This window comes from Musca domestica, unplaced genomic scaffold, assembly GCF_030504385.1.
Source record: "Musca domestica strain aabys unplaced genomic scaffold, Musca_domestica.polishedcontigs.V.1.1 11, whole genome shotgun sequence".
Taxonomy (NCBI): Eukaryota; Metazoa; Arthropoda; class Insecta; order Diptera; family Muscidae; genus Musca; species Musca domestica.
In genome coordinates, this window is record NW_026712133.1 from 1 (window position 1) to 1,149,231 (window position 1,149,231).

Here is a 1,149,231-nt window from a genome sequence, read left to right on the forward strand (position 1 = left end):
TTCAAGAAGTTGAAAATTTTCCTAGAAATTGACTAGTGCCCTTCAACTTCAAACGATCGCAAATATCTCTTAAACTAATAGACTTAGGACTCTGGGAATGGTTCCATTGTGTCGAGGAACATTTTTTACACTAAAAACAGCTCTAATATTAGTTATATTTTATTTAAAAAAAAGAGATAACAGGATTCATTTCAAGAAGTTGCAAATTTTCCTGATAATTGACTAGTGCCCTTCAACTTCAAACGATCGCAAATATCTCGGAAAGTTATAAGCTTAGGACTCTGAAAATTTTTACACAAATAACTGATATAATATTAGGTGTATTTTATTTAACAAAGATATAACAACCTTAATTTCAAGAAGTTGGAAATTTTCCTGAAAATTGACTAGTGCCCTTCAACTTCAAACGATCGCAAATATCTCGGAAACTGATAGACTTAGGACTCTGGGAATGGTTCCTTTGTGTCGAGGAAAATTTTTACACTAAAAACAGCTCTAATATTAAATGTATTTTATTTAAAAAAAGAGATAACAGCCATCATTTCAAGAAGTTGGAAATTTTTCCTGAAAATTGACTAGTGCCCTTCAACTTCAAACGATCGCAAATATCTCGGAAACTGATAGACTTAGGACTCTGGGAATGGTTCCATTGTGTCGAGGAACACTTTTTACACTAAAAACAGCTCCAATATTAGATGTATTTATTTAAACAAAGAAAAAACCGCCTTAATTTCAAGAAGTTGGAAATTTTCCTGAAATTGACTAGTGCGCTTCAACTTCAAACGATGGCAAATATCTCGGGAACTAATAGACTTAGGACTCCGGGAATGGTTCCATTGTGTCGAGGAACATTTTTACACTAAAAACAGCTCTAATATTAGATGTATTTTATTTAAACAAAGAGATAACAGCCTTCATTTCAAGAAGTTGGAAATTTTCCTGAAAATTGACTAGTGTCCTTCAACTTCAAACGATCGCAAATATCTCTCTTCTATTATGTCGAGGAACATTTATTACATTAAAAACAGCTCTAATATTAGACGTATTTTATTTAAACAAAGAGATAACAGCCTTCATTTCAAGAAGTTGGATATTTTCCTGAAAATTGACTAGTGCCCTTCAACTTTAAACGTTCGCAAATATCTCGGAAACTGATAGACTAAGGACTCTGGGAATGGTTCCATTGTGCGAAGGAACATTTTTTACATTAAAAACAGCTCTAATATTAGATGTATTTTATTTCAACAAGGGTATAACAGCCTTCATTTCAAGAAGTTGGGAATATTCCTGAAAATTGAATAGTGCGCTTCAACTTCAAACGATCGCAAATATCTCGGAAACTAATAGACTTAGGACTCTGGGAATGGTCCCATTGTGTCGAGGAACATTTTTTACACAAAAAACTGATCTAATATAAATTGTATTTTATTTAAACAAAGAGATAACAGCCATCATTTCAAGAAGTTGAAAATTTTCCTGAAAATTGACTAGTGCCCTTCAACTTCATACGATCGCAAAGAGATAACAGCCTTAATTTCAAGAAGTTGGAAATTTTCCTGAAAATTGACTAGTGGCCTTCTACTTCAAACGATCGCAAATAACTCGGAAACTTATAGGCTTAGGACTCTGGGAATGGTTCCATTGTGTCGAGGAACATTTTTTACACTAAAAACAGCTCTAATATTAAATGTATTTTATTTAAACAAAGAAATAACAGCCTTCATTTAAAGAAGTTGGAAATTTCCTGAAAATTGACTACTGTCCTTCAACTTCAAACGATCGCAAATATATCTTAAACTAATAGACTTAGGACTATGGATTGGTTCCATTGTGTCGAGAAACACTTTTTACACTAAAAACAGCTCTAATATTAGATGTATTTTATTTAAACAAAGAGATAACAGCCTTAATTTCAAGAAGTTGGAAATTTTCCTGAAAATTGACTAGTGCCCTTCAACTTCAAACGATCGCAAATATCTCGGAAACTAATAGACTTAGGACTCTGGGAATGGTTCCATTGTGTCGAGGAACATTTTTTACACTAAAAACAGTTCTAATATTAGATGTATTTTATTTAAACAAAGAGATAACAGCCTTAATTTCAAGAAGTTGGCAATTTTCCTGAAAATTGACTAGTGCCCTTCAACTTCAAACGATCGCAAATATCTCGGAAACTAATAGACTTAGGACTCTGGGAATGGTTCCATTGTGTCGAGGAACATTTTTTACACTAAAAACAGTTCTAATATTAGATGTATTTTATTTAAACAAAGAGATAACAGCCTTAATTTCAAGAAGATGGAAATTTTCCTGAAAATTGACTAGTGCCCTTCAACTTCATACGATCGCAAAGAGATAACAGCCTTAATTTCAAGAAGTTGGAAATTTTCCTGAAAATTGACTAGTGGCCTTCAACTTCAAACGATCGCAAATATCTCGGAAACTTATAGGCTTAGGACTCTGAGAATGTTTCCATTGTGTCGAGGAACATTTTTTACACAAAAAACTGATCTAATATAAATTGTATTTTATTTAAACAAAGAGATAACAGCCATCATTTCAAGAAGTTGGAAATTTTCCTGAAAATTGACTAGTGCCCTTCAACTTCATACGATCACAAAGAGATAACAGCCTTAATTTCAAGAAGTTGAAAATTTTCCTGAAAATTGACTAGTAGCCTTCAACTTCAAACGATCGCAAATATCTCGGAAACTTATAGGCTTAGGACTCTGGGAATGGTTCCATTGTGTCGAGGAACATTTTTTACACTAAAAACAGCTCTAATATTAAATGTATTTTATTTAAACAAAGAGATAACAGCCTTCATTTAAAGAAGTTGGCAATTTTCCTGAAAATTGACTAGTGCCCTTCAACTTCAAACGATCGCAAATATCTCGGAAACTAATAGGCTTAGGACTCTGGGAATGGTTCCATTGTGTCGAGGAACATTTTTTACACTAAAAACAGCTCTAATATTAAATGTATTTTATTTAAACAAAGAGATAACAGCCTTCATTTAAAGAAGTTGGAAATTTTCCTGAAAATTGACTAGTGCCCTTCAACTTCAAACGATCGCAAATATCTCGGAAACTAATAGACTTAGGACTCTGGGAATGGTTCCATTGTGTCGAGGAACATTTTTTACACTAAAAACAGTTCTAATATTAGATGTATTTTATTTAAACAAAGAGATAACAGCCTTAATTTCAAGAAGTTGGCAATTTTCCTGAAAATTGACTAGTGCCCTTCAACTTCAAACGATCGCAAATATCTCGGAAACTAATAGACTTAGGACTCTGGGAATGGTTCCATTGTGTCGAGGAACATTTTTTACACTAAAAACAGCTTTAATATTAGTTGTATTTTATTTAAACAAAGAGATAACAGCCTTCATTTCAAGAAGTTGGCAATTTTCCTGAAAATTGACTAGTGCCCTTCAACTTCAAACGATCGCAAATATCTCGGAAACTAATAGACTTAGGACTCTGTGAATGGTTCCATTGTGTCGAGGAACATTTTTTACACTAAAAACAGCTCTAATATTAAATGTATTTTATTAAAAAAAAAAAGATAACAGCCATCATTTCAAGAAGTTGGAAATTTTCCTGAAAATTGACTAGTGCCCTTCAACTTCAAACGATCGCAAATATCTCGGAAACTGATAGACTTAGGACTCTGGGAATGGTTCCATTGTGTCGAGGAACACTTTTTACACTAAAAACAGCTCCAATATTAGATGTATTTTATTTAAACAAAGATATAACCGCCTTAATTTCAAGAAGTTGGAAATTTTCCTGAAAATTGACTAGTGCCCTTCAACTTCAAACGATCGCAAATATCTCGGAAACTAATAGACTTAGGACTCCGGGAATGGTTCCATTGTGTCGAGGAACATTTTTTACACTAAAAACAGCTCTAATATTAGATGTATTTTATTTAAACAAAGAGATAACCGCCTTAATTTCAAGAAGTTGGAAATTTTCCTGAAAATTTAATAGTGCCCTTCAACTTCAAACGATCGCAAATATCTCGGAAACCAATAGACTTAGGACTCTGAGAATGGTTCCATTGTGTCGAGGAACATTTTTTTACACTAAAAACAGCTCTAATATTAGATGTATTTTATTTAAACAATGAGATAACAGCCTTAATTTCAAGAAGTTGAAAATTTTCCTGAAAATTGACTAGTGCCCTTCAACTTCAAACGATCGCAAATATCTCTTAAACTAATAGACTTAGGACTCTGGGAATGGTTCCATTGTGTCGAGGAAAATTTTTTACATTAAAAACAGTTCTAATATTAGTTGTATTTTATTTAAACAAAGAGATAACAGCCTTAATTTCAAGAAGTTGAAAATTTTCCTGAAAATTGACTAGTGCCCTTCAACTTCAAACGATCGCAAATATCTCTTAAACTAATAGACTTAGGACTCTGGGAATGGTTCCATTGTGTCGAGGAACATTTTTTACACTAAAAACAGCTCTAATATTAGTTGTATTTTATTTAAAAAAAAAGAGATAACAGCCTTCATTTCAAGAAGTTGGGAATATTCCTGAAAATTGAATAGTGCGCTTCAACTTCAAACGATCGCAAATATCTCGGAAACTAATAGACTTAGGACTCTGGGAATGGTCCCATTGTGTCGAGGAACATTTTTTACACAAAAAACTGATCTAATATAAATTGTATTTTATTTAAACAAAGAGATAACAGCCATCATTTCAAGAAGTTGAAAATTTTCCTGAAAATTGACTAGTGCCCTTCAACTTCATACGATCGCAAAGAGATAACAGCCTTAATTTCAAGAAGTTGGAAATTTTCCTGAAAATTGACTAGTGGCCTTCTACTTCAAACGATCGCAAATAACTCGGAAACTTATAGGCTTAGGACTCTGGGAATGGTTCCATTGTGTCGAGGAACATTTTTTACACTAAAAACAGCTCTAATATTAAATGTATTTTATTTAAACAAAGAAATAACAGCCTTCATTTAAAGAAGTTGGAAATTTTCCTGAAAATTGACTACTGTCCTTCAACTTCAAACGATCGCAAATATATCTTAAACTAATAGACTTAGGACTATGGGATTGGTTCCATTGTGTCGAGAAACACTTTTTACACTAAAAACAGCTCTAATATTAGATGTATTTTATTTAAACAAAGAGATAACAGCCTTAATTTCAAGAAGTTGGAAATTTTCCTGAAAATTGACTAGTGCCCTTCAACTTCAAACGATCGCAAATATCTCGGAAACTAATAGACTTAGGACTCTGGGAATGGTTCCATTGTGTCGAGGAACATTTTTTACACTAAAAACAGTTCTAATATTAGATGTATTTTATTTAAACAAAGAGATAACAGCCTTAATTTCAAGAAGTTGGCAATTTTCCTGAAAATTGACTAGTGCCCTTCAACTTCAAACGATCGCAAATATCTCGGAAACTAATAGACTTAGGACTCTGGGAATGGTTCCATTGTGTCGAGGAACATTTTTTACACTAAAAACAGTTCTAATATTAGATGTATTTTATTTAAACAAAGAGATAACAGCCTTAATTTCAAGAAGATGGAAATTTTCCTGAAAATTGACTAGTGCCCTTCAACTTCATACGATCGCAAAGAGATAACAGCCTTAATTTCAAGAAGTTGGAAATTTTCCTGAAAATTGACTAGTGGCCTTCAACTTCAAACGATCGCAAATATCTCGGAAACTTATAGGCTTAGGACTCTGAGAATGTTTCCATTGTGTCGAGGAACATTTTTTACACAAAAAACTGATCTAATATAAATTGTATTTTATTTAAACAAAGAGATAACAGCCATCATTTCAAGAAGTTGGAAATTTTCCTGAAAATTGACTAGTGCCCTTCAACTTCATACGATCACAAAGAGATAACAGCCTTAATTTCAAGAAGTTGAAAATTTTCCTGAAAATTGACTAGTAGCCTTCAACTTCAAACGATCGCAAATATCTCGGAAACTTATAGGCTTAGGACTCTGGGAATGGTTCCATTGTGTCGAGGAACATTTTTTACACTAAAAACAGCTCTAATATTAAATGTATTTTATTTAAACAAAGAGATAACAGCCTTCATTTAAAGAAGTTGGCAATTTTCCTGAAAATTGACTAGTGCCCTTCAACTTCAAACGATCGCAAATATCTCGGAAACTTATAGGCTTAGGACTCTGGGAATGGTTCCATTGTGTCGAGGAACATTTTTTACACTAAAAACAGCTCTAATATTAAATGTATTTTATTTAAACAAAGAGATAACAGCCTTCATTTAAAGAAGTTGGAAATTTTCCTGAAAATTGACTAGTGCCCTTCAACTTCAAACGATCGCAAATATCTCGGAAACTAATAGACTTAGGACTCTGGGAATGGTTCCATTGTGTCGAGGAACATTTTTTACACTAAAAACAGTTCTAATATTAGATGTATTTTATTTAAACAAAGAGATAACAGCCTTAATTTCAAGAAGTTGGAAATTTTCCTGAAAATTGACTAGTGCCCTTCAACTTCAAACGATCGCAAATATCTCGGAAACTAATAGACTTAGGACTCTGGGAATGGTTCCATTGTGTCGAGGAACATTTTTTACACTAAAAACAGCTTTAATATTAGTTGTATTTTATTTAAACAAAGAGATAACAGCCTTCATTTCAAGAAGTTGGCAATTTTCCTTAAAATTGACTAGTGCCCTTCAACTTCAAACGATCGCAAATATCTCGGAAACTAATAGACTTAGGACTCTGTGAATGGTTCCATTGTGTCGAGGAACATTTTTTACACTAAAAACAGCTCTAATATTAAATGTATTTTATTAAAAAAAAAAAGATAACAGCCATCATTTCAAGAAGTTGGAAATTTTCCTGAAAATTGACTAGTGCCCTTCAACTTCAAACGATCGCAAATATCTCGGAAACTGATAGACTTAGGACTCTGGGAATGGTTCCATTGTGTCGAGGAACACTTTTTACACTAAAAACAGCTCCAATATTAGATGTATTTTATTTAAACAAAGAGATAACCGCCTTAATTTCAAGAAGTTGGAAATTTTCCTGAAAATTGACTAGTGCGCTTCAACTTCAAACGATCGCAAATATCTCGGGAACTAATAGACTTAGGACTCCGGGAATGGTTCCATTGTGTCGAGGAACATTTTTTACACTAAAAACAGCTCTAATATTAGATGTATTTTATTTAAACAAAGAGATAACCGCCTTAATTTCAAGAAGTTGGAAATTTTCCTGAAAATTTAATAGTGCCCTTCAACTTCAAACGATCGCAAATATCTCGGAAACCAATAGACTTAGGACTCTGAGAATGGTTCCATTGTGTCGAGGAACATTTTTTTACACTAAAAACAGCTCTAATATTAGATGTATTTTATTTAAACAATGAGATAACAGCCTTAATTTCAAGAAGTTGAAAATTTTCCTGAAAATTGACTAGTGCCCTTCAACTTCAAACGATCGCAAATATCTCTTAAACTAATAGACTTAGGACTCTGGGAATGGTTCCATTGTGTCGAGGAAAATTTTTTACATTAAAAACAGTTCTAATATTAGTTGTATTTTATTTAAACAAAGAGATAACAGCCTTAATTTCAAGAAGTTGAAAATTTTCCTGAAAATTGACTAGTGCCCTTCAACTTCAAACGATCGCAAATATCTCTTAAACTAATAGACTTAGGACTCTGGGAATGGTTCCATTGTGTCGAGGAACATTTTTTACACTAAAAACAGCTCTAATATTAGTTGTATTTTATTTAAAAAAAAGAGATAACAGGATTCATTTCAAGAAGTTGCAAATTTTCCTGATAATTGACTAGTGCCCTTCAACTTCAAACGATCGCAAATATCTCGGAAACTTATAGGCTTAGGACTCTGAAAATTTTTTACACAAATAACTGATCTAATATTAGGTGTATTTTATTTAAACAAAGAGATAACAACCTTAATTTCAAGAAGTTGGAAATTTTCCTGAAAATTGACTAGTGCCCTTCAACTTCAAACGATCGCAAATATCTCGGAAACTGATAGACTTAGGACTCTGGGAATGGTTCCATTGTGTCGAGGAAAATTTTTACACTAAAAACAGCTCTAATATTAAATGTATTTTATTTAAAAAAAGAGATAACAGCCATCATTTCAAGAAGTTGGAAATTTTTCCTGAAAATTGACTAGTGCCCTTCAACTTCAAACGATCGCAAATATCTCGGAAACTGATAGACTTAGGACTCTGGGAATGGTTCCATTGTGTCGAGGAACACTTTTTACACTAAAAACAGCTCCAATATTAGATGTATTTTATTTAAACAAAGAAAAAACCGCCTTAATTTCAAGAAGTTGGAAATTTTCCTGAAAATTGACTAGTGCGCTTCAACTTCAAACGATGGCAAATATCTCGGGAACTAATAGACTTAGGACTCCGGGAATGGTTCCATTGTGTCGAGGAACATTTTTTACACTAAAAACAGCTCTAATATTAGACGTATTTTATTTAAACAAAGAGATAACAGCCTTCATTTCAAGAAGTTGGATATTTTCCTGAAAATTGACTAGTGCCCTTCAACTTTAAACGTTCGCAAATATCTCGGAAACTAATAGACTAAGGACTCTGGGAATGGTTCCATTGTGCGAAGGAACATTTTTTACATTAAAAACAGCTCTAATATTAGATGTATTTTATTTCAACAAGGGTATAACAGCCTTCATTTCAAGAAGTTGGGAATATTCCTGAAAATTGAATAGTGCGCTTCAACTTCAAACGATCGCAAATATATCTTAAACTAATAGACTTAGGACTATGGGATTGGTTCCATTGTGTCGAGAAACACTTTTTACACTAAAAACAGCTCTAATATTAGATGTATTTTATTTAAAAAAAGAGATAACAGCCATCATTTCAAGAAGTTGGAAATTTTTCCTGAAAATTGACTAGTGCCCTTCAACTTCAAACGATCGCAAATATATCTTAAACTAATAGACTTAGGACTATGGGATTGGTTCCATTGTGTCGAGAAACACTTTTTACACTAAAAACAGCTCTAATATTAGATGTATTTTATTTAAACAAAGAGATAACAGCCTTAATTTCAAGAAGTTGGAAATTTTCCTGAAAATTGACTAGTGCCCTTCAACTTCAAACGATCGCAAATATCTCGGAAACTAATAGACTTAGGACTCTGGGAATGGTTCCATTGTGTCGAGGAACATTTTTTACACTAAAAACAGTTCTAATATTAGATGTATTTTATTTAAACAAAGAGATAACAGCCTTAATTTCAAGAAGTTGGCAATTTTCCTGAAAATTGACTAGTGCCCTTCAACTTCAAACGATCGCAAATATCTCGGAAACTAATAGACTTAGGACTCTGGGAATGGTTCCATTGTGTCGAGGAACATTTTTTACACTAAAAACAGTTCTAATATTAGATGTATTTTATTTAAACAAAGAGATAACAGCCTTAATTTCAAGAAGATGGAAATTTTCCTGAAAATTGACTAGTGCCCTTCAACTTCATACGATCGCAAAGAGATAACAGCCTTAATTTCAAGAAGTTGGAAATTTTCCTGAAAATTGACTAGTGGCCTTCAACTTCAAACGATCGCAAATATCTCGGAAACTTATAGGCTTAGGACTCTGAGAATGTTTCCATTGTGTCGAGGAACATTTTTTACACAAAAAACTGATCTAATATAAATTGTATTTTATTTAAACAAAGAGATAACAGCCATCATTTCAAGAAGTTGGAAATTTTCCTGAAAATTGACTAGTGCCCTTCAACTTCATACGATCGCAAAGAGATAACAGCCTTAATTTCAAGAAGTTGAAAATTTTCCTGAAAATTGACTAGTAGCCTTCAACTTCAAACGATCGCAAATATCTCGGAAACTTATAGGCTTAGGACTCTGGGAATGGTTCCATTGTGTCGAGGAACATTTTTTACACTAAAAACAGCTCTAATATTAAATGTATTTTATTTAAACAAAGAGATAACAGCCTTCATTTAAAGAAGTTGGCAATTTTCCTGAAAATTGACTAGTGCCCTTCAACTTCAAACGATCGCAAATATCTCGGAAACTTATAGGCTTAGGACTCTGGGAATGGTTCCATTGTGTCGAGGAACATTTTTTACACTAAAAACAGCTCTAATATTAAATGTATTTTATTTAAACAAAGAGATAACAGCCTTCATTTAAAGAAGTTGGAAATTTTCCTGAAAATTGACTAGTGCCCTTCAACTTCAAACGATCGCAAATATCTCGGAAACTAATAGACTTAGGACTCTGGGAATGGTTCCATTGTGTCGAGGAACATTTTTTACACTAAAAACAGTTCTAATATTAGATGTATTTTATTTAAACAAAGAGATAACAGCCTTAATTTCAAGAAGTTGGCAATTTTCCTGAAAATTGACTAGTGCCCTTCAACTTCAAACGATCGCAAATATCTCGGAAACTAATAGACTTAGGACTCTGGGAATGGTTCCATTGTGTCGAGGAACATTTTTTACACTAAAAACAGCTTTAATATTAGTTGTATTTTATTTAAACAAAGAGATAACAGCCTTCATTTCAAGAAATTGGAAATTTTCCTGAAAATTGACTAGTGCCCTTCAACTTCAAACGATCGCAAATATCTCGGAAACTTATAGGCTTAGGACTCTGGGAATGGTTCCTTTGTGTCGAGGAAAATTAATAGACTTAGGACTCTGGGAATGGTTCCATTGTGTCGAGGAACATTTTTTACACTAAAAACAGCTCTAATAATAAATGTATTTTATTTAAAAAAGAGATAACAGCCATCATTTCAAGAAGTTGGAAATTTTCCTGAAAATTGACTAGTGCCCTTCAACTTCAAACGATCTCAAATATCTCGGAAACTGATAGACTTAGGACTCTGGGAATGGTTCCATTGTGTCGAGGAACATTTTTTACACAAAAAACTGATCTAATATAGATTGTATTTTATTTAAACAAAGAGATAACAGCCATCATTTCAAGAAGTTGGAAATTTTCCTGAAAATTGACTAGTGCCCTTCAACTTCATACGATCGCAAAGAGATAACAGCCTTAATTTCAAGAAGTTGAAAATTTTCCTGAAAATTGACTAGTAGCCTTCAACTTCAAACGATCGCAAATATCTCGGAAACTTATAGGCTTAGGACTCTGGGAATGGTTCCATTGTGTCGAGGAACATTTTTTACACTAAAAACAGCTCTAATATTAAATGTATTTTATTTAAACAAAGAGATAACAGCCTTCATTTAAAGAAGTTGGAAATTTTCCTGAAAATTGACTAGTGCCCTTCAACTTCAAACGATCGCAAATATCTCGGAAACTAATAGACTTAGGACTCTGGGAATGGTTCCATTGTGTCGAGGAACATTTTTTACACTAAAAACAGTTCTAATATTAGATGTATTTTATTTAAACAAAGAGATAACAGCCTTAATTTCAAGAAGTTGGAAATTTTCCTGAAAATTGACTAGTGCCCTTCAACTTCAAACGATCGCAAATATCTCGGAAACTAATAGACTTAGGACTCTGGGAATGGTTCCATTGTGTTGGGGAACATTTTTTACACTAAAAACAGCTCTAATATTAGTTGTATTTTATTTAAACAAAGAGATAACAGCCTTCATTTCAAGAAATTGGAAATTTTCCTGAAAATTGACTAGTGCCCTTCAACTTCAAACGATCGCAAATATCTCGGAAACTTATAGGCTTAGGACTCTGGGAATGGTTCCTTTGTGTCGAGGAAAATTAATAGACTTAGGACTCTGGGAATGGTTCCATTGTGTCGAGGAACATTTTTTACACTAAAAACAGCTCTAATAATAAATGTATTTTATTTAAAAAAGAGATAACAGCCATCATTTCAAGAAGTTGGAAATTTTCCTGAAAATTGACTAGTGCCCTTCAACTTCAAACGATCGCAAATATCTCGGAAACTGATAGACTTAGGACTCTGGGAATGGTTCCATTGTGTCGAGGAACACTTTTTACACTAAAAACAGCTCTAATATTAGTTGTATTTTATTTAAACAAAGAGAACATAGCCTTCATTTCAAGAAGTTGGAAATTTTCCTGAAAATTGACTAGTGCCCTTCAACTTCAAACGATCGCAAATATCTCTTAAACTAATAGACTTAAAAATGTTCAGAAGTGTGCAATTAACAAAAAAATGCATTTAATGTCGTTCTGACTATGGCGTATGTGATTCTGTATCATCCATTCTGCTGTGAACTCATTGGTTCTATTTTTTTATGGGCAGTCAAAATATAGGGAATGTCGACATTTTTACGAATTTCTGTAAAAATGTTCAGAATTCTGTAGCTGACAATTAAATGCATTAATTATCGTTCTGACAATGGAGCATGCGATTCTGCATCATCCATTCTGCTATAAACTCATTGGTTCTATTTTTTGTATGGACAGTCAAAATTTAGGGATATCGACATATTTACGAATTTCTGTAAAAATGTTCAGAAGTGTGCAATCAGCAAATAAATGCAATTATTATCGTTCTGACAATGGAGCATGCGATTCTGCATCATCCATTCTGCTGTGAACCCATTGGTTCTATTTTTTTTTATGGACAGTCAAAATTTAGGGATATCGACATTTTTACGAATTTCTGTAAAAATGCTCAAAAATCTGCAATTAACAAATAAATGCACTAATTATCGTTCTGCCAATGGAGCATGCGATTCTGCATCATCCAAAATCGAAATTTTCATGAATTTCTGTAAAAATGTTCAGAAGTATGCAATTAGCAAATAAATGTTTTAAATATCGTTCTGACAATGGCGCATGCGATTGCGCATCATCCATTCTTCTTTAAACTCATTGGTTCTATTTTTTTCTATGGACAGTCAAAATTTAAGAAATCGAAATTTTCATGAATTTCTGTAAAAATGTTCAGAAGTATGCAATTAGCAAATAAATGCTTTAAATATCATTCTGACAATGGCGCATGCGATTGCACATCATCCATTCTGCTGTAAACTCATTGATTCTATTTTTTCTATGACAGTCAAAATTTTGGGAAATCGACATATTTAAGAATTTCTGTAAAAATGTTCATAAGTGTGCAATTAACAAATAAATGCATTTAATGTCATTCTGACATGGCGTATGCGATTCTGCATCATCAATTCTGCTATAAACTCATTGGTTCTATATTTTCTACGGACTGTCAAAAATTTGGGAAATCGACATTTTCACGAATTTCTGTAAACATGCTCAGAAGTGTGCAATTAACAAATAAATGCATTAATTAGCGTTCTGACAATGGCGCATGCGATTGCGCATCATCCATTCTTCTTTAAACTTATTGGTTCTATTTTTTCTATAGACAGTCAAAATATTAAAAAATCGACAATTTCACGAATTTCTGAAAAAATGTTCTGAAGTGTGCAATTAACAAATAAATGCATTTAATGTCGTTCTGACAATGGTGCATGCGAGTGGGTATCATCCATTCTGCTGTAAACTCATTGATTCTATTTTTTCTATGACAGTCAAAATTTAGGGATATTGACATTTTTAAGAATTTCTGTAAAAATATTCAGAAGTGTGCAATTAAAAAATAAATGCATTTAATATCGTTCTGACATGGCGTATGCGATTCTGCATCATCCATTCTGCTATAAACTCATTGGTTCTATATTTTCTATGGACAGTCAAAAATTTTGGAAATCGACATTTTTACGAATTTCTGTAGAAATGTTCAGAAGAGTGCAATTAACAAATAAATGCATTTAATGTCGTTCTGACAATGGCGTATGTGATTCTGCATCATTCATTCTGCTGTGAACTCATTGGTTCTATATTTTCTATGGACAGTCAAAATTTAGGGATATCGACATTTTTACGAATTTCTGTAAAAATGTTCAGAATTCTACAATTAACAAATAAATGCATTAATTATCGTTGTGACAATGAAGCATGCGATTCTTCATCATCCATTCTCCTATGAACTCATTGGTTCTATTTTTTGTATGGACAGTCAAAATTTTGGGAAATCGACATATTTACGAAATTCTGTAAAAATGTTCAGAAGTGTGCAATTAGCAAATAAGTGCATTAAATGTCGTTCTGACAATGGCGTATGTGATTCTGCATCATCCATTCTGCTATAACTTCATTAGTTCTACTTTTTCTATGGACATTCAAAATTTAAGAAATCGACATTTTCACGAATTTCTGTGAAAATTTTCAGAAGTATGCAATTAGCAAATAAATGCTTTAAATATCGTTCTGACAATGGCGCATGCGATTGCCCATCATCCATTCTGCTATAAACTCATTGATTCTATTTTTTTCTATGACAGTCAAAATTTAGGGATATCGACATTTTTAGGAATTTCTTTAAAAATGTTCAGAAGTGTGCAATTAAAAAATAAATGCATTTAATGTCGTTCTGACATGGCGTATGCTATTCTGCATCATCCATTCTGCTATAAACTCATTGGTTCTATATTTTCTATGGACAGTCAAAAATTTGGGAAATCGACATTTTTACGAATTTCTGTAGAAATGTTCAGAAGTGTGCAATTAACAAATAAATGCATTTAATGTCGTTCTGACAATAGCGTATGCGATTTTTCATCATCCATTCTGCTAAAAACTTATTGGTTCTATTTTTTTATGGACAGCCAAAATTTTGGGATATCGACATTTTTAAGAATTTCTGTAAAAATGTTCAGATGTGTGCAATTAGGAAATAAATGCATTAAATATCATTCTGACAATGGCACATGCGATTCTGCATCATCCATTCTGCTATAAAGTCATTGGTTCTATTTTTTCTATGGACAGTCAATATTTTGGGTTACAGATATTTTCACGAATTTCTGTAAAAATGTTCGGAAGTGTGCAATTAACAAATAAATGCATTTAATGTCGTTCTGACAATGGCGTATGTGATTCTGCATCATCCATTCTGCTATAACTTCATTGGTTCTATATTTTCTATGGACAGTCAAAATTTAGTGATATCGACATTTTCACGAATTTCTTACAAAAATGTTCAGAAGTGTGCAATTAGCAAATAAATGCATTAAATATCGTTCTGACAACGGCACATGCCATTCTGCATCATCCATTCTGCTATAAAGTCATTGGTTCTATTTTTTCTATAGAGAGTCAAAATTTTAAGAAATCGACAATTTCACGAATTTCTGTAAAAATGTTCTGAAGTATGCAATTAACAAATAAATGCATTTAATGTCGTTCTGACAATGGCGTACGCGATTCTGCATCATCCATTGTGCTATAAACTCATTGGTTCTATTTTTTCTATGGACAGTCAAAATTTAAGATATCGAAATTTTCATGAATTTCAGTAAAAATGTTCAGAAGTATGCAACTAGCAAATAAATGCTTTAAATATCGTTCTGCTATAACTTCATTGGTTCTATAGTTTCTATGGACAGTCAAAATTTAGTGATATCGACATTTTCACGAATTTCTTACAAAAATGTTCAGAAGTGTGCAATTAGCAAATAAATGCATTAAATGTCGTTCTGACAACGGCACATGCCATTCTGCATCATCCATTCTGCCATAAAGTCATTGGTTCTATTTTTTCTATAGAGAGTCAAAATTTTAAGAAATCGACAATTTCACGAATTTCTGTAAAAATGTTCTGAAGTATGCAATTAACAAATAAATGCATTTAATGTCGTTCTGACAATGGCGTACGCGATTCTGCATCATCCATTGTGCTATAAACTCATTGGTTCTATTTTTTCTATGGACAGTCAAAATTTAAGATATCGAAATTTTCATGAATTTCAGTAAAAATGTTCAGAAGTATGCAATTAGCAAATAAATGCTTTAAATATCGTTCTGACAAAGGCGCATGCGATTGCGCATCATCCATTCTGTGGTAAACTCATTGATTCTATTTTTTCTATGACAGTCAACATTTTGGGAAATCGACATATTTAAGAATTTCTGTAAAAATGCTCAGAAGTGTGCAATTAAAAAATAAATGCTTTAAATATCGTACTGACAATGGCGCATGCAATTGCGCATCATCCATTCAGCTGTAAACTCATTGATTCCATTTTTTCTATGACAGTCAAAAATTTAGAGATATCGAAATTTTTAAGAATTTCTGTAAAAATGTTCGGAAGTGTGCAATTAAAAAATAAATGCTTTTAATGTCGTTCTGACATGGCGTATGCGATTCTGCATCATCCATTCTGCTGTGAACTCATTGGTTCTATTTTTTTATGGGCAGTCAAAATTTAGGGATATCGGCATTTTTACGAATTTCTGTAAAAATGTTCAGAATTCTGCAATTAACAATTAAATGCATTAATTACCGTTCTGACAATGGAGCATGCGATTCTGCATCATCCATTCTGCTATGAACTCATTGGTTCTATTTTTTGTATGGACAGTCAAAATTTTGGGAAATCGACATATTTACGAATTTCTGTAAAAATGTTCAGAAGTGTGCAATTAGCAAATAAATGCAATTATTATCGTTCTGACAATGGAGCATGCGATTCTGCATCATCCATTCTGCTATAAAGTCATTGGTTCTATTTTTTCTATAGACAGTCAAAATTTTAAGAAATCGACAATTTCACGAATTTCTGTAAAAATGTTCTGAAGTGTGCAATTAACAAATGAATGCATTTAATGTCCTTCTGACAATGGCGTACGCTATTCTGCATCATCCATTCTGCTATAAACTCATTGGTTCTATTTTTTTCTATGGACAGTCAAAATTTAAGAAATCGAAATTTTCATGAATTTCTGTAAAAATGTTCAGAAGTATGCAATTAGCAAATAAATGCTTTAAATATCGTTCTGACAATGGCGCATGCGATTGCGCATTATCCATTCTGTGGTAAACTCATTGGTCCTATTTTTTCTATGGACAGTCAAAATTTAGGGAAATCGACATTTTCACGAATTTTTGAAAAAATGTTCAGAAGTGTGCAATTAAAAAATAAATGCATTTAATGTCGTTCTGACAATGGCGTATGTGATTCTGCATCATCCATTCTGCTATAACTTCAGTGGTTCTACTTTTTCTATGGACAGTCAAAATTTAAGAAATCGAAATTTTCATGAATTTCTGTGAGAATGTTCAGAAGTATGCAATTAGCAAATAAATGCTTTAAATATCGTTCTGACAATGGCGCATGCGATTGCGCATTATCCATTCTGTGGTAAACTCATTGGTTCTATTTTTTCTATGGACAGTCAAAATTTAGGGAAATCGACATTTTCACGAATTTTTGAAAAAATGTTCAGAAGTGTGCAATTAAAAAATAAATGCATTTAATGTCGTTCTGACAATGGCATACGCGATTCTGCATCATCCATTCTGCTACAAACTCATTGGTTCTATATTTTCTATGGACAGTCAAAAATTTGGGAAATCGACATTTTCACGAATTTCTGTAAAAATGTTCAGAAGTGTGCAATTAACAAAAAAAAATGCGTTTAATGTCGTTCTGACTATGGCGTATGTGATTCTGTATCATCCATTCTGCTGCGAACTCATTGGTTCTATTTTTTTATGGGCAGTCAAAATATAGGGAATATCGACATTTTTACGAATTTCTGTAAAAATGTTCAGAATTCTGCAGTTAACAATTAAATGCATTAATTATCGTTCTGACAATGGAGCATGCGATTCTGCATCATCCATTCTGCTATAAACTCATTGGTTCTATTTTTTGTATGGACAGTCAAACTTTTGGGAAATCGACATATTTACGAATTTCTGTAAAAATGTTCAGAAGTGTGCAATCAGCAAATAAATGCAATTATTATCGTTCTGACAATGGAGCATGCGATTCTGCATCATCCATTCTGCTGTGAACTCATTGGTTCTATTTTTTTATGGGCAGTCAAAATTTAGGGATATCGACATTTTTACGAATTTCTATAAAAATGTTCAGAATTCTGCAATTAACAAATAAATGCATTAATTATCGTTATGACAATGGAGCATGCGATTCTGCATCATCCATTCTGCTATAAACTCATTGGTTCTATATTTTCTATGGACAGTCAAAAATTTGGGAAATCGACATTTTTACGAATTTCTGTAGGAATGTTTAGAAGTGTGAAATTAGCAAATAAATGCATTAAATATCGCTCTGACAACGGCACATGCCATTCTGCATAATCCATTCTGCTATAAAGTCATTGGTTCCATTTTTTCTATGGACAGTCAACATTTTGGGAAACAGATATTTTCACAAATTTCTGTAAAAATGATCAGAAGTGTGCAATTAAGAAATAAATGCATTTAATGTCGTTCTGACAATGGCGTATGTGATTCTGCATCATCCATTCTGCTATAACTTCATTGGTTCTACTTTTTCTATGGACAGTCAAAATTTAAGAAATCGAAATTTTCATGAATTTTTGAAAAAATGTTCACAGGTGTGCATTTAGCAACTAAATGCATTAAATATCGTTCTGACAATGGCACATGCCATTCGTCATCATCCATTCTGCTATAAAGTCATTGGTTCTATTTTTTCTATAGACAGTCAAAATTTTAAGAAATCGACAATTTCACGAATTTCTGTAAAAATGTTCTGAAGTGTGCAATTAACAAATGAATGCATTTAATGTCGTTCTGGCAATGTCGTACGCTATTCTGCATCATCCATTCTGCTATAAACTCATTGGTTCTATTTTTTCTATAGACAGTCAAAATTTTAAGAAATCGACAATTTCACGAATTTCTGTAAAAATGTTCTGAAGTGTGCAATTAAAAAATAAATGCTTTTAATGTCGTTCTGACATGGCGTATTGAATTCTGCATCATCCATTCTGCTGTGAACCCGTTGGATCTATTTTTTCTATGGACGGTCAAAATTTAGTGATATCGACATTTTCACGAATTTCTTACAAAAATGTTCAGAAGTGTGCAATTAGCAAATAAATGCATTAAATATCGTTCTGACAACGGCACATGCCATTCTGCATCATCCATTCTTCTTTAAACTCATTGGTTCTATTTTTTCTATAGAGAGTCAAAATTTTAAGAAATCGACAATTTCACGAATTTCTGTAAAAATGTTCTGAAGTGTGCAATTAACAAATAAATGCATTTAATGTCGTTCTGACAATGGCGTACGCGATTCTGCATCATCCATTGTGCTATAAACTCATTGCTTCTGTTTTTTCTATGGACAGTCAAAATTTAAGATATCGAAATTTTCATGAATTTCTGTAAAAATGTTCAGAAGTATGCAATTAGCAAATAAATGCTTTAAATATCGTTCTGACAAAGGCGCGTGCGATTGCGCATCATCCATTCTGTGGTAAACTCATTGATTCTATTTTTTCTATGACAGTCAAAATTTTGGGATATCGACATATTTAAGAATTTCTGTAAAAATGTTCAAAAGTATGCAATTAGCAAATAAATGCTTTAAATATCGTACTGACAATGGCGCATGCGATTCTGCATCATCCATTCTGCTATAAACTCATTGGTTCTATATTTTCTATGGACAGTCAAAAATTTGGGAAATCGACATTTTCACGAATTTCTGTAAAAATGTTCAGAAGTATGCAATTAACAAATAAATGCATTTAATGTCGTTCTGACAATGGCGTATATGATTTGGTATCATCCATTCTGCTGTGAACTCATTGGTTCTATTTTTTTATGGGCAGTCAAAATTTAGGGATATCGACATTTTTACGAATTTCTGTAAAAATTTTCAGAATTCTGCAATTAACAAATAAATGCATTAATTATCGTTATGACAATGGAGCATGCGATTCTGCATCATCCATTCTGCTATAAACTCAATGGTTCTATATTTTCTATGGACAGTCAAAAATTTGGGAAATCGAAATTTTTACAAATTTCTGTAGGAATGTTTAAAAGTGTGCAATTAGCAAATAAATGCATTAAATATCGCTCTGACAACGGCACATGCCATTCTGCATAATCCATTCTGCTATAAAGTCATTGGTTCCATTTTTTCTATGGACAGTCAACATTTTGGGAAACAGATATTTTCACAAATTTCTGTAAAAATGATCAGAAGTGTGCAATTAAGAAATAAATGCATTTAATGTCGTTCTGACAATGGCGTATGTGATTCTGCATCATCCATTCTGCTATAACTTCATTGGTTCTACTTTTTCTATGGACAGTCAAAATTTAAGATCGAAATTTTCATGAATTTTTGTAAAAATGTTCAGAAGTGTGCATTTAGCAACTAAATGCATTAAATATCGTTCTGACAATGGCACATGCCATTCGTCATCATCCATTCTGCTATAAAGTCATTGGTTCTATTTTTTCTATAGACAGTCAAAATTTTAAGAAATCGACAATTTCACGAATTTCTGTAAAAATGTTCTGAAGTGTGCAATTAAAAAATAAATGCTTTTAATGTCGTTCTGACATGGCGTATGCGATTCTGCATCATCCATTCTGCTGTGAACCCATTGGATCTATTTTTTTTTTATGGACAGTCAAAATTTAGGGATATCGACATTTTTACGAATTTCTGTAAAAATGTTCAGAAGTGTGCAATTAACAAATAAATGTCGTTCTGACAATGGCGTATATGATTCTGTATCATCCATTCTGCTGTGAACTCATTGGTTCTATTTTTTTATGGGCAGTCAAAATTTAGGGATATCGACATTTTTACGAATTTCTGTAAAAATGTTCAGAATTCTGCAATTAACAAATAAATGCATTAATTATCGTTATGACAATGGAGCATGCGATTCTGCATCATCCATTCTGCTATAAACTCATTGGTTCTATATTTTCTATGGACAGTCAAAAATTTGGGAAATCGACATTTTTACGAATTTCTGTAGGAATGTTTAGAAGTGTGCAATTAGCAAATAAATGCATTAAATATCGCTCTGACAACGGCGCATGCCATTCTGCATAATCCATTCTGCTATAAAGTCATTGGTTCCATTTTTTCTATGGACAGTCAACATTTTGGGAAACAGATATTTTCACAAATTTCTGTAAAAATGATCAGAAGTGTGCAATTAAGAAATAAATGCATTTAATGTCGTTCTGACAATGGCGTATGTGATTCTGCATCATCCATTCTGCTATAACTTCATTGGTTCTACTTTTTCTATGGACAGTCAAAATTTAAGAAATCGAAATTTTCATGAATTTTTGAAAAAATGTTCAGAAGTGTGCATTTAGCAACTAAATGCATTAAATATCGTTCTGACAATGGCACATGCCATTCGTCATCATCCATTCTGCTATAAAGTCATTGGTTCTATTTTTTCTATAGACAGTCAAAATTTTAAGAAATCGACAATTTCACGAATTTCTGTAAAAATGTTCTGAAGTGTGCAATTAACAAATGAATGCATTTAATGTCGTTCTGACAATGGCGTACGCTATTCTGCATCATCCATTCTGCTATAAACTCATTGGTTCTATTTTTTCTATAGACAGTCAAAATTTTAAGAAATCGACAATTTCACGAATTTCTGTAAAAATGTTCTGAAGTGTGCAATTAAAAAAATAAATGCTTTTAATGTCGTTCTGACATGGCGTATGCGATTCTGCATCATCCATTCTGCTGTGAACCCATTGGATCTATTTTTTTTTATGGACAGTCAAAATTTAGGGATATCGACATTTTTACGAATTTCTGTAAAAATGTTCAGAAGTGTGCAATTAACAAATAAATGTCGTTTTAAATGTCGTTCTGACAATGGCGTATATGATTCTGTATCATCCATTCTGCTGTGAACTCATTGGTTCTATTTTTTTATGGGCAGTCAAAATTTAGGGATATCGACATTTTTACGAATTTCTGTAAAAATGTTCAGAATTCTGCAATTAACAATTAAATGCATTAATTACCGTTCTGACAATGGAGCATGCGATTCTGCATCATCCATTCTGCTATGAACTCATTGGTTCTATTTTTTGTATGGACAGTCAAAATTTTGGGAAATCGACATATTTACGAATTTCTGTAAAAATGTTCAGAAGTGTGCAATTAGCAAATAAGTGCAATTATTATCGTTCTGACAATGGAGCATGCGATTCTGCATCATCCATTCTGCTGTGAACCCATTGGTTCTATTTTTTTATGGACAGTCAAAATTTAGGGATATCGACATTTTTAAGAATTTCTGTAAAACTGCTCAAAAATCTGCAATTAACAAATAAATGTATTAATTATCGTTCTGACAATGGAGCATGCGATTCTGCATCATCCATTCTGCTATAAACTCATTGGTTCTATATTTTCTATGGACAGTCAAAAATTTGGGAAATCGACATTTTCACGAATTTCTGTAAAAATGTTCAGAAGTGTGCAATTAACAAATAAATGCATTTAATGTCGTTCTGACAATGGCGTATATGATTCGGTATCATCCATTCTGCTGTGAACTCATTGGTTCTATTTTTTTATGGGCAGTCAAAATTTAGGGATATCGACATTTTTACGAATTTCTGTAAAAATGTTCAGAATTCTGCAATTAACAAATAAATGCATTAATTATCGTTATGACAATGGAGCATGCGATTCTGTATCATCCATTCTGCTATAAACTCATTGGTTCTATATTTTATATGGACAGTCAAAAATTTGGGAAATCGACATTTTTACGAATTTCTGTAGGAATGTTTAGAAGTGTGCAATTAGCAAATAAGTGCAATTATTATCGTTCTGACAATGGAGCATGCGATTGCGCATCATCCATTCTGTGGTAAACTCATTGATTCTATTTTTTCTATGACAGTCAAAATTTTGGGAAATCGACATATTTAAGAATTTCTGTAAAAATGCTCAGAAGTGTGCAATTAAAAAATAAATGCTTTTAATGTCGTTCTGACATGGCGTATGCGATTCTGCATCATCCATTCTGCTATAAACTCATTGGTTCTATTTTTTCTATAGACAGTCAAAATTTTAAGAAATCGACAATTTCACGAATTTCTGTAAAAATGTTCTGAAGTGTGCAATTAAAAAATAAATGCTTTTAATGTCGTTCTGACATGGCGTATGCGATTCTGCATCATCCATTCTGCTGTGAACCCATTGGATCTATTTTTTTTTATGGACAGTCAAAATTTAGGGATATCGACATTTTTACGAATTTCTGTAAAAATGTTCAGAAGTGTGCAATTAACAAATAAATGTCGTTTTAAATGTCGTTCTGACAATGGCGTATATGATTCTGTATCATCCATTCTGCTGTGAACTCATTGGTTCTATTTTTTTATGGGCAGTCAAAATTTAGGGATATCGACATTTTTACGAATTTCTGTAAAAATGTTCAGAATTCTGCAATTAACAATTAAATGCATTAATTACCGTTCTGACAATGGAGCATGCGATTCTGCATCATCCATTCTGCTATGAACTCATTGGTTCTATTTTTTGTATGGACAGTCAAAATTTTGGGAAATCGACATATTTACGAATTTCTGTAAAAATGTTCAGAAGTGTGCAATTAGCAAATAAGTGCAATTATTATCGTTCTGACAATGGAGCATGCGATTCTGCATCATCCATTCTGCTGTGAACCCATTGGTTCTATTTTTTTATGGACAGTCAAAATTTAGGGATATCGACATTTTTAAGAATTTCTGTAAAATTGCTCAAAAATCTGCAATTAACAAATAAATGTATTAATTATCGTTCTGACAATGGAGCATGCGATTCTGCATCATCCATTCTGCTATAAACTCATTGGTTCTATATTTTCTATGGACAGTCAAAATTTGGGAAATCGACATTTTCACGAATTTCTGTAAAAATGTTCAGAAGTGTGCAATTAACAAATAAATGCATTTAATGTCGTTCTGACAATGGCGTATATGATTCGGTATCATCCATTCTGCTGTGAACTCATTGGTTCTATTTTTTTATGGGCAGTCAAAATTTAGGGATATCGACATTTTTACGAATTTCTGTAAAAATGTTCAGAATTCTGCAATTAACAAATAAATGCATTAATTATCGTTATGACAATGGAGCATGCGATTCTGTATCATCCATTCTGCTATAAACTCATTGGTTCTATATTTTATATGGACAGTCAAAAATTTGGGAAATCGACATTTTTACGAATTTCTGTAGGAATGTTTAGAAGTGTGCAATTAGCAAATAAGTGCAATTATTATCGTTCTGACAATGGAGCATGCGATTGCGCATCATCCATTCTGTGGTAAACTCATTGATTCTATTTTTTCTATGACAGTCAAAATTTTGGGAAATCGACATATTTAAGAATTTCTGTAAAAATGCTCAGAAGTGTGCAATTAAAAAATAAATGCTTTTAATGTCGTTCTGACATGGCGTATGCGATTCTGCATCATCCATTCTGCTGTGAACCCATTGGATCTATTTTTTCTATGGACAGTCAAAAATTTGGGAAATCGACATTTTCACGAATTTCTGTAAAAATGTTCAGAAGTGTGCAATTAACAAATAAATGCATTTAATGTCGTTCTGACAATGGCGTATATGATTCGGTATCATCCATTCTGCTGTGAACTCATTGGTTCTATTTTTTATGGGCAGTCAAAATTTAGGGATATCGACATTTTTACGAATTTCTGTAAAAATGTTCAGAATTCTGCAATTAACAAATAAATGCATTAATTATCGTTATGACAATGGAGCATGCGATTTTGCATCATCCATTCTGCTATAAACTCATTGGTTCTATATTTTCTATGGACAGTCAAAAATTTGGGAAATCGACATTTTTACGAATTTCTGTAGGAATGTTTAGAAGTGTGCAATTAGCAAATAAATGCATTAAATATCGCTCTGACAGCGGCACATGCCATTCTGCATCATCCATTCTGCTATAAAGTCATTGGTTCCATTTTTTCTATGGACAGTCAACATTTTGGGAAACAGATATTTTCACAAATTTCTGTAAAAATGATCAGAAGTGAGCAATTAAGAAATAAATGCATTTAATGTCGTTCTGACAATGGCGTATGTGATTCTGCATCATCCATTCTGCTATAACTTCATTGGTTCTACTTTTTCTATGGACAGTCAAAATTTAAGAAATCGAAATTTTCACAAATTTCTGTAAAAATGATCAGAAGTGTGCAATTAAGAAATAAATGCATTTAATGTCGTTCTGACAATGGCGTATGTGATTCTGCATCATCCATTCTGCTATAACTTCATTGGTTCTACTTTTTCTATGGACAGTCAAAATTTAAGAAATCGAAATTTTCATGAATTTCTGTAAAAATGTTCAGAAGTATGCAATTAGCAAATAAATGCTTTAAATATCGTTCTGACAATGGCGCATGCGATTGCGCATTATCCATTCTGTGGTAAACTCATTGGTTCTATTTTTTCTATGGACAGTCAAAATTTAGGGAAATCGACATTTTCACGAATTTTTGAAAAAATGTTCAGAAGTGTGCAATTAAAAAATAAATGCATTTAATGTCGTTCTGACTATGGCGTATGTGATTCTGTATCATCCATTCTGCTGTGAACTCATTGGTTCTATTTTTTTATGGGCAGTCAAAATATAGGGAATATCGACATTTTTACGAATTTCTGTAAAAATGTTCAGAATTCTGCAGTTAACAATTAAATGCATTAATTATCGCTCTGACAATGGAGCATGCGATTCTGCATCATCCATTCTGCTATAAACTCATTGGTTCTATTTTTTGTATGGACAGTCAAACTTTTGGGAAATCGACATATTTACGAATTTCTGTAAAAATGTTCAGAAGTGTGCAATCAGCAAATAAATGCAATTATTATCGTTCTGACAATGGAGCATGCGATTCTGCATCATCCATTCTGCTGTGAACCCGTTGGTTCTATTTTTTTTATGGACAGTCAAAATTTTGGGATATCGACATTTTTACGAATTTCTGAAAAAAATGCTCAAAAATCTGCAATTAACAAATAAATGCATTACTTATCGTTCTGACAATGGAGCATGCGATTCTGCATCATCCAAAATCGAAATTTTCATGAATTTCTGTAAAAATGTTCAGAAGTATGCAATTAGCAAATAAATGCTTTAAATATCGTTCTGACAATGGCGCATGCGATTGCGCATCATCCATTCTTCTTTCAACTCATTGCTTCTGATTTTTCTATGGACAGTCAAAATTTAAGATATCGAAATTTTCATGAATTTCTGTAAAAATGTTCAGAAGTATGCAATTAGCAAATAAATGCTTTAAATATCGGTCTGACAAAGGCGCATGCGATTGCGCATCATCCATTCTGTGGTAAACTCATTGATCCTATTTTTTCTATGACAGTCAAAATTTTGGGAAATCTATTATATTTTATCTATAATATTTAAGAATTTCTGTAAAAATGTTCAGAAGTGTGCAATTAAAAAATAAATGCTTTTAATGTCGTTCTGACATGGCGTATGCGATTCTGCATCATCCATTCTGCTATAAACTCATTGGTTCTATATTTTCTATGGACAGTCAAAAATTTGGGAAATCGACATTTTCACGAATTTCTGTAAAAATGTTCAGAAGTGTGCAATTAACAAATAAATGCATTTAATGTCGTTCTGACAATGGCGTATATGATTCGGTATCATCCATTCTGCTGTGAACTCATTGGTTCTATTTTTTTATGGGCAGTCAAAATTAAGGGATATCGACATTTTCACGAATTTCTGTAAAAATGTTCAGAATTCTGCAATTAACAATTAAATGCATTAATTACCGTTCTGACAATGGAGCATGCGATTCTGCATCATCCATTCTGCTATGAACTCATTGGTTCTATTTTTTTGTATGGACAGTCAAAATTTAGGGATATCGACATTTTTACGAATTTCTGTAAAATTGCTCAAAAATCTGCAATTAACAAATAAATGTATTAATTATCGTTCTGACAATGGAGCATGCGATTCTGCATCATCCGTTCTGCTATAAACTCATTGGTTCTATCTTTTCTATGGACAGTCAAAAATTTGGGAAATCGACCTTTTCACGCATTTCCGTAAAAGTGTTCAGAAGTGTGCAATTAACAAGTATATGCATCAAATGTCGTTCTGACAATGGCTTATGCGATTCTGTATCATCCATACTGCTGTAAACTCATTGCTTCTGTTTTTCCTATGGACAGTCAACATTTAGGGATATCGACATTTTTACGAATTTCTGTAAAAATGTTCAGAAGTGTGTAATTAACAAATAAATTCATTTAATTTCGTTCTGACAATGGCGTATGCGATTCTGCATCATCCATTCTGCTATAAACTCATTAGTTCTATTTTTTCTATGGACAGCCAAAATTTTGGGATGTCGACATTTTTAAGAATTTCTTTAAAAATGTTCAGAAGAGTGCAATTAGCAAATAAATGCATTAAATATCATTCTGACAATGGCACATGCGATTCTCCATCATCCATTCTGCTATAAACTCATTGGTTCAATTTTTTTCTATGGACGGTCAAAATTTTGTGATATGGACATTTTTACGAATTTCTGTAAAAATGTTCAGAAGTGTGCAATTAAGAAATAAATGCATTTAATGTCGTTCTGACAATGGCGTATGTGATTCTGCATCATCCATTCTGCTATAAGCTCATTGGTTCTACTTTTTCTATGGACAGTCAAAATTTAGGGACATCGACATTTTCACGAATTTTTGAAAAAATGTTCAGAAGTGTGCAATTAGCAAATAAATGCATAAAATATCGTTCTGACAGTGGTACATGCCATTCTGCATCATCCATTCTGCTATAAAGTCATTGGTTCTATTTTTTCTATAGACAGTCAAAATTTTAAAAAATCGACAATTTCACGAATTTCTGAAAAAATGTTCTGAAGTGTGCAATTAACAAATAAATGCATTTAATGTCGTTCTGACAATGGCGCATGCCAGTGCGTATCATCCATTCTGCTGTAAACTCATTGATTCTATTTTTTCTATGACAGTCAAAATTTAGGGATATCGACATTTTTAAGAATTTCTGTAAAAATATTCAGAAGTGTGCAATTAAAAAAAAAATGCATTTAATGTCGTTCTGACATGGCGTATGCGATTCTGCATCATCCATTCTGCTATAAACTCATTGGTTCTATATTTTCTATGGACAGTCAAAAATTTTGGAAATCGACATTTTTACGAATTTCTGTAGAAATGTTCAGAAGAGTGCAATTAACAAATAAATGCATTTAATGTCGTTCTGACAATGGCGTATGTGATTCTGCATAATTCATTCTGCTGTGAAATCATTGGTTCTATTTTTCCTATAGACAGTCACAATTTTAAGAAATCGACAATTTCACGAATTTCTGAAAAAATGTTCTGAAGTGTGCAATTAACAAATAAATGCATTTAATGTCGTTCTGACAATGGCGCATGCGAGTGCGTATCATCCATTCTGCTGTAAACTCATTGATTCTATTTTTTCTATGACAGTCAAAATTTAGGGATATCGACATTTTTAAGAATTTCTGTAAAAATATTCAGAAGTGTGCAATTAAAAAATAAATGCATTTAATGTCGTTCTGACATGGCGTATGCGATTCTGCATCATCCATTCTGCTATAAACTCATTGGTTCTATATTTTCTATGGACAGTCAAAAATTTTGGAAATCGACATTTTTACGAATTTCTGTAAAAATGTTCTGAAGTGTGCAATTAACAAATAAATGCATTTAATGTCGTTCTGACAATGGCGTACGCGATTCTGCATCATCCATTCTGCTATAAACTCATTGGTTCTATATTTTCTATGGACTGTCAAACATTTGGGAAATCGACATTTTCACGAATTTCTGTAAAAATGTTCAGAAGTGTGCAATTAACAAATAGATGCATTAAATGTCGTTCTGACAATGGCTTATGCGATTCTGTATCATCCATTCTGCTGTAAACTCATTGCTTCTGTTTTTCCTATGGACAGACAAAATTTTAAGAAATCGACAATTTCACGAATTTCTGTAAAAATGTTCAGAAGTGTGCATTTAACAAATAATTGCATTAATGTCGTTCTGACAATGGCGTATGCGATTCTGCATCATCCATTCTGCTATAAACTCATTGGTTCTATTTTTTCTATGGTCAGTCAAAATTTTGGGATATCTACATTTTTACGAATTTCTGTAAAAATGTTCAGAAATGTGCAATTAACAAATAGATTTATTAAATGTCTTTCTGACAACGGCTTATCCGATTCTGTATCATCAATTCTGCTATAAACTCATTGGTTCTATTTTTTCTATGGTCAGTCAAAATTTTGGGATATCTACATTTTTACGAATTTCTGTAAAAATGTTCAGGAGAGCGCAATTAACAAATAAATGCATTTAATGTCGTTCTGACAATGGCGTATGTGATTCTGCATCATTCATTCTGCTGAGAACTCATTGGTTCTATTTTTCCTATAGACAGTCAAAATTTTAAAAAATCGACAATTTCACGAATTTCTGAAAAAATGTTCAGATGTGTGCAATTAACAAACAAATGCAATTAACAAATAATCCATTCTGCTGTAAACTCATTGATTCTATTTTTTCTATGACAGTCAAAATTTAGGGATATTGGTTCTATATTTTCTATGGACAGTCAAAAATTTTGGAAATCGACATTTTTACGAATTTCTGTAGAAATGTTCAGAAGAGTGCAAATAACAAATAAATGCATTTAATGTCGTTCTGACATGGCGTATTCGATTCTGCATCATCCATTCTGCTATAAACTCATTGTTTCTATAAATTCTATGGACAGTCAAAAATTTGGGAAATCGACATTTTCACTAATTTCTGTAAAAATGTTCAGAAGTATGCAATTAACAAATAAATGCATTTAATTTCGTTCTGACAATGGCGTATGCGATTCTGTATCATCAATTCTGCTATAAACTCATTGGTTCTATTTTTTCTATGGACAGTCAAAATTTTGGGATGTCGACTTTTTTACGAATTTCTTTAAAAATGTTCATAAGTGTGCAATTAACAAATAAATGCATTTAATGTCATTCTGACATGGCGAATGCGATTCTGCATCATCAATTCTGCTATAAACTCATTGGTTCTATATTTTCTATGGACCCTCAAAAATTTGGGAAATCGGCATTTTCACGAATTTATGTAAAAATGTTCAGAAGTGTGTAATTAACAAATAAATGCATTTAATTTCGTTCTGACAATGGCGTATGCGATTCTGTATCATCAATTCTGCAATAAACTCATTGGTTCTATTTTTTCTATGGACAGTCAAAATTTTGGGATGTCGACATTTTTACGAATTTCTTTAAAAATGTTCAGAAGAGTGCAATTAGCAAATAAATGCATTAAATATCATTCTGACAATGGCACATGCGATTCTCCATCATCCATTCTGCTATAAAGTCATTGGTTCTATTTTTCCTATAGACAGACAAAATTTTAAGAAATCGACAATTTCACGAATTTCTGTAAAAATGTTCAGAAGTGTGCATTTAACAAATAATTGCATTTAATGTCGTTCTGACAATGGCGTATGTGATTCTGCATCATCCATTTTGTTATAACTTCATTGGTTCTACTTTTTCTATGGACAGTCAAAATTTAGGGATATTGACAATTTCACGAATTTCTGTAAAAATGTTCTGAAGTGTGCAATTAACAAATAAATGCATTTAATGTCGTTCTGACAATGGCGTACGCGATTCTGCATCATCCATTCTGGTATACACTCATTGGTTCTATTTTTTCTATGGACAGTCAAAATTTAAGAAATCGAAATTTTCATGAATTTCTGCAAAAATGTTCAGAAGTATGCAATTAGCAAATAAATGCTTTAAATATCGTTCTGCCAATGGCGCATGCGATTGCGCATCATAAATTCTGCTGTAAACTCATTGATTCTATTTTTTCTATGACAGTCAAAATTTTGGGAAATCGACATATTTAAGAATTTCTGTAAAAATGTTCATAAGTGTGCAATTAACAAATAAATGCATTTAATGTCATTCTGACATGGCGTATGCGCTTCTGCATTATCAATTCTGCTATAAACTCATTGGTTCTATATTTTCTATGGACTGTCAAAAATTTGTTAAATCGACATTTTCACGAATTTCTGTAAAAATGTTCAGAAGTGTGCAATTAAGAAATAAATGCATTAATTATCGTTCTGACAATGGAGCATGCGATTCTGCATCATCCATTCTGCTATGAACTCATTGGTTCTATTTTTGTATGACAGGCAAAATTTAGGGATATCGACATTTTTAAGAATTTCTATAAAAATGTTCAGAAGTGTGCAATTAAAAAATAAATGCATTTAATGTCGTTCTGACATGGCGTATGCGATTCTGCATCATCCATTCTGCTATAAACTCATTGGTTCTATATTTTCTATGGACAGTCAAAAATTTGGGAAATCGACATTTTTACGAATTTCTGTAAAAATGTTCAGAAGTGTGCAATTAAGAAATAAATGCATTTAATGTCGTTCTAACAATGGTGTATGTGATTCTGTATCATCCATTCTGCTATGAACTCATTGGTTCTATTTTTTGTATGGACAGTCAAAATTTTGGGAAATCGACATAATTACGAATTTCTGTAAAAATGTTCAGAAGTGTGCAATTAACAAAAATATGCATTAATTATCGTTCTGACAATGGAGCATGCGATTCTGCATCATCCATTCTGCTGTGAACCCATCGGTTCTATTTTTTTATGGACAGTCAAAATTTAGGGATATCGACATAATTACGAATTTCTGTAAAAATGTTAAGAAGTGTGCAATTAGCAAAAAAAATGCATTAATTATCGTTCTGACAATGGAGCATGCGATTCTGCATCATCCATTCTGCTGTCAACCCATTGGTTCTATTTTTTTATGAACAGTCAAAATTTAGGGATATCGACATTTTTACGAATTTCTGTAAAAATGCTCAGAAATCTGCAATTAACAAATAAATGCATTAATTATCGTTCTGACAATGGAGCATGCGATTCTGCTATAAACTCATTGGTTCTATAATTTCTATGGACAGTCAAAAATTTGGGAAATCGACCTTTTCACGAATTTCTGTAAAAGTGTTCAGAAGTGTGCAGTTAACAAATAGATGCATTAACTGTCGTTCTGACAATGGCTTATGCGATTCTGTATCATCCATTCTGCTGTAAACCCATTGCTTCTGTTTTTCCTATGGACAGTCAAAATTTAGGGATATCGATATTTTTACGAATTTCTGTAAAAATGTTCAAAAGTGTGTAATTAACAAATAAATGCATTTAATTTCGTTCTGACAATGGTGTATGCGATACTGCATCATCCATTCTGCTATAAACTCATTTGTTCTATTTTTTCTATGGACAGCCAAAATTTTGGGATGTCGACATTTTTACGAATTTCTTTAAAAATGTTCAGAAGAGTGCAATTAGCAAATAAATGCATTAAATATCATTCTGACAATGGCACATGCGATTCTCCATCATCCATTCTGCTATAAAATCATTGGTTCTATTTTTTCTATGGACAGTCAAAATTTTGGGATATCTACATTTTCACGAATTTCTGTAAAAATGTTCAGAAGTGTGCAATTAAGAAATAAATGCATTTAATGTCGTTCTGACAATGGCGTATGTGATTCTGCATCATCCATTCTGCTATAAAGTCATTAGTTCTATTTTTCCTATAGAAAGTCAAAATTTTAAGAAATCGACAATTTCACGAATTTCTGTAAAAATGTTCTGAAGTGTGCAATTAACAAATAAATGCATTTAATGTCGTTCTGACAATGGCGTATACGATTCTGGATCATCCATTCTGCAATAAACTCATTGGTTCTATTTTTTTCTATGGACAGTCAAAATTTAAGAAATAGAAATGTTCATGAATTTCGTTAAAAATGTTCAGAAGTATGCAATTAGCAAATAAATGCTTTAAATATCGTTCTGACAATGGCGAATGTGATTGCGCATCATCCATTCTGCTGTAAACTCATTGATTCTATTTTTTCTATGACAGTCAAAATTGTGGGAAATCGACATATTTAAGAATTTCTGTAAAAATGTTCATAAGTGTGCAATTAACAAATAAATGCATTAATTATCGTTCTAACAATGGAGCATGCCATTCTGCATCATCCATTCTGCTATGAACTCATTGGTTCTATTTTTTGTATGACAGTCAAAATTTAGGCATATTAACATTTTTAAGAATTTCTGTAAAAATGTTCAGAAGTGTGCAATTAAAAAATAAATGCATTTAATGTCGTTCTGACATGGCGTATCCGATTCTGCATCATCCATTCTGCTATAAACTCATTGGTTCTATATTTTCTATGGACAGTCAAAGATTTGGGAAATCGACATTTTTACGAATTTCTGTAAAAATGTTCAGAAATGTGCAATTAGCAAATAGATGTGTTAAATGTCTTTCTGACAACGGCACATGCGATTCTCCATCATCCATTCTGCTATAAACTCATTGGTTCTATTTTTTCTATGGACGGTCAAAATTTTGGGATATGGACATTTTTACGAATTTCTGTAAAAATGTTCAGAAATGTGCAATTAGCAAATAGATGTATTGAATGTCTTTCTGACAACGGTTTATGCGATTCTCCATCATCCATTCTGCTATAAACTCATTGGTTCCATTTTTTCTATGGACAGCCAAAATTTTGGGATATCCACATTTTTACGAATTTCTGTAAAAATGTGCAGAAGTGTGCATTTAACAAATAATAGCATTAATGTCGTTCTGACAATGGCGTATGCGATTCTGTGTCATCAATTCTGCTATAAACTCATTGGTTCTATTTTTTCTATGGACAGTCAAAATTTTGGGATATCTACATTTTTATTATCTACATTTGATTCTATATTTTCTATGGACAGTCAAAAATTTGGGAAATCGACATTTTTACGAATTTCTGTAAAAATGTTCAGAAATGTGCAATTAACAAATAGATGTATTAAATGTCTATCTGACAACGGCACATGCGATTCTCCATCATCCATTCTGCTATAAACTCATTAGTTTTATTTTTTCTATGGACGGTCAAAATTTTGGGATATGGACATTTTTACGAATTTCTGTAAAAATGTTCAGAAGTGTGCAATTAACAAATAGATGTATTAAATGTCTTTCTGACAACGGCTTATGCGATTCTGTATCATCTATTCTGCTACAAACTCATTGGTTCCATTTTTTCTATGGACAGCCAAAATTTTGGGATATCCACATTTTTACGAATTTCTGTAAAAATGTTCAGAAGTGTGCATTTAACAAATAATAGCATTAATGTCGTTCTGACAATGGCTTATGTATTCTGTATCATCCATTCTGCTGTAAACCCATTGCTTCTGTTTTTCCTATGGACAGTCAAAATTTAGGGATATCGATATTTTTACGAATTTCTGTAAAAATGTTCAAAAGTGTGTAATTAACAAATAAATGCATTTAATGTCGTTCTGACAATGGCGTATGTGATTCTGCGTCATCCATTCTGCTATAACTTCATTGGTTCTACTTTTTCTGTGGACAGTCAAAATTTAGGGATATCGACATTTTCACGAATTTTTGAAAAAATGTTCAGAAGTGTGCAATTAGCAAATAAATGCATTAAATATCGTTTTGACTATGGCACATGCTATTCTGCATCATCCATTCTGCTATAAAGTCATTGGTTCTATTTTTCCTATAGAAAGTCAAAATTTTAAGAAATCGACAATTTCACGAATTTCTGTAAAAATGTTCTGAAGTGTGCAATTAACAAATAAATGCATTTAATGTCGTTCTGACAATGGCGTATGCGATTCTGGATCATCCATTCTGCTATAAACTCATTGGTTCTATTTTTTTCTATGGACAGTCAAAATTTAAGAAATTGAAATGTTCATGAATTTCGTTAAAAATGTTCAGAAGTATGCAATTAGCAAATAAATGCTTTAAATATCGTTCTGACAATGGCGAATGTGATTGCGCATCATCCATTCTGCTGTAAACTCATTGATTCTATTTTTTCTATGACAGTCAAAATTGTGGGAAATCGACATATTTAAGAATTTCTGTAAAAATGTTCATAAGTGTGCAATTAACAAATAAATGCATTAATTATCGTTCTAACAATGGAGCATGCCATTCTGCATCATCCATTCTGCTATGAACTCATTGGTTCTATTTTTTGTATGACAGTCAAAATTTAGGCATATTAACATTTTTAAGAATTTCTGTAAAAATGTTCAGAAGTGTGCAATTAAAAAATAAATGCATTTAATGTCGTTCTGACATGGCGTATGCGATTCTGTATCATCCATTCTGCTATAAACTCATTGATTCTATATTTTCTATGGACAGTCAAAAATTTGGGAAATCGACATTTTTACGAATTTCTGTAAAAATGTTCAGAAATGTGCAATTAGCAAATAGATGTGTTAAATGTCTTTCTGACAACGGCACATGCGATTCTCCATCATCCATTCTGCTATAAACTCATTGGTTCTATTTTTTCTATGGACGGTCAAAATTTTGGGATATGGACATTTTTACGAATTTCTGTAAAAATGTTCAGAAATGTGCAATTAGCAAATAGATGTATTAAATGTCTTTCTGACAACGGTTTATGCGATTCTCCTTCATCCATTCTGCTATAAACTTATTGGTTCCATTTTTTCTATGGACAGCCAAAATTTTGGGATATCCACATTTTTACGAATTTCTGTAAAAATGTTCAGAAGTGTGCATTTAACAAATAATAGCATTAATGTCGTTCTGACAATGGCGTATGCGATTCTGTATCATCAATTCTGCTATAAACTCATTGGTTCTATTTTTTCTATGGACAGTCAAAATTTTGGGATATCTACATTTTTACGAATTTCTGTAAAAATGTTCAGAAGTGTGCAATTAAGAAATAATAGCATTAATGTCGTTCTGACAATGGCGTATGTGATTCTGCGTCATCCATTCTGCTATAACTTGATTGGTTCTACTTTTTCTGTGGACAGTCAAAATTTAGGGATATCGACATTTTCACGAATTTTTGAAAAAATGTTCAGAAGTGTGCAATTAGCAAATAAATGCATTAAATATCGTTCTGACTATGCCACATGCTATTCTGCATCATCCATTCTGCTATAAAGTCATTGGTTCTATTTTTCCTATAGAAAGTCAAAATTTTAAGAAATCGACAATTTCACGAATTTCTGTAAAAATGTTCTGAAGTGTGCAATTAACAAATAAATGCATTTAATGTCGTTCTGACAATGGCGTATGCGATTCTGCATCATCAATTCTGCTATAAACTCATTGGTTCTATTTTTTTCTATGGACAGTCAAAATTTAAGAAATCGAAATTTTCATGAATTTCGGTAAAAATGTTCAGAAGTATGCAATTAGCAAATAAATGCTTTAAATATCGTTCTGACAATGGCGATTGCGCATCATCCATTCTGCTGTAAACTCATTGATTCTATTTTTTCTATGACAGTCAAAATTTTGGGAAATCGACATATTTAAGAATTTCTGTAAAAATATTCATAAGTGTGCAATTAACAAATAAATGCATTAATTATCGTTCTAACAATGGAGCATGCCATTCTGCATCATCCATTCTGCTATGAACTCATTGGTTCTATTTTTTGTATGACAGTCAAAATTTAGGCATATTAACATTTTTAAGAATTTCTGTAAAAATGTTCAGAAGTGTGCAATTAAAAAATAAATGCATTTAATGTCGTTCTGACATGGCGTATGCGATTCCGCATCATCCATTCTGCTATAAACTCATTGATTCTATATTTTCTATGGACAGTCAAAAATTTGGGAAATCGACATTTTTACGAATTTCTGTAAAAATGTTCAGAAATGTGCAATTAACAAATAGATGTATTAAATGTCTTTCTGACAACGGCACATGCGATTCTCCATCATCCATTCTGCTATAAACTCATTAGTTTTATTTTTTCTATGGACGGTCAAAATTTTGGGATATGGACATTTTTACGAATTTCTGTAAAAATGTTCAGAAGTGTGCAATTAACAAATAGATGTATTAAATGTCTTTCTGACAACGGCTTATGCGATTCTGTATCATCTATTCTGCTACAAACTCATTGGTTCCATTTTTTCTATGGACAGCCAAAATTTTGGGATATCCACATTTTTACGAATTTCTGTAAAAATGTTCAGAAGTGTGCATTTAACAAATAATAGCATTAATGTCGTTCTGACAATGGCGTATGCGATTCTGTATCATCAATTCTGCTATAAACTCATTGGTTCTATTTTTTCTATGGACAGTCAAAATTTTGGGATATCTACATTTTTACGAATTTCTGTAAAAATGTTCAGAAGTGTGCAATTAAGAAATAAATGCATTTAATGTCGTTCTGACAATGGCGTATGTGATTCTGCGTCATCCATTCTGCTATAACTTCATTGGTTCTACTTTTTCTGTGGACAGTCAAAATTTAGGGATATCGACATTTTCACGAATTTTTGAAAAAATGTTCAGAAGTGTGCAATTAGCAAATAAATGCATTAAATATCGTTCTGACTATGGCACATGCTATTCTGCATCATCCATTCTGCTATAAAGTCATTGGTTCTATTTTTCCTATAGAAAGTCAAAATTTTAAGAAATCGACAATTTCACGAATTTCTGTAAAAATGTTCTGAAGTGTGCAATTAACAAATAAATGCATTTAATGTCGTTCTGACAATGGCGTATGCGATTCTGCATCATCCATTCTGCTATAAACTCATTGGTTCTATCTTTTTCTATGGACAGTCAAAATTTAAGAAATCGAAATTTTCATGAATTTCGGTAAAAATGTTCAGAAGTATGCAATTAGCAAATAAATGCTTTAAATATCGTTCTCACAATGGCGAATGTGATTGCGCATCATCCATTCTGCTGTAAACTCATTGATTCTATTTTTTCTATGACAGTCAAAATTTTGGGAAATCGACATATTTAAGAATTTCTGTAAAAATGTTCATAAGTGTGCAATTAACAAATAAATGCATTAATTATCGTTCTAACAATGGAGCATGCCATTCTGCATCATCCATTCTGCTATGAACTCATTGGTTCTATTTTTTGTATGACAGTCAAAATTTAGGCATATTAACATTTTTAAGAATTTCTGTAAAAATGTTCAGAAGTGTGCAATTAAAAAATAAATGCATTTAATGTCGTTCTGACATGGCGTATGCGATTCCGCATCATCCATTCTGCTATAAACTCATTGATTCTATATTTTCTATGGACAGTCAAAAATTTGGGAAATCGACATTTTTACGAATTTCTGTAAAAATGTTCAGAAATGTGCAATTAACAAATAGATGTATTAAATGTCTTTCTGACAACGGCACATGCGATTCTCCATCATCCATTCTGCTATAAACTCATTAGTTTTATTTTTTCTATGGACGGTCAAAATTTTGGGATATCTACATTTTTACGAATTTCTGTAAAAATGTTCAGAATTGTGCAATTAAGAAATAAATGCATTTAATGTCGTTCTGACAATGGCGTATGTGATTCTGCGTCATCCATTCTGCTATAACTTCATTGGTTCTACTTTTTCTATGGACAGTCAAAATTTAGGGATATCGACATTTTCACGAATTTTTGAAAAATTGTTCAGAAGTGTGCAATTAGCAAATAAATGCATTAAATATCGTTCTGACAATGGCACATGCCATTCTGCATCATCCATTCTGCTATAAAGTCATTGGTTCTATTTTTTCTATAGACATTCAAAATTTTAAGAAATCGACAATTTAATGAATTTCTGTAAAAATGTTCTGAAGTGTGCAATTAACAAATAAATGCATTTAATGTCATTCTGAAATGGCGTATGCGATTCTGCATCATCAGTTCTGCTATAAACTCATTGGTTCTATATTTTATATGGACCGTCAAAAATTTGGGAAATCGACATTTTCACGAATTTCTGTAAAAAATTTTGAGAAGTGTGCAATTAAGAAATAAATGCCTTAATTATCGTTTAAACAATGGAGCATGCAATTCTGCATCATCCATTCTGCTATGAACTCATTGGTTCTATTTTTTGTATGACAGTCAAAATTTAGGGATATCGACATTTTTAAGAATTTCTGTAAAAATGTTCAGGAGTGTGCAATTAAAAAATAAATGCATTTAATGTCATTCTGACATGGCGTATGCTATTCTGCATCATCAATTCTGCTATAAACTCATTGGTTCTATATTGTATATAGACTGTCAAAAATTTGGGAAATCGACATTTTCACGAATTTCTGTAAAAATGTTCAGAAGTGTGCAATTAGCAAATAAATGCGTTAATTATCGTTCTGACAATGGAGCATGCGATTCTGCATCATCCATTCTGCTGTGAACCCATTGGTTCTATTTTTTTATGGACAGTCAAAATTTAGGGATATCGACATGATTACGAATTTCTGTAAAAATGTTCAGAAGGGTGCAATTAGCAAAAAAATGCATTAATTATCGTTCTGACAATGGAGCATGCAATTCTGCATCATCCATTCTGCTATAAACTCATTGGTTCTATTTTTTTCTATGGACAGTCAAAATTTAAGAAATAGAAATGTTCATGAATTTCGTTAAAAATGTTCAGAAGTATGCAATTAGCAAATAAATGCTTTAAATATCGTTCTGACAATGGCGAATGTGATTGCGCATCATCCATTCTGCTGTAAACTCATTGATTCTATTTTTTCTATGACAGTCAAAATTGTGGGAAATCGACATATTTAAGAATTTCTGTAAAAATGTTCATAAGTGTGCAATTAACAAATAAATGCATTAATTATCGTTCTAACAATGGAGCATGCCATTCTGCATCATCCATTCTGCTATGAACTCATTGGTTCTATTTTTTGTATGACAGTCAAAATTTAGGCATATTAACATTTTTAAGAATTTCTGTAAAAATGTTCAGAAGTGTGCAATTAAAAAATAAATGCATTTAATGTCGTTCTGACATGGCGTATGCGATTCTGCATCATCCATTCTGCTATAAACTCATTGATTCTATATTTTCTATGGACAGTCAAAAATTTGGGAAATCGACATTTTTACGAATTTCTGTAAAAATGTTCAGAAATGTGCAATTAGCAAATAGATGTGTTAAATGTCTTTCTGACAACGGCACATGCGATTCTCCATCATCCATTCTGCTATAAACTCATTGGTTCTATTTTTTCTATGGACGTTCAAAATTTTGGGATATGGACATTTTTACGAATTTCTGTAAAAATGTTCAGAAATGTGCAATTAGCAAATAGATGTATTGAATGTCTTTCTGACAACGGTTTATGCGATTCTCCATCATCCATTCTGCTATAAACTCATTGGTTCCATTTTTTCTATGGACAGCCAAAATTTTGGGATATCCACATTTTTACGAATTTCTGTAAAAATGTTCAGAAGTGTGCATTTAACAAATAATAGCATTAATGTCGTTCTGACAATGGCGTATGCGATTCTGTGTCATCAATTCTGCTATAAACTCATTGGTTCTATTTTTTCTATGGACAGTCAAAATTTTGGGATATCTACATTTTTACGAATTTCTGTAAAAATGTTCAGAAGTGTGCAATTAAGAAATAAATGCATTTAATGTCGTTCTGACAATGGCGTATGTGATTCTGCGTCATCCATTCTGCTATAACTTCATTGGTTCTACTTTTTCTGTGGACAGTCAAAATTTAGGGATATCGACATTTTCACGAATTTTTGAAAAAATGTTCAGAAGTGTGCAATTAGCAAATAAATGCATTAAATATCGTTCTGACTATGGCACATGCTATTCTGCATCATCCATTCTGCTATGAACTCATTGGTTCTATTTTTGTATGACAGTCAAAATTTAGGCATATTAACATTTTTAAGAAATTCTGTAAAAATGTTCAGAAGTGTGCAATTAACAAACAGATGTATTAAATGTCTTTCTGACAACGGCTTATGCGATTCTGTATCATCTATTCTGCTACAAACTCATTGGTTCCATTTTTTCTATGGACAGCCAAAATTTTGGGATATCCACATTTTTACGAATTTCGGTAAAAATGTTCAGAAGTGTGCATTTAACAAATAATAGCATTAATGTCGTTCTGACAATGGCTTATGCGATTCTGTATCATCCATTCTGCTGTAAACCCATTGCTTCTGTTTTTCCTATGGACAGTCAAAATTTAGGGATATCGATATTTTTACGAATTTCTATAAAAATGTTCAAAAGTGTGTAATTAACAAATAAATGCATTTAATTTCGTTCTGACAATGGTGTATGCGATACTGCATCATCCATTCTGCTATAAACTCATTGGTTCTATTTTTTCTATGGACAGCCAAAATTTTGGGATGTCGACATTTTTACGAATTTCGTTAAAACTGTTCAGAAGAGTGCAATTAGCAAATAAATGCATTAAATATCATTCTGACAATGGCACATGCGATTCTCCATCATCCATTCTGCTATAAAATCATTGGTTCTATTTTTTCTATGGACAGTCAAAATTTTGGGATATCTACATTTTCACGAATTTTTGTAAAAATGTTCAGAAGGGTGCAATTAGCAAAAAAATGCATTAATTATCGTTCTGACAATGGAGCATGCAATTCTGCATCATCCATTCTGCTATAAACTCATTGGTTCTATTTTTTTCTATGGACAGTCAAAATTTAAGAAATAGAAATGTTCATGAATTTCGTTAAAAATGTTCAGAAGTATGCAATTAGCAAATAAATGCTTTAAATATCGTTCTGACAATGGCGAATGTGATTGCGCATCATCCATTCTGCTGTAAACTCATTGATTCTATTTTTTCTATGACAGTCAAAATTGTGGGAAATCGACATATTTAAGAATTTCTGTAAAAATGTTCATAAGTGTGCAATTAACAAATAAATGCATTAATTATCGTTCTAACAATGGAGCATGCCATTCTGCATCATCCATTCTGCTATGAACTCATTGGTTCTATTTTTTGTATGACAGTCAAAATTTAGGCATATTAACATTTTTAAGAATTTCTGTAAAAATGTTCAGAAGTGTGCAATTAAAAAATAAATGCATTTAATGTCGTTCTGACATGGCGTATGCGATTCTGCATCATCCATTCTGCTATAAACTCATTGATTCTATATTTTCTATGGACAGTCAAAAATTTGGGAAATCGACATTTTTACGAATTTCTGTAAAAATGTTCAGAAATGTGCAATTAGCAAATAGATGTGTTAAATGTCTTTCTGACAACGGCACATGCGATTCTCCATCATCCATTCTGCTATAAACTCATTGGTTCTATTTTTTCTATGGACGTTCAAAATTTTGGGATATGGACATTTTTACGAATTTCTGTAAAAATGTTCAGAAATGTGCAATTAGCAAATAGATGTACTGAATGTCTTTCTGACAACGGTTTATGCGATTCTCCATCATCCATTCTGCTATAAACTCATTGGTTCCATTTTTTCTATGGACAGCCAAAATTTTGGGATATCCACATTTTTACGAATTTCTGTAAAAATGTTCAGAAGTGTGCATTTAACAAATAATAGCATTAATGTCGTTCTGACAATGGCGTATGCGATTCTGTGTCATCAATTCTGCTATAAACTCATTGGTTCTATTTTTTCTATGGACAGTCAAAATTTTGGGATATCCACATTTTTACGAATTTCGGTAAAAATGTTCAGAAGTGTGCATTTAACAAATAATAGCATTAATGTCGTTCTGACAATGGCTTATGCGATTCTGTATCATCCATTCTGCTGTAAACCCATTGCTTCTGTTTTTCCTATGGACAGTCAAAATTTAGGGATATCGATATTTTTACGAATTTCTGTAAAAATGTTCAAAAGTGTGTAATTAACAAATAAATGCATTTAATTTCGTTCTGACAATGGTGTATGCGATACTGCATCATCCATTCTGCTATAAACTCATTGGTTCTATTTTTTCTATGGACAGCCAAAATTTTGGGATGTCGACATTTTTACGAATTTCTGTAAAAATGTTCAGAAGTGTGCATTTAACAAATAATAGCATTAATGTCGTTCTGACAATGGCGTATGCGATTCTGTGTCATCAATTCTGCTATAAACTCATTGGTTCTATTTTTTCTATGGACAGTCAAAATTTTGGGATATCCACATTTTTACGAATTTCGGTAAAAATGTTCAGAAGTGTGCATTTAACAAATAATAGCATTAATGTCGTTCTGACAATGGCTTATGCGATTCTGTATCATCCATTCTGCTGTAAACCCATTGCTTCTGTTTTTCCTATGGACAGTCAAAATTTAGGGATATCGATATTTTTACGAATTTCTGTAAAAATGTTCAAAAGTGTGTAATTAACAAATAAATGCATTTAATTTCGTTCTGACAATGGTGTATGCGATACTGCATCATCCATTCTGCTATAAACTCATTGGTTCTATTTTTTCTATGGACAGCCAAAATTTTGGGATGTCGACATTTTCACGAATTTCGTTAAAACTGTTCAGAAGAGTGCAATTAGCAAATAAATGCATTAAATATCATTCTGACAATGGCACATGCGATTCTCCATCATCCATTCTGCTATAAAATCATTGGTTCTATTTTTTCTATGGACAGTCAAAATTTTGGGATATCTACATTTTCACGAATTTCTGTAAAAATGTTCAGAAGGGTGCAATTAGCAAAAAAATGCATTAATTATCGTTCTGACAATGGAGCATGCAATTCTGCATCATCCATTCTGCTATAAACTCATTGGTTCTATTTTTTTCTATGGACAGTCAAAATTTAAGAAATAGAAATGTTCATGAATTTCGTTAAAAATGTTCAGAAGTATGCAATTAGCAAATAAATGCTTTAAATATCGTTCTGACAATGGCGAATGTGATTGCGCATCATCCATTCTGCTGTAAACTCATTGATTCTATTTTTTCTATGACAGTCAAAATTGTGGGAAATCGACATATTTAAGAATTTCTGTAAAAATGTTCATAAGTGTGCAATTAACAAATAAATGCATTAATTATCGTTCTAACAATGGAGCATGCCATTCTGCATCATCCATTCTGCTATGAACTCATTGGTTCTATTTTTTGTATGACAGTCAAAATTTAGGCATATTAACATTTTTAAGAATTTCTGTAAAAATGTTCAGAAGTGTGCAATTAAAAAATAAATGCATTTAATGTCGTTCTGACATGGCGTATGCGATTCTGCATCATCCATTCTGCTATAAACTCATTGATTCTATATTTTCTATGGACAGTCAAAAATTTGGGAAATCGACATTTTTACGAATTTCTGTAAAAATGTTCAGAAATGTGCAATTAGCAAATAGATGTGTTAAATGTCTTTCTGACAACGGCACATGCGATTCTCCATCATCCATTCTGCTATAAACTCATTGGTTCTATTTTTTCTATGGACGTTCAAAATTTTGGGATATGGACATTTTTACGAATTTCTGTAAAAATGTTCAGAAATGTGCAATTAGCAAATAGATGTATTGAATGTCTTTCTGACAACGGTTTATGCGATTCTCCATCATCCATTCTGCTATAAACTCATTGGTTCCATTTTTTCTATGGACAGCCAAAATTTTGGGATATCCACATTTTTACGAATTTCTGTAAAAATGTTCAGAAGTGTGCATTTAACAAATAATAGCATTAATGTCGTTCTGACAATGGCGTATGCGATTCTGTGTCATCAATTCTGCTATAAACTCATTGGTTCTATTTTTTCTATGGACAGTCAAAATTTTGGGATATCTACATTTTTACGAATTTCTGTAAAAATGTTCAGAAGTGTGCAATTAAGAAATAAATGCATTTAATGTCGTTCTGACAATGGCGTATGTGATTCTGCGTCATCCATTCTGCTATAACTTCATTGGTTCTACTTTTTCTGTGGACAGTCAAAATTTAGGGATATCGACATTTTCACGAATTTTTGAAAAAATGTTCAGAAGTGTGCAATTAGCAAATAAATGCATTAAATATCGTTCTGACTATGGCACATGCTATTCTGCATCATCCATTCTGCTATGAACTCATTGGTTCTATTTTTGTATGACAGTCAAAATTTAGGCATATTAACATTTTTAAGAATTTCTGTAAAAATGTTCAGAAGTGTGCAATTAACAAACAGATGTATTAAATGTCTTTCTGACAACGGCTTATGCGATTCTGTATCATCTATTCTGCTACAAACTCATTGGTTCCATTTTTTCTATGGACAGCCAAAATTTTGGGATATCCACATTTTTACGAATTTCGGTAAAAATGTTCAGAAGTGTGCATTTAACAAATAATAGCATTAATGTCGTTCTGACAATGGCTTATGCGATTCTGTATCATCCATTCTGCTGTAAACCCATTGCTTCTGTTTTTCCTATGGACAGTCAAAATTTAGGGATATCGATATTTTTACGAATTTCTGTAAAAATGTTCAAAAGTGTGTAATTAACAAATAAATGCATTTAATTTCGTTCTGACAATGGTGTATGCGATACTGCATCATCCATTCTGCTATAAACTCATTGGTTCTATTTTTTCTATGGACAGCCAAAATTTTGGGATGTCGACAGCCAAAATTTTGGGATATCCACATTTTTACGAATTTCTGTAAAAATGTTCAGAAGTGTGCATTTAACAAATAATAGCATTAATGTCGTTCTGACAATGGCGTATGCGATTCTGTATCATCAATTCTGCTATAAACTCATTGGTTCTATTTTTTCTATGGACAGTCAAAATTTTGGGATATCTACATTTTTACGAATTTCTGTAAAAATGTTCAGAAGTGTGCAATTAAGAAATAAATGCATTTAATGTCGTTCTGACAATGGCGTATGTGATTCTGCGTCATCCATTCTGCTATAACTTCATTGGTTCTACTTTTTCTGTGGACAGTCAAAATTTAGGGATATCGACATTTTCACGAATTTTTGAAAAAATGTTCAGAAGTGTGCAATTAGCAAATAAATGCATTAAATATCGTTCTGACTATGCCACATGCTATTCTGCATCATCCATTCTGCTATAAAGTCATTGGTTCTATTTTTCCTATAGAAAGTCAAAATTTTAAGAAATCGACAATTTCACGAATTTCTGTAAAAATGTTCTGAAGTGTGCAATTAACAAATAAATGCATTTAATGTCGTTCTGACAATGGCGTATGCGATTCTGCATCATCAATTCTGCTATAAACTCATTGGTTCTATTTTTTTCTATGGACAGTCAAAATTTAAGAAATCGAAATTTTCATGAATTTCGGTAAAAATGTTCAGAAGTATGCAATTAGCAAATAAATGCTTTAAATATCGTTCTGACAATGGCGATTGCGCATCATCCATTCTGCTGTAAACTCATTGATTCTATTTTTTCTATGACAGTCAAAATTTTGGGAAATCGACATATTTAAGAATTTCTGTAAAAATATTCATAACTGTGCAATTAACAAATAAATGCATTAATTATCGTTCTAACAATGGAGCATGCCATTCTGCATCATCCATTCTGCTATGAACTCATTGGTTCTATTTTTTGTATGACAGTCAAAATTTAGGCATATTAACATTTTTAAGAATTTCTGTAAAAATGTTCAGAAGTGTGCAATTAAAAAATAAATGAATTTAATGTCGTTCTGACATGGCGTATGCGATTCCGCATCATCCATTCTGCTATAAACTCATTGATTCTATATTTCCTATGGACAGTCAAAAATTTGGGAAATCGACATTTTTACGAATTTCTGTAAAAATGTTCAGAAATGTGCAATTAACAAATAGATGTATTAAATGTCTTTCTGACAACGGCACATGCGATTCTCCATCATCCATTCTGCTATAAACTCATTAGTTTTATTTTTTCTATGGACGGTCAAAATTTTGGGATATGGACATTTTTACGAATTTCTGTAAAAATGTTCAGAAGTGTGCAATTAACAAATAGATGTATTAAATGTCTTTCTGACAACGGCTTATGCGATTCTGTATCATTTATTCTGCTACAAACTCATTGGTTCCATTTTTTCTATGGACAGCCAAAATTTTGGGATATCCACATTTTTACGAATTTCGGTAAAAATGTTCAGAAGTGTGCATTTAACAAATAATAGCATTAATGTCGTTCTGACAATGGCTTATGCGATTCTGTAACATCCATTCTGCTGTAAACCCATTGCTTCTGTTTTTCCTATGGACAGTCAAAATTTAGGGATATCGATATTTTTACGAATTTCTGTAAAAATGTTCAAAAGTGTGTAATTAACAAATAAATGCATTTAATGTCGTTCTGACAATGGCGTATGCGATTCTGGATCATCCATTCTGCTATAAACTCATTGGTTCTATTTTTTCTATGGACAGCCAAAATTTTGGGATGTCGACATTTTTACGAATTTCGTTAAAACTGTTCAGAAGAGTGCAATTAGCAAATAAATGCATTAAATATCATTCTGACAATGGCACATGCGATTCTCCATCATCCATTCTGCTATAAAATCATTGGTTCTATTTTTTCTATGGACAGTCAAAATTTTGGGATATCTACATTTTCACGAATTTCTGTAAAAATGTTCAGAAGTGTGCAATTAAGAAATAAATGCATTTAATGTCGTTCTGACAATGGCGTATGTGATTCTGCATCATCCATTCTGCTATAACTTCATTGGTTCTACTTTTTCTGTGGACAGTCAAAATTTAGGGATATCGACATTTTCACGAATATTTGAAAAAATGTTCAGAAGTGTGCAATTAGCAAATAAATGCATTAAATATCGTTCTGACAATGGCACATGCTATATTGCATCATCCATTCTGCTATAAAGTCATTGGTTCTATTTTTCCTATAGAAAGTCAAAATTTTGGGAAATCGACATATTTAAGAATTTCTGTAAAAATATTCATAACTGTGCAATTAACAAATAAATGCATTAATTATCGTTCTAACAATGAAGTGTGCAATTAAACAACAGAAGTGTGCAATTAAAAAATAAATGCATTTAATGTCGTTCTGACATGGCGTATGCGATTCCGCATCATCCATTCTGCTATAAACTTATTGATTCTATATTTTCTATGGACAGTCAAAAATTTGGGAAATCGACATTTTTACGAATTTCTGTAAAAATGTTCAGAAATGTGCAATTAACAAATAGATGTATTAAATGTCTTTCTGACAACGGCACATGCCATTCTGCATCATCCATTCTGCTATAAAGTCATTGGTTCTATTTTTTCTATAGACATTCAAAATTTTAAGAAATCGACAATTTAATGAATTTCTGTAAAAATGTTCTGAAGTGTGCAATTAACAAATAAATGCATTTAATGTCGTTCTGACAATGGCGTACGCGATTCTGCATCATCCATTCTGCTATGAACTCATTGGTTCTATTTTTTGTATGACAGTCAAAATTTAGGCATATTAACATTTTTAAGAATTTCTGTAAAAATGTTCAGAAGTGTGCAATTAAAAAATAAATGCATTTAATGTCGTTCTGACATGGCGTATGCGATTCCGCATCATCCATTCTGCTATAAACTCATTGGTTCTATATATTCTATGGACAGTCAAAAATTTGGGAAATCGACCTTTTCACGAATTTCTGTAAAAGTGTTCAGAAGAGTGCAATTAGCAAATAAATGCATTAAATATCATTCTGACAATGGCACATGCGATTCTCCATCATCCATTCTGCTATAAAGTCATTGGTTCTATTTTTTCTATGGACAGTCAAAATTTTGGGATATCTACATTTTCACGAATTTCTGTAAAAATGTTCAGAAGTGTGCAATTAAGAAATAAATGCATTTAATGTCGTTCTGACAATGGCGTATGTGATTCTGCATCATCCATTCTGCTACAACTTCATTGTTTTTACTTTTTCTGTGAACAGTCAAAATTTAGGGATATCGACATTTTCACGAATTTTTGAAGAAATTTTCAGAAGTGTGCAATTAGCAAATAAATGCATTTAATATCGTTCTGACAATGGCACATGCTATTCTGCATCATCCATTCTGCTATAAAGTCATTGGTTCTATTTTTCCTATAGAAAGTCAAAATTTTAAGAAATAGACAATTTCACGAATTTCTGTAAAAATGTTCTGAAGTGTGCAATTAACAAATAAATACATTTAATGTCGTTCTGACAATGGCGTATGCGATTATGCATCATCCATTCTGCTATAAACTCATTGGTTCTATTTTTTTCTATGGACAGTCAAAATTTAAGAAATCGAAATTTTCATGAATTTCGATAAAAATGTTCAGAAGTATGCAATTAGCAAATAAATGCTTTAAATATCGTTCTGACAATGGCGCATGCGATTGCGCATCATCCATTCTGCTGTAAACTCATTGATTCTATTTTTTCTATGACAGTCAAAATTTTGGGAAATCGACATATTTAAGAATTTCTGTAAAAATATTCTTAAGTGTGCAATTAACAAATAAATGCAGTTAATGTCAATCTGACATGGCGTATGCGATTCTGCATCATCCATTCTGCTATGAACTCATTGGTTCTATTTTTGTATGACAGTCAAAATCTAGGCATATTGACATTTTTAAGAATTTCTCTAAAAATGTTCAGAAGTGTGCAATTAAAAAATAAATGCATTTAAAGTCGTTCTGACATGGCGTATGCGATTCTGCATCATCCATTCTGCTATAAACTCATTGATTCTATATTTTCTATGGACAGTCAAAAAATTGAGAAATCTACATTTTTACGAATTTCTGTAAAAATGTTCAGAAATGTACAATTAACAAATAGATGTATTAAATGTCTTTCTGACAACGGCTTATGCGATTCTGTATCATCTATTCTGCTATAAACTCATTGGTTCCATTTTTTCTATGGACAGCCAAAATTTTGGGATATTCCCATTTTTACGAATTTCTGTAAAAATGTTCAGAAGTGTGCATTTAACAAATAATAGCACTAATGTCGTTCTGACAATGGCGTATGCCATTCTGCATCATCCATTCTGCTATAAAGTCATTGGTTCTATTTTTTCTATAGACAGTCAAAATTTTAAGAAATCGACAATTTAACGAATTTCTGTAAAAATGTTCAGAAGTGTGCAATTAACAAATAGATGTATTAAATGTCTTTCTGACAACGGCTTATGCGATTCTGTATCATCTATTCTGCTATAAACTCATTGGTTCCATTTTTTCTATGGACAGCCAAAATTTTGGGATATTCCCATTTTTACGAATTTCTGTAAAAATGTTCAGAAGTGTGCATTTAACAAATAATAGCACTAATGTCTTTCTGACAATGGCGTATGTGATTCTCCATCATCCATTCTGCTATAAACTCATTGGTTCTATTTTTTCTATGGACGGTCAAAATTTTGGGATATGGACATTTTTACGAATTTCTGTAAAAATGTTCAGAAGTGTGCAATTAACAAATAGATGTATTAAATGTCTTTCTGACAACGGCTTATGCGATTCTGTATCATTTATTCTGCTATAAACTCATTGGTTCCATTTTTTCTATGGACAGCCAAAATTTTGGGATATTCCCATTTTTACGAATTTCTGTAAAAATGTTCAGAAGGGTGCAATTAACAAATAGATGTATTAATTATCGTTCTGACAATGGAGTATGCGATTCTGCATCATACATTCTGCTATAAACTCATTGTTTCTATATTTTCTATGGACAGTAAAAAATTTGGGAAATCGACATTTTTACGAATTTCTGTATGAATGTTTAGAAGTGTGCAATGAACAAATAAATGCATTTAATGTCGTTCTGACAATGGCGTATGGGATTCAGCAACATCCATTCTGCTATAAACTCATTGTTTCTATTTTTTGTATGGACAGTCAAAATTTTTGGGAAATCGACATTTTCGCGAATTTCTGTAAAAATGTTCAGAAGTGTGCAATTAGCAAATAAATGCATTAACTATCGTTCTGACAATGGCTTATGCGATTCTGTATCATCCATTCTGCTATAAACTCATTGGTTCTAATTTTTCTATGGGCAGCCAACATTTTGGGATATCGACATTTTCACGAATTTCTGTAAACATTTTCAGAAGTGTGCATTTAACAAATAAATGCATTTAATGTCGTTCTGACATGGCGTATGCGATTCTGCATCATACATTCTGCTATAAACTCATTGGTTCTATTTTTTCTATGGACAGTCAAAATTTAAGAAATCGACATTTTCATGAATTTCTGTAAAAGTGTTCAGAAGTATGCAATTAGCAAATAAATGCATTAATTATCGTTCTGACAATGGCTGTAAACTCATTGATTCTATTTTTTTTATGACAATAAAAATTTAGGGATATCGACATTTTTAAGAGTTTCTGTAAAAATGTTCAGAAGTGTGCCATGTCGTTCTGACATGGCGTATGCGATTCTGCATCATCCATTCTGCTATAAACTCATTGGTTCTATTTTTGGTATGGACAGTCAAAATTTTGGGAAATCGACATATTTACGAATTTCTGTAAAAATGTTCAGAATTCAGCAATTAACAAATAAATGCATTAATTATCGTTCTGACAATGGAGCATGCGATTCTGCATCATCCATTCTGCTGTGAACTCATTGGTTCTATTTTTTTATGGACAGTCAAAATTTAGGGATATCGACATTTTTACGAATTTCTGTAAAAATGTTCTGAATTCTGCAATTAACAAATAAATGCATTAATTATCGTTATGACAATGGAGCATGCGATTCTGCATCATCCATTCTGCTATAAACTCATTGGTTCTATATTTTCTATGGACAGTCAAAAATTTGGGAAATCGACATTTTTACGAATTTCTGTAGGAATGTTTAGAAGTGTGCAACTAGCAAATAAATGCATTAATTATCGTTCTGACAATGGAGCATGCGATTCTGCATCATCCATTCTGCTGTGAACTCAATGGTTCTATTTTTTATTGACAGTCAAAATTTAGGGATATCGACATTTATACGAATTTCTGTAAAAATGTTCAGAATTCAGCAATTAACAAACAAATGCATTAATTATCGTTCTGACAATGGAGCATGCGATTCTGCATCATACATTCTGCTATAATCTCATTGGTTCTATATTTTCTATGGACAGTCAAAAATTTGGGAAATCGACACTTTTACGAATTTCTGTATGAATGTTTAGAAGTGTGCAATGAACAAATAAATGCATTTAATGTCGTTCTGACAATGGCGTATGGGATTCAGCAACATCCATTCTGCTATAAACTCATTGTTTCTATTTTTTGTATGGACAGTCAAAATTTTGGGAAATCGACATTTAAGCGAATTTCTGTAAAAATGTTCAGAAGTGTGCAATTAGCAAATAAATGCATTAACTATCGTTCTGACCATGGCTTATGCGATTCTGTATCATCCATTCTGCTATAAACTCATTGATTCTATTTTTTCTATGGGCAGCCAAAATTTTGGGATATCGACATTTTCACGAATTTCTGTAAACATTTTCAGAAGTGTGCATTTAACAAATAAATGCATTTAATGTCGTTCTGACATGGCGTATGCGATTCTGCATCATCCATTCTGCTGTAAACTCATTGGTTCTATTTTTTCTATGGACAGTCAAAATTTAAGAAATCGACATTTTCATGAATTTCTGTAAAAGTGTTCAGAAGTATGCAATTAGCAAATAAATGCTTTAAATATCGTTCTGACAATGGCTGTAAACTCATTGATTCTATTTTTTCTATGACAATCAAAATTTAGGGATATCGACATTTTTAAGAGTTTCTGTAAAAATGACAATGGCGTATGGGATTCAGCAACATCCATTCTGCTATAAACTCATTGTTTCTATTTTTTGTATGGACAGTCAAAATTTTTGGGAAATCGACATTTTCGCGAATTTCTGTAAAAATGTTCAGAAGTGTGCAATTAGCAAATAAATGCATTAACTATCGTTCTGACAATGGCTTATGCGATTTTGTATCATCCATTCTGCTATAAACTCATTGGTTCTATTTTTTCTATGGGCAGCCAAAATTTTGGGATATCGACATTTTCACGAATTTCTGTAAACATTTTCAGAAGTGTGCATTTAACAAATAAATGCATTTAATGTCGTTCTGACATGGCGTATGCGATTCTGCATCATACATTCTGCTATAAACTCATGGGTTCTATTTTTTCTATGGACAGTCAAAATTTAAGAAATCGACATTTTCATGAATTTCTGTAAAAGTGTTCAGAAGTATGCAATTAGCAAATAAATGCTTTAAATATCGTTCTGACAATGGCTGTAAACTCATTGATTCTATTTTTTCTATGACAATAAAAATTTAGGGATATCGACATTTTTAAGAGTTTCTGTAAAAATGTTCAGAAGTGTGCCATGTCGTTCTGACATGGCGTATGCGATTCTGCATCATCCATTCTGCTATAAACTCATTGGTTCTATTTTTGGTATGGACAGTCAAAATTTTGGGAAATCGACATATTTACGAATTTCTGTAAAAATGTTCAGAATTCAGCAATTAACAAATAAATGCATTAATTATCGTTCTGACAATGGAGCATGCGATTCTGAATCATCCATTCTGCTGTCAACTCAATGGTTCTATTTTTTTATGGACAGTCAAAATTTGGGATATCGACATTTATACGAACTTCTGTAAAAATGTTCAGAATTCTGCAAATAACAAATAAATTTATTAATTATCGTTCTGACAATGGAGCATGCGATTCTGCACCATCCATTCTGCTATAAACTCATTGGTTCTATTTTTTGTATGGACATTCAAAATTTTGGGAAATCGACTTATATACGAATTTTTGTAAAAATGTTTAGAAGTGTGCAATTAGCAAATAAATGCATTAATTATCGTTATGACAATGGAGCATGCGATTCTGCATCATCCATTCTGCTGTGATCTCATTGGTTCTATTTTTTTATGGACAGTCAACATTTAGGGATATCGATAGTTTTACGAATTTCTGTAAAAATGTTCAGAATTCTGCAATTAACAAACCAATGCATTAATTATCGTTCTGACAATGGAGCATGCGATTCTGCATCATACATTCTGCTATAATCTCGTTGTTTCTATATTTTCTATGGACAGTCAAAAATTTGGAAAATCGACATTTTTACGAATTTCTGTATAAATGTTTAGAAGTGTGCAATGAACAAATAAATGCATTTAATGTCGTTCTGACAATGGCGTATGGGATTCAGCAACATCCATTCTGCTATAAACTCATTGTTTCTATTTCTTGTATGGACAGTCAAAATTTTGGGAAATCGACATTTTCGCGAATTTCTGTAAAAATGTTCAGAAGTGTGCAATTAGCAAATAAATGCATTAACTATCGTTCTGACAATGGCTTATGCGATTCTGTATCATCCATTCTGCTATAAACTCATTGATTCTATTTTTTCTATGGGCAGCCAAAATTTTGGGATATCGACATTTTCACGAATTTCTGTAAACATTTTCAGAAGTGTGCATTTAACAAATAAATGCATTTAATGTCGTTCTGACATGGCGTATGCGATTCTGCATCATCCATTCTGCTATAAACTCATTGGTTCTATTTTTTCTATGGACAGTCAAAATTTAAGAAATCGACATTTTCATGAATTTCTGTAAAAGTGTTCAGAAGTATGCAATTAGCAAATAAATGCTTTAAATATCGTTCTGATAATGGCTGTAAACTCATTGATTCTATTTTTTCTATGACAATCAAAATTTAGGGATATCGACATTTTTAAGAGTTTCTGTAAAAATGTTCAGAAGTGTGCAATTAACAAATAAATGGATTAATTATCGTTCTGACAATGGAGCATGCGATTCTGCATCATCCATTCTGCTCTGAACTCATTGGTTCTATTTTTCTTATGGACAGTCAAAATTTAGGGATATCGACATTTTTACGAATTTCTGTAAAAATGTTCAGAAGTGTGCAATTAGCAAATAAATGCATTAACTATCCTTCTGACCATGGCTTATGCGATTCTGTATCATCCATTCTGCTATAAACTCATTGGTTCTATATTTTCTATGGACAGTCAAAAATTTGGGAAATCGATATTTTTACGAATTTTTGTATAAATGTTTAGAAGTGTGCAATGAACAAATAGATGCATTTAATGTCGTTCTGACAATGGCGTATGGGATTCTGCTATAAACTCATTGGTTCTATTATTTCTATGGATAGTCAAAATGTTGGGAAATCGACATTTTCACGAATTTCTGTAAAAATGTTCAGAAGTGTGGATTTAACAAATAAATGCATTTAATGTCGTTCTGACAATGAGGTATGCCATTATGCATCATCCATTCTGCTATAAACTCTGTAATGTTCAAAATATATATATGGATAGTCAAAATTTTAAGAAATCGACAATATCACGAATTTCTGTAAATATGTTCAGAAGTGTGCAGTTAGCAATTAAATGCATTAAATATCGTTCTGACAATGGCACATGCGATTCTGCATCATCCATTCTGCTATAAACTCATTGGTTCTATTTTTTGTATGGACAGTCAAATATTTGGGAAATCGACATTTTCACGAATTTCTGTAAAAATGTTCAGAAGTGTGCAATTAATATATAAATACAATAATTATCGTTCTGACAATGGAGCATGCGATTCTGCATCATCCATTCTGCTATGAACTCATTGGCTCTATTGTTTGTATGGACAGTCAAAATTTTGGGAAATCGACATATTTACGAATTTCTGTAAACATATTCAGAAGTGTGCAATTAGCAAATAAATGCATTAATTATCGTTCTGACAATAGAGCATGCGATTCTGCATCATCCATTCTGCTGTCAACTTATTGGTTCTATTTTTTTATGGACAGTCAAAATTTAGAGATATCGACATTTTTATGAATTTCTGTAAAAATGTTCACAATTCAGGAATTAACAAATAAATGCATTAATTATCATTCTGACAATGGAGCATGCGATTCTGCATCATCCATTCTGCTATAAACTCATTGGTTCTATATTTTCTATGGACAGTCAAAAATTTGGGAAATCGACATTTTCACGAATTTCTGCATAAATGTTTAGAAGTGTGCAATTAACAAATAAATGCAATTAATGTCGTTCTAACAATGGCGTATGGGATTCTGCATCATCCATTCTGCTATAAACTCATTGTTTCTATTTTTTGTATGGACAGTCAAGATTTTGAGAAATCGACATTTTCACGAATTTCTGTAAAAATGTTCGCAAGTGTGCAATTAGCAAATAAATGCATTAATTATCGTTCTGACAATGGCGTATGGGATTCAGCAACATCCACTCCGCTATAAACTCATTGTTTCTACTTTTTGTATGGGAAGTCAAAATTTTGGGAAATCGACATTTTCACGAATTTCTATAAAAATGTTCAGAAGTGTGCAATTAGCAAATAAATGCATTAAATACCGTTCTGACAATGGAGCATGCGATTCTGCATCATCCATTCTGCTGTGAACTCATTGGTTCTATTATTTCTATGGATAGTCAAAATTTTGGGAAATCGACATTTTCACGAATTTCTGTAAAAATGTTCAGAAGTGTGCAATTAATATATAAATACAATAATTATCGTTCTGACAATGGAGCATGCGATTCTGCATCATCCATTCTGCTATGAACTCATTGGCTCTATTGTTTGTATGGACAGTCAAAATTTTGGGAAATCGACATATTTACGAATTTCTGTAAACATATTCAGAAGTGTGCAATTAGCAAATAAATGCATTAATTATCGTTCTGACAATAGAGCATGCGATTCTGCATCATCCATTCTGCTGTCAACTTATTGGTTCTATTTTTTTATGGACAGTCAAAATTTAGAGATATCGACATTTTTATGAATTTCTGTAAAAATGTTCACAATTCAGGAATTAACAAATAAATGCATTAATTATCATTCTGACAATGGAGCATGCGATTCTGCATCATCCATTCTGCTATAAACTCATTGGTTCTATATTTTCTATGGACAGTCAAAAATTTGGGAAATCGACATTTTCACGAATTTCTGCATAAATGTTTAGAAGTGTGCAATTAACAAATAAATGCAATTAATGTCGTTCTAACAATGGCGTATGGGATTCTGCATCATCCATTCTGCTATAAACTCATTGTTTCTATTTTTTGTATGGACAGTCAAGATTTTGAGAAATCGACATTTTCACGAATTTCTGTAAAAATGTTCGCAAGTGTGCAATTAGCAAATAAATGCATTAATTATCGTTCTGACAATGGCGTATGGGATTCAGCAACATCCACTCCGCTATAAACTCATTGTTTCTACTTTTTGTATGGGAAGTCAAAATTTTGGGAAATCGACATTTTCACGAATTTCTATAAAAATGTTCAGAAGTGTGCAATTAGCAAATAAATGCATTAAATACCGTTCTGACAATGGAGCATGCGATTCTGCATCATCCATTCTGCTGTGAACTCATTGGTTCTATTATTTCTATGGATAGTCAAAATTTTGGGAAATCGACATTTTCACGAATTTCTGTAAAAATGTTCGCAAGTGTGCAATTAGCAAATAAATGCATTAATTATCGTTCTGACAATGGAGCATGCGATTCTGCATCATCCATTCTGCTGTGAACTCATTGGTTCTATTTTTTTATGGACAGTCAAAATATAGGGATGTCGACATTTATACGAACTTCTGAAAAAATGTTCAGAATTCTGCAATTAACAAATAAATTTATTAATTATCCTTCTGACAATGGAGCATGCGATTCTGCATTATCCATTCTGCTATAAACTCATTGGTTCTATTTTTTCTATGGAGTGTCAAAATTTTGGGAAATCGACATATATACGAATTTTTGTAAAAATGTTTAGAAGTGTGCAATTAGCAAATGAATGCATTAATTATCATTCTGACAATGGAGCATGCGATTCTGCATCATCCATTCTGCTGTGAACTCATTGGTTCTATTTTATATGGACAGTCAAAATTTAGGGATATCGACATTTTTACGAATTTCTGTAAAAATGTTCAGAAGTGCGCAATTAGCAAATAAATGCATTAATTATCGTTCTGACAATGGCTTATGCTATTCTGTATCATCCATTCTGCTATAAACTCATTGGTTCTATTTTTTATGGACAGTCAAAATTTAGGGATGTCGACATTTATACGAACTTCTGAAAAAATGTTCAGAATTCTGCAATTAACAAATAAATTTATTAATTATCCTTCTGACAATGGCGTATGGGATTCAGCAACATCCATTCCGCTATAAACTCATTGTTTCTACTTTTTGTATGGAAAGTCAAAATTTTGGGAAATCGACATTTTCACGAATTTTTGTAAAAATGTTTAGAAGTGTGCAATTAGCAAATAAATGCATTAATTATCATTCTGACAATGGAGCATGCGATTCTGTATCATCCATTCTGCTATAAACTCATTGGTTCTATTTTTTCTATGGACAGCCAAAATTTTGGGATATCGACAATTTTACGAATTTCTGTAAAAATTTTCAGAAGTGTGCATTTAACAAATAAATGCATTTAATGTCGTTCTGACAATGACGTATGCCATTCTGCATCACCCATTCTGCTATAAACTCTGTAATGTTCAAAATCATATTTGTTAAATAGTTTCCAAAAAAAACTTAAGATACTATTACAAGGTGGTATGCTATATGCTCCGATAATTGAACAAGAAAGATATCCTGATGACAATGAAAGTAAAGAAGTTTGAGAACAAGACAGACAGTGGGAGCAATTGATTCTCGGGTGGAGGGGTTCGTCTCTTTCTTGGGTCTCGTTGAATATCTTTCGGAACATAAACAAAAAAATTATTATAGACTCCCTAGTACGCCGGCAATGAAAGTGGATTGTGGACTAAGTGTCTGGCTGATGCGGTGCCCTTGTCAATGCAGAGAAAAAAAAACAGATAAAAAATTCAATCTTCGATATAGCAACAGGAACCTACTCCGGGTCTTAATTAGAGTTGACGCTTCGTCACCCATCCCTGCCATGGTTTCAATGGCTTATGTTTTTTTTTTTTTTTTTTGAAAAACCAAACGCAATTCTTTACCCCTGCTCTAGTTTACCTTCCTTTGTAAGAATAACCAGCGTTATTAGTTTTCCATCTTGAAGACCAGAATCTATATTCCAATTTGAAGCATTTTAATTCACTATGCAAATATATCATTAGTACTTAATAATACTTAATAAGAATCTAGAATATAAACATATATATCTTTTATAACTCATTGTTGGAGTTGAATTATAAAGCTTAGCAAATATAAAAAAATTAATCTATTTTCGGTACTTTTCAAATGTATTAATTAATATGTAATAAAAGTTTACAGTCTAGCCTGAAGCAGATCAGCAAAAAGAAAAAAACCAAACGAAACGCCAAAAAAATATTTTTTTGTTTTTTGGTGGGATTTTTTTTTAATTTTTGCTGATCTACTTTACTGAGTCATATGCAAAGATTTCAAAGAATTTGAATGATAAATACGACTCACACTTTTATTTTATCCAAATGTTGTTGAAGGCTTCATACATAATCTTCCTTTTTGCCACTTTCCGAATGATCCTCGAGGCCTCGATGAGCATGTGTGTTTTGGTGTAGAAAATTATTGGCAAAGGCTGAGAGTATTAATATGCTGTGGGATTTTTTTAAGAAATGAATATAAGCTTTAAAATTTCTGCATATATTTAGAATACCATAATTTCAATTAAAAAACTTATCAATTTATTTTTGGAATTTGCTGGTGGTGGGAATTAAACCCACGTCACTATGATTCTTAGCAGTGCCCTCTTGCTACTTGGGCTACCGATGATTCTGCAGGCTTTGTTGTAAAATAGATTTAGGTATGCAAGCACTCTTAGGTGTTCCTCCACTCTGCCTAACAATATTGGTTGTGAACGTGTTTGAGTTGGAAGACTATTCTTCCAACTCACAACTTGATGAAGATATCGACTGGTTGTTGTTTGATGATAAGTAACAGGTGTCTGCCAATTCTTGCACATGTTGGCTGGCACAGTGGCCGATTTTGTTCGCAATTGCCGAATTTATTGCTTATGCCAAGGATCCGAATTGGTATTTTTTTGCCAGCCGATGATATATATATTTGTTTTTGGGTTCTCAGCGAATACCTTTAATAACATTTTATTATTGATTTTCAAATCACTTGTGTTCGCCGTTGGTAAGGAGGTACTTTCTTCAAGAGAATTGGTTAAATTGATTTTGGCATCATGTGAAAGTTTTGAAGAAAAAAATACTACCTCATTTACGGTTAACGAAAAAGTCTACCGAAAATGAGGTAATTGCCTATTGGTTGAAAAAAATGACCTCTATGCAATCACCAGAAAATAAGAAATTTTAAGAATTCTTACCGCAATTTGCTAAGCAGTTCATCTTCACACAATTAGGAGCAGAATACTCGTATGAGTTTCAGTATTTTTCTGCACAACAGAAAATGTTATTAATTAAATCGAATTATTTCGGTCATTACGGAAATTAGCTTTGCCCAAATTTTCAGAAAAATGATTTTCGTCGATATTAGTAATTATTTTGGTCACAATCAATTGTGATATCAAATGCAAATGGTGTTTCAACGATTTGTGATGGAGAGCTATTGTTTTAACTTTGTCTAGTTTTCACCACTACGAAACACCTTAAACCGCTACATATATAAGCACCTAACATAACCCATAAAACATTTTGAAATGATAGTTAATGTATTTTTTTCTTTTTTGGGTTTTTAGTTGGTCCATAATTTCTTACAAAACCGAGTAATATATATCATTGGATAGATATATTAATCGGAATTAGAAGATGAAATTATCGTTTCAGGTCCTTGGAGTGATATGTTCCAATGGGCTTTCTTCTAATTCATAATATACATTTCCTCGTTTCTTTCGGACTCTAGCCTGCAGAAACAATTTTGCAAGTCAATTTGGGCAAGTTTTGCATTGAATTTCTTTTCTGCGTTGCTTTGTGCGAAATTTCTTCAAAGAATAATTTGACCTTCCGAAAATGAAATGGGCCTTGAAAGTAAATTATACTGCTTACTGTTTATGTGAAATGCCTCTCTTATATTCGTTCTCAATTCTTTCCGAATAAGTTGAGGCTAATCTTCACGGCAGATTTCACTTTTGGGTTCATCCAATAGATTATATTTTTCAACAGGGCATATGTGTCAGCATGTGTGATCATATTGAATCCAAAAGTTGCAAAATATGGTGAACAATTTATGGACTGGTGATAAGAATTCCTTAAAGCACAACTTATGTGAGATAAATTCTCATCCCAACAGCGTTGATCGCTTTTTAAATACGCTCTAATACTTGCCATAATGGATCTATTTACCCGCTCAGAGGCATTTGCCTGTGGCGAATACAGTGCGGTATATATGTGCTTAATACCAAATTTACGTAAAAATGCGTTAAATTCGTGGGACTTGAATTGGGTACCATTATCGCTAACGAAAAATTCAGGTACTCCGACGGCGTGAAAAATGTTCTAAAGTAAAAACTCATGTATGGCACCAGAGGTAAATTTCTTCAAAGGGCACAGCCAATTGTACTCTGTTAAATGGTCCAGGATAATAAGAATACCAAAGTGTCCATTTTTGTATATGGTCCTCAAATATCAATGTAGAGTCTTTGAAACGATCTAGAGGTCTGTATAAGGTTGGTCATTGGTGGTCTTAAAATACAATTCGGAGGTTTTGATGTCTTGCAAGTGGAGCAATTACGGACATAGTCACGTACATCAGTGACCATTCCGGGCCAAAAGAAATGTCTACGAATGAGTTCCAAAGTTTTCCCCATACTACCATGAGCAGCTAAAGGTGAATTGTGAAATCTAACTATAAGATTTTCACGTAATTTTTTTGAAATCCACAATTTCCAGGTTAAGTTTTGCTGTTCCGAATTGCCTGTATAATTTTCTGTGCCAAGTATTTTGATGTCTGGATATTGTGGCGAATTTAACAGAATTTTGTTTCTCAATTCCTTATAATCTACATCTTCAAAGCAAGTGAATTTAGATCGATCTCAGGATCAATTTGTTCGAGAGCCGAAATATCTTCCATGTGGATTCGGGAAAGGGCATCTGGTACCACTTGGTCTCTACCCTTGCGATGTCTGATTGTAAATTTATAAGACTGAAGCTTAAACACCCATCTGGCTAATCTTCCAGACAAGTCAGGCTGTTTCATAAGCCATACCAAGGATGAGTGTTCGGTTACTACCTCAAAGTCTTGCAACTCGAGGTAGCACCTAAATTTTTTTATACCTTCGATCGCCGCCAGACACTCCCGCTCGGTTACACTGTAGTTCTTCTGAGCAGTGTTAAGCTTTTTGGACATAAAAGCGATAGGTTTCTCGTGACCCTCCTCATCAAACTGCACTAACACTGCTCCTATTCCATAGTCAGAGGTATCACAATGTAAATAAATTTTTTTTGTGAAATCCAGGTTGGAAAGTATGAGTGCCGTTGTCAGTAGAGTGTTTATATCTTCGAAGGATTTTTGTGCCTCACTAGTCCATTGGAATCTTTTCTTAGTTGATAGTGTTTCAGAGATGGGATAGGTTACGGATGAAAAATTGTCAATGAATCGCCGATACCACCCAGCGAGACCTAAAAACCCACGTACTTGTCTGATATTTTTGGGGGTGGGGTTAACTATGGACTCAATCTTTTCGGGGTCAGTTTGAATGCCTCCATTACCGATAACATATCCCAAATATTTAGTTTGCGTTACGCAAAACTGGTTTTTTTCAATGTTAAGTGTCAAATTGGCTTTACGCAACTCTTGGGATATACGTGGCAGTATGCTATTAAAATCATCAGAGACTAACACTATATCGTCCAGATAACCAAAGACGCAAAATCGTAAGTCGGGTGGAATAATCATATCTATTAGGCGGTACATTGTTTGAGGCGCTGTACAGAGCCCGAAAGGCATTACGGCAAACTGATACAGTGGTCTTCCCGGCACTGTAAAAGCGGTCAGTGCTTTCGCCACCTCGGTTAAACCGTCTTGTCAGTACGCATCTTTCAAATCGAGTTTCGTTATCACATTGGCCTTTGGTAATCTGGCAGAAATGCTTTCAATACTTGGGAGAGGATAGGCGTCTTTTTTAGTTACTAAATTCAATTTCCTTGCATCCAAACAAATATGCACTTTGTTAGGCTTTACAACTAATCGCATAGGTGACGACCAAGCGGAAACCGAAGGTTCTATGACACCAAGTGCAAGCATGCAATCTATCTCCTTGTACATCAAGTCCTCCACAGCGGGGGATACTGGATAAAATCTTTGCTTCACTGGTTTGGTGTCATCTATATCTATATTGTGCTGTACATATGGAATTCTAACTAATCCTTCTTTAGCGAAGCTGGGAAACAATTCCACTATCGTTTTTAATTGTAGTTGTTGACTGGATGACAAGGGGTATTTGAAGTCTTCTTGATCAGCAACACAAGGAGACACATCAAAGGCTGATACCTTTGGTTGGTTTTCAGGCGAATTGGTGGGAGTATTTGTTATGGAACTATCGAAAATTATTGGTGCTAAGGAAAATAAATTCCAAAAATCTAGTCCTAAAATTAGACGATGGGTTACTGAAGGTACTACAAGTAATTTTAATTTATGAATTTCTCCTCGGAATAAAACATCCACGTCCAATGATCCTACAGTCCTTTGAACGGAACCGTCAGCTGTTCGAACACTAATTTTCTCTGGCGTAAATTCGGCAAAATTGGAGAAGTCTTGTAAAGATAGATCAGAACCAACACATGAAATGTTCGCTCCCGTATCTAATAAACCATACTCCATGTACTTAAGAAACTCAACTTTGGCGTAAAAACGTTTATCAGACGAATTACTGATGATTGTAGATATTATATGCCAGTACGCATCTTTCAAATCGAGTTTCGTTATCAAATTGGCCTTTGGTAATCTGGCAGAAATGCCTTCAATACTTATGAGAGGATAGGCGTCTTTTTTAGTTACTAAATTCAATTTCCTTGCATCCAAACAAAGACGCACTTTGTTAGGCTTTACAACTAATCGCATAGGTGACTGACCAAACGGAAACCGAAGGTTCTATGACACCAAGTGCAAGTATGCGATCTATCTCCTTGTACATCAAGTCCTCCACAGCGGGGGATACTGGATAAAATCTTTGCTTCACTTGTTTGGTGTCATCTATATCTATATTGTGCTGTACATATGGAGTTCTAACTAATCCTTCTTTAGCGAAGCTGGGAAACAATTCCACTATCGTTTTTAATTGTAGTTGTTGACTGGGTGACAAGGGGTATTTGAAGTCTTCTTGATCAGCAACACAAGGAGACACATCAAAGGCTGATACCTTTGGTTGGTTTTCAGGCGAATTGGTGGGAGTATTTGTTATGGAACTATCGAAAATTATTGGTGCTAAGGAAAATAATTTCCAAAAATCTAGTCCTAAAATTAGACGATGGGTTATTGAAGGTACTACAAGTAATTTTAATTTATGAATTTCTCCTCGGAATAAAACATCCACGTCCAATGATCCTACAGTCCTTTGAACTGAACCGTCAGTTGTTCGAACACTAATTTTCTCTGGCGTAAATTCGGCAAAATTGGAGTAGTCTTGTAAAGCTAGATCAGAACCAACACATGAAATGTTCGCTCCCGTATCTAATAAACCATACCCCATGTACTTAAGAAACTTAACTTTGGCGTAAAAACGTTTATCAGACGGATTACTGATGATTGTAAATATTATATATTTAGAGGCGGTTTTGCACCTTTTGTAGTAGTCTCTAAGACGGCGAGTATAGCGTTTTGGGAATTTGGAATTTTTAGCGCTTATTTCCTTAATGTGGAATATCTGATGTCTTTTCTCAAGATACTCTTTATATCGTTCATGGTATGGACGGATTGGGTATAGTACTTGTTTGGGCTTAGTATTAGAGGATAAATCTGGTTGAAGTATAGTGATGTTACTTGAATTTGTTTCTTTAAGGATGCTGTAGGAATCACTAAGGATGATTCCTCATGTGATTTGGGTCTACTCAATTTTTTATTGGCTAGAAATTCTGCGATAGGATCAATTTCCGCATTGAGGTTTGTATACGTTCTTACAACCGCACCCATAGCAAATAACTTTTCGATTTTTGACACAGTCGTCCCAATAGTGACCGACTTCGTCACAATTCCAATATTTAATGGTTGAAGGGTCTTTTCGTAAGAATATCATTTTGCTTCGGATTTTCACCTTTAAAATCGGCGACAGTTCTACGACCAGTCATATTGGTGGCAGCTGAAGACTTTTGTATATATCATTTTCTTATACTATCATCATTCATCAGATGTTCCCGCTTTTGAACAAGTTTTCCGAGATGTCCGATAGTAAAAATGGGTACATGAAGTAGTTTATGGCGAAATTCGGTCCTCAGATTCCTTACTAAAATTTCTACCATATCTTCTTCCTGAATTGATTGTTTAAACCTATCAGCTAAATAAAAAATAGCGTCATAAAATGCATCGAATGATTCTTCCGGTTTCATTTTTCTACTACGAATTACTTCCATCAAGTCGAAGTCAGATCTCATATTCTTAAATTGGGAGCGCAAAGCTCCACAAAGTTCCCCCCATTCAATTACCTCAACACTCTTATGATACCTCCAGTACCACTCTTTCGCTTTTCCTGATAGAAGGATCGGAAGATTTTTGAAAATATAAGAGAAATTGTTGTTAAGATGTTCCTTTGTTAAAGTGGCTACTCGATATATAGGAATACATCTATGCACAGTCCGATCTTGGATCCATCGAATTGAATATCGAGTCGAGTCGGATAGGCTGAAAATTTTCATCTGGATTTAGGAATATAGTTGCATTATCGCTATTTCCCTGATTAGCCTCAATTCGGGGAATCTGATTAAGATTATTATTGTGATCTCTTGGAGCTGTCGTTAAAGGATTATTTTGACTTTGAAATAGAGTCTGAGTCCCAATGTTCAGATCTTGAAAAATTCTTATAATATTGGTCTCAATCATCTGATTGATCCTGGAATAATCTATTTCATTTGAACTTTTTGCATGGAAAGTAGATTGTTGAGTATTTGGAGCAAGGGGATTTTGCAAAGGTGAATTTGGCACAGAATTGGAGAAGTTCAAAAGATTACTATTGCAATTTCTTACTGCTTGCGTCACAAAATCTCTTATCATGTCACTACTATTATTCGTAGGGTATTCAAAACCGTGGCTTTCATTAAGGTTTTCAGACAAGAAAGTTTTGCTCAAGTGTCGTGTTATTGGCCGATTTGTCGTAGAACCACGGCCTTTCCATCGGTAAGATGGACGGACCTTTTTTCTGTTGAGTCAACACTCATATCGGGATATTTTTTTTAAATTTGCCAATTCGCATGAAATTTGACACGAAGGGCATTTTGAAGAATTTGATAATTTGTCCTCAATACAAATTCGATGGAAAACGTGTTGACATGTTTCCAACATTCTTGCACGTCAACATTCATTACTTCTTTACAGGAAGTACAATTAACAGTTTCATACACTATATTATCCGCTTCCATATTAGGATTCGGTTGGGGATTCCGTGCAACGGCCATGATTGTTTATTATAGAAATATGTGTTAGACTAAGTGATTTAATTTTTAAAAATAATATAGATGTTTACTTCTATATCAGCGATAATTTAGGTAAATATGTTTGGTTTGTGTAATCACAATAACAAACAGTTTTTATACCCTCCACCATGGGTAGGAGGGTATATTAACTTTGTCATTCCGTTTGTAACACCTCGAAATATTCGTCGTAGACCCCATAAAGTATATATATTCATAATCAGCATAAAATTCTAAGACGATTTAGCGATGTCCGTCTGTCTGTCTGTCTGTCCGTCTGTCTGTCTGTCCGTCTGTCTGTCTGTCTGTTGAAATCACGATAGAGCCCACATTATTTGACGTAGACCTTTGAAATTTGGCACAAGTGTGTGTATTGTCCCTAGGATGGTTGGTATTGAAAATGAGATATATCGGTCCACGTTCTGGTATAGTCCCCATATAACGGTACCTCCCGATATTCGGTATTTTGATGATTTATGCCACATTTTTTCACGGATTTATCTGAAAATTGGTATTTGTAGGTCATGACGGGTCCCTGAGCGTGTGGCAAAACATTGCATGTATAGGTCCACGTTTTGGTATAGCCCCCATATAACGGTACCTACCGATAATCGGTATTTTGATGATTTATGCCACATTTTTTCACGGATTTGTCTGAAAATTGGTATTTGTAGGTCACAACGGGTCCCTGAGCGTGTGGCAAAACATTGCATGTATAGGTCCACGTTCTGGTATAGTCCCCATATAACGGTACCTCCCGATATTCGGTATTTTGATGATTTATGCCACATTTTTTCACTGATTTGTGTAAAAGTTGGTATTTGTGGTTCATAATGGGTCCTAGTTCGTGTGGCGAAACATTGTAATTATAGGTGCACGTGTTGGTGTAGCCCCTATATAACGGTACCTCCCGATATTCGGCATTTTAATGTTTTTTGCCACATTTCTTCTAATGTTCTTTTACCCTAGGGTGGAGGGTATTAAAAGTTTGGCCCGGCCGAACTTAATGTTTTTTTACTTGTTTTTTAATAAATATGACGGTTGATTTATTCTTACTTTTAATCGGGAAGGAAAGAAATCAGGATAATGCTACCTCAGTCCTTACAAGTTCAAAGGGAAATTTAACTACTTTCCTCCAATTTTTTTTGTATCAACCCTTACACAAAAAAAAAACGCTGTAGCGAGATAACCATTTTGGTGTTATTTCACAGAAATCATTATTACCTATTTGGGAAAAACAATCGAACGCTTATTTCTTCAATTTAAATTTTTGATCCTTAATGACTTGATTATGGGACCAAGTTGGCCGCCATTTTATTTATGTAATGTTCAAAATCATATTTGTTAAATAGTTTTCCAAAAAAATACTTAAGATACTATTACAAGGTAGTATGCTATATGCTCTGATAATTGAACAAGAAAGATATCCTGATGATAATGAAAGTTTTCTTCTAGCAACAGTCGGGCGGAGGGGTCCGTGTCTTTCTTGAGTCTCGTTGAATATCTTTCGGAACATAAACAAAAAAATTATTATAGACTCCCTAGTACGTGGATTGTGGACTAAGTATCTGGCTGACGCGGTGCCCTTGTCAATCCAGAGAAAAAAAAAAAAAAACAGAAAAAAATTAAATCTTCGATATAGCAACAGGAACCTACTCCGGGTCTTAATTAGAGTTGACGCCTCGTCACCTATCCCTACCATGGTTCCAATGGCTTATATTTTTTTGTTTTGAAACCCCAAACGCAATCCTCCACCCTTGTTCTAGTTTACCTTCCCTCGTAAGAATAACCAGCGTTTTAATTCACTATGCAAATATATCATTAGTACTTAATAATACTTAATAAGAATCTAGAATATAAACATATATATATTTTATAACTCATTGTAGGAGTTGAATTATAAAGCTTAGCAAATATAAAAAATGAATCTATTTTCGGATCTTTTTAAATGTATTAATTAATATGTAATAAATGTTTAAAGTCTAGCCTGAAGCAGATCAGCAAAAAGAAAAAAACCAAACGAAACGCCAAAAAATCTTTTTTTTTTTGGTGGGATTTTTTTTTTAATTTTTGCTGATCTACTTTACTAAGTCATATGCAATGATTTCAAAGAATTTGAATGATAAATACGACTCACACTTTTATTCTATCCAAATGTTGTTGAAGGCTTCATACATAATCTTCCTTTTTTCCACTTTCCGAATGATCCTCGAGGCCTCGATGAGCATGTGTGTTTTGGTGTAGGAAATTATTGGCAAAGGCTGAGAATATTAATTATTAATTTTTTTTAAGAAATGAATATAAACTTTAAAATTTCTGCATATGTTTAGAATACCATAATTTTAATTAAAAGTTATCAATTTATGTTTGGAATTTGCTGGTTGTGGGAAATTAACCCACGTCACTATGATTCTTAGCAGTGCCCTCTTGCTACTTGGGCTACCGATGATTCTGCAGGCTTTGTTGTAAAATAGATTTAGGTATGCAATCACTCTTAGGTGTTCCTCCACTCTGCCTAACAATATCGGTTGTCAACGTGTTTGAGTTGGAAGACTATTCTTCAAACTCACAACTTGATGAAGATATCGACTGGTTGTCGTTTGATGATAAGTAACAAGTGTCTGCCAATTCTTGCACGTGTTGGCTGGCACAGTGGCCGATTTTTTCGCAATTACCGAATTTATTGATTATGCCAAGGATCCGAATTGTTTTTTTTTTTTTTTTTTTTTTTTTTGCCAGCCGATGATATATATTTCTTTTGGGTTCTCAGCGAATTGAATATATTATATTTTTATATTTTATTATCGATTTTCAAATCACTTGTGTTCGCCGTTGGTAAGGAGGTACTTTCTTCAAGAGAATTGGTTAAATTGATTTTGGCATCATCTGAAAGTTTTGAAGAAAAACAAATACTACATCATTTACGGTTAACGAAAAAGTCTACCGAAAATGAGGTAATTGCCTATTGGATGAAAAAAAAACAACCTCATTCAATCACCAGAAAATAAGAAATTTTAAGAATTCTTACCGCAATTTGCTACGCAGTTCACCTTCACAATATTAGGAGCAGAATACTCGTATTAGTTTCAGTATTTTTCTGCACAACAGAAAATGTTATTAATTACATCGAATTATTTCGCTCATTACGGAAATTACCTTTGCCCAAATTTTCAGAAAAATTATTTTCGTCGATATTAGTAATTATTTTGGTCACAATCAATTGTGATATCAAATGCAAATGGTGTTTCAACGGTTTGTGAAAAAAAAAACAAACGTTCAACTTTTACTGATGAAACGTGTATGATCTTCAAAGCGACCAGAAAGTAAAAGAACAATAATGACTTGGGTATTTACCAGGAGAGCTATTGTTTTAACTTTGTCTAGTTTTCACCACTACGAAACACCTTAGATGAAAGAACTCAACGAACCTAATGCAATTACTAGGAACCAATAATTATCCACGCTTCTCACAGATATCTTCAAACATATTTTATCTAAAAATCTCCAATAGCGGTACCGTCGCAAAATTTAATTTAAACAAAAAAAGTTAATTGTCATCGTTGGGGGATTGAACCATGGTCCTCACGACTGCAAGGCGGCGGCACCACCTCTAACCCACTATTAACAGGTGGGGGTGGCTTGGATAATTAGTTTCTTCCGTTGCTAACTAGTTCTTCCGTAAACATAGGAACTTGGGGAAAAAGATATATAGGAAGAATTAACAAAAGAAAGGAATAAAAAACCGCTACATATATAAGCACCTAACATAACCCAGAAAACATTTTGAAATGAAAGTTAATGTTTTTTTTCCTTTTTTGGGTTTTTAGTTGGTCTATAAGTTCTTATAACTCATTGGTTCTATTTTTTCCTATGGACATTCAAAAGTTTTGAGATATCGATATTTTCACGAATTTATGAAAAAATGTTCAGACGTGTGGAATCAGCAAATAAATGCATTAAATGTCGTTCTGACAATGTCGTATACGATTCTACATCATACATTCTGCTATACACTCATTGGTTCTATTTTTTCTATGGACATTCAAAAGTTTTAGAGTGTCGACACTTCCGCGAATTTCTGTTAAAATGTTCAGACGCGTTAACTGCCGTTGTGACAATGGCGAATGCGATTCTGCATCATTCATTCTGCTTTAAACTAATTTGTTCTATTTTTTAAGGGCAGTCAAAATCTTTGGAATATCGACATTTTCGCAAATTTCTGTACAAATGTTCAGACGTTTAGAGTCAAAATTTTTGGGATATCAATATTTCCACGAATTTCTGTAAAAATGTTCAGATTTGGGGAATTATGAAATAACTACTTTAAATATCGTTCTGAGAATGGCGTATTCTGTTTGCGATTCTCTATCATTCATTCTGCTATAAACATACGGGTTCTAATTTTAAAGGTCATTCAAAAATTTTGGAATAGCGACATTTTCACGAATTTTTGTTAAAAATGTTCAGACATGCGCCATTTCCAAATAAATGCATTAAATGTCGTTCGGAATATGGCGCAGGAGATTCTGCATCATTCATTCTCCTAGAACCTTATTGTTTCTCTTTTTTATGGGTAGGCAAATTTTTTGGAATGTCGACATTTTTAGGAATTTTTGTAAAAATTTTCAGACGTGTGGAATTAGCAAATAAATGCATTAAATATCGTTCTGGCAATGGTGTATGCGATTCTGCATCACTCCTTCTGCCTTATTTATTTATTTTATTTTATTTAATCTATTAGTCTATGGATAATTCCTTACAGACTATATACTATGTACATAACTAATAATTGTATAATTAAAATTAAGAATTTAAAAACATTATTATTTTACTTTTTATGGTATTAATATCCATTGTAAAATCGATAAAATTATAAAACGCGTTAAAATCTTTTGAAATTCTTGTTAAAGGATCAGCATTTGCATAGTTCATCCTGGAGAATTGAATTGCTAGTGGTGCATAGTGGTGGGTAGTACGTTGAGGAACATTTAAATTTATGTTGTTAACAAGAAAACCAGCAAAAATATCACCCATATTCACATTATAAAGAAATGAGACATTTAGCATTTTTCTACGGCTTTCCAGAGTTGGCAGCTTGATCAGTGAGAGTCTATCAGTGTATGGTGGAAGATTATCGAAGAGTATTCCAAAATTGGGCGAACAATTGACATGTATAAATTTTTTGAAACATAAGGATCCTTAAACTCTTTACTCCAACGTTTCACAAAACCAAAAACTAATTTTGCTTTGTTTATAGAAACAGAAATATGAAATTTAAAGTTAAGTTTACAATCCAATACAACTCCAAGATCAACGAATGTATCAACTTTTTCCAGAGAATAGTCACCGAGGGTGTAACAAGTATCCAATAATTTTTTTCTTGTGGATCTCAAAGTTTGCATTTCGAATAATTAATTTCCATAAGATTAATGTTGCACCAGTTAACAAACGAATTCAAATCATTTTGAAGCAACTGATTCTTACATATCTCCGAAATGCTAAGAAATATTTTCACATCGTCGGCATACATCAAAATATTTGAAAACTTTATAGATGAAGGTAGATCATTTATAAATAAAGAAAATAGGATTGGTCCTAGATGACTTCCTTGTGGGACTCCAGAAGAAACCATAATACTCTTCGAAATGGCGTTTTTAAAACATACATTTTGTGTTCTATTTTGTAGATATGAAAAAATCCATTCGGAACTTCTATTTGTAAATCCAATGTTTTTAAGTTTTAATCGTAATAATTTATGATTAACTTTATCGAAGGCCTTGCTGAAATCTGTGTAAATTACATCAGTTTGCTTTCCTTGAAAAAATCCTCGATTTATAACTGTAGTGCACTGAATGAGGTTTGTTGTTGTAGAACACTTCCTCTGAAATCCATGCTGATAGGGTGAAAACTAATGCAATGGATAAGGTTTTCAGTAATCAATTCTTCGAAAAGCTTTGGAATCACGCTTAATTTTGCTATTCCTCGGTAATTGGCCACATCAGATTTATTTCCGTTTTTTAAGAGTGGAATGATATACGATGTTTTCCAAACCTCAGGAAAAACAGCTCGAGTTACGGAAGCATTGAACAAAATGGTAAGAGGATAAACAAAAGCATCGGCGCACTTCCTTAGGATGCAACTCGGGATATTATCTGGTCCAAAATCATAGCTATACTTTAAAGTTTTCAATCCATTTAAAACCATAGAGTTGTTGTAGTGAAATAGATATTGATTGATTAGTGTTAATTTCGAAGGGGTAGTTGTTGCCGAGTCACGGGTATGATTTGGTTTCCAGTAGGAAACGAAACATTAATTTTGATAGTTGGAGGGTGCTGGTCTTCGGGAAATGCTAACGGATCAATTCGTTGAATGTAACATTCATCCACTTAATTTACAAATATCAGGTCCAATAACTTATTATAGGTGTTACGGATACAATTAATTTGAAAAATACAAAGATCAAAAAGTGTATCGAAGAATAATTCATAAAATTTGTATATATTTTCAGGCAGCAGGTATTTATCCCCAGGTAAAAAATTCCACAACATGTTTGGTATATTAAAATCGCCAAGTATACAAATTAGATCCTCTGGCCTAGTTTTTTGTAAAACTGCTTTTAATGCATGGCTATGCTTTTCATAAATTATTTGTGGTGATGATGGAGGAATATAAGAGCATGTTATACACATTTTTTTCAAATTGTTTTTTACTTCGACGGCAATGAACTCAATATCTAGGGAAGATTCAAGATCCAGTAATTGGCAAAAAAAGGTATTGGAGACAGCTATGAGCACTCCACCGCCGTTGCTTACACGGTCACGTCTAAAGATATTGTATTTATTTGACAGAATTTCCGATTTTAGATCGAATACCACGGACGTTTTGATAGGCAATAGATAATGTATCATTACTAAAAGTGCTTAGTTTTTTGAAAAGTTAACAGAGTTTTGATGAATGTAACCATTATTTTGTTGTTGCAAAATCGTCAGGCAAACTCCCATTATTGTTGTTTTTATAAAAACAACGTAACCATTATCAGGCATTTGTCTTTCTCTATATATGTATTCACGAACAATAGTATGTTTCGGCCAGAACTCAGGATCAATAAGACGAGTATACATTTCATCAGAGGTTGTAATTTTGAATGATGCAATTGAACGTTGTTGCGAAAATTGAATTTATGTATGTTAATATCATTAAATTTTCCAATTTTAGATATGATGTAACGGTCAATTGTCTCAGTAGTGGTATCCGCAGGAAGTCTTGAAATGAAAATGCTTCTTTTTGGCGGGACGGCTGTAAGGATAACCTCAACAGGGGTTACGTTATAAGGAGAAGAAGGATTGACGACTGATTCAGGATCATGGTTTGTTAGGCGTTCAAGCCTGGTAGGAGGTATATCATTAACGGAAGTACTGTATGAGCCAATTGGATTATTTGACGTAGAGGGATTGGATGAAGGAAGATTAGGTATAGGTTATGAATTGTTGGAAGTAGAATCAAGCATTGGCATGGAAGGGGTGTTTGATAATGATGTACTATAGTTATTTTCAGAGCATTTTTCTTTGTTTGCATTCCTAACTGATTTTCGACGCTTCGGAGATGATTGTGGTGAATTCATATTCTCTAACAGCTTATAATTTTCAAATAATTTAACGTAATCATTTATTCGATTAGAGAGTTTAGCTGAATCTTCTAGAATCTGCAGAAAAGTTTGTTTTTGAGATTGGAAATATCGGTAAAAGCTCACTCCAATTTTTCTGCAATCCACACAGCACCAGTGAAGTCACTTGTTGTTCGAAATTGCATCCGCAACAAGTCCAGAAATGTCACTACATTTAAGATGGCAATTTTCGTGACGTAACCAGAATGTTATCATTCTTTCGTTTGATTTTATTTTGCAATTTTTTTTTTTTAAACACGCCATTACAGTAATATATTTTTACAAAATGACGTACAGAAAAAGTTATAAAATTTGAAACAACGAAAAATTTATTTGCGATGGAAACGGTGTAACAGGGTTTTAATCAGGTTGATACAGCAAACACAGGGTGATGTAGTTGATGTAGTGAAACAGGGTGATGTAAACAGGTTAGTCAATCCAGGACACACACCGCATCGATAGCAGGAAAAATAACAAGTTCACAAGTTCAAGCCAGTGAACAGGTACGATCAACGAAAAACAAAATGCGAGATGACGTACGTACTTGTGTATGAACAGGTAGGTTCAACAGCAACTAAAGATAACGAGAGTACTTCTATTTATGTTATTTACGAATGAAAGCATAAAAGGAAATGGTAAAATTTGTCAATGTTGGTTTTTGTATTGTATTTCTAACTGCTTAACATCACAAAGAAATGCGAATACTCGATAGCACACAATGTTGGCGAACCTGTGAGAGATCAATGGCTCAGATTATATGATGATTTTGCTGCGACGAGGCGAAAAAATTGTAAATTTATAGGAGCGAAACACAAACACGACCGTACAGTACAGTGTCGAATTCGATATTTTGTGTGGACAGTCAAAAATTTTCAGATATCGACATTTTCACGAATTTATGTAAAAATGTTCAGACGCGTGGAATTAGCAAATAAATGCATTAAATGTCGTTCTGACAATGTCGTATGCGATTATGCATCATCCATTCTGCTATTAACTTATTGCTTCTATTTTTTATGGGAAAGCAAAATTTTTGGAATATCAACATTTTCGCGAATTTCTGTAAATATATTCACACGTGTGGAATTATCAAATAAATGCGTTAAGTGTTGTTCTGACAATGGCGTCTGCGATTCTGCATCATCCATTCTGCTGTAAACTCACTCGTTCTATTTTTTCTATGGAAAGTCAAAATTTTTGGATATCGACATTTTCACGAATTTCTGTAAAAATGTTCAGTTGCGTACAATTAGCAAATAAATTCGTTAAATGTCGCTCTGACAATGGCGTATGCGATTCTGCATCATTCGTTTTGCTATAAACTCATTGGTTTTTTTTTTCGATGGACAGTCAAAATTTTTTCTATGGACAGTTATGAATTTCTGTAAAAATGTTGAGACGTGTCGAATTAGCAAATAAATGCATTAAATGTTTTTCTGACAATGGTGTGTGCGATTCTGCATCATTCATTCTTATTTAAACTCATTTGTTCTATTTATTATATGGACAGTCAAAATTTGTGGATATCGACATTTTCACTAATTTCTGTAAAAATGTTCAGACGTGTGGTATTATTTTTATTTTTGGGATATCGACATTTTCACGAATTTCTGTAAAAATGTTCAGGAGTGTGCAATTAATAAATAAATGCATTTAATGTCGTTTTGACAATGGCGTATGTGATTCTGTATCATCCATTCTGCTGTGAACTCATTGGTTCTATTTTTTATGGGCAGTCAAAATTTATGGATATCGACATTTTTACGAATTTCTGTAAAAATGTTCAGAATTCTGCAATTAACAGATAAATTCATTAATTATCGTTCTGACAATGGAGCATGAGATGCTGCTTCATTCATTCTGTTCTAAACTTATTGATTCTATTGTGTATGAGCAGTCAAAATTTTTGGAATATCAAAAATTTTGCGAATTTCTGTAAAAATGTTCAGACGTGTGCAATCAGCAACTAAATGCATTAAATGTCGTTCTGACAATGGCGTATGCGATTCTGCATCATTCATTTTGCTCTAAACTCATTGGTTCTATTTTTTTCTATGGACAGTCACATTTTGTTATAGTGACATTTTTTACGAATTTCTGTAAAAATGTTCAGACCTGTGGAATTATCAAACAAAAATGTATTAATTAATATAATAATTTTTGGAATATCGACATTTTTGTCAATTTCTGTAAAAATGTTCAAACGTGTGCCATTATCAAACAACCACGTTAAATATTGTTCTGGCAATGGTGCATGCGATTCTGCATCATTCATTCTGCTATACACTCATTGGTTCTATTTTTTCTATGGACATTCAAAGTTTTGAGATATCGATATTTTCACGAATTTATGAAAAAATGTTCAGATGTGTGGAATCAGCAAATAAATGCATTAAATGTCATTCTGACAATGTCGTATACGATTCTACATCATACATTCTGCTATATAGTCATTCGTTCTATTTTTGCTATGGACATTTAAAAGTTTTAGAGTGTCGACACTTCCGCGAATTTCTGTTAAAATGTTCAAACTCGTTAAATGCCGTTGTGACAATGGCGCATGCGATTCTGCATCATTCATTCTGCTTTAAACTTATTTGTTCTACTTTTTAAAGGCAGTCAAAATCTTTGGAATATCGACATTTTCGCAAATTTCTGTACAAATGTTCAGATGTTTAGAACTAGCAAATAAATGCATTAAATGTCGTTTCGACAATGGCGCATGCGATTCTGCATCATCCATTCTGCAATAAAGAACTTGGTTCTATTTTTTATGAGCAGTCAACATTTTTAGAATATCGACATTTCTACGAATTTCTGTACAAATGTTCACACGTTTGGAATTAACAAATAAATTCATTAAGTGTCGTTCTAATAGTGGGGTATGCGGATCTGCATAATTCTTTCTGCTTTAAAGTCATTGGTTCTGTTTTTTCTATGGACAGTCAACATTTTTGGGATATCGATTTTTTCACGAATTTCTGTAAAAATGTTCAGATTTGTGGAATTATCAAATAACTACTTTAAATATCGTTCTGAGAATGGCGTATTCTGTACTTACGGGTTCTAATTTTAAAGGTCATTCAACATTTTTGGGATAGCGACATTTTCACGAATTTTTGTTAAAAATGTTTAGACGTGCGCCATTAGCAAATAAAAGCATTAAATGTCGTTCGTAATATGGAGCATGAGATTCTGAATCATTCATTCTGCTATAAAGTTATTCGTTCTCTTTTTTTATGGGAATGTCGACATTTTCACGAATTTCTGCAAAAATGTTTAGAAGTGTGCAATTAGCAAATAAATGCATTTAATGTCGTTCTGACGACGGCGTATGCGATTCTGCATCATTCATTCTGCTATACACTCATTGAGATATCGATATTTTCACGAATTTATGTAAAAATGCTCAGACGCGTGGAATTAGCAAATAAATGCATTAAATGTCGTTCTGACAATGTCGTATGCGATTCTGCATTATCCATTCTGCTATTAACTTATTGGTTCTATTTTTTATGGGAAAGCAAAATTTTTGGAATATCAACATTTTCGCGAATTTCTAAGAAATGAATATAAACTTTAAAATTTCTGCATATGTTTAGAATACCATAATATCAATTAAAAAACGTATGAATTTATGTTTGAAATTTGCTGGTGGTGGGAATTGAACCCACGTCACTATGATTCTTAGCAGTGCCCTCTTGCTACTTGGGCTACCGATGATTCTGCAGGATTTGTTGTAAAATAGATTTAGGTATGCAATCACTCTTAGGTGTTCCTCCACTCTGCCTAACAATATCGGTTGTCAACGTGTTTGAGTTGGAAGACTATTCCTCAAACTCACAACGTGATGAAGATATCGACTCACAACGTGATGAAGATGTCGTTTGATGATAAGTAACAGGTGTCTGCCAATTCTTGCACGTGTTGGCTGGCACAGTGGCCAATTTTTTCGCAATTGCCGAATTTATTGCTTATGCCAAGGATCCGAATTGGTTTTTTTTTTTGCCAGCCGATGATATATTTTTTTGGGTTCCCAGCGAAAACTTATAATAATATTTTATTATCGATTTTCAAATCACTTGTGTTCGCCGTTGGTAAGGAGGTACTTTCTTAAAGAGAATTGGTTAAATTGATTTTGGCATCATCGGAAAGTTTTGAAGAAAAAAAAATACTACCTCATTTACGGTTAACGAAAAAGTCTACCGAAAATGAGGTAATTGCCTATTGGATGAAAAAAAATAACCTCATTCAATCACCAAAAAATAAGAAATTTTAACCGCAATTGCTAAGCAGTTCACCTTCACACAATTAGGAGCAGAATACTTGTATGAGTTTGAGTATTTTTCTGCACAACAGAAAATGTTATTAATTAAATCGAATTATTTCGCTCATTACGGAAATTACCTTTGCCCAAATTTTCAGAAAAATTATTTTCGTCGATATTAGTAATTATTTTGGTCACAATCAATTGTGATATCAAATGCAAATGGTGTTTCAACGATTTGTGAAAAAAAAAACAAACGTTCAACTTTTACTGATGAAACGTGTATGATCTTCAAAGCGACCAGAAAATAAAAGAACAATAATGACTTGGGTATTTACCAGGAGAGCTATTATTTTAACTTTGTCTAGTTTTCACCACTACGAAACACCTTAGATGAGAGAACTCAACGAACCTAATGCAATTACTAGGAACCAATAATTATCCACGCTTCTCACAGATATCTTCAAACATATTTTAGCGGTACCGTCGCAAAAATTAATTGAAACAAAAAAACTAATTGTCATCGTTGGGGGACTGAACCATGGTCCTCACGACTGCAAGGCGGCGGCACCACCTTTAACCCACTATTAACAGGTGGGGGTGGCTGGGATAATTAGTTTCTTACGTTGTTAACTAGTTCTTCCGTAAACATAGGAACTTGGGGAAGAAGATGTATAGGAAGAATTAACAAAAGAAAGTAATAAAAAACCGCTACATATATAAGCACCTAATATAACCCAGAAAACATTTTGAGATGAAAGTTTATGTGTTTTTTTGGGTTTTTAGTTGGTTAATAATTTCTTACAACTCATTGGTTCTATTTTTTCCTATGGACAGTCAAAATTTTAAGAAATGGACATTTTCACGAATTTCTGTAAAAATGTACACAAGTGTGCAATTAGCAATTAAATGCATTAAATATCGTTCTGACAATGGCACATGCGATTCTACATCATCTATTCTGTTATAAACTCATTGGTTCCCTTTTTTCTATGGACAGTCAAAATTATGGGACATCAACATTTTTACGAATATTTGTAAAAATTTTCAGAAGTGTGCAATTAACAGCTAAATACATTTAATGTCGTTCTGACAATGGCGTATGCGATTCTGTATCATCCATTCAGTTATAAACTCATTGGTTCTATTTTTTCTATGGACACTCAAAATTTTAAGAAATCGACATTTTTACGAATTTCTGAAAAATTTTAAGAAGTATGCAATTAACAAATAACTGCATTTAATGTCGTGTTGACAATGGCGTATGCCATTCTGCATCATCCTATCTTCTGTAAACTCATTGGTTCTATTTTTTCTATGGACAGTCAAAATTTAGGTATATCGACATTTTTACGAATTTCTGTAAAAATGTTCAAAAGTGTTCAATTAACAAATAAATGCACTAAATGTTTTTCTGACAATGGTGGGTGCGATTCTGCATCATCCATTCTGATGTAAACTCATCGGTTCTATTTTTTCTATGCACAGTCAAAATTTAGGGATATTGACATTTTTAAGAATTTTTGTAAAAATGTTCTGAAGTGTGCATTTAACAAATAACTACAATTAATGTCGTTCTGACAATGGCGTATGCAATTCTGCATCATTCATTCTGCTGTAAACTCATTCGTTCTATTTTTTCTATGGACAGTCAAAATTTTGGGATATCGACATTTTCACGAATTTCTGTAAAAATGTTCAGACGTGTGGTATTATTTTTATTTTTGGGATATCGACATTTTCACGAATTTCTGGAAACCTGTTCAGACGTGTGGTATTATTAAATAACTGCATTCAATGTCATTCTGACAATGGCGCATGGGATTCTGCATCATTCATTTTGTTTTAAACTTATTGATTCTATTTTTTATGAGCAGTCAAAAATTTTGGAATATCAAAAATTTTGCGAATTTCTGTAAAAATGTTCAGACGTTTGCAATTAGCAAATAAATGCATTAAGTGTCGCTCTGACAATGGCGCATGCGATTCTGCATCATTTTGCTCTAAACTCATTGGTTCTATTTTTTCTATGGACAGTCAAATTTTGGGATATTGACATTTTCAGGATTTTCTGTAAAAATGTTCAGACTTGTGGAATTATTAAATAAATGTATTAATTAATATAATAATTTTTGGAATATCGACATTTTTGCGAATTTCTGTAAAAATGTTCAAACGTGTGCCATTATCAAACAACGACGTTAAATTTTGTTCTGACAATGGTGTATGCGATTCTGCATCATTCATTCTGCTTTAAACTCATTGGTTCTATTTTTTCTATGGACAGTCAAAAGTTTTGAGATATCGATATTTTCACGAATTTATGAAAAAATGTTCAGACGTGTGGAATCAGCAAATAAATGCATTAAATGTCGTTCTGACAATGTCGTATACGATTGGTTCTACTTTTTCTATGGGCATTCAAAAGTTTTAGAGTGTAGACACTTCCGCGAATTTCTGTTAAAATGTTCAGACGCGTTAAATGCCGTTGTGACAATGGCGCATGCGATTCTGCATCATTCAGCTTTAAACTTATTTGTTCTATTTTTTAAGGGCAGTCAAAATCTTTGGAATATCGACATTTTCGCAAATTTCTGTACAAATGTTCAGACGTTTAGAGTCAAAATTTTTGGGATATCGATATTTTCAGGAATTTCTGTAAAAATGTTCAGACGTGCGCCATTAGCAAATAAATGCATTAAATGTCGTTCGGAATATGGCGCATGAGATTCTGCATCATTCATTCTGCTATAAACTTATTGGTTCTCTTTTTTATGGGTAGGCAAATTTTTTGGAATGTTGACATTTTTAAGAATTTTTGTAAAAAATTTCAGACGTGTGGGATTAGCAAATAAATGCATTAAATATCGTTCTGGCAATGGCCTTATAATCATTAATTCGATATTTTGTGTGGACAGTCAAATGTTTTGAGATATCGACATATCCACGAATTTATGTAAAAATATTCAGACGCGTGGAATTAGCAAATAAATGCATTAAATGTCGTTCTGACAATGTCGTATACGATTCTACATCATACATTCTGCTATACACTCATTGGTTCTATTTTTTCTATGGACATTCAAAAGTTTTAGAGTGTCGATACTTCCGCGAATTTCTGTTAAAATGTTCAGATGCGTTAAATGCCGTTGTGTCAATGGCGCATGCGATTCTGCATCATTCATTCTGCTTTAAACTTATTTGTTCTTTTTTTTAAGGGCAGTCTTTGGAATATCGACATTTTCGCAAATTTCTGTACAAATGTTCAGACGTTTTGAATCAAATTTTTTGGGATATTGGCATTTTCACGAATTTCTGTAAAAATGTTCAGACTTGTGGAATTATCAAATAAATATATTAATTAATATCAACATTTTCGCGAATTTCTGTAAATATATTCACACGTGTGGAATTATCAATTAAATGCATCATCCATTCTGATGTAAACTCATCGGTTCTATTTTGTCTATGGACAGTCAAAATTTAGGGATATCGACATTTTTACGAATTTTTGTAAAAATGTTCAGAAGTGTGCATTTAACAAATGAATGCATTTAATGGTGTTTCGATAATGGATTATGCGATTCTGTATCATCCATTCTGCTATAAACTCATTGGTTCTATACATTCTATGGACAGCCAAAATTTTGGGATGTCGACATTTTTACGAATTTCTGTAAAAATGTTCAGAAGTGTACAATTAACAAATAACTGCATTTAATGTCGTTCTGACAATGGCGTATGCCATTCTGCATCATTCATTCTGCTGCAAACTCATTCGTTCTATTTTTTCTATGGACAGTCAAAATTTTGGGACATCGACATTTTCACGAATTTCTGTAAAAATGTTCAGACGTGTGCAATTAGCAAATAATTGCATCAAATGTTGTTCTGACAATGGTGCATGCGATTCTGGATCATTCTTTCTGCTATAAACTCATTGGTTCTATTTTTTATATGGACAGTCAAAATTTTAAGATATCGACATTTTTATGAATTTCTGTAAAAATGTTCAGAAGTGTGCAATTAAAAAATAAATGCATTTAGTGTCGTTCTGACAAAGGCGTATGCGATTCTGCATCATTCATTTTGCTATAAATTCATCGGTTCTATTTTTTCTATGGACAGTCAAAATTTTTGGATATCAACATTTTCACGAATTTCTGTAAAAATGTTCAGTCGCGTGCAATTAGCAAATAAAAGCACTAAATGTTGTTATGGATCATTCTTTCTGCTATAAACTCATTGGTTCTTTTTTTTATGGACAGTCAAAATGTTAAGATATCGACATTTTCATGAATTTCTGTAAAAATGTTCAGAAGCGTGCAATAAGCAAATAAATGCGTTAAATGTCGCTCTGACGATGGCGTATGCAATTCTGGATCACTCTTTCTGCTATAAACTCATTCGTTTTATTTTTGCTATGGACAGTCACAATTTTGAAATATCGACATTTTCACGAATGTCTGTAAAAATGTTCAGATGTGTGCAATTAGCAAATAAAGGCATTAAATGTCGCTCTGGCAATGGCGCATGCGATTCTGGATGATTCTTTCTGCATTTAACTCATTGGTTCTATTTTTTCTATGGACAGTCAACATTTTTGGATATCGACATTTTCACTAATTTCTGTAAAAATGTTCAGACGTGTGGTATTATTTTTATTTTTGGGATAACGACATTTTCACGAATTTCTGTAAAACTGTTCAGACGTGTGGTATTATTAAATAACTGCATTCAATGTCATTCTGACAATGGCGCATGGGATTCTGCATCATTCATTTTGTTCTGAACTTATGACTCTATTTTTTATGAGCAGTCAAGAATTTTGGAATATCAAAAATTTTGCGAATTTCAGTAAAAATGTTTAGACGTGTGCAATTAGCAAATAAATGCATTAAATGTCGCTCTGGCAATGGCGTATGCGATTCTGCATCATTCAGTTTGCTCTAAACTCATTGGTTCTATTTTTTCTATGGACAGTCAAATTTTGGGATATTGACATTTTTACGAATTTCTGTAAAAATGTTCAGACTTGTGGAATTATCAAATAAATTTATTAATTAATATAATAATTTTTGGAATATCGACATTTTTGCGAATTTCTGTAAAAATGTTCAAACGTGTGCCATTATCAACAACGACGTTAAATATTGTTCTGACAATGGTGTATGCGATTCTGCATCATTCATTCTGCTTTAAACTTATTGGTTCTATTTTTTCTTTGGACAGTCAAAAGTTTTGAGATATCGATATTTTCACGAATTTATGAAAAAATGTTCAGACGTGTGGAATCAGCAAATAAATGCATTAAATGTCGTTCTGACAATGTCGTATACGATTGGTTCTACTTTTTCTATGGACATTCAAAAGTTTTAGAGTGTAGACACTTCCGCGAATTTCTGTTAAAATTTTCAGACGCGTTAAATGCCGTTGTGACAATGGCGCATGCGATTCTGCATCATTCAGCTTTAAACTTATTTTTTCTATTTTTGAAGGGCAGTCAAAATCTTTGGAATATCGACATTTTCGGAAATTTCTGTACAAATGTTCAGACGTTTAGAGTCAAAATTTTTGGGATATCGATATTTTCAGGAACTTCTGTAAACATGTTCAGATTTGTGGAATTATCAAATAACTACTTTAAATGTCGTTCTGAGAATGGCGTATTCTGTTTACGATTCTCTATCATACATTCTGCTATAAACTTACGGGTTCTAATTTTAAAGGTCATTCAAAATTTTTGGGATAGCGACATTTTCACGAATTTTTGTTAAAATGTTCAGACGCGTTAAATGCCGTTGTGACAATGTCGCATGCGATTCTGCATCATCCATTCTGCTATTAACGTATTGGTTCTATTTTCTATGGGAAAGCAAAATTTTTGGAATATCAACATTTTCGCGAATTTCTGTAAATATATTCACACGTGTGGAATTATCAAATAAATGCTTTAAGTGTTGTTCTGACAATGGCGTCTGCGATTCTGCATCATCCATTCTGCTGTAAACTCATTGGTTCTATTTTTTTTTTTATGGAAAGTCAACATTTTTGGATATCGACATTTTCACGAATTTCTGTAAAAATGTTCAGTCGCGTACAATTAGCTAATAAATTCGTTAAATGTCGCTCTGACAATGGCGTATGCGATTCTGCATCATTCGTTTTGCTATAAACTCATTGGTTCTTTTTTTCGATGGACAGTCAAAATTTTTTCTATGGACAGTTATGAATTTCTGTAAAAATGTTCAGACGTGTGGAATTAGCAAATAAATGCATTAAATATTTTTCTGATAATGGTGTGTGCGATTCTGCATCATTCATTCTGATTTAAACTCATTTGTTCTATTTATTATATGGACAGTCAAAATTTTTGGATATCGACATTTTCACTAATTTCTGTAAAAATGTTCAGACGTGTGGTATTATTAAATAACTGCATTCAATGTCATTCTGACAATGGCGCATTGGATTCTGCATCATTCATTCTGTTCTAAACTTATTGATTCTATTTTTATGAGCAGTCAAAAATTTTGGAATATCAAATAGATGCATTAAATGTCGTTCTGACCATGTCGTATACGATTCTACATCATACGTTCTGCTATACACTCATTCGTTCTATTTTTTCTATGGACATTCAAAAGTTTTAGAGTTTCGACACTTCCGCGAATTTCTGTTAAAATGTTCAGACACGTTAAATGCCGTTGTGACAATGGCGCATGCGATTCTTCATCATTCATTCTGTTTTAAACTTTTTTGTTCTATTTTTTAAGGGCAGTCAAAATCTTTGGAATATCGACATTTTCGCAAATGTCTGTACAAATGTTCAGACGTTTAGAATTAGCAAACAAATCCATTCTGCTATAAAGAACTTGGTTCTATTTTTTATGAGCAGTCCACATTTTTGGAATATCGACATTTCTACGAATTTCTGTACAAATGTTCACACGTTTGGAATTAGCAAATAAATTCATTAAGTGTCATTCTAATAATGGGGTATGCGGTTCTGCATAATTCTTTCTGCTTTAAAGTCATTGTTTCTGTTTTTTCTATGGACAGTCAAAATTTTTGGGATATCGATATTTTCACGAATTTCTGTAAAAATGTTCAGATTTGTGGAATTATCAAATAACTACTTTAAATATCGTTCTGAGAATGGCGTATTCTGTTTGCGATTCTCTATCATTCATTCTGCTATAATCTTACTGGTTCTAATTTTAAAGGATATTCAAAATTTTTGGGATATCGACATTTTTACGAATTTTTTTTAAAAATGTTCAGACGTGCGCCATTGGCAAATAAAAGCATTAAATGTCGTTCGTAATATGGCGCATGAGATTCTGCATCATTCATTCTGCTCTAAACTTATTCGTTCTCTTTTTTATAGGTAGGCAAATTTTTTGAAATGTCGACATATTTAGGTATTTTTGTAAAAATTTTCAGACGTGTAGTATTAGCAAATAAATGCGTTAAATATCGTTCTGGCAATGGTGTATGCGATTCTGCATCAATCCTTCTGTCTTATAATCATTGATTCTATATATTGTGTGGACAGTCAAAAGTTTTGAGATATCGACATTTTCACGAATTTATGTAAAAATGTTCAGACGTGTGGAATTAGCAAATAAATGCATTAAATGTCGTTCTGACAATGTCGTATGCGATTCTGCATCTTCCATTCTGCTATTAACTTATTGGTTCTATTTTTTATGGGAAAGCAAAATTTTTGGAATATCAACATTTTCGCGAATTTCTGTAAATATATTCACACGTGTGGAATTATCAAATAAATGCGTTAAGTGTTGTTCTGACAATGGCATATGGGATTCTGCATCATACATTCGCGAAATTGCGGAAATGCACGTACCAAAGGCAATGTGTATAAAACGGATAAATTTTGTGTAATGATATTACATCGTTGTTTTATCTTAAGGAATTACGAAAAATTTAATAAAAAAACTATGGAAAGTGTATTAATAATAAAGTTATGCAAGTTACAATATCGGCTGCAATATTACTTTACTATTTATGATACTGAAATAGACGAAATGCATAAAATCGATTAAATTTTAGTGTGGTTATATTCATCCGGAAAAACTCATTGTCGGCGAATAATCTAAATATATGACTATGGGTTTGTTAAATGTTTGTTGTAATTGCAATTAGTATGAGGTATTAAACGGTTCATAATCTCGTTATAATTTGCAAATATAAGTTATTGCAGAGTGGCTAGTACAAGTTTATAAAGTCGTTTGACACAATTTTAATTCATTTCCAGGAATATCGCAGATTGGTGATGTCAGGAAAATTGATGCGCAGATGTGTATGTGGAACGCAGTTCCATGTTCCAATTTACTGAAATCGGGATCGGAAAGTACAGGAGGGAACACATTTAAGCCGCACGTTTATTTGTATCCCCCATTGTGGCCCAGTTCTAAAAAGGAGGTAATTTGTAGATATATATATTATATATTATATTTATATAATATATTTATACATAAGCTAATTCTATGAAGATTTCATTATTTTTATTTCTCTGCAATGAGCTAGCGGGCTGTTGTAGTTTGAGTTGTTTATAGAGGATACAACAGCAACGGCTTGTTCCTTGTTTTTTTGCGAATTAAACTAAATTTGCAAAATGGTTTCATCTTATTAGCACCACAATCACGTGATCAATGCACGTTCTTGTTAACGGGTGATTATGTTAACTTCTCCTTCTCTTGAATGAAGGAAGACATTCTATGCCTAAAACTTCTATGACATTCATGCCTAAAACTTGTTGTCGTCGGACTCTCTGACGCTTCTAGTAACACTTGAAAAGAGAATAACAAGTGATCAAAAATGCTTATATTACTGTTATTTTTTAAGATATTTTTTTGTACTTCTCTAATGTATCGTAAATTATCTATGTTCAATTTTTGTAAGCATGCCAAACTCCGGTATATGGTTCACTACGTTCACTCGTTGTTCATTGAAGGTAACCATTTCATCATTGATTGTTATCAATAATTCTTAACGGTTCGATGTGGCTGGGTCAAATGTGTGTGATAACTCCAGAATGAAATTGTCAAATTGTATTGTGCAGTTTTTTACAGAAGGCGGTTGTAACGGTAGCCCTGCAGTGTACTATTGGCATTACTTGGTCAACGCAAAGGGATATGCTGTTGTTTTCAGTAGAATTAAAAATAGTATCTTTGTGTTCAACCGGATGCAGCATTATTCTCTGAAATGGAAAATTTTTTTTAACAAAACTATAATATTAGTAGTAGCTAAGTAACAGTGATATTTGCAGAGCTTTCAGTGATTATATTCTCCAAATAATCGGAGTATAAAACTGCAAAGTTGATTATTTCCAATTTTTTTAATAAAGCTATTTTTTGATAAAAGTATTTCATATAAATATATTTTGTATTTATCTGTTCTGTTTTATTCATTATTTACTTAATTATTTATTGCTTCTGTTCTTGGGATTTAGTATTAATTCTTATCGGAATATATGAGTTCTTTATGTGTACATTTTACTCTTTCAAACTCATCAATATCTGAGGTACCGGATATAACTTATAATGCGGTCCTTTTTCAACTGAATATCCTGTATATTTAAAATTCCTTTTATCAAGTTCTGTATTAAGTTCGGTGATCAGCGGGTGAATTATGTCAGTGGGTCGTTTTATATTTATCCCATATTATGGCCAGTAGACCTCTTTCGTTTGTTGCATAATGTAATTTCTGATCTTTTAGATTTCTATCATTGTCATTGGTTTCCCGCTATGGGACAAGATTGCACCTAAACTAGCACCTGTCGTCAAGTCAAACGGTTTCTTGTAATCTGGGTAGATGCAAATACCTCATTAAGTTTCTCAAACGCCCGAAGATGGGTTTCGTCAAACTTAACCGGAATTTTCTTTAATTGTCCTATGTTTATTTTGCCATTTTCATATTTTAGAAGATCATTTATATGTATTGCTATTAAAGCAAACCTGAAACTAAGAATCTTATATATTCACATTGGCTATCATCCCCATTCGGATTAGCAATATTTATTTAAATAACAGAAAAGCGGGTCCAATTATTCTCGCATACGTTGTCGAGTTCGGCAATAAAAATAATATCACATTTGTAAAGGGTGATTTTTTTGAGGTTAGGATTTTCATGCATTAGTATTTGACAGATCACGTGGGATTTCAGACATGGTGTCAAAGAGAAAGATGCTCAGTATGCTTTGACATTTCATCATGAATAGACTTACTAACGAGCAACGCTTGCAAATCATTGAATTTTATTACCAAAATCAGTGTTCGGTTCGAAATGTGTTTTTATCGACAAATTTTGTTCAGCGATGAGGCTCATTTCTGGTTGAATGGCTACGTAAATAAGCAAAATTGCCGCATTTGGAGTGAAGAGCAACCAGAAGCCGTTCAAGAACTGCCCATGCATCCCGAAAAATGCACTGTTTGGTGTGGTTTGTACGCTGGTGGAAAGATGCTGTTGGACGCAACGTTACGGTGAATGGCGATCGCTATCGTTCGATGCTAACAAACTTTTTGTTGCCAAAAATGGAAGAACTGAACTTGGTTGACATGTGGTTTCAACAAGATGGCGCTACATGCCACACAGCTCGCGATTCTATGGCCATTTTGAGGGAAAACTTCGGAGAACAATTCATCTCAAGAAATGGACCGGTAAGTTGGCCACCAAGATCATGCGATTTGACGCCTTTAGACTATTTTTTGTGGGGCTACGTCAAGTCTAAAGTCTACAGAAATAAGCCAGCAACTATTCCAGCTTTGGAAGACAACATTTCCGAAGAAATTCGGGCTATTCCTGCCGAAATGCTCGAAAAAGTTGCCCAAAATTGGACTTTCCGAATGGACCACCTAAGACGCAGCCGCGGTCAACATTTAAATGAAATTATCTTCAAAAAGTAAATGTCATGGGCCAATCTAACGTTTCAAATAAAGAACCGATGAGATTTTGCAAATTTTATGCGTTTTTTAAAAAAAAAAGTTATCAAGCTCTTAACAAATCACTCTTTATTAAAAATGTGCATCGTACTCCTTTTATCTACTTTATAAATAACACGATTTGATTTCACGTGAAATTATACACTTTTTATATATTTTATAAATAATATATATTGATTTCACATGAAATTTTTTATTTAAGGCGACAACACCGGTCCTGTTTCGGTCCTATGAACCCTCCACTACAGCTGTTTTGTCATTTATTTTGTTTCTAAATCGTATTGCCAGCTCTGTGTGGGTTGTCTGGAACGTGACGATCTGATATTATTCATTGAATCGGGTTTCTCTTGTTGTAGGGGTTATCCCTGTAAATTAGAACTTTTTTCGTTTTAAAGTTCGTGTCCGGTGTTGAGTTTTGCTCCTTGCACGATGCTTCGTGCAAAGTCACTTGCAAAGCTTCTACTAGCTCTAGCTTCTACTTCCTGTGTTAATGCCAAAGTCGAAAAGAGATCAAAGGGTCTAGCGGAAAACTGCTCTAAAGGATGCAGGAAGTTTACTGGCGAAAGCCATTACAGTCTTATTTATAAGCAGAGTCAATTTTTCCTCTTCCTCATCATAGTATTGAAGCAGTGCCATATTGTCATTTATTAAAATCTGAATCTCCGTACGTAACAAAACATATTCTTTTCGGGGTTGAAAGCAATATAGCTTATCTTTCTTTTCGAAAATGCGAAATGTCTTTTTTCTGTTAAGACATAGACATAGCCAAAACTCAAAAGAATCCGCCCATTTTTCAGGGTAGCTATTTCCGCGGTACTAATGGATTTTGACGAAGTTTTCTGTGATCCAGAATCGGGCTTCCGGCCCAAACCCCATAATTTTGCATCACCAGTTTTTTATTTATATATTGAATTTGACAGTAAACGTATTGAAAGTAAGGGAACCATAAAATTAGCTCAAAATTTTCGAAGGCAACAATTTCTATATTAAATGTTATAAAGGTTCTATATTAAATAAAATGTTCATGTTCATTCATGGTGTCATTTATAAGAAAGTTTGATGATACAAATCCTTAGACCAGCGACCAAAATTAAATTTAACTATTTGATAAATTGATTGATTATATTTTTTGAATTGATTGATTGAATTTTAAAATCCTTTTACATTCAAAATTTGAAATTGGTTGACATTTTGAGGTTTTTCTTGGAAATTTTTTAATTGGAAATCTCTTAATTTTTTAAATAAAATAAATCTATGTTACAATCGCTTGTCGCTACATGTCGCATAAGCCTATAAGTTTTCAGTAATTTGGAATTTCAGACGATATGTGCCCTAATTCCCAACAAATCTTACACAAATTGTAGTTACACGCAAAATGCATAATTCAGTGAGTTAATCAGTTAATTATGTAGTGTTTATTATTTGAAATGATCAATATGGGTAGCGATCTCACAGAATAGGAATAGGAAGTATTTTTCAAGAAAACACAATGATCTTTCGCACGCTACATATGCACATTGACGTTTGCGCAACAGAATTAATAAATTGTAACATAATGTAACATGGTTAGGAAAACTCTGCGTTATACATTTTCCCTAACCATGTTACAGTAAGTGTGAAGTAAATGCGGAGTGTGATATTACCATAACCGCCACCCTTGCAGTAACTAATGTATATATCTTAAGATCTAAAGTAAGTTTGTGGGATAGAACACTCGAGATAGTAATATATTGCATTTCAGAATAACGACGTAATCGAATTCACGTTTCAGCATAGAAACGCTGCATTGCGAATGAATCAGGAGTGGAAATCGAATATGGATATACAGTAGAATAGTTTCAGGGCTGCTACGATTTTCAAGATAGTCATAAAGAATGAGAATCCTAGAGAATATATAAATGAAGAGAATGAAGAAATGAATAAAAAAAATCAGTCATCTTCTTAAGAAAATACGCACAAGCAATAAAATGCAAAGCAATTTAACAATATATATATATATATATATATATATATATATATATATATATATATATATATATATAAAAATAAAATAACTATTTGCATATATATATATATATATATATATATATATATATATATATATATATATATATATATATATATATATGCAAATAGTTATTTTATTTTTTTATATATATATATATATATTGTTAAATTGCTTTGCATTTTATTTTATTATTCATGTCATCATGAAATGTCATTGACGTTGACTATAACTTTTACCATTCTGATACAATTAAGAATAAATACTGCATCTGAAATTTTAAGAAACCACTAACAAAAACATAAAAAATAAAATAACTATTTGCATATATATATATATATATATATATATATATATATATATATATATATATATATATATATATATATATATATATATATATATATATATGCAAATAGTTATTTTATTTTTTTATGTTTTTGTTAGTGGTTTCTTAAAATTTCAGATGCAGTATTTATTCTTAATTGTATCAGAATGGTAAAAGTTATAGTCAACGTCAATGACATTTCATGATGACATGACAAAGTCCTTATATCTTTTTACTATAATGTAGCTTTTATTTCATTTAAGTTCATTGGCCATTTGATCATTGCTCAATTTTTTTTCTTCTATCATAATTTATTAGAAAATTGTCTTCAAATTAACCCAAAATCATCAAAATTTATCAGAAGATAATCTTTTACATCTAAATTAGCCAGATATATCTGAAAATGATTCCACTAACACTCTGGGGCTTAGATGGAAAATCTCAGGAGATTGTTTATCCTTTAAATCATTCATTCTAAAAGACATTTGCGAGTTCTTTAATTTTCATGTACAGAAATAAAGCTTGGTAAGCGGCTAATTATATTCACCCAACGACATTATTATGCAAACGATGGAGATTGGGACGCATTGTCCGAACGTACAAAGGGGTTAACCTAAATACCAGGTTTGTAGACATTAAAACTAGTATCGGCGTAACTATTCGACCCATAACTAAAGTTGTCAAACTTTTAACCGACTGACTAATCGTACCCTTTTTGATTGGTACTCACCTCTAACTAAGTACTTGCTTCTCCTCACTTACATATGGCAACCTACCTAGCCAACCGTTACGACGTCTGCAATGGCAACATCCACAATAGCAAAAGCAACGTCTGCAACAACAAGAGCGACGCTCACAACAACAACACTCACCGCAGAGAAGAAGTCAGCAGTCTAGAAGCATGTCGGGTCGGCGGGAGAGCCAAAGAGAGCGACAGAGTTTTTGACAGTATTCCTGTGGGTTATATTAAGATGACCGCGCTATTATCATATGCTCCAGGTTTCCGCGAGTAAACTCCAAAATAAGTTTATGAAACAGTATAATGAAAAGGGTACATCCGTAACCATCTGGCAAGAATTCATTTGGTAACAGTTTGACGGACTGTCGAAGGGGCGATTACCGACACCACACACTAATACATGAGGCACCGCAATTAGACAACACCCTACTTTCAGCACCCATTGATTTACTCGGCTTGGGACTTTGTGTTTGTCCCCACTGCCCTGGTGCATGTCACAACTAACAGTGTCGAAACATGGAAAACTATGCGAGCCCTAATTTGTCAATTGCCATCAATGTCAAGAATTGCGTATTCAGCCACCTTTTAAATAATTCCACCTTGCCAAGCAAGCCAAGTGTAGCTTGGCTTGCTTGACTTACTACTCAGATCCCACTCCGACCCACTTCTCGAAGACCCAACATAATATTTCAATCAAAATCACCTTTACTCGTGCTGTGGCGAGTAATACATAGGTGTTGCTGCGCAAATGCGTGTTTGTTGCACTTTATATTGGGACATTTTTGTCTGAAGCAGTTGTTGGATTTGACGAATTTTCGTAGTTTCCATCCGATGTTTTTGATGGGTCTTGACTTAGTTTTTCTAAATGCAGCAATGTGTTGTGGTTATTTTCGCATTTTGGAGCGTGACCGTGATTTGCATGACTTGGTGGTATGTTTTGATTTAAAATAGTTGACACAGAGACTAATTTTTTGTGTCCATTGTAGTCTCTCCGCTGCGGACATTTTCAGGAACTTTTCACAGCATATGGAATGTCCAGTAAATATGATATAGCTGACGTTATTACCTTGACTCGACCCTTCCACCCCCAGATTCGCGTGATTTTCTTCGCGATTGCAATGCTTGGAATCTATGCTTTATAAATGTAAGCAGTTCATCGAGACTTACAAGGCTCTTGTTGTCTTCGAGCGTTTTTCAAACAAGGTATGAGTTGTGGGATCAATCTTATTCATCCACCGGAAGTCCTTGTGATTTTAAGCCATTGATGCATTCTTTTGTGAGGTCATGTATATTTTTAGGGCTTATGCCGTTTTATTTTTTATGTATGGATGAGAGAGGAAATTGCTTAGTAATGTTGTCACAATCAGGTTTTTGTTATCGATATCCCATGCATCTGCATAACATGAAGCACCCGGAATAACATAAAGCACCAGATCTATTTCAATGTTCGCATTTGAAATTCTTAATAGGTACTTCAATCTGAGGGCTTTTTTCACTTTATTTAATTTTTATGTGGGTTTTATGAAAAATTTTGCTGTCACAGGATTAGTAAGTAAAGGAATTCACAAGTTAGGTTACAATTTCAAGGGTAATAGTACTTCACAGGTAAGTATTTTTCCTCAGTATGCTTTTTACAAAGGTTAGTATATTTTTTCTAAGGTAAGTATGTTTATAACAGGTAAGTGTATTATTTTACAGTTTGTAAATAATTGTACTATTGACAACATTTTCTTTTATTTTTTGTGTTTTAATATTTATTTTCCATTTCACTTTATCACGGTAGGGCTCAAGGTTTCGTGGTGATCGATTTTAGTACAAAACTTTGAATGAAATGTTTGTTCTCGTCAGAGCCACCACCAACTGATTTTGTGCTATGACTTTTTCCATGCTGAATGGGAAAGAGGACGAAGACTTGTAAATGCACGATAGTTTGTTACCGCTTGCGTATGCATGTGTGTGTGCATATTAAATTAATACCACTAATGCCACTGTACATAGCAAACACACCATTGGGCAAAAAAATAGCAATAGTAAACAGTTGGCAAACAATACTACCTTAATTTACACGATAGTGGGGGTGCGTATCGGTGCGATAGAAGAAGAGAGAGAGAGAGAGTATTTACAACAAAAAACAACAATAAGCCGACCAGGGGGAAGCATTTTCAGTCGGACGACAGTAAGGACTCTAACGCGAACGGTGCCTATAATCCGTATGCGGATGACGCCGACTATTACTTGTGGATTTAATCACGGTCTTCGAGTCAACGTGAAGAAGAGTATGGTGATCTTCCTTGCATACGGCACACATTCTTTTGCTATGGCAGTTCCCGGTTTGGTTCGATTTCGCTAAACATAGTATGCAATCATAAAATTTAACAATAATTCTTCGGCGCATGTCAACATTCATGACGCGGAAGTCGCTATATCTATCCAACGGATGCATACGAGCACAAGGGCGAAATTTGTGGGAGGTCGCAGATGAATCACGAGAGGATTTGGACATACTAGATTTAGCCGATTACTCCAACGACTGCGGTGTGGCAACCGGAGCCACAGATGGACCCGAAGATCCGGACTCGGTTCGCGAATTGTCAATTTTTGGGTTACCAGCAGCGACCGGAGCAACCCACAGATATGGATTCGGAATCGGTTTGCATCGGTTCAGCAGTAGAGGCGAGGGCTGCAGATGAATCGGATTTGGATTCGGACCCAATATCGGATATTGTCACAGCAGCAGTTGATTCCACTAGGGCTGCTTCTAAGGCAGCAGATTGCAAATTAGTTTCAGTGGGGGGACAGTATAAGTTCGTTTTCCGTACACAATTTAATCGACATACTTATCGAAGGGTCGTCGGCCAGAACGACCGAATTACAACACCGTTCTCGGTTCGGACGTCCGCGACTCGAACGTGACCGTCACTTCCCGGATAAAAATTTCCGACACGGCCTAAGTTCTACGACGTTGGCGGAAGCTGGTCATGACGAACAACAACTAGATCTTGCCATTATGTCTCATGTGTAAATGTTTCATATTCCTCTTTCTACCTCAAACTACGCAACATCAATTGAATATCACCGTGTACTCATTTTAGGAGAGTATATTCGACCAATTTGAGACCCTAAGTACTCCGATATGGGAGGATTATTGGGAATCGCTCCGAAGAGGAAAGCGTGGGTGAATGTGCCAATCTACCATTCATCCGCATGACACCGGTTTCATCCACGAAAGGATTAAGGGGAAGTAGGCAACTCCTACTATCTAACGGCTTGTTGTCCAATAAGTTCTTGTATTCGTTAGAGAAGTCCATCTTTTGAGAGATAGTTACCAGCCGAGTGCGAACGTCATATATTTCTGATGAAGAAATTAGCTTGCAGGGATAACAAAAATATATATATTCTATACCGAGAATGTGTTTGACGAAGAAATCTAACAACGTAGGCAATGACCCGAAAAGTGTTACCCAAACACGAAAAGTTAGCAAAAATGTCTTCAAAGTTCGACGAAAATAATGAAAAATGAGATCGAACTATTTTTATTTCGAGGTCAGTATCAAGGGCAGACATTCTATGATTCGATCACACAGAATTATTTGTACCTAGCCAATTAGGACCGTGCCGCCATACCTCGACTTCCTATGTCGGTGGGCTTATTTTCTGATTTGACATGATACCAGTTGTGATTGCCAACATTTTCTTGTATACAACATACACGATTTGCAACGAATGCGGTCCATGTGGAGGAGGTTTTCTTCAGCAATGCTAGCACTGTAGTGGAATCTGTCCAGCAATTAATTTGGCGGATACCTATATCCCGAACTATAGTTTTCGAAAGATCTGAAGCTAAAACTTGTCCAAAAAGCTCTAAGCGGGGCAATGAAATTGATTTTAAGGGAGCGACATTTGTTTTGCGCGATAGCAAATGAACGAACATTTTCCCATCTGAGGACTCGACGCGCATAGAGACTACCCCCGCGTATGCCTTTTCCGATGCGTCGGAAAAGACATGCAGTTCTGCAGAAACTCCTGAAACATACTGAATCCACTAAGGAATCCGCATTGAGTTTACATGGGGATATGATTCAACAAAACTTTTCCAATCAGCGTCAGTAACTGCCAAAAGTGAATCATCCCAACCAACATTGTCCAGCCAAACCTTCTGCATTATCATTTTCGCTGTTATTGTTGGTCCTTTGCTGCTGAAATAGGGCCAGTGACAAGCCAACCAAACACCGAGTTTTGAGCCAGTAAAGCTCCAGACAAAATCGGTCGACAACCATCTAAAATAATATTGGGGTAAAGATCGGCTCTTAACAACAGATCTACCGGACGAGGCTCAAAAACATTGACATCTGTCAAGCGAAGGTCGGGGATTTGCTTCTTCAAATCTGAGTTTGCCACAAATAATGGAAGATTTCCTGAAATAGTAGGCAAGACTAACTCACTTGTTTCTAATGCCGGAGAATTATCCAGTGGACTGCTAATTTATATACGACAAGCTTTATAAGCAGTAGCCGAGAGCGAACAACTAACTCCTGATGCAACAGCATTAGCAGGGGATGCGGGAAGCTTTAAAGCTTTTTGGAGTCGCAGGATCTGTCAGCTCCCTATCAGGATACAAACCACCGCCGTACCTAAAAGTACAGATTTGTTCTGTGCTGTGTGGAACACTTGGCGGGGTACGCATCCAGTTGATGCTGCACAATTTCCCGAATTGGATGGCCTAGAGCTCAAATTTTGGGATAGGTTAGTAACCACGGCGGAAATTGGACTCGAATTACACAATGTAATATCTTTCCGATGCAACAATGCATGCAGTGTCTTGTTACACTTCGAACACATACGTTTACTGTCACAATTCTTTACTTCATGACCATAACGAAGACAATTTACACAAAGATGGTGGCGTTTCATAATATTATACCTATCAGTGGGTTTTAATCTCTTAAACAGGGACAGTCATACAATTTATGACGTTGATTTGGACAAATTACACAATTTGAACTTTTCAAGGCGCGGGCAGAACTAGGGGATTTAGGCACATTTAGATTTCAATGATGTGCTTGAATTTGTCTATTAATTAACCGTTGAGACTGATCGATGCACCACATGTCATGAAGACACATAAGCATACTTTGATACCGCGTTGAATCGTCTTTACTTCTGAACTAGTCTCACCATAGAGCACTGGTATGTCGAATAAAAGCTTCAATTGATTGTGAACGGGAAGCCTAGGAATAACATATGTTTCGATCAAATCCTTCCATGCCGGCCCGAAACTGCGATTTGTGAGTGGAAACTTTGAGACGATCCCGCGAGCTTCCCCTTTCGACTTCCGGACCAAATGACAAAGTCTTTCAATGTCGCTTAGATGACCATTATTAATGTACACGGCGGTAAACCAATCTCTTAATGTTGGCCATCTGTGAACATCGCCTTCAAAAACATCTGTGTCGCACGGCGACAGAGTTAGATTGTGTAGCAGATCTGAATTTGAAACATAATCTAATGTACAAAACTCGCACTACTATTCCCTACAATATGGGTAAGCGGGGTCTGAAACTGAGAAGGATTTTCGAGCGAAGCCCGATTCGAAACATTCAATTGGTTTCGCATTTCAATAGACATTTTTGGCAGTATTGGACCACGTGTTTTTTCTAGTGTGTCACACGGGGCTTCTAATAACGAGGCTACTCAACCCTTTAATTAATGGAAGAAGAACGAGTTCTTTTAAATTGGTCTTAGTTCCTACGAACTTCAGCCTGGCATCTCAGATAGAGTTGCATCGCATCACGCATAGATTAAAAGCTAGCGTTAAACTTTACGAGATCATCCGAAGCTCTGATAAAAGTTTCGATTACCCCAAAGGCATTTTGAAATCTATTTTAATAAGTGTCTACTACAAAAAATAAGAGAAAAAACAACTGAAGCACAATTTGCTAAAAAAAATTAGCCAAAAACCAAATTCCACTTTGCACAATATACGAAGGAGACACCAATCAACGCAAAAACTATCAAAATTTTCCAAAAGGAGGCCAAATTTTTTAAAATCCAAGAGAAGTAGCGTAAAGCTTCCATATATTATTTTACAGGCCTTTTTATCACGGTTCACTTGCGACGAACAAGAGAAAAATGTCAAACGCCTGGACAAAACGTATCTAGGTATACGCGTATGTGTGGCTGACCGACTAAGCAGTGATTATCAGCCGTTTGCCTATTACTGCGCTTGCATGGTAGTATATCGATCGTTAGCGAACAACCAAACAAACCAATGCAATTGATTTTGAGGGTGATTATTAATGAGTATAGTTGCAATATCGACAACAATATTTTATTTTTACTAATAAAGCCAAAAAATACACTTTTTTCACAATTATTTTGGTTTATTTGTTTTCTTTGATTTTGTTTCGAATGCCGAAACAGCAAACAACATTTGCAAACATAGATGGCGGGGGAACGGGATACGTTGTAAAACGGCCACTGAAATCAAGTGATTGATTCAAGGAATTGAATTCAATTTCCCAAATTTAAATCTCCGATGAGATATTAAGTGATAAAAAGTTTCACGAAAAATGTGAGGTAATCAATAAATATTCAAAAAATATATCCATATATATACAATATTGGTTGGTTCCACTAGGGCTGCTTCTACGACAGCAGATGGCAATGCAGTTTCAGTCTGGGACAATACGGGGTAGCGTTGACGTCATCAACATTCCGAAGTTCGCCTTCCGTGTATAATTTCATCCACATACTTATCGAAGGGTCGTCGGCCAGAATGACCCGCCGTTCTCGTTTCGGACGTCCGCGACTCGAACGTGATCATAATTTCCCGGATAATCAAACGACACGGCATAGTTTCTACGACGTTGGCAGAAGCAGATCATGTCGACCAACAACTAGATCGTCTATGGCTATCTGGCCATTATATCTCATGTGTAAATGTTTCAAATATTCCTCTTTCCACCTCAAACTAAACTGGTGGTCAAGGGCCTGAACTCTCCTAGTCAAAGTTTTACCAAAACACGAAAAATGTTTTCAAAGTTCGCTGAAAAGATTGAAAAATAAGAACGAACTATTTTCATTTCGAGGTCAGTATGAACGGTAGCCAGTCTAAGATTCGACCATACAAATTTATTCTTACCTAACCAATTAGGACCGTGCCGCCATACCTCGACTTTATATGTCTTCTACACGATGTGCAACGAATGCGGTTCATGTGGAGGGGGTTTTCTTCAGCAAAGCTAGCACTGTAGCGGAATCTGTCCAACAATAAATTTGACGGATACCTATATCCCGAACTTTAGTTTTCAAAATATCTGAAGCTAAAACTGCTCCACAAAGCTCTAAGCGGGGCAATGATATTGATTTTAAGGGAACGACATTTGTTTTGCGCGATAGCAAATGAACGAACATTTTCCCATCTGGGAACTCGACGCGCAACTACCCCCGCGTATGTATTTTCCGATGCGTCGGAAAAGACATGCAGTTCTGCAGAAACTCCTGAAACATACTGAATCCACCTAGGAATCCGGATTGAGTTTACATGGGGATATGATTCGACAAAACTTTTACAATCAGCGTCAGTAGCTATCAAAAGTGAATCATCTCAGTCTACATTGTCCAGTTAAACCTTCTGCAGTATCATTATCGCTGTTACAATGACTGGGACCAACCAACCAACGGGGTCAAACAATTTCCCAATAGCCGAAAGAACTTCCCTCTTAGTGTAGTTGGATTTATTACAATAACAATAGGGTTAGCTGCAAAGCAGAAACAATCTAACCGCGCATTCCGTCTAATACCCAAAGGTTTCGAACTGCTAGCTTCTAAAAACGACACAATTGAGCGTCAACCAAATACTCAGGGGGAAACGATCCAAAAAACTCTATTATTGTGGGTCCTGTGCTGCTGAAATAGGACCAGTGGACCAATAAGCCAGCCAAACACCGAGTTTTGAGCCAGTAAAGCTCCAGACAAAATCGGTCGACAATCATCTAAAATAATATTGGGATAAAGATCGACTCCTAACAACAGATCTACCGGACGAGGCTCAAAAAGATTGACATCTGCCAACCGAAGGTCGGGGATTTGCTTCTTCAAATCTGAATTTGCCACAAATAATGGAAGATTTCCTGAAATAGTAGGCAACACTAACTCACTTGTTTCTAATGCCGGAGAATTATCCAGTGGACTGCTAATTTATATACCACAAGCTTTATAAGCAGTAGCCAATAGCGAACAACTAACTCCTGATGCAACAGCATTAGCAGGGGATGCGGGAAGCTTCAAACGATTTTGGACTCTGACGCAGGATCTATCAGCTCCCTCTCAGGAAACAATACACCTTGGTAAACAATATTCACCACCGCCGCACCTAAAAGTACAGATTTGTTCTATGGTGTGTGGAACACTTGGCGGTGTACGCATCCAGTTCATGCCTAGAGCTCGAATTTCGGGATAGGTTAGAAACCACGGCGGAAATTGGACTCGAATTACCCAATGTAATATCTTCCCAATGCAACAATGTATGATGTGTCTTGTTACACTTCGAACACCAACGTTTACTGTCACAATTCTTTATTCATGACCATATCGAAGACAATTTACAAAAAGACGGTGGCGTTTCATAACTTTATACCTATCAGTGGGTTTTAATCTCTTAAAACAGGGACAGTCATAGAAAACTTTCAAACGTCTGGACAGAACGTATGTAGGTATACGCGTATGTGTGGCTGACCGACTAAGCATTGATTATCAGCCGTGTGCCTATTACTGCGCTTGCACGATAGTATATCGATCGTTAGCAAACAACCAAACAAACCAATGCAATTGCTGCGTGTATTTTTTGAGGGGTGATTTTTAATGAGTATTTTAGTTGCAACTATAACGACAACAATATTTTATTTTCAACAATATTTTATTTTTCACAATTATTTTGGTTTATTTTTTTCTTTGATTTTGTTTCGAATGCCGACGGCAAAACAACATTTGGAAAAATAGATGGCGGGGGAACGGGGTACGCGACGCGTTGTAAAACGGCCACTGAAATCAATTGAAAAATCAAGGAGTGGTCTTCAATTTCCGAAATTCTAATCTTAACACAGTCTCCGTCGTCTCAACCAAATATCCCAGACGGAATGGTTGTTTATGAATATCCAACGACTAGCAACATCAGCATTCTGACTTCCAACTTAATGAAACTCAACACCACACACGAGGCGCAGTGTCAGCTGTGACTATCATAAATTTAGAGTTTATTAAACGTTTTCTTAGATTAAGTATTTTAGTTTAAAATAAATAGACTCGAATCAATGGAACTTACATTCGTTAATTGGCGCCCAACAAAGGAAAACAAATGAATTAAAAATATTGTTGACTTACGGGAAAAATAAAAAAAACAAAGTGCTAAGAGTGTTAACAAAAAGTACTTTTGTCATCTTACGGGGCAAAGTAAAAATTGCAAACACACTAATAACATTATATTTTTGTAACCTTACCTGACAAAAATAAATACAATCTAGAAAGTACTTTCGTCATCTTACGGGACAAAGTAACAATTGCAAACAAAAACAAATAAATAAAAGTGCAAAGCGCAAAAAGTACAAATTATAATAAAGTAAATAAAAATTACAATTACAAACATTTAAAAAAAAATATTCCAAGTCACCAGAGCTTCGAAATAACCTGGGCAGCGAAATAAGAGTATAAACAAAAGGAAAAGAAAAGTCACCAGAGCTTCGGAATAGCCTGGGCAGCGAGAAGAAGAAACTAAGGGAACCAGTAAGTCTATCAACCGAACTGCCAGCCTGTCAACGAATCCAGTCAAATACTTAGCTGTAAAATGTATGTAAAATATTACGTTGAAGTAGAGTGATGAGTTAAATGTAAATTTCAGTTTATTTTAACTAAAAACTAAGTGTGTTGTGCTTGCGAAGGTGACTGAAGATTTCTTTTTTTTTTTTCGAAAATTAATGAGTATTGTGGACAAAGAAGTGGACTTATTGATCGAAGGTATAAAAACATTTAGACACATTTCGTGGGTCTTGACTACATTGCTTGAAGCCAACATGAGAGTTTCTCATGAAAAAGAAAAGTGTTGAATATCTTGGCTTCACCGTATCTAGAGATGGCATCAAAACGTGCCCAGAAAAGGTGGATGCGATTCGCAATTACGAACATCCCACTTCACCTTATAATATCAGGTAATTTCTAGGCCTGACAAGTTATTACAGATGTTTTATTAAAGACTTTGCTTCAATAGCAAATCCTCTGTATGATATTTTAAAAGGGGAGAATGGGAAGGTTAGCGCCTCTCAATCAAGGAAAATTAAGATTAATTTTGATGAAAATCAACTCCAAGCTTTCCAAAAATTGAAAGAAATCCTTGCCTCCGAAGATGTCTTACTGTTATACCCTGCCTTTAAAACACCATTTGATTTGACAACAGACGCTTCGGCATTAGGACTAGGGGCAGCGTTGTCTCAAGGTGGTAGGCCTATAACAATGATTTCCAGATCATTGACCAAAAGGGAGCTAAATTATGCCACTAAAGAGCGTGAATTATTAGCTATTGTTTGGACTCTAGGAAAATTGAGAAAAAATTGAGTCTGCGGTCTCAGACAAAAACCCAAACGCCAAAATCAAACGTTGGATGGCCTTTGTTGATGAACGTAACGCAAACCTGGAAAAGAAAATTATGTGACAAGACATGCCATACATTGTTTGGAATTAAATTCACACGACACAGTGAATCCAGACTCTCAGATCTTATATGCATTGGAAGATGATTTCTCATCAGAGGTAGCGACAGTACACAGTGAGATATCTTTGACTCAACTGTTTCAAGAACCATATTATACTCCACGAGGCGAACTTTCCTAAAACCAGAAAGTTCACCATTTATTCGGAGAAAGTCCGTCATATGATTGACTTCACTGACAAGAACACTCAAGTCAATGATGTGAAGTTAGTAGTCAGCCCAAATTTTGTAAATGTCATTCATTGCAATCTACCTACTCTTGCGTGCATCCAACACGAATTGGTAAGTTTTTTTTCAGGTTCATGATATTTTTGATAAAAATGAACAAAGAGAGATAGTTGTTACTGAACATAATCGTGCTCATAGAGCAACACAGGAAAACGTTAAACAAATTCTCTCAGACTATTACTTCCCAAACATGGTTGGAATAGCAAACGAAGTTGTGGCAAACTGTAGAGTATGTACCAAAGCGAAATACATTAGGCACACCAGGAAACAGGAGACAACACCGTTACCCTTCTATGTTGGTGAGATGCTGCATATCGATGTATTTTCCACAGATAAGAAATACTTTCTAGCCTGTGTGGATAAATTTTCAAAGTTCGCTATAGTACAGGCTATACCTTCACGAACCATAGCTGACCTAAAAGGTCCAATATTACAATTAATGAATTTATTTCCTCATACAAAGAATGTCTACTGCGACAATGAACCTTCAGTAAAGTCCGAGACAATAGGATCCCTATTACGAGACCAATTTGGTGTCAATATTTCCTACGCACCCCCACTTCATAGTACTTCAAACGGGCAAGTTGAACGCTCTCACAGTACTCTTTTAGAGATCTCAAGATGCCTCAAATTAGAAAAAAAGATTCAGAGTACGGTTGATGTAATCCTACTTGCAACAGTGAAATATAACCAAACCATACACTCAGTGATAGACCAAAGACCAATAGACATAATTCACTTTTCATCGGAAGATGGTAAAGAGAAGGTGAAAGAAAGATTAACTAACGCTCAACTGACATCGTTAGAAAGAAGCAACACCTCTCGACAGAACAGATCATTTTATGTTGGAGACAGAGTTATGGTAAGGAACAATAAACGGTTAGGTAATTAACTAACCCCCATATATTCTGAGGAAATTGTTGAAGCAGATCTAGGAACAACTGTTCTTATAAAAGGGAGCCCACATGGACAATTTAAGATAAGACGAACACGCCCTTACCACCTTTTTTCGAATAAATTACCTCTTTCAGCTGATTTTGACAATGATACTATCCAGCCGTCCAACGACAGCAACACTAATGGACTACTCCAACAGTAAATACATCCCGATTACAGACGGCAACGTGATTATTTGGAGAGATTTTGACTACTTGAGACATACAACAAACTTAACATTGCATTCTGAAATTGCAGATGAAACTGAAAGCCTTACCAAACATTTTTCTTTATCACACATGGTTAAATTACTAAATTCAGATACAATGCCTTTTATCAACTTTAGAAGTTCACCACAGACATGCAAGGAGCATCAATGTGATAGGAACAACTCTTAAAATAATTGCTGAGACACCTGACTGTGATGACTTCGAGGGACTTAAATTTAAACAACAAGAAATCACAAACGCTATGAACAGACAAATATCAATTAACACAAAAACTCAGGAACAAATTGACAGAAACAGTCAACAAAATTATTTTAATGACAAATCCTAAACAAACCAGCACGGATCACTTGTATGAGAACCTACTTTCCAGAAATCGAATAATAATTAGCGAAATAAAATCATTAATATTGTCAGTCACCTTGGCAAAGATAGGAATAATTAACCCCATGCTTTTAGACACTGAAGAGTTGAACATTTTAAAGGAAATAGATAATATAAATGTAACTACTACAGATTTGTTGGAAGTATCTATTCTTAGAGTCCTTTTAGACAGTAAGCTATTACTTTTTATTATAAAGTACCCTAAACCTAGTTTAGAATGTAATAAAATGATTATTTTCCCTGTTCAACACTATGGAACAACACTGCACCTCGCTGACAACAATGCTGCAGATTGCGGAACACAAACGTTGGCAATTGGAAATTGTAGCGCTACTCTTACATCATCATTTTGTTAAGAACTATGGGAAACAACATGCGCTCGACAGCTTTATTCAGGCGCCCAAGCCAATTGCAGCACACGACCCAGTCACCTTGAACCTTTGGTAATTATTGATGACGGTGTCATTATTCTTAACGAGAACACAGCGGTAATCAACAACACACAGGGTTCTACAACCACAGTTTGCGGTAAATTGCTAATTACCTTTGAGGACGAAGTTACCATTAATGGATAGAAATCAGAAAGGTATTATAGTGAAAAAACCTGCGACAACCTCAATAGCGATTCTCAATATCACGGGTCGACAAGACATACTAAGTCTTCCTTATCTACAAAGATTAAGCATAGAAAATCTACAAGAACGTAAAGGCAAAGACAGTGATAGGTCCTGCAATTTCGGGGCTAGCAACTTATATCTTAATTTTTGGTCTTTTCATTGTTCTAATATTGCGCCAGAAACGAGTGGTGAAGCTATAATCGAGAGCTACAAGAGGTCCGAGGACGGCCCTCACTTAAGTGTGGGAGGAGTCAACACAGTCTCCGTCGTCTCATCCTAATATCCCAGACGGAATGGTTGTTTATGAATATCCAACAGCAATAATCCACACTAGTAGCAACATCAGCATTCTGACTTCCAACTTAATGAAACTCAACACCACACACGGCGCAGTGTCAGCGGTTACTATAATAAATTTAATGTTTATATATATATATATATATATAGCAACTAAAATCGCAAAGACAATAAATGTCTTTTACAAAATACAAAATTTTTCCAGTTTTAAATGAGGTCTTTAATTCACTTTTAAGAAACTAAAAAAAAAATACAAAAATAATTTTGAACGAAAAATAATATATGGAAAACTTAAATGACCCAATTTTTGCTTGGTCAAAACTAAAGCAACTTTTTGATTTTTTATTTTAAAACAATGAAATTTTTTTTAATTAAATAGTGGATAGCATCCATTATTTTTGATAGCAGCTGCACACCTACGAGGCATTGAATCTATAACACGCTCAATTTGATCCTTGGGTATGCTTTTCCAGGCACCCCGAATTATTTGGGAAATGTTGTGCTTATTTGTTTCCGAATCTCGCTTGATCTTCCTATCTACGATAACCCATAAGGTTTCTATGGAGTATAGGTCAGGTGATTGTGCCGGCCATGACAAAACATCGATTTTTGACTCCCGCAACAAATATTTGACATGTTTTGATACACGTTTGGGATCATTGTCATGCTGAAACACCCAAATGCGCCGAATATTTTACTCAGCGTAAGGGAACAACGTGATGTCCAACACATCTTTGTAAACAAACCGATCCATAACTTCCTTTATCTCATGGATAGACCCAAGTCCATAGAAAAAAAACGGAGCCACGCCATTTTTGACCCTCCCTCATGCTTCACTGTACCTTTGCAACACTGCGGCTTAAGTCCTTTACTTTTTGGTCTTCTCACCGTAAAATTTTTCACGTCTGAGCCTTTAATATTAAACGTATACTCATCCCAGAAATAATGTTTTTCCATTGAGCTTGATTCCACTTAATATTGTCGTTTCCGAAAGCCTTTTTGATTTTTTCCAGATATAAATGGCTTTTTTGATGTCTTACGGGCATGCAGACCAGCTGCCACTACTCGTCTACTCACTGATCTCGAGCTTATATCCAATGATTGCTCTCTCACCAATCCAGATGAACTCTTAAATGGTTGTTTTTTTATTTCTCTCACAATTTGTAGATCAATAAGGGTTGAAGTTTATCACGGCCTTCATCCGTTATAGACTGTTACTACTGATCCAGTTTCAAAGAACCGACTTAGTACACAGAAATAATTATGAAATCACAGAAATATTTATGAAATATTTCTCGGAAATCATTTTCTGTGATATGATTTTTTCATAGTTACTGATAATATGCTGTTTTATTCGTGTACTGTATTTGCTTCTAGCCATTTTTAAACTTTTTTTTGGCGAGTACTTGAGAAAAGGAAAAGAAAAGTACATGCTGTTGTAAAAAACTTCTCAAAAAGGATTTATGACAAGCGATATTGTCGAAGGAAGCAAAAAGCGATAAATATCACAATAAAAACAACTGCAATTGCAGCAGTTATATGAAGGTACAACAGAGTTGCTTTAGTTTTGTCCAAGCCAAAATCGGGGTAATTGACTTTACCATACATTGTTTTCTATATAAAAATGAATTTTAGTTTTTTGTTTTACGTTTTTAAAAAGTGAATAAGGTACATATGCCATCATTAAATTGAACAATAATCCTTCGACGCATGGCAACATTCATGACGCGGAAGTCGCTACATCTATCCAACGGGTGCATACGATAACAAAGACGACATTTGTGGGAAGCCGCAGATGAATCACGAGAGGATTTGGACCTACTAAATTTGACCGACTCCTCCAACGACTGAGGAGTGACAACCGGAGCCCCAGATGGGCCCGAAGATCCGGACTCGGTTCCCCAAATGTCAATTTTGGGGTTATCAGCAGGGACCGGAGCCGCTGATGAACCCGCAGATATGGATTCGGACTCGGTTTGCATCGGTTCAGCAGTAGAGGCGAGGGCCGCAGACGAACCAGATTTGGATTCGGACCCATCATCGGATATTGTCACAGCAGCAGTTGGTTCCACTAGGTTTGCTAGAACGTCTATGGCTATCTGGCCACCTCAAACTAAACTGGTGGGCAAAGGCCTGAACTTTTCTAGTCAAAGTTTTACCAAAACCCGAAAAGTTAACCAAAATGTTTTAAAAGTTCGACGAAAAGAATGAATATTGAGATCGAATTATTTTAATTTCGAGGTCAGTATCAACGGTAGCCAGTCTATGATTCGACCATACCTAACCAATTAGGACCGTGCCGCCATACCTCGATTTCCTATGTCTGCGGGGTTATTGCCAACATTTTCTTGTGATTTGCCAACATTTTCTTGTATACAACATACACGATTTGCAACGAATGCGGTCCATGTGGAGGAGGTTTTCTTCAGCAATGCTAGCACTGTAGTGGAACTGTCCAGCAATTAATTTGACGGATACCTATATCCCGAACTATAGTTTTTAAAAGATCTGAAGCTAAAACTGCTCCACAAAGCTGTAAGCGGGGCAATGAAATTGATTTTAAGGGAGCGACCTTTGTTTTGCGCGATAGAAAATGAACGGACATGCAGTTCTGCAGAAACTCCTGAAACATACTGAATCCACCTAGGAATCCGGATTGAGTTTACATGGGGATATGATTCGACAAATCTTTTCCAATCAGCGTCAGTAGCTGCCAAAAGTGAATCATCCCAACCAACATTGTCCAGCCAAACTTTCTGCATTATCATTTTTGCTGTTATTGATGGTCCTGCTGCTGAAATAGGACCAGTGACAAGCCAGCCAAACACCGATTTTTGAGCCAGTAAAGCTCTAGACAAAATCGGTGGACAACCATCTAAAATAATATTGGGGTAAAGATCGGCTCCTAACAACAGATCTACCGGACGAGGCTCAAAAAGATTGACATCTGCCAAACGAAGGTCGGGGATTTGCTTCTTCAAATCTGAATTTGCCACAAATATTGGAAGATTTCCTGAAATTGTAGGCAGCACTAACACACTTGTTTCTAATGCCGGAGAATTATTCAGGGGACTGCTAAAGCTCTAGCTCTAGACAAAATCGGTCGACAACCATCTAAAATAATATTGGGGTAAAGATCGGCTCCTAACAACAGATCTACCGGATGAGGCTCAAAAAGATTGACATCTGCCAAGCGAAGGTCGGGGATTTGCTTCTTCATATCTGAATTTGCCACAAATAATGGAAGATTTCCTGAAATTGAGAGCATCTAGAAATTGAAATATTCAATGAAGACGAAAAAATTAAGTCTAACAGCCTGTCTTTAACATTTAATACATGGTTTACTTGGTACAGACAAAGCTCAAATATCTTATCCCAAAAGATATCAAAACCTGTTGGGTAAGTCAGAGGTATGTAATCTAGAATATTTTCACCTGAGGTCCAAGATACCCAAGGAAGGTTAAAATCCCCTAAACAAATTAATGCAGAATTATCTGTAAGCAACGAAGACACCTTTGCAAATAAATCTGCATGGTTAAGATAAATTTCAAGTTCAGAATTAGGTGAAATATATGAACAAGTTAAGAAAATGGTATTACCAATGATATTTAATTTTGTGCAGATAAATTCAATATTAGGATCCCCTGAGACATCAATCGTTTCTGAAGGAATCGAGTTATGAACTGCTATTAGAACTCCACCACCTTTTTTCGATAATCTATCTTTTCTGTAGACTTGATAATTATCAGAGAATAACTCAGTGTCCAGGACATCAGGTTTTAACCACGTTTCAGTGAAAGCAATTATTTTATATTCAGAAAAGAAACTTTTAAGGAAAACATCTCTAACTAAACTACTAACAACAGTGTTAAAAAGTTTATTAGGAACTGTTATTTTAAACGACGAGATGTCGCGCTCCTGAGACGAGTTAAATTTAAAGATGTTTAAATCATTATCGCTTACGTCACGTAACTTAGATTTCATATAATTACGGATATTAACGATAGATGTTTCAGGATGAAGTCTGGATATAAAAACTCTTTTGCGACGTGCAACAACAACAAGCTGATTAGAAGTTGAAGGATCATCAACATTTACAGCAGCCGAAGGGTTTGGAGGAACTTGCACCACAATTGCAGGTGGGTTAGAAAATGCTCTTTTGGAAGTCGTACAATTCGAGAATGAGGTTGTAGCGTTGGTAGTAACATCCGAGTCTTTACGATTATCATGAGAAACTGGTTTATTACTATTAGGAGGAGGATTTGGCGAAGTCGGAGAATTTAAGGTGATTAAATTATCGAGACCCAAATTGTTTGTTTCGATATTGCTAACAACACCTGAAGCTTTTTTCCTCTTTGGTGAACCATCAGATAATTCAAACCTGTTAACCAATTTTTCAATTTTTTCAAATTTTTTAAAAGTTAAATTAAACCTTTTTTTAACTTATCGATTTCAGCCTTAGTTTCTTTAAAAAGGCAATGATAATCAACTTGAAGATCTCTACAATCAAAACAAGACCAACGAAGACCTTTAGTCTTGTCAGTAATAAAATCATACTGTCTACCATTAAAACCAGCACATTTAAGATGCATAAAATTATCGCAAATAAAACAAGAAATAAGACGCTCATTGATGTCTCTAACTGAACAGTCTTTGAAAGAGCAAGCCATCATATAAAATAACAAATTAGATGAAAATACCAGTTAAAAAATTTTTTATATGAAATAAGAAGGTAAACTGTGTAATGTGAACACGCTGTAATAATCAATATACTATTCATAACTTTATACCTATCAGTGCGTTTTAATCTCTTAAAACAGGGACAGTCATACAATTTATGACGTTGATTTCGACAATGACACAATTTGAACTTTTCAAAGGGCGATTTAGGCACATTAAGATTTGAATGATGTGCTTCAATTTGTCTATTAATTAACCGTTGAGACTGATCGATGCAACACATATCATGAAGACACATAAGCATACTTAGATACCGCGTTGAATCATCCTTACTTGTGAACTAGTATCACCATAGAGCACTGGTATGGCGAATAAAAGTGAACGGGAAGCCTAGGATTAACATATGTTTTATATATATATATATATATATATATATATATATATATATATATATATATATATATATATATATATATATGTATATATATATATATATATTATATATATATAAGTTAAGTATTTTGGGTATTTGTATGTTTTTGTTACACCTTCTTTATTCCAGTTCTCTTATCAAACTAACTAACTAACTTATTAAGATACTTAAAGTTATTAATTAATAAACTTATAATTATTGTTTTCTACTGCTGACTCTGCGCCTTTTTGTGGAGTATTATATTGCAATACGTTGAATAAATGCTCGTATGTTTGGTATTGCCTAAGCAATGATGATCAATATAATTGCTGACACTGTGCCTCGTGTGGAGTGTTGCATTGCAATATGTTGGACGAACAATTTTTATAGTTCGCCATCGTTTGACCAAAGTATTAGGGTGGGACAATGGAGATTGTGTTAACTCCTCCCCTACTTAAGTAAGGGCCGCCCTCGGGTCTTTTGTAGCTATCAATGACAGCTTCAATAACATCGCGTTTTACTGTTCGTCTTCGACACAATTTGAATGAAATATAAAGACTGATGATTTAAATAATGCTTATAAGTCCAGAGACCGCTGGACCGGTTATTGTACTGTTCTTCACGACATCGATGTGTTGTAACTTTTCAAAATTTAATCTTTGAAGATACGGCAGGCTCAATATCTCTTGATGACTTTTGATATTAACTATAGTAGATATAGCCGACGTCGGTACCATCTTCAGTACCATCTTCTGGTTTTTGTATATGGAGTCATTAATACTGATTTCATCTTCAAACGTAATCAAATATGTACCGGTAATTATTGTTACGGTTTCTTCTGGGTTTTTTATAGTGGCTCTGTTGTCGTTTATTATAATGACGCCATCATCGACAATCTCCAATGGTTTAAGATGGTCTTGTGCTGCAGTATGCTATAGTACCCGAATGAAGCTGTTGAGCACAAGTTTGTTGAGAATATTCTTGACTAAATGATGAAGTTAGCGTTGAGGTACAGTTTCCTATTGCAATTATACGATTTCCACAATTAGCGACGCTGTTGGTTTCAGCAAGATTTAGTACTGTGCCATTATGTTGGACGGGGTGCATAATTATTTTCTTACATACTAATTTGGGCTTGGGATATTTAATAAGAAAAAGCAACATTTCATTGTACAGTACGACCTTAATTAGTGATACTTCTAGCAAGTCTGTTACAGTTGAATTTGTTGAACTTATTTGTAATAATTCATTTACATCATCGGAATCTAATAGAGTAGGATTAATTACATCTGCTTTTACAAGAGTGTTTAATAGCATTAATGTTTCGATTTCCGCAATTGTAATTCTGTTTCGAGCAAGTAGTATTTCGTATAAATACCCTGTATGAATTTGTTCAGGTTTAGCATTTCCAATAATTTTGTTGACAATATCTGTTAACTTATTTATCTGATCCTGTGTTTTAGAGTTGATTGAAACCTGTTTGTTAATTCTGTCGAAATTTCTGTTCCTCAAAGTCGTCAAAATCGGGAGTCCCCGCTATTATTTTTAGTGTTGTTCCCAAGTTAATACTTCTCTCGTGTCTGTGGTGAACATACAGTGATTGTAGGACGGAACGTATTCGTAATCAAATCAAATAATTTTGTGGTAAGGGGTCTGATAAGCAACATCATCAAAGTCCTAAAATTTGTTTAAAAGAGTTGTTAATTATAATCGGATTATACAAATTTTGAATTATCTTATGTTTTCCTTGTTTACCACCCTCCCTCTAATAAGAACCGTAGTTCCTAGATCGGCTTCTATTGTTTCTTCAGAGTATAACGGGGTCAATTTGTTTCCTAGCCTTTTGTTGTTTTTCACTAGTACGGACTCACCAACTTCAAATGTTTTTTTTTGCCTGGAGGCATTGTTTCTATTTAGTACGGTCTGTTGAGCTTTTGAAATTTTTTCTTTAATTTCCTCCCTTAATTCGGATGAGGAGAATTGGAAAATATCTATCGGTCGTTTGTTGGTTATTGAGTGAATAGTCCGATTATATTTTATGGTCGCTAGTAAAATAAGGTCAACTATGCTTTCCATTTTCTTTTCTAGCTATTTCAGAAAGTGTGCTATGAAAGCGCTCGACTTGTCCATTTGATGTGCTATGAAGGGGAGCAGCGTTTTCCACTTTAACATTAAATTGATCCTGTAACAGGGACATAATAGTCTCAGATTTTGGTGAAGGTTCGTGGTCATAGTAAATATTTTCCGTGTGTGGAAAAAGATTCATTAGTTGTATAATCGGGCCTTTTAAATCTATTATTGTACGAGATGGAATATGTTGAACAACCGCAAACTTTGAAAATTTATCGATGCATGTTAGAAAAAATTGTTTTTCTGTTGAAAATACATCGATATGAAGCATTTCGCATACGTAAGATGGTGTTGGGGTTACCGCAAGCTCATGTTTCATAGGGTGTCTGTCGTATTTAGCCCTCGAACAGATTTTACAATTTGCAGCAATTTTATTTGCCAACTTTGCCATTTTTGGAAAATAATAATCAGAAAGTATCTGCTTAACATTTTCCTGAGCTGCCCTATGGGTACGGTTATGTTCGATGGCAATAATTTCCCTCTGTTCATTTTTATCAAAAATGTCCTGGAAAAAATTTTTGCAGTGCCAAAATTTAGTAGCGGGAAAGTATCTAACCAATTCATGCTGAATACAGGCTAAAGTTGGCTGATCGCAATGTATTGCATTTACGACATTTGGATTGATCACTGATTTTACTTCGTTTAGCAATGTTTCCCTGCTTGTGAAGTCAATCATATGTCGAGTCCTCTCAGTAAGGACAATAAAATTTCTTTTAAGTAGGAAATTTGCCTCCCGGAGGACAATTTGGTTCCTAAAGCAATTGACCGGTTTTTCTGTAGACTCAATGGTATAGGTCAAAGATATTTCGCTGTGTACCGTTGCGAGATCTGAGTGATTATCCTCTTCCAAAGTATTCAAAGATTGAGGCTCGAAATGTTTCTCGGTGTCCATAGATTCTACATTCAGAGTATGGATGTTCTGTCGTGAAAGGGCGTCCGCCACATAATTCTCCTTTCCAGGTTTATAAATAATTTTGGCATTATGTTCGTCAACAAATGCTGCCCACCGTTTTATCTTAGCATTCGGGTTTCTATCAGAGACTGAAAATTTATGTGGTTGGTGGTCTGTGTAAATATTTAAATATCTTACTCCAGATAAAAAGGTCCTCAATTTTTGAAGAGCCCAAACAATAGCTAAGAGCTCTCGCTCATTAGTGGCAAAGTTTTGCTCTTTATCTTTAAGGGTTCTGGAAATCATGGTGATTGGCCTCCCCCCTTGTGAGAGAACTGCTCCCAGACCCAATGAAGAGGCGTCTGTTGTAAGATCAAAAGGTTTTTTGAAGTCAGGATAAAGAAGCATAACTTCTTCAGAAGCAAGGATTTCCTTTAATTTTCTAAAGGTCTGCATTTGCTCTTCATTAAAATTTATTTTCACCCTTTTTGATTGAGAAGCACTAATCTTGCCGTTTTCGCCCTTTAGAATATCTGTTAGCGGCTTGGCGATAGATGCGAAATCTTTAATAAAGCATCTGTAATAACTTGCCAATCCTAGAAACGACCTTACGTTGAAGATTAATTAATTCATAATTAAGGATGGCCTTTACTTTTTCGGGCTCGTTCTGATGCCATTTCTGGACACAAAAAACCGAGGTAATCGAAACTTTCCCGAAAGAAATGTGATTTTTCCCGAGAAATTCTCATATTGGCCCCTTATAATCTCTCCAGTACCCACTCAATATGTTTCACATGGTCTTCTTCGGTTTCAGAGAAAATAATGACGTCGTCGACGTAAACATAGCACGACTTTCCAATTTTCTCTCTCAGGACATCGTCGATGGCCCTTTGGAAAATGCTCGGGGCATTCTTCAGACCAAAAGGAAGACGGCAAAATTCATATTTTCCATTTCCAACTGAGAATGCAGTTTTTTCACCATCTTGTTCAGATAGTGTTATTTGATGGAAACCTGCCAAGATTTGAGAGAATGACGGGTATTTGGGGTATTGGGTATTTGTCATCGATCGTAATGCTGTTCAGTTTCCTGAAGTCTATAACTAATCGTTTTTTGGAATTACCGTATTCATCCTTGCCCTTTTTATCAACAACCCAAACGGGATTATTGTAGGGTGATCTGGAAGGCCGTATTATACCGTTATGCAGAAGTTCTTTTACTTCATTGTTAACAAAATCTGCTACACCCATGGGATATGGGTATAGTTTTGTATAAACGGTATCACTAGAATTAGTTCTACTGGTAGCTACAATATTCGTATTATATGGAAGTGATTCTTTGGGGTTTGCAAAAACACCCGAAATTTTTTTTATCACTTCCTTAAATTTTTCCGCAACGATTTGAGGTATTTTCATGTCCTCAACTTGAGTAAAATTTACATTTACGCTTTTTAAAAATTGGATCTTTTCGATCCCAACTGTAGTTTTAAGTTCCCTACTTTCAAAATTCAACGTTGCACCTGTCTGTGTTAATAGATCCAGGCCAATTATACCACCAAACGTTGATAGTGATGGTAAGATAAAAAAATTACTATTGGTTTGAAAAATATTTATGGTACATTTTTGCTTAATTGCTGTGAAACCATGAATAGATTTCACTATGAACGGGTTGGCTACGGGAATAATACCTTTTAAACCTTTTATAGGTTTGATATAATTCTTCGAAGCCCCCGTATCAATAAGCAATTTTATGATTTTCCCTACCACTTTCCTTTCTATAAATGGTAGCAGGGAGTTGTGCCTAAAAAATTAATCTGGTCAAATTCATCCCCAGCATCGATAACAATATCGTCTTCTTCGGTTTCTGCCATTTGATGGTAGTCTTGACCACATCCGGACTCATCTTGAGAAATGTGATTAATTCTCTGATGTTTTAGCCCAGTGTATTTTGCCGTACCACTGTTGAGTCTTTTCACGGCCTGCCAACTTGGTCGATTTTGGAACGGCTGTGGTAGGTTCTGATTTTGATAGTATTGATTCTGAGGTAATCCCTGTGTAGATGGCTTGAATTTAGTTCTTTGTCTGAATCGATTCATCGACCTCCATGGGTTCTATTTGATTATTTTCGTTCTTGTTTGAACGATTTGAATTTCTTTTAGAAAAGTACGGATTTTTACTTGGAACATTTCCGTGTGCGAAATGTGTTTCATACTTATACTTATCTCTGTCCTCGCGTGATTTAGCGAATTTTGACGCGAATTGGTATCTTTCCCGATTGGACTCAACCTCTTGGGCCAATGCCAATGCTGATGGTAAGTCGGATGGACGAGAGGAAAATAATAAATTACTCAAATCTTTTTTTGCGCCAGAAATGAAAACGCATAACGCATCCATTCTGTATTTTTCGTTCATACAATTTGCGACAACACTTTCATATGACATAGTGGTTTTGTTGGTAAGTAATGTCAGTTTCTTTTCTACTTCATCTGAGAATTCTAGTAACGTCATATTACCCTGACGAAGAGTGAACAACTCTTGCTCAATTAAGTAAATTGGACGCTTATCCGAATAAGTAAAGTCCAGTCGGGCAATAAAAGCCTTAAAATTTAACACTGTATTGAATGAGGATAACACCATATCGGCTTGACCCTTTATTTTATTTCGAATTATTGCTACTGCCTGATAGTGTTTAGAACTTCCATCGTAAGGCTCGAACTACTTCTTTGTTAATTTCAACATCCTTATAAGGCACAACTTCAGGAGTCAATAAAGAGAATTTTTCAAGTTTATTATCAATATCGGAAATTTGTTTTTCAAATTGCTGTCTTTGAACTTTCAAAGCCGCCGAAATGGCAGGGTCAACAAGCACACATATGCTTTCTGCGGTAGTTGCCATTATATTATTATTGTCAGATCTTTTGTCTACAGGAATTTGATTGAAGGAATCTATTATAAATTCTACTTCTTGGTCAAGATCGCGATTATTCATTAATATGAGAAAAAAACGAACAGGCTTTTTTTAAAATTTTCACGAATAGAACAGTGTGGCTTGTTTGTTCGGGATACCGTAGTATTTTGTTGTTGCAAAATGGTCAGGCTTATCCCCTCATTGTTGTTTTTATAAAATCAACGTTTGTTTATTAGTGGAGAACGATGGTAATGTTTACCAGAGGGTAAGGCAGGGAATACCTAGGTTTCGGAAAGAGCCACCAATCCTCATCAGTTCCCTTGTTTTTTGTCTGGGATATTCTCCCCAGAAGTTATTTTAAAAAATAACTTCTATGACAAAAAACATTTTTTACCCAAGTGACGAGATTGTAAGGTCAACAGAAGAGGAACCAAAGAATAAAATAAAACTAAAATTCTTTTGGAAAGTCTTCTAAATCTACCGCACTTATAAACATTTACATCTTTCTCCACATGTTATGCTTTCGTTCAACCTGAACGAAGTAGCATAACCATGTAAGTTGGTTTTGTCTGTTACAACAAAAGCCCCTTCGTCGACCGTGCCTTGTCTACAAATAGAACAGTGTGGCTTGTTTGTTCGGGATACCGTAGTATTTTGTTGTTGCAAAATGGTCAGGCTTATCCCTTTATTGTTGTTTTTATAAAAACAACGTTTGTTTATTAGTGGAGAACGATGGTAATGTTTACCAGGGGGTAAGGCAGGGAATACCTAGGTTTCGGAAAGAGCCACCAATCCTCATCAGTTCCCTTGTTTTTTGTCTGGGATATTCTCCCCAGAAGTTATTTTAAAAAATAACTTCTATCACAAAAAACATTTTTTACCCAAGTGACGAGATTGTAAGCTGAATAGAAGAGGAACCAAAGAATTAAATAAAACTAAAATTCTTTTGGAAAGTCTTCTAAATCTTACAACCGCACTTATAAACATTTACATCTTTCTCCACTTGTTATGCTTTCGTTCAACCTGAACGAAGTAGCATAACCATGTAAGTTGGTTTTGTCTGTTACAACAAAAACCCCTGCGTCGACCGTGCCTTGTCTACAAATAGAACAGTGTGGCTTGTTTGTTCGGGATACCGTAGTATTTTGTTGTTGCAAAATGGTCAGGCTTATCCCTTCATTGTTGTTTTTATAAAAACAACGTTTGTTTATTAGTGGAGAACGATGGTAATGTTTACCAGGGGGTAAGGCAGGGAATACCTAGGTTTCGGAAAGAGCCACCAATCCTCATCAGTTCCCTTGATTTTTGGCTGGGATATTCTCCCCAGAAGTTATTTTAAAAAATAACTTCTATGACAAAAAATATTTTTTACCCAAGTGACGAGATTGTAAGCTCAATAGAAGAGGAACCAAAGAATAACATAAAACTAAAATTCTTTTGGAAAGTCTTCTAAATCTTACAACCGCACTTATAAACATTTACATCTTTCTCCACTTGTTATGCTTTCGTTCAACATGAACGAAGTAGCATAACCATGTATGTTGGTTTTGTCTGTTACAACAAAAACCCCTTCGTCGACCGTGCCTTGTCTACAAATAGAACAGTGTGGCTTGTTTGTTCGGGATACCGTAGTATTTTGTTGTTGCAAAATTGTCAGGCTTTTCCCTTCATTGTTGTTTTTATAAAAACAACGTTTGTTTATTAGTGGAGAACGATGGTAATGTTTACCAGGGGGTAAGGCAGGGAATACCTAGGTTTCGGAGAGAGCCACCAATCCTCATCAGTTCCCTTGTTTTTTGTCTGGGATATTCTCCCCAGAAGTTATTTTAAAAAATAACTTCTTTGACAAAAAACATTTTTTACCCAAGTGACGAGATTGTAAGCTCAATAGAAGAGGAACCAAAGAATTAAATAAAACTAAAATGCTTTTGGAAAGTCTTCTAAATCTTACAACCGCACTTATAAACATTTACATCTTTCTCCACTTGTTATGCTTTCGTTCAACCTGAACGAAGTAGCATAACCATGTAAGTTGGTTTTGTCTGTTACAACAAAAACCCCTTCGTCGACCGTGCCTTGTCTACAAATAGAACAGTGTGGCTTGTTTGTTCGGGATACCGTAGTATTTTGTTGTTGCAAAATGGTCAGGCTTATCCCTTCATTGTTGTTTTTATAAAAACAACGTTTGTTTATTAGTGGAGAACGATGGTAATGTTTACCAGGGGGTAAGGCAGGGAATACCTAGGTTTCGGAAAGAGCCATTTCAAAAAAAACAAGCGGAATTATTTTTAAATATTATCGAAACCAATTTTTGCTAGCAGCCACTCACTTCTTATTAAGATCTTTTTGATTCACTATATAATATTTATCATACACATTTTTCCAAACACTCGATTTGTGTTATTTAATATTAATTTTAATAATAAATGTATTATTCAATATTTACTATTGTTGCGGAGCAGCGAAAATGAATAAAAAAGGAAATAAAACACAAAATATTAGAATTTTTAAATAATAAAAATTGGCGGTTTTTTGAATATTAATCGAAGAACTAATATTATTTACCTTTTTTAACAATGGGTGTTGCTCGATGTTGTTGGACGAAAATCCGAAAAAAAAGTAAGTTAAAAAGTAGCGAGCAAGCCTAGATGTCACAAGAGAGGCGCGAATTTGATCATCTTTGCTCGTTACAATTTGTTATCACTAACTTTGAACGAAAGTTCAAAGTTGAATAAAATGGTATTTGACAAATTGAAGAAAAAGAGCAAAGGGTTGCATTTTTAAAGAAATTAAATTAAATTGAAGTTAAACATTCAATTTTGAGCATAAAAAAATCATTTTATTATGTATATATATATTTTTTTAATTTTTTCAAAAAACAATTGATGGTCGTATAACCATCGAGACAATACAAGATCGCCTCCAAAAATCAGCTTGGCGATAGGGACAGATGTTGGCTGATCATCTCTGGCGATCCTACAGTGGACAAGGACCCGATATCACCCAACCAAAAATGGTTAATTGAGCCCAGGGGAACCCGGGACTCGAATAAGTCTGTGACCTTATTACCTTCGGGTACACATCAGGCCCAAGAATGATCCCCACGTGAGCGGACTTATGGAATTCGGGATCTGCCAATTGCATCCCGGCATAATGGTCCTTGAAATAGTCGGGGGCTGATTGCGACGGCGTGACCACATGCCTCAAGGACATACTTCTGGCGGAAACGCGCAGAAGTTGGGACGAATCATGAAATGATTGCAAAGTAAGTTGGCAATAAAGCTCTTGGCCAACGGTTAGAGAATTGAGCTGAAGCTTACTAGCCAGCGTTGAGCATATACGGCTATGTCCAGCACAGGGGTCCGCCAGCGCTCTGACTGGTACTTTTCTAGCCGGAAGGATAATATTAACCACCATTGTCGGCCCCAGCGTAACAATGGGCTGGATGGACTGTATAGTCGGAACAACAAAGCTCGACGGCATGGACGAGACTGGACAAGGGGGCTCGGACAAACTCGGTTTAGAGGTCTTCTTTGGAGCGGACTTTTTCGAAGTGGGTATAAGCGACGAGGTGGATGGACGATACGTCTTTTTTACCCGAAGGTCGGATATTTCCCTAGGATAGGGGCTTTTTGCTGAGGTGAAGAAGTGTATGGTGATCACCTTTACACTTCTGACAACGATGTGGACTCAAACATTTTCGGAGAGTATGTGACCTGCCTAAACAATTGGAGCAGAAATGCTCCTGAACCACAAATCGAATCCTTTTTTCGCAGGTCAATTTAAGAAATTCGGGACATTCCCGAAGGACGTGCCTCTGTGTGCATAAAACACATTTAGGTCCCTGTTGTCGAATGGATCTGGCCACTGGGCTATTGCCTTGAGGAGTTTCGGCGGAAGTGGAAAATTTAGTCTCCCGTAAAGGAGCAACCATTCCGCCTGTAGTAGCCACATCTGTCGATTGAAGTTCGTGTACGACGGGTGCAAGCTCCCGTAGAGGAGACACCGGCAGAGCCTTGGGGAGATACAGACCGCGCTGGTGCAATCTCCCGTAGAGGAGCAGCGGTATCTGCACCTGCGGTCGAGAGACCACTAGTTGAGGCCAGGAGCACCTGAGGGGTATCTCCTGCCGTTTGGGACGAAGATCCCGGATTTGGTGCAGGCTCTGCCGTGCAATTCTCCCGTTGAAGAGAAGCGGAGCCTGTTTGATCGGCCGTAGAGGCGTTCGATTTGGCTGGCAGTGCCGATGCCAGTTCCCGTAGAGGAGCGGCAGCATTGCTGACCCCGCGTATGTCGGAGTCTTGGGAGCCCAGAGGAATAATGGCATCCTCGACACCTCTCTCTTCATCCGACATTGGGATGCCCTCATCATAATAAGGAAGTGAAGCGGCCATCTGACTCAAATTTTCCATCTGTGAAAAAAGTGGAGATGGCATGGTAGAGAGGTGAACATTTTAATCGTCGTCGGTCAAAATGACCAGCTTAACTACAGGTCGTCTTACGATACCGTTTTCCGTTTTTATATCAGCGACGCGAACGTGACCGTCAATTCCCGGATAAACTTGGACAACGCGACCTAATTTCCACGCTGTGGGAGGTAAATGTTCCTGTCGAAGGTCAACTAAATCATCCGGTTGAATATCGCGTTTCGGAAATTTCCACTTGTAACGATGGTGGAGGTTCTTTAAGTATTCTTCTTTCCACCGAAGGCAGAATTGTTGTGAGAGCGCTTTTAATTTTCTATATCGATCGACGATATCCAATGGAGATTCATTTATTATGGGCTCCGGAGGAGCGAGGATCGGAGATCCTATAAGGAAATGCCCAGGTGAAAGGGCTACCGTAGAGTCAAGACTATCTGTCATGGGACAGAGAGGACGAGAATTTAAGCACGCCTCAATTCTTGTGAGCAATGTAGAAAATTCTTCAAACGTATATTTGAAATTTTTAGCCATTTTCCTTAAATGAGTTTTAAAGCTTTTAACCGCAGCTTCCCAAAGTCCACCCATATGTGGAGCTCCAGCTGGGTTAAATCTCCATGAAAGCTCTTGATAGGAAAACTTTGATCGGAGTTTATCACGAATTTCATTTAATGCTTGCTTAAATTCCCGTTCTGTCTCTCGAGATGCACTAACGAAGTTAGTGCCGTTGTCCGAGAAAATAGTCTTTGGACATCCACGACGAGATATAAATCTATTAAATGCAGCCAAGAAGGTAGTGGTAGATAAATCCGAGGCTAGCTCTAAATGTATTGCTTTCGTAGAAAAGCACACGAAGACACAGACATACCCCTTTGTAATTTTACAACATCTACCTGTAAAGGATTTAATGTCGAATGGGCCAGCGAAATCGATACCTGTAGAGGAGAAAGGCCTAACCAAAACCGTTCTTTCTGGAGGCAGAGATGCCATAATTTGGGTACAAGTACGTTTCTTTGCTAAAACGCACAATTTGCAATGCCTTATGGTTGACCTAATCAGTGAAGTAGCGCGAGGAATCCAGTACTCCATGCGAAGCATACGGAGCATTAATTGGTTTCCTCCATGAAGCGAATCTATATGAATTTGTTCCAACAACAGTCTTGCGAATTTACTATGATAAGGTAAGAGAATGCCGTTCAGAATAGGAGAGAGTCGGAGACTACGATAGGCGTCCATTCAATCTCATTACCTCTTCTTTATCCAGAAATGGATTTAGAGATAAAATAGCACTTTTAGGATTAAGTGGTCGTTTATGAAGTAAAGCATGATATTCCTCTGAATGGTATGCCTTTTGAGCAAGCGCAGCAAGACGTAATTTTACTGCTAGGATGTCTGAATTGTTAGGAGCGGAACTCTCATAATGATGTTTACCTCTATGAAAAGAATGCGTATTGTGGAAAAATCGAATGATATATGCAATGGCGCGAAATGCTCTATCTATGGAAGAAAATCTATTGAAAACATCATCATAGTCTTTGATAAAAGTGACATGACTTTTAACAGGACGAAGTTCGACCTCAGTGTCAACAGAAACATTTTGAATTTACCAGTTAGAACTATTAAGGCTTAGCCAATGGGGACCGTGCCACCAAATTTGGGGAGAGGCCAACACCGAAGGAGAACGCCCCCTACTACCTAAATCAGCAGGATTGTCCTCAGATCGAACATAAAACCATTTATTTTGCCCAACATTCTCTTGAATGCGACATACCCTATTGGCAACGAAAGTAGACCATGTAGATGGAGTTGTTAGAAGCCAAGACAGGACGATGGTAGAATCGGTCCAACAAAAGATATTATTAAAAGATATGTCAATTTCACTCAAAATACCCTTGACAAGTTCTGATGCTAATACAGCACCGCATAATTCTAAACGAGGTAGGGAAATGGACTTAAGCGGAGCTACTTTTGTTTTGCAAGTCAGCAAATTTGTGAAAATTTTCCCATTTGAAGCAACGACACGAATGTACGCTACCCCCGCGTATGCCTTTTCCGAGGCATCGGAAAAGACATGAAGTTCGACATGACAAAGAGGTGAGGAATGGATATGGAATTAACACCCTGATAAGAAATCACAAATTTTTCCCATTCGCGTTGTCTAGCCAAATACGCTGCATGATGATTTTTGCTACAACAATTACTGGTCCTAACCATCCTACTGGATCGAAGAGCTTGGCGATGGTTGACAAAACTTCCCGTTTAGTATATTTGGACCGGTGTTCCAGCGGGTTTACACTGAAATAGAAATGGTCCAACTGTGCATTCCAGCGAATGCCCAGCGGTTTTGAACTACTAGTTTCCACGAAAGTAAGAAGCTTAGCATCATATAGGTGATCTAAGGGAAGACAATCTAAAATTTCTCGATTATTGGCTGTCCATTTACGAAGTTCAAACTTCGCGGAAGAAAGAGCACCAATGAGTTGGTCTCTTGATTTTTGCGCTGTCTCCAAATCGTAATAACCGGCCAAGACGTCATCTACGTACCTGCACTTCCGAAGGATATGTGAAGCTAGCGGAAATTCATTCTCTGTATCATCGGCCAATTGAAGTAAAGTCCGAATCGCAAGATAAGGAGCACAGTTTACTCCGAAGGTTACCGTTTGAAGTTCAAAGTCTTGAACCGGTTTGTTGGGAGAATCCCGAAATAAAATTCGTTGGAGAGGAGTATGAGCAGAATCGACCCGAATCTGCCTGTACATTTGCGTTATGTCGCAATTGAATACAAATTGGAAAAGTCTCCATCTTAGAAGAAGAAGGACTAGGTCCAACTGAAGAGTTGGACCGACATAGAGAATATCGTTAAGACTATTCCCGTTGGAAGTCTTGTTCAAGGCATTGAAAACCACTCGCAATTTTGTTGTTTGTTTATCCGGTTTGGTTTTGATATTTTTTTCTTAGGAGTTTAATTTTTTTTCTTAGGAGTGACGCCTCATTTCGAAAGAATTGTCCTAGAATGACCAAGTTGGCCTGCGAATTCAGGAATGATAGAAAGTGTGACAATATATCTGCCTTCTGAGTTCCGTCGAGTCGTCTTTTTGAAATTTTCCTCACAGAATTTATCCGAAGGAGACAAGATAGCGGGTTTTGGAGGTTCTTCCAATTCCCAGAATCGAAGAAGAGTCTTGTTAAGATCTTCTTCCGGAAAGTTGATAGTTGTTGTTAAAACCGTAATTGTAGAATTGGGAATGGGACCCGTAATGATCCAGCCGAAAACAGTTCTCTGTGCCATTAAAGAACCTAAGATGTTCGATTGAATTCCCTGTAAAAGGATTCTAGGATATAAATCAGCGCCTAGTAGAAGGTCAACTGGTCTAGAATCGCAGAAGTTTCTATCTGCCAAACGAATATTTGGCAAACGGGAAATTATGTCACCACCTATTGAAATGGAGGGTAAATTACCAGAAATAGCGGGAACCACTAGAGCTGGTATTTCAACGAAAATTGATGAGTCGATAGGAGAACCTATGCATAATGAGCACAATTTTCTGGATGTAGTGGAAACACTTTGATTAACGCCAGAAATCGTAGCTTGGGTCGACGTAGTAGAAATACCAAGACGACGTTGCAAATTTTCAGTGATGAAAGACGCTTCAGACGCTGGGTCGATTAGGGCACGAGCAGGGTATGTGATGCCTTGATGAATTAGATTCACCATTGCGGTACCCAAAACAACATTTCTGTTTTGCGAAATATGATACACTTGCCTATTGACAGAGTGGGATATACCTGACGAAGTCGAGGGAATATTTGGATTCGCATTGATGGATTGGTTAGAAGTTGTTGGCGACGGAGTCGCTGCTGGTGTAGAATTTGCGTGATTTGACATCTCACGATGTAAAAGTGTGTGATGTCGCTTATTGCATTTCCCACGATTGTGTTTACTTACACATTTTTTAACTTCATGACCAACCATCAGACAGTTCAGACAACAATTGAAACGTTTGAGCACTGAAAAACGACCTTCTATGGATAATTTTTTGAACTCTGGACAAAAACGCAATGGATGAAACAATTTAGAACAGAGAACGCAAGATTTAAAGGAAGAAGCGCTAGAAGACACAGAAGGAAACTTTGAAATGATGTCTTGGCTTCCCCACTGGTTTTCTTAAGTAAATAACATAATTTTTCAATATTACTAAGTCGACTGTTGTTGATGTATACTGCAGAAAACAGATCCCTAAAGGTAGGCCAGGAAAGGAAATCGCCATTGAAAACATCTATATCGCATGGCGGTAGATTCAGACTATGCATTACATTGTCATTTGAAGCGAAAACTTCAACTGAAGGTTCCGAAACGCCAGACAGAGGCAAAATTTCTGAATGAGGAGGAGAAACAACTCTTGGAGTGCTAGTTACATGTGAAACTTGTGAATTCGAGCGATGAGACTGCTGGGTAGTATTCAAACTTTGAATTAAGGAAGGGTTTGTATGGTACGTAATTGGTCCAATTTACGATTTATTGAAGCAATGACGTTTACATATGCCCTATACGCAACGTCATATTTACTTTCTGCAGATGTGATGTCTTCGCTTTCAGCATCTTCAGAAGTTTGGAGATACGTAAGACATTGGTCAAATATTTCCTTCACTTTACTCCACAATTCCCTTGCCTCAGCGGCCTGAACATGAAGGGAATATATGTCCAACTCTTCCTCTCGAAGAGAAGTAAAGTTGGCTTCAAATTTTACCAGAGCATCAGTTGCTCTGATAAAGAAATCAAGTGGAGATAGTGGCATTGTGAATTAGAAAGCTCTATGAATTTGGCCAAAGTGAACAAGAACTGAATTTAAAAATCGCAAATCTGAAAATATCAGTGTAAACAAACTTAAAATTGTTAAAACTCAACGAAAATTGAGTGCAATTGTTCAAATTTATATTGAAACAGCACGAAAATGCTTTTATCTGTTAGTGAATGCTAACAAATACAACACCCAACTAGATAAAGAAACTCTTTTTTTTTAAATTTAAAAAAAAGTGATGAGAAAATGTAAATAAATTTTCTCGGTAATGAAAATCGAAAAGATTTTCACTGTGTATCGAATAATACACTCTTGTTTTTATGAGCATTAAAAAAATACCAAAAACTTGAAGAAGTATTTGCAAATTTGACAAACTTTGTTTCGTTAGGCGTTTCAGTGTATCGAAAGATACAGAGAATTTGATTTGTGTATCGAAATATACACAACAAAACTATTTCCGAAAAGAAATAATTTAAATCCAAAACAAATCGCCAAAAAATTGCAAAAATCAATAAAAAAGTAATTTTGTTTAATATTTATTACTGACTGTAGGGTGCACGGACTGTAAGATGCACGCTACAGTTCAAAACAATAATTATTTTTTCCAAAAAGGACAAAAAATTCAAATAAATATTTAAAAAATTAAAAATATTTAATTTATATTTTTATACTATATAATAATAACGAAAATTATTATTAAATATCGAAACGACCGAATGCAGGGTGCACTCTACACGGACCTGAACTATTTCCAACAGAACCGTATGTTTCCAAAAAAATTAATTTAATTTTTGGTCCGAACAGACCTAATAAACAAATTTTCCAATTTTTGCCCGAACTGACCTATTACACCCTGTAGTTGGCACTGGTTGTTGACGAAGTAAATCCTTTTTCAAAAAGGGAAAGAAAAAGCAGATTAGTTTTTTTTGTTGCTGGAAGCACGTATCTCGGCTCGAAGAGACCAAAAATGTTGCGGAGCAGCGAAAATGAATAAAAAAGGAAATAAAACAAAAAATATTAGAATTTTTAAATAATAAAAATTGGCGGTTTTATTGAATATTAGTCGAAGAACTAATTTTATTTACCTTTTTTAACAATGGGTGTTGCTCGATGTTGTTGGACGAAAATCCGAAAAAAGTAAGTTAAAAAGTAGCGAGCAAGCCTAGATGTCACAAAAGAGGCGCGAATTTGATCATCTTTGCTCGTTACAATTTGTCATCACTACACAGAGAAAAAAATTAACCTTATACAAGGTTAGCTTAACCATAAATAAACATGATTTGGAGTCAACGTTATGTAAGGTTAATTTAAACATTTTCTTGTTGACTGGTATTTAAAAATAATCATCGTTAATTTAGCTATTCCATGATTGACTTTTTTAACCACGAAAATTGTTGATATTGAAAAAAAATTGTTGTTTTAACAATGCACTGTTAAATTTTTGTAACCATGAGAATTGTTAATAATAACATTTCATAGTCAGTTTGTCTAAACAGTTCATATGATAATTTTTAATAATAAATTAACCTTTGTTTGAATAAAACAAGAAAAATGTAATTTTTAAAAGTTTATTTATTATTTATTTATTAATACCGCATATTTCTAAAATATGTATTTCCATTACAAATTGTATGTATATTTAAGGGAGGGCTGGTAAAGAAAGATATATGTTTAATATAAATTTTATTTTTTAACGCCTTACCGAGTGATTTTAAATTATATTCCTCAGCCATTGTGAAAAAAACTACAAAACGCCAAACACCGACTGCAAAAACAGAAGAAGAAGCTAGTAGTTAATAAAAGCAAATAGTATTGTCACAACTTACTAAAAATGTACGCACGAGCACCCAAAAAAAAGACACCAGAGAAAAAAACAACTGAGAAGAAAAAACAAAAAGATATACGTAAATATGAACACTGTCGCTTCAACAACAACAACAACGTACATTTGGTGACAAATGCATACGCTAATGTACGTCGTAGCAGCCACAAGAAAAGACAAAAAGAACACATATGTATGAATAAACACTCACACATTATTTCTCTCCTCATTTTTGCTTGTCGCTGCATATACGTTGTTGTTGCTTGTTTTTTTTCATGTATTACCGTTATTTTTGTTTCTTTATTGTAATTTATAGTTTATTTGATAGACAAATCTGATACAATTTGAATATAGCAATAACACATTACTATGTTGAAATAGTATCAGGGTTTTCTATTAAAACAAATACAAATTACAATCAAATATATTTGTTAATTTCACCAGCTTTTACTTACCTTTATACCAAGCACTATTCCCACGAGCACGTGCACTACTCCCTTGCACTATTCAACACCAACTAAAGAAGTGATTGTCTATTTGATCTTTCGTACACATATTCAGACCACAGAAAGAGATTCGATAAAGAGGAGGAGGGGGAATATGACAGTCACATTCGTTGCAACTTCGTATATTGTAATATTGAACTTCGTCAAACACAAAGCAGTTCAAAATTGTTGACCACAACAGAGCCGAAGGCTCTTTAAATTTTTATGTATCTCTCACATTTTTCCGTCTCTCTCAAAAAAACAACAACATTTGACCTTATATAACGTTATTTTGTGTTTGTAATCTCAAACATTTACCATGAAAAAATTAACCATGCACATGGTTAAAAAAGTCATTGTATTTTCGGCTCTGTGTAACATTGAACGAAAGTTCAAAGCTGAATAAAATGGTATTTGACAAATTGAAGAAAAAGAGCAAAGGGTTGCATTTTTAAAGAAATTAAATGAAATTGAAGTTAAGCAACTATCTTACAATTGTATAAATAGAGACTCCATTTTATGTTGTGGGTGTCGTCTCCGCTGATGGTGTTGTCGCCGTTGTTGTCCTCTTGTGTTTCTTATTTCTACGCAGCCCAGACTGATTTCGAAGCCTGGTGACATACCTTCTTTCCAAGTTTTCACTTAATGTTTTAAGTTTTTTATAAACTTATTTTATATTTATTTGTTACATTGTTGGGCGCCAGTTAAGTATTTTGGGTATTTGTATGGTGTTGTTACGCCTTCTTTATTCCAGGTCTCTTATCAAACTAACTTATTAATATACTTATAAGTATTGTTATCTACTGCTGACTCTGCGCCTTTTTGTGGAGTATTATATTGCAACACTTTGAATAAATGCTCGTATGTTTGGTGGTGGCTAAGCAATGATGATGAATATAATAGCTGACACTGTGCCTCGTGCGGAGTGTGGCATTGCAATATGTTTGAGGAACAATATATATATATATATATATATATATATATATATATATATATATATATATATATATATATATATATATATATATATATATATATATATATATATATATATATATATATATATATATATATATATATATATATATATATATATCTATATATAATAGTGTTGAATAGTGCAAGGGAGTAGTGCACGTGCTCGTGGGAATAGTGCTTTGTATAAAGGTAAGTAAAAGCTGGTGAAATTAACAAATATATTTGATTGTAATTTGTATTTGTTTTAATAGAAAACCCTGATACTATTTCAACATAGTAATGTGTTATTGCTATATTCAAATTGTATCAGATTTGTCTATCAAATAAACTATAAATTACAATAAAGAAACAAAATAACGGTAATACATGAAAAAAAAACAAGCAACAACAACGTATATGCAGCGACAAGCAAAAATGAGGAGAGAAATAATGTGTGAGTGTTTATTCATACATATGTGTTCTTTTTGTCTTTGCTTGTGGCTGCTACGACGTACATTAGCGTATGCATTTGTCACCAAATGTACGTTGTTGTTGTTGTTGAAGCGACAGTGTTCATATTTACGTATATCTTTTTGTTTTTTCTTCTCAGTTGTTTTTTTCTCTGGTGTCTTTTTTTTGGGTGCTCGTGCGTACATTTTTGGTAAGTTGTGACAATACTATTTGCTTTTATTAACTACTAGTTTCTTCTTCTGTTTTTGCAGTCGGTGTTTGGCGTTTTGTAGTTTTTTTCACAATGGCTGAGGAATATAATTTAAAATCACTCGGTAAGGCGTTAAAAAATAAAATTTATATTAAACATATATCTTTCTTTACCAGCCCTCCCTTAAATATACATACAATTTGTAATGGAAATACATATTTTAGAAATATGCGGTATTAATAAATAAATAATAAATAAACTTTTAAAAATTACATTTTTCTTGTTTTATTCAAACAAAGGTTAATTTATTATTAAAAATTATCATATGAACTGTTTAGACAAACTGACTATGAAATGTTATTATTAACAATTCTCATGGTTACAAAAATTTAACAGTGCATTGTTAAAACAACAATTTTTTTTCAGTATCAACAATTTTCGTGGTTAAAAAAGTCAATCATGGAATAGCTAAATTAACGATGATTATTTTTAAATACCAGTCAACAAGAAAATGTTTAAATTAACCTTACATAACGTTGACTCCAAATCATGTTTATTTATGGTTAAGCTAACCTTGTATAAGGTTAATTTTTTTCTCTGTGTAGTGATGACAAATTGTAACGAGCAAAGATGATCAAATTCGCGCCTCTCTTGTGACATCTAGGCTTGCTCGCTACTTTTTAACTTACTTTTTTCGGATTTTCGTCCAACAACATCGAGCAACACCCATTGTTAAAAAAGGTAAATAAAATTAGTTCTTCGACTAATATTCAATAAAACCGCCAATTTTTATTATTTAAAAATTCTAATATTTTTTGTTTTATTTCCTTTTTTATTCATTTTCGCTGCTCCGCAACATTTTTGGTCTCTTCGAGCCGAGATACGTGCTTCCGTGCTACGGAAGCGTGCTATACGTGCTATATATATATGTATATATATATATATATATATATATATATATATATATATATATATATATATATTCCTTGATTTTTCACTCAATTTCAGTGGCCGTTTTACAACGCGTCGCGACGCGTTTACTGGTTTATTTGTTTTCTTTGATTTTGCCGACGACAAAACAAAATTTGCGAAAATAGATGGTGGAGGAACGGGGTTCGACGAAAAGATTGAAAAATGAGATCGAACTATTTTCATTTCGATGTCAATATCAATGGTAGCCAGACTATGATTCGACCATACCTACCTATTCTTACCTAACCAATTAGGACCGTGCGACCATATCTCGACTTCCTATGTCCGCGGGGTTATCTTCTTATTTGATATGATACCACTCGTGATTGCCAACAATTTCTTGTATACAACATACACGATTTGGAACGAATGCGGTCCATGTGGAGGGGGTTTTCTTCAGCAAGGCTAGCATTGTATTGGAATCCGTCAAGCAATAAATTTGACGGATACCTATATCCCGAACTATAGTTCTCAAAATATCTGAAGCTTAAACTGCTCCACAAAGCCCTAAGCGGGGCAATGAAATTGATTTTAAGTTAGCGACATTTGTTTTGTGCGATGGCAAATGAACGAACATTTTCCCATCTGGGGACTCGACGCGCATATAGACTACCCCCGTGTATGCCCTTACCGAGGCTTCGGATGGGGGGGGGGGAACGGTGTACGGTGTACGTGACGCGTTGTAAAACGGCCACTGAAGTCAAGTGAAAAATCAAAAATGGTCTTCAATTTCCAAAATTCTAATCTCCGATGTGATATTAAGCAACCGATAAAAAATTTCACGAAAAATGTGAGGAAATCAATAAATAAACATAAAATATTCTATAAATATATGTAATAATTTATTAAAAATCCTAAAAATTGTGTACTTTAACGGTTATTTCCCACAAAACCGTATTTTCCCAAACAAATAACTCAAAAATTCTACAGAAAATATAGAGTATATATATATATATATATATATATATATATATATATATATATATATATATATATATATATATATATATATTTTTTTTTTTCCACAAAACCGTATTTTCCCAAACAAATAACTCAAAAATTCTACCGAAAATATAGAGTATATATATATATATATATATATATATATATATATATATATATATATATATATATATATATATATATATACTCTATATTTTCGGTAGAATTTTTGAGTTATTTGTTTGGGAAAATACGGTTTTGTGGAAAAAAAAAAAAAAAAAAATTATATATATATATATATATATATATATATATATATATATATATATATATATATATATATATATATATATATTTTTGAGTTATTTGTTTGGGAAAATACGGTTTTGTGGGAAATAACCGTTAAGGATTTTTAATAAATTATTACATATATTTATAGAATATTTTATGTTTATTTATTGATTTCCTCACATTTTTCGTGAAATTTTTTATCGGTTGCTTAATATCACATCGGAGATTAGAATTTTGGAAATTGAAGACCATTTTTGATTTTTCACTTGACTTCAGTGGCCGTTTTACAACGCGTCACGTACACCGTACACCGTTCCCCCCCCCCATCCGAAGCCTCGGTAAGGGCATACACGGGGGTAGTCTATATGCGCGTCGAGTCCCCAGATGGGAAAATGTTCGTTCATTTGCCATCGCACAAAACAAATGTCGCTAACTTAAAATCAATTTCATTGCCCCGCTTAGGGCTTTGTGGAGCAGTTTAAGCTTCAGATATTTTGAGAACTATAGTTCGGGATATAGGTATCCGTCAAATTTATTGCTTGACGGATTCCAATACAATGCTAGCCTTGCTGAAGAAAACCCCCTCCACATGGACCGCATTCGTTCCAAATCGTGTATGTTGTATACAAGAAATTGTTGGCAATCACGAGTGGTATCATATCAAATAAGAAGATAACCCCGCGGACATAGGAAGTCGAGATATGGTCGCACGGTCCTAATTGGTTAGGTAAGAATAGGTAGGTATGGTCGAATCATAGTCTGGCTACCATTGATATTGACATCGAAATGAAAATAGTTCGATCTCATTTTTCAATCTTTTCGTCGAACCCCGTTCCTCCGCCATCTATTTTCGCAAATTTTGTTTTGTCGTCGGCAAAATCAAAGAAAACAAATAAACCAGTAAACGCGTCGCGACGCGTTGTAAAACGGCCACTGAAATTGAGTGAAAAATCAAGGAATATATAATAGGAATAAATAAATATATATATATATATATATATATATAGCACGTATAGCACGCTTCCGTAGCACGGAAGCACGTATCTCGGCTCGAAGAGACCAAAAATGTTGCGGAGCAGCGAAAATGAATAAAAAAGGAAATAAAACAAAAAATATTAGAATTTTTAAATAATAAAATTGGCGGTTTTATTGAATATTAGTCGAAGAACTAATTTTATTTACCTTTTTTAACAATGGGTGTTGCTCGATGTTGTTGGACGAAAATCCGAAAAAAGTAAGTTAAAAAGTAGCGAGCAAGCCTAGATGTCACAAGAGAGGCGCGAATTTGATCATCTTTGCTCGTTACAATTTGTCATCACTACACAGAGAAAAAAATTAACCTTATACAAGGTTAGCTTAACCATAAATAAACATGATTTGGAGTCAACGTTATGTAAGGTTAATTTAAACATTTTCTTGTTGACTGGTATTTAAAAATAATCATCGTTAATTTAGCTATTCCATGATTGACTTTTTTAACCACGAAAATTGTTGATACTGAAAAAAAATTGTTGTTTTAACAATGCACTGTTAAATTTTTGTAACCATGAGAATTGTTAATAATAACATTTCATAGTCAGTTTGTCTAAACAGTTCATATGATAATTTTTAATAATAAATTAACCTTTGTTTGAATAAAACAAGAAAAATGTAATTTTTAAAAGTTTATTTATTATTTATTTATTAATACCGCATATTTCTAAAATATGTATTTCCATTACAAATTGTATGTATATTTAAGGGAGGGCTGCTAAAGAAAGATATATGTTTAATATAAATTTTATTTTTTAACGCCTTACCGAGTGATTTTAAATTATATTCCTCAGCCATTGTGAAAAAAAACTACAAAACGCCAAACACCGACTGCAAAAACAGAAGAAGAAACTAGTAGTTAATAAAAGCAAATAGTATTGTCACAACTTACCAAAAATGTACGCACGAGCACCCAAAAAAAAGACACCAGAGAAAAAAACAACTGAGAAGAAAAAACAAAAAGATATACGTAAATATGAACACTGTCGCTTCAACAACAACAACAACGTACATTTGGTGACAAATGCATATGCTAATGTACGTCGTAGCAGCCACAAGCAAAGACAAAAAGAACACATATGTATGAATAAACACTCACACATTATTTCTCTCCTCATTTTTGCTTGTCGCTGCATATACGTTGTTATTGCTTGTTTTTTTTCATGTATTACCGTTATTTTTGTTTCTTTATTGTAATTTATAGTTTATTTGATAGACAAATCTGATACAATTTGAATATAGCAATAACACATTACTATGTTGAAATAGTATCAGGGTTTTCTATTAAAACAAATACAAATTACAATCAAATATATTTGTTAATTTCACCAGCTTTTACTTACCTTTATACCAAGCACTATTCCCACGAGCACGTGCACTACTCCCTTGCACTATTCAACACCAACTAAAGAAGTGATTGTCTATTTGATCTTTCTTACACATATTCAGACCACAGAAAGAGATTCGATAAAGAGGAGGAGGGGGAATATGACAGTCACATTCGTTGCAACTTCGTATATTGTAATATTGAACTTCGTCAAACACAAAGCAGTTCAAAATTGTTGACCACAACAGAGCCGAAGGCTCTTTAAATTTTTATGTATCTCTCACATTTTTCCGTCTCTCTCAAAAAAACAACAACATTTGACCTTATATAACGTTATTTTGTGTTTGTAATCTCAAACATTTACCATGAAAAAATTAACCATGCACATGGTTAAAAAAGTCATTGTATTTTCGGCTCTGTGTAACATTGAACGAAAGTTCAAAGCTGAATAAAATGGTATTTGACAAATTGAAGAAAAAGAGCAAAGGGTTGCATTTTTAAAGAAATTAAATTAAATTGAATTTAAGCAACTATCTTACAATTGTATAAATAGAGACTCCATTTTATGTTGTGGGTGTCGTCTCCGCTGATGGTGTTGTCGCCGTTGTTGTCCTCTTGTGTTTCTTATTTCTACGCAGCCCAGACTGATTTCGAAGCCTGGTGACATACCTTCTTTCCAAGTTTCACTTAATGTTTTAAGTTTTTTATAAACTTATTTTATATTTATTTGTTAACATTGTTGGGCGCCAGTTAAGTATTTTGGGTATTTGTATGGTGTTGTTACGCCTTCTTTATTCCAGGTCTCTTATCAAACTAACTTATTAATATACTTAGAAGTATTGTTTTCTACTGCTGACTGTGCGCCTTTTTGTGGAGTATTATATTGCAACACGTTGAATAAATGCTCGTATGTTTGGTGTTGGCTAAGCAATGATGATGAATATAATAGCTGACACTGTGCCTCGTGCGGAGTGTGGCATTGCAATATGTTTGAGGAACAATATATATATATATATATATATATATATATATATATATATATATATATATATATATATATATATATATATATATATATATATATATATATATACTCTATATTTTCGGTAGAATTTTTGAGTTATTTGTTTGGGAAAATACGGTTTTGTGGGGAAAAAAAAAAAAAAAAATATATATATATATATATATATATATATATATCTATATATATATATATATATATATATATATATATATATATATATATATATATATATATATATATATATATATATATATATATATATATAAATATATATATATATATATATATATATTTTTTTTTTTTTTCCCACAAAACCGTATATACTCTATATTTTCGGTAGAATTTTTGAGTTATTTGTTTGGGAAAATACGGTTTTGTGGGAAATAACCGTTAAAGTACACAATTTTTAGGATTTTTAAAAAATTATTACATATATTTATAGAATATTTTATGTTTATTTATTGATTTCCTCACATTTTTCGTGAAATTTTTTATCGGTTGCTTAATATCACATCGGAGATTAGAATTTTGGAAATTGAAGACCATTTTTGATTTTTCACTTGACTTCAGTGGCCGTTTTACAACGCGTCACGTACACCGTACATACTTTCTTTTACTATGGCATTTCCTGGCTTAGTTGGATGAACTCACAGATATAGATTCGGACTCGGTTCAGCAGTAGAGGCGAGGGCCGCAAACGAATCACATTTGGATTCGGACCCATCATCAGATTTTGTCACAGCAGCAGTTGGTTCCACTAGGGCTGCTTCTACGGCAGCAGTGGGGGACAATACGGGGTAGCGTTGACGTCATCAACATTCAGAAGTTCGCCTTCCGTGTATAATTTCATCGACATACTTATCGAAGGGTCGTCGTCCAGAACGACCGACTTGTTCATGGTCCGCCGTTCTCGGTTCGGACGTCCGCGACTCGAACGTAACCATCATTTCCCGGATAAACATTTACGACACGGCATAATTTCTACGACGTTGGCGGAAGTTGGTCATGACGAACAACAACTAGATCGTCTATGGCTATCTGGCCATTATACCTCATGTGTAAATATTTCAAATATTCCACTTTCCACCTCAAACAAAGCCGATTAACTAAGCTTAATGTTTTCTCTGTTATGAGAGATTCCGGCGGTGCTAACAATGGGACCCAATAAAAAAGTGTCTTGGCGTCAACGCAACTATTTCGTCAGAACTGCCCGACATCGGACAATGCGGACGAGAGTTCTATTCTAGCGAAAACTGTTCCTAATTCTTCGAACGTGAACTTAAGATTTCGAGCTCGGTTTCGAAAATATAGTTTAAAGCTCTCTTAAGCTCCAGCCTCCCATAACCCTCCAATGTGAGGGGCATCAGCAGGTATAAAATGCCACGAAGAGTTTTTTCATATGTTGAATCCAATGTTCTAATCTCAAAGTACGCAACATCAATTGAATATCAGCGTGTACACATTTTAGGAGTGTATATTCGACCAATCTGAGAGCCAAAGTACTCTGATAGGGGAGGATTATTGGGAATCGATCCTATTTGGAAAGCGTGGGTAAATGTGCCAAACTAAAATTCAACTGCATGACGTCGTTCTCATCCACGAAAGGATTAAGGGGAAGTATGTAACTCCTAAAATCTACCGGTTTTGTGTCCAATAAATTCTGGTATTCGTTAGGGAAGTGTATCTTTTGAGCGATAATTACCAGCCGAGTACAAACGTCACTTATTTCTGATAATGAAATTAGCTTGCAGGGATAATAAAAATGGTTTCTTTACCGGGGAAGTTTTTGAACAAGAAATCTAACAACATAGGCAATGACCCCGAAAAGTTTTTCCCAAATACGAAAAGTTAGCCAAAATGTCTTCAAAATTCAACGAAAATAATGAAAAATGAGATCGATGCGTCGGAAAAGACATGCAGTTCGGCAAAAACTCCTGAAAGATATTGAATCCACTTAGGAATCCGGATTGAGTTTACATGGGGATATGATTCGACAAAACTTTTCCAATCAGCGTCAGTAACTACCAAAAGTGAATCATCTCAACCAACATTGTCCAGCCAAACCTTCGTTTTCGCTGTTACAATCAACAGGGTCAAACAATTTCCCAATAGCCGAAAGAACTTCCCTCTTAGTGTAGTTGGATTTATTAACAATAGGGTTAACTGCAAAATAGAAACAATCTAATCGCGCATTTCACTTCCACATACGACAGCAATTGAGCGTGAACCAAATGTACAGTGGGGTAACGATCCAAAAAAAAACTCTGTTATTCATGGTCCTGTGCTGCTGAAATAGGACCAGTGACAAGACAGCCAAACACTGAGTTTTGAGCCAGTAAAACTCAAAATCGGACGTCAACCATCTAAAATAATATTGGGGTAAAGATCGGCTCCTAACAACAGATCTACCGGACGAGGCTCAAAAAGATTAACATCTGCCAAGCGAAGGTCGGGGAATTGCTTCTTCAAATCTGAATTTGCCACAAATAATGGAAGATTTCCTGAAATTGTAGGCAACACTAACACACTTGTTTCTAATGCCGGAAAATTATCCAGTGGACTGCTAATTTGTACACGACAAGCTTTATAAGCAGTAGCCGAGAGCGAACAACTAACTCCTGATGCAATAACATTAGCAGGGGATGCGGGAAGCTTCAAACGATTTTGGACTCTAACGCAGGATCTATCAGCTCCCTATCAGGATGCAAAACACCTTGGTGAGCCACCGCCTTACCTAAAAGTACAGGTTTGTTCTGTGGTGTGTGGAACACTTGGCGGGGTACGCATCCAGTTGATGCCGCACAATTTCCCGAATTGGGTTGCCTAGTGCTCGAATTTTGGGATAGGTTAGAAACCACGACGGAAATTGGAATCGAATTACCCAATGTAATATCTTACCGATGGAAAAATATATGATGTGTCTTGTAATTCTTCGAACACCGACGTTTGCTGTCTCAATTCTTTACTTCATGACTACAACGAAGACAATTTACACAAATATGGTGGCGTTTAATTTCGATAAATGACACAATTTGAACTTTTCGAAGATCGAGAATAACTAGGCGATTTAGGGACATTAACATTTGAATTATGTGCTTTAATTTGTCTATTAATTAACCGTTGAGACAGATTGATGCCACGCATGTCATGAATACACATAAACCTACATTGATAACGAGTTGGATCGTCTTTATTCCTGAACTAGTCTCACAATAGAGCACTGGAATGTCGAACAAAACCTTCAATTGATTGTGAACGAGATGCCTAGAATTATCATATCAAAGCCTTCCATACCGGCGCGAAACTGCGATTTTTGAGAGGAAAGTTATGTCGATCTCACCAGCTTCCCCTGTCGTCTTCCGGACCAAATGACAAAGTCGTTCAATGTCGCGTAGATGAGCATTATTTATGTACACCGCGGTAACAAATCCTTAAATGATCCCAATAAGTGAAAATCGCCTTCGACACAGATTTTGTCGCACGGCGAAGTTAGATTATATACCAGATCTGAATTTGTAACATATTTTAAAGTAAAGTGGGAAAAGCGGAGTCTGAATCTGATTCGAAACATTCAATTGGTTTCGCGTTTTAGCCGTCATTTATCGCAGAATTGGACTAGGTGATTTTCCCTTGAATTAATGAAAAAAGAACGAGTTCTTTTAAATTGGTCTAAGTTCCTATTAATTAGCCTGGCATCTCAAATACTATTTCCCACAAGTTTTCTAATCCACGGATTTGGGATTTTAAAGACTGAAAATCTAATTCATCATCACGCAAAGATTCAAAACTAGCGTTAAACTTAACGAGATCATCCGAAGTTCTGATAAAAATTTCGATTGGGGTCCAAGGCATTTTGAAAGTTTTTTACTCTCTACTACAATGAGTAAGAGAAAAAAACAACTAAAGCACAATTTGCTTTAAAAAATTAACCAAAAACCAAATTCCACTTTTCACAATATACGTAGGAGCCACAACCCAACGCAAAAAATTATTAAAAATTTCCAAAAGTAGACTAAACTTTTTAAAAGTCCAAGAAACGTACCGAAAATCTTCAAAAAAAGAACAGATTAATTCACATTTAAATGCTGGAGTGCTCTAGCGATAGCCGCTTGTGGTTTTTCAGCCAAATATAAAGAAATCAGACTATTACGCTAGAATTTAATCACGAATAACTTTTTTTACTAGAATATTCTCATCAATATGCTTATGTACGCGTGTAAAAATTATAATGAGCTGTCACTGGAATAATTTTAACAGCTGTCGGAGGAGTGGCTTAGAAATGACTGCAGTCTGAAGTTGGTTGCAGAGCGGCAGCAATAGTACCAGGATGTGCTTTCACTCGAGCTGTGTATGTATTAGTTGTTTCGGTTTCCGTTCCCTTGTGTAACGAAGTATTGTGTCTCATAGAACAAAAACGCCAAGTAAAACACTTGTAAAATAAGTGAGATGTTTTCACGATTCGAATTCTTTCATTCACGCCCTTTTTCAAAAATTGGCTGCAATCTCTGATGAAGTGATTTGGTTTTCAGACTTTACATATCTTAGTATTTCTCGGTTTATTTTGTTAAGGTAATGTTATATCTGTAACTGTTTGCATTTCTTAAACATTTGTTTGAAGTGTTTTCAAAAATCTAAGTGTGTGATTGTTTGTTAGTTTTTGTTGAGCAAATTCTGATATAGAGGACTTTAAATTACAAACTCAGTTTGTTAAGAAAGAATCAAATTGTTCCCATTTTCGAATTTGTTTTCAATCGCTTAATGAGTTCTTGATTTCTTCCAAAAAGGCTATAGGTAATTTCGTTAAACAAATGTACATTAAAATCGGATCCCATCCTTTAACATCGACGTCAAGCATCCTCATTGTCTGAATGCAGCTATTTGCAATGCGTTGTAGTTTTAGAATGGTGTGACTTGATTCTATAGAAACACCAGTTAGCTTAAAAAAGATTTAAGTTCTTTATCAATTTGAATTATTTTATTTTCGTAAAGATCTATGCGATTTTTCCATGCTAATGTAAGTCCATCCTTAATAAGTCCATCTCCTGCCGTCTTTTGTGTAAAATGAAATAATTTTTTGACATTGCTTAGTTTTGAGTTATTTATATATTCTCTATAACCATTCTCTATCTGTCTGTATCACCTGGAAGTAGCCGCGATACATTTGTGAAATCCACTATCCTTCTTTGTTGTGACATCTCCGACTCTCTTTTCATTTTCCCCTGTGTCTTTTCATTCAAAAGACTTTGAATTTGTCCATTTATCGAACATAGCTCCTTTATTGAAAAAATTAAATGTAATACAGATGATCGTTGACGAAGTTTTCGAATTTACCTCTTATAGTTTTATCCGTATAAATTGTTCATAATTATATTGATGTTGCCACTTGCCCGTATGTCTACAAACCTAGTACTATTTCTCGATACGATTCAAATTCCATTCATGAGGAGCCAACTTATTATATTTTACGACTACTAAATCTGCTTTTTTGATATTCTCCTTTTCATATTCCCACTTAGTTCGTCTGTGACGTTCGTGGAGATATTATAATTTTTCTGTTGCAAAAATATTGCTGAATAACGTTGAGTCTTTTCCAACGATTGACTAAGCGTAGATCTGTATCTGAAGTGTCTGCTTTCAGTAATAGATAGTTCCTATTAAGAAATGACCAGAAGTCAAAGGAGAAATACCATTTGCGTCGTCGCTAAGAGCAGTTAAGGGCGGTGAATTATGTGAATTAATGTGGTAGTTTAAAATGTAAAATTAGGCAGAAGCCAGGCTTTATTAATAAATAGTAATAGAGTTGACAAACAATATTACCTTACTTTGCACGATAGTGCGGGAGAGCCGTCGTTTGGCACACTTTCTTTTACTATGGCAGTTCCTGGCTTGGTTGGATTTCGCTAAATACAGAATGCAATCATTAAATTTAACAATAATTCTTCGACGTATGTCAACATTCATGACGCGGAAATCGCTACACCTATCCAACAGGTGCATACGAGAGCCGTCGTTTGGCACACTTTCTTTTACTATGGCAGTTCCTTCTTGGTTGGATTTCGCTAAATACAGAATGCAATCATTAAATTTAACAATAATTCTTCGACGTATGTCAACATTCATGACGCGGAAATCGCTACACCTATCCAACGGGTGCATACGATCACAAAGGCGACATTTGTGGGAGGCCGCAGATGAATCACGAGAGGATTTGGACCTACTAAATTTGACCGACTCCTCCAACGACTGAGAAGTGGCAACCGGAGCCGAAGATGGGCCTGAAGATCCGGACTCGGTTCCCCAATTGTCAATTTTGGGGTTATAAGCAGGGACCGGAGCAGAAGATGAACCCACTGATATGGATTCGGAATCGTTTTGCATCGGTTCAGCAGTAGAGGCGAGGGCCGCAGATGAATCGGATTTGGATGCGGACCCATTATCGGGTATTGTCACAGCAGCAGTTGGTTCCACTAGGGCTGCTCCTACGCCAGCAGATGGCAAAGTAGTTTCAGTGGGGGGACAATACGGTGTAGCGTTGACGTCATCAACATCCAGAAGTTCGTCTTCCGTATATAATTTCATCGACATACTTATGGCAGGGTCGTCGGCCAGAACGGCCGACTTGTTGATGGTCCGTCTTACAACGCCGTTCTCGGTTTGGACATCCTCGACTCAAACATGACCGTCACTTCTCAGATAAACATTTACGACACGGCCTAATTTCTACGACGTTGGCGGAAGCTGGTCATGACGAACAACAACTAGATCGTCTATGGCTATCTGGCCATTATACATCATCTGTAAATATTTCAAATATTCCACTTTCCACCTCAAGCTAAACTCGTGGGCGAGGGCCAGAATTTTCCTAAGCCGATTAACTAAGCTTAATGTTTTCTCTGTTATGAGAGATTCCGGCGGTGCTAACAAAGGGACCCAATAAGAAAGTCTCCTGGCGTCAACGCAACTATTCCGTCAGAACTGTCCGATATCGGACAAGGAGGACGAACGTGAACTTAAGACTTCGAGCTTGGTTTCGAAAATATAGTGTAAAGCTCTCTTAAGATCCAGCCTCCCATAACCCTCCTATGTGAGGGGCATCAGCAGGTATAAAATGCCACGAAGTCAGAAACGAATGAGACTTTTCATACGTGGAATCCAATATTCCAATCTCATAGTACGCAACATCAATTGAAGGAGAGTATATTCGACCAATCTGAGAGCCAAAGAACTCCGATAAGGGAGGATTATCGGGAATCGCTCCGAATAGGAAAGCGTGGGTAAATGTGCCAATCTACAATTCATCCGCATGATGCCGCTTTCATCCACGAAAGGATTAAGGGGAAGTAGGCAACTCCTACTATCTAACGGCTTTTTGTCCAATAAATGTTGGCATTCGTTAGAGAAATGCATCATCCGAGCGCGAACTTCACTTATTTCTGATGAAGAAATTAGCTTGCAGGGATAACAAAAATGGTTTCTATACCGGGGATGTGTTTGACGAAGAAATCTAACAACGTAGGCAATGACCCCTAAAAGTTTTACCCCAATACGAAAAGTTAGCCAAAATTCCTTCAAAGTTCGACGAAAAGAATGAAAAATGAGATGGAACTATTCTCATTTCGAAGTCAGTATCAAGGATAGCGAGACTATGATTCGACCATACAGATTTATTCTTACCTTACCAATTAGGGCCGTGCCACCATACCTTAACTTCCTCTGTCTGCGGGGTAACCTTTTGATTTGACATGATACCAGTTGTGATTGCCAACATTTTCTCCTTTCCAACACACACGATTTGCAACGAATGCGATCCATGTGGAGGGGTTTTTTTCAGCAAAGCTAGCACTCCAGTGGCATCTGTCCAACAATAAATTTGAAGGGTACCTATATCCGTCAAACTATAGTTTTCAAAATATCTGAAGCTAAAACTGCTCCACAAAGCTCTAAGCGGGGCAATGAAATTGATTTTAAGGGAGCGACATTTGTTTTGCGCGATAGCAAATGAACGAAGAATTTCCCACCTGGGGATTCGACACGCATACACCAGTGACACCAGTGACAAGCCAGCCAACCACCGAATGTTGAGGTATAGATTGGGGTATATATTTATAGATCGGCTCCTAACAACAGATCTACACGACGAGGCTCAAAAAGATTGACATCTGCCACGCGAAATGATGGAAGATTTCCTGAAATTGTAGGCAACAGTAACACACTTGTTTCTAATGCCGGAGGATACCACGCATGTCATGAAGACACATAAGCATACTTTGATACCGCGTTGGATCGTCTTTACTTCTGAACTAGTCCCACCATAGAGCACTGGTATGTCGAATAAAATCTTCAATTGATTGTGACCGGGAAGCCTAGGATTAACATATTTTTCGATCAAAGCATTCCATGCGAGCGCGAAACTGCCATTTATGAGTGGAAACCTTGAGAGGATCTCGCGATCTTCCCCTCTCGTCTTCCGGACCAAATGACAAAGCCTTTCAATGTCGCTTAGATGAGCATTATTTATGTACACCGCGGTAACAAGCCTCTAAATGTTGCCAATAAGCGAAAGTCGCATTCAAAAACAACTGTGTCGTACGGCGACAGAGTTAGATTATGTACCAGATCTGAATTTGAAACATAATCTAAAGTGAGAAAACTCGCATTACTTTTCCCTACAATATGGGTAAGCGGATTCTGAATCTGAGAAGGATTTTCGAGCGAAGTCTGATTCGAAACATTCAATTGGTTTCGCGTCTTAACTGCAATTTTTGGCAGAATTGGACTAGGTGAGTTTTCTACGGTTTCTAATAACGAGGCTACTTAACCACTAACCCTTGATTTAATGGAAGAAGAACGAGTTCTTTAAAATTAGTCTAAGTTGTAATTATTAATTGCAGCCTGGCATCTCAGATAGAGTTGGAAAGATGCATTATATATTTGATCGACCACATCTATTTCTTCTTTAGATGTCTCTACAGACGTCATTATGAAATCACAGCCTTTTTCAAACTTTTGCTGTAGTTTTTCCCACAAGTTTTCTAATCCATTGATTTGGGGTTTTAAAGACTGAAAATCTAATTCCTCATCATGCATAGATTCAAAACTAGCGTTAAACTTAACGAGATCATCCGAAGTTCTGATAAACCAGTCGATTGAGGTCCAAGGCATTTTGAAAGTTTTTTACTCTCTACTACAATAAGTAAGAGAAAAAAACAACTAAAGCACAATTTGCTTTAAAAAATTAACCAAAAACCAAATTCCACTTTTCACAATACACGTAGGAGCCACAACCCAACGCAAAAAATTATTAAAAATTTCCAAAAGTAGACTAAACTTTTTAAAAGTCCAAGAAACGTACCGAAAATCTTCAAAAAAAGAACTGATTAATTCACATTTAAATGCTGGAGTGCTCTAGCGATAGCCGCTTGTGGTTTTCCAGCCAAATATAAAGAAATCAGACTATTACGCTAGAATTTAATCACGAATAACTTTTTTTATAAAAATATAAAGTAAAGTATAAAAATTATAATGAGCTGTCACTGGAATAATTTTAACAGCTGTCGGAGGAGTGGCTTAGAAATGACTGCAGTCTGAAGTTGGTTGCAGAGCGGCAGCAATAGTACCAGGATGTGCTTTCACTCGAGCTGTGTATGTATTAGTTGTTTCGGTTTCCGTTCCCTTGTGTAACGAAGTATTGTGTCTCATAGAACAAAAACGCCAAGTAAAACACTTGTAAAATAAGTGAGATGTTTTCACGATTCGAATTCTTTCATTCACGCCCTTTTTCAAAAATTGGCTGCAATCTATGGTGAAGTGATTTGGTTTTCAGACTTTACATATCTTAGTATTTCTCGGTTTATTTGTTAAGGTAATGTTATATCTGTAACTGTTTGCATTTCTTAAACATTTGTTTGAAATGTTTTCAAAAATCTAAGTGTGTGATTGTTTGTTAGTTTTTGTTGAGCAAATTCTGATATAGAGGACTTTATATTACAAACTCAGTTTGTTAAGAAAGAGTCAAATTGTTCCCATTTTCGAATTTGTTTTCAATCGCTTAATGAGTTCTTGATTTCTTCCAAAAAGGCTATAGGTAATTTCGTTAAACAAATGTACATTAAAATCGGATCCCATCCTTTAACATCGACGTCAAGCATCCTCATTGTCTGAATGCAGCTATTTGCAATGCGTTGTAGTTTTAGAATGGTGTGACTTGATTCTATAGAAACACCAGTTAGCTTAAAAAAGATTTAAGTTCTTTATCAATTTGAATTATTTTATTTTCGTAAAGATCTATGCAATTTTTCCATGCTAATGTAAGTCCATCCATCTCCTGCCGTCTTTTGTGTAAAATGAAATAATTTTTTGACATTGCTTAGTTTTGAGTTATTTATATATTATCTATAACCATTCTCTATCTGTCTGTATCACCTGGAAGTAGCCGCGATACATTTGTGAAATCCACTACCCTTCTTTGTTGTGACATCTCCGACTCTCTTTTCATTTTCCCCTGTGTCTTTTCATTCAAAAGACTTTGAATTTGTCCATTTATTGAACATAGCTCCTTTATTGAAAAAATTTAAATGTAATACAGATGATCGTTGACGAAGTTTTCGAATTTACCTCTTATAGTTTTATCCGTATAAATTGTTCATAATTATATTGATGTTGCCACTTGCCCGTATGTCTACAAACCTAGTACTATTTCTCGATACGATTCAAATTCCATTCATGAGGAGCCAACTTATTATATTTTACGACTACTAAATCTGCTTTTTTGATATTCTCCTTTTCATATTCCCACTTAGTTCGTCTGTGACGTTCGTGGAGATATTATAATTTTTCTGTTGCAAAAATATTGCTGAATAACGTTGAGTCTTTTCCAACGATTGACTAAGCGTAGATCTGTATCTGAAGTGTCTGCTTTCAGTAATAGATAGTTCCTATTAAGAAATGGCCAGAAGTTAAAGGAGAAATACCATTTGGGTCGTCGCTAAGAGCAGTTAAGGGCGGTGAATTATGTGAATTAAATAACTTTGAGTCTTTTCCAACGATTGACTAAGCGTAGATCTGTATCTGGAATGTCTTTCAGTAATAGATAGTTCCTATTAAGAAATGACCAGGAGTCAAAGGGGAAATACCATTTGGGTCGTCGCTAGCGCTAGCTAGTGAATTAAGGCAACTTTCACTTCTTGCTAAAATAGCAGTATATACTTCAAAGGTATACTGTTTGGGCCAATGCGGGGGAAAGGGGAAATTGCAAAGCAAGGGAAATGCAACAAAATAAAATAAATAAAGCACAATAGGGCATTAGTTTAAAATGTAAAATTAGGCAGAAGCCAGGCTTTATTAATAAATAGTAAAAGAGTTGACAAACAATATTACCTTACTTTGCACGATAGTGCGGGAGAGCCGTCGTTTGGCACACTTTCTTTTACTATGGCAGTTCCTTCTTGGTTGGATTTCGCTAAATACAGAATGCAATCATTAAATTTAACAATAATTCTTCGACGTATGTCAACATTCATGACGCGGAAATCGCTACACCTATCCAACGGGTGCATACGATCACAAAGGCGACATTTGTGGGAGGCCGCAGATGAATCACGAGAGGATTTGGACCTACTAAATTTGACCGACTCCTCCAACGACTGAGAAGTGGCAACCGGAGCCGAAGATGGGCCTCAAGATCCGGACTCGGTTCCCCAATTGTCAATTTTGGGGTTATAAGCAGGGACCGGAGCAGAAGATAAACCCACTGATATGGATTCGGAATCGTTTTGCATCGGTTCAGCAGTAGAGGCGAGGGCCGCAGATGAATCGGATTTGGATGCGGACCCATTATCGGGTATTGTCACAGCAGCAGTTGGTTCCACAAGGGCTGCTCCTACGCCAGCAGATGGCAAAGTAGTTTCAGTGGGGGGACAATACGGTGTAGCGTTGACGTCATCAACATCCAGAAGTTCGTCTTCCGCATATAATTTCATCGACATACTTATGGCAGGGTCGTCGGCCAGAACGGCCGACTTGTTGATGGTCCGTCTTACAACGCCGTTCTCGGTTTGGACATCCTCGACTCAAACATGACCGTCACTTCTCAGATAAACATTTACGACACGGCCTAATTTCTACGACGTTGGCGGAAGCTGGTCATGACGAACAACAACTAGATCGTCTATGGCTATCTGGCCATTATACCTCATGTGTAAATATTTCAAATATTCCACTTTCCACCTCAAGCTAAACTCGTGGGCGAGGGCCAGAATTTTCCTAAGCCGATTAACTAAGCTTAATGTTTTCTCTGTTATAAGAGATTCCGGCGGTGCTAACAAAGGGACCCAATAAGATAGTGTCCTGGCGTCAACGCAACTATTCCGTCAGAACTGTCCGATATCGGACAAGGAGGACGAACGTGAACTTAAGACTTCGAGCTTGGTTTCGAAAATATAGTGTAAAGCTCTCTTAAGCTCCAGCCTCCCATAACCCTCCTATGTGAGGGGCATCAGCAGGTATAAAATGCCACGAAGTCACAAACGAATGAGACTTTTCATACGTGGAATCCAATATTCCAATCTCATAGTACGCAACATCAATTGAAGGAGAGTATATTCGACCAATCTGAGAGCCAAAGAACTCCGATAAGGGAGGATTATCGGGAATCGCTCCGAATAGGAAAGCGTGGGTGAATGTGCCAATCTACAATTCATCCGCATGATGCTGCTTTCATCCACGAAAGGATTAAGGGGAAGTAGGCAACTCCTACTATCTAACGGCTTTTTGTCCAATAAATGTTGGCATTCGTTAGAGAAATGCATCATCCGAGCGCGAACTTCACTTATTTCTGATGAAGAAATTAGCTTGCAGGGATAACAAAAATGGTTTCTATACCGGGGATGTGTTTGACGAAGAAATCTAACAACGTAGGCAATGACCCCTAAAAGTTTTACCCCAATACGAAAAGTTAGCCAAAATTCCTTCAAAGTTCGACGAAAAGAATGAAAAATGAGATGGAACTATTCTCATTTCGAAGTCAGTATCAAGGGTAGCGAGACTATGATTCGACCATACAGATTTATTCTTACCTTACCAATTAGGGCCGTGCCACCATACCTTAACTTCCTCTGTCTGCGGGGTAACCTTTTGATTTGACATGATACCAGTTGTGATTGCCAACATTTTCTCCTTTCCAACACACACGATTTGCAACGAATGCGATCCATGTGGAGGGGTTTTTTTCAGCAAAGCTAGCACTCCAGTGGCATCTGTCCAACAATAAATTTGAAGGGTACCTATATCCGTCAAAGTATAGTTTTCAAAATATCTGAAGCTAAAACTGCTCCACAAAGCTCTAAGCGGGGCAATGAAATAGATTTTAAGGGAGCGACATTTGTTTTGCGCGATAGCAAATGAACGAACAATTTCCCATCTGGGGATTCGACACGCATACACCAGTGACACCAGTGACAAACCAGCCAAAACCGAATATATATATATATATATATATATATATATATATATATATATATATATATATATATATATATATGTTGTTAGGAGCCGATCTATATATATATATATTTATATATATATATAGATCGGCTCCTAACAACAGATCTACACGACGAGGCTCAAAAAGATTGACATCTGCCACGCGAAATGATGGAAGATTTCCTGAAATTGTAGGCAACAGTAACACACTTGTTTCTAATGCCGGAGGATACCACGCATGTCATGAAGACACATAAGCATACTTTGATACCGCGTTGGATCGTCTTTACTTCTGAACTAGTCCCACCATAGAGCACTGGTATGTCGAATAAAATCTTCAATTGATTGTGACCGGGAAGCCTAGGATTAACATATTTTTCGATCAAAGCATTCCATGCGAGCGCGAAACTGCCATTTATGAGTGGAAACCTTGAGAGGATCTCGCAATCTTCCCCTCTCGTCTTCCGGACCAAATGACAAAGCCTTTCAATGTCGCTTAGATGAGCATTATTTATGTACACCGCGGTAACAAGCCTCTAAATGTTGCCAATAAGCGAAAGTCGCATTCAAAAACAACTGTGTCGTACGGCGACAGAGTTAGATTATGTACCAGATCTGAATTTGAAACATAATCTAAAGTGAGAAAACTCGCACTACTTTTCCCTACAATATGGGTAAGCGGATTCTGAATCTGAGAAGGATTTTCGAGCGAAGTCTGATTCGAAACATTCAATTGGTTTCGCGTCTTAACTGCAATTTTTGGCAGAATTGGACTAGGTGAGTTTTCTACGGTTTCTAATAACGAGGCTACTTAACCACTAACCCTTGATTTAATGGAAGAAGAACGAGTTCTTTAAAATTAGTCTAAGTTGTAATTATTAATTGCAGCCTGGCATCTCAGATAGAGTTGGAAAGATGCATTATATATTTGATCGACCACATCTATTTCTTCTTTAGATGTCTCTACAGACGTCATTATGAAATCACAGCCTTTTTCAAACTTTTGCTGTAGTTTTTCCCACAAGTTTTCTAATCCATTGATTTGGGGTTTTAAAGACTGAAAATCTAATTCCTCATCATGCATAGATTCAAAACTAGCGTTAAACTTAACGAGATCATCCGAAGTTCTGATAAACCAGTCGATTGAGGTCCAAGGCATTTTGAAAGTTTTTTACTCTCTACTACAATAAGTAAGAGAAAAAAACAACTAAAGCACAATTTGCTTTAAAAAATTAACCAAAAACCAAATTCCACTTTTCACAATACACGTAGGAGCCACAACCCAACGCAAAAAATTATTAAAAATTTCCAAAAGTAGACTAAACTTTTTAAAAGTCCAAGAAACGTACCGAAAATCTTCAAAAAAAGAACTGATTAATTCACATTTAAATGCTGGAGTGCTCTAGCGATAGCCGCTTGTGGTTTTCCAGCCAAATATAAAGAAATCAGACTATTACGCTAGAATTTAATCACGAATAACTTTTTTTATAAAAATATAAAGTAAAGTATAAAAATTATAATGAGCTGTCACTGGAATAATTTTAACAGCTGTCGGAGGAGTGGCTTAGAAATGACTGCAGTCTGAAGTTGGTTGCAGAGCGGCAGCAATAGTACCAGGATGTGCTTTCACTCGAGCTGTGTATGTATTAGTTGTTTCGGTTTCCGTTCCCTTGTGTAACGAAGTATTGTGTCTCATAGAACAAAAACGCCAAGTAAAACACTTGTAAAATAAGTGAGATGTTTTCACGATTCGAATTCTTTCATTCACGCCCTTTTTCAAAAATTGGCTGCAATCTATGGTGAAGTGATTTGGTTTTCAGACTTTACATATCTTAGTATTTCTCGGTTTATTTTGTTAAGGTAATGTTATATCTGTAACTGTTTGCATTTCTTAAACATTTGTTTGAAATGTTTTCAAAAATCTAAGTGTGTGATTGTTTGTTAGTTTTTGTTGAGCAAATTCTGATATAGAGGACTTTATATTACAAACTCAGTTTGTTAAGAAAGAGTCAAATTGTTCCCATTTTCGAATTTGTTTTCAATCGCTTAATGAGTTCTTGATTTCTTCCAAAAAGGCTATAGGTAATTTCGTTAAACAAATGTACATTAAAATCGGATCCCATCCTTTAACATCGACGTCAAGCATCCTCATTGTCTGAATGCAGCTATTTGCAATGCGTTGTAGTTTTAGAATGGTGTGACTTGATTCTATAGAAACACCAGTTAGCTTAAAAAAGATTTAAGTTCTTTATCAATTTGAATTATTTTATTTTCGTAAAGATCTATGCAATTTTTCCATGCTAATGTAAGTCCATCCATCTCCTGCCGTCTTTTGTGTAAAATGAAATAATTTTTTGACATTGCTTAGTTTTGAGTTATTTATATATTCTCTATAACCATTCTCTATCTGTCTGTATCACCTGGAAGTAGCCGCGATACATTTGTGAAATCCACTACCCTTCTTTGTTGTGACATCTCCGACTCTCTTTTCATTTTCCCCTGTGTCTTTTCATTCAAAAGACTTTGAATTTGTCCATTTATTGAACATAGCTCCTTTATTGAAAAAATTTAAATGTAATACAGATGATCGTTGACGAAGTTTTCGAATTTACCTCTTATAGTTTTATCCGTATAAATTGTTCATAATTATATTGATGTTGCCACTTGCCCGTATGTCTACAAACCTAGTACTATTTCTCGATACGATTCAAATTCCATTCATGAGGAGCCAACTTATTATATTTTACGACTACTAAATCTGCTTTTTTGATATTCTCCTTTTCATATTCCCACTTAGTTCGTCTGTGACGTTCGTGGAGATATTATAATTTTTCTGTTGCAAAAATATTGCTGAATAACGTTGAGTCTTTTCCAACGATTGACTAAGCGTAGATCTGTATCTGAAGTGTCTGCTTTCAGTAATAGATAGTTCCTATTAAGAAATGACCAGAAGTTAAAGGAGAAATACCATTTGGGTCGTCGCTAAGAGCAGTTAAGGGCGGTGAATTATGTGAATTAAATAACTTTGAGTCTTTTCCAACGATTGACTAAGCGTAGATCTGTATCTGGAATGTCTTTCAGTAATAGATAGTTCCTATTAAGAAATGACCAGGAGTCAAAGGGGAAATACCATTTGGGTCGTCGCTAGCGCTAGCTAGTGAATTAAGGCAACTTTCACTTCTTGCTAAAATAGCAGTATATACTTCAAAGGTATACTGTTTGGGCCAATGCGGGGGAAAGGGGAAATTGCAAAGCAAGGGAAATGCAACAAAATAAAATAAATAAAGCACAATAGGGCATTAGTTTAAAATGTAAAATTAGGCAGAAGCCAGGTTTTATTAATAAATAGTAAAAGAGTTGACAAACAATATTACCTTACTTTGCACGATAGTGCGGGAGAGCCGTCGTTTGGCACACTTTCTTTTACTATGGCAGTTCCTGGCTTGGTTGGATTTCGCTAAATACAGAATGCAATCATTAAATTTAACAATAATTCTTCGACGTATGTCAACATTCATGACGCGGAAATCGCTACACCTATCCAACAGGTGCATACGAGAGCCGTCGTTTGGCACACTTTCTTTTACTATGGCAGTTCCTTCTTGGTTGGATTTCGCTAAATACAGAATGCAATCATTAAATTTAACAATAATTCTTCGACGTATGTCAACATTCATGACGCGGAAATCGCTACACCTATCCAACGGGTGCATACGATCACAAAGGCGACATTTGTGGGAGGCCGCAGATGAATCACGAGAGGATTTGGACCTACTAAATTTGACCGACTCCTCCAACGACTGAGAAGTGGCAACCGGAGCCGAAGATGGGCCTGAAGATCCGGACTCGGTTCCCCAATTGTCAATTTTGGGGTTATAAGCAGGGACCGGAGCAGAAGATGAACCCACTGATATGGATTCGGAATCGTTTTGCATCGGTTCAGCAGTAGAGGCGAGGGCCGCAGATGAATCGGATTTGGATGCGGACCCATTATCGGGTATTGTCACAGCAGCAGTTGGTTCCACAAGGGCTGCTCCTACGCCAGCAGATGGCAAAGTAGTTTCAGTGGGGGGACAATACGGTGTAGCGTTGACGTCATCAACATCCAGAAGTTCGTCTTCCGCATATAATTTCATCGACATACTTATGGCAGGGTCGTCGGCCAGAACGGCCGACTTGTTGATGGTCCGTCTTACAACGCCGTTCTCGGTTTGGACATCCTCGACTCAAACATGACCGTCACTTCTCAGATAAACATTTACGACACGGCCTAATTTCTACGACGTTGGCGGAAGCTGGTCATGACGAACAACAACTAGATCGTCTATGGCTATCTGGCCATTATACCTCATGTGTAAATATTTCAAATATTCCACTTTCCACCTCAAACTAAACTTGTGGGCGAGGGCCAGAATTTTCCTAAGCCGATTAACTAAGCTTAATGTTTTCTCTGTTATAAGAGATTCCGGCGGTGCTAACAAAGGGACCCAATAAGAAAGTGTCCTGGCGTCAACGCAACTATTCCGTCAGAACTGTCCGATATCGGACAAGGAGGACGAACGTGAACTTAAGACTTCGAGCTTGGTTTCGAAAATATAGTGTAAAGCTCTCTTAAGCTCCAGCCTCCCATAACCCTCCTATGTGAGGGGCATCAGCAGGTATAAAATGCCACGAAGTCAGAAACGAATGAGACTTTTCATACGTGGAATCCAATATTCCAATCTCATAGTACGCAACATCAATTGAAGGAGAGTATATTCGACCAATCTGAGAGCCAAATAACTCCGATAAGGGAGGATTATCGGGAATCGCCCCGAATAGGAAAGCGTGGGTGAATGTGCCAATCTACAATTCATCCGCATGATGCCGCTTTCATCCACGAAAGGATTAAGGGGAAGTAGGCAACTCCTACTATCTAACGGCTTTTTGTCCAATAAATGTTGGCATTCGTTAGAGAAATGCATCATCCGAGCGCGAACTTCACTTATTTCTGATGAAGAAATTAGCTTGCAGGGATAACAAAAATGGTTTCTATACCGGGGATGTGTTTGACGAAGAAATCTAACAACGTAGGCAATGACCCCTAAAAGTTTTACCCCAATACGAAAAGTTAGCCAAAATTCCTTCAAAGTTCGACGAAAAGAATGAAAAATGAGATGGAACTATTCTCATTTCGAAGTCAGTATCAAGGGTAGCGAGACTATGATTCGACCATACAGATTTATTCTTACCTTACCAATTAGGGCCGTGCCACCATACCTTAACTTCCTCTGTCTGCGGGGTAACCTTTTGATTTGACATGATACCAGTTGTGATTGCCAACATTTTCTCCTTTCCAACACACACGATATGCAACGAATGCGATCCATGTGGAGGGGTTTTTTTCAGCAAAGCTAGCACTCCAGTGGCATCTGTCCAACAATAAATTTGAAGGGTACCTATATCCGTCAAAGTATAGTTTTCAAAATATCTGAAGCTAAAACTGCTCCACAAAGCTCTAAGCGGGGCAATGAAATTGATTTTAAGGGAGCGACATTTGTTTTGCGCGATAGCAAATGAACGAACAATTTCCCATCTGGGGATTCGACACGCATACACCAGTGACACCAGTGACAAGCCAGCCAAAACCGAATGTTGAGGTATAGATTGGGGTATATATATATATAGATCGGCTCCTAACAACAGATCTACACGACGAGGCTCAAAAAGATTGACATCTGCCACGCGAAATGATGGAAGATTTCCTGAAATTGTAGGCAACACTAACACACTTGTTTCTAATGCCGGAGGATACCACGCATGTCATGAAGACACATAAGCATACTTTGATACCGCGTTGGATCGTCTTTACTTCTGAACTAGTCCCACCATAGAGCACTGGTATGTCGAATAAAATCTTCAATTGATTGTGACCGGGAAGCCTAGGATTAACATATTTTTCGATCAAAGCATTCCATGTGGGCGCGAAACTGCCATTTATGAGTGGAAACCTTGAGAGGATCTCGCGATCTTCCCCTCTCGTCTTCCGGACCAAATGACAAAGCCTTTCAATGTCGCTTAGATGAGCATTATTTATGTACACCGCGGTAACAAGCCTCTAAATGTTGCCAATAAGCGAAAGTCGCATTCAAAAACAACTGTGTCGTACGGCGACAGAGTTAGATTATGTACCAGATCTGAATTTGAAACATAATCTAAAGTGAGAAAACTCGCACTACTTTTCCCTACAATATGGGTAAGCGGATTCTGAATCTGAGAAGGATTTTCGAGCGAAGTCTGATTCGAAACATTCAATTGGTTTCGCGTCTTAACCGCAATTTTTGGCAGAATTGGACTAGGTGAGTTTTCTACGGTTTCTAATAACGAGGCTACTTAACCACTAACCCTTGATTTAATGGAAGAAGAACGAGTTCTTTAAAATTAGTCAAAGTTGTAATTATTAAGTGCAGCCTGGCATCTCAGATAGAGTTGGAAAGATGCATTATATATTTGATCGACCACATCTATTTCTTCTTTAGATGTCTCTACAGACGTCATTATGAAATCACACAATTTGTTATAAAAAAGCACAATTTGTTATAAAAAATTAGCCAAAAACCAAATTCCACTTCGCACAATAACGAAAGAGCCACAAATCAACGCAAAAATTATCAAAAGATTCACGAAAACTGTGGGGAAAACAATAAACAAATGTACTAACGGGTTCTATAGGAATGCTGTAATTACATTGAGATTCCACTTATTTAGGTAGCAACAAATAAACGCAGCAAAAGTAGATATTAATATAACGCAGTCAAAAAATAAGTAAGAAAAAAAATTAAATACAGAGATTTTCAAAAAGGCAAGTAAATACGTAAAGTTAGAGGAAACAGCCATTCATAAATTCGTTCGTGCACAGAATAGAAGTGAGAAGTCTTGAGAGTTTCAAGAGCTAGAAGTTTTTGAAGTCAGAAGTTAAGATCCACTAAATTCATGTAAAACCGTAAGCTGTAAACATTTTAAACCTCCTTTTATTGATATAATGAACATTAATAATATCTAATAAATGTACATAATCTGAAATAAACAATAAAGTGTTTTAATTGCTAAAGGTAATCAAACCTTAAGGTAACCAAACCCATGCAAACCTAAATATTTGGGGGCTCAACCGGTTTAAACAATACAAAGTGAAGTGAACCAATTGTAGAACATTGAAAATCAAAACCATACAGAAAGTGAAACAAACAGTTTAAATACAAGTGATCTATAAAAATTTGAATGTGAAATGAATAACTAAGAAAGTTGAATAAAAATTTCTGATGTAATCTATCAATGATAATTACAAAGAGATTGAAGATTAACAAACCTTCATGTGCGACTTTACAACAAAAATCTTGTTTGTGCGTCGAAATTATAAAATAGACCTTTGGCTTTGGCTGACGTAATTAGTTTATGAAGTAAAGAAATAGAATATTTACAACAACTTTTTCTGCATAGACCTTACAACAGTTGTGTGCATCAAAATCTTAAAATTTGGCTGACGAAATCTGCTAATGATTATATCATAGATATTGAAGAATTATAAGAACTGTCTGTGCATAGATTTACAACAGCAATCTTGTGTGTGCGTCGTAAAATAGAACATTGATTGTCACCATTCTATTGAAATTGAAGTCCATAAAACAACAACAAAATACATATGAACGCTAGTGCGCATGCATAATATTACCCAGAACACAATAAGAAGACAACAACAACATATGAATGATAAGTGCGCATACATAACATCACCAAGGGTACAATAAGTAGACAACAACAATCATACGAATGATGATTGTGCGCAAAAACCAACAACAAGGAACATAGCAATTTCGACCCCAAAAGTTGCGTTAACAAGGGAATGAGCAGAGCTGATCTACGGTGTGGATGTGTAAGAAAAACAGTACATTTTATGAGTTGATATCTTACATTTTATATTTAGATGATATAAGAAGAAGTATTACGTATTAAATTGAGGTAGGGGGAAATTGTACGCATTGTGTTGCGAACGAACAGGAGTTTTTATATTTTGTTTATTTAGGGTGATCGATTTGATATAGAAGACCTTATACTACCAACTCACTCGAAAGCTTTGAACTTCTTTGTTAAGAAAGAGTCAAATTGTTCCCATTTTCGAATTTGTTTACAATCGCTTAATTAGTTCTTGAATTTTTCCAAAAAGGCTATAGGTAATTTAGTTGAACTAATGCACATCAAAATCGGATCCCATCCTTTAACATCGACATCAAGCATCCTCATTGTCTGAATGCAGCTATTTACAGTGCGTTTCTATAGAAACACCAGTTAGCTTAAAAATGACTTAAGTTCTTTATCAATTTGAATTATTTTAATTTCGTAACGATCTGTGAGATTTTTCCATGCTAATGTAAGTCCATCTCCTGCCGTTTTTTGTGTTAAATGAAATAATTTTTTGACATTGAATAGTGTTGGCTTGTTTGTTCGGGATACCGTAATATTTTGTTGTTGCAAAATGGTCAGGCTTTATCCCTTCATTGTTGTTTATATAAAAACAACATTTGTTTATTAGTGGAGAACGATTGTAATGTTTACCAGGGGGTAAAGCAGGGAATACCTAGGTTTCGGAAAGAGCCACCAATTCTCATCATTTTCCTTGTTTTTTGTGTGGGATATTCTTCTTGATAAAAAACATTTTTTACCCAAGTGACGAGATCGTAAGCTCAATAGAAGACGAACCAAAGAATTAAATAAAATTCAAATTCTTTTGGAAAGTCTTCTAAATCTTACAACCGCACTTATAAACATTTACATCTTCCTCCACTTGTTATGCTTTCGTTCAACCTGAACGAAGTGGCATAACCATGTAAGTTGGTTTTGTCTGTTACAACAAAAACCCCTTCGTCGACGGTGCCTTGTTTATTCATAGAACAGTGTTGGCTTGTTTGTTCGGGATCCCTTTATTGTTGTTTTTATAAAAACAACGTTTGTTTATTAGTGGAGAAGGAAAGAGCCACCAATCCTCATCAGTTCCCTTGTTTTTTGTCTGGGATATTCTCCCCAGAAGTTATTTTAAAAATAACTTCTATGACAAAAAACATTTTTCTTTCCGAAACCTAGGTGTTTCTTGCCTTACCCCCTGGTGAACATTACCATCGATCTCCACTAATATGAATATCATCAATAAATCAATAGGCTTTCCTTCTTCTTCTGGAACATAATCTATATATGCTCTTTTGACCTGGTCCTATACAAAGCCAACTCCATGCGTGCTGATTCCAATGTATGTACAGTGTCATTAGGTTTGGTTATTGAAAAAATTTATATATAATACAGATGATCGTTGACGAAGTTTACGAATTTACCTCTTATAGTTTTATCCGTATAAATTGTTCACAATTATATTGATGTTGCCACTTGCTGCCCGTATGTCTACAAACCTAGTACTATATCTCGATGCGATCCAAATTCCATTCATGAGGAGCCAACCTATTATATTTTATGACTACTAAATCTGCTTTTTTGATATTCTCCTTTTCATATTCCCACTTAGTTCGTCTGTGACGTTCGTGGAGATATTATAATTTTTCTGTTGCAAAAATATTGCTAAATAACTTTGAGTCTTTTCCAACGATTGACTAAGAGCGTATCTGTATCTGAAATGTCTGCTTTCAGTAATAGATAGTTCCTATTAAGAAATGACAAGGAGTCGAAGGGGAAATACCATTTGTGTCGTCGCTAGCAGCAGTAAACTGTCGTGAATTAAGGAAACTTTCACTTCTTGCTAAAATAACAGTATATTATTCAAAGGTATACTGTTTGGGCCAATGGAGGAAAAGGGGGAATTGCAAAGCAAGGCAAATGCAACAAAATAAAATAAATAAAGCACAATAGGGCATAAGTGGAAAATGTAAAATTAGGCAAAAACCAGGCTTTAATAATAAATAGTAAAAAAGAGTTGGTAAACAATATTACCTTAATTTGCACGATAGTGGGGGAGACCCTTCGTTTGGCACACTTTCTTTTACTATGGCAGTTCCTGGTATTGTGGGATTTCGCTAAACACAGTATGCAATCATTAAATTTAACAATAATTCTTCGACGTATGTCAACATTCATGACGCGGAAGTCGCTACATCTATCCAACGGGTACATACGGTCACAAAGGCGACATTTGTGGGAGGCCGCAAATGAATCACGAGAGGATTTGGACCTACTAAATTTGACCGACTCCTCCAACGACTGAGGAGTGGCAACCGGAGCCGCAGATGGGCCTGAAGATCCGGACTCGGTTCCCCAATTGTCAATTTTGGGGTTATAGGCAGGGACCGGAGCAGCAGATGAACCCACAGATATGGATTCGGAATCGTTTTATATCGGTTCAGCAGTAGAGGCGAGGGCCGCAGATGAATCGGATTTGGATTCGGACCCATTATGGGATATTGTCACAGCAGCAGTTGGTTCCAATAGGGCTGCTCCTTCGTCATCAACATTCAGAAGTTCGCCTTCCGTGTATAATTTCATCGACATACTTATCGAAGGGTCGTCGTACAGAACGACCGACTTGTTGATGGTCCGCCGTTCTCGGTTCGGACGTCCGCGACTCGACACGGCCTAATTTCTACGACGTTGGCGGTAGCTGGTCATGACGAACAACAACTAGATCGTCTATGGCTATCTGGCCATAATACCTCATGTGTAAATGTTTCAAATATTCCTCTTTCAACATCAAACTAAACTAGCGGGCGAGTGACTGAACTTTCCTAAGCCCATTAACTAAGCTTAATTTTTTCGCTGTTAACAAAGGGGGCCAATAAAAAAGTGTCCTGGTGTCAACACAACTATTTCGTCAGAACTGTCCGACATCGGACTAAGAGGACGAGAGTTCAAACACACTTGTATCCTAGCCAAAACAGTTGTTAATTCTTCGAACGTGAACTTAAGATTTCGAGCTTGGTTTCGAAAATATAGTTTAAAGCTCTCTTAAGCTCCAGCCTCCCATAACCCTCCTATGTGAGGGCCATCAGCAGGTATAAAATGCCACGAAGAAATTTTTCATACGTGGAATCCAATATTCCAATCTCATAGTACGCAACATCAATTGAATATCACCGTGTACACATTCTAGAAGAGTATATTCGACCAATCTGAGAGCCAAATAACTCCGATAGGGGAGGATTATCGGGAATAGCTCCGAATAGGAAAGCGTGGGTGAATGTGCCAATCTACCATTCATCCTCATGACGCCGCTTTCATCCACGAAAGGATTAATTGGAAGTAGGCAACTCCTACTATCTAACGGCTTTTTGTCCAATAAATTTTGGTATTCGTTAGGAAAATGCACCTTTTGAGCGATAATTACTAGCCGGGTGCGAACGCCACTTATTTCTGATGAAGAAATTAGCTTGCAGGGATAACAAAAATGTTTTCTATACCGGGGATGTGTTTGACGAAGAAATCCACAACGTAGGCAATGACCCCGAAAAGTTTTACCCCAATAGGAAAAGTTAGCCAAAATTTCTTCAAAGTTCGTCGAAAAGATTGAAAAATGTGTTCCATCTAATTAGTTCTCTCATTTCGAAGTCAGTATCAAGGGTAGCTAGACTATGATTCAACCATACTGATTCATTCTTACCTAACCAATTAGGACCGTGCCACCATACCTTAACTTCCTCTGTCTGCGGGGTAACCTTTTGATTTGACATGATACCAGTTGTGATTGCCAACATTTTCTCCTTTCCAACACACACGATTTGCAACGAATGCGATCCATGTGGAGGGGGTTTTCTTCAGCAAAGCTAGCACTCCAGTGGCATCTGTCCAACAATGAATTTGAAGGGTACCTATATCCGTCAAACTATAGTTTTCAAAATATCTGAAGCTAAAACTGCTCCACAAAGCTCTAAGCAGGGCAATGAAATGATTTTAAGGGAGCGACATTTGTTTGTACATATGTGGCGTTTCATAACTTTATTCCTATCAGTGGGGTTTAAGCTCTTAAAACGGGGACAGTCGTACAATTTATGACGTTGATTTCGACAAATGACACAATTTGAACTATTCAATGCGCGGGCAGAACTAGGTGATTTAGGCATAATAACATTTAACTGATGTACTTCAATTTGTCTATTTATTAACCGTTGAGACATAAGCATACTTTGATACCGCGTTGGATCGTCTTTACTTCTGAACTAGTCCCACCATAGATCACTGGTATGTCGAATAAAATCTTCAATTGATTGTGAACGGGAAGCCTAGGATTAACATATTTTTCGATCAAAGCATTCCATGCGGGCGCGAAACTGTCATTTATGAGTGGAAACTTTGAGAGGATCTCGCGAGCTTCCCCTGTCGTCTTTCGGACCAAATGACAAAGTCTTTCAATGTCTCTTAGATGAGCATTATTTATATACACCGCGGTAACAAGCCTCTAAATGTTGCCAATAAGCGAAAGTCCCATTCAAAAACAACTGTGTCGCACGGCGACAGAGTTAGATTATGTACCAGATCTGAATTTGAAACATAATCTAAAGTGAGAAAACTCAAACTACTATTCATTACAATATGAGTAAGCGGATTCTGAATCTGAGAAGGATTTTCGAGCGAAGCCTGATTCGAAACATTCAATTGGTTTCGCGTCTTAACTGCAATTGGCGGAATTGGACTAGATGAGTTTTCTACTCTAATAACGAGGCTACTGAACCACTAACCCTTGATTTAATGGAAGAAGAACGAGTTCTTTAAAATTAGTCTAAGTTGTAATTATTAAGTGCAGCCTGGCATCTCAGATAGAGTTGGAAAGATGCATTATATATTTGATCGACCACATCTATTTCTTCTTTAGATGTCTCTACAGACGTCATTATGAAATCACAGCCTTTTTCAAACTTTTGCTGTAGTTTTTCCCACAAGTTTTCTAATCCATTGATTTGGGATTTTAAAGAGTGAAAATCTAATTCCTCATCATGCATAGATTCAAAACAAGCGTTAAACTTTACGAGATCATCTGAAGCTCTGATAAACCAGTCGATTGGGGTCAAAGGCATTTTGAAAGCTTTTTTAATTAGTCTCTACTACAGTAAGTAAGAGAAAAAACAACTAAAGCACAATTTGTTATAAAAAATTAGCCAAAAACCAAATTCCACTTCGCACAATATACGAAAGAGCCACAAATCAACGCAAAAATTATCAAAAGATTCACGAAAACTGTGAGGAAAACAATAAACAAATGTACTAACGGGTTCTATAGGAATGCTGTAATTACATTGAGATTCCACTTATTTAGGTAGCAACAAATAAACGCAGCAAAAGTAGATATTAATATAACGCAGTCAAAAAATAAGTAAGAAAAAAAAATTAAATACAGAGATTTTCAAAAAGGCAAGAAAATACGTAAAGTTAAAGGAAACAGCCATTCATAAATTCGTTCGTGCACAGAATAGAAGTGAGAAGTCTTGAGAGTTTCAAGAGCTAGAAGTTTTTGAAGTCAGAAGTTAAGATCCACTAAATTCATGTAAAACCGTAAGCTGTAAACATTTTAAACCTCCTTTTATTGATATAATGAACATTAATAATATCTAATAAATGTACATAATCTGAAATAAACAATAAAGTGTTTTAATTGCTAAAGGTAATCAAACCTTAAGGAAACCAAACCCATGCAAACCTAAATATTTGGGGGCTCAACCGGTTTAAACAATACAAAGTGAAGTGAACCAATTGTAGAACATTGAAAATCAAAACCATACAGAAAGTGAAACAAGCAGTTTAAATACAAGTGATCTATAAAAATTTGAATGTGAAATGAATAACTAAGAAAGTTGAATAAAAATTTCTGATGTAATCTATCAATGATAATTACAAAGAGATTGAAGATTAACAAACCTTCATGTGCGACTTTACAACAAAAATCTTGTTTGTGCGTCGAAATTATAAAATAGACCTTTGGCTTTGGCTGACGTAATTAGTTTATGAAGTAAAGAAATAGAATATTTACAACAACTTTTTCTGCATAGACCTTACAACAGTTGTGTGCATCAAAATCTTAAAATTTGGCTGACGAAATCTGCTAATGATTATATCATAGATATTGAGGAATTATAAGAACTGTCTGTGCATAGATTTACAACAGCAATCTTGTGTGTGCGTCGTAAAATAGAACATTGATTGTCACCATTCTATTGAAATTGAAGTCCATAAAACAACAACAAAATACATATGAACGCTAGTGCGCATGCATAATATTACCCAGAACACAATAAGAAGACAACAACAACATATGAATGATAAGTGCGCATACATAACATCACCAAGGGTACAATAAGTAGACAACAACAATCATACGAATGATGATTGTGCGCAAAAACCAACAACAAGGAACATAGCAATTTCGACCCCAAAAGTTGCGTTAACAAGGGAATGAGCAGAGCTGATCTACGGTGTGGATGTGTAAGAAAAACAGTACATTTTATGAGTTGATATCTTACATTTTATATTTAGATGATATAAGAAGAAGTATTACGTATTAAATTGAGGTAGGGGGAAATTGTACGCATTGTGTTGCGAACGAACAGGAGTTTTTATATTTTGTTTATTTAGGGTGATCGATTTGATATAGAAGACCTTATACTACCAACTCACTCCAAAGCTTTGAACTTCTTTGTTAAGAAAGAGTCAAATTGTTCCCATTTTCGAATTTGTTTACAATCGCTTAATTAGTTCTTGAATTTTTCCAAAAAGGCTATAGGTAATTTAGTTGAACTAATGCACATCAAAATCGGATCCCATCCTTTAACATCGACATCAAGCATCCTCATTGTCTGAATGCAGCTATTTACAGTGCGTTTCTATAGAAACACCAGTTAGCTTAAAAATGACTTAAGTTCTTTATCAATTTGAATTATTTTAATTTCGTAACGATCTGTGAGATTTTTCCATGCTAATGTAAGTCCATCTCCTGCCGTTTTTTGTGTTAAATGAAATAATTTTTTGACATTGAATAGTGTTGGCTTGTTTGTTCGGGATACCGTAATATTTTGTTGTTGCAAAATGGTCAGGCTTTATCCCTTCATTGTTGTTTATATAAAAACAACATTTGTTTATTAGTGGAGAACGATTGTAATGTTTACCAGGGGGTAAAGCAGGGAATACCTAGGTTTCGGAAAGAGCCACCAATTCTCATCATTTTCCTTGTTTTTTGTGTGGGATATTCTTCTTGATAAAAAACATTTTTTACCCAAGTGACGAGATCGTAAGCTCAATAGAAGACGAACCAAAGAATTAAATAAAATTCAAATTCTTTTGGAAAGTCTTCTAAATCTTACAACCGCACTTATAAACATTTACATCTTCCTCCACTTGTTATGCTTTCGTTCAACCTGAACGAAGTGGCATAACCATGTAAGTTGGTTTTGTCTGTTACAACAAAAACCCCTTCGTCGACGGTGCCTTGTTTATTCATAGAACAGTGTTGGCTTGTTTGTTCGGGATCCCTTTATTGTTGTTTTTATAAAAACAACGTTTGTTTATTAGTGGAGAAGGAAAGAGCCACCAATCCTCATCAGTTCCCTTGTTTTTTGTCTGGGATATTCTCCCCAGAAGTTATTTTAAAAATAACTTCTATGACAAAAAACATTTTTCTTTCCGAAACCTAGGTGTTTCTTGCCTGGTGAACATTACCATCGATCTCCACTAATATGAATATCATCAATAAATCAATAGGCTTTCCTTCTTCTTCTGGAACATAATCTATATATGCTCTTTTGACCTGGTCCTATACAAAGCCAACTCCATGCGTGCTGATTCCAATGTATGTACAGTGTCATTAGGTTTGGTTATTGAAAAAATTTATATATAATACAGATGATCGTTGACGAAGTTTACGAATTTACCTCTTATAGTTTTATCCGTATAAATTGTTCACAATTATATTGATGTTGCCACTTGCTGCCCGTATGTCTACAAACCTAGTACTATATCTCGATGCGATCCAAATTCCATTCATGAGGAGCCAACCTATTATATTTTATGACTACTAAATCTGCTTTTTTGATATTCTCCTTTTCATATTCCCACTTAGTTCGTCTGTGACGTTCGTGGAGATATTATAATTTTTCTGTTGCAAAAATATTGCTAAATAACTTTGAGTCTTTTCCAACGATTGACTAAGAGCGTATCTGTATCTGAAATGTCTGCTTTCAGTAATAGATAGTTCCTATTAAGAAATGACAAGGAGTCGAAGGGGAAATACCATTTGTGTCGTCGCTAGCAGCAGTAAACTGTCGTGAATTAAGGAAACTTTCACTTCTTGCTAAAATAACAGTATATTATTCAAAGGTATACTGTTTGGGCCAATGGAGGAAAAGGGGGAATTGCAAAGCAAGGCAAATGCAACAAAATAAAATAAATAAAGCACAATAGGGCATAAGTGGAAAATGTAAAATTAGGCAAAAACCAGGCTTTAATAATAAATAGTAAAAAAGAGTTGGTAAACAATATTACCTTAATTTGCACGATAGTGGGGGAGACCCTTCGTTTGGCACACTTTCTTTTACTATGGCAGTTCCTGGCATTGTGGGATTTCGCTAAACACAGTATGCAATCATTAAATTTAACAATAATTCTTCGACGTATGTCAACATTCATGACGCGGAAGTCGCTACATCTATCCAACGGGTACATACGGTCACAAAGGCGACATTTGTGGGAGGCCGCAAATGAATCACGAGAGGATTTGGACCTACTAAATTTGACCGACTCCTCCAACGACTGAGGAGTGGCAACCGGAGCCGCAGATGGGCCTGAACATCCGGACTCGGTTCCCCAATTGTCAATTTTGGGGTTATAGGCAGGGACCGGAGCAGCAGATGAACCCACAGATATGGATTCGGAATCGTTTTATATCGGTTCAGCAGTAGAGGCGAGGGCCGCAGATGAATCGGATTTGGATTCGGACCCATTATGGGATATTGTCACAGCAGCAGTTGGTTCCAATAGGGCTGCTCCTTCGTCATCAACATTCAGAAGTTCGCCTTCCGTGTATAATTTCATCGACATACTTTTCGAAGGGTCGTCGTACAGAACGACCGACTTGTTGATGGTCCGCCGTTCTCGGTTCGGACGTCCGCGACTCGACACGTCCTAATTTCTACGACGTTGGCGGTAGCTGGTCATGACGAACAACAACTAGATCGTCTATGGCTATCTGGCCATAATACCTCATGTGTAAATGTTTCAAATATTCCTCTTTCAACATCAAACTAAACTAGCGGGCGAGTGACTGAACTTTCCTAAGCCCATTAACTAAGCTTAATTTTTTCGCTGTTAACAAAGGGGGCCAATAAAAAAGTGTCCTGGTGTCAACACAACTATTTCGTCAGAACTGTCCGACATCGGACTAAGAGGACGAGAGTTCAAACACACTTGTATCCTAGCCAAAACAGTTGTTAATTCTTCGAACGTGAACTTAAGATTTCGAGCTTGGTTTCGAAAATATAGTTTAAAGCTCTCTTAAGCTCCAGCCTCCCATAACCCTCCTATGTGAGGGCCATCAGCAGGTATAAAATGCCACGAAGAAATTTTTCATACGTGGAATCCAATATTCCAATCTCATAGTACGCAACATCAATTGAATATCACCGTGTACACATTCTAGAAGAGTATATTCGACCAATCTGAGAGCCAAATAACTCCGATAGGGGAGGATTATCGGGAATAGCTCCGAATAGGAAAGCGTGGGTGAATGTGCCAATCTACCATTCATCCTCATGACGCCGCTTTCATCCACGAAAGGATTAATTGGAAGTAGGCAACTCCTACTATCTAACGGCTTTTTGTCCAATAAATTTTGGTATTCGTTAGGAAAATGCACCTTTTGAGCGATAATTACTAGCCGGGTGCGAACGCCACTTATTTCTGATGAAGAAATTAGCTTGCAGGGATAACAAAAATGTTTTCTATACCGGGGATGTGTTTGACGAAGAAATCCACAACGTAGGCAATGACCCCGAAAAGTTTTACCCCAATAGGAAAAGTTAGCCAAAATTTCTTCAAAGTTCGTCGAAAAGATTGAAAAATGTGTTCCATCTAATTAGTTCTCTCATTTCGAAGTCAGTATCAAGGGTAGCTAGACTATGATTCAACCATACAGATTCATTCTTACCTAACCAATTAGGACCGTGCCACCATACCTTAACTTCCTCTGTCTGCGGGGTAACCTTTTGATTTGACATGATACCAGTTGTGATTGCCAACATTTTCTCCTTTCCAACACACACGATTTGCAACGAATGCGATCCATGTGGAGGGGGTTTTCTTCAGCAAAGCTAGCACTCCAGTGGCATCTGTCCAACAATGAATTTGAAGGGTACCTATATCCGTCAAACTATAGTTTTCAAAATATCTGAAGCTAAAACTGCTCCACAAAGCTCTAAGCAGGGCAATGAAATGATTTTAAGGGAGCGACATTTGTTTGTACATATGTGGCGTTTCATAACTTTATTCCTATCAGTGGGGTTTAAGCTCTTAAAACGGGGACAGTCGTACAATTTATGACGTTGATTTCGACAAATGACACAATTTGAACTATTCAATGCGCGGGCAGAACTAGGTGATTTAGGCATAATAACATTTAACTGATGTACTTCAATTTGTCTATTTATTAACCGTTGAGACATAAGCATACTTTGATACCGCGTTGGATCGTCTTTACTTCTGAACTAGTCCCACCATAGATCACTGGTATGTCGAATAAAATCTTCAATTGATTGTGAACGGGAAGCCTAGGATTAACATATTTTTCGATCAAAGCATTCCATGCGGGCGCGAAACTGTCATTTATGAGTGGAAACTTTGAGAGGATCTCGCGAGCTTCCCCTGTCGTCTTTCGGACCAAATGACAAAGTCTTTCAATGTCTCTTAGATGAGCATTATTTATATACACCGCGGTAACAAGCCTCTAAATGTTGCCAATAAGCGAAAGTCCCATTCAAAAACAACTGTGTCGCACGGCGACAGAGTTAGATTATGTACCAGATCTGAATTTGAAACATAATCTAAAGTGAGAAAACTCGCACTACTATTCATTACAATATGAGTAAGCGGATTCTGAATCTGAGAAGGATTTTCGAGCGAAGCCTGATTCGAAACATTCAATTGGTTTCGCGTCTTAACTGCAATTGGCGGAATTGGACTAGATGAGTTTTCTACTCTAATAACGAGGCTACTGAACCACTAACCCTTGATTTAATGGAAGAAGAACGAGTTCTTTAAAATTAGTCTAAGTTGTAATTATTAAGTGCAGCCTGGCATCTCAGATAGAGTTGGAAAGATGCATTATATATTTGATCGACCACATCTATTTCTTCTTTAGATGTCTCTACAGACGTCATTATGAAATCACAGCCTTTTTCAAACTTTTGCTGTAGTTTTTCCCACAAGTTTTCTAATCCATTGATTTGGGATTTTAAAGACTGAAAATCTAATTCCTCGTTAAACTTTACGAGATCATCCGAAGCTCTAATAAACCCGTCGATTGGGGTCGAAGGCATTTTGAAAGTTTTTTTTAAATAGTCTCTACCACAGTAAGTAAGAGAAAAAACAACTAAAGCACAATTTGCTATAAAAAATTAGCCAAAAACCAAATTCCACTTCGCATAATATACGAAAGAGCCACAAATCAACGCAAAAATTATCAAAAGTTTCACGAAAACTGTGAGGAAATCAATAAATAAATGTACTAAAATGTACGTTCTATAGGAATGCTGTAATTACATTGCGCCTTCCACTAATTTAGGTAGCAACAAATAAACGCAGCAAAAGTAGAGATTAATATAACGCAGTCAAACAATAAGTAAGAAGCTTTGATAAGCAAGTTATTAAACGCAGCAAAAATGAAAGACAGAGATTTCCAAAAAGGCAAGTAACAGACATTCATAAATTCGTTCGCGCACAGAATAGAAGTGAGAAGTCTTGAGAGTTTCAAGAGCTAGAAGTTTTTGAAGTCAAGAAGCACTAAATTCATGTAAAACCGTAAGCTGTAAATATTTAAAACTTCCTTTTATTGATATAATGAACATAAATTATATCTAATAAATGTACATAATCTGAAATAAACAATAAAGTGTTTTAATTGCTAACGGTAATCAAACCTTAAGGTAACCAAACCCATGCAAACCTACATATTTGAAGTGAAGTGAACCAATTGTAGAACATTGAAAATCAAAACCATACAGAAAGTGAAACAAACAGTTTAAATACAAGTGATCTATAAAAATTTGAATGTGAAATGAATAACTAAGACAATTCAATAAAAATTTCTGATGAATCTGTCAATGATAATTGCAAAGAGATTAACAAACCTTCATGTGCGACTTTACAACAAAAATCTTGTTTGTGCGTCGAAATTATAAAATAGACCTTTGGCTTTGGCTGACGTAATTGGTTTATGAAGTAAAGAAGTAGAATATTTACAACAACTGTTTATGCATAGACCTTACAACAGTTGTGTGCATCAAAATCTTAAAATTTGGCTGACGAAATCTGCTAATGATTATATCAAAGATACTGAAGAGTTATAAGAACTGTCTGTGCATAGATTTACAACAACAATCTTGTGTGTGCGTCGTAAAATAGACCATTGATTGTCACCAATCTATTGAAATTTAAGTCCATAAAACAACAACAAAATACATATGAACGCTGTTGCGCATGCATAATATTACCCAGAGCACAATAAGAAGACAACAACAACATATGAATGCTAAGTGCGCATACATAACATCACCAAGTGTTTTCTAGAGGGAAACATAAAATGGCCCACTGTGCAGCAATAAAAAATAGTGCACGCATATGAATGGCACTGCAGGAAAGGCCGTTCCAAGAGCTTTCTAACACGCTATTACTCGACCAAATCGATCGTGGAATATTAGAGAAAAATTGATTTTTGTTATTTTTCAAAAGTTATCAACGAGTCCCACAGTGCGAAAATTAAAAATAGTGCCAGCTAATAAAATAGCACGTTGGAAATCCCATGAGGTGTACTTTCAAGATATAAACAATCCAGAAAGATAAATCGGGCAATTTTTTTTTTAAAAATATTTTTCTTAAAATCAAGTGTTTTCTAGAGGGAAACATAAAATGACCCACTGTGCAGCAAGAGCTTTCCGTATTTATGAGAGAACATCCAGGCATTTCATTCATCTTTCGCGTTGACTCATTTGAGAAATGAACAAAAAATATCAATTAAATGAAAACAACTTGTTACCTGTAATTCTGAATAATTCTGACAGGAAGCGGGTATAGCCTTAAGGCTGTATTTCTGTAGTTTTATGAAGCTGTTCTACCTCCTTATTGTACCATGGTATAATCTATGTTCATTACCAAACTGTCGCTAACATCGATGTTTTTCCCGATAGTGTGGTAATGTGCCATTCATTTAGGTATGTGAAAAATATTCGAGGGAACAAAGTATAATCCACAGTACAATAATAAGGTAAGGTAGAGCTCCCAGGTAATAACAATTTGTTTTCTGAGTGTGGACGACTTCTGCCAATTTTGTGTATGTATTTGTTTGTAAAATTAATGATTGGAAGAAATTTATATTGCTGGACGCGTATTAATAATATTAACAAGATTTGCCGTGGAATTGAATTATTTAACACTTAGGGTCATATTTATTTTAGAAACGGACAAAAATATCAATAAATGAAAACAACTTGTTGCCTATAATTTTGAATAATTCTGACAGGTAGCGAGTATAGCCTTAAGGCTGTACTTCTGTAGTTTTACGAAGCTGTTCTACCTCCTTAGTGTACCATGGTATAATCTGTGCACATTACCAAACTATCGCTAACATCGATGTTTGTCTCGATAGTCTGGTAATGTGCAATACATTTAGACATATGAAAAATGTTGGAGGGAACTAGCTACAATCTATGCACAATACCACACTGTCGCTAACATCGATGTTTTTCCCGATAGTCTGGTAATGTGCCATTCATTTAGGTATGTGAAAAATATGCGAGGGAACAAAGTATAATCCATAGTACAATAATAAGGTAAGGTAGAGCTCCCAGGTAATAACAATTTGTTTTCTAAGTGTGGACGACTTCTGCCAATTTTGTGTATGTATTTGTTTGTAAAATTAATGATTGGAAGAAACTTTTATTGCTGGACGCGAATTAATAATATTAGTGCCATGGAATTGAAATATTGAACACTTATCATATCATATTTATGAGAGAACATCCAGGCATTTTATTCATCTTTCATTCATTCAGGTAGAGGGTATAGCCTTTCCTGCAGTGCTATTCAAATGCGTGCACTATTTTTTATTGCTGCACAGTGAGCCATTTATGTTTCCCCTAGAAAACACTTGATTCTAGGAAAAATATTTTTTTAAAAAAACTGCCCGATTAATCTTTCTTATATATTGAAAGTACACCTCATGGGCTTTCCAACGTGCTATTCCATGAGCTTGCACTATTTTTAGTTTTCGCACAGTGGGACTCGTTGATAACTTTTGAAAAATAACAAAAATCAATTTTTCTCTAATTTTCCACGATCGATTTGGCCAAGTAATAGCGTTTTAGAAAGCTATTGGAACGGCCATTCCTGCAGTGCCATTCATATGCGTGCACTATTTTTTATTGCTGCACGGTGGGCTATGTAATTTTCTTCCATTAAAAAATAATCGGTATGATGACAAAAATTTTTTATTGAAACACCTTTAAATTAGTTATTTTATTTTTTTATACATATAATTATGTTCATTATCAGGTACAAACAAGAATAACTACAAATTAACAAAAATTGTATTTTTGTTTCGCATCTTCAAAAATCGTTTTTATTTCACCTCTACAAAAATCGTTTTTATTTTCCGCATATCTGTTATACACTGTTGTACAACAGAAAGTGCATCCAGACTGGGTGTTGTCTTCGCTACTTAAAATCGTTTACTCTTCACGCACATGTATTATTTTAAATTAATTTAAATTACAAATTACCTTCAGTAATTGGGGTGGCGACAAAGGCCGTGTGTTGAGGCTTTTGTTTCTGAAAGACAAGTGAACGCAATGGTTCTAAGTGACCGCTGAGGGTCTTATGTCTGTCTACTATTACAACTACTTCCAAGTTATTATAAGTTAGGAGAGAACGTAATTCAGATTCCTAAGTGAGCTATAGTTGCAGATTTTCAAATTAACAAAGCGATATGACAAATTACCGATAGATTCGGTCTAAAATTTCAATCTTTATATATATATATATATATATATATATATATGTATATATATATACATTTTTGTTTGTTTGTATCTATATACATATATATATATATATATATATATATATATATATATATATATATATATATATATATGTATATATGTTTGTTGGTTTGTAATTTATGGACTCGAAAACCGCTGAATAGATGTTCCTGAAAACTTCCATATATACCGCAACATCGCCTGAAAGTAACATAGGCTGCATACATGTTTGAATTTCCACTTGGAACTGGAGATATAGCATCAGAATCGGAGGTACCTCCCAAAAATTTTGATTTTATATGCACATATCTATTGATTGTGTAAAAATACAGTCTACAAATTTGGAATACATAACGGAATTTGGAACAAAAATAAGTTTGCCAGATTATATTGTAATCGATTCAGATTTGGATATAGCTCCCATATATATTTTCGAGCGATTTCGTTCATTTGATGCCTCAAACACAATATGAATGTTCGATTTCAATGAAATTTGGAATGTGTGACGGGATTTGATCCGAAAATAAATTTGTCAAATTATATTGAAATCGGTTCAGATTTGGATATAGCTCCCATATATATTCTCGGCCGATTTCAAGCATTTGATGCACCAAACACGCTATGTATCCCCAATTTGAAATTAAATTGAAACGTGTCATAGATTTTATCTAAAAAATTGAGTTCCCAAATTATATTGAAATCGGTTCAGATTTGGATATAGCTCCCTTATACATTTTCGGCCGATTTTCACGAACTGAACCGGTAGGAATGTACCCGAAAATAGACTTTTGGGCCATCAAAGAATCCAAAACAATTTTTGGAGGTTCAGCTTCTAGAATTTTAGGATACAAGTCAGCGCCAAGTAGCAAATCTATAGGGCTATTATCGAAAGAATCCGCGAAATCAGGATTAGGAATTTGAGTCTTTAAATTACAAAAAGATGGTGACGGGAACAACTTCCCCTTGATTATAGGTAAGACTAACGCTTTAGTTTTGACAATTCTAGATGTATTTTTGGAGCAGCACCTTAAGAGCATGTGGTCTCAGAATGAGTTAAAATGCCAAGTTTATTTATAAGTTTTTACTAACAATTGATGCCTTAGAAGAAGGGTCTACAATTGCACGAGTGGTGTACGATTTACCATTATGAACAATACTTACTACTGCAGTTCCAAAGAGCACATGATCATCAATGGTGTTTTGAGAGTGGCTGTTAGAATTATTTTTAGCAGTGAGTGGGTGCGTTTTAGAGGAATTTGGACCTCGACTTTTGACCTTAATAAAAGCCGGTGGGGACTTTGAACCTCGACTTTTGACTTTGATAAAGTCCGGAAATACGTTCTTAGAATTTAAAACGAGATTTTGGGCAGACTTGCAGAACAGCGAAGATTTTCGACTTTTACAATTGGTGGAAACCAGATATGGTTTTAAGCTTGATGCTGCAATAACTTTACAATTTTGTGGTCGGTGCAGAAGACTGTGCTGCCTTTGCTTGCTAGATTTGCAACTATTTGTGCTATGACAATTTTTAACTACATGGCCACATGAGAGATAGACAATTGATACAACGTTCATTCTTTTTCACAATTAAGAATTTGTCCTCGAACGAAAGTTTTTTCAACTGTGGGAAAAGTCGGAGAATATGACTTTGGTTAGGACAAATTGGGCAATAAATGTTTTGACTTAAATTGATAGATCAAGGAGAACGAGAAACATATTTGGACTCATGTAGCAATGACAAGTCACAACGAGGCGGACACCTTCTATCCTCACAAAGGGTTCAACATTTGAAATGAGAGTTAGAAATAAAAATAATGAACGAAAAAGAGCAAGAGCATCAAATATTTTTGTATGATCAACGCGAAGTATGATCAGTACAAAGAAAGCTAATTATTGTCACAACAACAGAACTATTTGTTGTAGGGTAATGAACTTAATTAGCACAAGAAGTCGACCAACTGACTTGTTTTTAAACGAAAGGCAAATGTATGATCAACGCAACGTAGGTTGATCAGTACAACGAATACAATTTAATGCAACGAGAGTGGACTGTATTCAAATTACAATGACGAACGCGAAGGGTGATTGAAGCTCGACCAATATTATGTTGTTCTTTTTCGAATAAAAACAATTGACATACGCACTAAACCGGGTAGCTCACTTCAAATAGAGATCTGAATTTACGTACCTGGTTTTTAGTCTAATATGTTGATGATTATGATGAGAGAGAAGGACTTCTTCATCCAATAAAGGGAGCAACGACAAGGAGATGGCTTCAGTCCGACTCGATGCGACCAATGGGGGTAAGGCTTCGATAGCGGCAATGGCAACGATGACTCCCCAGAGTTATTTATGAAAGTTGAATGTGTAGGTGAGAGATGTGGTGAGGTGCGGGTGATACGCGTGTGTGGTATGCAAAGAGAAATAGTTGCCAGAAATAAAACAAAGATAAATTAGAATTATTCTAAATATAATATACGCTTTATTGGATCTTTGTTTTCAATGACAAATTACCTTCAGTAATTGGAGTGGCGACGGAGGCCGTGTGTTGAGGCTTTCGTTTCTAAAAGACAAGTGAACGCAATGGTTCTAAGTGACCGCTGAGTTTCTCATATCTGTCTACTATTACAACTACAACTACTTCCAATGAGAGCAAACCGACAACAACCAATGCCCAGCGGCGATCCGCTCACTACGGTCTCCGCCAAGGAAGTTGTGGAGGAGATGCCAGTGCTCCACTCAGCATCCGTGATTGATCGAGAAAGGGAACTTGTGGTGGAACGTATCGAATTTATACACATTGTGTAACACTATATGTTTGGGAGGGGAATGAAAATGCTCGTATGATGCCTGATTCGACACTGAATTTATTTTTTCATAATTCCATCTTAAGTGCTAGCTTACAAAATAATTCTTAACCTTACACACTATCTAGCAACCCTTATTTTCTATTCAAGAATTTATATAAATTAGTGACAGGCTGACGCGACTCATCTTGCGTACATTGTCCTACCTGCATATATCTTGTGGGGGTCATAAAATCTTTATTACATGCTCTTTATCTCATGCAGCAGTCAAACACAGTGTCGGGTCTACAACAGATGTTTACAATAGATAATAATTTACAAAAAATATTAAACATTAGTACTAGGCATAAAGTACACTAAAAACTATATAATATTTAGATAAGCGTGTGAAACACCAATTCTATTTCCACACACAGGTTTGAGTCTTTCAAACATTCTGCAGAGTGCCAAAGTGAATAGAGGCTACTCTTGTCGGTTTCATGCATCTTCTGATTGAACATATTGGAGCTATTATGCAGGCGGCTACCTTCACCATTAGAGATAAGTGCCCGGAGATGTGATGAAAATTCAACCCGTTTGCTTAAGCTGTGAAGCATCGATCGTTTTCAACTGAGACTCTATTTCCGCTAACGTTGCTTGATTTACCAGGCATGACCATGAAATTAGACAGCCGGTCTATGTCTGCTACGAAGGATGATTTGTCTTCCACGACATTCTTCGATTCAAGATTGAAAGGTGTGGAAATTGTTGCTACTTTTACCCTTAATGTACATCCTCGCTTCATCGTAATGATGCCTTGACTCGGTAGCTGGACTATTTGATGTGAATCTCGACTACAGGATACGTGAGCTGTTGTTGGTTAAAAGACTTTGAATAACCAGCGGTTGTTGGCTTGCAGCTTCGTCCATAGCGATTCCATCTTTGTCTCAGAGAACTGGCATCTCGGTGCATTTAGGGGCTTAAGAGAATACACCTCACACGAACGGTCATTTGCGTCGACCCATGTCCAATTACCTTCGCAAACATATTCATCGTCAATGTACAGCTGACACATGTTTAACTCAGCTTGCGTCATTATATGATGGGCATCCTTGTTAAATTATGTATCAGATAATGTACAGCTTGCGTCATTATATGATGGGCATCCTTGTTAAATTATGTATCAGATAATGTACCGATGGCTGTGCTACAACTTTCCCTCCGTTCAGCCTAATAGGGAGAAGGATGATCCGATACAGCTGAGACGTGTGCTGCGTGAACAATGGAATATTAGCTGAAACCATCAGTCGGTCGTCAATAATGCTGCCTTTGCCGTAAGCACCCAGCAAACATTTTTTCCGATTTTCTTCCGAATTCGGAAAAAAACTCTGCACAAGTTTCCGACTCTGATGTCGAATTCGGAAAGAAATCGGAAAAAAATTGTGTGAGATTGCCCAAGATTCTGAAAGATTTTGCGGAAAAAATTCTGAAAGAACGTAAGAGTTTCGGGGCGAATTCGTATAGAATTCGGAAAAGAAAAAAGGAAAATTCGGAGAGATATAGGATGTTTGATACGAAATTCGGAAAATTTTCGGATGTTTGATACGAAATTCGGAAAAAAATCTGAATTTGTTCTATAGTTTTTCGGAAAATTGAAGAAATATAGGATGTTTGATGCGATATTCGGAAACGTATCGGATGTTTGATCCGAGACTCAAAGTATTTTCGGATGTTTGATTCGAAATTCGGAAAAAATCTGAATTTAATCTATAGTTTTATCCGAAAATCGGGAAAAATTCGAATAATTCATTAGAAAATCGGAAAATAATAGAATGTTTGATACGAAATTCGCAAAAAAATCTAAATTTATTCTATAGTTGTAATCGAAAAACTGAAATAATTAAACTTTATCTAGTTTTTAGATAATTGTTTATGTTTATATTTTTCTATTTAATGACAAATTTAATAATGTATTCAGTTTTTTTGTAAAATATAAGGAATACGGAAATTAATATATAAAAAACATAAAAAGTTGCAATTCAAGGTAAATAAGGGTGGAAATATATAAAACGCATATTTGGCTGACTCAAGTCATCGGCTGGTTTATTCGCAGATGAACAAAGGAGTTTAAGGTTCGATTAGTTCGATTTTGGCCCAGCTTAAGGTTTGTTAAGCCTATCTTTAGCCGAGTTGAGGAAATGTTTTATATGGGTTTATATGGCACTTCCCATAGTTCCCGGAATATGTTCCAATGCCGCATCTAAATAATAAAAATGAAAAAAATATTATTTATATTATCAAAGAGTTTAAAACACAAGGATACAAACCTTTAACGAGCCTAATAAAATAGATGTTCTTTTGCAGCTGTATTTTGGTACATATCGTGCCACGAAAACGTTGACCTCGTCAATTTGAAAAATAAGTTTAAAATTTTCATATGTAAAAGTATTTACATTGTAATGGCGTTGATTTTTTAAACGGCGTAGCTAAATAATTCAAGATATTAATAAAAGTAGTAATTGTAGAAAGGTGCTTACTTACCATAAGGTACTGAAGGTACTGAAGGTCCAAATCTTCCTTTAATTTTCATTTTAACTTTTCACTGCAACACACTGCACTCGTGCTCCGTTCAAATTTTGACGACAAACTGATCATAATCAAAAAAACAAAAAAGTTGTATACACAAAATTCTTCAAATAATTTCAACCGAGCAAGTGCAGAGTACTCGGAAACTTTTCGAAAGGAACGGTAAAATAAATCTCAACAGAAAAAAGTTAACTCTCTGCTAATGTCAGAATTTTTGTGTTTTTTTTTCAAATGCAACAAAAGAAACGAGTATGTGCAGATTACTCGGAAACTTTTCTGAATTAACATTAGAAATTCTCGCCAAAAAAGAGTTAACTCTCTGTATACGCTGTTTTTTTCTCTTTAGCTTTGTTTTGTTCAAACAAAACAAAAGTAACAAGTATGTGCAGATTACTCGGAAACTTTTCTGAAGAAACGGCAGAAAATCTCGACAAAAAATCGGACATCAGAGCCCTCGGAAAAAATTGTTAGCTGGGCAGTTTGTATACCGCTCTAATTTGATCATATGTTTTTCCAGGAAATTTGAGGTGTTCAGGCATGTGCTCCTTATCTTGGCCATTTCTCCTGAAGTTGTAACGGCGTAATCAAGGCTGGATTGAGCTTCCCATGGTTAATGTCAATAGGCAGGTTTATCATACTCGACTGTACTCTTTTGTTCTCGTGAATTATTGCGTCCCAATCTACCACCATGAAAAACCGAATCGACTCTCTATAAACGAAGTATGATTACTCAATAGCCGCCGTTATGCTGTTCATCTGATCCTGTATCCTCTTGAAGTTGGTATTTTCATCTTTCATAGTAGTGCGCAGAATATTAACTGTTCTATTTTTTCTGATCTTCCGCATCCATAGTTCCGAATCGGACGTGCTGGAGTGACCCGATGATCTCTAATGGCACTCGTTTGGGCCTCCTACTAGTTCTCGAGAACAAGAACTCTTTTGACTCCGAACCTGCCTCTCCATAGTTCTTAGAGTATTGTCGCGCTGCGACTCGAATATCTGCAACTTTACGCATAGTGGCTGCTTTTTGATTACGTTTTTATTGTTTTTGCAATAGAAGTTTTATACACACACGGGCACACATACCGAAGAATTCAAATGTTCCAGCAGCAACAAACATTGTTGCTGTTGGTTTTTTGTTTTTGTTTTTATCAAGTTTATTGGATAAATTCAAGGGTATTAAAAGGTTAGTATATACACCATAAATTCTCTTTAAGTTACAGGTGAGTATTTGCTTTATGTACAAGAAATTCGCTTTAAATTTCAGGTAAGTATTGCTTCATGTACAAAAAATCCACTTTAAATTTCAGGTAAGTATTGCTTTATGTACAAAAAATCACTTTAAATTTGAGGTAAGTATTGTAAATTTTAACTTGTTTCAAAATTAATATAATTGATATTTTTCTCAACTATAAAATTTCTAACAATTTTGGCACTTTATCCATTAGCACCTTTTGCCCTTTCTTTCAATCACGGCGGGGATATATACTTGTTGATCGTCGTAACTTGCAAACTTCGAATGAACCACAGAAAAAGGCAACGTCACAGCAAACTGTTTTTACTGTGACGTTTCCAATGCTTATTGGAATGCAAAGCACTCAAACAGCATTCTCCCGCTTGTTTATTTATTTGTGTGTATGTGTGTGTGTATTTAAAAAACTGCATACCGCTACGTTACAGTGGTGATCAAAATAAATAGAACCCACAGTGGTGTGCGTAAATTACGATAAACCATAATAAAAATGATACATTCATGTACATGTCTCCCCCGCCGTGATATCTGTGAATGGTAAAAAGAAATTTAATTATTAGGCATATTTCGAATGGGGCCAGAAAATACATATCCCAACTTTCTTTTGAATGCCTTTACATCGCCAATTCCGGCATCTGTGTATCCTTCTTGGTATACCGCTGAATATACATCGGCCCCCAACTCCAAGTCAATGGGGATGTTGCTTCGGGGGTCTGGAACAGCGAGAGCTTGAGGTGTAAGGTACGATGTTGGGTCATCTAGTAGAGGGTCGGAGTAGGGTCTGCGTGGCAACTCGTCTGTGATAAGTGCGTTAACCTTTAAAGCCCAAGTGCCGTTTGGGTTTCTAGCCATAATTTTGATACCTCAATGACCTAAGTCCCAGGCGTTGGAAGGCCGAGTAGGCAATTCGGGACATGCTGGCTGACTGATATATGAGTGCTCTCACAGTTTTTCATTCGTCTATGGCCGCAGCTGTGACACGCCCCAGGGCTGTGGGAATGAACACTAAGTCCCAAGCAAACGGTGGCACAACAATGGATGCCGGCTGTAGGGTGTCATCCAATTGCGGTGCTCCATGTAGCAGGGTGTGGTGCCTATAGTCATACTGGCGACAGCCCATCAGACTTGTGCAGTCGGGCGCTAGATGGCTACGTGCTAGGCAGTTTCCACAGTATTCCTCCGCTCAACTGTCTCATAGCGCTGAAATGCCGACTGTTCTCTAAACTTGGGGCATGTCATGGTGGCGTGGTCTTCCTGACAGAGTCCACATGCATATTGCCAGACACTCGGCCGCTCTCTCGCTGCCCAGATCGGCTTCTTGATTGTCGTCGTTGTTGACATTGCCGTTCCTGCTGATTTTGTGGTTGTTGGTTGTTACGCCGGTTGGGTGTTACTAGCTGCTGTTCTTGCTGTTGCTGTGGGCGGTTTTGCTGCTGCCGCCTGTTTGAGGGTCGCACTTCCTCGTCTTCTTCCCAGTCTTGATGTGGGAGGTATGCAGCCATTCCTGTAATAAAGAGAGAGAGGAGTACACACATTTTTTTTTTTTTTTTGAGGGGGTCCGACTAGCCAATCGGTAAATAGTTTGACAACTTTTGTAATGGGTCGGCTAGTTATGCCAAGGGAAGTTTTGATGTCTACCATTCTGATGTTATTATCAACCCCCTGGTAAGTTTTGACAATTCGCCCCAATCTCCATTCTGTTGAGGACAACCGGTCATCTTTTATGACCACTAGGTCACCCTCCTTTAAAATGTATTTTTGATATTTCCATTTGTTTCTTTTATGAAGTTCACTCAGATATTCATTTTTCCATCTATGACAAAAATGTTGGGAAATAACTTTGAGTCGTTTCCAACGATTAACGTACGAAATGTCTGGTTCTGCTGGTTCAAGCAGTGGAGCCGCAATGAGAAAATGGGCTCGCGTTAAAGGAGCGATTTCATTAGGGTCGTCACTAGCAGGGCTCATGGGTCTTGAATTGAGACAAGCTTCTATACGAATCAATATTGTAGTGAATTCTTCAAATGTCCTCCCACAATCCACACATATGTGGAGCACGAGGAGGGATAAATTTCCAATCTAAGTTTTGATGGATATTTTGATTAACGGCTTGAGTTCTAAGATTTTTAAGGAATCTTTCATTATCCTTTTTTTAGAGATTTAGCGGCACCTACAAGGTTCGTGCCGTTGTCTGAATATACACAGGAGGGACATCCCCTTCAACCTATAAATCGAGCAAATGCGGCTAAAACAGATTCTGTGGAAAGATCACTTGTTGCTTCTAAGTGAATTGCCTTGGTAGCAAAACATATAAAAACGCACACGTATCCTTTCGTAATAAGACAAGCACGACCTGTAAAGCTTTTTTTATTAAAGGGTCCCGCAAAGTCATAATTTGATTTTGATTGTGTTTTCGATATAAAGTGCAAATTTTACAGTTGTGAATCGTTTTCTTGATTAAGATTTTTAATTTGAATATCCGGAATTCAGAACGTAAGATGCAAGTCATGAGTTGATTTCCCCCATGAAAAGTAATTTTATGTGTAAACTCGACAAATAACTGCGTCAATTTGGAATTGTAGGGTAGCAAAATGGGGTGTCTTTCATTATCTGTTAACGCAGGGGATTGTACAAGACGACCGTTTGATCTTATAAGATCATACGTGCCTAATTACGGATTTAAAGTAACAAGACTGCTGCAAGGTGGAAGTTTTGCTTTTCTTTTTAGTAATTGGTAATGATAACTAGACGCTTAGCGTGTCGAATCTCTTCTTGAGAAAAATCGGGACAAGCTCTTAAATGTCGTTTGGAATATCGCATAACAAAAGGATATGCTCTGTAGGCTCGGTGTAATTTTGAGAAATTTTTTAAAGGATCTTTGTTTATAAGTTCTTTTTTGGCCTTACAAGTAATAGATGTAAGCGTCAATACTTTAGCTGGTTTCTTTTCTAAATTGGTGTCCATCGGAATGTTATTCGAAGGCCAACTACTCTTTTGGTATTTTAACCACTGTGGTCCATGCCACCACAAATGATGTGGTTGTAAATCGACCGGTGTGCATCCTCGACTTGCGACATCAGCGGGATTAGCCTCAGAGTCAACATGACGCCATCGATCATTTCCAATCTTTTCTATGATTTCGGAAACTCGGTTTCCTACAAAAGTGCTCCAGTGGCACGGTGGTTTTTTAAACCAAGCTAAAACAATTGTGGAGTCTGTCCAATAATAAGATTCAATGTTCCAGATTTTATTATGGAATAGGCCAATTTAGACAAAAGTACCGCTCCGCAAAGCTCAAGTCGTGGCAACGAAATCTTTTTAGTTGGTGCGACCCTTGTTTTTGACGCTAAGAGAAATGTGTTAACACTTTTATTGGCTTTTTCGACCCGAATATACAAGACGGCGCCATATGCGCTCTCTGACGCGTCACAAAATCCATGAATTTCAATTTGATTATTTGGAGAGTACTTAATCCATCTTGGAATAGTTATAGTGTCTATTGATTTTGTATTTTTTTACGAAATTCTGCCAATTTGTTAGTGTCATGGGTTTAAGCGTGTCATCCCATTCGATTTTGTCTAACCATATCTGCTGCATAATTAACTTAGCAACTACTATAATCGGTGCTAGCCAACCACATGGGTCGAATAATTTGGCAATTATAGATAAAACTTCTCTCTTTGTATAATTGAGTTGATGTTCAATAGAAGGTGATATAACCGAAAAATAATCTCCTGAGATGTTCCATCTGATACCTAGGGTTTTAGTAGACGCATTTTCAGATAGATCTAACCAATTGAGAGGTAAAATTTGATCCTCTGGCAAGTCTTTGATTATTTTGGGCTCATTTTAAGTCCATTTTCTAAGTTGAAAACCTGTCGAGTCAAAGGCAGCAGGGTACATTTGCGTAATGTCAGCATTGTAAACGTATTTAAAGAATCTCCACTTTAATATTTGTTGAACAAGGTCTTGCTGCAATATTGGCCCAGCGAAAAGATTGTCGTTTAACCTTCTTTTATTTGAAGTGGGGCTTGAAGCATTAAAAACTACACAAAGTTTCGTAGTTAACCGATCAGGTTTGATGACTGCATGGTGCGGCAAATAATAATTTGGGATCTGATCTATCTCTTCAGGTGAAAGTTTTCTCATATGTCCCAAATCTAGGTACTCTAAAATCGCTTTGTCATATGAGTCTCTGATTTCAGGAGTCTTTGACAGACTTTTTTCCATTCTAAAGAATTGTGCGAGCGCAATATTTCGGGAATTCCCTAACTCCTCACAATTTTAAAGGGTAGGGTAACAATATATCGCCCATCTTTATTTCTCTTTGTTGTTTTTAGGTAGTTTTGTTCGCAGAAGGAGTCTTCTTCTGACCTCAAAACCCTTTTTGGGGGCTCTTCCACCTCCCAAAAACGTGCAATAATCTGTTCTATTGAAACAAGGAAAAGAAAAAGCACTAGTACTAGGGCGTACTTCATCTCTAGCTAAGTTGTTATTTTGGTTTATTTGATGGTTCTCTGGTCCTTTATGTAGCATGGAGTGGTGTCTCATGTTACAAAACCGACAACAAAACCGACTTTTACATTCTTTAACTCCATGATTTGAAGAAAGGCAATTATAGCAAAGTTGTGAAACTTTTATAAAATGAATCCTGTCATTCACTGACTTTTCTATGAATCGAGGACAATTTTTTATAAAATGATTGGCCTTACAAAGTTGGCAATTCTGTGGGACTTGAGTCCTTGGCGGTTGATTCGAAGTTTGTTTACTGGGTTTACCCCCTTGGGATTGAGAATTAGACCATATGTTGGTCTGAAAACTATTTGTAATTTTTTTTTTATTAAATTCTGGTTTTTGTTGAGCATATATTGTGTTTGTGGGTCTAATATTTCCGACAGATTCTAAAGTTTTAAGTGTGTCAAATAATTATTTAGTTGTTACCAGGTTGGCAGTGTCTTGATATTCTCTAAAGAGTTTTCAAATTCTTCTAAGAAAGATCGAGGTAATTTAGAGGAGCAAAGATAAATAAGGATTGGATCCCAGCCTTCTACATTAACGTTTAATGTTTCTAAAGTCTGAATGCAACTATTCATAGCACGTTGTAGTTTTTGCATTGTGCTACTTTAATCATATGTTACGTGGGGTAACTTAAAGAGGATTTTCATCTGCTCGTTAACCTGCATTCTTTTGTTTTCATAACGCTCGGTAAGATTTTTCCCCGCCAAATCGAACCCATCATTCGTAAGTGGGACATGGCCGATTACCTCTCGGGCTGCTCCTACCGTCTTTTCTGTCAAATGAAAAAGTTTTTCAACATCGCTTAGTTTCGTGTTCTTTATATACACAACTGAAAAGATATCTCGGAACGTCGGCCACTCGTTGTATCATCCCTTTAAAATGTCCGTGTCACACGGTGGCAGTCTAGAAATTGGAATGAATTCCGCATCAGTGCTCACTTTGGGCGTTAGTTGGCTCTCTCTTTTCATTTTCTCTTCCGATTCTCTTTGTTTAGCTGTCTGGATTTGGCCGTTAATTTCCCCTAGGACATTTTTATATGAGTTATTGGCCTCCATATATTGACTCCTTAATTTATTTTTATCCACTGGTTTCTCTCCTTCTTGAGGAGCATAATCCCTGCATTCCACATATGTTCTTTTGAATTGGTCATAAATCGAATCTAACTGATTAATTTGACAATAAATTGACAAAGTCGCCCAATCCTAAGGATCAATCGCTTTGTTATTTGGGTAAAAACTGTATCAACAAGTTTTACTTTAGCAAATTAGCATAGAATCGAAAAAAATCTTTTTTTTCACAAATATGTTGTTAGAGAGGAGTTGAAATTATAATAAGTAAATTTCCAAAAATAAATCGAGGAAAAAATGTGTGCTGGGTTTTCTAGACAAAAAATAAAAACAGCGACTTGTAAAGAAAGCAGAAGTACGGTAAATTTTTCTTGTGTTGCTCTTTATCACTGAAAAAATCTCAAAATTTATATGTCTTGGTTTTAAGTCAAAAAGTTTGTGTAAAGAAATCAACCAATAAATCGTTATATCCCAGCAAACCGTTTCAGTATTAAATTATATTGGGTCAAAAATTTCCAAATTTTTCAGCACAAATAATTTTTAAGTGTCGTAAATAGCAAAATAATACTTTGAAATATGATGTAAGTGAAAATGTTCATTAAAATTATGTAAAAATCCAACGAGAAAAGGCAAAAAAAAAATAAATAGCATTTAAATCATCACCGTTTTTAAATTTTTTGTAAAAATGGCAAAATAAAATATGATACGAATTTTGCAATATAAAAAATTTGAGGTTTTTTGAAATCATGGAATTTGTATGTTTTGTTATGTTTTTTCCAGTGTCAAATGCTATGTATTTGGAAACCAATATGGCGTTTATGTATAAGTAATGTGTCTTACAAATTTACAAAGATGATAAGAAAGTTTTAAGGTACAAATTTTAGGTTAGTTAACCAAAAAAAATTGTTTTGGCGTCTGTCCTCCAAACAAGCTTTGTAAATGTGACAACAGCAACAAACATTTATGATGGTATAAAATGTTGTTGTTAATTTTGAGCCAATAGTAGAGAACACTTAGTTCATTATTTCAAAATAGTAGATCTGCCAATTTAAAACACCGAAAATTATAATTCCCAAATCAAAATGTTAGACAATATTACAAAAATGTCGAATTAGAAATAATTTTTTTGAAATGGCTGATATCCTTTTTTATCACTCTAAAATATGAACCTCTTTGGGAGTGCTCGAGGTTATTTTCCAGTTTTTAAGTTTTATAAATTTCCAAAAGTAAAATGGAGATCAAGTTGTGTTTGTGTCTGGGTTAAAAAGTGTTTCGTAGAAGGGTCTATTTTTCCAGTTGGTTTTCAAAAAATTCCAAAAATTTTCCAAAAAAAAAAAAAAATATGACGGACAGAGTAGTATGTATTACTTGAGTCTTTCCAAATAATTTATTTCTTTTTCATTTTTATGAGAAAACGGGTCTCCCAATTGGATTTAAAAAAGGTGTCAAATTATTTGGGAACCAAAGAAAGCACCACGGTCTTTGAATTGGTTTTCGAATAATTTCCTCCAATGCTTTCTGGGTAGGGATAAAAACTGTATTTGTACTCACTTTGATCTTCTTCTAATAAGGGTCTAAGTTGAGTAGGGCCCTCCAGCTTACGCCTGTCCGCTCTGTTTTCAGCACTAAGGTTTTCCCAGGTAAGTAAATTTTTTTACACCGTACCGTGATCGAGTTTAATTTAATTTTGTAGTTTGTATAAATTGTTTTATTTTATTGTTTTTTTTTTTGTATTGAATTGTTAAGATATTCACTTTTTTGTTTAATTTTATTCTTTAAATTTTATTAAAATTAGTTTTTTTTTGTGATTAAACAAATTGTTAACTATTTCCTTTCGAGGTGTTCACAGTCACAAAAGTTATGCTCAAGTTTCTAGAAATTTTCACTTTCCCCAATCTTTAAGTTTTTTCTGTCGTTAAGATTTTTCTTATCTTCACTTTGTCCGGCTCGATATGGACCAAATATTTTTTTGATTACCTTTTTTATTGTTTTTCCAATAGAAAGCTTTATATTTTAATTTTAGTGAAAAATTAAGTTACAGGTAAGTATTTGCTTTATGTACAAAAAATTCACTTTAAATTTCAGGTAAGTATTGCTTTAGGTACAAAAAATTCACTTTAAATTTCAGGTAAGTATTGCTTTATGTACAAAAAATCCTCTTTAAATTTCAGGTAAGTATCGCTTTTTGTACAAAAAATCACTTTAAATTTGAGGTAAGTATTGTAAATTTTAACTGGTTTCAAAATTAATATAATTCATATTTTTCACCACTATAAAATTTCTAACAATTTTGGCACTTTATCAGTTAGCACTTTTTGCGCTTTCTTTCAATCACGGCGGGGGTAATGAACCACAGAAAAAAGGCAACGTCACAGCAAACTGTTTTTAACTGTGACGTTTCCAATGCTGATTGGAATGCAAAGCACTCAAACAGCATTCTCCCGCTTGTTTATTTATTTGTGTGTATGTGTGTGTGTATTCAAAAAACTGCATACCATTACGTTGCAGTGGTGATCAAAATAAATAGAACCCACAGTAATGTGCGCAAATTATGATAAACCATATAAAAATGATACATTCATGTAAAGTGGCACGGTATCGGATTTCTCCATGGATTCCAAAAATGGAAGCATATTAAAAACTAAGATCATGTTCCATTTCGAGGCTACAACATTCACTGATCCAACCTGCTCCAAGTATAGTGCGGTTGACTCCTGCAGCTCAGTGATATTGGTTAAGCGACCGTAGATTTTATATGAGTTAAAGCAAGAAGCAAAAGCACTAAGTAGCCTGCCAGATTGTTCTCTTTCCACAGGAGTTGTCACGTTTTTCATCAGTTTTTACGCCTTCTAATGGGCAGAACTTGTCCACGGATCTCTTTATCAACCCTGCTTGGGTTTTAAAGTGGCGACTCTTACTAACCCATCCGGTCCTGGATGGACATCTTCGACTTTGCCGTCCAGGATGTGTTTCCTCATTCTTAAATATCACTATTTGCCCCCTCTGTTATTCTTCTTTTGGGTTTTCGACTTGTATCGTTGTTGGAGTGTTTCTAGATAGTTTGATTTCCATTGCTTCCAAAAGCAATTTTTCATTTTCAGCACTTGCTTCCAACGATCTAGGGCTGTAATCTTGTATTCATCGCTCGTTTCTGAATAGCTTATCAAGGGCCTTCCGATTAAAAATGTCCATGTGTGAGGACTTCCACCTCGCCAGCATTATCATCCATGTTATAAAGCGGCCTCGAATTTAACACGGCCTCGATCTGATATATACTCTCACCAATAACTCTTTGTAAATGATATTTCATTTACATCGTCCAGGAATCACTCCACATAAGTAATGATATTTCATTTACAAAGAGTTATTGGTGAGAGTATATATCAGATGGAGGCCGTGTTAAATTCGAGGCCGCTTTATAACATGTCATGCAAATAAATACCGCAATGTATTCTTTATATGTTTTCTGACCTCTGCCATTTGAACACTTCATGTATATTGGTCCTGCATAGTCCACACCACAATGTGTAAACGGTGCTGATACATTAACTCTATATTCTGGTAACATTCCCATTAGATGGCATTGATTTTCTCGTTTATATCGTATACATTTATCCGTTTATCCGTTGTTCATTGTAAAGTTGCGTTGTAAATCCAAATGTGTCACTTGATGGATACCATTTCAGCCCCAACATTTTAAGGCAATAATCTTCTTCTATGTGAAGTACATCATTATTTCTTTTAGCGTCTAAGTTTTTTTGGACATTACTATCGTTCGAAATCCATTTCCGTAGTTTAAATTCATATCGTCCATGTAGAAATAATTTTGGATAATAGCGCCAATGTCTTTATCTTCACATTGAGATCCAAATTCGTCAAGCGTCTTTAACGTCAAAAACGGCGTACACGCCGTACCGTACGTCACTGTCGTTAATCTGTATTGTTCTACTGGGCTTCCGCTGCTGGATCTCCACAACACATATTGGTATTCTTAGTCATCTTTATGTATCCAAATTTGTCGGTACATTTTTCCACGTCTACACTTATGACGAACTGATGTTTCCGCCATTTTGTAAGGATATCAAAAATATCTCTCTGCAATCTTGGCCCAGCGTAGAGAATATCGTTCAAGCTTTTTCCATTTGATGTCTTGGAAGGCGCATCAAAAACCACTCTTTTGTAGTTATACAGCTTTCTCTGATGACAGCTTGATGGGGAAGGTAGTATTTTCCCAGTATTTCCGGTTCTACTGTTGGTATTCCATTTTTAGTTCAACTCTGATTTTTTTCCACGTTCAAAAATCTTGCCATAGCTCTTATACGTGAATCTCCCAATTCAACGTCTTCCGTGAAGGGAAGTCTGACCATAAACCGGCCATCACTCGCTAACGATGTTGTTGAGCTATAATTTGACATACAAAAGTCATCCTCCATCACTGCTTGATTGTCGCTCACCTACTCAATCTCCCAAAATCTTTCCAGAGTAGTAGTAGCTACAATTTTCTTGCTGCTTTCCTTTTTTCCGTAATTACCAATCAATCCTCTCCTTCATTGTTAATTTTTTATATTGCTGACATTGGTGAATCTTGGGCCCAATACTTTTGCAATTACCGCATTTTGTTTGAATTTTAGATCGTCGTTGAAATCTTGAATTTCCGTAGGCTTTTTTATTGTTTGTTCATTTTGTAAAAGAGTCTCTTTATCCAATTTGCCCACTATTATGTGTGCCAGAATTGGGTATGCATCTCCTAGTTTCAAATTTATGGATTTGATTCCCTCAATGCTATCTAAAGCTGTATACAATAACTTCTTAATACTGTGCACTGATGATCCATTAATTTATGGCACATCTAATAGGCTGTCCACATAATCTATTCACACATTATGTGGACAGCCTATTAGATGTGCCCTCCTTTTATTGTCGTACCTTTTACGTAATGGTTCCAAAGCCCCTTCATATGCTTTACTTCTTAACGGCATGTTTTGAATAATCTGCAGTGCGTCCCCCTTCAAAGCTGGCCGTAGAGGAAACAGCTTCTCTTGATATGAAGCATTTTTATCTACGTGCACTAATGAGCGGAATAATTTATAAAATGAGTTCCAGTCTTCACAACGTCCACTAAACTACAGATTCTGTTATTTGCATCTGAGCTTTGTTGAAGTCTTCTCCGGACTGCTGCCACTGATCTTCCGTAAAGTCATTTCCTGCACCTTCTCTTGCCATTTCTGATCGAATGTCGGCCGTCTGTTCATCTGGACTTCCAGTCTCTCAAGCAGTTTTGTTAAATATAACTTGTCTTTCTTGGTTTCGACCAGCTTTATCATTGAATTTAATTTTGCCACTTTAGAATTAGATTGATTTTCTAATGATCTTGCTAGTTTGTTGTGATTTTCATTTATCACTGCACCCATTTCCACTAATTTGAATGCTAACTGTGGCGTATTTAAGCTATGCTCTTTTGGACTTAAATCTCCCTGTTGTGAACTTACTTTAACGGTGTGGGATTCTTCTGCTTCTGCATCATTTAAAATCTTCCATATGTCCTCTTTCATGTTATGTGCAATTTCATACGCTATCTCCTTATAATACTGGTCATTTTCACCCTTATCGCCCCGTTTTTTGAGTGCCTTATCATTTCTGTAGAATGTTTCCCATTGTTCTACCACCTTCTTACGCATGTCTGGTATGGTATTACTGCGATATTTCCTACCTCGCGCCGTCTGCAAAATAGCATCTAACACTTTGCAGATTGTATGTCGTTGAGAGCAAATTTCTTGGCAACTTGGCATTTTGATAAGCCCTTTTAAAAGTGTTGTTGTAGTTGATCGATGTTTAATTTCTTGTAGATTTGTTTTTTTTATGTTTGCGATTGTTGATCAATGTAGTTGTTGAGTTTTGTAGATTGTTATATTGTGGTTGGTGAGTTGTTTCACTGCTGTTGCCACACTTGATGTTACTGTAGTTTGTTCCTAATGTTGAATAGTTTTTGATTCGATTTTTGATGTTTACTTGCTAGTTCCTTCACTTTCGCTAAAGTGCGCGCTCGAAGGACCAAATGTTTGGGAGGAGAATGAAAATGCTCCTATGATGCTTGATTCGACACTGAATTTATTTTTTCACAATTCCATCTTAAGTGCTAGCTTACAAAATAATTCTTAACCTTCACACTATCTAGCAACCCTTATTTTCTATTCAAGTATACATATATATTAGTGACAGACCGACGCGACTCATCTTGCGTACATTGTTCTACCTGCATATCTCTTGTGGGGGTCATTAAATCTCTATTACATGCTCATTATCTTATGCAGCAGGCAAACACAGCGTTGGGTCTACAACAAATGTTTACAACAGATTATAATTTACAAAAACTATTAAACACTGTCGTACGTAAATAGTTCAATACAAAGTTATCACTAAACTGAAATGTAAATTCTATATTGATAAGAATGTAAGTACTTAGCATAAAGTAAACTAAATAATATTTAGATAAGCGCGTGAAACACCAATTCTATTTCCACACACATGTTTGAGTCTTTCAAACACTATATGTTACATAAGCCCGACAATAACCTACTATCGGTAACCCTGGCGTCGCATGCACCCGATATGTTATAACCCTGACATAGACTTCCGGCCTGAGTACCAAGGCCACCAAAGGAAGACCATGTAAGGAGTCTTTTGTGCGCTCTGGCCGCTGTAGGCGTATGCGGTTGTTCCAAATGGGTCACCACTGCCACAATTGACAAGGACTGACTCCGGTCGTATATCGAGGTGAGATTAAGCATACATATTTGACTACCATCGATTCTAGAAGTAGGGATACGAAGACTATGCACCAGAGAGGAGCATATCTGACTTTGCCTACAGCATAGATCTATTTCCGCCTTAACGATAGAGGGACGGTCAAGAGTATCAGCTTTGACTAACAACGTCGGGGAAAGGCAGATGACAGACTCGGGGGACAACAAACCGAACAGTCCTACCTGCGAGGGAGAAGCATTTTCAGTCGGACGATAGTAAGGTCTATGACGCGAACGGTGCCTATAATCCGTATGCGGGCGTAGCCGACTATTACTTGTGGATTGATTCACGGTCTTCGAGTCAACGTGAAGAAAAGTATGGTGATCTTTGTTGCATACGGCACACTTTCTTTTACTATGACATTTTTTCGCTTGGTGGGATTTCGCTAAACACAGCATGCAGTCATTAAATTTAACAATAATTCTTCGACGCATGTCAACATTCATGACGCGGCAGTCGCTAAATCAATTCAACGGGTGCATACGATCACAAAGGCGACATTTGTGGGAGGCCACGGATGAATCCCGAGAGGATTTGGACCTACTAGTTGTGGTCGATTCCACCAACGACTGAGGAGTGGCAACCGGAGCCGCAGATGGACCCGAAGATCCGGACTCGGTTCGGGAATTGTAAATTTTGGGGTTATCAGCAGGGACCGGAGCCGCAGATGAATCCACAGATATGTATTCGGACTCGGTTTGTAGAGGCGATGGCTGCAGATGAATCCGATTTGGATTCAGAAATTCATCTTCCGTGTATAATTGCATCGACATACTTATCGAAGGGTCGTCGGCCAGGATGGGAGGTTCCGGCAGTGCTAACAAAGGGGCCCCAATAAGAAAGTGTTCTGGCGTCAACGCAACTATTTCGTCAGAACTGTCCGACATTTGACAAGGAGTACGAGAGTTCAAACACGCTTGTATCCTAGCCAAAACTGTTGCTAATTCTTGAAACGTGAACTAACGATTTCTAGCTTGATTTCGAAAATATAGTTTGAAGCCACCCATAACCCTCCCATATGTGGGAACCAGCAGGAACCAGAAAATGTCACGATAACGTGAATGAGACTGAGCCTGCACTTTCTTGGAGGAATTCTCTAATACTCCTCCGAATTTCCCGCGAAGCTCCAATATAATGTGTTCTATTATCCAAAAAAAAAAAAAAAAAAAAAATAGAACGGGGACAACCAAGACGAACAACGAATCTATGCAACGCGGCCAAGAAATTAGCAGTCGACATAGCGAATACTGCAACCAAATGAATAGTCTTTGTAGCGAAACAAACAAATACATATACATAACCCTTTGTGAGGCGACAAGATCGACGTAGGTAAGATTTTATATCAAATGGACCCGCATTTTTGGGGAGTATATTCGACCAATCTGAGAGCCAAAGTATTACGATAGGGGAGGATTATCGGAAATCGCTTCGAATAGGAAAGCGTGGGTGAATGTGCCAATCTACCATTCATCCGCATGAATGAAATTTTATGAAAATTTATGCATTCGTTAAAGAAATCTGATGAAGAAATTAGCTTGTAACGTAAGCAATGACGCGCAAGGCTTTACGCAAACACGAAAAGTCGGCCAAAATATCTTCAAAGGTCGACGAAAAGAATGAAAAATGCGATCGAACTATTCTCATTTCGATGTCAGTATCAAGGGTAGCCAGTCTATGATTCGATCATACAGATTTATTCTTACCTAACCAATTAAGACCTTGCCGCCATACCTCGACTTCCTTTGTCTGCGGGCTTATTTTCTAATTTGACATGATACCGGTTGTGATTGTCAACATTTTTTTGCATACAACCTACACGATTTGCAAAGAATGCGGTTCATGTGGAGGGGGTTTTCTTCAGCAAAGCTAGCACTGTAGTGGAATCTGTCCAACAATAAATTTGACGGATACCTACATCCCGAATTATAGTTTTCGAAAGATTTGAAGCTAAAAATGCTTCAAAAAGCTCTAAGCGGGGTAATGAAATTGATTTTAAGGGAGCGACATTTGTTTTGCGCGATAGCAAATGAACGACCTTTTTCCCATCTGGGGACTCGACGCGCACATAGACTACCCCCGCGTATGCCTTTTCCGATGCGTCGGAAAAGACATACAGTTCTGCAAAAACTCCTGAAACATGCTGAATCCACCTAGGAATCCGGATTGAGTTTACATGAGGATATGATTCGACAAAACTTTTCCAATCAGCGTCAGTAACTGCCAAAAGTGAATCATCCCAACCAACATTGTCCAGCCAAACCTTCTGCATTATCATTTTCGCTGTTACAATGACTGGGGCCAACCATCAAACGAGGTAAAACAGTTTCGCAATAGCCGAAAGAACTTCCTTCTTAGTGTAGTTGGATTTATTAACAATAGGGTTAACTGCAAAGTAGAAACAATCTAACCTCGCATTCCATCTAATACCCAAAGGTTTAGAACTGCTAGCTTCCAAAGTTGTGAGCCAGTAAAGCTCCAGACAAAATCGGACGACAAATATCTAAAATAATATTGGGGTAAAGATCGGCTCCAAACAACAGATTTACAGGACGAGGCTCAAAAAGATTGTCATCTGCCAAGCGAAGTCGGGGATTTGCTTCTTCAAATCTGAATTTGTCACAAATGATGGAAGATTTCCTGAAATTCTAGGCAACACTAACACACTTGTTTCTAATGCCAGAGAATTATCGAGTGGACTGCTAATTTGTACACGACAAGCTCTATGAGCAGTAGCCGAGAGCGAAAAACTAACTCCTGAAACAACTGCATAAGCGGGGGATACGGGAAGTTTCAAACGATTTTGGAGTCGCTCTGAAATAAAAGAGGGCACTGACGCAGGATCTATCAGCTTCCTATCAGGATACAAACCACCTTGGTGAACAATATTCACCACTGCCGTACCTAAAAGTACGATTTGTTCCGTGGTGTGTGGAACACTTGGCGGGGTACGCATCCATTTGATGCTGCACAATTTCCCTAATTGGATTGCCTAGAGCTCGAATTTTGGGATACGTTAGAAGCCACGGCGGAAATTGGACTCGAATTTCCCAATGTAATATCTTTCTGATGCAACAATGTATGATGTGTCTTGTTACACTTCGAACACTGACGTTTACTGTCACAATTCTTTACTTCATGACCATAACGAAGACGATTTACACAAAGATGGTGGCGTTTCATAACGTTATACCTATCAGTGGGTTCTAAGCTCTTAAAACGGGGACAGTCATACAACTTTGATGACGTTGATTTCGACAAATGACACAATTTGAACTTTTCAAAGCGCGGCAGAAGTAGGCTGATTAGGCACATTAAGATTTTAATGATGTGCTTGAATTTGTCTATTAATTAACCGTTGAGACTGATCGATGCCACGCATGTCTTGAAGTCACATAACCATAATTTGATATCGCGTTGGATCGTCGTTACTCCTGAACTAGTCTCACCATAGAGCACTGGGATGTCGAATAAAATCTTCATTTGTGAACGTTCATTCATTTTGAACGGGAAGCCTAGGATTATCGATCAAAGCCTTCAATGCCGGCGCGAAACTGCAATTTGTGAGTGGAAATTTTGAGACGATCTCGCGAGCTTCCCCTTTCGTCTTCCGGACCAAATGACAAAGCCTTTCAATGTCGTTTAGATGAGCATACACGGCGGTAAACAAATCTCTAAATGGTGGCCATGAGTGAACATCGTCTTAAAAAAATCTGTGTCGCACGGTGACAGAGTTAGATTATGTACCAGATCTGAATTTTAAACACAATCTAAAGTACAAAAACTCGCACTACTATTCCCTACAATAGGGGTAAGTGGAGTCTGCATCTGAGAAGGTTTTTCGAGCGAATCCTGATGTGAAACGATCAATTGGTTTCGCGTTTCAATCGACATTTTTGGCAAAATTGGACTACGTGATTTTTCTAGTGTTTCACACGGGGTTTCTAATAACGAGGCTACTGAACCACTAACCATTGAATTAATGGAAGAAGAACGAGTTTTTTTAGATTGGTCTAAGTTCCTGGCATCTCAGATAGAGTTGGAAAGATGCGGTATATTTTTGATCGACCGCATCTATTTCTTCGTTAGATGTCTCTACACGTCATCATGAAATCACAGCCTCTTTCAAATTTTTGCTGTAGTTTTTTCCACAAGTTTTTAAACTTGTGGGCCAAAAACTTCGAAAACGTTCGCGAAATAATTGCCTTGAACCTCTCACACTATAGTGAACAATCAAGGAGTGGTCTTCAATTTCCAAAATTCAAATCTCCGATGAGATATTAAGTAAACGATAAATAGTTTCACGAAAACTGTAGGGAAATCAATAAATAAATATAAAATATTCAAAAAAATATATCAATCAATATATATAATAATATATTAAATATCCTAAAAACTGTGAATTTTACCGGTATTTTCCAAACAACCTTTTTTTCGAAAAAATAATGTGATGTTTTAAGTTTTACTATTTTCTATCGAAAGTATTGAGATTATATCTTACTCCCTGGTAAACATTACCATCGTTCTCCACTAATAAACAAACGTTGTTTTTATAAAAACAACAATAAAGGGATAAAGCTTGACCATTTTGCAACTAAATAGGCAACTAAATACATGTAATGCAACGAATGATAAAAAAATATCAAACGTATGTAGGTATACGCGTATGTGTGGCTGACCTACTAAGCAGTGATTATCGATCGTTAGCGAACAACCAAACAAACCAATGTAATTGCTGCGTGTATTTTTGGGGGGGTGATTTTTAATGAGTAGTTTAATTGCAACTATACTGACAACAATATTTTATTTTCACTAGAAAAGCAAAAAATACACTTTTTACACACAATTCTTTTGGTTTATTTGTTTTCTATGCTTTTTTTTCGAATGCCGACTGCAAAACAACATTTGCAAAAATAGATGCCGGAGGAACGGGACACGCGACTAGTTGTAAAACGGCCACTGAACAAATAAACGACACGAATTGCTGTTGTTTTACACGTTTTATTCCGAAAATTCTTTCTCAATAGAATTTTATTATTTTTTTCTTCGCAAGGCACTTTTTCAATATATGTACCTGGTTGTTTTTAATGAAAACGAGATGATGATGATGATAATGATGTCGACGAATGTGTGTGGACTGTATATTTTTGTGGATGATGTTTGCTTTGTAAAAAGAAGAAACAATCAACTTCTTATTGCCGACAGCTCGTTATCCGGTCCGAAGTGCACAATGTTTGGGCCCATGCGGAAAACGGGGGAATTACAAAGCAAATGCCAAATGAGTGTTAGAGCCGTCAATATAAATTATTCATAATTATATTGACAGCTCTAGGATAGGAGTCTTTTACATCCTCTGCTAGTTTAAGAAGAGTTTTCAGTGCTAAATATGGCGTGCAGTTATATGCAAATGTAATTATTAGCAGCTCAGGATCATCTACTTGATTTTCAAGAGACTATCTAAAGAGTACTCTTTGATATTTTAATTGCTTTGAATCCAAAATATTCGGCGATACGTCTTTGTTATATCTGTATTAAATGCATATTTAAGCAATTTCCATTTTAAGATTTGCAATACTAAACCTGTTGTAGAATGGCTCCAGGAAATAATGCGTCATTGAGACTTCGTTTGTTATAGGGCGTTAATAAGCGTTAAATACGACTCTTAATTTCGTTGTAAATGTGTCGGGTTTATTATAGATGATAATTTGAATTTTATCTTATTTATTCGGATTAATTTTCCGCATATGACCAAATTCTAAGTATTAGGCATTTTTTTCGGGTATTTTTATAATTTTATTTTCCATTCTGTAGGATTTAGCTTTGACGATGTTTCGGGAACTCTTAATTCTCAAGATTTCGTTGATGTCTCCGAAACAATTCGACTTAAGCCAGTGACATGAACTAAGTTGTTACGGGTAGGTAACTTCAACAAATTTTTAATTTTTTTTAGAAATAAAGGTGGATTGGATAAGTTTATTAGAGCACGGGCATCTCAAAGTTGTTCTTCGATTTTAATTTGCACTACTGCTGTGAAAAGTAGCGTTCCTCGAAATTATCGCCCACTAATCTTGGATGGTCAAAGTAGTAATAGTAGTTACCAATAAAAACATAAGACGCTGCCCGAATGTTGATCTGCGGTATTTTGGTCCATTACCGGCGAAGAGCTTGCCAACCTTGCTTTCCAAAATACTCCAGACACAATAGTCCAACGGTTTGGTATCCGGAGATTTGGCCATTGTGCGCTGGAAATAAAGCGAGGAACCTCCTTTTTTAACCATTCTTGGGTAGCGCGTGCTGAGTGAAATGGTGCTGAGTCCTATTGGAATGTCCAAGGTCTGCGGCCAAAATGTTTGCGTGCCTAAGGCTTTAGTACACCCTCCAGAAAATTATCCCGATAATAGTAGGCGTTTATTCTGCTGCCACGATCGATTAATACCAGCGGAGAGCGACCATCGGCTGTTGTGGCGGCCCACACCATCACCATGACCGGCGCCTGAGTTCTGGTGGCCAACCGAAGGTTCACATTTTCAGTTGACCTCATTGGGAAGTAAACACGATAATTTTGTTTGTTTACAAACTGCTGGACAACGAATGTTTCCTCATCGGAGAAAACCAAATTCGGCAGTTCACCACTTTCGGCCAAGCAAAGCAACTCTTTAGCTTTTTGAGTCTATTTTCTTTCTGTTGCGGTGTAAGTTCTTGTACTTTTTGGAATTTCAATGGCTTTACCCCGAGCTCATTTTTCAATATTTGCCGAATGCAATATGGCGATATGTTAAGCTCACAAGCCATTTGTAGGCCACTACGACGCGGGTTTCGATCAAGTCGCTTCTTTACTTTTCGAACCGTTTCTGCTGATGTTACTGTTTTCTTCCGCCCACTTCCTTGACGCCGGGCTGCGCTATCAGTATCACGGTAACGAGCGATGGACGGAGACACAAAAGATTTATTCACATTTAAATGCTGGTGTGTTCTAACGATAGCCACTTGTGGTGGCTCATCTCGAATAATTTTTTTTTCTGGAAAATTCTCACCATTATGCTTATATACGCTTGTAAACAATATAATGAGCTGTCACTGGAATAATTTTAGCAGCTGTCGGATGAGTGGCTTGGAAATTACAGCAGTCTGAAGTTGGTTGCAGAGCGGCAGCACTAGTACTAGGTTGTGCTTTCACTTGAGCTGTGTATGTATTAGTTTTTTCGGTTTCCGTTCCCTTGTGTAACGAAGTATTGTGTCTCATAGTGCAAAAACGGCAATTAAACCTTTCAAATGGTTAGTGTAATGTTTTCACGAAGCTAACTACTTCATTCACGCTCTTTTTCCAAAATTGGTTGCAATCTCTGATGAAGTGATTTGATTTTCAGCCTTGACATATTTAAGTACTTCTCGGTTTATTTTGTTAAAGTAATGTTACATCAGTAATTGTTTGCATTTTTGAAACATTTGTTTGAAATGTTTTCAAAAATTTATGTGTGTGATTGTTTGTTAGTTTTTGTTGAGAAAATTCTGATATAGAGGACTTTTTATTACCAACTGACTTAATAGTTTTGTATTTGCTTGTTAAGAAAGCGTCAAGTTGTTCCCATTTTGGAATTTGTTTACAATCGCTTAATTTCGTTGAACAAATATACATTAAAATCGGATGCCATTCTTTAACATCGACATCAAGCATCCCCATTTTTGAGTGCAGCTATTTACAGTGCGTTTTGGTTTTAGAATAGTGTGACTTGATTCAATAGAAACACAAGTTAGATTAAAAGTGACTTAAGTTCTTTATCTATATGGATTATTTTATTCTCGTAACGATCTGTGAGATATTTCCATGCTAATGTAAATCCATCATTAATTAGTGGTACATGCAATGCAATTTCTCTAGCTTCTCCTGCCTCTCCTCTCCTCTTTTACGCTAAATCAAATAATTTTTCGACATTGCTTAGTTTTGAGTTGTTTATGTAAATTGCTGAAGGTCGGTCATTCTCCATAAACTTCCTCCATGTGTCTGTATCACATGGAAGTAGCCGCGATATATTTGTGAAGTGGATTTCATTTTTGTGACATCTCTGACCCTCTTCTCATTTTTTCCTGTGTCTTTTCATTTAAAAGATTTTGAATTTGTCCATTCATTAAACATGGATATTTCGTATGAATACGTGGTATCCTTGTATTGCTTCCTCAGTTTATTTTTATCAATAGGGTTTCTTTCTTCTTCTGGAACATAATCTATATATGCTGTTTTGACCTAGTCCTATGCAGTCAACTCCATGTGTGTTGTTTCCAAAGCATGTACCGTGTGATTAGGTTACGTTCGTTAATGCAGTTTATGAATTTACCGCTTAACGTTTTAATTATTTTGAAAGATGAACGTTAACCGTGGGGAAATTTTGTTGTGCTACAAAAAAGAAAGGTAGCCCAATGAGAAGGACAAACTTGGATAAACATTTTAACTATTAACCAAAATGTTAATTTTATAATAAGAATAAGATTTTCTCTTTACTTATTGTCGACGGGAACGATCTGACCTTGATGGGTTGCTTCAAATTATATTTCGTTTTCTTTCAAATGTTCAAAATTTTTGAAAAATATTAAAAAGTTACTTTGGATTCGACACAGAACTTATTTGATTTAAAATGTTTGTTGGGTAGCCAGAAGGGTTCACATTTTTTCCAAAATGAGAGAAAAAATTTAAATCTCTTAAGGTCCACTTACAGGAAGATTTTATTTTGGCAATTTTTATAGATGTATTACTGCAATAAACGACAAAATTTGTTTTCCATAAATAAATAAGAGTTGGTCGATAATGAAGGGAAATTGAAAATTCCAAAAAAAAAAAATCACACAGCCCAAAAATAAAATTAACGAAGTAAAAATTTGTATTGCTGTGTCGAATAAAAAATCCAAAATTTTAAGAAGCAAATATCTTTCTTTGATTTGTAGGATTCAACAAACTTGGGTGAAAATCCAAAAATGTGATTAAAAATTTTCAATTTGATATGGGTCAATCTCCAAATATTTCAGCAAAATATTTAAAAAATAATTTTGGCATAATCCAGATATTTTTAGCAAAGGATTTAAAAAAGTGCAAAAAAATGTCAAGGCAGAAGCATTTTTTCCAAAAACTTGTCTTGTAATGTGTCTAAAAACAGCAGTATAACAGCAAAATATTTCTCCCAAACATTCAAGATATTATTTTTGGGTGCCGGCAAATTTGTAAACCTCCTTAGAGTAATAGATATTGTGCTTAATGGAGAAACGATTAAAATTAAAATAAACAAGTAAAAAAGCTGTAAGTTCTGCCGGGCCGAACTTTTAATACCCTCCACCATTTGGCACAAATTTGACAATTTCCAAAAAAAAAAAAAAAAAATAAAATCCGTTAAAAATTATATTAAAATCTTTAAAATACCGAATGCCTATACGACGACGTGGACCTGCACAGACAATTTTCTGGCATGGGATGAAGTATCTATTATGAACTTCACATGCGAAATTGGAAACAATTCCGGTAAATAATGTCGCTAAAATCATCAAAATACCGAATATCGGGGGTGCGGTATATGGGGGCTATACGAAGACGTGGACCTACATGGCTTATTTTCTGTTTTATACTGCACTATCTATTACGAACTTCAAATATCAAATTTGGAACGATTCCGTTAAATAATGTCCCTAAAATCATCCAAATACCGAATATCGGGGGGTACCGTTATATGGGGGCTATATGAAGACGTGGACCTACATGGTTAATTTTTTGACTTAGGATGTAGTATCCATTAAGAACTTCAAATACCAAATTTGAAACTATTCCGGTAAGAAATGTCGCTAAAATCATCAAAATACCGAATATCATCAATTATCAATACTTCAATTCAATACTTCGCCACACCAACTAGGACCCATTATGACTTACAAATACCAATGTTTAGTGAAAAATATGGCAAAAACCATCAAAATATCGAATATCGGGAGATACCGTTATGTGGGGGCTATACCAAATCGTGGACCTATACATGCAATGTTTCGCCACCGGAGCTGTAACCCATTATGACCTACAAATACCAATTTTCAGACAAATCCGTGAAAAAATGTGGCATAAATGATGAAAATACCGAATATCGGGAGGTACCGTTATATGGGGACTATACCAAAACGTGGACCGATATATCTCCTTTTTAAATACCAACCATCCTAGACACAATACAAATTGCTCTTCTAAATTTTGGCGCTCGACTTCAAATAATGTGAGCTGTATAGTGATTTAAACAGACAGACGGACAGACAGACAGACGGACAGACAGACAGACGGACATTGTTAAATCGACTTAGAATTTTAAGCTGGTTTTTAATATATATACTTTATGGGGTCTAAGACGAATATTTAAGGATGTTGCAAACGTAATGACAAGGTGGAGGGTAGAAAAAAATGATATTGTAAATATATGAGATCGATTTTGTGTCAGTTCACTAGACTCCGATATTATATTTTTCCTAAATATTTCTTCCAAACATGCAAGATATTAATATTGGGTCCCGGAAAATTGTAAATATATGAGATCGATTTTGTGTCAGTTCACTAGACTCCGATATTATATTTTTCCAAAATATTTCTTCCAAACATGCAAGATATTAATATCGGGTCCCGGAAAATTGTAAACCTCCCTAGAGTAATAGATATTGCACTAAATGAAAAAGGGTTGAAATTAAAATATAATTGTAAGTATATGTGATCGATTTTATGTCAGTTCCCTAGACTACGATATTATTTTTTCCAGAATATTTCTTCCAAACATGCAAGATATTAATTTTGGGTCCCGGAAAATTGTTTAACCCCCTTATAGCACTAGATATTGTGCTAAATTGAAAAAGGGTTAACATGAAAATATGTTATTGTAAATATATGGTATCGATTTTATATCAGTTCACCAGATTCCGATATTAATTTTTTTCCAAAAACTCGAATAAATTTGTGTGGTAGTCCACCGATGCTCGCTTGCTTGTTTGCCAAAAATATGGCGATTATACATTTCCAAAAAATTTTGTATGTATTTTGTGCAAGATGGCGATTATATGTTTGTCGGTGACGCAAATTTTCCAAAAAAAAAAAAAAAAAAAAAAATAGATACGTAATTGTGTCAATATGGCGCTTATGTATTCGCTTTGTAAATATTTTTTTATTCCTTTTTCTGTCGTCCTCATTTAGGTTTTGTAGCTACACTACGCTGATTGGCCACTTTCGTTAGTCATATTGTTTGTTGTAGGACATTGAAAAATTTAAATAATTACTATGGTTTATTTTATTTATTTATTTTTTTTGTTTTCAAACTTTTAAGACCTAATTTCAAAGAATAATACTAAAATTGTTATATTATTTATTTTTGTATTTTTCGCTAAAGTTTTTGGATGTTTCTTCCTTTAATTATGGCCTTCGATCCTGTGACGACCTGATAGAATCGGTGCAATAAAAGATAATGGTTAAACAGTTTTTTAAAGGAAAGTAAGAGCAATATAAAAAAAAAAACTATCGCAATCGTTTTATAATTCACAATATGACATTGCCGCAATTGATATTATTGAGGGTGATTTTTCTTATTGGCTTTCACTCGCGATTTGTTAAGCGCCATATACATAAATAATACTAGATAGAATCGCTTTGCAATTTTTATATATTTTTATATTATATAATCGCCGTTTTTGCTGTCGCATGGAACGCACTATGTGATGAATACAACATCATTTGTATATTGGTTCATCATCAACTACAGTCGTTGTGTTATCTTCCAATTCATATAAAAGAAACTGTATTATGTTATCTTTCTGTAACACGGTCGTCTGTTTGGAAAGTTATAGAGACAAATCGATTACTTTGCACACTTACACTCGTAATTGTCTTCAATTTAATAAATTATCCCCCGGAAATATATTTGCATTCGTCGAGCTCCACGACCAATACATAAAATGTTTTAAAAGAAGCAGAAAGTAGTAAATTGTTCTGGTAACATTAGTTGTTTGAAATGTAGTCAGCATCATCACAGCTACAACGCGAGTCATTAAAATCGAACAGTTTGATTTCGTTGATGACTCTAAAGATTTCCTCAGGCTCGTCAAAGTCGCTGTTGTCACAATGGCTGGAGTCCAAAATAAACAACTAAAAAAGCTGTAAGTTCGGCTGGCCGAACTTTGAATACCCTCCACCATTTGGAACGAATTTGGCAATTCTCAAAAACAATAAAATCCTTTAAAATCTTAGAAATACCGAATATAGCAGCTATATTAGGGTAAATACGACGACATGGACCTGCACAGGTAATTTTTCATAAGCCATTACAATATTCAAATTCGAAAATTTGAAAAAAATCTGTCAATTATGTAGCTACAGTCATCAAAATACCGATTATGGGGAGGTACCATTATATGGGGGCTATACGAAGGCGTGGACCTGCACAAACAATTTTCTGTCTTAGAATTTAGTATTCATTGCGAACTTTAAATTCCAAATTTGACACAATTCCGGTGAATAATCTCGCTAGAATCATCAAAATACCGAATATCGTGAGGTACGTTTATATGGGGGGCCATACGAAGACGTGGACCTGCACAGACAGTTTTCTGTCTTATGCTGTAGTATTCATTACGAACTTCAAATAGCAAATTCGAAACAATTCCGGTGAATAATGTCGCTAAAATCTTCAAAATACCGAATATAGGGAGGCACCGTTATATGGGGCTATATGATAACGTGGACTTACAGGCCCATTTACGAACTTACATTTTGATCGAATAAAAGCCCACACACTATACATTCCGATGTTTGAAGAGGGTCAGAATGTTTAATTAAGAATCACATTAAGTATAACTCTTTCATCGGCCACTGTTTTTTATTTGAAAAGCAAATGTCATCATTACCATCAACTCAGATAAACAGTCTACACATTATCCTCATGCAGATAAGTTAAGAAATGATATTTCCCAAGAATTAATTATCGCAAAAAATTGTCGTTCTTTCTTTCAAATCAGAGAAAATCAATAAACCAAACTAATTGGGAACAAATAGTATTTTTCGGCATTTCTAGTGAAAACTAAACATTGTTGTTGTGTGTCATTTTAATGTTCGTAAAGATTCCTATGGATCGGTTCAATTGAATTTAAAACATTTTTAATTTTTTTGCAAAATTGTATCTTTTTTTCAATTGAAATGTTATTTAGGACAAAGTGATACAAATCTTCAATCTTCATCTAATGTTCCAATTCTAGTTTGTGGCTGCTCACAGATGACAAATATGCCATTGGTCACTTCGAAAATTGATTTTATAACGGTAAATGTAGAGAACATCCGAGTTTCTTGGGGTTTCAACTTTAAATGTGCATAACTTCTATTTTTAACAACGGATTTCAATTATTTTTTTTTCTTTCAGTTTTGCCTTTCGAACAAAAATATTTTGATAATCATTAGCGCATGGGTATTACTGAGCTTGTATGCATGTATTGATCATTACCAAACAAATTAATGTAATTGGTGCGTGTATTTTTTTGGGTTGTTTACACTGTGCACCAGCTAAAATACACACTGTTCCAAATCTGGTTTGTGGGAGCCCACATATGATGAATATGTCTTTGGCTTTTCTGAATCGCTTCGAAAAATGTTTTTATTACCGTAAATATTGGGAAAATGCGAGTTTCTTGAATTTTTCAACTTTAAAAGTCCATAACTTCTATTTTTAACAATGGATTTCTATTATTTGTATACCCTCCACAATAATATGGTGGATCAGCATAAAATTTATACTTTAGCTTCCGGACGAAATGAAGTAGGTTGATATAATTTTATTCAAATGTATGTTATGTCTGCAGGACTTTTAGTATAGAAAATGTGGGCCATATAGGTCCACGTTTTGGTACAGCCCCCATATAACGGTACCTCCCGATATTTTGTATAGCTGTATAGACCCTAATATAACGGCTACATTCGGTATTTTTAAGATTTGAACAAAATGTCACCACTGCCACAATTGACAAGGACTGACTCCGGTCGTATATCGAGGTGAGATTAAGCCTACATATTTGACTACCATCGATTCTAGAAGTAGGGATACGAAGACTATGCACCAGAGAGGAGCATATCTGACTTTGCCTACATCTATTACCGCCCTCACGATAGAGGGACGGTCAAGAGTATCAGCTTTGACTAACAACGTCGGGGAAAGGCAGATACCAGACTGGGGGGCAACAAGCCGAACAGTCCTACCCGCGAGGGAGAAGCATTTTCAGTCGGACGAGAGTAAGGCCTATGACGCGAACGGTGCCTATAATCCGTATGCGGACGTAGCCGACTATTACTTGTGGATTGATTCACGGTCTACGAGTCAACGTGAAGAAAAGTATGGTAATCTTCGTTGCATACGGCACACTTTCTTTTACTATGACATTTTTTCGCTTGGTGGGATTTCGCTAAACACAGTGTGCAATCATTAAATTTAACAATAATTCTTCGACGCATGTGAACATTCATGACGCGGAATTCGCTACATTTATACAACGGGTGCATACGATCACAAAGACAACATTTGCGTGTTGTTTGTTTGACTAGCGACCTGGATCCAAATATCCAAAATTCGTACCTTAGTACTCGGGTCATTAATTGATTACCACCGTGAAAGGTAATCTTATGAATGAAACTAACAATATGCTAAGTTTTGCGCCAATAATATTGCTACATTACTGGATGACGTTTGTTATATGAAAGGGCTGGCTTCTATAATAATGCACGTTGGGTCTGGAAACGGGCTGAATGTCAATAGAGGACTTGAGGGAGAAATTTGAGTACTATACATTAGTGAGTTATATTCGTTTAAATGTAGGAATTTCTGGGTGCGAATGATGCAAGATCGTTTTCCATTTTGGATTTCAGCTGCTGTAGGGTCTTTTGATGAAGTGCGAAGATGTGTCCTATTTTTATGGCATAGGCATATGATCGATAAACTTCGGCTAAATAGGACAACTTTTTCAAAGCGTCATCTCTTTCCCCGAAAAAATCATTACTTTGTGGTTTTGGTTTCCAAACTTGTGTCATTTGGGATATCATGTGATGGCCAACGGTCTTTCGACATTCTGAGTCATTGATGTCACTGCGACAGAGTTCATGAGTGCTTAGCAATGCGTGTGAGTACTTTCACTATTGAAGTTGAATTGACTCACGTAAAATGTTGGGTAAGCCAGTTCTAATGCTGTTACATCTCGAAGTTGTGATTCATCTATGTTTTGTAGTGGTCAATTTGAAAGTAAGTTCTTTAAAACTGGAAGTCAGACTTCCACTTTATAGCTAGGATCGAATTTGGATCTCATAGCAAGCAATATAGTTTTAGTTCAAGTCTCAGAAACAAATTGACTTAAGCTAGTGACATGAACTAATCTGTTACGTGTAGGTAACTTCAAAAAGTTTTTCATCTTTTCAGAAAAAAGTTGGATTGCGATCCTTAGTCTATTAGTGCTTGGGCATCGTAAAGTTGTCCTTTGGTTTCAATTTGTACTACTGCTGTGAAAATTAGCATTTCTTCAGATTTTCGCTCACTAATTTGCTAATCTTGGAGGGTCAAAATAGTAATATTGTTTGTTTTAGGTTTTTAGTGGGCTGTATTTGATTTATAAGAGCGGCAGCAGTAGTACTAGGTTGTGCTTCCCCTTGAGCTGGGTATGTATTAGTTGTTTCGCTTTATGTTCCCTTGTGTAACGAAGTATTTTGTCTCATAGTACAAAAACGCCAACTAAAACATTTGTAGGATAAGTGAGATGTTTTCACGATTCGAATTCTTTCATCAACGCCCTTTTTCAAAAATTGGCTGCAATCTCCGATGATGTGGTTTGATTTGCAGACTTGAGATATTTAAGTATTTCTCGGTTATTTTTGTTGAGGTAATGTTATATTAGTAGGCCTTCCTCCAAAATTGTTTGCATTTTTGAAAAATTTGTTTAAAATGTTTTAAAAAATCTACGTGCGTGATTGTTTGTTGGTTTTTGTTGAGCAATTTTTGATATAGAGGACTTTATATTACCAACTGACTCAATAGTTTTGAATTTGTTTGATAAGAAAGCGTAAAATTGTCCCCATTTTGGAATGTGTTTACAATCGCTTAATGAGTTCTTGAATTCTTCTAAAAAGCCTATAGGTAATTTCGTTGAACAACTGTACATTAAAATCGGATCCCATCTTTTAACATCGACATCAAGCTACCCCTTTGTCTGAATGCAGCTATTTACTGTGCGTTGTAGTTTTAGAATAATGCGACTTGATTCGATAGAAACACCAGTTAGATTAAAAATGTCTTAATTTCTTTTCTAATTGGGATTCTTTCATGCTTGTAACAATCCGTGATATCTTGCCATGTTAATGTAAATCCATCATTAGTTAGTGGTACATGCAATATTATTTCTCTAGATTCTCTTGCGTTTTTTTCTGTTAAATGAGATAGTTTTTCGACTTTGCTTAGTTTTGAGTTGTTTATGTAAATTGCTGAATGTCTGCGATTCTCTATAATCATTCTATATGTGTCTGCATCACATATAGGTAGCCGCGATACATTTGTGAAATCCACTTCCCTTCCTTGTTGTGACATCTCCGACTCTCTTTTCATTTTTCCTTTGTCTTTACATACAAAACACTAAGAATTTGTCCATTCATTTGCTTCCTCAGTCTATTTTTATCAATAGGCTTTCCTTGATCTTCTGGAACATAATCTATATATACTCCATGCATGCTGTTTCCAATGTATGTACCGTGTCATTAGGTTTGATTATTAAAAAGAAATAAATGAATATATAAAATATAATACAGAGTATCGCTGACGCAGTTTGCGAAATTACCCCTTATAGTTTTATTCGTATAAATTGTTCCTAATTATATTGATGTTGAAGTCCGTATGTCTACAAACTACTTTTCAAAAAATATTGCTAAATAACTTTGAGTCTTTTCCAACGATTGGCTAAGCGTAGATCTATATCTGAAATGTCTGAATCAGCTGGGGTAATAGATGCTCCTATTAAGAAATGATCAAGAGTAACAGAGGAAGTACCGTTTGGATCGTCGCTAGCAGAAGATAATGGTCGAATTAAGGCAGCTTTCAATTCTTGCTAAAATAGCAGTATACTCTTCAAAGGTGAAATTCGTTACAAGCATACTGTTTGCGCCGATGCGGGGAAAAGGGAGAATTGCAAAGCAAATCAAATGCAACAAAATAAAATAAATAAAACACAATAGGGCATTAGTGTAAAATGTAAAATTAGGCAAAAACCATGCGGTATTAATAAATAGTGAAAAAGGAGTTGGTAAACAATTTTACCTTAATTTTAATTAATATTATCTTGCAACATATTATAATGTTGTATCTTAAATACAGTACATAATAATTTTTTTTTAATTTAAATTTCTTTATTTTTTAATTTATATAAATTTTTTTCAAAAAAACATTGTGTTTAACTCAGGGGAGTGGGGGAAGGCTTCGATAGCGGCAATGACAACCATAACCATAACTCCCCAGAGTTATTTATGAGAGTTGAATATGCAGGTGAGAGATGTGGTGAGGTGCGGGTAATACGCGTGTGTGATGTGCAAATAAAGAAAGAAACCAGAAATAAAACAAAGATAAATTAGTATTATTCCAAATATAATTTACGCTTCATTGGATCTTTCTTATCAACGACAAATTACCTTCAGTAATTGGGGGGGGGGGGGGGGGGGGGCGACAGAGGCCGTGTGTTGAGGCTTTTGTTTCTAAAAGACAAGTGAACGCAATGGTTCTAAGTGACCGCTGAGGGTCTCATGTCTGTCTACTATTACAACTTCAACTACTTCCAATGAGAGCAAACCGACACTACGGTCTCCGCCAAGGGAGTTGTAGAGGAGATGCCAGTGCGCCAATCAGCATCCGTGATTGATCGAGCAAGGGAAGTTGTGGTGGAACGTATTGAACTTATACATTCCGGCCCCCTTGCTAGGACTACAAGTTCAACAATTAATATCAAGTTACTATAAGCTGGAAGAGAACGTAAACTCAGATTCCTAAGTGAGCTATACTTGCAGATTTTCAAATTATCAAATTACCGATAGATTCGGTCTACAATTTCAAACTTTAGCCCAATTAATTTTTTTTTTTAGCAAATTTCGACTATAAATGATACGATTCTTTTCCAAATTGGTCAATTTCAATTCTTGATGCAAGATTAGGTTACAGTCGCGGGAGGAACTGAACCGGTAAGAATGTACCCGAAAATAGACTTTTGGGCCATCAAAGAATCCAAAACAGTTCTTGGAGGTTCAGCTTCTAGAATTTTAGGATACAAGTCAGCGCCAAGTAGCAAATCTATAGGGCTATTATCGAAAGAATCCGCTAAATCAAGATTAGGAAGTCGAGTCTTTAAATTACAAAAAGATGGTGGCGGGAACAACTTCCGCTGGATTTTAGGTAAGACTAACGCTTTAGTTTTGACAATTCTAGATGCATTTTTGGAGCAGCAACTTTAGTGCATGTAGTCTCAGAGCGAGTTAAAATACCAAGTTTATTTTTGAGTTTTTTAATAACAATTGATGCCTTAGAAGAAAGGTCTACAATTGCACGAGTGGTGTACGATTTACTATTATGAACAATATTTAATACTGCAGTTCCCAAGAGCACATGATCATCAATGGTGTTGGGAGACTGGCTGTTAGAATTATTTTTAGCAGAGAGTGGGTGCGTTTTACAGGACATTTGACCTTCATAAAAGCCGGGGGAACCAGAGATGGTTTTAAGCTTGATGTTACAATAATTTTACAATTTTGTGGTCGGTGGAGATGGCTGTGATGCCTTTGCTTGCAAGATTTGCAACTATTTGTGCTATGACAATTTTTAACTACACATGAGAGACAGTTGATACAACGTTCATTCTTTTTCACAATTAAGAATTTGTCCTCGTACGAAAGTTTTTTCAACTATGGGCAAAGTCGGAAAATATGACTTTGGTTAGGACAAATTGGGCAATAAATGTTTTGACGTAAATTAGTAGACCAAGGAGAAGGAGAAATATATTTGGACTCATGTACCAATGACTTGTCATTGGTACAACGAGGGGTGCACATACGCTATCACTCGCTTGAGTCGTGTAAACGATGAATAATCTTTTACCATATGATTGAATTAGTTGGGACCGCTGTTCGTATTTTTAACGGCCACATTGATATACACAGGTTCCTTTGTAACCCAGCTCTCTTCATCTCGCATTAACCACGACCCACCATTCCACCAGAGATTATTCTCTGGTAACTTGTCTGCTGATATCCCTCATGTCTGCCGGATTTTCCTTTGATTTTACATATAGCCATTTGGCTGTTGGTACCCATTGTTGAATCTCCTTCACTCTTGTCCTCATAAATCGATCTTTACTGAAACTATCACGGATCCATGACAGCGCTTTCGACGAATCACTCCACATAAATACATTTGCCTCTATTGACAAAATTTTCATAACCTTTGTCATAAGTTTCGCAAATAAATTCGCGGCACACAACTCTAGTTTTGGTAACGTCTTTCTATTTTTAATGGGATTGACTTTGTTTTTAGCTGCTACTAGATGAACAACTTCACTCACTTTAACATAAACTACGGCTGCATAAGCCTTTTCCGAAGCATCCGCGCATGGATGGATGCATGGATTATGCAGTTGTGCTTCAGTTGAGCTGGATACGTGCCCCCTTTCCATTGTTTATTCAGCTCCGCTATTAGTAAATTATCCCATCCAATATCCATTACCCATAGTTGTTGAATAAAACGCTTCGCGTTTATTGTTATTGGTGTTAGTCATCCTAATGTATCGAAAATTTTGGCCAAATAGGACAGGGCTTTCCGCTTGGTTATCTGTTGTTCATTGTAAAGATGCGTTGTAAATCCAAATGCGTCACTTGCTGGATACCATTTCAGCCCGAACGTTTTAAGGCAATCATCTTCTTCTATGTGAAGTACATCATTATCTCTTTTAGCGTCTAGGTTTTTTTGGATATCACTATAGTTCGAAATCCATTTCCGTAGTTTAAATACATATTTTGCTAGATGTTTATTTTATTTTCTGCTGTAGTTCCTTACATCTTGAAATAGAATCTGCTCCGGTTAACAAATCGTCCATGTAGAAATAATTTTGGATAATAGCGCCAATGTCTTTATCTTCACATTGAGATCCAATTTCGTCAAGCGTCTTTAACGCCAAAAACGGCGTACACGCCCTACCGTACGTCACTGTCGTTAATCTCTATTGTTCTACTGGGCTTCCGCTGCTGGATCTCCACAACACATATTGGTATTCTTAATCATCTTTATGTATCCAAATTTGTCGGTACATTTTTTCCACGTCTGCACTTATGACGAACTGATGTTTCCGCCATTTTGTAAGGATATCAAAAATATCTCTCTGCAATCTTGGCCCAGCGTAGAGAATATCGTTCAAGCTTTTTCCATTTGATGTCTTGGAAGACGCATCAAACACCACTCTTTTGTAGTTATACAGCTTTCTCTGATGATAGCTTGATGGGGAAGGTAGTATTTTCCCAGTATTTCCGGCACTACTCGTTCTATATGCCCCATACTAATATATTTTTCCATAAACTGTTGGTATTCCATTTTTAGTTCAACTCTGATTTTTTTCCACGTTCAAAATTCTTGCCATAGCTCTTATACGTGAATCTCCTAATTCAACGTCTTCCCTGAAGGGAAGTCTGACCATAAACCGGCCATCACTCGCTAACGATGTTGTTGAGCTATAATTTGACATACAAAAGTCATCCTCCGTCACTGCTTGATTGTCGCTCACCTACTCAATTTCCCAAAATCTTTCCAGAGTAGTAGTAGCTACAATTTTCTTGCTGCTTTCCTTTTTTTCCGTAATCAGCCCCGACAATATCCATCCTAGCTTCGTCCTCTGCGCCAATATGTTTTTTTTTGTGAACACCATCTTGAAAGATTTCGTGGTAGACAACGTAAAGTCCGGATCTGCTAGCGTAAAATTTTTTCCATTTATCTATATCGTATTCACACGTTGGATCCTGCTGAACTGAAGCCAACTCAGGAAGTACGACTATATTCATAGCGAAATCGCTTAAAATTCTGAGTTTCACTTCGATAATAATTTTCGATTTTGCTTTACCGACGACTGCTCCTCCAAGTCCATGCAGTGTTACATCTGTTCTTTGCATTGGCAACTGCAATATCAGAACGGCTTCATCGCTAATTGAAGACGCTTGAGCACAAGGATCGATTAATGCTCTTAATGTGATGTATTCGTTTTGCTTCGATTTTACTCGTATCTGTGCTGTTGCAATTAATACATGATGCATTTCTTTAATTGTGGCAAATGTTGATTTTCCTTTGTTGCCTCCTGAAGCCGATTTTTCAATATGAAGGCTGGTATGATGTCTGCCATTACACTTAAACAATTCGTTTTGCTAATGCATTTTCTTGTTGCCTTATGATTCAAACAGATAGTGCACAGATCGTTCCGCGTTACCCAATCAATCCTCTCCTTCACTGTTAATTTTTTATACTGCTGACATTGGTGAATCTTGTACCCAATACTTTTGCAATAACCGCATTTTGTTTGATTTTCTGTATCTGCTTATCTTCATCATCTATAGACCAAACTGAATTTAATGTTTGATATCTTTGCTCCAAGAATTTTAGAACGTCGTTGAGATCTTGAATTTCCGTAGACTCTTTTATTGTTTGTTCATATTGTAAAAGAGTCTCTTTATACAATTTGCGCACTATTATGTATGCCAGAATTGGGTATGTATCTCCTAGTTTCAAATTCATGGATTTGATTCCCTCAATGCTCTCTAAAGCTGTATCCAATAACTTCTTAATACTGCGCACAGATGATCCATTAATTTTTGGCACATCTAATAGGCTGTCCACATAATCTATTCACACATTATGTGGACAGCCTATTAGATGTGCCCTCTTTTTATTGTCGTACCTTTCACGTAATGGTTCTAAAGCCCCTTCATATGCTGAACTGGTTAACGGCATGTTTTGAATAATCTGCAGTGCGTCCCCCTTCAAAGCTGACCGAAGACGAAACAGCTTCTCTTGATCTGAATCATTTTTATCATCGTGCACTAATGTGGGGAATAATTCATAAAATGAGTTCCAGTCTTCACAACGTCCACTAAACTACGGAATTTTTATTTTTTCAACCATTACAATGTTTTTCTGCTGCTTCTAAAGATGTCAACAATTCTGATATTTGCATCTGAGCTTTGTTGAAATCTTCTCCGGACTGCTCCCACTGATCTTCCGTAAAGTCATTTCCTGCACCTTCTCTCGCCATTTCTGATCGAATGTCGAGCAGTCTGTTCATCTGGACTTCCAGTTTCGACCAGCTTTATCATTGAATTTAATTTTGCCACGTTAGAATTAAATTGATTTTCTAATGATCTTGCTACTATGTTGTGATTTTCATTTATCACTTCACCCAAATTAATGGAAATTTGAATGATAACTGTGGCGTATTTAAGCTATGCTCTTGTGGACTTAAATCTCCCTTACTTTAATGGTGTGGGATTCTTCTGCTTCTGCCTCATTTAAAATCTTCCATATGTCCTCTTTCATGTTATGTGCAATTTCATACAGGTCATTTTCACCCTTATCGTCCCGTTTTTTGAGTGCCTTATCATTTCTGCAGAATGTTTCCCATTGTTCTACCACATTCTTACGCATGTCTGGTATGGTATTACTGCGATATTTCCTACCTCGCGCCGTCTGCAACATAGCATCTAACATTGTGCAGATTGTATGTCGTTGAGAGCAGATTTCTTGGCAACTAGGCATTTTGATTAGTCTTTTTAAAACTGTTGTTGTAGTTGTAGTTGTTTCACTGCTGTTGCCACACTTGATGTTACTGTTGTTAAAGTTGTTTGTTTCTAATGTTGAATAGTTTTTGATTCGATTTTTGATGTTTACTTGCTAGTTCCTTCACTTTCGCTAAAGTGCGCGCTCGAAGGACCAAATGTTTGGGAGGAGAATGAAAATGCTCCTATGATGCTTGATTCGACACTCAATTTATTTTTTCACAATTCCATCTTAAGTGCTAGCTTACAAAATAATTCTTAACCTTCACACTATCTAGCAACCCTTATTTTCTATTCAAGTATACATATATATTAGTGACAGACCGACGCGACTCATATTGCGTACATTGTTCTACCTGCATATCTCTTGTGGGGGTCATTAAATCGTTATTACATGCTCATTATCTTATGCAGCAGGCAAACACAGCGTTGGGTCTACAACAGATGTTTACAATAGATTATAATTTACAAAAACTAAACTATACTAAAAACTAAATAATACTTAGATAAGCGTGTGAAACACCAATTCTTTTTCCAAACACATGTTTTTCAAACACTATATATTACATAAACCCGACAATAACCAACTATCTGTAACCCTGGCGTCGCATGCACCCGATGTGTTATAACCCTGACATAGACTTCCGGCCTGAGTACCAAGGCCACAAAAGGAAGACCATGTAAGGAGTCTTTTGTGCGCTCTGGCCGCTGTAGGCGTATGCGATTGTTCCAAATGGGTCACCACTGCCACAATTGACAAGGACTGACTCCGGTCGTATATCGAGGTGAGATTAAGCCTACATATTTGACTACCATCGATTCTAGAAGTAGGGATACGAAGACTATGCACCAGAGAGGAGCATATCTGACTTTGCCTACAGCATAGATCTATTTCCGCCTTAACGATAGAGGGACGGTCAAGAGTATCAGCTTTGACTAACAACGTCGGGGAAAGGCAGATGACAGACTCGGGGGACAATAAGCCGAACAGTCCTACCTGCGAGGGAGAAGCATTTTCAGTCGGACGATAGTAAGGACTATGACGCGAACGGTGCCTATAATCCGTATGCGGGCGTAGCCGACTATTACTTGTGGATTGATTCACGGTCTTCGAGTCAACGTGAAGAAAAGTATGGTGATCTTTGTTGCATACGGCACACTTTCTTTTACTATGACATTTTTTCGCTTGGTGGGATTTCGCTAAACACAGCGTGCAATCATTAAATTTAACAATAATTCTTCGACGCATGTCAACATTCATGACGCGGAAGTCGCTAAATCAATTCAACGAGTGCATACGATCACAAAGGCGCTCTGAAAATTTCCATTTATCTTTCCACCTCAAACTAAACTCGTGGGCGAGCGCCTGAACTTTCCCAAACCGATTAACTAAGCTTAATGGTTTCTCTGTGATGGGTGGTTCCGGCGGTGCTAACAAAGGGGCCCCAATAAGAAAGTGTTCTGGCGTCAACGCAACTATTTCGTCAGAACTGTCCGACATTTGACAAGGAGTACGAGAGTTCAAACACGCTTCTATCCCAGCCAAAATTTCTTGAAACGTGAACTTAAGATTTCTAGCTTGGTTTCGAAAATATAGTTTGAAGCTGTTAACTCCAGCCTCCCATAACCCTCCCATATGTGGGAACCAGCAAATGCCACGATAGTCCCTGATCTGATAACGTGGATGCATGTACTTTCTTGGAGGAATTCTCTAATACTCCTCCGAATTTCCCGCGAAGCTCCAATATAATGTGTTCTATTATCCACAAAAAAAAAAAAAAAAAAAAAAAAAAATAGAACGGGGACAACCACGACGAACATGCAACGCGGCCAAGAAATTAGCAGTCGACATAGCGAATACTGCAACCAAATGAATAGTCTTTGTAGCGAAACAAACAAATACATATACAAAACCCTTTGTGAGGCGACAAGATCGACATAGGTAAGATTTTATATCAAATGGACCCGCATTTTTGGGGAGTATATTCGACTAATCTGAGAGCCAAAGTATTACGATAGGGGAGGATTATCGGAAATCGCTTCGAATAGGAAAGCGTGGGTGAATGTGCAAATCTATCATTCATCCGCATGACGCCGCTTTCATCCACGAAAGGATTAAAGGGAAGTAGGCAACTCATACTATCTAACGGCTTCTTGTCCAATAAATGTATGCATTCGTTAAAGAAATCTGATGAAGAAATTAGCTTGTAACGTAAGCAATGACGCGCAAGGTTTTACGCAAAAACGAAAAGTCAGTCAGTCACGATTTGCAAAGAATGCGGTTCATGTGGAGGGGGTTTTCTTCAGCAAAGCTAGCACTGTAGTGGAATCTGTCCAACAATAAATTTGACGGATACCTATATCCCGAATTATAGTTTTCGAAAGATCTGAAGCTAAAACTGCTTCAAAAAGCTCTAAGCGGGGTAATGAAATTGATTTTAAGGGAGCGACATTTGTTTAGCGCGATAGCAAATGAACGACCTTTTTCCCATCTGGGGACTCGACGCGCACATAGACTACCCCCGCGTATGCCTTTTCCGATGCGTCGGAAAAGACATACAGTTTTGCAAAAACTCCTGAAACATGCTGAATCCACCTAGGAATCCGGATTGAGTTTACATGGGGATATGATTCGACAAAACTTTTCCAATCAGCGTCAGTAACTGCCAAAAGTGAATCATCCCAACCAACATTGTCCAGCCAAACCTTCTGCATTATAATTTTCGCGGTTACAATGACTGGGGCCAACCAACCAACGAGGTCAAACAATTTCGCAATAGCCGAAAGAACTTCCTCCTTAGTGTAGTTGGATTTATTAACAATAGTGTTAACTGCAAAGTAGAAACAATCTAACCTCGCATTCCATCTAATACCCAAAGGTTTAGAACTGCTAGCTTCCAAAAACGACAGCAATTCAGCGTCAACCAAATGCTCAGGGAGGAAACGATCCAATCCGATGGTCCTGTGCTGCTGAAATAGAACCAGTGAGAAGCCAGCCACACACCGAGTTTTGAGCTAGTAAAGCTCCAGACAAAATCGGACGACAAATATCTAAAATAATATTGGGGTAAAGATCGGCTCCAAACAACAGATTTACAGGACGAGGCTCAAAAAGATTGTCATCTGCCAAGCGAAGTCGGGGATTTGTTTCTTCAAATCTGAATTTGCCACAAATGATGGAAGATTTCCTGAAATTGTAGGCAACACTAACACACTTGTTTCTAATGCCAGAGAATTATCGAGTGGACTGCTAATTTGTACACGACAAGCTCTATAAGCAGTAGCCGAGAGCGAAAAACTAACTCCTGAATCAACAGCATTAGCGGGAGATGCGGGAAGTTTCAAACGATTTTGGAGTCGCTCTGAAATAAAAGATGGCACTGTCGCAGGATCTATCAGCTTCCTATCAGGATACAAACCACCTTGGTGAACAATATTCACCACTGCCGTACCTAAAAGTACGATTTGTTCTGTGGTGTGTGGAACACTTGGCGGGGTACGCATCCAGTTGAAGCTGCACAATTTCCCTAATTAGATTGCCTAGAGCTCGAATTTTGGGATACGTTAGAAGCCACGGCGGAAATTGGACTCGAATTACCCAATGTAATATCTTTTACACTTCGAACACCGACGTTTACTGTCACAATTCTTTACTTCATGACAATTTACACAAAGATGGTGGTGTTTCATAACTTTATACCTAGCAGTGGGTTCTAAGCTCGTAAAACGGGGACAGTCATACAACTTTGATGACGTTGATTTCGACAAATGACACAATTTGAACTTTTCAAAGCGCGGCAGAAGTAGGCTGATTAGGCACATTAAGATTTGAATGATGTGCTTGAATTTGTCTATTAATTAGCCGTTGAGACTGATCGATGCCACGCATGTCTTGAAGACACATAACCATACTTTGATACCGCGTTGGATCGTCTTTACTTCTAAACTAGTCTCACCATAGAACACTGGTATGTCGAATAAAAACTTTTTACTATTTTCTACCAAATGTATTGAGATTATATCTTACCCTGGTAAACATTACCATCGTTCTCCACTAATAAACAAACGTTGTTTCTATAAAAACAACAATAAAGGGAAAAAGCCTGACCATTTTGCAACAACAAAATACTTCGGTATCTCGAACAAACAAGCCAACACTGTTCTGATTGTATCCAATTTTATTTCGAAGGTTATCAACAATTTATTCAACTAAATAAATGTAATGCAACGAATTATAACGTATGTAGGTATACGCGTATGTGTTGCTGATCTACTAAGCAGTGATTATCAGCCGTGTGCTTATTACTGCGTTTGCATGATAGTATATCGATCGTTAGCGAACAACCAAACAAACCAATGTAATTGCTGCGTGTATTTTTTGGGATTGATTTTTTATGAGTATTTTAATTGCAACTATACCGACAACAATATTTTATTTTCACTAGAATAGCAAAAAATACACTTTTTATATCCTACACCACAAGGTGGTCAGAGAATTATGTCTTTGTGCATTTGTTTGTAACAGGCAAAAGGAAACGAGATAGACCCATAGTTCCTTTTAATGATCTGCATAGAATCACATTCTGAGTCGATTTATGCATGTCCGTGCGTCCGTCTGTCCATGTATTTTTATAAACAAAGTACAGTTCGCATTTATTGTCCTATCCAGATGAAATTTTGCACAAATCATTTGTTCGGCCCAAGGACGAACCCTATTGAAATTTGAGATAATCGGTCAAAATTTAGATATAGCTCCCATATATATCTTCGTCCGATTTGCCTTTTATTGTGCACCAAACGTGTAATATCAGCCCGAATAATATGGAATTTTTCACATGCAACCAAATTAGGCCTAAAAATAAGTGTGCCAAATTTGATCGAAATCGGTTCAGATATAGCTATAACTCCCATATATATTGTTCATCCGATTTGTTAGGTTTGTCCTCCTCAGCCGTAATATGTGCTCTGTAATAACAATATTTGGGGAAATATATCAAATATAGCTTAGATATACATTTGCCAAATTTTATCGAGATCGTTTCAGATTTGGATATAGCTCCCATATATAACTTCGTCCGATTTACTTTTTATTGTGCACCAAACGTCTAATATTTGTCTGGAAGCTAGTATGTCAAATTTGGTGTAGATCGGTTCAGATATAGCTATAGCTCCCATATATACTGTTCATCCGATTTGTTATATTTGTTACCCACAGTCGTAATATGCACTCCGTAACAACCATATTCAGGGAAATATATCAAATACAGCTCAGAAATATCTTTGCCAAATTTTATCGAGATCGGTTCCGATTTGTATATAGCTCCCATATATATCTTTATCCGATTTCAAATTAATTGTGCACCAAATGGGCAATACAAGTACGAATTTAAAAGATACAAATGCTTCGGCATATTTAGTCCTTTGAACTTGAAATTATAATTATAATCAAACGTGTATGATTGAATTCTCCCATAAAAACTTTTAATTGTTATGTGGAGCTCTACTAAATTAGGAAAGTGGTGTAGGGTATCATAAAGTCGGCCCACCGACTTTAAGACTTTCTTTGCTGGTTTCACAATTATTTTGGTTTATTTGTTTTCTATGTTTTTTTTTCGAATGCCGACTGCAAAACAACATTTGCAAAAATATATGCCGGGGGAACGGGATACGCTACGAGTTGTAAAACGGCCACTGAACAAATAAACGACACGAATTGCTGTTGTTTTACACGTTTTATTCTGAAAATTCTTTGTCGAATGTCGACAAATTCGACATTTGACTAGCGACTTCCGTTCAAATATCCAAAATTCGTACCTTAGTACTCTGGTCATTAATTGATTACCATTTTAAAGGTAGTCTTATGAATGAAACTAACAATTTCCTAAGTTTTGCGACTATAATACTACCACATTATTGGATGACGTTTGCTATATGAAATTGTTGGCTTCTCTAATAATGCACGTTTAGTCTAGAAACGGGCTGAGTGTCAATAGAGGACTTGAGGGAGAAATTTGAGTATTTTGCATTAGTGAGTTATATTCGTCTTCATATAGGAAATTCTGGGTACGAATTATGCAAGATCGTTTTCCATCTTGGATTTCGGCGGCTGTAGTGCCTTTTGATGAAGTGCGAAGATGTGTCCTATTTTTCTAGTGTTTTTCCGTAGTTTTATGGCATATGCATATGATCAATAAACTTCATCTAACGAGGAGGCATTTTTCAAAGCGTCATCTCTTTCCCCGAAAAGCAGCGGTTTTGGCTGCCAAACCTGTGTCATTTGAGATATCACGTGACATCACGTGACGCCAACGGTCTTCTGGTATTCTGAGTCATTGATGTCACTGCAGTCAGAGTTCATGAGACCTTAGCAATGCGGGCGGATATTTGTAGACTATTTACTATGGATTTTGCTTTTTTCCATTGAAGGTGGTGAGAGTGAAAAATAATCGCCTGAGATATTCCAAGCGTCTTTGTAGAAGCATCTTCCGAAATGTGAAATGAGTGTTAGAGCCGTCAATATAAATTATTCATAATTATGTTGACGGCTCTAGGATAGGAATCTTTTACATCCTCTGCTAGTTTAATAAGAGTTTTCAGTGCTAAATATGGTGTGCAGTTATATGCAAATGTAACTATTAGCAGCTCAGCAGCTCCTTGATCTTCAAGAGACTATCTAAAGAGTACTCTTTGATATTTTAATTGCTTTGAATCCAAAATATTTGGAGATACGTCTTTTTTATATCTGTATTAAATGCATATTTAAGGAATCTCCATTTTGAGATTTGCAATACTAAACCCTGTTGTAGAATGGCTCCAGAAAATAATGCTTCATTGAGACTTGTTTCGTTTATTATAGGGCAATAAGCGTTAAATACGACTCTTAATTTCGTTGTAAATGTGTCGGGTTTATTACAGCGTGATAATTTAAATTTTATCTATTTCATTCGGATTAATTTTCCGCATATGACCAAATTCTTAGTATTAGGCATTTTTCGCGGGTATTTTTATAATTTAAATTCCATTCTGTAGGATTTAACTATGACGATGTTTCGGGAATTCTCAATTCTCAAGATTTCGTTGATGCCTCCGAAACAATTTGACTTAAGCCAGTGACATGAACTAAGTTGTTGTAGAAATGAAGGTAGATTGCGATCCTAAGTTTATTAGAGCTCGGGCATCGCAAAGTTGTTCTTCGATTTTAATTTGTACTACTTCTGTGAAAAGTAGCGTTCCTCCAAATTATCGCCCACTAATCTTGGATGGTCAAAGTAGTAATAGTAGTTAGTTCTAGGTTTGTAGTGGACTGTACAGGGTGAGATAAAAAAACTACAATAAAGTCAAACTCCATATTTTTTTGAATTTTATTAAATGAAAGCACCTTTGGCACTAGTTATGGCCTTGAAACGGCTGCCCGAATGTTGATCTGCGGTATTTTGGTCCATTCCCGGCGAAGAGCTTGCCAACTTTGCTTTCCAAAACACTCCAGACACAATAGTTCAAGGGATTGGTATCCGGAAATTTGGCCATTGTGCGCTGGAAATAAAGCGAGGAACCTCATTTTTTAACCATTCTTGGGTAGCGCGTGCTGAATGAAACAGTGCTGAGTGCTGAGGAATGTCCAAGATGCAAAATGTTTGCGTGCCTTAGGCTTTAATACACCCTCCAGAAAATTTTCACGATAATAGTCGGTGGTTATTCTGCTGTCACGGTCGATTAATACCAGCGGAGAGCGACCATCGGCTGTTGTGGCTGCCCACACCATCACCATGGCCGGCGCTTGAGTTCTGGTGGCCAACCGAAGGTTCACATTTTCAGCTGACCTCATTGGGAAGTAAACACGATAATTTTGTTTGTTTACAATCTGCTGGACAACGAATGTTTTCTCATCGGAGAAAACCCAAATCGGAAGTTCACCACTTTCGGCCAAGCGAAGCAACTCTTTAGCTGTTTGAGTCTATTTCCTTTCTGTTGCTGTGTAAGTTCTTGTATTTTTGGAATTTCAATGGCTTTACCCCGAGCTCATTTTTCAATATTTGCCGAATGCAATATGGCGATATGTTAAGCTCACAAGCCATTTGTAGGCCACTACGATGCGAGACACAAAAGATTTATTCACATTTAAATGCTGGTGTGCTCTAACGATAGCCACTTGTGGTGGCTCATCACGAATAACTTTTTTTCTGGAAAATTCACACCAATATGCTTTTATTCGCTTGTAAACAATATAATGAGCTTTCACTGGAATAATTTTAACAGCTGTCGGATGAGTGGATTGGAAATGACAGCAGTTTGAAGTTGGTTGCAGAGCGGCAGCACTAGCACTAGGTTATGCTTCCACTCGAGCTGTCTTTGTATTAGTTGTTTCGGTTTCCGTTCCCTTGCGTAACGAAGTATTGTGTCTCATAGTACAAAAACGGCAACTAAACCTTTTAAATGGTCTGATGTTTTCACGAAGCGAAAAACTTCATTTACGCTCTTTTTCAAAAATTGGTTGCAATCTCTGATGAAGTGATTTGATTTTCAGCCTTGACATATTTAAGTACTTCTCAGTTTATTTTGTTAAAATAATGTTATATAAGTAATTGTTTGTATTTTTAAAACATTTGTTTGAAATGTTTTCAAAAATCTAAGTGTGTGATTGTTTGTTAGTTTTTGTTGAGAAAATTCTGATATAGAGGACTTTATATTATCAACTGACTCAATACTTTTGAATTTGGTTGTTAAGAAAGCGTCAAGTTGTTCCGATTTTGGAATTTGTTTACAATCGCGTAATTTCGTTGAACAATTGTACATTAAAATGGAATCCCATCCTTTAACATCGACATCAAGCATCCCCATTTTTGAGTGCAGCTATTTACAGTGCGTTTTGGTTTTAGAATAGTGTGACTTGATTCAATAGAAACACAAGTTAGACTAAAAGTGACTTAAGTTCTTTATCAATATGGATTATTTTTTCTCGTAACGATCTGTGAGATTTTTCCATGCTATTGTAAATCCATCATTAATTAGTGGTACATGCAATACAATTTCTCTAGCTTCTCCTGCCTCTCCTCTTTTATGCTAAATGAAATAATTTTTCGACATTGCTTAGTTTTGAGTTGTTTATGTAAATTGCTGAAGGTCGGCCATTCTCCATAACCATCTTCTATGTGTCTGTATCACATGGAAGTAGCCGCGATATATTTGTGAAGTGGATTTCATTTTTGTGACATCTCTGACCCTCTTCTCATATTTTCCTGTGTCTTTCCATTTAAAAGATTTTGAATTTGTCCATTCATTGAACATGGATACTTCGTATGAATACGTAGTATCCATGTATTGCTTCCGCAGTTTATTTTTATCAATAGGGTTTCTTTCTTCTTCTGGAACATAATCTATATATGCTGTTTTGACCTAGTCCTATGCAGTCAACTCCATGAGTGTTGTTTTTCATTAGGTTTGATTATTAAAAAATCTGAAATATAATACAGAAGATCGTTAATGCAGTTTATGAATTTACCGCTTAGTGTTTAATTATTTTGAAAGATGAACGTTAACTGTGGGGAAATTTTGTTGTGCTATAAGAAAGAAAGGTAGCCCAATGAGAAGGACAAACTTGACATTTTTGACAACATTTTAACTTTTAACCAAAATGTTAATTTTATAATAAGAATAAGATTTTCTCTTTACTTATAGTCGACGGGAACGATCTGACCTTGATGGGTTGCTTCAAATTATATTTCGTTTTCTTTCAAAAGTTCAAAATTTTTGAAAAATATTAAAAAGTTACTTTGGATTCGACACAGAACTTATTTGATTTAAAATGTTTGTTGGGTAGCCAGAAGGGTTCACTTTTTTTCCAAAATGAGAGAAACAATTTAAATCTCTTAAGGTCCACTTACAGGAAGATTTTATTTTGGCAATTTTTATAGATGTATTACTGCAATAAACGACAAAATTTGTTTTCCATAAATAAATAAGAGTTGGTCGATAATGAAGGGAAATTGAAAATTCCAAAAAAAAAAATCACACAGCCCAAAAATAAAATTAACGAAGTAAAAATTTGTATTGCTGTGTCGAATAAAAAATCCAAAATTTTAAGAAGCAAATATCTTTCTTTGATTTGTAGGATTCAACAAACTTGGGTGAAAATCCAAAAATGTGATTAAAAATTTTCAATTTGATATGGGTCAATCTCCAAATATTTCAGCAAAATATTTAAAAAATAATTTTGGCATAATCCAGATATTTTTAGCAAAGGATTTAAAAAAGTGCAAAAAAATGTCAAGGCAGAAGCATTTTTTCCAAAAACTTGTCTTGTAATGTGTCTAAAAACAGCAGTATAACAGCAAAATATTTCTCCCAAACATTCAAGATATTATTTTTGGGTGCCGGCAAATTTGTAAACCTCCTTAGAGTAATAGATATTGTGCTTAATGGAGAAAGAATTAAAATTAAAATAAACAAGTAAAAAAGCTGTAAGTTCTGCCGGGCCGAACTTTTAATACCCTCCACCATTTGGCACAAATTTGACAATTTCCAAAAAAAAAAAAAAAAAAAAAAAAAAAAAAAAATCCGTTAAAAATTATATTAAAATCTTTAAAATACCGAATGCCTATACGACGACGTGGACCTGCACAGACAATTTTCTGGCATGGGATGAAGTATCTATTATGAACTTCACATGCGAAATTGGAAACAATTCCGGTAAATAATGTCGCTAAAATCATCAAAATACCGAATATCGGGGGTGCGGTATATGGGGGCTATACGAAGACGTGGACCTACATGGCTTATTTTCTGTTTTATACTGCACTATCTATTACGAACTTCAAATATCAAATTTGGAACGATTCCGTTAAATAATGTCCCTAAAATCATCCAAATACCGAATATCGGGGGGTACCGTTATATGGGGGCTATATGAAGACGTGGACCTACATGGTTAATTTTTTGACTTAGGATGTAGTATCCATTAAGAACTTCAAATACCAAATTTGAAACTATTCCGGTAAAAAATGTCGCTAAAATCATCAAAATACCGAATATCATCAATTATCAATACTTCAATTCAATACTTCGCCACACCAACTAGGACCCATTATGACTTACAAATACCAATGTTTAGTGAAAAATATGGCAAAAACCATCAAAATATCGAATATCGGGAGATACCGTTATGTGGGGGCTATACCAAATCGTGGACCTATACATGCAATGTTTCGCCACCGGAGCTGGAACCCATTATGACCTACAAATACCAATTTTCAGACAAATCCGTGAAAAAATGTGGCATAAATGATGAAAATACCGAATATCGGGAGGTACCGTTATATGGGGACTATACCAAAACGTGGACCGATATATCTCATTTTCAATACCAACCATCCTAGACACAATACAAATTGCTCTTCTAAATTTTGGCGCTCGACTTCAAATAATGTGAGCTGTATAGTGATTTAAACAGACAGACGGACAGACAGACAGACGGACATTGTTAAATCGACTTAGAATTTTAAGCTGGTTTTTAATATATATACTTTATGGGGTCTAAGACGAATATTTAAGGATGTTGCAAACGTAATGACAAGGTGGAGGGTAGAAAAAAATGATATTGTAAATATATGAGATCGATTTTGTGTCAGTTCACTAGACTCCGATATTATATTTTTCCTAAATATTTCTTCCAAACATGCAAGATATTAATATTGGGTCCCGGAAAATTGTAAATATATGAGATCGATTTTGTGTCAGTTCACTAGACTCCGATATTATATTTTTCCAAAATATTTCTTCCAAACATGCAAGATATTAATATCGGGTCCCGGAAAATTGTAAACCTCCCTAGAGTAATAGATATTGCACTAAATGAAAAAGGGTTGAAATTAAAATATAATTGTAAGTATATGTGATCGATTTTATGTCAGTTCCCTAGACTACGATATTATTTTTTCCAGAATATTTCTTCCAAACATGCAAGATATTAATTTTGGGTCCCGGAAAATTGTTTAACCCCCTTATAGCACTAGATATTGTGCTAAATTGAAAAAGGGTTAACATGAAAATATGTTATTGTAAATATATGGTATCGATTTTATATCAGTTCACCAGATTCTGATATTAATTTTTTTCCAAAAACTCGAATAAATTTGTGTGGTAGTCCACCGATGCTCGCTTGCTTGTTTGCCAAAAATATGGCGATTATACATTTCCAAAAAATTTTGTATGTATTTTGTGCAAGATGGCGATTATGTGTTTGCTGGTGACGCAAATTTTCCAAAAAAAAAAAAATAAATAAATAGATACGTAATTGTGTCAATATGGCGCTTATGCATTCGCTTGGTAAATATTTTTGTTTATCCCTTTTTCTGTCGTCCTCATTTAGGTTTTGTAGCTACACTATGTTGATTGGCCACTTTCGTTAGTCATATTGTTTGTTGTAGGACATTGAAAAATTAAAATAATTACTATGGTATATTTTATTTATTTATATTTTTGTTTTCAAACTTTTAAGACCTAATTTCAAAGAATAATACTAAAATTGTTATATTATTTATTTGTGTATTTTCCCTAAAGTTTTTGGATGTTTCTTTCTTTAATTATGGCCTTCGATCCTCTGACGACCTGATAGAATTTGGTGCATAAATCGGTGCAATAAAAATAGTGGTTTAACAGTTTCTTAAGGAAAAGTAAGAGCAATATAAAAAAAAAAAACTATCGCAATCGTTTTATAATTCACAATATGACATTACCCGCAATTGATATTATTGAGGGTGATTTTTCTTATTGGTTTCCACGCGCGATTTGTTAAGCGCCATATACATAAATAATACTAGATTGAATCGTTTTGCAATTTTTTCTAAATAATCGCTGTTTTTGCTGTCGCATGGAACGCATTATGTGATGAATACAACATCATTTGAATATTGGTTCATCATCAACTACAGTCGATGTGTAATCTTCCAATTCATATAAAAGAAACTGTATTATGTTATCTTTCTGTTTGGAAAGTTATAGAGACAAATCGATTACTTTGCACAATTACACTCGTAATTGTCTTCACTTTTGTTGGAAAATTAATAAATTATCCCCCGGAAATATATTTGCATTCTTCGAGCTCCACTACCAATACATAAAATGTTTTAAAAGAAGCTTAAAGTAGTAAATTTTACTAGTAACATTAGTTGTTTGAAATGTAGTCAGCGTCATCACAGTTTACTACAAGGTTTCCTCAGGCTCGACAAAGTCGATGTGATGTTTCACGAATGGTTGAACGTTAGGTTTTGTTATATACTTCTAGGGTTTTCATTATTTGTTCCTTTATTGGAAGTTTTTCTTCCATATTAAGAGTTCCGATATTTTCGTATTGGTATTGTTTAATCTTTCTACATCGAAATTTCAAGTATGACTATGAGGTTTCGAGAAGTGTATATTAATGCCTTCTACTCTACAAAATTCCTTTACATTTAAGTTATTGAATTCATTATCTCCTACAAGTTTTTCATTTTTCCATTAATTGAAATATACAGTCTCAACTTTTCTACTAAAGTTAGGCTATTTCGGTCTTCCAAATGAAAACCAACAGCATGCTTAGAAAATTTATCTAAGAACACCATAAAAGATTGCTTTAAATTAAATATGTTTCAACGTGAATAATTTCGTTAATGTTCAATGGCATTTCTGTAAATCTAAATTTATTTTTGATAGGATTTCTATCACATTTTCCTGATGTACCAAATTCACAATTGTTAATTCCTTTTTGTACCAAGAATTTCAAATTCGGAAAGAAAATTTTTCGTTTGATATCCTCATAATTTGAAGACTCCTTAATATGAAATAGGGATATCTGTCTTATTGCCTCCTCTTCAGATTGGAGGTTTTTCGCATAGTGACTGCATCTTACAAACGTGATATTGTTATATTGAAAATACAGTTGTTGTTTAATTTAGATTGAAAATTATTATTTTGCAACGTTAACAATGGGTTAACATCTAATTATTTGTAAATGATTAACATCGTTGAAATCTGTCAATGTCAACAGATTTCAATGAGTGGCGAATGGCGCCAACGCCGACTTACTTCATGTTGGGATCGTTGTTTTGTTGTTAAAACACTCTCTTCTTCTATCGCCCTGATACGAACGCAGGCTCTCCCCCGCTATCGTGCAAAATTCCTTTATATTTATTATTAATAAAGCCTGGCTTTTGCCTTATTTATATTTAAAACTAACCCCGCTATTGTGTTTTTTTTTATTCTATTTTGTATTGGTTTGCTTTGCAATTCCCCCTTTCCCCGCATTGGCACAAACATTGGTCACTTCGTACCGGATTACGAGCCCTTGGTAAAAAGAAGTAAATCGTTTCTTCTTTTTTCTTTTCACAAAGCAAACTTCATCATCACCATCAACAAAAATACAGTCCACATACTCATCGTCATCATCATTATCCCCATCATAATCGTGTTTCCATTAAAAATTGTATACGGTTTTTTTGGAAAATTACCGGTAAAATATACAATTTTTAGAAAACTTGATAATTTGTATATATATATATATATATATATATATATATATATATATATATATATATATATATATATATATATATATATATATTGATATATTTTTTGAATATTTTATATTTATTTATTGATTTCAACACATTTTTCGTGGTACATTTTTATTGGTTGTTAAATATCTCATTGGGGACTAGAATTTTGGACATAGGAGATCAAATTTTAGGTTTTTCACTATTGTGTGAAACAAGGAAACCCTTTCGCGAAAGTTTTCGAATTTTGGCACTATTGTGTGGTTTTTTGTAAATTTTTGGAAACTTTTCGGTACGTTTCTTGAACATTTGAGTAATTTGGTAAAATATTTCGAAAGTTTTGAACCTGTTGATAATTTTTTTGTTGGTTTGTGGTTCCTTCGTATATTGTTCGAAGTCAAATTTGGTTTTCGGTTCATTTTTTTATAGCAAATCGTGCTTTAGTTGTTTTTCTCTTACTTATTGTAGTAGAGACTTGGTAAAAAAACTTTCAAAATGCCTTTGACCCCAATTGATATGTTTATTAGAGCTTCTGATGCTCTCGTGCAATTTAACGCTAGCTTCGAATCTATGTGTAATGAGGAATTAGACTTCCAGACTTTAAAATCCCAAATTAATGGATTAGAAAACTTGTGGGAAAGAGTGCAGCAAAAGTTTGGAAAAGGCTGTGATTTCATGATTACGTCGGTAGAGACAGCTAAAGAAGAAATAGATGCGGTCGATCAGAAGTATAATGCATCTTTTCAACTCTATCTGGGATGCCAGGCCGCAATTAATAGGAAGTTAGATCAATTTAAAAGAACTCGTTCTTCTTCTATTAATTCAAGCGTTAGTGGTTCGATAGCGTCGTTGTTAGAAACCCCGGGTGAAACCCTAGAAAAATCACAGAATCCAATTATGCCGAAAACGTCGGTTGAAACGCGAAACCAATTGAATGTTTCCAATCAGGCTTCGCTCGAAAGTCCTTCCAAAATTCAGGCTCCGCTTACCTCTATTGTGGGGAATAGTAGTGCGAGCTTTCGAACTTTAGATTTTGTTTCAAATTCAGATGTTGTACATAGTCTAGCTCTGCCGCCTTGTGACACAGATGTTTTTGAAGGCGATTTCCACTCATGGCCCACCTTAAGGGATTTGTTTACCGCTGTGTACATTAATAATGTTCGTCTAAGCGACATTGAAAGTCTTTGTCATTTGGTCCGGAAGACGACAGGGGAAGCTCGCGAGATAGTGTCAAAGTTTCCACTAACTAATCGTAGTTTTGCGCCTGCTTGGAAGGCTTTGATCGAAACTTATGACAATTCCCGGCTTCTTGTTCACAATCAATTGAAGGTTTTATTTGATATTCCTGTTCAGGATTAAAGACGATCCAACGCGGTATAAATGGTTGTTTAACTTCGATGGCAATTTATGATGTTAAAACTGAAAATTGGGATCCAATTCTTGTGTTTTTGTGTCTCCCACGACTGCCAAAACTTACTTATAAATCCTCTCTTTCGTCTTGGATGCTTTTCTCACTGCGAGAAATCGTACGCAGTTTTATAATAGACAAGTTCAAGCACATCATTCGCATATTAATGCTTTAGGATCGCCTTCTTCTCCACGCGCTTCGAAAAATTCAAATTGCGTAATTTGTCGAAATCAACGTCATAAATTGTATGACTGTCCCCGTTTTAAGAGCTTAAAATCCGCTGATAGGTATAAAGTTATGAAACGCCATCACCTTTGTATAAATTGTCTTCGTTATTGTCACGAAGTAAAGAATTGTGATAGTAAACGTCGGTGTTCGAAGTACAATAAGGCACATCATACATTGTTACATCGGGAAGATTTTACATTGGGTAATTCGACTCCAACTTCCACTGTGACATCTAATGTACCTTAAAATTCGAGTTCCAGTCCATCTAGTACGGGAAATTGTGCAACATCAACTCGATGTGTACCCCGCCAGGTGTTCCACACCGCACAAAACAAATCTGTACTTTTAGGTACGGCGGAGGGAATATCGTTCACCAAGGTGTTTTGTATCCTGCTAGGGCGCCGATAGATCCTGCATCAGAGTCCTCTTTTATTTCAGAGCGACTCCAAAATCGTTTGAAGCTTCCCGCATCCTCTGCTAATGCTGTTGTATCTGGAGTTAGTGGTTCGCTTTCGGCTACTGCTAATAAAAGTTGTCGTATACAAATTAGCAGTCCACTCGATAATTCTCTAACATTAGAAACAAGTGTGTTAGTGATGCCTACTATTTCAGAAAATCTTCCGTCATTTGTGACCAATTCAGACTTGAGGCCCCAAATCCCCGACCTTCGCTTGGCAGATGTCAATCTTTTTGAACCTCGTCCTGTAGATCTGTTGTTAGGAGCCGATCTTTACCCCAATATTGTTTTAGATGGTTGTCGTTCGATTTTGTCTGGAGCTTTACTGGCTCAAAGCTCAGTGTTCGGCTGGCTTGTCACGGGTCCTATACCTGCAGCACAGGACCACCAATAATAGATCATTTGTGGATCGATCCCCCCTGAACTTTTGGTTGACGCTCAATTATTATCGTATGTTGGAGCTAGTATTCACAAACCTGTGGGCGTTAGGTGAAATTTGAATTAAAATTTTTTGTCTACTTTGCAGTTAACTCTACAGTTAATAACCCCAGTTAAACTAAGAGGGAAGTTCTTTCGGCTTTTGCGTAATTGTTTAATCCCCCACTGATTGTTACAGCGAGGATGATCAACTTTTAACAGCTACTAAGGCTGATTGGAAAGGTTTTTGTCCGATGTCGCACAGTTCTGACGAAATAGCCGCGTCGACGCCAAGACATTCTCTTATTTGGACCCCCTTTGTTAGCACCGCCTGAACCTCTCATCACAGAGCAACCATTAATTCGTTAATCGGTCTAGGAAAGTTCAGGCCCTCGCCCACCAGTTTAGTTTGAGGTGGAAAGAGAAATATTTGATACATTTACACATTAGGTGTAAATGGAAATTTCCAGAGCGCGATATAGCCATAGACGATTTAGTAGTTGTTCGTCATGACTGGCCGTGTCGTAAATGTCCATCCGAGAACGGCGTTGTAAGACGGTCCACCCCCAAGTTGGTCATTCTGACCGACCACCCCTCGATTAGTAATTAAAATGGTTCTCTTCTCGTTATATAGTATGTCGATGAAATTATATACCGAAGACGAACTCTTGAACGTTGATGACGGTAATACCACCCCGGATTGTCCCCCCACTGAGACAACATTGTCCTCTGCTGCCGTGGAAGCAGCCCTGGTAGTACCGATTGCGGCTTTAAAAATATCCGAGCCTGGGTCCGAATCCAAACGGGATTCATCTGCGGCCCTCGCATCTGATGTGCCGATGCAAACCGAGTCCGAATCCATATCGGTGGATTCATCTGCGGCTCCGGTCCCTGCTAACCATAGAATTGAAAATTCGCGAACCGAGTCCGGATCTTCGGGTCCATCTGCGGCTCCGGTTGCCACTCCTCATTCGTTAGAGGAGTCGGCCAAATTTAGTAGGTCCGAATCCTTTCGGGATTCCTCTGCGGCCTCTCATAAATGTCGCTTTTGTGACCGCATGCACCCATTGGATAGATGTAGCGACTTCCGTGTCATGAATGTTGACATGCGTCGTAGAGTTGTTGTTAAATTTAATGATTGCATACGGTGTTTAGCGAAATCCCACCAAGCCAGGGACTGTCAAAGTAAAAGAAAGTGTGCCGTATGCAACGAAGATCACCACACTCTTCTTCACGTTAATTCGAAGACCGTGGGAAAACCGACAAGTAATAGTCGGCGTCGTCCGCATACGGATTATAGGCACCGTTCGCGTCATAGTCCTTACTATCGTCCGACTGAAAATGCTTCCCCCTCGCAGGTAGGACTGGTCGGCTTGTTGTCCCTCCAGTCTGTTATCTGCATTTCCCCGACTTTGTTAGTCAAAGTTGATGCTTTTGGCTGTCCCTCTATCGTGAGGGCGGTATTGGACCAATGTAGTAGGCAGAGTCAGATATGCTCCTCTCTGGTGCATAGTCTTCGTATCCCTACTTCTAGAATCGATGGTAGCCATATATTAATCTCACCTCGATATACGACCGGAGTCAGTCCTTGTCAATTATGGCAGTGGTGACTCATCTGGTCCACGCGCGTACGCCTACAGCGGCAATCCCAGAGCGCATAAAAGACTCCTTTCTTGGTTTTCCTTTGGCGGATCCGGATTTTAATAGGCCTGGTCGGGTGGCCCTGGTACTCAGGCCGAAAGTCTGTGCCAGGGTCGTAACACATCGGGTGCATGCGACGCCAGGGTTACCGTTAGCCCACTACACCATATTTGATTGGGTATTGTCGGGCATATTAACATATAGTGTTACACAATGTTTTTTGAAAAATTGATGAATTGAAAAATAAAGAAGCAAAGAATTGAATTGGAAAAAAAAAGAAAAAAAAAAGAAATGGAATTATGTATTGTATTTTAGTTACAACATCCCAATATGTTGCAAGGTGGGCGGCATGTTTAATTTAGATTGAAAATTATTGTTTTGCAACGTTAACAATGGGTTAACATCTAATTATTTGTAAATGATTAACATCGTTGAAATCTGTCAATGTCAACCGATTTCAACGAGTGGCGAATGGCGCAAACGTCGACTTACTTCATGTTGGGATCGTTGTTTTGTTGTTAAAATACTCTCTTCTTCTATCGCCCTGATACGAACGCAGGCTCTCCCCCGCTATCGTGCAATAAAAGGTAATATTGTTTACCAAAATCCTTTATATTTATTATTAATAAAGCCTGGCTTTTGCCTTATTTTTATTTAAAACTAACCCCGCTATTGTGTTTTTATTTATTCTATTTTGTATTGGTTTGCTTTGCAATTCCCCCTTTTCCCGCATTGGCGCAAACAGTTGTAATAACCGACTTTGCAAACGATCGTAAACGGAATCAGGTAGAAACGAGTAGATCCCTATCTTGCCTTTTATTATGAATTTATTTAGAATATTGACCTGGGCAATAAGGTCAGCCTCTTCTATAAATATTCTAATGTTTCCACATACTATTTTTGATTCGGTTTCCTTTCTTTTTACTAAAATTAATTATGTCTTAAGTCTGTTAACTACAGTATCTAGGATTGTAAAATGGTCATTAATATCTTCATTTTGCGAATGTATTGTGGCCGCAGTAGACTCATTAATGTCTTCTTCTATATTTTTAATTTCATTGGTTTCCACGTCAATTCTACTTAAAAAGTCAGCTATATTATTTTCTTTTCCCTTTATGTAATCTATTTTGGCTTCATATTCGCCTAATTGGAAGTCTTTGATTTAAATCCCTTGCAGAATTTTTTATCTGTAGCCACTTAAGTGGCTGATGATGTAAATCAAATTCTCTCCCATACAAATATGGTCTAAAATACTTTACACCCCACACCCTGCAAGAAGTTTTTTTTTCAATGGTTGAATAATTTCGTTCATGTTCATTTAACGTTCTTGATGCAAAGCAAATTGGGTGTCCATCTTGAGAAAGGACTGCACCCAAGACAAAGTTACTTGCATCTGTAGTGAGCTTAAATCTCTTTTCAAAGTCCGGAAACCTTAAAATATGATGTTCTGTAATCAATCTCTTTAGGTTATCAAGGGTTACTATGTGTTTTGGATCACTTGTATTAACTTTTTTGTCTTTTTTTAAATAAGATATCATTGGAAAAGCAATGTCTGCATAATTTCTTATAAATATTCTGTAGTAACCCGTTATTCCCAAAAATGATTTAATTTTCTTTTGGGTTGTCGGTAATTTTAAATTTGTTATTGCGCTGATTATTTCCTTACTTGGCTTGATTCCTTCGGGAGTCAATACATGTCGCAAATAAGAAGTTTCTTTTGATAAGAGTTTGCACTTATCAACTTGTATCTTAAGACCTGATTCTTCAAGGACAGAAACAATCTTTTTCAAATTATCAATGTGCTCTTGTAGAGAAGTACTAAATACTAGTATGTCGTCTAAATAAACGACACATATTCTATTGATATAATCTTTTAATATTGAATTCATTAGCCTTTGGAATGTAGCTGGGGCATTATTGAGCCCGAAAGGCATTCTTATAAATTCATAATGGCCAAATGGGCTAGAAAATGCTGTCTTCTGTCTGTGTTCTGGCTTTACCATGATTTGATGAAAATCTTTAGCAAGATCTATAGTGGAAAAGTACTGAGCTTTACCCAATTTATCTAATATATTTTCTATATTAGGAATTGGATATTTGTCAGCGATGGCATTATCATTCAAGTTCCTATAATCTATAACTATACGCCACTTTTTGTTCCCATGACTGTCGTCCTTTTTAGGTACAATCCAAAGTGGGCTGTTATATGGGGATGAACTCTCCTTTATAATTCCCTGTTTCAACATATCACTGATTTGATGTTCGATTTCTTCTCCATGTACTTTTGGATATCTTTAAATTCTGGGGTAAATAGGTCTGTCAGTCTTAGTATTTATTTCGTGCTGTATTTCATGGGTAAACGTTAAGTTATCGCCGTCTAAATAAATAAGTTTGATGTATCTTTTCAATAACTGCGAAATTAATTTAAATTCTTCTTTGTTAAAATTATTGTAATTAATGAGATTCGAAATCGAGCTTCGAATTTTTTCCAATGTACATGCATCAAATATTTCGGGTGGGTAGTCATTAAAAAATATTTTAATTTTTTTTATTTTTATAAAATTGCCTTCAAAGTTTATTGTAACTTATTTTTTTCCTATTAAATCGTTGACCATCCAAGTAATCAAACCGTCTGTGTTAAATTCTTTAGCATATGGTGTAATCAGTTTCTTATTTATTTCTGTAACTCCATTTAATAGTAGTAGTGAAGTAAAATTTTTGGTCATTATTCTCGATCATAAAATGTTTAAGTGCATTTGGGGATATTATGCTTTTTGTGGAACCGGTATCAATGAGACAATTTATATTTTGGTCCAAATTGTGAGTCTTACTACTTGCTCAACATTGTCAGTGTCCATAAAATATTGACCTGAACTAGGGATAGTTTGTGTAGACATTTTACTTTGTTCGGAATTATTTCGATTTTGTTGTGAATATCTATATTGATTTGTATTATTAATTTGTCTTGAAAAAATTTTGTTGGATGGGGTATAGTTTTTGTTTATCAATCTGCTGATTATTTTTGTACATTTGTCACGAAAATCGATTAATTTTATTAGATTGTTGAATAACATTTTTTCGATGCCTATAATCAATGGCTCTTCTGTCATCGAGTAATTTGAGCCTGGTATACTTATTTATAATATCCTGAAGTGACTCTTCATCAGATATATGTTCCCTATCATGACCATCTATCTTCTTTAATAGAAGATCTACCAAATCTCTGTCAACTATTTGTGGTTCATAAATTTTTGGCTTTCTTAAATCTACTTCATATAATTCATTAATTTCATACTTAGCATTAACGAAATATTGGAATAATTCCTCTAAGTTTTCTACTTTTACCTTTCTGCAAAAATTGTAAATTTCGGCATACGTCTTCTTTGGTTGGCTGCTGATCAGGATTTCCTCCTTCAATTTGTTCCATGCTGCTCCGATCTCCAGCATCCGGATCCTCTTTCCATAGTCTCCTTGAATTTTTTCGTTGGCGACAATGTTTAGGCCATACTTCAGGATTTCCTGATTCCCATTACAAAGCTCGATCACAGATTCCACTGATCGTATAAATTCCCTTGGATTGTGGTTTTTATCCAGTGGTTTTAATTTGCGAAATTGGTCGAGTAGATCTTTCGGACACAAATTCAGTGTTAACCCATTATTTTGTTGCTGCTGTGGACATTCATTTTGTGGTTGTTGTTGTTGCATTTGGACTTGTAATTGTTGTTGCTGCAGTTGCATTTGTTGCTGCTGCTGCTCCATTTGTTGTTGCAACAGTTGGATAATTTCCTCTTGTCGTCTTATTACTTCTTCAAGGTTATCCAATTCTCTATTTTTATCAAATGCTATATTTCTTTTCGTAGACATAGACTTTCAAAATGTTTATATATTTTATGTCTTACTTTTTCACTTTTTCTTTCTTTTTATTTTATAAATATTAATAAATAGTATTTCTTTTTTTCTTAACTTATATGTTTTGTTCTTTAAAACAAATTTTTTTTCACTTATTAAAATGTTTTTGAATTTATTAATCATTAATGTTCTTGTGGTTTTTCCAAAGGTTTTTTTTATTTGTTCTTTAGAAAAAAAAAAAAAAAAACACCCTGACTGCGCCAGTTATCTGCTGTGGTTTTGAACACACTGCTTATCCCTTGTGGAATTAAAACACACTTGTTTTGTGTTTGGTTGTGGTCTTAAGACTGAATTTTTATTTGTTGCTTTTAAAATTTTGTGATTCGATGTAGCGACAGGGTTTTGCTGACGCAGCACAGTGAACTACTCGCTTTTCTTAAGGAATATATATCGAATCGTGTAATTGCTACAAAAAATACAGCCCACATATTATACTGATCATCCTACGTCGCGGTGATCATACATTTGCCTTTCGACTTATATTAACACTTCTTGTGTTAATACCCCTACAACAAGTAGTTCTGTTCTTGTGAAAATAATTAGCTTTCTTTGTATTGATCATCCATCGTCGCGTTGATCATACTCAAATATTTCCTGCTCCTCGTTCGTTACTTTTGTTTCTAACTCTCATTTCAACTGTTCAACCCTTTGTTAGAATAGAATGTGTCCCCCCTCTTTGTTGCCCTACTCTCTCGCCTAAACTGAAGAAGAATTTGCATCACCACATTTGTTATTACAGCACACATATATATTTCATCACATTCGGTCGATTGGTTTATTTGTTTCTGCATTCCTCACCAACCAAACTGTGTGTAATTCTAACTCCAACATTTTTTCCCCTCTAAAGGCTGAGCCCTGTAATGAGAATTGGTTGCTCTACTCTTGCAAAAACAAAACACTTGTGATAACAGTCGTTGGTTATTTTGTCGTCCTCACTTTGTTGTAAATCTCCTCCGTTTTTCCAAACGTCGGTCGATACTCAGTTTAGAATTTACATGGCAAAACACTACAACAAGAGTAGGCCATCAATACACGCGCCCATTTTTAGGCGTCGGTTTGATATTCAGTTAAAACACCAACAAATTGTTTTGATCTCCAACTCTCACTGTTATGTCCTTTGCGGCGTCGCTTTTGCTTTACGTCGCTTGTGTTTTATTCCTCTTTGTGCGATATCCGTTGCTGGCTCGGCACAGTCGCATACTAATATATTCTTCCATAAACTGTTGGTATTCTATTTTTAGTTCAACTCTGATTTTTTTCTTGCCATAGCTCTTATACGTGAATCTCCTAATTCAACGTCTTCCCTGAAGGGAAGTCTGACCATAAACCGGCCATCACCCGCTAACGATGTTGTTGAGCTATAATTTGACATACAAAAGTCATCCTCCGTCACTGCTTGACTGTCGCTCACCTCCTCTATCTCCCAAAATTTTCCAGAGTAGTAGTAGCTACAATTTTCTTGCTGCTTTCCTTTTTTCCGTAATCGGCCCCGACAATATCCATCCTAGCTTCATCCTCTGCGCCAATATCTTTTTTTTTTGTAAATACCATCTTGAAGGATTTCGCTTCTAATCAGCACGTCGATACTATCTGACAACGTAAAGTCCGGATCTGCTAGCGTAAAATTTTTTCCATTTATCTATATCATATTCACACGTTGGATCCTGCTGAACTGAAGCCAACTCAGTAAGTACGACTATATTCGTAGCGAAATCGCTTAAAAATCTGGGTTTCACTTCGATAATAACTTTCGATTTTGCTTTACCGACGACTGCTCCTCCAAGTCCATGCAGTGTTACATCTGTTGTTTGCATTGGCAACTGCAATATCTGTACGGCTTCCTCGCTGATTGAAGACGCCTGAGCACAAGGATCGATTAATGCTCTTAATGTGATGTATTCGTTTTGCTTCGATTTTACTCGTATCTGTGCTGTTGCAATTAATACATGATGCATTTCTTTAATTGTGGCAAATGTTGATTTTCCTTTGTTGCCTCCTGAAGCCGATTTTTCAATATGAAGGCTGGTATGATGTCTGCCATTACACATAAAACAATTCGTTTTGCTAATGCATTTTCTTGTTGCCTTATGTTTCAAACAGTTAGTACACAGATCGTTCCGCGTTACCCAATCAATCCTCTCCTTCACTGTTAATTTTTTATACTGCTGACATTGGTGAATCTTGTACCCAATACTTTTGCAATAACCGCATTTTGTTTGATTTTCTTCGCTGTTTGTTGCTGCCACTTCAAAACTGTATTGTCGCTTGAATCTCTGCTTATCTCCATCATGTATAGACCAACCTGAATTCAATGTTTGATATCTTTGCTCCAAGAATTTTAGAACGTCATTGAAATCTTGAATTTCCGTAGAATTTTTTTTTTACTGTTCGTTCATATTGTAAAAGAGTCTCTTTATCCAATTTGCGCACTATTATGTGTGTCAGAATTGGGTATGTATCTCCTACTTTCAAATTCATGGATTTGATTCCCTCAATGCTCTCTATAGCTGTATTCAATAACTTCTTGATACTGTGCACTGATGATCCATTAATTTTTGGCACATCTAATAGGCTGTCCACATAATGTGTGAATAGACTCCCTTTATTGTCGTGCCTTTTACGTAATGGTTCCAAAGCCCCTTCATATGCTGAACTGGTTAACGGCATGTCTTGAATAATCTGCAGTGCGTCCCCCTTCAAAGCTGAGCGTAGACGAAACAACTTCTCTTGATCTGAAGCATTTTTATCTTCATGCACTAATGTGCGGAATAATTCATAAAATGAGTTCCAGTCTTCACAACGTCCACTAAACTCCGGAATTTTTATTTTTCGACCATTACGAATTTTTTTTCTGCCGCTTCTAAATATGTCAACAATTCTGTTATTTGCATCTGAGCTTTGTTGAAATCTTCTCCGGACTGCTCCCACTGACCTTCCGTAAAGCCATTTCCTACACCTTCTCTCGCCATTTCTGATCGAGTGTCGGGCAGTCTGTTCATCTGGGCTTCCAGTCTCTCAAGTAGTATTGTTAAATATAACTTGTCTTACTTGGTTTCGACCAGCTTTATCCTAGAATTTAATTTTGCCACGTTAGAATTAAATTGATTTTCTAATGTCTTCCTAGTTTGTTGTGATTTTTATTTATCACTTCACCCATTTTCATTAATTTGAATCATAACTGTGGCGTATTTAAGCTATGCTCTTGTGGACTTAAATCTCCCTGTTGTAGACTTACTTTAACGGTGTGGGATTCTTCTGCTTCTGCATCATTTAAAATCTTCCATATGTCCTCTTTCATGTTATGTGCAATTTCATACGCTTTCTCCTTATAATACGGGTCATTTTCACTCTTATCGTCCCTTTTCTTGAGTGCCTTATCATTTCTGCAGAATGTTTCCCATTGGTCTACCACCTTCTTACGCATGTCTGGTATGGCATTACTACGATATTTCCTACCTCGTGCCGTCTGCAACATAGCATCTAACACTTTGTCCTTTAAAAATGTTGTTGTAGTTGATCAATGTTTAATTTCTTGTAGATTTGTTTTCTTATGTTTGCGATTGTTGATCTATATAGTTGTTGAGTTGAGTTTGGTAGATTCTTATATTGTGGTTGGTGAGTTATTTCACTGCTGTTGCCACACTTGATGTTACTGTTGTTAAAGTGGTTTGTTCCTAATGTTGAATAGCTCTTGATTCGATTTTTGATGTTTACTTGCTAGTTCCTTCACTTTCGCTAAAGTGCGCGCTCGAAGGACCAAATGTTTGGGAGGAGAATGGAAATGCTCCTATGATGCTTGATTCAACACTGAATTTATTTTTTCACAATTCCATCTTAAGTGCTAGCTTACAAAATAATTCTTAACCTTACACACTATCTAGCAACCCTTATTTTCTATTCAAGAATACATATAAATTAGTGACAGACCGACGCGACTCATATTGCGTATATTGTTCTATCTGCATATCTCTTGTGGGGGTCATTAAATCTTTATTGCATGCTCATTATCTTATGCAGCAGGCAAACACAGCGTTGGGTCTACAACAGATGTTTACAATAGATTATAATTTACAAAAAACTACTAAACATGGTCGTACACCACACACATATTTGAGTCTTTCAAACACTATATGTTACAACTATCGGTAACCCTGGCGTCGCATTCACCCGATGTGTTATAAACCTGACATAGACTTCCGGCCCGAGTACCAAGGCCACCAAAGGAAGACCATGTAAGGAGTCTTTTGTGCGCTCTGGCCGCTGTAGGCGTACGCGCTTGTTCCAAATGGGTCACCACTGCCACAATTGACAAGGACTGACTCCGGTCGTATATCGAGGTGAGATTAAGCCTACATATTTGACTACCATCGATTCTAGAAGTAGGGATACGAAGACTATGCACCAGTGAGGAGCTTTGACTAACAACGTCGGGGAAAGGCAGATATCAGACTGGGAGGACAACAAGCCGAACAGTCCTACCTGCGAGGGAGAAGCATTTTCAGTCGGACGATAGTAAGGAATATGACGCGAACGGTGCCTATAATCCGTATGCGGACGTAGCCGACTATTACTTGTGGATTGATTCACGGTCTTCGAGTCAACGTGAAGAAAAGTTTGGTGATCTCTGTTGCATACGGCACACTTTCTTTTACTATGACATTTTTTCGCTTGGTGGGATTTCGCTAAACACAGCGTGCAATCATAAAATTTAACAATAATTCTTCGACGCATGTCAACATTCATAACGCGGAAGTCGCTACATCAATTCAACGGGTGCATACGATCACAAAGGCGATATTTGTGGGAGGCCGCGGATGAATCCCGAGAGGATTTGGACCTACTAGTTGTGGTCGACTCCACCAGTTGTGGTCAACTCAGTTCGGGAATTGTAAGTTTTGGGGTTATCAGCAGGGACCGGAGCCGCAGATGAATCCGCAAATACGTATTCGGACTCGGTTTGAAGAGGCGAGGGCCGCATCTTTAATATAATATAATTTCATCGACGTACTTATCGAAGGGTCGTCGGCCAGAACGACCAACTTGATGATCTTCTTACAACGCCGTTCTCGGTTCGGACGTCCGCGACTCGAACGTGACCGTCACTTCCCGGATAAATATTTACGACACGGCCTAATTTCTACGACGTTCGTCTATGGCTATCTGGCGCTCTAAAAATTTCCATTTATCTTTCCACCTCAAACTAAACTCGTGGGCGAGCGCCTGAACTTTCCTAAACCGATTAACTAAGCTTAATGGTTTCTCTGTTATGTGAGCTTCCGGCGGTGTTAACAAAGGGGCCCCAATAAGAAAGTGCTCTGGCGTCAACGCAACTATTTCGTCAGAACTGTCCGGCATTTGACAAGGAGTACGAGAGTTCAAACACGCTTCTATTCTAGCCAAAACTGTTGCTAATTCTTGGAACGTGAACTTAAGATTTCTAGCTTGGTTTCAAAAAAATAGATTGAAGCTGTTAACTTCAGCCTCCCATAACCCTCCCATATGTGGGAACCAGCAAATGCCACGATAGGCCCTGATCTGATAACGTGGATGAGACTGAGCCTGCGCTTTCTTGGAGGAATTCTCTAATACTCCTTTGAATTTCCCGCGAAGTTCCAAAATAATGCGTTCTATTATCCACAAAAAAAAAAAGTAGAACGGGGACAACCACGACGAACAATGAATCTATGCAACGCGGCCAAGAAATTAGCAGTCGACGTAGCGAATACTGCAACCAAATGAATAGTCTTTGTAGCGAAACAAACAAATACATATACATAACCCTTTGTGAGGCGACAAGATCGACGTAGGTAAGATTTTATATCAAATGTGTAGTGTGTTTGATTCATCCATGTTGCCATACCATCCGTACGACAACGTATCATACTGGTTGACACATTTGTCCAAGTTGGCATACCTTCTTTATCCAACTAATAGTATGCTTTTACTCCAGTTACAATACCTTCAGTATGTAACTTTACACAGTCACTTTATTGAGGTGTGTTGTCCGCACTACTCCGAGATACTAAGCATGCATAGTGCTTACTAAGCGTTTCCCACGCTCACTTTATTTTTCATTTAGCTTAAGTTAATGTTTGTAAGATAATATTAATTCAGTTCTAATTTGAATAAAGTAAGGGGAAGACGCATTTTGCGTCTTCCCCAATAAAACCAAAAGAGTTTTCATTTCATGGCGATCCTGCCAAACAAAAAAAGCTTTTAAATCTACAAAAGTGGTGCACCATGTATAATGTGATTTCGGATAATCTATGTATATTAAACGCTTAAACTATGGACCAGCAATACGGACCGGGCCAGCTCGTAAATTATAAATGAAAAAGAGAAAGAAAAATGCCTCGGGTTTGTAAAAAAAAGACAAAGAAACAAGTGATTTGAGCAACGGCTCTAAAAAAAAAATAACAACTAATGAAATTATATATCAACAACAATTATAATAATACAATTTTCAAGCAACAAAACAGTAAAGAATGGAGTGTAAAGTGTGTAAATTAATAAAACATACATGTTCGTTAGCTTGTTTTGCTACACTACCACTGTTGGCGCAAGACGGGGTCCAGTGTCTAAACGGACCAACAACCAAAAACAACCCAAATGTTGCCTACTAATGGCAAAACATCAATACATTATCGCAAATCAATATATTTGGAATTCCGTCCTCGGTTCGGTAATCTCAAACGTACCCAACTTAATGCCAAAGATTCCTGAAATGAAAACTCTTTTGGTTTTATTGGGGAAGCCGCAAAATGCGACTTCCTCTTACTTTATTCAAATTAGAACTCTCATTAAATGAGGATTTATTCAATATGATTCGAATCAATGATTTCAAAAACTGTGCGAACCAGTTATTAAATAAACTAACAATAGCGTTAACGCCAAAATTAGAGAAAATATCTGCTGACGAGCAGAAAAGAAAACTCCTACAAACGTATCATAATGACCCAGGTCACCCTGGCATCAAAAGAATGTCAGAAAAACTCCGCAATAAATATCGTTGGAAAGGAATGTCTAAAGACATCAAAAACTATGTTAAAAATTGCCGTAAATGCCAAGAGAACAAGTCCATTAAAAGGACGAAAGAACCTATGTGTATAACGGAAACCCCGGCAAGTGCCTTTGATATTCTCGTTATTTATACAATAGGTCCGTTTATTTATTCAAACAGCGGTAACGAATACGCTGTGACAATAATATGTGATCTCACCAAGTACCTGGTAACTATACCAGTACCCGATAAAACGGCAAAAACAATAGCTACGGCAATATTTGAAAACTTTGTACTTACATATGAACCAATGAGAAGAGTTTTAACTGACAGAAGAACTGAGTATAAAAACCAGACCCTACAGTAACTTTTTAAGATGTTGGATGTGAAACATTCTCCCTCGACAGCATACCACCATCAAACAGTTGGATCCGTAGAAAGGTCACATAGGACATTTAATGAATATATTCGTTCTTATGTGTCATTAGAACGAACGGATTGGGACGAATGGCTTAAATATTTTACATACTGTTTTAGTACTACTCCATCAACAGTCCATGGTTATTGTCCGTATGAATTAGTTTTCGGCAAAATTCCGACTACCATTGATTCTCTTGGTCTAAACACTGTAGATCCACTTTATAATGTTGACTCTTATGAAAAAGAAGTGAAGTACAGACTCCAAATGGTAAGACAACGAGCAGCCAAAATGATTACTCAAAAATTACAATATGACAAAACGGCTAATCCTTTACACGTACAAATAGAAGATTTAGTACAGTAGAGAATATTGGCGGCCATAAATAGGAACAATTGTTCAAACGCCCCTATTCTGTCGAAAATATCGATTCTAATGGGAATTGCCCACTGTCACCGTTTAAAATTGTTCAATGCATTAAGCAATAACTTGAATAAAGAACCAATATATTGAAAATACTATTTTTTAGCTGCCTTTTAAATATACGTACGTAAAAACTTAGCATATACATACAATAAACTATAATACTTACATAAAACATAGATATCTGGCCAGTACCTATGAAAATATAATAATATAATATACAGTAATAATATATATAAACATACTATGATCTAAATCCACTTTAAAGCATTTAACTTTTCAATTCGACTTAGTAAACTAATGTATAGGAATACATCTATTAATTAATAAAAAACAGATATATTTGTAAAAAAGAAAATAATAATAATAAAAAAAAACATATTAAATAACCTAAAGTAAAATTTAAGCCACACAACATAATTTTATATATTTCATAAAACACTATTTGATTTCTACTAACCATAAATTATATTTTTAAAATATCGCTTAAGTCAAAAAAAAAAAAGTTCTATTTTTCGTTATTCTCATGCAATAATTTTTTTTACTACAAAATATATTATAGGACAAAAATTGTAATCGTATTTAACAATTAACGTTAAATATATTTGTAAGCATTAGTCTCCATACAAAAGAAAAAAAAAAATATGAGTAATTTGTAAACATTAAACAAAATTTTAACAATAACCAGAACTAACTAACTTTAAATGAAGCCAGCACTGACCGTTAATTGTAAATTTATATGAATAAAATTCATGAATTATAAAATTATAGGAATTAAATTCAACTGAACTGAAAGGGAGGTGTAGTGTGTTTGATTAATCCATGTTGCCATACCATCCGTACGACAACAAATTATACTGGTTGACACATTTGTCCAAGTTGGCATACCTTCTTTATCCAACTAATAGTATGATTTTACTCAAGTTACAATACCTTCAGTATGTAACTTTACACAGTCACTTTATTGAGGTGTGTTGTCCGCACTACTCCGAGATACTAAGCATGCATTGTGCTTACTAAGCGTTTCCCACGCTCACTTTAGTTTTCATTTAGCTTAAGTTAATGTTTGTAAGATAATATTAGTTCAGTTCTAATTTGAATAAAGTAAGGGGAAGACGCATTTTGCGTCTTCCCCAATAAAACCAAAAGAGTTTTCATTTCAAATGGACCCGCATTTTTGGGGAGTATATTCGACCAATCTGAGACCCAAAGTATTACGATAGGGGAGGATTATCGGAATTCGCTCCGAATAGGAAAGCGTGGGTGAATGTGCCAATCTACCATTCATCCGCATGACGCCGCTTTCGTCCACGAAAGGATTATAGGGAAGCAGGCAACTCACACTATCTAATGGCTTCTTGTCCAATAAATTTATATTCGTTAAAGAAATCTGATGAAGAAATTAGCTTGCAACGTAAGCAATGACGCGCAAAGCTTTACGCAAACACGAAAAGTCAGCCAAAATGTCTTCAAAGGTCGACGAAAAAATGAAAAATGCGATCGAACTATTCTCATTTCGAGGTCAGTATCAAGGGTAGCCAGTCTATGATTCGATCATACAGATTTATTCTTACCTAACCAATTAGTACAGTGCCGCCATACTTCCTATGTCTGCGGGCTTATTTTCTGATTTGACATGATACCAGATGTGATTGCCAACATTTTCTTGTATACAACCTACACGATTTGCAACGAATGCGGTTCATGTGGAGGGGGTTTTCTTCAGCAAAGCTAGCACTGTAGTGGAATCTGTCCAACAATAAATTTGAAGGATACCTATATCCCGAATTATAGTTTTCGAAAGATCTGAAGCTAAAACTGCTTCAAAAAACTCTAAGCGGGTCAATAAAATTGATTTTAAGGGAGCGACATTTGTTTTGCGCGATAGCAAATGAACGGACATTTTCCCATCTGGAGACTCGACGCGCATATAGACTACCCCCGCGTATGCCTTTTCCGATGAGTCGGAAAAGACATGCAGTTCTGCAGAAACTCCTGAAACATACTGAATCTACCTAGGAAACCGGATTGAGTTTACATGGGGATATGATTCGACAAAACTTTTCCAATCATCGTCAGTAACTGCCAAAAGTGAATCATCCCAACCAACATTGTCCAGCCAAACCTTCTGCATTATCATTTTCGCTGTTACAATGACTGGGGCCAACCAACGAACGAGGTAAAACAGTTTCGCAATAGCCGAAAGAACTTCCTTCTCTGTGTAGTTGGATTTATTAACAATAGGGTTAACTGCAAAGTAGAAACAACCTAACCTTGCATTCCATCTAATACCCAAAGGTTTAGAACTGCTAGCTTCCAAAAACGACAGCAATTCAGCGTCAACCAAATGCTCAGGGAGGAAACGATCCAATGCGATGGTCCTGTGCTGCTGAAATAGAACCAGTGAGAAGCCAGCCACACACCGAGTTGTGAGCCAGTAAAGCTCCAGATAAAATCGGACGACAAACATCTAAAATAATATTGGGGTAAAGATCGGCTCCAAATAACAGATTTACAGGACGAGGCTCGAAAAGATTGTCATCTGCCAAGCGAAGTCGGGGATTTGCTTCTTCAAATCTGAATTTGCCACAAATGATGGAAGATTTCCTGAAATTGTAGGCAACACTAACACACTTGTTTCTAATGCCAGAGAATTATCGAGTGGACTGCTAATTTGTACACGACAAGCTCTATAAGCAGTAGCCGAGAGCGAAAAACTAACTCCTGAAACAGCAGCATTAGAGGGCACTGAAATAAAAGAGGGCACTGACGCAGGATCTATCAGCTTCCTATCAGGATACAAACCACCTTGGTGAACAATATTCAACACTTGGCGGGGTACGCATCCAGTTGAAGCTGCACAACTTCCCTAGATTAGATTCCGATGCAACAATGTATGATGCGTCTTGTCACACTTCGAACACCGACGTTTACTGTCACAATTCTTTACTTCATGACCATAACGAAGACAATTTACATAAAGATGGTGGTGTTTCATAACTTTATACCTATCAGTGGGTTCTAAGCTCTTAAAACAGGGACAGTCATACAACTTTAATGACGTTGATTTCGACAAATGGCACAATTTGAACTTTTCAAAGCGCGGCAGAAGTAGGCTGATTAGGCACACTAAGATTTGAATGATGTGCTTGAATTTGTCTATTAATTAACCGTTGAGACTGATCGATGCCACGCATGTCTTGAAGACACATAACCATACTTTGATACCGTGTTGGATCGTCTTTACTCCTGAACTAGTCTCACCATAGAACACTGGTATGTCGAATAAAAACTTTTTACTATTTTCTACCGAAAGTATTGAGATTATATCTTACCCCCTGGTAAACATTACCATCGTTCTCCACTAATAAACAAACGTTGTTTCTATAAAAACAACAATAAAGGGATAAAGCCTGACCATTTTGCAACAACAAAATACTTCGGTATCTCGAACAAACTAGCCAACACTGTTCTGATTGTATCCAATTTTATTTCGAAGGTTATCCACAATTTATGCAACTAAATACATGTAATGCAACGAATGATAAAAAATATCAAACGTATGTAGGTATACGCGTATGTGTTGCTGACCTACTAAGCAGTGATTATCAGCCGTGTGCTTATTACTGCGTTTGCATGATAGTATATCGATCGTTAGCGAACAACCAAACAAACCAATGTAATTGCTGCGTGTATTTTTTGGGGGTGATTTTTTATGGGTATTTTAATTGCAACTATACCGACAACAATATTTTATTTTCACTAGAATAGCAAAAAAAAAAAACACTTTTTATACCCTACACCACAAGGTGGTCAGAGAATTATGTCTTTGTGCATTTGTTTGTAACAGGCAAAAGGAAACGAGATAGACCCATAGTTCCTTTTAATGATCTGCATAGAATCACATTCTGAGTCGATTTATGCATATCCGTCCGTCCGTCTGTCCATGTATTTTTATAAACAAAGTACAGTTCGCATTTAATGCCCTATCCAGATGAAATTTTGCACAAATCATTTGTTCGGCCCAAGGACGAACCCTATTGAAATTTGAGATAATCGGTCAAAATTTAGATATAGCTCCCATATATATCTTCGTCCGATTTGCCTTTTATTGTGCACCAAACGTGTAATATCAGCCCGAATAGAATTTTTCACGTGCAACCAAATTAGGCCTAAAATAAGTGTGCCAAATTTGATCGAAATCGGTTCAGATGTAGCTATAACTCCCATATATATTGTTCATCCGATTTGTTAGGTTTGTCCTCCTCAGCCGTAATATGCGCTCTGTAATAACAATATTTGGAGAAATATATCAAATATAGCTTAGATATACATTTGCCAAATTTTATCGAAATCGTTTCAGATTTGGATATAGCTCCCATATATAATTTCGTCCGATTTACTTTTTATTGTGCACCAAACGTCTAATATTTGTCCAAATGGGATGAAATTTGGCACTGAGTCTAGAAGCTAGTATGTCAAATTTGGTGTAGATCGGTTCAGATATAGCTATAGCTCCCATATATACTGTTCATCCGATTTGTTATATTTGTTACCCATAGTCGTAATATGCACTCCGTAACAACCATATTCAGGGAAATATATCAAATACAGCTCAGAAATATCTTTGCCAAATTTTATCGAGATCGGTTCCGATTTGTATATAGCTCCCATATATATCTTTATCCGATTTCAAATTAATTGTGCACCAAATGGGCAATACAAGTACGAATTTAAAAGATACAAATGCTTCGGCATATTTAGTCCTTTGAACTTGAAATTATAATTATAATCAAACGTGTATGATTGAATTCTCCCATAAAAACTTTTAATTGTTATGTGGAGCTCTACTAAATTAGGAAAGTGGTGTAGGGTATCATAAAGTCGGCCCACCGACTTTAAGACTTTCTTTGCTGGTTTCACAATTATTTTGGTTTATTTGTTTTCTATGTTTTTTTTTCGAATGCCGACTGCAAAACAACATTTGCAAAAATATATGCCGGGGGAACGGGATACGCTACGAGTTGTAAAACGGCCACTGAACAAATAAACGACACGAATTGCTGTTGTTTTACACGTTTTATTCTGAAAATTCTTTCTCAATAGGTTTTTTTTTATTTTTATTCTTCACAACTCACTTTTTCAATATATGTACCTGGTTGTTTTTAATGAAAACAAGATGATGATGATGGTAATGATTATGACGAATGTGTGTGGACTGTTTTTTTTTTTTTTTTTTTTTTTGGTGGATGATGTTTGCTTTGTATAAAAGAAGAAACAATAACCTTTTTATTGCCGACAGCTCGTTATCCGGTCCGAAGTGAACCATATTTGGGCCAATGCGGGAAACGGGGGAATTGCAAAGCAAACCAAATGTAACAAAATAAAATTAATAAAGCACAATAGGGCATTAGGGTAAGATGTGAAATTAGGCAAATGCCAGGCTTTACTTATTAATAGTAAAAAAGGAGTTGGTTAACGATGCAAAACAATAATTACCAATCTAAATTAAACACATTTTTTTTCGTAAATGAATGTTAAACGATTTAACGCCAGCTTTCGGAGCACCAGGCCGAATAAATTATTAAGCAAGATTTTGCATGAAGTTGTTTTGAATGGTGCTATTTTGAATGTTCTTCATGAACCCTAATCGATCTCGCTTTAATAAATCAACTGCTCCCACAACGTTATTTCTGTTATCAGAAAAGATACACGACGGACGACCTCGGCGATTAATAAACCTAGAAAAAGCGGTAAGTAAGCCATATGTCGACAAATTCGACATTTGACTAGCGACTTCCGTTCAAATATCCAAAATTCGTACCTTAGTACTCGGGTCATTAATTGATTACCATTTTAAAGGTAGTCTTATGAATGAAACTAACAATTTCCTAAGTTTTGCGACTATAATACTACCACATTATTGGATGACGTTTGCTATATGAAATTGTTGGCTTCTCTAATAATGCACGTTTAGTCTAGAAACGGGCTGAGTGTCAATAGAGGACTTGAGGGAGAAATTTGAGTATTTTGCATTAGTGAGTTATATTCGTCTTCATATAGGAAATTCTGGGTACGAATTATGCAAGATCGTTTTCCATCTTGGATTTCGGCGGCTGTAGTGCCTTTTGATGAAGTGCGAAGATGTGTCCTATTTTTCTAGTGTTTTTCCGTAGTTTTATGGCATATGCATATGATCAATAAACTTCATCTAACGAGGAGGCATTTTTCAAAGCGTCATCTCTTTCCCCGAAAAGCAGCGGTTTTGGCTGCCAAACCTGTGTCATTTGAGATATCACGTGATGGCCAACGGTCTTCGGGTATTCTGAGTCATTGATGTCACTGCAGTCAGAGTTCATGAGACCTTAGCAATGATGGCGGATATATGTAGACTATTTACTATGGATTTTGCTTTTTTCCATTGAAGGTGGTGAGAGTGAAAAATAATCGCCTGAGATATTCCAAGCGTCTTTGTAGAAGCATCTTCGGAAATGTCAAATGAGTGTTAGAGCCGTCAATATAAATTATTCATAATTATATTGACGGCTCTAGGATAGGAATGTTTTACATACTCTGCTAGTTTAAGAAGAGTTTTCAGTGCTAAATATGGTGTGCAGTTATATGCAAATGTAACTATTAGCAGCTCAGTATCCTCTCCTTGATCTTCAAGAGACTATCTAAAGAGTACTCTTTGATATTTTAATTGCTTTGAATCCAAAATATTTGGAGATACGTCTTTTTTATATCTGTATTAAATGTATATTTAAGGAATCTCCATTTTGAGATTTGCAATACTAAACCCTGTTGTAGAATGGCTCCAGAAAATAATGCTTCATTGAGACTTGTTTCGTTTATTGTAGGGCAATAAGCGTTAAATACGACTCTTAATTTCGTTGTAAATGTGTCAGGTTTATTGCAGCGTGATAATTTAAATTTTATCTATTATATATGACCAAATTCTTAGTATTAGGCATTTTTATAATTTTATTTTCCATTCTGTAGGATTTAACTATGACGATGTTTCGGGAATTCTCAAGATTTCGTTGATGCCTCCGAAATAATTTGACTTAAGCCAGTGACATGAACTAAGTTGTTGTAGAAATGAAGATAGATTGCGATCCTAAGTTTATTAGAGCTCGGGCATCGCAAAATTGTTCTTCGATTTTAATTTGTACTACTTCTGTGAAAAGTAGCGTTTCTCCAAATTATCGCCCACTAATCTTGGATGGTCAAAGTAGTAATAGTAGTTAGTTCTAGGTTTGTAGTGGACTGTACAGGGTGAGATAAAAAAACTACAATAAAGTCAAACTCCATATTTTTTTGAATTTTATTAAATGAAAGCACCTTTGGCACTAGTTATGGCCTTGAAACGGCTGCCCGAATGTTGATCTGCGGTATTTTGGTCCATTCCCGGCGAAGAGCTTGCCAACTTTGCTTTCCAAAACACTCCAGACACAATAGTTCAAGGGATTGGTATCCGGAAATTTGGCCATTGTGCGCTGGAAATAAAGCGAGGAACCTCATTTTTTAACCATTCTTGGGTAGCGCGTGCTGAATGAAACAGTGCTGAGTGCTGAGGAATGTCCAAGGTGCAAAATGTTTGCGTGCCTTAGGCTTTAATACACCCTCCAGAAAATTTTCACGATAATAGTCGGTGGTTATTCTGCTGTCACGGTCGATTAATACCAGCGGAGAGCGACCATCGGCTGTTGTGGCTGCCCACACCATCACCATGGCCGGCGCTTGAGTTCTGGTGGCCAACCGAAGGTTCACATTTTCAGCTGACCTCATTGGGAAGTAAACACGATAATTTTGTTTGATTACAAACTGCTGGACAACGAATGTTTTCTCATCGGAGAAAACCCAAATCGGAAGTACACCACTTTCGGCCAAGCGAAGCAACTCTTTAGCTTTTCTGTTGCCGTGTAAGTTCTTGTATTTTTGGAATTTCAATGGCTTTACCCCGAGCTCATTTTTCAATATTTGCCGAATGCAATATGGCGATATGTTAAGCTCACAAGCCATTTGTAGGCCACTACGATGCGAGACACAAAAGATTTATTCACATTTAAATGCTGGTGTGCTCTAACGATAGCCACTTGTGGTGGCTCATCACGAATAATTTTTTTTCTGGAAAATTCACACCAATATGCTTTTATTCGCTTGTAAACAATATAATGAGCTTTCACTGGAATAATTTTAACAGCTGTCGGATGAGTGGATTGGAAATGACAGCAGTTTGAAGTTGGTTGCAGAGCGGCAGCACTAGCACTAGGTTATGCTTCCACTCGAGCTGTGTTTGTATTAGTTGTTTCGGTTTCCGTTCCCTTGCGTAACGAAGTATTGTGTCTCATAGTACAAAAACGGCAACTAAACCTTTTAAATGGTCTGATGTTTTCACGAAGCGAAAAACTTCATTTACGCTCTTTTTCAAAAATTGGTTGCAATCTCTGATGAAGTGATTTGATTTTTAGCCTTGACATATTTAAGTACTTCTCGGTTTACTTTGTTAAAGTAATGTTATATCAGTAATTGTTTGCATTTTTGAAACATTTGTTTGAAATGTTTTCAAAAATCTAAGTGTGTGTTTGTTTGTTAGTTTTTGTTGAGAAAATTCTGATATAGAGGACTTTATATTATCAACTGACTCAATACTTTTGAATTTGGTTGTTAAGAAAGCGTCAAGTTGTTCCCATTTTGAAATTTGTTTACAATCGCGTAATTTCGTTGAACAAATGTACATTAAAATCGAATCCCATCCTTTAACATCGACATCAAGCATCCCCATTTTTGAGTGCAGCTATTTACAGTGCGTTTTGGTTTTAGAATAGTGTGACTTGATTCAATAGAAACACAAGTTAGATTAAAAGAGACTTAAGTTCTTTATCAATATGGATTATTTTATTCTCGTAACGATCTGTGAGATTTTTCCATGCTAATGTAAATCCATCATTAATTAGTGGTACTTGCAATACAATTTCTCTAGCTTCTCCTGCCTCTCCTCTCCCCTTTTATGCTAAATGAAATAATTTTTCATGTGTTTGTTTTCTCTTTCGAGACGAGCTTAATGATCTGAAATTTGCAGTGAAAAGGAAAGCCAGATAGACACTATCACACACTCACCACTATGCGACGCGTTTCGCCGTTGGTTAAGCGGCTCATCAGGCATATTTGGTGTGGATGATGGCTTACAAGGGCCGTTCTCTGGAAAGTAGTATATATTTCGAACTTATTGCAAATTAGCATATGCGAATTATACACTAGAAACTCTCCAGGTTCGACTCAAGTTCTATTGGCAGATCTTTTTCACAGCAAAGTTTTTTTGTTTTTGTAGTGATGGATTTTTTGTCCACAACAACTACATTGCTTCCAATGCATACACTTGTTTTAGTGCTGCTTTAGGAAGACGGGTTAATGGCTCTGAACGTAGAGACGGCAACTTCTAGTTGGCTGCACACCGAGGTCCGCGGTTCAAATCCCACAGCCAGGCTCGGCTGAATTTTTGAGTTTTGCCTTGTTAAGGCGAAGATCATATGTTTTATGATTTATGTGTTTGTTTTCTCTTTCGAGACGAGCTTAATGATCTGAAATTTGCAGTGAAAAGGAAAGCCAGATAGACACTATCACACACTCACCACTATGCGACGCGTTTCGCCGTTGGTTAAGCGGCTCATCAGGCATATTTGGTGTGGATGATGGCTTACAAGGGCCGTTCTCTGGAAAGTAGTATATATTTCGAACTTATTGCAAATTAGCATATGCGAATTATACACTAGAAACTCTCCAGGTTCGACTCAAGTTCTATTGGCAGATCTTTTTCACAGCAAAGTTTTTTTGTTTTTGTAGTGATGGATTTTTTTGTCCACAACAACTACATTGCTTCCAATGCATACACTTGTTTTAGTGCTGCTTTAGGAAGACGGGTTAATGGCTCTGAACGTAGAGACGGCAACTTCTAGTTGGCTGCACACCGAGGTCCGCGGTTCAAATCCCACAGCCAGGCTCGGCTGAATTTTTGAGTTTTGCCTTGTTAAGGCGAAGATCATATGTTTTATGATTTATGTGTTTGTTTTCTCTTTCGAGACGAGCTTAATGATCTGAAATTTGCAGTGAAAAGGAAGGCCAGATAGACACTATCACACACTCACCACTATGCGACGCGTTTCGCCGTTGGTTAAGCGGCTCATCAGGCATATTTGGTGTGGATGATGGCTTACAAGGGCCGTTCTCTGGAAAGTAGTATATATTTCGAACTTATTGCAAATTAGCATATGCGAATTATACACTAGAAACTCTCCAGGTTCGACTCAAGTTCTATTGGCAGATCTTTTTCACAGCAAAGTTTTTTTGTTTTTGTAGTGATGGATTTTTTGTCCACAACAACTACATTGCTTCCAATGCATACACTTGTTTTAGTGCTGCTTTAGGAAGACGGGTTAATGGCTCTGAACGTAGAGACGACAACTTCTAGTTGGCTGCACACCGAGGTCCGCGGTTCAAATCCCACAGCCAGGCTCGGCTGAATTTTTGAGTTTTGCCTTGTTAAGGCGAAGATCATATGTTTTATGATTTATGTGTTTGTTTTCTCTTTCGAGACGAGCTTAATGATCTGAAATTTGCAGTGAAAAGGAAGGCCAGATAGACACTATCACACACTCACCACTATGCGACGCGTTTCGCCGTTGGTTAAGCGGCTCATCAGGCATATTTGGTGTGGATGATGGCTTACAAGGGCCGTTCTCTGGAAAGTAGTATATATTTCGAACTTATTTTTCGACATTGCTTAGTTTTGAGTTGTTTATGTAAATTGCTGAAGGTCGATCATTCTCTATAACCATCCTCTATGTGTCTGTATCACATGGAAGTAGTCGCGATATATTTGTAAAGTGGATTTCATTTTTGTGACATGTCTGACTCTCTTCTCATTTTTTCCTGTGTCTTTTCATTTGAAAGATTTTGAATTTGTCCATTCATTGAACATGGATACTTCGTATGAATACGTGGTATCCTTGTATTGCTTCCTCAGTTTATTTTTATCAATAGGGTTTCTTTCTTCTTCTGGAACATAATCTATATATGCTGTTTTGACCTAGTCCTATGCAGTCAACTCCATGTGTGTTGTTTCCAAAGCATGTACCGTGTGATTAGGTTTGGTTATTAAAAAATCTGAAATATAATACAGAAGATCGTTAATGCAGTTTATGAATTTACCGCTTAACGTTTTAATTATTTTGAAAGATGAACGTTAACCGTGGGAAAATTTTGTTGTGCTACAAAAAAGAAAGGTAGCCCAATGAGAAGGACAAACTTGGATTAACATTTTAACTTTTAACTTGAGTTGGTCGATAATGAAGGGAAATTGAAAACTCAAAAAAAAAAAAAAAAAAAACCGCACAATCCAATAAAATTTAACGAAGTAAAAAATCCAAAATTTTAAGAAGCAAATCACTTTCTTTGATTTGTATGATTCAACAAATTTGGGTGAAAATCCAAAATTTTGATTAAAAAATTTCAATTTGATATGGGTCAATCTCCAAATATTTCAGCAAAATGTTTAAAAAAAATAATTTGGGCAGAATCCAGATATTTTTAGCAAAGGATTTAAAAAAGTGCAAAAAAATGTCAAGGCAGAAGCATTTTTTTCAAAACCTTGTCTTGTTATGTGTCTCAAAACAAACAGTATAACAGCACAATATTTCTCCCAAACATTCCAGATATTAATTTTTGGTCCCGGCAAATTTGTTAACCTCCATAGAGTAATACATGTTTCGCTTAATGGAGAAAGGATTAAAATTAAAATAAACAAGTAAAAAAGCTGTAAGTTCTGCCGGGCCGAGCTTTTACTACCCTCCACCATTTGGCACAAATTTGGCAATTTCCAAAAAAAAATAAATAAATAAATAAAATAAAATCCGTTAAAAATTCTGTAAAAATGTTAAAAATACCGAATGCCTATACGACGACGTGGACCTGCATAGGCAACTTTTGTCATAAGTTATTACAATATTTAAATGCGAAACTTGAAGAAAAATCTGTTTATGATGTAGCTAAAATTATCAAAAAATTATCGAATATAGGGGGTACTGTTATATGGGGGCTATACGAAGACGTGGACCTGCACAGACAATTTTCTGGCATGGGATGAAGTATATATTACGAACTTCACATGCGAAATTTGAAACAATTCCGGTAAATAATGTCGCTAAAATCATCAAAATACCGAATATCAGGGGGTGCGGTGTATGGGGGCTATACGAAGACGTGGACCTACATGGCTTATTTTCTGTTTTATGCTGCACAATCTATTTCGAACTTCAAATACCAAATTTGGAACAATTCCGTGGACCTACATTGTTAATATTTTGAATTAGGACGAACTTGAAACGATTACGGTAAATAATGTCGCTAAAATCATCAAAATACCGTTTATGGGGGGGGTACCGTTATATGGGGGCTATTCGAAGACGTGAACCTACACAGATAATTTTCTGTCTTAGGCTCAAAATACCGAATATCGGGAGGTAACGTTATATGGGTGCTATATGATAACTTGGACCTACATGGCTCAATCTCAATTTGTTCGAAAGATAGCGTGATTACAACAGATAGACAGACGGACATGGCTAAATCGTCTTAGAATTTTACGCTAATCAAGAATATATATACTTTTTGGGTCTGAAATGAGTATTTCGAGGAGTTACAAACGGAATGACAAAATTAATATACCTTCCATAGTATGTAAAGTAAGAAAACATTAAGTTCGGCCGGGCCAAACTTTTAATACCCTCCACCTTAGGGTAAAGGAAACATTAGAGCCCATTATGACCCACATATACCAACTTTTAGACATATTCATGGGAAAATGTGCCAAGAATCATCAAAATACCGAATATCGGGAAGTATCGTTATATGGGGGCTATACCAAATCGTGGACCTAAACATGCAATGTTTCGCCAAAGGAGCTAGAACCCATTATGACCTATAAATACAAATTTTCAGACAAATCCATAAAAAATGTGGCAAAAACCATCAAAATACCGAATATCGGGAGGTACCGTTATATGGGGGCTATACCAAATCTTGGACCTATACATGCAATGTTTAGCCACCGGAGCTAGAACTCATTATGACCTACAACTACCAATTTTCAGAGAAATTCGTGGAAAAATGTGTCAAAAATCATCAAAGTACCGAGTATCGGCAGGTACCTTTATATGGGGACTATACCAAAACGTGGATCTATACATACAATACTTCGCCACACCAACTAGGACCCATTATGACTTACAAATACCAATTTTTGGACAAATCAGCGAAAAAATGTGGCATAAATGATGAAAATACCGAATATCGGGAGGTACCGTTATATAGGGCCTATACCAAATCGTGGACCTATACACGCAATGTTTAGCCACCAGAACTGAAACCCATTATGACCAACAAATACCAATTTTTAGACAAATCCGTGAAAAAATTTGGCAAAAATAATCAAAATGCCGAATATCGGGAGGTACCTTCATATGGGGGCTATACCAAAGCATGGACCTATTCATGGAATATCTCACAACACGAACTCGGATCCGTTATGACCTACAAATACCAATTTTCAGACAAATCCGTGAAAAAATGTGGCATAAATGATGAAAATACCGAATATCGGGAGGTACCGTTATATGGGGACTATACCAAAACGTGGACCGATACATCTCATTTTCAATACCAACCAATCAATACCAATTTTGGCGCTCGACGTCAAATAATGTGAACTGTATCGTGATTTCAACAGACAGACAGATAGACGGACAGACAGACAGATAGACGGACAGACAGACAGACATTGTTAATTCGCCTTAGAATTTTATACTGATTATGAATATATATATATATATATATATATATATATATATATATATATATATATATATATATATATATATATATATATATATATATATATATATACTTTATGGGGTCTACGACGAATATTTAAGGATGTTGCAAACGGAATATATGACATCGATTTTATGTCAGTTCACCAGACTCCGATATTATTTTTTCCAAAATATTTCTTACAAACATGCAAGATATTAATATTGGGTCCCGGAAATTTGTTTAACCCCCTTTTAGCACTAGATATTGTGCTAAATTGAAAAAGGGTTAAAATGAAAACATGTTATTGTAAATATATGGGATCGATTTTATATCACTCCGACTCCGATATTATTTTTTTTTCCAAAAATTATTTTATTTATTTTTGTATTTTTCCCTAAAGTTGTTGGATGTTTCTTCCATTGATTATGGCCTTCGATCCTCTGACGACCTAATAGAATTTGGTGCATAAATCGGTGCAATAAAAGATAATGGTTAAACAGTTTCTTAAAGGAATGTAAGAGCAATATAAAGAAAAACTATCGCAATCGCTTTATAATTCACAATATGACATTGCCCGCAATTGATATTATTGAGGGTGATTTTTCTTATTGGCTTCCTCGCGATTTGTTAAGCGCCATATACATAAATAATGCTATATTGAATCGTTTTGCTATTTTTTCTGAATAATCGCCGTTTTTGCTGTCGCATGGAACGCATTATGTGATGAATACAACATCATTTGTATATTGGTTCATCATCAACTACAGTCGTTGTGTAACTTCCAATTCATATAAAAGAAACTGTATTATGTTATCTTTCTGTAACACGGTTGTATGTTTGGAAAGTTATAGAGACAAATCGATTACTTTGCACAATTACATTCGTTAAATACACCTCGAAAGCTGTCATTGTTGTGAGAAAATCTTTCGTCTTCATTTTTGTTCAAATTTAAGAAATTATCCCCAGTAAATACATACAATTTTTTAAAAGAAGCATAAAGTAGTAAATTGTTATAGAAACATTAGTTGTTTGAAATGTAGTCAACGTCATCACAGTTTACAACATCGCGAGTCCTTAAAATCGAACAGTTTGATTTCACTTATGACTCTAAAGGTTTCCTCAGGCTCGTCAAAATCGTTGTTTTCAGCTTAGCTTTTCGTCCCTCGAAATGTACACCCTTCGCAATGGTTGGAGTCCAAAATAAACAAGTAAAAAAGCTGTAAGTTCGGCTAGGCCAAACTTTGAATACACTCCACCATTTGGAACGAATTTGGCAATTCTCAAAAACAATAAAATCCTTTAAAATCATAGAAATACAGAACGTAGCCGTTATATTAAGGTCAAAACGACGACATGGACCTGCATAGGTCATTTTTAATAAGCCATATTCAAATGCGAAAATTAGAAAAAAAAAATCGGTCAATAATGTAGCTACAGTCATCAAAATACCGATTATCGGGAGTTACCATTATATGGGAGCTATACGAAGGCGTGGACCTGCACAAACAATTTTCTATCTTAGGATTTAGTATTCAATGCGAACTTTAAATACCAAATTTGACACATTTCCGGTGAATAATGTCGCTAAAATCATCAAAATACCGAATATCGGGAGGTACGTTTATATGGGGGCCATACGAAGACGTGGACCTGCACAAACAATTTTCCGTCATAGGCTGTAGTATCCATTACGAACTTTAAATAGCAAATTCGAAACAATTCCGGTGAATAATGTCGCTAAAATCATAAAAATACCGAATATAGGGAGGCACCGTTATATGGGGCTATATGATAACGTGGACCTACATGGTCCATTTACGAACTTACATTTTGCTCGAATAAAAGCCCACACACTATACATTCCGATGTTTGAAGAGGGTCAGCATGTTTAATTAAGAATCGCATTAAGTATAAATCTTTCATCGGCCACAGTTTTTTATTTGAAAAGCAAATGTCATCATTACCATCAACTCAGATAAACAGTCCACACATTATCCTCATTTACGTCTCGATTTCTGTAATAACAACCAGGTACGAACAGTGACAAAATGCAGGTAAGTTAAGAAATGATATTTCCCGAGAATTAATTATCGAAAAAAATTGTCGTTCTTTCTTTCGAATCAGAGAAAATCAATAAACCAAACTAATTGGGAACAAATAGTATTTTACGGCATTTCTAGTGAAAACTAAACATTGTTGTTGTGTGTCATTTTAATGTTCGTAAAGCTTCCTATCGATCAGTACAATTGAAATTAAAACATTTTTAATTTTTGTGCAAAATTTTATCTTGTTTTTCAATTGAAATGTTATTAAGGACAAAGTGATACATATCTTCAATCTTCATCTAATGTTCCAATTCTAGTTTGTGGTTGCTCACAGATGACAAATATGCCATTGGTCACTTCGAAAATTGATTTTATAACGGTTAATGTAGAGAACATCCGAGTTTCTTGGGTTTTCAACTTTAAATGTGCATAACTTCTATTTTTAACAACGGATTTCAATTATTTTTTTTCTTTGAGTTTTGCCTTTCGAAAAAAAAATTATTTTGATAATCATTAGCGCATGGGTATTACTGAGCTGGTATGCATGTATTGATCATTACCAAACAAATAAATGTAATTGCTGCGTGTATTTTTTGGGTTGTTTACACTGTGCGACAGCTAAATTTTTTTCAATTTTAATGCCCATATTTTGTATGGGCTGAGAAGGTAAACATGAACGGGGTATGTAGGTAACAGCTGTAGGCAACAAACAGTAGCATTATTTCATTTTTGCTATTGAAATATGGTCAGGCTTTATTGTTGTTTTTATAAAAACAACGTTTGTTTATTAGTGGAGAACGATGGTAATGCTTACCAGGGGGTAAGGCAGGGATTACATAGGTTTCGGAAAGTTCCCCAGAAGTTATCTTAAAAATAACTGCTATGACAAAAAAAACATTTCTTACCCAAGTGATGAGATCGTAAGCTCAATAAAAGAGGAATCAAAGAATTAAATAAAAATAAAATTCTTTTGTAAAATCTTCTAAATGCCTTGTCTATTATTAGAACGGTGTGGGCTTTGTTTGTTCGGGATACCATAGTATTTTGCTGTTGCAAAATGGTCAGGCGTAATCCGTATATTGTTGTTTTTATTTAAACAACGCTTGTTTATTAGTGGAGAACAATAGTCATGTTTACCAGGGGGTAAGGCAGGGAATACCTAGGAGTCGAAAATAGCCACTAATCCTCATCAGGTCCTTTGTTTTTTGTCTGAGATATTCTACCCAGAAGTTATTTTAAAAATAACTTCTAACAAAAAACATTTTTATCCAAGTGACGAGATCGTAAGCTCCATCTTTTCAGTGTTTTAAAGCTTTTACAGTCACAAACGTATTACAGGCATATATTTGGTGCAGACGGTGGATGTTATTCTATTGTTCGTTGATTTTTATAAGAAGAGGTAAAATTAATATTTTTCGGGTTGAAAAAATTTAGAGTCTTTGGTCGACCTTTTTTCTAGTTACTATTTGTTGAAAAACAACCTTTTTCCTTCTATGGCCCCGATACCAAAGAAAGATTTCCCCGCTATTGTGGAAACATGGTTATATACCCAAACTGATGTGCAACGGTTGATATATCTACACTTTTCCTGCTTATGTAATATTTGTAGTTCAGGAAATGGTATATAGCCATTTGTGAGGACATCGAGCAAATGTTTTACCAGGTGTATAAGTTAGATACGTTCCACCACAACATCCCAGTTCCCGTCAATCACGGATGCTGATTGGCACACTGGTATCTCCTCTATAACAATAGTATAGTGAGCGGATCGCCGCTGGGCATTAGTTTTTGTCGGTTTGCTCTCATTAGGAGTAAAAAGAGACAAGGGATCTTCTGTAATCACATAGAACCTGTGCGTTCACTTGTTTGTATTTGTATATGTAGTAGTAGATAGACATGGGATCCTCAGCGATCACTTAGAACCACTGCGTTCACTTGTCTAGTAGAAACGGAAGCATAAGCACATGGCCTCTGTCGCCACAACAATTACTGAAGGTAATCGTTAAGAAAAGGTGTTTCCTTACCAATAAAGCATGGAATCATATTTAGAATTATACTAATTATTCTTGTGTTTTATTTCTTTCTTTGCGAGTTATCTGCTGTGGTTTTGAACACACTGCTTATCCCTTGAGGAATTAAAACACACTTGTTTTGTGTTTGGTTGTGGTCTTAAGACTGAATTTTTATTTGTTGCTGTTAAAATTTTGTGACTCAATGTAGTGACAGGGGTTTGCAGACGCTGCATCGAATGATTGTCTGGGAATGTGGATACGAAAACAAAAATTTCAAATATCATTTGGAACTTTTGTGTTATGCTTTATTTGACAAAAAATAAGTGGCAATGGCCGGGACGTAACTCCTCCACTCCTTGCCAGAAATATTCCTGGATTTATTTTTTTTTATACATATGAATCTTCATACTTAACTTAATAAACATACAGGCAAAATACATATTCTTATTTTAATTTGCAATTATGAGACATATTTTTTGATATTTCTTCTATACTAATTTCATTTCTTTTTGTTGAGTGTTTTACAGGATTATCAATATTAATTTTAACAAAGTTCTTATTGTTTATTATGCGAAAAAAATAATTAAAGTTGTAATCAATAAAGTTACATTTATTCCAATTGATATGTTTTTATTTTTAAATTTTCAAAGTCTTCAATTGTAATCTTGTAAAATTTTGGTTTACATTTGGTAGTCCAAGTTTTTGATTATTCTGATAAAAATATTTGTCTTTATATACTACTATTTTGTTCAAGAAAGTTTCATTATGGAAAGTTAAGCTACAATTATTAAGAATAACCAAATAATTACCAGGTAAAGTTAGTTCCCTATCGTCACAGTTTTGGTTTAGTTTTCAGAGAAGGCATTTTTTATAATTATTATGTCATTAATTTATATCTACAACTGTTATAAACAATACAATGCGTGCTCTTCCTTAGTTTTTTATAGTTACATTTTCTTCATATTTTAATGGAATGTCGTTTATATTAAATATTGTCTCTTCATCAGAGTATATCTCTATTTTATTATTGTTTGGAATAGAAACGATAGTTTTAAGTTCCGCTTTTATAAAACTTTCCGGTACTGATATAGCTATAACTAAGGATTCGTCTCTACAAAGTATTATACCCACTTTCAAGAGTTTTAATTAGTAAAAATCAATTTTAAATTTTAAAATCTCTTGTGACGTAAAAATGCTTGGATGTATAATATTATTTTTAGCTGATACTATGTTGTCGTGTTTAAGTTTAGAAAGCTGATCTAAATAAAATAGTTTATTTAAAAAGTTATTATTAAGTTCTTTTAGCTCATTAAATTTCTATTTCCTTTCAATCATTATCTACTGCTGTTTTCAAATATTCCAATGACTTGTTTTAACGTAACGTTTTCTATAATATTGTGTGAATTTTGATCAATGATGGATAAGTGGTCAAATATTTCCTGCCTGTCCTCATCGTCCATTGTTCCAAACAACCATTTAGCTAACTGTTCACCTGCATTTATTAACCCTCTTTTAGTTCTTTGTTTCGGTGGTAGTAATGTTTTAATTTTTGATCTAATAAGATTAACTTCATTTTGGAGAACGCTGTTGCTATTAAGATCTAGACTTGCTATGTTTATACTGATGTTGTTTAATATTCCTTCTATTTCACTTATATTTATTATATGGATTATTGTACATGTTTCGTTTACCACTTCCACGTCACCGGTTTTTAATTTCAATAAATCCATGGCATTCATTGATTTGGCTGATGCCTGATGGAGAAGTACCATTATTAGGGCCTGAACATTACGAAGTGGTTGTTTTCTGTATTTTGGCTGTTCTTTGTGTCGAACGTTTCTATAGTTTTTTATGAATCCTTCATCTCTTATTTCATCGTAGTCTTCCCTATTTGCATTTAACTTTGTTATTTTGTTCTTTTGATCCTCCAGGCGGTCTCGAATTAAACTTTTTTCAATATATCCATAATGAACCCTATGCGGTGTTTCACGAATGGTTGAGTGATAGGTTTTGTTATATATTTCTATGGCTTTAATTATTTGTTCCTTTATCGGAAGTTTTTCTTCCATTTTAAGAGTTCTGATTTTTTCCGTAATGGTATGTTTAACCTTTCTACATCGGAATTTCCAGTATGACTACTAGGTTTCGAGAAGTGTATATTAATGCCTTCTACTCTACAAAATACCTTTACATTTAAGTTATTGAATTCATTATCTCCTACAAGTTTTCTCATTTTTCCATTAATTGATATATACAGTCTCAACTTTTCGACTAAAGTTAGGCTATTTCGGTCTTCCAAATGAAAACCAACAGCATGCTTAGAAAATTTATCTAAGAACACTATAAAAGATTGCTTTGAATTTACATATGTGTCAACGTGAACAATTTCGTTAATGTTCAATGGTATCTCTGTAAATCTAAATTTATTTTTGATAGGATTTCTATCATATTTTCCTGATGTACAAAATTCACAATTGTTAATTCCTTTTTGTACCAAGAATTTCAAATTCCGAAAGAAAATTTTTCGTTTGATATCCTCATAATTTGGAATAATTCCAGCATGGCAAGACGCCGTAATATGAAATATGGATATCTGTCTTATTGCCTCCTATTCAGATTGGAGGCCTTTCCTATAGTGACTGCATCTTACCAACGTGATATTGTTATATTGAGAATACAGTTGTAATAACCGAGTTTTCAAACGGAATCAGGTAGAAACGAGTAGATCTTGCCTTTTATTATGAATTTATTTAGAATATTGACCTGGACAATAAGGTCAGCCTTTTTCTATAGATATTCTAATGTTTCCACATACTATCTTTGATTCGGTTTCCTTTCTATTCACTAAAATTAATTGTGTCTTAAATCAGTATCTAAGATTGTAAAATGGTCATTAATATCTTCATTTTGCCAATGTATTGTGGCTGCAGTAGACTCATCATTGTCTTCTTCTATATTTTAAATGTCATTGGTTTCCACGTCAATTCTACTTAAAAAGTCATCAATTTTATTTTCTTTTCCCTTTATGTAATCTATCATCATATCATCATATTCGCCTAATTGGATAAGCCACCTTTGAAGTCTTGGATTTAAATCCCTTGCAGAATTTTTCTTTGTCTTTTTTTAAATAAGATATCATTGGAAAAGCAATGTCTGCATAATTTCTTATAAATTTTCTGTAGTAACCCGTCATTCCCAAAAATGATTTTATTTGCTTTTGGGCTGTCGGTAATTTTAAATTTGTTATTGCGTTGATTTTTTCCTTACTTGTCTTGATTCCTTCGGGAGTCAATACATGTCCCAAATAAGAAGTTTCTTTTGATAAGAATTTACACTTATCAACTTGTATCTTAAGACCTGTTTCTTCAAGGACAGAAAAAATCTTTTTCAAATTATCAATGTGCTTTTGTATAGAAGTACTAAATACTAGTATGTCGTCTAAATATACGACACATATTCTATTGATATAATCTCTTAATAGTGAATTCATTAGCCTTTGGAATGCAGCTGGGGCATTCTTGAGCCCGAAAGGCATTCGTATAAATTCATAATGGCCAAATGGGCTAGAAAATGCTGTCTATAGTGGAAAAGTACTGAGCTTTACCCAATTTATCTAATATATTTTCTATATTAGGAATTGGATATTTGTCAGCGATGGTATTATCATTCAAGTTCCTATAATCTATAACTATACGCCACTTTTTGTTCCCATGACTGTCGTCCTTTTTAGGTACAATCCAAAGTGGGCTATGGGGATGAACTCTCCTTTATAATTCCCTGTTTCGACATATCACTGATTTGACGTTCGATTTCTTCTTCATGTACTTTTGGATATCTATAAATTCTGGAGTAAATAGGTCTGTCAGTCTTAATAATTATTTCGTGATGTACAGGGTTGCCCATATTGGACGGACCCATCTGGCAACGCCATTTTTTGACAGAGATGTCACATCGCTTAATGACATACCGGGTTTGAAGCGTCAGTCCAAGCAGATTTTTACCATAAACCAATACACGCCATGGGAGCGCTTTGAAATAGTTGAAATTTACATTCAACAGAAGAAGTCAATTGTGAAATCTCAACGTGCTTTTAAAACATTAAAGAATGTGAGAAGTGCGCCTTCTAAGAACACCATTAAGCGTTTATACGAACAATTTTCGATTGGTAAGGCTCTTTCTAATCCGAAGAGGCCACATAAAAGTCGACCAAGGCGATCGGCCGAGAATATCGCTGCCGTACGAGCCAGTGTTGAGAGGTCCAAGAACATTCCAAAAACGCCGTTCTCAGCAGTTGGGCATGGCTCGGTCCACTTTACAACGGATTATTCGCATTGATTTGCATTTGTTTCCGTACAAAATTCAATTGACGCAAAGAATGTTGCCTGCGGACAAGCCTCGTCGATTGGAATCGACCCATGGGTCCGTCGAATATGGGCAACCATGTATTTCATGGGTAAACATTAAGTTATCGCCGTCTAAATAAACAAGTTTGCTGTATTTTTTCAATAAGTGCGAAATTGATTTAAGTTCTTCTTTGTTAAAATTTTTGTCATTAATGAGATTCGAAATCGGGCTTGGAATTTTTTCCAATGTACATGCATCAAATATTTCAGGTGGGTAATCATTAAAAAATATTTTATTTTTTTATATTTATAAAATTGTCTTCAAAGTATATTGTAACTTTAAGATCACGTAAAATATCTTGACCAATTATGGCACTATATTTTTTCCTATGAAATCGCTGACCATCCAAGTAATGAAACCGTCTGTTTTGAATTCTTTAGGATATGGTGTAATAAGTTTCTTATTTATTTCTGTAACTCCATTTATTGTCCTGAAGTACAATTTTTGGTCATTATTTTCGATCATAAAATTTTAAGTGCATTTGGGGATATTATGCTTTTTGTGGAACCGGTATCAATGAGACAATTTATATTTTGGTCCAAATTGTGAGTCTTACTACTTGCTCAACATTGTCAGTGTCCATAAAATATTGACCTGAACTAGGGATAGTTTGTGTAGACATTTTACTTTGTTCGGAATTATTTCGATTTTGTTGTGAATATCTATATTGATTTGTATTATTAATTTGTCTTGAAAAAATTTTGTTGGATGGGGTATAGTTTTTGTTTATCAATCTGCTGATTATTTTTGTACATTTGTCACGAAAATCGATTAATTTTATTAGATTGTTGAATAACATTTTTTCGATGCCTATAATCAATGGCTCTTCTGTCATCGAGTAATTTGAGCCTGGTATACTTATTTATAATATCCTGAAGTGACTCTTCATCAGATATATGGGCCCTAACATGACCATCTATCTTCTCTAATAGAAGATCTACCAAATCTCTGTCAACTATTTGTAGTTCATAAATTTTTGGCTTCCTTAAATCTACTTCATATAATTCATTGATTTCATACTTTGCATTAATGAAATATTGGAATAATTCCTAAAGTTTTCTACTTTTACCTTTCTGCAAAAAAATGTAATTTTCGGCATACGTCTTCTTTGCTTGGCTGCTGATCAGGATTACCTCCTTCAATTTGTTCCATGCTGCTCCGATCTCCAGCATCCGGATCCTCATTCCGTAGTCTCCTTGAATTTTTTCGTTGGCGACAATGTTTAGGCCATACTTCAAGATTTCCTGATTCCCATTACAAAGCTCGATCACAGATTCCACTGATCGTATAAATTCCCTTGGATTGTGGTTTTTATCCAGTGGTTTTAATTTGCGAAATTGGTGGAGTAGATCTTTCGGACACAAATTCAGTGTTAACCCATTATTTTGTTGCTGCTGTGGACGTTCATTTTGTGATTGTTGTTGGATAATCTCCTCTTGTCGTCATATTACTTCTTCAAGGTTATACATTTCTCTATTTTTATCAAATGCTATATTTCTTTTTGTAGACATAGACTTTCAAAATGTTTATAAATTTTACCTCTTACTTTTTCACTTTTTCTTTCTCTTTATTTTATAAATATTAGTAAACAATAGTTCTTTTTTTTCTTTACTTATATGTTTTGTTCTTTAGAACAAAATTTTTTCACTTATTAAAATGCTTTTGCACTTATTAATTATTAAAGTTATTGTATTTTTCCAACGGTTCTCTTATGTTTTGCTCTTTAGAACAAAATTTTCACTTATCACAATGTTTTTGAATTTATTAATTATTAATGTCTTGTAGTTTTTCCAATGGTTCTTTTTTATATTTTCTGTAGAAAAAACACCCCGACTGCGCCAGATATCTTCTGTGTTTTGTTCTTTAGAAAAAAAAACCTCCGACTGCGCGAGTTATCTGCTGTGGTTTTGAACACACTGCTTATCCCTTGTGGAATTAAAACACACTTGTTTTGTGTTTGGTTGCGGTCTTAGGACTGAATTTTTATTTGTTGCTTTTAAAATTTTGTGATTCGATATAGCGACAGGGTTTTGCAGACTCTGCATCGAATGATTGTCTGGGAATGTGGATACGAAAACAAAAGTTTCAAATATAATTTGGACTTTCGTGTTATGCTTTATTTGAAAAAAAGTAAGTGGCAATGGCCGGGACGTAACTCGCGTATCACCCTCACCACATCTCTCACCTACACATATCATATCACATAAATAACTCTGAAGCCAGATTCAAGCCTTGAAGAAATCACTGGATTACTCTCAACATCACCAACATATTTGACTAGGAAACAGGTTTGCAAATTCAGATTTCTATTTGAAGTGAACTACTCGCTTTTCTTAGTGAACATATATATGTTTAGTTTTGGTCGAATCACAATTGATTGTCGAATCGTGTAATTGTAAAAAATACAGCCCACATATTATTCGTTGTACTGATCATCCTACGTCGCGGTGATCATACATTTGCCTTCCGACTTATATTAACACTTCTTGTGTTAATTGAGTGCATTCCCCTGCAACAAGTAGTTCTGTTGTCGTGAAAATAATTAGCTTTCTTTGTACTGATCATCCATCGTCGCATTGATCATACAAAAATATTTGCTGCTCTTCGTTCATTATTTTTGTTTCTAACTCTCATTTCAACTGTTGAACCCTTTGTGAGAATTAAATGTGTCCCTCGCCTTAGCTGAAGAAGAATTTGCATCACCACATTTGTTATTACAGCACACATACATATTTCATCACATTCGGTCGATTGGTTTATTTGTTTTTGCATTCCTCACCAACCAAACTGTGCTGTAATTCTAACTCCAACATTTTTTTCCCCTCTAAAGGCTGAGCCCTGTAATGAGAATTGGTTGTTCTACTCTTGCAAAAACAAAACACTTGTGATAACAGTCATTGGTTATTTTGTCGTCCTCACTGTGTTGTAAATCTCCTCCGTTTTTCTAAACGTCGATCGATACTCAGTTTAGAACTTAGATTGAAAAACACTACAACAACAGTAGGCCATCATTACACGCGCCCTTTTTTAGGTGTCGGTTTGATATTCAGTTAAAACACCAACAAATTGTTTTGATCTCCAACTCTCACTGTTTGGTCCTTTGTGGCGTCGCTTGTTGTGTGGGTGCGTAGCTGCTTACGCATAGTCATTTCTCTGCCAACGTCGCTTGTGTTTTATTCCTCTTTGTGCGATATCCGTTGTTGGTTCGGCACAGTCGGGTATAGCAGTACCAATTGTAATATTTTTTAATTGATTTAAGAAATTATTTTTCGATAATTGTTTGAAATATTTGTTACTACTAGTAGGGCTTTTGGAATTTTTGGACAAATTAACCCTACATTCAGCATTCTTTACAGAAATAATTGGCAACACATATTGGTGAAAATTAATCGTTTTTTGGCAAGTTTTGAAAAAAAAATTAAAATATTGTTTATCATTTGCTTGATTAATAATAGGGAATTACGAATTCTTGAACAAATAAACGCTACATTCGGCATTGTTAGCACATATTTCATCAACTTATATTCGTTGAAACTTTTCGTTTTGTGGCTTTTCTGGAAATAGTTGTTGGCACCATTTGTCAATCTCCATAGGATTTGGTTGTTTTTTGGAAGAATACACCATATTTAAAATTAACAAAATTAGAATTAAATATTTCTTAGAGTTACTTTATTTCGAAGGACACGTGTTAAACCTTTTTACAAATCTTTTTCGTGCTTTTGGAATTTTTTTAGAAATCTGTCATAAGTACCCTACATTTGGCTTTATTAAATCAACTATTTTCCTAATTTTTATATTGAATCCATTTAAGTAGAAACTAAAAACCAATTTTTAATTACAAGTTGTTCATTCACCTAGGAAAAGTTTCCCTTCACGTTTCTGCTTTTTAACTCTACTTTAATTCAAAAATTTCTTCACCCAGCAGATTTTCTCCTGCAGTTTCGAAGCTTTTGTGAATTATTGCAAGATACGTTTTCGTGGGCATACTAATTTCCTTTGAGAGTTAGCCGTCCTTGTTCGAAATTCCAAGTTTATTTTTATTCCCACTTCTGTTGTTGTTAGCCAGCTTTCTTGTAAAATTCGCTTTAAAATGTCGATCACTCCCCTTACACGTTTCATGAGAGCCGCTGAAATTTTTCTTAAAAGCGTAGCAAATTTCTAACAAATAGAAGAATCAACACTTTCGGTATTCAATCTAATGATTCGCAATACAGAGATTAAAGAATTGTTGGATAAGGTCTTGTGCACATAACTTCGGTGTTTATCCACCATAAACTGGCATCTTGATCGACACAATTCTTCTACAAATGAAAATGGCTAGTTTCTTGCCTAACTCGTTATCATCACATAAAGTTTCATCTCATTGCTCCTCTGCTAAATCGTTGGCATTCAAGCCTGTTTCTACATCTAGTTCCACCATTAAAAAGTCGTTGGTACATGGATAAAAATCTGTTCCTTCATCTCAGTCTACTAATTTACTGTGAAGTACTTATTGCACCATTTGTCTTAACCAGAGTCATGTTCTCCGACTCTGTCCCCCGTTTATAAAACTCTCATTTGAGGACAAATGGGTTATTGTTAAAAAGATTAAGCATTGCATAAATTGTCTTTCTCGTGATCACGCTGTTAAAAATTTTCATAGTACAACTATTTGTACTATAGTACAACTATTTGTACAAATCTTGCAAACAAAGGCATCACAGCATTCTTCGGCCACAAATTACTATTTTTATACCCTCCACCTTGAAATGGACGGTATATTAACTTTGTCATTCCGTTTGTAAAATCCCTCCTAATATTCGGTATTTTGATGATTTTCGCCACATTTTTCCACGGATCTTTCTAAAACTTGGTATTTGTAAAACATAATGGGTTCTAGCTATGGTGCGTGAGTATTGTATGTATAGGTCAACGGTTTCGTATAGCCTCCATTTAAATGTTCCTCCCTATATTCGATATTTTGATGATTTTTGCCACATTTTCCCACGGATTAGTCTAAAAATTGGTTTTTGTTGATCATAATGGGTTCTAGCTCTAGTGGCAGAACATTGTATGTATAGGTCTACGTTTTGTTATGGGCCTTATATAACGGAACCTCCCGATCTTCAGTATTTTGATCATACTAGCCACATTATTTGACAGAATTGTCCTAATATGATTTCTAGAGTTTGTAACAGGTTCTAACTTCAGTGGCTAAGTAGTGTATATATTGTTCCACGTTTTCCCGATATTCGGTATATTTTTAACGGAATGGTTTTAAATTCGGTAATTATCGGTAAAATATTTTCTAGCTCTAATTGTCGAACATTTTCTAAATACGTCCACGTTTTCATATAGTCCCTATATAACGGTACCTTTGAATATTCAATATTTTCTATATTGGTCCACGTTTGCATGCAGCATAACAATAACGCTAGATGTTCGATATTGTTCGATATTGGTCTTTGTAGTCACATTTTGCTTACAAACCACATTACAGGTTTTGAGAACTTTAAATGCCCTCTCCAAACGATTTTCTGACATATGCCCTGATACCTCCTGATTGTCTGTATTATAAGAAGTATAGCCACAATCAGCATATTTATTTTCTCAGTGAATTATTTTTCTCACAATTCGGATTTTTTATAACAGTTGCAAATCCTTATGCTACTAATTTAGTTAATAGAATTTAGTTTAGCGCTAAAAGTAGTACGTTTGGGATTTTTATTGTCTCTGTTTCATCGCGTTCTGCACTATTTCTGCAGATAGAACAAATGTTCAGATATCTGGTATTCTATGCAGATTCTTACAAAACGTCTTGCCTGGGCAGCAAGTATTTGTATGTGCTTTATCCCGTTCTGTACTATTTCTACAGGTAGAAGAAAGTGTGTTCTGGTCACAATAACATAACAATTAAATATACTTGATGGTTATATAACCAATACTATCCATAAATTACCAGTCAGCAAGGGTTTTCTCGCAACAATAAAAAAATAATACGTCTAGTTGTAGTAAAACACTTCTTTTAAACTACCTGTCAGCTTATGTTCAGATACCTGGTATTCTATGCAGATTTCTACAAAAAATATTACCTGGCCAGAAAGTATTTTTGAATATAATAAATCTACTCTAATTAAGCAAATCAGTTCATAACGAATCGTTAAGCAAAAAAGAAGCCAATTGCAAAGGAAATAAAAGCCAATTGCAAAAGAAAAGAAATTTTCAAAAAAGGTTTAAAACTGCTGCAATAGTACATAGTTTATTCGAGAACCAACAATTATGCCTAAACTACGTAAACAATCGACACTACAACGTCAACGATATATGAGGCAATATCTCCACAGTTACCGTGCAATGAATTTAAATGACAATTGGCTGAGAAAGTCTCAACAGTTAGCAAGGGAGAAAGATCCTGAATATAGATAAAATGAGCGAGAAGTGGATAGAGCACAGCACAGATTCAACTCGGCGCCAAGCAGTAAACTATAGAACTACCGAACATGAAAGGGATATTTTGGCACACTCTGTTCTCCGAATGATTTCAGATTATCGAGCAACTGAACAGGCGGGCGATACATTGGCTCACACTAATCGAAGAATGGATTCAACTTACAGGGAAGAAGAACAACAGAGGGACAGTTTGGCCCATTCAATTCGGAGAATGGATCCAACGTACCGGGAGCAGGATGGATGCGATATTTTGGGGAGGAGATCAAGAAAGGAATACTGTGGCTCGATCTGTTCGGAGAATTGATCCGACGTACCGGGAGGAGGAACAGCAGAGGGACACTTTGGCTTATTTTATTCGAAGTATGGATCCAACGTACCGGGAGCAGGAAGAACAGGGGGACAAGGTGGACCACTCAATACGAAGAAGGAATCCGACTTATCGCGCAGAAGAGCAAGTGAGGAGTACCCTTGCATACTCTATCCATCGGATGGATGCGACATTTCGGAAAGGAGAATAAGAGAAGGATCCTGTGCATCGATTTGTTCGGAGAATGGATCAGACGTACAGGGAGGAGGAACAACAGAGCCCATTCTACTCGAAGAATGAATCCAACGTATCGCGAAGAGGAACGAGAAAGAGACACTTTGGTAAGAAATGAAGAATACCGCCAAGCCGAAAGAGAGAGAGAGAGAGAGAGAGACACGGCAATGCACAGAGTACGTCGAAGAAATCCATTTTTTCGTATCGTGGAACAAGAGCGGAACACCTTAGCTCGTTGTGTCAACAGACAATCTGCTATGCAAATACAAGAAGCAAAAAGCAGGATTAGAAATTCCCACGTTTTTATTCATCGTATGGACCCAACAAACAGAGAAAATATAAACATGAGACAAGCTCTGGGAAAATCCAGCAAGGAGAAGAATTTGTCGCCGGCGTCGAGGTCACAACAGCAAGTTCAAGATGCTTTGATGCACAGATCTAGGATAATTTCCGAATTTTGAAATATGAATGGACCCACAGAAGTTTGTTTTTGTTTAGAATGTCTTTGGTACATTTCTAAAATTAAGACACTCCTCAAAACATCTATTCTACAAAAAAAAAAAAAACAAATTTGAATGAAGTTTTTGAATGCTCTCAGTGACCGATTCATATTAAAGAAGGATATCACATTTTGAAAGGCGTGCGATCTTCTCCAGCACATTGGGAGGCAGAAAAGAAGAAAGTCTTGACTATGATCAGACAATTTGGAATTCCAACATTCTTTATGACACTGTCTGCCGCTGAATCGCAATCGCCAGAATTGCTCGTCATATTGGTGAAAATTGCAGAAGGAAGAAATATTTCCGAAGATGAGGTAATGTCTTTTAGCACCCAAAAACTGTACGAGCTAATTAGGTCAGATCTCATTACATGTTCCAGGTATTTTGACCACAGAATAAGACAGTTCTTCAAATGTTTCACTGTTAATGGTTGAATATTTGATGAAATTAATTTAAACAAATTCTACTGGAGAATAGAATTTTAACAGCGAGGGTCCCCTCAGGTGCACGGCAAATATAGGCTAAATAATGCCCCTATTTTTGAAATATCTAATCAAAGTAGCTGAGCTCCAATTAGCAGTACATAAGGACAACTATAAAAAAATTTTAATTTGCTTAACGCAAAGTTAACAGACGTAGAATCTGAACGATTAAACAATTTTGAGCAGTTTTTGGCAGACCCACGGATTAATATGGACAAAGATGAATATCTTGCGGCGCTCAGATCTTATATCGGAAAACCTAAATGTTTTCTTAAAAAGTCCTTCAAAAACATCAAAATATGCTTTTAATTCGCGGATTTTGCAAATGCACAAAGCAAACATGGACATTCAATTTGTTCTGGATGCTTATGCATGCATGTCATATATATTTAACTATATAAACAAGTCGAATCGGGGTGTTTCACGCTTGTTGCAAGAAACAATGAACGAAATACGTGAAGGGAACTATTCTGTAAAACAAAAGCTACAGCATATAGGAAACAAATTCATATCTGCATCCGAAGTGTCAACCCAAGAAGCAGCTTTCAATATCTTGGGAATGCATTTGTCTCAGTGTAGCAACAGTGATGTTTATGTCAATACTCTCTTTTCTCCGTGCTCTACACTGAAAAGCTGATATCAAACAGCAACATTATGTATTTATAATATAAATAATGAACATATACTTAAAAAAATTGTATAAACTTAAAAAAATAGAAAGATCATATAAATCAGTTGAAAACAGGCCGAGTTATAATTTTTGTGCTTTATCCTTTCTGTTCTTTTTTAAAAAAAATAACCTAGAATTAATTTTCACACTTTGCGAAATCCCACCTACAACAAATAGAATTTAGCGTATATCATTTTTAATTAACCAATTAATATTCATTGCACATACTGGTTTCAATGGTTTCAATTGCCTCATATATCGTTGACGTTGTAGTGTCGATTGTTTACGTAGTTTAGGCATAATTGTTGGTTCTCGAATAAACTATGTACTATTGCAGTAGTTTTAAACCTTTTTTGAAAATTTTCAGCTTTTATTTCCTTTGCAATTGGCTTCTTTTTTGCTTAACGATTCGTTATGAACTGATTTGCTTAATTAGAGTAGATTTATTATATTCAAAAATACTTTCTGGCCAGGTAATATTTTTTGTAGAAATCTGCATAGAATACCAGGTATCTGAACATAAGCTGACAGGTAGTTTAAAAGAAGTGTTTTACTACAACTAGACGTATTATTTTTTTATTGTTGCGAGAAAACCCTTGTTGACTGGTAATTTATGGATAGTATTGGTTATATAACCATCAGGTATATTTAATTGTTATGTTATTGTGACCAGAACACACTTTCTTTTACCTGTAGAAATAGTACAGAACGGGATAAAGCAAATACAAATATTTGCTGCCCAGGCAAGACGTTTTGTAAGAATCTGCATAGAATACCAGAGCTTACGATCTCGTCACTTGGATAAAAATGTTTTTTGTCATAGAAGTTATTTTTAAAATAACTTCTGGGTAGAATATCTCAGACAAAAAACAAATGACCTGATGAGGATTGGTGGCTATTTTCGACACCTAGGTATTCCCTGCCTTACCCCCTGGTAAACATTACCATCGTTCTCCACTAATAAACAAACGTTGTTTAAATAAAAACAACAATAAAGGGATTAAGCCTGACCATTTTGCAACAACAAAATACTATGGTATCCCGAACAAACAAAGCCAACACTGTTCTAATAATAGACAAGGCACGAAGGGGTTTTTGATCGGTTGTATGATTTAGAAGATTTTGCAAAAAAATTTTAGTTTTATTTAATTCTTTGGTTCTTTGTCTATTGAGCTTACGATCTCGTCACTTGGGAAAAAAATTTTTATTTGTCATAGCAGTTATTTTAAAAATAACTTAACTACTTTAAAACAACAATAAAGACTGACCATTTTTCAACAGCAAAAATAAATAATGCTACTGTTTGTTACCTACAGCTGTTAACTACATACCCCATTCATGTTTACCTTGTCAGCCCATACAAAATATGGCCATTGAAATTGATAATAATTTATTTTTGAAGAACCATTGAAACCAGTATGTGCAATGAATATTAATTGGTTAATTAAAAATGAAATACGCTAAATTCTATTTGTTGTAGGTGGGATTTCGCAAAGTGTGAAAATTAATTCTAGGTTATTTTTTTTTAAAAAGAACAGAAAGGATAAAGCACAAAAATTATAACTCGGCCTGTTTTCAACCGATTTCTATGATCTTTCTATTTTTTTAAGTTTATACATTTTTTTAAGTATATGTTCATTATTTATATTATAAATACATAATGTTGCTGTTTGATATCAGCTTTGCAGTGTAGAGCACGGAGAAAAGAGAGTATTGACATAAACATCACTGTTGCTACACTGAGACAAATGCATTCCCAAGATATTGAAAGCTGCTTCTTGGGTTGACACTTCGGATGCAGATATGAATTTGTTTCCTATATGCTGTAGCTTTTGTTTTACAGAATAGTTGACTTCATGTATTTCGTTCATTGTTTCTTGCAACAAGCGTGAAACACTCCGATTCGACTTGTTTATATAGTTAAATATATATGACATGCATGCATAAGTATCCAGAACAAATTGAATGTCCATGTTTGCTTTGTGCATTTGCAAAATCCGCGAATTAAAAGCATATATTGATGTTTTTGAAGGACTTTTTAAGAAAAGATTTAGGTTTTCCGATATAAGATCTGAGCGCCGCAAGATATTCATCTTTGTCCATATTAATCCGTGGGTCTGCCAAAAACTGCTCAAAATTGTTTAATCGTTCAGATTCTACGTCTGTTAACTTTGCTTTAAGCAAATTAAAATTTTTTTATAGTTGTCCTTATGTACTGCTAATTGGAGCTCAGCTACTTTTATTAGATATTTCAAAAATAGGGGCATTATTTAGCCTATATTTGCCGTGCACCTGAGGGGACCCTCGCTGTTAAAATTCTATTCTCCAGTAGAATTTGTTTAAATTAATTTCATCAAATATTCAACCATTAGCAGTGAAACATTTGAAGAGCTGTCTTATTCTGTGGTCAAAATACCTGGAACATGTAATGAGATCTGACCTAATTAGCTCGTACAGTTTTTGGGTGCTAAAAGACATTACCTCATCTTCGGAAATATTTCTTCCTTCTGCAATTTTCACCAATATGACGAGCAATTCTGGCGATTGCGATTCAGCGGCAGACAGTGTCATAAAGAATGTTGGAATTCCAAATTGTCTGATCATAGTCAAGACTTTCTTCTTTTCTGCCTCCCAATGTGCTGGAGAAGATCGCACGCCTTTCAAAATGTGATATCCTTCTTTTATATGAATCGGTCACTGAGAGCATCTGTTGCAGTATAATTGCAACCCACAAATTTCTTCCTCAAATAAGTAGAAATGCTGTTTTGATTTTAGAAAACTCCAATTTTTTATATGAGTATAAAACTTTGTCTACAAGCGCACAACGCCTAGCTTCAGATTTTATCACTTTTGCAATTGTCTCTGTAGATGTCCTTTTAATACTACAGTATATAGTGGCAAATTAAAGATCTTCTGAGTCCTCATCTAATAGTAAATCCATGGGTCTATGACCTTACCAGGAGCTATTTTAATATTTTGAATTTGGACCTTTTCAACAGGATTATAATCCAGGAGAGTTTCTTGTGGGTTTTGTTCTTCAACCTGATCTTCATATACGTTAGAATCAATGGCACGCGATAATAGACTTTGATCTTCGGAATTTGCAATAAACGACACTTGATCAGCAGGACCCATATTGGTCAAACATTCAGGGTAAATACAAATCTCATGTTTCAGGTACAATTCGGTCTCCATAGATATCTTATAGCTGGGCGAATCGTTTCAGACATGAAATAGTGTGTGTAAGACACTCTTCGCTTTAAATGAACCTGGATCACTTCAGTTTGGTCGGATGTTGACAGTGGAAGCGAGTGAAATGGGGACATTTACTACTGCACCCCTTACAGCACACTGACGATTATAACCCAACGAAACTTTTCTTCCAGCGATGTCAAGCCTTGCAGTTCTCTCGGAATAGCTGGAAAATGTTGACCTTCTGAGAGACACATAGACAGAACCTTCCCCGCATTGATTATTTTGTGATATGTGTTGCAGAACTTTTGTAGAATAGATGTTTTGAGGAGTGTCTTAATTTTAGAAATAAACCAAAGACATCCTAAACAAAAACAAACTTCTGTGGGTCCATTCATATTTCAAAATTCGGAAATTATCCTAGATCTGTGCATCAAAGCATCTTGAACTTGCTGTTGTGACATCGACGCCGGCGACAAATACTTCTCCTTGCTGGATTTTCCCAGAGCTTGTCTCATGTTTATATTTTCTCTGTTTGGTGGGTCCATACGATGAATAAAAACGTGGGAATTTCTAATCCTGCTTTTTGCTTCTTGTATTTGCATAGCAGATTGTCTGTTGACACAACGAGCTAAGGTGTTCCGCTCTTGTTCCACGATACGAAAAAATGGATTTCTTCGACGTACTCTGTGCATTGCCGTGTCTCTCTCTCTCTCTTCCGGCTTGGCGGTATTCTTCATTTCTTGCCAAAGTGTCTCTTTCTCGTTCCTCTCCGCGATACGTTGGATTCATTCTTCGAGTAGAATGGGCTCTGTTGTTCCTCCTCCCTGTACGTCGGATCCATTCTCCGAACAAATCGATGCACAGGATCCCTCTCTTATTCTCCTTTCCGAAATGTCGCATCCATCCGATGGATAGAGTATGCAAGGGTATTCCTCACTTGCTCTTCTGCGCGATAAGTCGGATTCCTTCTTCGTATTGAGTGGTCCACCTTGTCTCCCTGTTCTTCCTGCTCCCGGTACGTTGGATCCATACTTCGAATAAAATAAGCCAAAGTGTCCCTCTGCTGTTCCTCCTCCCGGTACGTCGGATCAATTCTCCGAACAGATCGAGCCACAGTATTCCTTTCTTGATCTCCTCCCCAAAATATCGCATCCATACGATGTTGTTCCTGCTCCCGGTACGTTGGATCCATTCTCCGAATTGAATGGGCCAAACTGTCCCTCTGTTGTTCTTCTTCCCTGTAAGTTGAATCCATTCTTCGATTAGTGTGAGCCAATGTATCGCCCGCCTGTTCAGTTGCTCGATAATATGAAATCATTCGGAGAACAGAGTGTGCTAAAATATCCCTTTCATGTTCGGTAGTTCTATAGTTTACTGCTTAGCGTTGAGTTGAATCTGTGCTGTGCTCTATCCACTTCTCGCTCATTTTATCTATATTCAGGATCTTTCTCCCTTGCTAACTGTTGAGACTTTCTCAGCCAATTGTCATTTAAATTCATTGCAAGGTAACTGTGGAGATATAGTCTCATATATCGTTGACGTTGTAGTGTCGATTGTTTACGTAGTTTAGGCATAATTGTTGGTTCTCGAATAAACTATGTACTATTGCAGCAGTTTTAAACCTTTTTTGAAAATTTTCAGCTTTTATTTCCTTTGCAATTGGATTCTTTTTTGCTTAACGATTCGTTATGAACTGATTTGCTTAATTAGAGTAGATTTATTATATTCAAAAATACTTTCTGGCCAGGTAATATTTTTTGTAGAAATCTGCATAGAATACCAGGTATCTGAACATAAGCTGACAGGTAGTTTAAAAGAAGTGTTTTACTACAACTAGACGTATTATTTTTTTATTGTTGCGAGAAAACCCAGCAAAAATAAATAATGCTACTGTTTGTTACCTACAGCTGTTACCTACATACCCCATTCATGTTTACCTTGTCAGCCCATACAAAATATGGCCATTTAAATTGATAATAATTTCTTTTTGAAGAACCATTGAAACCAGTATGTGCAATGAATATTAATTAACCAATTAATATTCATTGCACATACTGGTTTCAATGGTTCTTCAAAAAGAAATTATTAACAATTTCAATGGCCATATTTTGTATGGGCTGACAAGGTAAACATGAATGGGGTATGTAGGTAACAGCTGTAGGTAACAAACAGTAGCATTATTTATTTTTGCTGGGTTTTCTCGCAACAATAAAAAAATAATACGTCTAGTTGTAGTAAAACACTTCTTTTAAACTACCTGTCAGCTTATGTTCAGATACCTGGTATTCTATGCAGATTTCTACAAAAAATATTACCTGGCCAGAAAGTATTTTTGAATATAATAAATCTACTCTAATTAAGCAAATCAGTTCATAACGAATCGTTAAGCAAAAAAGAATCCAATTGCAAAGGAAATAAAAGCTGAAAATTTTCAAAAAAGGTTTAAAACTGCTGCAATAGTACATAGTTTATTCGAGAACCAACAATTATGCCTAAACTACGTAAACAATCGACACTACAACGTCAACGATATGTGAGGCTATATCTCCACAGTTACCGTGCAATGAATTTAAATGACAATTGGCTGAGAAAGTCTCAACAGTTAGCAAGGGAGAAAGATCCTGAATATAGATAAAATGAGCGAGAAGTGGATAGAGCACAGCACAGATTCAACTCGACGCTAAGCAGTAAACTATAGAACTACCGAACATGAAAGGGATATTTTAGCACACTCTGTTCTCCGAATGATTTCAGATTATCGAGCAACTGAACAGGCGGGCGATACATTGGCTCACACTAATCGAAGAATGGATTCAACTTACAGGGAAGAAGAACAACAGAGGGACAGTTTGGCCCATTCAATTCGGAGAATGGATCCAACGTACCGGGAGCAGGAACAACATCGTATGGATGCGATATTTTGGGGAGGAGATCAAGAAAGGAATACTGTGGCTCGATCTGTTCGGAGAATTGATCCGACGTACCGGGAGGAGGAACAGCAGAGGGACACTTTGGCTTATTTTATTCGAAGTATGGATCCAACGTACCGGGAGCAGGAAGAACAGGGGGACAAGGTGGACCACTCAATACGAAGAAGGAATCCGACTTATCGCGCAGAAGAGCAAGTGAGGAATACCCTTGCATACTCTATCCATCGGATGGATGCGACATTTCGGAAAGGAGAATAAGAGAGGGATCCTGTGCATCGATTTGTTCGGAGAATGGATCCGACGTACAGGGAGGAGGAACAACAGAGCCCATTCTACTCGAAGAATGAATCCAACGTATCGCGGAGAGGAACGAGAAAGAGACACTTTGGCAAGAAATGAAGAATACCGCCAAGCCGAAAGAGAGAGAGAGAGACACGGCAATGCACAGAGTACGTCGAAGAAATCCATTTTTTCGTATCGTGGAACAAGAGCGGAACACCTTAGCTCGTTGTGTCAACAGACAATCTGCTATGCAAATACAAGAAGCAAAAAGCAGGATTAGAAATTCCCACGTTTTTATTCATCGTATGGACCCAACAAACAGAGAAAATATAAACATGAGACAAGCTCTGGGAAAATCCAGCAAGGAGAAGTATTTGTCGCCGGCGTCGATGTCACAACAGCAAGTTCAAGATGCTTTGATGCACAGATCTAGGATAATTTCCGAATTTTGAAATATGAATGGACCCACAGAAGTTTGTTTTTGTTTAGGATGTCTTTGGTTTATTTCTAAAATTAAGACACTCCTCAAAACATCTATTCTACAAAAGTTCTGCAACACATATCACAAAATAATCAATGCGGGGAAGGTTCCGTCTATGTGTCTCTCAGAAGGTCAACATTTTCCAGCTATTCCGAGAGAACTGCAAGGCTCGACATCGCTGGAAGAAAAGTTTCGTTGGGTTAAAATCGTCAGTGTGCTGTAAGGGGTGCAGTAGTAAATGTCCCCATTTCACTCGCTTCCACTGTCAACATCCGACCAAACTGAAGTGATCCAGGTTCATTTAAAGCGAAGATTGTCTTACACACACTATTTCATGTCTGAAACGATTCGCCCAGCTATAAGATATCTATGGAGACCGAATTGTACCTGAAACATGAGATTTGTATTTACCCTGAATGTTTGACCAATATGGGTCCTGCTGATCAAGTGCCGTTTATTGCAAATTCCGAAGATCAAAGTCTATTATCGCGTGCCATTGATTCTAACGTATATGAAGATCAGGTTGAAGAACAAAACCCACAAGAAACTCTCCTGGATTATAATCCTGTTGAAAAGGTCCAAATTCAAAATATTAAAATAGCTCCTGGTAAGGTCATAGACCCATGGATTTACTATTAGATGAGGACTCAGAAGATCTTTAATTTGCCACTATATACTGTAGTATTAAAAGGACATCTACAGAGACAATTGCAAAAGTGATAAAATCTGAAGCTAGGCGTTGTGCGCTTGTAGACAAAGTTTTATACTCATATAAAAAATTGGAGTTTTCTAAAATCAAAACAGCATTTCTACTTATTTGAGGAAGAAATTTGTGGGTTGCAATTATACTGCAACAGATGCTCTCAGTGACCGATTCATATAAAAGAAGGATATCACATTTTGAAAGGCGTGCGATCTTCTCCAGCACATTGGGAGGCAGAAAAGAAGAATGTCTTGACTATGATCAGACAATTTGGAATTCCAACATTCTTTATGACACTGTCTGCCGCTGAATCGCAATCGCCAGAATTGCTCGTCATATTGGTGAAAATTGCAGAAGGAAGAAATATTTCCGAAGATGAGGTAATGTCTTTTAGCACCCAAAAACTGTACGAGCTAATTAGGTCAGATCTCATTACATGTTCCAGGTATTTTGACCACAGAATAAGACAGCTCTTCAAATGTTTCACTGCTAATGGTTGAATATTTGATGAAATTAATTTAAACAAATTCTACTGGAGAATAGAATTTTAACAGCGAGGGTCCCCTCAGGTGCACGGCAAATATAGGCTAAATAATGCCCCTATTTTTGAAATATCTAATAAAAGTAGCTGAGCTCCAATTAGCAGTACATAAGGACAACTATAAAAAAATTTTAATTTGCTTAAAGCAAAGTTAACAGACGTAGAATCTGAACGATTAAACAATTTTGAGCAGTTTTTGGCAGACCCACGGATTAATATGGACAAAGATGAATATCTTGCGGCGCTCAGATCTTATATCGGAAAACCTAAATGTTTTCTTAAAAAGTCCTTCAAAAACAGATCAATATATGCTTTTAATTCGCGGATTTTGCAAATGCACAAAGCAAACATGGACATTCAATTTGTTCTGGATACTTATGCATGCATGTCATATATATTTAACTATATAAACAAGTCGAATCGATGTGTTTCACGCTTGTTGCAAGAAACAATGAACGAAATACATGAAGTCAACTATTCTGTAAAACAAAAGCTACAGCATATAGGAAACAAATTCATATCTGCATCCGAAGTGTCAACCCAAGAAGCAGCTTTCAATATCTTGGGAATGCATTTGTCTCAGTGTAGCAACAGTGATGTTTATGTCAATACTCTCTTTTCTCCGTGCTCTACACTGCAAAGCTGATATCAAACAGCAACATTATGTATTTATAATATAAATAATGAACATATACTTAAAAAAAATGTATAAACTTAAAAAAATAGAAAAAAAGAAGAAAGAAATCGGTTGAAAACAGGCCGAGTTATAATTTTTGTGCTTTATCCTTTCTGTTCTTTTTAAAAAAAAATAACCTAGAATTAATTTTCACACTTTGCGAAATCCCACCTACAACAAATAGAATTTAGCGTATATCATTTTTAATTAACCAATTAATATTCATTGCACATACTGGTTTCAATGGTTCTTCAAAAAGAAATTATTATCAATTTCAATGGCCATATTTTGTATGGGCTGACAAGGTAAACATGAATGGGGTATGTAGTTAACAGCTGTAGGTAACAAACAGTAGCATTATTTATTTTTGCTGTTGAAAAATGGTCAGGCTTTATTGTTGTTTTAAAGTAGTTAAGTTATTTTTAAAATAACTGCTATGACAAATAAAAATTTTTTTCCCAAGTGACGAGATCGTAAGCTCAATAGACAAAGAACCAAAGAATTAAATAAAACTAAAATTCTTTTGCAAAATCTTCTAAATCATACAACCGATCAAAAACCCCTTCGTGCCTTGTCTATTATTAGAACAGTGTTGGCTTTGTTTGTTCGGGATACCATAGTATTTTGTTGTTGCAAAATGGTCAGGCTTAATCCCTTTATTGTTGTTTTTATTTAAACAACGTTTGTTTATTAGTGGAGAACGATGGTAATGTTTACCAGGGGGTAAGGCAGGGAATACCTAGGTGTCGAAAATAGCCACCAATCCTCATCAGGTCCTTTGTTTTTTGTCTGAGATATTCTACCCAGAAGTTATTTTAAAAATAACTTCTATGACAAAAAACATTTTTATCCAAGTGACGAGATCGTAAGCTCTGGTATTCTATGCAGATTCTTACAAAACGTCTTGCCTGGGCAGCAAGTATTTGTATTTGCTTTATCCCGTTCTGTACTATTTCTACAGGTAAAAGAAAGTGTGTTCTGGTCACAATAACATAACAATTAAATATACCTGATGGTTATATAACCAATACTATCCATAAATTACCAGTCAACAAGGGTTTTCTCGCAACAATAAAAAAATAATACGTCTAGTTGTAGTAAAACACTTCTTTTAAACTACCTGTCAGCTTATGTTCAGATACCTGGTATTCTATGCAGATTTCTACAAAAAATATTACCTGGCCAGAAAGTATTTTTGAATATAATAAATCTACTCTAATTAAGCAAATCAGTTCATAACGAATCGTTAAGCAAAAAAGAAGCCAATTGCAAAGGAAATAAAAGCTGAAAATTTTCAAAAAAGGTTTAAAACTGCTGCAATAGTACATAGTTTATTCGAGAACCAACAATTATGCCTAAACTACGTAAACAATCGACACTACAACGTCAACGATATATGAGGCAATATCTCCACAGTTACCGTGCAATGAATTTAAATCACATTGGCTGAGAAAGTCTCAACAGTTAGCAAGGGAGAAAGATCCTGAATATAGATAAAATGAGCGAGAAGTGGATAGAGCACAGCACAGATTCAACTCGGCGCCAAGCAGTAAACTATAGAACTACCGAACATGAAAGGGATATTTTGGCACACTCTGTTCTCCGAATGATTTCAGATTATCGAGCAACTGAACAGGCTGGCGATACATTGGCTCACACTAATCGAAGAATGGATTCAACTTACAGGGAAGAAGAACAACAGAGGGACAGTTTGGCCCATTCAATTCGGAGAATGGATCCAACGTACCGGGAGCAGAAACAACATCGTATGGATGCGATATTTTGGGGAGGAGATCAAGAAAGGGATACTGTGGCTCGATCTGTTCGGAGAATTGATCCGACGTACCGGGAGGAGGAACAGCAGAGGGACACTTTGGCTTATTTTATTCGAAGTATGGATCCAACGTACCGGGAGCGGGAAGAACAGGGGGACAAGGTGGACCACTCAATACGAAGAAGGAATCCGACTTATCGCGCAGAAGAGCAAGTGAGGATTACCCTTGCATACTCTATCCATCGGATGGATGCGACATTTCGGAAAGGAGAATAAGAGAGGGATCCTGTGCATCCAACGTATCGCGGAGAGGAACGAGAAAGATACACTTTGGCAAGAAATGAAGAATACCGCCAAGCCGAAAGAGAGAGAGAGAGAGAGACACGGCAATGCACAGAGTACGTCGAAGAAATCCATTTTTTCGTATCGTGGAACAAGAGCGGAACACCTTAGCTCGTTGTGTCAACAGACAATCTGCTATGCAAATACAAGAAGCAAAAAGCAGGATTAGAAATTCCCACGTTTTTATTCATCGTATGGACCCAACAAACAGAGAAAATATAAACATGAGACAAGCTCTGGGAAAATCCAGCAAGGAGAAGTATTTGTCGCCGGCGTCGATGTCACAACAGCAAGTTCAAGATGCTTTGATGCACAGATCTAGGATAATTTCCGAATTTTGAAATATGAATGGACCCACAGAAGTTTGTTTTTGTTTAGGATGTCTTTGGTTTATTTCTAAAATTAAGACACTCCTCAAAGCATCTATTCTACAAAAAAAAACCAAATTTGAATGAAGTTTTTTTCATTTCAGAACAGTTTCCATCTGAAAACGATATATATAAATTCTGCAACACATATCACAAAATAATCAATGCGGGGAAGGTTCCGTCTATGTGTCTCTCAGAAGGTCAACATTTTCCAGCTATTCCGAGAGAACTGCAAGGCTTGACATCGCTGGAAGAAAAGTTTCGTTGGGTTATAATCGTCAGTGTGCTATAAGGGGTGCAGTAGTAAATGTCCCCATTTCACTCGCTTCCACTGTCAACATCCGACCAAACTGAAGTGATCCAGGTTCATTTAAAGCGAAGATTGTCTTACACACACTATTTCATGTCTGAAACGATTCGCCCAGCTATAAGATATCTATGGAGACCGAATTGTACCTGAAACATGAGATTTGTATTTACCCTGAATGTTTGACCAATATGGGTCCTGCTGATCAAGTGCCGTTTATTGCAAATTCCGAAGATCAAAGTCTATTATCGCGTGCCATTGATTCTAACGTATATGAAGATCAGGTTGAAGAACAAAACCCACAAGAAACCCTCCTGGATTATAATCCTATTGAAAAGGTCCAAATTCAAAATATTAAAATAACGTTGAATATTTGATGAAATTAATTTAAACAAATTCTACTGGAGAATAGAATTTTAACAGCGAGGGTCCCCTCAGGTGCACGGCAAATATAGGCTAAATAATGCCCCTATTTTTGAAATATCTAATCAAAGTAGCTGAGCTCCAATTAGCAGTACATAAGGACAACTATAAAAAAATTTTAATTTGCTTAACGCAAAGTTAACAGACGTAGAATCTGAACGATTAAACAATTTTGAGCAGTTTTTGGCAGACCCACGGATTAATATGGACAAAGATGAATATCTTGCGGCGCTCAGATCTTATATCGGAAAACCTAAATCTTTTCTTAAAAAGTCCTTCAAAAACATCAATATATGCTTTTAATTCGCGGATTTTGCAAATGCACAAAGCAAACATGGACATTCAAATTGTTCTGGATGCTTATGCATGCATGTCATATATATTTAACTATATAAACAAGTCGAATCGGGGTGTTTCACGCTTGTTGCAAGAAACAATGAACGAAATACGTGAAGGGAACTATTCTGTAAAACAAAAGCTACAGCATATAGGAAACAAATTCATATCTGCATCCGAAGTGTCAACCCAAGAAGCAGCTTTCAATATCTTGGGAATGCATTTGTCTCAGTGTAGCAACAGTGATGTTTATGTCAATACTCTCTTTTCTCCGTGCTCTACACTGAAAAGCTGATATCAAACAGCAACATTATGTATATATAATATAAATAATGAACATATACTTAAAAAAAATGTATAAACTTAAAAAAATAGAAAGATCATAGAAATCGGTTGAAAACAGGCCGAGTTATAATTTTTGTGCTTTATCCTTTCTGTTCGTTTTTTAAAAAAATAACCTAGAATTAATTTTCACACTTTGCGAAATCCCACCTACAACAAATAGAATTTAGCGTATATCATTTTTAATTAACCAATTAATATTCATTGCACATACTGGTTTCAATGGTTCTTCAAAAAGAAATTATTATCAATTTCAATGGCCATATTTTGTATGGGCTGACAAGGTAAACATGAATGGGGTATGTAGGTAACAGCTGTAGGTAACAAACAGTAGCATTATTTATTTTTGCTGTTGAAAAATGGTCAGGCTTTATTGTTGTTTTAAAGTAGTTAAGTTATTTTTAAAATAACTGCTATGACAAATAAACATTTTTTCCCAAGTGACGAGATCGTAAGCTCAATAGACAAAGAACCAAAGAATTAAATAAAACTAAAATTCTTTTGCAAAATCTTCTAAATCATACAACCGATCAAAAACCCCTTCGTGCCTTGTCTATTATTAGAACAGTGTTGGCTTTGTTTGTTCGGGATACCATAGTATTTTGATGTTGCAAACTGGTCAGGCTTAATCCCTTTATTGTTGTTTTTATTTAAACAACGTTTGTTTATTAGTGGAGAACGATGGTAATGTTTACCAGGGGGTAAGGCAGGGAATACCTAGGTGTCGAAAATAGCCACCAATCCTCATCAGGTTCTTTGTTTTTTGTCTGAGATATTCTACCCAGAAGTTATTTTAAAAATAACTTCTATGACAAAAACATTTTTATCCAAGTGACGAGATCGTAAGCTCTGGTATTCTATGCAGATTCTTACAAAACGTCTTGCCTGGGCAGCAAGTATTTGTATTTGCTTTATCCCGTTCTGTACTATTTCTACAGGTAAAAGAAAGTGTGTTCTGGTCACAATAACATAACAATTAAATATACCTGATGGTTATATAACCAATACTATCCATAAATTACCAGTCAACAAGGGTTTTCTCGCAACAATAAAAAAATTATACGTCTAGTTGTAGTAAAACACTTCTTTTAAACTACCTGTCAGCTTATGTTCAGATACCTGGTATTCTATGCAGATTTCTACAAAAAATATTACCTGGCCAGAAAGTATTTTTGAATATAATAAATCTACTCTAATTAAGCAAATCAGTTCATAACAAATCGTTAAGCAAAAAAGAAGCCAATTGCAAAGGAAATAAAAGCTGAAAATTTTCAAAAAAGGTTTAAAACTGCTGCAATAGTACATAGTTTATTCGAGAACCAACAATTATGCCTAAACTACGTAAACAATCGACACTACAACGTCAACGATATATGAAGCAATATCTCCATAGTTACCGTGCAATGAATTTAAATGATAATTGGCTGAGAAAGTCTCAACAGTTAGCAAGGGAGAAAGATCCTGAATATAGATAAAATGAGCGAGAAGTGGATAGAGCACAGCACAGATTCAACTCGACGCTAAGCAGTAAACTATAGAACTACCGAACATGAAAGGGATATTTTGGCACACTCTGTTCTCCGAATGATTTCAGATTATCGAGCAACTGAACAGGCGGGCGATACATTGGCTCACACTAATCGAAGAATGGATTCAACTTAGCAACAACAGAGGGACAGTTTGGCCCATTCAATTCGGAGAATGGATCCAACGTACCGGGAGCAGGAACAACATCGTATGGATGCGATATTTTGGGGAGGAGATCAAGAAAGGAATACTGTGGCTCGATCTGTTCGGAGAATTGATCCGACGTACCGGGAGGAGGAACAGCAGAGGGACACTTTGGCTTATTTTATTCGAAGTATGGATCCAACGTACCGGGAGCAGGAAGAACAGGGGGACAAGGTGGACCACTCAATACGAAGAAGGAATCCGACTTATCGCGCAGAAGAGCAAGTGAGGAATACCCTTGCATACTCTATCCATCGGATGGATGCGACATTTCGGAAAGGAGAATAAGAGAGGGATCCTGTGCATCGATTTGTTCGGAGAATGGATCCGACGTACAGGGAGGAGGAACAACAGAGCCCATTCTACTCGAAGAATGAATCCAACGTATCGCGGAGAGGAACGAGAAAGAGACACTTTGGCAAGAAATGAAGAATACCGCCAAGCCGAAAGAGAGAGACACGGCAATGCACAGAGTACGTCGAAGAAATCCATTTTTTCGTATCGTGGAACAAGAGCGGAACACCTTAGCTCGTTGTGTCAACAGACAATCTGCTATGCAAATACAAGAAGCAAAAAGCAGGATTAGAAATTCCCACGTTTTTATTCATCGTATGGACCCAACAAACAGAGAAAATATAAACATGAGACAAGCTCTGGGAAAATCCAGCAAGGAGAAGTATTTGTCGCCGGCGTCGATGTCACAACAGCAAGTTCAAGATGCTTTGATGCACAGATCTAGGATAATTTCCGAATTTTGAAATATGAATGGACCCACAGAAGTTTGTTTTTGTTTAGGATGTCTTTGGTTTATTTCTAAAATTAAGACACTCCTCAAAACATCTATTCTACAAAAAAAAAAAAAAAACCAAATTTGAATGAAGTTTTTTTCATTTCAGAACAGTTTCCATCTGAAAACGATATATATAAATTCTGCAACACATATCACAAAATAATCAATGCGGGGAAGGTTCCGTCTATGTGTCTCTCAGAAGGTCAACATTTTCCAGCTATTCCGAGAGAACTGCAAGGCTTGACATCGCTGGAAGAAAAGTTTCGTTGGGTTATAATCGTCAGTGTGCTGTAAGGGGTGCAGTAGTAAATGTCCCCATTTCACTCGCTTCCACTGTCAACATCCGACCAAACTGAAGTGATCCAGGTTCATTTAAAGCGAAGATTGTCTTACACACACTATTTCATGTCTGAAACGATTCGCCCAGCTATAAGATATCTATGGAGACCAAATTGTACCTGAAACATGAGATTTGTATTTACCCTGAAAGTTTGACCAATATGGGTCCTGCTGATCAAGTGCCGTTTATTGCAAATACCGAAGATCAAAGTATATTATCGCGTGCCATTGATTCTAACGTATATGAAGATCAGGTTGAAGAACAAAACCCACAAGAAACCCTCCTGGATTATAATCCTGTTGAAAAGGTCCAAATTCAAAATATTAAAATAGCTCCTGGTAAGGTCATAGACCCATGGATTTACTATTAGATGAGGACTCAGAAGATCTTTAATTTGCCACTATATACTGTAGTATTAAAAGGACATCTACAGAGACAATTGCAAAAGTGATAAAATCTGAAGCTAGGCGTTGTGCGCTTGTAGACAAAGTTTTATGCTCATATAAAAAATTGGAGTTTTCTAAAATCAAAACAGCATTTCTGCTTATTTGAGGAAGAAATTTGTGGGTTGCAATTATACTGCAACAGATGCTCTCAGCGACCGATTCATATAAAAGAAGGATATCACATTTTGAAAGGCGTGCGATCTTCTCCAGCACATTGGGAGGCAGAAAAGAAGAAAGTCTTGACTATGATCAGACAATTTGGAATTCCAACATTCTTTATGACACTGTCTGCCGCTGAATCGCAATCGCCAGAATTGCTCGTCATATTGGTGAAAATTGCAGAAGGAAGAAATATTTCCGAAGATGAGGTAATGTCTTTTAGCACCCAAAAACTGTACGAGCTAATTAGGTCAGATCTCATTACATGTTCCAGGTATTTTGACCACAGAATAAGACAGCTCTTCAAATGTTTCACTGCTAATGGTTGAATATTTGATGAAATTAATTTAAACAAATTCTACTGGAGAATAGAATTTTAACAGCGAGGGTCCCCTCAGGTGCACGGCAAAAATAGGCTAAATAATGCCCCTATTTTTGAAATATCTAATCAAAGTAGCTGAGCTCCAATTAGCAGTACATAAGGACAACTATAAAAAAATTTTAATTTGCTTAACGCAAAGTTAACAGACGTAGAATCTGAACGATTAAACAATTTTGAGCAGTTTTTGGCAGACCCACGGATTAATATGGACAAAGATGAATATCTTGCGGCGCTCAGATCTTATATCGGAAAACCTAAATGTTTTCTTAAAAAGTCCTTCAAAAACATCAATATATGCTTTTAATTCGCGGATTTTGCAAATGCACAAAGCAAACATGGACATTCAATTTGTTCTGGATGCTTATGCATGCATGTCATATATATTTAACTATATAAACAAGTCGAATCGGGGTGTTTCACTCTTGTTGCAAGAAACAATGAACGAAATACGTGAAGGGAACTATTCTGTAAAACAAAAGCTACAGCATATAGGAAACAAATTCATATCTGCATCCGAAGTGTCAACCCAAGAAGCAGCTTTCAATATCTTGGGAATGCATTTGTCTCAGTGCAGCAGCAGTGATGTTTATTTCAATACTCTCTTTTCTCCGTGCTCTACACTAAAAAGCTGATATCAAACAGCAACATTATGTATTTATAATATAAATAATGAACATATACTTAAAAAAATGTATAAACTTAAAAAAATAGAAAGATCATAGAAATCGGTTGAAAACAGGCCGAGTTATAATTTTTGTGCTTTATCCTTTCTGTTCTTTTTAAAAAAAATAACCTAGAATTAATTTTCACACTTTGCGAAATCCCACCTACAACAAATAGAATTTAGCGTATATCATTTTTAATTAACCAATTAATATTCATTGCACATACTGGTTTCAATGGTTCTTCAAAAAGAAATTATTATCAATTTCAATGGCCATATTTTGTATGGGCTGACAAGGTAAACATGAATGGGGTATGTAGGTAACAGCTGTAGGTAACAAACAGTAGCATTATTTATTTTTGCTGTTGAAAAATGGTCAGGCTTTACTGTTGTTTTAAAGTAGTTAAGTTATTTTTAAAATAACTGCTATGACAAATAAACATTTTTTTCCCAAGTGACGAGATCGTAAGCTCAATAGACAAAGAACCAAAGAATTAAATAAAACTAAAACTCTTTTGCAAAATCTTCTAAATCATACAACCGATCAAAACCCCCTTCGTGCCTTGTCTATTATTAGAACAGTGTTGGCTTTGTTTGTTCGGGATACCATAGTATTTTGTTGTTGCAAAATGGTCAGGCTTAATCCCTTTATTGTTGTTTTTATTTAAACAACGTTTGTTTATTAGTGGAGAACGATGGTAATGTTTACCAGGGGGTAAGGCAGGGAATACCTAGGTGTCGAAAATAGCCACCAATCCTCATCAGGTCCTTTGTTTTTTGTCTGAGATATTCTACCCAGAAGTTATTTTAAAAATAACTTCTATGACAAAAAACATTTTTATCCAAGTGACGAGATCGTAAGCTCCATCTTTTCAGTGTTTTAAAGCTTTTACAGTCACAAACGTATTACAGGCATATATTTGGTGCAGACGGTGGATGTTATTCTATTGTTCGTTGATTTTTATAAGAAGAGTTAAAATTAATATTTTTCGTGTTGACAAAATTTAGAGTCTTTGTTTGACCTTTTTTCTAGTTACTATTTGTTGAAAAACAACCTTTTTTCTTCTATGGCCCCGATACCAAAGAAAGATCTCTCCGCTATTGTGGAAATAAAGGTTATATACCCGAACTGATGTACAACGGTTGATATCTCTACACTTTTCCTGCTTATATAATATTTGTAGTTCAGGAAATGGTATATAGCCATTTGTGAGGACATCGAGCAAATGTTTTACCAGGTGTATAAGTTAGATACGTTCCACCACAACATCCCAGTCCCGTCAATCATGAATGCTGATTGGCACACTGGCATCTCCTCTACAACTCCATTGGCGGAGACCGTAGTGTGCGGATCGCCGCTGGGCATTAGTTTTTGTCGGTTTGCTCTCATTAGGAGTAAAAAGAGACAAGGGATCTTCTCTGATCACATAGAACCTGTGCCTTCACTTGTTTGTATTTGTATATGTAGTAGTAGATAGACATGGGATCCTCAGCGATCACTCAGAACCACTGCGTTCACTTGTCTAGTAGAAACGGAAGCATAAGCACATGGTCTCTGTCGCCACCCCAATTACTGAAGGTTATCGTTTAGAAAAGGTGATTCCTTACCAATAAAGCATGGAATCATATTTAGAATTATACTAATTATTCTTGTGTTTTATTTCTTGTTATATTTCTTTCTTTGCACACCGCACACGCGTATGACCCTCACCACATCTCTCACCTACACATTACATCACATCATATCACATAAATAACTCTGAAGCCAGATTCGATCCAATATTTTCTATTGTGGATGAAGAAATCACTGGATTACTCTCAACATCACCAACATATTTGACTAGGAAACAGGTTTGCAAATTCAGATTTCTATTTGAAGTGAACTACTCGCTTTTCTTAGTGAATATATATATTTGTTTAGTTTTGTTCGAATCGCAATTGCTTGTCGAATCGTGTTATTGCTACAAAAAATACACCCCACATATTCTTCGTTGTACTGATCATCCTACGTCGCGGTGATCATACATTTGCCTTCCGACTTATATTAACACTTCTCGTGTTAATTGATTGCATTCCCCTACAACGAGTAGTTCTGTTCTGTTCTGTTGTTGTGAAAATAATTAGTTTTCTTTGTACAGATCATCCATCGTCGCGTTGATCATAGAAAAATATTTGGTGCTCTTCGTTCATTATTGTTGATTCTAACTCTCGTTTCATATGTCGAACCCTTTGTGAGAATAGAATGTGCCCCCCCTCGTTGTTGCCCTACTCTCTCGCCTTAGCTGAAGAAGAATTTGCATCACCATATTTGTTATTACAGCACACATACGTATTTCATCACATTCGGTCGATTGGTTTATTTGTTTTTGCATTCCTCACCAACCAAACTGTGCTGTAATTCAAATCCAACATGTTTTTTCCCTCTAAAGGCTGAATTGGTTGTTCTACTCTTGCAAAACAAAACACTTGTGATAAAAACACTACAGCAACAGTGGGCCATCATTACACGCGCCCTTTTTTAGGCGTCGGTTTGATATTCAGTTAAAACACCAACAAATTGTTTTGATCTCCAACTCTCACTGTTGGCTCCTTTGTGGCGTCGCTTGTTGTGTGGGTGCGTAGCTGCTTACGCATAGTCATTTCTCTGCCAACGTCGCATGTGTTTTATTTCTCTTTGCGCGATATCCGTTGCTGGTTCGGCACAGTCGGTTATAGCAGTACCAATTGTGGTCTTTTTTAATTGATATAAGAAATTATTTTTCGATAGTTGTTTGAAATATTTGTTACTACTAGTAGGGCTTTTGGAATTTTTGGACAAATTCACCCTACATTCAGCATTCTTTACAGAAATAATTGGAAACACATATTGGTGAAAATGAATCGTTTTTTGGCAAGTTTTGAAAAAAGAAATAAAATATTGTTTATCGTTTGCTTGATTAAGAATAGGGAATTATGAATTCTTGAACAAATAAACGCTACATTCGGCATTCTTTGCACATATTTCAGCAACTTATATTCGTTGAAACTTTTCGTTTTGTGGCTTTTCTGGTAATAGTTGTTGGCACTATTTGTTAATCTCCATAGCATTTGTTTGTTTTTGGAAGAACACACTATATTTAAAATTAACAAAATTAGCATTAAATATTTCGTAGAGTTACTCTATTTCGAGCGACACGTGTTAAAACCGTTTACAAATCTTTTTCGTGCTTTTTGAAATTTTTTTAGAAATCTGTCATAAGTACCCTACATTTGGCTTTATTAAATCAACTATTTTCCTAGTTTTATATTGAATTCAATTAAGTAGAAACTTAAGACTAATTTTTAATTACAAGTAGTTCATTCACCTAGGAAAAGTTTCCCTTCACGATTCTGCTTGTTAGCTCGACTTTAATTCAAAAATTTCTTCACCCAGCAGATTTTCTCCTGCAGTTTCGAAGCTTTTGTGAATTATTGCAAGTTACGTTTTCGTGGGCATACTAATTTCCTTTGAGAGTTAGTCGTCCTTGTTCGAAATTCCAAGTTTATTTTTATTCCCACTTCTGTTGTTGTTTGCCAGCTTTCTTGTAAAATTCGCTTTAAAATTTCGATCACTCCCCTTACACGTTTCATGAGAGCCGCTGAAATTTTTCTTAAAAGCGTAGCAAATTTCGAACAAATAGAAGAATCAACACTTACGGTATTCAATCTAATGATTCGCAATACAGAGATTAAAGAATTGTGGGATAAAGTCTTATGCACATAACTTCGGTGTTTATCCACCATAAACTCAATTCTTCTACAAATGAAAATGACTAGTTTCTTGCCTAACTCGTTATCATCACATAATGTTTCATCTCATTGCTCCTCTGCTAAATCGTTGGCATCCAAGCATGTTTCTACATCTAGTTCCACCTTTAAAAAGTCGTTGGTACATGGATAAAAATCTGTTCCTTCATCTCAGTCTACTAATTTACTGTGAAGTACTTATTGCACCATTTGTCTTAACCAGAGTCATGTTCTCCGACTCTGCCCCCAGTTTATAAAACTTTTATTTGAGGACAAATGTGTTATTGTTAAAAAGAATAAGCATTGCATAAATTGTCTTTCTTGTGACCACGCTGTTAAAAATGTTCATAGTACAAATAGTTGCAAATCGTGCAAACAAAGGCATCATAGCCTTCTTCATCGGCCACAAATTACTATTTTTATACCCTGCTCCTTGAAAAGGAGGGTATATTAACCTTGTCATTCCGTTTGTAACATCCCTAAATATTCGTCATGGACCCCATAAGGTATTTATATTCATGATCAGCATAAAATTCTAAGTCGATTTAACGATGACTGTCTGTCTGTCAGTCCACGTTTTTATATAGCCCCTATATAACGGTACCTTCCGACATTCGTTATTTTGATAATTTTTGATATATTTTTCTACGAATCTTACTTAAAATTGTTATATTTGTCAAACATAGTGGGTTCTAACTCGTGTGGCGAAGCAATGTATGTATAGGTATAGCCCCCATATAATGGTACCTCCCAATATTCGGTATTTTGATGATTTTCGCCACATTTTTCCACGGATCTTTCTAAAAATTGGTACTTGTAAAACATAATGGGTTCTAGCTATGGTGCGTAAGAATTGTATAGATAGGTCCACGTTTTCGTATAGCCTCCATATCACGGTTCCTCCCTATATTCGGTATTTTGATGATTTTTGCCACATTTTCCCACGGATTAGTCTAAAAATTGGTATTTGTTGGTCATAATGGGTTCTACCTCTAGTGGCAGAACATTGTATGTATAGGTCTACGTTTTGTTATAGGCCTTTTATAACTGTACCTCCCGATTTTCAGTATTTTGATCATACTAGCCATATTATTTGACAGAATTGTCTAAATATGGTTTTTAAAGTTTGTTACAGGTTATAACTTCAGTGGCTAAGTAGTGTATATATTGTTCCACGTTTTCCCGATATTCGGTACTTAGACAATTTTAACCATATTTCTAACGGATTTGTTTTAAATTCGGTAATTATGGGTAAAATATTTTGTAATGGGTTCTAGCTCTAATTTCGAACATTTTCTAAATATGTCCACGTTTTCATATAGTCCCTATATAACGGTGCCTTTGGACATTCGATATTTTCTATATTGATCCACGTTTGCATGCAGCTTCTATATAACAATAACGCGAGATGTTCGATATTTTGGTCGTTGTAGTCACATTTTGCTTACAAACCACATTATAGGTTTTGAGAACTTTAAATGCCCTCTCCAAACGATTTTCTGACATATGCACTGATACTCCCTGATTGTCTGTATTACAAGAAGTATAGCCACATTCAACATATTTATTTTCTCAGTGAATTATTTTTCTCACAATTCGGATTTTTTATAAAAGTTGCAAATCTTTATGCTACAAATTTAGTTAATAGAATTTAGTTTAGCGCTAAAAGTAGTACGTTTGGGATTTTTATTGTCTCTGTTTCATCTCGTTCTGCACTATTTCTACAGATAGAACAAATGTTCAGATACCTGGTATTCTATGCAGATTTTTACAAAACATTTTACCTGGGCAGCAAGTATTTGTATTTGCTTTATCCCGTTCTGTACTATTTCTACAGGTAGAAGAAAGTGTGTTCTGGTCACAATAACATAACAATTAAATGTAATTAAATGTTAATACTCTCCTTAAATTGCCAGTCAACAAAGGTTTTCTTGCAACAATAACAAAAATAATACGTCTAGTGCTAATAAAACAGTTATTTTAACTACCTGTCAGCTTATGTTCAGATACCTGGTATTCTATGCAGATTTCTACAAAACATATTACCTGGCCAGAAAGTATTTTTGAATATAATACATCTGCTCTAATTAAGCAAATTCATAACGAATCGTTAAGCAAAAAAAAGGACAATCACAAAGAAACTAAAAAGGTTCAAAAAAGGTTTTAAACTACATAGTTTATTCGAGAACCAACACTTATGCCTAACCTCCGTAAACAATCGATACTACAACGTCAACGATATATGAGGCAATATCTCCACAGTTACAATGAAACGAATTTAAATGACAATTGGCTGAGAAACTCTCAACGGTAGACAAGATCCTGAATGTAGAGAAAATGAGCGAGAAATAGATACAGCAGTTCATTCAACTCGGCGCCAAGCAGTAAACTATAGATCTGCCGAATAAGAAAGGGATATTTTGGCACACTCTGTTCTCCGAATGATTTCAGATTATCGAGCAACTGAACAGGCGCGCGATACATTGGCTCACACTAATCGAAGAATGGATTCAACTTACAGGGAAGAAGAACAACAGAGGGACAGTTTGGCCCATTCAATTCGGAGAATGGATCCAACGTACCGGGAGCAGGAAGAACAGGGGGACACGGTGGACCACTCAATGCGAAGAAGGAATCCGACTTATCGCGTAGAGGAGCAAGTGAGGAATAACCTTGCATACTATATCCATCGGATGGATGCGATACTTCGGGAAGGAGAACAAGAGAGGGATACTGTGGCTCGATCTGTTCGGAGAATTGATCCGACGTACCGGGAGGAGGAGCAGCAGAGGGACACTTTGGCTTATTCTATTCGAAGTATGGATCCAACGTACCGGTAGCAGGAAGAACATTACATGTTCCAGGTATTTTTACCACAGAATAAGACAGCTCTTCAAATGTTTCACTGCTAATGGTGGAATATTTGATGAATTTAATTTAAACAAATTCTACTGGAGAATAGAATTTCAACAGCGAGGGTCCCCTCAGGTGCACGGCAAATATAGGCTAAATAATGCTCCTATTTTTGAAATATTTAATCAAAGTAGCTGAGCTCCAATTAGCAGTACATAAGGACAACTATAAAAAATTTTTAATTTGCTTAACGCAAAGTTAACAGACGTAGAATCTGCACGATTAAACAATTTTGAGCAGTTTTTGGCAGACCCACGGATTAATATGGACAAAGATGAATATCTTGCGGCGCTTAGATCTTATATTGGAAAACCTAATGTTTTCTTAAAAAGTCCTTCAAAAGGAGATCAATATATGCTTTTAATTCGCGGATTTTGCAAATGCACAAAGCAAACATGGACATTCAATTTATTCTGGATGCTTATGCATGCATGTCATACATATTTAACTATATAAACAAGTCGAATCGGGGTGTTTCATGCTTGTTGCAAGAAAAAATGAACGAAATACGTGAAGGGAACTATTCTGTAAAACAAAAGTTGCAGCATAAAGGAAACAAATTCATATCTGCATCCGAAATGTCAACCCAAGAAGCAGCTTACAATATCTTGGGAATGCATTTGTCTCAGTGTAGCAACAGTGATGTTTATGTCAATACTCTCTTTCCTTCGTGCTCTACACTACAAAGCTGATATCAAACAGCAACATTATGAATTTTTTATAATATAAATAATGAACATATACTTAAAAAAATGTATAAACTCAAAAAAATAGAAAGATCATTAAAATCGGTTGAAAAAAGGCCGAGTTATAATTTTTGTGCTTTATCCTTTCTGTTCTTTTTAAAAAAAAAAACCTGGAATTAATTTTCACACTTTCCGAAATCCCACCTGCAACAAATAGAATTTAGCGTATATCATTTTTAATTAACCAATTAATATTCATTGCACATTCTGGTTTCTATGGTTCTTCAAAAAGAAATTATTTTCAATTTCAATGGCCATATTTTGTATGGGCTGACAAGGTAAACATGAATGGCGTATGTAGGTAGCAGCAGTAACAAACAGTAGCATTATTTATTTTTGCTGTTGAAAAATGGTCAGGCTTTACTGTTGTTTTAAAGTAGTTAAGTTATTTTTAAAATAACTGCTATGACAAATAAACATTTTTTACCCAAGTGACGAGATTGTAAGCTCAATAGACAAAGAAAGAAAGAATTAAATAAAACTAAAATTCTTTTGCAAGATCTTCTAAATCATACAACCGAACAAAAACCCCTCCGTGCCTTGTCTATTATTAGAACAGTGTTGGCTTTGTTTGTTCGGGATACCATAGTATTTCGTTGTTGCAAAATGGTCAGGCTTAATCCCTTTATTGTTGTTTTTATTTAAACAACGTTTGTTTATTAGTGGAGAACGATGGTAATGTTTACCAGGGGGTAAGGCAGGGAATACCTAGGTGTCGAAAATAGCCACCAATCCTCAACAGTTGCCTTGTGTTTGTCTGGGATATTCTCCCCAGAAGTTATTTTAAAAATAACTTCTATGACAGAAAACATTCTTATCCAAGTGACGAGATCGTTAGCTCCATCTTTTCAGTGTTTTAAAGCTTTTACAGTCAGGCATATATTTGGTGCAGACGGTGGATGTTATTCTATTGTTCATTGATTTTTATAAGAAGAGTTAAAATTAATATTTTTCGTGTTGACAAAATTTAGAGTCTTTGTTTGACCTTTTTTCTAGTTACTATTTGTTGAAAAACAACCTTTTTCCTTCTATGGCCCCGATACCAAAGAAAGATCTCCCCGCTATTGTGGAAATAAAGGTTATATACCTAAACCGATGTACAACGGCTTCAAGAATCTGATATCTCTACACTTTTTCTGCTTATAAAATATTTGTAGTTCAGGAAATGGTATATAGCCATTTGTGAGGACATCGAGCAAATGTTTTACCAGGTGTATAAGTTAAATACGTTCCACCACAACATCCCAGTTCCCGTCAATCACGGATGCTGATTGGCACACTGGCATCTCCTCTACAACTCCATTGGCGGAGACCGTAGTGAGCGGATCGCCGCTGGGCATTGGTTGTTGTCGGTTTGCTCTCATTGGAAGTAAAAAGAGACAAGGGATCTTCTGTGATCACATAGAACCTGTGCGTTGACTTGTTTGTATTTGTATATGTAGTAGTAGATAGACATGGGATCCTCAGCGATCACTCAGAACCACTGCGTTCACTTGTCTAGTAGAAACGGAAGCATAAGCACATGGTCTCTGTCGCCACCCCAATTACTGAAGCTTATCGTTTAGAAAAGGTGATTCCTTACCAATAAAGGAATCATATTTAGAATTATACTAATTATTCTTGTGTTTTATTTCTTGTTATATTTCTTTCTTTGCACACTGCACACGCGTACATCATATCACATAAATAACTCTGAAGCCAGATTCGAGCCAATATTTTCTATTGTGGATGAAGAAATCACTGGATTACTCTCAACATCACCAACATATTTGACTAGGAAACAGGTTTGCAAATTCAGATTTCTATTTGAAGTGAACTACTCGCTTTTCTTAGTGAATATATATATTTGTTTAGTTTTGTTCGAATCGCAATTGCTTGTCGAATCGTGTTATTGCTACAAAAAATACACCCCACATATTCTTCGTTGTACTGATCATCTTACGTCGCGGTGATCATACATTTGCCTTCCGACTTATATTAACACTTCTCGTGTTAATTGATTGCATTCCCCTACAACAAGTAGTTCTGTTCTGTTCTGTTGTTGTGAAAATAATTAGCTTTCTTTGTACAGATCATCCATCGTCGCGTTGATCATAGAAAAATATTTGGTGCTCTTCGTTCATTATTGTTGATTCTAACTCTCGTTTCAAATGTCGAACCCTTTGTGAGAATAGAATGTGTCCCCCCTCGTTGTTGCCCTACTCTCTTGCCTTAGCTGAAGAAGAATTTGCATCACCACATTTGTTATTACAGCACACATACATATTTCATCACATTCGGTCGATTGGTTTATTTGTTTTTGCATTCCTCACCAACCAAACTGTGCTGTAATTCAAATTCAACATGTTTTTTCCCTCTAAAGGCTGAGCCCTGTAATGAGAATTGGTTGTTCTACTCTTGCAAAACAAAACACTTGTGATAACAGTCGTTGGTTATTTTGTCGTCCTCACTATGTTGTTAATCTCCTCCGTTTTTCTAAACGTCGATCGATACTCAGTATAGAATTTACATTGAAAAACACTACAACAACAGTAGGCCATCATTACACGCGCCCTTTTTTAGGCGTCGGTTTGATATTCAGTTAAAACACCAACAAATTGTTTTGATCTCCAACTCTCACTGTTGGGTCCTTTGTGGCGTCACTTGTTGTGTGGGTGCATAGCTGCTTACGCATAGTCATTTCTCTGCCAACGTCGCTTGTGTTTTATTTCTCTTTGCGCTATATCCGTTGCTGGTTCGGCACAGTCGGTAAAGTACAATTGGTACTGTGATCTTTTTTAATTGATTTAAGAAATTATTTTTCGATAGTTGTTTGAAATATTTGTTACTACTTGTAGGGCTTTTGGAATTTTTGGACAAATTCACCCTACATTCAGCATTCTTTACAGAAATAATTGGCAACACATATTGGTGAAAATTAATCGTTTTTTTGGCAAGTTTTGAAAAAAAAAAATAAAATATTGTTTATCGTTTGCTTGATTAATAATAGGGAATTATGAATTTTTGAACAAATAAACGCTACATTCGGCATTCTTTGCACATATTTTAGCAACTTATATTCGTTGAAACTTTTCGTTTTGTGGCTTTTCTGGTAATAGTTGTTGGCACTATTTGTTAATCTCCATAGCATTTGTTTGTTTTTGGAAGAACACACTATATTTAAAATTAACAAAATTAGAATTAAATATTTCGTAGAGTTACTCTATTTCGAACGACACGTGTTAAACCCGTTTACAAATCTTTTTCGTGCTTTTTGAAAATTTTTTTAGAAATCTGTCATAACACATTTGGCTTTATTATATCAATTATTTTCCTAATTTTATATTAAATCCATTTAAGTAGAAACTTAAGCCTAATTTTTAATTACAAGTAGTTTATTCACCTAGGCAAAGTTTCCCTTCACGTTTCTTCTTTTAGCTCTACTTTAATTCAAAAATTTCTTCACCCAGCAGATTTTCCCCTGCAGTTTCGAAGCTTTTGTGAATTATTGCAAGATACGTTTTCGTGGGCATACTAATTTCCTTTGAGAGTTAGCCGTCCTTATTCGAAATTCCAAGTTTATTTTTATTCCCACTTCTGTTGTTGTTTGCCAGCTTTCTTGTAAAATTCGCTTTAAAATGTCGATCACTCCCCTTACACGTTTAATGAGAACCGCTGATATTTTTCTTAAAAGCGTAGCAAATTTCTAACAAATAGAAGAATCAACACTTACGGTATTCAATCTAAAGATTCGCAATACAGAGTTTAAAGAATTGTTGGATAAGGTCTTGTGCACATAACTTCGGTGTTTATCCATCATAAACTGGCATCTTGATCGACACAATTCTTCTACAAATGAAAATGGCTAGTTTCTTGCCTAACTCGTTATCATCACATAATGTTTCATCTCATTGCTCCTCTGCTAAATCGTTGGCATTCAAGCCTGTTTCTACATCTAGTTCCACCATTAAAAAGTCGTTGGTACATGGATAAAAATCTGTTCCTTCATCTCAGTCTACTAATTTACTGTGAAGTACTTATTGCACCATTTGTCTTAACCAGAGTCATGTTCTCCGACTCTGTCCCCCGTTTATAAAACTTTCATTTGAGGACAAATGTGTTATTGTTAAAAAGATTAAGCATTGCATAAATTGTATTTCTCGTGATCACGCTGTTAAAAATTTTCATAGTGCAAATAGTTGCAAATCGTGCAAACAAAGGCATCACTGCCTTCTTCATCGGCCACAAATTACTATTTTTATACCCTGCTCCTTGAAATGGAGGTTGTATAAGTTCGATACGTTCCACCACAACTTTCCAATGCTCGATCAATCACGGATGCTGATTGGCGCATAGGCATCTCCTCTACAACTCCCCTGGCGGAGACCGTAGTGAGCGGATCGTCGCTGGGCATTGGTTGTTGTCGGTAGGCTCACCTTGCTCTCATTGGAAATAGTTGTAGTTGTAATTGTAGACAGACATGGGACCCTCAGCGGTCACTCAGAACCATTGCGTTCACTTGTCTCGTAGAAACGGAAGCATAAACTCACGGCCTCTGTCGCCACCCCAATTACTTAAGGTAATGCTGTCGTTTGAAATGAAAGAAACCTAATAAAGCATAAATTATATTAAGTATTAATACTAATTTATCTTTGTTTCATTTCTTGTATATTTTCTTTTATATCTCATACCACACACGCGTTTCATCCGCACCCTCACTAAACCTCTCACCTACACACCACTCTCACATAATAACTCTGGGGAGTTATCGTTGTTGTTGCCGCTGTCGAAGCCATTCCCCCACTCCCCGGAGTTAAACATTGGTCGTTCGAGCCGGATTGAAGCCATCACTTTGTCGCTGCTTCCTCATCATATCATCAACATACAAAAGACTAAAAACCAGGTACGTTAATTCAGATCTCTATTTGAAGTGAGCTACCCGCGTTTGTTAGTGCGTATGTTAATTGTTTTTATTCGAGAAAATATAATATTGTTCGATTTTCAATCACCCTTCGCGTGTGTCATTGTAATTCAAATACAGTCCACTCTCGTTGCATTAAATTGCATTCGTTGTACTGACCATCCGTCGTTGCGTTGATCATACATTTGCCTTTCGTTTAAAACAAGTCAGTTGGTCGACTTATATTAGCACTTCTTGTGTTAATCAAGTGCATTTCCCCACAACATTTCCTTACTCTTTTCTTCGTGCTCTACACTACAAAGCTGATATCAAACAGCAACATTATGAATTTTTTATAATATAAATAATGAACATATACTTAAAAAAATGTATAAACTCAAAAGAATAGAAAGATCATTAAAATCGGTTGAAAAAAGGCCGAGTTATAATTTTTGTGCTTTATCCTTTCTGTTCTTTTTTAAAAAAATAACCTGGAATTAATTTTCACACTTTCCGAAATCCCACCTGCAACAAATAGAATTTAGCGTATATCATTTTTAATTAACCAATTAATATTCATTGCACATACTGGTTTCTATGGTTCTTCAAAAAGAAATTATTTTCAATTTCAATGGCCATATTTTGTATGGGCTGACAAGGTAAACATGAATGGCGTATGTAGGTAGCAGCAGTAACAAACAGTAGCATTATTTATTTTTGCTGTTGAAAAATGGTCAGGCTTTACTGTTGTTTTAAAGTAGTTAAGTTATTTTTAAAATAACTGCTATGACAAATAAACATTTTTTACCCAAGTGACGAGATTGTAAGCTCAATAGACAAAGAAAGAAAGAATTAAATAAAACTAAAATTCTTTTGCAAGATCTTCTAAATCATACAACCGAACAAAAACCCCTCCGTGCCTTGTCTACTATTAGAACAGTGTTGGCTTTGTTTGTTCGGGATACCATAGTATTTTGTTGTTGCAAAATGGTCAGGCTTAATCACTTTATTGTTGTTTTTGTTTAAACAACGTTTGTTTATTAGTGGAGAACGATGGTAATGTTTACGAGGGGGTAAGGCAGGGAACACCTAGGTGTCGAAAATAGCCACCAATCCTCAACAGTTGCCTTGTGTTTGTCTGGGATATTCTCCCCAGAAGTTATTTTAAAAATAACTTCTATGACAGAAAACATTCTTATCCAAGTGACGAGATCGTTAGCTCAATCTTTTCAGTGTTTTAAAGCTTTTACAGTCACAAACGTATTACAGGCATATATTTGGTACAGACGGTGGATGTTATTCTATTGTTCATTGATTTTTATAAGAAGAGTTAAAATTAATATTTTTCGTGTTGACAAAATTTAGAGTCTTTGTTTGACCTTTTTTCTAGTTACTATTTGTTGAAAAACAAAATTTTTCCTTCTATGGCCCCGATACCAAAGAAAGATCTCCCCGCTATTGTGGAAATAAAGGTTATATACCCAAACCGATGTACAACGGTTTCAAGAATCTGATATCTCTACACTTTTTCTGCTTATAAAATATTTGTAGTTCAGGAAATGGTATATAGCCATTTGTGAGGACATCGAGCAAATGTTTTACCAGGTGTATAAGTTAAATACGTTCCACCACAACATCCCAGTTCCCGTCAATCACGGATGCTGATTGGCACACTGGCATCTCCTCTACAACTCCATTAGCGGAGACCGTAGTGAGCGGATCGCCGCTGGGCATTGGTTGTTGTCGGTTTGCTCTCATTGGAAGTAAAAAGAGACAAGGGATCTTCTGTGATCACATAGAACCTGTGCGTTGACTTGTTTGTATTTGTATATGTAGTAGTAGATAGACATGGGATCCTCAGCGATCACTCAGAACCACTGCGTTCACTTGTCTAGTAGAAACGGAAGCATAAGCACATGGTCTCTGTCGCCACCCCAATTACTGAAGCTTATCGTTTAGAAAAGGTGATTCCTTACCAATAAAGGAATCATATTTAGAATTATACTAATTATTCTTGTGTTTTATTTCTTGTTATATTTCTTTCTTTGCACACTGCACACGCGTACATCATATCACATAAATAACTCTGAAGCCAGATTCGAGCCAATATTTTCTATTGTGGATGAAGAAATCACTGGATTACTCTCAACATCACCAACATATTTGACTAGGAAACAGGTTTGCAAATTCAGATTTCTATTTGAAGTGAACTACTCGCTTTTCTTAGTGAATATATATATTTGTTTAGTTTTGTTCGAATCGCAATTGCTTGTCGAATCGTGTTATTGCTACAAAAAATACACCCCACATATTCTTCGTTGTACTGATCATCCTACGTCGCGGTGATCATACATTTGCCTTCCGACTTATATTAACACTTCTCGTGTTAATTGATTGCATTCCCCTACAACAAGTAGTTCTGTTCTGTTCTGTTGTTGTGAAAATAATTAGCTTTCTTTGTACAGATCATCCATCGTCGCGTTGATCATAGAAAAATATTTGGTGCTCTTCGTTCATTATTGTTGATTCTAACTCTCGTTTCAAATGTCGAACCCTTTGTGAGAATAGAATGTGTCCCCCCTCGTTGTTGCCCTACTCTCTTGCCTTAGCTGAAGAAGAATTTGCATCACCACATTTGTTATTACAGCACACATACATATTTCATCACATTCGGTCGATTGGTTTATTTGTTTTTGCATTCTTCACCAACCAAACTGTGCTGTAATTCAAATCCAACATGTTTTTTCCCTCTAAAGGCTGAGCCCTGTAATGAGAATTGGTTGTTCTACTCTTGCAAAACAAAACACTTGTTGTGTGGGTGCATAGCTGCTTACGCATAGTCATTTCTCTGCCAACGTCGCTTGTGTTTTATTTCTCTTTGCGCTATATCCGTTGCTGGTTCGGCACAGTCGGGTAAAGCAGTACCAATTGTGATCTTTTTTAATTGATTTAAGAAATTATTTTTCGATAGTTCTTTGAAATATTTGTTACTACTAGTAGGGCTTTTGGAATTTTTGGACAAATTCACCCTACATTCAGCATTCTTTACAGAAATAATTGGCAACACATATTGGTGAAAATTAATCGTTTTTTGGCAAGTTTTGAAAAAAAAATAAAATATTGTTTATCGTTTGGTTGATTAATAATAGGGAATTATGAATTCTTGAACAAATAAACGCTACATTCGGCATTCTTTGCACATATTTTAGCAACTTATGTTCATTGAAACTTTTCGTTTTGTGGCTTTTCTGGTAATAGTTGTTGGCACTATTTGGTAATCTCCATAGCATTTGTTTGTTTTTGGAAGAACACACTATATTTAAAATTAACAAAATTAGAATTAAATATTTCGTAGAGTTACTCTATTTCGAACGACACGTGTTAAACCCGTTTACAAATCTTTTTCGTGCTTTTTGAAAATTTTTTTAGAAATCTGTCATAAGTACCCTACATTTGGCATTATTAAATCAATTATTTTCCTAATTTTATATTAAATCCATTTAAGTAGAAACTTAAGCCTAATTTTTAATTACAAGTAGTTTATTCACCTAGGCAAAGTTTCCCTTCACGTTTCTTCTTTTAGCTCTACTTTAATTCAAGAATTTCTTCACCCAGCAGATTTTCCCCTGCAGTTTCGAAGCTTTTGTGAATTATTGCAAGATACGTTTTCGTGGGCATACTAATTTCCTTTGAGAGTTAGCCGTCCTTGTTCGAAATTCCAAGTTTATTTTTATTCCCACTTCTGTTGTTGTTAGCCAGCTTTCTTGTAAAATTCGCTTTAAAATGTCGATCACTCCCCTTACACGTTTCATGAGAGTCGCTGAAATTTTTCTTAAAAGCGTAGCAAATTTCTAACAAATAGAAGAATCAACACTTACGGTATTCAATTTAAAGATTCGCAATACAGAGATTAAAGAATTGTTGGATAAGGTCTTGTGCACATAACTTCGGTGTTTATCCACTATAAACTGGCATCTTGATCGACACAATTCTTCTACAAATGAAAATGGCTAGTTTCTTGCCTAACTCGTTATCATCACATAATGTTTCATCTCATTGCTCCTCTGCTAAATCGTTGGCATCCAAGCCTGTTTCTACATCTAGTTCCACCATTAAAAAGTCGTTGGTACATGGATAAAAATCTGTTCCTTCATCTCAGTCTACTAATTTACTGTGAAGTACTTATTGCACCATTTGTCTTAACCAGAGTCATGTTCTCCGACTCTGTCCCCCGTTTATAAAACTTTCATTTGAGGACAAATGTGTTATTGTTAAAAAGATTAAGCATTGCATAAATTGTATTTCTCGTGATCACGCTGTTAAAAATTTTCATAGTGCAAATAGTTGCAAATCGTGCAAACAAAGGCATCACTGCCTTCTTCATCGGCCACAAATTACTATTTTTATACCCTGCTCCTTGAAATGGAGGTTGTATAAGTTCGATACGTTCCACCACAACTTTCCAATGCTCGATCAATCACGGATGCTGATTGGCGCACAGGCATCTCCTCTACAACTCCCCTGGCGGAGACCGTAGTGAGCGGATCGTCGCTGGGCATTGGTTGTTGTCGGTAGGCTCACCTTGCTCTCATTGGAAGTAGTTGTAGTTGTAATTGTAGACAGACATGGGACCCTCAGCGGTCACTCAGAACCATTGCGTTCACTTGTCTCGTAGAAACGGAATCATAAACACACGGCCTCTGTCGCCACCCCAATTACTTAAGGTAATGCTGTTGTTTGAAATGAAAGAAACCTAATAAAGCATAAATTATATTAAGTATTAATACTAATTTATCTTTGTTTCATTTCTTGTATATTTTCTTTTATATCTCATACCACACACGCGTTTCATCCGCACCCTCACTAAACCTCTCACCTACACATCACTCTCACATAATAACTCTGGGGAGTTATCGTTGTTGTTGCCGTTGTCGAAGCCATTCCCCCACTCCCCGGAGTTAAACATTGGTCGTTCGAGCCGGATTGAAGCCATCACTTTGTCGCTGCTTCCTCATCATATCATCAACATACAAAAGACTAAAAACCAGGTACGTAAATTCAGATCTCTATTTGAAGTGAGCTACCCGCGTTTGTTAGTGCGTATGTTAATTGTTTTTATTCGAGAAAATATAATATTGTTCAATTTTTAATCACCCTTCGCGTGTGTCATTGTAATTCAAATACAGTCCACTCTCGTTGCATTAAATTGCATTCGTTGTACTGACCATCCGTCGTTGCGTTGATCATACATTTGCCTTTCGTTTAAAACAAGTCAGTTGGTCGACTTATATTAGCACTTCTTGTGTTAATCAAGTGCATTTCCCTACAACAAGTAGTTCTGTTGTTATGAAAATAATTAGCTTTCGTTGTACTGACCATCCGTCGTCGCGTTGATCATACAAAAATATTTGGTGTTCTTGCTCCGCCTCTTTCATTATTTTCATTTCTAACCCTCATCTCAAATGTTGGACCCTTTGTGAGAATAGAAAGTGTCCCCCTCGTTGTTGCCCTACTCCCTCGCCTTAGCAGAAGAATTTGCATCACCACATTGGTACATCACCACAGCATACATTCACATTATTTTATATTTGGTCGTTTGGTTTATTTGTTGTTCAATTTCTCACCAACCAAACGTTCGCTGTGGTTATCCCCCTTCACATTTCAAAGGTTGAGCCCTTTAACTAGAATTGTTTGTTTCTAATTAACAATAACAACACTCTTGTAATAACAGTGCATCTATCTGTCGGTTGAGTACTTTGTCGTCGTCAATATCGCGGGTTTATTGTTGTTTCAATTCTTCTTCGTTTGTTTCTAACCATCAATCAATTCTCACTTGAGAATTTGCATTGCCAAAAATTGCAACAAAATACTTCATCATTCCACGCGCCCTTTTTAGCGTCTGTTTGATATACAGTAAAAATAACAACAAATTGTTTTGATCCCCAACACTCACTGTTGGATCGTTTGTGGCGTCGCTTGTTGTGTGGGTGCGTAGCTGCTTACGCATAGTCATTTCTCTGCCGACGTCGCTTGTGTTTTATTTCTCTTTGTGCGATATCCGTTGTTGGTTCGGCACAGTGGGATAAAACAGCACAAATTGTAATTTGTTTGTAATTAATTTTAGAAATTATTTTTCGATAATTTTCTGAAATATTTTGGACTAGGGTTTTTGGAATTTTTGGACAAATTCACCCTACATTCAGCATTCTTTGCAGAAACATTTAGCAACAAATATTAGTGAAAATTTATCGTTTTTTTTTGCTAGTTTTGCAAAACATTATTTAACGTTTGGAATTTTTGGACAAATTCACCCTACATTCGGCATTCATTGCACAGCAACATATATTAGTTGAAACTTTTCGCTTTGTGGCTTTTCTGGAAATTGTTTAGGCAATTTAGTAATAATTGTTGGTACTATTTGTTAATCTGTATAAAGTTTGGTTGCTTTTTGGAAGAATAAACTCTGTTTTCTGCATAAACTTAAAAACAAAAATGACAAATTTATCAATAAATATTACCTAGAGTTACTCGATTTTGCACGTCCTATTGTAAATCTTTGTAGAAATATCGCACTGCTCTCAAGGTTTGAAGATTTTACATACATTTTGCAAAATATCTTTCATTTGGCATCATCAAATTGCTTACTTTCTAAGTTTGTTGATATTGAAGCAATTTTAGTAATATTTATCACATAGGAAAAGATTTTCTTAATTTCTCTCCTATTGAACCCTGCTATATTCTCAATATTTATAACATTTTTTGAAGTATTTGGAGGTTTTTATTTGTGGAAATTTCTTATTTTCTTTGGACCACAGCATCATTTGTTCGAATTTTATTCCCTCTGCATACAGTTAGCATTGATATAAATCTATTAACCAAATGTCGCCACACGCTTTTCTAGAGCCGCTGACATTGTTCCGCGGAGTGTAGAATTTTTCGAACATATTGATGCCACGAAGTTCACGGTTTATAGTCTCGAAATTCGTCTTTCGGAAATTCGACAATTGTGGGAAAAGGTTCTGAACACTTACACTGAGTGTAAGAACTACCTCACGGCATCCGAGACTGCACAGGCTGACCTTTTTGATGTCGTTGAGGATAAATACAATAATGAATTTATTGCATACCATTGGTGTTTTACCACCATAAAAATGCATTTCGACCGCCTTAAATCCCCAATAAGTGATAATTGTTCCCCTGCTGCGGCTCCTCAGACACTACCTCCTGAAAACTCCACTATTGCACTTAATAATGATAATGTGACATCACCTTCAGGCTTGCTTTCGAGCGAACCTATCTTATCGGTTCCTGTGCAGTCTGTTTCTCCACCCGTTGATGTTTTCTCCAAATCTTCTCCCTATAATAGTTACTCCAATCCATTCTTCCATAATCAATGTTGCATGTTGCCACCTCTAGATATCGAAGTCTTTGCTGGTGATTTTGTCGCTTGGCCCACATTTCGTGATTTGTTCACCATACTCTTTGTAAAAAATGAACGTCTTTCAGACATAGAGCGTCTTTGCTATCTTTTGCAGAAGACCACTGGTGAGGCTCGAGAAATCGTTTCTAGATGTCCACTCACTAATAGTAGTTTCCATTTAGCTTGGAAAGCTTTGTCCGATGCGTATTATAATAAGCGCATCGCGGTGAATAGTCACATAAAAAGTTTGTTTAATATTCCACTTTTAAAGTTTGAAACTTGTTCGGGATTGAAAACTATTCAACGTGTCATAAATAGTTGTCTTGCTGCTATGGGTGTCTATGACGTCGCCAAATATCAGTGGGATCCAATCATTGTTTATATTTGTTTACAGCATTTGCCTTTAGCCACTATAGCTTCGTGGGAGCAAAGTATCAAAAATAAGTCGTTGTTGCCTTCCTGGCCAGACTTAGATGCTTTCCTCACAAACAGAATACAAACTTTGCAGTGTATGCAGAGCATACATAAAAATCAGTCCACCGAAAAGTACTTGCCCAAAATAGTTTCGTCTCCTAAGTCCTTATTGTCGCCAATGAATGATACTCCTCCCAGACCTGTGAAGAAATCGTCGCCAGCATCCAAGCATGCTGGTACATCTAGTTCCACCATTGACAAGTTAAATGAGCCTGTTTGTTCTCCTCGGCCAAACACTTATTGCCCCATTTGTCCTATCGAGAGTCATGTTCTTCGACTCTGCCCCAAGTTTATAAAACTTTCGTTTGAGGACAAATTCTTGATTGTGAAAAAGAATAAGTGTTGTAAAAAATTGTCTTTCGCGTGGCCATGTAGTTAAAAATTGTCATAGCACAAATAGTTGCAAATCTTGCAAGCAAAGGCATCACAGCCTTCTTCACCAGCCACAATTTACTATAGTTGTCGCAGCATCACGCTCAAAACCATCTCTGGTTTCTAATAATTCTAAAAGTCGAAAATCCTCGCTGTTCTGCAAGTCTGCTCAAAATCTGGTTTTGAATTCTAAGAAATTAGCTCCGGCCTTTACCAATGTCAAAAGTCGAGGTTCAAAGATCCCTCTGGCTTTTACGAAGGTCAAAAGTCGAGATCCAAAGCCCTCTGAAACGCACCCACCCTCTGCTAAAAATAATTCTAACAGTCAGTCTCCCAACACAATTGAGAATAATGTGCTCTTGGGAACTGCACTAGTAAACATTGTTCATAATGGCAAGTCGTACACTGCTCGAGCAACTGTAGATCCTTCTTCCAAGGCATCAATTGTTAGTAAAAAAATTAAAAAAAATCTTGGTATTTTAACTCGCTCTGAGACTACTTGCTCTAAAGGTGCTGTTCCAAGAGAAGTTTGTTCTCTTCAGTTGTCTTCCCCTAAAAATGCATCTAGAATTGTCAAAACTAACGCGTTAGTCTTACCTAAAATCAAGGGGAAGTTGTTCTCATCACCATCTTTGTAATTTAAAGACTCGAATTCCTAATCTTGAATTAGCGGATTCTTTCGATGACAGCCCAATAGATTTGCTACTTGGCGCTGACTTGTATCCCAAAATTCTAGAAGCTGAACCTCCAAAAATTGTTTTGGAGCCGTTGCTGGCCCAAAAGGTACATTCTCACCGGTTCATTACCTCCCTCGACTGTAACGTAATCTTGCAGACAAATTGAATACGACCAATTAAAAAGACCAATGAATCTTTAAAAATCTAAATGTTTTGAAATAATCACTTGCGCCAAACACTAAAATTGTAGACCGAATCTATCGGTAATTCGTCATATCGCTTTGATAATTTGAAAATCTGCAACTATAGCTCACAAAGGAATCTGAATTTACGTTCCTTCCTAATTTATGATAACTTTATATAGATTGCTAGACTCGTAGTTCTAGCAAGGGGGCCGGAATGTATAAGTTCGATACGTTCCACCACAACTTTCCAATGCTCGATCAATCACGGATGCTGATTGGCGCACAGGCATCTCCTCTACAACTCCCCTGGCGGAGACCGTAGTGAGCGGATCGTCGCTGGACATTGGTTGTTGTCGGTAGGCTCACCTTGCTCTCATTGGAAGTAGTTGTAGTTGTAATTGTAGACAGACATGGGACCCTCAGCGGTCACTCAGAACCATTGCGTTCACTTGTCTCGTAGAAACGGAAGCATAAACACACGGCCTCTGTCGCCACCCCAATTACTTAAGGTAATTCTGTCGTTTGAAATGAAAGAAACCTAATAAAGCATAAATTATGTTAAGTATTAATACTAATGTATCTTTGTTTCATTTCTTGTATATTTTCTTTTATATCTCATACCACACACGCGTTTCATCCGCACCCTCACCAAACCTCTCACCTACACATCACTCTCACATAATAACTCTGGGGAGTTATCGTTGTTGTTGCCGCTATCGAAGCCTCACCCCCACTCCCCTGAGTTAAACAGAGAGTATATTAACTTTGTCATTCCGTTTGTAACATCCCTAAATGTTCGTCATGGACGCCATAAGGTATTTATATTCATGATCAGCATAAAATTCTAAGTCGATTTAACGATGACTGTCTGTCTGTCCGTCTGTCGGTTTAAATCACGATACAGCCCTCATTATTTCACGTAGAGCTTCAAAATTTGGTATAACAATTTGTATTTTGTTTAGGATGGTTGGTATTGAAAATGATATATATCGATCCACGATTTCGTGTAGCCCCTATATAAACGTACCTTCCGACATTCGGTATTTTGATAATTTTTGATATATTTTTCTACGAATCTTACTTAAAATTGTAATTTTTGTAAAACATAATAGGTTCTAACTCATGTGGCGAAAAAATGTGTGTAAAGGTATAGCCCCCACACACTGTGTGTATTTTACGATACACTGTAAACAATATAAAATACACTGAAAGAAAAAAATTTACAATTTTTGAGTTTCTTTATAATATTATTTTACTTGTTGTGGTTTAATCACGTTAAACCTCAAATATAGCACACGACTATTATACAATCAGTGTATTTTCATTAAATAAATATTGATTTTCTTGTCATTCCGTGTCGTTTTAAAATATTTTACGCATTTTCGTGCAAATTAAATTACATTTTTTTGTATTTTCGCTTTTGTATTCTTCGGCTGCATTTGTTTTTCAAACAAGACATTACGTGTCTGAATAAACATTATTCATTTCTTTTGCTTCTGATGTGCATTCAAAATGCCACTCACTCCTTTGGGTTTATTCATCCGAGCTACTAATGCTTTGGTAAAATTTGATGCCAATTTCAGTTCCCATCGGGACGAAGAGCTCGATGTTTACATCCTAGAATTGCAAGGAGCTGAGGTCAGAACACTATGGGATAAAGTTAAATTCCAATTTGAAAAATGCCTCGATTAACTATATGCTGATAAAAATTCTAATGAGGACGACATTTCAGCCGCCGACATCAAATACGATGTTGCCTACAAATGTTTTTTAAATGTTCTAGCGTCCATTAATAGAAAGTTAGGTGCGCTACGGGCTCCGCCTAAGTCACCTACTGTAATTTCACCAAAATCTCATATAGGTAACACTTCAATACCTCGTTCCGAGTATACAGCGACCGTATCGAATGCTACGCATCGATCCGAAACTTGTCAAAATTCATCTTTCACATCCTGTGGAAATAAAAATTCCAGTCACAGGTTAAATTTTCCACCCTGTGACGTCGAAGTATTTAATGGCGATTTTCTTTCCTGGCCTACGTTCAGGGACTTGTTTTCTGCCATATACATTAACAATAGCGACATAAGCGACATTAAGCGTGTCATCTGAATAACAAAGCTAATGGTGATGCCCATGAAATTGTGTCTAAGTTTTCGCTTACACACAAAAACTTGAATCTAGCATGGAGTGCATTATTATCTACGTATGACAATCCTCGAATGTTGGTGAACCACCAACTTAAGCTCCTCTTTGACCTTCCAGTTTTAGACAAAGAAACTAGTGCAGGGTTAAAGAAATTACAAAGAGGCATAAACCGGTGTATTTCGTCCATGTCTAATTATGATGTGTCGACAAAAGACTGGGATCCTATTCTAGTTTTCCTGTGTCTTCAGAGGTTACCTAAGAACTGCGTGGTGCACTGTCTTCGTGAAAAGATTTGGATCACTTTCTTAAAGAAAGGATCCAAACTCTGACCTGCTTACGTGACATTAGGGGCATCGATTACGTCGAACCTCTAAACAATGATAAACGTTCCCTTTCTACGAATGGTGCAACATCAAATTCCATCACGGCTCAAAGTGCCGCTCATTTCTCAAGGTTGCCTCGTACATCCTCGCCTAAATCATGTGCGCTTTGTTTACGACAAAGGCATCATCTAAGAGTTTGTCATATTCCTTAGACTTTCAGTTCCTGAAAGAATCTGCACAGTTAAGAAACACTTCTGTTGTCTTAATTGTTTGTCTCGCGGACAAGAATCTTCAAAATGCAACACGCTGGTACACATCGAGGCCACGCCTCAATCGTCTCCGACGACTTCAAATGTTAGAAGTCCAGATCAGGTAATTCTATCTACTACTTCTACCAATATTATATAAGGGTCTTCAAACCGAAAGGTATTTCATACCACCCAGAGCAGAAAAATATTGTTAGGCACAGCTATGGTGCATATTGTGCACAACGGTACTACGTACCCATCTAGAGCCTTAATAGATCCTGCTTCAGAACCATCTTTTGTTTCTGAACGTATACACAAAAGATTGGGTATAGGCGCGAATAACGTTCAAGCTTCAATATCGGGGGTTAGTGGGTCCGTTTCACAAATTTCCCGTAAACAATGTCCCATTCGTATCATGGAAACTAATGCTCTGATTCTGCCGACAATTGCTGAAAATCTGCCATCATTTTCTATTAAACGTGACAACATTCCACAATTGCCAAATGTTCGTTTGGCCGACCCTGATCCCTTTTCTTCTCGTCCTGTTGACCTACTATTAGGTGCAGATCTTTATCCGAAGATTCTGCTACAGGGCACACGTACCAACGTACTAGGTTCATTGATAGCGCAGAGCACCGTCTTCAGCTGGATCATTACTGGTCCCATGCCAAACTTCCCTCTACAACCTTCTGTTTAGGGATTCTCCTTAGATAAGGGTAAAAGACTAGGGACTTTGAGTCACTTTGGCTCACATCATTCCCTACGGACGCTTTTCCCATACGTGTTGAATGTATAGGTCAGTTTTCCCACGGAAAACACAAAGATTACATCGCCTACACTTCTTCCTCTTACTTGCTACGCAAATACTGGTCAACGACCATCTGGCTCGACTACATTTTCTTTTTTCATTTGTCACGCAAATGAATTCAATCCGCATTAACAATGGCTATGCGGCCATCTGTACTTCATTTTCAAAGAGGCATTCCATATTGTTTATCTGGCATATTTTGAATGCCAAATCTTGAAGGAGATGCCACGCATCTATAATTATTTATATTGCTGGATCACCGATCCATAATTTTCATAAATATATATGTATTTATGAAAAAAAGGTAGCGATATATTTTCATAAATATATCGCTACCTTTCTACTTTTCATATGAGTTGGAAGATTTAGAATGATGGTTGCGATGATGGTGTGCGGATTACGTCCCATATACAATAAGGAACAATGATTTGATGGCTGCGCTGATCCCTGAAGCCCACGGCATACCCAACGGATGAAGCAGAGCCTGTCTCGGAGAAAATTGAATTAAAAATCCGTCTTCGGCGGTCCCTGGAGTTCCTCCAGAAGAGATCAGTGGTTTCGCCACATTGGACTCGACGAGTTCAACCTTTAAAAGATCAGGACCTTCTCGAGGCATTGCACGATCTTGCTCTACGAGCACATTCCTTCAGTTTTCATGTTACGATCGGCTCCTTTTCGGGCATTGCACGATCGTGCTCAATGAGCTCGCATGAAAAGTTGAAAACAACCTTTTTTTATTTTTTTGTCCATTGTTTTCATGATACGATCAGTTCCTCCTCGAGATTTGGCACGATCGTGCTCCACGAACTCACATGAAAATAACTAACATTAACGTAAAATTTGCGGAATGTTTAATTTCAAACTTAATTTTCATTAAATTGCGTTAATATTACATACTTGTAACACGGGTGATGTTTCTCCTCCTTAGGTAATGTCTACTACCTCTTAATATGACTCTGTACTTCGTACATAATGTCAAAGGTAATGACATTTCCTAAGGAGTGACTTTTGTAACTGTCGCCTTTACAGTATTCTACCGACTCTACGAGTACTAACAAACATAGGATTAGGTCCTACTGCTAAAAACACTTTGTACGAAGGTAATATTGTTCTACGAACAGCCACCCTATAAAAAATATACAATCCATTGCTCAGTGGGAAAGAATATTTATCATTTGTGTTTTTATTTTTCTCACCTTTCCTTTATTTTCATTTTGCTACGCAAACAGGCACTATTTCTTAATCTCCATAGGATTTGGTTGTTTTTTGGAAGAATACACCATATTTAAAATTAACAAAATTAGCATTAAATATTTCGTAGAGTTACTCTATTTCGAACGATACGTGTTAAACCTTTTTACAAATCTTTTTCGTGCTTTTGGAAATTTTTTTTAGAAATCTGTCATAAGTACCCTACATTGATTTAATAAACAATTATTTTCCTAATTTTATATTAAATCCATTTAAGTACGTTTCACGTTTCCGCTTTTTAGCTCTACTTTAATTCAAAAATTTCTTCACCCAGCAGATTTTCCTCTGCAGTTTCGAAGCTTTTGTAAATTATTGCAAGATACGTTTTCCCTTGCACGTTTTATGAGAGCCGCTGATCGACTCAATTCTTCTACAAATGAAAATGACTAGTTTCCTGCCTAACTCGTTATCATCACATAATGTTTCATCTCATTGCTCCTCTGCTAAATCGTTGGCATCCAAGCATGTTTCTACATCTACTTCCACCATTAAAAAGTCGTTGGTACATGGATAAAAATCTGTTCCTTCATCTCAGTCTACTAATTTAGTGTGAAGTACTTATTACACCATTTGTCTTAACCAGAGTCATGTTCTCCGACTCTGCCCCCAGTTTATAAAATTTTCAATTGAGGACAAATTTGTTATTGTTAAAAAAATAATCATTGCATAAATTGTCTTTCTCGTGAAATAGTTACAAATCGTGCAAACAAAGGCATCACAGCCTTCTTCATCGGCCACAAATTACTATTTTTATACCCTGCTCCTTGAAATGGAGGGTATATTAACTTTGTCATTCGCCATAATTTATTTATATTCATGCTCAGCATAAAATTCTATGTCGATTTAACGATGACTGTCTGTCTGTCGGTTTAGATCATCCCTCATTATTTGACGTAGAGCTTAAAAATTTGGTATAACAATTTGTATTTTGTCTAGGATGGTTGGTATTGAAAATGATATATATCTGTCCACGATTTCGTATAGCCCCTATATAACGGTACCTTCCGACATTCGGTATTTTGATTATATTTTGTTATATTTTTCTACGGATCTTACTTAAAATTGTTATATTTGTAAAACATAATAGGTTCTAACTCTTGTGGCGAAAAATGTATGTAATGGTATAGCCCCATACAATGGTAACTCCCAATATTCGGTATTTTGATGATTTTCGCCACATTTTTCCACTGATCTTTGTAAAAATTGGTATTTGTAAAACATAATGGGTTCTAGCTTTGGTGCGTGAACATTGTATGAATAGGTCCACGTTTTCGTATAGCCTCCATATAAAGGTACCTCCCTTTATTCGGTATTCTGATGCTTTTTGCCACATTTTCCCACGGATTAGTCTAAAAATTGGTATTTGTTGGTCATAATGGGTTCTAGCTCTAGTGGCAGAGCATTGTATGTATAGTTCTACGTTTTGTTATAGGCCTTTTATAACTGTACCTCCCGATTTTCAATATTTTGATCATACTTGCCACATGATTTGACAGAATTGTCTTAATATGGTTTTTAGAGTTTGTAACAGGTTCTAACTTCAGTGGCTAAGTAGTGTATATATTGTTCCACGTTTTCCATATATTAGGTATTTAGCTATTTTAACCATATTATTTAACTGATTTGTTTTAAATTCGGTAATTATGGGTATAATATTTTGTAATGGGTTCTAGCTCTAATTGTCGAACATTTTCTAAATACGTCCACGTTTTCATATAGTCCTTTATAACGGTACCTTTGGATATTCGATATTTTCTATATTGATCCACGTTTGCATGCAGCTTCCATATAACAATAACGCTAGATGTTCGATATTTTGGTCGTTGTAGTCATATTTTGCTTACAAACCACATTATAGGTTTTGAAAACTTTAAATGCTTTCTCTAAACGATTCCCTGACATATGCACTGGTACCTCCTGATTGTCTGTATTATAAGAAGTATAGCCACAATAATCATATTTCTTTTCTCAGTGAATTATTTTTTTTCTCACAATTCTGATTTTTTATAAAAGTTGCAAATCCTTATGCAACGAATTTAGTTAATAGAATTTAGTTTAGCGCTAAAAGTAGTACGTTTGGGATTTTATTGTCTCTGTTTGCTTCATCCCGTTCTGTACTATTTCCACAGATAGAACATATGATCAGATACCTGGTATTCTATGCAGATTTTTACAAAACATCTTACCTGGACAGCAAGTATTTGTATTTGCTTTATCTACAGGTAGAAGAATGTGTGTTCTGGCCACAATAAAATTGGTATTTGTAACGATTAAATATACCTGGTGGTTATATAATCAAAACTATCCTTAAATTACCAGTCAACAAAGGTTTTCTCGCAACAATAAAAAAATAATACGTCTAGTGGTAATAAAACACTTCTTTTAAACTACCTGTCAACTTAAGTTCAGATACCTGGTATTCTATGCAGATTTCTACAAAACATATTACCTGGCCAGAAAGTATTTTTGAATATAATAAATCTACTCTAATTGAGCAAAACAGTTCATAACGAATCGCTAAGCAAAAAAGAAGCCAATCGCAAAGAAAATAAAAGCTGAAAATTTTCAAAAAAGGTTTAAAACTGCTGCAATATTACATATCGCTACACTTCTTCCTCCTACTTGCTACGCAAATACTGGTCAACGATCATCTGGCTCGACTACGTTTTCTTTTTTCATTTGTCACGCAAATGAATTCAATCCGCATTAACAATGGCTATGCGGCCATCTGTCCTTCATTTTCAAAGAGGCATTCCATATTGTTTATCTGGCATATTTTGAATGCTTGAATGCCTTTAGTTTTCATGTTACGATCGGCTCCTTTTCGGGCATTGCACGATCGTGCTCAATGAGCTCGCATGAAAAGTTGAAAACAACCTTTTTTTATTTTTTTGTCCATTGTTTTCATGATACGATCAGTTCCTCCTCGAGATTTGGCACGATCGTGCTCCACGAACTCACATGAAAATAACTAACATTAACGTAAAATTTGCGGAATGTTTAATTTCAAACTTAATTTTCATTAAATTGCGTTAATATTACATACTTGTAACACGGGTGATGTTTCTCCTCCTTAGATAATGTCTACTACCTCTTAATATGACTCTGTACTTCGTACATAATGTCAAAGGTAATGACATTTCCTAAGGAGTGACGTTTGTAATTGTCGCCTTTACAGTATTCTACCGACTCTACGAGTACTAACAAACATAGGATTACGTCCTACTGCTAAAAACACTTTGTACGAAGGTAATATTGTTCTACGAACAGCCACCCTATAAAAAATATACAATCCACTGCTCAGTGGGAAAGAATATTAATCATTTGTGTTTTTATTTTTCTCCCCTTTCCTTTATTTTCATTTTGCTACGCAAACAGGCACTATTTCTTAATCTCCATAGGATTTGGTTGTTTTTTGGAAGAATACACCATATTTAAAATTAACAAAATTAGCATTAAATATTTCGTAGAGTTACTCTATTTCGAACGACACGTGTTAAACCTTTTTACAAATCTTTTTCGTGCTTTTGGAATTTTTTTTTTAGAAATCTGTCATAAGTACCCTACATTGATTTAATAAACAATTATTTTCCTAATTTTATATTAAATCCATTTAAGTACGTTTCACGTTTCCGCTTTTTAGCTCTACTTTAATTCAAAAATTTCTTCACCCAGCAGATTTTCCCCTGCAGATTCGAAGCTTTTGTAAATTATTGCAAGATACGTTTTCCCTTGCACGTTTTATGAGAGCCGCTGATCGACTCAATTCTTCTACAAATGAAAATGACTAGTTTCCTGCCTAACTCGTTATCATCACATAATGTTTCATCTCATTGCTCCTCTGCTAAATCGTTGGCATCCAAGCATGTTTCTACATCTACTTCCACCATTAAAAAGTCGTTGGTACATGGATAAAAATCTGTTCCTTCATCTCAGTCTACTAATTTAGTGTGAAGTACTTATTACACCATTTGTCTTAACCAGAGTCATGTTCTCCGACTCTGCCCCCCGTTTATAAAATTTTCAAGTGAGGACAAATTTGTTATTGTTAAAAAGAATAATCATTGCATAAATTGTCTTTCTCGTGAAATAGTTACAAATCGTGCAAACAAAGGCATCACAGCCTTCTTCATCGGCCACAAATTACTATTTTTATACCCTGCTCCTTGAAATGGAGGGTATATTAACTTTGTCATTCGCCATAATTTATTTATATTCATGCTCAGCATAAAATTCTATGTCGATTTAACGATGACTGTCTGTCTGTCGGTTTAAATCACGATACAGCCCTCATTATTTGACGTAGAGCTTAAAAATTTGGTATAACAATTTGTATTTTGTCTAGGATGGTTGGTATTGAAAATGATATATATCTGTCCACGATTTCGTATAGCCCCTATATAACGGTACCTTCCGACATTCGGTATTTTGATAATTTTTGTTATATTTTTGTACGGATCTTGCTTAAAATTGTTATATTTGTAAAACATAATAGGTTCTAACTCTTGTGGCGAAAAATGTATGTAATGGTATAGCCCCATACAATGGTAACTCCCAATATTCGGTATTTTGATGATTTTCGCCACATTTTTCCACTGGTCTTTGTAAAAATTGGTATTTGTAAAACATAATGGGTTCTAGCTTTGGTGCGTGAACATTGTATGAATAGGTCCACGTTTTCGTATAGCCTCCATATAAAGGTACCTCCCTTTATTCGGTATTCTGATGATTTTTGCCACATTTTCCCACGGATTAGTCTAAAAATTGGTATTTGTTGGTCATAATGGGTTCTAGCTCTAGTGGCAGAACATTGTATGTATAGTTCTACGTTTTGTTATAGGCCTTTTATAACTGCACCTCCCGATTTTCAATATTTTGATCATACTTGCCACATGAATTGACAGAATTGTCTTAATATGGTTTTTAGAGTTTGTAACAGGTTCTAACTTCAGTGGCTAAGTAGTGTATATATTGTTCCACGTTTTCCATATATTAGGTATTTAGCAATTTTAACCATATTATTTATCTGATTTGTTTTAAATTCGGTAATTATGGGTATAATATTTTGTAATGGGTTCTAGCTCTAATTGTCGAACATTTTCTAAATACGTCCACGTTTTCATATAGTCCCTTTATAACGGTACCTTTGGATATTCGATATTTTCTATATTGATCCACGTTTGCATGCAGCTTCCATATAACAATAACGCTAGATGTTCGATATTTTGGTCGTTGTAGTCATATTTTGCTTACAAACCACATTATAGGTTTTGAAAACTTTAAATGCTTTCTCTAAACGATTACCTGACATATGCACTGGTACCTCCTGATTTTATAAGAAGTATAGCCACAATAATCATATTTCTTTTCTCAGTGAATTATTTTTTTCTCACAATTTTGATTTTTTATAAAAGTTGCAAATCCTTATGCAACGAATTTAGTTAATAGAATTTAGTTTAGCGCTAAAAGTAGTACGTTTGGGATTTTATTGTCTCTGTTTGCTTCATCCCGTTCTGTACTATTTCTACAGATAGAACATATGATCAGATACCTGGTATTCTATGCAGATTTTTACAAAACATCTTACCTGGACAGCAAGTATTTGTATTTGCTTTATCTACAGGTAGAAGAAAGTGTGTTCTGGCCACAATAACATAACCATTAAATATACCTGGTGGTTATATAATCAAAACTATCCTTAAATTACCAGTCAACAAAGGTTTTCTCGCAACAATAAAAAATAATACGTCTAGTGGTAATAAAACACTTCTTTTAAACTACCTGTCAACTTAAGTTCAGATACCTGGTATTCTATGCAGATTTCTACAAAACATATTACCTGGCCAGAAAGTATTTTTGAATATAATAAATCTACTCTAATTGAGCAAAACAGTTCATAACGAATCGTTAAGCAAAAAAGAAGCCAATCGCAAAGAAAATATAAGCTGAAAATTTTCAAAAAAAGAGGTTTAAAATTGCTGCAATAGTACATAGTTTATTCGAGAACCAACAATTATGCCTCAACTACGTAAACAATCGACACTACATTCAATTCGGAAAATGGATCCAACGTACAGGGAGCAGGAACAACAGAGGGACACAGTGGACCACTCAATACGAAGATGGAATCCGACTCGCGCAGAGGAGCAAGTGAGGAATACCATTTCGAGAAGGAGAACAAGAGAGGGATACTGTGGCTCGATCTATTCGGAGTATTGATCCGACGTACCGGGAGGAGGAACAACAGAGGGGCATTTTGGCCCATTCTATTCGAAATATGGATCCAACGTACCGGGAGCAGGAAGAGCAGAGGGACAAGGTGGAAGAATGGATCCGACTTATTGCGCAGAAGAGCAAATGAGGAATACCCTTGCACCCTCTATCCATAGGATGGATGCGACATTTCGGAAAGGGGAATAAGAGAGGGATACTGTGCCTCGATTAGTTCGGAGAATTGATCCGACGTACAGGGAGGAGGAACAACAGAGGGACACTTTAGCCCATTCTACTCGAAGAATGGATCCATCGTATCGCGGAGAGGAATGAGAAAGAGACACTTTGGCAAAAAATAAAGAATACCGTCAAGCCGAAAGAGAGAGAGACACGGCAATGCACAGAGTACGTCGAAGAAATCCATTTTTTCGTATCGTGGAACAAGAGCGGAACACCTCAGCTCGTCGTGTCACCAGACTGCTATGCAAATACAAGAAGCAGAAAGCAGGATTAGAAATTGCCGCTTTCTTATTCATCGTATGGACCCAACAAACAGAGAAAATATAAACATAAGACAAGCTCTGGGAAAATCTAGCAAGAAGAAGAATTTGTCGCCGGAGTCGAGGTCACAACAGCAAGTTCAAGATACTTTGATGCACAGATCTAGAATAATTTCCGAATTTTTGAAATATTATCAAGAGTGGATCCACAGAAGTTTGATTTTGTTAAGTTTTTAAGTTTTTGTTAAGTTTGATTAAATTAAGACACTCCTCAAAACATCTATTCTACAAAAAAAAGCCAATTTTGAATGAAGTTTTTTTCCTTTCAGAACAGTTTCCATCTGAAAACGATATATATAAATTCTGCAACACATGTCACAAAATAATCAAACTTCTACAATTTCCAGCTATTCCGAGAGAACTGCAAGGCTTGACATCGCTGGAAGAAAGGTTTGTTGCACCACCAATTCCCTTTATGAGAATAGTTTCGTTGGGTTATAATCGTCAGTGTGCTGTAAGGGGTGCTGTAGTAAATGTCCCCATTTCACTCGCTTCCACTGTCAAAATCTGGCCAAACTCAAGTGATCCAGTTTCATTTAAAGTGAAGATTGTCTTACACACACTATTTTATGTCTGAAACGATTTCGAAGATCAAAGTCTATTATCGCGTGCCATTGATTTTCTAAAATCAAAAACAGTTGCAATTATACTGCAACAGATGCTCTCAGTGACCGATTCCTACAAAAGAAGGATATCACATTTTGAAAGGCGTGCGATCTTCTCCAGCACATTGGGAGGCAGAAAATAAGAAAGTCTTGGCTATGATCAGACAATTTGGCATTCCAACATTCTTTATAACACTGTCTGCCGCTGAATAGCAATGGCCATAATTGCTCGTTATTTTGGTGAAAATTGCATAAGGAAGGAATATTTCCAAAGAGGAGGCAATGTCTTTCAGCACCCAAAAACTATACGAGCTAATTAGGTCAGATCTCATTACATGTTCCAGGTATTTTGACCACAGAATAAGACAGCTCTTCAAATGCTTCACTGCTAATGGTGGAATATTTGATGAATTTAATGTAAACAAATTCTACTGGAGAATAGAATTTAAACAGCGAGGGTCCCCTCATGTGCACGGCAAATATAGGCTAAATAATTCCCCTATTTTTGAAATATCTGATTAAAGTAGCTGAGCTCCGATTTGCAGTACGTAAGGACAACTATAAAAAAAAATTTAATTTGGTTAACGCAAAGTTAACAGACGTAGAATCTGAACAATTTTGAGCAGTTTTTGGCAGACCCACGGATTAATATGGACAAAGATGAATATCTTGCGGCGCTCAGATCTTATATCGGAAAACCTAAATGTTTTCTTAAAAAGTCCTTCAAAGACAGATCAATATATGCTTTTAATTCGCGGATTTTACAAATACACAAGGCAAACATGGATATTCAATTTGTTCTGGATGCTTATGTATGCGTGTCATATACATTTAACTATATAAACATGTCGAATCGGGGTGTTTTACGTTTGTTGCAAGAAACAATGAACGAAATACGTGAAGGGAACTATTCTGTAAAACAAAAGTTGCAGCATATGGGAAACAAATTCATATCTGCATCCGAAGTGTCAACCCAAGAAGCAGCTTACAATATCTTGGGGATGTATATGTCTCAGTGTAGCAACAGAGATGTTTATGTCAATACTCTCTTGCCAGAAAAACGTGTTCGCATATTAAAACCAATCCAATAGCTGCAAAGCGTTTCTCCTGATTCAACTGATATTTATGTATCGAATATACTTGTGCACTATATTCAAAGACCGGACATTCTAGGCGATGTGTGTTTGGCTTATTTCGCTGCACATTATACATGCTCTAAGACATTGCGCAAACGGAACTAACAACATGATGATGAACATGAAGATATTATTGAAGATGACGAGGAAAATCCAGGCGATGTCGGGGCTATGTCCCGCCTAAAAAATAATTCGGGTTACGTATATAAAAGAAGAAGCCCGGCGATAATTTGTTTCCCTCATTTATGGCCTACGCAAACAGGGACGACTATTTTCGCACATTGGTTGGTAAGAAGACATTATAGGAAGAAAAAAACGAAGACATTTGCTCTATCTACATGGTTGTAATCGAAAGGAACTGTTAGTAGTTTAAATTGTTCAAGGATGGCGAATTATGTGATATACTTCAAAATCTTCGTGAAGACAGTGATGGTGCAGAAGACAATGCGAGCAATGATAACATTGAGACAAGTGACCAACTTTTAGATGAAGAGTTTAGAGCCTTGGTTGTACCAGAATTGGAGGATAATATAAATGTCTTCGACATAGGAAACAACATTGAAGATAACTTGGAGTCGGAGGGCAATGTACACTTGGTAAGACTCCTACCATTAGTAAATTTCGAAGAACTTCAGTATTTAATCAGAACACTGAACAATAAACAGAGGTCTTATTTTCAACGTCTTTTGCCAAATATGTTGTGGAAATTGATCAGAGCTGAAATTGATCATTATAGACGAGATCTTCATGGTTGGATGTAGAATGTTAGGATTCCTTAATGCATGAAGCAGATTTTTTAAACCACTGAAGCTTTTAGAGGAATCTCTATAGTTTTGTTCCATCTTATTTGCCGATGAAAGTGTTGGAAGAATGGCGAGAAGACAAAAACCACACCCCACAGAATTTTTATGGACTCCTATTGAAAAGTGCGCCGAACGTTCCAGTGCAAACGGAATGAAACAAATAAATATTGAACGCTTGCAGTTTTCATTGGTAGTTGCAGAAGGTATAACCATACACAAAAGCCAAGGCGCAATGCATGAAAAAGTTGTTGTTCGTGTTCAGAAAGGTATGAGTCGGGCTTCTCTTTATGTCGCCTGTAGCAGAGCCACTAAAGCAAGTGGGTTATACATTATAGTAACATTTACTCCGCCAAAACCTTTCTCCAACTCTGATGTTGTCAAAATAGAATTGGAACGGTTAAAAATTTTTAAAGCCATACGCTTGCAGCATAATGACATTACTACATTGAATGACAGTTTCACAATATTTTATCAAAATATTCAAAGTCTGAATGCTCATCATTCTGACATATTTATATTAACAACGAAAAGTTTTCGGAGGCTAGCATTATTTATCAGACAGATCTAAGCAGAGGAGGAAAATCATTTTAATATACCCTCATCCGATTCAGAAATTTATATCTAATAGTACTTTACAAGAATTCCTCATATGCAGAATGTAACTTCAAACGTATTTAGCTTGGAGCTATATGTGATATTAAGGAACGTTTCGGCGATAATTCAAATATTCTAATTGTCGGGGATTTCATTGTCCGTAGAAGTAGTCGAACTAGTGCAACTGAAGCTGCTCTTGGCTCCATGTTCTTAGTGTCAAAGTTGGAAAGAAATATACCAACAACAAATCAGGGCACGCATATCGGTTGGGTATTTGGTAATGAAAAATTAAATATTAACTGTAGCACTTACGTCACAGTTCACAGCCACCATGATGGAATACAAATGTATTATTAGTATTTTATACATATAAATATAATTTTTATTTTTAGCAGATTTATTTTTAATAGAGTGTAAAAAATATTTTATTGTTTAATCTGTATTAGTATATACATTTATGTTTGACCATAAAATTATATTAACGCAATGAATGACGAATTCGATTCATGTATGACTTCTACATATTTAATTTTATTGAAATCCATATTAAAATGAATTTATATTTAATTATATTGAAAGCCAAATTAAGAATAAAATTTAAAATAAGATAACATTAATTAAAACATTGTTAATGTGTATATAAAATATATAAAAATTAGTTTGTATTTAGACAAAAAAAATTGGTTATAAAATATATATGTATAATAAACAAAATAATAAAATCTTTCTTATCTTTTGTGTTAGAATAAAACAAAAGTAGATGGTAAGATGAGTGTGATTTCAGATTTGGCGTTTCAAACACGTTTCTACAAAGCGATTTTCTTATGTGAACAATTTTTTTGTGAAATTATAAAAATTCACGTTGTTCTGAAGAAAACTTTTTTACATCCGATAGCCTCAACTTTGAAATCGCAGAATACAATTCTAAGTCGATTTAAGGTTGCCCGTCTGTCTGTCTGTCTGTTGAAACCACCATACAGCCCACATCATTTAACGTAGAGCTCTAAAATTTGTCCCCGATGCTTGAGTTGATGATTCTGCTACTGAGCATGGCATCAATCCAGTCAATTAGGAGTAGTGGTATACTAAGTTTTGCTAGGGAACTGTTATTGAAGGCTCCCTCAATATCGAGAAAGGCTGTCAAAGTGAAACACGAGTTGTCTAGGTTTTTCTCTATACAACCCACGACCTCGTGTTACGCTGATTCAACAGATCTGCCTTTCATATACGCATGTTGATATGTGCTCAGCGAGGTCAGGGGTATCATAGATCTAATCTCAATGTCTAGTAGTCTTTCCAGCGTTTTCAATAGAAATTATGAGAGACTAATAGGCCTGTAATCTTTTGGAAGCACATGACTTGGTTTACCAGCCTTGAAAGGTTTGAATGAATTTATAGCCCACAAGATTTTGGGAGCGTTTATAATCCTGTCAGTCAGACTAACATCGTTCACACCAAGATGCTGACTAGACCGATCTAACAATTGGTCATTTACCGCATCGGAGCAGTTCGGAAAGTTAGTATTGGCTAACAGGTTGCGTGTCTCGTCATTCCGCTTTATGCAACCAATGAATTTGGGGTTCTTTGAAAGCACTCTACGGAATCTGGATGCTGCATTGACATCTTCTATGGACTCAGTAAAGCAAACCCAAGACCCTCGTTTGACCTTCTTGATTTCACTGTTGTACTTGTGGAAGGCTGATTTTGTAAGTAGATCTCAGCTTCCATGCAGTGTGCTTTCTAGGGTTCCTATGCGGTTTTTGATGCAATCCCTCTACCAATAACTGGAATGTTATCTTCCGTTGATCCGAAAAGGAACAATCTGCCGACACTTTCCAGCTCAGTATGAGTGATTCATACAAGTTAGTAAGGGTGAGATCAATGACCTTCTTATTTTGAAAAGTCGCCTCATTTCCCCTGTTACATATTTTGAGATTATGCGTTAAAATAAAATCAAAAATGGACTCAACTCTTGCGTTCGTATCTATTCTATCCATTGAAAATGGTGAACGTTAGCATCACATCCAACGACGAAATTGCCTTATCTTCCCAGTTCCGTGAAGCCTCTCTAGTGCTTCGCCTGGCGGGTCGGGGTACTCAAAGGGTAGGTAGATGGAAGCAAAAAAGAGTACCCTTCCGGCTCGTGCTTCCATCCTAACCGCCGTGGCTTCTCCTACGCTGGAATTATAGAGGAAGATTAAATTTAGGTTCTTTTTAGCGACGATACAAGTTCTAACCTTATCTCCATTTGAGGTAATGTGTGTAATGTGATCACTCCCTAGCCCAGTAACCCTATTTTTGACTATATAGTGTTCCTGGACCAGGGCTATGTCTACTTCAAACTTGGTGAGGGACATGAGAAGTTCAGCTACGGCTGCCATACAGTGGTGCAGATTAATCTTATTGCGACATTGGCGTTAGACCGAATCCATTAGAAACCGAATACATCCTGTGCCAAAATTAAGCTTTCCCCAACGAGCCTGAAGGTAGTCTTGGCCGGCTGTATCGGTAGATACTTTGACGACCAGGCCTCCCCCCTCCGTACTTGAGCCATCTAAACGCCAGCTCTCCGTATTGAGGTTGGGATTTTGCTTTCCCAATATTGTCAGCACGCGTGTCGGATCCACTGAGGGTGGTGGCACCCATGCTGTAATATTGTCCTACAGGGAATTTTCTTTAGGTATACAGCAGCAAGTGCACTTCCATCCCAAAGGCCTTGAAAGCCAGCTACTGCGGTCACGGAGAAGTTTTTGGACTCCTCGTTCTCGCAGCAGATGACCTTCACTCCTTCCTTGCCTTCCCCCAGGAAAGCCAACTCCCTCAGACGGTCCTCAATGAGAAGTCACCGACTTTCGCTGATCTTGCCTTCCGGCTCAGTTCGGTCGATGACCGCTACACGGAGGTTGCCCGGGTAGTGCTTTGGGAATGTTTCCTCTTCCTGGTAGGTTTGCTCGAATGCTGCGGGTTGGCGGTTTCAGTTTTAGCAGTTACAGACCTAGGGCCTGTAAGGGCTACCTGAGCCGGCCTAGCAAAGTCCTTCTCGCCAACAGTAAGTGTTGATGACACAGGAGGCAGAGGAGTAAGATTACCTTTCTTCCTTTTCTTTTTCCGCATTTCTGCGTCAGATACGGTGGGAGCGGCGCATACGTCCGTCGATGGTGCAACAGCCGAAGCTGTTATTCCAACCTCAGGAGTTTTACTGCTTCCCACCCAGCCTCGTTCGTAGGTTTGCCCCAACAGGACTCACCTTCTTCCCGGGGTCTGCAAGGAGAGAGGCAAGTTCCCCTTCAAGAGAACATTTTGGTAGTTTCGGATGATTCTTTTCGAATGTCCGCACTGCCTTGAGGTGTATATATACATATATATATATATATATATATATATATATATATATATATATATATATATATATATATATATATATATATATATATATCTAGATACAAATATATATAGATATATACCACGTCTCTGTACGTCAACAGAGTTAAAATTTGTTCTCCATATAAAAAGTTGGACGTTGATGAGGTCCGCCATGACATAGCCTCCATATCATGGTAAAGACTTGGCATCTAAGCCTAATACTCGTCGAGGCGCCCAGGTATCGACGAGGCAACCGTTCGAATACAGTCGGTACCCCGACTGCAATCCTTGGAACACTGATGGGCACGGTTTATGTAACACCCCAGTGTTAGGGAGTCCGCGACTGCTTGTTTAATTCGCAGCTACCCGATATATCTATCGGGCGTCCCGCTATCCGCAACCTGTGGACGCGGCCGTTATCGCTCAGCTATGCTTCCGCAAGAGGCCGGACTCAGCAATTGTTCATAATGGTAAAAGTCATACTGCTCGTGCTATAATAGACCCTTCTTCTAGAGCATCAATTGTTAGTAAAAAAAAAACAAAAGCTGTTGCTCCAACAGAAGTTTGTTCTCTTCAGTTGTCTTCTCCAAAAAAATCGTCTAGAATTGTCGAAACTAGAGTTTTAGTCAAGTCTAATGTCACCAGGGAATTGTTTTCTCTTCCACCCATGACAAATTTAAAGACTCGAATTCCTAATCTTGATTTAGCGGATTCTTTCGATATTAGCCCAAAGAAACTCGCTATTTGGTGCTGACTTGTATCCTAAAATTCTAGAAACTGAAACTCCAAAAATTGTTTTGGATCCTTTACTGGCCCAGAAGACTATTTTCGGGTATATCCTCACCGGTTCATTGCCTCACACGACTGTAACATAATCTCGCATCAAAAATTGAAGTCGACCATTTCTTAAAACAACGTAAATCGCTTAAAATTTAAAAATATCACATCTACTAAACATTGAAACTGTAAAACTGAATTAAATCGTTCGGCTTAGAATTTGAAAATCTGCAACTATCGCTCACTTAGTAATCTAAATTTACGTTTTTTCCTAACTTTAATAAATTTATATAAATTTCTAGACTCGTGGTCTTAGCAAGGGGCCAGAATGTATAAGTTAGATACGTTCCACCCCAACATCCCAATTCCCGTCAATCACGGATGCTGATTGGCACACTGGCATCTCTTCTACAGCTCCCTTGGCGGAACCGTAGTGAGCAGATCGCCGCTGGACATTGGTTGTTGTCGGTTTGCTCTCATTGGAAGTATTTGTAATAAAAAGAGACACGGAATTCTCTGCGATCACATAGAACCTCTGCGTTCACTTGCCTGTATTTGTATATGTAGTAGTAAATAGACATGGGATCCTAAGCGATCACTCAGAACCACTGCGTTCACTTGTGAAACGGAAACATAAGCACACGGCTTCTATCGCCACCCCAATTACTGAAGTTAATTTGTCGTAGAATTATACTATATTTAGAATTATACTAATTATTCTTGTGTTTTATTTCTTGTTACATTTCTTTCTTCGCATATCACCCTCACCACATCTCTCACCTGCAAATCATCTCATATAATAACTCTTGGGAGTTATCGTTGTTGTTGCTACCGCTGTCCAAGCCATTCTCCCCTGAGTTGAACACCAGGTTTTCAAACGCAAAGAAGAAAGACACTTTCAGTCATTTTTGAGGTATAATTATGATTCCAGCCAAGAACGTGATGTTTTCGTTATGAATGTAATGTTATTTGAAGGCTCGTGTGCTTCGTGTATTTCTCAATATGTTCAAATAAAAACCACACGAAAACCTTAAAAATTGGTTTTCGAATAGAATTAAAGTAGTAAACCAAACATAACAAGTAAAAAAGCTGTAAGTTCGGCCGGGCCGAACTTTGAAAACCCTCCACCATTTGGAACGAAATTGGCAATTCTCAAAAAAAAAAAAAAAATAAAATCCGTTAAACCTTCTGTTAAAATCTTAAAAATACCGAATGTAGCTATTATATTAGGGTCTATACGACGTTATGAATTTACGTAGGTAACATTTGTCATAAGCCATTACAATATTCAAATGCGACACTTAAAAAAATCGGTTATAATGTCGATAAATTCAAAATACCAAATATCAGGATGTACAGTTATATGGGGGCTATACGAAGACGTGGACCTGCACAGACAATTTCCTTTCGTAGGCTGTAGTATCCATTACAAACTTCAAATATCAAGTTTGAAACAATTCTAGTAAAAATGTTCCTAAAATTATAAAAATACCGAATATAGGGAGGTACCGTTATATGGGGGCTTTACGAAGAGGTGGACCTGCACAGACAAATTTCTGTCTTAGGCTGTAGTATCCATTATGTACTTCAAATACCAAATTTGAAACATAACAGGTGAAGAATTTCGCTAAAATCATCGAAATACCGAACATCGGGAGGTAGCGTTATATGGGGGCTATACGAAGACGTGGACCTGCACAGAAAATTTCGAGGTGTTACAAACGGAATGACAAACTTAATATACCCTCCATACTATGGTGGAGGGTATAAAAAGTTTAATACTCTCCACCATTTAGAAGGAACATGAAAATTATTAAAATATTTCATTGAGAAATACCGTTTAAATGAAACTCGTTATATGATGGCTGTACATGAATGTACCCAACATATCTTAGAAGTACTATTTTTTTGCCCAACAATGTGCGTGTTATTTATTTGGCGTACCACTGTACTGTAGCGGTATGCATTTAATATGCACACACGCATGCATACGCAAGCCGTACCAAACTATTGTGTATTTACAAGTCTTCGTTCTCTTTTTCATTCAGCATTGGAAAAGTCAAAGCACAAAACCAGTTGGTGGCGGCTTTGATGGGAACGAGATGTTCATTCGAAGTTTTTCGTAAAATCGATCAACACGATACTTGACCCCCCCCGCCGTGATAAAGTGACTTGAAAATTAAATTTTAAGGTACAACAAAAAAATACAATAGAAGTTATCGTGAATAGTGATACTATTTAAAACCTGTAAAATAATACACTTACCTTTAAAATGATTTTTACCTTTGAAAACTATTCTTTCCTTTTGAAATCCATACTTACCTTTGGAAAAAATATACATACCTTAGAAAAAATATTGAAAAAAAGGAAAAAATACTTACATGTGAAATACTATACCTGCCCTTGAAATTGTAACTTTACCTTTGACCTCCTTTACTTACCATCCTTCAAAAAACCCACAAATAAATGAAATAAAATAAAAAAAAAACTAAATGAATTGTTTTAAACAAAAAATGAGGTCCAAACAGTTGGTCCTTCGAGCCGGATAAGTGTGGTTTATTATTTGTGAGTTAAAGCAGATATACACAACACTTGAATTGTGTAACCTTGGTATGTTTACAATTTCTTGTAATCTACCAAGAATCTTTATTTTCGCTTGGTATTTATAAATTTTGGATATCAATAAAACTAGCATTAAATGCAAAGTAAGCAATAAAATACTTCAGCCAATAACCCATGCAATTGTGAAACCAATCGAGTTGTTTCTTTATTTGAGTTATTGACTTGCATTAAATAAACAATGAAACCAAAATTATATTAGGTCAGTTATATGCTGACATAGAACAAAACTATTAAATAACAAAGACTAAAATATTATGTGGAAAAATTATGTTCTTTTGAACATTCTCCCCCACGTTGAACGAGGAACGTTCAAGAAACTGTCTGGTCAATGACGTATGATGATGAGACTGACTGCCGGGGATAGGTGTTGGGTTGACGTTGTTGTTGGAAGTTGTGTGGTGACGAAGCTTGACAGTGACGTATATGCCTACTCCAATTCCAATGCAAAGAGCTAGATAGCTGATGGTATGATGGTGAATGGCCGTCGATTTCATTAGTTGTGGAAGGCGTCCGATTTGTGGCTTATGTCTCAGATATGATGTGTGCACTGTTGTTTTGTTTTCGTAATGACCGTATATTGTAAATGTGTTGTCCTTGAGAATGCAGTCTGGTCCAATTTCTAAAGTTAGAGCTCCTTGCACCTCGAGGTGTGTCATTTTGGTACCACAAACAAAGGACAATTCTGTTGAATTGACTAGAGTAAACATCCATTTATTCTTTTGTTCCATTTGTCTCCAAGTTTGGTGGTGCATGGTGGATTCCAAGTCACACGCTTCTGACGATTTATTCAATAAGAAATTCACCTCGCATAAATGTGACCGATCGCCTTTGCTAAACTTCGCTTGGTTGTCGCAAATGTAAACGTTATTTGTGGTATATATACAGCTCTTCATTTCTTCTGCTGTTAGCGATATGAACTCATCCCGATGGACGTTAGCTGCCAATATTGTTGATTTCAAAGCTATTGAAATAAATCGACCGGATTGAAGAAATCCGGCACATTATCTTCACGAATGGGTAGAGCACGGGATGGCGGAATATGAGCCTTGATGGTTTGGAGCTCTAATAGCAATTGATATGGAGTAAGTAGCAATGGGCTTATCCGACCATGATGAGCATCCGTTAAAACGTCGATTAGGTTATCTTCTATATGCTTCAACCTTGATGAGAGTAGCAAGAGCTGCGCAGTGAGGAACATAATTGATTGTGTTGCCTTTTCAACATCTTCCTCTTTCTTCACTTTATTTGCCAAAAGGTTCATTTCTACTTGTATGTTGCCGAAGTTCCTTTGACTCGTATCTTCGTCCTTTCTGATTATGTTGATTGTTTAATCAATAATAGATGTCTGATTTTTTAGAAGATCCGATAGATGTTGCTTGTCTTCATTTGCCTTCTCAATTGTCACAGTCATTTGCTCAGCATATTCCGAGTCCAATACACCAAATAACGGGTGTGCGAGGTTCCCGACTATGTGTAGAGCTCCTCGCCTGCTGCGCCTGGGGAATATGTTCAGTGAATTAGATTCCAACTGATTCTGTACTTGAAAGAGGTTTTCTGATAGTATTTCACAGCTTCTGTTTTCAACTGCTATCTTACACATCTTCTGAAGGTTTTTTATCCCCGTAGAACAGTCATCCATATCTGCCCAAAATGGGGAATGATCATAATAAGTGATCAGTTTCCATTCTGCTGTTACTACTTTTGTGATTTCAATTCCTTCAAAATAGATTTCGGGCTTATTCTCAAACTTGTTTATGTTGAACGAATGACACAAGCATAGAGGTAAAAATAGTAAAGCCACAAGCATCATCGATACTAGCATGCTGCTTGACGCCTTCCATCGCTTTGGAGATGGTCCTTCACTTCTACTCTTGGTCTCTATAGGCGGAAGCGATTCCTTTTCCTTTTTCCATAAAGGAGCTAATCTGGTTATGAGTCTTTTAATTTCTCCGTTTTGTGTCTTTACGTCAACTACACGAACGGCTCCATCGTTGCCGTTATATGTTCGGGTTATTCTGCCTAGCGGCCACTGCATTACGGGCATGTTATCTTTCTTAATAATGACCAATTGAAATTTCCAGAACTCATGCTTAATTTGAGATACTACTTTCCATCTGTTTGTCAATGATGTTGTGGATTGGTTCGCTAATATATATATATATATATATATATATATATATATATATATATATATATATATATATATATATATATATATATATATATATATATATATATATATATGCCGAGGTGAGGCCAATACTCCACGAAGGGACTTCATCGGAGCACACCGATGCTACCAACCTCCGGGTCAAGGAAGGCGTCATGGAAAGTGCCTCTACCAACCGCGACGACTCCGGATCGAAAGAGGGTGAAGCAAGGAGGGGCTACAGACCGTCGGTGAGGTTTTGGAAAAGCTCACTGTCCTCGACCCCCCTACAGATTATGGAGAGGGAAAGTACCCAGATCAAGACGAACCTGAAGGCAGTGCGGATATTCGAAAAGAATCATCCGAAACTACCAAAATGTTCTCTTGAAGGGTAACTTGCCTCTCTCCTTGCAGACCCCGGGAAGAAGGTGAGTCCTGTTGGGGCAAACCTACGAACGAGGCAATTGAACAGGTTCAACGTTTGGAGATGGTGTACTCCATTTCCTTCTTTCTTGCAGAGTATTTAAGTATTCCGTGGACCAACGTTTCCAGAACTCATGCTTAATTTGAGATACCACTTTCCATCTGTTTGTCAATGATGTTGACGATTGGTTCGTTAATGGATCAGCGATCAGCAGCAAGGGCACTTCCATCCCAAAGGCCTTGAAAGCCAGCTACTGCGGTCACGGAGAAGTTTTTGGACTCCTCGTTCTCGCAGCAGATGACCTTCACTTCTTCCTTGGCTTCCCCCAGGAAAGCCAACTCGTTGATCTTGCCTTCCGGCTCAGCTCGGTCGATGACCGCTACACGGAGGTTGCCCGGGTAGTGCTTTGGGAATGTTTCCTCTTCCTGGTAGGTTTGCTCGAATGCTGCGGGTTGGCGGTTTCAGTTTTAGCAGTTACAGACCTAGGGCCTGTAGGGGCTACCTGAGCCGGCCTAGCAACGTCCTTCTCGCCAACAGTAAGTGTTGATGACACAGGAGGCAGAGGAGTAAGATTACCTTTCTTCCTTTTCTTTTTCCGCATTTCTGCGTCAGATACGGTGGGAGCGGCGCATACTTCCGTCGATGGTGCAACAGCCGAAGCTGTTATTCCAACCTCAGGAGTTTTACTGCTTCCCACCCAGCCTCGTTCGTAGGTTTGCCCCAACAGGACTCACCTTCTTCCCGGGGTCTGCAAGGAGAGAGGCAAGTTACCCTTCAAGAGAGCATTTTGGTAGTTTCGGATGATTCTTTTGGAATGTCCGCACTGCCTTCAGGTTCGTCTTGATCTGGGTACTTTCCCTCTCCATAATCTGTAGGGGGGTCGAGGACATTGAGCTTTTCCAAAACCTCACCGACGGTCTGTAGCCCCTCCTTGCTTTACCCTCTTTCGATCCGGAGTCGTCGCGGTTGGTAGAGGCACTTTCCATGACGCCTTCCTTGACCCGGAGGTTGGTAGCATCGGTGTGCTCCGATGAAGTCCCTTCGTGGAGTATTGGCCTCACCTCGGCAGAAATATATATATATACATATATATATATATATATATATATATATATATATATATATATATATATATATATATATATATATATATATATATATATATATATATATATATATATATATATATATATATATATATATATATATATATATATATATATATATATATATATATATATATAGACACACATATATATAGATATATACCACGTCTCTGTACGTCAACAGAGTTAAAATTTGTTCTCCATATAAAAAGTTGGACGTTGATGAGGTCCGCCATGACATAGCCTCCATATCATGGTAAAGACTTGGCATCTAAGCCTAATACTCGTCGAGGCGCCCAGGTATCGACGAGGCAACCGTGCGAATACAGTCGGTACCCTGACTGCAATCCTTGGAACACTGATGGGCACGGTTTACGTAACACCCCAGTGTTAGGGAGTCCGCGACTGCTTGTTTAATTCGCAGCTACCCGATATATCTATCGGGCGTCCCACTATCCGCAACCTGTGGACGCGGCCGTTAGCGCTCAGCTATGCTTCCACAAGAGGCCGGACTCAGCAATTGTTCATAATGGTAAAAGTCATACTGCTCGTGCTATAATAGACCCTTCTTCGTCTAGAATTGTCGAAACTAGAGTTTTAGTCAAGTCTAATATCACCAGGGAATTGTTTTCTCTTCCACCCATGACAAATTTAAAGACTCGAATTCCTAATCTTGATTTAGTGGATTCTTTCGATATTAGCCCAAAGAAACTCGCTATTTGGTGCTGACTTGTATCCTAAAATTCTAGAAACTGAAACTCCAAAAATTGTTTTGGATCCTTTACTGGCCCAGAAGACTATTTTCGGGTATATCCTCACCGGTTCATTGCCTCACACGACTGTAACATAATCTCGCATCAAAAATTGAAGTCGACCATTTCTTAAAACAACATAAATCGCTTAAAATTTAAAAATATCACATCTACTAAACATTGAAACTGTAAAACTGAATTAAATCGTTCGGCTTAGAATTTGAAAATCTGCAACTATCGCTCACTTAGTAATCTAAATTTACGTTTTTTCCTAACTTTAATAAATTTATATAAATTTCTAGACTCGTGGTCTTAGCAAGGGGCCGGAATGTATAAGTTAGATACGTTCCACCCCAACATCCCAATTCCCGTCAATCACGGATGCTGATTGGCACACTGGCATCTCTTCTACAGCTCCCTTGGCGGAACCGTAGTGAGCAGATCGCCGCTGGACATTGGTTGTTGTCGGTTTGCTCTCATTGGAAGTATTTGTAATAAAAAGAGACACGGGATTCTCTGCGATCACATAGAACCTCTGCGTTCACTTGCCTGTATTTGTATATGTAGTAGTAAATAGACATGGGATCCTAAGCGATCACTCAGAACCACTGCGTTCACTTGTGAAACGGAAGCATAAGCACACGGCTTCTATCGCCACCCCAATTACTGAAGTTAATTTGTCGTAGAATTATACTATATTTAGAATTATACTAATTATTCTTGTGTTTTATTTCTTGTTACATTTCTTTCTTCGCATATCACCCTCACCACATCTCTCACCTGCAAATCATCTCATATAATAACTCTTGGGAGTTATCGTTGTTGTTGCTACCGCTGTCCAAGCCATTCTCCCCTGAGTTGAACACCAGGTTTTCAAACGCAAAGAAGAAACACACGTTCAGTCATTTTTGAGGTATAATTATGATTCCAGCCAAGAACGTGATGTTTTCGTTATGAATGTAATGTTATTTGAAGGCTCGTGTGCTTCGTGTATTTCTCAATATGTTCAAATAAAAACCACATGAAAACCTTAAAAATTGGTTTTCGAATAGAATTAAAGTAGTAAACCAAACATAACAAGTAAAAAAGCTGTAAGTTCGACCGGGCCGAACTTTGAAAACCCTCCACCATTTGGAACGAAATTGGCAATTCTCAAAAAAAAAAAAATAATAAAATCCGTTAAACCTTCTGTTAAAATCTTAAAAATACCGAATGTAGCTATTATATTAGGGTCTATACGACGTTATGAATTTACGTAGGTAACATTTGTCATAAGCCATTACAATATTCAAATGCGACACTTAAAAAAATCGGTTATAATGTCGATAAATTCAAAATACCAAATATCAGGATGTACAGTTATATGGGGGCTATACGAAGACGTGGACCTGCACAGACAATTTCCTTTCGTAGGCTGTAGTATCCATTACAAACTTCAAATATCAAGTTTGAAACAATTCTAGTAAAAATGTTCCTAAAATTATAAAAATACCGAATATAGGGAGGTACCGTTATATGGGGGCTTTACGAAGAGGTGGACCTGCACAGACAAATTTCTGTCTTAGGCTGTAGTATCCATTATGTACTTCAAATACCAAATTTGAAACATAACCGGTGAAGAATTTCGCTAAAATCATCGAAATACCGAACATCGGGAGGTAGCGTTATATGGGGGCTATACGAAGACGTGGACCTGCACAGAAAATTTCGAGGTGTTACAAACGGAATGACAAACTTAATATACCCTCCATACTATGGTGGAGGGTATAAAAAGTTTAATACTCTCCACCATTTAGAAGGAACATGAAAATTATTAAAATATTTCATTGAGAAATACCGTTTAAATGAAACTCGTTATATGATGGCTGTACATGAATGTACCCAACATATCTTAGAAGTACTATTTTTTTGCCCAACAATGTGCGTGTTATTTATTTGGCGTACCACTGTACTGTAGCGGTATGCATTTAATATGCACACACGCATGCATACGCAAGCCGTACCAAACTATTGTGTATTTACAAGTCTTCGTTCTCTTTTTCATTCAGCATTGGAAAAGTCAAAGCACAAAACCAGTTGGTGGCGGCTTTGATGGGAACGAGATGTTCATTCGAAGTTTTTCGTAAAATCGATCAACACGATACTTGACCCCCCCCGCCGTGATAAAGTGACTTGAAAATTAAATTTTAAGGTACAACAAAAAAATACAATAGAAGTTATCGTGAATGGTGATACTATTTAAAACCTGTAAAATAATACACTTACCTTTAAAATGATTTTTACCTTTGAAAACTATTCTTTCCTTTTGAAATCCATACTTACCTTTGGAAAAAATATACATACCTTAGAAAAAATATTGAAAAAAAGGAAAAAATACTTACATGTGAAATACTATACCTGCCCTTGAAATTGTAACTTTACCTTTGACCTCCTTTACTTACCATCCTTCAAAAAACCCACAAATAAATGAAATAAAATAAAAAAAAACTAAATGAATTGTTTTAAACAAAAAATGAGGTCCAAACAGTTGGTCCTTCGAGCCGGATAAGTGTGGTTTATTATTTGTGAGTTAAAGCAGATATACACAACACTTGAATTGTGTAACCTTGGTATGTTTACAATTTCTTGTAATCTACCAAGAATCTTTATTTTCGCTTGGTATTTATAAATTTTGGATATCAATAAAACTAGCATTAAATGCAAAGTAAGCAATAAAATACTTCAGCCAATAACCCATGCAATTGTGAAACCAATCGAGTTGTTTCTTTATTTGAGTTATTGACTTGCATTAAATAAACAATGAAACCAAAATTATATTAGGTCAGTTATATGCTGACATAGAACAAAACTATTAAATAACAAAGACTAAAATATTATGTGGAAAAATTATGTTCTTTTGAACATTCTCCCCCACGTTGAACGAGGAACGTTCAAGAAACTGTCTGGTCAATGACGTATGATGATGAGACTGACTGCCGGGGATAGGTGTTGGGTTGACGTTGTTGTTGGAAGTTGTGTGGTGACGAAGCTTGACAGTGACGTATATGCCTACTCCAATTCCAATGCAAAGAGCTAGATAGCTGATGGTATGATGGTGAATGGCCGTCGATTTCATTACTTGTGGAAGGCGTCCGATTTGTGGCTTATGTCTCAGATATGATGTGTGCACTGTTGTTTTGTTTTCGTAATGACCGTATATTGTAAATGTGTTGTCCTTGAGAATGCAGTCTGGTCCAATTTCTAAAGTTAGAGCTCCTTGCACCTCGAGGTGTGTCATTTTGGTACCACAAACAAAGGACAATTCTGTTGAATTGACTAGAGTAAACATCCATTTATTCTTTTGTTCCATTTGTCTCCAAGTTTGGTGGTGCATGGTGGATTCCAAGTCACACGCTTCTGACGATTTATTCAATAAGAAATTCACCTCGCATAAATGTGACCGATCGCCTTTGCTAAACTTCGCTTGGTTGTCGCAAATGTAAACGTTATTTGTGGTATATATACAGCTCTCCATTTCTTCTGCTGTTAGCGATATGAACTCATCCCGATGGACGTTAGCTGCCAATATTGTTGATTTCAAAGCTATTGAAATAAATCGACCGGATTGAAGAAATCCGGCACATTATCTTCACGAATGGGTAGAGCACGGGATGGCGGAATATGAGCCTTGATGGTTTGGAGCTCTAATAGCAATTGATATGGAGTAAGTAGCAATGGGCTTATCCGACCATGATGAGCATCCGTTAAAACGTCGATTAGGTTATCTTCTATATGCTTCAACCTTGATGAGAGTAGCAAGAGCTGCGCAGTGAGGAACATAATTGATTGTGTTGCCTTTTCAACATCTTCCTCTTTCTTCACTTTATTTGCCAAAAGGTTCATTTCTACTTGTATGTTGCCGAAGTTCCTTTGACTCGTATCTTCGTCCTTTCTGATTATGTTGATTGTTTAATCAATAATAGATGTCTGATTTTTTAGAAGATCCGATAGATGTTGCTTGTCTTCATTTGCCTTCTCAATTGTCACAGTCATTTGCTCAGCATATTCCGAGTCCAATACACCAAATAACGAGTGTGCGAGGTTCCCGACTATGTGTAGAGCTCCTCGCCTGCTGCGCCTGGGGAATATGTTCAGTGAATTAGATTCCAACTGATTCTGTACTTGAAAGAGGTTTTCTGATAGTATTTCACAGCTTCTGTTTTCAACTGCTATCTTACACATCTTCTGAAGGTTTTTTATCCCCGTAGAACAGTCATCCATATCTGCCCAAAATGGGGAATGATCATAATAAGTGATCAGTTTCCATTCTGCTGTTACTACTTTTGTGATTTCAATTCCTTCAAAATAGATTTCGGGCTTATTCTCAAACTTGTTTATTTTGAACGAATGACACAAGCATAGAGGTAAAAATAGTAAAGCCACAAGCATCATCGATACTAGCATGCTGCTTAACGCCTTCCATCGCTTTGGAGATGGTCCTTCACTTCTACTCTTGGTCTCTATAGACGGAAGCGATTCCTTTTCCTTTTTCCATAAAGGAGCTAATCTGGTTATGAGTCTTTTAATTTCTCCGTTTTGTGTCTTTACGTCAACTACACGAACGGCTCCATCGTTGCCGTTATATGTTCGGGTTATTCTGCCTAGCGGCCACTGCATTACGGGCATGTTATCTTCCTTAATAATGACCAATTGAAATTTCCAGAACTCATGCTTAATTTGAGATACTACTTTCCATCTGTTTGTCAATGATGTTGTGGATTGGTTCGCTAATATATATATATATATATATATATATATATATATATATATATAGCTTTTCCAAAACCTCACCGACGGTCTGTAGCCCCTCCTTGCTTTACCCTCTTTCGATCCGGAGTCGTAGCGGTTGATATATATATATATATATATATATATACATACATATATATATATATATACATATATATATATATATATATATATATATATATATATATATATATATATATATATATATATATATATATATATATATATATCAACCGCTACGACTCCGGATCGAAAGAGGGTAAAGCAAGGAGGGGCTACAGACCGTCGGTGAGGTTTTGGAAAAGCTCACTGTCCTCGACCCCCCTACAGATTATGGAGAGGGAAAGTACCCAGATCAAGACGAACCTGAAGGCAGTGCGGACATTCGAAAAGAATCATCCGAAACTACCAAAATGTTCTCTTGAAGGGTAACTTGCCTCTCTCCTTGCAGACCCCGGGAAGAAGGTGAGTCCTGTTGGGGCAAACCTACGAACGAGGCAATTGAACAGGTTCAACGTTTGGAGATGGTGTACTCCATTTCCTTCTTTCTTGCAGAGTATTTAAGTATTCCGTGGACCAACGTTTCCAGAACTCATGCTTAATTTGAGATACTACTTTCCATCTGTTTGTCAATGATGTTGACGATTGGTTCGCTAATGGATGAACATGTGCCGTTAACGGTTCTCCCACAAGAAAATGGCCAGGTGTTAATGCAGCTATATCATTTGGATCGTCAGAAATAGGAGTTTACGGTCTGGAATTCAGGATTGCCTCTATTTCAATAACAATTGTTTCCAACTCTTCGTGGGTTAGTGATGCACTACTAGTGGTGCGAAGCAAAAGTTGCTTAGCTGACTTCACTGCGGCTTCCCATAAGCCACCAAAATGTGGTGCTCTTGGGGGAATAAACTGGAAATCGATCCCTTCTCTTGAGCACGTCTCCGCTATTATCTTTTTTCCTTTCTATCCAAAGACAGCCTCATTGAATTCTTTGAGCTGATTTTTGGCTCCTACAAAGTTCGTCGCGTTGTCTGAATATAAGGTTTGAGATAAATCTCTTCAATGCTCCAATGAATGCTTCCGTTGTTAGGTCTGTAACTACTTCCAAATGTACAGCCTTTGTTGCGAAGCAGACAAAGACAGCGATGTAAACCTTGTGTGGTCTCTTGCCTCGTATTTTGAAGTGGAACCATAGTGGTCCGCAATAGTCAACGCCGGAGACAATAAACGGCCTTGCAGGTGTGACCCTGCTCGGTGGGAGATTTCCCATGATTTGATTGTATAACTTTGGCTTCGCTCGAGTGCACCTTACGCAATTTTGCACAATGTTGCGAGACATAGCCTTCCCCTTGATTATCCAATATTTTTGTCTCGACGTTGCCAGCAACAGTTGTGAGCCACAGTGGCTATTTTCTAAATGGATCATGCTTAGAATGAATTTCACAATTGGATCGTTGTATGGTAACAACATCGGGTGTTTTGTGTCGTATGCTAAGGTTGCCTCTTCCAACCTGCCTCCGACTCTAAGTATTCCTCTGTCATCAAGAAACGGAGTCAAACTATGTATGGAGCTCGATTTGTCCAATGCTCCATGTTTCTTTAACTGCTGAATTTCTTTCGCAAAATATGCCACCTGTATCGTCTTAACTATTAGTGGCATCGCCTGATTTAACTCCATAGGTGTCAGTGCATCTGCCGAACATCCATGCTTGCGTCCCTTTATCCTTTCGGCAAATCGCAGGACATAACCGACAATACGTTGCAATCGTCTAAATGAACCCTTGTGGTTGATTCTATAAATTATATCCCAATTCGGCCTTGACTTTAGCTGTAAGTTTTGCCCCCAATTCAGCGGCAAAGTAATCTCCTTTATTGGTGCTGTTTTTGATTTAGAACAAAGGAGTCTGACTATATGCCTGCCGTCGGGCAGCATAGCACGAAGATACACCACAGCACCATATGCCTTTTCAGACGCGTCCACAAAAGTATGTATCTCAATTTTTGTTTGTCCATCAAACATGTGTCTGGGTAACTTGAAATCATTTAACATCTTCAGGCTTTCTCTGAACGATAACCAACATGCTGCCCTTTCTGCTAGCAGTTCCTCGTCCCAGCCTAGTTTATCCTTCCACAGTTGCTGAATAAAGATCTTCGCTGCTGACACCACAGGACCTGCAATTGCTAAGGGTCGAACAATCTTGCCAAATCAGACGTGACCTTCCTCTTGGTGACGATTGTGCATTCATTCACATCACTCTTCAAACAAAATCGGTCTGCTTGAGGAATCCATTTTAATACAACACATTGGTTGATGACTTGTCAAAATTTAGATCTACTCTACCTTCTGGAGGAACTCCATGCAGTAGTTTCAAGTGGTTAGCACACCATTTTCGTAGTCTAAATCCAACATGCTGCCCTTTCTGCTGGCAGTTCCTCGTCCCAGCCTAGTTTATCCTTCCACAGTTGCTGAATAAAGATCTTCGCTGCTGACACCACAGGACCTGCAATTGCTAAGGGGTCGAACAATCTTGCCAAATCAGACGTGACCTTCCTCTTGGTGACGATTGTGCAATCATTCACATCACCCTTCAAACAAAATCGGTCTGCTTGAGGAATCCATTTTAATCCAAAACCTTGGTTGATGACTTGTCAAAATTTAGATCTACTTCTCTATCTTCTGGAGGAACTCCATGCATTAGTTTCAAGTGGTTAGCACACCATTTTCGTAGTCTAAATCCAGCATTCTGTAGTAACATATTAACCTGTTTCTGCATCTCAATTGCCGTTGTTAAACTGTCAGACCCGCACATGCAATCGTCAACGTAGAAATTCTTTTGAAGTACCAGCGCCCCAATGGATATTTTTGCATGTTTGTATCTGCTAGCCTTTTTAGACATCTTGTAGCAAGATATGGAGCACACGTCGTACCATATGTTAGCGTATTTAACATGCAGTGTACGAGTTCCTTGTCTGGAGTGTTTCTCCATAGGATTAGCTGATATTTGCGATCTCTTTTGTCGACTAGCACTTGTCTATACAGCTTTTCAATGTCTGTTGTAAAGACAAATCTCGGCAGTCTAAATCGCAACAGCATTCCAAACAGATCTCCTTGAACCCTGGGACCTGAATGCAAAATATCATTGAGTGACCAACCAGATGATGATGATGCAAGACGCATCGAACACAACCCTCAGCCTTGTTGTGCTGCTATTTGGGCGTAGGACACAATGATGCGGGATATAGTAATGATTACCACGCACATCCCTTGATTGTATTTTCGTCATATGTCCCAGATCCTCATACTCCTTCATAAATTTAGCATACTGCTCGTGAAGACTTGCATCCTTAGATAAGCGACGTTCCAGTGCAAAAAATCTTGATGCTTCAACATTCAAGGATTCGGAAATCTTCTCAGGGTCGTCTGCAAACGGTAATCGCACCACAATCCGACCATTCTCATTCACTGTTGTATTTTGGTTGAAGTGATTTTCAAACTGTTCTTCTGCTATTGTCAACTTCTCCTCCATCCTCTTGTTCCCAGAACTTCTTTAATAAATCTTCTAAAGCACGTTCATCTTCTCCGAAGACGGCGCATGTCACAGTTTCTGATTCAGCCTGAACTCTTCCACTAGCAATCCACCCTAGTTTTGAGTTCTTCAATATGGGAAGCTCCTTTGACATTCGAATTTCTTGTGAGAGAATCAGGTTGAAGTAGAACTCTGCTCCAAGTAGTACGTCAATCCTGGCCGTTTGATAAAAATAGGGATCTGCCAGCTTTATGTTTTCTGGAATAGCCCATGATGTGATATCGATGTCAGTACTTGGTTGCGGTGGCACTATATTCGGTAACACGAAAGCTTCTAGGCGCGTTCTGAATTTGCTGGTCAGTGACTGAAGCTCCACGTTGACCCTGTGGGTTGCGGTTCTCGATCTTCCGCCAACACCTTCGATACAGAGAGATGCTTGAATGGATTCGATACCCAACCTCTGCACTAGTCGCTCTGACACCAGATTAATCTGTGAACCGGAATCCAGAATCGCCTTAAACTCATAGCTTCTTCCATTATTTGCCTTGATCGCAACCCGTGCGGTTGCAAGGAGTACGTATGATTGAGATCTATTCACTGATGCTACCGTTGGTGGCTGCTGAACTGACAAATCTGCTGACTTGTTCTCTACTTGTGGCCTCGATGAAAAATGCAAAAGTGTATTGTGTTTTTGTTGACACTTCCTGCACTTCCCACTTGTACACATTTTTGCCTGATGGTCATCCTTGAAGCAATTTAGACACATCTTGTGTCTAGCAACCCATTTTTGTCTTTCGGGAACTGTCATCGCCAAAAACTGTTTGCAGTAATATAGGGGGTGGTCACCTTTGCACATATGACATCTACGGATCGTGGTGGAAGCAGTCGTTGCTGACGGTTTGCTTCTCTGAATACCATTAACAGCTTTTAATGATTCAAAGCGACTCCTCAAACATTTCATGAAATGCTACATCGTTTGGAGCTCTTTGGAATCCACAATCGACTGTTCATACAACACATGAGTAGTCTTGTCCATCCTCTTTGTTAGGATGTGGATTAAGAGTGGATCCCATTCTTTTGGCTTTACTCCAAGACCTCCTCCAATACCAATAACGATTCATGAAGACTGTCATGAAAGTCCTTCACTGATCTGCTATCGCCAGACATGTTGGGCAGGTTTAGCATTCTCTCAAGTATAGTTGACACTTGAGCTCTCTTGTTGTTGTACCTGTCTTGGAGTGTATTCCAGGCAATGTCGTAATTCGCTTCGGTCAACTCGAGGTGCCTTATGAGTTTCTCGGCTTCCCCAGTCACGTTGGCCTTGAGATACCACATTTTTTGGACTTGTGGCAAGGCTTGCTCGTTGATCTTTTCCCAAAAATGTCAGCAAACGTTTGCCACTTCGAGTAATCCCCATTAAATTGAGGGATTGTAATTTTTGGCAGATTAACTTGATTTGCCAAGTTCCCGCATGATCTCTGTTGAGACGACGAATGATGACCTGTGTTAGCGTCGATATTTTTTCTTTGAACCTTAACGTCTCTTCCTCTAAGAGAACGTATGCTGATGCATCGTACCCCACCAACGTTGGGTCATCAAAGTCCTCGAACATTTTGAAGTGGATATCTTCCACGTGTATCCACAGTTTTTCAACTGCAGCCACTGTCTGACAGGGAGCAGCTTGGCCTGAACTGCCCTTTATTAAAGTTTGAATGGACTGCATTAGAGCTCTCTGACTCTCACTAATGCTGCCACACTGCTGGTTGCAGTAAACTCGCTAGTTTGTTTTTGTACACCCTCCTTTGTTGTCGGAAGCGGTTTTTGAGGCGTTCGTTCCTTGCCCCTTTTGATGTTTGCCTCGATGTTGTCGACTGCAGTCCTATATTCTTCTCCAATGTTTTGGTACTCGTTACTAACGATATGGGGATGTGACTCTGCTGCAGGATCCGCTCGTATCTTGTTTTCATTGCGGTCGATATCCGCCCAGATTGCATCCATTTCCCTTAACTTCTTGGCGTAGAACTCCGCTGTCCTTCTTTCCAGTGGAGCCTTTTTCACGTTAGCAATCGCCTTCCTCAATTCGGCAATTGCTGCTTGTTGTTGTTCTATTACTGTAGGTAGATCCATACTGTGTCCGCCTTGGCCTGATTAACTAGCAGTTGATCCAGATGTAGGAACTGGCTTCGTCTCCAGATGTTTCTGGCTCTTGGATGGTGCTACTAGTTGTACGTAACTAGCTCCTTTCACAAATAAATATTTCAAATTCCTTACCACTGGTGGGGGGAAATTCAAAATGTATGAGTGAATTTAGTAATCCTTGTCAGGATCACGTCGGGGTCACCAAAAATGTTTATTATTTGTGAGTTAAAGCAGATATACACAACACTTGAATTGTGTAACCTTGGTATGTTTACAATTTCTTGTAATCTACCAAGAATCTTTATTTTCGCTTGGTATTTATACATTTTGGATATCAATAAAACTAGCATTAAATGCAAAGCAAGCAATAAAATACTTCAGCCAATATCCCATGCAATTGTGAAACCAATCGAGTTGTTTCTTTATTTGGGTTATTGACTTGCATAAAATACACAAAGAAACCAAAATTATATTAGGTCAGTTATATGCTGACATAGAACAAAACTATTAAATAACAAAGACTAAAATATTATGTGGAAAAATTATGTTCTTTTGAACATTAACAAATTGTGGGAGTGAAGTTTAACGAATTTAGAAAAATATTTGCAAAAAAAGGAGGTTCAAACATTTGGTCCTTCGAGCCGAAAACGATATTTGGAAAACGATCGTTCAAAATCATGGGAAGACACGCAAAACGAAATTACCAGCTTCGATACTGTGGAAGATTTCTGGAGACTCTACAACCACATCAAACCTCTATCTGATATTAAAAGTTGCAGCATATAGGAAACAAATCCATATCTGCATCTGAAGTGTCAACCCAAGAAGCAGCTTACAATATCTTGGGAATGCATTTGTCCCAGTGTAGCAACAGTGATGTTTATGTCAATACTCTCTTTTCTTCGTGCTCTACACTACAGAGCTGATATCAAACAGCAACATTATGTATTTATAATATAAATAATGAACATGTACTTAAAAATGTGTAAACTTGAAAAAAATAGAAAGATCATTAAAATCGGTTGAAAAAAGGATGAGTTATCATTTTTGTGCTTTATCCTTTCTGATCCCGCACCCGCAACAAATAGAATTTAGCGTATATAATTTTTAAGTAACAAATTAATATTAATTGCACCTACTGGTTTCAATGGTTCTTCAAAAAGAAATTATTTTCAATTTCAATGGCCATATTTTGTATGGGCTGACAAGGTAAACATGAATGGGGTATGTAGGTAACAGCTGTAGGCAACAAACAGTAGCATTATTTATTTTTGCTGTTGGAAAATGGTCAGGCTTAATCCATTTATTAGTGGAGAACGATGGTAGTGTTTACCAGGGGGTAGGCAGGGAATAAATAGGTTTCGGAAATAGCCACTAATCCTCATCAGTTCCCTTGCATTTTGTCTGGGATATTCTCCCCAGAAGTTATTTTAAAAATAACTTCTATGACAAAAAACATTCTTTTCCTGCTTATAAAATATTTTTAGTTCAGGATACGTACGTATAAGTTAGATACGTTCCACCACAACATCCCAATTCCCGTCAATCACGGATGCTGATTGGCATACTGACATCTCCTTTACAACTCCCTTGGCGGAGACCGTAGTGAGCGGATCGCTGCTGGGCATTGGTTGTTGTCGGTTTGCTCTCATTGGAAGTAAAAAGAGACAAGGGATCTTCTGTGATCACATAGAACCTCTGCGTTCACTTCTTTGTATTTGTATATGTAGTAGTAGATAGACATGGGATCCTCAGCGATCACTCAGAACCACTGCGTTCACTTGTCTAGTAGAAACGGAAGAATAAGCACATGGCCTCTGTCGCCACCCCAATTACTGAAGGTAATCATTTAGAAAAGGTGATTTCTTACCAATAGAGAATGGAATCATATTTAGAATTATACTAATTATTCTTGTGTTTTTTTTTTGTTATATTTCTTTCTTTGCACACCGCACACGCGTATCACCATCACCACATCTCTCACCTACGCATTACATCACATCATATCACATAAATAACTCTGAAGCCAGTTTCGAGCCAATATTTGCTACTGTGGATGAAGAAATCACTGGATTACTCTCAACATCACCAACATATTTGACTAGGAAACAGGTTTGCAAATTCAGATTTCTATTTGAAGTGAACTGCTCGCTTTTCTTAGTGAATATATACATTTGTTTAGTTTTGGTCGAATCGCAATTGCTTGTCGAATCGTGTTATTGCTACAAAAAATACAGCCCACATATTCTTCGTTGTACTGATCATCCTACGTCGCGGTGCCTTCCGACTTATATTAACACTTCTCGTGTTAATTGATTGCATTCCCCTACAACAAGTAGTTCTGTTGTTGTGAAAATAATTAGATTTCTTTGTACAGATCATCCATCGTCGCGTTGATCATACAAAAATGTTTGGTGCTCTTCGTTCATTATTTTTGTTTCTAACTCTCGTTTCAAATGTCGAACCCTTCGTGAGAATAGAATGTGTCCCCCCTCGTTGTTGCCCTACTCTCTCGCCTTAGCTGAAGAAGAATTTGCATCACCACATTTGTTATTACAGCACACATACATATTTCATCACATTCGGTCGATTTGTTTTTGCATTCCTCACCAACAAAACTGTTCTGTAATTCTAACTCCAAAAATTTTTCCCCTCTAAAGGCTGAGCCCTGTAATGAGAATTGGTTGTTCTACTCTTGCAAAAACAAAACACTTGTAATAACAGTCGTTGGTTATATGTCCTCATTTTGTTGTAAATCTCCTCCGTTTTTCTAAACGTCGATCGATACTCAGTTAAGAATTTACATTGAAAAACACTACAACAACAGTAGGCCGTCATTACACGCTCCCTTTTTTAGGCGTCGGTTTGATATTCAGTTAAAACACCAACAAATTGTTTTGATCTCCAACTCTCACTGTTGGATCCTTTGTGGCGTCGCTTGTTGTGTGGGTGTGTAGCTGCTTACGCATAGTCATTTCTCTGCCAACGTCGCTTGTGTTTTATTCCTCTTTGTGCGATATCCGTTTTTTGGTTTGGCACAGTCGGGTATAGCAGTACCAATTGTGATCTTTTTTAATTGATTTAAGAAATTATTTTTCGATAATTGTTTGAAATATTTGTTACTACTAGTAGGGCTTTTGGAATTTTTGGACATATTCGCCCTACATTCACCATTCTTTTCAGAAATCATTGGAAACACATATTGGTGAAAATTAATCGTTTTTTGGAAAGTTTTGAAAAAAAAAATAAAATATTGTTTATCGTTTGCTTGATTAATTGCAAGTCTACGTAGGGAGTTATGAATTCTTGAACAAATAAACGCTATATTCGGCATTCTTTGCACATAATTCAGCAAGTTATATTCGTTGAAACTTTTCGTTTTGTGGCTTTTCTGGTAATAGTTGTTGGCACTGTTTGTTAATCTCCATAGGATTTGGTTGTTTTTTTTGGAAGAATACACCATATATAAAATTAACAAGATTAGCATTAAATATTTCGTAGAGTAACTCTATTTCGAACGACACGTGTTAAACCTTTTTAGAAATCTTTTTCTTGCTTTTGGAATTTTTTTTAGAAATCTGTCATAAGTACCCTACATTTGGCTTTATTAAATCAACTATTTTCGTAATTTTATATTGAATCCATTTAAGTAGAAACTTAAGACTAATTTTTAATTACAAGTAGTTCAAAAGTTTCCCTTCACGTTTCTGCTTTTTAGCTCTACTTTAATTCAAAAATTTCTTCACCCAGCAGGTTTTCTAATGCAGTTTCGAAGCTTTTGTGAATTATTGCAAGATACGTTTTCGTGGGCATACTAATTTTCTTTGAGAGTTAGCCGTCCTTGTTCGAAATTCCAAGTTTACTCTTATTCCCACTTCTGTTGTAGTTAGCCAGCTTTCTTTTAAAATTCGCTTTAAAATGTCGATCACTCCCCTTGCACTTTTCATGAGAGCCGCTGAAAATTTCGAACAAATAGAAGAATCAACACTTACGGTATTCAATCTAAAGATTTGCAATACAGAGATTAAAGAATTGTGAGATAAGGTCTTGTGCACATAACTTCGGTGTTTATCCACCATAAACTGGCATCTTGATCGACTCAATTCTTCTACAAATGAAACTGACTAGTTTCTTGCTTAACTCGTTATCATCACATAATGTTTCATCTCATTGCTCTTCTGCTAAATCGTTGACATCCAAGCATGTTTCTACATCTACTTTCACCATTAAAAAGTCGTTGGTACATGGATAAAAATCTGTTCTTTCATCTCAGTCTACTAATTTAGTGTGAAGTACTTATTGCACCATTTGTCTTAACCATAGTCATGCTCTCCGACTCTGCCCCCAGTTTATAAAATTTTCATTTGAGGACAAATTTGTTATTGTTAAAAAGAATAATCATTGCATAAATTGTCTTTCTCGTGACCATGCTGATAAAAATTTTCATAGTACAAATAGATGCAAATCGTCCTAACAAAGGCTTCACAGCCTTCCTCGTCGGCCACAAATTACTATTTTTATACCCTGCTCCTTGAAATGGAGGGTATATTAACTTTGTCATTCCGTTTGTAACATCCCTAAATATTCGTCATGGACACCATAAGGTATATATATTCATGATCAGCATAAAATTCTAAGTCGATTTAACGACGTCTATCTGTCTGTCTGTCCGTCTGTCGGTTTAAATCACGATACAGCCCTCATTATTTGACGTAGAGCTTTGGTATAACAATTTGTATTTTGTCTAGGATGGTTGGTATTGAAAAAGATCTATATCGGTCCACGTTTTCGTATAGCCCCTATATAACGGTACATTCCGACATTCGGTATTTTGATAATTTTTGATATATTTTTCTACGAATCTTACTTAAAATTGTAATTTTTGTCAAACATAATAGGTTTAACTTGTGTGGCGAAAAAATGTATGTATAGGTATAGCCCCCATATAATGATACCTCCCGATATTCGGTATTTTGATGATTTTCGCCACATTTTTCCACTGATCTTTCTAAAAATTGGTATTTGTAAAACATAATGGATTCTAGCTTCGGTGCGTGAACATTGTATATATAGGTCCACGTTTTCGTATAGCCTTCATATAACGGTACCTCCCTATATTCGGTATTTTGATGATTTTTGCCACATTTTCCCACGGATTAGTCTAAAAATTGGTATTTGTTGGTCATAATGGGTTCTAGCTCTAGTGGCAGAACATTGTATGCATAGGTCTACGTTTTGTTATAGGCCTTTTATAACGGTACCTCCGGATTTTCAGTATTTTGATCATACTAGCCACACTATTTGACAGAATTGTCTTAATATGGTTTTTAGAGTTTATAACAGTGGCTAAGAAGTGTATATATTGTTCCACGTTTTCCCGATATTAGGTATATAGCAATTTTAACCATATTTTTAGGGGATTTGTTTTAAATTCGGTAATTATGGGTAAAATATTTTGTAATGGGTTTTAGCTCTAATTGTCGAGCATTTTCTAAATACGTCCACGCTTTCATATAGTCCCTATATAACTGTACCTTTGGATATTCGATATTTTCTATATTGATCCACGTTTGCATGCAGCTTCCATATAACAACAACGCTAGATGTTCGATATTTTGGTCGTTGTAGTCATATTTTGCTTACAAACCACGTTATAGGTTTTGAGAACTTTAAATGCCCTCTCCAAACGATTTTCTGACATATGCACCGGTACCTCCTGATTGTCTGTATTATAAGAAGTATAGCCACAATAATCACATTTCTTTTCTCAGTGAATTATTTTTTTTTCTCACAATTCGGATTTTTTATAAAAGTTGCAAATCCTTATGCTACAAATTTAGTTAATAGAATTTAGTTTAGCGCTAAAAGTAGTACGTTATTGTATCTGTTTGCTTCATCCCGCTCCGTACTATTTCTACAGATAGAAAAAATGTTCAGATACCTGGTATTCTATGCAGATTTTTACAAGTATTTGTAGCAAGTATTTGTATTTGCTTTATCCCGTTCTGTAGAAAGTGTTTTCTGGTCACAATAACATAACGATTAAATAAACCTGGTGGTTATATAATCAATACTATCCTTAAATTACCAGTCAACAAAGGTTTTCTCGCAACAATAAAAAAGTAATACGTCTAGTGGTAATAAAACACTTCTTTTAAACTACCTGTCAACTTAAGTTCAGATACCTGGTATTCTATGCAGATTTCTACAAAACATATTACCTGGCCAGAAAGTATTTTTGAATATAATAAATCTACTCTAATTGAGCAAAACAGTTCATAACGAATCGTTAAGCAAAAAAGAAGCCAATTGCAAAGGAAATAAAAGCTGAAAATTTTCAAAAAAGGTTTAAAACTGCTGCAATAGTACATAGTTTATTCGAGAACCAACAATTATGCCTAAACTACGTAAACAATCGACACTACAACGTCAAGGATATATGAGGCAATATCTTCACAGTTACAGCTAAACGAATTTAAATGACAATCGGCTGTGAAACTCTCAACAGTTAGCAACAAAGAGACAAGATCCTGAATATAGAAAAAATAAGCGAGAAATGGATAGAGCAGCACACTCAACTCGGCGCCAAACAGTAAACTATAGATCTGCCGAATAAGAAAGGGATATTTTGGCACACTCTATTCTCCGAAAGATTTCAGATTATCGAGCAACTGAACAGGCGAGCGAAACATTGGCTCACACTAATCGAAGAATGGATTCAACTTACAGGGAACAAGAACAACAGAGGGACAGTTTGGTCCATTCAATTCGGAGCATGGATCCGACGTACAGGGAGGAGGAACAACAGAGGGACACTTTGGCTCATTCTACTTGAAGAATGGATCCAACGTATCGCGGAGAGGAACGAGAAAGAGAAACTTTGGCAGGAAATGAAGAATACCGCCAAGCCGAAAGAGAGAGAGAGAGACACGACAATGCACAGAGTACGTCGAAGAAATCCATTTTTTCGTATCGTGGAACAAGAGCGGAACACCTCAGCTCGTCGTTTCACCAGACAATCTGCTATGCAAATACAAGAAGCAGAAAGCAGGATTAGAAATTGCCGCGTTCTTATTCATCGTATGGACCCAACAAACAGAGAAAATATAAGCATGAGACAAGCTCTGGGAAAATCCAGCAAGGAGAAGAATTTGTCGCCGGAGTCGAGGTCACAACAGCAAGTTCAAGATACTTTGATGCACAGATCTAGAATAATTTCCGAATTTTGAATAATTATCAAAAGTGGACCCACAGAAGTTTGTTTTTGTTGTGGAGGTCTTTGGTTTATTGCTAAAATTAAGACACTCCTCAAAACATCTATTCTACAAAAAAAAAAGCCAATTTTGAATGAAGTTTTGTTACCTTTCAGAACTGTCACATGTCACAAAATAATCAAACGTCTACAATTTCCAGCTATTCCGAGAGAACTGCAAGGCTTGACATCGCTGGAAGAAAGGTTTGTTGCACCACGAATTCCCTTTATGAGAATAGTTTCGTTGAGTTATAATCTGCCGCTGAATCGCAATGACCATAATTGCTCGTTATATTGGTGAAAATTGCATAAGGAAGAAATATTTCCAAAGAGGAGGCAATGTCTTTCAGCACCCAAAAACTATACGAGCTAATTAGGTCAGATCTCATTACATGTTCCATGTATTTTGACCACAGAATAAGACAGCTCTTCAAATGTTTCAGTGCTAATGGTGGAATATTTGATGAATTTAATGTAAACAAATTCTACTGGAGAATAGAATTTCAACAGCGAAGGTCCCCTCATGTGCACGGCAAATATAGGCTAAATAATGCCCCTTATTTTGAAATATCTGATCAAAGTAGCTGAGTTTCGATTAGCAGTACGTAAGAACAACTATAAAAAAAATTTTAATTTGCTTAACGCAAAGTTAACAGACGTAGAATCTGAACGATTAAACAATTTTGAGCAGTTTTTGGCAGACCCACGGATTAATATGGACAAATATGAATATCTTGCGGCGCTCAGATCTTATATCGGAAAACCTAAATGTTTTCTTGAAAGGTCCTTCAAAGACAGATCAATATATGCTTTTAATTCGCCGATTTTACAAATACACAAAGCAAACATGGATATTCAATTTGTTCAGGATGCTTATGCATGCGTGTCATATACATTTAACTATATAAACATGTCGAATCGGGGTGTTTTACGTTTGTTGCAAGAAACAATGAACGAAATACGTGAAGGGAACTATTCTGTAAAACAAAAGTTGCAGCATATGGGAAACAAATTCATATCTGCATCCGAAGTGTCAACCCAAGAAGCGGCTTTCAATATCTTGGGGATCCATTTGTCTCAGTGTAGCAACAGAGATGTTTATGTCAATACTCTCTTGCCAGAAAAACGTGTTCGCATATTAAAACCAATGCAATAGCTGCAAAGCCTTTCTCCTGATTCAACTGATATTTATGTATCGAATTTACTTGTGCACTATATTCAAGGACCGGACATTCTAGGCGATGTGTGTTTGGCTTATTTCGCTGCACATTATACATACTCTAAGACATTGCGCCAACGGAACTAACAACATGATGATGAACATGAAGATATTTTTGAAGATGACGAGGAAAATCCAGGCGATGTCGGGGCTATGTTCCGCATAAAAAATAATTCGGGTTACGTATATAAAAGAAGAAGCCCGCACATTGGTTGGTAAGAAGACATTATAGGAAGAAAAAAAAACGAAGACATTTGCTCTATCTACATGGTTGTAATCAAAAGGAACTGTCAGTAGTTTAAATTGTTCAAGGATGGCGAATTATATGATATACTTCAAAATCTTCGTGAAGACAGTGATGGTGCAGAAGACAATGCGAGCAATGATAACATTGAGACAAGTGACCAACTTTTAGATGAAGAGTTTAGAGCCTTGGTTGTACCAGAATTGTAGGATAATATAAATGTCTTCGACATAGGAAACAACATTGAAGATGGCTTGGAGTCGGAGGGCAATGTACACTTGGTAAGACTCCTACCATTAGTAAATTTCGAAGAACTTCAGTATTTAATCAGAACACTGAACAATAAACAGAGGTCTTATTTTCAACGTCTTTTGCCAAATATGGTTCTGAAAGTTCGATTTTATGAGTATGTTGTGGAAATTGATCAGAGCGGAAATTGATCATTATAGACGAGATCTTCATGGTTGGATGTAGAATGTTAGGATTCCTTAATGCATGAAGCAGATTTTTTAAAACACTGAAGCTTTTGGAGGAATCTAAAACGGCTGCCTCCAGTTGGGGATAAATGGATTTTTAGTATGAATACTGCTAATCCATACCACATCCTCACAGGAAGTGGCTTGTGGGATCTTTTTCCCTTTAGTGAGCTAAAAGAGATTATGCGGCATAGGGAGGACCAAGATTTCGAGTTTGCCCTGAACCGAATGTCAACTGCAGAAATGACTGAAGAAGATGTTTCGCTCATTAAGCCAAGGATGATACCAATATCGGAGGTACCAAATGAAGCAATTCATTTATTCTTGTCAAACGAAGAAACCGATAATTTTAATTCCCTTAGATTGGCTCATATCGCAGCAGAAGAATTTGTTTCCAAAGCATCTGATATTTTGAAGTCAGATTCGTTAGCTTTCGGTCAACGGAATAAAATTTTAAGTTCGGTTTTCAATTTAAAGACCTCAGAAACCCAAAGACTTTGTAGTGCACTAAAATTGAAATTAAGTGCAAAATCAATATTAATACCAACATTGGCCTAGTCAGTGGAGCTACTGGAAATTCAACAAAACCAATAACGCTTTCCATCTTATTTGCCGATGAAAGTGTTGGAAGAATGGCGAGAAGACAAAAACCACACCCCACAGGATTATTATGGACTCCTATTGAAAAGTGCGCCGAACGTTCCAGTACAAACGGAATGAACAAATAAATATAGAACGCTTGCAGTTTTCATTGGTAGTTGCAGAAGGTATAACCATACACAAAAGCCAAGGCGCAATGTATGAAAAGGTTGCTGTTCGTGTTCAGAAAGGTATGAGTCGGGCTTCTCTTTATGTCGCCTGTAGCAAGTGGGTTATACATTATAGCAAGTGGGTTATACATTATAGGAACATTTACTCCGCCAAAACCTTTCTCCAACTCTGATGTTGTCAAAATAGAATTGGAACGGCTAAAATTTTATAAAGCCATACGCTTGCAGCATAATGACATTACTACATTGAATGACAATATTTTATCAAAATATTCAAAGTCTGAATGCTCATAATTCTGACATATCTAGTGATGCCACTATAATGCGTTGTGACCTATAGAAGAATTTTCTTTGAAAATTTCTCAATATTGTCACGTATAGATTGCAATCACACTGAAGGAGGAGTGAGAGACAAAAGAGGTGTCGCAATTTATATTAACAACGAAAAGTTTTCGGAGGCTAGCATTATTTACCAGACAGATCTAAGCAGAGGAGGAAAATAATTTTAATATACCCTCATCCGATTCAGAAATTTATATCTAATAGTACTTTACAAGAATTCCTCATATGCAGAATGTAACTTCAAACGTATTTTGCTTGGAGCTATATGTGATATTAAGGAACTTTTCGGCGATAATTCAAATATTCTAATTGTCGGGGATTTCAATGTCTGTAGAAGTAGTCGAACTAGAGCAACTGAAGCTGATCTTGGCTCCATGGTCTTAGTGTCAAAGTTGGAAAGAAATATATCAAGAACAAATCACGGCACGCATATCGGTTGGGTATTTGGTAATGAAAAATTAAATATTAACTGTAGCACTTACGTCACAGTTCACAGCCACCATGATGGAAGACAAATGTATTATTAGTATTTTATACACATAAATATAATTTTTATTTTTAGCAGATTTATTTTTAATAGAGTGTAAAAAATATTTTATTTTTTAATCTGTATTAGTATATACATTTATGTTTGACCATAAAATTATATTAACGCAATGAATGACGAATTCGATTCATGTATGACTTCTATATATTTAATTTTATTGAAATCCATATTAAAATAAATTTATATTTAATTATATTGAAAGCCATATTAAGAATAAAATTTAAAATAAGATAACATTAATTAAAACATTGTTAATGTGTATATAAAAAATAAAAAATTAGATTGTATTTAGACAAAAAAATTGTAGTTAAAAGCCAAGTAATGCTAAGAAATATGATTTAAGGGTAAAATGTTCAGCAAAAATCTATTATTTGAGTCGCAAATATAAAACTGTGTGAAATATTAGACGCACAAACCCAAAATATTCTCAAAAAAAATAGAATTTAGCTGAAAGTTAAAATTTACAAATAGTTATCAGAAAAAAAAATGGTCTTATCTTCAGTCACTAGTAAGCCCAGTAAACAAACTTTAAATCAAGACAAAGGTCACACGGAATTGACCTCTCTGTAAAGCGAATCATTTTATGAAAGAATTTCCTCAATTTGGAGAAAAAAATGGAGAAAAAATGTGTGTTGTGTTGTTAAGACAAGAAAAAAAACGATTAGCAAATAAAGCAATAGTAACGCAGGTTTATTTTGTGCTGCTCTTAAACATCGGCAAAAATTTCAAAAATATATGTTTGTTGGATATGGACCAAAATGTTTAAATTAAGAAATGAGCCAACAAATTGTGAAATCATAGCAAACAGTTTCAGTGTTAAACCAATTTGGGTCAAAAAATTCCAAAATTTTTAGGAGAAATAATAAATAATACAAAAGTGTGGCAAAAGTTGCAATGAGAAATGTGTTAACTCTTCCCCCTCTAAGTTCCATACGTCTCGAATGGCAACTGAGAAAAATGGCAGGCTGTGAATGCTTCTATTCTGGTTATTTATCTGTATCCTGGGGGTGCTGCTTACAGTTTGGTTGGGTTGGATAGTCTCTTCTCTATTAGTTTCAGCTTCATTAGCTTTGATGATTTTGCAGTTTTTCACATGATTTCTAACTACGAACATCACAATAAGAAGTAAGGTTGATACTATGCCCAGATTAAAGGATAAGCTGACTTTATTCATTGCCTTCAAGTTGTGGACTGCCAGAGTGTTTTCCGAGTTAAAAGCGTTTACCATTTGCAAGGATAATGTTCTTTCCTCGGTGCCTGAGTTCATGGGTTGAATAAGGGCAGGAAGAACTTTTGTTGCGGTGATCCGTCTTGATGTGTAATTCCTCTTGCTAATCCTTGTTGCGCTGTTACAATGGTGAATAACATATGATCCGTTGAGCCACATGGTTGAGTTATATACAGCGATTTCGCCATCGTACTGATTAAGGAATAATATATCGTCCTCGATCTCCTCTATTGTAGTAATATGCTCGTTGTTGGTTGTGATACATTTAGAGGGTTGGCTTGAGAACAGCTTTGGAATGCACGTAGTTTCTGTGATATCTTCATACATTTCCGGACTACATATCGATAAACTATTATATGTCTTGCATTTACCTTTTAGGCCAAAAATCTTATTCTTACAATCTAATACGTAATCATTATCTAGCTTAGTTACTATAGTCCCTCTCTTTACAGCTTTATTCAGTAATTTATTACAATTTCCGGTGTCTGTAGTTGGAATGCTAAGAATATACAATATGCTGTGTCTTTTAATGGCTATCTTGACTTCAGCAATATTAAATATTTTATTAAGGGTCTCAATTTCAAAAGTAGAAATAATAAATGAGTTTACTATATTTGCTTTTGCTAGGTGGATAGCGAATTCAACATTGGCAATGTCCTCTTTTAGCAATTCAAGTTTGCATTTAAATTCAAGTATTTTTTCATTATGGAGATTTTGTTCTGTTTTTATTATCTTAATTATTTCATTTGTAGCATTGGTAAGCTTATTAATTCTTTCAAGTGACAGGCGATTAATTATGATTTGATTGCTATTGTTTTCCAATAAATTTTCTATTTTTTCTGAATTATGTTATAATCTTGATGGTCTGGACTTCCTGCGATCCATTTCCAAGCTCTGCCGAGAAAGTCTAGTGACCTTTAAAACTTGGTTTAAGGCGGGATATTTAGGATTTGATTTGGAATATGGTGTATTTTAGGTAAGGGATGAGGGGGTGATTTGAGTTGGTATTCTGAACAATATTACATTCTATTTCCACGATGAGTTTGTCATAGCTTTCTAGATTTATGGTATGGATTATCTTGAAAGAGCCAGATTGAACCTTTGCAAGTCCTGAGTGCATCGCTACCAATTTTGAATTTGAGTAATCCAGTATCTGAATTTCTCCGGCACACAGCGCCGTTAAGATCAATAAACTGTAAATGAAAATTTGTGCATAAAGGTGTGAGTTAATTTCTTATATCCCTCTTGTGGAAGATTCGCCTGCTTTCGATGACTATTGTTGAATTCCTATTTTCCCTTACTATTTCTTCCTTAAATCCCTCGGAGAGTTTTGTTCCTAGTCTTTTATTGACCGTAACAAAAACTAACTGAACTGTTGTATATTCCTTAATATCGTGTTTCCTTTTATTGTAATACCTTAGATTCCGTTTCTGTTTTTCTTTTATTTTTTCCATATTTGAATATCAGGTTCTATCATAGCTACCGGGAGAGAAGTCAACTGTGCGTCCAAAGAATAGAACCACAGGTTTCCTCTCGACAGTTGAATGAATTGAATGATTGTATTCATTCACCGCCTTTTCTTCAAAATTTCTACATACTCCCTCCGCCCTTAGACACCTGAGCAATTCTGCGAAGGTGGAATGGAATCTTTCAACTTGTCCGTTCGCTTCGCTAAAGTAAGGAGGAGTAGTGAATACTTCAATTCGTCCCTTATCATAAATAAAATAGTAGCCGAATTCAAAGATTTTTCATTATCTATCACGACCGTTTTCGGCACTCCGTAGAAAAATAATAGATCCCTGAGGGGTTTTCTAATATCCTCGATAGACTTTCCGTTAAGAATTTTGACTTGTGCGTATTTCGAAAATTTGTCCAAAGCAGTCAGTACCAATTTTTTGTCTGTTGAAAAATATCGATGTGAACTACCTGTCCGGGTATGAGGGTATAGGAGTTTCTTTGATTAGCGGATCGTTAGGGTGCCTGTCATATTTATTCTTTTTGCATATTGAATAAAGTTTAAGTACCCTCATTATTTTTGAAAACATGCCTGGAAAATACTACTTCTCCAAGATCTGCTTTTTATTTTCCGCCGCGTTTCTATGCGCTCTGTTATGCGTATCAATGATAATGTTTTCTTGGTCGCTCTCAGATATGACGTCTCCCACAAATATTCGTGTAAAGGAAACCTTGTAATTGAATTGAGATGCAGTGGATAGATTTGCTGTATTTTACCTAATACGAGCTCTGGAGCACTTGTAGCATTCTTTACAGACGGATTTAAATATATTTTCAACAGTGTCAACAAAGTTTGCTGATCATATTCCCTTTCCACAATGGTGTGTCTGTGATAACCGGGGAATATTATTTGAAACTGATAAGATGCGACATTACCCGTACTGAAAAAAAGTTGATTCTTATATGCGTTAATAGGGGCTTCTACCCAAGGTACTTAATTTTCTTCGTAACTCTCTTGACTGTGAATGGTACCGGTTATCGAACTAACATTGTTATTGGTGGTCTAGAGAAAGCGTCTGCCACGATATTCGCCTTTCCTGGTTTGTATCTGTTCTCGTAGTTGTATTCTTCGAGGATCGCCCTCCATCTTTTCATTTTAATATTGGTGTTTTTATTGCTTAGAGCGTGTGTCAGAGGCTGATAATCAGTAAAGTTGATAACTTTTGGGTTCCATACAAATAATTTCTGAAGATATGTAGAGCCCACACTATAGCTAGCATCTCACTCTCATTTGTAGCGTAGTTCTCTTCTGTTTGTGATAATACTCTTGAAATAAAAGCTATTGGTCTATCATCCTATCTAAGTACGGCTCCACGTGCTACATTTGAGGCATCAGTTGTTAGATTAAAAAAAACATGACTTCTCGAGATGCTAGAGCATTTTTAGGGAATCCATTGCTTCCATCTCCTTGCATCCAAGTGATATCCTAACTTTGTTTGACTCGGAACGAGGGATCGAACCATTCGGTCCTCTCAATATGGCTGTAAGTGGTTCGGCTAAATCAGCGTAGCCTTTCACAAACCTTCTGTAATAATTACAGAGACCCAAAAATCATCTAAGTTGCCCCAAGGTTGTAGGGTAAGGAATTCTTAGCATTGCTTCTATTTTGTCCTGCATGGCACTGATGCCTTCAGCGGAAACTGAAAACCCTAGAAATTAGACCTTTGTCTTAAAGGACGCACATTTATCCAATTGTACTCTCATATTTGCCGCTGCAAGTGTGCTAAAGATTTCATTCAGATGTTTGAAGTGCGATTCCGCGTCCTTACTAAAGATGATTATATTATCAATATAGGCGTAGCAAGTTCTTCCAATGAAATTTCTGAGGATATCATCCAATGCTCTCTGAAATATTGCTGGGGCATTTTTTAGGCCGAACGGCAGTCTCGTGAATTCATATTTCCCATTATTTATCGAGATTGCCGTTTTTTCGATATCCTTTGCCTTTAGAGGAATTTGATGAAATCCGCTCTTCAGGTCGATAACGGTAAAGAATTTGTTGCCACTAAGGTGTGACAGTACTTCACCGATTTCCGGTATGGGGTATTTGTCAGCTATCGTAACTGCATTCAGTTTTCTAAAATCTACTACGACTCTATATTTCCTTTTCCGCGTCCTCTTTTTTTGGAACCACCAATATAGGCGAATTATATGGGGAGCGAGATGGTCTTATAATTCCATCTTTAAGTAATTTATCCATTTCTTCCTCTACTACGTTTTTTAATGCCATTGGGTAAGGATAGTTTCTCGTGTAGATGGTGCCTCAGAGTTTGTGCGGATCTCGCCTATGACCTTTGCGGTATAGGTTAATTTTTCATCAGGGTCTGCGAAAAGATTTTTGTGGGATTTTATTATTTTCCTCATTGTTGTCGCTTGATGTTCGGAAAGATGATCGACTTTGATTTCGAGATTGTTAACGTCCTCGACACATATTGATACATTGGTATTTTTATGCCATTTTTAATAGCGAAGTAATTGTCTGCTGTATGAATTACAGCTGATAGTTCTCTTAACGTATAGTTGCCTAAAATTGCATCTAAAGTTCGCAATACTGGCAGAAGGTAGAATTTTATAGGTTGGGTTTTATCACCAAATAGATTTACAAGGGTATGATGTGTTATTTGCACTTCCCCTGATATAGGTTTTACGCAAAAAAATATTCAGATTTTTTGAGGCTTTTCCGCTAAAATAGACTTAATATAGTTTTTTTTGCTGCCTGTATTGTAAGAAGTTGCCTGTAAGAATTTTAAGTATCTCTACGTTCCTCGTCTTAATCTTATAGTATGGCAACGAGTAACTGTTTAACCAAAAAAAATAAGACCTGCATTAAGGTCTTCGACAGAAGACCTCCGATGCCCTATATTCTTCGCCAAAATAGTGTATCGATTCAACGACGTACTCGTGATTTATTATTTCAAAATATTCGCTGACTTCCTGCATACCTCCTACAGCTCCTTCGAGCGGTTCCGTCTCGATATCCTGTTGTTGGTTCTCTACTTGTTGGTAGGGGGTACCTTCCGTTCTTACGTAAAAGTTCCTCTGGGCTTTGTTAGCGGGGCTCTGACACTATTACTGATCGGCGGCCTGTTAGCATAGCTTATCTGTTTGGTCTGAAGAGAGCGATCAATATCCTTTGGTTCAGGATTCTGTTGCTGATTATGGGTCAATCATTGTGTCCTCTGAAACCCATTGTTGTTGAACGCATAATATTGTTGGCGGGGTTGGTGCTGGCCCACCTGCCAATTCGTTGATCTATGCATTACCCGTGGTGGTATGGGAGGTTTATTTTGATGGTCCCCCACATGTGCAAGTTCAGGAAAAAATCTACTGCCAGTGAATGCATGAGAGGTCTGATTATAACCAGGTGCATTCAGCTTGGGTATCTGTCCGTGAGCATGTTGCATGCGATAGGCCATATTATCTAGCTAGACAGATGTGTAATGGTGAGGCAAGGATGTAGGTTCTCTGATGCTTAATAATCTCGGCAAGTCGCCCTTTAGGCCTCTGATGAACGTATCAAGCGCCTTATCCCTATAGGCGTTTGTCATCGAAGCGAGACTACTCTCGTCCAGGTCAAGGCAGGCTATCTTATCGAATATCAAGGACAGATTTTGATATACTGCCTTATAAAACTCTGATATCCTTCTGTGGCCCTGACACATTGTAGTCATTTGGTATTCGAGCGTACCAATGTCCCGCCTATCTGAATAATGTATCATAAGGCATTTTCTTATTTTTGGCCAGTCTAGAGGTGTCCTGTACGAGTCAAGAGCAGTATCTGCTTTCCCGACGATCTTAGTCCGTATTGTGTGGAGTATAGCGTAATACCTGCCAGTATATTTGATGCTATCGAAAAGTCCAAGTACCCTTTCGACAGATTTACGCCACGAGCCAAACTCGCCAGCTTTCCCCGAGAATTCTCTTAAGTATCTTATTATGTCGGGTATTTTGTCTAACTCGTCGATTCGAATAGTCCCTATAGGTTGGTCTCCCCCATCATCTGGAGTATCCTGTCTGAGGAATTCTGTCATTACGGCGCTAATTAATTGTATTTTTTTTTAATTTGTTTCTTCAATTTCTTAATGTCGATTCTTTTGAAATTGTAATAATATATTTTTTAAATTATTTCCTTTTATTTTTAACAATTTTTTACAATTTCATATTCTTATTGGTTTTTTTAATATTCTAGTTTCCTATTTTCTTCACAATTTTCCGTATTTTTCTTAATTCAACAATTTTTTTTACAATTTGATATTCTTATTTATTTTCGATTTTCTACTTTTTCTATTTTCTTCGCTATTTTCCGTTTTTTCTTAATATAACAATTGTTTAACAATTTCATATTTTTATTTATTTTTTAATATTCTTTTTCAATTTTCTTCACTATTTTCCGTATTCAATTTCATATTCTTTTCAACATTCTATTTTTCTATTTTCTTTATTATTTTCCGTATTTTTCTTGACATAATATTTTTTTTACAATTTCATTTTCTTATTTATTTTTTAAAATTCTTTTCTCAATTTTCTTCACTATTTCCCATATTCAATTTCATATTCTTTTCAATAATCTATTTTTCTATTTTCTTCATTATTTTCCGTTTTTTTTCTTGATATAATTTTTTTTTACAATTTCATATTCTTATTTATTTTCTTAATATTCTTTTTTTTTTTCAATTTTCTTCGCTATTTTCATATTCAATCTCATATTCTTTTCAATATTCTATTTTTCTTAATATAATGGCAAGGCTGCTGGTAGCCCGTGTCACCTCTCTTTTGCATTTTGGGCTACTGGAGCGTATCCTTTCCTTGCACTGATGTAGAGCCGGTTTTTTTTATTGCACCTTCCTTTGGGGGGTAACCTCTTGGTCCTTAGTGATGAGTGCGGGAATGTTGATTGTTGTCCAGTCTCATCGACATGTGTAGTATGACGCTTGGAATGTCCGGCTCAACATCAGTGCAAGGAAACGAGACGCTCCAGTAGCCCAAAAGGCAAAAGAGAAATATATATATATATATATATATATATATATATATATATATATATATATATATATATATATATATATATATATATATATATATATATATATATATATATATATATATATATATATATATATATATATATATATGTATCAACTTTTCCAAACTTATTCCCATTTAATGGGGGTGCAGCAGCTCTGGCTTTGATTATAGTTGAAATTCTGTCTAAATTCCATACATTTACCATGTAGCCAGTCCCAACATCTGGGTTCAGTAAACGGTAAAATCTATTTTCACTGACATTTGCTCTTTCTCTTTTTCCATATAGCTTTTCATTCTGAGAGGAGCTATCAATGAGTTTTGAAGGTTACCCATATCTGCGATATTATACATACATTTGATGTTGAAATATGTTCACCTTCACATATGTTTTTATGGCCTTCAACAACAAATTATTTTTTTCCATATTTTTAATGACATGGTGTGTGGTAACCGATTGTCTTCATGGGTACAGTATTGCTAATGTAATCCAAATGAAGCTGTAAGGTATAGAAGTGGTTATCAGGTTTCTAAGGACAATATGTAATTTCGTATTGAATCGGAAAGCTCTGCGAGAAAACACCGCTGAAGCTTGTCTACTTCTTCAAACCAGCCAAAACCCCATTCTTGTGCTGCGTAAGACTGCGTTGTTCTGCAAACACCCTAAAAATAATTTCCATTTCCCCACCAATGAAATTTATGATTTATATATAAGTCCTTCAATATAAAATTTATTCAGTTCTTTGGCTATTTACGATGTGCGTAGAAAAACTCATTTTTGGTGTAATGTTATTAGATAACAATATACTTCGATATTTTGCGATATTGTCGTCTATAATTCTGTGATAAACGTTCATATTTTCTTAATACTATTAACCACCAAGTTAACCACCATATTTCATTGGGTACAGTAATTTCCCAGCCTTCTTCATCGCCAAATAGTAAGACCATGTCGTAGGCATATAACAAAACCCGGATATTTTTCTCTTCGACGTTTAGGCCGCCTTCTAAGCAGTCATGTAGATCATTTAAATATGGTGCAAACAACAAATGCGATAACAAACATCCGCCGCACTCCCGTATATATGCTAGAACTCTCTGACGATTCTTTTCCAGTCCATACTTTTGATCTTGTATTCCCATATACTTTTTCTATTAGTTTGACCATTTTTGTTGGCATTCCCAATTTCTAGACACTAAATCAAAAGCCGCCGAAAAATCTACGAAAATCATGTAGACTTTTTCTTTTAACCGTCGAATAGCCAGATCTGAATCCTGCTTGAAATTTTATTTAATTTAATTTTCGTCCAACCACTTTTTTATTCGTTTATTCAGAATTCCCATAAAAATCTTGATAGATAGATTTATAAGAGAAATCCCCCTGTAGTTACTAGCAAATTTGTAGTCACCCTTTTTGTGTATGGAGAATATCACTGACACTTGCATTATATTATCAATATCACGATTGTTAAATGTTTCATAGTATTGTGCAGCCAACTCCTCCAAAAAAATCTTGCGATGCATGAGATATGAATTCATACGGTTCCAGGCGCATTTTCTCCTTTGTGCAATTTAATATATATTTTATTTCCATGATATCTATCCTTCAAAAACATCAAAGTTTTGTAAACAGTAGTATGTTGAAAATATTTTGTTGGCCTATTTTTAAAACTTTTGTGGAAAAATGTGGAAATGCATTTTTGCAAATACAGTTGCCAATGTCTTTCAAAATTTTTCCAAAAATTAAGAATTTGTTTCCAAAAATTCCCCCAAAAATATGTGTGTGTTTTTTTTTTTTTTTTTGATAATTATGTCTTTGCAATTAATTTGTTTTCTTTTCCATTTGTATGGAGGAACGGGTTTCCCAACTGGATTTACAAAAGATGTCAAATTATTTGGAAGCCAAAGAAAGCACCAGGGACTTTGAATTTGTTCTCCAATAATTTCGTCCAATGCTTTCTGGTTATATATAAAATTGTATGTGTACTCACGTTCATCTTTTAAAAAGGGGTGTGTCTGGAGTAAGTATGGGGATTTCCGCTTAGGTCCGACTGCACGTTCTCCAGTAGTAAGAGCCTTTCAGGTAATAAGTTTTTTTTTTTTGTGTTTATTGTAGAGTACCGTGATCGAAGTTTAGAGTTAACTTTGTTGTTGGTGGTTTGCAGAAAGGTTTCCATTTTATTATTTTTTGTATTTATTTTTAAAATGTAAACGCGGTTTATTGTTTAAACTTTATTAAAATTCGTAAAAATTTTATCATTATATATGATAAAATGCCAATTTTTGACATAGCCGTGGAAAAATGTGACAAAAATTATCAAAATACCGAATATCGGGAGGTATGTTTCGCAACCGCAGCTAGAACCCATCGTGACCAAATGCCAATTTTTAGACAAATCCGTGAAAAAATGTGGCGAAAATCATCAAAATACCGAATATCAGGAGGTTGGCGGCTGTAAAAGTGGATCGATGCCTTTCATTTTCAATAAAAACACAATAAAAATTTTTCTGACAAATTTTGAAAAGCTACGTCATATAATGCGGGCTGTATCGTGATTTCAACAGACAGACATGCGGACATCGTTAATTTTAGAATTTTATGGTGATTATGAATGTATATATTTATGGGGTACTACCTGAACCCGGTGCGCTTTGCTACCCCCTTTGATTTTATATGAATTCAAAAATTTATATGCAAATATTTGTTGATTAAAAAAATAAAACAAATTCAAACATTTAAAAAACGTAATTATTGTAATACTTTAATGCGTAAGCAAACAAATAGCTCGGTCTACCAACGTGTGAAAATGACAAGAACAGCTGACCATGAGAAAATCATGCAATCTTTTGAAGTTTTTTGCCATTGCTGTTGCGATCAGTGAATTCGAGGTACCAACATACTTTCCTGTAATATATATTAAATTTTTGTGTAGTACCATTGCAAAGGCGTTGTGGGTCAATGCTTCTTAATAAAATCATATTCCAATCTGAACCGATTTCAATATAATTTGACAAAATTTACTTTGACAGCAAATTCCGTCACACCTTCCCCATTTCATTGAAATTGGAGGTACATACCGCATCAATACTTGGAATCGTGTTTGGTGCATAACATGCAAGAAATCGGCCAATATATATATATATATAAACCTCAACCGATTTCAATATAATTTGGCAATTTTTGTGGTACCAAATTTCGTCTCTCTGCTTGAATTTCAATGGTATCGGACATACATATCATGTTGGGTGCATCAAATATGTAAAATCGGCCGAAAATGTATATGGGAGCTTTATCCTAATCTGAGTCGATTTCAATATAATTTAGCAAAATTAGTTTTGTTTTAAAGTCCTTTACGCATTCCAAATTTGGAGAATGTATATGTAATCGATCGATAGATATGTGCACATAAAACCCAAATTTTGGGCATATACCTCCTATTCTGATGCTATATCTCCGGTTCCAAGTAGAATTCCAAAAATATATATAGCCTATGTTACTTTCAGGCGATGTTGTAGTATTTTTAATTAAATGTAATTTTAATTAAATTTAATTGTCCAATTAATTTCTGTGCCAACTCCAGATAATAACGATAGGTCTATTAATACAAGAAGAAAAGCGAATATTTTGTTTCAATTCTGGTGATGTATTCACTACAAGAATGTTGTTTCAAAGAATGTTATTATTATCCTCTTACTACCTATAAAATTTTAAGCAATTATCACTATTTTTCTCTTTTATGTTTTTTTCGTGTTGGCTTAATTTACATTTTCTTCTTCTTTCAGATCTTATTTACCAGCAGCGTCTATATAAATTCTATACTCGCATTGGACCAATATAAAAGCAGATATTTAAACGTGGATGATACCAAACTACATAGCATTGCTGATTTGAGAAGGAAAGCTAGATTACACGAAGCATCTCAAGGTCTGGATATTGGCGAACCAAAGCCAGATAGCATAAATCAGGACAACAGTAATCAAATATACATAGTTTAAACGACACTGTGCAGAATTTGCATAAATATACTTCTCACTTTCTCTATAACTTTAGCATATACGTTCAAATAAATTCGTAATATAAACAATGATATATTAAAAAATGGTGTAGATATCAGTTAAATCGTAAAAATACGGAGTATCTGGTAATACCGTCATATGGCAATACGAAAACTGTGGGCGCTTTAGGAAACTGTGGACCTACATATGCAATGTTCGGCCAACGGAGCTAGAATCCATGGAACTTCATATACAAAAGTTTGGACAATTCCGTTAGAAAATGTGGCTAAAATAGTCAAAATACCGAATATCCGTTGATGCAATAGTAAAGCGCAGAATTATACAGTCTATGTTCAGCCACCAGAGGTAAAACCCGTTGCAACATCTTAATACCAATTTTGGAACAATTCCGTTTGAGAAATGTGACTAACTTATAACAATACGCAATATGCGGACTCTATGAAAACGATGATCGACATATCTTGTTCTCAATCCCAACCGTCCTAGACACAATGCAAACTACTGTGCAAATTTTGAGTTTTTCACTCCAAAAATGGGAAATACCGATTTCAATATTTTTGTCTCAAAAATTACGATATTTTAACGATCAACACAAATTGTCTCAAATTTAAATTCAACACAGCATTAAACGCTGCCAACGTCAGTTTAGAACATCTTAATAAAAAAACTAAATATAACTGTCTTTTTTTGAGGTTGTCGAGGTCCAAGCCAAATCCCTCGATCCACGCCAATGGAGACCGATGTCATCGATGAGGATGACTTGATAGACCTTGACCTCTAAACAGAAGGTGATCGAAGTTGTGTCGTCACTAGAAAAGTTAGTTGCTAAATTAAGGATCGCCTTGATCAAAAACCAAAATTCCAAACCAATAAACTTGTCGACAGACAAAATTTCTTTTATTTAAAATCAAGTGTCTTTTGTGCTATTTGAGTGAACATCACGTAGGTATATTTCGTATACTTGTGGTCTCATTTTTGCTGTGTCTTATTTGTTGCAGTTACCGCCAAAAACCATTTTCAAGGCTCTCAATTACGGCGTAATTTAGAAACCTTCGTCATTGTGGGAATACATGGTCCTCCGATCCTTTTAAATGAATTGAGCGGCCTAAATTTGCCATAATTTCAAAAAAAAAAAAAACCTTCAAAAAATCAAACAAACACCTTTTATTTGTCAATATTGACATTTTCAGCCGCTTGCTTCTTGTTTTATCAAAAGTAAAATCAAAAGTAATCCATGGTAAAATTGCAAGGTAGCCCTATCAGGCCAGCTGTAGGCAACTTGATATGTCAAAGAAATTGTTGTAATATGAATTCGCCCTACAGATACATAAAATGAGAACGAAACCTGAACAATTATTAAAATTGAAAATACTGGAAAAAATTAAGAAACAAATCAAATATGAGGTATTGTATGGTTTGTAAGCGAGTACAAGCAAAGACCAATGCCTTTGTAAAACAAGGAAAGATCAATACCTTCCATAACTTACACATCTAGTTCATACATATTTCTATTTGCTACTATTCACCAAATCTTAGATTTCTTCTCTATCCCTCAAAGGGCGAATGAATCACCCAGACAATAGTCTTTGTTCTTTCATAATATCTTCATCAGATCATATTTGACAATAGATCTGCTACTTATCCTGCAAAATATTTAATAATCACTATTCTTATGAAATTTGATATTATTCACGGTTCTCCTCAAAGTATTAATACTAGATATAGTGAAAAGTTGAAATTGTTTAATCTTTATGATACGTCCTTTAAATAAAGTAAAGATAAATAAATGGCCAAATTCTGAGGATATATTTCTGTCGAAGCTCCGACTGAACTTTTTTTCTAAAACTTGGACATTTATTGATGGACGATTCCTTTAGGACTTCGAGATAAATAATTATGACACGTCCTTCAAATAAAGTAAACATAAATAAGTGGTCAAATTCTGAGGATATATTTCTGTCGAAGTTCCGACTGAACTTCTTTTCTTAAAACTTGGACTTTTATTGATGGACGATTCCTTTAGAACTTCAAGATAAACAATTGGTCTCATTTCAAAAATAATAATATTTAGGTCTGAAAAAAAGTCAACAAATCCAATATTTGAGATTCGCAAATATGCTTTCGAGATATAGCCACTACTGAGACCCGGAATGTTCTTCAAATATCCACAATTTAAGAGCCGGTAATTTTCTTTAAAATTTGAGGATTTGATGTGTTGAAAGAATCTACATTTTTAGAAATCCCCGGCTAAATTCATTGTTTGGAGCAGCAGCCTTTGTAAATTATCCTCATTTTGGTGGTTGTTTCTTGGTTTCTTGTCTTATTTCGAGTCTTCGACTTTTTGTTTGCTTTTCACAAAATTTCCTTGCAAAATATATATTTTTTCAATGTAAATAAAAACACAACAAAATAATTCAATGCTTCAAAATGAAATGTTCTGATTGGTGCAAAACAATTTGTCTTAAATCATAATAAATAATTCGATTAGTGAAGACGTAACTATACGTAGCAATCGAACCGTAATTAAGCGTAGCTGATCGCAACAGATCGAAACAGCACGTGAAATTCCATTTCATTAACTCAAATAAAATTATAAAAAATAAACAAACGCATAAAATAAATTAAATAAATAAACAAATATCTATATTTAGTCTCAAAGTTTAAAATATAAACATTTGTTGAGTATAAAAATTATAAAGCCTACAATTTTTTAATAAACTGACTAATCTAAAAAAAAGATTTGAGATAGTAAAGTAAAGGCAAATAGTAATCCGGAGAAATAAAATCTATCAGTAGGTGTTAGTGCTCCGAAATTGCGCTCCGATAAAGGGGGAGAGAAAAATAGAAATAAAACACGATCGTTTTAGTTTCTTGCAATTTAAATAAATGAATTCTTTATTGATATTCAAATCAATAGGTAACCAAATTTACCTTATTAATTACACACGAACATGTAATGTTTACAACGTTGAGCACAAACACTCAACCGATAGCAAAGACGGAATCACCAAGACAGACTCAAGTAAGGTGGTAGCTTTAGCGCCAATTCGTTGAAATCTGATATTGACATGTCAATGTTGCAATAAGAAGTAGTAAACAGATTTCAACGAATGTACAATACGATAAGTGTTGCAACAAACTGCACCACGATCCGTTTCAAATAAATGGAGACAATTCTTACTTAAACATTAGCCGGCCACCTTACAGCATCCTGGGATGGTGTAACAATATAAATTAATTTGATAAATAGTATAAAGTGGCGGTACAGTGCAACATGTGAGCAGTTTCGAAAGTAAACGATAAACAAATTGATAGTTCAAAGTCACCAAGAACCCACAGTTATGGATTCGGACTTGGGCAAAACGTTTTAAGTTCAAAACAAAACCCACAGTTATGGGCTATTTTCACGATACAATAACGACATCCGCAGTTACGGATTTTAGTTCCACGAAATCCGCAGTTACGGATTTGCAACGAAAACCGAGTCTGTGAAATCCGCAGTAACAGATTTGCTCCGAAAAACGAGTACATTTGTGGCCACTTTACAATACTAGACTTCAATTTCGAAAAATGTTTTGTGTATATATTTACCACGACGAAATGCTTTACGTAGTTTCAAGTAGGCGATTTTGTCGACGCGGAATTGGTCCAGTTACAATCCAACCAAATATGGTATTTTGAGCAAGCAGAGAACCAGACGAAAAGCGAAAGCTGTGGTCTTTAATAATTCTAGGGTACAAGTCTGCTCCTATCAAAATGTCTACTGGACTTGACTTGAACAATTTTGAATCTGCTAATACGACATTATATAGTCGATTTCTGAGGTCGAACGTGGCCGCAAGCGAGGGTAGATTTCCTGAAATCGAATTCAGCACGACCGCTGAAGTTTTCAGGGACAATGAATGGTCCAGGCTACTTCTGATTTCAATATTACAAACATTCTTTGATGTAGCCGCAAGTGAACAATTAACACCCGAAATGGTGGATTTGGACGAACAAATAGGAAGCTTAAGTTCTGTTTAAGTTAGAATCGCTGTTTAAAATGGTTAAACACTCTGCCCTTAATTTGAAATGAAATAGCCGTTAAAATCTGTCTACTCCTAATTACTACATCCTTGTTATAGTAGGATAGACAGATTTCAACGAGCATTTGACATTAAATTGACAAGCCGCCAACCTTTTAGGCATCTAAATGTCAATACAGAAAAACATATACCTTCGAGTTGGATCGCCGCTTGAATCGCAAGCAAATAACCGCGCTTATATTGTAAGCTAAGTACATATCGTTGTACTCATTAAAAGGTAATATCGTTTACCACCAATAAATACACGGCAATTGGCCAAACCTTTTATTAAAACCCTGTGTTTTCTTTTATTTTTATTTCCTCGCAATCACCCATCCTTTGACGGTCACACGTACGTATTGGACGTACTGGCTCTATTGGGAGAGCTTCGCCGGCACTTGTTCCCCGAGTCCTTATAGTGCGGACTTAACATTGGTCCTTCGAGCCGGATCCAAAGGATCGCTGCCCTTCATATTGGTAAACTCGTATGGTTGCTGAAATTACAGTCCACAGCATCATTTATTTGCATCAACCTATATCGGTACGTATAGTGAGCAAAACAATAACAAGTGTTTCGTTTGTTTGTGGCCGTCATAACAACACTTTGCATATTCCCTTTTTCGCGATCGGCCAAAGTCCATTTTCGAACAGACATACGGGAATAATAAAATCAAAACAAAATTAATGTTTTCGGTTTTTGTGTTTGGTTCTTATTATTCTCAAACCTCGCAGTCAATATTGTTGACATCGATAGTTTGTTGTTAGATTTTTAAACTGCATCCCTCAACATTACCAGTTTACTTCTTCTTTCTGTTTTCATTTTTGCGGCATTAGAAATATACAAAAATATATTCATATTTACGTGAGTGACATACGTACGTTTTACAGCCTATTGGCGGCTGTATATTTGTTTGTTACACACACGTACGTATTGTTACATACTACAGCATCGTCGCTTTGTCGTTCCGTCTAGTCGGTCAATCAGTCAATTGCATGCGACAAGCATACATACGCATACGCACATAAATATTTCGTTTGGGCAATTCTCTTTTGTGTCGTGTCCGTTTTTATTGCACAGTCTCCCGCCACTATATTATTACACAGTGTTTGGTCGGTAAATTAGTACCGATACCAGTAATTATATATTTTATTGTAAATATATAAAATCAGTGTAGGGGAGCATTTTGAAAATATCTTTGGACATTTTGAATTGTTGCGCACCCTACAATCGGTCAATTGGACATTTTAGTTGTGTAGGGCGCTTATTTTGCATATAGTTGCAAAATAAATAAATTGGCTGATTATAAAAAGTGTTTTAATTTCTGAGTGAAAATTTACTGTCGTGAATTATTGTACGCTACAATCGGTAGCTTTTTTAATAAGCTATTCGTCCTTTACAACCAGAACTTAGTCGTTTATTTGTTAGTGACCATTTGGCTTAAAACAAATCAGATTTCTTTGCATATTGTTGCAAATTTTTAATCTGGTAGGGTTTTTGAGTATCCAGTTGGGTTTAAAAAATATTATACGCGACAATCGGTAGCTTGTTTTTTTTATATATTGTTATATTTGATTTTTATCGTGTCATTTGCAATAAAAGTTTCGTTGAAAATTGTTAATTTTAAACATTTTTAACTTTTCTATAGTGACCTCTTCATCCTAATACGCTGCAATTGGTAGCTCTTTTCGTTGAATATCGCAATTTGTTTCATAAAATCGTAACTTTGGTTTTGTATTCGTTGTTTACGATTCGATTCTCTTTTGTTTTCGTACTGCCTCTTCATTTTGTCGGCAATTTGTTTGCTAAATTCCTCCTTTTTTGAAATGGCCTTCACTCCTTTTGAAAAGTTTCTAAGAGCTTCTAACTCTTTGGTGAGGTTCACTGCACATTTCGGTGCAATGAAGAAAGAAGAGCTTGATATTTATGATCTTCAGGTCAGGAGTGAAGAAATTGGAAAATTGTGGAAATTGGTTGAGGAAACATTCAATAATTGTCTCTCCCATCTAGAAACTCCTGAAGATTTTGATTCTCTATACAGCAAATTCGAGGTTTCGTCCAAAGAATATATGATTTGCGCATCGGCGATTAAACGATTGTTGTCTAAATTTCAGAGTGAATCAAAACTGTCCCTGAACTCATCTCGCAACAGTTCAGTAGATTCCTTAACGGAGCCTCCAGATACTATTCTTGTAGAAAAGCTGTCTTCTGATGCTTCCGTTAAAAACATTAGCTCGTCGTCCCACTCTTCTCGGGAGGTGGGAACACAGGCATCTAGCTCCGCAATTTTGGATATTGGGAATCCTAGAATAGGCACAGCTTTGTTGTTGATAACTTTCACAATTTGGCGATACCCCCTTGTAATATTGAGGTCTTCGATGGAAGTATTTTGACTTGGCCCACTTTCAGAGATTTGTTTAGTGCGGTTTTTATTAATAACACTCGATTAACAGACATCGAACGTCTATGTCATCTTGTTAATAAGACTAGTGGTGAGGCTCGAGAAATCGTCTCGAAGTTTCCTTTGACTCATCGGAGTTTCGAACTAGCGTGGTATGCCCTGAATTCCACATACAATAATCCACGGTTGCTTGTCCACAGCCATTTAAAATCATTTTTCGCTCTTCCTGTATTGGAGCAGGAAACTAGTTCGGGACTTTTGTCTATTCAACGCGGGGTTAATAGTTGTCTTTCGGCAATGGCAATTTTTGATGTACCAACGGATAATTGGGATCCGATTGTGGTTTTTATTTGTTTGCAAAAATTGCCTGAAATCACTCACGCTTTATGGGAGCAAAATGTGAAAACCAAATCGTCTCTTTCATCTTGGAAAGAGTTAGATGCATTCTTGACAGAGAGAATTCGAACTCTTCTGTGTTTGCATGAAATGAGGAATACTGATGCTTCGCTCAAATTGAATCGCAACGAAGTATCCTCTGATATTGTTGTTTCCTCCTCCCCGTCAGAAAAATCATAATTCCTCCCCTCGTGTGTCTCGTAATTCTTGTTGCATTCTTTGTTCAGAGCAACAACATATATTGTATGCTTGTCCTCGGTTCGTAAATGGTACATCGGTGGAAAGATTTAAATTGGTAAAAAGGCATCGTTTATGTGTAAATTGCTTTCGTAAGGGGCACGAAGTCAAAAATTGTAGCAGTCGTTCTTGTCGAAAGTGCAGTCAGAGACATCACACTCTATTGCACAGAGAGCGCTCTATTGTGAGTAGTCCGAGTCAGATTGTGACTCCTAGAAATTCGAATTTGTCGTCGTCTGCCCCCTCCTTTCGACCAAGAAACGTAATTGTTAATAGTAATCGTACGCCCGCTTCAAATACGATTGATTCAGTCGCATCGGTCGGTAATGTAGTTCGCCAATCGTTTTACGTAACGCAGAATAAGACAGTTCTATTGGGAACAGCTATGGTGAATATAGTTCATCATGGTGCTTCTTTTCCTGCCAGGGCGTTGATAGATCCGGCATCTGAATCGTCATTCATTTCGGAACGACTTCAGAAAAACTTAAATCTGTCGGTTAAGTCTACTAATTCGGTAGTTTCTGCGGTAAATAGTACTGTCGCAGCTACCTGTCGAAAGGTGTGTAACATAAAGCTTCGTAGTCGTTGTTATAGATCGCCTATTTTAGAAACATCAGCATTGGTTGTAGATTCTATATCGAGAAATCTCCCAACAATTTCAGTCACTTCGGACCTGAGGTCAGATTTGTCCAATATAGTTTTGGCTGATCCTCAGTTCGGTGATTCTCGACCAGTAGATATTTTGATAGGAGCAGATTTGTACCCTAAATTGGTCAAAAATCACAGTTTTCGGTTTTCGTCCGGTGCGCTGCTCGCTCAGAATACTCATTTCGGCTGGATTATTACAGGTCCTATCACATAACTGTTCACGCTCGTATATCGTACGGATTTTTCGTTGAATGACGGCCGCTTCAGACACATTTACTTAGCTCACTTCGCGGGGTCCCTAATGGCCCGGAGCCTCGTATGGCTCCAAATGTTTCAAGGTCCCTAATGGTCTGGGGTCCTTAACGATCTCGAATGTGGTAAAGGTCCATAATGGCCTGGGGCCTCTAGTGACCCCGAATGTTTAAAAAGGTCCCTAATGGCCTGGGGTCTTTAATAGTCCCGAATGTGTAATTGGTCCCTAATGGCCTGAGATCGCTAATGACCCCGAATGCTTAGATTGTAAGCATATTTATTTGAAAAAATAATGAATTAAAAAAAAATTGAAAAAATGTAAAAGGTTTTGCTCACTACTTTATGATACCACAAATTGTAATAATTATTTTAATCTTTATTCGTTGAAACATATAGTTGTTTCAAGGGAGGCGGCAAATGTTTAAGTTAGAATCGCTGTTTAAAATGGTTAAACACTCTGCCCTTAGTTTGAAATGAAATAGCCGTTAAAATCTGTCTACTCCTAATTACTACATCCTTGTTGTAGTAGGATAGACAGATTTCAACGAGCATTTGACATTAAATTGACAAGCCGCCAACATTTTAGGCATCTAAATGTCAATACAGAAAAACATATACCTTCGAGTTGGATCGCCGCTTGAATCGCAAGCAAATAACCGCGCTTATATTGTAAGCTAAGTACATATCGTTGTACTCATAAAAGGTAATATCGTTTACCACCAATAAATACACGGCAATTGGCCAAACCTTTTATTAAAACCCTGTGTTTTCTTTTATTTATATTTCCTCGCAATCACCCATCCTTTGACGGTCACACGTACGTATTGGACGTACTGGCTCTATTGGGAGAGCTTCGCCGGCACTTGTTCCCCGAGTCCCTATAGTGCGGACTTAACAACTGACAAACGCGAACTTGGAGGTGTTGCCATTGGACTTGGACTATTTGTTGTTGAACCATCTCTATGAAGCAATGTGTGATGATTCCGATTACAAATCAAACACCGACGACAACTTTTACAATTTTTGATTTCATGTCCCTTGCGCAAGCAGTTGATACACAAACGATGACGCTTCACCGTAGAAAATCTTGCCGAAAGGGTCATATTTTTGAAATGATGACATTCAAAAAGAGGATGGCTCTGCGAGGGACAAAACAAGCAACAAGATCGATATGACTGCCGAGGAGATAACGTACAAGAACGAGATTGATCAACCAGTTTTGGTGATGGTTCAACTTCTATCATGTCGTGAAGGCAAGTGAGAGTACGAATTCTCTCCGTCAGAAAACTATCCAAGTCCTTCCACAAAGAAATCACAGTTTTATTTTTGACACTTTGCTCCCACAGTGTCAGTGTGATTTTTGGCAAACGTTGGAGACAAACGAAAACGATAATTGGATCCCAATGATCCGTAGGAATGTCATATATGGACATCGCCGAAAGACATCCATTAATGCCGCGTTGAATTACTTTCAAACCAGAGCTACTTTCTTTTTCAAGAACAGGAAGCGCGAAAAGAGATTTCAAATGATTATGGACGAGTAACCGAGGGTTATCATATTCGTCCCTTAAGGCATTCCACGCTACAATGAAACTGCGGTTGGTCAGAGGGAATCTCGAGACGATTTCTCGAGCTTCTCCTCTGGTTTTGCGTCTACTAGAGGAGGATCAACAACACTCTTAACGACACTAGGATTCCCAATAGACGATATTGGGGAACTAGTTTGAACACCAACTTCCCGAGAAGTATGAGTGGAAGAGTTCAAGTTTATTAAAGCAACATCGCGAGACTGTGCTTCTGGAGGAATATCACGTGGATGCTGCGATAACGATGCTAATGAACTGCTACGAGACGAGTTCAACGAGGACTTTTTCGACCGACTAACCTCAGAGAGCTTGTTTTTTAACTGACTTAAACAAACCATATATTTTTCCCTAGCTTCCTCATAGTTTGAATAAACGGTATCAAAATCCGTTTGGGTAGCTGCACCTGACGTTTCCAAATAAGTTTCGCATAATTCGAAACTCTCATCAGTAGCTTTCCATACATTTTCTAAATTAGAGCTACGAGCCTCTAATTCGAAGAAGTCAAGATCTTCCAGTTTTAGTTTTCTAACAAACTCTATAACTTTGTAAAGGATCTTCAATTTACAATTGAAAGCAACTAACGTATTTTGCGATATAATTATTTATTAAAGAACGAAATTCAATTCCAAAAATTATCTTTTTTACCGAAATTGTAGAGAAAAACGACAAATTTGTCCAAAAAAATTACCAAGAAACAAAAGAAAATATGAATCAATTGCGATTTTTCTAAAATATGTTCCAAAATTTAGAAAAAGATCACACAAATCGAAAATTGTCTACCATAAAAACTCAAAATATCGACCATAAAAACTCAAAATATCGACCAAGATATCCAGTTTTAGATTAAAATTTATTGAAAACCACAAAAATAGTCTTTGTTCAATTAACTAACACAATAGGTAAAATGTGCCGAATATAGGGTGCACGTTACTAAAATTGTCTAGAATGCTTTCAACTATTCATACACACACTTATATGTAATATTCATTAACAATTTCTAACTTTGTATCAAACGTGTTACTTTACCACAATCGACCGACCCAAGTGGTGTAGCGTACACGCAACAAAGAAGAACAACAAATCAACGTATATATGTCTATTACCGACGGTCAAGCGACTGCTGCCAGTAACAGGGTATGTATGTATACAGCGTGTGTGTATGATCGAACGACAAACAACGAGAAAGCAGTAAAGCATAAATATGTCACTAACATAAATATGTGAATATAATTGTGTATGATTATCGAACACCGAACAATGCAATGTGTACTAAAAGAATTGATGCTTATATTTGTTGTTAGATTTTATTTTATTTATCTCACACGAACATGAGATCACAACACAAATATGACAAAACAAAAAGTGATAACATTCATGCAAAATAGAATGCGACAAATTCACTGTTTTTTTTTTCTTTCTTCCAAATTATTTTTCTTTTGCACTTGCACTGTTCGATGTTGTCAACGACAATTGGACTTTGACCACAAACGACAAAGGGAACTCCGCGACGCGTTGTAAAGTGGCCGTTTTGATATTGAAATATTTTTGTTTATTTGTTTTCGCGGGCTCACAACAATAAAAATGCACTGCACCTACCTTTTGTTTATAAAGGAATATTATGATGATGATGTTGGCGAAAATTATGTTGATGCTGGGGATTTCTTCTACACGAACATAGAAGGCAATCAAACAATGAACATCAATTTCAATGGACTGTATGTTTTCCTCTTAGCCCGAATCCGGCTCGACAGGACCAAATGTTAATGCGCCGAAATTGCGCTCCGATAAAGGGGGAGAGAAAAATAGAAATAAAACACGATCGTTTTAGTTTCTTGCAATTTAAATAAATGAATTCTTTATTGATATTCAAATCAATAGGTAACCAAATTTACCTTATTAATTACACACGAACGTGTAATGTTTACAACGTTGAGCACAAACACTCAACCGATAGCAAAGACGGAATCACCAAGACAGACTCAAGTAAGGTGGTAGCTTTAGCGCCAATTCGTTGAAATCTGACATTGACATGTCAATGTTGCATTAAGAAGTAGTAAACAGATTTCAACGAATGTACAATACGATAAGTGTTGCAACAAACTGCACCACGATCCATTTCAAATAAATGGAGACAATTCTTACTTAAACAGTAGGTAAATCATAAAACTTAAAAATATATAGAATGGGAGATGGGATCTACGATTTGTGCGCGATTCAATTATGAATTAGACACTTTGGTGGGAGCATGCGCCAAAATACTGAACATGCCAGAAAATGATCTGTCAGATTCGTTGATAGAAACAAAATTAGAATCTTTAGATTAAGATTGGCAAAGCGTTCGTAGTGCCTTTGACAGCGTTTATCTTGCAGATGATAAAGCTGTAGGTGAAAACTACAAGATATGGGCAAAGAATCAGTTGGAGTCCGCTCGGGAACAATATCAAACAACCAAAGGCAATCTGTTTGGAAATTCTAAAAAGAGGAAAAGTCAGTCAGGACGACGAAGATCCTACAAATCCATTAAAGTGCAATAAAGTGCCACCGTGTGATACTTTCGTATCACATTTCTATGGAAGTTACGAAGAATGGTCCACTTTTGGGGACATGTTATGGCCATATACGGCAATCACCCTAAGTTGACATTAGCTTAGAAATTATACCATTTAAAAAACAAAACTAAAGGTGAAGCTGGTAGGATCGTCGATAGATTTCCGCTATCAGATCTAAACTTTAATTTAGCATGGGATGCTTTAAAGAAAAGATACGAAATTAAACGAATTTTAGTTGATAACCAGCTTAAACTTATTTTTGAAATGGTACCAGCGAAATCCGAAAATAGCAAAAACATAAAGAGAAAACAGCTAACGATGAGCGATTTCCTAGCAATTTTAAGATCTCACGATATTAGTGTGACTGAGTGGGATCCGATATTAATTTATTTATGTTCGAGTAAACTCCCAGTCAAAACGCTGACACTATGGGAACAATCTCTAGAATCTCAAATGGGGGAATTCCTAATTAATAGGCATCAAGTTTTAGAACGAATTGATCACCTCAAAGTGCAAGTCGCCCCACAATATTCATATGGAGCGCAACATCAAGCGAATTTTACAACATCGAACAGATGTAATTTATGCAGGAAAAATCATTTATTAAGAAAATGTCCGAAATTCAATAGCATGTCCGCAAATCAATGCGTCGAAGTAGATAGAGAAAAGCGTCTATGCAGCAATTGCCTTACCAACGGACACATCAGTCAAGAGTGTGACAGTATGCACAGATGAATGCATTGCAAGAAAAAAACATCACACAAAGCTGCATTTAACTAATACTTCACAACGACAAACGAACGCTAATTTCGTAGCGCGTGAAGTCAATAGTTTTACGCGTTCTCAAGGAGATCGTACAACAGAAACGCATTTTATTAACGAAGATTCAGCAAATGAGTTGCCATGTTCTTCAAATACAGATTCAGCCTCACATGTTCAAACTCTCGCGATTATTAGGCACGATGATGTCATGCTACCAACCGCGTTGGTGCAGATTAGACATTCCGGACAATGTTTCACCTTACGGGTTCTTTTAGATTCGGCGTCAAAAACATGGTTTTTGACGAACAGAATAGTAAAACGTTTGGGAATCTAAAAACATCCAGCAGATTTTGAAATAAGTGGTTTGAGTGGTACTGTAGTAACCAATGCAAATAAATCCTGCATAATTACTCTTTGCGCTGATAGTCAGGATTTCGAACTAGAAACAGACGTTATAATAGTAAGAAATCTTACAAACTTGCTTCCGACTAGATCACTTCCTCCAGCGAACTTCGTGATTTAAGACTGTCAGATTCAGGATTTTCTATATTAGCTCAAATAGACATGTTGATAGGAAGTGACATACTACCATCGATATTACAAAATTGTATGCAAAGGAAGTCGAACGGGCTCCTACAATGACAGAATAAGAAGAATATTGCGAACAACTGTATAAAGATACAACGCCGTGGCTCGGACGGAAGATATATAGTAAAATTGCCTTTTAAAAGGGACTATCCAGACACCATATATTTAGAATCGTCCCGATTCAGAGCCTTACGTCCGCATGAAAATATGGAAAAAAGGTTAAATAAAGACAAGACACTCGCCAGCACGTACAGAGAAGTCTTAAACGAAAATATTACTCTTGGGCATATTAAACGCTGTTCTGACAAGGAAAAAAAGATGAATTCGAAATACTATTCGTACTATTTACCACACCATGCTGTCTTTCGACCGGAAAGCACGAGCACGAAAGTTAGAGTAGTCTTTAATGGTTCATGCAATACAAAAAGTTCATTTCCTCTAAATGATGCTTTATATTCAGGTCCAATTTTGCAAAATGAGTTGACAACAAGAATTTTGAATTGGCGTCTTAACAAATACGTATTTAATGGTGACATCGAGAAAATGTACCGGCAAATAAAATTACACGAATCTGATAGTCCGTATCAGAGAATTTTGTTTCACACCTACGAACACGGACCTATTGAAGATTATGAAATAAATACTGTAAATTTTTTGTATTAACTGTGCGCCATTTCTGGCAATAAGAACGTTATTGCAGGTGGCCACAGAATGGCAAATAGAGATCGGTCATACGTTTGATTCGGCGCAGCGGGCACGAAAGGAAGTATTAAATACATTAAAATCAGCGGGACTTCCAGTGAAGAAAATGACTGCCAATCTCCCCAGGAGACCGTAAATCCAACAGAGACCACAAAGAAAAACCCAACAATAATGTAATAATGTCACGACAAAGTAGCTTACGAACTTTGAAACCGTTTTTAGGCAACGAAGGGCTAATAAGGGTAAACGGTCGATTAGCACACTCAAGTATGACATATGATGCGCGATTTCCTATCATCTCGTAAAATTCGAACATAAGGTCTTAATGCACGGTGCCACAAAGCTTATGATGACGACCATACGAAGTCAATTTTATGTACCCAGACTGAAACGAACGGTAAAGAAATACGTCAATAATCACAATTAATGGCGACATTACCATTAGAATGTTCAATGCTAACATTGCCATTTACATATACAGGCGTAGACTTTGCAGGCCCATTCCAGGTAAAATCGGGAAATTTAAAAAATTCTCCCTTTCAGAAAGCATACGCATGTATATTCGTTTGTTTTTCGACGAAGGCAATTCACCTGGAATCTTGCACTATTTTGACATCAGATGCTTTCTTGGTAACCCTTCCAAGGTTTATTGGGAGAAGAGGTTTACCAAAAGTTGTTATGTCCGACAACGGCACTAATTTCGTTGGTGTGAGCAGTGATTTAGTAATAGAATTGAAAAATTTTGTGGAAATAATGAAATCTCAAATAAATATGCCATAAGAGGTTTCGAATGGAAATTCATTCCGCTTGGCGCTTCACATATAGGTGGTTTATGGGAAGCTGGTGTGAAGAGTTGTAAGACTCATTTCAAAAAGCTTATCGGACAACAAAAGTATACTTTTGAAGAATTTATTACAACTCTTGTACGTATAGAAAGTGTATTAAATTCAAGACCGATATCATCTGAAGACCCAGAAGAGGTAGAAGCCCTAACTCCGGCTAATTTTCTGAGAAGAGGACCGCTATAATTTGCACCTGAATTGTCTTCAGATAATATATTAGATATCAATCGTTGGGAAAAACTGTGGATCATGCATCATGACTTCAGTAAAAGGTGGAAAAGTGAATATCTCCAAGAAATGCACTAGCGATATAAATGCCCAAATCGCGAACGGGACATAGAAAAAACTGACTTTGTACTCGTGAAAGCTGATACTCTACCACGCAATGACTGCAAAATGGGACGCATAGTCACGACCTATATAGGCGACGGTGATCATGTGAGGGTCGCTGACGTAAAGACATGCGACGGCATAATAACGAGGCCAATATCTAAACTTTGCGTATTACCCGTAAACGGTAGAACAGTGTGTGGTACATGTTTTTTTGAAAAGAAGAATGAGATTTATTAAGGGCCCATGTCGTATGGTCAAATTCGTTTGCTTTGTTTTTGTTTCTTTCCAGAAAATGAACGAACAAGGGAACAATGCCTCGTTTGTTATAAATATCACCCATATCACTGTCACCCAAAAGGACAGAGAATATGCGGCGAGGGTACATAAGTTCTGTTTGAATTGCCTATCTCGGAATCATTTTGTACGTTTTTGCAACGCACCCGGGAATTGCAGGGTGTGCAGGGAAAGACACCATACTCTACTCCATCCAGAACAACCGCGAACCTCAAGTACCCAGCATCAAAAACCAAAGCAACCTTCCCATTGCTAAGAGCACATCCAACAGGAATCAAAGGCGGAGCAGAGTTAGCACCAATATCCAGCAACGGGCCGACACAAAGACCCACAGGCCCAATATCCACAACAATTGTGGGATCAAAGGCTACAGCAACACAAATTACAAAATCTAAGAGGTCGAACGCCATTGCTACCCCGAAAGACGCAAAGGACAACAAGACTAAAAGGAGAGCCTAACGAGTCATCAGAAGAAGAGACAATTAAAAAGATTTTAAAAGAAATCGCAATTCAAATGAAGGTATTAGCTTCTGCCGTCAATGTTGCACACGTGCAAAGGGGGGAGCATGTCGAGGTCCAAGCCAAACCCCTCTCCACAACCGCAATCAGACCCCCCTTCGATCCACACCAATGGAGACCGATGTCATCGATGAGGATGAATTGATAGACCTTGACCTCTAAACAGAAGGTGATCGAAGTTGTGTCGTCACTAAAAAAGTTGCTAAATAAAGGATCGTCTTGATCAACAACCATAATTCCAAACCAATAAACTTGTCGACAGACAATATTTCTTTTATTTAAAACCAAGTGACCTTTGTGCTATTTTAGTGAACATCACGTAAGTAAATTTCATATACATGTGGTGTCATTTTTGCTGTGTATTAGTTGTTGCAGTTACCTCCAACAACCATTTCCAAGGCTCTAAATTACGGCGTAATTTAGAACCCAAATTACAGATCCTTCGTCGTTGTGGGAATCTGTTTATTCTCAAAGTTATTTATAACACTTACAACTCATTTCAAAAAGAATCAAGTCAAATTCATAACTTACTTAACCAAATGAGATTTCTTTTTGAAGTAATTTTATAAAACAGGACATTATAAGAGATTTTGTTTATATGCAAAAAATATTTTTTCCCTTGCGAAACTATATAAAAATAAATTGAATAAAATACTTAGGACTTGCTTTAATTGCAAACCTTGCAAATCACATATTGAATCTCTTTGACTGTTTACAGTTGATTGACGCTGAAAGGCTGATAATTGAATAAAAAATTGTTTATTAGATATTTTTAAATATTTCTTCACTTTTAGAAACTGGTGGACAATCTTTAAAATACGAAGTCAGGGAGTTAATTTTCTAAGCTTTAAAGAAATTTGTTAAAAACCCATTTATTTATTTATTTATTTATTCATTTTTTTTTCTTTGAAAAAATCCAACAAAACGTAATTATTCCACCTAGTCTTTTCCAATTAGCTGAACTTCGTACAAAGAATCATTTAACTGTGGAACGAAGTTTAAGTTAAGAAAAACTTTACCCAAGTAAAAACTTTTACTCTCCCAGCAAAAAATTTTCTGAAAATTGGAAGCAGTAATTTTTTTCATGTCTCCTTTAGCGCTTTCTCTAAAGGCAAATTCATTGCTAGTTGGTAAAAACGGGTGAAGCGCAACTTTTCCTCAGTAAAGTATGTGGGAGCTTCCGTTCTCATTTACACGGTTGCACACTTGGAAGCACCACGAAGTTAAGATCGTTAATGTTCGTATCTATTGTTTGAAAATATGCAATTAGGATCTCACTTGCATGCTCTCGAGTTATTATTCGATTATGTAATCAGTTTGTGATTTGATTGTGATGTGGACGGACGTCTCTACGCACGTGTGAAGATTTATAACGGGATATTTTTTGTGTGTCCTTTTTTTTTTGTTGTTGTGGAGCAAAACTGTTTTTTAATAAAGTTGAAGTAAGTAGATGTATTTTCTATGAATTTCTGTACGTAAACAATTGTGTGTCGTCGTCTTAAATTTGTTGTGTTAGTTTAAAAAACATAATGGGGAAATCCAAAAAAAATTAATTGGCAAAAGACAGCTGAACAGATTAATTAAAAACGAAAAAGATAAAAATAGAGACGGGGTTATTGCGGCAAATTCTGCAATAGTTGAAAGAAACTTCAATGCCAATTCCGATACAATATCAGATAATGACTTCGATGTTGCGATACTAACAAAAATATCTTTATGCGATGAACTCCGCAATTGGTATATAAAGCACTATCCATCAATAGCATGCATTTCAGATATGTTAAAAATATTAAAATCGCAAGGTATGGATGTACCATTGAGCGTACCTACATTATTAGGGCAACATATTAGAGTTTTGAAAAGAACTGTAAGTCCAGGTTCATATTTTCACATTGGAATAGTGAATAATTTACAGAAAATTACAGATATTGCCATCGAAAGAAATATAAAAGAGTTTATATTGGATATTGGAATCGATGGACTTCCTTTATTCAAAAGTAGTGAGATTGGATTATGGCCTATATTAGCTAAAGTAATCAATATTCCGGATATAAATGTTTTTATGATAGGAAGTTATGTGGGGAAACAAAAACCTAGTAATATAGACCACTTCTAACATGATTTTGTGAGTGAGATAAAAAGACTTGAATTCGAAAGTTTCATTTCTAATAAGTTTAAATTTGATATTAAAATCCGAGCATATTTGGTAGATGCTCCAGCTCGATCCTTTTTTTGTGGAACCAGGTCTCATAATTCATTAAATGGCTGTAGTAAATGTGAACAAAGAGGTGTCAGAGTTGATAACACAACTATTTTTAGTACTTCTGTTGGGACACTTCGTACCGATCAAGACTTTAAAGATAGAAAATATGTAGACTTTCACAAAGAAAAATATTTAAATGATGTAATGGCATTAGAAACTATCAACACAAACATGATTACGCAATTTCCTCTAGATGTAAAGCATTTAGTTGACTTAGGAGTGATAAAAAAAAATAATTAATACTTTATTCAAAGGAAACAAACGGCACCGCTTGTCCCCTGGCGCAAGGCAAAATATGTCGTCACAGCTCTTGTCATTAGTTCCATATGTTCCGAGAGAATTTGCCCGAAAACCCCGTTCCGTCTTTGAATATCCCAGATGGAAATCTGTAGAATTTAGACAACTTCTTATTTATACAGGATTAGTTATACTAAAACCGTTCATAAGCAAAGAACAATACAGCCATTTTCTTTTGCTATCATGTGCTTATCGCATGTTACTTTGCCCCAACATTAAAAGTGAAAACATTACAAAATCAGAAAGTATGCTAAAAATCTTTGTAAATGATTTTTCAAAATATTATGGTCCTACTAGCGTTACTCATAACGTTCATAGTCTTTTACACTTGCCTGATACAGCAAGATTTTACGGTCCATTGAGTGATATCAATGCTTACCCATTTGAAAATATGCTTAAAACTGTTAAATAAGCAATAAAAAAAAAACACAATATATTGAGGAACAACTATTTAAAAATTTTTCAAATGCTATCTTAAAAAAAGAAAGCTCTTTCTTAGGCAGAAAGAAGAATTCGCAGAATGTTATTACCTCCTTCCATACAGAAAAAGGGGTTTTTAGTACTAAATTTCAAGATAGCTTTTGCATAATTAAAGGAGATATACCTGCTCAAATAGTTAGATTTGAGGAAAATCATATAAAAGTTCGAATATTTGTGGAACCTAAACCCTATTTTGACAACCCAATTTGTTCTACCGATTTTGGAATAATTCTTGTAAACAGCACATTATTTAACAACGATATTGTTAAATATAACGAAATATCAGGAAAATTCTTTTCTTTGCCATACAATAAAGACACTATTTTGATACCCATCATACACTACAATTGAATACGCACAGAAATATTTAAATGTACGTGCCATATTATAAACAATGAATTTATTAAACCTTCATATAAATATTTTAGTATGCCTCTACCAAAAAGAAATAAACAGCCAATCCCGCAGAATTCCCAAGATGACAAAATTCTGCAAAAGTTAAACGATATTTACGAAAATGTCCAAGAGACTTTTGAACTTAATGGGAGTGAAATATCTAATTTAAACCACAACGTAAAAATGCTTCAAGGTGAGTACATAAGAAAGGCTTTGTTTACATACAAAATAAAATTATATTTCTTTAAGACTTGGTTTCCAATCAAAATGAGGCGATATCGGCCCTTCGAACTGATATTAGTAAACTTAAAGGTAATTGATCTATAGAAATTTATAATTATTAATAAAGTAATTTTAATTTCTCATTTATGTGTTAAAATTTCAGCATGTTCTGAGAATCAATATCTCATAATTACTGCACTACTATCAGAAATCAACGTTATATTGAAAACCCATCTAACCCCAGGACTTGAAAAACATAAGTATAAAGAATTGTTTCCAATAAGAACACAGGAGGAACTCGAAGCTGTTGAAAATGAAATAAACAATGAAAATGTTGGATTAATGGTAAAAAAATGCATTTATTTGGTAAAATATTGACATTAATAAAATATTTATTTATTCCATCAGATTGCGAACATAAAAAGTATTTTAGGCTGTGGGAAACTACAAAGTAACTTTAGGGAACTAATTGATATGCCTTTACTGTTGGAGTATAACGTATTTGGTCTGCAAGGCCTAAAACGATTACCTAATTATGAAAAGTTTACTGGCGCCATATATCGTAAGTTTAGTTGAATTGTGTCTGACTGCATTTAATATTTGTTTCACAGATGCTGTAGGTTCGGAATTTGCCACCAAAAAGGAATTCTTTAAACATTTGAGCAAGGCCGTTCGACTCGTGAAAAACCTTTACTATAAAAACAATTCAAGCAAAAAGAAGCAAAATAATGAAGATATCGAGGGAGAAATATAAACTTATATCGATTTATTGAATTTTTAGAATTATATAACAAGTTCCTACCATATTCTGTACCTCACTAATTATATAATATGAACTTTAATGTGTTTTCTTGTACAAAGAAATTGTTTTTGAAGTAATAAAATTTATATTTTTTTAATTTTAAACTCTGTTTTATTTATGGATGAAAAGGGTGTGCTTCGGCATTGTCTTTCTTTCTGCGCATTTAACGGCGCTGTAAAAAGAAAAACCTTTCCTCGATGATTTATGTTGCAATGAATTCACTCTTTCCGTGGCGGGCTTTCGTTTGCGCTGTTCAGGATAAATAAAGGATGCGCATTTTCGCGGGACATTTCTTTATATTTTCACCAGTGAATTCTGCGCTATAGCTAGCGCTACCATGTCTAATGTAGAAAATGGGGGTTGCACATGTTTCTGTAACACATCTAGAGTGAGTCATTGTCAATTTTAGCATTAAACAATTGAAGTACATTTAAGACCCAGCAAAAAACCCAAGGAAAATTCCTCACTGTTGTAAACGAAGATTTTCTACATTAGACATGGTAGCGCTAGCTATAGCGCAGAATTCACTGGTGAAAATATAAAGAAATGTCCCGCGAAAATGCGCATCCTTTATTTATCCTGAACAGCGCAAACGAAAGCCCGCCACGGAAAGAGTGAATTCCTTGCAGAAAAATGCGTTTATTAAGCAACATCGAGGAAAGGTTTTTCTTTTTACAGCGCCGTTAAATGCGCAGAAAGAAAGACAATGCCGAAGCACACCCTTTTCATCCATAAATAAAACAGAGTTTAAAATTAAAAAAATATAAATTTTATTACTTCAAAAACAATTTCTTTGTACAAGAAAAAACATTAAAATTCATATTATATAATTAGTGAGGTACAGAATATGGTAGGAACTTGTTATATAATTCTAAAAATTCGATAAATCGATATAAGTTTATATTTCTCCCTCGATATCTTCATTATTTTGCTTCTTTTTGCTTGAATTGTTTTTATAGTAAAGGTTTTTCACGAGTCGAACGGCCTTGCTCAAATGTTTAAAGAATTCCTTATTGGTGGCAAATTCCGAACCTACAGCATCTGTGAAACAAATAATAAATGCAGTCAGACACAATTCAACTAAACTTACGATATATGGCGCCAGTAAACTTTTCATAATTAGGTAATCGTTTTAGGCCTTGCAGACCAAATACGTTATACTCCAACAGTAAAGGCATATCAATTAGTTCCCTAAAGTTACTTTGTAGTTTCCCAGAGCCTAAAATACTTTTTATGGTCGCAATCTGATGGAATAAATAAATATTTTATTAATGTCAATATTTTACCAAATAAATGCATTTTTTTACCATTAATCCAACATTTTCATTGTTTATTTCATTTTCAACAGCTTCGAGTTCCTCCTGTGTTCTTATTGGAAACAATTCTTTATACTTCTGTTTTTCAAGTCCTGGGGTTAGGTGGGTTTTCAATATAACGTTGATTTCTGATAGTAGTGCAGTAATTATGAGATATTGATTCTCAGAACATGCTGAAATTTTAACATATAAATGAGAAATTAAAATTACTTTATTAATAATTATAAATTTCTATAGATCAATTACCTTTAAGTTTACTAATTTCAGTTCGAAGGGCCGATATCGCCTCATTTTGATTGGAAACCAAGTCTTAAAGAAATATAATTTTATTTTGTATGTAAACAAAGCCTTTCTTATGTACTCACCTTGAAGCATTTTTACGTTGTGGTTTAAATTAGATATTTCACTCCCATTAAGTTCAAAAGCCTCTTGGACATTTTCATAAATATCGTTTAACTTTTGCAGAATTTTGTCATCTTGGGAATTCTGCGGGATTGGCTGTTTATTTCTTTTTGGTAGAGGCATACTAAAATATTTATATGAAGGTTTAATAAATTCATTGTTTACAATATGGCACGTACATTTAAATATTTCTGTGCGTATTCAATTGTAGTGTATGATGGGTATCAAAATAGTGTCTTTATTGTATGGCAAAGAAAAGAATTTTCCTGATATTTCGTTATATTTAACAATATCGTTGTTAAATAATGTGCTGTTTACAAGAATTATTCCAAAATCGGTAGAACAAATTGGGTTGTCAAAATAGGGTTTAGGTTCCACAAATATTCGAACTTTTATATAATTTTCCTCAAATCTAACTATTTGAGCAGGTATATCTCCTTTAATTATGCAAAAGCTATCTTGAAATTTAGTACTAAAAACCCCTTTTTCTGTATGGAAGGAGGTAATAACATTCTGCGAATTCTTCTTTCTGCCTAAGAAAGAGGTTTCTTTTCTTAAGATAGCATTTGAAAAAATTTTAAATAGTTGTTCCTCAATATATTGTGGTTTTTTTATTGCTTTTTTAACAGTTTTAAGCATATTTTCAAATGGGTAAGCATTGATATCACTCAATGGACCGTAAAATCTTGCTGTATCAGGCAAATGTAAAAGACTATGAACGTTATGAGTAATGCTAGTAGGACCATAATATTTTGAAAAATCATTTACAAAGATTTTTAGCATACTTTCTGATTTTGCAATGTTTTCACTTTTAATGTTGGGGCAAAGTAACATGCGATAAGCACATGATAGCAAAAGAAAATGGCTGTATTGTTCTTTGCTTATGAACGGTTTTATTATAACTAATCCTGTATAAATAAGAAGTTGTCTAAATTCTACAGATTTCCATCTGGGATATTCAAAGACGGAACGGGGTTTTCGGGCAAATTCTCTCGGAACATATGGAACTAATGACAAGAGCTGTGACGATATATTTTGCCTTGCGCCAGGGGACAAGCGGTGCCGTTTGTTTCCTTTGAATAAAGTATTAATTATTTTTTTCATCACTCCTAAGTCAACTAAATGCATTACATCTAGAGGAAATTGCGTAATCATGTTTGTGTTGATAGTTTCTAATGCCATTACATCATTTAAATATTTTTCTTTGTGAGTCTACATATTTTCTATCTTTAAAATCTTGATCGGTACGAAGTGTTCAACAGAAGTACTAAAAATAGTTGTGTTATCAACTCTGACACCTCTTTGTTCACATTTACTACAGCCATTTAATGAATTATGAGGCCTGGTTCCACAAAAAAAGGATCGAGCTGGAGCATCTACCAAATATGCTCGGATTTTAATATCAAATTTAAACTTATTAGAAATGAAACTTTCGAATTCAAGTCTTTTTATCTCACTCACAAAATCATGTTAGAAGTGGTCTATATTACTAGGTTTTTGTTTCCCCACATAACTTCCTATCATAAAAACATTTATATCCGGAATATTGATTACTTTAGCTAATATAGGCCATAATCCAATCTCACTACTTTTGAATAAAGGAAGTCCATCGATTCCAATATCCAATATAAACTCTTTTATATTTCTTTCGATGGCAATATCTGTAATTTTCTGTAAATTATTCACTATTCCAATGTGAAAATATGAACCTGGACTTACAGTTCTTTTCAAAACTCTAATATGTTGCCCTAATAATGTAGGTACGCTCAATGGTACATCCATACCTTGCGATTTTAATATTTTTAACATATCTGAAATGCATGCTATTGATGGATAGTGCTTTATATACCAATTGCGGAGTTCATCGCATAAAGATATTTTTGTTGGTATCGCAACATCGAAGTCATTATCTGATATTGTATCGGAATTGGCATTGAAGTTTCTTTCAACTATTGCAGAATTTGCCGCAATAACCCCGTCTCTATTTTTATCTTTTTCGTTTTTAATTAATCTGTTCAGCTGTCTTTTGCCAATCAATTTTTTTTGGATTTCCCCATTATGTTTTTTAAACTAACACAACAAATTTAAGACGACGACACACAATTGTTTACGTACAGAAATTCATAGAAAATACATCTACTTACTTCAACTTTATTAAAAAACAGTTTTGCTCCACAACAACAAAAAAAAAAGGACACACAAAAAATATCCCGTTATAAATCTTCACACGTGCGTAGAGACGTCCGTCCACATCACAATCAAATCACAAACTGATTACATAATCGAATAATAACTCGAGAGCATGCAAGTGAGATCCTAATTGCATATTTTCAAACAATAGATACGAACATTAACGATCTTAACTTCGTGGTGCTTCCAAGTGTGCAACCGTGTAAATGAGAACGGAAGCTCCCACATACTTTACTGAGGAAAAGTTGCGCTTCACCTGTTTTTACCAACTAGCAATGAATTCGCCTTTAGAGAAAGCGCTAAAGGAGACATGAAAAAAATTACTGCTTCCAATTTTCAGAAAATTTTTTGCTGGGAGAGTAAAAGTTTTTACTTGGGTAAAGTTTTTCTTAACTTAAACTTCGTTCCACAGTTAAATGATTCTTTGTACGAAGTTCAGCTAATTGGAAAAGACTAGGTGGAATAATTACGTTTTGTTGGATTTTTTCAAAGAAAAAAAAAATGAATAAATAAATAAATAAATAAATGGGTTTTTAACAAATTTCTTTAAAGCTTAGAAAATTAACTCCCTGACTTCGTATTTTAAAGATTGTCCACCAGTTTCTAAAAGTGAAGAAATATTTAAAAATATCTAACAAACAATTTTTTATTCAATTATCAGCCTTTCAGCGTCAATCAACTGTAAACAGTCAAAGAGATTCAATATGTGATTTGCAAGGTTTGCAATTAAAGCAAGTCCTAAGTATTTTATTCAATTTATTTTTGTATAGTTTCGCAAGGGAAAAAATATTTTTTGCATATAAACAAAATCTCTTATAATGTCCTGTTTTATAAAATTACTTCAAAAAGAAATCTCATTTGGTTAAGTAAGTTATGAATTTGACTTGATTCTTTTTGAAATGAGTTGTAAGTGTTATAAATAACTTTGAGAATAAACAGATTCCCACAACGACGAAGGATCTGTAATTTGGGTTCTAAATTACGCCGTAATTTAGAGCCTTGGAAATGGTTGTTGGAGGTAACTGCAACAACTAATACACAGCAAAAATAACACCACATGTATATGAAATTTACTTACGTGATGTTCACTAAAATAGCACAAAGGTCACTTGGTTTTAAATAAAAGAAATATTGTCTGTCGACAAGTTTATTAGTTTGGAATTATGGTTGTTGATCAAGACGATCCTTTATTTAGCAACTTTTTTAGTGACGACACAACTTCGATCACCTTCTGTTTAGAGGTCAAGGTCTATCAAGTCATCCTCATCGATGACATCGGTCTCCATTGGTGTGGATCGAAGGGGGGTCTGATTGCGGTTGTGGAGAGGGGTTTGGCTTGGACCTCGACATGCTCCCCCCTTTGCACGTGTGCAACATTGACGGCAGAAGCTAATACCTTCATTTGAATTGCGATTTCTTTTAAAATCTTTTTAATTGTCTCTTCTTCTAAAGACTCGTTAGGCTCTCCTTTTAGTCTTGTTGTCCTTGGCGTCTTTCGGGGTAGCAATAGCGTTCGACCTCTTAGATTTTGTAATTTGTGTTGCTGTAGCCTTTGATCCCACAATTGTTGTGGATTTTGGGCCTGTGGGTCTTTGTGTCGGCCCGTTGCTGGATATTGGTGCTAACTCTGCTCCGCCTTTGATTCCTGTTGGATGTGCTCTTAGCAATGGGAAGGTACTAAGGTTGCTTTGGTTTTTGATGCTGGGTACTTGAGGTTCGCGGTTGTTCTGGATGGAGTAGAGTATGGTGTCTTTCCCTGCACACCCTGCAATTCCCGGGTACGTTGCAAAAACGTACAAAATGATTCCGAGATAGGCAATTCAAACAGAACTTATGTACCCTCGCCGCATATTCTCTGTCCTTTTGGGTGACAGTGATATGGGTGATATTTATAACAAACGAGGCATTGTTCCCTTGTCCGTTCATTTTCTGGAAAGAAACAAAAACAAAGCAAACGAATTTGACCATACGACATGGGCCGTTAATAAATCTCATTCTTCTTTTCAAAAAAACATGTACCACACACTGTTCTACCGTTTACGGGTAATACGCAAAGTTTAGATATTGGCCTCGTTATTATGCCGTCGCATGTCTTTACGTCAGCGACCCTCACATGATCACCGTCGCCTATATAGGTCGTGACTATGCGTCCCATTTTGTAGGTTTTTGTAGGTATTTTTATTTCGATTCCAGGAGAGTATTTTGTTCTTGGGGGGCGGGCCCATGTCCCCGGATTTTTGACCCAAATTCCAGGGCCAACTGCCGGTTTAGTTCCTGATCCACATACCCGACATAATATGAATAAAATAAAAGCTTATAAAAATACCTATCCAACAAGTGGTCACGGTCATGGTATTTTTGAATGAAAAGAACGAAAAATATAAATATATATATATATAGAATATATATATATATATATATATATATATATATATATATATATATATATATATATATATATATATATATACATATATATATATATATATATATATATATATATATATATATATATATATATATATATATATATATATATATATATATATATTCTATATATATATATATTTTTTTCGTTCTTTTCATTCAAAAATACCATGACCGTGACCACTTGTTGGATAGGTATTTTTATAAGCTTTTATTTTATTCATATTATGTCGGGTATGTGGATCAGGAACTAAACCGGCAGTTGGCCCTGGAATTTGGGTCAAAAATCCGGGGACCTGGGCCCGCCACCCAAGAACAAAATACTCTCCTGGAATCGGAATAAAAATACCTACCTCTGGAAAATTTTTCGAAAAAATCGAAAAAATTTTACAAAACTATTGTTAAGCCTAATTAAAATTAATTAAACAAATATTTTATTGTCAGCATACATTTTTATTATAATGCATAAATAGTGTAGTTCAAAATAGTTACGCTTAATCCCATTATTGTTGTTTTTATTAAAACAACGTTTGTTTGTTATAACAACAATAACAGAATTAAGCCCAACAATTTTGCAACAACAAAAATTACAATATTGTTCAATAATGCATAAATAAAATTAAAACAATAAAAAAGCTGTAAGTTCGGCCGAACTTTTCATACCCTCCACCATTTGAAACGAATTTGGCAATTTTCAAAAAAAAAAAAAAATAATCCGTTAAAAATTCTTTAAAAATCTTAAAAATACCAAATGTAGCCGTAGTAATAGGGTCTAAACGACGAAGTGGACCTGCATAGGTAAATTTTTTATAAGCCATTACAATATTCAAATACGGAACATGAAAAAAAATATATCGGTGCATAACGTAGCTAAATTCATCTATATAGGGAGGTTCTATTATATGGGGGCTATACCAAAATGTTGACCTGTCTTAGGCTGCAGCATCCATTACGAACTTCAAATACCAAATTTGAAACAATTCCGTTGAATAATGTCGCTAAAATCATCAAAATATCGAATATTTGGAGGTACCGTTATATGGGGGCTATACGAAAACGTGGACCTGCACACTCAATTTTCTCCCTTATGCTGTAGTATCCATTTCGAACTTCAAATATAAATCTACTCCATTTCGTTCGGAAGCTAGAGTGATTTCACAGATCGATGGACATCACTAAATCGACATAGAATTTTATGCTGATCAAGAATATATATACTTTGTGGGGTCTAAAATGTATATTTCGTGGTGATACAAACGGAATGACAAACTTAATATAACCTTCGTACTATGGTGGAGGGTATAAAAAGGTAAAAATAAGCAGCCAATTTTGCCGACAGAAGCATTTTCTCAGCCAATACTCGATTATTATTTAAATATATTTTGATTTCTGATATGATTATTCAAATTGTTGAAACTCTAAATAAATATGATAAATACATTGCGACGTGCCAGGTTTTTGGCTATATCGACTACTTTCTATACTTGATATGAGTTATGTAATAATGTTTACAAAATGCAAAACTTGCTTGAGTTACCAGATATAGTTGGCCGAAGCATTCAATTTTCATACTTCATATAATACAAATAAAAATATTGCTATGGGCAATATTAAAAAAAATCGAATAATTATATACAATTTTATGCGAAAGCATAAGTTTCATACTCATCTTGGGCTTTTGGATGAAAGAAATATTTAGAAATAGCAAACTGTAAAGAATCGATGACTTGTTTTACAAGTGATGACAGTTAAAATATTGCAGATTGTCACCCTTTGTGGGTGAGGTACCAGAAGTTGTTCGTTGATATATATCAACTTCACAACAGATCTTGTGTTAGCAAAAATGTTTGAAGAGACTTGGATGCTAATTTCGCTTCCTTTGAACATTTTGTTTTTCAAAATCTTGAACCCTATGTGGGGGAGGCATCAGAAGAAATGGTCCGATCTCTACCATCTTTATAACAGATCATGTGTTGATGGAAATATTGAGATGTACCAAATCTGAATATTATGATCTTCACGTATACTCAAAATATTGACCCTTTATAGGGGAGGTACCAGGAGTGGATCGATGGAGTGGATCCATGTTAATAACAGACATTGGGTTGGTAAAAATATTGTGAGCTGTGTAATTGCACATTTATAAGCGTTGTAATTATTAAAAATGTTGACCCTTTGTGGGGGAGGTACCTGATGAAGTGAACCGATATTGACCATTTTCGCACCAAACCTAGCACTGATGCAAATTTTAGGGTTTGCAAACTTGGAGCAAAATCAGATTATCTTTTCTCTTTCTGTGTAGTAAAACTTTTTATACCCTCAGCCATATGGCTAGAGAAGGTATATATAATTTGATACGGCCAATAATGGTTTTAGAATAGGTCTCATTGGACCAAATCCGTTTCAGGACAGTTGGAGTCGATCTAGCGAAAGGAGTATCCAATTTGGTACATCGAAATATTATTGTCAAACTTAGATCGAGTTCGGCGATGGGCAATATCGGTCCACTCCTGGTACCTCCCCCACAAAATTTCAACATTTTCAAAGAAAATAATTTTCTGCACAAAGACAAAAGGATAATCGGATTTTGCTCCAACTTTGCAAATCAGATACCTCCCCCACATCGGGTCAAAATGTTGAATAATTATAACTCTTATAAAATGTGATGGTTGTACCGAGAGCAACCGGTTCTCTTCAAATTACACACAGCACACTATTTTCATTAACCCAAGGTCTGCTCTGAAAATGGAATATATCGGTCCACTAATTCTGGTACCTCCTCCACAAAGGATCAAAATTTTGAATATTTATGAAGCTTATAAAACACGAAATTGATATCCGATTCCATTCAGACTTGGCACATCTCAATATTTCCTCCGATTGGTGCCGTATAAGAAAACTTATAAAATGTTCTTATTAAAAAGTAAAACATTTTAACAATTTTGACATATCAATGTTCCCAAGCATTAATGCATCTACCAATATTCTTCTACCATGGTATGAAAGCTCTACTGCATTGTAGATATGTAAAAAATTTTAAAAGTTTTTTTTTTCAAAAATAAGTACATTTTTTAAATTGTCTTATACGACACCCACCGTAAGTTGTTCATATGTATTTTTCAACAAGTTTTGGAAATTTGAATAATTTTTCATTTAAATTTTTTAATTTAAAAATTGGTTTGACACTTCATAGTAGCTATGCGATGCAACTACCTGTATTCTTCTACCATGGTTTTGAAGTTTAGTTGCAGCGAATTTAAATTTAATCGACAGATCGTGTGGTAATCAGCTGAGCTGGAAGGGGGGCATTATACTTGTATCATGGGATGGGGTTTTAAAGTGACATGAGACGCTAGGTCTATGTTGCCACTTTCAAGGGTATAAATGTATTTACGGGAAAATTTGTAGATTTGTTGGTTATTCTTGGGTAGGTAAATGGTTTGAGTTTTAATTTTATGGCAGGAATTTAAATGTTGATATATGAATTTTTGTAGAACTTCCATAAGGCAAAGTAGCGTTTGGTATTGTTTGATTTTAATACGACATCGATTAATGGTTGTCGTATGCCAAGATTTTGAATTTATTATAGTTGGAAAAGCCTGATATTGATGTCAGGGCAGGAAAGTGTGATGTGGACCATGGTTTGGATGGCACAACAATCACATCTGTCGGAGCTAGTTATATTTATTGAATGGAGATGGTGTTTTAACTGATTATGATCAAATCCGAGTCTTATTATTGTTGTTATGATATTACGTGGCATTTTAATGTTTTGAAATCATGGAGAGCGGTTGACTGTGCTAGAAAACGAGTAAAATCGTCAACCGTGTATGCTTGCTTTCCATTTTTTTTTTGCCACGATTTTATGACCGAAGATTTATCTCGCTGCTTTCAACCTGATTGACATATTTTTGGGAAAGTTTCGGTTGGGTTGTGTTTGATGGCAATAGAGTCTACGTCCTCGTTTCCCTCGATGCCGCAATGGCTTGGCACCCATAAAAGTGTACTTTAAAGGCTTCCCTAGATATCTAAAGCACCTCTTTCTTTATTTTATATATAGAGTGATGGGTATTCTTGGAGCTTTGGGATTCGATAGCCTAAAGGACGGATTTGCTGTCAGTATATCAGTATATTTTCTAGGATCGCATGTTCTTATAAGCATTAGAGCTTCGAGAAGAGCATGCGCCTCTGCAGGGTATATGGAACCGTTTTTATCCAATGTAAAGGATGCTTCAATATCCAATGAAGGCATCCATAGGGCACAGCTGGTTTCATCAGGCGTTTTTGAACAGTCAGTGAATATGGTTATGTAATCTGGGAATTTTGTCTGTATAGTAACATTGTATAGATCAACTATGTCCGAAGACGATGTGCTGTTTTTGTGAATGTTGAGGAATGTTTTGTTGGGGAGTAGCAAGTTGGCCTCTAGCGGACATTCATAATGAACAGGACGATGAAATTCGATGAGATTATTTTCGGTCTTTTTTTCGTTTTACAGTTGGAAGAAGGTGGGTCTGGTTTGAAAATTTTCATTGTATTTTTTAATGAATTTATCAACCGGGTTTCTGTGATCTGATATGTTGCTATTAATGTAGCTGGCGGTCAGAAACCTAAATCTTTCAGGTCGTGGCATGACGTTGGCCTCAACTTCAAGCGACTGCGTATGAGTAGAGATCATTGCTCCCAGAGCAGTTCGAAACGTGCGGAACTGAATTCGTTGAATCTTCAGCATTCTATATAACGGACAGTCGAGTAATAGATGCGCCATTTATTCGATTTTTGGCCTTACCACCCCAATGTACAGGCGTATGGGTTGTTGTGGGTGGCCTCCTCAAGATACCCCACATAGTGTCCGAATGATTTTCATGAATTGAAAAGTCGTCTTATGAATATGATTATTGTGAGGAAAGAGGCTGAGTTTAGTGTCCAGGATGAATCCTAGGAAATTGAAAGTATTTAGTATTCCAATGCGTTCTCCGTTGATATGTAAGTCAGGGTGGATTAGAAGAGAATATCGATTAGAAGGATTAATGATCATGTATTTTGATTTTTGAGGGGAGAGGGCTAATTGTATATCCTCCAATCTGTTGATTAGACAGTCTAGCACAATTTAGATTTTTCTACTTGCAGTATTTATGCCTTTTTCAGCGCAGAAGATAACGAGTTCGTCGGCATTTCCCAGAATTTCCACATCAAGTTCTTTGAATATATCATTGATGTATATATTCAAGCATAAGGGGCTCAAGACGGAGCCTTAAGGAGTACCAGTGAATGATCTTCGCATGGGAGAGGAGCAGTGCGATAACCGGTCCAAGGAATTTTTTTCCCTCGGACAAAAAACTGACCACGGGGATGTTCCCCTAAAACGAAAAACAAAAATGGAGGAAGGTTTAAAAGAAGAAAAAATTACGGTGCAGGGCCTAAATAACCCAGTACCGGCGGGTGTTTGTGACCCAGCCACGAGTCACACCCTGTCGTCATCCAACGATTGTGAGCAAAACTCTCCCGCAGATGTGGGTGCCTTGGCATCTGCGGTCGAAGGTACTGCTACAAGCACAAGATAGACGAAGAGGGGAGGCGTACGTTCGACCCAACCTTCAACGACAGGTAGCGCCTCAGACTCTGAGTCCGACAACAGCAGCAACAATGCTACCATTCTGCGAATCCCAAGTGAAGAGAAGGCGCACAGAACGATAGAAGAAGTGAGCGACAGCCTAGCGAAGCTCATAACTAAGGCTAAAAGGCTGTCTGGGGCCCAGCGGCGAAAGCTCAAGAGGCAACGGAACAGCAAAAACGCAAAGTCGCAGGACGCTCCGAAGGGAACCAAAAATACTCCCCTCACTCCTTTGGAGACAGGGAAGAGGATCAGGTCCCCTGAGGAACAGAATACTGCGAAGCCGGCGAAAAAGAGCTTCCCACCTACGGATGCGTCGGGTAAATCAAGGCAAGGAACCCACAAGAGAGACTGTAACAGGAATCCTTTGTCCGAGGGTGACAAGGCCAGCCCCAGCACTGTAAAGGTGAGCCCGACCGTGAAATCGGCTGCCAAGCCTGGGGTTTCTGAAAAGAAATCCCTCGCTCATCAGAAGAGAAAACGTGCCGAGGAAACGGATACGAAGCCGCCATCGTATGCAAAAGTCACCAGGAAACACAATAGGGACGAAATGCAATATGCATTAATCGACACCAACAAAGGTTCAGGCAACCTATCAAAAGACCATATAGAAGAGATAGAGGAAATGGTCAACAGCAAAATCCTGGATCACATCTTGGAAGGTGGAGATCCAATCTTTATCATGAGCAGTGGCATTAAGAACAGCAAAATGTTCTTTAATCTCGTTGCTCCTGCTAACACCGCCGCCTTAGAGGGGATTATCGAGAAGATAAAACCCCCTGGGAAAAACGGCAGCCTTAAGTTGGTGAGTTGGAGCGAGATTCCTCTCCTAACTAAAACGATGGTGTACGTCAGGGGATACGGCAGCAGACTCGGGACGGAACGCATGCTCGAGATCTTTGGTAACCATAATAAGACTTTGGACGTGATGAGATGGGAAGGCTTTCACAGGGAGGAGAAGGAGGATGGCACTCTCCTTGTGATAGGGATTGACGATCTCTCCATGGCTAGTCTGACAAAGACCAAGGGCATAGCTTTCTTCGTCTCGAACGCGGTCCGTTTCAAGAATAACAAGGTCAGCATCGGAGACGAAGGACCCAAGGGAGACAGCGAGGAGGAGAAAGAAAACCCCCCTAGCAACACAACACAGGGAGCCGACGATAAAATCACCTACTCTCAGGAAGCCCGCCTACTGGAGGACCAATGATTGAGGTCATCCAGATCAATCTTCATCGGAGCGAGATGGCAACAATAGCTCTGATGAAATCAATAAATACAGGTAAGATACACATTGCTTTAATTCAGGAACCCTGGACAGTTCAGAACAAGGTCTCTGGACTAAACCATATTAACTATCAACTGTTTTATGCTAACACAGGGTCTCGACCGAGAACTTGTATAATATGTCACAAAAATTTATGCTTTCTTTTCTCCCCTGAGTTGTCATCATCGGACGCAACAGTACTGAGGCAGAGGAATGGCAACATATACCTGGTGTCGGTATACCTTACCGTTCGACGCGCCGACATTACCACCCACATCGGAAATGCAGCGGCTGCTGAGCAAAACAAAACAAACAGGTAACGAAGTACTAGTAGGTAGCGATGCAAACTCACACCACATTGCGTGGGGTAGTACTAATACTAACAAAAGGGTCCCTACTAAATTATCTGAATACTAATGACCTAACAATTCTTAACATTGGGAATAAAGCGACCTTTGTAAACAAAATTAGGGAGGAGGTTTCAGACATCACTTTTTGTTCAGGGAATCTTATAAACGATATCCAGAATGGTAGAGTCTCGGAAGAGCACTCTTTCTCGGATCACAGGTATAAAAGATTGGAACTAACACGGCCGCCGCCGAACCCAATACGTTTCCGGAACAAATCCAAGACTGACTGGATGAAGTATGGGAGACTAGTTAGACAAAGGCTAGGGCAGAGTAACAATGAATGCCTAAGCATAGATGACATAGACAGAGATGTTAATAGCTTAACGAAGACCCTAGTAAAGTCTTTCGAGGATTGCTGTCCACTTCGAGAGAGGAAATCTGCCTACGAAAAACCCTGGATGACAGGGGATATTCGTAACAAAGGAAAGGAGGTCCGTAGGCTTTTCAACAGAGCTCGACGTAAAAAATTGGCAGTATTCTGGGACAGCTACCATAATAAATTTAAAGAATACAACAAAATAGTCAGAACAGCTAAACGAAATTCCTGGAAGCTTTTCTGTGAACAGGTTGAAAGAGTGAATGATGTTTCAAAAATAAAAAAGTTTCTTTCAAAAACCCATACACAAGCCGAGACAATGGTGGATGATATGGGTAACAAGATAGAAATAATGGAACGAACCCTAGGGCTACTGATGAAAACACACTTCCCACCGAGCGTCACGACAAACGTGAATACATCGGATGATAGAAAGAATGTGACGGAGGAAGCACCAAAAATTGACGAATCGATGGTAAAATAAGCCATCAAAAGTTTCAAACCGTTTAAGGCAGCGGGACCAGATATGGTCTTCCCGGCTCTGCTCCAAAAGGAAGTGGACGTTATTTCGTCCAACTTACCCGTTCAATTTTCAACGCGTGCCTAAAGTTTGCGAACACTCCAAACGCCTGGCAGGAATCCGGGGTAGTTTTATACCCAAACCTGGGAAGGCAAGTTACGCAATACCCAAGTCTTATCGACCGTCTAACATCGTTCTTACTCAAAACCATGGAACGCATAATCGATACCATGATCAAGAGCAGGACTGCAAACGATATGCTTAAATATAAACCACACGCATACGTTAAAGGGCGTTTAGTGGAAACCGCTCTACATGAGGTTGTACACCACACCGAGAGCACCTTCGATAAAAAGATGTACACATTAGCAGTATGCATTGACATCGAAGGCGCTTTCAACAACGTCAGCACGGATACACTAATCCAATCCTTAGATAGCTTTCAGGTCAACAGGATCCTAAGGGACTGGATAAACCATATGCTAAGGAATAGATGGATAAGTTGTGAGCTGTATGACGTCATCATAAGGGACAAAGTTGGTCAAGGAACTCCACAGGGAAAGATATTATCACCCCTCCTATGGGTTACTACCATAAACAGTCTCCTAAGGACTTTAACCGACGAAGGTTTTGAACCAGTCTGCTATGTAGACGATGTTATAATACTTCTGAGGGGAAAGAACCCTAACTTACTGTGCAGAAGGGCCGAGTCGGTTCTGAAACTTGCATACAACTGGGCTAGACCGAGAGGTCTCAACGTCAACCCGGAAAAAACTGAGATATGTCTATTTAACAGGAAAAGGAAACTGGGTCTTTTCGAGGAACCGGTTTTCCTGAACAGGACAATCAATATTTTCAATAAGGTTAAATATCTGGGTGTGATTCTAGATAGAAAACTTAATTGGAGGGACCACATCGAGGAAAGACCAAACAAAGCTCATAGATGTTGGGCAACGTGTAAAAGAGCTATAGGCTCTTTTAGGGGCTTCAATCCAAACATGATACACTGGCCATTCAAAAGCGTGATTAGACCTGTTCTAACTTACGCGTCAATAGTCTGGTGGACAGCCGTGGATAGAAAGTGTAATACCAAAATACTACAGAAAGTCCAACGAATGTGCTGCTTAAGCATCTGTGGGGCAATGAGGACAACTCCAACTAGGGCACTAGAGACATTACTATTTCTTCACCCGATAGACATTCAGATTCGGTATGAAGCAACCGTCGCGGCCTTAAGGCTCGGGGCGACGGACGAGTGGATAAGCAAAGGCCACGCTACATACCATCAAAAAATCTTACAGGTAACAACGGGAGAATCAATAGAAAACTTTGTATCGGATCGGATAGATATCCTATTGTAGCTGCCTCTTGTGAAACATTAATCCTAAAAAGAGACTCGTGGATAGTCGGATTCCCATCACAGATGCCGACTGGTAACTGTTGTTACACAGATGGTTCAGTGTTGGGGGAGAGAGTTGGACTGTATCTTTTTATCGAAGAAACGAATACCGAAATTTCTTTCCGCCGGCCCGATCACAATACGATCCTACAAGCGGAGGTCCGGGCGATTACAGAGTGTCTGAACTGGTTAAATGCTAATTCGAGACCGGCTATCGTAAAAGTCCTAACGGACAGTAAGATAGTAACTTCAATTATGGAACGAAGAGGGCGTAGAGAAAACCACGAAGATCCTGTGGGGTGAGCCAAATGAGATAAAAAGGAAGAATCTTTTATTGCTAGGCAAGAAGGAGATCAGTGAGGTGACAGGCATCCTTACGGGGCACCTGGGGCTACAAGCTCATCTATACAAGATAGGTTGCACAGATAACAGCATATGCAGGGAGTGCAGGGAAGATGACGAAACATTGGAACATTTTCCAGCGTTTGCTAATATCAGAGCCCAATTCTTAAGGAGCGACACTATACCAGACCTTAGTCGGATCGTGGTAAATGATATAAAACATTTAAAGAATTTCATAAAGGCAACAGAATTTCAGTTATAACAGACTGTTAACTGCACGCCTTCCTCGGTAAAACCCCTCTGACTAGAGCGCACAACAGGCCTATACTGGCCCTGTTGGGCTTGCGGCGAAATTGGTTCGCCCCTCTTTTTCAACCTAACCTAACCTAACCATTACATCGTTGCTGAAGTTCTTCGTGTGGCCTTGACGAATCCCGTCAAGGCCTGCGCTGGTGTCCTTCGGGGAGGTAATGTCTGCATTCCATTCATCCATAAAGAAGCCGTTCTCATTTGGGCAAGTTACAACCGAGAGAGGTGAATTTATTGGATCGATTAGACCATATAGTAGGTCGTAGACATCATTTAAGCATGATTCTGATATAACTTTACGATTACTGGAGTGCTCACCCCTGAATTTCCTAACAGTATTCCAGAGCTCCGTTGGAATTATATCTGTGTCTATAGCTTCACACATTTCTTGTCAACCTCTTCTCTGAGCGTTTAAAAATATTGCTTTTTAATTTCTCATTGTTATCTCTGTTTGGCGATTTCTTAAAACGCGCAGGGGCTCTAGTTAGTGAGGCTTTGGCTTTTTTACACTTAAGGTTCCACCAGCCGTTATCTGGATATTTCTTATTGCTTGCTGGGGACTTCAATTTTTCAAAGAATTTGTGTAATAGATGATCAAATTTTTCCGCGTCAGGACATTACGAGTATTGGTCATCATTGACAATTTCGTTTATGCAGTCGTTTAAACGGTTCTGTTTAATGTGTTTTGGAACTCCGTATGTTGTATTGCGATATGACGCATGTATGTTACATTCAATAATTATTGAGCAGTGGTCAGATCCTAGGCATTCGTTTAATGAATACCAAGTAGCAATCAGAGCGACTGCTGGACTACATATTGATAAATCCAATGTCGAAGGGGTGTTATTGCCGAAATACGTTTGAGAACCGTCGTTTAGAAGAACAAGGCCTTTGTCTTCAATAAATTGAAGCATATTTTCTCCTCGGAGATCTGTTTGGTTGCAGCCCCGAATCTGGTGGTGACAGTTAAAATCGCCCCAAATAATGATTTGGACGATTTGAGGAATGGATGATAGACTGTTCATTAGGTCTGCCGTGTCGCAGGTCACAGTAGGCGGAGTATATGCAGACATGAGTACTACTGGGCCAATTTCACTGTTTATACTACAGGTGACGATCTCTATATTTCTGTTGAAGGTGTTAATATCAATATTAGTGAATTCAATGGATGACTTTATTAGGATGGCAACGATCATTTCGATCTTTTCTTATAATGTCGTAGCCGAGAATTGAAAAATTGTCTAAGTTGTTTTAAAAGGTCTCCGATATGCAAGCAGAGTTGGTTCCTGAGTCTTTCAGGAATTGGGATAATTGTAATTTTTTGTTTTTGATACTTCTTAAATTAATTTGAAAAATCTTCATGGTCATCTAGATGATTCACTTTTTTTTTTTTTTTTTTTTGAAATGCTTTAAAAGTATGTAATGGTGTTTTTATGCTGCTATTGGAGAATATAGAATAAGTAATTAGTTGGGTTTTGGTAAGGTCAAAAGTATTATTTGACTGTGAGTTGTAATTATCATTGTTTGAGACTATGTTTGGTAATTGGATTTCCTGGGTATTTTAAGTAGTTGTGGAATTGGTTCTAACAAATTGTTAGTTTTTTTGTTTAGTTGCACTTCGGAAAGTTCAGGTCCAGCTGACATGTCCTCGGCGTCAGAGACAATTAGATTTGGTTCGTCGATAGAGAGATGTTCCTTCTGTATAAAGTTGACGTTGGATGGATTTGTAATTTTGGTAATTTTCCTCTTTTTACCAGCTTTGGCGTTTGCATTCATCTTTGAACGCTTCGCATATAGGTCAGGAAAGTCATCATGCGAGAAGTTAAAAATGCGCGAAAAAATGGGTTGTTTGAGCATTTCACTTCTGTCTATAATTCTGGGAGCTTTTTCTTCGGTTTCCTTCTTAGATCTCTGCGCTAGTTCTTCCCGCACTTCGCTTTGCTTACTTCTAGTGTCGTGGGGTCTGCACAGTTGACGCACTTGGGTATTGGTAAACAGATATCTGTGTGTGAGGTACCGCAACGTGAGCACAGATCATGAGATCGGTTACAGACCTTGCCGAAATGTCCGTATCTCCAACATCTCTTACATCGGAGAATCCTCTCAATAAACGTTTTCACCGGGAAATACACATTGTTCAAAAATAAGTTGTATAAGTTGTTTGCAATTTTCATTGTTGTATAATGTCGAGCGATTAAAAAACGTATGTTTGATGGATGAACATGAATTGAATTTATTTAGATTGATTCAGCTTATTTATACTTAATATCTATTTACACATTTTACATTCAAATTTAAAATTATATTTATATGTGTAGCCTGATTTTAATAGTATGAGCGTACGCGTGGTAGTTCATATTGCAACAGTCCAGAGTGGACGCGTACAATTCGACACCAAGAGGTATTTGAGTAACTGACCACCGACAACATGAAGTCAGTGACTCTTGGATGGCGAATAATATCAAAGTATTATTCGCTGTTAACATTTTGATATTGAAATGGATGAAGTTAAATAATATAGACATTTACGGCACATGTACACTACATTAGGAATAAATTTCCCTTTTTGTAATGGTTACAATATAGCAATGTATTCTCGGTAAAGAGTACCCTTACCCGGGTAGAAGAATATAGGTAGTCGCATCGACACAGCTGCTGGGACAATGAACTATCAAACCGATTTTGGAATTGAATATTTTAATGAAAATTTATTCAAATTTGTCAAAATAATTGAAAAAAATACATATCGTTACAACCTCCGATTTGCGTTGTATAAAAAAATATATAAAGATCTACTTATCTCCGACAATTTTTTTTGACATATTAATGTTCCCAAGCGTTGCATTTACCTTTATTCTTCTACCATGCATGGTACATAACCAAGCAATTCTCCGTTTGCCTCTAGCCTATTTTTGCATTGTGTTGCACTTTGGATTTGAAGAGCTGCAATAACCTGATGCTTATTTCAGATTTTATGACCCCTTGTTGTTATTCGAAACATTGACCCTTTGTGGGGGAGGTACAAGAAGGAACGGTCCGATCTTTACCATATTTTAAACAGATCTTGTGTTGATTGAGATATGCCAAGCCTTAATGCAGTCGGATGTCAATTTCTTTTTTAAAATATTCAAAATTTTGACCCTTTGTTGTTGTTGTTGTAGCAGTAGTACATGCAAGTGTTTGCGTTCTGCTAGTCTGGTTCCAGCTCCGGGTTTAGAAATTCGGCTACTTTAATGGGCTGTAGCCAAAAATCTTCTGAAGTGAGTTGGGTAGGTTTGATTGTGCAATTAAAGAGGTGCAGCGTATTGTGCGGGCATGTATCACACGACTAGCAGGCGTCACGCATATCTTCATCAATTCGTGCCCAATACGAATTGAGACGACTACACCATCCTGAACGTAATTGCGCCAAAACTACCCTGGTTTGGCAGCTGACGTTCTTCAGCTGCAATGGATGGGGGGGTGGAATCCGAGAACGGCATTCATTTTATACTTGCTAATAGCATCTGCGACTGCGTCTGTATGAATGCCGCTCAGACATGCCTGATAGGCTTCTTGATCTAGAGGATCTCTCTCTTGTAACGCTGGACCTCCCTCTCTGGATCATATATGTCCTTCCTGGCACGCCTGAGTGTAGGGGATTTATCCACCATATGATGGTTGGGATGACTCTCACACTCAAGCAGGTACTGCAACGAAAGCATATGATTATGCTGACGTAAGGGAAGGACTGTCGCCTCCTCATGTAGATGGTCCACTGGTGTCATGAGAAGGCAACCTGTCGCAGTTCTCAGGGCAGCGTTCTGGCAGGGTTGGATGAGCTTCCACTGTGTAGCACTGGTACTCGCAGACCACACTGGAGCCGCATAGCTGACCACAGACCGACCTATCGCGTTATAAGAGGTCAACAAGGTTTCTTTGTCCGCACCCCAAGTGCTACCGGCTAGCACCTTGAGGACCTTGTTCCTACTTTTCATTTTGCCGATAGCGTCAACTAGATACTGTCCACTAGAATCCTGGGGTAGTTCGTGGTCGGTATTATATTCCCCTCGACCTGCATATTCAGCTGTGTTCTCATCTCCGCAGACCATGTGGTGAAGAGTGTGGCCGTTAGTTTCGTGGCGGATATTTTCATACTCCTTGCGTGGAAGTATGCGGCAAGCTCCGCGAGATAGGGATTCAGCCTTTCGCATATGTCATCGACCACTGAGCCCAACGCCATGATCGTACAATCATCCGCATACGTTACGATCTCTATGCCATCTGGAGGGCGAGGAATTCCGGAACGGTAGAGATTAAACGGTTCCGGAGATATCACCCACCTTGGGGTACTCCCTGTTTCACTCTACGGGCTTTGGACTTTTTTTTCCCGGAATTTCACGTACGACTGGCGTCCACACATATAGTTGATTATCCAACGTTTCAAACTTGGCCGGAGGATAGTTCTCTGCCAGTCCTCAAACAGTATGATATGATTGACCGTATCAAATGCCTTTGATAAGCCAAGGGCTACCAATACTGTTCTGTCACACGGCCTGTTCTGGTTCAGTCCTCTACTAATATGTGTGGAAATGGCGTGTAGTGCTGTTGTGGACGGACGTTGTGGTACTATGTTATGCTGGTGGTTGGTAACTGTATAGCTTCCTCTAATGCTGGGGAGAAATAAAGCCTCAAGAGTCTTGGCGACAAAAGCGAAATCGGCCTGTACGATTCGCCTTTACTGGCATCCTTGCCTCGCTTTAGTAGCGGGACCTCCCGGCCCGTTTTCCACGTTTCGGGCACTATGTGGGTGGCTAGCGACAAATTGAGAGCTTTCGTTAAGTACTCGACTCCTGGCGTATCCAGCTGTTTCAACATTCCCATAGAGATTGAGGCCCAACGCTTTGGATGACTTAGCGTTACGGATGACATTTGCAACATCGTCCATCGTAAACTGTGGTGGTTACTCCTCGGCGGGAAGAGATCTGATACGACGTAGTACTCTTCGCTTCGCCCTGTCGCTCTCGGGGTTCTTGACAAATTATCGGTTAAAATACTCTGCTCACCTCTTCAGATCAGTCACCGTTACGTCGTTAAAAGTGACTGAGTTCCTATTATCCTTTTTTCCAAGGTTCGAGAGCGACTTAACCGTTACCCACAGCGTACTCATATCGGTTTCAATGTTGCAACACTTCAGATGGTCTAGCCACTTTTTCCTCTTATGCTCCTGTACCAACCGGTTGACTTCCACTGTCAAATCAATGATTCTAGGATCAGTAGGGTTGGTACGACGAAGATCATCACGCTCGTTTGCTAATCCCGTTCCTTTGCTGGGAAGTTTGGTCTTATCTCGGGTATTCGACCATAAGGTATATGTCGAGCGGCTGCAGCTTTGATGATGTTTCGGAAAATCATTTCTGCTACTCGAACATCAGAAGGGATGGGCAGTTCTCTGAATGGCGGTTATTGTCTACCAACAATGAGCTAATATCAGGAAAATAACGCGGTTCACAGCTATATACCGATATTGCACAAAAAGAAATAAATAAACAATAGTAAACATCTGATTGAATGACAATGAATGAGAAGAAGTAGAGTTTGCAAATTCTTGCTGGACAAAATTTTTCTTGCAATCACTTGCAACTCTACTTCTTCTCATTCATTGTCATTCAATCAGATGTTTACTATTGTTTATTTATTTCTTTTTGTGCTTTCAATTTGGAAATATATTTTTGGAATCAGCAACACTAATAATTTCAAGAGCACCTTTACAAAATGTGTATATAACAAAAAACGTAAATGTTAATTTATAACAAAAAATGAAAGAAAATTTCCAACATTTTATGACAAATGCCTTTGCATTTTCCTTGCTAAAGATAATAAAGCTACCTACCTCGACTCCAAGTTGTATATGAAAATATAATTGTTAGCAGCATTTTTTAAGTCTATAAAGGGCCCTTCAGGCGTTAATTCTGTCTTTTTTTGCTGGTCAACTTAAACATTTAAGAATATTTTAACAATTTTGTTGTGAAGCTGTTTTGTGTTATATGTTTAAACTCCTATGCCCATTTGATGTCACAAGAGAACAGAGAATTAAGCGATCGACGCAAGAATTAAGCGAACCGCCCGCCCGTTTCGACGCATATCTAACAGAAATGAGTCTCCAACATTCGCCGCCTAACACGCCAACAAACCCCTCTTCAAATGCTGCCCGGTCGTTACCGGACGTAAATACTCCATCAAGTCAGCAGCCTGTAGCCAAGCTAACGACGTCAGCAGTCGGCGTAGCAGCAGAGTTTAGAAAAGAACTGTGAACGGTCTGATCTTTACCATATTTTAAACAGATCTTGTGTTGATTGAGATATTGCAAGCCTTAATGCAGTCGGATGTCAATTTCTTTTTTTTAAATATTCAAAATTTTGACCCTTTGTTGTTGTAGCAGTAGTACATGCAAGTGTTTGCGTTCTGCTAATCTGGTTCCAGCTCCGGGTTTAGAAATTCGGCTACTTTAATGAGCTGTAGCCAAAAATCTTCTGAAGTGAGTTGGGTAGGTTTGATTGTGCAATTAAAGAGGTGCAGCGTATTGTGCGGGCATGTATCACACGACTAGCAGGCGTCACACATATCTTCATCAATTCGTGCCCAATACGAATTGAGACGACTACACCATCCTGAACGTAATTGCGCCAAAACTACCCTGGTTTGGCAGCTGACGTTCTTCAGCTGCAATGGATGGGGGGTGGAATCCGAGGACGGCATTCATTTTATACTTGCTAATAGCATCTGCGACTGCGTCTGTATGAATGCCGCTCAGACATGCCTGATAGGCTTCTTGATCTAGAGGATCTCTCTCTTGTAACGCTGGACCTCCCTCTCTGGATCATGTATGTCCTTCCTGGCACGCCTGAGTGTAGGAGATTTATCCACCATATGATGGTTGGGATGACTCTCACACTCAAGCAGGTACTGCAACGAAAGCATATGATTATGCTGACGTAAGGGAAGGACTGTCGCCTCCTCATGTAGATGGTCCACTGGTGTCATGAGAAGGCAACCTGTCGCAGTTCTCAGGGCAGCGTTCTGGCAGGGTTGGATGAGCTTCCACTGTGTAGCACTGGTACTCGCAGACCACACTGGAGCCGCATAGCTGACCACAGACCGACCTATCGCGTTATAAGAGGTCAACAAGGTTTCTTTGTCCGCACCCCAAGTGCTACCGGCTAGCACCTTGAGGACCTTGTTCCTACTTTTCATTTTGTCGCAGATAGCGTCCACTAGATACTGTCCACTAGAATCCTGGGGTAGTTCGTGGTCGGTATTATATTCCCCTCGACCTGCATATTCAGCTGTGTTCTCATCTCCGCAGACCATGTGGTGAAGAGTGTGGCCGTTAGTTTCGTGGCGGATATTTTCATACTCCTTGCGTGGAAGTATGCGGCAAGCTCCGCGAGATAGGGATTCAGCCTTTCGCATATGTCATCGACCACAGAGCCCAACGCCATGATCGTACAATCATCCGCATACGTTACGATCTCTATGCCGTCTGGAGGGCGAGGAATTCCGGAACGGTAGAGGTTAAACGGTTCCGGAGATATCACCCACCTTGGGGTACTCCCTGTTTCACTCTACGGGCTTTGAACTTTTTTTCCCGGAATTTCACGTACGACTGGCGTCCACACATATAGTTGATTATCCAACGTTTCAAACTTGGCCGGAGGATAGTTCTCTGCCAGTCCTCAAACAGTATGACATGATTGACCGTATCAAATGCCTTTGATAAGCCAAGGGCTACCAATACTGTTCTGTCACACGGCCTGTTCTGGTTCAGTCCTCTACTAATATGTGTGGAAATGGCGTGTAGTGCTGTTGTGGACGGACGTTGTGGTACTATGTTATGCTGGTGGTTGGTAACTGTATAGCTTCCTCTAATGCTGGGGAGAAATAAAGCCTCAAGAGTCTTGGCGACAAAAGCGAAATCGGCCTGTACGATTCGCCTTTACTGGCATCCTTGCCTCGCTTTAGTAGCGGGACCTCCCGGCCCGTTTTCCACGTTTCGGGCACTATGTGGGTGGCTAGCGACAAATTGAGAGCTTTCGTTAAGTACTCGACTCCTGGCGTATCCAGCTGTTTCAAAATTCCCATAGAGATTGAGGCCCAACGCTTTGGATGACTTAGCGTTACGGATGACATTTGCAACATCGTCCATCGTAAACTGTGGTGGTTACTCCTCGGCGGGAAGAGATCTGATACGACGTAGTACTCTTCGCTTCGCCCTGTCGCTCTCGGGGTTCTTGACAAATTATCGGTTTAAATACTCTGCTCACCTCTTCAGATCAGTCACCGTTACGTCGTTAAAAGTGACTGAGTTCCTATTATCCTTTTTTCCAAGGTTCGAGAGCGACTTAACCGTTACCCACAGCGTACTCATATCGGTTTCAATGTTGCAACACTTCAGATGGTCTAGCCACTTTTTCCTCTTATGCTCCTGTACCAACCGGTAGACTTCCACTGTCAAATCAATGATTCTAGGATCAGTAGGGTTGGTACGACGAAGATCATCACGCTCGTTTGCTAATCCCGTTCCTTTGCTGGGAAGTTTGGTCTTATCTCGGGTATTCGACCATAAGGTATATGTCGAGCGGCTGCAGCTTTGATGATGTTTCGGAAAATCATTTCTGCTACCCGAACATCAGAAGGGATGGGCAGTTCTCTGAATGGCGGTTATTGTCTACCAACAATGAGCTAATATCAGGAAAATAACGCGGTTCACAGCTATATACCGATATTGCACAAAAAGAAATAAATAAACAATAGTAAACATCTGATTGAATGACAATGAATGAGAAGAAGTAGAGTTTGCAAATTCTTGCTGGACAAAATTTTTCTTGCAATCACTTGCAACTCTACTTCTTCTCATTCATTGTCATTCAATCAGATGTTTACTATTGTTTATTTATTTCTTTTTGTGCTTTCAATTTGGAAATATATTTTTGGAATCAGCAAAACTAATAATTTCAAGAGCACCTTTACAAAATGTGTATATAACAAAAAACGTAAATGTTAATATATAACAAAAAATGAAAGAAAATTTCCAACATTTTATGACAAATGCCTTTGCATTTTCCTTGCTAAAGATAATAAAGCTACCTACCTCGACTCCAAGTTGTATATGAAAATATAATTGTTAGCAGCATTTTTTAAGTCTATAAAGGGCCCTTCAGGCGTTAATTCTGTCTTTTTTTGCTGGTCAACTTAAACATTTAAGAATATTTTAACAATTTTGTTGTGAAGCTGTTTTGTGTTATATGTTTAAACTCCTATGCCCATTTGATGTCACAAGAGAACAACAGAGAATTAAGCGATCGACGCAAGAATTAAGCGAACCGCCCGCCCGTTTCGACGCATATCTAACAGAAATGAGTCTCCAACATTCGTCGCCTAACACGCCAACAAACCCCTCTTCAAATGCTGCCCGGTCGTTACCGGACGTAAATACTCCATCAAGTCAGCAGCCTGTAGCCAAGCTAACGACATCAGCAGTCGGCGTAGCAGCAGAGTTTAGAAAAGAACTGTGAACGGTCCGATCTTTACCATATTTTAAACAGATCTTGTGTTGATTGAGATATTGCAAGCCTTAATGCAGTCGGATGTCAATTTCTTTTTTTAAATATTCAAAATTTTGACCCTTTGTTGTTGTTGTTGTAGCAGTAGTACATGCAAGTGTTTGCGTTCTGCTAATCTGGTTCCAGCTCCGGGTTTAGAAATTCGGCTACTTTAATGAGCTGTAGCCAAAAATCTTCTGAAGTGAGTTGGGTAGGTTTGATTGTGCAATTAAAGAGGTGCAGCGTATTGTGCGGGCATGTATCACACGACTAGCAGGCGTCACACATATCTTCATCAATTCGTGCCCAATACGAATTGAGACGACTACACCATCCTGAACGTAATTGCGCCAAAACTACCCTGGTTTGGCAGCTGACGTTCTTCAGCTGCAATGGATGGGGGGTGGAATCCGAGGACGGCATTCATTTTATACTTGCTAATAGCATCTGCGACTGCGTCTGTATGAATGCCGCTCAGACATGCCTGATAGGCTTCTTGATCTAGAGGATCTCTCTCTTGTAACGCTGGACCTCCCTCTCTGGATCATGTATGTCCTTCCTGGCACGCCTGAGTGTAGGAGATTTATCCACCATATGATGGTTGGGATGACTCTCACACTCAAGCAGGTACTGCAACGAAAGCATATGATTATGCTGACGTAAGGGAAGGACTGTCGCCTCCTCATGTAGATGGTCCACTGGTGTCATGAGAAGGCAACCTGTCGCAGTTCTCAGGGCAGCGTTCTGGCAGGGTTGGATGAGCTTCCACTGTGTAGCACTGGTACTCGCAGACCACACTGGAGCCGCATAGCTGACCACAGACCGACCTATCGCGTTATAAGAGGTCAACAAGGTTTCTTTGTCCGCACCCCAAGTGCTACCGGCTAGCACCTTGAGGACCTTGTTCCTACTTTTCATTTTGTCGCAGATAGCGTCCACTAGAATCCTGGGGTAGTTCGTGGTCGGTATTATATTCCCCTCGACCTGCATATTCAGCTGTGTTCTCATCTCCGCAGACCATGTAGTGAAGAGTGTGGCCGTTAGTTTCGTGGCGGATATTTTCATACTCCTTGCGTGGAAGTATGCGGCAAGCTCCGCGAGATAGGGATTCAGCCTTTCGCATATGTCATCGACCACAGAGCCCAACGCCATGATCGTACAATCATCCGCATACGTTACGATCTCTATGCCGTCTGGAGGGCGAGGAATTCCGGAACGGTAGAGATTAAACGGTTCCGGAGATATCACCCACCTTGGGGTACTCCCTGTTTCACTCTACGGGCTTTGGACTTTTTTTCCCGGAATTTCACGTACGACTGGCGTCCACACATATAGTTGATTATCCAACGTTTCAAACTTGGCCGAGGATAGTTCTCTGCCAGTCCTCAAACAGTATGACATGATTGACCGTATCAAATGCCTTTGATAAGCCAAGGGCTACCAATACTGTTCTGTCACACGGCCTGTTCTGGTTCAGTCCTCTACTAATATGTGTGGAAATGGCGTGTAGTGCTGTTGTGGACGGACGTTGTGGTACTATGTTATGCTGGTGGTTGGTAACTGTATAGCTTCCTCTAATGCTGGGGAGAAATAAAGCCTCAAGAGTCTTGGCGACAAAAGCGAAATCGGCCTGTACGATTCGCCTTTACTGGCATCCTTGCCTCGCTTTAGTAGCGGGACCTCCCGGCCCGTTTTCCACGTTTCGGGCACTATGTGGGTGGCTAGCGACAAATTGAGAGCTTTCGTTAAGTACTCGACTCCTGGCGTATCCAGCTGTTTCAAAATTCCCATAGAGATTGAGGCCCAACGCTTTGGATGACTTAGCGTTACGGATGACATTTGCAACATCGTCCATCGTAAACTGTGGTGGTTACTCCTCGGCGGGAAGAGATCTGATACGACGTAGTACTCTTCGCTTCGCCCTGTCGCTCTCGGGTTTCTTGACAAATTATCGGTTAAAATACTCTGCTCACCTCTTCAGATCAGTCACCGTTACGTCGTTAAAAGTGACTGAGTTCCTATTATCCTTTTTTCCAAGGTTCGAGAACGACTTAAACGTTACCCACAGCGTACTCATATCGGTTTCAATGTTGCAACACTTCAGATGGTCTAGCCACTTTTTCCTCTTATGCTCCTGTACCAACCGGTTGACTTCCACTGTCAAATCAATGATTCTAGGATCAGTAGGGTTGATACGACGAAGATCATCACGCTCGTTTGCTAATCCCGTTCCTTTGCTGGGAAGTTTGGTCTTATCTCGGGTATTCGACCATAAGGTATATGTCGAGCGGCTGCAGCTTTGATGATGTTTCGGAAAATCATTTCTGCTACCCGAACATCAGAAGGGATGGGCAGTTCTCTGAATGGCGGTTATTGTCTACCAACAATGAGCTAATATCAGGAAAATAACGCGGTTCACAGCTATATACTGATATTGCACAAAAAGAAATAAATAAACAATAGTAAACATCTGATTGAATGACAATGAATGAGAAGAAGTAGAGTTTGCAAATTCTTGCTGGACAAAATTTTTCTTGCAATCACTTGCAACTCTACTTCTTCTCATTCATTGTCATTCAATCAGATGTTTACTATTGTTTATTTATTTCTTTTTGTGCTTTCAATTTGGAAATATATTTTTGGAATCAGCAAAACTAATAATTTCAAGAGCACCTTTACAAAATGTGTATATAACAAAAAACGTAAATGTTAATATATAACAAAAAATGAAAGAAAATTTACAACATTTTATGACAAATGCCTTTGCATTTTCCTTGCTAAAGATAATAAAGCTACCTACCTCGACTCCAAGTTGTATATGAAAATATAATTGTTAGCAGCATTTTTTAAGTCTATAAAGGGCCCTTCAGGCGTTAATTCTGTCTTTTTTTGCTGGTCAACTTAAACATTTAAGAATATTTTAACAATTTTGTTGTGAAGCTGTTTTGTGTTATATGTTTAAACTCCTATGCCCATTTGATGTCACAAGAGAACAACAGAGAATTAAGCGATCGACGCAAGAATTAAGCGAACCGCCCGCCCGTTTCGACGCATATCTAACAGAAATGAGTCTCCAACATTCGTCGCCTAACACGCCAACAAACCCCTCTTCAAATGCTGCCCGGTCGTTACCGGACGTAAATACTCCATCAAGTCAGCAGCCTGTAGCCAAGCTAACGACGTCAGCAGTCGGCGTAGCAGCAGAGTTTAGAAAAGAACTGTGAACGGTCCGATCTTTACCATATTTTAAACAGATCTTGTGTTGATTGAGATATTGCAAGCCTTAATGCAGTCGGATGTCAATTTCTTTTTTTTAAATATTCAAAATTTTGACCCTTTGTTGTTGTTGTTGTAGCAGTAGTACATGCAAGTGTTTGCGTTCTGCTAATCTGGTTCCAGCTCCAGGTTTAGAAATTCGGCTACTTTAATGAGCTGTAGCCAAAAATCTTCTGAAGTGAGTTGGGTAGGTTTGATTGTGCAATTAAAGAGGTGCAGCGTATTGTGCGGGCATGTATCACACGACTAGCTGGCGTCACACATATCTTCATCAATTCGTGCCCAATACGAATTGAGACGACTACACCATCCTGAACGTAATTGCGCCAAAACTACCCTGGTTTGGCAGCTGACGTTCTTCAGCTGCAATGGATGGGGGGTGGAATCCGAGGACGGCATTCATTTTATACTTGCTAATAGCATCTGCGACTGCGTCTGTATGAATGCCGCTCAGACATGCCTGATAGGCTTCTTGATCTAGAGGATCTCTCTCTTGTAACGCTGGACCTCCCTCTCTGGATCATGTATGTCCTTCCTGGCACGCCTGAGTGTAGGAGATTTATCCACCATATGATGGTTGGGATGACTCTCACACTCAAGCAGGTACTGCAACGAAAGCATATGATTATGCTGACGTAAGGGAAGGACTGTCGCCTCCTCATGTAGATGGTCCACTGGTGTCATGAGAAGGCAACCTGTCGCAGTTCTCAGGGCAGCGTTCTGGCAGGGTTGGATGAGCTTCCACTGTGTAGCACTGGTACTCGCAGACCACACTGGAGCCGCATAGCTGACCACAGACCGACCTATCGCGTTATAAGAGGTCAACAAGGTTTCTTTGTCCGCACCCCAAGTGCTACCGGCTAGCACCTTGAGGACCTTGTTCCTACTTTTCATTTTGTCGCAGATAGCGTCCACTAGATACTGTCCACTAGAATCCTGGGGTAGTTCGTGGTCGGTATTATATTCCCCTCGACCTGCATATTCAGCTGTGTTCTCATCTCCGCAGACCATGTGGTGAAGAGTGTGGCCGTTAGTTTCGTGGCGGATATTTTCATACTCCTTGCGTGGAAGTATGCGGCAAGCTCCGCGAGATAGGGATTCAGCCTTTCGCATATGTCATCGACCACTGAGCCCAACGCCATGATCGTACAATCATCCGCATACGTTACGATCTCTATGCCGTCTGGAGGGCGAGGAATTCCGGAAAGGTAGAGATTAAACGGTTCCGGAGATATCACCCACCTTGGGGTACTCCCTGTTTCACTCTACGGGCTTCACGTACGACTGGCGTCCACACATATAGTTGATTATCCAACGTTTCAAACTTGGCCGGAGGATAGTTCTCTGCCAGTCCTCAAACAGTATGACATGATTGACCGTATCAAATGCCTTTGATAAGCCAAGGGCTACCAATACTGTTCTGTCACACGGCTTGTTCTGGTTCAGTCCTCTACTGATATGTGTGGAAATGGCGTGTAGTGCTGTTGTGGACGGACGTTGTGGTACTATGTTATGCTGGTGGTTGGTAACTGTATAGCTTACTCTAATGCTGGGGAGAAATAAAGCCTCAAGAGTCTTGGCGACAAAAGCGAAATCGGCCTGTACGATTCGCCTTTACTGGCATCCTTGCCTCGCTTTAGTAGCGGGACCTCCCGGCCCGTTTTCCACGTTTCGGGCACTATGTGGGTGGCTAGCGACAAATTGAGAGCTTTCGTTAAGTACTCGACTCCTGGCGTATCCAGCTGTTTCAACATTCCCATAGAGATTGAGGCCCAACGCTTTGGATGACTTAGCATTACGGATGACATTTGCAACATCGTCCATTGTAAACTGTGGTGGTTACTCCTCGGCGGGAAGAGATCTGATACGACGTAGTACTCTTCGCTTCGCCCTGTCGCTCTCGGGGTTCTTGACAAATTATCGGTTAAAATACTCTGCTCACCTCTTCAGATCAGTCACCGTTACGTCGTTAAAAGTGACTGAGTTCCTATTATCCTTTTTCCAAGGTTCGAGAGCGACTTAACCGTTACCCACAGCGTACTCATATCGGTTTCAATGTTGCAACACTTCAGATGGTCTAACCACTTTTTCCTCTTATGCTCCTGTACCAACCGGTTGACTTCCACTGTCAAATCAATGATTCTAGGATCAGTAGGGTTGGTACGACGAAAATCATCACGCTCGTTTGCTAATCCCGTTCCTTTGCTGGGAAGTTTGGTCTTATCTCGGGTATTCGACCATAAGGTATATGTCGAGCGGCTGCAGCTTTGATGATGTTTCGGAAAATCATTTCTGCTACCCGAACATCAGAAGGGATGGGTAGTTCTCTGAAGCGGTGGATGGTTAATTCTCTGAAGTCTGGCCATTGAGCTTTCCCATGTTTAAGGAAAGTGCGGCGTTTAGAGGTTATGAAATCGGGCGACCTGCTTGTGGAGACGATTATCGGATGATGGTCTGGGCCAAGAGAAATGACGGGTTGCCAAGTCATGTCATTTATCAGACCGGGTGACACTATGGTTAAGTCTGGGGAACTTTAATACTCTCCTCTTAATCGGGTCAGTCAATCTGCTCTGCCAGCGCTGATCCCCTCTGGTCACTACCTAGGACGGAATGCCACAACTCATGGTTAGGCGGTTATTGTCTACCAACAATGAGCTAATATCAGGAAAATAACGCGGTTCACAGCTATATACCGATATTGCACAAAAAGAAATAAATAAACAATAGTAAACATCTGATTGAATGACAATGAATGAGAAGAAGTAGAGTTTGCAAATTCTTGCTGGACAAAATTTTTCTTGCAATCACTTGCAACTCTACTTCTTCTCATTCATTGTCATTCAATCAGATGTTTACTATTGTTTATTTATTTCTTTTTGTGCTTTCAATTTGGAAATATATTTTTGGAATCAGCAAAACTAATAATTTCAAGAGCACCTTTACAAAATGTGTATATAACAAAAAACGTAAATGTTAATATATAACAAAAAATGAAAGAAAATTTACAACATTTTATGACAAATGCCTTTGCATTTTCCTTGCTAAAGATAATAAAGCTACCTACCTCGACTCCAAGTTGTATATGAAAATATAATTGTTAGCAGCATTTTTTAAGTCTATAAAGGGCCCTTCAGGCGTTAATTCTGTCTTTTTTTGCTGGTCAACTTAAACATTTAAGAATATTTTAACAATTTTGTTGTGAAGCTGTTTTGTGTTATATGTTTAAACTCCTATGCCCATTTGATGTCACAAGAGAACAACAGAGAATTAAGCGATCGACGCAAGAATTAAGCGAACCGCCCGCCCGTTTCGACGCATATCTAACAGAAATGAGTCTCCAACATTCGTCGCCTAACACGCCAACAAACCCCTCTTCAAATGCTGCCCGGTCGTTACCGGACGTAAATACTCCATCAAGTCAGCAGCCTGTAGCCAAGCTAACGACATCAGCAGTCGGCGTAGCAGCAGAGTTTAGAAAAGAACTGTGAACGGTCCGATCTTTACCATATTTTAAACAGATCTTGTGTTGATTGAGATATTGCAAGCCTTAATGCAGTCGGATGTCAATTTCTTTTTTTTAAATATTCAAAATTTTGACCCTTTGTTGTTGTTGTTGTAGCAGTAGTACATGCAAGTGTTTGCGTTCTGCTAATCTGGTTCCAGCTCCGGGTTTAGAAATTCGGCTACTTTAATGAGCTGTAGCCAAAAATCTTCTGAAGTGAGTTGGGTAGGTTTGATTGTGCAATTAAAGAGGTGCAGCGTATTGTGCGGGCATGTATCACACGACTAGCAGGCGTCACACATATCTTCATCAATTCGTGCCCAATACGAATTGAGACGACTACACCATCCTGAACGTAATTGCGCCAAAACTACCCTGGTTTGGCAGCTGACGTTCTTCAGCTGCAATGGATGGGGGGTGGAATCCGAGGACGGCATTCATTTTATACTTGCTAATAGCATCTGCGACTGCGTCTGTATGAATGCCGCTCAGACATGCCTGATAGGCTTCTTGATCTAGAGGATCTCTCTCTTGTAACGCTGGACCTCCCTCTCTGGATCATGTATGTCCTTCCTGGCACGCCTGAGTGTAGGAGATTTATCCACCATATGATGGTTGGGATGACTCTCACACTCAAGCAGGTACTGCAACGAAAGCATATGATTATGCTGACGTAAGGGAAGGACTGTCGCCTCCTCATGTAGATGGTCCACTGGTGTCATGAGAAGGCAACCTGTCGCAGTTCTCAGGGCAGCGTTCTGGCAGGGTTGGATGAGCTTCCACTGTGTAGCACTGGTACTCGCAGACCACACTGGAGCCGCATAGCTGACCACAGACCGACCTATCGCGTTATAAGAGGTCAACAAGGTTTCTTTGTCCGCACCCCAAGTGCTACCGGCTAGCACCTTGAGGACCTTGTTCCTACTTTTCATTTTGTCGCAGATAGCGTCCACTAGAATCCTGGGGTAGTTCGTGGTCGGTATTATATTCCCCTCGACCTGCATATTCAGCTGTGTTCTCATCTCCGCAGACCATGTGGTGAAGAGTGTGGCCGTTAGTTTCGTGGCGGATATTTTCATACTCCTTGCGTGGAAGTATGCGGCAAGCTCCGCGAGATAGGGATTCAGCCTTTCGCATATGTCATCGACCACAGAGCCCAACGCCATGATCGTACAATCATCCGCATACGTTACGATCTCTATGCCGTCTGGAGGGCGAGGAATTCCGGAACGGTAGAGATTAAACGGTTCCGGAGATATCACCCACCTTGGGGTACTCCCTGTTTCACTCTACGGGCTTTGGACTTTTTTTCCCGGAATTTCACGTACGACTGGCGTCCACACATATAGTTGATTATCCAACGTTTCAAACTTGGCCGAGGATAGTTCTCTGCCAGTCCTCAAACAGTATGACATGATTGACCGTATCAAATGCCTTTGATAAGCCAAGGGCTACCAATACTGTTCTGTCACACGGCCTGTTCTGGTTCAGTCCTCTACTAATATGTGTGGAAATGGCGTGTAGTGCTGTTGTGGACGGACGTTGTGGTACTATGTTATGCTGGTGGTTGGTAACTGTATAGCATCCTCTAATGCTGGGGAGAAATAAAGCCTCAAGAGTCTTGGCGACAAAAGCGAAATCGGCCTGTACGATTCGCCTTTACTGGCATCCTTGCCTCGCTTTAGTAGCGGGACCTCCCGGCCCGTTTTCCACGTTTCGGGCACTATGTGGGTGGCTAGCGACAAATTGAGAGCTTTCGTTAAGTACTCGACTCCTGGCGTATCCAGCTGTTTCAAAATTCCCATAGAGATTGAGGCCCAACGCTTTGGATGACTTAGCGTTACGGATGACATTTGCAACATCGTCCATCGTAAACTGTGGTGGTTACTCCTCGGCGGGAAGAGATCTGATACGACGTAGTACTCTTCGCTTCGCCCTGTCGCTCTCGGCTCTTGACAAATTATCGGTTAAAATACTCTGCTCACCTCTTCAGATCAGTCACCGTTACGTCGTTAAAAGTGACTGAGTTCCTATTATCCTTTTTTCCAAGGTTCGAGAACGACTTAAACGTTACCCACAGCGTACTCATATCGGTTTCAATGTTGCAACACTTCAGATGGTCTAGCCACTTTTTCCTCTTATGCTCCTGTACCAACCGGTTGACTTCCACTGTCAAATCAATGATTCTAGGATCAGTAGGGTTGGTACGACGAAGATCATCACGCTCGTTTGCTAATCCCGTTCCTTTGCTGGGAAGTTTGGTCTTATCTCGGGTATTCGACCATAAGGTATATGTCGAGCGGCTGCAGCTTTGATGATGTTTCGGAAAATCATTTCTGCTACCCGAACATCAGAAGGGATGGGCAGTTCTCTGAATGGCGGTTATTGTCTACCAACAATGAGCTAATATCAGGAAAATAACGCGGTTCACAGCTATATACCGATATTGCACAAAAAGAAATAAATAAACAATAGTAAACATCTGATTGAATGACAATGAATGAGAAGAAGTAGAGTTTGCAAATTCTTGCTGGACAAAATTTTTCTTGCAATCACTTGCAACTCTACTTCTTCTCATTCATTGTCATTCAATCAGATGTTTACTATTGTTTATTTATTTCTTTTTGTGCTTTCAATTTGGAAATATATTTTTGGAATCAGCAAAACTAATAATTTCAAGAGCACCTTTACAAAATGTGTATATAACAAAAAACGTAAATGTTAATATATAACAAAAAATGAAAGAAAATTTACAACATTTTATGACAAATGCCTTTGCATTTTCCTTGCTAAAGATAATAAAGCTACCTACCTCGACTCCAAGTTGTATATGAAAATATAATTGTTAGCAGCATTTTTTAAGTCTATAAAGGGCCCTTCAGGCGTTAATTCTGTCTTTTTTTGCTGGTCAACTTAAACATTTAAGAATATTTTAACAATTTTGTTGTGAAGCTGTTTTGTGTTATATGTTTAAACTCCTATGCCCATTTGATGTCACAAGAGAACAACAGAGAATTAAGCGATCGACGCAAGAATTAAGCGAACCGCCCGCCCGTTTCGACGCATATCTAACAGAAATGAGTCTCCAACATTCGTCGCCTAACACGCCAACAAACCCCTCTTCAAATGCTGCCCGGTCGTTACCGGACGTAAATACTCCATCAAGTCAGCAGCCTGTAGCCAAGCTAACGACGTCAGCAGTCGGCGTAGCAGCAGAGTTTAGAAAAGAACTGTGAACGGTCCGATCTTTACCATATTTTAAACAGATCTTGTGTTGATTGAGATATTGCAAGCCTTAATGCAGTCGGATGTCAATTTCTTTTTTTTAAATATTCAAAATTTTGACCCTTTGTTGTTGTTGTTGTAGCAGTAGTACATGCAAGTGTTTGCGTTCTGCTAATCTGGTTCCAGCTCCAGGTTTAGAAATTCGGCTACTTTAATGAGCTGTAGCCAAAAATCTTCTGAAGTGAGTTGGGTAGGTTTGATTGTGCAATTAAAGAGGTGCAGCGTATTGTGCGGGCATGTATCACACGACTAGCTGGCGTCACACATATCTTCATCAATTCGTGCCCAATACGAATTGAGACGACTACACCATCCTGAACGTAATTGCGCCAAAACTACCCTGGTTTGGCAGCTGACGTTCTTCAGCTGCAATGGATGGGGGGTGGAATCCGAGGACGGCATTCATTTTATACTTGCTAATAGCATCTGCGACTGCGTCTGTATGAATGCCGCTCAGACATGCCTGATAGGCTTCTTGATCTAGAGGATCTCTCTCTTGTAACGCTGGACCTCCCTCTCTGGATCATGTATGTCCTTCCTGGCACGCCTGAGTGTAGGAGATTTATCCACCATATGATGGTTGGGATGACTCTCACACTCAAGCAGGTACTGCAACGAAAGCATATGATTATGCTGACGTAAGGGAAGGACTGTCGCCTCCTCATGTAGATGGTCCACTGGTGTCATGAGAAGGCAACCTGTCGCAGTTCTCAGGGCAGCGTTCTGGCAGGGTTGGATGAGCTTCCACTGTGTAGCACTGGTACTCGCAGACCACACTGGAGCCGCATAGCTGACCACAGACCGACCTATCGCGTTATAAGAGGTCAACAAGGTTTCTTTGTCCGCACCCCAAGTGCTACCGGCTAGCACCTTGAGGACCTTGTTCCTACTTTTCATTTTGTCGCAGATAGCGTCCACTAGATACTGTCCACTAGAATCCTGGGGTAGTTCGTGGTCGGTATTATATTCCCCTCGACCTGCATATTCAGCTGTGTTCTCATCTCCGCAGACCATGTGGTGAAGAGTGTGGCCGTTAGTTTCGTGGCGGATATTTTCATACTCCTTGCGTGGAAGTATGCGGCAAGCTCCGCGAGATAGGGATTCAGCCTTTCGCATATGTCATCGACCACTGAGCCCAACGCCATGATCGTACAATCATCCGCATACGTTACGATCTCTATGCCGTCTGGAGGGCGAGGAATTCCGGAAAGGTAGAGATTAAACGGTTCCGGAGATATCACCCACCTTGGGGTACTCCCTGTTTCACTCTACGGGCTTCACGTACGACTGGCGTCCACACATATAGTTGATTATCCAACGTTTCAAACTTGGCCGGAGGATAGTTCTCTGCCAGTCCTCAAACAGTATGACATGATTGACCGTATCAAATGCCTTTGATAAGCCAAGGGCTACCAATACTGTTCTGTCACACGGCTTGTTCTGGTTCAGTCCTCTACTGATATGTGTGGAAATGGCGTGTAGTGCTGTTGTGGACGGACGTTGTGGTACTATGTTATGCTGGTGGTTGGTAACTGTATAGCTTACTCTAATGCTGGGGAGAAATAAAGCCTCAAGAGTCTTGGCGACAAAAGCGAAATCGGCCTGTACGATTCGCCTTTACTGGCATCCTTGCCTCGCTTTAGTAGCGGGACCTCCCGGCCCGTTTTCCACGTTTCGGGCACTATGTGGGTGGCTAGCGACAAATTGAGAGCTTTCGTTAAGTACTCGACTCCTGGCGTATCCAGCTGTTTCAACATTCCCATAGAGATTGAGGCCCAACGCTTTGGATGACTTAGCATTACGGATGACATTTGCAACATCGTCCATTGTAAACTGTGGTGGTTACTCCTCGGCGGGAAGAGATCTGATACGACGTAGTACTCTTCGCTTCGCCCTGTCGCTCTCGGGGTTCTTGACAAATTATCGGTTAAAATACTCTGCTCACCTCTTCAGATCAGTCACCGTTACGTCGTTAAAAGTGACTGAGTTCCTATTATCCTTTTTCCAAGGTTCGAGAGCGACTTAACCGTTACCCACAGCGTACTCATATCGGTTTCAATGTTGCAACACTTCAGATGGTCTAACCACTTTTTCCTCTTATGCTCCTGTACCAACCGGTTGACTTCCACTGTCAAATCAATGATTCTAGGATCAGTAGGGTTGGTACGACGAAAATCATCACGCTCGTTTGCTAATCCCGTTCCTTTGCTGGGAAGTTTGGTCTTATCTCGGGTATTCGACCATAAGGTATATGTCGAGCGGCTGCAGCTTTGATGATGTTTCGGAAAATCATTTCTGCTACCCGAACATCAGAAGGGATGGGTAGTTCTCTGAAGCGGTGGATGGTTAATTCTCTGAAGTCTGGCCATTGAGCTTTCCCATGTTTAAGGAAAGTGCGGCGTTTAGAGGTTATGAAATCGGGCGACCTGCTTGTGGAGACGATTATCGGATGATGGTCTGGGCCAAGAGAAATGACGGGTTGCCAAGTCATGTCATTTATCAGACCGGGTGACACTATGGTTAAGTCTGGGGAACTTTAATACTCTCCTCTTAATCGGGTCAGTCAATCTGCTCTGCCAGCGCTGATCCCCTCTGGTCACTACCTAGGACGGAATGCCACAACTCATGGTTAGGCGGTTATTGTCTACCAACAATGAGCTAATATCAGGAAAATAACGCGGTTCACAGCTATATACCGATATTGCACAAAAAGAAATAAATAAACAATAGTAAACATCTGATTGAATGACAATGAATGAGAAGAAGTAGAGTTTGCAAATTCTTGCTGGACAAAATTTTTCTTGCAATCACTTGCAACTCTACTTCTTCTCATTCATTGTCATTCAATCAGATGTTTACTATTGTTTATTTATTTCTTTTTGTGCTTTCAATTTGGAAATATATTTTTGGAATCAGCAAAACTAATAATTTCAAGAGCACCTTTACAAAATGTGTATATAACAAAAAACGTAAATGTTAATATATAACAAAAATGAAAGAAAATTTCCAACATTTTATGACAAATGCCTTTGCATTTTCCTTGCTAAAGATAATAAAGCTACCTACCTCGACTCCAAGTTGTATATGAAAATATAATTGTTAGCAGCATTTTTTAAGTCTATAAAGGGCCCTTCAGGCGTTAATTCTGTCTTTTTTTGCTGGTCAACTTAAACATTTAAGAATATTTTAACAATTTTGTTGTGAAGCTGTTTTGTGTTATATGTTTAAACTCCTATGCCCATTTGATGTCACAAGAGAACAACAGAGAATTAAGCGATCGACGCAAGAATTAAGCGAACCGCCCGCCCGTTTCGACGCATATCTAACAGAAATGAGTCTCCAACATTCGTCGCCTAACACGCCAACAAACCCCTCTTCAAATGCTGCCCGGTCGTTACCGGACGTAAATACTCCATCAAGTCAGCAGCCTGTAGCCAAGCTAACGACGTCAGCAGTCGGCGTAGCAGCAGAGTTTAGAAAAGAACTGTAAACGGTCCGATCTTTACCATATTTTAAACAGATCTTGTGTTGATTGAGATATTGCAAGCCTTAATGCAGTCGGATGTCAATTTCTTTTTTTTAAATATTCAAAATTTTGACCCTTTGTTGTTGTTGTTGTAGCAGTAGTACATGCAAGTGTTTGCGTTCTGCTAATCTGGTTCCAGCTCCGGGTTTAGAAATTCGGCTACTTTAATGAGCTGTAGCCAAAAATCTTCTGAAGTGAGTTGGATAGGTTTGATTGTGCAATTAAAGAGGTGCAGCGTATTGTGCGGGCATGTATCACACGACTAGCAGGCGTCACACATATCTTCATCAATTCGTGCCCAATACGAATTGAGACGACTACACCATCCTGAACGTAATTGCGCCAAAACTACCCTGGTTTGGCAGCTGACGTTCTTCAGCTGCAATGGATGGGGGGTGGAATCCGAGGACGGCATTCTTTTTATACTTGCTAATAGCATCTGCGTCTGTATGAATGCCGCTCAGACATGCCTGATAGGCTTCTTGATCTAGAGGATCTCTCTCTTGTAACGCTGGACCTCCCTCTCTGGATCATGTATGTCCTTCCTGGCACGCCCGAGTGTAGGAGATTTATCCACCATATGATGGTTGGGATGACTCTCACACTCAAGCAGGTACTGCAACGAAAGCATATGATTATGCTGACGTAAGGGAAGGACTGTCGCCTCCTCATGTAGATGGTCCACTGGTGTTATGAGAAGGCAACCTGTCGCAGTTCTCAGGGCAGCGTTCTGGCAGGGTTGGATGAGCTTCCACTGTGTAGCACTGGTACTCGCAGACCACACTGGAGCCGCATAGCTGACCACAGACCGACCTATCGCGTTATAAGAGGTCAACAAGGTTTCTTTGTCCGCACCCCAAGTGCTACCGGCTAGCACCTTGAGGACCTTGTTCCTACTTTTCATTTTGTCGCAGATAGCGTCCACTAGATACTGTCCACTAGAATCCTGGGGTAGTTCGTGGTCGGTATTATATTCCCCTCGACCTGCATATTCAGCTGTGTTCTCATCTCCGCAGACCATGTGGTGAAGAGTGTGGCCGTTAGTTTCGTGGCGGATATTTTCATACTCCTTGCGTGGAAGTATGCGGCAAGCTCCGCGAGATAGGGATTCAGCCTTTCGCATATGTCATCGACCACTGAGCCCAACGCCATGATCGTACAATCATCCGCATACGTTACGATCTCTATGCCGTCTGGAGGGCGAGGAATTCCGGAAAGGTAGAGATTAAACGGTTCCGGAGATATCACCCACCTTGGGGTACTCCCTGTTTCACTCTACGGGCTTCACGTACGACTGGCGTCCACACATATAGTTGATTATCCAACGTTTCAAACTTGGCCGGAGGATAGTTCTCTGCCAGTCCTCAAACAGTATGACATGATTGACCGTATCAAATGCCTTTGATAAGCCAAGGGCTACCAATACTGTTCTGTCACACGGCTTGTTCTGGTTCAGTCCTCTACTGATATGTGTGGAAATGGCGTGTAGTGCTGTTGTGGACGGACGTTGTGGTACTATGTTATGCTGGTGGTTGGTAACTGTATAGCTTCCTCTAATGCTGGGGAGAAATATAGCCTCAAGAGTCTTGGCGACAAAAGCGAAATCGGCCTGTACGATTCGCCTTTACTGGCATCCTTGCCTCGCTTTAGTAGCGGGACCTCCCGGCCCGTTTTCCACGTTTCGGGCACTATGTGGGTGGCTAGCGACAAATTGAGAGCTTTCGTTAAGTACTCGACTCCTGGCGTATCCAGCTGTTTCAACATTCCCATAGAGATTGAGGCCCAACGCTTTGGATGACTTAGCGTTACGGATGACATTTGCAACATCGTCCATCGTAAACTGTGGTGGTTACTCCTCGGCGGGAAGAGATCTGATACGACGTAGTACTCTTCGCTTCGCCCTGTCGCTCTCGGGGTTCTTGACAAATTATCGGTTTAAATACTCTGCTCACCTCTTCAGATCAGTCACCGTTACGTCGTTAAAAGTGACTGAGTTCCTATTATCCTTTTTTCCAAGGTTCGAGAGCGACTTAACCGTTACCCACAGCGTACTCATATCGGTTTCAATGTTGCAACACTTCAGATGGTCTAGCCACTTTTTCCTCTTATGCTCCTGTACCAACCGGTTGACTTCCACTGTCAAATCAATGATTCTAGGATCAGTAGGGTTGGTACGACGAAGATCATCACGCTCGTTTGCTAATCCCGTTCCTTTGCTGCGAAGTTTGGTCTTATCTCGGGTATTCGACCATAAGGTATATGTCGAGCGGCTGCAGCTTTGATGATGTTTCGGAAAATCATTTCTGCTACCCGAACATCAGAAGGGATGGGCAGTTCTCTGAATGGCGGTTATTGTCTACCAACAATGAGCTAATATCAGGAAAATAACGCGGTTCACAGCTATATACCGATATTGCACAAAAAGAAATAAATAAACAATAGTAAACATCTGATTGAATGACAATGAATGAGAAGAAGTAGAGTTTGCAAATTCTTGCTGGACAAAATTTTTCTTGCAATCACTTGCAACTCTACTTCTTCTCATTCATTGTCATTCAATCAGATGTTTACTATTGTTTATTTATTTCTTTTTGTGCTTTCAATTTGGAAATATATTTTTGGAATCAGCAAAACTAATAATTTCAAGAGCACCTTTACAAAATGTGTATATAACAAAAAACGTAAATGTTAATATATAACAAAAAATGAAAGAAAATTTCCAACATTTTATGACAAATGCCTTTGCATTTTCCTTGCTAAAGATAATAAAGCTACCTACCTCGACTCCAAGTTGTATATGAAAATATAATTGTTAGCAGCATTTTTTAAGTCTATAAAGGGCCCTTCAGGCGTTAATTCTGTCTTTTTTTGCTGGTCAACTTAAACATTTAAGAATATTTTAACAATTTTGTTGTGAAGCTGTTTTGTGTTATATGTTTAAACTCCTATGCCCATTTGATGTCACAAGAGAACAACAGAGAATTAAGCGATCGACGCAAGAATTAAGCGAACCGCCCGCCCGTTTCGACGCATATCTAACAGAAATGAGTCTCCAACATTCGCCGCCTAACACGCCAACAAACCCCTCTTCAAATGCTGCCCGGTCGTTACCGGACGTAAATACTCCATCAAGTCAGCAGCCTGTAGCCAAGCTAACGACGTCAGCAGTCGGCGTAGCAGCAGAGTTTAGAAAAGAACTGCTGAAAATGCGGAAACAAATGCAAGAATTTATTCAGAGTCAGATGCTGGAATTGAAAAAAGAAATGGCAAAGACTTTGTCATCGCAGCAGCCAAACACGTCCGCCCAAAGCCTTCTGCAACAAACACCGCAACAACAAACATTTGGAGCGCCATTGGAGCCTCCAATAACGTAACAACAAGCCATTTGGCCGCCAGCACCGCAAATACCACCGGCGTTGCCAAATATGCCACCGTTAATTATACGCCATCCGGAGCCAATGCACGTAACGCATGAAATGTCCGTATAATACATGCCAGGACAACCACATAATTCCATTAATAATAACGTCGATTTGCTTCAAAAGAAAATTTATCCTCTTCCAATATTTGCAGGGTTGCCAGAAGAATGGCCAACATTTTACGAGTTTCTTTACAGCACCACAATATTATGAGGTTAAGAGACGCGGTAACCATTATTTGGAAGCTCTGCCAATGTGAAAGACATCATGGACAACCTTAAAGAGACGTTCGGAAGACCAGAGCAACTCATCGAAAGCCAAATTCAAAAGGTCCGAAAAATTCCCTCATTAGCTCAAGACGATTTGAATGCCGTAATTAATTTTGCCATTAAAGCATCAAATATGGCAACATTTTTAAAAAACGTTTATACAGTATGGCCCGGGATAGTGATTATGGCAGTGCATATTGTGAGAAAATAATGTCTTCATATTAAAGAGCTATTGCAGAAAACTTGAAGTGAACGAATTACCTTTAAATCCACAAAGAGTTTTTTATCTACCTCATTTTGGAGTTAAGAATGTGAACAAAAGAGGAATTAGGATTGTGTTTGATGCTGCAGTCAAAGTGAAAAATGTGTCGTTGAATAAGTGCCTTTTAAGTGGACCAGACATGAATAATTCCTTAATTTCAACTATTTTTAAATTTCGTGAATCTCCAATAGCCGTCTGTGGGGACATAAACGAGGTGTTTTATCAAGTCAAAATCGCCAAAGTAGATCAAGATTGCCAACGATTCCTTTGGAGAAACGGAGATACAAATAAAATAGTGGAGACTTATGTTACGCAAAGAGTGATATTTGGTGCAACTTGTTAGCCTATTATAGCTCAATATGTAAAAAATATGAATGCCAATATGTTTGTGAAAGAGTCACCTCATGCAGTTGAAGCGAGTGTTAATCGCCATTATGTACACGACTATGTCGACTGTTTTCAGAACGAAGAAGAAGCCGCAGAGGTGGTAAGAGGCGTGATTAGAATTCACAGTGCTGGAGGTTTTGCGTTGAAAAATATTATTTCAAATTCCAAGAGAGTACTTCAATCTTGGGGAGAATCGGCCAGCGGAGTCAACGATAGCGGTGAGTTTTTGAATAAAAATTCTTTTGAAAGGATTTGGGCATACACAGGTTGCCAAATCCAGATGTTTTTTTGTTTCCGCTTGAATTTACATAAAGATGATAAATCCATTTTAGACTTTTCAAAGACTCCTACAAAACGTCAGATGCTCTCTTTGAACTTATCAATCTATGACCCATTCGGATTTGTGTGCGATTTTATGGTTGCTTCGAAAATATTAATACAAAAAGTATGGAAGTCGGGTATAAAGTGGGACGAAGAGTTGCCTAACGATTTATACAGTAATTGGAAGTTATTGTTAACTGAATTAAATAGGTTGGACGAATTCTGTATTCCAAGGTGTTATCTTAAGGATCTTTTCAACAGAAAAGTTGATTTACATATATTTGCAGATGCGAGTGAAGAGGCAATGGCAACGGTAGCATATAGGCGTGTGGTAAGTGAAGCGGGAAATAATGTTTCTTTTGTAAAGGGAAAATCTGCTTGTGTCCTACAATATACCATACCATACCCAAACTAGAACTGCAAGCAGCCGTTATGGCTGTCCGCATGAAAGATTTAATCGTATACAATCATGTGAAAAGTATTAATAGCATCTATTTTTGGGCAGATTCTCATACGGTGATACGTTGGTTTCAATCGGATCACCGTAAATATAAGCAATATGCGGCCAACAGGTTGGCAGAAATCCTTGATAGCAGTGAAATGTATAATTGGAATTGATATCCAGGTATTCTCAATCCGGCCGATGCGGCAACAAGAGCTAAGTTTCCCATAAGGTCAGAATTTTTATGTCTTCCTGAATTTCAATAGCCTTCAGGATAAAACATTGAAAATTGTTTGGATGCCAGTGACTCTGAGCTGAGATCAAAACATGTCGTTCTCGTGACTCGTCAATGTGATTCGGTGGTTCCAGACATAACTCGATTTTCCAAGTATCGTCGATATAGACGCACCATGGCTTGGATGCATCGGTACATAGAAAAATTGTTGCAAATGCAAATAGGTCGAACTATTAAAGGGTGAACTTTCAGCAGAAGAAGAAGTATGGGCAGAACAATATTTGTGCCATGTATTCCGAACCATTCCGAAAATCCTATCATCCTTCCGAATCAGCACCCTTTCACACGTCTACTTGTCGAATCGTATCATGTCAAATTTTGGCATATAAATAAGTCAACAGTCATCGCTGAAGTACATTTGAGATTTTGGGTTCTATCTCTCCGTCCTTTACTCAACAGCATACAATTAACATGTCAGGTTTGCCGAATTCGAAGAGCGAAGCCATGTCAGCCTCAGATGGGTCTTTTGCCAATAGACCGTGTAACGCCATATGTCCGTCCATTCACTTACACTGGCCTAGACTACTATGGACCAGTGACTGTTACTATACGTCGCCAGCCAGAGAAGAGATGGGTCGCCTTATTCACCTGCTTAATGGTTAGAGCTGTCCACTTGGAGATAGCCGCCGATCTCTCTAGTGATAGCTGTTTATTATTCATAAGGAATTTTTTTAATCGAAGAGGTGTTTCTTTGGTAATCCGAAGCGACAACGACACTAATTTAGTTGGGATCGAGAAGCAGTTAAATGGTGGGAAAGGTTTTATTGACAATAATGTTATGACTTCGTCCCTTTCAGCATTGGACATCCAATGGAAGTTTAACACTCCGGCAAATCCAAGTGAAGGTGGTGCATGGGAATGGCTGGTCCAATCGATCAAGAAGTCTATGAATGTGATGTTACGAGAACATTCGCCCAAATTCGAGACCTTCTAAGCGTTTCTAATTGAGTCTGAGAACATGATGCGATGTTGACCTTCCCCGATATATATATATATATATATATATATATATATATATATATATATATATATATATATATATATATATATATATATATATATATATATATATATATATATATATATATATATATATATATATATATATATATATATATATATATATATATATATATATATATATATATATATATATATATCGGGCTGAGGAACTGACAACTCCTGCTTTTTAATCTATATATAAACCAATTGTTCTTCGTTGGTAATTGAATCAGTTGAGACCGGCAGGAACGGGGTATTATTTTTTTAAATGTTCGTCCTATTTAGTTTTTTATGCAAAGAAAAAGCGACCATATATATATATATATATATATATATATATATATATATATATATATATATATATATATATATATATATATATATATATATATATATATATATATATATATATATATCGGGCTGAGGAACTGACAACTCCTGCTTTTTAATCTATATATAAACCAATTGTTCTTCGTTGGTAATTGAATCAGTTGAGACCGGCTGGAACGGGGTATTTTTTTTTTTAATGTTCGTCCTATTTAGTTTTTTATGCAAAGAAAAAGTGACCATCCCCAATTTTGCTCCCATTTTTTCGATTTATCTAAAATCCTAATATTTGCCAAAATCATGAAAATATCTGTTCCACAGTTAGTATACGACGTAATCTTAACACTCTCTCCCCCAACCCTAGGTATCTGTTTGGGGTCAGAGGAACTGGCCACACCTACTTCTTTAAAATAATTTGAAAAGGTATAGTAACACATCAGTTGAGAATGGCTGGGCCGATTTGAATCAAATTTTCTTTTGGTTATTTGTAATTACAGTGGAAACATTGTCATGAAAGACAATTTTGAGAAAAACCGCGGAACTGAAAAAATTGACTGTTCTATTATGATATGGAATTTTGTGTAGAATTGTTTCAGAATGCCTTTTGGAATTAAAAATTCTTATTGAAAAAAAAAAAAAACGAAAAAAAATCGAGAAAGTTTGCATATTTTCTATACATGCTGTTATATGGTTGCCATAGCCAAATTTTCAGTTTTGATGAGATATGATATGGGACTTCAATCAGTGAAATGCCGAATATGAAGATTCTCTGTAATATGCGGACTATACAAAATAGTGGAGTGAATTGAAAATATAGTAAGAAAAGGATTCCTATGCTCGGAAAATTCTTCTCAACCCTTAAAAGTAACCTTAAATTATAGGCAACGTTATACGGGCATGAGTGCGGCTGTAAGATTTAGAAGATTTTGCAAAAGAATTTTAGTTTTATTTAATTCCTTGGTTCTTCTTCTATTGAGCATTCGATCTCGTCATTTGGGTAAAAATTTTTTTTTTGGCATAGAAGCTATTTTTAAAATAACTTTTTGGGAGAATATCCCAGACAAAAAGCAAGGGAACTGATAAGGATTGGTGGTTCTTTCCGAAACCTAGGTATTTCCTAGCTTACCTCAAAGAAAAACAACAATAAAGGGACTAAGTCTGACCACTTTGTGACAACAAAATACTATGGTATTCCAAACAAACAAGCCAACACTGTTCAAATTTGGAAATTATATTGAAATCGGTTCAGATTTCCATATAGCTCTCACATATATTTTCGGTCGATTTCATGCACTAAACGTGACGAAGTATTAGGTCGTCTTCTATGATATATAGGAAGTCTTAAGTCGTAGATGGCGTGTTCTGTGTCATGGAAGAAGTCTTAAGACGTTCTCTAAAGCATAGAAGACGACTTAAGAGTTCCTCTATGTCATAGAAGACGGCTAAGATGTCCTCTATAATCAGAGGTCCTATACAACTCATCGTACAGATTAACATTAACACAGGCAGATATATCCGCCTTGTCATTAACCATGGTAGAAGAATACAGGTAGATGCATCAAAGCTTGGGAGCATTGATATTTCAAAATTTCCTAAATGTTTTTTTTTTTTTTTTTTCAAATATGAGTAGATTCTTAAATGTTTTCTTATACGTCATTCGGAGGTTATTATAATTCGAGTTTTTTTTTAAGAATTTTTACAAATTTAAATAATTTTTCATTCAACATTTTCAATTCCAAAATTGGTTTGACAGTTCATTGTTCCAGCAGCTGTATCGATGCGTCTACCTATATTCTTCAACCATGATTAAATCGTTACCTAAAATTCAACTCACTCGGTCGACGTATTGCACCACACATATTTTATATATATGAATATTAACCAAACACGTCGGGCCTTCAAAATGTCAAGGGTGACCATTGACAACTGGACAACATTTTGTGTGCTTGTGTTGAAAATACTAACGAATAATACAAAAATTTCGATTATTTGTATTTGGTAAATACTACAATTGTGTGAATTTAAAAAAGTAGCAAGCTTTAGAACGTCAGATTTTAAGATATGCGTTTGGCGTATTGGGGCAATACGGACGTGTAAAATATTTTAACAAAGTTTGGAAGTTGAATATTTGTGTACGCTACGTCGAGTTTTGGGTAACTCAGGTAACAATATCATATCACATATGTGCGTTCTTATATCTTTCGTTTATAGTCCACTTTTTCTAACCCTTACTTTAGGAAAAGTGAAGTATAAAGTTCTCATTATTACATCTTTCCTTTAAAATATATGCATTTTTTACAGAGATATGGCAAGTATTTTTTTAAAGTAACTGGTATTCACTGCATTTTTTCACAATGGCATCTTCATTTAAGTTTAAAAATAATAAACGAAATAAACTTATAAAACAGTTCTTCAATATAAAAAAACGATATGCGTTATCCATTTTTTTATTTAAATAAATTTTGCTGTTGTTGCCATATTATCAAAAAACGAGGTGTTACATAATTTTTGGCCCAATCAAACTTATAATACCCCCAACACATAGTGTTGTTGGGTATAAAAATATGGCAAGGAAAGATGGTCTGACCTTTTGATTATCGGACAGTTCATCCTTAAATGAAACTTGTAATAACGAAAAACGAATAATGTGTCCGAAAACATCACTTTTTTACCTATCGCCAAGATGTAATAACCAGTCATAGGCCCGTTCTTATATCTTCCCTTTACAGTCCACTTTTGTTATCCCTTACTTTAGGAAAAGTGAAGGATAAAGTTCACATTATCGGATTCTCATTATTACATCTTTCCTTTAAAGTATGTGCATTTCTTAGAGAGATATGGCAAGGTTTTTGTAAAAGTAACTGGTACACAGCATTTTTTCACAATGACATCTACATTTTAGGTTGAAAATAATAAACAAAACTAATTTGTAATTAATTTCGTGAAATAAATTTATAATTCACCAATATAAAATAAATGATTTTCGTTTTCCATTTCTTTATTTAAATATATTTTGCTGTTATTGTCATATTATCAATATAAAATACGACAACATGAATTCAGTAAACTTTACGTTAAAAGATAAAGGGAAGATGGCCTGGCAATTTGCTTATCGGACAGTTTTTATTTAAATGAGACTTGTAATAACGAAAAAAGATTTATGTGTCCGACAACATCACTTTTTTGTCTATCGGAAAGATGCAATAACCGGCCGTAATCAGTTTAAACTATCAAAACAACGTCGTTAAAAATTATCAAAAGTTTAAACAAACACGGCAACTCTGCCCAAGTTAAAAAATTTATTTTTAGGAAAAAAATAAGATTTATTGACTGTATTTAAGTTAACACACAATAAGTTATAAATATAGTTTTTTACTTAATAAATATTCCAAAGTAATCAATTCTCATGAAACTGAATTGCAGACGTTCGTCTGCTCCAAATATTTTTTCCAACATTAAATTCCGATTAATTTTAATTGAACCAAAAAAATGCATTTCCGGTAGTTGACTTCGTGAACCAATTCAATGCTTTGCGTGTGTAGACAAAATTAACAAGAATTGTTTTCGGTAACAACAACTAAATTTTAAACAACAGAGTGGTATGACTTCATGGAAAATAATTTTGTTAAGTAAGCAAATTAATTTTAAAATTTTATTCTCACTTGAAAATTGTAACATAGTTCTTAACACACTCTAAGAGGATTAAGATTGCTAGGAATGAGGGAACCAGCGGATTTACCCCAGGCTCTTCATTTATGTCTCAAATTAGAAAACCAAATATTCCGAACTACTCGTGCCCAAAATGAGAATATTCAGCCAAATAAAAAAAGCTATTATCAAACAACTCCGTCTCAAAGATATGGTATAATTTTCAAAGGAACAAACATCAGTTCAATCCAAACATAGCCTACATACCTAATCCACAAAATCTTCGTAAAATAAATAATAATTATAATATGGGTATACCAACGTTCGGCCACCTAAGACAACCTCCACAACGCCCAACGGCACCAAAGCCAGCGGAGCCAATGGATGTCGATCGTAGTATTCGATCACAACAAATCAATTACGCAAATAGACCAACTCAAAATCAATTTTTAGGTAAAATACCACTCAATCCACCGTCAAAACAAAACATTCTTCCACCGAAAGCCCAACAAACATTCCATATAAATACAGATACATGACATACATTCGAGCCCGACAACATTAATTACGAATATTATTCTGAAGAACAAGAAACACCACAAAATTACGACCAATATCCGCAAAACTATTTCAGTGACTTTTGTCTAGAAAATAATATACCAATCAAAGAAGCAGTTTCGGAAATTGATGACATTCATTTTTTAAAATTGTGAATGTCGCTTCCATATTTGGAATGTCAGACGAAGAGCGGGAAAATCGTAAGAATCTTAATAGACACGGGATCTAGTAAAAACTACATTCAACCGGACTTAGTAAAAAAATAACAACTGATACTGAATTATTAGCACACACAAAAGATCTCATAGAAATGCCAGAGAAAACAAAAAACAGATTCTCGAAAAATATTATTTTCCCAGCATGTACAATGAAATTAACGGAATCGCCAAACAATGTACTATTTTCTAAGAAAACAAGTACGACAGGCATCCACCGAAACCTGAACTAAGTGAAACACCATTACCCTGATATCGTGGAGAAATCCTCCCTATTAATATTTTTAAAACGTGAAATAAACTTGTCCTCACAGCATTGGATAAATTTTCAAAATACGCACAGGGCAGGATTATTATGTCAAGAGCTATTGAACATGTAAAAGAACCTTTACGAGAATTAATATTTTAATTCGGTGTTCCAAAAATTATAGTTTTTGATAATGAGAAATTTTTTAATTCAGCTTCAATAATTTTTATGTTACAAAACCAATTGAATATAGAAATCTACAAAGAAATCCATACACGAGTGTTGTAAACGGTCAGCTGAAATTATGAGTTGCCTTCGAACTGAACGGACATACCCTACATTTATAGAACTTTTAGACAGAGCAATTTATGAATACAATTACACAATGCATAGCCCAACAGGACAAAGACCACTCGAGGTATTTTTGGACGACGAGTTAGCATAGACCCCGAAATGTACGCTAAAGCAAGATTAGATAATATCCAAAGATAACGAGACAAACAGACCTTAAACACCATAATAAAAAACGGGAACCGATCAATTTGACCCAGGTGATGAAATTTATGTAGAAATCCATAAGCGTTTAGGGACTAAATTGTTTCCAAGAGTTAGAAAAGAAATAGTAAAAGAAAAATATCACTACAACAATACTTGCATAATCAGGAAAAATAGTACATAAAAACAACATCAAAAACTGGCTTCATTTTTTTATATATTTTTTACAGAACATTAACATTTCACTGCACTTCTTCAGATATCAACACAAACTTTTTTAACTCTACATAATCATACCTTGTACCTAGTTATAATGAACTATTAAAAATTCAGGATGGAACTTTCAACATTATTCACATCATAGACATAAAAAGATACAGAAACCTCGTTGAGGACATACAATGGAAAATTACACAAACCATTCCTAAATCTAATCCTTTATTCCCACTCCTAACGCATGAAATATCAGAAAGAAAAGAGCAATTAATATGTAAACATATTTTTGTTTAATAAAATAAGAAATGACAATTGCATTAGAAAAAAAACATAATGATATTGTTGTAACATCAATAGAAGAAGCCCTAGAATTTGCAAAACTGAAAGTAGTGTATAATCAAGAAAAACTTTTCTATGGTATTAAAATACCTTTAACTAGTAAAGAAAACTTTCAAATATTTTTTGATAAAACCTCTAAAAAGAAATAATAAAATCAGAAACACTAAATTTAATGAAATTATGAAAAGTAATAATAGTATATATGGCGTTAAAAACAAATGCAAAATTACAAAAAATGTAAAAAATTATCAAAGGGATCAATTAGTAGATATTTCCAACGATACTTGTATCCCACCTTTACTAAACGGATTGAATTCATCTTGTCAAATTACTCACGGGTATTATATTCCTCAAATAGAAACTATTTCGCCGGGTATTATATTTTTTTAATGATTTTAGTGGGACAGTAAATAATAGATCTGCAAATGGAACATTTTCAATAGAATTTCAAAATGTTACGCTGCGTATTAATGACAATTTTTACAAAAATTTAGAAGCTCCATTTTCAAGATGAATTCATAAATCTTTTATCTTTGGAAATGTTAAACTATTTGCATATTAATAATACTAAGTCCATCCATGAACTCAAGTCGGAATCAGTTGTTAATAAATTTACCTTTCTTTCTCTATTTTCGATTTTTGCTATATTTTTATTGATAATTGTGCTTTTAACAAAGAAACAACAAAAAATATTCATTCATACAGGTACTCACTCGAAACACAGTTTCATATTTCTAATATTGTGGACAATCGTTTTTAAAGGGGGAGGAGTTAACACACAATAAGTTGTTAATCCAATAAAATATATATTTTTTCTTAATAATTATTCCAAAGTAATCAATTGTTATGAATCTGTATTGCAGATGTTCATCTGCTCCAAATAATTTTTCCCAACATTAAATTCCGATTAAATTTAAATAAGCCCAAAAAATGAATTTCCGGTAGTTGACTTCGTCAACCCATGCAATGCTTTGCGCGTGTAGACAAAATTAACAAGAATTGTTTTCGGTAACAGCAACTAAATTTTAAACAACAGAGTGGCATGATTTCATGGAAAATAATTTTGTTAATTTGAATGAATAGAATTATTTTTCAAATAAAATGGCAATTTCCAACAACCTAGTCCGTCAAGCAATCCTAAACGCAACTACCCCAAATTCATCCCAACAACCAAACCAATCTAACATACATAAACCAGGACAGATAAACTTAACTTAAACCTTAGGAATATTAGTTGCGTTCCAGTACTTTTTTAGTAGCAAAACTAGCAAAAGAGAGAATAGTTCGAAATGTAAGGGAACGGAAAATTAGGTAAAATATCAAATTTCCAAAAATGCGGTAAAATGTCAAATTTCCAAAAATAAACAGTCTAGATCGGACTGGTGAAACCTTACTGAAAAGGATGCCAAAATTTAAAAAAATGAGTATTGAAGACGAAAAGTTAAAATTAATAATCTATAATAATAATTAATAATCTGATTCCTCATTCAGTCAGTCCTCTTTACTGCTGGAATCATCCAAAAGTTAATACATCAGTTGTTCCATACTTTTTCTTTTTGTTTTTTTTTTTTTTTTTTTTTTTGCACGACAAATAATAGTTTTTCCTTTAGTTTTTAAGTTGATCATTTTCTATATTTTTGTGACGGGCGAACATTAAAATGTATCAATACATTTTTCAACCTTGTTAGCCCTGACAATTAAATGTCAAATTTACAATATGCACATTTCTTCTCGGCCAAATTCATGTAGCTAAAACAAGCAGAAATGTGCACTGCTCAGCGCCATTTTTTCTCGAGAGAGAGCTGCACGTTTTCCTAGTTTTTGGAGTACGGGAAGGTGTTGTAGCAGAATTAGTACTAATTTGTAGGTTCTGGAACACAACCTCACGTACTACAAGCTACATTAAATCCGACCGCTTTTTAGACAAACCCAGTAGATCAATCTATTGACGCGGAACACGTAGGTAGTATAGGTGACCTAGATAAAATCCCCGATGTTGCCAAATGTCTAAGGGAATTTTCAGGGAAACTAGGAGAGTTTAACTCTTGGAGAAAGAGCGTGGGAAAATTTTTAAGAATATATGAAAATCTGAAAGGTACTCCAAAATACTACGGTATTTTGAACATAATTAGAAATAAAATTGTAGGTAATGCGGTCATAGCGTTGAAGTCATACAACATTTAGATTGGCCAGCAATTTCCAAGTGCCTTACCCCAAGCTACGCCGACAAACGAGATGTATCCACATTAGAATACCAGATGACAGGTCTAATTCAAGGGAACACCACACCTATCCTATCCTTGATACTCACCTATCCTTGATACTGAACAAACTAGGAGGTTTAGAAGCTGGAAATGAGGCTCTAAGTCTACTAACACAAATTTATCGGAGCAAATCCCTCGATACGTTTATAAGAGGATTCAATGGCGACCTACTAAGATTGCTAGGAATAAGAGAACCAGCGGATTTACCCCAGGCTCTTCATTTATGTCTCAAATTAGAAAACCAAAAATTCCTAACTAATCATGCCCAAAATCAGAATATTCAGCTAATTAAGAAAGCTAATATCAAACAACTCTGTCTCAAAGATAAGATATAATTTTCAAAGGAACAAACACCATTTCAATCCAAACATAGCCTACATACCTAACCCACAAAATCTTCCCAAAATGAACAATAATTATAATATTGGTATACAAAGTTTCTGCCACCCAAAAAAGCCTCCACCACCAAAGCCAGCGGAGCCAATGGATGTCTATCGCAGTATTCGATCACAACAAATCAATTACACAAATAGACCAACTTAAAATCAATTCTTAGGTAAAAGACCACACAATCCACCGTCAAAACACAACATTTGTCCACCGAAAGCCCAACGACCATTCCATATAATACATTCGACCATTCTATATAATACATCCAGGAAATACATTCGAGCCCGACAACATTAATTACGAAGAATATTCTGAAGAACAAGAGACACCACAAAATTACGACCAATATCCGGAAAACTATTTCAACGACTTTTATCTAGAAAACAATATACCAAACAATGAAGCAGATTCCGAACTTGATGACATTCATCTTTTAGAATGACAAGCTCTTTGCTTCCATATTTTGAATGTCAGACGAAGAGCGGGAAAATCTTAAGTATCTTAATAGACATGGGATCTAGTAAGAAGTACATTCAAAAATAATTCCAAACGAAATTCCATTCTTTGCTAAATCTGTAGCAGGTGACGTGCACAACTAAAGTAGTTGGAGAGATTCGTACATCAAATGATTCTCCAGTGTATACCAAATTTTACCCTTATCCGGCTTCATTAAAACGTACTATCCAAATTATAAGAAGCCCTTCGAGCTAACAACTGATGCATGTTCTCGGAGCAGTTTTGTCTCAAGGAGATAAGCCCATTACCTTTATATCAAGAACTATGAATTAATCAGAAGAGCATTGCGCTGCGAATGAAAAGGAAATGCTCGCTACTATAGAGCGGCAAAATTGAAAATATACACATACCATAAGCCACTCACATATGCTCTAAGTAATAAAAAAAACAATAGCAAAATGAAGCGATGGAAAGCCATATTGGAAGAATACGAACCAGGAAATAGTAATATAGTGGCAGCTGCCCTTTCCAGAGTACCTGAAGTGTCACAAGTTAATTCTATGTCGGAAATGACGCATAGCACCAATAAGCGTTTTCAAAAATCAAATAATCTTTGACCATAATGCAACAAACTCCTATAAATTTGATATAATATTCCCAACCATCCACAGGCATACACTTCCAGAAACAGATTATACCCCTGAACAGCTGAAAAAATACTTAAATCCCTCTGTAATAAATGACATTAAAGCACCCGAAACATTAATGTGAAAATTCAAGAAATTTTTCCACAACACTTTGCAAGATATGGTATTAGATTTACAAGCCTCCAAGTAGAAGACAATACCCAAAAGGATGAAATAATTATCAGCAAACCCAAAAAATTTCATAGAAATGCCAGAAAATATAAAATACAGATTCTGGAAAAATATTATTTTCCCACCATGTACAATAAAATTAAAATAATTATGTCAAGATCTATTGAACATGTAAAAGAACCTTTACGAGAATTAATATTTTTATTCGGTGTTCCAAAAAATATAGTTTTTGATAACGAGAAATCTTTTAATTCAGCTTCAATAATTTTTATGTTGCAAAACCAATTGAATATAGAAATCTAAAAGCCCCACCATACACGAGTGTTGTAAACGTTCAGCTGAAATTATGAGTTGCCTTCGAACTGAACGGACATACCATACCTTTATAGAACTTTTAGACAGAGCAATTTATGAATACAATTACACAATACATAGCCCAACAGGACAAAGACCAGTCGAGGTATTTTTTGGAGGACGAGACAAGATAACATCCAAAGATATCGAGACAAAAAGATAACTGACCTTAAAAACCATAATAACAAACGGGAACCGATCAATTTGCCCCAGGTGATGAAATTTATGTAAAAATCCATAAGCGTTAGGGACTAAATTGTCACCAAGAGTTAGAAAATAAATATTAAAAGAAAATAACACTACAGCAATACTTACATAATCAGGAAAAATAGTACATAAAAACAACATCAAAAATTGACTTCATTTTTATATATTTCTTTTTACAGAACATTAGCATTTCACTGCACTACTTCAGAAACCAACACACACTTTTTTAACTTCACACAATCATACCTTGTACCTCTTCATAATGAACTATCAAAAATTCAGGATGCAACTTTCAACATTATTCACATCATAGACATAAAAAGATACAGAAACCTCGTTGAGGACATGCAATGGACAATTACACAAACCATTCCTAAATCTAATCCTTTTTTCCCACTCCTAACGCATGAAATATCAGAAATACACAATATCCTTGCAACCATAGAACCAATAGGAAGAAAGAAAAGAGCAATTAATATGATAGGCACAGCCTGGAAATACATCGCGGGATCTCCGGATCACGACGATTTTGAATTAGTTACAAAAAATTTAGACCAAACAATCCAAAACAATAACCAACAAGTAATAATAAATGACATTTTTACAGGAAGGTTACAAAAACTAACTTAAATTACAAATCAAATAGATAAAAAAAAGATAACAACTATGTAAATGAAGCTGCACTCAGCATGCAAATAAAACTGAGATTTACAAAAGAAGAATATAGATATTTCCAACGATACTTGTATTCCACCGTTACTAAACGGATTGAATTCATCTTGTAAAATTACTCACAGGTATCATATTCTTTAGATAGAAACTATTTCGCCGGGTATTAATATCTTATTGATTTTAGTGGGACAGTAAATAATAAATCTTTAAACGGAACATATTTAATAGAATTCCAAAATGTCACGCTGCGTATTAGTGACAAATTTTTCAAAAACTTAGAAGCTCCATTTTCAATCATTAATCCACCAACAATACAGCGAACGCCCAACGAAGATGAATTCATAAATCTTTTATCTTTGGACATTAATAGTACTAAGTCCACATTAATAGTACTAAGTCCATCCATGAACTAAGTCGGAATCAGTTGTTAATAAATTTACCTTTCTTTCTTTATTTTCGATTTTTGCTATATTTTTATTGATAATTGTGTTTTAACAAAGAAAAACCAAGAAATATTCATTCATACAATTTACCTTTCTTTCTCTATTTTCGATTTTTGCTATATTTTTATTGATAATTGTGTTTTAACAAAGAAAAACCAAGAAATATTCATTCATACAATTACCCCTAGCCAGGAATTAATATAGATCCCAGTCACTCGAAACATAGTACAGGTACCAGGCCCACAAAAGGCATGATTGCTTGGAAAAATCGATAATTGCAAGTTACAGGATAACATTAACCCGCGATCCTTTTTGACAAAGTGTCGCGTAAGGATCACTGATCCTAATTTTTATTGATACCTTACGTAAAGAGTGAAGAAACGGCCCCTTAGTACGAATTTGGAAAAGGGCGCTCTTCGTAAATTAACGCAATTTTGCCCAGCACTGTTGGTTGGGTATTTACCGGCGGGTGCCTAAAAAGCATCAAAACGGAATGATGTAAATATTATTCACACCTACACATACATACATACATTGATGCAGCCACCGGTAAATTCCAATGCTGAATTCCAATAAATACGCATCGTCAACAGCCAAAACTGGTTTGATGTGACGATGCAAATTGGACGACAATTAGTTTTAATCGAATTCTAAGCGCGACCGCAAGTTTCCCCCTGAGTGACAAGTGCAAGTGTGAGTGAAAAAAAGTCAAAATAATAATATCAATTCTTATGAAAAAACAGAACCATCAAACAGTGAATTTGCAACATAAATAGCCAAACATATCACAAGAACATTTTACATACATAATTTCAAAGTACAAATATAGAAATACAACAAAGAAAGAATAAAATTGTACAAAACATATATATTAAAAACACATAAATAAAAACCTTAAACTCTAATGAAATGAAACTTAAGTGCTAATTTACCTAATTAAAAACTTATGAAATACTGAATTAAAACTTAAGAATTACTAAATAAAAACAACTTGAAATAAATTATGTAAAACTAAAACCTATACTTAAGAGCTACATTGCACTAAAACCCCATAAAGCTGAAGAAAAAGAATTTTAAATAAAAACACGAAATAAAAGAAAAACACAATAATTTGTATAATCTAAAAAAGGTTAAGAGGCAAAACAGGTAAACCGTAAAACATTTGATCATTCAGTGCCGGATATAAATAAAGTGAAGTTTTTTAAATTATTAAAAACAAAAAACTGTGAGTGGACAGACAGTGGGTGTAAAAAATAAGTGAAAAGTTAAAAAAATTGAAAACAAAAAATATATTGAAAAATAAATAATTAACAAAAATAAAAATAGACTTTAAACAGTGCAACACATAATAGACTTTAAAAAGTGCAACAATAAGTGACATTCCACAGTGATAAACAATTTTTTTGAAGTTCACAAAAATTTAAATTTTTCCAAAACCAACTTAAATCCGCAATTTACACAGAGACGTTAAAAAGTGCTACAACAAAGACAATATACAGTGACACAGAGAACAACAACAACGAAAATTGTGGAACCAGCAGCATGGAGAGACGGACGGACACAAGCAGCTCAACAACAACAGTACAACAACCGAGACCCGAAACCCCAAAAACAAAGTGAGTCCTCGTGAAATTTTCTTTTTGACACAAAAGGGCATTTCGGGAGCAGGCAAATCTTCAATATTTGCATTGACTCGTATGTACCCATAATTTGCAATAAAACTTTGACACGTATTAAAAGCTGCTAGTTGCCAACTCAGACACTGCGAACGAAAATTTTCCATTTTGAGCCATTTTTGTGGACAGACATTTGGCTGTAGATCCGGGAAAAAGACAGACACATATTTTTTCTAAAATATATATACAAAAAATATTGGAATTTTCTGAACGTGGAGTTCAGATGAATAAATAAGCGCCATATTGACTCAAATACATAAGCTATTAACTTTGGAAAATTAATTAATTGAAATTAATTTCTCGCTTTTTCACAGAATTATTTTGCTGGTATATTTTCTGAATTTTTTAACGTTACATTTTTTTTTACTTTTCTGCAATTTCTTAAATTCTTTTGCAAAAATTTATCATAAATTCCTCCTATCATAGGATATTAAGCGATTTTGAATAAAAATTTTGAAACTTCTGATCGTCAACCCAACACACAATTTTTACTTCGTTTAAAAATTTTCTCTGAATTTTTTTTTTTTTTTTTGGAATTTTAACTTTTTTTTTTTTTGAAATTTTTGAAAGAGGACGTAATACAATTTGACTCAAAATAACAAGATAAGGTCGTTATCGTCCACAACAATTGGAGAAAGAAATTTATCCTCATTTTAAAAATGAGGATAAAAAAATGAAAAACTTGGATAAAAGTTAAAATCTTAAACCAAGTTAGTCTTTTTTGTAACACAACAAAAATTTCGTAAAAGTTAACGCTCAGCTTTCAAGATGGATAAAACTTTAAGCGATAAATTCAAAAAATTGCGTCTACGATCTTCTGGATTATATTTAATTTTTTTCAATAACCAAACCTGGTGACACGGTACATACATTGGAAACAACACGAACGGAGTTGGACTCTGCATGGACCAAGTCAAGAGGGCATACATAGACTGCCGGAATTATGTTCCAGAAGAGGAAGGAAAGTCGATCGATAAAAATAAACTGAGGAAGCAATATAGGGATACAATGGGATCGTACAAAAAAGCGCTGAGTTCAATAAATGGACAAATTCAAAATCTTTTGGATGAAAATATGAAAAGGGAGTCAGAGATGTCACAACAAGGAAGGGAAGTGGATTTCACTAATGTATCGCGACTACCTCCATGCGATACAGACACATTTAAAGGTGTTTATAGAGGATGGCCAACTTTCAGAGATATTTTTGCGGTTATTTACATAAACAACTCAAAATTAAGCAATGTGGAAAAATTATTCCATTTAACGCAAAAGACAGGAGGAGAAGCTAGAGAAACAACGTACGGTTAAATCGATGTTAAAGGATGGGATCCGATTTTAATATACATTTGTTCAACAAAATTACCTAGAGGCTTTTTAGAAGAATTCGAGAAATCATTAAGCGATTGTAAAAAAATTCCAAAATGGGAACAGTTTGACGCTTCCTTAACAAACGAATTCAATACTTTGGAATCAGTTGGAAATATAAAGCCCTCTATATCATAATTTGCTTAACAAAAACCAACTAACAATCACACGCCTAGATTTTTTAAACATTTCAAACAAATGTCTCAAAAAATACAAACAACTTTGGAGGAAGACCTACGAATGTAATATTACCTCAACAAAATAAACCGAAAAATATTCAATTATGCTACAATTGCTTGTCATCAAATCACGGAGTAAAAGATTGCAAAAGTCGCTTTGGCTGCCGTATTTGTACTATGACACTCAAGGGAACGGAAACCCAAACAACTAACTCATACCTAGCTCGAGTGTAAGCACGACCTACTAACTAGTGCTGCCGCTCTTACAAATCAAATACTGTCCACTACAAACCTAGAACCAACTACTATTACTACTTTGACCCTCCAAGATAAGCAAATTTGTGAGCGACAATCTGGAGGAACACTACTTTTCACAAAATTATAATTTTTTTTAAAACAATCACACAAAAACAGTCACTTGCAATATATATAGTCGCCATATTTTTTGGAAAATTTTGGGGTCTATCGAAAACATAAAAAAGTAAATAATAACCGTTTAAAAAATAGCGTCTGATGGACCGACAAAAATTAACCTAAAATTTTTTAAGACAAAAAAATGGCAAACAAGCAAGCGTCTGGTGGACAGATATACTTTTGAATCTTAAACCAAACATTTGAAAATTTGGAGAACAAATTTAACATCGGAGTCTAGTGGACAGACATAAAATCGATCCCATATATTTACAAAATTTTATTTTTATTCTAATTTTAACCTTTTTCCCATTTAGCATAATATCTCTTGTTCTAACGAGCTTAATATTTTTCTGGGACCCAAAATTAATTTCTCGCTTTTTCGCAGAAATATTTTGCTGGTATATTTTCTGATTTTTTTAACGTTACATTTTTTTTTACTTTTCTGCAATTTCTTAAATTCTTTTGCAAAACATATTTGGATTTTGACCCAAATTATTTTCTGTTGATATATTTTGCTGGGACATAAAATTATTTGCTGATATATTTGGACCTTGACCCAAATCAAATTTTTTGAAAATTTTTGGATTTTGACCCAAATTATTTGTTTGAGATTTTTCTGCTGAAAAATTTGGTCTAATACATACATAGTTTTCTCTAACTCTAGTTGCAAATTTTATCAAAAGCTTTGGCGAATTTTGAAAATTTGTTGAATCAGACAAATTTTCACAGCAATAATCAAAGTTATTGGCTTCTAATCATAAAATCCTCCTATCATAGGATATTAAGCGATTTTGAATAAAAATTTTGAAACTTCTGATCGTCAACCCAACACACAATTTTTACTTCGTTTAAAAATTTTCTCTGAATTTTTTTTTTGGAATTTTAACTTTTTTTTGAAATTTTTGAAAGAGGACGTACAATTTGACTCAAAATAACAAGATAAGGTCGTTATCGTCCACAACAATTGGAGAAAGAAATTTATCCTCATTTTAAAAATGAGGATAAAAAAAATGAAAAACTTGGATAAAAGTTAAAATCTTAAACCAAGTTAGTCCTTTTCATTGGGCAACTTTCCTTTTTTGTAACACAACAAAAATTTCGTAAAGGTTAACGCTCAGCTTTCAAGATGGATAAAACTTTAAGCGATAAATTCACAAATTGCGTCTACGATCTTCTGGATTATGTTTAAATTTTTTCAATAACCAAACCTGGTGACACGGTACATACATTGGAAACAACACGAACGGAGTTGGACTCTGCATGGACCAGGTCAAGAGGGCATACATAGACTGCCGGAATTATGTTCCAGAAGAGGAAGGAAAGTCGATCGATAAAAATAAACTGAGGAAGCAATATAGGGATACAATGGGATCGTACAAAAAGCGCTGAGTTCAATAAATGGACAAATTCAAAATCTTTTGGATGAAAATGTGAAAAGGGAGTCAGAGATGTCACAACAAGGAAGGGAAGTGGATTTCACTAATGTATCGCGACTACCTCCATGCGATACAGACACATTTAAAGGTGTTTATAGAGAATGGCCAACTTTCAGAGATATTTTTGCGGTTATTTACATAAACAACTCAAAATTAAGCAATGTGGAAAAATTATTCCATTTAACGCAAAAGACAGGAGATGAATTCGAGAAATCATTAAGCGATTGTAAAAAAATTCCAAAATGAGAACAGTTTGACGCTTCCTTAACAAACAAATTCAATACTTTGGAATCAGTTGGAAATATAAAGCCCTCTATATCATAATTTGCTTAACAAAAACCAACTAACAATCACACGCCTAGATTTTTGAAACATTTCAAACAAATGTCTCAAAAAATACAAACAACTTTGGAGGAAGACCTACGAATGTAATATTACCTCAACAAAATAAACCGAAAAATATTCAATTATGCTACAATTGCTTGTCATCAAATCACAGAGTAAAAGATTGCAAAAGTCGCTTTGGCTGCCGTATTTGTACTATGATACTCAAGGGAACGGAAACCCAAACAACTAACTCATACCTAGCTCGAGTGGAAGCACGACCTACTAACTAGTGCTGCCGCTCTTACAAATCAAATACTGTCCACTACAAACCTAGAACCAACTACTATTACTACTTTGACTCTCCAAGGTAAGAAAATTTGTGAGCGACAATCTGGAGGAACACTACTTTTCACAGCAATAGTACAAATTGAAACCAAAGGACAACTTTACGATGCCCGAGCTCTAATAGACTCAGGATGACAATCCACCTTTATTTCGGAAAAGATGAAAAATTTTTTTAACTTACCTACACGGAACAACTTTGTTCATGTCACTGGCTTAAGTCAATTTATTTCTGAGACTTCAACGAAATCTTGCCTGTTCACTATGAGATCCAAATATGGTCTTAGCCTTAAACTGGAAGTCTGGGCTCCAGTTTTAAAGAACTTACCTTCAAAGAAACCACCACAAAACTTTGATGAATCCCAACTTCGATATGTAACAGCATTAGAACTGGCTGACCCGAAATTTAACGTCAGTCAACCAATGGATTTACTTATTGGAATGGGCATAGGACCATTAATATTCACAATTGGAACGCCAATGAAAACATTTGGATCAATTTTAACACAAAAAACCAAATTTGGATGGATAGTTGGAGGACCCATACCGGGAAGCACCCTTCAACGAAAACAAATATCACTTCTAAATAAAACTTCAATAGAGAAAGTACTTACACGGTTTTGGGATGTTCAAGAGACCCCTAAAAAAGTTTTACGGTCAGAAGAAGACCAATTTTGTGAACAAAACTTCATTGAAACAACAATACGAAACAGGGGTGGAAGATATGTGGTGACTCTCCCATTCAAAAAATGCGAAGAATTGGGGAATTCCCGAAACATCGCCCTAGCTCAATTCTACAGAATGCAGAAAAAGCTTATGAAAACCCCAGAGATCAAAGAACAATATGATTCCTCAATACTTGAATACTTAGAACTTGGTCAAATGAGGAAAATCCATCCGAATGAAATAGATAATATGCCAGATTATTATCTACCATACCGTATTTAACGGTTCTTGTCCTTCATCAAACAAAACAAGTCTCAATGACATATTATTTCCTAGACCCATTCTAAAACAGGATTTAGTATTACAAATCTTAAAATGAAGATATTTCAAATATGCCTTCAATGCAGATATAACAAAGATGTATCGCCAAATACTTTTGGATTCAAAGCAAACAAAATATCAAAGAATTCTCTTTAGACAGAGTCCTGAAAACCCAATAGAGGATTATGAGCTGCTAACAGTTACATTTGGAGTTAACTGCGCACCATATTTAGCATTGGGAACTCTTCTTAAACTTGCAGAAGATATAAAAGAATCATACCCTAGAGCCACAAATATAATTTTGAATAATTTATATGTTGATGATGTATTAGCTGGCGGCCACACTGAAGATGAATCAATAAAAGCTCGAAAGGAATTGCTGCCGCTTTAGACTCTGCTGGTTTCACACTCATGAAATTGGCATCAAATGATCACAAAATAATACAAGATATTCCAAATGAGCATTTACTATCACTCACTTGGCTAGACATTTCCGAAGATGCTTCTACTAAAACCCTTGGAATTCGATCGAATATCTCAGGCGATTATTTTTCCTTCACACCACCTTTAATGGAAAATAACAATTTATCTTCAAACGAGAAGTTTTATCAACGATAGCCAAATTATTTGACCCATGTGGATGGCTGACACCGGTGGTTGTGGTAGCTAGGCTAATAATGCAACAAATCTGGCTAGACAAAATTGACTGGGATGATCAATTAAAGCCAATAACTCAAATGAACTGGAACAATTTTGTCGATAATAGCAAAGATATTAAATATCTCAGAGTTCACTCAATTCAACGTTCAATACACGTTAGATGGTTCTGTCGAGATTCATGGATTTTGTGAGGCGTTAGAAAGCGCGTATGGAGCCACTCTTTATATTCGGGTGGAAAATACAGACCATACTACACATACATTTTTACTAGCACAAAGACTCGTGTCGCTCCAATTAAAAACTTATCAATACCTAGACTCGAGCTATATGGGGCAGTAATAATAAAGTTAGCAAAATTCATAAGTCGGCGAGGTTGTCCGTCTTGTATATTTTCTAACAACGGAACTAACTTTGTGGTAGCGGTTGATCTATTAAAGCGAGATAGATTAGCTTTCATGAAGAATATTCAAAATAGCACGATTCAAAACAACTTCACTCAAAATTTTACTTGGAAATTTTTTCCTCCTGGTGCTCCGCACATGGGCGGCTTGTGGGAAGATGGTGTTAAATCATTTAAAATTCATTTGCGAAAAAGTATCCCAGAAACGAATTTCACTTTTGAAGAATTTAGCACTATTTTAGCAAGAATTGAAGGCTGTCTTAACTCAAGACACTTAAGTCCTGCTAGCGACGACCCAAATGACTTTTCCTTTTGACTCCTGGTCATTTCTTAATAGGAACACCTATTCTTACCCCAGCTGATCCAGAAATTTCAGATACAGATCTAAGCTTAGTCAATCGTTGGAAAATACTCAAAGTTATTTCACAATACTTTTGCAACAGATGGAAATTAGAATATCTTCACGAACATCACAGAAGGACTAAATGGAAATATGAAAAAGAGAACATCAAACAAGGAGATTTAGTTGTCGTAAAAGATGATAGATTGGATCCGCATGAATGGAAATTAGGTCGTATCAAAAAAACGTATCCAGGCAGTGACCGAAATACCAGGGTTGTGGACGGACGGCAAGTGGCAACATTAGCAGACCCATAACAAAAATTGTCAAATTGTTTTCCGACGGACAAATCGGATTCTCACTCAAAAAAGAATTTAGTACTCGCCTTGATTTCTTTTCAGATATGGCCGCTTACTTGCCTAACCAGGAATGCCGTCTGGACGATCGCAACCGTAGCCCAGACTCACCTGTCCGTCCAACAGCAAGAAGCGCCAATAGATCCATTCGGCCAATCTAACGTCGCAGTTCCACATCCCCTGAAAAGCGACAGAGGAGCAGATCTGATGTAAGACCCCGGCCACGCCATGAGAGCCCCAGTTACTGGCAATATTCATGTGGGCTCTGCAAGATGACCATGCCCTCAGTGCCTGTGAGGGGTTCCGCCGGCAGACGCCCTTACAGTGGTATGAGACCGTGCAGCGTCAGGGGTATTGCCGAAATTGCCTGGCGAAAAGTCATTTGGCCCCCGACTGCCCTTCTTTAACTGATTGCCGGAGATGCAACGACCAGCACCATACCCTATTGCACGGGGAGTCTCAATTGGACGAGGTATTCCTGAATATAGAAGCCGTCACCACCCCAGCTTTCGCATGGGACTTAGTATTTGTACCGACGGCTATGGTACGCATAACGGCCAAGGGCACGGAGGGCTTTAGCATGTTGCGGACTATAGTTAACCAATCGTCGACGATGTCCAAAATCTCATATGCCGCTTTCCGTCGCTAGGGTCTGCCGTCGTGGAACTACAAAGGGGGGCGATTTACCACGTTTACCATTTCGACCCGCCGCAACTCTACTTGGAGTCTGAAGGTAAATGGGGTAATAATCGAAGATCTGCCAAGTCGCATTTACTCGGACCCGATACTAGAAGACCCCAATAGATGCTTCACAAGCTACGTCTTAGCTGACCCTGATTCTAGAGGAAATAGTCCAATAGAAGTGGAACTGGAAGCGGGCACTTACTCCGCCATATGGAAGGATGGGTGTACAGTAGTTGGAATTGGAGATGTCCTGGCCTACAATACTGAACTGGGCTATGTATTTGCTGGTCCAGTCAAGAATATGCCGAAGAACGGAAGAACGAGGATATTTAAGGTATATTACAAATGAATACTTACACTTGTCATTCGGGGCCCAGAAAATGTCCGTAACTTAACGCAATTTTGCACAACACTGTTGTTTGGGTATTTACCGGCGGGTGCCTAAAAAGTATCAAAACGGAATGATGTAAATAATATTCACACCTACACATACATACATATATTGATGCAGCCACCGGTAAATTCTAATGCTGAATTCCAATAAATAAGCAATAATAATTAATATTATCAATTGTAATGAAAAAACGGAAACATCAAACAGTGAATTTACAACATAAATAGCCAAACATATCACAAGAACATTTTACATACATAATTTCCAAGAACAAATATTGCTATTACAAATATACAAATACAACAAATATACAATACAAAAATTGTACAAAACATATATATTAAAAACACATAAATAAAAACCTTAAACTCTAATGAAATGAAACTTAAGTGCTAATTTACCTAATTAAAAACTTTGAAATACTGAATTAAAACTTAAGAATTATTAAACAAAAACAACGTGAAATAAATTATGTAAAACTAAAACCTATACTTAAAAGCTACATTGCACTAAAACCCCCATAAAGCTAAAGAGAAAGAATTTTAAATAAAAACACGGAATAAAAGAGAAACACAATAATTGTTATAATTTAAAAAAAGGTTAAAAGGCAAAAAGGTAAAACCAAAACCAGGCTCGTTGCACACTAGCCACTTTACCTGCGATAAATGATTAAAAATAAAAAATAAGAAACATTTTTAAGGGACAAATTACACTGATATATGAAAAAACAAGTGTTAAGATTCTGTTGAAGACGGACGTGTTTTTTTTTGAAAAAAGAGAAAAGTTTTACTAAATGCTAAAAAAGCCTATTGAAAACAAAAAACGTTTTTTTTTTCTAAGATAAACTCTAATAAAGATTGAAAACCCCAAGTGGAATTATTAAAATCTTTTTAAAGGAAAAACGTATACTAGAAGGTGAAAAAACTGAGTGAAATTATTAACATTCGGTTCACATACGAATTATGGAAAAAATCACCCCATAAACAACGTTTTACCGAAATAATCTCAAAATTAACTTAATTGTGAATTACCAAACACAATCTGTGAATTACCAAAAAAGAAAATACATAAAGTGTTGGAAGAAATATGAAATATGTAAAAATATTTTCCAAAATAAATATACGAAAAGAGTTGGAAAGAAATAAAACATTTTTATATTTTCCAAAATAAATATACAAAAAGTGGTGGAAAAATAAACAATTTTATTTTTTAAAAAACAAATTTACAGAAATTGTTGGAAAAATAAATTTAAAAAAATTATGTTTTCGAAAATAATTATAAAAAACACAGTTCTATAAAAATGTGCTGACTGTGACTGTGAACCCACAACTCAAACCTCGCAATATAAGAAGAAATCTTGTAGCTACAAAACTGATCAACAGAGTTTTAAGCCACGCACTACATTACCAATAACATCCTTGCAAAAGAAGTACCCACCATCATGGCATCTTTACACATGCTAATACTATTGTAAGTTATTTTTATATTTATGATAAATTAAAAATAGACATAAAATAACCGTACGAAACATAAAAAATATCTGTGAACTATATTGAAAAAGAAACCCTATATACTTAATTACAATTTCGATCCCCTTGTTAAAAAGAGGCTTAATTTTTTAATCGTTGTTAAAATATATAAAAAAGTTACATTTAAAAATAAAAAATGCTTAAATTTCATCTGAATAGAATTAATAGCTTTAAAATAAAATGGCAAATCCCAACAACCTAGTCCGTCCACCAATCCCAAACGCACCTACCCCAAATCCTTCCCATCGCCCAAAACAATCTAACAGACCTAAACCAGGACAGATAAACTTAACAAACCTTAGGAATATTATATTAGAAATAGTCAGTAGTCAGTTACCTCTCATACTACGAGCTACATTAATTCCGAACGCTATTCAGACAAACGCAGTAGATCAATCTATTGACGCGGAACACGTAGGTAGTATAGGTGACCTAGATAAATTCCCCGATGTTTTAAAATATCTAAGGGAATTTTCAGGGAAACAAGAAGAGTTTAACTTGGAGAAAGAGAGTGGAAAAATTTTTAAGAATATATGAAAATCTGAAAGGTACTCCAAAATACTACGGTATTTTGAACATAATTAGAAATAAAATTGTAGGTAATGTGGTCATAGCGTTGGAGTCATACAACACTCCTTTAGATTGGTCAGCAATTTACAAGTGCCTTACCCTACACTACGCCGACAAACGAGATGTGTCCACATTAGAATACCAGACGACAGGTCTAATTCAAGGGAACTCCACAGTTCAAGAATATCATACGGCAGTTTATTCTCACTTATCCTTGATACTGAATAAACTAGGAAGTTTAGAAGCTGGAAATGAGACTCTAAGTCTACTAACACAAATTTATCGGAGCAAATCCCTCGATACGTTTATAAGAGGATTCAATGGCGACCTACTAACATTGCTAGGAATGAGAGAACCAGCGGATTTACCCCAGGCTCTTCATTTATGTCTCAAATTAGAAAACCAAAAATTCCTAACTAATCATGCCCAAAATCAGAATATTCAGCAAATTAAAAAAGCTATTATCAAACAACTCCGTCTCAAAGATAAGATATAATTTTCAAAGGAACAAACATCAGTTCAATCCAAACATAGCCTACATACCTAATCCACAAAATCTTCGTAAAATAAACAATAATTATAATATGCGTGTACCAAGTTTCGGCCACCCAAGACATCCTCCACCACGCCCAACGTCACGAAACCAGCGGAGCCAATGGATGTCTATCGCAGTTTCGATCACAACAAATCAATTACGCAAATAGACCAACTCAAAATCAATTCTTAAGTAAAAGACCACCCAATCCACCATCAAAACAAAACATTTGTCCACCGAAAGCCCAACGAACATTCCATATAAATACAGATACAGGAAATACATTCGAGCCCGACAACATTAATTACGAAGATTATGTTGAAGAACTAGAAACACCACAAAGTTACCACCAAGATCCGGAAAACTATTTCAATGTCCTTTAACTAGAAAATAATATTCCAAACAATGAAGCAGATTCCGAACTTGATGACATTCATTTTTTAGAATTGTGAATGTCGCTTCCATATTTTGAATGTCAGACGAAGAACGGGAAAATCTTAAGAATCTCAATAGACACGGGATATAGTAAAAACTACATTCAATCGGACTTAGTAAAAAAATTTAAAAAAAAATCCATTCTTTGCAAAATCTGTAGCAGGTGATGTAAAAATCACATCACACACATACATAAACCTTTTCAAACTAGGCGACAAACTTAAACTCTATCTAATGCCTAGTCTAAAATCCTTCCACGGCATTCTCGGTAACGACAGTCTAAAAGCCTAAGAGGCAGTTATTTACACAAACAAGAATTACATGATAGGGAGAATATGCTACGTATATATCGGTGATATAGTTATAAACAGCAACTTCGAAGATGACCACATTCGGGATATTCATAATGTCTTCAAAACGTTAGAAGAAGCTAATATGAAAGTCCAATTGGACAAATGTCATTATATCCGAATGCTGGTATAAAAACCAACCCAAAAAAGCGGAAGCTATTGCAAATTTTCGACAACCTAGAACTTTTAAACAACTTCGAACCTTCCTAGGCCTTGCGCTATATTATTATATTATTAATGCAAAAGCGGTAGAAGTTTTTACAAAGATAACAAATTCCTTAATATCAAGTGATATTTTGTTGTACTATCCAAATTATGAGAAGCCCTTCGAGCTAACAACTTATGAGTCAGATTATGCCCTCGGAGCAGTTTTGTCTCAAGGAAATAAGCCCATTACCTTTATATCAAGAACTTTGAATAAAGCAGAAGAGCATTACGCTGCGAATGAACAGGAAATGCTCGCTATTATATGGGCCCTTAACAGTCTTAGAAATTTTCTATATGGAGCGGCAAAAGTGAAAATATACACAGACAACCAGCCACTCACATATGCTCTAAGTAAAAAAAACTACAATAGCAAAATGAAGCGATGGAAAGCCATATTTGAAGAACACGACTGCGAACTCTTTTATAAACCAGGAAAGAGTAATGTAGTGGCAGATGCTCTTTCCAGAGTACCTGAAGTGTCACAAGTTAATTCTATGTCGGAAATGACTAATAGTGACGATAGTTCCTCACATAACCTTATTTATAGTGTCGAAGCACCAATAAGCGTTTTCAATAATCAAATAAACTTTGACCATAATGCAACAAACTTCTATAAATTTGATATAATATTCCCAACCATCCACAGGCATACTCTTCCAGAAACAGATTATACCCCTAAACAACTAAAAAATACTTAAATGCCTCTATAATAAATGACATTAAAGCACCCGAAACATTAATGGGAAAATTCAAGAAATTTTTCCACAACACTTTGCAAGATATCGTATTAGATTTTCAAGCCTCCAAGTAGAAGACAATACCCAACAGGATGAAATAATTATCAGCACACGCAGAAGAGCGGATAGAAATGCCAGAGAAAGTAAAATACAGAGTCTCCAAAATATTATTTTCCCAGCTTGAACAATAAAATCAACGGAATAGTCAAGCAATGTACTTTTGCTAAGGAAACAAATACGACAGGTATCCACCGGAACCTGAACTAAGGGCAACACCAATACCCTGATATCGTGGAGAAATCCTCCATATTGATATTTTTGAAACGGAAAATAAACTTGTCGTCACAGCATTGGATAAATTTTCAAAATACGCACAGTGCAGGATTATTATTTAAGAGCTATTGAACATGTAAAAGAACATTTAAGAGAATTAATATTTTTATTCGGTGTTCCAAAAATTATAGTTGTTGGTAATGAGAAATCTTTTAATTCAGCTTCAATAATTTTTATGTTACAACGAGTGTTGAGAACGGTCAGCTGAAATTATGCGTTGCCTTCGAACTGAACGGACATACCCTACATTTATAGAACTTTTAGACAGAGCAATTTATGAATACAATTACACAATACATAGCACAACAGGACAAAGACCACTCGAGGTATTTTTCGGACGACGAAATACCATAGACCCCTTACATAATTAGGAAATATAGTACATAAAAGCAACATCAAAAGCTGAATTAATTTTTATATATTTCTTTTTACAGAACATTAACGTTTCACTGTATTTTCACAAACCAACACACACTTTTTTAACTTCACACAATCATACCTTGTATCTATAAATAATGGACTATCAAAATTCAGGATGGAACTTTCAACATTATTCACATCATAGACATAAAAAGATACAGAAACCTCGTTGAGGACATGCAATGGACAATTACACAAACCATTCCTAAATCTAATCCTTTTTTCCCACTCCTAACGCATGAAATATCAGAAATACACAATATCCTTGCAACCATAGAACCAATAGGAAGAAAGAAAAGAGCAATTAATATGATAGGCACTGCCTGGAAATACATCGCGGGATCTCCGGATCACGACGCTTTTGAATTAATTACAAACAATTTAGACCAAACAGTCCAAAACAATAACCAACAAGTAATAATAAATGGCATTTTTACAGGAAGGTTACAAAAACTAACTCAAATTACAAATCAAATAGAAAAAGCCATAAAAAAAGGTAACAACTATGTAAATGAAGCTGCACTCAGCATGCAAATAAAACTGAGATTTACAAAAGAAGAACTAACAAATATAAAATTTGGAATACAATGGGCTAAGCTAAATATTGTAAACAAATTTTTATTAAATAAAACAAGAAATGACAATTGCATTAGAAAAAATAAAAAACGATAATATTACTGTAACATCAATAGAGGAAGCCCTAGAATTTGCAAAACTGAAGGTAGTGTATAATCAATAAAAACTTTTATATGTTATTAAATTACCTCTAACTATTAAAGAAAACTTTCAACATTTTTTTATAAAACCTGCAAAAAGAAATAAAAATATCATAAATATTAAATTTGATGAAGTTATAAAAAGTAATAATAGCATATATGTCGTAAAAAACAAATGAGTAATGACAAAAAATGTAAAATTGTGTCCCTCCGTTACTAATCGGATTGAATTCATCTGGTCAAATTACTCACAGGTATCATATTCCTCAGATAGAAACTATTTCGCCGGGTATTATATTTCTTATTGGTTTTAGCGGGACAGTAAATAATAAATCTTTAAACGGAACATTTTTAATAGCATTACAAAATGTCAACCTGCGTATTAATGACAAATTTTACAAAAGTTCAGAAGCTTCATTTTCAATAATTAGTCCACCAACAATACAGCGAACGCCCAACGAAGATGAATTCGTAAATCGTTTATCTTTGGAAATGTTAAACTATTTGCTATTTGAAAATATACACAGACAACCAGCCACTCACATATGCTCTAAGTAAAAAAAACTACAATAGCAAAATGAAGCGATGGAAAGCCATATTTGAAGAACACGACTGCGAACTCTTTTATAAACCAGGAAAGAGTAATGTAGTGGCAGATGCTCTTTCCAGAGTACCTGAAGTGTCACAAGTTAATTCTATGTCGGAAATGACTAATAGTGACGATAGTTCCTCACATAACCTTATTTATAGTGTCGAAGCACCAATAAGCGTTTTCAATAATCAAATAAACTTTGACCATAATGCAACAAACTTCTATAAATTTGATATAATATTCCCAACCATCCACAGGCATACTCTTCCAGAAACAGATTATACCCCTAAACAACATAAAAATACTTAAATGCCTCTATAATAAATGACATTAAAGCACCCGAAACATTAATGGGAAAATTCAAGAAATTTTTCCACAACACTTTGCAAGATATCGTATTAGATTTTCAAGCCTCCAAGTAGAAGACAATACCCAACAGGATGAAATAATTATCAGCACACGCAGAAGAGCGGATAGAAATGCCAGAGAAAGTAAAATACAGAGTCTCCAAAATATTATTTTCCCAGCTTGAACAATAAAATCAACGGAATAGTCAAGCAATGTACTTTTGCTAAGGAAACAAATACGACAGGTATCCACCGGAACCTGAACTAAGGGCAACACCAATACCCTGATATCGTGGAGAAATCCTCCATATTGATATTTTTGAAACGGAAAATAAACTTGTCGTCACAGCATTGGATAAATTTTCAAAATACGCACAGTGCAGGATTATAATTTAAGAGCTATTGAACATGTAAAAGAACATTTAAGAGAATTAATATTTTTATTCGGTGTTCCAAAAATTATAGTTGTTGGTAATGAGAAATCTTTTAATTCAGCTTCAATAATTTTTATGTTACAACGAGTGTTGAGAACGGTCAGCTGAAATTATGCGTTGCCTTCGAACTGAACGGACATACCCTACATTTATAGAACTTTTAGACAGAGCAATTTATGAATACAATTACACAATACATAGCACAACAGGACAAAGACCACTCGAGGTATTTTTCGGACGACGAAATACCATAGACCCCTTACATAATTAGGAAATATAGTACATAAAAGCAACATCAAAAGCTGAATTAATTTTTATATATTTCTTTTTACAGAACATTAACGTTTCACTGTATTTTCACAAACCAACACACACTTTTTTAACTTCACACAATCATACCTTGTATCTATAAATAATGGACTATCAAAATTCAGGATGGAACTTTCAACATTATTCACATCATAGACATAAAAAGATACAGAAACCTCGTTGAGGACATGCAATGGACAATTACACAAACCATTCCTAAATCTAATCCTTTTTTCCCACTCCTAACGCATGAAATATCAGAAATACACAATATCCTTGCAACCATAGAACCAATAGGAAGAAAGAAAAGAGCAATTAATATGATAGGCACTGCCTGGAAATACATCGCGGGATCTCCGGATCACGACGCTTTTGAATTAATTACAAACAATTTAGACCAAACAGTCCAAAACAATAACCAACAAGTAATAATAAATGGCATTTTTACAGGAAGGTTACAAAAACTAACTCAAATTACAAATCAAATAGAAAAAGCCATAAAAAAAGGTAACAACTATGTAAATGAAGCTGCACTCAGCATGCAAATAAAACTGAGATTTACAAAAGAAGAACTAACAAATATAAAATTTGGAATACAATGGGCTAAGCTAAATATTGTAAACAAATTTTTATTAAATAAAACAAGAAATGACAATTGCATTAGAAAAAATAAAAAACGATAATATTACTGTAACATCAATAGAAGAAGCCCTAGAATTTGCAAAACTGAAGGTAGTGTATAATCAATAAAAACTTTTATATGTTATTAAATTACCTCTAACTAGTAAAGAAAACTTTCAAAATTTTTTTATAAAACCTGCAAAAAGAAATAGAAATATCATAAATATTAAATTTGATGAAGTTATAAAAAGTAATAATAGCATATATGTCGTAAAAAACAAATGAGTAATGACAAAAAATGTAAAATTGTGTCCCTCCGTTACTAATCGGATTGAATTCATCTGGTCAAATTACTCACAGGTATCATATTCCTCAGATAGAAACTATTTCGCCGGGTATTATATTTCTTATTGGTTTTAGCGGGACAGTAAATAATAAATCTTTAAACGGAACATTTTTAATAGCATTACAAAATGTCAACCTGCGTATTAATGACAAATTTTACAAAAGTTCAGAAGCTTCATTTTCAATAATTAGTCCACCAACAATACAGCGAACGCCCAACGAAGATGAATTCGTAAATCGTTTATCTTTGGAAATGTTAAACTATTTGCATATTAACAGTACTAAGTCCATCCATGAACTAAGTCGGAATCAGTTGTTAATAAATTTACCTGTTTTTCTCTATTTTCGATTTTTGATTTAGAAAACCAAAAATTCCTAACTAATCATGCCCAAAATCAGAATATTCAGCCAATTAAAAAAGCTATTATCAAACAACTCCGTCTCAAAGATAAGATATAATTTTCAAAGGAACAAACATCAGTTCAATCCAAACATAGCCTACATACCTAATCCACAAAATCTTCGTAAAATAAACAATAATTATAATATGCGTGTACCAAGTTTCGGCCTCCCAAGACATCCTCCACCACGCCCAACGGCACCAAATCCAGCGGAGCCAATGGATGTCTATCGCAGTTTCGATCACAACAAATCAATTACGCAAATAGACCAACTCAAAATCAATTCTTAAGTAAAAGACCACCCAATCCACCATCAAAACAAAACATTTGTCCACCGAAAGCCCAACGAACATTCCATATAAATACAGATACAGGAAATACATTCGAGCCCGACAACATTAATTACGAAGATTATGTTGAAGAACTAGAAACACCACAAAATTACCACCAAGATCCGGAAAACTATTTCAATGTCCTTTATCTAGAAAATAATATTCCAAACAATGAAGCAGATTCCGAACTTGATGACATTCATTTTTTAGAATTGTGAATGTCGCTTCTATATTTTGAATGTCAGACGAAGAACGGGAAAATCTTAAGAATCTCAATAGACACGGGATTTAGTAAAAACTACATTCAATCGGACTTAGTAAAAAAATTTTAAAAAAATCCATTCTTTGCAAAATCTGTAGCAGGTGATGTAAAAATCACATCACACACATACATAAACCTTTTCAAACTAGGCGACAAACTTAAACTCTATCTAATGCCTAGTCTAAAATCCTTCCACGGCATTCTCGGTAACGACAGTCTAAAAGCCTAAGACGCAGTTATTTACACAAACAAGAATTACATGATAGGGAGAATATGCTACGTATATATCGGTGATATAGTTATAAACAGCAACTTCGAAGATGACCACATTCGGGATATTCATAATATCTTCAAAACGTTAGAAGAAGCTAATATGAAAGTCCAATTGGACAAATGTCATTATATCCGAATGCTGGTATAAAAACCAACCCAAAAAAGCGGAAGCTATTGCAAACTTTCGACAACCTAGAACTTTTAAACAACTTCGAACCTTCCTAGGCCTTGCGCTATATTATTGCCGTTTAATAAAAGATTATAAAAAATTGGCAAAACCGCAGACGTCACTTTTGAGAAGTAAACAGGGTCTAATATCGAAAAGACAATCGTCTAAAATTCTATAGAATTTAATGCAAAAGCGGTAGAAGTTTTTACAAAGATAAAAAATTCCTTAATATCAAGTGATATTTTGTTGTACTATCCAAATTATGAGAAGCCCTTCGAGCTAACAACTTATGAGTCAGATTATGCCCTCGGAGCAGTTTTGTCTCAAGGAAATAAGCCCATTACCTTTATATCAAGAACTTTGAATAAAGCAGAAGAGCATTACGCTGCGAATGAACAGGAAATGCTCGCTATTATATGGGCCCTTAACAGTCTTAGAAATTTTCTATATGGAGCGGCAAAAGTGAAAATATACACAGACAACCAGCCACTCACATATGCTCTAAGTAAAAAAAACTACAATAGCAAAATGAAGCGATGGAAAGCCATATTTGAAGAACACGACTGCGAAATCTTTTATAAACCAGGAAAGAGTAATGTAGTGGCAGATGCTCTTTCCAGAGTACCTGAAGTGTCACAAGTTAATTCTATGTCGGAAATGACTAATAGTGACGATAGTTCCTCACATAACCTTATTTATAGTGTCGAAGCACCAATAAGCGTTTTCAAAAATCAAATAATCTTTGACCATAATGCAACAAACTCCTATAAATTTGATATAATATTCCCAACCATCCACAGGCATACTCTTCCAGAAACAGATTATACCCCTAAACAGCTAAAAAATACTTAAATCCCTCTATAATAAATGACATTAAAGCACCCGAAACATTAATGGGAAAATTCAAGAAATTTTTCCACAACACTTTGCAAGATATCGTATTAGATTTTCAAGCCTCCAAGTAGAAGACAATACCCAACAGGATGAAATAATTATCAGCACACGCAGAAGAGCGGATAGAAATGCCAGAGAAAGTAAAATACAGAGTCTCCAAAATATTATTTTCCCAGCATGAACAATAAAATCAACGGAATAGTCAAGCAATGTACTTTTGCTAAGGAAACAAATACGACAGGTATCCACCGAAACCTGAACTAAGGGCAACACCAATACCCTGATATCGTGGAGAAATCCTCCATATTGATATTTTTGAAACGGAAAATAAACTTGTCGTCACAGCATTGGATAAATTTTCAAAATACGCACAGTGCAGGATTATTATTTAAGAGCTATTGAACATGTAAAAGAACATTTAAGAGAATTAATATTTTTATTCGGTGTTCCAAAAATTATAGTTGTTGGTAATGAGAAATCTTTTAATTCAGCTTCAATAATTTTTATGTTACAACGAGTGTTGAGAACGGTCAGCTGAAATTATGCGTTGCCTTCGAACTGAACGGACATACCCTACATTTATAGAACTTTTAGACAGAGCAATTTATGAATACAATTACACAATACATAGCACAACAGGACAAAGACCACTCGAGGTATTTTTCGGACGACGAAATACCATAGACCCCTTACATAATTAGGAAATATAGTACATAAAAGCAACATCAAAAGCTGAATTAATTTTTATATATTACTTTTTACAGAACATTAACGTTTCACCGTATTTTCACAAACCAACACACACTTTTTTAACTTCACACAATCATACCTTGTATCTATAAATAATGGACTATCAAAATTCAGGATGGAACTTTCAACATTATTCACATCATAGACATAAAAGATACAGAAACCTCGTTGAGGACATGCAATGAACAATTACACAAACCATTCCTAAATCTAATCCTTTTTTCCCACTCCTAACGCATGAAATATCAGAAATACACAATATCCTTGCAACCATAGAACCAATAGGAAGAAAGAAAAGAGCAATTAATATGATAGGCACTGCCTGGAAATACATCGCGGGATCTCCGGATCACGACGCTTTTGAATTAATTACAAACAATTTAGACCAAACAGTCCAAAACAATAACCAACAAGTAATAATAAATGGCATTTTTACAGGAAGGTTACAAAAACTAACTCAAATTACAAATCAAATAGAAAAAGCCATAAAAAAAGGTAACAACTATGTAAATGAAGCTGCACTCAGCATGCAAATAAAACTGAGATTTACAAAAGAAGAACTAACAAATATAAAATTTGGAATACAATAGGCTAAGCTAAATATTGTAAACAAATTTGTATTAAATAAAACAAGAAATGACAATTGCATTAGAAAAAATAAAAAACGATAATATTACTGTAACATCAATAGAAGAAGCCCTAGAATTTGCAAAACTGAAGGTAGTGTATAATCAATAAAAACTTTTATATGTTATTAAATTACCTCTAACTATTAAAGAAAACTTTCAACATTTTTTTATAAAACCTGCAAAAAGAAATAAAAATATCATAAATATTAAATTTGATGAAATTATAAAAAGTAATAATAGCATATATGTCGTAAAAAACAAATGAGTAATGACAAAAAATGTAAAATTGTGTCCCTCCGTTACTAAACGGATTGAATTCATCTGGTCAAATTACTCACAGGTATCATATTCCTCAGATACAAACTATTTCGCCGGGTATTATATTTCCTATTGGTTTTAGCGGGACAGTAAATAATAAATCTTTAAACGGAACATTTTTAATAGCATTACAAAATGTCAACCTGCGTATTAATGACAAATTTTACAAAAGTTCAGAAGCTTCATCCAAATATATTTCCCAGCATTAAATCCCGATTAATTTTAAATGACTTCGTGAACCCAGGCAATGCTTTGGGCGTGTAGACAAAATTAACAAGAATTAACATATATATATATATATATATATATATATATATATATATATATATATATAGCATGTAACGATATATATATATATATATATATATATATATATATATATAATTCTTCTTCTATTGATGTTACAGTAATATTATCGTTTTTTATTTTTTCTAATGCAATTGTCATTTCTTGTTTTATTTAATACAAATTTGTTTACAATATTTAGCTTAGCCCATTGTATTCCAAATTTTATATTTGTTAGTTCTTCTTTTGTAAATCTCAGTTTTATTTGCATGCTGAGTGCAGCTTCATTTACATAGTTGTTACCTTTTTTTTATGGCTTTTTCTATTTGATTTGTAATTTGAGTTAGTTTTTGTAACCTTCCTGTAAAAATGCCATTTATTATTACTTGTTGGTTATTGTTTTGGACTGTTTGGTCTAAATTGTTTGTAATTAATTCAAAAGCGTCGTGATCCGGAGATCCCGCGATGTATTTCCAGGCAGTGCCTATCATATTAATTGCTCTTTTCTTTCTTCCTATTGGTTCTATGGTTGCAAGGATATTGTGTATTTCTGATATTTCATGCGTTAGGAGTGGGAAAAAAGGATTAGATTTAGGAATGGTTTGTGTAATTGTCCATTGCATGTCCTCAACGAGGTTTCTATATCTTTTTATGTCTATGATGTGAATAATGTTGAAAGTTCCATCCTGAATTTTGATAGTCCATTATTTATAGATACAAGGTATGATTGTGTGAAGTTGAAAAAGTGTGTGTTGGTTTGTGAAAATACAGTGAAACGTTAATGTTCTGTAAAAAGAAATATATAAAAATTAATTCAGCTTTTGATGTTGGTATTTCGTCGTCCGAAAAATACCTCGAGTGGTCTTTGTCCTGTTGTGCTATGTATTGTGTAATTGTATTCATAAATTGCTCTGTCTAAAAGTTCTATAAATGTAGGGTATGTCCGTTCAGTTCGAAGGCAACGCATAATTTCAGCTGACCGTTCTCAACACTCGTTGTAACATAAAAATTATTGAAGCTGAATTAAAAGATTTCTCATTACCAACAACTATAATTTTTGGAACACCGAATAAAAATATTAATTCTCTTAAATGTTCTTTTACATGTTCAATAGCTCTTAAATAATAATCCTGCACTGTGCGTATTTTGAAAATTTATCCAATGCTGTGACGACAAGTTTATTTTCCGTTTCAAAAATATCAATATGGAGGATTTCTCCACGATATCAGGGTATTGGTGTTGCCCTTAGTTCAGGTTTCGGTGGATACCTGTCGTATTTGTTTCCTTAGCAAAAGTACATTGCTTGACTATTCCGTTGATTTTATTGTTCATGCTGGGAAAATAATATTTTGGAGACTCTGTATTTTACTTTCTCTGGCATTTCTATCCGCTCTTCTGCGTGTGCTGATAATTATTTCATCCTGTTGGGTATTGTCTTCTACTTGGAGGCTTGAAAATCTAATACGATATCTTGCAAAGTGTTGTGGAAAAATTTCTTGAATTTTCCCATTAATGTTTCGGGTGCTTTAATGTCATTTATTATAGAGGGATTTAGGTATTTTTTAGCTGTTTAGGGGAATAATCTGTTTCTGGAAGAGTATGCCTGTGGATGGTTGGGAATATTATATCAAATTTATAGGAGTTTGTTGCATTATGGTCAAAGATTATTTGATTTTTGAAAACGCTTATTGGTGCTTCGACACTATAAATAAGGTTATGTGAGGAACTATCGTCACTATTAGTCATTTCCGACATAGAATTAACTTGTGACACTTCAGGTACTCTGGAAAGAGCATCTGCCACTACATTACTCTTTCCTGGTTTATAAAAGATTTCGCAGTCGTGTTCTTCAAATATGGCTTTCCATCGCTTCATTTTGCTATTGTAGTTTTTTTACTTAGAGCATATGTGAGTGGCTGGTTGTCTGTGCATATTTTCACTTTTGCCGCTCCATATAGAAAATTTCTAAGACTGTTAAGGGCCCATATAATAGCGAGCATTTCCTATTCATTCGCAGCGTAATGCTCTTCTGCTTTATTCAAAGTTCTTGATATATAGGTAATGGGCTTATTTCCTTGAGACAAAACTGCTCCGAAGGCATAATCTGACTCATAAGTTGTTAGCTCGAAGGGCTTCTCATAATTTGGATAGTACAACAAAATATCACTTGATATTAAGGAATTTTTTATCTTTGTAAAAACTTCTACCGCTTTTGCATTAAATTCTATAGAATTTTAGACGATTGTCTTTTCGATATTAGACCCTGTTCACTTCTCAAAAGTGACGTCTGCGGTTTTGCCAATGTTTTATAATCTTTTATTAAACGGCAATAATATAGCGCAAGGCCTAGGAAGGTTCGAAGTTGTTTAAAAGTTCTAGGTTGTCGAAAGTTTGCAATAGCTTCCGCTTTTTTGGGTTGGTTTTTATACCAGCATTCGGATATAATGACATTTGTCCAATTGGACTTTCATATTAGCTTCTTCTAACGTTTTGAAGACATTATGAATATCCCGAATGTGGTCATCTTCGAAGTTGCTGTTTATAACTATATCACCGATATATACGTAGCATATTCTCCCTATCATGTAATTCTTGTTTGTGTAAATAACTGCGTCTTAGGCTTTTAGACTGTCGTTACCGAGAATGCCGTGGAAGGATTTTAGACTAGGCATTAGATAGAGTTTAAGTTTGTCGCCTAGTTTGAAAAGGTTTATGTATGTGTGTGATGTGATTTTTACATCACCTGCTACAGATTTTGCAAAGAATGGATTTTTTTTAAATTTTTTTACTAAGTCCGATTGAATGTAGTTTTTAATAAATCCCGTGTCTATTGAGATTCTTAAGATTTTCCCGTTCTTCGTCTGACATTCAAAATATAGAAGCGACATTCACAATTCTAAAAAATGAATGTCATCAAGTTCGGAATCTGCTTCATTGTTTGGAATATTATTTTCTAGATAAAGGACATTGAAATAGTTTTCCGGATCTTGGTGGTAATTTTGTGGTGTTTCTAGTTCTTCAACATAATCTTCGTAATTAATGTTGTCGGGCTCGAATGTATTTCCTGTATCTGTATTTATATGGAATGTTCGTTGGGCTTTCGGTGGACAAATGTTTTGTTTTGATGGTGGATTGGGTGGTCTTTTACTTAAGAATTGATTTTGAGTTGGTCTATTTGCGTAATTGATTTGTTGTGATCGAAACTGCGATAGACATCCATTGGCTCCGCTGGCTTTGGTGCCGTTGGGCGTGGTGGAGGATGTCTTGGGTGGCCGAAACTTGGTACACGCATATTATAATTATTGTTTATTTTACGAAGATTTTGTGGATTAGGTATGTAGGCTATGTTTGGATTGAACTGATGTTTGTTCCTTTGAAAATTATATCTTATCTTTGAGACGGAGTTGTTTGATAATAGCTTTTTTAATTGGCTGAATATTCTGATTTTGGGCATGATTAGTTAGGAATTTTTGGTTTTCTAAATCAAAAATCGAAAATAGAGAAAGACAGGTAAATTTATTAACAACTGATTCCGACTTAGTTCATGGATGGTCTTAGTACTGTTAATATGCAAATAGTTTAACATTTCCAAAGATAAACGATTTACGAATTCATCTTCGTTGGGCGTTCGCTGTATTGTTGGTGGACTAATTATTGAAAATGAAGCTTCTGAACTTTTGTAAAATTTGTCATTAATACGCAGGTTGACATTTTGTAATGCTATTAAAAATGTTCCGTTTAAAGATTTATTATTTACTGTCCCGCTAAAACCAATAAGAAATATAATACCCGGCGAAATAGTTTCTATCTGAGGAATATGATACCTGTGAGTAATTTGACCAGATGAATTCAATCCGATTAGTAACGGAGGGACACAATTTTACATTTTTTGTCATTACTCATTTGTTTTTTACGACATATATGCTATTATTACTTTTTATAACTTCATCAAATTTAATATTTATGATATTTTTATTTCTTTTTGCAGGTTTTATAAAAAAATGTTGAAAGTTTTCTTTAATAGTTAGAGGTAATTTAATAACATATAAAAGTTTTTATTGATTATACACTACCTTCAGTTTTGCAAATTCTAGGGCTTCCTCTATTGATGTTACAGTAATATTATCGTTTTTTATTTTTTCTAATGCAATTGTCATTTCTTGTTTTATTTAATAAAAATTTGTTTACAATATTTAGCTTAGCCCATTGTATTCCAAATTTTATATTTGTTAGTTCTTCTTTTGTAAATCTCAGTTTTATTTGCATGCTGAGTGCAGCTTCATTTACATAGTTGTTACTTTTTTTATGGCTTTTTCTATTTGATTTGTAATTTGAGTTAGTTTTTGTAACCTTCCTGTAAAAATGCCATTTATTATTACTTGTTGGTTATTGTTTTGGACTGTTTGGTCTAAATTGTTTGTAATTAATTCAAAAGCGTCGTGATCCGGAGATCCCGCGATGTATTTCCAGGCAGTGCCTATCATATTAATTGCTCTTTTCTTTCTTCCTATTGGTTCTATGGTTGCAAGGATATTGTGTATTTCTGATATTTCATGCGTTAGGAGTGGGAAAAAAGGATTAGATTTAGGAATGGTTTGTGTAATTGTCCATTGCATGTCCTCAACGAGGTTTCTGTATCTTTTTATGTCTATGATGTGAATAATGTTGAAAGTTCCATCCTGAATTTTGATAGTCCATTATTTATAGATACAAGGTATGATTGTGTGAAGTTAAAAAAGTGTGTGTTGGTTTGTGAAAATACAGTGAAACGTTAATGTTCTGTAAAAAGAAATATATAAAAATTAATTCAGCTTTTGATGTTGCTTTTATGTACTATATTTCCTAATTATGTAAGGGGTCTATGGTATTTCGTCGTCCGAAAAATACCTCGAGTGGTCTTTGTCCTGTTGTGCTATGTATTGTGTAATTGTATTCATAAATTGCTCTGTCTAAAAGTTCTATAAATGTAGGGTATGTCCGTTCAGTTCGAAGGCAACGCATAATTTCAGCTGACCGTTCTCAACACTCGTTGTAACATAAAAATTATTAAAGCTGAATTAAAAGATTTCTCATTACCAACAACTATAATTTTTGGAACACCGAATAAAAATATTAATTCTCTTAAATGTTCTTTTACATGTTCAATAGCTCTTAAATAATAATCCTGCACTGTGCGTATTTTGAAAATTTATCCAATGCTGTGACGACAAGTTTATTTTCCGTTTCAAAAATATCAATATGGAGGATTTCTCCACGATATCAGGGTATTGGTGTTGCCCTTAGTTCAGGTTTCGGTGGATACCTGTCGTATTTGTTTCCTTAGCAAAAGTACATTGCTTGACTATTCCGTTGATTTTATTGTTCAAGCTGGGAAAATAATATTTTGGAGACTCTGTATTTTACTTTCTCTGGCATTTCTATCCGCTCTTCTGCGTGTGCTGATAATTATTTCATCCTGTTGGGTATTGTCTTCTACTTGGAGGCTTGAAAATCTAATACGATATCTTGCAAAGTGTTGTGGAAAAATTTCTTGAATTTTCCCATTAATGTTTCGGGTGCTTTAATGTCATTTATTATAGAGGCATTTAAGTATTTTTTAGCTGTTTAGGGGTATAATCTGTTTCTGGAAGAGTATGCCTGTGGATGGTTGGGAATATTATATCAAATTTATAGAAGTTTGTTGCATTATGGTCAAAGTTTATTTGATTATTGAAAACGCTTATTGGTACTTCGACACTATAAATAAGGTTATGTGAGGAACTATCGTCACTATTAGTCATTTCCGACATAGAATTAACTTGTGACACTTCAGGTACTCTGGAAAGAGCATCTGCCACTACATTACTCTTTCCTGGTTTATAAAAGAGTTCGCAGTCGTGTTCTTCAAATATGGCTTTCCATCGCTTCATTTTGCTATTGTAGTTTTTTTTACTTAGAGCATATGTGAGTGGCTGGTTGTCTGTGTATATTTTCACTTTTGCCGCTCCATATAGAAAATTTCTAAGACTGTTAAGGGCCCATATAATAGCGAGCATTTCCTGTTCATTCGCAGCGTAATGCTCTTCTGCTTTATTCAAAGTTCTTGATATAAAGGTAATGGGCTTATTTCCTTGAGACAAAACTGCTCCGAGGGCATAATCTGACTCATAAGTTGTTAGCTCGAAGGGCTTCTCATAATTTGGATAGTACAACAAAATATCACTTGATATTAAGGAATTTGTTATCTTTGTAAAAACTTCTACCGCTTTTGCATTAATAATATAATAATATAGCGCAAGGCCTAGGAAGGTTCGAAGTTGTTTAAAAGTTCTAGGTTGTCGAAAATTTGCAATAGCTTCCGCTTTTTTGGGTTGGTTTTTATACCAGAATTCGGATATAATGACATTTGTCCAATTGGACTTTCATATTAGCTTCTTCTAACGTTTTGAAGACATTATGAATATCCCGAATGTGGTCATCTTCGAAGTTGCTGTTTATAACTATATCACCGATATATACGTAGCATATTCTCCCTATCATTTAATTCTTGTTTGTGTAAATAACTGCGTCTTAGGCTTTTAGACTGTCGTTACCGAGAATGCCGTGGAAGGATTTTAGACTAGGCATTAGATAGAGTTTAAGTTTGTCGCCTAGTTTGAAAAGGTTTATGTATGTGTGTGATGTGATGTTTACATCACCTGCTACAGATTTTGCAAAGAATGGATTTTTTTTAAATTTTTTTACTATGTCCGATTGAATGTAGTTTTTACTAAATCCCGTGTCTATTGAGATTCTTAAGATTTTCCCGTTCTTCGTCTGACATTCAAAATATGGAAGCGACATTCACAATTCTAAAAAATGAATGTCATCAAGTTCGGAATCTGCTTCACTGTTTGGAATATTATTTTCTAGATAAAGGACATTGAAATAGTGTTCCGGATCTTGGTGGTAATTTTGTGGTGTTTCTAGTTCTTCAACATAATCTTCGTAATTAATGTTGTCGGGCTCGAATGTATTTCCTGTATCTGTATTTATATGGAATGTTCGTTGGGTTTTCGGTGGACAAATGTTTTGTTTTGATGGTGGATTGGGTGGTCTTTTACTTAAGAATTGATTTTGAGTTGGTCTATTTGCGTAATTGATTTGTTGTGATCGAAACTTATCACACAATAAATTGTTAATCCAATAATATATAGAATTTTCCATATATTTATTCCAAAGTAATCAATTCTCATGAAATCCAAATATATTTCCCAGCATTAAATCCCGATTAATTTTAAATGACTTCGTGAACCCAGGCAATGCTTTGCGCGTGTAGACAAAATTAACAAGAATTAACATATATATATATATATATATATATATATATATATATATATATATATATATATATATATATATATATATATATATATATATATATATATATATATATATATATATATATATATATATATATATATATATATATATATAGTTTTTAATAAATCCCGTGTCTATTGAGATTCTTAAGATTTTCCCGTTCTTCGTCTGACATTCAAAATATAGAAGCGACATTCACAATTCTAAAAAATGAATGTCATCAAGTTCGGAATCTGCTTCATTGTTTGGAATATTATTTTCTAGATAAAGGACATTGAAATAGTTTTCCGGATCTTGGTGGTAATTTTGTGGTGTTTCTAGTTCTTCAACATAATCTTCGTAATTAATGTTGTCGGGCTCGAATGTATTTCCTGTATCTGTATTTATATGGAATGTTCGTTGGGCTTTCGGTGGACAAATGTTTTGTTTTGATGGTGGATTGGGTGGTCTTTTACTTAAGAATTGATTTTGAGTTGGTCTATTTGCGTAATTGATTTGTTGTGATCGAAACTGCGATAGACATCCATTGGCTCCGCTGGCTTTGGTGCCGTTGGGCGTGGTGGAGGATGTCTTGGGTGGCCGAAACTTGGTACACGCATATTATAATTATTGTTTATTTTACGAAGATTTTGTGGATTAGGTATGTAGGCTATGTTTGGATTGAACTGATGTTTGTTCCTTTGAAAATTATATCTTATCTTTGAGACGGAGTTGTTTGATAATAGCTTTTTTAATTGGCTGAATATTCTGATTTTGGGCATGATTAGTTAGGAATTTTTGGTTTTCTAAATCAAAAATCGAAAATAGAGAAAGACAGGTAAATTTATTAACAACTGATTCCGACTTAGTTCATGGATGGACTTAGTACTGTTAATATGCAAATAGTTTAACATTTCCAAAGATAAACGATTTACGAATTCATCTTCGTTGGGCGTTCGCTGTATTGTTGGTGGACTAATTATTGAAAATGAAGCTTCTGAACTTTTGTAAAATTTGTCATTAATACGCAGGTTGACATTTTGTAATGCTATTAAAAATGTTCCGTTTAAAGATTTATTATTTACTGTCCCGCTAAAACCAATAAGAAATATAATACCCGGCGAAATAGTTTCTATCTGAGGAATATGATACCTGTGAGTAATTTGACCAGATGAATTCAATCCGATTAGTAACGGAGGGACACAATTTTACATTTTTTGTCATTACTCATTTGTTTTTTACGACATATATGCTATTATTACTTTTTATAACTTCATCAAATTTAATATTTATGATATTTTTATTTCTTTTTGCAGGTTTTATAAAAAAATGTTGAAAGTTTTCTTTAATAGTTAGAGGTAATTTAATAACATATAAAAGTTTTTATTGATTATACACTACCTTCAGTTTTGCAAATTCTAGGGCTTCCTCTATTGATGTTACAGTAATATTATCGTTTTTTATTTTTTCTAATGCAATTGTCATTTCTTGTTTTATTTAATAAAAATTTGTTTACAATATTTAGCTTAGCCCATTGTATTCCAAATTTTATATTTGTTAGTTCTTCTTTTGTAAATCTCAGTTTTATTTGCATGCTGAGTGCAGCTTCATTTACATAGTTGTTACTTTTTTTATGGCTTTTTCTATTTGATTTGTAATTTGAGTTAGTTTTTGTAACCTTCCTGTAAAAATGCCATTTATTATTACTTGTTGGTTATTGTTTTGGACTGTTTGGTCTAAATTGTTTGTAATTAATTCAAAAGCGTCGTGATCCGGAGATCCCGCGATGTATTTCCAGGCAGTGCCTATCATATTAATTGCTCTTTTCTTTCTTCCTATTGGTTCTATGGTTGCAAGGATATTGTGTATTTCTGATATTTCATGCGTTAGGAGTGGGAAAAAAGGATTAGATTTAGGAATGGTTTGTGTAATTGTCCATTGCATGTCCTCAACGAGGTTTCTGTATCTTTTTATGTCTATGATGTGAATAATGTTGAAAGTTCCATCCTGAATTTTGATAGTCCATTATTTATAGATACAAGGTATGATTGTGTGAAGTTAAAAAAGTGTGTGTTGGTTTGTGAAAATACAGTGAAACGTTAATGTTCTGTAAAAAGAAATATATAAAAATTAATTCAGCTTTTGATGTTGCTTTTATGTACTATATTTCCTAATTATGTAAGGGGTCTATGGTATTTCGTCGTCCGAAAAATACCTCGAGTGGTCTTTGTCCTGTTGTGCTATGTATTGTGTAATTGTATTCATAAATTGCTCTGTCTAAAAGTTCTATAAATGTAGGGTATGTCCGTTCAGTTCGAAGGCAACGCATAATTTCAGCTGACCGTTCTCAACACTCGTTGTAACATAAAAATTATTAAAGCTGAATTAAAAGATTTCTCATTACCAACAACTATAATTTTTGGAACACCGAATAAAAATATTAATTCTCTTAAATGTTCTTTTACATGTTCAATAGCTCTTAAATAATAATCCTGCACTGTGCGTATTTTGAAAATTTATCCAATGCTGTGACGACAAGTTTATTTTCCGTTTCAAAAATATCAATATGGAGGATTTCTCCACGATATCAGGGTATTGGTGTTGCCCTTAGTTCAGGTTTCGGTGGATACCTGTCGTATTTGTTTCCTTAGCAAAAGTACATTGCTTGACTATTCCGTTGATTTTATTGTTCAAGCTGGGAAAATAATATTTTGGAGACTCTGTATTTTACTTTCTCTGGCATTTCTATCCGCTCTTCTGCGTGTGCTGATAATTATTTCATCCTGTTGGGTATTGTCTTCTACTTGGAGGCTTGAAAATCTAATACGATATCTTGCAAAGTGTTGTGGAAAAATTTCTTGAATTTTCCCATTAATGTTTCGGGTGCTTTAATGTCATTTATTATAGAGGCATTTAAGTATTTTTTAGCTGTTTAGGGGTATAATCTGTTTCTGGAAGAGTATGCCTGTGGATGGTTGGGAATATTATATCAAATTTATAGAAGTTTGTTGCATTATGGTCAAAGTTTATTTGATTATTGAAAACGCTTATTGGTGCTTCGACACTATAAATAAGGTTATGTGAGGAACTATCGTCACTATTAGTCATTTCCGACATAGAATTAACTTGTGACACTTCAGGTACTCTGGAAAGAGCATCTGCCACTACATTACTCTTTCCTGGTTTATAAAAGAGTTCGCAGTCGTGTTCTTCAAATATGGCTTTCCATCGCTTCATTTTGCTATTGTAGTTTTTTTTACTTAGAGCATATGTGAGTGGCTGGTTGTCTGTGTATATTTTCACTTTTGCCGCTCCATATAGAAAATTTCTAAGACTGTTAAGGGCCCATATAATAGCGAGCATTTCCTGTTCATTCGCAGCGTAATGCTCTTCTGCTTTATTCAAAGTTCTTGATATAAAGGTAATGGGCTTATTTCCTTGAGACAAAACTGCTCCGAGGGCATAATCTGACTCATAAGTTGTTAGCTCGAAGGGCTTCTCATAATTTGGATAGTACAACAAAATATCACTTGATATTAAGGAATTTGTTATCTTTGTAAAAACTTCTACCGCTTTTGCATTAATAATATAATAATATAGCGCAAGGCCTAGGAAGGTTCGAAGTTGTTTAAAAGTTCTAGGTTGTCGAAAATTTGCAATAGCTTCCGCTTTTTTGGGTTGGTTTTTATACCAGAATTCGGATATAATGACATTTGTCCAATTGGACTTTCATATTAGCTTCTTCTAACGTTTTGAAGACATTATGAATATCCCGAATGTGGTCATCTTCGAAGTTGCTGTTTATAACTATATCACCGATATACGTAGCATATTCTCCCTATCATTTAATTCTTGTTTGTGTAAATAACTGCGTCTTAGGCTTTTAGACTGTCGTTACCGAGAATGCCGTGGAAGGATTTTAGACTAGGCATTAGATAGAGTTTAAGTTTGTCGCCTAGTTTGAAAAGGTTTATGTATGTGTGTGATGTGATGTTTACATCACCTGCTACAGATTTTGCAAAGAATGGATTTTTTTTAAATTTTTTTACTATGTCCGATTGAATGTAGTTTTTACTAAATCCCGTGTCTATTGAGATTCTTAAGATTTTCCCGTTCTTCGTCTGACATTCAAAATATGGAAGCGACATTCACAATTCTAAAAAATGAATGTCATCAAGTTCGGAATCTGCTTCACTGTTTGGAATATTATTTTCTAGATAAAGGACATTGAAATAGTGTTCCGGATCTTGGTGGTAATTTTGTGGTGTTTCTAGTTCTTCAACATAATCTTCGTAATTAATGTTGTCGGGCTCGAATGTATTTCCTGTATCTGTATTTATATGGAATGTTCGTTGGGTTTTCGGTGGACAAATGTTTTGTTTTGATGGTGGATTGGGTGGTCTTTTACTTAAGAATTGATTTTGAGTTGGTCTATTTGCGTAATTGATTTGTTGTGATCGAAACTTATCACACAATAAATTGTTAATCCTATAATATGTAGAATTTTCCATATATTTATTCCAAAGTAATCAATTCTCATGAAATCCAAATATATTTCCCAGCATTAAATCCCGATTAATTTTAAATGACTTCGTGAACCCAGGCAATGCTGTATCTGTATTTATATGGAATGTTCGTTGGGTTTTCGGTGGACAAATGTTTTGTTTTGATGGTGGATTGGGTGGTCTTTTACTTAAGAATTGATTTTGAGTTGGTCTATTTGCGTAATTGATTTGTTGTGATCGAAACTTATCACACAATAAATTGTTAATCCAATAATATATAGAATTTTCCATATATTTATTCCAAAGTAATCAATTCTCATGAAATCCAAATATATTTCCCAGCATTAAATCCCGATTAATTTTAAATGACTTCGTGAACCCAGGCAATGCTTTGCGCGTGTAGACAAAATTAACAAGAATTAACATATATATATATATATATATATATATATATATATATATATATATATATATATATATATATATATATATATATATATATATATATATATATATATATATATATATATATATATATATATATATATATATATATATATATATTCATAGCTTTAAGTATCTTAATAAGTTAGTTTGATAAGAGAACTGGAATAAAGAAGGTGTAACAACACCATACAAATACCCAAAATACCTAACTGGCGCCCAACAGGGTTAAAAAATAAATATAAAATAAGTTTATAAAAAACATAAAAACATTAAGTGAAAACTTGGAAAGAAGGTGCGTCACCAGGCTTCGAAATCAGTCCGGGTTGCGTAGAAATAAGAAACACAAGAGGACAACAATAACAACGGCGACAACATCATCAGCGAAGAGAGAACACCCACAACATAAAATGGAGTCTCTACTTATACGATTGTAAGATAGTAAATATTGAATATAGTGTTGGGATAACACAAATCGAGTGTGAATCATAAAGATCTTAATAAGAAGTGAGTGGCTGCTAGCAAAAATTGGTTTCGATAATATTTAAAATTAATTCCGCTTGTTTTTTTTTTTTTGAAATTCGTGAAATTTAAAAAAAAGCCTGTTCGTTTTTTCTGATATTAATGAATAATCGCGATCTTGACCAAGAAGTAGAATTTATAATAGATTCCTTCAATCAAATTCCTGTAGACAAAAGATCTGACAATAATAATATAATGGCAACTACCGCAGAAAGCATACGTGTGCTTGTTGACTCTGCCATTTCGGCGGCTTTGAAAGTTCAAAGACAGCAATTTGAAAAACAAATTTCCGATATTGATAATAAACTTGAAAAATTCTCTTTATCGACTCCTGAAGTTGTGCCTTATAAGGATGTTGAAATTAACAAAGAAATTCGGTGTGATGAGTCCTTAGAGGTTGTAAAATCCTTACCAGACTTTGAAGACAAGCATGAAACGTACGTTTCATGACGCCAGGCTGCTCATACAGCTTATAAGTTGTTCGAGCCTTACGATGGAAGTTCTAAACACTATCAGGCAGTAGCAATAATTTGAAATAAAATAAAGGGTCAAGCCGATATGGTGTTATCCTCATTCAATACAGTGTTAAATTTTAAGGCTATTATTGCCCGACTGGACTTTACTTACTCGGATAAGCGTCCAATTTACTTAATTGAGCAAGAGTTGTCCACTCTTCGTCAGGTTAAAATGACGTTACTAGAATTCTATGATGAAGTAGAAAAGAAACTGACATTACTTACCAACAAAACCATTATGTCATATGAAAGTGTTGTCGCAAATTGTATGAACGAAAAATACAGAATGGATGCGTTACGCGTTTTAATTTCTGGCACAAAAAAAGATTTGAGTAATGTATTATTTTCCGCTCGTCCATCCGACTTACCATCAGCATTGGCATTGGCCCAAGAGGTTGAGTCAAATCGGGAAAGATGCCATTTCGCGTCAAACTTCGCTAAATCGCGCGAGGACAAAGATAAGTATAAGTATGAAACACATTTCACACACAGAAATGTTCAAAGTAAAAATCCGTACTTTTCTAAAAAAAATTTAAATCGTTCAAACAAGAACGAAAATAATCAAATAGAACCCATGGAGGTCGATGAATCTATGCGATTCAGACAATCAACTAAATTCAAGCCATCTACACAGGGCTTACCTCAGAATCAATACGGTCAAAATCAGAACCTACCACAGCCGTTCCAAAATCGACCAAATTGGCAGGCCGTGAAAAGACCCAACAGTGGTACGGCAAAACACACTGGGCTAAAATATCAGAGAATTAATCACATTTCTCAAGATGAGTCCGGATGTGGTCAAGATTACCATCAAATGGCAGAAACCGAAGCAGACGATATTGTTATCGATGCTGGGGATGAATTTGAGCAGATTAATTTTTTAAGCACAACTCCCTGCTACCATTTATAGAAAGGAAAGTGGCAGGGAAAATCATAAAATTGCTTATTGATACGGGGGCTTCGAAGAATTATATCAAACCTATAAAAGGTTTAAAAGGTATTATTCCCGTAGCCAACCCGTTCATAGTGAAAACTATTCATGGTTTCACAGCAATTAAGAAAAAATGTACCATAAATATTTTTCAAACCAATAGTAATTTTTTTATCTTACCATCACTATCAACGTTTGATGGTATAATTGGCCTGGATCTATTAACACAGACAGGTGCAACGTTGAATTTTGAAAGTAGGGAACTTAAAACTATAGTTGGGATCGAAAAGATCCAATTTTTAAAATGCGTAAATGTAAATTTTACACAAGTTGAGGACATGAAAATACCTCAAATCGTTGCGGAAAAATTTAAGGAAGTGATAAAAAAAATTTCGGGTGTTTTTGCAAACCCCAAAGAATCACTTCCATATAATACGAATATTGTAGCTACCAGTAGAACTAATTCTAGTGATACCGTTTATACAAAACTATACCCATATCCCATGGGTGTAGCAGATTTTGTTAACAATGAAGTAAAAGAACTTCTGCATAACGGCATAATACGGCCTTCCAGATCACCCTACAGTAATCCTGTTTGGGTTGTTGATAAAAAAGACAAGGATGAATACGGTAATTCCAAAAAACGATTAGTTATAGACTTCAGGAAACTGAACAGCATTACGATCGATGACAAATACCCAATAACCCAAATACCCGTCATTCTCTCAAATCTTGACAAAGCAAGATTTTTTACGACACTTGACCTTAAATAAAGTTTCCATCAAATAACACTATCTGAACAAGATCGTGAAAAACTGCATTCTCAGTTGGAAATGGAAAATATGAATTTTGCCGTCTTCCTTTTGGCCTGAAGAATGTACCAGCATTTTCCAAAGGGCCATCGACGATGTCCTGAGAGAGCAAATTGGAAAGTCATGCTATGTTATTATTTTCTCTGAAACCGAAGAAGACTATGTGAAACATATTGAGTGGGTACTGGAGAGATTATACGGGGCCAATATGAGAATTTCTCGGGAAAAATCACATTTCTTTCGGGAAAGTGTCGAATACCTCGGTTTTTTTGTGTCCAGAAATGGCATCAGAACGAGCCCGGAAAAAGTAAAGGCCATCCTTAATTATAAAACACCTTCTACACTCTTCAACGTAAGGTCGTTTCTAGGATTGGCAAGTTATTACAGATGCTTTATTAAAGATTTCGCATCTATCGCCAAGCCGCTAACAGATATTCTAAAGGGCGAAAACGGAAAGATTAGTGCTTCTCAATCAAAAAGGGTGAAAATAAATTTTAATGAAGAGCAAATGCAGACCTTTAGAAAATTAAAGGAAATCCATGCTTCTGAAGAAGTTATGCTTCTTTATCCTGACTTCAAAAAACCTTTTGATCTTACAACAGACGCCTCTTCATTGGGTCTGGGAGCAGTTCTCTCACAAGGGGGGAGGCCAATCACCATGATTTCCAGAACCCTTAAAGATAAAGAGCAAAACTATGCCACTAATGAGCGAGAGCTCTTAGCTATTGTTTGGGCTCTTCAAAAATTGAGGAACTTTTTATATGGAGTAAGATATTTAAATATTTACACAGACCACCAACCACTTACATTTTCAGTCTCAGATAGAAACCCGAATGCTAAGATAAAACGGTGGGCAGCATTTGTTGACGAACATAATGCCAAAATTATTTATAAACCTGGAAAGGAGAATTATGTGGCGGACGCCCTTTCACGACAGAACATCCATACTCTGAATGTAGAATCTATGGACAACGAGAAACATTTCGAGCCTCAATCTTTGAATACTTTGGAAGAGGATAATCACTCAGCGGTACACAGCGAAATATCTTTGACCTATACCATTGAGTCTACAGAAAAACCGGTTAATTGCTTTAGGAACCAAATTGTCCTCCGGGAGTCAAATTTCCTACTTAAAAGAAATTTTATTGTCTTTACTGAGAAGACTCGACATATGATTGACTTCACAAGCAGGGAAACATTGCTAAACGAAGTAAAATCAGTGATCAATCCAAATGTCGTAAATGCAATACATTGCGATCTGCCAACTTTAGCCTGTATTCAGCATGAATTGGTTAGATACTTTCCCGATACTAAATTTTGGCAGTGCAAAAATTTTTTCCAGGACATTTTTGATAAAAATGAACAGAGGGAAATTATTGCCATCGAACATAACCGTGCCCATAGGGCAGCTCAGGAAAATGTTAAGCAGATACTTTCTGATTATTATTTTCCAAAAATGGCAAAGTTGGCAAATAAAATTGCTGCAAATTGTAAAATCTGTTCGAGGGCTAAATACGACAGACACCCTATGAAACATGAGCTTGCGGTAACCCCAACACCATCTTACGTAGGCGAAATGCTTCATATCGATGTATTTTCAACAGAAAAAAATTTTTTCTAACATGCATCGATAAATTTTCAAAGTTTGCGGTTGTTCAACATATTCCATCTCGTACAATAATAGATTTAAAAGGCCCGATTATACAACTAATGAATCTTTTTCCACACACGGAAAATATTTACTATGACAACGAACCTATACCAAAATCTGAGACTATTATGTCCCTGTTACAGGATCAATTTAATGTTAAAGTGGAAAACGCTGCTCCCCTTCATAGCACATCAAATGGACAAGTCGAGCGCTTTTATAGCACACTTTCTGAAATAGCTAGATGCCTCAAATTAAAAAAGAAAATGGAAAGCACAGTTGACCTTATTTTACTAGCAACCATAAAATATAATCGGACTATTCACTCAATAACCAACAAACGACCGATAGATATTTTCCAATTCTCCTCATCCGAATTAAGGGAGGAAATTAAAGAAAAAATTTCAAAAGCTCAACAGACCGTACTAAATAGAAACAATGCCTCCAGTCAAAAAAGAACATTTGAAGTTGGTGAGTCCGTACTAGTGAAAAACAACAAAAGGGTAGGAAACAAATTGACCCCGTTATACTCTGAAGAAACAATAGAAGCCGATCTAGGAACTACGGTTCTTATTAGAGGGAGGGTGGTCCACAAGGAAAACATAAGATAATTCAAAATTTGTATAATCCGATTATAATTAACAACTCTTTTAAACAAATTTTAGGACTTTGATGATGTTGCTTATCAGACCACAAAATTAATTGATTATTCTGGCTCCGACTACATACCGATTGAAGATGGGGATGTTATAATTTGGCAGGACTTTGACTACTTACGACATACATCAAATCTGACAATATATTTGGAAATTGCGGACGAAACCAAAAAACTTATGGAACATTTCCGCTCCTCGCATATGGTGAAAATACTCGAGTCTGATATTAAGCGAATACGTTCCCTCCTACAATCACTGTATGTTCACCACAGACACGCGAGAAGTATTAACATCTTGGGAACAACACTAAAAATAATAACGGGGACTCCCGATTTTGACGACTTTGAGGAACAGAAATTTCGACAAAAGAAACTTATAAATTCAATTAACAAACAGGTTTCAACCAACTCTAAAACACAGGATCAGATAAATAAGTTAACAGATATTGTCAACAAAATTATTGGAAATGCTAAACCTGAACAAATTCATACAGGGTATTTATACGAAATACTACTTGCTCGAAACAGAATTACAATTGCGGAAATCGAAACATTAGTGCTATCAATCACTCTTGTAAAAGCAGCTGTAATTAATCCTACGCTATTAGATTACGATGATGTAAATGAATTATTACAAAAAAGTTCAACAAATACAACTGTAACAGACTTGCTAGAAATATCACAAATTAAGGTCCTACTGTATAATGAAATGTTGCATTTTCTTATTAAATATCCCAAGCCCAAATCAGTATGCAAGAAAATAATTATGCACCCCGTCCAACATAATGGCACAATACTACATCTTGCTGAAACCAACAGCGTCGTTAATTGTGGAAATCGTATAATTGCAATAGGAAACTGTACCTCAACGCTAACTTCATCATTTTGTCAAGAATATTCTCAACCAACTTGTGCTCAACAGCTTCATTCGGGTACTATAGCACACTGCAGCACAAGACCAAGTCATCTTGAACCATTGGAGATTGTCGATGATGGCGTCATGATAATAAACGACAACAGAGCCACTATAAAAAACCCAGAAGGAACCGTAACAATAATTACCGGTACATATTTGATTACGTTTGAAGATTAAATCAGTATTAATGACTCCATATACAAAAACCAGAAGATGGTACTGAAGATGGTACCGACGTCGGCTATATCTACTATAGTTAATATCACAAGTCATCAAGAGATATTGAACCTGCCGTATCTTCAAAGATTAAATTTTGAAAACTTACAACACATCGATGTCGTGAAGAAAAGGACTATAATCGGTCTCTGGACTTATAAGCATTATTTTAATCATCAGTCTTTATATTTCATTCAAATTGTGTCGAAGACGAACAGTAAACGCGATGTTATTGAAGCTGTCATTGATAGCTACAAAAGACCCGAGGACGACCCTTACTTAAGTAGGGGAGGAGTTAACACAATCTCCATTGTCCCACTCTAATACTTTGGTCAAACGATGGCGAACTATAATAACTGTTCGTCCAACATATTGCATTGCAACACTCCACACGAGGCACAGTGTCAGCAATTATATTCATCATCATTGCTTAGCCAACACCAAACATACGAGCATTTATTCAACGTATTGCAATATAATACTCCACAAAAAGGCGCAGAGTCAGCAGTAGAAAACAATAATTATAAGTTTATTCATAGCTTTAACTATCTTAATAAGTTAGTTTGATAAGAGAACTGGAATAAAGAAGGTGTAACAACACTGTTGCGGAGCAGCGAAAATGAAAAAAGGAAAATAAAACACAAAGTATTAGAATTTTGAAATAATAAAAATTGGCGGTTTTTTAGAAATTTTAGTCGAAAAACTAATATTATTTACCTTTTTACAATGGGTGTTGTGAAACGATGTTGTTAAGACGATCCGAAAAACAAGTAAGCTAAAAAGTAGCGAGCAAGCCTAGATGTCACAAGAGAGGCGCGAATTGATCATCGTTGCTCGTTACAATTTGTCATCACTAACTTTGAACGAAAGTTCAAAGTTGAATAAAATGGTATTTGACAAATTGAAGAAAAAGGGCAAAGGGTTGCATTTTTAAAGATATTAAATTAAATTGAAGTTAAACACCGCCACCCTTGAAACATCTAGCGATGTTACAGCAAAACAAATCTTAACTTATAATTACTTGGAAATACAATTATAATAAATAAGAGCCGTAACCGTCAATTTTAAGCATAAAATTCATTTTATTATTATTTTTTTCTTTTCTTAATTTTTTTCAAAAATCAATTGATGGTCGTAGAACCATCGAGACAATTGAAGATTATCTCCAAAAATCAGCTTGAACATAGAGACAGATGGCTGATCATCTCTATCGATCCTACAGTGGACAAGGACCAGATATCACTCAACCAAAAATGGTTAATTGAGCCCAGGGAACCCTGGACTCGAATAAGTTTGTGACTTTATTACCTTCGGGTACACATCAGGCCCAAGAATGAGCCCCACGTGAGCGGACTTATGGAATTCGGGATCTGCCAATTGCATCCCGGCATAATGGTCCTTGAAATAGTCGGGGGCTGATTGCGACGGCGTGACCACATGCCTCAAGGACATACTTCTGGCGGAAACGCGCAGAAGTTGGGACGAATCATGAAATGATTGCAAAGTAAGTTGGCAATAAAGCTCTTGGCCAACGTTTAGAGAATTGAGCTGAAGCTTACTAGCCAGCGTTGAGCATATACGGCTATGTCCAGCACAGGGGTCCATCAGCGCTCTGACTGGTACTTTTCTATCCGGAAGGATAATATTAACCACCATTGTCGGCCCCAGCGGAACAATGGGCTGAATGGACTGTATACTCGGAACAACAAAGCTCGACGGCTTGGACGAGACCGGACAAGGAGGAGCGGAATGCTTTTTCGAATCCTTTTTTCGCAGGCCAATTTAAGAAATTCGGGACATTCCCGAAGGACGTGCCTCTGTGTGCACAAAACACATTTAGGTCCCTGTTGTCGAATGGATCTGGCCACTGTGCATTTGCCTTGAAGAGTTTCGGCGGAAGTGGAAGTTTTAGTCTCCCGTAGAGGAGCAACCACTCCGCCTTTGGTAGCCACATCTGTCGTTGAAAGTTCGTGGACGACGGATGCAAGCTCCCGTAGAGGAGACGCCGTGCCAACGGTCCAGGCAGAGCCTTGAGGAGATGCAGACCTCGCTGGTGCAATCTCCCATAGAGGAGCAGCGGTGTCTGCGCCTGTGGTCGAAAGGCCACTGGTTGAGGCTAGGAGCACCTGAGGGGTAACTCCTGCCGGTTGGGACGAAAATCCCTGATTTGGCGCAGACTCTGCAGTGCAATTCTCCCGTGAAGGAGCCTGTTTGATCGGCCGTAGAGCCGGGTGAGTTGGCTGGTAGTGCCGTTGCGGGTTCCCGAAGAGGAGCCGCAGCATTGCTGACCCCGCGTATATCGGAGTCCTGGAGCCCAAGGGAATAATGGCATACTCAACACCTCTCTCTTCATCCGACAGTGGGATGTCCTCATCGTAGTAAAGAAGAGAAGCGGCCATCTGACTCAAATTTTCCATCTGTGAAAAAAGTGGAGATGGCATGGGAGAGAGGTGAACATTTTAATCTTCGTCGGTCAAAATGACCAGCTTAACTACAGGTCGTCTTACGATACCGGTTTCCGTTTTAATATCAGCGACGCGAACGTGACCGTCAGTTCCCGGATGAACTTGGACAACGCGACCTAATTTCCACGCTGTGGGAGGTAAATGTTCCTGTCAAAGGACAACTAGATCATCCTGTTGAATATCGCGTTGCGGAAATTTCCACTTGTAACGATGGTGGAGGCTCTTTAAGTATTCTTCTTTCCACCGAAGGCAGAATTGTTGTGAGAGCGCTTTTAATTTTCTATACCGATTAACGATATCCAATGGAGATTCATTTATTATGGGCTCCGGAGGAGCGAGGATCGGAAATCCTATAAGGAAATGCCCAGGTGTAAGGGCTAACGTAGAGTCAAGACTATCTGTCATGGGACAGAGTGGACGAGAATTTAAGCACGCCTCAATTCTTGTGAGCAATTTCAAAACATATATTTGAAATTTTTAGCCATTTTCCTAAAATGAATTTTAAAGCTTTTAACCGCAGCTTCCCAAAGTCAACCCATATGTGGAGCTCCAGCTGGGTTAAATCTCCATGAAAGCTCTTGATAGGAAAACTTTGATCGGAGTTTATCACGAATTTCATTTAATGCTTGCTTAAATTCCCGTTCTACCTCTCGAGATGCACCAACGAAGTTAGTGCCGTTGTCCGAGAAGATAGTCTTTGGACATCCACGACGAGATATAAATCTATTAAATGCAGCCAGGAAGGTAGTGGTAGATAAATCCGAGGCTAGCTCTAAATGTATTGCTTTCGTAGAAAATCACACGAAGACACAAACATACCCCTTTGTAATTTTACAACATCTACCTGTAAAGGATTTAATGTCGAATGAGCCAGCGAAATCGATACCTGTAGAGGTGAAAGGCCTAACAAAAACCGTTCTTTCTGGAGGCAGAGATGCCATAATTTGGGTACAAGTACGTTTCTTTGCTAAAACGCACAATTTGCAATGCCTTATGGTTGACCTAATCAGTGAAGTAGCGCGAGGAATCCAGTACTCCATGCGAAGCATACGGAGCATTAATTGGTTTCCTCCATGAAGCGAATCTATATGAATTTGTTCCAACAACAGTCTTGCGAATTTACTATGACAAGGTAAGTGAATGCCGTTCAGATTAGGAGAGAGTCGGAGACTGCGATAGGCGTCCATTCAATCTCATTACCCCTTCTTTATCCAGAAATGGATTTAGAGATAAAATAGCACTTTTAAGATTAAGTGGTCGTTTATGAAGTAAGGCATAATATTCCTCTGAATAGTATGCCTTTTGAGCAAGCGCAGCAAGGCGTAATTTTACTGCTAGGATCTCTGAATTGTTAGGAGCGGAACCCTCATAATGATGTTTACCTCTATGAAAAGAATGCGTATTGTGGAAAAATCGAAAGATATATGCAATGGTGCGAAATGTCTATCTATGGAAGAAAATCTATTTAAAACATCATCATAGTCTTTGATAAAAGTGACATGACTTTTAACAGGACGAAGTTCGACCTCAGTGTCAACAGAAACATTTTTAATTTCCCAGGTAGAACTATTAAGGCTTAGCCAATGAGGACCGTGCCACCAAATTTGAGAAAAGGCCAATTCCGAAGGAGAAAGCCCCCTGCTACCTAAATCAGCAGGATTGTCTTCAGATCGAACATGAAACCATTTATTTTGCCCAACATTCTCTTGAATGCGACATACCCTATTTGCAACTAAAGTAGACCATGTAGATGGAGTCTTTTGAAGCCAAGTCCTTTGAAGGACGATCGTAGAAATGGTCCAACAAAAGATATTATTAAAAGATATGTCAATTTCACACAAAATACCCCTGACAAGTTCTGATGCTAATACAGCACCGCATAATTCTAAGCGAGGTAGGGAAATGGACTTAAGCGGAGCTACTTTTGTTTTGCAAGTCAGCAAATTTGTGAAAATTTTCCCATTTGAAGCAACAACACGAATGTACGCTACCCCCGCGTATGCCTTTTCCGAGGCATCGGAAAAGACATGAAGTTCGACATGACAAAGAGGTGAATATTGGACCCAACGAGGAATGGATATGGAATTAACACCCTGATAAGAAATCACAAATTTTTCGCATTCGCGTTCTGTCGAAGACGGAAGCGAATCGTCCCAACCAATGTTGTCTAGCCAAATACGCTGCATGATGATTTTTGCTACAACAATTACTGGTCCTAACCATCCTACTGGATCGAAGAGCTTGGCGATGGTTGACAAAACTTCCCGTTTAGTATATTTGGACCGGTGTTCCAGCGGATTTACACTGAAATAGAAATGGTCCAACTGTGCATTCCAGCGAATGCCCAGCGGTTTTGAACTACTAGTTTCCACGAAAGTAAGAAGCTTAGCATCATATAGGTGATCTAAGGGAAGACAATCTAAAATTTCTCGATTATTGGCTGTCCATTTACGAAGTTCAAACTTCGCGGAAGAAAGAGCACCAATGAGTTGGTCTCTTGATTTTTGCGCTGTCTCCAAATCGTAATAACCGACCAAGACGTCATCTACGTACATGCACTTCCGAAGGATATGTGCAGCTAGCGGAAATTCATTCTCTGTATCATCGGCCAATTGAAGTAAAGTCCGAATCGCAAGATAAGGAGCACAGTTTACTCCGAAGGTTACCGTTTGAAGTTCAAAATCTTGAACCGGTTTGTTGGGAGAATCCCGAAATAAAATTCGTTGGAGAGGAGTATGAGCAGAATCGACCCGAATCTGCCTGTACATTTGCGTTATGTCGCAATTGAAACAAATTGGAAAAGTCTCCATCTTAGAAGAATAAGGACTAGGTCCAACTGAAGAGTTGGACCGACATAGAGAATATCGTTAAGACTATTCCCGTTGGAAGTCTTGTTCGAGGCATTGAAAACCACTCGCAATTTTGTTGTTTGTTTATCCGGATTAATAACCGAATGGTGAGGAAGATAGCAAACTGTAGAGCTTGCTGACGAAGTCGCAACCAGTCTCATGTGGTCTAATTCTAAATATTCCCGGACCACCCCATCGTAAATGGTTTTAATTTGCGGTTTTCTTAGGAGTGACGCCTCATTTCGAAAGAACTGTCCTAAGCAATTGGTCCTAGAATGACCAAGTTGGCCTGCGAATTCAGGAATGATAGGAAGTGTGACAATATATCTGCCTTCTGAGTCCCGTCGAGTCGTCTTTTTGAAATTTTCCTCACATTATTTGTCCGAAGGAGACAAGATAGCGCGTTTTGGAGGTTCTTCCAATACCCAAAATCGAAGAAGAGTCTTGTTAAGATCTTCTTCCGGAAAGTTGATAGTGGTTGTTAAAACCGTAGTTGTAGAATTGGAATGGGACCAGTAATGATCCAGCCAAAAACAGTTCTCTGTGCCATTAAAGAACCTAACATGTTCGATTGAATTCCCTGTAAAAGGATTCTAGGATATAAATCAGCGCCTAGTAGAAGGTCAACTGGTCTAGAATCACAGAAGTTTTTATCTGCCAAACGAATATTTGGCAAATGGGAAATTATGTCACCACCTATTGAAATGGAGGGTAAATTACCAGAAATAGCGGGAACCACTAGAGCTGGTATTTCAAAGAATTTTTTTTTTTTTTTTTTTATTTATTATTTCAAATATATATTATTACAATATGTATGTTTTGCCTCAGCGTCTTCAAGACCTTATTGAGGCGAATTGGTTTATAATATAAATCAAAATACGTGTTTTATCATATGATAAAAATATTGATAAAAAAAATTAAATAACATTAAAAAAAATAAATTACGTTAAAAAAAAAATTACGTTAGAAGCATTTCAATATTATTTAATAAAAATGACTTTATCTCTTTTTTAAAAAATGAAATTCTTGTTATATTTTTTATATTATTGGGCAGGTGGTTAAAAAATAAACATCCATTATGCTCAATTTTTTGTTTCGTTAATTCCAAACGACATCTTTTTACTCTTAAAACAGAATTATTCCTCGTATTGACAAGCGTTTGATTAATTTCAAATTGTATTGACCGATGGCCGATATCATGGATAACTTTAAACATATATGTCAGCACTTGAAGTTTATAAGTACCATGTATAGGGAGAATATTTTTTGCAATATGTTTGTAGAGCTCTGTTGTGGGGTAAAATCTCGACAAGTTGAAAACTATTTTTAGTGCTTTATTTTGAGTTCTTTGCAATGATTTCAAGTAAATATTATTTTTATGTGCATATATCATTGCTAAATAGTTGAAATGACTTTGAATTAGTGAATTATATAACAAAAGTTTCGTTTTTACATTAAATGTATTTCTGAATTTATGGAGGATACCAATAGCAGGCGCAACTTTTTTTCTTAGTTCATCCATATGTACATTCCATGCCAAATTATTTTGCATATGTATGCCAAGATACTTTAACATTTGGCACTCAACAATTTTTAAATCTCCAATTTGTATATTAAATTCTTGATCATATTGTGGACATCGAGGTCGAAATCTGATCACTTTTGTCTTATTTGTATTTATTACGAGTTTGTTTACTCTACAGTAACCCATAATTTTAGCAGCATCCTGTTCCATTTGTCCCTTTAAAATAGCAATATGATGATATGGATATAGTAGGGCAATATCATCCGCATATAGAACTAATTTTCCATACAGATTCATATTGGATATATCATTAATATATAAAGTAAACAGCAGCGGTCCCAGAACACTCCCTTGTGGTACACCATACTCCACAGTCCCAGTTTTACTTTTTGCACCATTAATTTCAACAAATTGTTTTCTATTCGTAATATAACTTCTAATCAGTTGCAACGCATTACCACTAATCCCATAATATGGAAGTTTAGACAGCAATATTGTGTGATCTACAAGGTCAAAAGCTTTAGAAAGGTCATAGAACACTGCACCAACTCCTCCAAAGTTTGCATCCAAGCCATCACAAATCATATTTACAATATTGACTACAGCATCCTGCGTTCCGCTTCCTTTCCGAAACCCGAATTGCATTGGATACACCTGCCCAGTCTGTTCAAGATATGTTGAGAGCTGTTTATGCAACAGTTTCTCAAAAATTTTATCAAATAATGACAACAAAGCTATTGGCCTAAAATCACATGCTTTATTTGCATTTGGCAGTTTGGGTACTGGTACAATTTTAGCTATTTTAAGAACATCAGGATATATACACTTGTTTAGCATATTGTTGAAATTTAATAATAGGTGCTCCGAAATATAATTTTTAGATGTATTTAAAATTTTACCTGATATTTCATCATGACCAGGACTTTTGCCATTATCAGCGGTTTCGATAAGGCTCATAATATTATTTCTGCTTTCAATATTGAACGAAAAAGTTGATGCGCATCTTGTTAAGGCACAGAACTTGTTAAAGTTGTCACCATCCGTATGAATAATTTTGTTTTTCAGGATTTTGGGAATATTTAAAAAGTAATCATTGAATATATTACATTTTATATTATCGTCATATACTTGTTCATTGGCTTCATTGGTAAGTTGAATAGTATGTTTATCCTTTCTTCCTAAGCATTTGTTAAGAAAATTCCAACTTTTACGTGGATTTTGTTCCAATTTCTCTAGATTCCAGCTTATATAGGAATTCATACATATTTTGCTAGAAATTTTTATGATTCTGCTTATGTTTTTTAATATGAATTCAGTTTTTACATCCTTGCCTCTCTTTCTTCTCTTAACCAATAGCTTTTCTTTGTATATTCTGAGCGAAGTTAGGTGTTTATTTTCCCATGGAGTTAACATTTGTCTCGACAAACCTTTAACTGTCGTAAAAGTTGTGTTTGCTTTGATTATTTTGTAATAGTCGATGTTATTATCTCTAAATCAGCAGATGGATCATCGGTATGATCAAATTTATCCATTTCAATCTGAATCTCTGACGAGATGTTATCAAAATTATAATTCTTTATTTTTTGGGGTGGTTTATTCTTTTTCCTCATTACATTTCCCATTTGACACCAAATAATGTTGTGGTCTGATAGAGTGCATTCAATTGAGTCTATGCATAATCTTGTTGCTAGATTGCTGTACACATGATCAATACATGTGTTACTCATCGGACGAGATATTAATTGGTGACAAGATTCATAATCAACACAAGAAAGAATAGAAAGCAAATCTGATGAGCTGTTAGAGTCAATCAGATCAATATTTGAGTCTCCAAGAATTATTGATCCAGTTCGACATGGTCCACATAAATTGTTTTCAAGGTATGAAAGAAATGTTGTCACGTTGCATTTAGGAGACCGATAAAAGGTTGTAACTTTCAGTGGTATCCCATTTACTAAAATTCCATCCACAGATATTCGTATTGCTTCAATAAGGTTTACGCTCTCGCAAAGTTCAACTGTATATGTTATGTTATCACGTATATAAAATGATGTACCTCCATATCCATCAATGCGGCAACAGTGTATGGCATTATACCCAGGGACTGCATAAATTTGTGTTATATTCTTTTGGAACCACGTTTCTTGAATAGCAATGATCTTCGGCAATACTGGAAGATTTGCCACTACTGATTTAAATTTATTAAATTTGTTTAATGAGGAAATGCTTCTTACGTTTACAGACATAATATTCAATTTGTTGTTATTATTACCATTACCATTAAATTCATTTTTAAATATATCAACGCTTTTAAAATATTTATTTTTATTATTCATTTTGTTATTTTAATAATAATAAAGAAAATATTGCATGTATTTAAATACGGTGATTTACTGGTGATACGAAGTCGGCATTAACTTCAACATCATTGTCATCAGTATCCTCTTCTTCTTCTGGAACAGATAAAATACGCATCGATCTTCTTCCGTGGAAGTTATTTGTTGTTGCTTCAAGTAATATTTCATCGACATCTTCTTTACTTCGAATTAGTTTCGGTTTATTTAAAGCACTTCTTTTAACGTAAATTTTGTTACCGTATGTATAAATGTATTTATAGCCCACTGTTTTTATTGATTTGGCGTAGTTGAAAAGTTCCAATGACTCTTTGCTTAGGAAGTCGTTCACATATATTGACTTTGTATTTTCATTCTCTTTTAACTTTTTTTTTGCATCCATTAATTTGGTTTTAGCCGATTTTGAATTAAATTTAACAACCAACGACTGATTTTTATTGTTTGTGTTTCTCTTTTTTAAAAAGTATGCCTCTTCAATATTTTCTTCATTCATTTGAACACCAACTGTTTCTGAGAGGGCAATAACAGCTTGCACAGCACTTTGATTACCTGTGTCACTAAGTCCGTTTATGACACAATCATTTTTGACCCGTTGGTCATTTAACATTTTCACGGATTCCTTTAATGTTTTTATTTCCGATTTAAGGATTGTATTTTCTTTCTCTACACTATCTATTCTTTTTGTATTAACATGAATACTCTTCATCAGTTCATCAAATTTACTCGACATGAATTCAACTGACTCTGTGAGGCGATCAATCTTATCAAGTTTTTCCTCCATACGTTTTAATTGATTTGTTATCATAGTATCCGGTTTATCATCACAAACTTGACAAATATATTCGTCCTCTTCATGTTTTAATAAATGCTCATACTGTTTCTTGTCCAATTTTGTACATATTATATGATAAAGTTTGGAGCATTTATCACATTCAATATAATCATCTTTATCTTCATTTATATCAAGTTTACAGTGAGCACAAACTATCTTTTTTGATCTCAGACTTCTACGGCCAGTATTTGATGGCATTTTATTTTATTAATTAATATAGAAGTTTAAAATAAAAATTGAAGTTTGAATAATTTTGTTTTTTTTTTTAATTGTTTTATTTGAAATTTTTATTTTGTAATGTATTCAAAATCTTTGCATACTTTTAGGCACATGTATATGTATATATTCACCACATATTATTAAAATTCAAAAGTAAAAAATTTGATGTTTTTAAAGCATAGTTTTAGGCCGACATTTGATTAACAAATCTGGATTAAAATGGCTAATTGTTAATGCGCAGTTTTAGGATGAAAGTGTAAAAAAAAGCTTTTTACTTTTCTCTTTTTTTAGCACAATGCACTGCTTCACACATGACATTTGGTATAAACTTCAAAATGTTTTACTCTGTGCACTCTCTCAATCTCTCTCCACTATTTTTGTGTTTTTTTTCTTATGCTTTCAATATTTGTTTTAAAACACATGAATGTTTTGGTTAAAATGCACTTATTATCATTTGAATATTGAACCAATTTCTCTAGCTGCACTAGCAATCATTTAGTGGTATATTTATCAACTTTTTATTGTTCAAATATTTTACAAATCGTCTCAATTTGCTTATTTATTGGAGCTAGGAAAAAAACACGTCCGATCGCTTTAACTTCTCTTCTCACAATTGACAAATTGATGAGTCGATAGGAGAACCTATGCATAATGAGCACAATTTTCTGGATGTAGTGGAAACACTTTGATTAACGCCAGAAATCGTAGCTTGGGTCGACGTAGTAGAAATACCAAGACGACGTTGCAAATTTTCAGAGATGAAAGACGCTTCAGATGCTGGGTCGATTAGGGCACGAGCAGGGTGAATTAGATTCACCATTGGGGTACCCAAAACAACATTTTTGTTTTGCGAAATATGATCCACTTGCCGATTGACAGAGTGGGATATACCTGACGAAGTCGAGGGAATATTTTGATTCGCATGGTCGGATTGGATCGAAGTTGATGGCGACGGAGTCGCTGCTGGTGTAGAATTTGCGTGATTTGACATCTCACGATGTAAAAGTGTGATGTCGCTTATTGCATTTCCCACAATTGTGTTTACTTACACATTTTTTAACTTCATGACCAACCGTCAGACAGTTCAGACAACAATTGAAGCGTTTGAGCACTGAAAAAAGACCTTCTATGGATAATTTTTTGAACTCTGGACAAAAACGCAATGGATGAACCAATTTAGAACAGAGAACGCAAGATTTAAAGGAAGAAGCGCTAGAAGACACAGAAGGTACGGACTTTGTTAGGTGAGTCCGCACCTTTTTCTCAACCTTTTTTGATGAGTCAATACCTCGAATGTCTCGGAGACAAGTAAGGGTCTGGATCCTTTCCGTAAGAAAACGATCCAAATCCTTCCAATCAGACAAAGCCGACTTGTCTTTGACTGTCTGTTCCCATAGCGAGACCGTGTGCTTAGGCAATCTTTGAATGCATATGAAGACTAATATGGGATCCCAGTCGTTCGTAGAAACGTTATAGATCGCCATAGCCGAAATACATCCATTGATTGTTCGTTGTAGATTTTTCAAACCAGCACTGGACTCATTATCGAGAACTGGAAGATCAAAGAGCAATTTCAATTGGTTGTTAACCAAGATTCGGACATTGTCTCCTTTAAGGCCTGTCACGCTAAAGCGAAACTTTTGTGTGTCAGCGGAAACTTTGAAATGATGTCTTTAGCTTCCCCACTGGTTTTCTTAAGTAAATAACATAATTTTTCAATGTTACTAAGTCGACTGTTGTTGATGTATACTGCAGAAAACAGATCCCTAAAGGTAGGCCAGGAAAGGAAATCGCCATTGAAAACATCTATATCGCATGGCGGTAGATTCAGACTATGCATTACATTGTCATTTGAAGCGAAAACTTCAACTAACGGTTCCGTATGGCGCGAAACGCCAGACAGAGGCAAACTTTCTGAATGAGGAGGAGAAACAACTCTTGGAGTGCTAGTTACATGTGAAACATGTAAATTCGAGCGTTGAGACTGCTGGGTACTGTTCAAACTTTGAAAGGAAGGGTTAGAATTTTTTTGTATGGTACGTAATTGGTCCAATTTACTATTTATTGAAGCAATGACGTTCACATATGCCCTATACGCAAAGTCATATTTACTTTCTGCAGATGTGATGTCTTCGCTTTCAGCATCTTCAGAAGTTTTGAGATACGTAAGACATTGGTCAAACATTTCCTTCACTTTACTCCACAATTCCCTTGCCTCAGCGACCTGAACATCAAGGGAATATATGTCCAACTCTTCCTCTCGAAGAGAAGTAAAATTGGCTTCAAATTTTACCAGAGCATCAGTTGCTCTGATAAAGAAATCAAGTGGAGATAGTGGCATTGTGATTTAGAAAGCTCTATGAATTTGGCCAAAGAGAACAAGAACTGAATTTAAAAATCGCAAATCTGAAAATATCAGTGTAAACAAACTTAAAATTGTTAAAACTCTATGAAAATTGAGTGAAAATGTTCAAATTTATATTGAAACAGCACGAAAATGCTTTTATCTGTTAGTGAATGCTAACAAACACAACACCCAACTAGATAAAGAAACTCTTTTTTTTTTAAATTTAAAGCAAAGTGATGAGAAAATGTAAATAAATTTTCTCGGTAATGAAAATCGAAAAGATTTTCACTGTGTATCGGATAATACACACTTGGTTTTCTATGAGTATTAAAAAAAAAAAAAAACTAAAAACTTGAAGAAGCATTTGCAAATTTGACAAAGTATGTTTCGTTATGTGCAGAAAACTACACGATTTTTTTCTCAGTGTATCGAAAAATACAGAGAATTTGAATTGTGTATCGAAATAGACACAACAAAATTATTTCCGAAAAGAAATAATTTAAATCCAAAACAAATCGCCAAAAAATTGCAAAAAATCAATAAAAAAAAGTAATTTTGTTTAATATTTGTTACTGACTGTAGGGTGCACGGACTGTAAGACGCACGCTACAGTTCAAAATAATAATTATTTTTTCCAAAAAGGACAAAAAATTCAAATAAATATTTAAAAAATTAAAAATATTGAATTTATATTTTTACACTATATAATAATAACGAAAATTATTATTAAATATCGAAACGACCGAATATAGGGTGCACTCTATACGGACCTGAAGTATTTCCAACAGAACCGTATGTTTCCAAAAAAAATAATTTAATTTTTGGTCCGAACAGACCTAATAAAGAAATTTTCCAATTTTTGCCCGAACAGACCTATTACACCCTGTAGTTGGTTACTGATCACCTATTACAAATCAACCAACCACAGAGTACACAGCACTATTATGTGATTGTATTGTTGTTGTGATATTCAACAGTAATGTTGTTATTGTTTATTTTGTTCTTCTTTATGCAAAGATCACAAAATAACCAAACACAACCACAATAAAGATTATTGATCACTGCTTATGTATTGCACTTTTTATTTGGTTTTTTCACTAAGAGCGCGTACATTAAGAGTGTAATATTCTTGAAGAGAATTATTACACGAATTAACAAACCGGCACTGTTGGAAATATATGAACAAAACGAATTACCGACGGACGGACACTTGTAAAAACGACCGCAGTTAAGCACTTTGTTCGTTGTTTTTGTATTAATTTTTATTTCAAAACGAAACACTCGCGGTTTATGCTCTCTCAATAGACGGTACGTACCTTTTTATTGATGAGATATTAATTAATATGAAAATATGTGAAGGGATGGATAGGCTGCGAGTGTTTGATGGATGGATGTAGGCACTGGTTTTTGACGAAGTCAAACCTTTTTCAAAAAGGGAAAGAAAAAGCAGATTATTTTTTTTTTTTTTTTTCTTGCTGGAAGAGACCAAAAATGTTGCGGAGCAGCGAAAATGAAAAAAGGAAAATAAAACACAAAGTATTAGAATTTTGAAATAATAAAAATTGGCGGTTTTATTAGAAATATTAGTAACAATAGTTTTACATTTTGATGGCCGCTAGCTTGAATGTATACTAAAGGGAATGGTTTGTAATGAGAAATGCAACTACATGAAAGGACAACAGCTTAACGTCTGTGTACGTGAACCAAATAAACTGTTCATATTGGTACAAACACAATTTTATTAAAATAATGTGCAAAATAACAATATGTGAATTCTATTATTTCAGTTATAATAGGTTTATCTCATATTTTCTTCTTTGCTTTTTTGCGGAAAATTTCATATTTCTATTCCTATATCAGCCGTGAGCAAATAAGAAAGAAATAATTTAAGGGAGTAAAAAAAATTTATTTTTCATAATTTGGCATGACCTTTTTGATACATCGATATTGTGAAACAAATATTTAAAATTAACAAAAGTCTTAAATCTGATTTATAAAAAGAAGAAATAGGCATCATGTCCAGAATATATTTCATTTAATAATCGTAATAAAAAAGTCGAACAAAAACTGAACTATAAATACCTGCATTTTAATTTTCATGGCCCGTTACTTTCAATGACGATGCTGTTAAGAGTTTCAGATGCAACATCGACATGAACTTTTGTTTATAAACATGTTGCACGATTCAGATTGCGATTTTAGATCATAGTGTTGCAGTGGAGTGGTTGTCGGGTTGGTTAAGGGCAACTGTTGGCATGCACTGGGTTGGGGCATCTTAAGTTTATTTATTTTTTGGAACATAAAACGGATGAATTCGGTAATGTATTATAAATAGTACAATTTTTTTTATCATTAAAGACAATAGACCTACCAATGTTTCATAATATTTATTATACCCTCAGCCATATGGCAAAGACATAAAATATAATAAGATGGGACATTACATTGTTACTTTTCTTCAATAGATGGCGTTGGTTGTGGAAAAATATGTTATGTCACGATATCGCGACATAGCATTACTTTATAAACAGAGCTGACACATTTTTAGGGTTGTTGTTGATTTTTATCAATTCAATGAACAAGGAAATGCTTTGGAATACATTTTTGAGAGCATGCCTATCATAACTGATAATTTTTTCCGCTTTCTAAAATTTCCAGTACATTTATATTATGTCGCCTGCCATCTATTATCTGATAGAACAAGTTAAAAAGTATCTTTCGGTTATGCCGACAGTTGTATACCCTCAGCCAATGTACCCCTTATGGAGTAGGTTCCGAAGGAATGGGCCAATATAGGCCATTTTCTATGATATAAATATTGCGTCGTGACAGGTTTGAAACATTTAACTTTGGTAATATTTTAACTTTACATGACATATATCATAATTTTTAGAAAATGTGAGGTACCAGATATAGTCGATCGAAGTATTCCATTTTCATGCTTCATCTAGTAGATATACAAATATTGGTATGGGCAATATTACAAGAAAATGAAACATTTATATCCAATTTATGGAAAATCATATATTCCATATTTATCTCAGGTTTCTGGCAAAGAGAGATATATTTAGAAATATCAAGTTTAAAGAACCGCTGACTTGGTTCGCAAGTTATGACAGATAAAAATATCGAAAATTGTGACCCTTTGTGGGTGAGGTACCAGAAGGGGTTCACTGATAGATATCATCTGCACAACAGATATTGTATTAGAAAAAATGTTTGTGTGTGTGAAATTTGAAGAGTGTTGAATGCTTATTTCGCATTCTTTGAGCGTTTTGTTTTCCAAACTCGTAAAACCTATGTGGGGCAGGTAGCAAACGAAATGGTCCGATCTCTAACATTTTTATAACAGATCTTGTGGGATGAAAATATTGAGATGTACTATGTCTGAAATACAAAGTGAACCTGATGCTTATTTCGGATTTTATAAACTTATATCTTTTGATACGGTTAAAACGTGCCTACTCAAAATAACGCTTTTAGACACTAGGTCTCTGTGAACCAAATCCGGTTCGGGACATTTGGAGTCTATCTGGCGATGTCCGTCCATCCGTCAGTCTGGCTGGTGCGCACGATAACTTTCAAAGGGACTAACCGATTTGATCCAAACTTGGTACATCGTAATATTTTTGTCAAAACTTATATCAAGTTCCGAGATGGGCAATATCCTATTGTACCTCCCCCACAAGATGTCATAATCCGATTTTGCTCCAAATTTGCAAATCCTAATATTTGCGTCAGATGCACTAGGTCAGATACGAAGATGGACAATATCGATGGACAGTACCACTCCCACAATGGGTCAAAATTTTGAATAATTACAACTCTTATAAAATGTGATGTAAGAGTCCGATTGTCTTTAACTTTCGCACATCCCAATAATTTTAATTACCCAAGGTCTGGTGTTAAGATGGAATACATAGGTCCAATATATATATTTTCTGCACAGAAAGAGAAACGATATTCCGATTTTGCTCCAACTATGCAAATTCTAATATTTGCGTCAGTGCCAGGTCAGGTGCGAAAATGGAAAATATTGGTCCCCACAAAAAGTAAACATTTTGAATGGTTACAACTCTAATAAAGTGTGATGTAAGAGTTCGGTTGTCTTCAAATTTCACACATCTCAATAATTTTATTAACCCAAGGTCTGGCGAAAAGATGGAATACAATTCTTCAGGTACCTCTCCCAAAAATGTTGACATTTTGTATATCAATTAAGCTTATAAAACGCGAAATAAATATCTGATTCCACTCCAGACTTGGTACATCTCAATATTTCTATCAACACAGGATTTGTTATGACAAGTAAAACGCGTCGCATAGTGGTGAGTGTGTGATAGTGTCTATCTGGCTTTCCTTTTCACTGCAAATTCCTGATCATTAAGCTCGTCTCGAAAGAGAAAACAAACACATAAAAAACAGTAAGTTCGACCGCGCCGAACTTTGTATACCCTCCACCATTTGGGAAGAATTAGAAAATGTTCAAAAACATACAATCCATTAAGAATTGTTAACTGTTAAAATCTTAAAAATACCGAATATTGGAAGGTGTCGATATTTGGAGGATATAAGATATCGTGGATCTATATAGACAATTCTATTTCAGGGGATAAAGTACTCACACGGAACTCCTTTTATGCAATTTCAGAATTCCGTTGAAAAGTGTGGATAAAATCATCTAAATATCGAATATCGGGGTACCGTTATGTGGGGTATATACGATATTGTAGACATATATAGACAATTCTCTTTCAGGGGGTAAAGTACTCAAAAAGAACTCCTTGTGTAGAATTTCAGACAATTCCATCAAAATACCGAATATCGGGGGGTACCGTAATATGGGGGCTACACGATATCGTGGACCAATACAGACAATTCTCTTTAAGAGGATAAAGTATTCACAAGGAACACTTCGAGAGAATTTTCAGATAATTTCGTTAAAAAGTGTGGGTAAAATCATCAAAATACCGAATTTGGGGATACCGTTGTATGGGGGATATACGATATCGTGGACCTATATAGACATTTCTCTACCTGGGGGTAAAGTATTCATAAAGAACTCCTTGTGTACAATTTCAGACAATTTCATTTAAAAATCTTCAAAATACCGAATATCGGGGGGTATCGTTACGGGGCCTATCGTGGACCTATATAGACAATTCTCTGCCAGGGGGTAAAGTACTCATTAGGAACTTCTTGTGTACAATTTCAGACAATTCCATTAAAAAATGTGACTAAAATCACCAAAATACCGAATATCGTGGACCTATATAGATTATTCTCTGCCAGAGGGCAAAGAAAACGTTACGAACTCCTTGTTTACAATGTCAAACAATTTCATTGAAAATGTGGCTGAAATAATAAAAATACCGAATTTCGGGGTTACCGTTATATGGGCGCTATACGATATCGTGGACCTAACCGGCCTGTAGACCAAAGACAGATCTTTGCAAATTTTAGTTTCCTATCTTAATTAGTTTCGACTGTAGCGTGATTTCAACAGACGGACAGGGCTAAATCGTCTTAGAATTATACTCTGATCAAGAATATATTTAGTTTGTTGGGTCTAACATTATTATTTCGATGAGTTACAAACGGAATGACGAACTTAATATACCCTCCATACTATGTATGGTGGAGGGTATAAAAACGGTAGAGATCGGACTATTCTTTCTGGTTAATCCCTCACAAAGGGTCAAAGTTTTGAATAACCAAAACGTTTGTAAAAACCGAAGTAATCATGATGTTCTCTTTATGTTTCACACATCCCATTATTTCCACTAATAAAAGATCTGTTGTGAAGATGGGATACATCGATCCACTCCTTCTGGTACCTCCCCACAAAGGCTCAAAATTTTGAATATCCATAAATTCAAATATTAGGATTTGCAAAGTTGGAACAAATTCGGATTAATACATCTCTTTCTGTGCAGAAATTTTTTTTGTGAATATCTCGATGTTGTTTGAGGGAGGTACCAGAAGGAGTGGACCGATATATTCCATCCTAACACAAGACATTGGGTTAATATAAATATTGGAATGTGTGAAATTTGAAGACAATCGGACTCTTACATCACACTTTATGAGAGTTGTAATTATTTACAATTTTGACCCTTTGTGGGAGAGGTACCAGAAGGAGTGGGCCGATGTTGTCCATTTTTTTTCGTTCGTTCCCACGCCTCTCACACCCGCCCCTGCCGACCGAGGGGGCCACCTCCCTATACGTAGAGAGCGCGTACACACCAAAGTCCGGACTAAGGCGGGTTAGCAATGGTTTCGCACCGGCTACAGAAACTTCATCAGCCAGTAAATAAAATAACAAAAAATAACAGACACACACAGATTAGTAAACAAAGTTAACAAGGTACAGATTTTAAAAATTGCTGCTCATTGGCTGTGTCTACTGTACCGCAAAGGGAAATATAGATCAAGTGCCAGATGATCAAGCAGCTTAGTAATTTATAACAGAATTTCAATCTACTGTTTACAACTATTACTCAAAGGCGAGTTCTACTAGTTCCGCTTGGGGAGATGTAGATAAGATGCCGTAAAATGAGTTTGGAAAATTAAGACAAAGACATGAAACAATTCACGAAATACTCATTAAACAAACAAAATTACATATGTAGAATATAGTTCTTTATTGTATTTAATGGATTACTTAAGCAAATAGTGTTAAATAAACTGTTATAAATAACACAAAGTGACCTCATAGGGTCGTTAAGCTTATAGTTAGTTCTCGCAAACGATAATTTTAAGGGTTCAAAATTACGAGTATTTCACCTATAAGAAATGGAGAATCAATGAGACCGCGTACTAATTTAATGATAAATAGTGCTCTTAACATAAGACGTCTTCTTTCAAGTGATGGGAGGTCAATTAACAATAACCGACTCTCATAAGGAGGAAGAGGTTCGGAAACGTTCCAGTTTAAACCACGTAAAGCGAAAATTAAAAACTGAATTTGTACAGATTCAATTTTATCAGAGTAAAATTTATAAAATGGACTCCACAATATACAGCCATATTCTAATACTGGACGCACTAAGCTAACAAATAATCTTTTAGTTACGTAAGGATCATCAAACTCTTTAGACCAGCGCTTGATGAATCCTAGTAAAGATTTCGCTTTATTAACGCAAGAATCAATATGCAAATGAAACCGAAGCTTAGGATCTAATATTACGCCCAAATCAACAAACGAATCAACATTATCCAATTTGTGGGAGCCAATAAAGTAATTAGATAATAAAGGTTGGGATCGAAAGAAAGACAACTTTTTGCATTTTTTTAGATTAAGGGTCATACCATTTGCACTACACCAGTTTACGAGTGAGTATAAATCATATTGCAAAGAGATTTGATCGCTAAGTGAATTTGTGTGAAGAAAAAGCTTCACATCATCAGCGTACATTAAAATTTTGGAAAAACGAACTACGTTTGGAAGGTCATTAAGGTAAAGAACAAACAGTAATGGACCCAAGTGACTTCCCTGGGGGACACCTGATGAAACAATGATGTTCTTCGAAGAGACATCATTAAAAATAACTCTTTGTGTACGATTATGTAAGTAGGAGGATATCCAGTTCAAGAGTGATGTTGGGAAACCCATTAAGTCTAGTTTTTGAAGCAAGAGTTTATGAACTACCGTATCAAAAGCTTTGCTAAAATCAGTGTAAATAACGTCAGTCTGTTGCTTATTCACAAAGCCTTTATGAACATGACAAGCAAATTCTAATAGATTAGTAATTGTAGATCTACCTTTCATGAAACCGTGTTGACAAGGTGAAATTATGCTTTTTATGTAGTGTAATATTCTTCGTGATACCAAAAGTTCGAAGAGTTTAGGAATGGCGCTTAATTTAGCGATACATCTATAATTACTGATGACACTCCTATTTCCTGATTTATGCAGGGGAATAACAAAACTCGATCGCCAAAAGCATGGGAAATATCCTTTAGATAGGGAGAAATTAAACATTTTAGTGAGAGGTACAGAAATTTCACTAGCACAAGATTTTAAAATGTACGTTGGAACGCCGTCAGGGCCTGGAGAGAATGAGGAGCGTAGTGTTCTTAACCCATAGAAAACTTCGTCATCTGTCAGGATAATACGGGGAAAATGATTTAATTTCTCAATATTATAGGTGTAAGAACCATTAAAAGTATTTTGGCTATAAGAAGATTGAAAGAACTCAGCAAATAAATTAGAAATCACTAAGTTGTCAGAAGATTCACTACTGCCAAGTTTCATACTGCTGGGAAATTTATGTGCTTTCTTTTTGGAATTTACAAATTTAAAAAAGTTTTTGGGATTATGTAGCAAGTTTTGTTTCATTTTTATTAAATATTGGGAATAACATTTTCAGAGTTGTATCTACTCCTTGCGGAAGAATACTTTGAATAGTTCAGTGCAGTATTCGACGTTTTAAATTTTTTGAATAATCTGCTTTTTAAATTACGTAAACGTCTCAGTGAAGGGGTAAACCAAGCAGGACTCTGATCTAAATTTTGTTTTGCTATAGGTACAGAGCTAGATAATGCAAAATTAAGTTGCTCATAAAATTTTGAGACACATAAGTCAATGTCATCACTTAGATGCCATACAGTGTTAGATAAAATAGAGCGCAGTTTAATAAGGTTTGTTTTCCCAAAGTTACGCCTATCAATAGAAGCATTAACATATTTAGAATTCAGGGAAGCGTTTCTTAATTCGAGGTCTATCGAAAGTGTAGGGTGATAACTGTCTTCAGGGAGTACATAGGGAGAGCATCTAGAAATCGAAATATTCAATGAAGACCAAAAAATTAAGTCTAACAGCCTGTCTTTAACATTTAATACATGGTTTACTTGGTACAGACAAAGCTCAAATATCTTATCCCAAAAGATATCAAAACCTGTTGGTTAAGTCAGAGGTATGTAATCAAGAATATTTTCACCTGAGGTCCAAGATACCCAAGGAAGGTTAAAATCCCCTAAACAAATTAATGCAGAATTATCTGTAAGCAACGAAGACACCTTTGCAAATAAATCTGCATGATTAAGATAAATTTCAAGTTCAGAATTAGGTGAAATATATGAACAAGTTAAGAAAATGGTATTACCAATGATATTTAATTTTGCGCAGATAAATTCAATATTAGGATCCGCTGAGACATCAATCATTTCTGAAGGAATCGAGTTATGAACTGCTATTAGAACACCACCACCTTTTTTCGATAATCTATCTTTTCTGTAGACTTGATAATTATCAGAGAATAACTCAGTGTCCAGGACATCAGGTTTTAACCACGTTTCAGTGAAAGCAATTATTTTATATTCAGAAAAGAAACTTTTAAGGAAAACATCTCTAAGCTTAGTGTTTAATCCTCTTACATTTTGATAAAGAATCGGACAGACGTCATTTAGTTTTTTGGCGCAGTTACGATGTTTACAGACTTATCTACATTGGAGCGTTCTCTAAAAACAAATTCTTTTACCAAAATATCATCGGGCCAAAACGAACTACTAACAACAGTGTTAAAAAGTCTATTAGGAACTGTTATTTTAAACGACGAGATGTCGCGCTCCTGAGACGAGTTAAATTTAAAGATGTTTAAATCATTATCGCTAACGTCACGTAACTTAGATTTCATATAATTACGGATATTAACGATAGATGTTTCAGAATGAAGTCTGGATATAAAAACTGTTTTGCGACGTGCAACAACAACAAGCTGATTAGAAGTTGAAGGATCATCAGCATTTACAGCAGCCGAAGGGTTTGGAGGAACTTGCACCACAATTGCAGGTGGGTTAGAAAAAGCTCTTTTGGAAGTCGTACAATTCGAGATTGAGGTTGTAGCGTTGGTAGTAACACCCGAGTCTTTACGATTATCATGAGAAACTGGTTTATTACTATTAGGAGGAGGATTTGGCGAAGTCGGAGAATTTAAGGTGATTAAATTATCGAGACCCAAATTGTTTGTTTCGATATTGCTAACAACACCTGAAGCTTTTTTCCTCTTTGGTGAACCATCAGATAATTCAAACCTGTTAACCAATTTTTCAATTTTTTCAAATTTTTTAAAAGTTAAATTAAAGCTTTTTTTTAACTTATCGATTTCAGCCTTAGTTTCTTTAAAAAGGCAATGATAATCAACTTGAAGATCTCTACAATCAAAACAAGACCAACGAAGGCCTTTAGTCTTGTCAGTAATAAAATCATACTGTCTACCATTAAAACCAGCACATTTAAGATGCATAAAATTATCGCAAATAAAACAAGAAATAAGACGCTCATTGATGTCTCTAACTGAACAGTCTTTGAAAGAGCAAGCCATTATGTAAAATAACAAGTTAGATGAAAATACCAGTTAAATAATTTTTTATATGAAATAAGAAGGTAAACTGTGTAATGTGAACACGGTGTAATAATCAATATATTATTAGTGCCTAAAAGTATGCTAAAAATCTATTATTACGTACAGAACTGCTAAAGGGGAATCAGCTACAAACGTCAACACAAACAAAACACACGACGAAAATAAAACAAAAATGTAAAAGCACAATAAAACAAAACACTGATGTTTTACGCGGAAAATTTTAAATAAACTTATTAAGCAGGAAAAAACACTTTATTCACAAAAACTTCACACTTTTGGAAAAAAGATAAATAGTGTTAAATTAAATATCACAATTTAACACTTTTATGACGCTTTAAACACACAAAAAATTGAATTTTTATTTCGTTAGACGAAGACACAGAAAATAAACACTTTCAATCGAGCAGAGTTGCCAGATTTTCACAGCAGACATAGCACTGACGCAAATATTAGGATTTGCAAAGTTGGAACAAAATCGGATTATCATTTCTCTTCATCTGTGCAAAAAATATTTTTTTTGAAAATTTCGACCTTTTGTGGGGGAGGTAGCAGATGGAGCGGACCGATATATTCCATTTTAACATCAGACCATGGGTTAATATAAATATTCGGATGTGTAAACTTTTAAGAAAATCGGACTCTTAAATCACTTATTATGAGAGTTGTAATTATTCAAAATTTTGACCATTTGTGTCCTTTTTCACACCTGACCCAGCACTGGCGCAAAAATATGGGGATATGCAAAGTTGGAGCAACATCGAATTATCCTTTCTCTTTCTGTGCAAAAAAATGTATTTTTTGAAAATGTCGACCTTTATGGGGGAGGTAGCAGAAGGAGTGGACCGATATGCCCATCTCCGAACTCGATCTAAGTTTGACAAAAATATTACGATGTACCAAGTTTGGACCAAATCGGATACTCCCTTCGGGAGTTATCGTGCGCACCAGCCAGCCAGCCAGAAAGACAGACGGACGGACGGACATCGGTTTTTTTTACTGTTTTAACCGTACCAAATGATATATACCCTGTACCATTTACATACGTTACCGAATTCATCCGTTTTATGTTCCAAAAAAAAAATAAATAAGTAAAATTAACATGACCCAGCGCAGATTTGAACTCCCAACCCAGTGCATGCCAACAGTTGCCCTTAACCAACCCGACAACCACTCCACTGCAACACTATGATCTAAAATCGCAATCTGAATCGTGCAACATGTTTATAAACAAAAGTTCATGTCGATGTTGCATCTGAAACTCTTAACAGCATCGTCATGGAAAGTACCGGCCCATGAAAATTAAAATTCAGGTATTTATAGTTCAGTTTTTGTTCCACTTTTTTATTACTATTATTAGATGAAATATATTCTGGACATGATGCCTATTTCTTCTTTTTATAAATCAGATTTAAGACTTTTGTTAATTTTAAATATTTGTTTCACAATATCGATGTATCAAAAAGGTCATGCCAAATTATGAAAAATAAAATTTTTTTACTCCCTTAAATTATTTCTTTCTTATTTGCTCACGGCTGATATAGGAATAGAAATATGAAATTTTCCGCAAAAAAGCAAAGAAGAAAATATGAGATAAACCTATTATAATTGAAATAATAGAATTCACATATTGTTATTTTGCACATTATTTTAATAAAATTGTGTTTGTACCAATATGAACAGTTTATTTGGTTCACGTACACAGATGTTAAGCTGTTGTCCTTTCATGTAGTTGCATTTCTCATAACAAACCATTCCCTTTAGTATACATTCAAGCTAGCGGCCATCAAAATGTAAAACTATTGTTTTTATTTAGATTGCGAAATCATCAGTAGTGTTGTGGCTCAATCCGTAGGAGGTTGGCGCTTAGTTATTTTTGTTGATTGCGACTCAGGTGACTCTGGTTCAATTCCTGGTCAGGTCAGTTTTTTAAACACAAGTTTTTTTTTAAGAAATTTATTAGTTGAATCATTTTCCACTGATAGCTATATTTTAAAGGTTATTTTTTGAGCATCAGTTACTCTCGTTTCAAATTTTAGAATTTTAGCTCATTCCGTTTGGCCAATACGAATATGCTGCTTTTAGTATATTTAAGTGATTTTTGTACCCTTATAGTACATATTCATATTCATTAAAATTCAAAGGAGAGGTCGTTCAATATAGTTTAGAAAAAAAACGTAAAAAAATGGTAAAATGGTAAAAGTCTCAAAGAATATAAAACGTCGTAGAACATATAATATAAATTATTTCGCTCAGATATCGGGTTATGTATGCTTATATAATCTAAATTGTTACTAAATCATTTTTCTATGCTGTCCCCAAATCATTCCTCTTACATATATATATATATATATATATGTAAGAGGAATGATTTGGGGACAGCATAGAAAAATGATTTAGTAACAATTTAGATTATATAAGCATACATAACCCGATATCTGAGCGAAATAATTTATATTATATGTTCTACGACGTTTTATATTCTTTGAGACTTTTACCATTTTACCATTTTTTTACGTTTTTTTTCTAAACTATATTGAACGACCTCTCCTTTGAATTTTAATGAATATGAATATGTACTATAAGGGTACAAAAATCACTTAAATATACTAAAAGCAGCATATTCGTATTGGCCAAACGGAATGAGCTAAAATTCTAAAATTTGAAACGAGAGTAACTGATGCTCAAAAAATAACCTTTAAAATATAGCTATCAGTGGAAAATGATTCAACTAATAAATTTCTTAAAAAAAAAACTTGTGTTTAAAAAACTGACCTGACCAGGAATTGAACCAGAGTCACCTGAGTCGCAATCAACAAAAATAACTAAGCGCCAACCTCCTACGGATTGAGCCACAACACTACTGATGATTTCGCAATCTAAATAAAAACAATAGTTTTACATTTTGATGGCCGCTAGCTTGAATGTATACTAAAGGGAATGGTTTGTTATGAGAAATGCAACTACATGAAAGGACAACAGCTTAACATCTGTGTACGTGAACCAAATAAACTGTTCATATTGGTACAAACACAATTTTATTAAAATAATGTGCAAAATAACAATATGTGAATTCTATTATTTCAATTATAATAGGTTTATCTCATATTTTCTTCTTTGCTTTTTTGCGGAAAATTTCATATTTCTATTCCTATATCAGCCGTGAGCAAATAAGAAAGAAATAATTTAAGGGAGTAAAAAAATTTTATTTTTCATAATTTGGCATGACCTTTTTGATACATCGATATTGTGAAACAAATATTTAAAATTAACAAAAGTCTTAAATCTGATTTATAAAAAGAAGAAATAGGCATCATGTCCAGAATATATTTCATCTAATAATAGTAATAAAAAAGTGGAACAAAAACTGAACTATAAATACCTGAATTTTAATTTTCATGGGCCGTTACTTTCCATGACGATGCTGTTAAGAGTTTCAGATGCAACATCGACATGAACTTTTGTTTATAAACATGTTGCACGATTCAGATTGCGATTTTAGATCATAGTGTTGCAGTGGAGTGGTTGTCGGGTTGGTTAAGGGCAACTGTTGGCATGCACTGGGTTGGGAGTTCAAATCTGCGCTGGGTCATGTTAATTTTACTTATTTATTTTTTTTTGGAACATAAAACGGATGAATTCGGTAACGTATGTAAATGGTACAGGGTATATATCATTTGGTACGGTTAAAACAGTAAAATAAAAAAGCGATGTCCGTCCGTCCGTCTGTCTTTTTGGCTGGCTGGTGCGCACGATAACTCTCGAAGGGAGTATCCGATTTGGTCCAAACTTGGTACATCGTAATATTTTTGTCAAACTTAGATCGAGTTCGGAGATGGGCATATCGGTCCACTCCTTCTGGTACCTCCCCCACAAAGGTCGACATTTTCAAAAAATACATATTTTTGCACAGAAAGAGAAAGGATAATCCGATTTTGCTCCAACTTTGCATATCCCCATATTTTTGCGCCAGTGCTGGGTCAGGTGTGAAAATGGACAATATCGGTCCACTTCATCAAGTACCTCCCCCACAAATGGTCAAAATTTTGAATAATTACAACTCTCATAAAATGTGATTTAAGAGTCCGATTGTCTTAAAATTTTACACATCCCAATATTTATATTAACCCATGGTCTGATGTTAAGATGGAATATATCGGTCCGCTCCATCTGGTACCTCCCCCACAAAAGGTCGAAATTTTCAAAAAAAATATTTTTTGCACAGATGAAGAGAAATGATAATCCGATTTTGTTCCAACTTTGCAAATCCTAATATTTGAATTTATGGATATTCAAAATGTTGAGCCTTTGTGGGGAGGTACCAGAAGGAGTGGATCGATATATCCCGTCTTCACAACAGATCTTTTATTAGTGGAAATAATGGGATGTGTGAAACATAAAGAGAACATCATGATTACTTCGGATTTTATAAACGTTTTGGTTATTCAAAACTTTGACCCTTTGTGAGGGATTAACCAGAAAGAATAGTCCGATCTCTACCGTTTTTATACCCTTCACCATACATAGTATGGAGGGTATATTAAGTTCGTCATTCCGTTTGTAACTCATCGAAATAATAATTTTAGACCCAACAAACTAAATATATTCTTGATCAGAGTAAAATTCTAAGACGATTTAGCCCTGTCCGTCTGTTGTAATCACGCTACAGTCGAAACTAATTAAGATAGGAAACTAAAATTTTGCAAAGATCTGTCTTTGCTCAACAGGCCGGTTAGGTTCGAAGATGGGCTATATAGGTGCACGATATCGTATAGTCCCCATATAACGGTACCCCCCGAAATTCAGTATTTTTATTATTTCAGCCACATTTTTCAATGAAATTGTCTGAATTTGTAAACAGGAGTTCGTAACGATTACTTTGTCCCCTTGTAGAGAATTATCTATATACGTCCACGATATCGATATTCGGTATTTTGATGATTTTAGTCACATTTTTTAATGGAATTGTCTGAATTGTACACAAGAAGTTCCTAATGAGTACTTTACCCTCTGGCAGAGAATTGTCTATATAGGTCCACGATATCGTATAGGCCCCGTATGACGGTACCCCCCGATATTCGGTATTTTTAAGATTTTTAAATGGAATTGTCTGAAATTGTACACAAGGAGTTCTTTATGAGTACTTTACCCCCAGGTAGAGAAATGTCTATATATGTCCACGATATCGTATATCCCCCATACAACGGTACCCCCAAATTCGGTATTTTGATGATTTCACCCACATTTTTCAACGAAATTATCTGAAAATTCTCTCGAAGTGTTCCTTGTGAATACTTTATCCCCTTAAAGAGAATTGTCTGTATTGCTCCACGATATCGTGTAGCCCCCATATTACGGTACCCCCCGATATTCGGTATTTTGATGATTTTAGCCACATTGTTCAATGAAATTGTCTGAAATTGTACACAAGGTGTTCTTTGTGAGTACTTTACCCCTGAAAGAGAATTGTCTATATATGTCTACAATATCGTATATCCCCCATATAACGGTATTCCGATATTCGATATTTAGATGATTTTATCCACACTTTTCAACGGAATTCTGAAATTGCATAAAAGGAGTTCCGTGTGAGTACTTTATCCCCTGAAATAGTATTGTCTATATAGATCCACAATATCTTATATCCCCCATGTATCGGCACCATGCAATATTCGGTATTTTTAAGATTTTAACAGTTAACAATTCTTAATGGATTGTGTGTTTTTGAAAATTTTGTAATTCTTCCCATATGGTGGAGGGTATTCAAAGTTCGGCCCGGTCGAACTTACTGTTTTTTTACTTGTTATAACAAATCCTGTGTTGATAGAAATATTGAGATGTACCAAGTGTGGAGTGGAATCAGATATTTATTTCGCGTTTTATAAGCTTAATTGATATACAAAATGTCAACCTTTTTGGGAGAGGTACCTGAAGAATTGTATTCCATCTTTTCGCCAGACCTTGGGTTAATAAAATTATTGGGATGTGTGAAATTTGAAGACAACCGAACTCTTACATCACACTTTATTAGAGTTGTAACCATTCAAAATGTTTACTCTTTGTGGGGGAGGTACTTGATGGAGTGGACCAATATTGTCCATTTTCACACCGGACCTGGCACTGACGCAAATATTAGGATTTGCATAGTTGGAGCAAAATCGGAATATCGTTTCTCTTTCTGTGCAGAAAATATATATATTGGACCTATGTGTTCCATCTTAACACCAGACCTTGTGTAATTAAAATTATTGGGATGTGCGAAAGTTGAAGACAATCGGACTCTTACATCAGATTTTATAAGAGTTGTAATTATTCAAAATTTTGACCCATTGTGGGAGTGGTCCTAGATGGAGTGGACCGATATTGTCCATTTTCGTATCTGACCTAGTGCATCTGACGCAAATATTAGGATTTGCAAATTTGGAGCAAAATCGGATTATGCTTTCCCTTTCTGTACAATATATTATTTTCTTTGAAAATATTGACATTTTGTGGGGGAGGTACAAGAAGCAGTGGACCGATATTGCCCATCTCGGAACTTGATACAAGTTTTGACAAAAATATTACGATGTACCAAGTTTGGACCAAATCGGTTGGTCCCTTTGAAAGTTATCGTGCGCACCAGCCAGATTGACGGATGGACGGACATCGCCCGATAGACTCCAAATGTCCCGTACCGGATTTGGTTCACAGAGACCTAGTGTCTAAAAGCGTTATTTTGACTAGGCACGTTTTAACCGTATCAAAAGCATCAGGTTCACTTTATATTTCACACATTCCATTATTTACACTAACAAGAGATCTGCTGTGAAAATAGATAAAATTTTGAATACACATGAAGCTCATACGATTCCATTCAAGACATAGTACATCTCAATATTTTCATCCACACAAGATCTGTTATAAAGATGTTAGAGATCATTTCGTTTGCTACCTGTCCCACATAGGTTTCACGAGTTTGGAAAACAAAACGCCCAAAGAAAGCGAAATAAGCATTCAACACTCTTCAAATTTCACACACACAAACATTTTTTCTAATACAATATCTGTTGTGAAGATGATATCTATCAGTGAACCCCTTCTGGTACCTCACCCACAAAGGGTCACAATTTTCGATATTTTTATCTGTCATAACTTGCTAAACAAGTCAGCGATTCTTTAAAACTTACTATATCTAAATATATCTCTCTTTGCCAGAAACCTGAGATGAATATGGAATATATGATTTTCCATAAATTGGATATAAATGTTTCATTTTCTTGTAATATTGCCCATACCAATATTTGTATATCTACTAGATAAAGCATGAAAATGGAATACTTCGATCGACTATATCTGGTACCTCACGCACATGTTCACATTTTCTAAAAATTATGATATATGTCATGTAAAGTTAAAATATTACCAAAGTTAAATGTTTCAAACCTGTCACGACGCAATATTTATATCATTAAGGTCCGATAGAAAATGGCCAATATTGGCCCATTTCTTCGGAACCTACTCCATAAGGGGTACATTGGCTGAGGGTATACAACTGTCGGCATAACCGAAAGATACTTTTTAACTTGTTCTATCAGATAATAGATGGCAGGCGACATAACAGAAATATACTGGAAATTTTAGAAAGCGGAAAAAATTATCAGTTATGATAGGCATGCTCTCAAAAATCTATTCCAAAGCATTTCCTTGTACATTGAATCGATAAAAATCAACAAAAACCCTAAAAATGTGATAAACCTGTCGCGATATCGTGACATAACATATTTTTCCACAACCAACGCCATCTATTGAAGAAAAGTAACAATGTAATGTCCCATCTTATTATATTTTTTGTCTTTGTATATACCCACTCTAGCCATATGGCTGAGGGTATAATAAATATTATGAAACATTGGTAGGTCTATTGTATTTAATGATAAAAAAAATTGTGCTATTTATAATACATTACCGAATTCATCCGTTTTTGCTCAAAAACAAAAATAAAATAAATGAAAGTAACATGACCCACCGCAGATTTGAACTCCCAACCCAGTGCATGCCAACAGTCGCCCTTAACCAACCCGACCACCGCTCCACTGCGACAATATGATCTAAAATCGCAATCTGAATCGTGCAACATGTTTATAAACAAAAGTTCATGTTGATGTTGCATATGAAACTCTTAACAGCATCGTCATGGAAAGTAACGAACCATGAAAATTAAAATGCAGGTATTTATAGTTCAGTTTTTGTTCTACTTTTTTATTACTATTATTAGACGAAATATATTCTGGACATGATGCATATTTCTTCTTTTTATAAATCAGATTTAAGACTTTTCTTAATTTTAAATATTTGGTTCACAATATCAATGTATCAAAAAGTTCAAGCCAAATTATAAAAAAATAAATTTTTTTTACTCCCTTAAATTATTTCTTTTTTATTTGCTCACGGCTGATATAGGAATAGAAATATGAAATTTTCCGCAAAAAAGCAAAGAAGAAAATATGAGATAAACCTATTATAATTGAAATAATACAATTCATATATTGTTATTTTGCACATTATTTTAATAAAAATGTGTTTGTACCAATATGAACAGTTTATTCGGTTCACGTACACAGATGTTAAGCTGTTGTCCTTTCATGTAGTTGCATTTCTCACAACAAACTATTCCCTTTAGTATACATTCAAGCTAGCGGCCATCAAAATGTAAAACTATTGTTTTTATTTAGATTGCGTAATCTTCAGTAGTGTTGTGGCTCAATCGGTATGCGACTGGCGCTGAGTTATTTTTGTTGATTGCGACTCAGGTGACCCTGGTTCAATTCCTGGTTAGGTCAGTTTCTTAAACACAAGTTTTTTTTAAGAAATTTATTAGTTGAATCATTTTCCACTGATACCTGTATTTTAAAGGTAAAATGAAAGGCAACGGTATTTTTCGAAAGAAAAAAACAGAGAAATAGACATAAATGGTCTGAGAGTTTTACGTTCATCAAGAATACCTCACCTCAAACCTCAAAACCGAAAATGTCCCCAGAAAGATCGGTGTATCCAAACTTAGTCCCTGAATAGTTCTCCTCACACACACATATATATATATATATATATATATATATATATATATATATATATATATATATATATATATATATATATATATATATATATATATATATATATATATATATATATATATATATATATATATATATATATATATGTAAGAGGAATGATTTGGGGACAGCATAGAAAAATGATTTAGTAACAATTTAGATTATATAAGCATACATAACCCGATATCTGAGCGAAATAATTTATATTATATGTTCTACGACGTTTTATATTCTTTGAGACTTATTTGGGGTCATCTGTTATACTGTGAATCATTTCGGCCAATGTACCTGAAATGCGCGTATCACATACAACAATAGGAGTTGCCACCGCTATGTTAAATTTTACCATTTTTTTTACGTTTTTTTTCTAAACTATATTGAACGACCTCTCCTTTGAATTTTAATGAATATGAATATGTACTATAAGGGTACAAAAATCACTTAAATATACTAAAAGCAGCATATTCGTATTGGCCAAACGGAATGAGCTAAAATTCTAAAATTTGAAACGAGAGTAACTAATGCTCAAAAAATAACCTTTAAAATATAGCTATTAGTGGAAAATGATTCAACTAATAAATTTCTTAAAAAAAAAAACTTATGTTTAAAAAACTGACCTGACCAGGAATTGAACCAGAGTCACCTGAGTCGCAATCAACAAAAATAACTAAGCGCCAACCTCCTACGGATTGAGCCACAACACTACTGATGATTTCGCAATCTAAATAAAAACAATAGTTTTACATTTTGATGGCCGCTAGCTTGAATGTATACTAAAGGGAATGGTTTGTTATGAGAAATGCAACTACATGAAAGGACAACAGCTTAACATCTGTGTACGTGAACCAAATAAACTGTTCATATTGGTACAAACACAATTTTATTAAAATAATGTGCAAAATAACAATATGTGAATTCTATTATTTCAATTATAATAGGTTTATCTCATATTTTCTTCTTTGCTTTTTTGCGGAAAATTTCATATTTCTATTCCTATATCAGCCGTGAGCAAATAAGAAAGAAATAATTTAAGGGAGTAAAAAAATTTTATTTTTCATAATTTGGCATGACCTTTTTGATACATCGATATTGTGAAACAAATATTTAAAATTAACAAAAGTCTTAAATCTGATTTATAAAAAGAAGAAATAGGCATCATGTCCAGAATATATTTCATCTAATAATAGTAATAAAAAAGTAGAACAAAAACTGAACTATAAATACCTGAATTTTAATTTTCATGGGCCGTTACTTTCCATGACGATGCTGTTAAGAGTTTCAGATGCAACATCGACATGAACTTTTGTTTATAAACATGTTGCACGATTCAGATTGCGATTTTAGATCATAGTGTTGCAGTGGAGTGGTTGTCGGGTTGGTTAAGGGCAACTGTTGGCATGCACTGGGTTGGGAGTTCAAATCTGCGCTGGGTCATGTTAATTTTACTTATTTATTTTTTTTTTTGGAACATAAAACGGATGAATTCGGTAACGTATGTAAATGGTACAGGGTATATATCATTTGGTACGGTTAAAACAGTAAAAAAAACCGATGTCCGTCCGTCCGTCTGTCTTTCTGGCTGGCTGGCTGGTGCGCACGATAACTCCCGAAGGGAGTATCCAATTTGGTCCAAACTTGGTACATCGTAATATTTTTGTCAAACTTAGATCGAGTTCGGAGATGGGCATATCGGTCCACTCCTTCTGCTACCTCCCCCACAAAGGTCGACATTTTCAAAAAATACATTTTTTTGCACAGAAAGAGAAAGGATAATTCGATGTTGCTCCAACTTTGCATATCCCCATATTTTTGCGCCAGTGCTGGGCCAGGTGTGAAAAAGGACACAAATGGTCAAAATTTTGAATAATTACAACTCTCATAATAAGTGATTTAAGAGTCCGATTGTCTTAAAAGTTTACACATCCGAATATTTATATTAACCCATGGTCTGATGTTAAAATGGAATATATCGGTCCGCTCCATCTGCTACCTCCCCCACAAAAGGTCGAAATTTTCAAAAGAAAAATATTTTTTGCACAGATGAAGAGAAATGATAATCCGATTTTGTTCCAACTTTGCAAATCCTAATATTTGCGTCAGTGCTATGTCTGCTGTGAAAATCTGGCAACTCTGCTCGATTGAAAGTGTTTATTTTCTGTGTCTTCGTCTAACGAAATAAAAATTCAATTTTTTGTGTGTTTAAAGCGTCATAAAAGTGTTAAATTGTGATATTTAATTTAACACTATTTATCTTTTTTCCAAAAGTGTGAAGTTTTTGTGAATAAAGTGTTTTTTCCTGCTTAATAAGTTTATTTAAAATTTTCCGCGTAAAACATCAGTGTTTTGTTTTATTGTGCTTTTACATTTTTGTTTTATTTTCGTCGTGTGTTTTGTTTGTGTTGACGTTTGTAGCTGATTCCCCTTTAGCAGTTCTGTACGTAATAATAGATTTTTAGCATACTTTTAGGCACTAATAATATATTGATTATTACACCGTGTTCACATTACACAGTTTACCTTCTTATTTCATATAAAAAATTATTTAACTGGTATTTTCATCTAACTTGTTATTTTACATAATGGCTTGCTCTTTCAAAGACTGTTCAGTTAGAGACATCAATGAGCGTCTTATTTCTTGTTTTATTTGCGATAATTTTATGCATCTTAAATGTGCTGGTTTTAATGGTAGACAGTATGATTTTATTACTGACAAGACTAAAGGTCTTCGTTGGTCTTGTTTTGATTGTAGAGATCTTCAAGTTGATTATCATTGCCTTTTTAAAGAAACTAAGGCTGAAATCGATAAGTTAAAAAAAAGCTTTAATTTAACTTTTAAAAAATTTGAAAAAATTGAAAAATTGGTTAACAGGTTTGAATTATCTGATGGTTCACCAAAGAGGAAAAAAGCTTCAGGTGTTGTTAGCAATATCGAAACAAACAATTTGGGTCTCGATAATTTAATCCAAAACCAAATCCTCCTCCTAATAGTAATAAACCAGTTTCTCATGATAATCGTAAAGACTCGGGTGTTACTACCAACGCTACAACCTCAATCTCGAATTGTACGACTTCCAAAAGAGCTTTTTCTAACCCACCTGCAATTGTGGTGCAAGTTCCTCCAAACCCTTCGGCTGCTGTAAATGCTGATGATCCTTCAACTTCTAATCAGCTTGTTGTTGTTGCACGTCGCAAAACAGTTTTTATATCCAGACTTCATCCTGAAACATCTATCGTTAATATCCGTAATTATATGAAATCTAAGTTACGTGACGTTAGCGATAATGATTTAAACATCTTTAAATTTAACTCGTCTCAGGAGCGCGACATCTCGTCGTTTAAAATAACAGTTCCTAATAGACTTTTTAACACTGTTGTTAGTAGTTCGTTTTGGCCCGATGATATTTTGGTAAAAGAATTTGTTTTTAGAGAACGCTCCAATGTAGATAAGTCTGTAAACATCGTAACTGCGCCAAAAAACTAAATGACGTCTGTCCGATTCTTTATCAAAATGTAAGAGGGTTAAACACTAAGCTTAGAGATGTTTTCCTTAAAAGTTTCTTTTCTGAATATAAAATAATTGCTTTCACTGAAACGTGGTTAAAACCTGATGTCCTGGACACTGAGTTATTCTCTGATAATTATCAAGTCTACAGAAAAGATAGATTATCGAAAAAAGGTGGTGGTGTTCTAATAGCAGTTCATAACTCGATTCCTTCAGAAATGATTGATGTCTCAGCGGATCCTAATATTGAATTTATCTGCGCAAAATTAAATATCATTGGTAATACCATTTTCTTAACTTGTTCATATATTTCACCTAATTCTGAACTTGAAATTTATCTTAATCATGCAGATTTATTTGCAAAGGTGTCTTCGTTGCTTACAGATAATTCTGCATTAATTTGTTTAGGGGATTTTAACCTTCCTTGGGTATCTTGGACCTCAGGTGAAAATATTCTTGATTACATACCTCTGACTTAACCAACAGGTTTTGATATCTTTTGGGATAAGATATTTGAGCTTTGTCTGTACCAAGTAAACCATGTATTAAATGTTAAAGACAGGCTGTTAGACTTAATTTTTTGGTCTTCATTGAATATTTCGATTTCTAGATGCTCTCCCTATGTACTCCCTGAAGACAGTTATCACCACTGATAGCTATATTTTAAAGGTTATTTTTTGAGCATCAGTTACTCTCGTTTCAAATTTTAGAATTTTAGCTCATTCCGTTTGGCCAATACGAATATGCTGCTTTTAGTATATTTAAGTGATTTTTGTACCCTTATAGTACATATTCATATTCATTAAAATTCAAAGGAGAGGTCGTTCAATATAGTTTAGAAAAAAAAAAAACGTAAAAAATGGTAAAATTTAACATAGCGGTGGCAACCCCTATTGTTGTATGTGATACGCGCATTTCAGGTACATTGGCCGAAATGATTCACAGTCCCCAAATCATTCCTCTTACATATATATATATATATATATATATATAAATCTTGTTAATTGCTTTATTCAGAAGCTACGTTGGCTAAATGTTGTTCCCACCGTTCAGTGGAATATGATCCTCTTGTTTAAGGTTGATTGAGTTCGCTGGATTGATTTTGTGGTGTCAGCGGAAAGTTGGAAGTGGTTTTGGTATGACACAGTGGTGTGGTTGGACTAAGGTGTTCACTCCTCCCTGCTGAAAAATCAAGCGTCCCGTTTGATTAGTAAAATGGTATATTGTAAAGACTCTTGCGGCATGGAATCCCTACAGGAGTAGGTAGTGAAATCAAATTCTTGTTACGCCCTTCATTAATTCCTGCTGTATCAGTATTAAATTCATTCCGGACTACAATCTTATCTGTGTTCTTGTTTCTTCTAATAGCCATCACCAATGCAACGCATATCATTATAGTCACGAAGCCAGTGTTGGTAAGTATGCTGCTTTCGAATTTAAAATTCAATCGCTCGATTCGTTGGTTGTTCCTTACATGCAATGATTTTAAAAATTCCAAAGATAAAATTTCTTCAATATCACTGCTCGTTGACACATGTTGAAGTAATGCTGGTAACGGTTTGGAATATGCTACTTCTTTAGATTCGAATTCAGAGTTATTGATCTTAACATAAACATTATGGAATCTTATCAAGTAACTACCGTTTAGTTTTTGTTCAGATTCATTTACAAAAATATTTCCAGTGAAATCGTTTAACAATATTAGTCCAGATTCGACTTCTTCTACTTGCTTAATATGTTCAGCATTAGTAATAGAGCAGTTATGAGGAATATTTCTTATTAATTTTGGGATACAATTATTATTTGTCAAATTTTTTAATTCGCTGGATAGGCACAGTGTGACCCCATCAATTATGTTACAATTATTTCTAATTCCAAAATTACTCTTTTCACATACAAGTATTTGCTTAAAGTATAAATTTATAATGGTATTGTTTCTCTTAATAGGTTTTAAAATTAATTTTTTACAAACATTGCTCAAAGTTTTTGGTATTATAATTTGGTAACTAATAAATTTATCATTACATGCTATGTTGATATTAGCAAAATTCAATGCTTCTTCTAAGTTCATAAAGGGGATGTTATCATCGTAAAATATTTTTTCTACTTCAATCATTTCTTCATCAGATAACATAAATGTGTTTACAATGTTTGATTTTGACAATTGTATTGCAATATTTATATTCTTAATTTTCTCTTTAATTACATCAATTTTATATTTTTCGTTTAGGATTAGGGTGTTTTGCACATTTTCATTACTTTTGAGAGATTTCAAGATTTTATTATTTGTGATAGTGACATTGTTAACCTGTTCAATAAGTCTTTCGTTAATGATAATCTGATTATTATTATTTTCTATGACGCTGTTCATTTTGTCAGCCAAAATCTGGAAGTCGTCGTGGTCAGGGCTTCCGGCGAGCCATTTCCAAACAGTTCCTATTTCATTAATCGCCCTGGTATGTCTTTTAGAAAGGGTTAGCCTGTTAATTAGGGATCTAATGGATCGGATGTCTTCTAGGAGAAAGGGAAGAAGTGGATGGGATGGTGGGATGTTATTTCTCAGACTTGTCTTGGTCTGCTCCATTCATCGACGTCTATAAAGTGCAATATTCTAAAATAACCCGTTTGGATTTTCCCTATTCCACTTTCTATAAAGATGATCTCAGATTGAGAATAATCTAGGATTTCCATAAGGCCTGAGCAACTTGTAAGTAAAAGCTAAAGGTAACGTGAATTTATTTGTTAGTTTCTAATATGACTTTTATGAACTTTTTTTCCTGATTCCGTTAGAACAGTTGAGTGCATATTCTCTTTTACTACTTCCTCCTTAAATCGTTTCGAGAACTTTGTTCCTTACCTCCTGTTTTGTTTGACAAATATTTTCTGACCTTCTTTGTACTCTTTTGGCTCATTTCTACCCTGATTATGGTACGCCAAATCATTTTCTTGCTTCTTTTGGAGTTTTTCATAATTATTGAGTCGGGTTTTTTTATAGTCTTCTGGCCCGAAGGTTGTTGGTCTGCCACCAAAAAGGCCTACAGTTTTTCTTTATTATTTGTATTGGTTTCCTAATATCTTCGACACTTTTGCCTTTCTACATTTATTGCTATTGCAAACTTTGTAAACTTATCTATTGCGGTTAAAACTCGAAACTTGTCGGTAGAGAAGATGTCAATGTGTATTGTATGCCCAGGATGCTTTGGCATAGGAGTTGCATGAAGTTTCGGAACGTTCGGATGTCGTTCGTACTTATTCTCCTTGCATATTTTACAGATCTTGAGCAAATTTTTTATTTTCCTAGTCATAGAAGGGAAGTAAAAATTTTCTAGGATTTGTTTTCTATTTTCGGCATTGTTCCTATGCGCTCTATTGTGAGTTTCGATTATAATCTGCTTCTGTCTTTCTTCGTCGATCACATCTTCAACCAATATGCGAGCAAATCTAATTTTAATATTTTTGAAGTAATCAGGGTACAAAGCTTGAATTTTAAGCATGAAGGGAACACTATCTTGAATTCATATGAGGATTCTGTGGACTCCTCCAGTCAATCCTAAGAACGAACGTAGGTCATGGACCGTTTTGGGTTGCGGAAAATTTACTATAGCCGTGAGTCTGTCCGGGTTCGCAGAGAAACCTCCCTTTTTCACATTAAATCCTAAGAAATTGATCTCTTCTTTCAGGAACTCACTTTTATCCAGATTTAGCTTCAGATTAGAATTTTCCAGTGTTCGGAATATTATTTCTAGATTCGCAATGTGTTCTTCCTTACTCTTGCCGAATACTAAGATGTCGTCGATGTAAACGTAACATCTCTTCCCGATTGATTTCTGAGAATGTCGTCAAGTGCTCTTTGGAGGATTGCTGAAGCATTACGTAGGCCGAATGGTAGTCGCGTGAATTCAAACTTTCCATTCTTGACGGAGAAAACCGTTTTCTCAATGTCAGATTCTCTAAGGGGAATTTGATGAAATCCGCTTTTCAAATCTAGGGTGGAAAAATACATTTGGTCTCCCAAGTTAGCTAAAATGTCTGTAATTTCTGGTATGGTGTACCTATCAGGTTTTGTCACCTCATTTAACTTTCTGTAGTCAATTACCATGCGATATTTCTTTACGCCTGAGCTGTCTTGTTTTTTCGGCACTATCCATACGGGGGCATTGTATGCAGATCGGGAAGGGCGAATTATTCCGTCATTTAACATTTCTTCGATTGGCTTGTCAATTTCGGATTTCAATGCCATTGGATAGGGGTACGACTTTGAATAAACTGGGTTGTCATTACTTGTTTTAATTTCAGCTTGTACTACTGTTGAATAAGTGAGCTTTTTGTTAGGGTTTGCGAACACATTGGGATACTTATTCAGAATTTTTTTAATTTCATCTCCATCCTCACGACTAAGATGGTCCAAACGTAGGTTGATATTATGAATTTCAGTTACTTTCAGTTCCTTTAAAGGAAATTTGATGTCGTTTAGAATAGTGATATAGGATCTCCACGTATAGATTATAGCATTCAAAGATTTCAAACTATCATTTCCAATTATCCCATCAAAAGTCTCTAAAGCAGGAAGGATATAAAATTTGAGTTTTCCTGTCCCGCGATCGAAGATGTCTATGAAGCTATGGTTTTCAATTTTAACTACACCGCCTACGGAATTAACAAAGAAAGGGGTTTTGTTTCTAAAAGGGTTTCTGATGAATTTGCTATTAACATAATTTTTGTTTGATCCGGTGTCTATTAGGAATTTTAGTTCGTTACCATTTTTCGTTCTGTATGGAATGTATGGCAACGTAGTAGTTAATCTAAAAAATTAACGTCATCGACTATTGGTTGATGTTCCAAATCTTCTTCATACTCGCCGTCATAGCTCACTTCATATTGCTGCTCTGTTGAGTCTTCGTAATCATCTGATTCATTGTTTTCACGAACATTGGCCTCGACGTTGAACATCCTTTGTTGTTTTTGCGGCTGATGAACGTTTCCAGAATTTTGTCGTTTGAAGTTAAACTGTCTGTTGTTGCTAGTACTATTCATTTGTGGCCTATTTTGGTTGTCAACCTGTCTGGTCTGGATGGATTGATCTACATCCATTGGGGCTGCAGGTTTTGGTGGAGGAGGAGGTCTGTGCCCAATAAACTGATTTTGTCCAAAATGATTCCTTTCTGGAGGTCGGTATGGAAAATTTCCGGTTGTTTGGTACTGCTGTTGGCCGTTCTGAAATGTCTGATAACCATTATCAGCTGGACCTCTGTACCTTTGTTCACTTTGAATATTCCTATTCCCAAATATTAGTTGAGGATAGAATTGTCTTGGGAACTTTGCTTGTGGGACACTATTTGGTTTAGGCCTCTTTTCAGTGACATCTTGGATGCGTACACCCTAATTCCCTAGTTTCAGACAGGCATTGAGTGCCTGGGGCAAACTTGTTGGGTTAGTTATACTCAATAAGATGGGAAGATTGCCGTTTAGTCCGCGTATAAACGTGTCTAAAGCTTTGTCCCTGTATGTCTGAGTCAAAACTTCCAAAGCTTCACTTCCTAGATCCAAACAGTCGATCTTGTCTAGGATCAGAGATAGGTGGTGGTAAACCTTCTGATAAAATTCAGAAACATAAAACCGTCATCTGGTATTCCAGAGTCAAAATGTCCCTGTCTGAGAAATGTAGGACTAAGATTTTCCTATGGCCTTCCAATTCAATGGGGTCCGATACGACTCCAAAGCTGTGTCAGCTTCTCCTACTACTTTATGCCTTATCGTGTGTAGGATTGCGAAATACTTCGCAGTTCCTTTCTGAGGCTCGTAAATATTATAATTATAATATAATTATAATCCTATCTACCGCTTTTCTCCATGACGTAAATTCATGAATTTGACAAACTCATGGCGTCATATTTCGATATTAGATTTTCCAAATCACTAAGCATTTGATAATTTCTTTTTCTTAATAATTTATTGCTCACACTTTGTTAATGTTTTTTTTTTTTATTTCTAATCTCTTATGCCTCAATTTATAATAGTAGTTTGTCCATATCACTTATCACTTAATATTTTCATTTATCTTTCTTCTTTGTTTGATTTTATCTCTCTTTTGCCAAGATGATTTTAGTTTCTTTTTTTTCTAAATTTCCTAGCTCACAAATATTTAATTGATTTTTTTATGATTACACAAATTATTTTTATTTTGTCTTTTCTATGGCTGCACAATTTTTTTACACTTATTGCTACTTACTAATATTATTATATACCCCATATTCTTTTTATACCGGGTGGCAGCTGTTCTGTTGGACGTCCTTTTTTCTTCACGATACTCAGGGGCTTCCTCCTACTTGGTTGGGTCCTTGTTGGATTGAATGTTGGGTGCCAGTTAATTGTAATCGGAAATCTTCCTAATTGTTATTGCGAAGTCAAAGTTATTTGAAATTAAAAATCTTGTTAATTGCTTTTGCGGTGCTATGCACCTCTTTATTCAGAAGTCAGCTTAGAATTCATTTTAATTGTGTCTTATAACTATAATTGAGGAGTTCTGTGGCGATCACGCCACTTGCATAAACTGCTACGTTGGCTAAATGTTGTTCCCACCGTTCAGTGGAATATGATCCTCTTGTTGAAGGTTGATTGAGTTCGCTGGATTGATTTTGTGGTGTCAGCGGAAAGTTGGAAGTGGTTTTGGTATGACACAGTGGTGTGGTTGGACTAACTTATTTAACTAATATATATATATATATATATATATATATATATATATATATATATATATATATATATATATATATATATATATACATATGGAATGAAAGCAAAAATGTCGGAAATAACATCAAATTTTAGAATAAGTTTAGATTTGTTCGAAGCGCTTGCTTGAGGTGATCGACACTTTGGTTTTTTTAATGCCAACCTTGCTTTCCAAAATACTCCAGACGCAATAGTCCAACGGATTGATATCCGGAGATTTTGTGGCCAGTGTGTGCTGGAAATGAAGAGAGGAATCTCATTTTGTACTTATTCTTGGGTCCCACGTGCTGAGGGCGATGGTGCTGAGTACTGTTGCAATGTCCAAGGTCTGCGGCCAAATTGTTTGCGTGCCAAGGCTTTATAATACACCCTCCAGAATATTTTCGCGATAATATTCGGCATTTATTCTCATATCATAGTCGATTAATACGAGCGGAGAGCAACCATCGGCTGCTATCGCGGCCCACACCATCACCATTCTTGATTTGTTAGTACGTATGTTAACTGTATTCATTAGAAGAAACATAATATTGGTCGAGATACAATCACCCTTCGCGTGCTTTATTATTACACTCGTTTTTATACAATAACATCATTCGTTGTACTGATCGACCTCCATCGCCTTGATCATAAATTTGCCATTCGTTTGAAAACAAGTCAGTTGGTCGACTTATATTCACACTTCTTGTGTTATTTAAGTGCATTACCCTATGCCTAATTAATATGTTGTTGGCAAAATAATTAGCTTCCTTTGTACTAATCATACATCGTTTGTTTCGTTTTATAATTCTCCTTTCAAATATTGAACTTTTTATGTGATCTGAAAGACTCATATAACATAAACAACATCCAAACATCTCTTTTGTTTCGCTCAGAATTAACTCAACATCGGTCCCACAAGTGGCTCTTCAAAGTTGTTAATGTTATTTTATTCCCCTCGTTGTTGATATAACCCCTCACTTTAGCTGAAAAAGACTTTGCATCACCACATTTCTTATTACAGTTCACATACATATTTCATAACATTCGGTCGTTTGGCTTATTTGTTTTTGCATTCCAAACTGTGCCTTGATCCTAACTTTAACATTTCTTTTCGCCTCTTAAGGCTGAGCTCTTTAATGAGAATTCGTTGTTCTACTCTTGCAATAACAGGTCGTCGGTTATTTTGTCGGCCTCACTTTGTTGTAAATCGCCTTCGTTTTTCTAAACGTCGATCGATACTCAGTTTAGACATTGCAAAACATTACAATAATAGCAGACCATCATTCCAAGCGCCCTTTTCAAGCGTCAGTTGGATATTCGTTAAGACACCAACAAATTGTCGTGGCTTGTTGTGTGGGTGCGTAGCTTTTTACACATAGTGATTTCTCTGCCGACGTTGCTTGTGTTTTATTCCTCTTTGTGCGATATCCGTTGTTGGTTTGCCACAGTGGGGTAAAGCAGCACAAATTGTGAATTTTTGTAATTTATTTAAGAAATTATCTTTCGATAATTTTTGAAATATTTGTTACTGCTAGAAGGGTTTTTTGAATTTTTTGACATATCCTACGTTCGGCATTTTTCGCACAAATTCCAGCAAAATATATTACTTGAATCTTTTCATTTTGTGGCTATTCTTGTAATAGTCTGGGCAATTTGTTAATAGTTGTTGGTACTATCTGTAATTCTTCGTAACAAAATTCTCGATCACCCCGCTCAGATGTTTTACTAGAGCCGCTGACATTGTTCTAAAGAGTGTAGAATATTTCGATAAAATTGATGCGACGCAGTTCACGGTTTACAACCTGGAAATGCGTCTTTCAGAATTCGAGAATTGTGGGAAAAAGTTCAGAACACTCACACTATGTGTAAAAACTACCTCACGGCATCCGAGACTGCATAGGTTGAAAATATTGATTTCTTTGACGATAAATACAATAATGTATTTACTGCATATTATTAGTATTAGACTACTATAAATAAGCACCTTGATCAAATCTCTAAACAATGGTAATTATTCTTCTGCTGTGGCTCCTCAAACCTTACAACTCAACTACACCTAATGTCTCTAATATAATATCACCTTCCGAACTGTTTTTGGGCAGTCTCGTCAAACCGGTTTCTGTGTAGTCTGTTTCTCCACCCGTTAATGCTTTTTCCAAATCTTCCCCCAATAATAGTTGCTCCTATCCACCTTCGATAGTCATTGTTCCGTAGTACCACCTATTGATATCGAAGTCTTTGCTGGTAATTTTATGTTTTTCCCGCCTTCAGCGACTTGTTTACCACCTTTGCCTTGTTTACCGCCTGCCCATACTTGAATTATATGGAGCAACAATGTTATCCAATATGGAAAACTGATAGTAATTTGTGAAAAATGGTCCAAATTATTGTGTATAAATTCAAGACGTTCCACCACAACTTCCCTTGCTCGATCAATCATGGATGCTAATTGGCGCACTGGCATCTGCTCTACAACCTTGGCTGTGACCGTAATGAATGGATCGCCGCTGGGAATTGGTTATTGTCGGTTTGCTCTCATTGGAAGTAGTTGCAGTTGTAATAGTAGAACACATGAGACCCTAAGCGGTCACTCAGAACCCTTGCGTTCACTTGTCAGGTAGAAACCTCATTTTACAGAAAGGTAATTTTGTGGTTAAGAAAAGAAAGAAGCACCAATAAGGCCATGAATTTAAAGTAGCATTAATACTAATTATTATTGTGTTTTATTTCTTGCCATATTTCTTTGTTTGCACACCACCAGCTCGAACGACCTTCAACTGTCACCATCATTACATCACTTAATTATAATAATAACTTTAAATAATTCTTGTTGTTATTGCCGCTGTCGAAGCCATTCTCCCCACTCTTCTGAGTTAAACTTTGGTCGTATCGAGCCGAATTGAAGCTATCCACTTGTCGCTGCTCCCTTTATTGGATGAAGAAACCGTCTCTCATCATATCATCAACATACATAAGACTAAAAACCAGGTACGTAAATTCAGATCTCTATTTGAAGTGAGCTACCTGTGATTGTTAGTGCGTATGTTAACTGTATTCATTCGAAGAAACATAATATTGGTCGAGATACAATCACCCTTCGCGTGCTTTATTGTTACACTCGTTTTTATACCATAACATCATTCGTTGTACTGATCGACCTCCATCGCCTTGATCATAAATTTGCCATTCGTTTGAAAACAAGTCAGTTGGTCGACTTATATTCAAACTTCTTGTGTTATTTAAGTGCATTACCCTATGCCAAATCAATATGTTGTTAGCAAAATAATTAGCTTCCTTTGTACTGATCATACATCGTTTGTTTCGTTTTCTAATTCTCGTTTCAAATATTGAACTTTTTATGTGATCTGAAAGACTCATGTAACATAAACAACATCCAAACATCTCTTTTGTTTCGCTCGGAGTTAACTCAACGTCCAACAAGTGGCTCTTCAAAGTTGTTAATGTTATTTTATTCCCCTCGTTGTTGATATAACCCTTCACTTTAGCTGAAAAAGACTTTGCATCACCACATTACATTCTTATTACAGTTTACATACATATTTCATAAAATTCGGTCGTTTGGCTTATTTGTTTCTGCATTCTTCACCAACCAAACTGTGCTTTGATTCTAACTTTAACATTTCTTTTCGCCTCTGAAGGCTGAGCTCTTTAATGAGAATTCGTTGTTCTACTCTTGCAATAACAGGTCGTCGGTTATTTTGTCGGCCTCACTTTCTTGTAAATCGCCTTCGTTTTTCTAAACGTCGATCGATACTCAGTTTAGACATTGCAAAACATTACAATAACAGCAGTCCATCATTCCACGCGCCCTTTTAAAGCGTCAGTTTGATATTCGTTAAGACACCAACAAATTGTCGTGGCTTGTTGTGTGGGTGCGTAGCTTTTTACACATAGTGATTTCTCTGCCGACGTTGCTTGTGTTTTATTCCTCTTTGTGCGATATCCGTTGTTGGTTTGCCATAGTGGGGTAAAGCAGCATAAATTGTGAATTGTTGTAATTTATTTAAGAAATTATCTTTCGATAATTTTTGAAATATTTGTTACTGCTAGAAGGGTTTTTGGAATTTTTTGACATATCCTACGTTCGGCATTTTTCGCACAAATTCCAGCAAAATATATTCCTTGAATCTTTTCGTTTTGTGGCTATTCTTGTAATAGTCTGGGCAATTTGTTAATAGTTGTTGGTACTATCTGTAATTCTTCGTAGAGTTCGGGTATTTTTTTTTTCTTTTTTTTTTTTTGAAAAAGAATACACCCTACTTTCAAAATAAACGTTCAAAATTTACCAAAGTTAGCATTAAAATTTTAGTAGAGTTGCTCGATTTTGAACGGCACGTTTAAATCTTTGTAGAAATATCGTACTGGTTTTTGAAAATTGTACATACATTTTGCAAAATACCGTTCAGTTTACATTACCAAATAATGTAGTTCTTATTTTCTTGATATTGAAGCAATTTCAGTTAAATTTTTCACATAGAAACGATTTTCATATGGAACATTTTGAGGTATTTAGTTCCCATTTCATTTATAGAATACTAACCGTTGTTTGAATTTTATTTTTTTTTGCACACAGTTTGCACTGTTTTTGCCAAAAAAAAAAAATAGTAACAAAATTGTCGATCACCCCACTCAGACGATTTACTAGAGCCGCTGACATTGTTCTAAAGTCTGTAAAATATTTCGATAAAATTGATGCGACGCAGTTCACGGTTTACAGCTTGGAAATTCGTCTTTCAGAATTCGAGAATTGTGGGAGAAGGTTCAGAACACTCACACTATGTGTAAAAACTACCTCACGGCATCCGAGACTGCATAGGTTGAAAATATTGATTTCGTTGACGATATTTAGACTACTATAAATAAGCACCTTGATCAAATCTCTAAACAATGGTAATTATTCTTCTGCTGTGGCTCCTCAATCCTTACAACACAACTACGCCTAATGTCTCCAATGTATCACCTTCCGAACTGTTTTTGGGCAGTCTCGTCAAACCGGTTTCTGTGTAGTCTGTTTCTCCACCCGTTAATGCTTTTTCCAAATTTTCCCCCAATAATAGTTGTTCCAATCCACCTTCGATAGTCATTGTTCCGTAGTACCACCTATTGATATCGAAGTCTTTGCTGGTAATTTTATGTCTCGCCCGCCTTCAGCGACTTGTTTACCACCTTTGAGACGTAGAGACCTCGTTTCAAGATTTTCAATCACTAATCGTAGTCCCCCATAGCGTGGAAAGCTTTGACGGATGTGTACGACAATAAGCGCATTCTAGTACATAGCCATATCAAAAACTTGTTTGATATTCCTCCACAAAAAGTTGAAACTTGTTCGGGTTTGAAAAATGTCAACGTAGAATTAATAGTTGTCTCGCTGCAATGGCCGTCAATGACGCCACGGATCAGTGGGATCCAATTTTTGTGCATATTTGTTTGCAATGCCTGCCCTTAAACACCTTGACTTTTTGAAGCAAAGCATCAAAAATAAGTCGTTGTTGCCTTCCTGGCCAGACATAGATGCTTTCCTCACGGAAAGAATATAAATTTTGCAATTCATTCAACATATGCATAGAAATCTGCCCAAAAACATTGTTTGTCCTAGTTTCTTGCCTAAATTGTTGTCACCAAAGAATGTTTCACCTCATCGCACCTTCACTAGATCGTTGGCATCCAAGCATGTTCGTACACCTAGTTCCATCATTAGAAAGTCATTGGCACCACTTAGGAATCTGAATTACCTTTCTTTCGACACTTTGGTTTTTTTAGTGCCAACCTTGCTTTCCAAAATACTCCAGACGCAATAGTCCAACGGATTGGTATCCGGAGATTTTGTGGCCATCGTGTGCTGGAAATGAAGAGAGGAATCTCATTTTGTACCCATTCTTGGGTGGCACGTGCTGAGTGCGATGGTGCTGAGTACTGTTGGAATGTTTAAGGTCTGCGGCCAAAATGTTTGCGTGCCCAAGGCTTTAATACACCCTCCAGAATGTTTTCGCGATAATATTCGGCATTTATTCTCATATCACAGTCGATTAATACGAGCGGAGAGCGATCATCGGCTGTTATGGCGGCCCACACCATCACCATGTCCGCGCTTGGGTTCGGCTTGCCAACCGAAGATGCACACTTTCAGCTTATCTCTTTTTCAAGAAAACACGATCATTTTGTTTGTTTACAATCTGCTGGACAACGAATGCTTTCTCATCGGTTCTTGCACTTTTTGGAATTCCAATGGCTTTACCCCGAGCTCATTTTTCCCCATGCCATGTTTCGGCCACTGCGACGCGGGTTTCGATCAAGTCGCTTCTTTACTTTTCGAACATTTCTGCTGATGTTGCTGTTTTCTTCCGTCCACTTCCTTGACGTCGGGCTACGCTACCAGTATCACAGTAACGAGCGATGGCAGACACAAAAGATTTATTTACAATTAAATACTGGAGTGCTTTAACGATAGCCACTTGTGGTTTTCCAGCCAAATATAAATAAATCACACTATCGCGCTTGAATTCCATCACGAATAACTTTTTTCTGGAAAATTCTCACCAAAATTCTTTCGTACGCTCGTAAGCAATATAATGATCTGTCACTGGAAAAATTTTAGAAATGATAGCAGTCTGAAATTGGTTGAAGGTTTTTCATCTCACAATGTATATAAAAAGGGACCGGAATGTATAAGTTCGATACGTTCCACCACAAGTTCTTTTGCTGGATCAATTACGAATCAATGATTGGCGTACTGGCATCTCCTCTACAACTACCTTAGCTGAGACCGTAGTGAGCGGATCGCCGCTGGGTATTAGTTCTTATCGGTTTGCTCTCATTGGAAGTAGTTGTTGTAATAGTAGAAGACATGAGACCCTCAGCATGCAACAACGTAACATCTGTATACATCAACCAAATAAACTCTTCATTTTGGGACAATAACAATTTTATTAAAATAATATGTAAAGGAACAATACGTGAATTCTATTATTTCAATTTTCATAGTGTTTTTGTCTTATATATTCTTCTTGGCTTTCTTGCGGAAATTTCATATTTCTATTCATATATAAGTTGTGAGCAACGTAGAAAGAAGTAATTTAAGGGAGTTAGTCGCAAACTTCATTTTGGTGAAGTTTCCTAATTTGGCATGAAATTTTTTGATACATCGAAATATTTAAAATTAACAAAAGGTTTTAAGCAGATTTATAAATAGAAGAGAGATGCATCATGTCCGGTCTATATATCATTTAAAAATAGTAATAGAAAAGTGGAATAAAAATTGGATATTTTCGACCAAGTTCACGGATATCATTATCACATCGTTCTGTGGGCAATATTGTCAATGCCGTGGGTACGAAAATATGGTTAACAGTTGGGTAAGATATACGGTTTAACTAGATGGCGATTTGTGTTTAAATTTCGGCAACCTGTCTTTAAAATCTTTACCTGTGAGCATTTTTATTTATCGTCCAAATCGCCATTCTGTAGGAGGAAGGTTTTTATCTTTGACAACAACGAAGTAATCTGGAGCTTAATTTCGTTCATATATATATATATATATATATATATATATATATATATATATATATATATATATATATATATATATATATATATATATATATATATATATATATATATATATATATATATATATATATATATATATATATATATATATATATATATATATTTAATACAATTTATATATAGTTAGGTTTTCGCACAATACCTCAATATTAGTTTATAAGTTTCAAGTTTCCCCTCGCCAAATATCAACTTTAATACAATTTAATAATTTTCGTGCAAATATACAACTCATTTCCAAACCAACCCCAAGCTACACTATGATCAGCAAGCAAATCGAAAGAAGAAATATTAACAACAACTATAGAGAAACATTTATTTTTTCAGTATGCTCCAACTTTGCTCATTATTGCTGCTTGTGTTGAATACAATTCCTCTTTGAAAACAGGGAATAATAAAATAATTTTCAAAGGCAAAATTGCAAATGTTTTGATATCGTAGGTTAACTGTTATAATCTACATTAAAATGCTTGAAATAAAAAGGTCTAGAAATTACTGGATATTTAGAGGATCTGTTGGACCAAATATCATGACATATTGCGAAAACAATGATCAATGATAATTCACTTAGCATTGCTTTCTTAATACGGTGGCATTGTGCAATTCATCTGACCTATTTGAATTGTTTGTCTATTATTTTCTTGACAAAAAATACAATTGTTTCCAGTTTCTTTGTTGAGAGAATAATTTCTATTTATATTTCTTGTGAATTGCTATTCTCTGTCTCATATTTGAAGCGATTGCGAACCTTTGGTGAGATAAAATATTCGAAGATTTCCTGGTCGTACTTAATTCGTACTTCTCTATTTGGTATACTTGGAGGAATTCTATTACATTCACAAATGCACTGTCATTGCTTAAGCAATTTATGCTGTGTGCTGTTGGAGTCTATTAACGGTTTACTAACGTGACCGCTACATTTCCGTTTTCTACTTAGAGTTATAATAACCACATTTTTCTGGTAGCAACAATTAAGGTAAATAATTTTCAATGTCGTTGAACAGTTGGACAGATAAGAAGTTACGCCTTTGTCTCCGAACGTGGTCGAGTGCTGACGTAGGATGAATAAAACGAATATACGTGTGGCATTTTCCGCAGTCGTATCCGTGAACATCGAACCTAACATTAGCCTTCGAACTTGAAATTCGTTAGCTCCCTTCGATCAACTCGCTTCCCGCGAATCGTTCGCTGTATACACACCGAACCACGAGGATATCCGTTCGCCCACGTACAGGAAACCATCCAACCGAACATCTCATGTTCACGATTGCCACATAGAGCTTCTCGTCCCACCTACACCCGAACCCCCGAACACCATCCTCACCATAATAACCTACCACAAATATGTCACTCTTGCTAATGTAATTAATATAGACATGAAGCATAATCAACTGTATTCTTACTTAAGGTTTGTGGGTCCTTAAGTCGATCCTGGCAACGACTGAGGGTATGTCAGTCTCTGAGAAAATCACGTCACAGTTTGTAAAGCCTTTCAAGAACAGTGAGTTGTTTTTTTTCTCAAACCTGTTGGATAAAAACGAACCTCTAATTACTATTAACGTTTTTCTGCAGTATTTGTTGGGTTGCAAATACTTACTGTCCCATATTTTACATAGTATATTTTACATTACATGCAATCATCATAAACACGCTAATACTTACTGTATTTTCTTACATTCGAACTTGGAAAAATATAGTTTTAAGGTATTCAGCGTTGACATTATTCCATTTGTTCTGAGTTGATCATTTCTGATATTTTTTTTAATATTTTTCAATGTTACTCTTCTCCTTCATTACTTCGCAAAATGACTACAAACCACAAAGAAAATACTCCCCGGGAATTCATATTATTTTCTGATCAGCTTGTGGAGCATATGTCTTCTAATTTGCAAGTTGAGTTAGATGACCCAGAACGAAGCTGGAAAATGTTTGAGATATCAATGTTTCGTCTGAAAAGGTTAAGACTATAATGAATTTTCAATATACTCTAAATAAATGTATGTAGTATATCGGGTTTCCTCAAAGTTACCCAAAGAAACATTGACAGTATGAGAATATTCTTAATCACATCAGATGGTATAACCATTTTGGGATCATTTGGACAACTATATATCGATTATATTAAAAACGTTGGAATCAATTTCTGACATGCAAAGACGTCAATTAATATAAGTTTACATAGATTTAACGCACACAACACATCCCCTGGTATACCTAAGAGCATGTAGAGCTTGTCAGGAAAATCGCTTATTTAGATCATACTCCATATTCCGTTCTTTACAACTTTCAGAAGAAAGAAAATTAGTTTATGACAATACAATATGTGAGAATTGCAAACTAAAGATCCGCATCCGCGTTTTACCACGTATAAACCTTTGATGATGATGCACCCGCAGCCGCATATTCGAATACATCAAATTTTTTGAATTATTTCTCACTGTATGGACAAACAACGGCTTTGCCTTCAGTATTGGTGGATGAAAAAAATAAGGCATATCGAGAATCCTTTGTGGCTAACCGGTTTGAAATTCCAACAACATACGATTTCAATAAACCGCTTCTGCCATTGTGATTTAAAACATAATTTATACCCGCTTCCCGAACACCTATTTATGATTTTACTGAAAACGTAAACGAAACGTAAAGAGTTTGCTGATCGCAACTTTTTAAAGCCCGCTAAAATTGATTTGTTCACAGGTGACGATAACCTACCAGCAATTATTAAACCTGGACTAAAATAGAATCTATCTCGAAATCTGTTGGCTCAAGAAATGGATTTTTTGTGAATAATAAGTGACAAGTCCATCTCAATTATTTTTGTTTCCTTCGCCTGTTGGACAGCAACGGCGAACAGTTTAAAGGATTTTCTTTTGAACTTCTCAGATAGAGAAATTCATGATTTTTTCTATAAAGTTACACACATCGAGTTATCAACTGTTTCAATAGTAGTAAATTTATTTGACCCTGCAGTGTGGTTAACTTAATTATAGTGGTCGCTTAAGTCTCGATGCAATGTCGATGAAGAAATTAAACCCCATTCATTTGAAAGATAAAACTCGGTTTTGACAAAGTTTTCTGATATACAAAAAATACAATTCCTCCTTGTATTCATTACACTCCCGATAGCAAAACACAAATACAGGGTTTTTGTGATGCGTCAGAGAAAGCATACTGTGAATGTATAATTCATGTTTGTTTTTTAATCGACCTTTTCCAATGTAATTTCAATAAATAAATGTTTCTTTGAGCTTTAGGTGTTTATACACCGTTCCACCTCTTTGTAAAATGTTACATACATAATCTCCTTGTTTCAAAAAGTAGAGTAGCACCACTTAAAACTGGTGGCCTGCCCATACCTGAATTATATGGAGCAACAATGTTATCCAATATGGCAAAACTGAACTTAAACCCAGTAATTTGTGAAAAAATGGTCCAAATTATTGTGTATAAGTTCAAGACGTTCCACCACAACTTTCCTTGCTCGATCAATCATGGATGCTAATTGGTGCACTGACATCTTCTCTACAACCTTGGCTGTGACCGTAATGAGGGGATCGCCGCTGGGAATTGGTTATTGTCGGTTTGCTCTCATTGGAAGTAGTTGCAGTTGTAATAGTAGAACACATGAGACCCTAAGCGGTCACTCAGAACCCTTGCGTTCACTTGTCTAGTAGAAACCTCATTATACAGAAAGGTAATTTTGTGGTTAAGAAAAAAAAGAAGCACCAATAAGGCCATGAATTTAAAGTAGCATTAATACTAATTATTATTGTGTTTTATTTCTTGTCATATTACTTTGTGTGCACACCACCAGCTCGAACGACCTTCAACTGTCACCATCATTACATCACTTAATTATAATAATAACTCTAAATAGTTCTTGTTGTTATTGCCGCTGTCGAAGCCATTCTCCCCACTCTTCTGAGTTAAACATTGGTCGTATCGAGCCGAATTGAAGCTATCCACTTGTCGCTGCTCCCTTTATTGGATGAAGAAACCGTCTCTCATCATATCATCAACATACATAAGAGTAAAAACCAGGTACGTAAATTCAGATCTCTATTTGAAGTGAGCTACCTGTGATTGTTAGTGCGTATGTTAACTGTATTCATTCGAAGAAAAACCTCCATCGCCTTGATCATAAATTTGCCATTCGTTTGAAAACAAGTCAGTTGGTGGACTTATATTCACACTTCTTGTGTTATTTAAGTGCATTACCCTATGCCTAATCAATATGTTGTTGGCAAAATAATTAGCTTCCTTTGTACTGATCATACATCGTTTGTTTCGTTTTTTAATTCTCGTTTCAAATATTGAACTTTTTATGTGATCTGAAAGACTCATATAACATAAACAACATCCAAACATCTCTCTTGTTTCGCTCAGAGTTAACTCAACATCGGTCTAACAAGTGGCTCTTCAAAGTTGTTAATGTTATTTTATTCCCCTCGTTGTTGATATAACCCCTCACTTTAGCTGAAAAAGACTTTGCATCACCACATTTCTTATTACAGTTCACATACATATTTCATAAAATTCGGTCGTTTGGCTTATTTGTTTTTGCATTCTTCACCAACCAAACTGTGCTTTGATTCTAACTTTAACATTTCTTTTCGCCTCTGAAGGCTGAGCTCTTTAATGAGAATTCGTTGTTCTACTCTTGCAATAACAGGTCGTCGGTTATTTTGTCGGCCTCGCTTTCTTGTAAATCGCCTTCGTTTTTCTAAACGTCGGTCGATACACAGTTTAGACATTGCAAAACATTACAATAACAGCAGTCCATCATTCCACGCGCCCTTTTTAAGCATCAGTTTGATATTCGTTAAGACACCAACAAATTGTCGTGGCTTGTTGTGTGGGTGCGTAGCTTTTTACACATAGTGATTTCTCTGCCGACGTTGCTTGTGTTTTATTCCTCTTTGTGCGATATCCGTTGTTGGTTTGGCACAGTGGGGTAAAGCAGCACAAATTGTGAATTTTTGTAATTTATTTAAGAAATTATCTTTCGATAATTTTTGAAATATTTGTTACTGCTAGAAGGGTTTTTGGAATTTTTTGACATATCCTACGTTCGGCATTTTTCGCACAAATTCCAGCAAAATATATTCCTTGAATCTTTTCGTTTTGTGGCTATTCTTGTAATAGTCTGGGCAATTTTTTAATAGTTGTTGGTACTATCTGTAATTCTTCGTAACAAAATTCTCGATCACCCCGCTCAGACGTTTTACTAGAGCCGCTGACATTGTTCTAAAGAGTGTAGAATATTTCGATACGCAGTTCACGGTTTACAACCTGGAAATGCGTCTTTCAGAATTCGAGAATTGTGGGAAAAGGTTCAGAACACTCACACTATGTGTAAAAACTACCTCACGGCATCCGAGACTGCATAGGTTGAAAATATTGATTTCGTTGACGATAAATACAATAATGTATTTACTGCATATGATTATTATTAGACTACTATAAATAAGCACCTTGATCAAATCTCTAAACAATGGTAATTATTCTTCTGCTGTGGCTCCTCAATCCTTACAACACAACTACGCCTAATGTCTCTAATATAACATCACCTTCCGAACTGTTTTTGGGCAGTCTCGTCAAACCGGTTTCTGTGTAGTCTGTTTCTCGACCCGTTAATGCTTTTTCCAAATCTTCCCCCAATAATAGTTGCTCCAATCCACCTTCGATAGTCATTGTTCCGTAGTACCACCTATTGATATCGAAGTCTTTGCTAGTAATTTTATGTCTCGGCCCGCCTTCAGCGACTTGTTTACCACCTTTGAGACCTAGAGACCTCGTTTCAAGATTTCCAATCACTAATCGTAGTCCCCCCTAGCGTGGAAAGCTTTGACGGATGTGTACGACAATAAGCGCATTCTAGTACATAGCCATATCAAAAACTTGTTTGATATTCCTCCACATAAGGTTGAAACTTGTTCGGGTTTGAAAATGTCAACGAAGAATTAATAGTTTTCTCGCTGCAATGGTCGTCTATGACGCCACGGATCAGTGGGATCCAATTTTTGTGCATATTTGTTTGCAATGCCTGCCCTTAAACACCTTGACTTTTTGAAGCAAAACATCAAAAATAAGTCGTTGTTCTCTTCCTGGCCAGACTTAGATGCTTTCCTTACCGAAAGAATATAAATTTTGCAATGTATTCAACATATGCATAGAAATCTGCCCAAAAACATAGTTTGTCCTAGTTTCTTGCCTAAATTGTTGTCACCAAAGAATGTTTCACCTCATCGCACCTCCACTAGATCGTTGGCATCCGAGCATGTTCGAACACCTAGTTCCATCATTAGAAAGTCATTGGCACCACTTAGGAATCTGAATTAACTTTCTTTCGACACTTTGATTTTTTTAGTGCCAACCTTGCTTTCCAAAATACTCCAGACGCAATAGTCCAAACGGATTGGTATCCGGAGATTTTGTGGCCATTGTGTGCTGGAAATGAAGAGAGGAATCTCATTTTGTACCCATTCTTGGGTGGCACGTGCTGAGTGCGATGGTGCTGAGTACTGTTGGAATGTCCAAGGTCTGCGGCCAGAATGTTTGCGTGCCCAAGGCTTTAATACACCCTCCAGAATATTTTCGCGATAATATTCGGCATTTATTCTCATATCACAGTCGATTAATACGAGCGAAGAGCGGCTGTTATGGCGGCCCACACCATCACCATTGTTGATTTGTTAGTGCGTATGTTAACTGTATTTATTCGAAGAAACATAATATTGGTCGAGATACAATCACCCTTCGCGTGCTTTATTGTTACACTCGATTTTATACAATAACATCATTCGTTGTACTGATCGACCTCCATCTCGCTGATCATAAATTTGCCATTCGCTTGAAAACAAGTCAGTTGGTCGATTTATATTCACACTTCTTGTGTTATTTAAGTGCATTGCCCTATGCCTAATTAATATTTTGTTGGCAAAATTATTAGCTTCCTTTGCACTGATCATACATCGTTTGTTTCGTTTTCTAATTCTCATTTCAAATATTGAACTTTTTATGTGATCTGAAAGACTCATGTAACATAAACAACATCCAAACATCTCTTTTGTTTCGCTCGGAGTTAACTCAACGTCCAACAAGTGGCTCTTCAAAGTTGTTAATGTTATTTTATTCCCCTCGTTGTTGATATAACCCTTCACTTTAGCTGAAAAAGACTTTGCATCACCACATTACATTCTTATTACAGTTTACATACATATTTCATAAAATTTGGTCGTTTGGCTTATTTGTTTCTGCATTCTTCACCAACCAAACTGTGCTTTGATTCTAACTTTAACATTTCTTTTCGCCTCTGAAGGCTGAGCTCTTTAATGAGAATTCGTTGTTCTACTCTTGCAATAACAGGTCGTCGGTTATTTTGTCGGCCTCACTTTCTTGTAAATCGCCTTCGTTTTTCTAAACGTCGATCGATACTCAGTTTAGACATTGCAAAACATTACAATAACAGCAGTCCATCATTCCACGCGCCCTTTTTAAGCGTCAGTTTGATATTCGTTAAGACACCAACAAATTGTCGTGGCTTGTTGTGTGGGTGCGTAGCTTTTTACACATAGTGATTTCTCTGCCGACGTTGCTTGTGTTTTATTCCTCTTTGTGCGATATCCGTTGTTGGTTTGGCACAGTGGGGTAAAGCAGCACAAATTGTGAATTTTTGTAATTTATTTAAGAAATTATCTTTCGATAATTTTTGAAATATTTGTTACTGCTAGAAGGGTTTTTGGAATTTTTTGACATATCCTACGTTCGGCATTTTTCGCACAAATTCCAGCAAAATATATTCCTTGAATCTTTTCGTTTTGTGGCTATTCTTGTAATAGTCTGGGCAATTTGTTAATAGTTGTTGGTACTATCTGTAATTCTTCGTAGAGTTCGGGTATTTTTTTTTTTTTTTTGAAAAAGAATACACCCTACTTTCAACATAAACGTTCAAAATTTACCAAAGTTAGCATTAAAATTTTAGTAGAGTTGCTCGATTTTGAACGGCACGTTTAAATCTTTGTAGAAATATCGTACTGGTTTTTGAAAAGTGTACATACATTTTGCAAAATACCGTTCAGTTTACATTACCAAATAATGTAGTTCTTATTTTCTTGATATTGAAGCAATTTCAGTTAAATTTTTCACATAGAAACGATTTTCATATGGAATATTTAGAGGTATTCAGTTCCCATTTCTTTTATAGAATACTAACCGTTGTTTGATTTTTTTTTTTTTGCACACAGTTTGCACTGTTTTTGCCAAAAAAATAGTAACAAAATTGTCGATCGCCCCGCTCAGACGTTTTACTAGAGCCGCTGACATTGTTCTAAAGTCTGTAGAATATTTCGATAAAATTGATGCGACGCAGTTCACGGTTTACAGCTTGGAAATTCGTCTTTCAGAATTCGAGAATTGTGGGAGAAGGTTCAGAACACTCACACTAAGTGTAAAAACTACCTCACGGCATCCGAGACTGCATAGGTTGAAAATATTGATTTCGTTGACGATATTTAGACTACTATTAATAAGCGCCTTGATCAAATCTCTAAACAATGGTAATTATTCTTCTGCTGTGGCTCCTCCTCAAGGCTCAACATCACCTTCCGAACTGTTTTTGGGCAGTCTCGTCAAACTGGTTTCTATGTAGTCTGTTTCTCCACCCGTTAATGCTTTTTCCAAATCTTCCCCCAATAATAGTTGCTCCAATCCACCTTCGATAGTCATTGTTTCGTAGTACCACCTATTGATATCCAAGTCTTTGCTGGTAATTTTATGTCTCGCCCGCCTTCAGCGACTTGTTTACCACCTTTGAGACTTAGAGACCTCGTTTCGAGATTTTCAATCACTAATCGTAGTCCCCCTAGCGTGGAAAGCTTTGACGGATGTGTACGACAATAAGCGCATTCTAGTACATAGCCATATCAAAAACTTGTTTGATATTCCTCCACAAAAAGTTGAAACTTGTTCGGGTTTGTTTGCAATGCCTGCCCTTAAACACCTTGACTTTTTGAAGCAAAGCATCAAAAATAAGTCGTTGTTCTATTCCTGGCCATACTTAGATACTTTCCTCGCCGAAAGAATATAAATTTTTGTTGGCATCCGAGCATGTTCGTACACCTAGTTCCATCATTAGAAAGTCATTGGCACCACTTAGGAATCTGAATTAACTTTCTTTAGACACTTTGTTTTTTTTTAGTGCCAACCTTGCTTTCCAAAATACTCCAGACGCAATAGTCCAACGGATTAGTATCCGGAGATTTTGTGGTCATTGTGTGCTGGAAATGAAGAGAGGAATCTCATTTTGTACCCATTCTTGGGTGGCACGTGCTGAGTGCGATGGTGCTGAGTACTGTTGGAATGTCCAAGGTCTGCGGCCAAAATGTTTGCGTGCCCAAGGCTTTAATACACCCTCCAGAATATTTTCGGGATAATATTCGGCTGTTATGACGGCCCACATCATCACCATGTCCGCGCTTGGGTTCGGCTTGCCAACCGAAGATGCACACTTTCAGCTTATCTCTTTTTCAAGAAAACACGATCATTTTGTTTGTTTACAAACTGCTGGACAACGAATGCTTTCTCATCGGAGAAAACCAAATTCGGCAGTTCACCACATTCGCCCAAGCGAAGCAACTCTTTAGCTCTTTTGAGTCTATTTTCTTTCTGTTGCGGTTCTTGCACTTTTTGGAATTCCAATGGCTTTACCCCGAGCTCATTTTTCCCCATGCCATGTTTCGGCCACTGCGACGCGGGTTTCGATCAAGTCGCTTCTTTACTTTTCGAACATTTCTGCTGATGTTGCTGTTTTCTTCCGTCCACTTCCTTGACGTCGGGCTACGCTACCAGTATCACAGTAACGAGCGATGGCAGACACAAAATATTTATTTACAATTAAATACTGGAGTGCTTTAACGATAGCCACTTGTGGTTTTCCAGCCAAATATAAATAAATCACACTATCGCGCTTGAATTCCATCACGAATAACTTTTTTCTGGAAAATTCTCACCAAAATTCTTTCGTACGCTCGTAAGCAATATAATGATCTGTCACTGGAAAAATTTTAGAAATGATAGCAGTCTGAAATTTGTTGAAGGTTTTTCATCTCACAATGTATATAACAAGGGACCGGAATGTATAAGTTCGATACGTTCCACCACAAGTTCTTTTGCTGGATCAATTACGAATCAATGATTGGCGTACTGGCATCTCCTCTACAACTACCTTAGCTGAGACCGTAGTGAGCGGATCGCCGCTGGGTATTAGTTCTTATCGGTTTGCTCTCATTGGAAGTAGTTGTTGCAATAGTAGAAGACATGAGACCCTCAGCATGCAACAACGTAACATCTGTATACATCAACCAAATAAACTCTTCATTTTGGGACAATAACAATTTTATTAAAATAATATGTAAAGGAACAATACGTGAATTCTATTATTTCAATTTTCATAGTGTTTTTGTCTTATATATTCTTCTTGGCTTTCTTGCGGAAATTTCATATTTCTATTCATATATAAGTTGTGAGCAACGTAGAAAGAAGTAATTTAAGGGAGTTAGTCGCAAACTTCATTTTGGTGAAGTTTCCTAATTTGGCATGAAATTTTTTGATACATCGAAATATTTAAAATTAACAAAAGGTTTTAAGCAGATTTATAAATAGAAGAAAGATGCATCATGTCCGGTCTATATATCATTTAAAAATAGTAATAGAAAAGTGGAATAAAAATTGGATTTTTTCGACCAAGTTCACGGATATCATTGGCTGCGCCTTATCACATCGTTCTGTGGGCAATATTGTCAATGCCGTGTGTACGAAAATATGGTTAACAGTTGGGTAAGATATAGGTTTTAACTAGATTGCGTTTTGCGTCCAAATTTCGGCAACCTGTCTTTAAAATCTTTACCTGTAAGCATTTTTATTTATCGTCCAAATCGCCATTCTGTAGGAGGGAGGCTATTATCTTTGACAAGAACGAAGTCATCTGGAGCTAAATTTCGTTCAACTCGTTTCCACTTGTATTTAGTTGAAGTTCTTTTATATACGCTTTTTCAGCGTTTGGGGAAAATAAACTGTATTATATTTGAAACTTTAAATTGTAATCAGCAGTGTCGAAAATTCTTCATATGTGTATTTCGTATTCACAGTAAATTTCTCCCGGTGAGACTTCATGCTCTTGACTGCTGCTCTTCACTACGGCCCAGAGGCCGACAATATTTGGGGAAGGTGGAGGTATGAAATGCCATGTAAATATTACTTGAAACAAGGTTTAGTTCTGCGTGCTGTATAAATTCTTGTACTTCTAGGTTCAGTGCGCGATTAGCTCCGACAAAATTGGTACCGAATGTTGACCAGGGGTCAACTCAGAGCAAACTTCCAAGTGAACTGCTCGTAACCCTTTTTCAGTTTGGCTAGAAACTTTATGTTGCAAAGGGTTCAATTTTATGAACAGTGCTTGATATCTGAAATTTGGTCTCAGAGTCTCTGTTCATGAAAATGTGTACGAAAAGTACATAATGGTGGCTAGAATATATATATGTATGTGATGTGATGTGATCGGGTAAAGAGAGGTTTGGGGTTGGTTTGGAAATGAGTTGTATATTTGCACGAAAATTATTAAATTGTATTAAAGTTGATATTTGGCGAGGGGAAACTTGAAACTTATAAACTAATATTGAGGTATTGTGCGAAAACTTAACTATATATAAATTGTATTAAATATATATTTATATATATATATATATATATATATATATATATATATATATATATATATATATATATATATATATATATATATATATATATATATATATATATATATATATATATATATATATATATATATATATATATATATATATATATATATATATATATATATATATAGATTTATTTATATTTGGCTGGAAAACCACAAGTGGCTATCGTTAAAGCACTCCAGTATTTAATTGTAAATAAATATTTTGTGTCTGCCATCGCTCGTTACTGTGATACTGGTAGCGTAGCCCGACGTCAAGGAAGTGGACGGAAGAAAACAGCAACATCAGCAGAAATGTTCGAAAAGTAAAGAAGCGACTTGATCGAAACCCGCGTCGCAGTGGCCGAAACATGGCATGGGGAAAAATGAGCTCGGGGTAAAGCCATTGGAATTCCAAAAAGTGCAAGAACCGCAACAGAAAGAAAATAGACTCAAAAGAGCTAAAGAGTTGCTTCGCTTGGGCGAATGTGGTGAACTGCCGAATTTGGTTTTCTCCGATGAGAAAGCATTCGTTGTCCAGCAGTTTGTAAACAAACAAAATGATCGTGTTTTCTTGAAAAAGAGATAAGCTGAAAGTGTGCATCTTCGGTTGGCAAGCCGAACCCAAGCGCGGACATGGTGATGGTGTGGGCCGTCATAACAGCCGAATATTATCCCGAAAATATTCTGGAGGGTGTATTAAAGCCTTGGGCACGCAAACATTTTGGCCGCAGACCTTGGACATTCCAACAGTACTCAGCACAAATGGGTACAAAATGAGATTCCTCTCTTCATTTCCAGCACACAATGACCACAAAATCTCCGGATACTAATCCGTTGGACTATTGCGTCTGGAGTATTTTGGAAAGCAAGGTTGGCACTAAAAAAAACAAAGTGTCTAAAGAAAGTTAATTCAGATTCCTAAGTGGTGCCAATGACTTTCTAATGATGGAACTAGGTGTACGAACATGCTCGGATGCCAACAAAAATTTATATTCTTTCGGCGAGGAAAGTATCTAAGTATGGCCAGGAATAGAACAACGACTTATTTTTGATGCTTTGCTTCAAAAAGTCAAGGTGTTTAAGGGCAGGCATTGCAAACAAACCCGAACAAGTTTCAACTTTTTGTGGAGGAATATCAAACAAGTTTTTGATATGGCTATGTACTAGAATGCGCTTATTGTCGTACACATCCGTCAAAGCTTTCCACGCTAGGGGGACAACGATTAGTGATTGAAAATCTCGAAACGAGGTCTCTAAGTCTCAAAGGTGGTAAACAAGTCGCTGAAGGCGGGCGAGACATAAAATTACCAGCAAAGACTTGGATATCAATAGGTGGTACTACGAAACAATGACTATCGAAGGTGGATTGGAGCAACTATTATTGGGGGAAGATTTGGAAAAAGCATTAACGGGTGGAGAAACAGACTACACAGAAACCAGTTTGACGAGACTGCCCAAAAACAGTTCGGAAGGTGATGTTGAGCCTTGAGGAGGAGCCACAGCAGAAGAATAATTACCATTGTTTAGAGATTTGATCAAGGCGCTTATTAATAGTAGTCTAAATATCGTCAACGAAATCAATATTTTCAACCTATGCAGTCTCGGATGCCGTGAGGTAGTTTTTACACTTAGTGTGAGTGTTCTGAACCTTCTCCCACAATTCTCGAATTCTGAAAGACGAATTTCCAAGCTGTAAACCGTGAACTGCATCGCATCAATTTTATCGAAATATTCTACAGACTTTAGAACAATGTCAGCGGCTCTAGTAAAACGTCTGAGCGGGGTGATCGACAATTTTGTTACTATTTTTTTTGGCAAAAACAGTGCAAACTGTGTGCAAAAAAAAAAAATAAAATTCAAACAACGGTTAGTATTCTATAAAAGAAATGGGAACTGAATACCTCTAAATATTCCATATGAAAATCGTTTCTATGTGAAAAATTTAACTGAAATTGCTTCAATATCAAGAAAATAAGAACTACATTATTTGGTAATGTAAACTGAACGGTATTTTGCAAAATGTATGTACACTTTTCAAAAACCAGTACGATATTTCTACAAAGATTTAAACGTGCCGTTCAAAATCGAGCAACTCTACTAAAATTTTAATGCTAACTTTGGTAAATTTTGAACGTTTATGTTGAAAGTAGGGTGTATTCTTTTTCAAAAAAAAAAAAAAAAAATACCCGAACTCTACGAAGAATTACAGATAGTACCAACAACTATTAACAAATTGCCCAGACTATTACAAGAATAGCCACAAAACGAAAAGATTCAAGGAATATATTTTGCTGGAATTTGTGCGAAAAATGCCGAACGTAGGATATGTCAAAAAATTCCAAAAACCCTTCTAGCAGTAACAAATATTTCAAAAATTATCGAAAGATAATTTCTTAAATAAATTACAACAATTCACAATTTATGCTGCTTTACCCCACTATGGCAAACCAACAACGGATATCGCACAAAGAGGAATAAAACACAAGCAACGTCGGCAGAGAAATCACTATGTGTAAAAAGCTACGCACCCACACAACAAGCCACGACAATTTGTTGGTGTCTTAACGAATATCAAACTGACGCTTAAAAAGGGCGCGTGGAATGATGGACTGCTGTTATTGTAATGTTTTGCAATGTCTAAACTGAGTATCGATCGACGTTTAGAAAAACGAAGGCGATTTACAAGAAAGTGAGGCCGACAAAATAACCGACGACCTGTTATTGCAAGAGTAGAACAACGAATTCTCATTAAAGAGCTCAGCCTTCAGAGGCGAAAAGAAATGTTAAAGTTAGAATCAAAGCACAGTTTGGTTGGTGAAGAATGCAGAAACAAATAAGCCAAACGACCAAATTTTATGAAATATGTATGTAAACTGTAATAAGAATGTAATGTGGTGATGCAAAGTCTTTTTCAGCTAAAGTGAAGGGTTATATCAACAACGAGGGGAATAAAATAACATTAACAACTTTGAAGAGCCACTTGTTGGACGTTGAGTTAACTCCGAGCGAAACAAAAGAGATGTTTGGATGTTGTTTATGTTACATGAGTCTTTCAGATCACATAAAAAGTTCAATATTTGAAATGAGAATTAGAAAACGAAACAAACGATGTATGATCAGTGCAAAGGAAGCTAATAATTTTGCCAACAAAATATTAATTAGGCATAGGGCAATGCACTTAAATAACACAAGAAGTGTGAATATAAATCGAGCAACTGACTTGTTTTCAAGCGAATGGCAAATTTATGATCAGCGAGATGGAGGTCAATCAGTACAACGAATGATGTTATTGTATAAAATCGAGTGTAACAATAAAGCACGCGAAGGGTGATTGTATCTCGACCAATATTATGTTTCTTCGAATAAATACAGTTAACATACGCACTAACAAATCAACAATGGTGATGGTGTGGGCCGCCATAACAGCCGATGGTCGCTCTTCGCTCGTATTAATCGACTGTGATATGAGAATAAATGCCGAATATTATCGCGAAAATATTCTGGAGGGTGTATTAAAGCCTTGGGCACGCAAACATTCTGGCCGCAGACCTTGGACATTCCAACAGTACTCAGCACCATCGCACTCAGCACGTGCCACCCAAGAATGGGTACAAAATGAGATTCCTCTCTTCATTTCCAGCACACAATGGCCACAAAATCTCCGGATACCAATCCGTTTGGAGTATTTTGGAAAGCAAGGTTGGCACTAAAAAAATCAAAGTGTCGAAAGAAAGTTAATTCAGATTCCTAAGTGGTGCCAATGACTTTCTAATGATGGAACTAGGTGTTCGAACATGCTCGGATGCCAACGATCTAGTGGAGGTGCGATGAGGTGAAACATTCTTTGGTGACAACAATTTAGGCAAGAAACTAGGACAAACTATGTTTTTGGGCAGATTTCTATGCATATGTTGAATACATTGCAAAATTTATATTCTTTCGGTAAGGAAAGCATCTAAGTCTGGCCAGGAAGAGAACAACGACTTATTTTTGATGTTTTGCTTCAAAAAGTCAAGGTGTTTAAGGGCAGGCATTGCAAACAAATATGCACAAAAATTGGATCCCACTGATCCGTGGCGTCATAGACGACCATTGCAGCGAGAAAACTATTAATTCTTCGTTGACATTTTCAAACCCGAACAAGTTTCAACCTTATGTGGAGGAATATCAAACAAGTTTTTGATATGGCTATGTACTAGAATGCGCTTATTGTCGTACACATCCGTCAAAGCTTTCCACGCTAGGGGGGACTACGATTAGTGATTGGAAATCTTGAAACGAGGTCTCTAGGTCTCAAAGGTGGTAAACAAGTCGCTGAAGGCGGGCCGAGACATAAAATTACTAGCAAAGACTTCGATATCAATAGGTGGTACTACGGAACAATGACTATCGAAGGTGGATTGGAGCAACTATTATTGGGGGAAGATTTGGAAAAAGCATTAACGGGTCGAGAAACAGACTACACAGAAACCGGTTTGACGAGACTGCCCAAAAACAGTTCGGAAGGTGATGTTATATTAGAGACATTAGGCGTAGTTGTGTTGTAAGGATTGAGGAGCCACAGCAGAAGAATAATTACCATTGTTTAGAGATTTGATCAAGGTGCTTATTTATAGTAGTCTAATACTAATAATATGCAGTAAATACATTATTGTATTTATCGTCAAAGAAATCAATATTTTCAACCTATGCAGTCTCGGATGCCGTGAGGTAGTTTTTACACATAGTGTGAGTGTTCTGAACCTTTTCCCACAATTCTCGAATTCTGAAAGACGCATTTCCAGGTTGTAAACCGTGAACTGCGTATCGAAATATTCTACACTCTTTAGAACAATGTCAGCGGCTCTAGTAAAACGTCTGAGCGGGGTGATCGAGAATTTTGTTACGAAGAATTACAGATAGTACCAACAACTATTAAAAAATTGCCCAGACTATTACAAGAATAGCCACAAAACGAAAAGATTCAAGGAATATATTTTGCTGGAATTTGTGCGAAAAATGCCGAACGTAGGATATGTCAAAAAATTCCAAAAACCCTTCTAGCAGTAACAAATATTTCAAAAATTATCGAAAGATAATTTCTTAAATAAATTACAAAAATTCACAATTTGTGCTGCTTTACCCCACTGTGCCAAACCAACAACGGATATCGCACAAAGAGGAATAAAACACAAGCAACGTCGGCAGAGAAATCACTATGTGTAAAAAGCTACGCACCCACACAACAAGCCACGACAATTTGTTGGTGTCTTAACGAATATCAAACTGATGCTTAAAAAGGGCGCGTGGAATGATGGACTGCTGTTATTGTAATGTTTTGCAATGTCTAAACTGTGTATCGACCGACGTTTAGAAAAACGAAGGCGATTTACAAGAAAGCGAGGCCGACAAAATAACCGACGACCTGTTATTGCAAGAGTAGAACAACGAATTCTCATTAAAGAGCTCAGACGTCAGAGGCGAAAAGAAATGTTAAAGTTAGAATCAAAGCACAGTTTGGTTGGTGAAGAATGCAAAAACAAATAAGCCAAACGACCGAATTTTATGAAATATGTATGTGAACTGTAATAAGAAATGTGGTGATGCAAAGTCTTTTTCAGCTAAAGTGAGGGGTTATATCAACAACGAGGGGAATAAAATAACATTAACAACTTTGAAGAGCCACTTGTTAGACCGATGTTGAGTTAACTCTGAGCGAAACAAGAGAGATGTTTGGATGTTGTTTATGTTATATGAGTCTTTCAGATCACATAAAAAGTTCAATATTTGAAACGAGAATTAAAAAACGAAACAAACGATGTATGATCAGTACAAAGGAAGCTAATTATTTTGCCAACAACATATTGATTAGGCATAGGGTAATGCACTTAAATAACACAAGAAGTGTGAATATAAGTCCACCAACTGACTTGTTTTCAAACGAATGGCAAATTTATGATCAAGGCGATGGAGGTCGATCAGTACAACGAATGATGTTATTGTATAAAAACGAGTGTAACAATAAAGCACGCGAAGGGTGATTGTATCTCGAACAATATTATGTTTCTTCGAATGAATACAGTTAACATACGCACTAACAATCACAGGTAGCTCACTTCAAATAGAGATCTGAATTTACGTACCTGGTTTTTACTCTTATGTATGTTGATGATATGATGAGAGACGGTTTCTTCATCCAATAAAGGGAGCAGCGACAAGTGGATAGCTTCAATTCGGCTCGATACGACCAATGTTTAACTCAGAAGAGTGGGGAGAATGGCTTCGACAGCGGCAATAACAACAAGAACTATTTAGAGTTATTATTATAATTAAGTGATGTAATGATGGTGACAGTTGAAGGTCGTTCGAGCTGGTGGTGTGCACACAAAGTAATATGACAAGAAATAAAACACAATAATAATTAGTATTAATGCTACTTTAAATTCATGGCCTTATTGGTGCTTCTTTTTTTTTCTTAACCACAAAATTACCTTTCTGTATAATGAGGCTTCTACTAGACAAGTGAACGCAAGGGTTCTGAGTGACCGCTTAGGGTCTCATGTGTTCTACTATTACAACTGCAACTACTTCCAATGAGAGCAAACCGACAATAACCAATTCCCAGCGGCGATCCCCTCATTACGGTCACAGCCAAGGTTGTAGAGAAGATGTCAGTGCACCAATTAGCATCCATGATTGATCGAGCAAGGGAAGTTGTGGTGGAACGTCTTGAACTTATACACAATAATTTGGACCATTTTTTCACAAATTACTGGGTTTAAGTTCAGTTTTGCCATATTGGATAACATTGTTGCTCCATATAATTCAGGTATGGGCAGGCCACCAGTTCTAAGTGGTGCTACTCTACTTTTTGAAACAAGGAGATTATGTATGTAACATTTTACAAAGAGGTGGAACGGTGTATAAACACCTAAAGCTCAAAGAAACATTTATTTATTGAAATTACATTGGAAAAGGTCGATTAAAAAACAAACATGAATTATACATTCACAGTATGCTTTCTCTGACGCATCACAAAAACCCTGTATTTGTGTTTTGCTATCGGGAGTGTAATGAATACAAGGAGGAATTGTATTTTTTGTATATCAGAAAACTTTGTCAAAAACGAGTTTTATCTTTCAAATGAATGGGGTTTAATTTCTTCATCGACATTGCATCGAGACTTAAGCGACCACTATAATTAAGTTAACCACACTGCAGGGTCAAATAAATTTACTACTATTGAAACAGTTGATAACTCGATGTGTGTAACTTTATAGAAAAAATTATGAATTTCTCTATCTGAGAAGTTCAAAAGAAAATCCTTTAAACTGTTCGCCGTTGCTGTCCAACAGGCGAAGGAAACAAAAATAATTGAGATGGACTTGTCACTTATTATTCACAAAAAATCCATTTCTTGAGCCAACAGATTTCGAGATAGATTCTATTTTAGTCCAGGTTTAATAATTGCTGGTAGGTTATCGTCACCTGTGAACAAATCAATTTTAGCGGGCTTTAAAAAGTTGCGATCAGCAAACTCTTTACGTTTCGTTTACGTTTTCAGTAAAATCATAAATAGGTGTTCGGGAAGCGGGTATAAATTATGTTTTAAATCACAATGGCAGAAGCGGTTTATTGAAATCGTATGTTGTTGGAATTTCAAACCGGTTAGCCACAAAGGATTCTCGATATGCCTTATTTTTTTTCATCCACCAATACTGAAGGCAAAGCCGTTGTTTGTCCATACAGTGAGAAATAATTCAAAAAATTTGATGTATTCGAATATGCGGCTGCGGGTGCATCATCATCAAAGGTTTATACGTGGTAAAACGCGGATGCGGATCTTTAGTTTGCAATTCTCACATATTGTATTGTCATAAACTAATTTTCTTTCTTCTGAAAGTTGTAAAGAACGGAATATGGAGTATGATCTAAATAAGCGATTTTCCTGACAAGCTCTACATGCTCTTAGGTATACCAGGGGATGTGTTGTGTGCGTTAAATCTATGTAAACTTATATTAATTGACGTCTTTGCATGTCAGAAATTGATTCCAACGTTTTTAATATAATCGATATATAGTTGTCCAAATGATCCCAAAATGGTTATACCATCTGATGTGATTAAGAATATTCTCATACTGTCAATGTTTCTTTGGGTAACTTTGAGGAAACCCGATATACTACATACATTTATTTAGAGTATATTGAAAATTCATTATAGTCTTAACCTTTTCAGACGAAACATTGATATCTCAAACATTTTCCAGCTTCGTTCTGGGTCATCTAACTCAACTTGCAAATTAGAAGACATATGCTCCACAAGCTGATCAGAAAATAATATGAATTCCCGGGGAGTATTTTCTTTGTGGTTTGTAGTCATTTTGCGAAGTAATGAAGGAGAAGAGTAACATTGAAAAATATTAAAAAAAATATCAGAAATGATCAACTCAGAACAAATGGAATAATGTCAACGCTGAATACCTTAAAACTATATTTATCCAAGTTCGAATGTAAGAAAATACAGTAAGTATTAGCGTGTTTATGATGATTGCATGTAATGTAAAATATACTATGTAAAATATGGGACAGTAAGTATTTGCAACCCAACAAATACTGCAGAAAAACGTTAATAGTAATTAGAGGTTCGTTTTTATCCAACAGGTTTGAGAAAAAAAAACAACTCACTGTTCTTGAAAGGCTTTACAAACTGTGACGTGATTTTCTCAGAGACTGACATACCCTCAGTCGTTGCCAGGATCGACTTAAGGACCCACAAACCTTAAGTAAGAATACAGTTGATTATGCTTCATGTCTATATTAATTACATTAGCAATAGTGACATATTTGTGGTAGGTTATTATGGTGAGGATGGTGTTCGGGGGTTCGGGTGTAGGTGGGACGAGAAGCTCTATGTGGCAATCGTGAACATGAGATGTTCGGTTGGATGGTTTCCTGTTCGTGGGCGAACGGATATCCTCGTGGTTCGGTGTGTATACAGCGAACGATTCGCGGGAAGCGAGTTGATCGAAGGGAGCTAACGAATTTCAAGTTCGAAGGCTAATGTTAGGTTCGATGTTCACGGATACGACTGCGGAAAATGCCACACGTATATTCGTTTTATTCATCCTACGTCAGCACTCGACCACGTTCGGAGACAAAAGCGTAACTTCTTATCTGTCCAACTGTTCAACGACATTGAAAATTATTTACCTTAATTGTTGCTACCAGAAAAATGTGGTTATTATAACTCTAAGTAGAAAACGGAAATGTAGCGGTCACGTTAGTAAACCGTTAATAGACTCCAACAGCACACAGCATAAATTGCTTAAGCAATGACAGTGCATTTGTGAATGTAGTAGAATTCCTCCAAGTATACCAAATAGAGAAGTACGAATTAAGTACGACCAGGAAATCTTCGAATATTTTATCTCACCAAAGGTTCGCAATCGCTTCAAATATGAGACAGAGAATAGCAATTCACAAGAAATATAAATAGAAATTATTCTCTCAACAAAGAAACTGGAAACAATTGTATTTTTTGTCAAGAAAATAATAGACAAACAATTCAAATAGGTCAGATGAATTGCACAATGCCACCGTATTAAGAAAGCAATGCTAAGTGAATTATCATTGATCATTGTTTTCGCAATATGTCATGATATTTGGTCCAACAGATCCTCTAAATATCCAGTAATTTCTAGACCTTTTTATTTCAAACATTTTAATGTAGATTATAACAGTTAACCTACGATATCAAAACATTTGCAATTTTGCCTTTGAAAATTATTTTATTATTCCCTGTTTTCAAAGAGGAATTGTATTCAACACAAGCAGCAATAATGAGCAAAGTTGGAGCATACTGAAAAAATAAATGTTTCTCTATAGTTGTTGTTAATATTTCTTCTTTCGATTTGCTTGCTGATCATAGTGTAGCTCGATGTTGCTTTGCTTTAGCACTGGCTCGAGAGGTCTGTGTATGAGTAGAACGTAGGCATCCAATGAAATGTACACACTACGGTGCGTCAACCTCTTAAAGTAGCTATCAGTTTTCTGATATGCCCTAGCATTAGCAGAATGTATGTATCCTGTCATTTTATACGTTAGTATTGGCATTACTAACATAATCTAATATTGCAGACATTTTGTTAGCTACAAAAGTTTCCCAATGATAAGGTGGTTGGCTAATTCATGTAGCAGTGGAATGAGCCCATTAATATATTTCATGATTCGCAACATCGAAATTTTCGCAAACATTTTTTACCATCTTTAATAATGTTTCTGCTCCACACAATTCAAGTCTGGACAGGCTATCATTTTTTAATGGTGCTACTCTAATCTTAGAAAGGTGTCGAGGTGGAACGGATGTATAAACATGCACCGTATGCTTTCTCCGGCGCATCACAGAGACCATGTTTTTGTTTTGCTCTCGGGAGTGTAATGAAGCAACGAGGAATTTGTATTTTTTGTGTATCAGAAAAGTTTGACAAAAACGAGTTCTATCTTTCACATGAATGAGGTTTAATTCCTTTATCGAAATTTGTTCCATCGACCCACACCTTTTGCATCAAGACTAAAGCGACCACTATAATTAAAGTTAAACACACTGCAGGGTCAAATAAATTTGCTACTGCTGAAACAGTTGATAACTCGATGTGTGTATCTTTATAGTAAAAAACTTCCTTTGCATTCCACTGAATGCCTAAAGCTTTTGTCTCACTGACATCTTCATGCTTTTATTTTCATCAATGGAAAACCCAAAGAATTAAGTAAGTCCATTAGCTGATGAGGGTAAGATCTTGCTTCAGTTATTGGAAGGGCTCCGGAAAAAGTGTCATCAACAAAACTCTCATTTTCAGAATACAAGATTCAATTGAATGTTGAATTTGACTATCTTCACTGAGTTCACGCAATGTTCTGATCTCTGAATATGGCACAGTTAACTCCAAAAATAGCAGTTTGAAAAAAGTAATCATGAACTTTCGGTATCTGAGAAGTTTCAAACAAATCCTTTGAAACTGTTGGTCGTTTTCATGAACAAGAATTTGGCGGTACATTTTCAGAATATCGCCATTTATTTAAATAGTTTTGCAAAGTAGGTTCCGTGTGCAGATTATCGTTCAGGGAAAGCCAGCTCTAAATTCGTTTTGATGTGTTAAAAACGACTCTGACCTGTTTGGGCATTCTTTCCGGCTTGACCACAGCATGACGAGACAATTAATAGGGAAGGAAGCGGCTATTGTCTAGAATTTCTAGGTTTTTTCTATATGACATAAAAATATGCATTTTGAAACGGCTTTGTTGTATTCTTTAGATAATTGGGAATTTCGTTCAAGGGGTTATCCTTTCCATGAGAATTGGCCACGGCATTACGCTTTGAAGCACCAAGGTTTTGAATTTGGTATACATGAAAGTTTAACTACATATCTGCGTTTTACAGTTACTTGTAGATTTCTTTACACCACATATCATCAAGAGGCATTGGAGATATTTTCTAATTCCTTAAACTGTTGTAATCTTTGATTAGGTGGATCAACAGTTGCCGTCCAAGAGGTGAAGGAAATAAATAAAATTTGAAGTGGGCTTGGAACTTCAACCCAGTTAGCAACAAACGATTCTTGACATACTTAATCCATGAACGCACTAATAATGAAACATTGAATACCGGACAGTGAGCATTATTGAATTAATAGGGTAAAGTCATCCAATCATATGATTACAATATTTTTTTTTTCAAAATGACTTATTTGACAACATCTCATTGTCAAAATTTATATTTAAAATCCATTATATACACATAAGTCAGAGATGGGAACCTGTTTCTGTGCAGTGAAATTTGACAAGGTAAGTTACAGAAAATTCAGAGATGGGAATGCTTGTTTGAAATTACTTTACCTTCTTAAGTTTACCATGACTGTGAGAAATGTTTCAAAATATTTAATGTTTACATATCCTAAAAATTCCTGAAACTTAATGAGAATATATACAGCAATACTGAGTATGCTATTTGGACAGGTGATGAACTATCGGATTATTTTGAAACCAACTCCGGAGTTATGCAAGGATGCCTTATATCACCAATTCTTTCTTACTGTACATAAACGACTTGCATGAACAGATTGCTTTTATATGCAGACGCCATTGTTATACTGGCAGACGACAAAACTACTTTACAGTATGTAATTTCAAATCTTGAAAACTATTGTAAAATATGGAATCCAAAAGTAAACATGTCCAAATCAGAAATCCTTGTATTCAGAAAAGGAGGAAGGCTTAGCAGGGATGAGAAATGGACATACAACGGAAACGAAATAAATATCGTAAATTAATATAAATATTCAGGCGTTATATTTACACCAAAACTGTCATTTTCGAAACGTGTAGAAAAGAAAACAAAGCAATCAATAATGGCCATAAATTCAACTTGAAAAAACTTTTTGGGGAAAAAAGATGTAGACATAGCAATGAAGAGGAATGTGTACCAAGCAGTTTGTAGGACAATATAAACATACGCGGCTCAAGCTTGGGGCTTCTCACAATTTGATGCGGTCGATAAACTTCAGCGATATTTTTTAAAGAAAATACTTAATGTCCCAAATTGAACACCAAATTACGCCATCATGCTTGAAACATCGATTGAAAGCACACACTTGTATACACTCAATATGCATTTACAGTACCTCTACCAAATAATGAACAGTACAATATTCATCGACTACCGAAAAAAAACTTACCAATCTACTTTTTCAGAATGAATGGTTTTGGGTAGCAGAAATAAAAAAACGTAGCGCAATGCCTTAAATGCCCTAATGTTGGCCAAATGTCTTAAATGAACTTGAATGGAAATTGTTCACCAGAAACATTATTAACAAACAAAAACTGAATGCCTTTTAAGATAACATGAGTTCAAAACTTGTAAGAAAAGTAAAATATATAAATATTTAGATTTTACGCAGGGAGAAATTTATTTTACTGACCCTTACACTTCCGAACAGATTTCCTGGATTTTTAAAGCAAGATTGGGACTGATTTATCTAAATGGAACTAGGTTCAACGCAAATAGTAGAGAAAGAAAGTGTAGCATTCGCAACCTTAATCAAGACGAAACTATATTGCATTTCTTGGGAGAATGTCCGGTTCTCAAAAGTACAGTGAAATTCTAATAAGTCAATATAATTCGATATGAAATAATGTTATTTTATTTATAAGACAGACGGCTATAACAGAATTGTCTATTTACTATTTCTATCTTATTATTATATTATATTATATTATATTATATTATATTATATTATATTATATTATATTATATTATATTATATTATATTATATTATATTATATTATATTATATTATATTATATTATATTATATTATATTATATTATATTATATTATATTATATTATATTATATTATATTATATTATATTATATTATATTATATTATATTATATTATATTATATTATATTATATTATATTATATTATATTATATTATATTATATTATATTATATTATATTATATTATATTATATTATATTATATTATATTATATTATATTATATTATTATATTATATTATATTATATTATATTATATTATATTATATTATATTATTATGTTTTGAATTAAATAATAATAACGTGGGAAAAAGCTTTGTCAAGTATGGAACAGTAAGTCTTTACAACCCTACAAATACTTCAAAAAAATTTTAATAGTAATCAGCTGCTCTTTGCTTCACTCGGGTTGAGCAAAATGGCCAACTTCTTTAAAGGCTTAGCTATCCTTTAATGGACTCCAATAGCCACCAGAATTCACACTGTCAAATTATGTTTTAGCGACAACCCAAAATTTTTTAAGCAATACAATTGTATTTGTGAATGTAATAAAGGCTCTTAGGATTTTCTTGTCTCAGCGATTTTCTGTGTTAAGCGAAGTATGCCAAATAGATTAATTCAATCAATTATTATTATTAATTATTCGAAATATTCGAGTATTTTCTCTCGCCATTGTTTGAAAATCGCTTTAAACAAGAACAACGCATAGCAATTCACTGATTATTCTCTCAACTAAGTAACTTTACGGCTGTGTTTTGCTTATATGATAAGTATTCATTGATAAATTACAATGAAAACCAATTCACCCAACATACTCTCCAAGTATCTACTAATTTCAAGAGCTATACAGTAAATATTTTTTAGAATTTAATGTGGGTTATAGTTTTGTTTTACTCCCAGGAGAACCAAATGAAACGAGATCAGCATTGGTGCACGGATCCGCAAGTAAAGTCATAATAAATGAAAAATAAATTAAATTTATTTAGTGAAAAATGATTGTGTCTCTTTATCGGTATTTTCTTAATATACTTATGTGTTCAAATAATTTTCTATAAATTAAGAAAAAAACGAATTTAAAAAATAAATATATTTGTTTACAGTAATAACATATTTTGATACCCTACACCACAAGGTGGTCAGGTTATTATGTCTTTGTGCATTTGTTTGTAACAAGCAAAGGAAACGAGATAGACCCATAGTTCCTATTGATGATCTGCATAGAATCACATTCTGAGTCGATTTATGGATGTATGTCCGTCTGTCCATGTATTTTTTGTAAACAAAGTACAACAGGTTGCATTTATTGTTCTATCGACATGAAATTTTGCACAAATTATTTGTTTGACTCAATGACGAATTCTATTAAAATTAGAGATTTAGAAAAATATAAATGTAGCTCCCATATATAACTTTTTTCGATTTGCCTTTTATTGTGCACCAAACGTATAATACCAGCCCGAATAGAAGTTTGCACATACGATCAAATTAGGTCTGAAAATAAGAATGTCAAATTTCATCGAAACCGGTTTAGATATAGCAATATCTCCCATATATATTGTTCATCCGATTTGTTATTTTTGCCCTCGAAGCCTTAATATGCACAATGTAATGACAATATTTGGGGAATTATATTGAACAGATCAGAAATGCCTTTGCTAAATTTCCAGATTTGAATATAGATTCCATATATATATATTCGTTCGATATGTTTTTTATTGTGCGACAATCGGGTAATATTAGCCCAAATTTGCAGAAATTTGGCACTTACGACCAAATTGAGTCCAGAAACTAATATGTTAAATTTGGTAAAAATCGGTTTGGATATAGCTATAGCTCTCATATATACTGTTCATCCGATTTGTCATTTTTGTCCTCCTCAACCTTAATATGCGCTCAGTAACAACGATATTCAATGAAATATACAAATTCAGCTTAGAAAAACATTTTCCAAATTTTTTTTTCGCGATAGGTTCAGATTATAATATAGCACCTACATTTATACAAATTTAGTCCTTTGGACTTTAAATTATCATAGTTGGCATGATTTAATTCTCAGAAATTACCTAGAAAACTTATATTTTTAATGTGAGGCCCTACTAAATATATCTTACTTATTATTATTATTACTTTCTTAACTGGTTTATTTAGTGAAAAAATAAAATTAAATGTTGAGTTAATAACTGTGGTTTATTGATGCTTTTGTATGCGTTTGTTATTATGTCATTGTGTAATAACGATTTATTATTTGAAATCATATTATTAAACTTTATTTTAAAGACTTTCGGCTCTTTGTTTCTTCTCGAGGCGCTGTATATTGCTTACAAATCAATAAAGTCGCCAATAGGCGATTAAAACCCTTGCCGTCGTTCTCGACTCTTTCACCAAAATGCCAAACCGTTCGAGAAGAAACGAACCACGGACTCGATACTTCTTAAAATTACCTTCATTTAAAAGGTATTTAATTAGTCGTCATTTTATTAAATAGGTTTGCAAAGTAGGTCCCGTGTGCAGATTATCGTTCAGGGAAAGCCAGCTCTAAATTCGTTTTGATGTGTTAAAAACGACTCTGACCTGTTTGGGCATTCTTTCCGGCTTGACCACAGCATGACGAGACAATTAATAGGGAAGGAAGCGGCTATTGTCTAGAATTTCTAGGTTTTTTCTATATGACATAAAAATATGCATTTTGAAACGGCTTTGTTGTATTCTTCAGATAATTGGGAATTTCGTTCAAGGGGTTATCCTTTCCATGAGAATTGGCCACGGCATTGCGCTTTGAAGCACCAAGGTTTTGAATTTGGTATACATGAAAGTTTAACTACATATCTGCGTTTTACAGTTACTTGTAGATTTCTTTACACCACATATCATCAAGAGACATTGGAGACATTTTCTAATTCCTAAAACTGTTGTAATCTTTGATTAGGTGGATCAACAGTTGCCGTCCAAGAGGTGAAGGAAATAAAAAAATTTGAAGTGGGCTTAGAACTTCAACCCAATTAGCAACAAACTATTCTTGACATACTTAATCCATGAACGCACTAATAATGAAACATTGAATACCGGACAGTGAGCATTATTGAATTAATAGGGTAAAGTCATCCAATCATATGACTACAATATTTTTTTTCAAAATGCCTTATTTGACAACATCTCATTGTCAAAATTTATATTTAAAATCCATTATATACCCATAAGTCAGAGATGGGAACCTGTTTCTGTGCAGTGAAATTTGACAAGGTAAGTTACAGAAAATTCAGAGATGGGAATGCTTGTTTGAAATTACTTTACCTTCTTACTTTACCTTCTTACTTTATATACAGCAATAGAAATCTGAATTTACGTACCTCTTTCTTAGTCAAATATGTTGGTGATGATGAGAGTAATCCAGTGATTTCTTCATCCACGATAGCAAATGTTGGCTCGAATTCGGCTCGATACGACCAAAGATGTTTTGATGTGAAATTCCTGAAACTTATTGAGAATATATACAGCAATACTGAGTATGCCATTTGGACAGGTGACGAACTGTCGGATTATTTTGAAACCAACTCCGGAGTTATGCAAGGATGCCTTTTATCACCCATTCTTTTCTCACTATACATAAACGACTTGCATGAACAGATTGCTTTTTTATGCAGACGACATTGTTATACTGGCAGACGACCAAACTACTTTACAGTATATGATTTCAAATCTTGAAAACTATTGTAAAATATGGAATCCAAAAGTAAACATGTCCAAATCAGAAATCCTTGTATTCAGAAAAGGAGGAAGTCTTAGCAGGTATGAGAAGTGGACATACAACAGAAACGAAATAAATATCGTAAATGAATATAAATATTTAGACGTTATATTTACACCAAAACTGTCATTTTCGAAACGTGTAGAAAAGAAAACAAAGCAATCAATAATGACCATAAATTCAACTTGAAAAAACTCTTTGGGGAAAAAAATGTAGACATACCAATGAAAAGGAATGTGTACCAAGCAGTTTGTGGGGCAATATAAACATACGCGGCCCAAGCTTGGGGCTTCTCACAATTTGATGCGTCGATAAACTTCAGCGATATTTTTTAAAGAAAATACTTAATGTCCCAAGTTGTACACCTAATTACGCCATCATGCTAGAAACATCGATTGAAAGCACTCACTTGTATACACTCAATATGCATTTACAGTACCTCTACCAAATAATGTACAAGTACAATGATCATCGACTACCGAAAAAACTTAGCAATCTACTTTTTCAGAATGAATGGTTTTGGGTAGCAGAAATATAAAATGTAGCGCAATGCCTTAAATGCCCTAATGTTGGCCAAATATCTCAAATGAACTTGAATGGAAATTGTTCACCAGAAACATTATTAACAAACAAAAAATGAATGCCTTTCAAGAAAATATGAGTTCAAAACTTGCAAGAAAAGTAAAATATATAAATATTTAGATTTTACGCAGGGAGAAATTTATTTTACTGACTCTTACACTTCCGAACAGATTTCCTGGATTTTTAAAGCAAGATGTGGACTGATTAATCTAAATGGAACTAAGTTCAACGCAAATAGTAGAGAAAGAAAGTGTAGCATTTGCAACCTTAATCAAGACGAAACTATATTGCATTTCTTGGGAGAATGTCCGGTTTTCAAAAGTACAGTGAAATTCTAATAAGTCAATATAATTCGATATGAAATATTGTTATTTTATTGGTAAGACAGACGATTACAATAGAATTGTCTATTTACTATTTCTATCTTATTATTATATTATATTATTATGTTTTGAATTAAATAATAATAACGTGGGAAAAAGCTTTGTCAAGTATGGGACAGTAAGTCTTTACAACCCTACAAATACTTCAAAAAATGTTTAATAGTAATCAGCTGCTCTTTGAGCAAAATGGCCAACACTCGGGGTGAGCAAATTGGCCAACTTCTTTAAAAGCTTAGCTATCCTTTAATGGACTCCAATAGCCACCAGAATTCACACTGTCAAATTATGTTTTGGCGACAACCCAAAATTTTTTAAGCAATACAATTGTATTTGTGAATGTAATAAAGGCTCTTAGGATTTTCTTGTCTCAGCGATTTTCACAAATATGGAATTATTGTTTCATCAATTGGTTCTATTTTTCGCATGGCAATTCCTCTACAATTTTTGATGGTGTCAATGGGGTTCAATTTTAAATGATGTTTCTTTAATGCCCTTTTTGATGTCGATTAATATTTGTAGAGAGAATAGCTTACACTCCAAGCTAACACATAAATAATAATTTGCGTCAACGTCTTAACAAACCTATACGTTTTTTGATATGCGCTGGCATTAACAGAATGTATGTATTTTGTCCCTTTATACGGTAAAGTGAACGTACGAAAGCAGCGCGCTTTGGTATGATGTGTACACCCAGCATGCATTTGGATGTGAGTTTCTAGATCCATCGCCTAATATTAATCTACTTTTTCGCTTCCTACTTGTGAAACGTCGATAGGTGGTCGATTTGCAATAACAAATCTATTGCCCCACCACTTCCCTAGATTAAAGAACGATTGTTTTGTTTTACTCCCAGGAGAACCAAATGAAACGAGATCAGCATTGGTGCACGGGTCCGCAAGTAAAATCATAATAAATGAAAAATAAATTAAATTTATTTAGTAAAAAATGATTGTGTCTCTTAATCGGTATTTTTTTAATATATGTGTTCAAATAATTTTCTATAAAATAAGAAAAAAAACGAATTTAAAAAATAAATATATTTGTTTACAGTAATAACATATTTTGATACCCTACACCACAAGGTGGTCAGGTTGTGCATTTGTTTGTAACAGGCAAAGGAAACGAGATAGACCCATAGTTCCTATTGATGATCTGCATAGAATCACATTCTGAGTCGATTTATGGATGTATGTCCGTCTGTCCATGTATTTTTTGTAAACAAAGTACAACAGGTTGCATTTATTGTTCTATCGACATGAAAATTTGCACAAATTATTTGTTTGACTCAATGACGATTAAAATTAGAGATCTAGGAAAATTTAAATGTAGCTCCCATATATAACATTTTTCGATTTGCCTTTTATTGTGCACCAAACGTGCAATACCAGCCCGAATGGAAGTTTGCACATACGATCAAATTAGGTCTGAAAATAAGAATGTCAAATTTCATCGAAACCGGTTTAGATATAGCAATATCTCCCATATATATTGTTCATCCGATTTGTTATTTTTGCCCTCGAAGCCTTAATATGCACAATGTAATGACAATATTTGGGGAATTAAATTGAACAGATCAGAAATGCCTTTGCTAAATTTTCAGATTTGAATATAGATTCCATATATATATTCGTTCGATATGTTTTTTATTGTGCACCAAACGTGTAATATTAGCCCAAATTTGCGACCAAATTGAGTCTAGAAACTAATATGTCAAATTTGGTAAAAATCGGTTTGGATATAGCTATAGCTCTCATATATGTTGTTAATCCGATTTGTCATTTTTGTCCTCCTCAGCCTTAATATGCGCTCCGTAACAACTGCACATTTTTCACTGCGCTTGAAGCAAGCTGCGTCCTCGTGTGACTATGGGGCATTCCTGGATAGCATGCTGATTGAGTAGATGATATTTGGAGTGGAATCCCGCAATATTCGTGAAGAGATTATTGCTAAGCAACCAAAAAGTTTTGCGAAGGCATGTGAGTGTGCCACGGCAAAGGAGTTAACTCAAGTATCAACGGGTGTAGTAAATACAGCTGAAAATATTACTACGTAACCGACATGCAGATTGTCAAGACTGTCAAGACGAAAAATGGTGTGAAGTAGAAGTTTAATAAAACTACAGAGGTGAGTTGCGGTGGTCGACACGTACGGAAGGATTGCAAATTCAAGAGCGCAAAGCAGTTAGATGAGTCGTTGTTGTCAGATGAGGGTGAGAAGGCACATACGTCTCAGAACAAAAGGGCCATTTGATCGGAAAATGGTCACAATGAATATAGGCTGCCTGAAAGTGGATATGGAACTGGATACGGGTGCTCCTTGCAGTATTATTAGCTTACAGTATTATTAGCGGACCGGCGATTTTCAAGTTATACGGGGCACAAGATTACGTGCATAGGACGTACCGTGGTGAATGTGTCTTTGGGCAGAACCAGTCGTAGGCTGAACTTATACGTACTTGATGGCGATTTTGACACATTATGTGACTGTGACTGGATCGCACATTTTGTGCGAGAAATAAATTTTACAGAATTGTTCCTAAAGCCAATAGAAGCATCAACGGGGACGGAGTTGTCAGCAGCGGCAGGAGAGAATATAGCATCTATAGCAGTAAAAACCCATAGTGTCTGAACATCAACGGCAACAGCTGCTATAAGCCAAACATAAGGATGTATTCATTGATGTAGCGGGTAAATTCAAAGGTCCTCCTATTAAAGTGCAATTAAAGCAAGATGCTACGCCAAAATTTGAAAGACTCCGAGAAATGCTTGTGCCAAAGAAATAAATGCTAAGATTGCGGTGAGGTTTAGAAGAAAGATTATTCATTTGGATATTACTGACGCGTATTCACACTTGGTCCTTGAGGAGGAATTTACCCATGTCCTGACGCTGAATACTCCAACACATGGACTGATTCGTCCAACTCGAGCAGTTTATGGAGCCGCCAACATTCCGGCCATTTTGCAAATAACGATGGAAATGGCTATACATGGCATTCCTAATACTCTTAATTTTTCTACGATATTCTGGTGTTTGCAATAGATGTTGAGAATCTGTTGAAAGTTCTTGTGACTGCATTATGCAAGTTAAAGGAATTTGGATTTAAGTAAAGCAAAAAGAAGTGCGTATTTGTGACGTCATCGATTGAATTTCAAAGTCGTCAAAGGAATTCATAAATCCAACAAACACATTGAAGCGATTATGCATGCGACAAGACTAAGAACCTTGGAGGAGTTACAATTATTTTTGGGAAAGGCGTCGTATTATTCGAATTTCATACCAAACCTGCCTACACTTGAGAGGCCACTTCGGGACGTTCTGAAAAAAAGAACTTTCTATTGGAATAAAAATACAGATGCGGCATACACCAAAATTAAGCAACTGTTAATATCTCCGCAAATGCTGATCCGGTACGATCCAGCATTGCCTATTCTACTTGCAACGGGCGCCAGTAAAACGGGACTGGGAGCTGTTCTATCGCATCGTCTTTCGAATGGACAGGAAAGTCCAATTGCTTATGCGAGCCGCACCATGAACGCGACGGAGCAACGATATTCACAAGTCGATAAAGAGGCGCTGGCCATAGTGTGGTCCGTCCAAAAGTTTTTCAAGTACCTGTATGCCCGTCATTGGACTCTGATTACTGACCACAATACGCTGATACAAATCCTACATCCGAGTTAGACGCTGTCTGTTTTATTCATATCCCGTATGGCAAACTACGCCGATTTCCTTTCTAATTTCGACTTTGAAGTGGTCCACAATAACTCGAAAGAAAACAGTAATGCCGATTTTTTGTCTCGTGTAACTCCAGCCAACAGAGTGAAAAAGCTCGGTTTTGATAAGACCATATGTAATGACATGGATTCGACAGTTTCGTGATTCGTCAAATTAATCTGCTGAACGAATTGCGCTGGAACCGATAAAGGATCCACATCTTGGTAAGATTATAAAGTTATTGGAAAGTGGAGAGTGTTTGTCAAAAGCTGGTTACAAATCACCTGAAATGAACTGTCGTCAGGGTGTTTAATGTTTGAACACCGAATTGTGATCCCTCCTAGATTCCGGGCGATTTAATGACAGATTTGCATGTCGCCCATCCAGGGATGGTTAAGATGAAAGGCATAGCCCGATCCTTCGTTTACTGGTCAGGCATTGACAAAGACATTGAGAGCACTGCGAGGGAATATGAGAAATGTGCAAAGTATGCAAATGTCCCGAAGAAGTGCACAGATCATCATTGGGAGTACCCCAAGGCTCCATGGGAACGAGTGCACATAGATTATGCGGGTCCCCTACTCATCATTAGCGATGCCTTCTCTAAATGGTTGGAGGTAAAGGTTACAAAGTCAATGACCGCAGCTGCGACGATTACATTGCTGGATGAAGTGTTTGCTACATACGGAGTACTATGGTAGAAGAATACAGGTAATCGCATCGAAACAGCTGCTGGGACAATGAACTGTCAAACTGATTTTGGAATTTAAAATGTTGAATGAAATATTATTGAAAATAGCAAAAACTTTTGAATAATGCATATTATATCAACCTCCGATTTGCATCGTATAAGAAAACATTTAAAAATCTACTTATTCTTGACAAAACATTTATGCATCTACCTATATTCTTCTACCATGCGGGGTACCATTAAATTAGTTTCCGATATTGGACCGAATTCAAGAATTTTATACAAAGAATTGGCTTTAAGTATCACAAATTTACTGCCCTCTACCACCCAGCAACTAACGGCCAAGCAGAGCGAAGTTTCCAAACGGCGAAGAATGCATTAAAGGCTATGTGTACAATGAAAATGACAGTACAGGAATGCACCCCATTCGACTACGGGTCTGTCCCCAGCACAGTTCTTCCTAGAACGACAGTTACGAACACGTTTAGATCTAGTGCGCCCACAAAAAAAATAGTAGTAGAGTAATAGCCAAACAGTTCATGAAGAGCAGCTGTAAATACAGGGAATTGGAAAAGGATCAAAACGTGTACTTTCTGTCCGGAAATCCACGCATTAGGGAGATGTCCAATATCCAATTCTGTTCCAGGGATCAAAATCAAAAACAGATCAAAATGATATTGATACATTCAGTCGTCGCACACCAGTCAACAATAAGGAAAACTCTGTGAATCGTCCGAATAGCTACGGAGCTGGTTCGAGCATCGTCACAGACGATCAACAAGAATTGGTAATCGAACAAGATGAAGAGAACGTGTAGACAGCTAACTCAGAGATTGAGCTAGAACAGAACGAACAATTTTCAACTCCACCCGTCTCAACACATGGGTATGAGGACACCCAAGCTTCTTCGATATCTACTCCATTGCTAGGATTCCCGGAATCATCCGCATCATCATCTGCAACAAATGTCGACGAACGGGGACAAGGATTGCGGCGATCAACAAGGGTTCGATGACTCTCCTCAGAGGGGAAAGATGTTGTATATGTAAACTCGATATTGACATCAATTTTATTTTATCTGTCAGAGGGCAACCCTATTTTCACTGACATTCTCAATTCCGTATTCTTTGGTTAATAGTTCATAGTTTACTCTTGTAAATTGTACATCACAATTTTCCTAATGAAATAAACTGAATTAAATTAAAACTCCAGACTTTGAGTATACAATAAATTCTTTAATAGCAAAATAAAGATTTTTCTAGGAAAAATAATCGGGTGATGCTCATTGAAACTAACGTAGGTGTTAGCTATGGGGGCACATACCTGAAGTTGACTCAGTGTAAGCTAACGACCACAAAAGTTTTCTAGTAATAAGGTGGTTTGATAATACATGTAATAGTGGAATGAGTCCATTGCATTCCACTGAATGCCTAAAGTTTTTGCCTCACTGACATTTTCATGCAGTTATTTTCCTCAACGGAAAAACACGGGGAATTAAGTAAGTCTATTTGCTGATGAAGGTAAGATCTTGCTTCAGTTATTGGATGATGGCTGAAAATAGGACACAGTTAACTCCAAAAGTAACAGTTTGCAAAAAGTAATCATAACCTATCTGTATTTGAGAAGTTCCAAACAAATCTTTTGAAACTGTTGGTCATAATATCGCCATTTAAAAGGTATTTAATTAGTTGCCATTTCATTAAATAGTTTTGCAAAGTAGGTCCGTGTGCAGATTATCGTTCAGGGAAAGCCAGCGCTAAATTTGTTTTGATGTGTTAAAAACGACTCTAACCTTTTTGGGGATTCTTTCCGACTTAGCCACAGCATGGCGAGACGATTAATAGGTAAGGAAGCGGCTATTGTGTACAATTTCTATATTTTTAATATGACCTAAAAATATGCATTTTGAAACGGCTTTGTTGTATTCTTCAGATAATTAAGAATTTCGTTCAAGGGGTTTTCTTTTCCATTGGCCACGGCATTACGCTTTGAAGCACCAAGGTGTTGAATTTGGTATACATGAACGTTTAACTACATATCTGCGTTTTACAGTTACTTGTAGACTTCTTTACACCACATGTCATCAAGAGACATGATTTTCCAATTGGAGACATTTTCTTATTCCCAAAACTGTTGTAATCTTTGATTAGGTGGATCAACAGTTGCCGTCAAAGAGGTGAAGGAAATAAAAAAAAATGAAGTGGGCTTGGAATTTCAGCCCAGTTAGCAACAAACGATTCTTGACATACTTAACCTATGAACGCACTAATAATGAAACATTGAATACCGGACTGTGAGCATGGTAGAAATAATAAGGTGAAGTCATGCATTCATATGATTACAATAATTTTTCAAAACGTTTATTTGACAACATCTCATTGTCAAAATTTATGTTTAAAATCCATTATATAAACACAAATCAGAGAGTGAAACCTGTTTTTATGCAGTGAAATTTGACAAGGTAAGTTACAGAAAATTCAGAGATAGAAATGATTATTTGAAATGACTATCTTCTTAAGATTACCATGACTGTGAGAAATGATTCAAAATATTTGATGTTTACGAGTATACGGCAGTGCATATGCTAGGCAATTTATCATCAAATTTTATTCGTGTAAGACGCGGATGCGGATCTTGGACCTTGCCAATTTAGTCTTTGATAAATACAGGGTGTTATATGGCAATGTTTGTAACAGGGTGTTATATTGTTGCTTGCAGATTTGGCATTAATATTTGCTTTTACACTTCTTAGAAATGTGGCCATAGATAAGCAATTCTCACATATGTTGTTATCATAAACAAATTAATTTTTTTTTTCTCAAAGTGGCCAAGAATGGAATTCAGAGCACGACCTTACGGAGTGATCTTCCTAACAAGCTTTACATACTCTATGAGGGATTGATTGAATGGACAGCTTCCTCATATCAGAAATTTATTCCATTGTATTTAATTGTACGTCGAGGAGAGACAATTATTTACAGTATACTGTAAATTTCTTAAAGCTTTACCCTTTTTAGACGATAAGTTGTCTATCTCAAATATTTTCCTGAACTGATGATTGATAAAGATGCATTTATTTTCATAACAATGACGTAAAGCGTCTCTGACTAATTCCAAAATGTGATCAGTTAAAGGAAATCGCTTAACAAGATTTGCTTCGCCTCTTTCTGAACGGGATAAGTTTAATGTAGATAGCAGAAAACATGTCACGGAAACTTGGCTATTTGTCGTAGCCGCCGTTGAACAGTTCATTATCACATAACTGTAATTTTAGTGAAAAGCTCGTATCATTGGGATCGGATGTGCTAGCAGTTGATCCTTTAAGATTTTGCTTTTCAATATGAAGAAGATTGAGAATAGAGGCTTTACAAGGCTTGTACCCACAAGATTCGGAAATTTCTAGTGAATGGAGTCTCTTGTTTCTTTTGGAACAGCAGGGTTTTCTGAAGTCATCATCCACTCTCGTGAACTTGCATAAGTTGTAGCCACCTTCGTTCTAGGTCAAATAGCTAAAAATGAACTTCTCAAACCAATGTTTTAAACCAATTCAATGAAGTCTACCAAGAACTTTTTGAAAACTAGAAAATCTAAAGATGAGCATATAAACAGAAAAGGGAATCAACTAATCGCACTTTGCACAAATAACAACCGTTTAATTCTGAATGGTAGGACACGAGGAGACGAAGAAGGAAGTCTTAGGTTAATTAATGCATTAGGCGAATCCGTGAATGATATTTGCGCAGTTTCCTAAGAGATCCTAAATTTTGTCGATGAATTTGTAGTGGTAGACGAACCGGAGTACGAATATATTAACTACGCCATAAACAACTCGTCAACAGATATAATAAGATTTTAAACACCGGAGTGATAGATAATGCATTTATCAAAACTGTAATATTCCCCATCCTTAAAAAAGGATATATGGCCGAGCCTTCCAATTACAGAAGAATGGCTTTCATGAGCAGTTTGGCAAAGCTAATGATGGGTATTCTAAATGAAAGACTCGGCAATTGGTTAGAAAAATATCGTATACTTACGGAATATCAGGCCGGGTTTAGGAAGGGGTATTCAACTGTTGATAATGTGTACAATCTTTCTTCTATTGTCAGTCTAAAGCTCTATGAGGGTAAGAAGTTATATGCTTATTTTGTGGACTTCAAAGCAGCCTTTGACAACGTATATCGAAAACAATAATAATAATAATATATCCTACAAATTCCTGAAGCTTATTGAGAACATATACATCAATACTGAGTATGTCATGTGGACAGGAGACGAACTATCGGATTATTTTGAAACCAACTCCGTAGTTATGCAAGAATGCCTTTTATCACCTATTCTTTTCTCACTATACATAAACGACTTGCATGAACAGTTCCAAAGTGGAATAAATATCCAAAATATAAATATAAGATTGCTTTTATATGCAGACGACATTGTTATACTGGCAGACGACAAATCTACTTTACAGTATGTGATTTCAAATCTTGAAAACTATTGTAAAATGTGGAATATAAAAGTAAACCTGTCCAAATCAGAAATCCTTGTATTCAGAAAAGGAGAAAGGTTTAGCAGAGATGAGAAATGGATATACTACGGAAACGAAATAAATATCGTTAATGAATATAAATATTTAGACGTTATATTCACACCAAAACTGTCATTTTAGAAACATGTAGAAAAGAGAACAAACCAATCAATAATGGCCATAAATTCAAATTGAAAAAACTCTTTGGGGGAAAAAATGTAGACATACCAATGAAAAGGAATGTGTACCAAGCAGTTTGTGGGGCAATACAAACATACGCGGCCCAAGCTTGGGGCTTCTCACAATTTGATGCGTCGATAAACTTCAGCGATATTTTTTAAAGAAAATACTTAATGTCCCAAGTTGTACACCTAATTACGCCATCATGCTAGAAACATCGATTGAAAGCACTAACTTGTATACACTCAACATTTACAGTATCTCTACTACTAATAATGTACAAGTACAATGATCATCGACTACAGAAAAAACTTACCAATCTACTTTTTCAGAATGAATGGTTTTGGGTAGCAGAAATATAAAATGTAGCGCAATGCCTTATTCAAATGTCTCAAATGAATTTGAATGGAAATTGTTCACCAGAAACATTATTAACAAACAAAAAATGAATGCCTTTCAAGAAAATATGAGTTCAAAACTTGCAAGCCAAAGTAGAATATATAAATATTTAGATTTTTTGCGGAGAGAAAATTATTTTACTGACTCTTACATTCCCAATAGATTTCCTGGATGTTTAAAGCAAGATGTCGACTGATTAATCTAAATGGAACTAGGTTCAACGCAAATAGTATAGAAAGAAAGTGTAGCTTGTGTACCCTTAATCAAGACGAAACTATATTGCATTTCTTGGGAGAATGTCCGGTTCTGGAACAGTCCAGAATACGCTGTTTCAATCTGCGATCTTATCTCTGGAAAATATGGTCAACATATTGGATGGACGTGAAACGAATCATTGGAGTCAGCTCGTGTCTTATTTAAAAATATCTTTAAAGTAAAGAGAAATTCTAATAAGTCAATGTAATTCGATATGAATTAATGTTATTTTATTGATAATACCATAGTCAATAGACAACAAAACTATTTCTTTTTCTATCACTTATTACATTATATTATTATGTTTGAATTAAATAATGATAATAATAACGTGGGAAAAAGCTATGTCAAGTATGAGACAGTAAGTCTTTACAACCCAATAAATACTTCAGTCAATACAATTGTATTTGCGTATGTAATATAATAAAAATAAAGGATTCCATTTTCTTGGCTCAGTTATTTTCTGTGTTAAGCGAAGTATACCGAATAGATCAATTCAATCAATTATTAATTATTCGAAATGTTCGAATATTTTCTCTCGCCATTGTTTAGAAACCGCTTTAAACACGAACAACGCATAGCAATTCACTAATTATTCTCTGAACTAAGTAACTTTACGGCTGTGTTTTGTGAGCGAATTGGGTATTTTTAATTAATTTTTTTACAAATATGGAATTATTGTTTCATCAATTGGTTCTATTTTTCGCATGGCAATTCCTCTTCAATTTTTTGATGGTGTCAATGGGGGTCAATTTCTTTAATGCTCTTTTTGATGTCGATTAATATTTGTAGAGAGAATAGCTTACACTCCAAGCTAACACACAAATAATGTTTTGCGTCAACGTCTTAACATACCTATACGTTTTTTTGATATGCGCTGGTATCAACAGAATGAGTTCAAGAACGATTGTTTTGTTTTACTCCCAGGAGAACCAAATGAAACGAGATCAGCATTGGTGCACGGGACCGCAAGTACAAACATATTAAATGAAAAATATATTAAATTTATTTAGTGAAAATGATTGTGTCTCTTTATCGATATTTTTTAATATATTTGTTCAAATAATTTTTTATAAATTAAAAAAAAAAAATACAAATATAAAAAACAAATATAAAAAATACACCAACAGGTGGTCGGGTTATTAGTCTTTGTGCATTTGTTTGTAACAGGCAAAAGGAAACGAGATAAACCCATAGTTCTTATTGATAATCTGGATAGAATCACATTCTGAGTCGATTTACAAAGTACAGGTCGCATTTATTGCCCGATCGACAAAATTTTGTTTGACTCAATGACGAATCCTATTAAAATTAGAGATTTAGAAAAATTTAAATGTAGCTCCCATATATAACTTTTTTCGATTTGCCTTTTATTGTTCACCAAACGTGTAATATCATCCCGAATGGAAGTTTGCACATACGATCAAATTAGGTCTGAGAATAAGAATGTCAAATTTCATCACAACCGGATTAGATATATGTAGCTATAGCTCTTATATTCCGATTTGTTATTTTTGCCCTCGAAGCCTTAATATGCACACTGTAACGACAATATTTGGGGATTTATATTGAACAGATCAGAAATGCCTTTGCAAAATTTTCAGATTTGAATATAGATTCCATATATATATATATATTCGTTCGATATGTTTTTTATTGTGCACCAAACGTGTAATATTAGCCCAAATTTGCTGAAATTTGGCACTTACGATCAAATTGAGTCTAGAAACTAATATGTCAAATTTGGTAAAAATCGGTTTGGATATAGCTATAGCTCTCATATATATTGTTCATCCGATTTGTCATTTTTGTCCTCCTCAGCCTTAATATGCACTCCGTAACAACGACATTCAATGAAATATACAAATTCAGCTTAGAAAAACATTTTCCAAATTTTTTTCGAGATCGGTTCAGATTTTGATGTAGCTCCTACATAAGTCCTTTGGTCTTTAAATTATAACTATAATCATAGTTGCCATGATTTAATTCTCAGAAATTACCTAGAAAACTTATATTTTTAACAAACGCATACAAAAGCGTTTGTTATTATGTCATTGTGTAATACCGATTTATTATTTGAAATCATATTATTAAACTTTATTTTAAAGACTTTCGGCTCTTTGTTTTTTCTCGAGGCATTGTATATGGCTTACAAATCAATAAAGTCGCCAATAGGCGATTAAAACCCTCGCCCTCGTTCTCGACTCTTTCACCAAAATGGCAAACCGTTCGAGAAGAAATAAACCACGGACTCGATACTTCTTAAAATTATTAGCAAAGAAAATTAGTAAAGAAAATTTTAGTAATTTATTAGTGTTTCTTAAACAACTCACCATTCAATGTGTATGAAATAATATAATAATTCTCTTGTATATGTAAGTTCGATATCGACATCACTTTTATTTTATCTGCCAGATAACAACCCTATTTTCAATGGCATTCTCAATTCCGTATTCTTTGGTTATTAGTTCATAGTTTACTCTTGTAACTTGCACATCACAATATTTCCTAATGAAATAAACTGGATTACATTAGAACTCCAGACTTTGAGTATACAATATTTGTGTCAGAAGTGAACAGGCATGATGAACCAGTAGCAGTTGAATGCAGTTTGGGCGTTGCAATTGAGCAAGATTGCTTTAGAGGATTATCATAATTATGCGCGCGTACATATGGGTGCTGAGCTAAATATGGCTATCAAAATTCTAAATAGTCCTAAGAAGCCAGAAGAAATGAAATATGAAGAAATCAAAAGAACATTGATAAATCATTTCGACGGGAGGAGAAATATTTATGCGTAAAGTTTCAGATTTCGACAGATACGCCAAGATGTAGGGGAATCGTTGGCAAATTTTTCACTACGCTTGAAGCAAGCTACGGCTTCGTGTGACTATGGGGCATTCCTGGATAGGATGCTGATTGAGCAGATTATATTTGGAGTGGAATATTTGTGACGAGATTATTGCTAAGCAACCAAAAAGTTTTGCGGAGGCATATGAGTGTGCCACGGCAAAGGAGTTAACTCAAGTATCAACGGGTGTAGTAAATACAGGTGAGAATATTACTACATAACCGACATGCAGATTGGGATTTATACCTGTCAAGACGAAAAGTGGTGTGAAGAAGAAGTTGAATAAAACTACAGAGGTGAGATGTTATGGTTGCGGTGGTCGACACGTACGGAAGGATTGTAAATTCAAGCGGCAAGGTAGGCCACATAAGTAAAGAGTGCAAGTCAAATACAATGCAGATACGTATTCTGAAAGGACTTTATTGTATTCTTCAGATAATTGGGAATTTCGTTCAAGGGCATTTCATTTCCTTAAGAATTGCCCGATGGCTTTACTCCTTGAAGCACCAAGGTTTGTATAAATGAAAGTGTAACTACATATCTACCATCTGATCTGCGTTTTACAGTTGCTTGTAGATTTCTTCACCAACATGTCATCACGAGGCATGGTCTTACAATTTGAAACATTGTCTAATTCCCAAAACTTTTCTAATATTTGATTAAGTGGATCAACAGGTGCCGTCCAAAATCGAAGGAGACAAAAAAAAAATGTGAAGAGAGCTTGCCACTGATTACCGTCCCAAATTCCATAACTTGTTGACAATAACCGCTTTCATTCCTCACCATACTGTGGTGGCCGGAAAGAATGTCCACAAACGTCAGATTCGTTCTTAACGCATCAAAACGAACTGAACGTGGACTTTTTTGAACGATATTATGTACACGAGACCTACTTTAAAACGATTTAATGATCGCCATAGATATGGCGACTTCTCAGATACAGAAAGTTAGTGACAACGGTTTGCAAACAGCTACTTTTAGGGTTACTACAGGGTAAATCCAGATACCAACTGTATCGATAACCAACGTTGATAGTAGCGAAGTAATTGGAGCCTGAAGGGTGGTTAATTCCATTCATAGTGGTTGCTGAAGTCTTGATGCAACAGTTATGGATCGATGGAATAAATTGGGATGAAGTACTTAAAAAGATGGAAAGGGCTCAAATATTTCTAAAATACAAAAAAATCAAAAACCTCGTTGGACTTACTACACTCTCGAGAACAAAATACTTACGTGGTTTTTGTGATGCGTCGGAGAAACTATACGGTGCATGTTTATGCATCCGTTCCACGTCTACATCTTTCTAAAAGTAGAGTAGAACCACTTAAAACTGCACAGTGTTGCATTGTGTGGAGCAGCAAAGTAATCAAAGATTGAAAAAAAGTTTAGCGAGCGTAAGAGCGTAACGTGGATATTCAATAATTACGAAACTCCTACTCAATATACATACACATTTATTTCTTGTCATTTATATACACATTACAAAAATAAAAAAACACACATTTATATTACTATGCTCCTCCTGCATAAGCTTTTCCTCACAAGGGCTCGCAAAAGATGTCATAACGGGCTTTAAATTTGTTCTGCGAAACACTTTCGCGTTATCGTGTGCTCAGCGTTGTGGATTCTCAACATTCTGGCACCGGATATTTGTTAATGTTTTCATGTATCGCAACACATTCCAATTATTGTATCGATCTTCTGCTCGATTCTGTGGGCTCTCCCCTTTTTGACGACCGTTACGGGGCTTTATTACATTTGTTTTTATTTTCGCCAGTAACACATTCTTATTAGGCTCGTTGTACAAAAACACGTTTCCCACTCTCATTGCTTTCAGCAACGTTTTCCCCTTGCTTATTATGCTTGCATATTTTTCTCCAAATATTACGTCATCTTTTACTGCTACTTTGCCTGCCGAAATAGGTCAGACACAAATAACACATCGTTAAGTACAACGTCACACTCATTTATTAGAATTCCCTCCTTCCCATTTGCTAGAATTGTTTTATTACCAGCCAGGGAGGTTTCTTCTTGATGTTTCTGAAACGTCGTAAAAAAATTACGTTAGAGCACAAATGTGGGGTGGCACCGCTATCAAAACGCCAGACGTTCTTATTGAGATTGTTGTTGTCAATCTTCGCCAAACTTGTGTATTTATGATTGCCATCATTCATTTTCCTCGGAAAAATTTACTTTCAAAGCGCTAAATTTTGGCAAATTATCACCTTGTCTCTAGCGCAACTGCAAAATTCTCGATGTTTTAGGCAAGCTGGCGAGGATTATGATGACTAATAAGTCCTCAGCTAGCTCAATACCTGCCTACGACACACGTAATTTGGGACAGGTACACCATCAGTTTCTTTTATCCTGATCACCAATAAACAATTTTGTTTTTCCAATACGATATTAAATTTCCCTTGTCCGTTGAGTAGCCTTGGGCCCATAACCTGTTGAATATAAATCTGCTTGTCCTCTATTGTTGCTGTCGTTGTAAAAAAAAACGCAAATCTGCTCTCGGTGGTTTCTTCGTTCAGAGTGAAGCTTATTCTACTTACAAACTACACAAGTTAACTTAACGGTAAGAACAAATCTATTTACAAGTCAGTGTGTGGATCACACTAAGTGATCTTCGCATATTTATTCTTAATGTGTGCTGTATGTTGTATGTTGTAAGAGCGTAACATGAACATTCAATAATTACAACACCTTTCGATTACCATTGTATAAAAGTGCATAACGTAAAAAAACAAGTAAAGAAGCTGCAAAATCGGCCGGGCCGAACTTTGAATACCCTCCATCGTTTGGAACGAATTTGGCAATTTTCAAAAGAAAAAAAATTAAAATCCGTTAAAAATTCTGTTAAAATCATAAAAATACCGAATGTTACCGTTATAACAGGTTCTATACGTGGACCTGCAACTTTCGCCATAAACCATTGAAAAAAAAACGAGTATCGGGCGGTACCGTTATATGGGGCTATGCGAAGACGTTGACCTGCACAGACAATTTTCTGTCATAGGCTGTAGTATCCGTTACGAACTTCAAATACCAAACTTGAAACAATTCCGGTGAATAATGTCGCTAAATTCTCAAAATACCTAATAATGGGGGTACCGTTATATGGGGGGTATATGTAGACGTGGTCCTGTACCGACAATTATCTGTCATAGGCTGTAGTATCCGTTACGAACTTCAAATACCAAAGTTGAAACAATTCCGGTGAATGATGTCTTGAATGCCTTTCAAGAAAACATGAGTTCAAAACTTGCAAGCCAAAGTAGAATATATAAATATTTAGATTTTTTGCGGGGAGAAAATTATTTTACTGACTCTTACATTCCCAATAGATTTCCTGGATGTTTAAAGCAAGATGTCGACTGATTAATCTAAATGGAACTAGGTTCAACGCAAATAGTATAGAAAGAAAGTGTAGCTTGTGTACCCTTAATCAAGACGAAACTATATTGCATTTCTTGGTAGAATGTCCGGTTCTGGAACAGTCCAGAATACGCTGTTTCAATCTGCGATCTTATCTCTGGAAAATATGGTCAACATATTGGATGGACGTGAAACGAATCATTGGAGTCAGCTCGTGTCTTATTTAAAAATATCTTTAAAGTAAAGAGAAATTCTAATAAGTCAATGTAATTCGATATGAATTAATGTTATTTTATTGATAATACCATAGTCAATAGACAACAAAACTATTTCTTTTTCTATCACTTATTACATTATATTATTATGTTTGAATTAAATAATGATAATAATAACGTGGGAAAAAGCTATGTCAAGTATGAGACAGTAAGTCTTTACAACCCAATAAATACTTCAGTCAATACAATTGTATTTGCGTATGTAATATAATAAAAATAAAGGATTCCATTTTCTTGGCTCAGTTATTTTCTGTGTTAAGCGAAGTATACCGAATAGATCAATTCAATCAATTATTAATTATTCGAAATGTTCGAATATTTTCTCTCGCCATTGTTTAGAAACCGCTTTAAACACGAACAACGCATAGCAATTCACTAATTATTCTCTGAACTAAGTAACTTTACGGCTGTGTTTTGTGAGCGAATTGGGTATTTTTAATTAATTTTTTTACAAATATGGAATTATTGTTTCATCAATTGGTTCTATTTTTCGCATGGCAATTCCTCTTCAATTTTTTGATGGTGTCAATGGGGGTCAATTTCTTTAATGCTCTTTTTGATGTCGATTAATATTTGTAGAGAGAATAGCTTACACTCCAAGCTAACACACAAATAATGTTTTGCGTCAACGTCTTAACATACCTATACGTTTTTTTGATATGCGCTGGTATCAACAGAATGAGTTCAAGAACGATTGTTTTGTTTTACTCCCAGGAGAACCAAATGAAACGAGATCAGCATTGGTGCACGGGACCGCAAGTACAAACATATTAAATGAAAAATATATTAAATTTATTTAGTGAAAATGATTGTGTCTCTTTATCGATATTTTTTAATATATTTGTTCAAATAATTTTTTATAAATTAAAAAAAAATACAAATATAAAAAACAAATATAAAAAATACACCAAGTCTTTGTGCATTTGTTTGTAACAGGCAAAAGGAAACGAGATAAACCCATAGTTCTTATTGATAATCTGCATAGAATCACATTCTGAGTCGATTTACAAAGTACAGGTCGCATTTATTGCCCGATCGACAAAATTTTGTTTGACTCAATGACGAATCCTATTAAAATTAGAGATTTAGAAAAATTTAAATGTAGCTCCCATATATAACTTTTTTCGATTTGCCTTTTATTGTTCACCAAACGTGTAATATCATCCCGAATGGAAGTTTGCACATACGATCAAATTAGGTCTGAGAATAAGAATGTCAAATTTCATCACAACCGGATTAGATATATGTAGCTATAGCTCTTATATTCCGATTTGTTATTTTTGCCCTCGAAGCCTTAATATGCACACTGTAACGACAATATTTGGGGATTTATATTGAACAGATCAGAAATGCCTTTGCAAAATTTTCAGATTTGAATATAGATTCCATATATATATATATATATATATATATATATATATATATATATATATATATATATATTCGTTCGATATGTTTTTTATTGTGCACCAAACGTGTAATATTAGCCCAAATTTGCTGAAATTTGGCACTTACGATCAAATTGAGTCTAGAAACTAATATGTCAAATTTGGTAAAAATCGGTTTGGATATAGCTATAGCTCTCATATATATTGTTCATCCGATTTGTCATTTTTGTCCTCCTCAGCCTTAATATGCACTCCGTAACAACGATATTCAATGAAATATACAAATTCAGCTTAGAAAAACATTTTCCAAATTTTTTTCGAGATCGGTTCTGATTTTGATGTAGCTCCTACATAAGTCCTTTGGTCTTTAAATTATAACTATAATCATAGTTGCCATGATTTAATTCTCAGAAATTACCTAGAAAACTTATATTTTTAACAAACGCATACAAAAGCGTTTGTTATTATGTCGTTGTGTAATACCGATTTATTGTTTGAAATCATATTATTAAACTTTATTTTAAAGACTTTCGGCTCTTTGTTTCTTCTCGAGGCATTGTATATGGCTTACAAATCAATAAAGTCGCCAATAGGCGATTAAAACCCTCGCCCTCGTTCTCGACTCTTTCACCAAAATGGCAAACCGTTCGAGAAGAAATAAACCACGGACTCGATACTTCTTAAAATTATTAGCAAAGAAAATTAGTAAAGAAAATTTTAGTAATTTATTAGTGTTTCTTAAACAACTCACCATTCAATGTGTATGAAATAATATAATAATTCTCTTGTATATGTAAGCTCGATATCGACATCACTTTTATTTTATCTGCCAGATAACAACCCTATTTTCAATGGCATTCTCAATTCCGTATTCTTTGGTTATTAGTTCATAGTTTACTCTTGTAACTTGCACATCACAATATTTCCTAATGAAATAAACTGGATTACATTAGAACTCCAGACTTTGAGTATACAATATTTGTGTCAGAAGTGAACAGGCATGATGAACCAGTAGCAGTTGAATGCAGTTTGGGCGTTGCAATTGAGCAAGATTGCTTTAGAGGATTATCATAATTATGCGCGCGTACATATGGGTGCTGAGCTAAATATGGCTATCAAAATTCTAAATAGTCCTAAGAAGCCAGAAGAAATGAAATATGAAGAAATCAAAAGAACATTGATAAATCATTTCGACGGGAGGAGAAATATTTATGCGTAAAGTTTCAGATTTCGACAGATACGCCAAGATGTAGGGGAATCGTTGGCAAATTTTTCACTACGCTTGAAGCAAGCTACGGCTTCGTGTGACTATGGGGCATTCCTGGATAGGATGCTGATTGAGCAGATTATATTTGGAGTGGAATATTTGTGACGAGATTATTGCTAAGCAACCAAAAAGTTTTGCGGAGGCATATGAGTGTGCCACGGCAAAGGAGTTAACTCAAGTATCAACGGGTGTAGTAAATACAGGTGAGAATATTACTACATAACCGACATGCAGATTGGGATTTATACCTGTCAAGACGAAAAGTGGTGTGAAGAAGAAGTTGAATAAAACTACAGAGGTGAGATGTTATGGTTGCGGTGGTCGACACGTACGGAAGGATTGTAAATTCAAGCGGCAAGGTAGGCCACATAAGTAAAGAGTGCAAGTCAAATACAATGCAGATACGTATTCTGAAAGGACTTTATTGTATTCTTCAGATAATTGGGAATTTCGTTCAAGGGCATTTCATTTCCTTAAGAATTGGCCGATGGCTTTACTCCTTGAAGCACCAAGGTTTGTATAAATGAAAGTGTAACTACATATCTACCATCTGATCTGCGTTTTACAGTTGCTTGTAGATTTCTTCACCAACATGTCATCACGAGGCATGGTCTTACAATTTGAAACATTGTCTAATTCCCAAAACTTTTCTAATATTTGATTAAGTGGATCAACAGGTGCCGTCCAAAATCGAAGGAGACAAAAAAAAAATGTGAAGAGAGCTTGCCACTGATTACCGTCCCAAATTCCATAACTTGTTGACAATAACCGCTTTCATTCCTCACCATACTGTGGTGGCCGGAAAGAATGTCCACAAACGTCAGATTCGTTCTTAACGCATCAAAACGAACTGAACGTGGACTTTTTTGAACGATATTATGTACACGAGACCTACTTTAAAACGATTTAATGATCGCCATAGATATGGCGACTTCTCAGATACAGAAAGTTAGTGACAACGGTTTGCAAACAGCTACTTTTAGGGTTACTACAGGGTAAATCCAGATACCAACTGTATCGATAACCAACGTTGATAGTAGCGAAGTATTTGGAGCCTGCAGGGTGGTTAATTCCATTCATAGAGGTTGCTGAAGTCTTGATGCAACAGTTATGGATCGATGGAATAAATTGGGATGAAGTACTTAAACCCCATTCATTCAAAAGATGGAAAGGGCTCAAATATTTCTAAAATACAAAAAAATCAAAAACCTCGTTGGACTTACTACACTCTCGAGAACAAAATACTTACGTGGTTTTTGTGATGCGTCGGAGAAACTATACGGTGCATGTTTATGCATCCGTTCCACGTCTACATCTTTCTAAAAGTAGAGTAGAACCACTTAAAACTGCCCAGTGTTGCATTGTGTGGAGCAGCAAAGTAATCAAAGATTGAAAAAAAGTTTAGCGAGCGTAAGAGCGTAACGTGGATATTCAATAATTACGAAACTCCTCCTCAATATACATACACATTTATTTCTTGTCATTTATATACACATTACAAAAATAAAAAAACACACATTTATATTACTATGCTCCTCCTGCATAAGCTTTTCATCACAAGGGCTCGCAAAAGATGTCATAACGGGCTTTAAATTTGTTCTGCGAAACACTTTCGCGTTATCGAGTGCTCAGCGTTGTGGATTCTCAACATTCTGGCACCGGATATTTTTTTAATGTTTTCATATATCGCAACACATTCCAATTATTGTATCGATCTTCTGCTCGATTCTGTGGGCTCTCCCCTTTTTGACGACCGTTACGGGGCTTTATTACATTTGTTTTTTTTTTCGCCAGTAACACATTCTTATTAGGCTCGTTGTACAAAAACACGTTTCCCGCTCTCATTGCTTTCAGCACCGTTTTCCCCTTGCTTATTATGCTTGCATATTTTTCTCCAAATATTACGTCATCTTTTACTGCTACTTTGCCTGCCGAAATAGGTCAGGCACAAATAACACATCGTTAAGCACAACGTCACACTCATTTATTAGAATTCCCTCCTTCCCATTTGCTAGAATTGTTTTATTACCAGCCAGAGAGATTTCTTCTTGATGTTTCTGAAACGTCGTAAAAAAATTACGGTTAGAGCACAAATGTGGGGTGGCACCGCTATCAAAACGCCAGACGTTCTTATTGAGATTGTTGTTGTCAATCTTCGCCAAACTTGTGTATTTATGATTGCCATCATTCATTTTCCTCGGAAAAATTTACTTTCAAAGCGCTAAATTTTGGCAAATTATCACCTTGTCTCTAGCGCAACTGCAAAATTCTCGATGTTTTAGGCAAGCTGGCGAGGATTATGATGACTAATAAGTCCTCAGCTAGCTCAATACCTGCCTACGACACACGTAATTTGGGACAGGTACACCATCAGTTTCTTTTATCCTGATCACCAATAAACAATTTTGTTTTTCCAATACGATATTAAATTTCCCTTGTCCGTTGAGTAGCCTTGGGCCCATAACCTGTTGAATATAAATCTGCTTGTCCTCTATTGTTGCTGTCGTTGTAAAAAAAACGCAAATCTGCTCTCGGTGGTTTCTTCGTTCAGAGTGAAGCTTATTCTACTTACAAACTACACAAGTTAACTTAACGGTAAGAACAAATCTATTTACAAGTCAGTGTGTGGATCACACTAAGTGATCTTCGCATATTTATTCTTAATGTGTGCTGTATGTTGTATGTTGTAAGAGCGTAACATGAACATTCAATAATTACAACACCTTTCGATTACCATTGTATAAAAGTGCATAACGTAAAAAAACAAGTAAAGAACCTGCAAAATCGGCCGGGCCGAACTTTGAATACCCTCCATCGTTTGGAACGAATTTGGCAATTTTCAAAAGAAAAAAAATTAAAATCCGTTAAAAATTCTGTTAAAATCATAAAAATACCGAATGTTACCGTTATAACAGGTTCTATACGTGGACCTGCAACTTTCGCCATAAACCATTGAAAAAAACGAGTATCGGGCGGTACCGTTATATGGGGCTATGCGAAGACGTTGACCTGCACAGACAATTTTCTGTCATAGGCTGTAGTATCCGTTACGAACTTCAAATACCAAACTTGAAACAATTCCGGTGAATAATGTCGCTAAATTCTCAAAATACCTAATAATGGGGGTACCGTTATATGGGGGGTATATGTAGACGTGGTCCTGTACCGACAATTATCTGTCATAGGCTGTAGTATCCGTTACGAACCTCAAATACAAAAGTTGAAACAATTCCGGTGAATGATGTCTTGAATGCCTTTCAAGAAAATATGAGTTCAAAACTTGCAAGCCAAAGTAGAATATATAAATATTTAGATTTTTTGCGGGGAGAAAATTATTTTACTGACTCTTACATTCCCAATAGATTTCCTGGATGTTTAAAGCAAGATGTCGACTGATTAATCTAAATGGAACTAGGTTCAACGCAAATAGTATAGAAAGAAAGTGTAGCTTGTGTACCCTTAATCAAGACGAAACTATATTGCATTTCTTGGTAGAATGTCCGGTTCTGGAACAGTCCAGAATACGCTGTTTCAATCTGCGATCTTATCTCTGGAAAATATGGTCAACATATTGGATGGACGTGAAACGAATCATTGGAGTCAGCTCGTGTCTTATTTAAAAATATCTTTAAAGTAAAGAGAAATTCTAATAAGTCAATGTAATTCGATATGAATTAATGTTATTTTATTGATAATACCATAGTCAATAGACAACAAAACTATTTCTTTTTCTATCACTTATTACATTATATTATTATGTTTGAATTAAATAATGATAATAATAACGTGGGAAAAAGCTATGTCAAGTATGAGACAGTAAGTCTTTACAACCCAATAAATACTTCAGTCAATACAATTGTATTTGCGTATGTAATATAATAAAAATAAAGGATTCCATTTTCTTGGCTCAGTTATTTTCTGTGTTAAGCGAAGTATACCGAATAGATCAATTCAATCAATTATTAATTATTCGAAATGTTCGAATATTTTCTCTCGCCATTGTTTAGAAACCGCTTTAAACACGAACAACGCATAGCAATTCACTAATTATTCTCTGAACTAAGTAACTTTACGGCTGTGTTTTGTGAGCGAATTGGGTATTTTTAATTAATTTTTTTACAAATATGGAATTATTGTTTCATCAATTGGTTCTATTTTTCGCATGGCAATTCCTCTTCAATTTTTTGATGGTGTCAATGGGGGTCAATTTCTTTAATGCTCTTTTTGATGTCGATTAATATTTGTAGAGAGAATAGCTTACACTCCAAGCTAACACACAAATAATGTTTTGCGTCAACGTCTTAACATACCTATACGTTTTTTTGATATGCGCTGGTATCAACAGAATGAGTTCAAGAACGATTGTTTTGTTTTACTCCCAGGAGAACCAAATGAAACGAGATCAGCATTGGTGCACGGGACCGCAAGTACAAACATATTAAATGAAAAATATATTAAATTTATTTAGTGAAAATGATTTTGTCTCTTTATCGATATTTTTTAATATATTTGTTCAAATAATTTTTTATAAATTAAAAAAAATACAAATATAAAAAACAAATATAAAAAATACACCAACAGGTGGTCAGGTTATTAGTCTTTGTGCATTTGTTTGTAACAGGCAAAAGGAAACGAGATAAACCCATAGTTCTTATTGATAATCTGCATAGAATCACATTCTGAGTCGATTTACAAAGTACAGGTCGCATTTATTGCCCGATCGACAAAATTTTGTTTGACTCAATGACGAATCCTATTAAAATTAGAGATTTAGAAAAATTTAAATGTAGCTCCCATATATAACTTTTTTCGATTTGCCTTTTATTGTTCACCAAACGTGTAATATCATCCCGAATGGAAGTTTGCACATACGATCAAATTAGGCCTGAGAATAAGAATGTCAAATTTCATCACAACCGGATTAGATATATGTAGCTATAGCTCTTATATTCCGATTTGTTATTTTTGCCCTCGAAGCCTTAATATGCACACTGTAACGACAATATTTGGGGATTTATATTGAACAGATCAGAAATGCCTTTGCAAAATTTTCAGATTTGAATATAGATTCCATATATATATATTCGTTCGATATGTTTTTTATTGTGCACCAAACGTGTAATATTAGCCCAAATTTGCTGAAATTTGGCACTTACGATCAAATTGAGTCTAGAAACTAATATGTCAAATTTGGTAAAAATCGGTTTGGATATAGCTATAGCTCTCATATATATTGTTCATCCGATTTGTCATTTTTGTCCTCCTCAGCCTTAATATGCACTCCGTAACAACGATATTCAATGAAATATACAAATTCAGCTTAGAAAAACATTTTCCAAATTTTTTTCGAGATCGGTTCAGATTTTGATGTAGCTCCTACATAAGTCCTTTGGTCTTTAAATTATAACTATAATCATAGTTGCCATGATTTAATTCTCAGAAATTACCTAGAAAACTTATATTTTTAACAAACGCATACAAAAGCGTTTGTTATTATGTCATTGTGTAATACCGATTTATTATTTGAAATCATATTATTAAACTTTATTTTAAAGACTTTCGGCTCTTTGTTTCTTCTCGAGGCATTGTATATGGCTTACAAATCAATAAAGTCGCCAATAGGCGATTAAAACCCTCGCCCTCGTTCTCGACTCTTTCATCAAAATGGCAAACCGTTCGAGAAGAAACAAACCACGGACTCGATACTTCTTAAAATTATTAGCAAAGAAAATTAGTAAAGAAAATTTTAGTAATTTATTAGTGTTTCTTAAACAACTCACCATTCAATGTGTATGAAATAATATAATAATTCTCTTGTATATGTAAGCTCGATATCGACATCACTTTTATTTTATCTGCCAGATAACAACCCTATTTTCAATGGCATTCTCAATTCCGTATTCTTTGGTTATTAGTTCATAGTTTACTCTTGTAACTTGCACATCACAATATTTCCTAATGAAATAAACTGGATTACATTAGAACTCCAGACTTTGAGTATACAATATTTGTGTCAGAAGTGAACAGGCATGATGAACCAGTAGCAGTTGAATGCAGTTTGGGCGTTGCAATTGAGCAAGATTGCTTTAGAGGATTATCATAATTATGGTCGCGTACATATGGGTGCTGAGCTAAATATGGCTATCAAAATTCTAAATAGTCCTAAGAAGCCAGAAGAAATGAAATATGAGGAAATCAAAAGAACATTGATAAATCATTTCGACGGGAGGAGAAATATTTATGCGTAAAGTTTCAGATTTCGACAGATACGCCAAGATGTAGGGGAATCGTTGGCAAATTTTTCACTGCGCTTGAAGCAAGCTACGGCTTCGTGTGACTATGGGGCATTCCTGGATAGGATGCTGATTGAGCAGATTATATTTGGAGTGGAATATTTGTGACGAGATTATTGCTAAGCAACCAAAAAGTTTTGCGGAGGCATATGAGTGTGCCACGGCAAAGGAGTTAACTCAAGTATCAACGGGTGTAGTAAATACAGGTGAGAATATTACTACATAACCGACACGCAGATTGGGATTTATACCTGTCAAGACGAAAAGTGGTGTGAAGCAGAAGTTGAATAAAACTACAGAGGTGAGATGTTATGGTTGCGGTGGTCGACACGTACGGAAGGATTGTAAATTCAAGAACGCAAAGTGTTTTTCATGCGGCAAGGTAGGCCACATAAGTAAAGAGTGCAAGTCAAATACAATGCAGATACGTATTCTGAAAGGACTTTATTGTATTCTTCAGATAATTGGGAATTTCGTTCAAGGGCATTTCATTTCCTTAAGAATTGGCCGATGGCTTTACTCCTTGAAGCACCAAGGTTTGTATAAATGAAAGTGTAACTACATATCTACCATCTGATCTGCGTTTTACAGTTGCTTGTAGATTTCTTCACCAACATGTCATCACGAGGCATGGTCTTACAATTTGAAACATTGTCTAGTTCCCAAAACTTTTCTAATATTTGATTAAGTGGATCAACAGGTGCCGTCCAAAATCGAAGGAGACAAAAAAATGTGAAGAGAGCTTGCCACTGATTACCGTCCCAAATTCCATAACTTGTTGACAATAACCGCTTTCATTCCTCACCATACTGTGGTGGCCGGAAAGAATGTCCACAAACGTCAGATTCGTTCTTAACGCATCAAAACGAACTGAACGTGGACTTTTTTGAACGATATTATGTACACGAGACCTACTTTAAAACGATTTAATGATCGCCATAGATATGGCGACTTCTCAGATACAGAAAGTTAGTGACAACGGTTTGCAAACAGCTACTTTTAGGGTTACTACAGGGTAAATCCAGATACCAACTGTATCGATAACCAACGTTGATAGTAGCGAAGTATTTGGAGCCTGCAGGGTGGTTAATTCCATTCATAGAGGTTGCTGAAGTCTTGATGCAACAGTTATGGATCGATGGAATAAATTGGGATGAAGTACTTAAACCCCATTCATTCAAAAGATGGAAAGGGCTCAAATATTTCTAAAATACAAAAAAATCAAAAACCTCGTTGGACTTACTACACTCTCGAGAACAAAATACTTACGTGGTTTTTGTGATGCGTCGGAGAAACTATACGGTGCATGTTTATGCATCCGTTCCACGTCTACATCTTTCTAAAAGTAGAGTAGAACCACTTAAAACTGCACAGTGTTGCATTGTGTGGAGCAGCAAAGTAATCAAAGATTGAAAAAAAGTTTAGCGAGCGTAAGAGCGTAACGTGGATATTCAATAATTACGAAACTCCTACTCAATATACATACACATTTATTTCTTGTCATTTATATACACATTACAAAAATAAAAAAACACACATTTATATTACTATGCTCCTCCTGCATAAGCTTTTCCTCACAAGGGCTCGCAAAAGATGTCATAACGGGCTTTAAATTTGTTCTGCGAAACACTTTCGCGTTATCGTGTGCTCAGCGTTGTGGATTCTCAACATTCTGGCACCGGATATTTGTTAATGTTTTCATGTATCGCAACACATTCCAATTATTGTATCGATCTTCTGCTCGATTCTGTGGGCTCTCCCCTTTTTGACGACCGTTACGGGGCTTTATTACATTTGTTTTTATTTTCGCCAGTAACACATTCTTATTAGGCTCGTTGTACAAAAACACGTTTCCCACTCTCATTGCTTTCAGCAACGTTTTCCCCTTGCTTATTATGCTTGCATATTTTTCTCCAAATATTACGTCATCTTTTACTGCTACTTTGCCTGCCGAAATAGGTCAGACACAAATAACACATCGTTAAGTACAACGTCACACTCATTTATTAGAATTCCCTCCTTCCCATTTGCTAGAATTGTTTTATTACCAGCCAGGGAGGTTTCTTCTTGATGTTTCTGAAACGTCGTAAAAAAATTACGTTAGAGCACAAATGTGGGGTGGCACCGCTATCAAAACGCCAGACGTTCTTATTGAGATTGTTGTTGTCAATCTTCGCCAAACTTGTGTATTTATGATTGCCATCATTCATTTTCCTCGGAAAAATTTACTTTCAAAGCGCTAAATTTTGGCAAATTATCACCTTGTCTCTAGCGCAACTGCAAAATTCTCGATGTTTTAGGCAAGCTGGCGAGGATTATGATGACTAATAAGTCCTCAGCTAGCTCAATACCTGCCTACGACACACGTAATTTGGGACAGGTACACCATCAGTTTCTTTTATCCTGATCACCAATAAACAATTTTGTTTTTCCAATACGATATTAAATTTCCCTTGTCCGTTGAGTAGCCTTGGGCCCATAACCTGTTGAATATAAATCTGCTTGTCCTCTATTGTTGCTGTCGTTGTTAAAAAAAAAAACGCAAATCTGTTCTCGGTGGTTTCTTCGTTCAGAGTGAAGCTTATTCTACTTACAAACTACACAAGTTAACTTAACGGTAAGAACAAATCTATTTACAAGTCAGTGTGTGGATCACACTAAGTGATCTTCGCATATTTATTCTTAATGTGTGCTGTATGTTGTATGCTGTAAGAGCGTAACATGAACATTCAATAATTACAACACCTTTCGATTACTATTGTATAAAAGTGCATAACGTAAAAAAACAAGTAAAGAAGCTGCAAAATCGGCCGGGCCGAACTTTGAATACCCTCCATCGTTTGGAACGAATTTGGCAATTTTCAAAAGAAAAAAAATTAAAATCCGTTAAAAATTCTGTTAAAATCATAAAAATACCGAATGTTACCGTTATAACAGGTTCTATACGTGGACCTGCAACTTTCGCCATAAACCATTGAAAAACAAGTAAAAAAACATTAAGTTCGGCCGGGCCAAACTTTTAATACCCTCCACCTTAGGGTAAAAGAAACATTAGAAGAAATGTGGCAAAAACCATTAAAATGCCGATTATGGGGAGGTACCGTTATATGGGGGCTATACCAAAACGTGGACCTATAATTACAATGTTTCGCCACCGGAGGTGGAACCCATTATGACCCACAAATACCAATTTTTAGACAAATCAGTGAAAAAATGTGGCAAAAATCATCAAAATACCGAATATCGGGAGGTACCGTTATATGGGGGCTATATCAAATCATGGACCCATGCATGCAATGTTTCGCCACCGAAGCTGGAACCAATTATGACCCACAAATACCAATTTTCGAACAAATCCCTGAAAAAATGTGGCAAAAATCATCAAATTACCGAATATCGGGAGGTACCGTTATATGGGGGCTATACCAAAACGTGGACCTATAATTACAATGTTTCGCCACCGGAGCTGGAACCCATTATGACCAACAAATACCGATTTTCAGACAAATCCGTGAAAAAATGTGGCATAAATCATCAAAATACCGAATATCGGGAGGTACCGTTATATGGGGACTATACCAAATTATGGACCCATACATGCAATGTTCCGCCACTGGAGCTGGAAACCATTATGACCCACAAATACCAATTTTTAGACAAATCGGTGAAAAAATGTGGTAAAAAAAACTAAAATACTAAATATCGGGAGGTACCTTTATATGGGGGCTATACCACAACGTGGACCTATACATGCAATGTTTTGCCACACGCTCAGGGACCCGCTATGACCTACAAATACCAATTTTAAGACAAATCCGTGAAAAAATGTGGCATAAATCATCAAAATACCGAATATCGGGAGATACCGTTATATAGGGACTATACCAGAACGTGGACCGATATATCTCATTTTCAATACCAACCATCCTAGACACAATGCAAATAGCTCTGCTAAATTTTGGAGCTCTACGTCAAATAATGTGGGCTGTATCGTGATTTCAACAGACAGACGGACATCGTTAAATCGACTTAGAATTTTATGCTGATTATGAATATATATACTTTATGGGGTCTAAAACGAATATTTAGGGATGTTACAAACGGAATGACAAAGTTAATATACCCTCCTTTCCAAGGTGGAGGGTATAAAAACGAATATCGGGCGGTACCGTTATATGGGGCTATGCGAAGACGTTGACCTGCACAGACAATTTTCTGTCATAGGCTGTAGTATCCGTTACGAACTTCAAATACCAAACTTGAAACAATTCCGGTGAATAATGTCGCTAAATTCTCAAAATACCTAATAATGGGGGTACCGTTATATGGGGGGTATATGTAGACGTGGTCCTGTACCGACAATTATCTGTCATAGGCTGTAGTATCCGTTACGAACTTCAAATACCAAAGTTGAAACAATTCCGGTGAATGATGTCTTGAATGCCTTTCAAGAAAATATGAGTTCAAAACTTGCAAGCCAAAGTAGAATATATAAATATTTAGATTTTTTGCGGGGAGAAAATTATTTTACTGACTCTTACATTCCCAATAGATTTCCTGGATGTTTAAAGCAAGATGTCGACTGATTAATCTAAATGGAACTAGGTTCAACGCAAATAGTATAGAAAGAAAGTGTAGCTTGTGTACCCTTAATCAAGACGAAACTATATTGCATTTCTTGGGAGAATGTCCGGTTCTGGAACAGTCCAGAATACGCTGTTTCAATCTGCGATCTTATCTCTGGAAAATATGGTCAACATATTGGATGGACGTGAAACGAATCATTGGAGTCAGCTCGTGTCTTATTTAAAAATATCTTTAAAGTAAAGAGAAATTCTAATAAGTCAATGTAATTCGATATGAATTAATGTTATTTTATTGATAATACCATAGTCAATAGACAACAAAACTATTTATGTTTCTATCACTTATTACATTATATTATTATGTTTGAATTAAATGATGATAATAATAACGTGGGAAAAAGCTATGTCAAGTATGAGACAGTAAGTCTTTACAACCCAATAAATACTTCAGTCAATACAATTGTATTTGCGTATGTAATATAATAAAAATAAAGGATTCCATTTTCTTGGCTCAGTTATTTTCTGTGTTAAGCGAAGTATACCGAATAGATCAATTCAATCAATTATTAATTATTCGAAATGTTCGAATATTTTCTCTCGCCATTGTTTAGAAACCGCTTTAAACACGAACAACGCATAGCAATTCACTAATTATTCTCTGAACTAAGTAACTTTACGGCTGTGTTTTGTGAGCGAATTGGGTATTTTTAATTAATTTTTTTACAAATATGGAATTATTGTTTCATCAATTGGTTCTATTTTTCGCATGGCAATTCCTCTTCAATTTTTTGATGGTGTCAATGGGGGTCAATTTCTTTAATGCTCTTTTTGATGTCGATTAATATTTGTAGAGAGAATAGCTTACACTCCAAGCTAACACACAAATAATGTTTTGCGTCAACGTCTTAACATACCTATACGTTTTTTTGATATGCGCTGGTATCAACAGAATGAGTTCAAGAACGATTGTTTTGTTTTACTCCCAGGAGAACCAAATGAAACGAGATCAGCATTGGTGCATGGGACCGCAAGTACAAACATATTAAATGAAAAATATATTAAATTTATTTAGTGAAAATGATTTTGTCTCTTTATCGATATTTTTTAATATATTTGTTCAAATAATTTTTTATAAATTAAAAAAAATACAAATATAAAAAATACACCAACAGGTGGTCAGGTTATTAGTCTTTGTGCATTTGTTTGTAACAGGCAAAAGGAAACGAGATAAACCCATAGTTCTTATTGATAATCTGCATAGAATCACATTCTGAGTCGATTTACAAAGTACAGGTCGCATTTATTGCCCGATCGACAAAATTTTGTTTGACTCAATGACGAATCCTATTAAAATTAGAGATTTAGAAAAATTTAAATGTAGCTCCCATATATAACTTTTTTCGATTTGCCTTTTATTGTTCACCAAACGTGTAATATCATCCCGAATGGAAGTTTGCACATACGATCAAATTAGATCTGAGAATAAGAATGTCAAATTTCATCACAACCGGATTAGATATATGTAGCTATAGCTCTTATATTCCGATTTGTTATTTTTGCCCTCGAAGCCTTAATATGCACACTGTAACGACAATATTTGGGGATTTATATTGAACAGATCAGAAATGCCTTTGCAAAATTTTCAGATTTGAATATAGATTCCATATATATATATATATATATATATATATATATATTCGTTCGATATGTTTTTTATTGTGCACCAAACGTGTAATATTAGCCCAAATTTGCTGAAATTTGGCACTTACGATCAAATTGAGTCTAGAAACTAATATGTCAAATTTGGTAAAAATCGGTTTGGATATAGCTATAGCTCTCATATATATTGTTCATCCGATTTGTAATTTTTGTCCTCCTCAGCCTTAATATGCACTCCGTAACAACGATATTCAATGAAATATACAAATTCAGCTTAGAAAAACATTTTCCAAATTTTTTTCGAGATCGGTTCAGATTTTGATGTAGCTCCTACATAAGTCCTTTGGTCTTTAAATTATAACTATAATCATAGTTGCCATGATTTAATTCTCAGAAATTACCTAGAAAACTTATATTTTTAACAAACGCATACAAAAGCGTTTGTTATTATGTCATTGTGTAATACCGATTTATTATTTGAAATCATATTATTAAACTTTATTTTAAAGACTTTCGGCTCTTTGTTTCTTCTCGAGGCATTGTATATGGCTTACAAATCAATAAAGTCGCCAATAGGCGATTAAAACCCTCGCCCTCGTTCTCGACTCTTTCACCAAAATGGCAAACCGTTCGAGAAGAAACAAACCACGGACTCGATACTTCTTAAAATTATTAGCAAAGAAAATTAGTAAAGAAAATTTTAGTAATTTATTAGTGTGTCTTAAACAACTCACCATTCAATGTGTATGAAATAATATAATAATTCTCTTGTATATGTAAGCTCGATATCGACATCACTTTTATTTTATCTGCCAGATAACAACCCTATTTTCAATGGCATTCTCAATTCCGTATTCTTTGGTTATTAGTTCATAGTTTACTCTTGTAACTTGCACATCACAATATTTCCTAATGAAATAAACTGGATTACATTAGAACTCCAGACTTTGAGTATACAATATTTGTGTCAGAAGTGAACAGGCATGATGAACCAGTAGCAGTTGAATGCAGTTTGGGCGTTGCAATTGAGCAAGATTGCTTTAGAGGATTATCATAATTATGGTCGCGTACATATGGGTGCTGAGCTAAATATGGGTATCAAAATTCTAAATAGTCCTAAGAAGCCAGAAGAAATGAAATATGAGGAAATCAAAAGAACATTGATAAATCATTTCGACGGGAGGAGAAATATTTATGCGTAAAGTTTCAGATTTCGACAGATACGCCAAGATGTAGGGGAATCGTTGGCAAATTTTTCACTGCGCTTGAAGCAAGCTACGGCTTCGTGTGACTATGGGGCATTCCTGGATAGGATGCTGATTGAGCAGATTATATTTGGAGTGGAATATTTGTGACGAGATTATTGCTAAGCAACCAAAAAGTTTTGCGGAGGCATATGAGTGTGCCACGGCAAAGGAGTTAACTCAAGTATCAACGGGTGTAGTAAATACAGGTGAGAATATTACTACATAACCGACATGCAGATTGGGATTTATACCTGTCAAGACGAAAAGTGGTGTGAAGCAGAAGTTGAATAAAACTACAGAGGTGAGATGTTATGGTTGCGGTGGTCGACACGTACGGAAGGATTGTAAATTCAAGAACGCAAAGTGTTTTTCATGCGGCAAGGTAGGCCACATAAGTAAAGAGTGCAAGTCAAATACAATGCAGATACGTATTCTGAAAGGACTTTATTGTATTCTTCAGATAATTGGGAATTTCGTTCAAGGGCATTTCATTTCCTTAAGAATTGGCCGATGGCTTTACTCCTTGAAGCACCAAGGTTTGTATAAATGAAAGTGTAACTACATATCTACCATCTGATCTGCGTTTTACAGTTGCTTGTAGATTTCTTCACCAACATGTCATCACGAGGCATGGTCTTACAATTTGAAACATTGTCTAATTCCCAAAACTTTTCTAATATTTGATTAAGTGGATCAACAGGTGCCGTCCAAAATCGAAGGAGACAAAAAAAAATGTGAAGAGAGCTTGCCACTGATTACCGTCCCAAATTCCATAACTTGTTGACAATAACCGCTTTCATTCCTCACCATACTGTGGTGGCCGGAAAGAATGTCCACAAACGTCAGATTCGTTCTTAACGCATCAAAACGAACTGAACGTGGACTTTTTTGAACGATATTATGTACACGAGACCTACTTTAAAACGATTTAATGATCGCCATAGATATGGCGACTTCTCAGATACAGAAAGTTAGTGACAACGGTTTGCAAACAGCTACTTTTAGGGTTACTACAGGGTAAATCCAGATACCAACTGTTTCGATAACCAACGTTGATAGTAGCGAAGTAATTGGAGCCTGCAGGGTGGTTAATTCCATTCATAGTGGTTGCTGAAGTCTTGATGCAACAGTTATGGATCGATGGAATAAATTGGGATGAAGTACTTAAACCCCATTCATTCAAAAGATGGAAAGGGCTCAAATATTTCTAAAATACAAAAAAAATCAAAAACCTCGTTGGACTTACTACACTCTCGAGAACAAAATACTTACGTGGTTTTTGTGATGCGTCGGAGAAACTATACGGTGCATGTTTATGCATCTGTTCCACGTCTACATCTTTCTAAAAGTAGAGTAGAACCACTTAAAACTGTCCAGTGTTGCATTGTGTGGAGCAGCAAAGTAATCAAAGATTGAAAAAAAGTTTAGCGAGCGTAAGAGCGTAACGTGGATATTCAATAATTACGAAACTCCTCCTCAATATACATACACATTTATTTCTTGTCATTTATATACACATTACAAAAATAAAAAAACACACATTTATATTACTATGCTCCTCCTGCATAAGCTTTTCCTCACAAGGGCTCGCAAAAGATGTCATAACGGGCTTTAAATTTGTTCTGCGAAACACTTTCGCGTTATCGTGTGCTCAGCGTTGTGGATTCTCAACATTCTGGCACAGGATATTTGTTAATGTTTTCATATATCGCAACACATTCCAATTATTGTATCGATCTTCTGCTCGATTCTGTGGGCTCTCCCCTTTTTGACGACCGTTACGGGGCTTTATTACATTTGTTTTTTTTTTCGCCAGTAACACATTCTTATTAGGCTCGTTGTACAAAAACACGTTTCCCGCTCTCATTGCTTTCAGCACCGTTTTCCCCTTGCTTATTATGCTTGCATATTTTTCTCCAAATATTTCGTCATCTTTTACTGCTACTTTGCCTGCCGAAATAGGTCAGGCACAAATAACACATCGTTAAGCACAACGTCACACTCATTTATTAGAATTCCCTCCTTCCCATTTGCCAGGGAGATTTCTTCTTGATGTTTCTGAAACGTCATAAAAAAATTACGGTTAGAGCACAAATGTGGGGTGGCACCGCTATCAAAACGCCAGACGTTCTTATTGAGATTGTTGTTGTCAATCTTCGCCAAACTTGTGTATTTATGATTGCCATCATTCATTTTCCTCGGAAAAATTTACTTTCAAAGCGCTAAATTTTGGCAAATTATCACCTTGTCTCTAGCGCAACTGCAAAATTCTCGATGTTTTAGGCAAGCTGGCGAGGATTATGATGACTAATAAGTCCTCAGCTAGCTCAATACCTGCCTACGACACACGTAATTTGAGACAGGTACACCATCAGTTTCTTTTATCCTGATCACCAATAAACAATTTTGTTTTTCCAATACGATATTAAATTTCCCTTGTCCGTTGAGTAGCCTTGGGCCCATAACCTGTTGAATATAAATCTGCTTGTCCTCTATTGTTGCTGTCGTTGTTAAATAAAACGCAAATCTGCTCTCGGTGGTTTCTTCGTTCAGAGTGAAGCTTATTCTACTTACAAACTACACAAGTTAACTTAACGGTAAGAACAAATCTATTTACAAGTCAGTGTGTGGATCACACTAAGTGATCTTCGCATATTTATTCTTAATGTGTGCTGTATGTTGTATGTTGTAAGAGCGTATCATGAACATTCAATAATTACAACACCTTTCGATTACCATTGTATAAAAGTGCATAACGTAAAAAAAACAAGTAAAGAAGCTGCAAAATCGGCCGGGCCGAACTTTGAATACCCTCCATCGTTTGGAACGAATTTGGCAATTTTCAAAAGAAAAAAAATTAAAATCCGTTAAAAATTCTGTTAAAATCATAAAAATACCGAATGTTACCGTTATAACAGGTTCTATACGTGGACCTGCAACTTTCGCCATAAACCATTGAAAAAAACGAATATCGGGCGGTACCGTTATATGGGGCTATGCGAAGACGTTGACCTGCACAGACAATTTTCTGTCATAGGCTGTAGTATCCGTTACGAACTTCAAATACCAAACTTGAAATAATTCCGGTGAATAATGTCGCTAAATTCTCAAAATACCTAATAATGGGGGTACCGTTATATGGGGGGTATATGTAGACGTGGTCCTGTACCGACAATTATCTGCCATAGGCTGTAGTATCCGTTACGAACTTCAAATACCAAAGTTGAAACAATTCCGGTGAATGATGTCGCTAAATCCTCAAAATACCGAATATCTGTAGGTACCATTATATGGGGCCTATATGAAGATGTGGACCTGTACAAACAATTTTCTGTCATAGGCTGTAGTACCCATTACGAACTTAAATAACAAATTTGAAACATTTCCGGTTAATTATGTCGCTTAAATCACTAAAATGCGGAAAGAAGGGAGGTACCATTATATGGGGGTTATAGCGTGGACCTACATGACACACTTTCAATACAAAAAGCCCTGCAGACATAATACACATTTGAGCAAAACCTTCTTAATTTCGTGTAATTTCCACAGACGGACAGACATCGCTAATTTGACATAGAATTTTATTCTGACTAAGAATATATATACTTTGTGGATGTAAAATGTATATTTCGTGGTATTACAAACGGAATGACAAACTTAATATACCCTCCATACTATGGTGGAGGGTATAAACTCACTACCAAATTGCTAAAATCATTGCCTGTAATGTACCTGTTGCTTCGATGTTCAATAATACATAATAGTCAATTAGTCATGTGTAGAAGTTTTTGAAACCCTCCATGGCCTAGTTACCTAGTATTAATTGAAAATAAATAAAAAAATAATTATATTTACATACATACGCGTGTGACATATTTACTTTGAGTGGTCAATCGTCTAGTTATAATTCACATACATATTTTTGAAATTAAACCTTTTAATTTGTCGTTTTTCATAAACGACTCTCCTTTGGATATCGTGAACCGGTATCGCAAACTGAAAGCGTTCTCTTAAAAATTCTGCCTTTGATGAAAAGTTGAATATTTAAAGAGCCTCCACAATCGCTATAAGTGGAAATTTCCGCAACGCGATATACAAACGGATGATTTAGTAGTTCTTCATCATGAACAACTACCCCCTACTTTGTGAAAACTCGGTCGCGACGTAAAAGTCTATCCGGGAATCGACGGTCATGTTAGAGTCGCGGACGTGAAAACGGAAAACAGTATCGAAAAACGACCCGTAGATAGATAGTTCTCTCTTCACTGCACAATCTCCATTTTTTCGCAGATATGGAAAACTTGAGCACTATGGCAACTTCCCTCCCAATTGTGGATGACAACATCCCAATGTCGGATGAAGAGAGAGAGGGAGTTTGAAGACATCGATGTGGCTCCTTTGGGATCACAAGATTCGGATTTCAAAGAGATAACCGATCTCGTCACTTGGGTAAAATAGTTTTTTGTCATAGTAGTTATTTTAAAATAACTTCTGGGGAGAATATCCCAGGCAAAAAACAAGGGAACTGATGAGGATTGGTTGCTCTTTCCGAAACCTAGGTATTCCCTGCCTTACCACCTGGTAAACATTACCATCGTTCTCCACTAATAAACAAATGTTGTTTTATAAAAACAACAATAATGGGATTAAGCCTGACGGTTTTTGCAACAACAAAATACTACGGTATCCCAAACAAACATGCCAACACTGTTCGATAACCGAATCTTCTAATCATAAGTCTTCTCCGGGTCATGAAGCCTGCCAAACCAGCTCATCGGCTGACAAGAAGATGGTTGCTTCTCCTCTTCGGAAGAATAGGAGAGCAACTGTAGCTCTCCCCAGCACCGCATCGGTTGTCTCTCCTCATCAGGAGAATTGCACGGCAACTGTTGAGTCCAATCCGGGATTTTCGTCCCAAATGGCGGTTGATACCCTTCCGGTACTTCTGCCCAATAATAAAGAAGTAGGATCCGCTTCTCCTCATCGAGATATTGCACGGGCGCGTTCTGCTTCTTCATGGACTATTCCTTCGGCGTCTCCCCATCGGGAGCTTGCACACGCCATTAATGAAAAAACAACAAATAGTACGGCCACAATTCCTTGTGATAATTGAATAGTGGCAGGATCTAATCGTCCACATTAATGGGCATGCAGAGGAATTTCATGAAACATTGTCCCGAGCTCCACCTTGTGTGAAGAGAATTCGATTTGTGGTACAGAATAATTTCTGTTGGAATTGTTTGACCCGATCACATATTCTAAGAGATTGTTTCAGTGTGCGACGATGCCAGAAGTGCAACAATAACCACCACACCCTTCTCTACTACAACCTGGAGTGTTTGGTTTGGGAACAGAAATTTTTCTGTACCACAATGTGGAACTGTCCGGCCTTCGGGTAGTAGAAACTATGCGTCTCGTGAATTTAATTCGTCGCCCTCGTCCAATTCTTCCGCTAAAAGAACAACCTCTGCTAAACGTCCGTCTGTCCACTCTCATCCGATATCGTCCGCCCCTTCGGGTGCAGTCCGTCTGATAGTTCAGTTCTTACAGCCCATTGTGACTCTGGGGCCAACAATGGTGGTACAAATTGTTCTTCCGGACCGAAAAGTACCAGTTCGAGCGCTATTGGATCCGTGTGCTGGACTTAGTCGTATTTGCTCTATGCTGACTAGTAAACTCCAGCTCAGCTCCTTAGACGTTGGCCATCATTTGTTCTGCCAACTGACTTTCAGTCTTGTCACGACCAGACGCAACTGCTTCGTGTATCCACACTTAGCATGCCTTTGAGACATATGGTCACACCTGCGCAATCTGCTCCAGAGCAATAAAGGAACAATATGCTGGGATGCAACTAGCAGATCCCGAATTCTACAAGTCCGCTCACATCGCACTAATTCTTGGTCCCGATGTGTACCCGAAGGTGATAAAATCACAAACACAATCGAGCCCAAAGTTCCCTTGGGCGTCGCCTAATAATAGCTACATTCTATCTTTTTTTTTTTGAAAATTGTAAAATTTGTTCCAAGCAGAGGAGGGTATTCAAAGTTCGGCCTGGCCGTACTTACAGTTTTTTTCCCTGTTATATATCAGTTGTAAAACCTACCAACAAAATGTGCGTATCAACACCGGCGATGCTACAATTTTCTGAATTTAATAATTTTAAATATATAAAACTAATGTTTTATTAGGTAGCCGAACTTTTTAATTAGGGGCGCTAGAGCTAACTAACGGAACATTGGTGGACCATATCCCGGCTAGTATGGACTTTTGTATATATATTGCTGTATTCAGGACCCCGTGAGGCTCTTACCCCTACGGTTTACCAAAGAAATATTATTTTAATAAATTTACATTGTTTGGAAACCCATTTTTTTTTTGTCGTTCTAATTTCATTGTGTTTGATTTTGCATACTCGTTGGAAAACTGTATACTTCTTATTGTTACAACGTTAACCCGTCAACTAGCAGTTTACTAACGATTATTGTCTGCCCTGACGGCATTATTAATATTCGTATCGGTCAATCGTAACACATATAATAATTTTGCCAATTTTTCTATTTTCCCAAATTTTGTTTACTTATTACCAAAAAAGCGACAGCTTTAATTCACTCCTCCTCTTAAAATATTTTGTTGTTTTATTTCTTTTCTTATATTTATCAGAGCTCAATTTCGATGCATTTACATTTTGGTTCATTCGGATCGGACGCGAGCCTTTAGAAACCTTTGCTAATTGTATTTTGTTTTCATTTACGCAGCAATCAAATAAGTAATAATAATAACAAATCAAAACAAACAAATGTCCAAAACATTAATTTCGTTTTACAACAACCACAAACGAATAATTTTTGAACATTGCAAACAAGTGAAAGTCAATATATATATTGCAAAATATTAATTGTGGAAATAGTGCTTAAACTTAGTTCAAAGAGTGAATTTTTCTATTTGTGAGCAGTGGTAATATTATTGATAAAAAAAATGCAATCTTGTTAACTTTCGATTATTTATGAATAAAAATAAACCACTTATAAATGACTGACTTATAAATGTCAGTGTGTGGATCACACTAAGTGATATTCGCATAATTATTCCTAATATGTGTTGTATGTTGTAAGAGCGTAACGTGGACATTCAATAATTACGAAAATCCTCAACATATATACGCACATACAGCAACCACACACATTATTCTACACACAGTATTCTACTTAGCTTAGACATTTATATTACTATGCTCCTCCTGCATAAGCTTTTTCCTTACAAGGACTCACAAAAGATGTTCTAACGGGGTTTCAATTTGTTCTGCAAAACACTTTCGCTTTATCTTGTTGGTTTGAGGGTTCTTAACTTTCTGGCACCGGATACTTGTTAATGTTTTCATATATCGAAAGACATTCCAATTATTGTATCGATTCTGTGGGCTCTCGCCTTTTTGACGACCGTTACGGGGCTTTATTACATTTGTTTTTATTTTCGCCAGTAACACATTCTTATTAGGCTCGTTGTACAAAAACATGTTTCCCACTCTCATTGCTTTCAGCACCGTTTTCCCCTTGCTTATTATGCTTGCATATTTTTCTCCAAATATTACGTCATCTTTTACTGCTACTTTGCCTGCCGAAATAGGTCAGGCACAAATAACACATCGTTAAGCACAACGTCACACTCATTTATTAGAATTCCCTCCTTCCCATTTGCTAGAATTGTTTTATTACCAGCCAGGGAGATTTCTTCTTGATGTTTCTGAAACGTCGTAAGCAAATTACGGTTAGAGCACAAATGTGGAGTGGCACCGCTATCAAAACGCCAGACGTTCTTATTGAGATTGTTGTTGTCAATCTTCGCCAACTTGTGTACTGATGATTGCCTTTATTCATATTCCTCGGAAAAATTTACTTTCAAAGCGCTAAATTTTGGCAAATCATCACCTTGACTCTAGCGCAACTACAAAATTCTCGAATGTATTTAAAAAAACGCAAATCTGCTCTCGGTGGTTTCTTCGTTCAAAGTGAAACTTATTCTACTTACAAACTACACAAGTTAGTCAATCGTCTATTTACAAGTCAGTGTGTGGATCACACTAAGTGATCTTCACATATTTATTCTTAATGTGTGCTGTATGTTGTATGTTGTAAGAGCGTAACATGGACATTCAATAATTACAACACCTTTCGATTACCATTGTATAAAAGTGCAAAACGTAAAAAACAAGTAAAGAAGCTGCAAATTCGGCCGGGCCGAACTTTGAATACCCTACACCGTTTGAAACGAATTTGGCAATTTTCAAAAGAAAACAAATAAAATCCGTTAAAAACTCTGTTAAAATCATAAAAATATTGAATGTTACCGTTATATCAGGGTCTATACGCGGACCTGCAACTTTTGCCATAAACCATTAAAAATATCGAATATCGGGCGGTACCGTTATATGGGGGCTATGCGAAGACGTTGACCTGCACAGACAATTTTCTGTCATAGGATGTAGTATCCATTACGAACTTCAAATACCAAACTTGAAACAATTCCGGTGAATAATGTTGCTGAATTCTTAAAATACCTAATCATGGGGGTAACGTTATATGGGGGCTATATGAAGACGTGGACCTGTACCGACAATTTTCTCTCATAGGCTGTAGTATCCGTTACGAACTTCAAATACTAAACTTGAAACAATTCCGGTGAATAATGCCGCTAAATCCTCAAAATACCGAATCTCTGTAGGTACCATTATATGGGAACTGTACAAACAATTTTCTGTCATAGGCTGTAGTACCCATTACGAACTTTAAATATCAAATTTGAAACATTTCCGGTTAATTATGTCGCTTAAATCACTAAAATGCGGAAAGAAGGGAGGTACCATTATATGGGATTATAGCAAAACGTGGACGGATATATAATTATATTTACATACATACGCGTGTAACATATTTACTTTGAGTGGTCAATCGTCTCGTTATAATTCACATATATATTCTTGAAATTAAACCTTTTTATTTGTCGTTTTCTTTTGTTGATAGTGAATAATTAGTACGTTGGGAACAAACAAATAAATTGCAAATTGAGTTGTGGCGTGTGTATGACTACAGTTAAAGATAATTCTGGACCTTTTTATTTATCGCACATGTATATGTTAAGATTCATTCGCCAGACCGATTCGTTTTTCTTTTTTTGATAGTGACTAGTTAGCACGTTGGGAACAAAAATAATGTAAATTGAGTTGTGGCGTGGGTATGACTACATTCAAAGGTAATTTTGACTTTTTTATTTGTCGTACATGATCGATTAGCGTTCTATGTTTATATTAAATAACCCAAACATTTCTGCCGAAAAATACAAAGAGGTTCGTAATTGCCTCGTGATTACGACTCGAAAGATTCAATTCGCTGAAGACTATAAAAGACCATTTCTAAAAATAGTTTGCTATGCTTACCACTAATTATCGTCCCACATTCCATATCTTGGGCGAACAGATTTTCAGACACATTCTTTTTAGGTCCTGATCAACTGGAGCGGGCTCGAAAGAGTTGGGATCAGATAACTCTAGAGACTCCAGGCTGGTAAAACCATAGCCGATGCGAAAACGGTCATCAATGAATTTATTTGCGGCAACGGAAGCAGTAGGTAAGTTTATACGTGTTAAGATGCGGATGTAGATCTTGGAACTTGCCAATTTGCAGATCTAACATATTTTTTGTCATTACCCAATCCCTACGGTTAATATAGTGAATTTAAGAGCAAAATTGCTAATTTCATATTTTTAAGCATGAAGGCTGCTGTCTTTAATGATTGGAGCGAGTAGGGAATGATTGCCAGTATTTTTGTTCAGTATATTATCATCAATCTCAACAGAGTCGGATGTACAAACTCCATTCAATGAAGGGGATGTCCACCAATGATTTGAGGTTTGTTTCCCAATTTGTCAAAATCAGTCTAAATAAACTGTCTCTTAAAGAATCGCAAACTATTTTATTCTCAACAACACAATCAAAAGTTTGCATGATATCCCGGTCACATTGTATACAGGTCTTCTTGTTGCACTATAGAACTAACGTAGGTGCAAATGCACCGGAATTGCTCTCCTAAAATAATAGAATTAAAAGCACACAATAGTTTTAGATTTTAAATTTAACATAAAACTGTCACTTTATTGGTAGTATATTAATAAAAAATAATTGAAATAAATAATAAAATAGGGAAAATAGAAAATTTGGCAAAGGAATACCTATGTTACGATATATCGATACGAAGATTAATAATCGAAAGGTGGCGTCGGCACAAATCAGTACTCGTTAGAAAACTGCTAGTTGATGGATCAAAGTTGCAGCAATAAGGAGTAGTCAGTTTTCTATCGAGTATGCAAAATCAAACACAATGAAAATAGACAGACACAAAAGTGGTCCATTTCCAAATAATGGAAATTGATTAAATTAATATTTCTTGCTTTAACATTAGACGAAGTTGTTCGTAATGGTGGTAATGGATGTTGTAGCACGGTTTGAATAGTATGTGTTGTAATATGTATATAATATCTTCAGATTAAATGAAACCTTTTGCAATTAAAATGAAACTTTTCGCAGCGGAAATGAAACATTTTGTAGTAGAAATTAAAATTTTTGCAGTGAAAATGAAACGTTTTGCAGTAGAAATGAGACCTTATGCATTTGAAACGAAACATTTCGCAACCGAAATGAACCTTTAAAATTTATTGAAAGGAGCATAACAAAACATTTTTATTTTAGCATGTTTTAAATAAAATCAACAAAATATTACAAATATAAAAGTAAAGAGGAAATTTTATTGTTGATTATTAATATCTTTATGTTTATAATACTAGTCCTTAAATTTTCAGTTTCACAATATCATAAAGCGCAATTGTAGATGTATAAAAAGTAAAATTTTTGTTTTTCAAGGCCTTATCTCCTTTAATACCTTTTAAAACCCTACAACATGGATAGGAGGGTATATTAAATATTCGTCGTAGACCTCATAAAGTATGTACAATCATGATCTTAGTTTATTTAATGTGTCCACCTGTCTGTCTGTTGTAATTACGATACTGATATGGCATTTTATTGTATTGTGTCTGGAATGTTTGGTATTAGAAACGTTATCGGGATGTTATAAAGGCATTACATTGTGTACGTTATAAAGCGAACCATTCAATAGACCACATAACAAGACTGCTCTATCTCCATAATGAATTTGTTGTAATTTGTTAAAAATCAAACAAGTTGCGGGAATCCTTTAAATAAGATTAATAGTATATGATGACTATAAAACATAATTTTAAAGCATAATTTCGCATTTCAGTCCTGCCATACTATTTATGGTAACAAAGGCCAAAATTTGTTTTAATTTCTCTTTTTAGCGTTAAGTAATTATATGGAAATATTTTCTATAAAATCAATAAAGAACAATTTGTTATTATAGATATTAATATAGATGTTAATATAGATATTGAAAATCAACAAATATTCTTCTTTAACTATATGTTAGAAATAATTAGTTGATTTCATTCTAAGCCTACTAAAAATAAAAATGTTTTGTTATGTTTCTTTCAATAAATATAAAAGATTCATTTGATTTGCAGAAAGTTATATTTCGTTTTCAAAGGGTTTTACTTCAAATGCAAATTGTTGTCCGCTACAAAAGGTTTAACTTCCACTGCAAAAGCTTTCATTTCCGCTGCAAAAAAGTATCAATTCAATTGTAAAAGTTTTCATTTAATCCGAAAATGATATAAATCAAATATTATGTATCAATTCTCATGTTCTGGACCAAAATCTGTTCTGTCTCCATCGTTTGTGGATGTTTAACATCAAGGTATTCCGCAGATCAGATGGTAGATATGTAGTTAAAGTTTCATTTAAACAAAATTTAACACTTTGCTTCTTCAAGACGTACTGCCATGGGTCAATTTTTATGGATAGAAAAAAACCTTGAACGAAATTCATATCAGAATACCTATCTTTAGGTCATATGAAAAAAGATTTCCAACCTAGAAATTGTTGACCATACCCGCTTTCTTTTCTCATCAGACCTACTTTGCAAAACGATTTAATGATCACCATCGAAATGGAGACATTCAGAAAATGTGCCGCCAAATTCTTGTTCATGAAAACGAACAACAGTGTCTGTTCAAAAGAACATAATTTTTACACATAATATAGTTAGTCTTTGTTAGCGTAACGTGGACATTCAATAATTACGAAAATCCTCAGCATATATACGCACATACAGCAACCAAAAACCAATAACTCTTTATCTTTTTTTCTTGTCGTTTGTAAACACGTTAAAAAAATAAAAATACACACAGTATTCTACTTAGCTTAGACATTTATATTACTTTGCTCCTCCTGCATAAGCTTTTTCCTTACAAGGACTCACAAAAGATGTTCTAACGGGGTTTCAATTTGTTCTGCAAAACACTTTCGCTTTATCTTGTGGGTTTGTGGGTTCTTAACTTTCTGGCACCAGATACTTGTTAATGTTTTCATATATCGAAAGACATTCCAATTATTGTATCGATCTTCTGCTCGATTCTGTTGGCTCTCGCCTTTTTGACGACCGTTACGGGGCTTTATTACATTTGTTTTTATTTTCGCCAGTAACACATTCTTATTAGGCTCGTTGTACAAAAACATGTTTCCCACTCTCATTGCTTTCAGCACCGTTTTCCCCTTGCTTATTATGCTTGCATATTTTTCTCCAAATATTACGTCATCTTTTACTGCTACTTTGCCTGCCGAAATAGGTCAGGCACAAATAACACATAGTTAAGCACAACGTCACCCTCATTTATTAGAATTCGCTCCTTCCCATTTGCTAGAATTGTTTTATTACCAGCCAGGGAGATTTCTTCTTGGTGTTTCTCAAACGTCGTAAACAAATTACGGTTAGAGCACAAATGTGGAGTGGCACCACTTTCAAAACGCCAGACGTTCTTATTGAGATTGTTGTTGTCAATCTTCTGATGATTGCCTTCATTCATATTCCTCGGAAAAATTTACTTTCAAAGCGCTAAATTTTGACAAATCATCACCTTGACTCTAGCGCAACTACAAAATTCTCGAATGTTTTTAAAAAAACGCAAATCTGCTCTCGGTGGTTTCTTCGTTCAAAGTGAAACTTATTCTACTTACAAACTACACAAGTTAACTTAACGGTAAGAACAAATCTATTTGCAAGTCAGTATGTGGATCACACTAAGTGATCTTCGCATATTTATTCTTATTATGTTGTATGTTGTAAGAGCGTAACATGGACATTCAATAATTACAACACCTTTAGATTACCATTGTATAAAAGTGCAAAACGTAAAAAACCAGTAAAGAAGCTGAAAATTCGGCCGGGCCGAACTTTGAATACCCTACATCGTTTGGAACGAACTTGGCAATTTTCAAAAGAAAAAAAAAATAAAATCCGTTAAAAAAATCATAAAAATATTGAATGTTACCGTTATATCAGGGTCTATACGCGGACCTGCGACTTTTGCCATAAACCATTAAAAATATCGAATATCGGGTGGTACCGTTATATGGGGGCTATGCGAAGACGTTGACCTGTACCGACAATTTTCTGTCATAGGCTGTAGTATCCGTTACGAACTTCAAATACTAAACTTGAAACAATTCCGGTGAATAATGCCGCTAAATCCTCAAAATACCGAATCTCTGTAGGTACCATTATATGGGAACTGTACAAACAATTTTCTGTCATAGGCTGTAGTACCCATTACGAACTTTAAATAACAAATTTGAAACATGTCCGGTTAATTATGTCGCTTAAATCACTAAAATGCGGAAAGAAGGGAGGTACCATTATATGGGGGTTATAGCAAAACGTGGACCTACATGACACACTTTCAACACCAAAAGCCCTGCAGACATAATACACATTTGAGCAAAATTTTATCAACCTACTTAATTTCGTTTGGAAGCTAGAGTAATTTCCAGAGACGGATATATAATTATATTTACATACATACGCGTGTAACATATTTACTTTGAGTGGTAAATCGTCTCGTTATAATTCACATATATATTTTTGAAATTAAACCTTTTCATTTGACGTTTTTCTTTTGTTGATAGTGAATAATTAGTACGTTGGGAACAAACAAATAAATTGCAAATTGAGTTGTGGCGTGTGTATGACTACAGTTAAAGATAATTCTGGACCTTTTTATTTATCGCACATCTATATGTTAAGACTCATTCGCCAGACCGATTCGTTTTTCTTTTTTTGATAGTGACTAGTTAGCACGTTGGGAACAAAAATAATGTAAATTGAGTTGTGGCGTGGGTATGACTACATTCAAAGGTAATTTAGACTTTTTTATTTATCGTACATGATCGATTAGCGTTCTATGTTTACATTTAATTACCCAAAAATTTCTGCCGAAAAATACAAAGAGGTTCGTAATTGCCTCGTTATTACGACTCGAAAGATTCAATTCGCTGAAGACTATAAAAGACCATTTCTAAAAATAGCTCGCTATGCTTACCACTAATTATCGTCCCACATTCCATATCTTGGGCGAACAGATTTTCAGACACATTCTTTTTAGGTCCTGATCAACTGGAGCGGGCTCGAAAGAGTTGGGATCAGACTCCAGGATAGAGACTCCAGGCTGGTAAAATCATAGCGGATGCGAAAACGGTCATCAATGAATTTATTTGCGGCAAACGAAAGTAGTAGGTAAGTTTATATGTAGAAAGATGCGGATGTAGGTCTTGGAACTTGCCAATTTGCAGTTCTAACATATTTTGTTGTCATTACACAATCCCTACGGTTAATATAGTGAATTTAAGAGCAAAATTGCTAATTTCATATTTTTAAGCATGAAGGCTGCTGTCTTTAATGATTGGAGCGAGTAGGGAATGATTGCCAGTATTTTTGTTCAGTATATTATCATCAATCTCAACAGAGTCGGATGTACAAACTCCATTCAATGAAGGGGATGTCCACCAATGATTTGAGGTTTGTTTCCCAATTTGTCAAAAGCAGTCTAAATAAACTGTCTCTTAAAGAATCGCAAACTATTTTATTCTCAACAACACAATCAAAAGTTTGCATGATATCCCGGTCACATTGTATACAGGTCTTCTTGTTGCACTATAGAACTAACGTAGGTGTAAATGCACCGGAATTGCTCTCCTAAAAAAATAGAATTAAAAACACACAATAGTTTTAGATTTTAAATTAAACATAAAACTGTCACTTTATTGGTAGTATATTAATAAAAAATAGGGAAAATAGAAAATTTGGCAAAGGAATACCTATGTTACGATATATCGATACGAAGATTAAAAATCGAAAGGTGCCGTCGGCACAAATCAGTTCTCGTTAGAAAACTGCTAGTTGACGGATCAAAGTTGTAGCAATAAGGAGTAGTCAGTTTTCTATCGAGTATGCAAAATCAAACACAATGAAATTAGACCGACACAAAAGTGGTCCATCTCCAAATAATGGAAATTGATTAAATTAATATTTCTTGCTTTAACATTAGACGAAGTTGTTCGTAATGGTGGTAATGAATGTTGTAGCACGGTTTGAATAGTATGTGTTGTAATATGTATATAATATCTTCAGATTAAATGAAACCTTTTGCAATTAAAATGAAACCTTTCGCAGCGGAAATGAAACATTTTGTAGTAGAAATTAAAATTTTTGCAGTGAAAATGAAACGTTTTGCAGTAGAAATGAGACCTTATGCATTTGAAACGAAACCTTTTGCAACCGAAATGAACCTTTAAAATTTATTGAAAGGAGCATAACAAAACATTTTTATTTTATTTTATTTTAGCATGTTTTAAATAAAATCAACAAAATATTACAAATAAAAAAGTAAAGAGGAAATTTTATTGTTGATTATTAATATCTTTATGTTTATAATACTAGTCCTTAAATTTTCAGTTTCACAATATCATAAAGCGCAATTGTAGATGTATAAAAAGTAAAATTTTTGTTTTTCAAGGCCTTATCTCCTTTAATACCTTTTAAAACCCTACAACATGGATAGGAGGGTATATTAAATATTCGTCGTAGACCTCATAAAGTATGTACAATCATGATCTTAGTTTATTTAATGTGTCCACCTGTCTGTCTGTTGTAATTACGATACTGATATGGCATTTTATTGTATTGTGTCTGGAATGTTTGGTATTAGAAACGCTATCGGGATGTTATAAAGGCATTACATTGTGTACGTTATAAAGCGAACCATTCAATAGACCACATAACAAGACTGCTCTATCTCCATAACGAATTTGTTGTAATTTGTTAAAAATCAAACAAGTTGCGGGAAACCTTTGAATAAGATTAATAGTATATGATGACTATAAAACATAATTTTAAAGCATAATTTCGCATTTCAGTCCTGCCATACTATTTATGGTAACAAAGGCCAAAATTTGTTTTAATTTCTCTTTTTAGCGTTAAGTAATTATATGGAAATATTTTCTATAAAATCAATAAAGAACAATTTGTTATTATAGATATTAATATAGATGTTAATATAGATATTGAAAATCAACAAATATTCTTCTTTAACTATATGTTAGAAATAATTAGTTGATTTCATTCTAAGTCCACTAAAAATAAAAATGTTTTGTTATGTTTCTTTCAATAAATATAAAAGATTCATTTGATTTGTAGAAAGTTATATTTCGTTTGCAAAGGGTTTTACTTGAAATGCAAATTGTTTTCCGCTACAAAAGGTTTAACTTCCACTGCAAAAGCTTTCATTTCCGCTGCAAAAAAGTACCAATTTAATTGTAAAAGTTTTCATTTAATCCGAAAATGATATAAATCAAATATTCTGTATCAATTCTCATGTTCTGGACCAAAATCTGTTCTGTCTCCATCGTTTGTGGATGTTTAACATCAAGGTATTCCGCAGATCAGATGGTAGATATGTAGTTAAAGTTTCATTTAAACAAAATTTAACACTTTGCTTCTTCAAGACGTACTGCCATGGGTCAATTTTTATGGATAGAAAAAAACCTTGAACGAAATTCATATCAGAATACCTATCTTTAGGTCATATGAAAAAAGATTTCCAACCTAGAAATTGTTGACCATACCCGCTTTCTTTTCTCATCAGACCTACTTTGCAAAACGATTTAATGATCACCATCGAAATGGAGACATTCAGAAAATGTGCCGCCAAATTCTTGTTCATGAAAACAAACAACAGTGTCTGTTCAAAAGAACATAATTTTTACACATAATATAGTTAGTCTTTGTTAGCGTAACGTGGACATTCAATAATTACGAAAATCCTCAACATATATACGCACATACAGCAACCAAAAACCAATAACTCTTTATCTTTTTTTCTTGTCGTTTGCAAACACGTTAAAAAAATTAAAATACACACAGTATTCTACTTAGCTTAGACATTTATATTACTATGCTCCGCCTGCATAAGCTTTTTCCTTACAAGGACTCACAAAAGATGTTCTAACGGGGTTTCAATTTGTTCTGCGAAACAATTTCGCTTTATCTTGTGGGTTTGTGGGTTCTTAACTTTCTGGCACCGGATACTTGTTAATGTTTTCATATATCGAAAGACATTCCAATTATTGTATCGATCTTCTGCTCGATTCTCGCCTTTTTGACGACCGTTACGGGGCCTTATTACATTTGTTTTTATTTTCGCCAGTAACACATTCTTATTAGGCTCGTTGTACAAAAACATGTTTCCCACTCTCATTGCTTTCAGCACCGTTTTCCCCTTGCTTATTATGCTTGCATATTTTTCTCCAAATATTACGTCATCTTTTACTGCTACTTCGCCTGCCGAAATAGGTCAGGCACAAATAACACATCGTTAAGCACAACGTCACCCTCATTTATTAGAATTCGCTCCTTCCCATTTGCTAGAATTGTTTTATTACCAGCCAGGGAGATTTATTCTTGGTGTTTCTCAAACGTCGTAATCAAATTACGGTTAGAGCACAAATGTAGACAAATGTGTGGCACCACTTTCAAAACGCCAGACGTTCTTATTGAGATTGTTGCTGTCAATCTTCGCCAAACTTGTGTACTGATGATTGCCTTCATTCATATTCCTCGGAAAAATTTACTTTCAAAGCGCTAAATTTTGGCAAATCATCACCTTGACTCTAGCGCAACTACAAAATTCTCGAATGTTTTTAAAAAAACGCAAATCTGCTCTCGGTGGTTTCTTCGTTCAAAGTGAAACTTATTCTACTTACAAACTACACAAGTTAACTTAACGGTAAGAACAAATCTATTTGCAAGTCAGTATGTGGATCACACTAAGTGATCTTCGCATATTTATTCTTAATGTGTGCTGTATGTTGTATGTTGTAAGAGCGTAACATGGACATTCAATAATTACAGCACCTTTCGATTACCATTGTATAAAAGTGCAAAACGTAAAAAACCAGTAAAGAAGCTGCAAATTCGGCCGGGCCGAACTTTGAATACCCTACACCGTTTGGAACGAATTTGGCAATTTTCAAAAGAAAAAAAATAAAATCCGTTGAAAACTCTGTTAAAATCATAAAAATATTGAATGTTACCGTTATATCAGGGTCTATACGCGGACCTGCAACTTTTGCCATAAACCATTAAAAATATCGAATATCGGGCGGTACCGTTATATGGGGGCTATGCGAAGACGTTGACCTGCACAGACAATTTTCTGTCATAGGATGTAGTATCCATTACGAACTTCAAATACCAAACTTGAAACAATTCCGGTGAATAATGTTGCTGAATTCTTAAAATACCTAATCATGGGGGTAACGTTATATGGGGGCTATATGAAGACGTGGACCTGTACCGACAATTTTCTGTCATAGGCTGTAGTATCCGTTACGAACTTCAAATACTAAACTTGAAACAATTCCGATGAATAATGCCGCTAAATCCTCAAAATACCGAATCTCTGTAGGTACCATTATATGGGAACGGCACAAACAATTTTCTGTCATAGGCTGTAGTACCCATTACGAACTTTAAATAACAAATTTGAAACATGTCCGGTTAATTATGTCGCTTAAATCACTAAAATGCGGAAAGAAGGGAGGTACCATTATAAGGGGGTTATAGCAAAACGTGGACCTACATGACACACTTTCAACACCAAAAGCCCTGCAGACATAATACACATTTGAGCAAAATTTTATCAACCTACTTAATTTTGTTTGGAAGCTAGAGTAATTTCCACAGACGGATATATAACATAGACAAATGAAAATATAGACAACGAAATGCTCTCACCGTTTATCTTCGAAAAAAATCGAATCAGCAGATGTCGTTCATATCGTTTCAGGGGTTTGAGTGGGAATATTGAAGTCACTCATTTCTAAAACGTTAAAAATAACAAAAACTGTAGGATATTTGTCAGTTGAAAATTATTTCATAATAAAAGAAATGTGAAAAGTACGTGATGACATCGAAAAATATAGGAATATTCCAGTGAAATTCTTGAAAAACGATAAAATGTGTTTTCGAAGTCGAGTGGCTTGAACGCGTAAATCAGCATGTTGACTACGCACAACATGATAAGAGCCACCTGGATAAAAAGACAAAACTAACTTTTCGTTGTCTATATTTTCATTTGTCTATGTATATAATTATATTTACATACATACGCGTGTAACATATTTACTTTGAGTGGTCAATCGTCTCGTTATAATTCACATATATATTTTTGAAATTAAACCTTTTCATTCATTTCATTTGTCGTGTTTCTTTTGTTGATAGTGAATAATTAGTACGTTGGGAACAAACAAATAAATTGCAAATTGAGTTGTGGCGTGTGTATGACTACAGTTAAAGATAATTCTGGACCTTTTTATTTATCGCACATGTATATGTTAAGATTCATTCGCCAGACCGATTCGTTTTTCTTTTTTTGATAGTGACTAGTTAGCACGTTGGGAAAAAAAATAATGTACATTGAGTTGTGGCGTGGGTATGACTACATTCAAAGGTAATTTGGACTTTTTTATTTATCGTACATGATCGATTAGCGCTCTATGTTTACATTTAATTACCCAAAAATTTCTGCCGAAAAATACAAAGAGGTTCGTAATTGCCTCGTGATTACGACTCGAAAGATTCAATTCGCTGAAGACTATAAAAGACCATTTCTAAAAATAGTTCGCTATGCTTACCACTAATTATCGTCCCACATTCCATATCTTGGGCGAACAGATTTTCAGACACATTCTTATTAGGTCCTGATCAACTGGAGCGGGCTCGAAAGAGTTGGGATCAGACTCCAGGATAGAGACTCCAGGCTGGTAAAATCATAGTGGATGCGAAAACGGTCATCAATGAATTTATTTGCGGCAAACGAAAGTAGTAGGTAAGTTTATACATAGAAAGATGCGGATGTAGATCTTGGAACTTGCCAATTTACAGTTCTAACATATTTTGTTGTCATTACCCAATCCCTACGGTTAATATAGTGAATTTAAGAGCAAAATTGCTAATTTCATATTTTTAAGCATGAAGGCTGCTGTCTTTAATGATTGGAGCGAGTAGGGAATGATTGCCACTATTTTTGTTCAGTATATTATCATCAATCTCAACAGAGTCGGATGTACAAACACCATTCAATGAAGGGGATGTCCACCAATGATTTGAGGTTTGTTTCCCAATTTGTCAAAAGCAGTCTAAATAAACTGTCTCTTAAAGAATCGCAAACTATTTTATTCTCAACAACACAATCAAAAGTTTGCATGATATCCCGGTCACATTGTATACAGGTCTTCTTGTTGCACTATAGAACTAACGAAGGTGTAAATGCACCGGAATTGCTCTCCTAAAAAAATAGAATTAAAAACACACAATAGTTTTAGATTTTAAATTAAACATAAAACTGTCACTTTATTGGTAGTATATTAATAAAAAATAATTGAAATAAATAACAAGTAAAAAAGTAGTAAGTTCGGCCGGGCCGAACTTTGAATACCCTCCACCATTTGGAACGAATTAGAAAATGTTCAAAAAAATAAAATCCAATAAAAATTATTTTAAAATCTTCAAAATATCTAATATAGGAAGGTGCCGATATATGGGGGGATATACGATATTGTGGACATATAAAGACAAATCTATGTCTGCGTGTAAAGTACTCACAAGGAACACCTTGTATGGATTTTCAGATAATTCCATTGGAAAAAGTGGCTAAAATCATCAAAATACCGAATATAGGGGAGTACCGTTATATGGGGTATATTCGATATTGTGGACCTATATAGACAATTCCGTTTCAGGGGTAAAGTGCTCACAAAGAACTCCGTGTGTGGATTTTCAGACAATACGATTGGAAAATGTGGCTAAAATCATCAAAATACCGAATATCGCGGGGTACCGTTATATGGGAGCTATACGTTGTCGTTAACCTATACAGAGAATTCTCTGTCGGGGAGTAAAGTGCTCACAAAGAACCCCTTGTGTACAAAGAACCCCTTGTGACCATTCCGTTGAAAGATATGGCTAAAAACATCAAAATACCGAATATCGGGGGTACCGTTATATGAGGGCTATACGATATCGTGGATCTATATAGATAATTCTCTGCCGATGTATAAAGTACCCACAAGGAACTCCTTGTGAGGATTTTCAGACAATTCCGATGAAAAATGTGGGTCAAATCATAAAATATCGGATATCGGGAGGTACCGTTATATGGGGGCTATACGATATTGTGGACCTATATAGATAATTCTCTGCCGAGGTATAAAGTACCCACAAGGAACTCCTTATGTGGATTTTCAGACAATTCCGTTGAAAAATGTGGGTAAAATCATCAAAATACCGAATATCGGGGGGTACCGTTATATAGGGGATATACGATACCGTGGACCTATATAGACAATTCTTTTTGAGGAGGTAAAATGCCCACAAGGGACTCCTTTTGTGGAATTTCAGACAATTCCATTGAAAAATGTGGCTAACATCATCAAAATACCGAATATCGGGGGTACCGTTATATGGGGGCTATACGATATTGTGGACCTATATAGATAATTCTCTGCCGAGGTAAAAAGTACCCACAAGGAACTCCTTATGTGGATTTTCAGACAACTCCGTTGAAAAATGTGGGTAAACTAATCAAAATACCGAATATCGGGGGGTACCGTTACATGGGGGATGTACGATATTGTGGACCTATATAGATGATTCTCTACCGAGATATAAAGTACCCACAAGGAACTCCTTGTGTGGATTTTCAGACAATTCCATTGAAAAATGTGGCTAACATCATCAAAATACCGAATATCGGGGGTACCGTTATATGGGGGCTATACGATATCGTGGACCGATATAGATAATTCTCTGTCGAGGTATAAAGTACCCACAAGGAACTACTTGTAAGGATTTTCAGACAATTTCATTGAAAAATGTGGCTAACATCATCAAAATACCGAATATCGGGGGTACCGTTATATGGGGGCTATACGATATCGTGGACCGATATAGCCCATCTTCGAACTTGACCTGCCTGCAGACAAAAGAGAGATCTGTGCAAAATTTTAGCTTCCTATCTTAAATCGTTTAGACTGTAGCGTGATTACAACAGACGGACCGACGGACAGACGGACGGACAGGGCTATATCGTCTTAGAATTTTACGCTGATCAAGAATATATATACTTTGTTGGGTCTAAAATGATTATTTCGATGAGTTACAAACGGAATGACGAACTTAATATACCCTCCATACCTTTTTTGGTGGAGGGTATAAAAATGTTCCTAGAGTCCTAAGTCTATTAGTTTCCGAGATATTTGCGATCGTTTGAAGTTGAAGGCCGCTTGTCAATTTTCAGGAAAATTTCCAACTTCTTGAAATGAAGGCTGTTATCTCTATGTTTAAATAAAATACATCTAATATTAGAGCTGATTTAGTGTAAAAAATGTTCCTCGACACAATGGAACCATTCCTAGAGTCCTAAGTCTATTAGTTTCCGAGATATTTGCGATCGTTTGAAGTTGAAGGGCACTTGTCAATTTTCAGGAAAATTTCCAACTTCTTGAAATGATGGCTGTTATCTCTTTATTTAAAAAAAAAATTAGAGCTGTTTTTAGAGTGAAAAATGTTCATCGACACAATGGAACCATTCCTAGAGTCCTAAGTCTATTAGTTTCCGAGATATTTGCGATCGTTTAAAGTTGAAGGGCGCTAGTCAATTTTCAAGAAAATTTCCAACTTCTTGAAATGAAGGCTGTTATCTCTTTGTTTAAATAAAATACAACTAATATTAGAGCTGTAGGACCATTCCCATAGTCCTAAGTCTTTTAGTTTCCGAGATATTTGCGATCGTTTGAAGTTGAAGCGCACTAGTCAATTTTCATGAAAATTTCCAACTTCTTGAAATGAAGGCTGTTATCTCTTTGTTTAAATAAAATACATCTAATATTAGAGCTGTTTTAGTGTAAAAAATGTTCCTCGACACAATGGAACCATTCCTAGAGTCCTAAGTCTATTAGTTTCCGAGATATTTGCGATCGTTTGAAGTTGAAGGGCACTAGTCAATTTTCAGGAAAATTTTCAACTTCTTGAAATTAAGGCTGTTATCTCTTTGTTTAAATAAAATACATCTAATGTTAGAGCTGTTTTTAGTGTAAAAAGTGTTCCTCGACACAATGGAACCATTCCCAGAGTCCTAAGTCTATTAGTTTTCGAGATATTTGCGATCGTTTGAAGTTGAAGGGCACTAGTCAATTTTCAGGAAAATTTCCAATTTCTTGATATGAAGGCTGTTATCTCTTTGTTTAAATAAAATACATCTAATATTAGAGCTGTTTTTAGTGTAACAAATGTTCGTCGACACAATGGAACCATTCCCAGAGTCCTGAGTTTATTAGTTTCCGAGATATTTGCGATCGTTTGAAGTTGAAGGGCGCTAGTCAATTTTCAAGAAAATTTCCAACTTCTTGAAATGAAGGCTGTTATCTCTTTGTTTAAATAAAATACAACTAATATTAGAGCTGTTTTTAGTGTAAAAAATGTTCCTCGACACAATAGAACCTTTCCCAGAGTTCTAAGTCTATTAGTTTCCGAGATATTTGCGATCGTTTGAACTTGAAGCGCACTAGTCAATTTTCAGGAAAATTTCCAACTTCTTGAAATGAAGGCTGTTATCTCTTTGTTTAAATAAAATACATCTAATATTAGAGCTGTTTTAGTGTAAAAAAAGTTCCTCGACACAATGGAACCATTCCTACAGTCCTAAGTCTATTAGTTTCCGAGATATTTGCGATCGTTTGAAGTTGAAGGGCACTAGTCAATTTTCAGGAAAATTTCCAACTTCTTGAAATTAAGGTGGTTATCTCTTTGTTTAAATAGAATCAAAATACCGAATATCGGGGGGTACCGTTACATGGGGGCTATACGATATCGTGGACCTATGTGGACAATTCTCTGCCGAGGTATAAAGTACTCACAAGGAACTCCTTTTGTGGATTTTCAGACAATTCCGTTGAAAAATGTGGGTAAAATCATCAAAATACCGAATATCGGGGGGTACCGTTACATGGGGGCTATACGATATCGTGGACCTATATGGACAATTCTCTGCCGAGGTATAAAGTACCCACAAGGAACTCCTTGTGTGGATTTTCAGACAATTCCGTTGACAAATGTGGGTAAAATCATCAAAATACCGAATATCGGGTTGTACCGTTACATGGGGGCTATACGATATCGTAGACCTATATGGACAATTCCCTGCCGAGGTATAAAGAACCCACAAGGAACTCCTTGTGTGGATTTTCAGACAATTCCGTTGAACAATGTGGGTAAAATCATCAAAATACCGAATATCGGGGGGTACCGTTACATGGGGGCTATACGATATCGTGGACCTATATGGACAATTCTCAGCCGAGGTATAAAGTACCCACAAGGAACTCCTTGTGTGGATTTTCAGACAATTCCGCTGAAAAATGTGGGTAAAATCATCAAAATACCGAATATGGGGGGGTACCGTTATATGGGGGCTATATGATATCATGGACCGATATAGCCCATCTTCGAACTTGACCTGCCTGCAGACAAAAGAGAGATCTGTGCCAAATTTTAGCTTCCAATCTTAATTCGTTTAGACTGTAGCGTGATTACAACAGACGGACAGACGGACGTACAGGGCTAAATCGTCCTAGAATTTTACGCCGATCAAGAATATATATACTTTGTTGGGTCTAAAATGATTATTTCGATGAGTTACAAACGGAATGACGAACTTAATATACCCTCCATACCTTTTTTGGTGGAGGGTATAAAAATGTTCCTCGACACAATGGCACCATTCCTAGAGTCCTAAGTCTATTAGTTTCCGAGATATTTGCGATCGTTTGAAGTTGAAGGGCACTAGTCAATTTTCAGGAAAATTTCCAACTTCTTGAAATCATGGCTGTTATCTCTTTATTTAAAAAAAAAAAAAAAATTAGAGCTGTTTTTAGAGTAAAAAATGTTCCTCGACACAATGGAACCATTCCTAGAGTCCCAAGTCTATTAGTTTCCGTGATATTTGCGATCGTTTGAAGTTGAAGGGCGCTAGTCAATTTTCAAGAAAATTTCCAACTTCTTGAAATGAAGGCTGTTATCTCTTTGTTTAAATAAAATACAACTAATATTAGAGCTGTTTTTAGTGTAAAAAATATTCCTCGACACAATAGAACCATTCCCATAGTCCTAAGTCTATTAGTTTCCGAGATATTTGCGATCGTTTGAAGTTGAAGGGCACTAGTCAATTTTCAGGAAAATTTCCAACTTCTTGAAATGAAGGCTGTTATCTCTTTGTTTAAATAAAATACATCTAATATTAGAGCTGTTTTTAGTGTAAAAAATGTTCGTCGACACAATGGAACCATTCCCAGAGTCCTGAGTCTATTAGTTTCCGAGATATTTGCGATCGTTTGAAGTTGAAGCGCACTAGTCAATTTTCAGGAAAATTTCCAACTTCTTGAAATGAAGGCGGTTATCTCTTTGTTTAAATAAAATACATCTAATATTAGAGCTGTTTTAGTGTAAAAAATGTTCCTCGACACAATGGAACCATTCCTAGAGTCCTAAGTCTATTAGTTTCCGAGATATTTGCGATCGTTTGAAGTTGAAGCGCACTAGAAAATTTTCAGGAAAATTTCCAACTTCTTGAAATGAAGGCTGTTATCTCTTTGTTTAAATAAAATACATCTAATATTAGAGCTGTTTTTAGTGTAAAAAGTGTTCCTCGACACAATGGAACCATTCCCAGAGTCCTAAGTCTATTAGCACTAGTCAATTTTCAGGAAAATTTCCAATTTCTTGATATGAAGGCTGTTATCTCTTTGTTTAAATAAAATACATCTAATATTAGAGCTGTTTTTAGTGTAACAAATGTTCGTCGACACAATGGAACCATTCCCAGAGTCCTGAGTCTATTAGTTTCCGAGATATTTGCAATCGTTTGAAGTTGAAGGGCGCTAGTCAATTTTCAAGAAAATTTCCAACTTCTTGAAATGAAGGCTGTTATCTCTTTATTTAAAAAAAAATTTAGAGCTGTTTTTAGAGTAAAAAATGTTCCTCGACACAATGGAACCATTCCTAGAGTCCCAAGTCTATTAGTTTCCGTGATATTTGCGATCGTTTTAAGTTGAAGGGCGCTAGTCAATTTTCATGTTATCTCTTTGTTTAAATAAAATACAACTAATATTAGAGCTGTTTTTAGTGTAAAAAATGTTCCTCGACACAATAGAACCATTCCCATAGTCCTAAGTCTATTAGTTTCCGAGATATTTGCGATCGTTTGAAGTTGAAGCGCACTAGTCAATTTTCAGGAAAATTTCCAACTTCTTGAAATGAAGGCTATTATCTCTTTGTTTAAATAAAATACATCTAATATTAGAGCTGTTTCAGTGTAAAAAATGTTCCTCGACACAATGGAACCATTCCTAGAGTCCTAAGTCTATTAGTTTCCGAGATATTTGCGATCGTTTGAAGTTGAAGGGCACTAGTCAATTTTCAGGAAAATTTCCAACTTCTTGAAATTAAAGCTGTTATCTCTTTGTTTAAATAAAATACATCTAATATTAGAGCTGTTTTTAGTGTAAAAAGTGTTCCTCGACACAATGGAACCATTCCCAGAGTCCTAAGTCTTTTATTTTGCGAGATATTTGCGATCGTTTGAAGTTGAAGGGCACTAGTCAATTTTCAGGAAAATTTCCAATTTCTTGATATGAAGGCTGTTATCTCTTTGATTAAATAAAATACATCTAATATTAGAGGTGTTTTTAGTGTAACAAATGTTCGTCGACACAATGGAACCATTCCCAGAGTCCTGAGTCTATTAGTTTCCGAGATATTTGCGATCGTTTGAAGTTGAAGGGCGCTAGTCAATTTTCAAGAAAATTTCCAACTTCTTGAAATGAAGGCTGTTATCTCTTTGTTTAAATAAAATACAACTAATATTAGAGCTGTTTTTAGTGTAAAAAATGTTCCTCGACACAATAGAACCATTCCCATAGTCCTAAGTCTATTAGTTTCCGAGATATTTGCGATCGTTTGAAGTTGAAGCGCACTAGTCAATTTTCAGGAAAATTTCCAACTTCTTGAAATGAAGGCTGTTATCTCTTTGTTTAAATAAAATACATCTAATATTAGAGCTGTTTCAGTGTAAAAAATGTTCCTCGACACAATGGAACCATTCCTAGAGTCCTAAGTCTATTAGTTTCCGAGATATTTGCGATCGTTTGAAGTTGAAGGGCACTAGTCAATTTTCAGGAAAATTTCCAACTTCTTGAAATTAATTCTGTTATCTCTTTGTTTAAATAAAATACATCTAATATTAGAGCTGTTTTTAGTGTAAAAAGTGTTCCTCGACACAATGGAACCATTCCCAGAGTCCTAAGTCTTTTATTTTGCGAGATATTTGCGATCGTTTGAAGTTGAAGGGCACTAGTCAATTTTCAGGAAAATTTCCAATTTCTTGATATGAAGGCTGTTATCTCTTTGATTAAATAAAATACATCTAATATTAGAGGTGTTTTTAGTGTAACAAATGTTCGTCGACACAATGGAACCATTCCCAGAGTCCTGAGTCTATTAGTTTCCGAGATATTTGCGATCGTTTGAAGTTGAAGGGCGCTAGTCAATTTTCAAGAAAATTTCCAACTTCTTGAAATGAAGGCTGTTATCTCTTTGTTTAAATAAAATACAACTAATATTAGAGCTGTTTTTAGTGTAAAAAATGTTCCTCGACACAATGGAACCATTCCTAGAGTCCTAAGTCTATTAGTTTCCGAGATATTTGCGATCGTTTGAAGTTGAAGCGCACTAGTCAATTTTCAGGAAAATTTCCAACTTCTTGAAATGAAGGCTGTTATCTCTTTGTTTAAATAAAATTTATATAATATTAGAGCTGTTTTAGTGTAAAAAATGTTCCTCGACACAATGGAACCATTCCTAGAGTCCTAAGTCTATTAGTTTCCGATATATTTGCGATCGTTTGAAGTTGAAGGGCACTAGTCAATTTTCAGGAAAATTTCCAACTTCTTGAAATTAAGGCTGTTATCTCTTTGTTTAAATAAAATTAAAATACCGAATATCGGGGGGTACCGTTACATGGGGGCTATACGATATCGTGGACCTATATGGACAATTCTCTGCCGAGGTATAAAGTACTCACAAGGAACTCCTTGTGTGGATTTTCAGACAATTCCGTTGAAAAATGTGGGTAAAATCATCAAAATACCGAATATCGGGGGGTACCGTTACATGGGGGCTATACGACATCGTGGACCTATATGGACAATTCTCTGCCGAGGTATAAAGTACCCACAAGGAACTCCTTGTGTGGATTTTCAGACAATTCCGTTGACAAATGTGGGTAAAATCATCAAAATACCGAATATCGGGTTGTACCGTTACATGGGGGCTATACGATATCGTAGACCTATATGGACAATTCTCTGCCGAGGTATAAAGTACCCACAAGGAACTCCTTGTGTGGATTTTCAGACAATTCCGTTGAAAAATGTGGGTAAAATCATCAAAATACCGAATATCGGGGGGTACCGTTACATGGGGGCTATACGATATCGTGGACCTATATGGACAATTCTCTGCCGAGGTATAAAGTACCCACAAGGAACTCCTTGTGTGGATTTTCAGACAATTCCGTTGAAAAATGTGGGTAAAATCATCAAAATACCGAATATCGGGGGGTACCGTTATATGGGGGCTATACGATATCGTGGACCGATATAGCCCATCTTCGAACTTGACCTGCCTGCAGACAAAAGAGAGATCTGTGCAAAATTTTAGCTTCCAATCTTAATTCGTTTAGACTGTAGCGTGATTACAACAGACGGACAGACGGACGGACAGGGCTAAATCGTCCTAGAATTTTACGCCGATCAAGAATATATATACTTTGTTGGGTCTAAAATGATTATTTCGATGAGTTACAAACGGAATGACGAACTTAATATACCCTCCATACCTTTTTTGGTGGAGGGTATAAAAATGTTCCTCGACACAATGGAACCATTCCCATAGTCCTAAGTCTATTAGTTTCCGTGATATTTGCGATCGTTTGAAGTTGAAGGGCGCTAGTCAATTTTCAAGAAAATTTCCAACTTCTTGAAATGAAGGCTGTTATCTCTTTGTTTAAATAAAATACAACTAATATTAGAGCTGTTTTTAGTGTAAAAAATGTTCCTCGACACAATAGAACCATTCCCATAGTCCTAAGTCTATTAGTTTCCGAGATATTTGCGATCGTTTGAAGTTGAAGCGCACTAGTCAATTTTCAGGAAAATTTCCAACTTCTTGAAATGAAGGCTGTTATCTCTTTGTTTAAATAAAATACATCTAATATTAGAGCTGTTTTAGTGTAAAAAATGTTCCTCGACACAATGGAACCATTCCTAGAGTCCTAAGTCTATTAGTTTCCGAGATATTTGCGATCGTTTGAAGTTGAAGCGCACTAGACAATTTTCAGGAAAATTTCCAACTTCTTGAAATGAAGGCTGTTATCTCTTTGTTTAAATAAAATACATCCAATATTAGAGCTGTTTAGTGTAAAAAATGTTCCTCGACACAATGGAACCATTTCTAGAGTCCTAAGTCTATTAGTTTCCGAGATATTTGCGATCGTTTGAAGTTGAAGGGCACTAGTCAATTTTCAGGCAAATTTCCAACTTCTTGAAATGAAATGACTCACAAGGAACTCCTTGTGTGGATTTTCAGACGATTCCGTTGAAAAATGTGGGTAAAATCATCCAAATACCGAATATCGGGGGGTACCGTTACATGGGGGCTATACGATATCGTGGACCTATATGGATAATTCTCTGCCGAGGTATAAAGTACCCACAAGGAACTCCTTGTGTGGATTTTCAGACAATTCCGTTGAAAAATGTGGGTAAAATCATCAAAATACCGAATATCGGGGGGTACCGTTATATGGGGGCTATACGATATTGTGGGCCTATATAGATAATTCTCTCCCGAGGTATAAAGTACCCACAAGGAACTCCTTGTGTGGATTTTCAGACAATTCCGTTGAAAAATGTGGGTAAAATCATCAAAATACCGAATATCGGGGGGTACCGTTGTATGGGGGCTATACGATATCATGGACCGATATAGCCCATCTTCGAACTTGACCTGACCTAAAATGATTATTTCGATGAGTTACAAACGGAATGACGAACTTAATATACCCTCCATACCTTTTTTGGTGGAGGGTATAAAAATAGGGAAAATAGAAAATTTGGCAAAGGAATACCTATGTTATGATATATCGATACGAAGATTAATAATCGAAAGGTGGCGTCGGCACAAATCAGTTCTCGTTAGAAAACTGCTAGTTGACGGATCAAAGTTGTAGCAATAAGGAGTAGTCAGTTTTCTATCGAGTATGCAAAATCAAACACAATGAAATTAGACCGACACAAAAGTGGTCCATTTCCAAATAATGGAAATTGATTAAATTAATATTTCTTGCTTTAACATTAGACGAAGTTGTTCGTAATGGTGGTAATGAATGTTGTAGCACGGTTTGAATAGTATGTGTTGTAATATATATATAATATCTTCAGATTAAATGAAACCTTTTGCAATTAAAATGAAACTTTTCGCAGCGGAAATGAAACATTTTGTAGTAGAAATTAAAATTTTTGCAGTGAAAATGAAACGTTTTGCAGTAGAAATGAGACCTTATGCATTTGAAACGAAACCTTTTGCAACCGAAATGAACCTTTAAAATTTATTGAAAGGAGCATAACAAAACATTTTTATTTTAGCATGTTTTAAATAAAATCAACAAAATATTACAAATATAAAAGTAAAGAGGAAATTTTATTGTTGATTATTAATATCTTTATGTTTATAATACTAGTCCTTAAATTTTCAGTTTCACAATATCATAAAGCGCAATTGTAGATGTATAAGAAGTAAAATTTTTGTTTTTCAAGGCCTTATCTCCTTTAATACCTTTTAAACCCCTACAACATGGATAGGAGGGTATATTAAATATTCGTCGTAGACCTCATAAAGTATGTACAATCATGATCTTAGTTTATTGAATGTGTCCACCTGTCTGTCTGTTGTAATTACGATACTGATATGGCATTTTATTGTATTGTGTCTGGAATGTTTGGTATTAGAAACGCTATCGGGATGTTATAAAGGCATTACATTGTGTACGTTATAAAGCGAACCATTCAATAGACCACATAACAAGACTGCTCTATCTCCATAACGATTTTGTTGTAATTTGTTAAAAATCAAACAAGTTGCGGGAATCCTTTAAATAAGATTAATAGTATATGATGACTATAAAACATAATTGTAAAGCATAATTTCGCATTTCAGTCCTGCCATACTATTTATGGTAACAAAGGCCAAAATTTGTTTTAATTTCTCTTTTTAGCGTTAAGTAATTATATGGAAATATTTTCTATAAAATCAATAAAGAACAATTTGTTATTATAGATATTAATATAGATGTTAATATAGATATTGAAAATCAACAAATATTCTTCTTTAACTATATGTTAGAAATAATTAGTTGATTTCATTCTAAGCCTACTAAAAATAAAAATGTTTTGTTATGTTTCTTTCAATAAATATAAAAGATTCATTTGATTTGCAGAAAGTTATATTTCGTTTGCAAAGGGTTTCACTTCATATGCAAATTGTTTTCCGCTACAAAAGGTTTCATTTCCACTGCAAAAAATATAATTTCAATTGCAAAAGTTTTCATTTAATCCGAAAATGATATAAATCAAATATTCTGTATCATTTCTCATGTTCTGGACCAAAATATGTTTTGTCTACAGCGTTTGTGGATGTTTAACATTAAGGCATTCCGCAGATCATATGGTAGATATGTAGTTAAACTTTCATTTAAACAAAATTTAACACTTTGGTTCTTCAAGACGTACTGCCATGGGCCAATTTTTATGGATCGAAAAAAACCTGAACGAAATTCATATCAGGTCATATTAAAAAAGATTTCCAACCTAGAAATTGTTGACCATAACCGCTTTCTTTTCTCACCAGACCTACTTTGCAAAACGGTTTAATTTAAACGAACAACAGTCTCAAAGGATTTTGTTTTGAACGTCTCAGATACAGAAAGTAAATGACTACGGTTTGCAAATCGTTACTTTTAGGGTTAACTGTACGCCATATTTAATTAAATCGATATTCCAACTGTATCGATAACCAACGTTTAAAGTAGCGATGAAATTCGAGCCTGCAGCGTGGTTAATCCCATCCTAACAGTTGTGGACCGATGGAATAAATAGGGATGAAGTAAATAAGACCCATTCATTGTCAAATATTTCTGAAATAAAAAATTAAATCCCTCGTTGGATTTATTACTCTATCGAGAGCAAAATACTAATACGAAATATATTAATGGACTCATTTACTATTACATGGATTAGCAAACCACCTTATAACTGAAAAACAGTTGTGGTTAACAAGGTTTCTGCAATATTAGATAATGTCGGTAATGCCAATATGGGACACGTCTCATCTGCCGATAATCCGAGTCTGTCCAAAATGGTTATCCGAAGAACCTCAACACTGACCAAAATACTTGCTTATGTATTCCGCATTATTCGCGGATATAGATAGTTTGTACCCCCTGGTCTGCGAAATAAATATTACTAGTTAATGAAATCTCATTTGCAAAGGATTTGGTATGGTTCCGTTATATCCAACATAATAACCCACATCCTTTCTCCTAATCATTTTGAATTGTTCGTATATTCTTTTCCAGAAAACAAACACAATTGTTCCCACTGTATTTTAATGTAATCAATTCTAGAAAACGATAACTGCATTTGAAAAAAATTGCTTGGATTTTAGGATTTAGATAATACGATTCATTTCCTTTATACTTAAGTGTTAAAATTGTTAAAGCTAATTGCTCTTTCAAATAATTCTACGAATAAGTTTTAATGAAAATCCAAGACAAGTAGTTTATTTGTTGGTTCAGAGAATAATTTGTAAGATATATATTGTTTTCGAGTGAATTGCTATTGGAGTCCTGTAACAATTGGCTAGGCCTTTACTAACGGTCAGTTTTTTTCTGAAGCCTATTAGTGAATAAATGGAACAACTGATAACTATTAAAATTCTTCTGAAGTATTTGTTGGGTTATATAGACTTACTGTCCCATACTTTAGATATGTTTTTTCAGATTGCCTATTTTCTTACTATATCTTCTTACATTGGAAAGGTAATGTCATTTCAAATATGCATTCCATAGTAGTTTATATGAAGTGACACAACAAAGCAAGTATTTTTTATTTACATTTCTCCAAACAATTTTGTAAAAAATGTGTATAATCAATTCAATATGTATATGTTTAAAATATCAAGACTGAAGGTGGAGTTGCAAACATAAGGAACATTTTACCACATGCACTCCTAGGTTTCCTATATTTGGGCAAGTCTTTACTTCCAGATTTATTGACCCTATAAAATTCCGTTAGTGCTTTTTATATATCGGTTGTAAAACCAACCAATGCAATGTGCGTATCAACACCGGCTACGGTACAATGTTCTAAATTTCCTCCTTTTAAAAAGTACAAAAGCTGTAAATTCGGCCGGGCCGAACTTTCAATACCCTCCACCGTTTGGAACGAATTTGGCAATTTCCAAAAAAAACTTGAATAAAAAACTCGTTGACTAATGTCACTAAAATCATCAAAGTACCGAATATCGGGAGGTACCGTTCTATAGGGGCTGTATGAAGACATGGACCTGTACAGAAAATTTTCTGTCGTAGGCTGTAGTATCCGCTACGAACTTAAAAAATCAAAATTGAAACAATTCCGCTGAATAATGTCGCTAAAATCCTCAAAATACCGAATAATGGGGGTACCGTTATATGAGGGCTATACGAAGACATGGACCCGCACAGACAATTTTTTCGAGAAGTTACAAACGGAATGACAATCTTAATATACTCTCCATACTATGGTGGAGGGTATATTAAAGTTTTATTAGGTAGCCGGCCTTTTAGGGGCGCTAGAGCTAATTAATAAAACATTGGAGGACCATATCCCTGGTATGGATTTCAGTATATAAATTGCTGTATTCAGGACCCCGTGAGGCCTTAACCCCTACGGTTTACCAAAGAAATAGTAATTTAATAAATTTACATTGCTTGGAAATTCATCTCTTTTTTTTGGTTCTAATTTCATTGCGTGTGATTTTGCATGTTCGTTGGAAAACTGCCTACTTCTTATTGTTACAACTTTAACCTGTCAACTAGCAGTTTACTAACGAGTATTGATTTGCCCCAACGGCATATTAATCTTCGTATCGGTCGAACGTAACACGTGTAGTCTTTTTGCCAATTTTTCTATTTTCCCTAGTTTTATTTATTTATTTATTACCAAACAACTATAATTTGAATTTAAAATCTAAAACAATTGTGTGGTTTTATTTCTTTTCTTTTATTTATCAGAGCACAATTTCGGTACATTTACATTTTGATTCATTCGAACCGGACGCGCGCCTTTAGAAACCTTTGCTAATTTTATTTTGTTTTTTTTTTACGCAGCCATCAAAAACATAATAATCATTCTTATTAACATCATGCCCCATCATCATCACCTGCATAAACAAAACATAGGTATTTTTTTATTTTTGGGAACTCACGTTTCAAAAATAAAAAAATTAAAAATATAAATAATAATAATAATAACAAATGAAAACAAACAAGCGTCCACAATTGAACAGTACAAACAAGTGAAAATAAATATTTATTGCAAAATATTAATTGTTGAAAAAGTGCTTAAAATTGGTTCAAATAGTGAATTTTTCTATTTGTGAGCGGTGGTAATATTATTAAAAAAGCAATCTTGTTATCTTTCGATTATTTATTAATAAAAATAAATATTATATATAAAATATTAATAAAAGTAAACTTTTATGTAAAATAAAATCTCTCACATTCCCTTTCGAAAGAGCATAACGTAAAAAAGTAACACCACCAAATTGCTAAAATTTTGTAATATTCCTGTTGCTTCGATGTTTAATAATACATAATAGTCGAGTAGTCATGTGTAGAAGTTTTTGGAACCCTCCATGGCCTTATGGGCTAGTTACCTAGTATTAATTGAAAATAAATAAATAAAAAAATAATCATATTTATGTATGTAAATATGATTATTTTTTTATTTATTTATGTTACACGTGTAACATATTTATGTTGAGTGATCAAACGTCTCGTTATAATTCACATACATATCTTTGAAATTAAACCTTTTTTTTCGTTTTCTTTTGTTGATAGTGAATAATTAGTACGTTGGGAACAAAGAACAAAGAAATAAATTGCAAATTGAGTTGCGGCGTTTGTATGACTACAGTTGAAGGTAATTCTGGACATTTTAATTTATCGCACATGCATATGTTAAGATTCATTCGCTAGACCGATTCACGTTCTAGGTTCACATTTAATTAACTAAACCCTCCGATTTCTGCCGACCTTTTCCCCAAGTCTAATAGTGCGACTTTATTGTGTCGGGCCGACCTTCCCAGTGCGAGCTACTTGCTCAAAACAGAGTCTCGTCTATTCATCGATAGAAGACCAATTAAGATAACCCATTTCCGACCTAGACGGAATTTGGATACGCCAAATCACAGTCACATCCGTATTTGTTGCCACTCTTTAGTGGCAAGGGTTTCAGATCTTTGCCACGTAACCCCTCACAAAGCCGTCAATGAAAAGGTCTAGGAGGCATTCCTACGATTGCATATCCCTCATTTTTCCGACCAAGTCGGGTTGCGTTGGTGCTGGGCGCTGATGTATATTCGAAGGTGGTGAATCATCGTGTACAGACGCATCGCAGATTACCTATAGCACAATACACCATATCTGTTTGGGTATTGCCTGGAACTTGCTACAATTAAAAGAACTTAAAAAATCCGAATTTTCTAACACATGAATTTTACAAAAATCAATTTCAATTGCTCACAAAACGACACCGCATCTCCTATTTCGTTATATATAGCATTTTCATATTAAATGAAACATTCTGCAATTGAAATGAAACTTTTTGCAGCGGAAATGAAAATTGTTGCAGTTTAGATGAAACTTTTGCAGTGGAAATAAGGCCTTTGGCAGCGGAAATGAACCCATTTGCATTCGAAGTGAAACCTTTTGCAACCGAAATAGAATTTTTTGCCAATCAAATGAAACTTTAGATTTATAGAAAGAAACATAACAAAACATTTTTAATTTTAGTAGGTTTAAAATGAAATTAACTAATTATTTCTAATATATTTATTGATTATTAATATCTATATTTTTATACTATTTCTTAAATTTTCAGTGTACACGAATGTATATATAATAATATAATAATTCTAATAAATATTCTTCATTGTAACTAACTATAGCTAGGCGCTATCTAACCGAAGTAATTTGTTTTCATAAAAAATGGATTTAGTGTAAGTAAACAACTTTTTGTTGGGATAGGCTGAAGAGATACCATCAAAAGTTGATAGGGCAGACATTTGAAAGATCTGTCATCGATACGAGACCATATGATCTGCAAGTTATCTAGTGTTCAACTATAAAAACGATCAAAGATCACTTGGCTTTAGCCTAATCAAAGCACGCGTCCCAAAGGACCTTGTTTATAATGCATGTATTAGCATCAGAATTGCCATAGTTATCCAAATAACTATGAACCATAACTGATATAATGAACCTTTTGTGGTTTCACTGTTAATTCGTGTGTACTTACCCATGACGGCTTTAGTGCTAGCGTTGTGAATGTATATTTTATAAACGAGATTTCAGACCAGGGGGTAGAATCTGTTTACATCCGCGCATAAAGCAGAAGACATAAGCAAGTACTCGTAATGCTCGATTCCACCTTGAAAATATTTGTAGGCTTCTCCATCAATTTGAGTATGAAAATAAATTACTCGAGTGAACCTTCTTGAAAAGCTAGTGGCTTTGCACAATCTTGAGGTTCTTCGGATAACCATTTTGGACCATGTTATCACAAGATACTGGATTTATGTTCAGCAGCAGTACATCCACGAGTACCAATATCAGTCGAATTATCGACAGATGAAACATGTCCCCGATTGGTATTACCGCCATTATCTAATATTGCAGAAACCTTGTTAGCTACAAAAAATTTCCACAGATGGTTTGCTAATCGATGTAATGGTGGAATGAATCCATTAATAGATTCCATGATTCGAAACTTCGAGATTTTCACCAAAAATTTTAACATCTTGTTAACATTGCTTCTCCATACACTTCATCTCTGGGCCTCAATTCTTGTTCTATGAAATTTTAATATGAATCCTTTTTCTTAAAAAAAATGAAATGTCAACTGAAAATTTTTAAAATGGAAATATTTTTTATTTCATATTCTCATAGAACAAGAATTGAGCCCCTTGACAGACTACTCGTTCTAAGTGGTGCAACTCTAATATATGTAATATTATCCGTAGAGGTGGAAACTTACCAACTGTTTAGTACTTTGGTACTTTGTAGAAAACATTTTCCTTTGCACTCCACTGAATGTCTAATTCTTTTGTCTCATTGATATTTTCATGCTGTTATTTTCTTCAATGGAAAACACACGGAGTCTATTAGCTCCGGAAAAATATCATTAACAAAAATGTTATTTTCAGGATACAAGATGCAGTTGGATGTGAACTATTTTCACTGAATTCAAGCAATGCTCTGATGGCTGAATATGGCGCACAGTTAACCGCAAATGTAATAGTTTGCAAAGAGTAATCATGAACTTTCTGTATCTGAGTAGTTCAAACAAGTAAAAAAACATTAAGTTCGGCCGGGCCAAACTTTTAATACCCTCCACCTTAGGGTAAAAGAAACATTAGAAGAAATGTGGCAAAAACCATTAAAATGCCGATTATGGGGAGGTACCGTTATATGGGGGCTATACCAAAACGTGGACCTATAATTACAATGTTTCGCCACCGGAGGTGGAACCCATTATGACCCACAAATACCAATTTTTAGACAAATCAGTGAAAAAATGTGGCAAAAATCATCAAAATACCGAATATCGGGAGGTACCGTTATATGGGGGCTATATCAAATCATGGACCCATGCATGCAATGTTTCGCCACCGAAGCTGGAACCAATTATGACCAACAAATACCAATTTTCGAACAAATCCCTGAAAAAATGTGGCAAAAATCATCAAATTACCGAATATCGGGAGGTACCGTTATATGGGGGCTATACCAAAACGTGGACCTATAATTACAATGTTTCGCCACCGGAGCTGGAACCCATTATGACCAACAAATACCGATTTTCAGACAAATCCGTGAAAAAATGTGGCATAAATCATCAAAATACCGAATATCGGGAGGTACCGTTATATGGGGACTATACCAAATTATGGACCCATACATGCAATGTTCCGCCACCGGAGCTTGAAACCATTATGACCCACAAATACCAATTTTTAGACAAATCGGTGAAAAAATGTGGTAAAAAAACTAAAATACTAAATATCGGGAGGTACCTCTATATGGGGGCTATACCACAACGTGGACCTATACATGCAATGTTTTGCCACACGCTCAGGGACCCGCTATGACCTACAAATACCAATTTTAAGACAAATCCGTGAAAAAATGTGGCATAAATCATCAAAATACCGAATATCGGGAGATACCGTTATATAGGGACTATACCAGAACGTGGACCGATATATCTCATTTTCAATACCAACCATCCTAGACACAATGCAAATAGCTCTGCTAAATTTTGGAGCTCTACGTCAAATAATGTGGGCTGTATCGTGATTTCAACAGACAGACAGACAGACGGACAGACAGACAGACGGACACCGTTAAATCGACTTAGAATTTTATGCTGATTATGAATATATATACTTTATGGGGTCTAAAACAAATATTTAGGGATGTTACAAACGGAATGACAAAGTTAATATACCCTCCTTTCCAAGGTGGAGGGTATAAAAAAAATCCCTTTGAAACTATTAGTCGTTTTTATGAACAACAACATTTCAAGACGACGATCATTAGGTCAGTGTCCATAATATCGTTCAAGGAAAGTTCAGACCTTTGTGGATATACTTTACGGAAAGCCGGTATAGTCCAAAATTTTTATGTTTAAAGTTTTTTTCATATGACTTAAAGATACGTAATCTGAAAAGACTTTATTGTATTCTTCAGATAGTTGGGAATTTCGTTCAAGGGTTGATTCTGTCCTTAAGTAATGACCCTTGGCAGTATGTCTTGAAGAACCAAGGTGCCAATTTTTATTTAAATTGAAGTTTATCTTCATATCTACAATGTGATCTGCATTATACAGGTTTTTTGTAGAATTCTTAACACCACATGTCGCCAATTGGAGACATTTTCTAATTCGCAAAACTGTTGTAATTTTTGATTAAGTGGGTTAACAGTTGCTGTCCAACAGGCGAAGGAAACAAAAAAAATTGAGGTGAGCTTGCCACTATCCACCCAAATTTTGTATCTTGGGCAAACAGATATCTAGATATATTCTTTTCAAATCCCGGTTTAATACGACATTGCTACCAATGAGCAAATTAATTGGAGCGAGCCTAAACAAGTTGGGATCAGCTAACTCTAGAGGTTTCAGGTTGGTAAAATCATAAATAGCTCTTGGAGAAGGGGGCATGACTTAAGTTTTAAATCACAGTGGCAGAAGCGGTTACCTTGATATCGGATGTTCTGGACTTGGATGTGAGCTCGCAAATCTTTGACGAATTTTCAAGAAGAGTTGCACCTAGACCCGAAATTATTGTATTGGATTTGTTGTAGCCAAAAAGGATTCTTGACATCCTTGATCCATAAGTGCGCTAATAATAAAACCTTGATTCCTTGATGTTCTACATCCACCAAATCTGTACGCAAAACAATTTTATGTCCAAATTGTGAGAAAGTATTCGGAATATTTATCATCCAAAATTTATACGTGGACCTTGCCAATTTGGTCTTTGATGAATGCCTCCAACGGCATATAGCAGGGTGTGATGTGGTGGCTTGTAGGTTATAAATATTTGCGTTTAAATTTTTTAACAATGTGGCCGTATGATAAAAAATGGTCACATATTTTATTGTCATAAACAAATTTTATTTTTTTCTGAAAGTGTCCAAGAACGGAATTTAGCACGATCTTAAGGAGTGATCTGCCTAACAAGATCTACATACTCTACGAGGGATACCTGTGGATGTGTTGTGCGTGTTTACTCTATATGAATTGACGGCTTCCTTATAATTTGATTCCATTGTATTTAATCTTTTAGACATAAAGTTATCCAAGTGATCCCAAAATTTAATAAACAATTTTCCCATACTGTCAATGTTTCTTCGAGTAAATTTGAGGAAACCCAATATGCTAACATTGGATCCAAGGAGATGACAGGAATGTTGATGTCAAAAGAACAGAGAGACACTATTTACGGTATAAATTTCTGAAAGGTTTACCCTTTTCAGAAGAAACATTGTCTATCTCAAAATTTAAATAAAATTTTCCAAAGGAAGCAGCTTATTATCTAATGCAAATCCCTGTGTGACAATGGAGAAAATGAAAGCAGACCTTGCGGGTAAGATAATAAATTCAAGAGCAAAATTGATAATATCATATGTTTTAAGCATATAAGCTAGGAGTTGCGATGTATTACCCTGGACGTTGCTGTGATAAAAACGTCATTCAAGGAAGGGGGTATACAACCCATAAACAGGAAATACACTGTTGCATACATTATTAAAAAGTAACATGTAGAAAAATTTCTGGGTAGATTAAAAACCAATTTCAGTGCTCTGTTTTGCATTCTTTGTAGCGCTTTCAAAGCTACATTATATCTGTTATACGTTATTAAACAATTATATTTCATGAATTTAGACTTGACATCTAATTTATTTTTAAACTTGTAAAGAACACCTAATGCTGGAGCAATTTTCATCTTAATTGAGTCGATATGTTCATCCCATGCAACGTTATTTTGCAATATTACACCAAGATACTTGACACAGTCTGTTTCCTGTGTTAATTGTCCATCAACGATAACACTAAAGCAAGTATTTGTGGGATTCGGTCTAAATATTATGAGTTTTATTTTACCAGGATTTAATACTAGTCTGTTTAACCTAGCATATTCAAATAACAGAGCAGAGTCGCCCCTAATTACGAAAGCCGGCTACCTAATTTAACTTAGATAGTTAAAGGAGGTTTAGTCGCCTATTTAATAACAACCAAAAAAAAACTTAATTTCGACCGAGTCGAACTTTTAACACCCTCCACCTTAGGGTAAAGAAAACGTTAGAACCAATTATGACCCACAAATACCACTTTTGAGACAAATCCGTGAAAAAATGTGACAAAAACCATCAAAATACCGAATATCGGGAGATGCCGTTATGTGGGACTATACCAAAGCGTGGACCTATACATACAATGTTTCGCAACACAAACTAGGACCCATTATGACCTACAACTACCAAATCCGTGAAAATATGACCTACAACTACCAAATCCGTGAAAAAATGAGACAAATATAATCAAAATACCGAATATCGAGAGGTACCATTATATGGGGGCTATAACAAAGAGTGGACCTATAGATGCAATGTTTCGCCACCGGAGATAGAACCCATTATGACCAACAAATACCAAATTTTAGAAAAATCAATGAAAAAGCGTGTGGTTCCTGCCAAATATAAAGTAATCACACTACCACGCTTGAATTCCATCACGAATAATTTTTTTTCTGGCAAATTCTCACCAAAATATTTTTTTACGCTTGTACACAATATAATGAGCTGTCACTGGAATAATTTTAACACCTGTCTGACGAGTGGCTTAGAAATGACAGCAGTCTTAAGTTGGTTGCAGTTTTTTTTTATCTCACTCTGTAGTTCTCAGTTTGCAATATTTTTACGTCGCCAATGATAGGACAATGCTGATTTTTGTTCTTTGTTCGTATTTCTTAATTTTGTGTCCGACTTGTGTCCTGACATTCGAGTTTTTAATTTGTTTTTCGTCGTGCTGGCTTGTATTACCTTATTAACGAGTCTATGATCTTTCCACCACTTGTTTTTAATAAGGATGTTTTAGATCTTGAGTTCGTTTTCAACATGAAAGTGTTCGTCACTAATGTTTGGTACTCTATGATTTTCTATTTTCTATCTATTTTCTTTTATGCAGAATTTCAAAATTTTCAGGAACATGATCTTTTGTATCTTCTTATATTGGGTTTTTTCTTCCCATCTTTCTTCAATAATGTTTAGTTTTAAGTCTACTGGTATGCTCAGAAGATTTGCGACTACATCGAAGGAGACCATCTTTTTGTTTTCATTAATCGTCAAGTGTTTTACCTTATCCCTATATTGCACAGCATTTTTAAAACTAACTCATTAATACTAATTAACAGCATCTAAAACTAACCAAAATGTACGACACATTATAAACAAACATAACAACATACGATTTAAAATTACGAATATAAAATCATCTATCACATTTCTAATTCGATGGAATCATACCCAATTTCATAAAACAAAACTCTATAAAGAATGTACATGGAATATTTCACACTCATAACCACAACATTCAAACTACTTTAAAATAATATATATGGAACAACTTGAAGGTAAAGTACTTGCATATAAAACAAAAATATAAAGAATTCAAGAACAACGAACATATGCTAAATGACTCAAAAAATACATTAAACAATTATCCTTCACAAGATGAAAGACAAGAACTAGAGTTTAATGAAAATTTAATAATAACAGGAGCACAGAAACTACACTACGAACGAAATAAAAGAAAATTCAACAAACTCCAACAAGAACTTTTTAAAGAACTCGAAATAAAGCGCAATGAAAATTGGTTTATAAATAAAACCAACATGAATTACCCTGAAGATGTAACAAGGTTACTCTCACGCTCTCATTGCTTACCAATAAAAAGAGCAGAATTTCCCTTATTTAAATACATTGCTGGCGCTAGAGAGCTGATACAAACAAACATAGACAAATAACAACAAAATTAGGGAGAACAGAACTTACAACAACTATAGAAACTTACATGAATAAAAAGAATGAGAATATATAACAGACACAGTGGAACGAAACCGCAAATTTCTTAAACAAAACCAGGAGGTACAAATACTAAATGCCGGCAAATTTAACGTCGCTGTAGCCATATACAAGAAGGATTATCAAGAAAGGATGTCAAATATATTAACGAATATGATAACATACCAACGAACTAACAGAGATCCCACAACAAGTCTACAAAAGAAAAACAACGAAATCATGAAAGAACTATTCAAACAAAAGATAAAATCAGATAAAGAAAGAAAATGGTTGATAATAGACGTAGCAACAGCTTCAAAAATGTATGGGTTACCCAAATACATAAAGATGGAAAACCACTGAGTCCAATTTGTTCGTCAATCAATTCCTAATGAATAGAACTGTGCAAATATATAGTAAACATATAAAAAAATGACGAAAAACTCTATTTATAATATTGAAGGTGATGTGCAATTAAGAAATAAGGTTAAACACTTGACGATTAATGAGAACGAAAATATTGTCTCCCTCGATGTAGTCTCACTATTTCCGAGCTTAACAGTAGCCAATATATGAAAATACCAAAGACCATGTTCCTGAACATTTTTAAATTCTGCATAAAGAAAATAGATACTTGAAGTATGAAAACAAAATATGCAAATATTCGCCGACGCTCCCAATTATTGCAGATTTGGTCATAGAATCCCTACTTGACGTTTGTTTAAATTTGCTACCAAAAAACCCAAGACATTGACGAAGTACGTAGACGACTTATTCGCAATAATTGAGGAAGATTCAATATAAGAAACCTTTAAAATATTGAACAGTTTCAACAAAACCATCAAATTTACCCTCGAAGAAGAAAAAAAAAGGAACAATGTCCTATTTAGATGCGTTATTAATAAGAGAGCATAACAAAATCCATCTAAATTGATACAAAATGCCTACCGCATCTGGAAGGTTAATAAATTACTACTCAAAACACACAAAATTTACAATAATCCAGACATCAAAAAACTTAACACATCGAGTACTAAACATTAGTGGCGAACAATTTCATGTTGGAAGCAAACCAAAGATCAAAAACATCCTTATTAAAAACAATTTTCCATCACAAATCATAAACTCATTAATAACAGAATACAAACTAGCAAAACGGACATCAGACGCGAGAACACGAACAGAAACTAGAACACGAAGAAAATATTCAAATCACTCATATATTTGCCCAATATCTCAGAACGATTGGAGAAATCTGACATATACGACAAAACCAAATATACCATTCCACACAGTTCTAGCAATGCAACAAAGTCAATATTTAGTAAATTGAAACGTAAAAAAACATAACGTGTTTTACCAAATTGATGTGGCGGTAACAATGAGGAAGGCTGCAAAAAATAATGCGTCGGCAAAACGAAAAACAAATTAAAAACTCGAATTTTAGGACACTGTCGGACATAAAATTAAGAAAATGCTACAGGCAACTCACACGGGGTAGAGGTCGTGCAATGAATAAATGTTAATCAGTGCAATAATGTAACTTGACGAAGTAGAAATGCTACGCTAGCTTTAAGTTAAATATTATTTGTTAGTATTTATACACACGTAAGTTTTAGTTGGTATTAGAAATGGCTGTGATAGAGTTAATTAGTCGTACTTTGTTTATTTTTATTATCATCGAATTTTGAAAAAAGAAAAACAAAACAAGTAACAAGTAAAAAAGCAGTAAGTTCGGCCGGGCCGAACTTTTAATATGCTCCACCATTTGAAACGAATTAAATAAAAAAACTCCTTATATAGAATTTAAGACAATTCCGTTTAAAAATGTGGCTAAAATCATCAAAATACCGAATATCGGCGGGTACCGTTATATGGGGGATATACGATATCATGGACCTATATAGAGAACTCCCTGTCAGTGGGTAAAGTGTTCACAAAGAACCCCTTGTGTGTATTTTCATACAATTCCATTGGAAAATGTGGCTAAAATCATCAAAATACCGGATATCGGGGGTACCCTTATATGGGGGCTATACGATATCGTGGACCGATATAGCCCATCTTCGAACTAGACCTGCCTACAGACAAAAGAGAGATCTGGGCAAAACTTTAGGTTTATATCTTAATGCGTTTAGCCTGTAGCGTGATTACAACAGACGGACAAGGCTAAATCGTCTTAGAATTTTACGCTGATCAAGAATATATATACTTTGTTGGGTCTAAAATGATTATTTCGATGAGTTACAAACGGAATGACGAACTTAATATACCCTCCATACTATGTATGGTGGAGGGTATAAAAAAGCTGTAAATTCAACTGTTCCGGACTTTGAATACCCTCCACCGTTTGGAACGAATTTGGCAATTTTCAAAAAAAAAATCCTTTAAAAATTCTGTTAAAATCTTAAAAATACCGAATGTAGCCGTTATATTAGGGTCTATACGACGACGTGGACCTACATAGGCAACTTTTCTCAATATTCAAATACAAAACTTGAATAAAAAATTCGGTGAATAATGTAGCTAAAGTCATCAAAATACCGAATATATACAAAGACGTGGACCTGCACAGACAATTTTCTATCTTAGGCTGTAGTACCAATTACGAATTTCAAACACCAAATACCGAATAATGGGGGGAACCGCTATATGGGGGCTATACGAAGACGTGCACCTGCACAGACAATTTTCTGTCATAGGCTGAGTACCCGTTAGGAACTACAAATATCAAATTTGAAACATTTCCGGGGAATAATGTCCCTTAAATCACCAAAATATCGAAAAAAGGGAGGAACCATTATATGGGGGCTATACGTGAACGTGGATTAAACAAAACGTGGAGCTACATGACCCATTTTCAATACCAAAAGTTCTACAGACATAATACACATTTGAACAAAATTTTATCAACCTACTTCATTTCATTCGGAAGCTAGAGTGATCGCCACAGAGACAGACGGACGGACATCGCTACATCGACATAGAATTTTATGCTTATCAAAAATATATATACTAAAATGCATATTTCGAGGTGTTACAAACTGAATGACAAACTTAATATCCCCTTCATACTATGGTGGAGAGTATAAAAACATAAAAAAGCTATTTTAAATAGCAAAAATGATCAACAAATGCGAAAAAAGCTATGTAAACATATGATAAAATAGCTGAGCAACAAATACATCAGAAATACTTTAATTTTTATTGGCTGCTGCTTTTATTAACTTTTAGGCTGGAGAGACAATGGATTCCAATACCAGACCAGAAATCACACTGTCAAATTACGGGTTGGAGATGATCCAGATTTATTGAATCAATGAATATATGTATGTCTGGGTAGTAGAATCCCTCCCGATTCCAATTTCTGGACTCAATTATTTTCTGTGTTAGGCAAAGTATACTAAATAGAGAAGTATGAATTAATCAATTATTAATTATACAAGACCAAGAAATCATCGAATATTTTCCTTCACCAATGGCTGGGAATCGCTTCGAACAAGAGACAATGAATAGCAATTCGCTCGAAAACAATAATTTTTATAATTTTTTCACCATAGTATGGAGGGTATATTAAGTTTGTAACACTTCGAAATTCGAAATTGAAAATGGGTCATATAGGTCTACGTTTTGGTATAACCCCCATATAATGGTACGTCCTTTTTTGGGTTTGTTGGTCATTTAAGCGGCGTTATTCACCAGAAATGTTTCAAATTTGGTATTTGAAGTTCGTAATGGGTACTACAGTCTATGACAGAAAATTGTGTGTGCAGGTCCACGTCTTCGTATAGTCCCCACATAACGGTACTCCCGATATTCGGTACTTTGATGATTTTAGAGACATTATTCACCGGTGAATACAGACATAATATACATTTGTGCAAAATTTTATCAAACTACTTTATTTAGTTCGCAAGCTAGAGTGATTTCCACAGATGGACATCGCTATAACGACATAAAATTTTAAGCTGATCAAGAAGATATATACTTTGTGGGGTCTAAAATGTATATTTCAAGGTGTTACAAACGGAATAACAATCTTAATGTAGCCTCCATACTATTGTGGAGGGTTTAAAAACAGAAACACCAAACAATGAATTTACTACATAAATGAGCGAACACACTACAAGAATATTTTACATACATAATTTAAGAGAAAAAACATTCTTATCACATATACAACAAAGAAAATAAAACATATAAACATATGTATTAAAACTTAAACTCTAGTGAAAAAAAAATCACTTAAGTGCTTACTTACCTAAATAGAAGGTATAAACTATTAAAGCAAAACTTAAGAACTAGTGGATAAAAAATTTAAAGAAACTTAAAACTAATGCTATATCTATGTTGTACTTCCCCCAAAAATTTAAAGAATAACATAAAGAAACACAATTAATATAAACAATTAAAAAAACATTAATTCGGTCGGGCCGAACTTTTACTAACCTCCACCTTATTGTAAAGAAAACATTAGAACCAATTATGACCCACAAATACCAATTTTTAGACATATTTGTGGGAAAATGTGGCAAAAATCATCAAAATACCGAATATCGGGAGGTATCGCTATATATGTATATACAAAAACGTGGACCTATACATACAATCTTTCGCCAACGGAGCTAGAACCTATCATATCCAACTAATTCCAAGTTTTAGACAAATCCGTGAAAAAATGTGACAAAAACCATCAGAATACCGAATATCGGGAGATACCGTTTTATGGGGCTATACCAAAGCGTGGGACTATACATACAATGCTTCGTCACACGAACTAGGACCCATTATGACCTGCAAATACCAATTTTCAGACAAATCCGTGAAAAAGTGTGGCAAAAATCATCAAAATACCGAATATCGGGAGGTACCGTTATATGGGTACTATACCAAAACGTGGACCTATATATCTCATTTTCAATACCAGCCCTCCTAGACACAATGCAAATTATTCTGCCAAATTTTGATGCTCTACATCAAATAATGTGGCCTGTATCGTGATTTCAACAGACGGACATCGTTATGCTGATTATGAATATATATACACTGGTGGCCAAAACTAAAGCAACTGAAATTACAAGGAGAATGAATGCCCTGTAACTTTTTAAAAAATTAAGAAAATGAGAAAGTTTTTCTTGTTTTAAATTAGGTACTTTATTCAGTTTTTAAAAACCTTAAACAAAAAACCAAAATTCATTTTTATACAAAAAATAATGTATGGTAAAGTCAATTAACCCGATTTTGGCTTGGATAAAACAAAAGCAACTCTGTTGTATATTCATATAACCACTGCAATTTCAGTTGTTTTTACCGTGATATTTATCGCTTTTTGCATCCTTCGACATCCTTTTTGAGAAGTTTTTTACAACAGCATGTGTTTTTCTTTTTGTTTTTTAAGTACTGTCCAAAAAAAGTTTAAAAATGGCTAGAAGCAAATACAGTACCTGAATAAAACAGCAATTTATCAGTAACTATGAAAAGAACATATCACAGAATATGATTTGCGAGAAATATTTCATAAATATTTATGTGATTTTATAATTATTTCTGTATACTAAGTCGGTTTTTTGCAACTGTATCAGTAGTAACAGTCTATAACGGATGAAGGCCGTGAAAAACTTCAGCCCGTACTGATCCACAAAAATTGTGAGAGAAGTAAAAAAACAACTATTTAAGAGTTCAACTGGATTGGTGAGAGAGCAATCATTGGATATAAGCTCGAGATCAGTGCGTAGACGAGTAGTGGCAGCTGGTCTGCATGCCCGTAAGACATCAAAAAAGACATTTACATCTGAAAAAATCAATAAGGCTTTCGGAAACGATAATATTAAGTGGAATCAAGCTTAATGGAAAAACATTATTTCTGGGATGAGTCTACGTTTAATATTAAAGGCTCAGACGTGAAAAATTTTACAGTGAGAAGGCCAAAAAATGAAGGACTCAAGCCGCAGTGTTGCAAAGGTACAGTGAAGCATGGGGGAGGGTCAAAAATGGCGTGGCACTGTTTTTCTTTCTATGGACTTGGGCCTATCCATGAAATAAAGGAAGTTATGGATCGGTTTGTTTACAAAGATGTATTGGACATCACGTTGTTCCCTTACGCTGAGTAAAACATTCGGCTCATTTGAGTGTTTCAGCATGACAATGATCCCAAACTTGCATAAAAACTTGTCAAATATTGGTTGCGGGAGTCAAAAATTGATGTTTTGTCATGGCCGGCACAATCACTTGGCCTAAACTCCATAGAAAACCTTTGGAGTATCGTAGATAGGAAGATCAAGCGAGATTCGGAAACAAATAAGCACAACATTATTTAAAGAATCGGGGTGCCTGGGAGAGCATACCACAGGATCAAATTGAGCGTGTTATAGATTCAATGCCTCGTAGTGCCTCGTAGTGTGCAGCTGCTATCAAAAATAATGGATCCTATCGACTACTAGCCAAAATTTAATTATTTTAAAATAAAAAATCAAAAAGTTGCTTTAGTTTTGACCAAGCAAAAATTGGGTCATTTTAGTTTTCGATATATTATTTTTCGTTCAAAATTATTTTTGTATTTTTATTTTTAGTTTCTTTAAAGTGAATTAAAGACCTCATTTAAAAGTGGAAAAATAATTACGATTTGTTTATTTTTGTAAACGATACAGGACATTTATTGTCTTTGCGATTTTAGTTGCTTTAGTTTTGGCCACCAGTGTATATATATATATATATTATGGGGTCTACAACGAATGTTTAGGAATGTTACAAACGGAATGGCAAAGTTAATATACCCTTATTACCTAGGTGGAGGGTATAAAAAGGGTATATTTCTTTTAATTTAAAAAAGCTCAAAAGGCAAAAAAGGTAAGCCTTAAAACATTTGTTCCTCCAGAGCTGGATGAAAAAGTGAAGTTCCTTAATTATTAAGAACAAAAACATTTTTTTGTGAGTGGACAGATAGACACATGGACAGTACGAGCAAGTAAAAAAAGTATAAATTCATCCCGGCCGAACTTTGAATACCCTCCACCGTTTGAAACGAATTTGGCAATTTTCAAAACAATAAAATCCATTAAAAACTCTGTTAAAATCTTAAAAATACCGAATGTAGCCGTTATATTAGGGTCTATACGACGACGTGGACCTGCATAGAAAACTTTTTCCATAAACCATTACAATATTCAAATGCGAAACTTGAATAAAAACATTCGGCGAATAACGTCATACGTTTTAGTATCTGTTACGAACTTAAAATACCAAATTTGAAACAATTCCGGCGAATAATGTCGCGAAAATCCTCAAAATACCGAATAAAGGGGGGTACCGTTATATGGGGGCTATACGAAGACGTGGACCTGAACAGACAATTTGTCTGTCGTAACACCCATATAACGGCACTCCCTATATTCGGTATTTTGATAATTTTAGCTACATTATAAACAGATCTTTTTTCAAGTTTCGCATTTGAATATTGTAATAGCTGATGACAAAAGTTGCCTATGCAGGTCAACGTCGTCGTATAGACCCTAATATACGGCTACATTATGTATTTTTATTTCATATTGTATTTTTTTGAAAATTGCCAAATTTGTACCAAATGGTGGAGGGTATTCAAAGATCGGTCCAACTTTTTTACTTGTTTACAGAATTTTTAACGGATTTAATTTTTTGAAAATTGCCAAATTCGTTCCAAACGGTGGAGGGTATTCAAAGTTCTGCCCGGTCGAATTTACAGTTTTTATACGCTCCACCATAGTATGTAGGGTATATTAATTTGTCATTCCGTTTGTAACACTTCGAAATATACATTTAAGACCCCACAAAGTATATACATTCTTGATCAGAATAAAGTTCTAAGTCGATTTAGCGATGTCCGTCCGCCTGTGGAAATCACTCTAGGTTCCGAACGAAATGAAGTAGGTTGATAAAATTTTGCTCAAATGTTTATTATGTCTGCAGGGCCTTTGGTATTGAAAGTGTGTCATGTAGGTCCACGTTTTGGTATAAGGCCCATATAATGGTACATCACTTCTTTCGGTATATTGCTGATTTAAGCGACATTATTTACCGGAATTTTGGTATTTGAAGTTCGTAATGGGTACTACAGCCTATGACAGAAAATTGTCTGTACAGATCCACGTCTTCATATAACCCCCATATAACGGTACCTCCCGATATTCGGTACTTTGATCAATTTAGCGACATTATTCACCGAAATTGTTTCAAATTTGGTGTTTGAGTTGCGTAATTAATACTACAGCCTAAAATATAATATTGTCTGTGCAGGTCCACGTCTTCGTATAACCCCCATATAACGGTACCTCCCGATATTCGGTATTTTGATGATTTTGGCTACATTATCCACCGATTTCTTTTTCAAGTTTCGCATTTGAATATTTTAATGGTTTATGACAAAATTTGTCTTTGCAGGTCAACGTCGTCGTATAGACCCTAATATAACGGCTACATTCGGTATTGTTAATTTTTTTTTTACTTGTTTTTATTATAATTTTAACATTTTACAATTTAGCACAATATCTATTGCTCTAAAGAGCTTATATCTTTTCTGGACCCAAGGTTAATTTCTGGAATTTTTCGGAGAAATATTTTGCTTTTATTGTCTAGCTTTGCGATTCAAAGCATTTCGACTCTTTTTTGTCATTTTTTCACCCTTTTAAATCCCGTTTTAAAAAATATTTGTATTCTGACCTAGATTGTTATATTCTTTTGTAATTTTTTCCTGGGACTTTACTACTTTTGAATATTTTTGCTTAAATGTTTTGACACAAATCAAGTCCTTTTGAAAAGTTTTGTTCAATAATTTGGATTTTTGACCCTTTTTTGTGAGATAGTTTTGCCATAATACTTAGTTTCTTACATAAATTATTTTCTCTAACTCTCGTTGCAAATTTGATCAATAATTTGTCATATTTAGAAAATTTGTTGAACCTAACAAATTTCCACATCAATAATCAAAGAAAGTTATTGGCTTTTGAAAACTAAAATCTTCCTGTCGTATGATATTAACTGATTTTGACTTACTGAAAGTCCAGCAAGTGGACTTTGAGTGATTTTATTTCTTTTGGGTTATTTTGTCAAAAAGTTGACCCCTTCTGGCAACCCAGCAAACATTTTTAATCAAATCTGTCCTGCGTCAAATACAAGGTAACTTTTTTTGTCTGGGATATTATCCCCAGGAGTTATTTAAACAATAGCTCTTATGACAAAAAACTTTTTTTACCCAAGTGACGAGATCGTAAGCTCAATTGACGAGGAACCAAAGAATTACATACAACTAAAATTCTTTTGGAAAATCTTTTAAATCTTACAACCGCACTTATAAACATTTGCATCCTTCTTCACTTGTTATGCTTTCGTTTTTCATGAACGAAGTAGCAAAACCATGTAAGTTGGCTTTGTCTGTTACAACAAAAACCTCTTCGTCGACCGTGCCTTGTCTATTAATAGAAAAGTGTTGGCTTGTTTGTTCGGGATATCATAGTATTTTGTTGTTGCAAATGATTAGGCTTAACCCCTTTATTGTTGTTTTTATAAAAACAACGTTTGTTTATTAGTGGAGAACTATGATAATGTTCGTTTTTTGTCTGGGATACTCTCCCCAGGAGTTATTTAAAAAATATATTCTATGACAAAAAAAAATGATTACCCAAGTGACGAGATCGTGAGCTCAATGGAAGAGGAACCAAAGAATTACATAGAACTAAAATTCCATTGGAAAATCTTCTAAATCTTACAACCGCACTTATAAAAATGTCTATCTTTCTCCAATTATGCTTTTGTTTCACATGAACGAAGTAGCATAACCATGTAAGTTGGTTTTTCCGTTACAACAAAAACGCCTTCGTCGACCGTACCTTGTCCATTAAAAGAACAGTGTTGGCTTGTTTGTTCGGGATACAATAGTATTTTGTTGTTGCAAAATGATCAGGCTTAATCCCTTTATTGTTGTTTTTATATGTCGATTTAGCGATGTTCGCCCGCCCGTTATCGGAAGCATAGCTGAATGCTACCGGACGCGTCCACAGATTGCGGATAGTGGAACACCCAATAGATATATTGGGCAGCTGTGAATAAATAAGCAGTCGCGGACAATTCAGCGGTACCGGGGGGATAGTCTCGGAACAAATATGTGTTCCTCGGTTTGCAGACAGGGACGTCATCCATGACAGCATTCACAAGCACAGTAAACAATTTTCCGCTCTCCTGGAAAAGACAAAAACGCTCAGTCAGGAAAGTGTTCCTTCTGGCTTCGGAAATGACTCACCACTCTCTGATAAGGAACTTGACATCACGGTCATTTCCTCGTCTCAAAGTGGTAAGTCATTTCAAAAAGCCGCTAAGAACACCCCTAACGAGACTTGTGCAGAGTCACAAATCCAGGAAGGATAATCGTCGGTCACTTCCGATGTCTTAAGCCTCGATCGGCAAGACGCCATCAACGTAGGTGCTGACAGGAATCCTACCAGCAACCCTATCTCTCACGAAGGCGCCGACTCGAAGCAGGCGAAAGCAAGGCGGGGCTATAAAATGTCGGTAAATACTGCAAGAAATTTATCGGCCAGGACCTCGAGAGAGAGAGTATTCTGATTAAGATGAACCTCAAAGTAATTGCAATGTTCGAAAAGAACCATCCGCATTTACCAAGCTGTCTCTTAATCAGGCTCTTTAGCTTTCCTACCATCTGCTATCAATAGCAGGGTAGACCAACCTCTGTTAAGGGCCCTGTGAAGGTCAGTAAATCTACCACCGACAACACGACCACTCAGGTTGATGTTCACGCGGTGGTGGTTAATGCCGACCCCGCGGGGTAAAACCCGTAAGGTATTGACAGCTTGGGTGCCACTACCATCTGTGGATCCGGCACGCATCCTGACAATACTGGGCAAGCAAAACCCCAACCTCAGAACAGACAACTGGCGTCTTGTCAGTTCAAGCACTGAGGGAGGTGGCCTGGTCATCAAGGTATCTATGGAAACGGGTTGTCTGGAGTACCTTCAAGCTCGTGGGGGAAACTTGCATTTCGGCGCCGGTTGGATCCGTTTCCGGCTAAGGCCGTTGCATTAGCAGGAAGGAAAAAGAAGCTACTTAGCATCATGCAGATTAATCTGAATCACTGCAAAGCAGCTGCTGCCGAACTCCTCCTATCCCTCACGAAAGCTGAAGTAGACATAGCCTTAATTCAGGAACCCTATATATACAATAATAGGGTACTGGATTAGGGAGTGGGCAGTACGTCTCTTACCCGGTCTCCAATGGTGATAAGGTAAGGACGTGCATTGTTGTGAAAACAGTTTAAATCTTATCTTCTTTAGCAACTACAGTGGAGGAGACGTTACGGTGGCGGGAATGGAATCTGAATCTAAATCTAAGCGACCTGACCCACCTAGTCACGAAATAGAGGAGCTGCTTAAAGATCTGGCTGACAAAGGGCATCTAGTTATGGGTTGTGATGCAACGCACACCACTTCCAATAGGGCAGCAACGATACCAATGTCAGAGGTGAGTCCATTTTTGATTTTATCTTGAAATATAATCTCAAAATATGTAATAGGGGCAATGATGCAACATTTCAAATCAAAGACAGGACAGAGGTCAGTGACCTCACCCTTACTAACAAGGATGAATCTCTTATACAAGACTGGAAAGTTTCTCCTGAGTGATCGTTTTCAGATCACCGGAAGATAGTTTTCAAAATCTTAGTAGAGGGAATTCATCAAAAACCTTATAGAAAACCAAGGAAGGCAAATTGGGACAAATTTGGGGATCTGGCCATACCTAGGCTTCACTGTTTCGACAATAACTCTCGATATAGACAACTCCGTAAATGCGATAACGAATGCCTTGCTTGATTGCTATGAAAAAGTCTGTCCGCTAACCTACCCAGGCAGGAAATGCCAACCAGTTTGGTGGTCAAAACAATTATGTAAGTTAAGGAGGGACAGTAGACGATTGTACATTAGGGCTAACAAGACCAAACCACGTACGGACTGGGATGCCTTAAAAAAGTACAATTGTAAGCTTATCCGAAATTAAGTGGGCTATAGACACATTCAAGCCTTTTAAGTCCCCAGGGCCAGACGTCATTATTCCCGCTATGATCTAACGTGTCTCAGCGTCAATATCCCCAATACTGGGGGAGATTTCCAAAGCTTGTCTGTGCCTATCCTACATCCCGGAATTATGGAGAGAAGTCACAGTCACTTATATCCCCAAAGCGGGGAAACCGAGTCACTCACTTCCTAAGGACTACAGACCGATAAGTCTCTCATCCTTTCTATTGAAAACATTGGAAATGTTGATAGACACAAATTAGATCTTTACTACCCAAGACCGCCATCAGAACTGATCAGCGTGCCTACATGAAAGGTAAATCTGTTGAAACAGCGCAACATGATGTCGTAGGGTATATAGAGAAGAACATGAATGGCTCCTTGTTCACCTTGGCTGCCTTCCTCTATATTGAGGGAGCCTTCAACAACGTCACGTTAGAATCCATTCACGATTCACTATCAAAACTTAAGGTACCCCAACTCCTCATAGACTGGATTGATACGACGCTTAGTAGCAGAATCATCAACTCGAGCATTGGGGAAACATCCGTCAGGAAATCGGTCACTGGGGGCACGCCGCAAGGGGGTGTCCTATCACCATTACCCTGGCTTTTGGTTATTAACGACATACTCATAGACTTGATCGCACTCTATTCCAGTAAGAACTCCATAGGTAAAAGCTGGGGCCTCAAACCACACATCATTAAATGGATGTATGAGTCAATTGCTCGCCCCATTCTGTCCTATGGAGGTCTACTATGGTGGCATTCCTTGAAGAATTCAACCTACTTACGGCACATTGACAAAGTTCAGGAGCACATCTTAAGCAGCACTGCAAACCCTACTGTTAAGTTCACTGAGCATACATGTAGAGGAACAGACATTCAGGAGTGCTCTTTGACTCAGAGAAATAAACGAATGGCGCAGTCAACCCTTTGGACATTCTACGATTCTAAGACGCGATTCTGTGGGAGTGGTAGCCAATACAAAAGACTATATTTCACCACGGTTGAGCTTTGACCCACCTAACATACACATATCTAACAGAGACGCCTGGGCCCATAACAACACACCTTTCCGCAGCATAGCTGTTTATACCGAGTGTTCAAGGATGGACTGTGGAACTGGAGCTGCTGTCTTTTGTGCTACCCTTAATGTTTGTAAGACCTATAAGCTTGGAAACGACTGTAGCGCATTTCAGGCGGAAATCTTTGCGGTCAAAAAGGCCACAGACTTGCTGGTCACGAGGAATACTGAGGTTAGCGTTCAGGTGACTATATATGTCGATAGTCAGGCGGCACTAAAGGCAATAAATTCCTTTACCATGAAGTCTAGGGCTGTTTTGAACTGCAGAAAAGCTTTGGAAACACTGGGTTGTCCATCAAGCTCTGTTGGGTTCCTGGTCACTCAAACATCCCAGGTAACGAGACTGCAGACGAATTGGCAAGGCTAGGATCCGAATCAACTACCATTGAAGTAGATAACTGGTTAAACCACCACTGTGCCATTTCCTACAGGTTATTCACAGACATTACTCTGAGAGAATCCAACAAAAATGTCTGGACGAAATGGGTTGCACCATCTCCAAAAGAATCTGGCCCACACTCTCAGAGTAGAGAACAAAGTCGCTACTGTCATTGTCGAAACCTGATCTAAAGCTTGTGGTGGGTATCATCGCAGGTCACTGTAAGGTGAGGTCAATGACCTCGAAATGGTGTAGCAACTGCCCAACACTCATTAATGTGTGGCTGGTGGGTGAACTAGTGTAATTCTTCAATTAGCCAGAAGATTCAAGTGGCTAAAGACGGCACGGCAAATTCCTTAGCCGTAGATCACACTCTATAACTCTATCTTCTATTTTCACTCCCTTCTACCAACCATTCCTTCCTTTTTTCTTACTATTCTTCTAGAATGAACACAATGGACCTATAGGTCTCCGAGTGGAGCGGTTACCAAATGGTAACTGCGCGACCTTTAACCTAACCTAACCTAACCTACCGGTGTCCGTCCGTCTATCCGTCTGTGGAAATCACTCTAGCTTCCGAACAAAATGACGTAGGTTGATAACATTTTGCTGAAATGTGTATTATATCTGCAGAGCTCTTGGTATTGAAAGGGGGATGTAGGTCCACGTTTTGTATAGCCCCCATGTAATGGTATCTCCCTTCTTTCGGAATTTTGGTGATTTAAGCGACATAATTAACCGGAAATGCTTCAAATTTGGTATTTAAAGTTCGTAATGGGTATTACAATCAAAAATTGTCTGTGCAGCTCCACGTCTTCGTATAGTCCCCATATAACGGTACCTCCTATTATTCGGTATTTTGAGAATTTTAGCGACATTTTTTACCGGAAATGTTTCAAATTTGGTATTTGAAGTTCGTAACTGATACTTCAGCCTATGACAGAAAATTGTCTGTGCAGGTCCACGTCTTCGTATAGCGCTCATATAACGGTACCTCCCGATATTCGGTATTTTGATGATTTTAGCGACTTTATTCACTGATATTGTTTCAAATTTGGTATTTAAATTCGTAATGGATACTACAGACTGTGAGAGAAAATTGTATGTATGTACAGGTCCACGTTTTGGTATGGCCCCATATAATGGTACCTACCGATATTCGATTACGTATTTAGAGTGCGTAACTACAGTCTGTGACAGACAATTGTCTATGCAGGCCCAGGCCTTCGTATAGGCCCTATATATCAGTACCTCCCTATATTCGGTATTTTGACGATTTTGGGTACAATACTCGCGGAAATTGTTTGAGATGTCGTGTTTGAGGTTCGTAATGGAAGCTACAGCCTGTGACAGAAAATTGTCTATGCTGGTCCAGATCTTCGTATAGCTCCGATATAATGGTACCTTTCTATATACGGAATTTGATGATTTAAGCTAAATTATTCCCCGTTTATTTTATGTTTTGAATTTGAATATGGTAAAGGCTTATGACAAACATAGCCTATGTAGGTCCACATCGTAAAGACCCCAATATAACGGCTGTATTCGTTATTTTTAAGATTTAAACAGAAATCTTACAAATCTTACAACCGAACTTATAAACATTTTCATCTTTCTCCATAACAAGTTTTACATCTTCATAACAAGTCTTACATGTTTACAGCATAACCATGTAAGTTGTTTTTGTCTGTCACAACAAAAATGCCTTCGTCAACCGTACCTTATATGTTAATAGAACTTAATAGAATTGGCTTGTTTGTTCGGGATACCATAGTATTTTGTTGTTGCAAAATGATCAGGCTGAATACCTTTATTTTTGTTTTTTTATAAAAACAACGTTTGTTTATTAGTGGAGAACGATGGTGGTGTTTACCAGTAAGGGTAAGGCATGGAATACCTAGTTTTCGGAAAGAGCCACCAATCCACATCAATTCCCTTGTTATACCTTTCATCATTCCATGGAGGGTATATTAACTTGGTCATTCCGTTTGTAACTCCTCGAAATATTCATAACAAAATTATTTGAATTTTTGAAAAAAAAAAAATCAATATTGGAGTCTGGCGGACCGTTTGTAACACCTCAAAGTGTACATTTAAGACCCCACAAAGTATGTATATTCATGATCAGCATAAAATTCTATGTCGATTTAGCGATGTCCGTCCCTCTATCCGTCTGTAGAAATCACTCTAGCTTCCTAACGAAATAAAGTAGGTTGATAAAACGTTGTGTAATATCTGCAGGACTGTTGGTAATGAAAATAGGTCATATAGGTCCACGTTTTGGTATAGCCCCCTTATAATGGTACTTCCCCTTTTTCGGTATTTTGGTGATTTAAGGGACATTATTCACCGGAAATGTTTCAAATCTGGCACTTGAAGTTCGTAATAGGTACTACAGCCTATGACAGAACATTGTCTGTGCAGGTCCACGTCTTCGTATAGCCCCCATATGAAGGTACCTCCCCTTTTTTCGGTATTTTGGTGATTTAAGCGACATTATTCGCCGGAAATGTTTCAAATCTGGCACTTAAAATCCGTAACGGATACTACAGCCTATGACAGTATGTATGTACAGGTCCACGTTATATAGTCCACATATAAAGAACCCCCCGATATTCGTTATTTTGATGATTTTAGAGGCATTATTCCATGATTTTTTTTATTCTAGTTTCGAATATGAACATTGTAATGGTTTATGACAAAAGTTGCCAATGCAGGTCCACGTCGTCGTATTGACCCTAATATAACGGCTACATTCCGTATATTTTAAATTTGAATCGAATTTATAAGGGATTTTTTTTTGGAAAATTGCCAAATTCGTTCCAAACGGTGGAGGGTATTTAAAGATTGGCCCGGCCGAATTTACAGCTTTTATACCCTTCACCATAGTATGGAGGGTATATTAAATTTGCCGTTTGTAAATGTGAATTATGTTTGCAGGGCTTTTGGTATTGAATGGGTCATGTAAGGGAAATATTTCAAATTTGGTATTTAACTACTACTATCAACAATTGTCTGTGCAGCTCCACGTCTTCGTATAGCATCCATATAACGGTACCCCTTATTATTCGGTAATTTGAGGATTTTAGCGTATGGTATTTAAAGTTCGTAATGGATACTACAGCCTATGACAGAAAATTGTCAGTGCAGGTCCACGTTTTGGTATGGCCCCATATAATGGTATATCGGGAATTTTGATAATTTTAGCCACATTATCCACCGATTTTTTATTTTCAAGTTTCGCATTTGAATACTGTAATGGTTTATGACAAAAGTTGTCTATGCATTTTATGATCTAAACAGAATTTTTAAGGGATTTTATTTTTTGAAAATTGCGAAATTCATTCCAAACGATGGAGGGCATTTAAAGTTCGGCCCGGCTGAATTTACAGTTTTTATACCCTCCACCATATTATGGAGGGTATATTAACTTTGTCATTCCGTTTGTAACTCCTCGAAATACTCATATCAGACCCAACAAAGTATATATATTCTTGATCAGCGTAAAATTCTAAGTCGATTTAGCGATGTCCGTCTGTCTGTCTGTCTGTCTGTCTGTCCGTCTGTCTGTCTGTCTGTCTGTCTGTCTGTCTGTCCGTCTGTCAGTCTGTTGTAATCACGCTATCTTTCGAATGAATTGAGATAGGTGGCTAAAATTTTGCACACATGTTTATTTTTCCAGTAGGCAGGTTAAGTTCGTAAATTGGCCATGTAGGTCCACGTTTTCATATAGCCCCCATATAACGGTACCTCCCTATATTCGGTATTTTGATGATTTTAGCGACATTATTCACGGGAATTGTTTTAAATTTGGTATTTGAAGTTCAAAATGGATACTACACCCTAAGACGGAAAATTATCCGTGCAGGTCCACGTCTTCGTATAGCCCCCATATAACGGTACCTCCCGATATTCGGTATTTTGATGATTTTAGCGACATTATTCACGGGAATTGTTTCAAATTTGGTATTTGAAGTTCAAAATGGATACTACATCCTAAGGCGGAAAATTATCCGTGCAGGTCCACGTCTTCGTATAGCCCCCATATAACGGTACCTCCCTATATTCCGTATTTTGATGATTTTAGCGACATTATTAACCGGAATTGTTTTAAAATTGGTATTTGAAGTTCGTTATGGGAACTAAAGTCTGTGACAGAAAATTGTCTGTGCTGGTCCAGGTCTTCGTATAGCCCCCATATAACGGTACCACCCTATATTCGGTATTTTGATGATTTTAGCTACATTGTTCACCGTTTATTTCAAGTTTCGAATTTGAATATGGTAATGGCTTATGACCAACAATGCCTATGCATGTCCACGTCGTATAGACCCCAAAATAACGGCTATATTCGGTATTTTTAAAATTTTAACAGAATTTTTTAAGGATTTTATTTTTTGAAAATTTCCAAATTCGTTGCAAATGGTGGAGGGTATTAAAAGTTCGGCCCGGCCGAACTTACTGCTTTTTAACTTGTTTTACTTCTTTTTATTATAATTTTAACATTTTACAATTTAGCACAATATCTATCTACAGAGCTTATAACTTAACCCAAGGTTAATTTCTGGAATTTTTTGCAGAAATATTATGCTTGTATTTTCCACCTTTGCGACTCAAAACATTTCGACTCTTTTTTTGACATTTTTCTCCCTTTCATACCCTATGGTAAATATATTCGGATTCTGACCCTAATTATTATCTTCTTTTGAAATATTTTTGCGAGGCTTTACTACTATTGAATATTTTTGCTGAAATCATTGGACTTTGACCCAAATTAAAATCCTTTTGAAAAGTTTTGCTCAAGTTTTTAGATTTCTGACCCACTTTGTTTTTGTTTTTCTTTTTTCAGATGTACTAGGTTTCTTAAATAGATTATTATTATTTTTTTCTTGCAAATTTGATCAATAATTTGTCATATTTAGAAATTTTGTTATTTGTTTTCACATCAATAATCAAAGAAAGTTATTGGCTTTTGAAAAGTAAAATCTTCCTGTCATATGATATTAAGCGATTTTTACTTACTGAAAGTCCTGCAAGTGGACTTTAAATGATATTATTTATTTTGGTTCATTTTGTCAAAAAAGTTGACCCCTTCTGGCAACCCAACAAATATTTTTAATCAAATCCATCCGGTGTTATTTAAAAATAATAATACCCAGGTGTTATTTAAAAATAACTCCTATGACAAAAACCTTTTTTTTACCCAAGTGACGAGTTCGTAAGCTCAATAGAAGTGGAACCAAAGAATTACATAAAATTAATTTCTTTTGGAAAATCTTCAAAATTTACAATCGAACTTATAAACAGTTCCATCTTTCTCCACTTGTTATGCTATCGTTTTAAGTGAACGAAGGAGCATAACCATCTAAGTTGGTTTTGTCTGTTACAACGAAAACCTCTTCGTCGACCGTGCCTTTTCTATTAATAGAACAGTGTTGGCTATGACAAAAAAATGTTTTTATCCAAGTGACGAGATCGTATACTCAATGGAAGAGGAACCAAAGATTTACATAAAACTAAAATTATTTTGGAAAATCTTCTAAATCATACATCCGCACATATAAAATTTCTATCTTTCTCCACTTGTTAGCTTTCATTTTACATGAACGAAGTAGCATAACTATGTAAGTAGGTTTTGTCAGTTACAACAAAAAACAGTGTTGGCTTGTTTGTTCGGGATACCATAGTATTTTGTTGTTGCAAAATGATCAGGCTTAATCCCTTTATTGTTGTTTTTACATAAACAACGTTTGTTTATTAGTGGAGAACGATGGTAATGTTTACATTGTTGTTGTAACAGACAAAACTAACTTACATAGTTGGGACACCTCCGTTATTATTTGAGAGATGTACCGCCCGAGTCAAACTCCCTACCTGGCAATGTCCTTGAATTGGATCATACCTGAGTCATGGGAGTCATACCAAATTTCAAATATTGACAATAACACCGAAATGCCATCATCTCATCGAAATTTGTTTACAATTATATAACAAACTCTTAGTACTTTGATCAAGAAGCTTGCATCAAAACCCAATACCATAAGACGTTCATGTAAAATGAAAGCATAACATGTGGAAAAAGATGAAAATGTTTATAAGTGCGTTTGTAAGATTTAGAATATTTTCCAAAAGAATTTTAATTGTATGTAATTCTTTGGTTCCTCTTCTATAACTTATCCTCATTTTAAAAATAAAAATTGGGATAAAATTTTAAATCTCTAACCAAATTACTCCTTTTCTTTGGACAACTTCTCTTTTTTGTAACACAGCAAAATTTCATAAAGCTTAACGCTAAACAACTAAAAATTAAGCAATGTCGAAAAATTATTGCATTTAACGTAAAAGACAGAAGGAGAACCTATATAGATTATCTCGCAGGTCCCGCTATTTAATGATGAATTTACATTAGCAAGGAAAAATCTCACGGATCGTTACGAGAATAAAATACTGCAAATTAATGATGTCACACTATTCAAAAACTACCACGCACTATAAATAGCTGCATTTAGATACTGGGGTAGCATAGTGTCGATGTTATAGGATGGGATGCGATATAATAAACATTTGTTCAACGAAATTATCCAGAGCCTTTGTAGAAGAATTCGAGAACTCATTAAGCGATTGTAAACAAATTCAAAAATGGGAACAATTTGACGCTTTCTTAACAAGCAAATTTGAAACATTAGAGTCAGTTGGTAATATAAAATCCTCTATATCAAAATTTGCTCAACAAAAACCAACTAACAATCACACACCTAGATTTTTGAACAAAATGCAAAAAATGTTTCAAAAATACAAACAATTTTGGAGGAAGACCTACTATTATAACTTTACCTCAACAAAAAAATCATATATGTCAATTCTGCAAATCAAATCACTTCATCAGAGGTTGCAGCGAATTTTTGAAACAGAGTGTGAACGACTGAATTAACATCGAAAAAACATCACACTTATGCTACAATTGCTTGTCATACCGTGAAGCATCCTACAAAGGAAACAAATGTCACTTCTTCCCTAGATAAAGTACTTAAACGTTTCTGGGAGGTGGAAGAGACCCCTATAAATGTTTTAGGGTCAGAAGAAGATCAATTTTGTGAACAAAACTACATTGAAGCAGCAATAAGTAACAAGGATGGAAGAAATGTGGTGACTCTCCATTCAAAAAATGGGAGGAATTGGGAAATTCCCGAAACATTGCCTTAGCTCAATTCTACAAAATGGAGAAACCACTTATGAAAACACCCGATATACCCCCAATACTTGAATAATTAAAACTTGGTCATATGAGGAAAATCAATCCGAATGAAAAAGTGCCAAATTATTATCTACCACATCACGCTGTGATTAAACAAAACAAGTCTCAATGACATATTGTTTCCAGGACCCATTTCACAACAAGATTTGGTACTACAAGTTTTAAAGTGGAGATTCTTCAAATATGACTTCAATACAGATATAAAAAAGATGTATCTCCAAATACTTTTTGATTAAAATCAAACAAAATATCAAAGAATTCTCTTTAGACAGTCTCCTGAAAACCCAGTAGAGGATTATAAGCTGTTAACAGTTACATATGAAGTTAATTGCACACCATATTTAGCATTGAGAACTCTTTTTAAACTATCAGAAAATGTAAAAGATTCGTATCTTAGAGCCGCAAACATAATTTGGAATAATTTATGTATTGATGATGTATTAGCTGGCGGCCACACTAAAAATGAATCAATCAAACCCCGAAAGGAATTAACTGCCGCTTCAGACTCTGCTGGTTTTACACTCATAAAATGGGCATCAAATGATGATCAGGCGATTACTTTTCCTTCACACCGCCTTCTATGGCGACTAACATGTATATTCAAAGCGAGAAGTTTTATCAACAATAGCCAAATTGTTTGACCCATGTGTATGACTGGCACCTGTGGTCGTCGTAGCTAAGCTAAAAGTGCAACAAATCTGGCTAGACAAAATTGACTAGGATGATCAATTGAAACCATTAACTCAGATGAACTGGAATAATTTTGTTAAAAACAGAAAGAAATTGTATATCTCATAGTTTCTGGATGGATTGATTCAACACGCATGATGGTTCTGTAGAGATTCATGGATTTTGTGAAAAAAAACTTAGCCTCGCCTTTGTTTTTTTTTTCAGATGTGGCCGCCTACTTGCCAAATCAAGACTGCTGTTTAGAAGATCGCAGCCGTATCCCGAACTCACCTGTCCGTTCAAAAGCAAAAGCAAAAATAGACCCATCGTTCCATTTCCACATCCCCGAAGGGCGGCAGAGAAGTCGATCCGACGACTATGCCAAGAAGACCATGCCCTCAGTGACTGTGAGAGGTTCTACAGGCAGACGCCCTTCCAGCATGTGACACAGTGGAGCAAATTGGACATCAATTAGTTAGAATTTTAAACGCGATCGCAAGTTTCAAGTTGAATTATATATTAAAACTTAAACTCTAGTGAAATAATACTGAAGTGCCTACTTACCTAAATAAAACTTATGAACTATTGAATTAAAATTTGAGAACTAGTAAATAACAAACTTAAAGATTTTTATTCAGTAGCTCTAGAGTCTGAAATTATTGGTGTACTTACCGATACACATAATAGCAAAATAAGCCCACTTTTACTGTATCCTCATCAATTTAGAAAGAATAAACTAACGTTTTCAAGGCTAATCTTCCAATTTCGCATGTTTTGCCAGCGGACGATGAGAACTTGATTGAGCTCTATAAACTTATGAGCGTCAAGGTTGCAGTGACAAAACATGAAGTCATCTTCGAGGTCAAGATACCCTCAGTCAATCAACAGTTCTTTGAACTGTCCAAACTCCGAAGGAACGCAGTCTCTAACCCCAGTGGAGTCAATATATTTAATAATCAACCAATTGCAACCTCAACAGGATTATTGGATCTACAGTTTGGACCCAATTGCATCATCAAAATATATGGATTTTCGCTACTACTGTCGATGTTGAATCTTCTATTGTATGCGGTACGGAGACAAATCTTATCATCATCAAAAATGCCGGAATAATGAAGATGGGTTCCAACTGTGCCATGAAGAACGATTTTGTCATCATAGATTAAAAGACATCCATTCTATAAGTCCACTACAGGGAATAGAAAAGTTGAATGAATCAACTCTTAAGCATTTGCCACAATTTATCCACTCCACCAGTCTTCACCATCATGCAGTTAGCTACACCTCATTATGTTGCTGCATTATTGTTGTGCTTGGTCTGCTGAGTTGGAGAATGCATTCAAGGTAAACAACCCAGCTCAATGTACACCTACTCCAGCTGTAAGAACTCACAAATCAGCGACAAATGGCTTCGTTTCTGCTACATTTACTACTTGAACGCTGTCAACGCGGCGGAGAATGTTAAAACATACGTATTTACATATATATTCAACATACATATTTATATGTAAGTTGTGATATATTTACAGTTTTTTTTTCTAGTTTTTCAAGTAGTTAATTCAGCATTTTTATGTACCTCATTTATTAACGTAACAGTAAATCATTTTATCCTTATATCTTATTTAGGTTCATTTCTTCACTTTTGTATGAATAATATTTGACCTAGTTTTACTTTATGCAATTCATCAATTATGCTAAGAACTTATTTGTATACAATAATGAACATAATAAAAAGAGTTTTTGTCAGTTGTCTTCCATGAAGCGACCAGAAACAATTTGTGTTTAATTTCTAAAAACGTCTTTCCTTCAAGTTTATGTGCTTGCAAGGAGATTTTAAAGGACTATAAGTGTCAGTTCAAATTTAAGTGTTTGAACTGAATTCCACTAGATCTGAGTTTTCTTAACTGGTCTAAAACCGCAAAAAATGAGGAACTAGTCTTCGATGTCCGTTAAACTTAGTCGTAGAATTATTTAAAAGCGCAATTAGCTTTAATAATTTTCACACTTATTATGTAAGTGAATCGTACTATCTACAACCTAAAATGTAAGCAAATTGTCTCAAATGTAGTTATTGTTTGCAGGAAAATAGACGAACAATTCAAAATGATCAGGAGAATTGCACAATGTCACCATGTTAAGAAGACAATGATAAGTGAATAATCATTGATTACTTACAATCAATTCGAATTGTCATTGTTTCCAAAAAAAAAACGCCATTTTATACAATTTCGAAAGCTAATCAGTAAAGAATATTTAAAATTTAATGTGATTCCCAAGCATTTGCCATTTTGTTTTTGATTATTTTCCCCTCAAATTATTCACTGTTCTCAAAGAGTTATTGTATTCAACACAAGCAGCAATAATGAGCAAAGCTGTAATTTGATTGTACGGTACAAATAAATGATTTGGATAGTTGTCGTTAAGATTTCACTTTTCCTGCTAACCCTCTAGTGTAGCTCGATCCACTTCTCTTCAATATGAAACAAATTATTTTTTTCTGAAGGCACTGTTGTATTCTTCGGCATTACTCAATTATGTACGATGTCTTCCCTAATTTCCCTGCGCGTGCGAATTGTGTATTTTTAATTTATTTAATATTTCACAAATGTAGAACTATTGTTTCATCAATGGTTTTCTGTTGTTCGCACGGCAATGCTTCTCCACTTTTGGATGGTGTAGAGATAAAAGCTTACAACTATCCAAGCTAACAATAACACATTATTTGACGTAAAGCTTCTGCCCACACTATTTGACGTAGAGCTCGGCAGAACAATTTGTCTTTTGGTATACCTGCCATAACACGGTTCCTCCCAATATTCCAATATTCGCACTTTTAGCGATACCCACCGATTTCGGTATTTTAATATAATCCTAGTCATTTTGGAAGATGACAATCCTTGAAGAATAAAACTGTCTATAGCATTTCCCGTTTTGGTATAGCCCCCATATAACGGCCTCACCCACTTTATGGTTTCTTGAAAAGTTTAATAGCATCATCCAAACGGTCTTACCGGTATCTGTAGTTTTAAGTGGAACACGTTTGAATTCAGATATTTTTATATAAAAAAGTTTTCTATACCCAATGGTGGCGGGTATTAAAAATTCATCTTTTATTCAGTTTACTTTTTCGGTAAACGTACACTCTTTATTTTCTATGCCCGATTTATATTATTCGGGCCATCTTTTACTATATATTAAAATGTACTTTTATCGTATACTAGCTGGCCCAGACCGCGTTGCCGGTCTGTAGTTTTAGTCTTTTACGCATAGTTTTTAAAGCCTAATAATTCACAGATCTGGGTCACATAAGTGGCACAATTTTTAGTATAAATGATGACTCAACTAAAGAGAAATAAATATGCATTTCAAAAATGTCAATATAGGTTCACGTACCGGGCGATTTATAGTGTTTCAAAAAACCTGATCCTATTTTCCAGGCAGAGGTTTTAGTTTGACAGTTGGAACCCCAAATATAGCACATATATTAAACTGTATACACCAATTGTTTATAATAGTCCCATGTAAGATCGTTCTCTACCCCCAAAGTAGCCTAAACACACATTTTAAGCCAAATCGATTCGAAAATATAATCAAAACCCTCGAAATAGATAAAATCAGGGGGTACGTTTATATAGGTAGCGCCCAAAACATTGACATTGAAAATTTTCCGCGAAGAGGTGACATAGAATGTGACCAAGACCCTGGAAATAGATGAAATTAGTGGATGCCTTCATATAAGGGTTATACCAAAGCTTGGTCCAATACTTATAATTATTTGAAAGAATGTTTTGTCCTTTCTAAAATCTGAAATTACCAACATTTAAGGAATTAAAAAGGGGCTACATCACAATGCAGACCAACCTGAAACATATTTTGTACAAATGATACTTTATGTAACCCATAGGAATGCATTAACATTTGCGGAGTATAGAGAAAAATATTTGAGGCCCTTTGCGTATGTTTAAGCTATACAAAATGGACCCTAAAAAGTTTAACCCGGGATTTAAATCCTCGCTTATATACGAGGTTAAAAATATATTTTTTAAAAAATATTTTTTTTAAATCAACTCCTTATGTATAAGGTAAAAAATATTTTTTCAAAAATCCATGCTTTATATATGAGGTTAACTATATATATTTTTTTTAAATCACGCCTTATATATTATGTTAAATATATTTTTTTAAAAAAACCCACGCTTTATATATAATGTTAATTTAAAAAAAAAATCACTCTTTTTGTATGAGGTTAAATATATTCTAAAAAAATATTTTTTAAAAAATCCATTTTATATAAGATATTGAATTTTCTTTTTAAATCCACGCCTTCTATATGTGCTTAAAAATATTGTTTTAAAAATCCCCGCTTTGTGTATAAGGTTAAAAAAATATTTTTTAAATCCGGTTAAAAAAAATAGCAAGATCGACTGAGCTCGGCGAGATAGATAGGTAGCTATTTCGAGGTATTATATACTTTTTGGGCAATTCAAATGTATAATACTAACAACACATTGTATTGTAGGGTATAATTGCAAAAATTGTTTGTTGGGTAGCACAAAAAAGTCAAAATTTAACTCAAATTATTTTCACTTCAAAAATTCATCATAACCCCCTTTTTGAAGATATTGGATGGTCAGTGCAAAAAGTAAGACTACATTCAGGCACTTACCACAATGATAGGCATTCTAATAACAACAATACATACGTTTGTCTACATACATATACATATATGATGACATGAAATCTGTCATATGTGAAACTCATTGTTATGTATGTGATCTTCAGTTTTTCTATATTTTCTTCAATGCAATGGAGTTAGAATAACAAAAACAAAAAAACAACATCCACATAGACAAATGAAAATATAGACAACGAAAAGTTAGTTTTGTCTTTTTATCCAGGTGGCTCTTATCATGTTGTGCGTAGTCAACATGCTGATTTACGCGTTCAAGCCACTCGACTTCGAAAACACATTTTATCGTTTTTCAAGAATTTCACTGGAATATTCCTATATTTTTCGATGTCATCACGTACTTTTCACATTTCTTTTATTATGAAATAATTTTCAACTGACAAATATCCTACAGTTTTTGTTATTTTTAACGTTTTAGAAATGAGTGACTTCAATATTCCCACTCAAACCCCTGAAACGATATGAACGACATCTGCTGATTCGATTTTTTTCGAAGATAAACGGTGAGAGCATTTCGTTGTCTATATTTTCATTTGTCTATGACATCCATTGACTCCATAAAATATGAGAGTGTGATTGTTCTTTGTGTGTGTACACGCCACCCGTATTGTATGCTTTAGACTTTATAAATCTAAGAGTATAAGCTTAGGAGCTAGAGAGGTTCGCAAGAATTTTCCAATGATATGAATACTTTTCTTACCAAATTTTCAATTCGCACCACATATTCGGTAGTTCACTAATTGCAGTCCATATCTAGTCAATTTTTTGAAGTTTCTGACCTCAGGATCGAAAGCAATTTCTAAATAGAAATCCTGGAAATATGACTTTAATTTAACTATCAAAAATAAGGCGTCATTGGTTTATAGAAGTTAGGGTCCCCATAAATTGTGTTAAAAAGTAGAAATCGTTGTCAATTAAATTATGGCATGTTTTTGTTACAATTTCTACAGAATGGACTGTAAATTGACATTTAATGTTTTAAGTATTGTGAAATCAATACCGGCAATAACTATTTAAAAGCACGTTGAGCTTTTAAATGTTTTGATGCTTCGAGAAAAAATTTTTAATCAAAATTGAACATATAACGGCATGTACACAAAATATGCAAAATTTCTCGGTGTTTTTCAATAAGAATTTATATTCCAAAAGGCATTCTGAAACAATTCTATACAAAATTTCATATCCAAATGGAACAGTTAATTTCAGTTCTGCAATTTTTCTAGAGACATTTCTCAAAATTTTCTTTCTTTAAAAAGTATCCAGTGTAAAATATGAGTTAAATCAGCCCAGTCATCATCAACTGAAGTTTTACTATGCTTTTTTAAATTTTTTACACATAGATCCAAAAAAAGTGGGTGTGGCTTGGAGGGAGAGTCAAGATTACGATGTATATAACTGCTTACAATTTAATTTACTATTGTTCCCCATTATGAATAGCCCCAATTTAAAAGTACGTTGAGATTTTAAATATTTTGATGCTTTGAGAAGTACTTTTCAATCAAAATTGTATAGAATATATGCAAAATTTCTCGATTTTTTTCAGGAAGAATTTTCAATTTAAAAAGGCATTCTGAAACAATTCTATATACAATTTCTTATCAAAATAGAAAATTCAAGTTTTTTATTTTCGAGCTTTTCTAGAGGCTTTTCTCAAAAATTTCATTCATGAAAACGTTTTCACTATAATTACAAATAACCAAAAGATATTTGAGTCAATTCGGCCAGGCAGTTCTCAGCTGATGTGTTGCTATATTTTTTAAATTGTATACATATAAATTTAAAGAAGCATGTGTGGCCAGTTCCTCTGACCCCAAACAGATACCTAGGGTTGGAGGGAGAGTCAAGAGTACGTCATATACTAACTATGGAACAAATGTCTTCATTATTTTGGCAAATATTAGGATTTTAGGTAAATCGAAAAAATAAGCGTAAAAGTGGCGTTGTCACTTTTACTTGCATTGAAACCAAACTCGGGGTAGGACGACAACTTAAAAAAATATTTAATTTCGTCCAGCCTTTCTTAGCTGAATCGATTACCAACGAACAACAATTGGTTTATCAATACTAAATAAATACTTAGGGTTGGATGGAAATTCAACAATATCTCCTGTAATAATTATCAAACCGATATCCTCATTATCTGGCAAATATAAAGATTTTAGATAAATCAAAATAGTGGGCGTAAAAGTAGGAGTGGTCAATTTTTTTTCTTTAAAAACCTAACTCGGGGTACGACGAACGTTTGTACAAAAAATTATGCAAATCGGTCCAGCCGTTCTCAACTGATTCCATATAGATTTTCCATTCCCCATTAGGCATAGACTCAATTTAAAAGTACGTTGAGATTTGTAATGTTTTGCTAAATATATTTTGAAACAATTCTACACAATACTCCATATCAAAATTTTCTTTCACGAAAACATTTCCACTGTAATTACAAATAAACAAAAGAAAATTTTAGTCAGATCGGCCCAGCCGTTCTCAACTGGCGTCACTATGACGTTACTATGCTTTTTTATTTATTTTTTTATAGATTTAAAGAATTAGGTGTGGCCAGTTCTTCCGGCCCAAACAGAAACCTATGGTTGGAGGGAGAGTGAAGATTACGTCGAATACTAACTGTAGAACAGACATCTTCATGATTTTGGCAAATAATAGGATTTTAGATAAATTTAGTACAAAACATTATGCAAATCGGTCCAGCCGTTCTCAACTGATTCCATTACCAACGAACAACAATTGATTTTTATATATATAGAAGAAGAAGAAGATAAATGCTGGGAATTTCCATCCATTAACGATTTTAATTTTATGGCCAAGAAACACAAGCTATGCGTACATTGTGAAGGAGGAATTTTTATGCCCTCCACCATAGTATGGAGGTTATATTAAGTTCGTCATTCCCCCTGTAACACCTCGAAATATACATTTTAGACCCCACAAAGTTAATATATTCTTGATCAGCATAAAATTCTATGTCGATTTAGCGATGTTTGTCCATCTGTCTCTCTAGCTCCAGATTAAGAACGAAATGAGGTAGGTTGATAAAATTTTAATCAAATGTATATTATATCTGCAGGACTTTTGGTATTGAAAATGGGCTATGTGGGTCCACGTTTTGGTATAGCTCCCATAAAATAGTGCTTCCGTATTTTCGGTATTTTAATGATTTTGCGACATTATTCACCGGAATTCTTTCAAATTTTTCATTTGAAGTTCGTAACGGATATTACAGCCTAAGACAGAAAATTTTATGTGCAGGTCCACGTCTTCGTATAGCCCTTTTTTTTTGATTACGTTTTTTATTGTTTTTCCAATAGAAAGCTTTATATTTAATTTTAGTGAAAAATTGATCAAGGTTTACCTAAGTCCCAGGCGTTGGAAGGCCGAGCAGGCAATTCGGGACATGCTGGCCAACTGACATATGAGTGCTCTTACAGTTTTTTATTCGTCTATGGCCGCAGCTGTGACACGCACCAGGGCTGTGGGAATGAACACTAAGTCCTAAGCAAACGGTGGCACAACAATGGGTGCCGGCTGTATTGTGTCATCCAATTGCGGTGCCCCATGTAGCAGGGTGTGGTGCCTATAGTCACACTGGCGACAGCCCATCAGACTTGTGCAGTCGGGCGCTAGGTGGCTACGTGCTAGGCAGTTTCGACAGTGTTCCTCCGCTCAACTGTCTCATAGCGCTGAAATGCCGACTGTTCTCTAAACTTGGGGCATGTCATGATGGCGTGGTCTTCCTGACAGAGTCCACATGCATATTGCCAGAAACTCGGCCGCTCTCTCGCTGCCTAGATCGGCTTCTTGATTGTCGTCGTTGTTGACCTTGCCGTCCCTGCTGATTTTGTGGTTGTTGGTTGTTACGCCGGTTGGGTGTTACTAGCTGCTGTTCTTGCTGTTGTTGAGGGCGGTTTTGCTGCTGCCGCCTGTTTGGGGGTCGCACTTCCTCGTCTTCTTTCCAGTCTTGGTGTGCGAGGTATGCAGCCATTCCTGTAATAAAGAGAGAGAGGTGTACACACTTTTTTTTTTTTTTTTTTTTTTTTTTTTTTTGAGGGTGTCTGACTAGTCAGACGGTAAATAGATTGACAACTTTTGTAATGGGTCGGCTAGTTATGCTAAGGGAAGTTTTGATGTCTACCACTCTGATGTTATTATCAACCCCCTGATAAGTTTTGACAATTCGCCCCAATCTCCATTCTGTTGGGGACAACCGGTCATCTTTTATGACCACTAGGTCACACTCCTTTAAATTGTCTTTTTGATATTTCCATTTGTTTCTTTTATGAAGTTCACTTAGATATTCATTTTTCCATCTATATCACAAATGTTGGGAAATAACTTTGAGTCGTTTCCATCGATTAACGTACGAAATGTCAGAGTCGGAAATGTCAGGTTCTGCTGGTTCAAGCAGAGGAGCCCCAATGAGAAAATGGGCTGGCGTTAAAGGAGCGATTTCATTAGGGTCGTCACTAGCAGGGCTCATGGGTCTTGAATTGAGACAAGCTTCTATACGAATCAATATTGTAGTGAATTCTTCAAATGTATAATTAAGACTCGGGAAGCTTTTCCGTAAATGTGTCTTAAAGGATTTAACGCCGGCCTCCCACAATCCACCCATATGTGGAGCACCAGGAGAGATAAATTTCCAATCTAAGTTTTGATGGATATTTTGATTAACGGCTTGAGTTCTAAGATTTTTAAGGAATCTTTCATTATCCTTTTTTAGAGATTTAGCGGCACCTACAAGGTTCGTGCCGTTGTCTGAATATACACAGGAGGGACATCCCCTTCGACCTATAAATCGAGCAGATGCGGCTAAAAAATTCTGTGGGAAGATCACTTGTTGCTTCTAAGTGAATTGCCTTGGTAGCAAAATATATAAAACACACATATCCTTTCGTAATAAGACAAGCACGACCTGTAAAGCTTTTTACATTAAAGGGTCCCGCAAAGTCAATTGTAGGGTAGCAAAATGGGGTGTCTTTCATTATCTGTTAACGCAGGGGATTGTACAAGACGACCGTTTGATCTTATAAGACCATACGTGTCTAAATACGGATTTAAAGTGACAAGACTGCTGCAAGGTGGAAGTTTTGCTTTTCCCTTTCAAAATAGTATTGCTGGGTAACCATGATAACTAGACGCTTAGCATGCCGAATCTCTTCTTGAGAAAAATCGGGACAAGCTCTTAAATGTCGTTTGGAATATCGCATAACAAAAGCATATGCTCTGTAATTTTGAGAAATTTTTTAAAGGATCCTTGTTTATAAGTTCTTCTTTGGCCTTACAAGTAATAGTTGTAAGCGTCAATACTTTAGCTGGTTTCTTTTCTAAATTGGTGTCCATCGGAATGTTATTCGAAGGCCAACTACTCTTTTGGTATTTTAACCACTGTGGTCCATGCCACCACAAATGATGTGTTTGTAAATCGACCGGTGTGCATCCTCGGCTTGCGACATCAGCGGGATTAGCCTCAGAGTCAACATGACGCCATCGATCATTTCCAATATATTCTATGATTTTGGAAACTCTGTTTCCTACAAAAGTGCTCCAGTGGCACTGTGGTTTTTTAAGCCAAGCTAAAACAATTGTGGAGTCTGTCCAATAATACGATTCAATGTTCGAGATTTTAAGATTTGTTATTATGGAATGGGCCAATTTAGACAAAGTACCGCTCCGCAAACTCAAGTCGTGGCAACGAAATCTTTTTAATTGGTGCGACCCTTGTTTTTGTTGCTAAGAGAAATGTGTCAACACTTTTATTGGTTTTTTCGACCCGAATATACAAGACGGCGCCATATGCGCTCTCTGACGCGTCACAAAATCCATGAATTTCAATTTGATTATTTGGAGAGTACTTAATCCATCTTGGAATAGTTATAGTGTCTATTGATTTTGTATTTTTTTACGAAATTCTGCCAATTTGTTAGTGTCATGGGTTTAAGCGTGTCATCCCATTCGATTTTGTCTAACCATATCCGCATAATTAACTTAGCAAGTACTATTATCGGTGCTAGCCAACCACATGGGTCGAATAATTTGGCAATTATAGATAAAACTTCTTTCTTTGTATAATTGAGTTGATGTTCAATAGAAGGTGATGTAACCGAAAAATAATCTCCTGAGATGTTCCATCTGATACCTAGGGTTTTAGTAGACGCATTTTCTGATAGATCTAACCAATTGAGAGGTAAAAGTTGATCCTCTGGCAAGTCTTTGATTATTTTGGGCTCATTTGAAGTCCATTTTCTAAGTTGAAAACCTGCCGAGTCAAAGGCAGCAATTAGTTGCTTGCGTGAGTCAATTGCTTCCTCTATCGAGTGGCCTCCCGGAAGGACGTCATCCACGTTTAAATTTTGTAAAATAATTTTAGCCGCTTTAGGGTATGTGTCTTTAATGTCATCAGCTAATTGCATGAGTGTGCGAAGGGCTAAATATGGTGCACAGTTCACGCCGTGACCGTCAAAAGTTCAAAGACTTCCACAGGGTGGGAAGTAGATTTCCTAAATAGAATTCTTTGATTTTAATATTTGTTGAACAAGGTCTTGCTGCAATATTGACCCAGCGAAAAGATTGTCGTTTAGGCTTCTTTTATTTGAAGTGGGGCTTGAAGCATTAAAAACTACACGAAGTTTCGTAGTTAACTGATCAGGTTTGATGACTGCATGGTGCGGCAAATATTAATTTGGGATCTGATCTATCTCTTCAGGTGAAAGTTTTCTCATATGTCCCAAATCTAGGTACTCTAAAATCGCTTTGTCATATGAGTCTCTGATTTCAGGAGTCTTTGAAAGACTTTTTTTCATTCTAAAGCATTTTGCGAGCGCAATATTTCGGGAATTCCCTAACTCCTCACAATTTTTAAAGGGTAGGGTAACAATATATCGCCCATCTTTATTTCTCTTTGTTGTTTTTAGGTAGTTTTGTTCGCAGAAGGAGTCTTCTTCTGACCTCAAAACCCTTTTTGGGGGCTCTTCCACCTCCCAAAAACGTGCAATAATCTTTTCTATTGAAGTTGTGTGAAACAAGGAAACGTTATAAGGGTATTGGACCGCCTATTATCCAACCAAATACTGTATTTTGCGCTAAAAATGAGCCAAGTGATTTTATAGGAGTGCCTACTGTCAAAATTAAGGGTCCTATATCCATCCCTAAGAGAAGATCGACAGGTTGACTTATGTGGAATTTTGGGTCTGCTAAGTTGAGATCTATAATATCAGTAAGTTTAGTCTTTTCAATATTTTGTGGAGGTAAATTAGGTGGAGGGGTCTTCAAAACTGGCGCCCATACGTCTAACTCAAATTTAGGAGCTAAACGATAACGAAGCTGGAAAAGGCAAGATTTTGTAGACGTTTCTGAGACAATTTGACTAAGTCCCGTAACATGAACAAGGCTTTTTTTTTTGTTGGCAAATTCAATTTGTTTTTAAGTTTTTCTGAGGATACAGGGTCAATAATTGCTCTGGCATCTTATGATTGTCCTCTATTTTGTATTTGTACAATGGCAGTGAAAAGCAAAGTTGCACTAGGATTATGTTCAAAAATTCTATGTTCTTGTAAGGTTAATTCTGTAATATTTGCTGGTTCTGTGGAATGTACTGTTGTGGTGAGAGCTGAAGCACTAGTACTAGAGCGTACTTCATCTCTAGCTAAGTTGTTATTTTGGTTTATTTGATAGTTCTCTGGTCCCTTATGTAGCATGGAGTGGTGTCTCATGTTACAAGACCGACAACAAAACCGACTTTTACATTTTAATTTAACTCCATGATTTGAAGAAAGGCAATCATAGCAAAGGTGTGAAACTTTTATAAAATGAATCCTGTCATTCACTGACTTTTCTATGAATCGAGGACAATTTTTTATAAAATGATTGGCCTTACAAAGTTGGCAATTCTGTGGGACTTGAGTCCTTGGCGGTTGATTCGAAGTTTGTTCACTGGGTTTATCCCCTTGGGATTGAGAATGGTCATGTGTTGGTCTGAAAACTATTTGTAATTTTTTTTTTTTTTTATTAAATTCTGGTTTTTGTTGAGCATATTTTGTGATTGTGGGTCTAATATTTCCGACAGATTCTAAAGTTTTAAATTTGTGTGTCAAATAATTATTTAGTTGTTCCCAGGTTGGCAGTGTCTTGATATTCTCTAAAGAGTTTTCAAATTCTTCTAAGAAAGATCGAGGTAATTTAGAGGAGCAAAGATAAATAAGATACATTAACTTTTAAGGTTTCTAAATTTCTAAAAGTTTTTCAACATCGCTTAGTTTCGTGTTCTTTATATACACAGCTGAAAAGATATCTCGGAACGTCGGCCACTCGCTGTATCCTCCCTTAAAAATATCCGTGTCACACGGTGGCAGTCGAGACATTGGAATGAATTCCGCATCATTGCTCACTTTGGGCGTTAGTTGCCTCTCTCTTTTCATTTTCTCTTCCGATTCTCTTTGTTTAGCTGTCTGGATTTGGCCGTTAATTTCCCTTAGGGCCTTTTTATATGAGTTAATGGCCTCCATATATTGACTCCTTAATTTATTTTTATCCACTGGTTTCTCTCCTTCTTGAAGAGCATAATCCCTGCATTCCACATATGTTCTTTTGACTTGGTCATAAATCGAATCTAACTGAACTCTCGATGCCTCTAATCTATATGTATCGTCTTCTGAGTTTGCAATGCTTATGATCGATGCATAATCTTGCAGATCATTCACGCAATTAGTAAATTTTTCCCGATTTAATTTTTCCATATTTTCAGCGAATTGGGTCTGACTTCAGAAAAATTTTTGTTTGACAATAAATTGACAAAGTCGCCCAATCCTAAGGATCAATCGCTTTGTTATTTGGGTAAAAACAGTATCAACAAGTTTTGCTTTAGCAAAACTTCGTTGTTTATTCCCAAATAAATCTAGCGACACGAGGGTTATGTTGTAGCGTAGAATCGAAAAAAATCTTTTTTTTTTTTTTTTTTTGACAAATATTTTGTTGGAGAGGAGTTGAAATTATAATCATTGTCAAAATTCGAATAAATTTCCAAAAATAAATCGAGGAAAAAATGTGTGCTGAGTTTACTAGACAAAAAATAAAAACAGCGTGTGTTGCTCTTTAACACTGAAAAAATCTCAAAATTTATATGTCTTGGTTTTAAGTCAAAAAGTTTGAGTAAAGAAATCAACCAATAAATCGTTATACCCCATCAAACCGTTTCAGTATTAAATTATATTGGGTCAAAAATTTCCAAATTTTTCAGCACAAATAATATTAAAGTGTCTTAAATAGCAAAATAATACTTTGAAATATGATGAAAGTGAAAATGTTCATTAAAATTATGTAAAAAATCCAACGAGAAAAAGCAAAAAGGAGACGAAAATAAATAGCATTTAAAACATCACCGTTTTTAAAATTTTTGTAAAAATGGCAAAATAAAATACAATACGAATTTTGCAAAATAAAAATTTTGAGGTTATTTAACCGTATTTTTTCTTTTTTTTTTGAAATCATGGAATTTGTATGTTTTGTTATGTTTTTCCAGTTCCAAATGCTATGTATTTAGAAACCAATATGGCGTTTATGTATAAGTAATGTGTCTTACAAATTTACCAAGATGATAAGAAAGTGTTGAGGTACAAATTTTAGGTTAGTTAACCAAAAAAATTTGTTTTAGGGTCTGTCCACCAAACAAGCTTTGTAAATGTGAAAACAGCAAAAAACATTTATGATGGTATAAAATGTTGTTGTTAATTTTGAGTCAATAGTAGAGAAAACTTAGTTCATTATTTCAAAATAGTAGATCTGCCAATTTAGAACACCGAAAATTATAATTCCCAAATCAAAATGTTAGACAATATTACAAAAATGTCGAATTAGAATTTTTTTTTTTTTTTTTTTTTTTTTTCTAAAATGGCTGATATCCTTTTTTTCATTTTAAAATATGAACCTCTTTAGGAGTGCTCGAGGTTATTTTCCAGTTTTTAAGTTTTATAAATTTCCAAAAGTAAAATGGCGATCAAGTTGTGTTTGTGTCTGGTTTAAAAAGTGTTTCGTTGAAGGGTCTATTTTTCAAAATACTCCCAAGAATTCACAGCTATTTTCCAAGTTTTCCAGTTGGTTTTCAAAAAATTCCAAAAATTTTCCAAAAAAAATATGACTGACAGAGTAGTATGTATTACTTGAGTCTTTCCAATTAATTTATTTCTATTTCATTTTTATGAAGTTACGTTGATAGAAAAAGAGTCTCCCAATTGGATTTACAAAAGGTGTCAAATTATTTGGGAACCAAAGAAAGGACCAGGGTCTTTGAATTGGTTTTCAAATAATTTCCTCCAATGCTTTCTGGGTAGGGATAAAAACTGTCTTTGTACACTCTTTGATCTTCTTCTAATAAGGGTCTAGGTTGAGTAGGGCGCTTCAGGTTACGTCTGACCGCTCTGTTTTCAGCACCAAGGTTATCCCAGGTAAGTAAATTTTTTTACACCGTACCGTGATCACGTTTAATTTAATTTTGTAGTTTGTTTAAATGGTTTTATTTTATTGTTTTTTTTTTTTTTTTTTTTTTTTGTATTGAATTGTTAAAATATTCACTTTTTTGTTTAATTTTATTCTTTAAATTTTATTAAAATTAGTTTTTTTGTGATTAAACAAATTGTTAACTATTTCCTTTCGAGGTGTTCACAGTCACAAAAGTTATGCTCAAGTTTCTAGAAATTTTCACTTTCACCAATCTTTAAATTTTTTGTCGTTAAGATTTTTCTTAACTTCACTTTGTCCGGCTCGACATTGGCCAAATGTTTTTTGTTTATCTTTTTTATTGTTTTTCCAATAGAAAGCTTTATATTTTAATTTTAGTGAATTTATCAATGTTTATTGGATAAATTCAAGGGTATTAAAAGGTAAGTATATACACTATAAATTCTCTTTAAGTTACAGGTAAGTATTTGCTTTATGTACAAAAAATTCACTTTAAATTTCAGGTAAGTATTGCTTTATGTACAAAAATTCACCTTAAGTTTCAGGTAAGTATTGCTTTATGTACAAAAAATCCACTTTAAATTTCAGGTAAGTATTGCTTTATGTACAAAAAATCACTTTAAATTTCAGGTAATATTGTAAATTTTAACTTGTTTCAAAATGAATATAACTCATATTTTTCACCACTATAAAATTTCTAACAATTCTAATAATCTAACAATTTTGGCACTTTATCAATTAGCACATTTTGCGCTTTCTTTCAATCACGGCGAGGGTATATACTTGTTGATCGTCGTAACTTGCAAACTTCGAATGAACCACAGAAAAAAGGCAACGTCACAGCAACCTGTTTTTAACTGTGACGTTTCCAATGCTGATTGGAATGCAAAGCATAGACAAATTAAGATATAGACAACGAAAAGTTAGTTTTGTCTTTTTATCCAGGTGGCTCTCATCATGTTTTGCATAGTCAACATGCTGATTTACGCGTTCAACCCACTCGACTTCGAAAACTCAGATAAATAAATTTGTAAAAAGATTTTTTATTAAAAAAAATTGTTGTGAATTATTTTGCACAAAAATTCATAGTATTTATTATATTGATTTTAGAATTTTTTTTTGGGCCTCGGTAAATCTGCCATCCTCTCTGAAGCGGCAGCCATCCTTTTGCTTGCATCTGCTTGTTCCTTGACCTTGCTGATGATGTGGATGGAAAATCCTGTTGTGATGTGCATTTGAATGGAGGTGAGTTTTGCACGGTTTGATGTACCATGTGTTGACGTTGGTTGGTTGGTACGTTGGTTGCTTACATTGGTGTCGTTGTAAGGTCTGTGTTTGTTGTGTTTGTGCTGACAGTGTCTGTTGTTTTGCAGTTTGTGTGTAGAGATGTGGTGAGTTCTTTTGGCTGGTTGTTGGTGTTGTTGAGATGTTATGTAGGTTTATTTATTGTTGTTGAGCATGTGTTTGTGGCGATAAATAGTGAAAACTTTCTTCACTGAACCGCCTGGTATGTGTCACTACTGCCATAGACAAATGAGATATAGCATAGACAAATAAAGATATAGACAACGAAAAGTTAGTTTTGTCTTTTTATCCAGGTGGCTCTCATCATGCTTTGCATAGTCAACATGCTGATTTACGCGTTCAACCCACTCGACTTCGAAACCACATTTTATCGTTTTTCAAGAATTTCACTTTATTATTCCGGAATTTTTTGATATCATCACGTACTTTTCACATTTCTTTTATTATGGAACAATTTTCAACTGACAAATATCTTACAGTTTTTGTTATTTTTAACGTTTTAGAATTGAGTGACTTCAATATTCCCACTCAAACCCCTGAAACGATATAGACGACATCTGCTGATTCGATTTTTTTCGAAGATAAACGGTGAGAGCATTTCGTTGTCTATATTTTCATTTGTCTATGGATATAGACAACGAAAAGTTAGTTTTGTCTTTTTATCCAGGTGGCTCTCATCATTTTTGCATAGTCAACATGCTGATTTATGCGTTCAACCCACTCGACTTCGAAAACACATTTTATCGTTTTTCAAGAATTTCACTTTATTATTCCGGAATTTTTTGATATCATCACGTACTTTTCACATTTCTTTTATTATGGAACAATTTTTAACTGACAAATATCTTACATTTTTTGTTATTTTTAACGTTTTAGAATTGAGTGACTTCAATATTCCCACTCAAACCCCTGAAACGATATAGACGACATCTGCTGATTCGATTTTTTCGAAAATATCGTTGTCTATATCTTAATTTGTCTATGATATAGACAACGAAATGCTCTCACCGTTTATCTTCGAAAAAATTGAATCAGCAGATGTCGTCTATATCGGTTCAGGGGTTGGAGTGGGAATATTGAAGTCACTTAATTCTAAAACTTTAAAAATAACAAAAACTGTAGGATATTTGTCAGTTGGAAATTGTTCCATAATAAAAGAAATTTGAAAAGTACGTGATGACATCAAAAAATTCCGGAATAATAAAGTGAAATTCTTGAAAAATGATAAAATGTGTTTTCGAAGTCGAGTGGGTTGAACCCGTAAATCAGCATGTTGACTACGCAAAACATGATGAGAGCCACCTGGATAAAAAGACAAAACTAACTTTTCGTTGTCTATATCTTAATTTGTCTATGCCATTGGTATTTTATTTAAAAAATAATTTTTGTCCAGTGGTCTTTAAAGGATTGCCAGCTGCTTCCAAAAATTGGCACTCCTGCGGCGAACTCAGAATTCTCCCCCGTATATTCAATAAGTGCCCGCAGATTTTTTCGTACTGGAATTGAGGAAATAAAAAAAATTATATATGTTGTTGTTGAGCTATAATTTTTACCTATATTTTTTTTCATTTTCAATCAAGTAATATTTATGTTGAAAAAATTTCCTGAATTGTAATCACACGACAGCAAACACACAAGTTACTGATTTTGACATTTGTGTTCGCATGTGTGCGAAATCAAACAGATTGCACTGAAATGCTTACATTTTGGTTCGCTTTGATTTTCGTACCATTTTCAGGCTGTTAGCATAGAAAATTGAAAATATAGAAGTCACTCAATTCTAAAATGTTAAAAATAGCAAAAACTGTGGGATATTTGTCAGTTAAAATTGTTCCATAATAAAAGAAATGTGAAATGTACGTGATGACATGAAAAATACCGGAATAATCAAGGATGTTCTTGAAAAACGATAAAATGTGTTTTCGAAGTCGAGTGGGTCGAACGCATAAATCAGCATGTTGACTTTGCAAAACATGATAAGAGCCACCTGGATAAAAATACAAAACTAACTTTTCGTTGTCTATATTTTCATTTGTCGATGAGTTTGGTTTACACCATGGCTCAATAAGATTGGTTGTTCAACTTCAAAGAAACTAACAAATACAACTCTGTGCTGGAGTATTATAGTGTCAAATATATACTTTTAAATATGCAACTGTTGGTTTTGTTTATTATTCATTTTTTAATTCTTATATTGGGGAAAACCCGCAAAACAATAATGAAATTTTGGGGTTATTCCACAATATTCAATCTAAAATAATAGGACAATACAGTTTTATCCCAAAATTGGCTTTTTTGCGCAACCGAATTTTAAATAATTTCAAATTATTGTATTTTGATTCAAAGCAATACACACACATACACCAAATGTTCATTTGTTTTAACAGAATAGAGGCAGCAAAAGAAAAAATGTATTTAGGGGGTAGCTGTGCCCCATCTGCTGTAATTGTGCAATGGTTTGTATATAGATCGAATATGTTTGATGACATTAATAAGAAATTGAATAGAGGTAAATTGTTTACAATTTTCAGAGTATACATAATGGTATATCAAACTCGTAGAAAACTCATCGATTAGCAAATAATCGAAGTGGGCTACTGTTGCTTTTGTCATTGCTATCAGTAGAACGAAAAATTCTTATGGTCAAGGACTGTAAATAAAAGGGCTAGGCTAGATTTGGTTAGAGGATATGGACCTAAAAATCAATATAAATCTTTGGAAACGAATGAAATGATTACCTCACATCGCATTGGATATTGACACATTCTTTTACCTGTTTGACCATTGAAGGCCCTTACATTATATAACATTTTTGCTGGACCGCCATGACATGTGTGAAACTGAATATCGGAGAAGACCTCCTACCTCTTCCTCCTAGAGGTATATATAGGGGTACCGGATCGAGAACCCATTGTGACCTACAAATACCAATTTTAAAAGAAATCCGTGGAAATGTGGCGAAAATCTTCAAAATACCGAATATTGGGAGATACCATTATGTAGGGGCTATAAAAAAGTGGACCTATACAAACAATGTTTCGCCACCAGAGCTAGAACCCATTATGGCCCACAAATACCAAATGTGGCGAAAATCAGGTACCGTTATATGGCTGATATACCAACAAGTAAGAACATAAGGTTAGGTTTAAATAAAAGTATCTGAATTCAAACGTGTTCCACTTTAAACTACAAATACCAGCAAGAACGTTTGTATAATGCTGTTAAACTTTCCAAGAAAAACATAAAGTGGGTGAAGGCGTTACATGGGGTCCATATCAAAACGGGAACCTCTATTGACAATTTTATACTTCAAGTAGATTTAGATTTAAAACATATTCGTGCATAATTGTGACTAGGATTATTAGAAGTAGCGCATAATGGGGGACTGTATCGTGATTTAATCAGACAGACGGACATCGTTAAATCGGCTTAGAATTTTATGGCGATTATAAATATGAAAAAACTGCAACCAACTTCAGACTGCTGTCATTTCTAAGCCACTCGTCCGATACCTGTTAAAATTATTCCAGTGACAGCTCATTATATTGTTTACAAGCGTACAAAAGCATTTTGAGTAGAATTTTCCAGAAAAAAATTATTCGTTATTTAATTCAAGCGTGATACTGTGATTTCTTTATATTTGGCTACAAAACCACAAGTGGCTATCGTTAGAGCACTCCAGTATTTAAATGTAAAAAAATCCTTTGTGTATAAAGCGCAAGAAATAGACTCAAAAGAGCTAAAGAGTTGTTTCTCTTGGCCGAAAGTGGTAAACCTCAAGCAAGCGCTTCGCCGGTAATGGGTCAAAATACCGCAGAGCAACATTCGGGCTGCGTGTGACAGTTTCATTGGCCGTTTGAAGGCCATAATTCGTGCCAAAGGTGACCAGTTCGAACAAATCTAAACTTATTCTAAAATTTGATGGTATTTCCGACATTTCTTGCTTTCATTCAATAAAATTTAAAAAAAAAAAGTAAAAAGTTTGGATTTTGTTTTTCTAATTTGCCCTGATAGCGGGAAATTATATTTTTTTCTTGGGGACGGACCCGGATATTTGACCCAAGTCCAAGACCCGTTTTGGACCCAGATCTACTAAACCAATATGGACAATATAGGCATCATTTGAAAGTACCTACCCAACAAGTGGTCACATGATGTGGTTATTTAGAACGGTTCGGGAATTGTATCGAAATTATTGATTTTCAGGACTCGGATTTTTAACTCCAAAATTTGTTAAATGATTTGTTGAAAATGCTGATCACCCAGATCTTAAACAGGTTGCTATTAAATACAAAAAATGTCACTACATCAGTTCAAGCCTATAAGAAAAACAAATAAAAAACATTAAGTTCGGCCGGGTAGAACTTTAATATCCTCCACCGTTGGATAATGCTGATAAACATTTCAAAAAAAAAAAAAAAAAAAAATGAATAAATAAATAAATAAATACATAAAGTGGGTGTGGTCGTTATATGGAGGTTACACCAAAACTTCTATAGACAATTTTACATTTCAAGGATTATCATTTACCAAATCTTCTTAAATACCAATTTTGAAAAAAAATTGGTGAATTCACTAGTAGCATTCGATTTACTAGTAGCATTATCATCATCCTCACCAGCAGTTCCTTCGTAGTCACTAAAAACAGTAGCAGAGGGAGGCTCAATTCGACCTCTTGAAAATCGCATACATAGACAAATTAATATATAGACAACGAAATGCTCTCACCGTTTATCTTCGAAAAAATCGAATCAGCAGATGTCGTCTATATCGTTTCAGGGGTTTGAGTGGGAATATTGAAGTCACTCAATTCTAAAACGTTAAAAATAACAAAAACTGTAAGATATTTGTCAGTTGAAAATTGTTCCATAATAAAAGAAATGTGAAAAGTACGTGATGATATCAAAAAATTCCGGAATAATAAAGTGAAATTCTTGAAAAACGATAAAATATGTTTTCGAAGTCGAGTGGGTTGAACGCGTAAATCACATTTTATCGTTTTTCAACAATTTCACTTTATTATTCCGGAATTTTTTGATATCATCACGTACTTTTCACATTTCTTTTATTATGGAACAATTTTTAACTGACAAATATCTTACAGTTTTTGTTATTTTTAACGTTTTAGAATTGAGTGACTTCAATATTCCCACTCAAACCCCTGAAACGATATAGACGACATCTGCTGATTCGATTTTTTCGAAGATAAACGGTGAGAGCATTTCGTTGTCTATATCTTAATTTGTCTATGGTATAGACCCCATATAACGTTACCTCCCGATATTCGGTATTTTTATGATTTTTGCCACACTTTTTCACGGATTTGTCTGAAAATTGGTATTTGTAGGTCATAATGGCTTCTAGTTCATGTGGCGAAAAATTGTATGTATAGGTCCACGCTTTGGTATAGCCCCAATATAATGGTACTTCCCGATATTCGGTATTTGTCTAATAATTGGTATTTGTTGGTCATAATGGGTTCAAGCTCCGGTGGCATATAACGGTACCTCCCAATATTCCGTATTTTGATGATTTTTGCCACATTCTTTCACGGATTTGTCTGAAAATTGGTATTTGTAGGTCATAATGGGTCGTGGTTCGTGTGGCATTGTATGTAAACGTCTACGCTTTTGTATTACCCCCATATAATGGTACCTCCCGATATTCGGTATTTTGATGATTTTTGACACATTTTTTAACGGATTAGTCTAAGAATTGGTACTTATAGCATAGACAAAGGAAGATATAGACAACGAAAAGTTAGTTTTTTATTTTTATCCAGCTGGCTCTCATGATGTTTTGCATAGTCAACATGCTGATTTACGCGTTCAACCCACTCGACTTCGAAAACACATTTTATTGTTTTTCAAAAATTTTACTTGATTATTCCGGAATTTTTTGATGTCATCACGTAATTTTCTCATTTATTTTATTATGGAACAATTTCCACCCGACAAATATCCTACAGTTTTTGTTATTTTTAACGTTTTAGAATTGAGTGACTTCAACATTCCCACTCAAACCCCTGAAACGATATAGACGACATCTGCTGATTCGATTTTTTTCGAAGATAAACGGTGAGAGCATTTCGTTGTCTATATTTTCATTTGTCTATGGCAGATGTCGTCTATATCGTTTCAGGGGTTGAGTGGGAATGTTGAAGTCACTCAATTCTAAAACGTTAAAAATAACACAAACTGTAGGATATTTGTCGGGTGGAAATTGTTCCATAATAAAAGAAATGTGAAAAGTACGTGATGATATCAAAAAATTCCGGAATAATAAAGTGAAATTCTTGAAAAACGATAAAATGTGTTTTCGAAGTCGAGTGGGTTGAACGCGTAAATCAGCATGTTGACTATGCAAAACATGATGAGAGCCACCTGGATAAAAAGACAAAACTAACTTTTCGTTGTCTATATCTTAATTTGTCTATGGTCTATGTGTTGACTATGCAAAACATCATGAGAGCCAGCTGGATAAAAATAAAAAACTAACTTTTCCTTGTCTATATTTTCTTTTGTCTATGGTGGGTATCGCTAAAAGTGCGAATATTGGAATATTGCGGGTATACCAAAACGTGGTAAAATCATCAAAATACCGAATATCGGGAGGTACCGTTATATGGGGGCTATACGAAGACTACCCTCGATTCCTGCCAGGCTTGAGGGGTATACGCAAACTTTAGGCACGCGTTGAAAATTCCGGCAAAGTTGAACGAAATAAGGTCCGCTTCCTTTTGGAGCAGAGCCGGGAAGATCATTTATGGCCCGGTGCCTTAAACGGTTTGAAACTTCTGATGAACCATCGGTTCACCAATTTTAGGTGCTTCCTTTGTCGCAATCCTTTTATCTTCCGATATATCCACGTGTGTCGTGATGCTCGGCGGGAAGTGTGTACTCATCAGAAGCCCTAAGGTCTCTTATATTGTTTCCATCTTGTTACCCATATCATCCACTATTGTCTCGGCTTGTGTATGTGTTTTTGAAAGAAACTTTTTAGTTTTGAAACACCATTTACGCTATCAACCTGTTCGCAGAAAAGCTTCCAGGAGTTTTGTTTAGCTGTTCTTACTATTTCGTTGTATTCTCTAAGATTGTTTGGTAGCTGTCCCAGAATACTGCTAGTTTTTTACGCCGAACTATGTTGTAAAGTTTTCGTACCTTTTTTCCTTTGTTACGAGTTTCCCCTGTCATCCAGTGTTTTTCGTAGGTAGATTTGCTCTCTCGAAGTGGACAGCATTCCTCGAAAGACTTTACCAGGGTCCCCGTTAACCTACTGACATCTCTGTCTACGTCGTCTGTGCTTAGGCATTCAATTTTTCTATGCCCTAGCCTCTCTTTTACTAGTCTCACATACTTCATCCAGTTAGTCTTGGATTTGTTCTGGAAACGTATTGGGTTCGGCTGTGGCCGTGTTAGTTCAAACCTTATATATCTATGATTCGAGAAACAGTGTTCTTCCGAAACCCTCCAATTCTGAATCTCGTTTATAAGATTTCCTGAACAAAAAGTAATGTTTAAAACCTCCTCCCTAATTTGGTTTAAAAAGGTCGCTTTATTCCCAATGTTAAGAATTATTATTTTGCTAGTATTTAGATAATATAGTAGGAACTGGCCCCTTTTATTAGTGTTAGTACTACCCCACACAATGTGGTGAGAGTTAGTTTGTTTTGCTCACCATCCGCTGCAGTTCCGACGTTGGTGGTAGTGCGGCTCGGCGAACGGTAGGTATACTGACGATGATACTGACTCTGGGGAGAAAAGTAAACATAAGTTTTTGTGACATATTACAAATTCTCGGTCGAGGCCCTGTGTTGGCATAGAATAGTTTGTAGTTAATATGATTTAGTAAAGAGACCTTGTTCTGAACTGTCCAAGGTTCCTGAATTAAGCCAATGTGAATCTTACCTGAATTTATTAGTTTCATCAGAGCCAAGGTTTGCGTCTCGCTCCGATGAAGGTTGATCTGGATGAGCTCGATCCTTGGTCCTCCAGTAGAGAGAGCCGGTAATTTTGTCACCGACTTCCTGTTCTGTGTTGCTTGAGGGGTCTTCTTTCTCCTCCTCGCAGCTACATTTGGTGTCCTCGTTTACGATCCTCACCTATTATTTTTGAACCTGACAGCGTTCGAGACATAGAACGCCATGTCCTTTTGTCAGACTGGCCACGGAAAGATCGTCAACTCCAATCACAAGGAGTGTGCCATTCTCCTCTCTGTGAAAGAAAGTCTTATTTTGCCTTCCAAAGACTTCGAGCACACGTTTCGTCTCGAATTTGCTGCCAAATCCTCTTACGTATATCGTCGATTTAGTAAGGCGAGGAATTTCGTTCCACCTCACCAACTTGAGGCGGCCGGTTTCCCACGGGGGTTTTATCTTCTCGATAATGCCCTTTAGTGCGGCAATGTTAACACGCGCAGCAAGCTTCTAGAACATTTTATTATTCTTCATGCTGCTGTTCAGGATAAGTATTGGATCTCCACCTTCCATGATGTGATCCAAGATTTTGTTGTTGACCATTTCCTCTAATGCTTCTGAATGGTCTCTATGCAAGTTGCCCAAACCTTTGTTGGTATCGATCAATGCATAATGCATGTACCCGTTTCCTCGGTCTGTTTCCTCTTCTGTTGGATCAGGCATTTCTTCTCGGAAACCCCTGGTTTAGCAGTCGATTTCACGGTCGGGCACATCTTTCCAGTGCTGGGGCTAACCTTGTCGCCCTCGGTCAAAGGATTCATGTTACAGCCTCCTTGACTTCGTTTGTCCGGAGCATCTGAAGGTGGGAATCCCTTTTTCTTTTTTGCCGGCTTCGCAGTGTTCTGTTCCTCAGGAGACCTTATCCTCTTCCCTGCCTCCAACGGAGTGGGAGGAGAATTTATCGCCACCTTTGGAACATCCTGCGCCTTAGCGTTTTTGCTGTTTTGTTGCCTTTTGGGGCCGAGACAGCTTTTTCGTTCTGGTTGTGAGCTTCGCCAAGCTGTCACTCACTTCTTCTATCGTCTTGTGCGCCTCTTCCTTAGTAGGGATTCGCAGGATGGTAGTATTGTTGCTGTCGGACTCGGAGTCTGAAGCGCTACCTGTCGTTGAAGGTTGGGTCGAGGGTATGCTTCCCCTGAGCTCCTCAGACCGTCTGTCTGTTTTGTTGCCCGAAGGCTGCGTGCTTGTAGCAATACCTTCGACCACAGATGCCAAGGCACCCACATCTGCGGGAGAAATTTACATACGATCGTTGGATGACGACAGGGTGTGACTCGTGGCTGGATCACAAACACACGCAGGTACTGGGTTATTTAGGCCTTGCACTGTAACATTTTCTTTCATTTTTCCTTCTTCCATATTTGTTTTTTGTTTTAGGGGAACATCCCCGTAGTCAGTTTTTTGTCCGCGGGAGTAAAAACTCCCTGGAACGGTTGATCACACTATTCCGCTCCACCCATTTCGTAGCTAGACACCCTAGTTCGAGCGAAATAGTGTGATCATCCATCCCCCCTATCCGCCGGTGGGGACGCGCCTGGTAGGAGAACTGACAAACACCCTCAGATTTTATGTCACAACCCTTATCATTCCATCTTCGCGGGGATGGACCATAATAACTCGATGTAGCCTCCATGTCGAAGGAGATGTTTCCTCATGACGAATAGCTACTAAATCGGCGACTTCTAAGTTGCGTTGTAGGAATTTCCACTAATGCCTTTTGAGTAAGTTTGTAAATGCTCATGACCCTAGTTCCTTTTGATGAGCTCCCTCTAACACTAACCGTGGATACAAATCAGCACGTCTCAACAAATCAATGGTAGCTTGGGCAATTGATCAAAGAGATCCGACCGAACGATAAATGAGGGTAAGTTTTACGAAATAAGAGGAAGAACGAAAGCAAACGTTTCAAGATGAACTGAAGGATTGTGGCGAGATTCAAGCAGAGACGGAACCGTTGATACCAGAAACCGTAGCAACTACCGAACGTACTGGTAAGTTTAGTTGTTATACCCTCCACCATACCCCCTTGGTATGGTATAGTATATTAATGTATATTAGAGTATATTAATTTTGTCATTCCATTTGTAACTCCTCGAAATACTCATGTCAGACCCAACAAAGTATATATATTCTTGATCAGCGTAAAATTCTAAGACGATTTAGCAATTTCCGTCTATCGGTTGTAATCACGCTATCCTTCGAACTTCGAATTGAGATAGAAGTCTAAAATATTGCACACACGCTATCTTTCGAACTTCGAATTGAGATAGAAGTCTAAAATTTTGCGCACAAGTTTATTTTGCCAGTAGGCAGGTTAAGTTCGTAAATGGGTCATGTAGGTTCGTATTTTCATACAGCCCCATATAACTGTACCTCCCAATATTAGTTATTTTGATGATTTTATCGACATTATTCACCGGAATTGTTTCAAATTTGGTATTTGAAGATCGAAATGGATACTGCAGCCTAAGACAGAAAAAAGTGTGTGCAGGTCCAGGTCTTCGTATAGCCCCCATAAAATGGTACCTCTTAATATTCGGTATTTTAATAATTTTAGCGTCATTATTCACCGTAGTAGTTGCAAATTAGCCATTTAGAGTTCGTAATGGGAACTACAGTCTGTGACTGAAAATTGACCAGGTCTTCGTATAGCTCCGATATATCGTTATCGGAATTTGATGATTTTAGCTACATTATTCACCGTTTATTTCAAGTTTCGAATTTGAATATGGTAATGGCTAATGACAAACAATGCCTATGTAGGTCCACGCCGTAACGGGCCTAATATAACGGGTATATTCGGTATTTTTAAAATGTTAACAGTTTTTTGCGGAATGTTATTTCGAAATTCGTTCCAAATGTTGGAGGGTATTCAAAGTTCGACCCGGCCGAACATAGTGCTTTTTTACTTGTTTTTGTAATCGATTAGTAATAAAAAAGGCATCAGATCCGGGTTCAATTAACTCACGTTCTGGGGGACGACATTAATCATACCTGTACCCAGTGAAACATTTCTACTCTGAAAAACTTTCGCATTCGGAACAGTAGGGTGAGCACCAGTCGAAGTAGATGCGACATTTGAATCTGAGGCAACTACACCGATTAGAAATTTGGCACTCCTTAACTGAATGTCCCCGAGACAGATAATCCAGCAACATCCCGTTGATTTGACAACTGACATTTTTTATCTATAGGCATTTGGAGTTTGGGACACAACCGAAGAGAATGATTTTGTGTAGTTCGATTGTCGATTTATCGCATATACTTAGCTCCTACAATGTGTACGTTAACTTAGGCAAAAGTTGAACACACAAAAAGACTATAATAGGATTCCATTGAACTCTTGGAATATCGTAAACAGTCATAGCTGACAAGTAAGCGCTAATACCCCGTTGAAGAATTTTTAAATTTGAACTAGTCTCTCGACCTACCTTGGGAAGGTCGAATAAAATCTTGAGATGACTATTCACAATGACCCGGTTATTGTCACCTATATTTCTTAAAACGTCCCAAGCTAATATGAAACTACGGTGGGTAGTATTGTTGCTGTCGGACTCGGAGTCTGAAGCGCTACCTGTCGTTGAAGGTTGGGTCGAGGGTATGTTTCGCCTGAGCTCCTCAGACCCTCTGTCTGTTTTGTTGTCCGAAGGCTGCGTGCTTGTAGCAATACCTTCGACCACAGATGCCAAGGCACCCACATCGGGAGAAATTTGCATACGACCGTTGGATGACGACAGGGTGTGACTCGTGGCTGGATCACAAACACACGCAGGTACTGGGTTATTTAGGCCCTACACTGTAACATTTTCTTTCATTTTTCCTTCTTCCATATTTGTTTTTTGTTTTAGGGGAACATCCCCGTAGTCAGTTTTTTGTCCGCGGGAGTAAAAACTCCCTGGAACGGTTGATCACATAATTCCGCTCCACCCATTTCGTAGCTAGACACCCTAGTTCGAGCGAAATAGTGTGATCATCCATCCCCCCTATCCGCCGGTGGGGACGCGCCTGGTAGGAGAACTGACAAACACCCTCAGATTTTATGTCACAACCCTTATCATTCCATCTTCTCGGGGATGGACCACAACAACTCGATGTAGCCTCCTTGCCGAAGGAGATGTTTCCTCATGACGAATAGCTACCAAATCGGAGACTTCTAAGTTGCGTTGTAGGAATATCCACTAATGCCTTTTGATTAGGTTTGTAAATGCTCTCCCGTCTTCTGTTACAAAACTGTTGTGTTACAGTTGGGCCTCTACGAAATCATATAACCGAAGGAGACAATAGCGGAGCGCCTAAAGGATTTTCCTTCTCTTTGAAGTGCAGCCTTGTATATGTGTGGCTAACAATGGACCTGTTAAGATCCGACCAAATTCCATATTTTGAGCTAAAAGTGACCCTAGTTCCTTTTGATGAGCTCCCTCTAACACTAACCGTGGATACAACTCAGCACGTCTCAACAAATCAATGGTAGCTTGGGCAATTGATCAAAGAGATCCGACCGAACGATAAATGAGGGTAAGTTTTCCGAAATAAGAGGAAGAACGAAAGCAAACGTTTCAAGATGAACTGAAGGATTGTGGCGAGATCCAAGCAGAGATGGAACCGTTGATACCAGAAACCGTAGCAACTACCGAACGTACTGGTAAGTTTAGTTGTTATACCCTCCACCATACCCCCTTGGTATGGTATAGTATATTAATGTATAGTAGAGTATATTAATTTTGTTATTCCGTTTGTAACTCCTCGAAATACTCATGTCAGACCCAACAAAGTATATATATTCTTGATCAGCGTAAAATTCTAAGACGATTTAGAAATTCCCGTCTATCTTCGAACTTCGAATTGAGATAGAAGTCAAAAATTTTGCACACACGCTATCTTTCGAACTTCGAATTGAGATAGAAGTCTAAAATTTTGCGCACAAGTTTATTTTGCCAGTAGGCAGGTTAAGTTCGTGAATGGGTCATGTAGGTTCGTATTTTCATACAGCCCCATATAACTGTACCTCCCAATATTAGTTATTTTGATGATTTTATCGACATTATTCACCGGAATTGTTTCAAATTTGGTATTTGAAAATCGAAATGGATACTGCAGCCTAAGACAGAAAATTGTGTGTTCAGTTCCTGGTCTTCGTATAGCCCCCATAAAATGGTACCTCTTAATATTCGGTATTTTAATAATTTTAGCGTCATTATTCACCGTAGTAGTTGCAAATTAGGCATTTAGAGTTCGTAATGGGAACTACAGTCTGTGACAGAAAATTGACCAGGTCTTCGTATAGCTCCGATATATCGTTATCGGAATTTGATGATTTTAGCTACATTATTCACCGTTTATTTCAAGTTTCGAATTTGAATATGGTAATGGCTAATGACAAACAATGCCTATGTAGGTCCACGTCGTAACGGGCCTAATATAACGGGTATATTCGATATTTTTAAAATGTTAACAGTTTTTTGCGGAATGTTATTTCGAAATTCGTTCCAAATGTTGGAGGGTATTCAAAGTTCGGCCCGGCCGAACTTACTGCTTTTTTACTTGTTTTTGTAATCGATTAGTAATAAAAAAGGCATCAGATCCGGGTTCAATTAACGCACGAGCTGGGGGACGACTTTAACCATACCTGTACCCAGTAAAACATTTCTACTCTGAAAAACTTTCGCATTCGGAACAGTAGGGTGAGCACCAGTCGAAGTAGATGCGACATTTGAATCTGAGGCAACTACACCGATTAGAAATTTGGCACTCCTTAACTGAATGTCCCCGAGACAGACAACCCAGCAACATCCCGTTGATTTGACAACTGACAATTTTTGATCTATAGGCATTTGGAGTTTGGGACACAACCGAAGAGAATAATTTTGTGTAGTTTGATTGTCGATTTATCGCATATACTTAGCTCCCACAATGTGTACGTTAACCTAGGCAAAAGTTGAACACACAAAAAGACTATATTAGGATTCCTTTGATCTCTTGGAATATCGTAAATAGTCATAGCTGACAAGTAAGATTTAATACCCCGTTGAAGAATTTTTAAATTTGAACTAGTCTCTCGATCTACCTTGGGAAGGTCGAATAAAATCTTCAGACGACTATTCACAATGACCCGGTTATTGTCACCTAAAACGTCCCAAGCTAATATGAAACTACGGTGGGTGAGTTGGAATTTGCCTATGATCTCCATAGCTTCCTCCTGATGCTTTCTGTACTTAATGCAAAGTTTCTCAATATCACTTAATCGGGCATAGTTTATGTAAACCGTAGTAGACAACTCCCGAAAGGTAGGCCATGAAAGAAAATCTTTAAAAACAGTAAGGAGGTGAACATTATCCGAAGGAAAACAATATGAGACGTTGTTTCGCATACTTCATTGAATCAACTTCAGAAGCAATTGTATCGACCTGCGTTTCCATATCCTTGATGCTCGGGACCATGAATTAAATTGGGAACTGCGTTTTCCGGAGTTTCACCTAGTGACACACTAGAACCATTTACGGTGAATAGGAGTTTCCGACATTTGGTAAGTCTCCACTTAGTGGCCGAAAGATATTTAACATATTTCTGATGTGATACCTCATATTTCCTATCTACTGAATCGATATTTTGTAAATCTACCGACGACTTTAAATAGTCCAGGCATTTATCAAACATTTCCGGAGCTTAGCCCACAATTTCTCGATTCAAGTTGAAGTGTGCATCAAATTTAATAAAAGCATCCGAAGCTCTAATAGACAGGACCAATCCAAAGAAAATACATAAAAACAAAACAAACACAGGAGACCAAACCTTAATAAATTAGATGGACGAAGTTATCGCAGGTTATTAAATGCAAATAAAATATAGTGTTCATTTTATTTGCAATCAGATCAGAAATATTTATTTCATATGAAATTATGATTTAAAACTGCGAATAATAATAATAATAATAATGTGCGTTTAGAGAAAAGGTAGAATTTAATTTTTTTCTAAGTTTGCCCGACTTCTGCCAATTTTCTTTATGTATATATTGTTTTGAAATAAAAGCAAAATATTTTCAAAATCAATGATTGAGAGAAAATACATGGCCCAGTTTTGCCATAGAATTGAAATATTGAACACTCTGGACAATATTTTTTCAGACATTTCACATATCATTCGCGCTATCTAACTCATTAAAAAAAAAAAAAAAACAAGAAAAATAACAAATATGTGGTTCTGAATAATTCTGACAGGAAGTGGGCATGACGTCAGTGGTGTATTTCAGAAGTTTTATGAAGCTGTTCTACCTCCTTATTGTACCATGGACAAAACGAATTGAAACGCAAACGTCGTTAACAGCGTAGTCAACGTGCTTAAGCTAACGTTCAAGCGGCAGAGCAGCAAAAACTGATTTCAGGTACCTGTTTTTTTGATGATAATGATCGTTGAATATGATGTTGTTGATGTTTAGGTGTGGACTGTATGAGGATGCGGGGATGATTTTCCGTGTTTTTTGGTAAGAAAAAAGGGAAAACGACTGGTAAGAGATCCATCTTCATTGGATCAAATGTTTCTCTCCGTATTAGAATGTTCTCCCAGGCATACAAGCCGTGATGCTAAAAAAAAATATTTTTTTTAATATATTCTTATCTTAATTTGATATTAAATTAATTAGGAAATTATTAGAATTTATTTAATTCAACACCCAGTTCACCCAGTGGTTTGCCTATAAAATATTACTGAAATTCTATGATTCATATATAATATAATAGTTCTTACACATTTTAGGTATAATTGACTAAAGTCGTTAAATTAACTTTTGAGGGGCTCTCCTTCTCAGTTTTGTAATAGTTTCAGGGATTGCCATTAAGGGGTTGGTATGTGATTATATTCTTAGTTTGTAGTTTTATAGTTGGTGTACTATTTCTTTTGGACGGTTTTCATGTTCAGTTCCTCAAGTAATCTTTAATTCGCTAGGAAGTATGGTGCTCCGGTAATTTTACGCAACCTTTTTGACTGAAACTGTTGCATTATTTTAATTGTTGTATTGGAGGCAGTTCCCCATAACTGGAACTGGAACCGTATGTCCAAATGGGCTTTATGATACATTTGTATATTAGTAGTTTGTTTTCGAGAGACAGTTTTGAGTTTGTTTAGTTTATTGTCTAGGTATAGACCGAGGTATTTAACTTCCTTCTCCTGAGGTAGTGTTATTTGATTCATTTGTACAGACGGACATATTGCCTGGTTGAGAGAGAATGGGTTGGACAGGGTTGGACTTTGTTTCATTTGTTTTATACGCCGAAGCTTAAACCATTCACAAAGTATGATGAGATATTCCAGAAATGGAAGTGTCAGATTGCGGAAGATCTGATGTAAGCAGAAGGTATAATATTGGACCTATAACACTACCTTGGGGAACACCAGCTCTTATACATTCAAGTTTGCTGTTTTCGTCAATCTCGTGTACATAGAAGAATCCGTTTTGTATGTAAGATTTTATGAACAAGTAGAAATTGATCGGAAGAAGTTGTCTTGCTTTGTACAATGCCGAAGTGCAATATTGCTTTGATTCGAATGCAACATTTATTGTTTCGACTAGCCTATGAATCTGCTCAATAGTTCAATGACCAATTCCAAATTGATGTGGTGGATGAGGTGAAGAGGTGTTTCTTCAGAGTTATTAGGCGTGAAGACGTCAGGGTTGTCGTAGCTGCACTTAGGCGTGGAGTTCCATTACGACATTGGATGGCTTGAATTAGATATTCAACAGCTTCTGTAATTTCTACGTCGGTTTTTAGGGACAGCTTTTGATTATAGTATTGCTGATTTGATAACGGAATAGGTATCAGTTTGTTTTTCTATTATTCAATTTAATTTTTTGGTTTTGGTTTACATGTTGTGAATATAGCACTAGCGACACTCGAGAGTGATCAAAAGACAAGTCGTAGCGAGTTATACATGTTTCTGAGTTTTCTGGAATGCCCTTGGAGACACAAAAATCTATGAGATCTGAAGATTTATTTAGATGGCCAGCAAGTAGGCAAATCGGGAGAGATAGTTCTAAAATTTAGGTATTTTATAGCCCAAAAGAGTTGTCTTCCTTTTGGTTTTGTAAGACGTGATCCCCAATGGGCGCGTTTTGCGTTATAATCTCCGCCAGCTATGAACTTGTTCCCCAGTGTAGTGAAGTAACTAACGTATACATTATTTTTACGTTGTGCCTTGTGGGAATATACATGTAGCTTGTATTTCAGGTGTGCAATAATGTCTTCCTTGGTGATGTTTTATTGTATTTTTTTTAATATGCCTGAACCACCACGCGCCTTCCGAGATGGGTGCATAACATGATATAAGTTGTATTTTGGAATGGATAAGTTGTTTTTATCAGTAAAATGTGTCTCAGATATAAGAAAAATATCTATATTATAAGTTTGTAAGAAATTTAAAACTTCTAACGTATGTTGGGATAATCCATTAGCATTCCAGAATACAACTTTTAAAATTTCCATTCTTTACATGTGGGAAAGTTTTTCAGAGATATTCGTACGAAGGTTTGACATTTGTTTCATTAGTATGTTTAGACCAACAGCATTTCATGTATTTCTGGAAGTTTATTAGATGTTGTCTGTTGATTTTGCGATCCGCTTGGTATTTGATTGTTTTGTATAGCGTTTCTAGCTACACTTGAATACTGGACGTTCTCCCTTCGCTCAGCTGAAGTGGAAGAATGTTGCGGCTCTAATTGCCCATTTATTGTCTTCCTTGGGGAATGGTGAGTATAAATTTGTTTGTAAATCGAGTAACTTTTGTAATTTGCAGGGTGGTTGCCATTACAGAGAGCATACTTAACTTCTTTTGCCAGTGTTTTTAGGACAAGACTTACTTTCATGATTTCCTGCACATTTTACACATATCGGTTTTTTCAATAGTATGCCTTTGTTGTTGTTGACAGTAACGGCTTTTAATATTATATATATTAGTTACTTCATGACCAAGGCGAGAAAGTTCATTTTTGATGGATTGAGTGTCATGCATGTTTCGGATAATTACTTTGAAACCCATTTCGCACTTTGGTTAGTAGGTGTAAAACTCAGTATTCTTCTGTTCTAATTCGCTGACAATTCTTTTTATGTTTCATGTGTTTTTGATTTGATCTTGACTTGCTCCTTACGAAGAGTTTTGATCTCGTACTCATTTGGGACAGTCTCTGACAATAGCGCAATCAGAGGTTGAATATTGGAAACTTTGTCAACGAACATTGACGGTGGTTTAAACCCCTTGTATAAGTTCGATACGTTCCACCACAACTACCCTTGCTCGATCAATCACGGATGCTGGCATCTCCTCTACAACTCCCTTGGCGGAGACCGTAGTGAGCGGATCGCCGCTGGGCATAGGTTGTTGTTGGTTTGCTCTGATTGGAAGTAGTTGGAATAAAAAGAGACAAGGGATCCTCTGCGATCACATAGAACCTCTGTGTTCACTTGTCTGTATTTGTATATGTAATAGTAGACAGACATGAGATCCTCAGCGGTCATTTAGAACCATTGCGTTCACTTGTCGTGTAGAAACGAAAGCGAAAACACACTTAAGGTAATTTATTGTTGAGAAAAGAGAGATCCAATAAAACTGTGAATTTATACTGAATATACTAATTCTCGTGTTGTTTTTTTTTCTTAGCTATTTTCTTTCTTTTTACACCACACGCGCGAATCACCCTCATCATATCTCTCATCTACACACCTCACATCATAATAACTCTGGGGAGTTTTGTTGTCCTAGCCGCTATACGAAGCCTTAACCCCCACTCCCCTGAGTTAAACATTGGTCCTTCGAGCCGCATTGAAGCCATCCCCTTGTCGTCTCTCTCATCACTATCATCAACATATTAGACTAAAAACCAGGTACGTAAATTCAGATCTCTATTTGAAGTGAGCTACCCGCGGTTTAGTGCATATGTCAATTGTTTTTATTCGAAAAAAAAAACATAATATTGGCCGAGCATCAATCACCCTTCGCGTGTGTTATTGTAATTTGAATACAGTCCACTCTAATTGCATTAAATTGCATTCGTTGTACTGATCAACCAACCTACGATCAATTCTCACTTGAGAATTTGCATTGCCAAAAATTGCAAAAAAAAAACATTTCATCATTCCACGCGCCCTTTTTACCGTCGGTTTGATATACAGTAAAAATAACAACAAATTGTTTTGATCTCCAACTCTCACTGTTGGATCGTTTGTGGCGTCGCTTTTTGTGTGGGTGCGTAGCTGCTTACGCATAGTCATTTCTCTGCCGACGACGCTTGTGTTTTTTTCCTCTTTGTGCGATATCCGTTGTTGGTTCGGCACAGTGGGGAAAAACAGTAATAATTGAGAATTTTTGTAATTTATTTTAGAATCTATTTTTTGATAATTTATTGAAATATTATCAAGTGGTAGTAGGGTTTTAGGAATTTTTGGACAAATTAACCCTACATTCGGCATTCTTTGCTGAAGTCTTTAGCAAATTTTTTTTAACTAGTTTTGTGAGCATTTAAAAATTCATTATCGTTTGCATTATCAATTGCAACTTTACGTTGGGTTTTTGGAATTTTCGGAACAAATTCACCCTACATTCGGCATTCATTGCACATATACCAGAAAAATATACTTTTCGTTTTGTGGCTATTCTTGTGATTGTTTGGGCAATATATTAATAGTTGTTGGTACTGTTTGTGATTCTCCGTAGGGTTTGGGTATTTTTTTGGAAGAATAAACCCTACTTTCGGCATCAACTAAAAACTTTAAACTTTTAAGTTACATGATTTTTCGGCAAATTTGATAAATCTTTGTAGAAATATCGATCTTGTCGTAAGATTATTAGAAATTGTCCACCTGTTTTACAAAAAAACTCACAGCTGACATTGCTTAGTTGTTAAACATCTAAACTTACTTGATATTAAATCAAGATTAGTAAAGTTTTACCTTCTGTTTTAAATTTAAGTATTTTCTATCACCTGGGGGAAACTCTCTTAAATTATCTCCTATTTAGCTAAGATTTCTTTTCCGATTTCATAACCTGACTGAAGTTGAATAATTTCCTTTTTGTTACAAAATGTCAATTACACTATTCTCACTCGCTTTGCAAGAGCTGACACTGTTCTTAAGAGTGTTGCATATTTTGACCAAGTCGATCAATCAAAGTTCAATGAGTACAAGAGAGAATTGTGGGACAAAGTTTTGTGCAGTTATGAAGAGTGTAAAAACTACCTCAAAACATCCGAGACTGAATCGACTGATAGTGTTGATGGCATTGAGAAGAAGAATAGTTCCGCTTGCCTTGCATATCTTCGGTGTTTATCCACCATAAACAAGCAACTTGATCATATTAAATCTTCCATTGCTGAAATATGTTCCTCAGCTATAGCCCCTCAGTCCTCAACTCCTCCTAAAATTTCTAGTGAGCCTTCTGTCACTTTGCCTAATGATGCTAAGGCAGTCCGTTTCTCCACCTGAATCTTCCGCCAATAATAGTTGCTCCAATCCACTCTTCGATAGTCATTGTCTCGGAGTACCACCTATTGATATCGAAATCTTTGATGGAGATTTTATTTCTTGGCCTACCTTTCGCGATCTATTTACCACCTTCTTTGTTTAAAAATGCATGTCTTTCAAACGTAGAACGTCTCTGTCATCTGAGGCAGAAGACTACCGGTGAGGCTCGAGAAATCGTTAGCAGATTTCCACTCATCAATAGTAGTTTTCATTTAGCGTGGAAAGCATTGTCGGATACCTATGACAATAAGCGTATCCTATTAGACGTTTATTAGAAATTCCCTCTTTTAAGAAAGAAACTAGTCATTCTTTGAAAACAGTTCAACGTGAAATTAACAGTTGCCTCGCTGCAAAGGTCGTCTATGGCATCGTCACTGATCAATGGGATCCGATTATTGTGTATATGTATTTGCAGCGCTTGCCAAAATTAACTTTAACTCTGTGGGAGCAAAGCATACAAAATAAGTCGTTGTTGCCTTCTTGGGCAGACTTAGATGCTTTCCTTACAAAGAGAATACAAACTTTTCAGTGTGTTCAGAGCATACATAAAAATCCGTCTACAGGAAAGTAATTACCCAAAACTGTCACTTTTCCTATTCCATCGACAATGACAATGATTTCATTGTTGCCAAATAATGTTACTCCTCTCAGACCTGCGAAGAAATCGTTGTCATCAAATAGTGTTTCATTCATTGCTCCTCCACTAGACCATTGACATACAAGCATGTTCGTACATCTAGTTCAATCATTAAAAAGTCATTGGAACATAAGTCAAAATGTGTTGTTCCCTCTCCTAGGCTAAGCACTTATTGTCCTAACCAGAGTCATGTTCTTTGACTCTGCCCCAAGTTTATAAATCCTTCGTTTGAGGACAAATTCTTGATTGTGAAAAAGAATATATGTTGCATCAATTGTCTCTCACTTGGTTACGTAGTTAAAAATTGTCGCAGTTCAAATCTTGCAAGCAAAGGCATCACAGCCTTCTCCACCGGCCACAAATTAGTAGTTTTGTTGGATCACCTTGTTCAAAGGTATCTACCAATCTTAAGAATCTTGAATCTTGCTTGTCTTCACAAACACACGTTGTGAAATCTAAGAACCCATCTCCGGCTTTTACTACAGTCAAAAATCGAGATTCGATGTCCAAACACACCATACCTCCGGCCTTTACCAAAGTCAAAAGTCGAGGTTCAAATGCCCCTCCGGCTTTTAAGGTCAAAGTCCTTTAGAACGTACCCACCCTCTGTTGAAAATAATACTAACAGCCAGTCTCCCAACACCATTCAGGAAAATGTGCTCTTGGGAACTGCATTAGTAAACATTTTTCATAATGGTAAAAGTTATAGTGCTCGTGCTATAATAGAGGCATCGATTCTTAGTAAAAGGCTTAGAAATACTCTTGGAATTCCAAGTCATACTGGCATTCAAAAATCTGCACTTGCTGCTTCAAGCGAAGTTTGTTCTCTTCAGTTGTCTTCTCCAAAAAATTCGTCTAGAATTGTCGTTTTTGGTCGTGGTTTTAGTCAAGTCTAATGTTACCGGGAAATTATTTTCTCTTCCACCCATGACAAATTTAAAGACTTGAATTTTAGCTAAACCTCCAAAAGTAGTTTTGGATTCTTTGCTGGCCCTAAAGTCTATTTTCGGGTATATCCTTACCTGTTCAGTACCTCCCGCGACTGTAACCTAATCTTGCATCAAGAATTGAAATCGAGGAATTTATAAAAGAATCGTATCATTTATAGTCGAAATTTTCTAAAAAAATTAATTGCGCTAAAGATTGAAATTGTAGACCGAATCTATCGGTAATTCGTCATATCGCTTTGATAATTTGAAAATCTGCAACTATAGCTCACTTAGGAATCTGCATTTACGTTCTCTCCTAAATTATAATAACTTGATATTAATTGCTGGACTTGTGGTCCTAGCAAGGGGGCCGGAATGTATAAGTTCGATATGTTCCACCACAACTTTCCTTGCTCGATCAATCACGGATGCTGATTGGCGCACTGGCATCTTCACTACAACTCCCTTGGCGGAGACCGTAGTGAGCGGATCGCCGCGGCCTCTGTCGCCACCCAAATTACTTAAGGTAATTTATTGTTGAGAAAAGAGAGATCCAATAAAGCAAAAACTATATTAAGAATTGATACTAATTTATCTTTGTTTCATTTCTTGATTTTGTCTTTCTTTTTATCCTACTCCACACGCGCGAATCACCCTCATCACATCTCTCATCTACACACTTCACATCAGCGATGCCAACTTAGTGCTTTTCGCGCTATTTATGGTGCTTTTTAGACCCCCTAAAACGCCAAAATAGTGGGCATAGCGCGAAACGAAAAAAAGCACTGTACGTACGCTTTTCATCTTTTCTGTTGGTGCTTTTAGCGCGTTTTAGATTTTTAAATATGACAATGTTTATACATTAGAATATTTTGAATGTATGACATCTACTTGTCGCAAGTTCTTTACTACAAATTCTTTACGTCTCATTCCTGTCATTGAAGTTCTTTTGTTTACTCTTTTTTAATAAACCATAATAAAACGAAGAATTTTGTGTATTATTAACCAATTGAAGGAAAAGTGAAATGAACGAGAAAAAAAAACGTAAGTTTATACATGGCTGCTTTGTTGTACGAGTTTACAAAACTTCAACTGAATTTGAAGCTATGGGTTTTATGGGTGAACATAATTGTTTGTAAAAATGTATATGTCTGCAAGTTTTAACCACATGTAAAATGTTCCTAATATATCATATTTTTTTAAAAATATGTATGTACTTATATACATGAAATATTTATATGTTGTTGTTGATTTAAGACACATTTTTCAATGGAATTGTCTGCAATTCTACACAAGGAGTTCTTTGTGAGTACTTTACCCCCTGAAATAGAATTGTCGGTAAGGTCCACAATATCGTATATCCTCAATATATCGGCATCTTCCGATATTGGGTATTTTTGTTGATTTTAACAGAATTTTTAATGGACTTTTTTTTGTAAATTTCCTAATTCGTTTTAAATGGTGGAGGTTATTCAAAGTTCGGCCCGGCCGAACTTACTGCTTTTTTAATTATTTAAAAATATGTATACGCTTATATACATGAAATGTTTATATAAGATACGATCTAAATTTTTTTTAATAAAACAGTATTTAGTTTAAAAAAAGTGTTTTATTGACAATTTTGGTTAGAAAAAAATGCATAGCGCTTTTTACGCTTTTTTAATGAAAATTTTTACGCCATTTACGCTTTTCTGGTTTTTAATTACGCTTTTAGCTCTCAAAGTGTTGGCAACACTGCTTCACATCATAATAACTCTGGGTAGTTTTGTTGTCCTAGCCGCTATACGAAGCCTTTACTCCCACTTCCCTGAGTTAAACACCTTTTTTCAGAGGGATTTTGAAGATGTTAATGGTTCAATTTCACTATAAAGGACACCAAATTGACTAGTATTTTTTGGTGTTTTACTTAACCAGTCGTTATTCACAGTTGCTTGTTTTTTCTTATTTATTTATTAACAATTATATTTACAACTTAGATTACAAATATAATAATTGTAGTAGCTCTAGCTGCTGAGGCCTTAAGCTAAAAGAGATATATATACAAATGTAATACTTTTTATAACATAAAATTTAAACAAGTCTATATATAGCAATGTATGACAGTTGGTTTTATATAATATAAGAATTGGCTATAGTGAATAATATTAATTAATAATTTATTTTAAATGCAATTATAAAGGTTGCTTCTTTTTAAAAAGTGTATTACTTCTACAAGTTTTGTGGTATCAAGGTTTTTTAATGTAATAATTTAATTAATATTGGGGAAAAGTGATTTTGTATATTGTTTGACATGTTGACAATTTTACAATAGGCGAGTCATATCAGATGTGGTAGATTTGCAGAAAGTGCATTCCTTTTGTATGTCTTTGTTAATGACATGGTCGTGCGTTGCGCTAGAATGTCCTAACCTTAGGCGAATGATTTTTATTTGGTCGCGTCTTGACAGTACTTTATTATTGTGAATATATGTTTTGATATTTGTTTTGTTATTGCTTATGGATTCATACCAGTCGGAACAATTGTTCCATAGAGAAATTCTTTTTCAGTAAAACTGTGTTTTAACAAAATTCTTGATACCTTTTTAATTTAAATTATCAGTAGTAGTAAGTGGAAAATTGAAAGCTTCCTTTGCAACTAAATCTGCGAACTCATTACCTTTTATATTGGAGTGTCCCGGGACCCAGACTAGTAAATGTTTTTCATAGTTGATAATGTCCCTTATCAGCGATGCATAGATGTTATTATTGGGATTAGCAATACAATCTAATGCTGACAAAGAGTCAGATACAATGGCAAATTTACTAGTAGTAGTATATTGTAAAATTCATTAGAATAAATATCGATGTTTGTATTTTCTTTGTTATACTTACAAAGAGAAGAATCTATGGGGTATGGGTAATACTGACAAAAAGGTTACATAATGTTGTTTTGCGGTTGTATGGTAAGTTATATATATCGCAATTTTTTTATTTTATGCGTTATAGAGCTGAATCCGAGTTAGAGAACCTTTTGTTTTTCACACTTTTGATAAATAGTTTAATTACAGGAGAATTTCTATTTAGTAGTATAGCTTTAAAGAGTTTTGCTTTTTTGGAAAGTCTCTGTAACTTTCCCAAAAAATGGTTTTTATCTTATATAAATTTGATATTGATGTATAACCATATAGGAAAATACCTAATTGATTTTAGATACAATGTTGGATAAACATCTAATTATATTAAGTTTATTTTGAAGAGAGAGTCATAAACTTTTAATATGAGGGTTCCAGAGGTATTTTTTGTTGAAAGTAATGCCAAGAATTTTCAATGTTTCCACTGAGGACAATTTCGCTTATTGCATATGTGTAAGTGTTTACATTTTTCTAGTGATAGTTGAGCAACTGAAAATTTACACCATTATTCTATTTTTGAAAATACATGGTCAACATTGATTGTCGAAATTTTCTGGCTGAACAAGTTTCTAATTATTATGAAATCATCAGCATAGGATACCAATTTGATTTCACTCTTTGCAAGTTTGTTGTAGGAAACTAAAAATTAAACTACAGATAGTGGCCAACCTTGGGGGATTCCATTATAAAGGTGTTGTGTGTCTGAAAGATAACTGTTAACTTTAACTGTTATCTTTCTATTATGCATATAGTTCCTAACATAATTGTATATTTTTGGTCCTACGACCCATTCTTCAAGTTGACTGGGAATAGCTTGAACGCAAATCTTGTCGAATGCTTTTGAAAAATCGAGAGATATGAGGGAAATGTGTTTTTTACATTTAAGAGAATTGTTTATATGGTAGTCTAAGAAGATTAATGGGTCAGGAATTGACTTATCCTTTTTAAATCCAAATTGAAAAGAACTAAGAAGTTTGTTAACAGTTACAAACCACCATAATATTTTAGCAATGATTCTATTGAGTAGTTTGGAACAACAGGTACTAAGAGATATAGGCCTATATGCCAAAACAGACGTCTTATCAGAATTGGGCTTTGGAATTGGTATTAAGAGGCTGCTTTTGTATATGTGAGGAATATAAGTATTCAGAATGCTATTATATAGCAAGACTAGAGGCTCTTTTGATTTATTACCGAGGTTCTTAATCATTTAAGTTGATTGAGAGAACATTTTAATTCAAATAGATATTTGTTCGGAACTAGAAATCTGTGATTCTGAGAATATTCTTTCTTATGGTATTGAAATACACCGGGGAAGTCACTATCTTCAGACAAAGCAGGCCTTGCAGTTTGTGAAGGGTCAAAAATCTTGTCACCATTAATATCCGAAATGCAATGTATAGATGTTTTAAATTTTATACCACAAAATTTGCGGATATTGTTCCAAATTTTTCCTGTTGTGCTAAGATTATTAATTCCAGAAGTAAAGTTTTCTACAGATTCTTGTTTGGCAAGCTTTAAATCCCTCTTGTAAATAGCATTAGCTTTTCGATAATTGATAAGGTTAATATTTGTGATATTTCTTCTGAAGGCATTTAGGAATCTGTTTCTCGTTCGTTTGAGTTCTTCTAGTTTACTGTTCCACCACGGAACAGTGCGTCTATTAGCCGGAATTTTGATCTGGGGTATTCATTAGCTGATTGTATAATAATTTTTTGAATGCTTTTCGTCACATAATTTTTCGGACATAAATAAATAACGGTTCCAGTTGGCTTTCTTGGTATTAAAAGGCGGTTTGAGTCGATGTTGATGTATATTATGGTTTTGTGAAAAGAGAGTTGTAATTATAGAAAAATGATCGCTTCCATAGAGGTCGCTTTCGATTTTCCAACCAGCGTACATTGATAAAATTGGTGAAATTAATGTAAGATCAATGTTCGTATATGTTTTATGTGTAGAGAAATGAGTTGGTGAACCATTATTTAAAATCATTAAGTTAGACTGAGTTATGAATTTTGCTAATGTGTTTCGTCTAGAATTGCTGGTTTTAGAGCCTCAAAGGGGATGCCAACTATTCATATCACCTGCAATAAGTACATGATTCGTTGGTGTGAAAAGATTTTCAAGATCGTTCAATTTGAATGACCTTAAAGGGTTTAAACAAGTAGAATATAGGTAGAATGTTTGTCTTGAAATGATTTTTACAACATATTGTTATTACATATTGTCAAATTCATGTTGAATTGAATTATGAATTATTATCGCTGATTTTTTTGAATTATATAAAGAGAAATTAATAGGTATTGGAATGTTAATAGTTGTTTTGAAGTGTGTTTCTCGCAAACATATTACATTGGCATTATGCTTCTTTATTAGGACTTGCAGCTCATTATAGTTGTTAAGGTAACCATTAATATTCCATTAAATAATTATTAAACCCGTAAGAGTATGTTACGGAAAAAAGAAAAAAAAATAGCACAGAATAAGATGAAGGTAGCAACAGGTACATTGAAGTATATTTTTGAGTATTATATTGTGGTTGTCTTAAATAGCACTGTCCATTCCTTCGCTTTCCGTATTGTTTGTGCAGTTGTTTGCAGTTGTGTGTGGCCTGAGTAGCATATTTTGTTTTTACAAGAAGTTCTCCATTGCGTAGTTTTTTGCACATCTCTACTTCTTCACATACACTGTCAATCACTTTTTTATTAAAAACGGAGAAACATTAATTAATTTAATTAATAAGAATTTTGGACCAACAGAAATGTTTTTAAAAAATTTGGCCTTATCTAATTCAAACATTGCTGACTTGGATGATGAACTCATTTTAAATTCAATTCACGTATCAGAACGACGTTTGAATGGTTTCACAGTCAAGAGACGACTCACTTTGTTGGCTTTCTTGTTTTCGTTTCTTATGTGTTATTTTTGCATTGTCTGGCTTGGCATTCAAGTTTTCATCTTCAACCAATTTTTCAGTTTGATTTTCAAAGCGTCTTCTTCTTGAAGTTCATTTAATCCGTTTGATTGGAGTCAGGTTTTTTGTTGAATTGTGGTTTCAACAATTCTACATCATTAGCATTAGCTTTCTCTAATTCTTGCAATTTATTTAGTCGAAAAGAGCCAATGCTGTTGCGTGGGTTAACTTCATGTGGTACTCGATCGGAAACAGGGTGACTCATGCCGATTTTGCTATAGAGGTGTTTATCTTAGACACACACCACATAAGTACGGAACCGAACCAACACAAATTCCGTACTTTAGTTCTGTAAGCAGCACTGTGTTGTAAGGTGTAAAAAATACAGCTCCACAACCACTATTTAGAAAAAAGCGACCAGCTGATGTAAATTTGATAAACAAATATTTAGTTAACACCAATATTATTTGTCTCTTTCAAATTAAATTTTGTTTGTTTTGCTAATAAAACAATTTATTGGAAAGTTTAGACTTGGCTTTGCGAAAAACTCACCGTCGACGATGACTAAACGTGGGTGAAATAGTGTTCCTTAGGAATACCTGCTCCAATACAACCAAGCGCTGTATACAGTGAAAATTTGAAGGTTTGTTTCAGCAACGATTAACACGTCCGTCTGGTAAGCTACAACTTGCTGAGATGTAGAAAAATAAAAAACAACAGAAATTGAAGCCAAAGTGCATGATATAAAGTGCGTGAAATTGCTAATATCATGGGCATCTCAAATGATCGAGTCCATTTAATTTTGCATAAAGAACTACAGATGAAAAATCTTTCTGCAAGAGAGGTGTCGCATATATTAACTGTCGATCAAAAATGCAGAAGAATGAACATTTCTCAAGCTTGTTTGGATCGTTTTAAGCGAAACAAAATGGATTTAAAGCGTCGCTTCATAACTTTTGATGAGACATGGATCCACCACTATACTCCAGAGACAAAAGCACAATCCAAATAATGGACTGAAGCTGGAGGAAGTGTCCTAAAGAAGGCAAAAGCAATTCAATCGGCCGGTTAGGTTACGGCAACGTTTTTTGTGACTTTAAAGGTATATTATTGATTGGCTATCTGAAAAAGGGCAAAACAATAAATTCAGTGTACTATTGCAACCTTTTGGATCAATTAAATGTACAAATTCGAGAAAAATGTCCTAGCTTACAATACCAAAAAGACATCAAGACGCCAACAAGAGTGCTTTAACAATGGCTAAATAGGCGAATTACCACCTTATTCTTCTGATTAAGCTCCCAGTGACTTTTACTTGTTCCCAAAATTAAAAAAAAATCCTTGCTGGCAAGAGTTTTGCCTCAAATGAAGATGGAATTACAGTTGTAAACCACTATTTTCAAGACTTTGAGGAAAACTATTTTAAACAAGGAATAGAATTGCTATAAAAGCGTTAGACTAAGTGTATTGAAGTTTCAGGAGATTATATTGAAAAATAACAAGTAAAAAAGCAGTGAGTTTGGCCGGGCCGAACTTTGAATACCCTCCACCATTTGAAACGAATTAGGACATTTTCAAAAAATAAAAAAAAATCCATTAAAAATTCTGTTAAAATCTCGGGAGGTGCCGATATATGGGGGGATAAACATGCAGAATTTCAGACAATTCTGTTGAAAAATGTGGCCAACATCATCCAAATACCGAATATCGGGAGATACTGTTATATGTGGACTATATGATATCGTGGACCTATATAGATTATTCTCTTTCTATGAATAAAGTACACACAAGGAACTCGTTGTGCGGATTTTCAGACCATTCTATTGGAAAATGTGGCTAAAATCATCAAAATTCCGAATATTGGGGGATACCGTTTATGGGGTTTATACGATATTTTGAACCTATATAGACAATTCACTTTCAGGTGGTAAAGTGCTCACAAGGAACCCCTTGTGTAGAATTTTAGACAATTCCATCGATAAATGCGGCTAAAATCACCGACATACCGAATATCGGGGGGTACCGTTATATGGAGGATATACGATATCGTGGACCTATATAGACAATTCTCTTTTAGGGGGTAAAGTGCCCACAAAAAACTCCTCGTGTGGATTTTCAGACTATTCTATTAGAAAATGTGGCTAAAATCATCAAAATACAGAGTATCGGGGGTACCGTTACCGTTGTCCAAGAGTTTACTGTAGCCGTTATCTTGCCTTTTATCCATTGATGTTTTCTATCTGGCGTTTTTATGTAAATTTTGTACCTACACTTGAAACATTTGTTTTGCGTAACTGGGCAGGTGACTTATTGAAATATGTTTTCTTGTGATATTTACAGCGGAACTGAAATGGTAATATTTCCTATTTTTGATCGAAATTTCTTCCCACGTGTACCGACGCGGATTCTGAAAAATGATTTACATGCAAATTTAATGTTTGGTGGATGGCTTTTGGGCAAAGTATATAATATGTAGTAGTTTGCATGGCATGATTTAATTTCGCGAAATATATACAAATGAAAACAAAAGTTTGACATACAAGTTATTTTCTAAAACTCAGCAACTTTGCATATATTTTCATACTTTTTTAGTTCGACAGGTAACACATTCAATACAAAAGATCAAATTCGGCTCTGTAGTTTCAGATGAATTCAAGGTAAAATTTAAGTGTTTTAGTTTTTAGTATTTTTAATATTTTGCATCAATTAATGAGTGTTTCAGTAATTGATATTCTCCTACTTATTGGAACAAGAAAACTCCAATACATAATTTTTTGTCCAAAGTTGTAGTACAAATTAAGATCTTGCAATACAAAAGTTGTCGGTGATTAATGTCGCTAACATCATCAAAATACTAAATATTTGAAGGTAATTTTTTATGGGGCTATACGAAAACGTGTTCCGACATTACCCACATTCGTTCGAAAGATAACTTGATTACAACTGACATAAAGACGGACAGACGTCGCTTAATCGACTTTTAGTTTTACGCCGATCTGGCATGAGTATTTCGAAATATAGAATATTGGTTCATTCCATCGGTACCATTATAATAAAGGATAAACATTTTGAATAATCAAGTAAAAATATATATTATTATCAGACATAAGCTAAGGACATATATCTTTTTAACTTGTTATCGGGGATTTGTTCAAATTGTTTGATGTGTTCCGACATATAACAAATCTTCATTGAAGTGGTCTTGGCTATATATTGAACGAATAATACTGGTATTTAGTCCATTATTTTATTAAAAAACAAATTATTTTTTTATTAAAAAACAAATCAAAACATTTTTGTTAAGTGTCTTACAATATTCAGATATTACGATAAGCAAATAACACAATTTTAAAAATATTTTAAGTTTTAATAGAATTATTTACTATACTTAATCATAGTTTTATAAATGGATGTTCCAATTTCTTTGCCTCTTTTTAATAATTGTATGGAGTACCTTTGTTTGGATTTAAATTTATAATTCATTCCTCTTTTATATATAGCTAGCTGGCTCAGTCCGCTTTGCCGGCCCGTAGTTTTTATCTATTATGCATAGTTGTCATAAGTGTTCACGCACTGGTTGATTAATTTTTAATTTTTTGTCAAATGAGCAGTAATTTGGAATTTACTGTATATTGTACACCTCATAATTGAGGGCTGAATGATTTAAGAATAGTTAAGTTAATTACTTTTTAAAACCCATTAGCACCTCATCTTGTGCATTAGAGTCCTCATAAGTCCCCCTAACATTGTCGGTCTGTTTAACCGCCAAAATGTGGACTTGAGGGGGTACTATTTCATGGAGAAAATTCTAAAAATTGTAGATATGTTGAAATTTTTGTGTAAGATTTTCACCCCCCAAATACATATTTTTAAATAAGTAAATATAGTTTTATCCACCTCATAATTGTGGGCAGACTGATTTCAAATAAGTCAAATATAATTACTATTTTACACCCATTACCGTAAGATGGAAATTAATTTTATTTGTCATTTAAATTTTAAGTTGGAGACCCCATAAAGTCCATATTTTTCATCATATTATAATTCAATGGCGATTCAACAAATACTTGCTACTTTCTTATATTTGTAATTTGTTCATATTTTCACAATATATTTCATATAGATGTACATCCCAAATCTACGTTCCCAACCAATATTCTCTTGGGGTTAAAAATTCAATAGAATACAAAATTTTCTTTTCTGACCACACATTAGATGTGAAAGTGGACGTGGGGATACTCCAATGTGGGGACTTTACTTAAATAAATTCCTATGTGGCAATTATCTGTATGATGGTTCATTACCCCAGGGTAGCTTAAATACAATTTTTAGCCAAATCAATTGATGAATTGATGGTCAAGACCAATATGGGCCCTACTCCGAAAATGTTATGCGAAGAGGTTCTCTACCCCCTTTGAAACAAAGATGCCAACTATGGGCCAAAAATAGAAGAAAGTGGCGAAGACCCCAAAAATAGCTTAAATTATACCATGGTTATATAAATATGAAATCGGGTTGTACCCTTATTCGTGAGTTGTGATCGATATCACGACCTGCAAAAGTGATTTAAGGTATCTTGAATGTTCGGGAAGAATTTCTGGAATAATAGAAATTCTTTTCTTACTTAAAGTCCCATTCGCTCTACTATTCTGCACCCTTTATATTTGATATTTTACTGATTGTACTCCCAAAAAATTTTGAATTTTGAGCTTTCATTCACAAGAAAGAAGTAGGTCCACGCTTTGAAATGAGCCCCATTAGTTTTTTTTCGGTTTTTTTTTGTTTGTTTAAATGTGTGCGCATCTTCCAGCTGAAGCACGATGTAGGCCCTGGAGTTGAAAGGTACATGTCAGTTAACATTGTATTTCGCACTTATTTCATATTTTGGTGAAAAATTGTATATAGTGAAAAATTATTCTTTACTTTGTTCACAAAAAAATCCACTGAATTCAATATGATAACACAAATTGAAAAAAAAAAATGACAAAAGAAGAATAACAAATTGAAATTTGATATTTTCGATATTTTCCCGATTTGAGAATTTTTGCAAAGAGATCTATTTTTCGTGATTTTTTACCGATTTTGAAAAAGTAATTATCTTTTAACATTTTTGTGACCGCGTTAAATTATTTCGATATCATCTATTCCGTTCCGCCATCACATAATTCGGTACTACACTTACATGTAACCCGCCATCAATTTAAGTTCTCAAGAAATCAAGTCAATTAAATAAATTGATATTAATATCCGAATTCAAATATAAAATATAAAAAACACTACAAATGTTCATTAGAGAAAAGTAAGTCAAAATAAATCATGCAAAATAAAACATTACTACTGCACATTTCAAAAGTCAAAATGAAAATGTTAATATTTCTCATTTTTACCCGATTTTTTGGATATTATCCTTTTCGGACAGGAGAAAATTTCGAATTTGTATGAATCGTTAAAATCAGTCTAGCGGTTTAAAGTTATAAGCGTAGTAACTAACACAACTTTCTTTTATATATATAGAAGATTAAAATTTGAAGTGGTTATATTTATGAATACATATTTTATTGTTACCAAGAAATTTATATTATAACATTATTTTTCTGTGTTTTAACTATTGCTTGCCAAGAGATGTCACAACAATAGTTTTTGCGCGATCAGGTGTGTTTTACATGTCGAAAGAACCTGTTGTTGCGACATCTGTTAGCAAAACGATATTGAAAGTTTTCGTTGTCTGTATTTTCATTAGACTATATCCAGAAATTTGAAAAGAGATCATTTAGATAAAACAAAAATTCTATTTTTCATCATATTAAAGATTTACTTCAAGTGTTATACCCTCCATAATATTGTGAGGTATATTGAGTTTGTCTTTCCGTTTGTAAGACCTCGAAATATACATTTTAAACCCCTCAAAGTATATATATTCCACGTCATACTTGTCTACCTGTCTGTCCACTGTTTCTCCTGAACGAAATGAAGTATTTTGATACCATTTTACTCAGATGTGTTTTACCTCTGCAGGACTTTTGGTATTGAAAAGGCTATGTAGGGCCACGTTTTTTATAGCCCCCATATAACTGTAACGACAGATTTAAGGGATTCTGTAAATTGGCAGTATGCACGGCCCTTGCACAAAGCTGTTAATATAGACCATAGATGCCCAATGTAATAGTATTGGTGAGAGCGAGGAAATAACACTGGAAGAAAAGATTTTTCTATTCATTTTATTTAGTCGTCAACGAGATAGCGATGAAAGCACATGTGTGGCGGGTGTCGTCATTTTTTTTTCTTTTTCTGGGAAATGTAAAATTAATGAATGTACATATTTTAGTAATACTCTTGTTGGGAATAGACCCAACCCGATGGATGACGACATCGACATAGATCCATTTATCGATCTCGATAAATAAAACTATCGATGTCGTCACAAAACTAAAAACGGCACTCCTCTTCTTGAAGTTCAGAAAAGTGGATCGCCAGATCAAAAAATTGTGAATATTTTATAAATAAAAAAAGTTGACCGACTGAGTCATTTTTTTATTTTTAAATCATAATTAAAGTGCTTTTCCTTTTGTGCAGATAACAAACGTAAGTATCGCCAAAAGAAATTGTTTGTGTGAAGTTAGAAGAAAAAGAGATATTTGTTTGTATTCATTGTTTATTAACACTATCAAAAACACATACACTAACACTATGATAAAACACCACAATCACTTTCATACTCTCCATCATTATTTTTGGCATTTATTTAATTTTGTTTTGTGTTACATTTGTCGCATGGTAGAAGAATAGAGGTAGATGCATCAACGCTTGGGAACATTGATATGTCAAAAAAATTTAAATGTTTTTTCAAATATAAGTAGATTTGTGTATGTTTTCTTATGCGACGACGTTCGGAGGTTATTAAAATGCGCGTTTTCAACAATTTTTACAAATTTAAATAATTTTTCATTCAACATTTTCCATTCCAAAATTGGTTTGACAGTTCATTGTCCCAGCAGCTGTGTCGATGCATCTACCTATATTCTTCTACCATGATTTGTCGCATTCGTCATTTGTGCCATTTGTAATAAACAATCTTTTGTTTATTGTGCCAGATCGATTCGTGTGTTGTGCTTACCATATCGAATATCGATCAGCTGCTGGGTCAGAAAAGTTGTGCATTTACTCACTAACGTAGCGCAAATTTTTCGACGTAACGTTTGAAACTTTGCATACATTATTGAATCAATAAAAAACATAAACAATTTTGAATAAAAATAAATAATAAGATAATTAAAGTTTAATTAAATTAAAAAAAAACGTAATTAAATAAACAAATTTTAAAAATATATTAAAAACATTTTTTCAATAAGTTTAAAAACAAATTAAACTTTTGCTGAGAAAAATAATATTATACGGCAAATCAAAAAAAATTTACAGAAATAATTTCATTTTATATATTAACAATAAATAAAGTGATAATTATAATTTGTTTGTATAATAATATATAATAAAAAAAAAAATAAATAAATAAATAATATAAAAAAGTAAATATAAAATATTAAATAACAATAAATAAACCTCATATAAATACACATAAAAATAAATAGAAAAACAAAATGGATTCAACAATTTGTGCTAAGTTTGAATACGAAACCGACAGTCTTATGAATATGTGCATTCAATTGGAGAATACTCTCGAGGAACTATTTTCGGATTCTTTAATAGAAACCAAATTAGAATCCATTTATGAAAATTGGCACAATGCACGCAGTGCATTTGAATGTGTATATTTAGCAGAAATAGAGGAAGAAGAAGAAAAGGCTTATAAATTAGAAGCCAGAAAAATCTTTGAGTCCCTCAGGGACAAATACCAAACTACAAAAGCTAAATTATTAGAGATTTTGAAGAAAAGAAAACAAAATCAAAATAATACCGCTCGAGGCGATGTTACAAATCCGTCACTGTTTCACAGCTCAGCTGTGTATCCTCCGAGTACAACCTTTGACATGTCGGAAATTTGTATTAAAGTGCCACCTTGTGATACTCAAGACTTCTGCGGAAGTTATGAACAATGGCCAACTTTTAGAGACATGTTTACGGCCATATATGGAAATCATCCCAGACTCACACCAGCGCAAAAACTCTATCATTTGCGTAACAAAACAAAGGGTGAGGCTGGTAGAATTTTTGATCGGTACCCGTTATATGATCAGAATTTTTGGTTGGCATGGGAAGCATTATCAGTGCGATACGAAAATGTGAGGGTACTGGTAGATAATCAATTAAAGATTTTATTCAATCTTTCGGCAGCAAAGACTGAATCTAGCAGAAATATAAAAAGGATTCAATCAACAGTTGGCGATTGTCTAGCTATATTAAAAGCACATAAGGTGCAATTAGATCAATGGGATCCTATTTTGATATATTTGTGTTCAACTAAGCTTCCGGTTGAAACTCTGACTCTTTGGGAACAATCGCTCGAATCACATTCAGAGCTACCCAAATGGTCACAAATGGAAGACTTTCTAAAAAACAGACATAGAGTCCTAGAGAGAATTGACAGTCTAAGAAATATAGCAGCTTCAACTGCCTTTAATGATGAATTTCAAGCGCATCAAAATGCGCAATCGACACAATAGATGTGTCATGTGTAATAGAAATCATATTTAAAAGAATTGTTCAAGATTTAATAGTATGAGTGTAAATCAGAGAATTGAATTTGCAAGAGAAAAAAGGTTGTGTAACAATTGTCTTATATATGGACACATTTCTCAGGAATGCGTTTGTGTACATAAGTGTATGTTTTGCAAAAAGAAACACCACACTAAACTGCATTTACCAAATAACGTTCAAGAGAGATCTACACAGCCAAGATTGGTAGCAAGAGAAAGTCAAAACACTTACCGTTCTGAAAATGGACGCCAAACAAATGCTCTAGTTACCACAGAGAATATTGTAGAAGAAATGCCATGTTCGTCCAATTCTGTAGCTCAAACTTCTAATGTGGAAACACATGTGTCAGTGAGTCATGATGACGTTATGCTGCCAACAGCTCTGGTAAAAGTAAAATATTGATGATGAGATGAGTAAAATATTGAATTGACTCTGCTTCGAAACGAACATTCGTTACTCAAAAAATAATTAAACGAATTGGCATATTAACTGAAAAAGTTAGTTTCAAGATTAGTGGACTGAGTGGAACAGTCGTGGCTAATTCAAATAAAAAATGTGTTCTGACGCTGTGCTCAGAAATAAATGAAACTGAATTTGAAGCAGAAGCTTTAGTTATGCAAAATTTGACAAGTTTATTGCCGACGCAGACTATTAAAATTACAGAAGGGAAGTATTAAGGATTTGAAGTTAGCAGATCCAGGCTTTATGATTTCTGCTCAAATTGATATGCTTATAGGTAGCGATGTTATCCCATATATAATCCTAGAGGGAGTTAAAAAGAACATAATGGACAACATGATAGCTCAAAATTCGATATACGGTTGGTATTTCTATGGTCCAATATCAGCCAATGAAATTTGTTTAGCGTCTATAGAAATAAAAAATAATTCTGAAGATGACGTTAGTGAATTATTGAGAAAGTTTTGGGAGCAAGAAGAAATAAGTGACGAAATCAGACGAATATTTCAAGAAATTTTACGCCAACACCACATACCGTCGATCAGATGGAAGATTCGTTGTAAAATTACCTTTCAAAGACGAATTTCCCAAAAAAATGTATCTAGATTCGTCCAGATTCAAGGCAAATAAACAATATGAACATATGGAAGTAAAGTTAAGCAAGAATGTAGACCTCGAGGAGTCATATAATGAAGTACTAAATGAATATTTGTCATTGGGTCATATGAAACCCACAGAATCAAGAGAAATATGTACTGGTGGGAAATATTTTTCATATTATTTACCGCATCATGCAGTCTTCCGCCCAGAAAGTTCTAGTACTAAAGTGAGAGTGGTGTTTAATGGATCGAGTAAGACAAAAAGCTCTTATTCTTTACACGATGTTTTACATACAGGGCCAATATTACAAAATGATTTAGTGTCTGTAATTTTGAATTGGCGCCTGTATAAGTATGTGTTTAATGGTGACATTGAGAAAATGTACTGACAGATATGTGTTCATGATTCTGATCGGCGATACCAGAGAATTTTATTTAGAAAAGAAGATCAGAGTGATATTAAAGATAATGAATTGTGTACTATTACCTTTGGTATAAACTGTGGACCTTTTTGGCGATTCGCACATTGTTGCAATTGGCGGAAGAGTCAAAAGATAAATGTCCAATTGCATCGAAAATAATTAAAAATGAGATATATGTTGATGAGGTATGATGAGACTGGAGGTCATACTCTTGCCTCAGCTTTGGAGGCGGAAAAACAATTAATTTGTGTTTCGAATTCAGCTGGATTTCCGTTAAAGAAGATAAAGGCAAATCATCCGGCCCTTCTTTCTAACGTCCGATCAGAAGATTTGTTAAATGAAGAATTTTTAAGAATTAAATATATGAGTTCAACAAAGATATTAGGTATTCGTTGGAATGCCTTAACTGACTCATTTTCTTATAGTATGAAGTCACTAGAGGTGACTAGCCCGATAACTAAAAGGAAAATCTTGTCAACAATTTCGAAATTATTTGACCCAGCAGGGTGGTTAACGCCTTTAATTATACAGGCAAAATTTTTTTTTGCAAGACTTTTTTTAGAAGGTGTTAATTGGGATGAAAGAGTAAGTTCATCCACGTATACTAAATGGAAAACATTTTTGGATCAAGTGTTGATTCTATTCAAATACCAAGATGGATTAATTATTGCCTAGAGGGCAATGTACAATTTCATGGATTACGTTCGAATGGACACAGAATCAAAGTCATAAGTAAACTTGTTAGTAGCGAAAAGTAAAGTTGCTCCATTAAAAATAGTAAGCTTGCCAAGATTAGAGCTTTGTGGTGCCGTATTGCTCTCATCTTTGGTGAAGTATGTTATTTCCAAATTAGATGTGAAAAATTATTCTGTCCACATGTGGACAGATTCAATAATTGTATTGGCATGGTTGCAAAAACATCCATCCACATGGAATTCTTATGCAAATAGAACCGCAACTATATTCAAAAATATCGAAAATGCAACTTGGAGACATGTTTCTTCGAAATGTATGATGAATGGCCCAATGTGGTTATTAAGTCCTGTTAATAATTGGCCAGAATCTAATATGGTTTCGAAAGATCCGCCAGAAAAGCGAAATATTGAAGTACATTATAGAGAAAAATGATTATAAAGAAATGATTCCAAAATTTTCTTCTTATAACAGATCATAGGATTATAGGATATATGTATCGTATGAAGAATAAGCGAAAAAAAATGAATATTCAGATAAAGGAAGTGGAAAACTTCTATCTCAAGATGAGTTGAATCACGCTAAGCTGGTTCTAGTCCGAATGGCGCAAAGGGTTCATTATCCACAAGAATATAATGATTTAAATAATTCGAAAATTATATCACGAAAAAGTCCGTAACGTACTTTAAATCTATTTTTGGATGAGAATAGGGTAATGAGATTTAATGGATGTCTAGCTAATGCAAATGTTTCTAATGACGAGCGATTTCCAATAATAATGCTAAGTTCGTCTCATTTATGTAATATATTCTTGGAATTTATCCACTAAACATTAATGCATGCTGATGTAAGACTTATGATGTCCATGGTTCAACGGCAATTTTACATCCCTAGACTAAGAAGAACCGTTAAAAAAGTAGTGCATAATTGTGTAATTTGTGCAAGATACAAACAGAATGTTAAATCACAGATAATGGCTGCCTTGCCTTTAGAGAGAACTTCTTTTTCACTTCCCTTTACCTATGTTGGAACAGACTTTGCAGGTCCCTTTCAGATTAAACGTGGCAATTTGAGAAATATTTGTATGTTTTTCGACAAAAGCCATACATCTGGAAGCGTGTTCGTCACTATCCACAGAATCGTTTCTTGCAACATTTACACGATTCATAGGTAGAAGAGGTTTGCCTAGATGTTTAATGTCAGATAATGGAACCAATTTTGTGGGTACCAGTCGTACTCTCTCGAGGGAATATCATGAATTTATAAAAAAATGCTCCAAAGAAATTTCAGAGAAGTATATTGTTAATGGCTTCGATTGGAAGTTTATTCCACCTAGCGCTCCATACATGGAAAGTTCAATTTTGAGGAATTTGCCACTGTTTTAGTGAGAATAGAGAGTGTATTAAACTCTAGGCCGTTAACACCACTGTCAGAGGATCCGGAAGAGTTAGAGGCTTTAACTCCAGCACATTTCCTAAGGGGTGGACCATTATTATTCGCTCCGGAAATGCCTATTGACGATTTATCGCTAATAAATCGTTGGGAAAAAAGCCCTACGTCATACCTTTACTAAGAGATGGAAAACAGAATGTATCCAGGAACTCCATAAAAGATACAAATGGCAATATCCTAAACGAAATATTCAAGAGAATGACTTGGTACTAGTAAAAGATGAACTGCTACCTCCGAATGACTGGAAAATGGGACGTGCAGTAAAAGTGCATGAAGGGCACGATCAACACGTAAGAGTAGTTGATGTAAAAACTACAACAGGTATCATATCTCGCCCTATTGTGAAGTTATGTGTACTCCCAGTCAGTGGTTGTCAGTAGAATGTAATATATGTGTATGCGTGCCCCAATCATGGTTAAATATCTAACAGGCAATGCCTTTAATGGCACCCTTTTTTCTCTTGGATATTTTTCTTTCAATATATATCTTGCAGTTACATAAAAATGAATATGGGCCAAGATGAAGTCTGTCAGGTTTGCTACGGTATTCATCACCAGAGGAACTGTCCCGCTTTTCAAGTGATGACGGTGGAGCAAAGAGAGAGGGTGGTATTGGCCTACAGATACTGCAAGAACTGACTCGGACGAAACCACGTAGCGAGTTTTTGTTCCTGGCCAGGGACATGTCGTATGTGTGGTTTTCGGCACAATACGATGATGCATCGTCCTGTAGTGGCAGGTCTAATTGACAGTAGCATAGGGTTTGCCAGGTATCACCCGTATGCCAATCAAAGAGCGCAGCAAACCTAACAGCAACAACAAATTCTTGCTCAACTGCAGACACGGCACGCGCACACTGTCACTGAGACTAAACCAAGGCAAAAAAAGCGGAAGCAACACCAGAACAAACAACAAATCGGTGTGCAGAAAACACAAACAAACAATAAGCAGAATCGACAAAAGAAAAACGAAAAACCTAATAAACAACAAAGTCGACATGCCGCACAACAGCCCGAAATAGAATCCGAAGAAAAGTCTTTAATGCAGCAGCCAGATAGACAGGTTCCTGAGCGTGCTTGAAAAAATAGCAACGGCATTAACTGTTGCACCAGTGCAAGGGGCATGTTGGGAATAGACCCAACCCGATGGATGACGACATCGACATGGATCTAATCGATCTCGATAAATAAAACTATCGATGTCGTCACAAAACTAAAAACGGCACTCTTTTTCTTGAAGTTCAAAAAAGTGGTCAAAAAATTGTGAATTTTTTAAAAATAAAAAAAGCTGACCAACTGTGTCTCGATTACGATTAAATGTAAATATTACACAGAACTTCTGCCCGTGTAGCTTGTCTCTCCCACTCATATTTCTGCTTTCCTATTGGTTGATTGGCGATCAAACAAAAGAGCGTAAGAATACGTGTAAGTTGAAATTGCTGAAATCAGCCACTACTGGGCATCTATGATATAGACCTACGTTATGGTATAGTCCCTAAATAATTGTACCTCCAGATATTCGGAATTTTTATTATTTGTGTCTCGCTTTTCACCGGAATGTTTCAAACTTAGAATTTGAAGTTCCTAGTGGGTTCTAAAGCCTCTGACAGAAAATTGCTTATATAGGCCCAAGTCTTCGTGTAGGCCCCATGTACCGCTACATGCCTATATTCCGTATTTTGATGATTTTAGCGACTTTACTCATCTAATTTTTGGTATTGTAAGTTCGTAATGGGAACTATAGTATGTAACAGAAAATTATCTATGCGTGTCCACGTCTTCGTATAGCCGCCGTATGACGGTACCTCCTTATATTTAGTATTTTTATGATTTTAGCGACATTATTCACGGGATATTTTTTGACAATTTTCGAATTGGTAGAGGGTATCGGCCCGGTCTGCTACTGCTGCTTTTTTACTTGTTTTTGCACACGAATATTGTTCTAAAAAATCATCAAAATACCGAATATACAGAGCTACAGTTATATTGGAGCTATATGAAGACGTGGACCTGCACAGACAATTTTCTGTCTTAGGCTGTAGTATTAACTATGAACTTCAAACACCAAATTTGAAACAATTCCGGTCAATAATGTCGCTAAAATCCTCAAAATACCGAATATCGGGTGGGGTACTGTTATATGGGGGCTATACGAAGATGCGGATCTTCACAGGCAAGTTTCTTTCATAGGTTGTAGTATCCATTACGAAATTCAAATACCAAATTTGAAACAATTTTTTTTGGGGTGTAGAATGTATATTTCGAAGTGTTACAAACGGAATGGCAAAGATAATATACCCTCCATACCATGGTGGAGGTAATAAAAAGGTTTCGTAATACATAAATTGAGAACGGCTGGGGAGTTTAAGTCAAAAATGTTCTTTTGTTGATTTTAAATGCAGTGAGCAGGATTTTACGAAAGAACATTTTAAATTAAAAAAAGGCCCAAAAAGTCGTGAAATTTTTTGAAAAAAACTGGGAAAATTCGTTCGCGGACATTCAATGTAAATGAAATATTCATGCAAACTTGGAACACAGGTTGGCAACCCTTGTTGTGTAAATGTCATTTTTCTTTGAGCTCCGCAATACAATTAAAAAAAAAAAACAGAAAATAGAAGTTGGGAGTTTGAAGTGTCAAATTAATATCAGTAAAGTTATTGTAATATGGCTCCATCAAACAGACGGAGCTTGAAGAAGAAAAATATTTATTTTCAATGTATGCTGGCTATCGAAGAAAATGATCAAAGCATAGAGTGCGATGAGTGCGAAAGAGAGTATAATGATATATGTACTCCGCTAAATAAACGCCATTTTAAACGTCTGCTTTACAATGAGAATTAAGAATTTGTTTGTCATGTTTGTAACAACAAGAAGGGCAACAAAAAAATATTTCGGTCAAAGATGAGTTAGAGGACAGTAAGAGAAACTCAAGAAGCTGGATCAGCTTAGTGTTATGCATGAAACGATGCCATTCATGTCTCAGCAATATGATGACATTCTCAGAGGCGTAGCTGAGAATAACCGCAAATTGGAGCTGGTGCAAAAAGAAAATAAATTTACATTTGTAACAATAAATAGAAAATAAAGCACTCAAACAGGAAGTTACCGATTTAAAAAAAAAAATCGTAAAATGTTTAAATGACCAAAGAGTGAAAAATGATTGCATTGTTACTGGTGTAAGGGAAATGAAAGATTTATCAGCAGCCGCCACCATTGTTAAGTTGTCCAAAGCTGCAGGTGTAGAAATTGAAGAAAAATCTATTTCTGAAATCTAAAAGAAATCTAGAAGTAGAAAAGAAAATGAAAAGAAAACCGTTGTTGTGAAGTTTGATTCACGGAAATCCAAGGAAGCACTCATGTCGATCAAACCAAAATTGAAAGACATGGAAGATACAAAGAATGTTTATGTAAACGATTTTCTCAACCGTGAATGTATGGAATTGTTTAATTATGCGAAGTCTTAGAAGAAAGTGGGATATAGGTCTGTTTACGTATCGTCTGGCAGAGTTTTCGTAAAGAAAAGTGACTTATCAAAAGCTAAGTTAATACGAGACAAGGATCATGTTGACAAACTATTTGAAGAAGAAGCTCCAACTTTTCAAGATCAAGGCATGTAGCTACTGGTGACGCTTCTGACAACAACTTTGAATCACCATGTTAAACTTTTTATATATATTTTTATATATTTTGTATATTTTTTTGGGCTCATTATTTCTTTTCAATTTATTTTATTTCTTTGATCAACCAATATTTTAAACATTTTGAAGAATTTAATATAAAATTAAACAATTTTGGTGAATAGTTTAGTGTGATTTCATTAAATGCCAGAAGTATTTCATCAATTACAAAATTCGATATGTTTAAATGTCTTGTGCAAAGTTTTCTGCATTTCCGATTGATATTGCTATACAAGAAACATGGTTTTCGGATGATATTGTACCAATTTATTATGTTCCAGGGTACAATGTGGTACATTGTTGTATTCGTGATAACGTTACATTTTCTATACAGCAATGCAAAAGCCAGTATTATTTGGAATCTATTGTGGTACATCTTTCTGATATAAGAGTAAACAATAAACCATTGCACATTTGCAGTTTTTACAGGTCACCTAAATGCTGTGAAACTATCTGTTTAAGTCTTCTTGAAAAGTTACTTTCAAATCATGGACGTAACCCGTGTATTTTTGTAGGAGATGCTAACATTGATGTTTTAATGCAAAATTCTGCCGTAAATTTAAATATTCTGGTTTCTACATATGATTTTGAAAACTCTCATAACCTGGTCACTCGACCTTTGAGTAACAGATCTATTGATCACGTTTATGTAAATACACCGAATAATGTATGCACTGATTCTGTTGTGAATGAAATTTGTGATCATCATTTGATTTCCGTTTTGTTTGATCGGCGTTTTGTTCGGCGGAATTGTACTATCTAGGAACATTCTAGATGTAATTACTTCAAAGTACGATCCTATTTACAAAATCATTTATCTACAATAACTTTATCGAATAACCCATCAGTTGACACAAATTTTCTGATGTCGTGTATACAGAATGCTAACGACTTTGGTACCCTCAGATTTCGGAGAAGGGAAGATTTAAGGGAAAAATATCTCCTTGGGTTAACGGAAATTTGAGAAATCTTTTTCAGCTGAAAGAAAAATTATTAAAGAGAAGAAGAAAGAAACCTAATGATAGTTTGATTGCTCAGGATCTTAGAAGAATTAGCAAAGTAATGAAAAAGGTTTATAAGCAATCTCAAAACGCATATTATGAAACAAATTTAAGCGAGATTCATACAGATCCTAAGAGAACATGGCGCTATTTGAACGAAACTCTTGGAAGAAACACAAAGAATCAAATAAAGTTAAAAAATTCCTACACGTATACGTCTTTAAGTGATGCGGATACCGCTAACAAGATAAATATTTTTTTGGAGGCTGTTGAGAAGTTAAGGGAAAAAATATTATCTAACCTATATGATCATTGCAATTCGTTGCTCACTTTGACTGATTGTCAAAACGAATTTTCTCTTGCTTTGACGTCTGATGTCGAGGTTAATGAAATAATAATGTATATCAAACAAAGTAAAAGTTCTGGCCATGACGGTATCTCACCAAAAGTTTTTGATTCATCCGCTGATCTACTGGTTCCATATTTGGTGACTATTTTCAATTCCTTGGTCAGCTCTGCCATTTACCCAGAAATATTGAAAATTCACAAGGTAATACCAATTCCAAAAGAAAAGGTTTGTGATAATATTAATAAGTTTCGGCCAATTTCCGCTTTACCTCAGATAAATAAAATATTTGAAAGAATCTTATATGACAATCTCACTTCATATTTTAATGAAAACCACATGTTGTATGATTACCTGTTTGGGTTTAGGAAAGTTTGTGGAATGGAAGAAGCCACAGTGAGTGAGGCCAAATTTGATGTAATCATTATTTATAATATAAAAATAAAATGAAAAAACTCGCTGTTGTTGCAGCAGTTTTAACATACTCCGTTGTTTGTGTTCTAATTAAGCCAGCTCTTCCTCAATGTCTAGGTTTAGGAATTCTGCTACCTTTGTGGGGTGTAGCCAGAGATCCTCTGGACGGAGTTGGGTAGGTTTGCTGGACAAAAAAAAAAAGATGCAGCATATTGTGCGGGCCTGTATCGCATACTAGGCAGGCGTTCCGCACATCTTCGTCAATTCATGCCCAATACGAATTGACGCACCATCCTGAACGTAGTTGGTCCAAAACTACCCTGGATTGCCTAGGCAGTCGACGTTCTTTAGCTGCAATGGATGGGGGGTGGACTTGGAGGATGGCATTCATACTGTAATTATTAACTACCTCTGCGACTGCATCAGTATGAAAGCTATTCAGACCCGCTTGATAGGCTTCATGATCTAGGGGCTCTCTCTTATATCGCTGAAACTCTCTCTCTAGATCATGCAGGTCCTTCCTGATACGCCTGGGTGGGGGAGTTCTGTCCACCATATAGGTACTGCAACGAAAGCATACGATTATGCTGACGTAAGGGAAAAACCTTCGTCTCCTCATGTAAATGCTCCACAGGAGTCATGAGGAGGCACCCTGTTGCAGTTCTCAGGGCGGTATTATGGCAGGTCTGAATACTTTTCCACTGCGTTGCACTATCGTTTTATAAGAGGTCAACAAGGTTTCCTTATCAGCACCCCATGTGCTGCCGGCTATCGCCTTGAAGACCTTGTTCCTACTTTGCATTTTATCGCAGATAGCTGTGGCTTGCGCGGAAGAACTGAATAGCTTCCTCTGATACTGGGGAGGAGCCTCGAGGGTATTTGCTACTGGCGACAAAAGCGAAATTGGCCTGATTCGCATTTGCTGGCAGGCTTCAGTAGTCGGACCACCCTGCCCATTTTCCAGGCTTCGGGAACTATGTGGGTTACTAACGAGAAGTTAAGGACTTCGGATAAATACTCAATTCCCGGTGTATCCTGTTGCTTCAACATTACCATTGATATTCCGTTCGGGCCCAACGCTTTAGATGACATAGCGTTTCGGATGACATTCGCAACATAACCCATCGTAAACTGTGGATCAGTCTCTTAGGATCAGTCACCGTTACGTCGCTAAATGTGACTGCTGTCATATCATTCTTTTCCCAGGGTTCGACAGTGACTTTACCGTTACCCACAGTTTACCCAAATCACTCATTCAAATGGTCTAGCCACTTTTTCCGCGTATGCTCCTGTACCAACCTGTTGACTTCCACTGTCGGTTCACTAACTCTTGGATCAGTAGGTTTGGTACTTCGGGTATTCGACCAACAGTTATATAGCGAGCGGCTGCAGCTTTGATGATGTCCCGGAAAATCTTTTCCTCTACCCGAACATCAGAAGGGTCAGGCAGTTCTCTGAAGCGAAGTTTGGTGAACTCTCTAAACTCAGGCCAGTGGGCTTTCCCATGGTTTAGGAAAGTGCGGCATTCAGAGGTTATGAAATCGGGCGATCTGCTGATGAAGACGATTATCGTGAGATGATCTGAGCCAAGAGAAATGAAGGGTTGCCAAGTCACGTCATTTATCAGACCGGGTGACACAATGGTTAAATCTGGCGAACTGCGAAACTCTCCTCTTATTCGGGTGGGGCATTCTCGTTCAAAATGTGGAGCAGACAATCTGCTCTGCCAACGCTGATCCCCTCTGGTCATTGCCTAGGACGGAATGCCACAACTCATGTTCGGCATTAAAATCCCCTAGTAGCAGGCGGTTATTGCCATCCAAAAGTGGACTTATATTAGGCAAGTAACGCGGTTCACAGCTATTAACCGGCGGAATATACACATTAAGCACTTCTACCTAGCCAGTTCCACACTTGACTGCTACCCCCATACACTCCATGTACGGGTCACTAGAGACTAGCTCAAGCGAGATAGATCTGTATTGAACAGAATGGTGTAACAGGAACGCTAATCTCCCACTTCCACTTCTGGCTGTCGCTAACAAAGATCTTCGGTGCGTTGAATCTTTCATTGTTTGTCGTATGCAAGGTGAAATTGTCTGTTTTGACGCATTCCTCTGTGTCATTTAATTCGTTTCTTCACCTTAATACAACCCAAACAAAACATTTCCTGCCGAATAATCAAAAATATAAGGAATGCTTTCGAATACTTACATCGTGACACTTCTTTTTCATATTTTCTTGCGACGATTCCATTGAATGTGTTCAATTTTTTACTTTAAGAGATACAGTAGTTTTTCGATTAAATGAAAAGCTATTATAATGTCAGACCTGTTTGTTGAGTTGAAAAATTCGTAAACCGATTACAATTTACGAACCAATTAATTGGGGAACCCTTTAAATCATTGGGGAACCCTCTTTTTCTATATTATAGGCTTTTAGGGAGGGTATATTAAGTTCGTCATTCCGTTTGTAACTCATCGATATAATAATTTTAGACCTAACAAAGTAATATATTCTTGATCAGAGTAAAATTTTGTCTGTCCATCTGTCCGCCTGTCGTAATTACGATAGAGTCAAAACGAATTAAGACGGGAAGCTGAAATTTTGCACAGATCAGACGTTTGTGTGTGCTGGCAGGTCACGGTCGAAGATGGGCTAAATCGGTCCACGATATCGTATGGCCCCCATATAACGGTACCCCCCGATATTCGCCAATTTTCCCAGCGCTTCACTCGAACTAAAGAGTATCTACAAAATATTTTGTACAACTTCCATCTGCACGTCATCCTTCCCATTGTTTTTTAAATTATTGTTCACACATATACCTATAGATAGGTGAATTTCCTTTTTTCCACTGTTTCCACTTGAATATATTTTTGTTAAAGAGTTAATAGCTATAACCAGTTTTACCATGAAATTACAATATTGGACAGTTTATTTTTTTTTTCATTCATTTTTGTGCTTTAAAATGAGGAAAATGTCAAATGAAAACAACTTATTGCATATAATAATTAATGTAGTTTCACGAAGCTGTTCTATATTCTTATTGTACCATGTGTTGAACTTTTTTCAAAAGTACCACAAAGTTGAATAATATACGTAGGTAACAATAAATTTGAAATATAATATATGAAAAAACATGTACTTAAAAAGTCTTTAACAGCTTCATGTTCCACATTGTTCCATAAAAGTTGTAGTCCACTGAAGTAGAATTTTCTCAAAATTTTAGTACCTGAGGGATAAAATAGATAGTTGTGTGTAAACCCTACCGTAATACGACAACAATCCTACCTATATAACAAAAAACAAGTAAAAAAGCAGTAAGTTCGGCCGGGCCGAACTTTGAATACCCTCCACCATTTGGAACGAATTAGAAAATTTTCAAAAAAATAAAATCCAATAAAAATTCTTTTAAAATCTTTAAAATATCTAATATAGGAAGGTGCCGATATATGGGGGGATATACGATATTGTGGACCTATAAAGACAAATCTAAGTCTGCGTGTAAAGTACTCACAAGGAACTCCGTGTGTGGATTTTCAGACAATACGATTGGAAAATGTGGCTAAAATCATCAAAATACCGAATATCGCGGGGTACCGTTATATGGGAGCTATACGTTATCGTTAACCTATATAGAGAATTCTCTGTCGGTGGGTAAAGTGCTCACAAAGAACCCCTTGTGTACAAAATGTGGGTAAAATCATCAAAATACCGAATATCGGGGGATACCGTTACATGGGGGCTATACGATATCGTGGACCTATATAGATAATTCTCTGCCGAGGTATAAAGTACCCACAAGGAACTCCTTGTGTGGATTTTGAGACAATTCCGTTGAAAAATGTGGGTAAAATCATCAAAATACCGAATATCGGGGGGTACCATTATATGGGGGCTATACGATATTGTGGACCTATATAGGTAATTCTCTGCCGAGGTATAAAGTATCCACAAGGAACTCCTTGTGTGGATTTTCAAACAATTCCGTTGAAAAATGTGGGTAAAATCATCAAAATACCGAATATCGGGGGGTACCGTTACATGGGGGCTATACGATATCGTGGACCTATATGGACAATTCTCTGCCGAGGTATAAAGTACCCACAAGGAACTCCTTGTGTGGATTTTCAGACAATTCCGTTGAAAAATTCCACAACCTAATGTATTGCTACATACCTCTACTTACGCTATGAGAAAATTGACGTGCTTCTTTCCCACTTTACAGTACGATCATTGGGACTTCAAAGTGATATTTGCAAATAAAAGAAAATTAGTTTGCGTGTCAAAATTGGGTTTATCGAATTGGGTTGCGGACATTCAATGTAAATGAAATATTCCTGCAAACTTGGAACACAAGTTGGCAACCCTTGTTGTGTAAATGTCATTTTTCTTTGAGTTCCGCAATACAATTAAAAAAAAAAAAAAACAGAGAATAGAAGTTGGGAGTTTGAAGTGTCAAATTAATATCAAGCGAACAGTAATAACAGTAAAGTTATTGGAATATGGCTCCATCAAACAGACGAAGCTTAAAGAAGAAAAATATTTATTTTCAATGTATGCTGGCTATCGAAGAAAATGATCAAAGCATAGAGTGCGATGAGTGCGAAAGAGAGTATAATGATATATGTACTCCGCTAGATAAACGCCATTTTAAACGTCTGCTTGACAATGAGAATTAAGAATTTGTTTGTCATGTTTGTAACAACAAGAAGGGCAACAAAAAAATATTTCGGTCAAAGATGAGTTAGAGGACAGTAAGAGAAACTCAAGAAGCTGGATCAGCTTAGTGTTATGCATGAAACGATGCCATTCATGTCTCAGCAATATGATGACATTCTCAGAGGCGTAGCTGAGAATAACCGCAAATTGGAGCTGGTGCAAAAAGAAAATAAATTTACATTTGTAACAATAAATAGAAAATAAAGCACTCAAACAGGAAGTTACCGATTTAAAAAAAAATTCGTAAAATGTTTAAATGACCAAAGAGTGAAAAATGATTGCATTGTTACTGGTGTAAGGGAAATGAAAGATTTATCAGCAGCCGCCACCATTGTTAAGTTGTCCAAAGCTGCAGGTGTAGAAATTGAAGAAAAATCTATTTCTGAAATCTAAAAGAAATCTAGAAGTAGAAAAGAAAATGAAAAGAAAACCGTTGTTGTGAAGTTTGATTCACGGAAATCCAAGGAAGCACTCATGTCGATCAAACCAAAATTGAAAGACATGGAAGATACAAAGAATGTTTATGTAAACGATTTTCTCAACCGTGAATGTATGGAATTGTTTAATTATGCGAAGTCTTAGAAGAAAGTGGGATATAGGTCTGTTTACGTATCGTCTGGCAGAGTTTTCGTAAAGAAAAGTGACTTATCAAAAGCTAAGTTAATACGAGACAAGGATCATGTTGACAAACTATTTGAAGAAGAAGCTCCAACTTTTCAAGATCAAGGCATGTAGCTACTGGTGACGCTTCTGACAACAACTTTGAATCACCATGTTAAACTTTTTATATATATTTTTTATATATTTTGTATATTTTTTTGGGCTCATTATTTCTTTTCAATTTATTTTATTTCTTTGATCAACCAATATTTTAAACATTTTGAAGAATTTAATATAAAATTAAACAATTTTGGTGAATAGTTTAGTGTGATTTCATTAAATGCCAGAAGTATTTCATCAATTACAAAATTCGATATGTTTAAATGTCTTGTGCAACGTTTTCTGCATTTCCGATTGTTATTGCTATACAAGAAACATGGTTTTCGGATGATATTGTACCAATTTATTATGTTCCAGGGAACAATGTGGTACATTGTTGTATTCGTGATAACGTTACATTTTCTATACAGCAATGCAAAAGCCAGCATTATTTGGAATCTATTGTGGTACATCTTTCTGATATAAGAGTAAATAATAAACCATTGCACATTTGCAGTTTTTACAGGTCACCTAAATGCTGTGAAACTATCTGTTTGTCTTCTTGAAAAGTTACTTTCAAATCATGGACGTAACCCGTGTATTTTTGTAGGAGATGCCAACATTGATGTTTTAATGCAAAATTCTGCCGTAAATTTAAATATTCTGGTTTCTACATATGATTTTGAAAACTCTCATAACCTGGTCACTCGACCTTTGAGTAACAGATCTATTGATCACGTTTATGTAAATACACCGAATAATGTATGCACTGATTCTGTTGTGAATGAAATTTGTGATCATAATTTGATTTCCGTTTTGTTTGATCGGCGTTTTGTTCGGCGGAATTGTACTATCTAGGAACATTCTAGATGTAATTACTTCAAAGTACGATCCTATTTACAAAATCATTTATCTACAATAACTTTATCGAATAACCCATCAGTTGACACAAATTTTCTGATGTCGTGTATACAGAATGCTAACGACTTTGGTACCCTCAGATTTCGGAGAAGGGAAGATTTAAGGGAAAAATATCTCCTTGGGTTAACGGAAATTTGAGAAATCTTTTTCAGCTGAAAGAAAAATTATTAAAGAGAAGAAGAAAGAAACCTAATGATAGTTTGATTGCTCAGGATCTTAGAAGAATTAGCAAAGTAATGAAAAAGGTTTATAAGCAATCTCAAAACGCATATTATGAAACAAATTTAAGCGAGATTCATACCGATCCTAAGAGAACATGGCGCTATTTGAACGAAACTCTTGGAAGAAACACAAAGAATCAAATAAAGTTAAAAAATTCCTACACGTATACGTCTTTAAGTGATGCGGATACCGCTAACAAGATAAATATTTTTTTGGAGGCTGTTGAGAAGTTAAGGGAAAAAATATTATCTAACCTATATGATCATTGCAATTCGTTGCTCACTTTGACTGATTGTCAAAACGAATTTTCTCTTGCTTTGACGTCTGATGTCGAGGTTAATGAAATAATAATGTATATCAAACAAAGTAAAAGTTCTGGCCATGAAATATTGAAAATTCACAAGGTAATATCAATTCCAAAAGAAAAGTTTGTGATAATATTAATAAGTTTCGGCCAATTTCCGCTTTACCTCAGATAAATAAAATATTTGAAAGAATCTTATATGACAATCTCACTTCATATTTTAATGAAAACCACATGTTGTATGATTACCTGTTTGGGTTTAGGAAAGTTTGTGGAATGGAAGAAGCCACAGTGAGTGAGGCCAAATTTAATGTAATCATTATTTATAATATAAAAATAAAATGAAAAAACTCGCTGTTGTTGCAGCAGTGTTAACATACTCCGCTGTTTGTGTTCTAATTAAGCCAGCTCTTCCTCAGTGTCTAGGTTTAGGAATTCTGCTACCTTTGTGGGGTGTAGCCAGAGATCCTCTGGACGGAGTTGGGTAGGTTTGCTGGACAAAAAAAAAAAAGATGCAGCATATTGTGCGGGCCTGTATCGCATACTAGGCAGGCGTTCCGCACATCTTCGTCAATTCATGCCCAATACGAATTGACGCACCATCCTGAACGTAGTTGGGCCAAAACTACCCTGGATTGCCTAGGCAGTCGACGTTCTTTAGCTGCAATGGATGGGGGGTGGACTTGGAGGATGGCATTCATACTGTAATTATTAACTACCTCTGCGACTGCATCAGTATGAAAGCTATTCAGACCCGCTTGATAGGCTTCATGATCTAGGGGCTCTCTCTTATATCGCTGAAACTCTCTCTCTAGATCATGCAGGTCCTTCCTGACACGCCTGGGTGGGGGAGTTCTGTCCACCATATAGGTACTGCAACGAAAGCATACGATTATGCTGACGTAAGGGAAAAACCTTCGTCTCCTCATGTAAATGCTCCACAGGAGTCATGAGGAGGCACCCTGTTGCAGTTCTCAGGGCGGCATTATGGCAGGTCTGAATACTTTTCCACTACGTTGCACTATCGTTTTATAAGAGGTCAACAAGGTTTCCTTATCAGCACCCCATGTGCTGCCGGCTATCGCCTTGAAGACCTTGTTCCTACTTTGCATTTTATCGCAGATAGCTGTGGCTTGCGCGGAAGAACTGAATAGCTTCCTCTGATACTGGGGAGGAGCCTCGAGAGTATTTGCTACTGGCGACAAAAGCGAAATTGGCCTGATTCGCATTTGCTGGCAGGCTTCAGTAGTCGGACCACCCTGCCCATTTTCCAGGCTTCGGGAACTATGTGGGTTACTAACGAGAAGTTAAGGACTTCGGATAAATACTCAATTCCCGGTGTATCCTGTTGCTTCAACATTACCATTGATATTCCGTCCGGGCCCAACGCTTTAGATGACATAGCGTTTCGGATGACATTCGCAACATAACCCATCGTAAACTGTGGAGGTACATCCTCGGCGGGAAGATATCTTATATGACGTAGTACTCTTCACCTCGCCCTATCACTCTCGGGGTGCCCGACAAATTGGCGGCTAAAATGGCCAGCGCACCTCTTAGGATCAGTCACCGTTACGTCGCTAAATGTGACTGCTGTCATATCATCCTTTTTCCCAGGGTTCGACAGTGACTTTACCGTTACCCACAGTTTACCCAAATCACTCATTCAAATGGTCTAGCCACTTTTTCCGCGTATGCTCCTGTACCAACCTGTTGACTTCCACTGTCGGTTCACTAACTCTTGGATCAGTAGGTTTGGTACTTCGGGTATTCGACCAACAGTTATATAGCGAGCGGCTGCAGCTTTGATGATGTCCCGGAAAATCCTTTCCTCTACCCGAACATCAGAAGGGTTAGGCAGTTCTCTGAAGCGAAGTTTGGTGAACTCTCTAAACTCAGGTCAGTGGGCTTTCCCATGGTTTAGGAAAGTGCGGCATTCAGAGGTTATGAAATCGGGCGATCTGCTGATGAAGATGATTATCGTGAGATGATCTGAGCCAAGAGAAATGAAGGGTTGCCAAGTCACGTCATTTATCAGACCGGGTGACACAATGGTTAAATCTGGCGAACTGCGACACTCTCCTCTTATTCGGGTGGGGCATTCTCGTTCAAAATGTGGAGCAGACAATCTGCTCTGCCAACGCTGATCCCCTCTGGTCATTGCCTAGGACGGAATGCCACAACTCATGTTCGGCATTAAAATCCCCTAATACCAGGCGGTTATTGCCTTCCAAAAGTGGACTTATATTAGGCAAGTAACGCGGTTCACAGCTATTAACCGGCGGGATATACACATTAAGCACTCCTACCTAGCTAGTTCCACACGTGACTGCTACCCCCATACACTCCATGTATGGGTCACTAGAGACTAGCTCAAGCGAGATAGATCTGTATTGAACAGAATGGTGTAACAGGAACGCTAATCTCCCACTTCCACTTCTGGCTGTCGCAAACAAAGATCTTCGGTGCGTTGAATCTTTCATTGTTTGTCGTATGCAAGGTGAAATTGTCTGTTTTGACGCATTCCTATGTGTCATTTAATTCGTTTCTTCACCTTAATACATCCCAAACAAAACATTTCCTGCCGAATAATCAAAAATATAAGGAATGCTTTCGAACACTTACATCGTGACACTTCTTTTTCATATTTTCTTGCGACGATTCCATTGAATGTGTTCAATTTTTTACTTTAAGAGATACAGTAGTTTTTCGATTAAATGAAAAGTTACTATAATGTCAGACCTGTTTGTTGAGTTGAAAAATTCGTAAACCGATTACAATTTACAAACCAATTAATTGGGGAACCCTTTAAATCATTGGGGAACCCTCTTTTTCTATATTATAGGCTTTTAGGGAGGGTATATTAAGTTCGTCATTCCGTTTGTAACTCATCGATAAAATAATTTTAGACCTAACAAAGTAATATATTCTTGATCAGAGTAAAATTTTGTCTGTCCATCTGTCCGCCTGTCGTAATTACGCTAGAGTCAAAACGAATTTAGACGGGAAGCTGAAATTTTGCACAGATCAGACGTTTGTGTGTGCTGGCAGGTCAAGGTCGAAGATGGGCTAAATCGGTCCACGATATCGTATGGCCCCCATATAATGGTACCCCCCGATATTCGCCAATTTTCCCAGCGCTTCACTCGAACTAAAGAGTATCTACAAAATATTTTGTACAACTTCCTTCTGCACGTCATCCTTCCGATTGTTTTTTAAATTATTGTTCACACATATACCTATTGATAGGTGAATTTCCTTTTTTCCACTGTTTCCACTTGAATATATTTTTGTTAAAGAGTTTATATTCCGACGCCACGGAATTTTTGTCTTTTAGAAGAGAAATGTTGTATTTTTCAAAAGTCCTAGTTAAATAGATATAAGTAAAAATAATAGAATTAAAAAAAAAAAAAAAAAATACGAAGTAATTTTGGTACATAATGAATATACAATATAGTTACTTAATACGTTTTTAACAATCGTAACAGTGGCCCAATTCACACGAGAATAATTGTTCTGGTTTAACAAAGCAATTTGTAGGAATTTTCGTTGAGGAGAATCGTTTTTGGTTGGACTAAAACTTCATCCAGCTTCATCCCCGCATTTGCGCGCATTATAGCTATTAACCAGTTTTACCATGAAATTACAATATTGGACAGTTTATTTTATTTTCATTCATTTTTGTGCTTTAAAATGAGGAAAAATGTCAAATGAAAACAACTTATTGCATATAATAGTTAATGTAGTTTCACGAAGCTTTTCTATATTCTTATTGTACCATGTGTTGAACTTTTTTCAAAAGTACCACAAAGTTGAATAATATACGTAGGTAACAATAAATTTGAAATATAATATATGAAAAAACATGTACTTAAAAAGTCTTTAACAGCTTCATGTTCCACATTGTTCCATAAAAGTTGTAGTCCACTGAAGTAGAATTTTCTCAAAATTTTAGTACCTGAGGGATAAAATAGATAGTTGTGTGTAAACCCTACCGTAATACGACAACAATCCTACCTATATAACAAAAAACAAGTAAAAAAGCAGTAAGTTCGGCCGGGCCGAACTTTGAATACCCTCCACCATTTGGAACGAATTAGAAAATTTTCAAAAAAATAAAATCCAATAAAAATTCTTTTAAAATCTTTAAAATATCTAATATAGGAAGGTGCCGATATATGGGGGGATATACGATATTGTGGACCTATAAAGACACATCTATGTCTGCGTGTAAAGTACTCACAAGGAACTCCGTGTGTGGATTTTCAGACAATACGATTGGAAAATGTGGCTAAAATCATCAAAATACCGAATATCGCGGGGTACCGTTATATGGGAGCTATACGTTATCGTTAACCTATATAGAGAATTCTCTGTCGGTGGGTAAAGTGCTCACAAAGAACCCCTTGTGTACAAAATGTGGGTAAAATCATCAAAATACCGAATATCGGGGGATACCGTTACATGGGGGCTATACGATATCGTGGACCTATATAGATAATTCTCTGCCGAGGTATAAAGTACCCACAAGGAACTCCTTGTGTGGATTTTGAGACAATTCCGTTGAAAAATGTGGGTAAAATCATCAAAATACCGAATATCGGGGGGTACCGTTATATGGGGGCTATACGATATTGTGGACCTATAAAGATAATTCTCTGCCGAGGTATAAAGTACCCACAAGGAACTCCTTGTGTGGATTTTCAGACAATTCCGTTGAAAAATGTGGGTAAAATCATCAAAATACCGAATATCGGGGGTACCGTTACATGGGGGCTATACGATATCGTGGACCTATATGGACAATTCTCTGCCGAGGTATAAAGTACCCACAAGGAACTCCTTGTGTGGATTTTCAGACAATTCCGTTGAAAAATGTGGATAAAATCATCAAAATACCGAATATCGGGGGGTACCGTTATATGGGGGACATACGATATCGTGGACCGATATAGCCCATCTTCGAACTTGACCTGCCTGCAGGCAAAAGAGAGATCTGTGCAAAATTTTAGCTTCCTATCTTAATTCGGACAGGGCTAAATCGTCTTAGAATTTTACGCTGATCAAGAATATATATACTTTGTTGGGTCTAAAATGATTATTTCGATGAGTTACAAACGGAATGACGAACTTAATATACCCTCCATACCTTTTTGGTGGAGGGTATAAAAAAAAACAATGAACGGAATAGGGTTTCCAAAAATTTTTGGTAAGTGTTTTACAATATTCAGAGTTTAATTAATTTTTATTTCAATGCTATTATAACGGTTTAAAATAATTATAATATTATAATATAAGATTATAATTTTTATCCATAAATATTTTTTATACAATCACACAAATGTTAGCTTGGATTGAATGTATGTATAGTGATCCGTCTTGCATTTATTAATACATATATGTTATTGTTACCAAGAAATTCATATTATAACATTATTTTTCTGTGTTTTATATATTAAATAATATCCGTATTTTGAGGTACGTTTGGTATTGTACGTTCGTAATGGGAACTATAGTATGTAACAGAAAATTATCTATGCGTATCCACGTCTTCGTATATCCACCATATGACAGTACCTCACTATATTTGGTATTTTTAGGATTTGAGCGACATTTTTCACGGGATATTTTTTGACAATTTGAATTGGTAGAGGGTATCGCTCCGGTCTGCTACTGCTGCCTTTTTACTTGTTTTTACACATGAATATTGTTCAAAAAATCATCAAAATACCGAATATACAGAGTTACCGTTATGTTGAGGCTATGTGAAGATGTGGTCCTGCACAGACAATTTTCTGTCATAGACTGTAGTATCCATTACGAACTTCAAATAAAAAATTTGAAACAATTCCGGTGAAGAGTTTCGCTAAAATCATCAAAATACCGAATATGGGGAGGTACCGTTATATCGGGGCTATACGGAGACGTGGACCTGCACACACAATTTTCTTTCATAGGCTGTAGTAACCATTACGAAATTCAAATACCAAAATTTCGGTGAATAATGTCGCCAAAATCATTAAAATATTGAGTATGGGGAGTTACCGTTATATGGGGCCTAACGAAGACGTGAACCTGCACAGACAATTTTCGGTCTTAGGCTGTACTATCCATTACAAACTTCAAATACCAAATTTGAAACAATATCAGTGATTAATGTCGCTAAAATCATCAAAATACCGAATATCGGGAGGCACCGTAGCACAGTGGTCGCTGTTTTAATTGTTCCCCCCCTGAATCCTCCTTCTAAGATTCTAATTTAACTTTCAGATTTTGTATGTTATGCCCAATATACTGAAATGACTCCGCTGCAATTTTGCCAGTCTTATGGTGCTAGTGACATAGAATATGTTTTTGTTGTTTGGGATTGATAAATATGTAATTGAGGGGTGTTCAATATTGTTACAAGAATTGTCTTCTGGGTATTATATTAATGTCGAAAAATTTAAGGCCTTTGCACTGGAAACTGCTAAAGAATTAACATATAGATATCCATGGCACTATCTTCCACCCACAGTTCATTACAAATTTGTCATTGTATCGATAGAAGAATTATAGGAGGAGGCCGTGGAGTTTAGAAAAAAAAAGATATAAAAAAGTTTCGACAAAATCATACCCGAAAAATTTTCGTGTTTCAACAAACACAGATCTTATTAACCGTCTTCTTCTCTGACCCTTTTATGACGGGACAGCGAACGTTACCAAACAATAAAAAATCTATATTATTAAAAACTGCATTTGATTTACTTAAATAACACTGAAATTTATATATATCCATTAGTAACTTTGTTGAATTTTACATTGTATTGTTATTTTATTGTGTTTACAAAATATAATCAAATTTGGAATTGATTTGTATAAAAAATACTTCTATATTTGGAGGTGCCTTTACAGGGGGACTCTATCCGAAGGCGAGCCGTTCCGAATAATTTCCTGTAAAATTATTTTGTAACTCTTTAGAACGAAAAATGTCAAATTACAGAACAATTTGGTGTACAAATGTGACAAATGGGCTAATAACCCTTATTCGGGAGATTCGTTGTAAAGGGACCATGCCAAAACATGCACCGACCATATCCATCTTGTCACATTCTTTATTTATTGATATCAGTACTGAAAGTATTTTTGGCCGCTGTTCCCATACAACCTCGACCACTGTGCGTTGTATGGGGGCTATACAGGAGCGATTGCTGATATATTGACCAATTGTGACATTTTTCTTACTGTAATTGAGTTGCTTAGTTATATAACGTATTACATTACGACCATTGGAACTTCAATGGGATAAATAAAATAAATAAATAAAAGAAAATTAGTTTGCGTGTCAAAATTGGGATTATCCAATTGGATTTCGGACATTCAATGTATTCATGCAAACTTGAATCACGCTGCCTACGAATATGATTCTGTAATTGCCTACAAATATCTTCGGTGCGTTGAATCTTTCATTGTTTGTCGAATGCCTACATTGCGAGGTGAAATTGTCTGTTTTGTCGCATTCCTCTGTGTCATTCAATTCGTTTCTTCGCTTTAATACAATTCAAACAAAACATTTCCTGCCGAATAATCAAAAATATAGGGGATGCTTTCAAATACTTACATCGTGACACTTCTTTTTGATATTTTCTTGCGATGCTTCCATTGAACACGTTGAATGTGTTCAATTTTTTACTTTAAGAAATACAGTAGTTTTTCGATTAAATGAAAAGCTACTATAATGTCAGACCTGTTTGTTAAGTTAAAAAATTTGTTAAACCGATTACAATTTACAAACCGAGTAAATCAATGGGAACCCTCTTTTTCTATATTGTAGGCTTTTAAAAGTGGCACAAATGCCCTCGCTCAATTCATACTTATTGTTTTTATTTCCTCCACCATACCATTAAGTTCGTCATTCCGTTTGTAACTCATCGGTATAATAATTTTAGACCTAACACAGTATATATATTCTTGATCAGAGTAAAATTCTGTCCGTCCATCTGTCCGCCTGTCGTAATTACGCTAGATTCAAAACAAATTATCATACTTTTGCTGGCAGGTCAAGTTCGAAGATTGGCTATATCGGTCCACGATATCGTATGACCGCCATATAACGGTACCACCCGATATTCGCTGGTTTGATGATTTTAGGCACATTTTCCAATGGAATTGTGTGAAATTCAACACAAGGAGTTCCTTTTGGGTACTTTGCAGTCTGTAAGAGGATTGCTTATATAGGCCCACGATATCGTGTATACCCCATATAACCATACCTCCCGATATTCGGTATTTTAATGATTGTAGCTAAAACTTTATTGGAATTGTCTGAAAATTCTTACAAGGAGTTCCATCCGAGTAGGTTACTCCCTGTAAGAGAATTGTATATATAGGTCCACGATATCGTATATCCACATATAACGATATCTCCCGATATTCGGTATTTTGATGGTTTTAGCGACATTTTTGACCAGAATTGTTTCAAATGTCGTATTTTAAGTTTGAAGCTCGTAATGAGTAGTACAAGTACTACAACTATGCAGAAATTGTCTATGCTGGTCCACGTCATCGTATAGCCCACATATAACGGTGCTTCCCTTTATCCGATATTTTGATGATATTAGCAATATTAATCACCGAAATTGTTCCAATATGATTATATTAGCAACTTATTAAACGGAATTGTTTCAAATTTCTTAGTGAAGTTCGGATACCACAGCATATGACACAAAGATCAATTATGCAGGTCCACGTCTTCGTATATCCCCCATTTCAGATCAAGATCCTTCAAAATTTTCAAGATTCTTCAAAATGGTGGAGGGTATTTAAAGTTCGGCCCGACCGAATTTAGCTGCTTTTTCACTTGTTTAAAATTATTATTATATTATAAATATTATTATTGTTATGTCATAGAGAAATGAAAATATAGACAAAGGAATGCTGTCATTGCTGAACATCCTACAGTTTTTGTTATTTTTAACGTTTAATAATTATTGGACTTCAATATTCTCCCTCAAACTCCTGAAACGATATAGACAACATCTGCTGATCCTTTTTTTTTGAAGATAAACGGTGAGTGCTTTCCATTATCTATATCTCCATTTGTCTATGTTATTAACACCATTTGTCCTTCTCTATATATTCACGATGATGAATCAATTGAAGTTGAATCAATGATTGGTGCAGATGGGGTGTTTGAAAATTACGTACCATTACATTGTCATTTTGGTAACGTTTTTCTTTGTTTGTATTCCTTGCCTACCTGCGTCGTAATTTCATATTTTTGAAAAGCTAATAATTCTCAAATAATTTACCAAAAGCAGAATTGGTGAAACTCACTCCTATTTTTCAGCAATCCGAACCACTGAATGTAATTGTTGTTTGAAATTGCAGCAGCAACAAGCCCCAGATTGTCATTAAATTTAGTGTGGCAATTTTCGTGACAGAACCAGCGTCGTATCATTATTTCTTCAGATTTTATTTTAGAATTTTTGTTTAAATGTAATGGAACAATATATAATTTGAAAACAGGTAACATTTAATTGCGTTGGAAACAGCGTAATGCACAATTGGAGCGAACGATGAATGTCGCCCTACGCGGCAAAATGAGCCGCGTAAATTCGGCGTATGAAACACAATACCGACGAAATTATAAAACAGCTGATGAAGTTGTTTACTTTTTGCTCATTTGTTGACTACAATGAATCAGAGAATTGTAAAGTTTTTTAAATTTGTTGAAATAATTAACATTATATATATTATAGTAAAAGCTTATCTGCTTGTGCGAAAACGTTTACGGAGAAGATGGTGGGTACGGCCAGTGAACATTAAAAGAAACACCGAAGGATTCCAGAGAATGGCTTTTACGGAGCTAAAATTAAGAGATGAAGAGCGCTTCTTTAAAGCTACAAGATTTGCTTAACCACGATTGCAAAGATTTTCAAACAGAAAGCCAATTGATGAGGAAATCACTGATATCCATCTTCACTCAGGCGCAAGTACACAAATAAATAAATTTATTATGTTTTTTTATACGAGTAACAGATAGTAGAGTGACCATAACAAATATTAAAGTAAAAAGTAACTTTATTTACTAAAACACATAAGATTCGCACAAGTATGGCCACCTTGTACCGTTCGCCGGCGTATGAAATAGAAATAAAACAATTGAGTTCGCGATGCAAACAAATTAGTCAATCCAGGAACCATACAGCATCAATAGAAGCAAAGTTATCAGGTTCAAGCCAGTGAATAGGTGGGATCAACGAAGTACTTGTGTATGAACAGGTGGTTAAACAGCAACAAGAAAACGGAATGCAAGAATAACAAAACGGAATAATGACTGGCAGGGACACTAGGAATACATCAGATATAGAGATTGCTAGATGTCGTATGGATTTATCAAAATAGCGACTTAGACATACTAGATAAAAAGAATTTAATCAATTACCAAATAATTTAAAATGTGTAATGTCTTTTTCGATATTTAAAAACGTGTAAAACAGTTTCTTTTACAAAATGTTGGAATACTTCTTGAATAAACGAATATTTGTTACTTCTTTATATAATAATTTCTTATTTAAAGTTAAATTAATGTTAAAATAATGAATATGTTTGTTCCCATTTAGAATCTCTAAAACAAACTAATTCTTGTATTTATATAAAATATGTACAAAAATAATAATACTCAAAAGATTGGAATGTTGAAGAGGACGTTCTGGAAATCTCTAAAATAAAAAGATAGAAAGGAAAAGAACAAAATTGCGAAAAATAATGATATTAGAATCATAGTGACGCGAAACGTTTAGTTACGGGGCGAATCTGGAAAAACGTACTATAAAGTGTACAAAAAGTACTAAATGGTACTATACTTGAGTAAGTGTTGAAATAAATTTTGCTTCTAGGGCAGCTACGGCATAGACAAATGAAAATAAATATATAATATTTTCATTTGTCTTTGCTTCAGTATTCTCGCTCATAGAGATGTCGTACATAGTCAAATGAAAATATAGACAGCGAAACGTTAGTTTTGTCCTTTTATCCAGGTGACTCTCATCATGTTTTGCATAGTCAACATGCTGATTTAGGCGTTCAACCCACTCGACTTCAAAAACATATTTCATCGTTTTTCAAGAATTTCACTTGATTACCCGAATTGTTCGATGTCATCACTCACTTTTCACATTTTTTTTATTACGGAACAATTTTCCACCGACAAAAATTCCACAGTTTATGATATTTTTAACATTTAAGATTAAGTCACTTTTATATTTTCACCCAAACCCATGAAACGACATAGGCGAAACCTACAGATTCGTCTATATATTCATTAGCCTACGCGAAGGTCGAAATAATAATCAAGAAACATAGACTAATGAAAATATAGGCGAAGAAATTATATCACTGCTTTTTATCGAAAAAAAATCGGTGTCACCCAAACCTAAAATACCTTTTAATATCGTTCACCATTTTAAAATAAAAGTAACTCATTTAAAACGTTGACATCGAATGGAGAATGCCGTTAAAGTTTTTAAGTTTAATAATCTATTATTATCTCAATTTAATGAATATTAAGATTGAAGTTAAACATTCCGCTAGTCTTTGCAATATTACGCCGTGTTGCAAATTTTACGTTAAAGTTAGTTATTTAGTTATTTATAGCACCACCGTGCTATGCCTCGAGAAGGAACTGATCGTATTATAAAACTAATGGAACAACAATTTTTTTTCTAAATTTTTTTATGCGAGTTCATAGAGCACGATCGTGCAATGTATCGAAAAGGAACCGATCGTATCAAAGAACAGAAAGTATCTGCTCGTAGAGCAAGATCGTGCAATGCCTCGATGAGGTCTTGATCTTCTGATTGCTAAACTCGTCGAGTACACTGATATCTCTTGTATGAACTCCATGGACCTTCTAAGGCGGATTTTTGTTGAATTTTCTCCGAAAGAGGTTCTACTTCATCCGTTTTGAATACCACAAACTTCATTTGAGGATCAGCGAAGCCATCCAATCATTGTTCCGTATCCATTGTCGCAATCATCATTTAAAAATTTTCAACTCGTATGAAAAAGTCAGAATGACCACAAAACCGTAGCTCGTTTTGAACTATATATGTTCGCGACTCTAACGCGGCCATGAAACTAAGTATTTTCCAAATTTTTATCAAAAAAGTAGAGAGGAGAGGTAGACTACACTAAACATCGACTATAATTAACTCCGTTGCAAAGGAAGTCAAATAGCTGTCGGATGAAAGTGCCGTTTTCAATATTAAAAAGTGAGAAGCTCACATTAGGTTATCACTGTGAGAACTATAGAAATAACAATAGAAGTAATTGTAGATGCGTAGCATCTGCATTGAGATTTGGAATTTAAAGCATGCCAGACGAACATTACGAAATGCCACTTTGAAAATGAAGTACCAACGGCCGTATAGGCAAGTTTTTGTGTGTAAGCGTAAACTTCGAAACAATGTCATGGTCATCACCACAGATTTTGTTATTTCAATGCCATTACCGCTCAATAAGTCCCTGAACTTAGGACAGGAAAGGTCGCTATTGAACACCTCGATGTCACAGGGTGGCAAATTTAAGCTGTGACCGGAGTTTCCATTTCCACAGTATGTGAAAGATGAATTTTAAGACATTTCAGATCGATGCGAAACATTCGATATGGTCTCGGTATCCTAGGAACGAGGTATTAAAGAGTAGTACACCTAGCTTTCTGTAAATGGACGCTAAGGCATTTAAAAAACATATGTAGGCGAGATCGTATTTGATGTCGGCGGCTGAAATGAGGTCCTTATTATTTTTATTTTATCATCAAATAGATAATCGAGGTACTTTTCAGTTTGGAATTTAACTTTATCCAGTAGTGTTCAACTCCTCGTAATATTAGGATGTAAACATCGAACATCGTTGATAACCGGAGTTGGTTTCACATTTTACCAACGCATCCGCAAATCCAAAGGAGTGAGTGACATTTATTGTATATTCTGACATGTAATGTCTTATTTGGATTACAAATGCAGTAGCAGAAGACAAAACTGCAAATACCTTCAAAAAATTGTAGCTCAATTTGCGGAAAATTCGTAAAATATTTCGAATACGACACGTAATGGCAGGAAAAGTAGTATATACTTTATGACAATACACTAATTGTATAATTGTCGTGGACTATTTGCGATATCAATTATAGTTTAACGTGATTAAACCACAAGAAATAAATAATATTATAAATTAATTAAAGAAAATTTCCCTCAGTTCATATAACATTTTGAAAAAAATTTACAGAGTAACGTAAAATAGACGTAAACTGTGGCAATTTATCTCTATATCGACTTTCTTTCACTGGATCGAAGAAATATTTGACTTGCATTTACAAATTTTTGAAGTTTGTGTTTGTACAAACATTAAAGTCCAGAATAATAGTGGATGTTAAGCTACAGCTCCTACAGCTACTGAACATGTTTTTTAATACGAAAACTATTTATTGTGAGAATGAGAAGTCGCATAAATAATACATTATTACAAGTATATTGAAGAATCAAATATATCAAAATATTGACATTTTTACTGCTCCAACCTTACACAGTACATCAAATGGTCAGGTGGGGCGATTGCACAGTACACTGGTTGAATATCGCGGTGTCCAAAACTTATCCTAAACTTAACATCGAGGAAATTGTCCTATTAGCCACAATTGAAAACAATAAATCAATTCATTCTATAACGGTTTTGATATCCGTTAGCGTCTTTCAATCAACGGAAGTCGATAAAAGAATACTAGCGCGCCATATATCAGCGCAGCATAACCAATAATAAAGACAGAATTAACAGAGAGTTTTCTATAAGTGAAAAAGTTCTCGTTAAAAACAATAGAAGGTTAGGCAACGCGCTTGCCCCAATATAAGATGTCCTTTCTTGCTGTTGTATTTTTACCGACACCAACGGATCGATAAATAGATTGCTCAAATTCGAAGTACATTCCCGTAACTAGAGGTGAACTTGTTATTTGGAAAACCTATGGACACATGAAGTAGGTTACAAAACTGACTTGTATGAGGGATAAGACGGCTACGCTAATTTTTCCGTTCGGTTCTTTTACCCAAGTGACGAGATCGTAAGTTCAATGTAATTCTTTAGTTCCTCTTCTATTTAGCTTACGATCTCGTCACTTGAGTAAAAAAAGTTTTTTTTTATAATTGTGGGCTGAATGATTTAAGAATAGCCAAAGTTTATTACTTTTTAAATCCCATTAGCACCTCAGCTTGTGCATTCGAGTTCTCATAAGTCCCCCTAACATTGCCGGTCTGTTTGTCCGCCAAAATGTGGACTTGAGGGGGTACTATTTCATGGAGAAAATTCTAAAAATTGTAGATATGTTGAAATTTTTGTGTAAGATTTTCACCCCCCAAATACATATTTTTAGGCAAATACTTTGAAATATGGTAAAATCAGGAGGTACCTTTATATGGGCACTACTGCGAAACATTCTTCACCCCTTATAATCCAAGATTACAAATAGAGTAAATAAGTAAAAATAGTTTTATCCACCTCATAATTGAGGGCAGACTGATTTCAGAAAAGTCAAATGTAATTACTATTTTACACCCATTACCGTAAGATGGAAATTAATTTTATTTGTCATTTAAATTTTAAGTTGGAGACCCCATAAAGTCCATATTTTTCATCATAGTATAATTCAATGGCGATTCAACAAATACTTGCTATTTTCTTATATTTGTAATTTGTTCATATTTTCACAATTTATTTCATATAGATGTACATCCTAAATCTACGTTCCCAACCAATATTCTATTGGGGGTTAAAAATTCAATAGAATACAAAATTGTGGCAAATATCTGTATGATAATTCCTTACCCAAGGGTAGCATAAATACAATTTTTAGCCAAATCAATTGATGAATGTGGTCAAGATCAATATGGGCCCTACTCCGAAAATTTTATGCGAAGAGGTTTTCTACCCCCTTAGAAACAAAGATGCCAAATAAGGGCCAAAAATAGAAGAAAGGGGCGAAGACCCCAAAAATAGCTTAAATCGTACGATGTTATATAAATATGAAATTGGGTTGTACCCTTATTCGTGAGTTGTGAAGTCGAAGTCGATATCACGACCTGCAATAGTGATTTAAGGTATCTTGAATGTTCGGGAAGAATTTCTGGAAGGATAGAAATCATTTTCTTACTTAAAGTACCATTCGCTCTACTATTTTGCACCCTTTATATTTGATATTTTACTGATTGTACTCCCAAAAAATTTTGAATTTTGAGCTTTCATTCACAAGAAAGAAGTAGGTCCATGCTTTGTAATGAGCCCCATTAGGTTTTTTTTTCGGTTTTTTTTGTTTGTTTAAATGTGTGCGCATCATCCAGCTGAAGCATGATGTAGGCCCTGGAGTTGAAAGAAGTTGAAACATTGTATTTCGCACTTATTTCATTTTTTGGTGAAAAATTGTATATAGTGAAAAATTATTTTGTTGTTGCAAAATGGTCAGGCTTTATCCCTTTTATTGTTGTTTTTATAAAAACAACGTTTGATTATTAGTGGAGAACGATGGTAATGTTTACCAGGGGGTAAGGCAGGGAATATCTAGGTCTCGGAAAGAGCCACCAATCCTCATCAGTTCCCTTGTTTTTTGTCTGGGATATTCTCCTCAGAAGTTATTTTAAAAATAACTTCTATGACAAAAAACATTTTTTACCCAAGTGACGAGATCGTAAGCTCAATAGAAGAGGAACCAAAGAATTAAATAAAACTAAAATTCTTTTGGAGAGTCTTCTAAATCTTACAACCGCACTTATAAACATTTACATCTTTCTCCAATTGTTATGCTTTCGTTCAACCTGAACGAAGTAACATAACCATGTGAGTTGGTTTTGTCTGTTACAACAAAAACCCCTTCGTCGACCGTGCCTTGTCTATTAATAGAACAGTGTGGCTTGTTTGTTCGGGATACCGTAGTATTTTGTTGTGCAAAATGGTCAGGCTTTATCCCTTTTATTGTTGTTTTTATAAAAACAACGTTTGTTTATTAGTGGAGAACGATGGTAATTTTTACCAGGGGGTAAGGCAGGGAATACCTAGGTTTCGGAAAGAGCCACCAATCCTCATCAGTTCCCTTGTTTTTTGTCTGGGACATTCTCCCCAGAAGTTATTTTAAAAATAACTTCTATGACAAAAAACATTTTTTACCCAAGTGACGAGATCGTAAGCTCAATAGAAGAGGAACCAAAGAATTAAATAAAACTAAAATTCTTTTGGAGAGTCTTCTAAATCTTACAACCGCACTTATAAACATTTACATCTTTCTCCACTTGTTATGCTTTCGTTCAACCTGAACGAAGTAACATAACCATGTGAGTTGGTTTTGTCTGTTACAACAAAAACCCCTTCGTCGACCGTGCTTTGTCTACTAATAGAACAGTGTGGCTTGTTTGTTCGGGATACCGTAGTATTTTGTTGTTCAAAATGTTGCAACATAGAAGTTATTTTTAAAATAACTTCTGGTGAGAATATCCCAGACAAAAAACAAGGGAACTGATGAGGATTGGTGGCTCTTTCCGAAACCTAGGTATTCCCTGCCTTACCCCCTGGTAAACATTACCATCGTTCTCCACTAATAAACAAACGTTGTTTTTATAAAAATAACAATAAAAGGGATAAAGCCTGACCATTTTGCAACAACAAAATACTACGGTATCCCGAATAAACAAGCCACACTGTTCTGTGAAAAATTATTCTTTATTTTGTTCATAAAAAATCCAGAGTTCAATATGATAACACAAACTGAAAAAAAAAATGACAAAGAAGAATAACAAATTGAAAAAAATCTTCAACTTGTTCGCTGATTTTTTACAGCAACTGTTTAAAGATCCTTACAAAGTTTGTCAATAGAATGTACTATTATTTTAAAATTCAATTCCATTGAAATTTTTTTTCGATATTTTCCCGATTTGAGAATTTTTGCAATGAGATCTCTTTTTCGTGATTTTTAGGGATAAGTAATTATATGTAAAGTAATTATCTTAAAATTATTTCGATATCATCTATTCCGTTTCGCCACCACATAATTCGGTACTACACCTCCATGTAATCCGCCATCAATTTCAGTTCTCAAGAAATAGAGTCAATTAAATAAATTGGTATTAATATTCGAATTCATATATAAAACATAACATAAGTCAAAATAGAAAATTATGCAAAATAAAACATTACTATTGTACATTTCAAAAGTCAAAATGACAATGTTAATATATCTCATTTTTGCACGATTTTTTTGGATATTATTCTTTTCGGACACGAGACAATTTTTTTTGAATCGAATTTTTATGAATCGATAAAATCAGTCCAGCTGTTCTTAAGTTATAAGCGTAGTAACTAACACAACTTTCTTTTACATAGGGTAAGTGCGCCTAAGTTCGTCATGTCCCAGTAACGGCAGTTTTGAAATTTAAACTTAAATAACAAAAAATGGAATTGACCAAATAATGAAATAATGCATGCGATAGTGTTTGTTTGTAAAGAAAAAAATAGTGGTGGCGTCAACTTAATAATCGATTTAAGTAAATTAAATTTAATACTTTTGGAATCAGAAATATTTACAATAGTAAATAACAGTCTAAAGATCATTTTATAACTTCAAGCATTTTTCTCTTATATTATTTAATGCGGACATTAGCTACAGAAAAAAAGAGATTCGCCAGTAGTCGGCAGGGGGTGCCGATTACTAGAAAAATATCATTTTTCACCTACTTCACCAAAACTTGAGAAAAGTATTAAAAAATAATCCAAAAAATACTCAAATAAAAAAATAGTTTTGAATTGGCAGTTGCTTCTATTTGTGCTTTTTGACCAACTTTTCTAAATTAAGTAGGTTTATTTAAATCAGCTATTTGACGTTTTAGATAGTTAAAAAATGTTGGTTATCTAAAGGAAAAAGATCAATTCACAAATTCCAAATATATGAAAGGTACTTATTTATTTAATCTCATTTTTATTTTAATTGAATCCATACGTTGCTGAAGGTAACCATACTATTCTTGATTTTCTACCTATATTTGGTTTAGAATGATAATTAAATAAAACGCTATTTAAAAACGAAATTAGTTAATTAAACTGTGAATTAGTAATATACCATTGTTTTATACTATTAGAAATAAAAAATATACAAAATAATATTTTTATTACTGAAATAGCATATGCCGACTACTGGCAAATAGACATGCCGAGCATTTGAAAATGGTGCCGACTACTGGCAAAAAACTACTATTTTAGTAAAATTGCAAATTTTGCCAATTTACTAAAAACAAATTCAATTGTTTTTTTTTATTTCGAAAACTAAACAAAATTTGGAATCTGAACAACTTTATTTTTCTGCAATTGAAAGATTTCATTCAGAATGTCGAAAGATTGAAATATTGAAAAGCCTAAAAGTGCCGACTACTGGTACACTTACCCTATCTAGATAATACATAAACTTCATAATTTATACGTACGATTTAGTGTGAATCCATTCAAACATATAAATTTAAATTGGCACTTAAAATGCACATTATTTTTCTTTCAAACCCTTTAATTTGAAGGAAGCCGTCAAATAGCAAATGAGAAAAAGCAAGGATGCTTCATATGTGGGAAACTAGGACTTTTTTCCAGAGTTCGCCGGTCTAAACAAAATGAGAATTTGGTTTTAAGCAAAGAAAATTCGACAAGAGAAGTCAATGTTCAATAATATTGCAGCTAGTTTCAATTGCACGGATGTGTCAAATGAATGGTGTTTGGGTAGCGGTTGCAGAAATGTCAGAGAAAAAATTATGTTAAGCAAACGATGAGTTAAGCAATATTACAAGAATAGGAGATATTCAATACATGCTGCCGGAGGAAAAAAGGAACAAAGTTTTATTGTAAAACATGTCGACGATTTATGAACCAATTTGTTATCCATATCGAAGTTAACAGACAAGGAATGCATGGTGATTTGAGCTCAGTATAAGGCAGATTGAAGAAATCTCTATTTTTGAAGAAATCGGTTCATATCAAGACCGATATGAATATGTGGCATCAAAGGCTTGCCCATTTAAATGAGCGCGATTTGAGAACTATTACATACAATAGAATGACAAATGGAATCAAAATAGGACCCTAGCAACAATTGTCTACTTGCAAGGTGTGCTTGAGCGAGAAGCAGACTCGAGGTCGTTTCTGAAGCAGCAACTGAAATGTGGGAGGTAGTTCAAAGTGACGCCTGTGGACCGATGCGAAAGAATTCGTATTTAAATTCAAAATATTTCGTTACATTCATTGACGATTTTTTAAGATACTGCGAAGTATATTTTTTACGAAACAAATCCGATGTTTTTAATGCTTTTCAGAAATATAAGAACATTGCTGAACTGATCACCTGAAAGAATATCAAATTTTTACAATAAGGCAATGGGACGGAATAATTAGTGAGTTAAATAATTATTTAGTAGAAACGGGCAAATCAACGCTAGACGAATACTGAAGACGAATACTAGAAGAATATGTATTAGTTGGATATTCTGAAGCATCAAAGGCATATTGACTGTGGTCGATACGTAATGGTCATGTCATTAGTCATGATGTCAAATTTATTGATGAATTTCATGGGGAAAAGAAAGAACCTAATTGATATCAGCCTGACACACGAAGATTCGCCTAACTTACAAATGAATAAACGATGAGGAAATATATGAACAAATGCAAACCCCGAAGCAGAAGAGTTTTTTAAAGACTGAATTTATAAATGCATTTAACAGATGATCCTGTTTTCTGTGTAGAAGCAACAAACTCTACGAATTAAAAATGGAGATTAGCCACTGAGGAGGAATTTGTAGGAGGATTACACACATACCTATTCGCCAGTTGCTGGATCGTCAACTATCCGTCGAATATCAGCTTTATCAGTAGAAAAGAAGTTTGAAATGCACCATATGGATTTCGTAACTGTTTATCTGAATGGAGATCATAACGAAAAATTATTCTTGGAAATTCTCTCATATTTAGAACAGGAATATAATATCCTATAATATCGTATAATCCAATGTTTGCTGCGATGCAGGTGTTTCTTTTTGGTTTTTTTTCTAGTGAAGGGACGAGACAGCCCTAAAATCCGGACCGATTGAACCAATGCTTGCAAGGCAATAATGAAATAGTTTTTCCAATTGATTATAGGAAATTTGGACTTATCTACATACTAAGTTCTGCCACCGGAGCTAGAACACATTAAGAACTACATCATAGAATCATCAGCAGATGTCGTCTATATTGTTTCAGGGGTTTGAGTGAGAATATTGAAGTCACTCAATTCTAAAACGTTAAAAATAACAAAAACTGTAGAATATTTGTCAGTTGAAAACTATGTCAGTTGACTTCAATATTCCCATTCAATTCTTAAATGTTAAAAATAACAAAAACTGTACGATATTTGTCAGTTGAAAATTGTTACAAATTAAAAGAAATGTGCAAGTGAAATCCTAAGAAAACGATAAAATGTGCTTTCGAAGTCGAGTGGGTTGAACGCGTAAATCAGCATGTTGACTATGCAAAACATGATGAAAGCCACCTAGATAAAAATACAAAACTAACTTTTCGTTGTTTATATATTCATTTGTCTATGACTGTTGTTCGTTGTCTGTATTTTTATTAGTTTATGCTGAGAGTTTGCAAATTCTTGCTTGACAAATTTTTTCTTGTTTTGTTTATACATATCAGCTGATTACTTTCATAGAGAATAAAACAGCTTTATTCTATCAGAAGGGAGGTACTGGACAATAACTGCAGGTAAACCGGACAAACCTATTGTTTATGGTGGTTGTTTTGCCTCCTCGCAACCATTGTGTTATTGCTTTGTGTTTTTCTCATTGTCGTGCATGGTTGACAGATTTCTCGTTTGAACAGAGAGGCGAGTATACAAAGCAAAGTCTTATCCTAATATTTTTAAAATAATAATAATTTTTGAACTTGTAACATTAGGTTTTAGATTTTGTAATTCATTTTAAGTTGTCAATAGTTTTGACTAATTCATAAGTTTTATTTATTTTTTTTACTACTTTCTAAGTTTTATCTGAGTAGATTTTAAGTTTTAAATTAATGATTTTTTTAAATTCAGTAGCTTGTAAGTTTTAGCACGTAAGTTTTACAGTTTAATAATTTATTTGTACAGTTCTTTCACCTTCTTGTTGTATGTTCTTGCGTTGTAATATTATTTTTGTATTTTAAATATCCACTCCTTGATGTTTCTGTTTTTTTTTTTTTTTTTTTGTAAAAGTTATTAACTGCGCCTTTTTTCTCTTTTTATTATCACTTGCACTTGTCACTCGGGAGAAAAAACTTGCGGTCGTGATTAAAAGTCGTTGAGATCTAACTATTGTCCAAATTGCATCATCACATCAAACCAGCTTTGGCTGTTGACGATGCTTATATATTGGAATTCAGTATTGGAATTTACCGGTGGCTGCATCAATGTATGTTTCTATGTGTAGGTGTTTATATTATTTGCATCATTTTGTTTTGATGTAATTTATGCGGCCGCTGGTAAATAAACAACAAACCGTGTTTGGCAAAATTATAGCAATTTTATGACCATTTTCTGGGCTCCGAATGACAAGTGTAAGTATTCATTTGTAATATACCATAAATATCATCGGTCTTCAGTTCCTCGGCATGTTCTTGATGGGTCCAGCAAACACGTAGCCCAGTTGTGTGTTGTAGGCCAGGACATCTCCAATTCCAGCGGCTGTACACCCATCTCTCCTTATGGCAGAGTACGTATCCGCTCCCGATCCACATCGATTGGACTATTTCCTCGGGGATCAGGGTCAGCAAGGGCGTAACTTGTAAAGCATCTAGTGGGGTCTTCTAGAATCGGGTCCGAGTAGATGCGTCTGGACTCCAAGTAGAGTTTGTGAAGCGGGGCGAAATGGTAAACGTTCACCAAAACTTGACAAAAGTATTAAAAAATAATCTAAAAACTTCTCAAATAAAAAAATAGTTTTTGAAATAAATTTTGCTTCTAGGGCAACTACGGCATAGACAAATGAAAATAAATATATAATATTTTCATTTGGCTATGCTTCAGTATTCTCACTCATAGAGATGTCGTACATAGACAAATGAAAATATAGACAGCGAAACGTTAGGTTTGTCCTTTTATCCAGGTGACTCTCATCATGTTTTGCATAGTCAACATGCTGATTTACGCGTTCAATCCACTCGACTTCAAAAACATATTTCATCGTTTTTCAAGAATTTCACTTGATTACCGGAATTTTTCGATGTCATCATTCACTTTTCACATTTTTTTTATTATGGAACAATTTTCCACCGACAAACATTCCACAGTTTATGATATTTTTAACATTTAAGATTAAGTCACTTTTATATTTTCACCCAAACCCATAAAAGGACATAGGCGAAACCTACAGTTTCGTCTATATATTCATTAGCCTACGCGAAGGTCGAAATAATGATCAAGAGACATAGACTAATGAAAATATAGGCGAAGAAATTTTATCACTGCTTTTTATCGAAAAAAATCGAGTGAAAATATAGGTGTCACCCAAACCTAAAATACCTTTTAATATCGTTCACCATTTTAAAATAAAAGTAACTCATTTAAAACGTTGACATCGAATGAAGAATGCCGTTAAAGTTTTTAAGTTTAATAATCTATTATTATCTCAATTTAATGAATATTAAGATTGAAATTAAACATTCCGCTAGTCTTTGCAACATTACGCCGTGTTGCAAATTTTACGTTAAAGTTAGTTATTTAGTTATTTATAGCACCACCGTGCTATGCCTCGAGAAGGAACAGATCGTATTATAAAACTAATGGAACAACAATTTTTTTTCTAAATTTTTTATGCGAGTTCATAGAGCACGATCGTGCAATGTATCGAAAAGGAACCGATCGTATCAAAAAACAGAAAGTATCTGCTCGTAGAGCAAGATCGTGCAATGCCTTGATGAGGTCTTGATCTTCTGATTGCTAAACTCGTCGAGTACACTGATATCTCTTGTATGAACTCCATGGACCTTCTAAGGCGGATTTTTGTTGAATTTTCTCCGAAAGAGGTTCTACTTCATCCGTTTTGAATACCACAAACTTCATTTGAGGATCAGCGAAGCCATCCAATCATTGTTCCGTATCCATTGTCGCAATCATCATTTAAAAATTTTCAACTCGTATGAAAAAGTCAGAATGACCACAAAACCGTAGCTCGTTTTGAACTATATATGTTCGCGACTCTAACGCGGCCATGAAACTAAGTATTTTCCAAATTTTTATCAAAAAAGTAGAGAGGAGAGGTAGACTACACGAAACATCGACTATAATTAACTCCGTTGCAAAGGAAGTCAAATAGCTGTCGGATGAAAGTGCCGTTTTCAATATTAAAAAGTGAGAAGCTCACATTAGGTTATCACTGTGAGAACTATAGAAATACCAATAGAAGTAATTGTAGATGCGTAGCATCTGCATTGAGATTTGGAATTTAAAGCATACCAGACGAACATTACGAAATGCCACCTTGAAAATGAAGTACCAACGGCCGTATAGGCAATTGGGTAACAATTGGAAAAAGCAAGGCGTAGTCGATCCACATTGGCGTTGGCCCATATTTGCGTAGCAAGTAGAAAATAGAAGTGTAGACAATGAAATCATTAGGTTCTCGAAGAGAAACTGACCTACTCATTAAACTCAAATTACTCTAAGTCCCAAACGTATAGTCTAAGTCCCAAACGTATAGCCTATACCCAATATTTTTTGCATACGTTCAGAAACGAAAGATATTTCTAATGCAGGATCTATCAACGCTCTAGCTGGGTACGTAGTAATTTTGTGCACAATATGGGCCATATCTGTGTCTAATAGCATACTTCTGATCTGTGTGGTATATATCTTTCTAATAAAAGACCCTGATAACACCTTTAAAAGTAGTAGGTATATTTACCAGATCTAGTCTTCTGATATTAGAGCCTTAATGTGTAACAGGATGTGTTACCGTTGATTGTATATAGTGCAGTTGTGGATGCTGTTGCATTTAAAAAGGCAATATAAATATTTCTTAACGTGATTAAGGCAAGGATGTTCGTCATGACCTTGAGAATCGAGAAATTTCCTTAACCTGCACCATTTTATTTTCTAAAACTGTAATGATCTTTTCCTTTTTTCTAAAATTGTAATGTTAAAGAGAAGCTTCAGTTGGTGGTTCAAGTTTTTGTGTGTAAGCGTAAACTTCGAAACAATGTCATGGTCATCACCACAGATTTTGTTATTTCAATGCCATTACCGCTCAATAAGTCCCTGAACTTAGGACAGGAAAGGTCGCTATTGAACACCTCGATGTCACAGGGTGGCAAATTTAAGCTGTGACCGGAGTTTCCATTTCCACAGTATGTGAAAGATGAATTTTTAGACATTTCAGATCGATGCGAAACATTCGATATGGTCTCGGTATCCTTGGAACGAGGTATTAAAGAGTAGTGCACCTAGCTTTCTGTAAATGGACGCTAAGGCATTTAAAAAACATTTGTAGGCGAGATCGTATTTGATGTCGGCGGCTGAAATGAGGTCCTTATTATTTTTATTTTATCATCAAATAGATAATCGAGGTACTTTTCAGTTTGGAATTTAACTTTATCCAGTAGTGTTCAACTCCTCGTAATATTAGGATGTAAACATCGAACATCGTTGATAACCGGAGTTGGCTTCACATTTTACCAACGCATCCGTAAATCCAAAGGAGTGAGTGACATTTATTGTATATTCTGACATGTAATGTCTTATTTGGATTACAAATGCAGTACCAGAAGACAAAACTGCAAATACCTTCAAAAAATTGTAGCCCAATTTGCGGAAAATTCGTAAAATATTTCGAATACGACACGTAATGGCAGGAAAAGTAGTATATACTTTATGACAATACACTAATTGTATAATTGTCGTGGACTATTTGCGATATCAATTATAGTTTAACGTGATTAAACCACAAGAAATAAATAATATTATAAATTAATTAAAGAAAATTTCCCTCAGTTCATATAACATTTTGAAAAAAATTTACAGAGTAACGTAAAGTAGACGTAAACTGTGGCAATTTATCTCTATATCGACTTTCTTTCACTGGATCGAAGAAATATTTGACTTGCATTTACAAATTTTTGAAGTTTGTGTTTGTACAAACATTAAAGTCCAGAACAATAGTGGATGTTAAGCCACAGCTCCTACAGCTACTGAACATGTTTTTTAATACGAAAACTATTTATTGTGAGAATGAGAAGTCGCATAAATAATACATTATTACAAGTATATTGAAGAATCAAATATATCAAAATATTGACATTTTTACTGCTCCAACCTTACACAGTACATCAAATGGTCAGGTGGGGCGATTGCACAGTACACTGGTTGAAATATCGCGGTGTCCAAAACTTATCCCAAACTTAACATCGAGGATACTGTCCTATTAGCCACAATTGAAAACAATAAATCAATTCATTCTATAACGGTTTTGAAATCCGTTAGTGTCCTTCAATCAACGTAAGTCGATAAAAGAATACTAGCGCGCCATATATCAGCGCAGCATAACCAATAATAAAGACAGAATTAACAGAGAGTTTTCTATAGGTGAAAAAGTTCTCGTTAAAAACAATAGAAGGTTAGGCAACACGCTTGCCCCAATATAAGATGTCCTTTCTTGCTGTTGTATTTTTATCGACAACAACGGACCGATAAATAGATTGCTCAAATTCGAAGTACATTCCCGTGACTAGAGGTGAACTTGTTATTTGGAAAACCTTTGGACACATAAAGTAGGTTACAAAACTGACTTGTATGAGGGATGAGACGGCTACGCTAATTTTTGCGTTCGGTTCTTTTACCCAAGTGACGAGATCGTAAGTTCAATGTAATTCTTTAGTTCCTCTTCTATTTAGCTTACGATCTCGTCACTTGAGTAAAAAAAGTTTTTTTTTTATAATTGTGGGCTGAATGATTTAAGAATAGCCAAAGTTTATTACTTTTTAAATCCCATTAGCACCTCAGCTTGTGCATTAGAGTTCTCATAAGTCCCCCTAACATTGCCGGTCTGTTTGTCCGCCAAAATGTGGACTTGAGGGGGTACTATTTCATGGAGAAAATTCTAAAATTTGTAGATATGTTGAAATTTTTGTGTAAGATTTTCACTCCCCAAATACATATTTTTAGGCAAATACTTTGAAATATGGTAAAATCAGGAGGTACCTTTATATGGGCACTACTGCGAAACATCCTTGAAAACATTCTTCACCCCTTATAATCCAAGATTACAAATAGGGTAAATAAGTAAAAATAGTTTTATCCACCTCATAATTGAGGGCAGACTGATTTCAGAAAAGTCAAATGTAATTACTATTTTACACCCACCCATGGAAATTAATTTTATTTGTCATTTAAATTTTAAGTTGGAAACCCCATAAAGTCCATATTTTACATCATAGTATAATTCAATGGCGATTCAACAAATACTTGCTATTTTCTTATATTTGTAATTTGTTCATATTTTCACAATTTATTTCATATAGATGTACATCCCAAATCTACGTTCCCAACCAATATTCTATTGGGGGTTAAAAATTCAATAGAATACAAAATTGTGGCAAATATCTGTATGATAATTCCTTACCCAAGGGTAGCATAAATACAATTTTTTAGCCAAATCAATTGATGAATGTGGTCAAGATCAATATGGGCCCTACTCCCTATGCGAAGAGGTTTTCTACCCCCTTAGAAACAAAGATGCCAAATAAGGGCCAAAAATAGAAGAAAGGGGCGAAGACCCCAAAAATAGCTTAAATCGTACGATGTTATATAAATATGAAATTGGGTTGTACCCTTATTCGTGAGTTGTGAAGTCGAAGTCGATATCACGACCTGCAATAGTGATTTAAGGTATCTTGAATGTTCGGGAAGAATTTCTGGAAGGATAGAAATCATTTTCTTACTAAAAATCCCATTCGCTCTACTATTTTGCACCCTTTATATTTGATATTTTACTGATTGTACTCCCAAAAAATTGTAAATTTTGAGCTTTCATTCACAAGAAAGAAGTAGGTCCACGCTTAGAAATGAGCCCCATTAGGTTTTTTTCGTTTTTTTTTTGTTTGTTTAAATGTGTGCGCATCTTCCAGCTGAAGTTATTTTTAAAATAACTTTTGGGGAGAATATCCCAGACAAAAAACAAGGGAACTGATGAGGATTGGTGGCTCTTTCCGAAACCTAGGTATTCCCTGCCTTACCCCCTGGTAAACATTACCATCGTTCTCCACTAATAAACAAACGTTGTTTTTATAAAAACAACAATAAAAGGAATAAAGCCTGACCATTTTGCAACAACAAAATACTACGGTATCCCGAGCAAACAAGCCACACTGTTCTATTAATAGACAAGGCACGGTCGACGAAGGGGTTTTTGTTGTAACAGACAAAACCAACTCACATGGTTATGTTACTTCGTTCAGGTTGAACGAAAGCATAACAAGTGGAGAAAGATGTAAATGTTTATAAGTGCGGTTGTAAGATTTAGAAGACTTTCCAAAAGAATTTTAGTTTGATTTAATTCTTTGATTCCTCTTCTATTGAGCTTACGATCTCGTCACTTGGGTAAAAAATGTTTTTTGTCATAGAAGTTATTTTTAAAATAACTTCTGGGGAGAATATCCCAGACAAAAAAAACAAGGGAACTGATGAGGATTGGTGGCTCTTTCCGAAACCTAGGTATTCCCTGCCTTACCCCCTGGTAAACATTACCATCGTTCTCCACTAATAAACAAACGTTGTTTTTATAAAAACAACAATAAAAGGGATAAAGCCTGACAATTTTGCAACAACAAAATACTACGGTATCCCGAACAAACAAGTCACACTGTTCTATTAATAGACAAGGCACGGTCGACGAAGGGAACTGATGAGGATTGGTGGCTCTTTCCGAAACCTAGGTATTCCCTGCCTTACCCCCTGGTAAATATTACCATTGTTCTCCACTAATAAACAAACGTGGTTTTTATAAAAACAACAATAAAAGGGATAAAGTCTGACCATTTTGCAACAACAAAATACTACGGTATGCCGAACAAACAATCCACACTGTTCTGTGAAAAATTATTCTTTATTTTGTTCACAAAAAAAAATCCAGAGTTCAATATGATAACACAAGCTGAAAAAAAAATTGACAAAGAAGAATAACAAATTGAAAAAAATCTTCAACTTGTTCGCTGATTTTTTACAGCAACTGTTTAAAGATCCTTACAATCCTTTTTTTTTGAATCGAATTTTTATGAATCGATAAAATCAGTCCAGCTGTTCTTAAGTTATAAGCGTAGTAACTAACACAACTTTCTTTTACATAGGGTAAGTGCGCCTAAGTTCGGCATGTTCCAGTAACGGCAGTTTTGAAATTTAAACTTTTTTTTTTTTTTTTTTTCGATCGGTCCCAACGCCACACTCACCCGCCCCTGCCGACCGAGGGGGCCACCTCCCAATTACGTAGGGAGCGCGTACACCCCATAGTCCGAACTATGGAGGGTTAGTACGTTAGGGAAACCAGCTACAGTTATACATCAGCCGGTTGTTTGAATTCACAAATAAAGACAACACACAGGAAATAAAACAACATATAACAGATAAGAGTAGAGAATCTGGCAACTACTTGCTTTAATACTAAAGATGTAAAATAGTGTGTTTAATGACATGCAAAGGGTCTGTCAATGATATCTCATTATATAATTTGTTGTAGATATCACATAAAGACCTCATAGGATTATAAGATTCATAATTGGATTTAGCCAAGCAAAGTTTAAGTGGTATGTAATTTCGAGTATTACGAGCAGGAATATTAAAATTTAATTCACCGGTTAAAAACTGTGAATCGATTTCGCCACGCAAAAGTTTTATAATAAATAAAGCTCTTAACATTAAACGTCTCTTTTCCAGTGTCGGAAGATCAATTAGTTTTAGGCGATTCTCATATGGTGGAAGTGTATCATTTATGTCCCATCCTAATCCTCTGAGAGCAAATAAAAGAAATTGGGTTTGTACTGATTCCAATTTAGCAGAATATGTTTTGTAAAAAGGACTCCACAATACGCAACCGTATTCTAAAGTGGGCCGAACCAAACTAATAAATAAACGCTTAGTCACATAAGGATCGTCAAATTCTTTTGACCATCTTTTTATAAAACCCAGCAATGACTTGGCTTTATTCACACATGAATCAATATGCAAATTAAAACGCAATTTATTGTCTAAAATTACACCAAGATCAACGAATGAGTCTACATTGTCCAATTTGTAAGAACCAATGAGGTAATCATTTTTAAAAGGTTGTGTTCTAAACAAAGACAGTTTTTTACATTTCTTGAAATTTAGCGTCATACCATTAGCACTGCACCAATTAACAAGGCAGTAGATATCATGTTGCAAGTTAAGGGAACTAATGTGAGAGTCCATATTACAAAAAAGTTTGACATCATCAGCAAACATTAGGATCTTAGAGTAACGTATAACCGTTGGAAGGTCATTTAGATACAATACAAAAAGTAGAGGACCTAAATGGCTACCCTGGGGGACACCAGAGTACACAGTTATCTGTTTAGAAAGAACATTATTGAAAGAAACTCTCTGTGTACGCCCTTGCAAATAAGATGATATCCATGATAAAAATAATGTTGCGAAACCCATTTTGTCAAGTTTATGTAATAATAACAAGTGATCCACTTTGTCAAAAGCCTTACTGAAATCAGTATATATAATATCAGTTTGGCATTTTATTGAAAACCCCCTGTGTACATAACATATAAGTTCTAATAAATTAGTTACAGTTGACCTACCCTTTACAAATCCATGTTGGTAAGGCGATATTATAGACGAAACAAAGTGCGTTAGTCTACGCGAGACTAAAAACTCAAACAATTTCGGTATTGCACTTAATTTTGCAATACCCCTATAATTTTCGACGACACTTCTATTATCAGCTTTATGCAAAGGAATAACAAAACTAGATCGCCATACTTGAGGAAAATAACCAGATGTCAAAGAATAATTAAATATAGTGGTTAGAGGTAAATAAAGCTCATATGCGCATGACTTTAAAATGTAAGCAGGTACTCCATCAGGACCAGGAGAATTACTACTTTTTAACGATAGAAGACCATTTAAAACCTCCTCCTCAGACAGAATAATTTGGGGGAAATAATTTAATCTACTAATATTATAAGCATAATTGTCATTATGATTGGATGAAGGCTTAGAGTAAGTATTTTGAAAAAAGTCAACAAACAAATTTGCTATTTCAATGTGGTCCCCTGATTCCCTGCAACCAAGTTTCATGCTACTAGGAAATTCGCGGACTTTACGTTTTGAATTTACAAATTTATAAAAGCTTTTAGGATTCTTCTGAAAGTTATTTTTCATTTTTCTTAAATAAATCGAATAAGACTTTAAGTTTTCAATGTTATATTTACTTCGAGCTTTTGAATATTTTGAATAATTTAAAGTGGTATTACATTCTTTAAATTTTTTAAATAACCTACTTTTTATGTTGCGCAAGCGCCTAAGATGTGGGGTAAACCAAACTGGTCCTGAGTCAGGATAGAACTTCAATAATGGAACTGATATAGTTAACGCATTTTTAAGTACGCTATAAAAATTTGAAATTTGCAATTCAATGTCACCTTCATGAGACCAACTTGAATTGGACAATATGGAACGAAGGAGATTAATATTAGTCTTAGAAAAATTTAATTTGTTAGGCTTAGTTTGTGGTTTTGCATAATTTGTTTGAATATTAAGTTCAAGATCTATGACAAGTGTTGGGTGATATTTGTCTTCCGGTTCTACAAAAGGTGAACATTTACTTAATGAAGTATTAACGGATGAAGAAAACACTAAGTCTAATATTTTACCTTTAAAATTATAAATATTATTGAGTTGATATAGACCTTGGTCAAAAATATTTTGCCAAAAATTTTCCATATCATTAGGCCGTACTGTTGACGAAACAGGTACATAATGTGCCGTGTCATCATCAAGGATCCACGATGTATTCGGTAAGTTAAAATCTACAAGACAAATTAATTCAGAATTTGGCGAGTGAATATGTGAAACGTTTTTAATTAATTCAGAATGTTTTAAATAAATATTTGAATCAGAATTTGGAGGAATATACGAACATGTTATGTAAATAGTTTGGTTAATGTAAGATAATTTCGCACATACAAATTCAACATCTTGACTATCAGTAAGCATAACACGCTCAGAGGAAATGGAATTGTGAACTGCTATGAGTACCCCTCCACCAACTTTATTTAATCTATCATTTCTAAAAAGTTGGTATTGATCGGATAAGATTTCAGTATCGCGGATATCCGGTTTAAGCCAAGTTTCTGTAAAAACGAGAATATTAAGATCTGATTCAAAAGACTTTAAATATGTATTTTTAAGTTTAGTGTTTAGGCCTCTAACATTTTGATAAAGCAAAGATATAGATTTATTTAGTTTTTTGGGACATTCGATTCAGAAGGTAGCGTTATTGGTTTTACAAAATTTCGCCGTTTTCTAAATTCAAATTCTTTTACCAATGCACCGTCTGGCCAAAAAGAATCTTTTAACATTAGATCATACAATTTAGAATGAACCGTTATTTTAAATGATGATAAATCACGTGGTATAGATGAGTTAAATTTCAAAATGTTATAATCGAAGAACGTTTTGAATTTTGGACCTGATATAATTACTAATGTTATCTACAGAAGTACTAGGATGTAATCTAGAAACAAATATACTTTTTCTGGGAGCAACTACGATTAAATCGTTATTACTAGTAGAAGGAGCATTTTCTGGAGCACATATGATTATTGGAGGCGGAATCTGTGGATTATTAGGGGTAACTTCTGAAGATCGGACTTCAACCGGAGTCTTTACACTAGGACTCGAAGCTGTTGCAGGATTTACATTAGAGCATACAGATGAGAATAGCGCCGGAGGCGCGAGTTGATTCTCTGTGTGTAAAGTTCCCAGGTTTTTGCGTGGCGGAGCCACAGATGGTGAATTTAAAGTTATTAAATTTTCACCAGAAGCAATTGCCGAGGACTTCTTACGTTTTGGAGAACCATCAACATACTCAAAGTTCATAAAAAGCTTTTCAAAATTTTCAAGCCTTGTGTGAACTACGTTGAAGTCCTTCTTCATGGCAGCTATTTCAATTTTAGACTCTTTGAAAAGACGATAAAAGTCAACTTCTAGAGACCTACAATTGATACATGCCCAACGAAGCCCATTTTTACGATCAGTTATTAAATCAAAATGTCTACCGGTAAATCCTGCACATTTTAAATGACCATGTTTGTCACATAGCCAGCAGGTTAATACTCTTTCGTTTAGGTTTGTTATGTTACATTTGTGAACACACTCCATTTTATTGTGCCTTAAGTTATGCTTTACAGGTATGAAATTATTTAAAGAAGATTATTATAAATTTACTTAGATGCCGAAAAGTATGCTTTAATTTCAAATTATTAAAACCCAAATTTTAATTGTTGTTTTCAAACTGTATAGGGCAGTATTAACAACAAAGAATACCAAACTGTATAACACAAACGTCACGACAAAGCAAAGCAAGACAAAACAATAAGTAAACACACTAAGCTAACCAAAAAATTATAGTTGCTTATTTATTTAAATAACACGTCTTATCACTGATTATCACAATGCACTTGAAGGGTGACTCAAAAATTCACAAAATTTCACAAAATCACTTACAAAACAATACAATTAACAATTGAATTTTAAATAAAACTTTAGTCACTATTGACAATGTTAAAAACACTTCTAAACACAACAAGGGTTGCCAGACTTTTTAAATAACAAAAAATGGAATTGACCAATCTCATTTTTATTTTAATTGAATCCATACGTTGCTGAAGGTAACCATACTATTCTTGATTTTCTACCTATATTTGGTTTAGAATGATAATTAAATAAAACGCTATTTAAAAACGAAATTAGTTAATTAAACTGTGAATTAGTAATATACCATTGTTTTATACTATTAGAAATAAAAAATATACAAAATAATATTTTTATTACTGAAATAGCATATGCCGACTACTGGCAAATAGACATGCCGAGCATTTGAAAATGGTGCCGACTACTGGCAAAAAACTACTATTTTAGTAAAATTGCAAATTTTGCAAATTTACTAAAAACAAATTCAATTGTTGTTTATTGTTTCGAAAACTAAACAAAATTTGGAATCTGAACAACTTTATTTTTCTGCAATTGAAAGATTTTATTCAGAATGTCGAAAGATTGAAATATTGAAAAGCCTAAAAGTGCCGACTACTGGTACACTTACCCTATCTAGATAATACATAAACTTCATAATTTATACGTACGATTTAGTGTGAATCCATTCAAACATATAAATTTAAATTGGCACTTAAAATGCACATTATTTTTCTTTCAAACCCTTTAATTTGAAGGAAGCCGTCAAATAGCAAATGAGAAAAAGCAAGGATGCTTCATATGTGGAAAACTAGGACTTTTTTTCCAGAGTTCGCCGGTCTAAACAAAATGAGAATTTGGTTTTAAGCAAAGAAAAAGAAAAGAGAAGTCAATGTTCAATAATATTGCAGCTAGTTTCAATTGCACGTATGTGTCAAATGAATGGTGTTTGGGTAGCGGTTGCACAAATGTCAGAGAAAAAATTATGTTAAGCAAACGATGAGTTAAGCAATATTACAAGAATAGGAGATATTCAATACATGCTGCCGGAGGAAAAAAGGAACAAAGCTTTATTGTAAAACATGTCGACGATTTATGAACCAATTTGTTATCCATATCGAAGCTAGCAGACAAGGAATGCATGGTGATTTGAGCTCAGTATAAGGCAGACTGAAGAAGAAATCTCTATTTTCGAAGAAATCGGTTCACATGACAAACGCAGCTATGCTCAAGACCGATATGAATATGTGGCATCAAAGGCTTGCCCATTAAAATGAGCGCGGTTTGAGAACTATTACATACAATAGAATGGCAAATGGAATCAAAATAGGACCCTAGCAACAATTGTCTACTTGCAAGGTGTGCTTGAGCGAGAAGCAGACTCGAGGTCGTTTCTGAAGCAGCAACTGAAATGAGTCTTTAATTCTGCATGGATGTTCACCCGCAGAATTAAAGGCTAGTGATCTCTGGTGGCAGGGACCTCAATGGCTCAAAATGCCAAAAGACCGTTGGCCATCATATGAAATGACACAAATTTGGAAGCCAAAACGGCAAAAGTCATGACTCTTTTAGCGGAAAGAGATGACCCTTTAAAACATTTCTCTTCTTTATCTAAAGTTTATCGATCATACACCTATGCTCTAAGACTCTGGAAAAATACTGGAGCAAATAGACAACACGTTCGCACCTCATCAAATGACCTTACATCAGATGAAATCCAAGATGGACAACGATCTTGTATAATTCGTACCCAGAAATTCGTATATGCAGACGAATACAACTCACTTATGAAAAAGACTCAAATTTCTCCTTCAAGTCCTCTATTGACACTCAACCCGTTTCTAGACTAAAAGGGTATTATTAGAGCAAATAGCCGATTGGTACACTCGCCAGCCCCTACATATATCGAACGTCATCCATAATACTATCACATCGCGCAAAGCTTAGCAAATTGTTAGTCGAATTCACTCATAAGGTTACTTTACACGGGGGTAATTAATTAATGACCCGAGTAAGTTATGGCCGCTTACTTGCCTAACCAGGACTGCCGTCTGGATGATCGCAACCGTAGCCCAGACTCACCTGACCGTCCAACAGCAAGAAGCGCCAATAGACCAATACGGCCAATCTATCGTCCCAGTTCCACATCCCCTGAAAGACGTCAGCGAAGCCGATCCAAGTTATTGGCTATATTTGTGTGAACTATGCCAAGAAGACCATGCCCTCAATGCCTGTGAGAGGTTCCGCCGGAAGACGCCCTTTCAGCGGTATGAGAACGTGGAGCGTCGAGGGTATTGCCGAACATGCCTGACGAGAAGTCATTTGGCCCCCGACTGCCCGTCCTTAACTGGTTGCCGGAGATGCAACGACCGGCACCATACCTTACTGCTCGGGGAGTCCCAGTTGGACGAGGTATCCCTCAACGTCGAGGCCGTAACAACCCCAGCCTTTTTGTTCTAACGGCGATGGTACGCATAACGGCCGAGGGCATAGCCAATCGGCGACGATGTCCAAGATCTCATATGCCGCTTTTACCACGTTTACCATTTCGCCCCGCTGCACAAACTCTACTTGGAGTCCAGACTCATCTACTGCTTCACAAGTTACGCCCTTGCTGACTCTGATCCCCGAGGAAATAGTCCAATCGATGTGGAACTGGGAGCGGATACGTACTCTACGTGTTTGCTGGACCCATCAAGAACATGCCGAGGATCTTTATGGTATATTACAAATGAATACTTACACTTGTCATTCGGAGCCCAGAAAATGTTCATAAAATTGGTATAATTTTGCCAAACACGGTTTGTTGTTTATTTACCGGCGGCCGCATAAATTACATCAAAACAAAATGATGTAAATAATATAAACACCTACACATAGAAACATACATTGATGCAGCCACCGGTAAATTCCAATACCGAGTTCCAATATATAAGCATCGTCAACAGCCAAAGCTGGTTTGATGTGATGATGCAATTTGGACAATAGTTAGATCTCAACGACTTTTAATCACGACCGCAAGTTTTTTCTCCCGAGTGACAAGTGCAAGTGATAATAAAAAGAGAAAAAAGGCGCAGTTAATAACTTTTAGAAAAAAAAAAAAAAAAAAAAAAAACAGAAACATCAAGGAGTGGATATTTAAAATACAAAAATAATATTACAACGCAAGAACATACAACAAGAAGGTGAAAGAACTGTACAAATAAATTATTAAACTGTAAAACTTACGTGCTAAAACTTACAAGCTACTGAATTTAAAAAAATCATTAATTTAAAACTTAAAATCTACTCAGATAAAACTTAGAAAGTAGTAAAAAAAAATAAATAAAACTTATGAATTAGTCAAAACTATTGACAACTTAAAATGAATTACAAAATCTAAAACCTAATGTTACAAGTTCAAAAATTATTATTATTTTAAAAATATTAGGATAAGACTTTGCTTTGTATACTCGCCTCTCTGTTCAAACGAGAAATCTGTCAACCATGCACGACAATGAGAAAAACACAAAGCAATAACACAATGGTTGCGAGGAGGCAAAACAACCACCTGAATTCAGTGTGGCATAAACAATAGGTTTGTCCGGTTTACCTGCAGTTATTGTCCAGTACCTCCCTTCTGATAGAATAAGGCTGTTATTCTCTATGAAAGTAATCAGCTGATATGTATAAACAAAACAAGAAAAAATTTGTCAAGCAAGAAATTGCAAACTCTCAGCATAAACTAATAAAAATACAGACAACGAACAACAGTCATAGACAAATGAATATATAAACAACGAAAAGTTAGTTTTGTATTTTTATCTAGGTGGCTTTCATCATGTTTTGCATAGTCAACATGCTGATTTACGCGTTCAACCCACTCGACTTCGAAAGCACATTTTATCGTTTTCTTAGGATTTCACTTGCACATTTCTTTTAATTTGTAACAATTTTCAACTGACAAATATCGTACAGTTTTTGTTATTTTTAACATTTAAGAATTGAATGGGAATATTGAAGTCAACTGACAAAGTTTTCAACTGACAAATATCCTACAGTTTTTGTTATTTTTAACGTTTTAGAATTGAGCGACTTCAATATTCTCACTCAAACCCCTGAAAAATATAGACGACATCTGCTGATGATTCTATGATGTAGTTCTTAATGTGTTCTAGCTCCGGTGGCAGAACTTTGTATGTATACAAGTCCAAATTTCCTATAATCAATTGGAAAAAATATTTCATTATTGGCATGCAAGCATTGGTTCAATCGTTCCGGATTTTAGGGCTGTCTCGTCCCTTCACTAGAAAAAAACCAAAAAGAAACACCTGCATCGCGGCAAACATTGGATTATACGATATTATAGGATATTATATTCCTGTTCTAAATATGAGATAATTTCCAAGAATAATTTTTCGTTATGATCTCCATTCAGATAAACAGTTACGAAATCCATATGGTGCATTTCAAACTTCTTTTCTACTGATAAAGCTGATATTCGACGGATAGTTGACGATCTAGCAACTGGCGAATAGGTATGTGTGTAATCCTCCTACAAATTCCTCCTCAGTGGCTAATCTCCATTTTTAATTCGTAGAGTTTGTTGCTTCTACACAGAAAACAGGATAATCTGTTAAATGCATTTATAAATTCAGTCTTTAAAAAACTCTTCTGCTTCGAGGTTTGCATTTGTTCATATATTTCCTCATCGTTCATTCATTTGTAAGTTAGGCAAATCTTCGTGTGTCAGGCTGATATCAATTAGGTTCTTTCTTTTCCCCATGAAATTCATCAATAAATTTGACATCATGACTAATAATTCTTCTAGTTTTCGTCTTCAGTATTCGTCTAGTGTTGATTTGCCCGTTTCTACTAAATAATTAGTTAACTCACTAATTATTCCGTCCCATTGCCTTTTTGTAAAAAATTGATATTCTTTCAGTTGATCAGTTCAGCAATGTTCTTATATTTCTGAAAAGCATTAAAAACATCGGATTTGTTTCGTTAAAAATGTACTTCGCAGTATCTTAAAAAATCGTCAATGAATGTAACGAAATTTTTTGAATTTAAATACGAATTCTTTCGCATCGGTCCACAGGCGTCACTTTGAACTACCTCCCACATTTCAGTTGCTGCTTCAGAAACGACCTCGAGTCTGCTTCTCGCTCAAGCACACCTTGCAAGTAGACACTTGTTGCTAGGGTCCTATTTTGATTCCATTTGCCATTCTATTGTATTTAATAGTTCGCAAATCGGGCTCATTTAAATGGGCAAACCTTTGATGCCACGTATCCATATCGGTCTTGAGCATAGCTGCGTTTGTCATATGAACCGATTTCTTCAAAAATAGAGATTTCTTCTTCGATCTGCCTTATACTGAGCTCAAATCACCATGCATTCCTTGTCTGCTAGCTTCGATATGGATAACAAATTGGTTCATAAATCGTCGACATGTTTTACAATAAAGCTTTGTTCCTTTTCTCCTCCGGCAGCATGTATTGAATATCTCCTATTCTTGTAATATTGCTTATCTCATCGTTTGCTAAACATAATTAAATCTTAAACATAATCTCTGACATTTGTGCAACCGCTGCCCAAACACCATTCATCTGACACATCAGTGCAATTGAAACTAGCTGCAATATTATTGAACATTGACTTCTCTTTTCTTTTTCTTTGCTTAAAACCAAATTCTCATTTTGTTTAGACCGGCGAACTCTGGAAAAAAGTCCTAGTTTCCCACATATGAAGCATCCTTGCTTTTTCTCATTTGCTATTTGACGGCTTCCTTCAAATTAAAGTGTTTGAAAGGGAAATAATGTGCATTTTAAGTGCCAATTCAAATTTATATGTTTGAATGGATTCACACTAAATCGTACGTATAAATTATGATGTTTATGTATTATCTAGATAGGGTAAGTGTACCAGTAGTCGGCACTTTTAGGCTTTTCAATATTTCAATCTTTCAACATTCTGAATGAAAACTTTCAATTGCAGAACAATAAAGTTATTCAGATTCCAAATTTTGTTTAGTTTTCGAAATAATAAACAACAATTGAATTTGTTTTTATTAAATGGCAAAATTTGCAATTTTACTAAAATAGTATTTTTTTGCCAGTAGTCGGCACCATTTTCAAATGCTCGGCATGTCTATTTGCCAGTAGTCGACATATGCTATTTCAGTAATAAAAATATTATTTTGTATATTTTTTTATTTCTAATAGTATAAAACAATGCTATATTACTAATTCACAGTTTAATTAACTAATTTCGTCTTTAAATAGTGTGTTGCGGAGCAGCGAAAATGAATAAAAAAGGAAATAAAACACAAAATATTAGAATTTTTAAATAATAAAAAATTGGCGGTTTTATTGAATATTAGTCGAAGAACTAATATTCTTTACCTTTTTTAACAATGGGTGTTGTGTAGATGTTGTTGGACGAAAATCCGAAAAACAAGTAAGTTAAAAAGTAGCGAGCAAGCCTAGATGTCACAAGAGAGTCGCGAATTGATCATCTTTTCGTTACAATTTGTCATCACTAATTTTGAACGAAAGTTCAAAGTTGAATAAAATGGCATTTGACAAATTGAAGAAAAAGAGCAAAGGGTTGCATTTGTAAAGAGATTAAATTAAATTGAAGTTAAACATTACCGCCACCCTTGAAACATCTAGCGATGTTACAACAAAAAAATCTTAACTTACAATAAATAGGAAATACAATTATAATAAATAAGAGGCGTAACCGTCAATTTTGAGCATAAAAATTCATTTTATTATTATTTTTTTCTTAATTTTTTCAAAAAACAATTGATGGTCGTATAACCATCGAGACAATAGAAGATTGCCTCCAAAAATCAGCTTGACCATAGAGACAGATGTTGGCTGATCATCTCTGGCGATCCTACAGTGGACAAGGACCCGATATCACCCAACCAAAAATGGTTAATTGAGCCCAGGGGAACCCTGGACTCGAATAAGTCTGTGACTTTATTACCTTCGGGTACACATCAGGCCCAAGAAAGAGCCCCACGTGAGAGGACTTATGGAATTCGGGATCTGCCAATTGCATCCCAGCATTATGGTCCTTCAAATAGTCGGGGGCTGATTGCGACGGCGTGACCACATGCCTCAAGGACATACTTCTGGCGGAAACGCGCAGAAGTTGGGACGAATCATGAAGTAAGTTGGCAATAAAGCTCTTGGCCAACGTTTAGAGAATTGAGCTGAAGCTTACTAGCCAGCGTTGAGCATATACGGCTATGTCCAGCACAGGGGTCCAACAGCGCTCTGACTGGTACTTTTCTATCCGGAAGGATAATATTAACCACCATTGTCGGCCCCAGCGTAACAATGGGCTGAATGGACTGTATAGTCGGAACAACAAAGCTCGACGGCTTGGACGAGACCGGACAAGGAGGAGCGGATAATCTCGGTTTAGAGGACTTCTTTGGAACGGACTTTTTCGAAGTGGGTATATGCGACGAGGTGGATGGACGAGACGTGGAATCTTTTTTACCCGAAGGTCGGACATTTCCCTTGGATAGGGGTTTTTTGCCGAGGTGAAGAAGTGTATGGTGGTCGCCTTTACACTTCTGACAACGATGTGGACTCAAACATTTTCGGAGGGTATGTGACCTGCCTAAACAATTGGAGCAGAAATGCTCCTGAACCACAAATCGAATCCTTTTTTCGCAGGTCAATTTAAGAAATTCGGGACATTCCCGAAGGACGTGCCTCTGTGTGCACAAAACACATTTAGGTCCCTGTTGTCGAATGGATCTGGCCACTGTGCATTTGCCTTGAGGAGTTTCGGCGGAAGTGGAGGTTTTAGTCTCCCGTAGAGGAGCAACCACTCCGCCTTTGGTAGCCACATCTGTCGTTGAAAGTTCGTGGCCGACGGGTGCAAGCTCCCGTAGAGGAGACGCCGTGCCAACGGTCCAGGCAGAGCCTTGAGGAGATGCAGACCTCGCTGGTGCAATCTCCCGTAGAGGAGCAGCGGTGTCTGCGCCTGTGGTCGGAAGGCCACTGGTTGAGGCTAGGAGCACCTGAGGGGTAACTCCTGCCGGTTGGGACGAAAATCCCTGATTTGGCGCAGACTCTGCAGTGCAATTCTCCCGTAGAGGAGAAGCAGAGGCTGTTTGATCGGCCGTAGAGCCGGGTGAGTTGGCTGGTAGTGCCGTTGCAGGTTCCCGAAGAGGAGCCGCAGCATTGGTGACCCCGCGTATATCGGAGTCCTGGGAGCCCAAGGGTATAATGGCATCCTCAACACCTCTCTCTTCATCCGACATTGGGATGTCCTCATCGTAGTAAGGAAGGGAAGCGGCCATCTGACTCAAATTTTCCATCTGTGAAAAAAGTGGAGATGGCATGGGAGAGAGGTGAACATTTTAATCGTCGTCGGTCAAAATGACCAGCTTAACTACAGGTCGTCTTACGATACCGTTTTCCGTTTTTATATCAGCGACGCGAACGTGACCGTCAATTCCCGGATAAACTTGGACAACGCGACCTAATTTCCACGCTGTGGGAGGTAAATGTTCCTGTCGAAGGACAACTAAATCATCCGGTTGAATATCGCGTTTCGGAAATTTCCACTTGTAACGATGGTGGAGGCTCTTTAAATATTCTTCTTTCCACCGAAGGCAGAATTGTTGTGAGAGCGCATTTAATTTTCTATACCGGTTAACGATATCCAATGGAGATTCATTTATTATGGGCTCCGGAGGAGCGAGGATCGGAGATCCAATAAGGAAATGCCCAGGTATAAGGGCTACCGTAGTGTCAAGACTATCATTCATGGGACAGAGCGGACGAGAATTTAAGCATGCCTCAATTCTTGTTAACAATGTAGAAAATTCTTCAAACGTATATTTGAAATTTTTAGCCATTTTCCTAAAATGAGTTTTAAAGCTTTTAACCGCAGCTTCCCAAAGTCCACCCATATGTGGAGCTCCAGCTGGGTTAAATCTCCATGAAAGCTCTTGATAGGAAAACTTTGATCGGAGTTTATCACGAATTTCATTTAATGCTTGCTTAAATACCCGTTCTATCTCTCGAGATGCACCAACGAAGTTAGTGCCGTTGTCCGAGAAGATAGTTTTTGGACATCCACGACGAGATATAAATCTATTAAATGCAGCCAGGAAGGTAGTGGTAGATAAATCCGAGGCTAGCTCTAAATGTATTGCTTTCGTAGAAAAGCACACGAAGACACAGACATACCCCTTTGTAATTTTACAACATCTACCTGTAAAGGATTTAATGTCGAATGGGCCAGCGAAATCGACACCTGTAGAGGTGAAAGGCCTAACCAAAACCGTTCTTTCTGGAGGCAGAGATGCCATAATTTGGGTACAAGTACGCTTCTTTGCTAAAACGCACAATTTGCAATGCCTTATGGTTGACCTAATCAGTGAAGTAGCGCGAGGAATCCAGTACTCCATGCGAAGCATACGGAGCATTAATTGGTTTCCTCCATGAAGCGAATCTACATGAATTTGTTCCAACAACAGTCTTGCGAATTTACTATGATAAGGTAAGTGAATGCCGTTCAGATTAGGAGAGAGTCGGAGACTGCGATAGGCGTCCATTCAATCTCATTACCCCTTCTTTATCCAGAAATGGATTTAGAGATAAAATAGCACTTTTAGGATTAAGTGGTCGTTTATGAAGTAAGGCATAATATTCCTCTGAATAGTATGCCTTTTGAGCAAGCGCAGCAAGACGTAATTTTACTGCTAGGATCTCTGAATTGTTAGGAGCGGAACTCTCATAATGATGTTTACATCTATGAAAAGAATGCGTATTGTGGAAAAATCGAAAGATATATGCAATGGCGCGAAATGCTCTATCTATGGAAGAAAATCTATTTAAAACATCATCATAGTCTTTGATAAATGTGACATGACTTTTAACAGGACGAAGTTCGACCTCAGTGTCAACAGAAACATTTTGAATTTCCCAGTTAGAACTATTAAGGCTTAGCCAATGAGGACCGTGCCACCAAATTTGAGAAGAGGCCAACTCCGAAGGAGAAAGCCCCCTACTACCTAAATCAGCAGGATTGTCCTCAGATCGAACATGAAACCATTTATTTTGCCCAACATTCTCTTGAATGCGACATACCCTATTGGCAACGAAAGTAGACCATGTAGATGGCGTTTTTTGAAGCCAAGAAAGGACGATCGTAGAATCGGTCCAACAAAAGATATTATTAAAAGATATGTCAATTTCACTCAAAATACCCTTGACAAGTTCTGATGCTAATACAGCACCGCATAATTCTAAACGAGGTAGGGAAATGGACTTAAGCGGAGCTACTTTTGTTTTGCAAGTCAGCAAATTTGTGAAAATTTTCCCATTTGAAGCAACGACACGAATGTACGCTACCCCCGCGTATGCCTTTTCCGAGGCATCGGAAAAGACATGAAGTTCGACATGACAAAGAGGTGAATATTGGACCCAACGAGGAATGGATATGGAATTAACACCCTGATAGGAAATCACAAATTTTTCCCATTCGCGTTCTGTCGAAGACGGAAGCGAATCGTCCCAACCAATTTTGTCTAGCCAAATACGCTGCATGATGATTTTTGCTACAACAATTACTGGTCCTAACCATCCTACTGGATCGAAGAGCCTGGCGATGGTTGACAAATCTTCCCGTTTAGTATATTTGGACCGGTGTTCCAGAGGGTTAACACTGAAATAGAAATGGTCCAACTGTGCATTCCAGCGAATGCCCAGCGGTTTTGAACTACTAGCTTCCACGAAAGTGAGAAGCTTAGCATCATATAGGTGATCTAAGGGAAGACAATCTAAAATTTCTCGATTATTGGCTGTCCATTTACGAAGTTCAAACTTCGCGGAAGAAAGAGCACCAATGAGTTGGTCTCTTGATTTTTGCGCTGTCTCCAAATCGTGATAACCGGCCAAGACGTCATCTACGTACATGCACTTCCGAAGGATATGTGCAGCTAGCGGAAATTCATTTTCTGTATCATCGGCCAATTGAAGTAAAGTCCGAATCGCAAGATAAGGAACACAGTTTACTCCGAAGGTTACCGTTAGAAGTTCAAAGTCTTGAACCGGTTTGTTGGGAGAATTCCGAAATAAAATTCGTTGGAGAGGCGTATGAGCAGAATCGACCCGAATTTGCCTGTACATTTGCGTTATGTCGCAATTGAATACAAATTGGAAAAGTCCCCATCTTAGAATAAGAAGGACTAGGTCCAACTGAAGAGTTGGGCCGACATAGAGAATATCGTTAAGACTAATCCCGTTGGAAGTCTTGTTCGAAGCATTGAAAACCACTCGCAATTTTGTTGTTTGTTTATCCGGATTAATAACCGGATGGTGAGGAAGATAGCAAACTGTAGAGCTTGCTGACGAAGTTGAAACCCGTCTCATGTGGACTAATTCTAAATATTCCCGGACCACCCCATCGTAAATGGTTTTAATTCGCGGTTTTCTTAGGAGTGACGCCTCATTTCGAAAGAATTGTCGTAAGCAATTGGTCCTAGAATGACCAAGCTGGCCTGCGAATTCAGGAATGATAGGAAGTGTGACAATATATCTGCCTTCTGAGTCCCGTCGAGTCGTCTTTTTGAAATTTTCCTCACAGAATTTGTCTGAAGGAGACAAGATAGCGCGTTTTGGAGGTTCTTCCAATTCCCAGAATCGAAGAAGAGTCTTGCTAAGATCTTCTTCCGGAAAGTTGATAGTGGTTGTTAAAACCGTAATTGTAGAATTGGGAATGGGACCAGTAATGATCCAGCCGAAAACAGTTCTCTGTGCCATTAAAGAACCTAAGATGTTCGAATGAATTCCCTGTAAAAGGATTCTAGGATATAGATCAGCGCCTAGTAGAAGGTCAACTGGTCTAGAATCGCAGAAGTTTCTATCTGCCAAACGAATATTTGGCAAGCGGGAAATTATGTCACCACCTATTGAAATGGAGGGTAAATTACCAGAAATAGCGGGAACAACTAGAGCTGGGATTTCAAAGAAAATTGATGAGTCAATAGGAGAACCTATGCATAATGAGCACAATTTTCTGGATGTAGTGGAAACACTTTGATTAACGCCAGCAATCGTAGCTTGGGTCGACGTAGTAGAAATACCAAGACGACGTTGCAAATTTTCAGTGATGAAAGACGCTCCAGAAGCTGGGTCGATTAGGGCACGAGCAGGGTATGTGATGCCTTGGTGAATTAGATTCACCATTGCGGTACCCAAAACAACATTTTTGTTTTGCGAAATATGATACACTTGCCTATTGACAGAGTGGGATATACCTGACGAAGTCGAGGGAATATTTGGATTCGCATTGATGGATTGGTTAGAAGTTGTTGGCGACGGAGTCGCTGCTGGTGTAGAATTTGCGTGATTTGACATCTCACGATGTAAAAGTGTGTGATGTCGCTTATTGCATTTCCCACAATTGTGTTTACTTACACATTTTTTAACTTCATGACCAACCGTCAGACAGTTCAGACAACAATTGAAGCGTTTGAGCACTGAAAAACGACCTTCAATGGATAATTTTTTGAACTCTGGACAAAAATGCAATGGATGAACCAATTTAGGACAGAGAACGCAAGATTTAAAGGAAGAAGCGCTAGAAGACACAGAAGGTACGGACTTTGTTAGGTGAGTCCGCACTTTTTTCTCAATCTTTTTTGATGAGTCAATACCTCGAATATCTCGGAGACAAGTAAGGGTCTGGATCCTTTCCGTAAGAAAACGATCCAAATCCTTCCAATCAGACAAAGCCGACTTGTCTTTGACCGTTTGCTCCCAAAGCGAGACCGTGTGCTTAGGCAATCTTTGAATGCATATGAAGACTAATATGGGATCCAAGTCGTTCGTAGAAACGTCATAGATCGCCATAGCCGAAATGCATCCATTGATTGCTCGTTGTAGATTTTTCAAACTTGCACTGGACTCATTATCGAGAACTGGAAGATCAAAGAGCAATTTCAATTGGTTGTTAACCAAGATTCGGACATTGTCATATGTCTCCTTTAAGGCCTGCCACGCTAAAGCGAAACTTTTGTGTGTCAGCGGAAACTTTGAAATTATGTCTTTGGCTTCCCCACTGGTTTTCTTAAGTAAATAACATAATTTTTCAATGTTACTAAGTCGACTGTTGTTGATGTATACTGCAGAAAACAGATCCCTAAAGGTAGGCCAGGAAAGGAAATCGCCATTGAAAACATCTATATCGCATGGCGGTAGATTCAGACTATGCATTACATTGTCATTTGAAGCGAAAACTTCAACTGACGGTTCCGTATGGCGCGAAACGCCAGACAGAGGAAAAATTTCTGAATGAGGAGGAGAAACAACTCTTGGAGTGCTAGTTACATGTGAAACATGTGAATTCGAGCGATGAGACTGCTGGGTACTATTCAAACTTTGAATAAGGGAGGGGTTAGAATTTTTTTGTATGGTACGTAATTGGTCCAATTTACGATTTATTGAAGCAATGACGTTTACATATGCCCTATACGCAACGTCATATTTACTTTCTGCAGATGTGATGTCTTCGCTTTCAGCATCTTCAGAAGTTTGGAGATATGTAAGACATTGGTCAAACATTTCCTTCACTTTACTCCACAATTCCCTTGCCTCAGCGGCCTGAACATCAAGGGAATATATGTCCAACTCTTCCTCTCGAAGAGAAGTAAAGTTGGCTTCAAATTTTACCAGAGCATCAGTTGCTCTGATAAAGAAATCAAGTGGAGATAGTGGCATTGTGAATTAGAAAGCTCTATGAATTTGGCCAAAGAGAACAAGAACTGAATTTAAAAATCGCAAATCTGAAAATATCAGTGTAAACAAACTTTAAATTGTTAAAACTCAACGAAAATTGAGTGAAATTGTTCAAATTTATATTGAAACATCACGAAAATGCTTTTATCTGTGAATGCTAACAAATACAACACCCAACCAGATAAAGAAACTCTTTTTTTTTTTTTTTTTAAAAAGAAGTGATGAGAAAATGTAAATAAATTTTCTCGGTAATGAAAATCGAAAAGATTTTCACTGTGTATCGAATAATACACTCTTGTTTTTATGAGTATTTAAAAAAAATACCAAAAACTTGAAGAAGTATTTGCAAATTTGACAAACTTTGTTTCGATAGGTGTAGAAAACTACACGATTTTTTTTTTCTCAGTGTATCGAAAAATACAGAGAATTTGATTTGTGTATCGAAATATACACAACAAAATTATTTCCGAAAAGAAATAATTAAAAAACCAAAACAAATCGCCAAAAATTGCAAAAAATCAATAAAAAAGTAATTTTGTTCAATATTCATTACTGAAGGTAGGGTGCACGGACTGTAAGATGCACGCTACAGTTCAAAATAATAAATATTTTTTTCCAAAAAGAGCAACAAAATTCAAAGAAATATTTAAAAAATTAAAAATATTAAATATATTTATTAATAATATATAATAATAACGAAAATTATTATTAAATATCGAAACGACCGAAAATAGGGTGTATCCTATACAGAAACAGTTAATTTTCAACAGTATCGTTAAAATGTTTAAGAAAATTTAAAATTTTTGAAAAAATATATTTTTTAATTTTGGCCCGAACAGACCTAATAAACAATTTTCACTTTTTGCAATGAACACACCTATTACACGGTGTGGTGGTTACTGACTACCTAACACAAGTCAGTCAACCACAAGCATACAGCACTGATATGTTGTGATATCCAACAGTAATGTTGTTATTGTTTATTTTGTTCTTCTTTATGCAAAAATCACAAAATAACCAAACACAACCACAATAAAGATCACTGATCACTGCTTATGTATTGCACTTTTTATTTAGTTTTCTTCACTAAGAGCGCGTATATTAAGAGTGTAATATTCTTGAAGAGAATTATTACACGAATTAACAAACCGGCACTGTTGGAAATATATGAACAAAACGAATTGCCGACGGACGGACACTTGTAAAAACGACCGTAGTTAAGCACTTTGTTCGTTGTTTTTGTAGTTTAATTTCTATTTCAAAACGAAACACTCGCGGTTTATGCTCACTAAATAGACGGTACGTACCTTTTTAGTGATGTATTTGTTTTAAAAAATGTAAATGAAGGAATGGATAAGGCTGCGAGTGTTTGATGGATGGATGTAGGCACTAGTTGTTGACGAAGTCAAACCTTTGCAAAAACAAAAGAGACACAGGTTAGTTTTTTTTTTTTTTTGTTGCTGGAAGCACGTATCTCGGCTCGAAGAGACCAAAAATGTTGCGGAGCAGCGAAAATGAATAAAAAAGGAAATAAAACACAAAATATTAGAATTTTTAAATAATAAAAAATTGGCGGTTTTATTGAATATTAGTCGAAGAACTAATATTATTTACCTTTTTTAACAATGGGTGTTGTGTAGATGTTGTTGGACGAAAATCCGAAAAACAAGTAAGTTAAAAAGTAGCGAGCAAGCCTAGATGTCACAAGAGAGGCGCGAATTGATCATCTTTGCTCGTTACAATTTGTCATCACTAATTTTGAACGAAAGTTCAAAGTTGAATAAAATGGCATTTGACAAATTGAAGAAAAAGAGCAAAGGGTTGCATTTTTAAAGAAATTAAATTAAATTGAAGTTAAACATAGTGTTTTATTTAATTATCATTCTAAACCAAATATGGGTAGAAAATCAAGAATAGTATGGTTACCTTCAGCAACGTATGGATTCAATTAAAATAAAAATGAGATTAAATAAATAAGTACCTTTCTTATATTTGGAATTTGTGAATTCATCTTTTTCCTTTAGATTACAAACATTTTTTAACTATATAAAACGTCAAATAGCTGATTTAAATAAACCTACTTAATTTAGAAAAGTTGGTCAAAAAGCACAAATAAAAGCAACTGCCAATTCAAAACTATTTTTTTATTTCAGTAGTTTTTAGATTATTTTTTAATACTTTTGTCAAGTTGTGGTGAACGTTTACCATTTCGCCCCGCTGCACAAACTCTACTTGGAGTCCAGACGCATCTACTCGGACCCGATTCTAGAAGACCCCACGAGATGCTTCACAAGTTACGCCCTTGCTGACCCTGATCCCTGAGGAAATAGTCCAATCGATGTGGAACTGGGAGCGGATACGTACTCTGCCATAAGGAGAGATGAGTGTACAGCCGCTGGAATTGGAGATGTCCTGGCCTACAACACACAACTGGGCTACGTGTTTGCTGGACCCATCAAGAACATGCCGAGGAACTGAAGGCCGATGATATTTATGGTATATTACAAATGAATACTTACACTTGTCATTCGGAGCCCAGAAAATGTTCATAAAATTGCTATAATTTTGCCAAACACGGTTTGTTGTTTATTTACCGGCGGCCGCATAAATTACATCAAAACAAAATGATGTAAATAATATAAACACCTACACATAGAAACATACATTGATGCAGCCACCGGTAAATTCCAATACTGAATTCCAATATATAAGCATCGTCAACAGCCAAAACTGATTTGATGTGATGATGCAATTTGGACAATAGTTAGATCTCAACGACTTTTAATCACGACCGCAAGTTTTTCCTCCCGAGTGACAAGTGCAAGTGATAATAAAAAGAGAAAAAAGGCGCAGTTACTAACTTTTACAAAAAAAAAAAAAAAAAAAAAAAAAAAAAAAAAAACAGAAACAGAAACAGAAACATCAAGGAGTGGATATTTAAAATACAAAAATAACATTACAACACAAGAACATACAACAAGAAGGTGAAAGAACTGTACAAATAAATTATTAAACTGTAAAACTTACGTGCTAAAACTTACAAGCTACTGAATTTAAAAATACATTAATTTAGAACTTAAAATCTACTGAGATAAAACTTAGAAAGTAGTAAAAAAATAAATAAAACTTATGAACTAGTGAAAACTATAGACAACTTAAAATGAATTACAAAATCTAAAACCTAATGTTACAAGTTCAAAAATTATTATTATTTTAAAAATATTAGGATAAGACTTTGCTTTGTATACTCGCCTCTCTGTTCAAACGAATTAAGAATTGAATGGGAATATTGAAGTCAACTGACATAGTTTTCAACTGACAAATATTCTACAGTTTTTGTTAAACAATATAGACGACATCTGCTGATGAAACAATATAGACGACATCTGCTGACGATTCTATGATGTAGTTCTTAATGTGTTCTAGCTCCGGTGGCAGAACTTAGTATGTAGATAAGTCCAAATTTCCTATAATCAATTGGAAAAACTATTTCATTATTGCCATGCAAGCATTGGTTCAATCGGTCCGGATTTTAGGGCTGTCTCGTCCCTTCACTAGAAAAAAACCAAAAAGAAACAGCTGCATCGCAGCAATCATTGGATTATACGATATTATAGGATATTATATTCCTGTTCTAAATATGAGAGAATTTCCAAGAATAATTTTTCGTTATGATCTCCATTCAGATAAACAGTTACGAAATCCATATGGTGCATTTCAAACTTCTTTTCCACTGATAAAGCTGATATTCGACGGATAGTTGACGATCTAGCAACTGGCGAATAGGTATGTGTGTAATCCTCCTACAAATTCCTCCTCAGTGGCTAATCTCCATTTTTAATTCGTAGAGTTTGTTGCTTCTACACAGAAAACAGGATCATCTGTTAAATGCATTCATAAATTCAGTCTTTAAAAAACTCTTCTGCTTCGGGGTTTGCATTTGTTCATATATTTCCTCATCGTTTATTCATTTGTAAGTTAGGCGAATCTTCGTGTGTCAGGCTGATATCAATTAGGTTCTTTCTTTTCCCCATGAAATTCATCAATAAATTTGACATCATGACTAATGACATGACCATTACGTATCGACCACAGACAATATGCCTTTGATGCTTCAGAATATCCAACTAATACATATTCTTCTAGTATTCGTCTTCAGTATTCGTCTAGTGTTGATTTGACCGTTTCTACTAAATAATTATTTAACTCACTAATTATTCCGTCCCATTGCCTTTTTGTAAAAATTTGATATTCTTTCAGGTGATCAGTTCAGCAATGTTCTTATATTTCTGAAAAGCATTAAAAACATCGGATTTGTTTCGTAAAAATTGTACTTCGCAGTATCTTAAAAAATCGTCAATGAATGTAAAGAAATATTTTGAATTTAAATACGAATTCTTTCGCATCGGTCCACAGGCGTCACTTTGAACTACCTCCCACATTTCAGTTGCTGCTTCAGAAACGACCTCGAGTCTGCTTCTCGCTCAAGCACACCTTGCAAGTAGACAATTGTTGCTAGGGTCCTATTTTGATTCCATTTGCCATTCTATTGTATGTAATAGTTCTCAAACCGCGCTCATTTTAATGGGCAAGCCTTTGATGCCACATATTCATATCGGTCTTGAGCATAGCTGCGTTTGTCATGTGAACCGATTTCTTCGAAAATAGAGATTTCTTCTTCAGTCTGCCTTATACTGAGCTCAAATCACCATGCATTCCTTGTCTGCTAGCTTCGATATGGATAACAAATTGGTTCATAAATCGTCGACATGTTTTACAATAAAGCTTTGTTCCTTTTTTCCTCCGGCAGCATGTATTGAATATCTCCTATTCTTGTAATATTGCTTAACTCATCGTTTGCTTAACATAATTTTTTCTCTGACATTTGTGCAACCGCTACCCAAACACCATTCATTTGACACATACGTGCAATTGAAACTAGCTGCAATATTATTGAACATTGACTTCTCTTTTCTTTTTCTTTGCTTAAAACCAAATTCTCATTTTGTTTAGACCGGCGAACTCTGGAAAAAAGTCCTAGTTTTCCACATATGAAGCATCCTTGCTTTTTCTCATTTGCTATTTGACGGCTTCCTTCAAATTAAAGGGTTTGAAAGAAAAATAATGTGCATTTTAAGTGCCAATTTAAATTTATATGTTTGAATGGATTCACACTAAATCGTACGTATAAATTATGAAGTTTATGTATTATCTAGATAGGGTAAGTGTACCAGTAGTCGGCACTTTTAGGCTTTTCAATATTTCAATCTTTCGACATTCTGAATAAAATCTTTCAATTGCAGAAAAATAAAGTTGTTCAGATTCCAAATTTTGTTTAGTTTTCGAAACAATAAACAACAATTGAATTTGTTTTTAGTAAATTTGCAAAATTTGCAAGTTTACTAAAATAGTAGTTTTTTGCCAGTAGTCGGCACCATTTTCAAATGCTCGGCATGTCTATTTGCCAGTAGTCGGCATATGCTATTTCAGTAATAAAAATATTATTTTGTATATTTTTTATTTCTAATAGTATAAAACAATGGTATATTACTAATTCACAGTTTAATTAACTAATTTCGTTTTTAAATAGCGTTTTATTTAATTATCATTCTAAACCAAATATAGGTAGAAAATCAAGAATAGTATGGTTACCTTCAGCAACGTATGGATTCAATTAAAATAAAAATGAGATTGGTCAATTCCATTTTTTGTTATTTAAAAAGTCTGGCAACCCTTGTTGTGTTTAGAAGTGTTTTTAACATTGTCAATAGTGACTAAAGTTTTATTTAAAATTCAATTGTTAATTGTATTGTTTTGTAAGTGATTTTGTGAAATTTTGTGAATTTTTGAGTCACCCTTCAAGTGCATTGTGATAATCAGTGATAAGACGTGTTATTTAAATAAATAAGCAACTATAATTTTTTGGTTAGCTTAGTGTGTTTACTTATTGTTTTGTCTTGCTTTGCTTTGTCGTGACGTTTGTGTTATACAGTTTGGTATTCTTTGTTGTTAATACTGCCCTATACAGTTTGAAAACAACAATTAAAATTTGGGTTTTAATAATTTGAAATTAAAGCATACTTTTCGGCATCTAAGTAAATTTATAATAATCTTCTTTAAATAATTTCATACCTGTAAAGCATAACTTAAGGCACAATAAAATGGAGTGTGTTTACAAATGTAACATAGCAAACCTAAACGAAAGAGTATTAACCTGCTGGCTATGTGACAAACATGGTCATTTAAAATGTGCAGGATTTACCGGTAGACATTTTGATTTAATAACTGATCGTAAAAATGGGCTTCGTTGGGCATGTATCAATTGTAGGTCTCTAGAAGTTGACTTTTATCGTCTTTTCAAAGAGTCTAAAATTGAAATAGCTGCCATGAAGAAGGACTTCAACGTAGTTCACACAAGGCTTGAAAATTTTGAAAAGCTTTTTATGAACTTTGAGTATGTTGATGGTTCTCCAAAACGCAAGAAGTCCTCGGCTATTGCTTCTGGTGAAAATTTAATAACTTTAAATTCACCATCTGTGGCTCCGCCACGCAAAAACCTGGGAACTTTACACACAGAGAATCAACTCGCGCCTCCGGCGCTATACTCATCTGTATGCTCTAATGTAAATCCTGCAACAGCTTCGAGTCCTAGTGTAAAGACTCCGGTTGAAGTCCGATCTTCAGAAGTTACCCCTAATAATCCACAGATTCCGCCTCCAATAATCATATGTGCTCCAGAAAATGCTCCTTCTACTAGTAATAACGATTTAATCGTAGTTGCTCCCAGAAAAAGTATATTTGTTTCTAGATTACATCCTAGTACTTCTGTAGATAACATTAGTAATTATATCAGGTCCAAAATTCAAAACGTTCTTCGATTATAACATTTTGAAATTTAACTCATCTATACCACGTGATTTATCATCATTTAAAATAACGGTTCATTCTAAATTGTATGATCTAATGTTAAAAGATTCTTTTTGGCCAGACGGTGCATTGGTAAAAGAATTTGAATTTAGAAAACGGCGAAATTTTGTAAAACCAATAACGCTACCTTCTGATTCGAATGTCCCAAAAAACTAAATAAATCTATATCTTTGCTTTATCAAAATGTTAGAGGCCTAAACACTAAACTTAAAAATACATATTTAAAGTCTTTTGAATCAGATCTTAAAATTCTCGTTTTTACAGAAACTTGGCTTAAACCGGATATCCGCGATACTGAAATCTTATCCGATCAATACCAACTTTTTAGAAATGATAGATTAAATAAAGTTGGTGGAGGGGTACTCATAGCAGTTCACAATTTGAATTTAAATACGAATTCTTTCGCATCGGTCCACAGGCGTCACTTTGAACTACCTCCCACATTTCAGTTGCTGCTTCAGAAACGACCTCGAGTCTGCTTCTCGCTCAAGCACACCTTGCAAGTAGACAATTGTTGCTAGGGTCCTATTTTGATTCCATTTGCCATTCTATTGTATGTAATAGTTCTCAAACCGCGCTCATTTTAATGGGCAAGCCTTTGATGCCACATATTCATATCGGTCTTGAGCATAGCTGCGTTTGTCATGTGAACCGATTTCTTCGAAAATAGAGATTTCTTCTTCAGTCTGCCTTATACTGAGCTCAAATCACCATGCATTCCTTGTCTGCTAGCTTCGATATGGATAACAAATTGGTTCATAAATCGTCGACATGTTTTACAATAAAGCTTTGTTCCTTTTTTCCTCCGGCAGCATGTATTGAATATCTCCTATTCTTGTAATATTGCTTAACTCATCGTTTGCTTAACATAATTTTTTCTCTGACATTTGTGCAACCGCTACCCAAACACCATTCATTTGACACATACGTGCAATTGAAACTAGCTGCAATATTATTGAACATTGACTTCTCTTTTCTTTTTCTTTGCTTAAAACCAAATTCTCATTTTGTTTAGACCGGCGAACTCTGGAAAAAAGTCCTAGTTTTCCACATATGAAGCATCCTTGCTTTTTCTCATTTGCTATTTGACGGCTTCCTTCAAATTAAAGGGTTTGAAAGAAAAATAATGTGCATTTTAAGTGCCAATTTAAATTTATATGTTTGAATGGATTCACACTAAATCGTACGTATAAATTATGAAGTTTATGTATTATCTAGATAGGGTAAGTGTACCAGTAGTCGGCACTTTTAGGCTTTTCAATATTTCAATCTTTCGACATTCTGAATAAAATCTTTCAATTGCAGAAAAATAAAGTTGTTCAGATTCCAAATTTTGTTTAGTTTTCGAAACAATAAACAACAATTGAATTTGTTTTTAGTAAATTTGCAAAATTTGCAAGTTTACTAAAATAGTAGTTTTTTGCCAGTAGTCGGCACCATTTTCAAATGCTCGGCATGTCTATTTGCCAGTAGTCGGCATATGCTATTTCAGTAATAAAAATATTATTTTGTATATTTTTTATTTCTAATAGTATAAAACAATGGTATATTACTAATTCACAGTTTAATTAACTAATTTCGTTTTTAAATAGCGTTTTATTTAATTATCATTCTAAACCAAATATAGGTAGAAAATCAAGAATAGTATGGTTACCTTCAGCAACGTATGGATTCAATTAAAATAAAAATGAGATTGGTCAATTCCATTTTTTGTTATTTAAAAAGTCTGGCAACCCTTGTTGTGTTTAGAAGTGTTTTTAACATTGTCAATAGTGACTAAAGTTTTATTTAAAATTCAATTGTTAATTGTATTGTTTTGTAAGTGATTTTGTGAAATTTTGTGAATTTTTGAGTCACCCTTCAAGTGCATTGTGATAATCAGTGATAAGACGTGTTATTTAAATAAATAAGCAACTATAATTTTTTGGTTAGCTTAGTGTGTTTACTTATTGTTTTGTCTTGCTTTGCTTTGTCGTGACGTTTGTGTTATACAGTTTGGTATTCTTTGTTGTTAATACTGCCCTATACAGTTTGAAAACAACAATTAAAATTTGGGTTTTAATAATTTGAAATTAAAGCATACTTTTCGGCATCTAAGTAAATTTATAATAATCTTCTTTAAATAATTTCATACCTGTAAAGCATAACTTAAGGCACAATAAAATGGAGTGTGTTTACAAATGTAACATAGCAAACCTAAACGAAAGAGTATTAACCTGCTGGCTATGTGACAAACATGGTCATTTAAAATGTGCAGGATTTACCGGTAGACATTTTGATTTAATAACTGATCGTAAAAATGGGCTTCGTTGGGCATGTATCAATTGTAGGTCTCTAGAAGTTGACTTTTATCGTCTTTTCAAAGAGTCTAAAATTGAAATAGCTGCCATGAAGAAGGACTTCAACGTAGTTCACACAAGGCTTGAAAATTTTGAAAAGCTTTTTATGAACTTTGAGTATGTTGATGGTTCTCCAAAACGCAAGAAGTCCTCGGCTATTGCTTCTGGTGAAAATTTAATAACTTTAAATTCACCATCTGTGGCTCCGCCACGCAAAAACCTGGGAACTTTACACACAGAGAATCAACTCGCGCCTCCGGCGCTATACTCATCTGTATGCTCTAATGTAAATCCTGCAACAGCTTCGAGTCCTAGTGTAAAGACTCCGGTTGAAGTCCGATCTTCAGAAGTTACCCCTAATAATCCACAGATTCCGCCTCCAATAATCATATGTGCTCCAGAAAATGCTCCTTCTACTAGTAATAACGATTTAATCGTAGTTGCTCCCAGAAAAAGTATATTTGTTTCTAGATTACATCCTAGTACTTCTGTAGATAACATTAGTAATTATATCAGGTCCAAAATTCAAAACGTTCTTCGATTATAACATTTTGAAATTTAACTCATCTATACCACGTGATTTATCATCATTTAAAATAACGGTTCATTCTAAATTGTATGATCTAATGTTAAAAGATTCTTTTTGGCCAGACGGTGCATTGGTAAAAGAATTTGAATTTAGAAAACGGCGAAATTTTGTAAAACCAATAACGCTACCTTCTGATTCGAATGTCCCAAAAAACTAAATAAATCTATATCTTTGCTTTATCAAAATGTTAGAGGCCTAAACACTAAACTTAAAAATACATATTTAAAGTCTTTTGAATCAGATCTTAAAATTCTCGTTTTTACAGAAACTTGGCTTAAACCGGATATCCGCGATACTGAAATCTTATCCGATCAATACCAACTTTTTAGAAATGATAGATTAAATAAAGTTGGTGGAGGGGTACTCATAGCAGTTCACAATTCCATTTCCTCTGAGCGTGTTATGCTTACTGATAGTCAAGATGTTGAATTTGTATGTGCGAAATTATCTTACATTAACCAAACTATTTACATAACATGTTCGTATATTCCTCCAAATTCTGATTCAAATATTTATTTAAAACATTCTGAATTAATTAAAAACGTTTCACATATTCACTCGCCAAATTCTGAATTAATTTGTCTTGGAGATTTTAACTTACCGAATACATCGTGGATCCTTGATGATGACACGGCACATTATGTACCTGTTTCGTCAACAGTACGGCCTAATGATATGGAAAATTTTTGGCAAAATATTTTTGACCAAGGTCTATATCAACTCAATAATATTTATAATTTTAAAGGTAAAATATTAGACTTAGTGTTTTCTTCATCCGTTAATACTTCATTAAGTAAATGTTCACCTTTTGTAGAACCGGAAGATAAATATCACCCAACACTTGTCATAGACCTTGAACTTAATATTCAAACAAATTATGCAAAACCACAAACTAAGCCTAACAAATTAAATTTTTCTAAGACTAATATTAATCTCCTTCGTTCCATATTGTCCAATTCAAGTTGGTCTCATGAAGGTGACATTGAATTGCAAATTTCAAATTTTTATAGCGTACTTAAAAATGCGTTAACTATATCAGTTCCATTATTGAAGTTCTATCCTGACTCAGGACCAGTTTGGTTTACCCCACATCTTAGGCGCTTGCGCAACATAAAAAGTAGGTTATTTAAAAAATTTAAAGAATGTAATACCACTTTAAATTATTCAAAATATTCAAAAGCTCGAAGTAAATATAACATTGAAAACTTAAAGTCTTATTCGATTTATTTAAGAAAAATGAAAAATAACTTTCAGAAGAATCCTAAAAGCTTTTATAAATTTGTAAATTCAAAACGTAAAGTCCGCGAATTTCCTAGTAGCATGAAACTTGGTTGTAGGGAATCAGGGGACCACATTGAAATAGCAAATTTGTTTGTTGACTTTTTTCAAAATACTTACTCTAAGCCTTCATCCAATCATAATGACAATTATGCTTATAATATTAGTAGATTAAATTATTTCCCCCAAATTATTCTGTCTGAGGAGGAGGTTTTAAATGGTCTTCTATCGTTAAAAAGTAGTAATTCTCCTGGTCCTGATGGAGTACCTGCTTACATTTTAAAGTCATGCGCATATGAGCTTTATTTACCTCTAACCACTATATTTAATTATTCTTTGACATCTGGTTATTTTCCTCAAGTATGGCGATCTAGTTTTGTTATTCCTTTGCATAAAGCTGATAATAGAAGTGTCGTCGAAAATTATAGGGGTATTGCAAAATTAAGTGCAATACCGAAATTGTTTGAGTTTTTAGTCTCGCGTAGACTAACGCACTTTGTTTCGTCTATAATATCGCCTTACCAACATGGATTTGTAAAGGGTAGGTCAACTGTAACTAATTTATTAGAACTTATATGTTATGTACACAGGGGGTTTTCAATAAAATGCCAAACTGATATTATATATACTGATTTCAGTAAGGCTTTTGACAAAGTGGATCACTTATTATTATTACATAAACTTGACAAAATGGGTTTCGCAACATTATTTTTATCATGGATATCATCTTATTTGCAAGGGCGTACACAGAGAGTTTCTTTCAATAATGTTCTTTCTAAACAGATAACTGTGTACTCTGGTGTCCCCCAGGGTAGCCATTTAGGTCCTCTACTTTTTGTATTGTATCTAAATGACCTTCCAACGGTTATACGTTACTCTAAGATCCTAATGTTTGCTGATGATGTCAAACTTTTTTGTAATATGGACTCTCACATTAGTTCCCTTAACTTGCAACATGATATCTACTGCCTTGTTAATTGGTGCAGTGCTAATGGTATGACGCTAAATCTCAAGAAATGTAAAAAACTGTCTTTGTTTAGAACACAACCTTTTAAAAATGATTACCTCATTGGTTCTTACAAATTGGACAATGTAGACTCATTCGTTGATCTTGGTGTAATTTTAGACAATAAATTGCGTTTTAATTTGCATATTGATTCATGTGTGAATAAAGCCAAGTCATTGCTGGGTTTTATAAAAAGATGGTCAAAAGAATTTGACGATCCTTATGTGACTAAGCGTTTATTTATTAGTTTGGTTCGGCCCACTTTAGAATACGGTTGCGTATTGTGGAGTCCTTTTTACAAAACATATTCTGCTAAATTGGAATCAGTACAAACCCAATTTCTTTTATTTGCTCTCAGAGGATTAGGATGGGACATAAATGATACACTTCCACCATATGAGAATCGCCTAAAACTAATTGATCTTCCGACACTGGAAAAGAGACGTTTAATGTTAAGAGCTTTATTTATTATAAAACTTTTGCGTGGCGAAATCGATTCACAGTTTTTAACCGGTGAATTAAATTTTAATATTCCTGCTCGTTATACTCGAAATTACATACCACTTAAACTTTGCTTGGCTAAATCCAATTATGAATCTTATAATCCTATGAGGTCTTTATGTGATATCTACAACAAATTATATAATGAGATATCATTGACAGACCCTTTGCATGTCATTAAACACACTATTTTACATCTTTAGTATTAAAGCAAGTAGTTGCCAGATTCTCTACTCTTATCTGTTATATGTTGTTTTATTTCCTGTGTGTTGTCTTTATTTGTGAATTCAAACAACCGGCTGATGTATAACTGTAGCTGGTTTCCCTAACGTACTAACCCTCCATAGTTCGGACTATGGGGTGTACGCGCTCCCTACGTAATTGGGAGGTGGCCCCCTCGGTCGGCAGGGGCGGGTGAGTGTGGCGTTGGGACCGATCAAAAAAAAAAAAAAAAAAAAGTTTAAATTTCAAAACTGCCGTTACTGGAACATGCCGAACTTAGGCGCACTTACCCTATGTAAAAGAAAGTTGTGTTAGTTACTACGCTTATAACTTAAGAACAGCTGGACTGATTTTATCGATTCATAAAAATTCGATTCAAAAAAAATTGTCTCGTGTCCGAAAAGAATAATATCCAAAAAAATCGTGCAAAAATGAGATATATTAACATTGTCATTTTGCATAATTTTCTATTTTGACTTATGTTATGTTTTATATATGAATTCGAATATTAATACCAATTTATTTAATTGACTTTATTTCTTGAGAACTGAAATTGATGGCGGGTTACATGGAGGTGTAGTACCGAATTATGTGGTGGCGAAACGGAATAGATGATATCGAAATAATTATAAGACAATTACTTTACTTATAATTACTAATCCCTAAAAATCACGAAAAAGAGATCTCATTGCAAAAATTCTCAAATCGGGAAAATATCGAAAAAAAATTTCAATGGAATTGAATTTTAAAATAATAGTACATTCTATTGACAAACTTTGTAAGGATCTTTAAACAGTTGCTGTAAAAAATCAGCGAACAAGTTGAAGATTTTTTTCAATTTGTTATTCTTCTTTGTCAATTTTTTTCAGCTTGTGTTATCATATTGAACTCTGGATTTTTTTTTGTGAACAAAATAAAGAATAATTTTTCACAGAACAGTGTGGATTGTTTGTTCGGCATACCGTAGTATTTTGTTGTTGCAAAATGGTCATGCTTTATCCCTTTTATTGTTGTTTTTATAAAAACCACGTTTGTTTATTAGTGGAGAACAATGGTAATATTTACCAGGGGGTAAGGCAGGGAATACCTAGGTTTCGGAAAGAGCCACCAATCCTCATCAGTTCCCTTCGTCGACCGTGCCTTGTCTATTAATAGAACAGTGTGACTTGTTTGTTCGGGATACCGTAGTATTTTGTTGTTGCAAAATTGTCAGGCTTTATCCCTTTTATTGTTGTTTTTATAAAAACAACGTTTGTTTATTAGTGGAGAACGATGGTAATGTTTACCAGGGGGTAAGGCAGGGAATACCTAGGTTTCGGAAAGAGCCACCAATCCTCATCAGTTCCCTTGTTTTTTTTTGTCTGGGATATTCTCCCCAGAAGTTATTTTAAAAATAATTTCTATGACAAAAAACATTTTTTACCCAAGTGACGAGTTCGTAAGCTCAATAGAAGAGGAATCAAAGAATTAAATCAAACTAAAATTCTTTTGGAAAGTCTTCTAAATCTTACAACCGCACTTATAAACATTTACATCTTTCTCCACTTGTTATGCTTTCGTTCAACCTGAACGAAGTAACATAACCATGTGAGTTGGTTTTGTCTGTTACAACAAAAACCCCTTCGTCGACCGTGCCTTGTCTATTAATAGAACAGTGTGGCTTGTTTGCTCGGGATACCGTAGTATTTTGTTGTTGCAAAATGGTCAGGCTTTATTCCTTTTATTGTTGTTTTTATAAAAACAACGTTTGTTTATTAGTGGAGAACGATGGTAATGTTTACCAGGGGGTAAGGCAGGGAATACCTAGGTTTCGGAAAGAGCCACCAATCCTCATCAGTTCCCTTGTTTTTTGTCTGGGATATTCTCCCCAAAAGTTATTTTAAAAATAACTTCAGCTGGAAGATGCGCACACATTTAAACAAACAAAAAAAAAACGAAAAAAAACCTAATGGGGCTCATTTCTAAGCGTGGACCTACTTCTTTCTTGTGAATGAAAGCTCAAAATTTAAAATTTTTTGGGAGTACAATCAGTAAAATATCAAATATAAAGGGTGCAAAATAGTAGAGCGAATGGGATTTTTAGTAAGAAAATGATTTCTATCCTTCCAGAAATTCTTCCCGAACATTCAAGATACCTTAAATCACTATTGCAGGTCGTGATATCGACTTCGACTTCACAACTCACGAATAAGGGTACAACCCAATTTCATATTTATATAACATCGTACGATTTAAGCTATTTTTGGGGTCTTCGCCCCTTTCTTCTATTTTTGGCCCTTATTTGGCATCTTTGTTTCTAAGGGGGTAGAAAACCTCTTCGCATAGGGAGTAGGGCCCATATTGATCTTGACCACATTCATCAATTGATTTGGCTAAAAAATTGTATTTATGCTACCCTTGGGTAAGGAATTATCATACAGATAATTGCCACAATTTTGTATTCTATTGAATTTTTAACCCCCAATAGAATATTGGTTGGGAACGTAGATTTGGGATGTACATCTATATGAAATAAATTGTGAAAATATGAACAAATTACAAATATAAGAAAATAGCAAGTATTTGTTGAATCGCCATTGAATTATACTATTATGTAAAATATGGACTTTATGGGGTTTCCAACTTAAAATTTAAATGACAGATAAAATTAATTTCCATGGGTGGGTGTAAAATAGTAATTACATTTGACTTTTCTGAAATCAGTCTGCCCTCAATTATGAGGTGGATAAAACTATTTTTACTTATTTACCCTATTTGTAATCTTGGATTATAAGGGGTGAAGAATGTTTTCAAGGATGTTTCGCAGTAGTGCCCATATAAAGGTACCTCCTGATTTTACCATATTTCAAAGTATTTGCCTAAAAATATGTATTTGGGGAGTGAAAATCTTACACAAAAATTTCAACATATCTACAAATTTTAGAATTTTCTCCATGAAATAGTACCCCCTCAAGTCCACATTTTGGCGGACAAACAGACCGGCAATGTTAGGGGGACTTATGAGAACTCTAATGCACAAGCAGAGGTGCTAATGGGATTTAAAAAGTAATAAACTTTGGCTATTCTTAAATCATTCAGCCCACAATTATAAAAAAAAACTTTTTTTACTCAAGTGACGAGATCGTAAGCTAAATAGAAGAGGAACTAAAGAATTACATTGAACTTACGATCTCGTCACTTGGGTAAAAGAACCGAACGCAAAAATTAGCGTAGCCGTCTCATCCCTCATACAAGTCAGTTTTGTAACCTACTTTATGTGTCCAAAGGTTTTCCAAATAACAAGTTCACCTCTAGTCACGGGAATGTACTTCGAATTTGAGCAATCTATTTATCGGTCCGTTGTTGTCGATAAAAATACAACAGCAAGAAAGGACATCTTATATTGGGGCAAGCGTGTTGCCTAACCTTCTATTGTTTTTAACGAGAACTTTTTCACCTATAGAAAACTCTCTGTTAATTCTGTCTTTATTATTGGTTATGCTGCGCTGATATATGGCGCGCTAGTATTCTTTTATCGACTTACGTTGATTGAAGGACACTAACGGATTTCAAAACCGTTATAGAATGAATTGATTTATTGTTTTCAATTGTGGCTAATAGGACAGTTTCCTCGATGTTAAGTTTAGGATAAGTTTTGGACACCGCGATATTTCAACCAGTGTACTGTGCAATCGCCCCACCTGACCATTTGATGTACTGTGTAAGGTTGGAGCAGTAAAAATGTCAATATATTGATATATTTGATTCTTCAATATACTTGTAATAATGTATTATTTATGCGACTTCTCATTCTCACAATAAATAGTTTTCGTATTAAAAAACATGTTCAGTAGCTGTAGGAGCTGTGGCTTAACATCCACTATTGTTCTGGACTTTAATGTTTGTACAAACACAAACTTCAAAAATTTGTAAATGCAAGTCAAATATTTCTTCGATCCAGTGAAAGAAAGTCGATATAGAGATAAATTGCCACAGTTTACGTCTACTTTACGTTACTCTGTAAATTTTTTTCAAAATGTTATATGAACTGAGGGAAATTTTCTTTAATTAATTTATAATATTATTTATTTCTTGTGGTTTAATCACGTTAAACTATAATTGATATCGCAAATAGTCCACGACAATTATACAATTAGTGTATTGTCATAAAGTATATACTACTTTTCCTGCCATTACGTGTCGTATTCGAAATATTTTACGAATTTTCCGCAAATTGGGCTACAATTTTTTGAAGGTATTTGCAGTTTTGTCTTCTGCTACTGCATTTGTAATCCAAATAAGACATTACATGTCAGAATATACAATAAATGTCACTCACTCCTTTGGATTTACGGATGCTTTGGTAAAATGTGAAGCCAACTCCGGTTATCAACGATGTTCGATGTTTACATCCTAATATTACGAGGAGTTGAACACTACTGGATAAAGTTAAATTCCAAACTGAAAAGTACCTCGATTATCTATTTGATGATAAAATAAAAATAATAAGGACCTCATTTCAGCCGCCGACATCAAATACGATCTCGCCTACAAATGTTTTTTAAATGCCTTAGCGTCCATTTACAGAAAGCTAGGTGCACTACTCTTTAATACCTCGTTCCAAGGACCGAGACCATATCGAATGTTTCGCATCGATCTGAAATGTCTAAAAATTCATCTTTCACATACTGTGGAAATGGAAACTCCGGTCACAGCTTAAATTTGCCACCCTGTGACATCGAGGTGTTCAATAGCGACCTTTCCTGTCCTAAGTTCAGGGACTTATTGAGCGGTAATGGCATTGAAATAACAAAATCTGTGGTGATGACCATGACATTGTTTCGAAGTTTACGCTTACACACAAAAACTTGAACCACCAACTGAAGCTTCTCTTTAACATTACAATTTTAGAAAAAAGGAAAAGATCATTACAGTTTTAGAAAATAAAATGGTGCAGGTTAAGGAAATTTTTCGATTCTCAAGGTCATGACGAACATCCTTGCCTAAATCATGTGCCCTTTGTTCACGACACAGGGATCATCTTACAGTTTATCACAATTTTTTTAAACTCTCAGTTCCTGTATCTCCACCGTTAAGAAATATTTATATTGCCTTTTTAAATGCAACAGCATCCACAACTGCACTATATACAATCAACGGTAACACATCCTGTTACACATTAAGGCTCTAATATCAGAAGACTAGATCTGGTAAATATACCTACTGCTTTTAAAGGTGTTATCAGGGTCTTTTATTAGAAAGATATATACCACACAGATCAGAAGTATGCTATTAGACACAGATATGGTCCATATTGTGCACAAAATTACTACGTACCCAGCTAGAGCGTTGATAGATCCTGCATTAGAAATATCTTTCGTTTCTGAACGTATGCAAAAAATATTGGGTATAGGCTATACGTTTGGGACTTAGACTATACGTTTGGGACTTAGAGTAATTTGAGTTTAATGAGTAGGTCAGTTTCCCTTCGAGAACCTAATGATTTCATTGTCTACACTTCTATTTTCTACTTGCTACGCAAATATGGGCCAACGCCAATGTGGATCGACTACGCCTTGCTTTTTCCAATTGTTACCCAATTGCCTATACGGCCGTTGGTACTTCATTTTCAAGGTGGCATTTCGTAATGTTCGTCTGGTATGCTTTAAATTCCAAATCTCAATGCAGATGCTACGCATCTACAATTACTTCTATTGGTATTTCTATAGTTCTCACAGTGATAACCTAATGTGAGCTTCTCACTTTTTAATATTGAAAACGGCACTTTCATCCGACAGCTATTTGACTTCCTTTGCAACGGAGTTAATTATAGTCGATGTTTCGTGTAGTCTACCTCTCCTCTCTACTTTTTTGATAAAAATTTGGAAAATACTTAGTTTCATGGCCGCGTTAGAGTCGCGAACATCGAGCTATATAGTTCAAAACGAGCTACGGTTTTGTGGTCATTCTGACTTTTTCATACGAGTTGAAAATTTTTAAATGATGATTGCGACAATGGATACGGAACAATGATTGGATGGCTTTGCTGATCCTCAAATGAAGTCTGTGGTATTCAAAACGGATGAAGTAGAACCTCTTTCGGAGAAAATTCAACAAAAATCCGCCTTAGAAGGTCCATGGAGTTCATACAAGAGATATCAGTGTACTCGACGAGTTTAGCAATCAGAAGATCAAGACCTCATCAAGGCATTGCACGATCTTGCTCTACGAGCAGATACTTTCTGTTTTTTGATACGATCGATTCCTTTTCGATACATTGCACGATCGTGCTCTATGAACTCGCATAAAAAAATTAGAAAAAAAAATTGTTGTTCCATTAGTTTTATAATACGATCTGTTCCTTCTCGAGGCATAGCACGGTGGTGCTATAAATAACTAAATAACTAACTTTAACGTAAAATTTGCAACACGGCGTAATGTTGCAAAGACTAGCGGAATGTTTAATTTCAATCTTAATATTCATTAAATTGAGATAATAATAGATTATTAAACTTAAAAACTTTAACGGCATTCTCCATTCGATGTCAACGTTTTAAATGAGTTACTTTTATTTTAAAATGGTGAACGATATTAAAAGGTATTTTAGGTTTGGGTGACACCTATATTTTCACTCGATTTTTTTCGATAAAAAGCAGTGATAAAATTTCTTCGCCTATATTTTCATTAGTCTATGTCTCTTGATCATTATTTCGACCTTCGCGTAGGCTAATGAATATATAGACGAAACTGTAGGTTTCGCCTATGTCGTTTTATGGGTTTGGGTGAAAATATAAAAGTGACTTAATCTTAAATGTTAAAAATATCATAAACTGTGGAATGTTTGTCGGTGGAAAATTGTTCCATAATAAAAAAAATGTGAAAAGTGAATGACGACATCGAAAAATTCCGGTAATCAAGTGAAATTCTTGAAAAACGATGAAATATGTTTTTGAAGTCGAGTGGATTGAACGCGTAAATCAGCATGTTGACTATGCAAAACATGATGAGAGTCACCTGGATAAAAGGACAAAACTAACGTTTCGCTGTCTATATTTTCATTTGTCTATGTACGACATCTCTATGAGTGAGAATACTGAAGCATAGCCAAATGAAAATATTATATATTTATTTTCATTTGTCTATGCCGTAGTTGCCCTAGAAGCAAAATTTATTTCAAAAACTATTTTTTTATTTGAGAAGTTTCTAGATTATTTTTTAATACTTTTGTCAAGTTTTGGTGAACGTTTACCATTTCGCCCCGCTTCACAAACTCTACTTGGAGTCCAGACGCATCTATTCGGACCCGATTCTAGAAGACCCCACTAGATGCTTCACAAGTTACGCCCTTGCTGACCCTGATCCCCGAGGAAATAGTCCAATCGATGTGGATCGGGAGCGGATACGTACTCTGCCATAAGGAGAGATGGGTGTACAGCCGCTGGAATTGGAGATGTCCTGGCCTACAACACACAACTGGGCTACGTGTTTGCTGGACCCATCAAGAACATGCCGAGGAACTGAAGACCGATGATATTTATGGTATATTACAAATGAATACTTACACTTGTCATTCGGAGCCCAGAAAATGGTCATAAAATTGCTATAATTTTGCCAAACACGGTTTGTTGTTTATTTACCAGCGGCCGCATAAATTACATCAAAACAAAATGATGCAAATAATATAAACACCTACACATAGAAACATACATTGATGCAGCCACCGGTAAATTCCAATACTGAATTCCAATATATAAGCATCGTCAACAGCCAAAGCTGGTTTGATGTGATGATGCAATTTGGACAATAGTTAGATCTCAACGACTTTTAATCACGACCGCAAGTTTTTTCTCCCGAGTGACAAGTGCAAGTGATAATAAAAAGAGAAAAAAGGCGCAGTTAATAACTTTTACAAAAAAAAAAAAAAAAAACAGAAACAGCAAGGAGTGGATATTTAAAATACAAAAATAATATTACAACGCAAGAACATACAACAAGAAGGTGAAAGAACTGTACAAATAAATTATTAAACTGTAAAACTTACGTGCTAAAACTTACAAGCTACTGAATTTAAAAAAATTATTAATTTAAAACTTAAAATCTACTCAGATAAAACTTAGAAAGTAGTAAAAAAAAAATAAATAAAACTTATGAATTAGTCAAAACTATTGACAACTTAAAATGAATTACAAAATCTAAAACCTAATGTTACAAGTTCAAAAATTATTATTATTTTAAAAATATTAGGATAAGACTTTGCTTTGTATACTCGCCTCTCTGTTCAAACGAGAAATCTGTCAACCATGCACGACAATGAGAAAAACACAAAGCAATAACACAATGGTTGCGAGGAGGCAAAACAACCACCATAAACAATAGGTTTGTCCGGTTTACCTGCAGTTATTGTCCAGTACCTCCCTTCTGATAGAATAAAGCTGTTTTATTCTCTATGAAAGTAATCAGCTGATATGTATAAACAAAACAAGAAAAAATTTGTCAAGCAAGAATTTGCAAACTCTCAGCATAAACTAATAAAAATACAGACAACGAACAACAGTCATAGACAAATGAATATATAAACAACGAAAAGTTAGTTTTGTATTTTTATCTAGGTGGCTTTCATCATGTTTTGCATAGTCAACATGCTGATTTACGCGTTCAACCCACTCGACTTCGAAAGCACATTTTATCGTTTTCTTAGGATTTCACTTGCACATTTCTTTTAATTTGTAACAATTTTCAACTGACAAATATCGTACAGTTTTTGTTATTTTTAACATTTAAGAATTGAATGGGAATATTGAAGTCAACTGACATAGTTTTCAACTGACAAATATTCTACAGCAATGTAATGCATAGTCTGAATCTACCGCCATGCGATATAGATGTTTTCAATGGCGATTTCCTTTCCTGGCCTACCTTTAGGGATCTGTTTTCTGCAGTATACATCAACAACAGTCGACTTAGTAACATTGAAAAATTATGTTATTTACTTAAGAAAACCAGTGGGGAAGCCAAAGACATAATTTCAAAGTTTCCGCTGACACACAAAAGTTTCGCTTTAGCGTGGCAGGCCTTAAAGGAGACATATGACAATGTCCGAATCTTGGTTAACAACCAATTGAAATTGCTCTTTGATCTTCCAGTTCTCGATAATGAGTCCAGTGCAAGTTTGAAAAATCTACAACGAGCAATCAATGGATGCATTTCGGCTATGGCGATCTATGACGTTTCTACGAACGACTGGGATCCCATATTAGTCTTCATATGCATTCAAAGATTGCCTAAGCACACGGTCTCGCTTTGGGAGCAAACGGTCAAAGACAAGTCGGCTTTGTCTGATTGGAAGGATTTGGATCGTTTTCTTACGGAAAGGATCCAGACCCTTACTTGTCTCCGAGATATTCGAGGTATTGACTCATCAAAAAAGATTGAGAAAAAAGTGCGGACTCACCTAACAAAGTCCGTACCTTCTGTGTCTTCTAGCGCTTCTTCCTTTAAATCTTGCGTTCTCTGTCCTAAATTGGTTCATCCATTGCGTTTTTGTCCAGAGTTCAAAAAATTATCCATAGAAGGTCGTTTTTCAGTGCTCAAACGCTTCAATTGTTGTCTGAACTGTCTGACGGTTGGTCATGAAGTTAAAAAATGTGTAAGTAAACACAATTGTGGGAAATGCAATAAGCGACATCACACACTTTTACATCGTGAGATGTCAAATCACGCAAATTCTACACCAGCAGCGACTCCGTCGCCAACAACTTCTAACAAATCCATCAATGCGAATCCAAATATTCCCTCGACTTCGTCAGGTATATCCCACTCTGTCAATAGGCAAGTGTATCATATTTCGCAAAACAAAAATGTTGTTTTGGGTACCGCAATGGTGAATCTAATTCACCAAGGCATCACATACCCTGCTCGTGCCCTAATCGACCCAGCTTCTGGAGCGTCTTTCATCACTGAAAATTTGCAACGTCGTCTTGGTATTTCTACTACGTCGACCCAAGCTACGATTGCTGGCGTTAATCAAAGTGTTTCCACTGCATCCAGAAAATTGTGCTCATTATGCATAGGTTCTCCTATTGACTCATCAATTTTCTTTGAAATCCCAGCTCTAGTGGTTCCCGCTATTTCTGGTAATTTACCCTCCATTTCAATAGGTGGTGACATAATTTCCCGCTTGCCAAATATTCGTTTGGCAGATAGAAACTTCTGCGATTCTAGACCAGTTGACCTTCTACTAGGCGCTGATCTATATCCTAGAATCCTTTTACAGGGAATTCATTCGAACATCTTAGGTTCTTTAATGGCACAGAGAACTGTTTTCGGCTGGATCATTACTGGTCCCATTCCCAATTCTACAATTACGGTTTTAACAACCACTATCAACTTTCCGGAAGAAGATCTTAGCAAGACTCTTCTTCGATTCTGGGAATTGGAAGAACCTCCAAAACGCGCTATCTTGTCTCCTTCAGACAAATTCTGTGAGGAAAATTTCAAAAAGACGACTCGACGGGACTCAGAAGGCAGATATATTGTCACACTTCCTATCATTCCTGAATTCGCAGGCCAGCTTGGTCATTCTAGGACCAATTGCTTACGACAATTCTTTCGAAATGAGGCGTCACACCTAAGAAAACCGCAAATTAAAACCATTTACGATGGGGTGGTCCGGGAATATTTAGAATTAGTCCACATGAGACGGGTTTCAACTTCGTCAGCAAGCTCTACAGTTTGCTATCTTCCTCACCATCCGGTTATTAATCCGGATAAACAAACAACAAAATTGCGAGTGGTTTTCAATGCTTCGAACAAGACTTCCAACGGGATTAGTCTTAACGATATTCTCTATGTCGGCCCAACTCTTCAGTTGGACCTAGTCCTTCTTATTCTAAGATGGGGACTTTTCCAATTTGTATTCAATTGCGACATAACGCAAATGTACAGGCAAATTCGGGTCGATTCTGCTCATACGCCTCTCCAACGAATTTTATTTCGGAATTCTCCCAACAAACCGGTTCAAGACTTTGAACTTCTAACGGTAACCTTCGGAGCAAACTGTGCTCCTTATCTTGCGATTCGGACTTTACTTCAATTGGCCGATGATACAGAAAATGAATTTCCGCTAGCTGCACATATCCTTCGGAAGTGCATGTACGTAGATGACGTCTTGGCCGGTTATCACGATTTGGAGACAGCGCAAAAATCAAGAGACCAACTCATTGGTGCTCTTTCTTCCGTGAAGTTTGAACTTCGTAAATGGACAGCCAATAATCGAGAAATTTTAGATTGTCTTCCCTTAGATCACCTATATGATGCTAAGCTTCTCACTTTCGTGGAAGCTAGTAGTTCAAAACCGCTGGGCATTCGCTGGAATGCACAGTTGGACCATTTCTATTTCAGTGTTAACCCTCTGGAACACCGGTCCAAATATACTAAACGGGAAGTTTTGTCAACCATCGCCAGGCTCTTCGATCCAGTAGGATGGTTAGGACCAGTAATTGTTGTAGCAAAAATCATCATGCAGCGTTTTTGGCTAGACAAAATTGGTTGGGACGATTCGCTTCCGTCTTCGACAGAACGCGAAAGTTCATGTCGAACTTCATGTCTTTTCCGATGCCTCGGAAAAGGCATACGCGGGGGTAGCGTACATTCGTGTCGTTGCTTCAAATGGGAAAATTTTCACAAATTTGCTGACTTGCAAAACAAAAGTAGCTCCGCTTAAGTCCATTTCCCTACCTCGTTTAGAATTATGCGGTGCTGTATTAGCATCAGAACTTGTCAAGGGTATTTTGAGTGAAATTGACATATCTTTTAATAATATCTTTTGTTGGACCGATTCTACGATCGTCCTTTCTTGGCTTCAAAAAACGCCATCTACATGGTCTACTTTCGTTGCCAATAGGGTATGTCGCATTCAAGAGAATGTTGGGCAAAATAAATGGTTTCATGTTCGATCTGAGGACAATCCTGCTGATTGAGGTAGTAGGGGGCTTTCTCCTTCGGAGTTGGCCTCTTCTCAAATTTGGTGGCACGGTCCTCATTGGCTAAGCCTTAATAGTTCTAACTGGGAAATTCAAAATGTTTCTGTTGACACTGAGGTCGAACTTCGTCCTGTTAAAAGTCATGTCACATTTATCAAAGACTATGATGATGTTTTAAATAGATTTTCTTCCATAGATAGAGCATTTCGCGCCATTGCATATATCTTTCGATTTTTCCACAATACGCATTCTTTTCATAGAGGTAAACATCATTATGAGAGTTCCGCTCCTAACAATTCAGAGATCCTAGCAGTAAAATTACGTCTTGCTGCGCTTGCTCAAAAGGCATACTATTCAGAGGAATATTATGCCTTACTTCATAAACGACCACTTAATCCTAAAAGTGCTATTTTATCTCTAAATCCATTTCTGGATAAAGAAGGGGTAATGAGATTGAATGGACGCCTATCGCAGTCTCCGACTCTCTCCTAATATGAACGGCATTCACTTACCTTATCATAGTAAATTCGCAAGACTGTTGTTGGAACAAATTCATGTAGATTCGCTTCATGGAGGAAACCAATTAATGCTCCGTATGCTTCGCATGGAGTACTGGATTCCTCGCGCTACTTCACTGATTAGGTCAACCATAAGGCATTGCAAATTGTGCGTTTTAGCAAAGAAGCGTACTTGTACCCAAATTATGGCATCTCTGCCTCCAGAAAGAACGGTTTTGGTTAGGCCTTTCACCTCTACAGGTATCGATTTCGCTGGCCCATTCGACATTAAATCCTTTACAGGTAGATGTTGTAAAATTACAAAGGGGTATGTCTGTGTCTTCGTGTGCTTTTCTACGAAAGCAATACATTTAGAGCTAGCCTCGGATTTATCTACCACTACCTTCCTGGCTGCATTTAATAGATTTATATCTCGTCGTGGATGTCCAAAAACTATCTTCTCGGACAACGGCACTAACTTCGTTGGTGCATCTCGAGAGATAGAACAGGAATTTAAGCAAGCATTAAATGAAATTCGTGATAAACTCCGATCAAAGTTTTCCTATCAAGAGCTTTCATGGAGATTTAACCCAGCTGGAGCTCCACATATGGGTGGACTTTGGGAAGCTGCGGTTAAAAGCTTTAAAACTCATTTTAGGAAAATGGCTAAAAATTTCAAATATACGTTTGAAGAATTTTCTACATTGTTAACAAGAATTGAGGCATGCTTAAATTCTCGTCCGCTCTGTCCCATGAATGATAGTCTTGACACTACGGTAGCCCTTACACCTGGGCATTTCCTTATTGGATCTCCGATCCTCGCTCCTCCGGAGCCCATAATAAATGAATCTCCATTGGATATCGTTAACCGGTATAGAAAATTAAAAGCGCTCTCACAACAATTCTGCCTTCGGTGGAAAGAAGAATATTTAAAGAGCCTCCACCATCGTTACAAGTGGAAATTTCCGAAACGCGATATTCAACCGGATGATTTAGTTGTCCTTCGACAGGAACATTTACCTCCCACAGCGTGGAAATTAGGTCGCGTTGTCCAAGTTTATCCGGGAATTGACGGTCACGTTCGCGTCGCTGATATAAAAACGGAAAACGGTATCGTAAGACGACCTGTAGTTAAGCTGGTCATTTTGACCGACGACGATTAAAATGTTCACCTCTCTCCCATGCCATCTCCACTTTTTTCACAGATGGAAAATTTGAGTCAGATGGCCGCTTCCCTTCCTTACTACGATGAGGACATCCCAATGTCGGATGAAGAGAGAGGTGTTGAGGATGCCATTATACCCTTGGGCTCCCAGGACTCCGATATACGCGGGGTCACCAATGCTGCGGCTCCTCTTCGGGAACCTGCAACGGCACTACCAGCCAACTCACCCGGCTCTACGGCCGATCAAACAGCCTCTGCTTCTCCTCTACGGGAGAATTGCACTGCAGAGTCTGCGCCAAATCAGGGATTTTCGTCCCAACCGGCAGGAGTTACCCCTCAGGTGCTCCTAGCCTCAACCAGTGGCCTTCCGACCACAGGCGCAGACACCGCTGCTCCTCTACGGGAGATTGCACCAGCGAGGTCTGCATCTCCTCAAGGCTCTGCCTGGACCGTTGGCACGGCGTCTCCTCTACGGGAGCTTGCACCCGTCGGCCACGAACTTTCAACGACAGATGTGGCTACCAAAGGCGGAGTGGTTGCTCCTCTACGGGAGACTAAAACCTCCACTTCCGCCGAAACTCCTCAAGGCAAATGCACAGTGGCCAGATCCATTCGACAACAGGGACCTAAATGTGTTTTGTGCACACAGAGGCACGTCCTTCGGGAATGTCCCGAATTTCTTAAATTGACCTGCGAAAAAAGGATTCGATTTGTGGTTCAGGAGCATTTCTGCTCCAATTGTTTAGGCAGGTCACATACCCTCCGAAAATGTTTGAGTCCACATCGTTGTCAGAAGTGTAAAGGCGACCACCATACACTTCTTCACCTCGGCAAAAAACCCCTATCCAAGGGAAATGTCCGACCTTCGGGTAAAAAAGATTCCACGTCTCGTCCATCCATCCATCCGATTCTACGATCGTCCTTTCTTGGCTTCAAAAAACGCCATCTACATGGTCTACTTTCGTTGCCAATAGGGTATGTCGCATTCAAGAGAATGTTGGGCAAAATAAATGGTTTCATGTTCGATCTGAGGACAATCCTGCTGATTTAGGTAGTAGGGGGCTTTCTCCTTCGGAGTTGGCCTCTTCTCAAATTTGGTGGCACGGTCCTCATTGGCTAAGCCTTAGTAGTTCTAACTGGGAAATTCAAAATGTTTCTGTTGACACTGAGGTCGAACTTCGTCCTGTTAAAAGTCATGTCACATTTATCAAAGACTATGATGATGTTTTAAATAGATTTTCTTCCATAGATAGAGCATTTCGCGCCATTGCATATATCTTTCGATTTTTCCACAATACGCATTCTTTTCATAGAGGTAAACATCATTATGAGAGTTCCGCTCCTAACAATTCAGAGATCCTAGCAGTAAAATTACGTCTTGCTGCGCTTGCTCAAAAGGCATACTATTCAGAGGAATATTATGCCTTACTTCATAAACGACCACTTAATCCTAAAAGTGCTATTTTATCTCTAAATCCATTTCTGGATAAAGAAGGGGTAATGAGATTGAATGGACGCCTATCGCAGTCTCCGACTCTCTCCTAATCTGAACGGCATTCACTTACCTTATCATAGTAAATTCGCAAGACTGTTGTTGGAACAAATTCATGTAGATTCGCTTCATGGAGGAAACCAATTAATGCTCCGTATGCTTCGCATGGAGTACTGGATTCCTCGCGCTACTTCACTGATTAGGTCAACCATAAGGCATTGCAAATTGTGCGTTTTAGCAAAGAAGCGTACTTGTACCCAAATTATGGCATCTCTGCCTCCAGAAAGAACGGTTTTGGTTAGGCCTTTCACCTCTAAAGGTATCGATTTCGCTGGCCCATTCGACATTAAATCCTTTACAGGTAGATGTTGTAAAATTACAAAGGGGTATGTCTGTGTCTTCGTGTGCTTTTCTACGAAAGCAATACATTTAGAGCTAGCCTCGGATTTATCTACCACTACCTTCCTGGCTGCATTTAATAGATTTATATCTCGTCGTGGATGTCCAAAAACTATCTTCTCGGACAACGGCACTAACTTCGTTGGTGCATCTCGAGAGATAGAACGGGAATTTAAGCAAGCATTAAATGAAATTCGTGATAAACTCCGATCAAAGTTTTCCTATCAAGAGCTTTCATGGAGATTTAACCCAGCTGGAGCTCCACATATGGGTGGACTTTGGGAAGCTGCGGTTAAAAGCTTTAAAACTCATTTTAGGAAAATGGCTAAAAATTTCAAATATACGTTTGAAGAATTTTCTACATTGTTAACAAGAATTGAGGCATGCTTAAATTCTCGTCCGCTCTGTCCCATGAATGATAGTCTTGACACTACGGTAGCCCTTACACCTGGGCATTTCCTTATTGGATCTCCGATCCTCGCTCCTCCGGAACCCATAATAAATGAATCTCCATTGGATATCGTTAACCGGTATAGAAAATTAAAAGCGCTCTCACAACAATTCTGCCTTCGGTGGAAATTTCCGAAACGCGATATTCAACCGGATGATTTAGTTGTCCTTCGACAGGAACATTTACCTCCCACAGCGTGGAAATTAGGTCGCGTTGTCCAAGTTTATCCGGGAATTGACGGTCACGTTCGCGTCGCTGATATAAAAACGGAAAACGGTATCGTAAGACGACCTGTAGTTAAGCTGGTCATTTTGACCGACGACGATTAAAATGTTCACCTCTCTCCCATGCCATCTCCACTTTTTTCACAGATGGAAAATTTGAGTCAGATGGCCGCTTCCCTTCCTTACTACGATGAGGACATCCCAATGTCGGATGAAGAGAGAGGTGTTGAGGATGCCATTATACCCTTGGGCTCCCAGGACTCCGATATACGCGGGGTCACCAATGCTCCGGCTCCTCTTCGGGAACCTGCAACGGCACTACCAGCCAACTCACCCGGCTCTACGGCCGATCAAACAGCCTCTGCTTCTCCTCTACGGGAGAATTGCACTGCAGAGTCTGCGCCAAATCAGGGATTTTCGTCCCAACCGGCAGGAGTTACCCCTCAGGTGCTCCTAGCCTCAACCAGTGGCCTTCCGACCACAGGCGCAGACACCGCTGCTCCTCTACGGGAGATTGCACCAGCGAGGTCTGCATCTCCTCAAGGCTCTGCCTGGACCGTTGGCACGGCGTCTCCTCTACGGGAGCTTGCACCCGTCGGCCACGAACTTTCAACGACAGATGTGGCTACCAAAGGCGGAGTGGTTGCTCCTCTACGGGAGACTAAAACCTCCACTTCCGCCGAAACTCCTCAAGGCAAATGCACAGTGGCCAGATCCATTCGACAACAGGGACCTAAATGTGTTTTGTGCACACAGAGGCACGTCCTTCGGGAATGTCCCGAATTTCTTAAATTGACCTGCGAAAAAAGGATTCGATTTGTGGTTCAGGAGCATTTCTGCTCCAATTGTTTAGGCAGGTCACATACCCTCCGAAAATGTTTGAGTCCACATCGTTGTCAGAAGTGTAAAGGCGACCACCATACACTTCTTCACCTCGGCAAAAAACCCCTATCCAAGGGAAATGTCCGACCTTCGGGTAAAAAAGATTCCACGTCTCGTCCATCCACCTCGTCGCATATACCCACTTCGAAAAAGTCCGTTCCAAAGAAGTCCTCTAAACCGAGATTATCCGCTCCTCCTTGTCCGGTCTCGTCCAAGCCGTCGAGCTTTGTTGTTCCGACTATACAGTCCATTCAGCCCATTGTTACGCTGGGGCCGACAATGGTGGTTAATATTATCCTTCCGGATAGAAAAGTACCAGTCAGAGCGCTGTTGGACCCCTGTGCTGGACATAGCCGTATATGCTCAACGCTGGCTAGTAAGCTTCAGCTCAATTCTCTAAACGTTGGCCAAGAGCTTTATTGCCAACTTACTTCATGATTCGTCCCAACTTCTGCGCGTTTCCGCCAGAAGTATGTCCTTGAGGCATGTGGTCACGCCGTCGCAATCAGCCCCCGACTATTTGAAGGACCATAATGCTGGGATGCAATTGGCAGATCCCGAATTCCATAAGTCCTCTCACGTGGGGCTCTTTCTTGGGCCTGATGTGTACCCGAAGGTAATAAAGTCACAGACTTATTCGAGTCCAGGGTTCCCCTGGGCTCAATTAACCATTTTTGGTTGGGTGATATCGGGTCCTTGTCCACTGTAGGATCGCCAGAGATGATCAGCCAACATCTGTCTCTATGGTCAAGCTGATTTTTGGAGGCAATCTTCTATTGTCTCGATGGTTATACGACCATCAATTGTTTTTTGAAAAAATTAAGAAAAAAATAATAATAAAATGAATTTTTATGCTCAAAATTGACGGTTACGCCTCTTATTTATTATAATTGTATTTCCTATTTATTGTAAGTTAAAATCGTTCAAAATTAGTGATGACAAATTGTAACGAAAAGATGATCAATTCGCGACTCTCTTGTGACATCTAGGCTTGCTCGCTACTTTTTAACTTACTTGTTTTTCGGATTTTCGTCCAACAACATCTACACAACACCCATTGTTAAAAAAGGTAAAGAATATTAGTTCTTCGACTAATATTCAATAAAACCGCCAATTTTTTATTATTTAAAAATTCTAATATTTTGTGTTTTATTTCCTTTTTTATTCATTTTCGCTGCTCCGCAACACACTATTTAAAGACGAAATTAGTTAATTAAACTGTGAATTAGTAATATAGCATTGTTTTATACTACTAGAAATAAAAAAATATACAAAATAATATTTTTATTACTGAAATAGCATATGTCGACTACTGGCAAATAGACATGCCGAGCATTTGAAAATGGTGCCGACTACTGGCAAAAAAATACTATTTTAGTAAAATTGCAAATTTTGCCATTTAATAAAAACAAATTCAATTGTTGTTTATTATTTCGAAAACTAAACAAAATTTGGAATCTGAATAACTTTATTGTTCTGCAATTGAAAGTTTTCATTCAGAATGTTGAAAGATTGAAATATTGAAAAGCCTAAAAGTGCCGACTACTGGTACACTTACCCTATCTAGATAATACATAAACATCATAATTTATACGTACGATTTAGTGTGAATCCATTCAAACATATAAATTTGAATTGGCACTTAAAATGCACATTATTTCCCTTTCAAACACTTTAATTTGAAGGAAGCCGTCAAATAGCAAATGAGAAAAAGCAAGGATGCTTCATATGTGGGAAACTAGGACTTTTTTCCAGAGTTCGCCGGTCTAAACAAAATGAGAATTTGGTTTTAAGCAAAGAAAAAGAAAAGAGAAGTCAATGTTCAATAATATTGCAGCTAGTTTCAATTGCACTGATGTGTCAGATGAATGGTGTTTGGGTAGCGGTTGCACAAATGTCAGAGATTATGTTTAAGATTTAATTATGTTTAGCAAACGATGAGTTAAGCAATATTACAAGAATAGGAGATATTCAATACATGCTGCCGGAGGAGAAAAGGAACAAAGCTTTATTGTAAAACATGTCGACGATTTATGAACCAATTTGTTATCCATATCGAAGCTAGCAGACAAGGAATGCATGGTGATTTGAGCTCAGTATAAGGCAGATCGAAGAAGAAATCTCTATTTTTGAAGAAATCGGTTCATATGACAAACGCAGCTATGCTCAAGACCGATATGGATACGTGGCATCAAAGGTTTGCCCATTTAAATGAGCCCGATTTGCGAACTATTAAATACAATAGAATGGCAAATGGAATCAAAATAGGACCCTAGCAACAAGTGTCTACTTGCAAGGTGTGCTTGAGCGAGAAGCAGACTCGAGGTCGTTTCTGAAGCAGCAACTGAAATGTGGGAGGTTGTTCAAAGTGACGCCTGTGGACCGATGCGAAAGAATTCGTATTTAAATTCAAAAAATTTCGTTACATTCATTGACGATTTTTTAAGATACTGCGAAGTACATTTTTAACGAAACAAATCCGATGTTTTTAATGCTTTTCAGAAATATAAGAACATTGCTGAACTGATCAACTGAAAGAATATCAATTTTTTACAAAAAAGCAATGGGACGGAGTAATAAGTGAGTTAACTAATTATTTAGTAGAAACGGGCAAATCAACACTAGACGAATACTGAAGACGAAAACTAGAAGAATTATTAGTCATGATGTCAAATTTATTGATGAATTTCATGGGGAAAAGAAAGAACCTAATTGATATCAGCTTGACACACGAAGATTTGCCTAACTTACAAATGAATGAACGATGAGGAAATATATGAACAAATGCAAACCCCGAAGCAGAAGAGTTTTTTAAAGACTGAGTTTATAAATGCATTTAACAGATTATCCTGTTTTCTGTGTAGAAGCAACAAACTCTACGAATTAAAAATGGAGATTAGCCACTGAGGAGGAATTTGTAGGAGGATTACACACATACCTATTCGCCAGTTGCTAGATCGTCAACTATCCGTCGAATATCAGCTTTATCAGTAGAAAAGAAGTTTGAAATGCACCATATGGATTTCGTAACTGTTTATCTGAATGGAGATCATAACGAAAAATTATTCTTGGAAATTATCTCATATTTAGAACAGGAATATAATATCCTATAATATCGTATAATCCAATGTTTGCCGCGATGCAGGTGTTTCTTTTTGGTTTTTTTCTAGTGAAGGGACGAGACAGCCCTAAAATCCGGAACGATTGAACCAATGCTTGCATGGCAATAATGAAATATTTTTTCCAATTGATTATAGGAAATTTGGACTTATATACATACAAAGTTCTGCCACCGGAGCTAGAACACATTAAGAACTACATCATAGAATCATCAGCAGATGTCGTCTATATTTTTCAGGGGTTTGAGTGAGAATATTGAAGTCGCTCAATTCTAAAACGTTAAAAATAACAAAAACTGTAGGATATTTGTCAGTTGAAAACTTTGTCAGTTGACTTCAATATTCCCATTCAATTCTTAAATGTTAAAAATAACAAAAACTGTACGATATTTGTCAGTTGAAAATTGTTACAAATTAAAAGAAATGTGCAAGTGAAATCCTAAGAAAACGATAAAATGTGCTTTCGAAGTCGAGTGGGTTGAACGCGTAAATCAGCATGTTGACTATGCAAAACATGATGAAAGCCACCTAGATAAAAATACAAAACTAACTTTTCGTTGTTTATATATTCATTTGTCTATGACTGTTGTTCGTTGTCTGTATTTTTATTAGTTTATGCTGAGAGTTTGCAAATTCTTGCTTGACAAATTTTTTCTTGTTTTGTTTATACATATCAGCTGATTACTTTCATAGAGAATAACAGCCTTATTCTATCAGAAGGGAGGTACTGGACAATAACTGCAGGTAAACCGGACAAACCTATTGTTTATGCCACACTGAATTCAGGTGGTTGTTTTGCCTCCTCGCAACCATTGTGTTATTGCTTTGTGTTTTTCTCATTGTCGTGCATGGTTGACAGATTTCTCGTTTGAACAGAGAGGCGAGTATACAAAGCAAAGTCTTATCCTAATATTTTTAAAATAATAATAATTTTTGAACTTGTAACATTAGGTTTTAGATTTTGTAATTCATTTTAAGTTGTCAATAGTTTTCACTAGTTCATAAGTTTTATTTATTTTTTTACTACTTTCTAAGTTTTATCTCAGTAGATTTTAAGTTTTAAATTAATGTATTTTTAAATTCAGTAGCTTGTAAGTTTTAGCACGTAAGTTTTACAGTTTAATAATTTATTTGTACGGTCCTTTACCTTCTTGTTGCATGTTCTTGTGTTGTAATGTTATTTTTGTATTTTAAATATCCACTCCTTGATGTTTCTGTTTCTGTTTTTTTTTTTTTTTTTTTTTTTTTTTTTTGTAAAAGTTATTAACTGCGCCTGTTTTCTCTTTTTATTATCACTTGCACTTGTCACTCGGGAGGAAAAACTTGCGGTCGTGATTAAAAGTCGTTGAGATCTAACTATTGTCCAAATTACATCAAACCAGTTTTGGCTGTTGACGATGCTTATATATTGGAACTCGGTATTGGAATTTACCGGTGGCTGCATCAATGTATGTTTCTATGTGTAGGTGTTTATATTATTTACATCATTTTGTTTTGATGTAATTTATGCGGCCGCCGGTAAATAAACAACAAACCGTGTTTGGCAAAATTATACCAATTTTATGAACATTTTCTGGGCTCCGAATGACAAGTGTAAGTATTCATTTGTAATATACCATAAAGATCCTCGGCATGTTCTTGATGGGTCCAGCAAACACGTAGAGTACGTATCCGCTCCCAGTTCCACATCGATTGGAGTATTTCCTCGGGGATCAGAGTCAGCAAGGGCGTAACTTGTGAAGCAGTAGATGAGTCTGGACTCCAAGTAGAGTTTGTGCAGCGGGGCGAAATGGTAAACGTGGTAAAAGCGGCATATGAGATCTTGGACATCGTCGCCGATTGGCTATGCCCTCGGCCGTTATGCGTACCATCGCCGTTAGAACAAAAAGGCTGGGGTTGTTACGGCCTCGACGTTGAGGGATACCTCGTCCAACTGGGACTCCCCGAGCAGTAAGGTATGGTGCCGGTCGTTGCATCTCCGGCAACCAGTTAAGGACGGGCAGTCGGGGGCCAAATGACTTCTCGTCAGGCATGTTCGGCAATACCCTCGACGCTCCACGTTCTCATACCGCTGAAAGGGCGTCTTCCGGCGGAACCTCTCACAGGCACTGAGGGCATGGTCTTCTTGGCATAGTTCACACAAATATTGCCAATAACTTGGATCGGCTTCGCTGACGTCTTTCAGGGGATGTGGAACTGGGACGATAGATTGGCCGTATTGGTCTATTGGCGCTTCTTGCTGTTGGACGGTCAGGTGAGTCTGGGCTACGGTTGCGATCATCCAGACGGCAGTCCTGGTTTAGCAAGTAAGCGGCCATAACTTACTCGGGTCATTAATTAATTACCCCCGTGTAAAGTAACCTTATGAGTGAATTCGACTAACAATTTGCTAAGCTTTGCGCGATGTGATAGTATTATGGATGACGTTCGATATATGTAGGGGCTGGCGAGTGTACCAATCGGCTATTTGCTCTAATAATACCCTTTTAGTCTAGAAACGGGTTGAGTGTCAATAGAGGACTTGAAGGAGAAATTTGAGTCTTTTTCATAAGTGAGTTGTATTCGTCTGCATATACGAATTTCTGGGTACGAATTATACAAGATCGTTGTCCATCTTGGATTTCATCTGATGTAAGGTCATTTGATGAGGTGCGAACGTGTTGTCTATTTGCTCCAGTATTTTTCCAGAGTCTTAGAGCATAGGTGTATGATCGATAAACTTTAGATAAAGAAGAGAAATGTTTTAAAGGGTCATCTCTTTCCGCTAAAAGAGTCATGACTTTTGCCGTTTTGGCTTCCAAATTTGTGTCATTTCATATGATGGCCAACGGTCTTTTGGCATTTTGAGCCATTGAGGTCCCTGCCACCAGAGATCACTAGTCTTTAATTCTGCGGGTGAACATCCACGGCTCGCAATAACAGCTGGATTATTTTCCGAATCAACATGTCACCAATTTTCTTTTCCAACATTATCCAAAAATTTCTGAGACTCTATTTCCAACAAATGTGCTCCAATGACAAGGACGCTTTTTTAAGCATGCTAATACGATGGTAGAGTCTGTCCAAAATTGTGTCGAATATTCGGATATTTGTAGGCTATTTACAATGAAATTAGCTAATGCTGCCCCGCATAACTCGAGTCTGGGTATTGATAGTTTTTTAGAATGAGAATGTATGTGTCTTATGGTCAGTATTTTCCACCCTTATATATAGAGTGGCTCCATACGCGCTTTCCGACGCGTCACAAAATCCATGAATCTTTACAGAACCATCTAGCGTGTATTGAATCCATCGAGGAACTCTGAGATATTCAATATCTTTACAATTTTTAACAAAATTGTTCCAATTCATCTGAGTTATTGACTTTAATTGATCATCCCAGTCAGTTTTGTCTAACCAGATTTGTTGCATTATTAACTTAGCTACAACGACCACCGGTGCCAGCCATCCACATGGGTTACGCAATTTAGCTATAGTTGATAAAACTTCTCTTTTTAAAGAAATATTTTTATTTTCATTGGAGATGATGTAAACGAAAAGTAATCGCCTGAAATATTCCATCGAATTCCAAGGGTCTTAGTTGAAGCATCTTCGGAAATGTCTAGACAATTGAGTGGTAGCAAATGTTCATGTGGAATATCCTGTATTATTTTGTGATAATTTGATGCCAATTCATTAGTGTAAAACCGGCAGAGTCTAAAGCGGCAGTTAATTTATTTGATTCATTTTATTGATTCATCTTCAGTGTGGCCGCCAGCTAATACATCATCAATATATAAATTATTCAAAATTATATTTGCGGCTCTAGGATATGATTTTTTTACATCTTATGCTAGTTGAAGAAGAGTTCTCAATGCTAAATTTTGTGCGCAGTTCACTCCAAATTTAACTGTTAGCAGCTCATAGTCCTCTACTGGGTTTTCCGGAGTCTTTCTAAAGAGAATTCTTTGATATTTTGTTTGCTTTGAATCCAAAAGTATTTGGCGATACATCTTTGCTATATCTGCATTGAATTCATATTTGAAGAATCTCCATATTAAAATTTGCAATACTAAATCCTGTTGAAGAATGGGTCCAGGAAATAGTATGTCATTGAGACTTGATTTGTTTGATGAAGGACGAGAAGCGTTAAATACTACTCTTAACTTCGCTGTGAGTCGATCGGGTTTTATCACAGAGTGATGTGATAGATAATAATTTGGCCTTTTATCTATTTCATTTTCTATTTTCCTCATATAACCAAGTTCTAAGTATTCAAGTATTGAGGCATCATATTGTTCTTTGATCTCTGGTGTTTTCATAAGTTATTTCTCTATTCTGTAGAATTGAGCTAGCGCTATGTTTCGGGAATTCCCCAATTCATCGCATTTTTTTAATGGGAGAGTCACCACATATCTTTCATCCTTGTTTCGTTTTGTTGTTTCTAAGTAGTTTTGTTCACAAAATTGGTCTTCTTCTGACCGTAAAACTTTTTTAGGGGCCTGTTCCACCTCCCAAAAGCGTGTATTGAAGTTGTGTTTAGAAGTGATATTTGTGTTCGTTGAAGGGCGCTTCCTGGTATGGGTCCTCCAACTATCCATCCAAATTTGTTTTTTGTGTTAAAATTGATCCAAATGTTTTCATTGGAGTTGTGAATATTGTGAATATTAATGGTCCTATGTCTATTCCAATAAGTAAATCGATTGATTGACTGACGTAAAATTTCGGGTCAACCAGTTCTGATGCTGTTACATCTCGAAGTTGTAAATCATTTAAGTTTTGTGGTGGAAGATTTGAAGGTAAGTTCTTTAAAACTGGAGCCCACACCTCCAGTTTAAAGCTAGGGTCGAATTTGGATCTCATCGTGAACAAGCTAGATTTCGTTGAAGTCTCAGAAACAAATTGACTTAAGTCAGTTACATGAACTAAGTCGTTCCGTGTAGGTAATTTCAAAAAGTTTTTCATTTTTTCAGAAATAAAGGTAGATTGTGATCCTGAGTCTATTAGAGCTCAGGCGTCGTAAAGTTGTCCTTTGGTTTCAATTTGTACTATTGCTGTAAAAAGTAGCGTTCCTCCAGATTGTCGCTCACAAATTTGCTTATCTTGGAGGGTCAAAGTAGTAATAGTAGTTGGTTCTAGGTTTGTAGTGGACTGTATTGATTTGTAAGAGCAGCAGCACTAGTACTAGGTCGTGCTTCCACTCGAGCTAGGTATGAGTTAGTTGTTAGGGTTTCCGTTCCCTTGTGTAACAAAGTATTGTGTCATAGTACAAATACGGCAGCCAAAGCGACTTTTGCAATCCTATACTCCGTGTTTAGATGACAAGAAAATGTAGCATAAGTGTGATGTTTTCACGATGTGAATTCTGTCGTTCACATTCTTTTTCAAAAATTCGCTGCAATCTCTGATGAAATGATTTGATTTGCAGAATTGACATGTTTGAATATTTTTCGGTTTATTTTGTTGAGGAAATATTACATTAGTCGGTTTTCCTCCAAAGTTGTTTGTTTTTTTTTTTTTTTTAGACATTTGTTTGAAATGTTTTCAAAAATCTAGGCGTGTGATTGTTAGTAGGTTTTTGTTGAGCAAATTTCGATGTAGATGGCTTTATATTACCAACTGATTCCAAGGTTTTGAATTTGTTTGCTAAGAAAGCGTCAAACTGTTCCCATTTTGGAATTTGTTTACAATCGCTTAATGAGTTCTCGAATTCTTCTAAAAAGCCTCTAGGCATTTTTGTTGAACAAATGTATATTAAAATCGAATTCCATCCTTTAACATCGACATCAAGCATCCCCAGTGTCTGAATGCTGCTATTAACAGTGCGTTGTAGTTTTTGTATAGTGTGACTTAACTCAGTAAAAACTCCAGGTGGATTAAAGTGTCTCGATTTCTTCATTAATTTGCCTTCATTTATTCTCGTAACGACTTGTGATATTTTTCCATCATCCATCATTATTTAGTGGGACATGTGAAATAATTTCTCTAGCTTCTCCTGCTGTCTTTTGCGTCAAATGGAAAAATTTTTCGACATTGCTTAATTTTGAATTGTTTATGTAAGTCGACCATTTCCTATAACCACCTTTAAATGTGTCTGTATCGCATGGAGGTAGCCGCGATACGTTTGCGAAATCCACTTCCCTTCCTTGTTGTGACATCTCTGACTCTCTTTTCATTTTTTCTTGTGTCTTTCCTTCAAAAGATTTTGAATTAGTCCATTTATTGAACTCAGCGCTTTTTTGTACGATCCCATGGTATCCATATATTGCTTCCTCAGTATATTTTTTATCGATCGGCTGTCCTTCCTCTTCTGGAACATAATCCCGGCTATATATGCTCTCTTGACCTGGTTCCATGCAGAGTCCAACTCCATTCGTTTTGTTTCCAAAGTATGTACCGTGTCATCAGGTTTGGTTATTGAAAAAATTGAAATATAATCCAGAAGATCGTTTATTTGTGAATTTAACGCTTAAAGTTTTATCCATTTTGAAAGCTGAGCGTTAACGAAATTTTGTTGTGTTACAAATAAGAAAGGTTGCAAAAATTTAAAAATTTTTGAAAATTTTCAAAAAATTTCTTTGTATTTGACGCCGGACTGATTTGATTAAAAATGTTTGTTGGGTTGCCAGAAGGAGTCAAGAAAAAAGAAAATAAAATCTCTTAAAATCCACTTACAGAAGGATTTTATTTTTGCAAATTGACAAATAATCCAAAAGTTTTTTAAAACAAAAGTGTGTAAACTAGAATTGCAAAAACAGAAACTACAAGAGATGTGTTCTTGCAATAATCGATTCATTCCAAAAAAAAAAAAAAAAAAAAAAACGAGAGTCTAGTTAGATAATCAAAGAGAAGTTAAAATTTTTAAACGAAGTAAAAATTGTGTGTTGGTTTGTCGAACAAAAGTCTCAAAATTTTTATTTAAATTCGCTTAATATCCTATGACAGAAGGATTTTATTATTAAAAGCCAATAACTTTGATTATTGCTTTGAAAATTTGTCTGATTCAACAAAACTTCTAACTTCCCCAAATTTTTCGATAACATTCGCAACGAGAGTTAGACAAAATTATGTATATATAAATCCAAATATTTCTGCAGAAATATATCAAACAAAACATTTGGGTCAAAATCCAAAAATTTGATTTGGGTCAAGTTCCAAATATTTTATGTCCCAGCTAAATATTTTAACAGAAAATAATTTGGGTCAAAATCCAAATATTTTTTGCAAAAGAATTTAAGAAATTGCAGAAAAGTATTTTTTTTTCAAAAAGTTTTGTAATGTGTCACAAAATTCAGAAAATATACCAGCAAAATATTTCTGCGAAAAAGAGAGAAATTAATTTTGTGTCCCAGAAAAATATTAAGCTCGTTAGAGCAAGAGATATTATGCTAAATGGGAAAAAGGTTAATATTAGAATAAAAATAAAAATGTTTAAATATATGATATGTTATATGGGATCTATTGTATGTCTGTCCATCAGACTCCGATATAAAAGATCTTCTCGAAATTTTCAAATGCGTGGTTTAAGTTTCAAAAGTATGTGTGTCCACCAGACGCTTGTTTGTTTGCCGTTTTTTTAAAAAATTGTTTAAAAAATTTTTGGTTAATTTTTGTCCGTCCACCAGACGCTATTTTTGTTCCCAAAAAATTGTATATAGAAAATTTGCAGTATGGCGTTTATATGTTTGCTTGGTGACGCCAATTTTCCAAAGTTAATATATATCTCATATATATGTATATATATATATATATATATATATAAATGTGAAGGTTTTAATATGATCTACTAAATTGATCGTAAAAATGAGCTTCGTTGGGTATGCATCAATTGTAGGTCTCTAAAAGTTGACTTTTACCGTCTTTTCAAAGAGTCTAAAATTGAAATAGATGCCATGAAGAAGGATTTTAACGCAGTTTATACCAGACTTGAAAATGTTGAAAAGCATTTTATAAACTTTGAGTAGGTAGATGTTTCTCCGAAGCGTAAAAAATCCTTAGCTATTGCTTCTGGTGAAAACTTGATAAGTTTCAATTCTCCAGTTGTAACTCCATCACGCAAAATTACACACAGAGAATCAACTCGCGCCTCCGGCGCTGTACTCATGTGTTTGCTCCAATATTAATGCCGTAACAGTTTCGAGTCCTGCTGTAAATACTTCGATTGAAGTCCAACCTTTAGAAGGGACTGTTTAATCGAAATTGTATGATTTAATGTTAAAAAATTCATATTAAGAGAAAGACCCAATTTTGTAAAACCAATAACGTTACCTTCTCAGTCAATTGTCCCAAACAACTAAATAAATGTATATCTTTCCTTTATCAAAATGTTAGAGGCCTAAACACTAAACATAAAAATACATACTTAAAATCCTTTGAATATGATTATAAAATACTCGTTTTTGGCTTAAATATTGATATCCAATATCCTGATATCCAACTTTTTAGAAATGATAGATTAAATAAAGTCGGTGGAGGAGTACTCATAGCAGTTTACAATTCCATTTCCTCTAAGCGTGTTATACTTATCGATAACCAAAGTGTTGAATCTGTGTGTTTGAAATTAGCTTACGTTAACCAAAGTATTTATTTAACGTGTTCCTCCGAATTCTGATTCGAGCATTTATTTAAAACATTCTGAATTAATTAAATAAATTTCACATATACATTCGTCAAATTCCGAATTAATTTGCCTTGGTGTAACCTTGGTATAACTTGCCAAATACGTCATTGATCCTAGACAATGATAGGGCACATTACTTACCTGTCTCGTCAACAGTTTGGTCTAACGATATGCAAAATTTTTGGTAAAATATAAAAAAATAAAATATATAACACCGCATTAAGTAAATGTCCATCATTTGTGCAACCTGAAGACAAATATCACCCAACGCTTATTATAAATCGGGAACTTAAAATTCAAACAAACTGTGCCAAAACACAAACTAAACCTCACAAGTTAAATTTTTCTACGACTAATATTGATCTCCTTCGTTCTTTATTGTCCAATTTGAGTTGGGCTAGTCAAGGTAACATAGATCTGCAAATTTAAAATTTTTACAGTATACTTAATTGGAGTTCTTTCCCGATTAGAAACCAATTTGGTTATCCCACATCTTAGGCGCTTACGAAATATAAAAAGTAGGCTATTTAAAAAATTCAAAGAATGTGATTCTACTTTAAATTGTACAAGAGCTCGAAATAAATACAATGTTGAAAATTCAAATGCTTATTCAAATTATTTAAGAAAAATGAGAAATGACTTTCTGAGGAATCCTAAAAACTTTTATGAATTTGTAAATTCAAAATGTAAAGTTCGCGAAAGTAGCATGAAACTTGGTTGTAGGGAGTCAGGGGACCGCCTTGAAATAGCAAATATGATTTCAGAATTCTTTCAAAATACATATTCTAAGCCTTCATTCAATTACTATGGTAACTACGTATATAATATTAGTAGATTAAATTATTTCCCCCAAATTATTCTCACTGAGGATGAGGTAGGCCATGTACTATTATTGCTAAAAAGTTGTTATTCTCCTGGTCCTGTGGAGTACCATCTTACATTTTAAAGTCATGTGCACATGAACTTTACCCATCCCTAACCACTATATTTGATGCATCCTTAACATCTAGCTATTTTTCTTTGCACAAATCTGATAACAGAAGTGTCATTGAAAATTACAGGGGTATTGCAAAATTAAGCGCAATACCGAAATTATTTGAGCTTTTAATCTCGCGTAGATTAACCCACTTTGTTTCATCCATAATATCGCTCTACCAACATGGCTTTGTAAAGAGTAGATCAGCTGTAACCAATCTATTAGAACTTATATGTCATGTACATGACATATAAATTTTAAATAAAATGCCAATTTGATATCATATATACCGATTTCAGTAAGGCATATCATCATATTTGCAAGAACGTACTCACAGAGTTTTTTCAATTATATTCTTTTTAAACGCATAAATGTGCCCTCTGGTGTCCCTCAGGGTAGTCATTTACGCCCATTACGTTTTGTACTGTATCTAAATGATAATCTAGATTAATTCGTTGATCTTGGCATAATTTTAGACAACAAATTGCGGTTTAATTTACATATTGATTCATGTGTAAATAAAGCTAAGTTATTGCTAGGTTTTATAAAACGATGGTCTAAAAAAATTGACGATCCCTATGTGACTAAGCGTTTATTTACTAGCCTGGTTCGGCCTACTTTAGAGTACGGTTTTCTATTGTGGAGTCCTTTTTATAAAACATATTCTACTAAATTGGAATCACAAACACAATTTCTTTTATTCGCGCTCAGAGGGATTGGATGGGATGTAAATGAAATACTTCCACCATATGAAGATCGCCTAAAACTTATTGATCTACCGACACTGGAAAATAGACGATTAATGTTACGAGCTTTATTCATAATAAAAATTTTGCTTGGAGAAATCGATTCTCAGTTTTTAACCGGTGAATTACCTAACACTAAATCTTTCTTTGGCTAAAACGAATTATGAATCACATCATCCTATGAGGTCTCTATGTGATATCTATAACAAGTTAAAGTACGTTTATATATATGAGGGTTAACCCACTGGATTTGGATTTAAATTGTCATATCCATTACTTTTACTTCAAATAAATCCTCTCAAAGTAGGTTAACCCTACAAAAAGTTCAAACGTAAACATGGCATTATATAATAAGATATCATAGACCTTGCATGTTATTAAACGTACTATTTTACATCTTTAGAAGTAAATCAAGTAGCTGCCAGACACTCTACTCTATTCGACCCTTATTATTATATATTTGTTGTATTTTTCCTGTGTGGTTTTTATTTTATAATTTGTTCAACCGGCTGATGTCTAACTGTAGCTGGTTTCCCTAGCCTACTAACCCTCCATAGTTCGGACTATATATATATACATATTTACGAAGGGCCTCCAGAAGTCATGGACTTCCAAGAGGTCACATTTATTGATGAATTTTAGGGGAAAAGAACGAACCTAATTGATATCAGCCTGACACACGAAGATTCGCCTAACAAATGAATGAAAGATGAGGAAATAGATGAACAAATGCAAACACCGAAACAGAAGAGTTTTTTAAAGACTGAATTTATAAATGCGTGTTTAACAGATGATCCTGTTTTCTGTGTAGAAGCAACAAACTCTACGAATTAACAATGGAGATTAGCTACTGAGGAGGAAGAACTTTGAAATGCAGCAAATAACGAAAAATTATTCTTGGAAATTCCCTCATATTTAGAACAGGAATATAAAAATTATTGGTGTTGACGACGTATTCCTTCGTTGTATTCCTTGCCAAGGCAAATAAGTGTAGCATATAATACAATGTTTGCTACGATGCAGGTGTTTCTTTTTGGTTTTTTCTAGTGAAGGGTCGAGACAGCCCTAAAATCCGGAACGATTGAACCAATGTTTGCATGGCAATAATGGACTATTTTTTTCCAATTGATTATTGGAAATTTGGACTTATATATACAATGTTCTGCCACCGGATCTAGAACCCTTTAAGAACTACATCATAGACAAATGAAGATATAGGCAACGAAATGCTCTTACCGTTTATCTTCGAAAAAATATCGAATCAGGATCTGTAGGATATTTATCAGTTGAAAATTGTTACATAATAAAAGAAATGTGCAAAGTAGGTGATGACATCAAAAATTTCCAGAATAACCAAGTAAAATCCTTAGAAAACGATATAATATGTTTTCGAAGCCGAGTGGGTTGAACGCGTAAATCAGCATGTTGACTATGAAAACATGAAGAGAGCTACCTGGATAAAAAGTCAAAATTAACTTTTCGTTGTTTATATATTTATTTGTCTAAGACTGTTGTTCGTTGTCTGTATTTTCATTAGTTCATGTCGAGAGTTTGCATATTCTTGCTTGATTAGCGGAGCAACATAATATTTGAGGTACTTCACAATTCGGTGATGATAAAATAATAGATAAAGTCATTGGAAAAAGTTAAATTCAAATACAACTACTATAATAGAAACAAAAAAAAAATACATTTTTGATCACATTTGCAAAAAAAAAGTTATGTTCATTCGTTACATTAAAAATTTCCGGCAAATATATCATATTTTGTTCTGTTATATTGCTGTCTCTTGCATATCCTTAGCTTCTTTGTCTAATACTTTATGTTGCACTTTCCTGGATTGCGAATGCTATAATTGAGAGGATCAGATAATGCCAACAAAATATTCAATAAATCTTTGTTAACACAATTTCGTAATTTTTTCCTAGTATTGTGCTCTCTATATTACTTCTGGTAAATCTCCCATTGGTACTAAATTATGTTTTACGACATCTACTCCATGGTATAGGTTTTGTGCACTGCATAGGCTGAAAGAGAACACTCTCAGACATGATCCTTTGAATACAAAAACTTGTTCCACAAAAGTTCTAGTCCACTAAATTTGGGATTTTTCGATATTGTTTGAACGCTACCGCAATTTAATAAAATTATTCTTAAGACAACAATATATTACTGTTGTAAAGAAAAGGCTGTTTCTTGCTCTAGAAATTTGCAAAAATTACGTATTTTTCAAAATGGGAAAAAGTGTAATTTTTGGGAGCACGCCACGCCGACAACTTCCATAGTTTGAAGAAATTTAAAATCGAAAAAAATATGAATTTGGCCTGTAAAATCGATATTTGAAGCATTGTGCGTCACTTAAAAATATTTTCTCAAACCCAACAACATCAACCAATGTCTGTAAATTTTAGACATCTGTGTCAAAATTCGAAATCCATGAAAGAGTTGATTCTTTCTCGGATGAAACCTTTATTTCCTATTTTGAAGCGGAAAGTGCAAATATTAAGCTGATAGTCGTGTTTAGTGGCTATTGCTCCCCAGTTGAGAGGAAAAGTCTGAATAATGCTTTATATATAGGCTGAATTTACGCTTATTTTAATATGCCTCTGAAGTTCATATCAAGTAGATGTATCCCCATAGTTACATTAATTCCAAACAAAAAAAAAAAAAATATTGGCGGATATTATACAGATTATTAAAATCTGCTAATCTAAAATCTGGTGTTATTAAAATCTGCTCGGGTTGAAATACAATATAATAAATAAGTAGTGTTGTTTAACTGATGATCGGGAATTGGATGCGCAATCAAGACGGTGTACGACTCTTAAACAATCGGGAATGACGAATGACGGGTGGTTGGTGTGAAGTGTGACTAGCTAGATAATGATAGGGCACATCACTTACCTGTCTCGTCAACAGTTTGGTCTAACGATATGCAAAATTTTTGGTAAAATATAAAAAAATAAAATATGTAACACCGCATTAAGTAAATGTCCATCATTTGTGCAACCTGAAGACAAATATCACCCAACACTTATTATAAATCGGGAACTTAAAATTCAAACAAACTGTGCCAAAACACAAACTAAACCTCACAAGTTAAATTTTTCTACGACTAATATTGATCTCCTTCGTTCTTTATTGACCAATTTGAGTTGGGCTAGTCAAGGTAACATAGATCTGCAAATTTAAAATTTTTACAGTATACTTAATTGGAGTTCTTTCCCGATTAGAAACCAATTTGGTTATCCCACATCTTAGGCGCTTACGAAATATAAAAAGTAGGCTATTTAAAAAATTCAAAGAATGTGATTCTACTTTAAATTGTACAAGAGCTCGAAATAAATACAATGTTGAAAATTCAAATGCTTATTCAAATTATTTAAGAAAAATGAGAAATGACTTTCTGAGGAATCCTAAAAACTTTTATGAATTTGTAAATTCAAAATGTAAAGTTCGCGAAAGTAGCATGAAACTTGGTTGTAGGGAGTCAAGGGACCGCCTTGAAATAGCAAATATGATTTCAGAATTCTTTCAGAATACATATTCTAAGCCTTCATTCAATTACTATGGTAACTACGTATATAATATTAGTAGATTAAATTATTTCCCCCAAATTATTCTCACTGAGGATGAGGTAGGCCATGTACTATTATTGCTAAAAAGTTGTTATTCTCCTGGTCCTGTGGAGTACCATCTTACATTTTAAAGTCATGTGCACATGAACTTTACCCATCCCTAACCACTATATTTGATGCATCCTTAACATCTAGCTATTTTTTTCGAGCACGGTGATCTAGTTTTAATATTCCTTTGCACAAATCTGATAACAGAAGTGCCATTGAAAATTATTATTTGAACTTTTAATCTCGCGTAGATTAACCCACTTTGTTTCATCCATAATATCGCTCTACCAACATGGCTTTGTAAAGAGTAGATCATAGCTGTAACCAATCTATTAGAACTTATATGTCATGTACATGACATATAAATTTTAAATATAATGCCAATTTGATATCATATATACCGATTTCAGTAAGGCATATCATCATATTTGCAAGAACGTACTTAGAGAGTTTTTTTCAATTATATTCTTTTTAAACGCATAAATGTGCCCTCTGGTGTCCCTCAGGGTAGTCATTTACGCCCATTACGTTTTGTACTGTATCTAAATGATAATCTAGATTAATTCGTTGATCTTGGCATAATTTTAGACAACAAATTGCGTTTTAATTTACATATTGATTCATGTGTAAATAAAGCTAAGTTATTGCTAGGTTTTATAAAACGATGGTCTAAAAAATTTGACGATCCCTATGTGACTAAGCGTTTATTTACTAGCCTGGTTCGGCCTACTTTAGAGTACGGTTTTCTATTGTGGAGTCCTTTTTATAAAACATATTCTACTAAATTGGAATCACAAACACAATTTCTTTTATTCGCGCTCAGAGGGATTGGATGGGATGTAAATGAAATACTTCCACCATATGAAGATCGCCTAAAACTTATTGATCTACCGACACTGGAAAATAGACGATTAATGTTACGAGCTTTATTCATAATAAAAATTTTGCTTGGTGAAATCGATTCTCAGTTTTTAACCGGTGAATTACCTACCACTAAATCTTTCTTTGGCTAAAACGAATTATGAATCACATCATCCTATGAGGTCTCTATGTGATATCTATAACAAGTTATATAATAAGATATCATAGACCTTGCATGTTATTAAACGTACTATTTTACATCTTTAGAAGTAAATCAAGTAGCTGCCAGACACTCTACTCTATTCGACCCTTATTATTATATATTTGTTGTATTTTTCCTGTGTGGTTTTTATTTTATAATTTGTTCAACCGGCTGATGTCTAACTGTAGCTGGTTTCCCTAGCCTACTAACCCTCCATAGTTCGGACTATATATATACATATTTACGAAGGGCCTCCAGAAGTCATGGGCTTCCAAGAGGTCACATTTATTGATGAATTTTAGGGGAAAAGAACGAACCTAATTGATATCAGCCTGACACACGAAGATTCGCCTAACAAATGAATGAAAGATGAGGAAATAGATGAACAAATGCAAACACCGAAACAGAAGAGTTTTTTAAAGACTGAATTTATAAATGCGTGTTTAACAGATGATCCTGTTTTCTGTGTAGAAGCAACAAACTCTACGAATTAACAATGGAGATTAGCTACTGAGGAGGAAGAACTTTGAAATGCAGCAAATCGATTTTGTAACTGTTTATCTGAATGGAGATAATAACGAAAAATTATTCTTGGAAATTCCCTCATATTTAGAACAGGAATATAAAAATTATTGGTGTTGACGACGTATTCCTTCGTTGTATTCCTTGCCAAGGCAAATAAGTGTAGCATATAATACAATGTTTGCTGCGATGCAGGTGTTTCTTTTTGGTTTTTTCTAGTGAAGGGTCGAGACAGCCCTAAAATCCGGAACGATTGAACCAATGTCTGCATGGCAATAATGGACTATTTTTTTCCAATTGATTATTGGAAATTTGGACTTATATATACAATGTTCTGCCACCGGATCTAGAACCCTTTAAGAACTACATCATAGACAAATGAAGATATAGGCAACGAAATGCTCTTACCGTTTATCTTCGAAAAAATATCGAATCAGGATCTGTAGGATATTTGTCAGTTGAAAATTGTTACATAATAAAAGAAATGTGCAAAGTAGGTGATGACATCAAAAATTTCCAGAATAACCAAGTAAAATCCTTAGAAAACGATATAATATGTTTTCGAAGCCGAGTGGGTTGAACGCGTAAATCAGCATGTTGACTATGAAAACATGAAGAGAGCTACCTGGATAAAAAGTCAAAATTAACTTTTCGTTGTTTATATATTTATTTGTCTAAGACTGTTGTTCGTTGTCTGTATTTTCATTAGTTCATGTCGAGAGTTTGCATATTCTTGCGTGATTAGCGGAGCAACATAATATTTGAGGTACTTCACAAATCGGTGATGATAAAATAATAGATAAAGTCATTGGAAAAAATTTGCAAAAATTACGTATTTTTCAAAATGGGAAAAAGTGTAATTTTTGGGAAGAAATTTAAAATCGAAAAAATATGAATTTGGCCTGTAAAATCGATTTTTGAAGCATTGTGCGTCACTTAAAAATATTTTCTCAAACCCAACAACATCAACCAATGTCTGTAAATTTTAGACATCTGTGTCAAAATTCGAAATCCATGAAAGAGTTGATTCTTTCTCGGATGAAACCTTTATTTCCTATTTTGAAGCGGAAAGTGCAAATATTAAGCTGATAGTCGTGTTTAGTGGCTATTGCTCCCCAGTTGAGAGGAAAAGTCTGAATAATGCTTTATATATAGGCTGAATTTACGCTTATTTAAATATGCCTTTGAAGTTCATATCAAGTAGATGTATCCCCATAGTTGCATTAATTCCAAACAAAAAAAATATTGGCGGATATTATACAGATTATTAAAATCTGCTAATCTAAAATCTGGTGTTATTAAAATCTGCTCGGGTTGAAATACAATATAATAAATTAGTGTTGTTTAACTGATGATCGGGAATTGGATGCTCAATCAAGACGGTGTACGACTCTTAAACAATCGGGAATGACGAATGACGGGTGGTTGGTGTGAAGTGTGACTAGCTAGATAATGATAGGGCACATTACTTACCTGTCTCGTCAACAGTTTGGTCTAACGATATGCAAAATTTTTGGTAAAATATAAAAAAATAAAATATGTAACACCGCATTAAGTAAATGTCCATCATTTGTGCAACCTGAAGACAAATATCACCCAACACTTATTATAAATCGGGAACTTAAAATTCAAACAAACTGTGCCAAAACACAAAGTAAACCTCACAAGTTAAATTTTTCTACGACTAATATTGATCTCCTTCGTTCTTTATTGACCAATTTGAGTTGGGCTAGTCAAGGTAACATAGATCTGCAAATTTAAAATTTTTACAGTATACTTAATAATACGTTGGCTATGTCAGTTCCATTATTGGAGTTCTTTCCCGATTAGAAACCAATTTGGTTATCCCACATCTTAGGCGCTTACGAAATATAAAAAGTAGGCTATTTAAAAAATTCAAAGAATGTGATTCTACTTTAAATTGTACAAGAGCTCGAAATAAATACAATGTTGAAAATTCAAATGCTTATTCAAATTATTTAAGAAAAAAGAGAAATGACTTTCTGAGGAATCCTAAAAACTTTTATGAATTTGTAAATTCAAAACGTAAAGTTCGCGAAAGTAGCATGAAACATGGTTGTAGGGAGTCAGTGGACCGCCTTGAAATAGCAAATATGATTTCAGAATTCTTTCAAAATACATATTCTAAGCCTTCATTCAATTACTATGGTAACTACGTATATAATATTAGTAGATTAAATTATTTCCCCCAAATTATTCTCACTGAGGATGAGGTAGGCCATGTACTATTATTGCTAAAAAGTTGTTATTCTCCTGGTCCTGTGGAGTACCATCTTACATTTTAAAGTCATGTGCACATGAACTTTACCCATCCCTAACCACTATATTTGATGCATCCTTAACATCTAGCTATTTTTCTCGAGCACGGTGATCTAGTTTTAATATTCCTTTGCACAAATCTGATAACAGAAGTGTCATTGAAAATTACAGGGGTATTGCAAAATTAAGCGCAATACCGAAATTATTTGAGCTTTTAATCTCGCGTAGATTAACCCACTTTGTTTCATCAATAATATCGCTCTACCAACATGGCTTTGTAAAGAGTAGATCAGCTGTAACCAATCTATTAGAACTTATATGTCATGTACATGACATATAAATTTTAAATAAAATGCCAATTTGATATCATATATACCGATTTCAGTAAGGCATATCATCATATTTGCAAGAACGTTCTCAGAGAGTTTCTTTCAATTATATTCTTTTTAAACGCATAAATGTGCCCTCTGGTGTCCCTCAGGGTAGTCATTTACGCCCATTACGTTTTGTACTGTATCTAAATGATAATCTAGATTAATTCGTTGATCTTGACATAATTTTAGACAACAAATTGCGTTTTAATTTACATATTGATTCATGTGTAAATAAAGCTAAGTTATTGCTAGGTTTTATAAAACGATGGTCTAAAAAATTTGACGATCCCTATGTGACTAAGCGTTTATTTACTAGCCTGGTTCGGCCTACTTTAGAGTACGGTTTTCTATTGTGGAGTCCTTTTTATAAAACATATTCCACTAAATTGGAATCACAAACACAATTTCTTTTATTCGCGCTCAGAGGGATTGGATGGGATCTTTCTTTGGCTAAAACGAATTATGAATCACATCATCCTATGAGGTCTCTATATGATATCTATAACAAGTTGTATAATAAGATATCATAGACCTTGCATGTTATTAAACGTACTATTTTACATCTTTAGAAGTAAATCAAGTAGCTGCCAGACACTCTACTCTATTCGACCCTTATTATTATATATTTGTTGTATTTTTGCTGTGTGGTTTTTATTTTATAATTTGTTCAACCGGCTGATGTCTAACTGTAGCTGGTTTCCCTAGCCTACTAACCCTCCATAGTTCGGACTATATATACATATTTACGAAGGGCCTCCAGAAGTCATGGGCTTCCAAGAGGTCACATTTATTGATGAATTTTAGGGGAAAAGAACGAACCTAATTGATATCAGCCTGACACACGAAGATTCGCCTAACAAATGAATGAAAGATGAGGAAATAGATGAACAAATGCAAACACCGTTTTTTAAAGACTGAATTTATAAATGCGTGTTTAACAGATGATCCTATTTTCTGTGTAGAAGCAACAAACTCTACGAATTAACAATGGAGATTAGCTACTGAGGAGGAAGAACTTTGAAATGCAGCAAATCGATTTTGTAACTGTTTATCTGAATGGAGATAATAACGAAAAATTATTCTTGGAAATTCCCTCATATTTAGAACAGGAATATAAAAATTATTGGTGTTGACGACGTATTCCTTCGTTGTATTCCTTGCCAAGGCAAATAAGTGTAGCATATAATACAATGTTTGCTGCGATGCAGGTGTTTCTTTTTGGTTTTTTCTAGTGAAGGGTCGAGACAGCCCTAAAATCCGGAACGATTGAACCAATGTTTGCATGGCAATAATGGACTATTTTTTTCCAATTGATTATTGGAAATTTGGACTTATATATACAATGTTCTGCCACCGGATCTAGAACCCTTTAAGAACTACATCATAGACAAATGAAGATATAGGCAACGAAATGCTCTTACCGTTTATCTTCGAAAAAATATCGAATCAGGATCTGTAGGATATTTGTCAGTTGAAAATTGTTACATAATAAAAGAAATGTGCAAAGTAGGTGATGACATCAACAATTTCCGGAATAACCAAGTAAAATCCTTAGAAAACGATATAATATGTTTTCGAAGCCGAGTGGGTTGAACGCGTAAATCAGCATGTTGACTATGAAAACATGAAGAGAGCTACCTGGATAAAAAGTCAAAATTAACTTTTCGTTGTTTATATATTTATTTGTCTAAGACTGTTGTTCGTTGTCTGTATTTTCATTAGTTCATGTCGAAAGTTTGCAAATTCTTGCTTGCTTAGCGGAGCAACATAATATTTGCGGTACTTCACAATTCGGTGATGATAAAATAATAGATAAAGTCATTGGAAAAAGTTAAATTCAAATACAACTACTATAATAGAAACAAAAAAAATACATTTTTGATCACATTTGCAAAAAAAAAAAAGTTATGTTCATTCGTTACATTAAAAATTTCCGGCAAATATATCATATTTTGTTCTGTTATATTGCTGTCTCTTGCATATCCTTAGCTTCTTTGTCTAATACTTTATGTTGCACTTTCCTGGATTGCGAATGCTATAATTGAGAGGATCAGATAATGCCAACAAAATATTAAATAAATCTTTGTTAACACAATTTCGTAATTTTTTCCTAGTATTGTGCTCTCTATATTTCTTCTGATAAATCTCCCATTGGCACTAAATTATGTTTTACGACGTCTACTCCATGGTATAGGTTTTGTGCACTGCATAGGCTGAAAGAGGACACTCTCAGACATGATCCTTTGAATACAAAAACTTGTTCCACAAAAGTTCTAGTCCACTAAATTTGGGATTTTTCGATATTGTTTGAACGCTACCGCAATTTAATAAAATTATTCTTAAGACAACAATATATTACTGTTGTAAAGAAAAGGCTGTTTCTTGCTCTAGAAATTTGCAAAAATTACGTATTTTTCAAAATGGGAAAAAGTGTAATTTTTGGGAGCACGCCACGCCGACAACTTCCATAGTTTGAAGAAATTTAAAATCGAAAAAATTTGAATTTGGCCTGTAAAATCGATATATGAAGCATTGTGCGTCACTTAAAAATATTTTCTCAAACCCAACAACATCAACCAATGTCTGTAAATTTTAGACATCTGTGTCAAAATTCGAAATCCATGAAAGAGTTGATTCTTTCTCGGATGAAACCTTTATTTCCTATTTTGAAGCGGAAAGTGCAAATATTAAGCTGATAGTCGTGTTTAGTGGCTATTGCTCCCCAGTTGAGAGGAAAAGTCTGAATAATGCTTTATATATAGGCTGAATTTACGCTTATTTTAATATGCCTCTGAAGTTCATATCAAGTAGATGTATCCCCATAGTTACATTAATTCCAAACAAAAAAATATTGGCGGATATTATACAGATTATTAAAATCTGCTAATCTAAAATCTGGTGTTATTAAAATCTGCTCGGGTTGAAATACAATATAATAAATAAGTAGTGTTGTTTAACTGATGATCGGGAATTGGATGCGCAACCAAGACGGTGTACGACTCTTAAACAATCGGGAATGACGAATGACGGGTGGTTGGTGTGAAGTGTGACTAGCTAGATAATGATAGGGCACATTACTTACCTGTCTCGTCAACAGTTTGGTCTAACGATATGCAAAATTTTTGGTAAAATATAAAAAAATAAAATATATAACACCGCATTAAGTAAATGTCCATCATTTGTGCAACCTGAAGACAAATATCACCCAACACTTATTATAAATCGGGAACTTAAAATTCAAACAAACTGTGCCAAAACACAAACTAAACCTCACAAGTTAAATTTTTCTACGACTAATATTGATATCCTTCTTTCTTTATTGTCCAATTTGAGTTGGGCTAGTCAAGTTAACATAGATCTACAAATTTAAAATTTTTACAGTATACTCAATAATACGTTGGCTATGTCAGTTCCATTATTGGAGTTCTTTCCCGATTCGGAACCAATTTGGTTACCCCACATCTTAGGCGCTTACGAAATATAAAAAGTAGGCTATTTAAAAAATTCAAAGAATGTGATTCTACTTTAAATTGTACAAGAGCTCGAAATAAATACAATGTTGAAAATTCAAATGCTTATTCAAATTATTTAAGAAAAATGAGAAATGACTTTCTGAGGAATCCTAAAAACTTTTATGAATTTGTAAATTCAAAACGTAAAGTTCGCGAAAGTAGCATGAAACTTGGTTGTAGGGAGTCAGGGGACCGCCTTGAAATAGCAAATATGATTTCAGAATTCTTTCAAAATACATATTCTAAGCCTTCATTCAATTACTATGGTAACTACGTATATAATATTAGTAGATTAAATTATTTCCCCCAAATTATTCTCACTGAGGATGAGGTAGGCCATGTACTATTATTGCTAAAAAGTTGTTGTTTGATGCATCCTTAACATCTAGCTATTTTTCTCGAGCACGGTGATCTAGTTTTAATATTCCTTTGCACAAATCTGATAACAGAAGTGTCATTGAAAATTACAGGGGTATTGCAAAATTAAGCGCAATACCGAAATTATTTGAGCTTTTAATCTCGCGTAGATTAACCCACTTTGTTTCATCAATAATATCGCTCTACCAACATGGCTTTGTAAAGAGTAGATCAGCTGTAACCAATCTATTAGAACTTATATGTCATGTACATGACATATAAATTTTAAATAAAATGCCAATTTGATATCATATATACCGATTTCAGTAAGGCATATCATCATATTTGCAAGAACGTTCTCAGAGAGTTCTTTCAATTATATTCTTTTTAAACGCATAAATGTGCCCTCTGGTGTCCCTCAGGGTAGTCATTTACGCCCATTACGTTTTGTACTGTATCTAAATGATAATCTAGATTAATTCGTTGATCTTGGCATAATTTTAGACAACAAATTGCGTTTTAATTTACATATTGATTCATGTGTAAATAAAGCTAAGTTATTGGTAGGTTTTATAAAACGATGGTCTAAAAAATTTGACGATCCCTATGTGACTAAGCGTTTATTTACTAGCCTGGCTCGGCCTACTTTAGAGTACGGTTGTCTATTGTGGAGTCCTTTTTATAAAACATATTCTTTTATTCGCGCTCAGAGGGATTGGATGGGATGTAAATGAAATACTTCCACCATATGAAGATCGCCTAAAACTTATTGATCTACCGACACTGGAAAATAGACGATTAATGTTACGAGCTTTATTCATAATAAAAATTTTGCTTGGTGAAATCGATTCTCAGTTTTTAACCGGTGAATTACCTACCACTAAATCTTTCTTTGGCTAAAACGAATTATGAATCACATCATCCTATGAGGTCTCTATGTGATATCTATAACAAGTTATATAATAAGATATCATAGACCTTGCATGTTATTAAACGTACTATTTTAAATCTTTAGAAGTAAATCAAGTAGCTGCCAGACACTCTATTCGACCCTTATTATTATATATTTGTTGTATTTTTCCTGTGTGGTTTTTATTTTATAATTTGTTCAACCGGCTGAGGTCTAACTGTAGCTGGTTTCCCTAGCCTACTAACCCTCCATAGTTCGGACTATATATATACATATTTACGAAGGGCCTCCAGAAGTCATGGGCTTCCAAGAGGTCACATTTATTGATGAATTTTATGGGAAAAGAACGAACCTAATTGATATCAGCCTGAAACACGAAGATTCGCCTAACAAATGAATGAAAGATGAGGAAATAGATGAACAAATGCAAACACCGAAACAGAAGAGTTTTTTAAAGACTGAATTTATAAATGCGTGTTTAACAGATGATCCTGTTTTCTGTATAGAAGCAACAAACTCTACGAATTAACAATGGAGATTAGCTACTGAGGAGGAAGAACTTTGAAATGCAGCAAATCGATTTTGTAACTGTTTATCTGAATGGAGATAATAACGAAAAATTATTCTTGGAAATTCCCTCATATTTAGAACAGGAATATAAAAATTATTGGTGTTGACGACGTATTCCTTCGTTGTATTCCTTGCCAAGCCAAATAAGTGTAGCATATATTACAATGTTTGCTGCGATGCAGGTGTTTCTTTTTGGTTTTTTTTAGTGAAGGGTCGAGACAGCCCTAAAATCCGGAACGATTGAACCAATGTTTGCATGGCAATAATGGACTATTTTTTTCCAATTGATTATTGGAAATTTGGACTTATATATACAATGTTCTGCCACCGGATCTAGAACCCTTTAAGAACTACATCATAGACAAATGAAGATATAGGCAACGAAATGCTCTTACCGTTTATCTTCGAAAAAATATCGAATCAGGATCTGTAGGATATTTGTCAGTTGAAAATTGTTACATAATAAAAGAAATGTGCAAAGTAGGTGATGACATCAAAAATTTCCGGAATAACCAAGTAAAATACTTAGAAAACGATATAATATGTTTTCGAAGCCGAGTGGGTTGAACGCGTAAATCAGCATGTTGACTATGAAAACATGAAGAGAGCTACCTGGATAAAAGTCAAAATTAACTTTTCGTTGTTTATATATTTATTTGTCTAAGACTGTTGTTCGTTGTCTGTATTTTCATTAGTTCATGTCGAGAGTTTGCAAATTCTTGCTTGATTAGCGGAGCAACATAATATTTGCGGTACTTCACAATTCGGTGATGATAAAATAATAGATAGTCATTGGAAAAAGTTAAATTCAAATACAACTACTATAATAGAAACAAAAAAAAATACATTTTTGATCACATTTGCAAAAAAAAAGTTATGTTCATTCGTTACATTAAAAATTTCCGGCAAATATATCATATTTTGTTCTGTTATATTGCTGTCTCTTGCATATCCTTTGCTTCTTTGTCTAATATTTTATGTTGCACTTTCCTGGATTGCGAATGCTATAATTGAGAGGATCAGATAATGCCAACAAAATATTAAATAAATCTTTGTTAACACAATTTCGTAATTTTTTCCTAGTATTGTGCTCTCTATATTTCTTCTGATAAATCTCCCATTGGTACTAAATTATGTTTTACGACGTCTACTCCATGGTATAGGTTTTGTGCACTGCATAGGCTGAAAGAGGACACTCTCAGACATGATCCTTTGAATACAAAAACTTGTTCCACAAAAGTTCTAGTCCACTAAATTTGGGATTTTTCGATATTGTTTGAACGCTACCGCAATTTAATAAAATTATTCTTAAGACAACAATATATTACTGTTGTAAAGAAAAGGCTGTTTCTTGCTCTAGAAATTTACAAAAATTACGTATTTTTCAAAATGGGAAAAAGTGTAATTTTTGGGAGCACGCCACGCCGACAACTTCCATAGTTTGAAGAAATTTAAAATCGAAAAAATATGAATTTGGCCTGTAAAATCGATTTTTGAAGCATTGTGCGTCACTTAAAAATATTTTCTCAAACCCATCAACATCAACCAATGTCTGTAAATTTTAGACATCTGTGTCAAAATTCGAAATCCATGAAAGAGTTGATTCTTTCTCGGATGAAACCTTTATTTCCTATTTGGAAGCGGAAAGTGCAAATATTAAGCTGATAGTCGTGTTTAGTGGCTATTGCTCCCCAGTTGAGAGGAAAAGTCTGAATAATGCTTTATATATAGGCTGAATTTACGCTTATTTTAATATGCCTTTGAAGTTCATATCAAGTAGATGTATCCCCATAGTTGCATTAATTCCAAACAAAAAAAATATTGGCGGATATTATACAGATTATTAAAATCTGCTAATCTAAAATCTGGTGTTATTAAAATCTGCTCGGGTTGAAATACAATATAATAAATAAGTAGTGTTGTTTAACTGATGATCGGGAATTGGATGCGCAATCAAGACGGTGTACGACTCTTAAACAATCGGGAATGACGAATGACGGGTGGTTGGTGTGAAGTGTGACTAGCCGAAAATTTGGAGGCGATCGGATACTCGTGGTTGACCGTCGGATACTAATTGGTGAGAAAGATCGACTTTGACGATTTGAAGATAATCGGGAACTTGTGGTCGTCGCACAGTGGGGTGAGATTCCCATAAACTGAGATTACTTCAGAAAAACATTCTATCGCTCTGAAATTTTGTTCAGACATTTATATTACCCCTAGTATGTTTGGTATTTTGATTATTTGGCCACAATTTTAAACCAAATCAAATTTAGAGTTCTGAGCAGGTATAATATCTTCATGCTAAAGCTTTTCAAATATTTTCTCATAATACTGTAACCCCTAATTTCGATATATTAAAGGTTTCGGACACAATTTCGAACCCAATTATAAGTAATTTGATATTTTAATTTCTGAGCTGATAAAACAATTCCATGCTAAATTTTGTGAAGATAAATCCAATATTACGTAGCACATATGGTCGCCAGTTCTTCTACCAAGCGCGTCCCAATTGGCGGATAGAGGGTGGGGGGTATATGATCATACTATTTTGCTCGAACTAGGACGCCCAGCTGCGAACTGATTGGAGCGGAATAGTGTGATGACCAGTCTCAGGGGATCTTCGGATTCCCCGCGGATAAAAAACTGACAACGATGCAGGGTCAGAATAAGCCAGTACCGGCAAATGTTTGTGATCCAGCCATTAGTCACATACTGTCGTCATCCAACGATCGTGAGCTAACTTCTCCCGAAGATGTGGGTGCCTTGGCATCTGTTATCGAAGGTATTGCTAAAAGTACACAGCCTTCGGCAACAATATAGCCTTAGAGTATGAGAAACTTTGGGGAAGAGTACGCTCGACCCATCCTTTAATGACAGATAGCGCCTCAGATTCCGAATCTGACAGCAGGATCAATAAAACTAAGGCTCAGGGCGACAGACGAGTGGACAAGTAAAGACAACGTTACATACCATCAACAAATTTTACAGGTAACAACGGGAGAATCGTTAGAAAACTTTGTATCGAACCGGATATCTGAAACAATTGTAGCTGCCTCATGTGAAACATTAATTCCTTCCAGAGACTCGTGGATCGACGGACTCCTACCGCAAATGCCGACTGGACTCTGTTGTTATACAAACGGCTCAGTACTAGGGGGAGAGCGGGACTGGGACTTTTTATTGATGAACCAAATACCGAATTCTCTTTCCACTTTTCTGATCACAATACGTTTCTTCAAGCGGAGGTGCAGGCAATTGTAGAGTGTCTGAACTGGCTTAATGCTATCATGAGACCGTAAATGTCCTAACGTCGTGACAGTAAGGCCGATATAAAACCTATAACATCCGAAAAGGTAACTTCAAAAAATGTATTGGAATGTATAAATTCAATCAACAGCAAGTCTCAACACGGCTCAGCATAGACAAATGAAAATATAGACAACGAAAAGTAAGTTTTGTCTTTTTATCCAGGCGGCTCTCATCATGTTTTGCATAGTCATCATGCTGATTTACGCGTTCAATCCTCCACTTCGAAGAGACATTTTATTGCTTTTCAAGAATTTCACGTGATTATTTTTCAAAATTCTTTTATTATGGAACAATTCTCGACTGACAAATATACTACAGTTTCGTTTTTTGTGAAGATTTTAGAATTGAGTGATTTCAATATTGAAACTCAAACCTCTGAAATTATATAGACGACATCTGCTGATCCGATTTTTCCGAAGATAAACGGTGAGAACATTTCGTTGTCTATACCTTCATTTGTATGTGTATCTAGTTTAGAATATGATAAAAACCATAGATAACGAAATAGATTACGCTTTTGAATAGCCAGTGTGTCATATTTGGATTGAAACCCCATTTTAAGCCTATACCTCTTTTACACGTTGCCCAACATCTATGAGTTTTGTTCGCTCTTTCTCCAATTAAGTTTCCTATCTAGATTCACAACCAGATATTTAACCATATTGGATATATTGATTGTCTTGTTCAGGAAGATCGGTTCAACGATATGGCCCAGTTTTCAATCCTAGGGAAAAGACATATCTCAGTTTTTCTTCCGGGTTAACGTTAAAACCTCTCGATCTGGCCCAGTTGTATGCAAGTTTCAGAGCCGACTCGGCCCTTCTGCACAGCAGGTTAATGTTCTTTCCCCTCAGAAGTATTATGGCGTCTTCTGCTTAGCAAACTGGTTCAAAACCTTCATTGGTTAAAGTACTTAGAAGACTGTTTATGGTGGTAACCCATTGGAAGGGTGATAAAATCCCTCCCTGTGTTAACGTCATATAGCCCACAGCTTATCCATATATTCCTTATCATATGGTTTATCCAGTCCCTTAGGGCCCGGCCGACCTGGAAATTGTCTAAGGATTGGATGAGTGTACCTGTGATGGCGTTGTTGAAAGCGCCTTCGATATCAATGCATACTGCTATTGTATACACCTTTTTATCGAAGGTGCTCACGATGTGGTGTACAACCTTATGTAATGCCGTTTTCACTGAAGGTCCTTTAACGTATGCATGCTGTTTATATTTAAGCATATCGTTTGCAATCCTGCTCTCAATGATGATGTCGATTGTGCGGTTTTGAGTAAGAACGATGTTAGACTTATCTGTCGATAAGACTTGGGTATTGCGTAGAATGCTTTCCCAGCTTTGGGTATAAAAACTACCCTCGCTTCCTGCCAGAATTTCCCCTGTAATCCAGGGTTTTTCGTAGGCAGATTTCTTCTCTCGAAGGGGACAACATTCCCCGAATGACTTTACTAGGGTCTCCGGTAACTTATTGACATCTCTGTCTATGTCATTTATGCTTAGACATTTAATGTTGCTCTTCCCTAGCCTTTCTTTTACTAGTCTGCCATACTTCATCCAGTCAGTCTTGGATTTTTTCTGGAAAAGTATGGATTCGGCGGCGGTTGTGTTAATTCAAATCTTATATTCCTATGATCCGAAAAAGGGTGCTCTTCCGAAACCTTCAAATTCTAAATCTCGTTTATAAGATTTCCTGAACAAAAAGTACTGTCTAAAACCTCCTTGTTTACAAAGGTCGCTTTATTCCCAATGTAAAGAATTATTTGTTCGTTAGTTTAGATAATTTAGTAGGGGATGGTCCCTTTTATTAGTGTTAGTATTAACCCACGCAATGTGATGAGAGTCAAAATCGCTAACTATTAGTACTTCGTTACCTGTTTGTTTTACTTTGCTCACTAGCCACTCCGACGTAGATGGTAGTGTCGGCGTCGAAAGTAGGTATACTGATGCTAGGTATATGTTGACATTGACGTTCGAGGCATAGAATGCCATGCCCTTAGTCTTTGTCAGACTGGCCATGAAGAGATCATCAACTCCAATCACAAGGAGAGTGCTATCTCTTCACATCCAAAGTATTGTTTTACCTTCCAAAGACTTCGAGCATACATTTCATCTCGAATTTGCTGCCAAATCCTCTGACGTATACCGTCGTATTAGTTAGGCGAGGAATTTCCCTCCTCCTCATCATCTTGAGGCTGCCGTTGTCCCAAGGGTCTTATCTTATCGATAATCTCCTTTGGGGCGGCACACAATGTCGTGTTTTCATATAAACGGCGGCCAAAAATAGGAGTTATCGTAGAAAAATGAAACTAATGCAAGTAGGAAATGAAAAAAACGAAGTTTTACAAAAATCGGCCGAAGAACTCGCTCACCTCTCATATATCCTGTAATGAAAAAAACTTATATTTTCCAAAACTGTTGTTGGAATTGAACCTAATTTGGGTCGATTTGTCTCAGGTATATTACTGATAACTGTGGTGAGTTATATGAAATTATCTCGAAGGACACATCCATATTTTCACAAATTGTTGTTAGAATTGCTCCAAATTAAGCTTGATTTGTCCCTGATGTATTTTGATTAGCATTTAATTTCATTTAATTATATTATAAAACATATTTCTTTGATACCAAAATAAGAAAATCATTTCTAATATATAAATATATATTTTTTTTAATTTCCAATTATCTGTCATTATTATATAAGTTGGTATTGCCTGAAAGAAAAATCCATATCTAAAAAAATGCCAAAGATTTATCTACCGGTATAGATGTTTGAGACGCTGGGTCAGAAAATCTCTTTACAGCCTTTTGCAGTAAGTTTGGATTTGTTTTTGAAACAAGTTTACCCACTCTTCGCCTTTTGGTGCGATCAGAGCAATTATCAAAGTCTGTCAAAGGTCTTCCTCTTCGGCTGACGCAAGGTTCCTAAAACGACACAATCATTTAGAATCAGAAATTATGTTCCACATAATGTACTTAGGGATGATAAACACTCATCACTTATAACAAATAGTGAATTTAGCCACGATCCGAACTTTTCTTCATACCTCTCTCTCATGTAGTGACACTTTTGCCAATTGGTATTTATTTTTTGTAATATTCATTGATTTTTTTTTTATCTTCTGCTCATTATTTTCGGTGGGCAGCACTTGGAGTACGATGCCTAAGCCAAATATTAAAAAATTCTCGGATTTGCACCTGTACTGACACTGAAAAACAAAGGAATGAATGAAAGGGGGAAGAAGGGGGATGAGATACTTCCTTTTTTAAATTCGACACACTTGCCAAAATAATATATAAAAATTAAAAAAAGTGTTTTTTGATGTTTCCTTTTTACACTCCACTGAACTTGAAAGTTTTTAATAACTTCGTTTTATGATTTTTGTTTGCATTTAGTATACCATAGGACCCACGAAATGAGTAAAAAAACGAGTTGCCCTATCATTAAATTCTAATAAGTTTATCTAAACCTAAATCGTGCTATTTTACCGACAGTTTTCATTTTAACTAACCGAATTTAATTTGCGTAATTTTAATCATTTTTACGTATTGATTTTTTATTTACTACAACTCATAAGTTTTCGAAAATATAATTTTTTTTTAAATTCTTTTTGATTAAAGATAAATGAAGTGTTGTTTTTACAATACCACCAACCTTTTTTAAAAACTAGTGTACTGATATTTTTCATTTTTGGTCGCCCCCACGACACTGTGCGGCAGTGTTTGCACGTTCATCAAGCTTAAAGAACATTTTATTGTTTTTAATGCCGCTGCTCAGGATCAGAATTGGACCACCGCCTTCCATGTTTCCTCGTCTGTTGGGCGAGGGATTTCTTCTCGGAAACCCCAGGTTTAGCAGTCGATTTCACGGCCGGGCACATCTTTCCAGTTCTGGGGCTAACCTAGTCGCCATCGGTCAAAGGATTCTCGTGACAGCCTTCTTTGCGAGGTCCTTGACTGAGTATGCCCGGAGCATCTGTAGGTGGAAAGCTCTTTTTCGCTGGCTTCGCAGTGTTCTGTTCGCCAGGGGACCTGATCCTCTTCCCTGCCTCCAAGGGAGTGGGGTTTTTTGGTTTTTGTTGTGAGCTTCGCCAAGCTATCACTCACTTCTTCTATCGTCTTGTGGCCTCACCCTTAATTGGGATTCGCAAGACGGTAATATTGTCCTAGTCGATGCTGGGTCGAGCATACGCTTCCACGGAGTTCCTCTGACTCTCTGTCTATCTTTTTGCCCGAACTGGATTGTTTAGATCCTGCATCTATCTTTATTCTCTTTTCCTTCTTCCATTATGTGGTTTTTGTTTTAAGGAATCCGAAGATTCCCTGAGACGGGTGATCACACTATTCCGCTCCAATCAGTTCGCAACTGGACGTCCTAGTTCGAGCAAAATAGTGTGATTATCCATCCACCCCTATCCGCCAGTGGGGACTCCCTAGTAGGCGAACTGACAAACACCTCCAGTTTGAATTAATTTTTAAAATATTGTTGTTGCAAAATGGTCTGGTTTAATCCCTTTATTGTTGTTTTTACAAAAACAACGTTTATTTATTAGTGGAGAACGATGGTAATGTGTACCAAGGGGTAAGGCAGGGAATACCTAGGTTTCGGAAAGAGCACCAACCCTCATCAGTTCCCTTGTTTTTGTCAGGGATATTCTCCTCAGAGGTTATTTTAAAATAACTTCTATGACAAAAAACTTTTTTACCCAAGTGACGAGATCGTAAGCTCAATAGAAGAGGAACCAAAGAATTGCATAGAACCTAAATTATATTGAAAAATCTTCTAAATCTTACGACATCACTTATATTGGAACTTTCACACTGGGAAGAGCGAAGAACGAACATTGATGCCGAAAAACTGATGGGCTACTGAAAGATTGCAGATAATACTAAACCGAAGGCAGATATCACTATCCCGGTGGTTGGAGCAAACGACGGCTGTTCTGATGCCCAAACAATAAAAAAAGAAAAATTCGAAGAAGAATATTTCTATATCCAGGTAAAGCCGCATAAGCGTAAATAATGGACACCAGTTACTTTGCAAATCGAACAGGCTTCACCCACTAAATATGCAAAGAAAGAAAAGAAGGAAGATGAAGACTTCCACTGGTTGGTGGATTTCTTATATGCAATTATCTAGTTTACATTAGCATACTTTGTAAAAAAGATGTATGATGTAATATAATGTACATACTTGGAAATAAATGTATTATTTAATGTTATATATATTAAGGTCTAGAGTTAAGGAATTGAAAAAAATTATTTCCCTTCAAACCAAACCAAGGGACAAAATCGTGTTTCTAGTTCTTAGTTCTTCAGTCACATTTGTGATAAGTGCAGGAGAATTTAATGACAGGTTAAATGTGAAAAAACTAGAAAACAAATGCAATAATTCTTTGTCTCAAAAAGAACCGCTAAAGTGCATCGGGCCTAAACTGCTGTTTAACATGGCCTTTTGGAACGATTTTCGACTTTGGCAACATCCGGCTATCTGCAAATGAAATACGCTTCGCTCGTTACCGATTTATGTTCAACTTACAGAGCATTCATCAAAGACATATAAGCATAAAAATGGGACAAGACAGATTAAAAAAAAACCTCTGTCTGGTTGTTTAGTCTTCTGGCAACCATTGTGTACTGTTGTTATTGCCTTGCGTTTTTCTCAATAGCTTGTATTGTTGAGAGATTTCTCTTTCGAATAGAAAGATGAGTACACAACGCAAAAAGCATTACCGCTTTTGAGAAAAGCAATTGATGCAGGGAAATTCCAATTAATTTGTTAGCTCCATGTTTCATTAGGCACATATTATCTTGTTTGGACGCGTTTCCTAATTTGGGGTCTTTGGAAAGATTGTGGAAGGTCATATTTGCGAAGTGGCAGTTATTTCTTTTTTTTTTGGGACGATATGTTAATTAATATGTCAATGTTATTTTTTATTGAGTTATTATTTTAAATTGAGTTATTAAATTAAATATGTTTAAACTTAATATGAGTATACAATGAATGAATGAATATAGCTGTTATAAGTATTAAAATATTATGTAGATCTTAATGGAGTTAGCTGAAAAAAAAAGAAAATAGAATTTCAAAATGAATTGTCAAATAAAGTTTAGTTTGCATAGTTTGCAACTTCAAATTCTATGGTAAAATGATTTGTACGGCCAAATTATTTTTGGGTTAAAAAAAGTCAACATACATTATAAAAACCCTCCGGCTAATTTTACTTTTATTATATTCTTCGAAAAATGAGAGATGTCACCAACTTACAACACACGACCATCAATGCCCTGCAAAATGTTTATAATGAGTATAAGACAAATTATTTTTACCTTGCAAACTGCTTTGTAATCATTAGGATACGTTTTAACTTAAAACGCATAATTTGGATGAATAGTTGGAGAATCCATACTTTGAAGCTCCCGCCAACTTAGCTCAGTTCCTCGGAATGCAGAAAAACCTTGTGAAAACACCCGATATAAAAGAACAATATGCCTAAACATTTGACCACTTGGAACGTGGTCATATGTAAAATTATTCCGGATTACTAGATTGGTTTCAATACGTCACGACATTCACCAAATGAAACAAGTCATATTTTTCAATGAGGAGAACGACATTGAAGCAGATATTGGCATATATTTGTATGTATGCGATGTTATGCATTTTAAAACATTTGTCAGCCAAGTTTCAAATTGAATTTAAATACAAATAAAAACATTAATTTGGAACATGAAATCTTTAGTTGCAATTTAGCAGATAATATGATGCTGGATATGTTGAAAGGTCATGTTTGTACAAAATTTATTGAATATTGAAATAAATATAAATAAATGAGTCTTGTTTATGTCGTGATAGTTCACATTTACAAATATAGCTGTTATAAGTATTAAAATATTATGTAGATCTTAATGGAGTTAGCTGAAAAACAAAGAAAATAGAATTTCAAAATGAATTGTCAAATAAAGTTTAGTTTGCATAGTTTGCAACTTCAAATTCTATGGTAAAATGATTTGTACGGCCAAATTATTTTTGGGTTAAAAAAAGTCAACATACATTATAAAAACCCTCCGGCTAATTTTACTTTTATTATATTCTTCGAAAAATGAGAGATGTCACCAACTTACAACACACGACCATCAATGCCCTGAAAAATGTTTATAATGAGTATAAGACAAATTATTTTTACCTTGCAAACTGCTTTGTAATCATTAGGATACGTTTTAACTTAAAACGCATAATTTGGATGAATAGTTGGAGAATCCATACTTTGAAGCTCCCGCCAACTTAGCTCAGTTCCTCGGAATGCAGAAAAACCTTGTGAAAACACCCGATATAAAAGAACAATATGCCTAAACATTTGAACACTTGGAACGTGGTCATATGTAAAATTATTCCGGATTAATAGATTTGTTTCAATACGTCAAGACATTCACCAAATGAAACAAGTCATATTTTTCAATGAGGAGAACGACATTGAAGCAGATATTGGCATATATTTGTATGTATGCGATGTTATGCATTTTAAAACATTTGTCAGCCAAGTTTCAAATTGAATTTAAATACAAATAAAAACATTAATTTAGAACATGAAATCTTTAGTTGCAATTTAGCAGATAATATGATGCTGGATATGTTGAAAGGTCATGTTTGTACAAAATTTATTGAATATTGAAATAAATATAAATAAATGAGTCTTGTTTATGTCGTGGTAGTTCACATTTACAATTGTATTTGACAAGCGTAGTTACAGAAAATGCAAAAATGGATATGCGAATTTGAAATGGGTTTACCTTTTTAATTCTTCCATGACGATGATGTAGAAGAAGCTTAATTTTTGAACAACGGGAAGTCTAAACCTATTGTCATTGTTGTTAAGTTCATCAATAACAATAGCTAGATTTATGAAGAAAAAGACGAAGCTTAGAGAGACTCCCGATATAAAAACCGTTTTTATATCAGCTATTTGTAAAAAACCTGAAGAATTGAAATCAGGACATATTTAACTAAGAGGTTCGCCCATTGAATAATTCGTGCGGTGAATAATAATAATAAACGGTATATAATAATTATTTTAAGACTTGGCAATCGAATTAGCCTGCTAGTATAAGAAGGCAAAATAAAATTAATATTCCAATGTAAATCTGTTAAGGAAAACAGCAGAAATTGTGTTTGCACTGAATCAATGTTATTAGAGGATATTGCTCATCGTCTAAAAATACTAAAACACCATTTGGTTTATTAACCATTGTTATTACATGACTATTAAAATTTGAATTTTAGGATTCATCAAAAGACCAAGATCGACACATGATTCTACAGTTGCTAATAAATGACCGTCAATATTATATTGCTATATCAAAGAAGAAGATCTGAAAAAGTGCATACATTTACATTTGTTTAAATTTAAATTCATACAATTTAATCTACACCATTAAATAAGGCTATTAAAGTCGTTCTGAAGGCAACTAGCTTCTTTCTCAGAATTAAGCGTACATTAACAATTTAGAATAATTTATGGAAAGTGGAAAGAATTTTGTCAACTACAGACTCTGAGCAAGTATGGCCGATGTCAGACAATTTCTTCGCTGGGTATTTACATAGGTTATGGAACAATTTCTTCGCTGGGTATTCTCATATGTTTAAGTAACAGACCAATTCCTTACTGTAGATAAAAGAATAATATGTCTCATTACTTAAATATTAGGAAGGTGGTCATATGAAAGATAAAGCCAGATCCACTCAAAACAAAGTTAAAAAATATTTTTAGTACGTTATGACCTTCATAAAAAATAATATGTAATCATTTTTGCTCTCATAATACACCGATTACTAATATTTATTCGCTTACAATTTAGTCAAAGTCAAAAAAATTAACATATAAAGGAAGTGATAATCTATTTGTTGGTGTTGAGCAAAGATTTGCACCTTCGGTAAGTTTTAAACTAATTTATTCCAACAAAACATCTCGCTACATGTAACTGCCTCGACTGTAGCGTATTTCTTCCTGTTATAATTTACTCAATGTGTGTTCTGTGAATAAACCACGTTTTGGAAAAGCATTTTTAATTTATTTTTCTTTATTTATAGAATTTTTTTATGTTTTATTTTGAGCTCGTTGCAACTTCCTTAGTGGTCCGCAATATTTACAAGTAGCACAATTCCAAAATTCGCTGATGAAACTTTTGTGTTTAATTTATCAATGTGAAAATTCCCTTACAGATTCTATTGCTTAATAAGGCTGAGATATGTTACCGAATTATATCCCGTTATAGGACTCCATTTATATGCGCCGACACAGATTCCCCAGTTTGATGTGGTTAACATTTTACAAATTCTGTTTTCCCAGGGCTTGGGACTAAAAAATTCCAGCTTGCATATTCCGGCAAGGTCGCAGTCTCCTACGATCTCTTTTTTGTCAGTGTATTTATATACAAGACACACATCGTTTGCAAATATGAACAGTTTGCCATACATTGGATGCTGGTTAATACTTAGGTTACCTCCGATTTTCTCATTAACAACATCAAAAGTTTTCTGAACGGCAATAACTTCAGGGTACTTCAATATACTTACCTATTTCAAAAGTTATCATATGTGGTATCTATTTATTTTTCTACTGTTGTTGCAAAATGGTCAGGCTTGGTAATGTTTACCAGGGGGTAAGGCGGGGAATACCTAGGTTTCGGAAAGAGCCACCAATCCTCATCAGTTCCCTTGCTTTTTGTCTGGGATATTCTCCCCAGAAGTTATTTTAAAAATAACTTCTATGACAAAAAAACAGTTTTTACCCAAGTAACGAGATCGTAAGCTCAATAGAAGAGGAAAGAATTAAATAAAACTAAAATTCTTTTGGTAGAATTCTAAATCTTGCAACCGCACTTATAAACATTTACATCTTTCTCCACTTGTTATGCTTTCGTTCAACTTGTCCGTTACAACAAAAACCCCTTCATCGACCGTGCCTTGTCTATTAATAAAACAGTGTGGCTTGTTTGTTCGGGATACCGTAGTATTTTGTTGTTGCAAAATGGTCAGGCTTTATCCCTTTATTGTTGTTTTTATATAAAAAACGACGTTTGTTTATTAGTGGAGAACGATGGTAATGTTTACCAGGGGGTAAGGCACTTTTCTACTTTATTTAAAATATAAGAATTGTAAGAGTTTGTATTTCTGAAGTATTTAGAATTCATATTAGAACAAGTAAAAAAGTAGTTAATATCGTCCGAACATGACGGCAGCATAATAAAGGGAAACGATTGCAAGAAAACGAGTAATATCCACGAATTCTTGCTTGCTTGCTGTGTTAGCTAGAGAACCTTTCTTACGAACCTGCAAACGAAGAATGAACAATTCTTGTCGATGTCGCTTCTTTTTTACGCTCAGCAGAGAGCTTTCAAACATAAAATAGAACGATCATTCTAAAAGCACAACTTGACGAAGAATTGCTCATCAGCTGGTTCGTTGTATTTCGAGTATGGTAATGCAAGAAAAGAAATAATATGGTTACGTTACGTTAAAATATGGGCACAAATATATGAATTCAAATATAATTATACTTAAAACTAATGTTCCGCTACATACTCCCCCTTTGATGTGCGGGATCTCGTCTCGAGTAGCGCGTCAACATCTTCAACTTCAGAGTCATTGGAACTTCTTGGGCCTGCCTCTCTTTCTCATCGGATGAACTGGCTTTGGAGTATCAGCTGAGTTGGTACCCTTATACATAGTCAAGGCTGAAGCATGATATGTACTTAGCTTTATATTCAAATTATCGGGTGATGAAACTTCATGCGTAAATGAACCAATTTTACGGGTAATGACACGTTTGGGTACAAACTTTGAATTAAGGTTCCTTGATGTGCTGCGCAAAACGTGAGTGTTCACTAAAACTTCCTTACCAACATCGAAATCTGGCTGAGGTCTTCTTTTCTGTTTGGTTTCTTCGTTTTTTAATACGAAGTTATCTTTAGGACAAAGTTTTCTGATTCGACGACAGATCTGACGTCATGTTGTAAATCATCTAGAGTTCGCATCACTCTTCCATCATTCATAGCAAAACGAATGACTGCTTTTGAACAAAATTTTCTAGCTGGCATTTTAGATTTCGGTTCTTACGTTCGACAGGATTTGCTACGGGATGGTAACTGGAGTGAATTGTTTTTTAATTCCCAAGCATAAAGTAACTTTCTGCATTACAGCGGAGACAAACTGTACGCCGTTGTCCAATTTAACACGTCATAGTACTCCGAAGCGCCGAAATATTTCTTCTATGAGGATTTTCGCACATACTTCCGCTGTAGCTTCTTTTAACTTGAACAGTTCCATTCATCTATTAGCAACATCTTCAACTATTAGGATCCACTTATATCCATCTTCGGCTTAATGCAGCGGACCAAACAAATCTACAGCTAACACTTCAAATCGCTGTTGGCAATGAATACAGTGTTCGACATACTTAGCTATTTCGCCTCTCTCATAAAGTTTAGTTTGCATAGTTTGCAACTTCAAATTCTATGGTAAAATGATTTGTACGGCTAAATTATTTTTGGGTTAAAAAAATCAACATACATTATAAGAACCCTCCGGCTAATTTTACTTTTATTATATTCTTCGAAAAATGAGAGATGTCACCAACTTACAACACACGACCATCAATGCCCTGCAAAATGTTTATAATGAGTATAAGACAAATTATTTTTACCTTGCAAACTGCTTTGTAATCATTAGGATACGTTTTAACTTAAAACGCATAATTTGGATGAATAGTTGGAGAATCCATACTTTGAAGCTCCCGCCAACTTAGCTCAGTTCCTCGGAATGCAGAAAAACCTTGTGAAAACACCCGATATAAAAGAACAATATGCCTAAACATTTGAACACTTGGAACGTGGTCATATGTAAAATTATTCCGGATTAATAGATTTGTTTCAATACGTCAAGAGATTCACCAAATGAAACAAGTCATATTTTTCAATGAGGAGAACGACATTGAAGCAGATATTGGCATATATTTGTATGTATGCGATGTTATGCATTTTAAAACATTTGTCAGCCAAGTTTCAAATTGAATTTAAATTCAAATAAAAACATTAATTTGGAACATGAAATCTTTAGTTGCAATTTAGCAGATAATATGATGCTGGATATGTTGAAAGGTCATGTTTGTACAAAATTTATTGAATATTGAAATAAATATAAATAAATGAGTCTTGTTTATGTCGTGATAGTTCACATTTACAATTGTATTTGACAAGCGTAGTTACAGAACGATGATGATGATGTAGAAGAAGCTTAATTTTTGAACAACGGGAAGTCTAAACCTATTGTCATTGTTGTTAAGTTCATCAATAACAATAGCTAGATTTATGAAGAAAAAGACGAAGCTTAGAGAGACTCCCGATATAAAAACCGTTTTTATATCAGCTATTTGTAAAAAACCTGCAGAATTGAAATCAAGACATATTTAACTAAGAGGTTCGCCCATTGAATAGTTCGTGCGGTGAATAATAATAATAAACAGTATATAATAATTATTTTAAGACTTGGCAATCGAATTAGCCTGCTAGTATAAGAAGGCAAAATAAAATTAATATTCCAATGTAAATCTGTTAAGGAAAACAGCAGAAATTGTGTTTGCACTGAATCAATGTTATTAGAGTATATTGCTCATCGTCTAAAAGTACTAAAACACCATTTGGTTTATTAACCATTGTTATTACATGACTATTAAAATTTGAATTTTAGGATTCATCAAAAGACCAAGATCGACACATGATTCTACAGTTGCTAATAAATGACCGTCAATATTATATTGCTATATCAAAGAAGAAGATCTGAAAAAGTGCATATATTTACATTTGTTTAAATTTAAATTCATACAATTTAATCTACACCATTAAATAAGGCTATTAAAGTCGTTCTGAAGGCAACTAGCTTCTTTCACAGAATTAAGGGTACATTAACAATTTGGAATAATTTATGGAAATGGAAAGAATTTTGTCAACTACAGACTCTGAGCAAGTATGGCCGATGTCAGACAATTTCTTCGCTGGGTATTTACATAGGTTATGGAACAATTTCTTCGCTGGGTATTCTCATATGTTTAAGTAACAGACCAATTCCTTACTGTAGATAAAAGAATAATATGTCTCATTACTTGAATATTAGGAAGGTGGTCATATGAAAGAAAAAGCCAGATCCACTCAAAACAAAGTTAAAAAATATTTTTAGTACGTTATGACCTCCATAAAAAAATAATATGTAATCATTTTTGCTCTCATAATACACCGATTACTAATATTTATTCGCTTACAATTTAGTCAAAGTCAAAAAAATTAACATATAAAGGAAGTGATAATCTATTTGTTGGTGTTGAGCAAAGATTTGCACCTTCGGTAAATTTTAAATTAATTTATTTCAACAAAACATCTCGCTACATGTAACTGCCTCGACTGTAGCGTATTTCTTCCTGTTATAATTTACTCAATGTGTGTTCTGTGAATAAACCACGTTTTGGAAAAGCATTTTTAATTTATTTTTGTTTATTTATAGAATTTTTTTATGTTTTATTTTGAGCTCGTTGCAATTCCAAAATTCGCTGATGAAACTTTTGTGTTTAATTTATCAATGTGAAAATTGCCTTACAGATTCTATTGCTTAATAAGGCTGAGATATGTTACCGAATTATATCCCGTTATAGGACTCCATTTATATGCGCCGACACAGATTCCCCAGTTTGATGTGGTCAACATTTTACAAATTCTGTTTTCCCAGGGCTTGGGACTAAAAAATTCCAGCTTGCATATTCCGGCAAGATCGCAGTCTCCTACGATCTCTTCTTTGTCAGTGTATTTATATACACGACACACATCGTTTGCAAATATGAACAGTTTGCCATACATTGGATGCTGGTTAATACTTAGGTTACCTCCGATTTTCTCATTAACAACATCAAAAGTTTTCTGAACGGCAATAACTTCAGGGTACTTCAATATACTTACCTATTTCAAAAGTTATCATATGTGGTATCTATTTATTTTTCTACTGTTGTTGCAAAATGGTCAGGCTTGGTAATGTTTACCAGGGGGTAAGGCAGGGAATACCTAGGTTTCGGAAAGAGCCACCAATCCTCATCAATTCCCTTGCTTTTTGTCTGGGATATTCTCCCCAGAAGTTATTTTAAAAATAACTTCTATGACAAAAAAACAGTTTTTACCCAAGTAACAAGATCGTAAGCTCAATAGAAGAGGAAAGAATTAAATAAAACTAAAATTCTTTTGGTAAGTCTTCTAAATCTTGCAACCGCACTTATAAACATTTACATCTTTCTCCACTTGTTATGCTTTCGTTCAACCTGAACGAAGTAGCATAACCATGTATGTTGGTTTTGTCCGTTACAACAAAAACCCCTTCGTCGACCGTGCCTTGTCTATTAATAAAACAGTGTGGCTTGTTTGTTCGAGATATCGTAGTATTTTGTTGTTGCAAAATGGTCATGCTTTATCCCTTTATTGTTGTTTTTATATAAAAAAACAACGTTTGTTTATTAGTGGAGAACGATGGTAATGTTTACCAGCGGGTAAGGCACTTTTTTACTTTATTTAAAATATAAGAATTGTAAGAGTTTGTATTTCTGAAATATTTAGAATTCATATTAGAACAAGTAAAAAAGTAGTTAATATCGTCCGAACATGACGGCAGCATAATAAAGGGAAACGATTGCAAGAAAACGAGTAATATCCACGAATTCTTGCTTGCTTGCTGTGTTAGCTAGAGAACCTTTCTTACGAACCTGCAAACGAAGAATGAACAATTCTTGTCGATGTCGCTTCTTTTTTACGCTCAGCAGAGAGCTTTCAAACATAAAATAGAACGATCATTCTAAAAGCACAACTTGACGAAGAATTGCTCATCAGCTGGTTCGTTGTATTTCGAGTATGGTAATGCAAGAAAAGAAATAATATGGTTACGTTACGTTAAAATATGGGCACAAATATATGAATTCAAATATAATTATACTTAAAACTAATGTTCCGCTACATACTCCCCCTTTGATGTGCGGGATCTCGTCTCGAGTAGCGCGTCAACATCTTCAACTTCAGAGTCATTGGAACTTCTTGGGCCTGCCTCTCTTTCTCATCGGATGAACTGGCTTTGGAGTATCAGCTGAGTTGGTACCCTTATACATAGTCAAGGCTGAAGCATGATATGTACTTAGCTTTATATTCAAATTATCGGGTGATGAAACTTCATGCGTAAATGAACCAATTTTACGGGTAATGACACGTTTGGGTACAAACTTTGAATTAAGGTTCCTTGATGTGCTGCGCAAAACGTGAGTGTTCACTAAAACTTCCTTACCAACATCGAAATCTGGCTGAGGTCTTCTTTTCTGGACAACATAGGCGTTGTTCTTGTCTTGAATCTTAATTTCTCTTTCTTTGGTATCTTTAAGGACATTTGCGATTGTTTTTTAATACGAAGTTATCTTTAGGACAAAGTTTTCTGATTCGACGATAGATCTGACGTCATGTTGTAAATCATCTAGAGTTCGCATCACTCTTCCAAAGGTTAGAAAGGATGGTGTGTAACCAATGCTTTGGCATTTCGACGAATTCATAGCAAAACGAATGACTGCTTTTGAACAAAAATTTCTAGCTGGCATTTTAAACTTCGGTTCTTACGTTCGACAGGATTTGCTACGGGATGGTAACTGGAGTGAATTGTTTTTGAATTCTCAAGCATAAAGTAACTTTCTGCATTACAGCGGAGACGAACTGTACGCCGTTGTCCAATTTAACACGTCATAGTACTCCGAAGCGCCGAAATATTTCTTCTATGAGGATTTTTGCACATACTTCCGCTGTAGCTTCTTTTAACTTGAACAGTTCCATTCATCTATTAGCAACATCTTCAACTATTAGGATCCACTTATATCCATCTTCGGCTTAATGCAGCGGACCAAACAAATCTACAGCTAACACTTCAAATCGCTGTTGGCAATGAATACAGTGTTCGACATACTTAGCTATTTCGCCTCTCATTCCAGGTCAAAAGTGTCTACTGGCAATGTAAGCAATAGTACTCTCTGTTCCATAATGACATGCCATACTATCATCGTAATAACTTTTCAAAATTTCTGGACGCTCATGTATCGGTATGACAAATTGTGCAACAGGGCAATCATCGTTTCCATAACAATAAAAAGTTTCATCATTTAAAATTTAACACCTATTGATAAATTTTAGAGAATTTTCATCACGTTTCTCGAGGGACATTATTATATATTTTAGTAAGTCATCTTTCATTTGATTTTCTATCATCTGTGTCACTCTTTTATTTGGAATGTCAACAATGTAGGCACAAATGCCATTTTCGGTACTATTATGTTCAACTTCTGTGCATGGTGGTCTGGATAACATATACGCAATGGCATTTCTTTTCCCAGTGAGGTATTCAATGGAAAGGTTATATTGTTGAATCTTTAGTCCCCATCTGGCAAGACGTCCCGTTGTCGATTTAATGCTTAAAAGCCACTTCAATTGTTGATGAATCGTCTGGAGTCTTACTTCCACACCTTCAATGTAGCCTCAGAATTTATTACAATCCCAAACAATGGCTACGTCTTCTCTTTCGGTGGTGGAGTAATAACGCTCAGCACTATTCAATAGTCGACTACCATATTCGATCGGGTGCTCCTCTTGACACTCCCCCTGGAGTAAAACTGTTACTAGAGCGTATGCACTAGCATCTGTTTGTATAGCAAATGGCATATTATCTATCGTTTGTCTTAAAATTGGAGGGGTTATCAAAGCCTTCGTCAATGCATCAAAAGCATGTTGTTCAGTTTCTCCCCACTTCCACTCAGTTACTTTCTTGGTTAAATTGGTCAACGGCCTTGCAATCTCGGCACATCCGTTGATAAATCTCCTGTACCAGGAACATGTTTGAATAAAAGTTACTCAACATTTTTAGATTCTTTGCGCTCCACAATCGCCTGTATCTTTCCAGGATCGACTCCCATACCCTCAGGCGTAAAAATATGTCCATGGAATTTCACGCTTAAGCAACAAAATTTACATTTCTGATTATTCACCCGAAGATTTAATAAATTCAATCTCTCCAAGACTAATCTGAAGTCATCTAAATGTTTATTGAAGGTATTAGAGCAGATGATGAAATCGTCTAAAGAAACTAGGATGCATATGTTCGGAAGTCCAACTTTTAATCGGTTAATCAGCCGTTGGAAGGTGGCCGGAGCATTCCATAAACCAAACGGCATACGTTTGAAAGGAAATGTTCCAGAAGGGGTTATTAAGCAAGTCTTATCACGGTCATCCATTGCCACTTCAACCTGGTAATAGCCACTCTGCGGCGTGAATTAAATCGTCCATGCGAGGTAGTGGATATTTATCTGGTATAGTTATGTCATTAAGTTTTCTATAGTTCACACGAACTCGAACCGAGCCATCACTTTTAGGCGCCAATCACTACAGGCCATTTTCCAACATGGTCTCAATTTCTCGTTTTAACTCGCATGTTTTCGCAAAAGACAACCTGTATGGCGGTGAGAAAATAGGTTCATGCGTATCTGGATCTATTTTGTGAACAGAATATGGTGTAGGTTCACCGGAGTCAGCAAAAACTTTTCCAAATTCCACCAATAATGTTTCCATTTTGTTTCTCGTTCTCACTAAGATTTACGCCGTCGGAGCTCTTTATAATTTTGTACTCCAAAAAATAAAGTGGTACAAACATAGAATAGGTATCTTCCTGGTTCGTATTTGAGGTACTTGCGAAAAATGAATTCTGCTCTGCTTCATTCTGAAGTAATCATGTGTGGCGGTATAGCATCTCTGAATATAGACTGAATAGAATAATCATTTTGATGGTAATCTGGGTCATACGATTGAAACTCAGACATCAAATTTTGGCAAACTCTCTTTGGAGTGATAAATTTGAACTCAACATGTACAATTACAACTTCCGCTGCATTACGCTTGGGTTGCAAATTTACCACTGTAATCGTTTCCACCCACTTCAATTCCAATGGCCATTCTTCAGCGAAATCAAAAACTTGGGATGGACAACCTTCAAAGTGCCAGTGTCTTTGTCTCATATTTAACACAATCTGCGCCTCCTCGAGAAAATCGGAGCCAAGTAGTGTTTGATTGTTTTTGTCTTCTGGAAAGATAAAAAATTTGATATCAAACATTCTGCCGCCTATGCCATTTTCACTTTCGCATATTTGTTGTGCCTACTGTTTAAAACTTGCAACCTCTTATCTTCATAACGCGCTTCAAATTGTAATTAGCGATGCTTGTTTTGGCGCCAGTATCGAGGTAAGCCTGACCAGGCGCACCAAAACGATTTACATTCACAATAGGAATATCTCGATCAACACACATGCCGAGGGAATTGAAACCAACCGTCATAGGAGACGTAGTTTTTACCTTCTTACTCTTCAGCCATGTTTTCGCCAAAAACAGAAAAACAATTGCAAACAGTACAGTTGTTCTGGTTATTTCCACGATTCAACTTATATACCACGGCAACCGAAGTCGGTATATCAATTCCAAGAACTTCAAAAATATGCCAAAAACACTAGGTCGTTATTCGGGACCCACGTTGGGCGCCAATTTGTAGCAGTACCTCCACGAATGGGTGCCAATTTGTAGTGGTAGTTACGTTGGACGACAGTTTTGTAGTGGGCGCCAAATTAAGGAAAATCTATTAGCCTTCCGAAATGATATCTCCTTAATTGTCAAAGTTTAATGATTACAAAATTTCTTTTATTTGGAAAGTACTGGTTATCTGCCAAACACTGCAAGCGAAGTATGAAAACATACATACATGCATATATTTATTCAAAATTACTCACAAACAATCATGCATGTGCAATGGCGACCATCGCTTCCACGTATACACAAAACATTGTTGTTTGTGTTAAATAATAATTACAACATGGCATGTGAGAGAAACAACAATAAATGATGCAGCTGCAAATAACTCTGCCACATACATACATCACTATTGCTGGTCTCTAATGCCCAATAGCAAAACACCATAGCAGAGGGAAAACGGTCACGTACAGCAACCACGTTTTCCTTTCTACTTGTTGTTTTTGTATTTAGCAATAATAATAACAACAACAAAGCAGCATAGCAAAGGGAAACGGTCGCAAATAGCTATCACGTATTCCCTTATACTTGTTGATTTGGTACAAATAATAGCAACACAACATAACATCAAGAAAACGGCCACGAAAAGTATCCATGAATTCTTGCTTGCTTGCTGTGTTAGCTAGTGAACCTTTCTTACGAACCTGCAAACGAAGAATGAACAATTATTGTCGATGCCGCTTCTTTTATACGCTCAGCAGAGAGCTTTAAAACATAAAATAGAACGATGATTCTAAAAACACAACTTGACGAAGAATTGCTCATCAGCTGGTTCGTTGTATTTTCATTCGAGTATGGCAATGCAAAAAAACAAATAATATGATTCAGCTACAAGCTTTATTATAAAAAAATATAAGACAATCATTGTCATAAATCTTCTCTATTCTGGCTAAAGCCTTGGGGTAATTTTCTTCGGACATCTGGAAACCTGTACAATGCCAAGTGCTTCATCGGATAAACATCATATTAAATGATGATTTTTTCTATTTCTTTTAATGTCTGGTGTGTGTGAACTATTGGGAATATTTCCCTCTCAATTCCGGATATTTTATATTAGGCAACCTAGTGTAATTGGGCACAAAATGATTTTTCTGGCATACTGCTTCTCCTACTTTTAGACAAAATAACTTAAAATAGAGACTTTGCCGATACACATAAATCTTCTACTTGAATACGATCATGATTTTCAGAATGTAGAATGTCTGGTTCCGACTGTTAAGGCATTGCATCATCGATATATTTATTTGGAATGTCTAAGCGATCTTCTTTTTCAACAAAATTTAACAAAATTTCCTTCTTTCGGAAGGAAGTTTTAATTCATTCATTTTTTATAATGTTGTCCTGTTGTGGATTAGTTTCGGCTATTTCCGACTCAAGATTGTTTTGATGTTTTTGTTTAACACTAGCTATTTTAATAAAAAAAAGAGATTAGGTAGGAAAATTTTTAATAACAGAAACCTTTACACATTTAATGTTTATAACTGTTACGCAATTTACTTTGTATCAATGAAACAATCTTTCGCTTTATTATTTGTTTTATTAATTAATACCAATTTTATTCCTATTCTAAATAAATTGACTTGTTTACAAATATAAACGATTAAATACTCTTCAATCATTCATATGTTTCGATAACAATGGATAACAGATTGTGTTACAAATTATGAGTATCAAGTGAAGTTATGCTACATTCACATGGCACGTGATTCGCTCTCTATTCGTTTTTCGAAATATCTACTTGATTCCACACCCAAAATTTTCTGAGCTAACAAAGATTTTTGTTTTTTGTTCCATTCAAATCACTCTCTCAAATCGTTCTATCAAATACATTTCAACGTGTGCCATCCCTAACAAATGAGAGCATTTATTAAAAAAAATAAATTATGACATTTTAAAATAGAAAAATTTAATAAAATTTCAAAATTTTTCAGGAGGACTAAAAAATATGAATGAAAAATATACATAATGTCGTGTGTGCATTCAAACGAAAGTAAATTTTGTTTTCTCTCTCAACCGATAATGAAAATTGTTAGATGAAAGATAAAATTAATCTTGGGAGGAATACCAATAATTTCTTATATTATAATAAATTTTTATTTCATGTACTTTCGTACAAATTTCCAAAAAAATCAACAATCAAAAATTTTGAAGAAAAAATTATGCTACTATGAATAACGAATCGTGCCGTGTGAATGGGTTAATTCGTGTACCTAGTTCCATGGTAGAAGAATATAGGTAGGCGCATCGACACAGCTGCTGGGACAATGAACTGTCAAACCGATTTGGAATTAAAAATGTTTAATTAAAAATTTTTTAAGTTTTTAAAAATTGTTGAAAAACGCTGGTTATAATAACCTTCGAATGACGTCGTATAAGAAAATATATAAAAATCTATTTATTTAAAAAAAAAAAACATTTAAAATTTGTTGACATATCATATTTTTTGACATATTGTTCCCAAGCGTTGATGCATCTACCTATATTCCATGGTAGAAGATATAGGTAAACGCATCGACACAGCTGCTGGGACAATGAATTGTCAAACCAATTTTGGAATTGTCGTATGACGTCGTATAGGAAAACATATTAAAATCTACTTATATTTAAACAAACATTTAAGTTTTTTTTTACATATGAATGCTACCAAGCGTTGATGCATCTACCTGTAATCTTCTGCCATGCTATATTCTTCTACCATGATCTAGTTCCGAAGGCGAACAACGTGGGTAAAAGTGCAATGAGAACATAGCATTAGCAACGACGCTAAATTTCGATAACAATGAGTTATCGAATTGCTATGGGACACAGAAACTCCCAATATTACATTTAGTACTTTTTTCGACACTGTGCTACAATTCTTCAATTCTAATGCTCCAATACTGTTTGTGGATGTCTGCAGATTGTTTTCTGCTTTCAATCCTGGAAATAGAAGATAAATATATGCACATAAAAAATAAACTTATAAGAAATATTTATCTTATTTTTTGTTGATAATCGCCAGTCCTGTGGTACATGATTTTTACCAAATTGTTCAAACAATTGGTTCACATCATTGCGGGAGGCCAAATTAATATTTCCAATGCTTTCAGTGAAAAATGATCCAAAAGATCCATTATTTTTAGTCCTTCGAAATGTAATGCTTACATTTTCTAGCAAATGGTTCCACTGCTTAAGTCTGAAACCAAATCTTCGGTTGTATTTTCAACAGCTTTAAATCCCGAGCGAGATCATGAACTTCTCCTCGGGATATCAAGTGTTTTTCTCAATTCTCCTTCGAAACCGGCATATTTTGATACGGGGATTCCAAGTTGGCTTTGAGTTGTTTCGATTCAGTTAAACCTGGTGATACTGCTTTAACCGGTTTCGGAACAACGTTGTTTTTTCTTACGCGGTACTGTCTTCATTACACTATCAACATTTTCGTACTTCATACATTGTCTTATTTTGAATCAGAAATAGAAATAAATTTTCCAGAATCCTAGTGTAACGTAAAAAAAGAATAGCAAACCGATGGTATATACAATTTCCCACACTGAACCCAAAATATTCTTCATAAATTGGAATATCCTTTATTTGCGAAACATCTATTTTGTTTCTTCACCCTCACACTATCCACATATGCAACAAAAGTTGCATAATGTTGTAGTCTTTACCTATTAAACTTATTTAAACATGGCCCTATAAAATTAAAAATATATTTCACAGAAACAAACAAAATTACGTATTTTCTATGGCATTGTTACTTTTTTAACATTCGCTCTTCTATACTGAAATAGGTACTTTGTTGTATGTGGAAATTAGTTGGCCCTGTTGTAGCCTTTACCATTTGTCCATACATTTAAAAAACTTTGAAACCCAAAAATAATATATCTCGTCTTTCTTTCAACCGATTATAAATGATTTTTGAAATTTTTATAAAGTTTACTTTTTACCAAAAATATTTTTTTTTATTTTAATTTGGCTTGTGGTCAGTAGAATAACAACCATTTAAATATGTTTTTAAATTTTTATTTCCAATATTTACATTTATTAATTACATTTATTATATTCTCAAAAACAATTTTACTTCCACATCACCTTACAGAGATTTTCAGACTAAATTCTTTTTTGTCTTTCTATCGTGTTTCTATAAATTTGCGCACGGTGTTCTGTGTCCGATTTATAGTTCATTCAAAGGAGCATTATTTATATGCAGCATTTCCGTCAACATCGCATTTCATTTTATATACTACATTGGATTTGTCATCATGAGGTATTTTTGATTTCGTTCTACTGAAAAAGTTATTGTTTGTGTTGGTGTTTTTCAAAGCCAATTGATATTGTTGCTTATTGTATAAATTTGAATAGGAAAAACGTTTTGAAAAACCAGGTTTTAAGTGGAGCGTTTGTAAATTTTCTCGGGTTTTTGTTCTATATTGTCAAGTCTTTTGTATCTCACGTGTCTTATAAGTACGTTGATCGTATTGTCAGGGAAATCGATCATCTTTAAGATATTTTTGATTTTATGAATATTACTTGAATGAAATTTATTGCCTTGTCTTATTCCATTGTGAACTTTATGTTCTTGTGTACATGTTCAGAGCCATCAAGTTGTTGTCAACCTGGCCCTTCTGCACAATGGAAAATATTTCGTCGACATATTTCGTTAAAGGTAAGGTTTCATTGTTGTATGAACTAACTCTTCTATGACAATATCAGAGATTATAGGAGGAATAGGTGTTCTCATTAGCATACCTTTTAATTGTTCAAATAATTTGTCATTATATACAAAATATCTGTAGTCATTTATGCATATTATTAAAATTTCTATAAAGAGATTCATCGGCATGTTGCTGTATTCCTGAATAATGTTCCACTTTACTTTATTGCCAAGTTCATAGGAATACTTGGGATTAAATACAACGTCAAATGATATTAGTATGTCATTGTCCTGTATGTATTGATTGTTAACCCTTTATTTGAATTCAATAGCGTCTTTTATATTATATACAGATCCTTCGTTATATATTTTAAAATTGAGGCAATATATTTTGATAATTCATAAGTTGGTGGATTATTAAACGAACATATGGGCGCAAAGGGATACATTGTTTATGGATTTTCGGTAGTCCATAAACAAGGTCTCGGAACAACGTTGTTTTTTCCTACGCGGTACTGTCTACATTACACCGTCAACATTTACGTACTTTATACATTGTCTTATTTTAAAACGATATCCTCTTGTCTTCGTTAAACAGAAATAGAAATTATTTCCCCAGAATCCTAGTGTAACGTAACATCTATTTTTATGTTTCTTTATCCTTAAACTATCCACATATGCAACAAATGTTGCATAATGTTGTAGCCTTTACCTATTGAACTTACTAAAACATGGCCCTATAAAATTAAAAATATATTTCACAGAATCAGACAAAATTACGTATTTTCTAAAGTATTGTTACTTTTTTAACATTCGCTCTTCTGTACTGAAGTAGGTACGATGACCGTTAATGGGCTAATTTGTTGTATGTGGAAATTTGTTGGTCCTATTGTAGCCTTTACTTTTTTAGCCCATACAAAATATGGTAAGAAATTCTTCTTGAAGGATTATTGGAACTAGCAGGTAAAATTGTTTATTTTCTATGATATTTTTTACAGATTTACTTTATACATTTCACGTGTCTTATAAATTCGTTGATCGTTTTGTCAGGGAAATCGTTCATCTTTTGAATATTTTTGATTTTATTAATACTATTAGAATGAAATTTATCGTCGTTGTTTTTTATTACAAGGTATTGTCTTCACTATCAACATTTACGTACTTTATATATTGTCTTATTTTGAAACGATATCCTCTTGTCTTCATTAAACAGAAATAGAAATTATTTTCCAAGAATCCTAGTGTAACGTAAAAAAGAACAGCACACCGATGGTATACACAATTTCATATTTCATAAATTGAAATATCCTTTTTTTGCGAAACACCTATTTTGTTTCTTTATCCCCAAACTATCCACATATGCAACAAAAGTTGCATGATGTTGTAGCCTTTATCTATTCAACTTATTGAAACATGGCCCTATAAAATTAAAAATATATTTCACAGAAACAGACAAAATAACGTATTTTCTGTTGTATTGTTACTTTTTTAAAATTCGCTCTTCTGTACTGAAGTAGGTACGATGACCGTTAATGGCTTAATTTGTTGTACGTGGAAATTAGGTGGCCCTGTTGTAGCCTCTACCTTTTTGTCCATACATTTAAAAAACATTGAAACCCAAAAATAATATATCCCATCTTTCTTTCAACCGATTATAAATGATTTTTGAAATTTTTATAAAATTTCCTTTTTACCAAAAATAAATAATTTCCTTTTTATTTTAATTTGGCTCGTGTTCAGTAGAATAACAACCATTTAAACATGTTTTTAAATTTTTATTTCCAATATTTCGATTGGCATCGACGGTTATCATCAGGGATTGAACTTAAAAACAAATAACTTGCATTTTAAAATTTTATAATCAATTAACAAATACAAGTAATTACATTTATTATCTCTCTCAAAAACAATTTTACTTACACATCACCCTACAGAGATTTTCAGACTAATCTCTTTTGTGTCTTTCTATCGTGTTTCTATAAATTTGCGCATTGTGTTCTGTGTCCGATTTATAGTTCATTCTATTTTCTACAGGGACATTAATTATATGCAGGGTTTTCAACATGCATCTTTTTCTCTTGTGTAAATATATAAACATTTTAAACGTTAGGAGTTGCACAGTGTGCGGAAAATTATGTTTTCTGCTCTAGAGGTTTCTCTTTAGCTTTTTGGTCAGATTTATGATCACTTATCCGGGGTTTTAATTTTGTTTTGTTGTCCCAACTTATACTTTATAGCATATGTTGGACCCGTCAACACTGCATTTCATTTTATATACTACATTGGATTTGTCATCATCAGGTATTTTTGATTTCGTTCTACTGAAAAATTGTGGTGTTTCTCAAAGCCAATTGATATTGTTCCTTATTGTATAAATTTGAATATTAAAAACGGTTTGAAAAACAAGGTATTAAGTGGAGCGTTTGTAAATTTTCTCAGGTTTTTGTTCTATATTGTCCAGTCTTTTGTATCTCACGTGTCTTATAAGTTCGTTGGTCGTATTGTCAGGGAAATCGTTCAACTTTAAGATATTTTTGATTTTATTAATATTATTAGAACGAAATTTTTTGCCTTGCCTGATTTACATTCCATTATGAATTTGATGTTCTTTTTGCATATGTTCAGAGAAATCAAGGTCAAACCTGGCCCTTCTGCACAATGCAAAATATTTTGTCGACATATTTCATTAATGTTGGCGGTTTTATGGGTAAAGTTTTCATGGTTGTATGAAGTAACTCTTCTATGACAATATCAGAGATTATAAGGGAAATACTGTCTTCATTACACTATCAACATTTTCGTACTTCATATATTGTCTTATTTTGAAACAGAAATATAAATTATTTTCCCAGAATCCTAGTGTAACGTAAAAAAAAGAACAGCAAACCGATGGTATATACAATTTCCCACATTCGACCCAAAATATTTTTCATAAATTGGAATATCCTTTATTTGCGAAACATCTATTTTGTTTCTTCACCCTCACACTATCCACATATGCAACAAAAGTTGCATAATGTTGTAGCCTTTACCTATTAAACTTATTTCAACATGTCCCTATAAATTTAAAAATATATTTCACAGAAACAGACAAAATTACGTATTTTTTATGGCATTGTTACTTTTCTAACAGGTAAGTAGGTACTTTGTTGTATGTGGAAATTAGTTGGCCCTGTTGTAGCCTTTACCTTTTTGTCCATACATTTAAAAAACTTTGAAACCCAAAAATAATATATCTCGTCTTTCTTTCAACCGATTATAAATGATTTTTGAAATTTTTATAAAGTTTAATTTTTACCAAAAATAAATAATTTTCTTTTTTATTTTAATTTGGCTTGTGGTCAGTAGAATAACAACCATTTAAATATGTTTTTAAATTTTTATTTCCAATATTTACATTTATTAATTACATTTATTATATTCTCAAAAACAATTTTACTTCCACATCACCTTACAGAGATTTTCAGACTAAACTTTTTTGTGTCTTTCTATCGTGTTTCTATAAATTTGCGCATCGTGTTCTGTGTCCGATTTATAGTTCATTCTATTTTCTAAAGGAGCATTATTTATATGCAGCATTTCCGTCAACATCGCATTTCATTTTATATACTACATTGGATTTGTCATCTTGAGGTATTTTTGATTTCGTTCTACTGAAAAAGTTATGTTCGTGTTGGTGTTTTTCAAAGCCAATTGATATTGTTCCTTATTGTATAAATTTGAATAGGAAAAACCAGGTATTAAGTGGAGCGATTGTAAATTTTCTCAGGTTTTTGTTCTATGTTGTCAAGTCTTTTGTATCTCACGTGTCTTATAAGTTCGTTGATCGTACTGTCAGGAAAATCGTTCATCTTTAAGATATTTTTGATTTTATGAATATTACTTGAATGAAATTTATTTCCTTGTCTGATTCTATTGTGATTTTTATGTTCTTGCGTACATGTTCAGAGCCATCAAGGTGTTGTCAAACTGGCCCTTCTGCACAATGCAAAATATTTCGTCGGCATATTTCGTTAATATTGCCGGTTTTATGAGGTAAAGTTTTCATGGTTGTATGAACTAACTCTTCTATGACAATATCAGAGATTATAGGAGGAATAGGTGTTCTCTTTGGCATACCTTTTAATTTCTCAAATATTTTGTCATTATATACAAAATATCTGGAGTCATTCATGCATATTATTAAAATTTCTATAAAGAGATTCATCGGCATGTTCCTGTATTCCTGAATGATGTTCCACTTTCTTTTATTGCGTTTATTGCCAAGTTCATAGGAATACTTGGGATTAAATACAACGTCAAATGATATTAGTATGTTATTGTCCGGTATGTATTGATTGTTAACCCTTTATTTAAATTCATAGCGTCTTTTAAATTATATACAGATCCCTCGTTATATATTTTAAAATTGAGGCAATATATTTTGATAATTCATAAGTTGGTGGATTATTAAACGAACATATGGGCGCAAAGAGATACCTTGTTTATGAATTTTCGGTAGTCCATAAACAAGGTCTCGGAACCACGTTGTTTTTTCCTACGCGGTATTGTGTACATTACACCATCAACATTTACGTACTTTATACATTGTCTTATTTTCAAACGATATCCTTTTGTCTTCGTTAAACAGAAATAGAAATTATTTCCCCAGAATCCTAGTGTAACGTATAAACAAGTAAAAAACACTAAGTTCGGCCGGGCCAAACTTTTAATACCCTCCACCTTAGGGTAAAAGAAACATTAGAAGAAATGTGTCAAAAACAATTAAAATGCTGAATATCGGGAGGTACCGTTATATGGGGGCTACACCAAAACATGGACATATAATTACAATGTTTCGCTACACAAACTAGGGCCCACAAATACCAATTTTTAGAAAAATCAGTGAAAAAATGTTGCAAAAACCGTCAAAATACCGAATATCGGGATGTATCGTTATATGGGGGCTATATCAAATCATGGACCCATGCATGCAATGTTTCGCCACCGAAGCTGGAACCCATTATGACCAACAAATACCAATGTGGCAAAAACCATCAAACTACCGAATATCGGGAGGTACCGTTATATGGGGGCTATACCAAAACGTGGACCTATAATTACAATGTTTCGCTACATGAACTAGGACCTATTATGACCCACAAATACCAATTTTTGGACAAATCAGTGAAAAAATGTGGCAAAAACCATAAAAATACCGAATATCGGGAGTTACTGTTATAGGGGGCTATACCAAAACATGGACCCTTACATGCAATGTTTCGCCACCGGAGCTGGAACCCATTATGAACAACAAATACCAATTTTCAGACAAATCCGTGAAAAAAGGTTGCAAAAATCATCAAATTACCGAATATCGGGAGGTACCGTTATATGGGGCTATACCGAAACATGGACCCTTACGTGCAATGTTTCGCCACCAGAGCTGGAACCCATTATGACCCACAAATACCAATTTTTAGACAAATCCGTGAAAAAATGTGGCAAAAAAAAACTAAAATACCGAATATCGGGAGGTACCTTTCTATGGGGGCTATACCACAACGTGGACCTATACATGCAGTGTTTTGCCACAAGCTCAGGGACCCGTTATGACCTACAAATTCCAATTTTTAGACAAATCCGTGAAAAAATGTGGCATAAATCGTCAAAATACTGAATATCGGGAGGTACCGTTATATGGGGACTATACCAGAACGTGGACCGATATATCTCATTTTCAATACCAACCATCCTAGACACAATGCAAATAGCTCTGCTAAATTTTGACGCTCTATGTCAAATAATGTGGGCTGTATCGTGATTTCAACAGACAGACGGACAGACAGACGGACATCGTTAAATCGACTTAGAATTTTATGCTGATTATGAATATATATACTTTATGGGGTCTAAGACGAATATTTAAGGATGTTACAAATGGAATGACAAAGTTAATATACCCTCCTTTCCAAGGTGGAGGGTATAAAAATAAACTTATAAAAAATATTTATCTTATTTTTTGTTCATAATCGCCAGTCCTGTGGTACATGACTTTATCCAAATTGTTCAAACAATTGGTTCACATCATTGCGGGAGGCCAAATTAATATTTCCAATGCTTTCAGTGAAAAATGATCCAAACGATCCATTATTTTTATTCCTTCGAAATGTAATGCTTACATTTTCTTGCAAATGATTCCACTGTTTAAGTCTGAGGCCAAATCTTCTCCAACTCTAAATCCCGAGCGAGATCATGAAATTCTCGTCGGGATATCAAGTGTTTTTCTCAATTCTCCTTCGAAACCGGCATATTTTGATACGGGGATTCCAACTTGGCTTTGAGATTTTTCGATTCAGTTAAACCTGGTGATACTGCTATAACAGGTTTCAGAACAACGTTGTTTTTTCTTACGCGGTACTGTCTTCATTACACTATCAACATTTTCGTACTTCATATATTGTCTTATTTTGAAACAGAAATATAAATTATTTTCCCAGAATCCTAGTGTAACGTAAAAAAAGAACAGCAAACCGATGGTATATACAATTTCCCACATTCGACCCAAAATATTTTTCATAAATTGGAATATCCTTTATTTGCGAAACATCTATTTGGTTTCTTCGTCCTCACACTATCCACATATGCAACAAAAGTTGCATAATGTTGTTTACCTATTAAACTTATTTAAATATGGCCCCATACATTTAAAAATATATTTCACAGAAACAGACAAAATTACGTATTTTTTATGGCATTGTTACTTTTTTAACAGGTAAGTAGATACTTTGTTGTATGCGGAAATTATTTGGCCCTGTTGTAGCCTTTACCTTTTTGTCCATACATTTAAAAAACTTTGAAACCCAAAAATAATATATCTCGTCTTTCTTTCAACCGATTATAAATGATTTTTGAAACGTTTATAAAGTTTAATTTTTACCAAAAATAAATAATTTTGAGTTTTGCCTTATGAAGGCGAAGATCATATGTTTTATGATTTATGTGTTTGATTTCTCTTCTCGACTTTACGTTCAGAGCCATTAACCCGTCTTCCTAAAGTAGCACTAAAACAAGTGTATGCATAGGAAGCAATGTAGTTGTTGTGGACAAAAAATCCATCACTACAAAAACAAGAAAACTTTGCTGTGAAAAAGATCTGCCAATAGAACTTGAGTCGAACCTGGAGAGTTTCTAGTGTATAATTCGCATATGCTAATTTGCAATAAATATATATACGAAATATATACTACTTTCCAGAGAACGGCCCTTGTAAGCCATCATCCACACCAAATATGCCTGATGAGCCGCTTAACCGACGGCGAAACGCGTCGCATAGTGGTGAGTGTGTGATAGTGTCTATCTGGCTTTCCTTTTCACTGCGAATTTCAGATCATTAAGCTCGTCTCGAAAGAGAAATCAAACACATAAATAAATAATTTTCTTTTTTATTTTAATTTGGCTTGTGGTCAGTAGAATAACAACCATTTAAATATGTTTTTAAATTTTTATTTCCAATGTTTACATTTATAAATTACATTTATTATATTCTCAAAAACAATTTTACTTCCACATCACCTTACAGAGATTTTCAGACTAAACTTTTTTGTGTCTTTCTATCGTGTTTCTATAAATTTGCGCATTGTGTTTTGTGTCCGATTTATAGTTCATTCTATTTTCTAAAGGAGCATTATTTATATGCAGAATTTCCATCAACATCGCATTTCATTTTATATACTACATTGGATTTGTCATCTTGAGGTATTTTTGATTTCGTTCTACTGAAAAAGTTATTGTTCGTGTTGGTGTTTTTCAAAGCCAATTGATATAGTTCTTTATTGTATAAATTTGAATAGGAAAAACGTTTTGAAAAACCAGGTATTAAGTGGAGCGTTTCTAAACTTTCTCAGGTTTTTGTTCTATATTGTCAAGTCTTTTGTATCTCACGTGTCTTATAAGTTCGTTGGTCGTATTGTCAGGGAAATCGTTCAACTTTAAGATATTTTTGATTTTATGAATATTACTTGAATGAAATTTATTGCCTTGTCTGATTCCATTGTGAACTTTATGTTCTTGCGTACATATTCAGAGTCATCAAGGTGTTGTTAAACTGGCCCTTCTGCACAATGCAAAATATTTCGTCGACATATTTCGTTAATATTGCCGGTTTTATGAAGTAAAGTTTTCATGGTTGTATGAACTAACTCTTCTATGACAATATCAGAGATTATAGGAGAAATAGGTGTTCTCATTAGCATACCTTTTAATTGTTCAAATATTTTGTCATTATATACAAAATATATGGAGTCATTTAATCATATAATTAAAATTTCTATAAAGAGATGTTCCTGTATTCCTGAATGATGTTCCACTTTCTTTTATTGCGTTTATTGCCAAGTTCATAGGAATACTTGGGATTGAATACAACGTCAAATGATATTAGTATATCATTGTCCGGTATGTATTGATTGTTAACCCTTTATTTAAATTCAATAGCGTCTTTTAAATTATATACAGATCCCTCGTTATATATTTTAAAATTGCGGTAATATATTTTGATAAATCATAAGTTGGTGGATTATTAAACAAACATATGGGCGCAAAGGGATATCTTGTTTATGGATTTTCGCTAGTCCATAAACAAGGTCTCGGAACAACGTTGTTTTTTCCTACGCGGTACTGTCTACATTACACCATCAACATTTGCGTACTTTATACATTGTCTTATTTTAAAACGATATCCTTTTGTCTTCGTTAAACAGAAATAGAAATTATTTCCCCAGAATCCTAGTGTAACGTATAAACAAGTAAAAAAACATTAAGTTCGGCCGTGCCAAACTTTTAATACCCTCCACCTTAGGGTAAAAGAAACAATAGAAGAAATGTGGCAAAAACCATTAAAATGCCGAATAACGGGATGTACCGTTATATGGGGGCTACACCAAAACGTGGACCTATAACTACAATGTTTCGCCACACGAACTAGGACCCATTATGACCCACAAATACCAATTTTTAGACAAATCAGTGAAAAAATGTGGCAAAAACCATCAAAATACCGAATATCGGGAGGTACCGTTATATAGGGGCTATATCAAATCATGGACCCATGCATGCAATGTTTCGCCACCGAAGCTGGAACCCATTACGACCAACAAATACCAATTTTCAGACAAATCCGTGAAAAAATGTGGCAAAAATCATTAAATTTCCGAATATCGGGAGGTACCGTTATATGGAGGCTATACCAAATCATCGACGCATACATGCAATGTTTCGCCACCAGAGCTGGAAACCATTATGACCCACAAATACCAATTTTTAGACAAATCCGTGAAAAAATGTGGCAAGAAAAAACTAAAATACCGAATATCGGGAGGTACCTTTATATGGGGGCTATACCACAACATTGGACCTATTCATGCAATGTTGTACCACACGCTCAGGGACTGTTATTACCTACAAATTCCAATTTCCAGACAAATCCGTGAAAAAATGTGGCATAAATCATCAAAATACCGAATATCGGTATTTCATTACCAACCATCCTAGACACAATTCAAATAGCTCTGCTAAATTTTGGCGCTCTACGTCAAATAATGTGGGCTGTATCGTGATTTCAACAGACAGACAGGCGGACATCGTTAAATCGACTTAGAATTTTATGCTGGTTATGAATATATATACTTTATTTATATTTATATATCTAAGATGAATATTTAAGGATGTTACAATCGAAATAACAAAGTTATTATTATTCTTCATAAATTGAAATATCCTTTTTTGCGAAACATCTATTGTGTTTCTTTATCCCCAAACTATCCACATATGCAACAAAAGTTGCTTGATGTTGTAGTCTTTACCTATTCAACTTATTGAAACATGGCCCTATAAAATTAAAAATATATTTCACAGAAACTGACAAAATAACGTATTTTCTGTTGTATTGTTACTTTTTTAACATTCGCTCTTCTGTACTGAAGTAGGTACGATAACCGTTAACGGCTTAATTTGTTGTATGTGGAAATTAGGTGGCTCTGTTGTAGCCTCTACCTTTTTGTCCATACATTTAAAAAACATTGAAACCCAAAAATAATATATCTCGTCTTTCTTTCAACCGATTATAAATGATTTTGGAATTTTTATAAAATGTCCTTTTACCAAAAATAAATAATTTCCTTTTTATTTTAATTTGGCTCGTGGTCAGTAGAATAACAACCATTTAAACATGTTTTTAAATTTTTTATGACCACTTAGCGTTTGTAAATTTTCTCAGGTTTTTGTTCTATATTGTCCAGTCTTTTGTGTCTCATGTGTCTTATAAGTTCGTTGATCGTATTGTCAGGGAAATCGTTCAACTTTAAGATATTTTTGATTTTATTAATATTATTAGAACGAAATTTTTTGCCTTGTCTGATTTACATTCCATTATGAATTTGATGTTCTTTTTGTACATGTTCAGAGCAATCAAGGTCAAACCTGTCCCTTCTGCACAATGCAAAATATTTCGTCGACATATTTCGTTAATGTTGGCGGTTTTATGGGTAAAGTTTTCATGGTTGTATGAAGTAACTCTTCTATGACAATATCAGAGATTATAAGGGAAATAGGTGACCCCATTGGCATACCTTTTAATTGCTCAAATATTTTGTCATTATATACAAAATATCTGGAGTCCTTTATGCATATTATTAAAATTTCTATAAAGAGATTCATCGGCATGTTCGTGTATTCCTGAATGATGTTCTACTTTTCTTATATTGTGTTTGTTGCCAAGTTCATAGGAATACTTGGGATTAAATACAACGTCAAATGATATTAGTATACATTGTCCTGTATCTATTGATTGTTAACCCTTAATTTTTATAATTTTATATTATATACAGATCCCTCGTTATACATTTTAAAATTGAATATATATTTTGATAATTCATAAGTTGGTGAATTATTAAACGAACATATGGGCGCAAAGGGATCCCTTGTTTAAGGATTTTCGGTAGTCCATAGTAGAAACTTTCACCTTGTTCATCTCTCCTAAACTTATTAGAAATCTGTCCAAATAAGAGGGCAGATAGTGAAATTTGAAATATATTTGCAACGGATAGCATGGTAGGCAGGTAGCATATTGTTGAGTATATGTTCATAATTTACACTTTTTTATTTCCGAGAAAATTTTGCATTCTAAGATTAAACCCTTCGATCCCTTTTCCTTTCGTCATCTTTTATAACTTTTCCAATGGTACAGAAAGGAGCAATCCATCATTTTATATAATGTTCTCTATAACTGCATTCAATCATGGAAATAGAAGATAAATATATGTACATAAAAAATAAACTTATAAAAAATATTTATCTTATTTTTTGTTCATAATCTCCAGTCCTGTGGTACATGACTTTATCAAAATTGTTCAAACAATTGGTTCACATCATTGCGGGAGGCCAAATTAATATTTCCAATGCTTTCAGTGAAAGATGATCCAAACGATCCATTATTTTTATTCCTTCGAAATGTAATGCTTACATTTTCTTGCAAATGGTTCCACTGTTTAAGTCTGAGACCAAATCTTCTCCAAATCTTAATCCCGATCGAGATCATGAAATTCTCCTCGGGATATTAAGTTTTTTTCTCAATTCTCCTTCGAAACCGGCATATTTTGATACGGGGATTCCAACTTGGCTTTGAGATTTTTCGATTCAGTTAAACATGGTGATACTGCTATAACCGGTTTCGGAACAACGTTGGTTTTTCTTACGCGGTACTGTCTTCATTACACTATCAACATTTTCGTACTTAACGTAAAAAAAGAACAGCAAACCGATGGAATACACATTTTCACACATTCTAAAGGACGACCCAAAATATTCTTCATAAATTGGAATATCCTTTATTTTTGAAACATCTATTTTGTTTCTTCATCCTAATACTATACACATATGCAACAAAAGTTGCATAATGTTGTAGCCTTTACCTATGAAACTTATTTAAACATGGCCCTATAAAATTAAAAATATATTTCACAGAAACAGACAGAATTACGTATTTTTTATGACATTGTTACTTTTTTAACATTCGCTCTTCTATAATGAAGTAGGTACTTTATTGTATGTGGAAATTATTTGGCCCTGTTGTAGCCTTTACCTTTTTGTCCATACATTTAAAAAACTTTGAAACCCAAAAATAATTTATCTCGTCTTTCAACCGATTATAAATGATTTTTGAAATTTTTATAAAGTTTACTTTTTAACAAAAATAAATAATTTTCTTTTTTATTTTAATTTGGCTTGTGGTCAGTAGAATAACAACCATTTAAATATGTTTTTAAATTTTTATTTCCAATATTTACATTTATTAATTACATTTATTATATTCTCAAAAACGATTTTACTTCCACATCACCTTACAGAGATTTTCAGACTAAACTTTTTTGTGTCTTTCTATCGTGTTTCTATAAATTTGCGAACGGTGCTCTGTGTCCGATTTATAGTTCATTCTATTTTCTAAAGGGACATTATTTATATGCAGCATTTCCGTCAACATCGCATTTCATTTTATATACTACATTGGATTTGTCATCTTGAGGTATTTTTGATTTCGTTCTACTGAAAAAGTTATTGTTCGTGTTGGTGTTTTTCAAAGCTAATTGATATTGTTGCTTATTGTATAAATTTGAAAATTTGATTTGAAAAACGTTTTGAAAAACCAGGTATTAAGTGGAGCGTTTCTAAACTTTCTCAGGTTTTTGTTCTATATTGTCAAGTCTTTTGTATCTCACGTGTCTTATAAGTTCGTTGGTCGTATTGTCAGGGAAATCGTTCAACTTTAAGATATTTTTGATTTTATGAATATTACTTGAATTGCCTTGTCTGATTCCATTGCGAATTTTATGTTCTTGTGTACATGTTCAGAGCCATCAAGGTGTTGTCAACCTGGCCCTTCTGCACAATGCAAAATATTTCGTCGACATATTTCGTTAATATTGCCGGTTTTATGGGTAAAGTTTTCATGGTTGTATGAACTAACTCTTCTATGACAACATCAGAGATTATAGGAGAAATAGGTGTTCTCAATGGCATACCTTTTAATTGTTCAAATATTTTCTCATTATATACAAAATATCTGGAGTCATTTATGTATATTGTTAAAATTTCTATAAAGAGATTCATCTGCATGTTCGTGTATTCTTTTTCTTTTATTGTATTTATGGCCAAGTTCATGGGAATACTTGGGAATAAATACAACGTCAAATGATATTAGTATTGTCATGTGTTTCAGACTTACACTGTTGGCCTTTAATTTCTTTTTAATCGCAAAATTTTTGTTTTCAATGTTTAATTTACATTTATTAAATAAGTTTGCAAATGTAAGTTTTCACAGGTAAGTATTTCAGTTAAGTATACTTTAGTTCATGTTTATTTACAAATGATGCAAAAGGTAAGTTTTTACAGGTGAGTATTTCAGTTCACAGGTAATTATTTTTATAAAAAAATTTATATTTTACACTTATGCTATTTGGCCACTTATTTAAATTCTTGTGACTTAGCACTTTTTTCCACGGCCAAGACGGGAGATGCTGTCCTTAAAGGTTTAATAACAAAACTTCGAACGACCTAACCGCCACAGACTACCTGTTTTCGCCTGTGACGTTTGTAATGCTTAATGGAAAGCAAAAAGAGAAATGACAAATTCTATGCTTGCATATAAGTATGTATATGTGAAAAATATATGCAGTGCGTACCGCTATTCTACAGTATGTGCTAAATAAATAGCACATACATTTTTGGTGAAATATAGCACACTTTTTTCTTCACTTTATTTTATTTTTAACGGGACCAGAAAATACATATCCGAGTTTTGTCTTTACGTCACCAACTCCTGCAGGCGTACATCCTCTTGGTGTATTGCTGAATATGTATCTGCGCCCAATCCAAAAGCGGAATGTTGCTACGGGGATTGGGGTCAGCGAGAGCTTGTTGATTGAAATATGATGTTGGGTCTTCAAGAAGTGGGTCGGAGTAGGGTATGCGTGGCAAGTCATCTGTTATGAGGGCGTTTACCTTTAAAAACCAAGCGCCATTTGTATGCCTTTCATTATTTTAAAGGTTGCAAATCGTTTGCTTTGGTACATGAATGACCTAAGCCCCAGTCGTTGAAATGCGGAATAGGCAATTCTTGAGATTGATGACGATTGACAAATTAGGCCTCGCACAGTTTTCCATGTATCGACACTATCAGTTGTGACACGCACCAGGGCAGTAGGGACAAATACCAAGTCCCAAGCGAAAGGTGGTAAATCAATGTGTACTGGCTGTAGGGTGTTGTCTAATTGCGGTGCCCGTCTATTAGTGTGTGGTGTCTATAATCACACCTTCGACAGTCCGTCAAACTGGTTCAATCTGGTGCCGAATGACTCCTTGCCAGGCAGATACGGCAGTACCCTCTCCGTTCTATTGTTTCATATCGTTGGTATGGGGTTTGCTCGCGGAATCTGGGGCATGTGCTAAGAGCGTGGTCATCTTGGCATAACCCACAGGAATATTGCCAGAAACTCGGTCGCTCTCTTGGGCTCTCCCGCCGACCCAGTTGCGGTTAGGTAGGTATGCCGCCATATCTTTAAGTGAGGAGAAGTGAGTACCAAGTTCATTAAATAAAAGGGGCCGACTAGTCAGTCGGTAAAAAGTTTGACAACTTTGGTAATGGGTCGACTAGTTACTCCGCTACTAGTTTTGATATATACAACCCTGATGTTAATTTCAACTCCTTTGTACGTTCGGACAATGCGTCCTAATCTCAATTCAGTTAGTGATAAGAGGTCGTCTTTCAGAACCATGAGGTTTTATAAGTTATCTCTGATATTTCCATTTGTGTCTTCTATGGAGCTCATTCAAGTATTCAGTTTTCCATCTATGGCAAAAATGTTGTGAAATTATTCTGATTTGTTTCCAACGATTTTAGGGATTTAGAAGCACCGACGAAGTTTGTGCTGTTGTCTGAATATATACAGGAGGGACATTATCTTCGACCAAAAAACCGAGCGAAAGCGGCTGAAAAGGATTCGGTGGAAAGATCAGTGGTTGCTTCTAAATAAATTACCTTGGTTGCAAAACATATAAAAACACATACATAGCCTTTTGTAACGAGACAAGCGCGGTCAGTATAGCTTTTAATATTAAAAGGGCCTGCAAAGTCAAACCCCGTGTTGTAGAAGGGTCTTGTTAGTGAAGTTCTTTCAGACGGAAGAGAAGTCATGATTTGATTTTGATTATGTTTTCTATAAAGCGTGCATACTTTGCAGTTATGAGTAGTTTTTTTTACTAAGACTTTTAACTTGAATATCCAATATTCAGAACGTAAAATTCGAGTCATAAGTTGATTTCCCCGTGCAATGTTATTTTGTATGTATATTCAACCAATAGTTCTGTAAAAGCAGGTGATTGTACGAGACGGCCATTGGATCTGATAATACCATATCAATCAATATATGGGTTTAGAGTCAGGAGGCTACTACTAGGTGGAAGTTTTGATTTTCGTTGCAATAACTTGAACTCGTCCTTGCCACCATAAATTTGCTTTAGAGTCAACATGGCGCCATCGCTCCTTACCCACATTTTCAATAATTTCTGATATTCTGTTGCCTACAAACGTGTTCCAATGACAAGGAGGCTTTTTGGGCCAACCTAAAACAATTGTCGAGTCTGTCCAGAAATGATTAGCAATATTTGTAGTCTGAAGGGTGAAGTAGTCTGAATTATAGAAGTGGCTAATTTTGACAAAAGTACAGCCCCGCACAGTTCAAGTCGTGGCAATGAGATCTTTTTTAAAGGTGCGACCCTTTTTTGGAGACTAAAAGAAATGTTTCAACACTATTATTGTGATTTTCCATCTATGTATAGTGAGACAATCAATTTTTGCAGAATTCTTCCAATTCAATAGCGTTGTTGCTTTAAGAATGTCATCCCAATCTATTTTGCCTAACCATAGCTGTTGCATAATTAATTTAAAAATGACTATTATGAGTGCTAACCAACCGCAGGGATCGAATAATTTGGCTATGGTGGACAGAACTTCTCGTTTCGTATAGTTGGGTTTGTTTTAAATAGAGAGTGATTTAAAAGAGAAACAATCTTCTGAAATATTCCATCTTATCCCCAGGGTTGAAGTGGAAGTATTTTCAGATATATCTAGCCAATTTAGGTGTAAAAGGTGATCTTCTGGCAAATCTTTAATGATTTTAGGTTCATTTGAAGTCCATTTTCTGAGTTGAAAACCCGCAGATCCGAAAGCTGCAATTAGTTCTCGGCGCGATTCTAACGCTTCTTGTATTGAATGACCTCCCGCTAGGACGTTATCTACATCTGGGGTATGTACCTTTGATGCCTTTTGGTCATTGCATTAGAGTACGAAGCGCTAGTAAGGGTGCGCAGTTCACACCGAAAGTGACTGTTAAAAGTTCATAATCCTCGACAGGGTCAGTAAAATATCTTCTAAATAGAATTCTTTTGAATCGTGTTTGACTTCTATCCAATGTAATCTGTCGGTACATTTGGGTAACATCTGCGTTGTAAACACTTCACTTCAATACTTGCAAATCAAGTGGGGTCTGTCTATTTCTTCCTGTGAAAGTTTTCTCATATGTCCCAAATCTAAGTATTCTAATATCGCTTTGTCATAAGAATTCATTATTTCTGGAGTCTTTGAAAGCTTTTTCTCCATTCTATAGAACTGTGCTAGCGCTATGTTGCGAGAGTTATCAAGCTCTTCACAGTTTTTAAAGGGTAGAGTAACAATATATATCCCTTCTTTATTACCTTTGTTGTTGCTATATAGTTTTGCTCGCAGAACAAGTCCTCTTCTGACCGCAAAACTTTTTTGGGAGCTCTTTTACCTCCAAAAACTTGAAATAAGATTGTCATATGCAGTTGTATTAACCACGGATATGTTATTGGAGGATTTTGTGCTTTCGGGTATTTGTCCTCCTATTATCCAACCAAATACTTTGTTTTGTGCTAAGAACGAGCCAAGAGATTTCATAGGTGTCCCCATTGTGAATATAAAAGGACCTATATCCACTCCTATGAGAAGATTGTGGTTGACTTGTGTGGAAATTTAGGTCTGCTAAGTTGATGCCAATCATATTTGTAAGTTTACTTGTTTCGATATTTTGTGGAGGTAAACTAGAGGGAAGGGTCTTCAAAACTGGCGCCCATACGTCTAACTCAAAACTGGGGTCTGAACGAGAACGAAGAAAGAAAGGCAAGATTTTTTAGAAGTTTCCGAGACACTTTGGCTAAGTCCCGTAACATGAACAAGGGTTTTCTTGGTTGGCAAATTCAACTTTTTTTTAATTTTTTTTGGGATAAATGTAGATTGTGATCCAGGATCAATAAGTGCTCTGGCATCATATAAGTGTCCTCTATTTTGAACTTGGACCATTGCAGTAAAAAGCAAAGTTGCGCTAGGTTTATGTTTAAAATTTCTTTGATCTTGAAGGGTCAGTGCAGTAATATTTGATTTTGTGGACTGTATTGTTTGGGTGCGAGCTGAAGCACTAGTACTAGGGCGTACGTCATCTCTATCTATATTGTGGGTTTCCGTTCCTTTATGTAGCATGGAATGGTGTCTCATATTGCAAGATCGGCAACAGCAACCAAACCGACTTGTTTATTTATTGAAAGCGCTTGTGATTGGCAATTGGACCATGTATTGGTTTAAAAATTGTTAGCTAATTTTGATTTTTTACTGAAATCGTGGTTTTGTTGCGCATATTTTGTGCTTGTAGGTTTAATATTTCCCACAGATTCTAATGTTTTAAATTTTGTGGGTCAAATAGTTGTTTATTTGTTCCCATGTGGGCAATGTTTTAATATCTTGCAAAAAGGTTTCGAACTTTTCTAAAACAGGTCGTGGCAATTTTGTGGAGCTAAGATATATAAGAATAGGATGCCTTAACGTTTACACCAAGAGTCTCTAGAGTTTGAATGCTACTATTTAGGGTACGTTGAAGTTTTTGAATTGTACTGCTTGAATCAAATGTTGCGTTGGGTAGATTAAAAAAAAATTATTTGGGCTTTGGCCTGCATCCTTTTATTTTCGTACAGCTATACATGACTTTCCCAAGCTAAATCGAACCAATCATTTGTAAGCGGAACATGATTAATTATCTCTCTTGCCTCTCCTGTCGTCTTTTGTGTCAAGTGAAACAGCTTTTTAACTTTACTTAATTTGGTGTTCTGAATATAAATTGCTGTGAATAATCACGGAAAGTGGGCCAAGCATTGTATCCTCCACTAAATGTATCGGTGTCACATGGCAGGAGTCTAGAAATCGGTGTAAATTCTGATTCAGTATTCCCTTTTTGCGCCATCTGAGATTCTCGTTTCACTTTGTCTTCTTCTTCCTTCTGTTTAATTGCTTGAATTTGGCCATTAATTGCTCCGAGAGCGTTTTTGTACGAATCAATGGCTTCTAAATAATGTTTTCTCAATTTATTTTTGTCATCTGGTTTTTCTTCTCCTTGCGGAACATAACCTCAGCATTCTATATACGCTCTTTTCACCTGTTCATAAACTGAGTCTAATTGAACTCTAAATGCCTCTAATCTATGTATGTCATCTTCTGTGTTTGCTATGCTTAGAATCGATGCATAATCTTGCAAATCACTAAGGCAATTTGCAAATTTTTTACGATCAAGTTTGTCCATCTTTTTTGAGAATTGGGTCTTCCTTTGCGGCAAATTTTTGATTCACCAGAACTTACAAAGTAGTAGTCGAATAAGGGAGACAAATAATATATATATTTTTTTTGGTAAAAAAAGAGAACTAGCAAACTTTGTCTTAGCAAAACTTGGTTGTTAATTCCCAAATGAATTGAATCACAAGGATATTTATTGTGTAGAATAGAGTCAAATCGAACAATTTTCAACAGCCAAAAAAATTTTAGAATATTTTAGGAGAACTCTTTTTATTAAAGGAACGCCAAAGTTTTAAGAGATGTCAATAGTATAAACTGTTGATACAAATTTGAAAAAAATGTCGAAAAATAAATTGATGCGAAATTGTGTGTTGGGTTGCCCAGGAAACATGCAACGAAAGCAAGCAAGTTAAATTTTTGTCTAAATCAACAAATATTTTAAATACGCTTTTCCAACTGATTTGTTGAAGCAAAGTGCAATTAAAGACGCTGATTTCTTTTTTTTGGTAAAAGTCATTTTGGGTCGAATCAAATGTTTGAGTAGAAAAAAAAATATTCACTCAGCCGTCATAATCCAGCGAAACGTTTCATTTATAAGATTATTTGTTTCTAAAATCGAAATATGTCAGCAAAAAACTTAAAATTTCGTTGATGTGCATACGAGTGTTTCGATATGATTCAAATAACAATTATGTCATCACAATGTCCTAAAATTTCAAAGGCAAAAAAATATTCTTGGGTTCTAACCAAAATATTCATTTAAAAATGCTGTAAAAAATTTTAAGTGTCTATTTTTGCAAACGTATTTCCAGAAGATGGTGAGAGAATGTTAAGGTTTTTTTTTAAGAGAACAGTGTTTGGCTTGTTTGTTTGGGATACCATAGTATTTTGTTGTTGCAAAATCGTCAGGCAAAATCCCATTATTGTTGTTTTTATAAATACAACGTTTGTTTATGAGTGGAGAACGATGATAATGTTTACCAGGGGGTAAGGCAGGGAATACCTAGGTTTCGGAAAGAGCCACCAATCCTCATCAGTTCCCTTGTTACTTATCTGGGATATTCTCCCCAGAAGTTATTTTAAAAAATAACTTCTATGACAAAAAACATTTTTTACCCATGTGACGAGATCGTAAGCTCAATAGAAGAGGAACAAAAGAATTACATAAAACTAAAATTCTTTTGGAAAATCTTCTAAATCTTACAACCGCACTTATAAACATTTACATCTTTCTCCACTTGTTATGCTTTCGTTCAATCTGAACGAAGTAACATAACCATGTAAGTTTGTTTTGTCTGTTACAACAAAAACCCCTTCGTCGACCGTGCCTGTGTCTATTAATAGAACAGTGTTTGGCTCTTTCCGAAACCTAGGTATTCCCTGCCTTACCCCCTGGTAAACATTACCATCGTTCTCCACTCATAAACAAACGTTGTTTTTATAAAAACAACAATAATGGGATTTTGCCTGACGATTTTGCAACAACAAAATACTATGGTATCCCAAACAAGCAAGCCAAACACTGTTCTATTAATAGACACAGGCACGGTCGACGAAGGGGTTTTTGTTGTAACAGACAAAACAAACTTACATGGTTATGTTACTTCGTTCAGATTGAACGAAAGCATAACAAGTGGAGAAAGATGTAAATGTTTATAAGTGCGGTTGTAAGATTTAGAAGATTTTCCAAAAGAATTTTAGTTTTATGTAATTCTTTTGTTCCTCTTCTATTGAGTTTACGATCTCGTCACTTGGGTAAAAAATGTTTTTTGTCATAGAAGTTATTTTTTAAAATAACTTCTGGGGAGAATATCCCAGACAAGTAACAAGGGAACTGATGAGGATTGGTGGCTCTTTCCGAAACCTAGGTATTCCCTGCCTTACCCCCTGGTAAACATTACCATCGTTCTCCACTCATAAACAAACGTTGTTTTTATAAAAACAACAATAATGGGATTTTGCCTGACGATTTTGCAACAACAAAATACTATGGTATCCCAAACAAGCAAGCCAAACACTGTTCTATTAATAGACACAGGCACGGTCGACGAAGGGGTTTTTGTTGTAACAGACAAAACAAACTTACATGGTTATGTTACTTCGTTCAGATTGAACGAAAGCATAACAAGTGGAGAAAGATGTAAATGTTAATAAGTGCGGTTGTAAGATTTAGAAGATTTTCCAAAAGAATTTTAGTTTTATGTAATTCTTTTGTTCCTCTTCTATTGAGCTTACGATCTCGTCACTTGGGTAAAAAATGTTTTTTGTCATAGAAGTTATTTTTTAAAATAACTTCTGGGGAGAATATCCCAGACAAGTAACAAGGGAACTGATGAGGATTGGTGGTTCTTTCCGAAACCTAGGTATTCCCTGCCTTACCCCCTGGTAAACATTACCATCGTTCTCCACTCATAAACAAACGTTGTTTTTATACAAACGTTGTTTTATAACTTAAATTTTTTTGGCGTTTGTTCACAAACGCTTATATATTATATGCTTATGTATTTATTTCAATGATGCCAATTTTTTTTTCAAAATTTCCAAAATTGCTTTATTGGGAAACCAATATGGCGTTTATGTAAAAAAGCTAGTTGTTTATATATGTGTATATATGTCTTATTTCCAATTGGATGAGAAAGTTTATTTAGTTTCCAAACTCAATATGTTTTCAAAACTATATTTATCTTCAGCGTCTAAATATGGCGGGTCAGGGATCCCAACTTTCCAATTTGTTTTACGGAAGGGCAAAGAGAGTTCGACTTTCCACAAATCGTTCCAACTTTTCCAAAAAAGAGAGTCTTTTGTAAGTTGTATTGGAAATTGCCAGAGAAATTTTCCAAAACGAGCGAAGTTTCCAAAAATTCCAATAATTATGAAAAAAATTGATCAATGTTCATGTATGTGTGTAAATTTGTCAACCTTCCACAAGTTGAACAACCAAATATTTTCCTAAATTATTGATACAAATTTCCTAATTTTGCTAGGAGTTTGTTGTAGGTTTGTTGGTTGTATCGGTGTCAAAATTCGCCGTACCCTGTTTTCTTTCTCCAAGATACAACTTTTTTGTACTCACTTTGATTCCTCTTTATTATTATCGGTTAAGGGTCTAGGGGTAAGTATTGGAGGTTAGGTTACGTCCGTCCGCTTTTCCCAGCGCCAAATACTCTAGTGTTTGTATCTGTCACTTTATCTGCGTTTATCTGTCACTTTTTGATTTTATATGGAATGTTGTAGTTTTTCAATGTTAATTTTGTAAATTTGAAAACTTTGTAAATTTAATACTTCTTTTTTTGTATTTTTTCACTAACGTATTTGTTCACTTTGTTCTTGCCCAGTGCTTGTACAAAAACTTTCTTTTTTCCGTAAAAGTTTTATCCAAGAATTTTGTAATTATTAAGACTTTTCTTAACTTCACCATATGCGGCTTGCCAAGGACCAAATGTTTTAGACTTTGTTTTGTTTTCAATTTTTAATTTACATTTATTAAAGAAGTTTGCAAAGATAAGTTTTCACAAGTAAGCATTTCAGTTAAGTATACTTTAGTTTAGGTTTATTTACAAATGAAGCAAAAAGTAAGTTTTCACAGGTAGGTATTTCAGTTAAATATACTTTAGTTCAGGTTTATTTACAAATGTTGCAAAAGGTAAGTTTTCACAGGTGAGTACTTCAGTTCACAGGTAATTATTTTAATTATTTTTTTTTATATTTTACACATATGCTATTTGGCCACTTATTTAAATTCTTGTGACTTAGCACTTTTTTCCACGGTCACGACGGGGGATGCTGTCTTTAATGGTTTAGTAACAAAACTTCGAATGACCTAACCGTGATTTGCAACGCCACAGAAAACCTGTTTTCGCCTGTGACGTTTCCAATGCTTAATGGAAAGCACAAAGAGAAATGACAAATTCTATGCTTGCAGACATGTATATGTGGTAAATATATGCAGTTCGTACCGCTATACTACAGAATGTGGTAAATAAATAGCACATATTTTTGGTTAAAAATATAGCACACTTTTGAAAAATTGTTGGTACAGTCATGTACTGTCATGTATGTATTGTTAACTCTTAATTTAAATTCAACAGCGTCGGTAGTCCATAAACAAGGTTTCGGGACAACGTTGTTTTTTCTTACGCGGTACTGTCTTCATTGCACTATCAACATTTACGTACTTTATACATTGTCTTATTTTGATACGATATCTTCTTCTCTTCGTTAAACAGAAATAGAAATTATTTTCCCACAACCCTAGTGTAACGTATAAAAAAGACAGCAATATCCTTTTTTGCGAAACATCTATTTTATGTTTCTTTATCCTCAAACTATTCACATATGCAACAAATGTTGCATAATGTTATATTCAACTTATTAAAACATGACCCTATAAAATTAAAAATATATTTCACAAAAACAGGCAACATTACGTATTTTCTATTGTATAGCTACTTTTTTAACATTCGCTCTTCTGTACTGAAGTAGGTACGATGACCGTTAATGAGTTAATTTGTTGTATGTGGAAATATGTTGGACCTGTTGTAGCCTTTACCTTTTTAGTCCATACATTTAAAAAACGTTGAAAGCCAAAAATAATATTTTTCGTCTTTCTTTCAACCGATTATAAATGATTTTTGAAATTTTTTAATATTTTCTTTTTACCAAAAATAAATAGTTTTCTTTGGCTCGTGGTCAGTAGAAAAACAAAAACGATCGGCATCGACGATCATCATCAGGGATTGAAATTAAAAACAAATAACTTGCATTTTAATATTTTATAAACAATTAACAAATACATGTATTTACATTTATTATATTCTCAAAAAAAAGTTTACTTCCAAATCACCTTACAGATATTTTCAGGCTAATCTTTTTTGTGTATTTCTATCGTGTTTCTATAAATTTGCGCATTGTGCTCTGTGTCCGATTTATAGTTCATTCTATTTTTACAGGGACGTTAATTTTATGAAACATTTCCAAAATTATCTTCGCTTGTAATTATTCTCTTGTGTTAATATGTCAACATTTTTAAAGTTAGGAGTGTTTCCGGTTATTGCACAGTGTGCGAAAATGTTGTTTTCTGCTCCAGAGGTTTGTCTTTAGCTTTGACCACTTAGCCGGGTTTTTAATTTTGTTTTTGTTGTCCCAACTTGTACTTTATTGCATACGTTGGACCCGTCAACATTGCATTTCATTTTATATATTACATTGGATTTGTCATCATGAGGTATTTTTGATTTCATTCTACTGAAAAAGTTATTGTTCGCGTTGGTATTTCTCGAAGCCAATTGATATTGTTCCTTATTGTATAAATTTGAATAGGAAAAACGTTCTGAAAAACAATGTATAAAAGTGGAGAGTTTGTAAATATGTTCCGTATTGCCCAGTCTTTTGTATCTCACGTGTCTTATAAGTTCGTTGATCGTATTGTCAGGGAAACCGTTCATCTTTAAGATATTTTTGATTTTATTAATATTATTAGAATAAAGTTTATCGTCGCTGATGTTAATAGTTATAGTTAGTATTTATGAATAAAGTTAGTGGCTGTATTTATTTTAATTCTACGTGGGTGTTTGGAATGGTAATTTATTAAACTACCTGAGGACGTTGGTGAAACCAGTCTAGAAATAAAAAATTGCCTCGTCTTAGTACAATAGCGTCAAGGTTTGGTAGTTCGGAGGTCTGATTCAAATTCCATTGTGAATTTTATGTTCTTGCTGTACATGTTCAGAGCCATCAAGGTGTTGTCAACCTGGTCCTTCTGCACAATGCAATTCATGGTTGTATGAAGTAACTCTTCTATGACAATATCAGCGATTATAGGGGAAATAGGTGATCCCATTGACATACCTTTTAATTGTTCAAATATTCAAGAAGACAACGTTGAGTAAAAGAGAACGTCATATACTAAATACAGTGGGACATACAAAAAAAATTTAAACCGAAATAAAGAAACACTTATAACTAACTTTGACAAGGGAGACAAAAGAGTAGCGATGTTACACACGGACTATGAAGCAAAAATTAACAAAATTGTAATAGATATGTGTATGTACAGACGTCTAAGGAAATGTCCAACAACAGTATTACAGGAAAAGAAGAATAAATTAGTTATGAAATTGTTAGACTCAAATATAATTTCTGAAAATGATAAATTTCGGTTGTCAACAAGAACATTAGTTCCTCCAAAAATATATGGACTACCGAAAATCCATAAACAAGGCATACCTTTGCGCCAATATGTTCGTTTAATAATTAAACAACCTATGAATTATCAAAATATATTGCATCAATTTTAAAATGTATAACGAGGGAATCTTTATATAATATAAAATACGCTGTTGAATATAAATTAAGGGTTAACAACCAATACAGACATGACAATGAGATACTAATATCGTTTGACGTTGAATTTATTCTCAAGTATTCCTGTGAACTTGTAAACACCATTGTTTGCGTAGCAAAATGAAAATAAAGAAATTGGAGAAAATTATTAATATTTTCCGAACTTGAGTAGAGGTTTTATAGGGTGGTTGTTCGTGGAAGAATATTACAATCGTACAAAGGGTTTTTAGCAGTAGGACGTGATCCTATGCTTGTTAGTACTCGTAGAGTCGGTAGAATACAGTAAAGGAGGCAATTACAAACGTCACTTCTTAGGAAATGCGTTGGACATTACCTTTGACATTATGTACGAAGTACAAAGTCGTATTAAGGGGTAGCACACATTACTTAAGGAGGAGAAAAATCACCCGTGTTTCAAATATGTAATATTTACGCAATTTAATGAAAATTAAGTTTGAAATTAAACATTCCGAGGGTCTTTGCAAAATTTTACCGTGTTGCAAATTTTACGTTAAAGTTAGTTATTTTCATGTGAGCTCGTGGAGCACGATCGTGCCATGCCTCGACTAGGATCTTATCATATCAAGAAAATAATTGACAAAATAAAAAAAAGTTTGTTTTCAATTTTTCATGCGAGCTCATAGAGCAATGCCCGAAAAGGAACCGATAATAACATGAAAAGTGAAAGAATGTGCTCGTAGAGCAAGATCGTGCAATGCCTCGTCAAGGTTCTAATCTGTTGAAGGTTGAACTGGAGTCAAATGTGGCGAAACCACTGATCTCTCCTGGAGGAACTCCAGGGACCGTCAAGACGGATTTTAAACTCAATTTTCACCGAGGGAGATTCCGCTTCATCCGTTATGTATGCCGTGGGCTTCAGGGATCAGCGCAGCCATCAAATCGTTGTTCCTTATTTTATATGGTACTTAATTTTATATGGGAATGGAATTAAATGGCCGTCGGACGAAAGTGACGCTTTTTGTATTATATTTTGCTCCTCACATTCGGTATATTGGCGTGAACTATTGATCGGTGATGCAGCAATTTAAATAATTATTGATGCGTAGCATCTGCTATAAGATTTGGCATTCAAAATATGCCAAATGAACAATGTGGGATGCCTCTTTGGAAATGAAGACGGTCGTATAGCCATTGTTTGAGCGGATTGAATTCATTTGCGCTGACGCATGAAACAAGAAGACGTAGTCGATCCTGATGGTCGTTGACCAATATTTGCTTTGACCAATTTCTCGACTTCTCGCTCCAAGATAAAACTTTTTTTGAACTCACTTTGATTCCTCTTCATTATTGGTTAAGGTAGTAGGTGTAAGTATTGGAGGTTAGGTTACGTCCGTCCGTTTTTCCCAGCTCCAAATCCTCTCGTTTTGTAAATTTTTTTGTTACGCGCTACCTTATGCTCGACGCATTCGGCGCTTCACTCCCATCGGCGGAGCCCCTCTAAGCTAAACATTGGTCAATTCGAGCCAGATTTGGATCATCGATTGTGTATGGATACTTGGATCCTCCATAAATATACAGTCCATTACTCCTGCATTTCAAGGTACGTATAGTGCAGTGTTTTCAAGTGAGCTCGCGTTATTAAATTGCCGCGACAATAACAAAACATTCGGTTTTGTTTGGGTCCAAAGGTCGTTTTACAACGTCACATCTTTCTTTTGTTTTGTTTCCCTCCAATCGTTGGCTTCTATTTTGTATGCTTGCATTCGGCAGCATCATAATCAAAACAAAAATCAAAAATAAAATTGTTGCAAAAATCGTTTGCTAATTTTCGTTTGTTTATGTAAAACAACAAAACATTAAATATTTCGTTGATACCAATACTATCGTCGTTGCTAGTTCTTAGTTTGGCGTGATTTACTACATAAAGCAAAGATTGCAATATAATTCTTTTTGTTTGGTCTGTCCGCTGTAATATTGCATATTGTTGCTGTTACATTTATTCCCTTTTTCTCGTTGTAACAACAGACAAAATTCATTTTCTGTTTTGTTTGTCGCAAACAACAACAACACTGTTTGATCATCCACCAAAATCACTGCTTGCTTTGTCGTTGTTCTCTGATCAGCACTTGTTGTTTGTGCTTTGTTAGATCAGTGAACGAACATAACAAACGAAGGAAGAATATTTTTGTGTATCCTCTTTCTGTCGTGTCCGTTTAGGTTGAGTAGCTACACTACGTTGGTCGGTCACCTCTGTTTGTTACATTTGTTGGTATTGGGTGTAAAATAATTGTTATTATTGAAGTAAGAATAATTTTAATACTATTGTGTATTAAACTTTTGATCGTTTTTTTATCTTTTAATAAGCTTATACACCCTAAAGGCGGTTATTTTGACTAATTAAATAAATATAAATAAAATTGTTATTATAATTATTTTCGCATTTTCCCCAAAATTGTTCCGTATTTCTTCATTTAGTTATGGCCTTCGCTCCTCTACAAACCTTCATTAGAGCATTGGACGCTCTGACAGAATTTGGTGCACAAATCGGTGCAATAGAAGATAATAATTTACATATTATTTTTTTAGAGGAAAGGAAAGGCCATATTTTTTCTAACTTGCTCAAGCGGTAAATAAATCGTTGCGTCTCTTAGAAAATTCGTAAAATGTAACAAAAGAATATCTTCATTTGGCAGAAAATAAATATAATGTTTCTTTAAACATTTACTACAGCACTATAGCCACAATTAATAGAAAAATTATAAAAACTCGTTGTGTATTAAAAAATTTGATTAAAAACGCGCATAAAAATCAAGAGCAATTGGCTCAATCTCTTTTGGTTCCTGAATCGCAGGAAAGTATTGCCGCAAGTATTTCTTCTGGTTATGATATCGTTCACAACATTGCCCCCAATTGATATTGATATTTTTGAGGGAGATGTTTCTTCTTGGCCTTCCTTTCGGTATTTGTTTAGCGCCATATACATAAATAATTCTCGCTTGAGTGATGTGCAGCGCCTGTATTACTTGCTGCAAAAGACTGCTGGTGATGCAAGGGAAATAGTTTCGCAATTTCCTTTAACTAATCGTGGTTTCGCTTTCGCTTGGAAAGCATTAAATGATGTATGTATGAGATGTATGAGTATGACAATACTCGTATATTGGTACATCATCAGTTGTTTTCGTTATTTAGTCTTCCAATTCTAGATAAGGAAACAATCTCTGGTTTAAAAGAGATTAGATTTGGAATTAATCGTTGTATCTCTTCCATGTCGACTTATAACGTTCCCACAGATCAATAGAATTTGACACTTGTCTTTCTTAGCTTGCAACGCTTACCGGAAGAAACGACAATGCTATGGAAACAAGGTATTAAAAACGCTTGTGTGTTTGGAAAATTATCGAGAGAAATCGGTTCCTTCGACTAATCCAAATTTTTTAAATACCGCTAGGAATTCCCACTCTAAATGTTCGTCTCCCCCTTCTATTGGAAAATTGTGTCGTCTTTGTCATAAGAATACCCATCGCCTTAATTTTTGCTCAAAATTTAAGGAATTGCCCCCCGCAAGTAGGTTTGCATTCGTCAAGCGCCACGAACTTTGTATAAATTGTTTGGTAAAAGGGCATAGACTAGTAAATTGTACTAGTAAAAATAGTTGTATGAAATGGGGTCAACATCATCACACGTTATTACATCGCGAGTCATTAAAACCGAATAGTTCGTTTCCGATTCTGATTCCAAAGGCTTCGTCAAGCGCAGCAAAATCGTTGTTGTCAGCTTCAGCCCCAATTTTTCGTCCCTCAAAATGTATATTCTCCACATCGGTTGGAGTCGAAAATCCAAAATCTAAATTTGTTCGTTCGAAATCGCTGAACAAAATGTCGAAGAGGAACCTGATTAAATTCATAAAAACCAATTTTGCAGATGGAAATCATAAAAAGAAATTAAAATGTGTAAACCATGTGGTAAGGCGACCTCCGCATGAAATCGGCCTAGCGAATATCCTTTCGGGAAAAACGTAGCTCGATTGAAGTCCGAATCTGTAACTGCAGGTTCATCTGCGGCTTCAAGGTATTACATATCGTGTATTAACATAGCTTGATTGAAGTCCGAATCTGTTACTGCAGATTCACCTGCGGCTTCATATTATCGTTGTAGCGGAGATCGATCCCGAATCTGTTATTGCAGATTCATCTGCGTTTCCACTCCCTACATTTTGTTCGAAAAAAGCTCACACTGCACTATGCATCCCGTACCTACTATTGGAACTAAATTAGATTAAGTTTAATTGTGTTGAAACATGCTTTAATGTTTCATGGGGGTCGGCATGTTTAATTTAGAATTACATTAAATATAACTTTTTACTAACCCCTAGTTTGATCCTTAATTATTCGTTAAAATGTACGCGCTACGGTTTATTGCAACCTTGTGCTAGCGCATTTGACGTTTTAACGAGTAATTAGTTGTCACTTGTTTTGCAGCCTCCTTTAGACATCAAGTAGTATTTCGCTGTCATTCGGACAGACAACACCCGCAATATCGCTTGCAAAGAAGGCATATAGTTGCCAAAGGTAATATCGTTACCTCTTACCAAACTAAGAATAAATACTTGTATATCTTAAGGAAACCCACTTGTGTTTTATTTCTTTTTTATATATCAACCTATAGTCCACTGCTCGACGCATTCGGCGTTTCACTCCCATCGGCGGAGCCCCTCTGAGCTAAACACTTTCACTGTTGGCCTTTAATTTTTTTTATTCACAAAAAATTTTGTTTTCAATTTTTAATTTACATTTATTAAAGAAGTTTGCAAAGGTAAGTTTTCACAAGTAAGCATTTCAGTTAAGTATACTTTAGTTTAGGTTTATTTACAAATGAAGCAAAAAGTAAGTTTTCACAGGTAGGTATTTCAGTTAAATATACTTTAGTTCAGGTTTATTTACAAATGTTGCAAAAGGTAAGTTTTCACAGGTGAGTACTTCAGTTCACAGGTAATTATTTTAATTATTTTTTTTTTATATTTTACACATATGCTATTTGGCCACTTATTTAAATTCTTGTGACTTACCACTTTTTTCCACGGTCACGACGGGGGATGCTGTCTTTAATGGTTTAGTAACAAAACTTCGAATGACCTAACCGTGATTTGCAACGCCACAGAAAACCTGTTTTCGCCTGTGACGTTTCCAATGCTTAATGGAAAGCACAAAGAGAAATGACAAATTCTATGCTTGCAGAAATGTATATGTGGTAAATATATGCAGTTCGTACCGCTATACTACAGAATGTGGTAAATAAATAGCACATATTTTTGGTTAAAAATATAGCACACTTTTGAAAAATTGTTGGTACAGTCATGTACTGTCATGTATGTATTGTTAACTCTTAATTTAAATTCAACAGCGTCTTTTGTATTATATACTGATCCCTCGTTATACATTTTAAAATTGATGCGATATATTTTGATAATCCATAAGTTGGTGAATTATTAAACGAACATATGGGCGCAAAGGGATCCCTTCTTTGTGGATTTTCGGTAGTCCATAAACAAGGTTTCGGGACAACGTTGTTTTTTCTTACGCGGTACTGTCTTCATTGCACTATCAACATTTACGTACTTTATACATTGTCTTATTTTGATACGATATCTTCTTCTCTTCGTTAAACAGAAATAGAAATTATTTTCCCACAACCCTAGTGTAACGTATAAAAAAGACAGCAATATCCTTTTTTGCGAAACATCTATTTTATGTTTCTTTATCCTCAAACTATTCACATATGCAACAAATGTTGCATAATGTTATATTCAACTTATTAAAACATGACCCTATAAAATTAAAAATATATTTCACAAAAACAGGCAACATTACGTATTTTCTATTGTATTGCTACTTTTTTAACATTCGCTCTTCTGTACTGAAGTAGGTACGATGACCGTTAATGAGTTAATTTGTTGTATGTGGAAATATGTTGGACCTGTTGTAGCCTTTACCTTTTTAGTCCATACATTTAAAAAACGTTGAAAGCCAAAAATAATATTTTTCGTCTTTCTTTCAACCGATTATAAATGATTTTTGAAATTTTTTAATATTTTCTTTTTACCAAAAATAAATAGTTTTCTTTGGCTCGTGGTCAGTAGAAAAACAAAAACGATCGGCATCGACGATCATCATCAGGGATTGAAATTAAAAACAAATAACTTGCATTTTAATATTTTATAAACAATTAACAAATACATGTATTTACATTTATTATATTCTCAAAAAAAAGTTTACTTCCAAATCACCTTACAGATATTTTCAGGCTAATCTTTTTTGTGTATTTCTATCGTGTTTCTATAAATTTGCGCATTGTGCTCTGTGTCCGATTTATAGTTCATTCTATTTTTACAGGGACGTTAATTTTATGAAACATTTCCAAAATTATCTTCGCTTGTAATTATTCTCTTGTGTTAATATGTCAACATTTTTAAAGTTAGGAGTGTTTCCGGTTATTGCACAGTGTGCGAAAATGTTGTTTTCTGCTCCAGAGGTTTGTCTTTAGCTTTGACCACTTAGCCGGGTTTTTAATTTTGTTTTTGTTGTCCCAACTTGTACTTTATTGCATACGTTGGACCCGTCAACATTGCATTTCATTTTATATATTACATTGGATTTGTCATCATGAGGTATTTTTGATTTCATTCTACTGAAAAAGTTATTGTTCGCGTTGGTATTTCTCGAAGCCAATTGATATTGTTCCTTATTGTATAAATTTGAATAGGAAAAACGTTCTGAAAAACAATGTATAAAAGTGGAGAGTTTGTAAATATGTTCCGTATTGCCCAGTCTTTTGTATCTCACGTGTCTTATAAGTTCGTTGATCGTATTGTCAGGGAAACCGTTCATCTTTAAGATATTTTTGATTTTATTAATATTATTAGAATAAAGTTTATCGTCGCTGATGTTAATAGTTATAGTTAGTATTTATGAATAAAGTTAGTGGCTGTATTTATTTTAATTCTACGTGGGTGTTTGGAATGGTAATTTATTAAACTACCTGAGGACGTTGGTTTTCGAAACCAGTCTAGAAATAAAAAATTGCCTCGTCTTAGTACAATAGCGTCAAGGTTTGGTAGTTCGGAGGTCTGATTCAAATTCCATTGTGAATTTTATGTTCTTGCTGTACATGTTCAGAGCCATCAAGGTGTTGTCAACCTGGTCCTTCTGCACAATGCAATTCATGGTTGTATGAAGTAACTCTTCTATGACAATATCAGCGATTATAGGGGAAATAGGTGATCCCATTGACATACCTTTTAATTGTTCAAATATTCAAGAAGACAACGTTGAGTAAAAGAGAACGTCATATACTAAATACAGTGGGACATACAAAAAAAATTTAAACCGAAATAAAGAAATACTTATAACTAACTTTGACAAGGGAGACAAAAGAGTAGCGATGTTACACACGGACTATGAAGCAAAAAATTAACAAAATTGTAATAGATATGTGTATGTACAGACGTCTAAGGAAATGTCCAACAACAGTATTACAGGAAAAGAAGAATAAATTAGTTATGAAATTGTTAGACTCAAATATAATTTCTGAAAATGATAAATTTCGGTTGTCAACAAGAACATTAGTTCCTCCAAAAATATATGGACTACCGAAAATCCATAAACAAGGCATACCTTTGCGCCAATATGTTCGTTTAATAATTAAACAACCTATGAATTATCAAAATATATTGCATCAATTTTAAAATGTATAACGAGGGAATCTTTATATAATATAAAATACGCTGTTGAATATAAATTAAGGGTTAACAACCAATACAGACATGACAATGAGATACTAATATCGTTTGACGTTGAATTTATTCTCAAGTATTCCTGTGAACTTGGCAATAAACACCATTGTTTGCGTAGCAAAATGAAAATAAAGAAATTGGAGAAAATTATTAATATTTTCCGAACTTGAGTAGAGGTTTTATAGGGTGGTTGTTCGTGGAAGAATATTACAATCGTACAAAGGGTTTTTAGCAGTAGGACGTGATCCTATGCTTGTTAGTACTCGTAGAGTCGGTAGAATACAGTAAAGGAGGCAATTACAAACGTCACTTCTTAGGAAATGCGTTGGACATTACCTTTGACATTATGTACGAAGTACAAAGTCGTATTAAGGGGTAGCACACATTACTTAAGGAGGAGAAAAATCACCCGTGTTTCAAATATGTAATATTTACGCAATTTAATGAAAATTAAGTTTGAAATTAAACATTCCGAGGGTCTTTGCAAAATTTTACCGTGTTGCAAATTTTACGTTAAAGTTAGTTATTTTCATGTGAGCTCGTGGAGCACGATCGTGCCATGCCTCGACTAGGATCTTATCATATCAAGAAAATAATTGACAAAATAAAAAAAAGTTTGTTTTCAATTTTTCATGCGAGCTCATAGAGCAATGCCCGAAAAGGAACCGATAATAACATGAAAAGTGAAAGAATGTGCTCGTAGAGCAAGATCGTGCAATGCCTCGTCAAGGTTCTAATCTGTTGAAGGTTGAACTGGAGTCAAATGTGGCGAAACCACTGATCTCTCCTGGAGGAACTCCAGGGACCGTCAAGACGGATTTTAAACTCAATTTTCACCGAGGGAGATTCCGCTTCATCCGTTATGTATGCCGTGGGCTTCAGGGATCAGCGCAGCCATCAAATCGTTGTTCCTTATTTTATATGGTACTTAATTTTATATGGGAATGGAATTAAATGGCCGTCGGACGAAAGTGACGCTTTTTGTATTATATTTTGCTCCTCACATTCGGTATATTGGCGTGAACTATTGATCGGTGATGCAGCAATTTAAATAATTATTGATGCGTAGCATCTGCTATAAGATTTGGCATTCAAAATATGCCAAATGAACAATGTGGGATGCCTCTTTGGAAATGAAGACGGTCGTATAGCCATTGTTTGAGCGGATTGAATTCATTTGCGCTGACGCATGAAACAAGAAGACGTAGTCGATCCTGATGGTCGTTGACCAATATTTGCTTTGACCAATTTCTCGACTTCTCGCTCCAAGATAAAACTTTTTTTGAACTCACTTTGATTCCTCTTCATTATTGGTTAAGGTAGTAGGTGTAAGTATTGGAGGTTAGGTTACGTCCGTCCGCTTTTCCCAGCGCCAAATCCTCTCGTTTTGTAAATTTTTTTGTTACGCGCTACCTTATGCTCGACGCATTCGGCGCTTCACTCCCATCGGCGGAGCCCCTCTAAGCTAAACATTGGTCAATTCGAGCCAGATTTGGATCATCGATTATGTATGGATACTTGGATCCTCCATAAATATACAGTCCATTACTCCTGCATTTCAAGGTACGTATAGTGCAGTGTTTTCAAGGGAGCTCGCGTTATTAAATTGCCGCGACAATAACAAAACATTCGGTTTTGTTTGGGTCCAAAGGTCGTTTTACAACGTCACATCTTTCTTTTGTTTTGTTTCCCTCCAATCGTTGGCTTCTATTTTGTATGCTTGCATCCGGCAGCATCATAATCAAAACAAAAATCAAAAATAAAATTGTTGCAAAAATCGTTTGCTAATTTTCGTTTGTTTATGTAAAACAACAAAACATTAAATATTTCGTTGATACCAATACTATCGTCGTTGCTAGTTCTTAGTTTGGCGTGATTTACTACATAAAGCAAAGATTGCAATATAATTCTTTTTGTTTGGTCTGTCCGCTGTAATATTGCATATTGTTGCTGTTACATTTATTCCCTTTTTCTCGTTGTAACAACAGACAAAATTCATTTTCTGTTTTGTTTGTCGCAAACAACAACAACACTGTTTGATCATCCACCAAAATCACTGCTTGCTTTGTCGTTGTTCTCTGATCAGCACTTGTTGTTTGTGCTTTGTTAGATCAGTGAACGAACATAACAAACGAAGGAAGAATATTTTTGTGTATCCTCTTTCTGTCGTGTCCGTTTAGGTTGAGTAGCTACACTACGTTGGTCGGTCACCTCTGTTTGTTACATTTGTTGGTATTGGGTGTAAAATAATTGTTATTATTGAAGTAAGAATAATTTTAATACTATTGTGTATTAAACTTTTGATCGTTTTTTTATCTTTTAATAAGCTTATACACCCTAAAGGCGGTTATTTTGACTAATTAAATAAATATAAATAAAATTGTTATTATAATTATTTTCGCATTTTCCCCAAAATTGTTCCGTATTTCTTCATTTAGTTATGGCCTTCGCTCCTCTACAAACCTTCATTAGAGCATTGGACGCTCTGACAGAATTTGGTGCACAAATCGGTGCAATAGAAGATAATAATTTACATATTATTTTTTTAGAGGAAAGGAAAGGCCATATTTTTTCTAACTTGCTCAAGCGGTAAATAAATCGTTGCGTCTCTTAGAAAATTCGTAAAATGTAACAAAAGAATATCTTCATTTGGCAGAAAATAAATATAATGTTTCTTTAAACATTTACTACAGCACTATAGCCACAATTAATAGAAAAATTATAAAAACTCGTTGTGTATTAAAAAATTTGATTAAAAACGCGCATAAAAATCAAGAGCAATTGGCTCAATCTCTTTTGGTTCCTGAATCGCAGGAAAGTATTGCCGCAAGTATTTCTTCTGGTTATGATATCGTTCACAACATTGCCCCCAATTGATATTGATATTTTTGAGGGAGATGTTTCTTCTTGGCCTTCCTTTCGGTATTTGTTTAGCGCCATATACATAAATAATTCTCGCTTGAGTGATGTGCAGCGCCTGTATTACTTGCTGCAAAAGACTGCTGGTGATGCAAGGGAAATAGTTTCGCAATTTCCTTTAACTAATCGTGGTTTCGCTTTCGCTTGGAAAGCATTAAATGATGTATGTATGAGATGTATGAGTATGACAATACTCGTATATTGGTACATCATCAGTTGTTTTCGTTATTTAGTCTTCCAATTCTAGATAAGGAAACAATCTCTGGTTTAAAAGAGATTAGATTTGGAATTAATCGTTGTATCTCTTCCATGTCGACTTATAACGTTCCCACAGATCAATAGAATTTGACACTTGTCTTTCTTAGCTTGCAACGCTTACCGGAAGAAACGACAATGCTATGGAAACAAGGTATTAAAAACGCTTGTGTGTTTGGAAAATTATCGAGAGAAATCGGTTCCTTCGACTAATCCAAATTCTTTAAATACCGCTAGGAATTCCCACTCTAAATGTTCGTCTCCCCCTTCTATTGGAAAATCGTGTCGTCTTTGTCATAAGAATACCCATCGCCTTAATTTTTGCTCAAAATTTAAGGAATTGCCCCCCGCAAGTAGGTTTGCATTCGTCAAGCGCCACGAACTTTGTATAAATTGTTTGGTAAAAGGGCATAGACTAGTAAATTGTACTAGTAAAAATAGTTGTATGAAATGGGGTCAACATCATCACACGTTATTACATCGCGAGTCATTAAAACCGAATAGTTCGTTTCCGATTCTGATTCCAAAGGCTTCGTCAAGCGCAGCAAAATCGTTGTTGTCAGCTTCAGCCCCAATTTTTCGTCCCTCAAAATGTATATTCTCCGCATCGGTTGGAGTCGAAAATCCAAAATCTAAATTTGTTCGTTCGAAATCGCTGAACAAAATGTCGAAGAGGAACCTGATTAAATTCATAAAAACCAATTTTGCAGATGGAAATCATAAAAAGAAATTAAAATGTTTAAACCATGTGGTAAGGCGACCTCCGCATGAAATCGGCCTAGCGAATATCCTTTCGGGAAAAACGTAGCTCGATTGAAGTCCGAATCTGTAACTGCAGGTTCATCTGCGGCTTCAAGGTATTACATATCGTGTATTAACATAGCTTGATTGAAGTCCGAATCTGTTACTGCAGATTCACCTGCGGCTTCATATTATCGTTGTAGCGGAGATCGATCCCGAATCTGTTATTGCAGATTCATCTGCGTTTCCACTCCCTACATTTTGTTCGAAAAAAGCTCACACTGCACTATGCATCCCGTACCTACTATTGGAACTAAATTAGATTAAGTTTAATTGTGTTGAAACATGCTTTAATGTTTCATGGGGGTCGGCATGTTTAATTTAGAATTACATTAAATATAACTTTTTACTAACCCCTAGTTTGATCCTTAATTATTCGTTAAAATGTACGCGCTACGGTTTATTGCAACCTTGTGCTAGCGCATTTGACGTTTTAACGAGTAATTAGTTGTCACTTGTTTTGCAGCCTCCTTTAGACATCAAGTAGTATTTCGCTGTCATTCGGACAGACAACACCCGCAATATCGCTTGCAAAGAAGGCATATAGTTGCCAAAGGTAATATCGTTACCTCTTACCAAACTAAGAATAAATACTTGTATATCTTAAGGAAACCCACTTGTGTTTTATTTCTTTTTTATATATCAACCTATAGTCCACTGCTCGACGCATTCGGTGTTTCACTCCCATCGGCGGAGCCCCTCTGAGCTAAACACTTTCACTGTTGGCCTTTAATTTTTTATCCACAAAAATGTTTGTTTTCAATTTTTAATTTAAATTTATTAAATAAGTTTGCAAAGGTAAGTTTTTACAAGTAAGTATTTGAGTTAAGTATACTTTAGTTCAGGTTTATTTACAAATGATGCAAAAGGTTAGTTTTCACAGGTAGGTATTTCAGTTAAATATACTTTAGTTGAAGTTTATTAACAAATGTTGCAAAAGTTACAGGCGAGTACTTCAGTTCACAGGTAATTATTTTAATTAAAATTTTTTATATTTTACACTTATGCTATTTGGCAACTTATTTAAATTCTAGTGACTTACCACTTTTTTCACGGTCACGACGGTTGATGCTGTCTTCAAAGGTTTAAGAACAAAACTTCGAATGGCCTAACTGTGATTTGCAATGCCACAGACAACCTGTTTTCGCCTGTGACGTTTCCAATGCTTAATGGAAAATAGAAAGAGAAATGTCAAATTCTATGCTTGTAGATATGTATATGTAATAAATGTATGCGGTTCGTACCGCTATTCTACAGAATGTTGTTAATAAATAGCACATATTTTTGGTTAAAAATATAGCACACTTTTGAAAAATTTTTGGTTCAGTCATGTGTGTATTGTTAACCCTTAATTTAAATTCAACAGCGTCTTTTATATCATATACAGATCCCTCGTTATACATTTTAAAATTGATGCGATATATTTTGATAATTCATAAGTTGGTGAATTATTAAACGAACATATGGGCGCAAAGGGATCCCTTCTTTGTGGATTTTCGGTAGTCCATAAACAAGGATTCGGGACAACGTTGTTTTTTCTCACGCGGTGCTGTCCTCATTGCACTATCAACATTTACGTACTTTATACATTGTCTTATTTTGAAACGATATCTTTCTGTATTCGTTAAACAGAAATAGAAATTAATTTTCCAGTGTAACGTATAAAAAAGACAGCAATATCCTTTTTTGCGAAACATCTATTTTATGTTTCTTTATTCTCAAACTATTCACATATGCAACAAAAGTTGCATAATGTTGTAGCCTTTACGTATTCAACTTATTAAAACATGGCCCTATAAAATTAAAAATACAGGTCACGGAGACGTATTTTCCACGTATTACGTATTTTCTATAGTATTGTTACTTTTTTTAACATTCGCTCTTCCGTACTGAAGTAGGTACGATGACCGTTAATGAGTTAATTTGTTGTATGTGGAAATGTGTTGGACCTGTTGTAGCCTTTACCTTTTTAGCCTATACATTTAAAAAACGTTGAAAGCCAAAAATAATATTTCTCGTATCTCTTTCAATCGATTAAAAATGATTTTTGAAATTTTTATAAAATTTTCTTTTTACCAAAAATAAAAAATTTAGTCCCACATCACCTTACAGAGACTTTCGGACTAATCTTTTTTGTGTCTTTCTATCGTGTGTCTATAAATTTGCGCATTGTGTTCTGTGTCCCATTTATAGTTCATTCTATTTTTACAGGGACATTAATTATATGAAGCATTTCCAACATTATCTTCGCTTGTAATTATTCTCTTTTGTTAATATGTCAAAATTTTTAAAGTTAGGAGTCTGTCCGGTTTTTGCACAGTGTGCGGAAAATGCTGTTTTCTGCTCCAGAGGTTTGTCTTTAGCTTTAACCACTTAGCCTGGTGTTTAATTTTGTTTTTGTTGTCGCAACTGGTACTTTATCGCATACGTTGGACCCGTCAACATTGCATTTCATTTTATATATTACATTGGATTTGTCATCATGAGTATTTTTGATTTTATTCTACTGAAAAAGTTATTGTTCGTGTTGGTATTTCTCGAAGCCAATTGATATTGTTCCTTATTGTATAAATTTGAATAGGAAAAACGTTCTGAAAAACAAGGTAAATAAGTGGAGCGTTTGTAAATATGTACCATATTGCCCAGTCTTTTGTATCTCACGTGTCTTATAAGTTCGTTGATCGTATTGTCAGGGAAATCGTTCGTCTTTAAGGTATTTTTGATTTTATTAATATTATTAGAATAAAATTTAAAATTTATTAGAACAAATTTTAAAATGTTAAATACTCTGTGAATAAAATTAGTGGCTGTATTTATCTTAATTCTACGTGAGTGTTTGGAATGCTAATTTATTAACCTTCCTGAGGACGTTGGTTTTTGAAACCAGTCTAGAAATAAAAAATTGCCTTGTCTTAGTACAATAGCGTCAAGGTTTGGTAGTTCGGAGTTCTGATTCACATTCCATTGTGAATTTTATTTTCTTGTTGTACATGTTCAGAGCCATCAAGGTGTTGTTAACCTGGTCCTGATCCAATGCAAAATATGTCGTCGACAAATTTCGTTAATATTCTCGGTAACTCTTCTATGACAATATCAGCGATAATAGGGGAAATACGTGATCCCATTGTCAGAACTTTTAATTGTACAAATATTCAAGAAGACAACGTTGAGTAAAAGAGAACGACTTATACTAAATAGAGTGGGACATACAAAAAAAATTTTAAGCCGAAATAAAGAAATATTTATAACTAACTCTGAAAAGGGGGAAAAACAGTAGCGATGTTAAAAACGGACTATGAAGCAAAAAAAGGAACAAAATTGTAATGGATATGTGTATGTACAGACGTCTAAGGAAAGATCCAACAACAGGATTACAGGAAAAGAACAATAAATTAGTTATGAAATTGTTCGACTCAAATATAATTTCTGAAAATGATAAATTTCGGTTGTCAACAAGTACATTAGTTCCTCCAAAAATATATGGACTACCGAAAATCTATAAACAAGGCATCCCTTAGCACCCATATGTTCGTTTAATAATTAAAAAACTTATAAATTATCAAAATATATTGCATCAATTTTAAAATGTATAACGAGGGAATCTTTATATAATATGAAATACGCTATTGAATATAATTTAAGGGTTAACAACCAATACAGACATGACAATGAGATACTAATATCGTTTGACGTTGAATTTATTCCCAAGTATTCCTGTGAACTTGGCAATAAACACCATTGTGTGCGTAGAGTCGGTAGAATACAGTAAATGCGGCAAATACAAACGTCACTTCTTAGGAAATGCGTTGGACATTACCTTTGACATTATGTACGAAGTACAAAGTCGTATTAAGAGGTAGCAAACAATACTTAAGGATGAGAAAAATCACCCGTGTTTCAAATATGTAATATTTACGCAATTTAATAAAAATTAAGTTTGAAATTAAACATTCCGCGGGTCTTTGCAAAATTTCACCGTGTTGCAAATTTTACGTTAAAGTTAGTTATTTTCATGTGAGCTCGTGGAGCTGTGAAAAGTAGAGAGGAAGCGAAAATGTAAATAGGAACGAACTTTGGTCGGAATGACCACAAAACCGCATGTCGTTTTCGCGGCTCTAACGCGGCCATCAAACTGAGTTTTTTCCAAATTTGGAGCGAAAAAGTAGAGAGGAGGCGTAGACGATGCAAAACTCCGTAGGTGTGGGAATGGAATTGAAATGGCCGTCGGACGAAAGTGAAGCTTTCTGTATTATATTTTGCTCCTCACATTCAGTGTATTGGTGTGAACTATTGATCGGTGATGCAGCAATTAAAATAATTATAGATGCGTAGCATCTGCTATAAGATTTGGCATTCAAAATATGCCAGACGAAAAATGTGGGATGCCTCTTTGAAAATGAAGTACAGACGGTCGTATAGCCATTGTTTGACAAATGAAAAAAAGAAGATGTAGTCGGTCCAGATAGTCGTTGACCAATATTTGCGTAGCAAGTAGGAGGACGAAGTGTAGGCGATGGAATCTTTTTGTTTTCCGTGGGAAAACTGGTCTCTGCCTGTAGCGAACCTAGCTTTCTATTAATGGACGCTAGAACATTTAAAAAACATTTGTAGGCGACATCGTATTTGATGTCGGCGGCTGAAATGTCGTCCTCATTAGAATTTTTATCATCATATAGGTAATCGAGGCATTTTTCAAATTGGAATTTAACTTTATCCCTTGTATTTCTAGGATGTAAACATCGAGCTTTTCATCCCGTTAGTAATTAAACTTGGTATAAAATTTTACCAAAGCGTTAGTAGCTCGGATGAATAAATCCAAAGGAGTGAGTGGCATTTTCAATGCAAATCAGAGGCAAAAAAATTAAAACTTCACCGAAAATACAAGTATTTGCGAAAAGTTATAATTCAAATAGCACGAAAGTTCGTAAAATATTGTGAATACGACAAGTAAATGTCAATATTTATTTTATGAAAATACACTGATTGGATAATGGCCGTGGACTATTCCCAATATCAATAAAGGTTTAATGTGATCAAACCACAAAAAATAATATATAATTGAAGAAATTGTCCAAACTTTTGTCTCAGTGTATTTAACAATTTCCAAAATTATGTACAATGTATCCTAAAAAATCAGAGACACAAGTAAAATTTTATTATTGGTTGATATTTTAAAAAATCAACACAAAATTTAATTGGAAATGGCACTTTCAATTTTTCAATAAATATATTATCATAAATGATCGTGAACACACCTATTGTATGTGATCAGCTATCATTTGTCAGTGAGTGCAACTTTTGTAATTTACACGAATATGTAAATAAAGAGGATCCAACAATCAGTAATGACAACAATTATCCTTTTATATTGCAGTTGTTATGTTTTACTAACTTACAAGAAGATGAAAAACACAACAATAATGTATATTGAAAGCAGTAGTGCAAGCAAAAAATATAAAAGAAATGTGCTAATAATGAAATTATTAGGCAAAGCGAAATACAACACCACTGTGGCTGTGGTTGTGTATGCGATTTGTTGTAAACAAATCGAATTGTGATACTAGTGATGTTTTATTGTTTGGGAAAATGCGGACGGCAATCTCATAGGAGACGGACGGATATACAAACTAGTTGAAACGACCGAAGGCTTTGTTTTGTTTTATTAACACAACAAAAACAAAGTTCGGTATGAAACTTTAAACGTATTTCAGAGTGTACATACCTTTGTTGTGGCGGTTTAATTAAAATGAAATTTACTAGAGGTGATGGTGGTGATCGATGTTCCCGTTATTGTTGTTGACGGATTATATTTTTTCCTACTAAAGTAGTGGACTGTATATTTTTTATAGGGTGGTTGTTTGTGGAACAATATTACCTTCGTACAAAGGGTTTTTAGCAGTAGGACGTGATCCTATGCTTGTTAGTACTCGTATAGTCGGTAGAATACTGTAAAGGCGGCAATTACAAACGTTACTCCTTAGGAAATGTCATTACCTTTGACATTATGTACGAATTTAAATTAAGTTTAAAATTAAACAACAAAAAGAAAAGTGGAACATCATTCAAGAATACACGAACATGCCGATGAATCTCTTTATAGAAATTTTAATGATATGCATAAAGGACTACAGAAATTTTGTATATAATGACAAAATATTTGAACAATTAAAATATTATAATCGCTGATATTGCCATGAAAGAGTTAGTTAGAGTTACCACATATGCAATAAAGTATAAGTTGGGAAAACAAAATTAAAAACCCGGCTAAGTAGTCATAAAGCTGAGCATAAAGCTAAAAACAAACCTCTAGAGCAGAAAACAACACTTGTCGCACAATATGTAAAAATAGGACACACTCTAAACCCTGGACAGCTTCTCCCGAGGATCTCCTGTGAAGTGCTACTTTTATACCACAGGTCCCCAATCTGCCTCCGAAGCCCTGTACGTTCATATCCCAACCTCCTACTTCGCAAACCCCGATTATTCACCGCTCGTTAGCCTGATGAAGTTCCCGATTAACTCTACATCCACAACATTCCCAACACCCATCCGACATCCGACTATCACAATTTCCCGATTACCTCAAACCCGTCAACATTTCTAAACGCCACTATCACCCGAACACAAACATCATATTTCCTGATAGCAGTATCCAGTCACCTTCGAATCATCGGCTAATCACATCATATCAACCATCCGAGTACGCATTGTGAACAACCTGTCATTATCATTCCCTATTGTCCACGAGTCGTACACCCTCTTGTCTACGATACGAGTAAATATCGAATTCCCGATCATCAATTAAACAACATTATTTTGAATTCGATATTTATCTTATCGTATTTCAACCCGATTCGATTGTAACTTAGTATTAAATATATTCTTACTATTTCAGAAGGCTTAGTAGGTCCTTATTGAGACCCAGAGCACAGCTGAAATAGCACTGCTGCAAAACGAAAACGTCCGCCTACGAGAACGAGTCAAGTCAGAAATACGATAATAAATTGAAACCCTAATTCTTAGGATGAATTTATCTACTGAAAAGGGAACAACTTGTCAAACTATGCCAGGTGACAGTTATACCGACGGAAGGATATCAATCCCACGGCGGTCGGTTCTATGTACCGGATTCACTCGGAGAAACAAATCTTCGACCAGGGGCCGCCAACCCAGCAAATACATGTTCGTCCATTTTTCTGAATGTTTGCTCCGTATTCTCTTGGTCCGAGCCGGAATCGAGACTAACCTTGGATTATGATTCTGCTCCGCTACATTGCTTCCTGCTGCGCCAATGTAGGCCCCAGTGAATCTTCATCGTCCACAACGTCGTCGGAGTATGAGACTCCCCCGCAATCTCCACAACAGCAAGTCGTGCAGCAATCGAGGCCACACATTGCTGTTCAAGTTCCGGACGTTTCCCCAATTCAACTGTGATGGTCTCCAATCAATGTCGCAGCGATTCAGACTGCAATGTTGTGATGTATACAACGTATTGAGAAAGGATCGCACCAGAGCTGGAGGATTAGCGTTCCTATTGCACCACTCTGTCCAGTGCAGACCTATCTCGCCTGAGCTTCATAGTGCTCAATATCAGTTTACTTCTGGTAGGCAAAAACTATCTGGTGCTGGGGGATTTTTATGCCCATCACGCCCATGGTCCTATGTAATGGACAGATAGGGATGGCGCTCGCTGAGAAAATCGATATCTCCACGTTTTACACAGTGAATGAGGACGCGCCCACAAGAATTAGGGGAGACTCCGGAAATATCCATCGTGTCCCCAGGTCTGACGAATGACGTAACTGGCAATCAGTCGTTTCTCTAGGCTCAGACCACCTCCCCATTATTATCGCTATCAACAGACCACCCGACTTCATTGCCTCTGAACGCCGCACTTTCCTGAACCACGGGAAAGCCAATTGGCAAGAATTCGGAGAATATACCAATCTTCGCTTCAGAGAACTGCCCAACCCATCTGATGTCCAGGTAGCATATAGATGTCTCCGGGACATCATCAAAGCTGCAGCCGCTCGCTATATACCTGCTGGTCGAATACATGAAATAAGACCAAATTTCCCAGCAGAGGGATTAGCAAATGAGGGAGATGAGCTTCGCCGTACTTACCCTAATAACACCAGAGTCAGGGAACTTACTCTAGAGATAAAAAGGTTAGTAGGCGAGCATAAGCGGAATAAGTGGCTAGAACATCTGAAGCATTGGAGCATCAGTACCGGATTGAGTAAATTGTGGGCAACGGTTAACTCGCTTTCGAACCCTGGAGAAAAGGATAATCTGAATCATGATTTGTCTCATTTAACAGCACAGAAGTGACAGATCCAAAGAGGTGCGCGTGTTATTTTAATCGGTAATCCATAGCGCCCCCCGATAATGACTGGGCTAAGAGAAGAATCATACGCCGTGTACTATCTCTTCCAGCCGAGGAGGTACCACCACAATTTACGTTGGAAGATGTTGCACATGTCATCAGAAGGGCAAAATCATCCAAAGCGATTGGTCCTGACGGAATCTCTTTGGCGATGTTGAAGCAAGTGTATGAAACAGGAGTTGAGTATCTTACCAAATTCCTCAACCTGTCGTTAGCCACCTTTATAGTTCCCGATGCCTGGAAAATGGGCAGGGTGGCCCCGCTACTGAAGCCAGGCAAGGATGCCAGCAAAAGTGATTCATACAGGCTGATATCACTTTGGATATTAATTTTTATCACTTCTCATCATAAAAGAATGTAGTAGCTGATCATTCCGAATATTGAATAGCACAACAACAGCTTTACACGCCATTTGCACACATGTCAGCAGAGGACTCAAACAGAACAGGCCGTGTGAGAGAAGAGTTATGGTCCACGTGCCGAACATCCTCACACCTCCCACATGCTTTCGCAGCCTTTAAATGGGTACAATAGGCCGACGCATTGTTGGCTGTGCAAGAAGAGGGGTCCTAACACGCTTCCAGTTCCGTGGAAAGAAGGAGCTTTTTTGCTCATATTGTGGAAAAGACTGAAAAATAAAGCAGAATGGCAAAATGAATCAAATCTTGTCGATACCAGAGATTCTCTTACTTATATCGACATCTCAGTCGACAAGTTCCAAGACATGAATGTAGTTCAACCAATTGCGGCAATCCGGAAGGTACAGCTGGCCAACAAAAGGATGACACATCAAGTCGAACAGGGAGTTTTCGTCCCGAGAGTCAAGTACTTCCTAATCGACGAGCCTATGAGAACTACAACTGTTTCCGTATCAGAGCTAAACGGTCCATTCGATTTCATAACAAATCAGTCAATAACATTAGTACGAACAAACAACGGCACCTATTGCATAATGGTAGCAGCAACAACTACCACAGCAAGACTACAAGTCGTGCGAAGTTAACAGCAGCTACCAACCACCACAATGTTCGCGCCTATTGCACAACAACAACCACAGCCATAGCCAGCCCACAAGACGGTAACAGCTCCAACTAACGACCACCGCATTTGTTGGGCATAAAGTGTTAGGCTTGCGGCACTACATGGCAGACTTGCTACTTCAGGGTGCTTGCAAAAGGGTAGCTAGTGATTTTCTAAATCATCTGCCGTTCTCTGATTAACAATTGCTTTAACTGGGAATACTTTTTTCAAGACTGACTCTCATTAAGTTGAGTGACCCATAATTCATTTGCACAGGAGGATCAGCTCGCTGTTTCACAGAAGTTTCGGCTTGCTGTATCTTTAACTTTTCAATTTCGGACTATTTTTTGTTAAATAGGCAATGATAAACCACTTGCAAATCTCTACATTCAAAACAAGACCAACGCAGACCTTTAGCCTCGTCTGTAATAAAGTCAAAATGTCTACCGTTGAAGCCAGCACAATTAACATGCCAAAATTTATCGCAAATAAAGAAAGATCTTAACCGTCCATTGATGTCTCTAATAGCACAATCTTTATTTGAGCAAGCCATTATTGGAGTATTAAATATCGACAATAGGGTAATGATAAAAGTAAAGAAGAGTTATAATTATTATTTTTTTCTTTTCTTTTTTAATTAAAATGACTAAGCTAATTATTTACGTATAAACATATTAAGGGGAACTAGCCACAAACGTCAATACGCAGAATAACACAATGGAAGCAACAAAAGATAGAAACCAAAAAAGAAGATTATAAACAACTAGGCGCAAAAAATATTAATTATAACAAAAAAAAAGACACTGAATGAAACGCGAAAACTTCACACAAATTTGAAAACAGATTCAAATATTTGAAATTTCATTATTTAGCACATGTAGAGTCTCAAAAATAAAACGGTAAAATTAATTTATATTTCAGAATGTTAATCGACACACAGAAAAACACTTGTAAGCGAGCAGAACAAACATTGGTAGTGGAGTAGATGTAGTTATAAACCGTAGCTAGATAAGTTACCTCGCCCCTGCAGACGAAACGAATAACAAACCCCGAACTGGCGATCCCGAACGAGTTCCGATCTATCTACCAAGCCCTGCACATCGGTTGACGAATCCACTCTCAACAAGCTGCCGAATATCAATCCGCATACGACGAGCTGGGCAGCTGCTCCGCGGATCTTCACTGTGAATTGCCATTCTGCCTCCGAAGCCCTGTACGTCCATATCCCATATACCGAACACCGACGTGATCGAGAACAATCATCGTAATTCCGGGCAACAGTCAACCCGTCGGCAAACGGCGACCACAAGTTCCCGATTACATTCAATTGTAAATAGGTGCAGCTTAGCTTACCTCAGCGGACGAGAAAACCAAAAGCCCTCTATATACATACCTCGTCCAAAATAAAGAGTTCAAATTAAAGATAGTGCAACGAAGTCTTCACGAACATTTTCGTGAAAATACTTAGTTCAAAATCATTTAATGTTTATATTAACAGAAACTCTCATCTAAGCTCTATGTCAAATATTAACAGAAAAAATGCGATAATTTACATTGTCATCAAATTTTAAGCCTCTCTGATAATTATTCTAAACCATAATTAAGATTTGAATAATTTTCACATCCGAAACGAAATAGTTTTATCTATACATTCAAGCCACAGATTTTAATACCCACCATTGCATGATCAATTACCGAATTATAACCCTATTGAATTCTCCTTAACAAACCAAGATATTAATATTTTTCTAAATTGTTAGAAAGCATCTTTTGCTTCCACTATAACATAGTGGTGTTAAGTAATTTTTTCAGAATGACTATGGCAATTTTTTTTCTATTCGAAAATGTGAGTGACATCTTTCCCGAGGATAGTGGAGGATGGTAATAATGAAGGAGGGACAGTTGGGAATGTTAACACCTAACCTACTAGAGTATCAATGATTTATATCATATTTCGGTATATATGCCCGTCCGTGTGTCATATATTTTTACAAGCACGCAACTTCTATTAATATATAGTATCGCGAATAGGCCTTATGTACTGGAGCCAATGAACCCATCCAAACCATCGAGAAATAAGGCCGGAAACCTGGCGTGCTGAGACTTTTCAGTGATTTTCATATCAGTAGAAGATTTAAGATTAGACAAAGCACATTTATTTTATAGCCTTTGCCACCTTTATGACCTTTTCAGAGATTGTCCTTGATAAAGTCTGAGTTGGCCCAGTTTATTGACCCGCTTATGCATGTCTAAGCATATGTTTGTGTGTCCAACCAGACTTTTTTGGCTCCACGTGCCAACATTTGTCGGAGAACGTAAAGGTTGTCCTAGTTAGAGTTGAGATTGGTCTAGTTTTTGTCGAGATTGGCCTATATTAAGTCGAGGCTAGCTCAGTTTATTGACCCGCTTATGTATGTCTAAGTTTATGTTTGTGCATCTATCCAGTCTTTATTGCCTCCACACGCCGACATTTGTTTATGAGTGTAAAGCAAATCTTCATTGTTTTAGTCTGTGGATCTATTTATCTTGCCCACACTCTTCTCCCTATTCCATGCCGTCCTCCACTAAACACAGTACGTCTTCCCCTTGTTCCATACTGTCCCCCTACTATCCCCCTCTTCTTTCCACATACCTTCCTATCTTCTCTCTGCCCTATTCCTTTTCGCTTTTCATAGCATTGAAACAATTTCCTTGTTCCACAAACTGTTATTTTTCAATTATGCTCTTATCAGTACAAATTATTTTAGAATTGTGTGTTGATCTGTCCAGATGTAAGTCCGACCACATACATTCTATCACGAAATGGGTGATGGAGGTTACTCGTAACGCGGAAGCAAAAAAACAAAATCAAAATTGTTTTAATTAAGCATATTTTTTTCTAGATTGCGATTAGGTGGGAAAAAATATTTAATTCTAAGATTACGGTTGAAAAAAAATATTTGTGATGCCTGATATGTTTAATAAATATGAGATGTGCGTGTCTGTGTGTGTATCATTGGTTCTACTGGCTATGTAATGTAACAATATGAGTGTAGATTCATAAGATGTATATTTTGATGGGTTAACATAATTTAGATGCATTCTCGACAATGAGCAATGAAATTGAAAAAGAAAATTTGTTCCAAGGGTTTTTGGATTTTTGCTACTTATTTTCTTGTGCATAATATAGCACATTGGAAGAAAAAGAATGTCAGTTTAAAACAACTATATGATTCAAGAACATCATTTCTTTCCAAAAAAAAATATAGAAAAAGGGCAACACATACTTGTAATATATGAGGATTGGTGTGGTGCCACTTAAAAGCATACAAATGTTCGAAGAAAATATTAATAACATCAGTATCAATGTGTGTGGCTATGAAAATGGGGAAGTTGTTGGACTTTATTACCTTACCAAAAATAATAAACATCATTATATCAACTTGACGTTATTACATGATGGAGAACAATTTCATTACATACAGATTTTAAAAATGCCACGGTAATATAATAGTACGATAATATAAAACATATTCTGATTAACTTATTTTTATTTTCATTTAAGGTTATTGAGAAATCAACTGACGAAGCACGAGAATAAAATTAATATTTGTGATGGATGCCTACAACACTTTAACACACATAAAATACTTGAAGAACACAAGAAGGAATGCGGAGGTATCGTCACAATTTTACCTGAGGAGGACAACAACAAATTGCAATTTACAAATTTTTATAAAAAAGAGCGATTGCCATTTACTGTGTATACCGATGCTGAAAGTATTTTGGAGTACGTGTGTTGGGGTATCATCCAGGGAAAGAAAGCGGTAAAAGCAAAAAAGCATATACCTTGTGCATTTAGTTATAACTTACATTGTAGTTTCGATAATAGTTTAAATAAGTTCAAATCTTTTAGTGGACCCAATGCTGCCAATGACTTTTTAGAAAACCTTATTAAACATTCTAAATATATATTTAACAATTATTTAACGAAGACTAGACCAATGAATTGGAGGACTTTGATAGCAGTGTGCTATGTCACATATGTGAAAACGAGTTAGGAAACGATAGAGTTAAAGATCATTGCCATTTACCAGGTAAATATCGAGGTGCTGCACATAATGGTTGCAATTTAGAATATCGTGTTGCCCGATTTGTCCCAATTCTTTTTGATAATTTTTCTTCATACGGCTGCCATCTTTTCATCAAAGAGTTAGTCACATTTGGAGGTGATATCAACGTTATTCCTCTTAATAAAGAAAAATATGTGTCCTTGTCATATTTTATTAAAATGAAAGAGCACGCAATCTATTTAGGTTCATGTCAGCAAGATTGGATGGTTTAGGTTCCGCTTACTAAATTTAAGGCAGTGAAAGCACAATTTCCAAATAATGCCGACTTGAACCTAATGATTAGAAAGGGTGTTTTTCCGTATGAGTATATATCTTTTTTCAACAAATTATTAGAAACTCAATTGCCCTCCAGAGAAGAGTTTTATAATAAGTTTACAGATAGCGAATGTTCACTAGAGGACTATGAGCATACATTACGTGTTTGGAAACACTTCAATTGTAAGACTCTCATAGAATGTTTCGAATTATATCTAAAAACAGATGTTTTGCTTTTAACTGACATATTAGCAAATTTCCGTGATTTATGCATACGAGTACATAAACTTGACCCATGCGAACAGTCCTTCGCTGTATTGGGATGTCATGTTGCTCTGTACTGAGGTTGAACTTGACCTCTTTACAGACATCAATATGTGCAATTTGTTATAAATGGTATTAGAGGAGGGCTAACTCAATGTTGAAGTAGACACTCTGTCGCCAATAACCCCAATATGTCAAATTACGATCAGAGTAAACCTGACGTTTATTACTTAGATGTTAATAATTGATATGGAATGGCTATGACACAATATCTCCCAATAAAGGATTTTAAATGGGTAGAAGAGGAAGAACTGGATAAGATTAATTATATTAACAAAATATTATCAATTCCGGATGATTCCCCAAATGGTTTCACATTCGATGTAGAAATCGAATATCCAGCCACTCTTCACGATATGCAAAATGATTTACCTTTTTTACCTTAACGTTCGCTCTTGTTATCTCCCTACACGTTTCAAAAGTTGAGCCCTTTAACGAGAATTGTTTGTTTCTAATTAACAATAACAACACTCTTGTAATAACAGTGCATCTATCTGTCGGTTGAGTACTTTGTCGTCGTCGCCAACGCGCATTTATTGTTGTTGCAATTCTTCTTCGTTTGTTTCTGTCAATTCTCACTTGAGAATTTGCATTGCCAAAAATTGCAACAAAAATACTTCATCATTCCACGCGTCCTTTTTAGCGTCGGTTTGATATACAGTAAAAATAACAACAAATTGTTTTGATCTCCAACTCTCACTGTTGAATCGTTTGTTGCGTCGCTTGTTGTGTGGGTGCGTAGCTGCTTACACATAGTCATTTCTCTGCCGACGTCGCTTGTGTTTTATTCCTCTTTGTGCGATATCCGTTGTTGGTTCGGCTCAGTGGGGTAAAACAGTAAAAATTGTGAATTTTTGTAATTTATTTCAGAATCTATTTTTGATAATTTATTGAAATATTATCAAGCAGTTGTAGGGTCTTTGGAATTTTTGGACAAATTCACCCTACATTCGGCATTCTTTGCAGAAACATTTAGCAACAAATATTAGTGAAAATTTATCGTTTTTTGGCTAGTTTTGCAAAATTTGCAAATATTATTTAACATTTGTAACTCTTCGTAGGGTTTTTGGTATTTTTGGACAAATTCACCCTACATTCGGCATTCATTGCACATATTCCAGCAAAACATATTCGTTGAAACTTTTAGTTTGTGACTATTTTCTTTAATTGTTTGGGCAATTTATTAATAGTTGTTGATACTGATTGTTATTCTCCGTAGAGTTTAGTATTTTTTGGAAGAATATACATTACTTTCGGCATAAAATTTAAAAGTTTACCAAATTCAGCTTCAAATATTTTGTAAATATACTCAATTTTGCAAGACTTTTGGTAAATACTTGTACAAAAATAGTACTGAAAACTGTAAATACATTTTGCAAAATACCAGTTGGCATTACCAAATCATTTATTTTCTTAATTTGTTGATATTGGAACAATTTTAGTAATATTTGTCACATAGGAAAAGATTTTCTTAATTTCTCTCCTATTGAACCCTGCTATATCGTCAATACTTATAACATATTTTGAAGTATTTGGAGTTTTTTATTTGTGGAAATTTCTTATTTCCTTTGGACCACAGCAACATTTGTTGGAATTTTATTTCCTTTGCATACTTTTTGTTTTTGTTATAAATTTAGTAACAAAATGTCGATCACTCCGCTCACACAGTTTATTAGAGCCGCTGACATTGTTCTGAAAACTGTAGCTTATTTCGAACAGCTCGACGAATCACAGTTCACTGTGTATAGTCTTGAGATTCGGAAAATCGGAGATTAGGGAATTGTGGGACAAAGTCTTGTGCACTTATGAGGAGCGCAAAATATATCTCAAGACTACCGAGACTATCCAGTCCGATAGTTTTTATGTTATTGAGGGAAAATATAGTGCAGCTTGTATTGCTTATCTTCGGTGTATAACCACCATAAACTGACATCTTGATCGCCTTAAAGCTCCACTCAGTGAAAATTGTTCATCTGCTCCTCAGTCCCCCATCCCTGCTTCTGACGTACAATATTCTGACATTCCTTCAACTCTTCAACATCCCATCTGCTTTGGGTTTTGCCAACCCCGTCGAATCGATTTCGGTGCATTCTACCAATCCACCACTCCATAAATAGTTGCTCCAATCCAAACTTCAATTGTCATTGTCTCGTCGTGCCACATATTGAAATCGAAGTCTTTGCCGGCGATTATTTATCTTGGCCCACTTTTCGTGATCTGTTCACCACCGTCTGCATAAATAATGCACATATTTCAGACATAGAGCGTCTCTGCCATCTTAAACAGAAGACTACCGGTGAGGCTCGCGAAATTGTTTGCAGATTTCCACCCACAAATTATAGTTTCCCCTTAGCGAGGAAAGCTTTGTCTGATGCGTATGATAATAAGCGCATCGTGGTGAATAATGAAAAGTGTGTTGGATATTCCAGTTTTAAAGTTTGAAACTTGTTCGGGATTGAAAACTATCCACCGTGGAGTAAATAGTTGTCTTGCTGCAATGGCCGTCTATGACGTCGCCACGGATCAGTGGGATCCAATTCTTGTACATATCTGTTTGCAGCGCTTGCCTTTAACCACCTTGACTTTGTGGGAGCAAAGCATCAAAAATAAGTCGTTGTTGCCTTCCTGGACAGATTTAGATGCTTTCCTCACAAACAGAAAAATTAGTCCATAGAAAAGTACTTGCCAAAAAAGCCCACTTTCCTATTCCATCTACTAAATCATTGTGGTCAAAGAATGTTTATCCTCCCAATCCTGCAAAGAAATCGTTATCGTCAAACAGTGTTTCACCTCATCACTCCGCCACTAGATCGTTGGCATCCACGCATGTTCGTACATCTAGTTCAGTCATTAAAAAGTCATTGGTATATAGGCCAAAATATGTTCCTTCATCCCAGTCTACTAATTTACTGTCAAGTACTTTTTGCAACATTTGTCCTAACCAGAGTCATGTTCTCTGCCCCCAGTTTATAAAACTTTCGTTTGATGACAAATCCTTGATTGTGAAAAAGAATAAGTGTTGTATAAATTGTCTTTCGCGTGGCCATGTAGTTAAAAATTGTCATAGCACAAATAGTTGCAAATCTTGTAAGCAAAGGCATCACAGCCTTGGATCACCTTTGTTCAAAACAATCACAGGTATCTACCAATCCTAAGAATCTTGAATTTTGCCTGTCAGATTCGATGTCCAAACAGACCATACCTCCGGCCTTTGCCAAAGTCAAACGCCGAGGTTCAAAGTCCCCTCCGGCTTTAACGAAGGTCAAAAGTCGAGGTCCAAAGTCCTCTAAAACGCACCACCTTCTGCTAAAAATAATTCAAACAGTCAGTCTCTCAACACCATTGAAGATCATGTGCTCTTGGGAACTGCACTGGTAAATATTGTTCATAATGGCAAATCGTACACTACTCGTGCAATTGTAGACTCTTCTTCAAAGGCATATATTATAAGTAAGAAACTTAATAATGCACTTGGTATTTCAACTTGTTCTTTGACAAAGAAATCTAAATCTACTTCGCCGAGAGAAGTGTGTTCTCTTAAGTTGTCTCCCCCTAAAAACGCATCTAGAATTGTGGAAACAGAAGCGTTAGCGTTACCTAAACTCAAAGAAAAGTTGTTCTCGTCACCATCTTTTTGTAATTTAAAGACTCGAATTCCTAATCTCGAATTAGCGGATTCTTTCAATGACAGCCCAATAGAGTTGCTACTTGGCGCTGACTTGTATCCCAAAATTCTAGAAGCTAAACCTCCAAAAATTGTTTTGAATTCGTTGCTGGCCCAAAATTCTTATTCGGGTACTTGACAGTTTTGAAATCGACCAATCAAGAAAACCATTGTATCTTTTAAAATCCAATTTTTGTTGAAATAGTCACTTGCGCTAAACATGAAATAGTAAATCGCATCTATTTATAATTCGTCATATCGCTTTGATAATTTGAAAATCTGCAACTATAGCTCACTTAGGAATCTGAATTTACGTTCTCTCCTAACTTATAACACTTTATGATATAGATTGCTAGATTCTTAGTTCTAGCAAGCACAACTTTCCAATACTTGTCAACCACGGATGCTGATTGGCACACTGGCATCTCCTCTACAATTCCCTTGGCGGATAACATAGTGAGCGGATCGCCGCTGGGTATTGGTTGTTGGCGGTAGGCTTACCTTGTTCTCATTGGAAGTAGTTGTAGTTGTAATAATATACAGACATGGGACCCTCAGCGGTCACTCAGAACCTCTGCGTTCACTTGTCTGTATTTGCGTATGTATTAGAAATAGACAAGGGATCCTCTGCTATCAGTTAGAACCTCTGCGTTCACTTGTCTTTGAGAAACGAAAGCGAAAGCACACAGGCCTCTGTCGCCACCCCAATTACTGAAGGTAATTTGTCGTTTAAAACTATGAAATCATATATTGAATTACACTAATTATATTTCTGTTTTTATTTCTCGCTATTTTCTTTCTTTTTACACCACACGCGCGAATCACCCGCACCACACCACATCTCTCACCTACACAACACACCGCATACCTCATTCACACATAATAACTCTGGGGAGTTTTGTTGTTTTTGCCGCTATCGAAGCCATTCTCCCCACTCCCCGACTTTTTAAAAGTAGTGTATGGAAATAGTTTCAAGGCAAGATTCGATACATCTGATTCTCACCATCTAACCTTTATAAACTACCGCTTCTTAACAAAAAAGATATAGGTATGATGAAAGATGAGAATGCAGTTAAAACTATGATAGAGATTGTCGGACTTCGACCAAAAATGTATGCCATTAAAGTGAGTGATAGCGAAGAAAAAAAAATCTAAGGGTGTCAAAAAATGTGTGTTAAAGAAATATACCATTGATGCGTACAGAGATTTTCTGCACAATAAACGAAATTATTTTAATAGTATGTACACATTTAGATCAAGAAAACGTGATGTATATACAGATAGAATAACCAAAGTTTGTCTCAGTTATCAAGATGACAAACGGTTTATTAGGGAAGAAGGAATTCATATGTATGCTTGGTGACACTATAGGATTAATGAGGATTTTCCAGATATAAGTAATTTACATTCAACAACCCCAATGAATAAAGATATAGACCCCAATGAATTACAAAAATTTAAACTTAGATACAATTGAAGAGGTTTTAGACTTGAATAATAGCAATGAGTACCCACCTCCAATGGATGTAGAAAATATATTACCAAATTTTTGTACATCAAATGACCCATTAGACCTAGCACACACTAATAGATTTGAATTTAAATATTAATAATATACCTAACATAGAATTAGCTTCGCTAATGGAAGAACTACCTATTTTTAGTATGTTGAATTGAAACAAATATTTGTATATATTTTTTAAAATTTACTTTATTACATTAAAATAAAAAACAACACATACTTATTTTTGTATGATTAGCTAAAATATAAAAAAAATTGTGTTTTATTCCCTGGGCGAGGGGGTGGCTTACACAACTTTTCGCACATTTCCGGTCAATGGTATGTACTCCACCATACGATCATAAATAATAAGACAATACGATGAATTATTTTGTGGAATTGGTGTATTTGTTTCAAATTCAATTTTTAAATCAATTGGCCCATTCTTTACTGCTTCATTTTGACTGCTTTTGTCAATAACAACAACTGAATTGTCTTTAAAACTAGAATAGGTCAGAAGTGGTTGTGGTTCTCTCACGCAATATGATTGTTGAAATTTGCTATACATATCATAAAGCATTGCATAATGATTCTCAGAAAATTATAGGTTTAAATCATCATAAGGATAAGTCTCCGAATTTAAGTGTACTTTAATATTTTGAAGATCACAATGAAGAAATTTGTTGTTCTTTTCGAATACTAAAGCGACATAACATTCCTGGTATTTTTTTCTTCCAACAGCTAATGTCGGATTAAAATAGCATGCTATAGGTAACATTTTTCCATCTTTAATAGTTTTCAAGAAACTAATTTTTCTTTAGTCAGATGTTGTAATTGAACATCTTCTTTTAAATCAGTTGAGTAAGCCACATTTGTGTCATTAGCACTCCGCAAGTGAATCAAACCATGTTTGCTTTTGCAAATTACTTTGTCTTCTTCTGTCCAAGCAGTCGATTTAAGGGTACGCAAAAGTTAAAAGAGTTGGTAGCAACATCGCCATCTACATTCCATCCCGCGTTACTCATGACATTACTTTCTGATGCATTTGGGGAAAACAAGTTTTTAATTTTTGTTGCCATTCCAAAAAACGTGAGCGATCAATCTCAACACCATTTAGTTCATACCGAATTTGATCAAACATATACCCCACACAATTATTGCTAAGTCTAGAGTTTGGCGAAATTTCTCTATTTGCTTTTCTCAAATAATGTACAAGTAGCTTTCCGACGGTAATATGTAAAGATCTTGATTTTGTACGCTTATGCGTATTACATCATTTAAAAGATTGGATATGACAACTTTATGTTGAATGTTGTTAGTGGATTGTTTATTATTATATTTATTATAGATAATCATGTTTGCCTTGGTCTTATATGAATTCAAAGTGTAATTTCCTCTCAAAAGTTTATTAATCGTCCTTCTTGATCTAGTATTATTATTTCTAGACGACTTATTTCCTTGACGTTCACCGGCAAATAAATAAGATTCAGCGACCGCATCTAATTCGTATCCTGGTGGAACATCTAGAGAAAATTCATGCAGAATATGTGCAGGTGAATTATTCATAAATTACCCAGTTACAATATTACATTGTAGTTGTATGGCATTCACCTTCAGAATATTTACGGGAAGGTTTGAGATATGTTTCTTCCCCGGATCCAAAACAGTTTCCGTGAAAACAAATTGCATAGATATAGATTTTTTTATTAAAATAAATAGCATCATGAGAGGATGTAATTTCTACTTGTAATGTATTATTATTAGCTTTAACGTTAATATATCTATTTATATGATTATATGAATAGATCTGTACTCTGCTTCCAAAAAATCTGCTATATCTTGTAATTCATACCTTTTTATAATTTTTTTATATTATATTTTTTATATTATCGTCATCAACATTAGGAATTGAGTTATATAATTGGAAATTAATTAAAGCAAAGTAAGTGTTCCGTCAAAGTAAGTGTTCTTGACATTGCAAGATTCTAACTTGTAGTAAGTAAAAAACAATATGTACTTGAATTTTCATACTTTTTATTTTTAATAAAAAAGGTTACAATACATCATTCTTATTTATCCACGAATTATGGTGGTTTGAAAATCCTAACCATTTTACAAACACTTTATTGCCCTTTGTTTTTAGAATTTTCTCAACTAAATATGTATTCGGATATTTTGTAAGTAAAAGTTCTACTCTATAGAAACAACCTTGTATTGGGTTTCCTTCTGAATCTTCTAACAAGTATGTTGTAGGATTTGTTATTCTTATAGTACTTATTTTAAATATTTCAGTTGTCCAGTTCGGCGTATATCCCTTTTCTCCTGCAAATTCTTGTTTTGCGAATGTACATATGCTTGGTTGACCGCGTCTGATCCTCCCCCCGGGTGTGCAAGTTTTTTAATCCTCTTATTTTGTATGTCCAGATGGTTATCTTCGTCAATATTGGGAATCGACATTTCCGCTCTCGAAACATTTCCTTTTAGTGTGACTGAGGTATACTTCAAATTATAATGATGACCAAACTTATCAACTATCATCGATTTTTAATATATTTTGTATTAAATTTTTATACTTTATATATTATGTTTTCCTCTCTCAGTTCTTCAATAATAGAAACAATCTCATTTATGTGATTATTGTTTTTCGGCATGTTGTGATGCCAGCAAAAGCTTTAATCGTTCTATAAATTCATTAGGATCATTCCAGTATATATTGTTTGGTTTATCTAGATTTACTCTCATTAAGCTTAATGATGATGATACTCACAGTGGTAAAGACTGTGAGTCATCATCATCAAATGTTTAATAATACGTTTATATTTATATCCTCTGTTGGATTTGATTCGTTCATTGTGTCTATAATTTACTTTATGAGCATTGGAGTCCAGCAATTTTTTTTTTTATATATATATTTCTAATTCTGAGGGATCATAATTTTTAGTTTGCTTTGATAAAAGAGAAGTTCATCATCATCAAATGTTTAATAATACGTTTATATTTATATCCTCTGTTGGATTTGATTCGTTCATTGTGTCTATAATTTACTTTATGAGCATTGGAGTCCAGCAAATTTTTTTTATATACTTCTAATTCTGAGGCATAATAATTTTCATTTTGCTTTGATAAAAGGGAAGTTCAAATAACACTGGTTTAAATGCCCAATGCTGATTACCAATAATTATTTTCTGATCGTCAACTTTTAACGGTTTATCCCCAAATTTCAATTCTCCATGAATATCTTTGTGCGGTCCATATACTGTATCCAATTTTTTATTTTTATTCAAACGGGAAAGGTTAACGGTATCATCAATATCGGAGTAGAATGTGTCATCTTTTGAATCGTTAACCTCGTTATCCTCAGTCTCGTTTTCTTCCCCCCATAACATTTTAGGTTCTACCTTGATATCTGCCTTAAATTTCTTAACCGGTGTACTCATGGCAAAGAAATCTTTATATGACTCAATAGCACCCTTCTTATGTACAAATATATTGGAGGCATTTTCATTCGATAATTTTAATAGTTTGTGAATTTGCTCAGTTATGGGTTCGAAAGTATTTTTTAGTTCGGTTGTTTTATCTTTTTCTCCTCTTTTAATGCTTTGAAATTTTCTTTTCAATGCAATTCTGGATCTCACAAGACTTTCTTCTTCCACGGTTGTATTTATACTAATAGAGGTGGTTATACTAGAAGTGACTTAAATATATCTATGGTTGTATAAATATATGAAACCCCTTTCTATGTCTTTCAGAGTTAATATCATCATCATTGCTGATTGTTAGAAATCCATATTTTTCCCTCCAACATTCATGACACATTTCTTTGAATTTCTCAGAACTCATATCACTTCCAACGTGATTGTATATATGTTTTAAATTTAAATTATCTTGCTTGAACAATATAATCATATTTGCATTATCACACAATAAATGTTTTGGAATCCGCGTATATGTTTGACATAAATAAAATGAATTGACATTTTTATGACGAGCCATATTGAAGTAGATTTCAATATTACTTTGTTTATCACAAGCCACATCATCGAATATCATTATTGAATTGTGTCTTGTTTCTTACGACATCCTCATTATAACTGAATGTAAACAATTGCATACCCTTGAGAGAGGCCATAAGTTTCTTGAGATATTCATATTTCGGTTGATATAGAGATTTGGAATAAATATAAACATTTTGGAGTTTTAGCCCATTTGCATATTCTATCAAACTTATAATTACGTTAGTTTTTCCACAATTCGAAGGACCAACTATTAGGCATCATAGTATACTATTCGGTAATAAAATACTATGTTTAGGGGATTTCTTTTTAATGAAATCCACTTTTCGCACTGTAAGCTTAGCTTGTTATTCAACTAATCTCATTTCGCAGCTAATGAATGATTGTAATGACAATGCCTATTTATCTTTTTCTTTTGTTTCCAGTGAACTTAGAAACAGTATAAAATTATTGTTTGTAACAACATCAATGTTATCACGTTGAAGGAAGAGGACTTGTAAACAAATTAATCGATTCTTTACCTGTGGAACTTCATCTACCTGGCTATCAATTTTGTGGTCCTGGAACTAAGCTTAAAAACGATTGGAGAGAGGGGATAATGGTGATAATCCCTTGGATGAAGCTTGTAAAGAGCACGATATCGCTTATTCACAAAACGAAAATATTAAGCAACGACACATTGCAGATCTTAAGCTAGCTGAAAAAGCGTGGGAAGCAAAAGATAGCAGTGTTTGAGAAAAATATAATGCATATCTCGTCACAAATATAATGAAGGCAAAATCCAAACTTGGAATGGGGTTGACAAATACAAAACTTAAACAACTTACTGGTCAAGAGATTTTCAATAATGCTCTCAAGAATACTACAAAGTAGCAAACTAACAGAAATTGATGATGCCATTAAAATGGCAAGAAAATAGATTCAAAAAACATTCCGTGGGAGAAAGTCAAAGGTTATTATACCTAGAGTTATTAAGCTTTCAAATATAGGGGGATTTCTTCCTCTTATACCCTTTCTAACAGGTTTAGGAGCTTTGGCGTCGTCGACATGAATGCCAAAAAAGCTAAACAACAATTGGAAAAACAATCCAGCACAATAAAACCATAGAAGCTAAGCAATGGGAAAAGGACTGTATTTAAAACCATACAAAAAAGGTTATGGCATATATATGAACTATAATTCAAAAAATAATAAAGCAGCTACCTAAAGGCCCACTTACTGATAAACAAATATACACTTTTGGGACAAAATATATTCCACATTGCAGAGGTGTTTATATGCGCAACAGATTACCGAAAATACCATATAAGAAAGAATGTGGAATAATAAATTTAGATGATGAGATGGGGTCAGGAACACATTGGGTTGCATATTACAAAGATAGCAATAGAATTGAATATTATGATAGTTTCGGAAATCTCCAACCTCCCCTAGAAGTATTATACTACTTGGGGCCGAATATCACTTATAATTATAAAAGGGACCAACAGTTCAACACATACAATTGTGGTCATCTATGTTTAAAATTCTTAATGAGATTAGAGCAATACATATGAATTCATTAGTTTCATTTAACACTTCCACAAAGATGCATTCAATTGATCGATCATGGAAACCACAAGTATATATTTATGAAGGACCTTGCCTTTATGTGTGGTGTTTCTGTTGTTCCAAATCATTTTTTGTTTCGTCCACCTTTTAATATAAAATAACTCACGGACGAGGCATGTAGAACAAATATATACTGCAAAAACTATGTAAATGGAATAGACTGGATGGATTGAGAGGTTGACTACAGCGGCGATGAGAGTGTACTTGCACCATTAAATGAAAATTGGAAGAGATAAAAAACGATTTTTGGAGAAATATATCTATACAAATATTGTAAATTTAGAAGATAAAATTAAAGTAAGAACGTGTCGAAATTATTTTGCTAACTGTTCTATTCATTCAGAATTTGGATTTAAATACGCCATAACATTACTTAAAATATTTGTATTTAAAATATTTGTATTAGACATATATACGATGAAATAAACAAATAAAACTTAATGAAACAAAACCTAGTTTTATTTTTTAAGAATTCTATTGATGCAATTAAATAATATAAATGTAAAGTATATGAAGAAAAATGGTGTAAAGGGTTTCACAATTGTAATACCGCAAACATCTGCACTCAAATCTTTAATTAATAGATCCAAAATTTTAGGTTCAAATGGAATATTTCTTTTTAAAGATCTTCTCATTCAGGGACACTTGTATTGTAAACGTAATTGGGCAGTCAGTTTGTTTCCACCGATAGATATCAACTTTGCAAAAATAACATCTTGTTATGTCTCCTACTCCAGTAAAAAAAGAGTCCTATTGCTGTCATTGTTTTAGGGGCAATTTTTGAACGTTTTCAAACATTATATTTCTCTATTAAGATGAACGTACATCTTTCCTTCTTTGTCTTTATTCACGGACTGCGAAATGTAATATACAAATGGTAGAATTTAACAAAGAGAGGTAATACGTCATAAAAAAGAGAAAAAAATGTGCATTAAATGATACATATACATGTTCATATCTTTATTCCCACATTTCTTTCAAAAATAATAATTTCTTTTTAAAAATAATTTTACTATTAAATAGGTACCACTCCCCAACTCTTTCACATATCCGTCACCTAGCGATAGAAACCTCGATGGCAAGTAAAGTATAGCATCATCAAATTTAAGAACAATCCTTTTTCCATATTTGTGCTCCACACATTATATACTCCTCCTTTAAGAACAATCCTTTCTCCATATTTATGCTCCGCAGATTATATACTCTTCGTTCTCGTTCATTTCCTTCACTCTTATAATTTTTTAAAGCTGAAGGAGTTGAATAAATTTATTAAATTATTATTAGACACGTTACGTTACGTTTCTTACGTTACGTTTCTTTTCCTACTATTTGTTCAACACATTTTTTTCTTATTTCTAATTTTTTATAAAGTGTTCCAATTTTTTTACCATTCCTACTACCTCTATATAATTGCGTTCTACATAACTTTCAATTTCCTTCCATAGTTGTGAACATTTCTTTGAATTTACAATTCTCACTTTTTAATCTGAAAAAAATCATTCACTCAAATACAAAGCATGTCTTCAATTTCTATGCTGAAAACATGTCAATAATGCATCTGAAATATGACCCAAGTATGTGGTCGGACTTACATCTGGACAGATCTGCACACAATTCTGATAATTTGTACTGATAAGAGCATAATTGACTGATGAAGAAGAGCGGTCTGTGGAACAGGGAAATTGTTTCAATGCTATGGATGGCGGAACGCTATAGGGCAGAGAGAAGATAGGAAGGTATGTGGAAAGAAGAGGGGGACAGTATGGAACAAGGGAAGACGTACTGTGTTTAGTGGAGGGCCGCATAGAATAGGGAGAATGGTGTGGGCAAGAAAAAAAGATCCACAGACCAAAACAATAAAGATTTGCTTTACACTCATTAACAAATGTCGGCGGGTGGAGGCAATAAAGACTGGATAGACACAAACATAAGCTTAGACAGCGGGCCAATAAACTGAGCTAGCCTCGACTTAAAATAGGCCAATCTCGACTAAAACTAGACCAATCTCAACTCTAACTAGGACAACCTTTACGTTCTCCGCAAATGTTGGCACGTGGAGCCAAAAAAGTCTGGTTGGACACACAAACATATGCTTAGACATGCATAAGCGGGTCAATAAACTGGGCCAACCCAAACTTTATCAAGGACAATCTCTGAAAAGGTCATAAAGGTGGCAAAGGTTATAAAATAAATGTGCTTTGCCTCATCTTAAATCCTCTACTTGTTATAATTGATTTTAGATATTATATTTTGAATATTGATACCATGTACTGTTTCTGCATGTAAAGGCACACTGGGCCTTTATCATAAAATTCTGTAAATAGGAATCCAACAGAAAATATTAAGGAAATGCTATCATCAATTTTCGTGATGGCATCCATGGAATGTATGGGGGTAGCGGTCAAGTGTGGTGCTTAACGTGTATATTCCGCCGTTAAATAGCTGTGCCCCACTTTATATGCCCAATATCAGTTTACTTCTGGTAGGCAATAACCATCTGGAACTATGGCATTCCGTCCTAGGTAATGACCAGAGAGGCATGACGCTGGCTGAGAAAATCGATATCTCAAGGGGAAGACTGCCGCAATTCGGCGGACATACCCATCGTGTCCCCAGGTCTGACGAATGACGTAACGTGGCAATCCGTCATTTCGATAGGATCAGACCACCTCCCCATTATTGTCGTCATCAACAGACCATCCGATTTCATAGACTCTGAACGCCGCACTTTCCTTAACCATGGGAAAGCCAATTGGAAAGAATTCAGAAATATACCAATCGCCGCTTCAGAAAACTGCCCAACCCATCAGGTGTCCAGGTTAATGTACACAAAAAAGTTCCAGAAAAATTAGTGTTCATTATTTTGATTGATAATTGATCAAAAATTTGATATTGGATTTATGATAAACTCATTTTCTATTTTTTTTCTTTCAGAAAATGCCGCAATTTTTCCCACATTATTATCTTATCCACTGTTGATGGAGCTGTTGCAAATACATATTAAAAAGCGAAAGACAGTATAAATGATTTCGCTTGCTCAATCCGTATGGGGTCATTTATTATAATTTATGGAGCTGGATTTGCCTAAAAATAATTCGGTACTTATTGTTTATTCGATTTCCTCTCTTTGAAGATAAAAGTTTTTTAGTTTTTTTTTATCTTTTAAATAATCGAAACAACCCTCACCATAAGATAATTTAATATTGTTTCGCTTTATTTGTGGACATTTCCCAAGCAATTCGAAGAGTTTGGCAATGATGAATTCTATACAAAATTTGCAAAACTCTACCAAAAATACATATAAGGCATATTATTGCTATTTGCCATATTGTACATTTGTTGTTACATCAAAAGATATATTTTCAAAACAGTTTAGGAAAAAGTAATGTTCCAAGACTTTCTACTCGGACAACTCGTTTAGCAGTCATCGACCGTGCTGAGCTGGAAGGCAAAATCAGCGAATGTCGGTCTGAGGGAGGTAGTTATTTTTGAGGAAGATCCTAAGAAGCTTAAACTCGACAGTGTCACCCCTTATAAAGCAGTAAAGGACATCTGCAGTAAAACTAGAGAGAGAATTTTCTCGTCAGCGAAGTAGCTGGTTTTAATGGACTTTCGGAAGCGGCTGCATTCGAACTATTCCTATTAATCACAAAGGCTGAAGTTGACATAGCACTTGTCCAAGAGCCTTACATATACAAAAATAAAGTGACTGGGCTGGGGATTGAACAGCATATTACGTAGGCCACCTTCAACGAAATTCTAAACCTACTGGAAGAATAAAGCGTAATGATGACACGTGGACTGATTCCGGTCTACAGAATCTCAATCTGTTAGCACTTTTTCACTTTCCGATTTGTACAGAGGCGAAAAACGTTCACCAGTCAGATCGACGTAATCGACAGTGGTAGGCTTTGGACGTGATCCTGATTGCTAGGATTGTAAGCATTCCCAACTTCTCGTGGGCCATTGATACTTTCAAATCACCAGGACCGGGCGTGCTACAGCATGTATCGGCGATAACAGTACCGATCCTGGAAGTGACCTTCAAGGCTTATTTGCGTCTATCACACATTCCATCACTGCGGAAAGAAGTCACAGTCACTTGTATTCCCAAGGCAGGGAAACCAAGTCATTCACTTCCAGAGGACTATAGGCTTATTAGTCCTTCATCTTTTTTACCAAATTTTGTAGAAAAAATAATAGATGTTGCGATTAAATGTCTAATACCTACAAATTGGATAAGCAGTGCCCAACACGCCTACATGAAAGGCAAATCCGTTGAGACAGGGTAACACAACGTCGTGGGTTATATCGAGAGAACCTGAATAGCTTATGTTTCACGTTGGCAGCCTTACTCGACATCGATGAGTTTTAACAATGTCACACATGACGCAATTCATAATTCCCTCATAAACCTCGGTATAACACTACTCCTTACAGAATGGATAAATGTTATGCTCAACAGTAGAATCATCAACTCAAGCATGGGGGAGTGTTCCGTCAGGAAATCAATATCAAGATACCTGTGAAATTATCAAGATAGGAAAGGGGCTGAAACAGAGCTCGTTCTCTTCACAAGGAAGGGGGCACACACTCCTGGATGGAGTCACGTTAAGCCTTTTCTCTGAAGCCAAGTATCTTTGAACTAAAACGACGAAAAAGTCTTTTAAAGAAAGTGCTTGGTGTAAAACTGAAAACTTTTATTAATTCAAAAGATGGCGGGCCATAGGAATTTGCAGCCGATTGCGCCTGGTAAAGTGGGCAAAAAAATATTTCATGACCAAAAATAAAGGACACTGATTCCTATTAACTTTAAAAAAGGTAAGCAGCAAACGACTTTCTACAAATGATCTAATAGAGCAATCAAAGAATTTAATAACAAACGTTGTAATATGAGCACGGATATTGAACCTATACACAAGGCAAACAATCTGGTTGACTGCCAGTTAAATTAGATGCATATTACTCAAACTTGTGCCGAAAAAGACCTCTAAAAAATAAAAAAACAATGGCAGGACGAAGGCATGAACAAACGCTTCCTAACAGAAATTACCTTCTTTTAACCGGAAACATAGAAATTAACAGATTGAAACATGGAAATAGACATACCCACTGCTCGTTGACATTATTCGAGTTCATTAGAGAAAAAACAAAGGACGATATAGAATCGTACAAATCATTTTGATCAAGAGCAAGTCACGGCAATTTGTAGAAAGCAACAGATACATCATTACTGATCTATGCACATCACTAAAATGAGTTAGGATAGTATTGTGTCTTATAGTCACACCAACGTACAAAAGAACATATTTTTTACATATAATTTTTTTAAGTTTGTTATTATTTATAATTTTGTTCTATGTCAGCATATAACTGACCCATTTAATTATTGTTTGCCTAATCGCATGGGTTATTGGATGAAGTTATTTATTGCTTTATATTTAATGCTAGTTTTTATGAAATGTATAAATAGCAAGCAAAAAGAAATATTCTTTGCAGATTGCAAGAAATTGTAAGCATTCCAAGATTACACAATTCAAGTGTTGTGTATATCTACTTTTATTTATATTAATAAACAGAACAGTGTTGGCTTGTTTGTTCGGGATACTATAGTATTTTGTTGTTGCAAAATGGTATGGCTTCATTGTTGTTTTTTATAAAAACAACGTTTGTTTATTAGTTGAGAACGATGGTAATGTTCACCAAGGGATATGGCAGGGAATACCTTGGTTTCGGAAAGAGTTACCAATCCTCATTAGTTCCCTTGTCTTTTGTCTGGATATTCTCCCCAGAAGTTATTTTAAAAATAACTTCTATGACAAAAAACATTTTTGGTAACCCCGACGTTATTCTGATAAGAATCAGATTCACTGATAAATTTCAAATTTCCCCACCAGTGGTAAGGAATTTGGTGAAAGGAAGAAACTACTTCCACAAAAAAAGCAAAGAAATTCAAGAGCCAAAATCATCTGTTACATTCAATGTTTAATGGTTGTGAGGAAGGTAACCATCATATCATATATTCAATATGGTCCTAGCTGCAATAATAGAGCAACAACAACCAGAAATTGCCGAGTTGAGGAAGGCAATTGGGAATGTAAAAAAGGCTTCATTGGAAAAAAGAACGGTGGAGTTCTACAGCAAAAAGCTGAAGGAGATGGAAGCACATTCGGCGCATATCGATCGCAATGAAAACAAAATTCGAGCGGATCTTGCGGTAAGGTCACATCCCCATATCATAAGTAACGACTACCAAGTCATTGGAACAGAGTACAGAGCGACAACACCAAGGCAGACATCAAAAAGGGCAAGGAACAAATGTCTCAGAAACCGCTACTCGCAACAAGGAAGGGGGTGAAAAAACAATCCAGCCAGTCTACGTCAACCAGCAGTGTGGCTGCATTAGTGAGACCTCAGAGTGCTCAAATGCAGTCAATTCCAACTTTAATAAGGGATAGTTCAAGTCAAGCTGCTCCCTGTCAGATAGTGGAGGCAAGTGGAAGATATCCATTTCAATACGTTCGAGAATTTTGATGATCTAACGTTGGCGGGGTACGATGCGTCAGCATATATTCTCTTAGAGGAAGAGACGGAAGACAGAGATCAGGCTGGAACTTGGCAACTCATGTTAATCTGCCAAAAATTACAATCCCTCAATTCAATGGGGATTATTAGAAGTTGTAAACGTTTGCCTTGCCACAAGTGCAAAAATGTGGTATCTCAAGACCATCGTGGGAAAGACGAGAAGCTCATAAGGCAACATGAGTTATCTGAGGCGAATTACGACATTGCTTGGAGAACACTCCAAAATAGATAAACAACAAGATATTAACATTAAACCTGCGCAACATGTCTGGCGATAGCAGATCAGTGAAGAACATTCATGACAGTCTTCACGAATCGTTATTGACACTGGAGAGTCTTGGATTAAACCCGAAAGAATTGGATCCACCCTTAATCCACATCCTAACGAAGAGTAAGTGTAGAGTGGCAGTGGATTGTGGGTACCAAAGGGAATGTTTGAGGAGCCGCTTCGAATCCTTAGAAGCAGACAACACACAACGAAACGTAGATGTCAAATGTGCAACGGTGATCACCCCCTATATTACTGCAAACGATTCTTGGCAATGACAGTGCTCGAAAGACAGAAATGGGTTTCTAGAAACAAAATGTGTTTGAATTGCTTTAAGGATGATCATCAGGCAAAAAGGTGCACAAATAGGACGTGCAGAAAGTGTCAACAAAAACACAATACAATTTCGCATTTTTCCACAAGGCCACAAGTAAAAAAATAGAGCCAAATCATACGTACTCTTAGCAACCTCACGGGTTGCTATCAAGGCCAATAAAGGAAGATGCTATGAGTTTAAGGCAATTCTGGATTCCGGCTCACAGATTAATGTTGTGTCAGAACGACTAGTGCAGAGCTTAGGAATCGAACTCATTCAAGCATCTCTCTGTATTAAAGACGTTGGCGGAAGATAAAGAACCTCAAACCACGGAGTCAACGTGGAACTTCAGTCGATGAACGCGTCTAGAAGATTTTGTGTTACCAAATATAGTGGCACCGCAACCAAGCACTAACATCGACATTACATCATGGCCAATTTCAAAAAATATGTAGTAGCAGATCCCCACTTTTATCAAACAACCAGGATTGACGTAATACTTGGAGTAGAGTTCTACTTCAATATTATTCTATTACAAGAAATTCGAATGTCCAAGGAGCTCCCTATATTGAAGAAATCGAAGCTAGAGTGGATTGCTAGTGGAAAAATTCAGGCAGAATCAGGAGCTGCGACAAGGGAACAAGACTAAGTTTGTGAAGATCAAAAGTTGACAATAGCTGAAGGACAATGTGAAAACCACTTCAACCAAAGTACAACATTCAATGAGAATGGTCGTTTTGTGGTGCGATTACCGTTTTCAGTTGTTTCTAAGAAGATATCCGAAACCTTAAATTTGCGTTCAATGCGTTGAAGCGTCGCTTACTAAGGATAAAAGTCTTCGGGAGCAGTATGCTACATGTATGAAGAATTATGAGGATCTGGGGCACATGACGAAAATACATTCAAGGAAGGTGCGTGGAAACCATTACTACATCTCACACCATTGTGTTCTACGCCCAAATAGCAGCACAACCAAGTCATTCACTTCCAGAGGACTATAGGCTTATTAGTCCTTCATCTTTTTTACCAAATTTTGTAGAAAAAATAATAGATGTTGCGATTAAATGTCTAATACCTACAAATTGGATAAGCAGTGCCCAACACGCCTACATGAAAGGCAAATCCGTTGAGACAGGGTAACACAATGTCGTGGGTTATATCGAGAGAACCTGAATAGCTTATGTTTCACGTTGGCAGCCTTACTCGACATCGATGAGTTTAAACAATGTCACACATTACGCAATTCATAATTCTCTCATAAACCTCGGTATAACACTACTCCTTACAGAATGGATAAATGTTATGCTCAACAGTAGAATCATCAACTCAAGCATGGGGGAGTGTTCCGTCAGGAAATCAATATCAAGATACCTGTGAAATTATCAAGATAGGAAAGGGGCTGAAACAGAGCTCGTTCTCTTCACAAGGAAGGGGGCACACACTCCCGGATGGAGTCACGTTAAGCCTTTTCTCTGAAGCCAAGTATCTTTGAACTAAAACGACGAAAAAGTCTTTTAAAGAAAGTGCTTGGTGTAAAACTGAAAACTTTTATTAATTCAAAAGATGGCGGGCCATAGGAATTTGCAGCCGATTGCGCCTGGTAAAGTGGGCAAAAAAATATTTCATGACCAAAAATAAAGGACACTGATTCTTAATAACTTTAAAAAAGGTAAGCAGCAGACGACTATCTACAAATGATCTAATAGAGCAATCAAAGAATTTAATAACAAACGTTGTAATATGAGCACGGATATTGAACCTATACACAAGGCAAACAATCTGGTTGACTGCCAGTTAAATTAGATGCATATTACTCAAACTTGTGCCGAAAAACACCTCTAAAAAATAAAAAAAACAATGGCAGGACGAAGGCATGAACAAACGCTTCCTAACAGAAATTACCTTCTTTTAACCGGAAACATAGAAATTAACAGATTGAAACATGAAAATAAACATACCCACTGCTCGTTGACATTATTCGAGTTCATTAGAGAAAAAACAAAGGACGATATAGAATCGTACAAATCATTTTGATCAAGAGCAAGTCACGGCAATTTGTAGAAAGCAACAGATACATCATTACTGATCTATGCACATCACTAAAATGAGTTAGGATAGTATTGTGTCTTATAGTCACACCAACGTACAAAAGAACATATTTTTTACATATAATTTTTTTAAGTTTGTTATTATTTATAATTTTGTTCTATGTCAGCATATAACTGACCCATTTAATTATTGTTTGCCTAATCGCATGGGTTATTGGATGAAGTTATTTATTGCTTTATATTTAATGCTAGTTTTTATGAAATGTATAAATAGCAAGCAAAAAGAAATATTCTTTGCAGATTGCAAGAAATTGTAAGCATTCCAAGATTACACAATTCAAGTGTTGTGTATATCTACTTTTATTTATATTAATAAACAGAACAGTGTTGGCTTGTTTGTTCGGGATACTATAGTATTTTGTTGTTGCAAAATGGTATGGCTTCATTGTTGTTTTTTATAAAAACAACGTTTGTTTATTAGTTGAGAACGATGGTAATGTTCACCAAGGGATATGGCAGGGAATACCTTGGTTTCGGAAAGAGTTACCAATCCTCATTAGTTCCCTTGTCTTTTGTCTGGATATTCTCCCCAGAAGTTATTTTAAAAATAACTTCTATGACAAAAAACATTTTTGGTAACCCCGACGTTATTCTGATAAGAATCAGATTCACTGATAAATTTCAAATTTCCCCACCAGTGGTAAGGAATTTGGTGAAAGGAAGAAACTACTTCCACAAAAAAAGCAAAGAAATTCAAGAGCCAAAATCATCTGTTACATTCAATGTTTAATGGTTGTGAGGAAGGTAACCATCATATCATATATTCAATATGGTCCTAGCTGCAATAATAGAGCAACAACAACCAGAAATTGCCGAGTTGAGGAAGGCAATTGGGAATGTAAAAAAGGCTTCATTGGAAAAAAGAACGGTGGAGTTCTACAGCAAAAAGCTGAAGGAGATGGAAGCACATTCGGCGCATATCGATCGCAATGAAAACAAAATTCGAGCGGATCTTGCGGTAAGGTCACATCCCCATATCATAAGTAACGACTACCAAGTCATTGGAACAGAGTACAGAGCGACAACACCAAGGCAGACATCAAAAAGGGCAAGGAACAAATGTCTCAGAAACCGCTACTCGCAACAAGGAAGGGGGTGAAAAAACAATCCAGCCAGTCTACGTCAACCAGCAGTGTGGCTGCATTAGTGAGACCTCAGAGTGCTCAAATGCAGTCAATTCCAACTTTAATAAGGGATAGTTCAAGTCAAGCTGCTCCCTGTCAGATAGTGGAGGCAAGTGGAAGATATCCATTTCAATACGTTCGAGAATTTTGATGATCTAACGTTGGCGGGGTACGATGCGTCAGCATATATTCTCTTAGAGGAAGAGACGGAAGACAGAGATCAGGCTGGAACTTGGCAACTCATGTTAATCTGCCAAAAATTACAATCCCTCAATTCAATGGGGATTATTAGAAGTTGTAAACGTTTGCCTTGCCACAAGTGCAAAAATGTGGTATCTCAAGACCATCGTGGGAAAGACGAGAAGCTCATAAGGCAACATGAGTTATCTGAGGCGAATTACGACATTGCTTGGAGAACACTCCAAAATAGATAAACAACAAGATATTAACATTAAACCTGCGCAACATGTCTGGCGATAGCAGATCAGTGAAGAACATTCATGACAGTCTTCACGAATCGTTATTGACACTGGAGAGTCTTGGATTAAACCCGAAAGAATTGGATCCACCCTTAATCCACATCCTAACGAAGAGTAAGTGTAGAGTGGCAGTGGATTGTGGGTACCAAAGGGAATGTTTGAGGAGCCGCTTCGAATCCTTAGAAGCAGACAACACACAACGAAACGTAGATGTCAAATGTGCAACGGTGATCACCCCCTATATTACTGCAAACGATTCTTGGCAATGACAGTGCTCGAAAGACAGAAATGGGTTTCTAGAAACAAAATGTGTTTGAATTGCTTTAAGGATGATCATCAGGCAAAAAGGTGCACAAATAGGACGTGCAGAAAGTGTCAACAAAAACACAATACAATTTCGCATTTTTCCACAAGGCCACAAGTAAAAAAATAGAGCCAAATCATACGTACTCTTAGCAACCTCACGGGTTGCTATCAAGGCCAATAAAGGAAGATGCTATGAGTTTAAGGCAATTCTGGATTCCGGCTCACAGATTAATGTTGTGTCAGAACGACTAGTGCAGAGCTTGGGAATCGAACTCATTCAAGCATCTCTCTGTATTAAAGACGTTGGCGGAAGATAAAGAACCTCAAACCACGGAGTCAACGTGGAACTTCAGTCGATGAACGCGTCTAGAAGATTTTGTGTTACCAAATATAGTGGCACCGCAACCAAGCACTAACATCGACATTACATCATGGCCAATTTCAAAAAATATGTAGTAGCAGATCCCCACTTTTATCAAACAACCAGGATTGACGTAATACTTGGAGTAGAGTTCTACTTCAATATTATTCTATTACAAGAAATTCGAATGTCCAAGGAGCTCCCTATATTGAAGAAATCGAAGCTAGAGTGGATTGCTAGTGGAAAAATTCAGGCAGAATCAGGAGCTGCGACAAGGGAACAAGACTAAGTTTGTGAAGATCAAAAGTTGACAATAGCTGAAGGACAATGTGAAAACCACTTCAACCAAAGTACAACATTCAATGAGAATGGTCGTTTTGTGGTGCGATTACCGTTTTCAGTTGTTTCTAAGAAGATATCCGAAACCTTAAATTTGCGTTCAATGCGTTGAAGCGTCGCTTACTAAGGATAAAAGTCTTCGGGAGCAGTATGCTACATGTATGAAGAATTATGAGGATCTGGGGCACATGACGAAAATACATTCAAGGAAGGTGCGTGGAAACCATTACTACATCTCACACCATTGTGTTCTACGCCCAAATAGCAGCACAACCAAGTCATTCACTTCCAGAGGACTATAGGCTTATTAGTCCTTCATCTTTTTTACCAAATTTTGTAGAAAAAATAATAGATGTTGCGATTAAATGTCTAATACCTACAAATTGGATAAGCAGTGCCCAACACGCCTACATGAAAGGCAAATCCGTTGAGACAGGGTAACACAATGTCGTGGGTTATATCGAGAGAACCTGAATAGCTTATGTTTCACGTTGGCAGCCTTACTCGACATCGATGAGTTTAAACAATGTCACACATTACGCAATTCATAATTCTCTCATAAACCTCGGTATAACACTACTCCTTACAGAATGGATAAATGTTATGCTCAACAGTAGAATCATCAACTCAAGCATGGGGGAGTGTTCCGTCAGGAAATCAATATCAAGATACCTGTGAAATTATCAAGATAGGAAAGGGGCTGAAACAGAGCTCGTTCTCTTCACAAGGAAGGGGGCACACACTCCCGGATGGAGTCACGTTAAGCCTTTTCTCTGAAGCCAAGTATCTTTGAACTAAAACGACGAAAAAGTCTTTTAAAGAAAGTGCTTGGTGTAAAACTGAAAACTTTTATTAATTCAAAAGATGGCGGGCCATAGGAATTTGCAGCCGATTGCGCCTGGTAAAGTGGGCAAAAAATATTTCATGACCAAAAATAAAGGACACTGATTCTTAATAACTTTAAAAAAGGTAAGCAGCAGACGACTATCTACAAATGATCTAATAGAGCAATCAAAGAATTTAATAACAAACGTTGTAATATGAGCACGGATATTGAACCTATACACAAGGCAAACAATCTGGTTGACTGCCAGTTAAATTAGATGCATATTACTCAAACTTGTGCCGAAAAACACCTCTAAAAAATAAAAAAAACAATGGCAGGACGAAGGCATGAACAAACGCTTCCTAACAGAAATTACCTTCTTTTAACCGGAAACATAGAAATTAACAGATTGAAACATGAAAATAAACATACCCACTGCTCGTTGACATTATTCGAGTTCATTAGAGAAAAAACAAAGGACGATATAGAATCGTACAAATCATTTTGATCAAGAGCAAGTCACGGCAATTTGTAGAAAGCAACAGATACATCATTACTGATCTATGCACATCACTAAAATGAGTTAGGATAGTATTGTGTCTTATAGTCACACCAACGTACAAAAGAACATATTTTTTACATATAATTTTTTTAAGTTTGTTATTATTTATAATTTTGTTCTATGTCAGCATATAACTGACCCATTTAATTATTGTTTGCCTAATCGCATGGGTTATTGGATGAAGTTATTTATTGCTTTATATTTAATGCTAGTTTTTATGAAATGTATAAATAGCAAGCAAAAAGAAATATTCTTTGCAGATTGCAAGAAATTGTAAGCATTCCAAGATTACACAATTCAAGTGTTGTGTATATCTACTTTTATTTATATTAATAAACAGAACAGTGTTGGCTTGTTTGTTCGGGATACTATAGTATTTTGTTGTTGCAAAATGGTATGGCTTCATTGTTGTTTTTTATAAAAACAACGTTTGTTTATTAGTTGAGAACGATGGTAATGTTCACCAAGGGATATGGCAGGGAATACCTTGGTTTCGGAAAGAGTTACCAATCCTCATTAGTTCCCTTGCCTTTTGTCTGGATATTCTCCCCAGAAGTTATTTTAAAAATAACTTCTATGACAAAAAACATTTTTGGTAACCCCGACGTTATTCTGATAAGAATCAGATTCACTGATAAATTTCAAATTTCCCCACCAGTGGTAAGGAATTTGGTGAAAGGAAGAAACTACTTCCACAAAAAAAGCAAAGAAATTCAAGAGCCAAAATCATCTGTTACATTCAATGTTTAATGGTTGTGAGGAAGGTAACCATCATATCATATATTCAATATGGTCCTAGCTGCAATAATAGAGCAACAACAACCAGAAATTGCCGAGTTGAGGAAGGCAATTGGGAATGTAAAAAAGGCTTCATTGGAAAAAAGAACGGTGGAGTTCTACAGCAAAAAGCTGAAGGAGATGGAAGCACATTCGGCGCATATCGATCGCAATGAAAACAAAATTCGAGCGGATCTTGCGGTAAGGTCACATCCCCATATCATAAGTAACGACTACCAAGTCATTGGAACAGAGTACAGAGCGACAACACCAAGGCAGACATCAAAAAGGGCAAGGAACAAATGTCTCAGAAACCGCTACTCGCAACAAGGAAGGGGGTGAAAAAACAATCCAGCCAGTCTACGTCAACCAGCAGTGTGGCTGCATTAGTGAGACCTCAGAGTGCTCAAATGCAGTCAATTCCAACTTTAATAAGGGATAGTTCAAGTCAAGCTGCTCCCTGTCAGATAGTGGAGGCAAGTGGAAGATATCCATTTCAATACGTTCGAGAATTTTGATGATCTAACGTTGGCGGGGTACGATGCGTCAGCATATATTCTCTTAGAGGAAGAGACGGAAGACAGAGATCAGGCTGGAACTTGGCAACTCATGTTAATCTGCCAAAAATTACAATCCCTCAATTCAATGGGGATTATTAGAAGTTGTAAACGTTTGCCTTGCCACAAGTGCAAAAATGTGGTATCTCAAGACCATCGTGGGAAAGACGAGAAGCTCATAAGGCAACATGAGTTATCTGAGGCGAATTACGACATTGCTTGGAGAACACTCCAAAATAGATAAACAACAAGATATTAACATTAAACCTGCGCAACATGTCTGGCGATAGCAGATCAGTGAAGAACATTCATGACAGTCTTCACGAATCGTTATTGACACTGGAGAGTCTTGGATTAAACCCGAAAGAATTGGATCCACCCTTAATCCACATCCTAACGAAGAGTAAGTGTAGAGTGGCAGTGGATTGTGGGTACCAAAGGGAATGTTTGAGGAGCCGCTTCGAATCCTTAGAAGCAGACAACACACAACGAAACGTAGATGTCAAATGTGCAACGGTGATCACCCCCTATATTACTGCAAACGATTCTTGGCAATGACAGTGCTCGAAAGACAGAAATGGGTTTCTAGAAACAAAATGTGTTTGAATTGCTTTAAGGATGATCATCAGGCAAAAAGGTGCACAAATAGGACGTGCAGAAAGTGTCAACAAAAACACAATACAATTTCGCATTTTTCCACAAGGCCACAAGTAAAAAAATAGAGCCAAATCATACGTACTCTTAGCAACCTCACGGGTTGCTATCAAGGCCAATAAAGGAAGATGCTATGAGTTTAAGGCAATTCTGGATTCCGGCTCACAGATTAATGTTGTGTCAGAACGACTAGTGCAGAGCTTAGGAATCGAACTCATTCAAGCATCTCTCTGTATTAAAGACGTTGGCGGAAGATAAAGAACCTCAAACCACGGAGTCAACGTGGAACTTCAGTCGATGAACGCGTCTAGAAGATTTTGTGTTACCAAATATAGTGGCACCGCAACCAAGCACTAACATCGACATTACATCATGGCCAATTTCAAAAAATATGTAGTAGCAGATCCCCACTTTTATCAAACAACCAGGATTGACGTAATACTTGGAGTAGAGTTCTACTTCAATATTATTCTATTACAAGAAATTCGAATGTCCAAGGAGCTCCCTATATTGAAGAAATCGAAGCTAGAGTGGATTGCTAGTGGAAAAATTCAGGCAGAATCAGGAGCTGCGACAAGGGAACAAGACTAAGTTTGTGAAGATCAAAAGTTGACAATAGCTGAAGGACAATGTGAAAACCACTTCAACCAAAGTACAACATTCAATGAGAATGGTCGTTTTGTGGTGCGATTACCGTTTTCAGTTGTTTCTAAGAAGATATCCGAAACCTTAAATTTGCGTTCAATGCGTTGAAGCGTCGCTTACTAAGGATAAAAGTCTTCGCGAGCAGTATGCTACATGTATGAAGAATTATGAGGATCTGGGGCACATGACGAAAATACATTCAAGAAAGGTGCGTGGAAACCATTACTACATCTCACACCATTGTGTTCTACGCCCAAATAGCAGCACAACCAAGTCATTCACTTCCAGAGGACTATAGGCTTATTAGTCCTTCATCTTTTTTACCAAATTTTGTAGAAAAAATAATAGATGTTGCGATTAAATGTCTAATACCTACAAATTGGATAAGCAGTGCCCAACACGCCTACATGAAAGGCAAATCCGTTGAGACAGGGTAACACAACGTCGTGGGTTATATCGAGAGAACCTGAATAGCTTATGTTTCACGTTGGCAGCCTTACTCGACATCGATGAGTTTAAACAATGTCACACATTACGCAATTCATAATTCTCTCATAAACCTCGGTATAACACTACTCCTTACAGAATGGATAAATGTTATGCTCAACAGTAGAATCATCAACTCAAGCATGGGGGAGTGTTCCGTCAGGAAATCAATATCAAGATACCTGTGAAATTATCAAGATAGGAAAGGGGCTGAAACAGAGCTCGTTCTCTTCACAAGGAAGGGGGCACACACTCCCGGATGGAGTCACGTTAAGCCTTTTCTCTGAAGCCAAGTATCTTTGAACTAAAACGACGAAAAAGTCTTTTAAAGAAAGTGCTTGGTGTAAAACTGAAAACTTTTATTAATTCAAAAGATGGCGGGCCATAGGAATTTGCAGCCGATTGCGCCTGGTAAAGTGGGCAAAAAAATATTTCATGACCAAAAATAAAGGACACTGATTCTTAATAACTTTAAAAAAGGTAAGCAGCAGACGACTATCTACAAATGATCTAATAGAGCAATCAAAGAATTTAATAACAAACGTTGTAATATGAGCACGGATATTGAACCTATACACAAGGCAAACAATCTGGTTGACTGCCAGTTAAATTAGATGCATATTACTCAAACTTGTGCCGAAAAACACCTCTAAAAAATAAAAAAAACAATGGCAGGACGAAGGCATGAACAAACGCTTCCTAACAGAAATTACCTTCTTTTAACCGGAAACATAGAAATTAACAGATTGAAACATGAAAATAAACATACCCACTGCTCGTTGACATTATTCGAGTTCATTAGAGAAAAAACAAAGGACGATATAGAATCGTACAAATCATTTTGATCAAGAGCAAGTCACGGCAATTTGTAGAAAGCAACAGATACATCATTACTGATCTATGCACATCACTAAAATGAGTTAGGATAGTATTGTGTCTTATAGTCACACCAACGTACAAAAGAACATATTTTTTACATATAATTTTTTTAAGTTTGTTATTATTTATAATTTTGTTCTATGTCAGCATATAACTGACCCATTTAATTATTGTTTGCCTAATCGCATGGGTTATTGGATGAAGTTATTTATTGCTTTATATTTAATGCTAGTTTTTATGAAATGTATAAATAGCAAGCAAAAAGAAATATTCTTTGCAGATTGCAAGAAATTGTAAGCATTCCAAGATTACACAATTCAAGTGTTGTGTATATCTACTTTTATTTATATTAATAAACAGAACAGTGTTGGCTTGTTTGTTCGGGATACCATAGTATTTTGTTGTTGCAAAATGGTATGGCTTTATTGTTGTTTTTTATAAAAACAACGTTTGTTTATTAGTTGAGAACGATGGTAATGTTCACCAAGGGATATGGCAGGGAATACCTTGGTTTCGGAAAGAGTTACCAATCCTCATTAGTTCCCTTGTCTTTTGTCTGGATATTCTCCCCAGAAGTTATTTTAAAAATAACTTCTATGACAAAAAACATTTTTGGTAACCCCGACGTTATTCTGATAAGAATCAGATTCACTGATAAATTTCAAATTTCCCCACCAGTGGTAAAGAATTTGGTGAAAGGAAGAAACTACTTCCACAAAAAAAGCAAAGAAATTCAAGAGCCAAAATCATCTGTTACATTCAATGTTTAATGGTTGTGAGGAAGGTAACCATCATATCATATATTCAATATGGTCCTAGCTGCAATAATAGAGCAACAACAACCAGAAATTGCCGAGTTGAGGAAGGCAATTGGGAATGTAAAAAAGGCTTCATTGGAAAAAAGAACGGTGGAGTTCTACAGCAAAAAGCTGAAGGAGATGGAAGCACATTCGGCGCATATCGATCGCAATGAAAACAAAATTCGAGCGGATCTTGCGGTAAGGTCACATCCCCATATCATAAGTGACGACTACCAAGTCATTGGAACAGAGTACAGAGCGACAACACCAAGGCAGACATCAAAAAGGGCAAGGAACAAATGTCTCAGAAACCGCTACTCGCAACAAGGAAGGGGGTGAAAAAACAATCCAGCCAGTCTACGTCAACCAGCAGTGTGGCTGCATTAGTGAGACCTCAGAGTGCTCAAATGCAGTCAATTCCAACTTTAATAAGGGATAGTTCAAGTCAAGCTGCTCCCTGTCAGATAGTGGAGGCAAGTGGAAGATATCCATTTCAATACGTTCGAGAATTTTGATGATCTAACGTTGGCGGGGTACGATGCGTCAGCATATATTCTCTTAGAGGAAGAGACGGAAGACAGAGATCAGGCTGGAACTTGGCAACTCATGTTAATCTGCCAAAAATTACAATCCCTCAATTCAATGGGGATTATTAGAAGTTGTAAACGTTTGCCTTGCCACAAGTGCAAAAATGTGGTATCTCAAGACCATCGTGGGAAAGACGAGAAGCTCATAAGGCAACATGAGTTATCTGAGGCGAATTACGACATTGCTTGGAGAACACTCCAAAATAGATAAACAACAAGATATTAACATTAAACCTGCGCAACATGTCTGGCGATAGCAGATCAGTGAAGAACATTCATGACAGTCTTCACGAATCGTTATTGACACTGGAGAGTCTTGGATTAAACCCGAAAGAATTGGATCCACCCTTAATCCACATCCTAACGAAGAGTAAGTGTAGAGTGGCAGTGGATTGTGGGTACCAAAGGGAATGTTTGAGGAGCCGCTTCGAATCCTTAGAAGCAGACAACACACAACGAAACGTAGATGTCAAATGTGCAACGGTGATCACCCCCTATATTACTGCAAACAATTCTTGGCAATGACAGTGCTCGAAAGACAGAAATGGGTTTCTAGAAACAAAATGTGTTTGAATTGCTTTAAGGATGATCATCAGGCAAAAAGGTGCACAAATAGGACGTGCAGAAAGTGTCAACAAAAACACAATACAATTTCGCATTTTTCCACAAGGCCACAAGTAAAAAAATAGAGCCAAATCATACGTACTCTTAGCAACCTCACGGGTTGCTATCAAGGCCAATAAAGGAAGATGCTATGAGTTTAAGGCAATTCTGGATTCCGGCTCACAGATTAATGTTGTGTCAGAACGACTAGTGCAGAGCTTGGGAATCGAACTCATTCAAGCATCTCTCTGTATTAAAGACGTTGGCGGAAGATAAAGAACCTCAAACCACGGAGTCAACGTGGAACTTCAGTCGATGAACGCGTCTAGAAGATTTTGTGTTACCAAATATAGTGGCACCGCAACCAAGCACTAACATCGACATTACATCATGGCCAATTTCAAAAAATATGTAGTAGCAGATCCCCACTTTTATCAAACAACCAGGATTGACGTAATACTTGGAGTAGAGTTCTACTTCAATATTATTCTATTACAAGAAATTCGAATGTCCAAGGAGCTCCCTATATTGAAGAAATCGAAGCTAGAGTGGATTGCTAGTGGAAAAATTCAGGCAGAATCAGGAGCTGCGACAAGGGAACAAGACTAAGTTTGTGAAGATCAAAAGTTGACAATAGCTGAAGGACAATGTGAAAACCACTTCAACCAAAGTACAACATTCAATGAGAATGGTCGTTTTGTGGTGCGATTACCGTTTTCAGTTGTTTCTAAGAAGATATCCGAAACCTTAAATTTGCGTTCAATGCGTTGAAGCGTCGCTTACTACGGATAAAAGTCTTCGCGAGCAGTATGCTACATGTATGAAGAATTATGAGGATCTGGGGCACATGACGAAAATACATTCAAGAAAGGTGCGTGGAAACCATTACTACATCTCACACCATTGTGTTCTACGCCCAAATAGCAGCACAACTAAGCTCAGGGTTGTGTTCGATACGGCTTGCAAGTCATCATCTGGTTGGTCACTTATTATATTTTGCAATCAGGTCATAGGGTTCAAGGAGATCTATTTGTAATGTTGTTGCGATTCAGACCACAGAGATTTGTGTTCACAACTACATTGAGAGGATGTATAGGCAAATCCTAGTCGACAAAAGGAATCGCAAATATCAGCTAATCCTATGGAGAAACACCCCAGACAAGGAACACAAACGTTACATGTTTAATACGTTAACATGTGGTACGACGTGCGCCCCATATCTTGCTACGAGATGTCTGAAAAACCTAGTAAATACAATCATACAAAAATACCCATTGGGGGCGCTGGTACTTTAAAATAATTTTTATGTTGACTATTGCATGTGCCGGTCAGACAGTTTAGCAATGGCAATTGAGATGCAAAAACAGCTTAATACATTACTATTGGAAGCAGGATTTAGACTACGAAAATGGTGTGCTAACCGCTTAAAACTGCTTCATGGTGTTCCTCCAGAAGATAGAGAAGTAGATCTCTCTGGATTCCCCGAGCAGACCAATTTTGTTTGAGGAGTGATGTGAATGAATGTACTATCATCACCAAGCGGAAGGTCACATCTGATTCGGCAAGATTCTTCGACTCCTTAGGAATTGTAGGCCCTGTGGTGTCAGCAGCGAAGGTCTTTATTCAGCAGCTGTGGAAAAATAAAATTGGCTGGGACGAGGAACTGCCACCAGAAAAGGCAGCATATTGGTTATCGCTCCGAGAAAGCCTGAAAGTATTAAATGATTTCAAAGTATAGAAACCATAAAAAATTGAGATACATACATTTGTGGATGCCACAGAAAAGGCATAGGGAGATGGAAGGCATATAGTCAGACTCCTTTGTTCAAAATCGAAAATAGAAATAATAAAAGAGATCACTTTAACTCGGTTAGAGCTTTGTTTGGCTGAATTGGGAGCAAAACTTACTGCTAAAGTCAAGGCCGAATTGGGTTATGAAAAATCTTAGGACTATTTATTGGTCAGATTCAGAGATTACAACACTGAAAACGTTCGTTGCCAACAAAGTTAAAAATATACAATGCAGATCGCTAAGCACTCATTGGCGACATGTGTGACAAAGGATAATCCAGCAGATTTCATATCCAGGGGCATGAAACCGGATCAGCTGTCTGGATATACGATGTGGTTTTATGGACCCACATTTCTACACGGTAATGAATCTCTCTGGCCGGAACCTTTCTCAAAGAATGGAGAGAATTGAACTGATCTTGAATTTAAGAAGAAATCTAATTTATTGCTTTCTTTACATTTAATGATAGTTTTAATGAAATCGAAAATGTATAAATAGCAAGCAAAATAAATATTATTTGAATATTGCAAGAAATTGTAAGCATACCAAGATAACATAATTCAAGTGTTTTGTATATCTACCTTTGTTTATATTAATAAACACCAAGTCTACCTTACCTTCACTGAAGAATCAAACCAGAAGAGATCGTTATTGAAGTCGCACATAATAATGACATCAAAATACAGAACCACCTGATCATTAATATCGCGATCAATATCACCACACCAATAATTATCTTCGTCTACCAAGCAACAATTATACACATAAACTTTCAGGAATCCCATACTGACTGCTTTAAAAACACAACTTTATAGCTAATTGCCTTCGAAATAAATACCTCCCTGAATAGGACGATTATTTCGACAACATTTATAGCCCGATAACTCCACCCTTTGTGAGGGAACCGACGGCTTCAGCCATGTTTCGCTTGCCCTATTACGTGTAGAAGACTATTTTCGCAAATATTTCAAACTTCAGACATACTCGTAGATCTTGAAGTAAGATTGAACTTTGACAATTAAAATGGCCAACATTCAATTATAATTTAGTGCACTCAAAGATGAACGTAGCAAAACATTATCTTGAACAATTTTTCCTAATTTACTAGAGACCATGCAAGTAGAAATGAACATGCAAGTAGAAATGAACTTGCTGGCAAATAAGGTGAAGAAGGGGGAAAATATTGCAAAGGCTACACAATCAATTATTTTCCTCACTTCGCAGCTCATGTTGCTCTCATCAAATATATAGAAGATATAATCATCGATGTTTTAACGGATGCTCATCATGATCGTATAAGTCCATTACTACTTACACCACATCAATTGATCGAGCTCCAAACCATCAAACTACTCCGCCATCTTGTACTCTACCCATTCGCAAGGATAACGTGACGAATTTCTTCAAATTAATAAGGAGTATGGGAAGGATTATAAAAAAAAATATATATAACATATTTGAGATTCGCCTTCCATTAGTGGATCTTCAGCAGTATGATTTATTCAACATAATTTCAATTCCCATGCTGCCATGCGGTCGATTTATTTCAATATCATCGAAATAAACTATACTGGCAGCCAACGCCCATCGAGACGAGTTCGACGGCAGAAGCTTGTGACTTAGAGTCCACCATCCATCACTAAATTTGGAGACAAATGGCACAAAAGAATCAACGAATGTTTACTCTAGCCAATTTAGAATTGTCCTTTGTTTGTGGTACAAAATGACACACCTGGAAGTGCAAGGGTCTGGAAATTTAGAAATTAGGTCAGATTGTATCTTAAAGGACAACACCTTTACAATATACGGTCATTACGAAAATAAAACAATAATGCACACGTCATGTCTGAGAGTTAAGCCACTGGATTCCATAATCTCGTCCAGTAACAAACATTAAACAGCCCCTATAAAACAAACGCTGCTGAGCTCGTTACCTTACACCAGCTGCTAAAAACAATTAAAATCGGAAGCCTTCCACGACTAATAAAATCGACAGCCGTCCACCATCATACTATCAGCAATTAACCTCTTTGTGTTGGAATTGGAGTAGTCATATACGTCACAGTCAAGTTTCGCAACTGCAAAACTTAGAAAAACATCAACCAACACCTACATCACGACAGTCAGTATCATCAACATACGTCATGACCCGACAGTTTCTTAAACATTCCCCGTTCAACGTGGGGAAGAATCATAAGAACATATTTGACATATACATTTTTTACTCTTGTTATTATTTATAATTTTATTCTATGTTAGCATATAACTGACCTATATAATTATTGTTTGCTTTATGCAGGTCAATAACCTAAATAAAGAAACACCTCGATTGATTTCACGTTGCATGGGTTATTGTCTAAATTAATTTATTGCTTACTTTACATTTAATGCTAGTATTAATGAAATCGAAAAAGTATAAATAGCAAGTAAAAATAAATATTCTTTGTAGGTTGCGAGATTTTGTAAGCATACCAAGATTAAATAATTAAATTGTTGTGTATATCTACCTGTATTTATATTGATAAACACCAATTCTACTGCACGAATCCTTTACCTTCACCGACGAATCAAACCAGAAGATATCATTATTGAAGTCACACATCAAAATAACAAACCACCAGATCATTATTATCACGCTTAATAGCACTACACCAACAATTATTATCACGCTCAATAGCATTACACCAACAAGTATCTTCCGTCTACCCAGCAGCAATATATATATATTTTTTTTTTGCAATTACTGCTTTTATTGAGTGCAGGAATGCCATATGGACTGTTTTTAAACACAACTTTACACCTAATTGCTCCCGAAATAGATAAAGACACCACCACCTCCCTGAATAAGGCGATCACTTCGACAAAATGTATAGCCCTATAACTCCACCCTTTGTGAGGGAACCGACGGCTTTTCGCAAATATTTCTAACTTTAGACATCCTAGCATATCTTGAGTAAGATTAAACTTCGGCAATGAAAATGGCCAACATTCAAATTGTCACTCAGTGCACTCAAAGATGAACGTAGCAAAACATTATCATGAACAATTTTTCCTAAATTACTAGAGACCATTAGAAAACATAAAGTCGCAAAAAATAAGTACACCTAAGTCTGTTTTTACACGGTAGATTGGTTCCAGAAGAAGCCGTGTAAAAAAAAAACCGTGTAAAAAAGACATTGATCTTATACAAAAATGGGTGATTTGTTCCTAATCTCTAAAACCTATTAAAATTAGTGAAAAACAAGAATTTTTATTTTTTTCTTTACCAAAAACGTCTTATTGCCTTAACAGTTCACAAAATATTAATACGTTTCAATTGCTCTGACCAGTAAATTTTATTGTATGCACATAGTGCTATTCACATTTGGTTTGACCAGTAAAAATTGTTTGTACGCGCTAAAGGGGAATTCACTTAAATCTTTAAGCTAGTGTTCGCAAACTATCGATGGTTTCAGACTTTTTTCTTTCATAAAGACTTTTTTGTGATATGAACATACTTCGCAAAAATTAAATTTGACAAAAAATTAAGTACATAAAATTTCAAATCGTGCTAAATGGAAGAAAATCGTGTACATAAATTAAAAATATTCAATTTTCAAAACGTGTCATATCAAAACCGTGTACAAAAAGACCGTGTAAAAACAGACTTAGGTGTATCTTGAAAAAGCAATTTATGACATATTAAATGAAACATACATAAGTCATTGATGTCCTACCATAAACACATACGAAATTTACAAAACACACACAATAAAAGCAGTAATTGCAAAAAAATACAATCTAAAAACGACTACTGAAAATAACAGACAAAAATGACATATGTATGTTATGTTTGTAAAATTAGTAAGCAACATTGACTTCTTTATCAAGGTGCCAAGGAGCAGGAGAATGGAGGTCGACCAACATACGCTGACTTTCATCAGAGACTTTCATCACAGGGCTAAGCTCACATTGCAAAGCTTCTCAATTTTCATGACTGGTTCCTGCAGATTGTGTATAGCCTTCCATACCATTTATTCAAATATTACGCCTTTGACGAAAAAGACTTAGTTACTTTTACTCCTAATATATAAATTAAATTATTTGGGTTTCAGCACAAACTTTAGTCAAGTGGATATCATCTTACTTACAAGATAGATCACGGAAGTCACCTTGGACCGGTCCTCTTTCTTTTATTTATCAACGGTTTATCTCTTTCCATAAATTACTCGAAATTGTTAAATTATTAATTTCCCATAATTGCGATAAACAAGCTAATTTACTTCAAAACGATTTAGATAGCCTTTTTCTATGGTACAGGTAAAATTGTATGGATTTAAATTTAAGCAAATCTAAGCATATGTGCTTCTCCAGATCTTCTTTATTATTATTATCATTATCAACTGCAGATTCATTTGTCGAATTTGACCTCTCGGCGAATGCAAAATTAAATTTTAATAGCAATGGTAAATAAAGGTTTTGTTAAACGGTGGGCCAAAAAATTTTCGTATCCATATACAACAAAACAGTTATTTACAATAGCCCCAGGGTACAATAAGGAGATAGAACAGCTTCATAAAATTACATAAATACAGTCCTGACGCTTACTGTCAGACTCATTCAAAATTACATACAACAAGTAGTTTTCATTTTTTTATTTTTTCAAATTTTACCTCACTTTTAAAATGGGTTAAATAGCGCAAAAAGCCTGGATTTTCTCTCAAAAATATGGTCCAAACTGTTCAACCTTCCAATATCATGGCTAAACTGGTGAAAAGCTTAAATGCGCCAACCGCAATGTATGTGTCCTCCAAACATTGGTTTTGAAAATATTTTGTTTTCATTTTACAAAACAATAAATACTTACGCAAAATTGGCAGAAGTCGGGCACACTCAGAAAAAATTTTAATCAGCTGCCAGCTACAATTTACCTTTTTACTGTACCATGGTTAGACTTATATTAGAATATGGTTCTGTTGTATGGGATCCTCAATATGCAATATACTCAGATAAAATACAATCCGTGCAAAAACAATTTCTGCTATTTGCCTCACGAGGTTAACATTGGAGCAGTAATTTTGTAGCCTTCTTATGCTAGCAGGCTAAAATTAATTATATTGCCTACACTTAAAAGCAGACATATTATGTTGAACTCCATGTTTGTACTAAAATTATTAAATAGTAATATACCATCAGATTTCCCAATCTCATCTATTAGAATTAATGTTCCGTTTAGATCTAGTAGATACTACCGATTATTATATACCGATTTTCACCTCACGAATTATTCTATGGCGAACTTCCTAGAAAAAGATGTGTTGACTTTAATTCTGTGTACTGCAATGTAGATTTTGGTATGAGTTAAGAAGTAATTAAATCTAGAATAATTTTATCTTTCAACAATTAAAATACATGTTTTTATTATTTGACAAACTAGCTTGTGAATTAGAAGCTGTAGCTGGTTTTTAATGTTCTACTAAATTCCCACGTTAAGGGAGGTCACCCATCGGTCGACAGGGGTAAGAATGTGAGGCGTGGGAACGTTCGACAAAAAAATACATATTATTCCTGCATCAGCATGGTGAATGGTGTTCCCCATATGGAGAATTTTTAGCTGTATTTGACACCTATATAAACAAATTAGCTCTTCATCCGCGCCTAATTTGTTTATTTTTCATCTTTATCCGCGATATAGAATCCATGGATATAGAAATCCAATTTCGTTAATAAGTTTAATAACTTTTTTTCTTAAAAAAAAAAATAGATTGGTTAACATTTTTTGTTTGTTTACAAAACAACTGATTATTGTACAGCTTATGTTACTGGATAATTCTCACTGGGGATTTTTTCCCAGTAAAAATGTCGAAATTTCTACTCACTTTCCTATCAATTATTGGACTTTTAGGTAAACGAACAGCTTTCAGTAAAACTCCTATCAATACACAAATGTGATTCACTTTATAAAGCAGTGTTCAAATATAATGTCTCAAAATGCATCAAAACCAATTGTGTGTGATGAGGGAAAATAGTGTAGAATATTCTCACCTGAGATCCAAGAAACACCAGGAAGGTTAAAATCTCCCATACAAATTAATGAAGAATTGTCTGTAAGTAAGAAACTTTAGCAATTAAATTGGCATGGTTTATATAAATATCAAGTCCAGAATTAGGGGTAATTAAGAAGAAGTTGAGAAGACGTTAAAAACAAATAAAGTGCATCAAAACATTTATGATGTTAATATTTGCTGATGGATTAGCTGTTATCTCACAATTGTTACTTTTTGTAATTTTTACACTCGAGAGAGAAGAACCCGCATTTTGTCTCAGTAACTTCTTACAGTACGGTCAATTTTTAGATATTCAACAATTGGTTTTATTTATATAACATTTTTTCACAAAATGTTTATGTTGCCGAAAACCCACAAAACTTGAATGGAATATTATCCCATTAACGTGGAAAATATTAATTTCTCTTGCCTCTAAATTAGAAATAAATTAGAAATGTATTTAGGGGGAAGCTTTGTTCTACCTTCTGTAATTGTGCCATGCGTTAACCCAATGGATTTGGATTAAAATAGTCTTATCCATTACTTGTACTCATGGCAGAAGAATACATGTAGATGCATCAACGCTTGGGAGCATTGATATGTCAAAAAAAAATTAAATGTTTTTTTCAAATATAAGTAGATTTCTATATGTTTTCTTATACTACGTCATTCGGAGGCTATTATAATTCGCGTTTTTTAACAATTTTTACAAATTTAAATAATTATACAACATTTTCAATTCCAAAATTGGTTTGACAGTTCATTGTCCCAGCAGCTGTGTCGACGCGACTACCTATATTCTTCTAACACGCTTGTACTTAAAAAATTCCTCTTAAAATTAACTGAGTAAGTGTTGCTGGGAAAGTAATCGAAGGGACATAATGTTACTATTTTTGCCACTTTTGCAAAAATGGGAAGAAAGCCCATGGCCGGTTATTACATCTTACCGATATATAAAAAAGTGATGTTGTTGGACACAAGATCCAAGTATAAGGTCCCCCTTCCAGCTCAGCTGATTACCAGACGATCTGTCAATTAAATTTGAATTCGCTGCAACAAAAACTATCTTCAAAAGATGGTAGAAGAATACAGGTAGTCGCATTGCATAGCTGCTGGGGCAATGAACTGTCAAACCAATTTTTAAGTTAACAATTTAAAATGAAAAATTATTCAAAAATTATTGCAATGCTTGGGAACATTGATATGTCAAAATTGTTAAAATGTTTTGTCAAAAACAAGTAGATTTTTATACGTTTTCTAATACGACGCAAATTGGAGGTTGTTATGATATGCAATTTTTACAAATATCAACAATTTTTTGTTTAACATTTATAATTTCAAATTCGGTTTGACGGTTCATTGTCCCAGCAGCTGCGTCGATGCGTCTACCTGTATTTTTCTACCATGTGTTATACATACAAAAAATGACAACAAACATATTCGCCACAAAATTCTTCTATTTATTTTCGCCTCAAGCATGAATTTTGTCATTTCATCGGGTAAAATAACAGCTGTTTTTAGATTAATTCGCTCGAAGACCTTATAATTGGGCCATGGTTGGACACATAAATCGTTTTTCGTCAACCTGCGTGAAGTTAACAACGTTGCTAACTATCGATAACATCGAATTTCACCAAAACTACAGGGTGTCTCAGAACATCGAAATTTCACATTTAATACTTTTTTTCAACTGTGCGTCAGAGAAAAAACCTGGAACCAATTTGAAAACAAAATTTATTTATAAAGTTATGAATGGAAATGTCCCTGATATATACAAATGTTGTTCGATGATGAATCCTCATACCCCAGTTATTAATTCCATATATAATATCGCAAATCAGTTTATGATACAACAAGATTTTTGAGATATTTGAGATGATATTCCACTGGTGGTGAGGACGGGAATCAGGCTCTGAAAATCTCCATATAAAAACGTCTAAAAAACTGTGAATGCCAAAATAAAAGTGAAAGCCCTTACGAGTATTTTGGCATATAAATTGTTCTCCAAGTCAGTTTTTGGTAGAACAAATTTTCCAATTTCCTGATATTCAGCTGGTGGTCAGGACGGGCATCTGGCTCTGGAAGCCTCCATATAAAAACGTCCAAAAAATTGTGAATGCCAAATGAAAGTGGAAGCCCTTACGAGTATTTTGACATATAAAATGTTCTCCAAGTCTGTTTTTGGTAGAACAAATTTTCCAATTTTCTGATATTCCACTGGTGGTCAGGACGGGAATCAGTCTCTGGAAGCCTCCATATAAAAACGTCCAAAAAACTGTGAATGCCAAATGAAAGTGGAAGCCCTTACGAGTATTTTGGCAAATAAAATGTTCTCCAAGTCAGATTTTGGTAAAACAAATTTTCCAATTTTCTGATATTCCACTGGTGGTCAGGGCAGAAATCCTCCTCTGGAAGCCTCCATATAAAAACATCAAAAAAAAAAAAAATATTGTGATTCGAACTAAATGTAAGTTTTAAATGAAAAATATTTAATACATTTTCTAACAAACACTTCGTTTTAATTTAGTTGTTGACAAAGGTCAGCATGTATGGTGGTAAGTCGGGTATCGGATGTGAGAATTTTATCAATGGCAGCGGACAGTGTTGTAAGACCTAGAATGCAGCGAGGCTGACCAACCATTACATTTGTAAACTGATGACAGAATTCGTAATCTAAAATATAAGAAAAATAGCTCCAACAGTCAAATTATTGACTTTTTTTGACACGGATTTTTTATAAAAGAACTAAAAAGTCGAAAAAAGGCACATTATGGGGGTCAACCAAATTGGCGTCAAATTATTGCTGACACTCTTACCTTTCCAAAATGCTACAATTTATGCTAATAAACAAGAGTTAAGTCAAAATCGCGCAAATATTTATTATTATGTTTTAACCATGCTTTTCCTTGTGGCTTGTTGATGTTTTAAATCAATTGCAAATTTTAAAGGAAGATGACAGGAAGGCAATTTGCACAAAATGCAATATATGCCGACTATGCAATGAGACTGATATTGCAGTTTAAAGAATCCGGTTTTATTTAAATATTCTACACAAATCTAATCTTATACAAACATTGACTTATGCCATGTTTACGTTGGAACTTTTTGTAGGGTTAACCTACTTTGAGAGGATTTATTTGAAATAAAAATAATGGATATGACAATTTAAATCCAAACCCAGTGGGTTAACCCTCATATATATAAACGTATTGTAATTCACTTAATAATTTATATCAGATATCTGTTTTCGATCTATAACAAAAGGCGTAAACAGAGCAGACAAGGCAGAGTTGGTTTTATGCGATTGTCGCCGTCTAATATTGACAGATATCTTTGGAGCATCGTAGAAGAATTCAGGTAGATGCATCAATGCTTGGAAACATTGATATGTGAAACAATCTTAAATATTTTTTATATAATCAGATTTTTATATTTTTTCTTATACGACGTCATTCGGAGGTTATTATAATTTGCGTTTTTCAACAATTTTTATAAATTTAAATAATTTTTCATTCAACATATTGAATTTCAAACTTGGTTAGACAGTTCACTGTAGCAGCAGCTGTGTCGACGCGTCTACCTATATTCTTCTACCAACCTTTGGAGTTATAACACACGATTGTACAATGAATAGTACGTATAGACCATGGTAGAAAAATACAGGTAGATGCATTGATATGTCGAAAAATTTAAATTTTTTTCAAATATAAGTAGATTTCTATATGTTTTCTTATACGATGTCAATCGGAGGACATTATAGTACACGTTTTTCAAAAAAAAAATTATAAAGTTAAATAATTTTTCATTCAACATTTTCAATTCCAAATTTGGTTTGACCTACCTATATTCTTCTACCATGGTTTAGACTATTATTGATTCATAGATTCGGCGGGTTAACCCATGGTAGAAGAATACAGGTAGATGCAGCAACGCTTGGGAATATTGATATGTCAAAAAATTTAAAATATTTGGTCAAAAATGAGTAGATCTTTATATGTGTTCTTATACGATGCAAATCGGAGTTTGTTATGTTGTGTATTTTTCAACAATTTTTACAAATTTCAACTGGTTGGTCAGCCTCGCTGCATTCTAGGTCTTACAACTCTGTCCGCTGCCATTGATAAAATTCTTACATCCGATACTCAACTTACCACCATGCATGCTGACCCTTGTCAACAACTAACTTAAACGAAGTTTTTGTTAGAAAATTTATTAAACATTTTTCAATTAAATCTTGCATTTAGTTCGAATCACAATAGCTATTTTTTTTGATGTTTTTATATGGAGGCTTCCAGAGCCTGATTCCCGTCCTGACCACCAGTGGAATATCAGAAAATTGGAAAATTTGTTTTACCAAAAACTGACTTGGAAAACATTTTATATGCCAAAATACTCATAAGGACACTTTCATTTGGAATTCACAGTTTTTTGGACCACCACCAGTGGAATATCAGAATTTGAAAATATTGTTGTATCATAAACTAATTTGCGATATTATATATGGAATTAAAAACTGGGGTATGCGAATTCATTATCAAACAACATTTGTTTATTTCATGGACTTTTTCATTCATAATTTTATTAATTAATTAAGTTTTCAAATCGGTTCCAGTTTTTTTCTCTGACGCACAGTTGAAAAAAAAAGTATTAAATGTAAAATTTCCATGTTCTGAGACACCCTGTAGTTTTGGTGAAATTCGATGTTATCGATAGTTAGCAACGTTGCTAACTTCACGCATGTCGTACCAACCTCGTCGTGACGGCGTAATCAATAACCGATTCCAAAAAAAAAAGTTTACTGATTTCATGTTGCCAGCAAAATTTATTTAAATAAAAAATGGATAACGCAAATCGTTTATTTTATATTGAAGAACTGAATTATAAATTTATTTCACGAAATTAATTACAAATTCGCATTTTGTGTATTATTTTTAAACTAAAATGAAGATGCCATTATGAAAAAATTGCAGTGAATACCAGTACTTTTAAAAAAGTTTGCCATATCTCTCTGTAATAATGAGAACCCGATAATGTGAACTTTATACTTCACTTTTCCTAAAGTAATGGATAGCAAAAGTGGGCTATAAAGGAAAGATATAAGAACTGGCCTATATAGAGTTGTGTTCCAGTAATTTTTAGTAGTAAAAGTAGCAGAAGAGAGAACAGTTCGAAATGTCATTCTCATTTAGGTGTGCTCAATAAATAAGGGAACGGGAAATTAGCAGAAATGCGATAAAATGTGTTGCGTTTTTCCCCATTATAAATTTTTTTATAATGTGCAATTTAATGCACCGAACGTGCTGAACGCCAGCCAAAAATAGAACCGGATACTCAGGGCGGCCGGCTAAATTTTAAAAAGTGATGCCAAGTTTCATGTTGCTTATTGTACAACATGAGAGACGTGTGGCAAAAATACAAGACTGGGGATAATAGTGGGTAGGTAGAACACCTGATAAAGGTAAATAATAAATGTCAGGGAATTTGTGGGAAAATCTTGGAAAAGAGGGAAGTTTGGTTGAGCGTCCTTGGTGACCGTATATAAAGCACAGAGAGGGCTAAAAGCGCCATTATTTCAATGTGGTGTGGAACAGAAAAAACAGTTCAGTCAATTTTTAAATGTTTTTTTGTGAATAAAAAAGGAAGTACTGAGTTGGCAGTTATTATTCGTTGTTTTATTATTTTCTTTGTGTGGCGTATCTAAACAATTTGTAATTGGTGTTATGTCGGATGTGTTGTGGTAAGTTTGTGTGTTTTATTTAGGAATAACGCCGTGAATAAATCCACAATTGGACAACGCCATCCGACTCAGACGAGAAAAGAGCGGGCATCCCCAACAATTATTTTTGTATCGCCAGGTGCGGCACAGAGGTTCCAGGCAAAGAAAAGGTCCTGGGAACTTCCAAAACACCTGGGAAACTGCCAGTGGGTAACCCTTGGAACAGACAACAGTACCAATCTGGAAAGATAACCAGTAGATCCCACCTAAAAATATGTAAAAAGAAGATAAAAGTTGAATAAGTATGGCGTTGTGAAGGTAATATAATTCAAAATGTAAGTTACTTACCAAATAAAAAAAAGAAAGCCAAATCCCGCTAAAAGAGTCATATGAAGTTCATTTTCCTTTGACGGAAGCACCACTGAAATAGAAAAAAATATGAAATTCGTCAATTAATGTCTATCCGAATCCGATCAAAAGAAAAAAAAAACTATAAGAAAAGTATTTGTTTGTTATTGTGTAGTTTAGTATATAAGTTAAATGTATTGTTTGTAGTTAGATCAATAGTGCTTAAGGTGTCATTGTGAGGATAATTAATGCCCAGGGAAATTTTCCTTAGTGAGTGTAGGGTTGCCCTCAAAATTTACAGCTAGACCATTTCTATATTTTTTTTTTTTTTTTTTTGGGACAAGAATTTAGAATGCCCAAAACATTCGTCTAAGCGAGCTCCTTTAGGCAGAAATTTAGTGTAGTTGTATTGGCCAAAATTTGCCGCTTCTAGCAGTGTAATAAAAGAGGTAATCTGAGTATTGACACAAATTTTTCGTTCGGGTATTAATAGTCCAGTTTTTTATGTGTTCATGTTGAAATTAGTTTTAAGAGAACAATAATGATTCTAGTAAATATGTTTAATGTCTAATTGTTTCAAGAATATGTCGTGCTAAATTTTGTTTGTGAGAGAGGAGGTTAGGCGTTGTAAGCAAGTGAGTGTGCGTGGCTTTTTGGGGCCCTTTTAATTTTTTTTTTGAGTGTATTTGGACTAAAGGGCCAAGTATGGGTGGGCATAGTGGGGGAGCAATAATATCAAGCTCCTTTGTCATAGGTGTATGTTTTGTATGTTTGTTTTCAGTTTTTCTTTGTTTATGTTTATTCCGGTTCAATTCTTTAAGTGTTCATTCCCTAGGGTTGATGGTGGCAGGGTTGAGAACCCCCTGGATAACCGCTCCCTCCTGAGCAAGTGCGGAACCCCACCATAACGCCGCGTAGGCAGAATGTAACAATAGGGCGCCCAAGTTTCCAAAATAAAACATTAATGTCTTCCAGACATTAGCCAATAATAAGTGCAATAAAATCTACGCACTATGCAATCACCCTTATCGCGTAGAAATTGTGAATATTTGTTCGCATGACAATTGTGAATCCCCATTCCCAAAATTAATATAATTATAATTTCTTTTTGTGAACTTTTGTGAAAAAATTACAGTGTGAATATACCATAGGAGACAATAGATTTAAGCAAAATTTCGCATTTTTTACCTGCTTGCGAATACTGGAACCACTTTCTAAGTGTCAATTGTGCAATATTTAAAAAGAGTCAATTGTGCAATATTTAGCAAAGAAAGTAAGAAATTAGGATATCCTGTTCCAATGATTAGGGTCTAGTGCAATAACTTTTGTTCGTGAAGTGTAACAAAATTTTTATTGTTTTATGACCTGTGTTTTGACGCATATGTGTTTTATATTTTTTTAGAGTAACGACAATAGTTAAAAGTTAGCATAGGATAATTACAGTATCTGCTAGTTGATGGACCACAGACTGTATTGCACAAATGTTATGCTCTTTTCTTAAAATGTTGTAGAAAACTGCCACGGTGCTAATTTTTAAATGGAAAGTTCAATGTTTGTAATTGTAAAGTCGAATCTAGTCAATACCCTATGACAACCGTAATAGGCCACTACAAAATAAAATCATGTTTTTTTTTGTTTGAAAAGCATATACCATACACACACACCTTATTACAGCTGAAAATACTCCTAAACTCCTCTCATATTTGTCATTGTCTTTGAAAAATTAAATTTTGTTTGTTTTGTTAACCTATTGATATATATATATATATATGTGTTGTTTTTATGTATACCTATTGGTTTTTATGTGTTTTGTTTTGTTGTTTTTTAACCTATTGATTTATAAACGTTTTGTTTTATTCTACTATTTTTGTAACTGTGTGTAATTCATTAATCCCTTTTATTGTCTTTTAAAATTAATTAGTTTGAAGTTCATATTTATCCTTAGTTAATTCCATATAATCTTTGCAGCCAACCATACAAGTATTTCCATCTTTTCATATATATTTATATCAATGAACGCAGCTACGGTAGGGAAAAAACGCAGAAAAAGAAATAGATCGTTAGCGTTTGACCTTAGCAGAACTTCAATTGCATCACCAAAACCGAAAACTAAGAAAAAATGCAAAATGCTAATGTCAACCCAACTGTTCGGGATTTATCAAGTTCAATTAATAAACCTAATCCTAGCACTAGTGCTGCAGCTAAAATGCCTTCTAACATGCCTCAACCCACTGTGCAAATGCAACCAAAAGAAGTTGAGCAACTTGTCAGAAGTTTGGTACAAGATAGTTTTAACCATGCTCAGGCAAATCTACAGGCGCTGGTTGAAAAGAGCGTGAGTAAGGAGATGGAAAAGGTTTATACGGTAGTAGATAAATTAAATGATGCGATTGCAAAATTGTCGATCAGCAATCAATTGTTAATTCGATGCAAGTATCATCGCTTGAGCAATTGAGTGTATTGAGATTGAAAAGACATTCTTTCGACGCGATCCTGCCCCAGTTACTACTCACACTTACAATAAACCAGTTCGTGTAAATGTGATGCATGAAGAGAATGAAGAGGAAAATTTTCAGGTATTCGAAGAACCAGATGAAGTAGTAGAGTGTTTGTTTTCTCTTTCGAGACGAGCTTAATGATCTGAAATTTGCAGTGAAAAGGAAAGCCAGATAGACACTATCACACACTCACCACTATGCGACGCGTTTCGCCGTTGGTTAAGCGGCTCATCAGGCATATTTGATGTGGATGATGGCTTACAAGGGCCGTTCTCTGGAAAGTAGTATATATTTCGAACTTATTGCAAATTAGCATATGCGAATTATACACTAGAAACTCTCCAGGTTCGACTCAAGTTCTATTGGCAGATCTTTTTTCACAGCAACGTTTTGTTTTTTTGTAGTGATGGATTTTTTGTCCACAACAACTACATTGCTTCCAATGCATACACTTGTTTTAGTGCTGCTTTATGAAGACGGGTTAATGGCTCTGAACGTAGAGACGGCAACTTCTAGTTGGCTGCACACAGAGGTCCGCGGTTCAAATCCCACAGCCAGGCTCGGCTGAATTTTTGAGTTTTGCCTTGTTAAGGCGAAGATCATATGTTTTATGATTTAAGTGTTTGTTTTCTCTTTCGAGACGAGCTTAATGATCTGAAATTTGCAGTGAAAAGGAAAGCCAGATAGACACTATCACACACTCACCACTATGCGACGCGTTTCGCCGTTGGTTAAGCGGCTCATCAGGCATATTTGATGTGGATGATGGCTTACAAGGGCCGTTCTCTGGAAAGTAGTATATATTTCGAACTTATTGCAAATTAGCATATGCGAATTATACACTAGAAACTCTCCAGGTTCGACTCAAGTTCTATTGGCAGATCTTTTTTCACAGCAACGTTTTGTTTTGGCTGGCTTTCCTTTTCACTGCAAATTTCAGATCATTAAGCTCGTCTCGAAAGAGAAAACAAACACTTAAATCATAAAACATATGATCTTCGCCTTAACAAGGCAAAACTCAAAAATTCAGCCGAGCCTGGCTGTGGGATTTGAACCGCGGACCTCTGTGTGCAGCCAACTAGAAGTTGCCGTCTCTACGTTCAGAGCCATTAACCCGTCTTCCTAAAGCAGCACTAAAACAAGTGTATGCATTGGAAGCAATGTAGTTGTTGTGGACAAAAAATCCATCACTACAAAAAAACAAAACGTTGCTGTGAAAAAAGATCTGCCAATAGAACTTGAGTCGAACCTGGAGAGTTTCTAGTGTATAATTCGCATATGCTAATTTGCAATAAGTTCGAAATATATACTACTTTCCAGAGAACGGCCCTTGTAAGCCATCATCCACATCAAATATGCCTGATGAGCCGCTTAACCAACGGCGAAACGCGTCGCATAGTGGTGAGTGTGTGATAGTGTCTATCTGGCTTTCCTTTTCACTGCAAATTTCAGATCATTAAGCTCGTCTCGAAAGAGAAAACAAACACTTAAATCATAAAACATATGATCTTCGCCTTAACAAGGCAAAACTCGAAGTAGTAGATGTTTGAGCAGTCAATGTTCAATTGGTTTGTTGGAATTGCCAAACTCCCGGCCACGGATTCAGGGATTGTATTTCCACTCAAAGAAATCTACTTTATTTTAAGTGTGGAAAGCAGAATACAATTACGCCGAAATGTACAAATTGTCAATTGGGAAACTCGAGGAAGAACCTGGTTACAGCGGGAAACCACCGTTCTGTCGAGCAGCCCGCCGACCAGAATTCACAAACGACTTAGAAAAAAATAAATCCGAGAAACACATTTATACTAAAATTCGACATTATTTACCATTGGAGGTCAGGGAACAAAATTATAAGGAAATAAGGTCAAGAATATTTGGAGAAGATCAAAATGAAATTAACAGCAAGCAATTCAAAAAAAAAAAAAAGAATTTCAAAACTAAGGCAATGCAAAAACAATTTAATTTGCAAAAGAAATCTGTGTCTGAATCGATAGTCCGATGCCAATATAAAACAGATTTAAGACCATATGTTACGATAAAAATTGAGGGAAAGGAAGTTAGAGGTTTATTAGACTCTGGCGCTACAGTCAGTCTACTGGGAAAAAATTATAGAGAAATAGTGGAAGAGATAGGAATAATGTGAAACCCTATATTTCAAATGTCACCACTGCTTCTGGTCAACGACACCGCATTTTAGGTACAATTGAAGTCGATGTTGAATATCAAAGTCAGTTAGCTAAAATGACATTGTTCCTATGTCCGGACTTAGAATAGGAATTATATTTAGGGATAGATTTTTGGAAAATATTTGGAATTGCACCCGAAATATTTCCTACAGAAGAAATAAATCTAGATCTTCAGTTAAAAATTCATGGGACTTCAACTAATGATAATGAAAATATGCATGTTCTAACAGAGGAACAACAGCAACAGCTGAATGAAGTTGTAAACAAATTTCCAACATTTGAAAAGAATGGACTGGGATGTACCAAGTTGGAAAAACATGCCATTAAATTGATAGAAGGAGCAAATCCTGTCAAGGACAAACATTACCCTCTATCGCTCGCCGTACAGGAAATTGTTTATAAAGAAATTGATAACATGCTCAAACTAAATGTGATTGAAGAAAGCGATTCACATTGGAGCAACAGGACTACCGTAGTGCGAAAACCAGGCAAAAACGGATTCTGTTTAGATGCGAGAAAACTCAATGCAGTAACCATCAAGGATGCAAATCCATTGCAGAACATTGATGGGATATTGAGTCGCATAGATCAAACGCATTATATTAGCAGTGTCGACCTGAAGTACGCGTTTTGGCAAATAGAACTTGAAGAAGAAGCCAAACCGTACACAGCCTTCACAGTACCAGGTCGACCGCTATGCCAATTTAGAGTAATGCCGTTTGGTCTATACAATGCGGCGCAACGACTCTGTCGTTTGATGGATCGAGTAATACCTGGTAAACTGAAGTCCAACGAGTTCATATATCTAGATGATTTACTGATTATATGTGATGAATTTGAAACGCATTTGAAATTGTTGAGCGAGGTAGCAGATTGTTTAAAGAGGGCCAACTTAACAATTGGTTTAAAAAAGTCCTTGTTTTGTTTCCGTGAATTGAAGTATCTTGGGTTCATAATCGGAAACGGCTGTTTAAAAACCGACCTGGAAAAAGTCAGCGCAATTCTAAAAATACCGATACCAAAGACTCCAAGAGAAGTAAGAAGCTTTTTAGGAACGGCCGGACGGTACCGTCGTTTCATACCAGATTTCGCTTCCATATCCGCTGCTCTAACTGATACATTAAAAAAGGGCAGAAATTTACGATGACACCTCAAGCCTGTGAATCATTTCGAACGCTAAAGAAAGCTCTCACCTCGGCACCAGTACTTCGACATCCCGATTTTCAGTGAGAATTTTTCATACAGTGTGACGCATCTGAGTACGGAATTGGAGCCGTTATTTTCCAAAGAGATGATAATGGTTGGGAATATCCAATCGCTTTCTACTCGCAAAAACTAAATTCAAGTCAGAGAAATTATTCGGTAACTGAGAAGGAATGTTTTGCGGCGGTTCTTGTCGTAAAAAGATTTCGACCATACGTGGAATGTATGAAATTCAACATGATCACAGATCACGCAAGTCTCAAGTGGCTTATGTCACTGAAAGATTTAAGTGGGAGACTTGCCAGATGGTCTCTGCAGCTTCAAGCTTTTGATTTTTCAATTGAATACCGAAAAGGATCTGAGAATATTGTGGCTGATACCTTATCCCGTCTACAAATTGAATCGGAGATAGCAGTAGAAGAAATCACTAACGATGATATTTTGGATTTCCAAACGACTGCGTTTGGCAGCGAAGAGTACCAATACCAATTATTATTGGCCAAAAATGGCATTCCAAGTAAAACATTACGTGTCCAATTGCCAAGTCTGCAAACAAACCAAATCGTTAAATTCTATTATGCGACCTACCATAGGAAACGAGGTTATCACGGAAAGGGCATTTCAAAAACTTTATGTAGATTTCCTCGGAATGTATTCCAGATCTAAAAATGGAATCGCCTATATTTTTATTGTCATGGACCATTTCACTAAATTCATCTTTTTACATGCGATGAAAGAAGCTACCGTTAAAAATGTCGTGGAATTTCTGGAGGACAAAGTATTTCGTGTATTCGGGGTCCCAGAAACAATCCATAGTGACAATGGAAGACAATTTGTCTCAAATATGTTTCAAGAAATGGTTAAGAACTACAAAATAAACCATTTAACGACAGCGTATTACTCTCCACAATCAAATGCGGCAGAGAGAGTGAACCAGTCCGTACTGGCGGCGATAAGGACTTATGTCGAAAAAGATCACCGAGATTGGGACTTATACCTATCTGAAATCGAGCAAGCTCTCCGAACTTCGGTACATTTCGCCACAGGTGTCAACCCATTCTTTGCATTGTTCGGATACAATATGTTTACCGACGGAAATGATTATAGATTAGCCAAGAAACTCAAATCATTTACTGACCACCAAATTATACAATTAAATAGAACGGATAGATTAAATTTAATGAGAGAAAACATTAAACAAAACATGCATCAAGCTTATGAGTCCAGTGCCAAAAGGTACAATAGTAGATCACGAAATGTAACTTTTCGTCCAGGCCAGGAAGTCTTTCGTAGGAATCACGTTCTCTCAGATTTCAAGAATAATATAAATGCGAAATTTTGCAAGAAGTTTCTGAAGTGCAGAATCGTGAGACCTATCGGAAACAATATGTATGAGCTGGATACTCTACAAGGGAAACCCCTTGGAATCTTCCATGTCAAGGATATAAAAGCTTAAAATGATGTGAGATATAATTACTGTGATATAATTACTTAAGTGCAATATAATTTATAAAATGTATGTCGTGTATGTCTATTTTATAAATTATAATGTGTCGTTATTATTATAAATAGAATTTGTTTTATAGATTTTAGGTTTTTATTATCAATCAGACAAGGATGTAGACAAAGTGTTGTGCAATCGATATGCGATTAGAAACGAAATACGCAATAATTAAAATATGTGATATAAAATTTACTAGTGCAATATAGGATAAGTAAATTGGTTCGTTATTACCCCAATTAATTTATTTGTATTGCTCAGAATTTTTTTTCTAAGACGTTATTGTCCTCTTCGTTTAAAATTGTATGACTAAAGCAAGGATAATATCTAAAGAACCCGGCTGAATGAGACTTCGGGGTGTGGGAGTTCCCCACGTTGTGGAAAACATAAGTAGAAAGACCAATATTCCATTTAATTTCTTTCAAAATACAATAGCCACCATCTCTGGTTGTCTCAAATACACAAAGTCCGTATATATTCATGGAAAGTTCCGTAGATTTTTTTTAACAACCATTTTCGGCACCGATTTATAGTATTCAATTGTTACCTCACATTACAATCGTAGAAATTTAGTTGATTTTTGTTAAATTATTTTAGAAGCATGGCAGATTTTCCATATTAGATTAAGGAGATTGTATTTTATAGCAGAAATATAATGTGGCAATATGAATAAGGGAAGAATAAAATCATTGCTGTTGATTTTCATTTTTTTTTTTTTTTTTTTTTTTTTTTTTTGATTAAGTATCATTATCCAATATTCTTCTTTTTTCTCGGGGAATGCATAAAAATAGTCGATATCATTTGGTTTTTGTTACATGTCGCCTTATGATAGTTTGTATTTCTTCTCAATTACAAACCATAGAAGAAGATTTTTTTGCCCTATTCATTTGTAGGTATTCTGTATTTCCTGTATTTTCAGAAAATTTCACGAAGGTTGTGTCAATTTTTTTTTTTTTTTTTCAAAAATATGTACTCATCTTTTCAGTGATCAGAATTAGAATATAGCCAAAACTTCACAACCTTTTACCAGCTTGTACCTTGCTCTTTGGCAATTTAGCAATACAGAATTATATACTTTTCAGCTCAGTTTTAAAATTTTTCTTGCTCACAAAATTTTGCATTGTCCCATTTAGAATTCAAAACTTCATAGTAAAATAGCATTAGAATTGTTACAAAAGCCTGAGATAGTAATTTTTGTTCACTTTGGCATAATCTTCCTATCAGAACCTTAATAAAGGTAATAATTTTTTTTATTTTTTATCAAAATGTCTTAAAAGTCTTTCATTTTTATCTTCATCCAATACCATAGTACTTTTCGTACACTCTTCTACAAACACTTCTTTTTCATAAACCAACAGATACCCCCAATACATACTTTCCAAATCGCAGATTCATTCGTTCATACTAAACCAACTATTTTCAATACAGTTTGTATACGTATAACCGTTTCCATAAAACCATCTTCATACCATGGTAAAAGAATATAGGTAGACGCTTGGGAACATTGATATGTCAAAATGTTTTATGAAAAATAAGTGGATTTTTAGTTTTTTTTTTATACGACGCAAATTAGAGGTTGTTATTATATGCATTTTTCAAACATTTTTACAAATTGTAATAATTTTTCATTCAATTTTTCATCGAAATAGTTCCCAACTGTAATCCTTATTTCAAATTCCAAGTTTTAGCTGTAGTCGCTTCGTCTTGGCTTTGACTCATTTCACAATTTCATTACTCTTTAGTGTTCATTGCTTGGTTCATTACCAAACGAACGGTTTCGGGAACAACTCTAGTTTAGTAAAAACTCTTCAATTTTTTCGAAATTCTTTCCAGAGGTAGGTATTTTTACCCTGATTCTGGGAAACTATTTTTTTCTTTTTGACCCGAAAGTCCGGGTCTTGGACCCGGTCTTGACCCACTTACCCGATATAGACAATATAGGTATCGTTTGAAAGCTTATGAAAATACCTATCCAACAAGTGGTCACATGATGGGGTTATTTGAAGCGATTCTGTTCATTTTGGACCCGGATTTTTTATAAATCCCCCAAAAAGTCGGAAAAGGGTCCATTATGTGGGTCAACAAAATTAATGCCAAATTATAGCTGACACTCTTACCCTTCCAAAATGGTACAATTTGTGTTAATATCTTTTCTGGGTCCAGAGATATTAATTGTATAAATAAAACTTGATTTTTATGAAATTCGGTTGATCATACTTATTGTACAACAACTGTCAATATGTAAGTATATTTTTATCCTTTAAGCTTACAAAGCCGTTAACACAATTGTAATTAAGTGCACTTACAAGTATAAAGTGTAAATATGAAAATAAAAAAAAATACCGTTATAAGAAAGTTGGTGCAGTCGCTACTCAACAACTGTTGATGCTAGACTGCGCTTTTACTTTCGTTTCGCTTTGCGTTGCAAAAACAACATATACACAAAAACATATCAACAAAACGAACACAAACACACTTTTGTTTTGCTGAATATACGACATTTTAAAATCACTTTTTTTTGTTTTTTTTTTTCTCATTGAAAACTAATTTTAAAGCCATTTAAATATATAGTGCTTCAAAAATGGATGCGGATGGGGATCCGCCACCCCAACCAAAACCACTTTGGGACCCCAACAAACGCCGTGCAAATATAATTGCAAATCTAAACAAAAAAATTATAAACAATGATGGTGAACCTATCAGTACAAATATGTCTCAGGCTTCATCCACTGAGTCGGAATCTTCCCAAAAGTTTGAATCAAACTATAATGCCATGAAGGCAAACACTTTTTACCCACAACACCACCCAGGGCCTTTTTACATTATGGTCACGTCAGAGACTCCTATAAGTTCCAGGAGGAAAAACTGTGAACTACATTTATATGTCCTATTGCAAAAAATTAATATGCCAACTACATATGTTTGCAAAAACGTTGGCTACAACACTTTCCGTCTTACCTTCAACAACTGCAATTTGGCAAATTCATTTGCACAAAACAAAAGACTGCAAGAAGTTGGCCTGAAAGCCGAAATTCCTGAGAGATTTATCCAAAAATTTTACGTAATCAAAAATGTTCCTAAGTCAATTGATGGTATAACCATTAAAAATTCTATTGAAGAGAATAATGATATAGATATGATATCGGTCTACCGATTCACCAGAAAAAAACGAAAATGATTTAATCGAAGAAACTGAAACCATAAAAGTAGGAATCATATGCGATGGTGTTCCTCAGTACATTTTTATGTGTGGTACTAGAGTCATACCCGATCTATATGTTCCCCCCGTACGTCTGTGCAAAAATTGTGGTCGTCTTGGTCACATTGCTCTGCGTTGCAAGTCTACCAAACGTTGCCTTGACTGTGGCAAGTTAATTATTTGCCCAAATCAATGCAAGGAGCAAAAATGTAAGGAATGCCTTTCTACGATTAAATGCAAAGAAGTATGTGACTCAACTAAATGCATTTTATGCAATAGTGTTGATCACAACGCTATGGATGACAAAATATGTCCAAGATGGAAAACCGAAAGGACTATTAAATCAATTATGACTCTTTCTAATTTGAGTAGGAAAGAAGTTATACAAAAGTATCCCGAAACACAAAACTTTTACGCAATTTTGGCAGATAAGAAGTATAATTCAGACTTTCCTCCATTAAAAAAAGCTACTAATCAATCAAAAATAAATTTTAATGATGAAATAAACAAAAGAATCACAAAAATTAAATACAGTAAAGTAGCTGCTCCTTGAATCAAATCTAATCATCCGGTTGCTAGTCCCATTACTATTACGCCTTCAGTTCCAGTGTATGAGCAGCCATCCTTCTCTAAAGTCTCTGAGCTGGAAAAAGCTATGTCAGCATTTACAAACCAAATGTCTCAACTACTCACCTCCTTAAACTGCGCGGAAGGTTTAGACATCCTAGAAACAGAAAAACAGTCTTATCTCGTACTGAAAAAGTATAAAAAAGATAAAAAATGATCATGAAAACAGTGAAATCCCAATATCAAGCTCTTCCTTACAAAACTAAAACTATAAAAAGCATTCATGCATATCTTACAATATAATATACAGAGCCTTAATAAGAACAAGCATTACCTTGAATTTTATTTAAATAAATTCAATATAGATATCTGTGTCTTAAGTGAAATTTTTAACATAGATGAAACTCAAAACAACACAAATATATATAATTATAATATAGTGTCAAAAAAGAGAACAGACAACTACGGTGAAGTTGACATCCTTTTAAAAAAGAACATCAAGTTCAAAAAAATAAAATTTCAAACACCATTGGATATAATTATCTGCCAAACAACAAATATCTCAAACAATTTGACAATAGCGTCTGTATATTTTCCTCATTCCATTAAAGCCAGCGAAATAAAACATGAACTTGAAAAACTGCTATCATTTCTTGAATCACGATCCGATTTACTAATTTGCGGCGATTTTAATGCAAGACACACATTTTATGGCGATTCTTTTGACTCATATCGAGGTAACATCGTAAAAAGTTTCTTTGATCCATCTAACTTCTATCATCTCAATAATGGACATTTTACTTTTAAAAAACGTCTCAATGATAACACTGGTTCTGTGGTGGACCTGTCCTTCACAAACACGGCTTTAGATACCACTTGGAAAGTACAACCGTTAGTCATAAGTATTGGCAATAGTAAGGTCAAAAATCAAAAGTTTCTAGCTAAAAAGAAACTGTTAAAATCGCTCAATAATACCACTTTTACCGACCCATTTGATGAAATACACGCAACTTTCAATGATGAAATTAAGAAATCTACGTACATCATAAATTCCAATAAATCACCCAAAGTGTGGTGGGATCCCATTGTGGAAAAAACACACAGACTTCAAGTTGCAGAACAAAAGACGTATGACATGTTCAACAACAACATCAACGCCTCAAATCTCATTAACGCTAAAAAAGCCTTCCAAAATGCTCTTAAATTTGCCAAAAACAAAGCATTCGAAACGAGAATTCATGATCTCAACAGGGAACCAAATTCAAAATCACTCTTTAAATTTTTTAGAGGATGCAAAAACTCTTCAACAACCCTCTATCAAACCAAATGGTCCTCCGATAATGATAAACAATTCTTAATACATCTAAGGGACCAAGTCCCAAATAATTCCCCTATACTGCTCCTGCTTACCAGTTCCAATACACCGAAATCTTTTTCGTATGATGAATTTAATAATGTTCTAAACAAAAAGAAGAAACCATCTGCAGCAGGCACAGACGGGGTAACATATAAAATGATCAACCATTTGTCGGAAATGGCCAAAAAAAATTGCTAAAAGCTATGAACAATGCGTGGAAAAAGTGCAATTTTATGATGGAATGGAGGAAAATCAAAATTGTTCCTATCCCAAAAAGAGGTAAAGATTTGGAAATCTTTACAAACTACAGGCCAATTGCATTGATATCGGTTTTCGCCAAAATTATTAACCTGTAGTGAAGGAAAGACTTCAGGATTTTCTAGACCAAAACAGAATTTATCCACAAAACACATATGCATATAGAAAAAATTTATCTGCCTCTATGTGCATAAACGATTTGTTACATACAATTAACTGTCAAAAAGAGCAAGGTGATAAAGTCATCATTGTATCATTAGACATCAACAAGGCGTATGAGTGTGTCAAAATAGAATTACTATTCCGAATTTTAAATGAGCTCTCCTGTCCTAAAGAAATTTCTATGTGGATCATAAATTTTCTAAAACAAAGGACTCTAGTCATGGGCAAAGAAAGTCTGGAAATTTACAATGGTATCCCCCAAGGCAGCTGTCTAAGTCCCACACTCTTTAATACATACACACTCGGTTTACATGGCATAAAAATCAACATACGAAAACATTTCAGTTTGCAGATGACTTTATAATTCTGTCAACACATAAAGATTTTAATATCGCAAATGATAACCTTCAGGTAAAAATGGATGAATTTTGTGGTATTCTTAACAAGTTAAATCTCTCAGTCAACATCGATAAAACAGCGGTAATGTACATTGCTAAGGGTGCTAGAAAAATACCAAAAATTACACTTCAAGGGACTTTAATCAACGCAGTGGAAAAGATAAAATTTTTAGGAAGACACATAAAAAATATTCTGACTATTAAAAATCATTACGATGAAGTAATCAAGTCTTGCAACTTTAAATGCTCTAAAAATGATAAATTCTCTCAAAGGTGGAATTCATCCCAAAATATCAATAAATCTGGCAAAATCACTCTTCTTCTCTAAATTGGAATACTCTATTTCATCTATGGCACACATGCCTAATCATGTCAATAAAAAACTGAAAACATGTCAAAACCAAATTTTAAGGAAAAGCCTAGGATTAACGCCTTCAACACCTACTCATGTAATATACGCCTTAGCAATTGTTCTGCCTCCAGAATTTCGCTCGCAATACCTTGCCGCCAAAGAGCTTCTCAATTCTTCAAAAATTCACGTCAAACCCATCGAATAAATTTAGTCTTGGTATGATATACAACAAATTCAAAAACGTGTTTGACAGTACTATGATATGTCCGTCCGAATCCCCAGGGGAGAAAGTTTCATTTGTTATGAACATGTTTAATGCCCCAAAACAATCACAAGCTAAAGAGTTCTTCAATAGCATATATCTTCAACATCTCAGCCAATTCAAATCAAATGGAACATCAGTTTGGGCAACCGATGCCTCGGTCATTGGCAACAAAACTGGCTGCGGAGTTTGCAACATTTCATCCAATGAAAACTTTCTTTTCAAAATAAACTCTAAATGTTCCTCCCTGATGGGTGAGCTTAACGCCATTAACAAAGCCGTTGACCTCATGATTGAAGACGGCATACAAAAAGCAGTAATCTTCACGGACAGCAAAAATGCTTGTTTGCTACTAAAGAACAACACATCACACAATTATTTAGTCAACATAATCAACAAAAAAGTTAACTCCTCAAACTTAAATCATCTTACCTTGGTGTGGGTCCCATCCCACGTTGGAATCTCCTCAAATGAGCGTGCTGATTACTTTGCTAAGCAAGCCGCTGATGTTGGATGTGCTATTCCATCCAGCCTAGCTATCAAAGACGTCTGTTCGACAATTTACGATGCCCTATGGAATGAATGGGTTAACAAATACAGATTACTATCAATTTCAAAAGGCACTTACTTTGCGCAATTTTTTCCATCGCCTCCCAAAAGGCACTGGCATTCTGAATGGCACTTAGAACCTGGAAAAATAAAACTAATTAATCGCTTACTTGCTGGTCACACATACTCAAAAGTATACCTTCACCAAATAAAAGCAGCAGACACAAATCTCTGTCCAGTTTGCAGTGTTCCTGAAACGGAAAATCATTCAATATTTATATGCAAGAAATATGACCACCTGAGAAGTGAATTCAATTTTTTCAACAATTACAACAACTTACCTGATCTTCTGAAAAACATCACCAAAAATATTATCAACGAACTTTGCAACTTTATCCACTCAGCACATTAAGAATTGTAAACAAACCAATATCGTTCTTCTCAAATCATCAATCAATATATTCACAAAGTGAACCAACATGATTACTCATTTTGTAATACTCACATAACCAAAATAACCAGCCTTGGTACATAGGTACTACGGGTACCTATCCAACAATCAACCATAATCCAAAAAAAAAGGAAGTTGGTGTAAGGAAAAAGAAAATTAAAGTAAACAATGAATATTGAACGTATTACTGAGCTGTATGATTTATTTAATCATGAGATTTGGAGTAAAATCCCCGAAAATGCTCTGAAAGCATTAATTGCCTGGGGTATTATACCGCCAGAGGGCAAATTAAAGTGCGACAAAGGGCATTCACTAAGATTAGTGAAAAGCTCAACAACAGTGGACGGCTGGGTTTGGCGGTAAGTACATAATTTTTTTGTTGAAAATTTAAATTAATATTTTTCTTTTTAGATGTACCGAGCGGTATTTAAAGGGCCATAAAAGAGCTGGAAGGTGTACCAGTCCATAAGGAAAGGTACCTTCCTGGACCGGTCCCACTTGTCCGCCTACCAAATATTGGCGTTTTCGTATTTATGGTGTGGCAATTTACCCATAAATTTTATCATGAAAACAGCCAATATCACAGGTGAGCAATCTGCAACGGATTGGAACAACTTTTGCAGGGAAGTGGTTGTTTTCGGTTCGTTCCAGGACACGGTGAGGCTAAGCGGGCCAGGAAAAATCGTTGAGATAGACGAGAGTAAAATTGGGAGAAGAAAATTTAATAGAGGACACTGGGTAGTGAGTTTTTGGAGGAGTGGAAAGAGGCTCCAATAAATGTTTTATTGTCCCGGTGGAAGAAAGGAAAAGGGAAAGCCTCTTGCCACTTATTAAAAAATATATTCTCCCGGGAACTATAGTAGTCTCGGATTGCCGGAAGGTATGTTTTTTATATTATATTAAAATACAATTAATAATATTTGTGTATATATATTATAGGCTGGCGAAGGTGAACCATTCACTTTATTTTGTGGACCCTCAGACTGGTTACCATACCAACACTATTGAAGGGTTATGGAGACATTTTAAAGCTTCCCTGCCTGAATATAGCCGTCGAAAAAAATATATATTTATACGATGGTGTAGCATGACCGGCAAGGATATATTTTCCGAATTTTTGAAATATGCCGGAATAATGTATAATCCTGCAAACCCAAAAGCGGAGGAAGATCGGTTAAAGTTTTTGACAGAAACTGCAGAAGAGGAGATTGAAATAGAAATGTGATAAATATAATATCTTATATTTAATAAATTTTTGTAAAATCATAGAAATAGAATATAATAATATAATATATATTTGAATAAAATGTTGAATTTTTTAAATTTTTTCGAAAATGTGCACATTTTTTCTTTTCTGGGTATATTTAACCGACTATGCTAAATTTTCTACATTTGACACTTTTTGTAAGTAGCTTGTAGGGCTTGAGATTTTCTCCTCTGGGTATGTCCCACACCGGCTAACGTGAACCAAAGTTTTCTAAATTTGACACTTTTTGTAAGTAGCCGGCCTTCGTCCGGGGCTTGAGATTTTCTCCTCTGGGTATGTCCCACACCGGCTAGCGCGAACCAAAGTTTTCTAAATTTGATACTTTTGTAAATCCAACGCAGGCTACGGGAAAATTTTTTTGTATTTAAATCATAATTTAATGAACTGGTTAGAATCGGGATATGCGGATGGATAGACCCATATCTCTGGACCCAGAACCAATTGTACCATTTTGGAAAGGTAAGAGTGTTAGCTATAATTTGGCATTAATTTTGTTGACCCATATAATGGACCCTTTTCTGACTTTTTGGAGGATTTATAAAAAATCCGGGTCCAAAAAATTGATAATTTGACTATAACTTCTAATAACCCATGACCACTTGTTGGATAGGCATTTTCATAAGCTTTCAAACGATACCTATATTGTCTATATCGGGTAAGTGGAGACCCGGACTTTCAGGTCCCGAGTCCGTCCCCCAAGAAAAAAATAGTTTCCCGGAATCAGCGTAAAAATACCTATCAATGAAAAAAAATCAAAAAAATTAAAGAGTTTTTACTAAACTAGAGTTAAGCCATTTAATTTTATACTTTTTTCATATCACATACAAAAACAGCTTCAGGCACATACAAATTTTTTACACACAACCATGGCCGGTTACCTGAAAAGGAAAAAGAAAACATCAATACGGCAAAAGAAAGTGATAACAAAACTATTGTTTTGCAGATGCATAAATACAAAAAAATGACTACCTGCACAAGATATTGATTTTAGCCTCATCGTTCAACTGCTAAAAATCAACCCCTTACATGGATTTCCTGGGTGACATTCCAATATGCCCAGATGCACTTTGTTCTTTCGTACATTTCGGGGTACGTTTAAAAACTTGTGGGCGAAGTTACCATTGTAAGAAAGGTAAACAAATAGTTAATTCCACGGTCTGTGTTTTCCATCTATTCCAATGAGATTCGCGAGTCCTGCTTATAAATTATTTGATGAGTGCGTGTTACTTCGCCAAATTTCTGAAAAAAAAACAACAAGTTGAAATTAACAAATACAATATTTCTTTAAAAAGTTATTACCTGTTATTTGTTTGTCTGATTCCGATGAATGAGCTGCAACGATACACGGCAAAGTCGCATAGGGATTTATAAATCTACAAACGGCATGAATGGGCGATGTAGGTAAATTAACGGCATTGCGCACCCTTCATGTGCGTTTACATGACTGCAACTACTTCGTGCATGTGCGTGTGTGAATAGAATTTTTCAATGGATGCAGCGCGGCTGCACACACGCACACACATACTTGCGCATGAGACTCCCAAGAATGAATATGAATATGGTAATTTTTTGATTCGTCTGCAATAAAAGAATAGAAATTGATTATATTTCTGTGGGAAATTTAATATAAAAGGGAATTCTTACCTTTATCTGAAGTGAAAAAATGAGACACCAAAAATTTGGTTTGGTCACGTGGACTGACTGATGGTGGTGAAAAAAGAAGTAACTTACTTAGCTCCACAATTTCATATTCCTTCTACGCCTGTATGTAAGGATTCACGCACATCACCACTTTCTTTAATTTTTTTTAAAGTTCTGTTGCTTTCATCCCCATTATAAATTTTTTATAATGTGCAATTTAATGCACCGAACGTGCTGGACGCCAGCCAAAAATAGAACCGGATACGCAGGGCGGCCGGCTAAATTTTAAAAAGTGATGCCAAGTTTCATGTTGTATATTGTACAACATGAGAGACGTGTGGCAAAAATACAACCCTGGGGATAATAGTGGGTAGGTAAAACACCTGAAAAGGTAAATAATAAATGTCAGGGAATTTGTGGGGAAATCTTGGAAAAGAGGGAGAGTTTGGTTGAGCGTCCTTGGTGGCCGTATATAAAGCACAGAGAGGGCTAAAAGCGCCATTATTTCAGAGTGGTGTGGAACAGAAAAAACAGTTCAGTCAATTTTTAAATGTTTTTATACCCTCCACCTTGGAAAGGAGGGTATATTAACTTTTTTTTCGATCGTTCCCAACGACTCACTTTCCCGCCCCTGCCGACTGAGAGGCCCACCTCCCCATAACGTAGGGAGCACGTACTCCCCATAGTCCGGATTATCATTCCGTTTGTAACATCCTTAAATATTCGACGTAGACCCCATAAAGTATATATATTCATAATCAGCATAAAATTCTAAGTCGATTTAACGGTGTCCGTCTGTCTGTCTGTCTGTTGAAATCACGATACAGCCCACATTATTTGACGTAGAGCGCCAAAATTTAGCAGAGCAATTGGTATTGTGTCTAGGATGGTTGGTATTGAAAATGAGATATATCGGTCCACTTTCTGGTATAGTCCCCTTATAAAGGTACCTCTCGATATTCGGTATTTTGATGATTTATGCCACATTTTTTCACGGATTTGTCTGAAAATTGGTATTTTTAGGTCATAACGGGTCCCTGTACGTGTGGCAAAACTTTGCATGTATAGGTCCACGGTTTGGTATAGCCCCCATATTCGGTATTTTAATTATTTTTGCCACATTTTTTCACGGATTTGTCTAAAAATTGGTATTTGTTGGTCATAATGGTTTCCAGCTCCGGTGGCGAAACATTGCATGTATGGGTCCATGATTTAGTATAGCCCCCATATAACGATACCTCCCGATATTCGGTATTTTGATGGTTTTTGTCACATTTTTTCACTGATTTGTCTAAAAATTGGTATTTGTCAGTCATAATGGGTCCTAGTTCGTGTGGCGAAACATTGTATGTATAGGTCCACGTTTTGGTATAGTCCCCTTATAACGGTACCTCCCAATATTCGGTATTTTGATGATTTTTGACACATTTTTTACGAATTTCTCTGAAAATTTGGTAGTTGTAGATCATAATGGGTCCCAGTTCGTATGGCGAGTCATTGTAATTATAGATCCACGGTTTGGTATAGCCCCCATATAACGGTATCTCCCGATATTCGGTAATTTGATGATTTTTGTCACATTTTTTTCACGTATTTGTCTGAAAATTGGTATTTTGTAGGTCATAATGGGTTTTTTGCCACATTTCTTCTAATGATTCCTTTACCCTAAGGTGGAGGGTATTAAAAGTTTGGTAGTTATTAGTCGTGTGTTTTATTGTTTTATTTGTGTGGCGTATCTAAACAATTTGTAAGTGTTGATTTGTAAGTGGTGTTATGTCGGGCATCCCCAACAATTATTTTTGTATTGCCAGGTGCGGCACAGAGGTTCCAGGCAAAGAAAAGGTCCTGGGAACTTCAAAAGACCTGGGAAACTGCCAGTGGGTAACCCTTGGAACAGACAACAGTACCAATCTGGAAAGATAACCAGTAGATCCCACCTAAAAATCTGTAAAAAGAAAATAAAAAGTTAAATAAGTATGCCGTTGTGAAGGTAATATAATTCAAAATTTATGTTACTTACCACTGAAATAGAAAAAATTCGTCAATTAATGTCTATCCGAATCTGACCAAAAGAAAAAAATTATAAGAAAAGTATTTGTTTGTTATTGTAGATAGATCAATAGTGCTTAAGGTGTCATTGTGAGGATAATTAATGCCCAGGTAAATTTTACTTAGTGAGTGTAGGGTTGTATCAAAAATTACAGCTAGACCATTTCTATATTTTTTTGGGACAAAAATTTAGAATGCCCAAAACATTCGTCTAAGCGAGCTCCTTTAGGCAGAAATTGAGAGTAGTTGTATTGGCCAAAATTTGGCGCTTCTAGCAGTGTAATAAAAAAAGGTAATCTGAGTATTGACAAAAATTTTTTGTTCGGGTATTAATAGTCCAGTTTTTTTATGTGTTCATGTTGAAATTAGTTTTAAGAGAACAATAATGATTCTAATAAATAAGTTTAATGTCTAATGGTTTCAAGAATATGTCGTGTTAAATTTTGCTTGTGAGAGAGGAGGTTTTGGGGCCCTTTAAAATTTTTTTGAGTGTATTTGGACTAAAGGGCCAAGGATGGGTGGGCATAGTGGGGGAGCAATAATATCAAGCTCCTGTGTCATAGGTCTATGTTGTGTATGTTTATTTTCAGTTTTTCTTTGTTTGTGTTTATTCCGGTACAATTCCTTAAGTGTTCATTCCCTAGGGTTGATAGTGGCAGGGTTGAGAACCCCCTGGATAACCGCTCCCTCCTGAGCTAGTGCGGAACCCCACCATAACGCCGCGTAGGCAGAATGTAACAAATGTCAAAATTCCAAAAGTAAACAGTCTAAATCGGACTGGTTAAACCTTACTGAAAAGGACGCCAAAATTGAAAAAATGAGTATTGAAGACGAAAAGTTAAAATTAATAATCTATAATTGTTTAACTCAGGGGAGTGGGGGAATGGCTTCGACAGCGGCAGTAACAACAACGATAACTCCCCAGAGTTATTATGTGATTGTGAGATGATGTGTGAGGTGTGTAGTTGAGGGATATGGTGAGGTGCGGGTGATTCGCGCGTGTAGTGTAGGATAAAAGAAAGACAAAATCAAGAAATGAAACAAAGATAAATTAGTATTTTTCTAAATATAATTTATGCTTTATTGTGACTCTTTCTTTTCAAAGAACAAATTACCTTCAGTAATTGGGGTGGCGGCAGGGGCCTGTGTGCTTTCGCTTTCGTTTCTCAAAGACAAGTGAACGCAGAGGTTCTAAGTCATCGCAGAGGATCCCTTGTCTATTTCTAATACATATGCAAATACAGACAAGTGAACGCAGAGGGTCCCATGTCTGTATATTATTACAACTACAACTACTTCCAATGAGAGCAAGGTGAGCCCACCGCCAACAACCAATACCCAGCGGCGATCCGCCCACTACGGTATCCGCCAAGGTTCTAAAATTTTAGGATACAAGTCAGCGCCAAGTAGCAAATCTATTGGGCTATTATCGAAAGAATCCGCTAAATCAAGATTAGGAATTCTAGTCTTTAAATTTGTCATGGGTGGAAGAGAAAACAATTTCCCGGTGACATTAGGCTTGACTAAAACTCTAGTTTCGACTATTCTAGATGAATTTTTTGGAGAAGACAACTGAAGAGAACAAACTTCTCTTGGTGCAGCAGTTTTGGAGCGAGTAGCTTCAGAGCGAGTTAAAATGCCAAATTTTTTTTAAGTTTTTTACTAGCAATTGATGCCTTAGAAGAAGGGTCTACAATTGCAGTGTAAGATTTACCATTATGAACAATGTTTACTAGTGCAGTTCCCAAGAGCACATTTTCTCAATGGTGTTGGGAGACTGACTGTTAGAATTATTTTTAACAGAGGGTGGGTGCGTTCTAGAGGACTTTCGACCTCGACTTTTGACCTTCGTAAAAGCCGGAGGGGTCTTTGAACCTCGACTTTTGGCTTTGTGAAAGCCGAAGGGGTCTTTGAACCTGGATTTTTGACCTTTGTAAAAGCCGGAGGGGTCTTTAAACCTCGACTTTTGACTGTGGTAAGAGCCGAAGGTATATTCTTGGATTTGAAACCGAGTGTTTGGGAAGACATGCAGGAAGGTGAATACTTACTCTGTTTAATGTTAGTAGATACCATAGATGGGTTTGATGATAATTCTGCAACAAATCTACTAATTTGTGGCCGGTGAAGAAGGCTGTGATGCCTTTGATTGCAAGATTTGCAACTATTTGTGCTATGACAATTTTTCACTACATGGTCACATGTTAGACAGTTGATACAACGTTCATTCTTTTTCACAATTAAGAATTTGTCCTCAAACGAAAGTTTTCTGAACTGTGAGCAAAGTCCGAGCATATTACTTTGGTTACGACAAATTGGGCAATAAGTGTTTGGCCGAGGAGAAGAAGCAACACATTTTGAATCATGTATCAATGACCTGTTAATGGTGGAACTAGATGTACAAGCATGCTTAGATGCTAACGATCTAGAGGAGGAGCGATGAGGTGAAACATTTTGTGATGATAACGATTTAGGCAAGAATTTGGAAGAAACAATGTTTTTGGGCAGATTTCTTCGAATATGTTGAATACATTGCAAAGTTTGTATTATTTCGGTGAGAAAAGCATCTACTTCTGGTCAGGAAGGCAACAACGACTAATTTCTGATAATTTGCTCCCACAAAGTCAAGGTGTTTAAGGGCAAGCGCTGCAAACAAATATATACAATGATTGGATCCCACTGATCCGTGGCGACATCATAGGCGGCCATTGCAGCGAGACAACTATTAATTCCATTTTGGACATTTTTCAAGCCTTGACTAGTTTCTATATCTAAGGAAGGAGTGTCAAAGAAACTTTTGATATAACTATTTACGAGGATGCGTTTATTATCATACGCATCCGACAAAGCTTTCCAAGCTAAATGGAAACTACAATTAGTTAGGGGAAATCTTTCTACGATTTCTCGAGCCTCACCGATAGTCTTCTGCCTAAGATGACAAAGACGTTCTATGTTGGAAAGGCCTGAATTACTAACGAACAGGGTGGTGAAAAGTTCTCGAAAAGTTGGCCAAGATACAAAATCACCAGCAAAGACTTCGATATCAATAGGTGGCAACATGAAACAATGATTATCGAAGGGTGAATTGGATTTCTTATTAGTGGGAGATTTGGAACAAGTATTAACGGGTGGAGAAGCAGACTGCACAGGAACCGATAAGATAGGTTCGCTCGAAAGCAAGCCTGAAGTTGGTGTCACATTATCATTATTAACTGCAATAGTGGAGTTTTCAGGAGGCAAGGTCTGAGGAGCCGCAGCAGGATAACAATTATCACTTATTGGGGATTTAAGGCGGTCGAAATGCATTTTTATGGTGGTCAAACACCAATGGTATGCAATAAATGCATTATTGTATTTATCCTCAACGACATCAAAAAGGTCAGCCTGTGCAGTCTCGGATGCCGTGAGGTAGTTTTTACACTCAGTAAAAGTGTTCTGAACTTTTTCCCATAATTCTTGAATTTCAGAAAGTCGAATTTCGAGGCTGTAAATACTGAACTGTGTGACATCAATTTGTTCAAAATAGTCTACACTCCTCAGAACAATGTCAGCGGCTCTAGTAAAACGTGTGAGCGGAGTGATCGACATTTTGTTACTAAATGTATGACAAAAAAATACAAACGGTATGCAAAAGGAAGGAAAATGAGAAATTTCCAAAACTAAAACCTCCAAATACTTCAAAAAGTTATAAATATTGTTCAATAGGAGAGAAATTAAGAAAATCTTTTCCTATGTGACAAATGTTACTAAAATTGCTCCAATATCAATAAATTACGAAAATTAATGCTTTGGTTATGCCAATGATAGGGTATTTATTGTTTTTTTTTTTTCAAAATGTATGACAAATTTCCAAAAATTTACCACCAGTACGATATTTATCCAAAGTTAGTGTAAATGTGCTGCAAATTGAGTAGCTGTACAGACTGTTTAATGCAATTTTTGACAATTTTTCAAGATTATGCCGAAAGTAGGGTGTATTCTTCCAAAAAATACCCAAACCCTACAGAGATTCTCAAATAGTACTAACAACTATTAATAAATTGCCCAAAGAATTGAAGAAAATAGCCAAAATCTAAAAGTTTCAACGAATATATTTTACTGGAATATGTGCAAAGAATGCCGAATGTAGGGTGAATTTGTCCAAAAATTCCAAAAACCTTACGTAGAGTTGCAAACGTTTAATAATATTTACAAATTTTGCAAAACTAGCCAAAAAACGATAAATTTTCACAAATATTTGTTGCTAAATGTTTCTGCAAAGAATGCCGAATGTAGGGTGAATTTGTCCAAAAATTCCAAAAACCCTACTACTAGTCAAAAATATATCACAAAATTAACAAGAAATAATTTCTAAAATATATTACAAAAAAATCACAATTTGTACTGTTTTACCCCAATGTGCCGAACCAACAACGGATATCGCACAAAGAGGAATAAAACACAAGCGACGTCGGCAGAGAAATGACTATACGTAAGCAGCTACGACCCACACAACAAGCGACGCCACGATCCAACAGTGAGAGTTGGAGATCAAAACAATTTGTTGTTACTTTTACTGTATATCAAACCGACGCTAAAAAGGGCGCGTGGAATGATGAAGTATTTTTGTTGCAATTTTTGGCAATACAAATTCTCAAGTGAGAATTGACAGAAACAAACGATGAAGAATTGCAACAACAATAAATGCGCGTTAGTGACGACGACAAAGTAACGAATCGACAGATGGATGCACTGTTATTACAAGTGTGTTGTTATTGCTAATTAGAAACAAACAATTCTCGTTAAAGGGCTCAACCTTTGAAACGTAAAGAGGGATAACAACAGCGAACGTTTGGTTGGTGAGAAATTGAACAACAAATAAACCAAACGACCAAATATAAAAGAATGTGCATGTATGCTGTGGTGATGCAAATTTTTCTTCAACTAAGGCGAAGGAGTAGAGCAACAACGAGGGGGGCACTTTCTATTCTCACAAAGAGTTCAACATTTGAAATGAGGGTTAGAAATGCAAATAACGATCGAAGCGGAGCAAGAGCACCAAAGCTAACTATTTTCATAACAACAGAACTAATTGTTGTAGGGGAATGCACTATATTAACACAAGAAGGGTTAATATAAGTCGACCAACTGACTTGTTTTCAAACGAAAGGCAAATGTATGATCACGGCGACGAAGGATGATCAGTACAACGAATGCAATTTAATGCAACAATAGTTGCATAGACTGTATTTGAATTACAATGACACACGCGAAGGGTGATTGAAAATCGACCAATATTATGTAGTTTCGAATAAAAACAATTAACATACGCACCAACAAACGCGGGTAGCTCACTTCAAATAGAGATCTGAATTTACGTACCTGGTTTTTAGTCTTATATATGTTGATGATTATGATGATGAGAGATGATCCAAGTAATCTCCATGCAAATAAAGGGAGCAACGACAAACGCAAGGCAACAGGCTTCTATTCGGCTCGATGCGACCAATGCTTAACTCTAGGGGAGTGGGGAGAATGGCTTCGATAGCGGTAAGACAATAAAAACTCCCCAGAGTTTTTTTTGTGATGTGAGATATGCGATGTGTAGTTGAGGGATTTGGTGAGGTGCGGGTGATTCGCGCGTGTATTGTAGGATAAAAGAAAGACAAAATCAAGAAATGAAACAAAGATAAATTAGTATTTTCTAAATATAATTTATGCGGCGATCCGCTCACTACGGTACCCGCCAAGCGAATTGTAGAGGAGATGCCAGTGTGCCAATCAGCATCCGTGATTGACGAGTATTGGAAAGTTGTGGTGGAACGTATCGAACTTATACAATAATAATAATTAATAATCTGATTCCTCATTCAGCCAGTCCTCTTCACTGCTGGAATCATCCAAAAGTGAATACATCAGTTGGCCTTTATTTTCACTTTTTGTTTTTTGCACGACAATACAAATACTACTTTTTCCTTTAGTTTTTTAGTTGATCATTTTCTTTATTTTTGTCGTGACGTGAGTTAAGAAAATAGAAAAACACACATAAGTTCTATTAATTTTATTCTTTAATGTTTGCGACACTTCGCTTTTACTTCTTACATACAACTAACTTAACTCTATGACTTACACCATCCATCCCCAACAATTATTTTTGTATCGCCAGGTGCGGCACAGAGGTTCCAGGCAAATAAAAGGTCCTGGGAACGGCCAAAAGACCTGGGAAATGGCCAGTGGGTAACCCTTGGAACAGACAACAGTACCAATCTGGAAAGATAACCAGTAGATCTCACCTAAAAATCTGTAAAAAAAAAGATAAAAAGTTGAATAAGTATGCCGTTGTGAAGGTAATATAATTCAATGTTTAAGTTACTTACCAAAGAAACGAAAGAAAGCCAAATCCCGCTAAAAGAGTCATATGAAGTTCCTTTTCCTTTGACGCAAGCACCACTGAAATAAAAAAAAATTGAAATTCGTCAATTAATATCTATCCGAATCTGACCAGAAGAAAAAAAACTATATTGTGTAGTTTAGTATATAAGTTAAATGTATTGTTTGTAGTTAGATCAATAGTGCTTAAGGTGTCATTGTGAGAATAATTAATGCCCAGGGTTGGCTCAAAATTTACAGCTAGACCATTTCTATATTTTTTTTTTTTTTTTTGGGACAAGAATTTAGAATGCCCAAAACATTCGCCTAAGCGAGCTCCTTTAGGCAGAAATTTAGAGTAGTTGTATTGGCCAAAATTTGGCGCTTCTAAAAGTGTAAAAAAAAAAATTTAATCTGAGTATTGACACAAATTTTTCGTTCGGGTATTAATAGTCCAGTTTTTTTATGTGTTCATGTTGAAATTAGTTTTAAGAGAACAATAATGATTCTAATAAATAAGTTTAATGTCTAATTGTTTCAAGAATATGTCGTGCTAAATTTTGTTTGTGAGAGAGGAGGTTAGGCGTTGTAAGCAAGTGAGTGTGCGTGGCTTTTTGTGGCCCTTTAAAATTTTTTTGAGTGTATTTGGACTAAAGGGCCAAGTATGGGTGGGCATAGTGGGGGAGCAATAATATCAAGCTCCTTTGTCATAGGTGTATGTTTTGTATGTTTGTTTTCAGTTTTTCTTTGTTTATGTTTATTCCGGTTCAATTCTTTAAGTGTTCATTCCCTAGGGTTGATGGTGGCAGGGTTGAGAACCCCCTGGATAACCGCTCCCTCCTGATCTAGTGCGGAACCCCACCATAACGCCGCGTAGGCAGCATGGCAGAAGAATACTGGTAGATGCATCAACACTGGGGAGCATTGATATGTCAATAAAATACAAAAGTTTTTTCAAATATAAGTAGATTTTTATATGTTTTCTTATACTACGTTATTCGAAGGCTATTACAATTCGCGTTTTTCAACAATTTTTACAAATTTAAATAATTTTTCATTCAACATTCTCAATTCCAAAATTGGTTTGACAGTTCATTGTCCCAGCAGCTGTGTCGACGCGTCTACCTATATTCTTCTACCATGGTAGGCAGAATGTAACAAATGTCAAAATTCCAAAAGTAAACAGTCTAAATCGGACTGGCGAAACCTTACTGAAAAGGACGCCAAAATTTAAAAAAATTAGTATTGAAGACGATAAGTTAAAATTAATGATCTATAATTATAATTAATAATCTGATTCCTCTTCACTGCTGGAATCATCCAAAAGTGAATACATCAGTTGGTTTATATTTTCAATTTTTGTTTTTTTTTGCACGACAAATACTAGTTTTTCCTTTAGTTTTTAAGTTGATCATTTTCTTTATTTTTGTTGTGACGCGAGTTAAGAAAATAGAAAAACACACATAAGTTCTATTAATTTTATTCATTAATATTGGCGACACTTCGCTTTTACTTCTTACATACAACTAACTTAACTCTATGACTAACACCAATATTTATTACATAATTTTTAAAAACTAAGGGTTATGTATGAGAGAGATCAGAATTCAATTTAAAAGGAAAGGAATAAAGAATAATTAATAAAGAAATAAAGAATGAAAATAAAAAAAGTAACACAATATATTTCATGAAGGGCATAACTGAACAATTACGTAACTCGCGCGAATATTGAAATATATCAATACATTTTTCAACCTTGTTTGCCCTGCCAATTAAATGTCAAATTTGCAATGTGCACATTTCTGCTCGGCCAAATTCATGTAGCTAAAACAAGCAGAAATGTGCACCATTCACCGCCATTTTTTTTCTAGAGAGAGCTGCAAGTTTTGCTAGTTTTTGGAGTACGGGAACGCGTTGTAGCAGAATTAGTACTAATTTGTTGGTTCTGGAACACAACATAGGTTTTCGAGGATGATGTGAATTTAAAGTCAAATAGTTGCGCGCCATCTGCAGAACATATTGAAACAAATCGTAAATAGTTCTTAGTGCTCATATATAACACATAGCGTATTGTTTTGACAGCCATTTTGTGCCAATGTATATTTGTTGGCTTTGTTTGATTTACCTTTCATAGATGTAAACACAAATTTATTCAACAGTTTTCAAGCTAGGATCCGTATTAATGACAAATTGTTTATTTTGTTGTATTTGGCAAATATGTGTAGTATACCACAGAAATTCTTTCAAGTGTGTCGATTGTGTTTGGTGTCGATTGAAGAAAATGATATATTGACGCACCGAATATGCGACGAAGTTGAATTTCATAAAAATTTGTTTACGGACTGTAGTTGTATAATTAATAGAAACAAAATGTGTGTCGACCTAAAAGGTATTGAGAGCACAGGTTTAATAAAACATACCAAAGGCTGCAACAAACACACCGCTTGTTCCCCCGAATATGTGCCTTCCACACTGGGGTCAATACCAAAAAAGAGTAACGATTCCCAAAAACTCTACTTTGGATATAACAACGTAGAGTCAAAAAACAGAATAACAAATGAAAAATTAAGTTATAATTGTGAAAATAGCGATTTTCTAACAGAAAATATTAGAGCCAAATCAGCACTAAATATTTTCGATGATTCATCGCCGTCTATAGTAATACAAATACTCAGCTGCCTGTCTCTAGAGGTATGTATGCGTATTTGGAAATGTTCAAATGAGATAATACACTTCTTGTTTGATATTCATGCTCTGCTTACTATTTGGTATTGTAAATGCAAAAGATTGTTTGTTATTCGTGGGTTCAACTATATCTTAGGTGCCACTCTAGCTACTATGCACATTTTTTTTCTTTTTTCGTAGAGCGGAATTACATAGTTGACGAAAAAAAGTACTGGCTTAACTCTAGTTTAGTAAAAACTCTTCAGTTTTTTCTTTTTTCGTAGAGCGGAATTACATAGTTTACGAAAAAAAGTACTGGCTTAACTCTAGTTTAGTAAAAACTCTTGAGTTTTTTCGAAAAATTTTCCAGTGGTAGGTATTTTTACCCTAATCCCTAAAAATTTTTACCACAGGTAGGTATTTTTAACCTGATTACGGCAAAGTAATTTTTTTGTGGGGGAAATACCCGGTTACCCGTTTATTCGACCCGAAAGTTCAGATACAATATTCGGTTTTTATCCGATCATTTGAAAGCTTATGAAAATACCTATCCAACAAGGGGTCACATGATGGGTTACTAGAACCGGTTCCAGAGTAATGCAAGAAAAATGATATTTTTCACTAGTACTTTTTGAAAAACCCATAAAAACTCAAAAATGGAACCATTATAGGGTATTAAAATCTGCCTAACTTATAACAGCCAACACTATTTCCTTTCTAAAATGGTGTCATACGTGTTGATATCTTTTGTAGTTCCGAAGATATTAGTAATAGAAATCATTAAATTGCAATTTTTTCTCCAGTCAAATGTATCTAACCTCTATAGCATTTTGAAACAGACGGCCTTCGGCCGTGGCTTTAGATTTTCTCCTCTGGTATATGTCCAACACTTACTACGCGATCCATAGTTTTTCTAAACACTGTAATTTTGGTAGGTAGCCGGCCTTCGGCCGGGGCTTGAGATTTTCTCCTCTAAGATATGTCCAACACCGGCTACGCGATCCATAATTTTTCTAAACATTATAGTTGTTGTAAGTAGCCGGACTTCGGCCGGGGCTTGAGATTTTCTCCTCCGTGGTATGTCCAACACCGGCTACGCGATCCAAAGTTTTTGTAAATATTGTAAATTTTGAAAGTAGCCGGCCTTCGGCCGGGGCTTGAGATTTTTTTTCCTGAGGTATGTCCAACACCGGCTACGCGATCCATAGTTTTTCTAAACATTAAAGTTGTTGTAAGTCGCCGACCTTCGGCGACTACGATCCAAAGTTTTTGTAAACATTGTAAATTTTGTAAGTAGCCGGCCTTCGGCCGGGGATTGGGATTTTCTCCTCTAAGATATGTCCAACGACGGCTACGCGATCCATAATTTTTCTAAACATTAAAGTTGTTGTAAGTCGACGGCCTTCGGCCGGGGCTTGAGATTTTCTCCTCTGTGGTAAGTCCAACACCGGCTACGCGATCCAAAGTTTTTGTAAACATTGAAAATTTTGTGAGTAGCCGGCCTTCGGCCGGCGCTTGAGTTTTTTTCTCCTGAGGTATGTCCAACACCGGCTACGCGATCCATAGTTTTTCTAAATATTATAATTTTTGTAAAGACAATATCTTCGGAACTACAAAGCTATAAGAGATACATATTAGTGGGTGAAAACTCAATTTCATGATTTGCATGATTAATATCTTCGGAAATATAAGAGATATCAATACCAATAGCACCTTTTTGGAAAGGCCAGAGATTTTTTCTCCTGAGGTATGTCCAACACCGGCTACGCGACCCATAGTTCTTCTAAATATTATAATTTTTGTAAAGACAATATCTTCGGAACTACAAAGCTATAAGAGATACATATTAGTGGGTGAAAACTCAATTTCATGATTTGCATGACTAATATCTTCGGAAATATAAGAGATATCAATACCAATAGCACCTTTTTGGAAAGGTGCTACAATGTAGTATGCAGTCAGAGGACGATATTTATACTGTAGTTAATGGTATCCCTGGCTACACCTGTATGAATGTCACTTAGTACTACCTGATGGGATTCTTGATCTAGTGGCTTTTTCTTATAGCGTTTGACCTCCATCTTTACATCGTGGTGGTGGAGTTTAATCCATCATATAATGATTTAGATGACCCGCTGCTATATGCACACATGTATTGCATTACCTGGTAACAGTTGCACTCTCTGTACTAAAATGGACAGGCTCATCACTCATTAATGAAAATCACAATAAAACAGATAATAAAGTTGGCAACCCCATTGGTATTGTTTGCTCAAATTCGGGGTGCTCCGAGTTTTAAAACAAAAATAAATTGTTCCTACTTCTGGCGTTCCTCCCTAGACTGATACTGTCCATACTGGTAAATCCAAACACGTACAAATGCCTTTAAATATAACATATGGCCGGAAACAACGGCTAATGATAAAATTACTATATAAAATCAAAAATTGTGAAAATTACTTTTTGAGGTGCTATAAGCACCGATCTGCATTTTCTGAAAGTAGAGCTTTCAAAATTGTAGAACCAGTTGTTATGCCAACTAATTTTAAAAGAATTTTGACCAGATAGGGCATTTATTAAAGAATTTCAGGAGAGATCCGACAATTTAGCACATTACCTCTAAGATTAGGTTAGGTTAGAGGATGCGCGGTTGTAAGAAAACAACCACTCCACTCGGAGACCGTTTGGTCCATTGTGTTCATCCTAATTAAGAAAATACGAGAATATAATAGAGAGAAGAAAAGGAAATGAATAGCGAAAAGTAAGAATTTGTATAGAGTAGAGAAATTATTAGGTTTGTATCCACGGTGTGTTAACGTGATGTCTTTAGCCTCCTTTCGGGGTTCACTGCCCAGATCTTTTTAGAGACATTACATCCCCTTCCAGTTAGTCAGATCCCAAGATAATGCTAATGCAGTACTTGGAAGAAGTGACATAAGGGTGGCTTCACTGAGCTCTCAATCTCAAGATCTACTGACTCAGATCCGCTCCTGGCCAATTCATCAGCCGATTCATTGCCAGATATGTTGCAATGTCTGACAGCAAAGACTTCTGCCTTAAAAATTGGTTAGTTTGAAGGATCGTTGGATATTTAGACTTTCACAGTAGACCCCGGTTCCCGTTCCACTTTCCATCTTTGATCCATCAGTATAGACAACTATACCGTTAAAAGGTGGAGTGTCACATCTCTGTTAGGTATATGGTTATCAAGTAGTTCAAAGCTGTGCCTAGGTGATATATAATCGCTAGCTAGCCTGATTTACTATGCTTCCCACATACTTGATAATGGCGCAGTGTCCGCCATTCCCCCAGTTCATTGAGTCGCAGGACACACCTAGCAGCTTGTTCTCTACAAATAAATTGAGTAGGGTGTCTAGTGCGGATTGGGGTGTGCTCCTAAACGCGCCTGTAATTAGTGGCGATGCAACTCTTTGGACTTTATCAATGCTTTTACTGAAGGAGTTTTTTTTTTTTTTTTCGAACGTTCCCATGCCTCACATTCCCACCCCTGCCGACCGAGGGGGCGAACTCCCTTTACGGAGGGATCGCGTACACATCATGATCCGCATCATAATGGGAATTCAGTAGGAAATTGAAAACCAGCTACAGAATCTAATTCATCAGCTAGTTTGTCAAATAATAAAACATGTATGTTAATTGTTTAAAAATAAAATTATTCTAGATTTAATAACTTCTAAACTCATACAAAAATCTACATTACAATACACAGAATTAAAGTCAACACACATTTTATTAAGAGGTTCGCCCATTGAATAATTCGTGCGGTGAAAATCAGTATATAATAATTGGTAGTATCTACTAGATCTAAAAGGAACATTAATTCTAATAGATGAGATTAGGAAATCTGAAGGTATATAACCATTTAATATTTTTAGTACAAACATGGAGTTCAACATAATACGTCTGCTTTTAAGTGTAGGCAATCTAATTAATTTTAGCCTGCTAGCATAAGAAGGCCAAACAAAATCACTATTCCAATGTAAACTTCGTAAGCCAAATAGCAGAAATTGTTTTTGCACGGATTCTATTTTATCTGAATATATTGCATATTGAGGATCCCATACAACAGAACCATATTCCAATATAGGTCTAACAAGAGACGTAAATAACTGCTTTGTTATATATGGATCAGAAAATTCTTTGGCCCACCGTTTAACAAAACCTAAAACACCATTTGCTTTATTTACCATTGTTATTACATGGCTATTAAAATTTAATTTTGGATCCATCAAGAGGCCTAGATCGACAAATGAATCTACAGTTGATAATGAATGACCGTCAATATTATATTGTAATATCAGAGAAGAAGATCTGGAGAAGCACATATGCTTACATTTGCTTAAATTTAACTCCATACAATTTAACTTGCACCATTTAAAAAGGCTATCTAAATCGTTTTGAAGTAAACTGGCTCGTTTATCACAATTATGGGAAATGAATAATTTAACATCATCTGCGTACATTAACAATTTCGAGTAATTTATGGAATTAGGTAAATCGTTGATAAATAAAAGAAAGAGGACCGGTCCAAGGTGATTTCCTTGCGGAACACCCGATGAAACGTTAATCGTTTTGGATAGATACCCTTCAAACAAAACTAGTTGTGATCTATCTTTTAAGTAAGATGATATCCATTTGACTAAGTTTGTGTTGAAACCCATATAATTTAATTTATATATTAGGAGTTCATGGTTAACCCTATCAAAAGCTTTACTAAAATCAGTATAAATTGTATCAGTTTGTTTACGCTGAACAAATCCTTTTATTACAGTATAAATTGTATCAGTTTGTTTACGCTGAACAAATCCTTTTATTACTGTTGACGTAAATTGTATAAGATTTGTTGTAGTTGAAAGACCACTACGAAAACCATGCTGATATGGACTCAATACAGATTGAATTTTCTGTGAAATTACTGCAGTAATTAATTTTTCAAACAATTTTGGCATGGCACTTAATTTTGCAATTCCTCTATAATTTGACACATTAGTAAGACTACCAGACTTATGTAAAGGTATAATATAAGATTTTTTCCAGAAAGTAGGAAAGTGACCAAATTTCAGTGAATAATTAAACAATATAGTTAACGGAAGTGCTAATTTTCTGAACAATATTTAAGAATTATATTAGGTATGCCATCCGGTCCTGGACATTTAATCGATTTAAACTACACAGACTATTGTACACATCCTGACGTTGTAGAAAAGGCATACAAATTTGATCAGCCTGAGATAACTTATAAGGATACGAATCTTTAATTTGGCAAGATGTACTGGAATAGGTTGTGGCAAAGTGACCAAATTTCAGTGAATAATTAAACAATATAGTTAACGGAAGTGCTAATTTTCTGAACAATATTTAAGAATTATATTAGGTATGCCATCCGGTCCTGGACATTTAATCGATTTTAAACTACACAGACTATTGTACACATCCTGACGTTGTAGAAAAGGCATACAAATTTGATCAGCCTGTGATAACTTATAAGGATACGAATCTTTAATTTGGCAAGATGTACTGGAATAGGTTGTGGCAAAAAAATCTGCGAAACATTCAGCAATATCTGTGCCTGTGACAAATTCTTTATTGTTATATTTAAATACTGAGGGCTTTGAGGAAACTTTTCGTTTTTTATTAACAAAATCATAAAAAGATTTAGGATTGGATTTAAAATTATTTTTAATCTTGTCTAGGTAAAGATTATACAATCTACGAGACTCTAAAGTATATTTAGATCTAGCAACAGAGTAATTAGTGTAGTCTATTGTTAAGCCTGATTTTTTATATTTACGAAAAAGCTTATTTTTAGAGTTTTTTAAACCATGGATATTTATTTGAATTTTTAACTCTAGTGGTTGGAACACATTCCAGTTTAAATCTATTTAAAATATCGTAAAATTTATCAATTACATATTCTAAATTTTTATGGTTGTTACACAGGCACACAGAAGCCCGATTTACGGAGGAAATGAGGGTATTAAATTTTCGAAAATTAGTTTTTTTGTAATTGAGGACAGTTTTAAATGAGTCTTCAATTACATAACTGTGAGTCATGGAGATATATAAAGTTGGATGGTATATATCTTCAGGAGTGCATATTGGAGGAATTCTGAATATATCAAAATGCTGTGTTATATTTACAAACGCCAAATCAAGAATTTTGTCGAGGCAATTTTTCACACTGTTTATTTGATAAAGATTTAAGTCACACAAACTATTTATAACATCAAATGTATACTGGGTACTGTTCATTTCGGATGACAAAGGAATCAAAGCTTCAGAATCTGGCATTGGAAGCCACCTAATGGAGGGCATATTAAAATCACCAAGGATCAGAATGCGATCGGAATCTTTCATTTTTCCAGTGATTAAATTTATTGCTGATAAATGCTGATTATAAATGTCAAGTGAAGATGAAGGGGGAATATAAGAGCAAGCTACAAACAATTTAGATATGCCCAATTCAATGGAAACACCAACAAATTCTATATCAAGAAAATCATTTAGATCAATTAAATTAGTGGTATATTTGGTATCAACTGCAATAAGGACGCCACCACCTTTTTTACAAACACGATCTTTTCTAAATATTTGATATTTTGAACATAAAATTTCACTATTTAATATAGATGTTTTTAACCAAGTTTCGGAGAAAACCAATACATTATAATTGAAACCAATGCTATCAGTATATAAACTGGTTAATTTTGTATTAAGCCCCCTTACATTCTGATAGCAAATAGAAAATGAGTCATTTAGTTTTTTGGCACCGAATCTGGTCTAAGAGGCAAATGAGCTAAATTATCTGATCTCTCCACAAATTCTTTAATAAATGCCCTAGCAGGCCAAAATTCTTTTAAAATCAACAGTACAAAAATATTTTCAGGCACAACGATTTTGAAAAAAGATCTACTTTCAGAAAATGCAGATCGGAGCTTATAGCATCTCAAAAAGTAATCTCCCTCAATTTTTGATTTTATATAATACATTATGTCATCGGCCGTTGTTTCTGGCGCAAACCTTGTTGCAAATATCATTTTCATGGCAGGAGCCATAGATAATGATCTTTCCCTAAGGAATGCCACCAAACAAGCCCCCCATAAGTTAGAATTGGTCGGACGACAGACTCATAACCATTTGAATATGGGAGGCTTAAGACCCCAGCTTTTTCCTATGGAGTTTTTGCAGAAATAGAGTGCAATTAAGTCGCTCTTCGCTCGCTCCTCGATGTTTCTCTTCCAGTTTAGCTTCTGATCTTGGATGGTACCGAGGTATTTGGCTTCCGAGGAAAGGCTTAGCATGACGCCATCAATGATAGGCAGCGAAAAGTCTGGTATTTTCCGCCTCCTTGTGAAGAATACGAGTTCAGTTTTTGTTCACGCCAAGTCCATTGCAGCGTGCCCATCTGGAGAGTTTAACTAGAGCTCCCTGCATAAGATCTGAAACAGTTTGTGGGAATTTCCCAGTAATCAGCAAGAAAACATCATCCGTGTAAGCCACGACCTTTGTCCCACCTTGTTCCAGTTCGATTAGAATTTCATTTATCACCAAAATCCAGAGTAGTGGTGACAGAACCCCTCCTTGCGGGGTGCGCCTAGTGACCGTTTTCCTAACAGAACACTCCCCGATGCTTGAGTTGATGATTCTGGTGCTGAGCATAACATCAATCCAGTCAACTAGGAGTGGTGGTATACTAAGTTTTACTAGGGAACTGTAAATTGCCTAGCTCACATCAGAGGCGGAGTCTACTGGGAGATTACCAGTAGATCTCAGCTTCCATACAGTGTGCTCCGCAAATTTGTCCCTTTCTCGGGTTCCTATGCGGTTTTTGATGCAATCCCTCTACTGATACCTGGTATGTTATCTTTCGGTGGTCCGAGAAGGAACAATCGGTGGAACCTTTCCAACACAGTATGAGTGACTCCTCCATGTTAGTAAGGGTGAGATGAATGACCACATCCTTATTCCTATTTTGAAAAGTTGCCTCATTTCCCCTGCTACATATTTTGAGATAATATATTAAAATAAAATCAAAAATGGACTTACCTCTTGCGTTCATATCCTTACTGCCCCATTTAAAATGGTGAGTGTTACCATTACATCCAACGACGATATTGCCTCTGCTTCCCAGCTCAGTGTACAGCACAAAAGGAGAAAATCTAAAGCCCCGGCCGAAGGCCGGCTATTTACAACAAGTTAAAAAGCAGTAAGTTCGGCCGGGCCGAACTTTTAATACCCTCCACCATTTGCAACGAATTTGGAAATTTTCAAAAAATAAAATCCTTAAAAAATTCTGTTAAAATTTTTAAAATACCGAATATAGCCGTTATATTGGGGTCTATACGACGTGGACATACATATGCATTGTTTGTCATAAGCCATTACCATATTCAAATTCGAAACTGGACCCGCACCGACAATTTTCTGTCACAGACTGTAGTTCCCATAACGAACTTCAAATACAAAATTTTAAACAATTCCGGTTAATAATGTCGCTAAAATCATCAAAATAATGAACATAGCGAGGTGCCGTTATATGGGGGCTATACGAAGACGTGGACCTGCACAGACAATTTTCAGTCTTAGGGTGTAGTATCCATTTGGAACTTCAAATTCCAAATTTGAAACAATTTTCTGTCACAGACTGTAGTTCCCATAACAAACTTCAAATACCAAATTTTAAACAATTCCGGTTAATAATGTCGCTAAAATCATCAAAATACCGAACATAGCGAGGTGCCGTTATATGGGGGCTATACGAAGACGTGGACCTGCACAGACAATTTTCAGTCTTAGGGTGTAGTATCCATTTGGAACTTCAAATTCCAAATTTGAAACAATTTTCTGTCACAGACTGTAGTTCCCATAACGAACTTCAAATACCAAATTTTAAACAATTCCGGTTAATAATGTCGCTAAAATCATCAAAATACCGAACATAGCGAGGTGCCGTTATATGGGGGCTATACGAAGACGTGGACCTGCACAGACAATTTTCAGTCTTAGGGTGTAGTATCCATTTGGAACTTCAAATTCCAAATTTGAAACAATTCCCGTGAATAATGTCGCTAAAATCATCAAAATACCGAATATAGGGAGGTACCGTTATATTGGGGCTATACGAAGACGTGGACCTGCAAAGACAATTTACTGTCTTAGGGTGTAGTATCCATTTGGAACTTCAAATACCAGATTTGAAACAATTCCCGTGAATAATGTCGCTAAAATCATCAAAATACCGAATATCGTGAGGTACCGTTATATGGGGGCTATACGAAGACATAGACTAGCACAGACAATTTTCTATCTTAGGGTGTAGTATCCATTTGGAACTTCAAATACCAAATTTGAAACAATTCCGGTGAATAACGTCGCTAAAATCATCAAAATACCGAATATAGGGAGGTACCGTTATATTGGGGCTATACGAAGACGTGGACCTGCAAAGACAATTTACTGTCTTAGGGTGTAGTATCCATTTGGAACTTCAAATACCAGATTTGAAACAATTCCCGTGAATAATGTCGCTAAAATCATCAAAATACCGAATATCGGGAGGTACCGTTATATGGGGGCTATACGAAGACATAGACTTGCACAGACAATTTTCTATCTTAGGGTGTAGTATCCATTTGGAACTTCAAATACCAAATTTGAAGCAATTCCGGTGAATAACGTCGCTAAAATCATCAAAATACCGAATATAGGGGGTGTAAATGCGCCGAAATTGCGCTCCGATAAATAAAGGAAAAAAAAAAGAAATAAAAACACAAATAATTTTAGTTTAAAATTCAAATAAAAGCAGTCGCTTTATTGATAAATAAATAATAGAAAAAAAGGGGAAAATTAGCAAACAGGTTACCTGTGTTACGATCGATCGATACGAAGAAGAATAATGCCGAAAGGTGGCGTCGGCGCAAACCAATACTCGTTAGAAAACTGCTAGTTGACAGTTCAATGGTGTAACAATAAGGAGTAGGCAGTTTTCTAACGAGTATGCAAAATCAAACACAATGAAATTAGAACGACAAAAAAGAGGGGCATTTCCAAACAATGCAAATAAATTAATTTAATATTTCTTGCGTAAACATTAGGCGCCCACCTTGCAACATTATGAATGTTGTAACACAGGTCGATAAGTATGTATTGTATAATGAAAAAAAAGGAGGTGCAGTGTTTTGTGAGCAATTCAAATTTATTTTGGTAGAGTTCATGTTGTCAAAAATTCGGATTTTTACTATGTTCTACTAATTGTAGCAGATTCCAGACAATACCCAACCAAATATGGTGTATTGTGCTATAGGTAATCCGGGCGTCGTCTGCACCCGATGAGTCACCACCTTCGAATACACATCCGGGCCCAGCACCAACGCAACCCGACTTGGTCGAAAAAAGGAGGGATCTGCTAAAGGCAATCCAAGGAATGCCTCCTTGACCTTTTCACTGACGGCTTCGCGAGGAGTATAAACATGACGAAGATCTGCAACCCTTGCCACTAAAGAGATACTTTGAGTGACATCATATACGGACGTGACCGTGATTCGACAAAGCCGAATTCCATCTAGGTCGGAAGTGGGTAGTTTCAATTGGTCTACCATTGTCGCACAAATGAGACTCTGTATTGAGCAAGTATCCAGCACCGCTCGGACTGGAAAAGTCGGTCCGACACATTGAAGTCGTACTACTAGACTTGGGGATAAGGTCGCCACCGATTGTAAAGGCAGTATGCCCAGGGAACTACCAGATGAATGGCAGAAGGATCGTGAAACCTCGGACGAACGAAGATCGGATCTAGTACTCGGACCAGACATAGAGCTTGGGTACGGACGAGACCTTGTATGCTGGCGCGGACGGAACATGGGTGGAGAAGCTCGACAAACATCTTTTCTATTATCATGCAGCAAAGCATGATGGTCCCCACCGCATTTGTAGCAGCTTTTGGTGCTATGGCAATTACGCGCTTGGTGCCATTTGCCAAGGCAACGCGTACAATCTCGATGCTGGACCACAACATTGAGACGCGATTCCAGCGTCATTTCTAAAAATTGTTTGCAGGTGCTCCGCGAGTGCCTGCGCAGACAAACCCGACAGCTATATTTATGTGGGGTGTCCGAATCGACCGCAGTAACGGTCGTACTCCCCAATTCTACCAAACGAGCGGTCGCGATTGAATCCACAGCTATGGATTCCGATCTGTTAGGAAAGAGTTGTCGACCCGATGAACCCGCAGAGACGGATTCAATATTCAAATGCCGTTCGTTTGAACCCGCAGTTACGGATTCCGCGTTATTTATATTTAAATCCGCAGTGACGGATTTCGATAAAGTGGCAGCAAGATTATTTGAATCCGCAGTGACGGATTCCGTTGACATTTCTATCGGATCCGCAGAGACGGATTCCGATTCAGTGAGTGTCACTGCAGCGATTGGCTTCACCAAATCATCCACTACCTCCGAAGTAGTCCTCTGTTTTTTGTCGGCCCGTTCCAAATGGTTATCAATTGCCGTCACGAGATCGATGTTGTACATATTAGAGGAATCCATTTTCTAAGAAAAAATTGCGAATTTAAAGGGAATTCGAGATTAAAGGGAATTCGAGATAGAATGGTCGATCAAAGCGACCAGTTTAGATATGGGCCGCTTTACAACGCCATTTGCTGTGCGAACATCGACAATTCGAACATGACCATCAATACCCGGGTATATATTTTCTACTCGGCCTAACTTCCAAGATGTCGGAGGAAGTTGTTCATGACGAATTACCACAAGATCGTCTTTTTGGATTTCGCGTTCGGGAAATTTCCACTTATAGCGCATGTCCAAGCTTTTTAAATATTCCTCTTTCCATCTAAGGCAAAAAAATGAGCAAGGGCCTGTACTTTTCGAAACCTATTCACGAGCGATAAAGGTTCGTTAGATACTACAGGCTCAGAAGGAGCGAGTAATGGAGCGCCAATCAAAAAATGACCTGGTGTCAAAACTACTAGTTCATCCGGACTATCAGACATCGGACATAGAGGACGCGAATTCAAACAAGCCTCGATTCTGGCTAGAACGGTTGCCAATTCTTCTAAGGTAAGTCGAACATTTCGAACTTGTCTTCGAAAGTGCTGCTTGAAACTTTTCACTCCAGCTTCCCAGATATGTGGAGCACCCGCTGGAATGAAATGCCAATTGAGGCCCTGAGTTGCAAATACATTACAGACCGATTCGCAACTATTCCGGATGAATTCTCGGAAATTCCGACGTAACTCACGGGAAGCACCTACGAAATTCGTACCGTTGTCCGAATATATCAAGCTAGGACAACCTCGACGTGCCACAAATCGATGAAAAGCCAGCAAGAAATTGGCAGTGGACAAATCGGATACTGCCTCCAAATGTATGGCCTTGGTAGAGAAACAAACGAACACACAAACATATCCTTTTGTAATCTTACACGCACGGCTAGTAAATGACTTAATCTCAAATGGACCGGCGAGGTCGACCCCAGTTGTTGTGAACGCCCTATCAATTATTGTTCTTTCAGGTGGAAGCGCCGCCATTATTTGGCTACAATGTCGTTTCTTCTCCAAGATACATACTTTACAATTATGAACCACCGAACGAATCAAAATTTTTACTCGAGGAATCCAATATTCCATCCTTAGCGTACGAAGCATAAGCTGAACGTCTCCATGAACACATTTTATGTGGATGTATTCGACCAAAAGTTTCGCGAACCTACTTTTATAGGGAAGAATTATGGGATGACGCTCCGAATATGAAAGGCAGGGCGCACGTACAAGACGACCATTAATTCTCATGACACCATTTTCGTCAACAAAGGGATTGAGGGGAACGAGGGAACTGTTTTTAGAAATGGGTTCCTTGTCGATTAGTTTTTTATAGTCTTCAGCAAAATGAAGCTTTTGAGTTGTAATTACGAGGCGAGTACGAACCTCTTTTAATTCTTCGGCCGAAATCCGAGAGTTTGGGTAATTAAATGTGCCCCTATACCGCGAATGGGTCTGGAGAATGAATCTTAAAACATACGCCATTGTGCGAAGTCCCTTTTCAAATGAGGAATACCTTTCGAGAATATCTTCGAAGGAAGGCGGAAAGAACGAAAAATGACAATGAACAGACCGCTTTTCAATGTCAGTCCCAAGCGAAGCCAGGTCTCGAATAGACCAATCCGACTTCTTTTTGCTAAGCCATTGAGGCCCATGCCACCAAAGAGAGCTCACAGCTAAATCTGCGGGCGATAAACCACGACTTCCCAGGTCTGCTGGATTATCCTCCGACCTAACGTGATACCAGTTATGATTCCCCACATTTTCCTGAATTCTACATACTCGATTAGCTACAAATGTAGTCCAAGTGGAAGGAGTTTTTCTTAGCCACGACAACACAATAGTGGAATCCGTCCAACAATAAACTTGACGAAATTCTAAATCGATCTCTTTGACGATAATTTTTAAAAGTTCAGAGGCTAATACTGCGCCGCAAAGTTCCAGACGAGGGAGAGAGAAATAGATTTCAATGGAGCCACTTTTGTCTTACTAGATAATAAATGCACGAACACATTTTTATCTGGAGACTCGATTCTCATATATGCTACCCCCGCGTATGCCTTAACAGAGGCATCCGAAAAGACGTGTAATTCAGCCGAACACTCAGGGGTATACCGAAGCCAACGAGGTATTTTTATCAAATTTACCTTAGGGTAACAATCGACGAATTTGCGCCACTCCGAATAAGTAGCGGGCAACAGGGGCTCGTCCCAACCAATTTGGTCTAGCCACACCTTTTGCATTATGATTTTCGCGGTCACAATAACCGGGCTAACCCAACCTACCGGGTCAAAAAGTTTGGCGATTGAAGATAGTACTTCCCGCTTTGTATAACTTGATTTAGTTTCAATAGGACAAACCTCAAAGTAAAACGAATCCAACCTCGCGTTCCATCTAATTCCTAAGGGTTTTGAGCCACTAGCTTCCTCAAACGACAAAACTTGAGCATCAACCAAATGCTCTGGAGGAAAACAATCCAAAATTGACTTGTCATTGGCTGTCCACTTCCTCAATTCAAACTTAGCCGAAGAAAGTGCTCCGATCAACTGGTCCCTAGCAATAAATGCCGTCTCGAGGTCATGTGTTCCGGCCAAAACGTCATCTACGTACATGGATGATCGCAATATTTTGGCCGCGAGCGGATATTCAGACTCAGTCTCGTCAGCGAGTTGTAGAAGCGTCCGGATTGCTAAGTAAGGCGCACAATTAAGGCCAAAAGTTACCGTTTGCAATTCATAGTCGAGAATGGGTTTGGTTGGCGAGTCCCGATAAAGAATTCTTTGAAGCGGTGTATGTTTGGGGTCTACACGTATTTGCCTATACATTTGAGTAATGTCTGAATTGAACACGAACCTATACACTCGCCAACGAAGTAATAAAAGTACTAGGTCGAGTTGCAAAGAAGGTCCTACATGTAACATGTCATTCAGACTAATGCCGGTCGAAGTTTTATTGGAGGCGTTAAAAACAACTCGCAATTTTGTAGTTTGTTTTTCGAGATTAATTACCGGATGGTGAGGCAAATAACACGAAAGATAATTATGGCAGATTGGAATGTCTGTTGGCTTCATGTGGCCAAGTTCCAAATACTCGATCAAGACCTCATCATACATAGCTTTCACCTCGGGTTTTTTAGATAACGACGCCTCATTACGAATGAATTGTCTGAGGACGCTTGGGCGAGATTCTCCCAAATGTAAATCTTCACCGAACCCAGATCGCAAAGGAAGCGTCACCACATATCTACCTTCGGAGTCTCTACGCGTCGACCTGATATAATTTTCCTCACAGATACGATCGGATGGAGTCATCAATTTCCGCTTAGGGATTTCTTCTAACTCCCAAAAGCGCAACAAAGTTTTGTTTAAGGAGTCCTCTTCCGCGACGTCAACCATAGTGGCAAATGTTCGAATTTGCGATGAAGGAATCGGTCCAGTGACAAGCCATCCGAAGACAGAATTTTGGGCAAGCAACGTTCCACAGAGAATCGAATGACATCCCTCTAATAAAATTTTTGGATACAAATCAGCACCCAACAAAAGATCCACTGGACGGGAGTCGAACAAGTTATGGTCTGCCAGACGAATATTTGGCATTTGGGCTCTAAAATCAGAGGAGACAGTGACCGAGGGCAGATTTCCAGAAATGGACGGCAACACCAGCGCACGAGTTTCTAAGTTGATCGATGGATCCAAAGGGCTTCCAATCTTCAGAGAACAAATTTTACGAGAATTGGCCGAAATTGCACAATTCACACCAGAGATAACAGCATTAGTTGAACCTACCGGAATTTTCAACCTATTTTGCAAACGTTCAGTTAAAAAAGAAGATTCGGAAGCAGGGTCTATTAAAGCCCTAGCTGAATACGACATACCACAATGCAGGATATTTACCATTGCGGTCCCTAAAAGGACTGATTGATTTTGAGAGGCGTGGAATACTTGCCGAGAAACACCCGCCGAGGGTGTAGAGGGACGAGAGGAATTGGCTGGCGCGAGAAGTGGTGGATTGGTTGGAATCTGGCTCACCGAAGAAACAGTTGGGCTTGACCTTCTCGGGGAAGAATCATTACGATGTAGCAAGGTGTGATGGCTTCGCTTACATTTCGAACACCGATGCTGACTAATACAATTTTTTACCTCATGTCCCTTACGCAAGCAATTTACACATAACCTACGACGTTTCACAATAGAAAACCTAGCCGAGGGGGACATATTTTTGAAACGAGGACATTCAGATAGCAAATGGGAAAGTTGGGGACACAGGAAACAATAATTATTCTGCGGAGGATTAGGAGAGCGAGAAGAATTGGTATTAGTCATATGACTTCGAAGTTTTTTAACATTAGACTTTGTGGGCTGATCATTTCCTCTCATACCATGTAGACACATGAGTGTCTGAATTCGTTCCGACAAAAAGCTATCTAGGTCTTTCCACAACGAAATAGATGATTTATCTTTAACACTCTGCTCCCATAAGGTTTGTGTAATTTTAGGGAGCCTTTGCAAACAAATAAAGACTAAAAACGGATCCCAATTATCCGTACGAACGTCGTAAATGGACATTGCAGACAAACAACCATTAATACCACGCTGGATTTGTTTGAGGCCCGAACATGTCTCAGTTTCAAGTACCGGGAGAGAAAATAATGTCTTAAACTGACTATGAATCAACAAACGCGGATTATCATACGTAGATTTCAACGCGTCCCAAGCTAGACCAAAACTGCGGTTAGTTAAGGGGAATTTAGCGACAATTTCACGAGCTTCCCCACTAGTTTTTCGAGTTAAGTGACAGAGACGCTCAATATCACTTAATCTGGAATTATTAATATAAACCGCGCTAAAAAGATCTCTAAACGTTGGCCAAGAGAGAAAATCACCTTCGAAGACATCAGTATCGCATGGAGGCAACGCAAGATTGTGGACCATATCAAAATTCGGCGGCTCAATAGCAAAACTCGAGCTATCCCTAGGATTCCCAATATTAGATATTGCGGAGCTAGAAGCCTGCGTACCCACATTCCGAGCAGTGTGGGTAGACGAGTTCGTTTTATTTAAATCTAAGTTTCTGCCCTGGACTTCCTTTGGAATTCCAGACGGGGTCTGGTCATCCTTAGGAATATCAGAGGGATCAATGAGGATTTTCGAGATCGCCGGAATTTATGCAAATATTTATTAATGAGCGCGACACACTCCATATATAAGTCATGAACAACCTCATATTTCCCATCGACAACCACAATGTCTTCAGCAGTCGTATCCTCGGCAGTCGATAAATAGTCGAGACATTTTCCAAAGGAACTTTCTAAGTCAACCCATTTTTTATTTAACTCGGCACTTTTTACTTCTAAAATGAAAACATCTAAGTCTTCTTCTTTCGCGTCTTTAATTTTAGCACAAAACTTGACCATATTATCGGAAACTCTATTGAAATTCTTGAGAGGATTTAGAGCCATGATGCTGCGAATAATATAAATTCACACGAAACGACAAATAAACCGAAGAAAATATCCAAAAAATTCTTTTGATGAACCCAAAAATTGGAAAAAAAGTGAATATTCCAATGAACGAAACGATAAATCCTTGTAAGGCTTGCAATAATATAAATTCCTTTACAAAAAAATCCGAAATTCGATTAAAAAATCGGAAAAATCAGCCAAATAATTAAGCTTAACCAACAAAATATTCCAAAAATCCAAAAAATTCGATTAGAAAATCGAAAAAGTTAACCAAATAATTAAGCCCGACAACGAAAAATTCAAAAAAGTTCGAAAATTCGACAAGAAAATCTAAAAAGTCAAATAAATAATTCCAAAAACCCAGCAAATAATTCCAAAAAATCCGAAAAATCAATCCGAAAAGCGCAAAGGACAACCAAATTAGCGAAAAGTTTCAAAATTTTGCACAAAATATTTATTTTCCCTTTATAAAAAAGCGACGAAATCCACAAAAATATGTAAAAAAAGCCAAAAAATCACGAAATATTTAAAATAATATTAATAAAACAAGGTAATAATTGCAAAAATATTCGATAAAATATATAGAAATAATTATTTTTGCAACTATTTTTATTAAAAACGGCAAAAAATTACTATTTTTATGTCCAAATACAATAAAAATAATAAATTTTACAAACCGAATAAAAATTCTATATATGCGGACTGTAGGGTACACGATAAATGAAAATGTCCAAAATTACCTTAAAATGTGATTATACACACGCCACAATACAATAATCAAAAAATATTTTTCTTTGTTCTCAACGTGTTGACCAGTCATTATTGACCAACCCGATTAGTGTAGGGTACACGCGAACAAAAGAAAAAACGAAAAAAATAAAAAGATCAATTTCGAAAATATGTATGTGAGGCGCGTGTGTGTATGCTGTGTGATGACGAGACGATTGACCGCTCAACGTAAATATGTCACAGGCGTATGTATGTGAATATAATTATGTATTATTGAACAGCGAAACAAAAGGAATATTACAAGCAATGATAATTAGCAATTTGGTGGTGGTTTTTTCTTATTGTTATGCACTTTTACACAGTGGTAATCGACAATGAATAATGAATGTTTTAATATTGTAAATTAACTAGATTTTTCATTAATAAAATTATCCAAATTATGCACCAATAGTTAATTTAATTTTATTAATAATTTTACCACTGTTTACAAAAAGAAAAAAATGCACTTTTTTAACAAATTTTAACCACTTTTTCTACAGATTATTTTTTGCAGCAAATATCTATTTTCACTTGTTTTCACTGTTCAATAATAATTTCTTTGAACCGAAAAAAACGATGTGACGAAACAAAAGGAATGCGCGGTGCGTTGTAAAGCGACCGTTTGTTGTTGTAAAACGACAAATGTTGGACTTTGGACACTTCTTGTTTGTTTATTTTGATTATTATTATTATTTATTTTTTTTTTTTTTTGAAACGCGAGCTCACAAATAAATAAAAACACTGCACCTACCTGATGTTTTGTTTATGTAGATGATGATGATGGGGGATGATGTTAATGCGGATGATTATGATGTTGATGATGAAGGCTGCGAAAATATAAAGGGAACGAAAACCAATTAGAATATTTCCTAAGGCTCGCGTCCGGTTCGAATGGACCAAAATGTAAATGCGCCGAAATTGCGCTCCGATAAATAAAGGAAAAAAAAAAAGAAATAAAAACACAAATAATTTTAGTTTAAAATTCAAATAAAAGCAGTCGCTTTATTGATAAATAAATAATAGAAAAAAAGGGGAAAATTAGCAAACAGGTTACCTGTGTTACGATCGATCGATACGAAGAAGAATAATGCCGAAAGGTGGCGTCGGCGCAAACCAATACTCGTTAGAAAACTGCTAGTTGACAGTTCAATGGTGTAACAATAAGGAGTAGGCAGTTTTCTAACGAGTATGCAAAATCAAACACAATGAAATTAGAACGACAAAAAAGAGGGGCATTTCCAAACAATGCAAATAAATTAATTTAATATTTCTTGCGTAAACAGGGGGGTTACCGTTATATGGGAGCTATATGAAAACGTGGACCTACATGGCCCATTTACGAACTTAACCTGCCTATTGGAAAAATAAACATGTGTGCAAAATTTTATCCATCTATCTCAATTCATTCGAAAGATAGCGTGATTACAACAGACAGACAGATGGACAGACAGACAAGACAGACAGACAGACGGACATCGCTAAATCGACTTAGAATTTTACGCTGATCAAGAATATATATACTTTGTTGGGTCTGCCATGAGTATTTCGAGGAGTTACAAACGGAATGACAAAGTTAATATACCCTCCATAGTATGGTGTAGGGTATAAAAAGTGTCAAATTTAGAAAACTTTGGTTAGCGTTAGCCGTGTCCAACGATGGTTACGCGAAATAAACCTTTTTTACTGAAAACATAATTTTAATGAACTGGTTAGAGTCGGGTTATGCGGATGGAAAGACCCGTATCTCTGGACCCGAAAAAGGTATTTGCAAAAATTTGGCATCAATTTTGTTGACCCCCATAATGAGCCCTTTTTTGATTTTTTGGGGGTTTTATAAAAAATCCGGGTCCAAAAAATCGATAATTTGACTATAACCTCCAAACCGTGACCACTTACCCCATTATGTAGCCACTTGTTGGATATGTATTTTCATAAGCTTTCCAACGATATTATCTATATCGGGTAAATGGATCCGCGTCCAGGCCGGGTCTTAAAACCGGATTTCGGGTCAAAAATCTGGAGTCCCGGTGCAAAAATACCTACCTCTGGGAAAATTTTCGAAAAAATCGAACAGTTATTACTAAACTAGAGTTGTTCTAAAGTACTTAACACTCCCTACGTTTCCGCTGTTGAACTACAATACTTTTAGAAAAGGCTTGTTGTTGTAATAACTATACATATTGAGTGTGACTTTCTGCTTGTCTGGTTCTAACTCCAAATTTAAAAATTCAGCTACCTTCATAGTCGGTAGTCAACGATATTTAAGAGTAAGTTGGGCATGCAGCGTAGTCAATTTACACAATAAGAATCGAGGCGACTGCATAATTCTTAACGCAGTTGGGCCAAAACAACTATGGTTGTTCTAGACGGCCTAAGTCTTACAGCTGTGGATACGGTGAACTCAGAGGACGATATTTATACTGTAGTTAATGGTATCTCTGGCTACACCTGTATGAATGTCACTTAGTACTACCTGATGGGATTCTTGATCTAGTGGCTTTTTCTTATAGCGTTTGACCTCCATCTTTACATCGTGGTGGTGGAGTTTAATCCATCATATAATGATTTAGATGACCCGCTGCTATATGCACACATGTATTGCATTACGTGGTATTTGAACGAAGATACCGCTTCAGCGAACATAACAGTTGCACTCTCTGTACTAAAATGGACAGGCTCATCACTCATTAATGAAAATCACAATAAAAACAGATAAGAAAGTTGGCAACCCCATTGGTATTGTTTGCTTAAATTCGGGGTGCTCCGAGTTTTAAAACTAAAATAAATTGTTCCTACATCTGATGTTCCTCCCGAGACTGATACTGTCCATACTGGTAAATCCAAACACGTACAAATGCCTTTAAATATAACATATGGCCGGAAACAACGGCTAATGATAAAATTACTATATGAAATCAAAAATTGTGGAAATTACTTTTTGAGGTGCTATAAGCACCGATCTGCATTTTCTGAAAGTAGAGCTTTCAAAATTGTAGAACCAGTTGTTATGCCAACTAATTTTAAAAGAATTTTGACCAGATAGGGCATTTATTAAAGAATTTCAGGAGAGATCCGACAATTTAGCACATTTACCTCTAAGATTAGGTTAGGTTAGAGGATGCGCGGTTGTAAGAAAACAACCACTCCACTCGGAGACCTTTTAGTCCATTGTGTTCATCCTAATTAAGAAAATACGAGAATATAATAGAGAGAATAAAAGGAAATTAATAGCGAAAAGTGAAAAAGTAAGAATTTGTATAGAGTAGAGAAATTATTAGGTTTGTATCCACGGTGTGTTAACGTGAAGTCTTTAGCCATTTTAGACTTCTGACTAACTGAAGAATGACTGCTGGCTCGGTGTCGCAGAGGGAGGACACATCCGGTAGAATTTGCTTACCCAGAGCCTCTATCTCACTCCTATAATAGTTGGGCAGTGGCAGAGCCTGTAGTATTCAGTATCGTCATTTTGGAATTCATGGCCTTAAGGTTGCAGAGTCCTGTAATTAGGCCCACCACAAGCTTCAAGTCCAGCTTTGTCAAGGATATAAGTGACCTTGACCTCCTTTCGGGGTTCACTGCCCAGATCTTTTTAGAGACATTACATCCCCTTCCAGTTAGTCAGTTCCCAAGATAATGCTAATGCAGTACTTGGAAGAAGTGACATAAGGGTGGCTTCACTAAGCTCTCAATCTCAAGATCTACTGACTCAGTTCCGCTCCTGGCCAATTCATGAGCCGACTCATTGCCAGATATGTTGCAATGTCTGACAGCAAAGACTTCTGCCTTAAAAATTTGTTAGTTTGAAGGATGGTTGGATATTTAGACTTTCACAATAGACCCCGGTTCCCGTTCCACTTTTCATCTTTGATCCATAAGTATAGATAGCTATACCGTTTAAAGGTGGAGTTAGGTATATGGATATCAAGTAGTTCAAAGCTGTGCCTAGGTGATATATAATCGCTAGCTACAGCCTGATTTACTATGCTTCCCACATACTTGATAATGGCATACTTGATAATGGCGCCATTGTCCCTGTTCATTGAGTCGCAGGACACACCTAGCAGCTTGTTCTCTACAAAAAAATTGAGTAGGTGGTCTAGTGCGGATTGGGGTGTGCTCCTAAACGCGCCTGTAATTAGTGGCGATGCAACTCTTTGGACTTTATCAATGCTTTCACTGAAGGAGGTTTTCCCTAAGGAATGCCACCAAACAAGCCCCCCATAAGTTAGAATTGGTCCGACGCCAGACTCATATAACCATTTGAATATGGGAGGCTTAAGACCCCAGCTTTTTCCTATGGAGTTTTTGCAGAAATAAAGTGCAATTAAGTCGCTCTTCGCTCGCTCCTCGATGTTCCTCTTCCAGTTTAGCTTCTGATCTTGGATGGTACCGAGGTATTTGGCTTCCGAGGAAAGGCTTAGCATGACGCCATCAATGATAGGCAGCGAAAAGTCTGGTATTTTCCGCTTCCTTGTGAAGAATACGAGTTCAGTTTTTGTTCACGCCAAGTCCATTGCAGCGTTCCCATCTGGAGAGTTTAACTAGAGCTCCCTGCATAAGATCTGAAACAGTTTGTGGGAATTTCCCAGTAATCAGCAAGAAAACATCATCCGTGTAAGCCACGACCTTTGTCCCACCTTGTTCCAGTTCGATTAGAATTTCATTTATCACCAAAATCCAGAGTAGTGGTGACAGAACCCCTCCTTGCGGGGTGCGCCTAGTGACCGTTTTCCTAACAGAACACTCCCCGATGCTTGAGTTGATGATTTTGCTGCTGAGCATAACATCAATCCAGTCAACTAGGAGGGGTGGTATACTAAGTTTTACTAGGGAACTGTAAATTGCCTAGCTCACATCAGAGGCGGAGTCTACTGGGAGATTACCAGTAGATCTCAGCTTCCATGCAGTGTGCTCCGCAAATTTGTCCCTTTCTCGGGTTCCTATGCGGTGTTTGATGCAATCCCTCTACTGATACCTGGAATGTTATCTTTCGGTGGTCCGAAAAGGAACAATCGGTGGAAACTTTCCAACTCAGTATGAGTGACTCCTCCATGTTAGTAAGGGTGAGATGAATGACCACATCCCTATTCCTATTTTGAAAAGTTGCCTCATTTCCCCTGTTACATATTTTGAGATAATATATTAAAATAAAATCAAAAATGGACTTACCTCTTGCGTTCGTATCCTTACTTCCCCATTTAAAATGGTGAGTGTTACCATTACATCCAACGACGATATTGCCTCTGCTTCCCAGCTCAGTGAACAGCTTTTCTACTACTTCGCCTGCCGGGTCGGGGTACTCAAAGGGTAGGTAGATGGAGACAAAAAAGAGTACCCTTCCGGCTCGTGACCCTAATGTAACTGCCGTGGCGTATTCTTCGCTGAAGTTATTGAAGAAGATTAAATTTAAGTTCTTTTTAGCGACGATAGGAGTTTTGCTGCTTCCCACCCCAGCCTCGTTCGTAGGTTTGCCCCCATCTTGAATCACCTTCTTTCCGAGGTCTGTAAGGTGAGATGCAAATTCCTTCACAAGAGAACATTTCGGCAGTTGCAGATGATTCTTTTGGAATTTCCGCACTGCATTTAGGTTCGTCTTGATTAGGGTCCTTTCCCTCTCCTGAATCTGTAGGGGATCGCGGCCGATGAAGCTTTTACAGTACCTCACCGACCGTTTGTAGCCCCTCTTTGCTTTGCCCTCTTTCGATCTGGAGTCGTCGCGGTTGATAGGGACACTAGTACAACCTTCCTTGACCCGGAGGTTGGTAGCATCGGTGTGCTCCTATGAAACACCTTCATCGAGTTTTGGCCTCACCTGAGCGCCAGTTTGAACCTTTCCAGTTTTCTGAACTGGTTCATCTCTCTCGGATGAGGGTATGACGGTGGCGTCAAGCTCCACATCAGAGAGAGGTGAATCATTCGCTAAGCCTAAGGGTTTTGGTCTTCTTGAGAAGGGTGGACAGCTGTTCACTCTGCCTTTGTATGCTTTTGCATACTACGTCTCGGTACGTCTGCAGAGTCTCGGCCCCACCCAACTGCTTATTTAATTCGCAGCTGGACGCGTCTGGTAGCATTCAGCTATGCTTCCGCGAACGGCGGAAGATTAAATTTATTGTCAAAGAAAAAATATATATTTTTCTATTTATTATCAGAATGTCAGGGGACTTAACACAAAATTAAGCCGTTTATATACTGAGAGCATTGGTTTTCATTATAATGTATTACGATGCCAATTACGCCAATTACGCTAATTTTATTGATAAAAATGGTTTATGGTATATAGTTTATTGGTGTTTCCTTTGAAATGAGCAAATTATTCATCATCACTTGACATTTATAATCAGATTTTACCAGCAGTACAGGGTGAGATAAAAAACTGCAACAAAGTCAAACGCCATAATTTTTACATTTTTTTTAAATTTTATTGAATGAAAGCAAAAAATGTCGGAAATAGCATCAAATTTTAGGATAAGTTTAGTTTTTTTTTTGAATTGGTCACCCTTGCCACGAATTATGGCCTTCAAACGGCCAATGAATGTTGTTCTGCGGTATTTTGGCGAAATAAAATATCCGGAGATTTTAATGGCCATTGTGCGCTGGAAATGAAGCGAGGAACCTCATTTGTAATCATTCATGGGTGGGGTGTGCTAAGTGCGATTGTGCTGAGTCCTGTTGGAATATCCAAGGTCTGCGGCCAACATTTTTGCATGCCCAAGGCTTTTATACCCCCTCCAGAATATTTTTATTTCGCTTTAATATTCGACATTTATTCTGATGCCACGGTCGATTAATACGAGCAAAGAGCGACCATCGGCTGTTATGTCGGCCCACACCATCACCATGGACGGCCGATCCCACGGCGGCCAGTTCTATGTACCGAATTGACTCGGAGGTACAATTCTCCGACCAGGGGCTGCCAACCCAGCAAATACATGTCAGTGTTCGTCATTTTTCTGACGTGGGAACAACATTACCCGGAATGTTTGCTCCGTATTCTCTTGGTCCGCGCCGGGATCGAGACCAACCCCGGACCATGGTTCTGCTCCGTTTGTCGTAATAGCATCCACCACAGATCAGTTTCGGTGAGATGCAACGGATGCATGGAGTGGGTGCATTTCCGGAATTGTTCCGGCTTAAACCGGATACAGGAGTACAGCGATATTTGCTTCCTGCTGCATCAATGTAGACCCCAGTGAGTCTTCATCTTCGGCGTCCTCATCGTCGTCGAAATATGAACCTACCCCGCAATCTCCTCAACAGCAATCTACGCAGCAGTTGACGCCACACATTGCTGTTCAAGTTCCGGATAATGCGTCATTTCTCCAGTTTAATTGTGATGGTCTCACAACGAAAGCTTTATGAGTCGGAAGAACATCAAGGTCGCAGCGATCCAGGAAACGAAGCTGAGTACCACCTGCATGCTTCAAAGATGTGATGGATACAACGTACTGAGGAAGGATCGCTCCAGAGGTAGAGGTGGAGGATAAGCGTTCCTATTGCACATCTCTGTCCAGTACAGACCTATCTCGCCTGAGCTTGACTCTAGTGACCCGTACATGGAATGTATGGGGGTAGCGGTCAAGTGTGGAACCGCCGAGGTAGAAGTGCTCAACGTGTACATTCCGCCGTTAAATAGTTGTGCCCCCCGTTATATGCCTAATATCAGTTCACTACTAATAGGCAATAACCGTCTGGTGCTAGGGGATTTCAATGCCCATCATGAATTATGGCATTCCGTCCTAGGTAGTGACCAGAGAGGCATGGCGCTGGCTGAGCAAATTGATAGCTCCACGTTTTGCACAGTGCATGAGAACGCGCCATCAGAATTAGGGGAGACCGCCACAGTTCTCCAGACATATCCATCGTGTCCCCAGGTCTTACGAATGAGGTAACTGGCAATCAGTCATTTCTCTAGGTTCAGACCACCTCCCCATTATTATCGCTATCAACAGACCACCCGACTTCATTGACTCTGAACGCCGCACTTTCCTGAACCACGGGAAAGCCAATTGGCAAGAATTCAGAAAGTATACCAGTCGGCTGGGCAGCGAAATAGGTGCAGCGTGTCATGTGGACCTGTGCCACATGCTGGGCAGATGTTCTGCACGTCGGTGTTTATCCGGGCCCAGTAGGAATTTAGGCGGCTGCACCATCCGGATCGTAATTGAGCCAAAATTACTCGGGTTTGTTGGGGCAGCTCTCGTTCTTCAGCTGCGACGGGAGGGGGATGGTCTCCTAGCACAGTATTCACTCTATACCCTTCAATGGCTTCTGAGACCGCATTAGAGTGAATACTATTCAGTCCCGCTTGATATGCCTGTTGATCTAGAGGCTCTCTCTTATACCTCTGTACCTCTCTCTCTCTCCATGAAGGTCTTTCCTAACGTGCCTGGGCGGAGGCTGGCTATCCACAAGATGGTGATTCGGATGGCTTTGTCTATAACACCCAAACAGGTATTGCATTGGCAGCATTTTGTTATGCTGTCGCACCGGTAAAACCTTCGCCTCCTCATGTAGGTGATCGACAGGTGTCATGAGAAGGCACCCTGTTGCGGTTCTAAGGGCGGCATTCTGGCAGGACTGAACATTTTCCCACTGCGTAGCACTGACGTTGGCGGACCACACCGGAGCCGCATAGTTTACCACAGACCGACCTATCGCGTTGTAAGAGGTCAACAAGGTTTCCTCATCAGCTCCCCAAGTACTGCCGGCCAGAGACTTGAGGACCTTGTCCCTTGTAAATGAGAAATAGAGTTCAATCTCCCTCTTCGATTGTCAACTCTATTCTTTTTTCGGATCCTGCTCGGAGGATCAATGTTCAAATGAAAAAAGATAACCAACCTAATGGTTTGGCTGTTGATTCAATTTTGATTTTATTTAAAATACTTGTTCCTTACGTACTACTGAAACTAATCTAATTTAACCTAGTCGCAGCCACACAATTGTTCTTATCTATTCTTATATTGAATGGAGAACATTGCAGGGCTGCTTGACATCTCATTCAAGTAGTCTTGTGCATCTACTGAGCGCATCGATATATATGTGTGTGGGTCATAACCTTCTCACGCATTATCGTATGCGTCAGCGCACAAGATCACCGAATACTTCACATGCGATATTTAATGGCGGCTGGGAAATATTTAATTTTAGAACATTTAGTTTTTATTGCTACATTTTCCCAGCGCCTCAATCGCACTCAAAAGTATGTACAAAGTATTTTGTACATTCTCCCGGGCGGCTTAAATGTGTATGTATAGTGGACTGTATTTTTATAAAGTTGAATAAATGTATACTACGCGCGGTTACCATATGACAACCGCTCCACTCGGAGATCTATAGGTCCATTGTGTTCATCCTAGAAAAGAGTGTTGAGAGATAGAAGAAAAAGTGATTGATAGAGAAGATGAAGATAAAGGGTAGTGTAGTAGAGTGTAATCTACGGCTGAGGAGTTTGGCTAGTTGAAGTATTACTACAGGGTCAGTGTTAGAAAAAGACGACAAGTCGTGTGACACTAGTTCTCCCACTAGCCTGTGCCTCACATTAATGAGTGCTGGGCAGTGGCAGAGTAAGTGTTCGATTGTCTCGATTTCTTCTTCATCTTGACATATCCTACAGTAGTCAATGCCGTCGCTGTCCCATTTCGATGTCATAGCCTTCACCTTACAGTGACCTGTGATGATACCCACCACAAGTTTTAGATCAGGTTTTGACAATGACATCAGCGACCTTGTTCTCTTCTCCGAGAGTGTGGGCCAGATTCGTTTGGGGATGGTACAACCAATTTCATCTAGCCATTTTTGTTGGATTTTCTCAGAGTAGTGTTTGTGAATAATCTGCAGGAAATGGCACAGTGGAAGTTTAACCGAGTTGTCTACTTCAATTGTAGTTGATTCGGATCGTAATCTGGCCAATTCGTCTGCAGTCTCGTTACCTGGGATGTTAAAATGTCCAGGAACCCAACAAAGCTTGATGGACAACCCAGTGTTGACTTGATTGTAAAGGAACTCAAGGCCTTCATTGCCGCTTGACTATCGACATATATAGTCACCGGACTACTGACTTCAATGCTCCTCGTGACCAACAGGTCAATGGCCTAATTGACCGCAATGATTTCCGCCTGAAATACGCTACAGTTGTTTCCAAGCTTGTAGAATTCACGAACGTTAAGAGTATCACAGAAGACACCAGCTCCCGTACCACACTCCATCTTTGAACCGTCGGTATAAACAGCTAGCCGCGGAAAGGTGGGTTGTTTTGAGCCCAGGCGTCTCTGACAGGTATGTGTATGTCAGGTGGGTGGAAGCTTAGTCGTGCTGAAATATAGTCACTTACAAAGTCTGTCTCTCCCACATTCCTTACACGCCTTAGAATCGCAGAATGTCCAAAGGGTTGATTGCGCCATTCACCTAGTTCTCTGAGTCGAAGAGCACTCCTGCATGCCTGTTCCTCCACATATACATTCAGTGGGCCTAGGCCCAGTAGAGTATCCAGTGCTGCTTGAGGCGTGCTCCTGAAGGCACCCGTTATTAGTAAGGATGCGACCCGTTGAACTTTGTTAATATGTCGTAGATAAGTTAAATTCTTCAAAGAATGCCACCATACTAGAAATTCATAGGTTAGAATGGGGCGAACGATTGACTCATACATCCATTTGATGATGTCCGGTTTGAGGCCCCAGCTCTTGCCTATAGAATTCTTGCAGGAATAGAGCCTCTCTTAGCTCGTTCCTCGGTGAACCTCTTCCAACTTAGTCGGCGGTCAATTATAATGCCAAGGTATTTGGCTTCTAGCGAAAGGTTTAAACTGACTCATCTAGTTTCGGTGGTGTAAATGAAGGATATTTACGTCTTTTATTGAAAAGGACGAGCTCTGTCTTTGATGGGTTCACGCCTAGTCCATTGCGACGCGCCCACCGTGATAGGGTGACTAGAGCTCCTTGCATTAGATCCGAGATTGTTTGCAGGAATTTCCCGGCAATTAATAGGACGACGTCATCAGCGTATGCGACTACTTTCGTCCCTGTTACCTCTAGATCTATAATTATATTATTGATGACCAAAAGCCAGAGTAATGGTGATAGGACACCCCCTTGCGGAGTGCCCCTAGTGACCGATTTCCTGACGGATATTTCCTCAATGCTCGAGTTGATGATTCTGCTGCTAAGCATGGTATCAATCCAGTCTATAAGGAGTTGGGGTACTTCAAGTTTTGATGAAGAATCATGAATGGATTCTAGCGTGACGTTGTTAAAGGCTCCCTCAATATCGAGGAAGGCAGCCAAGGTGAATAAGGAACCATTCATGTTCTTCTCTATATACCCTACGACATCGTGTTGCGCTGTTTCAACAGATTTACCTTTCATATAGGCATGTTGAACATTGCTAATGACGGTCTTGGGTAATAGAGATCTGATCTCTATGTCTATCAGCCTTTCCAAAGTTTTCAATAGAAAGGATGAGAGACTTATCGGTCTATAGTCCTTGGGAAGTGAGTGACTCGGTTTCCCCGCTTTGGGGATGTAAGTAACTGTGACTTCTCTCCATGATTCAGGAATGTAGGATAGACACAGACAAGCTTTGAAAATCTCCCCCAGTATTGGGGATAATGACGCTGAGACACGCTGGATCATAGCGGGAATAATACCGTCTGGTCCTGGAGATTTAAAAGGCTTGAATGTATCTATAGCCCATTTGATTTTGGGTAAGCTTACTATTCTGTTAGCCAGGTTTTGGTCACTAGCCGTATGATCACGATGCACTTGATCGGTTTGCCGATTGCTTGCAGCGTCGATACAGCCCGGGAAGTATGTGTTGGCTAACAGGTTAAGGGTCTCTAGTCCAGAGTCAGTCCGTTTTATACTTTCTATGGATTTAGGATCCTTCGAAAGAACTTTACGAAATCTGGAGGCATCGTTGACACTTTCAATCGACCTTCCGGATTTAGACTCCAATCTCGCTACCGTAACGTCTCCTCCACTGTAGTTGCTAAGGAAGATAAGGTTTAAACTCTTTTTGGCAACAATACATGTCCTTACCTTATCACCATTGGAGACCGCGTAAGAGACGTACTGCCCACTCCCTAGTCCAGTTACCCTATTATTGTATATATAGGGTTCCTGAACCAGAGCTATGTCTACTTCAGCTTTCGAGAGGGATAGGAGGAGTTCTGCAGCAGCTGCTTTGCAGTGATGCAGATTAATCTGCATGATGCTAAGTAGCCACTGTTTTCTTCCACCTAATGCAACGGCGTTAGACGAAAACGGATCCATCCAGCGCCGAAATGCAGTTTTCCCCCACGAGCTTGAAGGTATTCCTGGCCATCCGTATCCATAGATACCTTGATGACCAGGCCCCCTCCCTCAGTGTTTGAACTGACAAGACGCCAGTTGTCCGTTTTGGGGTTGGGGTTTTGCTTGCCCAGTATTGTCAGGATGCGTGCCGGATCCACGGATGGTGGTGGCACCCAAGCTGTCAATACCTTACAGCAGGGGATGTCCTTTAAGGATACAGCCGCCAGATCACATCCCTGCCAGAGATCGCGAAAGCCAGATACTGCAGTGACCAGGTAATCCTTAGATTCCTGGTTCTCACAGCACATGACTTTCACGCCTTTGTAAAGGGTTGCACTGCCGAATTGCATACTTCGTGGGTCACCCTCTCCCGTGAAGACAAGCTCCCTCAGACGATCTTCGAATAGCAGCCATCGACTGTTGCTGATTTTACCTTCCGGTTCAGCCTTGTCGATGATTGCTACCCGAAGATTGTCCGGGTAGATGGTTTGTGAGTATTTCCTCTTCCGTCCTGTTTGGCCTGCCGTTTGTGACTTGACCTCTCCCTTGTGGACCTTGTCAGGCTTAGAGCTTGAAGGGGCTGGTGGGGGAGGTTTAGTCGCGACCGGCTTGCTAGCGGACGGAGTGGAAGTTGTGGGCAAAGGCCGAGAAGCCGGGCCCGTGGATGCTTTCTTGGCCTCAGGGTGTGGTTCTTCTGTAGACCGACCCCTTTTCAACGCTGGGCGTGAAGAGGTATCGGCCTCCGGTGAAACTGCAGGGGCTTCGGTTATAATGGGCTTCGGCTTCTTGACCTTATTTTTCCTGCGCTTTTTGGCAGGTGGATTTGACCCAGCGGTGTCAGCATTAGCCGTCACCTCGTGAACAACGACCGTGGTGGTCTTGTTATTGGCGGTGGAATTGCTGACCTCCGCAGGGCCCTCAGCAGAGGGTTGAACCACAGGTTGGTTTACCCTACTGCTGATAGCAGATTGTAGGAGATGTAAAAGAGTCTGGTTAAGAGAACAGTTTGGTAAGTGCGGGAGTTTCCGTTCGAACTTTGCAATTACCTTGAGGTTCATCTTGATCAGAATCCTCTCTCTCTCTCCGTTATCTGGGGTCTTGGCCGATAAATTTTTTGCAGTAATTTACCGACCTTTTATAGCCCCGCTTTGCTTTCACCTCTTTTGGGTCGGCGCCATCACGAGAGGTAGGGTTTCTGGCAGGATCCCGCCAGTGCCTACAATGATGGCGTCTTGCCGATCGAGGCTGGTGACATCGGAAGTGACCGACGTTATTCCCTCCTGGTTTTGGGACTCCGCGCAAGTCTTGCTTGGAATGTTCTTGGTGGCTTGTTGAGATGACTTACCACTTTGAGACGAGGAAATGACCGTGATGTCCAGTTCCTCATCCGAAAGTGGTGAGTCATCTCCAAAGCCAGAAGGAATACTTTCCTGACTGAGCCTTAGCGTTTTTGTCTTCTCCAGGAGGGCGGACAATTGTTCGCTTTGTCGCTGGATGTTGTCGTGGATAACGTCACTGTAGTTCAGTATGTCGTCCCCTCCCGAGTTGGAAATCATGTCCTGTGGCCGGTCCTTGGTCGTTGCTTCCTTGGAAGCAATGGTGTCATTGGTGGTAGTTGGGGTTTTGTTTTTGTTTTGTTATTGTTTTTCTCCATGTGAAAAGGTCGAACTTGGAGGAGACGAGGTCCACCATGGCATAGCCTCCCTACCATGGCAAGGACTTGGCAACTAAGCCTGTTACTCACTGAGGCGCCCAGGTATCAGTGAGGCAACCGTACGAATACAGTCGGTACCCTGACAGACCAACACCGATCACTGGATAATTCGAGGCGCCAGTTGTTCGCCTCGTCGAACCAGGGATCATGGGCACTCGGATATTTATTCCGAGACTCTCCCCCCGGAACCGCTGAGTTGTCCGCGACTGCTTATTTATTCGCAACTGCCAAATATATCTATTGGGCGTTCCACTATCCGCAACCTGTGGACGCGTCCGGTAGCAACCAGCTATGCTTCCGATAATCGGCCGGATAAAATATTTAAATATAAAAATATGAAAAGAACAATATAAATATTCAATTAAGTAACTGCTTCCAGGAAACGACTCCATTTCTTTGTCCAGTCCTTCTTGCCAATGCCACCACCTTTATCTGCCGACTTCATTCTCCATACCGCATTAATAGTCCATCGATGCAGACCGCCATCATTCACGTCGGAAAGGATTTCCATTGGCTCCCTGGTACGCTCTGCTTTGGTGATGGTAATATACTTCCGGAACCAGAGACATTTCTTTGGCTTTTTCTACTTCATCGATGCATTCTTTTCCTGCTAATTTACCACATTCGTCGACACTTTTTGGACTTTCTGTGCGTGGCGACTATTCTTCTTTTTCCTCTTCTGCAATAAGACTATTTATTACTTTTCTTACAAAACGGTCGTCCTCATTGCCATTGCATCGATTTTTTAATAAATTGAGAGGTTCCTCCCGAAATGGTTTTCTATATGTCAGCGCTGACACGACACCAGAATGTTCTTCTTCCCGTTCCTCAAAATGAGGACATGCCGGCGGAAATTTATTTAATAATAGATGTGAGTATCCCAAAATTTTCATGCAAGCATCGAATTGTTTTGAGTTTCACAGAATTATGTTCCTCTTTTACATTTGCCAGTTGTTTGGACAGCTTCCAAGACTTGCCGCGTTCTTTCCGAGCTAGCCAATTTTTCATTGACTTTCTCTAACCACGTTTTCAAATGTCGCACTTGATCTCTCTGAACACGATGTTTTTCTTCGAATTGTTCATCTTTGGCCCGCAGGTTTTCTTCAGATTTGGCGAGCCTTCGATTTCGTGGGTCTTCGCATTTCTCTATATCAATTCACTTTTTTGCACTTCGATTATTAGTTGAGAACGCAATTTGATTGCTTGTCCCTGCAGAGATTGTAAATTATTTTCAAAGGCTTGCATTTGTTCGTGCAAACCATCTTCTAATTCTCTGTCGTAATCTTCCTGTGTTTCGACATAGTTAAGTTGTCTGTTTTCTTCCACTTGCTCTTCCCAAGTTAAATAGTCACATTTCAGCGAGAGAATCCATCGTAATGGAGGTTTCATCGAATCTTCGATTTCTTCATCTATGTGCAAGTCTGTGTAATTGCGACTTTGGGTTGCTAAAAGCTTCATTTCCGATAACATACACATATCCACATCACAGGGTAATGTCTTCATATGGGTTGGAAGATATTTTTGGTGTACCCTCAAGTACCGTCGTAACTGGTAATAAGTATTTTCTACCAGTACCTTCCATGCCGCGACGTGTTTCACCTTTTCAAAGGCTGACGTCGGCGTTAATAACTGGAAATAGTCTGCCAAAGTGGTGATAGCTTCTCCCATTTCTTTATACATTTTTAATTTAAATGTTTTAGATGGGACTGTTTGTCCTCTTTTTAAAACTTTTTTATATTGCCTTCTTGGCTTTTTTCTATTTTTTGCTTTTTTCCAGTTGGGACTTTGATGTCCTCTTTTTGTTATGTTTTTCTTGTTAAATTTGTCCCGTGGGTCTTTTTTATTTTGTATGTTTTGGCGTTTTATTTGTAATTTTTGCCCTTTGGGTCTTTTTTAATATATATTTTTAAATTTTGCATTTATGGTTCTTTATAATTTTTTTATTGGTAGCTATTCTCCTCTTTTTTGAAGAATAGCTACTTCTGCTTGTAGTGAGTCCTTTACCACTGGTAGGGGAAAACTCCTACTATTTTCTTCTAAAAGTCGTTACATCTTTTCGAATGACCAATGTAAATGAGAAAAGAAAACCAACCGAATGGTTTGGCTGTTGATTCAATTCTGATTTTATTTAAAATACTTGTTCCATACGTACTACTGAAACTAATCTATCTTAACCTAGTCGCAGCCACACAATTGTTATCTATTCTTATATTGAATGGAGAACATTCTCATTCAAGTGGTCTTGTGCATCTACTGAGCACATCGATATATGTGCGTGTGGGTCATAACCTTTATTATCTCACGCATTATAGCATGCGTCAGCGCACAAGATCACCGAATACTTCACATGTGATATTCTATGGCGGCTGGGAAGTATTTAATTTTAGAACATTTATTTTTTTATTGCTACATATTCCCAGCGCCTCAATCGCACTCAGAAGTACGACGTATTTTGTACATTCCTACTTCTAATCTTGTCGCAGATAGCTGTGGTATGTGCGGACGACTTAAAGAGGCTATAGAATGTGACCCCTAATACCTTGGGGTAGTTGGTGGTCGCAATTATAGCACCATCGACCTGCACATTCAAGGATAGCCCCATCTCCGCAGTCCATGTGGTGAAAAGTGTGGTCGTTGACTTAGTGGCGGATATCTTCTTATTCCTCGCAGTGAAAAGGCGGTAAGATCAACAAGGTAAACGTTTAACCTATCGCAAATGTCATCAATAATGGGTCCGGACGTCACGTCATGGCGTCATCTATGCCGTCTGGAGGGCCTGGAATGGCAGAAAGGTAGAGGTTAAACAATTCTGGAGATATCACCCCACCTTGGGGAACTCCCTGTTTAACTCTACGGATGCTCGATTTCTTGTTTTTGAATTCCACGTACGACTGGCGTTCACACATGTAGTTTACTATCCAACGTTTCAAACTTGGCCGGAGGGCGGTGCGCTCAATGTCCTCGAACAGTGTGGCATGATTGACTGTATCAAAGGCTTTTGATAAATCAAGTGCCTGTTCTATCACACGGCCTGTTCTGGTTGAGACCTCTGCTGATATGTGTGGAAATGGCGTGTAAAGCTGTTGTTGTGCTGTGCAATTTTCGGAATCCGTGTTGATGATCAGCTACTGGGAAACACTCTCTTATGCTGGGGAGGAGTAAAGCCTCAAGCGTCTTTGCTACTGGTGACAAAAATGATATCGGCCTGTATGAATCACTTTTGCTGGCATCCTTCAGAAGCGGGACCACCCTGCGGGTTAGTACGGCGAAGCTCATCTCGCTCGTTTGCTAATCCCGCTGCCTCTGCTGGGAAATTTGGTCTTATTTCAGGTATTGATGATGTCCCGGAAACACCTATCTGCTACCTGAACATCAGATAGGTTGGGCAGTTCTCTGCTGCGATTGGTATACTCTCCGAATTCTTGCCAATTGGCTTTCCCGTGGATAAGGAAAGTGCGGCGTTCAGAGTCAATGAATTCGGGTGGTTTGTTGATGGCGATAATAATGGGGAGGTGGTCTGAGCCTAGAGAAATGACTGATTGCCAGTTACGTCATTCGTCAGACCTGGGGACACGATGGATATGTCTGGAGAATTGTGGCAGTCTCCCCTTATTCTGGTGGGCGAGTCCTCATTCACTGTGCAAAACGCGGAGCTATCAATTTGCTCAGCCAGCGCTATGCCTCTCTGGTCATTACCTAGGACGGAATGCCATAATTCATGATGGGCATTGAAATCCCCTAGCACCAGACGGTTATTGCCTACCAGTAGTGAACTGATATTAGGCATATAACGTGGGGCACAGCTATTTAACGGCGGAATGTACAGGTTGAGCACCTCTACCTCGGCGTATCCACACTTGACCGCTACCCCCATACATTCCATGTACGGGTCACTAGAGTCAAGCTCAGGCGAGATAGGTCTGTACTGGACAGAGTGGTGCAATAGGAACGCTAATCCTCCACCTCCACCTCTGGAGCGATCCTTCCTCAGTACGTTGTATCCATCACAACTTTGAAGCTTGCAGGTGGTACTCAGCTTCGTTTCCTGGATTACTGCGACCTTGATGTTCTTCCGACTCATAAAGCTTTCGTTGTGAGACCATCACAATTAAACTGGAAAAATGACGCATTATCCGGAACTTGAACAGCAATGTGTGGCGTCAACTGCTGCGTAGATTGCTGTTGAGGAGATTGTGGGGTAGTTTCATATTGCGACGACGATGAGGACGCCGAAGATGAAGACTCAATGCGGTCTACATTGACGCAGCTGGAAGCAATGTTGTCCCTATCGCTGTACTCCTGTATCCGGTTTAAGCCGGAACAATTCCGGAAATGCACCCACTCCATGCATCCGTTGCATCTCACCGAAACTGATCTGTGGTGGATGCGATTACGACAAACGGAGCAGAACCATGGTCCGGGGTTGGTCTCGATCCCGGCACGGACCAAGAGAATACGGAGCAAACATTCCGGGTAATGTTGTTCCACGTCAGAAAAATGGACGAACACGGACATGTATTTGGCAGCCCCTGGTCGGAGAATTGTACCTCCGAGTCAATTCGGTACATAGAACCGGCCACCGTGGGATTGAGCCACCCTAGTAGTTCCCGATGCCTGGAAAATTGGCAGGTGGTCCCGCTACGGATTCATACAGGCCGATATCACTTTTGTCACCAGTAGCAAAGACACGCCATATCCACACATCAGTCGAGGACTCAGCCAGAAAAGACCGTGCCGTAGAACAGTAGTGGTGGCTCTTGATCTATCAAAGGCCTTTGATACGGTCAACCATGCCACACTGTTCGAGGACATTGAGCGCACCGCCCTCCGGCCAAGTTTGAAACGTTGGACAGTAAACTACATGTGTGGACGCCAGTCGTACGTGGAATTCAGAAACAAGAAGTCGAGCATCCGTAGATTAAAACAGGGAGTTCCATAAGGTGGGGTGATATCTCCGGAACTGTTTGACCTCTTGCAACGCGATAGGCCGGTCTGTGGTAAACTATGCGGCTCCGGTGTGGTCCGCCAACGTCAGTGCTACGCATTGGAAAAATGTTCAGTCCTGCCAGAATGCCGCCCTTAGAACCGCAACAGGGTGCCTTCTCATGACACCTGTCGATTAACTACATGAGGAGGCGAAGGTCTTACCGGTGCGACAGCATAAGAAAATGCTGTCAATGCAATACCTGCTTGGGTGTTATAGACAAAGCCATCCGAATCACCATCTTGTGGATAGGCAACCTTCGCCCAGGCACGTTAGGAAAGACCTTCATGGAGAGAGAGAGAGGTACAGAGGTATAAGAGAGAGCCTCTAGATCAACAGGCATATCAAGCGGGACTGAATAGTATTCACTCTAATGCGGTCTCAGAAGCCATTGAAGGGTATAGAGTGAATACTGTGCTAGGAGACCATCCCCCTCCCGTCGCAGCTGAAGAACGAGAGCTGCCCCAACAAACCCGAGTAATTTTGGCTCAATTACGATCCGGATAGTGCAGAAGCCTAAATTCCTACTAGGCCCGGAATAACAGCGACTTGCAGAACATCTGCCCAGCATGTGGCACAGGCCCACATGACACGCTTGACCTATTTCGCTGCCCAGCCAAGCCTACTCACCTAACTCCAGTCTCGTTATGGACACAACCCATACAGGTTGTATCCTTTTTGAGACTGGACTTAGAGGCAGAACCTGATTGAATGGAGTCAGAAAATGGAAACCGAACGAACACAGATGTATGAGCAACCGAAGGTGCACATTTTTAGCTAACCTCTTTGGCAAGTAAATACGATAATTTTGTTTGTTTTCAGTCTGCTGGACAACGAATGTTTTCTCATCGGAGAAAACCAAATTCGGCAGTTCAACACGTTCGGACAGGCGAAGCAACTCTTTAGCTCTTTTCAGTCTATTTTTTCTGTTGCGGTGTAAGTTCTTGCACTTTTTGGAATTTCAATAAATTTACCCCGAGTTCATTTTTCAATATTTGGCGAATGGAAAATTGCGATATGTTCAGCTCAGGTTTTGATCAAGTCGCTTCTTTACTTTTCGAACAATTTCTGCTGATGTTGCTCTTTTCTTCCGTCCACTTCCTTGACGTCGGCTACGCTACCAGTATCACGGTAACGAGCGATAGTACGAGACACTAAAGATTTATTCACATTTAAATGCTGGAGTGCTCTAACGATAGCCACTTGTGGTTTTCCAGCCAAATATAAGGAAATCGCACTATCACGCTTGAATTCCATCATGAATAACTTTTTTCTGGAAAATTATCACCAAATGCTTTTCTTCGCTTGTAAACAATATGTTGAGCTGGCACTGGAATAATTTTAACAGCTGTCGGACGAGTGGCTTATAAATGATAGCAGTCTGAAATTTTCTAATCTCTGAAGATATGCATCACCCAACCTTATATATTTCCTTGAATCATAATTATGTAATTGAAGAAAGTCAGTCCGTTTCTTTTAAAACTGTTCGTGATCATAAAAGACAAATTTATGCAAACCGCTGTGTACCTTTGTAATAGTCACACAAATCTTGAATGTATAGTTGATAGATTTTATGATATTTAAAAGTATTACAAAATTATTTTGTTCGCAAATATAAGAAATCAAGCCAAAATGTATCATTGAGTCTCGTAGGTTGTATAATCTTTACATCAACAAGATTAAAAATAACCCTAAGACCTTCTTTTGTTAATATAAAAAGAAAGGTTTCTTCAAAGCCTTCAATATTAAAATTTAACAATAAACAATTTGTTGATATTACTCAATGTTTCGCAGAATTTTTTTCTACAACTTATTCATGGATATCTTGCCAGATCCCTATAAGTTGTCACAGACTGATCAAATTTGTAGACCATGTCAAGACGTAACCAACAGTTTACGCAGTTTCAAATAGATCTAATCGAAGGTATCATTAGAAAGCTGGCAAAGAGTACTTTCGGAAACGTCGAAAGTTGGAATATTTCATTTCGGAAATTTTGAAAAAAGTGAATTTTAATTTATTTCTAACTTTTATCAGAACCTCACACTGTGCGAAATATATGAGGGATAGGTTGATATGGAAGATACCATTAGAAAGCTTACGGGAAGTACTTTCAGAAACATTGAAAGTTGGAACATTTTATTTCGGAAATTTTAAACAAAGTGAATTTAATGTTTTCATGTAAATTATCAGCACATCCCATTGTGCGAAATCTTGGAAAGATAGGTCCATATGGAAGGCACCATCAGAAAGCTGGCGAGAAGTACTTTCAAAAACATCGAAAGTTGGAACATTTCATTTCGAAAATTTTGAAAAAAAAGTGCATAATAATTTTTTGTCCTAACTTTTATCAGAACACTGTGCTCACTCACTATGCAAAATCTGGGTGAGATAGGTCCATATGGAAGGTACCATATTAACTTAATTTTTTCATTAAAGTTACCATCCCACTGTTCGAAATCTAGGAGGGAGGGGTCTATATAGAAAATACCATCATAAAGCTGGCAAGGAGCAATTTCAGAAACATCGAAAGTTGGAGCATTTCATTTCGGACATTTGCATAAAGTTAATTTTAATTTTCTCTTATCTAGGAGGGATAGGTTGATATGGAGGGTATCAGTGGAAAGATGGCAAGGAGCACTTTCTGAAACATGGAAGTTTGGAACATTCTATTTTCATGAAAGATATCAGCACATTCCACTGTGCGTAATCTAGGAGGGATAGATCCATATGGAAGATACCATTAGAAAGTCGGTGAGGAATGCTTTCCGTAACATCGAAAGTTGGTACATTTTATTGCGGAAATTTTGAAAAAGTGAATATTAATTTTTTCTTAACTTTTATTAGAACATACCACTGCGAAATATAGGATGTAAAGTTCCATATTGAAGGTACCATATGAATTTAATTTTTTCATTTTAAGTTATCAGAAATCTAGGAGATATAACTCCCTATGGAAGGTACCGTTAGAAATCTGGCTAGGAGTACTTTCGGAAACATCAAAATTTGGAGCATTTAATTTCGGAAATATAGAAAAAAAATGAGTTTAATGTTGTCAATAACGTTATCAGCACATCCCACTGTGCGAAATCTGGGAGGGATAGATCCATATGGAAGTTACCATTAGAATGCTGGCAAGGAGTTCTTTCAGAAACATCGAAAGTTGGAAAAGCTCATTTCGTTAATTTTGGAAAGAATTGACTTTAATGTTTTCACAAAAGTTAACAGCACATCCCATTTTTGGAAAAGTAGTAGGGATAGTTTGATATGGAAGGTACACTTAGAAAGCTGGCAATGAGTAGTTTTAGAAACATCTGAAGTTGGATCAATTCATTTCGGAATTTTTTTTAAGAAAAAATCAATTTTATTCATGAAAGTAATAAGCACATTTTCCCACTGTGCGAAATCTAGGAGCGATTAATCCACATGGAAGATACTATTAGAAAGCTGGCGAGGGATAATTTGAATTTGAGGGATAAGGTGAATTTTATTTTTTCCCTAACTTTTATCATACATTTAATTTGTTCATTAAAGTTATCAGAACATCCCACTGTGCGAAATCTAGGAGGGATAGGTGCATATGGAAGATACCATTAGATAGCTGGCAAGGAGTGCTTTCAGAAACATCAAAAGATTCAACATTTTATTTCGGAAATTTTGAAAAAAAGTGAGTTTTCAACATCGAACATTGTAACATTTTATTTTGGAAATATGCAAAATGTGAATTTTTATTTTTTTTTATCCAAAAATCCCACTGTGCAAAATCTAAGAGGGATTGACTGATATGAAGGGTACCATTAGGTAGAAAAAAAAATATATATTTTTGAATACATTTTTGTTTTATTTTTTCTTAACTTTTATCAGAACATTCCACTGTTCAAAATCTAGGCTGGATAGATCTATTTGGCTGGTACCATTAGCAAGCTCACAAGAATTTGAGGAGGGATAGGTTGGAAAGCTGGCGACGTAACTTTTAACAGAACATCCCACTGTTCGAAATCTATGAGGGATAGCTCCATATGGAAGATACCATTAGCAAGATGGCGAGGGATACCTTCAAAAGTTAGTGCATTTGATTTGGGAAATTTTAAAAAAAATGTGCTGTGCGAAATCTAGGAGGGATTGATTGATATGGAGGGTACCAGTAGAAAGCTGGCAAGGAGCACTTTCAGAAACATCGAAGGTTGGAACATTTCATTTTGGAAGTTTTGAAAAAAAGTGAATTAATTTTTGAATTTTCAACATCGAAAATTGTAACATTTTATTTCGGAAATATGAAAAATGTGAATTTTTATTTTTTTATCCAAAAAGTCCACTGTGCAAAATTTAAGAGGGATTGATTGTTATGGAGGTAGAAAAAAAAATATTTTTTTGAGCACATTTTTATATTATTTTTTTCTTAACTTTTATCAGAACATTCCACTGTTCAAAATCTAGGCTGGATAGATCTATATGGCTGGTACCATTAGCAAGCTGGCAAGAAGCATTTTCACAAACATCGAAAGTTGGAATATTTTATTTCGGAATTTTGCTAACAAGTGAATTTTATACATCTGAAGTTGTAACATTTCAATTCGGAAATTTGAAGTAAATTTTTATTTTTTTATCAGAACATCCCACTGTGCGAAATCTAGGAGGAATATTTTGATATGGAAGGTACAATTAGAAAGAAATCTAAAATTTATTTAAATTTTTCATGAACGTGAACAGGGAATTCAGAAATATCGAAAGTTGTAACATTTCATTTCGGAAATTTGAAAAAAAACGTATTTTTTATCAGAACAACATAGGTTGGAAAGCTGGCGACGTAGCTTTTAACAGAACATCCCACCGTACGAAATCTATGAGGGATAGCTCCATATGGAAGATACCATTAGCAAGCTCGCGAGGGATACCTTCAGAAACATCAAAAGTTAGAGCGTTTGATTTGGGAAATTTAAAAAAAAAAGAGTAATGTTTTCATATGGAGGGCACCATTAGATGGAAAACACAATTTTATTTTGATTATTGTGCGAAATCTGGGAGGGATATATTGATATGGAGGGTATCAGTGGAAAGCTGGCAAGGAGCACTTTCAGAAACATCGAAGGTTGGAACATATCATTTTGGAAATTTTGAAAAAAAGTGAATTAATTTTTTTTCATGAAATGCGAAATCTAGTAGGGATAGTTCCATATGGAAGATACCATTAGCAAGCTGGCGAGGGATAATTTCACAAACATCAAGAGTTGGAAAATTTTGTTTCAAAAATTTAGAAAAAATAAAATATTAATTATTTTCTTAACTTTTATCAGAACATTCCACTTTGCGAAATCTAGGATGGAAAGTTTCATATGGAAGGTACCATATTAACTTTATTTTTTTTATTAAAGTTATCAGCACATCCCACTGCGAAATCTAGATTAAATCGGAAGGTTAAATATTTTACTTCGGAATTTTGGAAAAAAGTAAATTTTGTGCATCGGAAAATTCTAGGAGGGATATGTCTACATCGAAAGTATCGCCAGAATGCTGGTGAAGAGTACTTTTAGAAACATCGAAAGTTGAAACAGTTCATTTTGGAAATTTTTACAGAAAAATTCAATTTTATTTTTTTCATGAAAGTTATCAGCACATCCCACTGTGCGAAATCTAGAAGGGTGGGTCCATGTGGAAGTTACCATCAGAAATCTAAAGTTACCATCTGAAAGCTGGCTCGGAGTACTTCCACAAACATCGAAACTTGGAACAATTAATTTCGGAAATTTTTAAAGAAAAAATCAGCACATCCCACTGCGCGAAATCTAGAAGGGTAGTTCCATATGGAAGTTACCATCAGAAAGCTTCCAGAAAAATCAAAAGTTGAAGCATTTATTAACACATCCCATAGTGCGAAATCTAGGAGAGATAGGTCCATATGATAGTACCATTAGGAAGCTGGCGAGAAGTACCTTTAGAGTCATCGATAGTTAGAACATTTCGGAAATTTAAAATAAATATTGAATTTAATGTATTCGTGAAAGTTATCAGAACATTACACTATTCGAAATCTAGGGGGAATAGGTCCATATGTAAGGTATCATTAAAAAGCTGGCGAGGAGTACTTTCAGCAGCATCGAAAGTTGGAACATTACATTTAGGAAATTAAAAAAATGAATTTAATGTTTTCATGAAAGTTATCAGCACGTCCTTCTATGCGAAATCTAGTATTGATAAGTCGATATGAAAGGTACCATTAGAAAACTAGCGAGATGTATTTTCAGAAACATCGGGGAGAAGTGTTTGCTCGGCCGTAGAGGCGGGTGAGTTGGCTGGTAGTGCCGTTGCAGGTTCCCAAAGAGGAGCCGCAGCATTGCTGACCCCGCGTATATCGGAGTCCTGGGAGCCCAAAGGAATAATGGTATCCTCGACACCTCTCTCTTCATCCAACATTTGGATGTCCTCATTATAATAAGAAAGGGAAGCGGACATCTGACTCAAATTTTCCATCTGTGATAAAAATGGAGATGGCATGGTAGAGAGGCGAACATTTTAATCTTCGTCGATCCAAGTGACCAGCTTAACTACAGGTCGTCTTAAAATACCGTTTTCCGTTTTAATATCAGCAACGCGAACGTGACCGTCAATTCCCGGATAAACTTGGACAAGGCGACCTAATTTCCACGCTTTGGGAGGTAAATGTTCCTGTCGAACGACTTCTAAATCGTCCGGTTGAATATCGCGTTGCGTGCCCAGGTGTAAGGGCTACCGTAATGTCAAGACTATCAGTCATGGGACAGAGCGGACGAGATTTTAAGCATGCCTCAAATCTTGTTAGCAAATGTATTCATACGTATATTTGAAATTTTTAGCCATTTTTCTATAATGAGCTTTAAAGCTTTTAGCTGCAGCTTCCCCAAGTCCGCCCATATGTGGAGTTCCAGCTGGGTTAAATCTCCACGAAAATTCTTGAAAGGAATACTTTGATCGGAGTTTATCACGAATTTAATTTAATGCTTGCTTAAATTCTCGTTTTATCTCTCGAGATAAAACCAACCAAGTTAGTGCCATTCTCAGAGAAGGTAGTCCTTGGACATCCACGACGAGATATAATTCTATGAAATGCAGCCAGGAAGGTGGTGGTAGATAAATCCGAGGCTAGCTCTAAATGTATTGCTTTTGTAGAAAAGCACACGAAGACACATACTTACCCCTTTATAATTTTACAACATCTACCTGCAAAGGATTTAATGTCGAATGGGCCAGCAAAATCGATACCTGTAGGGGTGAAAGGCCTAACCAAAACCGTTCTTTCTGGTGGCAGAGATGCCATTATTTGGCATTTCACCTAATCAGTGAAATAGCGCGAGGAATCTGTAGTAAACCACCCAAGTTATAATAATAGCGAGGACCTTAATAAGCACTTAGCTGATAGATGCTATTCTATTGATATTTGGGTTTCGCTCTTGGACAGATCTTTCACCAAGCTTGTTCAATGATCTTGGACGGCGGGAGCCATTATATCTAGCTACAGTCGGTTATCGGAAGGGGTTTGTCCTTGGTTCATCGAAACACATGCTGTCTACAGCAATATTTTAGACTACCTTTCGGTAGGAATGAATTATAAATGAATATCGTGATAAAATGGACCCCTTTATAATCATAGCGTTTTTTGTTGCAGTATGTGCACTTAAGAGCATCTCAGATGATAAGAAATCAGCGCTTTTCCTGCCCACTGGCCAATGTCCTGTTTGTGCTAAGATTCAGGACCCCTAAAGATCATAACACTGGTCACACACTACCACATTGTACGAAAACACTTTTTAGTAATTCATAATGTATTCTCTTTCTTTGTTCAAGTCATAGTATCACTATTTATACTAATCATTATTTAAGTAATTTAGTTATAAATAACTTTTAATATATGTGTATATGTAGCAAGTGTAATTGAAAGTTTCATGAGAAGATTAATAATAATAATTTCTCAATATATACTTTGGCATTTGGAAAAATAACAACACATAATTAATAAAAAAGAGATAAAAAACTTAATCACTACATCCTCTACATTTGTGTTCATTCGTATTTTATGCATTGATAATGTTTGATTAAAGACTATAATGATTCTTGAAGGCCTTCATGAAGTTCGATGCAGATGATTCCGTTGTAATGAAATTTGATGATCTTTGAATGCGGATTAAGATAAGATTATATTGGTGACGGTAACGATCTTATGCTTTGGACATATTTTTACGTATTTTCTGCCTAATAGGTTGTAGCTCATCATCCCGAGAAACAACATTTGCAGGTTCATCTACCATAACGTGCGTTATCATATCAAACCCGAATAGTGAATGATACGTAGACATTTGAAAGGATTGATGTAAAGAATTTCTGAGGGTGTAACATATGAAACTCAGATTTTCATACCATTGCCTGTGGTCTTGTTTTATGAAGGATCTAATACCAGCTAATATGGAACGATTTACTCGTTCCGAAGCATTCGCTTGGGGCGAGTAAAAGCTGTGTACTTATATTGAATCCCAAAGGAAGTTAAAAACGCATTAAAGGAATTCGATTTAAATCGTGATTCATTGTCACTCACTAGTACTTCTGGAACACCATAAATATGAAATATTTGTTGTAACGGGAAATCTTCTATTTTAGATGATGTAAACGGTCTTTGAAAATGAAATGAAATTTAGACATATGATCCAAAATGATAGAAATATTTCTATATTTCCTTTCTTGCTACGAGAATAAGGAACTTTTAAGTCGACATATAGTCGTTGAAATGGACGTTCAGAAGTTATCTGTTTACTCACTTCAGGTTTCATTATTTGGTTGGTAGATTTTGTGGTCTTACAAATTTCACACAATTTAATGAAGCTTTTTGAGTCCTGGCCAAAAGAAACTTCGCCTTATCAGATCTTCTGAATTCCACCATGACATGCAGAAGACGAATTATGGAATCTGGATATAATACTGGGACGGAGGTTCAACGGAATCCGTAGTTTCCAGGATTCCTCCTCCAGATCTTCATCTCCTGTATAATGTTCGGTTCTTATATATACAAAATTATCGGCAATTTTGATATCGGGATATCTAGATTCATTACTACGAATTTTATCTTTGAGGGACACATAATCTTCGTCGCAAAAATGAGATGAGTTTAAGTCAATTTCTAGTTCTTAGTTAGTGATAGCCGAGATTTCCTCACAATAAATCCTTGACAAGGCATCCGGTACTACATTTTCTTTTCCCTTCCGGTGATTAAAGCTGAATTTATACCCCTGAAGTTTAAAAACCCAGCAGGCTAATCACCATGTGAGGTCTTGTTGTCTCATCAACCACAACAAGCTTGAGTGATCGGTTATGATCTCGAATTCTTGAAGTTCTACATAGCATCGGAATTTTTATGGTTTCCACGACTGCTAAACATTCTCTTTCAGTGACGCTATAATTTCTTTGCGATGAATTGAGCCTTTTGGACATATAAGCTATAGGTCTTTCGTCACCATTCTCATCCAATTGGACCAGAATCGCGCCAATGCCGTAATCGCTCGCATCACAATGAATAAAGAATTTTTTTGAGAAGTCTGTGTTAAGAATTATTGGGACAGATGCCAAGTGTTGCTTTATTTCTCTGAACGCTTTGTCTGCTTTGTTAGTACAAACTAATTTTTTCTTGGTTGACAAAAGTAAGTAATGGGGATAACCTTATTTGAGAAGTTGCTGATGAATCTGCGATACCAGCTAGATAAGCCTAAAAACCTCGAACTTGCTTCAAATTTTTAGGAGTTGGTCATGACAAAATGGACTCTATTTTCTCAGGATCTGTTTTTAGGCCCCCATGTCCTATAACAAACGCTAAGTACTTAACTTCGGTAACACAGAAGTTGATTTTCGAGATGTTAATAGTGAGGTTGGCTTTCCTGAACTGGTCTGCTATTCTAACTAGTACAGCTAAGTGTGTTGGAAAATCTTCAGATACCACAATGAGATCGTCAAGATAACCAAACACACAATGTCTCAGGTCAGGGGAAATCAATTCGTCCATGAGTCGACACATTGTCTGAGGAGCATTGCACAGCCCAAATGGCATGACTATAAACTGATAAAGGGGTCTACCAGGGACTGTAAATGCTGTCAGATGCTTGGATAACGTCCTTCAAATCAAGTTTTGATATTAGGTTGGCTTTAGGCAAACGAGCAAATATTCCTTCATGCTGGGTATGGGTTATACGTTTTTTAGTGACTGCATTTAGCTTTTTTGCATCTAAGCACAGGCGGACTTTATTTGGCTTTACAACTAATCGCATGGGAGAGCTCCATGGAGACGTTGACGGCTCAATGACTCCTAAAGATAGCATTCTATCTATCTCTTGATACATTAATTGCTCCACTGCTGGAGAAACAGGATAAAACCTTTGTTTGACCGATTTGGTATCACCAACATCGATCTTGTGTTTTATAAGACTGGTTCTTCCTAAGCCATGCTTTTCAAAGTTATGAAATAAAGCTTTAACAGATTCTAATTGTAAAGTTTCGGACGGAGTCAATGAATATTGCTGATATTAACGTACAAAACAGAATTAGGAACTGACGACAGATCGGACTTTAAAACAGACAGACTAATGATGTCAGACATTTCGTTAGTTTCAGACGGACTGGATATTACAACGGACTCAAATACATTTGGTGCGAGGTTGAATTCCCGCGAGAAATCTAAACCTAATATCAAACGTTGACTCACAGTTGGAACGATCAATATTCGTAGCTCCTTTACCTGATTTTTAAAAGTAACATTCACATCTAGAAAACCTAAAACTTTTTGGAGTCTTCCGTCAGCAGTTTTTACGCTTGATTCAAAACCCGTAAACTCACAAAATTTTAAAGAGTCGTTGCGAGCTAGATCTGAACCAATGCATGTGACGTTGGCTCCCGTATCTAAAAGATCAAGCTCCTCAAAATTCAAGAATGAAACTTTTGCGTATAAACACTTTTCCGTGGAATTGTACGAAATCGACGAAATTAGATATTTGAATGTGACTATACGTCGCTTGTAATATAAACGAAGTCTTGGTTTGGATACACTGTAGGACAAAGATGCATTTTCAAAGATTTGTTGCCTATTTTGTAAATATTCCGAGAGCCTTTGATGATAAGGTTGAAGCGGAAATAGGTTGACAAGTCTGTGTATGTTTTGATTGGATTTGAGCCTTTTTAATACTTTAATTGGGCATTTTTTGGTGGTGGAGGGTTGAATACCGGACAAGGAGGAGCAAACTTTTTCGAAATAGGTATATGCGACGCGGTGGATGGACAAGAGGTAGAATCTTTTTTTACGCGAAGGTCGGACTTTTCCCTTGTATACGGTCTTTTTGCTGAGGTGAAGAAGTGTGGTGGTCGCCTTTACACTTCTGACAACGATGTTGACTCAAAAATTTTCGAAGGGTATGAGACCTTTCCTAAACAATTGGAACAGAAATGTTCCTTTACCACAAATCGTATCCCTTTTTCGCAATTAAATTTGAGAAACTCGGGACATTCCCGAACGACATGCATCTGTGTGCATAAAACACATTTAGGTCCCTGTTGTCGAATGGATCCGACTACTGTGCATTTGTCTTGAGGAGTTTCGGCGGAAGTGGAAGTTTTAGTGTCCCGTAGAGGAGCAACCATTCCGTCTTTGGTAGTCCCGGTTGGGTCGAAAATCCCTATTTTGGCGCAGGCTCTGCAGTGCATTTTTCCCGTAGGCGAAGCGGAGCCCGTTTGATCGGCCGTAGAGCCGGGTGAGTTGGCTGGTAGTGCCGTTGCGTGTTTCCAAATAGGAGCCGCAGCATTGCTGACCTCTTCATCCAACATTTGGATGTCCTCATCATAATAAGAAAGGGAAGCGGTCATCTGACTCAAATTTTCCATCTGTGATAAAAGTGGAGATGGCGCATGGTAGAGAGGCGAACATTTTAATCTTCGTATGTCCAAATGACCAGCTTAACTACAAGTCGTCTTAAAATACCGTTTTCCGTTTTAATATCAGCAATGCGAACGTGACCGTCAATTTACGGATTAACTTGGACAAGGCGACCTAATTTCCACGCTTTGGGAGGTAAATGTTCCTGTCGAACGACTTCTAAATCGTCCGGTTGAATATCGCGTTGCGTGCCCAGGTGTAGTGTAAATCTTGTTAGCAAATGTATTCATACGTATATTTGAAATTTTTAATCATTTTTCTAAAATGAGATTTAAAGCTTTTAGCCGCAGCTTCCCCAAGTCCGCCCATATGTGGAGCTCCAGCTGGGTTAAATTTCCACGAAAATTCTTGATAAGAAAACATTGATCGGAGTTTATCACGAATTTAATTTAATGCTTGCTTAAATTCTCGTTTTATCTCTCGAGATGCACCAACCAAGTTAGTGCCATTGTCAGAGAAGGTAGTACTTGGACATCCACGACGAGGTATAATTCTATGAAATGCAGCCAAGAAGGTGGTGGTAGATAAATCCGAGGCTAGCTCTAAATGTATTGCTTTTGTAGAAAAGCACACGAAGACACATACTTACCCCTTTATTATTTTACAACATCTACCTGCAAAGGATTTAATGTCGAATGGGCCAGCAAAATCGATACCTGTAGGGGTGAAAGGCCTAACCAAAGCCGTTCTTTCTGGAGGCAGAGATGCCATTATTTGGGTAATAGTACGTTTCTTTGCTAAATGTCTTATGGTTGACCTAATCAGTGAAATAGCGCGAGGAATCTGTAGCAAACCACCCCAGTTATAATAATAGCGAGGACCTTAATAAGCACTTAGCTGATAGATGCTATTCTATTGATATTTGGATTTCGCTCTTGGACATATCTTTCACCAAGCTTGTTCAATGACCTCGGACGGCGGGAGCCATTATATCTAGCTACAGTCTGTTATCGGAAGGGGTTTGTCCATGGTTCATCGAAACACATGCTGTCTACAGCAATATTTTAGACTCCCTTTCGGTAGGAATTAAACAAAAATGAATTATAAATGAATATTGTGATAAAATGGACCCCTTTATAATCATAGCGTTTTTTGTTGCAGTATGTGCAGATGATAAGAAATCAGATGATAAGAAATCAGCGCTTTTCCTGCCCACTGGCCAATGTCCTGTTTGTGCTAAGATTCAGGACCCCTAAAGATCATAACACTGCTCACACACCACCACATTGTACGAAAACACTTTTTAGCAATTCTTAATGTATTCTCTTTCTTTGTTCAAGTCATAATATTACTATTTACACTAATCATTATTTAAGTAATTTAGTTATAAATAAGTTTTAATATATGTGTATATGTAGCAAGTGTAATTGATGAGAAGATTAATAATAATAATTTCTCAATATATACTTTGGCATTTGGAACAATAACAACACATAATTAATAAAAAAGAGATAAAAAATTGATCACTACATGTTCTTCATTTGTGTTCATTCGTATTTTATGCATTGATAATGTTTGATTAAAGACTATAATGATTCTTGAAGGCCTTCATGAAGTTCGATCATATCAAGCCCGAATAGTGAATGATACGTAGACATTTGAAAGGATTGATATAAAGAGTTTTTGAGGGCGTAACATATGAAACTCAAATTTTCATACCATTGCCTGTGGTCTTGTTTTATCAAGGATCTAATACCAGCTAATATGGAACGATTTACTCGTTCCGAAGCATTCGCTTGGGGCGAGTAAAAAGCTGTGTACTTATATTGAATCCCAAAGGAAGTGAAAAACGCATTAAAGGAATTCGATTTAAATCGTGATCCATTGTCACTCATTAGTACTTCTGGAACACCATAAATATGGAATATTTATTGTAACGGGAAATCTTCTATTTTTGATGATGTAAACGGTTTTTGAAAATGAAATGAAATTTAGACATATGATCCAAAATGATCAGTATTTCTATATTTCCTTTTGTACAAAATACTTTGTACATACTTTTGATTGCGGTTGAGGCGCTGGGAAAAACTAGCAATAAACAATCAATATTCAAAAATTACATGTTTCCCAGCCGCCATTAAATACCACATGTGAAGAATTCGGTGATCTTGTGCGCTGACGCATACGATAATGTGTCAGATAATAAAGGTTATGACCCACACGCACAGACCACTAGAATGAAATGATAAGCAGCCCTGCAAAGTTCTCCATTCAATATTAGAATAGATAAGAACAATTGTGTGGCTGCGACTAGGTTAAGTTAGATTAGTTTCAGTAGTACGTAAAGGAAATATTTTTTGAAATAAAACTAGAATTGAATCAACAACCAAACCATTCGGTTGCTGTTTCTTTTCTCACCGAACACAGAATAGAGTTGACAGTCGAAGAGGGAGATTGGACTCTATTCTTATCATTAAAAACATTGGTCCTCCGAGCAGGATCCAAAACAGAATTGAATCAACAACCAAACCATTCGGTTGGTTTTCTCTTCTCAATCACCTTTCTTGCTACGAGAATAAGGAACTTATAAATCGACATATCGATATAATCGACATATAGTCGTTGAAATGGGCGTTCAGAAGTTATCTGTTTACTCACTTCAGGTTTCATTATTTGGTTGGTAGAATTTGTGGTCTTACAAATTTCACACAATTTAATGAAGCTTTTTGAGTCCTGGCCAAAAGAAACTTCGCCTTATCAGATATTTTGAATTCCACCATGACATGCAGAAGACGAATTATGGAATCTGGATATAATACTGGGACGTTGTTTCCAGGATTTCTCTTCCAGATCTTCATCTCCTGCATAATGTTCGGTTCTTATATATACAAAATTATCGGCAATTTTGATATCGGGATATCTAGATTCATTACTACGAATTTTATCTTTGAGGGACACATAATCTTCGTCGCAAAAATGAGATGAGTTTAAGTCAATTTCTGGTTCTTAGTAAGTGATAGTCGAGATTTCCTCACAATAAATCTTTGATAAGGCATCCGGTACTACATTTTCTTTTCCCTTCCGGTGACTAAAGCTGAATTTATAACCCTGAAGTTTAAAAACCCAGCAGGCTAATCACCATGTGAGGTCTTGTTGTCTCATCAACCACAACAAGCTTGAGTGATCGGTTATGATCTCGAATTCTTGAAGTTCTACATAGCATCGGAATTTTTATGGCTTCCACGACTGCTAAACATTCTCTTTCAGTGACGCTATAATTTCTTTGCGATGAATTGAGCCTTTTGGACATATAAGCTATAGGTCTTTCGTCACCATTCTCATCCAATTGGACCAGAATCGCGCCAATGCCGTAATCGCTCGCATCATAATGAATAAAGAATTTTTTTGAGAAGTCTGTGTTAAGAATTATTGGGGCAGATGTCAAGTGTTGTTTTATTTCTCTGAATGCTTTGTCTGCTTTGTTAGTACAAACTAATTTTTTCTTGGTTGACAAAAGTAAGTAATGGGGATAACCTTAGTTGAGAAGTTGTGGACGAATCTGCGATACCAGCTAAATAAGCCTAAAAACCTCGAACTTGCTTCAAATTTTTAGGAGTTGGCCATGACAAAATGGACTCTATTTTCTTAGGATCTGTTTTAGGCCCCATGTCCTACAACAAACGCTAAGTACTTAACTTCGGTAACACAGAAGTTGATTTTCGAGATGTTAATAGTGAGGTTGGCTTTCCTGAACTGGTCTGCTATTCTAACTAGTACAGCTAAGTGTGTTGGAAAATCTTCAGATACCACAATGAGATCGTCAAGATAACCAAACACACAATGTCTCAGGTCAGGGGAAATCAATTCGTCCATGAGTCGACACATTGTCTGAGGAGCATTGCACAGCCCAAATGGCATGACTATAAACTGATAAAGGGGTCTACCAGGGACTGTAAATGCTGTCAGATGCTTGGATAACGTCCTTCAAATCAAGTTTTGATATTAGGTTGGCTTTAGGCAACGAGCAAATATTCCTTCATGCTGGGTATGGGTTATACGTCTTTTTTAGTGACTGCATTTAGCTATTTTGCATCTAAGCACAGACGGACTTTATTTGGCTTTACAACTAATCGCATGGGAGAGCTCCATGGAGACGTTGACGGCTCAATGACACCTAAAGATAGCATTCTATCTATCTCTTGATACATTAATTGCTCCACTGCTGGAGAAACAGGATAAAACCTTTGTTTGACCGATTTGGTATCACCAACATCGATCTAGTGTTTTATAAGACTGGTTCTTCCTAAGCCATGCTTTTCAAAGTTATGAAATAAAGCTTTAACAGATTCTAATTGTAAAGTTTCGGACGGAGTCAATGAATATTGCTGATATTAACGTACAAAACAGAATTGGGAACTGACGACAGATCGGACTTTAAAACAGACAGACTAATGATGTCAGACGTTAGTTTCAGACGGACTAGATATTACAACGGACTCAAATACATTTGGTGCGAGGTTGAATTCCCGCCAGAAATCTAAACCTAATATCAAACGTTGACTCACAGTTGGAACGATCAATATTCGTAGTTTCTTTAGTCTAAAACTAGTCTAAAATTTTTTGGAGTCTTCCATCAGCAGTTTTTACGCTTGATTTAAAACCCGTAAACTCACAAAATTTTAAAAAGTCGTTGCGAGCTAGATCTGAACCAATGCATGTGACGTTGGCTCCCGTATCTAAAAGATCAAGCTCTTCAAAATTCAATAATAAAACTTTTGCGTATAAACACTTGTCCGTGGAATTGTACGAAATCGACGAAATTAGATATTTTAATGTGACTTTACGTCGCTTGTAATATAAACGAAGTCTAAGTGTAGATCTTTTTGGTTTGGATGCACTGTAGGACAAAAATGCATTTTCAAAGATTTGTTGCCTTTTTTGTAAATATTCCGAGAGCCTTTGATGATAAGGTCGAAGCGGAAATAGGTTGACAAGTCTGTGTATGTTTTGATTGGATTTGGGCCTTTTTAATACTTTAATTGGACATTTGTTGGTGGTGGAGGGTTGAATACCGGACAAGGACTTTTCGAAATGGGTATATGCGACGAGGTGGATGGACAAGAGGTAGAATCTTTTTTTACGCGAAGGTCGGACTTTTCCCTTGTATACGGGCTTTTTGTTGAGATGAAGAAGTGTGTGGTGGTCGCCTTTACAATTCTGACAACGATGTTGACTCAAAAATTTTCGAAGGATATGAGACCTTTCCTAAACAATTGGAGCAGAAATGTTCCTGTACCACAAATCGTATCCCTTTTTCGCAATTAAATTTGAGAAACTCGGGACATTCCCGAAGGACATGCATCTGTGTGCATAAAACATATTTAGGTCCCTGTTGTCGAATGGATCCGACTACTGTGCATTTGTCTTGAGGAGTTTTGGCGGAAGTGGAAGTTTTAGTGTCCCGTAGAGGAGCAACCATTCCGCCTTTGGTAGTCCCGTTTGGGTCGAAAATCCCTGATTTGGCCCAGGCTCTGCAGCGCATTTCTCCCGTAGGCGAATCGGAGCCCGTTTGATTGGTCGTAGAGCCGGGTGAGTTGGCTGGTAGTGCCGTTGCAGGTTCCCAAAGAGAAGCCGCAGCATTGCTGACCCCGCGTATATCGGAGTCCTGGGAGCCCAAAGCAATAATGGTATCCTCAACACCTCTCTCTTCATCCAACATTTTGATGTCCTCATCATAAAATAAAGGGAAGCGGTCATCTGACTCAAATTTTCCATCTGTGATAAAAGTTGGTATGGCATGGTAGAGAGGCGAACATTTTAATCTTCGTCGGTCCAAATGACCAGCTTAACTACAAGTCGTCTTAAAATACCGTTTTCCGTTTTAATATCAGCAATGCGAACGTGACCGTCAATTCCCGGATAAACTTGGACAAGGCGACCTAATTTCCACGCTTTGGGAGGTAAATGTTCCTGTCGAACGACTTCTAAATCGTCCGGTTGAATATCGCGTTGCGTGCCCAGGTGTAAGGGCTATCGTAGTGTCAAGACTATCAGGCATGCCTCAAATCTTGTTAGCAAATGTATTCATACCTATATTTGAAAGTTTTAGCCATTTTTCTCAAATGAGCTTTAAAGTTTTTAGCCGCAGCTTCTCCAAGTCCGCGCATATGTGGAGCTCCAGCTGGGTTAAATCTCCACGAAAATTCTTGATAAGAAAACTTTGATCGGAGTTTATCACGAATTTAATTTAATGCTTGCTTAAATTCTCGTTTTATATCTCGAGATGCACCAACCAAGTTAGTGCCATTGTCAGAGAAGGTAGTCCTTGGACATCCACGACGAGGTATAATTCTATGAAATGCAGCCAAGAAGGCTAGCTCTAAATGTATTGCTTTCGTAGAAAAGCACACGAAGACACATACTTACCCCTTTATAATTTTACAACATCTACCTGCAAAGGATTTAATGTCGAATGGGCCAGCAAAATCGATACCTGTAGAGGTGAAAGACCTAACCAAAACCGGCAGAGATGCCATTATTAGGGTAATAGTACGTTTCTTTGCTAAATGTCGTATGGTTGACCTAATCAGTGAAATAGCGCGAGGAATCTGTAGTAAACCACCCCAGTTATAATAATAGCGAGGACCTTAATAAGCACTTAGCTGATAGATGCTATTCTATTGATATTTGGATTTCGCTCTTGGACATATCTTTCACCAAGCTTGTTCAATGACCTCGGACGGCGAGAGCCATTATATCTAGCTACAGTCGGTTATCGGAAGGGGTTTGTCCTTGTCATCGAAACACATGCTGTCTACAGCAATATTTTAGACTCCCTTTCGGTAGGAATTAAACAAAAATGAATTATAAATGAATACTGTGATAAAATGGACCCCTTTAAAATCATAGCGTTTTTGTTGCAGTATGTGCACTTAAGAGCATCTCAGATGATAAGAAATCAGCGCTTTTCCTGCCCACCCTAGCCAATGTCCTGTTTGTGCTAATATTCAAGTCATAATATTACTATTTACACTAATCATTATTTAAGTAATTTAGTTATAAATACGTTTTAATATATGTGTATATGTAGCAAGTGTAATTGAAAGTTTCATGAGAAGATTAATAATAATAATTTCTCAATATATACTTTGGCATTTGGAACAATAACAACACATAATTAATAAAAAAGAGATAAAAAACTTGATCACTACATCCTCTACATTTGTGTTCATTCGTATTTTATGCATTGATAATGTTTGATTAAAGACTATAATGATTCTTGAAGGCCTTCATGAAGTTCGATGCAGGTGATTCCGTTGTAATGAAATTTGACGATCTTTGAATGCGGATTAAGATAAGATTATATTGGTGACGGTAACGATCTTATGCTTTGGACATATTTTTACGTATTTTCTGCCTAATAGGTTGTAGCTCATCATCCCGAGAAACAACATTTGCAGGTTCATCTACCATAACGTGCGTTATCATATCAAACCCGAATAGTGAATGATACGTAGACATTTGAAAGGATTGATGTAAAGAATTTCTGAGGGTGTAACATATGAAACTCAGATTTTCATACCATTGCCTGTGGTCTTGTTTTATGAAGGATCTAATACCAGCTAATATGGAACGATTTACTCGTTCCGAAGCATTCGCTTGGGGCGAGTAAAAAGATGTGTACTTATATTGAATCCCAAAGGAAGTTAAAAAGGCATTAAAGGAATTCGATTTAAATCGTGATTCATTGTCACTCACTAGTACTTCTGGAACACCATAAATATGAAATATTTGTTGTAACGGGAAATCTTCTATTTTAGATGATGTAAACGGTCTTTGAAAATGAAATGAAATTTAGACATATGATCCAAAATGATAGAAATATTTCTATATTTCCTTTCTTGCTACGAGAATAAGGAACTTATAAATCGACATACAGTCGTTGACTTCAGGTTTCATTATTTGGTTGGTAGATTTTGTGGTCTTACAAATTTCACACAATTTAATGAAGCTTTTTGAGTCCTGGCCAAAAGAAACTTCGCCTTATCAGATCTTTTGAATTCCACCATGACATGCAGAAGACGAATTATGGAATCTGGATAAAATACTGGGACTGAGGTTCAACGGAATCCGTAGTTTCCAGGATTCCTCCTCCAGATCTTCATCTCCTGTATAATGTTCGGATCTTATATATACAAAATTATCGGCAAATTTTGATATCGGGATATCTAGATTCATTACTACGAATTTTATCTTTGAGGGACACATAATCTTCGTCGCAAAAATGAGATGAGTTTAAGTCAATTTCTGGTTCTTAGTTAGTGATAGCCGAGATTTCCTCACAATAAATCCTTGAGAAGGCATCCGGTACTACATTTTCTTTTCCCTTCCGGTGACTAAAGCTGAATTTATACCCCTGAAGTTTAAAAACCCAGCAGGCTAATCACCATGTGAGGTCTTGTTGTCTCATCAACCACAACAAGCTTGAGTGATCGGTTATGATCTCGAATTCTCGAAGTTCTACATAGCATCGGAATTTTTATGGCTTCCACGACTGCTAAACATTCTCTTTCAGTGACGCTATAATTTCTTTGCGATGAATTGAGCCTTTTGGACATATAAGCTATGGGTCTTTCGTCACCATTCTCATCCAATTGGACCAGAATCGCGCCAATGCCGCAATCGCTCGCATCACAATGAATAAAGAATTTTTTTGAGAAGTCAGTGTTAAGAATTATTGGGGCAGATGTCAAGTGTTGTTTTATTTCTCCGAAGGCTTTGTCTGCTTTGTTAGTACAAACTAATTTTTTCTTGGTTGACAAAAGCTCAGTAATGGGGAAAACCTTAGTTCAGAAGTTGCTGATGAATCTGCGATACCAGCTAGATAAGCCTAAAAACCTCGAACTTGCTTCAAATTTTTAGGAGTTGGCCATGACAAAATGGACTCTATTTTCTCAGGATCTGTTTTTAGGCCCCCATGTCCTATAACAAACGCTAAGTAGTTAACTTCGATAACACAGAAGTTGCTTTTCGAGATGTTAATAGTGAGGTTGGCTTTCCTGAACTGGTCTGCTATTCTAACTAGTACAGCTTAGTGTGTTGGAAAATCTTCAGATACCACGATGAGATCGTCAAGAAAACCAAACACACAATGTCTCAGGTCAGCGGGAATTAATTCGTCCATGAGTCGACACATTGTCTGAGGAACATTGCACAGTCCAAATGGCATGACTACAAACTGGTAAAGGGGTCTACCAGGGACTGTAAATGCTGTCAGATGCTTGGATAGCGTTCTTCAAATCAAGTTTTGATATTAGGTTGTCTTTAGGCAAACGAGCAAATATTCCTTCATGCTGGGTATAGGTTATACGTCTTTTTTAGTGACTGCATTTAGCTTTTTTGCATATAAGGACAGACTAATGATGTCAGACATTTCGTTAGTTTCAGACGGACTAGATATTACAACTGACATTTGGTGCGAAGTTGAATTCCCGCCAGAAATCCAAACCTAATATCAAACGTTGAATCAAAGTTGGAACGATCAATATTCGTAGCTTCTTTACCTGATTTTTAAAAGTAACACTCACATCTAGAAAACCTAAAACTTTTTGGAGTCTTCCGTCAGCAGTTTTTTGCTTGATTTAAAACCCGTAAACTCACTAAATTTTAAAAAGTAGTTGCGAGCTAAATCTGAACCAATGCATGTGACGTTGGCTCCCGTATCTAAAAGATTAAGCTGTTCAAACTTCAAGAATGAAACTTTTGCGTATAAACACTTGTCCGTGGAATTGTATGAAATCGACGAAATCAGATATTTTAATGTGACTTTACGTCGCTTGTAATATAAACGAAGTCTAGGTGTATATCTGTTTGGTTTGGATACACTGTAGGACAAAGATGCATTTTCAAAGATTTGTTGCCTTTTTTTGTAAATATTCCGAGAGCCTTTGATGATAAGGTCGAAGCGGAAATAGGTTGACAAGTCTGGGTATGTTTTGATTGGATTTGCGCCTTTTTAATACTTTAATTGGACATTTGTTGGTGGTGGAGGGTTGAATATCGGACAAGGAGGAGCAGACTTTTTCGAAATGGGTATATGCGACGAGGTGGATAGACAGGAGGTAGAATATTTTTTTACGTGAATGTCGGACTTTCCCCTTGGATACGGGCTTGCTGAGGTGAAGAAGTGTGTGGAGGTCGCCTTTACACTTCTGACAACGATGTCGACTCAAAAAATTTCGATGGGTATGAGACCTTGCCTAAACAATTGGAGCAGAAATTGAGAAACTCGGGACATTCCCGAATGACGTGCATAAAACACATTTAGGTCCTTGTTGTCGAATGGATCTTACCACTGTGTCTTGAGGAGTTTCGGAGAAATGGAAGTTTTAGTCTCCCATAGAGAGCAACCATTCCGCCTTTGGTAGTCCCGGTTTGGACGAAAATCCTTGATTTGGCGCAGGCTCTGCAGTGCATTTCTCCCGTAGGGGAAGCGGAGCCTGTTTGATCGGCCGTAGAGCCGGTTGAGTTGGCTGGTAGTGCCGTTGCAGATTCCCAAAGAGGAGCCGCAGCATTGGTGACCCCGCTTATATCGGAGTCCTGGGAGCCCAAAGGAATAATGGTATCCTCGACACCTCTCTCTTCATCCAACATTTGGATATCCTCATCATAATAAGAAAGGGAAGCGGCCATCTGACTCAAATTTTCCATCTGTGATAAAAGTGGAGATGGCATGGTAGAGAGGCAAACATTTTAATCGTCGTCGGTCAAAATGACCAGCTTAACTACAGGTCGTCTTACAATACCGTTTTCCATTTTAATATCAGCAACGCGAACGTGACGGCCAATCAGCTCTGGCTCTGCAGTGCATTTCTCCCGTAGGGGAAGCGGAGCCTGTTTGATCGGCCGTAGAGCCGGTTGAGTTGGCTGGTAGTGCCGTTGCAGATTCCCAAAGAGGAGCCGCAGCATTGGTGACCCCGCTTATATCGGAGTCCTGGGAGCCCAAAGGAATAATGGTATCCTCGACACCTCTCTCTTCATCCAACATTTGGATATCCTCATCATAATAAGAAAGGGAAGCGGCCATCTGACTCAAATTTTCCATCTGTGATAAAAGTGGAGATGGCATGGTAGAGAGGCAAACATTTTAATCGTCGTCGGTCAAAATGACCAGCTTAACTACAGGTCGTCTTACAATACCGTTTTCCATTTTAATATCAGCAACGCGAACGTGACGGCCAATCAGCTCTGGAGGAGCGAAGATCTGTGATAAGGAAGTGCCCAGGTGTAAGACTTACTTGCTTAAATTCTCGTTTTATCTCTCGAGATGCACCAACCAAGTTAGTGCCACTGTCAGAGAAGGTAGTCCTTGGACATCCACGACCAGATATAATTCTATGAAATGCAGCCAATAAGGTAGTGGTAGATAAATCCGAGGCTAGCTCTAAATGTATTGCTTTCGTAGAAAAGCACACGGTGATACATACTTACCCCTTTATAATTTTACAACATCTACTTGCAAAAGATTTAATGTCGAATGGGCCAGCAAAATCGATACCTGTAGAGGCGAAAGGCTTACCAAAACCGTTCATTCTGGAGGCAGAGATGCCATTATTAGGGTAATAGTACGTTTCTTTGCTAAATGTCGTATGGTTGACCTAATCAGTGAAATAGCGCGAGGAATCTGTAGTAAACCACCCCAGTTATAATAATAGCGAGGACCTTAATAAGCACTTAGCTGATAGATGCTATTCTATTGATATTTGGATTTCGCTCTTGGACATATCTTTCACCAAGCTTGTTCAATGACCTCGGACGGCGAGAGCCATTATATCTAGCTACAGTCGGTTATCGGAAGGGGTTTGTCCTTGTCATCGAAACACATGCTGTCTACAGCAATATTTTAGACTCCCTTTCGGTAGGAATTAAACAAAAATGAATTATAAATGAATACTGTGATAAAATGGACCCCTTTAAAATCATAGCGTTTTTGTTGCAGTATGTGCACTTAAGAGCATCTCAGATGATAAGAAATCAGCGCTTTTCCTGCCCACCCTAGCCAATGTCCTGTTTGTGCTAATATTCAAGTCATAATATTACTATTTACACTAATCATTATTTAAGTAATTTAGTTATAAATACGTTTTAATATATGTGTATATGTAGCAAGTGTAATTGAAAGTTTCATGAGAAGATTAATAATAATAATTTCTCAATATATACTTTGGCATTTGGAACAATAACAACACATAATTAATAAAAAAGAGATAAAAAACTTGATCACTACATCCTCTACATTTGTGTTCATTCGTATTTTATGCATTGATAATGTTTGATTAAAGACTATAATGATTCTTGAAGGCCTTCATGAAGTTCGATGCAGGTGATTCCGTTGTAATGAAATTTGACGATCTTTGAATGCGGATTAAGATAAGATTATATTGGTGACGGTAACGATCTTATGCTTTGGACATATTTTTACGTATTTTCTGCCTAATAGGTTGTAGCTCATCATCCCGAGAAACAACATTTGCAGGTTCATCTACCATAACGTGCGTTATCATATCAAACCCGAATAGTGAATGATACGTAGACATTTGAAAGGATTGATGTAAAGAATTTCTGAGGGTGTAACATATGAAACTCAGATTTTCATACCATTGCCTGTGGTCTTGTTTTATGAAGGATCTAATACCAGCTAATATGGAACGATTTACTCGTTCCGAAGCATTCGCTTGGGGCGAGTAAAAAGCTGTGTACTTATATTGAATCCCAAAGGAAGTTAAAAACGCATTAAAGGAATTCGATTTAAATCGTGATTCATTGTCACTCACTAGTACTTCTGGAACACCATAAATATGAAATATTTGTTGTAACGGGAAATCTTCTATTTTAGATGATGTAAACGGTCTTTGAAAATGAAATGAAATTTAGACATATGATCCAAAATGATAGAAATATTTCTATATTTCCTTTCTTGCTACGAGAATAAGGAACTTATAAATCGACATATAGTCGTTGACTTCAGGTTTCATTATTTGGTTGGTAGATTTTGTGGTCTTACAAATTTCACACAATTTAATGAAGCTTTTTGAGTCCTGGCCAAAAGAAACTTCGCCTTATCAGATCTTTTGAATTCCACCATGACATGCAGAAGACGAATTATGGAATCTGGATAAAATACTGGGACTGAGGTTCAACGGAATCCGTAGTTTCCAGGATTCCTCCTCCAGATCTTCATCTCCTGTATAATGTTCGGATCTTATATATACAAAATTATCGGCAAATTTTGATATCGGGATATCTAGATTCATTACTACGAATTTTATCTTTGAGGGATAGCCGAGATTTCCTCACAATAAATCCTTGAGAAGGCATCCGGTACTACATTTTCTTTTCCCTTCCGGTGACTAAAGCTGAATTTATACCCCTGAAGTTTAAAAACCCAGCAGGCTAATCACCATGTGAGGTCTTGTTGTCTCATCAACCACAACAAGCTTGAGTGATCGGTTATGATCTCGAATTCTCGAAGTTCTACATAGCATCGGAATTTTTATGGCTTCCACGACTGCTAAACATTCTCTTTCAGTGACGCTATAATTTCTTTGCGATGAATTGAGCCTTTTGGACATATAAGCTATGGGTCTTTCGTCACCATTCTCATCCAATTGGACCAGAATCGCGCCAATGCCGCAATCGCTCGCATCACAATGAATAAAGAATTTTTTTGAGAAGTCAGTGTTAAGAATTATTGGGGCAGATGTCAAGTGTTGTTTTATTTCTCCGAAGGCTTTGTCTGCTTTGTTAGTACAAACTAATTTTTTCTTGGTTGACAAAAGCTCAGTAATGGGGAAAACCTTAGTTGAGAAGTTGCTGATGAATCTGCGATACCAGCTAGATAAGCCTAAAAACCTCGAACTTGCTTCAAATTTTTAGGAGTTGGCCATGACAAAATGGACTCTATTTTCTCAGGATCTGTTTTTAGGCCCCCATGTCCTATAACAAACGCTAAGTAGTTAACTTCGATAACACAGAAGTTGCTTTTCGAGATGTTAATAGTGAGGTTGGCTTTCCTGAACTGGTCTGCTATTCTAACTAGTACAGCTTAGTGTGTTGGAAAATCTTCAGATACCACGATGAGATCGTCAAGAAAACCAAACACACAATGTCTCAGGTCAGCGGGAATTAATTCGTCCATGAGTCGACACATTGTCTGAGGAACATTGCACAGTCCAAATGGCATGACTACAAACTGGTAAAGGGGTCTACCAGGGACTGTAAATGCTGTCAGATGCTTGGATAGCGTTCTTCAAATCAAGTTTTGATATTAGGTTGTCTTTAGGCAAACGAGCAAATATTCCTTCATGCTGGGTATAGGTTATACGTCTTTTTTAGTGACTGCATTTAGCTTTTTTGCATATAAGGACAGACTAATGATGTCAGACATTTCGATAGTTTCAGACGGACTAGATATTACAACTGACATTTGGTGCGAAGTTGAATTCCCGCCAGAAATCCAAACCTAATATCAAACGTTGAATCAAAGTTGGAACGATCAATATTCGTAGCTTCTTTACCTGATTTTTAAAAGTAACACTCACATCTAGAAAACCTAAAACTTTTTGGAGTCTTCCGTCAGCAGTTTTTTGCTTGATTTAAAACCCGTAAACTCACTAAATTTTAAAAAGTAGTTGCGAGCTAAATCTGAACCAATGCATGTGACGTTGGCTCCCGTATCTAAAAGATTAAGCTGTTCAAACTTCAAGAATGAAACTTTTGCGTATAAACACTTGTCCGTGGAATTGTATGAAATCGACGAAATCAGATATTTTAATGTGACTTTACGTCGCTTGTAATATAAACGAAGTCTAGGTGTATATCTGTTTGGTTTGGATACACTGTAGGACAAAGATGCATTTTCAAAGATTTGTTGCCTTTTTTTGTAAATATTCCGAGAGCCTTTGATGATAAGGTCGAAGCGGAAATAGGTTGACAAGTCTGGGTATGTTTTGATTGGATTTGCGCCTTTTTAATACTTTAATTGGACATTTGTTGGTGGTGGAGGGTTGAATATCGGACAAGGAGGAGCAGACTTTTTCGAAATGGGTATATGCGACGAGGTGGATAGACAGGAGGTAGAATATTTTTTTACGTGAATGTCGGACTTTCCCCTTGGATACGGGCTTGCTGAGGTGAAGAAGTGTGTGGAGGTCGCCTTTACACTTCTGACAACGATGTCGACTCAAAAAATTTTGATGGGTATGAGACCTTGCCTAAACAATTGGAGCAGAAATTGAGAAACTCGGGACATTCCCGAATGACGTGCATAAAACACATTTAGGTCCTTGTTGTCGAATGGATCTTACCACTGTGTCTTGAGGAGTTTCGGAGAAATGGAAGTTTTAGTCTCCCATAGAGAGCAACCATTCCGCCTTTGGTAGTCCCGGTTTGGACGAAAATCCTTGATTTGGCGCAGGCTCTGCAGTGCATTTCTCCCGTAGGGGAAGCGGAGCCTGTTTGATCGGCCGTAGAGCCGGTTGAGTTGGCTGGTAGTGCCGTTGCAGATTCCCAAAGAGGAGCCGCAGCATTGGTGACCCCGCTTATATCGGAGTCCTGGGAGCCCAAAGGAATAATGGTATCCTCGACACCTCTCTCTTCATCCAACATTTGGATATCCTCATCATAATAAGAAAGGGAAGCGGCCATCTGACTCAAATTTTCCATCTGTGATAAAAGTGGAGATGGCATGGTAGAGAGGCAAACATTTTAATCGTCGTCGGTCAAAATGACCAGCTTAACTACAGGTCGTCTTACAATACCGTTTTCCATTTTAATATCAGCAACGCGAACGTGACGGCCAATCAGCTCTGGAGGAGCGAAGATCTGTGATAAGGAAGTGCCCAGGTGTAAGACTTACTTGCTTAAATTCTCGTTTTATCTCTCGAGATGCACCAACCAAGTTAGTGCCACTGTCAGAGAAGGTAGTCCTTGGACATCCACGACCAGATATAATTCTATGAAATGCAGCCAATAAGGTAGTGGTAGATAAATCCGAGGCTAGCTCTAAATGTATTGCTTTCGTAGAAAAGCACACGGTGATACATACTTACCCCTTTATAATTTTACAACATCTACTTGCAAAAGATTTAATGTCGAATGGGCCAGCAAAATCGATACCTGTAGAGGCGAAAGGCTTACCAAAACCGTTCATTCTGGAGGCAGAGATGCCATTATTAGGGTAATAGTACGTTTCTTTGCTAAATGTCATATGGTTGACCTAATCAGTGAAATAGCGCGAGGAATCTGTAGTAAACCACCCCAGTTATAATAATAGCGAGGACCTTAATAAGCACTTAGCTGATAGATGCTATTCTATTGATATTTGGATTTCGCTCTTGGACATATCTTTCACCAAGCTTGTTCAATGACCTCGGACGGCGAGAGCCATTATATCTAGCTACAGTCGGTTATCGGAAGGGGTTTGTCCTTGTCATCGAAACACATGCTGTCTACAGCAATATTTTAGACTCCCTTTCGGTAGGAATTAAACAAAAATGAATTATAAATGAATACTGTGATAAAATGGACCCCTTTAAAATCATAGCGTTTTTGTTGCAGTATGTGCACTTAAGAGCATCTCAGATGATAAGAAATCAGCGCTTTTCCTGCCCACCCTTGCCAATGTCCTGTTTGTGCTAATATTCAAGTATTACTATTTACACTAATCATTATTTAAGTAATTTAGTTATAAATACGTTTTAATATATGTGTATATGTAGCAAGTGTAATTGAAAGTTTCATGAGAAGATTAATAATAATAATTTCTCAATATATACTTTGGCATTTGTAACAATAACAACACATAATTAATAAAAAAGAGATAAAAAACTTGATCACTACATCCTCTACATTTGTGTTCATTCGTATTTTATGCATTGATAATGTTTGATTAAAGACTATAATGATTCTTGAAGGCCTTCATGAAGTTCGATGCAGGTGATTCCGTTGTAATGAAATTTGACGATCTTTGAATGCGGATTAAGATAAGATTATATTGGTGACGGTAACGATCTTATGCTTTGGACATATTTTTACGTATTTTCTGCCTAATAGGTTGTAGCTCATCATCCCGAGAAACAACATTTGCAGGTTCATCTACCATAACGTGCGTTATCATATCAAACTCGAATAGTGAATGATACGTAGACATTTGAAAGGATTGATGTAAAGAATTTCTGAGGGTGTAACATATGAAACTCAGATTTTCATACCATTGCCTGTGGTCTTGTTTTATGAAGGATCTAATACCAGCTAATATGGAACGATTTACTCGTTCCGAAGCATTCGCTTGGGGCCAGTAAAAAGCTGTGTACTTATATTGAATCCCAAAGGAAGTTAAAAACGCATTAAAGGAATTCGATTTAAATCGTGATTCATTGTCACTCACTAGTACTTCTGGAACACCATAAATATGAAATATTTGTTGTAACGGGAAATCTTCTATTTTAGATGATGTAAACGGTCTTTGAAAATGAAATGAAATTTAGACATATGATCCAAAATGATAGAAATATTTCTATATTTCCTTTCTTGCTACGAGAATAAGGAACTTATAAATCGACATATAGTCGTTGACTTCAGGTTTCATTATTTGGTTGGTAGATTTTGTGGTCTTACAAATTTCACACAATTTAATGAAGCTTTTTGAGTCCTGGCCAAAAGAAACTTCGCCTTATCAGATCTTTTGAATTCCACCATGACATGCAGAAGACGAATTATGGAATCTGGATAAAATACTGGGACTGAGGTTCAACGGAATCCGTAGTTTCCAGGATTCCTCCTCCAGATCTTCATCTCCTGTATAATGTTCGGATCTTATATATACAAAATTATCGGCAAATTTTGATATCGGGATATCTAGATTCATTACTACGAATTTTATCTTTGAGGGATAGCCGAGATTTCCTCACAATAAATCCTTGAGAAGGCATCCGGTACTACATTTTCTTTTCCCTTCCGGTGACTAAAGCTGAATTTATAACCCTGAAGTTTAAAAACCCAGCAGGCTAATCACCATGTGAGGTCTTGTTGTCTCATCAACCACAACAAGCTTGAGTGATCGGTTATGATCTCGAATTCTTGAAGTTCTACATAGCATCGGAATTTTTATGGCTTCCACGACTGCTAAACATTCTCTTTCAGTGACGCTATAATTTCTTTGCGATGAATTGAGCCTTTTGGACATATAAGCTATGGGTCTTTCGTCACCATTCTCATCCAATTGGACCAGAATCGCGCCAATGCCGCAATCGCTCGCATCACAATGAATAAAGAATTTTTTTGAGAAGTCAGTGTTAAGAATTATTGGGGCAGATGTCGTTAGTACAAACTAATTTTTTCTTGGTTGACAAAAGCTCAGTAATGGGGAAAGCCTTAGTTGAGAAGTTGTTGATGAATCTGCGATACCAGCTGGATAAGCCTAAAAACCTCGAACTTGCTTCAATTTTTTAGGAGTTGGCCATGACAAATTGGACTCTATTTTCTCAGGATCTGTTTTTATTCCCCCATGCCCTATAACAAACGCTAAGTTCTTAACTTCGATAACACATAAGTTGCTTTTCGAGATGTTAATAGTGAGGTTGGCTTTCCTAAACTGGTCTGCTATTCTAACTAGTACAGCTAAGTGTGTTGGAAAATCTTCAGATACCACAATGAGATTGTCAAGATTACCAAACACACAATGTCTCAGGTCAGGGGGAATCAATTCGTCCGTGAGTCGACACATTGTCTGATGAGCATTGCACAGACCAAATGGCATGACTACAAACTGGTAAAGGGGTCTACCAGGGACAGTAAATGCTGTCAGATGCTTGGATAGCGTCCTTCAAATCAAGTTTTGATATTAGGTTGGCTTTAGGCAAACGAGCAAATATTCCTTCATGCTGGGTATGTGTTATACGTCTTTTTAGTGACAGCAATTAGCTTTTCTTCATCTAAGCACAGACGGACTTTATTTGGCTTTATAACTAATCGCATGGGAGAGCTCCATGGAGACGTTGACGGCTCAATGACTCCTAAAGATAGCATTCTATCTATCTCTTGATACGTTAATTGCTCCACTGCTGGAGAAACAGGATAAAACCTTTGTTTGACCGATTTGGCATCACCAACATCGATCTCGTGTTTTATAAGACTGGTTCTTCCTAAGCCATGCTTTTCAAAGTTATGAAATAAAGCTTTAACAGATTCTAATTGTAAAGTTTCGGACGGAGTCAATGAATATTGCTGAACATTTTCGTTCTTAACGTACAAAACAGAATTAGGAACTGACGACTGATCGGACTTTAAAACAGACAGACTAATGATGTCAGACATTTCGTTAGTTTCAGACGGACTAAATATTACAACGGCCGCCAGAAATCCAAACCTAATATCAAACGTTGACTCAAAGTTGGAACGATCAATATTCGTAGCTTCTTTACCTGATTTTTAAAAGTAACACTCACATCTAGAAAACCTAAAACTTTTTGGAGTCTTCCGTCAGCAGTTTTTACGCTTGATTTAAAACCCGTAAACTCACTTAATTTTAAAAAGTCGTTGCGAGCTAAATCGGACCAATGCATGTGACGTATTCTAAAAGGCCAAGCTCTTCAAAATTCAAGAATGAAGTGACAGTGTGCGCGTGCCGTGTCTGCAGTTGAGCAAGAATTTGTTGTTTCTGTTGGTTTTGCTGGGCTCTTTGATTGGCATACGGGTGAAATCTGGCAAACCCTATGCTACTGCCAATTAGACCTGTCACTACAGGACGATGCAGCAACGTATTGTGCCGAGAACCACACATACGACATGTCCCTGGCCAGAAACAAAATCTCGCTACGTGGTTTCGTCCGAGGCAGTTCTTGCAGTATCTGCGGGCCAATATCACACTCTCTCTTTGCTCCACCGTCATCACTTGAAAAGCGGGACAGTTCCTCAGGTGATGAATGCCGCATCAGACCTGACAGACTCCATCTTGGCCCATATTTATGATTATGTAACTGCAAGAAATATATTGGAAGAAAAGATATCAAAAAAACAAAAAAAAAAGTGTCATTCAAGGCATTGTCTGTTAGACATTTAATCATAGGAAAGGTGCTTCGTCAATTACTGGCTCCGGAGGAAGATGGAAAATGCACTGGTGTCAGCGTTGCTATATCTTGGTGGTTGTCATCTATGGGACATAAAGAACGTGAAGCTTACGGTAATGCAATTTAAAGCTCTTTAAGGTGACCCACCCTATGGGGGCGGCAACGGGAATAAATTGCCATGAAAGTTCTTTATACTGCAGTGTGGACAACAAGTTAGTACGACTTACATGGAGAACGTTTTTCAAGTTATTTTCAATTTCCCTAGAAACTCAAACGAAATTTGTGCCGTTATTAGATATATTTTTTTTTAAACTAAAAATGTTGCCGTAGACATATCAGAAGTAGCCTCAATATGTATTACTTTCGCACAAAAGCGAACAAAAACCAAGACGTAGCTTTTAGCGATTTTAGCAAAGTGGCTTATAAACGATGTAAGATCGAAGGGACCTGCAAAATAAACACCAGTGGTGAATAGTTTATATAATACTGTTCTTTCCGCTTTTCATGCAAGAAACCACCATTACATTTAGTAATGGTAGTTTAAATAAGCGACGTGAGTCGTGGGACCCAATATTCCATTCTAATGACGCGTAAAAGTTAATTTTCCTCCGTGGATGGAAAAACATGTATGAATTGAAGTAGTAATTGTGTGAAACGACTTTGGCGGGGCAGAATGATGGAATAACTTTCTGTATAAGACAGAGATGATTGTGACAAGCGTCCATTCAGCCTAATTACCCCGAATTCGTTCAGAAACGGTTTTAAGGGTAAAATATAACTCTTTGTATTTAAGGGAACCATTTTGTTGAACCAGGAGAGGACGATCTTAGAATCAGTCCAAAACTAGATTTTTTTTAAATGAAATGTAAATTTGATCTACAATGTTTTTTTAATAATTTGGAGTCCAAAATGGGTCCGCAAAATTTTAACCTTGGTAAAGACATGGTCTTTAATATATATCACCCCGCGCATGCTTTTTCTGAGGCATAAGAAAAGACATGCATACTTTGGCATTTGGAAAAACAACAACACATAATTTATAAAAGAGAGATAAAAAAACTTGATCACCACATGCTTTTCATTTGTGTTCATTCGTATTTTGATAATGTTTGGCTAAAGACCATAATGATTCTTGAAGGCCTAATGAAGTTCGATGCAGATGATCCAGTTGTAATGAAGTTTGACGATCTTTGAATGCGGATTAAGATAAGATTATATTGGTGACGGTAACGGTCATATGCTTTGGACATTTTTTTTTTATGTTTATATTTTATTTTCTGCCTAATAGGTTGTAGCTCATCATCCCGAGAAACAACATTTGCAGGTTCATCTACCATAACGTGCGTTATCGTATCAAACCCGAATAGTGAGTGATACGCAGACATTTGAAAGGATTTATGTAAAGAATTTCTGAGGGCGTAACATATGAAACTCAGATTTTCATACCATTGCCTGTGGTCTCGTTTTATGAAGAATCTAATACCAGCTAATATGGAACGATTTACTCGTTCCGAAGCATTCGCTTGGGGCGAGTAAAAAGCTGTGTACTTATGTTGAATTCCAAAGGAAGTTAAAAACGCATTAAAGGCATTCGATTTAAATCGTGAACTCACTTGTACTTCTGGAACACCATAAATATGAAATATTTGTTGTAACAGGAAATCTTCTATTTTAGATGATGTAAACGGTCCTTGAAAATGAAATGAAATTTAGACATATGATCCAAAATGATCAATATATCTATGTTTCCTTTCTTGCTACGAGAATAAGGAACTAATAAATCGATATATAGTCGTTGAAATGAGCGTTCAGAAGTTATCTGTTTACTCACTTCAGGTTTCATTATTTGGTTGTTAGATTTTGTGGTCTTACAGCTTTCACACAATTTAATGTAGCTTTTCGAGTCCTGGCCAAAAGAAGCTTCGCCTTATCAGATCTTTTGAATTCCACCATGACATGCAGAAGACGAATTATGGCATCTGAATATAATACTGGGACGAAGGCTTAAGTCAATTTCTGGTTCCTAGTAAGTGATAGTCGAGATTTCCTCACAATAAATCCTTGATAAGGCATCCGGTACTACATTTTCTTTTCCCTTCCGGTGACTAAAGCTGAATTTATAACCCTGAAGTTTAAAAACCCAGCAGGCTAATCACCATGTGAGGTCTTGTTGTCTCATCAACCACAACAAGCTTGAGTGATCGGTTATGATCTCGAATTCTTGAAGTTCTACATAGCATCGGAATTTTTATGGCTTCCACGACTGCTAAACATTCTCTTTCAGTGACGCTATAATTTCTTTGCGATGAATTGAGCCTTTTGGACATATAAGCTATGGGTCTTTCGTCACCATTCTCATCCAATTGGACCAGAATCGCGCCAATGCCGCAATCGCTCGCATCACAATGAATAAAGAATTTTTTTGAGAAGTCAGTGTTAAGAATTATTGGGGCAGATGTCGTTAGTACAAACTAATTTTTTCTTGGTTGACAAAAGCTCAGTAATGGGGAAAGCCTTAGTTGAGAAGTTGTTGATGAATCTGCGATACCAGCTGGATAAGCCTAAAAACCTCGAACTTGCTTCAATTTTTTAGGAGTTGGCCATGACAAATTGGACTCTATTTTCTCAGGATCTGTTTTTATTCCCCCATGCCCTATAACAAACGCTAAGTTCTTAACTTCGATAACACATAAGTTGCTTTTCGAGATGTTAATAGTGAGGTTGGCTTTCCTAAACTGGTCTGCTATTCTAACTAGTACAGCTAAGTGTGTTGGAAAATCTTCAGATACCACAATGAGATTGTCAAGATTACCAAACACACAATGTCTCAGGTCAGGGGGAATCAATTCGTCCGTGAGTCGACACATTGTCTGATGAGCATTGCACAGACCAAATGGCATGACTACAAACTGGTAAAGGGGTCTACCAGGGACAGTAAATGCTGTCAGATGCTTGGATAGCGTCCTTCAAATCAAGTTTTGATATTAGGTTGGCTTTAGGCAAACGAGCAAATATTCCTTCATGCTGGGTATGTGTTATACGTCTTTTTAGTGACTGCAATTAGCTTTTCTTCATCTAAGCACAGACGGACTTTATTTGGCTTTATAACTAATCGCATGGGAGAGCTCCATGGAGACGTTGACGGCTCAATGACTCCTAAAGATAGCATTCTATCTATCTCTTGATACGTTAATTGCTCCACTGCTGGAGAAACAGGATAAAACCTTTGTTTGACCGATTTGGCATCACCAACATCGATCTCGTGTTTTATAAGACTGGTTCTTCCTAAGCCATGCTTTTCAAAGTTATGAAATAAAGCTTTAACAGATTCTAATTGTAAAGTTTCGGACGGAGTCAATGAATATTGCTGAACATTTTCGTTCTTAACGTACAAAACAGAATTAGGAACTGACGACTGATCGGACTTTAAAACAGACAGACTAATGATGTCAGACATTTCGTTAGTTTCAGACGGACTAAATATTACAACGGCCGCCAGAAATCCAAACCTAATATCAAACGTTGACTCAAAGTTGGAACGATCAATATTCGTAGCTTCTTTACCTGATTTTTAAAAGTAACACTCACATCTAGAAAACCTAAAACTTTTTGGAGTCTTCCGTCAGCAGTTTTTACGCTTGATTTAAAACCCGTAAACTCACTTAATTTTAAAAAGTCGTTGCGAGCTAAATCGGACCAATGCATGTGACGTATTCTAAAAGGCCAAGCTCTTCAAAATTCAAGAATGAAGTGACAGTGTGCGCGTGCCGTGTCTGCAGTTGAGCAAGAATTTGTTGTTTCTGTTGGTTTTGCTGGGCTCTTTGATTGGCATACGGGTGAAATCTGGCAAACCCTATGCTACTGCCAATTAGACCTGTCACTACAGGACGATGCAGCAACGTATTGTGCCGAGAACCACACATACGACATGTCCCTGGCCAGGAACAAAATCTCGCTACGTGGTTTCGTCCGAGGCAGTTCTTGCAGTATCTGCGGGCCAATATCACACTCTCTCTTTGCTCCACCGTCATCACTTGAAAAGCGGGACAGTTCCTCAGGTGATGAATGCCGCATCAGACCTGACAGACTCCATCTTGGCCCATATTTATGATTATGTAACTGCAAGAAATATATTGGAAGAAAAGATATCAAAAAAACAAAAAAAAAAAAGTGTCATTCAAGGCATTGTCTGTTAGACATTTAATCATAGGAAAGGTGCTTCGTCAATTACTGGCTCCGGAGGAAGATGGAAAATGCACTGGTGTCAGCGTTGCTATATCTTGGTGGTTGTCATCTATGGGACATAAAGAACGTGAAGCTTACGGTAATGCAATTTAAAGCTCTTTAAGGTGACCCACCCTATGGGGGCGGCAACGGGAATAAATTGCCATGAAAGTTCTTTATACTGCAGTGTGGACAACAAGTTAGTACGACTTACATGGAGAACGTTTTTCAAGTTATTTTCAATTTCCCTAGAAACTCAAACGAAATTTGTGCCGTTATTAGATATATTTTTTTTTAAACTAAAAATGTTGCCGTAGACATATCAGAAGTAGCCTCAATATGTATTACTTTCGCACAAAAGCGAACAAAAACCAAGACGTAGCTTTTAGCGATTTTAGCAAAGTGGCTTATAAACGATGTAAGATCGAAGGGACCTGCAAAATAAACACCAGTGGTGAATAGTTTATATAATACTGTTCTTTCCGCTTTTCATGCAAGAAACCACCATTACATTTAGTAATGGTAGTTTAAATAAGCGACGTGAGTCGTGGGACCCAATATTCCATTCTAATGACGCGTAAAAGTTAATTTTCCTCCGTGGATGGAAAAACATGTATGAATTGAAGTAGTAATTGTGTGAAACGACTTTGGCGGGGCAGAATGATGGAATAACTTTCTGTATAAGACAGAGATGATTGTGACAAGCGTCCATTCAGCCTAATTACCCCGAATTCGTTCAGAAACGGTTTTAAGGGTAAAATATAACTCTTTGTATTTAAGGGAACCATTTTGTTGAACCAGGAGAGGACGATCTTAGAATCAGTCCAAAACTAGATTTTTTTGAAATGAAATGTAAATTTGATCTACAATGTTTTTTTAATAATTTGGAGTCCAAAATGGCTCCGCAAAATTTCAACCTTGGTAAAGACATGGTCTTTAATATATATCACCCCGCGCATGCTTTTTCTGAGGCATAAGAAAAGACATGGAGTTCGGTGGAACAACTTGGCGTATAATGGACCCACCGGGGAACTTGAATGGAATTCACAAAATTTTGCCAATCACGTTCACAGTAGCGCATCATGCCAAGCGATTAAATCTGTCTGCATAACTAATTTAGCTGTCACAATTACAGGGCCTAACCAACCTAAAGGATCGAACAGTTTGGCAAAAGTGGTCAAAGTTTTTCGTTTTGTGTAGTGTGATATTGTGGAGAGAGCAGTTACACTAAAGTAAAATAAATCAAGCTAAGTATTCCAACGTATACCTACGGAACATATTAAATCTCATTTGCTGACCACTTTCACAACTCAAATTTGACGGACGAAAGAGCATATCTTAATTTATCACGACAATTTAAGCTGTACGCAAGTGTACGTTGTATGTGTGCAGCGAGAGGATATTCATCATCAGCTAATTGTAACAGCGTCCGTATGGCTAAAAATGGGGCGCAGTTTACGTCGAATGGCACCATCTTCAATTTAAAATCCGGAACAGGTTTTGTGGGGAGAATCCCGGAATAGTGTTCTCTGTAGTGGAGTATGAGCCGGATCGACATGGATTTGGCGATATATCTGTGCGATGTCGCAGTTGAATAAAAATTTAAATAATTTCCCCCTAAGAATAAAGAATACTAAGTCTAATTGTAAAGTGGGACCCGCATGTAAAACATGATTTGGACCGTTCCCATTGGAGGTTTTATTCGAGGCATTTAAGACTTAGTCTGCTCTCCACCCAAGGCCAAAGTTTTTGTGGGTAAGTGAAAACTTAGTCACAATATCATAGGCGTTGCCACTGGTGTCATTGTTTAAATGACACAGACGTTCAATGTCATTAATGCCAGTATTGTTCATGTACACTGCCGAGAATAAATCTCTAAATGTAGGCTAAGATTAAAAGTCCCCACTAAGTATTTTCATGTCACAAGGTGGTAAATTAAACTTATGACCGGAATTATCACCACCACATAAAGTGACTGATGAGTTATAAGATATGGGCAACCACCAAAATTGAAGCTCTATCCTCGGAACGAGGAGAAGGCTGATTGATTGTATTAATCTCGGAACGATATGTAGTCCTATTACATACGCTAGCCTGAGGAGACGATGTCACGATTTATGACTTATGCGAACTTCATGTTTATAGAAGCTAATACTTGTAGATAACATCTAAATACGACATCGTATTTGATGTCCTCAACAGAACTGTCTTCTTCAGCAAAATAATTATGGCACTAGTCAAAAAACAGTTTTCACCTTTTCCCATAACTTTCTGACTTCAACTCCCCGTAATTTTAAAATATACAGATCGAGTTCGTCGTCCCGTTGGGAAGAGAAGTGTGATATTATTTCAAATTAATTATTCAGAAAATAAAAATAGGTAAAAATCTTCTTAAGACAAACAGTTTTATGTTAAACATACATTGTAATGTTTAAGATAAATGTGGTAAAATCCAAAACATAATAAAATAAAAGAACATTCGTGGGAATTAGAAACATATGCATAGACTAGATTAAAAAAACCGTGGGACACGTCAATTGACAGCTCTCACAGTAGAGGGGGGTTTCTGGTTTTGAATGTCACTATAGAATAATTAAGGTATGAAATGGACATAATTTATGCGGATTTAATAGCCGGGGGGAAATTACATTGCATGTCAAAGGCAAGGAGTTGTTATTGCTATCCCTTTTATTTGTACTGGTCGTGTCTATGACTTATTTTCCACGATGTTTGATTTGAACGTGATTTGTTTTCGTGGTTTGGTTAAGTATAGAAAATGTAGGTGGTAAGATGTGTAATATTATTTTAGGGGATGATTGTGTGTAATGTTTAAGACGAACTGTAGTAAGATGATCTTTTGACCGAGTGATGTAGGTGGTTGTGTGTGTGATTGTGCCTATGACTTATCAACAACGCTGCATTCTGTTGCCGTTAATATCGTGTAGTGAGTTATTGTAAGCATATTTTAGGGGATATTTGTGTGTGTGTTGTTTAAGACGCACTCAGTGCCAAGATGAACTTTTGTTTTGGGATGGTGCCCAATTTCTTTACAAAACAAATGTGTTGTGTGTATGAATTATGATTTTTTTATTTGGAATTTCCTTGCTGACCATTTGTGTGGGATATACTTAAGATTTTTTTGTATGTTTGAATTATGAATTAATTGCCAATTAATTCGGAAAAAGGCTGACATTTATTCTAAAAATATTGTTTGAGTGATAGAATCTTGGTGTTCGTCAAGTGTAAGTTGATTTTATTGACGACAACCAAGGATTTCTATAATGTATGCAGGTGTTAGCATTGAGGCATACTTAAGGCTAATTTCTGTTCTAGGGAATTTTTAAGATGTTATGTGTATGAATTATGCATTGATTTTCAATGATTTCTTTTTTAAATTTCCTCAAATGTTCTTTTGAATGTTGGATTCTTTGTATTCTTTGGGTTAAAATTATAGGAGACAGTCAAAGGAGACAGTCAAAATTCCCATGGTGTAAACAATTGTTGTAACATCGTCGATGTTTTGTGAAAAGTCTGTTACTCATATTCACTGTCTGTTGAGACTTCGACTATAAAGTATCAAAATCTTTTTTTACGCGTGAAAAAAAAAACCTTTTTAAAATGGAATCCGGAAAATTTGTGTGCAAACTCTGCTCAAAGAAATCCGCTAGCCCTTCAGCTTATAAAACATTTAGAAGTGCACAAAATGTGCAATATTTGCAGGAAAATATTACTGCATTCCGCAGCTCTTAAGCTTCATTATGCTGTGGAACATTCAGAGCAAGAACCAAACCACAGCAAAAAGAAAGACATTTTTGGGAATGTGAGGAACAACAGAATCAGTTTCGCAATGAGATAGACATTTGGGTGCAGCATCACCTTAATAATAATTCACCAATGTCGAACCAACAAGACATTCCACAGGAATGTAATCAAGACAACAATCAGTCAGGAAGATCGACACAATATCAAAATGTCAACCATCATAAACAAAACCATCAACGAACACAACACCAACAACATTTCAATCATCATTATAATATACAACAGCAGCAATGGAATCAACCACAACAACAACAATGGAATCAACCACAACAACAGCAATGGAATCAACCACAACAATGGAATCAAGCACAACATCAAGAAGCACAGTATTTAGATAATCAAATGTAAAATGAACCTTGAACAAAAACAACAAAGTATTGCAATTATTAGAAACTTGGATCATGCGTTATAGATAAAAGCGGTAGAATAATTAAAGAAAACCTACAATCAACGAGTTCAGGCTTTGAAAAACGAATCGAGAAGCTCCAATATAAAATAAGTAATAATACTCTCGACTTTGATAAAGTAATTTGCAATGCTGAAAAATCGATTATCGCACAACTAGAGGACAAGTTAAGCACACATTATTTGATTAAATTCAATCTAAATGTTGTTGGCGAATATTTTAAAGAATCTGCAGAAAGTGATGGGTTTAATACTAAATTCCACAACAGCAAAAACACACAAATCACATTTGTTGATGATGTGGCAGAAATTTTAAAACAGCATTTTATGAGTTGAAAAATAAGCTGTCGGAGTTCCAAGAACGTGATTCTGGATGGGCTCTATCCCAATTTAAAACACTTGAAATAAGCGTTAAAAAATCTTCTCCACTGAAGGGATCTCAATATATACCAACACCAGCGACGCTTGCAAACAAGGAAGCATGCATAAATATTTCAAATAATGATAAGTTTTGTTTCAAATGGTGGATAATTGCCGCATTCGGAAATAGAATTACGAATGCTGGTAAAACATCATCATACAATATCAGAAATATTGCGGACCCGATAATTATTGCGGAAGATGGATTTAAATTAAATTTTAGTGGTTTACAATATCCACTAATTTCAATAAAAATCTTTGAAGAAAAGAATACAAATATTAGTGTTAACATTTTTGGGTACGAGGAAAATGCTGTTGTTGGACTATATCGCGTCATTAATAAAGAGAAGCCTATACATATGAATTTGCTGTTGTTGGAGAACGAAAACAATTCACACTACATACTAGTTAAGGATACATCAAGGCGAATAATGAAAATACAATACACATAAATAATTCTAATAACACATACGTATATATATTTTATTTTTTTAGATTATTGGCATCACAACTTTCCTCAGGAAGAAATCATCTTAAAATATGTAATCCATGTTTTTATTACACACCAGATTTGAGACTTTTTGAGGGACAAAAGGAGAATTGTAGTGTTATTACACATTTCCCCAAAGATGGTAAGAATAGATTGGCATTTGCAAACTACAAGGAGCAAATGGATGTTCCCTTTGTAGTGTACGCCGATTTTGAGTGTGCTTTAAAAGATTCTGGATGAGTGAGTAATACCATAAATAAGTATATTCCATGCACTTTTGGTTTTAATGTGAAGTGTAGTTTTGATAGTAGTTTAGATAAATATTATTCTTATAGCGTTGATAACGCCACTCAAATATTTATAGAAACTTTAGGAAGCGTAGGTTAGAATATTAATTATAAGTATTTGAATGTAAACCGCCCAATGACACCATTGACATTAAATGAAAAAGATTAATTTTAGGTACAGATAGAGTTCGTGATCATTGTCATATAACTGGACGGTATAGGGGAGCAGCTCACAATGAGTGTAATATAAATTATACAATTTCAAAATTCATCCCTATCTACTTTCACAATTTCTCTGCTTATGACTTTTATTTATTTGTAACAAATTTGCTGAGTACAATTGAAGGAAAAACAAATATTATACCTCACAATAAAGAATTGTATACATCTTTATTACAAACAATAAAAACGAGTGATGGTAGATATGATACACTTGAATATAGATTTTTAGATTCTTTCCGCTTTATGGCAGCCAGTTTAGACACATTAGCTATTAGACATCTATAAGGAAACATTTTTCAAACGATGATGAATTTAGACTGATGAGGAAAAAGGGTAGGTTTTGTTATGAATACATCGACTCATTTGAAAAATTATATGAAACTGCTCTACCTCCTATTGAAGCATTTCATAGTAAATTAAACGATAAAAGTTGTAGCGTAGAAGACTATGAACCTGCATTCAAATGCAAGCCAAGACGTGATTACACGGAATTATATTTAAAAACTGACATGCATGGAAATCATGTAAACGAATTCACAAACTAGATGCATGCCAATATTACACAGGTCCTGGTTTATCTTTTGATGCTATTCTTCGTCATACGAAAATAGATTTTGATTTGTTAACAGATTCAGATATGTTTAATTTGTTTAAAAATGTTATAAGAGGTGGCCTTACACAATGCTCTAAAAGACATACCAAAGCAAATAACAAATACATGAAAGATTTCGACAGTAGTAAACCATCTAGCTATTTATTGTATGCAGATGCTAACAATTTGAATGGTTGGGCTATGCAACAATATCTGCCTTGTCGTCTGGACAAGACGCTTTTTGATGCTCCGACAATAAACAATTTTAAAGTAAATCAACAAACTGGATATGTGCTAGTAGTTGACTTAGATTATCCAGAGAGTCACAATAATCACATCGATTTACCCGTTTGTTCAGAAAATAAGAAAATTGGAGGTTTAAAGTATCCAAAAATTATAGCAGATTTTGATTCAAAAACCAATTATCCAATACATTACATGAATCTAAAACAATGCTTAGAAAATGGTTTAGTCTTAAAAAAGTGCTTTATCATTTACATAATCTCCATGGCTAACTCGTATATCAATACGATACAATACAATCAAGAAGCAACATCTTAATAATGCAGAATGTTGATAAAAGAAAATATATAAAGCTAGCAACAACTTGGCATAATAAAGCACCAAATGTATTGGGTGCTAGATCTTTAATGTTTAGACCGAATTACAACTGTGTAACTGAATTTTGTACAGATGTTTGGGCTATTGAAATGAATCGGCTACAAGTAACATACAATAAGCCTACATATCTTGGCTTCTGTATATTAGAATTAGCCAAGTGGAAGATGTATGATTTCCACTATGAATACATGAAGAAGAAATTCGATGAGCGCGTAATTTTAAATTATATGGATACTGACTCTTTTATATACAATGTCTATGAAGAAATAAGACCCGACATTGATAGGTTCTTTGACATATCATCATACCCAGAAGATAATATATATAATATACCCTGCCGTAATAAAAAGGTTTTCGGTATGATGAAGGATGAAAACAGTGGGAAAATTATGACAGAGTTTGTTGGACTAGGGCCTGAAATGTATTCATATACGGCAGATGATGGTCAGGAGGTAAAAAAAGCGAAAGGTGTCAAAAAATGTGTCATTGGGTGGTACACTATAAATAACTATAGAAACACCTTATACAATGAAACTAGTGATTACATGATCAATTTTAATTCCAAATTACAGCAGGTATATACAACCAAGTTGTATAAATTATAAAGATAGTAAAAGAAAAGTAAGACTAGATAAAGTAAACACCTATGCTTGGGGTCATTATGGTATTATGATTAGGATGATCTCAGTAATATGCTTCAGAATTATGAATCGGAAATGGATATTGACACCAACTTAATTTGATATATTCCACATTTCCTTTTTGAAATAAAAAAAATAATAAATAAAACATTTATGAAGCAATTTTTTAATGCTTTTTATTTCATTGAAAATTTATGACAGAGGTAAGTACAAAAACAGAAAAAAAATAATAATAATGAAGAAAATAAATAAAATGGCACAATATTTAGATTATCTTTCGAACAATTCCAGTCAGTGGTGTATATTCAATTACTCAATCATGGAGTATTAAACAGTATGCTGATGTTTTCGATGGTATTGGTGTATTAGATTCAAATTCCAGCTTAACATCTATAGGTCCGCTTTTAACGACTTCGTTTTGATAGCTAACATCATATATTGCAATTGGCGTGTTTTTAAACTTTTCCCATGATAGAATTGGTTCGGGTTCTTCTAAAAAACTATTTTGTTGAAACTTTGTGTACATATCCTGCTGCATATCTGTTGTCCTCAAATTTTAAGTTCAAATCATCATACGGATATTTTTCGGAATTTAAATGAACCTTAACATTTACTAAATTAGAGTGAATGAATTTTCCATCATTTTCGAAATCTAATATTACAAAGCGTGGTCTTTCACTATTTGTTGATACATTCCAATGACATTTTGTTGAACCTGGAAAAGTTGGATTAAAGTGACAGTGCCAGCTTCGAAACGCAATAGGGGGCGACTGTCCATTGTTAATTGTTCTCATAATTTTTAATTTAGATGTATCCGATAAATGTGTATGAGGTATTCTCCATGTTATATTTGTGATTGTCAAATTTAATTTTTCATTCTACTCGGTAGAATAGCATGCATATTGATCAGTTGAACTCCGCAACATAATAAGATCATGTTTACTATGTAAAATGACTCTGTTGTAATCTTCCGCAAACCCCAACAGCCTTTTGAGTTGGACGCAAAAGTTGAATACACCCATGTTTAGATATTCACCATTATTCCATCGTGCATTTCTCATTATGTTGCGTTCAGCACTCGATAAAGAAACAAAATTTTTTATTGTACTCGATGCCCCTAAATGGCGTGTGCGATCGACTTCAATACCGTTTATTTCATAACGGATTTCATCAAAGAATTAGGCTACGCAGTTATTACGCAAACGAGCATTAGACGATAGTTCTCCTCCTGGTAATGTTACCGAACCATCAACATATATATAACTTTCACTTGGTAATATATATAAATCTTGATTTTGAATTGTGATTCTTATTTCATCATTGTTTTTGGAAGAACGGATGTATGGAACATAGCTATGATAATCTTTTTTACCCACTATGGGGGCGGCAACGGGAATAAATTGCCATGAAAGTTCTTTATACTGCAGTGTGGGCAACAAGTTAGTACGACTTACATGGAGAACGTTTTTCAAGTTATTTTCAATTTCCCTAGAAACTCAAACGAAATTTGTGCCGTTATTAGATATTTTTTTTTTTAAACTAAAAATGTTGCCGTAGACATATCAGAAGTAGCCTCAATATGTATTACTTTCGCACAAAAGCGAACAAGCTTTTAGCGATTTTAGCAAAGTGGCTTATAAACGATGTAAGATCGAAGGGACCTGCAAAATAAACACCAGTGGTGAATAGTTTATATAATACTGTTCTTTCCGCTTTTCATGCAAGAAACCACCATTACATTTAGTAATGGTAGTTTAAATAAGCGACGTGAGTCGTGGGACCCAATATTCCATTCTAATGACGCGTAAAAGTTAATTTTCCTCCGTGGATGGAAAAACATGTATGAATTGAAGTAGTAATTGTGTGAAACGACTTTGGCGGGGCAGAATGATGGAATAACTTTCTGTATAAGACAGAGATGATTGTGACAAGCGTCCATTCAGCCTAATTACCCCGAATTCGTTCAGAAACGGTTTTAAGGGTAAAATATAACTCTTTGTATTTAAGGGAACCATTTTGTTGAACCAGGAGAGGACGATCTTAGAATCAGTCCAAAACTAGATTTTTTTGAAATGAAATGTAAATTTGATCTACAATGTTTTTTTAATAATTTGGAGTCCAAAATGGCTCCGCAAAATTTCAACCTTGGTAAAGACATGGTCTTTAATATATATCACCCCGCGCATGCTTTTTCTGAGGCATAAGAAAAGACATGGAGTTCGGTGGAACAACTTGGCGTATAATGGACCCACCGGGGAACTTGAATGGAATTCACAAAATTTTGCCAATCACGTTCACAGTAGCGCATCATGCCAAGCGATTAAATCTGTCTGCATAACTAATTTAGCTGTCACAATTACAGGGCCTAACCAACCTAAAGGATCGAACAGTTTGGCAAAAGTGGTCAAAGTTTTTCGTTTTGTGTAGTGTGATATTGTGGAGAGAGCAGTTACACTAAAGTAAAATAAATCAAGCTAAGTATTCCAACGTATACCTACGGAACATATTAAATCTCATTTGCTGACCACTTTCACAACTCAAATTTGACGGACGAAAGAGCATATCTTAATTTATCACGACAATTTAAGCTGTACGCAAGTGTACGTTGTATGTGTGCAGCGAGAGGATATTCATCATCAGCTAATTGTAACAGCGTCCGTATGGCTAAAAATGGGGCGCAGTTTACGTCGAATGGCACCATCTTCAATTTAAAATCCGGAACAGGTTTTGTGGGGAGAATCCCGGAATAGTGTTCTCTGTAGTGGAGTATGAGCCGGATCGACATGGATTTGGCGATATATCTGTGCGATGTCGCAGTTGAATAAAAATTTAAATAATTTCCCCCTAAGAATAAAGAATACTAAGTCTAATTGTAAAGTGGGACCCGCATGTAAAACATGATTTGGACCGTTCCCATTGGAGGTTTTATTCGAGGCATTTAAGACTACTCGAAGTTTGGTAGTCTGCTCTCCACCCAAGGCCAAAGTTTTTGTGGGTAAGTGAAAACTTAGTCACAATATCATAGGCGTTGCCACTGGTGTCATTGTTTAAATGACACAGACGTTCAATGTCATTAATGCCAGTATTGTTCATGTACACTGCCGAGAATAAATCTCTAAATGTAGGCTAAGATTAAAAGTCCCCACTAAGTATTTTCATGTCACAAGGTGGTAAATTAAACTTATGACCGGAATTATCACCACCACATAAAGTGACTGATGAGTTATAAGATATGGGCAACCACCAAAATTGAAGCTCTATCCTCGGAACGAGGAGAAGGCTGATTGATTGTATTAATCTCGGAACGATATGTAGTCCTATTACATACGCTAGCCTGAGGAGACGATGTCACGATTTATGACTTATGCGAACTTCATGTTTATAGAAGCTAATACTTGTAGATAACATCTAAATACGACATCGTATTTGATGTCCTCAACAGAACTGTCTTCTTCAGCAAAATAATTATGGCACTAGTCAAAAAACAGTTTTCACCTTTTCCCATAACTTTCTGACTTCAACTCCCCGTAATTTTAAAATATACAGATCGAGTTCGTCGTCCCGTTGGGAAGAGAAGTGTGATATTATTTCAAATTAATTATTCAGAAAATAAAAATAGGTAAAAATCTTCTTAAGACAAACAGTTTTATGTTAAACATACATTGTAATGTTTAAGATAAATGTGGTAAAATCCAAAACATAATAAAATAAAAGAACATTCGTGGGAATTAGAAACATATGCATAGACTAGATTAAAAAAACCGTGGGACACGTCAATTGACAGCTCTCACAGTAGAGGGGGGTTTCTGGTTTTGAATGTCACTATAGAATAATTAAGGTATGAAATGGACATAATTTATGCGGATTTAATAGCCGGGGGGAAATTACATTGCATGTCAAAGGCAAGGAGTTGTTATTGCTATCCCTTTTATTTGTACTGGTCGTGTCTATGACTTATTTTCCACGATGTTTGATTTGAACGTGATTTGTTTTCGTGGTTTGGTTAAGTATAGAAAATGTAGGTGGTAAGATGTGTAATATTATTTTAGGGGATGATTGTGTGTAATGTTTAAGACGAACTGTAGTAAGATGATCTTTTGACCGAGTGATGTAGGTGGTTGTGTGTGTGATTGTGCCTATGACTTATCAACCACGCTGCATTCTGTTGCCGTTAATATCGTGTAGTGAGTTATTGTAAGCATATTTTAGGGGATATTTGTGTGTGTGTTGTTTAAGACGCACTCAGTGCCAAGATGAACTTTTGTTTTGGGATGGTGCCCAATTTCTTTACAAAACAAATGTGTTGTGTGTATGAATTATGATTTTTTTATTTGGAATTTCCTTGCTGACCATTTGTGTGGGATATACTTAAGATTTCTTTGTATGTTTGAATTATGAATTAATTGCCAATTAATTCGGAAAAAGGCTGACATTTATTCTAAAAATATTGTTTGAGTGATAGAATCTTGGTGTTCGTCAAGTGTAAGTTGATTTTATTGACGACAACCAAGGATTTCTATAATGTATGCAGGTGTTAGCATTGAGACATACTTAAGGCTAATTTCTGTTCTAGGGAATTTTTAAGATGTTATGTGTATGGATTATGCATTGATTTTCAATGATTTCTTTTTTAAATTTCCTCAAATGTTCTTTTGAATGTTGGATTCTTTGTATTCTTTGGGTTAAAATTATAGGAGACAGTCAAAGGAGACAGTCAAAATTCCCATGGTGTAAACAATTGTTGTAACATCGTCGATGTTTTGTGAAAAGTCTGTTACTCATATTCACTATCTGTTGAGACTTCGACTATAAAGTATCAAAATCTTTTTTTACGCGTGAAAAAAAAAAAACCTTTTTAAAATGGAATCCGGAAAATTTGTGTGCAAACTCTGCTCAAAGAAATCCGCTAGCCCTTCAGCTTATAAAACATTTAGAAGTGCACAAAATGTGCAATATTTGCAGGATAATATTACTGCATTCCGCAGCTCTTAAGCTTCATTATGCTGTGGAACATTCAGAGCAAGAACCAAACCACAGCAAAAAGAAAGACATTTTTGGGAATGTGAGGAACAACAGAATCAGTTTCGCAATGAGATAGACATTTGGGTGCAGCATCACCTTAATAATAATTCACCAATGTCGAACCAACAAGACATTCCACAGGAATGTAATCAAGACAACAATCAGTCAGGAAGATCGACACAATATCAAAATGTCAACCATCATAAACAAAACCATCAACGAACACAACACCAACAACATTTCAATCATCATTATAATATACAACAGCAGCAATGGAATCAACCACAACAACAACAATGGAATCAACCACAACAACAGCAATGGAATCAACCACAACAATGGAATCAAGCACAACATCAAGAAGCACAGTATTTAGATAATCAAATGTAAAATGAACCTTGAACAAAAACAACAAAGTATTGCAATTATTAGAAACTTGGATCATGCGTTATAGATAAAAGCGGTAGAATAATTAAAGAAAACCTACAATCAACGAGTTCAGGCTTTGAAAAACGAATCGAGAAGCTCCAATATAAAATAAGTAATAATACTCTCGACTTTGATAAAGTAATTTGCAATGCTGAAAAATCGATTATCGCACAACTAGAGGACAAGTTAAGCACACATTATTTGATTAAATTCAATCTAAATGTTGTTGGCGAATATTTTAAAGAATCTGCAGAAAGTGATGGGTTTAATACTAAATTCCACAACAGCAAAAACACACAAATCACATTTGTTGATGATGTGGCAGAAATTTTAAAACAGCATTTTATGAGTTGAAAAATAAGCTGTCGGAGTTCCAAGAACGTGATTCTGGATGGGCTCTATCCCAATTTAAAACACTTGAAATAAGCGTTAAAAAATCTTCTCCACTGAAGGGATCTCAATATATACCAACACCAGCGACGCTTGCAAACAAGGAAGCATGCATAAATATTTCAAATAATGATAAGTTTTGTTTCAAATGGTGGATAATTGCCGCATTCGGAAATAGAATTACGAATGGTGGTAAAACATCATCATACAATATCAGAAATATTGCAGACCCGATAATTATTGCGGAAGATGGATTTAAATTAAATTTTAGTGGTTTACAATATTCACTAATTTCAATAAAAATCTTTGAAGAAAAGAATACAAATATTAGTGTTAACATTTTTGGGTACGAGGAAAATGATGTTGTTGGACTATATCGCGTCATTAATAAAGAGAAGCCTATACATATCAATTTGCTGTTGTTGGAGAACGAAAACAATTCACACTACATACTAGTTAAGGATACATCAAGGCGAATAATGAAAATACAATACACATAAATAATTCTAATAACACATACGTATATATATTTTATTTTTTTAGATTATTGGCATCACAACTTTCCTCAGGAAGAAATCATCTTAAAATATGTAATCCATGTTTTTATTACACACCAGATTTGAGACTTTTTGAGGGACAAAAGGAGAATTGTAGTGTTATTACACATTTCCCCAAAGATGGTAAGAATAGATTGGCATTTGCAAACTACAAGGAGCAAATGGATGTTCCCTTTGTAGTGTACGCCGATTTTGAGTGTGCTTTAAAAGATTCTGGATGAGTAAGTAATACCATAAATAAGTATTTTCCATGCACTCTTGGTTTTAATGTGAAGTGTAGTTTTGATAGTAGTTTAGATAAATATTATTCTTATAGCGTTGATAACGCCGCTCAAATATTTATAGAAACTTTAGGAAGCGTAGGTTAGAATATTAATTATAAGTATTTGAATGTAAACCGCCCAATGACACCATTGACATTAAATGAAAAAGATTCATTTTAGGTACAGATAGAGTTCGTGATCATTGTCATATAACTGGACGGTATAGGGGAGCAGCTCACAATGAGTGTAATATAAATTATACAATTTCAAAATTCATCCCTATCTACTTTCACAATTTCTCTGCTTATGACTTTTATTTATTTGTAACAAATTTGCTGAGTACAATTGAAGGAAAAACAAATATTATACCTCACAATAAAGAATTGTATACATCTTTATTACAAACAATAAAAACGAGTGATGGTAGATATGATACACTTGAATATAGATTTTTAGATTCTTTCCGCTTTATGGCAGCCAGTTTAGACACATTAGCTATTAGACATCTATAAGGAAACATTTTTCAAACGATGATGAATTTAGACTGATGAGGAAAAAGGGTAGGTTCTGTTATGAATACATCGACTCATTTGAAAAATTATATGAAACTGCTCTACCTCCTATTGAAGCATTTCATAGTAAATTAAACGATAAAAGTTGTAGCGTAGAAGACTATGAACCTGCATTCAAATGCAAGACAAGACGTGATTACACGGAATTATATTTAAAAACTGACATGCATGGAAATCATGTAAACGAATTCACAAACTAGATGCATGCCAATATTACACAGGTCCTGGTTTATCTTTTGATGCTATTCTTCGTCATACGAAAATAGATTTTGATTTGTTAACAGATTCAGATATGTTTAATTTGTTTAAAAATGTTATAAGAGGTGGCCTTACACAATGCTCTAAAAGACATACCAAAGCAAATAACAAATACATGAAAGATTTCGACAGTAGTAAACCATCTAGCTATTTATTGTATGCAGATGCTAACAATTTGAATGGTTGGGCTATGCAACAATATCTGCCTTGTGGTCTGGACAAGACGCTTTTTGATGCTCCGACAATAAACAATTTTAAAGTAAATCAACAAACTGGATATGTGCTAGTAGTTGACTTAGATTATCCAGAGAGTCACAATAATCACATCGATTTACCCGTTTGTTCAGAAAATAAGAAAATTGGAGGTTCAAAGTATCCAAAAATTATAGCAGATTTTGATTCAAAAACCAATTATCCAATACATTACATGAATCTAAAACAATGCTTAGAAAATGGTTTAGTCTTAAAAAAGTGCTTTATCATTTACATAATCTCCATGGCTAACTCGTATATCAATACGATACAATACAATCAAGAAGCAACATCTTAATAATGCAGAATGTTGATAAAAGAAAATATATAATGCTAGCAACAACTTGGCATAATAAAGCACCAAATGTATTGGGTGCTAGATCTTTAATGTTTAGACCGAATTACAACTGTGTAACTGAATTTTGTACAGATGTTTGGGCTATTGAAATGAATCGGCTACAAGTAACATACAATAAGCCTACATATCTTGGCTTCTGTATATTAGAATTAGCCAAGTGGAAGATGTATGATTTCCACTATGAATACATGAAGAAGAAATTCGATGAGCGCGTAATTTTAAATTATATGGATACTGACTCTTTTATATACAATGTCTATGAAGAAATAAGACCCGACATTGATAGGTTCTTTGACATATCATCATACCCAGAAGATAATATATATAATATACCCTGCCGTAATAAAAAGGTTTTCGGTATGATGAAGGATGAAAACAGTGGGAAAATTATGACAGAGTTTGTTGGACTAGGGCCTGAAATGTATTCATATACGGCAGATGATGGTCAGGAGGTAAAAAAAGCGAAAGGTGTCAAAAAATGTGTCATTGGGTGGTACACTATAAATAACTATAGAAACACCTTATACAATGAAACTAGTGATTACATGATAAATTTTAATTCCAAATTACAGCAGGTATATACAACCAAGTTGTATAAATTATAAAGATAGTAAAAGAAAAGTAAGACTAGATAAAGTAAACACCTATGCTTGGGGTCATTATGGTATTATGATTAGGATGATCTCAGTAATATGCTTCAGAATTATGAATCGGAAATGGATATTGACACCAACTTAATTTGATATATTCCACATTTCCTTTTTGAAATAAAAAAAATAATAAATAAAACATTTATGAAGCAATTTTTTAATGCTTTTTATTTCATTGAAAATTTATGACAGAGGTAAGTACAAAAACAGAAAAAAAATAATAATAATGAAGAAAATAAATAAAATGGCACAATATTTAGATTATCTTTCGAACAATTCCAGTCAGTGGTGTATATTCAATTACTCAATCATGGAGTATTAAACAGTATGCTGATGTTTTCGATGGTATTGGTGTATTAGATTCAAATTCCAGCTTAACATCTATAGGTCCGCTTTTAACGACTTCGTTTTGATAGCTAACATCATATATTGCAATTGGCGTGTTTTTAAACTTTTCCCATGATAGAATTGGTTCGGGTTCTTCTAAAAAACTATTTTGTTGAAACTTTGTGTACATATCCTGCTGCATATCTGTTGTCCTCAAATTTTAAGTTCAAATCATCATACGGATATTTTTCGGAATTTAAATGAACCTTAACATTTACTAAATTAGAGTGAATGAATTTTCCATCATTTTCGAAATCTAATATTACAAAGCGTGGTCTTTCACTATTTGTTGATACATTCCAATGACATTTTGTTGAACCTGGAAAAGTTGGATTAAAGTGACAGTGCCAGCTTCGAAACGCAATAGGGGGCGACTGTCCATTGTTAATTGTTCTCATAATTTTTAATTTAGATGTATCCGATAAATGTGTATGAGGTATTCTCCATGTTATATTTGTGATTGTCAAATTTAATTTTTCATTCTACTCGGTAGAATAGCATGCATATTGATCAGTTGAACTCCGCAACATAATAAGATCATGTTTACTATGTAAAATGACTCTGTTGTAATCTTCCGCAAACCCCAACAGCCTTTTGAGTTGGACGCAAAAGTTGAATACACCCATGTTTAGATATTCACCATTATTCCATCGTGCATTTCTCATTATGTTGCGTTCAGCACTCGATAAAGAAACAAAATTTTTTATTGTACTCGATGCCCCTAAATGGCGTGTGCGATCGACTTCAATACCGTTTATTTCATAACGGATTTCATCAAAGAATTAGGCTACGCAGTTATTACGCAAACGAGCATTAGACGATAGTTCTCCTCCTGGTAATGTTACCGAACCATCAACATATATATAACTTTCACTTGGTAATATATATAAATCTTGATTTTGAATTGTGATTCTTATTTCATCATTGTTTTTGGAAGAACGGATGTATGGAACATAGCTATGATAATCTTTTTTAATAATAGTGTCGGTTTGTCTTCAACATTAAGTATTTCAGTCATTTTCCTTTAGACGTAGTATAATAGATTTAAAAAACTGTTTGCTTTTATCCGTGAGTGGTAATGTTTTAGGGTTGATTGTTTTTATTGGAATGTTTGAATATTTCTGTTTATTCGTATATTTATTATAGATAATCATTTTGATATTGGTCTCAAGTGCAATCGAAGAGTGATTTATTCTACTCTGAAATTTATTAGTCGTTGATTTTGATCAACGATCGACACTTTAAGCGAACTTATTCCTTTCGCATTCACAGGAAGACAAATTAAATTGCTTGGTATTTCATCCATTTTATATCCAGGGGAAACATTTATACCATATTCGTGTAGAGTATGCACAGGCGCATCATGTATGCTCCAGTTGTTATATTTCATTGAACTTGTATTGCGCTCACTCTTAAAATATTTACGGGGTAATGTGAAAAATGCTTTACACCAGGCCGTAAAACCCCAACATTAAAACCAAAACGCGTACAGATAGAACGTTCATTATTAAAATCAATAATATCATGGGATGAAAATATTTCAAGTTGTAATGTGTTGTTATTAGCTATAATATCTATAGTTTTTTGTTGTTTTCGTATTCACTTTTAATATAGTCGACAATATCCTCAAGTTCATAGGAACCAATAGGAATTTTTATTGTTTTATTCCCAATATGAAACAAATTGTTATCGAAATCGATATTTGGTATAGAATTGTATGAGTTGAAGTCAACTAATGAACACTCATAATCCTCATGTAATTGAATTGGTGGGAAATAATTAGCAGTTAAAGTTGAAGACTTGCCGGTTAGCGTAAGTGTAATTGACATATAGAAGGCTTATATAGAAATTAAAAGACATATGTTTGGTATTTATGAATTAAAATATTTTAATTATCAAATCTTATGTATTGATGTAAATATATATTACAATATTTTCTTATAAAAATCATTTTTATTTATCCAAGAATTATGATTATTAGAAAACTCAAACCATTTCACATATGTTTTATCTCCTTTGGTCTTTAAAACTTTCTTCACAAGATAAGTATTAGGATATCGTGTACGTCTCAATTCTTCTTTGTAAAAACCACCTTTGATGGGATTATCTGCATAGCCTTCCAAAAAATATGTAACTGGATTTGACACTTAAATTGATTTTATTCGGAATATTTCTATAGTATAATTCGATGTATACTCTTTTTCAAAAACATTCTTATATTTACTTATTCGAACATAATCTTCTACACGATATTTAGATGGAGGGAATATTTTAATATGATTATAGCCAGTATTAAACAAATTTGTTTTCATTTTTCTTATTAACTTCTATGGGTGCCATGTGGATAGTGCGATGTATTCGTCTATTATATTGAACAACCATTTTTTATAAAGTTCAATCCATTGATATGTTCCATTATAGGAGAAATCTCGAAACATTATAGATTTTAAGGTACGGTTAAATCTATCAACAACAGAAGCTTTCATAACACTATATGATGAATAAAGATTAATCAAGTATATATTTTCATAAGTTTCGTAAAGTCTTTATTAAAAAATTCTTTGCCATCATCAGTTTTGTTGAAGCCATGTTCAACAGCAGTGACGTCCCCCTAACTCATCATGTCATCAACATTAGTATTTAGTTTCCATCTCTATTATCGATATTATTTTCATGAAGTTTGCTATTTAGTACATTTTTTCTGTATGACAATGAGAAAGCAAAAACAACATGCTTTCTCATTGTCATACTCATACTCAATCATTTCCATATGTACATATATTCATAACGGGTTATATTTCATACATAGCGCTAGGAGTGCCTTCTTAGTTTTAAAATTCCATTTTTCAATTTAGTTTGTAAGATCAACTCAATAAAGCAATAGCTTTTAAAACTGCATTTTCTCAAAGAACTTCTGAGTAATTCTTCATGGTCCTTCGAGCTTTCCTAGTAAAGACAAGGATTTGGAGTGATCCAGTGGACGCATCTCATCGACAAGAAGAAGTCTTAAATTTGCTGACATCAATCCATGAAAGAGAGTATTCCTAACTCAAACATTTTGTGATCTGCCGTTGCTACAAAGAAGAAGCCTACAAGATGACGACAACCTGTCAACAACAACAAAAAAATCATCATTGTTATCCAACCACCAGAAAAAAATTCATCCTAAATAAGATTCATTCTGGTTGCTGAGAGATTTTCTACAAACGAGAAAACTGAAAGTTAGCCATTTAGAGAGGTACGAAAATGGAGGAAATTCAGGTATGTACAATGGAAACTTGTGTTGTTAATAGATTTGATCATTTGGTACATTTTGTAATTTGAATCAAAATATATAATTACTGCAAAACCCCACAAAATACATCTCCGCTAATTAAAACAACAATAAATCGTCATAAAATAATTAAAAACATTAATATTGAATTAATTATGAAAATTTAAAACATCAATATTTCATCATATTAAATTAGTTAATATCGCTTATTTCGATAGTCAATGAGTTGTCATCACTGATATGTTAATAGCAAAAGTGCCAACACTAACAAATTTAAGTGTCAACACTGATGAAAGAGATAAGCGAGAATAAAAAACAGTGTAAATCTCGAGCGCGGACAGACATTCATTTTGGACAAAAATTGTAAAACGCTGTGAAATCCGGAAGAAACTTTAGTAAAAGTAAAAAAAATTAAAAGTATAATAAATAATTGCAAAATAAAGATCAACACCAACAACAACAACAACACCAACAAAATACTGAAAAAAACCGACTGCTGAAAACTCCCTGATTGCCGTACAACAACAACAAGTCTGCAATAAACTACATCATATTTTTGGACGCAATTTGTACGAAAGTGTTGGGCTGTTTTTCGTCGTTGGTAAATAAAGTTGTGGAACAGTAAATGCAAAATATAATTGACAACAACATTGGTAAACATATGTGTAAGTGACCTACGCCAACATTGTGTTGCAAAATTTAAAGGGTGTTTGACCAAAAGTGACATGTTTTTGGTTTTGATATAAATGAAGAGTAATTTATGAAATAAAAAAAGGTGTAGTGTAACAATAGCGCAATATTGGACATTGCTTGTGAAGAATGTTTGTTGTTGTAAAGTGCATTAAATGGCACAATCATTTTCAAGGCCATAAGGAAGAAGAAGAAAAAAGTCTTACTTTGGATTTTTTTTTGGGATTTTTGCAGTAAAAAGATAACAGTTCGCGAATACATAGGTACATAACATATATAAATAAGATAATTGTGAGAGGTGAGAGGACAGATTGGGAAAGAAAGATTGTTGCCACATTGATAGATTATATGCTAAAAGTCGGATTGCACATTTCTCCCTGAAATTAATAAAGAAAGTATCGATAGATCCCAAAATAAACTAAAATAATAGGTAATAAGTTTCTTTTTTTTGGAGGTGCAGCATGATGATCTGGAGTGGCGTTGGAATAATTTAGTCAAAAGTTTCGAAAATTGTATGACGGAAGATGGTGATAGTGATGCAGCTGGAGATCCAATAAGATAACGGCAACATTTGATGAAGCGTCGGTGTTATATCAAGAATGTAGAGTAAAACTTATTGAGGCAACTCAAAGTAAATTACAATCAAAGATACATGAGAGCACTCTAGTAGAATCCACCACAGGTCATGAAGGAGCGTACAGCCTTCATTTGAAGGAGGTTATTCAAATTGGCCTGCTTTTAGGGATATTTTTCAAGCAGTGATTATAATTTACTATGGGCTGTCAGATGCTCAAAAACTTTACCATTTGAGAAGTAAAACGAGAGGTGAAGCTTTACAGATTGTTCAACGGTTCGAATTATGTGACGCAATTTTCAAATTAGCTTGAGAAGCATTGAAAAACAGATTTGAAAATACTAGCATACTTGTTCACCAGCAGATGAAAAAGCTTTTTGGAATTCAAGTCGCATCCTGCGAAACTTCGAAGTCAATTCGACAAATCCAAAATTGTATTAATGAGAGTTTAACGATTTTAAAATCTTATAAAATTAATACAGCTAATTGGGATCCAGTAATTGTTCATTTGTGCTCAACAAAATTACCAGAGAATACATTGAGGTGGGAGGATTCAGTTAGTGACCATAAGGAGTTGCCAACCTGGTGACAATTTAAGGCGTTTTTAAGTAAAAGGATTTAAACGTTGGAAACAATAATAGATTTAAAGAGACGAATTCAGAAAGAAAGGCAAAGTTTTTCGAGGTCTCAAACATTCCACTCCCAATCGAACGATGATAAAATTGTGTGCAAAAAATTTAAGCAGGTTCACGCTCTTAGGCATTGTAGCAAATTTAAATTGTTCTCGCCCTACAAAATGAAGAAATTCGCGTATGCAAATAAATATTGTGTGAACTGTTTATCGCCGAATCACTTTAAAAAGAAATGCCCTAATCAAAGTTCATGTGCAAAGTGCCACCAAAAGCAACACACAATGCTCCATTTGAAACAGAAAAATGAGAATTACAATGATAAGAAGGGTGATGTAGATTCAGATCATGGTCCAAGGTTTTCTAGCTTCCATCCTGGGAATAGTAGTTCTGCAAAAGATTCGGTTCATCTTGTTTATCTCAAAATAATAGCACAACGGTGCTACCGACTGCCGTTGTGGAAGTACTTCATGCTGGTGAAAAGTTTTTGGTTCGAGCTTTACAGATGGAGGTTCAGAACGAAGTTTTTTGCCAAAAAGAATACAACAACAACTTAGCATTCCTACAGTGAGACATGATACACATATAGTGGATAAGGTGGAACTATTGTGGGAAGTTCGCATGGAATTAACAGTGTGTTAGTGAAAGCAAGAGACTCGAACTTCTCCCTGAAGATGAATTTAATAATAGTTTCGAAGTTATCGCATTTTCTACCAGCAAAGAAGGAATTAAAACTAGCTGATCCCTATTTTTATAATCCATCGCCTATTGATATGACTATTAGAAGTGATTATTTGCCTCTGATTAATATAGAAGGAGTTCGATATGACATCGCTAATTGGAAGCGAGAGAATCTAGATTCGGGTGATATTTATCTTTATTTATTATTTGAGACCACTGTATATGACAGTGAAAATATAACTCTCCATGAGCAAATGAAAATGTTTTGGGAAGTTGAAAATTTGGAAGGACCCCTAACAAAAATTACGACGATTCATACTACGAGGATTGTTATAAGAAAACAACTCATAGAGAAGATAATGTTCGATATGTAGTTCGTCTTCCATTTCGTCGAGAATACCTAGATGATATTTATTTAGGGTCATCAAGGAGTAGTGAAGTGCTCAATACTTTCGTATGGAGAAAACTTTACAGAAATCTCCGGAGCTGAAAGCTGAGTATAATCGTGTTCTACTGGAATATATTGATTTGGATCATATGGAGCCTGTGTCACATCGTGAGAAAGTGGACGAGAAGCAATCATCGTTCTACTTGCCGCACCATGCGGTTGTAAAACCAGATAGCAAGTCAACAAAAGTAAGAGTTGTATTTAATGGGTCAAAGAAGACAAATAGTGGCTACTCTTTGATAGCAGATTTAATGAAAATTATGATTTCTTGGAGATTTTATGGATATGTACGTAACAATTGAAAACTTCTACTTTTGGAATTAACTGTGCACCTTTTTTGGCCTTAAGGACTTTAATTCAGCATGGAGAAGATTGCAAATTGACAGATAGTCTGTCTTCTGAGATTCTGAGGTACGAGACCTATGTGGACGACGTACTTTCTAGAGGACATGATCTAGAGGAAGCTCGTTATAAGCAAATGCTACTTATTGGAACTTTAACTTCAGCCTTCCCTCTGAAGAAAATGGCATCCAATTGCAAAGCACTTTTAGAAAATTTGACCCGGGAGGATCTTCTTGATGAAATTTGATGAAACTAGTACTACGAAAACCTTTGGAATTCGCTAAAATGCGAAGAATGACACTCTTTTCTACAAGGTTCAGGAGGTTAATAGCACTTTGGTGGCTACTAAAAGAGATATTCTATCAGTGATCGTGAGGTTATATGATCCACATAGATGGATGGGGCCCGTCATAGTAGTCTTAAAGATACTTATGCAAAGTCTTTGGCAAGAAAAAGTTTATTGGAATAAAGCGGTTCGTCCCAGTATTATGGTATTCTGGAGAAAATTTCTGGAATCATTGTCAAACGTAGGTGAACTAAAAATTCCGAGGTGGATAGGTTATTCGCCTGAGGCTACAATACAAGCACATGGATTCTCAGATGCCTCTGAGAAAGCATACTGTGCAGTTGTGTACATACGAATTGAGCACCCAACGAGGAGAACCACTAAAGAGTTTAACAATCCCTAAATTGGAGCTTTGCGGAGCTGTAATGTTGGCGAAGCTAGAATGGCCTTAACATTCGGTACGATTATAAAAAGTTTTATTGGACTGACTCGATCGTGCTTGGATGGCTTCAGAAAGATCACAGTCGCTTAAAACATTCGTAGCAAATCGTATCTTGGCACTTAAAGAAATCTGCAACAGCGAAGATTGGCGTCATGTAAGTACTGATGAAAATCCTGCAGATATTTGTTCTCGTGGTTGCACACCATACGAACTCAAGGAAAACGATCTATGGTGGTATGGACCACCCTTCGGAAACCATTAGAAGAATGGCCAAAACCAAAAACTTTCGATCCGCCAACTATAGAAACCAAAAAGACATCATCCTTCACGTTTCTTTTTAAAGATGAAGAACAGAATTCGTCATGGTCAGAGAAAGACATATTCAAACGAGTTTTATCATTTAATAGAACTATCAGAGTTATAGAGCAAAGCATTCATGTTTTTCAAAGACGTCGATGCCGAACCCACCCTGGAGTATATTTTACTACCGAAGATCCAATTACGACTGTAGAAATTATAGATGCTAAACGGAGAATGATAGTATCGGCGAAAAAAACATTTTATCCTCTTGATTACGAATCGAAGCTGTACTCAACTCAAGACCATTGTGCTCAGTGTCGGAAGATCCAAATGAATTGGTCCCCCTGACTCCTGGTCACTTTTTACGAGGAGCCCCTCTAACAGCTCCCCTGAGTCTTGCTTAAGTGTACCCATGAAATCGCTCTCATACATTAACAGATGGCAGCGATTTAAAACACTACATCACATATTTAGTCAGATATGGAAAGCAGAATACTTCACTGAATTGCAAAGGAGATACAAATGGAAAACTTGCAGAAATAATTTGAAGGAAGGTGATCTGGTAATTGTTAAAGAAGATTTTCTACTCCCTAGTGAGTGGTGTCTTGGACGAATCACTCAAACTTTCACCGGAAAAGACAATAACGTGGGAATAGTGGAGATAACAAAAAGCGGCCTCATCGTTCGCCCAATCGTGAAGGTATGTCTTCTTCCCACTACCGCGCCTCAATCTGTCCCACATCTCAAGCCTGATGAAGAAAAGTCCAAAAAATTACTAAACCAATGATCAAATCAAAAATGCAAGTTTCTCATTGTATATGTTTGCCTTTCCCCTCTTTTCATTAACAGATACAATATGGCTTCCAACAACCCATAACCACCATGCTTCCTATGTGGCCGGAACCATCCGCTGAAGTATTGTTTGACATTCCGGAAAAAGTTATTCTCAGATCGCGGTCAGGCTCTAGAAGGACAGGACATCTGCCTAAACTGTCTCGGCTACGGTCACCACCGCTCAATATGCCCTTCGCCCCACAGATGTGAACGCGCAAAGCATCATTCAATGACTCATCATGACCAAATTCTGCACGATTCTAGCCAAGAGAACGTGGTCGAAACCAGTGACCACGAAATGCTGACGAAGTGGTACCCTTCTACAAGATGGCCACAACGTATGAAGGAGCTAAACCGGTTGACTACATATCGCCACAAAGAACGATCTTTCAGTACGACACCCAGATACAACCTGTAATCCAGTATGAATTACCCGCAGGAGACATTAAGAAGATGGTAAAACTAGCTTGGTTCAATCAAGTGCCAAAATCATGGGTCCTGCGAGATAACGTTGAAGAAATATTTCAGGAAAACCAGAAGACTGGCTCTGTATCAATCCTTGACCTAGCCATCCACACCCCTGAAGGCGACCTAAAAGAACGCTTCATCGTGCTAGAAAGCATCCCATTTTTCACTGCGCCCCCGATAAAGCGTCCATGTCATGTCATCCATGCGGCAGGGCGACCCTTAGTTCACCCTGAGCCGTTTTCATACGGGAAAATGACGGAGTAATTGGCCACGACCTAGAAGAACAAATTGCGCGTGGTCCCTGAAAAAAATTCTAAATGTAATCCGAATGTGCGGATCATGTGCCCGCAGCAACTACCCATTTCTGAAATCTCTCTGTCCGTTGGTGCCTCAAGACCACTTCCCTGCCTTATCGCCATTTTGTTGCCGGGAGTATGCTGAAGCCATGTTCAACATCAGTGACGTCCCCCTGACTCATCATATCATCAACATTAGTATTTAGTTTCCATCCCTATTATCGATATTATTTTCAAGAAGTTTGCTATTTAGTACATTTTCTCTCTGGTTTTTTTGCTTTCTCATTGTCATACTAATACTCAACCATTTCCATAGGTACATATATTCATAACGGGTTATATTTAATACATAGCGCTAGGAGCGCCTTCTTAATTTTAAACTTCCATTTTTCAATTTAGTTTGTAAGATCTACTCAATAAAGCAATAGCTTTAAAAAGTGAATTTTCTCAGAGAACTTGATTGTTTCAACTTTTTTGGGAATTCAACATCAGAATTCTGTGTAAAGACCTGAATTCTTCAAGTTTGTAAGCTTTTGGGTATTCAGCCACCATTCAAAATTTTTGTGAATGCTTTGCACACATCGTAAGCACCTTTTGTTTTAACTGCTTCCGTCCAGGTGTATTTAGAGAAATTATCAATAACTGTGAGCAAGTACTTCATTCCTTTATTAATTGTAGAATAATTACCCAATTCCACTAAATCCGCTTGCCATAAATCGTCAATGCCTTTTGTTATAACTCTTCGGCGAGGAAAGCGCTTTCTCGCTTGAGAATGAAGCTCATTTACAATTGCTCGTCTTTCCATTTATCAGTTTTTGAGAACTTGGTCAAGAATAATGTTTTGAGGTAATGACGTTAGTTTGGTTTCTACAACACCTGAGTTCTTTTCCTAATAGATCTATTTCTTTTCGCAAATTTCTTATTTCGGATGATACATCTCTTTTTATAATTTCTTTAACAAAATCAACAAAATAAAGTTTGCTATTTCCAAAATTCCCATCGCCTGCTTCGTCTTTGTGTGGACCATATATTGCATCAAATGTATGTGTATTCTCCAATAATGCATTCAAATTGTTAGCGCCATAATCATACACTGTTTCTGATTCTTCGTCGGAATAAAATGTATCATCTATGGAGTCATCTTGATCCTCGTAATTAACACTGAACTTGGTTTCATCTATCTCCTTTTTAGATTAATTTTTAATTTTATTCATTCATTTCATTTTATTCTTGGTCTCAGTCAAATTTAAATGAGATAATTTTACAACATCTTTTAGTGGTTTTATTATTGGTTTGAATGTGTACTCTAATCGCTTCCCCATCTCGTTCTCTCTCTGTTTGATTGATTGAAATTTTCTTTTTAGAACACTACTCGATTTAATAAATTCTTTTAAAACGTCGTGGGTCATTTTTTTCTAAACCGATGGTTTTTAAACTGTTGGTTTCTAAATCGATGGTTTTCAAACTGGTGGTACCTAAACCGATGGTTTTCAAACTGGTGGTTTCTTGACCGATGGTTTGCAAACGGGTGGTTTCCAAACCGATGGTTTTTAAACTGGTGGCTTTTAAACCAATGGTTTTCAAACTGGTGGTTTCTAATCCGATGGTTTTCATACTGGTGGTTTCTAAACCGAAATTATTACGTATGAAAGGTTGTAGCTTTCAATATAGCTGGACGGATTAAGCGCAATGTCTGATTGAATGAAAGTATAATGGAATACTAAATATGTATAAACACATTAAATCCTTTTCTATATCGGCCCTTCAAAATGCTATCTTTGCTTACAACTAAAAATCCATATTTATCCTTCCAGCATACTCGACAAATCTCGACAAACTTGTTACACGACAACAACAACATGCTCATTGAAAATATGTTTCGTATTAACACGGTCTTGTTTAAATATAATGAGAAAATTTGCTTATCTCTTACAAGATGTTTTGGAATTTTTGTGTATGTTTGATATAAATAAATAGAATTGATATTTTCTGTCTCCCCATGCAAAAATGTGCACGATTATTATTTTGTTTTTCCCAAGCAACATCGTCAAAGGTCATTATAGAGTTTTCTTCAGCACCATTTGGTTGTATAACATCAGCATTTTCGGAAAATGTGTGGAACCCCATTCCATTTATAGGGGTTATGAGCTTTTCTAAATATTTATATTTTGGTTGATGAAGTGATTTTGAATATAAATAAATGTTTTCGAATTTTAATCCATTAGGACTTTCAATCAAGCTAGTTGTTTTTAGGCTTACCATTTTGCCTTTGAGCCTTTTCTCGTTTAAAAGATATATATATTTTTCATTTTTAATTTTAATTCACCATCTTTTATTTATCTATTTTCTTAATAACATTTTTGGGGGTTTGTGCAATTTAGAATTATTATAATAAGTTTTAAGTTTTAGATATTTAATTTTTATTGTACTTTATATTTTAATACATTTGATAATAAGTTTTTAAATCTGTATTTAAGTTTTCATATTTAGATTGATGTGTTTTCTGTACAATTTTTCACCTTTTTGTTGTTTGTTGTAAAAAGTCTTAGTTAATGTTAACAATTTCACAGTGTTCTTTTTTGTAATGTTGATGATTTTTGATGTCTGTAAAATGTTCACTGTTTTTTCATGAAAATATTAATGTTATTAGTTCTTTTTTCTCTTTTATTTTGCACTGACACTTGTCACAAGGGGGGGAAACGTGCGTTCGCGACGATAATTCGATTAGAACTAACTATTGTCCAATTTGCATCGTCACATTAAACTGTTGACGTTATTAGAAGAAGTTATTAGAATTCAGCATTGGAACTTACCGGTGGCTGCATAAATGTATGTGTGTATGTGTTTACATTATTTACATCATTTTGTTATGATGCCGCCGGTAAATACCCAACCAACAGTGTTGGGCAAAATAATAGCAATTTTATGAACATTTTCTGGGCCCCGAATGACAAGTGTAAGTATTCATTTGTAATATACCATAAGGATCCTCGGTTTTCAGTTCCTCGGCATGTTCTTGATCGGCCCAGCAAACACGTAGCCCAGTTGTGTGTTGTAGGCCAGGACATCTCCAATTCCAGCTGCTGTACACCCATCTTTCCTTATGGCGGAGTACGTGTCCGCTCCCAGTTCCACATCGATTGGACTATTTCCACGGGGATCAGGGTCAGCAAGGGCGTAATTTGTAAAGCATCTCGTGGGGTCTTCTAGCATTGGGTCCGAGTAAATGCGTCTTGGGAGATCTTCGATAATTACCGCATTTACCTTCAGACTCCAAGTACTGTTCGTGCGGCGGGGCGAAACGGTGAAGGTTGTGAATCGCTCCCCTTTGTAGCTCCGCGACTGCAGACCCAGGTGTCAAAGGGGAAAGGTCGTTTGGGTCGTCGCTAGCAGGACTTAAGGGTCGTGAGTTGAGACAGCCTTCAATTCTTGATAAAATTGTTGTAAATTCTTCAAAGGTAAAATTCATTTTTGGTATACTTTTTCGCAAATGAATTTTAAATGATTTGACGCCAGCTTCCCACAAGCCGCCCATGTGCGGAGCACCAGGAGGAATAAATTTCCAAGTAAGATTTTGAGTGAAATTATTTTGAATTGTGCTATTTTGAATACTTTTCATGAAAGCTAATCTATCTCGCTTTAATAGATCAACCGCTCCCACAAAATTAGTTCCGTTGTCCGAAAATATACAAGACGGACGACCTCGCCGACTAATAAACCTAGAAAAAGCGGCAAGAAACGCATATGTCGACAAATCGCTTGTGGGTTCTAAATGTATAGCCTTAGTGGCGAAACAAACAAACAGGCACACGTAGCCTTTTGTAATAAAGCAGGCTCCTCCTGAATAACTTTTAATGTTAAAGGGTCCTGCAAAATCTACCCTGTGTTTGTAAAGGGAAAGAAAGGTGCGTTCGGGTGGTAGCGAAGCCATTATTTGAGTTTGGGTTTGTTTTTTGTGAATTAAGCAGATTCGACATTTTCGTATGGTTTGTTTGATAAGCGACTTGAGTCCAAATATCCAGAATTCGGACCTTAATACTCGGGTCATTAATTGATTGCCCCCGTGTAAAGTAACCTTATGAGTGAATTCGACTAATAATTTGCTAAGTTTTGCGCCATGTGGTAATATTATTGGGTGACGTTCGCTATAGGTAAGGGCTGGCGATTGTACCAATCGGCCATTTGCTCTAATAATACCCTTTGAGTCTATAAACGGGTTGAGTGTCAAGAGAGGACTTGAGGGAGAAATTTGAGTCTTTTTCATAAGTGTGTTGTATTCGTCTGCATATACGATTTTCTGGGTACGAATTATGCAAGATCGTTTTACATCTCGGATTTCCTCTGAAGTAAGGTCTTTTGATGAGGTTCGAAGGTGTTGCCTATCATCGTAAAGTTGTCCTTTGGTTTCAATTTGTACTATTGCTGTGAAGAGTAGTGTTCCTCCAGATTGTCGCTCACAAATTTGCTTATCTTGGAGGGTCAAAGTAGTAATAGTAGTTGGTTCTAGGTTTGTAGTGGACTGTATTTGATTTGTAAGAGCAGCAGCACTAGTACTAGGTCGTGCTTCCACTCGAGCTAGGTATGAGTTGGTTGTTTGGGTTTCCGTTCCCTTGTGTAACAAAGTATTGTGTCATAGTACAAATACGGCAGCCAAAGCGACTTTTGCAATCCTTTACTCCGTGATTTGATGACTAGCAATTGTAGCATAAGTGTGTAGTTTTCACGATGTGAATTCTGTCATTCGCACTCTTTTTCAAAAATTCGCTGCAATCTCTTATGAAATGATTTGATTTGCAGACTTGACAAGTTTGAGTATTTTTCGGCTTATTTTGTTGAGGTAATATTACATTAGTAGGTCTTCCTCCAAAGTTGTTTGTATTTTTTGAGACATTTGTTTGAAACGTTTTCAAAAATCTAGGCGTGTGATTGTTAGTTGGTTTTTGTTCAGCAAATTTCGATGTAGTGGGCTTTATATTTCCAACTGATTCCAAAGTTTTGAATTTGTTTGTTAAGAAAGCGTCAAACTGTTTCCATTTTGGAATTTGTTTACAATCGCTTAATGAGTTCTCGAATTCTTCTAAAAAGCCTCTAGTTAATTTTGTTGAACAAATGTATATTAAAATCGGATCCCATCCTTTAACATCGACATCAAACATCCCCAGTGTCTGAATGCTGCTATTAACATTGCGTTGTAGTTTTTGTATAGTGTGACTTGATTCAGTAGAAACTCCAGGTAGATTAAAAAGTGTCTTGATTTCTTCATTAATTTGCATTCGTTTATTCTCGTAAGGATCTGTGAGATTTTTCCATGCTAATGTAAATCTATCATTAGTTAGTGGGACATGTGAAATAATTTCTCTAGCTTCTCCTGCTGTCTTTTGCGTTAAATGGAACAATTTTTCGACATTGCTTAATTTTGAGTTGTTTATGTAAATTGCCGAAAATAGATCTCTGAAAGTCGGCCATTCTCTATAACCACCTTTAAATGTGTCTGTATCGCATGGAGGTAACCGCGATACGTTTGCGAAATCCACTTCCCTTCCTTGTTGTGACATCTCTGACTCTCTTTTCATTTTTTCCTGTGTCTTTTCATCCAAAATATTTTGAATTTGTCCATTTATTGAACTCAGCGCTTTTTTGTACGATCCCATGGTATCCATATAGTGCTTCCTCAGTTTATTTTTATCGATCGGCTTTCCTTCTTCTTCTGGAACATAATCCCGGCAGTCTATGTATGCTCTTTTGACCTGGTCCCATGCAGAGTCCAACTCCATCCTTGTTGTCTCCAATGTATGTACCGTGTCATCAGGTTTTGTTATTGAAAAAATTGAAATATAATCCAGATAATCGTTGACGCAATTTGTGAATTTATCGCTTAAAGATTTATCCATTTTGCAAGTTGAGCGTTGACCTTTACGAAATTTTGTTGGTTTACAAAAAAGAAAAGTTGCCCAATGAAAAGGACTAACTTGGTTTAGAATTTAAACTTTTATCCAAATTTTTATTTTTAAAATGAGGATAATTTTTTTTTTTTTCAATTTTTGTCGACGAAAACGATCTTATCTTATTGGTTTGAGTCAAATTATATTCCGTTTCCTTTCAAGAATTTCAAAATTTTTGAAAAATCTTACTATTTTTTTCCAAAAAAAAAAACGAGAGTCTTTTTTGATAGTCAAAGAGAAGTTTTATGTTCCAAAAAGTTTCAGAAAATCCAAAAAAAAAAAAAATTTCAACGAAAGAAAAAATGTGTGTTGGGTTGTCGAACAAAAGTTTCAAAAAAGTTTTACTTAAAATCGCTTAATATCCTATAACAGGAGGATTTTATTTTATAAAAGCCAATAATTTATTGATGTGAAAATTTGTCTGATTCAACAAATTTTCTAAATTCGCCAAATTTTTCGATAAAATTCGCAACGAGAATTAGAGAAAATTATGTATGTATAAATCCAAATATTTCAGCAGAAATATTTCAAACAAATAATTTGGGTCAAAAATCCAAAACTTTGAGCAAAAATTTCCAAAAAATTTGATTTGGGTCAAGGTCCAAATATTTCAGCAGAAAATTTTATGTCCCAGCATAATATTTTGAAAGAAAATAATTTGGGTCAAAATCCAAATATTTTCAGCTAAGAATTCAAGAAAGTGTAAAAAAATGTCAATGAAGAAATTTTTCCCAAAAAGTTGTCGTGTTATGTGTCACAAAATCAAAAAAAAAATATACCAGCAAAATATTTCTGCGAAAAATGCAAGAAATTAATTTTGGGTCACAGAAAATTTTTAAGCTCCTTAGAGCAATAGATATTGTGCTAAATGGGAAAAAAGGTTAAAATTAGAATAAAAATAAAAATTGTAAATATATGGGATCGATTTTATGTCTGTTCACCAGACTCCGATATAAAATTTGTTCTCCAAAATTTCAAAAAAATTTGTAGTTTAAGTTTCAAATGTATGTCTGTCCACCAGACGCTTGCTTGTTTGCCAATTTTTTCTCCAAAAATTTAAAAAAAATTTAGGTTATTTTTCGTCTGTCCACCAGACGCTATTTTTTTAAACGGGTTTTATTTACTCGTTTATGTATTCGGGTGACGCCAAATTTTTCCAAAAAATGTGGCGACTATATATTGCAAGTGACGCTTTGTTTCCAAAAAATTATATATAGTTTTTGCAATATGGCGTTTATATGTTTGCCAAGTTTAGTGACGCCAATTTTCCAAAATTAAAAGCTTATGTATTTGTGTCAATATGGCGCTTATGTATTCACCTGAACTCCACGTTCAGAAAATTCCAAAATTCTTAGTATATATATATTTGTATATGGCTGAAAATTCCCGCTATTTTCGAAAAAATATGTGTCTGTCGTTTTTTTTTTTTTTCGGCTCAATAGCATAATGTCTGTCCACAAAAATGGCTCCAAATGGAAAATTTCGTTCACTGTGTCAGAGTGGGCAACTAGCAGCTTTGAATATGGGTCAAAGTGTTATTGCAAATTATGGGAATATGCGGGTCAATGCAAATATTGAAGATTTGCCTGCTCCCGAAATTTCAACGAGTACTCACTTTGGGTTTTTTCCGGGTCTCGATGTTGTACCTTGTTTGTTGTTGTTGTGCTGCGTGTGTCCGTCCTACTGCTGGCTCCAAAATTCTCCGTGTTGTGGTTGTTTTTGTGTCACTGTAAATTGTCTCTTCGATATCCCTCTTTAACGTCTCTTCTGTAACCCTGTGTATTGTCTTTTTTTTTTTGTATAAAAAACTTTTTCAACTTTTTATTAATTTTTTAGATTTTATATTTTTTAAAATTGAAGAAAAAATTTAATTTTTCTAAAATTTTAAAAAATTATATTTTTTTTTAGCACTGTGTTACTTCACTTTTTGTTGCACTGTGTATTGTCTATTTTTTTGTAAACCTTTGTAATTTTTTTCCAAGGTTTTTTTTTTTCAACACTTTTTTAACTTTGCACTTATTTTTGAACCCCACTGTATTTTTTTTTCTATTTCACTGTTCTTGTGTCTGCCCGTCCACTCACAAATTGTTCTTTGTTGTTTTTAATAATTTAAAAAACTTTCACTTTTTTATCCGGCACTGAAGGATCAAATGTTTTTAGGCTTACCTTTTTGCCTTTGAGCCTTTTTTCATTTAAAAGATATATATTTTTTTCGTTTTTAATTTTAATTCACCATCTTTTATTTATCTATTTTCTTAATAACATTTTTGGGTGTTTGTGCAATTTAGAATTATTATAATTAGTTTTAAGTTTTATATATTTAATTTTTATTGTACTTTGTATTTTAATTCATTTGATAATAAGTTTTTAAATCTGTATTTAAGTTTTCATATTTAGATTGATGTGTTTTCTGTACAATTTTTCACCTTTTTGTTGTATGTTGTAAAAAGTCTTAGTTAATGTTAACAATTTCACAGTGTTCTTTTTTGTAATGTTGATGATTTTTGATGTCTGTAAAATGTTCACTGTTTTTTCATAAAAATATTAATGTTATTATTTTTTTTCTCTTTTATTTTGCACTGACACTTGTCACACGGGGGGAAACTTGCGTTCGCGACGATAATTCGATTAGAACTAACTATTGTCCAATTTGCATCGTCACATTAAACCTGTTTTGCCTGTTGACGATGCTTAGTTATTAGAATTCAGCATTGGAATTTACCGGTGGCTGCATAAATGTATGTGTGTATGTGTATGTGTTTACATTATTTACATCATTTTGTTATGATGCCATTTATGCGGCCGCCGGTAAATACCCAACCAACAGTGTTGGGCAAAATTATAGCAATTTTATAAACACTAGTCATAACATTTATTTTTCCGCAGTTCAATAGGCACATTATTACAGCTCTTATAGAGTTTAGTAGCAATTGACTATGTTTGGGTTTTCCGCTATTATGTCGTTTAAAATCAAAGTTTCTCACTTTGATATTTGTATCTTGTTCCATCAAACGCATTTTATTGGCTTTACACTATTATATTTCATCATAAAATTTATGGATCAAAAATTTTTTATATTAAATTTTTCGTGATTTTCGTTTTAAATATATATGAAATGATTGTTTATTTGAAAAATAAATTCAATTGCAATCGAAACATACAAGGAAGAGGATTGCTAAATAATACTATAAATTCAGTTCCATTTGAGCTTAACTTTTCTGGTTATCAATATTGTGGACCCGGAACAATGTTGGAAAAAAAGATTACAACGAGGTGACATAGGAATAAACCGCATGATATCAATGCAGCGATAAATATTGCTCACAAAGAAATTGGAAAATCATTCAAGGGGAATAAATCTAATGTTATTATTTCTAGAGTTATAAGAATACCGAAAATTGGTGTATTCTTACCAATAATACAAATTTTAACAGCCCTCAGCGCAGTGGGGACATTGGCTAAATTGTCTCTTCGATATCCCTCTTTAACGTCTCTTCTGTAACCCTGTGTATTGTCTTTTTTTTTGTATAAAAAACTTTTTCAACTTTTTATTAATTTTTTAGATTTTATATTTTTTAAAATTGAAGAAAAAATTTAATTTTTCTAAAATTTTAAAAAATTATATTTTTTTTTAGCACTGTGTTACTTCACTTTTTGTTGCACTGTGTATTGTCTATTTTTTTGTAAACCTTTGTAATTTTTTTCCAAGGTTTTTTTTTTTCAACACTTTTTTAACTTTGCACTTATTTTTGAACCCCACTGTATTTTTTTTCTATTTCACTGTTCTTGTGTCTGCCCGTCCACTCACAAATTGTTCTTTGTTGTTTTTAATAATTTAAAAAACTTTCACTTTTTTATCCGGCACTGAAGGATCAAATGTTTTTAGGCTTACCTTTTTGCCTTTGAGCCTTTTTTCATTTAAAAGATATATATTTTTTTCGTTTTTAATTTTAATTCACCATCTTTTATTTATCTATTTTCTTAATAACATTTTTGGGGATTTGTGCAATTTAGAATTATTATAATTAGTTTTAAGTTTTATATATTTAATTTTTATTGTACTTTGTATTTTAATTCATTTGATAATAAGTTTTTAAATCTGTATTTAAGTTTTCATATTTAGATTGATGTGTTTTCTGTACAATTTTTCACCTTTTTGTTGTATGTTGTAAAAAGTCTTAGTTAATGTTAACAATTTCACAGTGTTCTTTTTTGTAATGTTGATGATTTTTGATGTCTGTAAAATGTTCACTGTTTTTTCATAAAAATATTAATGTTATTATTTTTTTTTCTCTTTTATTTTGCACTGACACTTGTCACACGGGGGGAAACTTGCGTTCGCGACGATAATTCGATTAGAACTATCTATTGTCCAATTTGCATCGTCACATTAAACCTGTTTTGCCTGTTGACGATGCTTAGTTATTAGAATTCAGCATTGGAATTTACCGGTGGCTGCATAAATGTATGTGTATGTGTTTACATTATTTACATCATTTTGTTATGATGCCATTTATGCGGCCGCCGGTAAATACCCAACCAACAGTGTTGGGCAAAATTATAGCAATTTTATAAACACTAGTCATAACATTTATTTTTCCGCAGTTCAATAGGCACATTATTACAGCTCTTATAGAGTTTAGTAGCAATTGACTATGTTTGGGTTTTCCGCTATTATGTCGTTTAAAATCAAAGTTTCTCACTTTGATATTTGTATCTTGTTCCATCAAACGCATTTTATTGGCTTTACACTATTATATTTCATCATAAAATTTATGGATCAAAAATTTTTTATATTAAATTTTTCGTGATTTTCGTTTTAAATATATATGAAATGATTGTTTATTTGAAAAATAAATTCAATTGCAATCGAAACATACAAGGAAGAGGATTGCTAAATAATACTATAAATTCAGTTCCATTTGAGCTTAACTTTTCTGGTTATCAATATTGTGGACCCGGAACAATGTTGGAAAAAAAGATTACAACGAGGTGACATAGGAATAAACCGCATGATATCAATGTAGCGATAAATATTGCTCACAAAGAAATTGGAAAATCATTCAAGGGGAATAAATCTAATGTTATTATTTCTAGAGTTATAAGAATACCGAAAATTGGTGTATTCTTACCAATAATACAAATTTTAACAGCCCTCAGCGCAGTGGGGACATTGGCTACTGGTGGATCATTTATATGAAAGCAATAAACTCAAGAAAGGATGCAAAGAGACAGTTAGAAGAAGGTATTCGTCATAATAAATCTAAGGAGGGATTCTACCTCAAACCATTGAAAAAGGGGGGATTTAGATATAATAACCTTTGCAAGGAAATATATTCCGCATATATATATATATATATATATATATATATATATATATATATATATATATATATATATATATATATATATATATATATATATATATATATATATGTGTGTGTGACAAACTTCCCAAAAAACCACATATTATAGAATGCGGTATTGTTAATCTTTATTCGTATAAAGGTCCTGGGACCCATTGGGTAGCATACTATAAAAATTATTATAAGAAATAATTTTTTTATAGATTCGGCAATCTTCAACCCCCTTTGGAAATACTGCAGTATCTAGGAACTGATGTAACTTTTAATTATGTAAGAAAACAAAAATTCAATTACTTCAACTGCGGACATTTGTGTTTGGAGTTTCTTTTAAACGTTCGTCTATAAAGCAGTAGTAAAAGTCATAAATGATAATGTACAATAAAATTAATAAATTTTATGTATTAGAAAAAGAAAATCTTGTTTTAATTGATTTATATTTTTAGCTTTTATTTATGTATTTGTAAAATAAAAATGTGTATAAACCAGTAAGAACTACTAGGCAAAATATAAGAACCATTATAATACTATCAATTGTTAAAGTACTCCGTATAGATGGGGCTATTGAATTTGAAAGACTTACTTCTTTGGAATGATATTGCTCTGATATGACAATATTATGGATTCCGCACGTATGAAAGCCTGCTTCAGGTAGGATATTGCTAGACCAATGTTTGTGTTCTGCCAGTGGCAAATCTGTTTGTTTCCAACGACAATTTTCAACTCCACAAAAATAACAAGTAACTCTATCTGCTTGTCCTGTACAATAAAATCCAAACATTGCCATTTCTCTAGGTTTTGGATCTATTAGTGGCCAGGCATCGAATGTCTTTAACCGCTCCTCCTCTCTATAAAAACATTCCTCAAGGATGTTTAATGAGTTTAAGTTTTGATAGCTAGAGACATGCATGCTTTTACTGAAACTTCTATTTTAATACTAATTTTGGGTAAAATAGGAATTGTTTTTTAGAGAAATAAAATTATATTCTTTTGAATAAAATAGAATAAAATAGATTTAAAGGTGGTAGTATTATTCGCTTCATTCAATGGTTTCTTAGCAATTGAAAATCCTCCTTCACTCAGTTTCTTTATGGCTTCATCTCCTAGAAAAACAAAAAAACCTAACAAAACCAAATATTAATAATAATAATAATGATAATAATAATAATAATAATAATAACAATATAATAATAATAATAATAATAATAATAACAATAATAATAATAATAATAATAATAATAATAATAATAATAATAATAATATAATAATAATAATAATAATAATAATATAATAATAATAATAATAATAATAATAATAATAATAACAATAATAATAATAATAATATAATAATAATAATAATAATAATAATAATAATAATAATAACACTAATAACAATAACAACAATAATAATAATAATAATAATAATAATAATAATAATAATAATAATAAATAATAATAATAATAATAAATAATAATAATAATTATAATAATAATAATAATATTAATAATAATAATATAATAATAATAATAATAATAATAATAATAATAATAATAATAATAATAATAATAATAATAATATAATAATAATAATAATAATAATAAATAATATAATAATAATAATAAAATAATAATAATAATAATAATAATAATAATAATAATAATAATAATAATAATAATAATAATAATAATAATAATAATAATAATAATAATAATAATAATAATAATAATAATAATAATATAATAATAATAATAATAATAATAATAATAATAATACCTGCCCTAAACCAAAGCAAAAAAGGCATGATTTTTACTGTTTTAATCTTTATATTTATTATTAAATTGGTTCATGATATTCTTATAAGTATTTAAATCCTTTGCAACATCTACCATTGCATCATCACTTTCAGCTTCACTACATTACTTTCAGCTTCACCACTGATAATATTATCAGGGAGATCATCAGTGAAAGATGAGTCTGTCGCTTCCAACTCATAAATGTTTCGCCCCTCAGGTATCCGTACCCTTAGACAATCTTCTATTAAGTCTTCTCTTGACGCATCCCATATATTTGCTTCTAGCGATCTTTCTTCTTCTTCCTCACACCATGTTTCCTCAGATGTTCCTTCTTCATCAGCTCCCTCAGCGGATATTTTGTTGCTTGACCCTTCATCTTCGGCAGCTGTTTCCTTCTGCGACCAATCGATGTCATCCGACCAATCCATATTCTCTAAACCTTGAGCTGATGGATGGATAATTATTCCTTTGGCAGCCAAATCGTTCTCTAATTCCGCTTTACTTTCCGGGCTTAACCCATCCTCCTTTTCCCAAATCTGTGTTACTCTTCCAAATTCTCTTTCTTCAATATGCTCATAGATGACTCGTTCAAAACTTTTGAAGGCCTGGTGTTGCTTATAATGATATCACTTAACTGATTGAACTCCTAAAAATGAATATTACTTTTATACACATAAGTCCTTTCTGTTGCGGAGGTTTTTTCTTTTCTTTTGTTTTAAGAAACCAATATAAATTAAATAGACATATCACACTATTATAGACACCCTTGGTTGTCACCAATAAACTTAACTTACACTTGACGAACACCGAGATTCTAACACTCAAACAATATTTTTAGAATAAATGTCAACCATTTTCCGAATTTATTGGCAATTAATTTATAATGCAAACATACAGAAATATTAAGTATATCCCACAAAAATTGTCAGCAAGACAATTCCAAATGAAAAAAATCATTATTCATACACACGAAACATTTGTATTGTAAAGAAATTAGAAGCCATCCCAAAAAAAGGTCATCTTGGCACTGAGTGCGTCTTGAAGAACACATAAACATCCCCTAAAATATGCTTACAAAAACTCACTACACTATATTAAATGCAATATAATGCCCCGCGGTTGTTATGTCATAGGCACGATCACACACACACACAACCACCTGCATCACCCGGTCAAAAGATCATCTTACTACAGTTCGTCTTAAACATTACACACAATCATTTCCTAAAAAAATATAACAGACCTACATTTTCTAAGCTTATATTTATTATAGCCATTTCGCATTCATGTATCTATTCCAAAGAAAATCAGAGGCATTTAGCAAATTTGTCAAATTTGAAGCAATGGCTACGCCAATGCATAATACCCCGAAATCAGCAGTAACTGTAGACCAAGGTACAGAATATCATTCTAACAATGCAACGGAATATTTTAAAAGAAAAGGAATTCAGCTTCAACGCACAGTTCCTTATACCCCACAGCAAAACGGGGTTGCTGAAAGATTTAACCTTAACATAGTACAATTCGGATAATATTAACGGTGAGTGTTAAAAGACATTTACATTTCCACTAGCTTTATGTAAATGCCGCATTTCTTTACTGGGATTCAAAATGTCAACCATTTTCCGAATTTATTGACAATTAATTTATAATGCAAACATACAGAAATATTAAGTATATCCCACAAAAATTGTCAGCAAGACAATTCCAAATGAAAAAAATCATTATTCATACACACGAAACATTTGTATTGTAAAGAAATTAGACGCCATCCCAAAAAAAGGTCATCTTGGCACTGAGTGCGTCTTGAAGAACACATAAACATCCCCTAAAATATGCTTACAAAAACTCACTACACTATATTAAATGCAATATAATGCCCCGCGGTTGTTATGTCATAGGCACGATCACACACACACACAACCACCTGCATCACCCGGTCAAAAGATCATCTTACTACAGTTCGTCTTAAACATTACACACAATCATTTCCTAAAAAAATATAACAGACCTACATTTTCTAAGCTTATATTTATTATAGCCATTTCGCATTCATGTATCTATTCCAAAGAAAATCAGAGGCATTTAGCAAATTTGTCAAATTTGAAGCAATGGCTACGCCAATGCATAATACCCCGAAATCAGCAGTAACTGTAGACCAAGGTACAGAATATCATTCTAACAATGCAACGGAATATTTTAAAAGAAAAGGAATTCAGCTTCAACGCACAGTTCCTTATACCCCACAGCAAAACGGGGTTGCTGAAAGATTTAACCTTAACATAGTACAATTCGGATAATATTAACGGTGAGTGTTAAAAGACATTTACATTTCCACTAGCTTTATGTAAATGCCGCATTTCTTTACTGGGATTCAAAAGAAGATTTTTACATAGAAGTTCCTGATGGATTAAACGCTCCTAAAAACCAAGCTCCTAAAAACCATACGAAGGTCGCTTTATGGACTTAAACAAAGTCCAATAATTTAAAAGCAATAGAGAAGGTAAATTCGGATCTACGTTCACTATTCATAATGTGCGATTGTGGGCCCCTACAATGTTATTTGGGAACGTAGAGTGAATATGATATAACTAAAGGCACAATGAAGCTGAATCAGAAAAATCACATAGAACAGATTGTTTAAAAATTATCATGGTGGTTTCTAAACCGATGGATTTCAAACTGGTGGTTTCTAAAAAGATGGTTTTCAAACTGGCGGTTTTAAAACCGACGTTTTTCAAACAGGTGTTTTCTTTAATGAATTTTATTTAAAATGTTTGAGCCGGGCGGTTTTTATAAACAAACTATTACGTATGAAAGGCTGTAGCGTTCAATATAGCTGGACGGATTAAGCGCAATGCCTGATTGAATCAAAGTATAATGGAATACTAAATTTGTATAAACACATTAAACCCTTTTCTATATCGGCCATTCAAAATGCTATCATCTCTGCTTATAACTAAAAATCCATATTTATCCTTCCAGCATACTCTACAAATCTCGACAAACTTGTAACACGACATATCTTCTCCAACATGCTCATTAAAAATATGTTTCGTATTAACATGGTCTTGTTTAAATAGAATGAGAAAATTTGTTTTGGAATTCTTGTGTATGTTTGACATAAATAAATAGAATCCATATTTTTGTGTCTCCCCATGCAAAAATATGCATGATTATTATTTTGTTTTTCACAAGCTACATCATCAAATATCATTATAGAATTTTCTTCAGCACCATTTGGTTGTATAACATCAGCATTTTCGGAAAATGTGTGGAACCCCATTCCTTTTATAGGGGTTATGAGCTTTTCTAAATAAGTTTCTCACTTTGATATTTGTATCTTGCTCCATCAAAAGCATTTTATTGACTTTACACTATTATATGTCATCATACAATTTATGTATCAAAAAAAATTTTATACTTAATTTTTCTAGATTTTCGTTTTAAATAAATAAAATGATTGTTTATTTGAAAAATAAATTCAATTGCAATCGAAACATACAAGGAAGGAAGGAAACATACAAGGAATAATGTTATAAATTTACTTTTGAGTTTCACTTGTCTGGTTATCAATATTGTGGACCCGGAACAAAGTTGGAAAAAAGATTACAAAGAGGGGTGATAAAGGAATAAACCGCATGATATCGATGCAGCGATACATATTGCTCACAAAGAAAATGGAAAATCATTCAAGGAGAATAAATCTAATGTTATTATTCCTAGAGTTATAAGAATACCGAAAATTGGTGTATTCTTACCAATAATACAAATTTTAACAGCCCTCAGCGCAGTGGGCGCATTGGCTACTGGTGGATCATCTATAATGAAAGCAATAAACTCAACAAAAGATGCAACGACACAGAAGAAAGTATTCGTCATAATAAATCTAAGGAAACATAGCTATAGGCAAGGCATTCTACCTCAAACCATTGAAAAAGGGGATGGGTATTATATACATAAATAAACTATCGACAAAAAAACTAATATTTTAGTTACCCAATAGACCTCTAACAGATTTAGATATAAGAACGTTTGCAAGGAAATATATTTAATAATATATATGCGCGACAAACTTCCCAAAAAAACACATATTATAGAATGCGGTATTGTTAATCTCGATTCGTATAAAGGTCCTGGGACCCATTGGGTAGCATACTATACAATTATTATAAAAAAGCATATTTTGATAGCTTCGGCAATCTTCAACCACCTTTGGAAATACTGCAGTATCTAGGAACTGATATATTAGCTTCCATATCCTTCATACTAAGTATTTTCTTGAAGCAGAGAAAATTGAAGGAATTAACTAATTCAGTGTAGTAATTCATATTATAACACTTGTTTTTATTTTAATCTGTATGATATTCATAGAATGTTGCATCTATTTATATGATATTGCTTATGTTTGACTCCACCCGCAATCCGACCCACCATTAATTTTGTTTAAATATATTCCCCAATAATTAAATAAAAGGAGAAGACAAACCCCCTTCTCACTCTCGTTATTTTTTTTTCCCCTCATAATAAAAAAGACAACAATTATTTATTCATATTTCTTTTATTTTATTAACAAAACCCAATAATCATAATAATAATACCTGCCCTAAACCAAAGCAAAAAAAAATTGGTTCATTCTTATTCTTATGTGTATTTAAATCCTTTGCAACATCTTTCATTGCGTCATCACTTTCAGCTTCACCACTGATAATATTATCGGGTTTTCAGGGAGATCGTCAGTGAAATATGAGTCTGTCGCTTCCAACTGATTCAAAACTTTTGAAGGCATGGTGTTGCTTATATTTCAACACTTTTTTAACTTTGCACTTATTTTTGAACCCCACTGTATTTTTTTTCTATTTCACTGTTCTTGTGTCTGCCCGTCCACTCACAAATTGTTCTTTGTTGTTTTTAATAATTTAAAAAACTTTCACTTTTTTATCCGGCACTGAAGGATCAAATGTTTTTAGGCTTACCTTTTTGCCTTTGAGCCTTTTCTCATTTAAAAGATATATATTTTTTTCGTTTTTAATTTTAATTCACCATCTTTTATTTATCTATTTTCTTAATAACATTTTTGGGGGTTTGTGCAATTTAGAATTATTATAATTAGTTTTAAGTTTTATATATTTAATTTTTATTGTACTTTGTTGTTGTTGTTGTAGCAGTTTTACACGTTCTGTTGTTTTTTCCGACTAATCTGGTTCTTCCTCAATGTCCAGGTTTAGGAATTCTGCTACCTTTATGGGCTGTAGCCATAGATCCTCTGGACGGAGTTGGGTAGGCTTGGCAGGACAATTAAACAAATGCAGCGTGTTGTGCGGGCCTGTATCACACGCTGGGCAGGCGTTCCGCACATCCTCATCAATTCGTGCCCAATACGAATTGAGACGGCTGCACCATCCTGAACGTAGTTGGGCCAAAACTACCCTGGTTTGCCTAGGCAGCCGACGTTCTTCAGCTGCAATGGATGGGGGGTGGACTCCGAGTATGGCATTCATACTGTAATTATTGACTACCTCTGCGACTGCATCAGTATGAATGCTATTCAGACCTGCTAGATAGGCTTCATGATCTAGAGGCTCTCTCTTATATCGCTGGACCTCTCTCTCTAGATCGTGCAGGTCCTTCCTGACACGCCTGGGTGGGGGAGTTCTATCCACCATATGGTGGTTAGGGTGACTCCCGCGATAACACCCAAGCAGGTACTGCAACGAAAGCATATGATTATGCTGACGTAAGGGAAGAACCTTCGTCTCCTCATGTAAGTGGTCCACAGGCGTCATGAGGAGGCACCCTGTTGCAGTTCTCAGGGCGGCATTCTGGCAGGTCTGAATACATTTCCACTGCGTTGCACTTGTATTCGCCGACCACACTGGAGCCGCATAGCTAACCACAGACCGACCTATCGCTTTATAAGAGGTCAACAAGGTTTCTTTATCCGCACCCCAAGTGCTGCCGGCTAGCGCCTTGAGGACCTTGTTCCTACTTTTCATTTTATCGCAAATAGCTGTGGCTTGCGCGGAAGACTTGAACATGCTATCGAATGTGACCCCAAGAATTTTGGGGTAGTTGGTGGTCGGAATTATATGCCCCTCGACCTGCACATTCAGCTGTGTTCTCATCTCCGCAGTCCATGTGGTAAATAGTGTGGCCGTCGATTTAGTGGCGGATATTTTCATATTCCTCGCGTGGAAGAAGGCGGCAAGCTCCGCGAGATAATTATTCACCCTGACACATATGTCATCAACTACAGGACCCGACGCCATGATCGTACAATCATCCGCATAAGTTACGATCTCGATGCCGTCTGGAGGGCGCGGAATTCCGGAAAGGTAGAGGTTAAACAGTTCCGGAGATATCACCCCACCTTGGGGAACTCCCTGTTTCACTCTACGAGGCTTGGACTTCTTATTCCGGAATTCCACGTACGACTGGCGTCCACACATATAGTTGACTATCCAACGTTTCAAACTTGGCCGGAGGATAGTGTTCTCAACGTCCTCGAACAGCGTGGCATGGTTGACCGTATCAAAGGCCTTTGATAGGTCGAGAGCCACCACTACTGTTCTGTGGCACGGCCTGTTCTGGTTGAGTCCTCGACTGATATGTGTGGATATGGCGTGCAATGCTGTTGTAGTGCTATGTAGTGGACGGAAACCGTGTTGATGGTTAGCAACTGAATAGCTTCCTCTGATACTGGGGAGGAGTAAGGCCTCGAGAGTCTTTGCTACTGGCGACAAAAGCGAAATTGGCCTGTATGATTCGCCTTTGCTGGCATCCTTGCCAGGCTTCAGTAGCGGGACCACCCTGCCCATTTTCCAGGCTTCGGGAACTATGTGGGTGGCTAACGACAAGTTAAGGACTTTGGTTAAATACTCAACTCCCGGCGTATCCAGTTGCTTCAACATTACCATTGATATTCCGTCCGGGCCCAACGCTTTAGATGACTTAGCGTTTCGGATGACATTCGCAACATCACCCATCGTAAACTGTGGAGGTACATCCTCGGCGGGAAGAGCTCTTATACGACGTAGTACTCCTCGCCTCGCCCTATCACTCTCGGGGTGCTCGACAAATTGGCGGTTAAAACAGCCAGCGCACCTCTTCGGATCAGTCACAGTTACGTCGTTAAATGTGACTGCTGTCCTATCATCCTTTTTCCCAGGGTTAGAGAGTGACTTTACCGTTACCCACAGTTTACTCAAATCGGTTCCGATGTTGCAACACTTCAGATGGTCTAGCCACTTTTTCCGCTTATGCTCCTGTACCAACCGGTTGACTTCCACTGTCAGTTCACTGACTCTGGGATCAGTAGGGTTGGTACGTCGGAGCTCATCACGCTCATTCGCTAATCCCGCTGCCGCTGCTGGGAAATTTGGTCTTACTTCGGGTATTCGACCAGCAGGTATATAGCGAGCGGCTGCAGCTTTGATGATGTCCCGGAAAATCCTTTCAGCTACCCGAACATCAGAAGGATTGGGCAGTTCTCTGAAGCGAAGGTTGGTGAACTCTCTGAACTCGGGCCAGTGGGCTTTCCCATGGTTAAGGAAAGTGCGGCGTTCAGAGGTTATGAAATCGGGCGATCTGCTGATGGAGACGATTATCGGGAGATGGTCTGAGCCAAGAGAAATGACGGGTTGCCAAGTCACGTCATTTATCAGACCGGGTGACACGATGGTTAAGTCTGGCGAACTGTGACACTCTCCTCTTATTCGGGTGGGGGCATCCTCGTTTACCGTGCAAAATGTGGAGCAGTCAATCTGCTCTGCCAACGCTGATCCCCTCTGGTCATTACCTAGGACGGAATGCCACAACTCATGGTGGGCATTGAAGTCCCCTAGTACCAGGCGGTTATTGCCTTCCAAAAGTGGGCTTATATTAGGCAAGTAACGCGGTTCACAGCTATTAACCGGCGGGATATACACATTAAGCACCTCTACCTCGGCAGTACCACACTTGACTGCTACCCCCATACACTCCATGTACGGGTCACTAGAGACTAGCTCAAGCGAGATAGGTCTGTATTGAACAGAATGGTGTATCAGGAACGCTAATCCCCCACCTCCACTTCTGGTGCGATCTTTCCTCAATACGTTGTAACCATTGCAACGTTGTAAGCTACAATTTTCATTGAGCTTGGTTTCCTGCACCGCTGCGATCTTGATATTCCTCCGATTCATAAAATCCACTATCTCATCAATTTTACCTCGGAGTCCGTTGCAATTGAACTGCAAGAACGATGCATTGTCCGGAATTGGAACAGCAACATGTGGCGTTAAGTGCTGCGGTAAAGGTTGCTGTTCTGGAGACTGCGGGGGAGTTCCATACTCCGACGACGACTCGGAAGTTGACGACGAGGTCGTGGACTCACTGGGGACTACGTTGGTGCAGCACGAAGCAACATAGTCCCTATCGCTATAGTCTCGCAACCGGGTTAAACCGGAACAATTTCTAAAATGCACCCATCCTCTGCATCCATTACATCGCACCGAGACTGATCTATGGTGGATGGTGTTTTGGCAAACCGTACAGAACCATGGTCCGGGGTTTTCCTCAAGCCCGGCACGGACCAAAAGAATCCGGAGCAAGCATTCCGGGATGTGCTGCTCCCAAAACAGAAAAATAAACAAACACGAACATGTATACACTGGGTTGGCAGCCGCTGGCCGAAACTGGAGTGTTGTTGTTTCGGGTCAATCCGGTGTCGTAGAACCCGCTGCCGTGGGATTGATTGTACTTTGTATTTTAATTCATTTGATAATAAATTTTTAAATCTGTATTTAAGTTTTCATATTTAGATTGATGTGTTTTCTGTACAATTTTTCACCTTTTTGTTGTATGTTGTAAAAAGTCTTAGTTAATGTTAACAATTTCACAGTGTTCTTTTTTGTAATGTTGATGATTTTTGATGTCTGTAAAATGTTCACTGTTTTTTCATAAAAATATTAATGTTATTATTTTTTTTCTCTTTTATTTGCACTGACACTTGTCACACGGGGGGAAACTTGCGTTCGCGACGATAATTCGATTAGAACTAACTATTGTCAAATTTGCATCGTCACATTAAACCTGTTTTGCCTGTTGACGATGCTTAGTTATTAGAATTCAGCATTGGAATTTACCGGTGGCTGCATAAATGTATGTGTGTATGTGTATGTGTTTACATTATTTACATCATTTTGTTATAATGCCATTTATGCGGCCGCCGGTAAATACCCAACCAACAGTGTTGGGCAAAATTATAGCAATTTTATAAACACTAGTCATAACATTTATTTTTCCGCAGTTCAATAGGCACATTATTACAGCTCTTATAGAGTTTAGTAGCAATTGACTATGTTTGGGTTTTCCGCTATTATGTCGTTTAAAATCAAAGTTTCTCACTTTGATATTTGTATCTTGTTCCATCAAACGCATTTTATTGGCTTTACACTATTATATTTCATCATAAAATTTATGGATCAAAAATTTTTTATATTAAATTTTTCGTGATTTTCGTTTTAAATATATATGAAATGATTGTTTATTTGAAAAATAAATTCAATTGCAATCGAAACATACAAGGAAGAGGATTGCTAAATAATACTATAAATTCAGTTCCATTTGAGCTTAACTTTTCTGGTTATCAATATTGTGGACCCGGAACAATGTTGGAAAAAAAGATTACAACGAGGTGACATAGGAATAAACCGCATGATATCAATGCAGCGATAAATATTGCTCACAAAGAAATTGGAAAATCATTCAAGGGGAATAAATGTAATGCTATTATTTCTAGAGTTATAAGAATACCGAAAATTGGTGTATTCTTACCAATAATACAAATTTTAACAGCCCTCAGCGCAGTGGGGACATTGGCTACTGGTGGATCATTTATATGAAAGCAATAAACTCAAGAAAGGATGCAAAGAGACAGTTAGAAGAAGGTATTCGTCATAATAAATCTAAGGAGGGATTCTACCTCAAACCATTGAAAAACGGCAAAAAACTAATATGTAAGCTACCCAATAGACCTCTAACAGATTTAGATATAATAACCTTTGCAAGGAAATATATTCCGCATATATATATATATATATATATATATATATATATATATATATATATATATATATATATATATATATATATATATATATATATATATATATATATATATATATATATATGTGTGACAAACTTCCCAAAAAACCACATATTATAGAATGCGGTATTGTTAATCTTTATTCGTATAAAGGTCCTGGGACCCATTGGGTAGCATACTATAAAAATTATTATAAGAAATAATTTTTTTATAGATTCGGCAATCTTCAACCCCCTTTGGAAATACTGCAGTATCTAGGAACTGATGTAACTTATAATTATGTAAGAAAACAAAAATTCAATTACTTCAACTGCGGACATTTGTGTTTGGAGTTTCTTTTAAACGTTCGTCTATAAAGCAGTAGTAAAAGTCATAAATGATAATGTACAATAAAATTAATAAATTTTATGTATTAGAAAAAGAAAATCTTGTTTTATTTGATTTATATTTTTAGCTTTTATTTATGTATTTGTAAAATAAAAATGTGTATAAACCAGTAAGAACTACTAGGCAAAATATAAGAACCATTATAATACTATCAATTGTTAAAGTACTCCGTATAGATGGGGCTATTGAATTTGAAAGACTTACTTCTTTGGAATGATATTGCTCTGATATGACAATATTATGGATTCCGCACGTATGAAAGCCTGCTTCAGGTAGGATATTGCTAGACCAATGTTTGTGTTCTGCCAGTGGCAAATCTGTTTGTTTCCAACGACAATTTTTAACTCCACAAAAATAACAAGTAACTCTATCTGCTTGTCCTGTACAATAAAATCCAAACATTGCCATTTCTCTAGGTTTTGGATCTATTAGTGGCCAGGCATCGAATGTCTTCAACCGCTCCTCCTCTCTATAAAAACATTCCTCAAGGATGTTTAATGAGTTTAAGTTTTGATAGTAGCTAGAGACATGCATGCTTTTACTGAAACTTCTATTTTAATACTAATTTTGGGTAAAATAGGAATTGTTTTTTAGAGAAATAAAATTATATTCTTTTCTTTGTTTTTTTTTTTTATTAAGCTACATATGGTGAATAAAATAGATTTAAAGGTGGTAGTATTATTCGCTTCATTCAATGGTTTCTTAGCAATTGAAAATCCTCCTTCACTCAGTTTCTTTATGGCTTCATCTCCTAGAGAAATGAATCTTGCTGGTATATAGAAAATAGAGTCCTCCAATTTTAAGACAATTTTCATTCCATATTTGGTTTGCGTTTCCTTTCCTAGCTTCCATATCCTATCCCTGTAACAAAACCAAATATTAATAATAATAATAATGATAATAATAATAATAATAATAATAATAATAATAATAATAATAATAATAATAATAATAATAATAATAATAATAATAATAATAATAATAATAATAATAATAATAATAATAATAATATAATATAATAATAATAATAATAATAATAATAATAATAATAATAATAAATATAATAATAATAATAATAATAATAATAATAATAATAATAATAATAATATAATAATAATAATAATATAATAATAATAATAATAATAATAATAATAATAATAATAATATAATAATAATAATAATATAATAATAATAATAATAATAATAATAATAATAATAATAATAATAATAATAATATAATAATAATAATAATAATAATAATAATAATAATAATAATAATAATAATAATAATAATAATAATAATAATAATAATAATAATAATAATAATAATAATAATAATAATAATAATAATAATAATAATAATACTAATAATAATAATAATAATAATAATAATAATAATAATAATAATAATAATAATAATAATAATAATAATAATAATAATAATAATAATAATAATAATAATAATAATAATAATAATAATAATATAATAATAATAATAATAATAATAATAATAATAATAATAATAATAATAATAATAATAATAATAATAATAATAATAATAATAATAATAATAATAATAATAATAATAATAATAATAATAATAATAATAATAATAATAATAATAATAATAATAATAATAATAATAATAATAATAATAATAATAATAATAATAATAATAATAATAATAATAATAATAATAATAATAATAATAATAATAATAATAATAATAATAATAATAATAATAATAATAATAATAATAATAATAATAATAATAATAATAATAATAATAATAATAATAATAATAATAATAATAATAATAATAATAATAATAATAATAATAATAATAATAATAATAATAATAATAATAATAATAATAATAATAATAATAATAATAATAATAATAATAATAATAATAATAATAATAATAATAATAATAATAATAATAATAATAATAATAATATAATAATAATAATAATAATAATAATAATAATAATATAATAATAATAATAATAATAATAATAATAATAATAATAATAATATAATAATAATAATAATAATAATAATAATAATAATAATAATAATAATAATAATAATAATAATAATAATAATAATAATAATAATAATAATAATAATAATAATAATAATAATAATAATAATAATAATAATAATAATAATAATAATAATAATAATAATAATAATAATAATAATAATAATAATAATAATAATAATAATAATAATAATAATAATAATAATAATAATAATAATAATAATAATAATAATAATAATAATAATAATACCTGCCCTAAACCAAAGCAAAAAAGGCATGATTTTTACTGTTTTAATCTTTATATTTATTATTAAATTGGTTCATGATATTCTTATAAGTATTTAAATCCTTTGCAACATCTACCATTGCATCATCACTTTCAGCTTCACTACATTACTTTCAGCTTCACCACTGATAATATTATCAGGGAGATCATCAGTGAAAGATGAGTCTGTCGCTTCCAACTCATAAATGTTTCGCCCCTCAGGTATCCGTACCCTTAGACAATCTTCTATTAAGTCTTCTCTTGACGCATCCCATATATTTGCTTCTAGCGATCTTTCTTCTTCTTCCTCACACCATGTTTCCTCAGATGTTCCTTCTTCATCAGCTCCCTCAGCGGATATTTTGTTGCTTGACCCTTCATCTTCGGCAGCTGTTTCCTTCTGCGACCAATCGATGTCATCCGACCAATCCATATTCTCTAAACCTTGAGCTGATGGATGGATAATTATTCCTTTGGCAGCCAAATCGTTCTCTAATTCCGCTTTACTTTCCGGGCTTAACCCATCCTCCTTTTCCCAAATCTGTGTTACTCTTCCAAATTCTCTTTCTTCAATATGCTCATAGATGACTCGTTCAAAACTTTTGAAGGCCTGGTGTTGCTTATAATGATATCACTTAACTGATTGAACTCCTAAAAATGAATATTACTTTTATACACATAAGTCCTTTCTGTTGCGGATGTTTTTTCTTTTCTTTTGTTTTAAGAAACCAATACAAATTAAATAGACATATCACACTATTATAGACACCCTTGGTTGTCACCAATAAACTTAACTTACACTTGACGAACACCGAGATTCTAACACTCAAACAATATTTTTATTTATTTTAATCTGTATGATATTCATAGAATGTTGCATCTATTTATATGATATTGCTTATGTTTGACTCCACCCACAATCCGACCCATGCATTAATTTTGTTTAAATATATTCCCCAATAATTAAATAAAAGGAGAAGACAAACCCCCTTCTCACTCTCGTTATTTTTTTTTCCCTCATAATAAAAAAGACAACAATTATTTATTCATATTTCTTTTATTTTATTAACAAAACCCAATAATCATAATAATAATACCTGCCCTAAACCAAAGCAAAAAAAAAATTGGTTCATTCTTATTCTTATGTGTATTTAAATCCTTTGCAACATCTTTCATTGCGTCATCACTTTCAGCTTCACCACTGATAATATTATCGGGTTTTCAGGGAGATCGTCAGTGAAATATGAGTCTGTCGCTTCCAACTCATTCAAAACTTTTGAAGGCATGGTGTTGCTTATAATGATATCACTAAACTGATTGAATTCCTAAAAATGAATATTACTTTTATACACATAAGTCCTTTTTGTTGCGTATATTCGTTTTCTTTTTTTTTTTTTTTTTTTTTTTTTTGAGGAACCAATATAAATTAAATAAACACATCACACTATTATAGACACCCTCGGTTGCGGTGAGTGTTAAAAGACATTTACATTTCCACTAGCTTTATGTAAATGCCGCATTTCTTTACTGGGATTCAAAAGAAGATTTTTACATAGAAGTTCCTGATGGATTAAACGCTCCTAAAAACCAAGCTCCTATAAACCATACGAAGGTCGCTTTATGGACTTAAACAAAGTCCAATAATTTAAAAGCAAAAGAGAAGGTAAATTTGGATCTACGTTCACTATTCATAATGTGCGATTGTGGGCCCCTACAATGTTATTTGGGAACGTAGAGTGAATATGATATAACTAAAGGCACAATGAAGCTGAATCAGAAAAATCACATAGAACAGATTGTTTAAAAATTATCATGGTGGTTTCTAAACCGATGGATTTCAAACTGGTGGTTTCTAAAAAGATGGTTTTCAAACTGGCAGTTTTAAAACCGACGTTTTTCAAACAGGTGTTTTCTTTAATGAATTTTATTTAAAATGTTTGAGCCGGGCGGTTTTTATAACCAAACTATTACGTATGAAAGGCTGTAGCTTTCAATATAGCTGGACGGATTAAGCGCAATGCCTGATTGAATCAAAGTATAATGGAATACTAAATATGTATAAACACATTAAACCCTTTTCTATCTATTTCAAAATGCTATCATCTCTGCTTATAACTAAAAATCCATATTTATCCTTCCAGCATACTCTACAAATCTCGACAAACTTGTAACACGACATATCTTCTCCAACATGCTCATTAAAAATATGTTTCGTATTAACATGGTCTTGTTTAAATAGAATGAGAAAATTTGTTTTGGAATTCTTGTGTATGTTTGACATAAATAAATAGAATCCATATTTTTGTGTCTCCCCATGCAAAAATATGCATGATTATTATTTTGTTTTTCACAAGCTACATCATCAAATATCATTATAGAGTTTTCTTCAGCACCATTTGGTTGTATAACATCAGCATTTTCGGAAAATGTGTGGAACCCCATTCCTTTTATAGGGGTTATGAGCTTTTCTAAATAAGTTTCTCACTTTGATATTTGTTTCTTGCTCCATCAAAAGCATTTTATTGACTTTACACTATTATATGTCATCATACAATTTATGTATCAAAAAAAATTTTATACTTAATTTTTCTAGATTTTCGTTTTAAATAAATAAAATGATTGTTTATTTGAAAAATAAATTCAATTGCAATCGAAACATACAAGGAAGGAAGGAAACATACAAGGAATAATGTTATAAATTTACTTTTGAGTTTCACTTGTCTGGTTATCAATATTGTGGACCCGGAACAAAGTTGGAAAAAAGATTACAAAGAGGGGTGATAAAGGAATAAACCGCATGATATCGATGCAGCGATACATATTGCTCACAAAGAAAATGGAAAATCATTCAAGGAGAATAAATCTAATGTTATTATTCCTAGAGTTATAAGAATACCGAAAATTGGTGTATTCTTACCAATAATACAAATTTTAACAGCCCTCAGCGCAGTGGGCGCATTGGCTACTGGTGGATCATCTATAATGAAAGCAATAAACTCAACAAAAGATGCAACGAGACAGAAGAAAGTATTCGTCATAATAAATCTAAGGAAACATAGCTATAGGCAAGGCACTCTACCTCAAACCATTGAAAAAGGGGATGGGTATTATATACATAAATAAACTATCGACAAAAAAACTAATATTTTAGCTACCCAATAGACCTCTAACAGATTTAGATATAAGAACGTTTGCAAGGAAATATATTTAATAATATATATGCGCGACAAACTTCCCAAAAAAACACATATTATAGAATGCGGTATTGTTAATCTCGATTTGTATAAAGGTCCTGGGACCCATTGGGTAGCATACTATACAATTATTATAAAAAAGCATATTTTGATAGCTTCGGCAATCTTCAACCACCTTTGGAAATACTGCAGTATCTAGGAACTGATATATTAGCTTATTAGCTTCCATATCCTTCATACTAAGTATTTTCTTGAAGTAGAGAAAATTGAAGGAATTAACTAATTCAGTGTAGGAATTCATATTATAACACTTGTTTTTATTTTAATCTGTATGATATTCATAGAATGTTGCATCTATTTATATGATATTGCTTATGTTTGACTCCACCCACAATCCGACCCATCCATTAATTTTGTTTAAATATATTCCCCAATAATTAAATAAAAGGAGAAGACAAACCCCCTTCTCACTCTCGTTATTTTTTTTCCCTCATAATAAAAAAGACAACAATTCTTTATTCATATTTCTTTTATTTTATTAACAAAACCCAATAATCATAATAATAATACCTGCCCTAAACCAAAGCAAAAAAAAAAATTGGTTCATTCTTATTCTTATGTGTATTTAAATCCTTTGCAACATCTTTCATTGCGTCATCACTTTCAGCTTCACCACTGATAATATTATCGGGTTTTCAGGGAGATCGTCAGTGAAATATGAGTCTGTCGCTTCCAACTCATTCAAAACTTTTGAAGGCATGGTGTTGCTTATAATGATATCACTAAACTGATTGAATTCCTAAAAATGAATATTACTTTTATACACATAAGTCCTTTTTGTTGCGTATATTCGTTTTCTTTTTTTTTTTTTTTTTTTTTTGAGGAACCAATATAAATTAAATAAACACATCACACTATTATAGACACCCTCGGTTGCCACCAATAAACTCAACTTACACTTGACGAACACCAAGATTCCAATAATCAAACAATATTTTTAGAAAAAACGTCAACCTTTTTTCGAATTTGTTGACAATTAATTTATAATTCAAACATACAAAAATATTAAGTATCTTGCACACAAATTGTCAGCAAGGCAATCCCAAATAAATACAAGTAAACAAACATTAAGTTCGGCCGGGTCAAACTTTTAATGCCCTCCACCTTAGGGAAATGTGGAAAAAAACATCAAAATGCCGAATATCGGGAGGTACCGTTATATGGGGGCTATACCAAATCGTGGACCTACACATTCAATGTTTCGCCAAAGGAGCTAGAACCCATTATGACCTACAAATACCAATTTCAGACAAATTACCGAATATCGTGAAAAAAAATGTATTGGGAGGTACCTTTATGTGGGGGCTATACCAAAACGTGGACCTATACATGCAATGTTTTGCCACACGCACAGGGACTCGTTATGACCTACAAATAATAATTTTTAGACAAATCCGTGAAAAAATGTGGCATAAATCATCAAAATACCCAATATCGAGAGGTACTATTATATGGGGACTATACCAGAACGTAGACCGATACATCTCATTTTCAATACCAACCATCCTAGACACAATAAAAATTGCTCTGCTAAATTTTAGCGCTCTACATCAAATAATGTGGGCTGTATCGTGATTTCAACAGACAGACAGACAGACGGGCAGACAGACAGACAGACAGACGGACATCGTTAAATCAGCTTAGAATTTTATGCTGATTATGAATATATATACTTTATGCAGTCTACGACGAATATTTAAGGATGTTACAAACGGAATGACAAAGTTAATATACCCTCCTTTCCAAGGTGGAGGGTATAAAAATCATAATTCATACACACAACACATTTGTATTGTAAAGAAGTTAGACGCCATCCCAAAAAAAGTTCATCTTGGCACTTAGTGCCTAAAAATATGCTTACAAAAACTCACTACACGATATTGACTGCAATAGAATGCCCCGTGGTTGATAAGCCATAGGCACGATCACACACACACAACCACCTGCATAACCCGGTCAACAGATTATCTTACTACAGTTCGTCTTAAACATTACACACAATCATCCCCTAAAAAATATTACAGACCTACATTTTCTATGCTTAAACAAACCACGTAAACAAATCACGTACAAATAAAACATCATGAAAAAGAATTCATAGGCAATGCATTGAACACTGCATTTCACTCCACATTAATTGTCCCCATTTCACCCCGGCTACTGAATCCACATAAATTTTCCCCATTTACACCACGTAAACAAATCACGTTCAAACCAAACATCGTGGAAAATAAGTCATTGACACGATCAATACAAATAAAAGGGATAACAACAACAACGTCTTGCCTTTGACATGCGTATTGAACACCTGCAACTCCAATGGAAAAGGCATTGGTTCTACCAATAGAAACCCAAGATTTAACGGACAAACCATATCGTGAAATACTGGGAAGCCTAATGTATTTAATGGTAAGCGTCCGACTAGGCATGTCAAATTTTGTACATGGGTAGATTTCAAAACAGTCCAGACGAGATACATTGGACTGCATTAAAAAGAATTGTTCGCTACACTAATGGAACTAAAGAACTCGACATGGCTTACCAAGATAATTTTAGTGATGAATAGCTTATTGGGTTCGTAGGTGCCGATTGTGCTTCATATAACACAGACCGCAAATCTGTAAGCGGGTGTATTTTCAAGGTTTTCAAGGCAATAAGAAACGGACTATAGTTGCAACCTCATTAAGCTAAGCGGAATACTTAGCCCTAAGTTATGCTTTTTCGGGAGCTCTTTTGATTAGAGGAATTCTTATAGATTTGAACGTTCTAAATGAGAATAAACATATTATAAATATGTGAATAACAGAGGATGTAACGGCATAGCACAAAATTCTGACATCAAAAGATCAAAACATATTGATGTGAAGTATCACTGTATACGAAATTACATAGCCAAAGGAATCATAAAGCTTCAACATATATCAACAGAGTCACAAGTACAAAATCATTGGATACAAGCAAATTCATAAAGTTTTGAGATGAACTATAATTGAAACGTATTGATTGATTAATATTAAAATTGTTTCAATCACATACGTTTGTATTTTTTGTTGAATACTTATTTTTGTAGAAAATATTTTGTCTTTACTTCAAATTTGATTCTTGAAAAATGTTATGTACACGAATACCATTTTCTATATATGTTCTCTACTTAATAAAACTTTTATATAAAATAAATAACCACCGAAAAATATTAAAAACAAATAAAATTGAAAAATGTTATATAAAAAATAAAGTTTTTGAAGAGAAACAAAAAACCAGCTGTTGAGGAATATGTGCTTTGCCAGGCATTTTTGTATGTACGCGTAAATGTGTGCATGCTCATATAAATAACGGTACAATAAAAACAAGGTTGTGTTTGTATGTGCATTCTTTTCAATTGTATTAAAACTGTTTACTAAGTACATGTATAATACATGTATGAAATTATTATACCTACATGTGACAAAATAGATAATTAAACATATATATATATATATATATATATATATATAGAATATATATATATATATATATATAGAAAATTATTTTGAATAGAAACATTGGCCTTCTATCCAGTTTGGTGTTCTTTGTTAATTTGGTCAAAAATGTCGAAAATGCTGCGACAGTGTTTTTAGAGAATCACAGTATGTCACTATAAATTTGTAATAAAATTAGGGTTGCAAAATTAAAGAAAATAAATAAAACACAAGATGATTATAATTGTATTTTAATGCAGTCGTAACCTCTATATTTTTATTAAAAATTCTTCGTAAATTAAATGAGCTTTTTATAGCATGTTTGGTGCTTTTCGGTCGTGAGCCAATGAGCGTGTATTCCTGACGAATTAAAAAAGCTAAGATGTCACAAAGCGGGGTTTAAAAAGCTGCGCGTTACATTTTGTTACAATTGGACTTTGTCTGCCAAGTAAACAAAGACGTATAAATGGGAAATGAACAAAATGTAACGAAGTAATGGAAAAGGACCAGCGGCAAAATTTTAAATCAAATGAAAGACAATTACTTTGAAGCTATACAATATGCGTCTCCCAGACAACAATTTTTATTCTCTCCAGCTAAGTGTTAAGTGATAACAGAAAGGTTTAATTTGTTAAGATTGTGCAAATTCATTCTTTTTTCATAAAAAATACATTTTAGTTTTGCAGATATAATACTGATAAGTGTGGCCACTATTTGCCCATGTGAATTGTTAATGCGGTGAAGCAGTAAAGTTTTCGAAATGTTGTCGGAAAATAGTGAAAACGCGGATATGACAAGAAATAAAGAAATCGATTAATTTTTTTAGCAAAATATTTTTGAGCATAACAAACTTACTATGGCTTAGTTCACACTAGCCATCAGTTTCATATGTTTTATAATTATACATTCATACATATCATATATGGCGTTTTCCTCGCTATTTTTATTTTTTGCTTCCACACTAGTAAAACTGTGATGTTTTCAATAAAAAGCAAGACTAGTATTATCTTTGCGTGAAAAATACGGTGTTTAAAGTAAACTGATTATTAAACGAGGTCATCAATGACATATTGAATACTCAATCTTCATATTATAAATTCGTTTGAATAATTGCTTATGCCTTTCGTATTTTCCACAGATGTCTCATAAGTTGCTCTTTTAAGACCAAAAATGGCATTCACATACCTCCCCAAGAACTTGTTGACACTTTTTGGATTGTCATCGTACTGGTCCACCTGTCATGTTATTCCCCAGAATTTGGATAATAAACGCTCAAGAAGTAGTTTGAAATAGAGTACACAGATTTCACTACAAACCAATATTGCTGGGCAAATATTGGGAAATTTGCCAGTTGATTGTCTTTGAGCTCAGCGTCTATTTACAAGACTGGAGTTGACTCTTTTGACTCTTTCATGACGACATATAGAATTCAGTTCCAAAGCTAACCTTTTGGAACTCGTGTCAGATTTGTCAAACAATAACATAGTATTGTGTCTCACAGTACTTGTGAGTAGACACAGAGTTAGTAAACTTTCATCCATATGTCCCTATGTCAGAAGGTTCCAACGACGGTGAGGCCCTGCCGTCAATACAGTGGTACATGGTAAAATACATGTTAACATATATAGATCGTCCTGTTTCATTTCCATGTTGTTGCGTTTTGTTTTTTTTTTTTTTTACTATTTTATTATTTAATAGCTTCTTTCTATAACAGCATATAACTGACCTTAATAATATTTATTGTGTATTTTAAACTGGCCAATAACCTAAATAAAGAAACAGCTAGATTGGTTTCACAATTCCATAGGTTATTGGTTGAGGTAATTTATTGCTTACTTTACATTTTATGCTAGTTTTAATACATAAATACCAAGCAAAAACAAAAAGAAATTTTAAGTCTATCAAGATTACACATTTCAAGTGTTGTATACATCTAATTTTTTAAAATATAACCAGTGATAAGGAATTTGTGGTAACGAATTTGAAACACTTATTTCTGTGAAAGAAAGAGAACTAGTTCCACGTAATTAACAGCAAAAATCAAGAGCCAGAAATCATCTGAAGAAGGAAAAAAGTTCCTGCATCGTAAATAAAGAACCAGAATCATATGGAGCACTCAACATTTAGAATTTGTGAGGAATGTTACCAGCGTAACACAGACATACATTTAGCTTGGACCCACCTACGATAATAGAGCAACAGCAACCAGCTATTGCCGAGTTGAGGCAGGCGACAGTGGCTGCAACTGAGAAATTGTAGTCACAGGTGGAAGACATATACAGCAAAATATCGACGCTAACACAGGTCTATCGTACATCGTCTCAACAAAGATCTGGCAGGAACATGGCAAATCAAGTGAATCTGTCAAAAATTACATTCCCTCAATTTGGTGGGGATTATTCGAATCGTTTGCTGACATTTCTGGGAAAATGATCAACAAGCAGGTCTTCCCGATAGTGCAAAATATGTGGTATCTCAAGACCAACGTCACTGGTTGAGCGGAGAAACTCATACGGAACCTTGAGTTGACTAATGCGAATTAAGACTTTGGGACTCTTAATCCACATCTTAATAAAGATGATGGAGAAATCTGTTCATGTGTTTAGTGAGCTGTCAATTGTGGATTCCAAAGAGCTCCAACGATGGAGCATTTCATGAAATGTTTGAGGGGTCGCTTTGATTCATTAGATTCAGTCAATGGGATTCAGAAGATTAGACCAGCAGCATGTGCAAAGGTTTTTGCAAGCAGTTTTTTTTTGACAATGACAGCGCCCGAATGATAGAAGTAGGTTGACCATCAGGCATGTACAAATGAGACGAGTAGAAGTGCCAACAAAAAGACAATATACTTTTGGCCTTTTTCACAATGCCACAAGAAGAAAACCAGTTAGCAATTATGTCAGAAGTCGCCAACATCGGCAAATAGAGCCCCATCATAAGTATTCCTTGCAACCAATATTGCAGCCTACAGATTCTTTGCGGCGGCGTAGCTTATCTAAGGATGTAAGTCTTCGCGAGCAGAGTATGAGGATCTGTTATGTTTGCCGAAATTATTACTGTATTTAAGGTTTCAACGAATGTAAAAAGTAATTTTGTATTTAAATGATAACATAGAATATAACGGTATATTGATGTTACAATATATAACATAGCAAAGTGTATGGGAATTCATATCACTCTTCAACATTCCATGACGCCTATGCTGTGGGAAAGCTTAAATATATTCACTCAATTCTCTCAAAATCCAAAATATTGAATATTTGTATGATTTATTATTTATCAACAGAAAACAAGGTAGTAACATTGTTTAGATTTACATTATCCAATTACATCGTGAAATATAAAAATATACAACTTCAAGAGCAGAAAAATTAATAAATTGCTTTCGAAGTCGAGTGACTTTAGTAGCCCTGAGTGACGGGAGGTGTAAACATTACAACTTTTTAGTCTATACCTTCAATTGTCTATGCCCCGATATCACCAGCCCAATCAGCGCCAGAAAAACCATCCACATATTCTTTATTAGATTTTTCAAATTGAAGCTTAAATCCAATAGTGCCTTTGAGATATCTCTTAATTTATTTGACAGCATCCCAATATATTTTCCTGGGTTATTGTTGTATATGGACAAAACACTAACTGCATACGAAATATCTGGACGACTGACTTGTGCTGCATAAGTAAGTTTCCAATGGCTTTTTGGTACAGAACTTTTCTCGTTTCCTTTACATCAACACATCTGTTTTGACAATTTCTGGTGTCGAAACGGTGTTGCAGTTATTCATGTTGAACTTCTGTAATGTATTACGAATGTAGAGTTCCTGATCCAACCATAGTTTACCATTGTAACGATCTCAAGTTAGTCTCATTCCCAAGATATAATGAGCTTTATCTACATCCTTCATCTTGAAAGTTGTTGAGATGCTTTTCTTAATAAAAAGTTTCGATTTTTCATTATTTGTATATATCAAGATATCATCTACGTATATTGTCACGTAGGTAATTTCTTCTTCGTTTAGCTTTTGAAAAACACACTTTGAAAGAAAGCAGTCGCTACGTCCATTTGGTCAATATCTAAATCACGCTGAAATGCAAAGCTTTGTAACAATCGTATGTATTAATATCTGACAACCAGTGAAAAGGTAAGAATATCCTTTGAGTCTGGCTTGAATCTCCAGATATCATCTTTTGAAAACCAACAAATGGTAAGCAGTCTGTTTCTTCAGAGTAGTGCTCAGAATCATCTTCTTGTGAATCACTGCTTCAACTTCGGAGTTTGGCAGGATTTCTTCAGCATCTCCGTTATCCGTATCTATTCTCCCCACTGAATCATATCTCCTGTAAATCATCTACATCTTGCTACTGAATTCGCTCTCCAAAAATTTCACGTATCTACTTAACTATACCTGATTTCGAATTGGGTTGTAAAATCTAGACGTTTGGAAATTATTTTCATCACACAAAAACTTTGGAAAAAATGTTTTGCTAAAATGAATAAGAACAAGTTAAAATGCAGTAAATTCGGCCGGGCCGAACTTTAAATACCCTCCACCATTTAGAAGGAATTTGGAAATTTAAAAAAAAAAAAATAAAATCCGTTAAAAATTCTGTTAAAATCTTAAAAATACCGAATATAGCCGTTATATTGGGGTCTCTACGATGTGAACCAACATAGGCTTTGTTTGTCATAAGCCATTACCATATTCAAAATTGAAACTTGAAATAAACGTTGAATAATGTAGCTAAAATAATCAAAATACCGAATATCGGGAGGTACCGTTATATGGGGGCTATATGAAGACGTAGACCTGCAGAGACAATTTTCTATCACAGGCCGTAGTATCCATTACAAACTCCAAATACCAAATTTGAAACAGTACCGGTGAATAATGTCGCTAAAATCATCAAAATATCGAATATCCGGAGGTGACGTTATATGGGGGCTATATGAAAACGTTTATGAACTTAACTTGGGAAAATAAACAAGGGTGCCTTCTATCTCAATTCGTTCGAAAGATAGCGTGATTACAACAGACAGACAGACAGATGCAAAAAAGCTATATCGAATTAGAATTTTACCCTGATCAAGAATATATATACTTTGTTTGGTCTGACATGAGTATTTCGAGGAGTTTCAAACGGAATGACGAAGTTAATATACCCTCAATAATATGGTAGAGAGTATAAAAACACACTTGGCTTGCTCTATTTATTTAACATACGCACTATCGAAATCCAACTTAAATCATCACACCACTTATTATAATTAATCTATTTTTAACCGTAAAATTTTATTTTTTATAGGTATCTCCTAGCGACCAGTTACCTAATTTGGTATGTTGCAACTGTAGGTCAAACTTACAAACACTATGGAAATTCAAAATGATGGCTCAGGAAGCAAATTCTGTTTTACGCAATTTCTTGACCTACTGCAAGTCGTCTAATAAGGTAAGTCTACCACGTGAATTGAAATTCAGCAATGTAAAACACATTCTCGCAAAATATTTGATATACCTCCGGCGTTTTTTGTAAAGATAATTGGGAACGTATTAGATACGTTTGACTGGAGCGAGGAGTTTTTTGGTCCTTTTTCAAATATGGTTAAAAATTCCCTTTCAACTGGATCAAAGGAAAAATTAAAAATGAAAGAGAACGATACAAAGCTTAACTGAAGGTAAAGTACCGTTTTTCCAAAGAACACATAAGTGAAAAATGTGATTTGTGTAATGTATTTTGTGACGAAAATTAAGCAGTGTTATTTCAGGTGTATTTAAGTGTCTAATTTATATAAATTGGAATTTTTTCGCATTATATTTTAGCTTACAATGTCCCAAAATTGAATAATGTAAAAAAATCGTTATAAACCATTTGAGAAATTAGAATATTTTAAAGTGTGTATGTAATATGTGACATATTGTATAAACATTTTATGTTAAGAAGCAAAAATTGTCGACCCAGCGTAACAATGGGCTAAACGCACTGAAGGTCGAAACAAAAAAAATCGATGGCTTGGGCAAACTGGACAAAGAGGAGTGAGGACAGAAGCACCTGAGGGATATCTCCTGTCAGTTGGGACAAAAATCCCGGGTTGGGTGCAAGCTCTGCGATGCGATTCTCCTGTTTAGAAGAAACAGAGCCTGTCTAACGGTGCCGTCGCAGATTCCCCAGAAAAAGTGGCCGCATGGCTAATCTCGCGTATATCGGTCTCTTGGAAGCTCAAAGTAATAATGGCGTACCAGACACCTCTCTTCACCTCACAATGAGATGTCCTCACCGATATAAGGTACAGCTTAACTACGATACTGCATTCCGTTTTGACACCAATGACCGTGAATTCCCGCGTAAACTTGGACAATGCGACTTAGTTTTCATGCTGTGGGAGGTAAATGTTCCTGTCCCGAAGGACTAGTAAATCGTGCGGTTGAATATCACGTTGCGGAAAATTCCACTTGTAATGATGGTAGAGGTTCCTTAAATGTTCTTGTTAGCAATGTAAAAAATTCTTCGCCTAAAACTTTTTACCGCAGCTTCCCAAAGTCCGCCCATATGTGGAGCTCCAGCTTGGTTAAGTTTACACGAGTGTTTTTGATAGGTAAATATAGGTCGGGACTTATCACGAAATTTATCTAATGCCTACTTAAACTCTCGTTCTATCTCCCGGGATGCACCAGCGAAGTTAGTGCCATTGTCTGAGAAGAATTTTTATAGAACTAATTTATTAAGATCAGAGAACTAAAGTTGAAATTTAGCTAATATTCCCCAACACATTTGGGGCTATCCTTTCATTTTTAAATGTTCAATAATTGTATTCCACCATGATTAGCAAAATTTGCTCCGACGTCATGCAAAAAACGGAAAACATGTGTCTTCTTCCAAGGTAAACCGTGGAAGGTGAATTGTAATTGGTTTGGACTCGAGTGTTGTATCCGGTATCACTGTCCCAGAAGGTTATTCATGCTTTTGTAATAAATATATTCGCAATGATTGAAAGAACTTGTCTCTTGTCTCTCAAAAGGGGTTTTGAGTTCGATGTCCATTTTCGTTTCGTTGAACTATCAGTTTTGAAAATATCGTGGTGGGGCAAGTAAAAACAATTTGAGTTGTTAGTACAACCTTCAAATGTTTCCATGTTCCCAAGGTTATATATTATAAAATTACTTTGTAATATTCTGCTTTCGCTTCGGACATTCGCCATAGCGATAACTCATTGTACAAAAACTGAGAAAGGGCGATAAAACGACTTGATTTAGTTTTAAAGGATGTATATAAATCATGTTAAAAGAAGTAAATCCAAGGTATATTTCCCATCAGCTCCTTTTTGTGAAAGAGCGGAAGATTTCCTCACATTCTTCATCCTCTTCCTATAAAATGGGGATTTTAGGAATATCTTCAATTTCCCAAAATCCTTGTACAATGCGAAACTCTCACCGAATTTGTTTGGCTACATCCGTAGATGCTCCCGCTAATATCTAACCAAAACCCGTTTCTTGATATCCGCTGATACAGAACTATTGGTAACTTCAGCATTTTCTAAATTCTAGCGGAGACAAATATATCACCCGAGGGTCTATTAATGCACGAATCTTATATGACGCTCCATTTTTGAAAACGTCTTGCTGTGGCAGGACTTTTCCTTTTTGAGACAGATGTACCAAAAGTACTTCCGTTCAAGAAAGAGGTGGACCCATTTTCAATCAAAAAAGACACTTGAGCAAGTTTTTGGGATTTATCGCCCCCGTTACATATATTTTGACTGTATATTTCTTTATATAAAAACAAATGATGTTTCGTCTTACATTTTGAACAACTGCTTCATGTCCTTGAGTCAGACAGTTTACAGTCTCGTATGACTATATTAAGTCTTCCTCTAAATTCCATATTTAAAAACTTCGGGATTGACTACGGATTTTAATGACCCGGGGACAGTTGAAGATTGGTTTTAATTACAACAACAATTCAGGTTTTAATTTTTATTTTTTTTTCAAGTACAAGAAAATCAAATTATTTTCTTCTTTCTACTTTCCTTTCAGGACTTGTTCTCACTGATGGTTTTCTCTAACTACATTGTCTACGAGAATGGCAAAAAACATCGGTTTAGCCGATCGACATCAAAAAGAGAAGGGAGAGTTAAAAATGGTTAAACAATTATCACAATGTGTAAGTGGTGGACGACATTCATGCCAATTACAATCAGTGTAAGGTTAGAGATAGGTTTTCAACGCTATGTTCAAGCATTAACACCATATATTGGTAAAACTATGTTGGATATACTTTTATAGTGGATAGCAATGAGGTGGAACAACTTTGTGGAATATTATAAATCAACTTAAAAACTCTGACAAGTAGTTATAAAGGCTATTAATGAGTGCAATGAATAATAATAATTACTTTTTCTGGTCGAATTATTTTTTGAATTTGTAAGGCAAACAAATTACCAGAGCTACTTTTGATTTTAGGCTTCTGCCTGTTAGTTCCACGATAAACTATTCCGAAAATGTATTCCAAGGTATTCCAGACAAGCACTTTCTTTTATATCTTGATCGCAAATTGGGGCAGAGAACCGAATTACCTTACTTTTCTCTGAGTTTGAAACAAGCCCACTAATTCGTATATTCGAAAATTGCTAACGCATCATGCCCAATTTGAGCTTTCAAAATGATTTCATGTGAATATGGATCAAATAGTCATATCGTCAGCGTACAGTACTTGCCATAAAATTTAAAATTTGACATTTATGTAAATTATATAAATAGTAAACAATAATGGATCTAAGACGCTGCCTTGAGGCACTCCACTATCATCGTATATCATTTTTAATTCATTTCTGCGAGTTACCAACCACACCACATTAAGGAAGTTTCATCAGAGGGATTTCGTCAAGGCTTTAGATATATCATAGAAGGCTCATCTACATTTACAAGGACTTCTTGTGTACCACTACCATTTCTGAATCCAAACTGAAACTTAATAAGTAAATTATGCTCTTCCCTATATTTTGTCAACTGTTTATGCAATATTTTTCTTCCAAAATCTTAGCCAATAACGATAATAAGACAATGGACACATAAAATAAAAATAAATTCGTAATATATTTGGATATGCAGATGTAGCAATAATTGTGTTGAATATCTTTTCCATCTTTGGTATAAAAACATCCTGACATACTTTTAACATGTTAGTGAACATTTTATCGTTGCATCATTTGCTTTTATTCGTTTCCTGTTTAGAAATTACATCATATATTTCGTCAGAATTAGTACTTCAAAAGTTAAATGTATGCTGACAAGGCATTAATGTTCTGAATATATTGAAGCCATCACCAGGAATGTGTTGATTTTGCCCTTTAAACTTCATGAGACGTCTACGAAATATCTATTAAAGTTTTCACAGGTTTCATGGTTTGATAACCAACAGAAACTCACTTAAAAATCTCCACCATTGCCTTGGATTTTTCTGATATTTCTATACCTCATTCCAGATAATTTGGCAAGAAATTTGTTAATATGCACTCTACAGCATCTACCATGATTTCGCATTTTAAAGTTAAAGAATATTTTGTCTATAGACTTGCCACTAGCCGGTCGATATTAAAGAATGAAAAGTTCTAAAATTATATTTGTATGTTATATAAATGTTCGCGAGTATTTTGCAAAAGCAAGTTATATATACAATGACGATATTTTTATGAGTAGTAGCACGATATTAAATTTCATTTTGGAAGTTAAAGAAATATGGCTATAGACTTACCACAAGCCGGCTGAGAAATTAAAGCATGACGAGTTCTAAAATTATATCAGAAAATTGGTGTGATAAAGAAGAATCTAAAAAGTTTACGTTAGATCCCCAATAATAATACTAAGTGAAATACAACGACTTTGCAATATATATTAAAAAATCTAGAAATATGTTTAAGTAGCTTTTACAGGTTTCTTTTTTATTTTAATATTATTTATTTTGATTATATATTATTGTCTCTATAAAGTGTTTGCTTTCACTTAGTATCAGTATTTTTTTTTTTTGGCAAATTTTCATATTGGCTTTTTTAAGACTCGTACAACAACAAGACAATTCAAAATTTCGAGACTTGACACTGCTTAAAGCTTTGGATATTCGTTTATATAATAATATGGAGTATTCATAAGGACCCACTAAACTATATACGGAAATTATGTTTTGTTTAGGGTGATGATGGCAAATGAGCAGCGACTGCACAAAAAGCAGTGCTTACACAGTGCAAGCATTGCTTATTGTCGTTGAGTTGTTCAACGGTTGTTGTCGTTGTAGCAGTGTTAACATGCTCCGTTGTTTGTGTTCTGATTAATCCAGCTCTTCCTCAATGTCCAGGTTTAGGAATTCTGCTACTTTTATGGGCTGTGGCCAGATATCCTCTTGACGGAGTTGGGTAGGTTTGGCTGGACAATTAAACAGATGCAGCGTATTGTGCGACGACGTTCTTCAGCTGCAATGGATGGACCCCGAGGATGGCATTCTTACTGTAATTATTAACTACCTCTGCGACTACATCAGTATGAATGCTTGATAGGCTTCATGATCTCGGGGTTCTCTCATATATCGCTGGACTTCTCTCTCTAGATCATGTAGGTCCTTCCTGACACGCCTGGGTGGGGGAGTTCTGTCCATCATATGGTGGTTAGGATGACTCCCACGATGATACCCAAACAGGTACTGCAACGAAAGCATACGATTATGCTGACGTAAGGGAAGAGCCTTCGTCTCCTCATGTAAATGGTCCACAGGAGTCATGAGGAGGCACTCTGTTGCAGTTCTCAGGGTGGCATTCTGGCAGGTCTGAATATTTTTCCACTGCGTTGCACTCTATTCGCCGACCACACTGGAGCCGCATAGCTAACCACAGACCGACCTTTCACTTTATAAGAGGTCAGCAAGGTTTCCTCATCTGCATCCCAAGTGCTGCCGGCTAGCCCCTTGTTTCTTGTTCCTACTTTTCATTTTATAGTTGTGGCTTGCGCGGAAAACTTGAACATGCTATCGAATGTGACCCGAAGGATTTCAGCTGTGATCTTATCTCCGCAGTCCATGTGGTAAATAGTGTGGCCGTCAATTAAGTGGCGGATATTTTCATATTCCTCGCATGGAAGAAGGCGGTATATGTCATCAGCTACAGGACCCGACGCCATGATCATACACTCATCCGCATAAGTTACGATCTCGTTGTCGTCTGGAGGCCGCGGTATTCCCGAGAGATAGAGGTTAAACAGTTCCGAAGGTATCGCCCCTCCTTGCGGAACTCCCTGTTTCACCCTACAGGCACTTCTTGTTCCGGAATTCCACGTACGACTGGCGTCCACACATATAGTTGACTATCCAACGTTTCAAACTTGGCCGGGGGGTAGTATTCTCAACGTCCTCGAACAGCATGGCATTTTTGACCGTATCAAAGGCCTTTGATAGATCAAGAGCCACCACTACTGCTCTATGCACGGTCTGTTCTGGTTGAATCCTCGACTGATATGTGTGGATATGGCGTGCAATGCTGTTGCGGTGCTATGTAGTGGACGGAAACAGTGTTGATGGTTAGCAACTGAATAGCTTCCTCTGATACTGGGGAGGAGTAAAGCCTTGAGAGTTTTTGCTACTGGCGACAAAAGCGAAATTGGCCTGATTCGCCTTTTCTGGCATCCTTGCCAGGCTTCAGTAGCGGAATCACACTGCCCATTTTCCAGGCTTCGGGAACTATGTGGGTGGCTAACGACAAATTAAGGGCTTTGGTCAGATACTCGACTCCCGGTGTATCCAGTTGCTTCAACATTACCATTGATATTCCGTCCGGGCCATACGCTTTAGATGACTTAGCGTTTCGGATGTTATTCGCAACAGCACCCATCATAAACTGTGGAGGTACATCCTCGGCGGGATGAGATCTTATACGACGTAGTACTCTTCGCCTCGCCTTATCACTCTCGGGGTGCTCGACAAATTACTGGTTAAAATGGGCAACGCACCTCTTCGGATCAGTCACCGTTACGTCGTTAAATATGACTGCTGTCCTTTAATTATTTTTCCAAGGGTTCGGGAGTGAGTTTACCGTTACCCACGGCATACCCAAATCGGTTCCAATGTTGCAACACTTCAGATGGTCTTGCTACTTTTTCCGCTTATGCTCCTGTACCAACCTGTTGACTTCCACTGTCAGTTCACTGACTCTGGGAGCAGTAGGGTTGGTACGCCGGAGGTCATCACGCTCGTTCGCTAGTCCCGCTGCCTCTGCTGGGAAATTTGTTCTTACTTCGGGTATTCGACCAGCAGATATATAGCAAGCGGCTGCAGCATTGATGATGTCGCGGATCTGCTGATGGAGACGATTATCGGGAAATGGTCTGAACTAAGAGAAATGACGGATTGCCAAGTCATGTCATTTATCAGACCCAGTGACACAATGGTTAAATCTGACGAACTGTGACACTCTCCTCTTATTCGGGTAAAGCCATCCTCGTTTACCGTGCAAAATGTGGAGCAGTCAATCTGCTCTGCCAACGCTGATCCCCTCTGGTCATTACCTGGGACACAACTAGGTGGGGGCCACAACTCATGGTGGGCATTAAAATCCCCTAGTAGCAGGCGGTTATTGCCTTCCAAAAATGGGCTTATATTAGGCAAGTAACGCGGTTCACACCTATTAACCGGGAGGATATACACATTAGGCACTTCTACTTCAGCAGCTCCACACTTGACTGCTACCCCCATACACTCCATGTATGGGAGCTAGAGACTAGCTCAAGCGAGATAGGCCTGTATTGAACAGAATGGTGTAACAGAAACACTAATCCCCCACCTCCCCTCTGGTGCGATCTTTCCTCAATACGTTGTAACCATTGCAACGTTGTAAGCTACAATTTTCATTGAGCTTGGTTTCCTGCACCGCTGCGATCTTAATATTCCTCCGATTCATAAATTCCACTATCTCATCAATTTTACCTCTGGGTCCGTTGCAATTGAATTTCAAGAATGATGCACTGTCCGGAATTGGAACAGCAGCATATGGCGTTAGGGGCTGCGGTAAAGGTTGCTGTTCTGGAGACTGCGGGGGAGTTCCATACTCCGACGACGACTCGGAAGTTGACGAAGAGGTATAACACGATGCAATATAGGCCCCATCGCTATAGTCTCGCAACCGGGTTAAGCCGATACTGATCTATGGTGAATGGTATTTTGGCAAACCGTACAGAACCATGGCCCGTGGTTTCCTCAAGCCCGGCACGGACCAAAAGAATCCGAAGCAAGCATTCCGGGATGTGCTGCTCCCAATACAGAAAAATAAACAAACACGAACATGTATACACTGGGCTGAAACTGTAGTGTTGTTGTTTCGAGTCAATCCGGTGTCGAAGAACCCACTGCCGTGGGACTGTTGTTCTGGGGAGAATATCCTGAACAAAAAGCAAGCTAACTGATTACGATTGGTGGCGCTTTCCGAACTCTAGGTATTCCCTGCCTTACCCCCTGGCAAACATTACCATCGTTCTCCACTAATAAACCACCGTTGTTTTTATAAAAACAACAGCAATGGGGTTAAGCCTAACTATTTTGCTTTAATCAGCTTTCGGCATTTCAGTAAGGATTTTACTGTTTAGCTTTAACTTCTCTATTGATTTCGTGGTTTGGTGTAGTCCCTAAGGAGCTTATTACAATTGGTAGGATATATATTTCCTTAGGTATTTTTCAGGTAATGTGATAATGGTAGCTATTTTGATTTTTGTCTTGTGGCACCGCTGTGAGGGCTTTATTGTTTATTATTATCATAACTGATCTATTTGGTATCTCTCATTTGGGCATACCTTCGGCATTTGTCGTCCGAGATAGTGTTGATGTGCATAATATTATATATTTTTTTCATTTTTTGTAATTATTTGTTCGTGTTGCCCTATCTTATATTGCCATTATAAAACCTTCTGTATCGGCATATATATATCATTTTTCTTGAGTAAGTAGGTTGTATTATCAGTATCAAAGTGTACATGGCAAATATGGTTGGGGTGTTTTCCTTGTAGTGGTTTTGATTTCCATTTTTGTATTATTGATAGGATTTCATTTGAGAATTCTTGATCGATCTTTATTTTATGAACAGTATGGTCTATAGTTGTGCTGTATGTATATAAAGGATACACAGATATTTATAGCAGCTGATTTATTATTTCTCCTGCGGTGCATTGAAGGTTCCTCCTTGGTTGTATTTACCATAGGTTTTAGGATTTAAATTTGTCAATTCCAAATGAGATTTAGTTTTTAACGATTTTTAGCATTTGGTTCAGATTAAGATTTGCTCCAGCGTAAACCTTAAAATCGTCCCTATAGAAGCAGAGTAAAATTCTAAAATTGGCTTTTGTTTTATGTTTATAGCCATATTGGTTTTGTTTTAGGAGTGTAGATTGAAGGTTAAGAGCTATGCAGCATAGCATTGGATTTTGTTTAGATGTTAAGTTGTCGGTTTCATTTCGGATATGGAGTGGGTATTCAGTTTGCCTTAAGTTGTCTAATGTATTTTACTAGTATTGGGTTTAGTTGTTGCAAAATGGTCAGGCTTAATAAAATAAAAACAACGTTTGTTTATTAGTGGAGAACAATGGCAATATTTACCATGGGGTAAGGCAGGGAATACCTAGTTTTCGGAAAGAGCCACCAATACTCATCAGTTCCCGTCTTTTTTGTCTGGAATATACTCCCAAGAAGCTTTTTTAAAAATAACTCATATGACAAAAAAAAACTTTTTTTTACCCAAATGACGAGATCGTAAGGTCAATAGGAGAGGAACCAAAGAATTAAATAAAACTAAAATTCTTTAAGAAAATCTTCTAAATCTTATACCCGCAATTATAAACATTTTCATCATTTTCCACTCGTTATGCTTTTGTTTAACATGAACGAAGTAGCATAACTATGTAAGTTGGTTTTGTTTGTTACAACAAAAACCCCTTCGTCGACCGTGCCTTGTCTATTAATAGAAGAATGTTGGCTTGTTTGTTCGGGAAACCATAGCATTTTGTTGTTGCAAAATGGTTAGGCTTAATCCCCTTATTGTTGTTTTTATAAAAACAACGTTGGTTTATTGGTGGAGAACGATGGTAATGTTTACCAGGGGATAAGGCAGGGAATTCCTAGGTTTCGGAAAGAGCCACTAAACCTCATAAGTTGCCTTGTCTTTTTTCTGGGATATTCCCCCCAGAAACAATTTTAAAAGTAACTCTTATAAATGGAAGAGTTCTTACCGCTTGTAACAATAGTTAAATTGTAAGTAATTGAAAAAAGGAAAAGGAGAAGTCCATGAAAGCACAGACGACATATTTCAAACATACAAGCAGAACGTATACATATATAAATAGGTGAGCGGTAGTGTCAAGGTGTATGTGAGGAAAATCTTTGAAAAGGAATCTGAACACCCAGAGTTGCCAAAAGCAAGGATGTTTTCCTTTCACTTACGATTTTGACATTAACAAATGTCTATATAACAGGTCGAAAACAGCTGCACATAACACGTCTTTCGGGTACGCAGACGTATGATGTTATTACCACAACTAACAATTCAACTTTCATAAATGAACAGCGGACCAACACAACCACAAGTCCACCTGTAACACGCGTTTCCTCTGTTATCCGAGAATACGTGACCGCTGCGACAGGACTGCCGTGACACAAACTTTAGTGGTCGCAATAATTATTATTACTATTATTATTATTATTATGTTATTGCAAAATAGTTAGGCTTAATCCTATTATTGTTTTAGTTTTATAAAAACAACGTTTGTTTATTAGTGGAGAACGATGGTATATTTACCAGGGGATAAGGCTGGGAATACTTAGGTTTCGGAAAGAGCCACCAATCCTCATAAGTTCCCTTGCCTTTTGTCTGGGATATTCTTCCAAAAGTTATTTTAAAATAACTCCTATGACAACAAGAAAACATTTTTTTTTACCCAAGTGAAGAGATTGCAAGCTTAATAGAAGATGAACAAAAGAATTACATATAATTAAAATTCTATTGAAAAATCTTTTAAAAGTGACTTTTATGACCAATTGATCGTAAACTCAAGATTTAGAAGTTTTTCTAAAATAATTTTAGTTTTATTTAATTCCTTGGTTCCTCTTCTATTGAGCTTACGATCTCATCGGTTGGGTAAAAAAAGTTTTTTGTATTAGAAGTTATTTTTTAAAAGAGCTTCTGGGGAGTATATCCCAGACAAAAAACGAGGGAACTGATGAGGATTGGTGGCTCTTCCCGAAACCTAGGTATTCCCAGCCTTACCCCGTAATATTAATAATATTAATAATAATAATAATGACAATAATTATAATAATAATAATTATAATAATAATAATAATGACAATAATTATAATAATAATAATATAATAATATAATAATAATAATAATAATATAATAATAATAATAATAATAATAATAATAATAATATAATAATAATAATAATAATAATAATAATAATAATAATAATAATAATAATAATATAATAATAATAATAATAATAATATAATAATAATAATAATAATAATAATAATAATATAATAATAATAATAATATATAATAATAATAATAATAATAATAATAATAATAATAATATAATAATAATAATAATAATAATAATAATAATAATAATAATAATAATAATAATAATAATAATAATAATAATAATAATAATAATAATAATAATAATAATAATAATAATAATAATAATAATAATAATAATAATATAATAATAATAATAATAATAATAATAATAATAATAATAATAATAATATAATAATAATAATAATAATAATAATAATAATAATAATAATAATAATAATAATAATATAATAATAATAATAATAATAATAATAATAATAATAATAATAATAATAATAACTAATAATAATAATAATAATAATAATAATAATAATAATAATAATAATAATAATATAATAATAATAATAATAATAATAATAATAATAATAATAATAATAATAATAATAATAATAATAATATAATAATAATAATAATAATAATAATAATAATAATAATAATAATAATAATAATAATAATAATAATAATAATAATAATATAATAATAATAATAATAATAATAATAATAATAATAATAATAATAATAATAATAATAATACTAATTAATAATAATAATAATAATAATAATAATAATAATAATAATAATAATAATAATAATAATAATAATAATAATAATAATAATAATAATAATAATAATACTAATAATAATAATAATAATAATAATAATAATAATAATAATAATAATAATAATAATAATAATAATAATAATAATAATAATAATAATAATAATAATAATAATAATAATAATAATAATAATAATAATAATAATAATAATAATAATAATTGTTGAAGTTGATTATCCGCCATACAACATGTATGTGTTTGAAATAAGTTTGAAGTAACATTTATCAACCCTTGTGAAATGTTTGATTTGTTTTGTAAATTTAGTCTTTAAGTTTCCTTTCAAGAATAAAGATCTCAAACAGGTTATGAGCCCAGCGTTTTAAAGTGTTTTTTGATTACAATAAAAATAAAGAAAAGATGAGCTCTTCTCTGTATCAGATTGATAAACTTGATGGCAGTAATTATGATTCGTGGGCGATCTAAATGAATAGTGTATTGATACATAGTGGGCAATGGCATATTGTCAACGGATCAACAAAGGTGGAATCATTTATAGAAGCCAAAGAGAAAGCAAATTTCCAGGTGGAAGATGAGAAGGCTCTGGCTACGATTTGTCTGAGTGTTAAGGCATCGCAGTTAAACTATATAAAAAAACAGCACGACATCACGTCAAGCTTGGATGGCATTGGAAGATGTTTATAAGCCAAGAGGACCAAACCGTAAAGTGACACTATATAAGCAACTCCTTAACCTATCAATGGAAGCAGATGACATGACGCAGCACATCAACAAGTTCACAGAAATTGCTGATAAATTGTCGGAGATTGGAATAGAAATGCAAGAAGAGTTGCTAAGCATAATATTGCTTTCCAGTCTGCCACAAAATTTCGAAAACTTCGTGATTGTTATGGAAACGAGGGACAGTTTACCATCATTAAATGTGCTGAAGCAGAAACTCTTAGAAGAAGGCGAACGCAGAAAAAATGAAAAAGACAACAACGCTCAACATGCATTGTGCTATCGATACGCATCACAAGAAAGAAAAAGCTAAATTTAAGGGGAAATGCCGCTTAACCAACGGCGAAACGCGTCGCATAGTGGTGAGTGTGTGATAGTGTCTATCTGGCTTTCCTTTTCACTGCAAATTTCAGATCGTTAAGCTCGTCTCGAAAGAGAAAACAAAAACGTAAAACATGCATGATAAGCAAAGCACACACCCTACCCTTCCCAAAAGAAAATTCGACAAAGGCAGCAGAAATTCTAGAGTTGGTGCACAGTGATGTGTGCGGGCCAATAAATGTTGAATCTGTTGGTGGGTCAAGGTATTTTCTAACATTTATAGATGACAAGTCGCGCCGAATTTTTGTATACTTTCTCAAGAATTAGTCGGAAGTTCTGGAGAAATTCAAGATGTTTAAATCGCAAGTAGAGCGACAGACTGGCAAAAAGCTAAAAACACTTCGCAGCGACAACGGCAAAGAATACGTTAATTTTGAATTTGATGCATTCTTGAATGAGTGTGGCATCATGCGTCAGTTGACGGTACCGTACACTCCCCAGCAGAACGGTGTGGCAGAACGTGCCAACAGAACATTAGTTGAAATGGCGTGGACAATGATGTTACACGCTGGTACGCCAAAGTCTCTTTGGGTAGAGGCTATTAACACAGCTGTTTACCTGCGTAACAGAAGCCCGACAAGCATACTTGGAAATATAACGCCATACGAGGTTTGGTATGGACGAAAACCCAACGTCAATCATTTACGCACATTTGGTTGTATAGCCGTTGCTCTAAATAAAAAGCAAAAGAAAAATTTTGATGCTCGTGGAGAAGAATACATCATGGTTGGCTACTCTAATGTGTCTAAAGCATACCGCTTATATGACAAGCATGCACACAATGTTGTCGAACGTCGTGACGTCATTTTTATTGAGACCCAACTTGGTGGTGGTTTTTGTGCCGACAAGAACGAGCAGGCGTCTACATGTATTGATGTGCGTGAGTATGTGTTGACTTCGAGAGATAAACAACAAATAAATGGCTTGGTTGACAACAATAATGTAAATGAAGATGTGCAGGCTGAAAATGCTGATGAAATTGATGAGTTCGATACAGCTGGTGAAGAAAGCAATGAGCATGAACAATCAAGTAGCGACCACGAAGAAACAAGCAGCGATCAAGAAGAAGCAAGCAGCCACAATAAAATTCAACGGCCAAAGTATGGAGTGGGAAGGCCTCGAATAGTGAGAAACAGACAACCTGGCAGGCCGAAAAAGATAAAAAATCAATTGTATACAATTATTGACAGCAAAGTTCCAGAAAATGTAGATGAGGCAACATCTTGTGCTGAGGCTGGAAATTGGAAAACAGCTATGAGAAACGAAATAAATGCTTTAAAGAAAAATGGGACATGGAGCTTGGTTCATGTTCCTGAAGGTCGGAGACCGATTAGAAATAAATGGGTATTTGCGTTGAAAAGAGACCAAGACGGCAACATTGAAAGGTACAAGGCGCGATTAGTAGCGAAGGGCTGCAGTCAAAAGTTTGGCGTTGACTACAAGGAGACCTTCTCCCCGGTTGTACGATATGCAATGGTTCGTACATTGTTAGCTGTTGCGGTGTAAGAAGAAATGTATGTGCACCAAGTTGACATTAGTACTGCATACCTCAATAGTAAGCTTGATGACGAAATTTATATGGTTCAACCAGAAGGCTTTGTAGACAAAAATCAACCAGATAAGGTGTTGAGGCTAAATAAAGCTATTTATGGGCTGAAACAATCAGGAAGAAATTGGAACGAGCGGCTTGATGGAGTACTTCGGCAAATGGGTTTTGATGTTTGCGACAACGAACCATGTCTATATAAGAAAGATGTCAATGGTAAGAACATGTTAGTAGCAGTTTATGTAGATGACTTGGTAATTGCGTGTAAAGTCAAAGATAATATAGAAGAGTTTAAAAAAGAGTTATCTGAGGAATTTGAAGTGACAGATAAAGCCATACTAAGCCACTTTTTGGGAATGAAGGTCACTAGAGATGGAGAATTGGGAACGATTAATATATACCAAAAGACCTACATAAAGTCAATAAAAGATCAATATGGAATGGCAGAATGTAAAACAGCATCAGTGCCACTCAATCCAGGATTTTTAGAAACTTGTTCCGGTGATTGCAAACGAGTGAAGAAGGAGGAGTATCAATCCATTATAGGTGCATTAATGTATTTATCCGTAACAACGAGACCAGATATAATGCACACGATTTCAAAATTGTCACAATTTAATACTGATCCTCACATCGAACATTTGAATGCCGCCAAACATGTACTAAAATACCTGAAGTCAACACAAGATTTATGTTTGGTATATAAACGCTCTAATTTAAATGTGACTGGTTTTACCGATGCTGATTGGGGTGGAAGTACCATCGACAGAAAATCATATACCGGCTATTTATTCTATATTGGCCAATGTTTGGTATCGTGGGAGTCTAAGAAATAACAGTCGGTTGCCTTAAGTACAACAGAGGCAGAATATATGGCAATGTCGAACGCAACAAAAGAAGCAATATATATTCGTCGACTGTTATCGGAAATTGCTTTAGCCAACGATAAGTCAGTAGTACTCAATGTGGACAATCAGGGGGCAATAAAACTAGCGCTGAATCCAGTATACCATAACCGCACAAAGCATATCGATATTAAATATCACCATGTGAGAGAAGTTGTTCGGAGGGGCGAAATTCTATTGAAGTATTGTCCAAAAGGCGAGATGATGGTGGTGGTATCAAACCTTGTGAAATGTTTGATTTGTTTTGTAAATTTAGTCTTTAAGTTTCCTTTCAAGAATAGAGATCTCTAACAATAATAATAATAATAATAATAATAATAATAATAATAATAATAATAATAATAATAATAATAATAATAATAATAATATATATAATAATAATAATAATAATAATATAATAATAATAATAATAATAATAATAATAATAATAATAATAATAGTAATAATAATAATAATAATAATAATAATAATAATAATAATAATAATAATATAATAATATAATAATAATAATAATAATATAATAATAATAATAATAATAATAATAATAATAATAATAATATAATAATATAATAATAATATAATAATAATAAATAATAATAATAATAATAATAATAATAATAATATAATAATAATAATAATAATAATAATAATAATAATAATAATATAATATAATAATAATAATAAAATAATAATAATAATAATAATAATAATAATATACTAATAATAATTATAATAATAATAATAATATATAATAATAATAATAATAATATATAATATAATAGTAATAATAATAATAATAATAATAATAATATAATAATAATAATAATAATAATAATAATAATAATAATAATAATATAATAATAATAATAATAATAATAAAAATATAATCAATAATAATAATAGTAATATTTGTAATAATAATTATAATTAATTGTCCTGTTCCTGCCGTTGTGTTAATAAAACCCACTTCTGCTCTCGGTGGTTTCTTTAATCAGAGTGAAACTTATTCTACTTACACACTACACAAGCTAAGAACAAATATAGTTACAAGTCAGGGTTTGGATCACACTAAGTGATCTTCGCATAATTATTCGTAAGGTGTGTTGTGTGTTGTAAGAGCGTAACGTGGACATGCAATAATTACAACACTCCTCCTCAACATACATACTCACATACAGCAACCAAAAACAAATACCTCTTTTTTATTTCATGTCATTTGTAAACACATTACAAAAATAAAAATACACAAAGTATTCTACTTATCTTAGACATTTATATATTACTTTGCTTCTCCTTCATAAGGTTTTCCTCACAAGGGCTCGACAAAAGTTGTCCTAACGGGGATTCTATTTGTTATGCGAAACACTTTCGCTTTATTGTGTGATCTGTTTTGTAGGTTCTCAACTTTCTGGCACCGGCAACTTGTTATTGTTTTCATATGTCGAAACGCATTCCAATTATTCTATCGATCTTCTTCTCGATTCTGTGGGCTCTCCCCTTTTTGAAAATCGTAACGAGGCTTTATTACATTTGTTTTTGTTTTCGTCAGAAACAAATTCTTATTAGGCTCGTTGTACAAAACCAATTTCCCCTTCTCTCCACAGTCAACTCCGTTTTCCCCTTGTTCATGATTCTTGCGCATTTTTCTCCAAACATTACGTCGTGTTCTACTGCTTCTTTGCCTGCCGAAATAAAATTGCATTGTAGGTCAGGCACAAATAACACATCGTTGAGCACAACTTCACCCTCATTTATTAGAATTCTCCCCTTACCCTTTGCTGGAATTGTTTTATTACCAGCCAGGGAGATTTATTCTTGGTTTTCCTCAAACGTCGTAAACAAATTACGGTTAGAGCACAAATGTGAGGAGGCACCGCTATCAAAACACCAGACATTCTTATTGAGATTGTTGTTGTCAATCGTCGTAAACTTGTGTACACATTCTCGTTTCCCTTTTTGTCTGCTCTTCGGCAAAGTGATGCGTAATGGCCTCTGCCGCCACAATTGTAGCATTTCACATTATTGTTGTATGACCACGAATCATACTGTACTGTTGTTGAAGTTCTGTTGATGAACTTTGTTGTTTTTCTTTTTGTTGATGTTGGGACCCCTTTTATTTTTTTTTATTTTTTTTTTCGTTCGTTCCCACGCCTCTCACTCCCACCCCTGCTGACCGAAGGGGGCGACCTCCCCATACGTAGGGAGCGCGTACACACCAAAGACCGGGAATGGTGGGTTAGTTGTGAGTTAGTGGTGCCAGCTACAGTCTAGTACATCAGCCGGCAAAGTAATAGGTAAAAATACACTATAGAAGGAATTAGAGCAAAACATATAACATTTATAACAAATATAAACAAATAACAGTGAAAAAATGTGTTAAACAAAGACTACTGTTCAAAGGCTGGTGTCCATTGTTTCCGCAGAGGGAATTGTAGACTAGGTGCCGTTAAAATGAACTTAAAGATTCTGACAACTAGGCTGGGTCTACTGGTTCCGCAAAGGGAGATGTAGATCAGGTGCCGCAAAAATGAGCTTTTAAAATAAAAAAAATAGGTAAGTGAACATATACAATCACATGTGGAGAATAGATCTTTTAATAGAGTTCAACGAATTACTTAAACAAATACTATTACATAGACTATTGTAAATTACACATAAGGATCTCAATGGGTTACTGATTGCGAAATTAGTTCTTGCGAGAGATAACTTTAAAGGTTCGAAATGACGAGTTCTACGAGAAGGAATATTATAAGTAACTTTCCCAGTTAAAAAAATGAGAATCAATCAAACCGCGTGTTAATTTGGTAATAAATAACGCTCTTAGCATAAACCGCCTCCTTTCAAGTGTTGGGAGATCAATCAACAGTAAACGATTTTCATAAGGTGGAAGTAATTCTGTCGGGTTCCAGTTAAGGCCCCGTAGATCAAAAATCAGGAATTGAACTTGAACTGATTCGGTTTTATCTGAGTAGCATTTATAAAAAGGACTCCACAGAATAAATCCGTATTCTAACTCTTTAGACCAGCGTTTTATGAAACCTAGTAAAGACTTGGCTTTATTAACACATGAGTCAATATGTAAATGAAAACGTAGTTTTGGATCTAGAATAACACCGAGGTCAGTAAAGGAATCAACATTTCTAATTGTATGAACCAATAAAGTAGTTAGAATGTATTGGCTGAGATCGTGACAAGGAAAATTTTTTGCATTTCTTAAGATTAAGGGACATACCGTTGGCACTGCACCAGTTCACAAGGGAATGTAAATCGTACTGTAAGAAAGTCGAATCGTCAAGGGAATTTATATGCATGTAAAGCTTCACATCATCAGCATACATTAGTATTTTAGAGAATCGAATGTGATCCGGGAGATTATTAAGATACAAAACAAAAAGTAAAGGGCCCAAATGACTACCCTGAGGTACGCCAGAAGAAACAACAATATTTTTTGAAAATGACTTTTTGGGTACGACCCTCCAAGTATGATGAAATCCAGCCTAACAGAGCTGTTGGAAAACCCATAGTATCGAGTTTATATAGCAAAAGCTTATGGACTACGGTATCAAAGGCTTTACTGAAGTCTGTATAAATAGCGTTAGTTTGTTGTTTATTTATAAATCCGTTGTGAACATGGCACACAAATTCTAAAAGATTAGAAGTAGTAGATCTGCCTTTCATAAAACCATGCTGAAAAGGTGACATCCGACGTGAGACTAAGAGTTCGAAAAGTTTAGGAATGGCACTTAACTTAGCAATACATCTATAGTTATCTATGAAACGTCTATTGCCTGATTTATGAAGTGGAATAACAAAACTCGATCTCCAGAAGCTTGGAAAATAACCTATTTTCAAAGAGTAATTAAATATCTTAGTCAATGGTAAGTATAATTCTCTAGCACAAGATTTTAAAAAAATGAGGAGCGTAATGTCTTTAAACCATTTAAGACTTCGTCTTCGGTTAAGATAATGCAGGGAAGGTGATTCAATGAAGTGGTATGAATTTCGCAAGGGCCTCTAGATGTGCCCTTGGTATAGGATGACTGAAAAAAGTCAGCAAATAAATTTGCAATTTCAAGATTGTCTGAAGACTCTTTACTACCAAGTTTCATGCTGGAGGGAAATTTCTGAGCTTTCCTTTTGGAGTTTACAAATTTAAAGAAATTCTTAGGATTGTTTAAAAAATTCTGCCGCATTTGGGCTAAATGCTGAGAATAACATTTGGAGTTTTCCGAATTATATCTATTTCTTGCCATGGAATATTTTGAATAATTTACGGCAGTGTTAGATTTTTTGAAATTTTTGAAAAGTCTATTTTTAATATTACGTAGACGTCTTAGTGTAGGAGTAAACTAAGCAGGGTCTTGGTCAACTAATGGTTTTGCCATTGGTACGGAGCTAGCTAGAGCTAAATTGAGCTGTTCATAAAATTTAGAAACACGTGAATCAATGTCGCCATTGATGCACCACATAGAACCTGATAAGAGAGAGCGTAGTAGGGGTATATTGGCCTTCGCGAAATTTCGCCTACTAGATAAAGTTTTAATAACAGTGATATTGGACAGAGTGTTCCTTAATTCAAGGTTTAAAAGGAGCGTTGGATGATATGTATCCTCAGGAATTACAAATGGAGGACTTCTACAAAGCGAAATATTTAGGGAAGATGAGAAAATTAAATCTAGGAGTCGTTCCTTACCATTGAGTATAAAATTTACCTTGGTATAAACAAAGTTCATAAATCTTATCCCAAAAAGCGTCGAGTACAA

General features: G+C 35.6%; 4 protein-coding genes and 8 long non-coding RNA genes across 38 annotated transcripts in view; 4 read left to right on the plus strand and 8 right to left on the minus strand.

The window, feature by feature from the left end:
* Positions 1-127,808: 127,808 nt before the first annotated feature.
* Positions 127,809-129,451, minus strand: LOC131805894 (uncharacterized). 3 transcript variants are annotated; one of them, XR_009343870.1, is made up of 3 exons: positions 128,515-129,451; positions 128,079-128,114; positions 127,809-128,002 (listed from the first exon to the last, which is right to left on the minus strand). It is a non-coding gene; the product is annotated as an uncharacterized LOC131805894 (long non-coding RNA). The 3 variants fall into 3 exon arrangements; XR_009343873.1 differs by having other exon boundaries at positions 128,064-128,114; XR_009343871.1 differs by having other exon boundaries at positions 128,064-128,452.
* A 4,065-nt stretch (positions 129,452-133,516) lies between these two features.
* Positions 133,517-135,709, minus strand: LOC131805901 (uncharacterized). The gene is made up of 3 exons (XR_009343875.1): positions 134,743-135,709; positions 134,292-134,342; positions 133,517-134,230 (listed from the first exon to the last, which is right to left on the minus strand). It is a non-coding gene; the product is annotated as an uncharacterized LOC131805901 (long non-coding RNA).
* Positions 135,710-392,992: 257,283 nt separating this feature from the next.
* On the plus strand, positions 392,993-394,082 carry LOC131805773 (uncharacterized). Its single transcript, XR_009343819.1, has 4 exons — positions 392,993-393,147; positions 393,204-393,521; positions 393,585-393,738; positions 393,788-394,082. It is a non-coding gene; the product is annotated as an uncharacterized LOC131805773 (long non-coding RNA).
* Positions 394,083-394,299: 217 nt separating this feature from the next.
* LOC109613859 (uncharacterized) lies at positions 394,300-398,128 on the minus strand. The gene is made up of 5 exons (XM_059129380.1): positions 397,841-398,128; positions 395,660-395,820; positions 395,541-395,603; positions 395,286-395,467; positions 394,300-395,222 (listed from the first exon to the last, which is right to left on the minus strand). The coding sequence occupies exons 2-5, from the start codon at positions 395,817-395,819 to the stop codon at positions 395,055-395,057; spliced, it is 573 nt and encodes a 190-aa protein (XP_058985363.1). The 5' UTR covers position 395,820; positions 397,841-398,128; the 3' UTR covers positions 394,300-395,054.
* A 38,782-nt stretch (positions 398,129-436,910) lies between these two features.
* LOC131805907 (uncharacterized) lies at positions 436,911-933,347 on the plus strand. Of its 15 annotated transcripts, none has more exons than XR_009343883.1 (4): positions 437,009-438,212; positions 614,358-614,485; positions 640,656-640,737; positions 640,794-641,774. XR_009343883.1 is itself a non-coding variant. In XM_059129672.1 (3 exons), exons 1-3 carry the CDS (start codon positions 437,978-437,980, stop codon positions 529,488-529,490), a joined length of 585 nt encoding a protein of 194 aa, XP_058985655.1. In that variant the 5' UTR covers positions 437,005-437,977; the 3' UTR covers positions 529,491-530,103. The 15 variants fall into 15 exon arrangements, 2 of the variants coding, with proteins under 2 accessions (XP_058985655.1, XP_058985660.1); XR_009343884.1 differs by having other exon boundaries at positions 640,811-641,774; XM_059129672.1 differs by lacking the exons at positions 614,358-614,485; positions 640,656-640,737; positions 640,794-641,774 and adding exons at positions 438,327-438,646; positions 529,461-530,103 and having other exon boundaries at positions 437,005-438,212.
* On the plus strand, positions 654,422-672,006 carry LOC131805925 (uncharacterized). Of its 2 annotated transcripts, none has more exons than XR_009343897.1 (3): positions 654,422-659,706; positions 659,756-659,942; positions 670,108-672,006. It is a non-coding gene; the product is annotated as an uncharacterized LOC131805925 (long non-coding RNA). The 2 variants fall into 2 exon arrangements; XR_009343896.1 differs by having other exon boundaries at positions 659,765-659,942.
* On the minus strand, positions 686,087-751,705 carry LOC109613620 (uncharacterized). The gene is made up of 3 exons (XR_009343898.1): positions 748,089-751,705; positions 687,664-687,834; positions 686,087-686,553 (listed from the first exon to the last, which is right to left on the minus strand). It is a non-coding gene; the product is annotated as an uncharacterized LOC109613620 (long non-coding RNA).
* A 17,623-nt stretch (positions 933,348-950,970) lies between the features above and the next one.
* On the minus strand, positions 950,971-951,415 carry LOC109613796 (uncharacterized). Its single transcript, XR_002195198.2, has 3 exons — positions 951,327-951,415; positions 951,183-951,237; positions 950,971-951,126 (listed from the first exon to the last, which is right to left on the minus strand). It is a non-coding gene; the product is annotated as an uncharacterized LOC109613796 (long non-coding RNA).
* A 2,099-nt stretch (positions 951,416-953,514) lies between these two features.
* Positions 953,515-960,705, minus strand: LOC109613793 (uncharacterized). Of its 3 annotated transcripts, none has more exons than XR_009343901.1 (6): positions 960,053-960,705; positions 959,733-959,909; positions 959,012-959,652; positions 958,184-958,946; positions 957,069-957,294; positions 953,515-956,936 (listed from the first exon to the last, which is right to left on the minus strand). It is a non-coding gene; the product is annotated as an uncharacterized LOC109613793 (long non-coding RNA). The 3 variants fall into 3 exon arrangements; XR_002195195.2 differs by having other exon boundaries at positions 957,069-957,121; positions 957,235-957,294; positions 958,184-959,652; XR_002195194.2 differs by having other exon boundaries at positions 958,184-959,652.
* Positions 960,706-974,361: 13,656 nt separating this feature from the next.
* On the minus strand, positions 974,362-1,101,505 carry LOC101891951 (uncharacterized). Of its 5 annotated transcripts, none has more exons than XR_009343911.1 (13): positions 1,101,221-1,101,362; positions 1,100,482-1,100,583; positions 989,557-989,629; positions 981,158-983,099; positions 980,813-981,091; positions 980,483-980,752; positions 980,321-980,391; positions 978,137-980,248; positions 977,995-978,046; positions 977,875-977,935; positions 977,679-977,817; positions 974,584-974,644; positions 974,362-974,533 (listed from the first exon to the last, which is right to left on the minus strand). It is a non-coding gene; the product is annotated as an uncharacterized LOC101891951 (long non-coding RNA). The 5 variants fall into 5 exon arrangements; XR_009343912.1 differs by having other exon boundaries at positions 977,875-977,949; XR_009343906.1 differs by lacking the exons at positions 974,362-974,533; positions 974,584-974,644; positions 977,679-977,817; ... (5 more) ...; positions 980,813-981,091; positions 981,158-983,099 and adding an exon at positions 983,126-989,480 and having other exon boundaries at positions 1,101,221-1,101,505.
* LOC105262412 (putative transcription factor egl-18) overlaps positions 991,637-1,149,231 on the plus strand; it is a 489,034-nt gene continuing 331,439 nt past the window's right edge. Inside the window, exons 1-2 of one of the 4 annotated variants that reach the window (XM_059129745.1) lie at positions 991,637-992,239; positions 1,129,028-1,129,171. In XM_059129745.1, coding sequence (XP_058985728.1) covers positions 991,766-992,239; positions 1,129,028-1,129,171 — 618 coding nt within the window. In that variant the 5' untranslated portion in view covers positions 991,637-991,765. Of the gene's footprint in view, positions 992,240-1,129,027; positions 1,129,172-1,131,753; positions 1,131,881-1,149,231 lie in introns of those variants that run through there. The other 3 variants (XM_059129735.1, XM_059129731.1, XM_059129748.1) reach the window with 3 other exon arrangements.
* LOC105262506 (uncharacterized) lies at positions 1,093,446-1,095,702 on the minus strand. The gene is made up of 2 exons (XM_011297706.3): positions 1,094,106-1,095,702; positions 1,093,446-1,093,744 (listed from the first exon to the last, which is right to left on the minus strand). Exon 1 carries the CDS (start codon positions 1,095,388-1,095,390, stop codon positions 1,094,293-1,094,295), a length of 1,098 nt encoding a protein of 365 aa, XP_011296008.3. The 5' UTR covers positions 1,095,391-1,095,702; the 3' UTR covers positions 1,093,446-1,093,744; positions 1,094,106-1,094,292.

Excerpts from the sequence above, each read along its gene's own strand:
- LOC109613859 (XM_059129380.1), bottom strand. The coding sequence starts at position 395,819 with ATGCCTCTACCAAAAAGAAATAAACAGCCAATCCCGCAGAATTCCCAA. Across the intron at positions 395,468-395,540 it reads TGAAATTAGTAAACTTAAAG|CATGTTCTGAGAATCAATAT; the intron begins GTAATTGATCTA and ends TTAAAATTTCAG. Across the intron at positions 395,223-395,285 it reads ATGAAAATGTTGGATTAATG|ATTGCGACCATAAAAAGTAT; the intron begins GTAAAAAAATGC and ends TTATTCCATCAG.
- LOC131805907 (XM_059129672.1), top strand. The coding sequence starts at position 437,978 with ATGAATGCCAATATGTTTGTGAAAGAGTCACCTCATGCAGTTGAAGCG. Across the intron at positions 438,213-438,326 it reads CAGCGGAGTCAACGATAGCG|ACTTTTCAAAGACTCCTACA; the intron begins GTGAGTTTTTGA and ends AATCCATTTTAG. Across the intron at positions 438,647-529,460 it reads CGGTAGCATATAGGCGTGTG|CCATCACCAATGCAACGCAT; the intron begins GTAAGTGAAGCG and ends TTCTTCTAATAG.
- LOC105262506 (XM_011297706.3), bottom strand. The coding sequence starts at position 1,095,390 with ATGAAAAAGACTCAAATTTCTCCCTCAAGTCCTCTCTTGACACTCAAC.